Consider the following 1115956-nt stretch of genomic DNA (forward strand, 5'->3'; position numbering starts at 1 on the left):
CGCGGTAAACATCACCGGTTCAGGCTCGGTACAGATACCTGTATTATGATTTAACAGCCCTCGACTCTCACTGTCATGCTCAGCGGGAGGGAGGGAAAAAAAACACTAAAGCAGTTCATGTAATAAAAGTCAATCCATAACCAGAATTGTGACAACCCCTTTGTCACTGATCTAAGGATACGATTTTTCAATTGCTCAATTGGTCAAAAAAAACACAATTCATGTAGTGTAATGAAATAAAATTCAGAAATAAACTCAACATTAGTACATCACCTCAGTTACAGTGATAGAATAGAGAACAATGATGACTTGTCTGATTCAAAATAACTCAAGTATAAGGAGTTAAAAAGATTTAAAAAAAGGATCACCACAGTGGAGCAATTTATATGGTGACTTCGGAGTGACGTTTTACCCTGAATTCCTTTCCTGATGCTAACAAACAAGTCATTAATGCTACCGATGTAAAGTCTTAAAAGATTATTAGAAACTAAGACTTTGTAAGCGACAAAAGGTATCAAGATTGGACTGCTACTGACTATTGATATATAAGGATCAATCCTGTATCGATAATCTCTGACAATGCCCAAAGTTGAAGTGGGTCAGGTAGAATTGACCAAAGTTTACTCTGTTGAAGCTCGAAAATGGGGATTGGGTGGGAGCTTTGTTGAGTGCATTCATGGGTTCACCCACCAACCAATTATAAAAACAAAAAAATTTGAGCTCTGATAAAAATAAAACAGCTGATAATACAAAAATTGTCATGAAAAGAGAACAAAAATAATAAATATTAAAAAATCAAGAAAAATGTTGACACCAGATTTCACACAGGTACAGTAAACTTTTTTACATACTAAAATAAAAATACGTTTCATTTGTAGGCACCTTGTATGGCACCAAAGGCTGCCTTATAGGTGTACTTAAAATGGACAAAAAAAAGTTGTAAATAAAAATAGATAAAGTGCATTTTTCAAACGTATGTTTTCTTGGGACTTTGTGATGCGGTGTTCATGCTGTAGTTGAGAGTTTTAGATGCAACATGGATGTTAATAACATGTTGCCTTATATTAAAACCTCCAGCGATCATGAAAAGGTACTTCAAGATACCGTAATTCCTGGTCTATCAAGTACAAACCTAACAAAAGAGAGAAAAAAGAATAACATAATACAGTAATAATAGAGACTCTTATTGTGTATTTCAGTCCTCTTAATTTTTTTCCTTTTTTTTTTTGAAGAGGTTGCGTTCCTTTTGCAATTTTTCTGAGATGGTTGTTTAAAAAATCAGATCCAAAAACTATGACAGTAAATTTCTGCTTTCAATTCTAATGCTCAGCTACAGTTTCAGAAATGCACAGTCAAACAGCTGTTACGTCCAACATTAAAAATTTATAAAAAATTATTTGACTCCATGGAGTTTCACAACTAATTTCTCTGCACTGAGGTAAAGGATGAAGCAAGAATTTAGCAGAAAAGAAAATATCAAAAATAAAGAGCGGGCCCTATTTAGTGTGTTCTGCTTCTGTTCATAATCAATAAAGCTTTACTGACTTGTACTGTTAACACATCTGTTTTGTGAACTTTTTAAACTTACCGTATATTACCCGTTAAACCTTTAAATCTAACATACTGAACTACCACAGAAGAGGTTCCATTTTCTCAGGTGATTCTATATTTTTTTTATTGTTTGACAACTTGATTTCATAAGGGCAAGTTTTTGCCATTAAACAGACAAAGACTGGCAATCTTCCAACCAGTTGTTTAAGTCTACATATTTAGATGGCAAGAAAACAGCAGCTGTCCTGGATCATCTCAACCTAAGATGCATACCACCACCTGGGGCTTCACGCAGAACATGTACAAGATCTTGTTACTTTGTGCATTCTACTGGGCAAAAATTGCCATTGATGGGGTGGGTTTCAGCCAGGAAGGAACAATGGCCGGCCCAAGATGGTAGTTTACAATAAACTTTCTGCAATAGAATGGAAAAAGTACGTTGTTTAACAAGTATTTACTGGTAAATCATTTCTTGAAACACAATTTGAGGGGGGTTGGGTGCTTCAACCCAATTACTGCTGCTGTTAAGATAATCCAGTCCCTTCACACAGTTAAGTATAAAACTGGACTTCTGCCATACACCTCATCCAACACTGCTAGAAAATGCAAGCCCAAAAAAGTATGGTCGAAGCTCTATATACTCAATTGCAATAGGGAAAGACGCTGTAATCTGATGGTTAAGAAAGTACATACTCATTGTTACTGCCTATGTGAGTACAGATTGCTAATGATGGTTATTAAAGAGGTACCGCTTCTTTCAGAGATGTTGTGACTGCTACAGTTTAACCCTTTAACACCAGAGCTTTAGTTCCAGTGTTTATATTCTTTCGACTAAGAAAAGATAAGATAAAGTTCCCTGACCCCTTCGTGGGGAAATTGAATTGTTACAGCAGCTCTGGGGATCAGGCATCATTGTGCAAAGAAAAATAAAACGTACAAAACAATTGAAGGTAAGGTTAAAACAACATTTTTTTTTTTTTTTTTTTTTTAACTTGTCCTGTCCAACAGCTGGGCAGACAGACGAGAGCTGAGGGCCTCTTGTGTTGGACATATTTTGCTTTAACAAGAGGGGTTATTAATCTTCTGACAAACCAAAGGTATGTCTGAATAAACCCCTTTTGTAATTGAGGCCAAACTTTATTAATTTCAATCATGTCTGAAAATCTTTGGTGTTGGACCGGACGGAAAAGGAAAGAGGGGAAGAAGAGAGAGGGACGCTAGAGAGAGGGGGGGGGGGGGGGGTAGGGGGTGCTAATAGGAGGGGAAGGGGGATAAGACCATGAAGCAGCATACAGCAACAAGTTTACTGGTTGTTAATCATTATGGTAAGGTTCAAATGCAGTACAAAAAGGTCGGGGCCTGTCCACACACACACTCAAATGTTATAAACACACCTGCTAGCTGCAAAAATGTCCACCTGTCGACATGTACACAAAACAGATAGTGTTCACACACGCATACTTATGCCTTAAAACCAACTAGTGTGAAATATTTCAGTCATTCAGTCATGCAAGCTATTAGTGCAAAGGTGAGCTAACACCAGTGCTCAGGTGAGGTTTTATGTTCTTCTAAAATGGATGGTGGAACGTGAAAAGAAGGAGGGAGAGTGCCCAGCCATCCCCACCCCAAGACCCCCACCGCAGCAGCAGCGGCAGCCGGAATCCCCCCAACGCCACACGGGAACCGGCAGGGAACAACCGCCGCCGGGGCGACCAAGCCCGCCACCCAGGCCAGGGCCAGCAGGGCCGCCGCAAGGCCCCCAGAGCCAGAGGCCAGGGAAGCACGGAGGGAAAGAGAGCCCAACCAGGAGAGCAGCCCCCCCGCCGCGCCGGGAGAACCCAACGCAGAGCCCCACCGGAGAAGGACGCCCACAGCCCCAAACGAGCACCCCACCACCACCCAGGAGTTCCGGGCATCCCCCCGCCCCAACCCCAGGTACGAGCCAGGACCCCCCAAGGGAGACCCGCTCCGCACTCCAGGCAGCCATCCGCCCGGCCCACGGTTGGTCCAGGGAGGAGCGAGGCAGGGGGCCCGCCGCCCCCGCCCAGGAGGGGGGAACCCCGGGGAAAAAAAGAGGGCCCACAAGGGGTGTTATAAATATGGCCCGACCAGGCTCGGCCACAGTTGGAAATTTGGCGGGGCCCAGCACTCAGGAGCAAGGACCAGAACCCACCCCCCAGGGACCAGACACCCCCGGCTCAGATGTAATGTGAACTCCCCCACCGCGCGGAGAGAGCACCGCCGGGCCCAGGAAGCCGGCACCCCGGGGACACGGCCGCCGTTGCAAAGGGGCCCGCACCCCCCACCAGGGAAGAGGCAGGGGACAGATGGACCCAGGTCCCACCTTCCTTGCAAAATGTGTGTGCGTGTATGTGTGTTTGAGATGGTGTGTGTGTGCATGTGTGTGTGTTTATGTTGGGATGTATATATTGAGGGGGGAGGGGTGTGTGTACTAAGGGGGGTGCGGTTAATATTGGCGGGTAGGGCACTAAGGGGACATCTCCTGATTACTCACAGTGACGTCCCCTCACCCTCCCCACCAAGGGGCCCTAAATGTCTAAGGTGCGGTTAAAATTGGCGGGTAGGGTGCTAGGAGGACATCCGCTGCTTGCTGGCAGTGATGTCCAAGCACCCCCCCTACCAAGGGCCCTACATGTCTAAGGTGCAAATAAAACCGAAAGAGGGGGGGCCCACTCCATACGGCAACCATAGGAGGGGGGCCACTGCCTAGTAAACCCCCCCCCCAAGGCTCATCGCAGGCTAAGCCCCCCACCCCCTCACCCTATTATGAGGTTATATGAGGAAGGGGGTAAGTTGGGGACAGCTGATAGACTGTCCCCCGGTGGTCAAACAGCTGTCCCCCCCCCCAGCAAGGGGGCCAGGCCCAACCAGCCCAGGGGCCCCACCCCCGGAGGCGCCGACACCCCAGGCCCAGCACCACCCCCCCCACACAGAGAGAGAGGAGCCAGAAAGCGCCGGCCCCCCCCGGAGCAAGCCCAGGCCCCCACCCCCAAACGCCGGCCCTAGAAGAGCTCTGGTCAGGCCGAAGGTTAAAACAACATTAAATAAAATAAAAATGTGCAACTTTTCAAAAATCTTATTATATACACTGTACATGCATTGCCAGAGAGAGAAAAAAAAGAGAAAACTTAGAGTACCGTAAAGAATAAATTAAAGATTAAAGTAACTCTCCAACCGTCTACGCAATAAATGTAATTCCAGTGGATTTTGAAGAGGAGAAAAGCAAAAATGTCAGAATCAGTCAAATTCCCTTTGATTGAGTCGGTCGGGGAGTTAAGGCATGTCAAAGAGGGTATGTTATTTAGGTGTTTCCGGCTATATATCCAGTGTTAAAAGGTTAAACAAAACCTTAAAGCACACTTAAGTCTTAACATAAGGCATTAGACTATAGTGTTTTAGTATCCTGCAATGGTAAAATTTAAACATTATTTCATTATAAAATGTTTTCAAGATAAAAAAAAACCACTTCTTTGCACTACTCTTTATAATTACATCTTTCTCTAATTGGAAGAGCATCTTCCATCATCAAAGTTGTAAACTGCTTCAGTCATGCATGTCTGAAAACAGGTAACATCTGTGATTGGTCACATCTGTGACCAATCACAGATGTGAAAGCAGGTCAATCTAGTTCTGTGTGCAAGTGGACTGGGAGCACATATTCATGTAAATTCATTAGCGGAGGGAAATTGCTCAGTTACACTTGATGCTTTCTTAGAAATAGCTTTAAGGAGTACAAATTTGGGAGAGAACAACCGAGTTTTCATGGGATTCCTGACCATCAAAGGAAAAGCCAGAAATTCTAAAAGATATAAATACGCTTCCACTTCCACAAATCCATCTAAAAAAAGGAACTTTTAGGCAACAGATAAACTATTAAATTTAATTGGTACGCTTTATGTAATCAACCATTATAAATGAAGATCATCCAGTGTCTTAAAGTGGAGTCATCTACTAAAGATTCCAAAATACTCAATGTGAGCAGTTTATTGAAGGAAAAGTTAAAAAAATTCAACATCTCAAAGCATGAACAGAACGGCTATCTGTTACAATAAGCCAATAAAAATAAAAACCCTGACTTGAGCTCACTGTTTAGACACAAACTATGCCTTCAAGCTGGCACAGGCTGATCCACTCAGGATGTCATAAACTGACAGGGTGTCACTTTGTATATTTTTTATGTGTTAAAACGTTGTAAAGATTCTGTTTGGATGCCCCCTTATGCGTACTGCGGTTTAATGGTTAGGTTGCCTTTGGTGAAGCTTGTGTTTGGGAAAGCCAACTGACAACGGTCAGACAGCGGCAGAGCGTCTTTCCTGTATTTGCTTACAAAACACTTAATGTTTGTGCATAACTCTGAATCACAATGCTGCTTTTTCATCTTTCCTGCTTGCGTCAGTTGTGCTGTTAGAGACATATATCATTTTTGCAGTTAACTTATTAAAAATATCAACTTCCTGAAATACGTTTAAAACTAAAATGAGCATTTTGGAGGAAAAAAAAGTTTTTAAATTTCATGTGAGAGTCCCTGCAATTTTCCCCCCACAAATTAATCAATTTTCAATAACATTAATTAAACTTCACGGACTATAATCTGGTCCAGCATTTGAAAAACTAACCAAAGGTAGTTTAGTAGAGAAAGATCATATGGCAGAATTGTGGCACTGCAGCACTAAAGACATGCATAAAGATAAACAAATGAATTTATAAAGTATTTTCATTTAAAAGGGTGGAAGGCTTTTTTAAATGTGTATAATGGGAGCAGAGATGAATCCCAACATTTAATAATTAAATACTCCTCACTCTGACAAATAAAACAATTAAGATAAGATAAGACAAGATAAGATAAGATAAGATAAGATAAGATAAGATAAGATAAGATAAGATAAGATAAGATAAGATAAGATAAGATAAGATAAGATAAGATAAGATAAGATAAGATAAGATAAGATAAGATAAGATAAGATAAGATAAGATAGCTTTATTTCCATTGTACAGTCACACTTGGTACAACAGCACAACGAAATTGCAAATTGTTCCACACTGGTGCAAAGAGAAAGAAGAAAACAACATACTAATAAAAAACAGCTTACAATTGTCTTTCATACAAAAAAGTATCTAAAAATATATACATATATAAATATATATATGTACACAAAATATATACCAATATACACATGCACACCAAGTGTATATACAGAATATACATTCCTCATTCTCCCAGAGAAACTACACCATGTCTGTGTTCATGAGGGCTATTGCTCTGTTGTAAAACTGTCTCTTCTGAGTCTGTTTGACTGTGACCTCTGCACCCTTCGTCTTTTTCCAGAGTGCAACCATTTAACCCTTGTGCTATCCTAGGTACTTTACCATTGGGAGTTGGGTCATCTAGACCCACTAGACAGTGCACTGAACCTTTTTTTTTCAATGATTTGTGATCTTCACTGGTGTCCATGGATTACATGAAATCTTTCCACCTTTATCCACCTTTGTCATGGTAGGGACAACATGTCAATGCAAGGGTGGGGTCATCTAAGATAGCACAAGGGTTAAACACCCAGTGTCCTGGGTGTGTGCAGTCTTTTATGATGGTGCGTGCCCTCCCAAGACAGCGGGTGCTGTAGAGGTCCTTCAGTGACAGAAGAGGGTAGCCAATGATCTTTTGGGCAGTGTTTATGACCCTCTGTAGAACCTTCTTGTGTGCCATGGTGCAGCTTGAAAACCACACGGAGATGCAGCATGTTAGTACACTCTCAATGGAGCCTCCTGAGGATCCTCAGGAAGTGAAGACGCCGTTGGGCCTTTTTCATTACCTCTGTAGCGTTTGAGCTCCATCTGAGGTCTTCATCAATGTGCACACCAAGGTACTTGCAGTTTTGCCAAAATATATAAAAAATGTTAATGCAGAAATTCATAAAAGAGCTTTGTAGAGCTTTAAATGTTTTTTTAATAAAATTTCGCATTTTGTTCCTTAGTTTACTTGTTTTTTCCACTAACTTCATGGGTCATTACCTTTTTTCGAACCATATAATCTCAGTTTGTTTTGCACAAAGACCATGGAAAAAAATGTTTTAAACTTAACTATATCCTAAAGTTTTCACTAGTGTTTCTGTATTCTCTGCCTGACTTGTTAGGCAGCAAAGTAGAGTCATGACAAAAATCTCCAGTCCCATGTCTTTCTTTCCACCGTAAAGCCAGCGCAGTGAGAATTGTGGGTAGGAAAGGCTGAGTGGAAGCAACAGGCAGAGAGGAGGGAATGTCCCAATTCTAACGGCCAGAGTGAGAAGGGTGGAGGGAGGTTGGAACAACGTGAGGCTGGGCTCTCAGAAGAAGTTGCTAGAGGATAAGGCGTGTTCCTTTTGGCAGCACAGAGCGGTGTCAATCCACTGGTGCCATCTGATGCCTGAGCTTGTGACGGTGCAGCACTGTGTAGCACACACTGAGAAAGATTTGGCAGCTATAAATAGGCTCTGTGTTAAAGAGACGTATTGTAAATATAGTGCCCTGGCGCAGTGTCACTTTACACCCCCTCCCTTCAACTTGCTCTTGGTCTTAGACTGGACTTCTTTTAACAGTTTCATTAAACCACAGTATGTAATGAGAACTGGAAAAAAGTATTGAAGACAAGGAAAGAAAGGGAGATAAAGAAAGATAAGACGATGGCTGGCAGCTGTAGCTATTGGACAGATTAGGTTGTGTGTAAGCGTGATGTAATGTAACTGAGGCCAGGCTTCCCCGGATCGTCTAGCATCTGCAGGCTTGGGAAGCTCCCAAAAAACAACAGAGAAAGAAGAGGTGCAGGAGGTGATCCTTCCTGTCTTTTTCTCCTCTCTTCTTCTCTTGCAGATTCTCCTGACAACATCTTCTCTCCTACATTTTCTAATTTTTCTTTTACTACTTCAGTCTTGTCTCATGTTTCTGAACTTTCCCTTGTCCCCCCTGTCTCTTTTCTTCCGCTCCCTTTGACATTTTTTTCTTGTTTCTTCTCCTCTTTCTTTTTGTTGCTCTATTCTTTCCTGTTCTCCTTTCCTCTCTGAAAACCTGTGAAGAAAGTGTTCTGCTGGGTGTGGCGAGGTTTTCATGTAAGCAAACACTGGGTCTACTATGCTTTTTTTTACTCTGTGTGCTTCTAGTTTGCTTCTATCACATAAAAAAATCATTCTATTACGCCACACGGTGACGTTTCTGAGGGAATCAAATGTCAAGTAAGCGAACATTCAAGGAAAGCTTTAATGTGTGCGCAGATTACCGTGCATGGCTTTGGACATTTGGCACAGATCTCCAGGAGCTTTTTCCTCTTTGTTTCTTTTTAGGCTCAAACAAGCGACTTCTTTACAAGAGAAGCTCAGATCCGCTCTGTCTCGCTCTCTCTGTCTCATACACACACTATGACGCAACAGCCACTGGTCATGTTCCCAAGGTCCTGTTCTCAGAGCAGTCTGACTGGAGGCCTTTGTCTGTGCTCACTTTAAAAATAAACTGGGGAAGGATTACCATGCACACACGCACACACGCTCACACACCTACACACACAAACACACACACACTTTCTCTTTTCCTCTTTAATGCGTGAACTAAGCCTGACCTATAGGTGGAAAACGTGTGTACTGCCAAATTGTGATGCTGTTTAAGTGAAGTGTGTGTATCTCCGTGTTCCTGTGGACACAGGAGTGTCCCATTTTGCTCTGCCTTCTCCTGATCATGTAATTATGGGCTTGTGTAACACCTGTATGCGTGCATGAGCACTTGTGAGAATGAGCATCAAGGGGGATCACAGCACCTGTTGGTTCAGGACTGTGCTTGAAACGTGACGCCTACTCAAACTGCTGGACCAGCATTAATCTCATCACAGAGCAGATTGAAGGTTTAGCTGGGTTTGACATGTCTTACTTTCTGAGTTAAATTTATAACTTTTTATGATTTGTGGAATAAGTTTGTTTTTTTAGTCTACTTTTAGGCAATTTCCTTAAAGATCTTAGGTTTTCTGGACAGTTCCCAACTCTACCACCTAACTGATAGTTTTGTCTTTTTATGTAGAGTTCAATCATTTCTGAGCTTTGATGCAAACAATAATGACAAAAATCTCTAATTATAGTTATAGTTTTTACTGTTCAAGTTTTAAATATAAAATACCATGTATATATACCATGTATATATATATATATATACCATGTATATATATATATATATATATATATATATATATATATATATATATATATATATATATATATATATATATATACATATATAAAGTGTTGAGCAAGTTTTGTGTTTTTGAAAAAATTAAAGTACCAAATTTCAATAAAAAACATAAAACACTACTAAAATTAAGAAAAACTGTATACAAAAAATGATATATATTTCAATTTTTTTGTTTGAAACATTATAGCTAAACCAAACTTGCGTTAGTTTGAATTTGTTTAATTTCATCTAGTAAAGAACATAATTGGGGGGAGGGGGGACGCAGATGCCAAATTATTCTTAGAATTAAAAAGATGGCAGGGGGTTTCCAACCATCGGAAATACAAATGAAAATAAAATTCTAAAAATAGTTTTTTTCCAAGATAAAAATATTTGGGTTTTTATAACATTACTCAGAAACACATCACCAAGGCGCTTTCTGCACAATTCCATAACAACCAAATTCCAGCTTGAACACTGATCACCTTTCATTCTGCTCCACACCCGCTGAAGTATAACGCCTGCTCCTACAGCTTTTTTAATCAACATTATATCACACACTGCCTTCAAAATCTGACTGCAGCTTTTGAGTAAATTAAACTTTTGTTTTATTGTACTCGCACATCATCTGGCAAATTTTGCTCCAAATTAACCACAAATTACTATAAGTACTTTACAATCACTTCACCACGGCGGGATTCAAACCCTTAATTGTGCCATGGTAAACCAGTTAAGAAACTCAAGATGTACTTAATCAGCTTTGTCTACTTGTTTAAAAATTTCCTCCTCTCTCCATTAACTTCTACTCCCAAAACACAGCAGCCACAGCTGAACCTCCACCATCCTAAAAGTTTCAAGAGTCCACATTTCCAACAGGCGCAGATGACACCCAATGAGAGCTCTCACTGTGGAGTGGGAAAGCTACGCTACGACAAGGAGTTCCACAATATTGATCATTGTACCTTTTTGGTTCTTTTCCTTTTTATTTATTTCCAATTTTTTTTTTTTTTTTTGCAATATTTTGCCAGATTTGGGTTAATTTTCGTTTAGTTTGCACTCACTTCACAAATTTATAAACCCCACTAATGTGATAAATAGGTAAAACTTAAACAAAAAAGCTGCTTTGTAAGCATCAGTTGGTCTCACCTCCTTAATTTATAGCTTTTGGCTCCATCCATTTGGGTGAGCATGACTCTCCTGGGTTCTTATTTTATGTTCTAAAGTGTGACACCTAGCAGGTTGGCAGTAAAGCCACATCACACGGTGAACCCTTCTGAAGCACCCATACTCTATCAGAGGAACCGAACCAAAGAACATCCAGGATGTTCGAGGGAGACACCTGCTGAATCAGATGCTTCTACGCCACAGAGTGTGATGGAAACTGATCCTCTAATATCATCTGTGTAGCTATTAGTATCTTGTACAAACACACAACCTTCTATTAATACTGTAACCTGGCACGCACTCGCTGCTCTATAAATGCGCACTCACGCACAGACCATCACACATACCTGATCTAGTTTCAGCAAGAGAAACCTTCCCAGCAACACATTATAGAAGCAGGCCCACTGGCCCACACACACACACATGCACAAGCCAGCAGTGGCTCTCAGTAGTGTCCCGTTCAGGTAGCACTTAAAAGGACACCCTAGAGAGGAGTCCTTTTCACAGTAATAGTGCCCGGCAGCACTTAGTGTGGACCTGGTGGCTCTCACCCACTGTAGTGAAGGACATGAGGGTTCTCAATTCTGCTGCAGCCCACACTTCCCCTCTCACTGAGAGGGAGGAGAAGAGTCTTTCATGGGCATAGTACTTCATCGGCTGCACACTCCAAAGCCCTCACTCACTCACTCGTTGTCCAATGTGGAGTGTGAGATCGCAAAATTGAGTGAACAAGCTAGCAGGAACTGGCAATAAGCTTGGAACATTTCTGCTTATATTCTGACACTTCACACTGAAAACACTGAAACTCAGCTTCCACAACAGAGCAAGGCTGTGGATGTGCGTGTATTACAGTTGAAAAGTGATTAAATGGAGCAAAATCATAGATAAAACAAGCAAACTGATGGGTTTGATCAACATCTTCAGAATTTTCACCATAGTTAAAGTTGAGTCACACTCCCTAAAATGATATTTTACTCTTTTGGTGTTTAAACAATGATGGAGATGATGACCATGTTCTAAGATATTGACATTGTTAAAAGAAAGAACCCATATGGGGTCTGCTGAAAGCAGATCCAGCCACACACACAGTTTAGAAATACTAAATCCAGTTTTTACTTCAGCAATGTGGAAAAGATTCCAAAGTTTCTCAGGTGTTGTGTCTTCTGTCAGGGCAGAACTGATTGTGGAGTATGATGTGGACACATGCAGACAAATACATTGCTGCAATGTATTTGCTTTTGTACGAAAAATCGCGTTGTTAAAAATAAACAGGCTTCAAACTCACACACGTACAATGTGTCTAAGACATTTGCATCTCTAGAGTAGCTTTTAGCTTGAAAAGAAAATAATTTCCAGATCCATTTCAACACCTAACATCTGGATTAATTTGAGATCTGGTTTCTTTTCTGGTATCTTTTCACACCGACTGCCCCAAAGCAAGGGCCATTTTCAATGGACGTTTGGGGCAATTAGGGGAAATTAGTAAATAGGACTATCAACTCAACCAAAGTGAGAAAATCCTAGGATTGCTCATTACATCGTAAATCTGCTAAGGAGCCAATCGGGAAGAACGCTGAAAACTGTCTCATTAGTGAACCTTTAAAGTGAGAAGGTGAAGGAAGAAATAAAAAAATCAGCAGATTAATGTTATAAATGGAAAGCAGTTTTTCTTCTTTATTAATTCAATGTTATTTTCTGGATCAGTGTCACACTGCCGTCAAACAACAGTTTAGTTGCAATTGGTTGATGTTTCTGGGTAGATTGATCAACTTAGAAATTAAACTTAAGGTGTGCCATTTTAGTCATTCTCAACCAAGAAATTCAAGTTTGTCTCACTGTAAAAAGCTAGAAGAATTCTTAGAATCTAGTAACGTTCAGAGGTTGTGCCATAAAGTTAATGAAGCTCAGAAGTGCAAAAAGTTAAGGCGACCATCAAAGGAATCCTATATGCACCAATTCTGGAGCTCCAAAAGTGTTTGCTGGTTTTTACACTAACATTAATCAACCTTTCAAAGACCGGTTGGATGGCTGCCGTCTTATAATACAATAATAAAACAAAAACTACACAAATCTTGTAACACAATTATATCAAATGACCTCAGAAAAGATTACCTCCTCATTAGGAAAATTCCACCTTGCAAACTACACTGTTCACAGAGCAAGAACTCCTTTTCCATTGCACCATGATAGGGGAATAAATCCTTGTTTTGTAATTTTTTAACTTGTTCATTCAAAGTATGTTTCGTTTTTTTGTTAAACCTGTCACAGTTCATGAATCGATGTAGCTAAAGATCATACTATGTGAAACACTTGGTAAAAGGGGGATTAACAGGTTCATCCTTTGTTGTTTACAAGTAATCAGGATTTACATGTTTATAAACACTGGAGATTATCTGGTATTTCATCAACCATGTCTTGTGGACTGTGTGTATTTATACTTTCAGAAATGTAACAGCTCTTCTACCCCATCAAATGAAACCCTCTGCCGTTTGTTATGTCTTGACCACCTTATTCAGTGTTGTTTAAAGCGGACAGGACCTCTCAGTGGAAAAATTACCCTGAGCCGGTGGAGCTGACATGGATTGGCAAAAGTGCAAGAGAAGTTGTGGTGAACGCTCGCCTTGTTTAAGCATATGTTTAAGTTAAAAAGACACACCTAAGGTTGGTTCTTTTTTCATCTCCCTGCCAAACATCTTCTGGATATCCTTCTACCACTGTGGCTTTCCTGTGAACACGTGCCAGCTCAGCACCGCTGATGGAATTCATAACTCGTGGTTTGGCAGTCAGTGCAGCCCAGATTACAGCAGCATTCCCCTCTGTAGAGTCACAGCGTGGATTCAGATTTTCCGAGTGGATATCTGGGTTTGCTGGATTGTTTGTGTATGTCCGAGTGTTTCTTGGCTGGAGGTGGAGACGAGATGAGTGCAGTGCTAAGCCTGTAAGAATCAGAAAGATATTTCCTGGGATGCCAGAAATTCTTCCAAGAAACCTTTCTGTCTGATACAGAGGGTGAAATAAGGTCTTGCATGTGTGTGTGTGTATGTGTGTGATTTTGAAGTTGAGCTATAAAAGCTGCAGCAACAATTTGGCCCCCTCCTGCACCTTACTTTGAGGTTGTTTATACTCACGAGACAAAAATTATGGCACAGTTATTCGCAGTAGCCTATTATGGTATGAGTCCACAACATATCTTACTCTAGCACACCTAAATAGTCGCACACACATCATAAAGACACAAATACAGCAACGAAGATAGAAATCAGGCATATCCACTGTTATCAGACCTAAATGTGATGATGTAGTGGATTCCTCAGATACCAGAGAGGTACCGTTTACTCCTCACTATAAACAAAGTTACAGACAGTTACCTAATAGAAACCCAGGATGCAGGATGCACTAAAAGAAATTCGATTAAACTTGTGAAGTCATAGTGGAAAAAGGAAACAGATTCACAGACAAAAGGAGAGCAAAGTTAATATGGGGAAAGGATGAACCCGAATCTTGAGCTAAAAAAAATCAAAATTAAAAATACCGTCAACTTGGGATTGGAAATCTTACAACAAGATATCAATATATACGCAAATTATCTGTACAAAAAATGTCATATTTTTACACCGGAGAAAGTTAAATACTGTTGTTAAACCTTTAAGGTGCATGGAGGAAGTCATCTTCTAAGCAACTGGTGGTTTAACCCCAGATGTGCGACATATTGACATACATTAGTCCTGCACTGTTAGATCAGTTTACAGAAAACACTAAATAAAAAAATAATTTAAAAAAAGTATTTAAATCAAAACGTTTTTGTCTCAGTCTCTGAAATAATTGAATCTGCTGTTTGTATAATACACCCTTGTATTTGTTGAATTCTAGAATACTGTCAGGAAATGGTGGCGTAGGACCCAAAATTCGGGTGACTGTTGGTTGTGGAAATTTAAAAATTAACATCTTAGAAATGGAAAAAACCACGAGGCCAGATAAAGGGTGACAAAGCAGTTGACCTGACAATGAAAACCAGACAGTTAAATACACTTAGGGTAATTAACTAAATGAAGAACTGAACCTGGTGTGACTGACAGGAGGACAGAACATGACAAAAACCAAAGAAACATCACAAATATCCAAGTGCAGAATCCTCACAAATACAATATATTTTGCTTTTAAATCCTGAAATCGCAATCATCTGAAAAGAATTACTGAAGATACAGCTTAATTTTCTTAAATGTTTAACGTTTTTTCATAGAAGCAAAGTTTCAAAAGCCGGTGTCACCTTCATAGTTCACATACTCTCATTAGCCAGGACCTTTTGCTTTGAGAGCGTAATACTCTAAAGCACCAAATAACGTCATTTTTCATGTGAGAACAGATTGAATTATAAACCAAACCACGAGGGAGAATTAATCTGAACATAACTCATTCAAAACTCCTACTCCATTATTAGAAATATGTTGGTTGAATATTAAAAGTGTTTTCACATCAGAACAGTCTAACAGAGACATCAGTGTCAGCCGTCTCATTCTTCCTGTGAGCTCTCAGCCTCAAAGGAAGAAAAGCTTTTCTTTTAAGTTACCAACCACTTTTTTACAGTAAAGACTCAGAGTGGTGAGGCCAGCAGTTCACGTTCGTGCATCAAACTATCACCAAGGCTCGTTTTGTTTTTTTTCCGGCATCAACAACACATGATAACATGCAAATAAAAGCTGTGGTGGTAAGAATGGTTTTAAATATTAACCTAAAACAAATTAAATTATTTTTTCTGTTTGTGGAGAAAAACTGTCAGAGTAACTTGTCAATAAATGTAAATATTGTAAAAGTATTCTTAGCAATAAGAAAACATTTTAAAAACTACCAAAACCAACAAATGTAGTTTGTAATTTCCAATGAAATGTTGTTGAACTGATCTTTTTGGAGTTTGTGAAAGGGTTTTAAAAATGTTTATTTTTTTAAGCTGTCCTTTTTTGGTAATTGCTAAGCTGATTTACGTTTTCTTACCTTTACATGATCGTTTTGTTAAATGCTGCATGGATGGAAATATGGCTGCTATACCTCGTCACCATTTTGATGTAGTGGAAAAAGGATCAAAAATTGTCTACTTTTGTAGTTTGACTTCAGTTTGTGTAGCCTCTTTTGGGTGTTTTCTTTTAGCTCTTCATCCTGTAATTCCTCCTATTGTGTATTTAAAGCGTCTTCCTTTTAATCAGTAAAAACCCATGGTGACATCAGTGAAGCAGAAAAATATCAGAAATGTGTCTAGCGGTCCACTTGGTTTGTGGTGTTTTTCACATTATTTTAGTCTTAAGAAAAAAAAGTATCTGGGTTCTCATGGGTTAAGGAGTGAAACTAATTCAGCTTCAAATTTTGCCCTGCACACTTTCATATCACAGCTTGCATGACCTGAGCACCTAAACAGCTGTGGTTGCAGGAATGAAATCCTCACACACAGCTGTTGCACCTCTCTCATTTTAATAAAAACAGGTGGGCACCGTGGAGCCAGCTTTATGATGTTTCTTATATTGGAAACGTTTATACCACTATTAGCACCACAGGAAAGATAAGTTCACAACCGTTCAAGATGCTTCTCTTCTTCTGACTTGCAGCATGGCTAAGTAAACATTAAAATGACTCCTTGTGATTTTTGTCACAGCAGTTGGGATCGTGTATGAATTACTTCATCAGGCAAGAACAGATATTAAATGATCCCCTATGACAGAGACATACTGTATGTTGTGGGACACTGACCATGTTAACAGAGAAAGGGTATACTTCACTCCTCTTTCCCATTCAGCACCTTTGGAGCATAAGCCAAGATGTGCACTTTTACACATTCTATGCGCAGTTGGTAGGCTCTCCACAACATACTACTGAATACATAGATTTTATTGCAGCTGTACAACTAACAGAGACTAAGTTGTATTTTTTCTCATTACATGTTGGCAAAAAAAAAATCACTGCTTCGGTTTAGATGTGTTTTAAATCAGGAACATTCACATCTAACATTTTCGTTTAATCTTACCTTAGATAGTACAGCTCAAGTCTATTATACAGTCCTGTTTGAAATCTAGATTTTACTCTGCTAAAACATTCCATCCTGCTAAAGGTGTTAAATCACAAGTACAAACTGTTAAAACAGGCCTGGCTGAAAAACAACAATATCTCTAGAAGAAGTGAAGCTGGGGTGTGTCTTTTAATTAGTATCTCAGGTGTTGTCAATCTTCTAATAAATCAGTCTGCCGATTTTAAGTGGGACAATAATCACTGAACTGTGTGGTATCAACATGCCTGCCACAATTAGCATGGACTGCAGAAAGAACAGGGAGGGGTCAGAAAAACATGTTACTGTAAACGTGAAAATTGTTGGATCTTCTTCAAGCAGTTGGATGACCACAGCTGCACACTGTGCAGGCCTCTCAGATCCTCAGGACTGTATATAACCTGCACGAATATAGTTGCATATGTAAAACTGACAGCAAGTTAAGGAAACTGGAGATAGATAATCAGATGGTGACTGAAGAGCCCAGAACAACCTCCAAAAGCATCATAGGGGAACTTCAAGGTCAAACAACATCAGTGTAAAATCACAGCATCTGTCTCTGCTTCTTGAAGAATGTAATGTTGGTCTTGATCCAACAATGAAGAGTAAGTTCTATCTTCAGAGATGATGGTCAAAGGCCCGTTCTGGCAACCACGCCTCTGTCAGTCTGCCCCAGGGTAGCTGTGGCCACATCAGTATCTTACCATCACCAAGTATGAATGAGGAGTGAATGAATAATGGACACACATTGTAAGCGCTTTTAGCTCTGGAAAAGCGCAGATAAATCCAACCCCTTATTATTATTTATTATTAAAAAGAAGTATGTAAAAAAAATGATTTTTCTCTTTTGTGGAAAATGCTAAATTTTGGTCAAAGGCTGCTATACTGCATCTGGTACAGGGTTTCCTGAATTTGTGCAGGGTATGATGAAATCTCTGGACTGTTAGGAGTAAAATGTGATACCTTGTGTCATAAAGTATGATTTCATGAGTCTTCCAAAGAAGAAAATGACACACAAACACAAACAGCTAAAAACACCCAAGAATGAATAAGGGCAAAACATTGGACTGTTCTGGTAAGGCCTTCTATGATCCCTTATCTAAATTCTAGAGTGCAAAGAGCTGAAACAGGCTCTCTGGAGAAGACCTCCTTCAAATTCGAGATCTAAACTTTAATTTATTAACTGCAGAAAGCCTCATTGACAGATGTTGATTAAGTACAGTTTGTTTTTTTCTCTTGAACAACTATTTGAAAGCATTGACTGATTTCTTAGCAGTTGGTTTTAAAGAAATTATCCATGGAAAATTGTCTTTTTGCTGTTTTTTAACATGTTCTTGTAGCATTTTTCTGACAATGGCATTTAGAAATAGAATTACGCTTAAAATTGAATTTCTGAGTATTTCTTTATTCAAACCATTGTGAATCAGGAGCAGAGGAAAAAATGCTGTTTCCAAGATTTTATTTGGGCGGGCCACAAGCCTCCTGCCAATTCTGATAAATCATTTTTCTAGACAACAAGATCCATGTACATCTTTGTTTTCCTCATTTGGCTCAAAATGAGGAAAATTATGTCCTAAAAATGAAACAACACAGGTGTTTTTTAATTTTGTCTAAAAATGACATAATCATAATTAAAAGACCACTAAGAACGCTTTTTAAAATGGACCATAAAATGATCAGAGGGGGTCTTTAAGTGATGTTCATGTTATCATTTAGTAATTTTCATGTCTTCTCAATGAGTATTGATAGTTTTTCTTTCATAAACAGCAGAGTAACAACTTTTTGTCCCAAGTATGTCACAGGTTAAAGTTGAAACCCACAGATTCCTGAAAAGCTGACAGCTTTAGTCACTTTATCATTCCAGTGTATCACCTCAGATCACCTTCTTGCTGCCCCACAATGCAACGCCACGCTTTTCCTGAGAACATCTCATTTAGCACAAACAACAACGACAACATTTTGCTAAAAAGCCAACAAAATGCTGATGACAGAATTTTCCTGGTATTGAGGTCATCTTTTTTTCCCCTAATAAATGGGCAGTCGCTTGTAAAGAATGCTTTGTTCCTAAAATGATCCACTGTGTGTGATATCTGTCACTTGGAGGCTTGCAGCACTATTATAACGAGCATACGGTTGGCGTCACACACAGCTCATATTAACCCCTTGGCACAGTACGCATCTTCTGTGCTTTTGTGTTATTTCATCTTTTTCTTTTCAGATACTTGTATGCACGCGAACGCGCGCATCCTCATTCACATTTCTACAACGGCTAATGTAAATGTTTTACTCATGTTTTAGTGTCTGATTATTAGCGGTGAGTCAGGGAAAAGATGAGGCAAAGTGTTTGGCTCAGAGCTACGGCTTAAGTGCCGCCTTTCTTCCCCTAATCCAGCCTCATCATCCGTTTTTATCAAGACCGAACCCTGTGGTCGCTGTCCTGAATGCAGTCAGAACCGAAGTTACCCAAAAGAAAAAAAAACTCCCCCAGTCACTCAATAGGAAGTATTCACTGTCATTACTGTAGGAAGTAACAGAACAGAACATTGTGTGTAGAGGCATTTTGGCCAAATGCTAGGGTGAACTTGAGGTGACCAAGAAACCCCCAAGAAAGCCTAATCAAATTTTGCAGAGAAAATCACTGCTGAGGAAAACAACCCTGAAACTCAATAAGATCCATAGAAAGCAGGTCGATCTCCGAAGAACCGTCATCAAGCTTCTCAGCGATCCTACAGTCCCCTCCTTAAATCCCTTTCTCCTGCACGAACAAGATCTATGAGGGGCTCCAGAAGATATCTAACCTGGCAAGCATATGTGTGTGTGTGGGTGTGTGTGTGTGTATGTGTGCGTGTGTGTATGTATGAGTGAGTGTCTTCCCCGGGCCGTCCCAAAGGGGATACAAGCGTCTCGTCTCTGAGTCACAGGCAGGGTCTGTGTTTGTGTGTGAGTCCATCAGAACACATCAGCATCAACATCCCAAGTTCACCTCAGGCCCACAGACACACACACATACACACAAACACACATTGAACATCGTTAAATCTTCCTAAGGCTATGTGCTATCCCCCCACGTCCCCGTAAGCCAAAACCTCAGTCACTCTGTTCGCTCTCCATGTTAGATGGCCATTTCATTCCCACTGGGCAATGGCTACGCATACACTGCTCCCCTGGGAATCACATTATCTGTGCTGGATACCAAACACACAATCAATCCTGCACATATTTTCCTGCAAAGTTGAGGTATGTGCAGGATTTTTTTAAAACATTTTTTACCTGTTCCTGAAACCATTTTTTTAATTGTTATTGTTGTCTGATTGGTTTGTGGTGTGTCAGCTAATAAGATAGGTTATTAAAAAAAACTCAATTAGACTTTTGAATGGAAAAAACGTTACTGTCATAATAGGATAATGAAAACAATGATGACACAAGTAATATTATAGACACAAGTATGGCTCACCGAACCTTTCGCACCCAGATCAGAAGCCAACCATGATGTACCGAATGTTGCAGTTCCTCCAATGACCACTGGAGGCTGGTCTTAAAAAGCAGATTAGAGGAGCTCTTTTAAAACAATTTGGGTAAATGTATTAAAGTTCAAATTTGTCCAGAATGTGAAGCAGTTTTTCTGGGTTGCAGATGAGTGGATTGGAACCAAGAGAAGTTAAGAGGTTTAATCTTTACTTTGTCTTGCTCAGCTGCCTTTCCCAAAAGGTTGTTGATATCATATATGTATGTAATTAACAAAAAAAAAATACTTAAGTATTACTGTTCTGTGACTTTAACTAGCCAAAGAATGTTGGTCTTTTTCCATGACAAGACGTTCATGGTTTCCAAACTGGCAGCTTCCTGTGGATCACTGGAGAACTTAATAATAATAAAAATAATCCATTTTATTTAAAGCACCTTTCATGAAACCCAAGGACACTTTACAAAACAAAGGTTAAAAATAGACATGAAAAGCACAATAAGTATAGAAGGCAAAATCAAAAGTGAATCAGGATGGGAAGGCAGAAATAAACAGATGAGTTTTGAGTTCAGATCTGAAAGTTGGAAGAGAGTACGGAGGTTAGGTCAGCTTGTGCAACTTGAGGGCAGAAAGCAGTGCCCACTGCACTTCATTCAACAAACTTACTCGTAAGCAAGAATGACAGGGCAGTTAACTGTATACCAACAAAACAAAAAAAGATGAGTGAAAATTGAAAATTGTTAAATAATCCAAACTGATCGCAACGCTTTGCCAGAAGGAGAAGATGAAAGAGGTGGAGACCAGTAAAAGGTCAGGGAGGGGTCTAGTTTACATCTCAAAACAAAAGACTGAGGCATTTGAAACACATTTTACTACCTATTATTTTGGAAAAGGTGTAGCATTTAAAATTAATAGGCTTTTTAATTATTTTACTGTATATTTTGTTTAAATATCAAGGGATTGTTGGATAAATTGGATTTCTTTTTAGTTACCAGTTGTAGCTTAGAGTGTAAACATTGCTAGTAACTATTACATCAAACAGCTCTTCTGTCTTTGCAGTTGGTCTACAATGTCAATAAAGGCTGTTAAATGTTGTGGGTTGTGAAGTAGCTTGCAGACAGAGAGGTTGACTGGAGGGGACTGCAGAGCCTCTCTGTCTGAGTGTTCCAGCGAAGCGCTAAGCTCTGAGAGTCATTATCAGCCTGTGACACAGATGAATGGTGCATTAGCATAAGGGAGGGCCTGACATGACACATGACAGACACAACTGCCTCCCCTTTCGCTCCATCACCTTTTCATAAGCCTTCTCTCGCCAAGCGAAAGCTTTTCTGTCATTTTGGCTGTTAGCGTGAAGTACGTGTGCAAATGCGTAACTTCGGCATTGCGGCTTCATCGCATGAAAGGCGAATCGGCTATTGTGGGGCATGAGACATCTGTTAATACAGTATGCAGAGTGAGTGTGCATGTGTGCGTAGAATAGAATAAAAGAGAATGTAAAAACTCACTTCATGATGAGGTAAGAGCCTCTGTATGGAATTGCGGCCTTGTTTGGAGAATGCCTCGTAGTGGTTTGTTGTTTATTGAAGAGCCTCTCAGAAAATACACACTTATTTACCAACTGCAAATCACACAATCAATAGTTTTAGAGCACATTCTAAATAAGTGCATATTTGAAGGGTGAATTCAACTCCCCAAGGTCTCTGGTCAGCCATTGTTCTTTAATCCTGTTAAACATTTCTAATGTGCATGTATCCATGACTGTTCCCGACACCTGACTAGGCGTTTTTTTGCAAAGACAGGGCTACGTCTTTTACTGAGCACATTGTTTTCTTCTTGGCCCTCTTGACTCACTGTGTAACCAGTGTGCATGTCCACTAAAATAGCAGGGGAATCCTTTGTGCGTATGAGGTGTCCCCTACTGCCGTGGCACAGTGCCATTTAAGCACCTTTGAGCTGGGAAGCACAGGGATTGCCCAGCCCGTCCATCCGGTAATAATTGGATCAGCGTGCATCTGAGGAGGTCCAAGACAGGCTGCTATTAACTACTGCTGTAATTGGATTAGCAAGTGTGGCTGTGTGTGTGCGTGTGAGGGTTTCCCCAGCTTAAAGCAACCCAGGTGTGAATAGTAAATCGGCTGGAGCTGGACGTGTTTGTGACGTCGCTTTCGAAGACTCTCATCCGGTCACCATTTTGACCCGATGACTGGTATTTTCCTTCGCACAAGGCCGCGTCATGCAGGAGATTCCATCAGCGGCAAGCACACATAACGTCACTGAGTGAGAGGAGCAAAGACACTCATTTATCTGACTGAACCCAACCGTGAATGGGTGTTAATATTTCCCAAACACCACTGCTTGTCTCACGGGCACCCAACAACCTCAAGAACAAAGTGTTTTTGTTACCGTGATTACATAACTCTTCCACTAAAACAGCCAAATTGAACCAATTTTATTCAAATACTGGACATCCGTTTGGTCAGTCCAAAGTGTGATTGTCTCACACAGACTACCAAAGGGCAAATTAGGTTAATGAGTAACTGTAAACCTCTGGGTCAAATTGTTGGGATAACCTTTTTTGTGCAACTGGTCAAGCTGATCTTGACCCCTTTTACTACTTTTGGTTCATTTGGGAAATCAAAAAATGATCAGCTATGCACATGTATATCAAACAGACAACTTCAGCGTAGAAAAAACTTTGAAAATGCTGAATGTGCAAACATGATTGAGCTGCAACTAAGTGAGCTTAGTTGCAGCTCACTTAGTGGAATTTCAGCCATAAGATCTTTCAACGGTGAAGGATAAACAACTTTGGTTAGAAATATTTGACATTAGCTTAAATTGGCAATCGTTTTTTTTTTCAAAAAAAATCCATTTTGTGTTTTTTTTCCAAATATTATTTATGCAAATATTAAGCTTTTTTTGTATACAAAGAATAGTTACAAGTTTTTTAAAGACTTTGCAAGCGCAGTACACTTATTGCCTTTTGCAATGCTCATTAACAAGTTTGTCAGCATCAATGTATGGCTTCAATGGCAAAAGCAAGAATTTTAGAATCAGTGCAAGAACCAACCAGCCTATCATCTTTTAAATCGTGGGGAAGGTTAGGTTGATATTTCAGACAAATTGTGCATTTTGTGGTACAAGCATCAAATTTGGCATGGATGTACCTTACGACCCCATCTTTTTAGAAAAGAACGTAAGCCAAAACAAAAATCCAAAATGGCGGGCATTTGTAAAGATGCATTCAATTCGTTACAAAAATTATCAATGTATACTTGCCCCAATTTCAACATAATGGGCTGTTCATGGACATTCCGTCTTTAATCTTGAGGGGTACACTATCGTATGTATAATATATATCTAATATACTTTAAAATCTCTGATTTTCTTGTAGCTAATGTGCTTTTCTGAAAGACAGGATCCTAAGGTACATCCATGGCAAATTTGATGCTTGTACCACAAAATGCACAATAGGAATAGGAATGGATTGTAACAATATGTGAATGGCTTCATTCACATGTGTTAACAGGTGTTAAGTACATGTTTAGAGCTAACTAACTATTAAGGACGTCAGGTTTTTCTTTATGCTGACTGGTGACCATACTGTTTGAGATATCTCACAGCATAAAATTTAACGTAGGTTTTATTGATTTTTGTAATACTGTTTTCATAAATAACTTTTAAAATTATATATATTTTTTGTCATTTGAGTGTTATCCAATAAGGTTTGAGTCCAGTTTGTTCCTGTGTGGGCGATCAAGCAGGGGTAGAGATGCTGAATGTGTCGATCCATAAGCCCCATCGACGGAAAAAAAAAAGCTACCGTTCCTCAACCAGAAAGAGCACTGGAGGGGAAACACTCCAGCTGGATGTCCTCAGAGCGCTTCAAATGCACACAAACATTGAAACACTCATACAAATACAAAGACACAAAGAGTTTGCAGGCAGAGATGTCAGCATTAAATATTATTTATTTATTTTTGTTTGCAACTTCTCACAAAATCATCTACCATAGTTGTATGTTGCTAGGTCTGTTTTTATTCTTTTAAATATCTTTGCATTTTATAAGAAAATGTGATATTGACTTAAATGCAGTGTTGCATGTTATGTTATGTTGCTTCTATCTATGGGATTGTAAAATGATTTAGCATAAAAGAATGAAGGAAAACGTATTGAATGCCCTAATGACTCGAAAGCACTCACAAAGACTAAAGTTGTAACTAATCTGACATTTATTTATAGAAAAAAAAGTAACTATTTACACAACATTACCATTTACAAGGACCAAAGCCTGTAATGAATAAAGTTTAGCACTGTTGCTGCCTCCTGGAGGGTGTTCCAACACTTGATGCTCCGTGTTTCAACGCTGCCCGGAAGACCCTCGCCCATTCAGATGCTCTGGACAGGGCACAAATATGAAGGCAAAGATGGCAGGAGAAAAGAAAGACTGGAAACCACCACTCCAACTGAGTATATTAAATAAAACAAATACAGAAAAACAACAACCTTAGCCCTTGCAAAAAACTCTGAATTTTTATTTTCTTAGATCTCTATCTATTCCAACAAAACCATCTTAACACAATTTTTCCCCACAGCCTTAAATAGTTTTAGTTGACCTTTTGCATAAACAGACAACATTGAAACAGAAGGGCAAAAGGAAACATTTAAAACAGACTAAGCAATTGGGTTATTTCAGAATACAAAAATATTTACATTTACACATCAAAACTTTCCATAAGCAAAACGTGGAATTGTAATTTGAATAAAGATAGTGGACTTTTGCGTATCTGCAAAAGTCGGTTTGTTTTTAGTTTTGTTTTGTTGGCCGACTTAATACCAACTGTATTGGAAAACCATTACCAAAAATAGAAATGTTTTTTCTACGCCATGGGAAATTCAGTTATTTAGTATCTGGAAGTAGCCTATGTCTGTTTTTGTTGTTTTGACAACAATTTTACATCAGAACCAAGAGTTCCAGCTGCTGATTGTAAACTTTTGAGTTTCTGCACAAAGGGAGATTGAAGAAACCTAACTGGGTACTAGTCAAAGATTGGTTGACAAAAAATACAGATTTATGAGCTGTGACTACTGTAATTCAATGCTCACAATTATAACTCAGGGCATGGCATATGTAATTCCGACTGGACGCCAGCTTTCTGCTCCCATCCCAAAAGTTTCACTTCACAGTTAGGGGATCACAATGTGAGCTCTGTCTCCAATACTCACAAACAAAGCTGTAACGCCAGCCATGCAAAAGGCAACAACTGACCATCACCAGCTATTACATTAATATTTTCTCTTCTGCAGAAATGGAAAAGATTGGCTGGACTTAAAAAACAATATTAACAAACTGCATTTAAGCCTCACTATCTAAAATATGTTAATTTTGTCACGACAAAGACAGGAGATTGATTCATTTTTCTAACCAAATATTTTTTGACATGTACATACCGACATCAGCCTTCAGGTTCCCTTTAACCTGTGACAAGCAGAGACACAATGGTGTTCTTGGAAATTATATAATCTAATCTTCATTTATTTGTCATGTTAATATCAAAATCTATACCTTTTCACCCACAGCACATTTGCATTTGTTTCTTCTTCCTTATTCTACTACCCTCTTTACAGCTCTTTGGTGGCTTGTAAAATCATAATTTATTCCCACTTTTAAACTTCTCTTGAGGCCACATCATGGTTAATGCTCATCAATGAGGCCAATGTGACTGTGTGGTCCCCCCTCATATAGAAACCTATGGATGTGTTTAGAAGACCTTTTTGCAGAATTTGATGAATAAGTTATTCATCAGATGATGAATAGGTAAAGCTTTTCTATTACCTCCAGATAGGAGCTTGCATCATTTTACTTGTTTTACAGGACATTTCAAGCAAAAACCGTTGTAAAGCTAAATTTTTATGAAGCTTTTCGATATAATCATTGGGATGGCCATAAGCAGTTAGAGAATGTTGCTAAATTAATATAAAATGCATGATGAATCTAAGAAATTTAGATTTTGTTTAGTTAGTAGCCATTGGTGATATTTTATGTTCACATTTTAACAAAAGCAGAGATTACAACACATTTTTGCTCTAAATAATTTTTGTATCTCTTAATACTAAGAGAAAGTAAAAAATGAGGTTTTAAGCAACCATTTATAGTAAAAAAATAAATTGAAAGGTCTTAAAGAGAGCTGTTATTCTTGCTTAGAGTAGGTGTCTCAGTAAATACACCTCAAGGTTAGTCTCTACAATACTCAAAGAAAGGAGAGAAAAAAACTAAGTCCAAATAACCCCAAAACTATCACTAAAATATGTTATTTAAGATAAAACACAACAAGTTAAATACTGAACCTTCATGGTTTGGGACCATAACCAAAATAAACCCTCTTCTACTAAAAATAATTGCAAATGGCAAAAGTACATCCAAACAAACTGCAAAGTTTCCACAGTCATTTGCACAGATGTGTTTACAATGGAGTTGTTGCTCTCAGTTTCTATTACATTTAAAGGGAACCAATGATATCTTTACTAAGGTCAAAACCAGCAGATAACAGGTGATGATCTATGCACCTTTTGTGGTCACAGGACACACCTTGGTAATCACAAATGGATTTAATTAGCAGGAAACGATTGAGGAAATAATGTGATGTCATGTGTTTAACAACAAATCAAAACCGTTTCCCAGTGAAATCCTGAAAAGCTAAAATTAAACTTGTATGATTTTGCAAAACAAAAATGTCTTGAAGTTTCTTCTACGAAGAATGTTTTCAGGAAATTAGTACTTTATGTTGTTGCTGCATTTTTAAGAGGGGGTTATATGTTTTTTGCTCTGCCTTATTAACCTAAAATTAATTATGTCACAGTGAAAAATGTTTAAAATGTTCATCTAAGGTTGTGTTTGTCCAATACCATCACCAACTATATCATTAGATTGTTTGATATTGGTTTAAATGCACATAATTGACAAATATTTAATGAAAGGGTACTCACTTTTTACACAAACTAATGTTTTAAGAGGATTTTCTGTCCATTATTTTATTTAGCAAGAATTACATAAGTGAATTCAAAAGTGTCTGTTTACAGCAAACCGCATCATTATTTAATTCTCACAGAGCAGCATAAAAAGGGGCAGTCCACTTGCAACACTACATCCTTTAGTGTGCAGTTATAAACTTACAGGCAAGTTTGCATTTATTAGTACTTTTGTGGCTTTTTTTTTACAACTTGTTTACAGAGGAAAAATAAAACTGGAAAAATACAGAAAACCTTTGGAGTAAACTACAGTACGTCTTATCTGTCGCTTTATAGTAGCCTCTGTTTCAGTTTCAAAACCTGCTTTTCACTTATTTACACATCAAATAAACTCCTCTGCCCACTTGAACCACTAATATAGAAGCCCACACAAACAATACAACTCAATTAAGCATGAATATTTTGTTATATTGCAAATTTACAACTCCTGTTTTATTTTGAAAAATAAAGTTTACTAGAAAAGTTTTTTAAAAACTAAGAAGTTAAGGCAAAACAGAATGAACCCTCTATAAATTTTAGTTTGGAAGTGCTGTGATCAGCACAAAATTGAATATTTCTTCACTCAAAAGAGTTGAGGTAAAACTTTTTTGGTACAAAATAAATTTTCTTATGGAAACAGGATGTTTTTACCAGTTATCGCTCAAAAGAAGCCCAAGTGAGGCCCCTCAATAGTGTGTCCCACATGAAACTTTATGCACGTTTACAAAGACACATTTACAACCGCCTCAAAACTGTTACAATTGAGAAGAGAGCCTCAGCCAATCAGACGTCAGAGCGTAAAAGAAGAGGAAGTTGGTGTGGTCACACTGTATGTACTCCCTAATCAGCATTGACAGAAATAGCTTTGTCAGGGAGTAAACAACACAGCCATTCATAAAAAAAAGGAAAAAGAAAAGAACAAAAACAGATGAAGAACGCCTACTCACTCGCAGCGTAACATAAAAGGAAGCAAGAGATAAGGACAAGGAGCGAAACAGGCATGCACGTGTGTGCGCAAACACACAGACAAACACAAAGCGAGATGGAAATAGAGTCAGAGAAAAATAAGAGGATGACTAAAAGAGTAGAGTGAGGCCGTGGTAAGAATGAAAGCCTAATGATGACATCACATCCTCGTCACTGGTGTTTCCACTTCCTTGGTTTGGAAATCACCAGAAACCTACGTCACGTGGTAAGGTGCCACTTTCCAAATCTCACTCTTTCTCTGTAAGTCACACGCACACACACGCGCCGATGTATATGAAAGCAGTCCTGTGATGGATGCACAGTACCCAAAAACCCTTACAGCACTGCGCCTAATGCACCCATGTGTGTTAGCTAGAGTTGCCAGATGTTTCCGAGCCCACGCGCTGTGCCATTACACCAAACGACTTTCCACTCGCGCATGCGACACACTCACCACATCAAGCCAGATAAGGAAATTGTTAAACATTGTTAGGTTACATGCATGATGTATCAAAAAGAGGAAGTGATGACAACTTCAGTCTATTTTTAGGAAAGAGCGGAAGTGTCCATCTCACTTCACTTTCCAGGTTTGGCACAAAAATACAGACACAAGACAGACGCAAAAGCACACTCAGACAAGAGTGACTAGTGAAAGTGCACGCTTCCTTGCCGCAAACACCTACACTGTCTTCCAGTGATGTGATGTAATCCGGGTTTTTTTAACCACTCTCTTTTAACATTGATATTTTTGCTACTATTCCTGCAGGAAGCAGCTGAAAACCTAGGTCAAACACAGTTATCACACTGGTCCTCTACATGCACACTGTTTTTGATCAACATCCACCACTTTAGCATCTTACTTACACAGTTGTCTAAATTACCCCACAGAATGGTAATAATAACACTGTCATTGCAGTACAGAGGTCATCTGACTGTTGTGGCACTAAAGGCGTATGCGTTTTTTCACTTCCATTTACATCACATGGCAACAATGTGAAACCAGCCAGTGAGACTCTAGTGGGAGTTTTTTTTCCCTGCTTTTATCGCTTGACCACAAACCTGATCACTGTAAGACTTAGAGAAAAAGCCAACAAGTTGGCGGATGACCCTGCTCTAACATACTAAATGTAAGGATTCAGTGGTTTGGTTTTCTTTGTCATGTTTTTACTGTAAGGATTCAGTGGTTTGGTTTTCTTCCTTATCAGGTCATCTGCTCTGTTTTGTCACAGCTTTGATTCCCCTCATAGTTTTGTCATGTTTCAGTTTGCTATTTAAATGTTTTAGTTCCTGTCACCAAGCTTGGTCTCCTGCATTTAGGTCCTCCACCACCAGTTCGTGACACTAAATGTGCAAAGAGTTCTGGGAGGCGAGCTAGTATTGTACTCATGCAACAGGTGTGGTCAATTTAAATATGTTTAATTTTTACACAACACGAATCTGTCAAAGAAATCCTATTAAAAAAAAATATGTGAACTTATGTCAGTCTTTTTTTTATCTTTTGCACATTTTTATACCTCCTAAAGTTTTGAAGTATTTACTGCTTGACAAAGATTTGATGCATAAAACAATAATGTGTTTTTTTCAGTGCAAAAAATGACAAAGCAAATTTAAAATCAACAGAATCAAGAAAAATACAAATGATGACATTAAAACTAATTTGTTTATTGTTTAACACCCACATTTTTGAAAGCAGCGTGCTTTTTTTTCTTTTTCTGCACTGCATTTCCGTATGCTACACCTGCTTTTTATGAAATCACAAAAAAATAAAAACTGATTTATTGAAAAATAAAGTTGTTGTTGTTTTTTTTTATGTCCCAGACAATTGATAGGATGGTTTTAATCCAGAACTGGATTTTATTTTTCCGCCAACTCCAAGCATCTACCGACACATAACCAAACCTGTTAAGCATGTGTACAAGAGCAAATCCCCTACGGCACACCTCTGGGGGGCTCACGGACAAACTCACTCACCCTGATAAGCCCCCCTCCCCTTGAAGCTCATCTTCCGCTGCCCCTGTCTTCCCACTCCCTTCTTTCTCCATTCCACCAGTATTTTCCACCTCATTGGAAACCAGGAGGGGCGTGTGGCAGGGCCTCTCGCCAGCGTTTGCAGTGTACAGCCGAAAATGGGTCAGAAACAAAACGGAGGAGGGTGCTTCCATCCTAACCAACAAATGGTGCACAAGCATGGGGCAAGGCTTCGCGTGTGGTGAGGTGACCGGGGTGAGTTGCTGGTAAAAACCCCTCTGGGTCCCATTGCTCACAGACACATGAAGCAGGGACTCGTAAAATGAAAAGACTGAATTGGGATTTAAATGACGAAAGTTTTGCTTGCTTTATAACATGTAATTTTCACATCTTCACGTCACAAGGGCCAAAAATAAATGGACGTGAGAGAAAAGTGCACAGGAACCTTTGAAATAGCTGAAGGAACTTGTTTCTCCATCCATCTGGACAGGATAAAAAAGATCCTAATTTTGTCTCATAAACAAGTAACTCAATTTTGACACCCTGTTTAAAATCTGTCATATACGTCGTCGTGTTTGTGGGCGTCTTTGTTGTGTGTGCAGGAGTGTGGATGAGCGTATGTGTGAACGGTGTTGATGCGTAGGAGACAGTTACGTGTTTTGGCTTAAAACATGGCTGTCGATGGCTGGAGTTGTCATGACGATTTTCAGTAGGACTTCACCATGGTGACTATGACTGGACAGACACACACATACTCACATGAGAGCACACACATTTGAAAATCCAAAGCTGGTTAAAATTTATGCCTAAAATGTTGGTATAAAAATATTTCCTTTTTTTTAAACAAAAAAACATCATCTCTGAAGTGTATTTATTAGTTTATTTGTATTTTTAAATCTTGCAACTTGTGAGGACAGCATTTGCTCTCAAAAGGTACGGGTTTCCTGACTATTTTATTCAGAAACAACGTTTAAAACAGAATAAAATCTAATCCCGTTTTAAGTTTATTAACTTTCTTAATAAGATTCATTTTGTTGAAACACAGAAAATAAGTAAATTTGTCTTGAAATAAGATTCTTTTTTACTTTCTTCAGATAGTTTTTGCATTGTGTGAACAACAACTTTTATTTTTCTTAATAAAGCTACCTAAAATGAGTAAAACAGGATTAATCCCTATAGATGGTCAATTAAAAATATTAGTATCAAATAATTTTGGTGGCCAACTACTGTAGATCTTCTAATATAAGATAATTGATCACTTTTACAATCTTCCATGTCAGTCCTGCTTCAGGCTTCAATCTCTGAGCTGTAACAGTGTTAAGCAGTTTAAAATTAAGGATGTTGTTAAAATTCAAGTCCAAAGTAAGAAAAAAAAACTATCAATCAACAATCATGCTTGTCATATTGACATAGTTGATTGCAGCAATGTTAACTTCAAAGATATCTGGGTCGTCTTAAAAAAAGGAATAATCACATAAATTACATATATATCATAAAGTCTTGATTATTACAAAACAGCTTTACTTCAAAATCCGGGACAAACATTAATAAAAAAAAGGAAACTGATAGGACAGTTTAGGTTGACTCAACCATGAAGACGTCAGGAGTTTATTTCTGCAATGTTATAAAGAATCTTACACATCTGGAACTGCTTAACAAGCAGAAATTATGAGACAGAACGTGTGCCTGTGTAATATCCCTATGTCAGACAAAGTTTCAGTATGTGGAGAATGGGAAAATTAGACGACAGCATATAGGGCTTTTGTGAGTTATATTGGTAAAATCTAAAACTGGTCAAATACACTAATAATTCCCCCTAACATTGTAACATTTGAAATAAAGCAGCAACCTTCCAAATAAAATTATTATTTATGAATACATTATTAACATATTGCTAAATACTGAAATTTTTAAGATTACAATATTTATTTAAGGGAAATGTGGTGTACTTGGTCACTGAGAAAATTCTTCTAGGATAAAAAAAGTAAAAAAAAAAAGATGTCAGACACAATTGAGGTTCAGATATACTTTCTCATTTTAAAATGTTTAAAACAGAAGGCGCTTTGAGCTGCCCCAGGGAAGGAAAAGCGCTTTATAAATAAAGGTTGATTTGATTTGAATACAACAGATATTTTTTAATCTAAATTTGCTTTCTATGAATAGTCTCACAAAGGACAGGTATTAAAAAGGGTGTCCTTTAGAGAGTGCATTTTTAAAATGTTAAATTATGTCATCATTATAATATGATGTCAATGACCCCCACCCTCCAAAAGAAAAAAAATTACACACAATACAATTTAAATAACAAAAGATTGTAGCTATGTGAAAATCCCACAACTTGGAGATAGCCTCCTTTAAATTATGAACACACTTACTTTCCTTTTTAAAATACTGTAATAACTTCTTTAATTAGCACTTGAAATGACTACTTGTACCCCCAATTCGCATAGTAATGGTTTGAAAATCATGAAGTTCTAAATATTGACCAAAAGAACTATTGGGCACAAACAGAATTAGCTTCTTCCTGGTGAATATCTTAATTTTCTTCAGTAATTCAAATCAATTCAATGTATGTGTAAAATGCTGTAAAACCTGTTTCAAAGTGCTATACAAAAAGCAAAAAGCATTAGACAGAGCTAATTCATGATGGTATGTTCTAATTTAGTGCAGATAATTCAATTTAAAACAGATTGTCTTAATTGTATGGACTGGTATTACCAACAGATTACAGCAAAAATAGGAAATTCAGAAAACTACTTTCTAAATAGATGATTATAAAAGAATATCTTACAGATTTAGACGCAAAGGTAACCCTTGCCATGACCAACAAGTAATTAGAACATTTAAAAAAATGACTAATTTTCTTGTTAAGTATTCTATCATGAGACACTTTTCATTGACAGACTTTGATCTTACTTGATAGTGTGACACACTTCTTATGTGTACTTCTTTTTGGTGTTGTCAACAGATTTGTGTTAAACTCAGCGTCTTCTTGATCAGTCTTGGATTGTGGATGAGATGGTTCACCTTATTACATGTCTTAATTTTTATCACCTGACACAAGGATCACTGTGTCCATATATTTTAGGCTCAAAATTTTGACTTTAAATCATTACGGAAAATCCCTCTCCAAGGCTAAAACGTAATGTTCTTACCTCCAGGAGAGTTCCACACAGAATCTATCATCTAAAGTCAGGCTACAATGAAGCTGTTCTTGTGGTCAGACTGTGACGCTCTGTCCTGTTTGTTGCTACAATATATCATTCTATGTCTCAAAGCCACTGCAGGGTAAGAGGTCAAGGATAAGTTGACCACTCTGTCCAAAACTCTTATATCACAACTGACTCCTTCATCATTTCGCCCACATAAACAGGACGCGCTCCGACGTCAGCCAATCACACAAAACACTGCTCTGACATCATGGATGGCAAGACAGCTAAGCAGGAACAGCCGCCTTGTAGTAACCAGCCACACCATAGATGAGTGACGCAACAACGTGAGGGTGTGTATCCACGTAGGAGTGCAATTACATGTATGTGCACCCTTGCAAGAGTCTTGGTCAGCACTAGGCGTCTGTAAGCGATGGATAGTACTGATGTGGTCAGCGTGGGAGTGAAAGTCATAAGGTCAAAATGAAGACAGTTTCCAATGAAAGGAGAAGAGGAGTTAAGCGCAGCAGAAAACCAGTTGGAGAAAGTGAGAGCAAAAAAACCCCCAAATCCTTTCAGAAAGACCAATCTGCCAGACAAGAGTAGTCAAAAGTAGTCATTCCTGAGAGTTAAACTCAGTTCATAACAGTTTAAACCAGAGATCACATGATTTTTGCAACAGCATGCACTTTAGCACTAGCTGAGCCACATGTTTGTTTTACTAACAGATTGTTGTGCGTACATGGTCTGCTGGGATAAGTAAAAAAAAACAAAAAACAATCCTGCCAAGAAATTCCATGACAAATTTTTCCAAAGAGTAAAACATGCACACATGTACGTGTGCCTCCGAGGATGAATTCCAACGAATGCATTGTGGCAAAACGCAATAACGCAAAACACTGACACAAAGACTCGATATTATCTAAATCAGGATGGTTATTAAACAGAGGAGATATCACAGCTGGCACGCAGCATGCAAATGACTACCATGACAGACACGAGCGGGGCTTCCCATGATGCAAAGTGAGGGCAGTCCCTCTCTCAAGAAAAAAAGTACACTGCATACTGGCAAACTCAGAGAAAACAGATTGAATATGTGAGTCACATATACATCAACCGCTTTGGTCTACTTCTTTAAACTGTCAAAGCTTCATCAAACAAAAGAGGAAATTTAAATTTCTTCTCTGGACAATCAGTTACTGACGTGATTTGTCACAAGACTCACTTTAAATTGCCAATAAAACACAAACTATATGGGGGGGGGGGCTACAGGAGCATTTCTTCCGTTGTAGCAAAGATTCCTTTTTAAGTCCTTACAGGCATACAGGCTAAATAAAAATTTCAGATATGCACTCTGTCATAAGATTAGATATCTTCTCAAAGAAGGGGGAGAACGAGTCCTGGAATAGCTGGACTAAGAAATGAGCATCTCAGCTCTTAACAGGAATACAATCATAATAAACTACTGGTCAGGATCACTGTAGAGGTAATGGTATATTGTTTGCCACTATAGTTACCTAATGAAGTCTGCATCTATTCCTGGCTGCCATGAATGACTCACTTTGTGTTTTGTTTTAGTGTGCGATGCTTTCCATGTGTCTTGTCTATCCATTAAAAGTAGGACAAGTGAACAATTAAACAAGTTATTTTCTCAAAGGAGCAGATCAGACACAAAGGATTTAAAGATGTCTGCTTTAGATGCAGCAGCTAGGTTAGTCGGAAAGACTACAACATAAAAGAATTGACAGACATTTTCTTTTACTTTTTTTTTGGAATTGAAATGTTTTTTAAACCCTTTGAGGAAATTCACAAAAATTGCCATGAGATATAGAGATAGATATATAGATAGAGATATAGCATCAAATATGATAACCTGGGTGATTTGGTAAATCTTTGCTTACAAAAATGTTACAAATTTCACATTCCTTTAATACAGCGAGTAGTCACTTAAAAAAATTATAATAGAAAAATTTAAAAAAAATTAAAATTATACACTGTATTTTATCCCACAAAGGGAAATTCTTTCCCCGCATTTGACCCATCCCCTTGGGGAGCGGTGAGCTGCAGCCGAAACCGCGCTCGGGAGGCAGTAGCGTTAAGGGTCTTGCCTAAGGACCCTCACTGGGCGATTTTAACTGCTCGCCATTGATATGGTAATTGCCCCCAGTACCATTGCTCATCCCCCTCCGGGAATCGAACCCTGGTTTCCTGCATGGTAGCTTCCCACCTTACCAACCGAGCTACCCAGCCGCAACCGAGCTACCCAGCCGCCGATGATGAGTTTTTCTCTCCATAAAGTTTTGAAAAATTGGAAAACTTTTTTAGCCAAAAGTGATATTAAGATTTTATAGAAGCAGCCGTTTTGAAATGAGCAAGACAATCCATTCTACTGCCTGTAGTGGAATGTTAGGTGTAGACAACATGTACCGGTAACACTTTATATTAAGATTCCTTAACAAGCTCTGTTAACACATTAACAAGCATTATAAATGAATTTATAGGGTGTTAGTAAGACATTTATTAGTACAATAAGTCTAATAAGGTTTATTAAATTACTTAGTTAACACATTTACAAGCATTATTATTAGGATGTTTTCAAGATGCTAATGATGCATTTACTGATATTATAGGTGCTTAACAAATTTGTCAATGTTAAGGCCTGTTCACACCGGGACGAATTTCGCCGGCGATTTTCGCCGACGTTTAACGCCTCGTGACTAAACAAAGGGCACCAACGAGAGTGTGCACACCGACGCGAAAAATCGCCAGGCGTTAAAGCGTCAAAAAAAAAAAACGCCTCGGGTTCGTTTTTTTTTTTCGACGCGTCGCGTCGAAATCTACTCGACCAATGAGAACGGCGCTTTTGCTCACGTGTCTGGAGCTTCTGAAGTTACAGTAAAACACAACTTGGGGGCGCTCAAACACAAAACTGCCTTGCTGAGCACACATACCAGCGAAGAAGATAGACGCCAAGTAGCGTCTACACTGCCGCGAAGCAATAATGACGGACATTCTAAAACATCCCCGAACCAAACACCAGTTGGAGCTACTGGTGCTTGAAATATTCATGTTTTCTTTGTTTGATTCTGACAAGCGTGTAAATACTTGCTCTCTTCTTCTGAGTGAAAAGCGACTTTAAGAAGCGTAAAGTTGCGCAGCGCCACCTTGTGTACAGGAGTATTTCTGTTTTACATTAAGCGCCATCTAATGTCAGGGAATGAAATTGCATGTTCACTCCACTCATCGTCAGCGAAAATCGCCTGGGTGTGAACACAAAAAACGTGGCGAAAAACGCTGGCGAATAACGCCTGGCGAATATTCGTCCCGGTGTGTACGGGCCTTTAATAAGCTTAAGATTTATTAACAACCTTTGTTAACAAATTAAGAAGTATTATTATTGTTTGGGGTTCTAGTAAGATATTTATTAGCATTATAGATGCCTGACACAAGCCGAAGTGTTCATAAGTTTAATAAGTTTTATTAACTAACTTAACAAATTAATAAGCTTTATTAATATGTCAGATGCTAGTAAGATATTTATTAGCATTATAGATGTCTTGCAAATACCTGAAAGTGTTAATAAGATTTATTAACATCTAAAGTCAGACCATTGTCTTCTAAATCCATATTACTAAACTGCTTATAAGCTTTACAAATGTATTAATCAACTTTGTTAATAGTTTATTAATTGTTTTGCAGCACCCCATCTAAAGTGTGGACGTTTTTTAGCACAAACAACCACAAAGCATAAAGATTGTAAAAAGAACTTTATGACATTAAAACAGACTAAACATACACAAATCGTTCTGTAAAAGATATATAATTATTTAATTCAGACAAATAAATTTTTTTTAAAAACATATATACTGGTGTTGGATGACTCTAGCATCATAGCTATAAGGATAAAGTATTAGCATCTATCCTGAGTGAAACATTCATTGCAACTCCCATCACCAGGAGACAATTCTCTGCATTTAAATTAATGCCAACTGCATTCAACCACTGTTGTCTTGCTTCAAAGTCCACAAGAAAGTTGCACAAGCCAGTAATTTTTGAAGAACGAAGAAAATAAACCTACAGGAGCCATGCTAAAGCTAACACGCTAACCTGCCCATCTATGAATCAAAGATGGGCAGGTTAACTAATGTCACCATTACGTGTGACATGAGCGTAATGGTGACATTACGCTCATGTCACCATGTCGCGTGCGCTGCGTGTCGCACGCGACACGCAGCGCACTCGACACGCAGCTCACATAGCCAGAAAACGTTCACGCGCACAGCGCTTCTCAATGCGGGCACGCGCACACGGACTGGTACACAAGCACTACTTAGCTTTACACCTTTTCAGTCAGAGCAGTTATGAACAGTCTTAACATCGTTAGCTGGAATGTGCGTGGACTTGGCTCTGAGCCAAAGAGACTGAAAGTGTTAAATCACCTGGATGGTCTAAAAGCAGATATAGCTCTACTGCAGGAGACCCATTTATCGAATTCTTTGAATCACCTTATGTGCTGCTTACAATTTCCAGTTATATACTCTGCCAGTTTCAACTCCAAACAACGAGGAGTTGCTGTTTTAATTAATAAAAATCTTAATTTTACTCATAAGGATACAGTTACTGACCCAGAAGGCAGATTTGTAATCATTAATATATCCATTCAGAATAAGGACTATTGTATAGTGAGTGTTTATGGTCCTAATGTTGACGACTCTTCCTTCTTTCACAGATTCTTCACCTCACTCTCAGTTCACTCTGACTCCACAATCATTATAGGAGGAGACTTCAACCTTGTTTTGGACCCTGAACTTGACAGACTCAGCACAGCAGCAAATCAGCGTACATGGCGATCTGCAAGTATTCTAAAGCAGTACATGAATGATCTGGGTCTCTGCGACGCGTGGCGCTCATGTCACCCAAGCACTAAAGGGTTCACCTTTTTTTCTCCAGTTCACTATTCACACTCCCGTTTAGACTATTTATTAATCAGTAACTCTCTTTTAAAAAATATTCAAAGCTCCAATATCCATCCAATTATTATCAGTGATCATGCACCAGTCTCTGTAAACATTTCTAGGGAAAAATCCACACCCTCTGGTACAACCTGGAGGTTTAATACGTCTCTGTTAAAGGACCAGGAATTTCTTGAATTCTTTAAAAAAGAGTGGGCAACCTTCTTAGACTTCAACAATACTCCAGACATCCCACCGTGCGTTCTTTGGGAAACAGCAAAGGCAGTCATGAGAGGGAAAATCATTTCTTATTCAACGCACAAAAAACGCAAAGAGAAAGCAGATTTATTAGAATTAGAAAATAAAATCAAAACCCTGGAGACTGCTTATGCTGCTTCTGCACAGGAACACATTCTGGGAGATCTGAAAAATTTAAAGCTGCGGTTAAATGACATCATTAATAAACAAACACAATTTCAAATACAAAGGCTACGACTTGAAAGATTTGAAAACTCTAATAAATCTGGCAAATTTCTGGCTAATCAGCTTAAAATTAACAGAGAAAAATCATCAATCACCTCTATTATGGACCAAACAGGAAATGTCACCCATGACCCGGTCAAAATTAATAACGCATTTGAAAACTTTTATAAAAACCTGTACACACCGCAGATCAATCCGTCAGGGCAAAGTATTGACTCATTTCTTAATAATGTAAACCTACCCAGGCTAAATGAGGATCAAATCACAAACTTAGATTCTCCGCTCTCGCCGTCTGAACTTCATGAAGCTCTGTTACTTATGCCCAATGGTAAAGCACCAGGGCCTGACGGCTTTCCTGCTGAGTTTTATAAAGAATTCTGGGAACAACTGGCACCAACATTTTATAAAACTGTCACATCTATTAATGAGAGCCAATCAATGCCACCTAACATGAACTCAGCCAACATAATTCTTCTTCTAAAACCAGACAAAGATCCCACTAGTCCTTCAAGCTATCGCCCTATTTCTCTAATCAATGCAGATGTAAAAATTATCTGCAAAGCACTAGCACAGAGAATAGAAAAAATCACTCCTCACATAATTCACTTCGACCAGACTGGATTCATCAAAGGCAGACACTCGGATGATAATGTCCGTAGACTAGTTAATATAATAGACTTTGCCACCATTAAAAACCAGGAAATGACGGTACTATCGCTGGATGCTGAAAAAGCCTTTGACAGAGTTAATTGGAAGTTCCTTATTGCTGCCCTCCATAAGTTTGGTTTTGGAGAAGCATTCATCAATTGGATCAAAATATTATATCACAACCCCAATGCATCAGTTAGAACTAATAAACAGACTTCAAACAGGTTTTTTCTTGGAAGAGGAACCAGACAGGGCTGCCCACTCTCTCCTTCTCTTTTTGCTATATTCATTGAGCCTTTAGCTGCAGCAATAAGACAGAATGAGAGCATTATAGGAATAAAAACCAAACACAGCCATCATAAAATTAGTCTTTATGCGGATGACATATTACTGTTTTTAAGGAATTTACATTCTGTAAATGAAACAGCAATGATCATAAATGAATTCTCCTCCATATCAGACTATTCCATTAATTGGAATAAGTCTGTTTTATTACCACTCAACAGGAATATGGAACAAAGACTCACAATTCCAGTTAAAACAGGAAATATCAAATATCTGGGTATCTACTTTTCCCCCAAACTATCAGAACTGGTGCAGCTAAACCACACCCCATTACTGAAAAGCATACAGGACGATCTAACACGCTGGACCAACCTGCCTCTGTCCCTTATGGGCAAGGTAGCCACGGTTAAAATGAAAATCTTACCCAAAGTTAATTATCTCTTCTCAATGATTCCCACACAACCGCCATTAAAATGGTTCAAAACATTAGACTCATCCATATCAAGCTTTCTATGGAACAACAAACCTGCAAGAATTAGTCTAAAAACATTAAAATCTGCAAAAAGCTGTGGAGGATTAGAACTACCTAATTTCCACAAATACTTTCTTGCAAATAGATTACAATATATCTTAAAATGGTTAAAAAATAATCCAGAAACCAACTCATGGTTAGACTTGGAACAGGTGTTATGTGGAAAGATCAACCTGTCACAGCTACCATTTATTAGCCAAACAGTTAAAAAACAGGATTGTTTCAAAAGCATTAATATAAATGCCACCTTAACAGCCTGGTGGGAATTTCTCAAAATATCAAAATCATCAATTCAACCGTGCAAAATGACACCCATCTGGAACAACCCGGACATCCTTATTAACAAAAAAATGATTCACTTCCCAGCTTGGCAAGCAGGGGGCATAAAACAACTAGAGCACGTAATTATTGATAGAAGATTCATAACCCCCCAGGAACTTCAAGACAAACGTGGAATAAATAACTTCTTGGAATATCAGCAACTTAAATCAAGTATTACTAAAAAGTATAAAATTAAAGACGACGATTTAAAGCTACCAGATGTAGTTACCACTCTGATTAATTTTTCAATGAATAGAACTCTCTCCAAAATATACAAACTTTTATGTAATTTAGACAACAATATTGCCCTTCCAACAAAAAAATGGGATGCAGATTTGAGCATCAGCACAGATGAAAGCTTCTGGTCAGAACTTTGTCTAAACACCTTTAAACTGACAAAAAGTCCAAATCTGCAGCTAATCCATCTCAAAACTCTTCACAGAATTTACTACACTGGACAGAGGATGTTCAAGATGGGTCTCAGTAACTCAGACATTTGCGAGCACTGTGATAATAATCTACCCGACAGCTACATGCATGCACTGTGGTTCTGCACTCCTGTCCAGGCTCTCTGGCAGCAGGTATGTGCCGATTTATCAGTCTGGCTTAAGGTTTCAATCACTGCCTCACCGTCACTTTGTGTGCTTGGTGACATGAGTGCCATCGATATAGAAGAAGGATTAGCATCTATCATTTTCATAACTCTTTGTATTGCCAAAAAAACTATTTTAATAAATTGGAAAAACAAGAAAAATATAAACATAAGTCAACACAGAAATCTGCTGTTTGATCATATCAGCTTGGAAAAAATGTCAGCCCAAAGCTCAAGTAACTTTGAAAGAATTCAGTCTCTCTGGTCTCCTGTGGTTGACTCCATGACTTAGGGGGTGGAGGGCTTGGTCGTCGCTGCTCCTTGCCCTTCTGCCGTGGTTTGGGGTGGGGGTCGGGGCTTCCGGTGCCTGGCGGGGGCGGTGGGGGGCTCCGTTGGTCGGGGGGTCGGGTCCGGTGCCTGGGTAGGGCGGGCTGGGGCGCTGCGTGGTCCTCTGGGCTTGGGTGTGGGGGTGCGTGGTGGGGGGGTGGGGTGGTGGTCTGGCTTGGCTTGGGGGGGTGGTCCCTTTGCCTGTGCTGGGGGGGGTTGGCGGGGGGCCCTGCTCGGGTGGGGGGGGCCCAGCGGCGCCGGATGGGCTGCACCTGGGGCTGGGATCGGCCCTTCCCTGGCTCTCGGACGGGACGGGACAACCCTCTTGGGGCCCCCGGTCGCTCTGGGTGTCACCCGCTTCGGCTGCGGGGTCTGGGGTGGGGTGGGGTGGGGGGCTTGTCGGCCCTGTCCTGTGGGGGGGCGTTCTGGGGGGGAGGGGGGGCCCATTATTAGTACGGGTCGGGGGGGCTAGCGGGTCGGGGTCTCCGCTGAGGCAATCAGTGGTTGCCTCGGCCGGTTGGCCTCCTCGGTCCCGTCGAGGCCTGACCAGAGTTCTTCTAGGGCCGGCGTCTGGGGGTGGGGGCCTGGGCTTGCTCCGGGGGGGGGCGACGCTTTCTGGCTCCTCTCTCTCTGTGTGGGGTGGGTGGTGCCGGGCCTGGGGTGTCGGCGCCTCCGGGGGTGGGCCCCTGGGCTGGGTGGCCCTGGCCCCTTTGCTGGGGGTGGGCTGGGGGACGGCTGTTTGACCACCGGGGGACAGTCTACCAGCTGTCCCCAACTTACCCCCTTCCTTATATAACCTCATATTAGGGTGAGGGGGTGGGGGGTCTAGCCTGCGATGCGCCTTGGGGGGGGGCTACTTGGGAGTGGCCCCCCTCCTATGGTTGCCGTATGGAGTGGGCCCCCCCTCTTTCGGTTTTATTTGCACCTTAGACATGTAGGGTCCTTGGTAGGGGGGGTGCTTGGACATCACTGCAAGCAAGCAGCAAATGTCCTCCTGGCACCCTACCCGCCAATTTTAACCGCACCTTAGACATTTAGGGCCCCTTGGTGTGGAGGGTGAGGGGACATCACTGTGAGTAATCAGGAGATGTCCCCTTAGTGCCCTACTCGCCAATTTTAACCGCACCCCCCTTAGTACACACACCCCTCCCCCTTCAATATATACATTCTAACATAAACACACACACATGCACACAAACACCCTCTCAAACACCCATACACGCACACACATTTTACAAGGAAGGTGGGACCTGGGTCCATCTGTCCCCTACCCCTTCCCTGGTGGGGGGTGCGGGCCCCTTGGCGATGGCGGCCGTGTCCCTTGGGTGCCGGCTCCCTGGGCCCGGCGGTGCTCTCTCCGCGCGGTGGGGGGGTTCATATTACACCTGAGCCGGGGGTGTTCGTGTCCCTGGGGGGTGGGTCCTGGTCCTTGCCCCTGGGCGCTGGGCCCCGCCAAACTTCCAACATGGCCGAGCCTGGTCGGGCCATATTTATAACATCCCTTGTGGGCCGCCCTTTTTTCCCCGGGGTTCCCCCCTCCTGGGCGGGGGCGGCGGACCCCTGCCTTGCTCCTACCTGGACCAACCGTGGGCCGGGTGGGTGGCTGCCTGGAGTGCGGAGCGGGTCTCCCTTGGGGGGTCCTGGCTCGTACCTGGGGTCGGGGCGGGGGGATGCCCGGAACTCCTGGGTGGTGGTGGGGTGCTCGTCTGGGGCTGTGGGCGTCCCTCTCCGATGGGGCCCTGCGTTGGGCTCTTCCGGCGCGGCGGGGGGCTGCTTTCCTGGCTGGGCTGGGGCGGCGCTCTCTTTCCCTCTGCGCCTCCCTGCTCTCTGGCTCTGGGGGCCTCGCGGCGGTCCTGCTGGCCCTGGCCTGGGTGGCGGTCTTGGTCGCCCGGGGGGCGGTTGTTCCCTGCCTGTTCCCGTGTGGCGTTGGGGGAATTCCGGCTGCCGCTGCTGCTGCGGCGGGGGTATGGGTGTGGGGGTGGCTGGGCGCTCCTCCTCCTTCTTTTCACATTCCACCATCCATTTTAGAAGAACATAAACACTCACCTGAGCACAGGTGTTAGCTCACCTTTGCACTAATAGTTTGCATGATTGAATGAATGAAAGATTTCACACTAGTTGGTTTAAAGGCATAGGTATGCGTTCGTGAACACTATCTGTTTTGTGTGCATGTTGACATGTGGACATTTTTGCGGCTAGCAGGTGTGTTGATAATATTTGGGTGTGTGTGAACGGGCCCCGCCCTTTTTGTACTGCATTTGAACCATACCGTAACGATAAACAACCAGTAAACCTGTCTGCTCTATGCTGCTTCATGGTCTTACCCCCCTTCCCCTCCTATTATCACCCTCCTACCCCCCCCTCTCTCTAACGTCCCTCTCTCTTCTTCCCCTCTTTCCTTTTCCGTCCGGTCCAACACCAAAGATTTTCAAACATGATTGAAATTAATAAAGTTTGGCCTCAATTACAAAAGGGGTTTATTCAGACATACCTTTGGTTTGTCTGAAGATGAATAACCCCTCTTGTTAAAATAAAATATGTCCAACACAAGAGGCCCTCAGCTCTCATCTGTTTGCCTAGCTGTTGGACAGGACAAGTTAAAAAAAAAAAAAAAAAAAAAAAAAAAAAAAAAAAAAAAAAAAAAACTAATGTCACCATTGGCTAATGAATCTGTCAATCAAACTCATCAGCAAAACAGGCGTGCTCACTTTCATTTGTCTGAATTAAATAATTATATATCTTTTACAGAACGATTAGTGTATGTTTAGTCTGTTTTAATGTCATAAAGTTCTTTTTACAATCTTTATGCTTTGTGGTTGTTTGTGCTAAAAAACGTCCACACTTTAGATGGGGTGCTGCAAAACAATTAATAAACTATTAACAGAGTTAATTAATACATTTGTAAAGCTTATAAGCAGTTTAGTAATATGGATTCAGAAGACAATGGTCTGACTTTAGATGTTAATAAATCTTATTAACACTTTCAGGTATTTGCAAGACATCTATAATGCTAATAAATATCTTACTAGCATCTGACATATTAATAAAGCCTATTAATTTGTTAAGTTAGTTAATAAAACTTATTAAACTTATGAACACTTCGGCTTGTGTCAGGCATCTATAATGCTAATAAATATCTTACTAGAACCCCAAACAATAATAATACTTCTTAATTTGTTAACAAAGGTTGTTAATAAATCTTATTAAGCTTATTAACACTGACAAATTTGTTAAGCACCTATAATATCAGTAAATGCATCATTAGCATCTTGAAAACATCCTAATAATAATGCTTGTAAATGTGTTAACTAAGTAATTTAATAAACCTTATTAGACTTATTGTACTAATAAATGTCTTACTAACACCCTATAAATTCATTTATAATGCTTGTTAATGTGTTAACAAAGCTTGTTAAGAAATCTTAATATAAAGTGTTACCCGTACCTAATTTTATAAAATGGGTTTTTAAGGAAAATTATGGTCATGCTAATGAGATTATGGTCTCAGAAATGTGCAGATCAAATATGATACAACATGGGATTTCACATTTCTTTAGTAAAAAAACTTTGTTAGAAAGCTTCACCCCACAAACAGAATGATTCTTCAGAGCAGGGGTGAGAAAATGCAAAATCCACTGTGCTCCTTGTTTTCCAGAAACCCTGGCTATAATCATTGTGATTCACCTGGATCAGGTGTGTTTGGCCAATCAGAGGCTGAAAAGTCAGGGACAAATAACAAGAAAGCTGACACTTTGTTCTTAGGAACTGATGTGGTACACTCCCTTTTTAAAGCCAACATTTTCTCTTAACTTTTTACGCACAAATAAAATTAAAGGAAAAACCTGATTAAATAACAAGATACAGGAGTTTTAAAGCTATGCATGGATAGGTCAGGGTAAAGGAGAGTGGGAACACTTCTGCATTTCCTAAGCATTTAGGCCCAGCTGCACTTTAACTGCTTGTTTGGAAAGAACCCAGAAAAGAATGTGAAAATGTTTCCACTGTGGAAGCCCGTCTCTGGACAGAAGCTGCAAAAAACACCCACTCATTCAGTGATTGGAAAAATCATGGAAGGAAACAGGGAGCACGGAAAGGAATGATAGATGTGTTAAATGAGAAGACAACACTGGACTGTAAGTCTAGCTTGTCTTCATAAACATCCTTCAGTAGTACATCTGATTTAAAACAGGTATGCAACCTACAAGAGATAATTGGTGTTGAAGTAAAAAAAAAAGACAATAGTTTCAGACATAGAGGGAATAAACAGCGGATTCACATGGAAAATGGTTTCTTCTGTACTTTGTTGAGCACTATCCTATCCACCTGATTCTTCTGGGCCTGCGCCATTGTCCCTCTTTCATCTTGGGACCACAGTTGTTGGTCCCATTTTAATTTTGGTACTTCTCACCCTAGCTCAGCACAAATGTTTACTGAGAAAGCCACTTGGTGCTTTTTGTTTATGTGAGCTCATATTCTTCTGGATTTTGGTTTGGATTGTGGGTCACATCCTCACCCGCCCGCTCCAGGGCTATTCAAATGGCAGCCTATGTGCAACTTTGAGTGCCCAACAGTACAATGGTTAGAAATAAGATTAATAAATGAATTTACATTAAAAGTTGATACAGAACTTTCTACATTTGTTTGGTCCATAGTGTTGCAGCCTTTATTGGAAAAATGAAAAATCCAACTAGTTTGTTTAAGAGATTGCATATTGGGTAGTGGTTAGCACTCTGGCCTCACAGAGAAAAGGGCCCTAGTTCAAATCTCACACGGAGCGTTTTTGTGTGATGCTTGCATGTTCTCCTCATGCGTACGTGGGTTTTCACCAGGCACTCCGAATCCTCCCATGGTCTAAAACATGCTTCATATGTTAATTGGTAACTGAACTGTCTACAGGTGTGGATGTGTGTGTGACTGCGTACAGTACCTAGATTATGTTACTACCCAGTTTTTTGTGGTGTGTTGTTATTTGTCAAAGTTAATATAACATTGGGTTTGTTGTTTGGTTCAGCTTTTAGAGTTGGGTTGCTTATTTACTGTCATCAGACCAAACGTGAGGATTTTGCTACAGTGATGAGTGATGTACTTTGATTAATGGCAGCAGTTTTTCTGGATGGGTTCTTGAGCCCTGGTTTAAGGATGACATTCTGAGACAAATTGATACATGCATGATTTTTGACTGACTTTGCACAATAGAATTATGCCAGTGTGATGAGACTTTTGCTGCCTGCTCCACCACAAAGTCATGACTGTTAGAACACGACGACACAGTTTGGTTAGAACCATCAAAACATTAGGAATCCCAGCAAAAAAATTACCCAGTAACACAGATGTGGAGTTACTGTTATCAGTTACTATTAGTCATTTTATTGTAAGATTTTTTTTAGAACTCTTTTTAAAATTCCATGTAGACCAAATTGCAGTTTATTGGAAACAAATCTGCTACTATTTTAAAGAAGCAGAAATTGCAAAATCGCTTTTGAAAGTCAACATTTTGCAGATGTTGTTTTCAAAAGGTTTACATTTGGTCGCAGTAGATTAATTCAAAGGCACATAATTTATAACCAGGTTTTTCTGCAAAACTAATAACCTTTATATGTGGCCAAAAACAATTTGACCACACACAGAATCAGAGCAGCTCCTAGCCAGAAACTTAAACAAAGTTATTTATTCCACAACCACACAACGTTCCAAACATTACACAACATTATCAACCAAACATTTAGACAGCAGAACTCTCTCAGAGTTAACAGAGTTAAGTTAGGTGAATCACATCCGGTGAGTAAGAAGATTATTCAACAAAGAAGGAGGGATGAGTGCTGTCTCCACCGTCCTGGTGACTGAGCTAAAGCTGCTCTAATTTTCACTCCCACTATCACTGCAGGATCAATAACGTACAAACATTACCGCAGAAATTTCACAGATACATGTAGACACACTGATGACTATGCAACTCCAAGGCAGTAATAATCTATTAGAGACGCCCTGGAGTGTAAAACTCAGATTCAATAAGCAAAGAAAGTACAGTTTTGTTGCATATTTCGTTTAATGTTTTTTAAGGAGAATAAAACTATACTAAATCTTAAACATTCAAAAAATATGTTTTTTTAATTTACCATTACAGAAATGTTACTGTGTCTGTGGAGTGCAGACATGGACAGGAGCTGTAATTATCTATGAGACTGTTGTGGATTAAATCATTGCAACCTTTGACATTTGTATAGCATATAATGCAGGCTTGAGTGGGTTTTTTTCACTTAACCACACAACAAAGGTTTGCTAAGAAAGTTTTTCCTCACTTAATTGTGTGCTCCCCATATATAGGATTCAATATCAGGCCAGGGAGCCAGTTACAGATGGTTTTAAGACAGAACTTGCTAGTTCATATTGCCTAGACAAGAGCAAACAAGATACTGTAGGTGCAGGCTGTATTTTACATGATTTAAAATCAGTTTCTTGTAAGGGAAAAAATTCTGTCCAGGTGTGGTGCTAAATCTGTGGAATTTCTCTTTGAGCTCATATGTTATATTGTCACGGAAAAATATCAGATCACTTGCTTTTCCAAAAGACCCCTTCAGTCATCTTCTATCATGAAAGCATTCCTAGCGGTCTTTTAATTATAATGATGCTGTTTTTAGCCCATATAAAGAAAAACTTGTCATTTTCTAGATCATAGTTTCTGCAGAGCGGCAGTACCAGTAGGTCATTAAAAATATCCCTTCTGACTTGTGGGCGGGAGCAACACCCCTTCCTTCTCCATTACTGAGAGCCCTTTGTTTCCACACTCTTCTGCTATAGCTTAAAGCCTCTCACACTCCCAAAATAACATTACTGATGCAACAAAAAAGGTGAGTAATATTGGAGCTATCCAACTGTACAGTTTTGAGTGAGATGCCAGCTCAGATGACAAAAACAAAGAAGTTAAGGGATCTATTTGTCTGCAAGTGGATGAATTAGAATCAAGCGGAGCAGCAAGCCAGTGGCAGCTGATTGGAGGTTCTACATCACAGATACAAGCTTTTTGAAGCTGCATTTTTTTGTCTGCTTCTGAATCGCCACAATTTGAAAAAAAAAAATCTCAGAAATGCAACTTTGAGCTTTGAATGTCCTCCAACATCAGAAAAATGCCACAAGAACATTTAAAAATAAAAAAATTGAAAAAACACCGAAAGCATGATTTTCATCTGAATGGGTCTTTACAGTTAAAACAGTTTCAAAAATAGAAAAAAGCGCTTTATCATGTTTTAACTTTTTCTATCTGAAACTTGCAAGTATTACTAAGTCTCTTTTACGTTATTTGTTTACATTTTATTACATGTTCTTATCTGATTTGGTTTTTTTTTGAAGTTGCAGAACAAATCTTTTAGATGACTTTAGTATTTAGTTTACATAGTGCAGTTGCACATTTGACATCTTTTTGAATTTGGTCAAGGTCATAAGCCTCAGAAACCGCCAGTTTAGCAGTTACTCTGTTATGTGGTTATCTTCGTGTGTTTGTGAGTGAGCCACGGGAGTTTACAGTGAGTTCAAAATGATGCAAAGGCATTGTAAATAATATCAGTGTGTTGTTACGGGAGAGGAAGTTGTAAACAGCTCAAATGAAAGAGTTACCAAGCTTTCAACATTCCTAAGACAGAAAGAAAAGAGCAGATGACGCTGTGATTCCCTGTGAACATTTAACCTCAATGTCAAGCTGTCAACACTTTTAGGCCCAGCCCTCCCCCGCATCAGGCCGGCACTTCCAGTTACAGGGAGCTGTGTACGTAAATCCGTGCTCCTCAGCTATGCAGCTGTGTGAGCGGAATGAGGGAAGTCCTAAAGCTCCTCTTTCACTGGAGGAAATCTGTTTTATGGTAATGACTGGGAGTGTCTCTTGCTGTGCTTTTAGGAATTCTCGGAAGATCACAATGGGATCATTTCAAGTGGAAGCCCACTCAGTGGTTATGTTAAGATGCTAAGTTCCCACAAACCGACAATTCTCAAACGGCAGGTACTGATCACAAGAAAAAGATATTTGAATATTTAGAAGTGAAAGGGAATAAGTAATAATAAAAGGGTAGGTGGAGGTCATATGGTGAGCACAGCTTTCATGCACCAACATGTTGTATGTTGATCTCGGTATAATCATGTAAATATAATCACTTGGGAAATGGTCACAAAAGCATTTTCTTAAAGACCCACTCCAATGAAAATCATGTTTTTGGTGTTTTTAACATGTTCTTGCGACATTTTTCTTTTGACAGAGGACATATAAAGAAAATTAGCCTTGAAGTTGTAAATATGACTTTTTTTTGTGAATCAGGAGCAGACAAAATAATGTGGCTTGGAGATTTTTATAGCTGTGATGTCGAACCTCCAATCGGCAGGCCACAAGCTCCCTGCTCTGCTCCATTCTGATACATCCAATTGGAGACAAATAGATCCATGAACGTCTTTGTTTTCTTCCTTTGAGCTGGCATCTGGCTCAAAACTGTACAGCTGGATATTGCTCATCTTTTTTGTTGCACCAGTAATGTTATGTTGGTGTTGTAAGGGGCTGTAAGCTGGTGGGAGAGTGCATAAAAAAATGGCTGATGGAAAGGGGTGGAAACATTCAACCACAACTTATAGGAGACTTTCTTAAAAAAAACACTGTCGCTCTGCTGAAACTATGTGCTACAAAATGACGTTTTTGTTTGTTTGTTTCTTTTTTGGATAAAAACAGCATAATTATAATTAAAACATAACTGGGAACTTTTTAAATAATTCAAAAGATGATCAGAGAAATTGTTACCTAAACTTTGACATGCCTTTCTTATTCCCATATCTAAAATTGAAAATCATCATCACATAAACTTAACCCATGACTGAAAGCAACAAGTGTAAATAGGAAGTAAAACAAATCAGGTGTTTGGGTCTCAAAACTGGTTTAATTGGAGAAGCTTTTTTCTTCACTTCTAGTTGCAAACATACATTTTTTTTGTCAGCATCTCTGAGCAAAACGCTTTAAAAAAAAGTCCTACATTGACTCACCGAAAGACACAAGGTAAATTTCAAAAAAGCAAGTACAGTGACAAACTAATAAAAATTAAGTTTTCTCTAAAGTTTAAGACAAACAGGACTATGGGGATTTAACCAGTGTTAATTGAAATATTTTAAAAGTATTCAAAGAAGTTCTTGCAAATTTTGTTATCGATTGTAAAAGACATATTTTCTTTACAGTCACTTAAAAATTTACAATCTGTGAACATGTATGAAAAAAAAGAACAAAAGTCAAAGTACACGAAACCTGCCCCCATACATTTTTTTGTAAATTGTATTCATAAATTTGCCATCTTCATTTTCAGGTTTTAGTGGCCCAAAGGTTAAGGCACTGGTACTTTGACAAATGACTTTACTTAGTCACTTTAAAAAAAATTATATTACTTGTGCAAGCAAGCACCCACATATAGTTTTACCTGTGAGTGTTATTGCAAACAGCCACAGGCAAAACAGGATCGGACAAGTTCTTTTACAAAGAAATCTGGGATTATTCACCACTTCTCCTCGTTAAACTGGGCTGCACATGCTTTTTACTTTCACGGCATAAAGCAATTACATCTCGATGCTCACAGTCATCCAAAAACATTATTCATTCACTTCTAGGAGTGTGGATGCAAGCTTAGGCATGGGTGGTTGGGAAAACGAGTTAAAAACTGTTTAGATTTTTGTCTGCAAACTCAGGTTTGTACAGTTTTAAAACCTTTAACATTAAACTTCAATCAAACAGTCAATCATTTTAGATTCAAGGATATTCTTAGCCTACCTAATGACAATACCATAACACATGCTGAAACAAACAAACATTTGATCACCAGTGGGGTTTAGTGTTTTGCCCAAGGACACTTCAGGACATGGACGGGTAGGGTGGGAACGAGCCTGTTATATTTCGATTAAAGGTCGACCGCTTTACCTCTGCATCACAGCCCTATGTGATGCAATGTGTTCAAAATTATTAAAGGTGCTTGTTTTCACATCCATTCAAAAAGCTGAGATACAACTTTTAAATCCCAATCTCGTTTAAAAATCCACTAAAGCAATGGAATAACATCAATGAAAATAAAAGAATCCATCATTTATTATCCAAAATAACAAATACATTTTTTTGGAGAAATGTATTTTGTTAAAGCTGCACTGGTAAAGTTTGTTGTAGCCTGTAAATACATTTTTATAAAGCCAATTCGGTTTCATTACATCCCTAATGTTTGAGCCAAACTAAAGTTTCAACACTTATTCTTGAGCACAGCTTACTAATTATGTCAAAGACGCTTTGGACCAAGTAGAGGAGATGAGTATTTAATAGTTTAGATGCCTGAGGTTGTTTTGCTCAGGCGTTCTCAAAAGGTAAGGTAAATCACAATAATGAGCTGCAGACTAGTGTTAGCATGCTCTATAAGCAACACCTGCTTATTGCGAGCTGCAATACAAGGTGAGACCAAATTGGCATGCACCATTTGTACACTAATAATTACAGTGTATCGTGTTAAAACTTGAAAAACATTGCAGTGCTGGTAATCATTTAAAACGTTTTAAATACAAAGTTTCACTAAATTGAAAAGCGAACATCAACCATCTCAGGTGTTGTAGTATTCACTACTCACTGCACCTCCATCTTACCGGCTGCAATCATATCATTTTGTGAGCATCTTTGTTCAGCCGCCATCTAACAAGGGGCAACACTTGTGTTTCTGTTTTGGGCTGGTTTGACAAACAAAGTAACAGGAACCAGTTTAGCTGGCTGGTTAACCATTAGTTGGATGTTACACAAACAAAACATTCTTGCTTTGCTTCAACATAAATCGGGTAAACTTGACAACACAATTTTTTTTTACTGGCCTGAAGTTCAGGTTCAAGGCCTTCTGACAAACAGTTGTCCTTAACTGGGTCGATGGTCTTTCACTGACGTGCAGCTCCTGAATTCTCTAATGAGATCTCACTGGACATGTTCTACCAGCCAACTGTACTATTTGTATTATTTGACCATTTTCAAAAAGTCTGTGGTTCAGTGATGTCATATCTTACCAAGATGGCAATGAGCATTAGAGTAAGAAATACTGGTTTCAAATCAGTCCAAAGCACGGCACTGTGTCTCAATCGTATGAACTCTGTCCAGACAGTTAATTTGGTCCTGTCTGGTAGGGAGAACAAGGCTGTGGTGCAGCGGTAGGGCGGTCGACCCATGATTGTAATATTGCAGGTTCGATTCCCGCCTTGCACGCCCATGTGTCGAAGTGTCATTGGGCAAGACACTGAACCCCACTTTCCCTCTGGTGGGAGGTTGGCGCCAGTGTTCGGCAGCGGAGCCGCCATCAGTGTGTGAATGTGTGTGTGCATGGGTGAATGGGTCTGTGACTGTAAAGCGCTTTGGGCCTTTGAAAGAGGGTAGAAAGCGCTATATAAGTATTCGCCATTTACCATTTCCTAAATTGATTTTTGTCTTAATTCTGCTCCAATTGTCCACCCATGATGAATATATCATTGCTTTCTTTCAGTCCAGTCGTCCAAAGGCATCATCATCACCCACTTCTTCTTTCTGTGACCCCTTTATGGCTATAACAGCAAGATATCAGATCTGAATCCCTAATTTTTGGTAAAAAGTGTTCACTTTTACTTTACAGAGGATGGGCAGGTCAAGCTGTAACAAAAAAGAAAATAGATCTTTGGAGAGATCCCAGCATTTTTTCATGACAGTGCGTGTGTTTGTGGAGAACCTCTGTTTGCAGTAGCTATGGCCTCCGAAAATTAGAGACTTGGCATGGGTGTGGAATAAAGGCTTTTTAGACCAGCTGAATTAAAGAGCGGATAGCTGCACGGTGGCGTAGTGGTTAGCGCTCTTGCCTCACAGCAAGAAGGCCCCGGTTCAGAACATTAATGGGGGATGTTCTCCCCGTGCATGTGTGGGTTTTCTCCGGGGACTCAAAAAGGTTAATTGGTCAACCTAAATTGTCCCTAGGTGTGAATATGAAAGTGCGTGGGTGTGTGATTGCAGACACTCTACCCTGCGACAGACTGGCGACCTGTCCAGGGTGTCCCCTGCCTTTGCCCACAAGTGGCTGGGATAGGCTCCAGCAGCCCCGTGACCTCGAAAGGGAATAAACGTAAGAAGATGAATGAATTAAAGAGATGCCTCACTTGTGAGTAATTGGTAACTGTGCTGAAAAAAACATCTTCAATGGGTGTTTAAAATGTGTGGAAATCGCATGTAAAACCATAAATGGCCTTTGTCTTGACCTTCTAGTTTACTTCAATTGTAGTGGAGTTGAATTTGAGGTTGTGTTTAAATAAAGTTTGATCCTTAACCCTTGTGCTATCTTAGATGACCCCACCCTTACATTGACGTGTTTTCCCTACCATAACAAAGGTGGATAAAGGTGGAAAGATTTCATGTAATCCATGGACACCAGAGAAGATCACAAATCAATGATGAAAAAAGTTTCAGAGCACTGTCTAGTGGGTCTAGATGACCCAACTCACAATGTTAAAGTGCCTAGGATAGCACAAGGGGTTAAAAGACAACTTGTGCTTATCACAGTTGTCTTTACAGGGACAGAGGGGCCGGACAACCAGTTGTTTTACCTGACTGGCATGTTATTTGTTGACATATAAAAATCTTCTATCTGGCTTGAAAAAAAATTAGCTCAACACGCTATCATCAGCAGCCACAATTGCGGCCAAACATTTTCAATGACTGTCTTTCCCCACAATGGTGGGTTTTCTAGTATGAACTTTCTTTTTAAGATCAAATCTTAACATGGTGATTGGTTTTGAGGTTGGATTTTGACTAGGCCACTTCAAAACCCTTAGTCAATTTTTCTTCTGAGACCTCAAGGTCTACTTTCAGTTATGTTTAGAACCACTGCAAGAACCAAAAAAGCTCCTGATGGCTGAGCAAATTCTCTTGGTTGTAGAACAGCTGCCAGACCATCATACGAAGGCCACCACAAATGACTTTTAGTTTGAATGATGTTTTGCTGCAATATCTTAATGCAAAATATCATGAGATTAACATTCACCAAATATTTTTATTTGTTTCATCATTTAACAGAATTTTAAACCCAAACAGGCAAGCTATTTTTTGTCAAAAAAGGGTTTGCTTTGGAACACCGCAAAGGCCAGTTTGGTTTTCTTTTCTTTTTTTGTTTTTTTGTGGTTCAATCTTAGCTCATGAACTGTCATCCAAAAAACGGATTTCAGTTTTTTTTATGATAGTGTGGGTTCTTTTTTAACCTTTAGGGTAAGTTAGTTTTTGGAAAACTTTTGATCGGACAATCACTCATGAGAAAGTTCACCATAGTTTTTCTACAATGGCTCACACCAAGGTTCTCTGTAAAAGCTTATGAAATGGCCCTTTCCAGACAGACACATGTCAATCAATTTAAAATCTTTAGCATTCCTGTGTTGTGGAGATAGTTTCTTGAAACCATTATTGGGTGACAAGACGCAAAAAACATTTATTAAAAGCACAGACAGGCTCTGAAAATGCGTTAGCCCAAAAAAGAAACTTTCCACTTTTGCCTACTAAAGTGAATCATGAAAATACAACCACTTGGTAATCTTTGTTGTGTATCTACCCTTATGGTCACCATGTGACCTAGACTGATGATAGTTCAAGCAGCAATAAGGTTTCAAATGCAAAGTAAATGTATCCACTCTAAACCAAAAATGACTAACACACACACAAAATAAAGCATTTGAAAGCCACTAAACACACTGACTCAGCCTTTAAAATGTCATAAGTCTGTTGTACAAGATACAAAACTACAAGCTGTTAAGGAAACAAGCCGGCTCTGAGAAGAAATGAACTTAATTGAGTAGTTTAGATTATTCAATATGCGCAATTTTAAAACAAAAACATCTATCTATTATTGTGGAAGATAAAAAGGTAAAAATGAGTACAAGTTTGGATGTTATTTATATATACAAAGTGTGGTAAAACTTACTATCCCAGTTAGCCGGCAACCTAGCATTTTAAAATTCATCCATGAACTACATTTAATGGTTTAGTCTGTAGTCACTTGATGCACTGTTCAGTGAAACACTGATTGCATCTCAGCCAAAGGGGGCCTGCTTGTTTTTATCTGATATATTAAGATTTAAAATCTTTGAAATAATGAGTTCAACGTCTTAATCCTAATGACAAAAACCACATCACACACAAGCAGTGGACCCACTCATACAGTCATGTGAAAAAAGAAATACATCCCTTCAATTTTACCAATGTAAGAACAGGGAGGGTTTTGAAATTAGGTAACTAGGTCATTGGGAAAAAAATCTGTTTCTAACAAAAATGTAAAGATTTATAGGCAAGTTTTTGGAGCTTTAGCTTATTGAGTTTTCTAAGTATTTAATAATGCACAGTGTAGATTTTCCAAAGAATTTTTGTGTGGATTCAGATTCTTTTGATTGTGTTGTTGCAGTGTTTTTGCAAGTCAGTTTGGATGAGGTTTTGTGGCTTGACTGCCTGATCAGAATAACAAGCTTGACTGCCACATGTAAACACACCGCTTGGAATTCTCTGACCCGATCAGACTTATTCGACTCAAAAAAAAATTCAGATCGAGATACGTAGGTTATGCTGATTGTTGATCCAATCGTGGTTTATTCCGATTGTGGGTCATTACTGCTCCGGCTTTTACGTCATGCGTAGATGGTGTGGCACTCCAGATGAGGCTTTGGAGCACTAACAGGACCGGCTGGCTGCTCCATGGAAGCGAACTGTGTCTCTGAACAGAGCAGCCGGACTCAAAGCTTTCTGTTTGCAAGCAGGGGAGGGTGCTTTGTTACGGTGTGCGCTCCGCGGAGGCTTTGAACCACAATCCGTCCGGCTGCTCTTCTCATGAGAATCGTGTCTCCCGAGAAAACTGTGTCTCCAAGCAAAGGAGTGGCTTTGGGACACTGTATGAGCTGGCTGAGGCAGCTTTTGAATGCAGAAAGGCTGCTCTGAGCAGTCTTGAGAAACAATCCCGTGAATTTGTGTTACCAATCATATCCAAACAAAATGAAGGCTGATCTTATTGCCACATATTTACGTGCAGCCAAGATGAACATTGGAGCATTGACCGCACAGATTTTAAGTGCATCCAAAGCTAAATGTTGCTGTTGGCACGTATTATTTTAACCCTTCTTCCGAATCCGTGCGGCCAAGAATAAAGCACAGGCTGCACATTTTTGAAAATTATGAACAGGAACTTAATAATAATCATAATAATAATAAAAGCACTTTTAGAAGATGATCTGCTCTTTGCTGCAGCTTTGTTTGTTTACAACGGAACTTGCTATTTCTCCTTCTATGGGCGTTTCTGGTATTTTAGATAGTTCTGTTTATGTCAAAATGATTTCTTCCGATCGAAAGGGTGGCGTATGTAAACGTTTGTTATAATCGGATAACATTTTTTTGGACCCATGTACACAGTTCAATTCTAGTTCAATCTTTGATCCGATAAGAAGACATTTTGCACATGTAGCCAAGGCTAGTAAGGAGTTGACATGCACTGCAAGCAGACCTGAACTTTGAACCTGTTACCATGGAGATTGCAGTCTCTTTCACGCGCGATCACACACACACTGATACAGGTTTTGCACATTTCCAGGGGACCTTTGACGTTTTCAATGACAGATGACTGTTTGCTGTAAATCCAAAACAGATCCACTTCATTACACGTGTTTTAAATAGATTAGCATTTAAGCAGTATTTGCATTGGGGATTCTTGGAGCAATCTCTGGATTTATGGAGCAAAATATTATACAAATTGTGTTTGCAAGATTAAATATGTTAAAGTCACTAGGGCTCACAGCATATAAAAACAGCTGTGACACAAGCGTGTAATAGAACTACCTAAACGGCGACTGACGTCTGTTCTTTTAACAGATTCCTGCTTGTTCTGAGCAAGAAAATTCACATTAGTTTACAATATGTGAAGCAGCACCATCCTCGGGCTATTTTTTGGTTTAGAAACCAAGATAACCTACTGTATACAACAGGAAAAAAAAAGGAAATCCAGAAGCTGTGACAAATTTAGGTTAGTTCCCGACCCTTCTTAAGGGATTGAAAGAAAGTTAGCAAAAGTCTAAGAGCTCTCAGGTATCAAGATTGAAAGACCACATTTGGGTTTACCTGTGAATATGTTCTACTCAGCACAAGTTCCTATCTATAAGCCAAGGCTCAGTACACTTCAGAAAGCAAAAGGAAGGAAACAGAATCTGACACGCTTTCAGCAAGCATCAAAGGTGAGTCTTTAGCTCCTCACAACAAGTAGCTGGACACTGGCACAAAGAATCCACTGTTTAGGGAGTTTGATCAGCCACATCAACCTACATTGGCACAAATTGAAGAACTTATACAGTAGGTAGTCTGAGTATAAGCTAGGGACAAGTAAAAGCTTCTCTCGTGCGTTTGCTTGGCAACTGCATTCTCTGCTTGGTATATTGGAACTGTTGGGAACAAAAGGTCGTATTGAGCTTCACTACAGGTCTCATCTTTTCCAGCTGTTGAATAAGTTTCCCCATGATCTTCGAAGCATTTTCAGTTGAGAGAATTCCCCCATGAAAGTTCTAATCACTGAAACATATGATCCTGTACAATAGTTAGACTAGACCAGATCCCCAACTCGGAAAGATGCACAGACACAAAGAAGAAAAGAAGCATTCAGATGTAAATCACTGTTTCTGATTACTAGAGTCCTCTGGGACATTAAAAGTGTCTTTGCCAAAACAGGAAACAAATCATAAAGCTCAGCCAAAGCCTTGCCCTTCATTGGTTGGTGCAAACCACATGTTTCAAAATGTTGCAGTCCCCCAAAAGACCACTAGAGGCAGGTTACAAAAGAGAACATTTTCCCTTTATATCGCATGTTGAAGGGCCCACATCATTCTATTCTTAAGCCTTTCAGAGTAAACTGTACCCATATATATTATAATATAATACTTTTGGCACACTAAAGAACATTTTTTTAAATGAAATATGAGGTTTTTAGGCTAGTTAATTAATTTTCCTACCCTGACGTAAGACAACTCGATCTCTGAGGCACTAGCTTTCACTCCTTGTGGGTGCCACCCATTTCATGACGCCAACCTAGGCGTGAAGCCTCGGCAGCGTGTCTGAGTTTCACCCACAAAAACAAAACACATCCAAACGTTTACAAAGATGGATGTGCACATTTCGTAAGAAAAAGGAAAGACTTTTACCGATCACGGCTAGCTCCGTGGAGAAAGTGAGTGTGTGTTACCCTGGGGGTCTGTGGATTATTACTTTTTAATCCACACCCAGGAGCCAATGAGAATCAAGTATTCACCTAGACCGTGGTATAAAGGTCCTTTAAAAATCAGATTAAACACCAAAAAGGTATTTACATTGTGCTTTCATTTAACTTTTTAATGTTTTTCCTGTTCAAGGGAAGGAAGTGTAAATCCATCAGTTTAAAATTTATCTGAGCTCAAATTTGCTCATATTTAAGTATGTGAGATTAGTTTGTCGGTGGACCAAACAGAGCTTTAAACTTGAGTTTGTCCTGCGGAGGTGTTGTTTTTGGAACAATGTTGAGTTAAGAAAAATGTACTCCAGTCAGTTTTTCTGTATCTTCAGAGATCCCCTGTCCGGTGTATCATAAACTCAGCTAAGAGAACCAAAACAAACCTGAGGAAACATCAATATTAAAGTTCATTTTAGCTGCCAACCACTGAGTTTCCACTTATGATAGCTGTATGTTTGTTTTGTTTTCTCACAGAGCAGAATAAATGTCACTTAGGCATCAATAGAGTCCCCATTTGCAATCTCACACCTTCATATCAACTCTAAATTAAAAGTTTAATTGTTTATTTATTTAAAACATATACAAAAGAACACTGATCATGTGAAATGTGAAAAGATGTATTGTTCATGCAGGTTAAAGCAAATTTAGCCCATTGTTGCCTGTAGTCCTTACTAAAGTTAGAACAAGTAAATGCAAAATAATTGGGATTATATGATGAATGCAGAAACAAACAGAGCAGATTTACAGAAACAGAGAGGAGATCACCAGATCCAGAAAATGCACAGAAAAGCTGAACACAACTGCACATGCAAACCCTTGTTCTCCTTTAACCTTTTCTTTGCAGGGTCCCTTCCCTTTAACAAAAAATGTGTTAATATTCAGTATTAATAAAGGAAACGAACAAAGGGGAAACATCACGAGGCAGCAGTCAAAGCCACATTGGTGTGACGAAGGCAAAACAAGAATTAGACAAACAGCACTGAGCAAATCTGTCATCATCATCAACATAATCATGCCTTTTGAGAGGAAAGCCGGATATAACAACAACAGTTCGGTCAAAGCAAAGTTTTCATCTGGTCTGCATTGGCACAGTTCTACAGAAGGGGTTCCTTGTATGTACAGTAACCAGAAAAGACCCAACTGATGATGTAATGGTTGATGTACCAAATAGGATGAGTCATTTCTGCCTTATCAGCTGTTAAAAACATGAAACACTGGACAAGTATGGCTAAGTTTAAAGGGATGGGAATTTGTAGCACATCTAGAGAAATTTAAGATGGAATAACGACTTTGATTGCCAAGCAACACGCTTCCTTAAACCACCAACCATTGCACATTCAAAAACTGTTTTGCTCACAGCAATGCCATTTGTCAGATACTCCTGAGGTCCACCAACAAGACATTAATAAGTTAGCCTTTCTTTCAGTTACTTTTTTTAAATATAGAATAGTAAGCACCCTGGTTGCCAATCTAATACTTGTCGTGCCTTCCAATTGGCATCACCTCTGCCTAAGGATAATCTTACTGACAGCATCCTCCTTTCACAGAGAGTTTGCCTCCAGTGTCCATACTATTGTGGAACTAATTAAAAACAACTGAAGGTAAGGTAAATTCATCTGGAATTTAGTTGACCATTCCAAAACTTTAACACAACATGCCACCATCTCTGATTGGTGTGGAAGGTACTGTAAACTAAAACCTGAACACCAGAACTAGAAAACACAAAATCTCTTTACAAGTTAAAGGCTTATTAACTCCACAAAGGTTGTTTGTGTGAGGGTCTGAGGTTAGAAATCCCAACGATCCCATATTTTATTGTTTTATTAATACCAAAACTTATTTATATGAAGACATTTCAAACTCTGTCTTTTTGGGTTCTGGTCCTGGTTTGTCATCAACATCTGCTTTTATTTTCTTTGTCCATGAAAGCTGTTCTCTGAAATAATTCTAAAAATATAAAATTTGAAATACAAAAGATTTCCCTTTCTTGTGTCTGTGTGTATATGTACAGAAATCTGAAAAATAATTATTTTAAAAGACATTTGACTTGTTACTATAATATAAACATCTTTCTGTAGCAATTCAAACTTTATATATTTGTATAGCGCTTTTCGTTCAAGTTGAAACACAAAGTGCTTAGCATAAAAACAAATAAAAAATATATATATGATAAATTATTTATTGTGCTAATAACATTTTGTGAATTTGTTTTTTACTTTTGTATCTGTATAGTGTCCTTAAGTGTTTTATATAGCAAAAACATACATTATTATTATTATATAATTAAATATTTAATTATACATATGATATATTAATTATTTAAAACAGAAAACAAAGGACAGTCACAGTCAAACTCCATTCATTTTAAGAAAGCTAAAAAAAGAACTAATAAAGCCCTTAAATATATGCAAGTAAAAAAGGGAGACTGGATATTTAAGGCCAAAAAATGTGTTTGATATCGTTTTAAAAAACTATTTGTGGGTTATTTCTTTTGCCTGCTTGGTCTCGTCTTGACACACAGCTGCTGTTAACTCTGTGCAAACATTTGGGAAATGGAATAGGTTGAACGCATGGTTTCTTTAGTGTATAGTGCTTAAAGCCCCTTCTGGTTGATTGCTTGAGGAGACATCACAGAAACTATGTGAAGAGTTAATCTTGCCACACCTCACAAGTTTCCTTTGAAACCATGCAAGCTGTCAGAACAAGCCCCCAAGTCCTTTTCCATGCATAGTGCACACAAGATCATGCTAACTTGATAATAAAATTGCTCCATGTGATAGGGGACTTTGTACTCATCCTTCAAATAGGTACATGCCTAACGTTTTACCGTTACTTATGCCTCTAAAACGTCACTGAATCACACGTGCGAACAAGAGAACCGACATGCTCAGATATGCAAAATCTGCAAAAACCTAAAGTTGGCATGTAGAAACAAAGCAATCTCAGAGTCCTACAGAGATCTAAGTCCACCTTCTTTTACACACTCCTCTCTCCTGTCTTTGGGCATTGGTGTGATAAGGTAGTGATGGGTTGTATTACTCCAGGGGGAATCCCCTGTTGCAGGGCATGTGTGTATGTGTGTGCATCCCTGCTGAGGGGGAAGAATGCCACCATTGAGTACCCTGCCATTGCGCCAGCAATGCTCCCCACCGCAACCCTCAAACCCCCCCCCCCCCCCCCCCCCACCCCCCACCCCCGCCCTTGCTCGCACTCTGACGTGCAGTAGGACCAGATTTGGTGACATGAAGATAAAAGCCTTCCACTGTTTCTCTACTTCCTCTTTCTCCAGTGTCACCAGAGAGCCCAGTCTTGGTGCATTGGCTGCACACATAGAGAGCTCATTCAAACTGACACGATCACTTTTTACTTGTGTTTTGTGATAAGGCAAAAGTTCACTATATGCACCAGGAGCTCTGTGATACCAGTCAATGCTACATACAAGAGCCATGTAAGGCAGCATGTTTCATGCAAAAAAAAAACAACTTCAAACAAGCCAACACCAAACCATTCCACAGAGACTGTCAGGTGGATGCATTTACAGGGAAAATGAGGTGGAGATGGGCATACAGCTGTGCAACAGATTAGAGTAAGTGTGAAGATACAAGCTGAGGAAAGAAGCTAAGAAACTTTACAAAAGATGAGTATATTTTGATTTGCAGTTACTTATGTCAGCATTTTTTCATTAGTTGGAATATACAGAACCAGTCTTTTAATCCATAGTGCAATTAGAAAAACCTTCGAAATCAGTGCACTTTTCACTCGCACTTTTCATTTTACTGCAGAAAATTGCTTTTTTTTCCACTAAAAATTTTTGAGTTAGAGTTCCTTTTTTAACTCCTCATCTAAATGTCAAACTAATGAGGAAGAATCAGTTCAACACACATAAAAACAACAAATGTGATCTAAATCTAATTGTGTTTACCCTGCAAGGGCAACGCCAACCTCAACAGCTAATGAGTCCACGTTGTTTTTTTTGCAACTTCAAACTTGGCCGCAGTTCAACTTGGAGGTCGAGGACATTTTACTTTAGAAGAGCCAGAGTCTTCAGAGAATGAATGCAAATCAAATGCAGCGTCCTCTAAAGTGACAAAATAAGTAGCTGTTTGTATGAGTGTGACTGTGAGTCACCTGACATCCAGCACTGGTGGACGCAGATTATTACCCACACATCAAATTCTATTAAAGGGACATGGTCATAATCTATAATCACTTCCATGCCTGGCAGAATAGGAGACCAGGTTAATCTGGATTACACGTCACAGAGGTGAGGTCACAGCCGGAGCTGCTGACGTGCTGATGGGCCAGGAGGAGCCCTGCAGATATGAAACATCCTCAAAAAATAAATTAAAAGACAAATAAGTTATAAAAGCATGTGCATAGATTAGTGCTTTAGATGTATGGTTATTCAAACTTCCTTTAAAAAAAAGATCATTTAATCCCCTTTGTAAAACCAATAAGTGATCCATTAAAAATGCATTGTAGGAAATGACCCCGCTTCCTGCCCCCTTTCACATAACTTGAAAACTGACAACAGAGAGAGCAGCACAAGACATGAAGATAATCTTGTGATCTGTGCCTATAGGATATGTTCTGCTCTGAAAACCATGCACATGAAATTAGGTCAATTTAGAATTTGCCAGAGATTTTACAGATAAAACAGCACGAGAGGCAGAGGGAAACCACATCAGAGAACTGATCGGATGGGAAGGAGTCTACAGGTGCACATCAGCCAATCGTGACGAGCAGCAAAACAGCACAAAGTCAAAGATTGTATTTCTGGCTGGATTCTGGGACAAATGTGAATTAGGAGGTGAAGTCTGGGCAGAAATTATAGGTGCATGTGCCTCTGGATGTGTGACGCGTGATGGCATGTGATCTGCACACCCAGCAGCTAACTGTGGCACAACAGGAATGACTGCTGTTTACAACTACATTACTTATGTCACTGTGTCCGCGTCACAAAAAAAAGAAAGCAACCTAGGAATGCTGAACGTCTTCCAGATTTGCCTTTAAACTGCACCTTCATGTAGCCTGAAACAGCTGAAGAATCCAGGTCAGAGTCTGCTTAAGTGAACGTGCACAAACTTTTTTCTAAGGAAATGTGGGATTTCTCTTGGGTTTTCCTAATAAAACTGCATTAGCACTACATCCTTGTGAAAAAATTGTTTCCAGTTCATGTTTTCTTTTAAATAAGTCTTTGAAAGTAGGACTTTTCTTTTTAATTGATATAGTAATTATTATATATTGTGTCTTTTTAAGTCTGGATTAAGACTGCAATCTAAAATATAAAATAAAAAACATTTTCATAAGTTCATTTTAATATCTTATAATAAAATTCCCATAAATGTTCTTTAAATAAATAAACAAAAACGAGAAAAGTGCATTTCCATCCAAAATGAGCAGAAGTTAAACTATAAAGATGCATTTAGGAGAACACCACTGGGCAGATCGCCAATCACTCCTTCTCTTATGGCTTTCAACTCATCTGCTTCAGCCCGCAGGAAGACTCGAGTCTGCTAAAGAGGCTCAACTCCTCACGTTCACAAACCAATTGAGTCCGTCTGACGAGCCGGCGGAGGTTTACCCGGGGATCTACGGTCTCTCCCCTGAGAGGGGGAGTCTGTGGCGGTGACAGCTCATTTCTCTCCGGGTATGACAGCAATCAGCTGACAGTAAGACTATCCTGGTCAATGGTATGTTAACACTCATGGGGCGATTCAGAGCCGTGCTTTTTATTTTTTTCTTAATCGGAATCCTGTTTAGCACTTGGCTAAATGAAAAACGGGGACACGCTTTACGGCTAAAAATACCTGTCTACGACTATATTTGGCTTGGCTGGATCACAATCGCGGCGCTAAAAAAAAAGTCATGAATGGACTCTCTGGTATCTCACCCTGCGTCCGCCGGCCAGCTGCTAAAATTAGAAACAAAGCTTGCGTCAATCACGAGCCTCAGTGCGTCAAGGCTCCGTCCCGCCCCCTGAGGCTTCTCATTGGTCGGAACCAGGACGTTGACTGAAATGTGCGCTTCTCGTGATTGGTGGTTGTGGGTTACTGTTTTCAGACTGCCGAGAAGCTTTTTAATTTTGAGTTTGCTGGGCACGCTTAAACAAGGCACTTGTTTAAAATGAGTAAAGACCCAACTTTTTATTAAAAAATATATATTTTAACATTCTTGTTTTGGGTTGAAATGAATTACTTAAAGAAAAAAAATAAAATTAAAGTACATTTAAAAAAATTCAAAACTTTTAGATTTCTAATGTGGTTCTATGTGTTTTCTAATGATAAACATAATGTGTGGCTGCAATAGATTTGCTTAATGTATTTCTTTATTTATTTATAAGGAAATAAAAAGGAAGCTGGTCCCAGTACCTGTGCAAGTATACACTGCTACAAACAATATTGTTGCTGCATGTTTTTCAGTACTACTTTCTAATGGTGTTTTTCAAGGTTGAATATACTTCGTTTTATTTACAAGGATTATCTGTAAAACAAAATGTAAAAGTTTGTATAAACATAGATAGATAACCCCAATGTCTGTCTCTGGCAGATCTGTCTACAAATGTATGTTTTTCTTGAAAAGATTCTGCATTGTAAGTATGTTTTGTAAGATTTGTCTTTGAAAAGTATGTTTTTATAGAAAAATAAAAGGCAATGAAGCTTACTGGGTGTTTTTTTTTTTTGTGACAAAAATATATGTGGTCATGAGAAAAAATTATATATTAGAATTCTTTGTCACTTTTAGTTCCATGAATAAAAATAGTGTTAAAATGTTGTTATTCAGAGGAATGCATTTATTGGGATATGCTTGTTAAGGAGTGTGCTGCATTGATGACGGCCTTAAGCTTCTAAATCAGTTTGGAAGATCTATACTTGCTGGCTTTTGAGTTCTGGGAATCAAAGGGAACAACCACAGGATTTTTACTAGAAAGCTTTTCAAGATTCATTATGACACTTCTCAACATTCAAATAAAAAGACAGTGATTGTGCTGGTAGCCTCGAGTAAAAAAAAAAAAAAAAAAAAACCTTTGAAGTCAATTCTTGGCCCTTCCTTATGGATTTTGTTTGGTTTACATTGAAGAAGAAGTCACGTAACATTGATTAGAGTTTCTACATTCACCATGAAAGATGAGCCTGCATGGGTTGTTTTGTCTTTCACAAAAAGTGCGTCTTCATCTCAAAGTTGTACAAAAAGAAAAGTGGCTTTGAAGTACATGCAAAAAATCTTTTGTCACTTTTACTTAACAAAATACATTTTCTATGGGGACAGATAACCAAAAGACATGAAACTATGGTTACTTTTCAAAAGAAACTACAAATATATCCCAATATGAGATTTTAATTTGATCCCAAGAAATTTAAAGGAAAGGGCTTTTAAAAGGCCTTTAAATAGTTGGGAGTCAGTTTAATTTGTGCTTTTAAAAAACATAAAAAAGCTCATGAACGAATATGTGAAGTGAAAAAAGTCAGTAATGTAATGTAATATAATATAACATGTAAACAAAATATGTGATCCATGATCAATACCAATGTATCAAAAATATAATAATATATATAATATGAACAGAAAACAAATCATCTTATGATACAGAAACCCACTTCAACTATCAATGGGTGTCAGATTATTTACTTTTAACCGAGTCACAGAGTTGAAAATGGACACAAAGGAAACATGAAAAGAACAAGAAATTCACCACAGTGGTTTGTGGTGTAACGTTCAGTATTGTGTTTTTTTCATCTTAGAGGGCAAGTACATGTGCCCTGGTTCCTGTTTACACCCATGATCTCACCATTTCTGCCTCTAGTAATGGAACCTTTTTTCTAAATTTTTTACTGAAAATAAATATGTGTCTGTCAACCTTTCACAAATCATGAAAAAAGTGTAATCAACGTGTATAATAAAATCATAAACATTGTTGAGCCAACTTGGTTGGAGGATTCCCCTCCTGAGCCTGTTGTCCTGCAACCATCAAACCAACCCCGTCTGTCGCTGCCCCCGGCTGATCCGCTCTCCACTCCTCTCTGGCACAGGCGCTCAGGGCTTATGTGTCTCGTACTGTACGAGAGAGGGAGCTCTACTTTGAGTGACGTCACCTCTCCCATGGCGTCAGATTGACGTAGCGCATACCAAGCATCTATGTGGACGCAGATCCACATAAATGCACTATTTGACTTTCTCCCTTCAGACGGCGCACATAAACAAACCGCGTTACAACTCCACACACTTTAACAAGCACTCATCAGGCTGACGCTGTCAGCTCACGGGAACGGACGCACTCCTCATCCACGGAGTTTGATTTGATTGTTCTGTTTTGAATTTTTTGTATTCTTTTTTCTTTTAACGCTGTAAGAAAAGTCAGAAGAAGATCCCACAACTTTTTTTACGTTTTTCCGATGCCTTTTAAATAACTACAAGAGCATTTTGAGACATTTTTCTTCTCATTATTTCAACTCTGCGCGGCTTTTCTGGATGGGAAGGGGATACTTCACGCAAGGTTCTTACCACATGTAAAGACGGAACCGCTACAGCAAACCAGTAAGTCAACTGCGAATGAATGAATCGAGGGATGTTTGAAGCCGTCAGACGGACGACTTAGACAGAACCGACCCTCTCACTTGTTGTGTGTCGCTGGGAACAAACCGCGTTTAGTGTAGAATGCAGGTTTTAAACCTGTTGATGTGAAGCTACTGAGTTCGCGTGCGGCAGCGGATGTCTTTGTGTGTCCTGCTCCCAAATGAAGCCGAATTAGAATTTAATTTGCGCCGAGAAGGTATCATATCCTTTCTGGTTGTCATGGAAATGAGATGCCTCGCACAATAAAGTGTGGAGCCAGACGCACAAACGATCTGACTGGTGAAAGGAGCCAGGAGAGCATGTCTCATTTCATTTTATAAGTTTTTACAAGATCTTTATTCTTTCTGTGATAAGTGATTTAAGGAACATGATGTTGGGGTGACAATTTTTCCCATAAGTTGTCATGAAGTGCGCCTTTAGATCTGTTTAAGCAGCAGCATATAAATCAGCAGTGCCTAATCTTGACAAGAAGATTCACAATTCCTTCCTCGACGTTTTCCTTTTTCTTTTTAATTTGAATTGAGTAAATCTTCAGGTTGTCAAGCACCGTGCAGTTCAACTATCTTCTGACTCCGTGAGGACGCGGCTTCCCCTCCCTCTAATCTCTAGGAAAACAATTCCAACAAAAACCACGTCAAACTTCTAATGCCCAAACTCAAACAAGCCATGGTTTTGAATGCTCCATGACAGAACCTCCAGATGATGAGATGTTTTTTTTACTTTTTACGCACGAATATGGACACTGGTGACAGCGTCCCTCTCCGAGCTGATTTACAGTACTCATTTATTTCACTGGTCCTTCTCCTTTCTCTGTCTCTGTTTGCTAAGAGCCTTGCGCTGTCCGGGGTTATTGGTGTGAGGGGCTACCGGGGCCTACCGGCGCTCCGGGGCGCATGCTTTCCCGCGCTCACGTCGTTCTCCTGGTTACCGGTGCGCGTAGGGCCAAAGCCCCCTAGGTCGACTTGCTCAGGGAGGAAAGTAAACTGTGATACGTTTGTAAACACTCTTTAAAAGTCTCCCTTTTCACAAGAATACATTAGTTTTTTGAAATGTATCAAACCGTTTTCAGAAGTGAAGATTGTAGTGACCTTTGCGCACGATAAATCCAATTGGTGTGTTGTCTAAAATGAAAGAATGTTGATAATTCCCAGTAACTAACTTCTTTTTAAGCATCTTTTTTTTTCTCTTTTAAATGGCTCCAGACAGAATTGAATAATGACTTAATTGTTCCACATCAACTCTAATCAAATAAATGTGAAACAGCATCATTGTTTTACCTGAAGTCTGTGGTTTTGGTTTGAGCCTGCATATTTGAGAAACTCCTTCGGGTATTGAACTTGTACAAAAGCCTTATCCTGAACAGGGAACCACCAAGGGAGCTCTCTGCACTCCAGTGTTTTCTCTCAGAAGCGCCTGTAACTTGAGAGTTTGGTAAAAAAAAAAAAAAAGGGGGGGGGGGGGGGGTGGAAGAGTCTGATTAGTTTACGCAAAGGTACGGCAGACGCGTAAAACTTGCTGTAGTTGTGAGAAATGTTGGTTTTCAAAAAAGCTGTTGTGGAAGTAACACCGGGAGCCAAAGCTAGATCCCAAATTTGCCGTGCCACCGAGTGTCTGCTGGGGAGCTCCGTCGTTAATGGGAGAGTTTGACAGAAAGGGGGCGCTCTGGGCCTTGAAATCCACCATCCGCCGCGCTCTCCTCTGTGGCAGAGGGAGAGCTGCAGGCGCACGGCGCACGGGGGTCCGTTGGTGAGGTTTCTGGTCCAACTCTCCAATACTTCTATTTATTTTTTAATTTTCTGTTCCTCTGGATGAGTCTTACGCAGGGCAGTGCAGTGGCAATCACAAGCTGGATAATCAAATCTCCAAGCGCTCAAACCGCATTTTAAAAAGTTGGAACTTTTAAAGGTGTGTGGATTTGTTTTACATTTTCATTTCAAAAAGGTCTCTTTTGAGGAGCACACTAAAATGACAACAATAACTGGACACATTTTTTATGTTGCAATGAAACCTTTCGCCCACGTAAGTGTAAGTTTTGAAATGAATAGTCCTCAGTTGTGGTTCTTAATATTTTCTTTGTAGCTCGGATTCATTCTGATCCTTAATGTCAAATATTGTGTTAGGCTTGAATGTTTGAATCGAACTTCTATTCTTTTAGGTTTGCATATGTACAATAGTCTCCTTTGAGGTGCGCAGCATCTTGCATCCTCTGCATCTTTTCAGCAAAAAAACCTTTAATTTTGGGTAATTTCTCCCCCTCCTTTTTTCTTGAAAAAAAACAGGGTCACTTCAGGTAAATCTGACTCCTCTTCGTTTGTTCAAATCTTACCACATTGTCACTTTTGAAAATGCTGTTTAACCCGCAAAGACTGGTTTCTGAAAACTCATAAACCATCAGCCATCCTTCTGTGTCGCAGTGTCGAGGGGTGCCACTCAATCTTTAACCGAGACATCCCGCTTTGATACTCAGGTTCGGAAGAGCGCGCCAAGCCGAGCTCGGAGCGATCGGATCCTTCCTCTGCGAATCCCGCCGAGCCCTTTGCGCTCCAGGTTCAACGTCCCGGCCGCAGCCACGTCACCCCTAAACCCCGGACACCCAGCACCATTCAGCGCGAGGCACTTTCACCAGGTAAAGCAAACCACTGAGATGGTTTTCACTTTCATTTCTTTTTCTTTCTTGCTTGCTTTTTTCCTTCTTTTCTTTCTTTCTTTTCTTTTATTTTCTTTGCTGCTTAAAACAGACCTGGAAAGTCATAAATGTTGCGTTCTATAGAACTGCAAACCAGCACAAATTAGCTAATTCTTTCCTTCACTAAAAATTCAGAAACAATAAAAGGAAAGTGAACGTTTCTTCATTTATTTTCCTTTGAGTGTGAGTGTGTTTGGAGGGGAGGGCATCTTTGCTGGCAAAAGCTGCAGCCAAAGGTTGATAAAGCCACTAAATAAGGAAAGAGACACAAAAAAACAGATAAATCATGATCTGTTTGTCTTTGTTTTTCTGCATATCCATAAACATGTTTTTCAATCATTGTTGTGTTGTGTACTAAATGAAACATCCAAAAACATAAAAATCTCTCATTGTGTATAACTGCATTTGTGTATGTGTGTTTTTTTACATTGTGTGTGAGGCCAGCTGATTTGAAGTCATCTTGTGTGACACGGCTGCTGTATTCAAACCTGCACCTTCATGTTTTCATCTGTTAGATCTATGGCATTCTGACAATGAACAAGCGCGCTCAGTTATTGGAACAGCTGCAGTTTGTCCAGTTGAAATGCACACCTCGAGGTTAGAAACTGTTTCCCTTCGCCTCATGCTGCTCACTTTTGTCTGACTCTGCTTGGGTTATCTGTCCACTACCTGGCACACACTCACACATGCATGCAAGAGTGAAAAGGGCAATCCGATGGTGGTGTTGGAGTCAAGAGGGTTTTACTTCTTTTGGTGATATGCATTGGCAAACCTTGAACTACATGTGCGTTTCTGTTTAAGGTAATGTGTGATGGTAACTGAGTGTGCTGAGTAAGGGCTGACAGAAGCTTAAGATGGTAAGACTTGACACTAGGTCCTTGAGGGGCAACAAATATTACCACAACAATCACAAAAAAGTTACACATTAACACAGTTAAAATCATTCAGTCATGTTGTAAGCTCCAATAATCGGACAAACCACAAAAGATTTTCATCTATTCTTAAACGTCTGCACAAAAAAAAAATCATGTTCAGCCCTGCTTCACCAGCTGGAGGCTGTGAGCTGTTAGAATGTGGCAGGTGCAGTGTGTGGGAAAACACAGTCACACTAATGCCCACTGATCTAGGGTTTGACCTACTGACACAGCACTGCATTCAGCCACATAGTTCATCACTGCCCTCTTGCCTATTTTACCTCTTTCTCTATATAGTCAAGTCAGTTTAGTTTTGTTCTTTTTAAAAGGTCCCTCTGACGCCCTCAGGTTACATGTGTATTTTAACACATGGGTTAAAGAGATGGTCACTCCTGGAAGAAGCAGAGGGGTAGAAAAAACGCGATGACGTCAAGCAGACGTAGGCCGAAAGCTTGACTCATATCCTTAATTACAAAAAAACTGTCTGTCTAGTATTGTCATTGAGTCGTAAAGCAGACTCGTGAATGGCTGCTCCTGTTGACCTAGGCCGCCTATTGTGTGTCATTGAGTGAAGACAGACGTGCATTTCTGAAAAGAATGCAGGAAAAGCGCGGTTTTACGCACGACTTCTTGATAGATTCATCACTATAAGTCTTTTTTTAATCACAATCTTAAATTAAGTATAATTTATTTTAATTAATGTAAATATAACAAGAAGAAGTTATGTATGTATATATATATATATATATATATATATATATATATATATATATATATATATATATATATATATATATATATATATATCTTGCCAGGTACCATTTTTTTTCGCAGCCTCATAAATTCGACTTTTAAGTTGCACATGAAGGACATTTATATCTTTTAAAGTTAAAATAGGCATTTAAACTTTCCTAAATTCCCAGTTGTTTTTTGAGGAAAAATTGCAGATTTCATCATGTTGCAGAACTTTTATTTTTGCTCAACTTATTGAAGCGTCGAATAATACAACTGAAGGGCTATTTCCTTGAGCGTTCCTGCACGGGAGGGGTGGATGGGGAGTCCTGCTTGGGTGGAGGTATGTGTGATGTCGCTAAAAGCAGGAACGACAGGTCCAGCATTTGACTAGACAAACATTACGCGTGGAGGTTATGGCGTTACGCGCGCATGCAGAGCGTCAATGGACGCAGCCGCGTGTTGACTTTTCTCTGCGCAGGAGCGCCGAGCAAACATCACAAAAGCCCACGGCCGCTCCGGCGCTCCTGGCCGCCTGCGCACACACGCGTGCACTCAGAAGCGCACTAACGCAGGTGTTGAGAATTACATAAGAGGCTTGGTATTATCGGACCGTAAAGGCTGCTCTGCGCGCGCAGTTCAAAGAGGTGGTGCCTTCTCCTATGACATGAGTTATAATTAAATCAGAGATTAAACTCAAGACACTGAATATATCTGCGTCCATATCCGCCTTTTTTTCTTGCTTTTGTACAGTATAGCATCCAACACCGCCACGGGTTTTCATTATTATTTCACATCTGCTTTGCCATCTGACTAACCAGAGCGCCTTCACCCACACGCTCGTGCACACACACGCACACACATTTGCAGTGGATTTGTTCCTTCTCTCATCAGCTGCATCTTCTCTCACCAAACTAACTGTGAGTGAATCAGCAATGTTTGAGATCCTGCTTGTGTGTGTTAGTGTGTGCACTCCCTATAGTGCTGCTATTCTTACCCAAAGCAAGTGCGAGAAATGCTCAAGCAAAATATCAGTCTATAGGAAGATTTTTTCACATTTATTGGACATTGTCTTTATCATTTAAAAAAATCATCACTTTAAGAGCTGAAAAACCGCCTGTTCCAATAGAGCTGAGCAGAAATTAGTCATTGTTGATTGCTGGCCCTTTATAGCACTTCCAATGTGTGCATGCATCTAATATAGTCTGCCTTTTCCCTGTAGATTTACAGTAGCAACATCTGTCCCCCAGAAGCCCTGCCTCATTTTTAATATGAATGTAACAAAACTGAATGTAAGATTAATTGTCTGCTAATGAATGTTCCTGTAAGCTACTCCTGTACTAACAATCTGAAAAGTCATGAAGCCCGTGGCTCCTCTTGCCATGCAGACCTAACCTCTCCCCGTGTTCTGTCTCCCCGGCAGACATGCCCTGTGTGCAGGCTCAGTATGGGCCCGCCCCTCCAGGCTCAGCGTACACTGGCCAGTCCTTCAGTTACCAGGGTGACAGCTACGGTTCTGACCTTATGACCCCTGACTACACCAAGTTGGACTTGAGTGGAAGCGAGATCTCAGCCGCTGCCACCACTTCACTGCCCAGCTTCAATGTCTTTGTGGAGGGGAGTTATGAGCCCAAATCTTCCTGCCTTTACCAGATGCCCCCACACAGGCCCATCATCAAAAAGGAGGAGGAGAGCTATCCAACTGCTCCACCACTGGAAGTCATGTCCTCCTCTTCCATGTACTTTAAACAATCCCCTCCTTCCACCCCCACCACCCCATCTCTGCCTCCACAGCCCAGCACATCTTTCCTTTGGGAGGAGACATCCATGGTCCCTCAGTCACACCCTCACTCCCTAGGCTCAGGCCTGGAAACCGGGCCCCTCAAGTCCCCTCGCTTCCCACACTTCTACCAGCACTCGCCGCCTCACAGCGGGAACATTGGAGGCTATGACAACCTGGGAGGGGGACTGGTTCGAACCTCCTCATCTTCCTCATCATCATCATCATCGGTGTCTCATCCTCACGGTCCACCTCTGGACCAACCCATGTACCAGCTACACCGCGGGGCTGGGGGCAACAGCCTCGCCTTCCGCTCACTGGCTTTGGGACCATGCGGCCCTTTGCTAGGGGACAGCCTGCCCTCACCGCCGCCTCGTGGTCCCCAAGGAGAGGGAACCTGTGCAGTGTGTGGAGACAACGCAGCCTGCCAGCACTACGGCGTGCGCACATGTGAGGGCTGCAAGGGCTTCTTTAAGGTAAAAACTCCACACTTATGTCAAAGCTAACATTTATCATTTTACATTTTGTACAAAAAATGTAAAGGAAAGAAGTCAAGGTGATTGACGTACCTTTTTTCAAATCTTTAACTAAAACCACATTTTTGAGGCAGTCTGGGTCGAATATATAACCTCAGTTTTTGCTCCAAACTGATTGACGCATTTGCTATGAGACCGATTTTTATGATTTGCGTACTGCTCCCACTCACCACCTCTCTATGTATTTTCAGAGCAGTCTTTAGTGCGATAGTGAAAGCACAACACACCCACAGCAGTCGCATCTGTTCAACCCAGTGGGCTAAGCTTTGTTGTGAGACAGAATAGTAGAGTGGGTGAGTAGTAAAAAAAAACTCCTCCTAGAAACATTCATTTGCCCTACAAGCTAGTCTGAAGTGAATCAGTGGCCTCAAAATTGACCACAACTCACTGACATAATAGCAATGCTGATATGAGTCAGTTTGAAATGCGGATTGTAAACTGATTCATTTGAACATCCCTCAGGTCTGCCTCGCACATCCCATATTATAACACAAGCACTTGTACTCACCACAAAGCTGAACATCATCAAGGGCCAGATTTTAGCCTGACTTTTATTTTCTTACCATGCAAAAAATAAAACTACAACAAACTTTAATATGTAAATTTGTATCCATACATTTTGACTTTTACGGAAACAGCCTCTGAAAATTACTTGGAACCTGCACTGAATAACAGCAAAGTATTTTTTTTCTAAATTATAACATATTCCAGCCCACTTGTTAGATTTTCTATTGGTTGCTGAGGAGAAAGCAAAAATTAAGAGGCAGCAAGACAGAGAGCACAGACAGGGATGTAATTGAATAATGCCTCCGGTAGGTGGAAATGAATTATCCTTTGTTTCAATTAGTTTCACGATTTGTTTTTATTTAGTAATTAATGAAGGATGTGTCGGGTGGCAGCAGGGCTGCAGGCTGTCTGCAGTTCCCAGCAGCAGAAAGCCTGCCTCGTTGTGCTTCCTTTACACACACTGCACATGCAACCACATACTCAATATGCACTCAACCACACCCGAAGAAAAGCATATATGTACCCAATTTTTTCTGTTTTTCGCTGTAAAAGCAGGCTGAAGCACACGCTTGTTTTTTTAACATATATATTCTCAGTCACATCCATTATCCTAATGAGTTTACTGTCCCATAAAAATACCTTCCAGATTATGTTTAATTGTCAATGAATACGCATTACACATTAAACCACAGTAGAAGCGCAGTGTTATTGTTATTTCATTAATGTAATTTAAACCACATTTTCCTGCAAAAAGATTTTAGCTCTTAACCGAGCACTACTTCCTGTTTTGATTATTGTGTGCTAAAATTGCTATTCACTGGTTTCCATTTACAACGTGAATCCACCAGAATTTGAATTTTTAAAATAAGCAACAACTGCCTCAACTGTTTGGATGAGGCATGTTATGTTCAAAACAAAAAGATAATTTTAATTATTTGGGGATTTTATGCAAACACTCAACAAGCCAAAAGGCTATTTGTTGTGTTTTTATCAACCAAAAACTAATGGTCAATTCATTCAGTTTGAAATTTCCATCTCTTTAAAGCATGTTAGTTTTAGCATTGTGGCTGAAAAACTTAAAGTACTGTTGGGAAATGCAAAAATGGGGGTGCAAGCAGTTGACATTTAAGTAATAGATTATTCATTTAAAAATATTTGCTATATATTCGACTCTAGATTTTCATATTTTTTCTGCAAACAAAGCCAGGTGTTTTTATTACGCCTATTTGGAAAGACAGACTCGATTTTTGCAGTTGGGTGGTTAAAAAGTCCTTTTAACTAAGTGGAAATTGTTACATTTTCTATCCAGCAGTTTGCTATCTGCACGCATGCTTACATTATAAATCTAAATTGTTAACAAACTGAAACTTTTTAGGGTGAATAACGCTAAACAACTTTTAAAAAGTTCTGTTTACGCATGCGCGTAACACCCTTAACTTTTGTGCGTCTGTGTGTGTGCAGTAATGCAGTAACTCCCCTCCAGCATCAGTCTTGTCCAGCAGAGAAGCAAAGGCAGCAAAAGTCACACACGCGCACGTGCGCACACACAGGGTGCCGGATACAGTCAGCCGAGACAGAAGGAGACAGGGGCGCTCACTCACAAGAGTTCAATTTATCCAAACCTTAATAGATCAATGAGAACTCAGGCTTTTCTTGGAAGTCCGAGTTTAAATAAACTGGATTCATTGGATAGAAAGAAATTTAGCCTCAAACAGCCAAGTGGTTAATTCTACCTATTAACCACTTGAACACACAAACAAACACAACTTCAAACGCAGTGCAAGAAAAAACACAAGTTCCTTTAATATTTAAAGAAAAATAAGAATGGTGGGTCTTTGGACTCGAGTCACTGGAAGATTTTTTTTTCATATCTGCAGCAAACTTAAAAAATGATCCACTTTTTGTTTATTATTCGTCTTCTAGTTCTCAAACCAACTTGTTTATCTTTTATTATTGACCATAAGTATTTTTCCCTCACGTGCTGGTTACTGGTCATCGAAGTGATGACAGGAAGATGTTTAAGACAATCGGCAGTGCCATGGCAACCACTCTCACCCGGCACCGGCGCCCATTACGCGCCAGAGTCTCACTCACTCCGGAGCATATGGAATGTTTGGTCTCTCGGGGGCGCGCGCATGTATGGCGCAAGGGAGGTTCCTAATTGGATTTATGTTGTTTTTGATGTCGTTAAAACAGATAAAGGGGAAACCGAGGAACTTTCATAGTTTGTTCTTATTTTACTCGAGTTATAAACTGTAGAGATCAGCCTCGAAAGCGCACATTGTTTTATGATTGTAAGTGGCAATGCGTAAATGACCTCCATAAAGAGTGTGTTGCATATGTGACAAACGGCTAAACGACTTAAGATGAGAGGGATTATCATTCAAGTTCAACAACAAACGACGATTTGATCTAAAAATATTTGTTTGCTTGGAGTAGGTTTTAACTTTTTTCAAGTGAATCTTCTGATCTGTGACATGCATTTAGAGGTGATGGGGTTTTTATTTCCCTATACTACTCTTTAAGTACAACTTTATGTATAAGACAAGTCAATAAACTCCAATTCAGCAGTCATATTTGCATTTGCAGTCTCGAGCGCGCCTGTAAAGGCATCCTTCATCATTCCACTAAGCATTGTTTTGAGTTCATTCGACCCCACATGGCCAGTTTCTGATTTCATTTTAATAACGTCAGTAATAATCGCGCGAGCCAGCAGAGGAGAAAACTGTTCCCGCGGGGCCCATTGAGGGAGGCATGATGCGCGAGGCCCCCGAGGTGCCACGGGCTGACCCGGCAGCTTCACAAAGGATCTGATCACGCAGCTCTTGCGCCTGCCGCCTCTCCCCCCACACGCCTCCAGTCTCACGGGATCAGGCACGGCACACTTTACGCTCACCGTCCCCTATTGACAGTTCTAGCGCTAATAAAATTGTCCCTCCTGCAGGCGAGCCTTGTTGGAAAATTAATTTCATCTAATTATACTGATGTCACCGTCCCCTCTCAGCACGTAATTAAAATCTGACCTGCGAGCTTCTACTTTCACTCCTTGATTGGGGGAGAAATTGAATTAAACAAATCACATATTAGGTGTTGATTGTGTTTGGAGGCTGATTATCTCTTTGCCTGTGTCTTGTTTCTCCAGCGCACCGTGCAGAAAAACGCCAAGTATGTGTGCCTTGCCAGTAAAAACTGTCCTGTGGACAAGAGGAGACGCAACCGCTGCCAGTACTGCCGCTTTCAGAAGTGCCTGAGTGTGGGCATGGTGAAGGAAGGTGAGCATTCCCACAGTGCAGCATGCCATCACTGCATCAGTTTTGGAAGTTTTGCTGAACAAAGACTTGCATTACCTCACCAGGCACACTGGTGTTCTGCTCAGCACTTGTTTTACTGATGTAAAGGATCTCCATGTTGCTCACGTTGCCATCTTTTCCCTGATGCGCTTCACTTATCTCACACCTTTTGTAATATCCAAACCCACTACAGCTCATATATGTAGACAAACCCAGTAAATCTCTCCTGACACAGTAAAGCTGCTCCACTGCCATCTGCTGGTTTGCTGGTTCCTGAGTTGATTGATGGGAATGTTGGAAAGTTCCTGTGGAGATGCAACATTGATCCAGTCAATGGAAAACTGAACATTTCTCTGCACGAATTCAGAATAATCTGAACTCTGTTGCCTATTTTATGCTTTTTTCTCCACTTAACAGTTGTGCGTACTGATAGCTTGAAGGGACGACGAGGACGTCTACCTTCCAAACCAAAAAGCCCCCTGCAGACAGAAGCGCCTCCCCCATCGCCACCCCTGAGCCTGCTGTCCGCTCTGCTCAGGGCGTATTCCCACTGCACACCACGAGACCTTGACTACAGCCAGGTATCATGTCACAACCTTTTCACACAATCACACTCTTACTGAATAAAAAGTGTTGATAAATTCTTCTTTTAATTTTTTTCCATCCTCGCAGTTCAGTGCTGCTGACCCTCCATCCGCCTCGTCAGACGCAGAGCACATCCATTTGTTCTACAGGCTGCTCACCATCTCAATGGAGACCACACGGTGCTGGGCTGAGCGCCTGCCCGGCTTTTCCGACCTTCAACGTGATGATCAGAACCTCCTCATAGACTCCGCCTTCCTGGAGCTGTTTGTCCTACGGTTAGCTCACAGGTAACAAAAAGAAAGAGTTTGACGCTGTTCCCCACAAGATCAGAGTTTCCACTCTTTTATATTGCCCTCTTAAATATTTACTTGTTCCTAATGTTAGGAACAGCAGTCATTTAATACCCTCTACTGTTACATTATGGTGTGTGAATGTACTGGCGAAGCTATGTGCTTCTGTGTTGGCGTATGTCCAGAGTAGGTGGAGTGGAGCTGAGTAATTGCCATATGAACCAAATTATGAATGGAGTCTGCTGCACTGACAGCAGCTACACCCACAAAGTTCCATCTGATATCTGACGCACAGAGAGCTCAGTGTGTGCTCTGCAGGCTAAAACTGGGCAAACATTGTGAGCTGTGAATTGACAGGATCAATTCCATGCAAACACCAGTCAGCTGAAGGACTAAACGGGCTGTTACAGACAGAAATACCTAATCTGTTCAGCTAAATGGATTAATGACATGAAAAGAAAGTGACTTAATTTGCTTTGTGTATCCTGTGTGTGTCCTGCTCAAGTACCTGTGGTGCCTTTAAGATGGTCCTGGCCTGTTTCTGCCTCCAATTTACCCAGGGTTACCAGCCTGCTTTTGGAAGGCATGTGGCTGGTTAAATTTATGGCAGGGGGAGCATTGTGCTACGAGCTCGTCTTATTGTCTGCGCTGTTGTATAGAGCAGAAGACCAACACAGTCCAGCACTTAGGCACGCTGACTCACTGGCGATGTAGAAATCTCTCAGCGTAGGTCCAGGTGCGGGGTGGGTAGAGGATTCTTGGTGGCATCACAGCCCCAGCAGGAGGGCGGGATGGGACTCTGGCTCATGCTAAGCAGTGGACTCAGGAGCCTCCATCAAACACTCGCTCGCACAAAACCTCCACAGCAAAGAGAAAAAAACACACAGATGGAGCCCTGTCTGATTGCCCGAAAAAGGATGCGGCCCTGACTCCCATCATATCACTGATGCCGCCACGCTTTGACCCTGTGTTGAACCAAAATGCCTTGCAGACCCCATGCATGGGTGTGGCCATTGAATGTGTGCTCAGTGTGAGTAGAGTAAATTTACTTCCCTCTTCTGGACCAGCATTGCTGTAAGCACCCTGTTACCAAACGGTTTCTGTGGTTATTGGTTGATTACCGTGGCGACAGTGTAGTCAGGGGTAAGAGGAATGCGTGGCAGACACCCAGCTGTGCTTGTGTTTGAATGCATGTGCGTCTGCCGGAGCGTCAGCATGGTTCTGACCTTGTGATGCTGTTGGACAAGGACTGGAGAGTGTTTGAAACCAAATGTGACTTACTATATATGTTTGGTAATTTCTTACCTGGACAAATAGTGTCGCTTAATTCATGGGTTGTTTTTACTGTTTGTTTGTTTCATCGATTTACAGGAAAAGAAGTGAAATATTTAGATTTTTAATCCTTGTTTTTGTTGCAAATCCAAGTGCATCCTGTTCAATCACCAGTAAACACACAAGTTATCATTGGCAATGTGTAAACATTTTTTAATATTTAGTTTTTTTTTTTCAAATTTGATTTGTGGATGTGTCTTACATCTTTGAATCCAAGAAAATGTTTGTATTTTGTCTTCACTTCTTCAAACCACAAAGTGCAGTCAGAGGGCTACTCACCTTTCCCTGATTCCTTTCTTCCTTTATTTTCTCACTGCATCTATTTTCCTCCATACATCCTCCCATCTCTCTCAGTTGCCTCTTTATTTTTAATCTTTTCCTAAACGACCCCTCAAACTCCTTTCCTGTCTTTCTTAGCTAAATTGTGGGATATTGTGTCTCGTGAGTAAGTGTTGCTTAAATACATCTGAAAAACCTTTTCATTTCCTCATTAAAGCTTTGTGTTTCCACAGCACACCACAGCTTGGTCATATTAAACCCATAAGACTTCACCTATCTGCAAATGTGCTCACAATACACACATGAAGCAGCCCTCTGCCCTAACCCTTCACCCCACCCAGCCTCAAGGAAACACAAGAATGTTTTAAAATGCTGTAATTTGGAAAACACAACTTTAATCACCCACATGCCAGTGTTTGATGTGTGTCCCAATTTTGTGTGTTTGCATACTGCCAGGTTTTCCACATTGTTTTAATTGTAATTGTTTCCTTGCCCCAGTATCTCAAGCTATATTTACAATACATGAGGGAAAACACATCGTTTCATTAGAATGGAGGGTTTAACAAGTCTCCTTTTCCTTTGCTCTTTCTTTTTCAGGTCCATGCTATCAGAGGACAAGTTAGTGCTTTGTAATGGCTTGGTGCTGCATAGGTTCCAGTGCCTTCGTGGATTCGGAGAGTGGTTGGACTCCATCCGTGACTTCTCCAACCACCTCCAGAGCCTAAACCTGGACGCTTCAGCCTTCGCCTGCCTGGCCGCCCTCGTACTGCTCACTGGTGAGAACAGGAAACAAAAAAATCTCATGCAGGAGAGAGCAAAAGTGAAAGAATCCTCCTCAGTCAAAAAAGATCCCCACCTGTGCCTCCCCTCTGTGTCAGTCACAGAAACTACTTTTTGCAAAAATATTTTGATGCAAAAATAAACGCTGTCTTAACTTTTTCCATTTGCTGAGGGGCTTTACTGGCTGATTCAGTGTGACAGAGATCAGGTGGATACATCCACTAACGTCACACATACGCCAAAGACACACTTGTGCACGCGTTTTGCCACACATCTCTGCCTGAAACAAGAACCCGATATCCAGAAGCACCTGCTGCACCTGCCATACACCTGGCGCTTAATCTGTGTTTATGGGTAAAAATGGAAGCTTTCTCCATGGACACACATCAGAGATGCAGCAGAAGAGACAACAATCCAGTTGTTGGTGAAAAGACATTTTCAGTGCATCCCAGAGAACAGATTGAGGTTTAACATCTCCTTCTTTACAGAAGGGTCAGACTCTGTGCATTAATGCCAAAGTTGTCCCTCCTTATATATTCTGCACCTCGCCCTGCCCCCACCACCTCCTCCTTTTTTTTCCGTCTGAGCCTCCAACCCCATCCTCGCTCTCTGGGGGAGCACTTAACTCTGTGGCCGATCGACCAGTCCACTGTGGTGCACGGCTCTGGAATGGCGTCTGCGGCGTTCTCAGTGGCGCTCTGCCACCTCGGCAAAGCACGCAGAGCACATCCACAGCTGAGGCACCAGAGCCACCAGGCAATCGACCGCTTCAGAGTGGCCTGTGCAGAAAGGCCCTCATCGATCTCCCCCCCAGGAGCTTGCACACATAGAGAAAGAAGGGATAGGGAGAGCAGGAAGAAAGGCAGAGAGGCAAAAGTGTGAGAGCTCTGAAAGGTGCAGTGAAAGGACGGCTGGAGTGCCTCTGCAGCGGCTCACACTGCAAAACAAAAGAGTCTCATAAACAAACAATAAATAAGCTTCAGATAATGGATACCTCAAAGTGAGACTGGTGGTAGTGGTGGCCTCCCTGCAGCTCAGACCAGCTTCTATGTACACTGGAATATACTGTGTGTGTGTGTGTGTGTGTGTGTGTGTGTGTGTGTGTGTGTGTGTGTGTGTGTGTGTGTGTGTGTGTGTGCATGTGTGTGTGTGTGTGTGTGTGTGTGCGTGTGTGCGTGGGTGTGTGTGTCTGTGTGTGGGGGGTGGACACCATGTTCTCCACAGAATGAGTTAGCGTCACATTAAGTCTGGAACGAGTGCCACTGGAGTTGCTATGGGCAGCAGTGGGTCTGTGTGTTCGTAATTCAATTTAGCTGCTCACAAGGCCAAATAATCAGCTAATTGTTGAGCACTTTTGTTTCTATTAGTGTCTTAAAATGTTAACACACAGGGACAATTTTTTGCACTTATTTTTATTTATTTTTTAAAGTCTTACTATGCAGTGTGTGAGGATAATATTTTCATAAAATGTGTGTTTTAATGTATGTGTTGCGTGTTAGTGTATGTGCCCATACACACAGTGCAGGAGGCTTATTAGGTTACACTGTGTATTGATCTGTAGTGAATGAGGCAGGTTAAGGCCTGTTAAGAACATGAGCCATACAGGCTAATGAGGTGGAATTCAATATAAAACAAGATGTAGCTAATGTTCTTTCAACTGAATGAGCTCTGATGTATGTGTATGTGCGTGTGTTTTGTTTTTCTCTGACTTAATTCTAATGAATCATTCTTCTAACGTCTCTGTCTGTTTTCATTTTGGTCCACAGAACAAGTTCCCGGTCTGAAAGAACCAAAGCGGGTCGAGGAGCTACAGAATAAAGTCATTTGTTGTCTCAGAGACCACCTGGGCTCCAGCCCGTCCTCGTCCTCCTCGTCGTCAAAGGCCGTGCCTCCACTGAGTCGTGTTCTGGGTTTGAGGGCAGAGCTCCGTTCACAGAGGACCCAAGGCCTTCAACGAATTTTTTACCTAAAGCTGGAGGACCTGGTACCACCTCCACCTTTGATTGACAGGTTTCTGGACACTCTGCCCTACTGACAGACCAGGCTGAACGCAGAAGAGTACTTATGTCACTGCCTGGTCAGGCCTTACCCCTCCATGTGCCCAGATGAGAAACAAACTCTCTGATGTGGAGCAGCAGGAGCCAGCCGAATGAGCTCCGTGTGAGAGCTCTTTTAACAGAAAACGAACAGCCAACAGAATGCTCTTCACCTGTATAAAAGACTATTACGCAAATGCTTTACCACTTTTTTTTTAATCCTCATGTTTTTTGTCACTTGAGAGACAATGCTAAGATGCAGATGGAGCACTGCAAAAAAGAAATTTTACTGCCTCTCTTTATTTGGGTGGCAGCTCACTCTACAAAAACAGAAAAGAAAAAAAATCAATCATTAGTACTGTTTATCTCTGTTTTTGCCTGGCTTTTTCTTTCTGCCTCTTTTTTTGAATCAAAGGTGAGGTGACATATTTTCTGAACTGGTGATTTCACAATGACATCCAGATTACCTCCTGCTGAAATGAAGAATGTTTTTTTTTTTCTTTGTTTTAGCCAGATGACAAAATAACAGAGGAAACATGTCAGCGCAGATGCAGATATTTCATCATCCTAAAGGTTTCTGTAGATGTGGGCTCCTAATTACAAGTGCAATTTTAAGTGCTGTCTCGTAATAGTGAGAGACGGAGGAGGAAAAGTTCTGTTTTCAAACTCTAAATTATTTTAATACAAAGACTTGACCTGTGCTGCCAGTAGCTGAACTGAAGAGATGCCTTCCCCAGCCAGCTTTACACAGCAGAAGCGAAACTGTGCACTAACAATTGATGACTGAGTCACCCAGACTGGAACTTGCTCCGCCATGTGTTTCTAGATTTTTGAAATCACTGGTCAAGAGAGATCGTGGACGGATGAACATGATCGGCTTTTAAGGCACTTACACTCAAGAAGGGCACGAGGCGTAGACACACACCCTCTATACTCACCAGGACGATGATGGGGAGTCACGAAGACAAGGGTGCTCGACAGACAGCTGCTCGCTCATGGGGTGAAACATTCCACATGTATGTTTTTTTTTTTCTTAACATTTCTATTGTGGAGACTGTGTGAAACAGTGGAGGACATAGTGTATTTGTGTACATTTTGAAAAGTCAGGAACATGTGCATGGTGCAGAAGCTGTTATGGGGTTGCTAAAAGCGTTTCTGAACAGCCTGGCCCATGTTTGTGTGTCTCAAACTGCAGAACTATGGGGATCTCCCTCGGCCTCCACCACCCACTCACACCCTCACAGCAGCCGTTTGAAAATGAAAAACGCAAAGTCTATAGATATAAATATAATATAAATATATAAATATATATATTCAAAACTAATATTTTGAAGTGTTTTTAGCTTTTTCAAATATTGTGGTACGAGTTGTGTATTTGTTTTTTTGTTTGTTTTTTGAAAAAAAGAGAAATGAGAAAAAAAAGGCTGTTTTTTCAATGTCCCTCCTCTGTTGGAGTTTCCTGTTTATTTTCTCTCTCTTTTGTTCACTGGATTTTCTGTTCAGCACTTTGAAATCATAAACTAGTTCTGATTATTCTGACCCTACGAAGCCCTTGTGTTTTGATTCCTTAAAAACACACACAAAACACCCCCAAAAACGGACAGATTTTCTTTAGGTGAAGGAATGTTGTGCAGAATGCATCCTGGTGTGTCTCGTCAGCGACAAAAGCCTCTTGACAGGTAAAAGGCCTGGCCTCTCCCCTGAGGAACCCTCAGGCTCTCGCGTGGAGTAGAGGGGGATTAGGAGGGTAAGGAGCAGGAGGAAACGGGAGGAAAGCAGAGCTTCATGTTAGCATGGGCTCCAGATCAGCCTCCAGCCTCGTTAAACAGCATCGATCGCCGCAGTGACATTTCACAGCACATGCCGTCTATATTGTCACTGCCATCACTCACTTGCCATCCTGCACAACATCGAGAGCACTACCACATGCACACTTACTCAAGCAGCCAGATCATTGATAGCAGCTTTAGTCGTGAATTAACCCATTTTCATGAGTGGAGGGAGAACAAAAATATACAGTGGATGCCCAATTTTATTACAAATCCACTAATATTTTTGAAATGACAATTTCCACCATGCTTTTATATTGTACAATTTACATCTGCGGTTGCATTGACAAACCATGTGCATTTATTTTTTTGCCTTTTCTATTTTAAACTTAAATTTATATTAAAATGACATAAGAAGGAGGGGAAGAGGGAAAACATACACACATATACACATTTAATTTTGCACGGTTACACAGAAACACGCACAGTAAGCTGTCAGTCTCCCACCCTATCGATCCATGTTGACGGGAAGCAGATACCCTGAGTCTTAATTAGAGGTCCTATCAGAACACACATAACAATTATGCACGCTCATTAAAAGCGGCTATTTGTTTGGCTGCGGATGCTTAATTTGTAATAATACCAGGAAGAGGAAATTACTTATTTTTCAAAAAAGAAAATGTTAAATTTTTTTCTACAAATTTGTTTCAAATCTAATTTTACTTATGGATTATTCAGAAAAATCTACAAAAATGGTCCAGTATAAGTAGTAATAATAGTTAAGTATTTTTTTATTATTTAGATTTATGTAGTAGAGTTTAGGTGACAATTTAAGGTAAACCGGCAAAAATTCCATATTACATCTAAAATCATTCAGTCTTTTGTGATCACTCTATTCTGATTATAGACGAGTGGAGCTTGAATTACTGTAGGTACTTTTTCCATAGAACCACAAAGTTGCAATGCTATTACTCTGTGCTGCAGTTGGTCATGCAGTGATGCCAGAGTTTCACTGCTGAGCCACAGTTACCATGTTTTTGGACTTGTCGGAGCCAGGGTGAAGTGAGTATGAAGAAAATTGACTTTATTTTGGTAAACTAGTAACTCCTGTAAGTCTATTCTCTATTTTATTTTATATTGATAGACATGTACCTGCTCCAAACAAAGGGACTAAAACTGGCCACTGACTAAAAGCAACTAAAAAAAATCCCACCCCGAGACAAAAAAATGTAAACATAGGCCTGCTATCTCTAATTCGGATCATTCAGTGTGTCAGTGATTAATATGTATTAATAGGTCAGTTAGAAAACTAAGCAGCTTTTCTACAACTACTGTATACATCACAAATCTGCTTGACAGTCAATCTGTTATCAGCACCCTATTAACATTTTCCAAAGACTGTTTGTTTGGGAAAATTTTGCATCTAAACCTATTTTTGAAACTATAGTTTTCGCCCTCTCTTTTGAACTCAAATAAGCTTCTTTTTTTGCATCTCAACAATAATGAATTCAGAAGTAACCTCTCAAATAGTGCAGGGTACAAAAAATGTATTTTCTCTCCAAATAATTCTTCTGTACGACTTACATTTGTGCCCGCCGTGCTTGTATAGTTACAAAAAGACAGAAATTTAGGTTGTTTTTCAGAAAACTGTAATCTCCTGTGGAAAAAAAACCCAAAAGTGTTAATGACATAATGAACAGAGTTTGCTGTTTCAGTTTGTCTCTGTCACCGCTCAAATGAGCACAGGAAAGAAACTTCAACACTTATGTTTAGTAATACTTGTGCCTCTCTTTCTATGACAAGGTGTCTGCTATGAAATCTGTTTCCACATAGACATTAGAATGTACTTATGACACCTGCCACAAAAATAGGAAGAATCAGGAGGAGATTGGAGCTCCCTGCTGGTTTCCACTCCTGCTGTCAAACTTCCTGGATTAGTCTGAAGCAAATAACACCTGAGCACTCCTAGATCTGTGTACACGGGAGTATTTCTGTTCCATTAGAGGACATTACACTGACTTACATCCACTCATTTCCTGAAAACTTGGATTCCAGTCCTAAAGATTCAGTCTCCACCTGTTGATTCTCGTGATTGTGATGGAGTTCAGCTCAAAACAACGAAAACTCTCCGGCCATTTTTTAATAGTAAAACTGATAGGAGACACACGATGAAAAATATGTTTGATGCTATTGAAACTTTCGCTGTCAGTTTTGTTCCTCCCCCTCAGTCTGCAAGTCTGGGAGTCCCCTGAGAGTGGACAGAACACACACAGACACAGACTCACAACATGTGCTAGTACCTGGGGAAATCCCCTGTAACTGGGACTGTGCTTTTTGCTGTGGCCCCTCGTGTGGAGCATCCGCTGGGGGAAAAGAGTGTGTGGGGGTTGGCCTAAATGTCAAAGGTAAAAAGTGCTGAAGAAGATAAGTGGAAACATGGGACAGGCCCACTCACACAGAGTGATCTCAGACTAAAGGAGGGGGAACCCCGATTCTCTGTCTTCCTCGGTCTTCCTAAGTCAACACAGGCAAAAATATCTCACTTAATGAAATGTTCCACGGGAGTGATCAGCCACAGAGTAAACTGTGAGGCATGTTTGCTTTGAGTTTTTTTTCATAAAAATTACCTGGAGCTTTACATTGCTTGGTTTGTTTTTTTTTTTTACTGTCTGGTTGTCATGATAATGTCACATTTTAAAATGTCCCACAGTTTCATTTGTCATTTTCACATTTCATGTATCATAGGGCAACGATCCGCAGTTCGGAAATATTGTGTAAAACACTAAATGCAAAGACCCCACCCACCTCTGGCACCAAATGTTACCTAGCCACAAAACTTCTTGTACAATGAACTCTGTACATTTCTATAACTTTCCAAAAAATGTGTCAGGAAAGGTTTAAACATGTCTAATTAGGCAGCAGTGGCTCAGGTGGTTGAGTAGGTCGAGCAATGATCGAAGGAATTGGCGGTTCAATCCCCACTCTCCCAGTCAACTGTTGTTGTGTCCTTGGGCAGGAGACTTCACCTTCCCGCCTCTAGCGTGGCTCCACTGCTGTGTGAACGAGTATGAATGATGGTCAGAGGGGACGTGGGCACGTGTTCGTGTTGGCAGCAACACCTCTGTCAGTCCGCTACATTTGCAGCTTAACATCACCAAGTATGAATGAGGAGGGAATGATAAATAGATACACTGTGTAAGCATTTTGGGCGTCTGGAAAAGCACAGAAAAATTCAATCCATTATTATTAATTTTAACAGAGAGCATTATCACGCTTTTCCTAAAATAGCTGTAAATTTTTTAATATAGATAGATGTTGTCCTCAATATTACAACATCCATAATATTGCAGCTTTGTGAAAATAGCATATAATATGTTATAAAGATGAAAAATGTTTACAGACAAGCCAAGTTGTCCTTTCTGTGTGGATACATAATTGAGCCTATGGATTGAGGACAATTAGAGAAAATTGATTCTTAGCTTCTTCTTATTTTTTTGTAAAGGAAACTTTATTTTTAGGCATTGATAAAACAGCTTTCATAGTTGCTGCATAATTACAACACGGAATTTCTGTCCCCAATTTTTATATATATATATATATTGTTAATGCTCTCTTTTATATAATTATAAAAAACATATATATATATATATATATATATATATATATATATATATATATATATATATATATATATATATATATATATATATATATATATATATATATATATATATATATTTATTTATTTATTTATTTATTTATTTATTTATTTATTTATTTATTTATATAAAAACTTTGAATTATTAGGGCACAGAAAGCTTTTACATTCTTAAATTTTTTCCCCCGAAGAAAATGAAAAGTTTTGAATGTGGGGAACAGATGTGTGCACTACTGCTGTTTGAGGTCGGAAACTTTTCGTAGATGCACTGGGAAGGATTTTGTTTACAAACAACTTGTCAGAAGAGCAAAAATCGACAAAGACCTTCAAACGTATTTCATTTATTTGCATAACTACATTTAAGATTTTTTGATGGGTCATTACGGTATTTAATAGATGAAAATCATATCGTCGACGGGTTTTGTTAATGGTAAGAAGAAGGAACCGCAATTATGTTAAGTTGCCTTACACAGCTGCTTGTTTTTTATTAATCTTATGACGTCATTTTTGCCTACATGCTACAGTATTGTTAATACTATAATACGTGATAGAAGCTTACTATTTTTTGTTGCCTTTTTGAATTGTCGGGTAAACTTTTCACGTACTGTGTGTCAGCAACTGTACTGTTAGTGAGTTAGCTGACGGTGATGCAATATCACTTCCTGTCTGAGACCAGCCCGAAGTAAACGGAGGTAATGGAATTATGTTTCGTTTATGAAAACATGTTTCGCTAAACGTAAAAATGTATTTTTAACTCGACCTGCACTAGGTGGGTCGCAAGCCGACATAATTCATAAAGACAACTATTGGGAAAGTGAGTTGTCAGAGTATCTCATGATTTCTAAACAAATGGACCTCTTCTTTATAAATTGGGTCTCGAACTATTCATATCATATGTATCTCAATAAATTCGAACATCTGGAATAATGGTTAATAAATTTTGCAGCCAATGAAAACCCATATTCAAATCTACATAAAATGTGAATATTTTTGAAAAGTTTCATATTAACCGCTGTGACTGTCACAGTCTTTATTGATAATTAATTTAAACACCTCAAAAGGTCTGTCAATCTAGATCAGTTGGTCATCTATCATTTGGAAGACTTTGAACTACACAGGTGTTCAGAAACTGATCACTGACACAGATCCTCTGCACAAGGAGATTCAAAGAGTGCTTTTTTCAAGCACACTGACTGTTAGTCAACTGGGGGAAAAAATGTTTAAAAAAAGATACGCAGATAAAATTTGGGAGGCATTCGGAAAGACTGGAAAGCTGCTAAAGTCAGTTCTTCACCAACTACGCACATCCAGGAAATGAGTTTGAACTACTGCATCTCTTGTGTCACACTACTCCTGAAACTGGAAAGTTATAGGTTTGGTATCCACAGTTGGGCCACACCAATGCCTAAAAATTGGGACCCAATGCCAATCAAGCTTGACGCTCAGCGTTTGATTCGACCCATCTTTGCAGTTCTACCTGACCTGTCAATTACAACTAATGTGACTTTAACTTTACCCAGACTATGGACAAAAAATGAAAGGTTGCTTACTGATTTAATTATATGTGTGAAATGAGAGGAACATTTATATCCATCCATTTACCTTCAAAACTTGCTGAATCCCTTTGGAAAGTCACAGGGTATTTATAGTTATTTTTTTCCAATGAATGTCTCAGAGTTTAGAAAAGGAAAGGCTCGAGATCAGAATCAGTTATTTAAGGTCTTAGAGTGTCTCCAGCCAGTGGTAGTTTGGGAAACATCAACAGCATTTTTGGTTCCTGCTACAAATCCTATGTATAAAATAGACCTACAGGAGTCACATAATATGACCAAACATACAAAAATGTGTATGTTCAACATTCAGCCTTTATTCTCTGTAACAGCTTTGACTTAGTTTTTGCTCAATGGATACAGGACAATGCCATGAGGAAAACCTCCCAAAGTTGAGTGTCAATGTCTCCACTATTATGCTTGTATCAACTCATTTATCCATTTGAATTGTACATTTACCAAAACCCTGCTCTCCTGGTATTTACAGTGTGTGGGCACGGTGAGAAAAAGCTGAGCAGGTGGAGAGTCTTGAGTTGCACAAAGGTGTTGGCTGTGGGCACTACGCAGCAGGACACATGGCAGAGGAAGGCAACAAGCTGACACTGAGGCGCCTGGAGGCTCCAATCCACAAGTTCATTAAAGTGGCTCTACCCACAGACCTGGAGCGGCTACAGAAACACCACAGTAACATACTTAAGGTGACGGCTGAAACCTGGTTGGACGTAGGATCACATCCAAAGCTCAGTTGTATAAGTGTTTGTTTTTTTCCCCCCCTTAATATTTACAGTACCAGCATAGCCAGCAATGGGATCGCCTCCATCAGGAGCATATTAATGCCAGCAGAACTGTTCAGGTACAACTAGTTTCTCTAAACTAATCAAAAACCGTATGTAAACATATGAAATAAAGGGTGGATGTTTACATTTTAAATTTCCCAGCATGCATGTCTGTACAGGTTTCCTGTTCATCTGTAAATTATCTTTGCCTTGAGATGACATTTTCTGATTTTCTTATGTTTTTCTCACTGAAAGATCAAAGGCTGGTGTCAGGCCAGCAAACTGGTACCTTTATCCATTAAGGTGCAAAAAGTATCCAAGAGAACAAATGAAGAGTCAATCATATGTCTTGGAAGTAATTTAAAGTCAAGACCGACACTCAAATGTCCTATAAAATATGTCACACAAGAAGAATCAAAATTAATGATGTTTGTCTGCAGTAAAATGCATTTGTCAAAAAATAAATGAATCAAGTAGTCCAGCGGTCTCAAAAGCTTTAGGATGTACCTTGTGCTGTTCATTAATAGGAGTTAGTCCAGCTGTCATGAACAGAGTTCAACAAAATATTTTAAGAATTAAATGCTAAAAGGTTTTAATTTAATCTCACATTTCACTCATTTTTAGAGTTACCCTACCATTTTTTCACATTTCCGTTTAGTTCAGGCACTTTTTTATTTTAAATTGAGGAGGAGTTTCCAACCATATAAATCTGTTGGGATGCAACCTTTTTGTGTAGAATTTAACTCAGTTATGCTTCGCAATTTCCAAGCTCATAAATGTATTTAATGTTCCATAAAATCGATCTCACTGTAGAAAACCTTTAGTTTGATATGGATATCTGTGCTCACAAATGCCCATATTCAAACATCAATTTGAATTGAATTGGACCACATTAACATGATTGCACTGGATCATTGAATGGTATTATTTTTAAGTTCATAAATCACTACACATAATGATGAACATGATGACAGACACACGCACACACATGCACACACACACACATTGCCTGTCAATGTGCTTGGGAAGTCAGAACATCCCAGAATTCTCAGTTCAAGTTCAAGATCATGCAGCAAATCTAAGCAGCTGTCATTTTTCTTTGTACTTTTAAAGCTTATGCAGACCTGATGCAAAGGAAGTGATACAACACTGAAAAGTACTTACAACAAAATTATAATAAAAGGATTTTACAAATATTTTTCAAACCAAAAAATGTATATATTTTTTAAATCTGGGCAGGAAAAAGCCTTTTTAAGCCTCAAAGATGTGTGTTTGTGTTTAAGTACTTGCATGCTTGTACACATGGTTGGTGTGAAACACCTCAGGGGATGTTGTTGCCTGGGAGCCACCGTGTTTCTGAACGTGAAATAACTCTAAACAGGCACACACCTATCCTCTCACCATCACCCCACAAACCTCAGGGGCGCACAGAGAGTGCTTTCTCATGTCTTCATGGTGTTAATCCAGAGTAGGGGTTTGTTGCCTCTACTTTAGTTGTGGCCGAACGTGTGTGTGTGCGTGTGTGTGAGAGAGTTTATGTTTTTTTATTCACAAACTGACGGATGGAATCATAAATAACTTTTTTTCTCTGTTCCCTGATTACATTTTTTTGATATTTTAATGCATAGGTTGTATTTATTTCACTGTCCCTCTAGATGGATTCCAATTTCTCACCCAACGCAATAATTGATATTTTTCCCCCTCTTGTGTAACGGCACGTAAAGCCCAGGAGAAGAATTTCAAAAAGACCAGGTTGTCTCACCTTCAACACTTCAGCAACAGCTTGCATTCTGAGCCTGGGGATAGGTTTCTGTTTCTTTATTTGTACAATTCTGCAGATGCTTCAGGCGTGTTGGATCCAAATGTAGTCATCAACTTTACAGGTGACAAATATATAACGTAAACCTGAAAAAGGTGTACTAGAACCTATGTGTTAGACCAGAGGGGTTCAATCCAGGTTCCATCCATCTTCATCTGGCTCTTGAAGACAGGGAGTGAACACTGCTATAATGAACTGATACAATGAAAATCCTGTAGTTTCTTCTAAAGCGGCAATAAATAAAAAAAGAAAAAGTTTTAAACAATCCCCAGCTTTACCTTTTATGCGTAGAAAAAAGCAAAAACACGTCACAGGTAAAAAAACGCAAAGTGTTTTACAAATAAAAGCAGGAAAAAAGGGGATATATGCTTTAGATATGTATATATTTAAAAAAATCGTTTATAAAATATAGTGAAATCCATCCATCCATCTTTACCCGCTACATCACTTTTGGGGGTCATGGAGTTGCTGGAGCCTAAATAGTAAAACACTTATTTTTATTTAATTTTTGTTTATTCCTAATGATTTCTTGATTGTGGCCTTACTCCATTTTGTCTTCCCATATGTTGTTATTTTTTTAATAGCTTTTGCATGTAAGGATATGTTTATATGTTTATTTATGTTTTGTAATTAGTAGAATACGTTATTGGCAGCGGGCCGCCCCCTTGAGTCCTGGTCATGCGGCCTGTAGGGCCGGTGGCTGGGATGTAATCCTCCTGTCACCCTCAGGGCATTTCTTGTGTTCCCCAGCCTCATATCTAAACCCGATTAAGCTCTCATCAACCCACACGTGTGCACAAATTCCACATTACTCACACTTAAATAATATTCAGCTTGTTACTGCAAGCCATTGCTGTAAGGTAAGTTGTTTGTGAATTGTGCAGCCATTTTTCTAAAAGCTAGATTCATTTTTGTTTTGATTTTATGTTGCGTGAGGTTAGTTCTCGCTGGACTATTGGCCTGATCTCTTAGTTGTACCTATTTTTTCTGGTGGCTACCCCTAAACAAATGTTGGTTTTCTCTTTGTCTCTCCTTTAATCAAGCACAATGATTCTTTTGAAATGCCTTATTGCTTATTTTCTCGACCCCACTGAAACGTTCACACAGAACCTCTGCTTCTCCGCTCAGCAACTGAGAGCTAACATCAGAGAGATGGAGCAGCTGTGTGGCCGGGTCCGTGCGGAGGATGCCGCGGCTCTGGACGTGCTCGTCAGGCCGGTCAGGGACAGAGCTTCAGCTGCCGCGAGAGACTTTCTGCTTTTGCACTCTGACTCTTCACCAACGCTCACTACGCGGCAGCCTGGATGTGCATCCAGCAACTGCCACAGCGTTAATGACGAGGGCGACAAAGCAGAGTCGGGAAGGCAAAGTCAGCTCCACCTTCCAGAAATCCCTGCAGATCAGAATGCAGCGGAATCCTGGGATAACCTTGAAGGGGTATGCATGGCTGGATTCTGAACTTTTTGCTTCATGTGCAGTCTTGCTAGTTGGGTAGTGGCACTCATTACTTAAAACCCAACTCACTTTAAAGAAGGTTAGATGTCAGGATGTAACATTGCTCATGTAAAAGCCCTTCTATTTCAACTCCCTGCTTCTCCTTAGGGGGGAATAAAAAGGAATCGCCGTGTGAAGTAGGAAAGATTAGCTTTAACTGAGAGGTTTTATTATGTGAGATCACCCAGAGCAACAGGATTTTTTTCTCTTAAAACAAACAAAAACATTATAAAGTATTAGATTCTGTGTTAGAAAAGTTACTCTGGAAAACCTCATCTTAGAAAGCTAAAAGATCCTTGTTTCAAAAAAATTTGTTTTATTTTCTGTCTTGCAATAAAAATAATTTTAGTTTGAGAAAAGCATGCCTTTGTGACTAGAAATGTCTTCTTAAAATAAGAATTCCTGACACATTGGCAGGTTTGTTTTGCTTATTTAAAGAAAATCTACCACTAGGGTAAGAATTTTAGACTGTTAGACTAGATCAGGATTTTAGACTAGAGTTTTCAGATGCAGGATAACGTGAGTTCCTGGGTTTTATTTGCTCATTTTACATAACTTCTCCTTCTTGTTTTTTTTTTAAATCCAAGCATGGCATCAATAAAAACATCTTTAATGAATTTAGGCACAGTTTGAATTTCATGAACTGTTTAGAGACTGACCATTTCAAACTGAAACAAGTTCAATTCTTTTCTTCCTTTGCTACTTAATCTTCTCTGTGACCTGTATGTGTTTTAACATGGATAAACAGAACAGTCATGGGTCAAAGCCCTCTCTTTCTGTCTTGTAAGAAGATATTATTATTAATTATGAATTAATTGCCCTTTTGCCCCTCCCCTCAGGACTTGAAGGAGCTGAGCAGCTTGGTGACCGAATTCTCTCTGCTCGTCCATGTAAGTACAGTCAGTCACTGAGAATTCCTTTTTGCCTCTGTCCCATTCTAACAGTGCGTGCTCTTCTGTATGCACATGTCTGCCCGGTGAACAAACACAGAGGCTGCTCGGCAACACTGTCTCCATGAAGTAGTGTGCGTTTGTGGTGGAGTTGCTTAAGGTTCCTTTGAGACGAGGTGGGACGGATCCGCTTAGGAGAACTGCTGGGGCCCGAGGGGCCCTCGACTAGGACGAGGGGAGAGAGGGAGGAGGAAGTGAGAGGGAGGAGGGACCGGATTTGGAAGAAGACAGCAGGTTGTCACAGGAGGGGGAGGCCAGGGAACCGAGGGATGCAACCGGCAGGTGGAGAACAGACGGTTCAGATTATGACTCTGTCCTCAGGGATGAAAGGAGGAAAGCAGGGAGTGAGGGAGAGTAGCAGTGAAGGAGAGAGTGAAGATGTTTGTTTGTGCAGAGGAGGCTGCAGAAAGAGCATAGACATGTTATAGCGTCTCAAGGGGGAAAGACGCCGTTAGGGACCAATACAACCACAGTGGAAACACTGAGTGAGTGGTTGTGTTTTTGTTTGTTTCTGTTTATGCGTCATGTTTGTTCCCTCTCTTTGTATTTTTTACTTTGGAGTCTTCCGACTAAAATAAAGCACTCTTGAATATACGGTTCTTACTCAAAAAGTGAGAGTTTTTGCTCCTTTTTTGCTCTGAATAAAAGGAGATGAAATTAAGGGAAGAGGTATTTTCCAAATAAATCTAAGAATGCTGTTCTCTTTCTAAGCTCTTTTAAAAGCAGAGATGCCATGTGTTTCCTAGAATAACCACTGCCAGACTGCAAAAACAGCCCCCCTTTGAAAGAAGTCAAAAAATCTTCAAATTTGAAGAATTGGGGAAAAAAAATTCCAATTTGGAAAATTTTAGGGGAAAAAACTGCCAGTGGGGTAAGAAGAATGGTCTTACCAAGTATTCTTATTTTCAGAAAAAATACTAGTCACAAAGGCATGTTTTCCTAAACTACAGTTGATTTTGCTATTTTAGAACGTTCTTGATAAGATTATTTTTAAAAGACATTTTTGCTTGAAACTACGTTTTTTAAGATTTCGTTTTTGAAGTGCAGTGTAAAAATGTTCCTCTTCTTTTAATTGTATTTATTTATTGTTTCTTTTCTATAGAGAAGAAGTACAACTTGAAAGCTAAGACAAGGGCACAGCTGAGTATAGAGATGAGGATGCTCATCTTTTTTCTGCAGGTGGTTTTTAAACACTATGAACAAAGTTTTTTTTTCCCACGAGAATGAACTTAAAATGAAGGGAAGTAAATAAAAATGTGAGTTTGGGAAATTGATTTTTTGATCAGAGGAGAGCCGGTGAAAGAGACAAAGACTACTTTTGCTTTTTGGGTTTTTTTAATGGAGGAAGAGGAGAAAGTGCTTCTTGTTTGGTCACTGTGTCCAACCAACCTTCATATGGAGAGAGACAGCTGCCACTCTGAATATTTCATGAGATTTACACAATGTCACACATTTAGACGCATGCACACACACTTTCTCAGTGTACGACTAACCCCCTGTGAAATCTGTGTTGATTGTGTCCTCCACACACACACACACACACACACACACACATTTTAACTTAATACAGATTTGAAGGTAAAAAAACAACAATCTTTGTTCCCAACAGGTGGCTGGTGCCCCACACTCACACCAAAAATCATGTCAGTAAACGCTCAAATGCGAGTGTGCGTTAATGTGCGCTTTTGCGAGTCTGACCCCCTTACTTCAGTCCCAGCAGGAGAAGATTGACAGCATCGAGGACAACATCAACACAGCCTCAACCAATGTGGAGGAGGGAACCAAGAGCCTGGGGAAGGTGTGTATCTTCGAATGTGTGTGTGTGTGTGTATGTGCCGATGATCCGATGCGTGTGCGTGGGGTGTTTGGGAGATGGGGAGATCGATGGCACTTTGCCTCCCAGCCATTCCACAGCGTTTGTCCCTATTGATCCGCCCAAATACGAAGGAAAGCTGCAATTAAGGAAATAGAGAGACGAGGAGGGAAGCGGAGGGTAGGGAGAGTGATAGAGGTTGGAAAAGAGGGGGGTTTACATGTCTGTGTGTGTGTTGTGCAATTGTTGAGGAGAGGTTTAAATGACTGTGTAATCGTTTTTTTCTGGGGGTTTTGTTGTTAGTTGGGTCCAGTGGAGAACTTGCTGCCCACTGCAAACAAGAACTTTTTGTCACTAATATGCAAAAGGACTCCCCACTTCTTTTGGAGCCTTGCTCTGTTGTTAAAGGTGTCCCTCTGTGAATCTACAAAACAGATTACAGTTTATTTTCGAGTTTCGTTTCGCCCCCACACTGCAGAAACTAGATGTGAAGAAAGGAGACTGTTATCAGTGAAATGGTAACACACCAGAGTTAAAGAGCAACAACTAGGAACAGCATTTTTCTTGGTCTTGACAGGTTTTTCTGCCACCGTTTGATGTTTTGAACTATGACCTTATACTTTTCAGATTCAAGAATGAAGCCATCTTTCTGTTTTGGCTTACAATATTTGAATAGAACACACAGAAAAGCAGTTTCAATAATAAAAGTACACAAACAAAACTGTAAGAGGGTTACGTTTTGAAACAACTTTTTCACCTTCGTGGCCAAAATGTTGTTCATAAAAATAAGAAACTACTTTTTAAATTAACCTTCTTTTTAGCTGCTGATACTTAAACAAAAATTAATTGGCAGTATATGAAAAAATATGTGGAAAAATGCTCCAGTGACAAAATCTATATATTTCCATCGTATTTAGTCAGTTTAGCGCTAAAAAACACAAACAGAAACAAAACTTGGTGAATCTAAACATCTTCTTATAGTCTGTTTTCAGTTTTAATTAAATTATTTTAGTTGTTTGATTAAAATGACATTTTTCCTATTTGTAATTGAAAGTACACACATTTTATTTATACCATTTGCATTTTATAGTTTCAAATTGTGTAAAACAAAAAAAAATCCTTTTTTTATTGTACATCATAATATCTGCTTTTTTGTGTTACAGTGATTCCAGTTGTGATGGATGGATCATTAATCCATCCATCCATCTTCTTAACCCCCTGTAAACCTTTCTGGGTCACACATATAAATAATAATTTAAAAGTTGTTATTGTTTTGTTTCTGACAGAAAATTACACCTTTTAAAATTAAATATTTTAGGTTACAAAATTCTGGATGAATAAACCCAAACTAACCAAACATTTTCCTCTCGAGAAGCACTGAAGTTCTTTTTTAATATTGAAATCTAAAATACTTATTTCCGAATGTCTTTTTTCAATTTGTATTTTACTATGTGGTTTTAGACTTTTTGAGACAAACAAAAGAAAATGCGAATTGGCTATTTTGCCTCGAGGGAAAAAGCTTTTTTTTTACATTTATAACGAGCTAAACTTTTAGTTTAGTAATTATAAAATGTATTCTAAATAGATTTAAAATCTCTTCTTCTGTTAATGAAATGTACCTACATGGCCAGGCAAACAGGAGGGCATCCTCCCTGTAAGGTCACTGCTGGATGAGTTGGGCTGCTCATCAGATGAAGGGGCAACGAGATAAACTAGATGAGAAGGACGTTAGATGTTCCAACATGTTTGAACACTTGTAATCTGTCATCAGGTCAAACTGCATTACACACAAATGCACACATTCGTAGCCACACAGCTCCCCCAGTTTCCTCACCACCATACGCAGACTCCTTTTAACTCCGCTCAGATGAAATTAAAATTCCCTCAACTGCCACGGGGGTTTGGGACGAGCAATGCCAGCTTTTGAACTACGTTAATTTAATGGTGAGGTGTTAATCAAGTGAGTGTCTCCGTGTGTGTGTAAGGATGGTCTGGAAATCAGTCATTAATTGCCATCAGCAAAGAGCACCTTCGACTCTGATGATAACAGCTGTAATAACACACAGGCCACATCTCTCTGATTTCTCCTATATGAAGATAATGAAAAGGCTTTGATGGCGCTCTGCAAGCGTCTGTTTATAGATGCAGGCTTGTTTGTGTGGCTTTTTTCCTTCCACCTGGTGTGGGCTGATGTGTGATCATGAAGGGATACATGCATGCAGAACGCCTCTGAAAAGGCCCGTTTGTTGAATCCCACTAACATGTCTCTTCTTCCTTGGATTGCAAGGCGGTGGGCTACAAGTTGGCGGTGCTGCCGGTCGCTGGGGCGCTGCTGGGCGGCGTTTTGGGAGGGCCGCTTGGCCTGCTGGCTGGGTTCAAAGTGGCTGGGGTGGCTGCTGCCCTCGGAGGGGGCGCCCTGGGCTTTGCTGGAGGCAACCTGGTCCAGAAGAACCGCCGAGCTCAAGTGGACAAACAGATGAAGCAAGTGACGGAGCCGCCGCACGAAGGACAGCAAGGCGTGGATGAATGACCCCACCAACCGAAAGCAGCAATGACAGCTGGGAAATGTCGGTAGAGGGAACGTTTATGCTGAGCTCTGTCCAGCAACTACAGCCTTAACTTCAAATGAAAAGGCCAAATATATATGAAGTGTCATTCACTTCAGATATTCAGCTTATTTATTTTTAACTGACTAGAGTACTACTAAAATGTTCAAATGTGTCTCCAAAAAATATATATTTTTAGTAATATTCCATATTCACTTATTTCCAGATTACTAATCTACTTGGTTTACAAATGCCTCCATTCCTGTCTGTAGAAATGAACTGAAATGGCTGTAATGGTGTATATGAGGACAGTGATTATGCCGCTTTATGATTTAACACCTTATTCTTATAGTACTACAAAAAATAGTCTCACTAAGTGCCAATGTTCAGACATCTTAATGAACTGTATTTCATCAAATCAAAGAAGTCTCTGTGCTGTCCAGCTAACAAAACAGGAAATACCTGAAAAGATTGTTTTTTTTTAAAAACAAAACGCATAAGACAACATCTGTAAAATGGTTTTTAATGTACTTGTCAACCCGTTGTTCTCTGAGATGACCGTTTTTAAAAGAGCATCAAACTCCCATCAGGACTCTGTAAGTGGGCTGCTATGTCACAGGTGTCTGTGGTGCTGGATGGAACAATACACATGGGTTTGCAAACATGTCGCTTCAGACTTCATCTTTCACCATTTGCCCCCCCCCCCCCCCCCCTCCACTTTCCCACAAAAAAAGAATAAATTCCCATTTTGATTTCAAGATCATATTAAACACAAACAGTTTTTTAGCATTGAAAATGAAAAGAATTCACCTTTAAATATTGATCATTTTATCAGTTTCTTCACATCTAATTGGGTCAAAATAATGTTTTTTGTTTGCAGGCATATTAATGATTTAAGTAAAAAACAAAAACAATGTGCTGAGGTTACAGCTTATTAAAAATGATATTTAAAGGTGAGAAGGGTTGGAGCTCTGTCCGCCTCTTCCGCTGTCACTCACTCAGGATCTGCCTCACAGCATGATGCTGCCACCACCAGGCTTCATGAAGAGCTTGGTTGTGTTTCTGGCTTAGTTGAACTTTGCTGCTTTGACGTGTTCCATTGAGGACATAAAGCAAACACTCAACATTTGGACACTTAAACAGTTCCTGTTCACTGGTGATGACAGACTACTGGAATCTGTTCAAGTTCAGAACTATTAAAAAAAAAAAAAATAACCCATAAGTAGCGTCAGAGATGGCGTCCACAGCCGTGATACCAACAGGTCAAGGAGGGAAGGGGTTGCATCTCAATAGGAGGGAGGCGCTGAAATTGCTTTATCTTTTGTATCGAGCTGCAACAGTTGAGGCTTTCCAAAGTACTTTCTAAACATTTTGTGTTAGTAGAAGATACGGAGGTAAAGCTACTTCAGACATGCATATTTGTCAAAACTTGTGCTATAAAAATGAATTAAGACTAGAATTGGTCTTATTGAGATGCACCCATAGGGTCGGTGAGACTTAACAAGACACATTAGACAAGCAGGACCACCCACATGTTTAAAAACCATACAAATGGAGTGAGGACAATGTTCCTTTTGCTTTTCTGACATAAGAGTAATGAAAAGGAATTAAATAAAGAAAACTGTGCATTTTAATTTAGACCAATAATGTGATTCCAATGCAGCACAAACATATTTACAAGATCAAAAAAATAAAAGTAAACTTTTTTTTTGTCTTAATACCCTCCCATCACACAGGCCGAGAACATTTTCTCTTTTATCCCTGTTCCTCTTAAATCAAAGTAAAAACTATATGAAAGACTTATGAAAATATAGATTATTCCAACATGGTTGTATTGTGGACTGCACTCTCCTCTTCTGTTAATGTCGTTTTCTTCTGATCCTTCTTCGTCATCCTCATCTTCTCTATCTCCAATAAGGGGGTCACTGCTCTGTACCGCTAACCTGTCCCAACCCTAACCCCCTCCTAACCCGGCGTGTGGCACTGAGTCCCAGGATCTCCGACAGGCTGTTTCCTTCACAGCTCATCCCGGTCCCTTCTGAGAATAGTGTAGCGAGTCTCGCTGGGCGCTAGCTTCTGAAACGAGCTCTCTGGAGGACTGCTGGCTGCTTCATTTTCCTCCTAAGAAGAAAAATCAAATGTGTTACCATCACAAAAATCCCTTACTCACAGTGGGAGCCCATTCTACCCACTGACCTGTCCTGGCGTGGAATCTGTCGGATCTGGACCGTGGTGAAACTCCCGGTGAAGCTTACCAGAGTGAAGGTCCAGAACAAACTGTCTCAGCTTACCGGGAACACTGCAAAAAAACACAAACATGTATCTAAATGTTGACCATCTACTAGGATTCAGAGGGATATCCTAACCAATCAAATCTAACAGAAAAATCCCTGCCTAATTTGAGTCAAAATCCCACCTATTGGGAGTTTTTAGAAAACAATCTTGCAGCAAACGTCTTTGCTTCCTTTAAGTCTAAAAAAAAGTTGCAGGTGAAAAAAGCAAACCATCCAATTAACAATTTAATATTCCCACAAAGTGTTGTCTAAGTGTAAGCATTTGCTTTATTCAGTCAACGAGTTCAATTTAAGTGTTACAATGAGAAAGAACATATATTTTCAAGCAGCAAAAGATCTTAGTCCCATCTAGACACGTCAGCTAACGATACGCATCAAAATCCGGATCTGCTCTGCTCAGCGTTGTCACTCACAACAGACCAAAGTTTACTGTCATAACACAGAGGCACTGCTGGTAACCGGTCATAATCCCATGTTTCAGGAAAAAGCAGACTAGCAAACAAAAATGCACATATATATATACACAACATACCCTGTGCTAATGTAATTGCAAGCTGTGTGCTACATGCAATGTTGATGTGATGTAATTAGGTTGTGGAGGGCTAGTCAGTCCTCCGGGCTTCTGTCTATCTGATCAGGCCCTGATTGCAATGGGAGTGGGGAAGGCCAAGTGGTGGTGGGAAATAAATAAGATTAAATTAGATTAGACTGGATTAGTTTAGCACTTATTGCACGTGCCAAATCATGTCACATTAGCTCCGGTGTCCTGGCCCATTCATAAAGGACAGATTTTAGGAGGTGTGACATTTCTCCGTTGTCGGGAGCACAGTGGATTATGGAGCCTGTGTGTGCAACAAAATTCATTTTATTTTATGACAAAGAAATTCTATTATGAACAATTACGCATGCAGGTGGGTGATTTATTATGTGGCTTATTGGGCAATAATGTCTCAAAAATATTCAAGAGAATCCCGTGTTACTGATTAAAATGTGGATAATTACATTGAATTTTGAGAATTTGTGAGAAGGCTTCATTTTTATATGGGAAGTTTTGTGCTGCATAAAAACGAACAAGAGAGAAGTATTTTCTAAAACATTTTTACTCTTCAATCTTCCCATTTGATTTGTAACAAGTTTGTTGGGATCATTCAAATAACCTGCATACTTACGCGAGGTCTTTGAAGTCAGGAAAGACATACATGTGTCTGAACGAGTCTATAGCAATGACAGGACAGTCGGCTGGAGTTTTCTGGATGTGGAGCAGAGGATGTCGGAATTTATCGCAGTCTGCATGAAGGAAGTTTATGGACCCTGCGCAGGACACAAGACATTAGCCCTACTTCTACTCAGTGCTACAAGAAATACTACAAAAAGTCACTCTCGTACCTTTTTCACTGATGAGTTGGCGAGCTACTTCATGTTGAAACTTCTCTAAGCTTTCGGTGTCCTCTTTAACGTGGAATAAAATAAGGAAGGGGAGTCCCTCCTCAGTCAGCTCCTGGAGAGGACACAAATATACCAAAGATTGAGGAAAACCGCATTTGGCTCTTTTGAGAGTCAGTAGATGGACAGTGTTACTACATGCACCAACCCTCAAAATGTAGTCAGTAAGGCTGAAAACCGGCTACAAACCTCTCCGTTTTCAAAGGTGATCTCTCTTACAAGAGGAACACACTTGTCCTGCGTCCATGCGTAGGACAAGTCAAAGTTCGTGAGGGAGCCGAGGTAGACCATGTCAGGGGCGCTCTCACCCACAGGCTTGTAGATGACGTTGTCTCCACTGAAACGCTCAGACGCTGATACTTCACTGCAAAAAGGAAGAACTCAATTGTGAGTAGAACGGCCTTGAGGAGATGACGGGTGCAAATCTGGATCAAGGCGTGGGTTTTCTTACCCGATAGCAGCTAAAAATGTGCAGTCATCTCGAAGGATGTTCGCAACTTTTTCAAAAGTGTGATAGTTATTGGAGTCCTTTTTTTCAAAGAAACCAATTATGTTTCTCCTGCTTCTCTGTTAAAAGGAATTGAAAACAAATAAGAAGGTAAATAATTATTGTTTAATTAAATAGGCATGTCTACTAGAGTGTTCTTTTTTAAACACTTACATCTACTGAAATAACTTCCTCCAGCGAGTGTACTTCTTTTACTGGATCGACCTGCTGCTGGCGGATGAAGTCAGCAATTGCCGTCACTGACCTCTGACCCCTGTATTCCCTCTTCATCATCATCCCGTTGCGGAACAACTTTAGAGTTGGATACTTGGTGATCCGGTAACGCTGAGCAATGTCCGCTGCATCGGGAAGCAGAAAAAGGAGAAGGAGGATTTAAGCAAAGAAAGACTAATCAATTAATGAAGAGCAAGAAGAGGAGTAGAGCACAGGGGGATGGGTGGATGAGAAGCAAAGCAGTGGCAGAGATGGCAGTTAAACCTTAGTCTGCAAAGGCTGCCCTCAGTCAGCTCTGAGCTCTGATCTCCCACATGAAAGCGGCCTCCCGCCAAGAGTAAATATTCTCTCTGCACACACTAAATGAGTGTGTGTGTATGTGTGGCAGGTGTCAATCTCTCCGTGGGGAGTCTCTAAGCCTACAGTCTTCACAGGAAGCAGCAGTTTTGTCATTAGTCTTCAAACAGTTTGCAGGTCATCAATAATTCTCTTTAATTTGCTTTATCTCAAAAGGGCTGGTGGTGTTGTGCCCGGGCTTTGGAGTAACGGGCATCTTTGTGTGCATATGTGCATCAAATACAGTTTGAGAAGACACGTGGGCTTTTATTGGGTCCTTGTAATAAAACTTAGCACAAAAAGGTTTTTTTTTAATGGCTTGTTTGGTTAAAAATTTCATTGCAGTGTTGCACCGGGAAAACTCTTTTGGCCAAACGGCTGATACTGCTGTCACATCTCGCTTCGTGGAATAGATTATTGCAATTTAACCATTTCATATTCGACAATTATATTTCATAGAACCATAAAAAGGCACAACAGCTGCAGCATGGTCACACATTGCAGTGGGATAGGCTTCCATTCTTCAAGCAGCCCTGATCTAAGGTCAGCCTGGTCACGCAGACAGACAGCATCTTTTCCTTGATCCCACAGGTATTGAGGTAAATGCTGGTGGAACGCCATTCCATCTTCTTAAACTCCACAAACTCCTAACTTGTCAGTTATTGTTGCCTTCTTGAAGTGCAGAGTTAGGTCACAGACTGGAGATATGGGATTACCACTGTTTGCACAATCTTGATACATCTCTGTATCCAAACTCTCTCCAGGATGACAAGCTACATATTTTCCAGCAATAGACATCCAGCAGGTTTCCTTTTTATTGGCTGAACCCTTCAGGAAAAAAAAAATCAGTCAACCAAATACTCCTCACTCTCTTCAACTATCCTCATGCCCTCCTGACTAATCCATGAACTTCCTGTTTGGTCCTCCCCACCAGGCCTCCTTCCTAGTAGTTTTTAACTCCAACATCTACTCTACCCACACTCCTATTCTAAACACACCTAAACCATCTCCATCTGATTCTCTGAATTTATCTTCGAAACATCTAGCATGAACGGTCCCTCCGATGTATTCATTCCTGATCTAATGTATCCTAGCCACTTCCAAGACAACCTCAACATCTTCAGCTCTGCTATCTCCGGCTGTCTTTTCTGCAAGGCCCTTATGTCTTTAAACCAGGAGTTGGGGTTGAAGGCTGCATTCCTTTTTCCAACATACCCTGCTCTGGCATGTTCTAATTTGCTGGACACACCTGATTTAAGTAATCAACTGTGAGTAGAGGCACCAATATCTGGAAAACATGCAGCAACACCTACCCCCGAGGCCTGGAGTCCTGCTCTAAACCAACATCACTGATCAACCACACTTCTCCTTTTAGTGCAGCAAAGCACTTTTACACAATTTTAATTCACAAGGCTATGATACTAAACAATTTGATGTTCAATTTAAATACACCTTCACATACCTATTGACAATCCAGCAAACAGGCCCAACAGGAAAAAGGAGATGAAAGAATGGTCACATGCAGTGCGAGCTATAAACCAAATCAGTCATAAACATTGGCTGTAGATCTGTAAGGCCCCATTTACACTGCATGGTTCAAGTGACCCAATTCCGATTTATTCCTCTCATGTGGCACAGATCGGATATGACCGGTGAACGTGTAAGCAGGACAAAACCGCATGGATTCAGGCCTCATTCATATGTGGAAATAAATCGGATATGAATCGGATACGTGCATTTGCGTGTGCCATGTGAGCAGACAGATCGGATATTCCCCAGTAAATGCGAGTCGTACGTCAGTGACGTCAACCCAGAACACCACCAACTGAGATCATATGACCTATTAAGGTGCTTTTGTGCGCTGATTTTGCTGTTCGAGGACAGCTGGAGCCCCATCAGCGTCGTACCTTTCAGCCTCAGGCTTCGTTATTTCCGGTCCCGGTCGGGACGCAAGCGGTAACTAATCAAGCGGGACACCGTTGCTCTAAAACAAGCTAGAAGCCGTTTATTTCTTTGCTTGGATAAGACTGTTAGTACAGCACAACGTTTGCAAACACTTCCTCATTCAAAACTCAGCGAGAGCACATAAGCCGGCCGAGCAGCCTTCCTTTTTCCTCTCCCGCGCATCCCCTCTCGTGCGCCTGCCTCATTCTGGAGTGCCCAAGGCAACGCCTCCTTCTGTCGCTGTGTTGCCTCCATGACAACCGCAGTCACACAAAAGTCTGAAGGAGGTCCGCAGAAGGCGGAAATGCTGCTACGTAGATGCTACGTTGAAATTTATATAATTACACAGAGATGAACTAAATTGATAAGAAGAATGGTTTTGATATAATTACAAACATATCTACTGTTTAGGGCAAGTGGATGTGTCTTTGAGGTCTTATGCATGTGATAGAATGAACCAACACATTTCTGCTAAAAAAAAAATAAAGCTGATAAACATATCTTTAAAGCAATGGTATCCAACTCTGACATTGTTCAATCTAATTTAAATGATAGTCTTCCACTCGCCACCACTTAGCCTCAAACAGCATGCAGGTGGCAGATATGAAAAACTGAACTAGTGAAAGTACTGGCAAATGCAAGCTCGTGTGTTTTTCTGCATGAGTTGATGAGTAAATATTTAAGGTTCCAAAGAAACGGATGTGAAATAAGTTTGTACTGTTGCTTTATGTAGTATTTTCATCCTTTTTTGACTCAGCTATTGCCTATTTCAAAGTTTCATTTGTTTTGAATAACATACATTCATTTCACACCATTATTTATGCTTGTCTACAGGAATATTCTGTAAAAATAAAAAACATTTGAAAACTTTTTATTTCCACATGTATTATTTTAAAGATATGAATGCTTCGTTGGAAAAGCAGGAAGTGAAAGCAAAACCCCTGCATGTCTGTGTGTGCACACCCGTGTGCGGTTTTGCATTTAATGTCCTACATTTCAACTACAAAGCTTATTTACAACTACGTATTAAAGTATTAAAGTTAAAAATGAAACTAAACAGGTCTTAGGGCTGCATTTGCCTTTTCTAGACAACAGCTGGTAGCTTATGTAGTCACATAAACACACAAACTGACAGCAACATGTAAAGTAATAGTTTACTTTGTAAGACTGTGTTTGTAGAACCATTTCTAAAACGTAGTTGATTTAAAGATCTAGCAACTCAAACAAATGTTACTTCATTCAAGTAACTATCAGCAACTATATATTATCTGGAATCTGTCGTCTGAGAAACTACAAAGATTGTTTATTGTCATTCAACATCAGGGGTGTCAAACTCATTTTCACCAAGGGCCACATCAGCATAGTGGTTGTCCTCAAAGGGCCAGATATATACATGTAACTAAATGTAATGAAAAATAAATGTAATTATTCCTTAATGTTAAAAAACTCATTATTTATAACTGTTTAAAGTGAGAATTACAGTTGCATAGAAAACACATGTTTGCTTGTTACTCCAGCATTAATCCTTTAAAATTTTGTCCGGTTGTTAAAACCCACAATCAAACTGTCCAAATGAATAAAGAAAAAATAACATAAAACTGAGCTAGAAAGAACGTGTATTACATGTGTAACGTTTTACAAAAAAAGGCTCCACACAGCCTTGCATCCATCTGATGGTTTGATGACAACAATTTGTCTGCATATAGACCTGAAAACATAGAATAATTACAACAGCAGCTACACATAAACAATATGTAATCAACTAAAGAAATTTTTTATTTTAAGAATTTAAAAACTTTTACGCTCTCACGGGCCTCATAAACTGACATGGCGGGCCTCATTTGGCCCCCGGGCCTTGAGTGTGACACATGTGATCTACATAGCAAATCTATCATAGAGCCAAAAACGGCTCATCAACCACCATGATCGAGAGCTGCTTTCAATTTCTAGATGCCAGAATATTTGGTATTTAAGTGTAATGTCTTTTTATGCTGTAGTTCTTCATTTTCTGGACTCTGGATTCTAAAAGAATGAAACTACAGCACAAATGCCAAGCGCTGATCAGAATGTTGTGATGACAATGTTCATGGAGAACAGAAGGTGGATTGGGGATCTTCAACCCCAGGTGTGTCATGCACAAACACATTATAGTGCCTATATCATGCTTTTCCCAAGCCTTCCAGAGTAAACTATACCCATATATATGATAATATATTACCCTTGGCACACTAGAGAACGATTTTTTGAATGAAATACAAGTTATTTTTGCAGCTCATTTACTACTCAGAAGTAAGACGACTGGATCTCTGAGACACCAGCTTTCTCTCCCATTTCATGACGTCAACCTAGAGCCGGCCTTGGCAGCGGTTCGATGTGTCGTCCACAAAAACAAACAGCATCTGAACTTTTGCATAGATGGATGTGCATATTGTGAATATGAAAGGAAAGAGTTTTTGCCAAACACCGCTAGCTCAGCAGAGAAACTGCGTGTGTGTGTTAGCCTGGGGGCGGTGCTGGCAGAGCAGACTCTTCCTGAAAAGCGCGGTTCTTCACTTTGTGACGTCACAACGTGAGAACCCTGAGAAACCTGAAATTCAGCTGGATGCCAAGAATGAAATCTACATAAAGCAGACTAGTCTTGGGAATTCGGCCCAAAAACGTTAGTTTATACTTCTCATTTAGAATGTGTTAGTTTTGACACAACAACAGGGACAGGTCTGTGTTTTACAAAGAAGTGAGACAGAACGGACGAAATTATTCGGTAAAACTCACAATGCTGGTCGCAGTCAACACGAGCAAACACCACCTGTTTAGTATCGGGGAACTCCTCTCTCACGATGTTTGACGCCTCCTCAAAGATTGGATGCAGCATCTGGCTGAACCTACACCTGTGGAAAGTTTGACAGCAAAACTATTTCAAACACTCGACTTAGTTTGATTACATAGAGATTCTTGACTTCGCTAAAGCACATTTTTAAAAAGACTTCAGAGTTCATTTGGCAAACAACTATCAGTACCTCCATTCAAAACAAAGTCAGTGTTAAATCACTGTGTAGAAATTAGGTTTCAAAATCATTATAAATGTCATTAACAAATTAAATAAATAAATAAATAAATAAATAAATAAAAAAACACCTTACCAGTCAGCATAAAAATTAACCAACGCCACCCCAGCTTCATCTGTAAGGACGACCACAAACAGGAAAAATTATTTGTATACAAGCCCTAAACATTCAGTAAAACAGTAAAAATTCTATGTTTGCTAAAAAACTAATTGCTGTAGTACGCATAGATCCTGGGGTTTTTGGTTATCAGAAAACAAAATCATCAAATGTACTTAAACGTTTTTTACTCCGAGAAATGTTAAACGTAATGAAATAATGATCTAACAATCCAATACTGATCTGTCAAAAAGTTCTCGTTAAATTATTTATGTGGGCAGCAAATTATGCCTGTAAGAACATAATATGCAATGTTAAAGTAGTTCATACAATATTATAATGACATGAATTATTTATTTTAATTCAATTTTATTTATATAGCCCAACAATAGTCATCTGACTAAAAATGTTTTAGCCACACTGATCAGCTAATTGTAGCGCCTTACTTAGGACGTCATCAATGTTTGAAGATTCCAAACTGACGATTTCTGCTTGTCCAGGAGAAGAGAGGCCCATTACCTACAAGCACAAAGGAGTTAGATGAGCTGGCAGTTTAAACATAAGACAGACAATCATTTGGATGATTCAGCTGCTTTACACCAACTTGTACAGAGGAAGTGCAGAAATTAGATCAGCCATTAGATTAGATCAGCCCCAAGAAAATGGGGGAAATCATCCCCCATAGTCAGTGTACGTTATTCGCTCTTTAGAAAAGTTTAGTCATAAAACAGCAGGGATATAATCTGATCCTAAACCTGTCATTAGGAAAAGTAGCAGGACAGAGATCTGTTGACTCCCCATTGTCTCCAGGTCCTCATTTTGACGTTTTTCTATACTAGTCACAAGCTTAATATACAATAAACAATGTCACCTTTTCTCTGCCTGTGGAGCTACCTATTTCCAACACAGCCCAATTATTTACAGGAAACCTGTGAGTGTGTGCACATGCAAATGTGAACAGAACTTTCACCATATTATCAACTCACATGCATGTAAAATGACAAACTGAAATTTTGAGTCTTATAGTAAATTCACCTTTTTGTTGGAATACTGTTTATTTTTTTAAGAAATGAGCTGCTTGTATACTTCATTACAAGTAAAAAGTTATGGTATAAGCGTCACAAAAATATGTTTTAAAAAAAATTCTTACAGTGTGTAAATGAGTTTTTCTTTACGTAGAACAATGCCAGTCTCCGTCAGTGAGAATAAAAAGACTATTGACAAAAACTGTGAACTAAAAATAAAAAAAAGCAACAAAGGTTTTACAATTAATAGAATATTTAAAATAGGAATATTAAAGTTATTTTGACATTTGGAAGGTAAAAACAAACTGGACTGCGTAATCCCTCTTTGTTGTGTTTTTTAACATACTTTGTCAAAAGTTTAGTACAACATAGCCAAAAAAAGCATTCAGACACAAAGCAGCAAGACCACAGCAAACAAAAGACTTGTGTGACATGTGGTGACTAAAGATCCTCTTCAAACAGGATATAACAAGAGTGAAGCATTCACAAAGTGACCATCCTTGAAGAATTTATACTGTTTAAAGACAGCTTCATTGTTTGCTTAAAAGCCCAACGGTTTCATCTATAACTGTCTTTATCGTTCAGGTATTATGTTTTACCATCAATTCAAACTCCAACTTTATTTATTTGTATAGCACCTTTCATTCCAACTGAAAGCACAAAGCGCTTTACATAAAAGCAAATAAAATAGCCATAAAATTTAAAAAATTAATTAAAGTAAAAAACACAGGACAATCACACACAAATGGCACCTCTCCTTCACCATAACCATCAGTTCTGCATTTTCAACTTTCCAGGTTGCACACACTTTTTGCAGAGCTTCTCAAATTACACGTTTGTCAACTCCAGACCAGTAAACTCTACTGCTTGGCAGATCAGCAAGAAGTTTTCATTTCAGGCCGACCTGCGCTTTCTTCACTTCCGGGTTGTCAGCCAATGAGAATTAGCCACAACAGAGGAATTTACCAACCGGCGACCATCAAACACTGTCACACATTAAACCGCAGAGTTCGCGAATAACTTTCTGTGTGTGCAGCAGCCACTAGGCATTTTGCAACGAAGCAAACAATAATACATAAGCAAGCCCATCTTGCAATTAGCAAGTTAGTTTGTGCTAGAAACGAGCTAAGATAGCTGAATGTTGACTGATGTTCACTACATGATGATACACCACGTTTTCAATGGACCATATTTTGGGACAAAATTAAAATGGAAGCAAAGCACTTCTCTTTTGCCAGCTCCGTAATGGTTTATATAAAAGTGCATTTTATATAAACCATAAACAGCCTATACGACGTTGACAAAGCACACTAAGAGTAGAGTCTGGAACAAAATAAATAAATCCAGTCAAAATATCTCCTCGTTGAAAGTTCCCTTTATCTCTCATACCTATAGTGAGTGAGCTGGCTGAGGATCACCCTTACCACACCAAACACTAAGCGTCCAGCCACAGACCTTCATCGGTTAGCTAATGCTAACACCTCAGCAGAAGTCACTTGGCTAACATTAGCTTCATCTGGTAGCTGACGGCAAGTCCGAATATGAAGAATATGATGCTTACCAGCAAGATAGTCGTAATGGAGTGGATTTTAAGATTGGCAGAGTGGATTAATTGTTTCATTTTATGGTAAAGGTTTTTGAGGAGGGAGATGCCCAAATCTTTCTAGTACGTCTCGACGCCGCTCTTCTCCGGTGCAAGAAACAAACGGCGAACCAATCTCACGGTGACTACGGAAACGTCAGACCTACTTCCTGGTACCCCGCATTGCCTTTTGGGTAATGTAGTTAGTGTAGCCGAAGACCTAACTAACAGGATTGCTAAAACTCAAATCATGGCGAATTTTCCCTACTTTTTTAAGCTTCTTTAAAAAAAAAGTTGCTGTACAGACACACGAGCCAACGGGACGCTTGGGAAAAAGTAACTATTAGCTTATTTTCATCTAACATAAAAATGAACTCAAGGTAATCTGACTTCAGAAAGATAGCATTTTAAAACATTATTGTTTGATGTACAACTCATGTCTCATCTGTGGAATAGCGGATTTCTCCGAACACATAGAAGTTGCATCATTCATTGTCCTTAGGTTTTTTCTCAAACCTTCCACTCTTCTCGGTTAAAAACATAGCATTCTTACAACGACGAGTGATTGTTACAGATTTATGCAAAGCTTGAATCGTAAAGCCTAAAATATTAAATTTACTTTATCAGTACTAAAGGAACACTAATCATAGGTGTGTTTAACCTAAACAGCGCTACTCAACTTGGTCGTTAAGAATTAGAAATAAAACATGTCTGTTTTTATGGTGTAGTTTCTGGATAGGAACTTCTAAAAACGTGATTGTTTCTTTGTTCTGCCAGGACTCAGGATCAGGCCAGGTAGGGGGGGGTGGGGGGGGGGGTGGGGGGGGACCTGGACATCCACACCCCAATGAGGATGCACTGAGCTGGGACACCTCTGCAGAAGTGCACCACTCCATGCAGACATGGTAAGAAACCCATACGCTCGCTGCACTCATCCTGCTGCAAATCCCAGAGGTTCTATTCTTCACAATCATTATATGTATTTATTGGTCATTTTTGTGTCAGCAGTTTGCAATTATCTCTCAAGAGTCATGACTGTAGAGACTGTGAGCCAGAGCTCATTGTGTGCGTACTGCTGCAGTGCTGCAGCCTAATTGTTAAGGTGATTAAGGATGAGTGTTGAATTGAATCCTGACATAAATTTTTTATGGGCTAAAGCTGTCCATAGGGGGTTCTCAGTGTGAGAGCAACCCACAGATGGAGTGAGGAAGATTTGACGGTGGGAAAAAAAATGGATGTGAAAAAGATGGATGGATTGAGTGGAGTCCACCAATCTGCTTTCTTTCTATTCTAGTTGTTATATTGTTACAACCTCTTTTCCCAGGAAATGCACCATATGATAGACTAAATGTGTAGATTAAGCATTAAAGGTCAGAGGTGGAGACGAGAATTTATGACATTGACTTTAGTTACTGTTAGATCTCATGTTCAGCAATTTGACACGTCTTAATCTTTGAGATTTGGAAGATGTTAATTCAGTTTTGATTTGATTTTTAACTTGTAATCCCTAGTTTCTCTAAACATGTATAAATTTAGAGCATAATATTATAATGTCCTGCACTGCTTCTTTCCACACAACACAACTATTTTAAATTTGAGACTTGACTTGATGGAGGAGTAGAGAAGGACTCCTCCAACAAGTCATCCTCTTTGTGACCATCTTTGGAGGACACTTGAAAGGTCTCACTGTAATTTTGTAGTGCAACAATTCTACATGCTGCAGATCTAAACGCTTGGTAAAATGCCTGGATTATTCTCTGCATAATAATAATAATGTGTAAGAAACCCACAATTAAATTCCCCCTTGCACTTAAAAAATACAAAAGAAATTATATGCATTTGTCTGAAAAAGTAAACAAAGATTTACTAAAGAATTTCAGAAATCCAATTTTTGACTTGCTTAAAGAGATTAACAAATAATCATGACAAAATTAATTAACCATTATGGCATTACTGTATGAAAGTCTGGCAGCTCCTTAAATTTAATTTTTAAGTTTCTGCTTTTAAGTTTAAAATGTTAACTTAATGTCAAATCAATCACACACAAAAAAGGAAAGCTTGTATAAATGCATGCCCAACATGTTTTTATTTCAGTTGTTTCGTGTAAATTAATGTTACATTCAAATTTAGATGATTACATCTTCTCAAATAAATTGTAAATACTAAAAATCATCGTTTACTTTTGTTCTGACTCTGTTCAAGATGTTTGAGAACTTCTACAAATGTTTTTAGGAATCTATTATTCTATGACTAATGGCTAAAAGGCTAAAGGTGAAAAGTGTTATAGATTTAGGAAGCTTTAACAAATAACTGACTAACTGGCAAATAGTTTTACTTTGGATAGTAAATGACATTCTGCATTTCTTTTTTGGGATGGGAATCAGCATTGTGTAATCTTCTGCTTTGACCATGTTTAAAGGAAATTTTTTGCCACATTAACTTTACATTTAGATAAAATCATAGAGAAAATAGAAAATTAGTATTTTTTAGCAGCTTTTCAAGCGGATGAACAGTAGGTACCACCAATTAACACAACACACAACCAGTAATCTGACTACTAGTAATCTGATTGAATCCACCTGTCTGCTCCTCCTATTTCAGCCTTCTCCATCTTTTTCCATTTTGGATTGGTTGCATTGATTTTTTTGTTTGTTTTTCCAACTGATTATGTCCCTGTACTCTGATTCGCCGGTGGGCACATTTCTCTCTGCACTTTAATTGGCCATTTAATTAGATCACAGTTTTAGTCCAATTAGACTCAGAAAGGTGCAAAAGCAAAAAAAAAAAAAAATGAGAGGGAGGAATAAGGAAAAAGTCCTCAAGCTTTTCTGTCAGCCTCCCTTCCCCCTTCCCTCTACTCTTCTCTTCTCTTGTCTACTCTCTATTCCCGCTTTTTCTTCATTTCTGTTTTTCTCTTCCCCTGCTTTCCTCCTTAGGGTGGCTCATTAGTGGGATAATCCGATGACACAAAACGCATAGCTCCTCCAACTCTAAAAGTGGAGCGATAGCTGCTCACAGCTGCAGAAGTTAGATGACGACGATGATGATGAGTTTATTCTTGAAATCAATTTTTCCTTCTCTTCTTTGAAGCCACAAAAGACCACGAGTGAAACAAGTGGACAGTATTCCAATAAAGGCAGCACGGGTCACTGTAGGGCTGTGTTTCACCGCCTATGATTTCGGTTCATGGTTCACCAATCGATTGAACTTCTGAATTGATTTGATGTCAATTCTTAAAAAAATCCTATCAAAATCACTTTTGATTAGTTACAAAGATTGGTTTTGACATAATTATTGTGTATCTTTGTCCTCTCATATGACTCAATGTACATCTTGATATATGGTCCACAAATCAATACATAAAAGATTCGACTAATTTTGTTGCAATATGATTATTTTTACCTAAATGGACAAAATCTAGATATTTGTTATTTATTTAGCATTTAGAACTATAAATGAAAATGCTTCTTTCTTTCAGTCACTTTTTATTTTAAACATTAAAAATAAAATGTATTTGACATAACAGCGTCAAACCTGTCATTTTGGCTCTTCTGGACTGTTTTGGTCTTTGTGAATAAAAAAATCTCATTTAAAAACATTCAGAAATTGTTTTCAGTGCTGTGAAACTGAAGGTCATAGTGTTGTTTAGTGCACGCATCCCTCAGTATGGTTCACCTTCAGCCGATAGTAAATGGCCTGACTTGGTAGAAGCGACCTTGTGATTGGACGGACATCAAAAGGAAGACAGTAGAGAGAACAACAGGAAGAAAAACTAACAATGTTTGCCAGAAAGTGTTTATCTACTTCCTGATCAATTTGATACCTTTTTACCAACATAACTTAGTTTGTATTTGTGTTTTTTAACCGATCCTGCTGTCGATCAATTTTTTAATACATATCTGTATCTGTTACATCCCTAATAATTGGAAATATAAACTGATCAAATGTGAAACTTTTAGATTTAAAAGGATTATTTGTTACATAAAAAAGTTTTTTTGCCTGAAAAAAATATAAGAATAAATCAGTTTTGATTAATCAATCTAGCTTTTTATTAGTAAAGATTGATTATATATGGGTGAATGGTTTTTTAAACTCATAGATCATGAAGACCCATATGGTAATGGAAAAACAATAAAGGCTGGTCATGCTGGAGCCTCCTATTGACCCAGAGTTCTCTTCTGTCTTACCTGAGAGCTATTCTAAACCAACTTCAGCTCCCTATAGCCTCACCCTCTTCCTCCTGTTGTTGTAATAGTCTTTGCACAGAGCTTAGAGCTACGCGTTGAACAATACTTTGCCTCAGTGGGCTGCAACTCAAGAGGCAACGCACACAAACGGACCCAGATGTATAATGATAAACCTGAGCTTATAGGTGGAAGTTCTCAGAGGACACGAGCCAGCCTCTGCATCCCCGGAGAAGGCCCACACACCACAGATTCCCTCCCCAAGTCCTGCCCACATGCTCGATGTCCCCTCTTTCTGCAAACACATATCCATATGGATGGTTGATGTGAAAGACAGGCAGCAGACAGGGCTGTTTAAGCCACAAGCATCTCTACCTGACCCCTGTGGCTGTCAGATTGACAGCTGTGGTCCCGCCTAATTGCATTACTCTCCCAGGTGATTGGCTTACACCCTGGGGGCTCATTTGTCAGGATGCATTGTGGTAACGATGTAAATTAGTAGATCTATGTGTCACTCAGCCTTCTTCCCTCCTACTGATTGGCCCCGCTGTGCCCCAGGGCTCAGCCCCCCAATAAGGGAGCTAGCTCATTGGCCTTTGGGGAACCTGCAAGTCCCCCCAGAAAATAGAGCTTTGCAGATTGGGCATCCCTCAGGACTGATATTATCCTTCACTTTACCTCTTTACTTGTCAGTCAAAACCCCGGGAATGTCCCCCGCAGCTTTTATCTTCTTTTATGAGAGCCAGAGAACGATGGGTTACTGGTGCTGGCACCAGTAATAGTCCCATATAGGCAAACATTATAATCACACTCCCCTGGAATTGAGTGAACTATTAAAATAGGTGATTGTGTGCACTTGGGTGTGTTTACCCAGCATGCCATACTGCTGTACTTGGCAAACAACCGCACCAGCACACACGGATCTTTTCCGATTTTTTTCGTTTGTTTTCATAGCATCCTTTCATGGTTACACTGCAGGCGTGCCGTGCGTATGTGTGTGTGTGTTTGTGTGTTGCTCTCCTGTCGTGTTGCTGAAAGCTTTTCGCGGGGTTGTCTCGAATTCTTTGTTGGAATTGCTTCGGCTACACGAGGCAAAAATATGAATAAAAACAGAAATAATGTCAGCATCAGCATGAATCAATACTCATACAGATGCACAATCACTTGGTCTAGACCTCAGTCTGTGATCAATAGTTTACTGTGAGTTATTGTCTTCATATTAACAACTGGTGAGTTCCCTAAGGAACACATATGAATGGCTAAATGAGACTACTTCAAACCTCTCTACGGGAACTTGTGTTGTTTTTAAACCCTCCTTTGTTCGGGTTCAGATGCCGCATTGTAAGAGCCTTTTTAGCCAAATTTGGATGCACTGTGGGTGCTCCCAAAACATTCAGGTCCTCATGAAACTGTAACGGGCTGCTCACGGCGCTATGAATGTCCCACACATATATCCAAATCGACCCAAGCGTCTTGCTCTTGTGTTTGGACCAGTATGTCACTTTTTTCCCCCCTGCATTTAAGATTATTCATAATCAATTAATTTGTTAGTGTTGTAGCAACCAGAAACTTTCAGGTTCTAAAAGTAGAAAAACACCAAACTTTTCTCTCTTTTTGCTCACAGTTGTTTTTTTTTCATGCAGCAACTTTTTCACATCATAGACCTCCTATAACTCTTTCTGAAGTGCACCTATGGGATAGCTCTGCATGTGTTTGTTATTAGTGCCAAGTATGTGTGCCTGCATGCCGATATGTACTACTGGCTGAGTAATCGTTGTTAATTAGAGATGTTTAAAGGAGCTTGTGGTTCATTTTGGTGAGGTGCCTGTAAAAACTCTCACGGAAGTTCAGTTCCCATGACATGGCGCATGTGCCAAACACTCCCAGGGACGCAATCACAAACACCTTTAAGACGCGGCAGCTATCATCTCACTGATGTTTCATTCCAGGTAAGGTAGCAACTAAGTGAGTTGTGTCTTTTCCACTGCGTGAGAAAAGCAAATAGGCAAGAGGAGACAAAAGGGTTCCCCCAACCCTGCGGACCTCCCAATTTACTGAACAAGATTTTAGCAATTATCAGGACTGGAAATAAGGCGACCCACCTGCATGTATTTTACCCAGCGTTTCTACTTACTGATGTTTTAAAAAAGCATTTCGGTGTGCAAATTAAAAAAAAAAACTTCTGAGTACTTGTGCTTAGTGCCATCAGTGCTGAGTGTTTGTGTTTTGGGGCAGTAATTGATTTCTGTGTAGCGACACGCACACACACACAATAAACAGCAAGGTATGCTAAAATATTAATTAGACATGAATAAGACATGAAGTGAGCCCCCGACCACATCCCTACATGCTAACACATGCCCCCTCATCCACCCCCCCCCCCCCCCCCCCCTTTATCCAGCTGCTTCCTGTCTGCAGATTACCCAGCTTTCCCTGAGCTTTGGTTAAGTGGGGCCAGGAAGAGATTTAACCCCCCCCCCACACACACACACACACACCCCAGCAGGAGAAGAAGCAGCATATGCACACACACATTCCCTCCTGTCAATATACTTTATTGTGTGTTTTGTTGTGCAATCGGCTGCGATAAATAAAACTGATAACTTTTCTTAGTTTTTACAGAAAGGCTGTAAATAATCCACTTGGAGGGAATTTATTTTTTGTGTTGAGAAAAATGAAATGATAATATGAAAGATAGGCTGCTCAGTGACAAATCTGATCTGGAGATAATCTCCATATCCTATTGAATTTAGATTGTCTTTACGAACAGTTTCCCTTTTAATGAAGAGCCGCATTTTTACATACTCGTCTCTTGTTTTGTGCTGCGCTGCTGGACGCGCTTTCGGCCGACTGGACGAATGGAAAACTGTCTGATCTCATTACGTGAAGGATTTGATTAATAAGTGTACGTTGCTTTAGGTTTAGATGTGACCTTCCATTTGTTCTTGTTGCAGGCCTCGGCTGCATCCAGCCCAGGATCGGCCTCTTTGGGCTTCCAGGTTCACGCGGCGGCTGTCAACGGAGATCGAAGCGCCCTCATCAAACTCATCGCAGGTCAGTCCATCAACAGGCACTGCTGAAATGTTGCCACATCTTTAATAAGACTTTTTTACACATAAAATATTAGATGAGTAATAGATATTGAAGTGAAGATGGCGATGTTTTATTCTAGTTTTAGCCTTATATTTACCTTTATGTTCAAAAAGGGTTTTCTTATGGATCTTTTCTTAAGTGGCTTAAAATTTAGCTGATATTTACCAAAAAATCAATACTGTCTTTATTAGTTGTTCTTCCCTTGTTTGCTTAAATCGGGACAGGGGAGTCCTCACTGAGGGACCACGAGGACCAGTTTGGCCGCACTCCTTTGATGTACTGCGTTCTGGCTGACCGCCTGGACTGTGCAGAAATTCTGCTGAAAGCCGGCGCCTCGGTCAACAAGACAGACCATAGCCAAAGATCTGCTCTGCACCTGGCTGCACAGAAGGTATAGAGGTGCAAAAACCGGACTTAAAGAAATTAACAGGTCACACTTCTTCCCTAAATAACGACATTTACAACGTTCGTTTATAGGAAACTCTAAATGAGAACCTTTTTATATCATTGAAGTCTATGGTCTTGGAGATCGTAACAGTCCATAAGCTGTGGGAAGCCAGTGCCCCCTTGTGGACATTGTTATAGCCTCTGGGTTTATAGGAGGCGAAAGCAGTTAACTTATCACCACAATTTACTCTTTGAGTTTTCTTCTGAAAGGAGACATACAGATATTAAAGATGACGATTGGCAATTGATGGTAAAAAAGTGCATGGAGGAGGGAAGTTTTGATGAAAGCAATGAAACATGGTCCCAGTGATGGTTGTTAACACCTCAGCTGTTTATTGGGGGCCTTTTTGCTGAGTGTAAACATACAGGATCATCATATCAGTGAGCAAAAATGAAAGGTGACATATTATTGGATCTGTTTCATAGCTGTGGAGTGTGTTTGCGGACACGCGTGTGTGTGTGTGTACGTGCGTGTCTTTCTTTGCACATGTGTGTTGGGGGATGCTGGTGATGGGGAGCCCTGTCTCTTTGACATCTGATCAATAAATGGCTGAGACAGCGAGAGAGGCCAGGGATTACTGATCTAATTGGACTGAGAATAGAGAGGACGGGAACACACACAAACACACACATTCCATCTCACAGACAAGATGCGTGCTCACACGCCAGATAGATATGTCAGACTGCAGCTTTGCAGTCCCTCAGAACAGCAAATATACAAAACGTTCCGGCACGCATACACAACCGTCCTCCACGGTGAGCACGCCTCGCTGAGCTCTTTTGTACAACTGATCACCTGGGGGGCTTGCCTGAGCGTTTAAGAGTATAGAAGTGAGGATGATGATGATGTGGTGGGGGTGAAAGGAGGGATGACAGGGAGAAGTGCATACACTGTTTACAGTTTAACAGCTCAGCACTGGAGCACTGAGGAGAAAGGCAGGGTTGGGGGGAGGCGAAGAGCGATGATGGATGACCTGTGGATTGAAGCAGACGACAGAAAAAGCCCAGGAAGTCTGTGCACGTGTGTGACATTGCTGCGAGTTCGTGACTAATAATGCATAGGCGAATCCGCGGTTTTTCCTCATCATCACCGCTGGCCCTGCTGGTGTGTCGCAGGGGAACGTGCGCTTCCTAAAGCTGCTGCTGTCCAGGCGCGCCAACTGGCTGCAGAAAGACTTGGAGGGAATGACGCCGCTCCACCTGGCCACCCGACACCCCTCTCCCAAAGCCCTGGCCCTGCTGCTCAAACACATCGGCCCCGGAGAGGTCGACACACAAGACAAGAACAAGGTACTTTAGTGCACACCCCGACGCACAAAAGTTGCTTGTCTACACCGCTGTCTGTAATTTGTGGTCGGTCAAAAAGCAGCCAGTCTGGGCATCCAACCAATAACCTGCACAGAGATAACCGACTCAAGATAATTTGCTTGAAGCAATAGGAACTTTTGGTCACACACATATAAACTTAGAGAGGCATACGCACACAACAGTAAACAATATAACAATCTGCGGCTTTGTCCTGCGCTCTACTGATAAGACCACAAACACAGTCTCCTCTGTCTGCTTGAGCTGATGTGTATCTGACATCAGTAGTTAGTTTTGTAATAATCCAATATGCATCATCGTGTCAGATGACAGTGGTTTCAGCAAATCTCAGAATAGCTCGGCAGCCGTCATGGACCCGGTATCTGGGCTAGAATCTCTGCCTGCCGTCGGATCATCAATATGAGCTTTGTGCTGCACGTTCGTTCCTAGTTCCTTGCAATGTCATAGTGGAGTAATTTTTTTTTAAGTACAAGTGGAAACCTCAGTCTCTCTGTTACAATGCCCCCTTTTTCAACTCGCTTCATTCATCTTTGTCTCTGGCTTTTTTTTTAATTTTTATCTTTCTTCTGCAGCAAACTGCTCTTCATTGGTCAGCGTTTTATAACCGTCCTGAGCACGTCCGCCTTCTGATCAAGCACGATTCCAACATAGGCATCCCAGACAGTGAGGGGAAGATTCCTCTGCACTGGGCTGCGCACAGTCAGGAGGCCAGTGCCACACAAACTGTGCGCTGTATCCTGGTATATATTTAAAAAAAGAAAAACCTCCAAGCTTCAATTATCATTATTTGCCAGTGTTGTCAGTCTGCATACCCTTGTGTGTTTTGTGTGTGAAGGAAGCGGCACCCACTGAGTCCCTGTTGAACTGGCAGGACTATGAGGGTCGGACGCCCTTGCATTTTGCCGTCGCTGACGGTAATCAGGCGGTGGTGGAGGTGCTGACATCCTACGAGGGCTGTAACGTGACAGCTTATGATAACCTCTTCAGAACGCCACTGCACTGGGCGGCTCTCTTGGGTGAGTGAATAAACCCCTGACTCCTGCAGCCTTCAAGGCCTAAGCTGTGTCAAAATAGTGCTCACTTACCTAAAAGCGAAATTCCCCAGTCTGTTCTCTGCCTTATATTTGCTGGTAACCAGAGGTCATCCATTGATTTTATTTTTGATCCAATCTACCAGCAAGGCATTGTGAGTCAGTGCACTTAGGCGGATGCTCCAGATTTTGAACTCCGCATCACCGTCTGCTTCTGTGAATGTGGTTTCTCCAGGCCATGCTAAAATCGTCCATCTGCTGCTGGAGAGGAACAAATCTGGCACCATTCCCTCAGACAGCCAAGGAGCCACGCCGCTGCATTACGGCGCACAGAGCAACAATGCTGTGAGTTACACACACGAAGGAACGAGTCTACTTTGTACAACTTGATTACAAATACATTAAACGTAATGGTTGGATAAAGAGGACAGAGATCGTGACATGATTTTACTTGCTTGATCGTTTGGGATAATCACAATGAACAACTTAAAATTTCAGTGTAGCTTAGCAGAAATAAAAAAAGTCAATTATTTAAAAATATTATTTTCTGTTTATCACTTGTAATTAGAGCATAATATTTTTACGTTTTGTATTTACAATGAAGACAGTAAATGGGGGTGTCTCATAGTCTATATTGGAACCCCATCAGTATAATACAATTTTGTGTGTGTGTGTGTGTGTGTGTGTGTGTGTGTGTGTGTGTGTGTGTGTGTGTGTGTGTGTGTGTGTGTGTGTGTGTGTGTGTGTGTGTGTGTGTGTGTGCGGGTGTGTGTGTGCGGGTGTGTGTGTGTTTGCGAACGAGAAGGAGACAGTCGGTGTGTTTCTGTCCCACCCGTCTGTGAAAGATGAACCCGATCTTGAGGGCCGGACAGCCTTCATGTGGGCCTCTGGAAAGGGCAGTGATGACGTCATCTGCACCATGCTGGAACACAACCCTCACATCGACATTAACATGGCCGACAAGTATGGCGGCACGGGTAAGAACTTTAGAAACGAGGGGCAAGCGGACAGGGAAGCCCCTCCAAACCCTCCCCTTTTAATCCGTCTCCAGAGAACCACATTTTAGGTGGTCACTAAGCGCGCACACTGTTACCCTCTGAGATGTCACTATGGGGGATTCCCTCCCCAGGTGCGATTGAGGAGAGATCCAGTTAGCAGATTTATCGGCAGCTTGCTGGTCAGGCCCAATCCCGCGATGAAAGCGCTCTGATGTGTGCTTCCCATGACTTCCTGGCACACTGTGACCTAGAAGGCTGTTTACACACATCATCTCCATGGAAGTGCCCCTCTCCGATCAACCAGGCGCTTGTTGTTTACACATGAATAACATGCAGTAAATGAGTCAGACTAATGAGATGGTGTGAGGGGCTGGTTAACTGGGCTGGTGCCCACATCACTTCTCTGCATTTGAGTCTAGTTTGAGCTCGTCTGGGGACTGGAAGAGTATGAAAAAAAAAGGGGGGGTGAGTGCTCCTCATTAAATTTTCTCTCTGTTTAGCCCCTCCATTGACCTTAACCACAGTCCTCAGAAAAGCCGCCTCAGGGGGAGGATGAAGGCAGAGCGAAGGAAGAGAATGCAGGGAAGCCATTGTCCTGAGGGGGATTTTAATCCAGTTAGCTTCAGTAACCTGAGATTGTCATCTGTCGTGTGTTTGACCAGCGCTGCACGCAGCTGCTTTGTCGGGCCATGTGAGCACAGTGCAGCTGCTGCTGGAGAAGGGAGCGATGGTGGACGCTCTGGATGTCATGAAGCACACACCGCTGTTCCGCGCCTGCGAGATGGGACACAGAGATGTCATACTCACCCTCATCAAAGGTAGCTGTGAGCAGTAACACTATGTCGGCTGAGTGCATCCAGGTTTTGATCTGTTCAAGTCTGGCTTTAGGTTCTGCGCGGGTGGACCTGGTAGATGTGGATGGTCACACTGCTCTGCACTGGGCAGCCCTTGGAGGGAATGCTGAGGTCTGCCAGATGCTGATGGAAAATGGGATCAGTCCAAATGTGCAGGTACACAATTTCCTGTTTGATAGCGACATTAGTGTATACAGAGCTTCACAGTGGTGTAGTGGTTAGCACTTTTGCCTCACAGAGAGATGGCCTTGGTTTAAATCTCAACGGGAACATTTCTGTGAGTAGTTTGCATGTTTTCTACGTGTATTTGTGGGTTTTCTCCGGGCACTCTGGCGGCCTTCCACAGTCCAAAAACAGGCTTCATAGGTTAATTAGTGACTCTAAATTGTCCTAAGAGGTGTTCATGTGAGAGTGTGTGAGTTTTTAGCTCTGCAATGGACAGGCATCGGTAGCTGGGTTGGCTCCAGCAACCCTGTGACCCTGAAAGGAATTTAGAGGGTTCTGAAGATGAATGGATGGATGGCTCTCTGTTAAAAAAGTTGTCATTTTTTAATCCTAAAATTCTTATTAGGTTAATTAGGAATTCTAAAACTTGGATTGAACCGTTTCTTTCTCCAGGATCACGCCGGCCGAACTCCACTGCAGTGTGCTGCATACGGGGGCTACATCACATGCATGGCGGTTCTCATTGAAAACCATGCCGATCCAAATATACAGGACAAGGAGGTTAACATGCGCTCTTGTTTGCTAGAATGCTAATAAATGACTGCTCGTGTTATATTTGGTTGCAAATATTTGACTAAAAATGAACAGTGATCTTTTTTGTGAGAGTTCAGGGGCGGACCGCTCTCCACTGGTCGTGCAACAATGGTTACCTGGATGCTGTGAAGCTGCTCCTCAGTTACAACGCCTTTCCCAATCATATGGAACACACGGAGGAAAGGTGGGACCACAGTGGAGGCAGCACATTTGGGAAAACGGCTGTGTGATGTAATGAGGTTTGTATGGAGCAGGTACACCCCGTTGGACTACGCTCTGCTCGGGGGGCACAGCGAGGTGACTCAGTTCATGCTGGAAAATGGCGCCCTGTCCATAGCAGCTATTCAGGACATCGCCGCTGCCTCCATCCAGGCCGTCTATAAAGGCTACATGGTCCGCAAGGCCTTCAGGGAAAGGAAGCAGCTCCTCATGAGGCATGAACAACTGCGCAAGGATGCAGCCAAGTGAGAAATGAGCTCGCAGCTGGACACAGTTCATGGATAATCATTTTCTCTGAACCTTCCCCACTCTGCCATCTCCCTTCTACAACACAGAGTTGTTATTGTGAATTGTAAATGAACAGAAATAGAATACTTCACTGCTTTAATGATACTTTATGCCACTATATTGTTAGGACAAAAGCAGAATTTTATTTTGTTTATTAGTCCTTGACTCCATGCTCACATCCATGTAAAGAAACATCCTTTCCTCTACACATCTATCTTTCTGTCTGTCCTCTTTACACCCATCCATCTTTCATCCGTCTCTTCCCTCTGCTTTGTTTCTCATTCGTCATTTGCCTACCAGTCTCACCTTTATGTTCTTTCAGAAGGCTTAGGAATAGTAAATTTACTTTATTGGGGACACTCGATTCTCTTGGCATATGTTTTAGAGTTTTCACCTATCCATTTTCACATTTTATTGTGCAAAGTACTGCTGTACTGCAGCAAATATGTCTTTTAATGGTAATCATAAGTAGTAATTTTCTAAAACATGTTAAATTCCTGTTTACAACAATAGTTTACCCACCACTATAGTCAGCAGAGGTTTATGCAACTACACTGTATGTTAGAAAATACAAGAGAGCTCAGTGCCTCAAAGATTTTTAAATATCTGAGGCATTAAACATTAACCTGTGAAGTTTCTGTTTTTTTTTACTTATTAAAAGGTGATCTGTCTCATTTTTAGAGGAATTTAAGTTTTCCTAAAATTATTGCCCGACTTAAATGGCCAATTTGTTGTTGTGTTAGACGTGTCTTTAGTGACCAAAACCCAGGTGCCATACAAGTTCTTGAACACGCTTAAGGGAATTCGGTGTTGAAGCACTGAAGCTGATGATTATAATCATTTTAACATTATAGTTTAGATTTTTTTACGGATCTTTTGATGGTTAAACTCTCTTTAATTAGCCTTTTCCAGCAGTTATTTTACCCTTTTTAATTTTTTAAGGATTTAATTGATAAAACTTGTTTTCTGATCATTTGTTTTCTGTGGTCAGGAAACGGGAGGAAGGACAGCGGATAAGAGGAGCTGTGAAGCAGGTTCCATTGAGCTCATCAGCTTCAACAGGGAAAGCACAACAGGAAAAGCTCTCTTTAGTGAATGTCCTTCAAGATTTAACACTTAATGGTTTGTCAGAAGAAACAAAAAAGCGGTCTAAAGCTCAACACTCAAAGAACAAAGAGGAAACACACAAAGGTATAAGTTGAGTTAATTTGAAAGTCCTTAAGGAGAAATGTGACTAATAATAGTGTGCAATAATTAAAAAAAGATCTTGCTTATTCGGAAACAGACTGTGCCGTTTTGTATTTATGATTTTTTTTTTTTAAATAGACCGTGTATAAAAAGAATTTTAATCTCCATCCCAACAGCCCACAAGAGCAAGTTCTCTAGAAGAAGTAAGGTTGCCGACCGCCATGAAGTTCCTGATGCTCTAAGCAGCAGTTCCCACATAAGCAGTGACACTGATGAATCCCAGACCACCAGGCTGAAGGTGCTCCTCTCTCCTGCACGCTGCAGAGAGACTGCCGCTCTGAAGCCCACACCTCCTGCTGTGCACAAAGTAAAAGAGAGACCCTCCTCGAACGCATCCACCCGGTCCACACCTGTCTCCACTTTGGCCCAAAGAGAGGCTAGGAAAGGTGAAAGCATGACCTTGAAAAAGAGAGACGTTCACACGAGCGTGCAGATCGTCGCAGGCAACGCCGATGCCAGCCTTTCTACTCGAAGGCACAGAAAATCCAGGGAGCAGGTTTCAGGCAGGAGCACCAAGACCAAAGACCGAGCCCATGCGAACACGTCAAGAGACGGTGCGAAAAAACCCTCCAGTGAAAATGAGTTTGACCTACATGCAGTTGTAACAGCACAGATACAAAGAGACTGTGATAAAGATCAGCACAGAAGAAGAAACCAGGCTGCACGCCTTATCCAGCAGGCATGGCGAAGGTGAGCTTTGAATTCCATCTGAAATATTTTAAAATCTCTTCTACATGGGAAATGGGCCATTCCAGGCGCTCGCTGCATGCACCCTCTCCCACATGCCTGCAGTCTCTCCTGCAACACCCTTCCTCTCCGTTCTGGATGCTATCAACACTGGAGCAGTGTGGGGGAGAGCGTGGGAGAGGGCCAAGACAGAAAAGCTATAATCTAGAACTTTCATAGGAACTTAACAAGAGGCTAAAAGTTCAGCTGTGCTGCTCTAATAGCTACCAGCAGCTCCTCCTGACTTTTATTCTCTAAACATTCTGTGATTCTCTCAGAGGCTGCCAGTCCACAGCAGGAGGCCCTCCGTGTCTGTGCAATAATTATATTGCGTACATGATGCCTATTAAAACCTTAAATAAACAGTTTACTTTGTTTACGCTTGGTGAGCAGAAGTTTAAAGACTTGCCAGCCTTTAAGTCTTTGAACGCTGTCTTGAGTTTTTTTTGGGTGGATTTTTATTGAGCCGAGCGCGCATGCATGCATGGATGCGTGTCTGCAGGTGCTGCGCACGCAAAGGAAGAGAGGCAAAGCCCCATGAAGAGGTGGAGCCGGGGGAGCCAAACTGCAGCCGAAACGGAAGGAAAATGGAAAACAGAGCACTGTGTGGAAAGCTGGCACAGAGTAAAAAATCAGTATTACAAAATATCTATGGTAAGACAACTTTTACACTCCTTAGATCTGTGTATCCTTTTTTTGTTTTGTTTTGAGATCCTGGAAAACGTGAAAGTTTAAGGATAGGTATACAGAATGAATCTTGTTTTACAACTTGGAACGGGGTGATTGTTTGTCAAAGGACAACCCAAAGCTTCTTAAAGAAATGTTGGTAGGTTGGAAGCATTGCAGTTTAAGGGCAGAATGTACAAATCGTTTGGTGTTTACAACAGATGAACCCAGGAGTAAATATTAGTGCTGCAGTAACTTTCCTCAGCTTTCTCTGGTGTTATTGATGTTAGCAATGGGGTTTTCATTGCAGAAATTTTTTAAAAAGATGAAAATGTTTGCACAAAAAAAGAAAGGAGATTCTTCATGATGCAAGTAATCACTGGGTTACATGAGGAAACCTTGCTATAAGCTTTCTAAGGTCATAAATCAGTAGTATCAACACCAATCGGAAGATAGTGTTCAATTTGCAAAAACTGGATTATAGTCATGCATCATAAATCTGAATTTGAAGCAAGCATAGTCAGTTAATAAAAGCTGAGACTCGAGTTGGATTTTGGGCAACTACGTGTCTTTTGGGGACACAAATACCTGTATGAGTGTCTCAGTTGATTCTTAAATTCACTTAAGCTGACCCACGTTGAAAGCTTCTCTGGTTTTTCCTCCAAAGACAGCTCTGACCTTCGTAACACATCACCAGGTGATGATGAGAGGACAGGCAGAAACCTTGCTGCACCAAAGCATACAAGTGCACGTGCCCCGTTCCTGATGGACAGACTGAAACGCTGCGACTCCACCGTCTGACATGCTTCTCCCCTCCCTCTTCTCACCTCACTCTCTCTCCCCCTTTCGCTGGCTCTGACAGTCGTGGCACTGTGAAAAGTTCAGAGCTGTCAGGGGGAATGTCAGACAACGGTGCAGGGCTATCTGCCGAACACACAAACCCCCAAACGCCGTCTCGCACACGCACAAGTCTTATGTCTCACTTCATCATGGCGCATTATCAATTACTTGTTAAATATAACTTAGAAGAAACAGGTTTTGTATGGTTATCAATCTGTCTTTTCAAGGCTCCACCTTTAAGAAGATTACAAAATAAAACTTGAATGAATCTAGTTGAGAAAGTAAGAGCTGGGACTTCACCAGAGGAGGTATTGTTTTCATCCCCAAGTACTTTAGACAATAATGGGGCCCAAAAAATTACAGAAAAATCAAAATTAAGGCCCCAGCGAGATTTGAACTCGCGACCCCTGGTTTACAAGACCAGTGCTCTAACCACTGAGCTATAGGGCCTTTGACAAACATTACTAAGGCACAGTACGGTTTTATCCACAACACACCCATAACAGACTGGGTGTGTACTGGGATGGTAAACCTGTTACACAGGAGTCACATCGTTAAGGACTTAAACTCCGGACTCAAAAAAAATGTGTAAAATCTTACTTCCAGCTGTCTAAGAAACATTTTCTCCTTTTTCCACAGGGAAAAAAGGGCAGCCTGGGAGCTGTCAGTCTCACCAGCTTTTGGGTATCCCCCTGCGCACCCAAAGCCAATGTGAGTATCCTTACCATCACTTCTATTAGTGCTTTATTCTTATAGTTAACCTTTTTTTATTTATTTATTTTTTTACAGTGAGTGGTTTAAACTGTGTGCACCTGACTGATGCAGTTAACCAAGCTAAGCACTACTCCTACCACCTGAGACCACAAAGTGCAGGCCAAGGGACAAGAGGCCAGGAGAAACGCTGAATACAAACAGAAAAACACACTAAGACACACACACACCGTGTTCTTTGATGTTTTCTCAGCTGGTTGGCACTCTTACCTCTATAGAATTAGTCCTCACAATGTTCGCTCAATGCGCCAAGCTTTCTAAAATTAAGCCATGTGACATCAGAGCCATGACCTCACAGGGTGGGGTTAAGTCTACAGAAATGGCGTGTGTAAAAGATAACCTTTCATCCATTGTGGAGGGAACGTATACACACTCCATCACCCACGTTCTCCATCGCTCTCGCACACACTGAGATAACCTTTCTTCCCGTTGTGCAGACTGAGGCAGTCCATCAACAGCCGGTCATACAGATAGCCCACCTGCAGCTGCCAACACACACATTTATACACACACACACACACATTCTACAAGAGCTGGGTCTTTAAGTGCTGTTTTTCCTGAAGGGAAAGATTTCTAAACTGTATCTTTTTAAAAATTATTCTTGAGCATAATGTATTTTGAAGAACAATATATTAAAAGATTTAAACATAATGAAAATGCACTTCAGTTTTACTTTATTTTTGTCTTTTTTAATTCAAAGAATGTCCAAAAAAAGCTCAGCCAAGGTTGAATAACACAAGAAAATCTCACAATTATCTGACCTAGAAAGGTGAAGGAAAGAGGCAGCTTACAGTGAACTGAAGTCCGTTTATCACGATAACAGAAACATTTTGATGCATGTACCCGTTGCTAGTAAAGCTCAGTGTTTTATCGTTCTTACTGAAACATGTCTGGAGGAAAATCTGAACGGGGTTTAGTACATGTCTCGAAGGCCCAGACTTCCACGGTGCGCAGAAGAGCTGTGGGACACGGTGACGCTGTAGCAGTACAGCAGATCCGTCAACCACTGCTCTCTGGTTCCACCCCGAGAATATCTCTGAAACACACGGAGAGTTCAACCAGCTTACAAACCTTAACATGGTGGGAATGTCAATCTAAGGTTCAAATTTTGCGTGGTGTGCATTTACCGTGAGGAGCAGCATAATCTCCTGCAGCAGAGTAGCATTAGCCAGCAGCTGGTTATGGAGTGGCGTGTGCTGCAGCAGCATGGAGAGGATCTGCCCGAGCTGCGGAAGCTTCTTCTCGGTCACGTCTGTGGCGCGCATGGACTGCAGAACCATTCGCAGCAGGCGAGGGACTCTGCTCAGTGCTGTAATGCAACAACTCCAAATCGCCTCCCTGCAATGTTTTCAACCCCATTGTTAGAAGATCATCACAGAACGATTAGCCAACTTTAATAATTGAAAACAAACCGTTTGTGGTTGGTTTCGGTTGGTGCCTCCTGCTGCAGAGCGACAAGCAGCGCCAGCAGACTGAGGCAACAATGAGACAAGAAGCGCAATACAGGCTCAAGTGGCAGGATGGACAGATCCAGTAATCTGGATACAGCTCTCAGCAGCCCAGCTGCCATACTGTCAGGAATCACCTCAAACTTGCTCTAACGCACACAAAGAAATGCATTATTGTGATAGAAGAAAATAAAAAACAGAAAGAAATTTATATCTTAAGTGTTCAGCATTTATATTTAATATTGTGACTTCAGCTGCCATGTGTGTAGATCTGAATTCTTACCAGGTATTTGCAAATGCCATTTTGCAGGATGTCAAAGCACTGAGACTTGGAGCCCATCGTTTCCAGACAGTGGCAGACTTCCTATAAACCACAGAAGTCGTCAAAAAATTGCTAACAGAAAAAGTTGAGCTAAAAAAAGTTTAGAGCTTTAAACAGATTAGTTCGTTCAGATGTTATCACTCTGTTGAAAAAAAATGAATGGCGTTTCCAACAGAGTTGCTTAAAAAAAAGAGGCTTAAAACAACAATGATTTGATTTAATCTCAAAAACTTATAGTTATTCTTCTCAATAGCAACTTCTGGACTAAGAAGAAAATCAAAGTGCTGCTTACATTTACCAAATTGCAGAATCCAACTAAAATTATGCTTTAAGGAAAGATTAACTGTGACAAGATAAAAATAGTAAACTTTGTTATATTTTAAAGAAAAAGAAACAATAGCTTTAACTATTGTTTAATTTATTTGCAGTTTACTCTAAATAAATCGTTTATTCTTCCTGAAGTAGGTGAGACCCCCCCAGACACACAAACTTTTTAAAAGTGAAAAATGCGGCTCATTTTTTCCTCATTAACCTGAAATCCAAATCAAATTTCTCATTACATTTTATCAAATTGAGCTGTGAGGCCGCATGTCGGAACACTGCACCTGTTGGCATTCTCTCCATCATTAAAAACAATCCGCTCTCATTATTTAAACCAGAGTTGACACAGTCCATCCCTAAATGCCCCCCCACCCCACCATGTTTGCCACCATGTGCCCCCCTCCCTATCCCTCCTGCTTCCCGCCACTTGCCTGTGATTGACTCGGACAGGGAGATGAGAGGGGTAGGATCTGAGGCCTTAATTGAGGGGAGGAATAAGTGATTATAAGCCCCCCACTAGCTCACACACACTTGCCCTCGGGCACAGTTACGTTAAGGGTAATTTCTGTGCAGAAATGTCACTCTCCCATCCTGCCATGGGCTCTCATTAGCATTTGTGCATATCCACTATGCCCGACAACCATGGATCTCCAACCTGTGCAACGCGATAAAGGTTCTCCTCTCAGCAGGAGTGCAATGATAAAGCCTCCCCCCTCTGAGCTCTGTTTGAGGGACAGAAAGAGACCACTGGGGAGTGAGCGTCCGTAATATCAACGCTCTGCACTTTTTCTGTCCACTCGAAATTCATCATTTAACTTCTGAATACTGGCTGTATTTATATTTATTTTTTAAAGGGAATGAGCACCTCAACAACATCCCAGTGATGCGTGAACTGCTCCAGCGGGGTGGCGTGGAGACACAGAGGTGACAGTGGGGTGGGGGACAGGGTGCCCTCATCCTCCTGCAGGATGGCGAGACTTTCAGACGAGAAGCCGGTGAGGGTGGAAAACAGGAAGCTAAAGTAGTCCACGTCCTGCAGGGCAGCTTCCTGGTTCCCGACTGACCAGCCGTTTAGAGATGACCTGCAGAACGCAAGAAGCAAACATGTTTCACAATAAAATCCCAAATAACAAGAAAAACTCAAATCCAGAGTCGCAAACTTTGTCTTTCCAAATATAAAGACATTTTCATCAGCATCTGAGAAATGCAACTTTTTTGTAGGCCTTCTTTAAATGTACTTTCATGTTTCTCAAGATTGTTTGAGAGTCTGTGTTTGGTAAAACCAGTTATGAAAACCCTTCCTTGTCCTGGAGGGAGATTGATCAGGAAATATGTTTGGAGGACTGTGGGTTTTTTTAAATGCCCAGAAGGCCCATCCAGACTGTCCACTCAATGCTCCATGACGATGCTGCATTCCAACCTCCCAAAGAGCTCTTTGTGCCAAACCTATTACATACACATCCCATTCCATATGAACTCTGTGCAGCCTCTACTTTTAAAAAAAAATACATTTGTATAACACTAGCCCACTGACATGGAGAAAGGGTCACACCCATCATCACTAAAGGTAAGCTGAGGACAGAAAATTTGTTTTGACTTTCATCAGACAGTAGAGCAGAAAACCACATAAGCAACAGTCAACACAACCCTGAAGAAATGGGATCAAATCTCTGAGACTGCTTGAAGGAGCAAGACTGCCATCTAATGGTGGCCTGCAGACACTACTGCCACACAAAAGTTCGGAACCGGGACATGAAAGCTATCAAACTTTCCTTAGCCCTTGTACTATCCTAGGCACTTTAACATTGGGAGTTGGGTCATCTAGACCCACTAGACAGTGCACTGAACCTTTTTTCTTCAATGATTTGTGATCTTCACTGGTGTCCATGGATTACATGAAATCTTTCCACCTTTATCCACCTTTGTCATGGTAGGGAGAACACGTCAATGTAAGGGTGGGGTCATCTAAGATAGCACAAGGGTTAAACGTGTCTAATTGAGGCTCACCTAAAATGAAGGATTCGGATCAGGGAGGCAGCAAGGCTGGCTGAGATTCGTCCTGCACTGCAGCAGCTGCTCAGATTGGCCAGAAGAGGCTGGGACAGGATGGGGAGAAAGTAGAGGAGCTGCACCATTGGCTTCTGGAACTCTGCTGGTAGAAGCACCATAACTCCATCCTGTGGGTCTTTAGACACAGATGCACCGTGTTATTCAACACTGACAGCACTTCAGAGGTTTCAGACAAAAACAAAAAAAATGAAAACCTGACAGGAAGACATATCTACTACAGAGTGGGTGGAGATAATAGAACTTTCTGTGTGTGTGGTATTCTTTCCAGCTCTGACGCACTTGCTGATGTCAGAGACCCTCAGACAAAAGGAGTCTTGTGATGGAGAATTGCTGGCCCTGCTGTGGTTTCTATTGAACACCCCTCCTCCTGACCCTCTCTGTCATACACCAGCCTCACTATCTGACCGACCTCTGAGCCGTGCACATGGACAGGCTTCCAGGAACGCTCAGTTTTACAAGCTGTCTGGCGTGGAAAGTACGGAGGTAGATTGCCTCTTAGAGGACCTGCTAAATGTTTTGGGTGCATGCTTTCTAATGTGTGACTTTTCCTTTTTTTTTTAAGCATAGAAGTTCAAGCATAACCCTGAAAATAAGGGACTCATCTAAAAGGTTTGAGTTCCCTCCTAAAACCATTCATGACATACCGACAAGAAACAAAATGTGCTTTTGGGGAACTTAAAAGCAGAGCAGCATCTGTTTTTTGTTCTGTGACCTGGGAGCAATTACACATCCAAGTTTGGTGGTTTTAAACACCTACATAAAATATTAACAGCTTTGCTTGGTGTCACTTTTTTTTTTCTTTTTTAACTAGCTACCGCAACCTTTAGGATCCCAAATTCTTACGTGTGAGGAGTGTTCTCACCATAGAGTGTGCAGGCGTGTGTCTCCAGACTGTCGAGGAGGTCTTTGTTTCCTCGAGAAGCTGCAGCATGAATGGCAGTGATGAGTTCTGCAGAGAATTTTGGGTTACGGTGGCCTAGCTGGGACAGCTGCACAGGAAGAGAGGCCAGCCAGCGAGACATCACTTTGCTCCTTCATATAGAAATGAAAAGAACAAATCAGTTAATTGATGTCCGTAAACTCTAAAATGCAAAATATTTAACCCCTTGACGCCTAACCACTTAATTTAGCATCTACTTGAAACCAAAAACATAAGTGTAGTGTTTTTTTTTCATAGATGGATAATAAATTCAGGCATCAAGGTGTTATGTGTCTCAAACTGTCTTTAATGGCTTTTAGGCCTATGCCTTTTAAATAAGCCTACATGTTGAGAACATTCAGTGATGTTACCTGGCGATGTGTGTGTGTCCTTGCTCCTCCAGGTACAGTTTGTTATAGAAAGAAAGCAGCAGGAATCGTGTCCGTGGTAGGAGGCTTTTCTGTTTATAGTAGATGTACACGGATGCCAGCAGCTCCTCTGTTACTGCTGCAAAAAGTTAAAACACAAACGCCTCAAAAAGGGCTCCTTTGAATAACTATAAGGCCGTATAAACATAATTGATAGATTTGTTTTTTTTCAAGCAATTCCAGCAAAAAAAAAAAACGAAAAAGATATGAAAAATAAAAATACGTAGATACTCTGGCCCCTCATTTGCGACGCGTGAGTTGCGTTCTAAAATAGACAAAATCCACAAAGTATTCATCTTTAGTTTTTTAAATAATTAGACATGTTTTTAAGGCTATAAAACTCCTCACTACACACCCTATTCACTTTTCTTAGACAAACATGAACACTCCTCTCTTGTTTCAACTCTTAAAGTTCAAACTTTAAAGAAATATAAGTGTACGCCTTTGTATGAATGGATAACTGTTGATTGTTTTGTTTTGTGCATTATTCTTGCTTTGCTTGAAATAAACCATTTCAAATCAAAAATCAAATTAAATAGAGTAAATGAAAGACAATTTTATCTTCCTGACATTATAATGGCTTTTAATCAATTTGCACGTTATACATACCGCACACGCATATGACACACTGATCCCATTATATATAATCAGTTTGATTAATTGCTTGAAAGTTAATGGGAAGAGGCCAATTCATATAATCTCATGTCTATTGTATTTTACCTTTCTTCTTCTTTTTTTTTTTTGTTAATGATAAATCCAATAAAACAAAGGTTTGACCCTGTGGAGTGAATTCTGGATGTGCTTACTTCTGCTCCTCTGTGTGAGCACCATCTTCCACACAGTACCCAGCAGCATGTGCAGCTGCTGAAAGCTCAGTTTCACTCCGCTGCCCAGAGTCTCACGCACAAAAGTCCTCAGCGGCGTCAGCCACTCTCCCTCTGCCTCTCGGCTGACGCTTTGCTTCTGGCTGAGGGACACCATGACCTGGCAAAGAGTGATGTTAAAGGCCAGGGGCTCGACGCTCAGCAGAGCATTCTCTGCTGCGTTCTGTTTACTTCTGAGGACGAAAACGGCGAGAAGGGACAGCACTCAGTTCAGACTTCAAATGCAGTCAGTGTCATTAAGGTTTCTCCGCAAAAATCTAATTCATTTGAAAGAGTTAACGAACAAAGCAAACAAAAAAGTGCATAAAAAGGTAATCAGTTTTATATTTACAAGGGAAAATGAAGTCTTCAACTAGAAACACTTTAGTGTTCTTTTGACACAATTTTTGAGTTGGCTGTTCTAAATTAGATATTTAAGTAATCTTTCTTTTTTTCGCACTTAAGGCTTTTTACAGCTGTAATTTCTGTTTAGCTAATACTAAGTGGCTGCTCCTGTGTCAAACTAAAATCATCCCCAGCAATAATCTTGTTGATTCAAATCTTTTAATGCATCAGCAACACTCAAATATGCAGAAGAACGATTCTTTTTAGAAAGTTAATTCTATGGAAAGTTTAATTAATCCAAAAATCTGAACCAAAAAAAGGCAGATGGCAAAGAACTGGAGAGAACAGTGACCTACAAGCGGCATTTTCTAAAGATCTCTCTGCGGCCCTTTCCAATACAAATTGGTTTTCCGGTTTGTTTTATTTTTATTTTTCCCCATTAAAGTTAAATGGAAAAGTATGGCAATCAGAGCCCAAATTTCCCTTACAAGTTATGTGAAGATTATGGGGAGATAAAGTGACCTCAAAAGGCATGTCTAGCATTTTAAGCAGCATCAAGATTTTTTGTTTTCCTTTTTTCATTTGTGTAACCTTAAATTAAAGAGTAAGGATTACTAAGCAAAAGCTTGACCGCATCAAATTATTGCTCAGTTTTACAAAACACTAAGAAAACATGAAGACTCCCACTTCCTTCATAACGTGTGCATAAAAGCAGAATGCCAACCTATAGAATTCATAATATCTTATTTTAAAAACCTTTAGGATTTGGTTAAAAAAAAGTTGACCTTTGTGAATCCAATTATTTATCTAATGATGACAAGATACAGACAATCTGTGAATATCTTCTATGACTTTCAGCTTACTGGAATTTGATTTACTGGTTTACCATACATCTTTAAATGAGCTTTTTCTTTGGTAAATTAATGTTGACTAAGAAAGTTATTTTGCTATAAAAAAAACTAAAAGAATGGCTCATTGTGCAAAAAAAAGCTGTAAAAATGGCAGAAAATTAAGATTTAGAAAGACTAAGAAAAATTTAGACAGCGGCCATTTTTATTTCTCCTTTAATGATTTTAAGCTCTTGAAAAGATGCATTTGTTTAGTTTTCATAAAGATTTATCGCTCTGTCTGTGTTTTTATCAAATGCTTTGAATATGAAGGTTTGTAAGTGGGCCGACAAATGTTAAACAATGAGCAAATAGGTTAAAAAAAAGGAAATTTTATAAAATACCATAACTGTTTTGCTACTAAAAATGTAGCAAAATAGTGTTTAAATGTATTTGTTTCACCTTTTGAGATCCGTTTTCTTCTTATGCCTGGGTGTATCCCGGATTCCATATGGAAAATTTTTCATGAAGTACTGTTTAAACTCCTCGAGATATTCTTTACGGAACCAAGCATCCTAAAATAAGATAGAAATAACAAATTGTTAATATTTCAACAAAAACCAGTTAAATATGTTTATTTTGAATTTAAAATAAAAAATAGTCCATGCATCATCTCACCAGTGCATCCTGGTTCTCCTTTTTGGGAGTCAATTTTCTGAGCAGCTGCAGAATATTTAGGACCTGGTGCATGATGGACATGGCATCTTGAGTGAGCAGATGAGCCCCCTCACTGTTATTCATTGAGCTGTCACTGGCGCTGGCTTCAACCCACACTTCCATTAGGAGAGGCACAAGGGTCGCTGCAAAGCTTTGAACAGTTGAAATAGAGTCCAGACCCTCACTGACAGTAGAACCAGAATCCAACTCAGATCTAGTTAATACAAAAACAAGAGTATATTATAATCCAAACAACTGTGTTGTGTGCCTTTGTTCCAGATGAGCACTAGGTTTTGCAGTACTGTACCTGAGTCTGTAAGTTGACTGTGGACTTGGTTTGGCTCCCGAATGTTCAAACACCTTAACTCCAACTTTTCTGTAGACAACATCTTCCCATTTGACATACAAAGTTGTGGCGTGGCCCTCTCCACTCGAGTCGAAAGCACCTTCGGTTGGAACAGACACTTCATTTTTCTCCCCTGGTCGATCTTCTACAACTGCTTGCAGGAAGCGCCCAAGCCTAAAAAAGGAAAACATCAAAAAACATTCTACAGGGTTGGAATCTTAGACTTTTCAGATACTGTGAGGAGGTTGCATTCATACCTGAGGAGAACAGAGAGCCGCCACTGCTGACTGGTCACAGCCCTGTCAAGGTTGACCGACAGAGACCAGCTTCTTCCCTTGATGTCTTGAGTTTTTTTGGCCCCAGCGTTCTGTCTGTGAGAAATCATCTCTAAGAAATTAGTGAGAAGAACTCCAGGTCGTTGTGCTAGCAGAGATGAGTAGTGCTCCAGGAACACATCAAGAACTTTCATGGCATCCTCCTGGATGCTTGCTTCAATGTGGGTCATGGCGCATGACAAGTGAGCACTAAGCAAGGGGAAAAAAGGAGCCACTCGCTCTGCAGGAACAGACTGAGCTATGATTCTGTAAAAAGAAAAAAGATTGGCATTTTGAGTTAGAGAGACCAAAACTTCTTTTCACGTTACATATAATTTTTTCTGTTTAATTTTTACCTAATTACACGAGTAGCTGCCACACGAACGTTGCCATCCTTGTCTGCAAGTACAGCTGCCACTTCAGAAAGCAAGCGTGAAAGATGCTGTTCCAACAAAGAGGGGTTACAGGACAGCAACTCCTTCAAACCCAGCAAGGCACTGTGTTTCACGTTGGCATTGTAGTGATGCAGCTGAGACAAAATATCCTGAGGAGAAAACAGGGAAGGTAGACAATAATGAAACACCTCAAATAATCGAATCTGACGCCTGCATTTCACCGATGGCTGAACGTACATTCACCCCCAGCTGCCTGTGAGTTGTGGGGCCACTCGTGTCTCTCTTGAGCTGCTCGGGAAGATGGATCCCTCTTGATCGAAAGTTGGTGTTGGTGGCGTTATCCGCTCTGGGTTTCTTCTTTCCCACTTTCAGCTTGATCTTCTGAAAATCATCCTGCCTCTTCTTCTTCTTCGACTTCATCTTCAGAATCTAAACTGCCTGCGTTTACAAACACAAACATAAAGAGTCTTAAATCTACGTTTGGTTTTACCTGGCTACACTACAGTCACGCATTTGCTGTGTACGTTTATCGGGTTTCACATCGACAGGCTAGGCGAAATTCAAAGCATCTCAGCAGGGGCGGCACGTTTGCATAGCATATGATGTGGCTACCTTGCTTTATTCAAGGCGCAGAATTAAGCACGGTACTAACACTTCTTAACTTACCACAGTAAAAATTAGTAGTTTCAAAGTTCAAACGAATCAGATATTTAGTAACATTAACATTTCTAAAAAGGTAAAACCAAAAAAAAAAAAACACATCTACCAATTATTTTAAAAGGTGAAAATGCTTCATCTTTTCAAGTAAGCGTATTGGGTCCTTTTACTCTGTTTACAACGCGTGTCAGTTTGATATGTAAATCTCATCCGCTGCGGAGCTTACATTTGTGGGCTTGGCGATATGAAAATGGTCGTTTCTTTCTACAGAAACTCACTTATCCTTCATTGTTAAACTTTAAATACTTAATGAAAATGAAAGTGTAAAATAAAATGACTTATTTAGGATGTTATGAGTAGCGGTTAACCCTGGTAACAAAAGCAAACATACCTTATAGTTACCCGAGTAAGTGGCCTGTACAAAAAGACAACGTATAAACCAACTTTTAAAGAATCGTGATAAAAAATAAAATACAATGTGTATTTTAAAAATCAAGATAATTTATCTAAAAGCCAATTTGTTAATTAATTAACATTCAATAAGAAAACAAGTCTCTTTTAAAACGGCAAACTCACGTAGGTACTATCTTCTCCATTAAAGAGACATTATTGGTTTGTTCAACCGCGGTTAGCATCATATGCTACTCGTTTGAAAAACCTGCTGGTTGGATTGTCTTTTCAGGTATGAGTAATTTGAAAATGTTCTACCATGTTTACGTAGCAGAAATGCTCATAAATTGTTGATTTTATTTTGCTGGAATATCTACATTTGGAGGAATTTCAATATTTCTTCGTATGGAAAGGCTAGACTGGCTGGGCCTTCAATCTCTATCGTGTAATAACACTAAAGCTAATTATAATGTTTACATTATAAAAGTAAAGCAAAAAGGAAAGAAATGTGCTTTGTGGTATTTTTGATGATGTGGTGATGATGTGTATACATAAAAAACTGATTCACCAAAAATGAAATGTTAAAAAAGAAAAAAAAACTTGATGGGGGGGGGGGGGTATGTATGTTATAGGCTGTCGTAAATATTTCACTGTTGTCCACTAGAAGAGAGGAAGAAGCCTGGAAACATGGAGGCTCAGCCCATTGAGGCTCAGCTCGGAAACATGGAGGGCCAGCCCATTGAGAGTCTGACTGGAAACGTGGAGGTTCAGCCTGGAAACATGGAGGCTCAGCCTGGAAACGTGGAGGATCAGCCTGAAAATGTGGAGGATCAGCCTGAAAATGTGGAGGATCAGCCTGAAAATGTGGAGGGCCAGCCTGGAAACATTGAGGATCAGCCCATTGAAGCTCAGCCTGGAAACGTGGAGGCTCAGCCTGGAGAAATTCCACAAAATCGTCCAAAAGCCAAATCAAAATCAAAGAAGAAATCAAAAGTAAGAATCTTCTTGTGGACCAAAACATCTACGGTTTTTAACAAAGAAAGAACTCTAGCTGATGTCTTCACAAAGATCAGTCAATCTTAAAGACAAGTTTCTGTGCACATTAGTGTGTTAGCAGATGAACCATTTTGATTTTAATCTTTTTTTTTCTTTTACATTTAAGATGCTTTAGGCATAGCTTCTTTTATAAAACAATAGCTGTCTTTTACAACTATACAAACAAAATGCCAGACTTAATATTCAGCATTTAGTTTTTCACATTAGACAAAATTCCTACGCACAACACACATTAAAGCTTTCAACGTAGAGGATTTATTTGACGTAACTAAATATATATATTTTTAACTTCAACATCCACAACATATCTTGTTTACTGGATGGTAACCATGACACACTGCAACCAATGACGTCTTGATCTTTTAGCCAATGTTCTTCATTTGCAGCAGTCTTCATTTTATAATAATTGCGTTAGTTCTCTCTTAACCCATAATTACTCAGATTCATTTTTCTTTATAGGACAATTATGTGAGATGAACCACAGACAGAACTCACTTCAAAACTTATCTGTAAAAACAAAATATTTTTATAATGACTGTTTTGACACATCCTGAGTTTTTGGATTCTCCTTAAATCTTTGTACTGATTAGGTAGGGTGCACTGGGGCAGAAACATTTTAAGAACAGTTTGATTTGAGCGTAGAAAAACCTAAATTCCTTAGCCAAAGTAAACTAGGTATTGTCCATAAGATGGTTAATGCCTATTTGCTTAGTTTATTCCATATGATGCTTTTTAGTAATATGGAGGATTCTACTGCAAGTAGTGTTTAGTTCCTTCTTTAGATTAGTAGCTCTGCTTGTGTCACGTTGACAGTCTGTGACTGCTGTACACGGACTGGCCGAGACGACTTGGCATAAGCACAACAGACCTTTTTAATCAAAATATTAACCATGTCCTTTTTAAATTTGAAATATTGGTCTCTAGCATGCAGAATTACAACAAGGAGGAAGCACTTTTTCATAGATTAAGAGCGGAAAGACATCATGACTGACTCGTATGCAGGTTGCTGCTGCACTTCAGGGTTCCTGACTGTGGCATAAAATTCAACCTGAGGAGAAAAAAAACGAGTCGTGTTATGTTGTTCTTTGGAGAGACGCCTGCTCCAGAACCCTTGGATCCAGATGCATCTCACATCCATCTCTATTAAAGAGGGGTGTTTCAGAACATTTTTAATGTATTCAAGGTTTTTTTTATTTCTTACATAATCTGCAGTATTTTTCTGCAGTCCTGGAGCATTCAGGCCTCGACCTAAGTGCTCTTTAATGTCTAAACGGTACACAAATGTGTATTCTTTTCACTTTTCTCTTTGGCTATTACTGGTTTGATATGAACCCACCCCATATTAAGATGACACAGTTGGAGCCCTAGTATACTCACTCTTATGGCTACCACTGCTTAAGGCAGCGGGTCATGATGGATGAGGAGTTATCGGCTCTGTGGCATGTTTGGTGTGGAGGACGTGGACGGAGTAGTTCAGTCCTCTGCCAGGTGTCATCCCGTCACTAATTCATGTATGTCTTTCTCCTCCTTGTGGGTTTATCCCCTTCTGCTGACAGAAAAAGCAGCCGCAGCATTCTGCTGACATAGGTAAGTCCTTTTACATACGGTGCCTCTTCCAGTGCTGAGAGTTGAAGCTCGAGGTCTCGACTTGCTCGCTTCTTGTGGCCAGTGGTGACTTGTTTGCCGCTGTGATATGCCCTCAGAAATCAGGGGGCTGCTGAGGTGCCGACCAGTAAATTTTGGTCTTTAAAGACTTAAAATAAGTTTGCAGGATTCTTTTCATGTCGGCTGATACAAGTTTGACATGAAAACAAGTCTTGCCGAAAGCACTTTGTGCTGAATAATTGTTTAAACTTGTGTTGGGTTGTTCTCTGCCTGACTTTCTAATCCTCTGCCAGTGTTTCATTGGCTGCACTTGCATTGTGCTTAAGTTATTTTTTTCTAGTGTTGCACACTGACTGTTGCATTAGTGCCCCATAGAATGGTTTATTCTGTGGCTGGACGCAATGATCAGCAGTGCATTAAAGGGGCTGCATTTTTTTGGGCCCATTTTTGGACTTAGAAATGACTTGAGTGAAAAGTGCTCTTCACAATAAAAGTTCAAAAACATTATACATCAAGAATCTAACTTGGAATCTTAATTCTTTTGGAGAAGAAAATCCCATAAATCTTATGGTTCTGCAGGTTGTATATGATCTTGTGATTACCGGTACAGTTTTGTCCAACTTACAAACTTTGCTGGACCTCAACTTGAACAATCTTAACCCACAGGAAAGTTTCTTTGCGTGTGTGTGTGCTGACCACAGTTTTGTTTTTTCTAGTCTACACAAAAGGGGGTGCATTCCACACTGTGCCCTCTCTCAGCAAAGTATTGAAGGGGATTACAGACAGCATCGTTGGTGAGCCAAAGGAGCAACTTTCTCTCACAAATCTCCACTCTGCTGTCCCAAATCAGGGGCTAACGTTTCTATGTCTACAGGCCTTCAGTATGTGTGGGAGTTCCGCAGCCCCAGCAGGTCTGTCCAGCCCCACTACCAGTGCAAACTGTGCTCACTGTGTCGTTTGCAGCATGACATGATCGATCATGTGAAAGGATGGAAACACTGCTTCCGATACTTGGTGAGTAAATCTGATTTTCAGATCTGCAATGAAGAAAGGTTTCTTTTTTTTTCTCTATTATACAATATGTTGGTGTTTTCGTGCAGAAAAAGGCCCACCCCGACAAGGTAACCTGCGAAGAAGAGGATGTAATCAAGGACAATGCTGTCAAAAAGAACGTTAAAGCAATGGTTGCTGAGGTGGAGCAGACGGAAGGAAGGGGACAGATCAAGGTGGCTGACCCTTCATTACTGCCCTGTTGATTGTACTCAGCTGTAGGGATTTTTTGTCTGTTGATTGGTTTGCCAGTTTAAAAAAAACATTGCATCCTGTTTTCATATTGCAAAAATAATTTTATTTTCTGGACAGAACATGTCATATTTTATTACTTCTATTATTTAATAAAAGTTACCAGAAACATTTCAGAATTTAAGCCATATGAGAAGAAATAATAATTTACTCCAAATTTTTTTTTCTTGTGTCTAATAATACTTTGTCTGTTTCTGGACTTTAGGTCATCTTGACGGAGCCCTTTAAAGTCCATGCTTTTAAAGGAATGCGTACGTTACTCTGATTTTAATACAAACTTTAGGCTAAGATGCAACCATTTAAAAATATAGAGAGAGGAAAAATGAACGACAGAGACATTAGAAAATTTCAGTTTGTGGATGTGAAATCCTTGAGTTTCTGTTTAATATTCTCCTTTTCTCCTTGTCTTTGGTAACAAATTCAAGTCAAGTTACATCTGTAACTTTAAGTCCAGCCTCAGGTCTTTTAAATTTATACTTAAAATATTTCTTCATTCTCAATTCACCCATTTAATGCAGAACATTGTTAGTTTAGTTTACATAGTTTTTCATGCTTTTCTTTCTTTTTTTGTCTTTGCCATTAAAATTCCAATTAAGATGTTTCAAATTTTCAGGTTCTGCTCTTCCAAGATCTGGGCCTCCACCAGATCCAGGGATGGGATCAAGGGGTCCCCCCTTTGGTGAGTCTCTAAAATGAGTGCACCAATTATTTGCTGCAGGGCAAAAAAGTAATTGTCAGTCACCAATTCTGTAATTTATCCGATTTTAAAAATGAGAGGTCTGTGATGTTCATCATAGAGACACTTTTAACTCAGACGGAATGTAAAGGAGAATAGTTAAAAAAAAATCACATTCTAAAAGAACAGATTTGGATAATGATGCAGAAAATTAATATTTGGTTGATAATAAAATGTCACCTCAGTACTTATTTAATAAAATCCTGGTTGTCAATGACAAAGATCTGAAGTTTCCAATAGGTTGTAACCAGGTTTGCACTGTATTTGCTATTTTGGTCCATTGTTCCATGCAGATCTTTTCAAGAGCTGTGATGTTTTGGGGATTTTGCTGGGCAACAAAAAATTTCAACTTCCTCCACAGATATGGTTTTAATTGGGTGGAGGACCAGATACTGCATAGGAACCTTCAGAACCACAAAATGCTTTTTATGTGGCCACTCCTGTGTTATCTGGGGAGTGGGTTTATGATCACTTTTATGCTGGAATATCCAGACATGTTTCATCCTCAGTGTTCTCAATGATGGAAGGTTTTTGACCAAAATCTCAACATACACTGCTCCATTAATCCTTTCCTTTTATATGGATCGTCCTGTCCCCTTTGCAGAAAAGGCAGTCATTTTAATCGGTTCAAACAGGAGCTTTTTATACATGTAACAAGTGGAGGATAGAAGAACAGGTCTGTGAGGACAGAATTCCTGATTGTAGAAGCACCATAAACAAATACATTCTTTAAAAATGTTAAAATGAAAATCCCAGTCTCTGGATACAAAGGCGTCCAAATGCTGGATTTAAACATATCTGGGTTGTTGTTGTTGTTTTTTTTAATTAGGTTTTTCTGTCTATTTTTTGTCTCAATTTCTTATCTGAAGCCTTTTAGTGTAATCTTCAAAACGTGTAATGCTTTGAAGCGTTGTGGGGGGAAAAACCAATGTGTTTGCTTTAAAAATGTTGGTTAAAATGTGGCAACTTTGATAAATATTTTTTGTGACAAGTCTGTATTTATCATTTTGATATAGCCTACGCTGCTGCTTTTAATAAATCACACATCTTCCAGGTCCGAGTTTTTCCAACTCAAGGTTTCCTGGGGAGTTTTCTGGTCATGGTGGTCCTTTCACGGACTATCAAGACAACGAATATGGGGATCCCGAATATGAAGACTACCAATCAAATGAAGATTATTCTGGCCTTGGCATGGATTGTGGAGCTGTTGGACATCCCTCATCTGTGGGTGGAAATGGTTTTAACCCTGGTGGAACTGAAAGCTTCAGGAGTGGACCACTGAACAAGAGCTCCAACAAAATGCATCCAGGGTTCCAGGGCAGGCAGATGGGTGATAACTATATGAACCGGCCACCTGAGAGATCAGGAGGAATGGGAGCAGCTTCACACAGCAGTACACTTTCCAGTACTCTGCTCACATACCTGGTGGGTTTTTAGCTCCTTCTCAGATCCACTGAACATTTGTAAAAAATACTTTTTTTTTCCGTTTAAAACATAAAACTAACTTTGAAATTATGTTTTTAGGATTCGTTCCGGATACAGAGTGAGAGCGATGCTCAGTTGGTGTTAAAGGTGACACAGAAGTTAACTGATGTTTTGATGGAGTACCGACTAAGGACCATATCACCGGTACAAAGCTTTACTCATTTCTCTAAGTGTGTATTTTGTGTTTAAGTACATTTTTATTTAGCTACTTCAAAATGGAGAGAAAAAAGTCACGATTAATATTTAAATGTTGAAAAAACCTAATTGTAGAGTTTTTTGTTTTAGGGTCCAACTCCAAGCAGTTTGCCTATGAGCTCCTCAAGCTTCTCCACTCCTACCAGAACACCAAGCAGTAGTGATCGATACTCGAATGTCTCAGGTACAAGAACCCAAATTTACTTGTCAAAATCAAAGCCTGATTGATTTACACCTGGTTTTTATAGAATATTTACATTTTATTTGTTCCACACAAGGCATTTGTCACATAAGAAATACAAAACCAGGTAGAAAGAAATCACTGTTTAGGGGAATATCATTAAACTTTTAAGAGTGAAAATGCATTTGAGATTTTGTAATGTTTCTGATGTCTTGTTGCAGGTCCATCCAGATATTCTGATGGTCCTCCAAGATTCTACAAATGAGCAAAAGATGGCATCCTGGTTTCTTCATGTCACTTCTACCCACAATCAAAGACTTCTGGGATGATTTTTCTACTATATACATTTTGTTTTTGTTAGGCTCTTTTTGTTGCTTTTTAACGTTTTTCCATCCAAGGGGCAAACCAGATTATTTTTAGGAGCTACTTATCCCTGATGTGACTTTCTGAGTTGAACTTTTGAATATTTAGCAATTGTTTTATTCAATAAAGTCAAATAACACTTTCAAAAATGAAATTTTTTATAAGGCTCAACTTAAAAAAGGGGATAAAAACAGCACACCCTTCTTCATCAAGGTAAGGCTAGGTGCGGTGGAGAAGATCTGGGACAGCATCCTCCACTCCCACCCTCACCCTATACGCAAATTGCATGTTGCACCTGTTGCTTTAGCAACTGCAGCACTAACCTCTCCAGTTTCTATTTTGTGAGAGGCCAATGCAATTGGTATGTAGTCCTTATATACCCCTAGGCTGCTTGGCCTTGGGCAGAGGAATGACGCACGAGGTCTTCCAGAGTGTTGGTATTATACCAAGGTGCACGCTCAGGTTAAAGAGGTGCTGGAGGGGACCTCCTAGCTCATCTGCATATGTCTTCAGGAGCCTGGGCTACACCCCATCTGGGCTTGCTGCTTTCCTGGTCTTAGGTTTCTTCAGCTCTCGTCTTACCTGATGTTCAGTAAAAGGACTATAATGAGGGAGAGCTGAGGCCAACAGTGCAGGTTCATTTGTAGAATGAGGAGGAAATAAGAGGAAACAAGGTGAGGTAGATGATGCTTGTATCTGTTTTGATCAAAATCACAGCTTCCATTTTGCCTTTTGTTGAGGAAATGTAGTTATCAAATATATAATTTTTGAATAAAACACAGGTTTGTATAAAATATGCTGCAAAAAAAGTAAGTCACACAGTCAACCAAAGTTAGCTGGGTGATAATACACTTGAAGCCCCTGCAACTGCTTTGAAGTCTGACATAAACAATAAATCACACTAATAAGCTGCACATATTGGGGCATGATGTGGTTGTACTTGAAATGGACGAGTACTGGTGATGAACTTAAATTGATCTTAGGTCACACTAAACCTGGTTGAAGTAAAAGTGAAAGATTTCCTGTATACATCTATGATATTTAGATTTAAAATTGGCTATCTGTTTTAAATGTGCTAATAAATCTTCTAAAACCTGAATCAATGTTACATTTCTATATTAAATGCTAAACCTTACAAAATAAAATTAATGCACAAAGATTTTCACAGCATGGAGACTGACAAAAAAACATCAGGTCCAAGCTGAAGTTTTTTTTTTCATTGATTGCATCTTCAGGAAGGAGCTTGATAGACCTTCACAATAACCTTGATAAAAAAATAATATTGCAAAATAATTTAGTCTGAGGCTAAGATGATATGTCTGGGTGGATGGTTTGAGGAGGCAGATGTCGTCTGCAAAGCAAAGTGTTTCTGGGTCATAAATTGACTTCTTTGTGACCCAAAGACGGACCAGCTGAAATGAGTGACAGAAAAAGAAAAGTTAGATTTTAATCCACAATAGCCTCTGGTCTTTGAAAAAGAAAGCTTTAAACTTTCAATTAAAATTGTTTCACTACGAGGTCAAATTGGTAAAGATCATTCTGCTATCTGTACCCCCCCCCCCCCAGCTCAACTCAAAGTCTCTGTTGTTTCTGAATGTCTATGTAATCAATAGCAGAACATCAACAAACAAGAAAAAAACTAGAGCTAAAATTAAAATCACTGAGTCGAAAGTCACAAAAATATACTTATTTTTACTTGTGGACAAGGTTAAGTATTATAGTCAAATATACACATACATATATATATTGTTGCTGGAAGAGGCAACATTAATCCTTAGAGCTGCCTATATTTCGTTACAGAGAATCCCATTATTGTTATCCTCTGTTAAGACATCTTTTTAAAAGTATGAATGAAAACCATTATTATTTGATTTAGTCTATGAATCTTTGAGATTCTTCAAAGAACTTCAAAGAGTTTAAGAGTTGTCTTTTTTTATTCTTTCACAACATTAGTGATTTATTTATTTATCCTCACGGTGTCTCCAAGATGTTCTCTCCCCAAAAGAACATTTTAAACTTTTTTTTAAGTTGGAACGCCCTACGTCATGACGTGTTGCAAAGGATTGTGGGTAAAAAGGAGGACATTTTTACCATGGCGACGGGGACGCCGCTTGTTCTTGACAGGCAGATGTTTTGTTTTACATTGTTTTATGTGATTCATACGCACCTTTTCCATTGCCAGCAGTTTCTTATCCCCTTTAAAGATCCTTCCGGATGTGGTGTGAACGAATTTTTCGACATCTCGAGTTTGTCGTGTGCCAAATGCGGCGCAAATCAACGCAAGAGTTCTTCAGGTGGGTATCGATCACCACGCGATAAAGCTACATGATACAGTGTACACACTGTAAACATACCAACATTAGTGTATATATCTAAAAATAAAAACAGATAATTACATTCAAACGAGTTAAGCTCCAGCTGTTGAACAACCTCGAAGAAGTAAAAGCCAATTTGGTTCTAATTGTTTTCTGTTGCTAGCAGTTAAGATAGCCTTTACTTTACTGTATCATGTACATAAAGAAATTATTCTTAAAGAAAGTTTTTGTTAATCCAAATAATGTTTTAATATGTACACACTAATATATTATAGACTATTTAAGATTATTTAAAGTTTAAAACCTTAACCTTTAAGAACATGTTATAGCATGTGGTCTAAAAATCATATTTTTAGAAGTTTAATTGAATTACCATAAATATTCCCTAACTTGTATAGGAAAAATGGCATAAAGCTAAACAAGCAAACTCTGTTCAGCTTTAATGTTCAGAACAAGCTAGTCTCATTTCATTTTTCATGAAACAGGAAAGCTAATCATTTTTATTCTAAACTGATAAATGTTTCAAACTAGTTTAAATAAATGTACACTGACTGTTCTTATATGGACCTGCTTTGAGAGGCCATATAGGATTGCACTATTAATGTATGATTTGTTTAAACATACTGTTGTATCTAGAGAGACGGTGTGAATCTGAATTGACCCTCATCAAAACATCAACCAGCCTCTCTGGGTTTCTTTCTTTTTAAATTTAAATTCAAAATGCACAATATAGTTGTTGCAAGGATTTTTAAAATAAGATTTTTATTTAACTAAATATTAGTATTTCCTTTCACCATTGAAAACAATATTATTCTAAACTATAAAGAAATGTCTTGTCTTATATAGGTCTGAGCTGCATTTGTCAAACGGGTTACAAGACCAAACATTTTAGCAGCAACAAAGTCCCGTTTACATGTGAACAGTGTCCCCCAGACAAGCCTGTAAGTATAGCTTTCTTTCATAATGAATGTTCTGATTCATGTTTTTTAAAACTACTTCACAATTGAATCACTTAGTTCAAAAGGGGCCCAAGTCCACAATTTTTCAAAATAGAGACATTATATGTTCTATGGTCTTCAAGGGAAAAGCTATCTGATTATGTGCAAAAAGTCCCAAGTCCGTTGTAATGTACTGTCTATACTTGACATTTAAAATGCATTAAGTGCAAAATTCCTGAACTTGGGCCTTTCTTGCATGGGTTTTGCTTTATCCCATAGATGGCAGCACTAATTATCCAATATGGCAGCGCCCCTGTCAATGCAAGGGTGGGGTCATCTAAGATAGCACAAGGGTTAACCCTTGTACTATCTTAGATGGACACCAGTGAGGTTCAAAAATAATTGAAGAGAAAAGGTTCAGCGCACTGACTAGTGGGTCTAGATGACCCAACTCCTTAGGATAAAATGCCTAGGATAGCACAAGGGTTAATTCAAGAAGGGCCCAAGTCCAGAGACTTTAGTTTGCTAGTCCTCTGAAATTATAAAAGTGAGCTGCTTCATATTATAGCATTTGTAAGCTATGAACTGGTGCTAAATCTGGGTAAAGTATTAATCATTTAGTGTAGCCCCCCTTTAAGCTATGCAATTAAAATCATTTCCTGGATTAACAAACCTCTTGGACTTGGACCCCTTTTGAACTAACCGATTCAATTGATATAAATAAAAGTGCTTATTGGTGTCCTGTCCTTTATTATAGGCAGTAACGAAAGACGGCTTTGGTTGTATTCGCTGCCCCGGCAGACTTGATGATAATGGCAACTGCCAGTGCCCATCTGGAAATATCCTAGGTGAGTTACCAGTACAATGAGAGGTTTACAACCCAACAAAAAGGGTTTTCCCTAAAAGCTGTAAATAAGGGTAATTGTAAGTTTTTTGGTAGAAAACTTTTATAAATTTTTCTTCTTTTTCTCAGTTGAAAGAGACATTAATGGCACATTTTTTGATGAGGCCAGTTGTGAAGCATGCATTGGAGACAGCCCTGCCTTCACTGCACCAAACAGTAATGGGGACAGGTAATTATATACAGTACAGACTTAATATTCATGAGAATTTCATTTAACATATTTTACTTAATAGAAAACTCTAGTTTTCTGAGAGGAGGTGCTTTGTGCTACATTTGCACTGTTAAATAAAAATATTTAGGGATTTACAAAGCGGAGCGATTTTCATTATATTGCATAGTGGGTCATCTTTACTTTAGTGGAAATGAAAAATAAAAGTCAATAAAAAAGTGATTTTTTTTTTGTTTTGTTTTAGTATAGGGCAAAACAAATTTGACAATTTCTTATATTCTTGTTGTATCTACAAATATCTATGAAATCTTTTTTAAACTTTTGCTCCGATTTTCATTATTCAAACAAATATAAAAATAGTTAAACATGTATGATTTGTTGTATTTCCTCATATCTTTATCTCTGAGTGTTAATATTTACTTTTGTGTTATAAAATTGTGTTGTGTCATTGAAAAGTGTAAATGGGTAGTTTCAGCAGGAATGTTCAAACTTTGAGTTTGCCCAGAAGTTGTTCTGGACAAATCTCAAACGTTTATATACTGTATGTATTAATTTTGTGGTTTTTAAAACAGTGACATTATCACCATAAAATGCTTCAAATAGCAAAAATATTATGAGAAGACAATGTGTTACAGGGTAAATAGCTTAATATCCAGTAGTTGTTTATTGTTTTGTTTTTTGAATTTCTTTACTGGTTTCTGCTTTTTTCTTCTTGATTTCCACGTGTTTCTAATGAGCACGAGCTACATTTTCTTATGCTATAACAATTTTCTCTTTTTATGCCATATTGGACCATCATACCTGCTCTCCATTACTACTGTAGAACTGTTGGTTGAGTTGATGCAGTTAGAGAAAAAGTTACCGGTAATCGTTTTTTTTATGAACAATACAATATCAAAAATTATCTTTCAGATGTGAGCGATGCCAGGCTACCTTCTCTAATACCTTCTGTACGTGTCAATCCCCAAATGTCCAGGTGAGTTTGGTCATCTACTACCCGCACATTCCCTAAATCCACAGAAATCTGTTGCAGTCACAAAATCACAAATGATTGTGAATGTAATTTTTTGCAGGCTGGAGGTTTATGTTTTCCTCCAGGCAGCTTCTCCACTAATGTGAATCCAAGTGTCAGCTATGCTCAGTTGGTAAGTCAAAGTGTAATTCTCTTCCTAGAAAATAATACTTGTATGTTTTTCCTGCTTGTGATTTTCTTTCATTTTCTTCACAGGCGTTTAGCATCCAGTCTGCCTGGTTTGTGGAAAACCTCTATTCTTCTGCAGCAGCTTGCCTTGTAATTTCACAGCCTTTACAAAACTTCTTTTTCTTAGAAAAATTATGACTTAACATGTTTGTTTTTCTTGAAGTCAATTTCCTTCCTAAATTTGGACAAACAGCTTTAAATGTTCCCATAAACAATCGTTAGAATTCTTACCGAAATTATTTTTAGAATGTACTGTAACAGATTTAAACATACGTTTTTCACCAAATTAATTTTGTAGTTAGAGTTTTATTAAAAGAAAATCATATTTTTGTTTTTTTCCCCACAGGTCTTCAGCAACTTGACAGCGTGTCAGGCTCTCGGAAACATGTGTGTTATGAACATGCACTCCTTCACTGGACTTTCCACAGATGCTTGTGGTCTCTTTAACACCATCTCTAGGTCAAAGGCTGCTCTGAGCTCTGTTCAAGACATTTCTTACTGGTATTCACGTTTGATTTGGATTTTCCTTTTTTACATTGTTCATGCAGCAATTACCTTACATTAAAAAAAACAGACACTAAACAGATATGATACTCTTGTCGGCAGGAGGGCCAACCTGCCTTGGCTTTACTATGGAGATGAGCCGGGCCTGGCGGGCCAAGTGCTCCAAAATAAACCTGTTCCCTTGTCTTTCAGTTTCAGAGGAACAAAAAAGGTTAGCGATTCTTTTTTTTTTTACAAGTCTTTTCAAAGATTCTGATAAGCTAACACAAATATCCCCATTTGTTTTGAATACTAAGAAATGCACATTTTAATTCAAAGTGGTATGTTTTTGTCAGAACACTGACATCCAGCTGCTTGCTGCTGTCTACAATGTCAGAGGAGACTTTCTCAGATGGGATCCCATTGGAGGAAACAACCTGCAGGTAAGAGCTTCAAAAAAAAAAGTATTTGAAGTATCTGAAGTATTTGATTTGGACTCAGGAAAATAAGTATTCTAGATCTGAGATGGACATGATCAGATCAGATTTACCGTAAACTAAATCACTGACATATTTATGTGGCTTATTGTTAAACTCTAAAGTTCATTAAATAAATCAAAGATTATTTTGTAAGTTAAATTTATCTATGTTGAATATGTTTGTTTACATTTATAAATACATTTTTTTGTTGCTGTTTTACCCACTTAATGAAACATTTCTTGTCCATTTAGCATAGAGAGTTGACAAACTGTCTTGTTTCTTAGCTTTGTCCAGAACAAGCCTTCAAGCAGGCAGCAGCCTTCAGCTTTGGGACCACTTATCAGGAAACTGTGAGTGTCAGACCCCTTTTGCTTAAAAGTCTACAAACTGGTATTGTCCAGTCATATAATTGTGTTATTAATTTGTTTTTACTCTGTGTGTAAAGTGCGAGCTTTCAGTAGCAGAACTTCTCACTACACATCCCGAGCCGTTATTCTACGATGTGTTCATGGACCTGGGCGGAGGAGACAACAGAAAACTTCTTCCTCTGCCAACTCTAGTTCAGAATCAGCAGTATAATGGGCAGTTCATCAATCAAGGTGGATTTTTATCTTTGATGTTCACATTTTGTTTATTTTATCTGTGATATCTTATTTAATTTTATTTTTATTTCCAGGGAGCATGCAGAACTGGTATCTGTCTCGACGCATCTTTCTTGTTGATACATTAAGTGGGAGAGAGAAAACTCTAAGCTCTTTGCCTAAAGTCATCCGGGTGGCCACTAGTATCAAGATTAGGTAAACTATTAAAATGGATTCAAAAAGCTTTGGAAACTTGCTTTTCCCGACTATAATGTGAATTTGGTGATGGTGTTTGGTAGGTTCCAGCTGGTTCCGCGTACTCAGGAGGGACAGATCTATCCCCCTCTGGTGTCTGTGAGCTACACAGATGTTCTTATCAAGGAGGCCAACAGCCAGACTCTACCTGTGAGTAGGCTGAAATTCAAGAATGCCCAACAATGTTTTTCTACCTACAGAAGCAAGAACAAAGCTTTGATTAAACGCAAAATGTATCATTGAAATTTTTCAAAAGTGAAGGCATTTAAGAACCTTAATTATTTTTGTGATAAGGGAAGCTTTTAACCAATTTGAAAGATCTTCACAAAAACTTTGGTTCAACACAGTGTGCATCTTTTATAGGTGACATTTTCTGTGGAGTATGAAATGGATCAGAGCGAGGCCCGCACAAAGACAGATGTGAGTCGATGCAAAAATGGAATAATGGAAAATGTTCATTTTTTTTTTTTTTGTACCGTTGGGATCAAAGCAAACAGTGGTATATTTTGGGCTATGTGTGCACAGACTGCTCTGGGCGTTCTGGGAGGCCTGGCGGCGCTCTATTCCATTCTAAAGACAGTTAGCTGGAAGCGGAGGATTGCCTCTCCCCTAATTGACATGGAGGTACCGTCTCTAATCAAACGCATAATTTCAAGCACAAAACCTTATATGAACATTGCCCTTTTTCTCCTCCTCTTTAGACAATGCTAAAGTTTCTGTTGTTTTATGCTGGAGATTTGGCTAATGTTTTCTTTGCCGTAACTGTGGGAACTGGGCTTTACTGGCTCATATTTTACAAGGTATGTTGAGTCCCTCAAACTTAAACAAATAATTTATTTCTAGAGTATGATGAGTCTTTAAACTCTGTCATGTCTTACTGTGCTTTATCTCTTTTCTAGACATGTTTACATTGTTTTTTTTGTACAAGCACTGTGTTATCTTTTTGTTTTTCACTTCTTTCTTTGCACTTCCACCTCTGCTCTCTTTAGTCTTTAAAGGCGAGTCTTCTTTTTCTTCCATGATCATTTTTCTTTAAATGCCCATTAAGTTCCAGCTGTTGTTGGCGGCGTTCTATATTTAAATGATTTCCGTTTTTGTGTAGGCCCAACAGTTTGTGTCGGTGCTTTTGCCACTGCCTGCTCAGGAGGAGCAGTTTGAGACATACATCGGATGCGCCTTTGCTCTCAAGGTAAAACCCTGAACTTTGCACAGGCTAAAATGAAACCTATTGTTATTTAAAACCCACTTTGTAAATGTAAACCACTACATTTAAAATATATTATTTCTGTATCCAGGCTGTCCAGTTTCTCAATAAACTGATTCTGCAAGTCACCGTTGATGTATTTCTCATTGACTGGGAGAGGCCACGAAGTAAAGCTAGCAGAACAGTGCCAGGTACAACCTGCTTTTGGGACACATTCATCTTTGCTGCTGTTTGTCCTTTTAAAATATTTTTTGCTGTTTCAGCTACTAAGGAAACAAAACAGGAACCCTCTCCAGTCAGCATCTGGAGGACTTACTTTGTGGCCAATGAGTGGAATGAGCTCCAGACCGTCCGAAAGATCAGCCCAACGTTTCAAATAATGGCCGTGCTTTTCTTTCTTGAGGTACAAAAACACAAGAGCACACATCCACTCCGTCTTTCTAGCTTTTGACAAACTGTCATGTGTTGTTCAGGTGCTGGGCTTCTCCAATCTGGCCCTGAGAGACCCCTGGTCAACATTAGAGCGTTCCCCAGCAGCCTACACCCCTCCTTACAGTCTGATTCTTCGCTATGGTCTCGCTGCCACACTTTGGATATGTATTGGGCTATTGCAGGTAAATGGCCATAAAATCTCCTCCATTTATTCTTTCACATGATCTTGTGTCTACTAATATTTAGCAGACATGCATCCTGTCACAGAAGCCCTTTTGTTCCCACAGGTGATTTTCTTCACCGTCTTTTATGAGCACTTCGTGGAGGATAAAATCCGTCAGTTTGTGGATCTCTGCTCCGTCAGCAACGTAAGTAACACTGCATGATGTGCTGTTAATCAAAACCTCTGTAACACTTCAAAGAAATGGGTTTTAACTCCCTCTGTGCAGATTTCAGTGCTGCTTTTCTCTCATCGCTGTTTTGGCTACTACATTCATGGCCGGTCAGTGCACGGGCATGCAGACACAAACATGGAGGAAATGAACAACAATCTGAAGAGAGAGCGTGTATGGCTACCAAATCTCTGCTTTTCCAATTAGAGTTACATTTTATTTGTGATCTTATTGCATAAACCTAACATTATGAATGTGTTCTTCCCTCATGCCTTTTTTTTTCCATTATAAGGAATCTCTGTGTGGCCAGAGAGGTCTCCTTTCCAACACAGACATTCAGACCTTTCAGGTCTCGTTTACAAACCGTTTGAGGCTGCAGTATGACAGGATACAGGATTCACTCAGCAGGGTTTGTACTCAGCTCTTTTATGTCTGTATGTCCCTGAAAAATAAAACTTCTCTTTTGTTCAAATGGTTGTGTTCTGTTCTCCAGAGGAACAGACCATCTCGGTTGATAGATGCGTCTGCAGCTAACTTGTCAGAGCTACAGTTCAAAGCCTACAACACCATGAACCACTTCCTGGCATCTGTTATAGACCATGTTAGTATGAATATGTTGTGAGACATTCGGAAAACAACATAGTTTTGTTGAATCAATTGTTGATGAATTTGTTACTACGATATAATTTGTGCTTTATAAATTGTTGTTATATTGTTTACCTTAGGCGCACCCTGAGATGGACTACATAGTCAAGGATAAACTGACGTTGGAGAGAGTCATAGGGATGGAGTTTCTTGAACCCATTGACAAAAGCATATTTTACAATGGTAACAGCCTTGTCGATCTTAATATTTAATATCCCTTTTATTGTTTTGGTATATGAAAGATGTACCTTTGTCATTTTTTCCCAATAGATGAAAGACACTCGTTCAGTGACGTGCTTTTTTATGGAAACGAGGCCACACTGCTGATCTTTGACACTTTGTTCTTCTGTGTTGTCGACCTGGGATCCCAAAACTTTGTTCTAGCAGCTGTTCTTACTTACTTACAGCAAGCGGCAAGTATTCTAATTATCTCAGTGTGTTGTTTTCATTGTGGTGAAATGCACTGTGGCTATCATTAATATTGTTCTGTGTTTTGCAGATGTTTCGCTTCATCCGAAACACACTTGGAAGGAGGAACCTTGTCAATAAAACACTGGTGGATCAGAGATTTTTGATATAAAAATGTTGTTGAAGGTCCTTAATTTTTTTTAAAGTTGATCATTTTCAGTTTCGCCTTTTCAAAATCATTTGTACAATGCTTTTTACTGCTGGTTTATAATGTTGTATTTTTTTTGACATATTTCTACACTTTTTTTTAATTAAAAGGTTTTCATATGAAGGCAAAGTTGTGTTGAGTTTTGATTTAAAATCAAGGCCAACATCTGATTTGTATTACTGATACCACTTAATCTGAATGTTAAGATAAATGTACATTATCCATTTCAATACAGTACTGTGATTGACTAATATTTCAAATGAATTAAAACAATGCCGTAGTTATATCATAGATAATGCATGGTATATTTTGTGATATCAGCCTAAAATAGGTTTGTTTATTTGTTAAGCAATCACTTAAAGGTGTACTCTTGGACTCCGCCTCAGTGAATGATATATATTTTTGCCAGAATCAAATTATCTGTGCTTTTTATACTATTAAATGAAAATCTTAGTTAATAGTGATAGAAAATGAGAACATGGTGATACTCACAAGAAACCAAGTATTAATGCAGCACACAGTCATTTATTTTATTTTTAAGCTTAATGGGTGTCTTAACTGTCCGCACTACTAAAAAAGAGAAGTATTCATAGTATTCAATCAGTTATAATGATAAAAAATTTTTGTTCTTTTTTATGTTTGTTTTTCATGTCGCAAAGAACAATGTCCATGGAATAATTTGGAGAAAAGAACCTATTTCAGGGACCATGCAACTTGTGCGTGAGTTCTTTAAACGCCCCATGCGTGGCGTCATAGCGTACGTCAGGTCTCGGCCAATCAGCGCTAAGTGTGCGGTGCGGCGCTCAGAGAAACGATGCAGAGTGGAGGGGTCGGCTTCAAGCCATGCACTTAAATAACTTATCCACATCCAGCAGTTAAGGTAAGACCCAACGTGAGTACTTCCTACATTTTTCTGCGTATTTGTATATGCACCCACGTACGGAGAATTTGCACTATGAGTATTATAATGCTAGTGTTACAAATGAGCCATTTTCAGTAATAGAAACTAAAGTGGGTGTAACCTACAATTAGCTAAGGCTAAAGAAGTTAGCATACATTTGACCACTCTACCTATTCAATAGTCGTTATTTAGGAGATGTTGGCCTATTTATCTTGATTTCACTACAGTTTACAGCCGTATTAGACAAGAATAGGCGCGGGATATAGCTCCAATATTTTTATTTTTTACTTACCCTTTAGCTTGGAGAGGCTACTGATGTCAACATGGCAACTTTCTCGAAGACCTGGCACAGTACCTCGGTGTCGCAGTCGAGTTGTTTAACTAAGATGGAAGCATTTTAACGTCCCTATCGGGCAGCCATAATATACTATTATTGCATGACTGAAAGGTTATTTTTTTCTTCTTTTAATTGGAGCACAACAGCAGACTAAGAACGCAGGGAGTGTCGGTCACGAATACTTGTGTTTCTGGAGAAGCAAATGTCAGGACTGAATTACTGCTGAAGTTATTTTTACCTCCTGTGTGGCAATGCTGCCCGGGTGCAGAGGACTCCAGAAGGCAAGCCAGATTGTGTGGCTGTATGAAATTTAATAGTAAAAATGACAGAGCGTTAAAAAATAATAAAAAAGTCAATGTCTTGTGATGTGAGTGTTGAATAACACTACCTCTCTCTGAAATTATAGCACACCTACTTTCATCTGAATTACCAGAACAGTTCAAAGGGTTCCCTGCACTGAATGCAATGTCAACAGGATGTCTTAGTAAAAAGTGCACCTAAATATAAATATATGAATCATAGGAAATGGGCTTTAAAACTCATCTATGCGTGTACTAAACCACTCCTGGCCTCTGTTTGCTATATCTTCCTCCATCGACTCACCAAACGATTGCCTTCAGGGCTGACTTTCAAAGGCATGCAAGCCATTGTTTAGATGGTAGGAAGTATATAGATTACTTATGTAAATATTAAGCCTTTTACTTTTATTTTATGTCATATTTTTCCAGTGAGTCTGAATTGTTAACTAAGTGCACAGAGGTTCTTTTTAATACGACAATCAATTGGCCAATACCCTGTGAAATACCTTTGCTTTATCTGACCTAATTTGAAAATACAAAACGGGTCATTCAGGAATACAGGCTGAAGATGACAGATTATTATAGAGGAGGCAGTCAAACTGTATTTATTTTGTTGTATTTTCTGAGCTAAAGAAGGTCAATTGCAGGTATTGAGTCTTTCCCTGCTCCCAAAATCTCATCAACAAATTTCTGTTTGTTTGCACAGGGTTTGTTTAACAGTGCATGCAGAGGACACTTTGTTCCGCTGGGGTGTGTGCACTTTTGATTCTGGGTTGCCGTAACTTGGAGCTTTAGAAGTGTTTGGTTTTTCTCCAGTCAGTGTGTCCACATTTAAAGTGGTTTGTTTGTGTATACCTGCAGTGCACCGTAAGCAATGCCTGTTACATCTCAGCTGCTCAGGGGTTTGCCCCGTGCCAAGGTCTTTGCCTCCGGTCTGGTGCCATGTCAACACAACCAGTCCCTTTTTTTTCCCGCCACTCACCGTCGCGCCCCAAGACAAACGTCCCCCATCTTGGAAAAACAACAGCCATCAAGAAGCTACCAATCGTCCTCAGTGCTGTGCAGCTACAACCTCACTCCTCCTCAGGTCAATTCCATTCTGAAAGCCAATGAGTACAGCTTTAAGGTCAGTGGTGCCCCCCCATGGAAGACACTTTGCATTTGTTATGTTTGTTGTTTTAATGTGAGATTCTCTTGTGTGGGGATTTTAGGTTCCGGAGTTTGATGGGAAAAACGTGTCATCAGTTCTGGGTTTTGAAAGCAATCAGCTTCCGGCTAATGCTCCCATCGAAGATCGACGGAGTGCGGCGACGTGTCTGCAGACCCGAGGAATGCTGCTGGGTGTGTTTGATGGCCATGCTGGCTGTGCTTGTGCTCAGGTCAGGCTCTTCCTCTGAGTTGTTTAGATTGCTCTAGAATAGGATGAGACTTTTTTCATCCCACTATGGACAACTGTGTCAACAGTAGCATAAGGGCTAAAATTTAGAAAAAAATATATATATATTTTATTACATCCAAACAAATGGTGATGTTAATAAAGTAAGGCCGCCTTTACACTGCATGGTTCAAGTGACCCAATTCCGATTTTTTTTCCTCTCATTTGGCACAGATCGGATATGACCGGTGAGCGTGTAAGCAGGACAAAAGCGCGTGGATTCCGTTTTTCTCAGATCGGATACAGGCCTCCCTCATATGTGGAAATAAATCGGAAACGAATCAGATACGTGCATTTGCGTGTCCCATGTAAGCAGACAAATCGGATATTCCCCAGTAAATGCAAGTCGTACCTCAGTGACATCAACTCAGGAGGCCACCAACTGAGATCACATGACTTATTAAGGTGCTTTTGTGCGCTGATTTTGCTGTCAGCTGTTACCTTTCAGCCTCAGGCTTCAGACCGTAGTCGGAAACCGCTGTTATGTCCGGTCCGGACGCAAACGGTAACTGAAGAGGGACACTGTTGCTATGGAACAGGCTACAAGCCGTCTATTTCTTTGGGGGGCGTGTATGATGGGGACCGTGTGTGTGTGTAAAGAGAGAGAGGGGGTGTGAGCGCGGATCGGGGGAGTGTCAGAGAACCGTAAATCAAAAATAAGGTGTCTCCCCTAAAAGTTTTGGAGTCTTTCTTAACTCACTCTGGAGGCTGAGGGTTCAGAACGGAAAAGTGAACCCCGAGGAAATCTCCCGTGCGTGTCTGACCACGGTCGGAAAAGAGAAGTCATCACGCAGGAAAGGTTCAACCCTTGGATCAAACTGTTAGCACAACGTCTGCAAACACTCATTCAAAACTCAGAGAGAGCCGAGCAGCCCTCCTTTTTCTTCCCCTGTGCATCCCCTCAGGAGCGCCCAAGGCAACGCCTCCTTCCGTCGCCGCCTTGCCTCCATGACCGCAGTCACAAAAGTCCGAAAGAGGACCGCGGAAGGCGGAAATGCTGCTACGTAGTCCTCAGAACATCTACGTTTGATAGTTTCAGCATTGTATAGTGTAAATGCAAAAATCAGATACGGGTCACTTTTAAAAGATGATGTAAGCGGGTCGTCAAAAAAATCGGATATAGTCAGAAAATCGGATATGGGCATCAAGACCTGCAGTGTAAAGCCGGCCTAAGACGTCCCATATGTTTTATTGCCCTCTCCAATGAACAGAAATTCACAAATTTAAAGTAAAATAAAAATGCATTCTTTTTGTTGGTGCTGATTTATTCAGGAATCTGTATTTTTATTTGATCATTTCCACAAATTAAAATCTGCAATTGTACAGGAATCTGAAATGCTAACATAGAATATGGGCTGCAGGTCTTGCTGCACTGAATCTGTTTGCTCAAACCAACTCTCACTCCCCCTCCAGGCGCTGTGTGAGCGGTTGTTCTACTACATTGCAGTTTCCCTACTTCCCCATGATACCTTGTGTGAGCTGGAGGCTGCGGTGGAGGCGGGAAGGCCTCTCAGTCCCATTCTGCAGTGGCACAAACATCCCAATGACTATTTCAGCCGAGAGGCTCAGAAACTTTATTTTAACAGCCTTCGAACATACTGGCAGGAATTAATAGATCTTACCAGGTGAGAAACCTAGGAGAATCTGACAACATCTCAATAATGTTACACTATACTATATTTTTGGTTATCCTTCACAATTCTGGGTATTGTCTTCAAATGCACCGCTTTTTAACCTTCACATAAATTACGTCACGAAGTCCGTCTTCCTTAAGGTGTTGACTTTTCAAACTCGACTTTCAAGTTTTGTCATTTTATTGCCTGCACCGGAGCACCCACACCAACAGTGGCCCCGGTGTTTTCAGCCTCACTTCCTGCCCTTTAGCTTCCTGCTTATCACCCTTTGTCCGCCTGCAGCCCAGGAGAGATTCCGGAAACCCGGGAGGCGCTGCTCAATGCTTTCAAGAGGCTGGACAGCGACATTTCACTGGAAGCTCAGGTACAACCTTTACTGAAGGATGTGTGCAGACAGTTTTTGTACATTTCTGTCAATTTTTTTTATTTGATCATTATCAGTCAATAATACATATCAATTATAGACTCGAAGAGCAATATGGAGAATGACGACATTAGGATTAAAGCTAGGCTAATGAGACTCTGTGGTTACAAAATGAACTAAACGCATTTAGTTAAGATTATAAAACTAATGAAAAGTAAAAACCAAATAAAGGAATTCACGTTTTATTTTTTTAACTTGACTTGATACAAAATATAACAAGCAAGATATAAGAAAATGGAGCAATAATTTAAGTAAATTATGGGTTAAAAAGGGATGTTTTTCTTAAGTTTCTTTTTAATATTTCTGCACCAATAATGAAGCTCTCAGACCCTCTGGGAGGCTGTTCATAGACGAGGTCCACTCAGCACTGGAACGAGGCCTCTGTGGGTTTCTGTTCAGACTCCTGGGACTGAGAGCAAGGCTGCACCTGATGAACTATGGGTATTCAGCAGTTTAGCTAAACAGTAGGACAAAAACTACCGGTATTCAAACATTTATAAACCAATTAAAAAATCTTAAAACTGATTCTAAAGCTGACAGGGAGCTGGTGAAGACACTTCAACTCTGGTGTTATGTACTAAGAAAACTATAAAGTCTCAATTTATCTGAATACAACTTCTGTTTCTGTCTGGGCTCTGAACTTGTCTAAATGTGCAGTAAACTTTGAATATAATATTTAAAAGAAAACATGTTTAAAATACTTTTAAGCATAATTTATGAGGCTCCCCACATGGTTTGATCTTGATCTTGATAATGTCTAAATCCCATTCCATTTTATCCTCTTGTTCCAAATCTTGCTTTTTGCTTCACTCGTATAGATATTTACTAAACCTGATCTTTAGTATAAAAATATGAGGGTTTAACTGCTTTTATTTCCCCTCCAGGTTGGAGACCCAAATGCATTTCTTCACTACTGGGTTCTAAGAGTGGCCTTCTCCGGGGCGACGGCTTGTGTGGCTCACATTGACGGGCACGACCTGTATGTCCTTTGATGAAATCTGCTGGTCACATATTTAGGCTTGAATTAAAACAAAATTAGTCTGACTTCCCTAGAATGATCTGGAGGGAATCTGACTACAACAGTCTAAAGTTAACTTAGAATTAATAAGACGATAACAGTCATTTATCATTTTTCTGGCTTTGATATTTCTTGCTTTGTGTTGCGTTATGAGACGACCTTTATTTCCAAACTGCTGAACAGAAGTGTTCAACCGTTGTCTACCCTTTGTTTTCACAGCTTCATAGCTAATGCAGGAGATGCTCGGGCGGTGCTGGGAGTGCAGGAAGAGGATGGCTCCTTCACTGCTCACACACTCTCCAATGACCACAGCGCCCAAAATGAAAGCGAGGTCGCTCGCATACGAAGTGAGCACCCGCCATCGGAAAGGAAGACAGTCATACGTCAGGTAGTCTTGTGTGCGAATCTTAAGCGTTCTTTTATGGTTAAACAGATTTAGATCCTCTCCTTCTTTGACCTCAGGATCGACTGTTAGGTCTGCTCATGCCTTTTCGGGCATTTGGTGACGTGAAGTTCAAGTGGAGTATCGAACTGCAGAAGCGAGTTCTGGAGTCTGGACCTGATCAGCTCCACGAAAATGAGCACACAAAGTTTATCCCCCCCAACTATCACACACCCCCATACCTGACTGCTGAGCCTGAGATCACGCATCACAGACTTCGACCACAGGATCGATTTATGGTGAGAAGTCCCGCATCATAGGAATATTTGCACATTTCTGCATGTGTCTGTTTGTGTTTTCCAGATTCAGGCAAGACACGGATTTAAAGTTCCTCAGAAAGGAAATGCCCCCATAAAGATGGAGAATCTTGCTTTTAGGGATATTTTATTAACAGACTTTCTATTTTAAAAAATTCAGCAGTTTTCTGCAGTTTCCTGTTCAAGTAGATCTTAAACTAGTTAATCAGACAAAATGAAATTGCTGCTGTGTTTAAAAAACTCTTCAAATGCACGGCTATACATTTTAGAGATTAGGTGCTGAACAACTAACCATTACTATGAAGAAAGTTTTAAACATGGAGAGAAAATGGGGATGTTATAAAATACAGAATTGTTATTGTGTTTGGGTAAACGACCGGATACGTTTCCAGTGTTAAAACTTTAAACTGTTAAACTTTGCAAAGCAAAAAAGTGAAGATTTCATGAAGAGAAACAGCAGCTCTCATTTCTACAGGCACATGGGAAGTACAGTTTTGTTTTTAAGGTTGACTGCCTTTAAACTCTAAAGAGTTATTTCAGACCAAAAAAGGAGGGGGCAAAAAGCAGACATATAAAATCCAGAGGGAATCCATTCAGACTGTTGAGTAGATTAGAAATGTGGACATCAAGTCTGAACCCTCAACATCTACTCCCTCTGCAAAATGCTGTGGTGAAAGAAGGAAGCAAAAACATCAAATGAAAGGACTGAGAGCATCCTTTTAGTAGATGGAATAGTTTAGCTTAGGGAACAAACATCAAACTACCACCAGATTCTGAGTCACTGCTAATTACTTGTGATAACTGAATTATGAGCTTTTCATACTAATGTGTGGATCATTGTCCTCATCTAAGGGGGAAACTCTGTGCCACTGGTGCACCTTTTTTCCTTTGAGGTACCCAAAAGTGCACAGTGATATAGGAACAAAAAGCATACAGAATTCCAATTTTCTATTATTCACACAGATTCAGGGTTTATGACTGTTTATTTTTATGTTTCTCTTAATGTAGTTATTTAAAAAGGCGTTTGTGAGAAGTAAATCAAAATTAGTTATTTGTAGTATTTTGTCTTAAGGGAACAGTTGATATTTATTGATTAGATATTTTTACTTGATGCTCCTTGTGTTTACAATGTGTTGAGAGACGCTCCAGATTATAGAGCGTCTTATAGTCTCATCTTTGATCCACTGTAAAAGCATCCCCTGTCTTCTTTTAGTTATGATTATGCCACTATATGCCAAAATAAAAAAACAAAACAGTTGATATCTAGGACGCAGTTTTTACAGTAGCGTATTAGAAATGTGCCTCTTAGTTGTGAGCGGATTAAACTTTCACTGCAGGAAACCAGCTCAGAGGTCAGTGAGCAAAACCAAATTTCATTTATCAGGCCCACTGGATTCAAAGTAAAAGTAAAGGATTTTAAGTTATGGTCTGAAAATGCAGTAACCTGATGCTGTTTTCTGCCGTTAGGTAATCGGCTCAGACGGTCTGTGGGAGACCCTCCACAGGCAGGAGGTGGTTCGCATCGTGGGGGAGTATTTAACAGGAGTACATCAGTGCCAGCCCCTCAAAGTGGGCGGCTACAAAGTCACTCTGGGACAAATGCAGGGGCTACTGGAAGAGCGAAAGACCCGAATGTCGTCGGCTTTCGAGGATCAGAACTCTGCCACCCATTTAATGCGCCACGCGGTGGGAAACAACGAGTTTGGTACCGTGGACCACGAGAGGCTGTCAAAAATGCTGTCACTGCCAGAGGAGCTGGCTCGCATGTACCGCGATGACATCACCATCATCATCACTCAGTTCAACCCTCATGTGATCGGAGCTCAGAGACAGGAAGGGCAGACCTGAGCTGTCGCCAACCACCTCTTGAGACGTTCACTCACACTTCTGCAGCGTTTTGTGCTGAAAATTCAGTGCTCTTCTGTAGACATGCAAATGTGACACGGTACTCTGCCATGACATTTTAACACTTTTAATATAAAAATGTATCCTAAAGAAGTTTTTTTAAATTAAGAGATCTGTTAAAAACTAGATCTAAAAAAAAACTAAAGGTTATTTATGCTGCTAGTCTTGCCTGGCAACTTTTATCTCACACACTTTGCAATGTTGCTGAAATATCATTATTACAGATATTTGTGTTTCAAAGCAAAAACCTTGTGTTTTTTTAAAGATTCAGCTGGATTGAAGTTACAAAAATCCCTTCCAAGTAAGAAAAGGAGTCACCACAGATTTTTACAGGTCTTTGTCCTTGGGGATTTCTGTGCAAACTGCTACATTTCTGCATGCTCGTTAATAAATATTTCCTCTTTAACGCTGAGAGGAAATGTCAGTTTGCGAGTTGTAGAATGAATTAGATCCATGTTCACAAGAGATCTGGTTTTGTTACAAAAAAAAGTTAAACCACATCATTTTTGAGGTTACAAATATTTATTTTGACATAAACACGCACAAATGCTTGTAAGTTGATGAGTCACTGATATGTTTCTATGTTAAAGCTGTTCACAGAAAGACAAACCGTTTGAGTTGTCAGAAATGAATCTTGGATTGGTGCAGTGTTTTGTCACTTGCAGAAGCCTTATGGAAGTGAGTTATTAGTCTTTTTTGCGTTATGCAACACTGCGTTGGCCGCCTGCTCCTGCTGAGGCTCTGCGCTGCTGCTTTTCCAAATATTTTGAAGGTTAAAAGAGAGTCATCAGTTTTCCTGACGGGTCTTTTGCTACATGTTTCTTTTGGCTTGGGGTTTGGTTTTTCTCCACAGCGGTGGTTCAATACCATTTGAATTTTGATGCTCAACAGTTACTTATAAATCACAGGGTCGTGACTGCTAAAGGGTATTTCAGGCCAGGTGTGTATTTGAAATTTGTTTTAGCTTTGGATATTAATTAATTATCTATGTTATGCATTTCCCTGTATATGTAAATAAATGAATGAATAAAACATTTAACAAGTAGCACCTGGTTCTGTTTGTGTTTGTTGATTCAACAGGTGATGGTTGTGTCACGCCTCTGAGTGCCTAGGGATGTACACAGGACGTCCAGCACTCGTACAAACACCTGACGGACTTAAATTCAAATTTGTACTAAAATCAACTGGAGTCATTACTAATGTACTATTAGTGATCAACTGTTTTATGGTGGTAACATAAGGAAGCATTTCTGTCTCATATTTCAAAATAAAAGTCAATACCTGACTTCTTAGGTTTTACTGTTATCAGACACGGTTGGGCTTCAAAACTGTCCAACTGAGAGGAAAACCGCCCAACCTGGCAGCACTAGTATTTGGCAAGGCAGCTGTGTTGCATTTTGGGATCTGTAGTTAATGTTACTGGTACATACCACTACATATTGCCGAGACATTAATAAAAACAACATAAAATTATCTCACAGGCTGGATATAATTACACGATGGGCCGGATGTGGCCCCTTGAGTTTGACACACGTGCTGCATGGTCACATGTCTTTGCAAAATTTAAAGTGTTTCCACACATTTGACTGTAATGATGGTTGGATCATTTTATGCTGACATCACATGTGTGTAGTCTGCTGTGATAACCATTTTTACATAATACTAAAATAAACATACTGTGCCTTAATCCAAGTGGTATTTACCAAGATCGATTATCAATTTATCTCGTTTTGAAATGATTTTTTTAATGGTATAGGTTCATTTGATCAACCACTTGCCTCGGTTAGATCGATCTGGTTAGATTTTTGGAATATATATCGCTTCATCTATTTATCGCTACACCTCCAGAAAACAATGACATCACTCGTTGGATATTGAAGGTGAAAATGGAGAGTGAAATGGGAGGGGCATGTTCACTGGAGTTTACTCCACTCACCTCAAGCATGCCAAAAATGGTTTAGGGAAGGCAAGTTTATTTGTATATTACTATTCGTACAGAAAGTAATTAAAAGTGCTTCACAAAACAGGGAAAAAGGCATTAAAATCACGATACATAACTGTGCGAAGATTAAAAACATACATAATCATTCTAAAATTTACTTTAAAATAAAGGAAAGAGAAAAGAAAATGAAAAGAGGTGTCGATAAGGACACGGCTAAACAGGAATGTTTTGAGTCTAGATTTGAACCTTAGCACAGTGGAGGCCTGTCTCACAACCTTAGGGAGACTGTTCCAGCTTTTAACTGCATAAGATTAAATGCTGATTCCGCTGGTTTAGTGGGCGAGATTAAGAAAATTAAGTAACATCAATAATGTAGTGGCAAAATATATTTTATTGGTCTGGTCACAAATATTCTGAGGGAACAAATTACTGTTTTATGGCAGCAAATTTTTTTTTTATTTTTGTTGCTTTTTGCCCATGTCAGGTCACAGGCTGCTAAAAAATGACTAATAAACGTGAAATACATAAGGGTTAATGGGCGACGAAGTTTGCATTATCACTTTTTAACGCACGCTGTAGAAGCCTGAGGTTGCTTCCACGAAGTGCATTAAAAAGTGATAATGCAAACTTCGAAGGCCATTAACCTGCTTATAACATGGTCACCCAGAAAAAAAATAAACATTAACCAGTTTTTAGGCCTTAGTTCTTGTTTTTTTTGTTTTTCCGATTTCGATCACTTTTTAAAAAAAAAAGACTGTGTGTTACGTGGTGCGGCACGTTTTCACGTTACCGCTGCAGTCATAATTCGCGATATAAAGCAATATATATATGCTGATCGTGCCGATGGGTTGAATAAAGCATCAGATCAGAGAGACAGTTCACCTTTTACAGGTTGTTTTTGTCCAGATGATGAAGCAGTATTCCAGTATTCACCCGGACCATGGCATAAATAAATTTAAAGTGAGGACATGTAATAAAAATGTCTATAATGTACAATTTTTGGATAGAAAGCGTTACAAATGCCAAATATAGATATGTTGAGTATCAAGGTGATCTAAATGAATCAAAGACATAAATCGCATATTTAGCACATATTAGATGATGCTGGTTTAGGCACTGACTCACCTACTGTTGATATTACCAGTTTTGTTTTATTTTACATTCCAGAGAGATCATTGCTATGTAGCTAGCATCATCAACATCTCCCTACTTTATTGTTTTCTTTGTAAAAGTATGCCAGTCATTTTGGACAATGAAGATGCTTCAAAATAAGTATTTGTTGATAGTTTGATGTGCACAGTGATCAATAACTCCACCCCTCCCCCTGTTGTTTGATCCAAACGACTCTTAAGTAAAGCTTTCTTCAAGCTTGTGTCCTAACTTTCCTCAATGTTGTGTTGCTTTTTTTGCAGAGCTTTTCCATGCGACATCCAGAAAGAGGAAGTTACAATACTCACCTTAAGGGGTGACTGCTGGGAAACAGAGGAGGCTTTCTCCATGTAGCAGCACCCCCCAACCCTTTGACTCTAATAACGGTAAGATGAATTTAACACTTTTGATTCTTCTAAGTACTAGTTATTGCATTCCAGTGAGATCATTGCTATCATCATCAACATCTGCCTCCTTTTTTGTTTTCTTTGTAAAAGTGTGCCTGTCGTTTTAGACAATAAAGATGGATCACAATTAGGATTTGTTGATAGTTTGACGTGCACAGTGATCAATAACTCCACCCACTCCATCTTCCATGATGTTACTGGTTCAGGGTGAAGTAAAGACAAAAAGATGAATTACTTTGAATGAAAGCCTAAAATTTGCTATTATAACTGAAAAAAATGATGTTTCAAAACAATTTCTCCTAATGTTTTTTTGCATGTGTGGGAATAGTGCGGGGTCAGCACCCCCCACCCCCCAGACAAATAGTGACCCGACAGTGATCTGTGTGGCTTTGAAAAATCTCCGGCTTTTAATTGTTTTTAACTCACGTTTACTACACAATTTTCTGGCAAAATCCTGATATTGATCAATATAATTGGGTTATAAATCAAGTATTGCACAATAGTAGTCAGATATGATAAAGGTTATCTGATTTATAAATAATAAAGTGCTATGTGAATGTCCAGTCAACATGAAAAATAAAATGTAGTGAATTGTTCTTTTGACCCAGACGTCTCCTAAGTGAACACATGCCAGGTTTGTGTCTCCTAACAGTTCTTATTGTTGTTTCTTTTTTTGCAGAGCCTTTCAATGCGACATCCAGAAAGAGAAAGTTACAGTACTCACCTGAAGGGGTGACTGCACAGAAAAGGAGGAGATTTTCTCCACGTAGCAGCACTCTACACCCTGTTGACACTGATGGCGGTAAGAGGATTTTAACACTTGATTTTTCTCAGTGATAGCAAACTGATTACTGCACTCAGTATTTGACCTTAGAAGCTGGTTTTAACTTAAACAAACAGCAGGATACTTAAAAAAGCAAAACAAATGCATTTTTATTTAAATTAATTGGAGAAACATTTGCAAAAAAATATGTTGTTTAGTTAAATATATCAAAGGATAAATTGAAAATGTCCAAATGTTTTAGAGCTCATCTTCTGAAAACCTCTGTTTGTCATTGAAACTATTTTCACACAGAAAATTTCTGAATTTTTCTAAAAAATAAACCTAAAAAGACAAAAAAAAAGTCATAAAAATCTATATTTTGTTTTCGTGTACATTTTTTAAAGTCCCCTCATTTTTGTTTAATTTGCACAATAAAATAATTGTGCATAAAATAATTTTCTATTCTGTGATGAATAGGAAATGTAAGGTTGATTGTCTGTTATTTCCATTTATGACAGATGTTTTGTCAAAGGTTTGGCAAATACAGAAAACATTAGGGTCTCTGTGTTTTTACCTAAACTTTAAATAGTTACTTAAAAGTCACTTTGTTTTAAACATTAAATGAAAAGATCAAAGTAGAAAGAAGATTTAATGTGAATACTCAGTAATGTTTGACAGAGAGTAAGAAATTAAAGCAATAATTTCATGCAGTCCTTTAGCAGCTCTTCTAAAGCTGTTCTGACTGTGAGGAAAATGTGACCATTAATGAATTTACAGAAGCTTTGATCTTTGGCCTTCAGAAAAAAATTGGAATCCTTTCATTCTTAAGTTACTTTTTCTTTACAGTTTCTCAAATGTGTGTCTGCTCTTTTCAGAAGATTCCAGAGAAAAGGAAGAAGCACAAGACGAGACAAGCAACCAAAACCAATTTGAAGGTAAAAATAACAGGTTTCTAAATAAGTGTAGGACAAAATTAAAATCCTGTTGAAATAGCTTTTCCTCACAGTCATAATGGAACTTATCTGCTGTGTCTCTGCAGTAAAGTACGAGAAGCGGGCCCTGCTGGGAGAAGGAGGCTATGGGTCCGTTTATGCTGGCTTTCGCGTTGCTGATCGCTTCCCAGTAAGTGTGACATAGAGAAGCTGTTGATGGAGCAGATCAGGAGGGAAATGCTCACCAAAGCTCTGTTTGTGTCTTACAGGTTGCGATCAAATACATACCACAATCCAAGGTCTTACGGCAAACCGTAGGTTTAGCCGCAGTCACTGGTGCTCACCTGAAGTCTCACCTGTGCAGCTTCTCACCCTCATCTTTCCTGGCATTTTACAGGATAATGAAGGCAAGCAGATACCTACAGAGGTTCTGATAATGCAAAAGGCGGCTGATGGAGAGGTGGGGTCCACAGCTGCTGTGTTACTGCTTGACCACTATGACCAGGAAGACGACTTGATCCTAGTCATGGAGAGACCCACGCCAGTCGAATGCCTATTCGACTATAGAGTCAAAAAAACGATGCTGGAGGAAGATGAGACCAAGGTAGGCGGGTTCAGACATGACCACCTGCTGACAGTGGGTCCTTAATTTCTTTTTCTCCCTCTGAGGAGGAGGTCTTCTTCCGTGTGTTTTTTCTCAGAGTGTTCTGTATCTTCTGTCTTCCTCAGATCATCCTGAAGCAGCTTGTAAAAGCTGCTAAAGAGCTGGAAGACAGGGAAATCTTCCACCAGGATATCAAAATGGAGAACATTCTGGTGGAGACCAGCTCCACTGTCCCGCGTGTCCGCCTTATTGATTTCGGCCTCAGCAGCTTCACAAAGAGGGACACAATGCACAAATATGTCTGGAGTGAGTGATCAGCCTTTTGCTTCAGTTTTGCACTATATTTGCAGGGGGGGGGGGGGGGGGGGGCAGATGCGTAGTAACACAGTGATCCAATAACTAAGATGGGAACAGCTGACAGAAAGTCACATAAAATTGGGATTAAAATGTGTTTTATTTTTTTTGGGTGTTTTTTTTAGAAACGACGTGTCAAGACCCCCCTGAATTCACACATTGCCGCTCCTATTCAGCCGGGCCCACCACGGTGTGGCAGGTTGGGGTGGGTAACATTCGAACTTCTACACGAACGTCCTTTCCATGCCAAAACAAAATTTTTTGGAAGGACTTGAAGCCACGCCCGGAGCTGTCTAAAGGTAAAAAAAAACAAAACATCTTAACTTAACTGAGTGGATGGATCCCTGCATCTGTCAGCTTCATCTTTTTACTCTTCTTTTTCATAGACTGCAAGGACTTCCTGGAGAAATGTCTGGCCTCACTCCCACACTGCAGGCCAGCATTAGAAGATCTTCTTCTTCATCCATGGCTGAGTGGATAAAACCACCCAGTCATGACGAGATGGAGAAATAAAAAATGTAAAAAAATAATAATAAATAAATAAAATAAAAAAATTATAAAAAAAAAAAATAGAAAACTAAATAAATACATAAAAAATACATTACCTGAAGGGGAAGTTTCGGGGGGCATCGGCCGATGGCCTTTACAGGTCTGGTACGCCGGTGTCCTTGCTCAGCTTCTCCTTTAAAAGCGGTTGGGTCATATTTACAACCCTTCACCGAGGTGCAGCCCCTCATCTAAGGCCCAGGATCGACGACCAGCTATGGGTTACAGGCATCACCACCAGCCCCTGAGGATGCAGCGCCTCGTCTGTTGATTGTAAGTAAATGGCCGCTCTTCAAAAAAGCTTCTCCCTCTAAAAAAAACCCTTTTATTAGACTCATAGTTGCATAATTACCCAAGTCATTTGTGGCCAGATATTGATATCTGACACAAAACGTCATTTTGCTTGCCAAAAAGTGTTTTTTTCTACAAATGCAACCCTTCTATCTACACACATTCATTGTGCATCATTGTTTAAATTTTGTAGGATCCACAACCAGCCATGGAGAACAGGCATCACCACCAGCAACTGAGCTGAGCCAGGATACAGCGCCTCTTCTGTTGATTGTAAGTTTCTGGCTCTTTAAAAAAGCTCCTCCCTCTAAAGCAAAAAGTAAAACTCGTTTGCCTCATAGCATAATTGCCTATGTCATTTTTTGGTCAAATGTTAATTTCTGCCACAAAATGCCATTTTGCTTGCTAAAAAGTGTGTTTTTTTCCACTTTTTAAGAACATTCAAATATGGCGTAGGCAGTTATAATATGAGGCTGACGATTCGTTATTGATCTCACCATCTCTTTTAGTCTGTCTTTGTAAATTACTGGTCCCTCCTTCAGTAAAGTTGATCACAATATTTTATTTATGCGTTCGGTTTCATTGCAAACCAAAAAATGAAACCGTGATTTTCAGTCAATATTTCATAAGGAAAATATTACATTGTAGATGTTTACATTAGTATGGATTTATATTTGTGCCAGATCTTTTAATCCCTTAACAGAGGAGCTGTCACCAGCGAAAGCAAACAACCTGCTTTTTGAATTACCTCAACTCTTTGACTGTTTCCACAATCTAATTCCAACGGATTCTGAAAGCTTAGAAAAGGAACTTTGTGCTGATATGAAACGGTAAAATATGTGCAAAGCTTTTAAAGTGTTGAATATCCCCTGGAAGCTGATGGATGCAAATATCAAAAACTTCCATTTAAAATTTTTCTTCATTCAGCAAAGTTGAAAGCAAAATATAATTGAAATGTTTTTTTCAAAATTACAAATAAATTAAGGCGTCACAGGGATTTCATGCGCAGATTGGCCTTTCTGAGCTTTCAGAATCCAATGGAATCACGTTAATTGCATAAACAGTGAAAGAGTTACAATAATTCAAGGAGTGTTAATGCGAGGTTAAGTACAATGTTTGGTAAATCAATCAAAAGTAGGAAGTTGCAAGAGAAAGGTCTCCAGTGGCGGATAGACTAAATGTTTCTCCAAATGCAACCCTTCAATTTACATCCATGGATTGTGCATCACTGCATTAATTTTGCAGTCTTGTTTCTTTTCAACAAAAATTTCTTTTTTTCATTTTCACTGGTTTTAGTTTCACTGCTCAAACTTAACCTCCGATTGTTTCTATTTCAGTCGCATCACTTGCTCTTTCAGTTGCAAATCCTTGTGTTTGTAGTTTTTAAACTGACACATTTGTCACTGGAGCATCACTGCATTCATTTTGCAGGATCCACAAGCAGCCAGGGAGAACAGGCATCACCACCGAGCTGACCCCGCATTCAGCGCCTCTTCCACCAATCGTAAGTTTCGGACTGCTCTTAAAAAAAAAACTCCTCCCTCTAACAGAAAAAAAACCTCTCGTTAGCCTCTTAGCATGATTATCAATTAATTAATGTCCCCATAAGGAGGGGGGGGCAAAGGGGGAGGAGGTGGGGTAAAATATCAAACACTTAAGTTAAAATTTAGATTGGAAGAAAAAAGGAGGACTTTGCACAAATATACTCCTGATTTTCTATTAAAGTGTAGAATCCTAAACGTCAAACAAAATCTGTCCAACACAAGAAACGCAGATTCAGTTCAGCTGCTGGACAGAAAAACATAAACACAAAGGGAAGGAAAAGAGTGACGTAAAGCTCCTCCCCCTTAAAATATTTGTTATTAATCTCAATGCCTCTTTCTGTTCTGGTCAAGGACATATTTGAAAAAAACATTGTCAGACCAAAGTAAAATATTCTAAAACTAAAATTTAGATTCAAACACAAAAAGGCATGTACATTTAAATATACCCCAGATTTTCCCTTAGATTGTAGAAAAAAGCCCCAAATTTAAAACAAAATGTGTCTAGAACAAGAGGCTCTAAGATTCCAAAGTAAATGAGGAAAAAGGACAGAAAGAGGAAAAAAAAAGTGACGTCCCCTTAAGGGGGGTGGTGGCGGGCTAGGGGGGGTAGTGGGTGGGCCATGTGTCCTCTGTCAATTGCTGGTTGATGGCCCCCCTCAAAAAGCTCCTCCCCCTTATAATATTTGTTATTGATCTCAACATCTCTTCCCTTTCTGGTCAAGGACATAATTGAAAACAATTATCAGACCAAAACAACAAATTCTAAAACTAAAATTTAGATTCAGACACAAAAGAGAGTGTTTGTATAAACATACCCCAGATTTTCCCTTAGATTGTAAAAGAGAAGCCCAAATTTAAGACCAAATCCATCTAGAACAAGAGGCTCTAAGATCCATTTGCTCGGCTGCTGGAACGAAATAGAGGAGAGAGGACAGAGAGGAAAAAAAAAAGTGACGTCCCCTTAAGGGGGGTGGTGGCGGGCCAGGGGGAGGTAGCGGTGGGGCCATGCCTCCTCTGTCAATTTGTGGTTGCTGGCCCCCCCTCAACAAAGCTCCTCCCCCTTAAAAAAACATTTGTTACTGATCTCAACGTCTCTTCCCTTTCTGATAAAGGACATTATTGGAAAAAAACAGAACAAAATGAAATATTCAGAAGCTGGAAAGAAAACGAGGAAAGAGGACAGAAAGAGGAAAGGAAAAATTGACGGGGCCTGGGGGGGCAATGGGGGGGGAGGGGCGCTTTTTCTGTTAATTGCTGGTTGATGCCTCCCTTCAAAAAAAGCTCCTCCCCCTAAAAATATTTGTTATCAAATAAAACGAAGTGCAAAGCAATCAGGGGGCTAGTCTGTCTGTAAATTCCTGACCCTTCCTTCACTAAAGCTCCTCCCCTAAACAATATTTCAGTAAAGCTCAAACCAACAGTTAAAACTGTCAATCTTCAGTCAGTATTTCAAGAGCAAAACATTGCGTTTACATTATTACGTTTGGATATTTAGTTAGGTATGCCTTTTTGAGCAAGATTTTATTTTAGTATCCAATAAACATTAGTAACACATTTGTAGTAAAAGGTCTGCTCAGAGTGCTACCAACAAAAAGTATTATTGGAAAAAGCTAAGTCATGCAATTAGGGCCAGAGGATGTTAATGAAGCTTAAAACAAAGAATGTTTTGTTGGAAAAAACCCCACAAAGCTTTATGCAGTGATGCATAATTCATATTTGTAGGCTGAAAAGTGTTGGATTTGCAGAATCATTTAGTCTTTACACCTCTAGAGAAATTTAATTTGCACTTTCCTATGCTTGATTGATTTACCAAAAGTTTTGCTTAAAGGATTTGGCACAACAATAACTTTATACATTTGTACTGACTGATTAAAAACAAGTTTAGTAGTAAACGAAAAGTTTAAAAACAGCTAATTACAAATAATAAATAAAAGTAAAATTCAAGCACAAAATAAGTTTATACAAACATGGTTTTCCTAAAGAGTGTAGAAGTGAACCTCAAATGTAAAACATCTGTTCATCACCATTTCTTCTCTCTGTCCGGCCCACCAACACCACCAACCGGGCACCACCAATCATCGAGCCGGCGCAGCCTGTCACTGAGCCCCTCATGGCTCTTCACCTGAGGGGCGATCATTCATCGAGGCGCGGCCCTTTACTGAGGCGGGGCCCATCACCGAGGCACAGCTCTCAACCAGCAAGCCCAGCCCGGATCATCACCAAGGGCCCATTGACGAGCAGCCATGGGGCACAGGCATCACCATCAGCCACCGAGTTGACCCGGGATTCAACGCCTCTTCTGTCAACTGTAAGTTGGTGCCCCCCCCTTAAAAAAAAGTCCCTCTCCTACAAAATAAACTTTTGTTAGCCCCATAGCAGAGGTCATTTTTTAAAACAATGTTTTTTGCCAAATGTTGATATCTGCCTAAAGATACCATTCCACTTGCTGAAAAGTGTCTTTTTTTCCAGCTTTCTAAAAATATTCAAAAAGAATTAGTAATTATGCTATGAGGCTAACGATTTGTTATTAAACTCGAGATGTCTGCAGTCTGATAAAGGACATAATCAAAAACTTTCCTAAAAATAAATAACATCATAAAACTAAAATTTAGATTAAAGCACAAAGGGTGTTAATACAAATTTACCCCTGATTGTCCTGTAGAGTGTAGAGTAAAACCCCAGATTTTAAACAAAAGCAAGCAAATTGAGCCTCTTGTGTTGGACAGATTTTTTTATTTTATTTGGAACAACGGAAAAAAAAAGGAAGAAGTGGCGTCCCCATAAGGGGGGTGGTGGCGGGCCAAAGGGGGAGGAGGTGGGGAGTGGGCCATGTCTCTTTTTTTACTAATTTCTAATTCCCGGCCCACCTTCAAAAACCTTTTTTCCCCTAAAAAAAAGCTTTTGTTAGCCTCATAGTATAAGTAATTTTTTAGGTAATGTTTTTGGCCAAATGTTGATATCTGCCTAAAGATACCATTGCACTTGCTGAAAAGTGTCTTTTTTCCAACTTTCTAAAAATATTCAAATCTGAGTTAGGCAGTTATGCTTTGAGGCTAACGATCTGTCATTGATCTTGAGATCTCTTTACTGTCTAGTAAAGAACATAATTAAAAAAAAAAAAGGTTTCGTTAGAATATCACATCCGGAAACAAAAATTTAGATTGAAGCACAAAGGGTGTTAATACAAATGTACCCCTGATTGTCCTGTTGAGTGTAGAATAAAACCCCAAATTTAAAACAAAATCAGCCAAGCAAACTGAACCTAAGAGCCTCTTGTATTGGACAGATTTTTTATTTTATATGGAAAACAAGAGAAAAAGGAAGAAGTGACGTCCCCATAAGGGGGGTGGTGGTGGGCCAAAGGGGGAGAAGGTGGGGTGGGTCATGTCTCTTTTTTTATTAATTTCTAATTGCTGGCCCACCTTTAGAAACCCTCCTTCCCCCCCAAAAAAGCTTTTGTTAGCCTCATAGCATAAGTAATTTTTTTGGCCAAATGTTGATATCTGCCTAAAGATACCATTCCACTTGCTGAAAAGTGTCTTTTTTCCATCTTTCTAAAAATATTCAAAAAGAATTGGCAATTATTCTATGAGGCTAACGATTTGTTATTGATATCGAGATCTCTGCTGTCTGATAAAGGACATAATCAAAAACTTTCCTTAGAATGAATACCATCATAAAACTAAAATTTAGATTAAAGCACAAAAGGCGTTAATACAAATTTATCCCACATAGAGCAAAGAAGAGAATCCCAAATTTAAAACAAAATCTGTCCAACAGAAGAGGCTAAGAGTCAGTTTGCTCGGCTGCTGGACAGAAAAACAGAAGAAAAAGGAAGAAGTGACGCCCCCATTGGGGGGGGGGGGGGGGGATGGAGGGCCAAAGGGGGAGGAGTTGGGGTGGGCCATGTCTCTTTTTTATTAATTTCTAATTGCTGGCTCACCTTCAAAAACCCTCCTTCCCCTAAGAAAAATAAAATCTTTTGTTAGCCTCATAGCACATTTGTCAGTCATTTATAGCCAAATGTTGACATCTGCCTAAAGCTACAATTGCACTTGCTGAAAATTGTATTTTTTTCTGCTTTCAATAAACATTTATGTGAGTTAGGCTGTTATGCTATGAGGCAAACGATCTGTTATTGATCTCGAGATCTCTTTTCTGTCTAGTAAAGGATAGAATAAAATAAAAAAGTTTTTTTTAGAATATCACATCCTGAAACTAAAATTTAGATTTAAATCACAAATAGAAATGGACCCCTTATTTTCCTGTGGAGCGTAGAATAAAACCCCAAATTTTAAAACAAAATCCGTCCAACGGAAGAGGCTCTGAGGTTCCGTTTGCTCGGCTGCTGGACAGAAAAACAGGAGAAAAAGGAAGAAGTGACGTCCCCATAAGGAGGGGGGGGGGTGGAGGGCGAAAAGGGGAGGGGTGGGAGATGTCTCTTCTGTCCCCCTAAAAAAAGCTCCTCCCCCTAAAAACAGTTTGTAAGTATAACATCAATTAAAAAGAGGAGCAAACATTTATCAAATTTTTTAGATATTTAGTTAGGTATGCCTTTTTGAGCAAGGTTTTATTTCAATATCCAATTGGAAAAAAAAATACAATCATTATTTAGCATTTAGGTTTTGCAGAAATCCAACTTTCAGATTTGTAGCATTAGCTTTGGTCAGATTACTACCAACAAAAACAATATTCGAAAAAAGCTAAGTGTGTGTCATGCAAATAGAAGACTTAAGATGCTGAAGGTATAAGACAAAAGGTGAACAAACAAACAAAGCTAAATAAATAGGTTGCCAGTCTGTCTCAGGGCACACAATCACTTCTACACACACTCACACATGCACAGCGTGGGACAATTTAGAGAGTTACCAATTACCCTATGAAGCAAGGAGTTGGACTGTGGGAAGAAATCAGAGTCCCAAACATACACGCACGGGGAAAACGTGCAAAGTTCAGGAAGTCCCAGCCCGGACTCAAACCCAAAAGCGCTGACCACTGCTCCACCGTGCAGCCCCTGATGTCATCCTGTCTGTAAGAACAGAAAGTGGATTTCACTTCCTTCTTCAGCTCATGGAAACCAGGTTAGTGGTAAAACAGATAAGGAAACTTCATGTTTATTTTATATTTTTGTCTGTGTCCATGTTAATGTATTTGTGAGTTCTTTGAGTGTATGTATATTGGGGCGAAAAGAGTTTAGTTTAATGATTGGTTATTGTCTCGAGATCTCTTTTCTAGCAAAGGACATAATTAAAAAAAAATTCTTCAGAATATTCCATCCAAAAACCTACATTTACATTCAGCCATTTAGTCAGCCACCAATTGTAAAAATTATCCCACTTAAAAAGATGTTATTTTAATTATAGATTCAAATCAACTGGGGAGACAAAAATTAGTAAAGAAAAGTCAGAAAAAGACTAAGTCTGACATTTTAAGAATTTATTTGGAAACTATGCTGGAAAAAGTATTTGTTCAACTATATAAAGTTATACTTATCTTATTATAAATGTATTATGGTCTCCTAGTTGAAGTGTTTTTATGATGAAAATTACAGACATCTCTCATATGTTAGGTGGGAGATCTTGCACTATTGGTGGCTGATTATTCTTTTTTGCCCCCTTGTCTATGTGTGAGCAATGTTTGTTTGTGTGTCAATGTGTGTGTGTGTGTGTATACCCTAGATCTTCTCTGTTGATTTTTTTACTGATTTTTCTTCCTTTTACTAACCTGAAAGATAACTGTAGACGATGTTTAGACCTTTTCCGACAGGTTGTCTACCTTTTTGGACAAGAAAATGAAGACCAGACTAAAGACAAACTGAAAAATGTCATTCATCAATTGAAAGAAGGAACTTCACCCCAGATCTTGTCCTCCTCCACCCTCAGCATCTCTGGAATCAACATCCCTAATTACTGCAGATGTTATGGGGTCTTCATGTCCTCATCAGGTCGTCCTGCTGGAGAAATCCTGGTTGCTGCATCCTGCTTTAGTCACTAGCATACATTTGTATCTGATGCCGTACTGACATATTACCCAGATACTTTAGTAAAATCTTATTACATTAAATAATATTATGACACATTTAAATGGGATGGTAAATTCTACCCAAACCTGGACCCAAACTCAAACTTATTCTAGAAAAACAATCAGTCTGACTGTGACTTGACATTATGGCACTGCTGCTAGTTTTTAAATCACTTCATAGCGTTTGACCCAAATTCACATCAGGTCCATTAGTGATTCAAAAATGCAACCTAGAAAGTGAAAAACTAAACAACATTTTCCATTTATTTTTAAAGAAGTATTTAGAGTCTGAATGCAGTGAAGCTTCTCAGGTCCATTTGACAGTAGGATCTGGTGCTCCTGGGGGCAACTACCTTCCCAACGAGAGGCTTTGGGGCGTTAGAGCCTGGCTCCAGGTCAACAGGGAGGTCATCTATGCCTCCAAACCCTGGAAGTTCATGATGGAGAACACCAATGTCCCAATCTGGTAAGAAAAAATGATCCCGACACTCTACTATACTTACTTTACTTATACTTACTTATACCCAAGTATGCCTAGTAAATAAACTTAAAGTTTAGTTTATCATTCAGTCAAATAGAGACTTTTTGATTCACTATTGTTATCAGTGACTGCATCAATGTGTCTATTGTTTTTGCAACATGCTTTAAATAAATAAACTACACTAAACTTTTTGTTAAAGTAAGGTTCTTGTACATCGCCTCGCCTCCCCTTCATGGAACTGCTGACTGGAAATGAATGTTATTGAGTCAATGCTGCAGTTCCTTTGTGAAAATGAAAAGTCAGTCTGTTTTACTTGTCAAATTAGATATTTTAATTGAATTTTGCTACATATTTACTAGAGAACTTTTTGAAAATAAAATGTGAAATACCATTTTCTTAATCATTTTAATTAAGTGTGTCACAAAGGGACAGAATGAGTTGAAGAAGAAAAAGGAAAAGCTTTTTGGCAGATTCATTTTTCCTTTTATTTTTGAGTCAACGAACGCAGCTTTATTGTAAATGTGAAGCATTTCTGGTATTGACTCTTATTTTGAATTATTAGACACATGTGCTTCCATTGTAATAAACTGAACAGCATCTTCAGCATTCAGCTAGTGGATTTGCTACCATTAGGGGGCACTGCATCACCTGCAACTGTCATTAAAACCCATCAAAATCTCAACTTCAATCTTCATTTATAAAGTTGATAAGAGAACAGTAAGATCTCTGCTGCTGATCTTTGTATGTTGAGATTTTACAATTAAGCACTATTTTTGTGTTTTAATTTGAGTAAATGGAGCCAAATATGGTTAAAAAATATTTTGATGAAAAAAAAATTTTTTTGAAGAGAGCATTACAGAGACTGCTTCATTCCAGATAATTAGATGGAGGCCGATGATTTGCTGTGGAAACAGGGAATTAAGAATTTTAGGGTACAGTTACATTTTCTTCATTAGCTAGATTTGAAATATTCACATGACTTGCAACTGAGATCAAGCTTTCTGACACCAGGCAGCATATTTTACTCCACAAGACCTTCTTATTCTGGCATTGTACAAATTTAAGCTGAAATTAACACCCTGTGTCAGATGCAGCAAAGTAGCCCCAGACCGCAACCAAACCTCCGCCGTGTTTCCCACTGTTTTTTTTTGTCTAACTATAGAATAGATGTGCTCATCTACAAATCCCAAAGACATTCTCCCAAAAGCATTATAGCATGTCAACATTCAGTGTACTGAATTCCTGCCTTGTTTTTGAGTATTTACTTTCAGTCTTGGTGTCCTCTTTGATCGTCTCCATTAGGTCCATTTTGACTCTGACAGGTGGATGTTATGATTTGGCGCTAATGCACTATTTGTTTATTTAACACAACTATCTGTGTCCGTTTTCCTTTTGCAGTTGCAGCCACATTCAGAGAGGTTTCCTTCAGTCTTGTGGACCTTAAATGGTTCTATTATGTGTAAAGCTCCAGTTAGTTACCAGCATTATTCCTTTTCAAGTTATTTCAATAATCAATTTTTCTTAACATACAGGACTGTCCTTGTCTGCATTTCACCAAAAATAATAATCTTCTCAATTGTCTGCACTTGACCGTGTCCAGTACAGGCTCATCAGTTAAAACAAACACCACCACATCCTGTATTTGTCTATATTTTCATGATCAATTCTGCTGCCACTACTTTTACTGCTCAAGTTCTAAAATAATAAAGAACAAAAAAACTGCAAAAATTGGCTAATGTTTTTTTTTGCTACATTTAAACTGGAAAGCCTCACTGGCTCCTGACATTCAAGCAGTCCAGCTTTATCTCATTCATTCATTCATTCATTCATTCATTCATTCATTCATTCATTCATCTTCTGAGTCCGTTTTTGTACTTTTTGGGATCACAGGGCTGCTGGAGCCTATCCCGACCACTCATGGGCGAAGGCAGGGGACATCCTGGACAGGTCGCCAGTCGGTCGCAGGGCCCAGTTTCATCTCTTAAAACAAAATTCAAACATCTTTGGTTGTAATAGCTGATTGTTTTCTTTGTTTTCCCATCATCTTCTTTCTCTTTCGGCTTTTCCCATCAGGGGTCGCCACAGCGAATCATCCTTTTCCACCTCACTCTATCATGGACATCTTCTACCCTAACATTAGCCAACTTCATGTCCTCTGTTAAGACATCCATATATCTCCTCTTTGGCCGTCCTCTTGCCCTCCTGCCAGGCAGCTCCATCTCCAACATCCTTCTACCAATATATCCACTATCCCTCCTCTGAACATGTCCAAACCATCTCAGTCTGGCTTCTCTGACTTTGCCGCTAACACAGGCAACATGAGCCGTCCCTCTGATGTACTCGTTCCTTATCCTGTCTAACCTGGTCACTCCTAAGGAGAACCTCAACATCTTCATCTCCGCTACCTCCATCTCAGCCTCTTGTCTCTGTCTCACTGCTACCGTCTCTAACCCATAGAGCAGAGCTGGTCTCACCACTGTCTTGTACACCTTTCCTTTGAGTCTTGCTGACACTCTTCTGTCACACAACACTCCTGACACTTTCCTCCACCCGCTCCAACCTGCCTGCACTCGCCTCTTCACCTCTTTTCCACACTCCCCATCACACTGAACTGTTGACCCCAAGTACTTAAACTCCTGCACCTTCTTCACCTCAGCCCCCTGTAACCTAACGCTTCTACCTTGATCCCTCTCGTTCAGACACATGTATTCTGTCTTACTACGACTGACCTTCATACCTCTTCTTTCCAGAGCAAACCTCCACCTCTCTAGCTGTTCCTCCACCTGCTCTCTACTCTCACTGCAAATTACAATGTCATCCGCAAACATCATTGTCCAGGGAGATTCCTGTCTTACCTCGTCTGTCAGCCTGTCCATCAGCATAGCAAACAAAAAAGGACTCAAAGCTGATCCTTGGTGTAGTCCCACCTCCACCTTGAACTCCTCTGTCTGACCTACAGCACATCTCACCACCGTCATACTTCTCTCATACATGTCCTGAACTACTCTGACATACTTCTCTGCCACTCCAGACGACCTCATACAGTACCACAGCTCCTCCCTCGGCACCCTGTCATACGCCTTCTCTAAATCTACGAACACACAATGCAGCTCCTTCTGACCTTCTCTGTACTTTTCCATCAACATTCTCAAAGCAAAAATGGCATCAGTGGTGCTCTTACGGGGCATGAAACCATACTGCTGCTCACAGATCTCCACCTTCTTCCTAAGCCTGGCTTCCACTACTCTTTCCCACAGCTTCATTGTGTGGCTCATCAACTTTATTCCTCTATAGTTGCTGCAGTTCTGCGTGTCACCCTTGTTCTTAAAGATCGGAACCAGAACGCTTCTCCTCCATTCCTCAGGCATCTTCTCACTCTCTAAAATCCTATTGAACAACCTTGTTAGAAATTCCACTGCTGTCTCTCCTAGGCACTTCCATACCTCCACAGGTACGTCATCAGGACCAACGGCCTTTCCGCTCTTCATCCTTTTCAGAGCCTTCCTAACCTCCTCCTTTCCAATCTCTGCTACTTCCTGCTCCACAACAACCACATCTTCCTCCCTTCTTTCCCTGTCATTTTCCACGTTCATCAGCTCCTCAAAATACTCCTTCCATCTTTTCTGTACACTCTCCTGGGTTGTTAGCACCTTTCCATCTCTGTCCTTAATCACCCTTATCTGTTGCACGTCCTTCCCATCTCTGTCTCTCTGTCTGGCTAGCCTGTACAAGTCCTTCTCTCCTTCCTTTGTGTCTAACCTGTCATATAGCTCATCGTAAGCCTTCTGTTTGGCCTTTGCCACCTCTCTCTTCACTCTATGCTGCGCTTCCTTGTACTCCTGTCTACCTTCCTCAGTCCTTTCTACATCCCACTTCCTTTTAGCCAACCTCTTCCTCTGGACGCATTCCTGTACTTCCTCATTCCACCACCAAGTCTCTTTACCGTCTTTCCTCTTTCCAGATGACACACCTAGCACCTTCCTACCTGTTTCCCTGATAATCTCTGCTGTAGTTTCCCAGTCCTCTGGAAGCTCATCCTGACCACCCAGGACCTGTCTCAACTTCTGCCTAAATTCCTCACAAGTTTCTTCATTCTGTAGCTTCCACCACTTGGTCTTCTTTTCTGTTTTCCCTCTCTTCTTCTTCCTGGCCTCCAGAGTCATCTTACACACCACCATGCGGTGCTGTCTGGCTACACTCTCTCCTACCACCACTTTGCAGTCATTAACCTCTCTCAAATGACCTCGTCTACATAGGATGTAGTCCACCTGGGTACTCCTACCTCCACTTCTGTATGTCACTCTATGTTCCTCTCTCTTCTGGAAGTAAGTGTTGACTACAGCCATTTCCATCCTCTTCGCAAAGTCCACCACCATCTGTCCCTCCAGATTCCTTTCCTTCACACCAAACCTGCCCATCACCTCCTCATCACCTCTGTTGCCCTCACCAACATGCCCATTAAAGTCTGCTCCAATAACAACTCTCTCTCCTCTGGGGAAACTCTCTATGACCTCATCCAACTCACTCCAGAATCTCTCCTTCACTTCTAACTCACAGCCAACCTGTGGCGCATACCCACTGACTACATTCACCATCACCCCTTCAATTTCTAACTTTAAGCTCATCATCCTGTCTGAGACTCTTTTCACCTCTAGAACACTGTTTACAAACTCCCCCTTCAGAATCACACCTACCCCATTTCTCTTCCTATCAACACCATGATAGAACAGTTTGTATCCTCCTCCAATACTACGTGCCTTGCTGCCCTTCCACCTTGTCTCCTGCACACACAGTACATCTACCTTCCTTCTCTCCATCATGTCTGCCAGCTCTCTGCCTTTCCCTGTCATTGTGCCAACGTTAAGAGTCCCTATTCTCAAACCTATGTTCCTGCCTTTTCCCTTCTCTCTCTGGCCACGTGCCCTTCTGCCTCCTCTCTTTCTTCGACCAACAGTAGTCAAATTTCCACCGACACCCTGTAGGTTAACAGCATCAGTGGCGGTCGTTGTTAACCCGGGCCTCGACCGATCCGGTATGTCTAAAGTGTTGTGGATGATTCGCATGGTTATTTTGGCAATTTTTACGCCGGATGCCCTTCCTGACGCAACCCTCTCTATTTATCCGGGCTTGGGACCGGCACAGAGGCAACTGGCTTGCAACCCCTGTGGCTAGATTTGTTTTCCCATCATAAAACTTGAATTTTTGAATATTAAACATGGAAAACAGAAAAGAAAAAAAACGTTGATTTTTTTTTGGAAATATATGCCTCAAGCACAACCCTTAAAAAAAAGGGAGTTGTGCACAACATTGAAATTATATATGTAATTTGTTGACAAATCATAAGAACTTTGTTTTTTTATCAATTAATTTTTATTACATATTGTACATCAAAATGTGTTACAATGCTTTGATTTTTGTCGCGTCAGCACCTCCTAAATCAGCATTATTATTGAGTTTTATGGTCAGTGTAATCACTTCCATGTTTGGTCTGAAGGCCTCCAGCATGAAGATGAATGTATATCTAGCAGGAAAACAAGTCTGCATGTGGCGATGCAAGAGTTTGATGTCTCTGTCTTTCCTCTGCCTCTCAACCTTTTAGCACTCCGAGCAACTTTGTGTATGTGAGTTGTTGTGGAAAGGGTTGCTAGGATACCGGTTCAGATGGAGCGCAGACATAAACAATGACAAAACTCCACACAGAGCATGAGGGTGTTGTTTCTGCATGATCCTTTCTCAATGATCCATTTGGCTTCAGTAGCCAGGTTCTCGGGGGGGGGTCATCCCAAATGCACGCGGGCCGGCAAACATTTCACACGTATCGAAGGGATACGTGTATTACGCTGGCACATGGCATCACACGTATGTGTGCCTTTTGTTTGTTGGCAACTCTTTGTGCAGCATAAACGCCTGCAATCATGCCATCCGGCTTTCAGCAGCAAAATGACTCAGACCCTCAACTCTGCACAGCAGCATCAGGGCCTCTGCCGCTCGGCGACAGGCCAGCAGGGACAGGGTGATGCAACAGCACTCACTGCAAACGTGAGCAAAACCTATCTCAGGACATTTGCAGACAAAAAAAGGAAACAGAAGTGGTCGGGGGGAGGAATCTCCTGGTCTTATGTCACCTTGCAGCACCATGTGATGCCAGATTGTATGATTGTATGAACATGTCAGAAGGACTGAGACAAAACCAACATGATTAACAGCTTCTTTGTTTATTGGAAAAGGGAACATTAACGTGTCTTTACAAATTCACATTCATCGATGTTCATAAGAATGCTACATTACAGGATCAAATACCACCACAGAGCTCAAATGACAACTGTGGTTAAACTATGAGACACAAAGCAACTGCTAATAAAACAACTAGAGCACAGCATTTCAGGGTCAGAGAGTCAACAAGTTATCTGAGTGCTAAGCTGACATAAAACCATCTGCTGAAATAATTTAGTCTGCACAGTGCAGCTCGACTCCCAGAAGAAAAACAAAACAAGCTAAAGCAAAATTGCGAGTGTATACTTATGAGGACTAATTACTATTATATAAGAGAGGAAAAAAAGGGATTTGGAGAATTTATCTAAAAATGTTCATTGATCAGGAGACTAAAAAATAACTGTAAATATCCTTCTGCTTACATGTGTCAAAAGTTGCAAAAAGGAAGCTTTTCCAAACCACAAAACACTTGAATGAAGATTTCATCCTTGTGGAAGGTGCAAAAACACAGGTTGACTACATACTGTACAATTTGCAAATCCCCTCAAAGCTAATTTATATTAGTGTTTATAAATAAATCTTCATACGTGTGTCTACATCATGGCGCTCCGCTCCCCTTCTTTATCCAAGGCGTTCGCCTTTTTCTTTTTATCCGAGCGTTTAAGCACGATGATGAACATGATGACTGCAACACACAAAACACAGAGCGCTTTACAGCAGGGAAGCAGCAGAAAAGTGCCAGAGACATCAGCAGGCGGCAGCCAAAGCCTGACTTTGTTTCAGCAGAAAGAAAGAATTTATGCTGTGTTGGTCAGATTTACCACAGAATGCCAAGATGCATGCCAGGATGGCGATGGTGACTCCCACTGCTGGCTTGAATCCCTCTTCTGGTGCCACGTAGCAGTATCCTAGCTCTGTGCAGTTGCATACTTTCACTGACAAAGACAGGGGGACACACAGAAGATTTATTGATATTTTTGGGTTGTTAACAAAAGTTTGAGAGACCACGTCATTTATTAAACCCTCCAGTGTTTAGTAGCTGCCACTTTGGAATCCCCTTTGAATTGTCTTTTGACGATATTGGGTGATGTCTTGCTTTCTAGTATCAACTAACCTTCAAATAACTGACTGACCCCCATGCCAGCATTGTCCTTGATGTTGATACTGAGAGGGAAAATCCTGTCTTGAGTCGGCTTTTTCTTCAAACGCAGTTCAGCTGTTGTTTCTGGTTCACAGAGAAATGACGAAAAGTTTTTTTAAAGACATCCCCATCACTATTGGGGTTTTTCTGTGTGGAGATGTTTTGGATTTACCGTCAATTTGGCGCAGCTCCCAGTTGGGAGATTTCTTGTGGTCAGCAAAGCTGAAAACAAAAGGTTGAGAGAAAGGAGCACTGTCTCCATCTTCAGCCTTGAGGATGACAGGTTTGAGGTCTTTGGTGCAGATGAAGGCCACCTTCTCAATCAGTTTGGGGTAGTTGTCGTTGACGTCCAGCAGCCGCACATGGAGCGACTGCTCTGAATACTTCTCTGGGTTCTCTTTAAATCAAAAAGCAGGAGAATGAACGAGAGTGGAAAAAAGTTACTGTAACGTGAAAGTTCTCCAACTTTTACAGTCTTCCGCTCTGCCTAATCTCACCCTTTTCGAAGACAATCACGCTGACTTCAAAAGTTTCCAGTTTCTCTCTGTCAAGCTTTTCCTTTGTTTTGATCTCCCCTGAGGCAGCATCAATCTCCAGCCAGCCTTGAGAGTCCCCGTCCAACTTAAACCTGCAGACAAACACAATCAAAGTACTGTAGCATTAAAACAAATTTTAATGCTTCAGATTAAAATTTGTTCAGATTCAAAAGTGTGTCAGAACACTCCTCATGGTTTGTGTTTCAGTTTAGTTTTTTGTTTTTTATTTTGGAACTAAAGAATTAATTTTTTACTGAACCGTTTATTAAAGGCATAAAATGGGTTATGATCCTGATGGTTTTTTTATTTCCTATTACAGCTATTTATATATATTATTTTAATATATTTTACAGAATGGTTAGTCAAAGTGGATCTTTGTGAATGTTACTAAAATATCTTAAGTTTTATTAAAAACTACCTTCTTTTCTTGACTTTCACAACAATTCTGTGTTAAAACTTTTTTTTTTTAACTATTTAAATGTCAAGTCGGGTTAAAAAAAAAGTGCCATGTTTGTAAAAAAAATAGCACATTTTTTGGTTTGTAGTGTTCATTTCATTTGGGTGCGTTGCATAATGTTTCTTTAGAGTAAATAGCTGCTCAGACTTCCACACAACTATACTTTTTTATTTTGATTACCCAATCTCTTTCCCTTCGGGATCCTTTGCCTCCACAGTGAACAGCACAGATCCTTTGGTGAAGTTTTCAGGCACCGTCACATCCAGGACGTTCAGGCTGAACTCGGGAGTCTCGTCCACATCAGTGACAGATAAAGAGAAAGTGGCGGTGGACTCTGTGCCGTACTCCAGATCTTTCATCAGGGGCTCCGGGTTACGAGCATCAATCTGGATGTGGAACGTCTTAGCAGACTCAAAGTCCAGAGGCTGTAGGAGGAGGAATAAAGTATGCATTATTTAGCATAGTTCCTATTAATTAATAAACACAAAATTTACTTAGTAAATACTGACAAAGAGAACGAATGGGTACCAATTTCTTTAACAGAAAATTAGGTACCAAGGGTTCATCTACTTCCAGTGTACATAACTAAAACGAAAACATAAAAAAGATGCTAGATTTTCTGGCTGGTTGAAGTGTAAGGCTGTACTGCACCTTGGCAATGACCACATGACCAATGCCTTTTCCATCTGTCTCCACAGAAAAGGTATCATCATCATTTCCAGCAGAAAGGTGGAACTCAATAAATGAGCTGCCGCTGTCAGCATCATCCTCATCTGTTGCTCTGACGGTTACAACTGTGTGTCCCACTGGAGTGTCCTCTGCCAGAGTGTGTTCGCCATACTGCACGCAAAAAGACATGTTCAGGACATCATCCTGGAGGCATGGAAACATGAGCAATAGCTCAGACACTCACGTCGCTCTTCTCAAAGAGCGGCAGCTGGTTGTTGACGTCGATGACCTTGATGACCAGCTTGCAATTAGTGCTAAAATCTGAGAGCAATTTGCCATGAGTGTGTGAGTCTGCAGGTTGAATGGAGAGAACATATAAGTGTGGTTTGCTTCACTCTGGTTACCTGTGTCACTGACTTCAACAGTCAGGTGGTAGAACTTCTGTTCATTTCTTCGAAGCAAGCGCAGCGCCTGGATTCTTCCAGAGGCCTCATCAATGGAGAAAGTGTTGGATGCAGCTGATGGACTTAAGGACCCAATCTTGTATGTCAGCTGGGAGTTCAGGGTCCCTTCTTGATCTTTATCCTGGGCCAACAGCTGACCTACCAGGCTTCCTAAAAAAAGCAAGAAAAAATATTTGTTTAAACTTTTTAAACTTAAACTTTTTTTTCTTTTTATAAATGTTAAAATATTTCCCCAAAATTGTTTCTTTAACATATAACAATTGTTGTTTTCTTTCCTTTTATTATTCCAATTTTGTGTCTTTAAACCACTTTGCTTTATGGATAAATTTGCTGTCTTAATTTTATTCTTTTGCATTATTTCTCTTTAATTTTCCAGATTTTTTCTGTCTTTTTTGCCACCAGGAGTCTTGTATTAACTGTTCCATGTATGATTGACATTTCAGACTTTTTTTTGGGTCAAATATCATTCAATTTAAACAGATTTTTGCTATAGTTTTGTATTTTTAAATGTAAAAAGTGGCATTAAGAATGAAGATTTATGCATAAACAATGAAAAATTTTCTTTATAAATATGTGTTATGTGAAAAAACAGAGCCTCTTCGTTCCTGCTCAAAGCAAGCAATTAAAAAAGAGACACAGATATGCTAAACTGTGTGTTTAAGCCTAATGTTTTAAAGTGACAAACATATAGTTCATTATTTCTGTGATGTTGATGCTGTTTATTGTCCTAATTTAAGTCTAAATATATTCAACAATAGTATAAAGTTTTGCTGTGAATTTTCTGCTTTCACATCCTACCTGGAGGTTCATCTTCCTGGATCTCAAAAACACTCTCCTCATTTTCACACACTGGTGCATTGTCATTCACATCCAGCACCAAGACGTGAATCTCCATGGGGGGATCCACTTCCTTGTCATTATTATCCTTTGCAAACACAACCAAGGTGTACTGAAAAAAAAGAATATCTTAATTAATTCCTTAATTCTTTATAAGTTGTATGTTGTTACATATGCTAGAGGTGCCTTCTACCATGTCTTTTTCCTCTCTGTCCAGCTGCTCTGTTAAATATATGACTCCACTTTCTGAGATTTCGAAGGGAAATTTCAGTCCTCTCTCTTTTTGTACTAATGAATAGATGGCATTGGGATCATTAGACTGGACCTGCACTCAGGAAAGAAGAGAAGAGCACAGCACACCGGCCAGTTTTGGATAAAAGCCATTAAATTAACTGAAAAAGAGTTAGGATCTTTTCATGGTTACCTTTGCAATCGACCGGGGATACGCTCCCATTAAGTTCTCCACAATAGAGATGGGACCTGGGTTGAACCACAAGTTCTGCTGCACAACAATGTGTACTCTGGTGTTCCCACTCAACGCAGTGTCTGACTTTCCTTCTTGGTCCTGGACTCGCACAACCAGGAAGTAGTCTGGGTCCTCCAGTGGGTCTACATTCTCCCTCCTCATCTCTGCCAGCAAAGCAAAAAAAAAAAACAGACTAAGATCAGAACCTAAGCACTTCTAAATAAAGTTGACTGTGAGAGGTGGCTTCCTGCACACCCACTTTCACTGGTCATTGGGATATTTTATGATTGCAATGAAAAAGACAAAAAAGAGGCCTTTTTTTGTTTTACTCAAATGAATCAAGGGGGGATCTCAGACATGCTAAGAAGATGATCTTTTTAATACTATAAAACAAGGATTTATATTTGTTATTATTTGCCATAACAACCTTCTGAAACCAACAGGTCCATCTGAGTTCCATTCGATGATTGTGGTCTTTTTGTATTTGCATGATTGTAAGAAAAAAAACGGTACGGGTAGAGAGGCATCACAAAGTAAAAAGGTTCAAATGTGCAGTGGTCTACTTAAGTTACAGACCTCAAACTTTTGCTAATCGAATGAACAAAAAATTTCCAAAAGAAAACAGATAGGTCTGCAGATTGAAAAAACATCATTGTTGCTTTTGAATTGTAGTTTTTTTTTATCATTTTGAAAGAGGTTATCCAAAAGTGTACGAACATATTTCAAAATACTTATTTGTTTGTTTGTTTGTTTATGAATTATGGATCCCCGTTAGCTGCAACACATAGTTGCATTGTAAATAATAGTAATAATAATAATAATAAACAGCCTTGTTTGCTCCTTGAAAACAAACCTGCTTTCTCCATGCAAGTGAAGAAAGGATTGTCTTCATAAGGGACTTTCTGTGCTGCACAGTATTCATCAAACTTTGCTTTCAAATTGTCAATGCTACGTTCTTCTCCTTGACCATAGTGAAATCCTTCTCTGGCCTTCAGACTGCGGAATCCTGTTGAAAAGAAAGACAAACTTTCTGTAGAGATGAACACAAACTATTACAAAGTTTCAATAGAAGTATGCAGTTTGCAATCATTTCACATTTTCAAGCTACAATCCAGCACCATGTGACAGATTCCAGCAATCTGTCTTGAATAAGCATTAGCTTTGAGCACACGAGATGAGCCGTGTAATCTGGATTTACAGTGGTGCTATACTGCTGGATTACAGTGGGAGATTACACGTTCTGCTTCAGACAGTGTACTTGAATGTGTGAATCTGTTCCCAGCCTGATGCTTGCGTGTGCGTTACCTTCTGCTGTGGTGGAGATCTCTCCTGTTTGGGGGTTGATCTGGAACATGGGTATGTTGTGATTATTGGGAATTTGGCTAACCAAGCTGTAAACCAGGTCTGCATTGGAAGTCTGAGGGTCGTCTCGGTCAAACGCAAACACTCGGGTAAATGGGACATCTGCAGGAAAGGAGTTAAAAAAGGACAAATTGGATGTGAATAAGAAGATCTAGAAGATAAAAACTGAGTTTTTGCTCTGTATTTTAATAGATTTTTGTTGTGGCATCCATAAGCAGGACATGTGCATGATGCAAATGCCATAAAATTATCACAATAAGATGAATGCTTTAGTGTAACAGCAACTGTTAGCGTATGGATTAATCTTTTTGTTTTTTACTTTAGGAAAGATTGTTTTAAAGACTTTAGAAATGTATTACACATTCCTTAATAAATTATTGTTTCTATGACCATCTTTGCTCCATCACAGTCTCAAACTTTTGTTAAGAGTACATTTTATATTCATCCAAACCATCTAATGTTTTCTTCTACATTCCTTACACATTGTGCAGTTTAAAAGAAACTTTTTTTCTGATTTTTTTAATAGCTTGGACCTGTGGGAACATCAGTCGCCATACTGACATCAGACTAAGGCCAAATCTATTTTGAATTCCATCAGAACAACTTGCAGTCAAGAGCCTTTCAAACACAAGTAAACAGGTTTTTCATCATGGGTCCTTGACAGCAAAATCTAACTAAAACATTCTCAAAAGGAAGTGTTAAGATGGTGTAGCCATGTGTTTGATGCCTGTAATGGGTTTTGAGATCATTCAACTCAGGTTTTGTGCTGGAACAGTGTTTTTTTTTTTGCATCTGTGTTTATTGTCATTTTGTCTGAGCAGTTGCACACCTATGGGACTGCGTTCTCGAACTGTAGCTGTGTAGACGCTCTGGTTGAAGTATGGTGCATTGTTATTGATATCCAAAACATTTATGGTCACAAAGATGGGTTCATCGACCTGTTTGTCACCTTCAAACGCATCCACCTAAATGTAGAAGAACACAAATGCTGCATTAATTGCTGTTACAGCAAGTTTTTGCAACTAAGAGGGACTGAGAAGACATGTTACCTTAAGGACGTAATGGTTTTCTTTTGACCAATCCAGAGGTTTTTCCAGGTAGAGCCATCCATCTCTCGAGATCCTAATGTCATCCTTACCTTCTCCACTGAGCCGAAAATCAGTCACACCTGCATTTGTTGTCTGAAACTAAAACGTGAAAGAAGAGAATTTAGAAAGCAAGTGACCTCAAATATTTATTACTTTTCAAAATTTGCAGTTTACACAAACAAGTTTTTTTCAAAGGTCTGTAAAAAGAAGTCACTTTTTCTGTTCTACACCACCTGCTCTTCAAACATAACCGTGCAGAGTAATGATTGATATTTGCCCATTCTTCCTGAACAAAGCTTCTTACTAATACACAGCCTTCTTTTTTTGTATTTATATAACATTGAGAGTTGCAGGTGCTGGACAATTTCAACAGGTCATTTCAACAGGCCTGAAGTCTTTTCCATAGAGTCATGCTGTTTTTAACAATTCTTGAATATGGGGCTTGGCATTTTAGTGCTGAAAAAAACATCTTGTTCGGTTAAAAAAAGGCAATGTGAATTGCTATATATAAATTATTATTATTGTTAAGAGTACAAATGTACTATTTGGCAGTGGGGGTGCCTTCATGTATTTGTGGTTGTTGCTTTTTCAGATTTGTTTTATCGGTTAAGTTCCCATGTGACAGTCGTCTAACAACTCTAAGCAGAGAAAATGGACTGATAGAGCAAACAAGGACATATATAATTGTTTAACTGAATTTGTTCTCCAGCTAGCTTAAAAGTCCTCACATTTGTCAAATTTACAATTATTCTTTCTACCGAAGAATAAAAAATGTCTTTATATTATTGCAACATGAATATCTTATACAAAGTATAAGCTGGCAACTCAAATGTTATTTTTCCTAGATGTCTACGGAGCTCCAAAAAAATATAAAAGCGATGTCCTCCTCCTTCGAGCCACCTCATGTGTAATACCTGATAAATAGGATACGGCACTGGTGTCCCCTCTGGCACGTCTAATATAATGTTCTCAAATGGGCCCTTCTTTTCCTCCAGATCCTTCCCACTGGCCTACAACAGGACATGAGCATGGGTCAAAGGTCAGTGAGTACAGTGCAATCAGAGGTAGAGCCTGAAAGCAGTCACCGTGGCGCTCACGTTTACACTTCATAACACGTATTTAGTCAAGCATTGAGGTCAGTTATTTATTGAACCAGAATTCATGACACTAACAGAATGTGAGAACAAAGTCTACAGACGTTTAGCAAAACCTTTACAGTTCTGTTTAAGCCTTTAAATAAGTGACCGTAGGATTTCTCTTATTAACTCTGACAGTAGTCCACCTCTTTGTACGAAGTACTCAAGATCTTATGGGAAATTACATGAAAGTATGCTTATAAATTAAACTAAACATGGTAAAACATGCAAATGAAAATGAAAGAAATGATCTTTCACAAATTAAACAATGAAAATTGATGAACATCCAGTAGGTTGTACTGACACCAACTCCAGTAGGTGGCAGTGCATTTTACTCACAAGGCTGAACAGTAATGGGAGCAACAACAGATGCACCATGGGTGTCATTTTCACAGCCTACAGAAGAGGAGGAGGAGATGGAGAAGACAAAGTCAAAGAAGGTTGAAGAAACTGAGATGACTTTATAGCCTCTAAACAGTCACTTTTTTAAATCTCTTGGCAGAAAAAATTAAACCTCATCTTGATGGATTGTCAGACTGACATCACCTTCATTACCTGGCAACAACCACAAACAGACAGAACACTTTATTTTTGCCAGTTTGTTTCCCTTTCCAGAGGTCAGATCCCGGGTTGATGTCATGAGCTTGCAAAGGTCATTGCAAACCGAGTGACCCTGGTGACTTTACAGCTGTGTGGAAACAAGCGTGTCTGCTGGCCTTGATCTGAGTTTGCTTTTAGAAAGTTTGCAGCCCATGAGAGAAAACTGAGTCACGTCGGCTTTGTTTTCCTGCCTTTGCAGTGCAGTCTGCAGCACACACAAAGCAAGCTGAAATGTCAATGCTAGCTCAAAGAACGCACAGAGCAGAGTGTATAGCTTAAAATGAACTCGGTTTAGGTTTGTTGGAGAATATTTATTAAAAGAGGTTGTGAAAGAGATAAAATTCTAATCACAAAAACTGAGAAATTAACATCACTCTGCCTTGAAGATTACAGAGGTGGCTCACTCTATCATTAGTGAAGGTGAAAGACAAAGTTAACAGGTTAGATGAAGGTGACTTTGAGTTGTAGCTAGTGACCTTCTTCCTACAGTGGACACTTAAATGTCCTGAAAGATCTGTACAGCAGAAAATCCCAAAACTTTAATCTTTTTAATCTCTCCCATTTTATCATCCATTACATAAAATGTTTTTCTGAGTGGCACATATTTACACAGTCTTAAATTGACCAACCACTAGAATAATTTCCTCCTATCAGTTTTAACAAACCTGAGGTTAAAGTGTTTTTTTTTCCCCAATAAAGATTTAAAGGGAAACTGAGAACTTGCGTTTGTATGAGAATCACATTTTAAGGCCTTCAATTGGCCCTGTCAGCAGAACTGCAGAATTGCCTCTTATGTGTTTAATTTCAGTTTCTTTAACTCTTAAACCGAATAATCATCACATATCTGAAGCCGCCCAGGAAGCCAGAGAGCAGAGGTCACCGCCTTGTACTAGGCCCCGCCAAAGTCACCTCAAGATCACAGCACCTCTGCAATAACCAGAATATAACCAATACTTCCATGCCAAGCTGTGTGAAAAAGCAACGCAGCGGCGATGGTTTTCTGCCATTAAAATCCCACTAAGGTCTTTCCCGTTGAACTCAACAGAGCTGAAACCGGATTCAGAGGACTGCAGTGACTTACCTTAGACGCGACTTGAGCGACTCACTCCAACCTGAATGGAGAGAGTTGTTTAAAGCTTTAAAGTTAAACGTTAACAATGTTAACCAACTTTTATTGTATCTAATGATTGTCTAATCATCCTGCCTTTTAGTCGAGTGAACCAATGACGGATCAGAAACCTAAGAGGCAGGAAGAGGAGAACAATGACACACTGCTCTTTAAAAGACAAACTGGGATGGGTCTCCTGAAGAAAGACTAATTTAAAAAAAACTGATTTTATAGTGAAACTATGTCATTTGCTTTTATTGAGAGAAACTTTATAAGGACTTGTGAAGGATTTTTAATATTTAGACAGCACATGTGTGCACTGAGAGTACTAGGAAAAACACAGCAAAGCATGTGGGAATTTTTTTTTCCTCCTGAAACCTCCAGTTCAGTGTTTCAGTTTCTTATTTCACCCTTAGACTTTGACCTGTCCACTGTTTCCTGTCAGATTTTCCATTCCAGATAAGAAGCTGTGTGTGAACAAAGGGACGAACTGATAGCAATGGAAACAAGAAGCCCCGAGGTCACACGGTGATCCAGGGGGTCAACACGTTCAGATAAGCTTGATCATAGCCACTGATAAGTTCTAACAGAGAGATAATGCACCTTTTTTGTGTTCGTCCCCCCTACCATCCTTTTCATATCTGTGATGTGTGCTACAGAGCTCTTGTCGGTACACTGCTTGGCAACTAGGCAGAGAATTGTGTGAATCTGCGAGTGAGTCACCACTTCACAGGCCTGCAACTTAAGCAGAACCTGCGACTGTGGTGTTATTGGTTCAGCGGATGAAGCGCTGAAATCAGATGGAAGAGACTCTGTTATGTAAAACATGGGTCCTTCCACAGCTCCGCCTTGATGCTTCTACACAGGCTGTCTGACATTCTGGCCAACACACACCATCTGCCTGCTCCAACTGAAATCAACATACAGACTTGGCACACAGCGGATGGCCTCTGAGCGTTACCTTAGCAACACATCTTCTAGCATTACACCACTTTGCAGACAAGATTTCAAAGTTTACGGTTCAGCATTAGCTGGTAGCCAAACTGGCAGATGTGAACTTCTCAGACGATACAAAAGGCTAATCTGTTGTCAAAAGTTCGGTGTGATTGTCTGACTCATCCTTCATCATCTCAGTTAAAGCGCTGTTAAATCCTGTTTGCGCCACTTTTTGGTGTCAGAGATGACTCATCCTTTTGGGTTCCTCAATAATGAGAATAAGAACACAGACAAAAGTCCTTGCTGTGGTTCATGGTTATCAATAAAAGCCTCAAAGACTCACTCCAATGAAAATCTGGTTTTTAACATGTTCTTCTAGCCTTTTCCTCATGATGGAGATGTATAATAATAATAATAATAATACATTTTATTAAGACTGCGCTTTATATTTTAGGTAAAATCTCAAAGCGCTACAATGAAGGCAGAAATTATAATGGTTTAAGATAAGAACAAAGTAAGACAAAAAAACAACAACAATAAAAGTACTAAAAAGCATTATGAAAAAGGAAAGTTTTTAGGCCTTTTTTAAGTGTGCCAAGGCTTTGTGGGGCTCTGAGGAATTGTGGAAGATTGTTCCAGAGTCGAGGGGCAGCAGCTTGAAAGGCTCTGTCTCCCATTGTGGTTAGCCTGGTGGTCCTTGGTTGATGAAGGCAATGTGTGTAATTTGAGAGGAGTCGTCGTGAAGTGGCTTGCGGGGAAAGGAGCTCACTGAGGTAGGCAGGGGCAGTTCCATGGACGCCTTGGTAGGTGAGGAGACAGAGTTTGTATTGAATTCTGGAACGAATGGGTAACCAGTGAAGTGACTGAAGAACAGGAGTGATGTGGTAAAATTTGCGTCTCTTTGTCAGGACCCTAGCAGCGCAGTTTTGGATGTGCTGGAGCTTTTCCGGGCTCCTGCCAGGAATCCCAACAAGGAGAGCAGTGCAGTAATATAGTCTGGAGGAGATAAAGGCATGGATCAGTTTTTCTGCAACAGACTGGGTGAGTGAGGGGCGGAGCTTTGCAATGTTTTTGAGATGGAAAAAAGAGACTTTGGAGAGGTGACGTATATGATGATCAAATGTTAGAGTCGATTTTAACACCAAGATCTATCACAGGTGAAGAAAGCGAAATGTTGTGACAAGAATGCTTTTGGTGGAGGATGTTTTGATCTGGTGAGGTGTACCGATTAATATGGCTTCAGTCTTGTTGCTGTTGAATTGGAGAGAGTTTTCAGCCATCCATGCCTCTATCTCCTCGAGACATGCCTGGAGGGCAGAAGAAGTTAGGGTGGGAGTGGAATCCATTTTTACATATAACTTAATCATCGGCGTAACAGTGGAATGAAATGTGTTTACGGATAATTTGTCCAAGTGGAGATATGTAGATGGTAAAGAGTGAAGGTCCAAGAACAGAGCCTTGAGGAACTCCCCAGGTGACTGTGTGTGTGTGAGATTTAGCAGACCCCAGAGCCACGTATTCTGTCTTGTTTGTGAGATATGATTTAAACCAGTTGAATAAGTTCCCAAAGAGTCCAACAGTAGTATGAAGACGGTTAAGGAGAATGCCGTGATCCACAGTGTCAAATGCAGCTGATAGGTCCAGAAGGAAGAGTAGAGATGTATATTAAGAGACTTAAGCTAAAAATTGCATTTCTGGGTATATCTTTATTCAAATCACTGTGAATCAGGAGCAGACAAAAAAAATGCTGTTTGTAAAAGCTGTTAGTTGTGACGTAGAAGCTACAATCGGTAGGCCAAAAGCTCCCTGCACTGCTCTATTCCAATGCATCCACTTGTAGACTAGATCCATATACGTCTTTGTTTTCATCACCTGAGCTGGCTCAAAACTGTATGGCTGGATAGCTCTGATATTGCTAGCCATTTTTGTTGAACCAGTAATGTTAAGTTGGGGGTGTGAAGGGCTGCAAGCTAGCAGAACACGTAAACAGATGGATGAAGTGAACTCCGTGCCAACAGTCCCACCCACAACTCAGGTGAATTTCTAATGAACTACAGCCGCTCTACAGAAACTATGTCTTATAGAGCGACATTGATTTTGGCTAAAAACGGCATAATTGTTTTAAAAAACAGCATAAATAAAAGACCACTGAGAACCCTTATACAAAAGATCAAAACATGACAAAAAGGCCCTTAAAGCCTCTGTTCAACAAACACATCATGGTTCTCATTTTTATTTTACAAAGTGCAAAATACAATACAATATAAACAAAATCAATGTTGAAAGTCAACATTCATCACAAAAGTAGCAAAAGAGATTTTGTCCATTTAACAAAAAGCTCACAAACAATCATATCAGCACTTGACCAGTCCACAGTTTTGGCTGAAATGGAACAGATGATGAGGTCAGAGAAAAAGTTACACAGAAATGGACAGAACTACATCTTTCTCTATGATTTCCAGTCTGTCAATCCTTCCATGCTGTCCAGTCAGTGAAGACACAAATGTTTTTAATCTCATCTTCTTGCCAGAGAGCAGAAAGAGGGTAAATCATCTGACCTGCAGTCCTTCAGAAATTGGTTTTCCTCCAGTTCTGTCTGTAACTTCTTTTCATCTGATGGGGAAACCCGGCTACAAAACCGAGAGATTGTGGCAGGACTTTGATTTCAGCCAGAATGCCATGGTGGGATTGTTCTTTGCAACCACTTTGTCGAAAAAGCGTTTGGCCTTCATGGGGAGGCTCTCTCGCCGTGTGCTACAGTGTACGTGCCTGCGCCGTCTGCTCTCCTCCCTGGAGTCTCTTCGCAGACGCAGCTGCCGCACGATGCCGTAGAATGACTCCCAGACATTGTGCTGCATGGCAGCTGAGGTCTCGATGAACTTGCAGTCAAACACGGCAGCACACGCGCAGCCCTCTGCGAGATCACAAAGAGAGACACACCTGAAGGGCTGTGTTTCAAACAAAAACAGGAAACAGGTGTGTGAGTCTCCTTACCACTGGTCAACACTTCTCTCCGCCGCACTAGATCACACTTGTTCCCCACCAGGATGATCGGGGTGTGTCGGGCAGGACAGAAGCGACGGAGGGTTATTCTGAGCTCTGAAGCTCTCAGGAACGAGGCCCGGTCCGTTATGGAATACAACAGCAAGTAGGCGTCAGCCGTCTGCATGTACTGCTCCTGGGTCCACTCGTTGTCAGTCTGAGGAGCACACACTGTTAATATATACCCACATTAAAACACATAACTATTCCAAAGATTCAGTTTTCATCTCACCTGTTCATCCCACATGTCCACCAAAGTAATGATTGCAGGTTCCCCATCAACTTCAATTTCTTTTTCACACAATTCCTCTAAAAAACAAACAAAAAGATCTTTATATTAAAAGTTATAATAAATATTTTAACTGTTAAAATCCTTTAAAAATATGTTTACTTTCGAGGGTTTGTGGCTTATAGCAGCAGAAAATATAACTGATTTATGGACAAAAGAACTACGGAAGGGATGTGTCTTCTGACAGTTTCTAAATTCTTCGTTTTCTTTTTACTTTATTTGTATTCTTTCAACAAAAATAAGAAAATGTCTTTTTAGAAACTAACAATAAATTATTTTATACAATAATTATTAATATTCAGAGGGATTTTTCTCATTCAGGGCAAAAATAACAGATTATTTGTTCTTTTTTATTATTAAAAATACATGAATTCAATGTGAAAGGCACACTGGGTTGAATTGTGCTTTTTGACATATTAAAGAAAAGAAAAAGGAAGTGATTTCTCTCCTACCTCCACACAGCTCGCAGTCATCGCTATCCATGCTGTCCGCAGCCCCCGCGAAGATGCTGGCGAACGCCGTTTTACCGACCCCGCTGGCCCCCAGCAGCACCACCCTGTACGGGCTCTCGGGCTCGGCTGGCTCCCCGGCGAAGTCCGTGGAGATGACCGAGTCCGACGACGACCAACTCCCGCGGCTGCCGTCCGACTCTCCGGCGGAGCTGGCGCAGGACTTGGAGCGGGAGATGCAGGCGGGAACGCGCGCCAGGAGGCCGTCCGGGGGCGCGTGGCTGCCCGAGTCGCAGATGCTCCACCGGTGCAACTCGGTCTGCAGGCGGAGGCTGTGCCGGCGCACGCTGGACAGCATGGCGCTAGAACTTTTTTTTTTATACTTTAAAAAAAATGTCCGCGTGTGACTAAAAGTGTTTTCCTCCTCTCTATAAGCCTACAATTACAAACCGTCCACAGGGCGACCTGAGACGGACATCCCGCAATAAAAACAAAGTAGAATCCTGAGTAGACTTCACATCTGCTGCTGTCTCAGTCATCCCCATCAGTGTCTCTAATGCTCTGATGGGATGGGGTTTCCCTGCCGCCTATATAGAGGGAACCAGGAGAGGCGGGGCAGTCTGGACCCGTGCGTGCAAAAGCAGGAGAGATGCTGCAAACCAGAGGAGGCTGGATGATTAAAAATCCTTTAAACCTTAGTTTTGAACTCTAAATATTCATTAAAACATTCTTTTGAGATAGTCAAAAATCATTGAAACTAAAAAGAACTAAAGTTTATGGAAATAATAAAATTACCTGCAGCTCAATCAAGACAAACACACATTAAATGAATACACATTCAACTCAAAGCAGTACTTAGTACAGTACAGTTACCACAGTTACAGTACAGTTACTTATTCTGTAAGTGGTCCATCTTAAAAAGCACAAAAAGAGTTCTGTTAATGTTTATCATACAGGTCAACAGAGAGAGACAGAATGTTAAAAAGAATGCGGGAAATTACATCATGCAAGAAATAATGGCTTCTACAAGAAGCCATGTGAGAATTTCATCCCTCACATGGCTTTAACTTTTTCTTTTAAAAGTTATTCTGTTAATGGCACTTGTTTAAGCTCATTAGCAGTATAAAAGACACTTGGCCTCACCTTTAAACAGACTGCAACCTCTCCACCAATACCAAAGAGCTGTCTCAGGACACCAGGGGTAAGATTGTAGACCTGAACAAAACTGGAACCAATCTTCAAGAAACATGCAGCTTGAAGAGAAGAGAACAACTGTTGGAGAAATGTTTAGAAAATTGAAAAAATAAAAGATCACTGACAGTCTCCCTCCATCTGAGGCTCCATGCAAGATCTCACCTGGTTGGGAACAAATAAATGTTCTATGAGAACAGTGAGAAAACAGTCCAGAACTACACTGGGGAACTGATTACTGACCCGAAAAGAGCTGGAAAATCTAATGGACACTTCCCTCTTAAACCAGCGCAAATTCAAACTCGACATAAGTTTGTCAGAGATCATTTGGATGATCCAGAGGACTGGAGAATGTCATGTGGTCAGATGAAACCAACATGGAACTCTTTGGTACAAAAGCCACTTGCTGTGTTTGGAGGGGGAAGATTGTAGAGTTGTATCCCAAGAACGCCCTACCCACTGTGAAACATGGGGGTGGAAACATCATGCTTTGGGGTTGCTTTCTGCAAAGAGGTCAAAAGGACTAATCTATAAGAAGGAAAGGATGAATTGGATCATGTATGGTGAGATTTAGGGCAAAAACCTCCATCAGTGAGAGCATTGAGGATGAAACATGACTGGATCCTTCAGCATAACAGTCCCAAAAACATCATCAAGGCAACAAAGAAGTGGATCCATAAAAAAGCATTGCTCTTGACCTCAGTCGAGAACATCCTGGGACAACTTGCAGTATTGGCGACTGACAAATATATATTTTTTATCTCTAATATAATTATTGTAGTTAGCTGTTATTTAGCTGCCCTTTTTTTTAAACAGGCTGAATGATTTTAAATGTAAAATAGCATTAATTGGCCCAAATTGGTTTAGTTTAAGATCAAGCAGAGAAATGTTAAATGTAACTGTACATAAGACTGTACTTGAAGAAAAGACAATATTTTTAAATAGGATTTATAAAAATTGAAGAAAAAAACAAAAAAAAAAACATCAAGTTAGCATTTGCAAAACCCTAAATAACCCGTGTCAATGATTCTCTTTTTATTGCAACTTTCAGTCATGCACAAGCCCTAAAGTTCTCTCAGAAAGGAGCAACACTTTGTTTTTGCCTTTTGTTCCAGTGCAGATATGTTAATAGAAAGTGGCAGATGTCAAGGTTTTTTTTTCTCTGTGCATCTGTAATACTATGTTGAGCTGCAAATGGAAAAAGCTGCCAGCGCTGTTCTTTCCACCTACACTCTTGCAGCTGAAAGCTGAAGGCACGTGTCATGAGTTTGAAAACCAGAGGATTAATGAATCAGACAATGCACTGTGAGGTGAAGTGGAGTGGATGAACCAACTTGAAACGATTAGGAAAATTCATCTTCTAAAAGCCCCAGTGCAGGAAGGGGATGAACAAAAATATGTTTGGGTGAATGAGACCTCATTTTAAATTATTAATGGGTATCATGTTTGAGGGCTTGATGACCATGAAGGACCCAAAATGCAGAGACGGGAGGCACACGGTTCCAAGGCCATAGGTTTATTAACAAAACAGAAAGTGCTGTCGAGCAGGGAAAACAAATAAAACTTACTGTTGGCTAACCAGGTAACCAGACCAACAGGGTAAAAGACAGCCAGGGATATAACGGTATGGACCCGCACAAGAGGAATGCAAAGACGAGTCTTAAATAACAGAACTGACATGACACAGGTGAAGACAATCAAGGGAGATGGGACCAGGGAAGTAAAACTCAAAATCATGACATGCAGGAAACCTTCAAAATAAAACAGGAAGCAGAACTCAAACTTGACAGAAACAAAAAGGAAGCAAAAACTAAGGCAAAGAAACCCAAACCATGACAATGTGAGTAAAAAATCTGAAAGATCTCTGCATTTTTCTTGTCAGACATCCTGAAAAATTCCCGTCACTTGTTTCGCAAAGGACTAGGTGGTGAATGACTTACATGTCTGCCTCCACTTGTATCCTCAATCTGAAAGATTAACAGAAATTACAACACGAGCTAAAACAGAATAAGTAATAATAATTTTACAACTTTTAATTTTGTTTTTTAGATTTTTTTTTCTATTTCAAGGAATCAAACTGCAAACTTTGCCTCGTAAAAATTTTCAAGGACTTTTAACCAATTTAACCATACAAATCCACTTTAATTTCATAGCCACATCTTATTTGACAGAAGTGTAACTTTCATTAAATGCTGGCATTTTACAACTTAAAAGAACTCAACCAGAACAGAAAGGCTTTTCTGTCTGAATGTTTTTTTTTCTAAAAAACAAAGGTCTTTTTATTTTCTTAAGATTCAGGTTTTGTGGTGCACTGTTTTTAAACAGTTCTTTTTTATGGTTTGGAAAACTTAAAAAATAAAACATCAACACATTTTGTGTTTATTGGTACCCTTTTAGAGATTTTTTTGGGGATCAACAACTAGTTTTCTTTGGGACAGTTTTAGGGTCAACGCATCCTAAATTAGAATGAGGAATACTTTTCTTTTGTTAAGACAAGCTTATGCTGTAAACAGAGAAGTTCAGGTCCATCTGCAGCTTTCAAAATGACTGAAGTCAAAATGAACTGTGACATTGACAGACATTCCAGGGAGTTCAGACAAATCAGCAACCCCACAGAGATGTAATGGATTTCAAAGCATAAGGTTCAAATTTGGGAATGAAATATGTAAAAAATGTAAATAAATAACCATTGCGGCCACACAAAACCCCTTCATTCAACTTTTAAACATGCAATTTTCATTTACCATACAGCTTCGGAACACGTGACCAAACTAGAGGGTTATTATAGAAACTGATGGATTAATCTGCTGCTTTTTTGGGGGGGATTTCTGTCCCAGGCTGTGTCCTCATCTCTGGGACCTGCTGCTGTACATTACAGCTCTCATCTGATCTGCTTGACAGATGACAGGGCGGCACTCAAATCCCTGTTAAGTGCTGGAGTGAAACCAGGGTCAGGAGGAGGGGATGGGCGCTGTAGCTGGCTGTTGACCAGCAGCATCATGTTGACATGCGTTCGCAGAGTGATAGATGACCTCTTTTCATAAATTCTCTGGTGTTTTCAGAGCGGGCCCAGTCACAACCACGCGCTCGTCTGTTGATATTTGCACACCCAGCAACGCCATTGTCCACATCTGTTTAGAATAAACTGCCTCTACCTTTTATATCAATAAAATTCACAATTTAAAAATGATTTAAAAAAAAATAAAAGCTTGTGGATGGTGGTTTTTGAAAGAGCACTCGTGAATTTAGGTAATATTTGAAACAGTTTAAATAAATGTCTTTTTGTAGAGAAGGATGCAAAAGTCAAAATTTCTGCCTCATAGGGATTTTTTTCTAATAATAGCTCACCGACAAGCAGGAGCATGTCTGTTAGTGGGACAGTTAATGAAAACTGACAGATGAAGGTTGAAATAAGTTTGAAAAAAATCATCCAAATGTAAAACAGGGAGAATTTAAAGGGACCTCTGTAGTTGTTATTCACAAATTTTTTAGAATGTTTTGTTTCCGTTTCCGTCTGATCTAAAATTAAAGTCACCTCTTAACACATGAATTATCTTTCTATCTATCTATCTATCTATCTATCTATCTATCTATCTATCTATCTATCTATCTATCTATCTATCTATCTATCTATCTATCTATCTATCTATCTATCTATCTATCTATCTATCTATCTATCTATCTATCTATCTATCTATCTATCTATCTATCTATCTATCTATCTATCTATCTATCTATCTATTTATTATTGGTAATAATTGTACAACACTTCTTGTAGAACACATTCCTTGCTTTACTTGATTTAGCACAATTGTGCAGCTAAACTTCAAATAAGGCATTCTTAAAAAATACTACCGTATTCAAATATTCCTACTAATAATACTAATAACAAATAAGAGCAATTTTATATATAGATAATGATGGCGCTTTGTAAAATAAATGTCAACAATTTCTTCAGCTTCAGTCACCAAAAGTCTCTAAAATGATAAAGAAAAAAAAAACAGAAAGTATTTTTTACCTGCTATCCATAGTTCACAAAAAATTCGTTTAAAAAATCACTAATGAAAAAAACATTTTTAAAGCATCTATTGAAGAAAATTTCTTTAGACTTAAATAGAAAATTTCAGTATTTTCTAGAAAATTTCTGTATTTTCTAGAAAATCTTTGGACCAACAAAAGAAAAAAAGTACAGAGGATAAAGTATACCAAAAAAAAAACTGACAAAGGTAATCAATATTCTTGATTAATCATCCAGTAATTATTAATGGATTTTCTGTCATTGAAAGGGGCACTTTTGTTTAGGAATGTATGTCTGCAGAAACTCAACTGTACCCATCCTGGTGCCAGCCAGCACTACAGAGCGCGCTGACGCACAACTGCATCAGTTTCCAGCTTTAATATGTCAGCAGTTTGTCAGACTCATAAGAATCAGAATAAAGAGGACTGTGACCAGAAGCTTGGCTATACAAGTTCATGGCGTATGAGCAGATTAAGCGGCTCATTGGGAACAATGTGCCTCATCCACAACAGCTGTGAGTTTCTTCTGCTGTCTATTATTTAGTGCATACAGCTGACCTGTGAACCGACCTGGGCTCATCTTAAAACTGGGATTGCTAGTAAAGCTGGTAGCTGGTGGGGGCTTTGCTCCCATTCCACCCTATGCACTCATCAGTATGGCCACTGAGGCCGCTAAACATGATTTGGATCGATATCCTGCTTGGACGAGTGACACTCATCCGTCCAGCACGTGTCCAATAACAATACCAACATTTGCCACACAAAATCTGATTGCTGTGCAACATGCACTTTATATGCGCTTTAACGGCAGCTGTACTAAGTTGCTTGGTGACCGTTGCTAAGCCACCACTGATTTCTCTGTCAAGTAAATCTCCTTGACTTCATTGTTGTTAGAAATGCAGCCCTTTCTCAGCTAATTTCAAAAGATGAATCACTGCAAAGTTTAGCACAGACTTTCATTCTTTCTCAATAATTATTCCTATAACTGCAAGGGAAAGGCAGAAGCCATTTTTGCAAACTCAAAACCATGTGGTGCACCTTAAATTCACTTGGTGAGATTTGGAGTCACACACCTACAAAGTTGAAAACTGAGCTTCACCTGCACTTATGCTAACTGGAATTAAAGAGGTCATTAGCATGATTATTACTAAGCCCGATTAATACACAATAACAATAAGCAATAAAAGATATATAATTTGGATAACATTTAATATTCATCTCAATCAGGGAAGCAGCACTAGATATGTAACCGCTTAACTTTCAGCTATCTCCAAAGAAAGAACTGTGTCTGCGTAAGTACCTCCAACACACCACCAACAGGTGTCAGAGCGACAACAGTTATATGCATGATGGGAAATTGTGCCATCTCCTAAATACATTTCTTACAACAAAGTACAATTGAAGCATCTATGTCCTAAATTCACACAAAGTGGAGATCGACTGGTATATAATAATTACAGTTTGTGGGAAGACTTGTGTTGCCAACCTTTGACAAACACAAACACAAGTCACACACACAACATGATGTAACACCCACGCTGCAGGATTGTGTTCAAGGGCATGCCAAGTCCAATGCAATCGAAAATAATAGTCTGGACAGAACACAGTACGACTCATTTCAACACTAATTTGTACGTTTTTTGAAAAGAATATGCACACGCGCCCTCTCCTGCCTGCTTTCACTGCATGTAACTGCAACCTCATTTGGTTGAATGGTGGGTTTAAAAATTCTTTCTCAACCACCCATTGACTTGAAGATCATAAATCCTCCCACTCTGCACTTGGGAAAATTACTCTGGCTTGACTCAAGAATGACTTTCTTTCACTTATCTATACAATGCAATATGGAACTGGCACACAAACACCGCTGCGTTCATGCACACCCATGTTCGACTCTGCTCTTTGCTGGAAAGAGCGTTATCAGTGACTGACAAAGACTCCGTTTGTTTTATACACGCTGTTAGCATTTTATTTTGATGAACTTTTTCCACGTTAATAAAAACATATAAACAAAGACAGCACTGAAAATACATTGAAAACTGTTGCAGTCACTGTGTGGATGGAATAGGCATGGATGTGTGCGAGTCTGTCCACAGAAGGCTGAATCCAGCATTTACTGGGTCATGTGAGAAATGGTGGTCTGGAACGCGAAGGTGATGTGCTTTCGTGAGTAATCAAGGTAGGGGTCCGAGAACGAGTGCGCGTCCCCGGAGAAGTGTCTCCACTGCATGAGCTCAGACATGCTGAGATGCTTCTGCGTCTGTCCCTTACGGTCACCTTGACGACCGAGCTGGCAGGGCCTGCCAGAAGTGGGGTCCTCCTCCTCTTCCACCACATCTGTGGAAGGAGAGAAAGATCAGCGTCAGTCTGGTGGCACACTGGCGTGGGTGTGAGTGACACGTCTGTATGCCTACCGTTTACTGCGCCGTCCATGCTGCAGCCGCAGTTCAGCAGGTCATGAGTCAGACAGGGAGTTTCCGTCAGACTGAAGAGATCTCGAAGTTCGCTAGAGGAGAAACTTGTGTGTTCGGCTCCTTTTCCCATGTCAACCACGGTCCCCGATAGCCCCTGCTTGGACACCTGTCTCTGATATATACGCTCTTCAATTGTTCCTGAGATGAAGTAAAAAACAAAAAAACAAAAACAAAATTGGCCTTAAACTAGGACACAAATCTGATTTCCAAGCTCATTTGGATCATATCCATCTTGCCTGCAGTGAGAAGACGGTAGATGTGGACAGTTTTCTTCTGTCCATCTCTCCACACTCGGGCCATGGCCTAGACACCCAGACAGAGAACAATTACAATCCAGGATAAGAGACACATAAACAGTGCCATCTGGTGAACATTTATAAGAAATGCAAAACAAAAACAAAAAGGAAAAAGACTGAATTCACTTGTAATTCTCTAAATACATGTGGCCTGTGCTGAACTTTTTCCTCTTCCTTGGCTGCACGGACCCAGAGAAAGGGTTATGGTCAGGATTGCATTACCCTTAGGGTTAAACTAAACCACCAGATGGTTGGAGCTGTTTCTGTGGCTCCCCACTCTTCCAGGGGATGGATCAAATGTAGAGATCACATTTCAAACACCTAGGAGTGTGACAACTAATGGGACTTTAATTTTAAATGTAACTTTTAATATGTGCGGCCAACAACAACCATTGTGCGGGCAATGCTGCAGTGTGCATCATGTGGCCAACATGACTTTCCATCACTTTTTGTGCTGGTCCCACTTAACTACATGCGAATACCGTCAACCAAGAAATATGTATAAAATATTTATACATTTTCCTGAAAAACACAATAATTTTGAAAGCTGTCAAAGCCAGTTTTCCTCAAATTGTATTGGGTAACTTTAAAAGCTTGGGATTCAACATGTGATAATAGTTGTCATTCTTAGGAGCATCATTTCTATATGTGAATTAAAATAAATTTAAAGAACACGTTTAAAAATCCTGTGCTTGTTTTCAAATCACTGAACAGATGTGTTGTCAGAGCAGCTTACAGGACAGCAGCGCATAGGAGTCAAAGGAAATATAGCTACAACCTTTGAACTACAGAAGCATTTATGGCTGACTCACCTGGATGTCGTTGGCAGGATTCCAGTCGATGTCGTACAGCACCAGGTGAGACGCTCCGATCAGATTCAGCCCCACCCCACCGGCTTTAGAGCTCAGGAGAAACAGGAAGTTCTGAGAATAAGAACTGTTGAAGCCGTCAACCAGTCGCTGTCTCTGACCCGTTGGAGTTTGTCCATCTAATCGACAGAAGGTGTAGCCCATGTGTTTGCACAGGTCCTGGAGCAAGTCAAGAGTCTGAGTGTAGTTTGACACTAGAACTACCCTGCAGGGGAAACGGGGCTTTTAAAAAACATATTGATGCTCAGAATGTACTGACCAAAACGAAAAAGAAAGGAAATCTTCACACACACCTGTCTGAAGGGCTGAGCTGTCTGATGGCAGCCAGCAGGTCTGAGAGAACCAGCAGTTTTCCAGAGTCTGCAGTGTTGAACCCTGCTAAAGAATATGTTTCTGGGAAAAGATCTGCCAGTCTTTCATACAAGGAGCTCTCCAAAGTTCCACTCTCTGTTCTTTCCTGCAGAGTAAATAAAAGGTTTTCAATGATTTTGCAAACATTTCCAACTGTCATCCTCGAACCTTTCTCCACAAGTGGAGGTTTGTCTCCCCCTAGAGGCCCGACCTTAACAGTGGCGTAGAGGAGACCGGGGTGGTTACAGAGTTTCTTCAGTGCAGTAATGCAAGCCAGGTGTGTGCTGGTCTGTGTGGAACCCTGCATGCAATCTCTGAAGACGCGGTGGCAGAGGAGACGTTGGTACAGCTCCTGCTGCAGGGCTGAAGGCTCGCAGAACAACGTCCAGTCGACACGAGGAGGCAAGTAACGGTTTATGATCTCCTGTGTCCTCCTCAGGATGAACATGCCAGTCAGACGGGACAGTTCGGCGGCTCGCTCTTCTCCCAAAACTCTCTCCTCCTATTGGAGATTAAAATATATTAATATACATTAATGACTTTCAACAAAACTTCAATCAAGAATAAAGAAGACGGATGGGGCGGCTTAACCTCTGTGCACGACGGCTGCCTTGATCGTAGAATCGGTTCCTCGTACAGTTTTCTATAGGCAGTCGGCGACCCAAGAATCCCTGGGTTAACAAACTCTATGATTGCATGGAACTCTTGGAGATCATTTTGTACTGGTGTCCCTGCAAACCAAAAACATGTAAAAGTTTGCACTATTCTGTTGTTTTTCATAAATGCTCTAAAGCTTTCCCCACTTCTCCTTGATCCAGGTGAGGGAGTACCTGTGAGAATGACTCTGCGGTCACAGCTGAGGCTGGTCAGCGCTGAGGATGTTTTGATGCTGCTGTTCTTTAACCTGTGACCCTCGTCACATATTATGAGACCAAATTCCACTTTCTGCACCTGAAGATGAAAACAAAGATAAACGTGAACTGATTGTTCTCCTTTTTGGCGTGAAAGGTCATAAGGATCTGTGAATGGATAACCTACAGTACCTGCTCCAGGCAGCGCAGCAGCATTTCATAGCTGATCACAAGAACACTGTGCAAAGGGGATAACACAAACTGCTCGATTCTGTGGTCCTAAGAGGATGTAGAAACATGCACAAAGATTTTATGTAAGCCGGGCCAAGGAAAAGGGTGCTACATGTTTTAAAAAGTACAGATATTAAAGTAAGACGTTTTAAATAAGAATAAAAATCAGTGTCATCAAAAAAGGAGGGGCTAAAAGATCATTTTCTGACTTTTAAAATAAAAAACATGCAATACTAAAGGTATATTTTCTACAATTTGTGTAATTTTCTATGTAGTCACTCAGAAAATACAGTATGTGAGCATTTTCTCCTAAAAATCGTATTCCTGTGTATATAATTTTAAAAAGTTAATACAATAAAAAGGCAGATTCATTTTTATGTAATGAAATAATTACATGCAAACTCTTTTACAAAAAAAACATGTTTCCTGCAAAAAGGAAAACGTCCCTTGTTTAAAAAAAAATTCTTTTTTTATGTCTTGCAAGAAAAGCAAGAAAGTTTCTTATTAGCAAAATCTCAGTTTAAGAAAACACATCCTAATAACTAGATTTTTTTTCTTAAAATTATCATTTTGACAATTAAAGCTGGCAGATTTTTGCTTAGATAAAGAAAACCTTTGTTATTTTTTGTGTTAAAAGCACAACATCCTTATAACATAAAAAACAAAACAAAACGCTGATTTGCTCTTTTCTTCCTCTATGTTACAAACCTGATCTACAGTGAAAACGCTGATTCTCTCGCGGCCTAGCCACTTGTTGAACTCCGCCTTCCAGTTCTGTACGAGGCTTCCAGGTGTAACCACGAGGACGCGCTTGGCAACCGGCTTGCCACCATAGGGTCCCTGTTTGAGCAAAGTCCACGACAGTGCCACACTCTGAAGAGTCTTTCCCAGCCCCATCTCATCAGCCAGGATGGCTCCGTAGCAGCTTGCAACCCTGCAGCACAAACAAATCTTTGCGATCCACAAACTGTCCCAAAACTGACAAAGGACATTTCTGTAATATCCAAACTGAGATACCTCATCCCCATGACACACTCGTAGAGAAAGAGCAAGCCATCTCTCTGGTGGGGTCGCAGGTGTTGGGTCAGGTGGGGATCAACAACCACTTCAACAACAGGAAGGGCTGCTTTGTTGTGAAGCCACTGGTGGTTAGTAGAGGGGCGAGGCATCACTAGTGCACCTAAAACAATAGAACGTTTTAAAAAATGATATTTTTTTTCCTTCCATGAGCTTTTGTTGTCTGCTTACCAGGAGCTGAGGGGTCATGGTGGGGTTTGCAGGATTGTTTCCCCTCTGCTTTACCTCCTGCATGTGCCGGTTGGCCCAACATTGTGGGAGGAGTAAAAGGCTTGGAGGTGGGGCGACAGGAAGAAGGCGGTCCCGCCTTTGCGCGTGACTCTGCCTGCTCTGTTTGACCTTCCTGAAAGCAGCGACCTTTAACGTAGTCTTCTGAAGATATGATCCCCATCACCTCCACCTCTTTGCCACCAATCATCAGAGTCTCTCCTTCAGAGAGGGAGGCCAGCTCTGACACCTTGTAGCCTCTCCCTGTAGGAAAGATGTAAGGAGGAAGAATTAAGGGAGTCTTCAAACACTTTGTTTTAGAAAAAGCTCATGTTTTTGTGATTAAAAACTCACAATAGCATTAGTCTGGAAATTAACAGTTTCAGTAAATCAGTAGAAAACTTTGACTTTACAAAATGTGGTAACATTTTTTAATCATACTAAATATATTATAGTTTACTGTTAAGAATCACACCTTAAGGTGGTTAATCTTCAAATTTAAATTACCTTTTAAGTTGAAAAAATTTAATAGCAAGCTACAGTTAACATGCCTCCTCATCTTAAGGAATTGATAAGGAAACAGGAAGTAGTTTAGCTTCACCTTGTCCAATATCCTTCCCCTCCATGTCTTTGAGAGTGGCTGTGCGTCCTCTGGTGATCAGCACTGCATCGCCCTCCCAACGCTTGTGCTTCTTCTTGCTGGCCTTACACCACACCACGCTGAAGTAACGCACTCCGTCCTGACCACAGTCGGACCCTGGGCCTGCAGTCCCGGGGAAACAACCTGCTTTTCCAGTAGGAGGAGGAGGTTTTTGAGGAGATCCGTGAGTCCACTCGAAGCTGCTGTCTGTGACACAGAGAAGAAACGCCACACAATGATCAGCTGGCTCAGACACACGGGCGAAAAGCCACCAGCAAAGGCCCCAGATCAAATCAGCTGTATAACAGGGTTAACACACACATACCTGATAAACATGACGTATGCAGGATGGAAAAACTCCAACAATGCAAATATCCTCTACTTGGTTTATTGCAGTAATTAGGAAACTTTTATTTAAAAATTGTAATAAATACAATCCTATTAACAATTAAGGAAAAGACAAACTGAAAAAAATAGACATGTTCCTACCAACAGTACAAAACAATCAATAGATCAATAGGAAACACTAATTAAATAGCAATCAAAGATCAGTACCACCTCACCTTTAGTTTGCTCTCTCACTATTGAGTTGGCCATCACTGCCAAATTCCACAATCTATTCAGGTACACAGTCCTTGGAGTTACAATGTTAATTTATGGAATTCTGGTTTCACTAAACTGATCAAAGGTGAGTCATTTATAAAGTTTGGCATTTAAAAACCAACAGAAAAACTTTTTTTTGCATTAAAATGGTACCAGATACTGTTTAGGGAGAACAGGTTTACCATATTTAAACGAAGACTTCTCCTTTAATGAATTATTTTAAACCCAGCTCATCCAGAGATGATAACCATGATCAAACATTTCTGATCATATTCACAGGTTTTTCCAGACTTATGTTAGGACTTTCATAAACTTAGTTAAAGGTACAATCCTAGTTAACTTACTGACATGTTAAATAAACTGGTTAAAAACCAAAAATAGTCCAAGTTTAAAAGAATCTGATCATCTCTATACTGTTACTAAAGGTAACTATAACATCATCATTGCTACATTTAGGTGGAAGATTCTGGGTTAAAGTTCAACAGAGGCATATGTGCATTATTACTACAAATACATTTTTCTAAAATTTTGAATTCTACATTTATTTCATCCCATCACAGTGCTACTATCTGATCTTGCACCCTGACAAGCAAGCGAGAGGGATACCAGCATCTATCACAGTTTTTCTTCAAAGAGGAAACAGCTTTTCTGTGTCTGTGTGAGGCACTAAGTTTCTAAAGCAATTCCAGTTCTGAAACTGCTCTCAAATACGAACTGAAGCACATTTGCTCATCAGAAAGAGCTTTGACAGCCCAAAAGTCACAGCTATTCTGCTCTCCTAAAGAGGATTTGTCAATCCATGTCTGAGTCGGGCGGCCTTTAGCTTCTCCACTTTGATTTTTGCTCTTAGAAGTTCTTCCTCCAAATCTTGCCTCCTCTTCAGGCCCTCCCTTTTCTCCTCAAGATAGAGGGCCACCTTTCTGTGATTGGCCAGCACAAGCTCACGCTCCTCTTTGTCCAGGTGCAGGGGGCGAAGCCTGCTCACCTCGCTGTGGGGATACACGTCATTTGAGTAGACGTCTTGGTGTAAAGGCAGCGGTGAGGTAGACAGGGCGATATTCACAGAGGAAGATGCTGGAGACAAGGATGCGTCGTAATCGTGAACACTACTCGACTCCACATCGCCGTCTTGCTCCCGGCTGGTGTCCAGCGCTGGTACCATGAGGGTGGAGAGGATTGGAAGATCTGGTGGCGGTTTCACATCCTCGTGAGGGTCCAGCTGAACCACCTCGTGAGGGACACTTGGGACAGCAGCTGGGAACTCCTGGAATCCAGCAAGAGAGGAGCTGCTGCCCGGGGTTTCAATGGGAGGTATGTGCTTATTGTATATTAATCTAGAAAGAAAAACAAATATCAAAATGTGGTTAAATGGTGGAGGAAATATATAGAGAAAATTAAGCTTAAACTTGTATTTGAGTATTTCTTTATTCAAATCTTGAACAGGTGAAAAAATGTTGGTGGAAAAAGTAGGACATCAGGTCACATTATCTTTTCATCCAGGTTCAAAATAATGAGAATCATGGAATGATTTTAATGTTATGTCATCAAATTGACATTAGATAATTTAAAAACTTGTGTTTAATAATTATATACACCTAAAAAACAACTTAAATATGAAAAGAAATATTATAGAAGCATATCAAGATTAAAGTGACAATTCTCTGTGTTTGAGACATCTGAGTCAAACTGCTCTCTTTTTTTGTGTCCTCTTTAGATTCTTAAAGGTTTTGGTGTGTCTGAGAACAGGTGTAGGTCACAGCATACCTGCGCAGTGCCTGGTCCTTCTCATGGATGGGAACGTGGTGAAACAGGTGAGGAATCATCTCCATAATCCTCCTGGTTGGCTCGGAAATGCTGGCTCTGTACTCCGGCTGGGCGTGTCTCCTTTGCATCACTTCCTGTTTGGCCGACTCCTTTAGTCTCTTATAGAGGGTCCTGAGGCCTTGAGCGGTGCGGTGGGGTCTGTCTCCTCCCAAAGCATTGTACTGCTCAGCCACAGTGTCCCAGCACTTGTTCTTGTCCACAATGACCGCATGCTTGTTGGTGTGCTCCTCAAGGATGCGGATGTGTGGACATACCAGCTTCAACAGGTCCAGCTTCTCAGAGAGGGTGAAGTTGGAGGACCGAGCCTTTCCCACCATGCTGGACGGAAACATGGAGCTGGAAGCCATCTCATAGCATAATGGATTCAGATTGCGTCAGATCAGATGCTGTCACCCTTCTAAGAAACTCTACACTCAATGCGGTGGCTCTTTAATCCGTCCTGTTTTTAGTCCTTGCTGCCATCTTCCTTTGGTCCATAGATCTAACCCCCTCCATGTCTCATCTCCCCTCTCTGGTTTAAATGGTAAACTGTAGCTAACAGGTGCATGGCTTCACACACTGCTGGGTTCTCTCACAGCTACGCTGCACAACAAAAACAGGATGTGCTGCACACAATAAGAATCAGGCTTAACTAGGCCAGCCTCGCTTAGGCCCCCGCCTACTGCAGAGGGTTTTGGATGAATTCCTCCCAGCTTAGGCTGACGTAGCTAAGCTGCTTAAGCCCAGCCCGACCTACATACAGCCTGGTCTCTCTAAACCCCACACCAAGCTAAGCAGCACAGTCATATTGTCTGTACTGTCAAAATAAAATGGTAATAACATTCTGTTGTGCTTTTAGTGGAGATCAGACGGTCTCTAACTGCAATAAAAGAGGTTATTTGGTTTCAGAGTCTGTTATCTTTAGGACAGAGATGCTCTGAAGTAGAGCGAGTTTAACTCAATGAGCGGGGGACGGGGGGCGTGGGCTCACTGAGCATGCTCAGAACAGCAGCTTCTCTGCCCCGCCACGATTGTTGTTGCTGCACGTGCGGTCAGTTTCGAGCGGGGCATCACCAAACAGTCCGCCGAAGCACGTGGAAAACCGTGCAGACACGCGCCGCGTGGCTTCAGGACGTTCGTCTGATCCCGAGCACAGTCCTAATCTGGACCCAGCAGCTGCTCATTTACATAATGCTGGACCTGCTGCATCGACCCGCCCGCTCCAACAGACTCTTTCAGTGTAGAACAGTGATCACGTGACACCGTTTAAGGAGGGGAGATGTGTTTAGTCCCCCAAGATCTTTTTTTATTTAAACAAAAACATTCCGAGTGGTTTTCTATTTATGATTATAAAATTATAACAAAAATCCCACAACATAATTGTCTTAAAAAGCCACATTTCATGTTTGTCTTAAGCCTCCGTTTCCAAAATCTCCTCCACGTGGGCGTGGTCATTGGTGCTTAGCTGGTAGCCCCGCCCCTGACCCCTCCCCTTTCTGCAAGCTGTGTCTTCCATGAGTGAAGAGCTTGGCACAAGAGGGGGGGCACAAATGACAGACATAGAGGTGTTTCTCAGAAACGGTGAAGTGACATATTTTCTGTGTGTATCAGACCCTGCTGTATAATAAAATTACACACGAAAAATAACTTTTACTAGCCCATGAAAAATGCTTTGAATTACATTATAATTTAGGCTACATTGCACCAGCAACACTAGCTGTGGCTCAGAACTGTTTTAATATAGCACATGCAGATTGTTCAATTCACACCAAATACAATGAAATGCCTGAAAGAAAGTGACTATTCACACGTAATTTTCCAAATACGTGCAGCCAGTGCTGAAACTTTTTTCTTGGCCGCACGGACCCAGAGGAAGGGTTAAGTTTAGGAGCATGTCTTATGGATAGGGCAATGCTGTGTTCACACCGAACGCGAGTGGCGCGGCAGAGGCAGCCAGTTTTCAAAGTTAATTACATGGTAGAGACGCGTGCTGAGGTCCAGTGGTGTGATTTAAGCGACGGGTGTGGTGCAAAGGTCTGGCAGCAGCGCGATTTCAGCGGCGCTGTGCAATTTGATACCCGTCCGAACCAAATCACCAAACAGTACTACTGTCCTACACCTGGCTGTGGATCCTGCCTCTGGCTCGTCTCTGCTCTGCACCTGACCGTGTACCTCGTCTCTGCTCCTGCCCTGACACCTGGCTCTGGATCCTGTCTCCTGCTCGACTCTCGCCCCTTACTGTCCCCCCAACTCCGTCTGGATAAAGCTCGTCTGCTGGACTTTAAATATGTAGTTGTAGAGTTAGATAAGTTAATTCTTCTCTAAGAGTTCTGGTAAATCGCCTGTCCGTCCTGGGGGAGGATCCCTCCTTCATGGAGGCACCCCTGAGGTTTCTTCGTTTTTTCCGGAGTCCGTTTTTTTTAGGAGTTTTTCCTTACCGTGAAAGGGGTTTAAGGGCAGGGATGCCAGTATAGCTTAGTCAGTTTGTTAGTTCATTTTAGAATTTTCCTATTGAACTCTTTGTATTCATGATCCTTTTGAGTTCATGTTTCACTTTTTCAATTACCGATACTAAGCCCATCGAGACGACTGTTGTTGTGAATTTGGGCTATACAAATAAAATTGAATTGAATTGAACAGTACCTGTAACGGTTATGCTGGGCGAAGGTGTGTACACCCTGGACAGTCTGTCCCAGGAGGTGAGACGTCATGTCATTGACTAAAAGCGTTAGCAATGTCTATAAGATCAATACCAAATCCAGTATTAGTTCTAATTAGATCTGTCAGCTTTAATGGTAATTTGAATGTTTAAGCATTGTTTTCTAAAACCTTTTGGAAGTATGTGTGTGTATGTGTCTGTAAAGTTTTGTAAGGGACATGCTTATGTTGGTGGAGCAGGTTAGAGAAAAAAAGCCAAATTGTTTTCCCATTATTATGATAATTAAGGAAATACAAGTGATAAGTTTAAACAAAGTAAATATATATTGTTGATGCTGATGATGAATAAATTCTACAGTTTAGCTGAAAGTGTTATATAAAGTAAATTCAGATATTATTTAATTCCGTCAAGCATATTATTTTACAACACTGACATCTTTTCAGTAGATAAATTAAACTTGTATGTCAGACTGAATAAAAAGTGCTGTATGAAACACACAAACTGGGTTGCAAAATATGTTTACCTGAAGAGTCAGATCAAAACCACCAAAAAACAAAAATTAAGTATAAAAATAAAGGGCAAAAAAAAAATTCTACTGTAGACCAGAGGGACTATTTTACTGATGACTCCCCAAAACATTAGGATACAACAGAAGTAGTACTGCCTTATAAATTTACACAAACAATTAGAAACATACCTTTATTTTCATCTTCTGTTAAATCTCTTAATCCAGGGACGGATTTGGTGTCAGCCTCGTTTTCTTTACTGTCAGTAGCACTGAGAACTCGAGCCAGAGCCCGTGACAAAGGGGCAGTTTGGCTGGTTTTAGCAGACACATTTATTTCACTTTCCACTGCCACAGATAGACTTCTCTGGACCTGCAAAAGAAGTGATATCAGTTTAATTACACACACTTGAGTCCTCATTTTGGTCCCTAGTAATCCCTGCAACTAAATTTACATGAGGCAAAAAAATATGACTGTCAAACCGCTGAACGTGGATATTTCTTTGCTTCTAGTGATTTAGAAAAGCTGATTTACTGTGGTGACCCCTGAAGGGATATGCCAAAAGGTAAACTGCAAAAGCTACTCAAAAAAAGAGAAATTAGTAAAATTGAGAATTAAACACAGTGAATAGGAACTTACTTTATCCAATGCATTCACCAAACCCGGTTTGGGGGCCAAAGGCTTTGATTCAGTTTGAAGTAGTGAAGCTGGTGAAACAAATCGTGTTTTTTTCACTGCATTCCCCAAAAGCTGACTGGGTGCTCCTGAACGCCTCATTCCTTATAAAAGGTCAATGTGCCCCCTACAAACAGAAATAAACTACATTTTAGAAACACAATGGGGAAAACATAGGCAATTTTTCAATAGCTACACCTTTGAAATTCTTAAAGAAAAAAGAGGTATAGAAGAAAAAAAGTGATCTAAAACAGGCATGCTTTACCAAGAAAGACTAGTGATTTTTTTTAGTTTTTGCATTTAGAATACCTTAACCGACTAAAGATTTCTACGTTTTAGCAACTCAGGATCAGAAAATGTGTTTCTATTAACGCAATATAAATATAAACTCTTCAACAAACAGTTTTGAAACTTTTTTGTTGACTCTAGTGACAATTTATGTATTTTGTCCTTTATCAGGTTCCGTTTGTCGTTTTTGATTTTTACTTTTAGACTAGTTTGAAGTAAGTAAAGTCAGCGACAGGCTGTGTTTAACTGTTATCACGTGGTCAAGTCGAAAGTTTAAATCGGCCGTAATGATATTTTGTAACAATGCGTGATACATACCACCGACGAGAAAATGTTATTTTGGAGAATTACTTAAATATCGTCCAATTCAACTTGATAAGTTTCCCACAGTGTAAGCGGAAAAGGCAACTTCCGAAACATGTCTCCCGCTGAATTATTTGGGGGTTCTGATTGGTTAAAAGTCAACAAAAGGCGTGGTCAAATGAGAAAAAAGCATGTTTGATTTGAACACCTGGACAGCCAAATCCTTTCAGCATGCCTAAACCTCTTTTTTCAGACTTTATTGACAAATAACACAATAGAACAAAATAGTGAACGTCTCAGGGGTTACTGAATATGTACATTGCAGAAAGAAAACAAAACAAAAAAAAAAATTATGTATACGTACAAATACGTATACAGTGTATGAAATTAAAAAAAAAAAATCAAATCAGTTCGAATTGCCTTTTGGTTTTGCAGTTGTTTGATAATGTTACAGTACTGATTGATTTCATTCAAAAAATGCTGGAATTTAGGTTTGGAGTTGGACCATTTGGCTTAATTAATATGGAATTTTGCAAATGATGAAAACATCTATGTAATAAAGATACAATCTTTGTCTACATTGTCATTAAGATAACCCGGAATAATTTCTTTATCCAAAAATTGTACAGTTTCTTTTAGTTAAATTTTCTATATAATTTTCCACTTCCATCTACAACATATTTGTATGTATGCAGTCCACAAACAGGTGATAAATGGTTTCCTCTTTCAACAACAAATCAACAAATCTTCTTTTTTTGGCAGGATATATACAATGCGATATTTTGAAGGACACCTCTTTTATTTTGTTATTTAAACAACATTTTTTACTAACATTCCAAGCATTAGTCCAGTTTATGTCCACACATTTTGAGTAGCTCTCCTAAACGTATTTCAGATCTTTTCTGTGGTCCATGACAGCAGCAAATCGAGCATAGAGGTGTACATTTAACAAAATAATAATTTTAGTGAAAAGTAATGACTAAATCTGAACAAATATTAATTGAACCGTTTGTTGGTGGAATTAAAAGCAGCTTTTTTTTAGTGAATAGTCACTATTTTTAATATTTCCAACTCTATTTTGTTTAGAAAATCTGGAAAGTTTAACTTCATTTAGTTGTGAAGTCTTTGGTTTACTTCATACCATTTTAGAAAGGTCTTTTTACTACTTTCTTTTCGACTTTATTCCATTACACTCAAGGACAGGGGTAATAAGTATGGGCAGTGAAGGTGATCTTTTGATTCCTGTTGTCATGTGCTACGTGCTATCCGATGGTGTGTACTTTGCAATCCAATCAGGGACGAAAAGAGTGTAATCCACGATAATCCCACAGCTCTAGACAAACAGAGAAACCTCAGATAACTTTCGCCGTTAAGGGGAGCAGCTATTATCTCTAAGGGCTGTGTAACAACTGGGCTTTAGACAGTTCGTGAAACACTTGACTGCTTTTTTGTCTGTCCCTCTGCTCTTGTCCGACAGCTGCCTGCCTGGCTGTATCCTGCACCATTGTTGTCAGAGTTAGCTCTCCATAGAAACGCTCTCCCAGAGGAAGAGGAGGAGCAGGAGACCCTCTGCTTCAGGATGAAGGAGAGCCTCTACAGTGTGATCAAATAGATTGAGCAGGTGCAGGTGAAGTCTACAAGATACAGGAGGAGCTGGATGAAGTCAAATCCTCAGGTAAGAGAGATTAAAAGCAAATAAGTAGAAAAACAAGTAAACTGCACAGGAAATGTAACAACCTCTGTGCAACCTGTTTGATCCTCTATAGGATGGGTTATGATCTAGAGAGGTTTGTAGGCTACGTGAATGAAGGTCTGCTGTGCTGTGTGTGCCGAGATGTGCTTGAACGCCCCCTTCAGGCACCCTGTGAACATGCCTACTGCAGCTCCTGCATCAGCAGCTGGCTGCTTCATCACCACACCTGTCCAGAAGACAGACTGCCATTAGATGTGAGCAACCTCAAACCCCTGTACCGGTATGTCTCCATCCCTGCAACTACACTTCAGATATCTTTCTGAATCTCTATGCCTCTTTATTTTTGTTTCACTTGTCTGCTTTAGAGATGCAAGAAAGTGATGGGAAGAGCCTCTCAGTTTGAGTGTTTTGATTGCAGGTACATGCGCAATGACCTGAACCGCCTGCAGATCCGCTGTATGAATGCAGCACACGGATGTGAGGTGGTCTGCTCCCTGGAGAGCCTGCATGCACATGAGGACGAGTGTGTGTTTGCCTTCATATCCTGCTCTAACACCGGTATGCAAACTCCTCCCTGGAAAAACAAAAATGAATGCTGCTTTGTTTCTATTCACAATAGTTGTAAAAATGTTTATCTCTATTATCTATCTTTATATATATGTATGTTATCCTCTTATATGTGTGATACAAAGGTAATGTGACACCTCTTTCATTGGTGAACAACAGGTGGTGCATCTGTTGTCATGACTACCCCGTAAACAATTGCATATGCAGGGCTGTACTTAAAATCTCCAGAATGCTGTTTCAGGTTGAATCATTCTTAAATAAATTGGAGCTGATTCTAGTGTGATTCTGTCTTGATCATGTCACCATGGCCTGTCATGGGCAGGAACTGAGTGCATATGTTACCATTGTGGTAGGTATTTTGTCAAAGAGTGTGTGTGGCTTTTGCAGTGCTGAGATATGTCACCAACTATATATAGATATATATGAGCTTTTAATTCAGCATGAGAGTTGTGTGATTCTCTCAAATGTTTTTTTTTTACTGTACTTTTGTTTTTACCTAAATTCATGCATTTCATTTAACAATTAGTTTTCATAATTTCGTTTTTATGATTTAATTTTAATTTTCAGTCTGGGTTTGATTGCTTATTTACAGCCCTTTGGTGAAACTGTGCCCTCTGTATGTTGTACTTATGGCTGTCTCGTCAGGCTGCCCCGTGCAGGTGGAGAGGAGAGGTTTGGAGGTGCACATGTCAGAATGCAGCTTTCGTAGCAGAGAATGTCCCAACGGCTGCGGCCACATTCTCTACTCTACTGACCAATCACAACACAACTGTGTGGCAGAGCTACGCACAGAAGTGGAGATGCTGAGGTAAGTGTGTCTATTTTAGAAATATACTGATGGAATCAAAGCCACTATAATTTTATTTTTGTTACCACAGGGCAGAGATGCTGTGTAAGGTAGAGGAGGTGAGACGGGAGATGGAGTCACGCTTGGACTCGCAGAGGAGACACATGGTGCAAAAGGAGTCACAGCTGAAGAATGAGGTGGAGGAGATGAAGGTGAGCCATTCGTTTTTCTCTCACATCAATCCCCTAAACAGCCATTTCAAGATCTAGTTTTTTTTGGATTGGGTTATCAAACACAGAATATAAACGCAACTGTTTTGGTCTAGTTGTGTGACTAAAACTCCTTTTTCCTTTTTCTTATAAGCCACAATTATACACATTTAAACTCTTTAGGATTTTTTTTATTAGAATCCAAAGTGCTGTTATTGCTCTCATCACTTAAAGAAAAAAACAGCCTTCAAAATCTGAATTTCTTAAGAAATTACGTAAGCACGACACAACAAATATTACTTTTATAATATAATTCCTAATGTTTTTTTGGATGACAAAATGGAAAACAAATTTTTAAGATGCGTCATATAAATGCATTTAATGCAAATCTCTTACTTGAGGAGTGTGTCCTTTGTCATTTTAGAATCTGTAATACATTTTTGGGGTTTAAGTTCCTCTTTTAAGTGTTTGAATCCCTGATGTGAACAGTTTTTCTTCTGCAGGGTCAGATATCCCGTGTGATGTGTGACATGCACGCTGTGTTGGGAGCAGAGCGCCTGAGGAGGCAGGAGTTAGCAGAGGCAGAGCTTGAGAAGAGGGAACTGTTGGAGCTTCTCCGAGACCTGCAGTTCACGAAGAATCAACAATCGGCAGAGCCGTCAGTCAAGAGCCAGCTCCAGGAAGATGAGCAGACACCCTGCAGGGACCGGACTCGCCAGCCGGGAGAGACTCCTTTACATGCCTCCAGTCTGTCCCTGGCCTCACCTCCCAACTGCGCCGGCCACTCCTCACCTCAGCTGGGGGACGGGCTGCGAAAAGGCCCCCGCAGTTTGACTCTCCAATGCATCAAAAGGAAAAGTCGGGAGGTGACGGTCATCTGAATACATATATAAGAATTAAGGCAATTTTGTATGTTGTAAAATAAATTAGTTAAAAAATAAAGTTGTGTTTTTATGAAGTCTTTGAATCATGAGCATTTCTGTCTTCAGAAGCATCGACCCATCAAACAGGCTTTAAAAAATTCACCACCACCAATCCCATGATTTGGTGTTTTCTTTAAAACACACAAAGAGTTACAACTGCCTTTATTCTCTAAACACGCCTCATGATAACAAAACATAAAACATCAATAGTCTGTATTACAACATCACGTAAGCATGTTTCCATGGAGATGGCAGACATCCCATCTGGTTGGTCCATTTCCAGTCAGAAGAAGCTGAAGTTTTCAACCAGGTGAGTTCACCTGGTGAAGGATCGCACATGCCTGCCCCTCCCACCTCCGCTTCCTCCCCCACCACTGAATTTGCTCCCCTGAGATCCTCTTCCACCTCCTCCAACTCCACCAGCGTTCCCAGCACCTCCTCCCCCGCTAAGCCAGGACAATCCGGCGCCTCCTCTGCCCCGTGGAGCTCGATCACGAATAGCCAGACGATAAGCACCTTAAAAAATGTTTTTAAAAGAGTTTTAACTTTAGTACTGCAGGTTAAAAGCAATGATGGAAACATGTTAGCTCTACATACTTGCAGGGGGTTGTCGGGAAGGCAAAGGTCCTCGGGCGAAGTTGCTCTGCCCTCCGCGGGGTTCACTGTAGGTTCCTCTGTGGGTGATTGTTGGAACCTGACCACTCCACGAGGAACCACGGCCTCCTTCCCTCCGAGTGTAGTTACCTACTGAAACCCAAAGAAGTCAATCATCATCCTCTACAGGCCAACCATCAAAAAAAAAAATGAAACCTTTGCACATCACCCATGTGACCCGTTTCACTAAGGATTGTGGGTATTTACCTGATAGCAGAACAGCTTTTGGCTGTGGTGGAGTAAAAAAGCGCGTCTGGTTGTGGAAGGTGGCTCTGCCTCTATTCCCAGTGAACAGACCTCTGGTGGGAGGCTTGGGGAGGCTCTTGGGGAGACGTTTGTTGGGTAGAAGTCCGAGCGGGGTGGTAATGTCTTTAAACTCCGCTGCAACAAAGTCGTCCACATGCATGCTGGGAGGACGGGATGTATTTTGTTTCCTTAGACGGAAAATATCATGGGGCCGTGACATGTTTTGTCCAAACCCTCCCCGACCCCCACGACCACGAGGGGCAGGCATGATGTGAGCCCTTTTGGCAGGTTCAACATAGTCGGATTTACCACTGAGAAACAAGCAAAACAAAATATAAATTTAAATACAAGATACTCGGTCATATGAAAATTCATGTCAGGCTCAAGTTGTACCTCGATGTGATGAAGGTCTCGTGTTTGTGTTTGCCAAGTCGGAAGCCTTTCGTAGCCTTAGTGTGACCCGGGGAAGACGGCTCAGACAGGAAGGAGCGCTCCAACTCAGCTTTCAGGTCGAGTTCTGGACAACATTCCTGTGCCAAAGCAACCAGGTCCACTTTGACCTGCAACACAGGAAAAAGAAGCACAAGAATGTGTGAAAGTTCTTTCGTCTGCAAGATGAAAAAAGGAAAATCTTTATTTATTTTTAGAAAAAATAATAAATTGTGAGGTTTATTTTACGTGTTTAAAAGCAAAGATATGTTACTCCTTCAAAGGTGACCGTAATTATGACAGAAAAGAGAGCATGTCTGAAGATTGCAGACAGAGAGACAAACATACCATGTCAAGATCAGTTTCTATGTCATCTGTTTGGAAAGGAGAAAACCACAGAGCCTTCAGCTGCTCATCCAGTGCCTCAGACAGAATGAACACTGTCCTGCAGATGGAAATAGGAAGTTCTTAACAATCAATTGTGTCTATTGTATTGTAATAATGTGCATTTATGCAACTTTTTGTCATTATAAGCTAATAGTTTTCCTAAAAATGGCAAAATTATTTAGAAAAAAAATTAAGAAAACAACTGGTAAAAATAAAAAACTGATATCTTTGTAATTAAGGGCCATTTTATGCAAACCTGTGGTTAAACTGAGCTGCAAGTGTCTCAGGAGGAGGCAGAATGGGCTCAGTTTCAACCACTGGAGCTGTGTCTGAAGCCACCTCCAGCGTCTGCCTCAGAACAATCACATTTTCCAACATGGTTTCCATGGAATCGTCTTCTTTACAAAGTTTCTATGGGCACAAACACACCGTTAAAAACCAAAACGCAATAAACATTTATAAAAATAAAATTTCAAAAAAAGTTACAAAAATTGAGATTGGAAATATATTTACAGTTAATAATTTCTCCAAAGAAGATATTGGATGAGACTCAGACTCCTCCCACTGCAGCAGAGCTTTCATCTCAGAAGGCGACATCAGTCGTGGATGAACAAAAACAGGCTCCTCGCTGGAGCCCTGACCCTCCTCAACACACTGTTTCCAAAGAAAAAAATATTTTAGAATCTAAAACAAAACATGCCACGTAAAAAGTAAATAGTTACTGAAAAAAGGTGTTATCACTTCTTTCTCTGACAACAAATCTTTAGCTACATTCACAGTGTCTTCTGAAACATGTGTCTATGCAACCACTTCCAATGAAAGGTCTATCTTAATGCACGTAAATGCGTGTTTCAGGCTTGTGCAGGATGTTTATCTTATTAAAAAAACTTCAAAATAAAGCAGATTTAAAAGATGCACCTACCATTGTTTCTGTGTTGACAATCTGCCTGAGAAAGTCAAGCAGAGCAGAAAGCAAATCTGCTGAATCCTTGCTGAAGCTTGAAATCAGTCTTTTGAGCAGTGAGAACACCTCACTACTATGTTTCTTCAAAGCACTAAAGGAAAAAAAAGGTAGATATGATGTTAAGTAAAAGCAGATATTCAACCTGAAATAAAAATAACGGAAAAATGTGAAATTACACTTTGAGGTGGTAGATTCCATAGTTATGCTCAGTGAGGAAAGTTAGAGTCCTGATGCAGGTGAGGAGGAGCGGGACGCTGCTCTCTTTATTGCCTAAAACCTCCAACAAGGAAGTGCACACTGATGACATCATCTCTCGCCCGGGCAGTGCATTGGCCAGCAGCTCCACCTCTGCCATACAGCCCTCCCCAGGGTGTGACACCACCAGGGATATGTCCTAACATCCCAAGTGAAAAATATTTTTAGGGGTTTTTCACTAAAGGTCAAAACTTTGTCTGAAGCCTACGGCAGATCCTACCTGGTCACACAGTGACTGGAATATTGTCCCAACTAGAACACTGCACTGCTGCTGTGGTAAGGAGTGAACCGCGGGAGGGATCAGCAGAGACAAAAGCAAAGGGAACACATCTGCCAGCTGTTCATCGCCGGAAACGGAGCCCGACAGCAAATGGAGCGTGGCGCTCTTACAAGCCCTCTGCGACACCAGAGTGTCCATCAGGGACAGCAGGCGCAGCGCCTGGCCCCAGCACACGGTTTTCCCCTCAGCCCTGCAGTCGGTGGATTAACAACAGAGAACAATTTGCAGCAGGATCACAAACATTGTGGTGAGGTGTGTGCGCTGTACTCACGGCTGGAGCTCCTCCTGCAGCATCTCCAACAGCGTCTTCATGATGAGCGTTGCAGTGGGAGAGGACAGGTCTGCCAGCTGAACGCACACTCTCCTCAGCATGGCCAGGAGAGGCGGGCAGCTGGTGGTGCACACACACCTCAACACTTCAGAGAGGCTTTTCCACTGAGCCCTTATGTGCATGCTCCACAGCTTCCTTGTATTTAAAGCTATTGACACATCCTGAACAGAGATGGCCTGTGAAGCCACAAAGTTAATGTTACTGTGTGTTCACAAATGGGAGTTAGCACTTGGAGTTCTGGTCAGGAGGTTACCTGAGTGCTCTGCATGGGCAACGGGAGAGGAAGGAGCTCAGACAGCAGAGTTAACCCAGAAAACAGACCTTCAGGAGCTTTCAGGAGAGAGCCCAGAACCTCCTTCAGCATCAGGGACCACGTGTTGCTGGCTAGAGTCTCCTCTGTGTGAGTGACCTGCAGCAGAAACAACCACAGCCTCACCAAAAAGGTTAAAAACAACACAGTTTTACCCTCAAACTAACGATTCTCAAACCTTTTCATTGACACCCTGCGTAAAAGTGAGCATCACATCAACAATGAGCGCCTGGACCCTGGTCTCCTCGCCATCCAACCGTCCGGTTGCAGGGATCGAACACACGATCATGTGGAGAGTCACTAGCACATTGGCAACACGACTGTCCCTGAGCTGGAAAGTCCCGCCAGACAGCAGCTCCATCAGCATCGTGCGCAGCAACCTGATGGTGCTGATACATATGCTGAGGATCATGCACCGCTGAGGGGTGGGTCCCATGTGACCATGCAAGCGCCATGGCTGCAGTAGCACGCTGCAAAGTTTCTGCAAGACACGGACACAGGTATCCAGGCCCTCTCCGGAGAACAGCTGGACACCCGCAAGGCTCCATTTGAGATCCTTCTGCTGACCTGCAGAGATGAGGAAGAGTCAGTGAGGAACCTGTGTACAAGCTGTCTGAAAAGCAAAAGGCTGTGAAGAGTGTCTAATGCATCACATTAAAAGATTTTTCATCGACTTTACCTTCCACCGGAGGAGGAGGACAAGCAATGTGACAGAGGACCCTCAGAGCAGTGACCAGCCCAGTTCCCTCGGCATTTAATATGTTTTCCAAATTCTGACAACATGGAAAAGTCAACTTTTTAGGTTACAAACATGTTTTTCCACAGCAAGAATACAAAAAAGCTTGTTCAAAAAATCATTTCTTTATTCATAATTTGTCGTCCTAATCCTGATTGGGAATATTGTGGACCCTTCCACAATTCAGCTTTAATATGCTTTTAAATAGTTTAGTGACAATAAATTGAATAAAGTGTAAATTATGAATTAAGACTTTTAAATTAAAACTCAAAACATTTTAAAACTACAAAACTGTTAAAAAAATGTTAACAATTTTGAAATATGAACCAGCAACTGAGCAGAAAACAATGCAACTGAAGTGATTTGTAATTTGGAAACAGAAAGGACGTAGACATTTTTTTGAGAATTCCTACCAAACAATAGGTTTGTCTTTAGTTTGAGAGGCATACAAACTGTCAAATGAGATCTAGAGTTTTGTTTGTGGAGCTACAAGTCCATTTTAGAAGAAAAGCCACTGGTTTAACTTTTAGTCAAAATTCCTAGGAGGTTTTGCAAAAAGAAACCCAAAATCTTACCCAAGGGAAAAGTGCAAAATATCTGTCAATAATCCTCAAGCAAAGAGATTTTATGTGATAGCCCACACTGACCATTCAGATATATTAAGAACATTTTTTTCCAGGCTGCTCTGACAGAAGGAATAATTTGTGTTGTGTGAGGCATCATCCAGTCAGGAAAATTGTGGTTTTTTTGAGTAAATGGTGTTGACATTTTTTTAGTGACATCTTTTGCGCACAAACTGCAGTTATGAATTCATTGGATATTTTTATTTCTTGATGTCAATAGTAAAATGACAAAAAAATCTCAAAGAACCAGCTTTGATGGCCGTAAGGTTTGATTTTGTAAATCAATCAATAAAAGAATAATCTGCTCTTAGCTGGCTAAATGCCATTGTGTTGTGAGGAGGTATCTATACCTGTTTGATGTAAGCGATGAGGGAAGGAATGCTGCCAATCTCAAAGCGAAGTTTCTCCAGGGGCTCCAGCCATTTGAACAGCTCTGAAGAACAAAATCTGAAAATTGTTATCAAGGATCTTCAACGCTTTTATGATGACAAAAGGCTGGTTATCATTTACCCTGCAGCTTGACGTTGCTATCATCCGCCTTGGCAATGGCAAGAAGTGGAGTTGAATATTGTTCCATCATCCGCAGCTCATTGGAGGTTTGGACTACCATCAGGACCAGCATGCAGGCATAGTTATAGGTCACCGCCTTGCGAGCTTTGGTCTCACTGTGAGAAAGATAACAACCAATCAAGTCAATTCAAGATGTAATAGAAGCAGACAGGAATGAGCAGAAGGAAAGGACAACTATACCCCTGTCCATCTTTTATGTGGTGCTGGAGCAGCGTGACCAGACAGGACAGGTTGTTCTCCAGGCTGAAAACGTGAGCCACTGCGCTACGGCCAGTTTGTGTGAAAGTCATCAGGTAAAGTGCGTGAAGCATGCCGAGAACTTCTGAATTGTCTCCTTCATCGAGTCCTGCGCCACCTTCTCCTCCAGCGGCCACGTGGCTCATAAGTTCTGACACACCTTGCAGAGAATGCAGCGCCTGCATCAGCCACATGCAAAACCCCTCCTCCCCAAACCCTGGCCCTGTGAGGGCCCCTTCCCCTCCTGTGCTGTCCTCTCCTTCTGATTCTGCCACAGATGCCAGGAGACGCAGCAGCAGGTTGGTTGGAGATGGCTGGGCAAGAAGGAAAAGTAGGCCTGACTGGGTGAGTGACAGGAAGCGTAGGAGCTCTTTAACGGCCTGAGTGACACCAACATGACCTGCTACAGCAGCCGCTGACAAAACCAATGTTGTGCTTTCCAGGAAATGACAGGCATGCATGTACCTGACAGGGAAGAAAAAAATGACTGTAATCAACTACTTCAAACAAGAGTCAGAAGCGTTGCAGTGCAGATTTTGTGGTCAGCTTTGTACCTATACAGTGTTGGGTATGGGTTATCCCTCTCTGGTGGTCCTGTTATTCTGGCAGAAGTTGGGAAAGCTTTCCCAGGCGGTTGAACCATGGAGTGAGAAGCAGATTCCAGCAGGTGATGAAGCTCCTCCAGAACGCCTGCTATCCTATCAAGCTCAGCCTCGCTCACAGGGGAGGAGCCCAGCGGAGTTTCCTCTTCCATAGGGCATTCAGCATCTTCCATGTCCTCCTGAAAGATATAACCCTGCACAATGACTACAAAAGAAGAGAGGGCACTAAATGTGCATAAACGAGTGGTGTGAATGAGTGCTGGCACCTGTTGAGTTTCACTCCAAGCTGCTGCTGACTGTTGCAGGTCGACGAGCACCTCGTACACGTGGCTTTTTTGCAACACGGCATTGCCAGCTGTTATGACCCGAACTGTTTCCTCACGCAAGAACAGCTGGACTAGACGCTGTGAAGCACATCAGAGCGACGACAGATTGTTAAAATTTCCTAATACACCTGGGAAGACTCTTGCAGAGTTATCCCATGACTTCTGAGTGGACTTTAAAGGCTCATCAGGGGACGTTTTGCTGTTCATTCGAGTAGCTTCTTCAGTTTTACAGCTGCCTGTCTGAGATCTTTAAAACAACGTTACTCTGAATTACTAATATATATTTGAGTATGTTTGAGTTTTCTAACTTTAGCAAAATCTTAAAATATCTGTTTGAAACTTAATTAATATACGACTGTGTAAATGAGAAACAAAAAAATGATGAGAAACAAAACTTAAAAGCTATCTGCAGTGTGTTGCTAACCTGATAGCCGCTCTTTTCTGAATCCCCTGCGTGCAGGAAGGCCTCCACCCCAGCAGGACAGCTGATGAGACCATCTAAAGTTCTCAGGATACTCAGCTTCAGTGTGGAGGACACGTGGTCTGCATGGAGCAGCTCCAGCAGCACTTTCAGGGTGCCTTCCCGCAGCAATATGGTGAGGCCGTGCGGACACCCTGCCAGGCAGGATACCAGCTTCGCACCTGCTTTTAACTGTCTGAGATTCAGGGCAATGGGTTGGGTGAGAGCAATCTCCAAATCTAAAGCTTGGAGAGCCCACTGGACTAAAGCTTTCAGAGGCTCCTCAGCATCTCCTTGTTCTTGTTTAATTAAATAAGCCAGCCCTTTGTTGAGTAGTCCAGGTGCTTCTTCCAGAGCAGTGACCCAGCGAGCATCTCTGTCCTCGCCAATATCGGCCAGTAGTTCTTTTAGATGAGCAACAGCCTCCGCCTCCTCTCCACCTGCTCCTCCTTCTGTTCCACCAGCATCTCTGGGTTCCTCTGTGCTGGCCTTCTCAAACTGGATCTCAAAATGAGTCTTGTATGGTGGAGTGAAGTAAGCAAGCGGCCTAAGTTCTCGCTCGTACGGATCATATTGGACAGGTGGCACAGAGGCTAGATCCTCAGGAGTGTAGTCCATGTCAAAGGTGGGCAGCTTGAAGCTTCCATTATCCAGGTCATCTTCATCACTGGAAATCTGCTCATAACCATCATCACCTGAAAGTACAGAGATTTCACAAATTTTATTCAATAGAAAGAAAGTTTGACCAAAAAAATGCTTAAAAACTTAATACATGAGTGAGGAAAAATTAGTTCACATGAGGAAGTAAAAGACAGCTCCCAAATCCCTGTAACTAACTATTGACCCACAAACCTTTTCTTTCATGGCAGTTTTAAGCCAAGCATGCGGAGTTAGTTAGGCATGCATGATATGACTTCAGCGCAGTCAGTCACAGCTGTGAGAAGGCGTTAGGACCCTCCATATGGTGGCACATAAAAGTTCATTGAAAGCCTTCAGAGTTTCACCGAGTGCAGCATCAAGCAGTTGCAGACAGATGCAGCATGTCTGTGCAAACACTCGTGCCGTTACTCAGTCCCAAATGGACCCTGTTCCTACAGCCTCCCCCCTCCCTCCTGTGGCATCAACATTGAAAAGTAGAGCAGACTTTGTGGCATCGAGGGGTTCAGCTTCGGGCTGAGTGTCCATTTGGGATTGTGGGCTATCCCACTCTCATGTAACAACACCCTACCTTCCTCCATCTCCTCTTCCTCGTCCTCACCCTCATCTTCTTCATCCTCCTCTTCCTCTTCTTCCTCTGGAGCGCTCCCCTCTGTCCGTGTGTCTTCTTCCTCTTCTTGCTCCTCCTCTTCTTCCTCGTCCTCCGCCTCTTCTTGTTCGGCGTCTGAGTAGGCCTCATCGGCAGGCCTCTCCGGTGACACGGCCTCCAAGTAGTCGCATCGGACCTCGCTCGGCTCACTTTTGACCCCGCTCACTGCAGAGAGTTCGCCTGACACGTCACAGCTGTACATTCCCACAAAGCAAAATCCACAGCAATATTCAACGACAGATCTGCTGCTGATGCTAATCCTCTCAAGACCTGGTGTCCACATGCAGGGACGTCACATTTTAGGTTAGATTACCACAGTATTTAATTCTGCTTAACCAGTTTAAATGACTACATCTGTAAAAGGTTAGCTCAAATATTAGCTTGGGTCTAAAGATGTTAAAAGATTAAAATACACATCTCAAGAGGTTTTTGTAAAGCTATAGGAATAGTGCAATTTAATACAATTAAAAAAACAAAAAAATCTGCACCATTCAACATTCTCCAATTTCATTGGAAAACTCCAGAGAGACTGGAAGTGTGATTTATAACAAATCACTGAGCTTTATCTTTATTTAGTTTAGGGAAAATTTGCTGTGTTGATTCTTTAGATACTGCAGGCGGCTGCACAGCTTAGTGAAAGGTTTTTCGAATTGTTTGTCTAACTGTTTTTAGACCATACCAGTGTTTCGGGTTTTACCGTTGGTCTAGTTAGCAAACAAGTTTTGCTAACAAACGTTGAGTCATGATGAAACTACAGCAGGATACACAAAGAATTACTCTTTCCTATAACTCAAATTGCGTTTTTTTTTTTTTAATGATGTTTCATTTTTAATACTCCTTCTCCTGTCATGGAAAACAGAGAGGGAGAAAATGATAGAATGACATAGAAATAAGTATACTCTCTTAAAAAGGTTGCAGCAACATTTACAGACCCCTAATGTCATTCTGACATGCTTTGACACACACACGCCTGCTTTATGCGGTTTATTTAACTGCTGCTGACTTATCAAAAATGTGTATGAAGCAGACGTTTTTTTCAGAGATGAGCTGTTGTAAATTGTGTTGTACCGTCTTCAAACATGGCTGCAAAGTGTCTGAACTGAATTAAAATTGTCTCAAGTCTCTAAAGTGAAACTTAATTTTTGCCAAAAAAGGAGGCAGTCAATCAAGTCACGCAGATTACAATTCCTACATATATATCATATCTATATTGGCATGTACTAGAAAAGAATCTAAAACATTCTCTGAATTCAATGCATCAATGCATCCATCGTAGATTCAGACTTTTCACCTGCTTAGGTTTTTGAATCACTGTTTTGATTTTGCTGCAACCTTTAAGAATTAATGTCTGCTCTGCCTTTAAGACTGTATGACCACCTATTTTAATGAATGCGGGCTGTAGGCCTAAAAGGAAATAAAAAATGTTTACTCATAATCAGCGCAAACAGTTTCAAATTAATCTACATGAGATAAGATATAAGAAAGAAAAACAGACTTGAAAAAACTGCAATAAATTCAACTGTAGATTCAATAGGAAGGGAGTGCAAAAGATAAATGTGACGTTACTGAAATTAAACCTTTAAATTACGTTTGCAAATTTTTGGGTGAAAATTATGTTTAAAAAAAGCAACTCTAGTTCTAAAAAAGGATGGATTACAAATATATACATTATGTAAGTGTGTTTGAGATTTACCTGCCGCTGGGACTTGCTCCTCCTCATCATCATCGGGAGGTGGAGGTCCAGGTGGAGTCCGAGGTCCTCTAGGTGCTGGTCTAGGAGGGCTGCCATTGTACTGGTCCTCTTTTTCCCATTCTGAAAGACATGGAATGTCAGGATATTACTAGGATTATTAGGATTGTACCAGCTCAGTGGCCTTGTGGTTAGAGTGAGACTGCCCTGAGACTGGAAGGTCGTGTGTTCAATCCCAGACTTTAAAAATTGGACCCAATGCCTCCCTGCTTGACACTCAGCATTAAGGGGCTGGATTAGGAGGTTAAATCCACCAAATGGTTCCTGAGCACAGTTGTGTCTGCAGCTCACCGCTCCCCCAGAGGATGGGTCAAATGCAAAGAACAAATTTCACACACCTAGGTGTGACAGATAGTGTGATATGATTTGATTTGAGGATATGTGTCGAAAATAACAATTCTTGTTGGTGTAAGTTGGTTAAGAGGGGTGAAAGTGCTTTCAAAGTGGTGATTTGGTAAAAATCTAACAAGGGCATTGGTTCTATTAAAAAACAATCCCTTTAGGACCAGGTCCAGTCTGAACAGAGATTGTAATGGTCTTCTTCTCCCCCTTTATTTTTGCTAGCTCTTAGATAATAGTGCCAGGACGACAAAAACATATTTCCAGCTGGTCCTTGAGCTCGTGTGGGGGGTGTTATTGGTGGGACATGTCAGAAGTGCCATTTTCAAAAGGTGTGTGAAAGCATTTTTACTAAGAGCCCAAACCATTTTAACAGTGATTTTAAGGCAGAAAAGCAGTAAATTCTCCTAAAGACTATAACTGACACTTCCCCCAAGGGTAAAAAGATGTTACGACATGACAATGCTCTTCTTGGCAGCCTGTGCTTATGATTTCACTCTCTTGGTCATTATTCAGACCCTGGGACTATAGGTGAGCACTGTAATGTTGACAGACCAGTAAAACGACAGCTTTGCATATTAGCACAACTCTGTTTTTGTACTTCTGTTGAGAAAAACAGTACAGGATGTTAAAACTCTTTCACTTCATGTGCTAATTTAACCCAAAAAGAACAATCCAAATTCTTTGGACTGAAAGTTGGGGTCTTGGGTTTGAATCAAACAAATTAATTCTTGTAATTTTTACTGTTTTGGGCTCAGCTGAAAACTTTACCAGTGGCTAGTACAATTCTTTATTTATTGACCCAAATGACTAACTAAATAATCATTTGTAACTCAAAAACATATTGCTTAAAGGAAAACAACAGAAAGGAGTAATATGAGTCAACCTTGTTTAATGATCCTCTTGGGTCCAGCTGGTTGTTGAGGAGGTGGAGGTGGTGGAGGAGGCGAGCCTTGATCATGGCCATGAGAGCGCTCTGCAGTCCCATATACCGCCAGAGTCAGACTAGTGTACCATCCACGCAGAACAAGGCCGTTTGTGTTCACCTGTCCATAAATGCCCAGTCAGTTATCCCCAGATCAACAGAAAACAAAAGTCAAGATTTCTTTTATAATAAAAAATTAAAAAACGCTTTACCTTTCCACTGGGCCTGAACACAATTGACTTGTTCTCATCATATTCCAAACTAAGGACACAAAGCAAAACATGACAAGTTAAACAATAATAATAATGGCAGAACATTACAAAATTTGAATAAAAATCAGATTTTTATAAATAAAACTGATTTACCTACTGTTAATAAAAAAAATAAAAAAACATTTGTGCCATGGCTGGGTATCACTGCCAAAACACTGAAATGATCTAATAAATCTCTAATTCAAAGCAATTTAAGAAATCTTAATTAATCTGTAAAATTAGAAATCCTAAACTAAATTTTGGGTTATGATTCTGATTATTAGCATTTTTAAACCCAATATTCAAGCTTTAGCACTTATAGCATATTGTTTTGGAAAAGTTAAAAGTCAAAATGTTTTAGTAGGAGATTTCCTTTCATTAACTACATCATCTGACCAAACTAAATGATTTTTTACTAAAAACATGATAACATTACTTCAAAAAGAAAGAAAATAATTGAGATACAATGGTGCAAATTTTGGAGCATTTAATTCTGACTTTACTCACACAGAAAAATACCTTGGGTGTGTCACATTCACATATTTTTATAATCCTAAACCCAAGTTTAACTCTTTGGTGCTACTGTGAACATCCCAGTTATTGAGGTTAGAATAAAAGTGTTTTGACTAGAACATTAATCTTGTCCTTCAGTGAGACCTCTTTATCTTTGTCAATTTTAGCTACAGTGAAGGTGCAGCAGAAATTCTGGAAAGACCAGCTAGATGAGCACAAATAACAAAGAAACCAGGAGGGTCGATTTCAAAACGAGCTAGAAGAGAAAAGGACTCAAATGCTGCTCTAACCGGTTCCACCAGTGAAACAGACTTCTGTGTCCTGGGATCTTTGTAAACCTCACAAGGAAATGAAGTGAATGACTTTGACAGGCTAAGACAGTTAAAAAACAAAAAAAAAACAAACAAGAGAAACACTGACCTGCCCAGTCTGTGGAAGGTAGGGCCGTTGGGTTTGGCAACATTATTAAAGAACAGTTCCAACTGGAAAGCATGAGGCGAAGTCTCCCTGAGAAGTAAGACGTAAATGTCTACATCAAATAAATCATAAGGTCTGTGAAGCTTTTCCAATCAGGAAAATTATATGAAGTTAAAAAAAAAATCAGAATAATGACTTAGTGAGCAATAATGCTATGAAGCATTAGTTTAGCATTAGCGGAGCATGAGTAAACACCTAAAAATTTACAAAGCATCCCTCCTACTTTATTAAGTCAGAACAAAAAAAATGTTTTTTGAGGGAACAAACGTCTTACAAAAACACATTAGGGGTGCAACTATTAATCCATGAATCGATTAATCAATTTATGTTTTTACGATCCGACCAGATCAATCTGATCAATCTGAGACAAGTTAACTAAATCAATCTTAAATATTATAAAATCGTTTCAAAATGAAAAATATTCATTATATTGATATTGAAAAATACTATTTGGATTGAAGCACGGCAGGTTTATTTTACTATAATGTAAAAACAACCAAGTGACATCACAGTGGACAACACACATGTGATGACAGCAAAAAATAATCAAACCATCATTCCAGTCCAATGTGTGGAAACACTTTGGATTCTGCAAAGACGGGATCATACAGTGTGGTAGAATGTTCTAATAATGTAATAATTTAATGAAGATTTTACTTTTTATTTCTTCTTTTAAAGCAAATACATCTAAATGTTTTTCCCCAAATACCTGTTATGTTGTCAAGATTACACACAGTTCATTCCCAGTTAGCTTGTTGTAGATAGCATGGCTCTTTTGGAAGTGCCAGATGATGGCTAACCACGATGACGAAGAGGAGTTTTTATAAAGAGTTGCAGGGCCGCATGTTATTTATTTTATTTAAGGAGCCAGCGGGCCGGTGGCAATTTGAACACGGGGCCCATTTGGCCAACGAGTTGGACTATGGACATGCCTGCTCTAGATCAACGAATTTCCCATCAGTCTTTGCCCCTCCATTAATCCAAATGTTTCATTTTTTTTTAACAGGACCCTTGACCCCAACTCATCTAGTGGAGAGTATGTGCATCTTTTCTCTGGTCAGCTCCAGATGTGACCATTAAACTGTGTGAGTCAGTAAAGAACGTTTCACTCTCAGCAGTCTCATGTTGTCAGCAAGTTACATTACAAGATATGTTTTGCTTTACAAAAACACACTGTTTACTGCAACCGCATTCAATACATATCATCAAGCAATTCTGAGAAAAAAATCATTTTCACAGGTACTAAACATGTCCAAGCAATATACACAAGGAGCAATATACACAAGGCTTCCTGAATGTGAGAGCAACTTGTTTCAGTGTCTAAAATGCAATCAACCTGGTTAAAAATAATGAAATATACATTTCTCGGGTGACATAGTGGTTAGCACTCTCGCCTCACAGTGAGAAGTTCCTGGTTCAAATCCCAGCTGGGCCTTTTGTGTGGATTTTACATGTTATTCATGTGGATGTGTGGGTTTTCTCCGGGTACTCAGTCTTCCTCCCACACTCCAAAACCACGGTTCATAGGTTGATTGCTTACACTTATTATCCCTATAGGTGTGAATGTCAAAGTTTGTGTGGCCCCAGAGTGTGCACCAGCCTTCATACAACTGGGATAGGCTGCAACAACTCTGTGACCATGAAAGGGATTGAAAAAGATTGGAAACTGGACATTCTTATTTTCATTTAGGAGTGCCTTTCAAATAACCCGATGACATTGTACATAACAAAATAAAACAACAACAAAAAACATTTCAAAACAGAAAGAAAACTGTGTTAATTACAGCAACAGAACAGTGAACGTTAGATCATTGAAAGATAAGATCAGATCATTTAAACAAGTGAGTTTTTAGTCTGGTTTTAATGTTGCATGTTTTGTTGGGAAAAAGAACATGGATGGAGAAGTACAATCCAAAAAAATCAAAAGTAATATAGATGTAAAGGAGGCAGGAGAGATATGGAGGAAGAGGTTATGGATGAATTTGGATGTAATAGGATGCAGAAATCAGTCCTGTATTTAACTGGGAGCCAGTGCAGATCCTATAGAATGGCAGCAATGTGGTGTGATTTTGTTGCTGACGCTGCTGGCACCTGAGATTCAAATTAATTGATGCTTAATGAAGATTTATAATATCAAATTAAAACTTTATGAAAACAGACCAGTTTACTGCCAAATAGGTGAATTACTGTGCAAAGTAATACTTGACTAAAGTGCATGTGATCATTTTGGATGCTTGTCTGATTGCAGATAATGATAGAAATGCTATAAATAAATCTGATCATTTGATCTCTATCAGTAGGTTCAGGTTGTTTCTGCATTTCACCAATTCAATTAGCTTGTTTTTCAACGTCACCTTAGACAGTATTATTCCAAATCTGATGTTTTGTGAACTGTAGAAGCGTGAGCAATGGTGCTGCTTCAGTGTTTTTACCCGAATGCTCGACTGTCAGGTAAATTGCTGTGTGCCTTGATCCCAGGAGGAATGACCCGCACCTCGGTGATCAGGACCCCGCAAGGAAACCGGACCACATCCACATTGGTTAGCTGCAGATAATCATTTTAAAACGCTTTTGTTAAAATAAACAGCATACAGCACCTAGTACTTGAAAAATGACTCACTGTGAGCCCTCCAGACTAAACATCTTAAGTGTACAGAGTTGGAGTTAACGTTAGCCTTAATAGCTAACTAGCAAACAAAGTTTACAAAAACACTGACAAAAAAACAAAAAATCAGTTTAGTGCAGCTCACTTTTAAATCATACATGTAAAAATGACTACTTTTTTATTAGTCCATGGGCGTCTTGAAATTTGGGAATGTATTCCAACTTTGTTTCTCTACACCACACAGCTTATGATTATCATTACCGTATATAGCTAAGAGACACAATATTCGTCTAAAAACAGTCGATGGCCATTGCTATGATTTTCAAAAACTTATAATCCAATAGAAAACATAAATGGGGAAAGGCAGTTCTCAGAAATAATTACCTCTGCATTCTGGTGCTTAAAAGTCTCAAGAAATAGCAGCTCCGTTGCAGCATCAACCGCCATAGCTTTCTCACGTCTGTTAGGGCCAAAGATTTACTTCCGGCGTGGTGAAAACTTCCGGGGCAAATTTCAGTTAAAACAATAAAAGAAATAAAAATAATGACAAAAACAATGATTATTGTTAGTACATTTTTATTATTTGCTTTATACGTTTAGTATTTTGCAAGTGTTACTATCTAATAAATTGCAGATATTTAGTGTAATAAACTTAATACATTTATTTTGTAATACATTTATTCAAAATGGTATTAGTTTTAGTTGCTTCAAGTTTTGTTCATCTATATCAGTTGATAATGATATCTCGTTAAACCGATTTGTTTAAAAAATATCTGTACTTTATCTGTGTTAAATGATTGGTTTTCTTAGTGGGGGTGGTGGTGTGTTTTAGGGTTGTAAACATGACATTTATTAAAAAAAAAAAAAAAAAAAAAAAAAAAAAAAAAAAAAACATGACATTTATTTCATCCGTAATATGTATTTTTTATTAGTGGTAGTATTGTTAATGCAAAACCCGTACAGATCTGTAAGCAAAATATCAATCTTGTATATTAAAGTACCCCGTTAACGCAAATGTGAAGTATTTCATGTTTGCAATACACTGCCACGTCCTAATCGCTGAACCACCTGAAAGAAGGAGGGGTCAGGTATAAAGTCACGTGGTCCCACAGGTAGACTCACTACAAAACGGGGAGCGTTCAGCCATTATTCCGTGATGGTGACTGCAGGCGGTTTCATGCAAAAGTAATCCCGCGACAAAGAAAACCTGGATTTACGGAGTTCATTCTTGGTCTCACAGTAGAGGGGCATTCAGCACCTGCATCCCGCTGCTTTGGTCATTTACGTAACCTTAGGTGTTGTAGTTGTAGTTTGTGTAGTATTATCCTTTTTTTTAAAGTTGTGTTCAGATGACGGGACAGGTAGACTACCTGGTGGTGTTTTTCACCACCACAGCTGGCGCATGCGGAGAGCTGCTGGGATCTGACGAGAAGGAGCTGGTGCAGTTGGTTTGGCAGCTGGTAGATTTAAAGAACAAAACGGTAACAAAGAAAACAGAGAAACGCATTTTGGGAATTGTGTCATTTAGAATGGAGTGTAGTGGTGAACTAAAATGCTCAAATTACGGCTAACTTGTAATTGAAACAGTAAATTTAGTCTTTTTGCCATTATTGTTGTTGCACATCAGTTATGGTATTCTATAAGTAAAATGAGAACTAGATTAGATGATACATTTTTTCATGTAAGATATTTGTGATAGAGATGTATCCATTTATAATAATATGTATACTAATATGTAATTTAAGATTTTTAATTTTTGGATTTTAAGTAACACTTTACATTCAGTTTGAAAGTGCTATAAGTCTGACTTTTTTGTGGTTGTTGTTTTGTTCTGCCTGAACCAGTTGGGCAGGGTGAATGAGCTCCTCATCAAGCCTGACCTCTCAGACTTTACAGAAGAAAATGTGAAGGAGGATGTGGTGGACAACAAGGAAACTGAGAAAGGGTCTGGAGGGGATTGCATATTTACAGTTACAAGTATTGACACAGCGTTAAGCATGGTAAAGTCTAATTTTCCTACAAATATAAAAAACCTATCAGTCTAATTTAGGGTAATCTGTACAAGATAATGTTCTTACTTTCTCCTAAATTATGCTGTTGTTTTTAAGTTTGATCTTCAGCTGAAGAATGAGGTGAACAATGCGGGCGCAGGCACGTCATGGTGTTTGTGTACAGACGGGCAGCTCCATATCCGTCAAGTGATTCACCCAGAGGCGGCAAGCAAGGTGAGCAAACTGGGTTTGAGTAAACACCTCGCAGCCAGGGTGGATCTTCACTTTTCTCTTTGCCGCCTGCAAAATTAAATGTTACAGCAAAAGCTGACTTACAAAACAGAGGCTTTCATGCAGACTCGACCATTAATACACACCTACGACCATACCACACCTGTGCACGTGCTACAGGACTTATGACATTTTCCCACGGCACCTGCCGATCTGAGTGAACCTGAGTGGGGTGGGAGTAATTAAATAGCTGCTGCTGATGGGCTACTTGTTCACATCCGTTTGTTTAATGCACATGTGTCACACTCAAGGCCCGGGGGCCAAATGTGGCCCGCCATGTCAGTTTATGAGGCCCGCGAGAGCGTAAAAGTTTTAAATTTCTTAAAATAAATTTTTTTTTTAGTTAATTACATATTATTTATGTGAAGCTGCTGTTGTAATTATTCAATGTTTGCAGGTCTATATGCAGACAAATTGTTGTCGTCAAACCATCAGATGGATGCGTTTTTGTAAAACGTTACACATGTAATACACGTTCTTTCTAGCTCACTTTTATGTTATTTTTCTTTATTCATTTTGACAGTTTGATAGTCGGTTTTAACAAGCGGACAAAATTTAAAAGGATTTATGCTGGAGTAACAAGCAAACATGTGTTTTCTATGCAACTGTAATTGTCACTTTAAACAGTTATAATAGATAAATGAGTTTTTTAACATTAAGGAATTGTTACATTATTTTTCATTACATTTAGTTACATGTATAAGTTATATTTGGTCCTTTGAAGACAACCACAATGGTGATGTGGCCCTTGGTGAAAATGAGTTTGACACCCCCTGGTTTAATGTCATCCCTCTGTAGAACATCCTGGTCCCTGACTGCTTCTACTCCTTCTTCGACCTTCGAAAAGAGTTCAAAAAACACTTTCCTTCATCTGACCTCAAGGCTTCGAATGTGGGCAGCATGGCTGAATGTATCCTTCCACATGTGAAAAACTGTATATTTCTTTTAAAACTTTAGCTGTTGCTTTTTTGCTCTAGTTTTCCCTCAAAACCAACACATGGCATGTTTACAAGCAGGGGTGTTGGCTCCAGGGCAAGAGGTTTTGAAATGCAAATAAGGAAAGAATGGCAACACTTTACTGGCTTTTATTGAGAGAGTGTGTGGTTAGTCAACAGGACAATCCCCACACACCCTCTAGTACAGTAAAATGGACATGCCAGTGCTTTAGAACAGTTTTGAATTAAAAAAAAAGTCTTTAAATAAGTAACAGTGCTCTCTAAATCTTTGTGTTTAGTCCTTAACTGTCTCCTCATCAGCTCTAGGAATACCAGTTGAATCCCCCCCTGAATGGGAACCCTTAGGCACTCAAGATCCAGGGACCATTGTGCCTGTACAGCAAGTCCAGCTTATGGCCAGCATTGTTCTTGCACTGCTTTCTGAGCATTCCTGTGAGTCCCAGGGAAAAAAAAACTACTTTTATTTTGACATTTTATGGAACAGTTGCTGCGAGTTTATGGAATTTAAGCAGCAGTAGAGGATTTCTTAGAATTTCAGTTAGTTTTTCAGTACAGTAATTCCAGTTTTTCTTTTTTTTAATACAAATTATGGTATTTTTAAGTGACAATTTTTCAAAGAAATATAACTTAATATATAAATGTTAGCAGTTTAAAGGCTCTGATGAAAATTGTGTTTTTGGTGTTTTTAAATGTTCTTGTAGGACTTTTCTCATGATGCAGGACATATGAGCTTAAAATTGCATTTCTGAGTATTTCTTTATTCAAATTGTTGTGAATCAGGAAGAGACGCAAAAATGCCGTTGGAAAAAGCTTGTAGGTGTGACAAAATAGATCAAAAGAGGATCGGAGTGGCACTTTTTGTGTGTCAGAAAGAAACTGAAAAAGAATGCTTTGTTAAAGCACACCTCGAATATAATAATATATAATGTTTATGAAAGCACCTGATTTTGTTTTAACATTTCCAGCTTTAAAAAAACAGTTTTTGACAAACTTTTTCCTTGCTTTCCTGTTACAGGCAATGCGTTTTCAAACCCGGAGAGGGTTAACGAGAAGTTTGAGAGTGGCACTTGGTGAGTGAGGGTCAAGATGACATTCATTTTTCTGTCCTCTGCCTCTGAAATTAATTCAGAGAATCCATTTGGGCTGCTTGCTTTGACTATGTTTGTGTGTGTGCAGCAGCAAGAAGGAGAAAGTGTGCGACAACACAGTGATCAGAGCCAGAGGGTTGCCATGGCAGTCCTCCGATCAAGACATTGCTCGATTCTTCAGGGGCCTCAACATCGCCAAGTTTGTTGCAGACTCACCTAAATGCTACGGTTGTTTATCAATTGCCACAAATTGAAGAATTGGTTGACTGTTGTTGTTTCTTATAGGGGAGGGGCTGCACTCTGTCTCAATGCTCAGGGGAGGAGGAATGGAGAAGCACTTGTTCGTTTTGTCAGTGAAGAACACAGAGATTTGGCACTTCAGCGGCACAAACACCATATGGGCAACCGTTATATTGAGGTAACCTATTGAGACACAGCGCGGTCCTTAAAAATAGTAAGAGGTTTTTCCTAGAACACAAGCAGTGTTCTAAAAGAAACTATTTGTCTTTTAACACCAGGTTTACAAAGCAACTGGAGAAGACTTCCTGAAAATAGCTGGAGGTGAGACTTTTTTCATACATATATTTGTTTTCTTAACATATTGGCTGCTGTTGCTTTGAAGGATTCTGAAACATTAGAAAATCCTCATAATTTCATATTTTCAATATCTGGGGTTTAATAAATTCTAAACATGTTTTAAAGTCTCCCCACTTTTCAGTTCGGAAATTATAAACTATTATAAATTGGAACAAAATTATAACTTGTACAATAAGTGTCCACTACAGTTTAGCGATATGATATACTTTTGTTAACATGGAAGTAAATGACAGTGCTTTTTTACAAGAGCAGTTATAATAAATGACAAATTTCATATTGCTAGACCAAAAAAAGAGATGACCTAGTCTTTACTATTACAAGATTGAAAGGCTTGGCTCGGTTAATTAGTTATTCCTAAATGCTCTAAAATCAATCTTTGCTCAACCTATTTTTATGTCAAGAAAGATCTGTCTTTGTGTTTTTAAAGGTACAACTAATGAGGTGGCGATGTTCTTATCACGTGAGGACCAGATCATAGTGAGGATGCGAGGACTTCCTTTTACTGCCACCTACGAGCAGGTGCTTGCATTCTTCTCGCCTAAGGACGGGCTGAACGAGACATGTCCGGTTAGCGGAGGAAAAGACGGCATCCTATTTGTCCGCTACCCAGATGGACGTCCCACTGGAGATGCTTTTGTTTTGTTTTCTTGTGAGGAGCATGCCCTGTGTGCTCTCAGAAAACACAAGGAAATCCTGGGGAAGCGATACATAGAGTTGTTTAAAAGTACAGCAGCAGAGGTGCAACAGGTATGTGGACGTGTATTTTTTAATGCTGAAAAAACAACATTATACATATTATATTTAGCTTGTTTTTTACATTCCCTTTTCACTCCAGTGAACACACACTATTTTGTTTGTATGTCATGGCTGAAAGAAATTGCGACAACATGAGAAATCATATTATATTTTCCACCATTTTTGGTGTTCAGATTTTGAAAAAACAGACCCTTTTTTTGCATGTTGGTCCTCAGCCTGTAGTGCTCCTCCCATACTTGTGAGAGAAACTCGTGTGAATTAATTTTGATAGATAGATAGATAGATAGATAGATAGATCTAATATATATATATATTAGGTGTGATCCTTTCTTGAAGCTTTTTATATGACCCAGAATGACTGTTATTGGTCCTCTTTAGAAATGCAAACACATGAAGTCCTGTTGGCTATGAGCCAGCTCCTGCTTGCCATTGCAACACATTTAAGGACGACGTGGGCTTGGCTTTGTACAACATTGACAGTCTCTTAAAGAGAGGCATTTAGACATATGGGAATCAGAATTATTAACAGGATGTTTGTTTATGCTATTTGAATGTGCAATTTTATCTTTTTTTTTTTTTTTACTTTGAACAGAAATTAAACGAGTTCTTGAGAAACTTTGGAGTAATTAGAAATTGCGTGTCATTTAGGTGTTAAACAGATACTCTTCGACACCTCTAATCCCTGTGGCCCCAGCACCGCTGTTGTCCATGCTGCCCAGTGTATCTCTCCTGCCGCCCCCTGGATGTGTCAGGGATTGCCTACGGCTGAGAGGGCTTCCTTATACGGCAAGCATCGAGGACATCCTTGCCTTCCTGGGCGAGTTTACACACGATATCAGACCACATGGTGTGCACATGGTGCTCAACCAGCAGGTACATGCACTAACCTCACTTCCCCACTAACTGACTCTCGACTCTTTCTGACATGAAGCAAAACCTCTGTGATTTGGGCTTCCAGGGTCGACCCTCGGGCGATTGCTTCATCCAAATGTCTTCACCGGAGTGTGCACTACAAGCCTCACAGCAGCTTCACAAGCATGTCATGCCCAGCCAGCGGGGGGCTAACAGTCGCTATGTGGAGGTGTTTCCCTGCAGTGCCGAGGAGATGGGCTTGGTTCTGATGGGATGCTCTCTGTCACACATGCATACACAAACACATTCTAGGAGCAGGAGTGGGACAGGGCTCAGCCCACCGCCATGTAAGTCTAGACGTAAGTGTTGGGAGCTGGGGTGCTTCGGGACTGCAGGGTAGGTGGGCTACGGCCCTGGGAGCAGGGTTGCTGGGTTTTTTCTCCAATCTAAAACTGTGGGAGGATGTTGATGGGGGGGTTTGAAACTCTGGATGTAAGTATGTGGATGTCATTGTGGTTCCTCTTTGTAATTTAGTGCCACTGATTCACTCATCTGCATGCTTGACAAACCTCATGTTTTTAGTTTCTTTCATTTTTCATCTGTTTCACAAGTTTTACACAAATACTATAGTTTTTTTTTTTTTGGTGGCATGTTTGCTCTATTTATTCTTAAATATTGACTATCACTAATTCCTTGGCCAATTGATAATGATCTGGAAGGGTTGGAAGAGTGTAAGCGATGCATTTTTTCTTTCTCAATTTGTGCACAATGGAACAACAGTGCTTACAAATCTCTAATCTTTTCAGATCAATCTCAGTAGTTATGGGGTTTAAGCTCAATAGTCTAGTGCAGCTCAGGTCTGTGCACCTTCTGTGCTTCACCAATCAGGAGCTTGCAAAAGCTGGGCAGTGCGTGGTGTGTAAATGTGTGCTATTCCTGTGTGTCCGTAGCTCTTCATCGTTACAAAATATGCTCTATTGGTGTTTAGCTGAAAATGCAGTGTACTTATTTAGAATGCTAAACTAAAATCACTTTCTTTCTTAAATGACTGGCTGTTGTCCAAAAGAAATTTAGAAATTGATTTTACAAAATTATAACATCAACGAAAAAGGAAGTACAAGTACACCTGAATTAAGTTGTTTTTCTGTAAAAAAAAAAAAAAATACTTGGAGAGCATTTAAAAAGTTTTTACTTCTGGGAATGCAATTTGTAGTTCCCATCTTTTGCCTCTATACTTTTCCAAAGAATTTACAGGAAAATATGAAAAGTCATTCTGCTAATTTTGAGAAAATTGAAAGTAGTACATATTTGACAGAAAAGTTCTATCATCTTGGAACCAACCTGGGAAAAATTGCAAAGACAATACATTCCAAACTAATTACTATGGGTGCAAATCCTCACCTGTACCAGATAAGGAGGTTTAAATCTGTTGTTACAAGTTTCTTTGTGCTGATAATCAAACAAATATCCAACCTAACCGTCAAGACTATGAAAAGGTTTGTCTCTTTTCTCACTCTTTCAGGTTTATCTCCTCCATCCTACTCCTTCACCCCTGTTCCACCTGTCTTGCCAGAGGCTGCTGCTCTTTACCCTCCTATTGGCCAGGTGTTGCTCACACCCCGCCCGCTCCCACCTGGACATGCCTACTACCCTTCGTCAGCTCAGCTGTACATGAACTACACAGCATACTACCCCAGGTAAACAGGGGGCAAATACCTGTGCCGATACTTTGGGAAGTTCAAGGACAAGTTTTCATGTTTAACCTGCAAATCTTTTTACTTTGGTTTGAGATTCCCTTCTTAGTTTTGCTTTTCCTGCAACTGTTTCCCTTCCTTTAAGCCAGGAAATTGGGAATTTGGAATCAGAGTGTGTGTTCCTTAGCAAACAGTTAAAATCAGAAGCAAAAATTGCAGTATTTTTTATTTAGGAAGTGATTTATTCAATCCTTTGCCCGCACAGATTCTTTCACCATACATGTTTGAACAATTAACAAATACTAAAAAAAAACACTCACTGTTCCATGCTTGTGTTCCCTGCAGTAATCACAAAATCCTCATTTGTTTTGCAATGACTTTCTATTTTGGTAAAAGAAAGCAAATGGTTTTTTTTGGGGCTTCTATTAATAAGTTTCCTAAAAATAAAGTTGTTCATAGTAGAAACAAAATAGACTTTGCATTCTGTTGAAGTGTATCTTACCAAGAAGAAAGCCTGCAACAAGATTAGTTAATAACTAAAGATTGTGTTATCAGAGGACTTGGTAAACATCAAATGACCTCTGTTTCTCTTTAGTAGGTCAAATGCCCTCTGCTGCTGTTTAGTAGGTCATTGAAATACATTTAGAGAAAACACCCAGAGCTGCTTGGGTTCTTTTTTTCCCCTTTATGTCCTTTGTTTATTGAAATGTGCAACTTTTTAAAACTTTCCTGGATAAATAGTCTTTGCCTTCTGCTTTTCAATATTTTTTTTTTTCCAGTCCGCCTGGCTCACCTACAACTTTAGGTTTCTTCCCTGCCCCCTCTTCTCTCTCTTCCACGGGAGGGTTGGTAAGAATGCCCGGCCTTCCCTATAATGGAAATGGAGTCAAAGACCTCATTAACGCGGTCCAAGGATACCAGGTAAGACAGTTCACTAACTTTAAAGTAGCACCTAAACTCACAAATGCTTTGTACTTTCACATATCTTTCTGTTCAACTTTAGTTTTCTGTTCAGACCTTTTTTTTCTGTTATGGGTGTGTATTGTTAGGTATTCATAATGGCTGCCCAGAGGCTATCAAACTAGTTTATCTTGTCCTCTCTCCCAGTCCTGTCACACAACTGCTGCTTGCTTCAACTTGAACTGCAGGAACTCTGTTTCCACTATTCAAATCTGGAAGACAGAACACTCTGGAGAAAAAAAAAAACCTGTTCATTCTGCTTTTACCACATTAGGAAAAACTCACACCAGGCCTTGCTTATTACTTCTGCTTACTCTGATTTTCTTGCTACCTTGTCACTGTTAGGACTTCATCTAAGGACTTAATTTGTCTCAGCCTAGTGACTGTCATTCCTCCCCCTCCCTCACACCACAGTACGCTCCTGAGGATGCACTCATGCACGCCCATGGGCCCGTGCACTCTCACGACCCAGCCAGGACTTTTGTCACGCAGCCCAAAGAATGGGTGTGCATTTGAGATGTCAGGCAGGTGGCAGGTAAGGATTGGCTGAGAATCCAGGGGAGAGGGGATGCATTTTGGACAGAGGTTTTAGTTATTGCTTGACTGATTTCTGGCAGGGATGACCTTCCTTTTCTTCATCTTCACTTACCGGTACCTCCAATATAGACAACATGTTAGGTTTTGGTTGACTTGTATGGTTTGTCTTAAACCATTTTAAGGAGTTTCTACTACGGTATTTCTAATACTGCTACAATGGGGAATTTTTGTTCTCTTAACCCTTGTGCTATCCTAGGCACTTTAACATTGGGAGTTGGGTCATCTAGACCCACTAGACAGCGCGCTGAACCTTTTTTCTTCAATGATTTGTGAACCTCACTGGTGTCCATGGATTACATGAAATCTTTCCACCTTTATCCACCTTTGTCATGGTAGGAATAACACGTCAAAGTAAGGGTGGGGTCATCTAAGATAGCACAAGGGTTAAAAAATCTCCAGTGGATGCACAACAGAGCTCAATAACAGTTCACTAAACCCCCTCCAGAAATGCACTTATTGTCCATTTGTACAAATATGGTAGCACTATCAAGCTTAAATATAATTTCATAAAGAAGAACAACAACTATAAAGACACAAGGTACACAGAATGAAATGGTTACAAGTTATTTTTGGCAAACAGACCCATAGCAGTAACTAGCTCATTTTTAAGAGATAACCATTAGCTGAAGCAACATTTACTTTTTGAATCCACATGACAACTAGTTTAGTCTAGCTGAGCAATAAGCAAAAACTAGCCAACAAATCCTTAGCAACCAAAAAAAAAAAAAAGATTTGTGACTGAACCGCTATCGTAAATGGCTGATTGAGGACCTTTAAGCGGCTTGGGGGGGATTCACCCTACATTACTGTCTCATTAAAAGCACTTTCAAAGAAAAACGACAATTAGAATCTGACTTTGTCTCGAATAAAAGCGCAGCGTGGAATGTGAAATGCACTCTTACTAAAATTACTCTTGAGAGCTTAGAATGACAAATGCATTTGAGCTTTAGTGGTCATTTCAGCATTGATGTTTTGGGAAAAAGTGAATTTACTGCATGATTGGTGAGACACAAATCCTGACATGGAATGATTTTATGTCAGTTAATAGTCCCATGTCTGCTGGAATGTAGTTGCACACTAGAGTGCTACAAAACTAAAAGAGAGGGGGTGAAGCCAACTTTCACTTGTTGGGGTTAATTTGTACAAAAGATGGATGGTAAAAAGTTTAGGTGACACACGGGATGAGGTGATGGGCAAAGTTTGGAATGGGTGGAAGTTTTTATCGTTACCTTTGCTTTGACGCTCTGGTCTGTCTCTTCCTGATCCCCTCCCACCAGGTTCCTGCAGAGTCCGTTTCTCTCCTGAGCAGCAGCCCGATTGGTCACTCCAGCGGAACAGACACCCCTTTCATGTCCATCCCCACTTTCATAACCAAACTGGGGGGCCAGTATTTGGATCTTACCCTGCTGTAGGGTCACACAAATACAAATTGTCATGTGACAATTTGCTGTGTCAAAGACATTTGTTGTAATATTCTTTTAGATTTGTTATTTATATCTTTAGATAATAAAAATAGATGTATTTTATACCAAATTCACTGTGGCCTTAGCCTAAATAATAGCAATTATTATCCTATATTGCACAATCTTTATTGTAAAAGCTTTATAGATCATTTTTTACAGCAGTTATGTTACTGTAATCATGTTTGTTAGTTAAAGTAGAGAAAAATGATTTGGTACCAACTGAGCTAAATCTTTTCTTTAAGCTTTTCTGTGAAGAGTGAAAATGTAAGTGTGACAAAGGTAAGAATGAGTTGTTTTACTACGATTCAGATGCAGTAAACTGTGTGTTTGATGTACACTTGACAAAGCACAGTTGTTGTACTGAAAGCTTTAGTGCATGAAGAAGTTTAGTAGAAAACTTTAAGATGTTTACATGATGCCAAATATAAATGCACTGCTTAACAGTCATACTGGAAAACAAACAAACAAAAAATAGCAGTATCTTTGAATGATAGCATTTGTTACTTAGAGTTAGATTTTTACATCATTTACAAAACTGTGACATCTCATGCTTCATTAACTTGAGCCTGTTTTCCGTCTTTGGTTAAGCTTCCCTGTTGTGTCCTGACGATGAGTTTTGTTTCAGCTTGGGAAGAAAACAGACTTCTTGGTAACCTATCTGCAGAATTCTTCCAGAGATCTTGAGTAACAAGTTTGATTAAAAAACTTTTTATTTTGAATTGTTTTTTAGATTTACCTTTTTTTATAGATAATGACAAAGAAAACACCGGAGATGTGTTTGGCCTGTTTTTGATCTTTGCAAAAGTTGAAAAGAAAACGCTGTTATTGTCATTTGTACCTTGCAAAAATGATGTATGTACTCTGAACATCTAGAGTTGCTGTTCTATTATGAAGTGGACACTAAGAAAAAAATCTACTCTAATAAACATTACATGCTAAGCTGTGAAGCCTCCATATATTTGACTTTGGTTTTGTTTGCTGAGCATTTTTTCTGTTGCGCCCGGTGTTCCTGGGGAAGGATTTTAGAGACAAGAATACACGCGCACAGGTGGAGCAGTCTGTCGACAGAATGTGTCTCACAGCGGAACTGTGGGAACTCCCTCACGCCGTCTTCTGCGATTACCTAAATTTCCCACCTACACACTTATTACACAGCAAGAAGAGCCATTGTCACAGATACACCAAATACATCATGTGAGAGAATGGCTCCTTTTTCTGCGGGTTGGAAAAGGGCAGAGAAGAATGAGAAGTAAGTGGAGAGTCAGAGGGAAGTCGGACAAAGCAATGTCAACCCCCCCGAGGCCAGATTAAGCCATTGTGTAATTCAAGCTTGTGCGCCCCGCCCAGCTTGATCCCTTTAAACGCACTCAGACGTTCTCCTTCATAAAATATACTCCATTTTAAAGAGCATAGCAACAACGTTGCCATGCAACAAATTTCTTTATCACTTCATTATTTCATTGGTAGATATTACTTGGTAGACTGCGAACACATGCTTTCCAATATTATTTAAAGTAACTTTTGGACAGTAGTACAACTGCACTAAATCAACATCCATGAAAGAATGCTATAAGATTCTAAAAACTATTATATAATATTAATGTGAATAGTCTGAAGGATTCATACAGAATCTTAGTTCTTATGGACAGAGATCTCTGTAATCTGCAGAGCCAATTTCCGACTGGGGGTGAACAGCCCCTGCTGCTCCAATTACAACTGTCAAGCTTCATCCTCAAGTTTTGTTTCACTTCCTCCTTTTATTATTTCCTTGCTTTTCAAGTCTTTCTGCCATTCTGCTCCAGTTGTTTCACCATCACCCAAATATCAGACTGGATCTGGAAAGTTCAGATCAGTTCTGCTTCTTAATTCAACACTTTCTATTAAAAAAATCTAATTTTACTCACATTACCTGTGTCGGAGTAAATCAGATTTCATTCTGTACCTCTCAATTCCAAAAGAGTGAGAGTCAAACCAAAATAAATGCACAGGTATGCTTGGTCAGGCTGATCCACTTTCTCACAGTTGTTGTTAAACACATTAAACTGTAAAAATTATTTCCTTGGCAGAAACATCTGCAACCAAATTTGTATCAAGTCCCTTGAAAAAGTAAAATAATGAAGCAGACGTTTGCGCTTACTGACTATATTTCAGCTACCGGTACATGCTTTTGTTTTAGGATCTGTTTTTTTTTGCAAGTTAAAAAAAAAAAGCGAAAACATTCTGCTCCATAATGACAACCTGTTACTCTGGCTTTGTGTAGCTTCAACAACCTTGTTTTGTCTCCTTCTAGTGGACAATAGTGACACAGCTGAAGTCTTGTAAGTGCAAGCCCGTCTTCCCACATATTAGTCATTTATTTTTTTTACTGACACCATTCTAAAATTTTAGCTAAACTTTTGCATGTAAAAAAACTGACATTGTGTCAATTAAATATGGCAGAAATGTGAATTAATAGAGTAATTTCTGTCAAACGTATTTTGAAAAGGTTTACTTACACTATGGATAAAGTGATTTGAACAGTGCTTTTTATAGAGTGACCAGCGCTTCACCAGTTTCTGTCACAGACACAGTTTAGTCATCCACATATAAAAACAATTATGGGACAACCACACACAATCGGATAAAAACCCAAAGCAATCGGATGATCATTTTACAGAAACATATTTAATTCATGCATGCAGTACCAGTACAAGCTTGTTTGTAATCAAAGAGTCTTTAGAATTCATTTGGCTTTTTTAACCTTTAAAATTATAAATACAAACATATTTCCCCCTAAAATAAGCAAATATACCAACCGCGTGTTTGCAAACATATACACATAGCTGCTAAATTTCCGTGCAAACATACAAACGCTGATTGACTTGTGTGACTTTGGGACTTTGCTTGAGTTTCTTCCTGTTGTGCTCCATCTGATGGTAAATCCACAGGTCAAGGTCTCAGAGTTCTGTCATCAACAAGGCTCTCAGGATTTTCTCTCTGTCCAGCCGTATTTCCTCTCCGCTGCAAAGGAACACACAGGTTTGCAACAGATCAACAACTTTTGGCACTTGTACAATTATAAAGGCGGAGAAATAACACAACAGTACTCAGTCAAATAAAAATATAACAGATTTCTTTTTGGTTTTAAAGAAGTGAACAGTTAAAACCATTGTTTTACATCAGATTTTTTAAATGAGAAAATATAATCACATTAAGAAGGGTTTACAGAAAATTGTAGTGGTATATGCATGGAACGTCTTAGTTATTGTACAAGGCTGCACTCTTCCTTCAAAACTGAGTTTTTCTTACTTTTAAACTAAATATAACAACCAATTACTTATATTTATTTATTTTTTTGTTAAAGATCTGGACAGATATTTAACAACAAGCCAATAAGAATTTGAAGGATCCGAACAACTGAATTTGTGTGGTTTCAGTTTACAAGATAAAAATAGGATTTGATTCATGGTCCTTTTTAAAACTAAGTTTGTTTGGTCGGGGGAAAAAAACGTTTTTTCCTGCCAAAAATATATATATTCCTGCCATGGTGATTGGTCCAGGTGAGGGACAAAAAACGCAGATTAACAGCTAGCAGGAAGATGAATAATTAATAATTAATTTCATGAATACCTAAAAATTTGATGTGCTAAGAAGCTCAAGTTATAACCCAGAGCAATGATTGGCAAAAACGTAAATTTTGACATGAAACAAAGGCAAAGAGAAACAATCAAGCTTGCAGTGAAAGGAACAAGAAAACAAAAGTGAGTCAACAAAAACCTTGGAATATGAACTATAAAACCCAAGGCTGCCGCATTCAGTACCTCAAACCCAGCGTGACAACAAATTAAGAGAAAAAGTTGCCAGAATACAAAGTATGGAATTGAAGGACAAGGTTTTATAAGAGCAAAAACACAAAGATCATATGATCCATGAACCATTACAGGTTGCAGACCTTTTTCTGCACATAAGTTTCTTTTCCTCTTTTTTCTTGGTCATAATAAAGCAAACGAACAGATGCAGAGAATTTTCTTTGTTCAATGAGAAGAAAAAAATTGAAAAAACATTGGCTTTATGTTTTGTAAAAAACATTCTGTTCACAATGTTCTTCAATTTCTTACGTCTTCATCTTATGAATGCTAGTACACCATAAATACAAAAAAGCGGGATTTCAAGTAAGTATGACATATTATCTAAGTTTATTTGACTTCACATGAGTCAGAGGTGGCAAAGGCAGCAGTAAGTGCCATGTTGAACAGAACCTCTGAAATATTTTAGTTCCTCTTGCCTCCAAATCTCTCCCTTGCTTGTTTTGTATTCTATTGCAAGCCTAATAATATAACTTATAAAAAAACCTTAAACATTGAAATATAGTTGCAGAAAACTGCTATTTTAACTATTTTCTTTAAAATTATCAAGTTGGACTTTTTTTTCCAAATATGCTGAGAATAAAGCAAGGGCAAATGTAAGCAGTTGTTTCAATTAAAGGATCTGTACATTTGAAATACAATTGTTTCTTTTCCTTTTTTTTATTAAATTAACCTACGCCATCTTTTCATGTGACTGAAAAGATGGCGTACAAGATGCAGAGCAAATTTCAAGTGTCTTGAAATTTCCCTTGAGAGGATGCTTGAGTGAATTTACCAAAGCCCATGCGCGTTACCTGTTGTTATGAGTAGCGAGGTAAGGGACCACATGAGGGATGGAACTATGGTGGTAGGAGGGGGAGAGATGTGGGGAAGGCGAGGGAGTAAGACGGCATGGACTACGCAGCTCCAGTGATGGCATTTTATCCGCCTGGAATACACACCAATGCATGCACACATGGTCATTTGTACCTTTACTCAGCGAGAATGCAGACATTGATAAAGCATTTGCTGGAGTCTAATTTTCAAATGTGAAAGGTGTTGGTCACCTGGGGGTAGATGGATGGCTGGATCTGTTTGTCCAGTGAGCCGCTGGATCCTGACTTCCCTGTGCTCTGAGAGGAGATGGCTGCAAGTGCTTCTGGTAGATTCTCCTCATCCTCATGGTTACTGGTTAGCAAATAGAGAGTGAATACTTTTACGTGACCTTCAGATACATAGGAACAAAATGTCAGAGAAAGCAGGCCTATTGCTGCAAGCACTCAATGGAGCAGTCACGGCAGACAATTTGCCACCTACATGAGTGCAAGCCCTTGAAGGGAGAACAGACCCGCAGCAGTAATGAAAGGCTGCGTCTACTCACAAGCTGAACTGTCGGACCAATCGTTTCCTGCGGTTGGTGCTTGGGTTGGCTTTGGCGTGTAGGCCCTCCAGTGTTGAGTTGAAGTCCTGCTGGAGGGATGTTTTGTCTGCAGTCAAGCTGGATGCAGCTGAGTCTTGAGATGAGCTTTGATACCTGATGAGAAGAGTCGCAGGAGATTAAGAGGATTAAGTCCTGGTACAGGAAAGCCTACAAGTACAAGAAAGGGAGGTACTGGCCTGTCATTGAAGGTTTCATTGGAATTCTTCCCTCTGGGTGTTGTTGGGACCTCCTTCTTATTTTGGAGTATGAGGGGAAAAATGGAAATAATCAAGTCAATGTTGCTGAATACTATAAAGTAAAAGAAAAATGGTAGTCACCCTGAAAGCTGCTTCCATCTGTGCCTTAAGGATGTTACATTTGAGGTGATCTGGGAGAACTCCTGGTGAAGCAGGAGGATGCAGAGACTTTTCTGAAAGTTGCTTCTCCTCTCCCTACCAGGAGTGGGAGGAGTAGTAAGGTGAGGAGGTCAGCAGAGCAGGGACAAATAAAAGTGTGAGGAAAATGTCTGACCTTGTTGTCGATGTTGATGTGCAGTGAGGGCCACGGGGCAGGATCGCTGTCAGACTCCAGAGCTTTCAGCAAAGACTGAGAGATTTCCAACTCATCCTGAGGGCAGGGAGGAGCTCGACGTTCTACATTCAGCACATAAAGTAAAAAATACATATAATTGGATAATTGGAGGTTGAATTAACATTTTTTTCTCCACAAATGCTTAAAATGTACATTGAAATTCACAAAACAGCTAAATATTATTGATACAATTCTTGCACTTTGTGCTTTAAAGCTTTTGTTTTTGTAACTGAATTGTATTGATAAAATATTATTGATAATAAAATATTATTAATAGAATATTATTGATAGAATTCAGTTACAAAAACAAAAGCTTTAAAGCACAAAGTGCAAGAATGAAATAGGATAAATATCAATAGGTTTAAGAGATTATTAACCCTATTTGACATTTTGTTCCAGACAGACATATACAGAAGGAAATTATAGTGTGTTGCTCAAACTAAAAGTGACATTTAGGCTTAAACCAAGTAAATTTACAGCTGCATATTTTATTTTCAGCCCTACGCTTTGCAAACCCTCATTAACAAAATGCATTTCTTACTGAAAAAAAGTGATACTTCATGAGGGTGGATTACTAAAAGAGCCTCCTCGAACATTTGCATTTGTACTCACACACAAATCAACCCAAATTCAATTCAAATGTGGAGCAAATGTGGCCTCTAGGCGATGAACTGAAGGAATAAACTTTAAGCTAAGACCAACATTGCCGTTTTTAAATTAAAGATTGTTAGTTGACATGCAGTGTGAGAACAGATGTCTTAACAGTGAGCCTTGTGTTTAAATGAAAGGGTCTTTATTTCCAAACTCACTCTCAAAAACCGGAAAAGTTAATTGTTTTCTTTTGTTTTCATTTAATTTAGGGTGACACCCTTTTGTGGAATTGGTGCAACCTAAAGCTGACTAATGCCTTGTACACACCCTATCAGGGTGTGTACAATTTCAGTGCAACTTTACAACACAAACTAAGATGTAACTGTGCTTTACCACAAAACCTTTGGCAAGGTTAACTGATAAAGACAGAAAAAAATAGGAAATGATTCAACTTAAGTGTTTTTTTCCTGTTACTGTTTTGAGAATTATCAACACTAGTCAGCAGAAAAACACTTCAAAAGAAGACATAATGACACAATAGACATGTTTGATAATGATGATAGACACGAGCCCCTAAGAATTGAATCTCAAAAGGTAACGACTAAAGGTTAAGTTCCAAGAAATGCTAGATGTCCCGGGAATGGAGCAATTTATAGGTTGAGTTTGTCAGAATTATATAAAACATCACAGACTGGATGAAAAATATTGGAATAACTTGACAGTCACTGGAAAAATTTGAAACAGCTGCTTTACAGACACACCGGCAGCATTCAGGATGGTCCTTTTGCAAAAATATGCTGCATCACAGCAGTTTAAGCAAGCAGCCACTCCTTTGTTTGGGAGGCCAAACAAGCCTTCAAAGAAAACATTTAGAGAAGTGAATCCTTGGTATCACTGCCAAAACACTGCATCTATTATTCCATGATTTATGGCTGAGGATCAGCTATATTTTATCACATTGTCAACCAAAACCAAAGTTTTGGGTTTGGTGTAAACAAATGGTTTTTACATAACTAGGGATTTCGACTGACATTTCTTGAAATTATCAATTCTTAGATTATAAACTAACTCATTCTATAGTGATGCTGCTTTAATGGAGTCAAAATTATTTGATTCAAATAATTGTCATTTTAAAGTCAACTCTTGAAATAATTGCTTTATCTAGTTTAATCTGATTTTACCATAGTAGGAGGTTCCTTTATAGTTTCATTTTTATAAAAGTAGAAAACCTTTACTATGAACACATTTACTATAAAATTTGAAATACAACATTTGAAACATGGAAAATTATAACAGAAAATTACAAATAACCCAAAGCTTACTATATATCCCTAATAAATTAATGATTTGGCTGGGTCTTTAAATGGCGCCACACTAAGTCCAGATATATAAAGTAGAATAAAATAAAAGAAAGTTAGACACATGCAATGACTTTTGAGGCTGCTAGTACTCACTGTGCTTGGTGTGTGTGTGGCACAGCGTGTCTTGGCTGTGTGTGTGGCGGCGGTGGTGATGGTGGGTCTTGCCAGAATACAAGTTCTCGTTCTTGGATGAGCTGCATTGATGGTCTGAAATGGAGCTGCTCAGCGGGAAACTGAGGAGGACACAAGCAATCAAAGCAACCTTCCCCCAAATTCTAAAGATTTTTTTCTAAAGTTTAGAACTTTATGAAAGCTGATGATGGAAAAGACAAAGCAACAAATAAAAGATTTTGGCAGCATTTTGGCTTTCAGAAGTTTATTTAGATGTTAATTCTAGAAGTTAAGTGGCAACATTGCTGAAGGCCAGGTGTGATTCAGGTTGAAAAAAAAAGGCAGTTCACCATTAAACACACTGTAAACACCTGATCAAGGATTTTCGTTACCTGATATAACATTAATATAATGTTTCCATAGAATACATGATACCACACATGCACATGTTTAACAAAGGGCTACAATCTATAAATAAAGCAGCATCATTTCTGAACCTACACATGCTCAGAACTGGACCCTTTTCACCTGCTGGGAGTTTATACATTCATCCCTTATATAGCTTTACTTCAACCTAAGGGATTTTTTGACCATTTAGCCGTCACAAAACGTCTAAGACAGTTTTAAGGCAGAGCTGATACATTAACACACAAAAGGCACTCCAACACCACCTTTGATTACATAAAAAACAACCACATCCAATGAGAGGCACATTTGAGTTTACATTCAGTTTTGGAAACCATGTCGCTCAGTTCCATATATGTATCTAAATAAAGAGAAATGGAAATAAGCACGATGAACCAGAGCACTTAATGTTTGTGTACCAAGCTGTCTCAAGACAATTAAATCATAGTTTCAGAAAATTACTCAGCCAACTGATAACTACAGGAAGAAGAGTTTTTTTAATTTGTGTTTGCGTACATTTGGAAAACTGCCATCGGAAATGCAGGCAGAACCACCTTCAAAACAGATAAATAAGGGTAACGCTCAAGAAGTTTAAGTCATAATGACTCAGAAACATCCTAATGCATCGCTGAGTTATGACCCTTAGAGGGTGTAAAGTGCAGCAATAGAGGATTATGGGGCTCCTAATTTGACTCCATCAGCTGTGTAGCTGTTGACATTGATAAACTGGTAAAATTAATAATCCACACTCAAATAACTCCCCATTTTTCCACAAAACAGTCTCTGGTCTCTGTCCTTCAGCATAGTGTTGCTGCTCCACATCTTCTACTGCACACCTTTTAACATTTGCTCTTTGGGATTTGCCAAGAAGATGGACACCGATACACATGGGTAGACATGACGGATGGAGACAGAGGGAACAGATGAGGATGATTGAGGGATGTCCGTCTCCCTGGATTTTAAAAAGGTCAAAGGGCAGTCATGACTTTATCCCTGTGAACCAAACTGACAGATCCTTTAAGGGTGCTGCAGGTTCGCTTTGGGACTGGAGGACGAGAGGTCTCTGGACTTGTAGACTCAGACCTGAGCATGCCAGGTAGAGGATCACACATCATGGAGGCAGACGAGACACAAAGTCATGTTGATGAGTAACATGAAGGATGAGAAACAGACAATGTTGAGTATGGAGAAGGTAACTTGAGTTATTTCTCTGCCGATATTTAGGATTCAAGGCGTTACCTGTGCGAAGGCGTGGGTCTGGAGGGCTGTAGGTAAACCGGGGTCGTGAGCGTAGACTGGGATGGATGCCACAGCTCGTGACTGATGGGAATGTTGTGATGGTACTGCGGGGGGGACGAGAATCAAAGAGGAGTGGAAATGAAATGTTGCCACATGCCAGTCTGGTTATTTGTGTATTTGTTTGTTAAAGTGTGGGATCACTCACCGCATGCAGGCTGGGATCTGGGCTGGCGTGAGAGCTGCAAAAGAAAGCCAGTCATCAAGGTTTGCAGGTTTGAACAAAAACTGATATAACAGCAAACTTAGGCATGTTTTCCTGTTTGATCTGTCTGAGGAGATGAGAGTGGGAAATATCATTCCACTTTCTACTTTAAGTTCTTTTTTTTTTTTTGTAAAAGAAGCCACTTTTTTGTGAGATTCAAACTAATCTAGGCAATAATATGTTGATCAGGGTCAAGGATATGAAATGAAGAATTAATAAGCAGAATGGCCTTTAAAATACAGCACAGATAAAGAAGCATGTATATGTTTGCAGGGATTTTTACCTGATTTGTTGAGGCACAGCTGCAAAGACAGCAAATAGAACAAATATTACACAAGTTAGTAAATATGTCAATTTATTATATTCATATTCAAATTTGAAAACATTTTAAAGAATTACTTGTACAGTAGACATTATTCTGCCACATATTTATCATTAGGTCTTCCCCTCTTTTTTTTAAAGTTAAACCAATCATTGAAAGCTGATTTGTAGAGGCAACCACCAAGGGGATGTGCCAAAAGATTAACAACAAAATTGTCTTTTTCTTATTTTTTACTTCGATAATGAAACTTGTGCATCCGACTATGGTTGAACATTTTAGCAAAGTGAAAAGTACAAGAACTACCTTTAATGAATTTATGACTAAATTGGAAGTTTTTAGGACTTTGTTTTCAAGATTGCCTTACTTTTTAATGTCCATAATGGGATTTGAAATGACAGATTCGGTCAATGAGGTAAAACAAAGAATTGTGGGACTTTTATGAGGACAGTCAAGGACGAGACATGGGCTTTAGTCATCTGTGCTGACAAGACTCACCTTTGCAGAGCGAGTGTGAGCGGGAGGGGTAGCGTTTGCTCGGCATTCTCTCAAAGGTGCTGGCTCTCCTCATTCTGCCTCCATGAGTGGCTTGATATTCAGTCTTTCCACTGAGACAAAAAGAAGAATAAAATCCTTATATTTAATGAATGTTAAAGCTAGATTTTTGCTAACTTGCATCTTAAGATGCTTTAAGTCAACATTAAAGGAGGGTTTATTGTTTAGATGGCAGCAAGATTTTTGCATATGTATCAGTTATTTTGTAGTCTGCAAGGTAAGGTCCCTGAAATGATAATCTGATTATAATTTAATACAAAATTATGCCACAAGAGTTAAACAGAAACATATTTTCAGGCAACTTTTTAAAGAAGCAACAAAGTTTTGGAGTTGAAGCTGGTAAAGTCATCTTCTTCAATTTCATAACCCGATACTGAAGTGTTTGTTTTGCCTTCCAGCAGCTGTAACGCGAGTGTTTATGTACAGAAAGCCGTCATGCCACTTTGATTTTGATGCGCCAACAGATGACAGGAAGTGGTCTACGAGTGTGAGAATTTGCTGACCATCTCTGATAATAATCGAAAGAAAAAACAAACAATACAAGTGGAACAGCTCAGTCGCCATAGGAACAGATTCACGTAACCATAGATACGGTGTAACCATAGATACAAAGGCTCTGTTTTATTTGACAAACTATTCTCCATATGCTGCTAACTGCTGCTGGCTGCAACCACCTGAATGAAGAAGTGTGCCCCTCCCCAACACATTCAACTGCTCCACTCCACATTTGTGCTCTACCTGAATCTGAAGCGGGACCCTAGTCGCGTGAAGTCGCTGCGGCTGGTTGTGCTCGTGGCTGGCTGGCGCAGGCGAAAGAAGGCATGGCTCTCCACGGCACATTTCCACAGGTGTTTGCAGCTCTTGGCGCTGGCCAGCTGGAACACAAACGTGTGCTCCTGTTCCCGGCCCTTTCGACAGCCAGAAAACAAACCACTGTCAGTTCCCTTAGAGCCAGTTACAGAGAGTTTGCCACAGGAATATTAAAGAACACAAACCTGCTCATCGTCCTCCACCACCACCAATGTGAGGCGACTCTTTTTGAAATCCAGTCGAGTGATTTTGGGCCTGAGAAACACATTTTATTGCACAAATAATCCAACACCATCAATCAGAGAACAAGAACTTTGAAAACAAACTAAGCATGTTAGCAGTGTTTTTTAATGGCTCCCACTATTACAAGAGCTTAAAATGAACCATTTACTGAATCAAAGGTTTAGGCTTGCAATCAAACACCACTTAAAAAACATTATGCAATGTTGAATAACAGAAAAAAGAACAACAGCTTGTGGAGTTAGACTCAGTATTCTCTAATGTTGAAAAGAAAAAACCTTAAATTTGGGTTAAATTAAGTTTTGTACTAGTTACTCAATCAATTCTTCTACCCAGAAAAGGTAGAAGTAAAGAAAGTGGTAAAAACAATCTCACATTAGTGTGATAATCAACAACAGCAAAACCAGGTTACAGAAATGGTCTTAAACGATCTTAAACACCCACTCTGATCATCTTTTGATCCATTTCAAAAGTGTTCACTGTGGTCTTTTAATTATGATTTTCCTTTTAACTGAAATTTAAAGAACCTGTATCATCCTCTAGGACTCAGCATCTGCAGAGCTACAGTATTTAATTAGAAATTCACCTCTGAGTTGTGGGCAGGACTGTTGTTGTGGAGCAACCCCACCCAACCTCCCTTCACAACCCCAATGTAATATTAGTGGTGCAACAATAGTGGCGAGCAATATTTGAGCTATCCAGTCAAACTACTGAGCCAGATGCTAACTCTGATGTGGACATCGAAAGGGTACACGGATCTAGTCATTTACAAGTCTGAATGGACCGGATCAGGAGCTTGTGGCCCGCTCATTTACTATGTCATTACTAAACAGCATTTTTTTGTCTGCTCCATTCACAACGATTTAAATAAAGAAATTCTCAGAAATGGAATTTTAAGCTTACAGTAATTTAATAAACATATGTCCTCCATCATCAGAAAAATGCCACATGAGCATGTTCACAACACAAAATTAAAAAAAAAAAATCTCAATTTTCATCAGAGTGGGTTTTTAAGGCTTTGAAAATCAATGGTCAATGTGGTTTAAATGATTCAAACATTCGAAAAGTACTAAATAAATTTATTAAAGAAGTTTAAAAAAAACAAATGTTTTTTTTAATTCTAGAATTTAGCACCAAACTTCACTAATGTTTGATTTCACTCACCACTTACCAAAAGAAAAGCCCAATTTTGTTGGAGTCCTCAAAAACCAAGATGCCCGTTGGAGTGAGACCAAGTGCATATTCTCCTCCATCTCTGCCCTATAAGCAGACATTTGGTTCCATTTAGTTATTTAACTTTGCAAACAAATCAGCTGAAATTTGTGAAAGAAATTTCAAACACCTTGACGAGGTGCATGTCCATTCCATAGAGCTCCAGCCACTTGCATTTGTTGAGAAAATCAATCTCAGCTTGAGACGGACTCTTCCCCCTGAGGGTGAGAGACAGAAGATGCAGCGTTTGGCTTTTGAAACAGACATGTCACTCCTTCTGTCACCTCGCCTCTGACCTTTACGGGCCGCTTGGACCCAGAAAAATAAGAATCAGAAAAGTAACTTGCTGCCTGACCTAAGATTGGTGATTTCTGGAAAAAACACCCAGTGTGTAAAGTCTATCTGAATCCCTGGTTTTGTATGTGAACTCAGCACACACTAAGGGGTTTTTCATGACCCAGTGAGGTGCTGCATACAGTATCAGTAATTTAATCTGAGATAGATGTAATCGGAGCATGGCTGGGTTAAACTGCCGGGAATCAATCAAGACCCTTCAGAGATTAATCTCATAATCCTTCACATGGATCAGTCGTAGGGAGGCTGAGGCAGAGGAAGCCAGTGCAGAGGGAGAGTGAAATTAGATGCTCTCGCCTCTAATAATTCAGGCGCTTACAGGTGAAAGGAAGAAAGAGTTTCTTTTTTTGTTCATGCTCTGCTTTCTGACCCACTTGGGAGACTCGTTTGGGTCAAGCTGCTGGCAACTGAAAGGCCCTCAGTGGGAAATTTCTGCCGCCGTGAGAACTACTGTGTAAACTAGTTACATTATTTTTGTGAAAGTATGAACGCAGAAGCAGGGGTCGCTCGTGATGTTTCATCTTTCCACGTTCCTCCTCACCTGAGCTGCAGCCACCTGCTGAGGATGTCCGCCTCCATGGTCTCGCTCTGTTTGGGAGTGAATCGAAACTCTGACACCAGCTCCAGAGTGTGCTCCAACGGGTCACAGTCCCCCAGCTCACCTGCAGGTGAATGCACACAAACACAGCTGGAATAGAGATGCACAAGTGCTCGCCCCTGACAGCAGCAGGTGGATCGAGCTACAAAAATGCACCATTTGCCTTACACAGACAGCAAGGAAAACATTAGTAAGCCTGAATCTGAGACGGAATTGAATGTTTCTCGGCTTTATGGGAGATAATCTGCAGCCTTTCTGATGTCAACCCCTTCGGCAGCACATCTACCTGTCCTGCAGGTTGACAAATGTCCTTTATGGCGTATGATGCTGTAACATTTCAACAACCTTCAGCTGCTGTTATGCTGTTATGTTGTAAGTCTACATGCCTCTGTAGAATTGAAACTTGCATTTGACACAGTTTATTTAGTTGGAACATAAAAGAGTCATACATCACTAGAATAAAAACAAAATGAAAACATCATATTGAAAATACATGTTTTAAAAGAAAGAATGCTTTGGAGTTGTATTATGACTAAACTGATCAGAATAAATGCTGTGAAAAGTGCTAAATCTAGCTAAACTGCTAACAAAAACTTGGAAATGTACCTACTTTGTAAACAATATGCCGCCAGCTCCACTGACACATCATACGGACATTTCAATCTGTTGAGAGAAAACCAAACTCTTATGAGCCTCTGTTTCTTACACATATCAAAACAACAGCTTGTTTGTGCAGGTGAGACACCAAAGTGGCTGTGTGCCCTCGCCAGTGAGTATGCAAGCATGAGGGAGGATATATCAAGGAGAAGAGTAGCAACCTTTTTCCTAAAATAAGCAGCCCTCCACTGTTCTTGATCTTCAGCTTTATAATAGAGCTGAACTCTGGGGATCTGTGGCCCAGATAGAAGGAGCACGCCGCCTAAACGTGTGTTCGTGCAGCCAGGTCTGCGTTTGTGTGTGGGAAAAAGATGCCGCGGCACAGAGGTCGCAAGAACTTCAGTGGAGGTGACCCGCATGCAGCCAAGCATGTTTATCATGTGTGTGAACTGCTGATAAGAAAAAGGACATCCTCGCAGACAGGGAGCAGGAAAGTTAATGCTTCCCTTCCTCTGCTGTGTGTTAACCATTTATTTGGGTCAATTATCTTCTAACAACAACAAAGAAATGATGTAAAAATAAGATGCGACAATAATGAACAAAGTTGGATTCACAAACTTTAAAATGCAGATTAAAAGGGAGAAAAACACATTAAATTACCTTTCTAAAAGTCTGAGTTTATTATTTATTTCATATTTATTTGTTGGTCTTTCATTACTTTAAAGACAATATCAACTCAAATTGCAGTCATTTGAATTTTCAGCAGTCAGCGCATGCCTTGAACATGGATGACCAGCAGCGTCTTTAAAATGACAACAAAGCATTTCAATATTCATAAAACTATTCTAAAACAGAAATTGGAATTAGGCTTTGGTAATGAATCAGGTAATTATTTAAGGGGTGGCCTGCAACTGCAAAGGAATTTTATATTTATATATGTACATTTATAATTTGATAAGCAACAAAAAAAAGGACATCAGTTCTCAAAAGAACAGAAAAAAGATCTCTGATAAGCTCTTTTGATTGGTTCGACAGCCTGAAAGCTTATCCAGGTACGTTTTTCAATCAGAAAGCAGGTTACCTCCAAAGAGCCGCTAGAAATTGTTATGCCTGGTTTTAAGGCTCAAAGTCACAAGTGTCACCCGAACACTAAAAAAGGTGGCAAACCTTAAAATATTGTGTTTTAAACAGGATTCACCAATTCAGCAAAGAAAAGATGTACATGTATTCTTTGTTTAAAATGTGAACAAGTATTGTTTATTACTATTTTGAAGTGTAAAATAACTTAATTATATAATTTAAAATTTAAATCACATTTTTTGGTTTTTAATATCTCCTCTTAAAACGTCATTATGGTTTTCTTAGTTACATATTAGGGTATCAAATATGCTACCATGTAACGGTCTTTAAATGACACAATTATTTCAGTATAAAAAGATAATTGACACAAAAGCTAAGGGCTTCTAAAAGCAATTTGTAGGTGGCTGATTGAAGCATCATGTGTTGATGTGAGTTTTTTCCTGTGAAACTTACTTGCCAGACAAAATGTCTTGTCGAAGCTGCAACACAAACAAATACCTGTTGATGTGACGAGAAAAAGAAGGTAAACCACTGGATGCATTTGCTCCTCACTGACACACACAATTTGCATGAACAAGTCTCTGTCCAGTCGGCCTTGATTTGATTCTGCCCACAGCAGCAAAGTAATTAGCCCCGTGTCCCCGTTGGACCTAAATGCTGGGCTCCAGGGAGCACAGAGTGTGTGCATGGCTGGTGTGTGAAAATAGATGTGTGTCTGACTTTTACCGTGTGAATTCCTCACGCAGGTTATTTGGCTCTGATGAGTAAAATTTCACCCTGAAGAACAGTCTGTTCTGCTGCCCGTCTAGAAGACGCAAAGAAAAGTTGTGGAAAAAGATGAAGCGGAGGGGGAAAAAAAAGATTTTATTACATCTTTCATTTTTAAGTTGCACCTATTTCATGTTCAAGCCCCAAAATTTGAATTGGCTGTAATTTCTGAGCAGCCTGGTATTTTCCTTCTAAATGTTAACATTAATGAGACTCTTTCTGGCTACTGCAAAATCCACCTCTGCTTCTCCATTTATCCCCCTGGTAGAAACTAGAGAGCAAACAGGCGAACAAACAGACGAACAGCGCCTAATGCACATGCTAATCACCATGTCAACATTAGATAATACTCCACCTGCTGCCCTCATGCTCACACAGCACTTTCTGCTGCACACTCTCGTCAGAAAAGCACTCCGAGGCAACTTACCGTGGATCTGCTTCTTTATGGGCTTGGACAAATCCAACCAATGCTAAAAAGAAAAATGACAAAAGTGAGGGAACATTTTAATGACGAATACATTTGTGGTTCATGCAGATGGAAATGAGAGCTTGTTACTCACTGAAACTTGATCGGTGTCCATGAACTGCAAACCAAAGTAGTCTGTCTCAATCAAATCAAGGTAATACATGATCTGATCAAAAAGTTCTTGGCCTTTGGCTTTACTCTAGAAGACAAAACACAAATCTGATTTTAGTTTTGCCGGAATGCCAACAAATTAGTTTCTAAGTGATAAAAGTGGCGATAAAAGGGTCAGCAGGCAGTTTCCCTAAATCATTCAGAACCAGATACAGGATTTGTGCTGGGTTAAAGCTGATGTAAAGATAGGTGACCCCCGTAAACCACAAGGACGCATGAGCTTTATAGGATCCGTTTACAACCAGATGCGCCTCATCTCTTTATGTGAAGAAGCAAGCCGGGTCTGAACCATAAAAACAACTAAAGGAAATGTGGAAACAACCTCGTACTTTGGATCCTGATCATCAGTCTGACCCTCCTCGTGGTTTGAGGGAAATCCTGTTTATTCTTTTAATTTAGAGAGGTCTTTCAACAGCTTAGTCTCCACGGCAAGTGAGATTTTATCCATTTCTAGATCTCCATGGGTTTGATTTGACACAAGGGGAGTGTTCTCTTTACTCAGCTCCTGTATCTGTATCGCTGCTTGTTGGAAAATAAAAGCATGAGAACAAACTTGTTTCAGCACAGCTGTGACTAAGCCACCATCTTGACAGACCATGTGTCACCCATGTGAGCTGTAGCTTTGTTTCATTTCTGTGATCTTCCTTTAGCAGGACAAGAGAAAAAGCTTTCAAGCTGGATCACCTGCAGCACACCGGCCGAGCGTTTCACAAGTGACGCACGCAACAGCTTCAGTGACACACAACACAACCTTTAAAATGAAAACATCTTATGAGGAGTCACTTACGCACACATGCCCACACACTCGCTCATCATCCCACCTACCCCTCACACACATGAAGCGCTTGTCTGTGGCACAGAGTCCCTGTGGTGGTAAATCAAATCAAGGAGTGGAAGGGGGAAAAAAAACTTTGAGTGGAAGAGGGCGCAAGGGGAGGAGGAGGAGAAAAACAAGGATGTGGAGGGAAATGATGAGCACGAGAGGAGGAGGTGCAGTGGCGATGTAAAAGAAGATTATGAGGGAAATTGCACAAGGAAGGGAGCCAGAAGCGGAGATTGCTTGAGGAAGATCAAATGCGGGCAAACGGAGGGAAAAGAGAGGGGAGGTTTGATGCTGCAAAGGAACAAAATGAGAGAGGAGATGCATCATTTAAGACCTCCCTGCAGGAAGAGCAGTAAAGTGCAAAGTTATGAAGGAGTGATCACACCATCATCTGTCAGTGGCTCACCAATACACACAACTAATACAGAAACTAAACTTTGACAGCTTGAGCAACCAACATGAAGGGTTACAAATATTGGAAAGGGGGTTAATATGGAGTTTAAATGTTTTTCCTATCCTTAAAAATAATTTTAAAAGATTGAAATGATCAAAACAGATTAATTAAATTTCTCAAAACCTTGCATATGTCTGAATTAACTCCAGAGTGCATATAATGTTGGACGGGACACCAAACCCAAAATGACCCCGTGGAGCCCCTGGGGCCACACCCTGCCCACCCTGTCTGGCCACCCTCACTTTGTTGACAACAGTCAGCTCCCCAGAACTCACAGGTAAATCCACCACCAGGTCCCTGCCGTCCAGCAGCAGGACGCGGCAGGTGATGCTGCTTCTCGCCGTCCCCGCCGCCTGGATGTGGGCCGAGCCTCCCCCGGTGACCACGGCGGGCGCGTGGACGACCTGCTGCTGATGGGGCAGGAGTAAGGGGTTCCCGGTCACCCCTCCCGCTCCACCGTTACTGTCCCGCTCGACCCTCTCTCTCATTGCGAAGCGGCGAGTGAACGTCCGGCGCAGAAACCCCATCATCTTCCTTTGATCCACGCGGAGAGCGGCTGCGTGTCGTGTCCGCGAAAAGTGCTCCACGCTGGTAATTCCCGCCGCTCTTTCAGTTCGTCCTCCCCGGGGCGAAGAGTGAGTCGCTCCGCAGGTTCGGAGACTTCTCCGATCGGCGCTCCTCAGGCGGCAGCGGGGGACTCCGGCCGCATGCTAATCAACCTCACGCGTATCATCGAGACGTCAACCAGTTGATGATCTGCCAATCATCCGGTCCGGTGTGAGCGACTTTGTCACCCGAAAGCCCGCCGCGCTCCCCCCCTCTTCCCTCTCCAGTCCGTCCGTGCACCTGCTCCGCTCGCTGTTGCGCTCAGACGCGGAAAAATCACGGAGAAAACGCTGCCCCGACGCTCCGCAGCGGGAACCCTGAGTCACACGGATTCTGGGAGGGAGGGGACAATTATCACCACCTCTGGACCGGACCGGACCTCTGCGATCGCTGCGCCTCCCCCCCACAGGCGAACCGAAACTATCGCACACCTCACAGGTAAAAGTCAAGCAGCGAAACTGGACAAACAGCACGATCTGCGCCTGCGTAAAAACAGCGCACAACAAACTTCTGTTCCTCCCGACTGACCGACCCATCAGGGCCAGAGAACCAGCGCCACCTGTCTGTCATAGGCCCCTGGCTGTGTGGGAAAGGTGAGGCAGTCGTTACAGGTCTTGAATCTTTTTATGTCGACTTTTTAACGAACCCCAAAATCACTGGAAGCGTGCGTCACGGCGCGTCTCTGCTCCAAAACCTTTAGGAAAAAAATCAATCAAAACTACTATCAACTTTAACTGTTACAACGAAAAACGCAGAGTAAGATCATTTCATCAATAGAAAGGAGAGGTAAAGAGAATATTTTTAAACTCCTCATTTTTTAGGATTGCTGGTCATTCCACTGGAAAAAAAACATGATTCTTTCATGTGTTCTTTTTTTACCCTCTGTACCTTCATTTCAAAAATATTTACAACTTTGAAGAAGATATTAATAAACTCTAACATCAAGAGAAAGATTAGATGAAATGCAATGTGGTGTCGTCATTCAAAGGCATTGACATTCAATAGAAATGTAGCTTAAAAAGCATATTTTGAATAATAAAAGCATTCTACAGTTTGAGATATAATCTTTTTCGAGTCTACAGACAATACTGTCATACTTTGGAGTTGTCCATGCTGCTAAGTGTATAAAAAGTGACGCATTTTATGGCACATCTTTATACAATAGATGACTTTTATCTAAGCAGATTTTGCATTCTGTTTGTGTTTTTAAAAAAATGTCAACTTTATGTTTTAACAGTAAAAAGGTTATAAATGTAATACTTCTTGTGTGAGAGTAGATTTCAACATTAGGTAAGCTAATATGAGAAAAAGTTACATTTGGGGCAGAAATATTTGATCTTCTTTTAAAGCATCTTCTAGCCCTTAAGCACTGGCAAATTGTTTGCTTTTGGATTTAATTTGAAATATTTAGCTCCATTAGTGCTAATACAAATCTATTAAAAAAAAAAGCCAGAGCTGGGAAGAACAGCTGCAGAATCAAATTTACTTCTGTCTAGAGATCATAAGAACAGAAAAACACAGACATATCTGTATAAATCAGAGAGTTTATTTAGTTACAGAATAATTTAAAAGTGATGAACAGTCAATTCGGTGCTCTTCAGCCGTCACCTGCTTCTCCCCAGATCTCACAATATCAGCAGCTGTGATCGAAAGTCAGCTTTGCTCCCTGTCTTGGGGACTCAGAGATAAACCATATTACAAAAATCCAAACTCTTTTGCCCTTACAGACCCATCGACTGGGAAGAATCAGAACCATAGCTTAATGAATAGAAGCGACATTGCTTAGAGGTCTCTTGTACAGAAATTAGCAGCTAACGTCAGTCTTAGATCAGTCTCTATGGAGACCACAGTCCTTATAAGCCTAATGCACTTTCAGCAAAAACTAAGGCAGACTAGGTGGAAGATTTGTTCTCACACAGCTGCACAGATCATAGACAGCTGTGCTCCGAAGCTTGTTATACTCTCATTATCCTGTCCATGCGTCGGTCCCATAAGCTTGACAGAGTTTAATCTGTTGGAGCACGCTGTGCCCACTATGAATTGAGGATGAGGGAAACGGTTTGGTCCGATTGCTGATTTATGTTATGAGGTTGTAGGCATCTCTTGTTTCTCTTTGTAGACGCGCAGAATGGCCTCGCACACAAACTGGAACTGAGACTGGAAGACAGAACACCACCGGTTAGTGCAAGAATCCTTATTTCTATACATCTAGAGCGAAAAATACATACGGGAAATATGAAAACTAGTGCAACGAAAGCAAAAATGAAAGACATACACTGGAGGAAAACGTTAAAGTTAGTCTATCGTATCCATCTAACCTGCAGACATACCTAAAATCACCTTAGCATTTTTAATCCAACTCCTCCAAACTACAGTGGTCAGTTTTATTCTTTAACTGAAGTCAGAATAATATACATGTTGAGTATTTAATTTACCCTTCAAATAACCCGGGATATTTCACCAAAAACATAAATAATAGCCAGAATGAGACAAAGAATCAGCAGAAAGCTGGGCCTGAGTGAAGCCACACAGCTTGCAAGGTTAGAAATGTCAAGTGGGGTGCTCCATCTGCTCAGGAGGAGAGTGATGCTGCTGAAATGTTCTGAGCGGCTACAGAGGAAACACTTTCACTCAGATCAAATTATACATTGATGATCTCATTTCACAGATTTACATCATCAACAGGAACTAGTGCAGCATGCCACAAAACACAAATATTACACCTAAAATGTTGGATTTCTGTCAAATCTAAAAAAAAAAAGATTTCTAATAGGATTTCCTATATGGACTATGCATTTTCTTTAATTACAGAAACACAAATAAGTTGGATCCACCCGAAGGGATATTCTATACTTTTATAAGAGATAAAGCCTGGGATAAACAAGCTGCTCTCCTTTTAACACAGCTTCCTACCAAAGCCATGAGTAACATCTTCCTGTCTTTGCCAGCGGCTATAGACAAAACTCAAATCTCAATAGTTTAAATGGAGCTTCCCATCTTCTGCCTTCACTGTAGTCCTCTTTTATTTACTCTAAACATCTCAAAGAGGAAATAAAACACAAAACTAAGTGGTTATTATTCCAACTACAAATAATTTTTATAGTAAAAGGCTGATATATTCCCTTTTTCTGAGATGGAAAATGTTTTTTTTTCTCTCCTGACAGCTAATATTTCTCAGTGCCAGACTCGAAGTACTTTTAGATTACAGGGAGTCAGACAAATCATCTGGAGTCTCTATAATTAAAAGCTTGCTTTACATCAGACAGAGCACAGAAATGGAGGACAGCTTGGGGTGATCATACTGCAGTGCAATAAAAGAGTTCAATGAGGCTGAAAGCAGCAGTATCATTTGACAAACGGGAAGACCGGCTCGGTTTCTCTGTACCGTGGTTTGAACCATCATAGCTCGCTGATCTCTCATTGTTTTGACAATTTCCAGGGGAAACACTGGCTGACCCCCGTCCATCAAAGTCAGCGCCGTCTCCATGATGATCAGGACGCCGGTTCGTCCAATACCAGCACTGATAATATAATTTCAAACACACATTACGTTTAACAAAAGTTGGCAGGAAGGACACTAGTGATTCTTTTCCAAATCAATCTTTTAAACGCCATGTTACCTGCAGTGGACCATTAGCGGCTCCTTGTCCCTCGTCTCTCTTACAGAGCTGACAAACTGCAGGAAGTCTGACGGGTCATCGGGCACGCCGTGGTCCGGCCACGCCACATACTGCAGGTGTGTGATCGCACGCTCATCACCCAACTGCAAATCAAACATGCAAATAAAAAAAGAGAAGCAGAAAGCCAGGATAGTTAAAGTGTTGCATAATCATTATGAATGTGTTACTGTTGGGTTAATTACCCACATGAGACACTGCAGCACTAAAGGCTTAAACACGGATGTTGTTTCACACATAGAAGGGCTGAAAACCAGGCAGGAGGTTGGAACAACAGAGCTAGACATCCATGCCATCAGTAGGTGACAGAGAGATTATGAAACCCAGAGATAAAAACAAAAGGAGAGAGAATGGAGGAAAAGACCGGAGTTTAAGGCTGCTGGGAGAATGGCTGACTTCAGAGTTTCTAACGGGCATGTAGCCTGTGACTCCATGCAGGGATTATCGCTCCATGAGAGGAACAGATGGGCCAGCGCGGCGGTATCTTTGTATGCATGTGCATGCGTTCATACTTCATGCCTCCTTGAGCATTCTCTGCTTCTTTACCTGTTCGGCATAGAGGCCGGGGCTTTTAATCTGATTACCTACCATGACACAGTTTAACAAATAAATAAAAAGTCCCAGACACCCTGACACACCTGCCCCCTATACACCTCCACACAGCGACACTTGACGCACACACACGTGCAGACAAAACCCAGCGGAAGTGACTGAATGCTGGATGTAGTTAATTTGCCAGGAGGGGCTGCTGCCTGCGGTGAGATCCGTTGTGTGGCATATGGTGTAAACATGCTACATGCCGTGGCAACATACAATGCAGAAAAGCAATGCATTGTGTGTCTGTGGTCTCGCCTTAAATGGACATGAAATCAGCTGGAAACTTTAATTGATTTCAAAATACTTAAACATAATAAAATAAACTGTAAACTGAGACAGATTTCAAAATAAATGACAAGAAAGTAATAATAATCAAAGCCGCGGACAGCGTTGTATGGCTTGTAGGAGCTACCTGCCCTTGCCACCCGCCAAGGTCTCTTACTCTTCCTCAGGTTGCAAAACCTCTCAAAACCCACTTCTACAGACTTGCATATCCACCCTAATTGATTTATGATTCTATTGTTTATTTTTTTTACTTTTAACTACTGTTTTATTCTTGTAACTGTTTTTTCTGATTGTTTGTACCTGTAAGGTGACTTTGGGTGCCCAGAATGGCGCCATAGAAATAAAATTCATTATTATTATTATTATTCTGCCACTCTGGTCAGAACTGCTTGTGACAAATTCATGAAATTATACTGTTGTTTTTTTTTCCTCAAAATAGCGATGTTTCTATTGGTTTTATCTCCACAGCAACCATTTTATGTTTGGGTCACCTGGGGGTGATGAACAGATCTATACAATTTTTAGAACAACCAGCAAAAGTAAACTTTTGGATTTCCTTGGCAACGGCGGTTTTTGTTAACCACGCCCACAATACTTGTATAGTCACATCGTATGTTTTATCATATTATCAGCTTGTGCCAGGGATTCATGCATTACATTTTCACAATATTTCAGTTAAAAAATGCACAATCTCTAGGAGGGGTTTAAATATGAAACTGGTACTAAAGGTGTTTTTCTATAGAAAATTCAAGATGGCGGCCTTTTTCTGAGGTCAAAGGTTAGCAAAACTTCAGTTGTGGTTATAGACATAACCTGATGGCATGTGGGTGAGTGTTTTGGAGAATAATTGAGCGTGTGGCAAGGGTCATATTTTTGCTCAAAGGCACACTAATGTATAGATATCGATCAGCTGCAGGTTCATTTAGGAGGCGACACATAATCTCATTGCTATAGCTTACCTGAGTGTGTTTCAGGGTGAACCGTCGTGTCACATAAGCCAGGTTACACTCCTCCGAGTGACACTCCACTGACATGTGCCCGTAATCCTTCGCTTTCGGTGGGTGTGGCCAGTACTGGTGGCACTTGGTCTGTGGAGCGTGTGGCGCAAACAACATATCACAGTATTGACGGTCTTCAGGATACAGTTTACTGCAGTCGCTTCACAGCAGCTCAGCTCAACTCAACTTGGAGCAGATCAACCCATATTTAACAACCTGAGGAACAAGACCTGTTCGTCAGATGCAGCACCGGGGTCTAGAGTCGTGATCTATACATTACAAATGAGAGTCTACCATGTCTTTATGGATGGAGCAAGGTGAATTATCAGAAAAAATGATCAATTAATGAGAACATCTGGTTACTAAGCAACAGGCAAGCTGAGGCACAGACATTCAGCAAGACCTTGGTATCTTGCAGCCTCCGTAAGGATGCATTTATACCAATAAAACATTTTTTCCTCATTGGAATCCAGCTCTCACACACTGAAACCGTGTAATTACTGACACAAGAGCTAATCAATCATTTTTGTGTGCAAACATCCCCAGTGAAACTCCTAATTACTATAATCTTGTATCAAGTCAAACATGACGTATCGTAATAATGCGCAGGTCATGCTGCAGTAATCAGTTACTGCGCCGCTGAAATCGAGCTGAGCGAGTTCAAGTGTTTCCCTTATTGTTTACTCATTTCCCATCCTTAAAAATAAACTTTTTTTTTTTTTTGCTGTTTCCAGTTTTTGAGAAGAAGAATGTTATATACCCGTCCCCTCTCTGTTAGAGTTGTAAGCATGATGACGGTGTGAATCTGCTGCTCCCACACAGTCTGCCAAAAATGAGTGCAGGTCTGTGGCAGAGGACCCTGTGCTGCAATATATTGTAAACAAACGCCAGACTCTGGGGGCGCCACCTACAAAACATACAAATAAGTACACACACACGCATGCCGCTCAATATGTGGTTACGCTGAAAGTTAGATAAAGACAAGACAAAGTTTCCCTGTGAGGTGTTCACCGTGATGTGGCTGGCGTTAATGTAGTCTTCCTGACTCTGCAGTACCACTCTGGTGGCATCGTCTGGAAAGGAGAGCAGGGTGGCAGCAGGTGAGGAGCAGAACAGACCTGTCAACTTAAGCTCAGCCAATTCAAAGTCATAAGGACCCACAACTGCATGATCTAAATAGAGGTATCACGCATTTAGGGAAAGATTAAGGTGGCGCCACTGAGCAGCGAAAGGACAAAACGTCACGGGACACACGGCCAAATAAAAAACAAACAAAAAAAAACACTCACACGGCAAAACATCCCTGTACCGATTCTTCTCCTGGTTTTCAGGGAGTCGTGAACAGTCTTGTGACATTCCGGGCTTCCTCCTGTATAAATTCTAGGGATTACAAACATGTAAACAGACGCACACAGACATAAAGAGAAACTAAAAAATCCAGCAGAGTCAGGGAATCTTTGTTTTCTGAACTACATCCAACTGGAGATTAGGGTCAACATCTGTCCAAAAAGCATTTGAAAGGCTTGCTGTGATTTCAAAACCCAACAGACCATGACAAATATAAGGCTGCTAATAAAAAGACAAACACGTTTGATTTTGTTTTTTTGTGGTGTTCTGGCTCAGTGTAATAGATTTGACCGACTTTAGCTCCCACTTGGACTCTATGTACCTCAAAATGAAAGCACAGCGTGCCAGACTGTATGCCTCTCTCCAGCTGTCTCATCGATTCCTCCAGCGTTTTGACCCGCTCTGACTGGCCGGGGGACTGCGGCTTGCTGTCATGTGAAGGGATGGTGAGTGTGAGGGTGGGAGGTAGCTGCAGTGAGGGCGCCACTCGGCCAGAACCTGGATATAAAAGAGAGTTTCAAGGTTGCTATTAATATTTATAAATCTCTCAAAAGTGCATTTTTGAATCAGCACTTTTTGACGGCTACACACCTTTACGTTTGATAAGCAAGGCCAACTGTCGGGAGTGCGATTCCCTGCTGGCTCGTATAAACATGACCACTTGGTCGTGCGTGTGCTCAGAAATGTCTCGACCGTTAATGAGGACGATGAGGTCTCCCTCCATGAGTTTGGGCTCAGATCGACCTGCCTACAAGAAGAAAAGTTTATATTTATGGGACATCCACAGCCCAAAGTTCAGATAAACTGATATTTTACCTTCATGTTGTGGACCAATAAATAAAGAAAATCAATGATGTCAAGTGTAAATTTAAAAAAAAAGAGAGGTGACCTAATTACAAGAAGTAAGAAATGTACAACTCATTAAATAATTTATGAAGTAACAATAATTTAACTTTGTTTTTTTTACAGACTAAAGTGGCCATTTTATAAAATCACACAAGACGAAACAAAAGAAACAAAAAAGCTTGAAACAAACTGCGTACCTATGAAACATTACATGAACTTGATTTAGAATATTTTAGCCAGGTCCTGCTTGCTTTTGTTCCTCTTTTTTTACACAACCGTGTACCTTTAAAAACTCTTGTTTTTCTAGCAAACTGCTCTTAACCAGGCTTAACCAAAAAGCTTCACATTTAAACAAACATTAACCCACCCACCCATCCAGCTGGTAGCCAGTCAACATAACTTTCCTTTAGAGTTCTCTTTGCTTTTCTTACCAGCCAATGGAAAGAGCCATTACTACTTATCAACAGATTAACATTGGATTTGGATTTTCTGCATTTTTACCCAGCCTGTCTTACTCGGACTTGGGAATTTCAACACTTTATAATCTCTTCCAGCCTGATAACTTTCAGTCATTCTTTTTCAGAGTTCCTCACAAGTGTGTTCTGGGTAACGCCACGATCAATGTGCATAAATATAATGTGGTCCTGTGTCGTTTAGACTCTTGTTTTTCAAGATAAAACAATATACTAACAGACAGTTGGTTATCTATTTGCTGAAGACTAACCGTTTTTCTTAACTTAATGTAGCTGCATTCACTTTTACCACAGACAGAAATTTAACACTGCATCAATCCCTGCAATGAAGATACTGGGAAACGTTGTTTCCTTTCATCTGATGGATATCTGACTGATACATGGGATGCAAGTATTGATTATTAAATTCAATTGATTGATTTTCTTCAGAATTTATTGATATTAAAGTTTGAAAATGGTTTTGATACGCTTCTGGGTTTGGTAAGTGAGCTGTGCTTCAACAAACACCATCAGTTGCTCTTTATGCAATGATTCGTATTTCTTTGCCTTTTGGTAGTTTCATTTATTAATACAATTTGTAAAATCAAAGAAAACAACTAAGTCTGATATTAGTTTATAAGATTTTATGCGTGATCTCACTTTAACTGAACAAAAAGACCAAACATATAAATGTGAAAATATGCAACACTTACCGGGGAGTCTGGTTTGATATGGGAAACAGACAGGGGCATCTTCTGATCCACCCCACCCTGATGGGTAAAAAAAACATAATCATGAGACGAAATCCTAAAACAACAACAGAAAAGTATAATAGATGAATGAAATGAGGGACATACTTTAACGTTGAAGCCAAACTTGCCCTCATGGTCTGGAGTGATACATATTAGCATGAGGTCTCCATCACCCAAAGCATCCTGCATGAGGAAATTTTTATTTCAGACATGCATCAAACCCCGTATGAATATGTTTAGGATTTAAGGTGAGGTGGAGCACCTTATTATAGTAGGGTGGGGTGTCCTCCTCTCCTATACTATCATCAGCATGGGACAAAGCATCATCTGGTCCTTGGCTGTACGATCCAGAAAGGCTAAAGATAAAAAAACAATAAAATATTTTTTTTCCTAATCTGATTAAGTTTTGTTTTCTTTCATTTGAGTTCAGTAAAAACTAGACGTTCATTTGTGAGCAAAACTAACCGGTTAGGTGAGACGTCTCCTTCGCTGCCTTTGCTGCTGCTCACAGAGGCTCTGTAAGTGTAGAACACATCCTCCCCCAAAGACATGTTTTTCAAATCCGCAGTGAGCTCCGCAGAGGACGGGCGAGGCTTTCGGATCTCATGGCGAACTCTGGGACTCCGCCTGCCCCAACAAACACAGCGGCAATCAGGTGTCGTGAAAAATAAAAACTCAATTTTTGTCTCAATAAAAAAAGAAGAGATGGATTAAGCCGTTACAACATGACAGTGGCTAATGAATGTTGTACCAGTTGGGGGTGGATGGAGGTGATCTGGATGGCAGGCTCTTGGTTTCAAGATGTTCTAATGAAATCGACCTCTGCAGAACCGGATTCCACACCATGCCGCCAACCACACGCTGGTAAACAGGGCCCCTGCAAAAAAAAAAAGGGGGGGGGGGGTGTTAGAAATCAGCAGCATTTATGATGAAAAGATTGAATGTATGAAATAATTTGGAAGCTCACGTCTCAGCTTTGCTGTTGCTGAACCCCAAGTGTTGTGTTATCAGCTTTGTGTAGGTCTGAACTGTGCTGTTGCCCTGTTTAGGGCTCTTGGCGTTGCGGTTGGAGGAAAAAAAGGAGTGGTGGTCCACACATGAACGCCACAAGTTCTTGCAAGTTTTAGGGCAGAGAAGAAGAAGAGGCACTTCACAGTCTTGGGTCTCCCCCTGTAACATGCAATAATTACAGTTTACAATCAACATTTTTGAAAAGGCAAATAATGTGATTCCAAAGTCAACTGTGATTAAACATCTATGAAGAAGGCAGAAAATGACTCACGTGTTTCTGTTTTAAATGTAGAAAAAAGCGTTTCCTCTTAAAAGAAATCTTGATAATTTTCCCCCTGCATGGAAGTAGCACAGCTCATCAGCAGTTAATGGTTAAGAGTTGAATAATACAACTCATTATTACTCACCAGGGGAAGAAACTGGAACAAACCATATTGCAGAATATTGCGACCCCACTTGAGGTCAAACCCACCATTAAAGGTGTATTGTTAGTGTCCTGGAAGAAGACAGGATTGACCAAAAAAAAAATGTTTAAATAATGTTCATTAATGCAGTTTAATATTGTAATAGTAAAAACTAAACAGAAATTTCAGTTAAAATCCCATTTTACATTTGATTTTTTACAACCATGGTTTGTGTTTGAAAGAATGCAAACTATTTGATACTTGCAGAGATTTAAAACCTTGTTTTTAGACATTCAAGATATTCAACCAGGTTTTACGTTAATTTAACTTCTCTTTATTCTACACCTTTATAAGCTTTTTTCTAAACAACACACTCAAGATTTTTTTGTCTCATTAAGAGCCAGGAATGAGAAACAAGGAAATAATCGTTGAGATTAATTAAAATCCTTTTACTCTATATTCCTGACAATAAAAAACTTTTACGACAAAATAAACAAATTCCACTGTGATTTTTGCTTTTATTTCAAGAATGTCGTTTTTAGGTTCAGGAAATGTTGATATGTTAGAGTGACATCCATTATTTTGGAAACAAACACAGATTTATGTTCTAGGAATATGAGCCAGTTTTAGATTTATTATAGAGAATTTATTAAAATGGGTCAACTTGTGCTCAGATTGTATTCTTATTTGTTCACATTTTGTTCTAATATGAGTTATTTCCACTTATTGCAATAGCTTTTGATATTAAAATGAACAACACTTAGTTAAAAACTCAAAAAATACAAACAGTTTGCTTAAAACTATAAAAAAAACAACAATAATAACTATTATTTTTCTCTATAACATTGCATTTTAATTCATTTTAACAGTTAGCTTTTAGCTTATTTTTCTCTTTTTAACGCTTGTGTGTAACTGCATGGTCATTTTAGTACTTCTACTGAATTTCTTCTTAATTTTAGTGTTCTTTTCTTATTTTAGGTTCCCTTTTTTGCAGTGTAATGTTGAGGGGGACATTTAAAATGGCCTAAATCATTACAAGCTCAACAACTTACACTTTGACACAAAAAAACAAATATTCTTCTTAAACATACGGGTAATGAAAACATGTGGTTTAAAAAAAACAAACATGTGATTTTCCTATTAAAGCTTAATCAAGTCACACTACCATAGCAGCGTGAAGCTCCACTCCATACAACTCCAGCGTCCGGGCGGTGTTGAGAAAACACAGCTCAGCATCGCTCTGCTTAAGCCCTCTAAGAACACAAATACAAACAATTACGTACAACAACAAGAACCTGTTATTCAATCGTTATGAGCAAAGAACTGCCTCTAATACTTATGCTGGGGATGGAGATCTTCCACTTTGGAAAGGAAATCTTCATTCTGTTCGGGCATAAAGTGGCATTTGGAGAGGTATCCGGGGGCCCGGGACGGACAGTGATCCCCAATTTCCGCTACAAGAGACAGAAAGATGACACCGATCATTTAAACAAGCAGCAGCCATCCACTCATGCTGACATCTTTATGAGAGGGATGTTAATTGAGATGATAGAGGGCCCCCTTCAATGAATAATTACTCACACAGTTGTTATTAAGTCATTCATCTTTTTTTTTCCCTCTAGGAAGAGATTAGGGACTTACACTGCACAGCATAGGACGCCAGCACCACTGCAGCATTCAGCGGACACTGCAACCTGCAATAACAATAATTACGCACACTATACACAAACACTGTGTACAAGAGGGACAGGTGGTGAGGTTTGAAGTTTTTTTTTTTTTTGTACAAACCGTCCTTCTCTGATGTCGCTTCTAATCTGAAGGAAGTACAGGTGCCTGCGGGAGCGAGACAAGAGGAACTTAACACACCCACGCATGCTTTCTGTATCCTGCATTGTTATAGCCACATCAGCTGTCTGGTTGTGCTGGTTAGCAGATCTGTGAATAACTGTACACTACAGCATTTAGACAACTGCTGAACACAAAAGCAAATTGGTTTTCTAACTGTATTTTTTTTCATCTACTCAGGACCAGGTTTTCATTTATTCTGCAAAGTATCAGGTGTAAAATTGAGTGCAGCCATTCACCGCTTTTCTGCCTTGATAAACAGACAGTGTTTGCACACAGGAAATTCAGTGACATATGTAAATAAAGGCCTTGCGGGTCAAAACATCCAATACTGGGAATAGCAAAAGAGTAGATGATAAGTGTGACCACAGAATTTCATTTAAAACACTTCTTGGGTTTGAGGCTTGTGCAAATCCTCAAAATAAATCAATAACCTTATATATATTTTATGTTAAAAAAAAAGATGAGTGCAACAAGCTGAATGTCTTTTTGTGGCTCTCACAACCCTAAGGCATTCTTAAATACATGACCACGCCTCTAAAAGGCTGCATGTGCAAAGGACCCAGGAATTTTTTAATAAACTACAATTTTCTGGAAAAACAAGAAAAAAAATACAACCAAACAAGACGTAACAACCGCCCAAAACAGCAGAGTGACTCTTGTGTCCGAATTCCTTCCCTACTCTACCAATAGTGCACCATATAGTGCATTCGCCATTTTGTAGTGCTGTCCGAACCTACAAGTGCCCTAGAAATTTCCCAGAAGTCTCTGCGAAAAACCAGTGCCCATCGATGCTCACTAGATTGGCGAATATAGACCACAATGCATTGCGTCTGAACAATTTCTGCCAAAAAAATGTATTTAAATGTATTTTTTAAATAAACCAATGTTTTTATCTTCAGAAGACAGTGGATTCATATCAATTAGATTTGAACTTTGTGAAATCGATGACGTCATATCCACCGTTTAAAAAAAAAAAAAAGTAGTGAGCATTGCCGAAATGCTTTTAAAATTCAGAGCACTAGATAGTCCCGCACTATATTAGTAGTTAGGTGTTAGGGTGGGAATTCGGATATAGCCACTGCCATTAGGGGCACAGTAAATGTCTGCATTCCTTCGTTTTTAGCTAAATAAAGTCAGGATTGCAAAAAAATAATTTAAAACTTGAAAAAATTTCAATGAAAGATTTTAAAGTAATAAATGTAAGTCATCATTGAGGGGGGATGAGAGAGGGGGGATGAGATGCGCTCTTGTGTTGGGTTCTAACCTCGTCTGGTCATGCTGCAGAGAGTTGGGATCGGAGATGAAGAATCGTACTCTGAAGTTCAGATAAAAGGGGGACACGAGGCCTGTGCGGAAATGTCATTTCGTTAAAAAAAAAAAAAAAAAATCACAACCGCTGCCACATCACAACTGACGCTGCTTTACGGGTATTTTTTCCATCTGTGCACTGCAGTAGGTTTAGAAAAACCCACTGCACCTGTGCCTCAACAAGTACCCTACCTTTGATTTGCTTCTTCAAGGGTTTCTCAGGCTCCAACCATCTCTGAAAGCAAAAAAAAAAAAGATTCATAGTACATTGAGGCTCACTGCAGCTAAAAAACATTTATGTAAGAACGCCCTGTGGTTATCATCAACTTAACTGCAATCAGCTAGCGCAAGACATTACAATCTGTGTCCAAATGAGCGGCACATGAAGGGTAAGCTCACAGGAGAGTGTGTGTTGGCTGTGAAAGAGGCTATGGCTGTGCTGGATTCTCTGATCTGCAGACTGAAGAGCTGCCTCTCCTGCAGGCCCAGGTGGTCAAACACCAGGCTCAACAGAACCTCGCCTTCATCCTGCTTCTGAAAAATGGAAACAACAAATGGCATTACGCTCAGCCAAAAATATCCTGTCAACTCTCCTGGATATGACTTAGTCTGTTGTTGCTTTTGAAGGGGAATGGGATTAAAGGCTATAAATAACAGTTTGTAAAATGTCATTTATTCCAGATAAGATTTGATTACTTCAACAACAACAAAAAAACATTGTAGTTTAATTAGTCAAGGTTTTATTAAATGAGTCTGAAGGATATGCAGCCGCTCGTCTGCATCCGCTCCGCATTAAACCTCCCACTCCCTGTAACTGGAGTCATATTCCCATCACAAGTACTAAAGAACTAAAGTAAACTCATCTTTCAGCAGGAAACTCCATCATATTTGGTGAATTTGAACACAGCATTTTTTTCAGCCTTTCAGGATGACAAATCTTTCTAACAAAAAGAGTGATGGAGAATCCAGTGTGTAAAAAATGCTGCACCCTGAAAGTAATTCAGAGATGGCCCTTCTGCTGAGAGTGGGTGCTGTATTATGACATGCTGATGCAGACTGAAGATGTGACGAGCATATGCAAGCTGCAGGAGGTGAGAGTGACCTTCAGGCTCACAGTGTTGAGTTAGATGTGACTGGAAACAATGAATAAGACGCAGCTCCATCACTCATGACTATGCGACTCTGAGCGCTACAGGAAACGACATGCGAGGCAGCAGTAGACGGAGCTTAGGTGAGCTACGCACGCTGACTCTGAAGGTCTCGATGGTGCCGTCCAGCAGTTGAACTAAGCAGAGCAGGTCCGGTTTTGGCATGTCTGTTACCGCGGTAACTCTGCTTCCCTATCCAGACAAACGCCCTGCCATCGACTCCTCTCCGAGAGGGGACCTGGAGACACACAGACATACACAACAGCAAACGTCAGATGTTTCTAGGCTGCTGTCTTCCAATGAAAGTACCTCCCACAGGATGAAAATGTGTGGTGAGTAATTCATGTGCTGGATGGAGCACAGGCCCGCAGTGAGTAATACACTATGAATGCGAAGGAGTGACGTGCTCGAGTGTGTGCGTGTGTTTGTGTAATCTCTTATTATATGGCTTGGGTCTGAACATGTCCATTCCCTCTCACTCCTGCATCTCTGCCTTTTTGCTGGCAGCTGAATGATAAGAATGTTAAACATTTTCAGAGTCAGAGCCCGCCCTGGCCCCTACCTAGTGCACAAAAGCTGATATCAGACCGGCAGCCTGGAGCAAGCCCATGCACACAAACACACTCTCAAACGCATGTGTGCCATGCCCAATCAGAGAATATGCATGCAGGTGAGCATCTACACGCATGGATGCCAGCACGCTTACATGTGTCCTGTCTTGGTTTTCCAGGCGAGCAGATCTGGCCAGCCCGTCCGGCGCAGTTCCTGAAAGGTCACACAATGTTTGAGTTAATGTTTGAACGCAGAAACACACTCTGAATATATTAGTAGGAAAGCTGGCCCCAGCTGCATGGCCAGTTTTCCACAATAACCCCTCTCTCAGGGCTGGATCTGCAGGGAATTTACAAATAAATGCCCAGAAAAGGTAAATCCATCATCAAGTCATTTGGGGATACATTTGAATAAGGTTTAGATATTTAATTCAAAAGTTATATCAAATTGTACTGAGATGATCAACTTTTAGAATTCAAAAACGTATCAAATAACCATTTATAACAAAGAAAGTATTGAGAACATTTGCTAGTACCCGTTCAAACTTGAACGTCTCATGTAGTTCTCCTCGGTATGAGACATTTCACTGTCTAAACAAACCATAAGTCAAATTATTAGGCCCGTTTCTCGACATCCCAGACTGTGACTTAGAAAGTCTGCCGTTAACCTCTTTGCACTTTGAGCCACGGCGCAAGCGAGGGAACCTGTTGACAGCCTCAAATGTTCTAAAAGCTACACCCAAAAAAGGAGGAACACGCCACGGCTCTACTCGTAACATAACAGTTTTGCCAAGTTCCAGTTTTCTGGGGAGGAAAAACAGTTTCAAACGAGGAGAAAAAGTCTTACTACCTCCGTCCCTCCCGCTTCGAAGACAAGTCATATACCTGAATATTTCCGGCGTGAAAACGTCGGGTCGGGCGCGTCGCAAAAAGCCAGGTATAGCTAGGTAAATATCCGGGACAAGTTTCCCATCCCTGTCTGCGCTGACGGCGCAGGGCCCCGCCCCTTTGCCGTGCGCGCTCCCGACAGAAAGTTAAAGCGCGGGAGCGAGCTTGTAAAAAGTTGAGGAAGGACGTAAACAAACAGTATTTCCTTTTTAAAAGATATTTTATAGTACTTTTAGAAATTAAAAGACAAATAAATAATTGTTTAAAAACTGTAAAATACTATGTGTGATTAAAAATGAATAAACAATGTGAATTTTTATTAACTATATTATTGGTCATATAATCAAATGTTTACATCTGTTTTGTTTAAACACATGAATTTTATTTGTTTAAGGGGACAAAAACTGTTTACTAAAAAAAAACATTTGTTTAAGTAAAATATCTTGTTAACTAATACAAGTTTATTTGAAAAGAATATCTAATGATTTATAACGTTAATTTTTCTTTATGTAATAGAGTTGGAACAGTCCGTATATTCTCCAAAAGTAAGAGACGTGAATTATATTCAGGCCTCCTTTATTTAATAAACACATTTAATTTTTTATAAATTAATATTTTTCTGAAATAAATTTGTGTTATTAAATGTTATTTTTTATTAAATAACACCCATTCATTAAAATTGAACCACTCAGTTATTCAAACAGAAACAAATTGAACCTTTCTGCTATAGGGCTATTCTTTTTTTGTTTGGATGCTATGTTAATCATTGGGTTGAGATACTAGTTCTTGACAGTTGTTTTAGGACTGTTATTAGACAATTTTGTCTGTTGGAAAGTTTGTGATCAAAATAAAACCCGTCGACCCACTGAGGGAAGAAAAAAAGCAATGTAATAATGAAAAAATAAATCTCTCTGCTTTGTTTCCCAATGTTTTCTGACTCGCTGTGGCCATCTACTGGACATAAGCAGTACTACTGTTGCGTTAACCATTTTTCACATCAACGACCGTTACGTTTGTTCAACATAATTTTTCGGCTGATAAAATAATTGCTTCTAATCACCAGATATATTGTTGAAGCACACTTATTAACTTATGAGGATTTGTTTTTTTTATTTGATTCTGATTTTTAATTCTGATTTTTAAAATAATCGTAAATAATACCTAAAAAGTAATTAACTGTACTGCTGTGCCTCTTTCAAAAAGTCTAAATACATTAACAGTAGCCATGATAAATTAATAGCTATGTGAAAGCAGCACTTTTAATCCTTTATTTGATTCATTTAGCATGAACCTTGGATAAAGCAGTTGTTACCATGACGACAATCCATATATGAGGTTTATTTTAGACTGATGAAACAACAATCAAAATCAACTTAGTGAGCAACAAAGTCATTTAGACAATCAGCTATTTAAAGAGAAATACGTTGCAACTTTACTTTTGGTTAGCACCCTCACCTCAGTGAGAAGGCCCTGGTTCAAATACCAGCTGGAGTTTACATGTTCTATCTTGCATTTGTGGGTTTTCTGCAGGCACTCTGGCTTCCCACAGTCCCAAAACACATTTCATAGGTAAATTGATGTCCCCAAATTGCCTCTAGGTGTGCATGTGAGTGTGTGGGCCTGCGACAGACCAGCTTCTTGTTCAGAACGCTGCCTTTGCCCAACAGTAGCTCAGTATACTCCAGCAACCCAGAGACCCCAAAATGGATTTAGCAGTTTCTGTAGATGGATGGATGGATGGATGGATGGATGGATGGATGGATGGATGGATGGATGGATGGATGGATGGATGGATGGATGGGTGGATGGGTGGATTGATGGATGGATGGGTGGATGGATGGATGGGTGGATGGATGGATGGATGGATGGATGGATGGATGGATGGATGGATGGATGGATGGATGGATGGATGGATGGATGAATGGATGGAAAATATACCTGCCCAATGTCAGATGTCAACGTCCAATCCTCTTAAGTTATCTAAACAAAGGCAAGTGAAGTATTAAAAAAGTACTTATGTAAGATTATTCAAAGTGTTACTAGTGGTAAAATTACTCAAGTGTAGAGTGAAAGTATGAACGTTTCTGATTTGTACTGTTTTGAAATACCACTGGCAATTAAATCAACTGTATAATAGTACCATTTATTTTGTTTTTAGCGTACCTTTGAAAAAAAAAGGATGTGTAGAATAATAAAGCATTCCCAAAATTTGATTCTTCAATAACTGACCTGCAAATATTTTGGATTAGAAAGCATCAAGCCAAATTTAAATAAAGTCAATTTGAGATTACTTAATTTTTATGTATAACATCCTTGCAACTTCAAAATATTTTGGAGAGTATACATTTTTTGGTTTCTGACATGTTGGGATTCTGATCAGTGGAGCAAGAAACTCACATTGACCAATACCACTGCTGAGGGACGTTCAGCAGCAGAAGAAAATGCACTACCTGCAGGACAAGAGAATACTCTTGAGTGTTCTCATGTCTTGCCACATGCATCAAGTTCTCTCACAAATGACACATTTCTTTTTCCTTCGAATAAAGGTTCTTGTGCTAAAGCTATAAAGTAAATTCAATGAAAAGCCATGAAAGGTCTTAGTCACTTTCTGGGACAAGAGAAGGTAAGTGCTCTTGAACGCGTTGGGAAAACTGGAGCAATGGGAACAATTACAGAGCAATACTGAAAGCAGAGATTCCTGACTTACAGCACTAAGAATATGCAGGATTTGGCAGAAAATTCCAAATGACCAGATGTCATCTTTTTGACTACACCTCTCACACAGGTTTCTTTTAGTAATAATATTAAATAACAATAATAATAATGGATTTATCTGAGCCTTTCCAGACCCTTTTAGAGTTTATGCAGCTTTTGTAGAACACCAGGATTTGTAAATGCATATATAGTTCATGGTCAAATTGTTATAAGCATTTATGTAGTGTGAAGACTAAGATCTAAGGTTCATGCTGCGTGCCAGGTGGGAAGCAGATCACATCTAGGTTGTTCAAGTGGGGCATACTTTATAGACATAACCACGCTTACTTTAACCAAAATCTGCAACAGACTTCTATGAAGACACTCCGAGAGATCTTTGAGAGGCCCAGAAGAGAGATTTCCTCGCTCTGATCAAGTCAGAAAGTTGCACTGGGGAGTCTCATGCCACATCTGGCACAGGGCCATTCCACATCATGACAGTAAAGTGATGAACTTCCTCAAGGCTAATAACCCTTCTCCCATCCAACACTTACCCCAGCACTAATAAATGCAGTGACATCAACTTACAGAGCTCCAACATCTCAGTTCAATAAGTGAACCACGAGACTTGAAGTTGCCAGTGACCTGGATCAGCATTGATGTTTCCCTGCTCATTGTGTGACAATTAATCTCATCATGTGCTGTGATCATCCTTCCTCCTGGCTGCTCTTTTTAATAGTCTTAACTGTGTTTTGTGAGTGAAAGAAGTCAAGGAGAAACTGAAGTCCCCCTGATTTGGAAGCTGATGCGCCATAACATTTAAATGTGAGAATAAAGCCAGTTGAGAGTGGCTCGATTGGGTAAACTTCCAACTGATGAGTCCGAAAGCACACCATGAAAACCTTCTCTGATGCAGCTGTCCTGGTTGGCTCTAGATTAGGAGGAGGAACATCAACTGGGCTCCAAAACTGGACTAGCAGTTTCAGTGTACCGTAGGTGGAAACAGACGAGATACACTTGGGATGCCAGATGTTGCCTTTAAGCTGAAATAGAATTTTATGAAGTGTATGACTTTCCTTTTTTTCCAGTTGAAGGTATTCCTTTTATCAGAACCTAACATGAGCAGTCCCCTCTCAGCTCCGTGACAGAAAAAGGAAGGGGTTTCAACACCTAGTTCTAATTTAGAACTTCAAGTAAACTGTTCTTTGGGTGCATCAACCTAGAAAAATCCCAAAAAGTTGCAGCACCCTGGGGCCGTCTTGTCTTTTTCTTTGCCACAGACTGTCATGGTGTCAGAGCTAAAAGACAAGTTTTATAACAACATGTTTAGTGTAAGACTGTTTTTCATCCACATCTGCACTTATTCAGCTACAGATAAATAAACGCTCTTTTGTGCTAATTCACAATAAACCTATCACTGACAGACACTTTTGTTGTGCAAAACTAAGTAAGTTTATCCTGATTTCATAAAAGCGATCCTAAGTATTTATCTGGTTTCCTCTAACAAATGTTACTTCTGCAGCTTTGAAGATGAAAGCATCTTCAAACATTAATGCAGTGCTTTTCAAAATAAGAGGTCAAAATAATGCTTGTATGCGTTGGTAATCCATAAAGGCTGAAGCACTGTTCAAACTGATTTAGAAAGAATTGGTTGATCATTTGGAAGATCAACACTGTAGCTCTGTTTAGCAGAAGACTTTAACAAGTTGTTGTGTGATGTCTGACTTCTGCTTGGTGTTTCTTCCTTTTTCAATGCCACGGCAGCACTCTCACCTCAAAGCGAGAAAGCCTCACTGGGTCTTTCATTGCTGTACATACACAGGTTTTGTTTGGGCTTGCCACAGTCTAAGAGAAATGCTCCATAGATTGATTGACAGAATTATCTCTCAGGTGTGAGTGTGTGGCCATGTGATGAATCGGTGAACTTCCAGGCCATTCCGTGCCTTTGCCCTGCAGTGGCTAGGATAAGCTCCAGCAACCTCTATGACCCTGCACAAGACTGAGTGGTTTAGAAGATAAATGGTAGTTTCACAACTAAAAAAATGTAATCTGTAACCACAATTTCTAAAAACATGTGCATCTCCTTATGATCCAATCAAAACATTTGAAAATCACTTATTTGTACAAAGACAACATAAGCTACCACATACTTATTTATTCTCTGTTTATAATTCTCCTTTAGTCAGAGAAATTTCTACTTTGGGGCTTGTATTTTCAGTTTGTCAATGCAGACCTTTTCAAGTTAAGTTTTACTTTGAACATTTTAACTATTGAAAGTTGATACAACTGAAAATTCACCATGTAAATGATCCAAGACTTTAGCAACACCCTCAAAAATGGTCTCAATTAAGTAGACTCAAATGTGTGTCCTTCAGCTGAGATAAAGGTTTTGATAATCTTCAATGAATTGTTTGTGTTTCTATTAGTGATCTTGCTTTTTTAATGCAGTCCTGATCCTTATTAGTTGATATGTACTACATGGAAAAATTATAGATTTAAAAAATAATTTACACCATTTCCAAGAGGTAAAGTCAAAAGATTTTAGTCTCACAGAGAAATTTGAGGTAACTTTCTGATGATTATCCTCTTTTATTTTATTTTAATCTTGATACAAACATTGACAGCATGAACAAAAAAGATTTTACAGGTTATATTAATAAAAACAAAAAAGATAGACTTTTGGAATGAAAAACATTTGTGTTTATACTTGACCTTCTTTGCTCACTCACATGCCAGAATGAAGCAAAAGTGTCAAGATGTTCAGGCTGTGTTCAGTGACATCTGCTGCATTCCTTAGGGGTGAAACCGGCTCTGACCTGTTTCCATGCAGGCAGAGTGATGGGGTGACACATCTGAGACGAGACTGAGGGTTCATCAGACCAGCAAAGGCTAGTTCATGGTGGTGTGACGTAAGAGAGGGGAGGTTTCTTCTCTTTCTGGCTACCCCTGCTAGAGACACCAGCACTGAAAAAGAAAGGAACCTCCTTCTGTTCCTGTCAGAGGATCGATTTTCTGCAACAGCATCAGACCCCGTGCCCTCTCTGCCTTCCACTCCATGGTTCTAAAATTAGACCAGAGAGACACGGGGACAGACCAGATGTTAATGCACTTCATGTTCGAGAAATCACACTGCATTCCTCAGACATTCTTTTGCTCTTTCCATATTCAGGTCTCTTGAATTTCTGCAGTTTTGTTGACTTTCAACATTTAAACCCATCCATCATGTTTTGTTATCTTTACATAACCTAAGAATCTGTGTACCACATTCAGTGACAGACCCATCCTGTGCTCTCTTCGTGCATTATGTAACATGTTGATGTCACCGTTTGACTTTGAAATTCAACCAAATGCTTTTAAATGTCAGCATGAAAAATGAGGTTGTACAAACTATGACACAAAAAGACCCAGTTAGGATTCTTTTTAATGTTTTTCGTAAATTACTGATGAAATAAAACTACAGTCATGTCTTTTTCCAAGTAGAGTGTAAGGCCGAAAACGTAAAGCAGCATGTGTAAATCACATTTTGGTCAGAGGAGTCTGCTATGTTGCACCACCTTGTCACTCAGGAAAAAAACCAAAAACATACCAGGCATTTCTCACTTACTTTTTAAGACGGTGATGCCACAGAATGGGAAACTCTCTTCAATACTTTTCTTTGGTGTAAAAATCTGAACCTTCTGTCCATAAAATTACAGATGAGTTTAAATTACCATGATATGATGGGCGGGGCATATTGAAGAAGTCATTTCCATTTTGGAATTATATAACAAAATGAGGAAAAACTTTACCACTAATGATTACCGCGTTTTTATATATATCTAAACAAATCGTCAAGGTCATGTAATGTTAAGCACATATGTGTGTGTGTCCCCCTTTTTTTTACATGTTTAGGTGCCAACAAATGTCTGAAGAGATCCTAATCATTTCCCTAACATGACTGTCATGGCACATGATTGGAAAATGTCTAGAGAGGTATCAGGAATTTACACGTTGCTATATTTTTTTTTATAACACAAGAAGCATCAAACAAGTTCTTCCTCAAAAACTAAATGAAATTTTTTCGGTGTATAAATAGTCTTGTTTTAAATTTTACAAAATGAAAGTTTTTTTCCAGTACAAAAATCACATTTTTGTTAAAAAGAGTGAATGTAAGAATGAAAATATAACGAACTGTAACAAAGGTCACATCAGTGCCCACGTAATAACTGGCAAAGCTTTGAGAGGCAGTTCCTCTGGCATTTTCTACTCTGCTATGCTGCATTCAGGGACCGGGTCACAGAATTGGTTAAACACGCCAACTTTTTTTTCTATGACGTTTTAACAATTTTACAAACAAAACATTCAATTCAAACGTAAATACTCAGAAGTAATCAAAGTAAAATAAAAAAATATGGCATCAAAGGTTATTTCTTAAACACAACTGACATTAGTGCTAGAAACAGAGATTTAATTTCCGAGGGACTCTGAAAACAACGGACAGATATTCGTCGTCTTCTGCGTCAACAATTCTGTCAGTGAGCAGGAGGACAGTGGAAGTTATGGACAAGTAACTCTCATGTACTCTGGTTGCTTTTAGGGAAAAACACTGCTGTATTTCTGCATTCAGAAGACTGCAACTCAAGAAAGACCAATGACTTATGCAAAGATGAAAGGGATTGTTACTTTTTTTTCAGGTAATTTTTTAATTTTATTTTTAAGTACCATAAGTCATGAGTGAATGATGTGACATTTCGATATTATCGCTGTGATTTAATATTATGATTTTTTTTGACAAATCCATTATGCTTAATTATAAGAAAATGTTTGTAAAATGACCTTGGTGTGGCTTCAATTTAAAAAAGGTTGAATGGATGCAGCTGTTATTGAACTTCTAATAACATCATCTTTTGCAGTTCTACTCAAAGGGAAGAAAGTTGCCTTCAGTGACTTTTTGCACAAAGTTGCTCACAGCAAGTTCTTCTGCCAGCAGTAAGTATCAAGAGAAGTTCTTCCCATTGATTTTTCTGTTGTGTTTTTACTTATAAAACAAAAATCGACATATGCTCTTTTTGACCTCCTCCTTAAAGCCCAGAAACTCAGAAACATCTACGGCGAAAAAGCAAGTTGAAGACACAAAAGGCAGAGGAGGCAATCTTGGTGAGTTCGCCGTCCATGGAAAAGTTCAACAAGAATGTGCTATGTGTTTACAAGAGATGAAATTAAATAGGCTTTGACCTCCTGACCATCATGCCCATGTCTTTTTTTTCCTCAGGGCTCAGTGAACACAGACTCCCCACAGTAAGTATGTTAGATATTTTTTGTCAACAGTAATTATTACATTATCTGTTTACATTTAAAACAAGCTAAATGGTTTGTCTGAAATACACAAAGCCCAGTTTATGGTTTTTAAAGCTTTTACTCTGTCCAGATGCAAAACAGCAGCAATCTGCAGCCTTTTAGACTGAATTATAGTCCAATCCTAATCACAGTGTGCCAAAAATAAACTCTTAAACTATAAAAAGGCAAAGAAATCACAGGTAATCAACAGTGTAACTCTTGTTCAGTTTGTACTGTTGGGCTGAAAAAAAATTTGCAAATTGGCAAATTGTGGCTTTTGTTGCACCTTAAAGCAAGTCCAGTTATACTATTAAAGTTATACTAAATAAAATACAACATCCAATTCAGGTAGTCAAGACTGTCTCAAATGTCTAAGCCTAACCATTTGTGCAACATTAGTTTATAATCGCAGATGCACATTTCTCCCTATCTCTATTTTAATCATACATTTTCTCTCAAAGACTGAAGTTTGTTTCAGATTTGACATTTTAATTCCACAGTTGGCCTCTAGACCAGCTCCATATTAAAATAACACATCCCCTTGGTTCAATAGAATACATAATTTCTCGTAGACACTTTGTTAGTCCTTGAGTGTTATTCTTTGCCCCTTGTCAGAATAACTATAAATAATACTCTTTCCAAGAAAAAAACCTTTACTCTCATTTAATTAACCTCTAAATTCTGAGGGTGAATCAACTTCCTGATGGAATCAAAAACCTGCACAGGCAAATATTATCTGAACATGCAGTGGGCCAAAATAGTATTTGTCAGTCACAGGTTCAGCAAATTGAGAAAAAGATGAAAAAAGGATTGTCAGTAATGTCGATTATGTGAAACACTTCCACTGTGAGAGATAAAATGGACAAACAAGATTGCAGGAAATCAGATTGTATGATTTTTTTGAGAATGTATTTGGTTCAAACAAGTGGAGAATATAAGAGCTTCCTAAGGAAGTAACAGGTCTGTTAGGGGAAGAATTCTTGCTTGTATCTGGAGTCGAAATACTTATTTTTTCCATTTTAAATCAACACCTAAATTCTTTGAAAATGCATACCTTTAGACTTTTTCATAGATAAGAACAATTCTTTGATGAATGTAGACAAGTTTCAGTTGTACTAACGGTTGCAATTCTATCTTAAATTTAACTAACAAAAATCTCATTTAACTGTTTTATACAGAGTATGTCAGGGATTGCTAAAAAAGTTTACTTTATTCTTTTATTCCTTTATTAAATAATCTAGAGTGACACCTTCAGACTTTGAATTCCTCAAAGTTATTGGCAGTGGAACCTTTGGAAAGGTATGTGGGTTTTATTTTTTAAGATGCTCACTTTTTAAGTAAATTTACTGGAATTACAATAAATAAATTGCAGGTGCTGCTGGCAAGACACAGAAAACAAGGTGGACTCTATGCAGTAAAAGTTTTGCAGAAGCAAATGGTCATCAAGAGGAAAGAGGTTTGTCTGTCCTACAGACTTTTATCTAATTTTAAGTTATCTTTGGCTTAAAATAAATTAATGGTGTGTGTTGGCCGGTTTTTTTTTTGTTTGTTTTTTTTGCAGCAGAGGCATGTTATGGTTGAGAGGAGTGTGCTGCTAAAGGGACTAGGTAATCCATTCCTGGTGGGACTACATTTTTCTTTCCAGACACCAAACGCACTGTATTTTGTTCTGGACTATGTAAACGGAGGAGAGGTATGAGTGAAAAAAAACTTTTATCTTGTTTTAATTGTCTTCTTTTATCATTCCTATTTTACACATGTTAAAACACAAAAGCAAACCACCTTGATTTGTCTGCAAAAAGGTGACAAATCATTGAAAAAGTTTATTTTTTTCTCTTTATCTTTTTAGCTTTTCTATCACCTCCAAAGGGAGGGGTCATTCCCAGAACCTAGAGCTGGTTTCTATGCTGCAGAGCTGGCTGGTGCACTGGGTTACCTCCACTCTCTTCAGATTGTTTACAGGTACAATTGCATTGAGGCTCAGTTTCAGTCAACCACAGGACAGTCTTGGAAGTTTTTCTCAGCTCTTTTTCTGTCTCAAAGTTTAATTTAGCTTCAGAATTCCTGAATTATTCATGCAAACTATTCCCCATAAAGTGCTGCAACCACATCGACCAACACTTTATGAAAAAATGATGATGTTAATTGAGTAGAAACTAAAAAATCCAAGGGGGAGGAATGCGGTTTGTCTGAGCTTGTGCAAGCCCAAGAGGAATGAAACAACATTTTTGTCTAATGTTTTTCCTGTGTAGAGACCTCAAACCAGAAAACATCTTGCTTGACAGTGAGGGCCATGTGATGCTGACAGACTTTGGTCTTTGTAAAGAAGGTGTGTCCGTTGGTGAGATCATGAACAATACCTTCTGTGGCACTCAACAATATCTGGCTCCAGAGGTGTTACAAGGCCAACCGTACAGCTCTGCAGTGGATTGGTGGGGGCTCGGCGTTGTGCTTTTTGAGATGCTCACTGGAATGGTGGGTGTTTTTGAGACCTTTTCCTCAGCAGCACATCATCCCTGTCTGCAACTTCATCAGAATTCTTCTCTATGTCCTAGCCTCCTTTCTACAGTCCAAGAAAAGTGGAGATGTTCGAAAACATCCTTCACGCTCCTCTGCAGCTGCCTAGTGGAGTTTCTGGAGCTGCTCACTCACTCCTGGCGGGTTTGTTGGACAGAGACATTTCCAAACGTCTTGGAGAGAAGCGTGACTTCGTGAGTGAGAGTAACAAAAACAAAAAAAAAGGGAGTAGCTGTGATAAATATTGATGAATTCTGTCGTCTCGGCAGGAGGAAATCCAGGAACATAATTTCTTTGCTTTCATCAACTGGGATGACCTTCTTGCCAGAAAAGTTATACCGCCATTCATTCCAAACGTGGTGCATAATATTGTCCAAAACTTTTTAAAAATGTTCTAAATAAAAGCTTATTTTCTGCAATGATTTTATCTTTTTCCTTCTCTCCAGACTGGTCCAGGCGATGTCAGCTACATTGACCCCGAGTTCACACTACAGCCCGTTCCTGCCTCTGTGACTGACAGGTGTCAGGCAGTCTGTGCCAGCGAGGCCTTCCCTGGATTCTCCTTCATCAACTCAGCAGACTGTGTGGCAACAAACCCGGTTTTATAGCAGCCTCAAATTGTTTGCATGTTTGTTAGCAACTTTATTTTCATTTGTTGTATACCAATATATGTATTTTTATTTTTCTAGCTCAAAATTTTTTTTAACTACATGGCTTTGTATTGCATATTTGTTTGGTTTCACCTTTGATAACTGGATAATCCAGCAAATTCCTTTAATTGGAGCATCATCCACTAAACCAAACTGTTAATTTTTTTATCAATGTTAATTTATTTTTCTTACATTTTTGGATTTGTATTAAAAACACAGTATAAAATAAAATACCCATTTCATCTATACATTCACAGCTTACTAAACGTTGAAAGACGTTTACCTTGATACTGCATAGTGACAGAAGACGTGCATTGCAAGCAAGAACACTACAGGATGCCATTCTACTGAAAACCATTAAACACAAACTGCAGCTGGCCTTGACATTATGTTTGATGTTGTGCCTTTTTTTAGTGACAAACAGAGAAAATCTATCACTGTGGAGAATTTAATAGCCGTCTCAGGGAGAAGAGCATCTGCTCTGATCCTTTTTGTCTCACTTAACAAGCCTGCTTTGAGACTATAAACAGGATTGCCTTCATCGTTTCAGTAGAGGCTGAAGGTCGCATGGCTTTGATCATTCTGACACATGAAGTAGGAGATCAGCTGACCGTTGCAAATCATCAGAAATAGACCACTACCTGAAAGAAAACAAAGGATGTTTAAAGGACACTTTACATTAGATTTTTTAAAAATTGTGACATTTGTCCTACCCAAAGCCAGCCACCACTGCCACACCATTGGAACTTCCAACATTACTGTGACAGAAACGGAGCAAGCCCTTTACAAAACCCATATTGTCTTTTAACTGTGTATAAATAGGATTTATACTCACCTAAACTGGTGATTATTATATGAAGTAGTGTGACAGTGAGGGCATAATCCCATACTTGCTTCTTAACCACTGCAGCAAAAAACAGGCCACTGCAGAAGTAAGTGAGCTCCAGGGACAAGAGGTTAACTGTGGGACACAAATAGGGAGAAATTTAAAACTTGATCTGTGCAAAAGTTATTCTTCCATGCTAGGGGTTATATTGGTTGGTTTCTATGTGCTCACCCAGGTATTTGGAGTTAGAATCAGCAGGTTCAGTCTTAAAGTCAAATGGAATCAGACCGTCAAAGTGATTTAATCTAAATGAAAGATTAGGAAGAGTGAGCCATGTTTGTAGCATGCATTGATCTTGATATTTGAATCAGAGGACACAGAGGTTGCAAATGACTGTCATAATGGCTTTCATTAAAACATTTTATGTTCCTCTACTAAAGGGGCACTATAAAACAAAGTACACAATACATTTAATTATTTTAGTGATTACAAAATACTGTTGGGAATTCAAATGTAAAAAAGCAAGAATAAGTACTGGGACACTGCTCAAAGTGATATTATTATCATATCCTTCTACAGCAGGGGTCGGGAACCTATGGCTCGCGAGCCATATATGGCTCTTTTGATGGTCACATGTGGCTCGCAGACAAATCTTTAATTATACTTTTTTTATCATTAGTCCAGTCCTTCTCGGGCGCGAAAAAAAAAAAAAAAAAAAAAAAAAGAGGCGCGCAATAGTAGCGGTGCTTGGAGAGAAAAATCTGCGCCAGCGCTATCAGTTTACTATTATCTATAATTTCACAGAGTTTGTACCAACTGGAAACCTGTGAATTGCCGTGCCTAAAAGTGCGCGCTCCCGTCTCTGAGAAAGAGCGCGCAGTTGCGGGGACGGGATGTGTGAGGGAGAAAGCAGGGGGGTGGGGCTGAGGTGTTGTGGGGACAGGCAGCAGGTGAATCGCGCAGGGATTGTAAAAACGTAAAACCCGCTGCCCGTCAGTCACTGCGGCGTGTGAGTGTGTGTTTGGCTCCCCGTCTGCATGTGAGCAGTCTTTGTCACATCTACAGAACATTCAGACCTAAGATCACGTTTAAAGTCTCAACGCCTGCGTGAAGCAGAAACTCACCACGTATCAACCAGACTAGACCATCAGCAAAACTACCACGAGAAATACTCATCATTTATCAGCAACAGCATAACCATGTTATTAAAAAGAATCCACAGACTTATTGTACTTTAAAAATGTTGAAATTACATCAAATGCACACATTCATTTGTATATTTAGTTTTAAACATATTGTCGCGGACTGAGTTGGATGGCTGTTGGGCCGCGTTATAAGTTCTGGAGTTCATTGACCGCATCAAGCAGAGATCTGATTGGCTCTCAGTTCTGTCGCTCAGCCTGTTGTTAGGTAGTTTGGACCAATGGGGTTCAGCTATGGGCCGAATAAGGGAAATGGGAGGGCTGGAGCGGGAGCAGGTGAATATAAAGTTGGTAGAAGCGCTCTCTCTCGTCTCGTGTCGACAGGAGAGATTAAGGAGTTGCTGAATTAATTTTACGGCGTTTGTTGTGGTCTGCAGTCACCAGAATAAAGAACCTTAAAAGAGGTTAAGTCTCCGTGCCTCAGTGTGGGAAACTCTACATTATTGTATGGCTCTTTCGAAATTACATTTAAAAATATGTGGCGTTTATGGCTCTCTTGCCCAAAAAGGTTCCCGACCCCTGTTCTACAGTATATCAATATCCTTCTATAATCCATTAAAGTCCCTCTCCTATCATATTTTGATCTATTGTAAAAAAAATTCCAATGGTCTTTCAATTATGATTATGCCGTTTTTAGCAACAACAAAAAAGTGTGTTGCTTTCTAGGACATAGTTTCTGCAGAGCAGCATTCACCGCTGAGTTCTAGGCAGGACTGTTGGTGCTGAGAAAGCCTGTCCTCGTTTCCCAACATCCATTTGTTTACACTCTGTCCTGCTAGCTTACAGCCCCTCACAACCCCAACTTAACATTGGCAGTGCAACAAAAAAATGTGATCTATTTGTCTGCAATTGGATGCATCAGAACGGAACAGAGCATGGAATTTGTGCCCCCCGACTTAAGCACCTACTTCACTGCTACGTGTTTTTTAAAACTGCATTTTTTCATCTGCTCCTGCTTACAATGATTTGAACAAAGAAATACCCAGAAATGCAGTTTTGAACACCAAAAAACACAATTTCACTTGCTCTCCTCTGTGTAGCAGCAGTGCGCATGCGCGTGTGCTCACCTGAACGCGCCGAAGCACACGCTCCCGATCATATAGAAAAGAGAATAAAATATCAGCAGGCAGAGCAGGAGATTGAGCAGCACGGTCTGCAAGACAACACACGAGATGGTCATTTATTCAGTCTAAGATGTCAAGCATGTAATTTCACGTCCTGGGTGTGAGAAACCTGCCGGTTTGTAATAGAGAACATAGTGTTAAAGCAGACTGACTTCGCTTCACTAACAGCGCCTATAACACAAGTAAACCTGGCGTTATAATAAACACATAACACAACTGTGTCATATAATTTGTTAGTATCTGACATACATTATTGTCACTCGACAGACAGAATCGAAAAACATAATTTTAAGTGTTCCAGCCTCGCAGCACAGCACGGCGATGCCCTCCTCTTACCTTTGAATCGACCGCTTTGCCTTTGAATGCCATCTCATGATTTGCACTTGACGCTATACTGGAAAAATATTGCAGAAATGCAGACTGCAGCAGACGCCGCTAATCCTTCACAAACTGGACTCGGCGCGCCATCTAGCGGCAGAGAGGAGACAAGAGGCGGCGCCGCTACACGCCGCTATTATGGTCGAGCTGAACTCATTTCATTTCGTGTCAGAGCGACCTTTGTTAACAAAACAAGAGCTGTATTTTTGGTGTGCAGATTTATATTCATTTAATATAATGGCGTCTCAAAAATGTAGGTGAAATATTAGTTTGGGTAAAAATGCTGCCTACTAAATGAAAAAGAAGGTAATAGAAACGCCAAAACAATCTGGGTTAGCCGCTCAATATTTAGTACTAACACGGGATAAATAAGTCTTAGTAGTACCAGGACTTTTAAACTGAAAATATACAAACAAAACCGCACCGCGCAAATCGAGCTTTTCAAGTTAAAATCACTAAATCTGCATTCAATGATAGAAATGTTGTGATAGCGGCTTTTAAATCAAACATTCTGTTAATATCCGGGGTTAGTTTGGTGCATTACTTTGTCAGGTTCGGTACTTGTACAAACAGGAGGATGGGATGTTTAAGTCCGTTTTTATAGCCGTAGACTGCGGCCAGAAACGACAGTGTTACTAAAGAGCACCGGTGCACCGTCCCGTGATGCATTTGACTTTTTTCAAGTAGTCCTTTCGCTATTTTTGCGCACATTAGCGCATGTTAGCTCGAATACGACACGGAGACTTGGCTAATCGGAGCGCATTAGCACGGACTGTACTGCCAGAGAGTAACGTGGTTCAAATGGGCACGTAAACTGTTTGAACACAGAGGAACTAGACGCTTCTCGACGGTTAATGGAGCGCTGCGGTCCTGCGCTTTATGATACTCCTAGTTCTTGGTGACTTCATAGACTGTTCGTGTTCGGGGTGGGAAGGGGAAAGAGGAACCCCCCGTATCCTGCTGGGAGTATTATTATACTGGTACCGAACTGGGGTTTGGGCGCGTGCTTTGCGCACGCGTGCCTGCTATTGACCACTAAAAGTAAATTGAACTTTTCCGAGACCCAAAGTTGTCAGGCAGCGCATCTTGCACGCATGCGCATCGTCTATCCAGCTCTAAATAAGAGTTAAAACAGAAACGAGGTGAGTTCCACAATTTTCAAAACATTGCGGGCCTTAAATATTATTTATTGACGCGAACGTGGGCTAAATTTAGGGGGAAAACGGAGTTTAGTTTGATAAATAACATTAGTTTGCGTTATTTCCACTCTGATTCAAAACGGCGAGAATAAATCGTTTCTTTTTTCAAGTTTCTATTGAAGAAATAAATCAAGCAACAATGTTTAAGCTTATAACAGTGGCACGATCTTATTGTTTGAGTGCATTTAATATTTTGTTTGAGATCTGCGTTTCGCAAAGGCGTTTTCCCGGTGTTATTAAGTGGGAAACTTATTTATTACGGATCGTCCTTAGCTGGCTGCTTACAGTCACAATGCTAGGGCTAGCCGTGTAGCAGTTACCCGTTCATCTGAAGGGAGGAGGGGGCTAGCTAACTGTTAGCTGCAGCACTAGCTGCTGTAGCAAGCTGGGTTGACATTCCGTGACAAGGGGAAAGTGAAGAAAAATGAGCAGAGTGAATAAAAACACCATCTTGGGAATTACACGGAAAACGTCTGCATTTATTTGACGCACTACAGCTTTGCGATATTTGTTTAAACCGGTAACTTGAGTAATTAACATAGTTTGAACGTGTTGGTGGCCTCTTCCAATGCTCCGCCATTTTGTATAAGACGAATGCTAATCATCATGGGCGCTCTTAGAGACACTTTTATTTATGGCTGGAATAAAACTGAGGTTTCCGGCTTGAAGCCAAACTTGACCAACAATCCATAAGCTAGGATTGTTGTTCACTTTAACACTGGTTATTGCCGCGGCACAAACCAAAAATATCACCTTAATTCGGTGTTGAACATGCGTCAAGACTAAAACGTTTTTGCAGAATAACAGACTTCTTTAAACGTTTTTAAGTTTGGCTAGTGAGTGCAGAAAACAATGTTCTCTGTGAAATGGATGACTAAATATCCGCCTTACTTGCTCGTCACCCGGGAAACAGTCATCTTTAAGAGATACTGTTAAAACAAGGAAAAGATGAACTTGTGTGTTTAATTTAAAGTTGAGACATTTTTCGCCGGGCTTGTCAATGGTCTTGGTCACGGTTTACCCCAACGAGGTCGTTTGTGCGCGTATTTGCCCCTTAGTTTGCCGGTAAAACTGCATTATTATTGACTGTTTTTGTCTGAAATCGAAGTGCATGGTGTACCCGGCGAGCCGGCTCGCCGTCGCCATCTATTGGTGATGTTGCGTAAGGCTGTTTACAAGTGCAGAGAGGAGCTGCTTTTGGTGATTTCGGCTGTTTTCTCGTGTTAAAAACCCTGTCCAACTTTAACAACACAATAAAATGTTTCATCTTAGTCCTGCTGATCGGTTCTATGCATTTGGGTTCCATTGCACATTTCTTTCTTTTGTCACAGTGGTTTCTTGTTACAGGGTGGTCGTATCAGTGGAGTGGGGATGACTGACACTCCACCCAGTGATGGAGCCTCTCAGGGAGCTGAGTTTGACATGATGGGAGCCCTCGACTGGAAAGATGGGATAGCCACTCTGCCAGGCAGCGACATAAGGGTACAGTTCAGGTTTTTTCTGCATTCTGGTCTTTTTTTTTGTACAAAAATTGTCATCATTTTAACTCATGGTGTTTTATATAGTGAATTATCTTGATAATTTGGCCATTGAAATAATCAAAATACAATGTTATCTAGAAAATGGTCATTATATTCAATCAGCTGTTTTTTCTGTTGCTGTTTTCCCCCCTTGGTGCTTTAGTTCCGCATGACAGAGTTTGGGACTCTTGAGATTGTCACAGATCTGGAGGTCAAAGGGCAGGAGGCCGTGTCTAACAGTGAGACCTTGGACCCTGCGCCATCTCACACTCCCACCCCTCCACCAGAGGCCCAATCACAGACAGGCTCAGCTACAGCTCCAGCCAATCAGAATAAAACAGGATCAACTCAAACTAGAGGTATAAAAGCTTGTGTCAAACATTACTTTTATAAAGAACTACACTTTTCAGTTTGTAGAATACACTTTTTTTCCCTATAGTGATTTCTGGACACTGCATCCCCCTTTTATTTGCTCAGTGTTTCAGCGTTTAGTCATGTGTTTGTGTCTTTAGAGGAGGGTGGCAGCACGGAGGCCCCCAACATGGAGGTTGGTCCCAGTCCAGACGTTGGTTCCAATGCAGAAACAGGGCCTAAAGGAGAGCTGCTGAGGTGCAGGGCCTGCGGTGGTCGTGTTTCTGGAGTTGCCCTCTTTCAGGGCAAATTCTGCAGCTCTGCGTGTGCCCAGCCTTCCAGTGGCAGGTAAAAAACGCATGTATCTCCTTTTAAACAGTTTTTTATTCGGGTTTGTCATTTGGCAACACTAACTTTCTTCTTTTAAAGGTCATCTCCTGCCCAGGAACGGGAGAACCCTGCAGTTGAGGGGCTGGGGAAACGTGTGCGCAAAAAGAGGAAAATCTACATGGATTCTGGGAATGAAGAAGAGGACAACCAGGAGGAACCGGAGGTAGGAGAAAAATACACAGTAGTGTTAACTTGATGGCTTCTTACCTCACTGTTTTATTTTTAAGTTTGTAATTTCTATTTATTTGCTTTAAGTTCAAATGTTTAGTCTTTATATTTTATTTCTCACAGGAAAAGGCTAAGACCACCAAAAGTAGAAGGGGAGCCAAAATTGCAAAGCTCGGTATGTGAAATTGCTATTATTCATATAATTAAAAAAAACACACAATTAATGTTGAGTCATTGTATTTTTTTCTTTCATTTAAGAGACATTAAGAAGAAACTGAAATTATCATTAAAATGGAGTTTTGCATCCTCATACATCTTTGTAGTTTCCTCTTTTCTGACTATGATTCAATTTGAAACGACTGTGGGAAAAGAAAGAGGGAGAACTTCTTTCAAATTTGACAGTTTATTGATGGATCTGAAATCATTTAGTCATTGGAGGAACCTTTCTCTTCTTTATCTTTACAGCTGAGCTTTTTGGGATCCTTTTTCTAGGATTCTGTGCTAATTTTAATAAACCACAGAAGAAATTTTATTCGTGGCAAGTTTTCCCCCCATGGTTTTTATGACTATTTAGTATGTTTTGACATAACATAAATATAAAAACTTTCGAATGTATATTTAAGTATGATAAATGGTGGGTCAATATGATAATAAAAGCCTAGTTTTATTAAATGAACATTTGTTGAATTGCCAGTTTCTACCCCACCCAATAAGAAGCGTGCATGGAGCTGGCCTGCTTACCTGGAAGAGGAGAGAGCTCCTGCTGCACCCGTGAAGCTCTTCAAAGAAGTACAACTCTTCTTCACACGCTTTTCAGTGCAGCATGTCTGTTTTTCATGTATTTTACCTGTATTTTTTTTGTTATTTAATCTCGCAGCATCAATCGTTTCCTCAAAGTAGGAACGCTTTTAAAGTTGGCATGAAGCTGGAGGGGCTCGACCCATCGCACCCGTCTTTGTTCTGCGTTCTCAGCGTAGCAGAGGTGAAAATCCCGCCACGTCCATTTGTAGCAGTAGTTCAGATCATCCATAGTATTTGTGCTTGTGGTGAACATCTATGCTTTTTCTTTCAGATTCAAGGTTACAGAGTCCGACTCCACTTCGATGGATACCCAGAATGCCACGACTTCTGGGCCAACGCCGACTCATGGGACATGAAGCCAGCGGGTTGGTGTGAAAAGAACGGGCACAAGTTATTGTTGCCCAAAGGTAGCCCTGCTGTCTGTTATTTCAACATTTGTATCTGTGTTCAGAGAAAACTGTGAGCGTTGAAATGATTTGGGAAATATTGACATTTGCTGACTAGACTTTTCCTACAGGCTGTAAAGACGGAGAATTTAATTGGAGCATGTATGTGAAAAACTGCAGGGGCCAGCTGGCTCCAAAACACCTTTTCAAAAGCCTAAACACCGTGAGTACAAAAGAACTTTGAAAGTTGTTCCTTCACCTGTAGATTTCTACATAATTTGTTGACCTTCTTATCTTTTATTGTTGTAGTCTGTGACTCCATCTGGATTTAGAGCAGGGATGAAGTTAGAAGCAGCCAACCGGAGGAACCCTCAGTCCATCTGTGTGGCAACAATCGCTGCTGTTGTTGACAACCGTCTGCTCATTCATTTTGATGACTGGGATGACACGCATGATTATTGGTGAGAGTTTGATCCTCAGAAACTCCTTTTATTTAAGCCCATTACTCAGTTTTTCCCACCGATTACTTAGATGGTTGTATCCAAAATAGTGAGGAAGTGCACTTGTATCCTAATGTCATCATTGTATTATTCTTTTATAAATCTTGGATAAGTTTCCTGCATTCTTGTATTGAACTGTTTTCTTGGGGTCGTTCAGGTGTGATGCCAGCAGTCCTTACATCCATCCTGTTGGCTTCTGTGAAGAAGTTGGACTGACTTTGACCACTCCAAATGGTAAAACACTGATTTAGATGCATGTGGGGAGTCGGTAGTTATTTTAAAAACATCTGCTGAACTAGTTATGTCTGTATATTACTGACAAACTACTGAATCCATTCAATTTAGATTCACAATTTGATATAATTTGATTCAAAATCACTGTCATACTTTTAGTCTATAACCACAATTGCACGGTCACGAAAACACATGTTTATATTAGCTTTAGATTTAAACTAAACAAACCTGGTGCTTTTCTTGGAATTGTGAAAGAAAAACTGCCCTTTTTGCTTTAAAATAAACAAACATTTTTTTCAAAGAAAACTTATAAATCGATTTGATTAATTCATATTGCAGCAAGTAAAACAATTTGAAAGGTATTCATAAATTTAGTGGTGTTCCATGAGTTTTTCACAAAAATGTATTGTATTCATTGGTAAAAATAGTTGTTTGGTATAAATCTGATGGAAACTTGAATGAATAACTATGAGCTCTTACTGAATGGGCAATGTCAACACTACACATATGAGGTTTTATCTGATTTGATTACATTTTATTATGACTTGTGTGTAGATTTTCATTAATCCAGGGTGATTCTATTAAAGTAGTTGGTAAAAAGCAGTTCTTACTTGATTACTTGATACTTGATACTTGATTTATGTTATTGAATATGTTTAATTTTTCCTCCAAGAGACTTTTTTACTCTGATTGGAATTCTTGGAGACCTCTTCAAAGTAAAAGTCCAGTTGACTCCTTTTTCACCTACAACTTTGAATATAATTTGAAAAATTATTTTTCGTTATAGTTGTTGAATCTATTCAATTCAATTTCAATTCAATTTTATTTGTATAGCCCAAAATCACAACAACAGTCGTCTCGATGGGCTTCGAAGTAAAACATGAAATCAAAAGGATCACGAATACAAAGAGTTCAATAGAAAAATACTAAAATGAACTAACAAACTGACTAAGCTATACTGGCATCCCTGCCCTTAGACCCCCCTTCGCGGTAAGGAAAAACTCCCAAAAAAACCGGATTCCGGAAAAAACGAAGAAACCTCAGGGGTGCCCACATGAAGGAGGGATCCTCCCCCAGGACGGACAGGCGATTTACCAGAACTCTTAGAGAAGAATTAACTTATCTAAATCTACAACTACATATATAAAAGTCCAGCAGACGAGCTTCATCCAGCCGTGGTTGTGGGGACAGTCAAAGGCGCGAGTCGAGCCGGAGACAGGAACCACAGCCAGGTGTAGGAGCAGGAGCAGAGACGAGGTACTCGGTCAGGTACAGAGCAGAGACGAGCCAGAGATGAGCCAGAGGCAGGATCCACAGCCAGGTGTAGGAGCAGGAGCAAAGGCGAGGTAAACGGTCAGGAACTGGAGCACGGATGAGCCAACTGGAGTCTGGAAGCACTCCCACTCCCCAGGAGGGGAGAGGAAAAGAGGGACAATACATGAATCGCACTGCACCAAACAGAGGCATGGAGAACTAAATAATAAATTATGATCAAGAATAGAGGAGAGGAAGGGTAGAAGTAAAAAAGGAAAGAGGACAGAACCCCAGTGCACCATAGTTACCCCAGCTTCAACTTCTAGCAGCCTTTTAAAAGAAATAGTTTTTATTAAGTTTAATTTAAACAAACTAACATTAAGTTAAATAATCTCTGAATACTAACTAGTCTGACAATAAGCCTGTCCAAAGAGGAACGTTTTCAGTCTAGCTTTGAATGTAGAAACTGTGTCGGCCTCTCTTACATGAGCTGGGAGTTTATTCCATAAGACAGGGGCTTGGTGGCTAAACGCTCTACCTCCAACCGTACTTTTACTAATTCTAGGAACCACAAGCAGTCCTGCATTTTGCGAGCGAAGTGTTCTGATTGGTTGGTAAGGGACTATGAGGTCCTTAATATAGGACGGGGCCATTCCATGTAAGGCCTTATAGGTTAACAGGAGGATCTTGAACTTAATTCTAGAATCAACTGGGAGCCAATGGAGCGAAACTAACACAGGAGTGATGTGATCTCTTCTGCTGGTTCCAGCTAACAATCTAGCTGCTGCGTTCTGAACAAGCTGGAGACTTCTTAAGGAACTCTTAGGACACGCTGCTAACAAGGAGTTACAGTAATCCAGCCTCGACGTAACAAATGCATGGATGAGTTTTTCAGCATCACTCTTAGAAAGTATATTTCTGATCTTAGCAATATTCCGCAGGTGAAAAAAGGCAGTTCTACATGCCTGAGATATGTGAGCCTTAAATGATAAATCCTGGTCAAGTAAAACCCCAAGGTTTCTAACTGTGGAATTGGGGGCTATACTTATACCATCCAGGGAGACTATCTGAGCAGACAGAGCATCTCTGAGGTTTTTAGGACCAAGTATAATGACCTCAGTTTTTTCTGGGTTCAAGAGGAGGTAATTAATTGTCATCCAGGTCTTGATGTCACTGATGCAGGCGTTCAGTTTCTCTATCTGGTCATTCTGGTCAGGCTTCATGGATAAATACAACTGCGTATCGTCGGCATAACAATGAAAATTAATGCTGTGTTTCCTGATTATGTTTCCTAGGGGTAACATATAAAGCGTAAACAGGATCGGTCCCAAGACTGAGCCCTGTGGGACTCCATAGTTGACTCGAGTGCACTGAGAGGAATGGCCATTTACATTAACGAACTGATACCTATCAGACAGATAGGATTTAAACCACTGGAGAGCAGATCCTCTGATCCCTATGTCCTGCTCTAATCTATGGAGTAAAATACCGTGGTCGATAGTGTCAAAGGCAGCACTGAGGTCCAACAGGACCAGAATAGAAAGTAGTCCCTTTTCTGAGGCCAATAACAAGTCATTAGAGACTCTAACTAGTGCAGTTTCCGTACTGTGGTGAGGTCTAAACCCCGACTGAAAGTCTTCAAAGTGGCTGTTGTCCTGTAGGTGGCAGTAAAGCTGCTTAACTACAACTCTTTCTAGGATTTTAGAAATAAAGGGCAGGTTTGATATCGGTCTATAGTTGGCCAAGATGCTAGGATCCAAACTGGGCTTTTTCAGAAGAGGTTTAACAACTGCATATTTAAAAGACTGTGGCACGTAACCCGTTTCCAGAGAGGCATTTATCATTGTTAATATGGGATCATTAATTAGGGGAAAAGTTTCTTTAAAAAGTCTAGTGGGAATTGGGTCTAACAGACACGTTGAGGATTTGGAGGACGTAATAATTGATGTTATTTCCGCTTGATCCACAGCAGTGAAGCAGTCTAATGTTACAGAGGTTTCTATGGATGCCTCCATTTCTACCGCTTCGGCCTGCTCTGGGCTGATAGTAGGAATAACTTGATTTAACTTATGTCTAATATTTGAGATTTTACTATCGAAAAATGTAAGAAAATCATCAGAGCTGAGAGAAACAGGAACATGTGGTTCTACTGAGCTCTGACTGCGAGTTAATTTAGCTATAGTGCTAAAAAGAAATCTTGGATTGTTTCCATTCTCTGATATTAAGGTTGAATAGTACTGGCTTCTAGCTCTACGCAGAGCTTTTTTATAATTTAATAGGCTATGTTTCCAGATATCCAGAGACTGCTCTGAACCGGAGCGGCGCCATTCTCTTTCCAACTTACGGGTTTCTCGTTTAAGAGAACGAGTTTCAGCGTTAAACCACGGTGCTACTCGGTTTTGTCTGACGAACTTAGGTTTCAAGGGGGCAACAACATCGAGTGTACTCCTGAGGGCTTGTAAGGCATCATTAACAAAGTGGTCATTTATACTAGGACTGATACTATGGGAGCTGGTCTCAGAGTATTTTCTCAGAATATCACTAAGTACTGGCTGAACTGTGTGTTTAAACTCAGACACAGAACGGTCAGTTAAGGTTCTTCTAAGCTGTTTCTTATTCACTGGGGCAGAAGGATGTTCCAGTGTAAGCTGGAAGGTAATCAGAAAGTGATCAGAAATGATGGGGTTAAGAGGAAGGACACTCAGCTGGCTGATCTCTATCCCATGGGTTAGAACAAGGTCCAGGGTGTGCTTATGACAGTGAGTGGGTTCATTCACACTTTGGGTGAAACCAACATCATCTAATAAAGCTGCAAAAGCCTTTCCTAGGCAGTCACTGGGGTCATCAACATGAATATTAAAATCCCCTAATATTATAATTTGATCAGAATCTAAGACAATAGTCGATAGGAAGTCGGAAAACTCAGTTAAAAATTCTGAATATGGGCCGGGGGGGCGATAAATAATTATGAGTTAAACAGGTTTTGGAGTTTTCCTGTTTGGGTGATTTATAGACAATATGATGCTTTCAAATGAATTATAAGCATTTTTAACTTTAGGGCTGAGAAGTAAGCTAGACTGTGATATTACTGCCAAACCACCTCCTTTCCCTGAAATCCTGGATTTCTGATAGTTAGTATAAGTGGGGGGGTTGCTTCATTCAATCTAACATAGTCATCCTGATGGAGCCAAGTTTCTGTTAAGGCTAAAAGACTAAGATTCTTATCAGTAATTAACTCGTTGACTAAGAGGGACTTGGAGGAAATGGATCGAATGTTTAATAAACCGCATTTAATGACATCATAATTCTGCTTGTGAGAACTGCTGTCTGTCACTTTAAGGTTTCTATGACGCGCTCCTTTCATTTGTCTTTCAGCACATAAGCTAACGCTTGGACCTGCTTGACTTTCCCTGCATGGGTTTTGCACCGGCACTAACCCTAAGGGAGGCTCAGAGGAGCGTTTTACACTGCTGCTCTGCGCCCGGGTCTCGTCTCTGGATTGTCAGGTTAACAGACTAAGGCTAGCAGAAATGTTTCTAGAAAGAAGAGCGGCACCGTCCCGAGTGGGATGGACGCCGTCTCTCCGCATGAGACCGGGCTTCCCCCAAAACGCGCTCCAGTTATCCACAAAACCAACGCCGTTTTCTGGGCACCATCTAGAAAGCCAGCGGTTAAATGATGAAAAGCGGCTGTACATTTCATCATTGACTAAGTTCGGCAGGGGACCAGAGAAAATTACAGTGTCGGACATCGTCTTAGCCAGTTTACACACCGAAGTTACGTTTAACTTAACCACCTCTGACTGTCTCCGTCGGGCATCATTACCGCCTGCGTGAATCACGACTCGACGGAACCTGGACTTACTCTGAGCTAACATCCTAAGGTTCCCCTCGATGTCACCAACTCTGGCCCCCGGATAACACCTGACAGTAGCCGCTGGGAGCTCCACGTTTCTAACTTCAGAAGAGCCTATAACCAGAGTTGAGTGTTCAGCGGGTGTGTCGCTGAGGGGGGAGAACCTATTACTAACGTGGAGTCTCGGGTGCTCTAAGTTTTTGCGTTTAGCACTATGTTTCCTCCCAACCGGTACAAACCCCTGACTGTCTCCCGGCTGTTGGGAGGGCGCTGGGGTGCTAGCTAAGTTAGCCCTGGTAGCGCGGCCCGCGCTACGAGTAACGACCTGGCTAGCCGGCTTAGCTTCCACTGTGCGGAGCCGCGCTTCTAACTGCTCCAGCCTGGCGTCCAAGTCTAACACAAGACTACACTTAACACACCTACCCCTATCTTCACTAAAGGAGGCAGGATCATCACTAAACATATGGCACATGGGGCAGGAGAGAGGAGGAGAGGCGGAAAGAGTGGTGGTGGCCATACTAGGTTCTAAGCTAAGGCTAGCGGTGTTTAAGTAAAGAGAAGTGGTTTATTTAGCAAAGTGAGAAAAGTGAACAGCAAGCGGTTTAACAGTGGTGAATTCGCTAATAAAAGGTACTAGATGTGAATATTAACCCAGATAACCCTTAGAGTAAGCAATAGTAGTAAGGCTAATGCCAAACAAGAGGACAGCAGTCACACAACTAGCACTGGGAATAGCTCACCCGGAAATGACGTCACAGGAAAAAAATCTACATTTTACCGATGTCCAATTTAGGTGAAATGAAATCATGAAGTCATAATGTTCAAAAAGAACTATTTTATAAAAGTTGAACCACTTTAGTTTTTTATTTAATTAGACTTTTAGTTAAGTATAAATAATAAAACAGAATCTTTAAACTTATTTGCTTTGTGTGCTTCTGTTTCTGAATGGCCAAATGTGTGTTTATTGTACTCATTTGTCATAATTTCATTCTTTCACAACACAAAGACGACAAGAGTTTTTCATGGGAGAAGTATTTGGAAGAGACGGGGTCGCAGGCCGCTCCAGCACGAGCCTTCAAGCCGGTATGAGACAACTGAAACACAAATGTTTCATATGCTGCATGTGGAGCTGGGTATTATTAATATCCACTTCTTTAATCAAACTGATTTGCTTTGAATAGTTCTTCATTTTGTCAGTGTAATGATGCAGTTCAAATGTAAATGAAGAGCAACAAAAGCCAAAGGGTTCGATTCTGTTTTGTTGAAACTATGAATAGTTTCAGAAGAACTCATGGGTGGGCTGTTTTGCTGAGAATTTCAGTAACGTGCTCTTTTGATTGCTTACATGAAAGCAGCAGTGTTCCCTTCTTAAAATGCCCTGCCTCAGAGGATTAGCTATGCTAATAAGTATTCTCAGCATCCCACCGAAAAAGACCCGTATTGTCTTTGCTGGTATGAAATGCAAATCCCACTGCCTGCTTTTGTTTCTGCTGCTGTAACAGGTTTGCTATTTTTAAAGCCAATGAAAATTTCACTGAGGTTACGCAGTCCTTTCATGTTGAACATCCAAATTTTGGTTATTTCCAGTTGCCCTGCAAATATGGGCAGATTTGCAGTTTATATATTTGTTCCCATTTCTGTGTGTGTTTGCAGCGACATCCGCATGGTTTCCAGGTGGGAATGAAAGTGGAAGCTGTCGATAAGAGGAACCCGATGCTCATTCGAGTCGCCACGATCGTGGACACCGAGGACCACAGACTCAAAGTACACGATGTGTCTCCATCCACAAATGTCTGCACTGAACTCTACTGCTATATGTGAACTCAAATGACCCCTCATTCCTCTCCCATGCAGATCCACTTTGATGGCTGGAGTTCAGAGTACGACTATTGGGTGGAGACAGACTGCCCCGACCTGCACCCTGTCGGGTGGTGTCAGAAAACTGGACATCCACTACAGTACCCTAATGGTAAATCTTTTGACTCTTCCACACAGCACGCCTGTGTCTTTTCTGCTCGCATGCCTAGCCGGATGTTTGATGACAGATGTTCTTACATTTGTTAAACTGTTGTGTTTGGATTTCAGGACCCAGTGACCTATTGACTGTCCAGGGACAGGGATGTCCCACACCAGGATGCAATGGCGTTGGACACATCAGGGGACCTCGCTACGGGACCCACTACACGTTCGTTTTTCCCATCTTAGATAACTTGATAACTTGTTTCTTTTTTCATAATAATTAAACTCTACTTCTGTTAACTATTTCTTTTTTTAAATGGATTGCATTTATAAAATGTTTTCTTTTTTGGGGGGAATTTTTTTACTTATTTCTCTTTTTTTATTTGAGATCTCACATTTAATGTCTTGCTTTTTTTGATTTGGTTAACGCAAACACGGCCAAAACCAGACAGAAAACTCTGTGCTCTGTCTTAAATGTCATCTGTATTTGTGTGGGTGGCTGGCATTCTAAATGTGTTGCTACTGTGTGCAAATTTGTGGGAGTCAAGGTGAAAGTGACTAATTTTTTTTTCTGTTGGGTGCAGAGTTTTAGAAATGCAGAATTTCAGCTGCATTTGACGTGAAATGGCCTTTCTGTTTGCACCTCTGTGCAGCCAGGTGAGCTGCCCGTACTCTGAGATCAATCTGAACAAGGAAGGTTTGCTGCCAGATCGCCTCAGCGGGGAGCGACCCCTCACCCTTAGTGTGCTTCATCCACGGGGCCGACGCCCAGATCCTCCTGCTAACAGCTCCACACCAAACAACTCCCCTGCAGAGCAGCCTGAAGGAGATGTGGACTCCCAGAGCAGGTTTGTTTCCTAAACACTCAGAGTTCACAGACACTCTTTAAAATCTCTCTTTAACATGCATTTATATGTAGGAGTTTTGCTTCTTCAAGATGAACCTTTGTGTTGCTAGGAAACCAGTGATTGGGGAAGCTGATCAATCAGGTTGTAACAACCAGCCAGAGCCAGTAGGGGGAGCCAGTGAGCAAAGTCAGAATGGAACAAGGCCTAAACGGTGTTTATAAAGTGATAAAATTATGTTCTTATGATCACTCTAAATGCCCGAAACTTATAAAGTGTGATTTGTGTTTCCTCCAGGACGGCTCCTGTTCCAAAATACCTGAAAATGCACTATGTCAAGGAGGAACTCAGTGACGGTAAATGTGAGTAAGAGCACTGTAAAACCAGTAGATTCAAGTGGCACCACTATGCTTTGCAGTTTTCTGATTCTAAATCTTTGTTTCTTCTCAGCTTCTCCTGAAGAAATCTCCCTCCAGCAGGCTCTCCACGAGTCCGTGTTCTCTCCCGGCATCTCTGCTTCTCCTCCACACCGGGTGGCTCTCTGCTGGGACAAACACTGCCAGCTGCTTCCTGAGGTCCTGGGACTCACCGCCAAGAGAGTAGCCACATGGAGCGCAGAGGAGGTCAGACGGACCTGAAAAGCTGACGCGCTCCTCACATTTATGCAACACAAACACCAAGAAAAGCAGATTTAGTTCATTCGATTCAGTGCTTTGTCTCTGCTGATGGAGTCAACTTTAAGTTTTAGCAAAAACTTAAAATTCAATTTGATGAAAAGATAAACTTTCATTGATACATGGAGTCTATATCTGCTTTTCTGCATCTAATTATAACGTTTGTCTCTTTAAACATCAGGTGGCCACTTTTGTCAAAGGACTTCCAGGATGTAAGGAACACGCTACAACCTTTAAAACAGAGGTTAGCACTCAATCACACCAACATCTTCAGTTAAACACTGCAACTGACTAACATTTGGACTATCATTTACAACTGTAGAAGAAACAAGGACTGTCTTCATATCCCATTGAACTCACAAATAACCAAACCATTTGGTTTTATATACACAGCTTTTATTTTTATGAGCAGCTAGTGTAAAACCTGGATGGCTGGTGTGTTGGCTCACCTCAGCTGAATTCAGTCATGATTCCCATTGTATCGTGTTGCAAATGGTGCAAAATAACATGAATCATTTTGCTAAAGGTGGAAGTGTTGCTGCTATTGACTGTATATGAGAGCTGGACCAAGTGAGCGTGGCGTCACCCATAGAATATTACTTCTGGCTCCAACGTCGCCAAGACGATAGCAGTGATTGGTCTGAGTTGGGCTGAGTCGTGGTTCTGATGGCAACTATTCTCATCAATCAGTAGTGAGCTTGGTGGAAATCAACATCCCTAACACTTGAACGTGGGCTCAGGAGAATCTGTCAAATGTTCAACATGAGTTCACATATTTTTATTGAGGCATCTGATTTGTCAGCTTATAACGTCAATAATGTGCACTACAGAAGAAAATTATGAACAGCAATTACAATTATTCAGATGTTTTAAAAAGGTATCAGAGCAAGAATGGTTATTTTGACAAATATGACTGAGTAATAGCTGTTTATTTCTCTATAGAAGTCTATGGGATTTTGGCTTCTTGGAGCCAGCGGGCACTTCTATTTGAAATGCGAGTGGGAAGGAGTCACTCTGTCCAATTCTCGTATACAGTCAATGTGTGCTACTTAGACAAGAACAAGTGAGAGAAACAAAATAAAATATGTCGTTTTCTTTTCTTTTCCTCAAAATACCCTCTGTTTTGGAAGTAAATTATTTGTTAAATTTGTAATTTTTAATTAAAAGATAAATGTACATTGCAAAAGTGGATGTGCTATAAAAAACATTAGCTAAAAATTAAATGAACAAAGTTCAAAATGACTGTCATTTTGTCCTCAGCAAATCGATGGGGAGGCCTTTCTCCTCCTCACACAAGCAGACATCGTCAAGATCCTATCAATCAAGCTGGGACCTGCCCTGAAGATCTACAACTCCATCCTCATGCTGAAGAATGCCGATGAAGAGTGAGGCCTAACCCTACGAGGAGTTGCCCCCCTTTTGTCTTATCCCTTTAATTTTCCTTTCTCCGTTTTAGCCTTATCGTAAAAATCTGCCAAAAGAAGTATGACTGGCGTGACAACAGAGAGGGCAGGAAACCAAATCATCTCAAAAACATCCCAAGACTTTTTGTCTCCCATTGACACATATGTCAATTTCCCTGAGGTTCCCCTAACTTTTGTTGTGTTTCTATTATATGTATATATAAAATAACATGCACCTTCCTAATACTGTACAATATAAAGGACATTTCTGTTTTGTTGCATTTCTGGGTTTATCTGGTGAAATCCTGCGATGGGTTCAGAGCAGGTGGAACAAATATATTTGTGTTGCTGTTTACTTGGTGGAACAGACTTAGACTTTTAAAAAAAAGCTGCAAAATACAATCTTGAGGTGAGGGGGGACAGGTTTTTAAATGTGAAACCCACAGGAGAAGCATTATGTGGGTACGCCGTTCTCCTGCTGATTGAGCTCAACAACAAAAAATCAGTGTTTGGTTCTCTTTGAGTTTACTCAAGCAGGGAGTCGGCTGTTCTGAAGTGTGTTTGTGTGTATCGACAATACTTTGTGTGTTGAAGAACTGAGGATGGGATCTAATTCCATTCTTTGTCTGTTTACTGGCCTGACAATTTTTTTTTAGCGTAAACTGGTATATCAAAGAAAGTTTTAAGATAGAACAAGTCGACAAGCTAGCCATGTTTTGTCATTATTTATTACATTTTGTATCTTTTTGGGGAAGGAGTAGGGTGGTGACCCAAAACCAAGAATGTCAACAACTAAAAGTTGTTTTTTTTTTGTTCAAATAACCCCTAACGTTTATATTCTGTAAATAGTATACAGCAAAAAGGAGCCAGTTTACTCTTGCTTGTTTATGCAACGGCTTCAAACTTTCCATACAGGAAAGTGTGTTTCAGCTAAGAACTTGAAATAAAAAAACCAGACTGACTGGACTGATTTTGGGGGAACAGATCAACAGAAAGTCAGTCCTCTGTAAATACGCGTGTACCTCAGCGAGTCGGCATGTGTACATCAGCAACAGTTTATATGCAAACAGCTTTTATTTATGTGTTGTAAGTGAAAGGGAAAGGGTACGTTCGAGCTCTGAGGCACTTGTTGATGTCCTGAAAGTGTGAATGGGTGGAAATAAATGAGATGCACACCCACTGCTGTCCTCATTTGGTCTCAAACTGCAAACTCTTGTGATGGTTACACATGTTTGACCAAACCTGGCCTACTTTTTACTGCACAATTTAGACATGTTTCTGCTGTTTTACATGTAGTTATGCTTCTCTAAAGGAGGCGGAGTGAGATGACTCTGAAATACAAGATTTTTTTTTTTTTCAACCCTTGTGCTATCTTAGATGACCCCACCCTTACATTGACGTGTTCTCCCTACCATGACAAAGGTGGATAAAAGTGGAAAGATTTCATGTAATCCATAGACACCAGCGAAGATCACAAATCATTAAAGAAAAAAGGTTCAAGGCACTGTCTAGTGCAGAGGTGGGCACTGAGGGCCGCATTCCTGCATGTTTTCCAGCATACCCTGCTCTGGCATGTTCTAATTGGCTGGACACACCTGAACCAGGTAATCAGCCATGAGTAGGGCAAGATTATTGGCTGGACACACCTGAACCAGGTAATCAGCCATGAGTAGGGCAAGACTATCTGGAAATCATGCAGACACACCGGCCCTCGAGGCCTGGAATTGCCCACCCCTGGTCTAGTGGGTCTTGATGACCCAACTCACAATGTTAAAGTGCCTAGGATAGCACAGGGGTTACTGAGGCTTTTTATTTTGACAGGATCCTGTCATATGATGGCGCACCAAAACATTGCTGCTATTTGGTGACGTGTGTTTTATTATGAAAGATTTTTCCCATCCATTCCAAACAGTCTTTCACTGCAGACCAACATTCCCTTCCTTACAATCCACAATCTTTAATTTGATCCAGACTTAAAGCTTGGATGGGAATTTAGCATGTATTTTTGGACAGAAACTTTTATTTTCCTGTATTGTCATTTGTTTTATTGAAATAAACTGCACTTAGTACATTTCCTTTCATAATGCACACTCCCCACATGTGCAGACTTACTCTCCACCTGTTTTTTTTTCATGTGCTGCTTTTAACAGAACTAAATGGAAACTCCAAAACCACTTCTGTGGTGCACATCTCAAAGTTTGCTCCAATTTGACAGCTGTGATTACTTTCATAATGCAATGTCGAAATAAAAGCCCCTTCTTTGAAAAAAAAATCTTCAAGTTAAATAACCAAATATTAGCTCTGAATTTATACTTAGACCAGTCAAGACAGCTTTAAAAATATAGTTGATGCAGTGACTCTGACAGCTTAGATGGTTAAGCTCAGATTTTAAAATAAAAGCAGTCCGGATTTGGAAATGTTCTGTCTCAAAGTGAGGTTTTGTGACAGTTTTGTAACTGTGTGGGGGCTCATTCCCAAATAAAGTTCAGTGTTTTGAAATAAAGACAGGTTGCATTAAAAATGGCACTTCCCTAGATAAGCACTAAGACTATTTAGAGGGTGGAAAATCTAGGGGCCACTGAGGGTCAGCAGTAGTTTTTTCCCTTGAGAATTAAATAAATGTGCTTCACTGGATGACGGGTTCACTTTTCTTTATTCATAGTTGAAGTCCTACATTATGCCGAAATTCTGCAGCAGATGATGATGGTAGAGGATGCATGGTCTGTGGGACCAGCCCGAGATTCCCACGGTCCCCCTTTTGACGCGCGCGCGCGCGCAGACGCACGCTCACGCTGGAGATCAGGCTGCACAGAGCGGCGCTGCGATGCACCACTTTTTACTTATCCACTACACGCACACACAGAGACGGAGAGAGGAGAAAAAAAATGGCATTTCTGGCTGTGCTGTTGCGCTGCTCCGTGACTCACGCAGGAAAGTGAGGAGGAAGACTCTGGGTCTTCATCTCAGGTGCAGCAGATTCGGCAAAAAGTGTGGATTAACGCTGGATGGAAGTGGAGATAGCGCGCCTGTGCCTTTTTGATGATGCCGTTGAGGCACTTTCTGCGTCGGATTTGCCTCCAAAACAAGGCAAGTGTGTTTCCTTTCGCTGTCCAGAGGCAAGAAGGGATTTTCTCTCTCTCTCTCTCTCTTTCTTTTTTAAATTTAGTATTTTTTTAGTCCTGTGCAACAGTCTTTTGTGGTTAAATGGACTGAAGCCTGCTTTTCAAAGCGCACGCGTAACTTCAAAGGGGAATTCTCCTCTTGGTTTGCTTCGTTGCTGCTATGACTCAATTCTTCTGACTGCAGTCAGACTGAGAAGTGATCCTCATCTGGGTCAGTCACTGGTGGCAGGGTGAGGCCATCTGAAGTTGGGGTTTTGGGGGGGTGGAGGTTGCTCCTTTGAGACGCTGATCTGCAGAAGGGGGTTGGAATCTCATTAACTCAGCCACATGTCTTATTAAAGCAGCTATTTCCTGTTTGAGTGCATTGCAGAGTCAACACCCTGCTTGCTGCATCCACTGCTTTGATGGGGAAACTTGACGTTCTTGTCCTGTTCTCTGTGTTTCAGCCTGAAGCAAGAGGATGACAGCTGCCAGTCCGGCCTGCAGCCCTGCATCCTCCCAATCTTCATCCCTTTGCCTCCCAGGATGCCACACCTTCCTGAAACAGAGTGACGCCTACCAAACCAAACTGCGCCTGGCTTCTGCCCCAGGTGTGTGGCTCCTGCTGGGTGTGGTGGTCGTGCTGGTGGGAATGAGCGTGGCCATCGCCGGCTACGTCTCTGCACCTCCGAAGAGCATGGGGGCCCGTGGCATCACCCACGCTGAGAGGATGAAAATGGTTGGCCCCTTTGTGATGGGAGTGGGCATCTTCATCGTCATCTGTGCTGCCACGCTGCTGTACGAGAACCGGGATCTGGAGATCCGCAGACTGGAGACGTGTGACGACCTGCAGAGTCTGAGAGTGGGAAACTCCTGGGAGGAATCGCAGGAGCAGCTGAGCTTCAACCATCAGGAGGAATACACAGAGGAAGAGGAGGCATCCTGGGCCACTCCACCCCACATACCCCCCCTCTCAAGCCAAACCTCCCTTCTTCCTCTCGCTTTACTGCACTCCCAGAGACACAGCGGACCCTCACCACCTCCTACAGAGGTGGGAGGCACGCACACAGAAGAGGTGGACAGAAAACAGGAGAACCAGGGAAAATCAATTGTGCTGACCCGTGTTTTGCACCACCAGGAACCCACTTCTCAGCCTCCCTCCCCCTGCCTTTCCATCTCCAGCTTCTCAGGCTCTTGCAAACTGAGAGAAAACAACAAACGGACAGGCTCCTCTGAGACTCTTTAACACCAAACCCCACCGTTCTCCTGAAATATGCATGATGAGACGTTGAAAGTTTCTTGCGTGAACACGCAAAAGACTATGCATTCCTCAATAAACAGATTAAGTATTTGTCAGAATGTTTCAGTGCCTTTGAATTGAAGAGCTGCTCTGAGTCAGTGGCTGTGAAGGGTGTTTTTGTCCTATTTCGCTCCCTGACTCAGCCGCATTTGAAAGATTGGAGATGTGCCGTTTGATGCTTTGCCATCTTGATGTCTTTGAACCCACCCGTCACTCAAAAAATAAAATAAAACGTAAAACTGGTGGCGTTTGGCTGTGCGGAGGTGGGCCTTAGAGATGTCAGGCAACCATCTCTCAAACTCCTCTTCCTCACAGAGGTCTTCTTTCCATCACATTGGAGGTCGCACTTCACAGAACGAGTCAGATTTTGTCTGAAATGAGTTTGCATCTTATCACATGCATGGTTGTAACCCCCTCTTTATCTGGAGAAACAAGTGTTTTGGTGTAAACAAGAGAAGCACAGAAGGTCACACTCCTCTCACTCGACACCTACAGCCACGCTAAAAATATCAGCTGGTTTTATTTATTTTCATGCTGTCATCCAAATTTTGAACAGTCAGCTGCTCACTGCTCTCCCAGTCCTCCAGTGTGGGATCCTGAAGCGTTTGAGCAACACAAGTTCTGCTGTGACTGTTGGGTTTTGGCTTAGAGGAAACTGATGAATAAGTTAACTCATCCATCCATCTTCTTATCCTTTCACCATTTTCTATCAGAGTTTCACTTAAATGCTCATTCCATTAGCTTCTCCAAAAGCTGGAAACGGTTAAAAAAAGAAAGGATGGAAAAGAGAATAACAGGTAAACAACAAAAATGAGGACATGTGAGGAGGCAGAAAGGCTGTTGGATTTTATTCTAATCATCACCAGCTTTTTTTCCTGCAGTTTAATTACACAGCGGATCCATTTGAGGGGGTTTTATAGGTGCTCCAGGGCTGCCTTGTTGTTTGGACCCTCCTTTCCAGATGATGGTTGGAAACCAAAGTGAACCGTAATCTGCAGCCACACATTTATCTCTCTAAAAACCAGCTCCCATCTGCCTTTTATACTCAAGTCAGCGGAGGGGGAGGTTGTGCACGTTGTCTCAAGATGCTGGGATGTATATTTCAGTAGCAGGGATGAGACATCTGAATCTTGGTTTTCACAGCATCTTTGGCAAAATAAGCTTTCCCCTTCCTCTTTCTTACACACATCCAGGGAGTCTTGAAGTCTTAGACAGCAACTAGTGATTATTTATTAATCCTTCAGAATCTGACTCTGGACTGACCAGAGGGGGGGTGGAAGTCTGCACATGCAGGCAGCCTCCGCTGCAGCAGCAACACGATTCAAAAACTCTTCTTTCATGTAGATGTGTGTTTTGCAGCGGAGTTACATAAGTCAGCAGTGCAGATTGGAGAGAATGAGACTGAAGCCTCTCCTATCACACAGCAGTGTGTGGACTGAGCTCTGATACATATCTGAGCAGACGAACAGGAAGACGTTAAGCTGCTTAAACCTGCGCTGACTCAGGGCTCCAACAATTCCTCTGCTGCTTCAGAGAGAGCCTAACAAGCTGGGATTTTCTGGTTGTATTTATTTTTACTGTAACTCAGTTTGAAAGTCAAAAAAACGCTTATTGCTCCAAAAGGCACCACATATTTAGGCTAAAAGAGGAGGAAGCAGATGTGAGAAGCTTGTACTACAAACTGAAAATTCCATAACTTTTACCCAAAATGCCCATAAATCAAAAAAACGTTTATGTTGTTAAGGAAACATAAACATCCTAGACTATTTTTGGTGTTACATACAACAATTCTTTTCTGAATCCAGCTTGATGGTCCCACTTCCACCAGTTATTATGGAGCTGAATAAATACTAGGCTTTAATACTTTCTAATCCAATTTCCAAAGAGCTTCCGGTCGCACCAGCAGTCCTCATCACCTCATGGTGAATTCAATGGAGGAGGAATCCCACTCAAAATGAAGGGAATAATAATCTGTGTGTTTGCCATGGTGACGCTTGCACTTACTCAAGGTAAGATGACTCCTCCGTTCACTTTTTTACTTCGTTCCTGACCAGGATTTCCAAAATTATGCTTTTTTGGTGAAAATGAACTCTTTAATGTCATCCATCATGTGTTCAAGGTCTTTTTTATTTGTTTATTCAAGCTCAAAACTCTCAGGACTCCAGAAATAATCTAACATTTGCATGTTAAACTTAATCATAGTTTAATTCCTTGAGTAATCTATGACTAGTGTCACTAAAATGTCAGTAAATCTTCCAAAATTATTGCTTTTTTCTAATTGCAAATTAATTCAGGTTAAAAAGTAAAAGAATGAAAAAAAGGTTTGACATCCTACTTCATCCTTGTAAATTGATTGTAAGATAGTTTTACAAAAATATTAAAGATTTATTAGAATGACGTTTGTAACTTTGACCAAGAAAGAATTGAAAAGCAGAAATATTTCTACTACACTGCATAAAGTAAGCGTACATATTTAAAGTGCTTAACAGATGAAGTTGCTCTTCTTCCAGCCAGCTTCGCTTTTGTTGGTAATTCCACTGAGGTAGCACTAACAAGATCAAACGGGATAGGATTTGGAATCTCAGTAAAACACATCTGACAAGCCTGAGACGTCTAGAAACCACCACACCTGCAGGCTTTAGCTCAAGTCATGTTTGATCTTCTCCTTGGTTACAACGTTAAACCAAGAATTACACAGTTTGTCTCACTTCTGAAATGTTTTCCTTCTGGAGGAGTCAAATCATCAGTATTCAAATGTGCAGTTTTCCCTGATGCAACATATTCCAGACTGCCGCAGCCTCAACCCAACTTTTTTAAATTTATTTTTTAGTGCTAAACAGAATGCGTTTCAATGCTGTGTAAAAATTTCTGAAATACTCTCATGTTTCAGGGGCAATTACATCACAGAAATGCCTTCAAACCTTTCCCACTTCTTTGATTTTTTTGTTAATATTCATGACTTGACCTGCTTATCCCTTTCTTCTGTAACTAAAGCAAGTATATTGTGGCTTTTTTCATACAAGTCGTCACAAATTGGTAAGGTGGTGAGGAAATATTTATTAAGACACATGGATTGCTGATTTTTCTTCGAGGTTTTATTCTCGTCTTCAAGCAGCTGGATGCAGTGTTCCATCACTGTACTCATCTCCTCTGGATCTGGTGTCCAAATCACAGCAGTAATATGTAAAACTAGGCAGAAATAAAGATGTGAAAGCTGGATAATGTGATGAGTATGACAGAACCCTAAGAGACTCACTCAGCTAAGAGATTAAAGAGACTTAATAGCACAGCAGAATAACTAAATGGAACAGGTATCTAGAATTTAGAGGAGACCTCTGGAAATGGGGAGTAACGAGTATCCTTGACGTCGGGAGTTTGATGGCAGAGGGGCAATGGAGGTCTTCATATATAGGTTGAAATGCAGAACTTCAGTCCAGGACCTAAGATCGCCACCCAAAATCCAAATCTAAGGAACAAAACAGACATAAGGGCAACGGGTGCAAATTCACAGGTAAGGGCAGGGAAAACACATCAGAAATCCAGGTACGCACAGGAGACAAGAGTCCCAAACACTCTGGAACCAGATGAGTGAACAGCATTAAGTAGAGGAACGTACAGCAGAGGTAAGTTAAGTAAGGAAAGCAAAGACAGCAGATCAACTGTGACGGATAGTTTTCTTTAAGTCCACAATACACCAGTCCATCCCAATAACTGACATTTTCTTATCCAAACAGCCTCAATATCAGTCATTGCAGGTTTTGAAGAAAAATAAAGTTCTCATGTCCTTTTTGATGACAATCTTTGATACTGACACCAAGTAAAAGTCAGTCTTGTGCTTAAAAAAAAACTTATTGACCCTTTGGGGCTTGTTCCTGCTATAATCATGGTATTTTTTAAATTATGTGAAAATTCTTTGGATGTTAGGTGTAGAAGAGGAGCAGCCAGAGCAGCTCATGGAGTCAGAAGGATTAGAAGACGATGAAGAGCATCTGGAGTGTTTCCGCTGTGACCTGGGCTTCTGGGATGCCTGTTACACCACGGAAACCAACTGCAGCCGCGGCGAGCTCTGCTACACAGGCCGTGGGAAAGCAGGTAAGATGAGCACCAGCTTGCTATTTCTGTTCCTCATTCATGGAAATGTCTGGGTCGAAATGCTGGATGTTGCTCTCCCTCCTCAGCTGACGCTCTGGATATAAAGACTCTGGGCTGTGTTATGGCGGAGGAGTGTGGGGTGGAGACGACAGTGGAGCTCTTTCCTAACAGAACCGTCTTTGCCATGACCAAATACTGCTGTGACACGCCTTACTGCAACTCAGCAGACCAGTTTACTACATGCACACTCTTGTATCTCACTGCTTTGATAACTACTTTGAATCTCACTGTTCCATCAACCTAATTTTAGTTCATTAGTTTGTTTTTAAAGAGAGAACGACTGAACCACATGCTCAGACCTCCAAAAAATGTCTTCATTTTTGTATTTATTAATAATGAATCTGCAGAAACTGGACCGTTAAAACAAAAATATCTGTTTATTTGATCATTTTTCAACACAAAATGCTTGAAAACGTTAAATAAAATGTCCTTTCCTGTTTTGTAACCTCAACCTTTGTAACATACACAGAACATAAAACGTTTCTCTCACTCCAACAGAGATCATGTGTTCTTTGTGCTTCTGCTCTTAACCTGAAACATTTATGGACAAAATAACAGTGGATGAGTTCAGCTGGAGTTCTGTGGCTCTCCAGCAGAGGGCAGGATTTCCTCTTTCATAAAACTCTTTAGGTCCAAATCTTTGTTGTCCAGGTCGAGGCTCAGGAACTTCTCCACCATAATCTTGCACCTGTCAGTCATAAATTGTTATTTTTTGTTTCACTTAAACAGACATATAAAGCCATTTCAGAAGTTCAGCAAACCTCTTTTCCTTTTCGTCAGACGAAGCTCCCTGGGTGCGTTTGATGGGCTTTCCTGTTCTGTAATGTTCCGACACCTGACGCGAGGCAGAAACGACAGTCGGTCGCACTGTAAAGTCTGTGAGCTCTCCCCGGTGGACGTTTATGAGTGTTTACCTCCACTGCTCTGTGTACCAGGCGAGCTGGCAGCCCTGCAAGGGATGCGATATTGGCTGCGTAGCTCGACTGGCAGATTCCTTCCCTCAGCTGGTACAAAAACACCAACTCATCTCCATCCACGGCAGTCTCCAGGGTCTAACCAACACACACATGGACAGACAGACATGCAGGCAACTTCTCTGTGGGCTTTGATGGCATCATTAGAAAAGACAAATACCTCAGGCTAAATTGTGTTTTTCTATATGAGCTTCTGACCATACCAGAAAAGATACCATTCTGCTCGCTGGCAGCAGGCCTAGCTGCAGCAGACTGTGGAAGTTAGTAGACAGCAAGATGTGAGGAACATCCACAGGAGCCTTCCTCAGCCAGTGACAGACTGAAGCAGCCAGCAAAGACAGACCATCCACCTGAGCAGAAACAGCATACATTTCCCAGCAACACCCTCATTTCTGCAAACTACAGAATCTAGTGACTGAGCTGTTCCTATGAATAATTCCTTTAAACTTTAGGATGAAAAACGACAACAGGTTGGGTATTTTCCTTAAATAGGTGTATAAGTTTGGACTTTTCTGCAGCTCCCAAAAAGAAACAGGTGAATTAAGCTCTTTTTGTCAAAAACAGTCATAACACTGACTCACTACTTAGTGCACTATACTGTATAGGGCGTTTGCCATTTTGTAGAGCTGTTCAAATCTACAATTCCAAAATCCAGTGCCTTGGAAATTTCCCAGAAGTCTTTGCAAAAAACTAGAGTGCATTGATGCACACTAGATTAGTAAATATAGACCACAATGCATTGCTGTTGAACAATTTGTCATCTGAAAAACTTATATACATTTATTTTTTATAAATCATCCCAGTTTTCATCATTAAAACTCAGTGGATTCATAAAGAATCTTCCAGAAATGTTCATTTTTTTAGGTTTTACTTTGACCAATTGGAGACATCAAATCTGGCTTGAAAAAAAAAAAGTAGAGAGCATCCGAATTGCATCAACATCCAGGGCATTAGACAATACTATATACTACGCACTGTAGTCTTTTAGGTGTTTAGGGAGTAGTGAGGGAATTCAGATATGGCTCTACTCACTGCAGCGTTAAGAAAAGACACATCTGCGTATCTGCAGGAGTCAACAGCTGGTATTGCTTTTTCTTTCATTGGTTGACTAATTTCTGGTTGATCTGAGTGTTTGTTTCAAATAAAGGGCATTTTGTCTCTTTGTAAGGCTCATAAACAGGCGTCTAAATCCCATGACAACTTGAAATGTTTCTTCTTACCGAGTTCGTCCCTTTTCCAAATTCATCAATGAGTAATAATGAGTTGCCAGTACTGCTGTTCAGAGCCTGGGCCATCTGGAGAGGAGAGACAGACTGTGGTTCACCACTTTGTTCTTTTATTGTTTGCACGACGGCAGTGAGAAGAACAACCAGCACTTCATAGAACCTCTTAACAGTTGGAGAGTGGGAACAGAGATGGAAGCTGTTTGTATTTCTTTCTGTGCAGCAAACACAAATGACACGTTTGAGTAAAAAGGCGAGGCGACGTCTGTGAGGAACCTGGTTGAGGTCGATCATGAAGGTGCTGAGGCCCACAGACACAGACTCTCTGCTCTGCATGCGCGTGTAGATGCCGTCCACCAAACCGATTTCTGCTTCCTTCGCCGGTACATCCGAGCCGATCAGAGCCATGAAAACGATCAGACCCACCTTACAAAAGCAAAAACAACATGCGTCGCTAACCAACAACCCTGCAGCTATTGAACATTTAAAATAAGATTTAACTCAATGGAGCAAATAGTGAATCAATTGAAAACACACTATAAAGGCTGATTATGCACAGAAGACATGCAGAAGACAAAAAAAGATCCAGGACCACCCAAAATGTCAGCATAGATCAGTTTTTAGGAAGCTGGTTATGGCATATACACAGTATCATACAGTAAAAAAAAGGATGGTGTCCCACCTGCTTAAGGTAGATACTTTTGCCTGAAGAATTGGGACCGGTGATGATCTTAACTCTTCCCTCTTTATCAAAGCTCTGGAAGGAATTTGCCACAAAGACAGGAGAGCAGAGCTCCAGCAGTGGATGTCTGCAGACAGAAAAAGAGAAAAATAAAGGTTAGGATTATGGGGAAGTTTCACTGCATCTTAATTATTTATACCCAATGTTTGTGTGCCTAGCCGTACCTGCCCTGTGTGATTGTTATTTTTTTGTGGCTGGCCAGCTTGGGGGAAGTGTAACTGTACTCCTGGGAGGCACTGCTCATAGCCATCAGGCAGTCCAGCTCAGCAATAAGATCCAGAACCTGCACATTGTGTACATACAGTAAATTCCTGCATTACCTGAGGCACCACTGTGGTTAAAAATGCATAACCCAACTGCTTGCCTACTTAAAAACCCTCATTCGGATCAGATCAAAGATGGAAATCACAGCTGAATATGTAATTTACGGTAAAATGAAGGGAAATACATGTGAAGCAAATAAAAAATGAAAATATTGCTGCTTTTGCTGTAATAACATTGAAAAGAAAAATGAAGGTAATGTGTGAACCCTTTATTCCTCTACACAAATGGAAACATCTTAAAGAATTCAATTGGTGTGTCAAATACAAAAACAGGTTTGTACAGTAGTATCCACCAGCTGACCTTCACTCACACTTCCCTTTTACATAACATCTGCAATCATGGAAATTGTCAAAAGGTGAAATAGAATCTGGGTCAAGATCATGTCTGTTTGTCATGAATCACAACTTAACATGACCACACAGAGAGCCATCAACCCACCTGATAAAGAGAAGGACTCCTCTCTAGGATTGCATTCTGCAACTGGGTCATCACTGCGGTTTCCATATCTTTGAGACCCAAACAAACAAAACATCATAAATATGTGCAAAGAGCTACGCTGATTTGTCATTACTGTAAAAATAAAAAATAAAACTACCTCTGATGTCACAGTGCATGTCTCCAAGAAGCTCGTCGAGCTCCCTGGTTCTCTGGCTGCGGTAGTGCAATCGATCCTCCGACAGAAACTAACAGATGAGACTTTAGATCAATATTCTCTGGTTTTCAAAGAAAAGAACACAAAATACAAACCCCAGGACTACAAACGCACCATAAATTCAAGACCCTCCATCTCAAAGTCCTCCTTCTCCACCATGCTTGGCAGCCGTGGCAAAGAGAGCAGAAATCCAATCTGTAACGATAAATATACTCTGATCCAGAAAAAAAACAGCTTTCACAATCAGAATTATAATTCCAATGCCTGAAAACAAAAAAGTGTTTTTTTTTTTCTAGAAAGGTAGTGATCTGACCAAAGGGATGTAAATGACACAACACGATGGAACGCGAGGATCCAGATGTTCAAGTTCTCTTCGAGCAACGTCCGTCAGGAAGTCGGACAGTCCCGCCATCCTCCTTTTCTCTGGCAGGAGCACAGAGTGGCGCCTGGGTCAGCTCGACAAGCATACAAAGGTCACACAGAGCTTCTACAAAAAGGTGGAGACTTCCTTTACTCTCATCTATCGCAGGATCCACATTGGGTTTGACTGTGAAGCGGTTCTCCTGTACGGTGGCTTCAAAATCCACCTGTAACATCAAAAGTTCCACAACAGGCCAAGCCAATCAACATGCAATGATTTCAGTAAGTATGGTAATGTTCTGCAGAGATGCTTATAACATTTTGACAAAACGTACGATTCGGCCAATGAGGGCAGTGATGTAGCTGAGATCATCAGAAAACCCTCCGCTGATGTCACGAAACACCCCGATGGATTGAGGCAGGTGTCGCACCGAGTCTCTGACACACACCACACTGTACACAGTCTGAAAACACAAACACAAATTGAAGCCAGCATGTATAAAGGTACATTAGGTAACGCCTCCCTGTAGTTCCAACCTTGTAAAGACTCTGCCAGTCTGTCACCTTGGTGTTGGCCAAAGACATGCGGCGCAGGAGACTCTAACCCACAAACAAGCAAACACGTACGCACACTAGATCAGACAGGATGACACTTTATTAATATTCTTATTATGTCTCAGACAGAATGTGTTACTGGTATGTTTCTGATGTTGCGTAGCAGGCTCTGCAGTGTGCTCAGGACATCCGAATTCTGAGGCGAGGTGAAAAAACGGATCACTTCCTGTCTCCTGCACAACACTGCCAGGTCCTGCGTTGGCCTGAGGAACCACTGCCTGTCAGAAAGCAAAGATGTCACATGTCAACGTGTCGCACCTCTGTAACAATAGCATTGCATCGTTCATAAAACAAGTAACTGAATGTTAAGTAAATACTAACAGGAAATGATTAGGAGATTTTAAAAAAACAGCAGCTTTTACTGAAAAGCGCCAGTAGTTCATTAGAAATTCACCTCTGAAATGTGGGCAGGACTGTTGACATAGATAAGTCTTCCCCCACTTCCCATCATCCATTTGTTGACACTCTCTCCCACTATCTTACAGCCCTTCATGATACCAAACTAGCATTACCAGTGCAATAAAACTGATGAGCAATATTGGTGCTATCCAGCCGTACAGTTTTGAGCCACATACCAGGTCGGAAGAGGAAAACAAAAACGGACATGGATGTATTTTTCTGCCCGTGGATGTCTCAGAATGGAGCAGAACAGGGACAAATATAACAAATATGCTCTTTTTCAAATGGTATTTTATTGTCAGCTCCTGATTCACAACAATTTAAATACATACCTTACTCAGAAATGCAATTTTAAGTTAAAATTTCTTAATGTATGTCCTCCATCATGAGAAAAATGCCACAAGAACATGTTAAAAATACCCAAAACACAATTTTCATCAGAGTGGAACTTTAAATGTGTTCTAATTTTTGAGTAAGTGGACATCTTAGTAGAGCTGGACGTTTTTCTCACCTTAGCAGCTTGGCACCAAACTTGCATCTGCATCGATTCATAATCCCTGAGATGAGAAAGCAAAAGTTTAGAGCAAAATAGCGTTAACAGTAAAGTGACAATCACCAGACCTACATACCATAAAGGCTTAGTCCTTCCTTTTCACCTGAGTGCAGCTTGTACACTGATGGGTGCATGTCTGACTTGAAGATTTGGAGGACACTGCGACAAGAAAATCCCTTCTCTTTCCATTTCTATTATCCAATTCTTACATGTAAATGAATAAAATTACCCTTATATTGTACAGGAACACAAAAAAAAAATAAAAAAAATAATGGGAGGTAAAAAAAACCCAGCATTTTTAAAATTTTGTTTAATTCCTAAAAATTAAAAGTCTCTGCAGTCCAAGTGACAGCTGAGAAACTAATACGGCAAAAAACACTTTCTTTGTATTTATTCATCAACTTATCAACATTTCATTGTCAAACTGTTAAATTTTGCAACTCGGATTAAGATCTAATTAGCCAACCATTGTGATTGTATTGTGTATTTCTGACTTTCAAGTTAGGAAAACCTGTCAAATGTCAGTGGCAGACAACCAAATGACAAGTTTTGGAAAAATCTTTAACCATTAGATGTGGAATAAAGCTTCCTCTGTGTAAATCATGACAGGTTGGGCTCTGTTGGGTGACACTGCTATGCTTGAGCTGTCAATCTGCTCGGTAAATGAAGTTGAAAAGAGAGAAAGAGTCTTTGATTACTTTCTTGTGTAAATAATATACTGCATTTTCGTGTTTTCTTTGTACTTCCTGGCTAAAATAAGTTTTTAAATAATAGTTTCTCTTCTTGAGGGATCATATTTTTTCAGTCACCTACTCAAAAAACCTTTGGTGGACATCCCAACTGATTAGAAGATCCAAAAACTTACCTGTATGTGTCACTGTCAATATATACTCCACCTTTGCTACATTGAAAAGAAAGAACAGTTTCAGAATGCGAGCATTTCTCCTTTATACAAATGTTTGAACCATATTATTTTGTCTTTGTGTAAATATATGGCAGATCATTTTAGAAACAGACAATAAAAAGACATAAATCCATGCCATTAATTATAAAATAGCAGTAAAATCTTGCACTAATTGATAATAAAGACTTCCTGGCAAGTTCTAATTGTAGAAAGTACGTTTTCGCAATAACACTTCGGCCTTACAGTGTGTAGGCATGGAATTGTAGGATCGGAACTCCAACACTGCTGTCTTCCAGCTCCACTCCCACTCTCCTCCTGTCCAGACATTTTAGCAGAGCACCCACTGCCCTGAGCTAACCAACAAGTGCACACATACACACAAATTGAAAAAAAATTCTTGGAAACTGACACGTCTCATCTTTTCACAGGGTAGTTACAGATCTGGGGGTTTCTCCACAGATTACCCACCATCAGAGGCGAATCGAAAGTAATGCAGGAAGAGAGGTAGGACATTCTGTCTCTTTCTGTGATGGAGGCGGGCAGTAGAGGCAGATGAGCCGAGAGGAGTCTCTGCTTACCGACCTCCAAACCTGCAGGAATCAAAAATATAAACAAATAAACAGCTTTAACATGTGCTACAAAACAAAAAGGTACTTGCTAAAGAAATAAAGCTGCATGACAGGTGATGCTGTGGGTGGGAATTACCAAAATCAACATATGGATAAGTCACCACCTCTGGTTTGTAGTGAGGAATGGAGGCTAAAAATAAAATGTTTAAAAAAATGTTTATTTTCATGTGAATAAATCTGCAAAATAAACAGTGACCTATTACAGCTTTACAGTATAATCTTACCCTTATCACAACTGACTACAGTGTCAAACATGCCTAATCTCAGTCGACTCCCTTGACCCAAAAACAGCTTGTTCCAAGACACATCTAAACAAAACACTCCAACACATTCTTCATCTTTAGCTCACCAAGATGCTGCAGGAATCGAGTCATGCAGTGCTCCATCTTGGCACTTGTAATGATAACGTGGGGACTAATCTCCCGAATGACTAAACAGAAGAAAACAAAAACAATCTATGGTGTTTATATGAAGAGGCTGATGAGACTCTTCTTCATCCCCAATAAACACGTCTGCTACTGCTGCTTACCTCTGGCCAGAAGGTGGAGATCATAGTTGTCAGGAGTGTCTACCATGTAATGTAAAGAGGAGTCCCCGCTGTCATAGAAGCAAAGCCCAACCTGGCCATGCTGTACCAAAACACTCAGCAAAACCTGCAAACAATCATAGAAGGGCAAAAGACTCCAAATATCTGCTTTAATTATCCATCATTCAACAGAAGAATGAGCCCATCTGCTCACTAAAGAGGACTCTTCCTCCTCTTCGTCCTCTTCATTCAAACCAGGGGCCCCCAAAACCACTCCTCTTCCTCCCAGCTCTCCCAGAGATCCTGCCATTTATTTCTTAAGGACCATCCAATGAACACAGAAAAACAAAATGGTAAAGCACATGTTTTCCTTTGTTGACATGAAGCATTTTGTCCTAAGAAAAGACAATAAATAAATATTTAATATCATAATATATAAAATAAATAAATAAACACCCCCAAATGTCCAAGCTGATAAAAATTGATGTGCTTAATTAATGAACGACATACTAAATTTTTATCTGTGTCTAGCAAGAGTGTTTAATTACACGTATTAAACTTTTACCTGTCAGCTATGTAAACCCTTTAAAAAAACAATAAATATCTATAAACTCAACAGAAATAATTATTAAAAATAAATGCAAGAAAAATAATAAATTTTTAATGTCAATTCGCTAAATTTAGAAGTTTAAATAAATAAATTAAAACTTTTATACCTAAATACGTAATTTATAACACACCGGAAGTTGCGAGCTAGCTTAATCAAAATTTGAGTTTTACATTGGATGCTAACTGTAATGTCTTTAATTTTTTTCGGTTCCAATAATAGAAGGCACCGTCATAAATAACTTGAAATTAGTAAATAAAATAGTAATGATAGTAACAATAATAAAAAAATGGAAGGTGAAATGTTCTGAAGAAATTTAATTTGAGAATTTGTTTTTTGTGCAGCACATGATTATCTTCTAATAAAAAACCTTTTAGTTATTTAACGTATGTTTCTCCTTCCATAAATGAAAGACATTTACCTGTAGATTCTTATTTTTAAAGAGAAAACATCCCCGCAGCAGCTGGACAGACTTTTGTAAAAGTGGGACACTTCCCCTCCTCTTTGCTCAGTCATAGCACGGACCCAGAACCGAACCGTGCAGACCGACAGACAAGCACGTTTAGTAGTGAATAAACCAAGCTTTTCTAATGTTTGTTTTAACAGTTTGCTTTAACATACATAATACTATGAAGTATGGAAAGATTTAAGTTATTACTTACTTATTTTTAAAAAACGGGAAATTTAAAAATCCTCTAAAAATATATATTAATATATATTTTTAATGACCTGTAGCCTATTGTCAGCAAATCAAATACACATCTGCGTGAATTGATGCTTTTTGGGGGTTTAGTTGATCAACGTTTTGGCTGTTAAGGTCACTTTTTTTCTTCTTCATTGTAATTTAATTTTATTTATTTGTTTGTTAAATCGTGCCAGCCCCAATCAGAAATGAGGCTTTTATCTGAAGCTGTTTAATTTCAGTGAATTATCCTCTATTTACTCTCAGAATGTATTTTTTATTGATGCTAATCCTGTATATTTAACTTTTTGTGCAGCTGTGTTTATCTATGTATTTGTTGGGTCATCAATATTTACATCATATATTTATTGGTAATTCATAAAAGTAAAAATAATTGATTGGTCTCCACAACCACATTCCTGACAAATTCTGGGATCTTGCATGGAGTTCTTTGTTTGTTTGTTTGTTTGATTTGTAGCACAGCTTTAACAAAGTTGCACCTCATTTATGATTGTTCAGTCACCAAATATACAGAAAAATATATTTTGTTGTCATTTAGTTGTTGATTTGCTGTACATGTATTGACACTAACTATATAATGTAAAATATATTTGCACTAACTATTTCTCAGTCATGTTTGATTACATGGTTCAATTTTTAAAAACTCATTGCTAAGCTTGACATTGTTTTTGAAGCTTGTTGAGTAGACAGGTTGTCTTTGATTTCACATAAATTGGGCCAGATATGCCTTCATTTATTTATAACTACAAATTTTAAAACTTTAGTAAAACTTTAAATAAAATAACAAATTTTGTTGTAAATTACAGTGGTGTATTTTATCCGCAACAGACTGGCAACCTGTTCAAGGTGTATCCTGCCTGCGCACAACAGTAGCTGGGTTGGCTCCAGCCTCCATGTGTCCCCATAAGGGATTAAGCAGTTTTAGAAAATGGATGGATGGATGAGGGTATTATATACATAGAATAGACTTTATTGTTTAAAGCTGAAATACTCATTTTCTGAGAAAAGATTCCAACTGTGTTGAAGTTTACGTTTGCAAAAACTACATTAAAAGAAAACAAATACTTTCAAAAATATCACTTTCTATTTACAATAAATTTCCTAACAGACATAGACACATTTTTGTAAAACATTAATGAAACAATCTTTTTTTGTGAAACAGTGCACAGAATTAGTACGAATGTAACAGATGATGCTGGAGATAGGGTGGTAAAGGCAGTTTCTCCACATGGGTTTGCTCTTGTTTTCCTAAAACTCTGCGAATAGAAAGTCCACATAATGCCATCAGGGGTGGGGGTTCACCTGGGGGAAAAAAACAAACAGACAAAACAGTTTAGTCTTGGGGTGTACTTTACTATGCATTTCATTGTTTTATGTAAATATGCAATACTAACATGTGCTGCCGTTCAGATAACGTAGTTGTATGCGGGCTCCTCCTCTCACGCTGCTTACTGCTGGAAACAGTTCCACCCCACGAGGGAGATCCTTAAAAGCTACACCAAGGAAGTTCTCATCAACAACAAATCCCAGAGTTCCTGCGTCAGCGTCCAAGACCAGCAGGATGCGTTCAGGAATGAGCAAAGGCGCTTCTGATTCCTTCCTGTTTGATGAAGAGAAAAGTTCTGGTCCTAAGCTGTCTGCATTCTTAGAGGGGTTCCTCTTCTCTTTACCTGGATAATGCTCCAGCATTTTCCCAGAATGCCAAAGCTGATTGCTCACAAGCTCCCACCCCCAAGACTGGGAGTCTCCTCCCACGAGCACGCTGTAACCTGAGGCCTGGAGGGGACAGTCCAGCGCGGAAACTCCTATGACTGCGTGACTTCCTCTGTGTCCGGGGCTCCATAATAACTCCCACAGGTGAAGCCCACTCTTCACACCCACCTCAGCCCTCACTCCATCACTGCTCATCTCAGTGGGCGTTCGTGTCACTTCCCGTTTGCATGGTGACAGCACGAGGTGAGGGGAGCAGCAGTGTGAGCTCCAGCGCGATTCTCTGTCTACTGGAGATGCTGGGGAGGCGGCGAGGGCGAGGGCGAGACGGGAAGAGGTCGGGACAGCCAGCAGAAAAAAGGCTGATGGGGATGGGGGTTTTCTAGTTGTCCTGGCGTTAAACCAAACAGACACAATGAGACCCATTGGTACCTAGAGCCTTAAAGGGTGATGTCAAGAGCAATCAGATGAGAACTGGGGAGAACAGAGAACACAAAATGTTTTATAAATAAAAACATAAAGAAATGTGTGTGATAAAATACAAAAAATACAACGTTATTGAAAAGAATTACATGAATAAATACAAATAAAAAATGGAGAAGGCATCAATATTTAAATAATGTATTTGCATTGAAAGCAATATTTCGCTATGTGTTAACTTTCCTGATCAAGATCTTAAGATCAGTTAATAAAATGCAAGACTTTGCATTCATAAAAGCTGTACCTTAACAAGGTTCTAAATAGAGATTCAAAATGCAAGATAACAAATATTTTGAGCTGCCAATTTGTTGAAAATAGCTATTTAAATGAAACGGACTGTTCAAAAGTTTAAGATCACAGCCTTTAAAAGCTTCAATTAGTGCCAAAATGTGCATTTAAGAGTATTTTCTAATGAGTAATTGAATCCTGCCGCTGATTATTTAGCTGCATTAGCAAGGTCTCTCACAATGTGCCATAGCTGCTGAGGTAGGACGCAATGCAGTGGTTTTGAATTTTTCAAAAGACTCTGAGGGTAACGGAACAAAACAGTCAAGTGGCAAACCCAAAAACATTATACTGGCACTGAAACGAAGAATCCAAAGGGCTGTGCGCCAAGAAACAGGATGGTCCTTGACCCAAATTAAGACCATCGCTGGTGCTGACTGTTGCTCAGTGATGATCACAAGGCATCTACAAGAGAGGGCTCCAAAAACAAAAAACGTCTTCATAGGCCGCATCTCCATCAATGCCACAAAATTGCCTGGTTGGGCTTTATGAAGGAATACCAAACACATGAACAAACACAAGTGGAAGAAAGTCCTCTCCTCTGATGAGAAAAGAGGTCACCTTATTTGTCCTGATGGCTTCCGACGTTACTGGCATGACAAAAAGATCCCACCAGAAACGTAATCTAAAGAAGAGGAGGAGCTATCATGGTCTGGGGTGCTTTTTCCTTCAATGGAACAACGGAGCTTCAGGTTGTGCAGGGACATCAAACATATAGATACACACATATTACTAAAGGAAATCCACTTACTTACCGGCTGTTTTGAATGCTGTGGTCGGTTGATTAGAAGCTGTGTGTTTTGGAGCATCCCCGCCTTTTAAAGATCTCTTATCAGCTCCGCAGGTCTTATCGCGGCTCGGTAACGCAAACAGCTCCATCTGACCCGGTTTTCGCTGTCGACCTCCGGAACGAGAACAGCGCATTTTATCACTCCAGTCTCTGACGCCATCTACAGCAGCGGTGACAAGGACGATAGATCCTTGACGCGTTTTGAGAAGAAAAGATGACATGGATGCTGAGAGGAGACGTTCTGCCCGCTCCACTTAGGTGCCACTGCCATCCTCTGTGTTTGCGACGCAAAACCTCGTTATCGTGTCCTGTAATGCATGTAAACGTAAATGGCGAAACACAGGAACAGAAGCACACTCGGGCTTTTCACTAGCAAGAAGAGAAAAGCAAAATAAAAGCCAAAGCGACTCATTATTTTGCAGATCCCTGGTACGTCATGCGCACTGGGAAATTTATCCCTGCGCACTGACTTGCAGAGCACGGATTCAAGTTAATGTATTTTTCACCAATAGTTCACATTCAAATTGCATGATCAAATTTCAAATTGAATTAGAAGAAAAAAATTCAATGAGAAACTTTTTTCTTCAACTGTTGCAAGTGTTCAAACCCTAAAAGAAGGGTAATCCCATTGTACATTGTTTTTTTCTACAGGCATGAAAAAAGAAAAAGTAGAATCGTCTATTAAGATTAGCATAATTTGAATGCTGGGAGAGAAAAAAAGTTCCATATGGGCCAATATGGGATTTTGTATTCGCTAAAACAGCAAACCCATTCATATTTTCAGACTAATACCGGTACTTAATTATTGAGGCAGAGATTTTTTAATTGCTGATTTACATCTGCGTCATATTGCTTTTAAAATAGTTTACAAAAGGTTTCTGTCAGGAAAAAAAACAGATAAACAAACATAAAACAATTAGTAATTCCTATAGCTTAACCAAAAGCCTTTTCATTTTTTTTATTTATTTTTTAATAATTGAAGCATCATAATTATAGATCCGTGTTTTCAGAAATACTTGGATATGTTTTTCTTCTCCACAAAGTACAGAAACATTTTCTTATAGCGGTTGTAATGAAATGATACAAGCATTGTGTAATTCTTGTCATCAGAGGAAAGCACAATTTCCATCACACAGCAAAAAAGGTGTTTAAAAAAATTACCAACTTATAGCATACGTTTTTTTAACATCAATAAATACATTTACCCAAATGCATAATTGTTTTTTTGCTTTAAGCATTTTTGTATTTGTAAATATATATTCATATAAATAGTTAACATATTTTTTTCACATTAAAGGCCCCTAAGGTTTTTACTGAGATGTATTTTTCCCGTTTAAAGTTTAGCCTGGTATAAGACCAATAAAGCTTTTTTTTTTTAGGAAATCCGTTTTTTGTTAACTGCAGTCATAGATGTTAATTACATACGTCTTTGTTTCACTCGTCTGAGCTGTCAGCTGGCTCAAAACTTCAAAGATATTGCTCACTATTTTTGTTGCACAAGTAATGTTAGGTTGAGGGCGTGGAGGGGGAGACTGTGTAAACAGATGGATGACGTGAAATGGTGGTGGCCTTACTTTGTATGGAAATAAACAGTTAAACTTTTTTAAAGACGGCTTTCACTTTTTGAATCTGATAAAACTTATTTAAACAATAAAGACTTTCTGATCAAAGTTTGAATGTGAAATGTCTGTTTTTTTAAGCCAGCTGAACTTTTTTGTGCTACCATTTGTTCAAAATGTGGTTTCAACAATTTCTTCTTTCTAATTCTGTCAGGCTGTTAAATCTTCAGTCAGATTGATTTCAGGCAGTAGTCCTCTTGTAAAAAAATAGTCCAGCAACAAAAACAAAGGAACCAAACAGCAGGGCTGTTCCAACAGCGATCTTGTTCCTCACTGCTCCAAACATCGGCTCTGAAAAACACATCAGATACCAAACTGGATTAATTTTGCTTTTACAGCGTCAGCTCTGTAGAATTCTCAATTGGAAGCAAAAAAATGTAGAAAATCTCACAGGACTCAAGACTTCTACAGCAAAATGACTAAAGGTCCCTTAAAATAACCCCAAACTTTTCTGCGTCAAAGGATGCCAATTCTCTTAGGCTGTTTGACTTTTTGAAATGGTTGGTGCTCCTGAAGATACTTCATGTTATTTTAATGGTTTATGTGAGATTCAGATGCATCTCGCTGATTACAAGATAAATTGTTTCGCAGCTAGCAGGTGAGAGAAACAACAGGCTTGATGCAGGCAGGGACGACTTTTAGTTTTTGGTCATTCTCTTACCCCAGTTGTAAAGTTTAGGCTCCTTAGGGCTGGCATGTTCCACCATGCAGGTAATTTCCTCTCTGGGTGAGGGTGTATACTCCAAATATGAGTGGATTTGATAGAGCCAGTTTCCATCAGGAAGCTCCTCAGTGGATGTCACATAGTTTATCACTTTCTCTCCATTTCTTAGCCATGTCAGCCTGATTTGCTTTGGATAGAAGTTATATGCACTGCAGGCTAGCATCGCTTGGTGGCTACTTCCTTGCCTTACAACTGGCGTTACTCTGACAGAAGGCTCGACTGTAGGAAAAAAAGACAACAGACACAGGATATGATTAGCAGTGCTATCATTTTTTTAAAATGGAAATAGTCTCTTGTACAATCCACAAATGCATGTTAAATCAGAAGACATCACGTCTGAGCATTAAATGGTAATACCACAGCCAAAGTGACATAGATTGTTATCATTATTAATTAAACCCACATGTCTGAGAGCATTAGTCCAGATCCAGGAGACATCATGCACACTGAAAATTAAGTATATTCACATCTATTCTTATCATATTTTCCCAGGACTCCAAATGTTTCAGCATTGTGTTTTAACCAAAACAACAAGGTCATTGAAATCTATCATTTATTCAATCTATTAAGATCTAAAAGCTTATTTGTGCCATTTTCCATCAATGTCAAGTTCAAACCAAAACATCATTATGTCATTGGGTAAGAAGCAGAGAACAGCCATGATGTTTCTCAGTATTTACTGAGGATTTATCTTTTCCTCACAGATGAATACAAATGAATGCAATCCGAGAACCCCCGCAATGTCAGAAGTGAGAGCTATGTCTCCCCCTCTGATCTTCTGTTTTCTGACCCTGTTTTGTCTCTGCCCCGAATTTCGCCTGAATCCTAGACCCCGTTCCCTTTCTGACGCTCTCATAGTCTTTATCAACCCTTGCCTGCCTGACCCTGATTAAGCTTTATGGACGTTTAGCTGAGCTACTAAACCTCCTGCAATTGGAACCAGTTATCTGCCTGTTCTGGTGACAGCCATCCTATCTATCAAGAGTTTCTTTTTAAGAAATAATCCAACACATTCGAAAGAAACTGTCCATTATTAATTGCTAAAATAATCTAATAGTAATTGAAAAGACTGTACAACAGTATTTTAAGTACTTAAGCCAGACATGTCCAAAGTCTGGCCCAGATTTCTACCGACCCGCAGACTCAATTTCTGGTCTAAAAAATAAAAGAAATTTAAAACAAAATCCCATTCCAATAAAAGAATTTTCTGAAAATAGTTCATTGGTTGGTCCTCACACCTTTTCACCTTACTAAATCTTGCTCTCTTTGAAAAACGTTTGGACACCCTTGACTTCAACCTTAGGCAGGTGTGGAAGTGATTTATTTCATTTGATGTTTGGGGTCTGACAGAAAGTCGATACTGTTAAGAAACACTCTGTTGTCAATGAAATTCAAGTTCATTCCTTTAATCATCCGAGCCAGTAAACCAATAATGGGATTGAATCCAAAGCTGACTTTAAACCAAGTGATCTTTTTTAAGCACAAACTACCCAGAAGCAGGAGGATTTTCAACATTATGAGTTCATGTCCTCTTACAAATTTATAACCTTTTAGGCCATTTCCAGACATTCTTTAGTGATTTATGGAAAAAAATAAGAATTAATGTTCAATTTTACGTTTTAAAATAAATAATCACATAGTTGGCATCTCATCTGTTAACGTCTTTCCTTCTAAAATAAATTCTCCTGATTGAACAGTTTGAACTACATGAAGTTGTGTTTGTTACCATTACCTGGATGTGACTGAAGCTCAAAAACTAAATCCATGTGGGTTCTGCATTTTTCTCTATTTTTCACTGCTTGTTCCAGAAAGGGTTTCGATTTACTGAAACCATCTGCGAGGTCCTTCGCCTTCTTTGTATAGCCCTCATACTTTCCCAGTGTGCTGTTGTATTGAACCATCAAACGCTTGTTGAAGTAGACCTGCTCCAGATACACCAGATCATGGCTAGATGTGAACTGGCACTTCAGAGTGCCATGGCCATAAAAAGCATCTGTGATACAAAGCAACAAGAGTTAGACATGTTTTTACTCATTTGCATCAATTTAAAGTAAAAAAAAAAAAGAAAAGAAAGAAAGGTTTACTTACTTGTGCTTGAAAATAAAAGGAATAAAGGCAAAAAGCTTTGAAGAACAAGCATGGTGACGAGGGTTTCTTTTAGAGAAAAATGAAGTTTCTCAAATGAAAGATATTAAAAAGGGAAGTAGCATACTAGAATGCTTTGCAACATTTTTAAAACACGTGCCATCCTGTGTAGGAGTGGTTTCTGTTTGGCATTGGGTCAGGTAATGTGTGAAAGACAACTAAACACTGTGGCACTGCTTTTTTGTCCCTTTAAAAGTCAGTTTTGGTGTTTAATCCTAAATTATTGCAACACTTAATTTGGTCTAAATTACATCAAAAACTGTCCAGTAAAACATTTTCCAAACATTTCAAATAACTGTACAGATCACAGTTTTGTTCTTAGACTACTCTTTTTTTCTCTCTCCATAAATCCCCTAATTTTCACATAATTTTGCAAATAACACTGTTTTTGCAGAAAGAAGGTTAAAGCCTGAACTTTCAGGGTCCCACGAAGACGTTTGAGAATCATCAGTCAGTCTCACGCGCACACATGAAACTGGAATACCCTGAGAAAAAACACAAGCATGCAAAAAAAAGAACATGGAAACCAAAATGATAAAGAATTTCCCCATTGTGGAATAAATAAATTATCTATTTTAATTTTAATTTTAATTTTAATTTTAATTTTAATTTTAATTTTAATTTTAATTTTAATTTTAATTTTAATTTTAATTTTAATTTTAATTTTAATTTTAATTTTAATTTTAATTTTAATTTTAATTTTAATTTTAATTTTAATTTTAATTTTAATTTTAATTTTAATTTTAATTTTTAAAATCTAAACTTTCTGTTTCTGTTTCTTGCTAACCAACATACCGCCATGCAGAAGTAAAACAACTGTAAGGAATGAAAATCCAGAAGTGGGCCTTTCATCACATGACTGGTGTGTGCCATTCGTGATTTCCGACAGTGAATTCTGTAAATATTCCTGACCTGTTCTTTCTGTCATATTTACTGAGGTGTTAAAACATCAAAATTTCTTTATTTGAAATTTCCTGCAGATGCTCCTTTTTAGGACGGGCTAAAGGTTTGTTTACTACCATCTCCAGTGAAAAAAATATTAAACACATTAAAATGAAATTATTGTGTTTACAAATGTTTTCATTCCATAAATTCATCTATACATAAAATACATTTACTGAGACAAGCTGTTAAAGTTTAACAGGTGTCCTTTTTTAAAGCATTTTAAGGTGAAAATAAAAATTGTCTCATTATTTGCTCGTTGCTAGAAAAAAAAAGTTTTTTAATGTAAAAGTTTTGTATAAAACTCACTTTTACCTTGTAACTGCTGGGGGGAAAAAACAGTAATTTGTGACTTGTTTTGCAGTTAACTTTTGAGAAAACTTTGGTCTAATATAAGCATTTAAAGGTAAACTTGACCAAGTTTAAAGAGTTGTATTTTTATCTCAACCAAAATAGACTGTTTATAATAAAACAAAGTCAACATCAAACAGGCAACGTATATAAATTTGTTTCTTTTTATGGATTTCACTTGTTCTGGGTTGAGGATTTTTTGTGAAAATTTGCATAAATACATTTGTAGAAAATACCAAAAAAGACAATAGTCATCTTAAAACACATTTAATAATTCTTTGGCAACATGTAAAGACAGTAGATACACATAGGACCTGCAGGCAATTAATAAACTGTTATGGAATAAATACTGTGAAGGATAAACTTGTAACATGGGTTCTTGTTATGAGATCATCAGACATGCAGAATGACAAATAAAAAGATGTAGAGCAAGTGTGACTTAAAGACCAAAACATTAACTCCTTTTGAGTGCTATTATGATTAAACATGTTCCCACTGCAAAACCCAGCAAACCCAGACCCAGACTGGCTGCAAGGAAAACATCCAGATTAGGATGTTGATGATGGAATTCAGGTTCTGTGGAAACACAAATCATGATAAATAAACTATGTATTAGAATATGAAATTTAAGTAAAGATATTGAAATAATCACCCCAGAGAACAGTTTTGGGACTTTCCAGTGCTGGATGCTCTACGGTGCAGCTGTAAACATCTGTCCAGCTCGGTGTAAAGGAAAGGGTGGAGAACTGGTGGAACGTTTGATCCTTGTTGGGGTAATATCGACTGTGCGATACGCCTTCTGACACTGGATTTCCATTTTTTGTCCAGCTGACTTTTATTGATGGTGGGTAGAAACCATTCACAAAGCAAATTATTGTGTTTTCCACCCCCGGTTGAACCTCTGCTGAAGTGTAGATTAATACCTCCCCAGGAGGATCTTTGTATGAATAAAAGATTTTAGTTAGAAAGGTTAACCAGAAAAACATTCTTATAACAGCGAAAAAAGTTAACGTTATTTTTTTTTAAACAATCCTAAAATTTCACATTTTTTCCCATGTATCTGAATTTATCATATTTTTAGAAATAAAACATTATTTACCTGACAAAAATAGTTACGCTTAAATGAGCCGAGTAGTCTGCATACAGTATTTTAAAAAGCCTTAAAATGTTTGCGTTATTCAATTTCATTTATTTAACAAAACAGCAACATTAACATTAGACATCAAATTTGTTATCTAATGTATAAAAAAAGTGTTTGTTTTTTAAGACTTTGATAAATTTCCCCCAAAAACTGATTATGTATTTGTCATTATAATTAGACAAGTGTGATCATTTTGCAAATCATTTTTCAACACAGATTGTCACTCACCTCTTTCTTCTGTTTCTGCTGTAAAATATTGATCTGCTAATTGGCACCAAATTCTGTTTTTCTTTCCATTCTTATATGTTGTCAAACCCTGAATTCTTTCACTTAGATTGGCCTTAAAAAAAGAAGGTCCGGTGAAGACAACGGCCTCTTTTTCAAAGTCCACGTAGAGGATCTCTTCAGAATCAAACTCCAGCAGAACCTCAGTGGAGCCTTCAGCAAAGCAGCCAATGAAGTAAGAGATTTCATGTTCAACTGAAAAAACAAAACAAAAGAAAGATGTTTTAAAATGAATCAAACTGCATTTAAATCCTTCTTGTTTTCTGCTTTATTCCACTGCAGAGTCATTCCAAGTAATACATTTAAGAAGCATGCTTACACTGAAATGAAACAGCAAAGCTGTAGAAGATCAGGAAACTCTTTAAGTAGAAAAGCATAGCTCCGGAGTGTTCTTCTATGAACAAGTTTTATAAGAGCAAAAGCTTAAATCTCACATAAAGTTCCTTATATAGAAATGACCACAACTTCCTTCTTTTTTTGACGCTGAATTTTCCAACACGATCGTCTGACCAGATATTCAAGCCTCTTACTTGAAATCCCGCTGTGGTTGAAGAAAGTCATTCATGTATTAAACAAATACCCAGGGGAAATTTGAGTAAAATGCATGAAAAATCCCTTGATGGGATTTGAGTCAGGGCCTCCTCGCTGTGAGGTAAAAGGGCTGACCACTACACCACCATGCAGCCCCCCTACAATTTTATAAATCAAAAATGTATGATCAACAAGCCAATTGTGAAAATATTCAATAATCTGCAACAAAAAAGTAAACCTGTTGGACAAATTTTCATGAAAGGAACAAATAAATAAATGAAAAAGTGAATATGAAAAATGAAACATGCGACTGTAATTGACAATAATGTTAAATTTTAGGGTCAGCGGGGGGCTGAAGCCTTCTCAAAGCTGTCATTTTAACAAAAAAAAGGAAACACCAGATCAGAACACTTCTAAAACCTCTAATCCACATTTTAAGGAAATAGATTCAAGAAACCATTAACAGAAAAAGTTGGGGTTATTTTTATATTATACATTCCACAGTTGTTTATAGGTCAACCAGTGTTCTGTTTGGGATGTTTGAAACTTAGCACAGAGACTGTAGTTATTGAAGCTCCTGGATTTTTCTATTTCTGTTTCTTACCGTCACAAAGTCTAACTTTGAGGTGAATTTGCTTTGAAATTTCCATCTACTGTGTTTACTTTGCAGTTTTTGCAAATGTGTCCCAAATGGATTTGATATTTTACAGTCAAATTCTGTGCTCAACCAGGGTTGTGGACCTTGAGCTTTGGAAACCTGCGAACAGTATATGAATCATTTTGCTTTTAATCACATTTATCAAAGAAAGTCTACACAGTTTCCATGTTATTTTGTTTCCTTAGTGATCAGCCAGATGCAATACTAATACATACCTGTGTCCACACTGGTTGAGCTGCAATTTGTGAACTTCTCAACTCTTATCTTAACTATGCTCGAGACCTGACCTGAACTTACAGCTAAAGACTTGACTAGAACTTGAATAAGTGACTTCTGTGCATCTCTGTTGAGCTTTTTTGAAAATGCTATTTACCCAACTGTTGTCGATCATGAGTGACAGGAAAACTGTCTCTCAAAATGTTTTTCTTGGCCTTGTTTTGTTGGTTTTGTACTTCGAATATCAGCCAATTATTTGATTCTGAATAAATGATACATACAAGGACAGATTAGTAATGAGTCTTTTAGAGCAAATATAGACTTTGAGCTTTAATATTCATTCATCTTCTTAACCAGTTTTGTCCCTTTCGGGGTTAGGGGCTGCCGGAGCCTATCCGGGCCACTCGTGGGCAAGGCAGGGGACATCCAGAGGTCGCCAGTCTGTCGCAGGGCTACAAATCACACACCCATGCACAGGTGCTTCAATATTTTAATTGCAAAATATATTTTGATATTGCAAGCCTGAATTGCATATTTAAATGTCAATTGCAAAATGCATTTTTAAATTGCATAGTCAAATTGCAAATTGAATTGTCAATTGACAGTTGCATATTGCTTTGAATTATGAGTGTACAAAATTTTCATTTAGAAACCTATGACCATTTAAAATGCAATTGTTTTTGCTTTTATTCAAAATTGTATTTTTAAAATTGTCAAATTGAATTTTCATTTTTCATATTCCAATCTAAATTGCAAAATGTATTTTCAAAGTGCAAATTGAATTGTCATTTAAATTTAAATTATACATTACTTTGAATTATTGAATGACTTTTTTTGTATTCATTCAAAACTTTTTTTAATGCTGAGTTAGTTAGTTAGTTAGTTAGTTAGTTAGTTAGTTAGTTAGTTAGTTAGTTAGTTAGTTAGTTAGTTAGTTAGTTAGTTAGTTAGTTAGTTAGTTAGGACTGCCGACCAATGTTTTGTTTTTTCAATTTATCATGTCATGTCCATTAAGTGGACAGAAGGTGGCGCCAGAGTTCCACTGACAGTCAGTGCGCCTGCGTGTGGTTCGAGTCGCCTGTTGGTGCTGCTCTGAGACGGGAGTATCAGAAGCAGGGCCGTCCTCCTCCCTGACCCTGGCCCGTCGATGGGGGAAAAAAAGTGTTACAGGGGCTGGGATGCAAAGAAACACAGCGTTGCAGACTGGAACGCGGGACTGTTGTTGGTGCAGGACATGAAATATGACCACCTTTGCGGAATAATCGCTGCTGTGCACCAACAGTGAGTTTGTAAAGGCAAAAGATTGTATTTCTTCTGAGTTTAACCATTCTGCTCTGATTCACACATCTGCAGTGATGTGGGCTTTGAATTGGAGTAGAACCGCCGCGATTATACTCTACTTTGTTGGAAACTTCGTCTCCAAAGGAAACACAAAAACATCAGCTGAGGACACCGGCACACAAGGTAAAAAAAATGACGTTTTTGTTCACTTTTATTCATTTCAAAGGAACCTAGCTGGAATTACTTAGGCTAACGGAGCCGCTAGCTCGGATGCTGATGTGACCAAACTTAGCTAGCATTAGCAAGTTTGCTAGCAACATTTAATGATAAACTTTGCGCTTTTGCAAGTACTGAATATTGTTCAAAATTCTATGTTGGGCCCATAAATTAAATATGAGAACCAGTGCTGTTCATAAGCAAACGTGTAAAATACTTTTTGAATGATTTAAAACGTGTTTTGTGAGTGGTTCGTTGTTTTACGGGACTAGATTTTTTTTTTCCTCTTAATTGATCGTTCTTCTTTGTCTTTGAAACTGTCTACCTGAACATGCGCTCTAATGTCTTTATTTTGTCCGTCTCATATTTTAACAAAAGCACTGTTCTGGATAACAAAGGTGCTGTTTTGTGCCACGTTTCCCCAGTTATTAAAGCTACCACCAAGCATCACAACTTGACCAACTGACAGTATTAATTATTATTATGATCGTGTAGAAAATGAGCTTCCTTAATTTGTCTGATTTTCTCAAATATTTTCTATTTATCCTGAAGAAATGTAGGATATTAAAGCTATCTTTTGTACGTTACCATCTTACGCTATTGAAAAGTTCAAAACACGAAATATCCCAGTGCAGATACCCAATACTTACCTTCTAACTGGCTATTCTTTGTCAACCTCCTAACCATACTTTTATTCCTTTTTTAAGGAAAATGTGGGACGTTTTTGAAGTATGAATTAGAAAAAATCCCCACTATACTTCTATTTTGTAGTCACGAATCTTCCCTGGTGTTATGAAATACCAGACAGAACATAAAAAATACATTTTTTCTGCTTTAAAGTTCACTCTAATCATCTTTTGATGTTTTGCAAAAAGGGTTTCCAGTGGTATTCAAATTTTGATTATGCTGTTTAGGACATAGCGGTAGGAGTTTATTAGAAATTAGCCTCTGAGTTGTGGGTGGTAGTGTTGGTGGGGAGTAAGCCTACACTCATTTCCCATTATCCCTTTGTTTACATGCTCTCCCACTAGCTTACAATATTACAAAATCGGCAATATTGGAGCCATCCAGCCTTACAGTTTTGAGCCAGATACCAGCTCAGACGAGGAAAACGAAGAAGTACATGGATCTACTTATCTGCAAGGGGATTCATTGGAATGGAGTGGAGCAGGGAGCTTGTGGCTTGCCGATTGTAGTTTGTACATAACTACCAGCTTTCTCAAACTGCATTTTTTCATCTGCTCCCGATTCAGCATGATTTAAATAAAGAAATACTCAGAAATGCAATTTTAAGCTTAATTTTCTTCATATATGTCCTCCATCGTGTGTACATCTTTCTGTCTTCTTGTACTGACCATATTATTGGGAGCACATTGAGGACAGAAAACACTGTGAAAAGTATTAAAGTTGAAGAGTCCTTACAGTTTTCAGATAACAGATTAATAAGTTGCATCAATATAAATGTGATGTGGAAACACATGCACCTTATTGTCCCCTGAGGCAGGTTGGTACATGTCACAGGTTGGTACATGTAACAGATTTTCTGGAGGTGCTTAACCTTTTACCACAGCAGCCAATGCATGGAATCACATTCTGTTTGCATTTCATCTAGTCACAAACTTCAAAGGTCCCCTTTCATTGTGGCTGAAAACAAGAAGCAGTGTTTGTTACGATCATCGCTTTTATGTTTTTTTTACCTACACACACATTCAAAGACACGTCACAGTCATCTCTGTAGCTGGTAGCCTAGATGTGGGCTCCTCTCTGTAGTTGTGTTTACAGTTGAAATATTTATAGAAAACACAGCATACAGCATAATGATACTCTGGATTTTTTTATTTTTTTGGCCATGACATTTGTTTATTTTTTATTTTGGTATGTTGAAGCTGCCCTTTTCTGTTTTATCTTCTTTTTGTATTCACTTTCCCACACATCAACCTTTTTAATATCTTAAATCTTTTTATGATCAGGTCAATATGTAGGATCTCTTATTGTTAGTCGCGGATGCAGTATATGGTCGAGTGGAGCCAGACAATCTACCTGCATTTATAGCTCTTACTCGCATTACTGATGCCTATTATTGGCGTGGCATTGCATCTCCCGAAGACAAACATTTGTTGAACTCGAATGAGTCGTTCCAGACACTGAGCTAATCAAATCGTATTGTCACTAGTTTGCCAAGTCTGATTCATTTCACAAGATTCTGCTGCAAAAGTTCACATAAGGTCATAAGGAAGCACTGCTTTGGGGAGTCCAGGTTGAAAACCTGCTGAGACAGACCGCAGAACGTATGGGGTTTTTATTGGCACATTAAGTTAACGGTAAAGGGTCCATTTTGCCTTCAGCCTGTTGATGTATCCCAAATATTTCATGCGCCCGTTGAGTTAATGGTATCGACAAAGTCTTGATGTGATCTTGCTTTGAATCTTGCAAAGTGAGGAGATTGTGCTCTGCACCCGCTGACCGCATGTCTCTGTGCTTGTAGTGCCACAGCTTTAGTTTAATGTGGAAAACTCGTGTATTTTGGTTGTGCACCAAGTGTTTCATGCTGGGACACATTTGGCTGCTTCATATCAGTCCCGTGTTTTGTGAAGGTTTATGTAGAATGCAGTATATTAGTCTGCAACATTCTAATGATCTAATGGCTATAAGTGGAGTTGTTTAAACTTTTTGTCATTTTTACATGAAATTTAAATAAAAACAAAATCTTTTTGTCTGTTTGCAGGGACATCTCTTTGAATCTGAAACTTAATTCAATGTGTCTTTACAGAAAGCGTTAAAAGTACATTAGTTGGTTAAACATCAATTTGCATTTATTGTCTAATCATTGTATTGTATTAAAAAAGTCTGGTATTTGTTGTTTCTTCTATTTTAATCACATGACTCTGAGATGTTTTGTAATTAGACATGTGGTTCTGTTTGAGAAGGGGAAGTTTTTTTCCTCTGTGAGGTTTTAATTCTTTGCATTTGCATTGAAACCCTTTGCCAGACTAGTCAGTTAATGATTACGTGACTGAGTGTAACCTTTAATGGTTTGTTCTTTTTTTGTTTTTCCACAGTGCAATTACTGGATAGTTTCTAACCATTGTTTTTCCCTTCCGTTTCCATATTATTAATTAAACAAAAGTCTGTTCAGAATGCCACAATTTAATTAGCTTTAACCTCGGTTGACCTTGTTTTTTGAAAAAAAAAAACAACAACCAAACATTTACCGTACTCATCCATTTGAACATCTTCACTAAAATAATCTTACAATCATAACCAAAGCTATATATGCTTTTTTTTAATTCGTATATAAGCTTAGGCTAATGACCAAAAAACAAGGAATTTTGCCAATTTTCTCTACCATACAGTGAAAATCATTAATACATTTTTTACTGTAGTTCACGTTTATTTTGATATTACCATATTTCATTTGAGATTTAACTTTGCAGTGGTTTAGTTCAGACTAAAGCTAATATATCAAGAAGGCAAGCTAATCTGTCGATGAAGTAGTAACAAACACGTTGACCCGAGTACCGGTAGATTGTGAAAACCCCTGCATTTGGAAAAGCACAGAATACAGCATGTCACAATTTTCCCTGGAATGTAAAATGAAGGGTCAAATAAGGAGAAAGCAAGCAAACTTCTCAAGTGAGGTTATGTTGGGTGTATCTATTTCTGCTGGCTTTTGAAATCATGCGTCCCCGCTGCTTCAGCGACTGTAATGTAGGATAATTGCTCCACGATTGCAGGATTGGCCAGGCAGAGCGTTTTGATGCCTCCATAACTCCATATGGTGCTCAAATTTAAAGATGCATAGATACGTCTATGATTGAAAAGCAGGTTTGGAGATGTGGAGTTTAACTGCAGAGCCAGGGTCTTGGGTCATTTTTCAGCCGTCTCTTCTGGTTTGAAGCAGAAAGGAGGCCCTTTGCTTGTTTAACGATGATGTCAGCTCAGTGCTGATTTATTGGATGAGGACTGGGAGGGGACTGTTTCATTTATGTGAATGTCAGTCGTGAGTTTCCCAAGAGATTTGTCTTTCCCTTTCTGTTTTTTATGTGAGCACAGCTGGTACTCCTACAAGCATATCGCTGGGAATGGGATAGGAAGGGAAGTTTTGATCTTTTTAACTCACACAAACAGAACATTAAGGCCACAAAGAGTTTCAGTCTTGGGAATTGCAGTTTTTTTTTTCCAACCCTCTGCTGAGACGGTAACGCAATAAAGAAGAGGAATGAAGTGAAGGTTCAGAGCTGATCTTTTGTACACACACACAAAAAAAAATCCTGTGTTTGGTTTAAGGTTGACACATGGCTCTGCCAAATCTCACCCCGCACTTTGCATCATTTGCCTTCTCCTCGTTCATATGGTGCTGGCTCCCATTGTAGGAGGGGTCTGCACTGCAGTTGAACTCTCCTTTTGGGACACACTTGGTGGTTTGTCACTGACCCACGGATCCCTGAGGAGGGGGAAGGGATTGTCTTTAAGCAGGGGTAGGTATGCGTTATGCTTGTGTGTTATGGAGGGTGAGGTTTCAAGAAAGACGTTTGACAAATTTTAGTTTCTGTGAATGTGGGGGAGGTGAGACAAAAAGAGGTGGGAAAAGCTTTCAGCTGTAATTGAAAGGTCACCAAGGGTCAAGCTGCAGCCAAGGATCAAAACATGGCCTGGTTGTCACGTGTATCGAGACAGACAGACCACAAAACTCCTATTTGATTACAGTGTTTTTTATTTGTTTTCGTTGTACCTTTGGGCCATGGAAGTAAAACTCACTTTTACTTATTTTCAGCGGGTCATGTTGAACTCAAAATGCTTTGGTTTTATTAGAGCTGAAATTTCTCCATATATGTTTGGAGGACATATATACAGTAAAGAAAATGAAGCTTAGAACTTCCTTTTTGAGTATTTCTTTATTCAAATCCTCGTGAATCAGGAGCAGAAGAAAAAAAATTCTGTTTAAGCCATCGAAAATACGCTGGGCAAACTACGAGCTCCCAGCTTTGAGCTCTGAGCAACGTAGAGGGGTACAGGGGACGGGGTTGCTCTACGCCAACGGCCCCGCCCACAACTCGGAGGTGAATTTCTAAAGAACCCCTGCTGCTCTGCAGAAACTTTGTCCTAGAAAACAGTACAGGTTTTTTTATTTAGTCTAAAACGCCATAATCGTAATTAAGAGAAAACTGGGAATGATTTTAGATTGTTTATAAGAAGATGACTGGAGTGGGACTTTAAAAATGTCCAAACCTGTTTCAAGTGTCAAGCAGGATCTTTGGAAAGTCTGTAGAAATTACATCTCATTGCATTGACGATCCATTCCAGACTTTTGGTTTATAATATTCCCAGCCTTTTTGTTAGATATTTTAAATTTATGTATTAATAATTTTAAATTATGTTTTGGCTTCTCTTCATTAGTACAAAAAAAGCCTCAAAATGGGAAAATATTGGAATTTGGTTGAGATTTTGTGCTTAGAATATTACTGAAAACCATTGTTCGAAACAATTTATAAACAATTATACACATGATTAACCAAATGAATGGTTCTATTTAAATTACTTATCACTGGTGCAATTTCCTTTCTGCAGGAACCATATCTGACAAGTGGAAACTATTCTGCAGAAGCAAAGATTCGTTATTATTTCATTGCATTATTCAAGCAGTTGGTTGGGACATTGTTACCCTTCATCTTCATTAGGGAAAGTGTTAAATGTGTAGTTGTTTTTTTCCATGCGGTCCAGGGCAGGAAATGGTCTATTGTGTTAGAAGGGAAGTACAAATGGCAGGAGTCCAGAATTCTGTGGCAGACTCTTTGGCTGGCTTGTGGATTTGGAGGCCAAGCATCTGTCACTAACACTAAACCCAGTCAATGAGCAGACTGGATTTTAGATAGGTGTGTATATACCTCTACTGTGTTTCACTTGTGTTAGTCATTTTCTGTCATTGTGGGTTAGACTTGATGCACTCAGGACTGCATAAGCTGCACACTCACCGAGCTTGATGTGTTTTTGTAGAGGTGACTCTGAAAGTTCACCTCAGCGACAGCAGCACTCACCAGCCCCTGCTTGGCGCCGCCATACAGCTCTTTGCCAACAACACTCCTGTAACCTTGGACACATCAGCAGCTGATGGAAACGCCTACTTGCGCTTCTCCTTCCGCCTTGGGACTCCGCTGGTTGTCACCGCAACCAAGCCAGGATATGTGCCAAACTCTGTTCCCTGGACTCCCTCTAAATTACCTGGTAGGTCCATGTGTCTGAGAGTTTTGAGAGAAATGAAATAACAGACACATTTCCATTCAGTTCAGCCACATTTAAGAGGAGAGAGTGTCCCCAAATTATTTATTTAAAATCTGTTCATTTGTGTGTTTGCAGTTTGTGTCAGGTGTGGGAGCTAATGACGAGTGGAGTGCTCCATTACTAATTTATTGCAGTAGATGCCAAAACCCAGTGAGGGGGCTGCTTAATCTTTGCTTCACTAACACACACACACACTTCTAGACAAAATACCCCCCAAGAGCCTGCAGGATAGCATGTGTGTTGCAGGAGGGAGGTGGATTTGAAGGTTAGATTATTTTTTAAGCCAAAGAAACGGCGGCCAATTGGATTATCACGCTTACCAGCTCTGAACAATGAAGGAGTGAAAGCAGGAAGGAAGGAGAGAAGAAAGGAGTGCAGTTTGCTGGGTCAGACTTCTGTCCCACACAGCAGACAGGATAAAAGCAGGTCTATTAAACATGTAAAAAGATGCTTTAATGACCTGTTACAACTGATAGGGATCAGCAGAGTGCTTAGGTAGTCTGCTATTTGTTTCTAGGCTTACAGTGTGTCCATTACTAAAGCGTGCACTCTGTGTTTTTTTTTTCCTTCTTCCAGTGTTTTCCTCTATTAGTTTGGATCTTCTTCCAGAAAGAGCTGCTACTCTGATGGTCTATGAAGATGTTGTGGAGATTGTGTCAGGTCTACAAGGTATGCCTACAACAGTTTCAAATTTGTCTTTAAACAGATGTGGACAAAATTGCTGGTACCCATGAAAAAAACAACAACACAGCGATCACTTGAAAAAAAAAAAAACCTAAAAAATCTAATAGGAAAAAATATAAAAATCAGATTTTACCTGTGATTTTTGCTTTACAGAATCATAAAAAAATGAAATAATGGTATGAGCTAAAGAGATGGGATCCAGAGAAAAGATTAAAATAATGAGCGTAGAGACATGTTAAGCTTCAGACATCATTCTATGTCTTTAAACTTGTGATTTATCAGTCTGCTTATTAAAAAAAGAGGCAATAATTCCTCTTGAACTGTTGTTAGATATCATGATGTTAACCACACTGACTGAAGACCACAGAAAACAGAATTTTAAATCCACAACTACCCTGCATGTGGCAAATATTGATGAAAAATTAAAAGACAGAAGATACATTTCATAAAAGTCGCACTCCGATCATCTTTTGATCAATTTGCAAATCGTTCCTATTGTCCTTTTAATTATGTTTGTGCTAGTTTTAGCCAAAAACATAAACTTGTGTCATTTTCTAAGACATAATTTCTTGGCAGGAGTACACTAAAAATTTGCCTCTGAGTTGTGGGTGGGACTGATGGGTCAGATCAATGCCGCCATTCTCCTACCCATAACTTATTGTTCTGTTTAGATGCTCTCCTGCTAGCTTACAGCCCCACACACCCAACCTAACATTACCTGTACAACAAAAATGGCGAGAAATATTTGAGCTAGATGCCAGCTCAGACGAGGAAAACAAAGACGTACATGGATCTATTAGTTTACAAGTGGATGCATCAGAATGGAGCAGAGAAAGGGGGCTTGTGGCCTGCCCATTAGATTTTCTATGTAACAAATGCAATCTTTTTCAATCAGCATTTTTTCTTCTGCTCCTGATTCACAACGATTTGTATGAAGAAAAACTTAGAAATGCAAATTTGAGCTTAATTTTCTTTATATATCCTTCTTTGTCCTCCATCATCAGAGAAATGCCACAAGAACATGTTATAAACACAATTTCTATCGGAGTGGGTCTATAAAAGAAAACACAGGTAAACGATGTACATCAGCCAGATCAGAACATCTGTTTCTGTTTGAGTGGATATCATAAAAAGTTTAAACACAAGAGCAATTAAAAAACATCAATATATGTATGTCATCATAGTATTTATTAAAGGAGGCTGTCTGATTTTGTGATCAGAAATGTATTATTTTATTTACATTTTGTTTATTTTCACTTCTGCTTTCAATAAAAACCTGAAAATAAAACCTATAAGGTACTTAAAATGTTTTATTTTTTTAATAATTGTTAGGTAGCATCTGGTAAACCTGATGGAAGCACATCAAACAATATCAATCGTGACTGTATCTGTGTGTCATCGTCTTTGTTGAGCTGTAATTACATTAGATACGACTGTCCAACTCATGTTAATCAGCAACGTTTCTTTGTCCTCTGGATCTTTGTTGGTTTTTTTTTACCAACAAAGGGGAAATTTAGCATGTCGGCTATCGTGTCAGCCCGTAAAACCTTCAGAAATTTACGGCAGCCTACATTAACATAGAAACCTCTTGAGTCCACGCTGCCCAGAGCACGTGTTGGACCACAGCAGAGCATAATACAGTCCCTGTGTCTGACACACTCTGCTTTCAGAGCGCTGTGTGACCTTAAACCCCTCCCGGGGTATAATAAACCCTGCCCCGTGGCAGATTTCAAGATAATAAAAGACTGAAGGGGGGTAAAAGTGGAGAGAGAGTAGGGCATGCTGGGAAGTGGGGTGGTGGGTGGAGCATTGGGGGGGGGGGTATAGAAATGAGGGGGGGGTGGGCTCACCAACGTCCAACAGAAGGAGGAACAGATGAGGTGAGGAAAAAGGAGGAGTTGAGGAAGGGAACACGCAAAAGTACAGCAACAGTCATTTCCCATTTACCAAAAAAACAGGCACTGAAGGGAAATAACGTCCACACCTCAATTTCCAGAGCAGACTTCATAAAAAAGGCCTCCATGATCTGTTAAAAACACTCGCAGCACTTAAAGTCAGCCGGCTCGCCATCGAGGAATGTGTGCTCGACATACAGTCAGACCACAGTGACATCACCTTGCGGAGACTGGCTACATGCAGTTTTTTAGTTAGTATTATTCTTTTCATGTATATATAATGAGGAGAGAAAGTTGGTACGAAATCAAGCACTGAGAAGTGAAAAAGGAAACTGAAATGCAGCAAGATATCATACAGGTTAAAAGAAATGTGGAGCAAAGCATTACGTTTACTTTATTGATCCAGAGATATTTCCATTAAGTCTAATTGATTGTAAAAAGCATTTGCTGAGGACAAGGTATGCAAAACAACTTTGGAAAAAAAGGTGGGAATTATGGATCGTTAACTGGATGAAAAAAACTCCACTGACATGGACTAAAACTCTTAAAATTATTCATGCATTTCATGTTTTGTTTTCTCAAATTTACCTCAACATTTTTAAACCTTTTTAAAAGAATGGCTATTTTTTTCAATTATTTATAGAATTTTGGTAAAATAAAAGAAAAGGTAGTGAGAAATTTTTTCATCTGTTGATCTTTTGCTTCACAGTTTATGTAACCTGATCTGTGAGGGGCAGTGGAATCATATGCAAAATGGATGAGATGGATCCTTAGGATTTACCAGTTTAAAAGTATATAATGGTCTAGAACACACGTGTCAAACTCAAGGCCCGCGGGCCAAATGTGACCCGCCATGTGATTTTATGCAAGAGCATGAAAGTTTTTAATTTCTTAAAATAAAAGTTGGTGTGTATTTATTCAAATCTTGGGGTAATAGGACTTGAAATATTGGATTGGCCAACTATACATTAGGACTTAAATACTGTCCATATAACCTAACCTGACAGAATCAAATGTAAAAGGATTTATGCTAGAGTTACAAGCAAACATGTTTTTTCTAAGCAATTGTAATTGTCAATTTAAAAAGTTATAATTAAATAAATAAGTGAGTTATTGAACATTAAGGAGTACTTACGTTTATTTTTCATTACATTAAGTTACATGTATAAGTTATAATCTGGCCCTTTGAGGACAGCCACTATGCTGATGTAGCCCTCAGTGAAAATGAGTTTTACACCCCTGGTCTAGAAAGTAACACAAAAACACATTTTTTCAGTCTCTTCTGTTGTTTTTTATTGGATAATGATTACCTTAAATTTGTACAATTCCTTTGCCTTATAGAAACAGGATTGTTTGGATTAATTTTCATTTCTTGGATATATTTGAGCTTACTTTAGTCTAATATAGATGTTTCTGTTCTGACATGTTTTTCCATGGCTCTCAAAGGGGTAAAAGGTCAGCCAGGAGTTCATTTCCAGCGCAGAGCCCTTAGTCTTGCTTCCAACACTTCCTATGCAAACCTGACGGCCCTCTTCACTTTGGCGAGCTCCCCCTCACAAATCCAATATTTTCCCTACCTGCAAACCTTTGGCAGCAACCTCACAGGTAAGAACTGAACCTGAAATCTCGGTTGGTTAAGAAAGATTTGGCGTTGGTGACGGGGAAGACATTTACAGGGAAGAGGGAGGGACGTAATGAAAGACACTACCCCGAGAGGCCTTTCCGTCTGATCTGCTGAAACACAATAGCCTCCTGTGTGTGTTCTGTCCCAACACAACCCTCATCAATGAAGGCTTTCAAAAATCCATTTTATTTCTCCCTCAGCTTCAATTTCTGCCCAACGTTCACCTTGTTTTCCCATTACTCAAACCGTCTCCCTCGAGGCAGCGCTTGCATATTTGTGCTTTGTAGAGATGAAGTGTTTTCCCACTTCAGCGTCCGGGTCGCTGTACCCCCCTCCTGCTGCCACGTTTCCTGTCTGTCTTTTGTCTTTCTTCCTGCCCGTCTTTCCCTGACAGCTCTCCTTTAAATCTCCAATCCCACCCACCCTTACACACCTTAATCCCTCTCCCTTTCATTTCTGCTGCGGTTTTCTAACGCTCTCCTGCCTGCTCTCTCACAGGCACAGAGAAGAAGTTGGAACTGACTCCCGTTGCAGCCATTTCTGTTCACCTGTTGGCCAGCGATGGAGCGGAGCTACAGGTGAACGGGCCAATCACAGTTTCCCTGCCCCTGCCAAGTGACAGCACCCTCAAAGAAAATGATCACATCCCCGCATGGAGATTTGACCCTCGTTTAGGTATGTACTAATGGAAATGCACAACTTTCTATGAATGAGTGTTTATCATTGGGTAGAAAATAACAAATGATTCTGAACTGTTAAAAAACTTGGTCTTCGATCTAGGTTTATTTAATGTGTGTTAGAAATATGTGATATTAGAAGTAAATAATTAGCAAAAGTATTACTACAAACCACATGCCTCAACTTACTGTGTGATAAATAACATTATTCATACAATAAGCAGCATAATCACAATAATCTGCAAATCTAAGTGCTGATACACATCACAAGTTTGGACTTCAAAAATATAATCACTTGTGGGTCAGTTATACCTTCAGCTCAACTAAACGGTGAGCATTCTGCGAGGATGTTTTGAGAGACAAGAGGTGCCTCAGCTCCCTCTGGACTCCCTGATTTATGTCTGCTATTTTAACCCTGTATGCCAAACATCCAACTGCGCGACACACCCAGTTCCTCTCGGAAAAGCTGCTAGAAAGACGGTGGGTCAGCAAACCAAACGCTCTTTTGCTTCCCCACTTGTCCCCGATTTCCTGCTGTGTCATTTTTGAGCTCTTGCCATTGCAGACAGGAATTTTAATGAAGGTCTTCTGATGAAACAAAATGTTCTGCTTTGTTTGGAATTTTTATTTTGAGCAAAGTACACATCTTTTCACCTCTAATGGGATAGCTCTTAAACTCTGTTATAAGGGGCTTTAGAAATATCCTAAAAAGTCTTATTAAAGGAAACCTTCAAAAACCTCTAGAAACCCTGTGGGAGTTTTTTAGGAAGTCGTACAAGCTCCCATTGACACATTACGACACACTGCTGCATATTGGTGTGGTGACTAATCTTTTGGCTCACAATGTGCAGCATTAGCAATTATCTGGAGTTGAGTTCAACTATTTTACCTTTTTTTCCCCTTGTTTTTAGGTTTCTCACTATTTATTACGTGACGGACAAAAGCAGCATTTTAAGTAAAGAGTGAACTGAAGCAGCAAACTTAAGCATCACTAGAAACAAGGAACTCAATTTGAATTAAGAGCTTCACAGAACGGAGGGAAAATCCACCAGAATGTATTTTTGCCTCCAGTCCTACGAGTCGGTTTTCCTTTCTGCTTTTCTTATTATTTTTTGTCTTTTTCTAGTAAACAGCCGCATGATGTCATTCCCTACATGTTGAGACGCAGTGTAGCTTGAACGCGAGACAAAAGATTTATTATACAAACATTGCAGGACGTGTTATATGTAAAAATAATAAATAACTTGGCGAACTTTCTTAGTAACAGGCCTCATATTCCCTCAAGCAACGCCTATCATTCAGTGTGTCATTGTTGTCATTTTGTCACGTTGGTAGATGTTTGAAAAATAATCCACAGGATATCAAAAAATCGTGCTGTAAACTCAGAAATGAGCAAAGAGGGGATACACCTGTAAGGCTGAATAGTCTCAGACTATATCAGCATCATAAACTTAGGAAAATGGCTTTGAGAAAACTAGGAACACACACTTTTGCCCCGAACACGGCCTGCATTAGTGAATAGTTCCAAAGCAGAAGTCCCAACCTCTTCAAGCTTCATCTCTTGTTCCCAAGCAACAGATCAAATAAGTAGCACAACAGAAGGCCTTAACTCCTAATTTATTTGCCTTTGAACTGTTAACTGTTTAAAAGCACAAGTGTGGTTGTGCTTGAGTCCAGCTGAGAATAATAAATCTGGCCTCTTTAGAAGAATATTCTGTTTTGCCTTCGCAGAATAGAGGCAGTTTTGGTTCCAAACAATGTGCACATGGACGACACACAGAAAAAACCTGTTTCTCTAGTATAACTGACAATCACTTGTCTTTTTGGATGGCATAAGCGTGGAGCAGCACCATGTCGGTCACAAATAAACCCCAAGCTCACCTGCAGTTTGACTGTGATTCACAAACAAGACACGCCTTCATCCTGAGGGATGCAAATACTCACATGATGAACTGACTATGACCTGTCATGCTCGTCGTGTTGATTTAGCATGAAAGGGTAGAAAGGGAGAAGTGATATATACCGTACATATATATGGGCCTTATTGACATTCAGAATGTTTGCACAACTTCAGAAGTTTTGAGTTTTCCGCTGCTGTATTGTCAGGAAGCGTGGGAACGGGGCCTTTACATGTCCTTATTAATAACAGGTCACTCCAACAGTGAGCGGAGTCCCCTGTGGACAGGATTCAAACAGGACTCCGGTGATTCCAGGCAGGACTGGGCAAAGGCCTGAGTGTGTGAGGGAGATGCTGAGTCACACAGCCTCTTTCATTTATTTTGCTTCTCTTCTCTCTTTTCTCTTATCTCTCATTCCATTTCTCATCTATGTTCGGTCTTGTTTGCCATGCTTAAAATCTGTTTTTAGGTATTTCCTTTTTAAAAATCCTCATCGCTTGTCTCTGTTTTTAGTGTTGATGCAAATTCCTGACTTCTCGCACAAATTTGCATAAGCATAAAAGCAGATTAGCATGTTAGCCCTGTGACCCAGAAGATCAAAAGGGGTTTCTCTCTGGTTTACTGTGAGTTTATCAATCAGTGGCTTTGTAGAGGATTTTTTTTGTACCAACAGTATTAAAATAGTTGTTGTGCTCAGTGGTTTGCTTTAGAAAGCCTCTTTATTTTTGCTTATATGGTGCCCCCTTGTGGTTGGTTTTAGTACTGTCAAGCTATTTTCTGGTTCCTTCAGACTGTGCTGTTTTTCTTTTTGAGTTATCATAGCATCTTTATGCCCTAAGATGAAAACAAACAAACAATTGAAGGGGCGACCCATTTAGTATTCTGAGATAGCAATCAGAATATCAACATGGAGTGGTGTGAGCCAAAATGTTTTTCCACCTTAGAGAAAATGTGAAGATGAAAGTTTATTATGAATGCACAAGTCACATCAGTCCAAGTGGCACTTCTTTGTCCACACTCAACCAGGTGGAGTCTGTTCAGAGTATCTGCATGTGATGAAGTTGTTGGTTTGGTGCTAGCGCACTTTGTGAAGCTATTTCTGACACAGAAATCAATGGGATATTTAAGCTCTGTGATCGTGTGTTCGTGCAGGCGCCTGGATTAAGAGCAGCTGGGGTCACGTGCAGAGGGAGGGGAACCAGCTCACTTTGACCTACATTGCTCCTCAGCTGGGGTATTGGGTGGCTGCCATGTCCCCTCTGCACTCAGGTGAGAGGCTACTGGGTAAACATGACAGAAACATGTCTTCACATGACATTTTTCACGATGAGTCAACCCTTTTTCATCAAATCTTCAGAAAACTATCGTAATTTAATGGGTTTGATTTTGCTAAACGCATATGGCATTAAAAGGTTTTTCTTTCCTGTGGATAATTCCCCACAGGTCCAATGGTTGCGAAAGACATCAGTACATACCACACGGTTTTCCTGCTGGCCATACTGGGAGGCATGGCCCTCATCCTCCTCTGTTTGCTCTGCCTTCTGCTGTATTACTGCAGGTCTGTGTCATTCACAATTTGTTAAGTATTTGTGTATTTTTTTAATAAAAGCTGTCCCATAAAACAGGCTAAAACATGTACAAAGAAAGAACTTTGGTATAAATCTGGTCTCTTTAGGGCAGTGGTCTCCAACCCTGTTCCTCTTGAGCTACTGCCCAGCTTGTTCTGCAGCTAACCCTGTTTCAGTAATTATTAGACATCTGGATCAGTTGTGTTCAGTCAATTAGAAACTGGCCTCACTCAGTCCAGCTGATCAGGAATGACTGAAGCGGGGTTAGCTGCAAAACAAACAAACAGGACAGTGCCACAGGGGAGTGGCTCATGACGAACAGAGTTGGAGATGCCTGCTTTAGGGGTTAACTGCAACTTGTTGTCAAAACCCCAACATGGTTTTAAATCTCAATAATGCTTAATATTGATATTTGTTGTCGTTGACCAGACGTCGTTGTTTGAAGCCAAGAGGGTCCCATCGCAAGATTACGCTGTCCTCTGGTCTGGACAGCAGTAAGAAGGATCAAGCCACCTCCATGTCTCACATGAACCTCATCAGCAATGAGGTTAGCTGTACTGTGACCAAAAAAAAATTACTTTTGAAGTATTTTGAATAATATTTTCCCTTGTTTTGTTTAGCTGAGTGTAGGTTACTTTAATGTATACGTTTTTCTCACATTCAGGTGCAACTGGAACTGGTTTCAACCGCCACTGAACCTGACATGACCACGCCAATGCTGAAGCCTTCGCCACTGGAGCATCAGGACAATCAGCGTCATCACAGTCTGATCCAGCACAGCAAACAGAGCCGTTCGTCTCTCGGAAACCACAGCCTTCACGGTTCTTCGCTTGGCAACCTGACACCCCGCAGCAGAGACTATCGTCAGTCTGCAGAGACATTCCAGTTGAAGGCCGCTCTGTTGTCTGGGACGGAAAGGAGTTACCGTCAATCCTACACCTCTGTCTGCTCATCCAGCAACCAGATTTCAGAGGCCCTGTCATCATGCAATCCCGCTCAGGCTTCTGTCACGCAACTGAGCAGCATTGGGATTATTGATTGCATCTCTCCGTCCTCTCCTCCTCATTCCCCCTGCAGGGGGGAAGGGGGTGACTGCAGGGCCCCCGACTATCTTCTCTCCCGCTCTGTTGATCACTTGGAGCGTCCCAACCCACAGCTGCTCTCTCGGCCGGGCCAGCTGCTGTGCTGCGGTTCTGTAGATCTGCTGAGTGGAGGAGAAGGCTACTCGAGAGTGCGCCCCACTCTGGTCATCCCTGCACACTACATGCGACTTCCCGGGGAGCACCCTCTGTCTGGCCAGGCGTTGCTCCTGCAGGCTGACCAGCAGAGTGATTTAGAGACCATCCAGGCCGAGCTGAACGCCCAGCAACCCCGGGGGCAAACCCCCACTGACTGCTCCCCAGTTTCCACCAGTCAGAGTGACGGAGAAAATCTGGGTTTGTCAGAGTCTCTGTCTATCCCGTCAGCGCTCGGAGAAACAGCTCTGGTGGAAATTAACAGAGAAGACACTTTGCTGGCTGAGAAGACACTGATGGAGCTGAGAGGAGGGAAACCTCTGCCTCACCCTCGAGCTTGGTTCGTCTCGCTCGACGGACGCTCCAACGCTCATATACGCCACTCATACATTGACCTCCAGCGGGCAGGATGCTACAATAACTCACAACCCTCAGAAGGTCAGCAGGACGGCAGCAGCAGTCGGCATGGCAGTGGGAACGATGCCAGCCTGGACTCTGGTGTGGACCTAAATGAGCACAGAGGGGGGCGGAGGGGCAGGGATGCAGGAAAAGAGATGGAGACGGAAAGATCCAAGGGTGCAGCAGCAGCTAAAACCTACACCCAACTGGTATATGTGGATGATCTGGAGGGGGGTGGACACGAGGAGAAGTGCAGTCCCAAAAATAGCAAAGCAGAACCTTCACTGTCAGACGGAGCAGAAGGCAACGGAGGGGAAACGGAGCAGAGGAGTGTGGAGATCCAAAAAGCTGAAGAGTTACAAATCCAAGAGGAAGCCCCCTCACTGTCCCCAGTGTCCCCCTCCTCCCCCCCTCCCCTCCCAACCCCAGAGGGAGTGACATTCAGGACTGATCATGCACTGCTGTCCGTCTCCCCGGATGATGATGCAGCACATGAAGATGGAGAGGAGGAGAGGAAAAGCCCCTGGCAGAGAAGGGAGGAGCGCCCCCTGCTGGCCTTCAACATGAAATGACCATTGCCAACAGTCTGGCCGGCTCTAAAAGACCTTTTGGGTGCTTTTTTAAAATATGTTTAAAACATACAATCAGTTATCATTCTGTGCACAAGGAAAATTCTAAATTCCGCCCAATCGTGTATAGTTTGATAATTAGCAGCTTTTAAATACAAAGTAGATATAAGGGAGAAACTAATAATAAAACTGAAGGATTAGAATGACACGTGGTTATGTTTACCAACAAGTGGCTTAAAACGTCACCTGTATTTAGTAAACTGTCCGTTCTCCCAACTGCTCATCTCTTTAGTTCAGGTAAATTCAGAATGACAAAACCTAATCTGTCTGCCATCCCGCTTTCTCAATTACATGAAGGAAATAATCTGTTTAAAGTAGCACTAAACAAAACTATTTTAGCACTGGGATCTGGAACTGTTGAGGATCCTTTTGAGAACTTCAAAGTACAGTTTTGAAATGACCACTGTTTTTTTATGCCTTAGCTGTATGACGTGACACGTTGCCGGGGCAAGCCAAACGGTCTCGGGAGTTTCCACATTATATGCACAAAGATGTATGCCTTTTTTAAATATGAAACAAAAAGCCTTGCAATCAGATAGAAATCGTTTGATGGGTGGTTCTGTGGAGCTTTGACCAAAGGAACCCTTTTTTTTCTTCAGCCATATTGGCCTGAATCCACTGACAGAACCCAGGAATTTAATAGTTTAACCATTGTGATTTTTTTATTTTTATTGTTTAACGGTTGTGGATAAAATACGTCCCAAAAAAGAGCAGAAAATGCTTCTCTTTTTTAGGAACGTTGAGAATTTTTTTGTATGTTCCAGCACTACAGCGAGATCAGTCTTGATGCAAAGGGCGATTTCTCCTCCAGTTGAAAACAGCGGGCCCTGCAGGTGCATGTATGTACTGCAGGAGGGGAGGAGGTTTTTGCTTCATAATTAAACCACTACTTTTTTTAATTCCTTAACCAAATGATGTGACCTATAACACTAAGCTGGTGAGCAAGGATGTATTACCACTACACCACTGTAGTCCCAGAAACAAAGGTTTGATGATAGGAAGGGGATACAACTGTTGAACCACTGACATGCATATTTTTGCTCTATGCATCACTTTCTTAACAGCTGCTTGAGAAGCCTTCTTTTTGTAAATATAAACCACCTTGATTTTCATTGCCAACATGAAGTATTTTACGTAAAAATTGCTATTTTTTATTTCTTTAACCTCGTTGATGGATTTTATTTCATGTCTAGTTCTGCGTAAAAGCTGCAACACGCCTATCTTCACATTGATTTTGGAAAAACACCAGTTTGCTGTGTCTCACCTTTTTGTCTGACCACACCCCCACGATCCAAGTGCCTTTGAACAATGTTATTCTGCAAGGCGTGTGTTGGACACACCACCTTGTGTTTTTTTTTTTTTTTGTTTTTTTACATTTTTTGGGTTGTTTTCTCGTCCTGTCTCTCTTCTCTACCTCAGCCTTCACTTTCTCTCCTGCTTGTGAAAGAGAGCATGCAGTACGTTTTCCTCCTAGCTAGTATATTTCAAAGCTACATCGCAGGATTTGTCAGGAACAGCCTACCCAACTGCTGCAACCATAAACTCTACTGGAGTCTACAAGATGCTGGTGTTTTAGAAACGGGGATTGAGGGTTTTTTTAGGGTCGCACATCAAAAGGAGAAGCTATGACTTCACTGAACTTTCTTATTCTTTGTTTTTTTGGGAGGATGAATGTTTTTCATAAATGTGTTTGTAGTATTGGGAGTGTCCATCTGCTGCTGAATGAGGTTACTTGGGATATGGTCAACATGAATTGAATCAACATTTGTGTAGTCCCTCCAGTCACGTTTGTGTAGTCCCTCCAGTCACGTCGCAGAGAGTTTTTAGTTCTTTTCCTGCCCCCGTCTGAATTGTTGACAGGTTTCCGTCTCTTGGTATCACCCAGCAGCCTCAAATTACGGGATAAAGTAGAGATCCGTTATCCAGAGTGAGTGTAAATTGGCTTCTTGCATTATATTTGAAACGTATTATTCCAAATAAACACCTAAAGGAGAACTATTTGTGTACTTTCGTGTGTAAACTCCTCTAGCAGACGTCCTTAACTGGACATAATCTAACAACTTTTCAAGATAGATAACATTGTGATATAAAATTAAACAACTAATAGCATCAAAATGTTGTTTTTCTGTAAATGTAGCTAAATTTTCCTTAAGATAGAAATCCGTCCTGCTGTCTGTTTAATGGTGTAATATGGGGGGAATTTTACAGTTCTGGGCTGCAGCACACTGCTTTCATTATGACTATATCATCTGACTATATGGCTGCACATCAAAGATTTAGTCACAGAGCAAATGGGACTAAAGCTTCAGTCACACATAACAGGTTTTTACTCTGCAGGCTCCCAAATACAATCCAGATAATACACAAAACAAACACAAGTTTTCATTGTTTTCACTACTTATTAGTTTAATATGTGTACATACCAGCATGTAGTGCAGGCCTAAACAACAAACCGTGCAGTTAGTTCACCGTGTGGTAATAGAGGTTCAGAACTGGGATGCCCAGGAAAACAAGCTTCAAGAGAGGTAGTAGTCCTGACACCACACTAAGTCAACTGGTTAAAAAAAAAAACATACTTGCTGTAGAGCTCGGTGAAGTCTGCAGATTTAATTCAAGGTGCAAACTATCAGACTTCAGAACTCCATCCTCAGATTCAGTTTCCAAAATGTCAATTTTCTCACTTGCATCTTTTTCACCTGCAAGATAAACTATCTAAATCAACCATACATAGGCTGCATGGTGGTGTAGTGGTTAGCACGCTCACTTCACGGCAAGAAGATCCTGATTCAAAACCCTGCTGGGAAGCTGGGACCCTTCTGTGTGGAGTTGGCATGTTCTCGTCGTGCATGTGTAGGTTTTCTCCAGGCAATCTGGATTCCTCCCACTGCTTAAAAAAATGCTTCATAGGTTTAATGGGGATTCTTAAATGTCTTGTTAGTGGCCATCTGATGACCAGGATAAGTATCAGACATGTACAACACCTTCAGCTGACTGTAGCTGGATAGGCTCCAGCATCTCTGTGACGCTGCAATGGGAATCAGAAGTGGTAAATGGCGTATATAAAGCGCTTATCAGTCACAGTACCATTCACACAGTGATGGTGGCTCTGCTCCCAAACACTGGCATCAGCCTATAACCACCAGGAGCAAATGTAGATTTAATGTCTTGTCCAAGGTCACTTCAGAAATTCAGAAGCCATCTGCTCTACTTCTGCACCACAGCCACCCCAGGAGACGTGGACAATGAACGGATGGAATGAGGAGAGTATGAGTAATTTTCTCTTGCCTACAAAAATCTATAACAGCCATGAATACCTAAATCCGCAGCAGAAACCATTGCAACCAGGATTGCATTGGTAAGCAATGATAAAAAAATTAACATTAAATTCATGCTTCCTTGGGGATGTTTACAAAAAGCAGCTTTCATTGGTTTCCTTTTTCAGTACACTGAAAGGAAAATATTTGAACAATTTAAATAATATTGTCACTCTGTTGGTGAGAGGCAAAAAAAAGGTTTTTAAAATGTTTATGTAGGCATGATTATTTATTATTAAAAGAATACGCCATTACATGTAAAAGTAGGAAGTAATCCTCTAGAATACTACTTGGTAACTAGTTTCTTTTGGAAAAACAATTAAGAGTTTTCTTTATTTGTCTTTCTTTGACATGTATTGTAAAATTATAAACAAACAAATAAAAATCATCAAAAGTAACTTTTTATTTTAATTTACTTGTTTTAACTGGATAAAAAGTCATTCAATATAAAACTTATTTTACTAAAGTAACCTAGAAAACTGCAACAGTGCATCCTAGTTATAAGAAATTAACATACGTTTTATTCAAAAAAATTAAATAAAAACTACTTTACTTTTTTTAAAGAATAAAAACATTTTTAATCGTTTTTAATTTTGGCCAGAGAACATTTTTGAGTTTTTTACATAAAACATTTCCATGGCTGAAAACTTGTTTGCCTAATTTTTCCCTATAGGGGGCGCCAACTCCTTCGACATTTTCTTTGTGTTTTCATCTCTCGCCCATTTCCCGGGAGCTCTTAATTTAACGTTGCCTGTTTTAAATAAACTGTTTCATGATGGCGGAAGACAGTGAATCCGCAGCCAGTCAACAGAGCCTGGAGTTGGACGACCAGGATACTTGCGGGATAGACGGAGACAACGAGGAAGAGAATGAACATATGCAGGGGTGAGGGGTGGCCTGTCCTGTCCGACTGTGAAACGCAATAATGTTTTTTTTCCCCCTGCCAGTTTGTGAGTGGCTAGCACAGTTAGCTTGCTAATGTTAGCAGACGCAAATGTCGTAAAGCTGGTAAAACGTAGAAAATGTATAGCGAATGCTTTTCCTTTGTAGTATGTTGTGCGTTTTGGCGTCCCCCCCTACAGTTGCTGTCCCAACTGAACGGCATGACCGCCATTCATGAGGACGAACCGTTAGTTAGCCCGCACGAAGTAGCTCAGCTGTCATTCGTTGCTATGGAAGTGAACGTTAGCTCCGCGTGCGCGTGAGTCCTGCGAAGTCAGCCTCCGTTCACTGATGCTCTGCGGCTCCATCCTCATTTATATCCACAGCAGTCCGGGAGGAGAGCTGGGGGCCAAGAGGAAGAAAAAGAAGCAAAAGAGGAAGAAAGAGAAGCCGAGTTCCGGGGGAACCAAGTCTGATTCTGCCTCTGACTCCCAGGAGATCAAGGTGTGATGCTGATACAAGAACATTTGCACACATTTCTTATAATATACATAAACAAAACACCTCAAGTGAAACGCGTTTGCGACATTTGAAATGAACTTCCTACTTTATGCTTTCAACTTATACTTTATTATAAGGAAATCCCGTTCTTGACATGTTTTAACATGTAGAACTTTGAATTTTGCTATAAAGACCCAAGTTAAATGAAAATTGTGTTTTATGTTGTTTTGTCCTCTATCATGTTGTTTTTAACATGATGGAGGACATTTATGAAAAGAATTAAGCGTAAAATTGTATTTCCTAGTCTTTCTTTGTTCAAACCGTTTTAAATCATGAGCAGACGAAAGAAAAAGGCTGTTGAAAAGGCAGGCCACAAGCTCAATGCTCTGCTCTATTCTGATGCATCCACTTGTAGACAAATAGATCCATGTGCGTCTTCATTTTCCTCGTCTGAACTGGGATCCTGCTAGGTGACTCCAGAATCGATCACCAATTTTGTTGCACTGGTAAGGTTAGGTTGGGGTTGTTAGGGGCTGTAAGCTGGTGTAAACAAATGGATGATGGGAAGTGTGGTAAACATCTCACGGTGATGAACATAAAACGACAGTTTTTTTTTCAATTTTTGACGAAAAAAGGCCTAATCATGATTAAAAGAGCAGTGGGAACACTTTTAAGAAAGATCAAAAGATGATCGGAGTGGGCTTTAAATATTTGGTGTGCCTTCAAGGATGCAAAAAAATTTTTTTTTTTACTGTAAATACATCATATTGCACAATGTGTGATATAAGAATTTAATTGCACCTTCATGGGCGAGTTTATATTTAAGAGGAAGTTTATTGCAACATCCTTGGTACTGCAGTAAATGTAATACATTTGCAGAGTTATTCAGCAATAATTTGGGAGCTGGTTTAGCTCGTGCTGGTTTGCGGCGCCTTCCGTCCGTGAAACCAGGGTTCGACTCCGGGCTGCTCCCTTTTCCCTTCTCTACCTCTGTGCCGGTTCCAAGCCCAGTTTGAGAAGGTTGCGTCAGGAAGGGCATCCGCCGTAAAACATTGCCAAGTTTACCATGCGACTTGTTCGCTGTGGCGACCCCTGATGGGAGAAGCCAAAAGAGGAAGAAGAAGATTTAGCAATAGTTTGAACTTCTGTCGGGTTTTTTGTAACTATGTTAAACTTTGTGTTTTGCTTATGCTTTCATATATATGTATTTAATGAAGTGCGGGAACTCACTCTTGGGGAAATGGCATCATGCTGTCATTACAACACACTGCAAATCTGTTTCCTTTTTGCTGTTAGAACCCTGGTTTGCCCATTCAGAAGCTGCAGGACATTCAAAGAGCCATGGAACTGCTTTCCTGCCAAGGACCAGCGAAGAGTATCGATGAAGCAGCCAAGCACAAGTACCAGTTTTGGGACACCCAGCCTGTCCCGAAGTTAAGTAAGTACCAAAATAAAAAAGACACATTTAATGTGTTCTGGACATTTTAGACATGTGTACAAAACTAGATCTGTCTCCACTAATGATCAATTTTCCTTAACAGTATGTTTTTCAAACCAGTAACATTTATTCAATTAAATACACATATCTGCTAACAATACACGAACCTTGCTACTTTAAGTTTGAATTAAATTTGATCATTCATAGGAGGATACACACTGTGGATCAACTTAGTTGAACTCTTTAAAGTCCCAGTCAGATCATCTTTTGATTGTTCCCAATGGTCTTTTAATTCTGATTATGCTTAGCCTGCGTCGTTTTCTACAACATAGTGTCTGCAGAACAGAAATTAACCTCTTACAGCGGAGTAAGCCTGCCCCCATTTTCCGTCATCCATCCGTTTACACTCTCTCCAGCTAGTTCACAGGCCCTCACAACCCATACCTAACATTAGTGGTGTAACAAAAATGGTGAGCAATATCAGAGCTATCCAGCCGTACAGTTTTAAGCCAGACACCAGACGAAGAAAAAGAAGACGTGCATGGATCTATTAGTCTACAAGTGAATGGATCAGAATGGAGCAGAGCAAGGAGCTTGTGGCCCGTCTATTGTAGCTTCTTAGTCACAAGTACAAGCTTTTTCAGACGGCACTTTAATGTCTGCTGCTGATTCACAACGATTTGAATAATAATACTTAGAAATCCTTTTTTAAGGGTAATGTTTTAAATATATTTCCTACATTATGAGAAAAATGTCACTAGAACATAATACAAACAGAATTTTCACTGGAGTGCGTCTTTGACAAACCAAAAAAAAAAAAAAATTGAAGCATTTTTTCTACTGCTTATTATCTTGGGTGAGTAATACACACTATGTTTTTACACATCTCTTTTCTAAAGGTACCTTACCATTTGGTAGGGCTCGCATTTCAAGGGTTAAACAGGACTAACTGAACCAGATTTCATTAATGCTGTTTGTGTCTACGTGTTAAACAATTCTCTTGGATTATTATAGTAATTGAAATAAGGAAGCCGTCACTGGAAATTTTGTGATGCCAGAGTCTGTTGATCTTATTTCTGCAGATGAAGTCGTGACCAGTTATGGACCCATAGAGGCTGACAAAGAGAACATCAGACAGGAGCCATATTCTTTACCTCAAGGCTTTATGTGGGACACTCTGGACCTTAGCAATGCAGATGTAGTACGTACAGTCATTGGTTGAAAATAAGCCCCACCCCCATTTGATCAGGTACGGTTGAGTAATTGAGTAATTGTCTTTTTCAGCTGAAGGAGTTGTACACGCTGTTAAATGAAAACTATGTGGAGGATGACGATAACATGTTCCGATTTGATTATTCACCGAACTTCCTGAAATGGTAAGCAGCTTGAACGATTCTGTTTATGTCTGTTTCCCCTCTGAACGCCTTTGCCTCCCTCGTCCGGTTAGGGCTCTGCGTCCTCCTGGATGGTTACCTCAGTGGCATTGTGGAGTGAGAGTCTCCTCCAATAAGAAGCTTGTTGGCTTCATTAGTGCCATCCCTGCAGATATTCGCATCTATGACACGTGAGAAATCACTGACATCAAATCAACACTCTTTAAAAGTGTGTGTGTGTGGATGGAAACCCTCTTAGACCAAGATTGCATTTTTGTGTTGTTGCAGGATAAAAAGGATGGTAGAAATCAACTTCCTGTGTGTTCATAAGAAGCTGCGTTCAAAGCGTGTTGCTCCTGTGCTAATCAGAGAGATCACACGGAGGGTGAACTTGGAGGGAATCTTTCAGGCAGTGTACACCGCCGGAGTAGTTTTGCCTAAACCAGTCTCTACATGCAGGTATGATGGATGAAAGTCAGACCGTTAGGACATTGCTACAGAAAGCTTTTTATTTTATTTTTTACTTTTTGTTTTTCCTGCAGATACTGGCACCGTTCACTGAATCCCAGGAAGCTCGTGGAAGTAAAATTCTCCCATCTGAGCCGAAATATGACTCTACAGAGAACCATGAAACTCTACAGGCTACCAGATGTAAACAATTGAAATTGTCATTCCATGATCCCTTTTTATGGTTTCCTGTTATTTAAATAGGACTCAACTTTTCCACTTGCACTCCTTTCCACGCGTAGAGCATCAAAACTCCCGGTCTGCGGTTGATGGAGAGGCGGGACATCCGGCAGGTCAAGGAGCTGCTCCACGAATATTTAAGACGTTTCCAGCTCGCACCTTCCATGGGGGAGGAGGAAGTGGCTCACTGGTTCTTACCACAGGAAAATATCATCGACACTTATGTCGTCGAGGTATTTCTGTCAGAAAGCTCTCACCTGTCAAATTCTTTCGCTCTGTAAACTCTGAGTGTGTTTGATGCTTTTCCAGGGTTCAGGTGGTGTTCTGACTGACTTGGCTAGTTTCTACACTTTGCCTTCAACTGTGATGCATCACCCCCTTCACAGGAGTCTAAAGGCTGCTTACTCTTTCTACAATGTTCATACACAAACCCCACTACTGGACCTAATGAATGATGCACTGATCTTGGCCAAACTGGTAAAAAAAAACACCTCAAAAAGCAAACACAGAATGCCTTGAATTATTATTTTTGGCTTTAGTAAGTTGGTTTTGATATTCTATTTGAAGTTATTTTCTTAATCTTTATGTTTCTGTCTGTCAAACAGAAAGGATTTGATGTGTTCAATGCCTTGGATCTAATGGAGAACAAAGCATTTCTGGAGAAGCTCAAATTCGGCATAGGAGATGGAAACCTACAGTATTACCTCTACAACTGGAAATGTCCCTCGATGGACCCTGATAAGGTTGGATCATGTTTCCTCACAAAGTTGTCAGCAAATTCAGTTTTTTTTTTCTTTTTTCTTGATCTTCCTTTTATTTTTTATTTTACAGTTACAACTCAGGTGAGCTCAAATGTCAAAATCAGGCGATAATTTTCCCCACAGAAGTCTAGTATTCAAATATAATGTTAAAAAATCCTTTTAATGTGTCAGTAAGTATTTAAGTAATGAACATTACATGTTACAATTTTAAATACTAAACTGCAACTTATTTCTTTGTTCAGAAAACATAATTAATATGTTTTTTAATGCTGAAAACTAAGTGATCTTTTGTTTGGTAGTATTCTTGGCCAGCGGTATGTTCACTAATAGTGTGTCCCCTCGCTATATTACGGTTCACCTTTCACAGTCTTGCTGTTTTGTCAATTATTTTCAATGGATGTTTTTTTTTTTTAACAATGTTCTGTGTCCTGACTCCCCTTTGAGCGAGTCAATCAATTTCCTCTGCACCGTGTCTCCTGTACAGAACGCGTTCAAGCTCCATAAGTCTTTGGCAGATCTTTGGTTTCATTCTATAACACTGGACTTATTTTTCTTTGAAAGTTTGAACTTTGAGCGTTTAAACAAGAGGGAAAATGTTCATATCTGTCGGAGAAAAGTCTATAAAGTTTGTAGTGGGGGTTTTACGGCCTTTCGTCAAATCTGTAATGCCTCCTTGTGGATTTCACCTGTACTGGGTTATTTATGGAATATAAGCCCCGCCCGCAGCGATAAATGAGGGAACACTAATCATATGTGAAATCTATTCTCTTTGCTTTTGTGAACATCTCTATAGAAGGAGTTTTAAAATTCCCCCTTTCTCTCTAATCGTTCTGTTAAAACTGACTAATGGTTGGTTTGTGTTGCAGGTCGGCCTCGTCCTTCAGTAGCAGCTCTTCCAGTTGCTACACTAGCACGCACACACGCGCAACACAGTTGTCAGTGACCTTAGAAATACTCTGCCTGGACATGCAGGCCATCCATCTCGACATTTTCGAGAAATACAGCATTGAAAGCAGCCTGGTGGTCATCGGTGGATTCATCCAAATCTGGTGTCATCAAGAACTTTCTCTGTGCGCCCGGAGGTGAAAAGTCTTTACTTAGTCATCCTGAATGTGAAGTCATGCTATGCCTGAGATATCCGACCCGTACCAAGCTCCTCACCCGCGCTCTCACTGAAAACTCCCCAGTTTGACTTTCGAGAGGATTACTTTGTGAGTTTGTTTTGTTTTTTTCCGTCCTCAGCAGACGCTTATTGTGAGAGATGGGCATGTCATGTGATTTCAAGGAACGATAATAAGAAAACATGAACAAATATCAACTTTTTTAAAACTCATCTTAACTGTATCACTGCTCCATGTTTGTTTGTTTTTTCCTTTTTCTACATGTCAGTGTGGTCAGTCAAATGTCTGCTATAGCTGTTTGGTTTTTCCCCCACTTTTTAGCTTCAGAAGGGGCTGCTGACACTTCACTTTTAAACCTGAAAACAATATTACCTGGAACAAAAACTGCAAAAACGTATGATTATTTGGTGCATTTAATAACATTGCAAATTGCATATAAATAATAGTTATTTCAGCATTTAAAGCCATGCCATACTCATTTTTGAGGGCTGATCTGATGCATTTTCTTATAAGCTACATGGAAGCCAGTGAGTTTAATGAAAATAGATTTAAAACAGAAGGTATCGCATTAATAAAGCACAATTTTCTTAATTCCTAAACAAGCTGATGATCATTAGTTAAGCATTTTGATCGGAGTTAGAAAAAGATTGAACTATTAATTTCTCAACATTTTTCTTTGCAATTAGTCATTGTCCAACGAACATTTCTCCAATCAATACAGCATTGTTTCTTTTTCCAAAGGAGTTGTCATTAAACATGGATTCAGTTTATTTCACCATCTGAGACTCACAGATCACTTGCACAGAAACTCAGAGATGCTGAAAAAAAAAAGCACAGGAGTTTCTCCAGTAAAGTGTTTGATTGATCAAAAGGGAAAAACGTTTTGCATATGCTGCATTCATCTGCTGTTGCATTCTCATTTAACCAACAAAATGACTCAGTCCAACACTCAAAAGGTTCAAAGGCGTTCAGAAGTTGTTCAGTAGCAGGAGTGTTTCCACATCCTTCTTTTGTTAACACCTCTGGATTTTATTTATTTTCATGGTACTGTATATTGTGAGACAATTAAAAAAAAAGGTACTTTTTTTTTTTAGCTAAATGTGTGAAAGTCGCTATATTTGTAATTGTAGATTTCAAAATATATTGAGACATATTTCTGTCAGTCTAAAATTGGACTTTTTAAGCTTCCAGAGCGACTTGAGGGCTCTTGCCGTTTGTGCTTGAATCAACAGGATGTTCCTTGACTTCACTATGTTTTGTTCCACCACTTGTTCTAAGGTGGAGCTAGCAGTTTACTAAAGCTGTTCTCAAACATGTTTGCTGGCTTAGTGTTTCTGTTACTGTGGCTCTGCAGAACTGAAGGCTGCTGTTTTGTTTGTATTTACATAGTTTTATTTATATCCCTTTACAATTTAAAGTACAAACTTGTTTTTTGCTTCAGAATTGAAATGTTTTTTTTTGCCAAAAATGTTGACACTGAAGTCAGATGAGAAGAATGATGCTGGCATTATTTGTAAGATGTTTTTTCTGCAGCTGTTTGAATGAACTCTTGAGCATGTGCGTTTTGCTACAAAATTAATTTCAGCAATCGCTTTAGCAGTCAAACGTATGAGGGACTTTGACCCCAAATATCCGCCTTACTTTGAAGTATTTGTTTTTCTTTTGCAGCTGGGATGAAGGAGCGAGTTTTTGATCTGACAGACATCTTAACTGAACAACAGTATTTTTATTAAAAGCCCTTATAAGCTGTGATTAAAACTGAAGAACTCGTACCAGCCTCATTCAAACGTGAACCCATGCAAAACAATCCATTTCAACACATCCGCTATACCAGCATGGATACCTGATAATCTGGTTGAATAAACTCATTTGAAAGGAGAATGTGAGTAATCTTTGCATCATTTCTTTTGCATTTCAAGGCAAACCATTGACATTTGCTTTCAAACTGTAAAAAAGATGCTAATAGTATTTTTTTTTATAAGTATGATCAACTTGAAATGAGGAAATTCAGTTAGGATGACAGTTAAAAGTGAAGATTTTGCTTTAGGAAGAAATTACGCATCTTTAATTGGTCTGCTAATCCCAGATTGTGCTAGTTTGATAGAACATCAATTAATACTTTTATGATTATAATGTAGAAGTAATAAAGGGATATTGTTCGTGGCAGTATTAGGCGAGTCTTGAATTAAAATGAAAAGCATTTTTTTAATCACATTACTTTTCAGAGTGTAAATAATGTGCATCTATAATACATGTTAGGTTTTCCCCACCTTTCACAAATTTAAATAACTGCACTGTAGACTTCTTTTGTAAAGTAAAATTTCCAAATGAAGCTACTACTGTATTGTTTTTCCCAGCATTTTAGATTTTTCAGTATTTTACCTTGAAAGCGATAAAAACAGTATTAAAAGTACATTTATAAAATACTACTCCTTATCATCAACTCCTTGTTTTTTTGTTATTTATATCCTTTCTATGCAACAAACAAAAGCATTTATATTTGACCCATGTGTTATAAATATATATTATTAACAGCATTCTGGTTCATAGACAATATGAGTGAATTATACTAACAAGTGTGTTCGTTCAATGAAGGAAATAAAACTGTCCGCAAAAACTAAACAGTGAGCTGGATTCAGTAATTAAAACTGTCCTGTCTATGATGAAACTTCGCTGTGGTTACTCTTTGAATTTAACACTTTAGAAACTAAAAATGAAAATAAAAACAAAACAGGAATCCAAAACTATCTGAAAAAAAAGGGGGTTTTCCTCTATTTTCCAGTGTCTGTTTTATTTGACAGATTTTTTCTCGGGTTTGGTTTTTCTTTTCTTTGAAGGGTTTGCAACAATTCTCTTCACTTTAAGAGGCTGCAGTGTGCAGGAAGAGGGAACCTCCGGAATCTCAGATTCCACCTCTAGTTTTCTTTTTTGACCTCTTTCCATCTTCTCCTCCTCCTCCTCCTCCTCCTCTTCCATGCCAACAAGAACTTCAGGTGGGACTTTAGGCGCTGCCTCTTGTAACCATGCAACATCCAGCGGAGGAACTCTTGGTTTGATTGCATCAATAGTGTCAGTGAACATCTCTTGGTCTATAGAGGAGCATCGCCTGAATCCCAGTGCGAGGACACTTTTCAGGCCCAGTGGCTCTGACAGACTCTGGCTCAGGCGTGGCACCTGACAGGCCGGCACAGCTCGTGTAGCACTCAAAGCGATCAGGTGATTAGTCATGTGGTTTGGTCTGGCAGATTTGCACACGAGCAGCAGGTGGAGCTCATTCTTCTCCAGAGCTTTAGTGACCTCGTTGATGCCGATGGCCAGCTGCCGTCTTGCTGCAACATCCGTCCAGCCGTTTGTGGAGAGCTCACCCCCCTGAGTCTCCTGGCTCAAAGATTCAGCTGTTGAAGGAGGTTTCTCTTCCTTCCTTTTCCCCCATGATCGAAACACTTTCACCTCTTTTTTCTCCAGACCTGTTGAAATCATTTTGTCCGTTAACGTTTTCAGGATAAAATGCATATCTTCTTGGGGAAGTTGGCTCCACTGTGAGGTGAAGGGTGAGTTGAAGGAGGTCTTTGCTTGGATTCGCTTTTTCTTAGTGGCTGGCTTTACAGAAGTCGCCATGGCTTGTCTGAAATCAGATTTTAAAGTTTTCCAGAAACGTTAGATTTAAAAACCTAAGCGTTTTCTGCTAAATAACTTTTCCAAAGTACTGTCATTAAAACAAAATTAAGAAAGGTCTAAAGTAGAATCCGCACTTCCCTTTTCCTTTTCTATATCAAACAAACCCAAATTTGATCATCAGGTATCAAATTAATTTCCATAAGTTTATATCACCGGGCAGAACAAACCCCAAACAATGGCTAGTTTCAGTCTTCAATCAACAAATAAATCTTTACCACAAACTCGCATAATGAGATCAAAATCTTTACTTTAGTCCTGTGGTTGGAAAAAACAAAAAGTTTACCAAGTTGATGACCAGTTCTAAAGTTGTCTAACTTAGTTTAGTGATAACTCTCCAAATAATGATCTACACTAACCCCACAGCACATAATTGGCTGAACAGAAGTTTGTCATGCCATTTTAATAATCACACAAGCCATCCTAATAAAAGGTTTTCCTGGCCTCCACAGACTCAGAAGGGGACTTGACATTTAAAATGGTCAAACTATTGAAAAGCTAAACAGTTTTCCATCACTTATTTATTTTTTTCTAGTTTTTTTGTGAAGTAAACAGAAAGAAATGGGAGCATTTTCAACTCCCAAACACATTAGCAGGAGATCAGACTTATTTACTCAAAATGTTAGAAGTTTTCACTGTTCACAGCATAAAATCTGGAGCACGCGACCCACCCAAGGCACGACTGTTAAAACTAAAAGAACTCCCCTTCTGACAGGTTTAGCTCAGTTTACATTCATTTTATCAGTAAATGAGAAGCATTGACGACAAACTAATGGACCAAATCATTAAAACTTACGTGACTTTTGAAGCTAAAAGAGTGTTTCATCAAACGTTTCCCTCTACCTTGTTAAACTGAGGCGCCGCCATGCTGTTTGAATTCGAAACCTTTATTTAAAAACTATTAGTTTCATTTACTTCAGCGCCGCCTAATGTTGGCTTGTGAAAAGGACACGCGACGTTCATTTAATGACATTTTCTCTGAAAACGATGTAAGTTAAAGGAGACAAACAAACAGAATTATCTGGACATTTACGACGATCAGTGAAAAAAAAACATTTGTTGTTTTCATGATGATAAATGGGAATTACACGAAGGATAAGCATAAAAAGATCAACTATTAATGTTTCTGATTTTTTTGTCCTGAAGTCATTGAAGTTGACAGACAACTAATCAGCGTCTGAGATCAAACATGGTCCCTCCTCCTCAGGCTCCTGATTGGTTGTCAAATCTTGCACTGATCAGCTGTGTTGCAATTACAGCTGCGCATAACCGTGCAGACCGTCGACGTTCAACTGTGGTCTTTTGCTGCTTTGATTCAAAAAGATGTCGCTCGAGGTAACTGCTATTCTTTATCTTTTCTTTCTCTTTATTTATTTTTTGCTTTTTTTTTTATCACGTTGAGCTTTACTTTCATTCCACATAGTAGCGTTAATGTTCTAATGACATTGTAATGGTCGTTGCCCCGTGCATCTTTGACCGAGATATGAAAGAAGCAGGATGTTTTACCGTCTGTGGTCCTGATGCTGGACCCTTTGACAGGAATATATCAGAGTTTGTGTACAACGAAAATGCTTCAATGTCAAAATGTAAATAGATGATTTAAACTCTTGGTTGAGGTGGATGTAAGTCATAACTTAAAGAATGACCTCTGTACAGCACATGGTTTTCGGGTTTAGATCTGTCTTAAGTGTGCATAATGATCTGCGCAGCAATGCCTTACATCCTGTGTAAAGCAGATTATTCAGACAGCCACAAAAGCCCCAGAGTCTGAAATAAAAGCCCATTGTTTCCCCAAAACTTTGGTTTCCCAGGCTTTGCGCCCTGGCTGAAACACTATGCCCACATTTTTGATTTGGTGTTGCCTGCAACTTATTAATATGCACATTTTTACAAAACCTCGTTTCTTATATTAAAAGTTGCCTATATTTTAACTATTAAGTTCACATACTGTTTTATAGCCGATCTTCTATTCATTTAAAGGCAGATTTTAAGACGGTGGCAGAGGATGTGAAGAAGGTAAAGACTAGGCCTTCAAACGACGAATTGTTGACCCTATATGGTCTTTATAAGCAATCCCTTGTTGGAGACATTAACATAGGTAAGGGATCAATGCACTTTTTTGCATTAACTTCATTGCATGCAGAATTTAAAGCAACCCTCCTCTTTGGTGTTTCTCAACATCAGACAAACCAGGAGCGCTAGATGCCACAGGAAGGGCAAAGTGGGAATCTTGGAATTCAAGAAAAGGTAATAATAATGTTTGTAAAATGACAGGTTTGCTTTATTGACTGAAATCTGTGAAATAAAGTATTGACAAAGTATGGGTAAAAATGGATGTAGGTTATCCTAAGCAATCTGCTAAACAAATCCATCATTTGTAAATCACAAATGTCACATCCCAATTCTCTTCAACTGCAATTTCTCCATATTTCATTTTGATTTACGGTTAAAAAAATATCTTAAGTTTTGATTTTTATAAAAAAAAGGTAACCCTTTTTATACCAGTGGGGATTTTAATGTCTGTTTCAATGGTATGCTATCACTGATGCTTTTTCCATTGTTTACACAATTTTTCAGGAATGTCCAAGGATGATGCCATGTCAACCTACATTACAAATGCTAAGGAAATCATCAGCAAATATGGCATGTAAGACTTGCAAAAACCCTCCAAGTATTTGGAATAATGTTCAACTCATTAAAAACAAAAAATGTTTTTTTTCCCTAGCGAAAGAAAATTACTTAATCTCTAACAAGATATGGCAATGTTTGTTTGAATAATAAAGATATTTCTGTTGTTAGGGTATTCTTATGTTTATATAATTTAGTTTACTGGAAAAAAAAGTTTTCTGATACACTGATACACAGTTTTACTATAGCCCAAGAATGGGCAAAATGAACAAAATGCTGACACATGTTAACAAATGAAATAAATAAATTTATTCCACATTTTCTGTGCATTTTTTGTTGTATTTTTTTAAAAACAATAAATACCTATAGTGTCATTCAATCGTGATGGTTTCACATTGATCAAAAAATGAATGAATAAAAAAAATGGGTGTTTCTTTCAGTGAAGAAATGACCAATACTCAAAAGCAGTCAGACTGTTTGCACTCTAAGGAGGATTGTATCTTTCATCACTGCCAATAAATCATGTGAAAAATTTAAAAGCAATAAAACTTTAACATATGGTATTCAAATTTGACTTTTGCAATAAATACATTAAAAACTTGGTTGTTTCTATATATATACATGGGTAAAGTTAATGGGGTTCAAACATGTATTCACCCAGTGAAATGCATTTATCCCTAATTGTGGATTGGTGCTAAACATCTAATAATATTCAACATATGAATCTTTTGACAAAGTTGCTTTGGCAAAAGATTAGATGTGGTGCTAGTTTAGACAAAAATAACAACCACAATTCAAAAACTGAAACTCTACTATTATATAGTTTACTTGATAATCTTTGGATTTGTTACACTCGTTAAGCTACAGATGCTAGAATACTATGTCAATTTATATTTCTAAAAAGCTTTTGTAAATAGTAATGGGGGGGGGGGGGTAAATAGTCGACGCATGCGTAGTGCGTTCTCCGTGCTGCGCTTGGGTTGGCACCGAGTCTCAGTGGGTCAAAGGTGATGAGCGCGAGGCTCTGCAGCAGCGGCTGAGGACAACAGACTGGCAGTTCCTGTTCTCCCTAGAGCCCTCAAAACGGGCCTAACATACTAAATTGGTGGAGTGCGTGCATGCAGTGAGCTGAATTCGACGTGCTAAAAGGTGAGCTAATAATAGAGCTAACTCTCCTTCAGAGGTTTAGCATTATTAGCATTAGCGGCAAAGCAGCGAAGCTGCAGTTTGACAGCTTTGTTTGTTCAAGTTTATGTGGTCCCGTGAGCCTCGACGGGAAATTATGAAATTAATATTCAACAGCTTGACTAAATTATACTTTGTGTTGTCTTTAAATAAATAAATAAAAACTTCCTTGGCAGTGTAATGTTCTTACTAAAATCGTTTGTGTCCCAAGTGTGTGAAAGAATTGTGTGATTTAGCTAACTATTAAAGAATTAACAGACAGGATCTGGATGTACTAGTCCAGCAGTAGACTGAAAGCTTGAACGAGTTTAGATTTTATTTATTCTAGACAGACGTTAGGGGTTTATGACATTAAAAATTGAAGCCACTTTGATTTTGTGTTTTAAAGTTCAATTCTTTGAACATCCAGTTTGATTTATTTTGTTGTAATTACATGGATGGAAGGAGAATGTGCCATATTATCAGTCAGTGTTGAGGACAAGAACTGGACATGTATCAGAATTTGTGGTGTTCATGTCATTTTAACTTTAGTTTGGCAAAACTCAGTTAAGATAATAAATCACATGTACAGGTATTATAAATATTGCAAAATGTTGGGGTATCTTTTGTATCCCTATTTTTTAAAAAGATGTAAGTTAATTTATTCTTCTTCTCTTAGCCAAAGCCAGTGCAGAGTTTTCCACACACTATTGACTGCTGTTTGGGTTTTAGGGTGAAGAAATGGCAAGTCGGGTGTCAGAGTCTGTTCCTGAGCGGACCTTTCAGTACCAAGACAGCCTGCCCCCCTTACCTGTCCCTTCACTTCAAAGCAGCCTTTCTAAATACTTAGATGCTGGTAGGATCCATTTTTTTTCTTTGAGTGTCTCCTACTCATGTTTGATCATATATCATGTAGACTTTAAATATTTACTTTTAAATTAAATGAGACTTTTGATCAGGGTGAAAATGGTTTTATTTCCTTTGCAGCTTTGGTTTGGGTTCATCCGTGGTTTAGGAAAAAGCACAATCTTCTATGAAAATAAAATTGCATAATGGCCTTTTATCAGTTTGCCTCTGCATTGACCATCTACTGTATCTGTTCCAAAGGTGAACATGTTTTCAGTTCACCACATGGGGCGGTCGGTACCTTTTAAACTCAGAGGTTTCAGATGGTATCAGTGACGTCTCGAGGTGTTGCACCTCTGCCTTTATGGCATGGAATTATGGGTTAAATGTATGATTATGAATTAAAAGTAGGAACATTTTTTGTAGATTTAAAATGTTTTTTAATGTACATGTATTCTGTATTCCCTGAAATAAACTGTTACCCGCTAGTGTCTGTGATCTAGAAAATAAAATGGTTAAAAAAAACAACATAATTGTAAAATATCACAACACCTCTGATAAATATACTGTAGTACAATAGGTGACAAAATTATAAATTTTTGATGAGTTAATATCTGCCTTTTAATATTTTTCTTACCTGAACTGGTAAAATAATTAAATGCATGTATTTTGTTTGGATAGCAAACTCATTTTCCTTACATTTGTTTTTAGTTCATCCATTCGCAACGGAGAGAGAGTTTGCAGCTACAGTGAACATTGTGAAGAAATTCCAAGATGGCATTGGCAAAGAGCTGCATCAGAAACTTCTACAAAGAGCCAGGAACAAGAGGAACTGGGTCTGCAGCTGAACTTTGGCAACACATGCGCATTACTTTTGTACCGGCATGATTTACTTACTGATTATTTTTCTTCAATGCTCTTCAGCTGGAGGAGTGGTGGTTAGACGCGGCGTACCTGGAGGTCCGCATCCCTTCTCAGTTAAATGTAAACTTTGGTGGTCCTGCTCCATACCTGGAACATCATTGGCCTCCAGAAGATGGAACTTGTCTTCAGAGGGCCAGTATTAGCACTTGGTACTCACTACAGTACTGGAACCTGCTCCACACGTAAGACGTGGATGCACACCTTTCTCTCTCCAAGCTGTTTTGAGTCACATGTGAAGTTAAAACGTGTTTTTTGTTTTATTTTATGCTATTTTTAGAGAGCGATTGGCTCCTCAGAAATCAGGTAAAACTCCATTCGACATGGATCAGTTCAGAATGCTCTTCAATACCTGCAAAGTACCTGGAGTAAAGAAAGACTCCATTCATAACTACTTCCAAACAGGTAAAGAATTTACAATCTACCTCTAGATCCAAGTGCAAAACGTCGACACATTTGATCAGCTTCTGTGCTGCAGCTGTGTAACCTGCACTTCTTCATGCCAGAGAGTGAGGGACCGTGCCCGTCCCATTTGGTGGTTATGTGTCGCGGACGGATCTTTACTTTTGATGCACTTCATGATGGACAAATCCTCACTCCTCCAGAACTTCTCAGGTAAAAAGCAAGCACACAAGGCTTCTCAAGAACTCAGAGGTGAGTTTGACAATCCCATCAGCTGTGGACAATAACACACGAAAGGCAAGCATTGCTTTCATTTTAGCTCAGTTTTCGCTTTGATTTTTTGGTTTAAAACAAACACACCAAAAATTCTGTCATAATTGTGACACCCCTTGGAATAAATCCTTAGACCTTTGTATGTAGTACAGTGGAGGTTTGCATAGTTTTTTGGACATTTTGCACATTCTTTTGACTTTTTTTTGCTTTTTGTGTTGATTTATGCATTTTTATTTTGTCTCTACGTGTCTGATCTTTGTTGTAAAAGATAACAACTGTTTATCAATTTTTGTGATTTTTGAAGTTAAAAAAATGACAACATTTACTCGGACAGTTTCAGGTTCATTATGGCATTATTGTATTATTATTGAACGATTAACAAGTTTAAACTCAAATCATTCTGTAAACATAGAAACTGCAATGCCTTTATCTTAATGTATAACTCACAGAACACACTGTTACAGCAGATAAAGTGCCATAAAATCACCAAAATAGAATCTCAATATAAGCCAGTGGGATGGCAAGTTATTTGGAGATACATCCACTGTTAGCATTTTTAAAAAACACGTGGCTTTACAATAAAAACTCAGTTTATTAACAGACATGTGATCATAAGCAATTGTAAAAACCTCTGTTCTGTTGTTAAAATTGATATATTCTCCACAGTGTTTATCTATAAAGATGTTGGTGAGATGACTCGCCTCCTCTGGTTGGTTTTACTTTAACATCAGTTGTGTTGCTTAATGGAACTGTAAAAACTGATGGGATTGTTGGAATTTGGGTAGAATGTCAGCTGTTTAATATTAAGAAAGTGGTAGATTTTGGTGTTGTTTGGGTAATAATTTTAAATATGCAAACACATTTGAAAGATATTCTTGAGCTGTTTTTTTAAAGTTTTTTTTTTCCTCAAACGTTTATACTCCTCAGAATCTTACCTTGTTATTGAATTTTATGGTGATGGAGTGGTAGATTTTAGCACAATTTTCTTAGTGTAAAACGAAAATGTGTTGTTTTTGTTAGGCAGCTGAGTTATGTGAAAGAGCGCTGCGACAGGGAGCCATTGGGAGAAGGCGTGGCTGCTCTCACCTCAGACGAGCGCACCCGTTGGGCAAAGGTGGGAGAATGACTTTTGTGGAAACGAGCATTTAAGTGGATTGGGTTTCTTTTCTGGAAAAAATCCTACATGCTGACGTGTTTCTACAGCAATGTATCTTTCGTTTACAATCTGACAGGCAAGACAACATCTAATAAGCATCGATCCTCACAATGAAAGCATCCTGGAGACCATTCAGAGCAGCCTGTTTGTTATTTCACTGGATGAGTCAAAACCCTATTCCACCCCAGAGAACTACACAAATGTAAGAACCTGGACTATCTGAATCCCGCTCTGACCAGGATGACATTTAGATTTGATTCTGTGAATCTTACACTATTGCAGATGACCGTGGAAGCCCTGGCAGGAAACCCCATGATCCGCTGGGGTGACAAATCATACAACTCTATCGTTTTTTCAGACGGCACCTTCGGATCCACGTGTGATGTGAGTTTTGGTTGTCCTGCCAGTGGCATAAAAACTGTTCTGACAGCAATGTTTTGCAGTCAAAAGGAATGTAAAAAATGTTGTGAATATTTGTTTTGCAGCATGCTCCATACGATGCCATGGTGCTCGTGTCTATGTGCTGGTATCTTGATCAGGAAATCAAGGCTGCAGAAGGCAAATGGAAGGTAAAACCTGACTCTAACTCCACTCTAAAGTTAAATTGTTTTGCTGCAGACTGATCTGTCATATTTTAGGGGTCAGACAGGGTCAGACAGATGCCTCTTCCTGAAGAGCTGCTGTTTACGTTGGATGAGAAAGCACGCAGTGACATCAGTCATGCCAAACAGCAGTATTTGGAATCTGTAAGCCTAGACAGACCAGATACAAAGAACATTTGTCTATATTTGCAGAAGTATGACTATTATTTCTGGTGTTCCAGACTAAAGACCTTCAGATTGTGTGTTACGCCTTCACAGCGTTTGGAAAAAGTGCCATTAGAGACAAGAAGCTGCATCCAGACACGTTTGTTCAGCTGGCGATGCAGCTAGCTTATTACAGACTGCACAAGAAGTATGACGCAGATACTTCAGCTTTTGCTAGTGTAAGTTAACTTAAAAATAGTGAATGAATTACAAACATCTATTCTTTCTTCCCTCAGGCTTGGGAGCTGTTATGAGACGGCAACGACACGCAAGTTCTTCCATGGCAGGACAGAGACCATGCGACCATGCACCCAGGAGGCTGTGAACTGGTGTAGAGCCATGATGGACCCCACATGTAATGTAAGCGTTGTAAAATGCCTTTAATAGGCAAAATGTTCAATAGATGATATGAAGATTTTTTTTATGTCTCTGTCAGGTGATTAACAAGAGAAAAGCTATGCTAGTGGCTTTTGATAAACACAACAAACTGATGGCCGAAGCTCAAAATGGAAATGGTGAGATTCACTAAAATGAATTTTATTTTCACATGTCGTTGAAATACTGTTTTTTACGGTGGCCCAGAAGGGTCACAACACACTAACTTTACACACAACACATTAACTTTACACACAACACATTAACTTTATACACAACACATTAACTTTACACACAACACATTAACTTTATACACAACACATTAACTTTACACACAACAAATTAACTCACAACACAACACAATAGCTCACAACACATTAACTCACAACACAACACATTAACTCACAACACAACACATTAACTCACAACACAACACAATAACTCACAACACAACACATTAACTCACAACACAATAACTCATGGCCCAGAAAGGTCACAACACAACACATTAACTTACCTCACAACACATTAACTCACAACGGAAGTAAAGCAGCAATTGAAGTGCTTTTATTCTGAAATTTCTACTGGGCTGAGCAGCTAACTACCTAACAGAAAGTAATGTCACAGTGAGCTGTGGAGGGAGCACGTTATTGCTACAAGAGAAGCTAGCAGCAGTGTTGCCAGAAACTTTGTCTTTACTACGGTTCTCCTTCCTCTAAACACACACAATATGAACACACACTCCTCCCTCCGCTCTGACACCCCCCTCTGTCGCTGCACGCGCGCTCTTCTCCTCTCCTTTTTTCTGCTCCGTCCTGTGTGTGCGTGCCGTGTGTGTTGGGGACTGCACGTGCCTGTGTGAGAGGACAGAGCGGAAAAAAGGAGAGGAGAGGAGCGCGCGTGCAGCTCCCTCCACAGCTCACTGTGACATTACTTTCTGTTAGGTAGTTAGCTGCTCAGCCCAGTAGAAATTTCAGAATAAAAGCACTTCAATTGCTGCTTTACTTCCGTTGTGAGTTAATGTGTTGTGAGGTAAGTTAATGTGTTGTGTTGTGACCCTTCTGGGCCATGAGTTAATGTGTTGTGTTGTGAGTTAATGTGTTGTGTTGTGAGTTATTGTGTTGTGTTGTGAGTTAATGTGTTGTGTTGTGAGTTATTGTGTTGTGTTGTGAGTTATTGTGTTGTGTTGTGAGTTAATGTGTTGTGTGTTAAGTTAATGTGTTGTGTGTTAAGTTAATGTGTTGTGTGTAAAGTTAATGTGTTGTGTGTAAAGTTAGTGTGTTGTGTGTAAAGTTAGTGTGTTGTGTATAAAGTTAATGTGTTGTGTTGTGACCCTTCTGGGCCACCGTAGTTTTTCAAAGTTGCAGTCACTGTGCATTGTAGGTGATTGTTGTGTTTGAGGAAAATACTGTGGATTGAGTTTGATGGAAGCAAATGATGGACTTTGGCGACCCCTACGGGGAGCAGCCGGAAGGCAAAAAGAAGAGGGTGTCTTGGACTTCTGTGAAGGAAAAACATCTCTTTAGGGTTTTTTAATTTTTAATCTAACATCAAAAAACTTCAACATAAAGAACCCTACAGAATAATAATTAAACAATTGAAAAGTGATGCCTAAGGAACTGTTAAAGTAGATTTGTATCAGTGGGAACACTTAAACCTAATGCTTGAAAAAGAACAAAACTAATATATTTTTAAGACGCTTACTTCCTTTTTTTTTTTGCAAAAATAATTAATCAGCCGAATTGCTTTTTTAGCACATACACACAAAACAGCCTTTTTTAGTTTTTAGCCTTTTTCTCACTTCAACAGTCTAATAGAACGTTTTTTATTTACCAGTTTAGAAGTAAATTCTTGCTCAGATTTGAGCTAGTTTTGATCAGAAGTTTCTGCATAAGAAGAAAAATTAGAAGAAAAAAACTGCAAGAACATCTTTTTTTCCCCAAAACACTCCAGTGATCAATAAATGATCAAGTAACAAAGATTTTCTGCTTGTGTGGCATTTTTTTTACAACAGTCAATGGTTTCAGACTGACACTTTTGCTGTTTCCAGGTTTTGACAGGCATCTTCTTGGGCTTTACCTCATTGCCAAAGAGGAAGGAATACAAGATCTAGAGCTGTTCACCGATCCCCTCTACTCAAGGAGGTGCTGCCCACTAAAGTCATATATTTCTGTTTTCCAGCACGTGTAGTGTTTGAAGGGGTGTAACGATTCGTTTGACCAACAATTGGATGTACCGTAATTTCCGGACTACAAGCCGCTACTTTTTTCCTGCGCTTACAGCCTTGCGGCTTATTCAGTGACGCGGCTAATTTATGGATTTAATTGGCGGCCGCCATGTACGTACTTTCGAACTCAGTGAATAGTTTGAATTCTCACACCAAGCACGAGGCATTTTTATTTAACACACCTCTTAGCAGCCAAACAGCATGGACTTGACTTCTTGTCTTAGACACTTCAGTCATGGTTCAACAAAATGAAACACGCATGCCCGGCCGCATCCCAGAATCCTTTGGGGCCGTTAGACCCAACGTGCACGTGATCGCCGCTACATTATGATGAAGCTTTCAAGTTAAAAGCAATCGTTAAAAGCAGCGTAAAAAAGTCCACCGTCACCAACGGGTTTGGAAAAGCCGGTTTGCTGCGTGACAGAGAGAACAGCGCATGGAGTGAATTTACACTCCATTTACGGTTTCTAAGGAAACCGTAAAAGCGGAATTTTGCTTTGAAAAACTCACAGCCTCCGTGTGAGCTGGAGACATCTTCTCCTGCTGATTGAGCTGCGGGGCCGATGGCAGTCTGATGGCTCCCACACGTAACAACGCATCCGCCCCTCATACGCAAAACGTACAGTATTAAGTCCGATTGCTCTGCACAGAAACGATTTGCTCCATCCACCGGCGCAACGGGGACAAGTGCTCCTCCTACAAGCTGCCCTGGCCAGAGGTGTCGGAGTAGATAGGAAGGGGAGACAAGGAGCGCGCGGTGCGGGAGTGGAGCGCAGAGGCGTCCGCGGAGTGCAGAGGCTTCTGAATTCTGACCCACGCGCCGCACTGAGGCGCGCGTATCACGCTGAGGCGCGCGCTTTTCAGTCGCCGCTGCTTTATTTTACCGGTGTGTTTTCTAACCAGTCCTGTTACTCCCATAACGCTGCTGCGACACAAGCGGAAGGAGAGCTTTTCCCGTTCACCCCTCCATGCACTGCTGCTACTTGCTAATTCTTAAACACGTACAACAGAATGGCGAGCCGGGCATTGGCCCCGCCTTTAGCCCCTAAGACTCATGGGAAATGTGGAATCGCGGATGTAAATTTCCTCATTATAACTGAGGGATGTAATATTGATTATATGGTTACTGTTTGTAATTTTATGTTAGATACCTAGATTGTCAATGAGTAAAAAAAAAATGAAATAAAAACACCATAACTGAGGGACTTGTGAACAGAATATAGGTCGATGCTGTTTGACAGATGTCGATACACCCAAATACCTGACCCAGAGGCAAAACTGGCACCACACACAATGTGCTACTAAATTACACTCACTCTGGGATGCTGGGCGTGATCTGGCAGGATAACAATATCGGCTAACACATGCGCGGCTTGTACTCTGAGGCGGCTTGTGTATGTAAAAAAGCAGTCAAACACGTGAATATGGGTGGGTGCGGCTTGTAATCGGGTGCGCTTTGTAGTCCGGAATTTACGGTATATCATAATCAGTGGGGGCTGATGTGATTCATAGGGCATTGGTATTTGCTATTGATTAGTAGGTTTTATTACCAGTTGATTATTTTAGCAGATATGTTAATTTTGGTCTAAGTACTAAAAAAAAAATCTGAATGTCACTAAAATCTGGAGTTTATCCGTGAGTCTTCTTCTTTAAAAAGCAAATCACTGCAGTGCAAGCTAACTCAGGACCTCTGTCTTTGTAATGCAGTGGGGGTGGAGGTAACTTTGTGCTGTCATCCAGTCTGGTGGGATACACAACAGTTTTGGGGGTGGTGGCTCCCATGGTGCATCATGGCTACGGCTTCTTCTACCGCATTAGGGATGACAGGTGAGCAGACACCTCTAAACTTCTGTCTTAATGTCAAAAGGAAAACCTACAAAGGATTCCACGGGTTTTTAAGTGTCTCTGGTGTTCTCTGCAGCAGCTTTGCTTCAGCCCTTTTCTTTGTCCCTGCAGGATTGTGACTTCCATCTCCGCTTGGAAATCCTGCCATGAGACAGACGCGCCTTCACTGTTTAATAACTTCTCCAGCTCCCTGCATGAGATGCTTCACCTGGCCACTGTGTCTCAGCTCTAAGGAACTTGAAAGATTTTTTCCTTCCTGTTTTAGTTTTTACTTTCACTGTGTAAACTAGCACAAATCAATGCAAAGGTGCAGAATCTGTGCAGATTATGATCTTGTTCTTATTTCTAGAACATAATTTAGTTATTTGGCAATTTTTCCTCCTGACTGGACTTTTCTAGTGATTATAGTTTTTGTGGATAATTAATTATAAATTTGGAATGTTTTAGTTGCATTTGAGCCTTAAGGTAGATAAAACTACAAAAAAGGAGAAAAAAATACACTGGCACTTCTGTGATGGATCACATTTTTTGTCTGGTTTGAGTTAATAGTAAATTGTTGTGAGCTGTTCTCTCATGGGGCATCAAACGCTCTTCATTGAGTTATTGGATAGCTGAGAAGATTAACCCTTGTGCTATTCTAGGCACCTTAACATTAAGAGTTTGGTCATCTAGCCCACTAGACAGTGCGCTGAACCTTTTTTCTTCAATGATTTTTGATCTTCACTGGTGTCCATGGATTACATGAGATCTTTCCACCTTAATCCACCTTTGTCATGGTAGGGAGAACATGTCAATCTGAGGGTGGGGTCATCTAAGATAGCACAAGGGTTAAGGAAAGAAATCACGGGTATCTTCACTCACAGCAAAAAGGGAAGAGATGCTCAGTTTTTAGTTATTTTCTCCACAATTTACTAACAAGACTTATTTTATGCCTTAAGATAGGATAAAATGTAACATTTACCTTTAACAGGGTTTTAACTGGAAAATCAGTGTCATTGTTTTTCTCCATTTATTTCTGCCTTTTTTAATGCACTTCAGTCTGATGTGATGTGTTTTTGTGTTTGTTACACAAAAAATCGAGTGAATGTTGATGACAGCCACACTGACGCTGTTCTAATACACCAAGTTTAATAATATTGTCAAGCTTTTCATGCAGTCTAAAATCTGAAGGAAAACATTTTTAGACTCAAACTGAACTAGTTCTCACAAATAGTCGAGTTCAATTTCTTTTTTTTAAATTATGGGCTGTTTTGAGTTTGTCGACCTGCACATAATCTTGCATAACTCAATTGCACATGAAAACCTTTCTTCCTGCTTTTTTTTTTAATTCACTGAACCAAAACTTTCTATAGGTGCACCTTATAGAAACTGGATTATGCACAGCTCTCCAGATATAGATTGAATGGCTTCAACTGCATTATAAAGTATTACATCTGTGACTAATGATTTTTACCTTTAAAACCCTACAATAATCAGCCTTCTAAGCTATAATGAACTGTCAAAGAATCAGGTAATTTTTTATTGATAAGGAAAGTGACCATTTATCTCTAAATGCACTGTTATACATGTGATTGTTCTGACAAATAAATGTAAATTTTATTTTTTGTGTCCATTAAAGAAAAAGAAAAAAACAATTCCACATTTTGCTTTTGAATACAAAACTTTAATAGATACATATCAGAACTTTCTACAAAAGATAAGTTATTAATTAATAAACAGGATTAGAGCATTCATGTACATTAGCATTAATTTCAACTTTTTTTTTTTTTCTTTGTTGACAGTATTCTTGGTTAAGCTGATCAGGCACTTTGGTTCTACCTGCATTTTGGTCTAATCATCCACAGCTATCATAACGCTTCCAATACCCAAACATTTGTCCTAATATGCAGCGACGGTTCCAGTAATAAAAGTCATACTTGGTGGGACAGTATTGCACTTCTAGCATTAATAAAGTGCATGAATCACATATTTAGTGCACCTAACAAAAAGCATTTCAAATTAAGCATGCTTCCATTTGCTTCATCCCAAAAAACTAAACTGGTTTCTGCCTTTTTCCAGACAATGACAAATTTCCCCCATAATTTAATAAGATTGATCACCTCTTCCAAGGTCAATGTGGAGATTTTAAATTTCGTGATGCATGATATCCATCTGTAAGCTTTTCTCAGGGTAAATAAAAGTAGTTCTCATTGGTTTGAAATGTATTTAGAGTCCAGAATAATTAAAGTTCTAGAGGACGCATTTCAGTGTGCCCCACAAGTTCAAACGCAGCCAACACTCCTAATCAACAGCAGCAGAGTTGTTAAACAGATTGTAAACTCACAGGAGGAAGTGTCCGTGTATTCAGCCCCTAGCTGATCTGACGAAGCTGCTCAGGATGAATATAACTGCACAAATGTGAAGCTCAGAAAAGGCACAAGTGCTCAGCCCGACCCTCAGAGGCCAGAAATGGGTTCTCAATTCGTCCCATGGCCGAGCTGTGTGGTGACCAGCATGTGGTAGACTCCCTTCTTTGCCAGCAGCTGCTGATGCGTCCCTTGCTCCACCACCACTCCCCCCTGGAATACAGCTATGCGGTCTGCATTGCGGATGGTGGACAGACGGTGGGCCACGATGATGCATGTCCTGCCTTTACTGGCCTGGTCCAGAGCGTCCTGTACAACCTGCAGAGAGAAGATTGTTATTACACCCTACTTTTACTTCAAAAAAACAAGTTGATCATTTTCCACTTCTATGAAACATTAATTCCACACTCGATCTATATTATAGACAAACCTTCTCGCTCTCAGTGTCCAGTGCAGAGGTGGCTTCATCCAGCAGCAGAACTTGGGGGTTGCGAAGAATAGCCCGGGCTATGGCTATTCGCTGCTTCTGACCACCAGACAGCTGAGTCCCCTTATCACCTGCCTGAGTGTTGTACCTCTGCTCATGCAAACAGAAATAGCAGACACATGATCACATTGGAGTAGACTGATAAAATAGTGACAGATATGCGTGGGAGTGGGCTGCTCTAAACTGGTGCCTTGGCGGACTGCAGCTTTCAGCCATCGATGGCTGAGACACGTAAAACGGGACAAACGCGAGTCTGAGACTCCAGGAAACATGAGGAAAATTTCTTGGAAGTTCTGTAGTATTACCTTCAGAGTAATTACTAACATGAGGTTATACTTGAAGTAAATTAACTCTAAAAGTATTTTAAGGAAAACGTGAAACATTAAATAAAAATGAGGAGCATCTACTGTAGAATGATTAAGACTTAGTTGAAACCTGGTAATATTCATTTGCTGCATAACCCTTGATGGTCAGAAAACATTTGAGTTTGGTTTTGAATTGGGTTTTGAGATGAAAACAAGTTTCTGGTTTTGATTAACAAACATCTTTATAACTGGGAAACATGGAGAAACATTAGTTTATTTAATATAAAATATCCTCTCATTGTCTATTTAGTAAGAGGATACAAAAGAAGAAGCAATTGAATTCTTTAGTATTTGACTGCATATTAAATATGTCAAAAGACGGCTTTTTGAAGATCTTCAGGGATAAGTCAGGAAGTGATGTGGACTGCTAGTTCTGCCCTGTGAAGTTGACATTTGAACCTCTTAAAAAAAAAAAAGAGGAGCAGCCTTGACAACTGCCCTGAACAACTCGGAGACTTTTCTACTTTGGTTAAATTGTTGTGTTTTTCAGCACCTTTTGTAAAGTCAGCTTGACTATGGAGCTGCCAACATGCCCAGGAGGCCAGCAATCCATGCAAATTATAGCAAGTGCTCTCCATGACAGTGACAGAGTGTGATCCTGAAGTTTATCTTCAGAAATAATCCAGCCTTGAACATCGTGCAAAGACCCTTATCTAATCAGAAGTTATTGTCAAAATTCGAGGTAAAGTGTGTTGTAAAATGAGGTGTTCTGGGAAAACGTAGCATCTGCTTCCTAAAGCTGCTGTCTTTATAACATTTTTAGATGTCAAAATAAATTCTTTAATTAGGGAGCTCACCTATAAAGTAAGAGGACCTGCATGATGTTTTGTGCAGTCAGTCATGGGGAATTGGACACTGCTTGATCAAAATGTAAGCTTTCCTGGTTCTTTTAAAGGACCACAGTAATGACCTTTCTTTGCTGATGATCATCAAAATTTATATTTAAACTAAACATTAGAAAAACAAGTTTAAAAAAAGAAAGGAGGGTTAAACCTTGGCAGAATTGATATAGTATTTATATGGGCCACTTTTTATTAATTGATGAATAACATCACTTCCTGTTTTATTGGTCAATTTAGTTTCTCTTTTTTTAGGATCCCTCACCCTACAGCTCTTGCTTGCATCTGAATTTCTTCACTCCTCGCTACTTAGTGCACTACATCAGCTGTTTGCTATTTTTTTGGGCTGTCCGTTTCTACAATTCCAAAATCTAGTGCCCTAAAAATTTCCCAGAAGTCTCGGCGAACAACCAGTGTGCCTTAATGCTCACTCAATTGGTGAATATTTTTTTCAATGCATTGCATTTGATCGATTTGTCAGTTGAAAAACTGTATGTATGTACCGGTGCATTTATTTTTTTTAAACCATTCAAGTTTTACTCATCAGAACAAAGTGGATTCATGGTCTTCATAAAATGTTCATATATATTACACATTTACTTCAACAGAAAGGTAACATCATCTTTGGCCTTCAAAAAAAGTAGTGAGAATGTGTGAAAATGCAGGGCAACAATAGTCCTACACTTTATACCGGCAGGCTTTTAGGGATTAGGGAGTAGTGAAGAAATTTGGACATGGCGTTGTTATTTACAGAGCAGGATCAAACACTTATAATACCTGTGGCAGTTCCTCTATAAATTTGTGAATGTTGGCGGCTTTGGCAGCAGCCTCAATTTCCTCCATGGTTACTGTGCGGCTGTTGTCGCCATACGCGATGTTCTCAGCCAGAGTGCAGTCGAACAGCACGGGCTCCTGGGAAACAATCCCAATCTGAGATCTCAGCCAGTGGATGTTCAGTTGTTTGATATCCACATCATCCAGGACCTGAAAGCGGGAAACAGAGGCACAGATGATGACAACACATTTAAAATAAACCAACATGGTCTCTTTGAAACAGGCGTAAAACTAAAGAAAGTCTGCCCAGTAAAAAGGCTCAACTCAGGTTTATTCAGATTCATTGTATTGTTATTCAAGAAAGACCAAACTGAAGCTTTGAATAAATAAGTCATGAAAAGATAAAATGAATTGTTCTCATTGTTTTAGATAAAGAGTTTGCACACTTATTTAGATAAAGACACCAATACATTGGCTTCATAATGTCTCAAGGTCTCATGGGCATTGTACTGTACAGCTGCCATAAAGAGCTCCATCAGGTTAACCATTAGCTATCAGAAAGCAGGTGAAGGGGCTCTGGTGACAGAAAAGAGACTGTAGTCATTCCAGGCGTGTGTTTCTCACCACTTTCCCCTCCTTAGTGTCATAGAAACGCTCCAGCAGCTGGATGGTGGTGCTCTTTCCACACCCGCTGCTGCCAACCAGAGCCAAAGTTTCTCCCTTTTTCACCTTCAGATTGAGCCCTTTAAGGATGGGAACATCGGGGCGTGAGGGGTAGTTAAACCTCACATCCTTAAAGATCACGTTGCCGTTAAATTTATCCTGGAAACAAAGATGCGAGAAAAGGAAGTGAATGTAGGATCCTTTGGAAAGATTGTTCGTATGTTCTAAAGTTTTTGTGTTCGTACCGGGGTCTCCCCTTCGTTTGACAGATTGTCGATGTCGGGCACTTTGTTTATCAGCATCATCAGGTGGGCAGCAGACATTTTGGCCTTGGCGTAGTTCGGTGCGAAGGAGTTGGCTTCCCCAACGGCCATGGCGCCGAACAAAACGGCTGAAATCACACTGGGAGAGGAGATTCACATTGACTTCGATTACAAGTTATGATAGTGTGATTAACGCACGTGTTCTTGGGTTTTATAATGCACTAAACTGATGTCTTTTCTGTGACACAAAGCTTGTACTGTCCTGATAACAAACTCAACATCAGCAGGGTCACGTTAGGGTAAAAAAAACAATGTTAGTTATCTAAAAGGCCTGACAGAAAACGTGTTTTCAGTTGCTCTAATAGAAAATCAACTCATATTTTAAAATATACTAAATAAAAATAATTTCAAACTTGCCAAGAAACTGTGACATAAATGTTAAGTAACACCTCAGGAGCACGTTTTGTCGACTGCCTTGACTATCTTGTGCATATCTTCAACTAAACTTCCTACAGTGCTGTCTGCCACATGTGTGAAAGCAAATGTTTGTTAATCTTTAACCCTTTTATGTGTTTATGGTTTATGGACTTGGGACTTCCGTTTTATACCACAGCCAGGGCATAAATGAAATACATAGTTCAAGCAGCACTAACTCAGTGCACAACTATAATCCAGAATCACATGAGCGTGAGTTCAGTGAATCACCGCACAGAGTAATGATTAACAGCCTTTAAAGACAGACACATTGAATGCTTTTAATTCGTGTTTGCTGCTTTACACGCCAACTGTGACACAGCAAAAAAATAACATCTCAGTGGGGATTAAAATACAAAGGTTTACTCACAGGAAAACCCCCTCAACATCCATCCTTCCTTGGACTATGAGCCAGGCACCAAAGCGGAAACAACCTGCATAGGCAAAGTAGATCATGGACTGGGAGAATGAGAACGTAAAACCATGCGTATGGGCCTTTTTCTGGGAGTTCCTGCACACAGGTAACAAAAAACGTATTATAAGAGCATCATGTAAATGAACAAGATTGCTTTAAAATGTTTGTATTTGACTCACTTGTATGGTACTTTGAGGTTTTCCTGGTACAAAGACTCAAATTTGGCTTCTCTGGTGAGAGATGCAACAGTGCGAATGTTCTCTATGGCCTCTGTGGCAATCTGTGAGGACACGCCGCATGAGGGTTACAGACAAAAATCTAACAGAGCGCTGCTCCCAGTGTCTGAGTAGATACCTTTCCGGCTTTCTCCAGCTCCTTTTTGTCTTCAGCTGCGTGTCCAGTGAGCATCTGCATTCCCACAGCTCCGGCCACCGCTATTATTGGCACAACGGCCAAGACCAGCAAAGTCAGCTCCCAGCCGTAGATAAAGGCTAAAATAATGCCAGTCCCGAGGTTAGCAAAGTTCTGGGCCACTGTTGCCAAACGAGCTCCAGTTGCCTAAGAAAGTGTTGAGGTTGGAAATAAAGAAGATGCAATGAGTTTCTCGTTGTGTGTTTTTTTTTCTTTTTCTTTTTTTTTTTGGGGGGGGGGGGGGGGGGGGGGTTGTTGCTGCAAAGACTGACCCCTTGTACTTGTGCTGCATCTGTGGCAAGTCTTGTGGTGAGTGCTCCCACACTGTTTTTGGAATCGTCAAACCAACCAAGATCCTGCAAGGAATCAAAGATGATGGGATGAAAAAGGTAAAGAGGATGCAACAAAAACTTTGGAAAATATCCCAAAAACATTTTGTATTTTTTAAGATTAATGATTTGAACATCATTTCTGGCATATTTCCCTGACTGGTAACTATATCACTCTCCATTTGATTGTGGAGAAAGGTTCAGCGTTAGTGTGTGTGGGTCTTTGTATGAGAGCAACACAATGACAAAACTGCTTAAAGCAAAACATTGTTCTTCACATTCCTGTCAAACACCTAGCAATAAAGTCTTTTTTTAATCTTAGTTGAATTTTGAAATTTTTGAATTTTTCAAATTTCATTTGAAAGTACAGACAGTAAAACATGAGTAATGTAGATTCTTGATATGAACACAAGTGCCCCTGATAGGCTCCAGCAACCCCATGACCCCAGAAAGGGATTAAGCAGGTTAAGAAAATGTACGCAGGTGTAACCAATTCTACATACCTGTCTCAACATTGCCTTAAAGGCGCCGAGTCTCAGTTTCAAGGTGAGAACCTCTCCTGATTTACCAAAACAGAATCCCTGGTAAAAGATTGCGAAAAGTGTGAAGGAAACACATGAACACAATAGTCGAAAAACTTCTGCACTACTAGGAGTATGATGATGTCATTTAAAGTTTTTAATAAGACAAACATCATAAATGAAACTTTATTTAATTTGTAAGCTTTACGTCTCCTTTTGAGAGTTTACACTTCTAATTAAAATTCAACAAGTAAATGCATTTGCAAGAAATAAAAGCCACTTTAAAAAAAAGTTTTTTACTCCCTTCCTAAAACTAAATTTGGTTACTTTTTGTTGAAAACAGATATTTTTCTGTTTGATGGTTTGGATTATAATTGTCCTGTAACTCTTCAGCCTCGTTAGGGGTTATTTTAGAGCTTCGAAGTGATGTTACACGTGACTCCTGCCATCATTTTGGGTTTACCTCTAGAGCAGTATTGTGATTTCAAAATGATGTCAAAGTTGGTTAAATTAAATTTAGTAAAATAAAATAAAAAATGCATGAACCAGTCAGAGACAGATTTTGATTAAAAGAAAAAATGGTTTAGTTTTTCAGATGGTCATAAAAAAAGAATCATGACTGCCATCTGAATGTAGCAAGTACAAGAAAGTAAAAGACAGTTTTTAGCTTCTATACTGCCTGAAATCCTTAAAGTAGCTAAAATATATTGGTAAAATATCTTTTAGTTATCTTAATGATTTATATTTAATCAGATAAAAGTTTTAAAAGAGTCTCATTATCTCACATCGCTAAAAATAAAACTAAATTGATGTACCAATGTCTATTTTTATGACTGTGAACTCAATGTCCATAAGTGATCTTACCTGCAGAAACATGGTGACGAACGACACGCATCCAATAGTTACAAACATGAGGGAAAAGAACTGCGATCTTTCTCTGACAACTTCCTGATCTGGTTCTGCAAACACCTGGGTGAAGACAGGGAATTCAAACTGCTTAATAGGAACGGGGAACACATTATTCAAAAGGCTGTGCATTTCTGTTAAAGTTGCCCTTAAAACATTTAGCTTGGCGATTTTAGGCCTCATTGTAAAAACATCTCACTTAATGAGGCGTTTAGATCTGCAGGATAATCTGTTAAACACAAATGGGTTCAGTGTGTTGGCTTTTAGATATGATTCTAGATGTAAGGTTGACCTACAGCAATGATCTTGGAGAAGAGGACGGCAAAAACAGGCTGTATTCCTCCATTGATGATGGCGCAAAAGGTGCCCAGGAAAATGAACGGCCACTCCGACTTGTTGAGCATTAACACTCGGAAGAATGACACCTCAGGAACATCTTCATCCTTCAGAGGAAAACAAATCGAGTTACACTTCAGATTCCTTAATGGAAAGATCTTTTCTAGAAAAAACAGAAAGTGCAAATAAAACATTGCATGACTCTGTCTACCAAAGGAATAAGGAGATTGAAACAGTTCTTCTATCGCTCACTTCGTTGGTCTTGTCCTTGTCTTTGCCTTTCTTGAAGCTTTTCTTCTCATCCTTCCGTGTGTCTGAATTGACGGAGGAGCCTCTTGTAGATTTCTTCCTGAACAGGGTGGAGTCTGACAATTGCTTGGCTAACGGGCTCTTTTCATCTGCCTCACTCTCCTCCTCTCCATCATCTGCTTTCTGAAAGGTCTGCGTTGGGCAGAAACCGAGGAGAAAGCACCAACAATATCAGACACCTGTGACTTTTAACGCTCCACTGCTCTTTGGGGCTGTTGTGTATGTTACCTGCATAGTGACCAACATGCGGTAGACTCCCTGTTTTTCCATCAGCTCACTGTGAGTCCCCACTTCCACCACTTTGCCGTTCTGGAAGCCAGCAATGACGTCAGCATTTCTGATGGTTGAGAGGCGGTGAGCCACGATCAGAGTTGTACGGCCCAGTCGCACCTGAAAAACATTCAATCAGTAACTCTAACAACTCATTTGCAACAAATATACATAGTCTGAAAATGAATAACTATTAAAGCATTTTGTACCTTATCGAGTGCAGACTGGACAATGGTCTCACTCTCAGCATCTAGAGCAGATGTAGCTTCATCCAGCAGGAGGATTTTAGGATTGCGGACCAAAGCTCGAGCGATAGCAATCCTCTGCTTTTGGCCTCCGCTCATTTGGGTTCCTCTGTCCCCCACCAGAGTTTCAAACTTCTGCTCAACAACAACATCTTTGTTAGGAAGAAAACCTGACAACAGAACACCCGGAGGCATTTCCTTACATTGGGAAGATTCATGATGAAGTCATAGGCGTTGGCTTCTTTGGCAGCTTGTTCAATTTCCGGTTGCGTCACATCAGGACGGCCATATCTGATGTTCTCCGAAATTGTGGTGGCGAACAGGATGGGCTCCTGGCTCACCACTCCAATCATCTCTCTCAGGTAGCGGACGTTTAAAGAGCGGATGTCATGACCGTCGATGGACACCTGGAAGAAATATGCTGTGGATTAAATCTTTATTTATCAACCATGTATTTCTACATTTCAAACCATCAAAATAAAACATTTTTTTCCAAGCGATCATCTTTTGATCTATTGTAAGTGTTCCCAGCAATCTTTTAATTATGATTATGCAGTTTTTAGCTAAAATAAAAACACCTGTGTCATTTTCTAGGACATGTTCTGTTTCTGTAGAGCGACAGGAGTTAATCAAAAATTCCCCTCTAAATTCTAGATGGGACTGTTGGCATAGGGCAAGTCTGCTTTCACTTCCCATCACCCCTTTAATTACACTCTGTTCCACTAGCTTACAGCCATTCACAACCCCAAGCTAATATTACCGATGCAGCAAAAAGGGCAAGCAATGTCAGAGCTATCCAACCAGACAGTTTTGAGCCAGATGCCGAGGAAAACTAAGACGTACATGGATGTATTCATCTATGAGTGGATGCATCAGAATAGAGTGGAGGAGGGAGCCTGTGGCCTGCTGATTGTAGCTTCTCATGAAAAAAAGGCTACAAGAACCTGTTAAAAACACCAAAAACTGGATTTTCATTGGAGTGGGTCTTTCGGAATTTTTTGTTTTAGTTTGTGTTTTTATTAACAATACTTAACTAATTAACGACTTTTTCCATGAAGATGACCTTTTAACATAAAAACGACATTTTATTGTACATTTTCTGTATTTTAACAGATTTTTTATTTATTATTTAACTAATTTGATTCCACAAACAAAAATAAAGCAAATGAACAAACTACACAAACCGTTCCCAGTAATGTATTTTGTTACATAGTGTACAAGAAGAGATTGTGTTATGTTGGTGTCAAAGGGGAGTTCACACCTTTAATAGTCCATACTGTTTTGAAAAGAAAAAGGTACGGTAAATTAAAGTACTTACGTTTCCCTCCACTGGATCGTAGAACCTCTGCAGAAGCTGGATGGTTGTACTTTTACCACAGCCGCTGCTGCCCACTAAAGCCATGGTCTGTCCACTCTTCACACTCAGGGACATGTTCTCCAATATCTAAGGAAGGACACACAATCAGTCATGGACGTGAAATCTTATATAACTTACAATTTGATGGGGAGCTTACTTTAACATCAGGCCTGGAGGGGTAAGTGAAGTGAATGTTGCTAAACTCTATGTCTCCTTTGATGAAGTCAGGCTTGAAGCCGTCTTCTGAATAGCTGTCGATGATTGGTTCCTGTGGAAAAAGGAGGCCGGTTTGAATCGGATTCAAAGTAGAACTCAGAATCAATCTGGATTCTTATAATAACATCAAACACACAATGGGAGGAAGGCTGTCAGCCCCGTAGGTTAGACTGTGCATGTTAAACAAAGCTAATGTTTATTTCCACAACTCTTTGTGTTTTTATGACTCCAACCTGTTGTTCTAATGTTCTCGCGCTCACACGCCATCGCAAAAATAAACAGCGATTATTTCTAACCTGCCCGGCTGCTTCAACGGTTTTGTTGATTTCTACCTTCTCTGAACATAAAACTTATCTGCAAAGAAACTTTGCGCTTCACAACAAAACCTATGCACACAAAAATACACACGAGTAAGTACGAAAGCCACCTCCAAAACACCTTAAATCACATCAAATGTAAGATTTGGTTGTATATGATCTTTAATTTGAAAAGAAATATGAACCATTAATAAATTTAAATCATGTAAACAATGATTAAGTTTACTTGAAAGCCATGTTTCGAGTGAACAGTATAGAATAATGTTACACTCTAAATAACTTTGGAAAAACAGAAATATAATTTAATACAGCCAGCAGCCAATGATATCAGTAGTTGGCACATCTTTACGGTCAATAACTTTCAAACTGGAAAATAAGGTTTTATTTTGGAAAAAATAACAAAATTTCCAGCAATCACTGATTATGTTGTATTATATTTCTGGTGGGATCAGATCCCCATAATATTTCCTCACATCAGCATCAAACCAAATTTTAAACTTTTATTCCTATATTGGGTTCTATTTATAGGTCATCATGTGGGGTAAGGCGTGTTGATTTTTTTTTTTTTTGGTGAAAGTTCTTGTTTTAAATACAGCACCTTGCAATTGTTTGCACTTGATTTATTCTTCCTGAAATTGAGTTTACATGCTAAACCATTAAGAAAAACACGGCATATTCCAAGTGTAATACTGATTAGGGTCTTTCTAAATTATAACCATATTACAGCTAGGATTACATGGCAGCAAAATTCAGGAAATAAAATAATATTTGATCAAATGTTTTTTATTCTCAACATATACCATGTACATGTAAACTTAGTAAACATTCCTGTTTTACATAGTTTTAAAACAAAGTGTTTAGATGTTTACATTTATTCAAGTAGAAATGTAATAAACTACTTCAGGGGTACTTTTATGTTATTACTTTTTATTTAATCTTTATGTGCTCAACAGTTTCATACAAAAAAATCTGTGAAGAAATGTCAGATTCAACTAGTTTCAAACAATAAACTTTTACTGGTAATTGGCATTTGAGTATTTTGAGTAAATTCGCTTTTTTTAACTTCTAAAGTAATATTATTTTGAATGAAATTGTACTCTTTTTGAGTTTGACTGTTGGCTACTCTGCTTCAATAGATTGAAAAAATCTGGATTATATCTGAGGAAATGGATTTGCACTCAGCCCTGAAACAGGATCTGAACGGGACCAACCTGACCGATCTGCCGGTTCTTCTTACAAGCAGCAGGCGCTCCAATTAGCAGCTCATTCTAGTGTTAACGACTTCAGGTTTCCGGCTGCATCAAAGCCACTCCATAGAGTGCTGAAGTTCAGTAGAGCGTGTGCCATGATCCAAACAGACAAGTTCTAAAGCAGCAGAGAGAACCTGCTTCATTGCTTACTTTATCAATGATGTTGTAGACCTTGTGAGCGGCTCCTCTAGCACTGGCAAATGTCTGGATGTTAGGAGAAGTCTGACCCATCGTAAATACTCCAATAATCACAACAAAGAACACCTTTAAGTGGGAAACAATATGAATTTAATTGTTAAAAAGAAAAGAAAAAACGATTAATGATTTGGGTGACAAATGATGTTCACTCACGGTGAGAACAGAACCAATGGTGTACTCGCCGCTCAGGATGAGCGTACTTCCGTACCAGAAGGCCAGAGCATACGAGAAATAGATCATCAGGAAGGTGAATCCCATTGCAATATTGGCAGAGATGGCCTTCTTCATTCCCATCTTTTTGGCCTGCTGCAGGTTTTTATGATATCTGGTGTGCAGCACACAAACACGGAGGATCAAATATCCACTTTGAAATTAATTAGATTTTAGTGAAAGCAGAGACCAGCCTTTTCTCTAGATACTATTGCTTTTTCAGGGATTTATTTTATTCATTTAGAGCCTTTTCTAGTGGTGATCTGAATCTGTTTTGCAAAGAATCACGGGTTGGCTAACAGCAGCGCTGTAACTTCCTGTGAATTTGTTTCCACTTTGTGAGGACGGACAGCCTTTGTAAATAAGAGCAACATACGCACCTTTCAATCTCTTTGTTTTGGCCACTGAAGGCAAAGACTGTTCTGATCGAGGACAGCACCTCCTCAGCAACAGCACCAGCTTTAGCATATGCACTCTGTTCTTTGGAGGTGAAGCTCGTCAACACCTGTGTGATGAAGAAAAATATGAAAAAAGGTTTGTGTTTACTCACCCTGCAGGGAGATGAATTATAACCCTCAATGTTCAATAAATGATCTTGTTTTAAGCTTTGCTTGTGGTTAATAAAACATTATCTGAAAATTTAAGTTCAATATTAAAATAAACACCACTTGATCTAAGAAATGAGTGTAAACCCAACATATTTTTATTTTATTTTAATTGGATGTCTTGGTTCCTCTGTCTGCTTTTGATGAGAATTTTATCCACTAACACTTGATTGGCTAAAGAAAGTATGCTAATTGTAATTTGTTCACTTTTTGGTCAACATTTAAAACCTTTATAATGAAAGAGAGATCCGTTTAGTCACCTTGCTAAAGAGAGCTCCTGAGATCCCAAGTGCAGGACTCACAGCCAAAATGACAAGAGTGAGCTTCCAGCCTTTAGTGAAGCCGATGACAAAAGCTGTGATGAAAGAGCTGACACTTTGAATCAGCATCCCCACCTTGTCACCAATGCCCTCCTGGATCTTGTAGACATCACTGCAAATAGATGAATGCAAGTAATGAAAATATTCATAGATCCTAGGGAAATAAACAAAATTATTATAAATATTTGCATGTTTTTCTCTTTTATTCATTTTGAGTTTGTATATAACAATTAAAGATATTTAAAATGTTTCAAAAATGCACAAAACTGTGCAAAGTAAGCATCTGGCCTTATTTACTTTTCTTGGTGTCAGCAAGTGTCTAAAATCACATTTTAAATATATCAAACTAAGTAATTACATAACAGTTTCAGTGTGAAGGATGAAGGCACCATCTTTGAAATAAGCCTTGCACATATTTTGGTTCATGCGCTTAATTTCCACGTTAATGTCAAACATCAGAACAACTTGTATGAAGCATCAAAGGATTTTACAGTTTACTAACTCTGTGAGGCGAGTGTTGAGTTCTCCAGTTTCGTTTATGTCAAACCAGCCGATGTCTTGCTGCATGATTTTGTGGAAAAACAAGGTGCGGATGCGTTTCACCTGCCGCCCTGCTGCGATGGTCCACAAAGACACCTGCAGGTATGCTGCCACCAGCACAACGGCGCCCATGATGGAGTAGTAGACGGCAAAGCTGGGGAAAAGAGATGTGGCGTTTTTAGCACGAAAGCATCCTTTCATCCCTCAAAGTTGATCATTTGTGCCAAAATAGTTATGTAAAGTCTTACACAGTCATTTCTTCCTCTATATCGATGGTCATATTTATAAATGTTAAATCTGTAAGCACAGAGGTGACGTTAGGATGGCAAATTCACTAAATACATGCAGGTGAATGTAGGAAAACTCACTGGGGTAGCCTGCAGTCATATTTGGGGGAGCGCCGTTTATCAGACTGTCTGTCATGTCTCCAAAGACAATGCACATGAGGGGAAGCACGGCACCGTTGGCAATCGCCATGACAGTCCCTATTACAAGCATCAGAATGTCCCAGCCATCCGCAAACCTGAACTGCACTCAGGTGGAAAGAAGAAAGTGGAGAAAGACCAAAGGCATCAGATCAAGACACGAGAAAGCACATCTGATCGGTTATTGTCTTAACCCAGCAGGGTGCTGATGGAGCCCAGCCGAACAACAGGAGGATGTGCTGCACTCCCATCCGTTCTTCCCGCTTCCCCTTTACTGTACTTTGCACAAGCCCACACACACACACATCCCTTCTTGTTATGCTTGTAAGGTCACACCTTAACACCACACTGTTCCCCAAAGTAGTACTTTTTAGAAACTCTGATCCTATCTTCCCACCAAATACACTTTTTTTTCAATCTATCACTATTCCTGAACATAAAAGTAACTGTTAGGAAACAGAAAGTGGATCAAAGTGTTAAAGGGGAGCTCACCACAGCGATGGGGCTGACCATAGGCTCCTTAGGCGCTTTTTCCTTTTTCTTTCCTTTCTTTTTTTCATTCTTCTCATTCCTGAAAGACATACAAGACACCATGTTCAGCAAACCCCTAGAAATGTATTAACACTTTTACTTGCAGCGTATTAAGGAATTTATTAAGGAATGAAACATCAAGTACTTCAAACCAACTCCTGTCACAACTGATGATGTAATTTATCTTTTTTCAATGATTAAAAAAAAGAATAACCTCATGAACAGTTTCAAAAATTAATTTTTTTTTATCATTTAATTAGGATTCTAATCTGTACTTTCAAAATAAAAGCTTGACCAACATTTCTAACATTTTAATTTCGTTTGATAAACATTGGCAGAAAACTTTTTTTTACCCTAAATATCCATTTTGCTCTTGTTTGGCTGAAGACATTTTCACCTCGGTGTTTTCCATGTCTGTTTCCTGTCAGAGGAAAAAAAAAAGCTTGTTTATATGAGTAAAAACTAAACAATTACGCAGCCGCAGCAGTAATGTCAAGGCCTCAGTGAAGCCGCTGAAGTCTATGCTAAATATAACAGCAAAATTATCCTCCAACACCAAAGGGATCAAATTCAGATACAATCCAATAGATTGGAAATTGAACCTGCCACTGTTGTCCCGGACAGTCGCCTGTCAGCCGCCGTGCTTCCCTCCTCACTGCGCTTTCTCAGAATTTAGACAGAGGTTATGATTACATTACGTCACGCCCAAGCCCCGCCTCCTCCTCCTCCTTTTCCTCCTCCTCACGTGGCTTTTTATAGCTCCTGATATTTCCAAGCTTCACTGTTTGACATAAATTAAGCCCCCACCATGTTTCAATCTGTGTAAGAAACGATTTATACTTATAAAAATTGATATTTTTCCGTTTTTTTTTTTAATGGAAACTGTCTGTTTAATTATGAAGTAATGCGTCATGGCCAATAAATTTAAGATCTACTTTTTGGCACAACCAAACAAAAAAAACACCCAAAAACAGAAACATTTGCTAATTAAACAACCTGTTCATTGTGCCATCAACAGCAATAATGACAGTGTTAATAAGGCTGAGGTAGGAACTGATACAACACATAAATAATTTACCGAACACGTTTTTGTTGTAAACTTAATTAACGGAATACCTTTCAGAACCAAAACAAAGGCTTAAATTTGAGAAATAAATGATCTTTGTTTACTAGGATTGGTTATCACTGACACAAACCGGATTAAATAAGGTTTTCTATTTGGATTTAATTAAATATAGCTTTTTTAATTGTTTGTTGTACTTCAAAGCAATCTAGTTTGTTTTTAAAAATATTCTGATGCAAACAGTGATTTAACAGAGCAAAGATTTATCTTTTTTAATTAAGATGATGAATTTTCGCACAATGATAATAATAATAATAATTATAATCAGATTCTGCTGGGAGGGCGCTTGGTGCAGTGATAAATAAGATGAAGGTCTGTCCTGAGTTAAGTTTTGACACGTTTAGTAAATTGTATGATGCCATGGTGGTATCTGTGTTATTTTATGCCGCAGGAGTCTGGGGTTATGAAGACGCTCCTGAGTGTGATAAAGTTCAAAACAGGGCAATGAGATACTTTCTGGGTGTACACAAGTTCACCACTAAAGCCGCCATAGAGGGGGACAGATTATGGCACCGGCTGGTGACTTTACCTGAAGAGAGACTTGCACGTAAAATATTTGATTGGGATAGAGCTCATATTTATCCCTGGTGTAATGATGTGTTTAACATTCTGTCCTCTGTGAACCTACAATCATTATTTTTTAATTGTTTGAAATGTAAGATAGTTAATGTTAAGGAAACTTTAGTTGGTTATTATGAAAAAGACTGGAAATGAAACTGCTTCAAAAACCAAAACTACAAACTTATTTGTAAATTAAGGACACATTTTCTGCTGAGGCATATGTTATGTACAACTTAAAAAGAGGACAAAGATCCTTAGTGCTTAACTTAGAGCAGGAGTTCTCTCCCTGCAGGTGGAAGTAGGGTGCTTTAAAGGTGTTCTTGAGGAGGAAAGACTCTGTGAGGTCTGTGAACTGCAAGTGGTGGAGGATGAATTTCATTTTCTGTTTTATCGTCCTTTATACGAAAAACAGAGACTTTGTTTGTATGAGGTAATAGAAAAGAAACGTCCTGATTTGTTTTGGTTATCTGAAAATAACATTTTACGTTGGCTTTTTGAAAATGAAATATTTTTTTTGGCAAATTTTGTGTCAAAGGCATGGACAATAAGAGTGGACACTTTGTATTCTGTTAGACTGATTAAGTTTGTTATTGTATTTCTGTGATGGGCTTGTTTCTATCTATCTATCTATCTATCTATCTATCTATCTATCTATCTATCTATCTATCTATCTATCTATCTATCTATCTATCTATCTATCTATCTATCTATCTATCTATCTATCTATCTATCTATCTATCTATCTATCTATCTATCTATCTATCTATCTATCTATCTATCTATCTATCTATCTATCTATCTATCTATCTATCTATCTATCTATCTATCTATCAATCAATCAATCAATCAATCAATCAAAAACAACAACAACAACAACAATAATAATAATAATAATAATAATAATAATAATAATAATAATAATAATAATATAATATAAAAATAATAATGATAATAGAAGATTGGAAAAGCAAAATTAAATCAACTGCTTTGGACGGAAAAACTGTCAATTTAATGAATTAATATTGAAATTAGTAAATTAAGATATATTCCAGAATTATTATTATTTTTTTTTTTTATTTTAGTACAGGAATCCCTTCTGTTTGAAAGGTAATCCCAAATGAATAACATACAGAAATTCAACTTTTTTATGTTTAAAAAAAAAAGGCAAACATTTAGGTATTTTAGTTATTATTGAATTTAGATGAGAATCCCCAGGAAAAGCAGGGGGAGAGCATTTTTACGTCTGTAGGTAATCGAAGACATAAATACAACTTAATGTTCTTATTTTGGCACAAATATTGATCCTATCATAAACCTTTCTTGTTAATCATTTTATTCATTTACATTAATTGTAGTTCTTGGTGTTGTGGAGATTATAATCAAATATGTACTACTGGAATTGTGGAAATCATAATCAGACATGTATTACTGTTTTATAAATGTGTTGTAAACTTCAGCCTGGCGAATAGTGTGTGACTACTGTGGAAGGTGAAAGACAACGGTCAGCAGCAGATCAAAAGGAAGTGAAGGATGTGGTTAAGAGCATCCGGCGCCAACCTGTATGCTTTTTTTTTTTTAAAACAACTCCTTGTACGGTATTAACCAATGTCAAAGGTGTGACCAAATGTCAAAAAAACAACTCCTTATATGGTATAAACAAATGTAAGAAGCTGAATGTGTAGGAAGTAGATCATTAAGTGTGAAACAGGATACCAATATTCAATAAAAATACCCTCAAAAGGAATATGCCAGAATTGCCAGAGGCGAACCAGAGTTTCAGTGTCAAGTCTCATTATTAGAACCTTCAACTAGAGGATCCTTCTGACTCCAAATCAGAACCCGGGGAAGTCCATTTGGACTTTAACAGTGTATAAATTGAAACAAATTGCGGTTTATATTGATTTTGAAAATTGGCAGTTGTAAAAATTGTTTGAGGCTTAAATAATGAAATAGAAAAACAAAAACAAAATTGGAGGATAATCTATGGCCTTTTCTAACAGTTCAATGCTGAAAACATAAAATAAAAGCAGAATGAGACTTCAAAGTAGTTAGTAATTTCCAGTTTTCTGAAAGCACACTATTTTTAAAATGTAAAGCAACTGCAAAACAGTAAATAAATATAGTTAAATCACATAGATTCTGATAGCAAAAAATATTCACAAATAATTGTCCCGTAGTTACTATGTTTTGTTTTGCTTTATGTCAAAGCATCAAACCACATCATCCAGCAATTTATGTCAGTCAAACTTTATGATTATCATGTCGTTTACATGTAATTTTGACTTTTCTGACAAAGAGGGACCTGAGGTTTAGCTATGAAAAAAGTTCTCTGAGAAAAAAAAAGCAGTTTTTGAAAGATGAACTCAGGGTCTCCTGATCTGACCATCACATGAGAAATAAAAATACCCCAAAACAAGAACTGAAACCTCAGGTCAATCTCCAGAATTCCTGCAAGCCTTCCATTGGATTATTGGTTCAAATTTCTGATTCAGTTTTTTATCGTGTTTTTAGTTTAAAGGCTGAGCAGGAGAAGAATCCATGCAACATACTAAATCAACAACAATCTAATCTGATTAATTGTTGAACTAAAGTTTCCTACTGATACTGAGTATTGACCACAAACTTCCTTCTGCTACGCCAAAACACAACCTGACTGACACAATCATGGATAAATAAATTGCGAAGTTGACAAAAAGAAAGAATTAATGCTTTATGAGCAGAAAACAATACATTCCTAGTTGCCTCTTTGTAATTTTGTTTCACAGATTTTTTTTTTTATTGTTTATATAAAAGCCCTTTCAATAAATGGATGGGAGTTTGTGGCCTGCCAATTGTAGTTTATTTTCAGTGTATTTTCTTGTCTGATCATGATTTACCACGATTACCAAGAAATACTCAGAAACACTCTTTTAATCTGCTACATGAACATGTTAAAAACACCAAAAACACATTTTTCATTGGAATGGGTCTTAAGGATTCTACTGAATTGCACCAATATACCCATGTGAATATCTCTTGGTCATCCTTTAGTATTGCTCTCCAGTGTTCCAACCATATAAGGTTGAATTTTCATCACAGATGGAGGTCAAAGGTTCAGTTATTAAAACTAGTCATTGTCAAAAAGGTATGGCCATCAGTGTATAGTTCATGAAAACACACGTTGTTCACCTTTAAAGGAAGCACAGTGGATTCATCCAGTTTGACTTTCACATGTTAGTCCTGATTTCATTTCCTAATAAACTTTGTGTGATTCATAAGGTGAAACAAAAACACTTCATGTCATTGTTGATCTTAAAACACAAATAAGAAGTGCAATTTTTACATCCAGTGTTGTTGTCAGTGCTCTTTTAATGAGGGCTGAATTTTCTTTTATTATCCTGTAAGACAGAACACCGCTCTTATCTTTAGTGATCTTAAAATTGTTGTGATCAAAGGTTATCATATTTATAGCTGCGTCAAGCTTTTCCTTTGTCTTTACCTTCTCTGGGAGAAAAGTCACAGCGGTGGTTTCACACACAATGTGGATTCAAGTTCATGATTACACAAAGATGCAAAGTTTCTGTAACTAGAAGCCAAACAACTAATAATTTATCAAATCACATATCAAATTGCTTTTATGTTGGCCTATCATAGCTACTTTCTGAAGAGAAATGTCAAATTTGGAGGGAAAGTGTCAAATATGACATGTTTGGAGTTCAATTGTATTCTAATTCTGGTTTGTGAGGAATGATGCAGTCACAGTAATGAGGTAAAGTTTGGTAGCTAAGTGCAAATGAGCAAAACGGGATCACTCTTCTAGCAAAGGATCAATGGTGAACATTTGAGTGAAGCTTTCTTTTATAGAGGATTTCAAAGCTTTCTTCACTTCGGATGCATGTTGTGGCCCAACACTGGACATATTTAAGGTACAAGCCATAGTCTGTGACGAGAAGTGATGACTTACTCTGTTTATTCCAAGAAGAAAAGTTCAAGATCAAGATGAATCAAGATTAAGGTCGACACCCCTTCTGAAACCCATGCGGTTAAGCTTTTGTTAGAAGCATTATTGCACAACGCTTCATTATAGTGCTTTAAGTGCATTTTAACCCCCCCCCCCACACACACACACACATTTTTATGTTTATGTCCTATTCTAGCAAACTGACATATATCTTTTTATAGGGTATTGATTCATTCAAGTAAGTAAGTAGGTAAATCTGAATTTATTATAGAACATTTCTCATAGAACGACTCAAAACTTCCTTCACGATGTTAAAACAATGTATAATCAGAGAAAGAACACAGAATGGCAAAGGGAGTGTAAAGTAGGTAAAACCCAAATAAAACACACTCAGGCATATAAGTAAACAAACAAACAAACAAACAAAGGTGAACACAAGTAAAAGTCAGCTAAAAGCTCTCCTAAATAAAAACATCTTAACTTGAGTCGATTCAAGAAGCCTTTTTGGTACTTTTGAGGATTTTCTGTTAAATAGCTGTTCTGATTTCTCAAATCTAGTTGTGGGTGGGAGCAACAGAACTTTGAACTTAACTTAGGAATGTAATTGAAGTGGGGGGTAAAAACCCTGATCAATGGGTCCTCCCCACTTCAGGCTTCAATTAGGCGGTGCAGAATCAAAGGGTTGGCAATGTACATTATCCTTCTATTGTATTATATGTCTATGATCTTGAGATTAAATATCTTAACCAGTAGGAATAACAAAACCTTTTATTAATGAAAGATAGAATTAAAGTCAGGAGCAGCATTTAATGGCTTTCACTGTTCACCTGTATCGCCACAAAACCTTCCTGCACCCGTCTTTGTTGCAGACTTTTGATAACTTTCTTAGTAGATGGTCCAAGGTAAAAAGCTGCATGGATGATGCCTGAAATCAGAATCCTTTATTGTCTTTGTACATGGTGATACAATGAAATTTTATCAGCAAAAATCACAAAAAAATGAATATGCTGTTTCCTCACCGATGTTAAACTTAAAAGCAAGTAGAGGGTTTTTAAAAAAAGTCAGAAATTAAGTAATCTTAACATTTTTTTAAATTGCGTCTAGATTACAACTGTAAAATTTGGTGATAGTCTCTGAAAGTAAATTTCATAGAAGCAAATATTGAATGAAACAACTTCTTTATGCCACGATGACACGGTTTCATGGTTGTAACATTAACTGTTTCCTAATTGAAGTATGCAATATTTGATTAATTATTTCTCACCCCGAAGATTTTCCAGACAATGAAGAAATCAGGCAAATTTATTTGATTCATATTAATGGCTACATAAACATTTGTCCCCCTTGAAAAACACAAGTCACAGTGAGACTTTAAATGTAAAAGTAAATTTGTCTTTTGAGGACTGATAAATTTCAGTGCGCTGTTCAGAGCTGTAAGGGTCCTTATAGTTATAGGGATCTTAGAATAATTAAATAAATGAATTAAGGGTTTTCCCCCTTTTTTTGTAGAATGAACTGGAGCTTATTGGCTGATTGTTTCCTGCCAAATTGTAAAAATGCTTAGAAAATGTGTCAGCTCCCTTCTGTGTGCCAGTAGTAAAAATAAAAATGAATAAAGCTGCTTTATTGTGGTGGAATAAAAACAAAGGTCAGTAATTCCAAGAGATAAAACCTGAGGGAAAACTTGTAAACGTTTCCAGCATCACGCATTTTCTAAAGTTTAATTAATTTAGAAATCTGTTTACTTTCACTAAGCTTTAACTTTGGACTAAAGATACTTCATTTGAATGAAGTCAGCTATGAGGACATCCATGTTCTCTGTTGTTCTGGCACTTTTTGTCATAAAAAACTTTGTATTGATCTGAGCACTGAGAGAGATTACCCTACTCTGGTATTATATCTATGGTCAAATGTCCTTTATTTGACTGGAGAGGGACAGTTAAACTGTCTAATCAGATAACTTTAACTCAAAAACGTTTTATTCTGGAGGCAATATCAGGTTCTTCTAAAGTAAACTAAACTTTCTGTACTTTATGTTTATGCAACCAATATTTTATTGCCATCTTATATTCAAGATGTTCTTTACAGAGACGTGGCTTGATAGAAAAACTGTTAGTGCAGCTCTTATTCCATCTAAATTCACTTTAGCATCAGAATTGTACAAAAATTATTGTGATGTATGCTTACTAGAAGCCACTAGGTGGCGTGATTTAACTGTTACTTACCACAATCTGACCACATGTGAACTCAACAAACTGAAGCCAGAACCAGAGATGAAACAGATTTTCCCTTTGGTGAAAATGTGTTGAATTCTTTTTTCACATGTTGTTGAATTTCAAACACCAACCTGAAATGAACCTTAGTTTTTCTTCCCAGGGGTTAGATTTCTGAGAAACGTTCTAAACAGAAAGCATTTTTGTTTAAAAATGTCCAAGTAATGGATCTTAACATTTAAGAGCATTTAAGGCTGACTGTAAATGCACCTAGGTGGGTTCTTTGTGATATACACCCTCACACGCACACACCCACACACGCACACCTACACACATGTTTACTACCAGTGGGCTCCCCTGACTGTGTTTATCTAGCGTTTCTACAAGATTGAAGTGATAAATTTCCCACACTAAATTCAATATTGTTATTTTTTTTGTAAAAAGGAAAGTCAAATGTAACAGTGTATACTTATATAATGCTTTACCACCCGTACAGTCCCGTCCTAAAAGTAGAACCAGCTCTATGTGACACAGATAAACTTTTTAGCACAAGAGTTGCAGTCCATTTTTGTGAAAGACTTAGATCTGGTTTTGTGTTATAAAGGTGAAGCAATTTTTTGTCACAGGGGAATGGCTCAGTCTTTTTGTGATAAAGGGGAAGCTATATTTTAGTGGTGGAAGTGGAGCCAGCTGTGTGACAAAGGCAAGGCCATTTCTTTATCATGGAGGTAAAGCTGGCCTAAAATAACATTTTTTGGACTATAAGTCACTTTGGAGTACAAGTCGCAACAGCTAAAAAATGCATAATTAGGATGGAAAAGAAATCATAATTACGTCAAACTTTTCTGGAGAAATTTATTTAACAAAATATGGGAACATTTTATCTTGAAAGGTAGATCCTAACAGAATAAATAACAACAACCCTAACCGTTATTCGCGTCATGAAACATGTGAGGAATATAGTATACTAGCACAACATATGAACAACTATTCATGTAACCATAGCATAAAAAACACAACAACTAAACTCTTTAAATCACTTCAAATTACTAAATCCATTGAATTCTTCATAGTCTGTGTCACCTAAGAACAATTCGAGCTGTGCTTCTTCTGCATTGCTGTCAGTAGCAAATACTGATACACACACCGAGAGTGCCTTCTAGTGGTCGTTGCTTTTTATTTTTCAAAATCACATATAAATCACATCTAAGTTTAGGTCGCATCCCCATCTAAACAATGCACCAAAAAACTGGTTGTGATTCACCGTGGAGCTTTATTTTTATGATGGAGTCAGCCCACTGGGACAAAGGTGGATTTTTTTGTTTTTGTCATAGCTGGTGTCCTAAATGTAAACTGCAAGCCCAATTAGAATTTTATATAATTTACTACAAAACAAAAGTCCATTTGAAGTCACTTCTGACTTTCAGGAATCTTATTTTGAAAATCCCCACCGGAAGCCCTTGCTTTGTCTTGCTTGTGCATCTTTCTGCTCGCTCCTTCTGTCAGCAGAGCATCTTGTGTTCCTCTGCAGTGACAAACAGAGGCTGGACGTGTGCTGGAGCGGCACAGCGGGTCCAAAGCTGCCCGTCACGCACGGCAGCGGGGATGGCGTCTGTGTGCGTCGGGCAGCATCCTGTCCGCAAACTCGGAGGAAGCAGAAGCGCCGCGGTGGAGAGGAGGAACCTGCTGACGGTGTGCAGGTGGGAACGCGTTTCTGCTCTTCTGTATCTTCATTACAGCACGAGGTGCTGCTGCTGCTGCTGAGTGACGGCAGATTTTTTAATTCATTAGGTGAGCCGGACGCATGTTAGAAGCATGTCTTCAATTCTGCAATTAAGTATGACTTAAATCTGATAGAATCATTTACATTTAAGCATTTAGGCAGTCTGATAAAAAATAACTGAATGTATCAGGTTTTGTTTTTGATGCACACAAAATCCTGATTGTAAACGCTCGGCAAAAGCATCAATAAATAAACAAACTAAATAAATAATTGAATACTACTATCATTTTTTTAATTACACCATGATAATGGAATAGCTAAATATGAATTTCTTCTCATCTCTTTCTTCACATTTTAAAGCTTTCCAAAGTTCTTTTGCTGTCTAAAATTGCTCTTTAATTATAATTACATGTTTATTATTATTATTTTTATTTGAACACTTGGTGCAGCCCTACCCTTCGAATTTCACCTGCAGGGATTATGCCATCACTGAATGTTTGGGAGTTAATTAATGATATTGCTGTGTAGCAAACAGTTTCTGGCAGAGCTTAGTCAGAATCCATTTAAACAGCAAGGAGCCTCCTGCCTCCTCACCATCCATCAATGTGGGGATTTGAAAAACAAGAAATAAACTGAATATATGTAAAATGAGCAAAAACTGACTAAAATTATGTTTTTAATGAATAATTATTTTTATTAATATTTTGCTTGTTATAATGTAATAGATAAAAAAAAACATTGAAAATAATTTTCTATTCAGTTTGAAATACTTTTTTTTTTTTTTTTACCTTTGTGTTACTTCTTCTCTCAAAGGATGAATAAATATCTCAGACACAATTACTGTATGTCATTTTTGGAAATGTTGGCCATAAAGGATTTAGCTAGACATTTTTTAATACCAATATGTCAGATAAAAAATAGATTTTTCAGATAAAGTAGCTCTCATTTACCAATATCTCATAAAATTTCACCCGATTTTTTTCTTTGAGTTTTATTCGTAACATTAAAAACATTATTGCAGATGATTATCCTTCCTTTTTGTATCCTTGGCAAATAAACAGCTCAAAGCTTTGTTTGTAAAACGTACAAATATACTTTATTTTTATCTCAGCTGGTAGCCGAAACCCACAAACAAAAAGTTTTACTTCATGATGTAAGACTTTAAAATCGTGCATGGTATTAATGCAAGATTAGTAAATATAAACGTTTTGGAAAAATTAGGGGGAAAAAAAGTTTTTCCTAACCTATCAAACACGAAAAGTTCAAAACCAAGAGTTTTTGTTCCTTGTGTCTATGTGTGCTAGAAATTTCAGTAGTGGTGGAATGGATTGTGCCTGAAATTTTCTTTAATTGTAGGTCTTTCTTCTTTAATGACCTCAGTTATGGTCTCTACAGAGTTTATTTAGAATGGATTGTATACCCTCATGCATCAGAATCACAAGAGTTCACAGACATTTGTTTATTAAGATAGTTCTCAATTCATGGTTTTCCTAGCTGCCACTGTGATAACAAGGAAAGGACTAATAATTTGTGCTTTTATACTCAATATTTAAACATTGTTGTCATACACGCGCTGCTGGACAGAGAACTCTGCCAAAGAAAACCCTTGGAGCTAACAGACACACCATGCCACAGCAGAGATCTGAGCCTTCTTATTGGGAAATGAGAGCGATAACCTCCACATCCCAGTGCAGCACCAGACTAAAATAAATAGAAGCAAGGCTGGAACATTCTGGAAATCACTGCTCCTCTGAGGGTCTCCAGTTTCTGTGTGAGCCATCATCTTTCAACACTAGACTGCAGTAGAAATAGCTTCTTCAGTTGTTTCTAAATCCAAATGTTTTCAAGAAACTAATGAACTTCTTCTAAAGAAACTCAATCAAATTTGATTAAATAGGTTTAACCCTTGTGCTATCTTAGATGACCCCACCCTTACATTGACGTGTTCTCCATACAATGACAAACGTGGATAAAGGTGGAAAGATTTCATGTAATCCATGGACACCAGTGAGGTTCACAAATCATTGAGGAAAAAAGGTTCAGCGCACTGTCTAGTGGGTCTAGATCAGTGTTTTTCAACCTTTTCTGAGCCACGGCACACTTTAACCTTAAAAAAAATCCCGCGGCACACCAGCATCCAAAAATTAAAAAAAAAGAAGGAGAAACTCATAGTATGTATTGATCTACAGCCCCTCCACAATCTCACATGCATTTTTGAGATAATTCTTGCAGAAAAAGCTGGAAACTGCAGCTTTTTTTCCCTAAAAGATTCAATAAAAGTTAAGTTAGAAGATTTAAAAATAGTTTGATGCGTGTTCGTTGGTTTCAAGACGTTTAACAACAGATCTCCGTATGCGCTGTCACTCTCACAACCCAATGCATCATGGGAGATGTAGTGCATAAAACGGCCGGAGATCGGTTTTCGGAGCTTCATTGTTTTGTTCACTTGTTCCACGGTCTGATACCGGATTCTGTGGAAAGCAACAGCGCAAAAGACGAGCTTTAGCTGGTATTTTTGTTAGAACTGAGCGACTTTACGAGCTAAATCGGGACAAGGAAGTGAAGACTTTAACCACTTCTGATTGGTCAGACTGATGACATGTGATTAAGCCCCTCAAGAATGATTGGTGGAGACAATCAAAGGAACGGGACTTTTCCCAAACACAGCCGGAGCTGCAGCTGAATCGTGGTACTGTCATTCTTATCCAAATGTCTTTAATAAAATAAAATAAACGCAAAGAAAAAGTATTTTACGATCTTTTATATTCCTAACTCCTCAGTGTTTTATCAAGGCCTGTTTGGATGAACACAGAGCTGAAATCCTGAAGATGGGAAATGTTTTTAGATCAGTTAATGAGGGCAATTTTCCACGGCACACTTGACCATCTCCCACGGCACACTAGTGTGCCGCGGCACACTGGTTGAAAAACACTGGTCTAGATGACCCAACTCCCAACGTTTAAGTGCCTAGCACAAGGGTTAATTCATTCCTGGAGGACTATTTTAAGAAATTATAAACACCAAAAAAATCACAGTAGAAACAAAAATGCAATAAAAAAAAGTCAGATGTTCCATGTTTTATGAAAGATTTTCAGGCAAACAAAATCTTTAAAATTCATGACAGATTGACATATAAATAGCTAGAATGAACAATCCTGAAAGCTAAAAGGACAGAAAATTACATTTTTATTTTGCAAATCCATCACAGACCCATTGATTCTTGCAAGTCACTCCATTCATGAAGCTCAGTCACAGGATTCTCGTGATCAGTACCACTTCAATGCTGGCTACTTTGTGTTAGTCATTTTTTCTGCTTTCTTTACTATGTTTTTAATCAAAAACAGGAAAAATTAGTTTGTTTAATCTCTTTGTCATACAAAATGTTTTGTGGGAACCAAAGTTTAACATCTTTTGACGTAATAATGGTTAAATACATCAAACCTAAGAATGACTCTTTTATTTATTTAAGATTTATGTACAGGAATAAAAGAACGTACGTTCAAATTCCAATTTATAAGTAGAGATTTCTTAATAATCAATAGTTTGAACTGTTTCTGCAGTTTAAAAAATATATATATTTACACGGTATAATTTCATTTCATTGGAATTTTGCAGGGATCTCATTATGTTATGCAATGTTTGTTTTTTATAATTTTTTATATTTATTCTAATCTATATATGCCATTTTTCTTGACTCAGATTTATCCAGAATTGTTTATGGGTGCTTCAACTGCATCATAAATGGAGACTGGAGGAAGACCCACATTCAGAACAATAGCAGCCGGCAAAATACAACTTTGACATAAAGAAATAGGCAAAAATATGTTTTACATCATTTAACCTACTGTGTAAACTCCTGTTAATGCTGCTTAAAGAGCAAAAAGATCACCTTTAAAATCAAGAAGATTTTATTTCAGTTATTATTTATACACAAGATGTATTTAAAAAAGGTTTTTATAGTAATCTCAGCCTTTTTACATCAAACCATTTAGTTTAAAAGTAAAAAATCCACAGGACCATATTTAGTGGTTTGTTTAAACTTAATGATAATTTGCAAATTTTACTGCTGACTTTTTTCCTCCTATATCATCACTTTAGCGATTGCATGTAAAAAGCAGCAACTATCCTATACTATCAGCATTTTTTCAGATTTTGCTTATAATCTTTATTTGGTAAATAGTAACCAAATTTTATTTAAAGGGGGCTTTAAAGTTGCATGGTTTACAAAGAAAACTTTGGGATTAAATCACTCGAGCACTCTTATCAGTTGCTTAAATGCTCTGCACGTAGTCATCCAGGAGACTAAGCAACCACAGATAAGATATTATGATGAGGTCCACATACTCACACGCTTGGTCATTAACTGCTTCCTGTGTGATTATCGGAAACCTGATTAAGCAGAGTTAGTTTGCTTCATGGTAGGCGGGATTTCATGGCTGGTTTGATCACAAATTCATCAGAGTTGCTGTAAAATGTGTGGATTATTTGATGACTTAAAAGTTTGGTGAATGGCTGTTTCATCCAAGGATTACCCCAATACTCTGAAGAAACTGATGCAAACAGCAAATGTGTTTCTCCACAGACAACATTTGGGCATCTGCAATTCAGATTCACCTTTTGCTTTATCTTGCTTTATCTAAGTTAATAGGGAGGTCCAGTCTGATTTAAATTCTTCTAAGTAAAAAGATCAAATGGTTTTGACCAGTAAAGTCAGAAAGAAAAAGACAAAAACCCCAGAAGTGCATCGAACAACAAAAATAAGTTTGGCTTTACACCTAATGGAACATTTTTCAACAGAACTTTTTAATTTTTAATATGCTGACAGAAGAGGTTTGAGAGACTTCTTTATGGATTATGTTTAATGCCGAAAGCTATATCAGGCTGCATTGCTTGGCTTCAAACAGAATTTTCCCAAAAGAATTTGGTATAAATTATCTTTGCCCAACTTATCTGCTTAAAGCTCTTTCAAATAAAAAATAAATTAAGTTCCAACACTCAAACACCTCCATCACAATCATCGTGATGACATTTTTTTAAAATATGCATCTAATGAAAAAAATCTATGTGTGTCTGTTGTCTTTTGTTTTAGATTTTCAGTGAAGACTTTGCTGGATCGCTCCTGTTTTGAAACAATAGATGACTCGTCTCCAGAGTTCATTAACTTTGTTTCCATTTTGGAGCACATCCTCGGTCATCGATTTAAAGGTAAGCGAGGTTTCACTTAGTGTCTTCCATGGACACACTGAGAAAAGACAAAAAATGACACATGTATCCAGAGCTAGTAGAAACCAGGTAAAGGTATGTGGGAGTACAGTTTGTATGGTTCCTAGATATTTATTTAGCTGGTAGTAGTTCATATCTGTCTATAGAATTGAAGAAAGTCATTTATTTTAATTTTAGTTCTGGACTGGAAAACTAAAGTACACATATCTAGTAGAGGAGTAGATTCAAGGATGAGAAGAGACCCTGCAAAGTTTGAAAAAAGAATGTAGTACCCATATTGAATCATTTCGTCCAGTGGGTGTTGCTATGTCTCCTTAATGTTAATTATATACAGGCTGATAAGCTGATATCAGACAGGTTTGTTTTTGTCTTAAGGGCAAAAAGGTTTTTACTGCTGTTGCAGTAAGAAATGGCTAAAAGTGGATCCTGTGTCTGTGATGCAAATAAAATGAACAATTATCTGTAACTTACATCGAAGTGCAAAGACTTTCAAGTCTTTAGCTCATCCGCCAGGACCTTCTGGCATTATGCACCCCAGTAGCTTCAACTAGAGTTAGCATTATTACTTTTTAAATGCACACATACTTTTTTCTTGAGAACTATAAACTCATACAGTTAATGTATATTAATATTATACTACATTGCATCAGTGGGAGTAGGCTGACCATGACATGGCATTACAGACCCAGTCTGATCATCTTTTGAGCTATTTTAAAAACATTCTCAATGGTCTTTTTGGTAACCCCGCCCCCTCCCCATTGCTGAGAGCTCTGTGTTTACATTTTCTCCAGCTAGCTTACAGCCTTTCACACCCACAACCTAACATTACCGGTGCAAAGAAAAACATTAGCAGTGCTTTAAAAATCGTTAGCAATATTGGAGCAATACAGTTTTGAGCCAAATACAAGCTCAAACGAGGAAGATTAAGATGTACATGGATCTTCTTGTCTAAGTGGATGTATCGGAATGGAGCAGAGCAGGAAGCTTGTGGCCCGCCCAGCATATTTTCTACGTCACATCTACAAGCTTTTTCCAGCAGGATATTTTTTCCACTCCTGATTCAGAATGATTTGAATAAAGAAATACTCAGAAATTTTAAGCTTGATTTTCTTTATATATGTCCTCCATCATCAGAAAAAGGCCATTACAACATGTTAAAACACCAAAAACACAACTTTCATCAAATTGGACCCTTAATGTGTGACTGGAATGAGATCTATCCAGAATTTTGACCTGGGCAAAGATTCAGCATTTAGTTTTAACTTTTGAGAGTGCTGATTTAGTCCTGATAAAAAGTGTTTAAATAAAACAAATAAAAGTGTATCGAATAATAGGAAAGAGCAGTTGGAAGAATAGAAGAACTGGGCTTAATTAGAAAGGTCAAGTTGTGTGTTGTCGTCAGTGTAACAGTGGATAATTGGGTGCTGAATTCCTGCCTTCAAAACCTTCTTTCTGTGTCTTTCCCTAAAAGGTCAGACAACTTGGTTTGGCTACGAGAGTCCTCGAAGTTTCTGGGATTACATAAAAGCTGCCTGCAGCAAAGTACCCCATAACTGCATTCGAAGCATAGAGAACATGGAAAATGTGCGGCCATCAAGAGCAAAGGTGTGGCTTTATCCATCTACAGATTTTAATGAAATTTTCAGCACAGCAAGGAGAACAGGAAACCAGCAGTAAGACACAGATTTAGTTCTTGAAACACCTGTAAAAATATAAGAAATATTAGAGGTGTGTTTTAGTTGTAAAAAACATCATTGACTTGAAATGTATTCTGCATTTTTTAATAAAATTTTTATAATAGTTTCTTTCTTTTCATTTTGTAATTAAGAAGCAGTCTTTAATTGGGGTTTTAAAGTCCTGCTCCAATCATCTTTTGATCTATTTAAAAAGCGTTCCAATTTCTTTTTTTCTTTTAATTATGTTTAAGCGGTTTTTAGCCTAAATCAAAAAAACGTGTGTCGTTTTCTAGAACATAGCTTCTGGAGGGTGGGAAGATGTCTTCAGGGGACAGTTGGCATAGAGAGACCCCGCCACCTCTTCCGCTCTCTGTTGCTGGGAGCTTAACTTTGTTTAATATTTGTCCTTTATCATCAAAAATATATGCAACAAAAACATGTTAAAAACAATATAAACACAACTTTCATTGTAGTTCATTAGTAAAAAGCAACTTTAACTCAGAAATACATTTTTGGATTTTCAGTATCTTGAGCAGGAGCTTAATCACACTGTTAAAAAAACAGGATTTGATGAATTCAAACAATATAATTATTACAGGTTTTTACATTTTGGCATTGTGCTTTCAGGAGAATTACATATCTGTGTGTTTATTGTGGTGAAATAAACTCTTTGTGTGCAGGGCAGGGCATGGATCAGAGTGGTCCTGATGGAGAAGCGACTGTCAGAGTACATCTCTTTTGCCCTAAGAGACCTCAAAGCCACCAGGTGTCAATGTGACATGTATATAAACAAAGAGCCCCATGCACCCCATTTATAGTTCCACTAAAACCACATAATGTCCGTCAGACCAGTGATCACTGCTGCAGCTCTGCTCTGAGTTAATGCAGCTAATGTGTGTCTCGCAGGAGGTTTTATGAGGAGGGAGCAATCATGCTGGGAGAGGAGGCCGGGCTGCTGGCAGACACTCTGATTGGGCTCAACACCATTGATTTCAGGTTCTGCTCACTATCTGCTCTTTCAGACTGTTTAGGGAATATCTTGTTTCCTGCTGTTCCTGCATGAAGGCTTCAGAAGAGTCCTGCTGAAGGAACTCTATTTGCTTTAAGAGTTCTAATGTGTTGAATGGAAACGTAAGCTCAACCATAGACAGTTGAACAAAGTTCAATTTCCAACGATCAAATTAAAGAGTTACACAAATGAAGTCCACTAGATCAGTATCTTTGTTAGACTGTCGGAGTATAAAATGAAATGGAATTAGTGACAAAATTAGCTTCTTGTCTTCAGTAGTCTGTATTTGTTTAGCTTTAACAGGAGTTTTCTTTTACTCATTTTTCTGTTTTGCCTGAACAGATTCATTATTTTCAAAAGCTGTTTGGATGTAGAGTAGAGAAAAATTTGAATTTAACATTATGCTCTTGATTTTTGCCTAATATTAGAATTTATAACTGTCATTGTTTGTGTGTTAATACGGTCATTTCTGGTTATGTTTATGTTAGATATATTTAATTGTGTCACTTTGCTTTTCTTATTTTTTTTTCTCTGGGTATCTTTTATTTATATAAAACACAAATCCTTGATAAATTTTGGTTATAGGTTTGTGGGGTTTGGGTGAAGTAGTTCTTTTAACTTTTTCTGTAACTGATGTGTCCCCGATGCCTCTCAATACTTTAGGAACTGAGGATGACAAAGGGGTACGTTTGACATTTAAACATCCATCTTGGATCACGTCATTTAAAATTTCCTGTTTGGTTTCAGCTTCTGTCTGAAAGGGGAGGGGCTGGACGGCTGCTGTCCCGCTGTGATCGACTACACGCCTTACCTGAAGTTCAGACAGAAGTATGTGGGTTCAAAAATTTTTCCATGAGGCAAAAAAATTTCCTAATAGTTCATCAGTAAACTGTTAGTTCTATTGTACACAGCTCAATATGATCCGAAAGATGATTAACTCTAAGTGGCAGAAATGTGCTAAAATGTTTTTCTAATTTTTTCTGTTGGAAAGAAGACAACTTCTCCAATCATATATTAACTGGATTATAAAAGTGGCCGTCACAGCCGTACAGGACGGTCGCTGTAGTTTGTAACATGCCATGGTTGCCTGTGCAGGGCCGACAGCATCAGCAGCGACGAGGAGGAAATGAGGACTCTGGGTAGCAGCGGCAGTGAAAGCAGCACCCCAGACAAAACGGCAACGGCTGCGTCCATCTTCACCGAGCAGAGCAACTTGGTCAGCAAGTGCAAGCGCTTTGAGCAGAAGTACCGCATGGCTCTGGAGCAGAAGGTTTGAAACCAGCTTTGATTGGGTTCCTTCCAAACTAAAGAGTACAGATTATTTTTGTTGTTATTTATAAAGAAATCTCTTACCTTACAAAAGTACTATCTCAGATTTCCAAGGCGTTACGTAGTTCATGTTATTTCTAGGTTACTTTCTCCATAAAACCTGCTGAAATAGTAAAAGTAAAAGGGTGTAATCATGATTAATATTTGTAAAGTTTATGTTTATTAAAGTTAAAGTATAATTGGAGGACCAAGTATCATCTCTAGTCAGTTTAGTCAAAATATAGGGAAAACATAAAGACCTGATAGAGAAGCTGAGACCTAAGAAAAAAATCCCATCTAAATTGAAATGTCCAGCTCTGTGTGACATGCTGGCATTTTTAATGCCATTATGGCATTTTCCTTTCTGCATGAGGATTATAAGAGTGGATCGTAAATGCCAGGGCAAAGGACGCACTGAAACAACTGAACTGGATCTCAAAAAAATAATGTGTTCCTTTACTACTGAGCTTTGATGCTCAGTAGTGCTGACATCTTTGTCTTTTTCCGTAGGACTACCTGGAAGAGCTGGTCCGTTTACGAGAAGCCCAGCTGTCGGAGGCCGTGTCTCATAACAAGACACTTCAGCAGGGCCTGGCAGACACACACCTCTCCCACACGCTGGAGAAGGAACAGCTGGAGTACATCATACTGGAACTGCAGGACCAGCTGTGAGTCTCTCCTGTGGCGCGGTTTGTGTTGATTTTGTGCGGTGCTTTGCATCAGCTCCAACTGTGTATTTATCCCATTAGGCGCGCTGCTAGAAACATAGGGAGCTGCAGAGGTGGGAGGTCTGCGTGTGCTCTTGAATTAGCTGCAATCAATAATGCTTTAAGTCAACAAGAACATCTGAGTTAGTCTTGTTCTTTCATCAATGATCTAATCAATGGGAAACCTTTACTATGGATCAACTCCAAAAAATGTTTAAGGAGGATTTTTGCAGCTGAGATTTAGCCGCTATAGAGTTTGAATCGCTCCATAAATACAAAAAATATGTGCACTCTACCTTCACTTTTAATGTGAATCATCGGGATTATAAACCAAACCCGTCAGACCTGATGTGAACGCTGTAATTCACCATATCATTGAGTTTCGGGCTGTATTTCTGCCTGACCTGTTGAATCTTCAATCTTTATAAAGAAATATGACAAAGTGTTGCAAAATGCATTGCAGCATGTTTTTGTAAAGCATGTAAAAAACTGCAGGCCTGACTTTCATGGTTTCAACATAAAGAGTGCATCAATGTAATCATTAGAAAGTCACAAAAGCAGCTGCTGCTTGAAAAGACTGTAAATGGTGAATTCCCAATTGATTTCATTCATAATAATTGTGTCCTAAACATTCATCAAATAAAAGTTTAATTTTATGAAGGTATGCATCATGAGGACTTTAAATAGGTTGTTTGTGTTTGAAGACTGAAAAAAAGCTTAATCACGAAAGAGCTTTAGTCAGTGTTTTCCTGTAATAATGCACATTTTCATTTAAAACCTGTATTAGTATTTACCTGGGTAACCATCAAATATTAAAAGTCACTGGATCATCTTTGCATTGACACATTTATGACCAAAACATGCATCGTAGATCGTAGATCATCTAAACCATTTTCAACCTTTTTTGAGCCAAGGTGCATGTGTTGCACCTATCAAAAAAACTATCAAATTCATTCCTGTCAAAGGGTCTTGAATAAGTTTTTTATGACCTTTCATATTTTTAACTGATCCTGTTTGCATGAACACAGAGCTGAGATCCTGGCAATGGTAAATGACATGATTTCAGAAGATATTAAATAATTTCCTACAGCAGACCTGACAATCTCCCATGGCACAGCATAATCCTAAAGAAATATGCAGATATTTGCCACATTCTCTTTCTTCTACATAAAAAGTTTCTTTTTTTTTTCCTTTTAAACAGGTTCTTTTACGTAAATGTAACTTTAAAACTGCTTTGTATTTTTAGGACTGTGCTAAAGAACCACGACTTGAGGTCCAGACAAGAGTTAACTACCCATTTAACCAATCAGTGGCCATCTCCTGATGCCTTGGATACCAATGCCGTTGCCTTGGATACGCTGCTGTACAGAAGGAGTCCAGGACAGCGGGAAGAGTACGTAAATTTATTTTTCAGAATCAAATCCCGGACACTTAATTTAGTTTAAGATACAAACGTCAGTAAATTAGCAGATTGATTCCTTAACGTGTTAAACGCGTTATTTGGAAATAAGTTTCGCGGAAAATGAACTTTTTCTTTTTAACCTCCATTATATATATATATAGGTTTGCTCATATCAGATCCACTCAGATATCTATCAAAGCTATTTATTTCCTCTTTTGTGTTTAGTTTTTGACCAAACTGACACCTGAAGTTTGCTCAATATGTATATATTAGTAAATACACAGATAGTCAGAAATATTGCTTTTTTTTTTGTATGAAGTGCACTTTTGCATCTGCCTCATGGTGCCAGTTAGAATATAAAGACTGAGTATAACCTGTTCTGTCAAAATGAACATAACCATGTGTGGGTTTTAAATGTGTGCATCCTTGATTATTTCCCAGAAGAATAAAAATAGACATGGTGTAACATTTTTATCTTTTTTTTTTTTCAGAATGTGGTCATAAATGTTGTCAGTTACAGGAAACAATCCAGACAGTAAGAAGTTCTGGATTCCTACAGAAGCAATAAATATGGGGAATTATATTTAAAATTCTTTAGTTACTTATATTAGCCAAGTTTAAAATACATGCAGGTAATTTCCTTTTTGGAACAATCTGGAATAATTTGGATCATAGAAAATGGTTTGGCTTTTTTGTTGATGTTTTCTGGTGATCTTTGCGCAGTATCTTGAATACGTTCTCAGTTGTGGGTTGCCAGAATTTCACAGAAATAGTCATTGAATAAAAAAAGGAAATGGATGAAATGTTATATTTAAAAATGTTGTAACCATCTGAAACATATGCTTTGTTGTCGGTGATAGTCTAAATGGATTCTGTAAATCACTGTCTTCCGTGCAGGCATAGCTTCCAGACTCTAGAGCAGCTGTCTGCTGACATGAGCCTCTCTCAGCCTTCTCTCAGAGCAGCTCACACTCTGACTCTGGAGGCCAGGTCAGCCAGCGCACAGTGGCTGCATCAAGGCACGTCTGCCAACAGATTTACTTAGTAAAGCCTCCACTAATGACCTGGATGTTAACCAAGTGTATTGCATCTTTCAGGTAAGGAGGAAACTCCATCCCTGAGAGGTCTGTGTGGCTCCCTAACATCAGTCACCAGCTACAAGTCTTTGGCCAGCTTGAAGTCTAACGAGTGTTTGGCCAGTCCTGCGACAGAGATCAGCACTCCAGACATCAGTCCTTCATAAGGGATGAAAATGCTCCAAGCGCATTCTCAGCAGGGACTTTATCCATGTCTGCAATGCTTGTTTCCCCTTTTCTGTTTTTAACCCTGGAAAATCCACAGGGTCAAATTTGGCTCCTGTTTTTTTTCTTTTTAATTATTTATTCGTTTTTTATATTTTTTGGCTGTTATTAATTGTTGCTACCCAGAATGAACAAACAGAAAAGTCAAATTATATTTAAAAGCCCATAGGAACATTGTTGCCGGGTTCTCCAGGGTGAAGGATCTATCCCAGGTTTGGAGGAGAGCTGGAAATCTAGTGTAGCGTGTGTTTGACCGGATAATGTTTTACTGGTGTACAGATGAGAAAAACAACGGGGAAGATCTAACTGTAACTTTAACAGCATGTGTGTAAATTAGTTGAGTCTGTGTGACGACGTCCCGTCTTAAATCTGAAGAGAGGAGACTCTCATGTTTCATTTGAATGTTTCAAATGTTTTAAAAGCCTTAGATGTTGCCTGCTTCCTGCAGTCACACAGAAAAATATTTATTCTCTTCTGGATTCAGTTAGGATGCAAACCTTCATCAGTTTTATTTATCCAGTTTTTGCTTCACGTACTGAAACTCGTTTTTGTTCTCAGGTAAAATCCTACTTAGTGTTTGTGTTCCCTTTAAAAAAACGTAAAATGCAGTATTTCATTCACAGGTCTTTGCATCAAATCTGTTCAATAACTTATTCTAAGACTCTGCAATAAGTTACCTTTTAGATCAGTTTGTGGTGAAGCACACAGTAGTCTCAATTTGCACAACAGATGTTTTCTCTGATCTTTATTTTCTTTAAAAGTTTTATTTAAAATAAACTTCACTTGGTTTGATATTGAGGGTTTGGGACATTTGATTGACTGATGAACAGAAGCAGTGGAAAACCTTCAAGGACCAATAAAAGAAGAAATTAAAAAAAAGGGTCAGATGAAGTCAAAAAATGCCCGTCAATCTGAACTCTTCATTGGCTCCGTTTGAGTTTCTCAACTCGACCTTTACTGCATATTATGTTATGCAACACTGTAGCACGGCTGCTCCAATATGGAGACTCTGTGCAGAGGCAACATAAAAGAAAAATAAAGTTTTGCATCTATCACTTATTGTTTGGCACGGTGCATGTGATCAGAGGAGCAGCCATCTGATGCAGGTCAAAAATGTTTACTGCCATCTGGCGGCCAAAATCAGAATTTCGCTTTTGAATGGAAGCATAATATTTGTTGTTCGTGCATTTAATGTTAGACATTATTGAATTTAGAACTCATTTATAAATGACTACATTAAATATTTATATAAAGTGATTTTTTTCTCAACAATAAGAGCCATCATGTGTTACTGCTGTAGAGCGGCCGCAGTGGTCTTTCTTGATTGTGCTTGCGGAAAAAAGCCTTCCCAAATTCGTACGTGCTGATCATGATGGCGCAGGCGGGGGCTACTTTGATCAGCCTGGGGATCAAACCTGGCGGGGACGCAGAGCATATGAGGATGTTATTCAGACTGAAGCATTGGCATAGACACAGCTTAATCTGTTAAATGGAGACGAACCTACAAACAGCCCACGAAAGCCGTCCTCTGCCACAATCCTGCACATCACGCAGAAGGTGGAGGCTGACGTTTTGCAGGACACTGGAGGGACAAGGACACTGGTCAACGTCAAATATCCCTCCATGGATTTTTGTTGTGAAGAAAAGTAGCTTTCAACTGTTTGGAAGCTATTTTTGTATTTTAGTCACTGCAAAGCTCTTTAGACAAGGTCACACTTAATAAAACTTGATAATAGTGTGAAGTGTAGAAAAAAAATCTATAATCACATAATGTGCACTAAAATTATTTAGATGGGGATATAGACTTGAGTCGCACTTATGTCTCACATGCAGAGACCTGGAATTGCGGTCTGGGACTTCTGTACAATGATCATTTGCTTATTTTAATTTTCTTTCTGCAGGATATGGGCATCAGGTCTAAAAACAAAAGCTCTCTTTATAAAGCTTTTGCATTAGGAAGGCAGTAATATCAACAGGCAGTCTTTGCGTCCCCACAAGCCGTTTAAAATGGTTTAACAACAATTATGGACAATGAAATATCTGATTTAAGCATAAGTCTCTTGAGACTTCCCATTAAGAGCAAATATTCCAGACTTGACTTGGAAAACAGGTGTGAGCATCTCTGACTGCCACTCCTGCAATATCGTCTTTTTTTTGTTTTTTGAGTTCCCCTTTAATTCAATTCAATTTGGTTTTATTTATAAAGCCCAATATTACAACACTGTTGTCTCAATGGGCTTCACAATTGCACAAAACATAAAATCATTTATAAAATACAATAGCTGCTAAACTAAACAGACTAAGCTAAACTGGGCATCCCTGCCCTTAAACCCTCCTTGGTAAGGAGAAACTCCACACAAAAAAACAACATTCCAAGAAAAAAAAAAAAAAAGAAATAAATGCTTTAGTAAATGCTTACTAATGCCTTCTTTAAGGCATTTAGTTAAAAGGATTAAAATCTGATGAAACGATGCCGTGTGTTGTCTGACTTTCAAATCAAGGAGAAACACCTGAATGGATCCCTTATCTGTAGTTCCCTCCTGACCATCACAGGAGAGAAAAACCCAAAAGGCCTCTTTGATAAAGGCAAAAGAATCAACCTTCTTCACCTTTTTCAAAGATCACAGGGTGTTGCCTAAAAATGTGTAAAAGGTTTGACTCAATTCATTGTTGAATTGAGTCAAACCTTTTACACCTTTTGTGAAACTGTGATAATCTTCACAAAACGCAGTAACTGAACCATCCAATGAATAAATAATGACACGCTTACAGTTTTTGGCTTGTAGCTCCCCGAGCTCCACCTGCCGTCTTGTTTTCACGACATCAAAAGGTGACGTGACAATGGAAGCAACCTGACAGAAGCAGGAGACTTTGATCATTTATTGCTACACAATCCATCATGTCCTGCCTGCAGGCTAATCAATCATTTAGGGTTTGCTGTCAGACTCACAGAACCTGACGCAGCTCCGGCCATGAAGGTGATGGTGAGAGTGGGCTCCCCGGTTTTGTACCACTCAGCCAGAAAGCTCTTGCCCCTCTCATAGTTGTACCAGTACATTGCTGAGAAGGGCACATCCCGAAGCAGAGTGGGGCCCAAACCCCTCCACAGAGACAGCCAGCCCTCCGTCTCCACCGCTGAGCGGATGCAGGCGGTAAGCTCTCTGTACGACTGTTTCTGGGACTGCAGCTTGGTGCGGATGAGCTCCAGGGGGCTGATCACCGTTGCAGACCCCACTGAGAAGATGATGAGATGTTACACACAAATATAATGCTCTAACGGCAAACAATGTATAAAAATATGGCACGTCAAAAACTAAAAACAGTTATATTATGTGACTAATCAGCTGAAAAAGGACATCCATCCATAAGAAAAGGTAAATATTAGTCACAAATGAATCCTTAAAGACGGATATTAAAATCTTTCCTTAATGAAATCTGATATAACTTTACAAAGTCAGGGTTTAAGGGCAAAAAAAGGTGAACTCCCCCAGGAAATTATTGCCAGACCAATTTTAAAACCCTGTTATTTAATAACTCAGTTAAATATCAGCTTTATCTGATTACATTATTCCAGAGACAGCTTTTTTTGTGGTGTTGAATGACAAAAACATCAGAGGAGCAGAGGCCGGCTTTACCTCTAGCAGTAGCTCCTGCCAGGAGGGGAGCCTCCTGAGCGTACTCCCCCATCCTGAGCCTCAGTGCTGTGCACAGCTGGTCGTAACACGTGAAATAGATCACTGTGGCAGGAACCGCCATCACACTGAACACAGAAAAAAAACAACAAAAAAATCCCACTGAAATTCTAACAAAAAAACAATACACAGAGAAAAAAATAATCTACTACATTTTATCAGTGGAATTTTTGCATGTAGTTATAAAGGAGACTCTCACAGTGTTGGAGGGAGTCCACTCCACAGTGACCGAATTCCCTCACGGCGTACGATCTTGATGAAAGCGTCCTGCAGAAGACAAGACAAATATTTATATTTATAGATTTAAATATTCAGTTTGAGTTTTTTAAGAACGGCTGGTTTGACTTTATGCAAACTTGATAACCTCTAACAGCAAACGTAATGGGTTATTTATGAGCATCGCCTTTTAACGTTGAATAAAAAAATGATTATTACTGCTCAGGTCTAACGGCATCTTACCAGGGTGCCGGTAAATTCCCCTGAGGCTTTGTACCAGGCCTTTGAATTGCCATTTTCACACACACATATGTGGTCCATCAGTCCATTGCAGTAAACGAAACATTTGCCTTCAAGAAGAGAAGTATTTACCATGTTGTGTGTAAAACTATAAGACTTGAAATGTGTTTTTTTCTTTTTTACCTTTGGGGAAGGGGCTTTTCTGTGCTTGCAGCCTTATTTTCACAACATCCAAAGGAGTGACTGAAAGAAGCAACAGTTTTATATGAGTTGCAGAAAATTCAACATTTTTACAACCAACTGTTTGAGGTTTTTTTTAACCCTTTGTACTATTGGATTATTAAAGTGATCTTTAATCAAGAGCTGAAAATGACACTTTCTACCTTGATGATTTTGTTTTTTATCATTCATGATTCAAACTGAAATGTTTGGCTATTTTACTTTTGGCATTTTATTTATGTGTCGTGTGTTTAGGAAAGTGGTTAAACAATAAACCATTTTCTCTTCAGGGTGTGGACAGATTTCCTCCTATTTAAGACCTTCTGTACAACGTAAATAAACCGGTTTGGCATAAAAACACTAAAAAAGACCTTTTTTGCCACTTCCTTTATGGGGCGCCACAGCAAATTACAGAAGGAAGTGCCAAAAAGGACGACACCTCATTCAAGGGGCACCACAGGGAATTACCAAGGGGTTCAAATGTGTGTTTTGTCTTATGTTTTACAGCGGATGCCCTACCTGACCCAACTCCCTGGATTTACCCAGAAAGTGGAAAAACTAGCTAGCGCCCCCATGTGGTTGCGGTGAAAGAATAAAATGCTGCAAGAGGAAGTTCAAAGAGTCCTTCTGAGTAATTCTGCTATGGACCATGAATCTCTAGAACGATGGTTAACGATGGTTAAGAGCGCTTCCAAACTTTGCTTTCCATCTCCAGATTTAAAAAAATCTCTCACCAACAGCACGAGGAGGCAGGAAAAAAATGTTGTTATGTCTGCAGACTGCACAGCAGAAAGTATTTGGGGGAACAAAACACCAACAGAACCACAAAACAAACAGCATTCTCTAGAGATAAAAAAAAATTATAACTTAGATTTTGGATAAAAACATGGTCTTTAAAGCATGCATGATGCAAACTATATTCAAATGGAAACTGAATATCTCAAAGCAAAAGAAACCTTAAAAAAAGAACAAACCATGAAAGACTATTGATTTGGCAGCAACAAACCAGAACCATAAGGCTGCAAGAGAGCGACACACAAATCTGAAGCCAAGGGTTCAACAACAGAAAGATGACAAGATAAATCGTCTTAATTTAAAATATAAATTAAGATCATCAGCTCCAGTCTCTGCAGCTGCAGAAAGCAGCTCCAAGGGTGGAGCTTATCTGAAAGGCAGACGAGAGCAAAATTGAGGCTGTTGAAAGTGAAGCACAGCCAATGACCGCAGGCTTTAATGATAAGAATTTATGTCTATGCTTAAAAAGAAAAAGAAATATCTTTAGGAAGATTGTAAAAATCTAGAAATAATGACAGAACATCTACAAATATTGGAACCAGAATACTACAAAGTCAAATTTGGAGGATTTGAAAAAAGAAAATGACCACATCAAGAGAGAACTCCCAAAAGCTCAACTCTGTGATCATGAACTTTAAACAATTGCATGTAAAATATGGAGGTGCACAAAAATGAGCATGGAGCTTTGATAAAATCAAAACTCGGCTCTTAAAGAGAAGCATCCAGTGCCATCAGGGGAAAGTGGCTTTCTGCTGGAGGAAACACTGATTTAGTCCAGGGTGAGCAATGAGAAGCAAACAAAGTGAGCTTCTTCGTGGAAACATCAAGGCTCAGGGAAACAAAGCTTCTTAACTTAAGATTCAATAAAAAGGGTCAGACTGAGGTAGAACTAAAGCAGTACAAGAACTTGTGAAACCTCAGCCTGTAAGCAATCAGGCTGTCCTCAGTTCCTCCAACAATATTTGAAGTCTAAAATGCTCCTTGATAGATTTGGGCTTGCACTGCCACACATCAACTAAATTTGTAAGTGATTGGCTTGTGATTGACAATTCTCCATCTTCATGGCTCTCCACCTAATCGTGGTGATTGATCCCAGCCTTCATGTTGTTCAGTACTGTATTACATCTATCTCACAGATCCAGCATCAGCTAGAGATTTCAAAATAAAATGACACAAACCTCTTTAAAAGCTTCACACAGAGACGCTTATAAACATGGTAAATATTACATAGTAATAAACGCAGAGTCAAATCTGGTCATTTAGAAATGCTCATAGGTAGTATCTTACCGAACAGCGAGGTCAGGATGGCTCCAGAGCCAGAAGCCACCATCTGCTGGAGGGGAGTAATACCACCATCACTGACAGCTGGAGAACTCTGCCCACTCATTTCGTCTACTTAAAGGAAAAATATATATTTTTGTTAGTTTTACAAAATATATATATATCGGTCAGAAATGATCGAATCATACATACTGTGCTAGTAGTAGTACAATCAATGACAAATGTCCTGTACCTTGATGATTAGCTTAGGTAACTTTCAACGTGCTAAAGTATGCTAGCATCGAAATGTGAAACGATCATTCCTCTGGGGGTGTTGATTCCTCGGAGTATAACCGTAAATACCTCATAACTCCTGTCCGGAAGGGTTTGTTAGGAAGGGTCTGATCAAACACGTGTTTGTTTCAGGGGATACAACCCCAAAGTAACCTGTTTACAACACATACATCACCGATTTCATAACGAAGTAGTTCTGGTTCAGCAGATTCCTTATCTTTTAATAGTTGAAATCGAAATTAAACCCAATTTAAAAAAAAATATTTTAGGTACATTATTTAATATAAAGTTTAAATAAATATTTCCAAGTTAGTTTGTAAAGTATATTTGTTGGTTTTGTATAAAAATGTTAAATGGAAAGATCTCGTTTAAACTTGGTAGTGCGTTTACTTCATTTTGAAGTTGCCAGTTTTGTAGTTTTTGCCGTATAAAAGAACACCTTGCAATTTAAAAGTAGAGTGAAAAAAACGAGGAAAAATGTTTAGAAAGCAGCGAAACAGTAGGTTTGTATTTATTTGGAACTAATTTTTAAACAGGCTGTGATTTCTGGCGTGACAGAAGGGAAATTGACTGTGGAATCGGAAATTGTCAAACATGGCAGCCCAATCTTTGTGTTTGACACCGGATTTGAAGCGGGAACGGAGGTTTTTTTTTAAGAAATGGCGACTTTAAAGTTTTAACGGCTGCCTGAAAAGTTTTAAAAAACAAGCAAGCAAGCACAGTGGTGGAGTAAGACTCTTGGCCGACGAACATGCCAAATCAACTTTCTTGTTTACAGTAGTTGGAGAAATACTGGATGCAGGCAGGATAACAGGGAGAGTTGTTGACTGTCCAAACTAAGACGTAAGTTTGTCGATTAAATCAGACAGGCCACCACCAGTATTTAACTATGATTTACATTTCCCACGGCTGTTTGCAGTCGTTCTTTGTTTATTTGCTGAAAAGCTGGTGAGAATTGAATGACATGGACAAGACAATATAATAAACATTCTTAACCGTTAGTAGAAATAAAATGAAACCAAAGGGATCTAAGAAGCTTCCAGGATCCAGCTGGCAAGGTACGGAAACGATTTGTTGTGTTTTACGAACGATGACCTTCCGTGTTTTCTGGTGCACAATACATAATATAATAATGCGTATTTTCTATGTCATTTTTTTCACAACATTTCCTTGTTTAGGTTAGGCTCTTAAAAGCTTATTGTTTTCTAAATGAGAAGGTTGTTTCTTAAAGATAGGATTTAGGTCACATTTTGAAAATCATAAAACACATAATAAACTAACATCTGCAGTTTATTAAGATAACTATTTAAGATTGTATCATGTTTACAGACCAGAGACAGTTAAATATGTATTGGAATTGTTCTTCTTTTATTAGATAGTTTTTCTTAAATCTAAATATTTTATTATTAGTTAAACTTATTGCTTTTACTTTTCTGATTGTTCAGGATGTGGCTGTTTTCAAAATAATTCTTTAGATAATCCTGGTTTTGGTTGGTTCTTTTTTATTGTTATTTTTTAGAAAAGTACAAAAATGATATATAAATACATACTGTAAACTGGAAAAGTTTAACAGCATTTTCTTTTACTGAAATGCCTCCAAAAAGCAATAGATTCTTTTTTTTTTCATTACTAAAAGCCATCTATAATTTATAGTGAGACTTTCACTTTTTACTTTGCTAGTAAGACAAAATAAAATAAAAATCAAGTTGCCTTTCACCTAAAAATTCAAGATGTAAAAGTTCATTTTTTGTGTACTGCAGATAGTCTCTTCTGATCTTCCTCTCATGTAGGCTTTTACTTTCACAGAAATTCAATAGTAGACGTATACTATTATTTAAGTGAAAACTGTTTATTGGGAACTTTGAATAAAATATTTAATCTATTAGTTGCTATAATCAGCACTCTAGTCTAGTAGTCTATACTGCATGAGTGTTTGATCAACACGTTTTTGACCATTGAGCCTTTTTTTAGATACCTTTTATGTCCTTATACATCCCTTCTCTCTTACTGAATTTTTTCTGTTTTCTCTTTAGAGAAATGTGTAAATTCAGGGGAAAAGAAGTCAGGATCCGTAACCAAACAAACGACGTCCTTTCATGCACAAGTCAGTCCTTTTACTGGTAAAGTGTTTTACCTCGACTTACCGTCAAACAGAGCGGCAGAAACGCTGGAGAGGGAAATCAAGAATCTGGGAGGGGTAAGGAAGACCACAAGTACATCTTTTTCATTGTTTTTTTTTTTTTTTGGTTCCTTATACCTGTTTCTACCAATGTCTGCTAATGCTACGGTTAAAAAAGCTGTAAAAGTTCTAGAAGTTTAAAGCAAAACATTTTTGCTCACATAGGTATTACATAGACAGAAGGGTTTTGTTTTTTCTTTTCTAAACGAGTAATGTTTTTGGTTCCTCAAAATACTTTTTTATTTATTTTTTTGCTTTAATCGGCACTTGGCCTTAATGACACTTTTTTCTGTCACCTTCATATTTTGCAGACTGTTGAGAAATTCTTCAGTAAGGAAATTAAATACTTGGTTTCCAATAAACGCGAGGCAAAGTATGTGAATAGCTTCAAAAGTGACTCTCCTGTCCCAAGCCCGGACTCGGGCCAGAGCTCGCTTCAACCTCACTCAAATCCACCAAATCATGTTAGCCACAGAAACAAAAGGCGGTCCCAAGGACAAGCAGACTTGGTTAGTTCAGGTCCTCAATACCATCTCGTATTTGGGTTTAAAGCCACATCTCATAGCTACAGTGTTTCCTTTCTTTTTGCAGTTTGTCCCAAGCAGAGGAAAGTCTTTGGTGGACCGAGTGGTGAAGGAACAGGTTTGTTCCATCCCTACGGGTGATATTTATATAAAAATGTGTTGCTTTATGCTCGTTTCATTTGTATTTGATTTTGATTTATTAATACCGGTACATAAAAAAGTACATTCTTGCAAAACAAGATTAATCAAAACAGAAAATAAAATTGATGGTGTGCGACAGAAACCCATCTGTTTTGTTTTTTTCCCTGGTCACAAATAGATTAGAATATTGCAGCAAAAAATTAGAATGGAAACTAAACAGAATGGATATAAAACACAAAAGTCAACAAAATATTGGACTTGTGTTTTAGAAAGAAAAGGAAGATACATTTTTGGCTTTTTTGCTGGGGTTCCTGATCTTTCTTAATCAAATAACATTGGACTTCTGCCATGATTTATCATAACAGAAAAAGTATGATTGATGAATGTTGATGTCATTCATGTTTAATATTTTTAATTAGGGACAAAAATGTGTTGAATATAACTTGTTTTCTTTTAGGGTAAGCTACAAATTGATAGGATACTATCAAATGCTCTGGAGTGGGGTGTTAAAATTCTCTACATTGATGGTAGGTTGAGCTAAAATGCTACTTATTTATGTTTTTCTTCTTCTTTTTATGTTATTGTTTTTGAATGCCAGCCTACACTTTTCATTTCACAACACTCTTTTTTGTCACGGTTGCAGATTTATCTGCTTATATTCGGAAGAAGAAAAAGGTTTTCAGCAGCCAAGTATTGGAGGATTCTGTCGTCAAATCATGTGTGAGTGTGGAAATGCATTTCCCGATGTACATTTTTTTTCTGAAATACTTCTATAATCTCAGTATTCTTACATTTTTTGTGTTTATTGTTATTTCAGGTCAATGCTGAGACTGCAGCAAAGCAGGTTTTTCAGAAATGTAAAGGTAAATGTTTTCCAAGTTATCTTAATTTTAGCATTGCACAGATGGCACACTTCTATTTGTATTATTTATCGCAGGAGGCCGGATCAGTAAGCCTTTTATTAAAGTGGAAGATAGAAGCAGGTGAGTGGCGGTCCAGACGACGATTACTTTCTTCAAAAACGTTTACGTGTAAACGTCTTTCTTTTACCTCGGCAGGCATTATCGTCCAATTTACCTCACAATGCCAAAAATGCCAGAGATCAACCTGAAGACCCTTCCTCCCTATAGTCCCTTTTGTCTCGGGGAAAAAGATACTCCAGTACCCAAACCAAGGACGCACAGGTGCGGTTTTTCCACATTTTGCACGTCAGCCACTGTCAGTGTCTCCATTTTTGTCCAGACATCTCTAAAGGAGGGCAAAGTTTGATCATCTGGATTTTGTTTTCCCTTCAATTGGCTGAGATTAGAGGGGTGAAAGCTTCCCTAAGTGAAGAGAAAGTTCACGGCCGAAAGAAGAACAGAGATAAGAAGCGAGGCGGCTTTTGCGAGTGCTGCATGAGGAAATATAACCACCTGTCTGCGGTGAGTTGTCCTGAAGTCCCAAAATGAAATGTTCTTAGTTATTTTCTGCCAAAACCACGAACAGCTCACTGCTCCTCTTCATGTGGCTTCAACATCAGAGGTCTGGAAAGTTCATTTGAATCAGAATACTAGAAGTTATAAATGTTTCCTAATGAGGAAAGATGATGTTTTTTCATACATTTGCTGCCACTTTGTTACGCATTAGCACTATATGTGACTCGTTGAAAGAACTTTACGTTCAGAATTGAAGTTATAAAACGTTTGCTGCATACTTCATGACTATAGCCACTTATATATATTTGTATGCAAATCTGTGGAAAGGAATTAGCCAAATGCTTCATTTTTCATGAACTCTTCTGTGCAAAAACTACCATCTGTAATTAAGATACAGACATATTCATAGGTTAAGGAATAAATGGACGTTTAGACATTTCTGCTAGTATTTTATTGCTGAGTTTTTCACGTCCACGTTCATTTCATATTTAGAGTTTGTGTAGGATTGCAGGTGAAGCTGAGACCAGCAGGACTTCATGCTGTCCAGTTTTCACGCATAATTGACTTTTTCAATCTAAACCAGGTTATTAAAGATATTGAGCTTAGTATTACAAATTGCTTGACCTCATACAAGTATATTGTTGGCCAAATCTACACATGCATTTTATGTGGTTCTAAAAAACGTATTTCTCATAATCCCAGTTCTGTAAGTTAGGAATTGATTGATTTGATTTGATGTGATTTGATTTGATTTATTTCAAGCAAGGTAATCAAAGGAATAAAGAATTTACACATATTTATCAAACTCATTGCAGAAATGATGAAATACATAAATTAAAAACACAGAAAATTAAACTAAACAAAAAAGTCACTTTAATCACATTTGCTTAACGGTAATTAAAAACAGTGATCATTAACTAAAGTATAAGTAGAGTTTGATTTATTGCTTGAAAAGGAGTGGGAAGAAGCGAATTTATATAATCCCACCCCGGGTCTGATCAGATAGATTCTCTTGAAGTAACAAAATCCAGTGCCTAGTAATGATTGATGATCTTCAGAAAACATTCATTCATGATTTCAGTAAACAATAACGGTAACCGATATGTAATAATCATTGATTATTATTAGAACACATAATCACATTAAACCATTACTTATTGCTGCACATTGCAGATCAAGTAAACAAAATCGATAGTTTATTTATTGTAGTTAAAACCTTTCAGTAATCATTAATGCACATTACAATGTAATACTCATTGGCTGTAATTAAAAGAGCTTTGATTATTTCACCACAATCAAGTTCACACATGTATTTGGAATTATTCAAACACTGGGAAATATTCTGCTAAATTGTCATTTTATTAAATTAACGACACAGCAGATTAACCCTTTATTCTGTTTAAATGTACAACGTATAAAAGCAGTCCAGATGAATTACTTTAGACATTCATTCACCTTTTTTTATCTGTAGTCTATTCGGGTTTTCTGTAAGATGTTCCTTCTTTCAGAACCATTTGGGAAGTGGAATGCTTTAAACTTGTCGTCCAGCAAAGCTAACTGTACATTTGAGCAGACAGCTGAAGTGATGAATTATTTAGGGGAGCAATGTCTTCCTCAGCATCTGCAGGGTGATTGTCACAAGGCCTTCTCAAAGACGGACGAGTACTCAGTGGTGGACAGACTGGCTTCTGCTCTGCACTGTGATTTTCTCCAGTTTCAAACTAAAGTCAGAAGGTCATTCTTTTTTTTTACTTTTTAAGTTCAGAATTTTAGTAAACAAGATCAAATTTAGCCTGTTTTCAAGTTAGCTGATGTCCACTTTTCTTTTGTTTCAGACGGAAGTGCAGCGTGTCCTCTGTCCTCGTGGCTCCTGGACTTTGTGGAAAACCTCCCCAGAGACAAGGGGGAGCTCCTCCTGGCTCGGAGCGCCGTCATGCAAAGGATCACAGGAAGGATGGAGAGTTTTACAGGTTGTCTTCAGGAGAGGGTTTTCAATTTGAATCAGCATCCTGTTCTACTTCCTTGTTTGATACCACAAGGAACCGCCACACATATTTGGACAGACCCAAACGCAAAGGTCTTACACAGAAATGGACGTCCTGCGCACAAAAAGCTAAACAAAGTCCTCAGATGGTGTCAGGAGTTGGACCCTCTGCTGGTGAAGGTCTGCTGTCCGTCGCATCCCAGCCTGATGTTTCAGACGAGGGACTCCACAAAGATGTGAACAGCTCTGCTTCGTACACACACAGCACAGACAAATGGGGAAGTGTCAAATTTATGACTCATGGACGTCAAGATCTTACCAAGTCTGTTTGTGAGGCTGCCCAGGAAAAAAGAACTGGAAAGGAGCTTTCTGGAAAGGAAGAGGAAAATCTTTCTCAGAGCTCGTCTCCATTTCTCAAAATCAAAAGAAAAAACAGAGCTTATAAGCGCAAAAGAAGGAAAGTGGAGACGAGTGTTAAGCACAGTGAACTAGGTGAGCTTCCTGACGACTCCAGGCTGAAGCTCTGGAAGCTTTTCCAGTCCAGTGATGACCCGGATGTAGAGTTTCATGGATTTGTCTGAGCCATGAACTGGAGCCTGTAGGATCATCTGTGACCTGCTAAACCAGACTTCAAAAAACACAACTGTGTTTGCAATTATCTTTAAAGACTGAAGTGTTTCAGAAGAAAACACAAAGTAAAAATGTATGCTTTTATTTAAAAAAAAAGAAAGTTTGCATAAATTTGATAAAAGCAGCTCAGCAGTGTGGGTCACTTGAATGTCATTTCTGATCTTAAAGTTTTAGACTGAATGTATATTATGTTTTTTAAATGTTTTAATTTATCAATTATATTTTTGGTTTATCGCAGTTTTCTTCATTTCCTATTGTGCCTTTTGTGCACTTAAACATTTTTTGGGGCATACCTTTGTCAATTTGACAATAAATTGACAAAAATAGAAAAAGTACAAATAAAAATGTGATTCTATTTTTGAATACTGGTAGCGCTGTGTGCTCTGTAGTGCCCCTGCTTGGTTAAAAAGAGCATAAAAGTTCTTATAGTTGATTGCAAAACAGAATAGATCAATATTCCTAACAGTAGTGACATTAAAAAATATAGAATAAAACCTGATCCGGTCTAGTTTAGCTCTGGTTTTTATGAGTTTTGACTCAAAAGAAGGTGCTGCAGTTTCCAGCAAAAAAGGCTTATCTTACATAATAAATGTAAAAAACAACAACAAAAGATTCAATGTGGATTTTGGTTCACTTGAGTTGTAATGTTTTATAACTCCTCTTAAGTGCAGTTTTTATGACTTCCAGTTCACTGAGGCATTAGTTTGGCCTTTCCCGCAGTAAAAAGCAAAATCATAGTTCTGATCTTCGTAACTGTCATTTCCAAGATCATGTGATGAGGTTTTTTCCGCTGTGCACATTTCTTAGTAGCTGTTTCTCATAATTATTGTATAGGGAATCAACATGTAAGGGGTTAACACTGCAATACATAACAATGCATTTGAAATGTAAAATCTGCATCAAAGCAGAAAAAATATGCAAAATATTGTCAAAAAGAAAATTATTTTGTTAGTCACAGTACTTTATTATATTTTAGTTCTATTTATTATCTGTCCATCCATCCACATACTAAGAATGTTTGTCATTTAAATGAATATAATAACAGGAATAGTGTCAGAGGATGAAGAATAAAGAAAAGATCAATTAAAGATGCTAAGAAATGAATAAAAATAAAAAGGATCATTGCTGTTTATGTTTTCACTCACACAAATGACAGAACTTGTTAAATAAAAAATTGTTGCATCTGGAAGCATTGAAAATAACACCACAGTACCGTGTTAATTATTTTGCATTATTTTTTGCTATATTCAGCAAACATTCAGCAGACTCAACTTCATCTTTTACATTTAGGATGTTTGGTTATTTTTCGACATTTGATTTTATGAACATGGAAGTGAATACAGCATCTAAACAGTCAAATGTGGTCCAAATGTGTGTGTTTTTTTTAATCTAAGGTGAAAACTATATTGAATTTTTGTAGGAGGCTGTAGTAAGCTATTATTGTGGTGAAGTAAATTTTAGTTGTAACAATTATTTGCAAAGTTGGAACCCAATTGCAAAATATGTGCTCTATAGAGTGAAATGATTTCCAAGGTAACCACGCTGCTAATTGGATTTTTCATTTAATTAGGTGTCATTTTTCTTATACTGGGGGTGGGGACTTTGAGGTGCTGGCAGATGATGGAGTGAGTCATGAAAACAAGCAGAACTGTGCAGGAATGGCGCTCCTGCAGCAGCCATAACTCTACCTGGACAGGCTGTGTCATCGTTCCAGTCGGCAGACAGTCGGGCCCGCTGTTTTTCTCCATCCCTCCTCCGCTCATATTTATGCATTAGGTGTTTCTGCAGGGAGGTGCTGGACGTTTGTGTGTTTTGAGGAGGTGTCCCCACACCTCCCTCCCTTTTTTCCCTCCTCCCTCCCCTCTCCGTCTCTCCTCTCTGACGCCTGATCCGCGGGATCTCGGTGCGCTTCAGACGCGCTTCGGACCCCAAAGCACCCCAATGGCCCCCCAACAGCGGGACTGCGTTAAACAGAGGATCTGTAGCCGTTTCTAGCGAAGGCAGGACCACGACTGCATCGCATCCTCTCGGAATACTGCATTTTTTTTTTTGGGAGGTCGATTTCTGTCCAGCGAGGAGGAAAGCGGAGATGGTGCTGATGATGCGCCGCCGATGGTGGATTTCCCTTTTGTATGTCTGTGGACTGATGCGCGTCGGTCACCAGAGCAGCCCCGTTGCGCGTAAAGGTAAACTGTTTTTACATTTAGAGTCCAATCCGGATCAACAGGCCTGTATCTGCCCAATCAGACCATGTTATTGCCCTCCGTCTGCTGCTCCTATCAAAGGAAATGGAAGCGATCGACATCTCACAATAAACGTGATGGATCGCTGAGACCGGTGTTTTCCTCTTTCTTGTGCAGGAGAGGCGTCTCTGAGCCCGGAGGACCTGCCGGCTGCGAGCAGGTTCGTCGGGGTGGAGGACACGGTTCCTGTCCGCCTGCTCTACAGCATGAGCAGCCTCCAGCAGGTCCCACACCACGGACTCAGCACCAGAGTTAAGGCCAGCTCCGGATCCCCGCAGGTACACTGGTGGAAACATGAGCGAGCTCATGGAGGATGCTCCCGAGGGCAGCTTCTGTTTGCAATTGTGTCTCCTCATCCAAAACCCAGTTTGAGTTTAGTTTTATCTATAAAAAGTCATCATCAACATCACATGTGTCACACATAGACATGTTTTAAATGCATGTTTCATTTCAAAAGCTGCAACTGCTGACATTAGGAGCCAATATTTTTACATTTTAAATAATAACAAGGTTGCAAATTCATTCATACAAACCCTCAATGGGATGCCTCTTGGTAAATAACTGACAAAATAACCACAAAAAAATGTCAAATATACCTGTTTGTCTTGTGAAAGCAGTAATTGCAGCAGTGTGTCCACCAGGAGGCACTGCAAATTTCAACTGTACATTTTGCTTTTTGTTTATGGCTTTTTCAAAAACAGTTATAAACAAACTTCATATAACAATGTATTCTCTTGACATTGAAGTTACCAGTGTAATATCCTTGTTTTGTCAAGTGAAATTTCTATTTTCAGGCAAATCTAATACACAATTTTTTTTCAAAAACGCGTTTAAGTCAAGGTAAGGCTGAACTAAGTGATTCACAAAGTTGGTAAATCTATGAAAGTTAAATGCAGTTTCAAAAGAATAGTAGATTTACTTGTTCTTTGTAAGGTTAACTTTGTTTTTGCCTTGCACCCTCAAAAATACAGCAAAACTTTGCTGTTTCACTAAGTATTGAAAGCCTAAACAGTTTTAAAGCCAGTACAATAAAACTTAATCTATTTGCTGTGTCAGTTTGGTGAAGTTGCAAGTTTGCTTGGTTTCTTGGGTGAATCAGCATTGTTTGGTCCCACCGTGGGACTTTAATCTGCGATACGCTGGTCAGTGTAGGAAAGCTTATGCAGAGACCAGTAAGTGGAGAGGACTACAGAGAGCTGCAGAGAGCTGTTAACCCCATGTTGGCCTCAGACGGTGATGCAAATAAGTAAATAGACAAACAGGAACCATTTGGAACATTGTTGTCATATATTATTTTCCTTATATTGGCTGACCCAATTTTACTGAAATGTATTTTCTCTTTTTTTTTGTGGTCCTTTCAATTTTTTAAGTGATTTACTGTCATTTTAGCTTAACTACAAAGTTGTTAAATTCAAAGCCCAAAAATGTGTTTTTACTCTTTCCATTGGGCAAAAATATCAAAATAAAACATTTGATTTATTGATTGACGGATGAATAGAGTTTGAAATGTACCGGCATCAGAAGTTCATTACTACTTTGGTTAATTTTAGAACTTGAGGAGAGTTTCAAAAGAGCTATAAAATCTACTGTACATGTACTGTTGGATTGTGGGTAAGGCGAGTTAAAGGTATCATTGATGTGATGTTCAGAGTTGTGTCTTCTCCAGAGAGTTGAACTTTATGGTGTCACTTTCAAACAGCTTGATCAGTTATCGTCTGTTTTTAGATTAACGGCCCAAAAACAAATCTGTCAAATGGTTCTTTAAATGTTTGACAAACGGGGAGTTATTTATAGGCCTGGTGCTGTTTTCCCTATTTTCAGTCCCAGACACGAGTGGAGTGTGTTTGTAGTTTTGGTGGAAAAGCAGTTGTTCCGACTACTTGATGGCTGTTTGACTTTCTGCCCACACAGAGCTGTGATAGCAAACCATAAGTAGAAAGTGAAGCTCACTAAAGTCAGAAATCAATGTGGAAGAGTCAGCCGTGGTTTCTTCAGACCGGCCCAGGTCTGTCAGGATGGGGAGGGCTTTCATTTACTAAAGTTACTGGAGCCTTTGCCCATGTGATATTTAATTTGCCTGATAAGATTTTACTACAAGGTTGGAATTGCTATTTGTACTCTCACACAGCCACTGATGCCTTCTTAGGTGCTCATATATGCATTGACTACACACAAGCACGCTCCAACACATAATAGAGTGTGTGGTCAATGGGGACATAATGGGTGGAGGTCATCCTTGGGTAAGCAGGGGGCACTTCCTGAAATAGTGACAGAAACCCGCCCCTCCTCCAATGCATCCTCCAATCCACTATGAAAGTAGCTTGTGGGCGCATCTGACCGTGGGGGTGGTGGTGGGGTAGGGTGGGGGGCTGAGTTGAGTTAAGGTCAGCATGTCTTCCGGACCGACAGGAATTATATTTAGGATTCCTCATCAGTCTGAGGGGTGTGCAGGGATGCCATATGTGCCCCTAGGGCTTTTGTTATTTAGCCTGTTTATCAATCACACACATACAGTGTGAAGTTAAACACCCACTCTGTTGGTTGTCACTATGTTTTTGGTGGTTTTAACAGGATCTCGTGGCATCTTTCTTTTGTAGAAGGACATGTTTATAAAGAAAATTAAGCTTGAAATTCCATTTCTGAGTATTTCTTTATTCGAGTTGTTGTGAATCAGTAGCAGACGAAAAATGTAATTGGATAAAGCCTGTAGGTGTGACGTAGAAGCTACGACAGCAAGTCGCAAACTCCCTGCCCCGCTCCATTCTGATGTAGACAACCAGATCCATGTACTTCTTAGTTTTCCTCGTCCAAGCTGCATCTGACTCAAAACTGTACAGCTGGATAGCTCCAGTATTGCTCACTATTTTTGTTGCACCATTTAAGTTAGATTAGGGTTGCGAGGGGCTATAAGCTAGTGAGAGAGAGTGTAAACAAAGGAATGTTGGGAAGTGGGGGCGGGCTTACTCCATGCCAACAGTCCTGCCCACAACTCAGAGGTGAATTTCTAATGAACTACTGCTGCTCTACAGAAACTTTGTCCCAGAAAATGACAGGTTTTTGATTTGGGCTAAAAACGGCATAATCATAACTAAAAGAACTCTGGACACGCTTTAACAATAGATCAAAAGATGATCGGAGTGAGACTTTCAAATGTGCATTAAAATTGCAGAACAACTAACAAAATGAAAATATGGAAAAATAAAGACGTTTCATGCACAGATTGCTGAAGAAAATCTTGTAAAAGCCGCAAACTTGAACCCACTTATGCTTCAGTTTGAGATTAGAGGTTACCTTTGCCTGGGGTCAGAGGATAATTGCTTTCTGAGCACCATCAGCACAACCCTTGAACCTTCTCAAATGGAAGTATTGTAAGTACTGTATTACACTGGATTGGAGATTTGCTATTTCACTTAAACATGAGAAAATTAGGTACAGGCTGAAAGGTTTAGAGTGTAAATTTGACATGATTTTTGACTTTTTTCAATCATCCACCTACAAAAGTGACAGAATGAACCTCATTCTTTGTGCAGGCTGTTATTAATTTCATTATTTTTTTCTTGATACTTGTTTAAGTACTATATCTTGACTGAGTATGTATCTCCTAATTGTCTTTTCATTGTATTTATTTATTTTATAAATATGGTTTGTGTAACTGTTAACAACGGGGGGGAGGGAGGGAGGGATTGTTTGGTTTATTTTGTGTCATGTTGAAAAGTCAATAGACATAATTAAACACAACACAAAAATCCAGGAATTCCGCCCTGTCCCTAAACTGCATACATTGGTGAATTTAATGTTTAATACTTGATAAAAGGTGTTTAAAAATATACTACAGCCCTCCTCTTTCATAAAATGTGACCTTTAAAAACCAATCAAAAGGCAGTGCTGGTTATCAGATGGTCAGTGACTTCCTGTCTGTGTATTTGTAGGCAGACCATGTGGCCCAAGCAAGCTTTCAAGTTGATGCTTTTGGAAGGAACTTCATCCTGGATGTGGAACTCAATCAGTGAGTGTTAAATGATAAATTCTCTGTCTGGATGTCTTACTGAAGGCCTTTTGATCTGTTTTCATTTGCCAGCTCATCTAAATATGTCCATCTGTCTGAATGTTAAGCTCCTATGAGTTGTGGTTAAAGTAGATGTTTCAAAATTTTTGCCAATTCTTAACTCAGAGTTGAACTGAGGGTAACTATTGTGATGCGTTTTGAAAAAAGCCATGTTTTTTTGCTGATCCTGCAGTTCATTGCCCAACTTTGATCATGCAAAAAGCACAGACGTAACTAGTGTGGATAAGTGCCAGAGTACACAGTGTGTATGTTTAATGTGTGCGTGTGCACTTTAGCTCATTTATTATGTCTTTGTGTGTGTGATGTATGAGTGCCATCATAATAGGAAGGGATTTACAGTAAAGGCTGGAGCGCTGCACCATCAGACGCTTATATCGATCACAGCTACACTGATGGAAAGTAAGCTCCTCTGCCTCCTTAGCTCCTCTGATCCTCTTCCTCATCACCTTCCTCTCTCTTTGCCTCCACTCTTTGTTTTTAAGCCACAGTCTTTCTTAAAACCCAGATTTTAAGAAAGACTGCTGATTTTGCCTGCCCCCTTGATTCGTAGAAAAGAAACAAAAAGCCTGTAAAGCTGGCACGCATTTACAGTGATGCCCCCTGCATGTTGATCACAGCGGAAATAACTCCCCTGCTGAGAAAACTGTTACATCACGAGAATTCCCAGGTCTGGAGGAGATGTCTATGAAGACTCTCATTCATCCAGGTTGGTTCCATTGTTGTAGGTTCAGGGGTTGTCATCTGGACTTGGTTTTAAAGTTAGAAGACGTTTCACCTCTTATCCAAGAAGCTTTGTCAATTCTGAATTAGCTGGTCGAAGAGCTGGTATATATGCGCTCATGGGGGAGGAGTCAGACCTGAAACTGGATGATATTGTCAACTTAGCCTCCATGGTTTCAGGTCTTTTTTACATCTAAACTCTTTGATTTGTGTGTCCATGACACTCTGGGTTTCATTGATGGGATTTCAATGTGGTGGGGAGGAGAGAAGCAAATAAGAGAAATAGCCTAAACAGGTTCATCCTTCAGTCTGAGCTGAAAAGTAATCACCTTTTAAATAGAATAGAATAGAATAAAATCCTGAAAGAAATTGAAAAGTAGTCAGCTGCTTGCATTCGTTACAACACTAGCACATCAGAAAAAAAATCAAATAAACATTAAAAGCATAACAAAATGAAAAAATTAAAATCAATTACAAAAAAATACTATAAAACCATAAAATATCTAGGAATTAAAATCAAATTTAATAAACCCCAAAAAACCATAAACCCTGTGCTAAAGGGATTTTTTTTCCTATAGTAGTCTTGTATACATTTTCCAATTTTTTATTTTGCATTTTTCTTGCATAGTTTTGCGTAGTTTGTAATTGATATTTCCTCAGATTCCTATCACAAAACAAATAGAATTTCTTTAAGATGAGCTTGAACTTGTAGCTAAAGTTATGGAAAAGATTAAATTCACAGTAATTTTTTTTAAATTGGTCTCTGAACGAACAGCTGATAGCTCTTTTTAGAGTTTTTGTGTTTCTGTCATTAAAATAAGTGCAGGTAAAAAATAATCAGACTGTTTGGCTTTATGCTTCATGATGGTTAACTGACTTTGGTAATTCAAACGTTTGGATTCATCCTCATAACCTGTGGGAACTTCAATTTTCATCCTTCTAATAGGAAATCAGTATTTTCTGAATCTGTTTAACAATCCAGATATTTATTTTTTAGGAACAGTTTTGAGTTTTAGTACGCAGTGATTGTGGGTTCACAGTTTGTGACGGTTTCTCCTCCTCTTTCAATCACTGTGTAACGTCTTCATTTCACTCTGAGAGTCCCGTCTGTTCACCTGAGACCCTTCCTCCCGATGCCCTCATCTTCCCTCTGTCCTCTTCGTCCTCTAGTGAATCAATCTCTGCTTCACAGCCACGCTGATCCTGTTTACAGATGGCGTTCATTCCCGACAGAATGAGAGTGCTCGATGGGATTGTGTGGGCGTAGCAGTGTGCTGTGTTTTACTTGAATGGGCCCACACTGCATTTTGGCTTACAGTAAGAAAAAAACAAACAAACTGGTTTTCTCTGTTTGATCAGTGAGTGACAGCGCTCCAAAGTGTTGTCGGTTAATGAAGAAAATGCCTGTTTTTACTCTTTTTACCTGCTGTGTCCTAAATGCAACATATTAAAATGTCTATTTTTGCTGCTTTGCCTGGGGTCAGTGTTTACACTCACACTGTGGTAATGGTAGTGTAGGCGGCTTGATATAAAGTCATGATGTACTCCTCTGGGAAACATATTGGCTGTTACAGTTATCAATTTTACACTTAACAGATTTAATCCTTTGTCTGGATAAAATTTGTTTTCAGAATCTCCACATCTGTCAGCGGATTTCCATTATTTGTGGAGTTTTATCTTTGCTTTCACAAAGGTGATTCCTTTAGCTGCTTGATATTTTTATCAGGCACATTTGAACACTACATTCTCAGGGTTTTAAGAGCTGCTGGTCGCCACCAGGCTGCCCGTCTCACTATTTGTCCTTTTTTAACAAAACCAAAAACTCTAGTCTTTAAGGTAAATATCTCCATCAATATATTGACTAAAATGTCAAACAACTATCAGGAAAAGGGCTTGATTGCAGAAGCAATGAACCTTTTAGTAAAACTGACTGTTGCTTATGCCAAATAATCTGGAAATAAGCAGAAACTACTGAAAAGCTACGAAGGGAAAAAAACATCCACTGACTGAGAGACAGAACTGAGAAACATGATTTGTTGCTATATTGTTATTATCCTGTGTTAAATTTTCAATGCTCATAAATGTAAGTATAATTTCATGATAACAAGTTACCCATCATCCACTGCTGTCTCGCTTTTAGTTTTCCTGTGTTTATTTAAGTAATTGTTTTTAATTTCTCTTTATCTATTCATCTCTCTTGGCACATCTAGTTTCTCCAGGTTATTAAGCCTTTTGGTTAAATTATTTCTTTAGATTAATGTTTCAGTATGTTTATCCCTTTAATGACTAGTTTCCTGCACTTTCACAGGCCTAATTTTTCATGACACAAATTCAAACACAGAAAAGAAAAGTTTCAAACAAAAACTGATGCAAATATATTTTCTAATTAGTTCCTTTTTTTGTTTATTTTAGTGAGACTCAAGCTTCATGAGCTCACGTGATTATATTAACCAGTCTTCCCCCTTGTTTTATTGTTCATCCTCTCAAATTTTCAATCGTGCCAGCGTGTTTTATCTAAAGGAAATCATATATTTAAACTAATGATACACAACCCATGTATTAGTTTTTGGCCTTCATCGTTGAAATAGAGTGACAAACCACCCATCTGAAGTGTGACAGTGTAGAGATGGTGTGAGAAGGGGGGTTGGTGAGGCCTGGGCTCCTCGTTCTCCTTCACTTCTCTTTGTCATCTGCCTGCACTTTTCCATTCATGGGAGCATGAAGAGCAAAAACTGAGCTCGTGGTTGGAGGTGGCCTCTCTCTTTTTATTTTTTGTTTTTTTTTAAACCATCTTCATCTGCAACACACACATACATATGCACACACCACCCTCTTTTAGAGCTCCACACCCACTCTCAATTTAGCCCAGCCCCTACTACGCCGTGACCCTGCCCCTCCCACCTGCCTCAGATGAATAATAGATGGTGCTGTGTCATTAAGAAGGAATGAGATCACGAGTGTGTTTTATGGCTTTGTTGATTTGTCCTCCATGTGAAAGAAAAAAAAAATCATTTACCGTTACCGTGTTTGTAGTGTGATTTGTAAGAAAAAATCTCCAGTTTCGTATGAATTATGATTAACTATTGAACAAAAAAGAATAATGGAAATAAATCTGTAAAATTTAAAATAAGACTTTAAAGAATGCTCGTGTGAATGCTGAATAAAGACACGGAAGGAGCTAAGGCACTGAAGGAAATTTAAAAAGCAAATTTAATTTAAATTTATTAAGTTTAAATTTAATAAATTTAAATTTAATTTAATAGCAAAAGCTTTCTACTAATTTTTCAAGTCAAACTGGCCTTGGTGTTCAATCAGAAGCGGCTGATTTTTGACAAAACCTGAAATTAACTGCAAAACCTGCTAAGTTTAATACATGGATCAGCACTGAATTCGTGGCTTCATGTGTGAGTTTTCTCAGCGCTACAGTTTCCTCCCAAAGTCCAGACATGCTTCATGGATCAATTGGTGACTAAATTGTAGTAATAGTGTGGTTGTTTGTCTTTGTGTTGCCTTGCAACAGACTGGCAAATGATTCAGGATGCACCATGTCCTCACCCAACAGGGGGATAGGCTCCAGCATCCTCATGACCCCCAAAAAGGACAAGTGGACCTGTCTGCAGACAATTCCGTTCAATGCAGTTCAATTCACTTAAGTGTCATGCACTGATGGATAGATAGATAGATAGATAGATAGATAGATAGATAGATAGATAGATAGATAGATAGATAGATAGATAGATAGATAGATAGATAGATAGATAGATAGATAGATAGATAGATAGATAGATAGATAGATAGATAGATAGATAGATAGATAGATAGATAGATAGATAGATAGATAGATAGATAGATAGATAGATAGATAGATAGATAGATAGATAGATAGATAGATAGATAGATAGATAGATAGATAGATAGGGTCTTTAATAATCCCTAAGGAAATTTAAAAATGGTCATCTGCTGACAATCATAAAACACACACACATTAAAAATGCTGAAAATATCAATAGATTAAATAGATTCATTGATAAAAAATAAATAGATTCATTATTTAAAAAATCCGTGGGTTAAAATCAATTGAAAGAAATTGCTTCTTAGATCTTCCGCCAGAGAGTTGTATTGCCTGATGGCACGAGGAACAAAAGATTTCTATAGTCTGTCTGTGGAGCAGCGCTGGGACAGCAGTCTATTGCAGTCTAATGCCTCCTGTCGGTGACGGCGTCATGTAGGGGATGTGAGGGATTATTCCTGATGGACCTGAACCTGGTCAGATTTTCCTGCTCTGCCACTTCCTCCACAAGAGCCAGCTTCAGCCCTACCACAGAGATCGCCCTCTTGATGATCTTGTTGAGCCTGCAGATGTTCTTCTTTCTGGCACTGCACCAGCACACAGCAGCATAGAGAGCACTCTGACTGATAAAACATATGCAGCAGTTTTGTGCAGATGTCAAATAAGCACAGCTCAAAGAAAATTACAAAAGAAGAGAAATGCTTCCTCAGCATATATGGAACCTCCTTCCACCCACCTTTGACCCCCCACCAGTTTTCCTACAGGCCAATCAGAAGTCAACAGAAGACATCAGCTATTAGTGTTGCCATGGACAAAGCTCTGTCCCACTTGCATCTGTTGTGACGTGATTTAAGAAGATTCTTGGTTGAACAAATGTCAACCACAAGATTTGAACCCCACTGTTCATCCACATTCATCTGTGTTACTGATTCTCCCCAGGCCATGTGCTCAGCCCTTATCTGTACTTGACTGCAGTCCTGCTTGCTCCTCATATATCATTACAACTTTTGCTGATGACACCACAGTCAACACCTCCAAATCCAATGTGATGATGATCAACTCCTGAAGAATGACACAGCTCCTCTCATCATCAAAAGTGCAAGTGGAGAGAGTCCACTCTTTCAAATTCCTCAGCACTTACATATCAGAGGATATCACAGAGATCTTCTCAGAGAATACAGGTTGAAGAGGTCCATCAGTAGCACCTGTACCTTCTGAGGCTGCTCCAGAAGAACCATATTGAGTAAAAACTGAGTATTTTATTTTATTTTATTTTACTCTGTATGGAGTCCATCCTGACACATGTGGTACTCCTGATAACCCTCTGCTGCTGACACAAAGGTGCTGCAGAGGGTCATCAGGTCAGCAGAAAATTGCAGGCTGTTCACTGCCCTCCCTACAGGAACTCTCCAGCTAGCTTCTGATGCCCCTCCAGAGTGCTAAGGATCTAAAAAAGACTGCTACCATAATGCCCCTATCTACTTATCCTGTTGTTGTTTCTCTTTCGGCTTTTCCCATCAGGGGTCGCCACAGCGAATGAGTCGCATAGTAAACTTGGCAATGTTTTACGCCGGATGCCCTTCCTGACGCGACCCTCTCAAAGCAACCGGGCTTGGGACCGGCACAGAAGTAGAAAAGGGAACAGGGAGCAGCCCGGATTTGAACCCCCATCTACTTATCCTACTGGTAGATAATATAGATCATTAATGCAAGGGCAAACAAATTGAAAAAAAACATTTGTTTTACTTTGGCTAATATAATGTCTTGACTTCTTTTATATTGTGATGTTTTTTCCCTTGTGCTATCTTAGATTACATTGATGTATTCTCCCTACCATGACAAAGGTGGACAAAGGTGGAAAGATTTCATGTAATCCATGGACACCAGTGAAGATCACAAATCATTGAAGAAAAAAGGTTCAGCGCACTGTCTAGTGGGTCTAGATAACCCAACTCCCAATGTTAAAGTGCCTAGGATAGCACAAGGGTTAAACGTGTGCATTGACTGTTAATTGTAAAATAAAATGATCAAAGGAAACCACCTGGACTGAGATCTACCTTTAATATAATGATCAAAATAAAAAGGTTCAATCGGTAAAGCAGTGACCACAACTTTGAATTGATTTGATTAGAAGTGGATCACTGGAAGTGCTTATCAAAGACCTTGCACAAAGAGAAATGACCCAGTCAACTACAAACTGAACTAACAAGAAAGGAGACTACTCAGACTGCAGTATAGCAAAAATAAAAAAAACACCTAAAGCATAAAACCAGAATTAATTTTTTCTATTTGTAAAAATAAAGCACAAATAAAACAAAACATTTACAGTTTAGACTTTTTTCAAGCAATTTATGGAACTCAATCTTTGCTCATATCTTCAGATTCAATTAAATTGAGTCAAAAGCTAAAAAAAACAATTTGTTTTCTAGATTTATACATGGATTATGTATGCATGAGGGACTCTGGAAAAGCAGGGAGGCAATGGTTATGTCTGTGTGATTTAGTATCCACAGTCATGTGAGTTGTGTGCATGGTAATGTGCGAGTTCAGACAGGGAGAAGAACAGGTGGGCAGACCCAGCTGGGAGTTGCGTTTCATAACTTGCGTGGTGTTATGAAATAAGCGTCAGAAAGTGAGGGTTGACCCTGTCCTCCTGTGCAGAGATGACCCTGACAGACACAATGGTGCCTCAGCAGTTCCGTGTTCTCCTGCACGCAGACAGATTCTTTATGCTAATAGAATGAGTCAATTACAAGCATTCTGAAATGTATTATTCATCTGTGTGTGTGTGGGAAGAGCTTTGGGAAGGGCTTGGGTTGATAATCACACAGGAGTGATCACTCGCGTGTTTGAGGCAAAAGCTAACCAAACATCCCATGGCTCAGTGATTTGATGGATGCGTGTGTATTTGTTTATGTCTGAGCTTTCCCAAAAAAATGTGTGTGTGTTTGTGTGAAGGCATCAATAAACCCTGAAAAGCTGCTGCTGCAGAGTCATTGCACGTGTCGTCTCAGTGGGTCTCAGGTGCAGAGGAGGCTTGTAAAGTGCTGTCCTTATTAGGGACGACAAGAATGGATTGGAAGCACATGGTGAAGGAAGATCAATACTTGAGGAAGGATGAAAATGAAAATGACAAAGAAAGAAAGAAAAAGTAACACATTTGTGTCTCTGTTTTAAATAGCTGCAGTCATATTTAGATGTTCTAAATCCAGCTTTAGATCTTCTTAAAGGGTGCAGGAAGTGGCAGGATTTTGCCTCAAATCATTGCTTGTTTTATTTTTCCTAAAAAAGTATGATGGCTTGTTAAATGGTGGGATACATATTTTTGAATACGTTAAGGAGTTAATTGGTAATATCAGCTGATGAAAATCATTTTCTGTTACCTTTTTCTTTAAAGATGTGTTCTCTGCTCCTTTTTTTTTTTTTTTTTTTTACTTTTGACAAACATCCATGATGACTCACACCAAAACCAGGGTGGAGCCCAGGTCTGTTTTTACATTTACCTCCAGTAGTGATTCAAATCAGCCCTTAGCAATATATTCAAATGATTTCATTATTAGTTTACCCAGCAGCAGCAATCAGACAAAAAGAAAAAGGAGTAAATAACACTTGTGTCTGCTAATGGAGTTAAATTGATGTTATCTAATTTATATGCAAACAGCATTTGCTTAGAAAGCGATGCTCTAGAGAAGATATGTATCTGAATAAAACGTTTAACCCTTTAATATGAAATTGCATTGTTGCAATATTCTCTGAAACACTAATGGAAACAATATTCACTTTAAATAAAGTACTCCAGCATCCACATTTTCCGTTGTTTTATTTTTTTTTACTAATATGAAATATTGCAATCATTTAAGGGATGAAAAAAATACAAAGCAACGTTTTGCCGTTTTATTCCTAAATCATTCAGTGTTTGTAAGTATGAATATAAGTATGTTTGCCAAATCATCTATGCATATTCTTTCTACACAAAGTCTTTTATTGGATTTAAAGTGGCATTAAAAGGGTCTTCACAAGTCTAACAGAAGAATAAAGGCATAGAGTTCTATGTTGATGAATTAAAACAGATTTATTTATTGTACTGTTTGTCTCCACAGCAACAACACAAGACTGCCCACCCATTAATCAGCAAAAATATGGTAAAATATTGCTGATAAATCATTTGTCCAACTAATCTATCATTTCATATTTTGTAACGCAGTGCTGCTTACAGTGTGCATCCCTTGTGACCTGGGCCTGCACACAGGTATTTGTTTGTATCTGTACAGGTGTACATGTCATGCTTTTTTCCCCATGCAAGTGATTTGAGGTTCTCTCATGTCCCATTTCAGGATCATTTATCACCTACTGCTGCTATCCCCACTCCTCCCACTGCACCTCCATCTCCCATGGACTGCCCTTTATTGCAGAAAGGTGTGATCTGATTTACTGGGAGCTTAATGAGAAAGGCAGAGAAGGGAGTGGGTGAGAGAAAGAAAAGAAAATAGAGAATAAGGCGTAGTTACAGGACAGAGAGGATGGAAAAGGAAGCACAAGTCCTTCATGCACCCTTGAATATTTGTGGGTGGGTTGAGGGAGCACAAGAGATGTGGAGAGAATCAGAGTGTGTGCATGATATGAAAGTATTTGAAGGGAGTACCCTTGAAGAGTCCCAGCATCTCCACTTTTGGGCTGGGTAGATCACATGCACAACCATTGGCTTAACTCTAAACTACAATGGGAAACTTCCCTCATTGGCCTCTTCATTAGGTACTCCTAATAAATTCCAGATTCCAGTTGAACTCCTTTTCCCCTCAGAACTGCCTTAATCCTTGGTACCATTCCAAGGTACTGGAAACATTCCTCAGAGAGTTTGGTCCATATTGACATGATATCATCACTCAGTTGCTGCAGATTGATCGGCTGCACATCCATGATGCCAATCTCCCGTTCCACCACATCCCAAAGGTGATCTATTGGGTTGAGATCTGGTGACTGTAGAAGCCATATGAGAACAGTGAACACAATGAAGGTTGCCTTATTCTGCTGGAAGTAGCCATCAGAAGATGGTACACTGTGGTCATAAAAGGATGACATGGTCAGCAACAGTACTCAGTAGGCTTTGGCATTGGAACGATGCTCAGTTGGTACTAAGGGGCAAAGTGTGCCAAGAAAATGTCCGCAACACCATTACACCACCACTACCTCCCTGAAGTGTTGTTTTTCTTGACGCTAAATCCTGACCCTACCATCCAAATGTCCAACCAGTCTGGTCATTCTCCTCTGACCTCTGGCATCAAGGCATTCACTGGATATTTTCTATTTTTTGGGCCATTTTCTGTAAAGCGTAAAGATGGTTGTGGGTGAAAATACCAGTAGATAAGCAGTTTCTGAAATACTCAGACCAGCCCGTCTGGCACCAACAACCATCACCTTTATTCTCTTTTCAGATGCTTGGTTTGAACTGCAGAAGATCGTCTTGATCATGTCTACATGCCTAAATGGATTGATGCATTTAGGCATGTTGCTGCCATGTGATTGGCTGATTAGAAATTCGCGTTAACAAGCAGCTGGACAGGTGTGCTTAATAAAGTGGTCAGCCACATCTTTGAGTCTGTGTCATCTTGTATTATGGGTTGTGCTTGCTGAGAGTCTCACAGTGACATAGAAGCCTCAGTAATTGAAGGCTGTTCTGGTGTGTAAGGTTGAGAGTAAATATTTACAGAGAGTTTTGTGTCTATAGAGAAGAGTGGGTCACTATAAGAAAAACTGAAGGAATTTTGATGGCAGTCATCCTATAAGAGATATTTTATATTTTATACTATTTGTATTTTATATATATTTTATGTACGGTATATATTTTATTTATTTTTACATAAGCCTTAGTAATATTTAACAGTATTCACTGACATGTCTCTGCCCAAAAACTTCATCTTTGTAGAACATTTGTGTTTGAAGTTTTGAAAATGCACATCATGTTTTAAAACGCCATATTGTAAAAAGGCAAGATTTAGACTTATTGTTTAACGCTTGTTCACAGTAAAAGTAACTGGATCACTGAGTGCTTTTTAAACACCAGAAATGAACATACTTTTACTCTGGTTACATACATTTTTTTGAAAATGTGTTTCGCTCTATTTAACTGACCAGTGTGAACCCCGCTTTTTCCCAAATATTGGCAGGGATAGGCTCCAGCAACCCCATGATCCCAAAAGCAATTAAGCTCATTTGAAAATGGACGGATGGATGTCTGGCTTCATTATTTATGAAAACAATTAGATTAATTTATATCTGAGATTAAAAGCGCCCCGATCGTTTTATTAACTGCTGAAATTAAATCTGACTCAAAACTAGCCACACTGAGCGTGTTCCTATTGTTTGGGGAAAGTGTAAACATGTAAAATTAATAAATTATTGTAAAAAAATGTCAGTGTCATCTCAGTTTATGTTTATTAATCGTCGATACTCTACCAAAAACATCAATGAGTGCCAAAAAAATATAAGTCAACAATAAACAAATAAAATTAGCCTGTCTGAAAATAGGATTGGGTTTATTCTAATAATGTTAAAGCAGTCCCTCATGTCATTCTTTTATCTTTCGTTTTTTCTCTTCATATTTCCTCATCTCTTTCAGTATTTTCTTCCTCCTCTGTCAGCTGTCTGACTCCCAAAAGAGTTTTAGTGAACACAAAGAAGAAAAATCTGGAGCCTGATCTCATTAAAGATGAAACATTTAAGGATTTTGTCCCTATAATGACACACAGATTAAAAATTATCTTAAACATCATTTATAATTATAAGATTGACTGTTTAAGAAAATACTGGCTTTAAGAAAGTCTGATGTTGCCACAGTAGATGGGTTCAAAATCTCCAACTAAAAATATGCGAGAAATGAAATGTCTTATTCTGACAGTGAGGTTTGGTCAAAACCGTTTTAGTCTATTTCAGTGTTTTTCAGCCCCGAAATGCATCAGTAATTCTGTCTGCCCTTAAAGTAAAAGCATGATGGTGGAAATCCATGTCTGATAGGTGAAGGTGAAGTGAATAAACTAGCCTGGAGGCTTTGATTTAGGTCTCAAAGGGGGGGTAGTGAGGACACAGTGGGGGTTGGTTGGCAGGTGAAAGCAGCTGCAGCTACCCCCCCCCCCCCCCCCCATCTCACATTGTGCTCCTACTCACATTTTGATGTCTCTTATCCAGTTTTACATCTCGCTGCGTCCCCTTCATTTGGTGTATTTAGGCACGCACTGCCTCCTCCCTCAGCATCCCCCCATCCTCATCATGGAAGCCTGACACAGCACATGACCAGTCCTTTGTGTACCAGTGCCCCTTTATTACCAGGTTACGAGGCAAATGCATACATTAGGGTTACAGAAGACCATTTCATGATAGCGAAAGCTGCTTGTTGGTGTGTTTTTATCTTAGAAATTATTCTGATGACATTTCTCTGTCTCTATAGTTTTGTGTGTGCTCATTTTGGGGGTTTGGTTGTCAAGAGAAGTCTCTGAAGACTGTGGGAAAGCAGTGTGAAGTCCAACACCATTGCCAATCCACTCACACATGTAAACATCAGTGGTGCCAGAATTGCCTTTTTTTGTTTTGTTTGTCATTTCAGTGCCAGAGCCGTGCTTGGCGACACGGATCGTGAGAGGAATTTTAGACCTTCTGGAAATGTTATATGTGTGTCTTTGTGCCAGTTTCACATCAGGAGATTACTTTGTGTTGCCACAGTTAACTTAATTCCCCAAAGAATGTTTAAAAAGAAGAATGACACCTGAACAGATTTGAGGCCCCTCCTGCCCAAGTCAGTTTTGTTAAATTGAGTCGAATTGAGCTTTTCATTTAAAGTCCCACTCCAATCATTTTTTGACCTATTTTCAAAGCATTCTTTTAAGGGTGGTTTTTTTAACGATTATGCTATTTTTAGTCAAAATCAAGAAACCTGTGTCGTTTTTCTAGGACACAGTTTCTGCTCAGCGGCTGGAGTTCATTCAAAATTCGCCTCTGACTGTTGGCATGGAGCAGCCCCATCCCTACTTTCTAATCACTCATAACTAAACAATCGTTTTACATGCTCTCCCGCTAGCTCATAGCCCCTCACACCATCAACCTAACATTACCTGTTCAACAAAAGTGGCGAGCAATATTGCAGCAATCCACCCCATACAGTTTTAAATGAAATTTTTTGTCTGCTCCTGATTCATAAGAACTTGAACATATAAATGCAATTTTAAGTTTAACTTTCTTTATTTATGTCCTCCATCATCAGAAAAATGCCACAAGAACACAGTTTTCATCGGACTGGGTCTTTAACAGCATTTTCCTCTGCATTCTCACTGTTATTCCCTTATTTATTGTGTTTGTGTAGGCGTATGTGGGTTGCTTGCCAAAAAGGGCACAGAAGCTGGGATTTATGTAAAATCTAAAGCAATGCTATATAGAGGTTGCGACCCTTTGCATGTAGAGAAAGCAACATCCAGGGATCTTCCTTTAGAAACTTCCTGTGGGCAGGACTGGCAGCTGGATGCTGACTCTGAACAGATGCTTCTGCTGCATTGGGGCCAAGAGAGCTCTTTTCCAGTTTAGTAGACGGTTAGCAAAGAGAGTGAAACAGAAAAATTATCAGACCTCAAATGAGACAGAAAATGAGTCAAAGCTTTTTGTTGCAGTCGCACATCTGGACTCTACTGATAACCATGGATCGTTAAACTGTCTCTATGCTCAGAGAGAATATTCAATCTATGGTAAATATGTCCTATTTTGGTTATTGGTAATTACACTTCAAAAACAGCTCATCTAGAAATACATCAAATGTTTATAAAGCAAAAAAATCTGCTAGTGGTCTTACCAAGAATCATTAGTCTAAGAAAAAAATTCTAGTCACTAAGACATGTTTTCTTAAACTAAGATTATTATGCTGTTGAATAATTTTCTTGATAAGACTGTTTTCCTTGCAAGACAGAAAATATGACCTTTTTTTTAAACAAGAGCCTCTTTACTACCTTTAGATTTAGTTTTTGCAGTCTACACATTTTTCCTTGGTCACCTTTGTTGAAAATTCCCAGCATTTGTCTCCACAGAAATACAACATGCAAACCCTGAACTGTTGGTTTCTTTCTTTCTTTTCTTAGATCCATTTGAAAGGTGCAATGATGCAGTTTGAACTTTTGCATTCGTGCACTGGATCATGCTAACAAGCAAGAGGCAGGGGGTACATTGATGTATGTGTGGGTGGGGGATGGGGCACAGACTGGGTTTGCTTCTTTGTCTGTCAGATAAATTATTTAAATCCCACAATAATCAAAGCTAAAAATCCGTTATCAGAGCCCCCGTGTGAGCCTTGCTGCTCCAGTACGCTGCTCCCTTGCTCCTGTGCTCTAAACTCAGCACGAGTCAAGATAAAGATCACAGGCTGGGGATCTAAGACCCCGAGGAACAAAGACTGACAAAGCATGCCAGTCACACAGGGCCTGATGAATGCCGAAATTTCTTCATCATAAGAGCGTTTAAATGTCTTCATGGTTCTTCATGCTGATAAAACGTTGTGAATGTCTCTGGAGTATCTATGTGTAGAAAGACCCACTTCAAGGAAAATCGTGTTTTTTACAAATCTTTGTGGCATTTTCTCATGATGCAGGACATATATAAATGGAGTTAAGGTCAAAATAGCCTTGTTGAGCATTTCAAGTCATTGTAAATCAGGAGCAGACGAAAAAATGCTGTCAGAAAAGGGGGGGCAAACTTACTCTGCACCAATGGTACGGCCTATAATTTAGAGGTGAATTTCAGACAGACTACTGCCGCTCTGCAGAAACTACCGGTATGTCCTAGAAAGTGACACAATTTTTTTTAATCTTGGCTGAAAACGACAGAATCATAATTGACGGACCTGAAATAGATCAAAAGACGGCGGATATTGTTTAGTTGTGGAGCAACAAATTGTTAGGATTTCTTCCAACATTTTAGTTATTTTTATTTGAAAGAATTTTTAGTTTTTACTATTCATACTTGTTAAAGCTATTAATCTTTTTCTAGAAATATTCTCCTTAATAAGGCAGAATGAGTGAAAAAAATATTCAGATCTTTAAATCACATCAACATTTTACAGATAGTTGCTAGTTGAACTGGGATATTATCTTGATTTGAATTCATCTCAGCATTTAAAGAGAAACATTGGATATTTGGGAAAAGAAGAACTATGACCTCCACACTAAACATCTAACCATCTAACCAGCTATAATACTCATAAATAGCATTATGTAAAAATTGCAGATATCTGTTCAACCTGAAAAAAAAAGTTTCATGCCTTACACAAGGGTAATCTGGATGTTTTTCATTTATTTAAACAAATAGTTTAATATTTATGAAGTCTAGATGGCTTCACTTGTCCTGGTTTTGGGTAGTTTGTTGACCACTAAAATGATCAATAACAATACAGCAAAGTGATTTTTTCTTGAACAAAACTACCTAAAATACACTGGAGAAACAGAATCTTAAGAAAGGAAAAAAAGCATTATTTAAGTAGAAATCGTCTTACTTTCTGTCTTGCAAGAAAAAAAATAATCTTACCAAGAAAGTTTTTTATTAGCAAAATAATTTTAGTTCAAGAAAACAAGTTTAAGAAATTTTAAATTATTTCTAGGTGGCCTGTTTTGATGCTGCTGCTAATATTAATATTTTACTTTGGATGTATACTTCAAAAGTTAGCAGTGTGTATATAAAAAAAAAGAATCTAGAAATAAGACAGTAGGTAAAACATGATTTTTTTTTACCAACAAGCTGTAAATACTAAAAGGTTCATTTAATCATGTTTACTTTTTGTGTGAAGAAGTGTTCATAGAAGATTATGATGTTAAGGTTACATGTTTGTTAGATAAAAAGCTACAACTACTGTGTTTATTTTTAAATAGCCTGAGCTTGGGACATGGGTATCTATTCATGCTTTCTTCTCTGTTTGTGTTTGTGTGTTTGGGGGGGGCTGCAGTGTGGGCTCGAGCTCATACATCACTGTCTCGATTTGGGCTTGCAGGGTGTATCTCCATTGGGATTCTCAGGTCCAGCTCTGCTGAGAAAGCAAATACAGACTAATTTTCACTTATTTATGCCATTCCTCTCCTTTACTCTCAATCTATTTTTGTTTTTTTCCTGAACTGTCCTTTTCTGCTTCCTTGACCACATATTGACCTTTACTTGTTCTCATTTATTTCAGAATTACACGCACAACATTTGCTTGTGCGCTGCATTTATTTAATTGGGTGTATTTGTTTGTGCGCTGAAAATAAACTTGTCCCAGTACAGGCAGAATTAACCAGTCTGATCTTCAATCTCCAAGAGCTTTTGCTTTGCCAAGGAAATATGTAAATATGTTAAAATATGTAAACTGGGAGTTTCCAGACTGTAATTCCCTTTTTTTCCCTTCTTTGTTGCCAGTGAGCTGCTGTCGTCGGGCTACGTGGAGAAGCACGTGTCAGAAAAAGGGAGGACTGTGGTGTTCAGTGTAAGACAATTTACTTTCACATTAAAACTGTTTGATTTAGAGGGAAAATTATCAATTTTCAATGAATCTTAATATAAATCGTGGATATAAATGAGTTTATCTCCATAACTCTGATTAAAATATCTGTTTTGAGGTGACAAAGTGCATCCTTTGTTAATGTTTTTTCTTAGTAACCCAAGATTTAAAAACCTAACAGTGACCTCACACAGTGGCCTCACTAAGCTTAACACATTATTATAAAAAAGCTAACATGAAAACAGCTAGTTATGAGGTCAAACTGGGTGTGAGTAGAAGTTTTCACAAACGAAAAAATCTGGAAAACAGCTCTGACAAACAAGCTTTTAAAGAGCAGACACTAAGATTTCCTCATAAATGTGATGTAATACTTAAAACTTGCTCTTTTTTATTGCAAAGGAGGAAATATTTAAGTTATTAACATTTTGCCACTGTTAATGTCTAAGTATAGTTGCTTCTAACCTTTCATACAATTGAATCGGTTAGTTTAAAAAGGGCCCAAGTCCAAGAGGTTTGTTTTTCTAGGAAATGATTTTAATTGCATAGCTTAAAGGGGGGGCTACACCAAATGATTAATACTTTACCCAGATTTAGCACCAGTTCATAGCTTACAAATGCTGTAATATGAAGCACCTCACTTTTATAATTTCGGAGGACTAGTAAACTAAAGTCTCTGGACTTGGGCCCTTCTTGAATTAAACAGGGGTGCTGCCATAGATAGATAGATAGATAGATAGACAACTTTATTTATCCATTTGGGAGGTTCCCGCATGGAAATTGACATCTCCATCGCATACAGCACTGGTTGACATAAATATAGGAAAAAGGAAAAAGCATGCCATATTGGATAACTAGTGCTGCCATCTATGGGATAAAGCAAAACCCATGCAAGAGAGGCCCAAGTCCAGGAAATTTGCACTTATAAGCAAAAAAATAATGTTTATTATATATCACTGTGATATATCTTATTCAGGATGTCATGTTTAGAGACTGTTTAACCTGCTTGCTTTGATGCTGCATGTTTACTAAAAAATGGAGTTTGTTAAAAATCTGGGCTCAGCTGGTCTTCCTACACCTTCAATTTCCTGGAGTGTCTTCTTCTCTCAGATCCTTTTATTGGTTAATCAATCAGATCTTCTTCACACAGAGGGAAGCCACACCAATGTGGGTAACTGGATAAACTGTGGATTTCATCATGCTTGAACCTTCATCTATTGTTGTACCAGATTAATGAGATAGCTGTGATAATCCTCTGAAATTCAGACAGTTCAGTTACAGGAGATCCACTTAGGAGTTGTGTTACATCACAGAAGTCGGGCCGATAATAACGGGCAGGATTTTCTCTGCTAAGTAGAAGATTAGTGTGATACCGGATACTTTACAGAGCCTGATCTCAATGAAAACAACATGTGGTCGTGGAGTGTGGTCACTGGTAATCAGGGCAATTACAAAGCAGTCTGTGAGTTAAATTTTATTGTTGTTGGAGATCCAGAAACGGTCTCATACTGATGAAGATTTTCAATTCAAGTGGCTTTTTTGATTCTTCAATGTCCACATTTTAACCTAATTTTATGAAATCAAAACAATAGCGAACAACATGGTAAATTGTTGTTTGGGCCAAAATCTTAGTAAATTTCCAAAGTTAGCAGGCTGCTGTAAATGTTTGTTTGAGGAGATTAAAAATAATCTCAGCAAGTAAATCTGCGCACATGAATTAATCAGCAGCTAATTTATTCAACCTAAAAATAAACATCTATGGTCAAGTGTTGATTCTTTAATGATTTTTGAAGAGGATCTGAGTGTGTTTTATTGGTGTCTGATGGTCCTGTGATGGATTGATCAGCTGCAGTCTGGATCCTATTGCATGTCAAGCTGAGCAGAACGGATCAAGTAACACTTGCATGAATATTAAGCTCTTTATACTGAGCTTGTAGAGTAACATGGATGGGGACAAAAGTCAAACATTTGTCTGAACTTCTTGAGGGTGCTTAAGTCCTTCGATGTTTTCAGCAAGATGTCGTCATCTGCTGTGTCTAATCACATCTGCAGTGACAACAAAACTAAGGGGCTCGAGGATAAACTGATAAAGAAAGCTGGTTCTGTTTTAAGTTCTGCTCTAGAACCTTAAGAGGTTCAATGACTTCAAAGATGGATTATTTGTAAGATGATCATCTTCAGCCTTCTCTTTAGCATTTGTGGATCAAGAGGTAGAAGCCACAGATTGGAAGGCTGCTTGGAGACAAACCAAGGACTAGATCTTCCCTGGATGCATTTCTAAGATTCTGCAGGGTCACTCTGTCTCAGGAGATCTGAAGAAACCTCTAAATGAAGGTTCTCTGTTTTTAAGTTATCCTGTTATGGAATAGTAAAACGCATTTCGGGTCATCATTCATACCAGCTCCAATAATCCAAAAACTTTGTTTTCCACCATAAACAAAATCCTGAAGCCTAATGATAACTCCTCTTCATCTTTCACCGTGGCAAAGTGCAACTCCTTCCTGTCCCAGTTTCAATCCAAAATCAACACAATCTGCAGCTCCCTCACTCCCAATACAGACCCTCCTCCAGAAAACTTTGGCCCCTTCCTCCAGTCTGCAGCTCTCTGAGTTCTCTCCAGTCTCCTCTGTGGAACTCAGCAAGCAGCTGATAGCTATCAAAGCCTCCACCTGCACTCTGGACCCCATTCCCTCCACCCTTGTTAAAGGTTGCTGTCCTATCATCTCTCCACTCATCACAACAATAATTAACTCTTCACTATCCTCTGGTACCGTGCCCCAGTCTCTCAAGCTGCCAGCTATAACCCCCATCCTGAAAAAAACCTGGTCTTGACCCTGACAATGTTGCAAACTTCCGTCCCATCTCCAACCTGCCATTTCTGTCCAAAATACTCTGTAAATGGCGTATACTTATATAGCACTTTCTACCTTCTTACGAAGGCCCAAAGCGCTTTACAGTCACAGTCCCATTCACCCATGCACACACACATTCACACACACACTCACACACTGATGGCGGCTCCGCTGCCGAACACTGGCGCCAACCTCCCACCAGAGGCAAGGTGGGGTTCAGTGTCTTGCCCAAGGACACTTCGACACATGGGCGTGCAAGGCGGGAATCGAACCTGCAATCTTATGATCATGAGTCGACAGCCCTACCGCTGCACCACGGCAGCAAACTCGAACGAGTGGTTGCCTCCCAGCTCAAATCTCATCTAAACTCAAAAATCTGTTTGAACCCTTTCAATCTGGTTTTTGGCAACAACACAGCACTGAAACAACTCTGGTCGAAGTCTCCAATGACATCCTTCTCTCCTCCGACTGTGGACAGCTCTCCATCCTCATTCTCCTGGACCTCACTGCAGCATTTGACACCATCAGTCACTCCATCCTGCTCTCCCGTCTCAAGATCTGTCTCAACATCACCGGCTCTGCTCTGTCCTGGCTTCAGTCCTACCTTACCAACCGTCAACAGTTTATCAAGGGAAACAACTGCTCATCCTCCACAGCTCCTCTGTTGCAAGGTGTTCCCCAAGGTTCGGTGCTTGGCCCACTCCTGTTCATCCTTTACCTCATTCCCCTTGGCAACATCATCCGACAACATGGTCTAAATTTTCACTGTTATGCTGCTGACAGACAACTATACATCTCCACCAAATCCATCAGCTCCACCACTTACTTCACACTCACCCGCTGTCTAACAGACATCAAAACATGGCTTGAGCACAATTTTCTCAACTGTGATAAGACGGACATAATCATAATTGGCCCCATCTATGGCTCACACACACCAGCTCTCGTGCACACATCATCCCTGTCCTTCAGAACCTCCACTGGTTCCCCATCGCTCAGTGTATCAAATTCAAAATTCTCCTCATCACTTTCAAAGCCCTTCATAACCTGGCCCCACCCTACCTCACCGATCTCCTCCAGCGTCACACCCCTTCTCGCTCTCTGCGCTCGTCTGATGCTAACCTTTTGTCCGTCCCCTGTCGGACCAAGCATTGAAATTGCGGTGACAGAGCCTTCTCCATAGCTGCTCCAACCCTATGGAACACTCTGCCCCAACATCTCAGAGACAGCGCTGACCTCCTAATTTAAAAAAAAAATCACTTAGAACTTATCTTTTCAAATTGCTTTTAATCTTTAATCTGTCTTTTTATGTTTTTTATTTTTATTTTATTAACTCTTGTTCTTATTAACTGTTTTTTGCTCACATGTTGTAAAGCGTCTTTGTGTGCCATTTAAAGTGCTGTGCAAATAAAATTTATTATTTATTATTATTATTAACCCCAACCTGTAAAAAAGACAAGAAACACAAACAAGTTATCAAAAAACAATTAAATTGAATTTAAATAGAAGATAATGCTGTGACTTCAGAGCGCAACATTACTGAAGTAAAACTAACTTTAACTATTCTCTTGAAGGTATACAAAAACCTAAATAATTTCAGTGTTACAACAGATCTCATGATATTTTATATTTCCTAATAGTAATATGTAGCATTAAAGTTTGGTTCTTGTCGTAGAAATGTGTCCTGTTTGAGTTTATGCTCAGGCGGATTAGATAAGGGAGCTTTCTGCAGCTACTGTTCACAGAGCTGAGTAGTTAGTCAAAGGTAAATATATTTTTCATATTTTAATCTTATTAGACATAAATCCTGTTAGGGAAACTTTGAAAACACTGCGCCATAACCCACTGACACTGCTTGGATGAAATGTGTTTATCTTACATTTACAGCTTGTTTCCATGTGTGATTCAAAGCAGGATAATTTAAAGTTTTACATTTTCTTGATCCTTTGTACATGGGTTTCTGTTCTGCTTTACGTAATTATGATGAGGACAATAAAAGAAATACTTTCAGATTATTCTTTATTGAAAGCCACATTTTGTCAGACTTCCTGCATATTTGTGGCTTTTAGGAACCATTTTGTCCGTGCTGTGCAGTACTGTCTGCATACAAACTCTGATCACTTTACTTTTTTTATGAGCAAAATGAACTCTGTGCAGGTATAAATGATCAAACTAATAAAATCCAGAGGTTGGAGTGTCCTGCTTGTTTACAGGGCACCCTGTCCTTTTTTTGGTCAGTTTTTTATTGTCTTGTCTCAATCTGATGATAAATTAGTTTTTGTAGAAGGCCAAAGATATAACAAATCTGACTATTTTAGAAATGCACACATGGCGGATGTCCCTGCAGTTTAAGGTGAGGCTTCTTGAAGAACTAGAGCAGAAGGTTCAATGCTGCAGGAAGATGAGAGATGCTGGGACAGAAAAGCACGGCGTCACTTATAAATAGCCCTCCCTCTCTCCTACTTTTCCAACACACAGCCTATTTCTGCAGCCAGCCTCCGAGGCTTTATCTGCAGCTAAAGTTTTAATTTGTAATTCACGTTTCTCCCTCTCTTGCCTGTATACCACCTTTATTTATTTCCTGGTTGTTTTTTTGTGAGCGATTTGGGAAATTATAAGTGGGATAGAGTTGGTGAATGTTGTATGATATTAAAGAAATGTGGCAACAAAATAGATAAATCAACTGAAGTATAAATATATTTTATTTCTGTGATTTAGAACTGTTAGTGTCCATGAATTGTTAACCAAAATGCACTCATGTATATTTCACTATGCTTTGGAGCTATTTAACCATTTTGGTTCAGTAAACCCCATCTGTACACTGCAAATCCTTTTGATACTGAGTGCATTTCTCTTATGTTTCAAATAAAAAAAATCATAATTTCATTTTTTTTTTTTTAATCTTTCCACAAAAAAAAAAAAAAAAAAAAATCATAATTTCATACCGGGCTGCACGGTGGCGCAATGGTTAGCGCTCTTGCCTCACAGCAAGAAGGCCCCCGGTTCAAGTCCCGGCTGGGGGACCTGAAAAACTACATCAATGGGGGACCATTCTGTGTGGAGTTTGCATGTTCTCCTCGTGCATGTGTGGGTTTTCTCCGGGATCTCCGGCTTCCTCCCACCGTCCAAAAACATGCTTCATAGGTTGATTGGCAACTCTAAATTGTCCATAGGTATGACTGTGAGAGTGAATGGATGTGTGTTTGTGGACATTCTACCCTGCGACAGACTGGCGACCAGTCCAGGGCATCCCTTGCCTACGCCCAAGTGGCCGGGATAGGCTCCGGCAACCCTGTGACCCCGAAAGGGAATAAACGGTAAAAGAAGATGAATGAATAATTTCATACCAATCTTTTTCCTTAAAGAAATTGTAATTTACTATAGAATCTAAAACTAAAATAGTACCGGTATTTTGATTTTACAAACTCCGCCTCTGGTTCAGAAAGCATCCAGACTTCCTGTTAGAAAACTGGCCGCTCATTGACTGTGCAGCCCCGGAACAGACTGTTTGGTCATGAAGGCTGTCATAAATAACTCCTATCATAGTAGTTCATGTACATGCAGATTGAAATCAACAAAAACTTAAAGATATCAAATCTAATGAATATTTATTTATATAGCATTATTCATTCAAAGTAATGCTATTTCTGACACAGAATTAGTAACACTGTCTACTGTAAGCTGGCTAGTAGCTGTTATTTGATCATTTCAAGTCACAGGTGTCCTCCGAAATCTTTGTATGTATATGTGTTTTATATGAGATTGTGTACAAGATTGTGATTATGTACATAAAAATTTGCTCACTCAACATATTTGCTGCTCTGTTTAAACTGTGGAAAATCCCTAGACTTAAAAAGTCAGGTTGTTCTTTAACTGCAGTGAACTAAACTAACTTGAACTTTATTTCTTTAGCACTTCACAACACCATTAGGATGTCAAAGTGCTTTACACTAAAAAGAGAGATAAAATGAAAATTTAATAATTAAGCAATTTAAGATGAAACATTTAAAAACAACAACACACTAAATTACAACAGGCAATAAAATACAGAAGAGACAGATAAGAAAATAAAATGACACTAACTTCTGAGTATTAAAAGCCATTCTGAAATTTTTTGTTGATGTTTAACACTGTTTAGGTCTGATGTCATGCGCAGCTCTGGAGGAACATTTTTCCATAACTGGGGGCTGTGAACAGAAAAATCACGTTCACCCCAGTGTTTCTGACTTGACCTAGCAACATGAAGCAGACACTGGTTGGCAGACCTTAAGACTTTAGAATGGCTGTGAACAGTTAAAAGCTCTGCTGAAGTCCCACTCCAATCATCTTTTGATCTATTGCAAAAGCATTCCCAGTGGTCTTTTAATTATGATTATGTAGTTTTTAGCCCAAATTAAAAAAAACTGTTGTTTTAAGGACATAGTTTCTGCAGAGCGGCAGTAGTTCATTAGAAATTCACCTCTGAATTGTGCGCAGGACTGTTGGCGCAGTGTAAGCCTTCCAACACTTCCCATCATCACTTTGTTTACAATCTCTCTCACTAGCTTACAGCCTCCCACAATCCCAACCTACCAGTGCAACAAAATGGGGGACAATATTGGAGCTATCTAGACGTTGAGGCACATGCCAGCTTAGACGAGGAAAACAAAAACAAAGACATGTCTATGAAGACTCTCATTCATCCAGGTTGGTTCCATTGTAGTATGTTTAGGGGATGTCATCTGGACTTGGTTTTAAAGTTGGAAGACGTTTCACCTCTTATCCAAGAGGCTTTGTCAATTCTGAAATAGCTGGTCTAAGAGCTGGTATATATGCGCTCATTGGGGGAGGAGTTAGACCTGAAACTGGAGGTGTTGTCCACTTAGCCTATGTGGTTTCGGGTCGTTAATAGTCCTTTGTCCTCAGCTGGGGGTTGGGGAGTCAGTGACTCCCTCTCCAAAATGGTCGTCTCTTTCAGCGGTTAACGACTCAGGTGGAACTGGTTTGGTTTGTTTAGGTTTCAAAACACTGCCGTAGATGGATGGAAGAATAAACCTGAGACCACCATTCTTATTAAGAGAAGGTTTATCCTTCTTGACAAAGATGGCTTCTTTCACTCCTCGCTCAAACCATCCTTTCTCTCTGGCTAGAATTCGGACTTCACTGTCCTCGAAAGAGTGGTTTGTGGCCTTCAGGTGCAGATGTACTGCAGACTCAGGTCCACTTGGGTTGGATCTGCGATGTTGGTAAAGCCGCTTGTGTAGCGGTTGTTTGGTTTCTCCTATATACTGTTCATTGCAGTTCTCTTTGCAGTGGATAGAGTACACAACATTAGACCAGCTATTTCAGAATTGACAAAGCCTCTTGGATAAGAGCTGAAACGTCTTCCAACTTTAAAACCAAGTCCAGATGACATCCCCTAAACCTACTACAACAAAAACAAAGACGTACATGGATCTAGTCATCTACAAGTGGATGCATCAGAATGGAGCAGGAGCTTGTCTGCTCCTGATTCACTGTGATTTGGATTAAGAAATACTCAGCAAAGCAATTTTAAGCTCAATTTGGTTTTATATATGTCCTCTATCATGAGGTGAATTCCACAAGAACATTTTAAAACCACCAAAATTATGATTTAAGAACAAGCAGTGAAAGCAAAATATTGTGCTAACAAACTTCTATCCACTTCTGCTCAGGTTTTAGTGTAGGGTTTCAATAGTAGGCAGCATGCTGGCTCCAGGAGTCAAACGGAATTGAAGTCCTGCAGACTGCTGCATCAGGGCGTTGAAAGTTTAGGGCGTGGCATCAAGTTGCAGCTCATTGTTACCACTGGGACTGAACATGCTTTCTCACAGAGGCCTGCGCACGTCATGCTTTAGGGTCACTGAGTTGGGTGGATGTAAAAGTGGACATTGAGTGCACGCTGCTGTCCAGCGTATCAGACTGCAGAGCAGAAATGGATCCTCAGATAAAAGCTGTGCATCCTCGGCGAGACCTGCTTCCTGCCTAATGGCTGTCAGGCAACAAGAAATGGAGCAGGAAGAGGACGCCAGCACTTAGACATCATCCACATCTCAGCTCATAAATGTGTGTTTGTTTCTGCTAAGAGTGGAAACAAAGCGCGCTCCACACGCACGCACACACACACCCACACCCACACACACAGATGGATAGATGGAGATGGAGGGATTGATTGAGAGAATGTGATAACTGAGATGAAGGGAAAAAACTTGAGGAAATATTGTTGGGACATAAAAGGGTTAGACTCAAAGTGCAAAGTATCACGCAGACACACAAACGGCTGAGTCACACAATCACACCACATCATGCTTGCTCTTATATTAGCAAATGGAGTCTGTGTGATTGATCGCTCTGGTTTCATTTCTTTAATGGAATATAAATGTGGCAAATGGAATATTTTATATTATTAAAGCTTTTCAGGAGGGGGACACATGCGAGCGTAACTCTAGTGTGTTTGTGTTGTGCACACAGGGAGGAGAGCACTGCTACTACCAGGGGAAGGTCAGAGGCATTCCTCAATCCTTTGTGGCTCTCTCAACCTGTCATGGATTGCAGTAAGTACAAGCTGTGTAGAATGTTTCCCCTTTATGATAGGCTCTTACTCAGATGCATCAGTGTGTTCACTTTCAAATCTTGCTGCTATTTATTCATTAGCTCAAAGTAATGAGTTTTGGCGTGTCCTCTTCTTTTCCTTCTTCCACTTAAATGCTTGTCGACATTTCAGGTTTTAAATAATAATATCTCAATAGTTTATCTTCATTAAGTCTAGTGGTAGAACATGCGAGTTTTAAGCCTCACTCTTTTCTGCTCATTGTTATTTTTTTCATCTAATTGTCATTTTCTGTTTGTTAAAACACAAAGATTCATACTTGCACATGCTCTGTCAAACCTCACCTCACTCCATCTAGTTTCATCTCGAAGCCAAGGACAAACAAAGCCAAATATCAGTGCAAAGATTTTTTTAAATACCGTAATAATGAAATAATGAAAGAATTAAGCTGAGTTTTCTTCATAGGATCTCATTGTTTGCATCATTACTGACATTTTAAAAGAGGTTTTCAGTGCAGCAACATAAAAAATCAGCATGTGCTTCAGTGAAAGACCTACTCCGATGAAAATAACGTTTCTGGTATTTTTAACATGTCCTTGTGGCTTTTTTCTCCTTGATGCAGGACATAAATTGAGAAAAAAGGACATACAGTGTTTCGGGACCCCTGATCATTGTCAAGATTTTTCATTCCTAAATCATGGGTTGTTTGGATCATCAATTTCATTTAAACATGACATATAGCAGATGAACACAGTGATATTTGATAAGTGATATGAAGTTTATTGGATTTATAGAAACAGTACAATAATTACTTGAACAAAAAAAGGCTGGTGAAAATTTGAGCACCCCAACAGAAACATGCCATCCATATTTAGTAGATCCTCCTTTTGCAGAAATGACAGCCTCCAATCGCTTCCTATAGCTTCCAATAAGGGCCTGGATTCTGGTTGAAGGTATTTTGGACCATTCCTCTTTGCAAAACATCTCCAGTTCAGTCAGATATCATGGCTTCCGAGCATGGACAAGCCGCTTTAAATCACACCACATATTTTCAATAATATTCAGGTCTGGGGACTGAGATGGCCATTCCAGAATGTTGTACTTGTTCCTCTGCATGAATGCCTTTGTAGAATTAGAACAGTGTTTAGGGTCCTTGTCTTGTTGAAGTACCCAGCTTCGGCACAACTTCAAGTTTGTCACTGATTCTTGAACATTGTTTGTAAGAATCTGCTGATACTGACTGGAATCCATGCAACCTTCAACTTTGACAAGATTTCCAGTACCTGCACTGGCCACACAGCCCCAAAGCATGATGGAACCACCACCAAATTTGTCTGTGGGTAGTAAGTGTTTGTCTTGGAATGCTGTGTTCTTTGTTCGCCTTGTATACCGCCCCTTGTTATGTCCAAATAACTCCGTTTTAGTTTCATCAGTCCACAGCACCTTATTCCAAAATGAAGCTGGTTTATCCAAATGTGCTTTAGCATACCTCAAGTGACTCTGTTTGTGGCATGTGCGCAGAAAAAGCTTCTTCCGCATTACTCTTCCATACAGTATCTCCTTGTGCAAAGTGCGCTGAATGGTTGTACGATGAACAGAGACACCATCTGCAGCCAGATCACGTTGTAGGTCTTTGGAGCTGGTCTGTGGGTTGAGTTTGATTGTTCTCACCATCCTTCGTAACTGCCTAACTGAGATTTTGCTGGGCCGGCCTTTGCTTGAACTGTGCCTGTGTTCTTCCATTTTCTCACTATATTCCTCACAGTGGAAATTGACAGCTGAAATCTCTGAGCAAGTTTTTTGTATCCTTCATCTAAACTATGATGTTGAACAACCATTGTTTTCAGATCATCTGACAGCTGTTTTGAGGTTCCCATGTTGACATTCTTCAGAGAAGATGCAAAGAGGAGAAAAAACATGCTCTTGGCCACCTTAGACGCCTCTTCTCATGATTGGCTTCACATGTGCATGTAGGTCAAGGGTCAATGAGCTTATAATAAAAATTTTGTGTTCCAAAAATTATTGCTAAAGGTAGTCAAATCAATAAAACAACAGGGGTGCCCAAATTTACGCACTTGCCTTTTTTTGTTTAAGAAATTATTGCAGTTTCTTTAAATCCAATAAACTTCATTTCACTTCTCAAATCTCACTGTGTTCATCTGCTATATGATATATTTAACTGAAATTGATGATCCAAACAACCAATGATTTATGAAGAAAAATCTTGAAAATGATCGGAGTGCCCAAACTTTCTCATACCGCTGTCTATTGAGAAAATTAAGCTCAAAGTTGCGTTTCTGAGTAGTTCTTCAATCAAATTGTTGTGAATCAGTAGGAAATGCAAAAATGCCTTTGGAAAAAGAGAGTATTGGTTAAGAAAATACACTGCATCGACTTGTAGACCACTCTATCCGTCTATGTCTTTGTTTTCCTCGTCTGAGCTGGTATCTGGCTCAAAACTGCACGGCTAGACAGCTCTGATATTGCTCACCATTTTTTTTTGCACCGGTAACGTTAGGTTGGAGTTGTGAGGGGCTGTAAGTTAGTGGGAGAGCACACACACAAAGAGCTATCAGCAACAGGGAGGGGAAGGGGTGGCGGGTTTGCTCCGTGTTAACGGTCCGGCCCACAGCTAAAAGGCAAATTTCTAATGAATTACTGCCGCTCTGCCAAAACTATGTCCTAGAAAACGACACAGGTTGTTTTTTTTTGGCAAAAAACGGCAAAATCATAATTAAAAGACCACTGGTAACACTTTTACTATAGATCAAAAGATGCTTGGAGTGGGCCTTGAAATACTTTTTTTTCAGCTTTCTTTCCTTCTTCTTGAATTCCCAAAATGCCTTTCAACAAGACAATTTTTGTTCTGACCTGAGCCTATCACACCTGCTGATTTCACAGTTTCTCCTTTAGCAGCTTGTCTTCTCACTGGAAATCCATGTTCATGCTAGGATTCTCTGTTGTCTACCATCTATTTATTTTTTTTGCCCTCACCGCTCTCATTTTCTCCAAAGGAAAACAAAGATGAAGCCCTGAGATGCTTGTGCAGAACGCCTAAGTCAACTTGCAGAACAATTCGATTTTTTTTCCAGCGATCATGTAAACAGTCTCAGTTGCACGCATGCATGTTTGTTTTTCTACAGCTGTGAGGGTTTTCTACACACAATATATTCTGTAGCTTCTTCCTTTAGTCATTGCATTTATTTTCTCCTAGTTTGACAGGAATTCAGTCTATAAAGATTGTTTTCTACTTGAATTAGGTTATAATTAGAATTTAACAATAACATCAGCTTTTAGTAGAGTAATTTCACAAAAGCATAAAGTGACCCTTCTTTTAAATCATTTAGCTAAAGGAGCTGAGTAACACTTTCTATGTTTTGCTCAGCCACAGTTTCTTAATCATCTTTTGTGAGCTGCCTCTGCTTTCTGTGTCCACTTATGGTGCTTCTGTTGAAGATGCAACCAGCAAATGCTTGGCTCCCATCTTTAGTTTTCTTACACCATGTCTTCCACCCACATTTCTTTGCAGAAATCCTCAACATCAACATCTCTTTTCCTATTTAGATCCAATCCTTATCTGTCTTGTTTCTGACCGTAGGACCATGCTTGGGCTCCATGTGTCCCCTTGACCCTTCCTCAGTCTGCTATCAGGCATCATTCATGCGCTGCAGTGGTCACACGTTCAGCCTTGATACTGGCAGTTATCCAGATGGTTGCTGCTGCTTTGAGGGGGTGACAGCTGAATATATTTAATCGGGGCAAGATGGCCATGGTGTGATATTTTTCTTGATTTTTGTCACTGTAAAATCAAGGACTGAAAGGCTGAAAAATCTCCCTTAGTATACAAAACTGTTTCCATTTCTCAGAGAGAAATTAGTTTTAGTTCAAGAGCAACTTATGCACGAACCAGAGAGTTTACAAAGAAATGTCGGTGACCTTTTTGGGGTCAGAAAAACTGAGCCCTCTCCTCCAGTTTACACCAGCTTTCAAGGTTGAGTTCAACAGCAAGGTGCCTCCCCATCACCATGGTAACCAGATGTAGCTGGGCTCCAATGATAATTTAAAGAAGGAAAACATTTATGAAGACCAGCTACCGTTTCAGGGTATCTTTGGTTGTGTTTTTCTTACAACTATTTTTTTAAATCATAAAACCGGCACCTCGTGTTTTACTGTGCACTAATCAGTATAAGGCATGGAACGTCCTTATTTTCTCTATTGTAGTACAACATATTTTGACATCTTTGTGTTAAAGCAATAAATGCTGCAGAGGAAGTAATTGTACTGAAGGAGAATAATCCGAAGGAAAAAAGCTGAGGGAGAGGTTTTGAGGGGTGGAGACATTGTGTGGCTGCAGTGTTTACCCACCTGGCTTCACAGTTTGACCTGAGCAATCTCCTAAAAGCTGCAGATAAAGTTAATTAAAGGATGATGTCCTTTCAGTGTGCACTAGCACAGTCAGACAGAAAAAGGACCTTCAATCAGGAGCTTAAAGACACTCTAGTTCAAATTAAATCTGGAGCTGGGAGTTTAAAATGAGTTAAAACGTGAGAAACACATCTTTTTTTTTGTGGGAAATTTATAGATTTAATCCCAAATAAGATAAAAAGAAAATATCTTGTTTAAAAAAGAAAATTCCAAGTACTCAGTCCAACACCTTGTTTTATCTTTAGTTAATTTTTAACACAGTTTTTTCTCACCAACTCATTGAAGGATAGTTGCTCCTGTTGATTCTGGTGGACGGATTCTAATTCAGCACAGGGCTGGTAAAGTTACTGCTGACTCATGACCATACTGCATCTCAAAGTTAGCTGACTGCACACAAAATTGTAGACTTAGTCACCAAACTTCCACAAGTTGGATGATTCAGTCCAATAGACTCATCTGGCTCCACTTTGTTAAAGTTTATTTTTCTGATTGCTCTACATTGTATAGAACACAAAATAATGAATACTGCGACAAACTGGCGACCTGTCCAGCATGTCCCCTGCCTTTGCCCACAAGTGGCCGGGATAGGCTCCAGCAGCCCCGTGACTCTGAAAGGGACAAAACCAGTTTAGAAGATGAATGAATGAATGAATGAATGAATGAATGAATGAATGAATGAATGAATGAATGAATGAATGAATGAATGAATGAATGAATAAATGAATGAATGAATAATATGAGGTACTCCAGCTATAACCCATGTCTCCCTGTGTTTCAGTGGGATGTTTTCTGATGGCAATCACACCTACATGATAGAGCCTGGAGGACATGACAGCAGTAATGTAAGTGCCGTGCACGCTTTTGTTCGTCAATTATAAAACTCAAGAGGTTTTTCTCAAAGCAAATACCACTTAACAAGGTGTTGAAGCAGTTTTGTTTACTTTTCAAAGAACAGTTACTCAGAATCACAAACTATAAGAAACTAAACCTCAAAAAAAGAAAGAGAAAAACAATAAAAAAAACTGGAACAAAGTCCAAGCAGCAAACAACAGACACAAAATAATACAATTCAGCAATAACAACAATGAAAAAAAGGGATATTGAAAAGAGACATTACAAAAAATAAAAAATCTCAGTTTTAGAAAGCAAAAATTTGGGGCTCAGTTTCAAAAAATGTTATGTATGAATCATTTTTTCTTAAAATGATCCCATTTTTTTTACTAAGATTCGAAAATTTTAACATAGCACATTGATTTAAATGTTACATCCAATGACTGTGAGTTACCATAGATAAAGCCTGTAAGTTTGAGCGGGTGGAGTTGAGTTCCCCCAACAGGAAGTCATGGACTTACCTCTTCAAGACATCCTGTATTTTTTTGCTTTGAATTTGGCTCATGTGGTGCAGATGGAGAAGATTGGGGAAATTAGTTCCTGAAAAATTTATTTTATGATTGTTTATCCTTTAAGAATGGGGCAAAAGATTTGCTGAAGTGACTCTAAATGGATGGTCTGAAAGGCAAACATAGTTTTTTTAAAGAAAGTTTCTGTTAAACATTAAATTATTCTATTCTTAGTTACATTTGCTGTTACAATATATAATTAATTATTTGCTAATTTCTTTGGTTTTCCATCCTGCACTTTAAATTGCTTTGATCACTTTAATACTACTGTGTTTTGAATTCCTCATACAGTCTAATGTCCAAAAGTTTGATAGAAAGGTGGGTTGTATGTAATAAACAGAGATCTGGCTGACTCATGGGTGAACTTGGTTTTTGTCTTAAAAGTTCTGCTCTTCACCAGTTCAGGGGGGAAAAAAGAACTAAGATCAGAAAGAGTCTCTGATCATTTGTGTGAGCCCTTTAAAAATTCTTACCAGGCATGTGGCAGAGTCAGAAAAACTGTTATTTATAATAACCGATTATATTACTAATTTGATAAAAAGGAGAAAATGGTTGTTAATAAAGCAATTGAATGATCCGAAGGCTAAAAATAATGCATATAAGACAAAAAGGTTTTTCCTCCTAAGACTTTTCCATCATTCCCTCTTTATTTCTTTTACTTTCCTGTCTGGAGTTCTCCAGAGAGACTAAATAATTTAAACACAGATCACAACTCTGGATATTGCTGCAGCAATCTTTAACAAAAACTCCTTTTTAAACGATCAGCACTTCAACTCTGGCACAGAATCCTTGAAAAAGCTTCTCTGGAGTTTAAGTGCTACATCTAAAAAATTGCCCAAAACATGTAATTCAGAAAATAGGATTAATCAGATTTGTTTATTGCTATATTATGCTTCTAACTATAGAAACACAAGGCAAATTTCAATAAATATAAACAAAAATAAGTCCAAAAACTTCTGAATGAACTGAAATGTGATGTACAAATTAGAGCTTTTCATATAATTTATTTCATCTGCACCTTTTACTAAAACTGCACTATATTCAGTTGGAATTTCATGCAGAAAAGCCCGCTTCTATAGGAAAACAAAGATGTTGTTCCATAAGAAAATATTTGTTCCCATTGTGTGCAAGTTCTTACGCACATGAACTGTGCAGGTCAATATAATAACAATAATTTTGCTGTTCTAATTAGAAAAGCTAACGGAGTGCTCTCAGCACAGTGCGTCTTCTTTTACCTCTTCTGTAGCATTAGTCATTTTAACTTGTGCTATCTTAGATGACCCCACCCTTGCGTTGACGTGTTCTCCCTACCATGACAAACGTGGATAAAGGTGGAAAGATTTCATGTAATCCATGGACACCAGTGAAGATCACAAATCATTGAAGAAAGAAGGTTTAGAGCACTGTCTAGTGGGTCTAGATGACCCAACTCCCAATGTTAAAGTGCCTAGGATAGCACAGGGGTTACGGACATTTTTATTTAAAATAAGTTATATGTGGGACAAGTGTGGGATTTTAGTTGTTTTGTCTCATTAAGGACTCCTTTATTATAGCTCTCTTTCTGACTTCTGTACCCCCAGCAGCATGGGGGTCCTGCTGATCACAGGCTGAAACCATATGGTTCAGCTGAAAGCTTTCACCCTCAGATAAAGGTAGACAATCAAAAAACGTTTGATAAACAAGATTTACACAAACTGTAATTCAAAATTTTTAGTTCTGCAATCAAGAGTATGCTGAGTGAACCCAATTTTATTCTACATATGTAGCATTTTTAGAGGGCAACGTTTAGGCCAACAGGAGATGCTGACCTTTGAGTTCAGAAAGCATCACATGGTTTTCCCTCCTGGTTTTTATTTTCATCTATTTTTTACACTTTTCAAGCCTTTTGTGTGTTTGCTGTAATTATACTTAAACATTTGTGTTTTCAGAGAAAACGTGTGTGCCTTGTGCTGTATAAAAATGTCAATACAATAGCAGAAAATTCAAACTAGAAGTGAAACCCTTTTGCATTTTTGTTGTTGCATTCAGTTTTGGCTATTAGCTCTTGTGGAGTTTTGTTTTCAGAAACTTTGATTAATCAGTTTTTAACTTTGTTTAGATCCTCCCGAGAGTCTCTGCAACAGTGAAACTATTCACCAGAACTGTTTAAAACCTTAAAAAAAATGAACCAGTAAATGAATATTACAAGAATGCTTTCTGGTTTATTTATACTTTTTTGAATCATGGCTTTACCAATGTTTTGGGTTTCATATAAATTTGCTAGTATTTATACTAATTTTTTTTTAGATATTGCCTTTTGGCAGGATTATTGAATTAATTTCAGGTCTAAACAATTATAATGAGATTAAATTATTTTATCAATATTAGAAATGAGACTTAAAAGGTGTAAATCGTAATATCAGAGGATATTCTCTAAATTTATCTTAAGATTCTCTGATATATTGTACTTTAACCAAGTTTTGACATTTTTATTTTCCCACTAATTTTCAAAATGAGTCAAATCTGCTCTAATTTTAATTATTGACGTTGCTTTTAAATTATCTTTGGTGAAAGGAGGCTTTGAAGACGAGAAAAAAGGAGGAGCTTGAGTGTTCAGAGGCTTTCTTAATTGGATGGGGGGGGGGGGGGGGGGTAGGATGGGGGGGTTTACTAGATGCCAATTGGTAGAAGCTGAGTGGAGGTGGTGGCCCCCCGTGTGGCCTGAAGCCAAACTCAAGCATCTAAACCAGCTCTGGTTCATTCACACATGCAAAAAGAGACGTGACCCCATCCTCCATCTCTTATATTCATGAGCCAGCAGCCTGGGTCTAAGGTACAGTCACCCATGGCAACGCAAACCCCGCCCCTCCCTCCAATGGACGGCATATGAAAAACCATCTGTGCAGACTCTTAATCCTCGTCACTTCCAAGCTCCCCGCCGTGTCTATATGCTTCATGTATATTTTGAACTGAGATTATCGGCTCAGACGGAAGAACAAAAGCAGACGCAGCCGTGAAATGCAGTCGCTCTGACCGTAATGGATAAAAGTGCTGGCTTTGAAATGTTGGGCCATTGAAGAGATGATCCACCACACACTGAAAGGTCACATCAATTAGAAAAAGTTAACACCTAAAAATCCTTTTCTGAGTTTTATGTAAAAAACTGAATTTAGCTCAAATTGATCTGGATCAAATCAATTTATCAACCAGAAAAAAAACGTTGTTTTTTTTAATGTATAAAGCATTTGTTAACCAAGCATATATTTAAACAAACAGCATGAATTCAGATTTTGTTTATTTAAAAACAATTCTGACAACAGCGTTGCTGAATAACACATACAAAAAATGTTATTTTGTGCTTGATATGCAAAATACACAAAAAGGCATCTGGATGGAACAAAACAAAATAAGCCAACATTATTTTAAATATTAGTGCATTAAGAATTTAACAGCTGCTCCAGTTCTTCAGGCACAGCGACATTAAAAATAATTCAAGTTACAGTAAAAAAATACTACAGGGTGGGTTACTTAGGAGATGCCCCGTTTGGAACCACAGACTTTGAAAAAGGCTGCATTTTAAGTGTTGATTTTCAGTAGAGACAAACAAGCAAGAATGTGAAAAGCTGGAATGATACCTGTTAGTCTTCATTTAGTTTGCTAAATATTTTCATCATTATTATCACGATCTTTGCTATAAATATGTTAAGGCTTTCCCCCCGCCTTTCCACACTGCTACAAGGATTGACCCTTCAGTAATTTTCATTTTAGCAACGATCTCATCCTTCATTAAGTTCTGCACTGTTGGCTTCATTCTGGCTCAGTTAATACAGGAATGTCAATTTCTATCGCTGACATTCGCGAGCGGGTGGAGTAACGGTGGCCTGCGTAGCTTGGGGCATAAACCTGAGAGGGGGCGTAACTCTGAGAGGGGGCGTAAATCTGCGAGGGCGCATAACTCTGCGAGGGGGCGTAGTTGTAGGCTTGAGCGCCCCCCACTTCTGCTCCGTAGTTATCTGCTGCAGGGTGCTGAGCCACGTACACCTGAGGTGGAGCAGGGGCCACTACAGTTTGCACGTAGCCCTGTGGGGGCCCTAGAGGCTGAGCGTTGATCACAGTAGGAGGATACACCTGTGGGGGGAACGTCTGTGGACCATAAACTGGGGAGGGCGGGTACCCATTGGCGGTGAGTGGCTGAGTAGATGTAGAGGTAGACATGGAGTTCAAAGGCAACCAGAAAGGTGAAGGCAGCTTCTTACACATGCAGTACCACATGAACATTAGGAGTGCGGCTAACATGAGGCCTCCTGAACAGCCTATGGATACATACACGGCAAAGCCATCAGAGAAAATGTTATCGTATTTAATGTTCATCTCCTTGGTGCGGAACAGGAACCACACGGAGGGCGCAATGGCGATGGCCCCACCCAAGAAAAAGAACATCCCAGCCACGAGGTGACAGCCCGGACTGTTCACCAAGAATCTGATGGTCTTGATGTCTGGTTCGGGTTTGTCGGAGCAGCAGCAGGTTTTACACATCCCTGTGGTGGACAGGAGTAAGGCTAAAAAGCCAAACATGAGGCCTGCTGGGAGACAGAACTGCAAGAGCCGCAAATCCAGCTGATCCAATTTAGAGTACCACTAAAAAAGAAAACAAAAACACAAGAATATCATTATTACTTTAAAGAAAAGTGCAAGAAACTACTGAACGGCAGTAAAAACAATCTGGGAGTTTTACCTCTGAATCATAGTAGTAGCAGCCCGAGTATCCGTCCTGTTTCACGCATTTAGCCCACAGCCCGTCGTACACGCTGATGTTTTTGGCATTTTGATTGAAAGTGACAAGTCTTGTTATGCGCCACTGTGGGATTACCGTTGCCACAGCGATCCCAGCCACGGACACGAAAGCAATGATGAAGGAAAAGGCGTTGGTGGCGTGGATGTCCCGGCAGGACATGGCTGGTTTGGGATGGAGATGAAACTGTCAGGAGAGCTTCCTGCATGAAGTCAGAGAGAAGACTTCAGTATTTCTATCCCATAAAATAAAAAAACTCAGGAAGAATTTTGTAAAACAAATTGATCTAGATTCCTACTAAAAAAAAAAGCTAAGTGTGCCACAGGCTGACCTAACTATGAGCAACCCCCTCTGCATTTCTATTCACCACAGTGTATGTGACCCACTATCTGCTGCCCCTCAAGAGACAAAGCTCTCATTTCATTAGCAAACAAAGTAAGGATGACGGTGGCTGAGCCTGCAAGGCGGAGGGGTCTTCAGCAGCATTATACAGTCAGAACAATGTGTAGAGATTTGAACTTTACTTTGATTAAACACAACTCTTGGACTTATACTTTAACATATGCCATGCTGACATTAAAAGAAATCAAAACCAGTGGATATGTTCTGCAATTTTTCAAGCTACAAATCACTTCTAGAGTGAAACTAAATTTAAAAAAAAAAGCAAAACAAATATGAAAAGTCAGATTATGTCAACCATTGTGAACTTAGACGTTGTCTTCTCCTAACTGAATATCAATATTAGGATTACTATTGTTTGATATAACATCAATGCTTCAAATGTGTAAATAATAATTATAAAGAGGAGTGATCACATAAAAAAAATACTCAAGTATCAAATTCATGAAGACTGGGTTAGTTTCATGAATGTAACCACAGAACAGCTTTGTTGCACATTTTAGTTCATTTAAAGCACAAAGTTTGCCACAATCATTTGAGGGTTTTCACATTGGATTTATAACTTGCTAAAAAGGTAATTAAATAACATTGAAAGTGAATAAAAACACCTGAATTTACTGTCACACACTAAACTTGGCTAAATCAAACTGTTTTATTTCTTCTTTGTAATATATTTGTAGGAAATAAATGTTAAAAGTTAAAATAAAGTTGCAATTATTATAATTTGTACATTCATAAATAGGGTTGGGCGATGTCCCTTAAATTGGCCGTTGACGATGTTTGCTGTCAACCATCGGGATGGACGATGACATCGTCGGGGGGGGGGGGGGGGGGGGGGGGGTATTTATACATTTTTCGTTCTTATATAACTGCTATTCGTTTTTTTGCTTTTTTCATTTTATTTCCCAACTAATGACTAATCCGTGATGATCCAGTATAAACTGAGGGAAGTGACTTTAACAAAAAAAGTAACAAACAAAATAGAAAAGAAGTAGTCCGCTCCCGCACTTCACTGGTGAAGTGGACCGGCGGAGCGCGGACTTACAGGTTTGTGTTTGATGGGAGGGAGGGAGGGAGGGAGGGGGGTACATGAGCGGTATGTGTGGGAGATTTAAGACTGCGATCCGTCCCGCAGCTCTAGGGGTACAAGCAACCGAACTCAGAACCGGGTCTAAAAGTGTGTGTCTGTGCACAGCTCGGATCATCAGCGCACACAGCAGTTTGAGCTTCAAAGCAGAAATGTCGCTCAGTCCTTAGAAAACATTCAAACAATCACGCGGATTTGTGTTTCCAGGCCCGTCCCGACTAAATAGCACCACCCAAAGCTAATGTTGTTAGCCCGTGTTAGCATACTGCTAATCCTGGCTTCGTTCAGAAAAAGCACTGACCACACGGATTAAAATTCAAATGATGAGCGAACAGGTGTTTCATAATAACCGTAACATTATTAAAAGCACGTTTAGAAGATCGTCTCGTATATTACCGAGCTGACATGTCAATGTATATAGCCGCTCGGCGCTGTTTAACATTGTTTTGTATTGAATTGTTACATTCAATAAAGTTTGAAAAAAAAAAGTCGCTCGGCGGAATTTATATCCTTCCGGTTTTCAAACCCTACTGCGCATCTGCGAATGATTTATTCCGACGGAAAGTGTGACCTTAGTGAACGTTTTTATATTCTGAAAACATTTTTCTGGGCCCATGTACACGGTTGGATTCTAATCCGATCATTGATCCCATCAAGATATTTTGTACATGTAACCGCGGCTTATGGTGTCGACGCGCAACGTGGCGGGGGCGTGGCATCACGATGGTGGTCTCTCCATCGGGATGTCAGTCACCCATCACGATGGACGATGATATCGTCCATCGGCACAACCCTATTCATAAACTATTATGTTTGTGTCTGTCATAAAGTTATTTATCTTGTCCAAGTTATAAATGACATTATGACTGATGATGACGACGCCTGCAGACAATGATCTCTTCTATGTGCTCAAGCAAACACTCTTGGACGCAGGTTTTATTCATGTTAATATTCTTCAATTTAGATCTCGCTGCACTGCTTTATACACACCACACATGTCGATGGATTACTGGGCCTCCAGCATGCAAAAGTTACAAGTTGCTTATAATGAGACATTTTATTTATGGGTTAATACATCTTATGCCTCAGAGAATCAAATTATTGTAGCCCTCTCCAATATAAAGCACAGCTGTCTTGCATTTCAGTCTCCAGTCTGGAGGTACTGGCATGGACGCATTTTTCAGCCCCTCGGTTTAAATTAAGGTTGTAATTTGTGTTTTTACTAGGATTTTTATGCCTATTGGTTTTAGTATTTTTTATCAAAGTCAAAGTCAGCTTTACTGTCAAATATGCTGCATACACAAGACAAACCGCACAGATGAAATTACTTTCCTCTCGCCCCACATATATATTTTATTGTACCTTTTGAATTTCTGTTTCTTTTTATAGTCTTATTATTTGGACATAGCCCATAATAAAACCATTCATTCATTATAACTTAATCAACGTTAAACCTGAATAGAATTGATAGGATGACTAATTTACATGATGAAGTAATCCTGTAGACTTGTATAACTAACTTCGACATGATACAGATATCCAACAGAAACTTGGATAGATTAGTTCTACCCCAAGTTATCAAGCTAGAACTTACACAAGTACAGTGTATTTGCTTAAAAAAAAAGAAAAATCGGTGACCAGACTGAATCACCAAAAAAACCTTCACAATAATTATGCGGGCGTGTCAAGCAAAGGAGCGATGAAGCTAAGCTAATGATGGGTAACTCTACTTTAAGCTACTTTTACGATCTCAAGCTTTTGTTTATTACGCAACGCAGCAAACATATCTAACATTTTTCATATTTTAGGTACTTAAAACTTTAGTTCAACATAAAAAATGGAATTAAAAGCAAACAATAACAACAAATACGTTGAACGAATTCACATTGTGTTGACCTATTATTAGTCAAGTTAGCCGATGGCTGAAAAGTTAGCCTCGATCGATGTACTTGTTGTATTCCAAACATTTATGGTAAAATCGAATTTACATTGTCTGATAAAATATTAAATACCTTGTATTAACTGGTCTTCACCGGTTCTTATTATAAAGACGGCGGCAATTCATTCTTCTGTTTCATGCTTGTGGGAAAACCATCGTTCCTTTCCCAAAGATCGGAGCGTAAACAGGAAGTGGTCATTCCCGTGTAACCCTCAGTGCTGTCTTACAGGCGCCAACCAAACTTTTTTAACTCTTTGTATTGTCTCACAGGTGATAGATTAAGTATAAAATTGAACCATACTTTATAAATCCATAAAATTATAAAATAGAACCTTACTGTATATAATTTTTTATTTTTTTTTATTTTGTAACTTTCACCAAATTTGACTTCTTCCGATGTAAACATGACTTTTTGAGTCAGTAAGGTTCTATTTCACAAAATCTTTTGTATAAATAATGTTATTTAAAGAGAGTCTCCCAATACCCATGATTCCAACAAATTGTGTAAGAACATATACATAACAAAACCTTAAACAAAAGAAATAAATAAATAAAACTTCTTACCTTTTAGGGAGATGTTCATCTTCACATGATTTACAAATCTGCAGGACACGATGGACTCAGCGATCTCTTCAGTGGTAAGATGAATTCTGGAGAAACTGAAAACTTTCATGCAACTAAAAGTACTGTTCTCTGTTTTTCTTTTCTATAGCATCAGAAGTATGCAAATATTTCTGCATATAAATAATACTGTTTTGTGTCACAGGTGATCTTCCAGAACCAGCTTCCTCAAGCCGTCCATTTTCTGGGTCAAAAGTTGTCCACTGGAGAAAGAAGAGACAGGTATGTGTCCACGTCCACTCGGAGCACAGTAGTTTTTTGGATAATTAGTTTAATTGAAACTGATGTAGACTGATAATTAAGTGGTGTATACTGGTTGCTCTTATAGTATTTCAAATGCCATTTAAACAAAAGAGGAGACATATGTTGATTACTTTTTAACAATATTTTCATTGGTGTAGATTATGTGCTGTTACAGAAATCAGTGAAAAGGATGACCATCTTAAAAAAATAATCAGGCTCTTGTCATTTTTCAGGCTCCGCACTTTTCAAGAAGTGTGGAAGATGAGACCAAATACATTGAACTTATGGTAATCAATGACCATTTAATGGTAAGTATTGAGCAAACCGTCAAAGCATGATGCTTAACTTTAAATGAATTGAAGCACATAAAAAAAAAACAATATTTATGCGAACACTTCAGTTTTTTGGGTTAACATTCCATTTTTAGTGTTCCTAGATGAAAACAAGAGTAAAACTGTTATTTTTATCTATATATCTATTTATATCTATATATATCTATTTATATATATATATATATATATATATATATATATATATATATATATATATATATATATATATATATATATATATATATATATATATATATAAAAAATTTTAAATCTGCAAAGTTATTTTATTTTATTGTTTTGATGCTTTAGGTTTATTTACTTTCAGTTGTCAAATAATTTATTAGTAGATGTATATTTTTTTAAGACTTTATTACTTGGATTATAAATTTTTGAACTTTTGAACAGTGTTTTTGAAGGTTTTATTATTTTGTTCTATCCCTTTTGAGGGTTTATAGCAAAAAAGTATGATACATAAAGCAGAAATATAATTTTTTTCCCAATATATGAGTTAAATTGATTCTCTTTTTTTAAAAATCATTTTTTAAACTTTCTGCTTTTTCTTTGATCTTCTCTAGTTCAAAAAGCATCGCCTTTCTGTCGGACACACAAACAACAATGCAAAGACAGTGGTCAATATGGCTGATATGGTAAGAACTATATCGACCTTCTTTTTGGAAAGCCTGCCAGGAGCTGAGCACACATTTCACTGATTTCTCATTGAACCACCCTGACTCTGCACTGCTTTATATAATATGCTTTGAGCAGCCATTTACAATCCACCTGAGAATTTTGTCTTCAGATCTTAAAATTTTTGGTCAGCAGTTGCAATGCAACAAAACTGACAGCAAACGTAAAGGCTTTTATTATTTGTGGCTATGTGTGCATGTCCTCTCCCTGAAGCCTGTAGGTCACTTCTGCAAGATGATAGGTTGATATAGGTTCACAAAGGTCACCTTTTTTGCCATGTCCTTGAAAATGATCGTACAAAGCAGGCCTTTGTATGGGAATGAAATATTGATTTTTCACTGGAATTACTATTCATTTGCAAAGACACAGTATACACAGTTATTGAGAAATAACTTTAGAAATGTACAGAAGAAGTGTACAAATGAGTTAGAATTCAGTTCATTTCACTATCCCTCCTAATGTCCTCTATTTGTACATATTTGCATCTTAATTCATAAAAGAGCAAAAACAAATTTTAGAAACTGACTTTCAGAAAAATCAAATTCTTTCTTAGATCTTCAGGGAACAGCTCAATACCCGGATTGTTCTTGTCGCCATGGAAACCTGGTCCACTGACAACAAGTTCAACATCGATGATGACCCCATGGTGACGCTGAAGGAGTTTATGAAATACAGGAAAGACTTCATTAAGGAAAAGTGTGACTCAGTACATCTTTTCTCGTAAGTCTGGTCAATCTAAACAGAAATGTAATGCCTTTTATATGAACTCCATCCCTTTCCTGAACAAATAATGCAACCTTCTTTTACATTTTTTTTGCAGAGGAAATCACTTTCATAGCAACAGGATGGGTGCTTCCTACTTGGGAGGAGTTTGTTCTCTCACAAAAGGCGGAGGAATCAGCGAGGTAAGAGTTGAACTATAAAAATATTATTAAAAAGCACTTTTTTTCTAATTGGCCTTTTTAGGTTTCCTCACAACAGATGAAGTTTAAATAGTTTGTCTCACTTACCCAGAAAGTAAAAAGTGGGAGAGAAATAACTTTTCATTTAAGTATTGATATAAAAAGAGCAGGAAAAGCAGCAACAGTTACATTTTAAAAAATAAAATAAAAGCAAATGTTAGAAAACCGTTTCATCAAATGCACAGTTTCATTCAAACTTGCAAAGCCAACATTTTTTTTATGAAATGAGGCAATTATTTTTTGGTACTATCATCTGTCAAAATAAAACTTTTTTTAATTTAAATCCTGACATTAAAATTACAAAAAACGTAACTCTTGCAATAGGCATTTTTTGTGTGTCTTCAGTCTTCATTTTTTGTGTATTTAAAAAAAATCTATTTCTGCTGTTTTCCTTTCTTTTTGTTTCAGTTTGGTAAAACACACGAGATGGCCATTTTCCTAGCTCAGTCTCTTGGACAGAACATTGGCATTTTCTCAGACAAGAAGAGGATCCTCAGTGGTATGCAGTTAAACCGTAAATAAAGAAAACTTTGTTTTTTACTTTCATTAAATGCTCTAACTTCTCTTTTAGGTGAATGTGAATGTGATGATCGATGGGCAGGCTGCATCATGGATGACATGGGGTAAGTTTCAACCAATGTTCCCCCTTCTCTCACCCCGAAACATGCCATGTCTTCACTCACAGATGGCGGTGACTAAGTTTGTCGGTGTCATCACAGTTTTCTCACTTTTTTTTTCAGTTTATGCAGTCCTTGCTGCTCCAATTCCTCTTATATTATTAAAATTGGCAACTTCAGTTCAGATTTGTCAGATATTAAAACACGACCACCTGTATTTACCTTATTTTAAATTAAGAATTCTTTTTTTTCAGCAGTTTAATCTTAGAATTTTTGTTGCAGCTATATTACTCACCGCTAGATGTCAGTCAACATTTACTGTAGTATTTAAAAACCCTGAAAACCTTTAGAAGCACTGTGATAAACAAGAATTCGTCTTGACTTCTAGAATCGGCAAACATTCAGTAAATCTGCGATTCATGCCGTGAATGTTCATGCAGAAATCTGGGCAACCGTCGACTTAAAAACTGTCTCGATGTGGTGTGCGCTTATTTGTGAGCATGTGTGTATGTGTCCATGTTAGTCAGTGTGTTGTGTGTTTGTGATTGTATACCCCTCTTCTTGCATATCCCCAATGGGACAGCAGGTGAGCAGAAACTTGCTACAGTGTCACTTGTGCTGGTTTTGAACCGACTGGCTGCCTTGGAGAGGGTTGACAGTCATTACAACCTTTTCTCTTCTCTTCTGTTACCTTTTCTGTATTTTTCATTATCATCTCACACAGTTTCACAATTAGATAATGTGTATCCTGGATTTAATTTTTTTGTATCAATGTCACTGCCTGATTGTCAAAGAACATTTTCTCAAACCCTTTTGTATCCATAACTAACCCATTGATGCAACATCTTCATTCTTTTTCTGTCTCGTGTGCTCACCTAACATCGCATCATGTCCTGCTTCACTTTAAACTATAATATTATCTGATCATGTGACAGGACTTGAGCTTCTTTGAAACATTTTCTTTTTGAACTAAACTACAATCTACACTCATTAAAATTCTAATGGGATTTTTGATTCTAACATTATTTCAATCTTCAGCACCTGTTTGCCTGATCTATCCTGATTGCTAACCTTTTGTTACAATATGTTCTACAGGTTTTAGCTGCTGTGTGTATTTTTACATCCATCATTTGTGTTCTAACAAGCAGTACACTCGAGATAGCTTTGTAGTTTTGCTGTTTTAGCTTTTTGATCTCAACTACAGCTTTAATCAGGCTGATAAATCAAAAATTAAGTGGCACAATCTTTTAAAAAAGGCTGATTTAGGTTTTAAATATATTTTAAAATTATTTTATTTGTTGTTTTTTTTAATGAAAGACAACATGTTTTTCATAAAAATCCGGACAAACTACACATTTTTGCAACAATTAGTGGTTTCCAACCTTCGCAAAAGTGAAAAAAGTATTTTGTGTTTGGCGTTTATGTGCTGCAAAAATGACAGACTTGTGATCATTGCCAAATCAGTGTTAAAGAGGAGGAAAGTGCATGTTGCAGACCCACAGAACCACACATGTGAGACAGTCAGATGGTTTTCTAACAGGAATCTTTTAACAAGAAAATGAAAATTTAAACCGTAAAGTTTGACATCTATGAAATACTGCAGTTATTCAACATTTTCATCACCATCATGGCTTCTTGTGTTTGAATCTTCTTGACAGGTGACTTTGTTTGGTCACATGACATATAAGGAAGCTTCACACAACCACTTTTTTTGAGAATTATTGTCATTGCATTATCTTCTCTGAAGCTTCTAATAAGCCAAAACATCAAAGCCAGCCTTGTTAATCACATTCCTACAGTAAGAGTTAAGACCAGATCAGATGTGCTCAGTTTTGAGTTTCAAACTTATTCCTGATGTGGATTAGGCCACAATAAAGTGAGCATCTTTCTGGATAGGACTATATAAACCAGATTATCTTGGAGTATTTATTTTATTAGGTCAGTGACAAACGATAATGCAATAACAAAGTAAAAGCTGCTGTTTTCTGAGATAAATTTCAAGAAATTTGCTTATTTGGATTTATTTACATCCTATAAATGTCAAAATACCTGCCTTCCTACATATCTGTCCACATGTCAGGCTCGTCTCTGAACTGTGAGTATTTCTAACCAGTAACAAAACTTCACATGTCAACTTAATTGTTCCATTTGAATTTGTTGTGTTCACGCCTGTAAAGATGCGTTGGTGGGTAAAGACACAAATGTTTTGCCTCCTTTGCTGTCGGGCAAAAAACCTTAAACTCCACTGTTTGCCTTCTTGATAATCTGATAACTGTATTATATATTGTGGTTGGATTTAACAGTTACTACATGCCGAACAAATTCTCCAGTTGCAACGTGGAGGAGTATCACAATTTCCTTAACAGCGGTGGAGGAGTCTGTCTGTTCAACATACCTCTAAAGGTACAGCATTTGTACAAACCTAGTTTCTAAGGACTCACTCTGATGTTTTTGGTGTTTTTAGTAGTACTTGAGGCATTTTTCTCGTGATGGGGGATTGATATTGGGGAGATTAAAATTGCATTTCTGAGTATTTCTTTATTCAAATCATTGTGAATCAGGAACATATAATAAAAATGTTGTTAGCAAAAGCTTGTTGATGCTACGTAAAAGCTACAAACTCCCTGCTCTGCTCCATTCTGATGTATTTGCTTGTAGACGACTAGATCAAAAAACATCTTTGTTTCACTTGTCTGAGCTGGCATTTGCCTCAAAACCTTTTGGCTGGATGGCTCCGATATTGCTCGCCATTTTTGTTGCACCGGTTAAGTTAGGTTGGGGGTGTGAGGGGCTGTAAGACAGCAGAAGAGCATGTTAAAACTGATGGATGATGGGAAGGGGCAGGCTTACTCCCAAGGGTCCCACCCACAACTCTGAGGTGAATTTCTAACGAACTCTTGCCGCTCTGCAGAAGCTATGTCTTAGATAACAACAGAGGTTTTTCATTTTGGCTAAAAACGCCAGTTGAAAGACTGGGAATACTTTTAAAATAGAATTAAAAAATGATCGAAGTGGGACTATAAGCACATTTTTCATTAACTTAAATAAAAAGTCTGCAAATCGTGTAGTCCCTGTCTTAAACTGACAATAGTTAAAAGTTTGTTTTCAAGTGTGATTGAATAATATTACTCTGGATTTTTTTATTTGTTTCCCGCAAAAGTATTTAACATGTACTGATAGAAGCTCAGTTTGTAGGACAGTGACTTATAATCATATCATCAGACCTTTGGCTGATTCAAGTGAGGAAAGGAGGCTAAGCTGTCAGCTGATTCCCACCTGTTTCAAGCAGATTCAAGTTCTAGAGCTTAAATATGTTCATCCTGCAGAATATTCTGGCATTCACAGGAATCTGGGGACGTTATAGCTGACATACTGTATTTGTAATGGCTTCTAAGCATTCATTTTCAAGACAAGAATTTCATAAAAAGTTCAGATAATTCACCTTGATTGTTTTAGACTCTGTTTCAATTCTTTACTGAATGGTTGATGTACATATTGTTTGAATTTATCTTCTTCTTTAGCTGCTTAACCCTCCAGAATGCGGCAACGGCTTTGTGGAGCCAGGAGAGGAGTGTGACTGTGGTAGTCCAGCTGTGAGTTGTAGAAGTGTATTTGAAAATTTGATGATTAAAAACCCAGTGAATTTGGACTTTACATCAAACGTCCTGATATCTCAGACTGTATTGACAGCGCAAAAAACATTTGGATGACGAGTCTTTGGTTAAAAATGAGGAAAACTGTCAGCTGTGTTTTTTGTGGTTTCTAGGAGTGTGCAAGAGAAGGGCAAAACTGTTGTAGGAACTGCACCTTGACAAAAGGCTCCAACTGTAGCAATGGACTCTGCTGCAATAAATGTCAGGTACGGTATTCTGTCAGTTTTTGAATGAGATCTCAAAGTAAAGTTGGTTTGGACTCAACTACGAACTAAAGCCAAGACTGAGGGACTGTTCAAAGCATGAGGTCTTTGAAGAACTCGTGTGTGGAGTCTTTGAGGTCCTCTCCCCTCCAGAGGGGTTCTCTGATATGTTGCTCCACACAACCTAAAGCCGCTTTGACCTGGATCGTGTGCTGCTGCAGATGGAGCGCATAGGAGTTGTGTGCCGGGAGGCGGTAAATGATTGTGACATCCCAGAAAACTGCTCAGGCAATTCTAGTCAGGTGAGGAGGAACTTCTTTTTCTGCTGCTGTTGCTGTAGTTTACAGAAAACAAAAATATTCCAGGCTTCTTTTGAGCTCTTGTTTCTTTCGTATAGTGTCCACCCAATGTGCATAAGATGGACGGTTACACATGCGAAAAAGATCAGGCAAGACGTTTTGAGCTACATATTGCATCATTAAAGGAAAAACTGTCATCCAAACTTTGGATATCTTAGATTTTGGCTTCATAATAATCATTTTTCTCCTTTTATTTTTTAGGGTCGATGCTTTAATGGAAGGTGCAAAACCAAAGACAGACAGTGCAAGTACATTTGGGGAGAGAGTGAGTGCATTGTTGTCTTTGAAACACACATTTTGTTCAGTTCAGACCTGGTCAGTGATGTCGTAAATGTTTTTCGGGCCTCTCTCAGAGGCAATGGCAGCCGACAAGTTTTGCTATGAAAAACTCAACATTGAAGGAACCGAAAAAGGAAACTGTGGGAAGGACAAGGACACATGGATCCAGTGCAATAAACAGTAAGACGGACCTTGCTTTGGTTGATTGACTCTTCTTTAGCTCTGATGATACATTAAAATTAAAATGTGCTCCTATACATTTTGTGTGTTTGTTAGGGATGTTCATTGTGGATACCTGCTGTGCTCCAACATCTCACCTGCTCCACGCTTGGGGGAGCTGCAGGGAGGACTAACATCTTTCTCTGTAGCTCAGCACAGTGCTTCTCTGGACTGCAGGTAAAAACTGTAGTTTCATAGCCCTAAAAAACATTCGAGTGATAAGTATTTTTTCCCATTTTTTTGAATACCAATAAATACTGTATTTTGAAAATGAATGTAATATAAAACAACATCTAGTTGAAAAAAAACAGTAAAATTCTGAAATTCATTCTGAATTCTTCAAAGCACAATTTTTAATTGAAAGTGGTCTTTGTGTGTAGCTAAAACATTCATTAACAGAAGTATAAATATAAAACAGCATTACAGATTTAAGAGAAGAGAGTCCTTAATTTCCTGTGTGAGTGACTCCATGCTTGTGGTGTGTAGTGGTGCTCATGTGATGATCGATGGAGATACTGACCTCGGATATGTTGAAGATGGGACGGCCTGTGGAACAGACAGCATCTGTTTCAATCACAAGTGTTTACCAGTCCAACAGTTCAACTTCAGCACCTGTCCCGGGACAACTGACAACAGCATCTGCTCTGGACATGGGGTATGCACGTGCACACATGCACAACTTTACATAAAGTGCATATTAAATATGTTTCCTTTTCAGTTTTAGTTGAGTTAGAATTATTTTATTTCACAATATTATTTGCAAAAAAGTGTTTTTTTATTACTACTTTTGAAAATACCCAAGTACAGAGCTGATTTGATATCTACAAATGTTGTCACAAGTAATAGCAATACACATTTTGAATTGATAGATCTGAAATTGTTGTTCAGGGCTTTTTCATCTGATTGATTTGAAATAAAAGCCTTTTCTTTCTTTTTCTGCAGGTGTGCAGCAATGAGCTGAAGTGTGTGTGTCACCTTGGCTGGACAGGAGAAGACTGTGGTTCCATTTCTCCCTTCAGTTATCTTGTAGTGGGACCCACTGCACCTGTTTCAGGTAAATCCCTAAACATTTCCCTCTAAACCTGTTCTATCTTTTGTTCTTTTTTTCTCCCCCCTTATGCACTTCTTGTGTGCATTTTCTCAAAGAACATCATCCCTCATCCTGGCCAGTCTCAGACCTTTTCTTTCTGTGTTGCACTGTTGTTTATTTGAACGAGTTGCACTCATGTCTGCTTATTAAACCAGCTGCATTTGTAGGCACGTCACTGCTTTTGTTTCTTTTATTTTCACACTCATTCTTTGTCGACAGGCCGAAGTCTGACGAAGTGATTTGAGGTCAGATTTGAGTTACTTTTTCATTGTAATTGTCCATTTCCTGCTCCTCTTCCTCTCTCATGTGAATTTGAGTTTAACAAAGGTGATTGTTTGTAACATCCTTTTACCTGAAACGTCCGTAGTGTTTATTTTTAAAGTAAAGCACATGCAACTGCCCCCTACTGTAGAGCTGAAAGGTGAAGTTGGTTATTCTCTCTCCTAGATTTCTCCTTTTAAGCATTTCCTGCTTAAAGTGATGTGTTTTTGTGTTTTGTGGCTTCTGTACCCCCCCCTCAGTCCAGATTACTCCAAGCACCCCTGATCAAACCCAATAAAAAGACATTTAGCCCTTCAATTTGCCTCCTCCCTCTCCCTCAGGTATCACCAGCACTAACATCATCGTCGGGGCCATAGCTGGCTCCATTCTTTTCCTTGGCCTGATACTGGCAGTTACAGCCTGGTGCTATAAGTGAGTGTCCACACACAATGTATAGATGTTCCTGTTTTAATGTGAGAGCTGTGTCAAAACATAAATTAAAGAAGGGCTTTCAAAACAATTCTGTTTATTACAGGAGCTACAAGAAGAGACGCTATGTTGAGTCTGAGGTTCACAGAAGATTCTGTCGGTTTGTTCTCAAACTTTTTTTAGGTCAAATGTTCTCTTTTGAGTGTTATTTGTTTTTATTCATGATTTCATGAGTCCTGATTTATACACAACTATGCCATTTCAAATATTTCCCTTTTGCAAAAGAGTATAATTTAATTTTTTTAGGAACGTTGTGTTCTTTTTCCTTTGAAAGTATTTCTTTTTGCAGCAACTAAAGGTAGTCATCTGTGTTTCCAGACAAATCCCCCCTGGTGACTATGTCACCAAGCCTGGGGATGCAGATTCCTTTTACAGTGACATGCCTCCGGGCATCAGCACAAACTCGGGCTGCAGCTCCAAGAAGAGGTCAGCCTGCCTGTCTCACCTGCAGATTTGCACCTTGTCCTTCACAGCCTCCATCCCATCCATTTCTCAGAACATCTCACTGTTTGGCTTCAGGTGTGCCATCCCATTGGGTCATTTGTTTGCTGTTATTGCGTGTGCAGGTGTGAGGTTTTTCCACTTGTTGCATCGCCAATAGGTGCTCTCTTGCTTTCATCACATGCTTTGTGAGTTTCTCTCCATTTAGTCTGAATGTTATCAAAATGTCTATGTGAACATTTTGAGAAGAACAATTAGTGAATGGTTGATGCCATTTGATTCCCACCTTATCATATCACGTCACAGCATTACAGTAATCAGATACTATGGAATTTGTATTTTTAACATTCAAAACTCTGACCTTATTGTATGTGTAGATCTAATGGGTTGTCTCATTCATGGAGCGAGAGAATTCCAGATGCCAAACACATTTCGGACATCTGTGAAAATGGAAGACCGCGAAGCAACTCCTGGCAAGGTGGGACTCTCACACCCTACAGGAAACATCAGTATATGTTTCTACTATCAATTTTATAGTTTGGGGGAATTGGATTAAACAGACTTTATGTTGTTTTGTTGTTTTTACTCACATCACTACATGTTTGTTTCTCTTTTTGCAGGAAACCTGAGTGGTAATCGGAAAAAGCTGAAAGGGAAGAAGTTCCGCGCTCGCTCGAACTCCACAGAGTAAGTTTCTCTTTGGATTGTGCTCTACACACCATCTTCTGATAGACATTGGGCTAGTCTGGATCTTTTAAAGGATACTCCTGAAATTCATCAGTGTTAATATGCTGAGAACACATCTCACACAAAAAAGAAATAATTTTGTGGCCTCTTTTCAGCTGGTAACTTGTCCACCTTTTTTCAAGTGACCATAGCAAGCAGGTTTTGAGAAAATTTAAGCAGTTTCAGGTAAATATTACCTCTCAAAAGCAGTACTTTTTGTACATTGAGGCATAAGTGGGGAAGTACTTATTTTGTACCGTACTGGTCTCTATTGGCTTGACACCAATTGGCAAGTGTGTAAAAAAATAAGAGCCTGGCACATAGTGGAGCTGGTAAGGTTTATATTTCAGAAAAGTCATGGATTTTGTGGTACAAGCATCAAATTTGGCACGTATGTACCTTACAGATCCCCTCTTTCAGAAAAGCATGCTAGCCAAAATAAAAAAAATAAAAAATTCAAATTAACAGCCATTTGTAAAGATACTATAATATTACAGAAATATTCAATGTTTATTTGCCCCAGTCGCAACAATATGGGCTGTTCATGCACAGGAAAGGCTGTCTTTAAACTTTAAACAGAATACTATTATATGTATATTCTACTGTATATATTTTAAAATCTTGGATTTTCTAATGTTTAACATTTTTTTCTGAAAAAGGGGATCCTAAGGTACATCCATGTCAAATTTGGGGCTGTACCACAAAATGCACAATTTTTTTAATAACCAGCTCCACTGACTGCTTCACCACAGTTCAGTAGTGTGCAAACAGGCTAAAAACATTAAATCAGCTCAGATTGTTCATTTTAATTCAGTCAAATTTTTTCCATTAGGTTAAAACTGTATTTGTTTAGCAGGAAAAAAACATCTTGGGTAAAACAAATCAACAAATTGGATTTGATAGTTTTACTTTTTCTAACCATTTTCCATGCTGAGCATACTTAAAAGATTGACTTTTCCATTGTTAAATTTGTTTAAAAGGACTATGATTACCATGTTGAAGAAATACTGTTGCATGGACAAATACAGCTGTTTTGTGACCTGCAGTAGTCACAAAACTAGAAAATCACAACTTTTGCATCCCGGTGCTTTTGTGTAACTCATAAGGTTGAAATGCACATCCTTTAAAAGATCTGTTCTCTAATTAAAAAAGGGATTTCCTACTGTGTTTGCCTGTTGACTGCATATATACACAAGAAATCTGTCTCAGCTGCCTTCCAGCCTGCTGTTTGTCTGAAGGCCTCTTGTGCACATCAAGTAGAGTGCTGTGCACCTCTTCCCTGTCTAAGCATGCCACTGACAGAGTGCAAATGAACTGACTGCTTGCAAGGATGTGACCTGTATGCAGCTGTGTTTGCTTGTGGTGCTGTTTTCATCTGAAATCCACGCGCAGGTCTGTCCACCGACTTCACCATTTTTCTCAATTCTGCATCTTGTTTGGAAAGTCTTTGCTCTGCTTTCCTAAAATAATTCCTCTTCCTCTCTTCCCCACTCACTTGCTTATTTCTGGAGATTTTTGTTTCCTTCTCTCTCTGATCCCCATCCTTGTGTTGTGTCTATGCTCCTCCCCTTCCCCTCTCCCACAGGTATTTAACCCCTCGCTCCAAAACAGAGTTTTATGATGTAACTAAATGGGTAGAAGATGTCAATAAAAATACTCAAGGACCTTTCCTTAGGTATATATCCTTGGATCATATTCCTTATTAATATTTTTTGGTTTGAGTTGAAGTTTTGAAATTAAGATCTACTGGGAGTTTGGTTCTAAGAAGCAGAAACCCCTTAAAATATTACAAAAAGCAGGCATGTTAGAAAGAAGTTAGAATCGTTTCCTTTTAGGTTTCAGTGGCTTTAGTTTCAACACAAATTTTAACAGCGTTCTACAAACTTTGAACTACACTATACTTCCAGTTTAACCCCTTCCTTTCTTTACTTCCCCACCATCAGTGTCTTGTTTCCTGTGCATGATCATAGTCGGTGTCAGTGTTTGTCAGCTCCGCCTCACTCCCACTGACTTCACGCACTCAGTGTGATGTCAGTGCAAGCTCTCACATTCTGAATGTCGCACTGACATCATCACTGCGTCGTTTTGAAAGTGTGGAGGATTTTTATGAATGCTTTTTAATGTCTTTAAATAAATGCAAACACATTCAGCTCACAGGAATCTGTAGGCCTTTACTTTATTCATGAGCTTGTTGTTTTAAAGTGGTTACAACATCTACTGATGGACAGAAAGCAAAAAGCTTTTCTTTTGCAAAAACCTAAATAATAAACCTGGGAGATACAAGAATACTCTTAAATTACTGCTGCAATCAAGTAAAATTGATTCATTTTAAAATTTAAGATTCCATTAAATCAAACAAAAATTCTGCAGAGTTTTTGGATATACTAGTACTTATTGGCCCTTTTGGCTTGCCATACATTATAGCAACAACTGAGTCACAGGCATTTGTCAGAATTACAGCTAGAATAGACTTATCAGTATATGAAAGCATTATTAAAAAACTGTCATTTACGTAGCATCTGAAGGATAATAAGTTTAACCAAAGATTCCTTATAGAGTTTGAATGTGGCGTTTTATTTTGAAAATCCAGTGGACTTTTCTTTTCCTTTAAATTTAAATTTCTGCTCTAGACTATGTATCTCAGGTTCGGTTAGAGCAGCACAGCAAGTAAACTATATGTAAATGCTCAGTCAAACATATGTGAGTGACACATTATGTCCCATTCACTGCTGCTTTTTATACCCTCCTTTCTGTGTTACTGCAGTCAAAGGGATTTACTGACAATCACAGCTATGCAGTCTTGTCATAAAACTATACAGGATTTACAGCCTTTGAGACTGAAATTGAGATTAAAAATAATGATGAAAAAATTCAACCTCACATCATAATTTACATTTAGGGTTTTTGTAGTAAAATTTCCAATTTACTGCTGCAGTTCTGGACAAGTTCTCATTTTCAAACCTTTACAATCACCACACTGCGAGTGGTGTAAATGCACAAGCAGATGGGAGGGGCTCTCTTCCTCTCTGATTTTCACATCAGTGGTATGAAGGTTGACAAAACTCTTCAGATTCTTTGTGATTCTGTTTTAATGTGACATAAACCATCATCAGATCATTTTTGTTGGCAAGTAACAGCATGGTCAAAGCTGCACATAATGTCTGACCAGTCGCTTGCATTTTGACTTAAACGACTGTATGACCCAGTTTCAATTTGAGGGTCTAATCACTTGATCCTCATCGCAAAACCCATTCAGACGACATAAGGTTAACATGCTATATTATTTATTTACACATTAAAAGCATAAAAATTCAAATGGAAATTGATTTATAATGCTTTTGAAAATGCCTCATTGAACTATTTGCTTATAATTATTAATCTTTTCATGCAGTTCTCAAAAACTTACCAACATCCTTCTAAAAAATGTATGTTGCCTAGTCTGTATCCTTTTGAATGCCAGTTCTAACTTCTTGTTAAATCATTTGTTCCAAAAGTGGGATTCGTCCAAATGGTTTCACTTCTTCTCTCCTTTTTAACCTCAAATGAAAATCCACTAACGTTTTAGATTGTAATTATATAGAAACAAATGTCAGAAACTTTCAGAAGCCTCTCAGTTTATTTTGTCTGGTTCACCTGTTCAACGTCCTCTTCATGCCAGTCACATTGCAGAAGATCAAGACATGTAGGTGACACAAACAGTTTGATCAATTTGCTGTATTTGAAGTGACAAATTGCCTTTCATCATCATATAACGTTACTTTAGTATATTGTAGAGACCAGATCTCCACATCTAAGTGCACTGACCTTCTGCACTGTAAGTGAATGGCTGGTTTTCCTGCTTCAAAGAGCACCTGAGCAGGTGTAACTAATGAAACATTGTGTTCTCTCCCAGCTCTGGTCAGGTCTAATTTCGTGGTCACCAAAATTCTGCTGAACTGACAGATGTGATCAATTTGTGACAAAAAAGCCTATAAATGTTATTTTCCACCACAATTAATGCAACATTTATGCTCAATTCTTGCTGAGGTAGACCAAGAAAAATGTAAGACTATGCCAACACCATTGCTGGGAGATATCGTGTATGGATTTTTTCCCCTCTCAAATCTATTTATAGCTTTGTCTTTTTTGTTGCATTTTGCAAAGACCCATAAAGAGCAGCTTCTCGCTTTAAAAACATTCAAATCTGATTAACCGGATCATTTCAGAAGGATTTTGTGGCCAGAATCACAGATATTTTTCTCGTCTGTGTCTTTGGCCAACTCAGTCCTTCATCAGCTGATCTAGAGAAAGCAATGGATCAAAAGGGTCAATAGCTCTTTTTTTTCTATTCTTCAGAACATTGTCTCCTGCCAAGTCCCCTACTTCATCCACCGGATCTATTGCATCCAGCAGGAGATACCCGTACCCGATGCCCCCGCTCCCTGATGACCAGAGGAAAGCTAACAGGCAGAGTGCCAGGGCAAGTATAAGATGCAAACACACATTTAGAATTGTACTGGCAGTTATCAGTTTCATGATGTTCTACAGTTGTCTGGGCAAAGAAGGAGGTGTCATCTGCAAAACATCAGAGTGCAATTTCCCTTAAGTAAAACATAACTGTTGTCAATTTCCCCCGATTAACTTCAACATACACTTTCTACGAAATTGGAAAAGAAAAAACAAATAACTTCCTCTTTAGCCTTCTGTTTTCTGCCTGAACTGTTTTGCCAGCTAATGATGGTGTGTATATACTCTTAAGTAACTACAGTGGCTTAAATGTTTCCACATTTTCTCACATTATGAACACAAAGATAATATATTTTATTGGAATTTTATGTGAAAGACTGACACAAAGTGGCAAACAGTTGTGAAGCAGAATTAAAATTATACATAATTTTATTTATTTTTTTCTTACAAATAAAAAACTGAAAAGTGCAGTATGGAAAAGTATTCAGCCCCCTTTTCTCTGAGTGCATCCAGTTGCTTTCAGACATTGCCTGATGACCTAATGATTGACCTAAATAGAGTCCACCTGTGTGTAATTTAATCTCAGTACAAACACAGCTGCTCAGTGAAGGCCTCTGTACAGTGCTAAGAGTATTGGGGAGCAAATGTCACTAAGAAGCCCAAGAAACACACCACACAAGTCAGGGATGAAGTCGTGGAGGAATTTAAAACAGGGTTAGGCTGTAAAAAGATTTCCCAAACTTTAAACATCCTATAAAGAACTTTTCAGTCCATCATCTACAAATGGAAATAGTGTGGAACAACTGCAAACCGAAGACATGGTTGTCCACATAAACTGACACACTGAACAGGGAGAGAACTGATTAGCCCTTGTGCTTTTCAAGGCACTTTAACATTGGGAGTTGGGTCATCTAGACCCCACAAGACAAGTGAAAACTGAACCCTTTTTCTTGAAGATTTGTGATCTTCACTGGTGTCCATGGATTACATGAACCTCTTACCTCTTCACTCTGGATGACCTGCAAAGATTTACTGTGGGAGAATCTGTCCATATAAATAACTATTAGTCATGCAATATTAGTCGTGCACTGCACAAGCCTGGGCTTTATTGATTAGTAGCAGGAAGGTACTCTGGTCATATGTTTTTATATTTTGTTGTGTTTTAATGTAAAGCACTTTGTGTTATATTTTTATATGAAAAGTGCTTTATAAATAAAGTTTGATTTGATTTGATTTGATGAGACCAAATTTGATTTTGGCCAAGATGCAAAATGCTAACACTGCACATCTCTCTGAACATGCCATCCCCAATGTCAAAGATGGCGGTGGCAGCATCATGCTCTGGGGCTGCTTCTCTTCAGCAGGAAGGACAGGAAAGCTGACAGAAAACCTGATGGGGTCTGCAAAGCACTTGAGACTGGGGCAGAGATTAGCCTTCCAACAGGACAACGACCCTAAACATAGAGCCATGGCTACAATTGAATGGTTTTAAATGAAACATATACATGTGTTGGATTGGCCCAGTAAAAGTCCAAACCTACATCCAATCGAGAATCTGTGGCAAGATCTGATTATTTCCGTTTACAAACGCTCTCCATTTCATTTAACTCAGCTTGAATAGTTTTGCAAGGAAGAATGGGCAATGATTTCAGTCTCTAGATGTGCACAGCAAAAAATAAATAAATAACTAAATAAAGCAAAAAAGCCAGAAAAAGACTTGCAGGTGTAATTGCAGCAGAAGGGGGTTCCACAAAGTAGTGACTCAGGGGGGTTGAATACTTTTGCACACTGCACTTTTCAGTTATTTGTAAAAAGAAAAAATGAGAATGTATAATTTTATTTCTACTTTATTATTGTTTGCCACTTTGTGTTGGTTTTTTCACATAAGATGCCAGTAAAATACATCTACGTTCGCGGTCATAATATGAAAAACTGTGGAAAAGTTCACGGGTTATGAGTATTTTTTGAAAACCACTGTACATTACAATTATTTTACGAAAGTAGTTTGGCTTTTGTTTTAAAAAGGAAAAACGAGACAGTGCAAAACCTGCTTGGAATGCACCAGGTTTTGCACTTGCTTGCAAAACATTTGCTTGGCACGCAACTTTCAGCTGAATGAAAGATAAAACCATTTAACTGAAGTAGTGAAGGTATGGAAACCTAGTCTCTTGTGTTTCTGGAAACACTAGTTTCTCCAGCTTTCTTGATTTACTTAATCAACCAGGTTACTTGACTTTCATTATTAATTTAAAGTTTGCAATACTGTACTTCACATAAACACGAGGCATCAAAATCAAACCTGAACAGCAAGCATCTTACATTGAAGGACTTTCTTTAGACAAATTCTTAGTGGTATTAAAGAAAAATTAGAAATAAAACAGGAAGAAAAATTAAAATGCATCTTTTTCTTTTCTTCTTTCTAGCTGTGGGAAACCTCAATATAACAGCTGTATTTTCTCACCTGCCAAAGCCCTGGAAGAAACACAAGTGTCTCTTCTCCTCTACGAATGGAAAACACAAACATGAAAACAAAATTAACTCGAGGCTACTTCAGAGAAAGGGAGCCAACCCCCACCAAACAGAAGGTAGACAAAGCTCTGTTTAAGGCTGTCTTTCCAGACGCCACCTGCAGAGGGCAGTGTGGAGAAAAACAAGCACCACATCTGCTGCAGAGCAGCTGGATATCAGACTGAGCTCTTCCTGTCTGCTCAAGCTTAAGAAAATGGGGACTGGAGAGCATAGAAACCACAACTACTTGCCCCCCATCTTTTTTCTTGCACACCTCAACCCCACTGAGATGTTACAGCTCCTCCTTAAAGGGAGCAGCAGAGCCAGGAGCAGGCCACTGCATCACCACTGGACATTTTTTTAACTGCTGTTTTTACGCACGCAAAGCACTGTATGAAGTCCAACACTATATGCACGAGACAACCGAGTAATCAGCAATCTTCTGTTAATTAGAACAACAGCAGACATCTGATACGAAAAGGAAAGCATGCAAAGGTGCAGTGAGTTTTCTAGACAATAAAAACCCCTGTATCACCAACTATAAACCACAACAAAGGAGGTGGCAACAACCTGACCCTTTTACTCCTGTTACTTGGTGTGTGTGTGTTTGTGTAAATATGTACAGTAAATGACACACAGAGTACTCTTCTGCTTTTATTTTGAAGGAAAGAACCCTAGATGCTACTTTCAACTGTGGTGTAGACACAGAAAGCCGTAGAAGCGCTGCTGTTGTTCTTCTATCAAGGTTTCTATTTTTTATATGACCCCTCTGATTTCTTTTCTACATATAATTTCTTAATCTGAGATTTGAACCTCGAGCTTTTTCCATCAAAAACAGAATGTGTGCGTGTTCTTTTATTTTTGTTTTAAATAAACAATGCAACACCCGTTTGTGTGGGGGGAAAAAACAAAAAATGTTCATTAAAGTTGCTGACATGATTCATGATTAGTGCTCATTTAGTAGTTTGAGTAGTTGTGCCATCATCTGAGGGAATTCACCAAGTTGTGTTAGTTGTAGTTATAGATGTGCCTGGTGTCAACATACGAGTTTGAAAAGTCTATCATTAAGACCCCCCCCCCCCTTTCCTTTTTTCCACCACGAACCCCCTGGAGTTCATTCACAAAGGGATGAACATGGTTGACAAATGAGCAAAACCTAAAATGTTGAATTTTAATTGTGCGTTCGATTTAGCTGTGATGACTGAAATATTTAGCCTTGTTAGTGATGAAACTCTGCTGTACAGTGCTTGCTGTTTGAGCTTGTGAAGAGCAACGGCATGACGGTTCCATTTAAATAGTCTCTCCAGACGGTTTTATCTGTGAGGGCGCACTGAGAAACAAGCATGAGAAGACTTTTGCCCTCCTAAATCTTTCTACCCAGACTACTCACGGTCTGAACGATTAAATGAGGATTCAAGCTGGAGAAGTTGTCATTTCCGAGCACCTGTTCCGCTGAATGTTTCTGTATAAACTTTTTGTACGGCTCACTGCTAACAAGCTGTTGAGGACTGGAGTTTGTCACGTTGTTTCAGTGCGGCCACTTTTACCTTCGTCCATCATGTATGCATCAGGATTGTATAGACAAAAACATTGTCACAGTATTGGAATAATAGTGCTAATAATTCTCTTTTTTAAGTACCTTTGTAATGTTCACTTTTTTCTGAGCATACTGTAAATCAACTATTCTAAGTGTAATTAAGTGCATTATTGTAATTAAGTCTGTTGATGAGTTTGAATGGGAACATGTTAAACATATTCGTCCTTCAGCATGTGTTGATCTGTGTGATCCGAGGCTTGAACACTTGTTGGGAAACGGGATGGTGGTTTGCCCAGAGTCACAGCTTTCATCTCTACCCACTCGCCGCTTTTCCGAGCTACTCCAGGGTTAAGGTGTGCAGAAGTCTGGAGTTTAGGATGGAGGTGTCCCGGACTACTGTGAGAGCTCTCTGTGAAGGAGGAGATGTTGCAGGCTGCAGCAATACCCGTGCCGTCTGCAGCGTTTTCCTGCACACACAGCTGGTCCGACTGATTCTTTAGGAACCTCAGTTGCTTACTAGTCACACACCAGTAATGTGGCTCAGTCTTTGGCTAAAAACCTGAATGTATTTTTGTACAGACATTATCTCCAAAAGGCCCTCTCCTCCTGGAAACCAGTTCAAACTCTTTTTGATTTGTGTGTGTGCTTTAGAGACTACTCAAAAACCCACCTATTTTTTTCTCTTTTTATTCATTCAGTATTGTAATATATTTAATATAAAAATAAACTTTCATCAACACATCTGTCTCTGGCACTTCTTTTTTTGTTGTCCACTTATCAAACTCTTTATTTTGTGCAGAAAGACATCCTCCCTGTTTCATTGAGAAGGCTCACGCTCATCTTCCTCAGATATGATAGAGTCTCTTGTCCCAGGTTTTCCAAAGAAGGAATCCTTGCATCCTCACCGCTGGGCATTTGGCTATTTTCTGACAGCCCGCTTACATAAAAAGTCCACGTTTCTCACAACTTTTAGTGCGAGCGAAGTCTCAGCAGCTTTTCCCGAAGTACGTCACTGGATTTCAGGGTGGCCTCTTCATCAAGAGACTGTCGAATGCAGCTTTTCAAATGATCGATTCCAAGCCCTGTCATGGCGGAAACGGGGACCACATGTCGGAAGGTCATGTAGTTCTTCGGTATCATGTCACCAGGCAGCAAATCAGAAAACTCTGCAGAAAGTAAAAATAGAACAATCAAAAAACTGTTAAGAGAAAGTCGAGTTGAGAATCAATTTGTTTTCTATTCTTGATGTAGATTTAAGCTTTTAATACATTGCAATATCAACCTAAAAATAAACAACAATTTTTGAGCACATCAATTATAACACTTATGGAGATCCTTTTGGACGTTTACGTATTCTTGCATTCGGATGGAGGGTTTTCAATTGTTGCAATTATCAACTTTGCCACTAGATGTCCCCAAATCATTCCACTTGTTACAGCCAAGCCTGATTTCCCAGCATTTCAATTTACAGTCAAAACATTGAGGAAAAAGATTCTGCAGCACAATATTTTAGCAAACCACTGGATTTTATTGGATTTCTGTCTTACAGCTAAGCACATTTTTTACATGAGCTTAAAAAAGATGCAACATGGCAACTGGGACAACCCTGCATGTTCAAAAACCTGAGAATAAAATGTTTTGATTATGATTTCACTTTTTTTGCCTAAATCAAAAAGCCTGTGTGGTTTTGTAGGACTGCAGAGCGGCGGGAGCTTTTTTTAGCTGAATTTTCTTTATATGTGTCCTCCATCATCAGAAAAATATCACGAGAACATGTTAAAAACAGTATTTTCATTTGAGGGTTTTTAGGGGACAGCTTATAAACTGTTTTTACAGAGACAAAAATTCAAACCCACCTTCTGGGTTCTTTAGTTGTTCCTTCAGCTCTGCTAATTTGTCTTCAGCATCAGGAAGGTCCATCTTGTTTACAACCAGTAAAGCAGGCTTGGACGCCACCTCTTCTTTGTACAACTCCAACTCCTTCAGGGGAGGATAGAACAGGATGAGATGGTAAAGGAGTTATATGGTAAGCTTTGGTAACGTCAAGACTCACCTTGATAAGAAGCTGCACAGCTTCAAAAGCCGACCTGAAAGGTGTTTTACTTGCAAGCTGGAAACCACAAACATCCACCTGAAATTAGAAATGACACAATCTGGCAAAACTCATTTTATTTCCAGCTGCTTAAACTCTTAAAGTATGTTTGAGTGCCAACATGAGTACTTCATGCCACCACACACCACAAATAAGAGCTGCTTTGTCCTTTCCACGTGTTTCAAGAATTTGTGACCCATGCCTTTGTTCATGTAAGCCCCCTCAATCAACCCTGGGAGATCAGCAATAGAAATCTACCCAAGCAAAAAGTAGAAAGAGCAGTTAACAAAAGGAGTCAATACCATTAAGGATAAAATGATGAATTAGTATAGATTCCATACCTGCTTGTAATCTGGATACATCACTTTGCCAATCTCAGGTCTCAAAGTTGTGACTGAAAAAAAATACAGTGAAGATTTTAGAAACAAAAGAAAAACATAGCTTAAAATTAACAAAGTGCACAAAAACAGAACCATTTTCCTACATGCATAGCTTGCAATCTGAGGTGTTGCATTGGATAGAGCTGCCAGGAGAGATGATTTTCCTGCATTTGGGAACCTATTGGTGATCAGACATGAGACCATCAGAATCTTAAATAATCCTAAATATGTTGTCTTTTCAGTTGTTTGTCCTGACTGAAAAACAATTCATTTTTTTGCTTTCAATCTCACCCTACAAGCCCCAGATCTGCAATGAGCTTCAGGTCAAGCCGTATGTGTTTAGCCTGGCCTTTTGTGGGCTCAAAAGCAGAGTAGAGGGAGCCTCCAGAACCTCCTTTTGCCACCAAGACACGATCGCCCTCCTCATTTAGATCACCTAGTGAATAAAAAAAAAGAGTGACACCTGATGCAGAACATTTCATACAAAATAAACATACAATTTGCTTGACATACCAACAATTCTTCCATCATCAGTGGTAACTGCAATGCCAACAGGAGCAGGGACCTCCACGTCGGTCCCTTTCTCCCCCTTCAGAGCTCGTACACTGACCAAAACAGAAAACACACAAATCCTGACGAGTTCCAAAGCATGTTAACGATAAAAGATGCACCAACCTGCTGTTGCCTCCTGATCCGCCCACAAAACGTTTCAGAGGGTATTTGTCCTTGATTCTCTTCAAAGTCATGTTATTCTTTGCAACTACCCAAACATCCCCCCCATTGCCTCCTTGCCCCCCAAGACGGGGCAAACCCATGCCACCTCCACCTCCTCGGACATACAGGCGAAGATTGTCCACAAAGTTTCCGTACTGTGAAGAGGTGACAAAAAGACGCTGTTTCAATCCAGTCCTATGATTTCCTAATTATTAGATAGATTTGTTGGCATCACATAATGTGGACATGACATTTGCTTTCTTATTTTGTATCGCCAATCATTTAATCAAACAAAGTCGAAGGGCTTTTGAGCAAAGTATATAGCTTTAAAACACTCATGAGTTGCAACGGCAGATAATTTAAACTAAAATTAATTTAACTAACCAATTAAAAACGAAATAATATATAATAAATATGTAAGATATAAAAAAAACTTGCAGGAATTGTGCGAGCAATATTTACTCACTTGTATTTACTGGTTCCTGCTATTATTACATATATTATAATCAGAAAGAAAGAAAAACTTCTGGAGTGTCTACACTGTTCCTGGATAACTGAAGTTTTACAGTTAGGTTCTGCATTTCTCTGGTAAAATTACGCAGAATACAATGTTTACAACAGTGACGATCATCGTCCTAACATCTCATTGCTAGCTTAGCATAATGTTAACTTAATGCCAGCGGACATTTAGCCTGACCTTTAAGGCAAAGAAAAAGTATGATAAACATTAGGAATGTGTATTTATACTCCTAATGCAAGTCATTTGCCTCTTAATGTTTACCTTCCGCAAGCAAATCCTGCTAATGTGGACCATTTCGACGAGTTTGCTATAAGCTGCTAGTAACCATGTGTTTGCAGGAGGGGCCGGAAGTGACGATGGCGTCCTTCCTTCCTATTGGACAAAGAATCCGAGGTGGGTGGGGCACAAACCAAACGTGCTGTTGTTTTTACAAGTTAGTTAAGTAACGGTGGTAGGAGAGATTCTCAAGTTTACAGAAAAAAAACAACTTCAATTATAATCTAACAGCACAGAACAATTTTTACACATTTTAACCACCTATTCACTCTTCTTTTTACTTCAAAAACGGGCCATTAGAATGGTACATAAAGCCGACTATCTTGATAATACAAGCTATTTATTTTATCAATCCAGACTTTTAAAACTTTATGACCTGTTTTTTACACTGCACAATTTCTATACAGAGATAGTGGGACTGTTAATTATTTGACACGTTTCAAATGACAAATCAATTGCAATGTATTATGGTCTATATTTGCCAGTCTGGTGAATATTGATGCACACAGATTTGGACACCCCGACAAGGTGGCAAAGACACAAAGTGCACTAGTGACTGGTGAGATAATTCAGACACAACCTGAGAATTTTGTAGCGTTATGAGCATTTCCACTGCCCTTAGGGATTTTTTTTATTTTAGAGAAATTATTTATAAACAACATTTTTCTTTAAGCAAATTGTAACTTCTTCAACAGCATTGAGCAAATTGTTTCCGCAAACATCTTCAGCTATTTATCTGTTTTTGAACAAGCAAATGTCAGATTGCTCCGCATCTTCAGCGTTTACACGCATTGATTATCATAATTCCAGGTTTGTTTGTTTATTTATTTATTTATTTGTTTGTTTATTTTCAGCCTACTGCTAAAATAATACAAAGGTTTTTTGATTTATGCAATCATAACTCAGTTTCATGCTAGGAGCTGTGTGCGCAGTCAAAAGGCTGCAGGGTCTATGTCTTTTTAATGCTAAACAGTCTTGGTCCTTGAGAACCATCCTTTTCCTTCTGCAGTCAAGTGTACGTGCTAAGGATGCAACCACTACCTTGTTGGGGGCAGATGATGAAAGTTTGCAAAAACAGGCGGGTGTCAGTGGCGCTGTGAGGATGCTGAGGCTTCGCTTGCCACAGAGATGCTCTCTCTCATCCCTGTCCGTGAGCGCGCGCAGCATGCCCGCAGAGATGCGCGTGCCACCACAAAAGCAGGCAAGAGGCCTACGGTCTGTTTACCTATTCACAGGACACATATAAGATTTTCTTCTTGAGTGGAGCAGATCAGACCTCAGCGCGCCTGATCGGATTTAACCGCACGGACTTGTGTGAGCGCGCGCGCCCGATGACGAGAACGAGGTTGGATTATTATCTCATTCAAGACCCCAGACGAGTGGACGCGGCAGGTCCTCCCACCGGCGGCTCACTATTTATACAGTTAGAAAAGGCTGCCGCTGGTCGGTAAAGCACAACGCGAGTTGGAGACAGAATCTGAGCCCTGTACGGTAAGAGCTCCACATTGTGACCGACTGTTGGCTGTAAACGCGAGTTTGACCTAAATTATGCAATGTTGATGGCACGGCGTGTCGCATGTGTGCCTCGGACGTCATGACTGAAGAAGCAGGGGTGTGAATGGGACTCCAGCAGAGAGAGACGGCTATCTTGCATCAGTCACTTCATCCTGATGCAACATCCGCACAAAGGCAGTCGGCCTTTTTTTTTTTTTTTTTTTTGCATGTTCTGAAGATACCTGCCGTTAAAGCCTTAAAAGACGAATTATACTAGATAGACACATTTATTCAAAGGCAAATACTTTTTAGCCTGGGTAAAGAGTCACAAGGTATATAAAGTATGCTTAAATTGTTATTTTATGGACAGATCATAACACAACCTGTTCTGGAAGCTGCAGAGAGTGTCCGTCCTAGATGCTGTAAAAAGCTCACGTGTTGGAGGATGGAAGAGGAAGAAGACAGTGCAACAATGGGAAAGACACCCACTCAGTTTGGTTATTGCTGCCACATTTTTTCTGTGGGTAATGCAGTTTCACCGCAGTTATTTTTAGGGTTAATTCATTGTATTTAGAAAAAAATTAACATCCAAGTCGTTTCACAATTGGATGCAGACCATTTTCCCCCCCATAGTGAAGATAAAACATGATGATTAAAAAAAAAGTATGTATTTGCTCTTAAAAGTAAAAAACAAAAGTCCACATCATAGCATATTTGCTGGACAAATGCATGTGACGCAACAAGCTTACAAATGCTGAAAGATAACACTTGAACTTTGGGAACTGCATGATCAAAAATCTGAAAAATGTTCCTCTCTAGAAAAAAAAAGGTTCACTAAGTTATTAGATTTCTTTTGCTAATAAAACCAAGGTGGGGCAAGCTTCTTGGTATGAATCCATCTGGTAAACCTGATTTTATTTCATTTTTTGTCAGCTCTAAGAATTATCAGATGAACAGAAGATTTTACTTGTCATCAGTGCCAAGAAGTGGAGAGTTCATGAAGAAGAAATGTGTACAAAGTTTTAAAAATGTAATCCATGGATTTGGTTTGGTGACGTCCACCTGTCGGCTTAACTGTATGATCAAGAAACGCCATGGACTTTGACCAAAAGGTAAAAACATCCATGGATCTTTGGTTTGCAGACACAAGTCAGAGCAGAGGATGGAGGGGGGAGAATTTTGGAGAATGGGACAGTTTTTGTTAACAAGGCAGAAGCAACGTGGCCAGTGTTTTGGTTGGTATGAAAATTGGCAACCGGGCGTTATTCGTTAGAGTTGTTATGTTTCAGTGGGCACTGGTGTGTTAAGCGAGCAGTTGATTGGGTTGAAGCTGCAATATTTGGTCTGTCAGCATGCCAGGACTATCTTTTCACCCTGCTGCCATTGAAAGGGGCAGCAAAGATATAAACAGGCCCAGTGGGATTAGGTCCCACTCAGAGGAGTGATCAGGGGGATTTGCTGCCCGTCGGGCACACAATGGCACTGTCGCGTCACACACAAACACACTCTGCACATGTTCCACAGCAAAGTTTCACAACAGACCCAAGCCTACATAAATCTGATTAGAACTCCCTTTTGTTTGGGGAGCGACGCCGGGGTTAACGCAGGCTAGTCTCGCTGCAGGCTAAATGATGGGACAGGGGGTGTGTGCTGACGTCGGAGGCGTGAAAGTGAAAAAAACCTCGGGGGCACGTTGTGTTGTGGTGCAGTGTTTTCACGTGTCTGAAGCCCCAGACAGACAGGGAGTGTCATAGCTGTGCGTGGAAGCACAATAACAGGATGCATAAAGGCTTTTTTTTCTCTCCCGCTGTGTGTACGTTCTTGTGTCAGCTGATGGTGGAGGATGGCGACAGGATCTAAGCAAACATGAGACAACGGCAGCATTGGCAGACACGAAGACCGGTCTGAACCTGTTCAAATTATTCACCAGTGAAATGTTGGGACGGTGGAGGAACAAAAGCACAAATGGAGAGATGCGTTTAGATTTGCTGTTCAACAGATGGCTCCAGAAATGTCTGGAAGTCCTCCTCACCTCTATTATTGTGATGTTTCACAGTGGCCTAGGCTGCAGCCATGCCTCTTCTAGAAGAGACCACCGTGCCACAGGAGCATCCACTTACCCTCCCTGTGGTTATTATTGGTAAGCTTTCTGGTTTCCTGATCTCACCTGTAACCCCGTTTCATCTTTCAAACTCACTTGTCCATTATGTGATGTTCAATTCAAACAAAGCTGGGTTTGTTTGCAGGGAACGGACCTTCAGGTATTTGCCTCTCCTACCTGCTCAGTGGATACAAACCTTACTTAGACACAACGACTGTCCACCCAAACCCAATGCTATTCAAAAAACTGCAGCAGACCAAGCATGTCCCCATAACCGAGCAGGTAAAAACCTTCACATGTTCTCTATAATCTAAACACGCCCTTCAAGTTTAAAGAAGCAAAGAAATTTTCTTTTTAACTGCAGGATCTGGAGTATTTAAGTGAAGGTCTTGAGGGGAGGTCAAGGAATCCCGTGGCAGTTCTGTTTGACACACTGCTGCACCCCAATGCTGACTTCGGCTACGAGTTCCCTCCTGTCCTTAAGTGGAGGAGAGACAAGCAGCAGCACATCCCACACATGGTTCTGGGGAAGGCAACACCTGGAGGTGCTTGGCATGTAAGTCGTTGAAGTTCAATCTTTTAAAATGTATGGATCTACACATTTTTTAGTCAACTATTTCCATCTACAAAGCTGTTTTACTTTCTTTTTGTTCAGGCAATGGAAGGATCTATGTTGACAATTAGTCTGGGCATCTGGATGGAGCTTCCTGGCGTTAACTACAGAGATTTGACGGGTGGTAAACACAGGTAAAAGAGCCTGGCGCAAAGAAAATGGGTTCAACTTTGATTTAAATCCATGCTGTTGTTTCTCATTTTTTCCCCTCACTTCTTCAGGGACGTAACCAGCGACAGAGCCACCCCGGAGGAGATCTCAACTTATTATCGTGACTATGTGAAGCTAAAGGGTCTCCAGAAAAATTTTGTTGATAACACCTACGTGACCTCTGTCCAGAAACTGTGCCGGGGGCAGGAGGTGGAAACTCTGGAAAACGGGAAAACTGATCAAGGAGATGGCAGAGTGGGAGATGGTGATAATGAGGGCTTTGGGGGGAATGGAAAGGAGTGTGTAAACAATGCTGGAGCTCTCTGGGAAATAAGGGGGTACCAGCAGGTGCAGAGTGACACCCATGTCCCCTTCTGTCTGTTTGCTGAAAATGTGGTTCTGGCCACTGGTGCGTCGGACTCTCCAGTTCGATTGGGCGTAGAGGGGGAGGATCTACCTTTCGTATTCCACACCATCTCAGAACTGGGCTTGGCTGTAAGTCAGAAGAGGCTAGATATGAACTCTGACCCGGTCCTAATTATTGGCGCTGGTTTAAGTGCTGCCGATGCAGTCCTGTGTGCTCGCAACAGCAACATTAAAGTGCTGCATGTTTTCCGCAAGAGCGTAGACAATCCAGACCTCATCTTTAAGCAGTTGCCCAAGACCTTGTACCCGGAGTACTACAAAGTGTACAACATGATGTGCTCTCAGACCTACACAAATGTAGCCCCTTCCTCTGCGACGTGCAGACCGCAGGCAGTTAGTCTTGCCTCGTCGGTGTGTGCAAAAATGTGCCCCAAACCCCAGTTTGCTGCAGGTAAAAGTACAGATGAAGGGGCCAGTGTGAGGCCATTTCCTGACTACACCAGTTTTCCAGAACACTGCTTGGTGTCCTTTCAGTCCGACAGGAAGTGTTTGCTGCAGGGGGACAATTCCTTAAAGGCTTTCAAGATATCCTTGGCGTTGGTACTGATTGGAACCAACCCCAACCTGTTCTTCCTGAAGGGGCAGGGGCAATACTTGGGTAAGGACCCAACAAGACCCATCTCCTGTAAACAAAACCCGATCGACATCGATCCATACACTTATGAGTGCACTAAGGAGCCAGGATTGTTTGCCATGGGCCCCCTGGTAGGAGATAACTTTGTTCGCTTTTTAAAGGGTGGCGCCCTGGGCATTGCTTCCTGTCTGCTGAAGAGGTTTAAGAAGAGAGAAAAGCTCATCAGCAATGGAAGAAATAATATCATTTAGAAAAAAACAAAACGAAAAAGGCTTACAGCACATTTAAAATCAACATTAGCATTTCAGACATAATATTTTCAATGTTTTAAAGACCAAAAAATATTTGATGTAAATGATGAATGGTTTTCAATTTTTTTCTGACTTCCTTTGAAGTCAGAAAACCAGGTTTGCCTGACTATGGTTTTTGGGATCTACCACCCTCTTGGAATTAATCCTACCTTATTTTCTGTTGATTAACTGAATCAGATGATTTTGGGCTCGGATTTCCACCTGAAGACCCAGGTGGGGCAAAGTCAGTTTGAGGACATGCAGGGTGGTAGATCTCAAAGATCAGAGTTGAGCTCTGGTCTCAGCTTTAACCTGTGCCAATGTTTTTCTAGTTGATTTGCAATCTTACGACAAAAGAGAAATGTATCATCAGGGTGACTCATGCTTTTACCATGTGTCTTCTATCCATAGTTCAAAAAAAATTTTTTTTTCTTTTTCTTAATTTGGTTACATATTTAAAAGAGAAAACACCAATAAAGGCCATATCACCGTTTCTATACTTGCCACTCATAGTGTAGTCATCCCAGTGATGAGTGACAAAACTAGTTGATAAACCACAAAATTTAAACTTTATGTAGCAAATCATTGCAAATAGGGTTCCACCATAACTCAGAGCTGTTATTATTTAAAATATTAGGCCAGTCCCTATCATTTTGCCCAAAATCTTCCCCCCTGCTCCAATGTCAGGAAGTTTCTTGCTTCTTCAACACGGCTATCGAAAGGCTTTCTATGCAAACTGTTGCATATCTAAATTTATATGCTTGCACAGTTATGGCCAATTTTAATAAAGTAAAAGGAATTAAATTTAAATTTATACTCGAAAATTTAAATATAGCTTTTTAAAATCTATGGGAACACTTGCCATATCAAGGTAAAATCAACAACTTTAGCCGTAATTTAGCTTACTTTTTTTTTTTTTCATAGTTTCACATGCAGCACATGATGTCTGTAGACCATCTAAAACCTACGAGTACTTCATTTAAAACAGCTGTAACTACACTGACATAATTCATTTGTAATATGTTTAATAACCAATAGACTGACTTATTATAGGGATACAACTTTATTTTTCTTCAGGATACAGTCAAGCCAAACATTCACAGGTGACTTCATTTTCCATTTTTCCTCCTCTTCTTCCTGAAGTTCTTAAGCAGGGATTTGAACAGTATATTTGCCATACATGTGAAGGATGCACACATCACACACATCTTATGCTTTGTTTACTGTGACGGGACAGTTTTTCTGCCAAATGTCTGTGCTTTGGATACTGCACTATTTAAAAAAAAAATGCTGTGCGGTCTTATTAGTATTTCCACTAACCAAACATTTGAGAACTGTATTGTTTTGAGTTTTGTCAACTTTAATTTAACTTATAGATTATTATGGATTAAGCATAATTTGACTTGCTCTTCCCACTCTGTACTGAATATTGTTTGGATATAAATATCAAATGCATGTAGGCATAAGCCTAACACAGCTGCTATGAGCAGAGGATGTCAAAGTACTACAAGGGAACTTAGGCTGGTCAAATTTATCAGGATGACTTTTTTTGTTGCAGTCTTTGCTATACCTTATAGTAGAAATGCAAGAAATACCTGTGGAATATTGCTTTGATAAAAATACATTTTATTTGACTGTTAGTTGAATATTGATCTGGTTTAATGTTAAATTTGAAAACAGCGATCACTCTGCAGCCCATTAGAATAAAGCCACCTTTGCTTACTGCACAAATCTTTCTGAATGCTAACTCCTAAACATGTGAATACAATGGAACGGCCTTCAAAACGCTGCTAGAAAAGTGGCAACTAGTAATGTGAACTGTTTCAGATGTGGAAAAGTGCCTGAAAGTTGGCTCACCGGCAGTCACTTAAGAGAAGAGAAAAAACAAAAACAAAAAACTTGAATCCCTCTCAAATCTGTAGTTCTGCTGAAACCAGGGAACATACTGTGAGTCTCCAAGAGGAAAAAAGTGCTGCTTTCACCATGAGGAGCTGGAAGTTTTTACTGTTTTTGTATGGTCTATTTTTTATTAACGATAAATAATAAAGACTTAAGCAAAAAAAATATCTAAACGTGGGATTGTTTTGTTACATCGCAAGCTGTCAGTGACATCATTTCAGACTAAAAAACATTTTTTAAATCTTAAAAAAAAAAAAAAAAATGTTAAGCAACAGAAATGACATATTCTTTAAAGGCCTCTCACGCTGTGTTAGTCCCCCTCTCAGTGACATTTAGTTGGTCCGAAAGCCTTTTAAGACGAAAGACGAAGGCCGTCATCTTCGCCTGCTCAGCTTGGTAGGGTTGTACCTGAAGACACAAACAAAACATCTGACATATCTACCGATGCAGAAGTGGGCTTTTAACATTCCTCACGGATCACTCCATGTGCTCAGGGGCCTTTTTTGAAATAATAAAAACAGGCTAAATTGAGTGCCGTAAAGCTTGGACAGTGTTTGAACAGCTCAAAGCAAACATGCTTCCTATATAGCACGTCTGGAAAGTTCAAGAAAAATTGGGTCTGTTTTCTAAGCCAGAGTCCATTCCCTGGCTACGCATGACTGACTGAGCATGACTCGGTGATCAAACAGCTCAGGCCCCGACGCACACGCAAAAGCTATCTGACAGCATCTCTTTCCTGCTTAGTCAAAGAAAACACATAAGGGCTGGCTTACATCACCTCTGTCACCATGGTTACCAGTGTGACAAAGCATTTCCTTTTCTTTAATTAGCTAATTTGAAGTTACAACGGTCAGAATTTCTATAATTCTCAGTGATGAGAACAGGAGGCTCCACTGCATCGAAAATGACAGCTCTGCTTTAGGTTTGACAGACAAAAACACGATAATAACAAGTAGATGGACATATTAGTTACTGGCAGAATTTAATGTTAAAAATATAATGTACGGCAACAATATAAAAACTACATTATTGTGGAAGCTATGAAGTGTGATATTCTACAGAAAACGACCCAAGACTCACCTGAACAAGTCATCTCCCATCGATTCATCCCGTCGGCTCTGACGCTCCTCCTGACATAAACACAACCCCACATCACAAATCAAATTCTATGACACTAACACACAAATGAGAGGGGAGTTGGTACCTCCACTGCATCCCTCAGCCATTCATCCAGATCAGTGTTCTTGCCCCGGTTATGAACCAACAAATCGGATCCTCCGATGATGGGGATGCTGCCAACACCTGGAGCCTGCCTCTGTCAACACATTCAGTTTCAAATCAAAGCGGCATCTCTTATTTTAGGATCAAAGATTAAAGGTTGTGCGGTGCAGCTTCAAAAAGCACATGTATGTAAAAGGAAAACGTCAAATTCAAACTCCATTAGGGAAAAGAAATCCATATTTGCAGGTTTTTAGAGCTTGACGATCAGCTTTTACACTTGTAACCTAATGTAAGCACTGTTTCTCTGAAAATGGCTCTTTCCTCACAGCGAGAAGCCGTTGATTCAATCTCAGCTGGGTTCTTTCTGTTTGGATTTTGCATGTTCTCCTCATGCATGCGTGGGTGTACTCCAGGCACTCTGGAATTTTAGAGCTTAGAGCTTTAACTTTGTATGCTCTTAGGATGTTTTTATTCTGATATTTTACTTGTGTAACAAATGTAACTAGATTCATTTTTTTGTGCTTCTGGATATATTTGTCTCATCTTTGAGAGTCCTGCAGACATTTCATACTTAGTTGTTTTTTTTTAAGTTTCAGACTCATGATTTTAAAAATCCTTAGTAGTTTGAACTCAAAGAGGGAACATTTCCATAGTTGTTGGGTTTTTGTCATCCTGCTTCTACTGACCTTTCGGAAACATTTGAAGTTCTTGGCATGGCCGTTCTGCTGCATCAGTTTGGGTTGGGTTTTCGGGGGAGCTGAGACTGTCAGAGATCTGAACTCCACCAAAATCAGCTTCTTAGGAAGATCCTCATCGATCTTAGATTCCTGCAAGGAAAGTAATGCAATGTAATTATACCACTTTATTTGTTTACATTTATTTTGTTTTTATATTATTCTATTTTCCTTTATGATTACAATGCTGCTACAATAACGCACACATTTCCCACATGTGGGATCAATGAAGTATTTTTGATTCTAATAATGGAAGATAAAACTTCAGAAAGACTCAAAACATTCTTGCATATAAAAAAAGGAAGCATAAAAGAACTTGGTTCTTTTTTAACAATGTAAGACCTTAGAAAAAGAATCAACTGAATGAAAACAAAACATGTCCATAAATATGATTCAAAATGAGCACATTTGCTTTTTATTGAACTCTCTCCTTGTATGTTTTCAGGGTTTGGCTCTGGAACAGTGGTGTTTCAATTATATCTTAAGCTGGTTTCCATCACTGCTTCTGCTTAATAACGGCCTTTTATAAATGAATAAATGTCAATATTGGACAGAAAATTAGGCAACTTCTTACTTTTAAAGATCCACTCAAATTAAAGGTGTTTTTTGGTGTTTTTAACATGTTCTTAGTAATTTTCTCATGATGGTGGACATATATAAAGAAAATGAAGCTTAAAATTTTATTTCCTAGTGTGTATTTATTCAAATCGTTGTACAGCTGGATAGCTCCAATATGACTCGCCATTTTTATTACACCAGTAACGGTAGATTGGGGTTGTGAGGGGCTTTAAGGTAGAGGAAGAAAGCGTAAACATAGGGATCATGGGAAGTCATGGCCGGCTTACTACACGCCAACAGTCCCGCCCACAATTTAGAAGCCAATTTCCTGCCTTTCTGCAGAAACTACGTCTTAGTAAACAGGTGATTTCTGAGGTGATTTTAATCAAAACGGCATAATCATAATTAAAAGACCAATGGGAACACTTGGAAAATAGATCAAAAGATGATTGGAGAGACACTTTAAATGTTGAGGTTATGTCAGGTTCATAAAATTGGTTTTTTTCTTTAAATTTAAATGTAGAAACAGACAAAGAAATGCTAATAAAAAACACTGACTTGAGCCTCCTGCTTAATGGGGACGGGTTTTTCAGCTGGGGTCTCCTTTTTCTCTTGACAAACATTGATTTCCAGTAATTCAGCATCCTGAGGAAAAAGGAAATGTGAACACAGAGCTAATAGATCCCAGAAAATGTGACAGCAACAACTATTGCTACTCTGCCTGTGTGATAAAAAAAAAAATGTCCCAGTGACCTCAATGAATGATCCTTCATCCTCTTCAAAATGCTTCATTTCTTCTGTCGTGCTGGATGGAGATGCTTCAGGAGGTTTTTTCAAATCCTGACCTCCTGTCAGCATCTTTGACGTTTTAGAAACAGTATTGTGTTCACTGTACTTGTTTTGCAAATGATGGTCTTTTTCCAGACCCCCCTGCAGCTGTGGTGTGTTCATCTTGTTTTGTTGGTGGTGGATCCGCTGGCGCTTGCTTGAAGGATCCACAGCCTGCAGATCATGCTTCTCTTTTGGTGAAATTCTGGCTTTGGGCACATTTGGCTCCTCTTGCTGGCCTCGACTGGTTGAAATCTGACCATCGAACAAGTCCATGTCCTCAGACATAATGGACTCCAGCTCTTCCAGCTCTATCTCCATCTCCTTCCTCTTTCTGCTCTGTGGTTTCTCTGAAGAAGCCTCTGAGCGAACGTCCAGCAAAGCTGGAGTCTGGGACTGAGCTTTGGGGACTGTGAATGGAGGTGAGGAGTTCTGGGCCTGCGTGGCGATGGATGTTTCCGTTGCAGCCCGCTTTGGCTCTGGCGTGACAGCTGAGGGCTCGTCCTCCAGAGGTCTTTGAAAATCACCAAAAAAAAGAGAGCAGGATGAGCAAAGAAAACTCCACTTCTTTTATAGTTAGGTCATTGTTGGATAAAGTGAAAATGATCCTCTGCATTTCAGGATGTCTGCTAATACTACAGTTTAGCTTTTAATGACAAAATACAATAAAATCCTTGTGAGAAAAGATCAAGCTTCACATGACGACTTTGCTACTGTGTCTATTCAATGACTGCCAATAAAATAATCTGGATGCTCCAAAGAAGCATACTTTGGAAAATAGACAAAAACTAAATATTAAACAACTACAAAACAAACCTTTTTTTGTTGACGGACTGAAAGAAGTTGGTCAGCGTCATCTGTTTCTGTGGAGACGTCTGTGGAGAGGTTTTTGGTTTCCTGGGGGATTGTTTATGGAGGACGGATTGAGCACTGGTCCTGGATGCAGATGGCGGAGGTCTAACATCTGCATGGCCTTCTTCTGAAATGATACATCATTTTAACAACACTAAAGGAAAGATAGTTTTTACAGCAGTTGAAGGGTTACCGGTACTAACTAACCATTCCTCAACATTAATAACTATCACACGTCATTTCAATTGTAGGTGCTAACATTAAGCAGATGGGTTAAATGTCAATCACATCTTAGAAATTTTAATAATTTCTGTTTGATGAGACCAGTGGTTCTCAAACTGTGGGGCACAACACAACTTTTTGTTTATTTTTGCACATAGCTTCAATGTTATTGTTCTTACAAAGTGAAAGATGCTTTATTTACATGTTTTTATAGTGTCTAGCAGCAGGAATGTTTAAGATTTTGATATGGTATTAAAGTTGAACATATTTGTCTTATTTTGTCACAGTTTTTCAGTGGTGTGTGTCTGTGTGGGTGTGTGTGTGTGGGGAGGAATGAACATTTTTCCTCCTCCAAAGGGGGGAACAAGAGAAAAAGGTTGAGAACCACTGGATTAGACTGAAATTACACAACCGATTCATACTCGTACAGATTCAGACTCATGATCCACAGTAAAAGAACCTCGCCAATGAAAATCGTGTTTTTGGTGTTTTATCATGTTCTTATGAATTTTTTTCTATTGATGGAGGACATATATAGAGAATATGAACCTTAAAAATTGCATTTCTTTATATTTCTATATTCAAATAGTTGTGATTCGGGAACAGGCAAAAAAGATGCCATTTGAAAAAGAGCATATTTATGATATATGAGCTCAAGGCCGGCAACAAGCTCCCTGCACCAAAAGGGGAAAGGGGGCGGGGTTGCTTTGTTTTGGTCCTGCCCACAAGTCAGAGACAAATTCTGAATAATCTTCAGAACTCTGCAGAAACTTTGTTCTAGAAAACAACACCGGTTTTTAGATTTTGTCTAAAAAGTAATAGATTAGTAATAGATTAAAAAATGTGCTTTTATTTTTAATCAGGGAATAATGTTTCAGTCAGAAATAAAGAGTCAACAGCCTTTCTGTACACGGATGGATCTTTACGTGATGGCGTTACCTGTTGCTCTGGACTGCAGAGTCTTCTTTAAAGAGTCAGTGTTGTTGAAAGTCGAGGGTATCGTTTCAGGAACAACAAACTGAGGGGTTTTTGTGTGAGCTGAAAGCTTGGACCCAGAGAACCGCCTGCTGTTCTGGAATTCGATTTTCTCCTGAGTTTCTTCCACTGCCACTCCCACTCCTGTCATTTCACAAACCTCCTTCCTGAAAAAGAACGAAAGAACAACAGTTTACAATGTGAACAGGAAGCGAATGTGGACAAAGAAGCTCCTACCTTTGTGAGGGTTCTGTGTTGACAGCGTAAGCTGTAATGTTCTGCGACGCTGCAGGGAGCACGGTCTCATCCACAGCTATGTTCTGCGACAGCGAAGCGCTCGGGATTCTGGGAGTCACTTTTGGTGCTGAATCTGAAATGCATTAAAAGTCTAGCTATACATCCTAAAAATACATTCGGTATATTGAATAAAAATGTAGTTATTTGTGTGTTTTTCTGTGTGCTCACCCACCCAAGTCTAGTATTGGACAGGATGGATTGCAGTACTGATCACAGGAAGCATAGATAGCAGCCAAACCAATTTCTGATTCTGGGATGACTCTAAGGCCTTTCCTGTTTGCCGTTTAAAGGACAAATGAGTTTGGACAGCAACTCCCCACAACACAATCGAAAGTGTTTTCCTGCTGAAAATTAAATTTGGGACCTTGCAAGGAGATTCTTTACAGAGTTTGCCCACTCTGTGATGGAAGCTGGAAGTAGAATTTGGGAGCTGGCTGTTAGAATGTCAACCACACAGGTGTTTGGAGACTGCAGCAGGTTGCAGGGCAGCGCGCCCTCCTCCAGCAGCTGGCTGCTTCCACCGCCAAACCTCACCGCTCCACTTAGACGCTTCAGCTGCAAATCACACAAGATAGAAACTCGTTAATCTGCAGAAGCCTCTCATTAAGTCATGACATACAGGTCCAAGAGTACATTTCAGACTTTTCCCTGTTCACTGTACTCATTCCAGTCTTTTTAAAGTTAGATGGAATAAGGTGACAGGGATAAGTTTGTGTTTTCATGGATATATAAACTGTAATTAAAAAGTGTAACTCTGATTGGTCTTCAGAGCTGGCTGGTAGGCTGCCCTATTTCATGCAAATAAAAAATGTTGTCAGGGTTTTTAAACAATATTAGTGAATAATCCTGTTGTAATTTAACAAATCTAGACTTGTTTCAAACATTAAAAACTGCAGCTGTTGGTTTGGTCTGTGGGAATTTTCTAAGAATAGTTTACTTCTTCATGTGCTTTTTTAGTATCTGTTTAAATAAAGTTAGTAATGAATGAATTGAACATCCAGAGGTCATTTACATACAAAACATTGACTTTAATTCTTCGGATGTCCAGCAAATTAGAACGGCATTTAAATTCGCGAAGATCAGTTGCTACAGTGGTCCCTCGCTATAATGTGGTTCTCCTTTTACAATCTCGCCGTTTTGTGAATTTTTTTTGTGTAATTTTGCATGCTGTTTGGAAAATTATTTTCTTTCTTTTACAACGCACTGTATTCGGCGTCCTGATTGGCTGTAACCTGTCAATCGATTTCCTCTGTGCCGTGTCTCCTGTACAGAATGCGTTCAGTTTGAAAAATCCATAGATCTGGTATTGTGAGCAGACCTTTATTTTCATTCTATAATACTACATGTATTTTTCTATGAAGGTTTGAACTTTGGGAATTTAAAAATGAGAGAAAAGTGTGAAAATGTTAATGTCTGTCTGAGAAAAGTGTATAAAATGTGTAGTGAGTGGTCTTACAGTCTGAAAACATCTATAATAATTGTCAAACATGAAGTTGACTACTACACAGATTTCATCCATTGCAGATTCTTTTAATAACCCAACTCCCATGATAAACGAGGAAACACTGCATGTAAAAAACAGAATCTTCAGAATAGACAGTTTTGTGAACAAGACCTTGTTGCTGTATGACAGCAATGCAGCAAGTCATTACTTAAAAACACTAAACATATCTCCATAAAAATGGCTGTGCAGCAACAAATAAAACCCAAAACAAAGTTATTCTTAAAGGACAGAAAAACAACGAACCTGTTTGGCATTAAGGAAAATGAAGGTCTTTCCACGGAACAGTTGTTTACGAGCTGAAACCGCCCCAAGATTAACATTCTCGTCGCTCAAGACGGGCTCGTCGATTTCAGGATTGAAGCTTGGGGAAAATGCGAAAGACAAAAGCGATGTTTAGTTCTGTGCAGGGAGGCGAGTTTACAGCCATGGTGAAAAGACTTTTACCTCTCAGGTTTAGGAGGCGGACGTTTTTGCTGGACAGCACTGTTGAGCTCTGAGAAGAACTCTGGCTTCACGATGGGACAACAACACAGTAAAGCTGAGATGGTCTGAAACAGGGAGGAGGAGAACATTAATGTCTGGTTGAGGAAAAACTTTATTTATGAGGCAAACCGTGGAACTAACCTTAATGGTCACTTTAACAGTGGGCATGGCCAGGTGGGTGCAGTCCAGACTCCACGAGTTCACCAGCTTCCCACCCAAAGCCAAGAGCGCCTCAGTTAGAGATGCCTTCCCGTCATTGTCCAAGCATGATGAACAAACCACAAGTTTCTGATGGATCACTCTGGAACCAAAAACAAAAAAATATGTAAAGACACACACACACACTGAGCAATCTGAACAAAACAAGAAAACAAAAACAAAGTTCTATACCTGAATTTGCTATGAAAAACCCCAAATGTTACTTCGTCCCCCGGCGTTAGGTTCACGGGTGATGTCACACGCTGGTTCCTGACAAACGTGCCGTACTTGGAAGAGTCTTTTAGAGTGAGAGTCTGGCAGCGAATCGTGGAAGGAAGAAAAATGTGAACGTTAAAAAAAACATCTGACACAATTGTCCTCAAAAAAAGCCGTCCAAGACGAGAAACACATTATTTTAAAAATCCCAGCTGATGAAGCAAAAACACCAAATATACAAAATTCATCAAATTTCTTAAGTCAGACTGAACATTTGGGAGTTTCCTTACTAAGAACTAACAAAAAAACACATTAAAAAAATTATTTTTATTTTAAGCATCTGACTTATGAAGATAAGATGAAGATCTGCTATGATAATTATAATAAATGTTTTGTTTCAGTTAAACTTTTAATGATTTAGCTAAAAGTATGCTGAAATTTAAAGGTCTTCGTGTGTAGTTTAGGAGCCTCAACTGAGTCCATTTTATATTTTGGATAAAAGATATTTTTTTTCACACTGTCATGTTCATTCTATCCGTTTATATGGATCATATATAGATTCCATCTTTAACCTGGTCAGTTGCAGTTAGGTTAGCATGAGCTCTGCTGATGGACTGGTCACTCGGAAGAAGGATGGCACAGTTCTTGCGGCCCACCACATATTCTTTACCACAGAAAATATAGTGGGTTTCACCTGTGAAACAACAGAAAACAGACAAAAAGTAAAACTTATTGCTGTTTACACATGCTTTTTAGACAGGCAGTTTAAAAAAAAGGGTTGGTTTTACCTAAAAAAGTAAAGAAATTATAAAATACAGAATTCTGTATTCAACTTGAAGAAAAAACTTTAGCAATGACATAAAAAGATGGATTTCAAAACTGTTTTTTTTGTTTTCTCCTGAATACAGATATGAACTTTTAGCGATTTCCCTCATTCTTTCTTTGTGCTGAATTTTAGTTTCCTAGTTTTTTTTTTTTTTTTAAGATTTAGCTTTTATAAACTGTTTCTAAATTGTTTGTGTTATACACTGTGTCTTAGTAGTTTAACTATTACCTTTTTGCTTTTAATATGCTTAAACAACTAACACAGGACTAGCCAGGACTGCGCACAATTGTTAGAACACGAAAAAAGAAATAAAAGTCCATCAAGCTTAAACAATTTTGGCCTGAAAATTTAAGTCTAAATTCCTTAAAACATAGGTTAAAGTTGCTAAAACAATCTGACTTTTTAAAGGCTTTTTTTTTTTTTTTTTTACATCTGTGTAACAAATAAGTTGCAGAACGTGTAATGAGTAAAATATCATTTTACCTAAACATATTATTAATATATTGTTTTATTTTACTTACAGTACAGTTTGTGAGAGTGAAAATGTATTTTCTTGGTAATAAATCTGACTTGTATCAATGAATATTCTGTGATCTACTCCTTTGACTGGTGACACATTCATGAGGAACATCGATTTGTGGAATGAGCAGCAAGGCTGAAAAAATTAGCCCAATCTTCTTCAAAGCAAACAGTAGGAATCTACAGCGGGCACATATGGTTACTACTACATGCACAAAACAGCATCAAATTCATGCAACGTTATCTTAAGTTTATATTTTAAAAAGCTCCACTATTGGGTGTCTGTAGATCCCCGATGCTGCTAATATTCTACAAGATGAGCTTACCATAAATAAATAAATCCATTCAGAGCAACCAGAGATTTCTTGCTAAATTTTTTAAACGTTCTCAGTTAGCTAGCTTTAAATCATTAAAAAAAAGTTAACGATGTACCTCCATTCTCCAGGGGGCTCAATATCCACATTTTTGAAGTTTCTGGTATATTTTCATTTATTGATACAAAAAGAGTCAGTAGAAAAGCTATAACTTCGAGAAATGTAAACAGCGGGTCACCCACGCGCGCCTTCTACACAGCACGCCAGTATGACGTCACACAGATGCGCCGGGCGACCTTTTTTTTTTTTTTTTTTTAAATTTATTATTATAGCAAAGACTTGTATCACTAGAGGAGACACGCCCGCTTGAATTGCCTGGCCACCGGTGGCAGGAGCACGACGCCATCTTGGTGAGGTCGTCGGCGACAACATGACAAGGCTTTCTATTGCCTTTAGTGGCATCTAAGTAGCTTTTATATAATATGTTTATATTTATACATATATATTTATACATATATATGTATATATTATATAAATAATATATATATATTATTATATAAATATATAGATACATCATTTGTTGTTAAATAAGAGAAACAGTCAGCCTTAAAAGCTCAAACTTTAATGAAACATGCATAGTTGCAGGACTTCTTGCAAATAATTTTCTTTTACAAATAATTTTTCTAAGAATAATTTCTAAAAATTTATAAGTTTTAGACTTCTTTGACATGTAATTTAAATCATTTAGAAAAGCCCAACAATAAGTCAATAATAAAAGATAATAATAAATCAATAGTAAGTCAATAAAAATAATAAATAACAACAATAAATAAACAATAAGTCAATAGATAATAATAATAAATCAACAATGAGTCAATAAATTATAATAATAATAAAAACAAATAAATAAATAAATATTAAATAAATAAATAAAAAATAAGTCAACAAAAAGCCCAAAAGTTAACAATAGATTTACACTTAAAAAAAAGAAAAACAATAGATTTACCCCACTGATTCATGTGAGTGAGCAATTTGTGTAACACAGATGGTATGGTGCCGGGTTTCAAGCGAACAGTCTGGCCAGTCTTATCAAAATCTGTTTCGTCAAATTGTTTTGAACATAGCCCAACTGTATAACTAGTTGGTAACCACAGGGATCCATCTGGGTTAGTTCTTTTTATTGCTAAAGCCAACTTTTTCCCTAAGTCTGAATCTATTGGAAAGCTGCAAGAAAAGTTCAGTCACTGAGTCAGAAATGTATAAATCTATATTACTATTTATGTCAGCAGCAAATTATACGTACACCATGCAGCATGATGATAATAGCCCTGCAGCATCATGTATATGCATATATGCATATACATAAACATGTGTACTATTAATGAAGCCCCTGCAGCTTTAAAAGAAAAAATATATAGTATTTACCTGTGAAATATTATGCCTTCCTCCTTCGTGGACTCATTTCTCCGATTTTGGCAGTTGAAACCCGCACAATGAATTGGCATTTTGCAAAAAATGTGTTTACATGCATTCACTGCAGCAGTGACTCGACCTCACCAAGATGGCGCTGCTCTCCTCCCATGAGGAATCACGTGATGTCTCCTCTAGCGATATAACTCATTGAAATGATCATAGTACAAAATCGAGTCAACTTTACTGTAAAGTGCACAGATAGAAAAATGCGTAATAAAATGTGCCAGGGGAACATAAAGAACAAAGGAAAAAAAGGAATATAAACAAGAGCAGTTAAAGCAGTAAGTTGCTATTTTGTACATTTAAAAAAATCCAGGGTGTCAAAGGTTCTTATAGCTTTGGGGTTAGAAGAAGATTTGATTGTTTTGGTAGATTGGTTTAATTCAATCATAAAAAGTTTGAATAGGGGCTTTTTTTCAGAAAATTTGCATTTATGAATATTAAATTTGGCTAGTATTATTAAAAGGTTAATTAAGTAGTATTCCCTTATTAATGAATTTTTAACATTATAAAAAACAAATAATATATCTTTGTATATACCGAGTGACTTTAAATACAAGTGGCACTACCCAATCTGTGACTGTAACGACTATCAGTCTGCGCATGCGCAAACATCACGTCACTTCTTCCTCTATGTGGCCCAACACAATTTGATTTATAGTCTTTATTACACAGTTGTTTTAATTATGAGCAAAATTCCAAATTCATAAAAATAAATGGTCTAACTCAAGACCTAAATGCCATAATTTTTAAAATAAAATCAATCAGTACTGTAACATTGTAAAACAACTTCAAAACCAAAAAGCGGTTCGAACTGATTTGATTTTTGAAAAATGTCAAATTCATTAAGCCCCAAAGGTTATTGCAGTGATTTATCTTTTTCTCATATATTGTATATGTATGTGTGTGAATATATATATACATATATATATATATATATATATATATATATATATATATATATATATATATATATATATATATATATATATATATATATATATATATATATATATATATATATATATATATATATATAAATATATATATATACATAGAGAGAGAGAGAGAGAGAGAGAGAGAGAGATAGATAGATAGATAGATAGATAGATAGATAGATAGATAGATAGATAGATAGATAGATAGATAGATAGATAGATAGATAGATAGATAGATAGATAGATAGATAGATAGATAGATAGATAGATAGATAGATAGATAGATAGATATACATATATGAAAACACATTCAGCTCCCCCTGAGACATTCGCTAAGTTGTTGTATTATGTTGTTTTTCAATAAAGTCTGAAATCAATTTAAAAATTGATCTATAGTTAATCCTGTAACTTGTAAATTTGTTCAAGATTGTAAGATGCAAAGATCAAACAGCGCAATTTACAGTTATAATCTCAACAATATTAACAGTTTTTACAAAACTACTGCTTATATCTATTATTATTTAGTATAAACCCACAAAAAAATGATGTGATTAGAGGTTGTTTAATGAAAATTAATTAGATAACTAAAAACAATCAACAGCAGAACTCTTGAAGATTTTCAAGAACACACACCGGAGTATTTTTACATCACAAATGCTAACTAAACTTGTGGTCAGAGACTTAAGAAGTGTTTGATAAAGACATAAGATGACAATTTTCCCACACTGATTAGCCACCACAAATTTCTTTTTTTTTTCATTGAAGATCTTTGGAAAAACTCAAATTATCTCTCAAGTTGTTACAACAAGATTTCTACCCAAAAAGAATGCAATTCTTGCTATTGATAAATGTTGCAACAGATGTTTTTATTAAAACTATTAACAGATAACTAACATGAACAGTAACATCCTAAAGCTCAAATGTTTGTTCAAGTAGATAAAGTAGAACAGACACAAGTTTTTTTCTTAAATTGTTAAAAAGTTTACCTTTTCACAAAAATAAATAAAGGATAAGTATGGCTTTTAATTGTTAAATATCTTTAAGGGTTGTATTTTTGTATTAATTAGAACAAAGGATCATTTTCAGACATCCATGGTGCTCCAGCCGTTCTGAAGTGTCCACGTCCCCACAGGCAGGGCAGTTTATGGTTGATTCTCATCACGGCAACGCTGATGCAAGAGTCAGGTTTGCGAATCACCTCGCACCAATCTGGATGATCAATGGGCGTAGATCCTCTGCAAGAAAAGAGTTCCGTTTGTGGATTAATGTCACATGTTGTTTAAAAGTTGTTTTATTTTGGTAGGAAACTTACTGGTCACAGCATCCCACTCCAAAGGGTTCCATGCAAACACACTGGTAGCAGTCACTGGTGATCCATCTTTCTCCGATCTCATACACTTGTCCCTTGTGTTCACAGATCCCTAAAAATACATTTTATACTTTATTTAAGGGGAAAAGAAATCCTACTAAAGAGTGTGAAATTTTAAAAATAATCAAATTCACAGGTAAATTAATTATTTTTAATTCAACAATTTTAACTCATTTTTATTTTATGAAAAACATTTGGCAGTTTTATTCAGAAGGGGAATAAAACCCAAAAAAAAGTTTAATCCACTTAAAACAAAATATTTATTTCAGTTTCAGAAATATAAAGTACTTCTAAGTATTTTTGTTTTAGAATCAATAATCTGATCTAGCAGAATTAATGTAATTGCTTTTTATAGACTCAATTTTTTTTCATGTTGCAACATCCCCTCCACAAAAATAGAGCAAGCTTTTATAATTCTACAGAACAAAAAAACTTGAATCCTGCAGTGCACTGACACAAACTCACCTTTGGTGTTAAAGAAGCATTCGCCGCTGTTATACAAAGAAAAACACGGAACACTGGCTCTCAGGAACAAGAGTGAAGTCAAGAAAACTCCTCCTATATTTGCCATTTCTAAAGAAAAGCATTGAACAGACCAATTAGCAGGAAAAAAAGGAGCAAAAAAGCATAAAATAAGTATGAGGTCCTACCTGTTCAAAAGATTCTTAGCACCAACTTTAAAGATTTTCTTGCAGAGACAAAAAAGTCTCTCAAATGACTCCAAGTCAGTCTTCTTTTCCCTTCTCTTCCTTCCTCTCACCTCCTGTTTTATAGTCCCCCGTCTTGCCTTTTGGCAATCTTTTCTTTCTCCTCGCTTCCACTCTTAAACTGAGTCACTCTTCCTCTGGTCTACGATATTTGCATCGCATGACAGATCTATCATCTCCCACTAATCTGTTGCCTTATTATACATCTGCACACACAACACACAATCGCAGAAATGGCTATATTCGTCACAGTCTCCAGTGCTGCTGCATTGCAGAGCCCCAGAGTATCCTTTCAGATAGGATTTATCTCAACAGATGCTGTTTTACCCTTTATCATGTTAGGGACACCATCTATAGAACAATCAGCTGATGGCCTTTTGTTCAACCTAGGAAGGTCAGGTGTCCAGGAATACAGACATCAAACACTTTACCCAAGAAAAACAGTAAAAAGAATAACAAATCCTTTTGTTAAAAAATGCTGTCATAAGGTTATAGACCAACACTTTCAACAATCTGCTCGCTATAATCTAATTATATTCACTGACAGTTCATTTTGTTTCATGCCGAGTTATTAATGATGAAAGTGTCATGTTTTTAAAAAATCTATTCTGGTTTAATCAAGTCAAACTCTGGAGTATGCGTCATTAGGTGACGTGGTTTTCATTTATTTTTTTATTTTGGGAAGAAATGGTTATTTTTGCTTCATTGCAGTTTCATGTTTCTTCAAGTTTGAGTCCACTATTATCATGCACTCCTGTCCATTTGCAGTCAAAGATGCACACCAAACCTTTGACACCTTTTTTATGCCAATAACCCATCCGGAGAGCCTCAGCGGCACAGAGACTGTTCACGTTTTTAATCCAGCTTTTAGTCAAAATGTATTTGATATTTAAAATATCTTCTCTTTTAACTCATTTGATGTTTTTTATTCATTATGACCGATTTATATTTGTCTATAAAATATTATTTATTTACTTGTCTGGTTATTTATATCTGTTTTAACTTTTATTTATTTTATTCTTTTTAAATTTTAGTTGTTACTCTGAAGCACTTTGAGTAACCCAAAATAGAAAAGTGCTAGAATCTTCACCAGAATCTTGTCCTTTAATCCAAAAGTCACTAATCTAAGTGATAGCTGGTTTTGGAAAAAACAGCTGACACATTTAAGTTCTTCTATGACCGCACACACTGAACTGTTTTTTGCTGGTGAAGTCAGAGCACACTTTTGGAAGCAATCAAGGATTATACCAGTAGGGGTCGCTGTCGTTCAGAACACCCTGCAATTTGGAAGAATGGAGGTTTCATTTCAGCCTTTGCAAGTCATGAAAATGCAAAATACCAGAATTCTTCTAATTCATTCATGACTAAAGGTAAGAAAAATTCACAAACATTCAAATTTAAGTAAACTCTAGAAACTTATAAATACTGTATGTGATAAAAATGTTACACCAATCAACTCTTAAACCTTTGGTTGACTAGGTTTATTTTAAAAATCTATCCATCTGTCCATTCAGCCTTTTTTCTCTGACTGATGCTAACAACTACGCTCTTTTTTACGTCACAGCTTCCGATGGCCTGTGATTTGCTGCACTCTTTCGTTGTTGTTAGGATTGGGGTTCAAAAGAAAAGCTCTTCTGTGGTTGTGAGATGCAGAGCAACTCACTTTTTCCTTTGATTTAAAAATGATCACATCATTGAGCTCACTTTCCGTTTAGTGACCCCCCACGGGTGTTATAGACTAAGCGTATCATCCCATCCCTATAAATGAACCATTATATAACAAAATCTTCTTTGAAATTCTTCTTTCTATTTCGGCTTTTCCCATCAGGGGTCGCCACAGCGAACAATTCGCATGGTAAACTTGGCAATGTTTTACGCCGGATGCCCTTCCTGACGCAACCTTTTCAAAGCAACCGGGCTTGGGACCGGCACAGAAGTAGAGAAGGGAACAGGGAGCAGCCCGGATTCGAACCCTGGTTTTGCAGACTGAAGGCGCCGCAAACCAGCACGAGCTAAACCGGCTCCGAAAATCTTCTTTGAAATTGTTTAATCTAAAAGAAGGTAAGCATTTTTTAACAAAATGTTCCAAAACCTGACGACGTAATGGAAACTGTCATCTAGGTGTTCTTCAATAATGATGCATACAGACACACTAATGTTGTTTCATCCACTTTATTAAGGCACATACATAATTATTAATGACAAGCAAGCACTTGACAATTAAAAAGATTATATACATGTATATATACAGATACCTGAAAAGACCCCAGACCTCTCAGTCCAGAAAAGCGCAGTGCTAGGAACAGCTAAAATACTGCGCAGGACCTTCAAGCTCCCAGGCCTCTGGTAGAGGACCCGAGCTTGGAGGAGAAACCACCCGTGGAGGAGTGAGAGGGGTGTTTATATATATATATAAAAAAATTATTTATATATACACATATATATATATATATATATATATATATATATATATATATATATATATATATATATATATATATATATATATATATATATATATATATATATATATATATATATATATATATATATATATAAATATTTTTTTTTATATTGTAAAGTTACCATGGACACACCTCTGGACAGGATTTATTACAAGTCCAAAGTTTAACTTCTCCCCACTTTCAGTTAAAGACCTTTGTAGGTGCGGCTTTTTGCTTGTGGAGAGGAATACCACTGAATGCACTCTGACTTTGTACAATGGACAGCATTGTTTCAGTTGTGAAGAGCATCAGTCTTTGTGGGTGTGCATGCGTCTGGGAGAGAATATGAAAAGCAAATGATGGGTTAAAATTTACCTGCAGCATAGGCCTGTGAGGTTTTTAAGTGTCACAACGGCTTTTGACTAATCAAATCCGATCAGTTGCAACATTTTTTGGTCTAGAAACCGCAATGATGATGATGATGTGTCAATTTAGCAGCAAAGATAACATGAAACTGTAACACTGGAGTGGTAAAGTTTGCTTTCCATGACTGCCTACCTGCAAGTTTGACCTCAAATGCTTCCTTTCAGAGGGAGGGCAAAGCTCAGAAGTGAGGGCCAGAGTCTGTTGGAATATGTCTGATATTTAGTTGACATGATGAAGCACAAGAACAACCGAATATCAAACATATCACACAGCCTCTAGCAGGTCAGAGGGAGCCCAGCAAACGGGAAAGTCCTGTACAGAAGACACACAATGCAGTTGTGACAGTTTCAGCAGTTAGTCACAGGTCAGCTGGTTTCACGCTGATGACACAAACCAGAGAAACTTGCTGAGCAGTGGCGTAGAGACAGTCTTAGGGGCACGATTAAAGACAAGAAGACATCCGGATATTTTAAATCTGTGGCTTTTTGTCAAAAAAAATCTGTCGATCATCAGGTATGCAAAGTAAAGACGCTTGTTACCTTAATCCACACGGAGTCACTAGATCCTCTTGGTAAGATCAAACACAAAACTTTATGATTCAAAATAAAAAAGTTTTGCATGTAAAGCCTGTAAGTGTAGGCATTTACATGCCAATGAAAGGACACCTTTGTGTGAGATTTCCTTTGGTGGGACTCCATTTATACATACAGTCCTCTGACAGTGGTTGGGGGGGGGTCCAAAATTTTCCCTGTTAGTAACATGCACACTCATGTAATTAGAGGATTATTGATCAGCAGTTGTGGCCTGCAGCCTTTCCTCCTCACATTAGCCTGATCAATAGATGTGATGTTCATTGTACTGTGAGCCTACACTCCCTCTCTCAAACACACTCACACTCACACGCAAGAGGTGAAATAACATTCAGTTTTCAGTTATTGCCAGGAGGGAGGGCAAACATTACAGTTGCTTCCCTGAACACTATAACCATTTCTATAACTTGATTGAACTCTGACAACAAGGACATGGACTTTGATATATGCTGCATATTCGGGAATTGTGGGGTATTTTCAATAAGAAGTTACAAACCAGAATATAACTATGTAAAAAAGTAAAATATTTGAGTAAAGCATATTAGGGTAAGATTATATAAATCCACTCTCTCCCACTCCCTTTCAAGCTATTAATTAAATTTACTTTTGACAAATTTTACATTTAATTTATTCAATGTGTCATGTATAGTGTGTATAAGTACAAATATGTCTCTTTGTGATTAAAAGTTATTATAATGGCAAAATGTACATGTGTATGTAGATGTATATGTAGGGATATGTGTCTCTTTTACTTTTAATTTTTTTTAATTTTCCAATCAAGCCACGATTAACCATCCTGAGGGACACATATATGTCCTATACATCTCTTTTGTTTGTCTTAATTAGTACTTTTGCTTTGATTGCTTGAAATAAATAAATTCCAAATGCAAATCTCGTTTTTTGCTTCGTTAAAAATATTTTCACTGTAAATAAAAATTGACATTTAGAATTACTAAAGCTAAAAATGACAAAGGAAGGCAGAATTAAATCAAACAAAATACCCACATTACTTTAGTAAATTACCCAAATGATAGGTGAATGCATCTATTTGTGTGAATAATTAAGAGGCGACCAGTGGATGTGTATTTAAGCTGTTATCTAGCAGGATTTCCTTATTGTTCCCATCAAACTCTAATCAAACAAACATTTGTGTGCTTTGCAAAGTAATTATAAATGTGTAGAAGAGTATTAAGGGTTTCTAATTCCAGCCCAGTTTTAACTTTAGTACCTGATTCAAGTCAAGACATGGTCAACATTAAAGGACTTTTGCCAAGAGTATAGATTTGTAAGGTTTAGTAATTATAGTGTTTGCACATTTTTCCTATATGGTTTTATATCAATATCAGTCGTCTAAGACAACATTTTTACCCATAAATTTGGTTTACATTGTGAAGATTTGTCTAATTTCATGGTTACAGCCAATATTTATGCATATGAAAAAAAACAAGCTGCACATTTTGCATGTAGACATGCTGAAGAGTTGAAAGTCACTTTGTCAGGTCTGCTGTCTCTCTGTTGTCTCTGTATCCACTCGGCCAGTGACCTTGTGAGCCTATTAGGGCGGAATGATGGCCTGCCTAATTGTGAGCCGGGGGGGTGTTTTAATCTCCAACAGATGGAGGTCGTTGTAAAGTTCAGATGAAATAAAAGCATTGGCAGATTAATTTATTGTAAACCATTTTTAACATTACTTTCCATGCTTCCGGAGATTAAATTAAGGTTTTAAGACTTATGACTCAGACATATAAAACTAAATAATGTACAGAAATTTGTGGAAAGTTTAAGCCAGACCCGACCAGAAAAAAAAGGAAAAAGAAAAGGTCACAAGCTTTATTTAACAAATGTGCAGAAACAAACAGGAAAGCATGACCCACTTTTTTTCTACAATATAAAATTACGTAGCAATAACTAAGAGGAAAAGCACATTCAATCAGACGCTTTTGTTTGAGAATTGGACTCTTGCAAAAGTAAATAAGCCTTATCTCACAATACAAAGAGTGTAGCCGGAGCTCTGACAGGTTGCTAACAGGTAAACCCAGCAAGGTTTGTTTAAATGAATGGTGATTTCCTGATAGTTGGCCCTGTACCTTACCATCTTTCCTTTTCCAGCATTCTCACACACGTACGCATGTGCACAAGAATGCACACACACACAGCCTGAAGGCAGGGCCACAAAAACAGCGAGTCAGACAAGGTTAAAAAATGATTATTCAATATGTGTGTCTGCATCGAAGGTGGGGTTGTTATCTAACATAGAGAGCAAAAATGTAACCACCGCTGAAAGCGAATGATAGAAACAAAAGGTCAAAAAACAGAACGATCTGCAGAAGGTATAACTCAGAGGCACGCAGAACAGCACCACAGAAAAAAAGGCCACAGATGCCCATCTTTCCAGATACACTGGTCTGATGCTGGCCCCATCCTTCAAATTTACATGCAGTAAAATATCAAGCAAATACAAAACAAAAACTTGAAAAGGGAGATGTCTATTCTACAAAGTGCTAATCGCATGTATAAACAGGATACAAGTCACAGGTCTGTTTCACAGGGACACAGCTGACAACTCCCACTCCAACTATTGAGCTCTTCTAGTTTGATCTTCTGTCATTTCAATGATTCTCCGACAGAGCGGGAGCAGAGACATAGTGTTCAGATTTAGCTTGCATGTTTCACACAAACCTAAATGAGTTGCAAACATCCTTCATGAATCCACTTTTTACTTTATATTTTTAAATAGTTAAATTTTCCATCCAATTCTTTCTTTATTTTGTGCTCTGTTTTGTTCTCGGTGTGAAATTGTGAGTTTATTTCATCTACATATTATTTAGATTTCAGAACATGAAGGGTTTTACTTCATTTATTTTTATTTTTATACCTTATTACAATATCCTTATAATTAATTCAAACTGCTGACACACTCACTTCCTGTTAGTGTCATTTGTTTTACAAAGACAACAGGAAATTTTCTTTCCTGAGATGAATAAAGTGTTTCTTCTCTTAATTTACTACAGCTTTGAGTGAACAAATGGACCATTAAAAGACTTCCCTCTTACCAGTTAGGGAAAATAATGTCGGATTCACAAAGCTGACTCTTTGCTTGTCGTTGTCTCAGGCAGCGTACTACCACTATCAGTACGCTCAGTCAGTGAGTTGAAAATGTTTTCATACTCATTTTTCCTTTTATGTCTTTAATCAGTAGAACCACCTGTCCTACAACAAACCCATGAAGTGTGTATCAAGGATATCACACTTCATGGGGCCGCTGTGGTGCAGAGGTAGAGGTAGTCATCAACCATTGGTTTTCTAACCCCCCAAAAAAATAACAAAAGTATTTTAATGACATATAGGCTTTGAATTGAACAACATAAAATAAAACCTCTTCATTTCCAAAACATATTATGACATTTTGTTGTAGAAAGTAATTTCTAGAATTTTTTTAATTTTTATTTTGTAGATAAAGATGGGAAGTTTCTGCTTGATGCAGACCTTTTAGAGAACTCAAGCACCATAAGATTGAAACAAACAAAAAAATGTTTCAAGTTAAACAAAGCAATTCTTCCCGTCTGCCACAAGTTCAACCAGTTCAGCAGGTTGGGCAGAGTATTTAAAGGCTGATGAACCAAAGATTGACAAATATCAATTATTTGGCCAAACCAACTTGACTTCGTTCATGATCTGTAGTCCATAGGCTGACCTATTTACATGTATCCATTCGAGAAGAGTGACCTTTTTTGATGTTGGACCAAGCATACTACTGGTCATTCCCAACCCTCCCCACCAAAGTAAGAAAAAGGTAGAAAATGAACTAATTTAACCCCAACAATCCGCAGTAAACCCCAAACATTCTGTGAAGAAAATCCTCTTTAACTCAGTGCGCTGGACAAAAGACAAAATCTTCATCTGGAAAAGGAAATAGGAACAGGTTCTGAGCTTTTAAAGTGTCTCAGGTTGGGCTCACACAAGCTTGTCGTCCTGTAAAACCTAAATCGTGCTGAATTTCATAGATAACTGGCACACGTTAAGAAAATCATTAAATTTAAAAAACACTGTATAAGTTTAGGTGACCTGCCTAATTTGCAGAATTTCAGGTTTTATCCTTGTAATAGTCAACCTTTGGGTCAAAACACAATAAAACCTGCTACTTTAAGAGATTTGAAGGCCAAACTGATTATCAAACAGCTTCTACTTTGGACATACCTTATTTATCCTGAGATTAAACATAAATGTAATTTGGCACCTACCAGTTTTTAATACAATTTAGTGAACTTTGAAATGCATTCAACTACTGTCATGAAGCTCATAATTATAGAGTTGTGTGCTTTAGATTCATCTGTCTTTCAGACACCAAACCCAGTGGCTTTTTTTCTACCTGCTGACACAGTTCAGGAAGTGATTCATGTTACTGTCACTGTCAGTTTTGCCACAGGGAGGAAGTCAAAGTTTAGTTTTTAGATGGATGAGTAGCAATACTTGCAGGACCAGATTGTTTAGGTAAACTTATATGCAGAAACAAATTGAAATGTATCCGAATTCATTTATTTGTAAAAAAAAGTATGAGTTTTGATCCAAACACAAAAACTCCAGCAGGTGTTCAACTTTGTTTTTTGTCCTAAATGTTTCTTTTTTGAACCACTTTTATGTCATTCGCAGTCGGGGTCAACAGTTTACAGTCCCTTTTCATAGCCTCTCCAAACTCCTCCCAGACCTGGGTTTTTGTCTTTGTAACGTGCTGCATGCCACTCAGACTGCTGTTTCCTCTCAGCTGCCTCAGAAATCCTCCAAACCTGTCAGACTCGTTAGACTCCTTCGTCTCATATTTTTAGCAACTTCCACCCGATTTGTGGTTTGCTGTATTGGGACTACTGCAACCCAGATGTGCAGGGACGAGACCCTCTTGTTCATTGAGGTGAACCTAGACATATGATGAGCGAGCATGGCAACTTCAGAGTAGAAGAAAGTACAACCTCTCTGGAAGAGCTGGGTTTCAGAGCCCATCTAGCTCTAGCCAGTACTGCTCACCCACTCACATAAGATCCTTCCCATTCAGTAAGATCCCAATCTCTATGGATTAGATTTGAAGCACTGACACGCAGATAATACAGCACCAGCCCTTATTTTAGGGATCCTCAAATCAAGGGGTCAAGGGTCGGTGTCCTACATGTTTTCCAACCAACCTGCCATTGAAGCTTCTTAATGGCTAAACACACCTGATCCAGGTAATCTGCAGCAAATAAGGCAGGGTTTCTGGAAAAACCAGCAGGACACCGGCCCTCGAGGCCTGGATTTAGGGACCCGTGCCTTATTTGGTCCTTCCTGCCAGTGGTGGGCCTCTCAGAGAGCAATCCCCCACAACCACTACTGGCACTGGCTGACCCCAGCCAGGTTCCATGAAAGTAAACCGCCTCCAAGCCTCAGTCCTGGGCTGGCTTCACAATGGGACTCCAGTCTGGGAGCAGATGGGGTTCAACAGAACCTATCTGAGTCCGGTTTTTCACCTAAGACCTGCCTGCCATGGGACACTCTAGTAGAACCATTTGCCGCATGCAGTATGACCACTATGATCACTTTGCCTCTTAACTTCCCATCGCCATCTTAAGGTGACAGAGCACAGAGGGGACTTTAATGTTATTTGTATTTTTGGGGGTGCGTCCAGCATCTGATTTTAAAATCTTTACTGTTTTTCATTTATCCTTTTCTACTGTTTTGTTGTGTTGCTTCAATGGCAGAACTATTTCCCAAAACATAATTTTAGATGTTTTTTTTTCAGAAATTGACAATTAAATATATTATCATTTCATTATATAGTACCTATTTGCTGGTGTTCCGTTTTAAAAAGAAAATTCACTTTCCTTCTGCACCCATGTTCCTTTTCAGACATGTCGTGATCCTGGTTTTTCCAATTTTCCCTTACCCAACACCTTACCCAAGAGCTCACTAGCTCTGCAGAAGGCTGAGGGTCAGACACTGTCACACTTATTTAAATCAGGTTTGCTGAAGCAGAGAAATAAGAAAAACACGAGCAGCAGTGGCTCCCAAGCATCTAAGTGTATTTCTGTTTTACCAATCCTTTGAATGAGCTGCCTATAATTAAAACAGAACTATTTCCCAAATTACAGATAATAATGTCAATAAATACGGTGGACTGAACAAAGGATTTGTTTAATCATTATTGATGAGTAAACTTTTGTTTTGTGTAATTTTCATAATCTTCAGTAAAAGAGATGCTTGTAAAGTGCAAATGTATATTTATTATAGACTAAGTGAATTGATAACACACAAAAGACATAAAACCACACAACAGAAAAATTACTTCACAAATGTATCAGGTCGCTTCACCGCGACCCAAATGTCACCCCCTGGCTCTACCAAATCAGATGGTCTTTGTGATATTTGGCGATCATTCCACCCCGCAAGGAGTGCTCATACCTTTTTTTCCACAGTTCATCAATCATACTCCAGGCTAGATTATTTCTTGGTCAACAGCTCTTTGTTGAGCATAGCTACGGAAGCACTACTATCAGTGACCACGCACCGGTTTCCCTGTCTCTAAAAAACAAAACATCACCATCTTCATTAAGGAGCTGAAGGTTCAATACATCGTTACTCAGAGACCCTAACTTTATCGACTTTTTCGCTAAAGAATAGTCCTCATATTTACAAAACAATGACCACTCAGGAATTTCCTCATGCCTTTTATGGGAAGCCGGGAAAGCAGTCATGAGAGGGAAAATCGGCTTCCCATGGCCGGTGTTTCGCCCGCGGCCGGTTGTTTGGCGCTTGGCCTGGCCCCCCGGGGGTCGGCGATGCATCCACGGCAGGGGTTAAGGGGCTTCATTGGTTTTTTTGAATGTATTTCTTCATTTCATTTTATTTCTTTCATTGTTATTATTATTATTATTATTATCATTATTATTATCGTTATTATTATTAATATTATTATTATCATTATTATTATCGTTATTATTCCTTTATTTATTTATTTTAATCTATTTTTGGTTCAACATTTATTTGTTTTCTTTTTGGGGTGGTGGGGGGGTGCTAGTCCCTTAGGGAAGTCAGGGCATGAATGGTGGGGCTGGACCTCTTGCCCCTTTTCCCCAGGTTGTGCCCATCCGCCTTCTCATCCCCGTTCCCATCCAAACAAACGTTCCATACAGGCACGTAGGGCTCCGGGAACTGGATGGGTGGGACATGCTGGCGGGTCTCACTGGGGGTGTCTTTCTCTGGGATCCCGTCGGCGCCCGCCCTCCATTCCACTTTTACTCGCATATTAGACACCCTGATTCATCTAGGGCCTTGTGGGGATGGTCTGGTGGAGGGGGGCACGGTGAAACGTGCTCATCTTTCACTGGTCTGCCCCACAATTTTAACTTCCACTTTAGACACACACACTGCATGTTAGTACCACACACATAGCAAATACACAACAATCACAGAGGGACCCCAGACTGGGGGGGCTCCACTGCTTGGCAGCGATAGGGCCTTGCACACTGGAGACCTCCTATTTTACCTGCAGACAGGTACACACAGTACACCCACACCACCATACATCGGTGGGGTCGGGGAGGGGCGTCTGCCGCTCATCTTCGCCGCTCATCTTCGTGTAAGAATTTCATCTTTGATGTAATATCTGTCTTTCCAGCAGATCTGGTATAATTGTTACACAGCTTAAAATATTAACTCATTCAAATCGGGGCGGCCGTGGTGCAGCGGTAGGGCGGTCGTCCCATGATCGTAAGGTTGCAGGTTCGATTCCCGCCTTGCACGCCCATGAGTCGAAGTGTCCTTGGGCAAGACACTGAACCCCACCTTGCCTCTGGTGGTAGGCGGGCGCCTGTGTTTGGCAGCGGAGCGACCACCAGTGTGTGACTGTGTGTGTGAATGTGTGTGTGACTGGGTGAATGGGTCTGTGACTGTAAAGCGCTTTGTCCTTGTAGGAAGAAAGGCGCTATATAAGTATACGCCATACGCCAAATCAGCGCTTGTATCCCCCACATTCTCCACCACTCTTTTATTCTCTTCCACCCCCCTCACATTCTTCCCCTCTCCCTCCCCACCCACACTAAATGTACAAAGAAATAAAAAAATAATAAAGTAACAAAAAGGGGTTTATACAAATTTACACTCTGGTTTTTAGAAGTTATATAACCTATTTTTGTGATAGTAATACCTGTCCAACACAAAAGGTCTTCAGCTCTAATCTGTTTGCTCAGTTGCTCGACAGAACAAGTTAAAAAATATATATATGTATCAGAAAAGTCCAGCCTTTTTTCATGTTTTTTTTATTGATAAAGTGAAGCAGCAACAAAAAAAAATAGCACTTCAGAATTAGAATGAAAAAACTCTTATTACAAAACAAGTAAACCACTGTTTAAAACAAGTAAGTACATTCCTGTCTGTGTACTTCCTGGAAACAAGTAGCCTTCAGAAACCTTAAACCAAACTATAATCTCAAATTGTCCACAAAGAAAAAGGGGGAGTAAAAGAAAATTTGTTAACTACCATTTCTTCCCAACACACAACTACCATCACACATTGGCATTGTTTCTTCTCCTAAATAAAAATAAATAAATTTTAAGAAAAAGACTTCACATGCTAGATTAAACACTTAGTGTGATCATAAAGATCAAGGCTCCACTGTCCTTTCACTCTAGTCGGTCAGAAGCCTTATTTTTCCAGTTAAGATATTGAGAGTTAAATTTGCTCCTATTTGAATCATATTTCTAGTTCCAATAGGAAATGGTCGTCCTTCCAATTGTGGCCTAGGGTTAAGATTTCAGTTCAAATTAATAAATGGTTAAGGAAGATGCCTTGGCTCTCCTTATTTTTTACACATTATAAATGCAGTACAGTGTGTGGTGAACAAACTTTGCAAGCACTAAATGCTTGGTGAAGACTGATCAAGAACCAAAGTTAAAATACTATTTTCTTTGGAAATGACCTGGTTACCATGGAAAAATGTCCTAAATGGAATTCCTAAATAAGGCACAATCAGAGTGGAAAACTCTACCACCTTATTATGCATTCAAGCTGTACAGAATTTTCCTTTAATAATAATAATGACATTAAACTTGAAGTCTGCCTCTGCACAAACATGCAGCAACCTGGTAAACTCTAACATTCGTAAATATGTAACATATTCTTCTTTTTCCATTTAACCATCTTCTATAAAAAAAACTAAACTGATCTTGTAAGCATTCTAGTGGACAAATATAAACGTTTACTGTCTTTGCTTGAACCTAGGATATCCTGTAAAGTGCAAACTCCTTCAATTATGGGTCCTCTCATCTTCTGGCCTCTTTCTTTGGCTCTGGGACCTCTGCTTTTGCTTCTTGTTTGGGAGCCTCCTCTTTTTTAGGGGTTTCCTCTTTTTTGGGGGCCTCTTCTTGTTTAGGGGCCTCCTCTTGTTTAGGGGCCTCTTCTTTTTTGGGGGCCTCCTCTTGTTTAGGGGCCTCTTGCTTGGGGGCTTCTTTATTAGGGCACATATTTCTTAAAAGAAAAGATTATCAGTAGAGAACACAGTGAGTACAAATATTATTAACTCTTTCATTGCAGAGAGGAGGTAACTATACCTCGCTGCCTCTGGCGCTTCTTTCAAAAAGTTGCAAACAGCGCTTGGTCCTGCAAGCTGCTGCTGCAATGCAGCAATTTCTGACTTCCAGACCCCCGTTTCTTTCTCGGCTTCATCTGCGAGATTTGTGACAAGAGCATCTTTAAGTGAAAAGAACAACTGCACACTGTGGATTAAACAATTCATCAATGTGAGACGGAGTATTTGGAAGAGAAAAAAAAAAAACAAACGAGTTGGAAGAAAATAATTTTTGGTTTCAGCAGGTTTGGATATATATATCTATATATCTATAAATTACATTTTATGACCTTACCTTTAAGCTTATTCATATCAGTTTCTGTTACTGCCAGCTGATCTTGAGAAGATTTCTGCAAATAGAAGATATCACAGTTTGCATGGAGTGTTTGGTTCAGTAAACAAACTAACAAAAAATGACAGTTGATCAAACCAAACTTCAACAAAAACCAAAGATGCACCTGTTAAATAAATAAAAAATGTTTGGTTTGACACAGTTAAATCATGGCTGAGGACCAGCCACCTTTCACCAGTTTAACACAAATAAGACGAGCTGGAATTTCCAGTATGTGCAGAGAACAGTGACACCTGTCAGAAAACATGTCTGGTTTGTTTTGTTGAGCCTGAATTATTCCCCATGGGCCCACCTGATTGCCCTGGCACTCATTGGCGGATCCCTTTGTGGAGTCCAGTTTGGTCTGGAGGATGACCACCTGTTCCTCCAGGGTCTTCTGCTCGCCCTCGATCTTCTCCTTCGTGTGCTGCTTTTCCGCCATCTCATTCTGGTAATCCGTCAGCACGTCGTTGGTTACCTTCAACTTGATGTCCTGAAACCTGACACGCTTGTCGTCCTTCTCGTGGTCTTTCCTCCGCATTCTCATCACCCCCACCAAAGCAACCGACACCATGAGGGTCATGGGAATCACAAACTGCACCTTCATGGCGTGCAGGAAGAACTTGGAAGATGGTTCCGAAACGGTTAGCGACGCTGGAGTTGTGTTAGCTGAAGGTCTACCTGTTGCAGCGGCGGTTTCCTATGTTTCCATGCGGGTGTCAGCGAGCTCCTCCCTGTTAGCAAACGAAAGTCATTGGAGCTCGGACAGCAGGTGATTCACCTGCACTTGTAGCTGGCTGGCCCTGTGCTGGGGCACGGCTTACCGATTTGAAACGCCCTCTTCCTTCTCAGAGGCCGACATGACACCTGTTATACTTTCACACATTTCTGACTTTCAGTCTAGTTTTATAAAAGTAATAAATTCTGAGTTTATCTGAAATATTGATATTAATAAGTGAAAATAACCTAAATATCTGCTAGCTTATCTGCTAAATTAGCCCAAACAGTTTTGCAATTCAAAACTTTATTTAAAACTTTATTTAAAACAAACAGAAGGTTCGCTACAAGGATTTAAAATGTATTTAAAATATATGTATATATCTATATAATTACTTATAAAATACATAAAGTGGAAACATATTCTGCAGATATGGTGGAAACAACGAAAAAAGCCGGCGCAACAAAGAAGCAGGAGGACCGTCACGCCCCACAGGTTGAACAGGTAGATCAGGCTGACATCACCATCCAGGAAAGAGAATGAACCTGCGGAACGACGGACGGATATCTGCGGAGTAATCACCTGCGCTCTGTACCTTTTACCCCCAAACACCCTCCGAGATGAAGGTCGTCGTCGTTTTAGCTCTTATCAGCGTGGCCGTGATGGGAGCCATGATCTTCCAGACCCTGCGCCAGGAGATGAACCTGCGCAACATGAGGAACCAGATGGTGGAGAGCTCGGTCGAAATTAAGAGAAAGGAAGCCTCCATCGTGGAAATGAAAACCAAAATCCACGAGATCAGGTCAACGCTGGAGAAGGTCAACAGTAAAGTGGAGGAGCTGAGGAAGAAGAAGGCAGAGGGGGAGAAGTTATTACAAGAAGCTGAGAAAATTCTGGAGACCTGCAATGGCGAAAAGGTAACACACAATGACTAGTTAGTATTATAAATAAACCTGCAAAAATACATTCTTATATTGTTTTCTTCTTTTTAATAGACCCATGTGAATATTTGCATCTTAACTGCTTACAAGTATCTCCCCATGTTTCATTTTTAGGTCAAAACCGACAAAAAGAAGGCAGAGCTGGAAGAAAACTTAGCTCAACTCAAAAGTAAGACAGATAAATAAGAATTTGATTATTTATTATTTTTTATGGATTAACTAAAGAAAGTTGTTTTTCCCTGGTCTATCTATTTTTCCCCCAGCTGACCATGAAGAGGCTAAAAACAAAGCCCAAGAAGAAATTCGGTCTTTAAAGGAGCAGGTTTTAAGCAGAGACAAAGCTCTATGTGCTTATGCAGATATGACCAAGGAAGAAGCACGGTAAGAACTTTAAGCACTTTTTGCATCAGGAGCAACAAAAAATAAAAATTATGTTTTGGCAATGATGGAGGATGTCTTTAAAATCCTAACTTAATTTTCTTGTTCTTCATTTTATTTCTTTAGGAAGCTGTGTGGAGTTTTTGAAGAACCCAAATGAAGTCAACCTAGTCAACTTGGACAGTTATCAAATAAACCAGCTTTGAACATACTGTTGAAATTCACTGATGGCATAGAGATCCTACCTATTTTCTTAAGTGATGAGGACTGGGTTGATCAACATCACGTTCATGGATCAATTAGAGAGACTTCTGAGATTGGGACATGGCTGTTTGTATTATTTTCAAAGGTGACCTTTTTGGTTTTGTAGGACTTATTTTGTTAAATAATTTTGTAATTCTTTGCATCCGTGACCCTGGCTGTCATGCACAGTTCACAATGTCTATGTGAGCTATATAGGGTTCATGTTTAGCATAGTTTGGATGCCCTTGTGTGGATCACTATAGGATATGCAGAATGTCTCCTGTGAAAACCAGCTTAACCTTGATCTTTTGTATGTTTTATTTTATGGAAATAAAGCATCATTTTAGATGCTAAAAACATCAAATGAATGCATTGAGAGTGATAAATAAAAACAGACATTTTTCTTTGTGGCTTTTATGTAATACCAGTTTCTGACTGTTATGGTTTCTGATATTGTTTCATGAAAAAAAAAAAAACATGTTAAAAAGGTGTATCTGCTAGTTTGTCCTTTTTCTGTTTGTCATACCTAAAAACTTTGTAAAGGTAATTATGTTTTCTTCTCGTTACTGGGTTTTCATTGCACTTAAACTCACCTGTGCAGACTGACAGTTTTTCAGAAATAAAATAAACAAACAAACCCACTTGTTTTTCTATATGCTTCTAAAAGTTAATTTTTGAATGATCACGAAGTGGCAGGAAATGCCTTTAAGAACAGCCAAGTAAAAAAAAAAAAATATATATATATATATATATATATATATATATATATATATATATATATATATATATATATATATATATGAATAGAATAGAATAGAAAAGGTGTTTAATAATCCCTGAGGAAAAATTTAAAACTGGCCATCTGCCCACTCATAAAACATACACATATTAAAAACAATAAAAATAGCAATAGAATAAAAAGATTAATTGATAAAAAGATTAATAATTTAAAAGCAGTGGGTAAGAAAATGAAATAAAATAAATAAAAACAAGAATTACAAGAAATTGCTTCTAAGATGCCCTGCCAGAGAATTGTATTGTAATATATATATCTTTTAATGTATTGATTTTGTTTATTTGAAATGCTTTATCTTTGGTTAAACTTTGTTTACGCAGTTAAACTGCTGAATGCATAATGTTTATCGTGCTTTAATTCATTGTGTGGATTTCTGTAATTTCAATATGAGGTTAATAGGACTTTAATATTTCAATTTAGGAGAAAATGGCAAATGAACATGAATAGTAGTAAAGGTAGTAGATACTAATAAAAGTTTGAAGTTTTGAAACACTTCCTTTCATTCTCAACCCTTGTGCCATCCTAGACACTTTAATATTGGGAGTTGGGTCAACTAGACCCAATAGGCAGTGCGCTGAACCTTTTTTCTTCAATGATTTGTGAACTTCACTGGTGTCCATGGATTACATGAAATCTTTCCACCTTTATCTATCTTTGTCATGGTAGGGAGAACATCTCAGTGTAAGGGTAGAGTCATCTAAGATAGCACAAGGGTTAATTCCACAAGACACAGACATCCCTAAGCAAAATTAAGTTTCTTCATCATTGTAAAGGCAGACACTGCCACACTGTGGATACTTCTGTTTTTTTTCTATCTATTCTATTTTTTGTCTTATTTATAAGTTCAATAATTCTTGCATTTACAGAAACTTTCCATTCATCCATCCTTGACATAATGCTGCTCAGCTGCTGTATTTAGCTCAGAAAATCAACTGCTTGCCTCTCCAAAGGATTACAGGCCTCTATAACCCCCCAGTAGTGGCATGGACTGGTCACCTGTGCCATGCTGCATTATTCATACAAAAAAAGGCCCCAATTATAGATACAAAGTCTTGTAGACGATCATACTTTTTAAAACTGTGGCATTTTTGGTTTTTGTTTTGTCTTAAAAGTTATTTCATTTCAAGAGACACTGATTTTTTTTTAGGACTAAATGAACAAAAATAAATAAATATATGTACATGTATATGTACGACGGAGTTTTACCCCAAAACTCCGTCTCCGTCCTCCTTTTGGTGTGAAAAAATTATCAATCGTTACCATAACAATGTGGGTATTACCGGAAATGTGATCAATTATTTACAGCCAATCACAATGCACGCTATCAATCACGTGGGTGTGACGCAATCTGATTCCTCTTGCCGGCAGGAAGCTGGATGAAGTGTTTGTCATCGTGACACATGAAAGTCACCGCTTAATTTAACTGAGTGAAATCCAGTAGGAGGTATTTTTGCAATCTTCTGCCGCAGAACACACTCCTGTGTTCAATATGTACAAGAGGTATTTCACAGCTGATACGTTTGTAATGCAACAAGAGTATTTCATAACGGGTTTAGCTAACGAAGCGTTGGACGTTTCGAAGGACAAACGTCAATAGCTGGGGGGAAAACTACTAACAATTCGTCTTTTCGAGAAGTTGCAGCGTTAAAAAACAATCGGTGCTCGCTCACTCCTTCAAAGATGGCAAGGAACCTCGCTAGAATACTCGGAGGCTGTGGGAGCCTCGTTCCATTCATGAAGACACCCGCGTGCCCTCCTCGCAACAGCAGCAGCATTCCTCCTGCCAGGACTCTGGTGGTGAGTGGAACGATCAGCTGTTCGGGGAAAGTGCTGGAATCAACGCATGTCATCTTTTAGAATGGGCTTTTGTCTGTGGAAATCGCCAGCGCCACATTATGACAGGTTAAGTTAAGGCCTCTGAATGGCTGCAGCTCAAGCGTCATGTTGGGTTGACTGTTGGGACATTGAGATCCCTGCACACAGACAGACAGAGTTCATATTGTCCATGGCATAGAAATCTAAGAACTACACTGATTTACAATGTTTTGTGAAATTTGATCATTATTTTACTGCTCTTTGTTAGTTCTGTTTTTCTTTCTTTCTTTTTTTAAATATTAAGAAAATAACAATGTTATTACTTTATATGTATTAATCTTTAAATATTAAATATAATGTTTATTTTTATTTAGTCAAAAAGAAACCAGGTGAGAAACAAATTGCTGAAAATACATGAAATTGGAGCCACAAATCTATATCATTATAGCTCATGTTTTGTCTGAACACTTAGCATCTGTACAACTATGTGCAATTTTAGGAATCCAGTCCGTCGGCTCAGTCCTGTCCTGTGGTTTCAGGTAACAATGTCTTTATCTGAAAGGTCTGAAAGCATTTTTTTTTTAAATCTCCAGCAGATGCTCTTCTCCAAGTCCAGGGACTTCAGCCTGCCCAACTCCTCATGGGGGGAAGAGATGATGCGACTCTATGAATTTTATAACGGCCAATCTGACGTAGAAACAGAAGGAGAGGAGAACCAGGGGAGGGAATGGAAGAGACTCCCAAGCTACAACCGTTCCCTTAAATATGCAACAGGTACAGAAACAAAGATTCTTGTCTGTTTTTAAAAAAAAATCCTTTGGGCACTTCAATGTTCCAAAGCACAGTTTGAACTTTGATAATCATTATTATTATTATCTGTTCACATTTTTAGTCTAGACATAGTTTTTAGGCACCTAGAGACACAATGCAGAGAAGCTTTCACATGGCTGTGAACAAGAATTCCTGACTGTCACAGGGCTGTGATATTAATGTTTTACTGACCATGCAAATTTAATCAGATTCAAAGCATATTATAGTTACAAGACAAAAAAATTAATCCCAAACATTCGTTAGGAACACCAGATAATATAAATTTGTTCAATTTGTTGTCATTTCCTGCATTGGATTTTGGCCAACCTTGTTTTTTATTTTATTTGACTGATAAGTAACTTTAGGACAGGATTAAATGGAGAAAGAAAAGTTTCTAGCATATAAAATCTAACTTTTACAACAAATAATTTTAATGTATGTACAGTAATGAACTGTAGCTTTTATGAGTCACTTTACTGAATTCAAAAACTGCTGCTTTGATCTTTCTTTTTTTTTTAAAGCAAAAACATAAGGATGGTTATAAAGATGCACTTGGTCTTAGTTTGTTAAACAGAAAGCATGAAAGTTGTTAACTTTTCATATAATAACGAACAATCCTTTTTTTTTCTGTCACATTAGGTGGAGTTTATCTGAGCAAAATAATCCAGTCAAAAGCGCGTCTCTTCACCCGAAACATTCGTGAACCTGGTGCTGCTTTTGAATATGTTCTCTTTATCAACAAAGAAAAAGAGAGGTGTGTGTGCGTTTTCCAAGCGGGACACTTGCTGGAAGGACCTCCAGGGTGAGACAGCTTTTCTTGCCATATTGATTTTAGAATCAAACCACTATAAAAGTTGATGAGTGTTTTCTAACATATTCTTTTTAGGTAGAAATGAAGCAAACTCTCAAATTAAACACAAACAAGTATTTGCTGTCATTTGCTGTAGTTTGGAGTGTCTGACTAATCCGACATTTCTTGTGTTTTTTCATATTTGCCATAATGAGAACACACAGTAAGTATGAATTTATGTGGCTTCTTTTTCCATGCTGGATGTAATTCCAGACATGTCCACGGGGGGGCAATAGCGACCATGATTGACACAGTGACTGGAACTCATGCATCTGCGATTTCTGCCCCAGTTATGACGGCCAACCTCAACATTGACTACCGCAGGTATGAAACGATGTGATATAATTTATCTTTGGGGTTTTTTTTCTTATGAATCCTATGTATTCAGATCTTCTACTTTTCTTTATGAAAAACAAAAATTTAAAGTCATTGGAGCCCTCAAAAAAATTAGTTTATTTATGTATTTGTTGCAGCTGCTTTTTCCATTAATTTACCGTTTGTACAACTTTTTAAGTTGATCTGCCTTTAGCATACTGACACGAAATATTTTGGTACACATTGTGATTCCACAGCTCCCAGATGACTCTTGTTTTCAGTGTTTCTGGTCTTGACTTCACTATTATGGGTCACCTCGACCTAACAAACAGTTTTTCTTATTCCAAGCCCCATCCCACTGGGAAGCACAGTGTTGATTGAGTCCACGCTGGAGAAAACAGAAGGCAGAAAATTATATATTTCATGCAAAGTGACCAGCACTGATGGCTCAAAGAGGCACACTGATGCAACAGGTAAACGCATTTCCCCAAATTTCAACACAACAGCCTTGTCTGTTAAGAGCTGCCTTCAATGTCACTCTGCTGTTTTCTTTCATGCAGCACTGTTTGTGTCGATCAGTGTCGCTCATCTGCTGAAAGGGTGACAACATTTCAGTCTGCCACAAACAACAAATCTGTCACAGGTGTGTGTGTGTGTGTGACACTGTAAAAAAAAAAAAAAAGTGTCCTTTTGGTTTGAAATATGTACATATTTTCTATAAAATGAAAATTGAATGTAAATATAACATTGTTTGCTTTTAATTATATGCTATTTTATTAACAGTTTCTGCCAACTTTTATTTTGACTTCACATATCTTTAAACTTTATTTAAGGTGTATTTTATTGTTGAACAAAATTGTATTGTTTTCAGGTATATTGTGGCCTTAAACATGAATGAGCTGTACTTATTTTTGTGGAGTAGCTCAATAAACACTCTTCCATGGTGCAACAGAAAACAAACTGCAATAAGTATATATCTATATTTGTCCTTCTTTTAGTATTTTTTGCATATGAGCTCATTTGTCCTACTGGTACAGCGTCCGCCCAGAGATTAAAATATTATGGATCAAATCCATAGTTTTGTCATTTGGGAGTTGAACCACCAAATGGAACCTGAGCATGACTGCTGCTCACTGCTACCCCAGACAGTGGGTCAAATGCAGAAAACAAAATTTCTCCCCCCTCTATGTGTGACAGCCAGCGTGACTTTAATGATGCACATTTGTTTTGATCTTTGCACTGGGGTCGTCGGTTGTTATATCACCATGTGATGGATGTGGTTGTACTTCAATAAGACCTATGGGTTTTTCACGCTTATGAGGGTATCATGACTTACAAACAAAACCAAAAAAAAAAGCTTTTAAACTTGAAATCGTCATATCAGCACCTGCTATTCACTCTGGCGCTCGGAGCATGAATCTACATTCAGATATGACTGAGGCACGCCACACAGTGCTTTGATAATGAACATCATCTGCACCACACAGATTCCTGCTGCTCTGGCATCGCACTCAGACCACATTGCTAATAATAGAATACTTATGAAAAACACCTGTGTTTTTTACATTGCTTTTTGTGTGAAAGCAGTGGTGTCTCTGATCACACCACTGCTGTGTGCTCTTAGTCCTAAAGGCAAAACCATCTGAAGGAATGGGTTTAAAAAAAAAAGTTTGTTTTTGCTTAGTTTTAAGGAAAAAACATTCACTTCTTTTCAATATGTTTGTCTTTAAAATGTTATTAAATGATTTATTTTTACATTTTTTTTTTACAATTAGATATTTAACTAAAGCATCAATTGTTATGGTAAAAACCATTCCAGTTTGCGCACGTAAACTCCCATTTAAATTCAGTTCTCACATAGTTTGGTCTGATCTGTGGTTTCTGAGCATACAAGTTTTTCACAGTATAGGTCTGGTGGTCGTCTGAGGGCCCCTTACATCTTTAACCTCAGTAAAGTACAGATGGAAATACGTGCTTTTAAAAAAAAAAAAGAAAAACGGACTGAGTGTGCTGTTTGTGCGTGAGAGAGAGCAAGTGCATGCAACATCTAAGATGCCATTTAAGGGAAAATAAGCTTTTTTTTTCACCCTAAAGAACCATGTGGCTACGTTGGGTTAATGAAGCGTAAGGCAGGTGGGGAAGGAGGTAATATTTTCTTGTTTCAGTTAAAACCACCAGCAGCAGAGCATCCACACTATGCCATTTCATGCTGATATTCATTCAGGGTGAGAACAACAGTTTGACTAAACTGTCAAACTGTCCATATCATTACAATTTTATCCAGTAACTGAGGTAAAGTGGACAAGAATTCATGACCACTGAGGTAAAGTAATCAGTGACTCTTTAAAAGTAATTTACCTAACATGGGTTTTAACAAACCCCTTAGCAAAAAGTAGCCTTTTTAAGTGTACTACAAGTATACTTAGTCTACACTAAAAGTGAATCAGTATTTGAAATGTACTTTTTATATAAGCTACTATATTGTAAACTTAAAATCTTCCAATTTAGCCTGAGGAAGTATTCACTTAGTAAACTTCCTACACTGCACATACATGGTCTATAGTATACTTGCTATACTTGTACTCAAGTATACTTAATAACCTATTGTAAAAGCTTTCTCAGTGGTCTTTTAATTATGATCATGCATTTTTTTTTTTGCCAAAATATGAAAAACATGTTTCGTTTTCTTTGACCGTTTGTGAAAAGCAGCAGTAGTTTATTAAAAAATTCACAGCTGAGTTGTGGGCTGAACTTTTGGTTCAGAGTAAGCCTGCCTCTGCTTCCTATTATCCCATTGAACGGAGCAGGGAGCCTGTGGCCCTGCTGGTTGTAGCTTATAAGTCACACCTACAAGCTTTCTCCCATTATATTTATCTTCTGCTCCTGAATTACAACGATTTGAATAAATAAATACTCAGACCTGCAATTTTAAGCTTAATTTTCTTAATATGTCCTCCATCATGAGAAAATAATATGCACTAAAACATGTTTTAGTAGCATGTTCTCAATTTTAGTCGAAGTGTGTCTTTTAGAAAATACATTTTAAGCATGCTACTTTTTGCTTCGGGACCTGATTAATCTACTTCACAGGTGAACTTCATTTTAATCAACATCTTTTATTGCTTTTCTGCATTTGAACAACTTTTTTTAGCTAAAACCTTTCAAACTACTAATGTTTCCTTTCAAGATGGCGGCGAGATCCCAGCATGCAACGTGGCTGGTCATATACACCTTTACATTTCCTTTAAAACACCAATTTTTACACAGTATTTTCACTATAAATATTGAAAAAAATTTCAAGTAGCCAGGTGTGAACAGTTTTTTGTTTAATTATTACAAAAAATAAACTTATAGTATATCTTTATTTTGCACCGTTGTCCAAGTCGTACACTAAAGAACTCGTAGATATTCCATAATAATGACAACAGCACTATCTTCGGTTAGTTTTGAAAATTTTGATTGCTAAGTCTACTGTTTGTCGATTAATGGTGTGGAAATTTGCAGCAGCAACAGGAGATTATATTTCTCAACTGAGCGCTTCAAAGCAAAACCCGATCCGATGATGTTACGTAACACTCGGTGACATAACACTCCAGGCTAGGCCGGTCCGCCGAGGGGGGGTTAGTCGTGCTGTGGCAACGGCCAGCCGGTCCAGCTGCACTCTCTGCGCTGTTGCCACGCGGGAGTCACTTCACATCCACACCTGCGGCGGTTTGGCCTCCTGTGGGCCGAGAGAGAGAAGGGGGTTCAGGAGGAGATGAAGGCCGAGCTCCGGGACCCGTAAGAACCGAGGCGAGATGGCAATGCACGTTTTCAAATGTCTGCGCCGGCCAGGGCGCTAGAACAGCGGCCAACAGGTGAGTCCTGCCGTGTGTGGATCAAATCAAACAGGTGTCAGAGTTTAGGAAAACAAAAACCAGCTGACTTCTGCACCTTTTGTGTTGGTGAGAGGGTGAGTGTGTAGCCATCCAGTGTTTTGACCAGAGAGTTATGGAATATGAGGATGCAGAACTGACTCCCACTGACGCCCCCAGCAAAAAAGGTATGTTTCTGCTAAATTCACTTTCATTTTAGGATGCTTTTATTTTCTCACTCCCCTTTTTCCTCCAGCCACTCCTTGCTCATCCATCCTTACCCCAGTAACCCCTTCATCCCTTTCACTGCTGTAAGGTGCTGTTAGTGGGTAAGAATGGCAGTAATCTTAAATAATCCACAGGGATTAGCTCTTACTTTTGCTGCTTTTTCTGGACGATGCTTTTCTATTCAAAGCTTTTTCCAGGCTATAATCAAAGCATTGCTGTCACGAGGGGATAAGACGGTTCGCCCTTCAGTCATGGAAACCTATTGCTCTCCTTTCCCACTATACTCCAGAGTCATGGCAACACTTAAACCGGCCACAGATAGTTTATCAGACGACCCCTAGGGTGTAATGTTGAGGACAAATTGGCAGGCCCAGAAACGCATAATCTCATCTGCAGCAAGGAAAACAAGAGACCATATTTGCACACGTCTACGACGTACCGAATTTCCTTTTCATCCTGAAACTACTTTGTGGTGATGTCATAACAAGCAAAAATCAGCTTAAATGCATCTTTTTATCGCACTTCAAAGCTTTTTTCCCCTGAAACGTTTAGATGCAGATCAGATTGAGACCTCTTTGTCTGTAGCCTCGATCTAGAACCACTTTCAAATTGAAAGTTTGTTAGAAAGCAACACAAATTACTCAGAAGCAATTATAAAGTAATTTCCTCTCTTCTAATTTACTCTGTTTTATTACAAAACACTTACTTTTATGTGATACAAACACTAGAGAAGAAAAAAGTGTAAAAGCTTTTTTAAATATGAGTCAAAGGATAGGATTTATGCAACTTTACATTTGTGCTAAAGGGGAATTTCATTTAAAGCCATAAAAACCTGCAATAATTGCTAAAGCAGAATAAAAACCACGGCTGCCACTGAGGTGCCCAAATGTTTGAAATGTCGGTTCATTGCAGAGCATCATTTGAGTGTGATACAGCAAGACATCAAACACCCACATATTTTCCTGTTTTTTTTTATTTTAATTTTTATTTACATGACATTTTAGATGAATTCGGTTGAGTTCATGTTCGTGTTGTCAGTGAGAAACGGCAACAATAGACAAACACTCATTCAAGGAGGACATGCTCTAGCTGTTCATCCCCGTGCTTGAGCCCTCTTTTTTTTGCGTAAAACAGATTAATGCGTCAGTATTTTTGAATGGCTCTTGCTGTCTAGCACGAGCTTGAACCGTGTGCCCATCAACCAAATAGGAAAGAGCATTTTAACAAGATTAAAGCTGCTTAAGGAGAAAGGAAATCTTAAAACTGGTCGCTAAGGGCTTTACGGCTTTAGAATAAAAGTGTATCAGCTTACCTATCATGTCTTGAAACCGCTTTGTTAAGGTCACAGATTCAATGAGAATATTCTTTAGCTGCTGAGCTTTTCCCCACCTTTTTGTTTGAGTGATGAGTGTCTCTGCTTGAGCGACTACTGTGGGTGTCTTCACGCTTTTCTTAAATGCTACAGTCTTTGTGTCACAAAACAAAAATAAATTAAAGACCTAGTGGGTTTACATTGGCTGTACTATTTCTATTCACTCTGGATTTAAGTTTGCATCCCCGCATTGGTTGTTGCATTCGTGACACTCTGGAGCATCACTCGTCTCTGCAAATATTCCGAAGCGCGATTTAAAAAAAAAAAAGTTTCTTTTTAGTTTGTACAGAACAAATCATTTCGGCATAAAATGAAACTCGCGCTCTCTTAAAAGTAGCATTTACGTGTTTAAAGGAGTACATTTTCCACTGCAGTGAAACTTTCAACTCACCTTTTATTTGTCCTCTTGTTAGTCTCTGACCCAAAAACAGACTTTTTTGCTGAGAAAATGAAAAGTTTTCACACTTGTCGACAGTGTTGGATAATTTGCATATAAAAGGTTTTTTTTTGTGTCTTTTTTTAGATCATATCTAAACTGAGTCAGACATAAAGGCTCCATAAGCGGATACTGCTCCACCAGAGTCTACTCTACTTTTGACTTATTTTTTTTATTTTTTTTGGCCAATATTTGTTTTTAATGTAATATTTTTCAAAATAAAATGTAAAAAATTGAACGTGACAAATCCGAACTTCCTTCATGTTTTATTATTCACTGTAAATACCTTTTTTTCATTCTAGCAGTTTCACTTTTTTTTTGTTTGAGTGTTTTGGCAAAGTTTTTGGTCGAGGTTGTTATGTAATGGAGCAACTGTGACTTCAGCAGCCAGCTTAGATGTTGGCAATTTTGACAGATTCTTTATGTGCATCTGCACACATGATTGAAATGTGTTTTGCTAAATATGCTGTGCCACAGTTACTGTATGGGTGTTTTATTATTATTTTTTACATCTCAGCTCAATCATAACAGCTTAATTAGTATTGATAAAAAATGCGTTTTGAAAGCATAAATGAGCCTTTTAAAAGGAGACAATGAGCGTCTCCTTAATGGAACCACACAGGTGACATGTTTGTGTTCTTGTTCAACACAGAAAAGGATGTTTTCAGTCTAAGAAAACCTACTAAAATCCCTCCTTTCGATGTCAAAAAAAGATTCTTGTCCTCCAATTCAACTGAACGGTATTACTTAAAACACCTTTTAAGTTATTTCTGATGCACCTTAGCATTTTCCGTGCACGCACTGCTCTGCTTTCATTCCATACTTTGTGCTTATGAAGCAAAACTGATTTGATGAGGGCAGGGGAACAGAGGAAACCACAGAGGACTTGAACTAGCGCCAGACAAAAGGACGGCTAACGCTACGCCTTCCATTGATACTTATCTGCTGTTGCCTTTAAACGCAGCGAGCTGTCCCCCTCTCTTTTTCTTTCTCTCACGCACACGCAACTCCAGAAATAAACCCGCTGGGTTCTAAACTGACCCCGTCTCTCCACTGACCACAACTCAGTCTCTCAAAACTGTGGTCAAACAGGCAGACGCACACAAAAACAAGGGAGCAATTGCTTCACACACACACACACCCACGTTCCTCTGTCGTTCTCTGCGGGGTGTAGGAAGCGTCGCACAAACATATGAGATAAGCACATGTGTACAGAAGAATCCCCCACTTTAGCACCTCTTCTACTGTAGTGCTTTTATCTGCCTTGTTTATGTACCCCCCAAAAAACTGGAAATTTATGAGTCAGCACTCAGTATTTTCCACACTTTCATTGTTGTCTGAGATCCCTTTTGTCGCATTTTATGAATCATGTTTTTATATTTGTGCGATATATGATGGGGGGCTGTTGTCTTTTAAGCATTTGGTACTAATCAGTGATAAAACAATAAAACGTTTTTTAAAAATCATTAAAAATGTAATGAAGGCATTAAAGGATTGGAAAAAAGTGCTCATATGAGTTTGGTTTGTTCCTGCTGCAGGAGGCTGTTTGTCCAAGAAGACCCATTTGAGTAAGTTGGTTGTGTGTGTGCACGTGCCGTTTATGACATGGTGTGTGTTTGTGCTAGATATTTGTGCCTGCACTGTGGTTATTGGTACATGACATGCAATGCTGCACCTGCATGTGCACGTTCATGCAGACAGTTGTGCTGCTGAGGCGGGATCATTAGCAAAACTTGGAGAGTGTTGTGTGTGTGCTGCACCTGTGCTGCCCCGATCTGTCTCCGTCGCACACACATACCCAAACGCACACACACACACACACACACACCAGTTAACTTTGGCATCTGAATGCAGATGCCAGCGATACAATCGTGTCTTTTTTTAACTTTTTTTGGTTTAACACTTTTTGCCACAACCATAGCACACCTGGTTATTTTATCAAGTGTGGAGAAGATGCTGCATAAAACACAGCGCTGAAGCAAAGCGATCACAAGTTCAGTCAGAAATGACTGTGAGGAACTTAATATGGAAAAAAAGTTCTGAAATGTTGGGGTCTCTGTCAGCATTGCCTACTTTAACTCCTCATTTGAAGGCATAATTCAGGGAGTCTATTAAGAAGGATTATGCTTTGTGGGACAAAATAAGTGACTTATTTGTGCCTTTGCTTAAATGAATTCTTCTTTGTGGCGACTTTGAAGATAAATATATTACGTAGAAAGAATCTGAAGAATTCAAAAATACCTTGAATTTCGTAACATTGGATAAGAGTGCAAAAGTTAAAAAAAAGAAAAAAATAACCAACTACTCACCCCAAATTTATCAGCTGCAAGAATCCACCAGTCTTTACTTCTGACCTGAACAGACTATTTTCATTTTTCAAGATCTGCTGTCACAAAAAAGTCAAATAATTTGAAAAGCAATAATTCAACAAAACAATCTACAATATGAGCGAAAGAGGGAGAGAAACCACTGAAAAAGATGATAATCTAATGATCGAAGGATCCAATCTTGTGTTGTGCTGAATTACCAAGATAAGAAGCAAACTCTAGACTGAAGCCTCCAGTACTTCCTAAAGCCTTCATGTTTTCCCTACATCTGCTTACTGCTTCACTTTAAGCTCTCACAGAGACTCTTATAAAGTCACTATTTTTGGGTCTAATGTGTGATAAATACAGAAGGATTGATGACAATAGAAGTATGAAGGTTAAAAAAGTACCTTTCGAAAAAAAAGAAAAAGAACAGACGGGGGAGAGTCCCCCCCCTTTGTCTTTCTTCTTGTCACACACATGCACGCAAACTTGCTAGCAAGGGAGGTGAGGCGGTGACTGTCACTCAAAACTCTGAATATCGACACTGGAGCAGCAGAGATCACCTGAAGCAGCGTTCTGAAGGACCAACGGCCAAAGGAGCTAAATTCACAGAAACTCAACGAAGTGATAGACTGTTAGACAAAGTGAGAGAAAAACCGAGTTTGTGAAAGTGGAACAAAGATCTGACACAAGTGGAGGAGTGAGGATGATGCGAGGTAGGGATGAAGTCCTTAAGTGTGTGTGTGTGTGTGAGTGTGTAGGCTGAGCAACAAGCGTTGTTTTATCAGCTAAATCTATTGCTGTTGGGTTTGTTGTTTCCCATGCAGTCTATGGATTTTTCTTGACATCCTTTGGTCTCAGAAGCAGTAGATTTGTCTGCTTTTATTTCAAAGACTTTATTACACCATGATAACAAATATTCAACTTTTTTTTTTAGTGTTACCTGTGCTAAGAATAAAAAAACAACAACACATGTTAAAAGGGGGTTTAAATTTCACTATGAGTTTTGTTCAGAAACAGTCTAAATGTAAAGCAAAAGTACCGGATGAAAACAGATTGATCTCTTTCGGGTCTGGCCAGAGTTCTGGTTGATGTGTTTCAGTTCTATGTTTTGGTTGCATGACTCAATTTTCAGCTCCTTTTGATGAATTTAAGTTTTGAATCATGTCTCACATTTGTCTACCTTCCGTCACTCCCACATATACGGCGCACCGCAGGTATTGCACTGGGCACATTTTTACGGTGTAGGAAGTAGTGCTTGAATTAAAGTCATTTGCAAAACCCACATTTCTTCTGTAAACTTTTGCGCTCACGTATTTTGGGGAGTATTTAAAGCACTTTTTAAAGTAAAGAACAAACAAAAGTGATCCAATTGGCTTTGCTATACATTTTTTGGTCCACCCAGCCCCTTAACACTGCACTGTATCCATTCATCAACCACTTGGATTGAGCCAGTTGGGTGGAAGCAGAAGGGAAGTGAATTTGGAAAGAGAGAAAAAAAATCCCAAATCAAACGGTTTACACATGTTGTTGGTGCAACATGCAAACACACACCCGTACAAACTGATGCATCTCTTTGCACCTGCTTTTCAGAGGAGGCCTAGATGTAGCCTATCTTTATTCCGCAGCCGCAATGTGGGAACTGCAAATGGTAAGGAGAGGAGAGCAAGTAGCATCTGATGAAGATGTTATTTAATATATTTTGTCCTCATCACCACAGACAGGAGTTTTCTCCATATTGCTTTATCCGCTGTGCTCGGAGGATCACTTATCTTAACTCTGCTCCTTTACCAGAAAGGATTTCCTTGTTCCTCAGTGTGCGCAAACATGCTCAGCACTTCCAAAGCAGCAGAAGCACTTGGCTTTAGATCAAAGGAAACATCAAAATCACAAGTGACACATCTCCTCCCCAATATATGGTAACTGAAACGCAGCAGTTGAGCTGATTCATTCACTCTGCTGTCAAAATGTTACCTCGGTTTAACACCTCCAAACTAAAAAAAAAAGAAACATTTCAAAGATTAATATGGTAAATTCTGTGCCATTTAAGCTTCAGATTAGCCATAGAAGTTCCTTTAGGTCTCAATCGTCTGTAGTGTTGTTTTTCCCCCTGGGCTTTTAAGTTTTCTTCAAAAATTCTTCCAATAAAACTCTAGTTTCATACAATCCCAATGGCTATAGTTGGATCTGAACTCAAAAAGGGACACGAATATGAGAGCCCAGCAGTGGCTGCACTTCTTCAAGGTGCTCAGAAGGAGAAACTCCTGGTGACGTTGTACAGAGAACGCAGCACAACATGGTACGCAGGGAGATCGGCCGCAGACAGGAGAAGCTCCCGCCAACTCAGCACAGCTTGAACACATGATCAGGGACTCCTTTCATCCCAACAACCACCTGTTTGAGCTGTTACCCACTACACGGCCCCCCCGGAAAGACACTTCCCCAGCCTAATATTCACGTTAATGATTCAAATCAAATCAGAACATTAAAGTACGAAAAAAGCAAAAATGAAAAAGAAGATATTGTGTAAACTCTATTTGTTCTTTACACAATCCAGTCTGCACCAATAGTGCTGTTTTTCTAGTTCATTTTGCACATTTCATTGTTTTTCTTTTCACTTTAGATGTGCATGGATATCCTGTATTATGTGTGAATGTATATGCGTTTTTAAATTATTGAGGAACAGCTCGGTACATTTTAGAATCACAAATTCCAAATCCTAACATTAAATCCCATTCTAGCCTTTATTTTACTGTCTTTTATTAGGAGAATTCTATTTCCCAAACATTACATTTTAATTTTTTTGTTTTCTACAGTTTAAAGTAATTTCCGTACAACAATTAACAATTTCTAATAATTTAGAGCCTCCAAATGTTTGTTTTTGTTGGAAAACAAATGAATCCTTGCATTCCTCAGTTTTTTCCCTAAAAATATATATTTCTTAAATTGAAAAAATGAAACTTTTAATTCCAATGGCACAATCTTTAAATAAAAGCATTTCTCTTAGCAATTAAGTAAGACTTTTGATTAATTTCTAATGAAACAGAGGCTGTTATGATGAAAAAAATCTGTTGCTTCTAATCTACCCAAAACTATTGAATATGAATTGATTTCTACATTTAATATTCTAAGAAATGTATGGAGAAAGAAAATGAAATATTAGGACAGAAAATCTGAATATTGATAAAGAAAATATTGTAAACCACTTATTGAATGTTAAATCCTAATTGATTTTGAATCTAGAAAAAAAGTTCTGTGAGTGACTGTTTTTGTGTAGATGTTATTCATGTATACAAAGGACTTTGTGCAGACTTGTTTGCGTGTACATCAGTTGTAAGCTTCCGTCAAAGGAAAGTTGAGGTTTTCTGTCTGTTTACAGTGCAAAGAACAGACTGCTGACAAGTGGATTTCAGGCACGTTGAGTCCAGAATGGTTCAATAAATATAAATTGTTTATCTACCCTCCAAACGCTCAGTAATAAATGCACAGACACAGTCTGGACTTTATTTTGTAAAAAAATAAAATGATTTATACCAAGTAATCAATCTATGTTTCAGTAATTATATTCGATTTTGATTTAAGTCTGCCCTTTTAAGAAAAAAATATCATCTTTGTTCATCGCAGTAGAATTTCTCACAAATAATTAAATTGATCCTTTTTTATTAGAATTTAATTAGCCAGTGGATTGTTCTGTGGCATTAGGGCAATTTCGATCAGTTTTTTGTGCACAAACATGTTAAACAATAAACTTTAAAATTACAATGTGCTGCAACAAACATTGCACAATGGCGATTGCTTGTAATAGAGGGGGCTACTGTGGGCGGGCATCCGCAAAATCAAGATATAAAAAGTTGATCCAGTTTCCGTGCCGTCTTTTATCTTCACATTTCACATTAAAACAGTCCTATTCAATAACCAAACTATGGAGGATAGTTTAGAAAGAGTTCCCCTCCTAAAACACACACCACCATTTCAGGCCCTGCAAGTGCGCAGTTACATCTGGAAACATTGTGCAAATGAAAACATGTAAGAAAATCTGAAACGTAACATTTATATTTTTATAATTTTAGCATAATAAAAGTATTTAAAGAACAGTATTTACATCTATTTATTTTAAGGCTAAAGTTACTAAATAATTGATCTTTCTAAATGGCCACAGAAAGATTATCAGACCATCTCTGAGTTGCACAGTCTTGGCATCCTTTGCATGCAGAAGCGTGGGAGGCAGCACTCTTTTGCTTTCAGTGACAAATCAGAACCTTTTTTTTTTATCACAAATCTACTGTACTCAAACCTCTCCATCTTTACCATGTAGAGCATGACTAAAGCACCGTTTTACAGTATTTATTTGACTGAACAGGTTGGTTAGCCCCAATTATCTCAGTATGCCACTGCAGTCTGCTTCAGTAAATCTCACTGAAACAATTTGGGGGGGGGGTGCCACAGAATGTCAAAAAAAGGTGGTCTTTCAGGGCAAGTTGGAAAACAAGTTGACTTTCAAATCTATGAATTACCCTCAAAATTAATGGTAAAAACCTGCTGAATTTGGTAAAGTATTTATCTACATCCACCATCCAAATCCTACAAGATTGCAAAGGATTAACAGCTCTCGTATGTGTGCAGTTATATTTTTAAAGTCATGAAAGTCCAACTTAGTTGAAAAAGAAATGTATTCAAATTAGTATAAACGCTGTCATTGTGGTTTTGTTGCTCACAGAAAGTTTTTAAAGACCCACTTTGATGAAAACCATGTTTTTGGTGTTTTTAATATGTTCTTGCTGCATTTTCTGATGACAGAGGACATATATAAAGTAAATTAAGCTTAAAATTGCATTTCTGAGTTTTTCTTTATTCAAATTGCTGTGAATCAGGAACCAAAAAATTGCTGTTGGAAAAGAGCGTATTTGTGCCATAGAAAAGAGTCCACAAGTCCCCTTCTCCGTGACAAGGTCCATGCACGCGTTTATTTTAGTTTTCTTTGCATCTGGCTCAAAACCGTGTGACTGGATAGCTCTAATATTGCTCCCTGGTAATTTCAGGTTGGGGTTGTGAGGGCTGTAAGCCAGCAAGAGAGCAAGTAAACAGAGAGCTCTCAGCAAAGAGAAGGGTAGCTGGGTTGCTCCACACCAACAGTCCCGCATACAACTCTGAAGTCAATTTCTAACGAACTACTGCTGCTCTGCAGAAACGACATCCTAGAATACCAGACAGGTTTTTTGATTTGGGCTAAAAACACCGTAATCACAATTAAAAGACCACTGGAAAGACTTAGTTTAAACAAAAATAATTGGAGTGGTACTTAAAGTACTGTAGACTACATGTTAGCAGAATGAAATGCAACACGGTGCCCACTTCAAAAATTGCTTAAAATGGATCAGCTTTAGATTTTTTTGTCTTATACGACTATAAAAGACAGAAATTAGCTTTTTGTTGGTGTAGAGGATAAAATATGGTCATTTCCAAACTACCCCCACTTACTGACATTTATTTTGACATACAAAGTGTAAAATAAAATAAAATCCACTTTATGTTTTTTTTAAATTAAATATTAAATATATATTTTAAACATTAGACATGTCATTTCCAATCTGAACATCACATTTCTAATATAAAAAAAGGTCACTTTCACCTCGACTGCAGCACATTCACACACAGTCAGTCAGATTTACCCCAAAAAAAAGTCACAGATGGAGGAGGTAAAGGTGGTGTGGTGGTTATATCTTAACATCTCTCATAAACCCACACGCACCAGAAGTTGATGAATTTGATAGGTTTTTGCCTGTGGGCAGATATAACAAGATGAGACCAAAATGGCCTTAACTGCTTCTTATCCGTACTTGCAGACTTTTAACTGCAGGTTGTATATTTAAGAAGAAGAAAAAAGATTGGAAGTGCAGCATTTTGCTGTCGAAAAAGCTGCTGGGTGTCCGTTTTGAGGAGGTGAGAAGTGGTATGAAGTAATGGGGAGACATTGTGTCCGATCACTTTCCGTGGGAGCAGTGAGACGTTGTGGGTTTTAGTGGACTTCTTGTTGTAAAATGGCAAAAATCACCAAAAAAAGTCTAAAACTACTACAAAAAACCTCAAAGCACTGACCTCTCCGACCTGTATGGCGGCAAAAGCTCCTTACCCCTCCAATATGCTTTCCTGAAATGTTCCCGTTGGGTGGTTTAGTCCATTTTCCAGATGCGAATTCAGTAGCTTAATTGGTGGCATTTCGAACCCGTGTGTTGGTAAAGCCTGAGTCATCGCTCAGCTCGGACTTTAACTGTTCACTCTCTGTCAAACTACACTTGTTTCCGCCCTGCGTTTGTGCATTATTTAATTTCACGCCGCCGGTTCTTTCATATGATCCCTGTGGCTCCAAATAAAGAGGGCACACACTGACACACTAACACACACTTGCTGACACAGTTATGCACGGAAATGCAAACACTACTGTACATAAGCAACATCATTACGCAGGCACAGGAGGACATCGCACCATCAATGGAAGGAATAGAGGAGATCAAATGACTGCAGAGGGGAAGGTCCGCCGGATTCCAGCATGCACTAGGGTCGGATGTCTTCCCCACGTGAGGAAATGATGTGTTACCTGGAAAGGTGTTCAACATTTGTCCCTGCTTTTGACTGCGAGAAAAATTGTCAATAAGCAAAAGATCAGGGGTGAGATGTGGGGGGGGAAGAGGTGAAAGGGGGATGGCCATTACTGGCAGTGATCAAAAGAGAGTGAATTACTGGCAGTTGTGTCCTTTATGAGGCAGATAGAGAAGAATCAGAAAGTAAAGAAATGACATTAAAGGCTCACAGTCAGAATGAAAGAGAAGCCCGGCTACCACTTGAAAGAGCCCTGAGGTTAACACTTTTCTATTATTCGCCCATCTCCATTTGCAAATATTCCATGTCCTCACACAACTCTTCTTTTTATTTCACTTGAAGTTATTTTGTTCATTGTTATTAAAGCACAGAGGTACCGGGGAGGAAAATACCTTTGGTTGATCGTGGTCACACAAACGCTGATAGATGTTGGAGGGGAAGTACAGCCTAAAACAGACACCGTCAACGTGGGAATAACTCACAAGTCTCTAATTAGAGTTAAAAAAAACAAGGTGATCTGTGATGCCACAGATTTTTCACAAGTTTTTCTTTTATTTTTTTCTAATTTTATATGACTGTGAGATAACTGCATCCCAGTTTGCATCAATAATTTTATTTCTTTTTCCATCTGATTGCAAATCTAACATTGCCTCCTGTGCTTTGTGTGTCTTTTTAGCCCAGATTGAAGTTATCCCGTGCAAGATTTGTGGTGATAAGTCTTCTGGAGTCCATTATGGAGTCATCACCTGTGAAGGCTGCAAGGTGAGACGCTGCCCCTTCTTCACCTTTAGAGCTCAATGCTTCTAACATGAGATCTTTATTTTCATAAAGATGCACAGTATATCACAGTTTCCCAACTGAGATGCAGTGACCTCAGAGTACTGATTGGTTGAGCTTTTTGAGGTTCCTCAAATGAAATAACAGATATGTTATTTCATTTGTATTGTATCACAAGCAGTTAGAAAAGAAAATAGTTTCCTGTTTCTTAAGTGGTTTTGTTATAACTTTTACTTTTTTAATCATAGGTTAATTGATTACTCTAAATTGTATATAGGTGTGAATGTAAGTGTGTATGGCTGTCCAAGATGTCCCCTGCCTTCGCCCACGAGTGGCAGGGATAGGCTCCAGCAGCCCCGTGACCCCGAAAGGGACAAAACGGGTTTAGAAGATGAATGATGAATGATGAATAATTGAATAATCTGTGTGTTATCTCAACTATGCAAACATAAATGTAAATACAGGCTTGTCAAACAAATGTCCCGTGGTCTTCGTCATATTAACGTATTTTAACTGATGTAAGACAGGCTACCTAGCAGGTTCCATTTTTCTAAGATTATCAAAAATTTAATTTTAAATGAGGGCTTCATGGTGGAGTAGTGGTTAGAGCTTTTGCCCTGGTTCCAATCCTGACAGGAATCTTTCTGTGTGGAGTTTGTGTGTTCTCCCTGTGCATGCGTGGGTTTCCTCCGGGCTCAGAAAAATGCTTTATGGGTCAGTTGGTGTTTCTAAATTGTCCTGAGGGGTGACTGTGAGAGTGTGGCCCTGCAACAGACTGTCACCTGTTCAGGGTGTACCAGCGTTAGCTGGGTTGGCTCCAGCAGCCCTGTAATCTCAAAAGGGATTCAGCGGTTTGAGAAGATAGATAGATGGATCATTATATATGACATTTTCACTAGAAATTAGCTAAATAAATATGAAAAATGAAATAGCTTGTAATAGGTAAGTGAATATGCCAATATATTATTCAGTTAGCAGATCTATTTGCTAATTTTTGCTGAAGATTTACTGTATTTAGGAGTTTTGCTGCATTCAGATGCCAAAGTTCTGTTTGAAATTTGAGTTCATTTTGTCATTTTGTGTTTGTTTTTGTTTTTTAGTTGAAATGTAACAAGTGTTTTTTTTCTCTCTCAGGGATTTTTCCGGCGCAGTCAAATGCCCACTGTGTCGTATTCCTGCTCCAGACAAAGTAACTGCCAGATCGATCGGGCCAGCCGCAACCGCTGCCAGCACTGCCGCCTGCAGAAGTGTTTGGCGCAAGGCATGAGCAGAGACGGTGAGGCCAGGCAGATCCGCACCACACCACAAACCCATCCTTTCCTTTTTTCATGAAGCATTTTCCAACTGTCTTTTTTTTTCCCCCCTTCATTGTCCAGCGGTGAAGTTTGGGCGGATGTCCAAGCGGCAGCGGGACTCTCTGATCGCAGAGGTGGAGAGGCACCGACAGCAGCAAAGGCAGCAGCAGCAGCTTCAGGGAGACAACCAGGCTGTGCTGTCCTACCCCACCAAGAACCGTCAGGACCGCTCCCCGCAGCTTCTCCAGCCCATAGGCACGGCCTACCCCTACGCTGGAGACCCGGACCTGCTGCCCTACGCCTCTGACGTCCACCCTTACCTCGTGTGCTCTCCCAGCGACTCCCAGGTTTCTGGAATGATCTACCGAAGCAGCGACGTATCTCCTATATCAAGATCACATGAGAGGGGGAACAACAGCGGACACTCTGATGTTAGAGGTGAGGTGCTGGCGTGTGGGCACTTTTCTTCATCCTGATCTCATCCTTGATTAATGTATTTTTTCCTGCCAGGATTTGACTCCAGACATCAATGCCATGATCTGATGGCTATTCATTGCTACAACGCTCCAGAGGATACTTATGCTTTCTACCCTCATTCTGTGCGAAACATCGGTGAGACATCTGCACACGTCGGCAAATCAGCTAATTCAATGTTGCCCTTCTAATGCTTTTAAATGCCTTTGCTTTCCTCAGAGGATCTGTGTGCCAGCATTGTGCGTTCCCACAGAGAGACCAGCCAGCACAGACTGGAGGAGCTGCAAGCTCTCCGATGGAAGCTGTTCAGCAGGGAGGAGATCCAAGCATACCAGAGCAAGGCGAGTAATCCCAGCTGAACTACCGTTTCCTCCTCTGTGTCGTTGTTTCCCCGCTTCTCAGGCCTTCTCTGGTGCGATTTAGGCAGTCTCAAAACAAAAGACGCCATTTCGCAGGCCTTGAGGTTGACTGTTTGATGAGTCAGACAGAAAACTGAAAACGTCTTTTATCATTTTCCCTTTCCTACCTCTTTGATTGCCTATGCGGTGAATGGAGGTGTGTTTAGGGGACTTAAAACACCCAAGTTGGGGCATTAATCATCAGCTTATGTAAGATGAATAAAACACCTTGAGTGTGTCTTGAATGTTGCAGAAAAGCCTTTTAAGAAGAGAAAACTAAAGACTGTGTCATTGTTGTTTTTTTTTCTTCTCCCTGCTTTTGCAGTCTGTGGATGAAATGTGGCAGCACTGTGCCATACGGCTCACTGACGCTGTGCAGTACGTGGTGGAGTTTGCAAAGCACATCCCAGGCTTCCGTATGCTGAGCCAGAACGACCAAATCGCTCTCTTGAAGACAGGTGCTGGCCAGCTTCCCCTTTAATCACTCGTCTTGTTCTTTTCTTTCTTAACTCTTCTTCTTCTCCTCCTTTAGGCTCCCTGGAGGTGGTTCTGGTCAGGATGAGTCGCTTCTTTAACACAGAGAACAACACTGTGTTCTTTGATGGGAAGTTTGCTGGATCTGAAGTCTTCAAATCCTTGGGTGAGAATTTTGCCACTTAGCTAGACTCTTCTAATGAGTGACCACTCGTTTTTTGTTGTGTTAAATTTGCTGTCTCCTTTCAGGCTGTGGAGATTTGATCGAGGCTGTGTTTGACTTCGCTTATGGCATGTGTGCTTTAAAGCTCACCGAACAGCAGATTGCCCTTTTCAGCGCACTGGTGCTGATCAATGCAGGTAAAATGTTCATAGATGTTTTCGTTTCTCGTTCTCCGGGATTCATTTAGAAGCTTCTTCTGACCTACATTGTTTGTGGCTGCAAAATAAAAACACTCATGCTACGTTCACACTGCTTTTGGCAATGGGCGCTTAAGCGACCACTAATCAAAAGTTTATGTAAACGCGAAATGTGCGTTTCGGGCTTCTGCGTTCAAAACCCCGGTGTTCACATATTACTACGCACTGCTATGACCATTTTTGGGTTCCACATACAAAACGTACCTTTAAATGCTCCATGCAACTTGAAGTAGTTGTACTTCGACCAATCAGAGGCTATGATTTGGTAGAGACGTATGGATTGGTGGGGTCCTTTTTCATTCACAGAAGGGCCAACTGTTTGAAATTTGATCATGGAGGAGAAATCAATGATTGCGGTTTGTACCCGGCTAGAATTATATGACACCAAGTCTTTCATACACCAGAATAGACCTTTGGAAAAAAAAAATGCTGAAGTAAGATTGACGAGATTTGCACCGCTTCGAGATTTTGCACCAAGCCTCTTCCAACTGTTGGTGGGGGACATGTGCTAGTATCGGGTGGCCGCAGACTAAATGTGTGTTCAAGAATGCCCAATCTTGAGTGCGCGCCACAAGCCTGGTGTGTACATAGATTCCTAGTTGGAGGACATCATCCAAATCTGCTGTCACTGCTCACAGCGGCACTAAGTGGGTGGATGAGTTACATGAGCATCTACACAGATGAGGAGGAGTAACCTCAGATTATAAAACAAACATTTTGGACACTACATAAAAGTGTGCAGAAGAATTTGCTCTGGGGCAGATTTGCACCTGTTTTATGCACAAACACTCTGTAACAGACTTGTGGAAAGTGGAAACCAGAGAAGGTGCACGCACTTGATGCACCTGTACGTCCGATTTAGTATAACAAGTAAATGTCTGAACTGTGGGAGGAAACCCACAGTGGTGAAGAGGAAACATTAAAACTCCACTGCTTTAACCTAGATCTTTCACACTTTGATCAAATTTGAGAAAGTCCGAAGTAAAAATAAAACATTTAACTAATCACTTTTCATTATTTGTGGGGTTTTCTTTTTGCAGACCGCCCATGCCTGGAGGACAGAGGCAGAGTTCAACGTGTGCAAAGAAGTGTGGAGCTGGGACTCACACACATTTTACACAGAGACAACCAGGAAAATCTGATGCACAAGGTACACCTCAACCTATTTGAAATAAAAAAATAAAATAAAGTGTGCACTCTAGAGTTTTAAATTGTTGGGCTGAATGTGTCTGTGGTTCCTGCAGCTGTACCAGAGGATGGCGGTGTTGCGCTCGCTGTGCAGTCTGCACATGGAGAAGCTGCACTGGTTCAGTCAGCGGTATCCCCTCACGGCTCACTCTCTGTTTCCTCCACTCTACAAGGAGCTGTTTGTATCAGAGGCAGAGCTGCTGCCTGTGACCCCACATTGATCCCCCGCAGACAACAACAATCGCAAGCACACAAGAGTGCAGGCGTGTCGTAACTCTCAACTTTCCAGCTAAATCTATTTTTCTAATGAAGAAAGATACATTTAAAAAAAGCACAGCAATCCAAATATATATTTTAGTTGATTATGTCAAGCAGAAATATTTTGATAGCTAGGACATGATTATTTCAGGGAAACAGCCATTTTGATGTTTTGTGAGGATGCATTTTTATCTCAGGATGTATTTTTGTGATTCTGTTGGTCGTAGCTGTCGCCTATCTCGGGGATTTCGTACACAGCTATTCAAAGAAGCAGGATGAAGGTCAGCAACAGTTGAGATTTTGCAGTTACTGCCCCAAAAGTCCAAAAATGTTGACTGAAAAAAACATTTTTATTTTTGTGACAATCTGGGGGAAAAAAGAAGCAAACCGAGTTTCATACTGTTTGTGGTAAAAAAATAAATCAATAAAGTTAGTGCATTGCAACGGACGCTAAAAACTGATTTCAAACAACAGATTTTCTCAGTTTTCTCCTCATTCATTCATACTAATTACAGCTGCATTTTAACACGAATATCTTGTGCTTTGTTTCTTCTTAAGAAGCATCTTTCTCAGCTGATTTCCATTAAATGTGCATCAACGTTTGGCAGCAGCATTGCAATAAACACAACACAAATCTAACCTCAGTAAACTTCAGGGACGAAGGCTTTAGTGGCAGCAAACATGCTTCTTTGTTTCTGTGTCTTTGGAGGCGTCTTTTTCTCCTGGCTGGTGTCACAGACCGCGCAAAAAGATTCCCGTGAGATGCAAAACTACTCAAATATTCCCTTTTTTATGTACTTTTCTCCATCAAATGTAGGCGCTTTGTTGATTTCTCATGCTGAAATACTGTCGATTTCTTTTCCTTTCTGTTTTTTTTTTTTGCCTCCAACTGTTCTGTTTTGGTTTTACTTGCATATCATTGAGTGAAATTGAAGAAAGCTGAGGTTTTCAGCATTAAATACTGTCTGTCTTAATTTAGTTAACTCTGTGACTTGAACAAACTATCTCAATTCTTTGTTTTACTCTTGAATAAAGGCTGTGACGCCAAACAAATGTATTTGACTTTTTTTTAGGAGAAACTGCTTAAACATTTTGCATTATTGTGCAAACGAGATGAAAAACTTGAGTGTTATATAAAAATTAAAAATAAAGTCATTAATAAGGCAATAAATATTACACAATTTCAGGACTGCTGTCTATGTACCTCTAAAGGGATGACAAATTTCACTGGATATCAAATGGGGTGCTGCAAAAATGCAACTGACGCACAGGAAATGTGGTTGACTGTGGCAGCGGTCTGTAGAAATGTGTTGTCAGGTTGTCACACTTGCTCACCTAGTTAAGCGGAAGCAGAATCTGAAACTCAGCAGTACGTGGCTAATTGATTCCTCGAAGAAACAACCGAGAGCTTGGGTTAACACAGTCTCACTGTCACAAATCATTGTACCCTGAAATACTGAGAAAAAAAAACGTTTTAAAATTAATTTGGTAATTGTTTCCCCCCAATCAGTTTTGTACAGGTAAAATTGAAAGAGATTTTTCTGCAATAAATACAAAATTGCCATCCTCGGTACAATCAAGTTGATTTGACCAAACAGTTTCAAAGGAGACTTTTTTTTTTTTTACTCTGACCCTTCATGTCAACATGAATAAAGACAAGTTTTTTATGCTGGAGTGGAAGAAGAGAAAAAGCTGTGGTCCACAAAGGCAAGGTGTGGAGACTGCATTCTTCTGTAATTTGTCTTTTTTTAAGCCCAAGATGTTTTATGGAGGTAGCCTTAACCATGGAGTTGTGAGAGAAGGTGAGGAATTGAAGGCACCACTTTGCCTTTTAAAATTTCTGAATTTTTACAAAGTAACTTAAACACGGGACAGACTGGCATCCCTGAGGATCAGGTGGGAATGATGGATTTTTTAAAAGATTTTTAATTGGAAATCATGCAGATTTTGCCACATCCAGAAGAACTGAGGTACAATCCCAACTTTTTATTTCTATTCCTTGCGTCTTTTTCTTTTTGTCAGGAAAAGTTAACAATTACGTCAAATATATTTAAAAAAATGTTAAAATGTTAATAAAAGAACCTTAAAACCTTTGTTTTGGTCAATTCAATATTAAATGAGGACGTTTTAATCTCTATGCATTGATCATGTGACAACAGTAGTAATTTTTTGAACTTCCAAATGCAAAATCTACAGTAAACATTAAAACTAAAAAAATATTGATTCAAATTTGGAAATTTGTCTTAAACTAAATCGGGCAAATGGAGCAACAAAGCAAAAGATGTTTTTAAAGGTTTTCTCTTAACTTACTTTAAGTCACATTTTTTGCAGCATCTCAACACAATACAGTGTGATTAAATATGCTCAACTGAATGAATGTGTGGTCTTCATCAAGGTAATGTCTCATCTAATGTAGACTTTGAAGGTGAAAACATACATTGTTGCCATCTCATCCGGTCTTCGCAGATTCGGATGGTTCAGGACACCCAAAAATGAAATGTGCAGTTGGGAAACGAAAAGACACACAAGAGTCAGCATTAATTTTAAAACCTTTTGCAAAAGGGGAGAGGTGGAGAAACACGACCTGTTAGGCTCTGTGGCTGTCCGCTCTCTCTGTCCTCAAGGCAAAAAGCCTTATTTTGTTATTCAGAAAGGGAAGATGAAAACATACAAAATACGTCATTAAAATGGTGTGTTTTTTGTCTAGTCTGCATTGCAGGTGTCGTGGCTCCATAAACACTCCAGTACAGAAAGAAAACAGAGACCAAAAGTCAAAAACAGGCCTACTGGTGACCTCGGCACATAGTATCTATTACTGAAGGCAGGAATCAAGCATATTTCTGCAATACAATATACATGCATATATAGAATCCATTAAATGCATAGTAACAAAAACATAGAAAACATAATAGAACCCATGTAATGCATATTGAAAACATCATAGAAAATGTTATGGAACCCTTGTTGACCTCCACAATATCTTAATCGCACATTCCCAAGAGGGAAATCCCAACACCTGCTTTTGCACACCCTTTCTTTCTCAATGTGTTTGTGAAGCGTTGGGTTGGAATCCTTTTAGCACCGCTAGTTTGATTTCAGATGGTGCCTGCTGTTTAAGTCTTCACCTCATCAACCAGCCTGATCAGAGGAGGAAAAAGGAGTCATCCTCCTGCAAGCGCGCAGCATCAAGAGCCTTCCAGCCAGCCTGAGGCTGTTTCCTGTCAGACAGCATCCAGATGAGATCTAGACTTGCAAAAGTTCCCTGTGAGTCATGTTGAAAACTTCCTTTCCTCCCCGGCCTTTCTCCCCCTCACTCCTCCCCATCCTGCGTGCATGCAGTCAGCAGCAGTCCTCCTCTCGGCTCTGATCCCAGCAGAACTTCCAGCAGGACCGACGCGATCTCCTCAGGAATGGGCTCCTCTTGGGTTCTGCTCTGCGCCATCGCTTTGCGCTTGGTTCTGCGGGGCGCAGCTTTCGAAGGTCGGTGCGCTCGGGCTCTTTGTGGTTTGCAGGGACTGTTGCCCCCCCCCCCCCCCCCCCCCCCCCCAGTCTGGCTCCACAAAAGTGCGTCACAGCTGCGGTAAATCCGCAAACAGACTTCTGTCCATGAAAACATAAGAACAAACAAAAAAATCTTTAGGTCCTGTAAAGAAATTATTAAATACGTTTACTCGATGGGCAAGAGTGACATGATTATTTTTTGTTAAATTATTGGAAGAAAAACCTATTTATTTTATTTTATTTTAATTATTTTCTTTTTTTTTTTTGCTAAAATTTTAAGCAAAGTAAAAAGTAGTACACGTTAAGTTTATTTTATTAAGTTTGTTTTATTAAGTGGACCAGAGTAGTTTTACGTATAGTATTGCAAGTATAAGTATATAAATCATGTAGTGTAGGAAGTATACTAGCTAAACACTTCAAACTAAATTGAAATATTTTTAAGGGTGCAGTTTATAGATAGTACATGAAGGATATACTTCAAGTATACTGCTTCACTTTTGGTATACTTGTAGTATACTTTAGTGGACTCTTTTGCTAAGGGGACAGATTTTTAAAAGTAGTTTATCCAACAAAAAGCTTTAAACAATTAAAAAGAGCCCAGTGACATTGCTGCAAGAAAAAATTAAATGAAGCAGCAAGAAGATTCTTGTTTTTCTTTCTGTTTCCTCACACACTGTTGCACACACACAAGGGTTACATAACTTTAAACTGTTTTTTTCCAGATCAGTGCTATGGGATTCCCAAACAACTGGAATAACAACCATGTGTGGATGTTTGAGTAACACTTTACCTGTTAATGTTAATATAAATTGATATACACAGTGAAATGATGAGAAGTTGGATTGAGATTGCGTATGTTTATGTTTTCCAGTGCAAGATCAGCGCCTCTTTGAGCAGCGTCCCATCACATTTTTCCCTGAAAAAGGTGTGGTTGTTCTTCCATCTATCTTCCATCCTTTATTTCTACAACGTAACATCTGATGCTGTTTTGCTTTCCAGCACTCCAGCGACCAATAATTACTTCATTTGAACCAAAGAGAAGAGGTTATATTGCTTTGTTTTTATTATACCTCTGTATACATACATACAATATTAGTCATTCAGGATCCTTTTAATGAACAAAAAGTAAGAAGACTTCTATTTTTCTGTTAGGGGTTTTCACATCTATTTAAACTGTGATTCCAAGACAAGGATGGGATCCACCTTTCCATAAAAATAAGTGGTATAGAGGTAGCTTCCCCCTTGGCCAGCCCTCAGCTAACATTATTGAAGCCATCTGTGCCCATGGAGCTTATCGTCGCGTCTTTCTTGCTGATGGCCCATATGGGCGCAGGACTGCTGCTGTCAATAATGCAGAGTCCTGGTTTAGCATTTGCTGTCGTCAAAACCAGAAGTTGCAGAATGACACAGTGTTGTGCTGCACCACACAAGCAGTAAGATTTTCACTACTCCACCTTTATTTTTGGTGTCCTGCATGACTCAGCTTCATTTGGGAGTTTCGAAATAGAGAATTAGACATACTGGCTTCAGCATTTACGACAGCTAATGCAAGATTAGGGATTATTTGTAACTGTAGTGTAAAAATCAAAAATGTTGTCAAAGTAATTATTGGATTAGGTGCCAGTTTTGGAGCTTCATTTGCTTAAATTGCTTTGCTGCAATGTTGCTAAGGCAACCATACTCTACTCTTTCTGTTCTTCAGTGGGAACTCTCAGTGAAGTTGTTCTGTGAGGAGGACGCGTCAGTCAAAGGTTTACTTTATGAGTGTTGCAGGTTAAAAGGCAGCTTCAGACTAAAATGTTTTAATGCCGATTCTCCGAACCCAAACTACGAACCAACACAAAAGCGGCCAGTGTTCTTCAACCTTCGTCTCAAAGCAGAGTTCAACTTTGATCCCAGCACCTGCTAAAGGTTTGATAAATGGATGAACAATGCAACTTTCTATGTCTTTTATTTGTCTTGAAAAGATAAACCAAGCTGATTTGTAATAAGATGAAGAATTGCTTTGTGGAAACAAGCAAAGTAAGAAATTGTTGTTTTATTTCTCGCCATTTCTTTATTCTTATTGCTGTAGTTCCACTGTACAGACAAGTAACATAACCAACAAAGCATATCTGACCGTATTAAAAACCGCCTGAAAATCATGTTTGGTGTTTATGGTGTTCTCAACATGTTCTTGTGGCATTTATCTCAAAATAGATGAGAGAAATGCCACAAGCTCCATGCTACGCTCCATTCGGATCCATCTGCTTGCGGACAATTAGATCCATGTACATCTTTGTTTTCCTTGTCAAAATTTTACAGCTGAATAGCTTCAATAGTGCTCACAATTTTGTTTTCACCAGTAATTTAAGGTTGGGGGTAAGGGGCTTTAAGCTAGAAGGAGAGCTTGTTTTGTTAACAGTAAATAGCTGGATGACGAGAAATGAGGGCAGGCTTACCACCAGTGGTCCTGTCCACAACTCAAAGGTGAACTTCTGATAAACTCCTGCTGCTTTGCAGAAACAATGTCCAAGAAATAACAGTTTTCTGATTTTGTAAAAGACGAAAGATGACCAGGGTGGGACTTGAATGACGTAGAAGTTTATCTTTATTAATGAAACACAAAAAACAGGATCTAAGGGTATAACTATATGCACACTTCTGCAAAAAAAATACATTTGAAAGTGAGTGGTTTTAGAAGCCAAATGTAAATATTTAATTACGATTTCCATGTTTGCTTGACCCAAAAATGTATTCATAAGGTTGTGCAGGACAGTAGATAAAGCATAAATGAAAAAAAGTAAATAAGCCTTAGGATTTTGATGTTCCATCCTTACATAAAAAGCATGTCTACTGTATCAATAATAATGATAGATAATGAAGCTATAGGTTCTTCTTGTCAAAATGACAAGAAGAACCTATAGCTTCATTAATAATGATAGATAATGAAGATATAGGTTCTTCTTGTCAAAATGACATGTTATTGTTTTCATTCATCAAAGAGTCTTCAAGAATTTGCATTTGTCTTAAACATGACAGAAAAAACAATAACACATCGTTCACGTCCCAGAAGATTGACATGAACTTTCCTCTTGGACAACCCACGGCGGACAACATTGAGTCGCTGTGTCGCAGGTGGAGGCAGCGGCCCTTCTATTCCTCCAAGTGTTTGCAACGTTCAGGCCATGAGTTTGCGGCTCGACAAGCTAAGAGCATCAACAGTTTGGACAAGGAATTCAGACAATGCTGCACTACGAGCGATCACAAGCTCAACTATGCTTCTCAGAAGGTAACAATAAAAAAAACAAAAGCACAAACATAACAAACACAAACGCTTTCTGATATGACTGTAACTCTGGGTTTCAGTGGCGTGAGGAGGTGGAGAAGTTCTGCTTGGTAGAGAAAAAGCATACAAGCTTCGGGTGTTGCTCTGGTGATGATCCGTCTGTCTGGTCAGCATGTTTCAAATCGATGTCTCCAGATCCACACTATAACAATTCAGTCCATGAAGCGCCGTCATTCAGTGAACTATGTGAAAACACCACTTCTCTATTAAACAGGTAGAGTGGTGCTGTCTGTCTTGTCATCTTCACAGCTTGTATTTTTTGTTTCATTCTGTGCTCAAATCATGTTTTAAGAATATCCAGTAAATTTGAGTGATGATGAAATTGATTCTGTGTAGCATTCCGACTAAATCTCGTCTAAGGACCTTTCTGAGGGAATGCTGCACCGTACCTGTACCACTCAAGACCATCTCCATCACAAAGGTGAGACAGCATGACGAAGATGAAGTACCATCTGACACAAAAGATAATTTCACACAGTGATGAAAGTTATGGAGGTATTTGCTTTAAATGTTGACATGATTACAATTGTTCTCATGTGGTCTTCTGTCAATTTGATCAGTTCAGTGAGATGTCCCAGGACGCGTGTTTGATAGGAGAACCTCCATCTCCTGATGTCAAACTTTGCTGCAGTCTCATGCACGAGGTCGCTGAAGAAACTAACGTCAGGCAGAAGAGGAAAATCTGCCCAGTCCCCTCAAAGCCTCCCATGTCGCTGGCATTCGTCTAATGAGGAAAATTCCATTTAGTCTTGAATAATGATGCTTTGGAACCACTAGATTGGGATTTCTCATTGTAAGGAAATGAACTGTTCTTTTTGCAAATCTTATTTTTGGCTAAACTCCCATAAATATCACTTTAAGACTGTTCATTGTATTTGCTGCCTCTAACAATTCAAGCTTCACAATATTTTGTGTTAAATGCAAATGTCAGATACAGGTAAAACATCTGCTATAACCAGTGTTTGCTCAGCTACATACCAGTGAGTTTAAAGTTACAGTACAGACGTGATGTGTGCCAGTTCTGTGTTACTCTTTAACATTTTTATGATTTTAATTTCAAGTAAATAAACTGATGCTGTTACATCAAACATGAGTGGTAGAATATTCATTTAGACTTTCAAATAGGAATATACCTTTTTATTTAAAAACAACAACAACAACAACAACAACAACAACAACAACAACAACGGTGTTTTCAATTTAAATGTTTCTTTCTTTCTTTCTTTTTTTAAAAGTTTTTAGAAGTAGCAAACCCCTCCCTCCCCTTTCTCCCCCTCACTCCTCCCCATCCTGCGTGCATGCAGTAAGCAGCAGTCCTCCTCTCGGCTCTGATCCCAGCAGAACTTCCAGCAGGACCGACGCGATCTCCTCAGGAATGGGCTCCTCTTGGGTTCTGCTCTGCGCCATCGCTTTGCGCTTGGTTCTGCGGGGCGCAGCCTTGGAAGGTCGGTGCGCTCGGGCTCTTTGTGGTTTGCAGGAACTGTTTGCCCCCCCTCAGGTCTGGCTACACGAATCTGCCTCACAGCTGCGGTAAATCCGCAAAAAAAAAAAAAAAAAACTTATATCCTAGTTTGTTAATACTTTCTGTTTTTTCTATTGGTGAATATCAAAGTTGATTCATTTTTGTCTTGTGATTCTGTATATTTTCAATGAAGATTATTGAGAGGAGAAAAACTTGTATACAAGGAAAAAACACTTAAAAATAAATCTTAAGGTCCTGCAATGCATAGAAATATTTTTTTAATTAATTCACGCGATAGGCAATGACATGATTATGTCTGTTTAATTCTTGGGGGTGGGGTGGGGGCATGTTTTTGCTGTTTTTTAAGCTAAAGTAAAAAGTAGTACATGTTAAATTTATTTTGTTGAGATTATTTTATTAAGTAGACCAGTGTAGTTATACGTAGTATAAGTATTGCAAGTAAGTATATAAATCATGTAGTGTAGGAAGTATACCAACTGAATACTTCAGACTAAACTGAAACATTTTAAGTGTGCAGTTTATAGATAGTACATGAAGGATATACTACAAGTATACTGCCTCACTTTTGGTTTACTTGTAGTATACTTTAGTGGATTACTTTTTTTTAAGTAGTTTATCCAACAAACAGCTTTAAAACAATTAAAAAGAGCTCTGTGAAATTGCTGCAAGTAAAAATTAAATGTAAATAAGTGAATTAAATAAAGTTGCAAGATGATTCTTGTTTTTCTTTCTGTCTCCTCCTCACACACTGAACATGATGCACACACACAAGGGTTACATAACTTTAAACTGTTCTTTTCCAGATCAGCTCTATGGGATTCCCAGACAGCTGGAACAGCAACCATGTGTGCATGTTTGAGTAACACTTTACCTGTTAATGTTAAGAGTAACACTTTACCTGTTAATGTTAATATGAATTGATATACACAGTGAAATGATTAAAAGTAAAGATTGCGTGTGTTTATGTCTTTTCAGTCCAAGATCAGCGCCTCTTTGAGCAGCGTCCAATCACAGTTGTGTTCGGACAAGGTGTGCGTGTTATTAAGTTTGTATTTGGTGATCCGAGCTTTTTTTGTGTTTTATACATGACTTTTTTTTTATTTTTTATTTTTATAATAATGCAAGAAAAAACTTTTGAAAATCTGTTTTTCAGAGATGATCTATGATGATCATTTTTTAATGCAGGAAGAGGTTGATTTGTCAAGTTTCACTGACCTCCACGAAGGTGATCTACCTTTTCTTCCATCTATCTTCCTTCTTTCATTTCTACAACTTAACATCTGATGCTGTTTTGGTTTCCAGGGCTCCAGCGACCAATATTTCCTTCATTTGATCCAAAGAGAAGAGGTTATATTGCTTTGTTTTTTATTATACCTCTGTATACAAACAAATATTAGTCATTTAATTAAGGTTCTTTTATTAGTTTATAAAGGTTTACATGGAACTGGACCCTCATTTTTATCAGATTTACTTTTAGTCTATGACCCTCCCAGAGCCCTCAGGTCCACAGGTGCAGGTCTGCTAGTGGTCCCAAAGGTCAGAACTAAAACCCACGGCGAGGCCTCCTTTCAACTCTGTGGACCTCGCCTGTGGAACAACCTGCCTGAGGACGTGAGGGCTTCAGCCACTGTGGAGGTTTTTAAGAAAAAACTTAAAACACATCTTTTTAGTAAAGCTTTTATATAGTTTGTACTTGTCCACATGTTTTTATTTGATTTTATAAAATTTTAACAGCTAATTTTATTTGTTTTTATCTTAAAGGAGGGATGTGTATGTGTTGGGTTTTTGTGTGTTTTTATTAATTCATTTATTTTAATATTATTTGCATTTATTTTTATTATTATTACATTCTTTTTACTTTGTTTATTATTTTAACTAATATATATATATTTTTATCTTATTTGTTTTATTCTTTTTTTGGGAAGCACTTTGAGATGCTATGAAGCATGAAAAGCGCTTTATAAATAAAGTTAAATTTGAATTTGAATTTGAATTTGAATTTAGGGACATTGTAATGAACAAACAGTAAGAAGACTTCTATTTTTCCTTTAGGGGTTTTTACATCTGGAGTCATGATTCCAAGAGGAAGTATGTATCCACTTTTCTCTTCTATTTTTTCCAGAATTTACACTTCCTTAGCAACAGCCCTAAAGAACAGTCTGATTTTAAAATTGATGTCTGTTCCTCAAAGGTCAACCAGCTGTTGAGCAATATCCTGTTAGCTTCCCCCTTAGCCAGCCGTCGGCTAACAACATTGAAGCCATCTGTGCCCATGGAGAGCATCGTCCTCGCTACCCTCAGTCGTACTTTCCCCCCTCTGGTTACAGCAAGTTAAAGCGCATGGCTGCTGCTGTCAATAATGCAGAGTCCTGGTTTGGCATTTGCTGTAATCAAAACCAGACGTTGCAGAATGACACGGTGTTGTGCTGCGCCACACAAGCGGTAAGATTTTCACTACTCCGCCTTTATTTTTGATGTCCTGCATGACTCAGCTTCATTTGGGAGTTTTGAAATAGAGAATTAGACATACTGGCTTCAGCACTTACGACAGCTAATGCAAGATTAGGGATTATTTGTTACTGTAGTGTAAAAATCAAACATGTTGTCAAAGTAATTATTGGATTATGATCCAGTGTTGGAGCTTCATTTGCTTTAATGTTTTGCTGCAATGTTGCTAAGGCAACCATACTCTTCTCTTTCTGTTCTTCAGTGGGAACTCTCAGTGAAGTTGTTCTGTGAGGAGGACTCGTCAGTCAAAGATTTACTTTATGAATGTTGCAATAAAAGAGGCAGCAGCAGACTAAAGTGTTTTAATGCCGATTCTCCAAACCCAAACTATGAACCAACAGAAGAGCTGCCAGTGTTGTCCATCCCTCACGACTCAGAGTTCAACTTTGATCCCAGCAACTGCCCAAGGTTTGATAAATGGATGAACTATGCAACTTTTTATCTCTCTTTTTTCTTCAAAGAAAGTTAAACTAAGCTAATTTGTGATAAGATGAAGAAACAAGCAAAGCGAGAGATTGTTGTTTTATTTCTTTTTATTTCTCGCCATTTTTTTAATTGCTGTATTGTTCCACTTTACAGACAAGTCACATAACCAACAAACTAACAGGCCTTAAAATCACATGTTTAGTGTTTTTGTTGTTCATAACACGTTCTTGTGGCATTTCTCTCATGATGGAGGACATATTTAAAGAAAATCAAACTTAAAATTGCATTTCTGTCACATGGAACTAACGACAAGACACAAGCTCCATGCTCTGCTCTATTCTGATCCATCTGCTTGCAGACAAGTAGATCCATGTAGGTTTTTGTTTTCCTTGTTAAAATTTTACAGGTGGATAGCTCCAATATTGCTCACAATTTTTGTTGCACTGGTAATTGAAGGTTGGGGGTGTGAGGGGCTGTAAGGTAGCAGGATAGCTTGTAAACAGAAGGATGACGGGAAATGAGGGAAGACTTACTCCGCCAGTGGTCCCGTCCACAACTCAAAAGTGAATTTCTGATGAGCTCTCGCTGCTTTGCAGAAATTATGTCCAAGAAATAACAATTTTTTTATTTCTTAAAAGATAAAAGACTCTACAAAGTCTCTTGAAGAATTTGCATTTCTGCATTTCAACATGACAGGAAACTACTGACTCCAAGATCAACGACAATAAACAATAAAAATGCATTCAAGAAGATTGACATGAACTTTCCTCTTGGACAACCCACGGCGGACAACATTGAGTCGCTGTGTCGCAGGTGGAGGCAGCGGCCCTTCTATTCCTTCAAGTGTTTGCAACGTTCAGGCTATGAGTTTGCGGCTCGACAAGCTAAGAGCATCAACAGTTTGGAGAAGGAATTCAGACAATGCTGCACTACGAGGGATCACAAGCTCAACTGTGCTTCTCAGAAGGTAACAATAAAAAAAACAAAAGCACAAACATAATAAACTCAAACACCTTCTGATATGACTGTAACTCTGGGTTTCAGTGGCGTGAGAAGGTGGAGAAGTTCTGCTTGGTAGAGAAAAAGCATACAAGCTTTGAGTGTTGCTCTGGTGATGATCCGTCTGTCTGGTCAGCATGTTTCAAATCGATGTCTCCAGATCCACACTATAACACTTCAGCCCCTGAAGCGCCTTCGTTTAGTGAACTATGTAAAAACCCTACTATAAAATACAGGTAGAGTGGTGTTGTCTGTCTTGTCATCTTCACAGCTTGTATTTTTTGTTTCATTCTGTCCTCAAATCACGTTTTGAAATTTCGCTCCTGTGCTAACTTTGGTATATTTATGTTGAAGTAGCTGCCGTCACATTGATTAATATGCACTGTACTAATTTGAATTAATAAAATAAATAAATAAATGTTTTAAGAATATAAAAGCAAAATCTAAAATTGATCCAGTAAATTTGAGTGATGATGAGATTGATTCTGTGTAGGCTTCCGATTGATTTTCCTCTTGAGACCTTTCCAAGCGAATGCTGTTCCCTGTCTGTACCACTCAAGAGCATCTGCTCCAAGGAGAAGGTGAGACAGCATGATGAAGATGAAGTCCCATCAGACACAAAAGATAATTTCACACAGTGATGAAGGTTTTGGAGGTATTTGCTTTAAATCTTGATATGATCACAAATGTTCTCATGTGGTCTTCTTTCAATTTGATCAGCTCGGAGAACCTCCATCTCCTGATGTCAAAATGTGCTGCAGGCTCCTGCACAACATCGCTAAAGCAACTAACCCCAAGAAGAAGAGGAAAATCTGCCCAATACCTGTAAAGGGGATGTCACTGGCATTTATCTAGTGAGGAAAATTCCATTTAGTCTTGAATAATGATGCTTTGGAACCACTAGATTGGGATTTCTCATTGTAAGGAAATGAACTGTTCTTTTTGCAAATCTTATTTTTGGCTAAACTCCCATAAATATCACTTTAAGACTGTTCATTGTATTTGCTGCCTCTAACAATTCAAGCTTCACATTATTTTTGTGTTAAATGCAAATGTCATATACAGGTAAAACATCTGCTATAACCAGTTTTTGCTCAGCTACATACCAGTGAGTATAACGTTAAATTACAGACATGATGTGTGCCAGTTCTGTGTGTTACTCTTGATTAACATTTTATGATTTTAATTTCAAATAAATAAACTGATGCTGTTACATCAAACATGAATGGTAGAATTTTCATTCAGATTTCAAAGGGGAAAGTAAGTTTTTATTTAAAAAAAAGGGTTTTTAATTTAAAGGTTTCTTAGTTTTATGACCAGCAAACAAGAGCTATAGAATACCAGAGTGTAAACTTGGTCATCCTGACCAACAGATTCTGTTTATTGGGTTTTTACTCTGAGCCATCAAGAATGTCAACAGATCTTTTAAACATCTCGACTCCCAAACGCACCCGAGCCAAGTGTTTGATGCTGAGGGACGACACGAGGAAAAGCTGTGAGCTGATCCTCCTGGTTTTAAAAACTGTGACCTACAAAAGCAAAGAGCGTTGACTCATTTGGTAAGCGAAAGTGGTTTTTATTTGCCGATTGAAGGAATTCAACTCTGCGTGGGAGATGGTGAGGAGTTTGAGGCATCTACGTTTCTCTCAGGAAAAAAGAATTCGTGTGAATTAACAATGAACTCTGGAAGCTAAAACTTTTTGGCTTAGTTTTAGAAATATCAAATGTTACATTGCTGCAAAATGGTTAATAAATCCCCAATAAAGCAAAATTTCCATTTGTTTGTTTGACAGGGATGCCAGTTGTTAATAATAATAATGAAAACCTTATAGAGCACCTTTTAAGATAAAAACCGCAAAGTGCTTCACAATAAAACACAACGCAAAGCACAGACAGTAAAAACTGAATTTTACATTTCTTTTAATAGTTTATAAATGTTTTAATAATCTTGGGCCTTTTATTTAAATGATATTCTTTTTAAATATGAGCCCTCGCGGACACTGAGGTCCTCCGGTGCTGGCCTCTTAGTTGTTCCTAAGGTGTGGACCAAAACACTTGGTGAGGCTTCGTTCTGCCATAACGGTCCTCGCCTGTGGAACAGCCTGCAGGAGAGCCTCAGGGCAGCAGAGACTGTAGAGGTTTTTAAGAAGAGACTCAAGACCCACCTTTTTAATTTAGCTTTTAGTTGATCTTATCTGCTTATTTATTCTATTAGTTTTAGTTTATGCTATTTTATGTATTTAATTTCATTTTATGCATCTTATTGTCAATTTTATGTTTCTACATACATCTTATGTATTTAATTTTAGCATCTTATAAGATTTTAGCCCCAGTATTTCTTGTGGGGATCTTTTCTGCCAGGGCTTGCCGGCTTGGTCGGTGGTTGTTGCAGCAGTTGTCGCCCTTGCTCGGGCAGCTGGAGTTTATCTCTGCAGCTTCACAGCTGTGAAGTGGACCTCGTTGTTGTCCCAGTCTGGGTGGGCACTGTGGCGATGTTCCCATGGCCAGGCTGGCTACCAGTATGAAGAGATTCCCAAAATACTGTTTCCCAACGGAGGGGAGTGGGAAGGGTAAAGGATGGGTTGGGTTTTTATTGTGATATTGTGTGATTTTTGTTTTAAATGTTAAAGCACTTCGAGCTGCGCAATGCATGAGAAGTCCTTTTTATAAATAGAGTTTCATTTGATTCGATTTGAATTAGGATAAAGCCATTTTAAAAAGATATGTTTTTAGCTGCTTTTTAAAAGAAAACATGGAGTCTACAGACATGAGGCTGAGAGGGAGGGAATTCCAGAAGGATGGAACCACTGCTGCATAGGCTCTGTCATCTTTAATTTTTAACCGGGTTCTCTTAACAGCAAGCAGACTCTGGTCACATGATCTAAGGCACCTGCTGGGAGTGTATGGCCACACAAAATCTTTTCTATAGATCAGTGCTAAGAGCTCCATATGAAAAACCATTATTTTCAAAACGCACATGGAAACAGCTGGGGAGCCAGTGCAGCTGGATTAGTAATGGGGTCACGCGGGAATACTTGGAAGATTTGGTTAAAAGCGTTGCAGCAGCATTCTGGACAACCAGGAGTCGTTCATGAGATTTTTTATTTAGACATGTTTGGAGTTGCAATAATCAAGATGAGAAGAAATAAAAGCATGGATGAGCATCTCCATCTCAGAACACCACACAATTGGACTCAGTTTGCCAATGTTTTTTAAATGACCTGGCTCTGGAGTTACCCCAAGGTTCCTGACAGAGGGCTTAATAAAGGAGACAAGGGGACCAAAACTGAACAATATCAGAAAAAATCTATTTTAATAAGAATGTAGTCATTTTTAGACAGCACTGCATTTATAAACTCAATAAACCAGATGGTATTATTATTGATAGATTTAATCTGTTCATTTTTACAGTTAGCGACTGTACTATAAACATATATTAATCACATTTTACCATTTTTACAAACACCCTATTCCTTTTCATAATTTTAATATGAATGCTGTAAGATGTTTGATAAAGTTCTTTTAAAAATCTATTTAAAATCAAAACCAGACAGACACCCGATTTATTATTTTGTGAGTAAAAGAGGCAGATCTGATAAATGACCACAGCTCCAATGGAACTGAGGTCTCATGGTTGTGTATTGTAATCTACTTCGGGTCCAAATAACACAACCACACTGGATATTACACTTGTTGCTTCTCTAGTTTCCCACAAGGTCTATATTGGGATTCAATACAGATTTCTTTTTATTCTATATAGGCTTTATAAAAAAGTTTTTAATAAAATATTTAAGACATTTAAACCAAATTATATTAAATTTCAACATTCAATAAATGTCATAAAACAAATTCAAGGCACAGTTATGCATAACTGTTTATTTTATAAATACATAAATCTTAAAAACATTTGTGAACCAACAAAAAAGAAAAATATAAAAGTGTTAATCTGAACTGAAGCCATATTCAAGGCTGTGGGACTCCAGTGAACCACATTAAAACCTATTATCCACCACTGCAGTCAAGTTGGAGCAGCCAATGAACTTTTCCACAGGTGGCCAGCCAACTGGTATTTTTCCAAAAGCACAAAAGATCTAAATATTTGCACAATTTACTTTTGTTCTCTCAGAATCTGTCCTTATTTAAGTTTTCTGATTTTTGCTTCAGTGATTTAGAATATCTGACATTCGAGGCTAGTGTGTATATTCCCTGCAGGTTTTTTTGTGGCCAATAACTGAAACTTTTTGTCCACTTTTTTTTTGTTCGTTTTTTGTAGCATTATTTGATTTATGTCCTACTTCTGTTCACGAAACCGTTTTCTGTAGAAGCCTTAGAGATGATCCCGGCCACATGTGGATGAAGGCAGGGATCTGTCACAGGGTGGAGGGTCCACAATCACACACTGTCACATTCACACGTAGGGACAATTTAGATTAACCAATTAACCTATGAAGCATGTTTTTGGACGGTGGGAGGAAGCCAGAGTCCCCACAGAAAACCCACGCATGCACATGGAGGACATGCAAACTCCACACAGAAAAGTCCCCCATTGATGTTCTGGTTCAGGTCCCCCAGCTGGGACTTGAACCGGGGGGCCTTCTTGCTGTGAGGCAAGAGCGGTAACCAGTGTGCCTCCGTGCAGCCTAACACATGCCTCAGATAAATAATGATACACGTTCAGAATTGGCACAGTCAAAGACCAGATATCAATCCATCCATCCATTTTCCAAACCTGATTTATCCTTTTTGGAGTTGCTGGAGTCTATCCCAGCCACTCCTGGGAGTCCCTGCAATGGCAGGGTCCAGCCTGAACAGGTTACCAGTCAGTCCCAGGGCCAACATCGATGCGTTTGCAAGGAAAGCACAGCCTTGATCTCTCCCAGGCCACTCTTTAATGACTCGTTCATTTATATTTGCACAGCTTTCCAAAGTGGGTATTTTCACTACAAAAACGTTTCCACATGTGACACAACAGATGAAGCTGCTCGACAAATTCTGGTTTTTGAGTTTTGGCTTTCAGAACTTTTAACATTTCAATACAAAGTAACACACACGCACCCACACATAAAAAATTATGACAAACTTGTGTTTAAAAAAATGTACTGAATCTCCTGTGTGAAAGAAAAGGATATTAATGGCATAATGAAAATAAAAACAATAATCCTTCAATAATTTCATTAATTTCCCAAAGCTTTGATTTTTCTTCAAAGAAACACAACAGTCAAACCAGAGGAGCCCAAAACATTGCTTACACTGCAGAGATGATGCCATGCACATAAGAAATGGTAAAATCTCAGAATAAAGTTAAAAGCTTTGGAGCATTTTTAGTTTTGGTCAAAGTTTTTTTTTATGAGCACTATTAAACTACTGAAGCCAAAAACAAATATTTTCTATATAAAGTGTAGTTATAGCTCAGTGCAAATCTCAAAAACAGATTCAAATGTTTTTTTCTTTTTGTTCAAGCTTAGTGGTTTCTCTCTTTGGACTTAGAGGCAGCTCTTGGGTTTGATTTGTGCTTCTCCAGTGGGAGGAATTAAGATTTTCTACAAACACTCATTCTCAAAAAATGTTGTTTACAGTAGCATCAGTGACCTAGGCTAAAATGTTCCAGCAAAATGTTCCCAAACCTTCAGTTAAACAAAAAGCTGTCAGTATTTTTAGTCTGTCAATTTTAGTAAGGGTCACATTGGAGAAGATGCAGAATCCATCCATCCCTTTTCCACACAGGCTTGTGCCTGATCAGATCTTTTTTTGTTTTTACAATGTTGAGAAAGACACATTCGATTGACCTTATTTTAATAAATAATAATTAATTGTTGGTTTTGTTAAATTCTGTTCAAATTCATGGAAAAATGCAGGCAGACTGCAGATAGTGATTAAAGTCTGGTTTAACGGTCGCACACATTTTAAAGGCTTTTAATCGACGCTCATGTCACACTGTTTAGAAGTTATTTGGAGATTTTTAAGCAAATGTTTTTATTTCAAATTTCATTGGAGATTTTTGAAAATGTAATTTATGTCCAGATGAAAGACTTCCTCTTCTCCACCAGACAAATCTCCTTCAGAAGAAGGTTTCCAGTGAAAACAGCCCAGTGACTCAATCTTTGTCCTTCTACACAAAAGTTGCTGACAAAAGATGGATTTTGGGAGAAGTGTTGTGAAACACTTCCCCTTTTTTTAAACAAGCCCTGGAGTTTAGAGGAAGTTGTGTTTGTCTCCGGCTGTATGAATCATGCAGAAAAGTAGAAAGAGAAAGAAATCACAAAAAGGAACGCGACATGTTCAGCTGTGCTGACATTAATGACAAAAATGTGTGAGTTTTTGGGCATGTAAGCCAGTGTTTTTCAACTAAATGTGCCACAGACAATTTCACCTTGGTCTAAAATATCATTACCATTGTCAGGATAGCAGCTCTGTGTTAAGAAAAACTACTGCGAGTAGGTAAAAATAATGTGTCTTTCTTTGTGAATACATAATATATATAATATTGTTGAGACGGGCAACAGTTTCTTATTTTTACATTTTTGTTTGGTGATTTATCAAGGTGAAATTGTACCTTGGCTTAAAGAAAATTAAAAAACACTGATAACACATAGGTTAACATGGTTAAAGTCAGTCTTTTCAGATCAACACCATAAAACTGACTTCTGTCTCTCAGGAGCCTTAAAGTATGAGTCAGTTATAATAATAAGAGACATAAACAACTGGTGCCTGTCTGTCATTTATCCTCTACTTTTGTAAAGATTTCCTTTTGTGTTAAAGTTTTTTGCAGATTTTTATCACACATAAATCAAATAACCCCTTTTTAAATTGTATATAAATATAATTTCCTCATGCACAGCCATCATCGTATCTGAGGTTGCTTTTTTTTGTAAAAACCTTTGTGAGTGAATGCTGCCCCCTGCCTGAACTAGATGAGAAAAGCTGTTGTTTTCCAATCCAAAAACAGAGGAAATCTTTACAAAATTACAGCAACAATAAGAGACTAAAACATGTCTTGTTAAGACTGTCATCACCAAAGCAACCAGAGATCTGAGCTTAAGTAATGCTCTTCGTGCCTCTATGACTTGGTCATCCCAGAAATCCCATGTCTAGCCGCAATTGTGTGACTAGTCACTGAATAAAAACACTTTAGTTATGTAATTTACTGCAAAGGGCCATAATGTAGTCATTATGCCATGCAAGTATAATTGGCGAGTGTTATTATTGTCTTAGTGCGTTTTATTATGTAAAGCCTTGTTGACAGATTTATGTGGCAACAAATCATTAACCCCTTCACACCCATTGGTGCAATTATGCAACAATCAATTCTGGCCCCAAAAGTACCTTCATTTAACATCTACAAGAAAGCAAAAACACAAGTGATTTTTTTTTTTAATTTTTAACTAGTAAAGATTCAGGTGCCAATAGGTTTAAATGCACGTAGATGCCAAGTACATGTTAGAATATAAATTAAAAAAAGCAAAATAATCAGATCATATTTTTGCCAAAAAGCTTAATTACATTTTGAATTTTAGCGTTGAAATTTCATTTCATATACCGTTATACCAAATTTTAATTATTATTATTAAATTTTTAATTTTAATGAAAAGGAAACTGTTGAGCACACTTATGTCCGTTTGTTCTGTAATTCAAAGATTCTGGCCATAGAAAAGGTTTTGCTTCCAATTCCCCCGTTTCCCCGCTAGGGGCGCTAATGAGCTCACTGCGACATGGCATCAGGATTCAGGTCTCGGCGATCTCTGTGGTGAGAACAGTCTAAACGTGATGGCGACTGCTGGAACTGCAGACTCTGGATCAACAGCCCCGACAGGTATCTTTTTCACTTATCTTCCTCCTCCTCCATTCATTCTTTTTGTTATAGATAAGATCTAGAAACATCCGCATAGCGACCTGTAGAGCTAAACATGGCGCTAGGTGTTAGCTTTGGGCTATTAGTATTTCAACTCCAGATTAGCAAGTTAGCATGGAGGATTTCAGAATAAATGGACCTCTCGATGTTTAGCTTGTTTGCTACAAGCTAAGAAAACACTGAGCATATAATTAGGTTAATCATGTTTTATATAAAGAGTATTTTTATGTACATTGGGAACACAACTGGTAACATTAGATAGATCCAGGCTAACGCACCCTGATGTGTATTATCATGCCGGTAGGTCAGTACATTTGTCTTTGAAGCTAAAATTAGCCGCTTCACTGACACTCCGGAGCAAAACAATAAACTATTTTCTAGAAAAATCCGGGTTTTTCGTTTGCAGGGGGGATGTGTGGCGCGTGTCCATCGGTTCAGGATCGATTGTTTTCTTGTTTCCCCCCATCCCCCTTAGCTAAGTTAGTACAACAAATTTTCCATTCTTACTACAGTAAATATTATTATCTTATTAGCTATAAAGAAAATTGAAACGTTTTCCACTGTTCCCGTTTCATCTATACAGAGCTATACTGTAATAGACAGGTTTGATGATTTTCTACTGTGTTTTGTAAAGTATTTCGGGTTACTAGGTTCAGACCGTTTTCTGTTGTCATTTTTTAAACTAGTCAACAGCAGAGAAAGATAGTGGGACTGTTGCTCTCAGACAATTGGGACAGATAATGGCAAAGTACACGTTACTAATCCATTTAGCTGTCCTCCTGATGGCTGCCCTGGGTAATAGATGAGTTTCCCTCAGTCAGTAGTAACAACATAATCTGAATCAGAGAACAAAAATAGAGACTGGAAAGCAACACTGACTCTCTGACATCCAAAAATGGAATTTAAAAAGTACTAAATTCAGGATTCTCGTTAACCGCAGATACTTGAGTGACAGGCTATCATACAATTTTTCTGCCTGCCCTTTTTTTCTATTTGGGCCAAGTGCCAATATTCTGTAAATCAATAGTCTTCAAGGGATAAAAATGATTTTAGGAACATGCACGGTCTATTATTATTGCGTAGCCTCAGGCAGCATGAATGAGACTGACAAGGACTTTAGTAAACAGAGCAGAACAGATGGTTAGTCAATTATTATACAGTTTGGTACTACAGTCATTGTTAAGGAATTAGGTTAGTTCTTATGCAATTTTCTTTAGTGTTTGTTTTTGGAGGGTTAGGGTTAGTAAAGAACTAAACCTTTCAGGTACATTAGTCAGCTGTAGCTGACAAATAATTTAAAGAACCACTCTGATGAAAATCGTGTTGTTAGTATTTTTAACTTACCTTTTCTTGTGGCATTTCTCTTATGGTGGAGGACATGGATCACGAAAATTAATCTCAAAATGGCATTTTTTTAGAATTGCTTCATTCAAATTGTGAATCAGGAGCAGATGATGAAATACTTTTGGAAAAGGGTTGTAGGTGGGATGTAGAAACTACAACAGCAAGCCACAAGCTCTCTGCTCCACTCCATTTTGATGCATCCACTTGTAGACGAATACATCCATGTACACCTGCCTGGTTTCTGGCTCAGAACTGTACGGCTGGATAGCTCCAAAATTGCTCGCCATTATTGTACCCATAATGTTAGATTGTGTGGGAGGGGGGGTAACCTAGCTGGAGAGAGTGTAAACGGATGGATGATGGGAAGTAAGGGCTATGCTTACTCTGTGCCAACAGTTCCGCCCACAACTCAGAGGTTAATTTCTAATAAACTAAAGCCGCTCTTCAGAAACTATGTCCTAGAAAAAGACACTTTCTTTTATTTAAGCTAAAAACGGTATACTAATAATAATATTATAATAATCATAATTAAAAGACCACTGGGGGAATTTTAAAATATTAAAATGTAAAAAATTCAAAACCTTTGTTTTGCAACTGAGTTTCAACAGAAGTAAATCTGCTAAATTTTACACTTTATGAACTTAAAAGAAGTTCAATCACACTATTTATTGTCTGCATTTGACCCTGCAGACATAGCTGCGCTTGGGAACTATTTGGTGGAAGTAACTCCCCAATCCAACTCTATCATGCTGAGTGTCAAGCAGGTGAGGCATTAGGTCTCATTTTTTAAAGTCTTTTAAAACTTGGCCTGGGTTTGAACCCATGACCTTCCAGTCACAGGGCGGACACTTTAACCACAAGGCTACTGAGTTGGCAACTAGCAGTCACTTCTTCATTTGGTTACTGTCTCATTTGCTTCAACGTCATGTCTGGTTCTTATGTGATAAGACTTGAAAAATTGTCAGCATTCTGACTAAGTAGCTAGAAAAAGACAGGAAGGCTGATCATTTCCTGCCCCGCAGATATAAGGACTCATTTCTGGAGGAGAGCATTGCAGAGAGGTACCTGCATGGATGTGTGTGAGCCCGAACAGCATGAGTCCAGATGATATCGTGTGCTGTTTTATATAATGAGAGGGAATGTGGGCTGAATGAGGCTCATTGTTTCTCAGAGGAAAAGCGCGTGTCCTCTTTCTCTGGGAGAAGATGCATGGCGTGCAGAGATTCTGCCTCATTATTACTACTCTCACCTTTCTTGTGTTGAGACATACATATCGTAGTACATTAACTGGGTTGGAACAGAGGGTTTCTTTCTGGGATTATTGGGCAGGTTGCAGGTATGTAATTGTCATAGCCTTCCATCCTGTTGTGTGTCTTCATTGTGGTTTGCTGCAGTGTTGGAAAGGATGTTGCTATTGGTTACAAGCTAGAAGTGATTGCATAGTGGGCGAGGTATTAAGTTTACACAAGTTTATGTAAGGACCTATCTGTGTTCCTGTCTTAACAAATGTCTGTTGGGATGTCATTCAGTATTGACTGTCAAGTTGGTGTATGCACTTGATGTTGTTAAAAAAAACTTGCAGAATACGTTCTTCCAGATTGTGCTGAATGAATCAAATAGGACAAGTTGATCAAAATGTTAAGTTAAACGAAGTTTAAGGATAAAATACAGTGTCCTGCTGCACAAAGTAGGCTGTTTGGAGAGAAAGGCAGTTTTTCTGACGTGATGCTGACATACATCTTCAGGCGACATTGGAAAATGGAGCAGCTAACTCAGGGGAGAAGCAGTTCGAGAAGAGCTGCTGTGTTGGATGCTGCAGATGGCAACGGAGCACATTTAGGTCTTGGCTCATGGATGGCTTTATACTAATCAGCTTGTGCTGGAAATAGCCTGACTAATGAAACAACAGGAAGGTTTTTTAATAGTTATTCACAAACTCTTTTGTGGAAAAAGCCTCTATAATAGCTTATTAGTGTTCCTCTGTAGTCCCAAAGACGTAGCTTACCTCATATTACACTCTAAATAACAATTTTATTTTTGTCCTTAGGGGCCAGCAGCATTCGAAAAATGGCCCCCGCCGAGGTAAGGAGACACTTTTATTTAAATGGTGAGTATTTGAAACTGATCTCTTCCAGTTAAGATTTTCTTCTCCTCAATCCTTAGATGCCTGGCTCTTCAGGTACAACGCAAAGTATGAAGAAAACAATTGGGCATCGAGGTGTAGAGACAACCACTGGGGAGACCACATACAAAAAAGTAAGATTATTTGGATGTAGTTTGTAACCTTAGATCTATTTTTAGTTTAAAGAACAATAACAGTATGTGAAGTAAATATTGTTTTTAAAGCATCCTTATTGTTTTCTCCTCCCTGCTCCCTCTAGACCACATCGTCGGCACTGAAAGGTGCAATCCAGCTTGGTATTGCTCACACTGTCGGCAGCTTAAGCCAAAAGGCGGAAAGGGATGTTCTCATGCAGGACTTTGTGGTCGTGGAAAGCATCTTTTTCCCGAGGTTAGTGAAGGATGCTGTGGTTGCAGCCAATTCTTTTATCCCTTCATGTTTTACTTATATGTAATTGGGCTGCCTGTGTGCTGTTGTAGTTTAAATCTGTTTAATGTGTTTCCAGTGAGGGCAGTAATTTGACCCCGGCTCATCACTACAGCGACTTTCGCTTCAAGACTTATGCTCCCATTGCCTTCCGCTACTTTCGAGAAATGTTTGGGATCCGTCCAGATGACTATATGGTCAGTTCTTACATCTGCTGTGTGATAACTGGTGGTTTTGCTTTGTTTTGACGTTTGAAAATAGTAATAAAGCTACTATGAAATCAGTGTATTTGCTTTAAATGAGCTATTAATTGTACTGGTATTGTGAGTATCTAATATTAATATATTCTTTTTCCTCTGTGTTTTAGTATTCCTTATGTAATGAGCCACTGATCGAGCTGTCCAACCCTGGAGCAAGCGGATCCATCTTTTATGTGTCAAGCGATGACGAGTTCATCATCAAAACTGTCCAACACAAGGAAGCGGAGTTTCTTCAGAAACTCTTACCCGGTTACTTCATGGTGAGAATGAATTTATAGTCCCAAATTTAGTCCCAAATATGTATAAATGCTACCAATAAATCACATTAATGAATGTGTATTGTCTTTACAAGATGAGAGTGTGTGCTGGCATCTCCGAGGCATTTATGGCTGGTTTATAAATGGCTTTTCCTTGCGTTATATGTATATATATATATATATATATATATATATATATATATATATATATATATATATATATATATATATATATATATATATATATATATATATATATATATATATAATTCACTGATCAATCAAAGTCCTTTGATTTAATTTTTTTTTAATTTTTAAATATATATGGTGAACAACAACAACTGTCAATTTTCCGTTCACACCAAACTCAACTTGTGCGTCAGATTCATGTACGCTGTCTTAGCTGAAACAAGCGTCAAAGTTCAGCTCCCGCCGAATGTGGGAGGAGCTTCCGACTAAAGCTTTTCTTGACGTCATCACAGAGGACGAGGATGAGAAGAGATCCGTTTTATTTTGAAGAACTGCACAAAAGCGTCGGTACGGATCTCCATGAAATCCTTCAGAAATCAGAGTGAGGGGCAGCAGAAAGCTGCTGCTCTGACTGGAACCAGTGGGAGGGGCTTTATAGCACCAGGGGACACAGTTAAAAAATGAAACGTAGTCAATTCTAACATCCCATGATTCTCTTACTTAAAAAATGTAATGTGTCTTGCACATTAAATAATTGTAAAAGGCCTGAAAAAAACATTGGTTTGTAACAGTTAATGCTGAACACCTTCAGGCATCACGTCATGAGGAACTGTTACATAAGCAGAAACATTAGAGCCACGTGGACTTGGGTGTAGCAAGGAAAACCGCTGTCACTCAAAGCAGTTTGCTGCTTTATCCTGAAATGTAACTAGAGATGTTCATTACGCAAGGAAAAGCCATTTATAAACCAGCCATAAATGCCTTGGAGATGCCAGCACACACTCTCATCTTGTAAAGACAATACACATTCATTAATGTGATTTATTGGTAGCATTTATACATATTTGGGACTAAATTAAAACTAACTTTGGTGCAAAATTGTTTTACCTTGAATCCGCTGTTCAGTAGCAGTTACAACTTCTTATAAAAATAGATATTATTTAACAACACGACAAAGCTGCAGGAACGGTTTTTGTACCGTCATCAAACTCTAAATTTTAAGTATATATTTTTTTAATTGTAGTTTTAAAGTAAATAAAAGTTCAAATAAACAGCAAAAGTACATGTTTTCCAAGTAGTTTTTAAATAGATGTATTATAATTGTGTTCATACAAATAAATCCTTTTATAAACATGTTTTTGTCATTATTTGACATCTTTTCACAATTGTTTTTCTTGTAACTTTTTCCTTTTCCAGAACATAAACCAAAACAAGCGAACGCTGCTCCCTAAATTCTACGGGCTGTACTGCGTTCAGGCGGGTGGGAAGAACATCCGGATTGTGGTGATGAACAATCTCTTGCCCCGGATCATCCCCATGCATCTGAAGTACGACCTGAAGGGCTCCACCTACAAGAGACGAGCTTCTCCAAAGGAAAGGGAGAAGGCCGTCCCCACTTACAAAGACCTGGACTTCATCCAGGACATGCCTGACGGCCTGCTGCTGGAAGCAGACAACTACAATGCCCTTTGCAAGACCATTCAGAGGGACTGCCTGGTGAGCTGCACAAACATACGCCTTTGTCTTTTGTTTCTGTTGAGTATTTTTTATTTTTATTTTAACCCAGATGTTCTCCCTGGAGATTGAAGCCGCTTCACTCCCATGTCACAGCTGCAGAAAACTCTGATGGAAACATCTCACATTTGCATATAAACACCTGTTTTAACCCTTTGGCATTCTTTAAGTCGGTGTGACTCTTCAACCTTTTACGCAATTAACGTAATTCCAGCTGATTCTAAAGCAGAGAAAAGCAACTTTGTGTTATGCAACACTTGACGTTAGTCACTTATATAAAGTGCTGCTTACTGGCTATTTACTGAAGTGAAATGGTACATATCGGCTATTTACTAACGTAAAGTGTTATAAACTTGATTTTCTCTGCGACAGAATCAGCTGATTCACGTTGATTGCATAAATGGTTGAAGACTTATGGTATGTGAAAGACTGTTATGTGGGCGTCGCTGGCAGCATCTCTGGTGTAAGAGGGTTAATGCACCAGCATCCAGACATTCAACAGCCTTAGTAAACAAACCACTAAATTGCAGGGTCTACAAGTGTGTCCCTATGAGTCATTGAGGTTCTTTTATCTATATTGACACGAGTAGAATTGAACCAGGCCATTTATAAACCAGTGATGGATTCTGTTTTACATGTTTTTCTTATGAAATACAGAGTTGCCGCTCTTGATAAATTTCCTAACCTTTTTTTTTTCTCTTCCATTCAGCTTTTGCAGAGTTTCAAGATCATGGATTACAGTCTGCTGATGGGGATTCACAACATGGAGCAGGCGAGCCGAGAGAAGGATCGCGGCGGAGGCCCTTTAGGGGAAAGTGTGGTGTCAGAAGGTGCAGTGACTCCAGATCAACGTCGCCCGCAACCCCAGAGAAGTCTTTACTGTACAGCCATGGAGTCCATCCAGGGGGAGGCCCGGGGCAAGGAGGCGATGGATTCAGAGGACCAGTAAGTCTGACCACAAGCACACATCTGTTTTCAACTGGCTTGTTTGTGTGATGCAGCGTGCTGCTCCTCTGGCCTTGATTTTTCTAGCATGGGAGGAATTCCAGCTCGTAGTTCAAAGGGAGAGAGGCTCCTCATCTATATCGGTATCATAGATATTCTCCAGTCTTACAGGTTGGTGTATACGAGTATTCACATGATTCCTTTGTAAATATTCTAACGTGCCAATAAAAGCATCAATGATTTTTGTTTATGTGTTTTAGATTCATTAAAAAGTTGGAACACTCCTGGAAGGCGTTGGTTCACGATGGGGTAAGAACCTAAATATTCATTTTATATATTAAAAAAGACGAGACAAGATGTCTGATAATGATGTTTTCAGCTTGTTTTCTCGAGGTATCTTAATTAATTGGTTTTCTCCAGATGACGAGATATTATCTTGCAAGAAACAACCAAAAAACCTTTTTCTTCTGAGATCACTGAATGTTAGTAATCTTCTCAAATGTCTTTTGTTTCTGACTGACAACATTAGCACAATTGTTGCTGAGTTTAACCACAACTAAAGTAATAAATTATGTTAGAGTGTGATGCCTGTCACTGTAGATGATCTATGTACCATTGTTCATGTTTTTTTAACATGTTTCTGTTAAGGAGCTGCATCTTTTTTTTTTTTTTTAGTTTTGAGCAATTAGGAACGTGAAAAGTAAGGCACATCGGGTGTCGTGTTTCATTTTTATAACTAGTTTATTTGTGGTGTGGGTGGCATGTCTGCATCAGCTGAGACACAGGATTTGTGTGTTAACATAACAGTAAACTGTTAGGTTTTTCTACTGATCTCCAGATAAGGAAAAGTGTATCTGTATTTTTTTTAGCAGACATGGACATCTTTCTATTCCTTAGAAAGTTAATTGTGAGTTATAAATAATAATAAAAATAAGAGTTTATTGAGTCATTAAGAGAAACTAATGAAAACATACCTGAACTTCACAAATCTTTTAATATTTTTCAAAAATGAGAAAAAAATGGTCAATGTGTTATCTCACATTTGTACTCCAGACCAACAACAACAAAAAGGTGCTATTTTCACATAACTAGTAATTTAGAGTGAAAAAAGTCAAACTTTCATTAATAAAATGACAAATACTCACATTAAAAACGTAACAAAAAAGTTTTGTAGCCTGGCATAGAATTAGAGTATTGAATTTTTGAATTTGAAAATCAGATTTCACTTTTTCAAATGCAGATTGATTCAAATATAAAAAAAAATTTTTTAAATCAGCCCTGTTATTGTACTAATGTGGCCACATACTTAAAACTTTTGACTTACAAATTTGATGCAAACATAGCACTGCTTAAAACCACTTTCTGATTTTTGTTCTCCAGGACACAGTTTCCGTCCACAGACCAGGCTTTTATGCAGAGCGTTTCCAGCAATTCATGTGCAACACGGTGTTTAAGAAGATCCCACGTGCGTATATCCTTTGTTTTCATATGCAGAGAAGATGCTGGGATTTGCACTGACAGTTTAACATTATGTCCGATTCCAGTGAAACCGTCACCGTCTAAGAAGAGCCGTGGTGGAGGTCAGGGAGGACTTAGGAGGGCCCCCACTCTTGGAGCGCCCACTCCATTATCCCACGCAACCACACAGCCAGCTGTTGAATCTAGAGTCGTGTATCACAGTCATTTTAAAAGCACAGACGCGGAGGCTGACAGTAGTAAGAAGCGATGCCTCCCCTGTAATTTGATCTGTTAATGTTTCTGTCAGTTCAACAGCAAAAAAAATATCCATCTTGTTTACAGGTACGCTGTCCGGCAGACCGGATCTGGTTCCGAAGACGCCTCCACTGCCAGACAACCCTGCTGATGGTGAGGCCAACCTCTCCATCTCATCACTCGGCAGTACAGGAGCTGCCTCCACCTCCCCTCCACTGCGGTAAACCTATCTCCCCCTCCATATTTCACATTTGCACCACATTTTTCTCTGACTTTTGCTTCCTGCTGCAGATCCGTGGGAGTGGAAGTTCATAAATCGGCAAATACAGACAATGACCTGGGAGCCTCACCTGGGTATGCAATGCCACAGCTCACATAATATTGACCCTCCTGGTTTTTTTTGTGTTTTTTTTCAAGGTTTTTTGTTTTTTATTTAGAAAAATGTGACTTTTATTGTTTTTCCTTTGTGTCAGTTTTGGGGCAGAAGAGGCTGCTGATAATTCAGGCAACCTGTCTGGAAACGAAGATGCAGTTTCTCTTTCTGACGTGATCCCAGAGACCAACATCTAGTTTGTAAGTTTAACATTTTTTTATTGTGTAGTTGCCAAAATTAATTGTCAGACTTGTCTTTTTTTATAGCAGTACTTTTTTGCAGCGAAAAAGAAAAAACAACACGATAAACCCACCATGGTCCATTTTAGAAGATGAGGAGCTCCTGCACAAGTGAACAAAACAGGAAGAACCCGTCAAAGTAAAAGTTGTCCACCCGGCTCGGTCTTTCCCTTGCACTTGTGATGTCTTCTCATCGCTTAGATTTTACCCCGTGGATGAAGGCCTGAGGTGTTAAGGGGTTTTGTTACAAAAAAAAAACCAAGAGTAGAACTGACTAGAGGATTGTTATGTTTCCAATGCCTCCATATTTGTTGGCAGCTGTGGCACACTTTCTACAATCTTTCATATACGTACGCTGCAAAGGCACATTAGAGAAAAAGCTCAGTAATAAAAAATGTAATCAAGAACTGTGGAGATGGAAGAACCTGAAGAGCGATCTGAGTGAGCAGGCGGTTCAAAGAAACACTCGATGGAAAGTCACAGCCTCCGAGGATAGAGTGTGCTTGTGTTTACTTTGTACCCATGCCAAGGAAAGGGGGGGCAACATTTCTTTGACTTTCACTCCAAAACAGTATTAAACCCCATCCATATAACCTGCCCCCCTCTACAGTCCTCATCAAAATGGCAAAAACTAAGCGTTTAGTCAATAAAAGTAATTCGATCAACACTTATGCTGGTAAATCTTTATCGACTGGGGATGTACAGTGTTAGAAAATGAAAGAGCGTTGGATCCGGACAAACCAAAGTCTTTGTCCCGGAAGCTACAGCGGTGCTTTCCTCGCTCCCACTAATGTTTGAATGTACTTTGCTTTGTTCTCATGAAAATGTGTCCTACACAGCCTTAGGATGCTGTTAAATGAGTTAATTTATTAAGAATACTTTCAAGTTTGGGTCTGTTTTCGGTCATGTCTGTGCCTTCTACATCTTCACTCCCCCCCCTTCCCTGTATTTCGTAGTAAGTGCTCTAGTTGCAACGTAGAAACCTGCCTTATGACTAGCTGAGATCATCACACTGCCATTTGTATGGACATCCAGTCTGAGAACAAACACTAGCACAATCCTTTATTTATCCTAAGTCCTTTTATTTTGGCTTCATCAGCTGGAATAGTCATTTCCTTTCATCAGACAGCAAAAACACCTACTCGTCTTTCCTTTCTGACGGTTACAGAAATGACACTTGCCCACGTTCTGTTCTGGACCAACGCTACTTACCATCTGAAGGAGGGTTTTACTGAAGATTTTTACTTAAAATCTGCGTTAAGATTTCCGTGCAGAGTGTGCTGAAAGCTGATGGGAGATTTCTGATGCAGAAATTTGAATTTACTCTGTAGTGAATGTAGCACCGTCTGATTTTAGGAATTATTCCTGCTAGTGTCAAACACTTGCTGGGTTTTTAGTGGAGGGAGGGGGGCAGGGTCATTATGAAGAGGTGAAATGGATCACACTGATGCAGAGGCTGGTCTTTTATTTTGAAATGGAGTCACGTCACCAAAGAGAAGAGCCCAGAAACTGAAGGGGAAAAATGGGACACTCCTGTTTGGACTGATGTGTTTTATTTAGTGATAACAGTGGGTTTACTGTTAAACTGGATTTTTAACGGTGGCTTTAATTTTCAGAATCCTGTGTTAACTGGATGTTTGATTCTTTTGCCGAACTATTTCATTTGCATCGCTGCCAGAAACAACCCTTATTGTTATTGACTGCAGAATTTGTCCTCCCAATCCTTCTAAATCTCCTCACAGTAGACTTTTGTAAAAGCAGTAATGCTTTTAGATTATAGGAATGACATGCTGTAAGTATTCCAATTTTTTTTTAAATCATTTTAGAAATGATGCAAAAAATATGAATTTTCTTAATTAAAACCATCAACCTGAACACTCCCAAGAACTCTGGTTCTTCAAAATAAACTAAAAACATCCATCCTATATTTTTACAGTTGGGTTTTTTTGTGTGTAGTTACTCTCTAAAATGTTTATTACAGGTCAATTTTGATTGTTTTATTTAAAACAAAAGTTTGCTTTGAAGAAAACAAAAACTATCTGGTGCTTTTGGAAGTTGTAGACACTACAATTATTTTTGAAGGAATGCAATATGAACCACAATCTACCACTTTGGATGGTCTAATACTATGATTGAAGAAGGTTGAAGTAACAGATTTGTATGAAATACTTGAGATGAGTGTAAGCTGTAAACTGAAAGAAGGATGTCTCGAACTTTAGAGCTTGTATTGACTGTAAAGAGGACGACATGACAATTTCTCCTTTTTGTACTTTTCCATTGTGTAAATAATAATATTGTCTTTCCACAATGATCCAAGATTGTTTATCTCTCATTTTCTACATGAATGTTTAGAGTGGCATTTCAGCCAATATTGCTGGTTCTCTTACGTGCTTTGATTATTCTTATTCTTATATATTTTTTTCTGTATAAAATGTTGATATGTACATAAAGGTCACAGAAATGCCTTGTCATGCAACGTGTGCTGCCTGTTCCTCCTACCATGTTACATTTGAGTGGTGGTGATGTTTCCATTTCTGATTTGAAAGGATTAAAAATATTTTCTAAATCTTTTTTTTTCTCCTTTGTGTATCTGTTATTTAGTGTGTGTGAGTGATTGCCAGCAGGATTTCTTTTTTTTTCTGTGTTTGGCTGTTGTTCAAATATGACTATTTTTGAGAGTAGTAGTATTGAGAGCAGTAATGCCCTTCTTATTTCAGTAAAAACACAGTCATTTATTATTCTCTAAAGTGTAGTTTTAGTTCTCCTTTTATCCCTTGTGATATCCTATGGGGTCCAGATGACCCGATCCTTACATTGATGTGTTACCTACCGGGACAAAGGTGGAAAGATTTCATGTAATCCATGGACACCAGTGAAGATCACAAATCATTGAAGAAAAAAGTTCAGCGCACTGTCTAGTGGGTCTAGATGACCCCACTCCCAATGTTAAAGTGCCCAGGATAGCACAAGCGTTACATATTTAAACAATTGGGGATTTCAAGTCTAACTATTCATCAATAAATAAAATCAGAAAACAATTGATTTGAAAATTAGAAAAATAGAAAATGATTAAGTCCAAGAGCAGTCTACAGATTTAAAAACCCAGGGATCTTCTCCACAGCTTCCAAAGACATGAAAGGATTCACAATTTCACTATCAAAACTGAATTTTAGGAGAATGATAAACTATTAAAATCTTTTTTGTAATTCCTCAGGACAGCTTGTAGTGTGGGTACACCATGAGTGACACGCTTGCACTCGTCCATCTGGGATAGCTGAACATGAATTTCATGAAGGCATCAATAAATTCTTTATTATATATCTGGTGTTACTGATCCATTGGTGCGCTGCTTAGGTCACATCTGATTAGATTCACATCTGCTGTACATGAAATGTGTGTGGCAGCAGATTAGCCTCAGCATATAGTTTATATAACATAGATGATGAATGTCGTCATCATCACACAGGTCATCTCTGAAAATGTGGTCCAAATCCTTAACCTTGTTCCCCTTATTTAGACCTGATTAAAAAGGTTGTTTTTGAATCATCCTCCTTTGTTCTTACAGGCATAATCACATACCTATCAGCATTGAATTAAACACTCCAGATCATATTAGGAATATACTCTCAGCAATACTATAGGGAGACATGAAAAACAGTCATTGGGATTTTTAATGCAACCTGCAAAGATGCAACCAACTTTAAAAGCTGTTAAGCTCCAAGAGAAATTGTCCATATAAAGGTTAAAGCAGTGGAGGTGACAAATCCCCACCCTGATGCAGACCACTGGGACCAGGAAATGGATCACACCTACCCGTATGCATTTACCACAACCACATATACATTCAAAAATTCCCTCTCACACTTGTGATTGATCCATCTGAGTTCCGGGCGTATTTCAATAGCTTTTGGGGCCAATGTTACCTTCACTTTCCACGTTTGTTTTAGCTCTTGACCTCGGGCCTCCTATTGGTCACTATACAGTCTGAGAGGCTGGATGGAGTGAAACTCTCCACAGATTTACTACTTGCTGCATCGATCAACGTCTTGGTGTCAATGGCCTTTTCCTCCTCTTTTCACAGTCTTATTATCAGAATACAAACACTTCATTTTTTTGTTTAAATCTTCAAAAAATTTCTTTTGAAAGCTGTCCAGTTGTGATTTTTTCCCCTCCACAATTTCACAATAAGTAATATTTTGAACTATGTAAATTATTATTATTATTATTATTGATCGTGACTTTTGGAATATTCTGAGTATTTGAGGAGTAAACTCCATTACCCACAAACCCTCACGCTTTTGTAGACGGAAACGACTTCAATCAAGATGGTGCTTGAAAGTACTATGGTTTGGTAAGAAATGTTAAATGTATTGAAACGAAATGTTCATTTTAAGTTATATTTGACTGTGTTCATCACATTAAATGTGGTTTTATTTATTAAGCTATTATTGTGGTACAAAGAGAAAGTGTTAACGTTTTTCTTTGTCATCTATGTTTCCTGAGTCATTTAGCGTTAGATAGCATCTACATTTTTTTAAATTACACTCAAGTCTCAACGTTTAATTTTTTCAGAAGCGCTATTTTTTGTCAAATGTGTGTTTTTCGTAGTTTCTACTCTAGCTTTGATTTTTTTCTGTCTTGATGGTCTCACAGTTGGTGTGTCATAAAACATAAACGTCAAACAAGTTAGCATTCGTAAGCTAACAGAAAACCCTGCTGCTTTTGTCTGGAGTTTAAACAAAATCATTTATCCAAACATTCAAAGGTCGCTCTGAGGTGACAAAACGTGTTAAGTATTTATTTAGCAAAAACATTATAGCCATTTATAAGTTGGGCTTTTTTTATAGCCTTGGAAGTATTAGCATCATGTAACGTATTCATTTTCTGTGTTAGTTATCCCTAATCCTCCTAGCAACAAATAAACTATACACAGGGAACTCGTTGGAATTGTGCATTCAAAGATAAATGGAAATCAGTTTGGTCCCTGTAGTCTTGCTCTGTTGTCAATATCGTGTTTAAGCTTCCACAAGTTGAGTCAAGGAGAAAAGGCATTTTGGGGTATATGAAATGAATGAATTATCTGTCACTTAAAAAAAACTGTCATCATGCTAGATGTACTATTATTAGATACAGGCAATGTATAATAATGTAGTTTTTCCATCTAGATTTTTTTCTCCTGTAACACAATTTTATTGCTCTTGTTTTATTTTTCCTTTGTTGATCAACAGGCAGTATTTTTCCTTTCTTTGTGTATGGAATACTTTTATGAAACAATTCTGCTTATTCTTGATAGTGTGGACAACAGTGAGTACATGCGAAATGGAGACTTTCTACCCACGAGGCTTCAGGCTCAGCAAGATGCAGTTAATATTGTTTGCCACTCCAAGACTCGCAGTAACCCTGAAAACAATGTGGGCCTCATCACACTAGCAAAGTAAGTGGCATTGTGGTTTAATGGAACTGACTTTATTTTTATTTATTTTTTTATCATATAATGACAACAATACTATTTTTTTTTTCCTCCAAAGCAACTGTGAGGTGTTAACCACACTGACTCCAGATACAGGAAGGATACTGTCCAAGCTGCACGCTGTACAGCCTCGAGGAAACATTAGTTTCTGCACTGGTATCAGAGTGGCACATGTGAGTGGGCTTCTCATTTTTTGAGTGAACATTTCTTTTCCATAGCAACAGACAAACCTGTAAGACAGATGAAACTTCCCTGATGATTTTTAAAGAAAACTCACAATTTCCTTCTCTTGTATTTCTCTTTGCAGCTAGCATTGAAACACAGACAAGGCAAAAATCACAAGATGCGAATTATTGCATTTGTTGGCAGCCCTGTAGAAGACACTGACAAAGAAGTAGGTGGAGTCTTGAATTAAACCCTTTTTGGGGGGGTTAAAAATTGCGCAAATAGGACCATACAACGTGATTTGTTGGCATGAAAGGGAACATTGAGTTGAATGTGGTTGCAAATTTTGATGTCTGTAAAAGCTTTTTGAAGCCTGAATATTTTACTGGATGCAATTTAAACATAATAAAAAACCTTAAATGTATCTGAAAGTAATTCCTGTGACGTTAAAACGGATTTGAGCTCATATTTGGACTAAATTAGACTAACACAACATAAAAAAATTGAATTCACATAAATTTTTTGTGTGTTATTTGTGCATAATATCAAAATAGCAAACTGTGACATTCTGATTACATGTAAGGCTCCCTGTTAATTTAAAACAGACTCTTACTACATCATCCTGGGGTTGGCACACCTCTAGATCTACCAGACTTTTAATATATTTATGTGAACCTGAGATGTTGTTTTTGTCTGCTTGTAGCTTGTCAAAATGGCAAAGCGCCTGAAAAAAGAAAAGGTCAATGTGGACATTATTAACTTTGGAGAAGAGGTAACTTTAAAGTCATGCTTTGACACAGAATCACTTGACTATATTGTAATCGATAGTTTAAATATTTGTTGTTTGTAGAATAAGTTCCTATTTTTTTCTGCCTGTCAGGAGATGAACACAGAGAAACTCACAGGCTTCATCAACACGCTCAATGGCAAGGAGGGGACTGGCTCCCACCTGGTGACAGTTCCTCCAGGACCTAGCTTAGCTGATGCTCTGCTGTCCTCCCCCATCCTGGCAGGAGAAGGGGGAGCTGTGCTGGGTCTTGGTGCCAGTGACTTTGAATTTGGAATAGATCCCAATGCAGACCCTGAACTGGCCTTGGTAAGAGAGAGAAAAGAATGCATATTTTAATTGCGACAATTTTTTCTCGACAAATGTTGAAGTAAAATGTCCTTTTGTAGTTTTCTAATCTCTCCCTGGCTTCTACTCCTCATTCTAGGCTTTGCGTGTGTCCATGGAGGAGCAGAGGCAGCGACAGGAGGATGAAGCTCGCAGAGCTGCTGTAGCCTCAGTTGCTGAGGCGAATGTTTCCTCTCCTGCTGCAGATGGTGACAACATGAGCACAACATGTCAATTTCTACTCCAGTTCTTTCAGAATGATTAACCGATTCCTTCTATTCCAGACTCCGAGGATGCCCTGCTGAAGATGTCCGTTCAGCAGACGGATTCGACCACACCTGCTCTACCAGACTTTAACCGCATGACAGAGGACGAGCAGATCGCTTACGCTCTGCAAATGTCCATGCAGGGAGCAGGAGCAGGTTAAAATAGTTTTATTTCCCTTAAATTTACAATATATAGAATAGAATTTATAGATTTTAAATTTTTAGCTCCAACCAAAACTTTTTTACTTGTTGCTGAACTGAAAAGCTCATGTAGAAAAATTACGTTTAAACAGATGTTTGTACCTGAAAGAAAACATGCTATAATCTCATTTAAATAGCCTGTTCTATACTTGTATATTTTTTTCAATGTGTGCTCTTTTTGAAAAAATAAATTAAAAATAAGACCCAACTATTGGCTTTTAATACAAACAAATTTTTCTATGTAAGCAAGTTGGTTTGCTCTGTCCTGCAGAGTTTGGTGCTGAGGAAATGGACACGGGTGCTGATGTGGATTCCAGTGGAGCAAAGGTGAACTGAAGCTGCTGTTTATGCTAAATACAGCATTATTTGATCAGAATGTGCTGACATCATCACACATATTGTCCTCATGTCTAGGATGAAGAGGACTACGATGTCATGCAGGATCCAGAGTTTATCCGAAGCGTTTTAGAGAACCTCCCTGGGGTTGACCCCAACAACGAGGCAATACGGAATGCCATGGGCTCACTGGCTTCTCAAGCCGGATCTAAACCAGATACCAAAAAGGATGAAGAGGAGAAAAAAAAGTGAAGGGCTGTTGGAAAAAATATATATATATATGTATGGTGAATAAAAGAGAACTGAATGCATGTGTTTATTCAGAGTTTGGCTCCCTTCGGTCCAGCTGGGTCATCTTTTTTTATGTATTTGTGTAAACCGTGGACAGCCTTTAACCTTTTCTCTACCTTAGGACGTAGTCTAGTCATTTTTCTTTTATTTTTGGTCATGTTTGTAAGAAAAATCATCTGGAGGATAACACTTATTAAAATCTATTGAACAAAAAATAGTTCTGTCTGTCCTGCACAAGTAAATGTCTCAGTAGTTTACTTTGGTACTATTTACTTAATAAAGATTCATTTTTGTGTCTTCCAAAACTGTTTAACTTTCTTTAACAGACTGAAATATATCAATAGTTATTGTAGAATTGCATTGGTTAAACCTTTGGGGAAAAAACTGTTATAGAAGTACTTTGTGGTAAAGTAAGAAATAAAAATATTTTAATTCTTTAAATACTACCACAGAACTATGTTCGCACTTTAAACACATCTTCTCCGGTTCTTTCTTAACTTAGTTTCTGTGGAGAGAAAAAGTTGGCTTAGGCTGTCCCCATTTATGTAGTGATTGACAACATAAAGTAGTCACTTGTTCAAATTGTAAAAAAGTCAAAAGAAGCAGTGTATCATTATTCAAGATTTAGAGCTTGTAAATGCACGGATCAGATACAGTTTCTGAGCAGAGAGCTCATAGAAATGTTGCCAGGAGAAGAGGAATTGAACTTAAATCATCAAGAGAACGTAGTATTTATCTGTCGGATGAGACTGTCCCATGGGGAGAGCATCTTCTTATCCCTGTTGTCATTCCACAGGGTCTAAACACTTGATGAACTGCAATGCTTCCACCTTTAGAGCCTGAGACGGAAATCTTTGTTTAGTCTCAACTTCATGTTGTGCGTCAGAGGAAAAGTCCAGTGGGATATAAAGCCAAATCTTAAGGTTTAAGCATACACACTTTTTAATCTCATAGATATTAATTCCTCGATTTATTAAGTAAAGGTATGGTATGTTTGGCATATTTAGCCTCATTTTCTATCATGCACCTTAGAACTTTAGTAGTTTAACCTTTCTTAGGGGAATTAATTAATACAACTTAAAGATGGTTTGTTTTTTGCATTCAGAACTTCATAAGCTTTTGGTTTCTATAAGTAAGTGTTTTTATTAACTTGTTTATTTCTTAATTTAAATGCAGATTATCTTAGGGGTCTGCATATAAACACTATAAAGGCATTTTTTAACAAGGTTTCAAAACTGCAATTGTACCATTATAGTGGTCCTTATTTACATAATTGTACTTTTATATATTTATATTACAATAAAAATATAAAGTGTTTAAAATATGGCTTAAACCCGTTGAACTGTCAGAAAAATAACTCCTAAGCTCATTAAAATCAACATTGAATATTTTTTTTTACTAGTTGAGTCGCACGACTTGATGACGTAGAACGCATGCGCCCAGATCGAAAGTCAGGAACCAACTTCGCAAACAGAAAGGTAACGCATAACTTCGTATAAATTTCAGTTCTAATAAACGCTGACATGCAATTAACTTGGTTTATTTGAAACCATTGGAACTGATGATATGGTTTCCAGCGTGTGCATTCGAGCCACTTTGAGTCGGTTGAGTAGTGAGGCTAGCTAGCATGTCGCTGTGTTAGCAGCAGACACTTGTTGCACTGCAGAATGGCTCTAAAGTTTGACGCATCAAACCGTTTTCGTCGTTTTACTTTGATCAGTTCCCTTATTTTGACTTTGCACCAGGCAAATCTTTGTTTACACATAAGCCACTATCTGTTGCCTTTGATTTTGGAACTTAAGATTGTCGTGGCACACAGTTCACCGTAAACACTTTTGTAGTACAGTCATTTCACTGTTATGCGATACAGAAATCACAATTAACCCCAAACATGTGTTCCTTTTAGGGTTCTTGAGCCTTGCCCTGGCAATGGGGGACATGAAGACCCCAGATTTCGATGATTTGCTGGCAGCTTTTGATATTCCCGACATTAATGCACAGGAAGCTATCCAGTCCAATCCAGAGGAGCAGCGGGAGGAGGCGAGGGCTAATGCTCCTCCAAGTGAGCCTCCTGTGGTCAGTGTGATTGTAAAGAACACGGGGAGGTCGGAGTCTGTGGAAGAGAAACCTGACAAGGAGAAAACGGATGATCCTTCAGACGGCGTCTTGACCTCTCAGGTTCCTGTCAAGCTGGACCCTACATCTCACCATGGTGCGACACAGCAGCTTGGTCCTAAAACGCCTCCAAGTTTGTCCGTGGATTCTGAGATGATGAGCCGATTTGAAGACCAAATGGGTTGCAATCGAACATCATGCCTCCCGCGGCTGTGGGCCTCATCGCCATCCAATTCCCCTTGTGAGCAAGAGGAAGACCCTGTGAATCGGTCCCAACAGCAAACCTCCGCAGCCGCCGACAGTTTGAGGCCCCTTCTCTACTCACAGTCTTCAAAGCATGTTGACGTGTTGCTGCCTCCACCCCTGCTTCAGAGCCATGCACGGCGTCCTCAGGAAAGTCAGCCATCCTCCACTTTAGCGCAAAATGGAAACATGAATGCAGAAGTCAGGCGTGTTATGGATACGGATGAGGAGGATTCAGAGCCAGACATTGGAAGTCCACTGGTGATCCAGGAGGGTCCAGAATTTGTCACTTCTCCCCCTGTAAATAACAAACAAAAACTACATCCTGATCTTTTTGGGAATCCTGGGAATACATCGTCTCTTGTTCCTAATCCTCCTAATCTGTCTTTTAGCTCTACACCAACACAAAGTAAATCCCAGAGTGGTGAAGATGGAAGAAGTTCTCCCATTTTCACCCAGCATGGGAAAGATGGGACACCCACCTCCCCAAATTCTTCCACATCAGATCCACATGCACAGAAGGCCCATCATTCCCCTTCTCCTACCAGCACAAACTCAACAGTGGTCCAGGAAAATTTATACCCAGAACATGTGATTGATGAGAGAGACTCACCTGAGAGCCCCCCACCCAGTGAGACAGGCTGTCTGTTCACCAACCAAAGCAGCAGCTGGGATGTGGCTGCACCGCCAGGATCAACCTCAAGTTACAAGGACTCTCCTCACCAGCAGGAGCTCAAGGAAGTAGAGTCCAGTCAGGAGGAAAAACCAGGGAGAACAAGCAAAAAAATGGCTGGAGATGGAGAAGAACCAAATAAGGAGAACTGCAGTGCCGACACGAAGGATACCGCATCCTCCTGTGAAACAGAGATGGCCTCATTTCCTCTGCGACCGCTCAAAGTGAAAATCAAAATGCCCACTGGCAGCATTACAAGGACTGTGACAAGTGGAGCGTCTAAAAGAAGTGTGAAAGTATCTACAAAAGGTGTGGACAATTCCAAAAGTTCACAAGATGGTCTTGGTGCTAGATCCAAAAAAGAGTTAGTGCTGCAGTCAGAGATGGCAGAAAAGCTGCAAGAAACGAGTTTAATCAAAGAGGAATCCTCTGTGGAGACAAAAACCAAAGTTTCCGCGACGGCAGTGAGCATCACAAAATCTGCAGCGCTTCCCTCCGTCTCTTCTGCCAGAGTCAGCACGGGCGCCTTTAACCTCCGCAGCCTGGGTCAGAAAACTCTAAACACCGGAATGACCCTGACCTCTACCCTACCTGTGCTTCCCACACAACCCAGCGGCAGACCGGCGTCGATTGTGAACAGCACAGGGGCCATCATCTCCAAGAACCAGTCCAACCTGGTCGAAGCTTTCAACAAAATCCTCAACAACAAGAACCTGCTTCCCACATATAAACCAGAACTGAGCTCCCCTCTGCCAGCAGAGTGGGGCATTAGTCTTCCTGCACAGGTAAACTTTCACATTGTCCAGGATAGATTGATGTAAAAAAAAAACTTTTTGATATTTCAAACTTAAAATCCATGAAAATAACTTTTTATGAACACATATTTAGAGTTTGTTCATGCATAAAAGCAGTGAGATTAAATAGATTGAAGTGTTGCTAAAAACAGTTGCTTTAACTGTGGTGTAAATTCTTCTCCATACGGGATTGTCAGGCTCTATATCTCACAGAAAGGCTGCTTGATGCCCCTTAGGGTTATCGCTGCCTGGAGTGTGGGGACGCCTTTGCCCTGGAGCAGAGCTTGGCGCAGCACTATGACCGCCGCTCGCTCCGAATCGAAGTGACCTGCAATCACTGCGCCAAACGTCTGGCCTTCTTCAACAAGTGTAGCCTGCTCTTACACGCGAGGGAGCACAAGGAGAAAGGCCTGATCATGCAGTGTTCACACCTGGTCATGAAGCCCGTGCCTGTGGACCTGATGATCAGCCAATCAGATGGAGCGAGAGAAGGTTGGAGAAGCTTTGTGTGTTGGTTTTTTCATTTTTTTAAAGTGTCTGCTCTCCAACTCTGTTTCCTTTTACCCTTTTAGGGTCATTGCCGTCAGTGTTGGGGCAGGCCACTTCAAAGCTTTTGCCGTCGGCCGGCAAAGGAGCAGAGGCGGCACCAAACGCTAGCACTAAATGTCCAGAGTGTCACACTCAGTTTTGCAGTAAAGAGGAGCTGTCCGACCATTTTCAGGAGGTTAAACCAGCTCACAGTACTGTAAGTTTTTTTCTGTTGTAATCATCAGTGATGAAAGTCTTCCGGGAATTCCCGGAAATCCGGGTTTTTGAGCAAACCGAACGTACTTTCCGGGAAATAAAGACCTGATCTCTACGGAAAAATCGCTTTCCGGATTAAAAAATGGTCTGAAATCAGCTAATTTTAGCTTTATTTTACTATATTTCTCCGCAGATCGCTTCCTCTATGGTCGTGGCCATCTCTCGTCTTCCGGGCCTAATTGACCAATGACGGGACGTTTTAGTTGCTTTCGGATGCGTCGATGGGTCTGATTGGCTCTGTCTGCACCACGTGGTCAGCGTGACTTGCTTCCCTAGAGACCAAAACTGGCGGACCCACGCTAAACTTTCACAAACACATCTGAAGAGTTTGCGATCAAATTTGTGTTAAAATAATGGCAGGCATCGTCATTATTGAGCCTGGTCACGACCTCAGTTGTGAGAAGACGATAAAAAACAAATTGAAGTGGTCTTGGCTGGAAAAAAAAGATTTTTAAGGTAGTGTAGGTCAAATACTTCTTTGTGTAAAATAATCTCAAAACCACATTTTGAAATAATTTCAACTTTAGTTTTGAGTTTCAGTTTTTATTTTGAATACATTTCTTTATCTAATTTATTTGTATTTCCTAATTACCATGATTTAGTTCAGTATAGTTGACATTAATTATAAGTATTTGATGGTTTGGACCCGCACTCCCTTAAAAAACAATGTTTACAATATTTAGTTTATTTTTTATGTTTGTTTTGATATTTCCCAGATTACTTAGTATTGGTGTTAAAGAATTGATGTATTATGTTATAGAATTATAGTTTAAAGCAGATCCCATATTTTGATGTAATTATAGTTTGAGAAAACAGTGCAAGTGGATGTTGTACATCAGTCATTTCTAACGCAGAAATAATGTATAAATAACTGAGGTATTTTCATAGAATATCATAGTTACTGGTGTTCTTTTTGCCATTTGGGGCTTTGATGTTACTATATTTTAGCAATTGTATGTTTTGCAGCTTTAAGGAAAAGCGTAGATTGTAGGATTGTGTTACTTTGAGCAATTTTCCAAATTCTTTTTTGGGACCAGCAAGTCCTTAATGGAGAGTCAAACTAGGGGTTTGAATGACAAATCATGATGCTCCAATTAGTCTTAGTTTCTTGATAAAGAAGTGAATAACTAGCTGCCAGAATACACCAGAATGCATCTAAGACCACGTATTTTTCCAAAATTTCGCTCTGTGCCCGCCATATCGCTCAAAGAAAAGTTCAGGGATTTTTTCCTTACCTGACTTTCATCACTGAATCATTGACGGTATATGGGAACTGGACTGAGATCCCGCTTTCAAGTGGTAGGGGTGTGGCCTTCCAACAAACTCACTCCTGATTGGCAAGAGTGGTTGTCATAGAAATGGTGACTCCAGCTGATTTGCTTACTGATGTCTGGTTCCAACGTGGCCTGTGAAAAAATGGCGACTGAATTGACTTGATTTGGTTGGAGGTAGAAGTAAGTCGTTTTCTTTGCATGACGTCACCCGCACTCAGTCCAGTTCTCATGTACAGTCTATGGTTCGAAGCAGCCTGCAACATAGGGTTAAGAAATGCACTTTTTATGATAAATTACCATTAATGTTTGGGTTATTTTTTCACCTCACATTAATAATAGACAAAGTTTCATTCTTACAACTTAAATCAAAGTTAGGAAAAATTAATGAAATGATGGTAGTATAACTTCCTGTGCAAAGTTTTCTAGACCTCAAAACAATGTTGAGGAAATATTTCTGAAGTTTTAAGGTTAGTTTCTTAGTATTTTCTAAATCTGGACTCTTCATTTTGTTTAGTCGTGTACAGAGTGCTCCCCCACCATGCTCCTTCCCAACTACTGCAGCTCAGTCGCACATCAGCGCATCCACCAAGGGAGCCAGCCACACGTCTGCCCAGAGTGCGGCCTCACGCTCAAACAGCCGCTCTTTCAGAAACATCTGTACGAGACCTGCCTGCACTTCTCTCGCCGTGTTGGCTACAGGTACAGCTTTTTGCTTTACGCCTCTGTTGGCTCATCTCCTGCTTTTAGAACATCCACCTTTGCTCACACCTCTTCTTACAGATGTTCCAGCTGCCTGGTGGTGTTTGGAGGACTGAACTCTGTGAAGTCTCACATCCAGCAGGCTCACTGTGACGTGTTCCACAAGTGCCCCAGCTGCCCCATGGCTTTCAAATCTGCCCCCAGCGTACAGAGCCACATTACTGCCCAGCATCCAGATGCCACCGAGGGACAGACTTTGTATATGAAACACATACTCCACGTGGTCTCGTCTAACTTTTCATTTAGACAAACTAACCAGGGTTCTTATTCCTTTGCAGGCTGATTTATAAATGTGTCATGTGTGACACGGTTTTTACTTATAAGCATGTGTTGCACACCCACTTTGACACCCATTTAACCAACCAGAGGGTGCAGGTGTTTAAATGTCCCGAGTGCAACAAGCTGTTCTCTCAGAGACATTCAATGCTGGACCATTTCAAGGTAGCTCTTCCTTAAATGTCGAGACACAGAAAAGCCCACAATTCTTTTATTTCATTGTTTTTCATATTTGTTTTTCTCAGACTCACAAGACCCTTACTGTTAAAGAAGAGTTGCTTTCCCCTGCTTCCACATGTATACCTGTGAGTTTCAAGAGCTCGGAGGGAGGAGGAGATCTGGAAAAGGGGAAGAAAAGGAAAGCTAAAACTGAAAGGATCAAGGCTCCTGCGGGGTGGAAGTGTCAGTCTTGCAACTTGCAGTTCACAGAGAAGGAGGACTACGTAAACCACATGAGCCAACAGCACGGCAAGGTCTCAAACGAGCAAACCGCTTAGGATTTAACCTGAAAATGAAACCAAAAGAACTCCACGTGTGAATGTTTGTGTGTTCAGACGCTGAAGAAGTTTCCCTGCAACAAATGTGAGAGCTCCTTCACCACCACCTCCAGCATGAGGCGCCACATCAGAGATAAACACAAAATCCTGAGCCGTGGCTTCCGCTGTCAGTGAGTATTCCATCCCTGTATGTGAAAATGAACACAAAACTGTTTGAAGTTACTTCTTTAAGACATTTAAAAAGGATAAATATCACTTTTCTAGCCTTCATTTGGATATTCTTTTTTTTGTGCACCTGTATAAAACTTGCACTATAGCCGAAATAGATTTTTATGGTTTTATTTTTTATAAAAAATTTGTTGTGACCCATCGTCAAATGCAGTATGACACAGATAAAGGCAGAGAAGACCATGTGATCTTCATCATCTCCAACATAAAAGATGTTTCAAACGGTCAAAAACTGCTGTTAGAGGAAGATGCTGATAGCAGGGACTCCAGATCAGACCTCTGACACACACACTACAATAATAAGAACTGACTTTTTGTTATTTAAAGTAAATCTGCTGCAGCTAATGGAGCAAAACTGAAACAAATAGTTCTTTAATGAGGAGTCAAATCTTTAAAGTACATCTAAAATGTGTTTGTAGGTTTTGCTTGGAGAGTAAGAAAACTTTCAGCAGCAGAGCCATGTTGGAGAGACACATAGAGCTGAGGCACGGCGTGGACCGCCTGAACCAGGATGCAGGGACGGTAAGCTTCTGCCGCCGTTGTTGTTACAAGATGGTGAATCAGCAGACATGTTTTCTCAGATGTTGTTTGTGAACTCACAGAGAGGATATGAAGCCGACAGCTCATCGGAGCAGGACAGCGTGAGGTCTCGCCGGAAGCGCAGAGAGGTCAAGTTGGAGCGCAGTGAAGAGCCCACGTGCAGGATGAGTCCGGCGAAGAAGCTGCGCTCCTCCTCCTCCTCCTTTCCCTGCGCCCCTTCCGAGGCTGTGCTCAGCTGTGCTCACTGTGGCTACTCCACAGACAACCAGGCGGCGTTTCAGGAGCACATCAGCCAGCACAGACAGAGCGCCGCGGAGAGCGCCGGTGTGCAGTGTCTGCAGTGCGGCGCCTGCTTCACTTCCTCATCCTCCCTGTCCCGCCACCGCTTCATCTCACACAAGGTCAAGGATGCATCCGGTGACGGTCCACAAAGCCTCGGTGGGAACCTGGCACCCTCCCCCAGCAACACCAAGAATCCCAGCGACAAGAGTCACCTGAATGGCTCTGCGCCAGCGTCCCCCTCAAGCCAAACCTCCACAGGTCAGGGAAAGGAAGAGGAGGGAGGCCTGGCCTGTAAGGTGTGCGGCAAACACTTTGAAAAGACATCCGATCTAAACACACATTTCAGAACTCATGGCATGGCCTTCATTATTGCTAGAAATGCAGGAAAAACGATCTGAATGTAAAGTTGAGTTTCCAAGAAAGTGCTTTTTTTCTGTTATTATGTAAAGGGGGGGTCATTTATCTGTGCACTCACTGTTAACCAAAGAGCTTCTCAGTGCTAGCACTGTGAAAGAAACAAGCACTAGTTTTAGAAATTCCAAACTCAGGATCTGCTGCACTTCTGTCCCAGTCACGATATCAGGGACATCCTGGAGGCTCAATTAGACATTTGCATAAATAAATGATCATGAAAGGCTGTTTAAACATTTCAGAATGGAAAAAAAATCTGATTCAGAAATTAGTTTTTCTTCTACAGACATTTTGTTAGATATATTTTTGTGAGATTTGTTTTGTATGCTTTTAGTGCATCTGTACATTTTCATTTTATACTTTGCCTTTGTGGAGGTAAAAATATCTTTATGGGTTTACATATTACTGTAGAAACATCCATCTTTGCAAATTTTAAGTCAGTAATTGTACTGAAATGGTTAACAATAATTGAACATATTTGTAGAATTTGGTTAAACAGACATACATGCAAATATATATCTATATCTCTATATATCTATAGATATGGTATATAATTCTCCTCAAATATGTAATAAAATCATTTTTCTATGTGAGTAAATATTTATCTAAAGCTATCAGAATCCTGTAAAAACAAATTGTTCTTTTTATAAAATAATTATTGTTTTTTTCTTTTCTCAGAACCTGAACTTGTTTAATTTGTTTTTTAGTGTCTGAGACTTTTAAGAGAATAAAAAATCCTTGACCCACACACCTTTGTGTTCCTTTCTGATATTCTTCACAAATTCTCATGACAATTCTCATTTTAACTTCAACTCCAACTCTGAATATCTTACAATCTGTTGTAAAAGCGTTAATTATGATTATGCAGTTTTCAAAATCAATAAAGCTTTGATTTTCTAGGACTTGGTTTCTGCAGAGCAACGGCAGCTCAGACATTCGCCTCTTGTATGGCAGGACTGTTGGCATGCAGTAACCCTCCCTTTGTGTAGTGGAATAGAGCAGATGCTTGTGGCCCACCCAGTTCATTTTCTGTCACAAATGCGCTCTTTTTCATACAACAATTTGAATAAAGAAATAATCAGAAATGCAATTTTGAGCTTAATTTATTTTATATATGTCCTCCGTCATTAAAAAAAAACATAACATGTTAAAGACACCATTTCCATCAGAGTGGGTTTTTAAACATCACACCAGTGTGTGTTTTTGGAAAGATGCTACTGAGAATAAAGGAATTGAAATGTATCTGGTGGTTAAGTGGTGAATTAATGCAGTGATGTGGGTCAGCAATATTGAATGTGTGTTTGAGAGTATCATTTTATTCCATCCATTTCCCAAACCGAACTTAACAATTTGCTGGTCCATAGTGTGTTTTTAAACCACCAGAGGAAGTCAAATCGCTCTGAGAAAACCCAAACATGCAAAGGAAGCACATGCAAACATTACTACAGTCTTAGCAATCTACTTTCCTCCAATCTAAAACTGGTTTTCATCTGAAACAAACCCCTAAAGATAAGATGCTAAGTGCTTCGAGGAGGGAAAAGTGCCGTGTGCTTTGATTGCAGCTGGAAGGGCGGACTGTGTTCTCACAGCAGCACGATCCCCATGATGAGAAAGAGAAGAGGCTTCACGAGGATGCAGACCCCCTCGCCCATCAGAGCAGAAGCTCCAGAATCTGAAAGTCACATGAAAACAGAGGACAGTTTTTCTTCATCGGCCACATTTACAAAACCCTAGTCAGAAAAAAAAACGGTCACATTTAAAATACAAATGAATTTATGAACAATTCCTGCCACAATTCTTGCAAAATTTGAGGTTTTACCGTTCAGGGGCGGACTTACTATACTGCAAAGGAAGGCGATTGCCAGGGGGCCCCCAACACCTTGGGGTCCCCGAGCTAAAAACTTTAAAATGTCTATAATAATGGTTATCTAAAAGTGTGATTAAAAAAAAACAAAAAACTTTGAAAGATATAAAAACAAACAAAAAGCGTAAGATGAAGCATAATGTAAGAAAAGAAAAAGACAAAAAAAGCAAGAAATTTGTTGCCGCACCTTCTAAAGGGCAGAAAGGCAAAACAGGAAAATGAACAACAGAATATTGAGAAAAATGACAAGAAATTACAAGAAAAAATTGTAAAATAATGGGAAAAAGTCAAAAATTCACAAGAATACATTCATAAAATTATGAGAAAAAAATTATATCAAACTTGATCTGTATAGCACTTTTCCTACTCGTGTTACTCAAAGTGCTTTTCATATAAACATAATTAAATTAAAAAAATAAAATAAAAAGGTATTACACAAATATTTTATATAAAACACATAAAATGCCCATGCAAGTTAAAACAGACAAATAACCAGATAAGTTAATAAATAAGCCCCAATAGACAGATGTTAATCAGTAGATGTGAATTGAAAAAAAAAAAAAATTAGTAAAAAGAGAACATAAAGTAATAAAAATTTGAAATCAATTCTTTAATTTCAACTAAAAGCTAGATTAAAAAGTTGGTCTTGAGCCTTCCTGTAACCTTGTGCTATTGTAACCCTTGTGTTATCTTAGATGACCCCACCCTTACATTGATGTGTTCTCCCTACCATGACAAAAGTGGATAAAGGTGGAAAGATTTCATGTAATCCATAGACACCACTGAGGTTCACAAATCATTGAAGAAAAAAGGTTCAGTGCACTGTCTAGTGGGTCTAGATGACCCAACTCCCAATGTTAAAATGCCTAGGATGGCACAAGGGCTAGGCACTTTAACATAGGGAGTTGGGTCCCTAAGAGAGCTGACCATGGCCCCTAAGAAAAACCAAGCAACAGGTGACTACGATGGCATTAAAAAAATGTTTAATTCTGTCTGATAAAAGTTATATGTATGTATGTGTGTATTAAACACACAGATGTATTATTTTCTTTTTCTGTCATTTTTCTTTTTTTTTACCAGACTGTGGAGGGTTCTGTGGTGGAGCAGCAGAACCAGTTGCAGCCCTTTCAACAGCAGCCAGCTGGTCTCTGCTCAGCACTGCCCGCTGTCCGGCGGTCAGCATGGCAGCGTTGTCAGGCCCGAGAGCCTCCAGCTGAGCGACAGACAGTGCCTGAAGGGGGAAAAACAAACAAACCCTTAAACACATTTACTTCAGCAAAAGCCCCAAATTCATATTTGCTCTGTTGGGATTTACAGAGCAGCTAATTAATGTGTCCCAATAATATTGTAGATGTTAAATATTTGTTTACTTTTGCTTTAAAGGAAACCAAAGAAAATAGTTTAGCAGGAGAAAAGAGGTTTAAAGAAAAGAAATTTAATCAGCTTTGGTTCTGTGTCACTTAGGGGTGCTGTCCTATTTGAATAACTCAGTAAATTTGGTTTGTGGATTAGAAATGCCCCCAAATTATTGGCCTTCAGGTGAGTTCCAGCTTTCTACCATAACAGAGGTGAACATATTGCTCTATGGCAGGGGTCGGGAACCTATGGCTCGCGAGCCATATATGGCTCTTTTGATGGTCACATGTGGCTCGCAGACAAATCCTTAATTATACTTTTTTTTATCATTAGACCAGTCCTTCTCGGGCGCGATGCGATGCCAGAGGCGCGCAGTAGTAGCGGTGCTTGGAGAAAAAACTATCAGTTTACTGTTATCTATTATTTCACAGAGTTTGTACCAGCCGGAAACCTTTGAATTGCCTCCCTGAGGAAGAGCGCGCAGTTTTGGGGACGGGATGTGTGAGGAAGAAAGCAGAGGGGGTGGGGGGGGGGGGGGGGGGGGGGGGGACCGGCAGCAGGTGAATCGCGCAGAGATGATGGTAAAAACGTAAACCTGCTGCCCGTCACTCCTGCAGCGTGGGTGTGTGTGTTTGGTTCCATGTCTGTCTCACATCTAAAGAACATTCAGACCTACGATCACGTTTAAAGTCTCAACGCCTGCATGAAGCAGAAACTCACCACGGATCAACCAGACTAGACCATCAGCAGAACTACCACGAGAAATACTCATCATTTATTAGCAACAGTATAACAATGTTATTAAAAAGAATCCACAGACTTATTGGACTTTAAAAATGTTGAAATTACATCAAATGCACACATTCACTTGTATATTTAGTTTTAAACATATTGTCGCGGACTGAGTTTAACTTGGCTGTTGGGCCGCGTTAAAAGTTCTGGAGTTCATGGAACGCATCGTTCAAGCAGAGATCTGATTGGCCCTCAGTTCTGTCGCTCAGCCTGTTGTTAGGGAGTTTGGACCAATGGTGTTCAGCCATGGGCCGAATAAGGAAATGGGAGGGCTGGAGCAGGACGGGGGAATATAAAGTTGGGAGAAGCGCTCTCGTCTCGGCGGGAGAGATTCAGGAGTTGCTGAATTGATTGTACGGCGTTTGTTGCGGTCTACAGTAACCAGAATAAAGAACCCTAAAAGAGGTTAAGTCTCCGTGCCTTAGTGTGGGAAAGGGACACTACATTATTGTATGGCTCTTTCGAAATTACATTTAAAAATATGTGGCGTTTATGGCTCTCCTGGCCAAAAAGGTTCCCGACCCCTGCTCTATGGCCTTTAAAGGCTGATCCAGTCACCAAAAATCAATGCTTTTGGTTAAGAACGTGGAGACAGTAACGATGAATCTGAAGAAGCATCATAAAGATGTTTATTTTCTATAAGATGTTTCAGCTCAAGTTTTCTTTCAGCGGACAGCTGTTGTCTGGTTAGAGGAAGCCACTTACCACAAGGTTTTCTGGAGGAATGTGTGGGATGCAGCTCTCAGTCAGAAAAGAAAAGACGGATGGTTTTAGAGAAGCCATTTCAGCCACATCCAAGCCAGCTGCAGGAGAAAAACAAAGGAAACCATTTTTAAACTAGAAACAATGAGAAAATAGGAAAACTATAGCAGTTTTGACACAATTCAAAGAATGGTCTTACTAATGATGCTGTGTAAGTCAGACACTTGTGCTTCAGTCCAGGTGCTTGGATTTCCAAATGCCGACACTGTGAGGTTTTTGAGCAGCTTTTTAATGTTACGCGAGCATTGAAGAGCATCTATGGACCCCACGGCATCCCTGTGACACACAAACACACACACTCGGATCCATGATCTCTTAGTTTACAGACTGCTGAATGTCTAAAGCCCAACTGCTATAAAAACTGTTAAGTCAAAGACACAATACTGAGATCAGAAATAACAAGCGTAAATCTTCATTAAACCTTTATTTATTCATACAAAGATCAGTGTATTTAAGCGTAAAACAGCCTCTTGATCTTTAATAACTGAAACATAATGTTGTATGTTGCTTATTTTTGTTTTACAAGAGTATCATCAGTGGTTTTGTGAGGTTATATAATTTGATTTGGTTAAAAAAGGGAGAAGTTTGAGTATGAATAATCTGAAAATATCTCAAACCTTAAAAAAAAACAAAAAAAATCATTTTCTTTTAGGTTTTCCATAGCAACATAACCATCCTACAACCTCCGGTACTTCATATGTAAAATGAATCCTCGTGTCCAGTAGGTTTTTATTCAGCTACAAAATAAGAGTCAGTAAACAGCCTAGAAAATGGTAAACGGAATAATTCATTTTTTTTAAAATATGAGGATCATGTTTTCAGTAAAATCTTTATGAATGATTGCTGATTTTATTCCTGTGATCAAAGGTGGGCTTTTTATTTTATCACCTGATCTTGGCCACCCACCTTTAAAAATCTTTCCAGAATCCCATCAAATACATGAGAAATGTGTAACAAGTCCTCTGTCTGGTGGCCTTTTCCTGTGTGGTGAGTTTAACGGTCCATGAAGAAACTTTATTATTGTAATAAATCTATTACTACGTTAGTAGTTTACATCATCTTTCACTGTTCAGATCTGTAAACAAGTTAGATCTGTAAAAATAGACTGGCTGGAGTCGCCACTTTATCCTGCATAACTGGGATGGTCGGACATATTTGAGAGAGGGGCGATAAGGCTAAAAATCAATCCTTTAGAAAAGGCAGAAATGATTCTTCTTTTTAAAGCACAGGTCTCAAACTGCAGGCCTTGGAGGGCCGGTGTCCTATAAGTTTTTCAACTAACCTGCCATTGAAGCTCCTTATTGGCTAAAAACACCTGATGCAGGTAGTCAGCAGCAGAGGAGGTTTTCTTCATAACCAACAGGATGCCAGCCCTCAAGGCCTGGATTCTGATTAAAGTGACCTCTTTTTTTTCCAGGTAAAAAACGCTCTATTTTAGATTCAACATAAGAATTTATAAAATGCATCAAACGTTTCAGAATAGTTCACTTTGAATCCCAAAATAAAAAGACAAATAAGATTCGTTTGGAAGGAAATTTGGGAACAATTCACTATGATTTTTTTTCCCAATATTTAAGTGAATCATTTTGAATTAGAAATTGAACTGAAAATGTGCGAAAGCAATGGGATCAAGAGGAACTGACAGTTTCTAAACAGGCCCTAGAGTAAAAAACATTCATCACGGGAAAAACTACTATTCAGTGATTAGTGATTAGAATCTTTATTTTTCCAAAGAATAAAATAAGAGTTATATTTGGTGTTTATGTTGCTGAAGAGTAAAGTTAAAAATGAATATTTTAGTATTCGGGGATCATAATGGTTTAGTCTCTTTAGAAAGTGTGATGGAGGTAGAAGTCAGACAAGAAAATGACTGATTTCATTCATTTTGTGTGTGGGAGTGTGTGTGTGTGTGTGTGTGTTGCACAAACTTAAAGGCGTCCACGCTCAGCTGACTGATCTCACTGGAGTTCAGCCCACAAATGAAGCGGTTTAGTGCAACCATCTCTGCAGCTCTCATCCTGGGCACTGTCAGGTTGTTGTATTTCGCAGCACTTTTCCACACCGACGCCATCTAATGAGACAAAAAATGTAACACCTTTTAAGAGAGAACTTAGTATATCAGACAAACCATGACCGTGTTTATGAATGAACCTGTGAGTCGTTCCAACCACAGTGAGCGATTCCTTCCAGAATGTCCAGAGAGAACGGGAGCTTCTCCAGGTCGGAGTTGGAGAATCCCCGGGTAATACATCCCAACCGTGCAACATCCCTGTCTGTCATCTGAGTTACTGGTCCAAAAGCCTGCAGTAGAAAAGAAAATGAATTTCAGACTGCAAAAATATGAAACAGCTCAGAAAATGAAAAACATTTCAGCTCTCTTTATTGAAAAAACACTTAAACGTTTCTATGCACTGATTATGGTTCTCAGAAAGTGAATTAGCTAACAAAAAAGAGTTTATTATATATCGTGCAAGAACAGGCGACCAAGTCAAAATTTCTTAAAATTGGAAATTTTTACCATAAACGAGCAAAAAACAATCTGCCAATGGGGTAAGAGAAATGGTCTTAGAATTCTGATTTAAAAAAGAAAATTTTAGTCACTCAGACATGTTTTCTTAAACTAAGACTGTTTTGCTATTTCCCTTTTTTTCTTGAAAAGATTATTTTCCTTGCAATAGAGGAAATTAGGCAAGTTTTCTTGTAACAGCTGAATTTTTACTTTCTTAAGATTCAGTTTTTGCAGTGTTATCATTTAACACACATTTAACATACATTAATTTCACTTTTGGATTGATCACAGTAACTCCTTATTTCAGGATGGGGGAAAAAAAACAAAGATAAAAGGAAAGAGGATTTTTTCCTCTAAATGCGTCCATAAGGAATCCTCTCCTTTTATCCAAGCGCTGTACCTGAACTCCTTTGTTACTGAGGACATGCAGCTGGTCTGCACTGTAGCCTGGTATTGCTCCAAGGGTTTCTACAGTAGCCAGAAATGTGCTGTTGGACATCATCTCCAGCTTTGGTGCTGTCCAATAGACATTGTTCATTCCCAGTTCTTCAATCAACTTCTCGCTGGGATCTATTACATTGCCAGAGGAGCCACCTCCATTGCCAGCTGCAAAAGGTAAACAGAGGATGTCACTAACTTGTCAGAGGTCATGACATTTTTTGATTTGAAAAAGTAAGTATACATGATCATTTAGCGTGAAAGCAGCTATAATGGATTTACTTTCTCTTTTTCTGCGTGCAGCATTGGATGCGGTGGTGGTCAGATCAAACAACTTCTTCTGCAGAAAATCTGAAGTGAGGTGGAGGCGGGACTTCAGGAAAACCAAAACATCCTTCATCCAAGGCTAACAGGGACCAAGAGGTTAAACAGTAAATCTACAAGTTCATGTTCATTCAAAGATGCTGAAGTGGGTTTGATGATTACTTTATTCGGTAAAAAAGATGCTGTGTTATCGTCCAAAAGAAGGAGGGGACCAAGACTCTCCATTGTTTTTTCTGGCCAATCAGATGGATTTCTGCGACGATTAATAACACATCAGACTCAGCTTTCTTTGCAGCACCGTCAACCCCCAAACCAACGTTTCCTACCCAAAGGTCTGGTTGACCATCTGAATCAGATCATGCTTGTGAAGCTGAGGAATGTGCGAGCAGAAGGCCATAGTCTGGAGGCTGAACTTGATGACATCAGGGGCCATCAGTTGAATTTGGGAAGGCTTCACCTCGCACAAAAGCTGTCCAAGCCCGGACATATCTGCGATTGTCAGTTCTGACAGGTTTTTGCCCTGCAAATGGACAGAAAACATCAGTGATGCAGGTTGTATACTGATCTAGAGTGAAAATGTATAAGCCTCAAGTTAAGTTAATGTTGCAGCAGCTAAAATCCATTGAAGAACTAAGTAAAAAACTATGATTTAAAAAAAAGTTTGTATTTCCAATGGTGCGTCACAGACCAAGACAATTCTAAGTACACGTGTTTGTGTTGGTGGAAATGTTTTACATTAGTGAGGCAAAGCAGGGCTCTCTGGGTGATTGCAGGCCGTGATGGAGCATGAAGAGGCAGCGAGCTCAGGTTAGCCATTTGCATTTTGTCAAGAAATGCCCGGCACACAGAGTCAGGCAAATCCTTCACGTTCCAAGGCCTTGAAAAGCAGAAAAGAGTCAAAAACATCCAAGTTTTCCAAACTGAAAACAGAAATGAAAAGAATAAATGCTGTGCTTACGGCAAATATAGTAACAATGTGGTGGGAATTGCGTCCAGCTCCTGTTCCGTGATGGTTTTTAAATAATTAGGTCTCATTTTTTCCAAAGTCAGCAACAGTTTTTGGGCTGCACACCTTGCCTGAAAACACATTCAGTAAAGAATTCACCTGACGCACCGGAAAGCCTTTCACTGCTTGGGTGTGCTGCGTTGGTCAGTACATCCTTACCTGGACTTTGGAGAGCCACTGTGGGGTCTTTGTTATGGCCTGAGCCATTTCCATGACACTGCTGTCTGAAACATTGTCAATCATCTCACAGGTTACACCCTGAAGGACTGAATTCAGCTTTCTGTATCAGAAACAAACGTTTGAAATTGAACTAAATGTGGCATTTGTTGATAAATGAGCTGAAATGGTAGAGCTGTGTATCTCACTGAAAGTGAAGCTGCTTGAGATTAAACATCTTCTTTGCCAGGTAAGCTGCCTATATAACAGACAAAAAAACATGCAACATTTCTAAAATGTGAATGGCCTGGATATTTAGGTGAAAGACAAATAAAAGATACATAGTTTGAATCCTGAAATGGGATAGTGTTTGAGTTACTTTGCAAGATTACCTGTGACCTACTCCAGGTTTTATTCTGTACTTGGTCCAGTGAGGTGATGTTTGCTTTGTCTAAGTTGTTGAGAGAAATGCTGCGAAGCAATGGGCCAGGCAACTTCTGCACCAACTCTGAGGGATTCATTTTTCCAAGCAGCTACAGAAGAAACATTCAGGTTTCTTTGGGGTTGCATTTATATATTTATCCCTTGATCACCAGAAACTTTCTCTTTTCCCGGCGTACTCACCCCCTGAAGCATGGCCTTTAATTGCCCCTTCCTCATTTGTTGGGACATGTTCTTAAGAACCTCTTTGTCTGTTAGGATTTCCTCAACTTTGTCATTCTTGAGCGCACAGCTCGGCAAACCCGCTGCGACTGACTGAAGGGCCAGCAGGTCCTTGCCTGACACCTCATCGCACTGAGGGGGAGTAGAGCATCAGGAGCCAAGATCGGCTGCAGAAATAGGACTGTCATCTCCAAAAGCTCACCTTCTTATCACCCAGTTGATTCCTGACGATGGTCAGCAGCTGACCGGTCGTCCATCTCAAATTGAGGCCCAGACTTTGGAGCACATTGCTCAGGTTGGTGGCAGGGAGCGCAGACAGTTGCTCAGGACTCAGCAAAGTTACGCTGTTGCCCAGGCTAAGCAGAGCTTTAGCATCACTCGAGTTTGACATCATGCAGTTCACGAGGCGCTTCTTCAGCTTCATGTGGAAACGGAACAGAGACGAACAGCTCACACACACTGCTGTGATCTTCTTCAAAATGTAAAAGACTTCTGAGAGTTTGAAAAGAGGAAGACAAACCATTGGGTTAAGGGTGTGGTTGCAGTCATTTAGTTGAGAAAGCAGTCTTTGACTGAGGTCAGGGGTCAAGTCTGGAGCATCATAATAACAAGCCAGTGGGCCAAGCCTGCAGAGAATAAAAGAAAACAATAAGTTATTTGTATTGCTCTGTCAATTTCTTTGCTGACATATATATATGTATATATATATATATATATATATATATATATATATATATATATATATATATATATATATATATATATATATATACATCTATCTACATCTATCTACTATCTTATCGTTTTAACCAAAGAAATAGACAGTACTGTATTTGTCATTTGGTTAAACTAAATTTTTTAAGTGCTCTTTGGTTAGTGGGTCACTCATTAAAAAAAAAAGAATTTATTGAGAGAAAAGTGTACGGTTACAAAATAAAAAGTGCATCATATAGTCACTGAAAACAACACATCATAACTAAGTAATTTGCAGCTAAACAAAAAGTGCTTCATTCATTAAAAATAAAAATATGCAATTAATAAGACTGGTAAAATTGTTAAAACCAGAATATAAAAATCCTAAAATAACCCTAAATGACCACATTACAGTGAGTTAAAAATCATGCCGCTTTCCGCAGTTAGAGCAGGTGTATATTAAAATTTTAAACATTTTTTTTAACAGTGTTTAAAATGTTTACTGAATTTGAGTATAAACTGTTTGGTAGTCTTTTCCATAAACACTTCATTCCGTCACATAACTTTTAAGTCAGTGTAAGCAATCTCTAATAAAATGTAGCTCATTTATTCTGTGTTACTCACTTTTTTTTAATTAAATTAATTATTTTATTGATACACACTTATCTACATGATGTTGAAACTCGTTTTCACTGAAGCACTCCTGAATTCTTTGGAGAAACTTTTTGCTCAGGCTCGGCCCCATCTCTGCTGCTTCACCCACGCTGGATCTTAGCTGCGCTGAGAGGAAAAACTCACAAAGCTGGGGAAGAACGAGAAAACCGATACAGACAAGCGTTTAACCTTTTGTTTCCAATGTGTGTGAGTGTTTCTCTGAAGGAACCCAGACCACCTTTTGTTTGGGGCAAGAATCAACATCCTCGGGCATCAGCTGGGAGATGTAAGGTCCCATGATGGACAAAGACTCCAAATCCAGCCACTGCAGTGATGGTTTGCAGTGATACATCAGAACTGTGTAAAGGATAAAAGAGTGCATATTCTTACATGATGAAAAATTAACAACCCAAAATCAAAAGCTCATGACGATCCATCACACCCCATGGTAAAACCTTAGTCACAAGTGGCCTTATGGGTGGAGACAGGCTGCCTGGGGGTTGTAAAATGGGCAAACCTGTGTGGGGCATGCAGGAGGCCCACACAAAGTTTTAAGATCATAGACGGCTTTGTGAACCCGGACAGCTAAAATGTTCATTTCTTTTTATTTTTTTTCTACTGGCATACTCTGGACGACAGGTCATTGCGTACACTAGAACAATACGTTGGGGTAAGTAGGTGAGAAGCAGGCAATTTATTGGGATTTTTCAGTTCTTTAACTCCCCAAACCCAGCACATGGCGCAAGGGAGCCCGTAAGTGCTGTTCAAGTGATACTCGTGTGTTCATTCTGTGCTCTGATATTGCAGGCTGACTGCTAGAGTTATGGAAATCACCTACACACCTAATCACCCACACACCTCGTACCTGCACACCTTGTGCGAGCAGCATTTGCACGCTGTCAGTAAGGAGCCTAAACTCGCATCTTACTAACGACTTGAGTGTGGCGTACAGGTCAACCCTTGTACGAGTGGCTGTGACTAAAGCATAATTGATGGTACTTTTACTCTACAACATTAAACACGATGGAATTGTAAATTTCATGGATGTGTTAGTAAATTCAGATGTATTTATTTTCTGATGTGTTTTCTCTGTATTATCACTCATACTTAAACCTGTTCAGACTAAAGGAAGGACTGAATGTGTTTTCAAGTAAAAATGAAAGGATTGACTGCATTTTTGTTCGAGTTCCTTACCTGATTGAGGGTCTGGTGGTGGCCTTAATGTACAATTAAAGTAGTTCTCCATGATCTGCTCCTTTGCCCACTTTAGCACCTGAGTTCTTTGAATGTCAGTCATGGTTTTATAGACTTCCTGCAGCATGTTCATCCTAAAGTCACAGAAGGTTTGACAACTTTAGGAAAACTTGCTCAGAACTTTGCCTTACGTAAAGTAACATCCTTTTCACACACATGTTTTTCATGTTTTGGCCCTCTACTTTGGTAGGAAGCTTCATTGTTTCAGAGGGTACGTCCACCAGCACAGGCTTGGCGGCCCACAGCAGGGCATCGTAGCTGTCTGGGTCGAGGTTGTTGTCCTCTTGGGTTATCAAAGCTGTCCATGACAGAGGAGCCACGAAAGCTCTTAAAAAACACGAGGATGATTCCTGCGGGAACAGCAAATGTTACCCGACAGCCGCAGAGCACATTTATTGCCAAAGAGTGATTGTTGGAGTTTGTTTTTAATGTCTACACTCACAGATGAGTTCTTTATCTTTTGGATCATGAAGGAAAGATGGCTGCAGTTCAACATCTTGTTTGTCTATAAAAAAAGAAAGGAAAACTGTCATTTGGGATAAATTACAGATTGAAAAAAGGACATTCAGCACTACTAAAATGTATTTTATTTTTAAAATTTTGTGTATTGTAGTGTATTCTTACAATTTTGTCGACAGTGTTCATTAAGTTGAGTTGATTATTTGGGTCATTATTTTTGCCTGGAGTGATTGAAGTCAAGACTTGAAGAAAGGTGGGAAGGAGGGTGCTGGACTGCTCAGCGGTTCTGTCCGCTGCAATCAAGTCACTTTAAAACAACAATGAAAATAAAAGTAGGTAACCTGTTTTAAAATATATAGATCTAATAAAAATGGACACAGAAATTCATCATGACCCTTGGTACCATGAGCTGCTTTGTTGTCCAATACTCAGTTTTAAAGCCCAAAACAAATATGGAAAAGGTTGGACTTCTGGGAAAAAGTTGAAAGGGATCATTTTACGATCAAAAGGCTCTTTGTATATGGAAAACATTGGTTCAGGCAGAGCAGCTCGGCCTCATTTTCATAAACGCTAACCACGACTCACCTCAACAGTCAACACAACCAAGAGGAAAGATTCAAATAAAACGTAATTACCTGCTATTGAAGACACTTTTTAGCAGCGTCATCTGAGGCAACGGGAATCCTGTAAAGGACACCCTCCACATTAGTGTGCAGCACAACAAAAGATGTGTGTTTGCAAACCTGTGGGGCTCATTTTACACAGCATTCAGTGGCACTTACATTGCAACAACAAATATTTAAATACTAACTGCTTTACAGGTGATTTTTTTAATGGGTTTGCTATTCGTTTCTATCACATGTGGGGGTAACTTTGACTCAAACATGAATTTCAGAAAATAAAAGCCTTGAAAGGGAACTCACCTTTACTCTGACATTTCATCATCTAAAAAAAGGAAGAAAAGTATCCCAGTTAGATATCTGAAGTCATGCTTATATATATAAATAAATACACAAATGAATAATAAATAATGCCTCCAACAATCTGACTTTTATGACAAAAATGATGGGATGATGACGTTCTGGAATATGCCTAAAAGCTTTCATCTTGAGCACTCTGAAACGTTCTCACCAGCTTTTTGGCAATGTCCTGAAAGCCCATTTTGTCTCCAGCTGTCAGGTCTGGAGGCTGAGCTGGACACAGTAGTGCTGAGTCAGCACAGGGAGGCTTGCATAGAGCTCACACGAATCTAAATTTGATCACAAAAGGGCAGTAGGTAGATCTTCTAACTCACCTAAAGCTGCAGAGGTCACAATAAGAATGAAAAAACAGATTCCTCCATTTGGAGCCATGAGATGCCTCCCTCCTTGCTGTGAAACACAGATTAAACAACTGTAAATGACAATACATTTATTTTCTTGAATCCTATAATTTGTTCACATTTTTCTAACTAATTTCACGTATCCTCTTCCAAATATTGTTGTGATTTAGTTGTTAAGTTGTTATGGGACTTGTTTCCATGTGAGCGCCAGCAGACTTCATCCTCCTCTGAGGTTTTGTGGTCATACTTCCTTGGTAACTCTCTTTGTTAGTGACCCTTTGGGAGAATTTATGTACTTTTGAGGATAACATGCGGTGAAAAACAGCACATCCATGTTTTCAAACTGTCACTTCTCTGTATTTGAGTCACAGTTTCAGTAAATCTTTTGAAATCCTTTCGTTGGTCTGTATTGAATATTGGTATTTGGCCTACATTCAGCTCGCTTGTTTTGCAGTAATCTGTCTTCTCATCTAAATATGCCCAGAGATTTCTGGAAAACAACACAGATGACAAATATCTGCACGACACACAGTCCAGATAAAACAACACAAAATTATTTGTTGATCATTTGCTTTATCCTCCTATTATTCCACAAAAAAAGAACCACAAAGCTCATGCAAATCATGACTTCAGTCCAATTTTCAGTTGAATTTGAATTCATTTTTGCATAGGGTACTTACAGAATTAGTGTCTTCTTACTTGTGTTTTCTGGAAAAAGGTTGAAGGAAAAGCAGGATGCATACAAGTGAAAGAGTGCAGAGGATGTGTGTGTTCCTCCTCTGCAGTGATCTCTTATCTGATGTAATCTGGATGGGCGTTTACCTCCTGTTGACTTAATCAAAGCAGGTGCATGGCATTGTTTTTTTCTTCTGACATAAGCACCATTTGGACCAGACCCACCTCCCAAACTTAGTGCACAACAAATGTTCCAAAGACGGCTGAAGGCTGGAGCCAAGGTGCCGGTCCGTGATGCATAATGTTTACACAATTGTTCATTCTTACTGCACCTTTGCGCAAAACTTTCACCTCCATGACTTTGGTGTAAAAGTCCTCCTCATGTTTTGATTAAAAGTCCAATTTTAAGAAACTTTTGGGGCTTCGCAAAGTTTTGAAACCAGTAAAAACAAAGCATAAAAGGATAGACACCTATTAAACTTTATTAGCAACCACAAAAGAACAAATGTGAGCTTGTGTCCTCTACCTGCATTACCTAATCAGTGCTGCTTTATGTCAGATCCAAACTCTAAATAAGTGATATACATTCATGAAATTCATTACATATGATCAACCTATGCTGTAAATGAACAGGAAGTACCCAAAATATAGCAATTGTGATCATAGAAATGACTGAAATGACTTAAATCATACAGAAATTGCATTTATAGCACAATTTGGAGAACAAATATTTATTTTATTTTTGGCAACCTCTAAATCTAATGATTATACGTAAGTTGTAACCTGAAGTGTATTTTATTACTTGTACAGAAACACTTTTTGGTAAAACTACATTACAAATTTCAGGAAGTGCCGCACAACAGAATGAGCATTTGCTGTTTTATAAAAGGAAAGTCCAACATAAATAGAATTAATCCATGTTTTTAATAATAATCCTTATAAACAGTATTTGCAGTTTTGAGATTATAGTAAGATTAAAAAATGGCACAGACATAGTGTAATAGATGATGGCGTCGTTCAGAGGGAAATATTTAGAGGCTGTTTTACTCTGCATCACTGTTTCCTTCTTCTCTGGAGTCACCTGAGGGGTTTAACCTTGAGAAGTAATCTGAAAAAAAAAATTGCATTATTTTCAAGTCTTACTGCTCAGGGATATTAGGTTATTTCTTATGTCTTCATAGTTCAGCAGTATTAACATATATAACTATTTTTTACAGTTTAGAGATGACTTTTTCCTTGACTTTTGGCTCCACCCTTCAAAGGTTACCACAACAAATCCTCTGCCTCCACCTAGCACCATCCTCTTCCCGCTGTGACCAAAAACCCCCACGTTCTCTTTCACAGCATTTATAAACATCCTCTTTGGTCTTCCTCTAGGCTTCTTTCCTTGTTCTGTAGCTCCAAATTTTCAGAGCAAACCTCCACCTTTCTAGATGTTCCTCCACCCGCTCCCTGCGCTCACTACAGACATTGAGATTCCTGTCTAAACTCATCTGTCAGTCTATCCATCACCACAGCAGTCCCACCTCCATCCTGAACACATCACACTACTGTCTTTCAGCTCTCACATGTTTTGTACAACTCCAATGTACTTCTCTGCAAATCCATACTTCCTTAAACAAACCACAGCTCCTCCCTCTGTATTCTGTCATAGACTTTCTCCAGATCTACAAAGACACAACGCAGCTCCTTCTGACCTTCACTCCAAATTAATATACCATGTGGTATTTTTCTTTGGCACGAGACCACACTATAGCAGTGACTTCCACCTATCTTCACTTCCCAACTGATTTCTGCTACTTCCTGCTTCACAATAGCTTCTCTTCCTCTCCGTGCCCTCCAACCTTTCCCTCATTCATCAACTTTTCAAAGTTCTCCTTTCATGTTATAGTTTTGAAAGGACACATTTCTCAAAAACAACAACAAAAAACACACAAAATATCAGACATATTGTAAGCAGCATTGGTTAAAAAGATTTTGAAAAACTAGTGTATAAAGTAGTGCTATTTGTGTGAAAGAGAACCAAATCTTAAAAGTTTTAATTCTATATTAATCTTCACCATTTTAACATCACGTCTTGAAGTTGAGTCATGGCATCTAGACTTAAAGTGTTCTTTCTTGAAATATTTTACCACTCATCCTGTAGAAAATGTTATGAGAGACTTAGTTTAGGCATAGTGTGTGACTCACCTAAACGTCACTCTATATAAAAACATCTGCTAAATTTAATGTAAGGTGCTCAAAAAGCTCGAATTTGAGGATGAATTTTCACCTAAAAGAGGTTAAACTGAAGAGAAAACAAAAACACGCGTGCATGTGTGTATGTGTGTTTGTGTGTGTGTGTGTGTGCATGTACATCTGCATGTGAGCGTGTGCACGACTTACCCCCAGCAAACTCTCGAATGTCGGCTGGTCTTTTAAGGAGAATTTCCCTGTAAGAAGAGGAACAAGTAATGGAGTTTGTTCCTTCATGAGAGATGATTTAAGGAATTGACCGATGTTTTGATGTAAAATGACAAAGTATTGACCTAACTCATGCTCTCATTCTAAGCTTATGAGGCTAGTGATGTTTGCATTTAATCTTCCACCACATTTCTAAATATGATCTGTTTTCTGTTTGGTTCAAAAAGTAAAATTAAGATGCAGAAAAATTCAATTAAAAAAAGCCCAAATTACATATTGTATTTGGAATATAATTAACATTTTCAAAAAAATGTTTCACAGGAAATTCCATATATTAAATTGCTTAGTGGCAGCTATACCTGCCAATTAATATGGTTTAAATGTACTTTGCATACTTATTGATTGTATTTATGCTTTTATATTTAAACAAATACATATTTCACTGGTATGTCCACACAACTTTAATGCAGATTTCCATTACTTCACCTTTGTTAAGTAAGACTATTTAACAATATTTTCTTAGAAAACAACTTTTTTGGTTTTTAAAAGCTCTGTCTTGTGAGAAAAATATGTCATTATGCTTCAATTTGGGCATTTAATAATACCTGTAACTTTTTTTTAAAAAAAGTTTTGCAATAGTAAAATTGTAACATGACCTCTAGTGAAACAAATCCAAATAAATACAGAGCAGACCTTAAAAAGTCTCCAATCAAAACTTCTACTTCAGGATGCGCTCTTATATATTTCTCGTTGTCGATTCTTGTCTTGATCTGGAATCAAAAGGTTCAAAAAGAAAAACAGCTGTTTTAGGGTCAGGTTACTGATTGCTTAGCACGGTTAGCTGGTCTTGCTACCTTGAACTGTCGAAGTTTTTCTTGTTGCTCCGCATTAAGTACACTCGTGTCCAGCTTCGTCTCAACGCCCGTTTCTGCCATAATGGCGCTTTAAACGTTTGTCTGAAAACAGGACTCACTGCGAAAACCTGGAAATCTGCTCCCAGTGTTTTAGACGGTTGCTGTGGAAACGGGTGCAATTACCAACATTGACCACGGGGTGGCAGCAGAGAGCAATCTAACAAACTCTTTTGAAGCACATTTTGGACACACACATCATCACAAACTGCTTCATGACATCTACACTGCCTTAAATGGGTATTTCAATTTAAATGTAACTACAGTCAGTATAAAATTAATCAAACCAGTTAAAATATTTAAACATTTAATGTCAAATTGACATTTTTGTGTGTACTTTTTTATTTTAGGATGGTGTGGGTTGGAACATCGTGATATCTATATCAAGTGTACAATTATATGGTTTATAGACATAGTCATGTTTAAGTATGCTCATGCTGGTAGACATTTTTTTATGCAAGAAATGTTTGTGTTTCTGCAGGTAAGGCTGTGAATACAGCCAGTGGTTTACCGATATAATGTGATATTAAAATTTTAACATCTGTCTGCTCCAACCCCCTGGCAGACCCAAACTTTTGTTTCTTTGATGAGAAACTGATTGAAAAGGTCAAAGTGAGGGTTTTTAGATGTTCGGAGATGAATGGGCAAGACAACATAAAGAGGGGAATCACCACCAGGACGACTTGCTGTATTAGTGACTGTCAAAAACCCCACTGATGATAATTGTGGTTTAGGTGTTTTTTAACATGCATTTTTCTGATGATGGAGGACGTTTATAAATAAATTTAATCTTAAAACTGCATTTCTGAATATTAATTCTTTTAAATCCCTGTGAATTGGGAGCAAATGCTGTTGGGAAAAGCCTGTAGCTGAGACGTAGGTTCTACATTTGGCGGGCCACAAGCTCCCAGCTTGGCTCCATTCCAATTGCAGACAAATAGATCCGTCTTAGTTTTCCTCATCTGAACTGATATGTGGCTCAAAACTGTACGGCTGGATAGCTTCAGTATTGCTAGCCATTTTTGTTGCACTGGTAAAATTTGGTTAATATCTTCATAAATAAACGTTTTGGATTTTGATAATTGGCATTTACCATGAACAATTTAAAAATGTTAAAATGATGTGTTTCTTTTTCTCTTTTTAGCCTAGCATGACCATTATTAAAAGCTCAAACGGTTGCTGTGAAAACAACATAAGAAAACACTGTCCACAAAGTGAAAGTAAAGGGCAACCTCAAAAATTTCAATAAGATATTCGGTCCTTTTTCTGGGGCTGGCCCAAAGTACCATCAGTCTCTATCTAACAAATTCCTCTGCATGCTTCTCACTCACACCAACCACCTTGATGTCCTCCTTCCCCCCATCCATGAACCTCCTCATTGGTTTGCCTCCAAGCCTCTTTCCTTGTAGCTCCAACCTCAGAATCTTTTCCCTAACATAATCAGAACCATCTCTATCTGCTTCTCTGAATTGATCTCTAAAACATCTGCTGTCCCTCTGATTAACTCATTCCTGATCCTCTTTACCCCCTAAACCTTCCACTTTGTAAAAGTCTCAACAAATCTTTTAAAAACCTTCCACACAGAAACCGAACAGACACCGTCAATGTATATTTTGTCCCCTTTAATGGCATTGTAATAGTGCATGAGGGCAAATGAACTTTCATGTAATAGTGCTTTTTTACGTTAAGCAAAGGATAATGTAGAAAAAATAGCTTTTAAGTCAACACAATAATATAAACTCATTTAAATGTACATTTATGAACAAAGTAGAAATACACAGTTAGAGTTGGAAATATGAATATGCAGTATACACAATTTGTTGCTGGACTTTTTTTGGAGCTCTTCTTCATTTCCCCAAATGGGACCAACCTCCCAAAAAGTCCAAACAGTTCTGCATGTAAGTGGTTTTAATATTGTTTGTTTTTATGTATTTTTTTGTAAATGTGCTGCCTCTTGGTCAGGACTCCCTTGGAAAAGAGGTTTTTAATCTCAATGGGACTTTCCTGGTTAAATAAAGGTTACAAAAAAAAAGTTCACGGCTGTTTCTGCAAAAAGAAATAGGTGTTGTTGTTGAAGTGCATCGCTTCTATTTTGTCTGTCAATGTTCCTTCTTCCTCATTTTCCTCCTCTTGAGGATCTCTTGGCGGTTGTTTGTTGAGAAGTTGAGGTGAAAAGGTCACCACGGCCTTCCCCTCTGGAGGTGGCGAATCGGAGGGCAGAGACGGCCTAAAGCCACCACTGTTAGTGAAGACTCTCTTGCTGTGAAGCTTCGACATTATTCTGACCTTGTGTCTGAAAATCAAAAAAGAGAAAACTATTAGAAAAAATTATTAGCTGTAACTATTAGGTCAGTATTCAAACTGTGTTTTGCTGTTTTCATTTTATTTTATGAGTAAAAAAAGGAAGTTTCTGACTTTTACCTGAAAATGTAGAGGATTAAAAAAGCTGATAAGACGGCACAAAGGCTAGAAACCCAAATGAGGTGATGAAACCAAATGCACAAGTGCACACAGGCATCTTCTGTAGAGCCTGTGACACAAAATGAGGAAGACAGAGAAGATCATTGTTGCGTTTACTTCTGTGTTCGTGAGGAGGGAAAACATGTCTCCTGTGGATTGTTTGGCTCTTAAGTCTGTTACGATGAAGACATGCTTTCCTGTTTAAAACACAGTGAGGAAGAAGGTTTCTTTCCAACCGCTAAAACATTTCCAAAACAATTTTTAACTGTTTTTTTGTTGTTCAGTCGACTCACTTTCCATGTAGTTGTCTGTGTCCCATCCAGAGCCTGATCCATCATGGTCAGCCTCTGCAACATAAACAAAGATTTGAAATGTCTGCGTGGGACACATCAAGGTCTTCATAAGACAATCATGTTTGTTTCTAAGGAGGTAGTTACAACATTTTAATATTATTTGTAAAATAATGCCAAAAAAAAGGATACAAAATAAATTTTCATGACAAACATATAAAGTGACTAAATCTGTGAAATCTGGATTAGGCTTTTGAAGGCCTAAAACATCTTTCAGTTTGACCATAGAGTCATGGTTTTGGTTTGAAAAAGGAAAACTAACATTGAATGCATCACCATCTCCTATTTCCTAAACCCTGAGATCTTTTCAATGTTTGTGTGTAAATTCATTTTTTCTTTTTTTATAAAACCTGCCTATTTGAATCCATAATTAACATGAACAAAAAAACTTTTTTAAGCAGTTTGCAATTCAAATTCCTGCACGAAAGAAATTTTAAATCCGCTCTTTGGGCTCACCTTGATTGACTTTGTCAGGAGAATCCAAAGAGAATGCTGAGTCCTCTGTTTTGGTTTCTGAAACAGAAAATGAAGCGATTGTTCATTTGAATTTAAACAAACCTGACACGTTTTCAGGTTAGAAGATTTTACAGTCAAACTACAGTCTTTCTTCTGGCTGACTCACTCGAGGTTACTCATCACAATTACAGCTCAGAGAGGGATTAAACATTGCACAAATGGATTTAGCCAAACAATTGGGTAAAATTTCACACCATTTTTGCAGTTCCTAATGAGGTTTTAATTCTTAAATTTTCTGCAGTTTCCTGTTAGTTTTATAAAAGTTGACTTTGCTTTAAAGTTGTTGCAGGATCACTGCTAAAATTAAAAAAAAAATGTGTTGAGTGGAACAACAGAAACTTGGGATTTTAATATATTTCAAACATGAAATTATGATTATTGCTTAATGATTTCATATATTGTTTTTTTCTTTCTTAAATTATTTCCAGTGGATTAAGGCGCCCCTCATTTCTTTTGGCCTTGAGGTAAATTATGCTTGTTCTTTCACAGACAGAACAATGACACCACTGTTGGTCAGGCTTTGACATGAACAAAAGCTACGACAAATCCAGATGAACGTTTATCTGAAACTTGTCCCAGCTTCCTCTGGGACACTTGGTTTATGCCAACTGCCAAATATCCTCCATGCAGAACCCCTTTCTGCCTTCTCACCCAAATTAATCTACTTTTGGTTTTCTGTGACTCGTGAAATATATTCACTGAACACCAACTCAAGCCCTTCGTGTGAAACGCTGTTGCTATAACGTCCCAAAAGGTACAGAAACTCAACCCTAAATCTGTCTGTTTTTGGAACATGATCTGCATGATGACTCATGCTATGAAGTAATATCTGTGCCACCTCAATGAGACCAAAAGTCACAGAAATTAACCCCATCATGCCAGATTTTTTCCCCCAATTATATTGAAACATGTTCTTCAGGGTTTTTTTCCCTTTCAATTTCAATTATGAAGGATTAAACTTTACAAAAACAAAAATAAAACTTGATTTTAAAAACATAATTTCGTAAGTTGCATATAAACATTTTTATTGTTTGCTTCCAAAATTCCCCCAGTGCTTTCAAAATCTTCTATTTGGGTTGAAAAATAAATTTTTCTACTTGTGAGCTTTATAAACTTGAAAGAATAATACTTCACTCAGCTGTTTTCAGACGTGTTCTCTTGAAACTTGCTTTCTCTCAATCATTTTTTTTAATGTTCTTGACTAATTTGAAAAAAAAATGGATTTTATAATTGTGTGGCACAAATATTACTTCATTAAAATGAATTCGTAAAGAACCAGAAATCCACAATTTAGGATGTTGGAAGTTTAATACTTTCACCTGTCTAAGATTTTTTTATCCCAGAAATGTATTTGATATATAGGCTCCCGTTACCATCATGGTGAGAGAGCACAGATAAACAAAATAATTTTTGACAAGTGTGTGTGTTTGTGTAGTTACCATTCCAGCTCCTGGCATAAACAGGTGAACTCCACTCACTCCAATAACCTTCATACTCTTCTTTGGATCTCAGCTGAATCACATATTCAACACCAGGTAGAGCATCATGGATGCTGTACGATTGCTGGCCGTTAATCAGATTTACCTACACACAGAAACAAAAACCCTCCACTGAAAAGGATTTTTCTGATAGAAAACAAAAAACCTGTGAGGAACTCAGTTGTTCAGAGGATAACAAACCTGCTCAATTAAGGACATGGAAGGTCTGTACTTAAGCTCATAGATGATGCCATAGTAGTTGTCTTGCTGCCATGTCGTTGGGCGGTTCCATGTGACTTCTATTCTCCTGGTGTGCCCTTCCTGTTGGTGCGCTAAGATGTTTGAAGGTGGATCAGGCTTTACTGCAAAGAAAGTGTGCAAAGTTTCAGTTGAAACCAGAACGAAGTTTTCACAGCCAGTTTGAATGGGACACTCCATTTACCAATGTCCATAGGTTTGAAGTGCAGCACCTCGCTGGTCGCATTGCCCACAATGCTGGTTGCACACAGGAAAGCCAAATGAAGAGTTCCCTGCTCGTCTTCATTGTAGTCCAGAGCACACCAGCAGCGGGAGGACGAAGATGAACATGGAATTTGCTGGAACGCTTTTTCAGAACTGATGAAGAGGGAAAAAAACAGAAAAAAACTTTGATCATTTTATTATTTTTAAGATGTTTCAAAGTCCTGAGTTGAGATCGCTGACACAGCAGTCCTTCACCTTCAGCAGTTTGAAATGTTAGAACCAAAAAAACAAGGAGGACATAAAATGTTGAAAGTTACACTTTTTAAACGCTGATGGTGATATCTGCTTTTCTTTTTATTTTGGCGACCAAAAAATGTCCCTTATGTGCAATATACATCTCATTGTACAGAATATGAACTACAAAGTGAACTGCAGACTTTAATTGTTCCAGAATTCTGAAGAATTAAACATTACAGGCGTCTGGTTTGCGCTCTTTCTCTGTACATTCAGTTCCTCTGTCTGGACATAAGGCAAATTAGTATCTTGACTGTTTGTTTCAGAGATTTGCTGCCATAAAATAAACAAAAATAAATAATATAGTACTTTAGTCTGTTTAAAATTTAGATTCATGACTTTAAAGTTTCTTCCCAAAAGTGCATTTTGCCAAATGTGCACAGACAGTGGTGTTTAACTGTGAACTGATAATAAACCAGATGCTTTGACTTTGATTGTTAATTATTATTACAAATTTGATGATTTTAGTTCTTTTAAAAATACATCAAAAACAAAAAAAGAAGTCAGTGAAAAAATTCTATTTTCTTTCATAAAGTTTTCTGCATGAAGCCTAAACACTGAATCATTTTGGTGTTGAATTTCAATGCCAGTTTTCCAATATGGATCTCATTTATATATAGAGGATTCTTTTATGTCTTATTTATAAGATAAGATTTCACCTTTTAAATTATCTACATTGACTCTCGTGCTGATTAACCCTTGTGCTATCCTATGGGGTCCAGATGACCCGGTCCTTACATTGTCGTGTTCTCCCTACCATGACAAAGGTGGATAAAGGTGAAGAGGATTTCATGTAATCCATGGACACCAGTGAAGAATCATTGAGGATAAAAGGTTTAGCGCACTGTCTTGTGGGGTCTAGATGACCCCACTCCCAATGTTAAAGTGCCTCGGATAGCATTAAGGGTTACGATTCCCTTCTTGTAGCCACTTTACCTAAATAAACTTTACCTCCACCGTTAAATTACTCTTTAAAAACTTTCTTTGCCTTTTTTTCTATTGTTAAAAATCCAGCATTTAAGACAGGATTTTCTGTCAGTTATGTGAACCAATATTTTAGTCAGAGAAATTGTAAGAAGAATAACTCATAAAGTGGATGTTCCAGGATAGCTTCCACATCTGAATTACACCAAAGGAAAGTTTTCTGCATTCTTACCTTTTACTCAGAGAGAGAAAACAGCTGGGCTGCTTAACAAGAGGATTTAGAGGCTTCCACTCACAGCGGATTTTACTTCTTGGAGCCTTTTTGTAGCAAGACAGACTGGGCCTCTCTGGAGGATCTAGGAGACCAGAAGAGAGCAAAGTTATTTTAATTCACGCAGACAGTCCATAGGTTTGCTGAGTTTGGACTATAGTTAATAGTTTATTGATTCTTCTTCTTTTGTGTTATTTGGAACAAAAAAGGCTTTGGTTTATCATGTTGTGTAACTGACCTGCAACAACGACTTTAACAGCAAACGTTTCTCTGGCTCCACGATGACACGTGTATCTCCCGCTGTCTGACGGTCTCACTGAGGCCAGACACAGAGTTTCTCCACCCCTCATCAGCTGGATGTCCCCCCAGTCTCTGTCTCCTGCACCCACCAGCTGCTTGTTCCATTTCCACTGAGGCCTCCACCAAATCGCTCTGGTCACCCTGCTGCCTTCCTCCCCTTCCTCAAAACCAGCCTCAGTGTGCATCTTCTCACTCTCCCAGTCTGTTACATCGTCTGCTGTTCTGGTGCTCGTGGTTGGCTGGACCATGTCAGGAGAAGTTTTATTTCTTGTGTTCTTTAGGTTTGGACTTTCTCCTTCTGCAGAAGTTTTGTGTTGGCGTTCCGCGTTTGCTGTACTCTGGATGGACGGCTTTTGCCCCGTTGTTGAGACCGTGCTGTTGTGTGTCACAGTTGGGACTTTAGCAGTTGAAGTTCTTCTGTTGGTGGTGTGTGGGCCTTTTCTGGCCAGGAGGACCTTTGCTCCGTTCACCCTCACAAGGCCACCGCAGGTCACAACCAGCCTACTTCCCGGAGATAAAACCAGGACACCAGGGGGAGGGTCTTCACACAAAAACAAACATTAGAATGAGCCAAACCAGCAAACATTCTGACTTTATTCATTACGATGAGTGCAATCCGTTCATGTTCACTGTAAAGTATTTGTTACTGTACTTCTTTCTGGACACGGCTGGCTTGGCACAGATCAGAGAGGATGTGATGTTGCATAACCAAAACTACCAACCTATTCAAAACTTCCTCTTTTACCATCTCAGTTTCTCCTCTTTGCTAATTAACTGTCTCTATTTAGTTCAGAGCAACAAACCTAATTATAGGTCTTATATCTGGTTGCTTTTAATGCTTTTTTCTTTGTTTACTGCCTTCTCACTGGGTGAAACGAGGGGCTGAAATACAGGATAAATAAAAATTTACATCTCTGAGATATTCAAAGGAAGAAAATAAAGAAATAAATAATTGGAAAAAACTAATGGAAACCCAGAGGAAAATTGCATTTATTGTTAGTATAGTACTTTGAATACTACAGTTGAGGAAATTCATTCTACTGTAAAAAAAAATCTAAAATCGTTTCCTGCAGTGATGTTCGCCATCATCACTGGGAAACCTTTTCAATTTCAGCTTGAAAGGAGAAAAATGAACTCAAAAACAGAGTTTTAGTCGTTTTTCTCAATGACCCCTCATGATACAACTTCAAATTATTGCTCTGACCATTTTTTTTCCTTCAGCACATTGAAGTGAAAGTTGGGGCTGACCTGTTAAAAACCAACATTTTCAACATTTTTTTTTTTTTTTTTTACCAAACTAACATTTTTTGACCACATAATTTTACCCTGCACCCTTAACAATTAGGTTAATAATTATCAAAATGATTTTTTTTTACAGTACTTGAAAAAAGTTTTTATTAAATTATTTGTGTTAAAATTAAAAATAAATAAATAAAAAAAGCAAATATAAAAAAAATTCCAGGCTATGAAATTAATATTTAGTTAATTTACAAAAACTTATCTTTTTTAGGTTTAATTATCAATAGAATAAATAATAGTCTACAGGGTTCCATTTGTGCCAAAAATATGTGTTTGCGTCCACTGTCTATGTCTACTAAACAAGTTTATAGAACATTGGTCCATGTCTCTGTACTACTAAGCAACAGATATAGACAGTGGATGCAAAAACATATTTTTTGGCACAAACAGAACTTCATAATAGTTAAGCGGTTCTCGAGGCAAACATTTTGCCGGTGGGATAACAACAGTTTTAAATAAATGTACTCACCTTTTCTGGGACAGGCTCCTTCAAAAAAGCTCCAAATGGGGAAGATGCGGATGAACCAGAGCAGAAGGAGAAAAGTCCTCATTATTGCGGCAGGTCTTCCTTTCTGTAACGCATCCCTCAAACCGCCTCAGATCTCTTCCACTGCTTGGGTCAGATGAGCAGCTGATCTTCTGCCACAGTGGACTGAACAGTTAAAGCCAAAGCACTCCAGGTTGCAGCAGTTTGTGTCGGAAGACCCGTTATTGTGAAATCCCTGCGCTCTTCCCCTTGTGCAGCAGAGGAAATCCTCCCCAGCGTCATTACAAAAAAAGCTCTTGAAACATTTTCACTCTCCTCCTCTTTATCTTTATTCGTTCTGACAGACTCTGAATTATATCTAAATGCAGGACAATAATTATTTCAAATCATATTTTTCTGTTAAATTATGTTTTCTGAAACTTTTGTGAAAAAATACTGTAGAAAATAGATATTATGACAAATTTGTCACTTTTTGTGCTGATCTAAGCACAAAAGTTGATGTTGTGCGATGATAAATAAAGATCAGATATCACTGGGATTTTTGTGGTTTAGACCAAAATTCTCAGCTTCTGCATGAAATTTGAATGGCTGCATGAACTGGTATTTGCATGAGCACCATGTGTTTTGTACATGGAAGTTGTTTCTTACGATACAATTTCATAGCTAGTATAGAATGTGTTTTGAGAAAGTCTTGATTACTTTGCTTAATGATTATCCAACCTGGTAATGGATCAGGGGTCAGTGCTTTCGCAGGAGCATTGAAAGACACAATGTTTTCAATAAACATATACATAAGCTAGCAGATTAATAATAAAATAAAAACACAAAACAGTACTTTAGATTGTTCCTGTTTATTCTCTTAGTGCTTTCTTGCACCAATTCTCAACCTATGTTACACAAATGTATTTTGACCTTTAATAGACCAAAACTTTCCAAATCAAAGCTCTAACAGGCTTGATTAAAGATGCAACGTATCAAGGCTCTTATGGACACATCAATATGATGCAAAATAGATGAAAACAGCAGGTGAAAGAGCAAAAAAAGTCTAATTGTTTGATTGCTTCTTGTACAATAAAATAACGTTCTCACTGAGAACTCAGATAAACAAGCACGTTTTTAACTGCAGACTTTTACAAACAAAGATGCCAGCACTTTACCCATTTCATCTTGACAGATGTGTTTTAGTGATTGTTCATATTAGGAAAAGTGATTGAAAAACCTAGAGGCTGACGTTAATATTTACGCTTCTTCTCGGTGTGAGGACATTTAAGGCTCGTGAAATCAAGCAGAGACACGTGTTTCATGAACGGCTTGTTCTGCTGATCTTCTCTTCAATATTGCAAATCTCTGCTAAAGTCATCGGTCACCATCATCTTGTAAATCGGGAAGTTCAATAAACCCACAATGTAGTCTGATATAGACAGAGACAGTCCGTGTCCTCAAAACGCGCCACTTCCTCCCGTTTTTCTGTTGTAATGACAATTATTTTAGGACAAGGACACTGGGCAGATAAAATTAACAGTCTGTTTGCTGCAGTCTTTGCCTCGCTCCAGAGAAGCATGCAAAGAGGTGGTAGATAGAAGGCAAATGGGATTCATCCATCTAGACGACATGGCTTGTTTCCCCAGCAACGGAGGGAGATCCTGCTCTGTTGGATGCTCTGGCACGAGTTGTGATCCCCTTCCAGCTAAAGAGGCTTTCCTGTTAAACAAGAGAATTTAATAAGAGAATGTATATGACTTCTTTTTATTCAGTCCAATATAAACAGTGGCTGACCTGAACAGTCCCTAGAGAGTGTGCCCAGCCTCCCGATGAGTCTTTCACGTGGGGTCTCCCTCTTATGGAGGTGGAGACCCCTGCTGCGTTGGCCTGAGCTGAACCGTGAGGTTTAGCTGCTTCTGAGACTGCAGATGTTGACGTCTGTTTACACACTGCAAGGTCAGAGTCTGTATTCTGAGCTGGGGCTGTGACCGCTTCCTCCTCAATGGGAGTTTCTTGAGAGCCCCCGAGGACAGAGGAGGAGTTGGAAAGTGGGGGAACCGATCCAGAGACAATGCTGAGTGCAGGGCTGTTCTCCCCTGAGGTGCCAGGAGGCGTGGGGTTATTCTTCTTCCTGCGCAGTGTGTCGATCCAGCCGGTGCTGTGTCTGGATGCAAAGGAGGCTAGGCCCAGAGACGACAGCCTCATGTTTTTCCCAGATGTGATCAGCTCTCCAAAGCCTTCTTGGTGTGCAAAGGCGTAGCCTGACCTCCTGGAACCACCACGAGCCCCCAGCCGACCCTCTGACACGCTGCCAGTGCCGCGCCAGACACCTCCCATGCTGCGACCTGCTGGTTTACGCCTTTTTTGACGCACCAGCTGAGTATAACGCACCTGAGGACGACAGGGTACAATACCATATAAAATGTTTTTTATTGCTAATAATGTCAGAATTATTTTGAAAAAGACACAAAAACTCATATTAAAAATTGATAAATCAGAAAAATGGCTAAAATATCAAAATTGAAAACACTAAGGTCAGAATTAAAAGAATAGAAAATTAAAGCCTATGATAAATGTTAAAAAAGTCAAAATTGCAAGACTGAAGTCAGAATTAGAAAATTAAACACATATTGAAACAAAAATGGTCGCCATTCTAAAAAAATAATCCTGAGATTGAATGTTTTTAAATTTAAAGTCAGAGCTCTAAGATAAAAGTTTCTCAAAATAAAGCCTAACAATTCTCAAAATAAATTTAAAAAGCTGTAAGGAAAAAAAATTGAAATAAAATATATAAATCTGAGATTAAAGCCAGAGTTGTTAGATTTAAGTCAGAATATAATGAAAAAGTCTGACCTTTAATCACAAACATTTTTCTTAAATGATCTGTAACAAATACCACACACATTTTCTTTTCTATCTTTTTTTTTGATTACCCATCTGCATTTGAACCCTTTGATAAGATTTTCTTGCTATTTTTTTCCCGGTTGGGACCCCAAATATTGAATTTCTCCTTTCAAATGTAGCAGTGATGCAGTAAGCTGCCCAGTGAAACTAACAACTTCTCACTTAGCAGAGAAACTACATGTAAATGAGATCAGGAATTTCCTCACACTACCTTAAGAGTTGCTCTGCTTGATTGACCAGTGATGTCAAAAACGAAACTTTAATTTATTCACACTTCCGTCATTTGGGTACACTGATCAATTTAAACATTTGCAGGGTATTGAGAGTGCACAAAACTTGTGACAGCACAAATTTGTCATTTCACATTCTCCAATAATGCTGAATATGCATTTAATCATTGATTTATAAAGGGACACACTGGGAAGACAAGAGTGCAGAAACAGAGGGATCATAAAACGAGAACTTTAGTTTCCTCACCGTGTCTGAGAGTTGAGGCTTGAGGTCCAGCTTGAGGAAGCGGAATGCCAAAACTGGAACTATGCATATTGCAGTGGCCAGCGCAATAGTTAACCACACAACTGGCTGCAACAAGGTGTTCTGGGCACTACCTGTACTCACAAACACACAAAAACATGAACAAGTGTTGATAAAAACCTCTTTTTTGCTAACTCACTGAATGAAATTACTTTAAACTGCAAATACACAATATTGCCAAAAGTGTTCTTTCATGTGATGAATTTAAGTAACACTATTTTAATCCATAAGGTTAAATATGACGTGGGCACACCCTTTGCAGCTTCAACAGCTTCAGCTCCTCTGGAAACATTTTCTAGGAGGTTTAGGAGAGTTCATGGGAATATTAAACCTTTCTCCCAGACGCACATTTTTGAGGTCCAGCACTGATGGTGGACAAGAAGATCTGGCCCACAGTCTTCAGTCTAGTTCAACCTACAGGTGATCCATCAGGTTGCGGTCAGAAGTCTTTGCAGATGGATACAGTTCTTCTACCCCAACCTGACTCATGTCTTTGTGGACTTTGCTTTGTGCACTGGTGGGGTTATGTTGGATCTCAACTGTTGCCTCAAAGTCACATGGCATTGCTAACAATCTCTGGATCAAACGCCCATTTACAAAAAAGCAATCCATAATCCCCCCCTCCTCCAAACTTCCCACTTTGTGCAAGTTCTTGGGTAATATCTCACTCCTGGCAACTAACAAACCCAAAATTGTCCATCAGATTGTAATAGAGAAGCGAGGCTCCTCACTTCAGAGTATGAAGGATTTTATACACCTGCAACCATTGAAAGGATTCTTATGATTTGTATTGTGAGAAATTGCTTTTAGTAATAAAGCGTGAAGCTAGAGACACACTGGGCATGTGACGCGTGTTCAAGAACACACTAAACCATGATCAATTTTGGCAGTTTCATGATTAAAGGGGACGTCATCCGTACGTCACTGCCAAATCCGAGACCCCGATTGGTCAAAGTTTGACCGCTTAGAGCCTGAAAATGGTGTGGCTACATGGAAACGCAAGTTTTGAACGCAAAAACATTTCTATAGACTTGTCATTTGAAGTGGCCGATTCAGCGCATGTTGCTGAGGGCCGTGTGAACATAGCTTTAGTGTTTCCGTGCTATTTAATATAGATCCACTATTCCACTATCACCCTTACCGCCGTATGACTCAAATGTCAGAGATTACAAGACACTAAAACACCCTTATATCTGACTGAAGTTTGCTTTTTGAAGAAAAAGCATGAAACTTACCTACAAAGTGGAACTGATTGGGAAGATTTCTGAAGAGGGTTTGGCTGTGCAGCGCAAACATGATTGTGAAAAAGGAGCCCAGAGAGCCCCACACAAACACATGGTTGAAGACAGTCCAGAATCCCGTGTCCAGAGCGATCTGTAAAACCATGCAGACGAGATTTAAGAGACCAGGGGCAGTGCATGCTTATATGGAGTTCAAATGAGTTGAATACAGTTGATTCCAGCATCAATCCGGTTTCTCTCACCTGCACACTGACCACAATAACCAGGGCTGTTGCTGTTGTGACCGCAAAGCTCTGGTAGTCTGCCAGGGGAACTCCGTTGCTCTGAGTGGCATCTGACAGCACAGCGTAAGGAACAAAGAACAGCACCACTGATGTATAGATGCCCTGAGTAATGCAGATGAAGAACTCTCTCTTGTTGAAGAGGAGATTGAGCTGCCCAGGTTCATACAGCTTGGGATATTCCAGGCTTCTCTGATCTGGAACATCCTGTAATAGAGGAAGTGAGAGACCTCATCAGCTATAATAAGACGAACAATGGTAAAAAGGCAGGATAGTGGTCTAGTGGTTTGAAAAAGAAAAATGCAAGCATAAGCATGTGAAGTCAAAGCGGGAAGAAAACTATTCATGGGGGACGATTAAAAATAGATGGAGAAACAATGTGAAGAAAAAAAATGAACAGACACTAACTTAGAGCTTAACGTAGTTTCCCATCAGACTTAAAATTGCAAAAATACTTGTAGAGTCTAAAATTTGTGAAATAAAGAATACTAGTTGTAGAATGTGAGCTGGAATGCAAAGGAGCAAACATTAAAGACCTGGTCAAACATCCCCATGGCCAGCACAGGGAGGGACGTGTACACAATGTTGTACAGTGTGATGAAGAACTGATCATACACCGTCTATAAGAAGGAGACACACATACAGTCAAAATGGAGATAATGACCCTTCCCCAACCCCTGCTGGTTTGTGTGTTTTCTTCTGACCTGGGCAGAGAAACCACAGAAGAAGCCAAACCAGAAGTGCACCATGGTGAAGGCAAAGTTCTTGTAGAAGAAGTAGCAGAGGAAACGGCACATGCGCAGGTAGGACCAGCGGCCGTGGACCAGCAGCAGGCGCTGGAGGAAGCGGAACTGGGCGAAGGAGTAGTCACTGGCGAGAACGGCCTGGATCCCCTCCTGCCCGGAGATGCCGACACCGATATGAGCACCTCACGGAGAGATGAAGGAGTAAAACCTGTCAAATTAGGTTTTGTAAAGCTGGAAATGCAAGACTCCTCATTTATGCAAAGAAGAAAAAAACAAAAGATGTACAAAGAATCCCAATTTATGGGCTTAAATGCTAAAAAGGTTAAAATAAAAAGAGTTTTAAAGCATATGCATCAAATCAATGTGTTTGTTTTTTTAAACAGGAAATATGAGCAAAAAAGATGTATTAGTTGAAATAATAATAAAAGGATTTCAGGGTGACACTCCTTAAAGATGCATCAGAGAAAAATTAATAACGTACAAGTAACAGAGTACATGTTCCATCTTTTTATGTTTAATTTAATGCATGTACCCTTAAAGTGACATTCGAGCAAAAAAAGGACCCAGCAGACTGTGGTTGTCACATACTGTCACAGACTTTTGCATGTTTGGTTTTGTTAGGGCAGCAGCATCCAGCAGCTCAACATAACAGATAAACAGATAAAGGATTTAAAAAAAAATCTCTACAAGAAGACAAACAGAATGCAGAATAAGGTAGAAATGTGCAGCATTGCACGAGCTGTAAAATGTACTTCAGAAACAACAAAGTGTTTGTCATAGGAGCTGCAACAATTACATTTTATCTGGAACAAAAACAATCTCCATTAAACTAAATAAAAAATTTGTAATTAAGGAATTATTTAGTTAACTTGACTGATTAAAATAAAAATGATATATATTTATATAAGAAGAAGATAAACTGTTAAATTATTCAAACAATAGTCACATCCTTCATAACTAAAAATTCACTGATTAGCTCAGTTACCTTAACTTTTTGTTATTTAACTGATGATATGTTATTTAACGAGCCATCACTTTGAGGACATTAGTGATTCATTTGGATAATTTTCATAATAATTAACAGCAACAACAGCTCAAAAAAACAAAATTCTGTGTCTGTAAAAAAGAACTACAAACTGAATAAAAACATTCCCTAAATAAGCTCACACAGCGTTTCATTTAAAAGAATTTAAACTGAAAGTTTAAATTCAGACCACTAAGAAGCAGAAGTTTGTGTTTCAGTCTTAGCACTACACCCATGCTTGTGTTTGTGAGTCTGGCTTCAGAAGTTCCAGGAAGTGACCCAACCCTTCACTGAGATACTGATTGCATTTCTTCTTTCTTCTACACGGATACATTTCAAGAAACGTAAATGTAAAAGTGTTGACATAAAATTCAGCCACAAAAGATGTGGCAACTTTTGCACAACTCTGACTAAAATAGAGGATAGAATCAGGAGTTTTCATTAGTCTTCACTTTTAGAAACATTGATGTTTGGAGAAAAGACCAACCTGTTGGTAAGAAGGATTTGGAAACACTGCAGTCAGTAGAATCCAGTTTCTAAACTTACTGACACGTCACAACACGTGCAACACACATCTTTCCACACAGAGCCTACTTCTGCTGAGAATGTTCATAGCTTAAAGACAGACGAAGAACTCGATTCTCTGTCTTCTAACAATAATCTAGCTACACTTCTTCTTCCTAAATGTCACGCATTGATCCTTCCCTAGTGGCAAAACTCACTTTTGATCATGCTGACATCGTTAGCGCCGTCTCCTACGGCCAGAGTGACGGCCTTCTTATGCTTCTTGATGAGCTCCACCACCTGGGCTTTTTGCAGTGGGGTGACCCTGCAGCAGATCACCGCTTTGCACGCACAAGCCGTCGACAGAAACTCTTCCTCCATGTCTGGTTCCAGGGCGTGAGCCTGAAAGAGGACGGAGAAGAAGAATCAACATTCGAATCTGCACTTGAATATTAGATGAAGAAAACAAGAGATCATACCAGGCTGTGACCGCTGATTACGAGGGCAAACTCTCCAGAGATGCTGTCCATGAGGTTTGAGGGAATGGGAGGAATGGGAGGACACTGAGAGGGTTTCCTTGCTCCTTCTCCTCCTCCATCTGCTGTTCCATCTCCTGCTTGTCCTTCCTTGCATCCATTTCTCATAAAACCTGCCTCTGCCCATCCCTCTATCCCTTTCCCTTCTTCTCTGGCACGCGACAGCGCAAGCATCCGTTCCCTCGCCCTCCTGGACAGGGAACACAAACTGAGCGTCATCAGTGTCTAGTGATAAACATTTGGAAATGGAGTCCTCCCTTTCAAAATCTTGGTACACTTTAGTGTTTGCTCCTCTACAGGAAGATTTAACCTCTTACATATTGACCCTCACAGTTGAGTGTGTCTGATGGACATCACAGATAAAAACTCATCTTTCAGTGGGACAACTTAAAGTATCGGCAATGGTAAAATACTTTCTAACTCCAATCATGTGTGCATTTTTGACTTTTTCTTGCTAATATGTATGTCCTTTGATGTTCTAGTGTGTATTTTACACATGAGATTTGGGAGAATCTGCACTAAAAAAAAAAAGAAAACTGACCTGAGTTCATGACGAACACTCTGAACGGTGTGTCCACTGATGATGATCACCTCAGTCATATCATCTGTTAACATCTTGCATGAATATCCTATGTTGACAGCTGTCTCTGTGAGGGGGAAAAAAAGGAGGAAAGAAAGAAATATATATTTATATTTGTTGTTTAAAGTTGTCTAAATATTTGGCTGCTTCATTTTTCCACTATGAAACATCTTCCTACTAACAGAAATTGATTATGCAAAGAAATGTTTTGCCTTATTTATTTTCTTTTTCCAGGATAATCCAAAGGGGCTTTTGCTGTGTTGTGTAAAAGTACAGCATCAAATTCTACTATACGGTGTATTTGCACATAACAATAAGTCATTTGATCCAAGCAAGCCTTAAAATAGGGAAATACAATCACATATAATCAATTATACCCACTGTTGCATAAGAGCCATTGTTATTTTGATCACAATATTCTAAAATTTAAGGCAGTGAATGTAAAACCAAAAACAAAGAGAAGCAAAAAAGAAAAAAAAAACTATGTTTAGCAGCAGATCTGGTGACCCTGTGTGGAAAATTTCAGGTCAGTCTGGATGGTAACATCGCCTCTGTTCGCTGAGGTTTCTGAGCCTTTTTAATCAAAGTTTACTTTAAGTTAAATCCCAGAATTTCTGTCTAGCTGAGGCCTGAACCCCACAATCATCACAGCACCATCTTTCTTTTCTTTTGATGTCCCTGCAGTCATTATTTTGCTCACAAACATAGTGGTGCATTCTTTTTATTTTACTAGCGAGCAAAACTATGTTTAAAATTGACTGTATTGAACACTGCAGTGACCGCCTCACCCTGCTTATCCCCGGTAAGAACCCAGATCTTAATGTTGGCCAGCGAGAGGAGAGCAATGGTTTCTGGGACACCTTCCTGCAGCTTGTCCTCTATAGCAGTGGCACCTAAAAGCTAGGCACACAGAAATAAACAATGCATTTGTTTCACACAAACATACCTAGCTACAGGCACACGCAAAAATTGCAACCTGTTTGAAAATGGTAATAAAAAGCAATCAAAACTTTTACTGTTTATGATAGAACAATACATTTTTTATTTAAATAATAAATCATAGGAAATGAATGGATTGAATAAAAAATCACAAATCTAAAAAAAGTCATGGAAGAGACCCACTAGCATTTCTTGTTCTATTTTGTCATAAGTTGCTGCCAGCCTGTCCTCCCTGCAGTCTGTGGCCTTGTCTGCGAACCGGTGGCTCTCTGACCAGGCCTCCCACTCCTCCTCTGAAAGGTCCCTATAGGCCAGAGCGAGCGTCCGCAACCCATCTGCTGCGTACTCCTTTAACAGGAAACCAAACAAATAACACATCGCGGATTATATCCAATTATGAATATTTTATTCAGAATTTTATTTAAATGCAGTTTGAGCAATAGGACACTAGATGGCAGTGCAACATTTGAACTGTTCTTGCTTCCTTACATTAAGGTGGTCAGAAGTGATGCTGATCAGTTCCTGGTTGCAGGGTTGGAGCCTCTCAACTAGCACAGTGTCGGCTCCTTTGCAATACAGACGGATCCGGCCCTCTGGGTTACGCACTGAGTAAATGACAGTGATAAAAAAAAAGAAAATTAATAAAAGAAGTCCCTTTAAATGGCCAGATCTCTCCTCCAGAGCTTGCTTCCATGATGTCATTTCTTTTTATTACAGAAAGTATGACATGACTCACAGAGTCTATTGAAATTTGATGACATTTAAAATCTGTAATCACTATTAAACCCCCCAAAAAAACTGGAGAGTTAAATTTATCTTTGAATTTCTTCAAAGTCTATAAGTTCCTAATCAATTTTACTAGAAATGCCAATATTTTTGCTTTATCAAAACTTCAAAATTGACTTGTTATTAAAAAAAGCATAAAATCTATAATCAAGATAAACAATTAATAAGATTTCCAAATCAACACAACTTTTTATCTTGATTTCTGTATCTAATATCGACTTTCCTGATCTCCAGCTGACAAAGAAACTCTTCCACACCTATCACTGACATCCTCTTGCGTATGTTGTTGAAGTCCAGTATGGCCAGCAGTGAGTAGGTGACCGTCTGACCCATCTCTGTGGTGGTGATGGTACCAGGTGTTCGAGAGCGAAACACAAAGCCGAAGTTCCGAGCTGCCGTCACCAGAGCACCCTCATCTGGAGACTGAGCTTTATAAACCAGCTCCCCTGTACAGACGGATGAGAGAACTGTAAGAATAGAATGTCCAGGTGCTGTCCTGGAGGCGACTCCCCTCTACCCACCTTCACTCTTCTCCTCACTCATAACGGTGTGACAGAGGGAGAGCAGACGGAAAAACTCGTGCGTGTGCGAGTCTCCCACTTTAACTGACTCCAGCAGCTTCTCGTCATAGAAACAAAAGTTTGGATCTGCCAGGGGGTTCAGGGGAGTGAAGTTCAGCCTCTGAGGATTGGAAGATAAAAAGTGAGAGCAAACATGAAAAAATGCAGTGTGTGCATAAAAGAAAGTTTTGATTTCAATTTATATCAGTAAATATACCCACCGTTGGCTGTATTCCCAACGGGCCTGTTAGCTCACCTGAAAGAAAGACAACAATGATTTCCATGAGAAGTAACGTCACCCAGCACGAGCATTCATGAGTGTATCTACATACCATATGATTGTCCATTGATGGAACACTTGTTGAAGGTCATGATGTTCTGAGTCAGAGTCCCAGTTTTATCACTGAAGATGTATTCAACCTTAAATAATAACGTACAAACCAATATCAATTTTTTTAACTGTTTCATTATTTTATCCTGACTGGAGATTTATTGAATCAAAATATCTTGTTCTAGATTGGCCCAGGTGTCATGATTGTGTTGTTTCTCTTTTGGCTTTTCCCATCAGGGAATGAGTCGCATGGTAAACTTGGCAATGTTTTACGCTGGATGCCCTTCCTGACGCAACCCTCTCAAAGCAACCGGGCTTGGGACTGGCACAGAGGTAGAGAAGGGAACAGGGAGCAGCCCGGAGTCGAACTCTGGTTTCACGGACGGAAGGTGCTGCAAACCAGCACGAGCTAAACCGGCTCCCCCAGGTGTCACGATTGTGATTTCAGAAAATCTATTTTTGTACTTTTGAGGTTAGGTTAGTTTTACTTCTGTTTGGTACTTTTTTATACCTTTTTAATACCTTTTTTGTAAAAATGATCTATAAATTTGTTATTTTTGTTTTCTTAATTCAGTTCGCATCTCTGCAGGAGAAGTCTGCAGGATCTTCCAGTTGGCACGCCACTGTCCATCTCTAAACTCCATGAAAAGGTCCCTTTTCAGCTGCTCTTGAGTTGCTGTCAGTGAACCTGCAAGTTTCTTGTTCCAGTGTGTGTTTCTCAGTGTTCAGCTTTTGAACTTCCTGTTTTAGCAGCACCTGCTTCTCTATTGCAGTCCTTTATTTGAGGCCATGGCAACATTAATTACAAAGAAAACTTTAATAAGTAAAACTTTAATTGGTTTTGATAAAAATCAACTCACAACATGGCTCATTTCAGCTAAACTGTGTGGCTCAATAGACTTGAACGTGTGAAGGAAAAGTGGGCCACTTAAAAAAAACGATTTTTCATCACAAAATAATTTTATTTAATAAAACATTAAAAATAAATCTGATAAAAGCTATCAGCAAAAGTATTTTTACATAATCATCTATATGCATTTGTTTTGTACTGACCTTTTGCTGGAATTCTAATGTTGTCCGTAGCTTTTTCTGACATGTCTATGCATATCTCTTGTTTTGTGGTTCATCCATCTGGATGTGTAGTTGTAGTGGATGTGTAGTTGTAGAGTAAGATAAGCTCATTCTTCTCTTAAAGTCCTGTTATATCGCTTGTCCGTCCTGGGAGAGGATCCCTCCTTTATGTGGACATCCCTGAGGTTTTCCTTTTTTCTTCTTACAGAGAAAGAGGGTCTAAGGCAGGGATGCCCCGTTTAGCTTAGTCTGTTTAGTTTAGTTTAGTTTAGCCAATACCTAGTGTATTTGTATTAGTATATGACTAATTTCATGTTCTTATACAATTACCGGTATGAAGCCGGTTGAGACGACTATTGTTGTAATATTGGGCTACACAAATAAAATTGAATTGATTTGGATTGAATCAAACTTATTAATGACAGTTATGATTAGGTATGTTAGGGAACTCACTGTGAAGTTTTCTTAATCGGAGGCTTTGCCCCACCAAACATAGCAACCATAGACCAATCAAATCAATTCTTAATTGTCAAGCACTGCTGTGGCAACAGTTTATATTGTTTGCATTCACTGGCTGTTAAGAGCTGAGATGCTCTAACCTTATGTGGCCCATTTTACCTGATGGCCCTGTTAAGCTGATGTCACTACAACTATAAGTCAGTTTATTTTTAGACTGTTATTGGTAAATAAATCTTTGCTAAATTTAAGGTGTTTCAATATTTTTTGCTCCCATCACACATGTGTTGTCTGCTGTTATGGTAGTTGGTCGTTTCTACATTATAGTAAACAAATGGTATTTTTCAACATCTATATAATCAATTCATTTCATTTTTTTAAATGATAGTGGTTGATTTGATTAACAACTTGCCTCGGACAGATCAATCTGATTGGATCCTAGGAATATAAATCGATTCCTCAATTAGGTTAACTAATCGCTGCGCCCCTACTGCTTAATGAGTTGGTGAGTTTGAATATGGATTTCATTGCTTTATTATCGTGTTGTTTGAAAGTTTAATGTATCAGTAAGTTTCTCTTTTACTGCTGTTAGTGTAGCTGGCAGTCTATATCTGTCTGCTCGTCCTGCAGGTCGTGTGACCAAAGTGGAGCAAAAGGAGAAATGTGTAGTTTCTGTTCACAAAGGCTGTCAACACCACTTCAGCTCTGCTGTTCAGTTTCAGGCAGAAGATAGAGTCACTCAGACCACAAGCTCTTAAAGCGCAGAGACACAGTGATGATCAGTAAGAAAATCTATCAGCCCTGCAACACTAGGATATTTATAGAGTCAATTCTTTCCTCTCTGAGCTAACTTCATTTAAGAAAATCAAGAGGGAAGTGAGGGACAAGACGCCGAGTTGAAGAACACAAGTGTTTAGAATGTGACTGGATCTGTCTTGTTTTAGAAGTGACGGCCAGATGTGTATTTACTTCCAGCCTTGAAAGCAGTCTGGCAACAGAAACTTAGCAACAGAGTGCCCACCTGGCCCAGTTCCTCATTCAGTGTGGTGGTCCGGGCTTCAGCTGCCGTGTTGCACTGCGAGCAGAACATCTGCTGGTCCCAGTTGATGAAGTAGCTGTGACCCAGCCTGATCACTTCCACGCTGACGAGCAGACAAAACAAGGAGGATGATTTTTTCCCTTTGGATTCTGTGCATCCCATCTTATGATTTACTACACGCCTTCCTACCTGACGTAAAGAGAAATGGGCACCACTGTGTTCAAAATAATGACGTAGGACCAAAAAGAAAGGAAGGCTGAGAACAGGAAGTTGTCCACAGGAGGGTCCCAGGGAAGGAAGCTTTGAAACAAGAAGCCCACTTCTTTCTCCCATATTGCGTTGCCGACAGCCAGGATCCCCCCCATACACACTAGAAAGCCAAAGATCTGAAAGATCCCCAAAAATGAGATGTTAGAAACTAAACCCTTTATAGACATTTCAATAAAGTTCACATTTAAAACTAAATTCCTGACACTCAGAGGAAATCTACAGATATATAAAGTAAACGTTTTTGGAGTCTTACCCAGAGGACCAGAGTGTTCATGAGGCGGTCAATGCTTGTGCGTTTGAACTTTGTGCGACCGCTGTTCTGCATTAGTTTGGTATCTGGACCTAAAACAAGCAAAATGTCAATCCTGGCCGAGTATACGCATTAAAAAGACATTAGACATGAAAACACTCGCAGACACACCTGCAAAAATAACAAGGCCATAGCAGGCCTCCGTGTTGCGAAGGACGCACCCTCGAAGCAGCATGTTCTGGTTAGTCAGGGGGTATTTCTTCTCCCTCCAGTAAAGCGTCCCACAAAAACGATCTAACTTGTTGTTGGGAGGCTCACACATCACTTCCCCTTCAAACAAAAGGGACACAATAAGACAATATACTTTTATAAGTTGCTTCCACTTGTCAGTTAACAGTCAAATGCAGCTACTGCAAGACACTTTCCCCTCCTGCAGTGTGATCCATCACCTTCATTGTGTTTTTGTGCACGTATTTCAGAGGCAGAAACCAGAATACTGTAAGGCGATATGAAGCAGTGAGTGGGTTGCTGTGCTGCAGTAATGCGTTTCCCCGGGCAGGTGAGAACTGTGGGGAGTGTTTTGCTGATTCAAAGCTCTTTTGCTGGTGGGTGGGCGATGACATTCATTGGTGGCAGTGGAGGACAGAAAGTCAGCATAATCGTAAGCAATCTTTCCATCAATTGCAGGAACATGCAGTAATAAAACAAATGAATCCCACTTGCAAAACAACCAAGACACGTTTTGTTCTGTGATCTCACCGTCAAATGAAGCCAAATGGTTTGGGTCACACAGTTCAGCTGTCACCGAGATGGACTGACGCACCTTCATGTTTGTCTCTCTGCACACAAACATTTAGTCGTGTTGTCCTCCAGCCTCTGCAGATTCTGAAGATGCGATTTAAAGAATGAGTCGCTGGACTTCTTACCCATCTAGCTCTGCTGTCTCGATGTAACACAAGCCATGAGGTTCACTAGTCGACAACAAGAGCACATCAGCCTGAAAACAGAGAAGAGATGTTTGTATTGACTGCATGAGACACACAGAATAGCAGCAATTCTGAAACTGAAAACCTCATGAAGGTGACAGTATGCACAGCAATCGGATAAATGCAGACTGAGTAAATCCAGTGTAATTTGAGAGTTTTGTGGGTTAAAATGAGCCTGATGGAATTACTTTAGTCTGAGTGTTTCTGACACTGAAGTACTGCTATTATACTTACTGCCACAAACTGGTTGTTTTCCAGTTTTATAATATCACCAACTCGAACATTCATCCACTTTTCATTCTGCAGCCTGCAACAGCAGCAAACCACAGTGACTCAGTTCTGAAGCATCTTCTAAATAAACACTTCTGGTTAATCAGAATCAGAAAAAACTGCAACAGATTGAAACTATTGACTTACGAGCCTCGGATTAGAACCTGAGACTCACGATTGTTCACCTGGTTGTCGCTCTTATGGCGAAACTGGAAGACAAAGACAAGAGGTGTGTTGCAGGACTAATGGGCAGCTTTTCCTGTTTGTGAAAGTGTGGTGCATGAACACATCCTCACATAGTCATCTGTGGCATCCTTCACTGCTGTGATGCTCAGGACCAGAGCCAAAGGCACGATGGTAGTGAACCAGGAGAGGGAGGAGATCTGAGGTATCAGCTGAAGCACAAGGAGGAGGACAGGGAGTTTGCATTTAACTCTGAAAAATACCACTAATATTAAATAACACACATCAACCTCAAATATTTATTTCACTTTAAATGTATTTTTACACATAAAATGGGACTTTTCCAAGCAGCTGGGTTCTAGAGAAATTTACAATCCAAAGAAAATACACCTTCACATGTTCTCACCTGCAAAATAAGCAGAAAAAGGAAGTAGGTATTGGCTACTTCCTGGAACTGTTCAAACAGGTTTACAGGCAGAAAGGTGACGATGTTGTACTTTGATGTCACGATGCAGTTACTCTGGATGGACAGGAGATAAAGAAACATCAGAATTATTTTACTTAGGAATATCTTCCCATCAGACACTAAATAAGAGACATTTTACAAATATTTTAGTCTAGAGTGAACAACATGGGGTTTCAACATAAAAATAAAAGATAGAAAAAAGTAGCCTTGTACAAAAAGAAAAATTGGCAGATAGAATCACAGATGTTAAGGTTAAGTTGCAACAAGTCGGCAACGTGGTTAAAATCACTACAGACAGTTGTTCAGAACGTGTAATAACAAAACAACGAAAATTCCATACTAAATTTCTAACATCCTCTGCAGCTTAAAATTAAAATTAAAAAATAAGAAGTTAGTTGTGAACTTGCTCCAGAATTTATTTATAATTTTCTGTCTAGGTTTATTATCCTTAAAAATTGACAGGGATTAAATATCAAAATATTGATTTTGTTTTCAGATAATGTTGTATTCTTTTACCCCTTCATACCTGGCTTTATTTACAATCATATAAAAATATGTTCTTCAGTGTTTTTATAATTCAAGATCATGCAAATTGGAGTCCTAGATTAAATGGTGCATTGCATATTAGCAACATATGATATAAAAACCAGAAAAAGGGCTATAGGAGTGGTCCGTTTAAAAGACTATATCAGGAAGGCACCATTTAATCCGGTGACCTAAATATCTGGAGAAGAAGCAAAGTTTGTTGAATAAAACAATAAACAAGTTTTGGATACATATCTACCTTTAAATCTATGAGGATACATTTTTTTTATTAGTAGGTCTTCAGTAATTAGTCTCCTTTTATCCAAACAATTTCTGAAAATGTGTTTTTTAAATTTAGATCCATACTGAGATTTGAGATTTGATCTTATGAGATTAATCAAACACTTTTTAATTCATCCTTAAAACAGAGTTGTTTTGTTTTTATCCATTTACATATAATGCTGAAATCTCCAAAGTAAGTGGCGTAAACAGTTCCTACCATGGGATATAAGCAGTAGACAACAGACGATGCTCTTACCGCATACTGAAACTTTTCATTGTACTCTCTGTCATTGGCTTTGACCTTCCTCTCCTCCTCTGGAGACACAAAGGGGAAAAAACAGACAACTGAGCAAATCAAAAGCACAAAACAAGAAACTGAATATTATAATCTGTGCAACACTATTTATAAATGTCAACTTTTCAGCATTATTAGCTAAGTCCAAGTCAGACATTAGTTTAAGTTTGTTTGAGCAAAAAGATGTCATAGAAATGGCTAAATGTGCATAATGTGTAACCAAACACTAGTACTCTACGGTCCTTAGATTTTCATCCAAAAACATAAATGTTTAAACTTGAAAATGTAAAAAGAATCAAACTGAAACTCTTCTTGTTTTCTACACAGTGCCAAACCTCTGACCACTGACACTCTGTCATCCTCTGGTATTCAAACAGGTACTGTTTCCCCAAAACTCTAACAATGACTCTTAGCTCCTCTAACACTAATAAGCTACATTTTTAGGTAAAATATCTCGTCCATGTGTGCAAACATAGGGTCTGCACACTTTTAGAAACTGTAGATTTTGAGATGCTTTCACTCGGAAAAACAACTCTCAGTATCGGTTTAGAAGCAGTAGATGCAACAGGAAGGGACATCGCACAGCAGAAGCCATCAACCTATAATCACAAGCCAACATATAAACAGAACCACTGTGGTTTCCTGTGTCTCTGCAGTTCTTTCGCTGTAAAGCTTTCAGACTCCTACAAACATGAAAGGCCACATTTGTAATAAAACTAGCACATTACTACCTCTGTCCTGCTGAAGACTCAGATCAGTTGATTTACAAAGTTCACGATTGAGGTTGTCTCAAAGCGCTACAAGGATCGGGTGTTAGCAAAAGAGGTATTAATGTCTTCTTTAAATTGATAATACACATAAATAAGGGGATGCAACTGTATATATCTATTTTTATCCATCAATGCTCTCGTAAGTCTTGAGTCAAAACTAAATTGATTTTATTAGTGTTAAGGGACGTTATGCTAAAAGTATAAACAAAAAGAAATGAAACATTTATTTTATTGATTTGTTTATTGCAGTTGCAATGTTGCAAACGCCCCCTGCATTTCACTGCTCCTCCTGAAGGTCATCATGCTGTGTGATCTGGCATCCAGGGCTCAGACTGCAAAGACTGCAAGTATCTCTGTCCTGGTATGGACCAGTCTGCACCTGTCAGGTCAACCCTGAGCAAGCTAACCAGCCTAAATGCATGAGCATCTTTAACAAACTGTTGACAAAGTGCTTAATGATCTGACAACGTCTAGGGCATCAGAAACACTGATGCAGACTTTCTTCGTACAGGAAAACTCTGTGTCAGTATCACTCTGTCCTTGTGAAACTTTAAGACCCCCAATTTTATCAAGACTAAAACCATAAAAAATAACAATAATTGCTAGTTTTTTTTTAAAGTTAGAGTAAATAAACAAATTTGTCTCAATTCGAATGTGCTTATTTGTTACCCTCCGCTGTCTTCCTGCCTCTTTAACACCCTTCCCTGATGGCCTGTGCTCATGAATCAGGCAGCAGCTGATGACTGCAGCCTGATTCATGAGATGCTAAAGTCATTGTTGTGACTGAACCAGAGTCAGACCAGACTCTGCAGGAAACTGGTCATATATTGTGGCTGACCTCATAGGTGAAAAGAACCAAAGGAGTCAAGAGCATAAGTTTGTGCTCTTGTACTGTGTGATGTTTCTTTGAGGAAAAGCCAGGGACAGAGTAGCAGAGGTAGAATGACAGAGCACATCCAGTTTTCTTTGTGATTGAGGATTGGGAACATGCAGAAGCAGATCGGTGGCGCCTAGAGGATTGATTTGTGTCACAGGGAGCAGAAACAAGAACAGACAATTCCTAGCACCGAATTAAAATTGAAAGATGAAAAAAAAAAGCTGGGAATAACTATGAGTCATTTATTATTTTAGTATCAAGAAACAGAAAAAAGAATGGCTCTTATTTTGGGATGTGATGATGTGAATATAGAACAGTTGGTACAAAGTAAGTTCCAAAAATATAATTGAAATAGAAATCCTTTATGTGGACAAAAAAGTGGAAACCAGAGCGATGAAAAAGATGGAATGAAAGTTGGATTCACTTGTCATCATGGGTATGACGGATGAAAGAAGCAGCCACTGGTCGGTGCCACTCAGACTCGTACCTGTTCGCCTCTTTCTCGCCTCTCCTCCATCACATTGGCTCTTTTTCTTTTTGTGCAAATGCAAAACAACTGGAAACCATATCCCCGGGGCTCCTTTCAGCACTGTCATCCTAATTTTCTTTCAAACTAACGAACTTCGGAAGTGCGCTGAACCGACGCCTCTGACCCTCACATCTGCGCAAGGACGCGCGGATGGGTTGGATTAGTAGGACCGTTCCGTCCCTTGCCCCTCCGCCGCTCCCTCTCCCTCCTTCCAAAAAGCAAGTGCAGTCAGGAGCAGCATGGGCTTAGACCCCCACCCCAACCCCTCTGCTCCACCAGATAACTGCACCACCCTTGACTTGGTGTGGCACAAAAGTTCAACGTGTCCCGTATGATACAGCTCCACCGAGCAATTAAAACTATATCAAGTATCCGCTACATCATAAACATGATCCAGCATTACGTAATCACGTTCACCACGTTTGTGTTACTATGGAATCTGCCTCTGCAGGGACTTCACATCGGAGGAGGCGGGTGAACGTGGAAACTAGGCACCATTTTGGATCTGACAGCTACACGGGGACTATTGCTATAGACGGGGATTTGGACCCAAAATGTCTGCTGTAGGGAGGCAGTTTCCCGCTAGTCGGACGGGACAGAGGCGCACTGCAGTGGGCCGGACCGGGACAGGTGTATGAGCACGTGCTGGGAGGGAGGCAAGCCTCGTGCGTAATGTCAAAGAACAACAACAGACTTCATTTTTACTCATTTTAAAACACATTTGGAGAAAATATGCCATCAAGTACAATAAACACTATATAAAAGAAGACTTTAAAAATCCTCTATGTTAGAAAATCCCCAAAATAAGAAATGTTAAAGACACACTCCGATAAAAACTGTGTTTTTAGTGTTTTTATCATGGTCTTTCTCACGATGGAGGATATAAATGTATAGAAAATTAAGCTTAATATTGCATTTCTGTATATATATTTAGTCAAATAGTTTTGAATCAGTAGCAGACTAAAAAAAAATGCCATTAAAAGAGCTTGAAGCAGTGAGTAAACCCTACAACAACAACAAGCCACAAGCTCCCTGCTCTACTCCATTCTGACGCATCCACTTGCAGACAAATAAATGCATTTATGTCTTTGTTTTCCTTGTCTAAGCTGGCATCTGGCTGGACGGTTCCAGAATTGCTTGCCATTTTTTTGCCTCGATAATGTTAGGGTTGTGGGTGTGAGGGGCTGTAAGCTAGAGCAAGAGAGTGTAAACAGATTGTTGATAGGAAGTGCGGGCAGGCTCACTCCATGCCAACAGTCCTACCCACAACTTAGAGGCAAATTTTTAATCAACTCCTGCCACTTTGCAGAAACTATCTCCCAGAAAACAACAGGTTTTTTTAATGTTGACTCAAAACAGCATAATCACGATTAAAAGACTACTGGCAAAATATTTTTTCTAAACAGTTCTATTGATAGGTAAAAATGTCTCTTATGTGTCTTATAAACTTTCCATGACCTGTCTGGTATCTAATTTTTCCAAAAACATCAAACACGAGCTGTTCCTCTGGTTTAAGGGTCTGCAAACTTCAACACGAAAAGAGCCATTTGGTCCTGTTTCTTTTTTACCAAAACTCACCAAGAGCGCATAGTCCCACCATGCAGAAGAACACACCTTAATAATGTTTTTGTGGTCATTAAGCCATTCATTTTTTAAAACATTGCTTTTAAATATTGCAATAATTGAAATATAACAGTGTTACATTTTTTCTATATATAATAATTTTTGACAGCAGGATGTACAAGTTCCTTTCAAAATAAAACACATTTTGTGTCAAACAAGATCCTCCTACTGCATCAGATTTACGTGAATTTAAAAAATGATACGAGGAAACCACCATGACATGTAGAATCCAAATTTTAAAAAGATCCATTCATGTGAATGCCATTATTTTACTGTAATATTGTGTGTTTTCTGTTTTTAATGTTAAAGCGCTTCGAGCTTCACAAAATGCATCAGAAGCGCTATTTTATAAATAAAGTTTGATTTGATTTGATTTACAATAAGAACTTAGCCTCTGGACTACAATTAGACACTATTGTTCAGCAGAAGCTATGAATATGTGCAAATTAACCCATTATTTATTCTATTCGTTAGCAATTTTCCTATAGGGCAAACCAATGTGGCTCTGAAGCCTCAGGTTGCAGACCCCTGTTCTTACTTCCTGATCCTGTCAAAGAAAACCTCAACATTTTTAGCCCAGACACCTCCAGCGTTGTCTTTTTCTCTGGCCCATTGTCTCTAAACCATACATGGCTGGTCTCCACACTATCTTCTAAACCTTTTGTTCTTGCTGACCCTCCGGGATTCCTACAACAATCATCTAACATTACCCTCTGCATCCTTCTTGCTCACACCAACCCTTTGGTCTTCCTCTAAGCTTTTCACCATTTCCAACCTGCTTTTACATGCCTCTTCTTCCTTCTTCCCCACACCTGCATGTAATAAACATGTTACGTTTTTCAAGCGCTGACCTGGAGGAAGTCTCTTTCTGAACATCTCCACTCAGCTGGTGTCCTGCTGCTGTGGCCCATGAGACTGTCTGTCTGTCTGCAGAGGAAGTGAAAGAATCAGAAACATCATTCAAAAAAAGAAAGACATTATTACTTGCTGGACATACATACACACACACAAACACACACACACACAAAACCCCTCTAGATTATCTGGTTTATTGGAGCTTTAATGCGGAAATGACATTAGGTAAAGGAGCTGAATTTGTCCATGTTGTGCCTGGAGGCAAGGAAGTTATTTAGGACACTGTTTGTGCGCTGTGATTAAGTCTCTCCACCTAATTTATGCTGAACCATTACTATTACACACTCCATTACTTGTGTTCGGTGTGTTCCGTCTGAGCTAAGTGCCAGCCAGGGCTGAAAGGCAGAGGATGACAGATGAGGCCGCAGAAATGAGGCATTAAAAATCTTTCTCTTGGGTTTAGTGGTGCATGCTAACAGACCCAACACGGCAGACAGGAGCTAAAGACAGTGAGCCTAAAAATCAATATTCTTGTGGAAGAGCCGCTCTGCCTTTGTCCATGCGAGTCGGTCCGATCAGTTTTCAGCCACTGACTCCAATGTTGGTGTTTTCTCTCTCAAGATGGGCCCATTTTCCTTGCTCTCTGGTCACCTCAGAGATAATACCAATATGTAGAAACGTGAAATTTCAAGACTCCCCAAGCATTTAGCACCTCCATGCAGCTCCGGAAAATAGAATATCTGAAATGTAGAATTTGGGAGACACCTGCAAGAAAATCTGAGACTTTTAATTTGAAAATCACTATAACCTTGTTGATCAGGATGGGGTTTAAGGGATTGAAAAACTTTGCTTTAGATGTTGCTTAAAAAGCAAATAAAAAACATGTTTTTATGGCAAAACTTTAGTCAGATTTGAAACCTCTTTAGGGAAACAGAACTTTATCTGTTTTCCTAACATGAGTCTTACAATCAAAAAATATTTAAAATGTAAAATTTACATCTTTAAGTTCAGGTTATTAGGTTGTGCTTGCTGCACTCATTGTGAATTAATGTAAACAATTCATGTATACATTCAATAATGATTCTATAATGGAAAAAATATGACAAAAATAAGTGCAAACTGGTGTAAAAGTGCTTGACAATGAGCATAAATTACACTTATAGCCTGTTTCCAATTTTTTTTTAAATCTTCTTACTTTAGCATAATAATTTATGTCAGTTTCAATTCCTTGTATTTGTAATTTTCATTCTAGAGACCGCTTTGCTTGGCTGTAAAAACCAATTTTCCATCCTTTTGATTTAAAGCAAACAATGAAGAAACTTTCCTTCATAAAATTATGTATTCTGAAATTAAAAATGAGAAAAAAGCCGTTTTCTGGCTTGAAAATTTCTAAGACGTTTCTGGAAAGAAAAACCGATTCATAGTCACAGTTATTGTAATGCAATAACTGAACTTTCATGCAACTGGATGCTGATAGATATTTACTAAAACAATCACAAGTAGATATGTTTTCTGCAAATTACAAAGTTTTCTACCTGAGGTCCCAATCCAATGTATTGCAGCTTAAATGTTACAAAAATAAGCCTTTTGCTGCATCTTTCTCTCCCAGGAAAAAAGAGCAAGTTAATGGATTGGCAACCTATTTGACACTGTTGTAGATTTATTTAAAATCTCTATCTTAGAAAGTAAAAAAACAGCCTCCCTAAATAATATTTTTGGGCCATTTATTTGCAGTCTCTACAAAAACGTATAGTCTTAGCAACGTAAAAAATAATATACTTTCTGAATAAAGCAAATATTGCATGAGCAGTTTTGTCAAATATAGCAGTTTATTTCTTTTTTAATATAACACACAATAAAATGGGCCAATGTTGTTGTCTCCGTAAAGAAGCATGCAATGCCAAAAGGAAACAACAACAAAATAGACACCAAGCAGATGACCTACATTGAAAAAGGTCACTTTTTACTTGAAGATTTCCTCTTTGTGTGCGGCTCGTTGACTGACACATTTTAGTGTTTTGATTGTTTTTACCTCACATTCATATGAAAATATAATTTACATGCCAAACATTTTCTCAAACCCAAAATAGGGGAATTAGAGTTTAGGTAGATTCTGTACATCACGCAAAACCAAAGGAAACCTCTGAAGTCTGGAAAACCACAGATGACTAAGGTAAGACTAAGAGGACCTTTTGGGGTAACTATGGAGCCGCTCTGAAGACAGTATGTACTTTCATAAGGAATAATTTAATTACAGAGCTCTCAAAGTGGCTCTGTTTGACCATCCATCAGATACATCACAGTAAATGCAGTTACACTGATGTGTCTGCGGAGACATGAGCAACTTTCACTTCGAGTTTGATCAAATGTGACTCATACAAATGTACAGAGACTCCTTAAAACAATGCATGTGACTCATACAAATGTACAGGGACTCCTTCAAAGCCCCCTCCAGTACACAGCTGTCAAAGCAAACATCAGGAAACAAACGCGCCTTACCGTTTGGAATTGGGCGTTAAAAAGTGATTTGTAGAGGAAGTTCTCCCACAGCTGCAGCCATGATGGACGACCTGGAGGCAGAGCGAAGAATCAAGGCCACTGAGGTGCAGAGGAAGGCAACGGGATACCAGGGATGCTCTGCAAACATGATCCGAGCCTAGCAGGGAGGGACCGACTTCAATGAGGAGAGAGGAACCGCACATGGGGGAGGAGGAGGGGGAGGAGGAGGAGGAGAGTTTGAACTTAGCCTTCACTTTCTCCACCTCCATTTAAACACCTCATGATCTCCAGGAAGAAAAGTTACGAGAACATTTCTTTTAAGAATTGGACCGTTTTGTTTACTTTTGCCGCACATGCGCGGTGGGGGGAAAAAAATCAGAACTGGCTTCACGCGTTGAAGTGCATTTATCATTGAAGAAAAAAGGTTGAGCGCACTGTCTTGTGGGGTCTAGATAACCCCACTCCCAATGTTAAAGTTCCTAGGATAGCACAAGGGATAAGAAGATGACTCTGAAGTTGTAAAAAATATTAAGCACACATCTTACTATTGATCAAAACATGTATTTTTTTGTCATTATACCCTCTGCTGCCCTCTGCTGTCAGCTCTGCTTCGTCCATCATCTCCAAATTTAATCTGACTGTTTTATAACCTTAAAGTCTGCTGAATTATTTTGGATGTTTAAGGAAAATCCTTATTAACTTGCTTAACAACACAATTGTGATTAGAAATTGGGGTAACTTGAGTTCATATCATTGCCTGTGTAAGTGGGAATAACAAAAGTTGCACAATGCGTTGTTTAAAAATAAAATAAAATAAAAGAAAATACAAAAAATTGAAAGGAAAGTAAAAAAAAAATATCATTGATAGCGTAAAAGAAAAATAAATCTAGTAACTACAAAGTCCTGAATCCATTACACGGCCACACAGAGACAAATCAAAGACCAAACCTTTTTTTTATTTCAAAATTTTGTGGTTACAGTTCAGGTCTTCAATGGGTGTTTAAACAAGATGATGAAAAAAAGACAATCTTGTCATAAGACACAGGATACAAATCCTCAAAGCAGTATATACATGCGTAAATATGACAGATCATTTATTTAAGTAAAAGAGATTGTACAGCAACGTAAAAAAATAATCTTTAATAGTTGTGTTTGTTAGGGGTCAAAATGTGTCTTTACTCTCCACTTTTAAAATGATTGATTTAAATAATGTTGCTTGTAAGGGTTTGGATGTCATAAAATCTCAGACTGTAATGAGCTAACCAGGCCCACAGGGGGCATTGCAGCATGGTTGGTTTTGTCCACATTAACCAGGTGAAAAACTGTGCTGTAAAGAGGGAGTAAAACCAGGACGTATTGAGTTTGTAGTTGTTGGCAAAATACAAAATATCTGAAGGTGTATATGCCACATTTTCCCAGACAATGGAGCTGTAAAGGTTTTGTTTCACTTCAAAGGAGTACAAACAGTTGGAACAATCTCTTAACTGTCTCTTAATTTTGGGAGTGTTTAAACTGGCCCAGGAGGCAGCAAAAAAACATGAATCTGTATGTGTCAAGTCCAGGTTTTTACACATTCTGTGAGTGATAAACAGCTGTCAACAGGATTCATGTACTTTGTTCTATTCTGTTCTACATTTAGTTTAAACCGAAGACCCAAAGATTTCACAGAAGTGTGTAACAGGCACCTTAGTGGAGCAGCTTCACCTGAAACTGCATAACAATGAATTGCCTCAATTTATCTGTCTTTTTCTTGTCCTTTTTAAAGTTTTTATTTTTTACAAATTTCTCACTGCCTATCTGTGCTTCCGTGCACAGAGAAGACATTCTCACCTCTAAATGGAAAGCTTTTTTAAAGCTTAACAAAGTTGCTTGGTTGGAGGGGTCATATAAGTCAAGTTAACCAAGTAGAGGAAAACTTCCCTAAATATGGGCGGGGCATACAGGGTGAGGCAGGAAACAACCAATCAAATGAACCAATCAAAAACAACACAGGTGTACATATATTTGTGATAAGAATCAAAAATGTCTATGTACTCTCATATTCCTGAGCTGCCAGGTACATGAATGTAAAATGACTTGCAGCAATTAATAGAATAGCTTCTAGCTTTCACAAGATGTGGCTTTGAATCTGTCTTAAATATTTTAGTTTTAATATTAAAAATACTTGCTACTTTTAAAACAATTGTGCATTTAAGGCAGTTCAGCTTTATCATACATGTCCATCTCATCACGTTCCAACAAGAATATGCCTCTTTTATGTATTTGTTGATTGTGAGGGGCTGAAATCAGTCTTATTTTAGTAGAAACCTGTTCATTGCAGCAATTAAAACTGTGCAGTCTTCATCTCATCTCCTTTCTCAGTTATGTTGTCCACGTGTTTAATTTGGTCACAGATGCTTGAAAATGTGAGGAGGTTCTCACGTGGTTCTACGTCAGGCAGCTGCCAGTGGATGAAGATCAAATAAATGAACGAACCCAAAATGCCTCCAAGAAGAGGACCCACAATCGGTACCCAGAACCAGTAATTATAACACCTGGAGAAGAAGGAAGTAGATTAACACATATTAAAAAGTATATTTCTTCTGTTTGATAATCTAAAAGGGCTGCAAAAATAGACAGTAAGACGTTTAATGTTTGCTTTTTGTGCTTCTTTGATGAGATTTTTTTGTATATTTAAGATTAAAAACACAAATAAGTTTCTATAAAAGGCCATGAATTACTGTTAAACCAATCTGTGCTTTGGGTGCAAATGCATTCTTAGGGTAAAATTGGGACTTACGTAAAGACTTCTGTACCCCAGCCTGCCGTCAGCGTGAAGAGCCGTGGCCCCAGGTCTCGAGCAGGATTGATAGCCCCTCCGCAGTTGGCTGACAAAGACATGGCGATTCCCAGGACCATCACAGCAACTATAGCAGGGATCAGATCTGGAGGAGCGGGAGTGTTCCGCTTTTCATCCAGACACAGGATGCACAGCAGAAGCAGCCCAGTGCCCACAACCTGAATGCGACATACGATCAGTCAAGAAGTCAATAACTGCCTTTCAATAATGTATAGAAAGAAGCAAAAGGAGTTGCAAGTGAAACAACAGAGAAAACACTATTTTCTGTTCCTTACTTGATCAAGGAAGCTCCTGCCGACACTAACAAACTCTTTAGGATAAGTGGCAAATATGGATGCCGTCTCATTCTGGCCATAAACAGTCAAGTTTCCTCCACTGTACTCCATTATCGCATCTGAAACAGAGCAGACAAAAATGTAAAAAACTGGAACAATTCATCCAACAGGCACAGGTCAGATTGATCATACTCAGTAATTTTAACTAAATATGCAAACCTGTAACAATATTCACGGGGGAAAAAACACTTTCAGACAAGTTTTTTGGCAAGACTCATAACGTCTGAAAGTTTCTAAACTCAAATCCAAGATGTTATCTTTTTTTAAAAGCTTCTTCTTAAGTGATTCTCAGCTTTTAAACCAACAAGGTCAAATTGTTCCTTAATAATCTTGTTGCTTATGTCTTAAATAAATTCTGTGAAGCGAGACATCAAAAACATCGTAATTGAACATAAATCTTTTTTACAATCTATCCTGTGGTCTTAGCCTTAGTTACTATGTTTCTGTCATAATTTTCATGATATAATTACAAACCATAGTAGACCAGGTAGACCATAAGTGATGCCATGTAAGCCCCCAGCACTTGGAAGAGGGAGTAGGGCAATAGCCGTCCCCAATTGACCTTTCCCAAGATGCAGAAACTCAGAGTCACTGCTGGGTTGAGATGGGCCCCTATGGAGAAATAAAGAATGTGGACAAATTAATATACACAAACATTTTATACTCTGCTGCTTTTTGTAACATTTCACCCCTTTAACCCCCAAGAGATAAATAACCAACATGTGACATTTTGTACTTGTAATGTGATGTGCGTGGAAAAAAACAATCAGTGATTTTTTATCAGAACTCGAACATGGTGACATCCCAGTTTTACCTTCACTCTAATAACTTGGGTGCTGAATGTTATCAGTGGAATTTGTTCATTTGGTCCATTCATTACCAAGAAGACTGACACCTTTATGAACTTCTAGTGGAGCTCTCAAGGGAAAAACCTAATTGATCTGCTCTAAAATTCTTGGAAACATATCTGAGTAAGTTAAAGGTTTATCTTGACCTATTGGCTTATGTAACATTCTTTATTACTAAGAATTATTTGTTGGCTGGCAACGTCTGCGTAAAACCATTTAGGGTCAAAGAGAATTAGAGTAAAGATGTTTGGTCACAGGCTCAGATATAGCCAGCCCCACTAAGGGGTGCAGGTAGAATATCAGGAGAGGGGAATTTGGATGTGCTGAGAGTTTGGGGCATCATATCCCTCCAAGCCAATAAAATACTCATTTCATCTATCCATATATCTATCTCTGTTTGATCTATTTGATATGTCCTATAAGTTTTATGTTGAATACTCTTCCTGACACTACCCTCTGCATTTACCGGGCTTGGGACAAGCACAGTTGGACACTGGTTTTGGCCCTTTATTTTTTTTCTTTCTATTTATATCTGACTGTCTGTCTGTCCATCCTTTCTTGTCCCTTATTTTATTTCTATTTCATTTTTTTGTTGTGTTTTTTTTGTTACTTCTATTTTTTCACAGAGAGAAAAACATCTATATCTTTTCATTATTCATACTTTATTCTCATATTGTTCTGTTGTGTGACTGTGGAACATGATGATGTGAAATGTAATGGAGAGAGGGAAGTGAAAAGGGAAAAAGCTTTAAAAAAGACTTCCTCAGTGACAGTTTTGTTGCTGTCACATGTTTGTTTACACCATCCTGGTACCTAAATAACTTTGTTTCAATCTAATTATTTTTGCTAATGTTTACTAATTAAATTTATGAATTGACCTTTGATGACCCTGTGATGGCTCCAATCCTGCTTTCAAAAGACCTGAAGTACTTTTTGATGATGTTAAGACATGTAACTTGCACAGCTATCAAGTTTTCAGAATAATCTAATTTATTGCTAAAACGGGAAACAACAAGTGTCAAAGTGAAGCATGGAAAGTTGTCAATGCATTTGTTCCTTAAAATTGTATTTGAATTATAAGTTACAGATCTAAAAATCTTAATAATTTGACTATTGTTAACACATCTGTTATAATGCTTTAAATCAGCAAGTTCAGTTTATTGAGTTATTTTACAGAACATATTTTAGAAACAGAACACCTTCCACTCAATCTCTGGATTACTGCTTCTTCTAAGTAATTCTAAAACTAGAATGCACAGCAGACCTATCAGACTTCTCTCTTTTAAAATCAACTCACTATTTGGGAGGGAGACAATGTTATTCTCCATTGGGCTAGATTGAAAACCTTTGTCACAGGGAAAAGGCAGCCGAGTAACTGTGCCTCTAATAATGCTGCACCAAGGTTTGTCGGCTAAGAAACATTTTGGGAAATTTTTCCTTACAATAGACCTTTTCTCCATCTTTCTTAATTATAAATGCATGTAATTCTTTCAATTTATAGCTTGTCTCTTTATCTTGTAACAAATGATCCACATTTTTTTTCTATCTCTTATTTTTAGTCCACTCTGGCCTAGATGGTTGTCGGCTGTCTTGTCCAGTCTCACTAGAGGTGTAGTTTTTTTCATTTAGAGGATGTTTTCTTCTCTGCAGTTGCCCAATGCTTGGCTGTTTGGGGTTTACTTATTTTATTTACGGTGATTTTTTCTAACCACATAAAAGACCCATTGAGATCAAAATCTCTTTTGCAGGGGCCAAGAGGTCAGCAACACGCCATGAAGAATGTTGAACAGCTGAACAATTGGAGAAAAACAAAAACAAAAGTAAAACTGTAAGTGAATAAAAATGTCTACAAAACTGGTATAGGAGTACAATAGAAACCGTAACTGTAACGGTTTCAGTTTTTTTGCCTTTGTGTTTTGATTCTCTTTTTGTTCTGGCATGTTTTGAGTTAATTCCTGTTTTATTTTTTAGGATTTCCTCTTTTGTGTTGATTTCCAGTCTTGCCATTCCCCATCAGTCCTGAGTGTTTTCACCTGTGTCTCGTTTGTCTGTGTGTATTTAAGTCTTGTCTTTCCCTTCCTCCTGTGTGGTTCCATAAGTCAATGGTCCCTGCTGTCCTGTGTGTTTGTAGATCAGATTTTGAGTTTGCCTGCCTGAGGCAATAGGTTTTTGTTTTGTAGTTTTTGTTTTTATTATTAAACTCCCTGTACCATTTTTATTACACCAGTAATGTAAGGTTGGGGTTGTGAGGGACTGTAAGCCAGTGAGAGAGAGTGTAAACAAAGGGATGATGGGAAATCAGCTGAGGCTAACTCAGCAGCAACAGTCCCACCCACAACTCGGAGGCAAATTTCTAATAAACTATTGCCGCTCTGCAGAAACTCTTAGAAAATTACATGTTTTTTTATTCTTTATTTTGGCTTGAATGGCATAATTAAAAGACCACTGAAAATTGATTGAAGATTGTATTAAATTGAAAATAAATCAGAAGATGATTGTAGTTGGCCTTCAAATAAACATTTATCAATCCACACTTTACAGTAAGTACGTGCCTTAGTTTATGTGTTTCGCCTTAAATGCAACATCAGGGGTACACCAGCTCAGATCTGCGTGTTTGTCCGCCCGTGTTGTCGTCTTGGCATATTTTCCAAGGAGATAACAGATATCAGAAGCGCAAAAATTTGACGCGATTGATAATCTCTTTTTACTGAGTCTCTGCAATAAATGTAGATTTCAAATTTCATGCAATAGCTGCAATAAAAGTATTACCTCCTCTAATATTTTTTATTGGCTGAATCTAACCACTTTGATCCAGATCTAGACTGGAGCATTATATCAGACATTAAGAAAAGAGAAACTTTTTGTTTGTGTGTTTATTTTACCTGAGATTCCTTTGGTGAGATACATGGCTGACATCACACCCACAGAGAAGGCCATGTTGACTGACAGAAACTGGCCATTCTTCTCATTGCTGGTTTTTACTTGCGCTGCTGCAGAACAGCCAAAGAGCTATAAAACAGAGAAAAAGGGGATGATGATAAGTTTACCAACGAAGAGAGGAAGTGAAGTCACAAAACTGAAAGCTATAAAAAAGTCAAAGCTCAATTACAATGAAAATATATGCTAAACCACATTTTCAATTTTTTTAATACAATCCTAAGTGATTTATGTCTATAAGGACACAGAAATGCAACATATTTGAAAAGCAGTTATTGTTATAGGATATAATACTTTATGCAGCTGAAGTTTAAAATAAAAGCAGGGATCTTAAATTATTAAATTGAAAACTACATAATTTTTCTTTTCACAAAGGATGCTTTTAAAAATGACCTTTGTACGTTTAATTTTGCGATATTTGCTTAAGTGCTAATAAATGGTAAATGTTGAACTGGTCTAAAAAGTTGTAATGATTCAATTTAAACCTAAAAAGAATATATTAATTCCAAACAGAGATTTGCAATCTTATTTTTATAGTTTTTAAAAAACAATTGATAAAGTTATAGCCATATGCTTCAAAAAATACAAAATGAGCTTTGCAACTCACCAGCAAGATGAAAGTTCCCAAGAATTCAGCCATGCACTCTCGTATCAGTGCACTCCTGCATCTCAGAATACGCAAGTTCAACATGACTGTAATCAAATCAAATCCCACAAAACATCCAACTCTGTACTATCTGGTGGGCTTTCCAGGTTGCGTATACACGACTGCCTGCAGAGCAAACCAGTGCTGCTATCCAACTCAAGGGCCTGCCGTCTTACCTCCAGACTAAATGACAATTTTTTTTATTGAGCGTACCTCTGTGCTGGCTGGGATGAAGAACACAGCACCCACTGCTCTGAGGTCCTTAAGTAAGCAGGGGCTGTAAATAGTTTAATAACATGTTGAAAGCCAGAACAGAGCTTGATAAGGGACAGCACACATTTACAACCTTTCTGTTATAAACTAAGCTATAGATAAGAAGTGTGATTCTGTATCCTTTGTATTTTTACATTGCTCGGTTGTGATCATAATGTAGTTGTAGTTAAAAATGGATCTTGTGTGCTCATCATGCTGATCCTGGTACATTAAAGGGCTTTGATAATACTTGAGCATGCAACACTTTTGGAGATGTATTTGAAAGAGTTTTCATCTTAGATGGTCAAATTCCTGTTTTTTCCACATTGATGTCCACAGGGATACAGAGCTTTAATTTAACAAAAGCAATCATTTTTTATTTACCTGCACATAATAGTTTTGCTCTGTTTAGAATGCCACTGATAAGAATTTTCTCCCATAATGGTGAAGTGAAGTAAACAGGTAATTTACAGTTGTCAAACAGTCCACAGTACAGAGTAATTTGAATCTATATATATAATTTATTTTTACCTAATAAGCTAGCAAACAGTGACTGCGGATTTGAAAACCTCTAAAAGTTATTAGTAAAAACAGATTATATAATTTTTGGTGATAGTGTTGCACCTTATGTCACAAGGTCTCTGCATGCCAGGTAAACCTTTTCCCTAACCTCTGGACTCATTGATTTGTGTCAGCCAAAGTAGTTGTCATGCAAAAGTAAGTATTGAAAGTGTGTTAAATTTATAATATTCATAAATCAACATTAGCAGGATACTAAAATATGATTAGATTATGCAACACACCAACGCGCTTGAATCCAGAATTGTAAAAGTTTCATTTTTCTTTCTTTCAAAATTGTCTCACTTTTGTTCAAAATATTTTCTTTCTTCAATTAATTAACATTAGTTTTAACTGCATTTGTTACGGCTGTTTAAAATATAGAAGTAATTGTGTTACAATGTTTATTTATTAAACAGATCTGAATTAAAATACTTATGCATTCTTGCTGTTTTAGATGTTTCTTTGCTCAAAATTAAAAGTACTAAATTGTATTAGATATTTGTTTATTTTACTTGAAGAATAAGTCACAATGTCAAACTAAGAAGCAAGCGAATTTTTTTCCCAGTCTTTGGCAAATGAAAGAATTATTTATAAATTATTTTTGTCCAAATCTTATCTGACAATTAAAATTCTAATTTTAGGATCTTTGTTTTTTAAATCTCTATTTATATTTTGAGGATTTAATTAAATGTCAAAGAATAAGGATTTTGAGTACCGGTAGACTGATTTTAATAAAAACAGGCTTGATACTAAAGTGAATTAAATGAAAATGTTTAGAAAGACATGTTTTCCTGCAAAATTGCTACTGTCACATTCTGCCCGATATCTCCTGACACCGTCAGTGTAGAAAAGCTTGAATTTAAGTGAGGTGTTGTTAAAACCTAAACTGAGTTCAAAGAAGATGATTTATTAGAGACAAAGTTTGCTTAGAATAAGGTCATTATATCTCCATACTATACTACGAAACTAAGTAAAGCACTCTATTGTAGTACAGAGGCAGAAAAATTCAGTAAAAAATTCAAAATGGAGCCTGTTGTCATAAATGTTTGTGCTTTTATTTTCTGAAATCTCTAGTAGAGCTGAAAGGTTAGGACAAAGCAAATGCAAGTGTCTTCTTTAATACACATCCTCAGAACTGTCTGAATCTGCTTTTCTGTAGACCAATGGTTCTTTCTGTCCATATCAAACAAGAGGCTCCACTCACAATCCGTTTTATAATACAGAATTATGAGAAGAGAAAAGGAATAAAATCCCACACAGGCAGAGCCTCAAACAGAAAAGTGATCAAATGTAACTAAGTGTTTGGTGGAAAACAAGTTCATTTAAAAAACATGTAAATGTCAGAAAACAGTTTTGTCTCTAAAGACCCACTCCAAGTAAAATTGTGTATTTGGTGTTTGTAAAATGTGGCTTTTTTCTGATGTTGGAGGACATAAATTTAAGAAAATTAAGCTCTCTGCTCCGCTCCATTCTGATGCATCCACCTGTAAACAAATAGATCCATGTACGTCTTTGTTTTCCTCGTCTGAGCTGCATGGCATCTGGCTCAAAAGTGCACAGTTGGATAGCTCCAACATTACTCGCCATGCCAATGGTCCCGCCCATAACTCATTGGGAAATTTGTAATGAGCTCCTGCCACTGTGCAGAAACAACACAGGTTTATTGATTGCAGCTAAAGATGACACAATCACAATAAAAGACCACTGAGAACACGTTTACAATCATAAGATGATCGGAGTGTGTCTTTAACAATGTGGTCATTTAAAAAAAACTATTCACATGTTTATTTTTTAATATAGCCATAAATTAATGGAAACATTTAATTGTAGATTAGTAATTTAAATTTGCTTAGGGTAAACACTCAGGATGTTTTTTGAGAACAAGAATAAACAACAATTACCGAAACTAAAAGCAACAAACACAGTTTTAAAAATGGCTTTTAAATAATTTTCTTGGACAAAACAAAAAGTTTAATCAAATTGTGTTTTACCCTAAACGGCAAAGAATACAAAATTGTAACATACAAATGAATTAGGATGTATTAAAAATACATACAGAAGTGAGGATTAACAAAAACCTCACAAACATCAGAGTTATTTACAATAATTTAGTGCTTTTTTGTACAAGTGCCAAACACAGTTTTAACTTGCAAAAAGTTTTACATTTTGGTTGACTTCAATCCGAGTCACCCCGGTCAGTTGTCTGAGACGGAGACACTCTTGAGGTAGATCTAACACTTTCAAAAAGAAAGTGAGGAAAAGTTCACAGATGTTAAATTCTTGTTTGTTCCATCCTTCATTTACACGGTAGTTGTTTTTATGGCCCAGTTACAAAATATTCCAATGCTTTCACGGTTCCCTTCATATTTAGGTCATTCACTTTGCAGGCCCAATGTTTTGCACAGACAGTTCTAGCTTATGGTCCACTGTTCCTGATGCAAACATTCATGCGGGGACTTCAGGTTTGCTTCAATGGTCGACGCAGCACAACCTCCACAGACCCTGGAGGAAGTTTTTTGATGAAGTTCCAGGCCTCCAGGCATCTCATTGCCACCATGCTCATGCCGTCAATTTCTAGGACTTCATCACCAGGAAACACCTTGTCAATAGGACCTCCTGAGAGAACAGACATTTTGAAAAGAATTTAATAGCATGCATGCTTAAATCACAGTTTGCTTGAATATTTATTTAATTGACCCAAGAAGGAGGTTTTTCCAAATTGCGCTGAGCTTCTTTATGACTGGATTTATTTTTATACAAAAATTAAAATTCAACATTCAACTCTATACTGATCAGTGGCTAAAAGGTGATGGAGACTGGACTGGAAGGAACAGCTGTTTGGTAAAAAAAAGAGGGGTAACAACTTTATCAGAAATGCATCATCTTCAGAATTAGTCATTCTCCACTAGGTTTTTTTATTGTCTGCATGGTCCTTGCCCCTTCTACACTTAACACACTCCTAAACTAAACTTTTAATTAATGTAGTGGTTTATTTTATTTTTTACCTTCTACTAATCTAACCAAGTTTTTGTTATTATTTAGCCTACATTTTAATTTTTCTTTCTTATTTTTTCATACTTTTACATTTATGCCACCTACTTATCTTTTTATTAGAATTTTATACTTTTATTACTTTTTAGTTATTGTTCTTATATTTTGGTTCAACTTTTGATTATATGTATCTTCAGCGTTCTTGCACATCTGTGACAACAGAGTCTTTCTTTTTCAAATCAAATCCAAATTTTATTTGTCTAGCACTTTTCCAACTCCTGCTACTCACAGTGTTTTACATGAAAACAAAATCAAAGTTTAATAACAAAAGACAAGAAATTACACATTTGACAAGAAGCCCATTTAATATAATTTATCTCCTTTCTTATTGTTTAATAAGCTCTGTTCATTTGAGGTGTTTTTTTGGTGTTTTTATTTTATGACACTTTTAAATGTGTGAAGGACTTTGCTATATGTGCTGTACACATTACTGACTGATTGATGAACAAAACAAGCAATTGATAAAAGGTTTACACAAAAAATGTTTTTAGGGTTTTATTTACTATCTGCCATCAGTTCCTCAGTTTACAAATGTTGAAATGTTTTTGCTCCCCAGTAACCCTTGCTGGATTTCAATGTTTGACAACGTCCACATGGGTGATGATGCAAATTTGTGGTTTCCTGATATGAATTCTACAAAACACTGTTGCCATAGCAACTGTAGAATTGAAATGGAGCATTTCCTTACCGTAAAATATCTTTTTCACAGTGAGAGGCATGTTCCCCTCACTGGAGCCGAACCCCCCATGCAGGCTGAAGCCCAGATGCCTGCCGTTCTTCTGCAGGTGCACACATACTTGCTGACCTATGGAGAGATGCACATAGTTATGATGTTTTGCCTTAGTATCATGATTGGATGTGAAGGCATTTGTGTAGCACCTTACCTGTCTCAGGCTGAGCTTGCGCCACATCTTCATTCATTTCCAAAGCGACTTTTTTTGAAGCAATACTGACATCGTCCCTCTGCAACACTACAACTGCCATACTCCGGGACTTAGCCTTTTTGAGGACATCGAGGGCTTCTCTGTGGGTACTTTGACGAAATGCAGTACCGTTAACGGACAAAACCTTGTCTCCCTCTGTTATTGTGCCCTCCTGAGCTGCAACACCCGAGGGAAACACTTTGTGAACCTGAAAGAAAAGGATAGTTGAAAAGATGCACAATCATAAAAATGAGAGAAAAGTGAATTTTCTCACAGTAACTGGCTTGTTTTGGTCCACACCACCAGCCAGACTGAAGCCAAGTCCTACTCCAACCTCCTTATGGAGAACCACCACCTGCACATCCTCAAAATCCTGCAAACAGAAAAATATGAATGGAAAGATGAAAGGATGCTGTTGTTTTTGCATAGGGTATTTTCCTGCACAAGGAAGCTGAAAGAATAGTAAAATAACTAATTATTGTTCTTGAGAATTAAACACTGGGAGACTGATTTTGACCCTTATAATCTTAGCAAAACGTGTTTCAGAGCCTCTGCTTGATGTCAAAACAGTCAGATTGTGTTACTTTCTTTACCCTTAAAGTTTGGTGATTTATAGAAAAAATGTTACAGTACTTTTCTTTTTCCATATTTAATCTTTGCCCTTGATAAATTTTGTCATAATATAACAACATTCTGGTTATTGCGTCTTGTTTCTTAATTGTTTCATATTTCAATCAGGGATTATGAGCTTCTTTTTGTGTTCAACATCCTTGCACGTCACAGTGTTTTATTTTAAAGCCATGTTGTCATATTTGTTTGTTTGTAGTTTTATTTTATCATATTTTTCTTTTTTAAATGGTGGGACATTGTGCTATTATCAGTTTCTTGCAGAAAACGTGGATTTAAATCTAGGTTAAGATAGGCTTTATCAACCCATAACAAGAAATCCTGCTAAAAATTGCACCAGAACACCATGAAACGTTTGCTTAACAAGTAGAAGAAGCTTGGAAATCAATTTAATACAATCCCAATACATAAAAAATTACTGAATTAAACAAAAATGTTTTAAAAAGAAAGTTTTCCCTTTTTGTTAGCAGTCTGTCCTAGAGTCCATTAAGTCCTTATTATCTCACAATTTACTCCACCTAATCATGTTTGATAATAACTGCAATATGTTTCTGTTAAGAGTTTATAAAAAAATCTAAAGTTTTGCAAAAACAGAGTTCTTGTAAATTTTACAAATTTCACATGAATCACTGCTCTGAATTTTATTGAGGAGCTGTAACAACAGCATCTGTTCCATCCAGCAGTTATTTTACTCTGCTTAAAGCTTATCTGGTTGCACATTTGTACCAAAGTGAACCCAATCCTCCCAAAAACCATAACAACTGCAATTACAGACAAAAAATGACCAGACCTTTTTATTTCCATTGAGTATTACAATTAGGTTTGTATAAAGAAGAAAATAGATAGAAATTGCTGCTTGTTGCTGTACCTTTATGCTGTCGTCCTCCACTGTCCTGACATCCTCCAGCAGTCTGTCGAGCTCTTCGGTGGCCAGCGTGGACACGCAGGAGAAGACGGACATGTCTGAGCTGACTGAGGCCGACCGCCGGCTCACTGACTCCCAGTCGTCCTCCTCATCCTCTGATTCAAAGTCAGGACCCGCAAAGTTGCACAACTCTGAAAGGCTGTCATGAAGAAAAGAAAATCGTTTTTTTCTAAATAATGACTTTTTAATAAACAAGAAATTCCAGTGTAAAAATCCCCCCTACCTGACACTGAAGCTACGACGGTCTGATTGGCTCATGTTACTGGTGATGGTCACCGAGGACCCCCCTGAGTCTGAGTCATAGTTGGAGTCCTCATCTCTTTGTGTGCTTTGGTCGTCATCGTCAAAAACGCTTCCACCATCATTCCAGCACATATATCCTGGATGCAGGCCGGCTACCCAAGCAGTGAGGTCCTGCATGTGCTTCTTGCCCAGGTCCGGTGTTTTAATATGCACAGATAGGGGGTCAGTAAGGCTGCTTTGGGAGGCGGTGGTAGGAGGCAGAGGGCCAGGTGGAGAGTCTACATCCAAAGCTTTAGGTGCTTGTATGAAGACAGACGGGCTTTTGTTTTTATTTGCAGTGGGAGAGGCTTTCACTGTTTGGTTTAAAGGTGGAATTAACGGTGTGCTGTTAAGGAAGTTTTTTTGAGATTTGTCCTCACCAGCTGTTGAAGTTAACTTCCTCAGCTGCACATAGGATGCCATGTCTCTCTGGTTTGACTCCCCCGGGTTTGACTCCTTGAAGAAATCAGTTAGATCTTTCCCAGTTTTCCTGCTGTTCTCCTCAGGTCCATTATATTCCACTTGATTGAGTTTTTGATATAAGTCCTCAAAAGGCTGGTTTTTGTTTTCTATCAATTTTTTTCTTTCTACCTCCCTGCTCATAATTTTTTGTCCACCCTCATCAACAGATAGAGACCTCCATGACAATCTCTTCTCCTGTGCTGCTGATGCTTTCACTCCATTTGTCATCTCTTTCAGTCGCAGTTCTCGTTGTCCGGCGATATCTTTCACCGACCTGCTCTTCTTTGGGCCATCTAACCCTTTATCGGCCTCCGTTGATGCAGAAAAAGACCATCTGGGAAATGAGATTTGACTCACTGTTTTTTTTGCCAGAGCCTCAAACTGCTTGATTTTGTTTTTCACACTGGCTGAAGAGGGAACTACCAGCCCTTCTGAAAGCTTCTTCTCATCTTCTGTCTCATTCTTCTTTAGATTTGATTGAAAGACATCTTGATCATGAGTAGTAGTCAGCACCGTTTTGCCTTTTGCTTCCTTTTGTTCTTGTGATTTATCAACTCCTTTACCCAACATACTATTTACCAGACTATTTTCCTCATTCTCGAACAGTCTGTTCTCCTCCTTGCTGGGACATGTAATCACAGCAACTCCTCCTGCAACTCTGTCAGATCTGATCTGATTTGCTATTGTGTGCCTGCTCCTGGCTCTGTCCAGAGACTTTGTGACAAAACAATGTGAAGTCTCAGCATCTGAAGAATCTGTGCCCTTTTGAGAACAAATGAATGAGGCCCTTCTTTGTATCGACGTTTTGCTCTCAACTGTAGAAAGCTGCCTAGGAAAGGTCCCCCACTCTGACCCCCCTCTTGCTGAACCAAAAAGTCTGTCTATTCGCTCTTGGATACTCTGATTACCTTCTGGGATGTCAGTAGGCCCAGAATCAGACTTTATTTTGAAGGGCAGAGAATGACCCCTATGAGACTTATTTAAAGTCTGGGTTGTGTGATTCACAGAGCTCATGTCTTCACAAGTTCCTAGTTTAAAGCTCCTTGGAAATGACTTAACCCTGTTTATCAAGCTGGTTCCAGCTCCTTTCCTTTCCCTTAAATTGTCGTAATGTTTGTTGAAGTCAAGTTCTCTTTCTGCCGAGGTTGTAGATAGGTCAGCTCTGGTACCCTGAGAGAGGTTTGTCTCCCTTGTTTTCAAGTTGCTCCTACCCCTACTCATACCCCACCATTCTGTCCAACCCTGGCTTTCAAATTCAGGATTTTCTTTATCATCAGTGCTGTTCTGGTGGAGTGCTGTTGGCTTTTGATAGCCTACGTCCTGATTTTGAAAGGAGCTTTTTCTATTTTGGGTTTGATATCCAGTGTCTCTGTCCTCTTTTTCGTGTGCACCATTGATGCCTCCATGTCTCTGAGAGTTCTCTTTTTGTGCCACATTTTCAAAAGTCTCTCTTCTTCTGATACCAGGTCTGCGAATGAAATTGGATGAAGGAAGATTTGCTGGGCGAAGCAGCTCACCTGAGCCCCCCCGCTTGCTGCAATCGCCTGCAGAAATCGAGTGTGTGGAGATATCCATTGTCCAAAAGTTGTAGAAAATGACTAGATTCCAGCTGTTACTAGACTTTTCTAAAAAAGCAACCGATCCAAGTTTGTACACTCCTTTAGTATGATTCCCAGTTCAGAACAGGGATATTCTTCATTTATTCTCTGCTTTGTAGTCTCGACGTGAAAAATCCTCTCTTATCCTTGATTTCTTGACCTCAGAAATCTCAAGTTCCTCTCCTCAGGTTGAATGGACATTTCAAACTGCCCCTGCAACAGAAAAAATGTCAAATACTCTGTTATTTACAAAGGTTGGGCTGAAATGTATGAGGAATGTGGTCATACTGGCTACTCAGCATGGTCAGAAAGCATCAATCTGTGTCAGAAAGCATCATTCTGTGTTAGATCTCAAGAAACTCAAAGAGTTACAATGAGGGGGAAAAAGTCAGTTGAAACAATAAGAAAATTCAAAGATCAAGAATATAAAACTTAATGTAGTATCGCAAAAAATAACTCATAGATAATGAGAAACGGATGTTATGCTATTTCCCAACCTTTTTCAATGATTTTCTCCTGCTGACGCACAGAACAAACCTCTGGTCAGAACACATATCATAACTTCTGTTTACACAAGCAACATACTCAAGAGTAGCAGTCAGCTAAGTCTTAGGGACAAACTGGAAAAACGTACCCGGCAACAATCCGCTCCGAAGGAAACAATGCGTCAAATCACTACCATCAGTATCTGTGTTCTGCATGTCAGCCCAATGAAACAAAGCATCAGTGCATTTTGGTAAAATGATCAGAAATGATGACAAAGCTTCTTTGCCTTGCATAAAAATACAACAACAGAGGTTGGTGTTCACCGAGCCATCAGGGAGGTGTAAACGTGGAGTCAGGAAAACCATTTGTACTACTTCTGATCAAGACAGAATCCGCATACATCCACTTTACTGGCTTCAACCATAGAAAGTTAGATATTCGAGAGGTTTTTTATAGTCTCTGCCACAGTCTGCAACATTTGAAGTCAGCCTCTGCTGGTGCTTTCCCGTGTAGGTGAGTCCAAGTGTCAGCTTACAGAAACACCTGTTAGCCAGCGCACAAAGCTTCCCATCTGCGTAACCTGGGCAACCTTTAATGCTTCCATTAAACAGAGAAAAACAAATGACCACATTCAGATCACATGTTGGTTACGTGTCTCCTACCTTTCCTGAGAGTGAATTTAGTTGGAGTCTTAATCCATCATGTTGCCACTATTTTCAGCCAGACAGTGCTCAGAAATGACACCAGCTCTTGGCTCCTCTCTGTCTTCTTCTCTTTTCATCCGCTTTGCATGATGGGTTGCTTACAGTGACGCAAACCTGCTACACTGGTTTATCCTTCTGCGTTTTTTTTCTCTTGGTCCCTCCTCCTCTTGTCATTGTTGTTTTCCAGCCCTCGCAGGATGGCATTCCTGGCAACGCTTGAACGTATCGACCATGAGGCAGAGAGAATGACTGACAGTCCAAACCTACTCCCATGTACGTTCTTACACGTTGCAACACACCCTACACCTTCGTTGAACACTTTCAGCCTGTAACACATGACACCAGCATTTCCCTAGCTCAAGGCTCAGGAGATGAAACTCAGACGAAAGCACCAAATGTCGACACCGCTGACATTTTTGGCAAAATGCACAACAACACCACACCATTAACGGGGACTAGAGAGGACATATTATTATCATTATGTAAGTGGGCCTCATTGAGATCTTTCCACACAAAAGAAGCACTGTGTGAAAATGGATATTGTAAGTGAGCAGCAGGAAGATCTGCCAGAGAACACAAAAAAGAAGAAATACTCACAGTTTCAGTTTTTGCATGATTCCTATCTTCTTACAGCTGCTCTTTTTGGTGCACCAGTTGCCTGTACTGTCTTTTGTGGAGATGGAGGAAGTTGTGGTTGTATCTGTTGCTACTGAGCTGGGTTTATTGTATCTCTCTGTCTGTGATACGCTTGAAAGGAGCTTAATACGAGGAACTCTGGCACAAAACAAAAAGAACTGCTTTTGTGACATTAAAAAAATGGAGAAATAGCCTCACACACAAAGAGCCTGTGGGTCAAAGACTGCCCAGCTAGACCGAGAAACGTCTATGAGTAGGGATTAGAGGTTTAAAAATGACACCCACTCTTGTCTCTGACTAAAGAACGGCACTTACTGTCTCTGGAGGAAATGCAAATAATGGCCCGGCTCTCAGAGGCAGATCACTGCTTTAAATAAATTCTTTAGGGTGTAGGACATAATAAAACTGATGCTAGAAAAACTGAGGAACTAGTATTCATATACAGTATGTTTGTTGGCATTTGCAACATTTTCTAAAGACATGTGTTCTTTTTTTTCTCCTGTTTTTTTTTAATGTCACCTTAGCCTGTTTTGATGTACCTTCAGCAGCAGGTGGCACAGGAAACCAAAAGAGAAACATGAATTGTGTGGGTGTTGATGGTGCAATACTCTAAAGTCTTTGTGGCATTTGAACGTAAGCCAAGAACTGATTACCAAAACAAATGGGTCTGTTTCTCCACACCACATAGTTTCTTCTAGGTTATTCTAGAAATAGCTGCAGGGTCCAGTAAATATTATAGTACCAAGGTGTGGCTTCTGTCAAATACATCCACTATAACCTACAAAGTAACCTAATCAGATTTACCCACAATAGAATCAAGTGTGCATCAGTGTAAATCAAGTTCTTTAAAATTGTTAAGTAAAAGTTGCTGTTCTTTGTGCTTTCTCTGGAGGGTAAAGAATCTACAAATAATAGAAGCCATTCTTTAAAGTTTTGCTATGATTTTCTGGAGAAAAAAAACTAAAACTAAAATTTAAATAAAACAAAAACACGTTTTCACAATCAATAAATTAACCAAAAATTGAATAATAAAATATCCAAAAGTCCTAAAAAACTATGGGGAAGTTTGGGAAATTCGAAAACATGTTCAAAAAGGTGGCAGTCTATGTAAAACTATGGCTTTAGGTATATTCACTTCGTACACTTTTAAAACAAATAATAAATGAAAAGTTATATCACTTCTGTAAATAAACAATGATTAAAACACAACAATTTATTGTTGAAATGTTGGACTAAAGCAAAGTGTGAACATATTTTGCTCTCAATAGTTTTTGGGGGCAGTCAGTTCAGGGTGCCTTTGGCTATTTATTTTATTTCATTGTACTGCATTTTATTTTATTGCTGCTCCTAACCGACATCATCTAAAGATCCAGAAAACGTTTAACTTTTCAACCTTCCATTTTATCTAAAAATTATTATCAAATAAAAGTAGTTTACTAAAATTATTTTTTTTCTTTTAAAACTATTGGTCGTTTAATGGGAGTGCATTTTTGTATTTTATTTTATTTAAAATTTCTATTTTAATCCTTTCGCAAAGAGAGTTACGTCAACCCGGTCGTGCCAGTCACGTGACCATCACGGAAGTCAGGAGTGCAAACCAGACAACAGCAAGCACATCAAACTTTCCTGTTTCCCCCCCCCCCCCTTTCTTTTCGTTCCACGACAGTTTATTATGTTTTTAAAGAGACTACTTAAATGACAGAACACGTTTCTCGACCACCATTCTCCGGTCCCCCTACCAGGTGTAAACTTTAGCCTGTTGTTTTCGTGAACTCTGAAGAAAATGGGGGACAACGGCGTTAACGTTGTTCTCGTTATGGCTTACGGAAGTCTGGTGAGTGAGTCTGCACACTGTTTGCAGTGTTGATCGCATGTTTGTGTTGACCGTGTGTTTTAGCCCCTTATCCTCCCTTATATGTATTCTTTTTTATTCAGAAAAGGCTAATTGAGACTGTGTTTGTGCCATTAAACACACAATATGTAATTACTGCGACAATTTCTGGATGTTGTCAAGACTCCAAATGTCATCAAAAAGTCACTTATAAATTCAAATATATTTTTTTACTTTTGGATGTGTTTATATCATGTACCTTCATTTAGCAGCTCTGTCTGCAGGCAAGGAATCATTGGAGTCATGAGAGGACATTGCTCAGACAACCAACCTTGACACCTGATTTTAGGGTCAAAATGGTCCCAGAGTACAAGTGACCTCACTGTCACACACAAGCCAGTATAACATTTTTCCCCCAGCATTTCACTCAAAGCAAGCATTAAAAGCCACACTCCAACTCTACAAGCAGAGTGTCAAGCTGGGATTACCCATTGGATCTCAGTTAGGAGTATTTGGTATAACCCAACTATAGATTTGAAAAATCTCAGTTTTAGGGGGAGACACTCAACCATCAGGCCACTAAGCTAGACGTGAAAATATAGATTCAAAATAAAAATAATCATGTTTTTCGTGATCATTGCACATTTACTGCTCTGTTCTGGTGACCTGTTAGTGTGCCCCCACCCTGGGATAGGCTCCAGCAACCCCTTGAACCCAAAAGGGAAAACGGATGGATGGATGGATGGATTGTACTTTCAGAAATACAGCAGTACACAATTTCTCTTTCTTATTTTCTTTTTTAGATTTTTCTATTGCTCTTCGTGTTTGTTAAAAGACAAGTTATGCGACTCGCCATGAAGTCTAGAAGAGGACCACACGCTCCCATCGGCCACAATGTTCCCAAGGTAACAGGCGCCGTAGCTCAGTAGTATGTGTTCCTTTTTTCAAGTCTTGTTTTCCTAACTTAAGTGAGTCTGTGTTGCAGAAGTGGAAACAAGAAATCGAAGCCAAACTGACCCAAGTGCAGAAAATCCACTTTGAGCCTCGCCTGTTGTCTCCAGGCGATGATCGGCTAAACCAGCCTGGTAATATGAGAGAACAGGTGCAGAATGCCTCCATAACATTTATGGGTATACATGCTCAGTGATTGGTCCGTGTTGCAGCTTCTTATGACTACCTGTATAGGATGAAAGCACTGGATGCCATCAGAGACACGGGTGAGGTAGCCTCTCTCTGTCAGCCGAGTTGCATGTTTTTTTTTTTTTTTTATTATTATTGGTGCTAAATATCTACCATCCATCCATCACGTCATTATTACTGTTACCAGATTTCCCTTTCCGGGAACTGGGTGGTGCATCCACCGCTGTGACTGGAAAAAGCTTCCGGACGTGGCTGTTGAACATCCGGAACTCCCACTGCATGTTCAGGGACAGACAGAGCACGCTTATTGACACAGTGCTGGATGGCTACACAAAAGCACGACACGGGGCAGAGGTGAGAGACTCTTCGTGTGTTCTTTATGCTTACAGCAGACTCTCAATAAGTCTGTGGTTCCAATTGAAGAAAATTGAATTTTTCTTCCTTTTCACTCATCCTTAAACTTTTCTTCATCCATGTATAAACTTTAAAATCGTTTTTAGCATTTTTTTTAATTTAGAAAAGCAAAAAAAAAATCAGTTTATTTTTACAATTTTTTTTGTTTTTCTTGACAATTCCCTCATCATCAGCTACAGCCCATTTAAATATCTTGGCACTTTTAGAAATGTTTCTTTTTTTTTTTTGCTGCGTTTCCATTTCTCTCGGCCTTAATGGAGTTCTGTGAGCACAGACATTTTTAGATCCTTCCAGAGGACCTGGACATGTTTTGTATTCATACTCTTCGTAGCAAAGCGTGTCTGTATTTTCTTGACACTTTTCCCGAGAATTGGTTTCTTTTTAGAAATATATCGCTTTGCTTTAGACTGAAAACATAGAAGTAATCTTAAGAAGTTCCACACCCACCTTCTCTATTTTGATGTTCTTTTGAGGGAAAAGCATCCCAACAGACAGATGCTGTTATCACCGCATTCTCCTGCAGTTAATATGCTCAGGAAGATGACATCTTTTATTAGGATAACATTCAATTATGGTTGCAATTCCTTCTCTGGACTCCATGAAATACTAGATATCACACAGACATGTACATTCCTCGTTTCTCAATAAATTCTATTTGGCTTAGGTAGACTCTGATCCAGTTGTACAAGCAGCAGAGAAATCCCTGAAGACTACAAATGCATATCAGTTTTCATAAACAAAAAAGCACTATTAAGTTTGTGTTGTGGAGATTTGTGTGTAGTAAAAGTTCAGCTGTTTACCACCAAGCCTGGGAAGAATGCTTTCTGAAATCTGTGCAGAATGAGTGTTGATGTTTTGTTTTTTTTGTCTTCAGGCTTTTGGTGAAGAGGAATTTTTAAAATACCAGGAGGCTCTTGTCGAACTGGCTTCTATGTACGTAAACAACCTTTCTTTGTACCCGTTCTTTTGCTGTTTTGGTTTTGTTTTGAATTCTCTAACAGGAAATGAATTATTGAGTTTGAGCAGTCTCCTCCTCTGCGCGTTCCTCAGTGTGAAGTCTGGCGGCAGCTCCACTGCGAGTCAGCTCCACCAGTCTGCAGCTGCAGACCTGTCCAGCCCCTCTGAGCCTCCAGGCGCCTCGGTGTCTCCGGACCAAACTGCCTACCTCACGTCTTCTTTGCAGCAGCGCAGCAAGAAGCCCAGACACTTCCTGGAGCTGAAGAACTTTAAAGACAACTACAACACGCTGGATAATATTGCATAATGCATGATCAGAGAAAATAGTGCCAGTGACGAGTGCCTGTACAGGACCATGTCACCTTTGCCTGATAGAAAACAAAAAAATGTTGCCTTCCTATCTTAACATGCACTGCCTGCTCCACTCATGTGTATCAGCTCACTCTTTCTGTGTAACTTTAATTATTTTGCATTATTGCATGTTTAAATTCTATATTGGGGTGATACAACATAAGGAGGGTTGATTTGACCAAAAAAAAAGTAAAGCTATGAGGCTATGCAATGGAATAAGACAATCAGTACCTATATCACAATATCACAATATAAAGGCATTTGCACACACGTGTTGAATATTTTGTTTAAAAGTGAACAGAGTTTTTAGCAAATATAAAAAGCTGTTTCACACATAAAAGATATTCCTGTTTATGTACATTTTTTATGATAAATTTGGGTGCTTCTGTTACAAAAGCTCTAATTATTTTCAGGAACTGGTGATTTTATTTTATTTTAATTAGTTCCATGTGTATTTGTTACTTTAGTGCAATGTAACTTTAACCGATGAGTATTTTAGTTCATGAACGTGCTCTTAGGTTTGAGGTGTGGCCTCAGGTGAGTTTATTTTATTTTATTAAGGGTATTCTATTGGTTGTGTTTGATACATGTTCATATATGACATTTAGCATTTTCTTTAATGTGTTTCTTATTAAAATTGTCATGTCAAAACATAAGCAAAAGCTTTTGCATTCACAAAAACTGCCTATAGTGTTTTTATGCACCTGATCAGTATAATAAAGAATATACTCAATATGCTTTTTGGTACTTTTCTAGTTGTAAAAGTGTTTTTGTGTTTACTCATTAGTATAGCTCATTAACCCTTGTGCTATCTTAGATGACCCCACCCTTACATTGACGTGTTCTCCCTAGCATGATAAAGGTGGAAAGATTTCATGTAATCCATGGACACCAGTGAAGATCACAAATCATTGAAGAAAAAAGGTTCAGCGCACTGGCTAGTGCAGAGGTGGGCACTGAGGGCCGCATTCCTGCATGTTTTCCAGCATACCCTGCTCTGGCACGTTCTAATTGGCTGGACACACCTGAACCAGGTAATCAGCCATGAGTAGGGCAAGACTATCTGGAAATCATGCAGACACACCGGCCCTCGAGGCCTGGAATTGCCCACCCCTGGTCTAGTGGGTCTAGATGACCCAACTCCCAATGTTAAAGGATATAAGGATAGCAGAAAGGTTAAAATATAATGTAATGGTTCATTGTGTGATATGATGCTGCTTATGAGTACACTTGTAGTACCAGTTAGGCCCAGGAGAGGTCCTCATTTTCAAGCTTTTAACCCCATGACAACTAAAATATTTCCCAGCTATTAAAAATTAAATCAGTATTGTTTTTGCTTTCAAGTAGATGTTGCATGGACCCTTGTGCTATCCTATGCACTTTAACGTTGGGAGTTGGGTCATTTGGGTCTAAATGAAGAAAAAAGGTTCAGAGCACTATCTAGTGGGTCTACTAGATAGTGCTCTGAACCTTTTTTCTTCAATGATTTGTGATCTTCATTGGTGTCTATGGATTACATGAAATCTTTCCACCTTTATCATGGTAGGAATAACACGTCATAGTAAGGGTGGGGTCATCTAAGATAGCACAAGGGTTAAAGCAGATGTGGTTTGATGCATATTTGCATCAATGGGGTTAAGCAAAGTCTCATAGAGCCACGTTAATTCAAAGCCTTTTATTCAGAAAAGCACAAACGCATATTACAGATTAGCCTTTTTACAAGCGTCTCTATCAAACAGTTGACAGGTTATTAAAATAAATAAATAAAACACAGGGAAGTTAAAAAATTAAAACACCGCATCACAAACAACAAAACATCTGTACAAAAGCAAAATGATGGGGAATTGAAGTCTAGAGGTGCTGAGAAGGCTAAAACACAAATGCACTATCTTTCATTTGAGTGTCTAAAGTGCCTTTTTTTTAGTTCAATCACTAATGAAACAAAATCCAAATAGTTTTTAATATAGTCAACAGCTACTTTTCAAAGCACAATATCATAGGCACAACAACTGCAGTCATGGGTGAGTAACTATTAAAACACAAAATTCAGGACCAGTTAGCATGTTTTGTTGTCATGACACCACTTCATCTTCATTACATTGATGCTACATTACTTTATGAGGCTGTGAACTTGTAAAACGATAAAGATGCAGTTTTCATACGACATCATAAATGCTAAACGGGTCACCAAACCAGAGCAAGGAAAAGGAGGTCAATTGAAAATTGAAAGTTAGTGAAGTTGCAGCTGCAGTATTGGAAGGCTCAGCTCTGATCTCCTTATAGGTCAGTCTGTTGTCAGCAGAGCTGCTGTCTAAATTCTGCAGTCAGGTGGTGTGTAAGTGCTCCTCTGTCCTTCTCCTCTTTTCTTTCCATCCTTCATGACTTGATCTCGATGACTTTGATGAAAGGGAGCGGTTTGTTGGAGGAGGTGGACAGCTTCAGTGGCTTACTGTTGGAAAAACAAAGACACTTTGAAGTATAAAATATGTCAGAAATTACCGCAAGATCTTTTTTTTTAACCAAAAATTAATTTTAGCCATTTACAAAAAACAATTAATGACATTTTTGCAAGCTGTATTTTGCAACATTTGCAGTGGAAATGTTGGAGTGAAGGCAAAACTGGCTACCTGTAAACAATCTGGGGGTTGCGCTCCGATGAATGGTAGGATTTTGGCCTTTGTCCTCCCAGAAAGTAGTCCACCTGGTCATGCATTTCTCGATTCTGAGAATTCAAGATGATTTAAAGAATTAAATTAACATTAAAAAGGCAGAATTAATTTCAGGAACAACACAATCTTTGCAAAGATCCGGCCAAACAAAGCTGCTTTTGCTGATTTTTCTTTTAAAAAGCGTCTGCTTTTTCAAAGTTCCTGAGACATTTTGAGGAAAGGAAATAGAGTGCAGTTCTCACCTCGGCTTCCAAAAACGCCACTTTCTCCTCCAAGTCTTTGATCACGCGGTCCCGCTCCTGAAGCACCATGCGCGAGTTCTGGAGCTGAAGACAGACAAACACAGAGTAAGCCTTGTGAAAATATGAGCATGGAGATGAGGTTCTAGATTCTCACACATGTGCGTCTCACCTGTTCAATCATGTGTCTGACTTTCCTCTGTTGGCTTTTCAGCATATCATCCAGATGGTGGATCTTTTCTTTGAGAATAGCGACCTCTTTCTCCAACTGTTCAGACCTAAGAAGAACACCCAGAGAGTTGCAGCACTTTGAGTTGCAGCACTATAAAGACCCACTCCAATGAAAATTGTGTTTTTGTTGGTTTTAACATGTTTTTTATTTTATTTTAGCGAAATTATATTTTTCATTATAATTAAAAGGGAACACTGGGAACACTTTTAAAATAGTTCCAAAGATAGACGGACGGTCTTTAATGTGATATTTGACGCTAACCTTTGCTCCCCTTTGTGGCCATCTTCTCTGATCCTCCGCAGCTCCTTCAGTTCGTTCTCACGGCGTTGGAATTCCTCCCTGAGGGTGGCGCTCTCCTGCTCCATTCCTCCCAGAAGCCTCTGGAGCTCTTCGATGCGCAAGTCCTTCTGATCGCCTGCTTCCTCTGCACTCCTCAACTTCTTCTCCTGCTCACTGAGACGTTTTTTAAGCTGGTAGCCCTCAGCCTGGAACAGACGCAGTTCAGTTTCAATGTGGCCTTTGGTTTGGTTTAACTGTAAAATGATGAGTGGAATGCAGAATACAACCCATGCCTCACCTGGAGTTTCTCTTTCTCCTCCAGATGTTTTTTCTCTGCATCCTGCAGCTGAGCATATAAGCGCTTGCTGACCTCTCTCAGGTTGTCTCTCTCCGCTTCGTCGTCTACATCCTGCAACGTTCGGAAGGAATCGTCAAGACCACATAATCCAAATATTTTACTATGAGGTAATGAAAATCCATGCAACACTCGGCTCTGTGGGTTTCACTGTCATAACGAAAACAGGCGTGTTAGTGTGCGTCACTGGAAAAGTTGGCTGTTGACCAGAGACTCCCTCCTTTTTCTGCAACACCTCTGGTATGCAGGCGAGCTGCACCGTGAGTCACCACTACAACCACAAGTGTCTCACAAGTGCTGTAAGCAAGTAAGCAAACATACACAACTGTGTTGTTTTTGCTGACGTGTGTTACGAGAGGACGACAACAAAAATATTACGGGATTTGAAGAGGAAAGCCAACAAAAAAAGCAGGGAAGGAAACCCAATGTGTTGGAATAGCTCCTCTATGCATTTTTATGCATCCTGGGAGGGGCATTTCATCCTTTCATTCTATTAAAGTCTCTTTATTTTCCCACATAACCTTGTTTGAGTTTACAAGGGATTTTTTCTGCGTTTCTGTCAACTACATCACTAACCAAAAAGGCTCAGACATTTAGAAGAAACACAATCGTGTTTCAGATTCTCAGTGCTGACCTGCGTGTTGGCTCTGGCCGATTCTTTGGGGACGGACGAGGAGCTCTTTCTGAAAGGAATGCTGACCTTCCACCCGTTTGTGTGCGGCTGGAAAGAGAAAAGGAGGAAGTTAGCATGGAATGATGGAGACCAGAAAGTCTGGAAACTACAAGCAGAGAGGATGTGGCGCTAACAATGAAAAAAAGAAGAGAACAAATGAGTTTTTCTACCTTGCTTTTAGCTGCCATCTGCTCCCTCAGGGTTTTCAGGCAATACCTCACCTGCAAGAAAGAAAGGAATGCTGTCCGTTAATAACATTAAGAGGAGAGGTTTGGGTGTTTTGGATTTTGAATGTGGCCTTTTCATGATGAACTACTGAGGTGACACAGTAATAATAGCAATTAACCCTTAAAACCACACCCCGCCTTCAATTTCTCAGAGTCAGCAACAATGTGTTTATGCCGTCATTTCAGAGGTATTTATTACAGACTAAATATGTGTTAAAGTTCATTTTAATAGGTTAAACTTTCTAGGTTCAAGATCTTTTGCCAAATAAATCCCATTTTAGAACAAAATCTAATGAAAATACATTTTCAAACCATTTCCAGGTCAGACTTCAAGCTTTTCTAGCATCTTATTATAGCTAATGTTGTTTTTTATTTATGAAAAATAACTTTTAACTTTGGGCTATCATTTAAGAGGCTTGAATAGTAAAAGTTTTATTCTTTGGGGAATTTAAGTAGAAAATTGTATCAAGTTAGTTTTCATAAATAGTTCCAAGGGTTTTAATCTTGTAAAGACAAACTGAAGTTTTCAGGATCATCTTAAGGGAAGCGGAAAAATCAGATTGTAAATTAAAAAAATGGAACACATTGCAAACATGAAGAAAATATTGTATATAAAAAAACAGATAAACTAGCAAATTTGAAACAAATATATTTGAAACTTAAAAAAATATAGAAAACGTGAAAAATATTGAAGTTTTGAAAAATAAAATTGTAAATTTGAAAAAACATATTTTAAACTTCAAAGAAATATTTAATATAGGGAAAAAAACATGTACATTGGAAACTTGAATTTAAAAAGGAGAGATGACACAGGAGCCTCAAACAACAAACACTTTTTTGGGGCAGAAATGATGTCCCCATAACCTCTATCACCTGATGCCAATCATGTCCCCGTAACAAATGGGCTCGAAGCCCCACCCCCATGTAAAATTAAGATTTATTTATTTATTTCAAGTTTTACATTTTTTCTCATTTAAAATATATATTTCTCAAATTTACAATTGAATTTTTTAATATTTCCTTCAAGTTTATGATGTGTACTTTTAAGTTTAAAACCTGTTTTCAAATGTTCAAATCATTTTTTTATTTCAAATTTACCATCTGATTTTCCCTTCACTTTAAACTGATTCTCATTAGACCCCATACAACTCAATCACATAAACAAACATGTAAACATATGCATCTGCTTCAGATGATATCCAAACTGACCTCCTGTATCTGTGAGACTTCGTCTGACAGCATCTTCAGGTTCTGCTGTTGGTTCTGCTGCTCTTGTCTGCGAGCCTCCAGATACACCTGGAACAAGGAAGAACATCAGGAATGCACACCTGTTGAGCAGACAAATACAAAAAAAAAAAAAAGGAGGTTGCCATTACAGAAACAGTCACACCCACCTTTATGGTCTCCACCTGCTCCTCTGTGGACTTCACAGGCTCTGCGCTCAGAGTCGGCCGCTCACTGGCTGGCTGCACCACTGCAAAAGCTCGCCCGACTGGCTGCAGACCAGAAAGCAGGAAGTGAAAAACATTTTCCAGCGATCGTACGCAAATGTACCCCCGAGGGAAAATATTAGGGGAGTCGTTTCTGATCAGTGTTGTAACACAGCAGCCAGCAGAACATCTGTTTATGATCCTCGTAAAATCTGACTGGAATGTCTTCAGCGCTGACGCAAATGAAACGCTGGAACGTCAGAACAGGGAACATGCAGTCTTCTTACGAGCACATTTACCCTGTACTCATGTGACAGACTGAGAGCCATGATCAGCAGGAGGCCAAGAAAGATACAACCAAATCGCCATGGAAACTGACCAATAAACTTTTGGTGCTTTTTTTTTGGAAGGGTGGACAGACTTGGCAGAAGCAAATGCAGAAGGAGAAGAAGAGGGGAGGAGGGATTACGCAACGCCTCCATTCTGTGTGTCCCACTGGTCTTGGTGGAACAATGAAGGTCTTTAGAAGTTTTAAGTGTGTGGTAACCACAACAGCGAGAAGCAGATGGCAGCTCCAGCAGAGGATATCTAAGTGAGTGTGCAGGAATGCTGGGAGCTCTGTCTATGATAAACGTCATGGAACTAATTAGGATTCAGAGGGCTAAAGAAAGTTGGTCCTTTTTTTCCAACTCGGATAAACAAAAGTCAAAGGAAAAGTTCCATCCAAAACGTCAGCCTGGTTTCCCTCAGAGGACCTCTTACCTTGTCCCGGTGCTGCTCCGAGCTCCGAGCCGCCTCGCTCTGGTCGTGGAGTGTGAGCCGCAGTCGCCTGCACCCCTCCTGAAAGTCAGACGGAGATGAAGTGAGCGCTCAAAGAGGCCGTTATGTGATGGAGAGCCTGCTCAGGGACTATTTTGAGGAGGAGAAGGAAAAAGAGGAGGGCAGACTGAGTCACACTCGCCGAGGACCCGGGAGGAGAGACGGGGGGGGCGGTACCCTGCGAGAGACTCGCACTATAGGCAAAAGTTTTTTCGCTACAGCAGACAGACTCTGATTTCAACTGTTTGCTGTAGACGTCAGGGGGATTTAGGCAGAAGCCCTCCAGATGCTCACAGCCAATCGTAGCGAGAGGCTGGATTTTCTGGGAAAGTGGGCAGAAGGTCCTCTGTTGAGTAAGAGAAAATATTTCCATGGCAGCAAATCCACACAGTCGCCATAAACTGTCACGATGAAAGACAGCAGATTCAGTTTAAGGTGAAAAATCAACATTAAGCCTCACAACTAATGCTTTTCCCACCAAAAAAACAAAACAAAAAAGAAACAGTATTGGGTCAATATAAAACACTTTTATTCCATCCTAACTTTCTTAGACAGTTGACTGCAGTCATTCAAAACAGCCCCTTTAATAGTTAAAGGTTGAAAGCAGGATGCCACTGGGTGTGGGTCCTCCAGCTCACAGTAGCCCCCCAACTGTGTCAGGGGTAAGTATGCGGAAGAAAGGGGGGAGGAGGTGGGAAACATTGCATAACTCATTGCAGTTAACATAACTTGTGTTTATTTTCTCCCGAATAGATCTAGTCTCCTCCCTATGTCAGCACTGAAACTACATACAAATGTTTGTCAGACACACACACACACACACAGACACACATGCTCAGACTAATCAGTCATTTATTATAACTAGCTAGTTAAAACTTTGATAAAGAACAAACGCTGATTTTTTGTTGAGAAAGAGTCGGCTAGGAACAGTAAGGAATGCCTTTCCTTCTTTATCCGTTAATAAATAACTTCCACTTTTCTTTTTTCTGACCTGCGGCGTATCAAATCTACGCTCATTTAACACAATGCCTCAAACTTGATCATATAAGGAGCGTCATATGAGGAGACGCTTCACGCACAGCATAATACATGGCAAACATCTCATTTCTCACAGTTGTCCTGTGATAAAAGTGGGTTCCTCCAGGCTTTCCCACACTTTCATAATGACCCCTTATCTCAGTTCAGTCACAACAGCCTTATGTGGGAAGAAATGAAACTTCATCTGTTTAACTGACACTTAGCTGTTCCCTCAAACCCCTTTATCTGTCGAAGCTTTATTTACCACAACAGAAGATAGTGTTTTGTTGGAGATTTGGGCTTTAATTTGTCAGTTTTAGCTCAACTGTTGCTCCCATTTAGTTTAACTAGTTACTGTATGACCAGTTTACATCTATTTAAAATTCAAATTATGAGAACTGGTGACTCTTCTTTGGTCTTAAATGATGTATATTTTTAGAAATTGTTGGGGGAAATGGAAAAAAATATGTACCAGTAGTTTAAACCTGTGAAACTGTTGGTCAGAAAAACAATTTAGTCTGGCAGGGCGGAAATGAAGCCAGCCTTAAAGGGAAGCTGAAGCACGAGATCCTCTGTTATCTGTGCCGGAACTGAAGAGATGAAAGCAAAAAGCAGAGAGAGGCAGACGGACTTGGAAAGGACAGGATCAAATGAAGAACCAACCTCCTAGATGAGACTTAGTCCAAGTTCAACAAACAGAGCGGAGAGACACAAAAGGAGAAGTTTCTCTTAAATAAAGTGCTTTCGGGTTAACAGGACACCACCGTTGGGACAGGAACAGTGGGTGGGAGCGGGGGCGTTGTTGAGAAGGAATTTCTCATTGTAAAAACCTTTCCGGACTCTCACACATAAACAGGGTTTCTCCTAATCTAGACTCCAAAATGTTTACGCTCCAGCCTCACCGTCTGCTTTCTCTTTCACATCCAAAAATGCTCACTATCCCATCATCAAACACAATCTGTGAAACACTAACCCCTGGGAAGGCAGACAAAAGGTCAGGATGTTCACGTGCGCACATGCACAGGTACACAAGGCAGAAAAACAACCACACGGTGACCCGAGGTACAGATTACAGTCTACCTGACGGCAGAAACATGAAACCGAGCTCACACACAGAGTCCACACAGCTGGGTGCACCACAATGGACACAGAGATCGGGCTGTACGGACAGCCTGAAAGGATGTGAGGACGCTTTTGTTTCTGACTGTAAATCATCTTTCCAGAAATATGCTGAGAGCCGAGTTGCTACTGGGTGAAAAGAAATCAATAAAGAGAAGTTTTTGAATTTGCTGTGATCTGAGCTCCTGTGGAGTCCTGAGCCGTGAGAGCCTAGATTAATAAAAGATGTCTTTGCGCCTGCAGGTGACGCACCTGCACACCGGATTCCGCTCGAGCTTCTGTGCACATATCATCTGTTAAAATAATAATAATAATAATAATAATGTTGTCTCCTGCTTTGTCATTCTCACACTGCACACATGTCATGCTTGACTTCTGACCAACAAACCTCGGGCACTGTGGCTCTCGGATGACGGGTGCGTGGAACAGCTCGGCTGCTGCAGCGCCTACAGTGCGATTTCAGGTTTTTCATTTCAGGTTCCCACGTTAAAACCGCATTTATTTGTTAAACGGGATGTGCCAAACCTCCTGACCACATCACACAACACCATTTCCAAATAAATTCAGTTTAAGACTCACTTATCAGGAGATATCAGATTAACAGCAAAACTAAAACAGTCATTACCGGCCTTTCTGTTGAAAAAGCCATCTCCCTTCTGCTCAATGAGGTCAGCATAAATGTTTGGCTCCTTACAACTTAATTGTAGATAAAACTGCATATAGGTTGGCAATTAGAAGCTCTAACATCTAAGTTAATATGTAAATATATCATTTTTAGAAAGAAAAAAACAACAAAATCAGCCTCACTTTTCATTCTAGTAGTCATTTATTGTACTTGGCCACTACAATAAATGCCAAAGTGACAGTCCCACACTGCATTATTTATTTTCTCTGGCAGAGAAACTGCTGTTGAGGTGACACATTCCTGCCTGGTGGAATTTGCCGTCCAGAAACTCTAAACAGCTGTGTCAAAGGTTAAGAAGGCTCGAAAGGTGAAAGGTGCAATGAGGTGTGACACTGGCTGTTTGCGTGCCATTTATTATTGTGTGACAACTGTATTAGGAAGCAGTCCGCTTGAAACCCTGTTCAATGGAACTGAGTCATTAAGATGGCGCTTGCATAGCGAGTCCAAAGTGCCATGTCTTTCACTGGCGAGCGTGCCGTGGCTCATCCCAGTTATTCTTTAAGATTTACCGATCTTTCAGTTCACGTCTGGCCCGTTCCCAGCCAGTGACGTCAGGTCAGACTCCCCCTCGCAGACGATGAGGTAATGCAGGGGGGCAAGAGTGAACTGAAGTGTCTGACTGGTAAACTGTCATGATTTCAAAAGAGTCTTCATAGAGAGGAAAACTAAACAAAAAACATCTGAAGTTTAAGAGTTTTATCAATTGACTGACTTCCAAAATGAGAAATAGTGTTTTTGTTTTATTCAAGCCATTTTCATGTTAGAAACATTTCTTCCTCACAGGTGTTCTCACAAGCCCCCATGACTATTTAAGGCTTTGTTTAAGCTCTAAAGTCCACACGCTCATTCTATTATTTAAATACATACTGGAGATACTTTGACTGCCGTGTTTACAGAGAAATATCAGATATGTAAATCCTCCAGGCGGGGAGGAATATTCTTCCCTACAAGGTTTTACTTTGGCAAAGACAGCTTGTTGGTCTGTGGCTCGTCAATGCAAACTCGCCAGCTAAACAGTAATAAACGCTGGATAAAACGCAGCCTGAGCAAACAGAGTTTACTGCCTGACGACACGCTCATCAGCACTTTATCAGTCAGTCAGGAATGTGAAGGGCTCTGCCCTTTGCCCAGTGCCCTTTTTTTTCTGCCATGAAATGCAGAAAGTGACATTAACGCCTCAACTTTCTAGACAAATACTTAGAATGACCCTTCACCTTTGATCCTTGAAACGGTGATATTTTATTAGAAGAGTTTCACTGTAAGTGATTGGAGGTTAATGAGTGGCAGGTTCAGAGCTCAGCAGGAGGCCTTGGAGGTGCGGAGAAAGTGACCTGTTGCTCTGCAACCTCATAAACTATACAAAGCAGCTTTTTCATACAAGATGAATGACTAAACCATTGCTACCTCAGTAAAAAAATTGTCTATTTAAGTATATGTATACTTAGTCTATACTAAAAGTAAGGCAGCGCTTGAAGTTTCCTTTTAAATACTATCTATAAGTTGTAAACTTAAAAATGTTCCAATTTAAGACATATTCAGTTTGTACATTTCTTTCACAACCCATAGTAGAATATAAGCTATATACTCAAATGTGCGTACTCAAATAAACTTCAAGTGTACTACTTTTTGCTAAGACCAATCCAGAGTGCAGAAAAGTCGACTTGCAGTTCCATTTCAAACATGACAACTAATTAAAGTGGATTTTCTTCAGACATTTTTCAATGTACTTAAAGTGGAAAGCCTTTTCAGCATTTATCTGATATCATTTGTCAAAAATCTTACTTCTTAACTGGCATAAATAAAAAAAGCATGGTTATTATCTTAAGACAAACAGTCGTATGGATTTCAGAATGGGCAATTGAATGAAATAACTAGATAATTAGCAATCAGAAAATACTAATAAGTACATACTTTTCTAGTAACTTGTAAGACTGTTAAATGCATAATGTATTAGTTACCTACTGAAAGCCCAAATACATGCAAGTTGAAGCCATTTTTTCTCTCTTTAAAAGCTCAAGTAAACTAATTGAATACGTAGAATTACTAGTATTTTAAAAAAAAACTGTTTTGGTTGTTTTTATCGTTTCAAACTGAACAGGTGGTGCAGAAAGCGCGCAGCAGCTGCGGTCTGTCACTAGTCCCAGTGTAAGTCCTGAAGTGATGGCTGCAGAACAGAAGCACTGTGACAGACACAGATGTTACCTGCGCTAATTCTGCGCCTGTGCTCGGGGCTGAGGGCGCGGATAATACTTTAATTACTCCAAAGCCACAGATTTCAGCAGATCAACCCAGAAAACCCCACAATCTATTAGCTTTTTATCATTCAAACAACAGAGGAAAGAGGAAAGAAATAGTGTGGATCAGGTGTTGCGCTTCCATTATTGACGTCATGTGGAATGTAAATCCGCGCTTACCACATATTCTTGGTTCCTCACGTCCTCAAAGGTGCACAGACTTCTCGTCATCCCGTTCATCTTGAATGCTGCACCACAATAAATAAACGAACCGCTAGGAATGAAGGCCTCTTGCCGCCGCTGCTCCCTGTGAGTTCTCTGCCTCTCGATCGTAACTTCTCACCTCCTCACAGACTGAAGGGGGAGTGGCTGAGTGAAGCACCAAGCCCCGCCCACAAACTGCCCAAAGCTGCCAAATAGGGAGCTAGGGAAACTGGGGAGGAGACTGAAGCGGCTTGAAGGGATTTGTGGAACCAAAACTTCCAGAACATTCTACCACTACTTTATGCTGCAGATAGATATGGAGAGTGCATTTATTAGACATCATTGTTGGTAACTTGCTTTTGTCTTAACTAGAACTTATTTTTGGCTAAATTGTCTTTACTGCAGTAATGAAGCCAAATAGGCAGTTTTTATCTCAATTAGAGATTTTAAAGTCCCACTCAGATCCTCTTGCAGTGCACTTTTATTTATGATTGTGACAGTTTGAGCCAAATTTAAAAAACAAAACAAAATCTTGTGTCTTTTTCTAGGACGTAGTTTCTGCAGAGCGGCAGTAGTTCATTAGAAATTTGCACATTTCTGGGCGGAGCTGTTGACGCAGAGTAACCCCGTCCTTGCTTCCCGACATCCTTCGGAATTAAGCTCTTTTTCAAACAGCATTTATTTCGTCTGCTCCCGATTCACAACAACTTAAAGAAATCCTCAGAAATGCAATTTTTTTTAGCTTAATTGCTTTAATAGAATGTCCTCCAGCATCAGAATAATGCAACAAGAACATGTTAAAAACACCAGTGGAGTGGATAGGTTTTTAAGAACGATAGCCTACATTTAAAATGTGCTTGTCTTTTATTTTGAGTCGTCCAGCAAATAGAAAAGTTAAAAAAATTAGCATTTAAAAAAGTAAATTTGACTACTTTCATTATTTTTCTAAATAAAAAGGTTTGTGATTTTGTGTATTAACCTATTTTCTGATCTGTCCGTAAAATATGATCTCCAAAAATCTTGTTGCAATTGGAAATGCATTTTATGGAAATAGCCCACTTGACTTCTTGTTATTGTAATAGGAGGAATGCAAAGATCATGTTTTTAATTGATTGGTTGTTGGTCATATTCGAGCATCTAACTTGCCTAACTCAGTTGAGGTCATTTAAACAAGCTTCATGGTGCGTAATTTAATTCATGTACTGTTGCAAATACAAATGTGGTCATTATTTCAGGTTTTACCTCTAAACACATTTAGGATAAACCCAACAAATGTACAGTTTATTATTCGTTTATTTTTCCAAGTGTTCCTGCTGTTTCCTAGTCTGGACATAGTGTTCCCAAAAAAGTTTGTGGCCACACTAAGGGAACATGACAGGACTACAAAGTAACAAAGCCAGCGGTCCTCTGCTGGCGCGTAGCTGACTTCAGCAGCTGATCCAGACCTCGGCACAAGATCCAAACAAGATAAAGACTTTCAGGATTAATTAGTTGCAAACAACAGCTCAGAGTGGTGCACAGGGGGTGATCCTAAATGGGTTTAAAGCAGTAGACTCACACAAAAAAAGAACAAGAACAAGACTCCCATTTGCTTTGGGATCATCACTGGTTTCTCGGTAAAGATAATGATTTATTTAATTTGTAAGCCTTTTAAATTTAACAGATCACCAAACAAGACTTTCGTTAAACTTTACATCAGTGGATGTTGACTTGAAATTGTTCATTTATCTCATGACACGAGACTCCTCCGTGTGCACACAGTCAAACCCTCAATACACCTCCACCTTGCTGTTGTGGTTTTTCTTTTTTGAAGCATCCCACGGATGAAGCAACCATCCGAGCCATAATGAATGTGTTTTCCTCTGTCCACATTCAGACACACTGATCCACAGATTAGACAGCAGACTGTTGCGAGCATCCATATTTCTATGCATCCTTGTTTGTTACAGAGCGCGCTGAATGAGTCAGAAACCTGCTATGCACGTCTGTCTTTTCACTCAATGCATTTTCAGTTGGGGATTAGAAGGACAGAGAAACACAAAACAACTTTTATGTAACCTAAATAACCCTTTTTATTTTCTTTGAATGTTTTACATTTAGGTTTATGCCTTTTTTTGTCACTGTAAAAACAGATTTATGAGAGCAACCAGGTGGATGTTAAGTAGTTAAATAAAAGCAACGGCTAATACAGCTTGTTAAAGGCTTTAGATAAAATGTCAGTTGTAAATTGTTTTGAATGTGGCACGGTCTGACCCATAAACGGGAAAAACATGCAGAAAATTTAAAAAAAAAAAATTGATCATCAGAATTTGTGATGAGATTTAAGATCAGAAAAATGAGTGTGAGACCCCACATCATATTTCCTGCTTTTCATTCCCTCTAAGTTTGTAGTTCTCTCCTTCAATATTGAGGTTGTCAGATTTTTTTTATCTAGCTCTGAAGGCTGAAGACTAACTTTCAGAACAACAAAAAAAAAACAGATTGAATGCTTTATTGTTCATAAGATTGAGTGTTAATGTTTCCTTGATGTATTTGAATGCAAATTGCATAATCTAATCTTAGAATTACTGTCATACCATCAGGATTTCATGAGCAAAACTTTCATGCAGTTCATCATAGGGACTGGTATGTGTTTCATTGACGTAAGAGAATGATGACAGCATTGCTTCCCAGTCCGCAGCACAGCAGTTTCATAGATGATTTTATTCCGTCTGAACCTAAAAGGCCTGTATTTCTTCATGTGGAGTCCCTGATGGCAGAGAAGACTTTTATTACACCTACACAATAGCAGCCATGCATAGCTAAAGCATTAGGATTTCAAAACTGAACACACACCCAGCTCTTTGCAGATCAACTGTCAGGAAATCTGTAATATGAAAATGAATCCCTCCCATGGAAAATATGCTCATTTGTATCTTATAAACTAGCAAAACAGGAACTCTACTAAACACGTTGACAGTACACAGGTTTGGTTACAGCAGCTGAGAGTCATGGGAACACGCTTCAAAAGGGTCTGGTTCTACAGAAAGTAATGCAGGCTGCTTATGGGAACAAATATCTGCCAAACACTTTTTCTTTCAGCTTTTAGCTCCAGGTATAGGACGAAGACAAACATTGAGGAATCAGGATTGTTTGCACAATATTATATTTTTACAAAACTGTCTGTTTTGGCTTGGAGATTTAGGAATTGATTTAAAAGTTACAAACTTTAGCAACTTATTCACCTTCAGGGCATCACTTTTTAATGAACTAATTTTCTTGAGCTTGTTCTCCATTTTTGGAAAAGCAACAGCAGTAAATGGAAATTTATATGTTAATAAGATTTTTACCATTGAAAAACATTAAAAAACTTACTTCATCTATTCGATTTGACTTGGGCTTGAGACTAAAGACCTTAAGAATTGACTTGGATTTGCAAAAAGTCACTTGCAAGCAAATTCCTGACTTTCACCTTTTTTTAACTGTTGTAAAATCTAATGATAAAACATTTCTTCTTAAAATAAAACAACTTTTTTGTTTAATGATTTTTCAAATATTCTACACTCAACAAATTTTTGCCATTTTAACAATTTATAGTTTAAAACTTGTTCAACTAACTTATTTAAAAACTCCAATTCAAAACTGAAGTCATTTTATGGCGCCTTTCCAAAAAGATTCAATAATTGGATACAAAAAAATAAAGTTAAATGCAAATGTTATAAAACAATAAATTTTTTTAAGAGGAAGATGTCTTTAATCTGATTTATCATTCCAGAAAAAGACAACCCAAGCAAACCTAAAATAAGCAGCAAGCATGTGATGCTGAAACCAGCTTTCATTTGATTTAAATGGCAAGATTTGTTTTCAGAAACAGATCAAGATACTGTACAGGATCTTCATTATCTCCATGAAAAGGTTTCTCATGAGTTGTTTGATTGTGAATTCTGAGTCAGTAAAGACAGCTCAGGTTTGAAAGGTTAGCTGGAGGTTAAAGCGACAGAGTTCACACACCGTGTTAAAACCTGCGTTATGGATCAGCCCATAAACAGGACCTCTGTCCTCTTGTGTCGACGCATCAGCAGATGTACAAAAACAATTCTGCCACAACAGATAAGAGGCCAGAAAAACATGGGCACACATTTGTGAGTTCTGCAACAACATGCCATGCACCAAAGTGAGAGCATTCGTGAGTGCCAAAAAATGTCCAAACATTTGATGCGTTTGAAAGAAAACATTTTCCAGTCTCCCAAAACCACAAAGACCATAAACTGAATTGTTGTATGGAGTTTAATTTGTGCCAAAACCATGCTTTTGGTTCAGCATGAAGTTTTTTAGACTTAAAAATATCATGACACATGTTTTTTGTAGTTGTTTTTCTGCATTTCTGACAAGGATGATTATGTTTCACCTTTTTCTGTGAAATTCCCAAGAAGTGTTTGCTTGTATTCCTATGAGGCAATATCTTTGGCCACCTCTGGTGTTCGTTTTTGGGCTTGTTGTGCTTCAGGACTCAGGAACTGTCTAGACAAAGTAACCATAAAAACCTGATTTATGGTGCTCCTAGATGTCTCTTAATAAAACTAACAGCCTTTTGCATTTTTCAACATTTAGAAAAATTATTTGGCACAAAAACAAAAAACATGCATTTTAAATTTGACTGACTTGACAAACTTTCAGGCTCTATTGTGGCCGGTGATGTTTTGTAGTATGGAAGTTTTCCCTTAACACCATAAGGAGACTGTTTAACTACATTTAATGGGAGCTCAAACTCTTTAACACCGTTTTATGAGAAATCTGGCATCACGTAAACAAAAATGAGGCTTACTTAACAAGTGATCCAACAGGAAAAAAACAAGGCGTTGCAGCTAAAAATATACAAATTTGACTTTTGTGAAGTTTTAATCAACAAACATAAAATGTGTAATTAATATAATTATCTAAAAATGTTATTTTCATTAAATCTTTGGTTCTAATTTTTCCATAGCAAAGTTGTGTCTTGTTCAAGGTGTGGTGTTAAAGTTCAACTTTGATGGGTTTTTCCTGTTGCCTATTCCAGTTCAAAAAACATCCTTTTGTTTACGCTTGTTGATGGAAAATTGAAGCTGTTTCTAGTGTTGACTCTTTTTTGCAGCTGACTAGGACTCCGGTTGAAAAGTATAAATCACACACATGAACATAAATGAACAGATATTTATTGCTGCTAAAATAGTACATCGCTAACAGTACGTCAGAATCATTTTGTTCCATAACAAATCCCATTGAACATCTTTTTTTTTTAGTTTACAAGCAGATACCTATAAAAGGATATTTGTGTGAATTCCAGTTTTTGAGACATTTTGAGGTTTTTAAGTCACTGCTAAACAGATTTCATCATTTTCTCTAAAGGAATGCACAGAAATCTCAAAGCTTCTAGAAATACAGCTTTATACGACTGAAAAAATTATACTTAAATATTTATTTTATTATAAAAATCAAGTGAAAAAAAATTAAAATTGAACTATTTACAGTCACTATGTGAGAAAAGTTACACCTAAGTGCCTCAAATACAGAGAAAGCAGACTTTTCTGTGAGTCTATAATAAAACCAAAAATAATAAAGGTGGCTTCTAATATAAGAATATAAACTCCAGGCTTTATTTCGACGAGAGACTCGGTTCAAGTGCCGTCTTTTTTATAAACTCACTCATATTGTAGGATTCATCCATTGTGGGACACAAATACTTGACCCAAACTAGCAAAAATATACCATAATGCACTTTTTGTTTCAAGTGATCAAAATCTAAATTCATTTAAATACAACACTGTGAATTTTTCTCGTGTGAACATTGTTTTTGTAGAAGACAGAATTACGTGCAACATTGTTAGCATTATTCAGTCACTTGAGTCAAGGACTGGACTTCATGACACCTTTCCTTTTTTGCGCTGGGTGAGTAATTTTCATCATGCTTTTCATCCAGACCTGACCCAAAACTTCCACACCTTAGTTTTGTTCGACATTACTCTCATTTGCTTCTATTTATATTTTGCAGAACTGCTGGTTTAACTTTTTTGTGTCATCACCCTAAAAAATGTAGCACCGCCTTGTTTAAGTCTATGAGCTTATTATCATGCAACAGAGGGCCATCAACCTTTACAGATCAGTGGCAACAAACATTTTAGAATAGGTATATGACCATTCAAAGTCTTACAGCCGCTTCAGAAATATAGTGTGGTGTATTTTTCTGTGTCCTCCAATGGTTTTACATGGCAGCTCTGTTCTAAAACAGTACAAAAAGCACAAGGAGGCATGTCCTGGTGAGCTTAATGAAGTTTAACCACAGCGCTTTGTACCATAAAATGTGCTAAAGTACTTAAGTACCCTCGATCCCCCATTAGGGCTTTATTTTTCTAATCTTTTCACTTCAGTCAGTGGCTCTGCCTGTTTGCTAAGCTTTTCTTTGACAGAGTACCTTACGAGCTACAAGAGCTGGACTGAAAGAATTTCCCCTCAAACTCCCAGGATGTTTTGTTTCCTTACATCTTCTCTGCTGTGGAAAATCACTCCTGTTAACCCCCACAACAGGTTATTTCCCAGGTCCCATTGACCTCTGCCACACCATGCTGTTCGGAATCCAGACTTTCCACCCAGCCTGTTTACACCCCCAACCAGTTTTTTTTTAAATAAATATATATGTTTGGCAGTTTCCTTCATCATCCGTTTCCAGCTGCTCATGCATTGCTGCATTAGCAGGAGCTGGTCTGGAGGTTGCCCTCAGTGAGGATGGAGGTGATGGTGGAGTGGTCGTACAGGCTGTCGTCATCGTCTGAGCTGAGAGCTGATGAGTCCAAAGCTTGCCGCATGGCTGCCTGGGTTTTCCTCCTGTTAGGAATGATTGATGTTACGTAGTACCATCTTTACAGTCTTTAAATGCAAACTTGTTAAAGCAGGAAGTTTCCTATTTATCTGCAACTTGAAGTCATTATGAGCTTTGCAGACAGAGAGCTCCCTCTGCTGGTCATTTAGAGCAATGTCATTTTCTTAGCTCTTTGGAAGCAAAACGGATCCGTTTCTTTGACGTACAGTGTATTAGATAATAGAATTTGTTAACACCCATGATACCGCATCTTAATTAACTCTTGGGTGTCTCTGCGTCACAGTAGAAGAATTTGGGATCACTGACAACAACATCACATGTCTCCTATTTTAGGATTAAAAAGGGAGGACACTGAGTCTGCCTCTTACTCACTCATTCATGGTGCAGCTGGAAGAATGTCACTTTCAGGAAATGCCTTACATAATCATTAGTCGATGCAGACAGCAAAAAAATAAAAATAAAATAAAGGCTTACTTGAGCTCCGTTTCCAGAGCTGTGACTCTGGCCTGCAAGCTCTCTTTGAGCTCCATCTGTTCCTCCATGTCTCTCTGAGCTTTCCTTCTCAGCCCTTCAATCCTCTCCAGCTCTGTTTCACTCTCATCCACCTGCCTCTTTAGAGCCTTCACTTTCAAAGCGAGCTACAACACAAAGGTGTATTCATGTCAGACTGCTTATTGGAATGAATCCTCAACTCTACAAAGTGTTGTTGTCATTATTACCTGGTCTCTCTGCTCAGTGTGTGCGTGTCTCTCTTCATCCAATGTCATGTTAAGTTCTTTAAGCTTCCTCTCTGAACGCCGTTGAGACGCCAACACAGAGTTCTTCTCTCTAAAAATAAGAAACAAGCAAGTGAGTGACAGCAGCTTATATCAGCTTTTGCCTGAATTAACTTCTGTGACGTGAAAAGTCCTTATTCTCAATAAAGATTTCATTAAAGAATTCATATTGTTGGAAGATTCAAAAAATATTCTTTATCAAATAATAAAAATGTGTTGGAATGCTAATTATTTATAAACCATCCATAACAGAACAGGACTTTAAAAAAATAATTTCTCTCATGCTGCACCTTTCTTCGAAGCGCAAGCGTTCTTCCAGCTCCTGGATCTTGTTCTCCAGCTGGGAGACTCCTGCTGAGGAGCGAGACTGGCCCTCCATCTCAGCCACGCGACTTCTCAGCTCTTTCAGCTGGTGAGGCACAAACATCACAGTCACAATAATCTCTGGGTCATGACGTGTACTGTTCTTTCTAATCCTTAAAACCTAGTTTTTAGCCATAATTCGCCTTTTTTAAGCATTAGATGCCATGTAATAATTGAACACTTACAATATTTTCTGATAGTTTTGGAATGTATGAATGGGTTGCTTTTGATTTAAACCAGATTTTCTTGACAATCATGTTTCCAGAATTTTTTTCAACATTTATAGCAAAAATGAAAAGAAAGGCAGATAAGAAAATATACATTTAGTTAAATTTGACCTAATAATATGGTTCAACTGTGCTTTGTTATAATTAAGGCAGCACTTTAACTATTTAAATGACAAATTCTAACCACCTGCCTGTCATGACATTCTTTAAGCCATACATTCTTTAAGGCCTACAATCCAGTGAAAATAACCCGGGCAGGCCTGATGTTAGCAAACAACAGAGTGGAGTCTGACGTACCTGTCTCTCCATGCCGTTTTTATCCAGCTCCAGGTCCTGCTTAGAGGAGCGCTCCTGCATGAGCTCAGAGCGCAGCTGGTCGATCTGGTCTCTGCTGCGGGACACGCGCTCCGTCAGCATCTCCACTGTGCTCTTCTCCTCCTCACACTCCAACTCCATGCATTTTAGTTTGTCCTGAAAGACAGCAGCAAACATGAATCAGCGGGTTTCTCAGGAGACCTTCCCTGTACAAAGAAGCAACAATACCTTATAATGATGTTGATTTCAGTTAACCACACATGCAGCAGTCATTTTATCAGAACAAATCCGCACTTTTAAATACATATTTTAAAAGAAATTATTATTCCAGACACAATTTAGTAGAAAATATCATTTTTTAGCATAATTTATTGAGCAGTATTGGGTTTTTCTCTTGAAAAATGAAGATCTGTATCGACCTATGTGGCTGCACCAAGACTGTATGATTGTTTTTAATATTAACAAATATTACCAGGGACTAATGACAAGGATGATTCAGGGCAGAAACTACCGGTACTAAAGGGAAGGACTTATTTGTTTTGTCCACGTGACAGGAGAAAAGGACCTCTTACCTCCAGGATGCGGACCTCGCGTGCTTTCTCGTTGTGGCTGTTTTTGCTGGCCTCTAACTCTCCCTCAAGGTGGCGCAGTCTGTTGGAGAGCAGTTCTTTATCCAGCTGATGGTTGTCTCTCTCCTCACAAGCAAGCTGGAGCTCCTTCTTCTGACGCAACATCTAGGAAGAAGTTAAAAAATAAGTTTATCTAATATGATATATTGTTTCTTTTCCAAAACAAGCTTCATGGAAATTGTATCTCAAAAAATTATAAACCAAATTTGGGAAAAAGTCCACAATAAAATGAACAGAGATGCGCACTTCTTCTTCCAGTCTCTTCAGGTTGGCATGATGCTTTTCCAGCTCAGATTGCGCATCTTTTCCGTGGCGTTGAGCATCCTGCATCTCCTTGCGTGCTCGCTCTCTTTGCTCCTCCAGCTGAGCACTGAGGGCGTGCACCTCCTCCTTCGAGGACAGTTTGAGAGACTCGTACTGTCAAAGGACAGAGGCAACAAAAGTTAAACAGGAAATCAGATTGAACAAGTTTTACCCATTGGTTGAAGACCTTCATGTATCTCACATCTTTGTTGAGTTTGTCCAGAGCTTTCCCCAGTTGGCTTTTGGTGTCTTCCAACTGGCTGACTGTCTGTTTAAGTGCCTCCTTGTCCCTCTCTGAGTTTTCCAGACGCAGACTTAGTTCCTGACGCTCCTGGTTAAGTTTGGAAAGTCTTCTTTTAGCCTCATCCAGCTCAGATCTCAGGCCTCTCATCTCCGCATGGAGGGAGAGTTCTGCCTCTGAGCTCTCTGCTGCGCTGCTCTGCAGCTGAGCCTGAATGGACCACAGATCGTTTATACAACCGTGTTTGAACATCTGCTGCTTTAGAGGTGTCAGACGCATTGAACTGTACCTCTAATCGGGAGAGCTTTTCTTTGAGTCGACTGTTAGTTGCCTCTTGGTCACTCTGGGTTTCTCTGAGAGAGTCCACGTCTGCCTGAGCTCTGTTCAGGTGGGATTTTATGGTCTCCAGCTCCTGTTCCGTTTCAGAGAGCTTTTCTTTGAGTCGACTTGCCTCTCTTTGTGCCTCGCCAAGCTTCTGCTCGAGGTCTGACACAGTAGCTGGATTTGGGAGCTTTTGGCAAAAGAGATAGGAAATGAAAGAGATTGATTGTTGTAAAAATGACCTAACATTTTTCGGTCAAACATATAAACCATGAGATTCAATGTTCTAAGTAATACTTTTACAAACCTTCTTGTTCTTCTCTTGTGCCTTTGCAATGTCTTCCTTGGCTCTCTGTAGCTGCTCCTTCAGCCTGTCGATCTCATATCTCAGTTCCGCCTCCTGGTTCTGGTGAGACTTCTTCAAAGAGATCACTTCCATCACCTTCTTGTCAAAGTTGACCCTCTGCTTCTCCAGCTCCGACTTGACCTTCTGCAGATCACCGCTAGATCGCTGGAGTTCGTGAACAGACATTTGACGGTATGATGACTCAAACAAAAGAAACAAATATTCCTCTTTTTAGACATTTCAATCGCTGTACCTGGCTGAGGATCTCTGTGTGTTTGGGATCTGGTGTCTGTTGTTTCATCATGCTCAATTTATCCTTAAGTTCCTTCAACTCATCTTCAAGCTCGTCTTTTTCCAGACGAGTTTGCAGGAGTCTAAAACATGAACATAGACCATTTCTCAATAAAATCATGTGTGAGCTTTCCTCACTTCTTGTGATAAGCAAAGGGGTTTTACATGTGAATAACGGACTTGCATCGACTAATAACAGACAACAAAAACAACATTTTCAAGCTACCACAATAAACGAAAATTACATATTTATAGGAACAACAGCTTTGTATGTATTCTAAACACAGACTAACTCTAGACTATCCACACCCTTCCTCTGTTTCTTTGTGACTTGTGCTTAGAGGCAGTTTTCATTGAATCAACCAAATGACAAAGAGGAAATCTCAGTTTCCTGAAGCTTTACTTTGTGACTAGTTTAAGAAAAATATGATTATTGTCCATCTTGAACATTTTAATTAATCAATTGTTTACGTTGGGTTTACACACTTTAGATGGGAAGCGGATCACTGTGTGGGATATGGAGGAGCTGAAGAAGAGAAGAACTGGGTGTGAATAGTCTTCATGGAGCACTACAGTGAACACAGACTGTCAATAACAGGTCAGGCGGTTGGTATTAGTAAGTCACATCTAAAGTTCTACATATCTAAACCTAAAATGCTGTTAAATCAGGGACCCTCACTGTGGTTCAGGGTGGCTGGGAAGCTCTCTGACAAAAAAGGGAGAGACAGTGACAAGCCAGAATGAGAGAGAACATAGAAATACGTTAGCAACAGACAAAGTGCAAAGAGAAACCCTAAAAAGGTGGTGATAAAGATCCTTGTGCAGATAAATGTTGGGGAAAAAATGGGTTTTGCAGCACATGCTCACTCTTGTTTAGCAGACCGAAGCTCATCTCTCGTGGCATGAAACTGCTCCATCCAGTGGCTGCTTTCATCTCTGCAGTCCTCCAGCTGCTTCTGCAGGGAACGAACCGATGTGTTGACCCGCAGCCGCTCAGCCTCAATTCCTGCTTGAGACTGAGATAGAAAGAAAAGGTGAGCATTTTTTTGAAGCCATCACACCGTGCAGGCAGATCAACTCTACACTGAAGCAAAAACCACTACAGAATCCCAGATGCAGCATTTATGGTTGATATGGTCCTGAAAACGGGTTAATCAGAATGAATCCATCATACAAACACAGTAATTATTTAAACTCCCACTCTGATCTTCTTTTGATCTACTGTAAAAGTTCTCCTAGTGGTCTTTTAATCACGATTATGCCGTTTATAACCAAAATCCAAAAACCCATGTTTTTTTTCCAGGACAAAGTTTTTGCAGAGCAGGAGCAGTTCATTAGAAATTCCCCTCTAAGTTGTGGATGGGACTGTTGGTGCAGAGCAAGCCCAACCCCATTTCCCATCATTCATCTGCTTACATGCTCTCCCGCTAGCTTACAGCCCCTCACACCCTATCCTAACATTACCGGTGCAACAGTCAGATTCCAGCTCAGACGAGGATAACAAAGAAATACCTGGATGTAGTCGTCTACAAGTGGATGCATGGATAAATGGAGGGGACCAGGGAGCTTGTGCCTTACCACTGTAGCCTCTACATCAGTGTTTTTCAACTGGTGTGCTGCGGCACACTAGTGAGCTGTGGGAGATGGTCATATGTGCCGTGGGAAATAGCCCTCATTTACTGATCTAAAAACATTTTCCATCTCCAGGATATCAGTTCTTTGTTCATCCAAACAGGCCCTGATAAAACACTGAGTAGTTAGGAATATCAAAGATCACAAAATACTTTTTTCTATGTGTTTATTTGATTCTATTAAAGACATTTTGATAAGAATGACTGTACTGCGATTTAGCTGCAGCTATAACAGTTTTCGGAAAAGTCCCGCCCCTTTAACTGTCTCCACCAATCATTCTTGGAGGCTTAATCACACGTCATCAATCAATCAGAAGTGGTTAAAGTCTTCACTTCCTTGTTCAGATTCTGCTTATAAAGTCTCTCAGTTCTAACAAAAATACCAGCTAACGCTCGTCTTTAGCGGTGTAGCTTTCCACAGAATCCGGTATCAGACCGTGGAACAAGTGAACAAAACCATGAAGCTCAGAGAAGCGAGTCTGTCTGCCTTTGGCGGCTGTTTGCACTACATCTCCCATGATGCATTGTGTTAAAGTGACAGTGTCTCTGCAATGAGTCTTTCTGTTAAACGTCTTGAAACCACAAAAAACAAACATCACAGTTTTTAAATCTTCTAACTTAACTTTTATTACATATTTTAGAAAAAACAGCTGCAGCTTCCAGCTTTTTCTGTCACAATTATCATAAAAAATGCATGTGAGATTGCAGAGGGGCTGTAGATCAATACAGAATATAGAGTTTGTCCTTTTTTAAAAGTTTTGGATGCTGGTGTGCCGCGGGATTTTTGTCAAGGTTAACGTGTGCCGTGGCTCAAAAAATGTTGAAAAACACTGCTCTACATCACTGCTACAGACTTATTCCGATAACATTTTTTTGTCTGTTCCTGATTCACAATGATTTGAATAAAAATCCCTCATAGGTCCTTCAGGACCCCCCTCACAAATAAAATATACTGTTGCAGCAAAAAGAAAATTAAGAACCAAAATATGCAAAAGGGAAGCTGGGACTGTTTGGTTGTTCCTGTCAGCATCTTCTACCATTGACCTAGTTTGCTCACTTTGTGTCTATTTGAAAAACACTGTCACATCTAATCTGCTGGGTGCTTTGAGCGTTACACACCTGAGACACCTGCTCCATGTTGCTGCGGAGCTTCTCCATGTCGGCGCCGTACTGCTGTCGAAGCGCCTCCATCTCTCGATCATGCGACGCCACCTCATCCTTCAGAGCTCCTTTCAAAGCTGTGAGCTCGCGCTCCCGCTGTCTTAGCGCGTCCTCCAGCTTCTGTTTCAGCTGACAAACCTCCATCAGTTGAGTTTGACAAGACATCAGGTCCTGCTGACAGAGAGAATTCAGACAGTCTGCATACTAGCTCCAAAATATCACTCATCTGGCCTTTTCAAGGTTGGCAAACTTTTTAAAAGTTTTTTAATGAAACATTGCTACACTGAAAGGCTTTTCTTTTAAAAGACTGCAAGGAAAAGTTCCTGCTGTTCATGTCTGGGAGTGTTTGTGAGTGTCAGATGTGGTACCGTCTTTGAGCCGTTCTCCCTCCTCAGCTCCTCCTGGAGCTCAGCCAGCTGGTCCTCCATATCTCGTATATGTTTTTCGGCGCCATCCCTGTCCATCCGAAGCTGAGTCAGTCTGTGAGGAAGAGCGCATTCACTCACTGTTGCACTTTTAAAGAAACGTTTAGGAGCTGACCTTTTTTGATTTGTATTGAGTGCAAGTAGTAGTGACTTCACGTTTCATCTAACTGTCCAGCTCATGACTCACAGATTATAGCATTTGTTTTTTGTTTTCATTTCCTGCCAACCACATGATAACCCCTGTGCTGAAAATGGGTAGTGTCATTCTTCAGCTGACCTTTTTGGTTTTCCAGACTTAAATGTTTCTGTCAAAGTAATTTCTATATTTGACTTGGATTAGTATTAATCTGCCTGTAAAGGTACTCCAATAGCAAGGCCACTCATCCCAAAAAAGTCATTAAAAACCCAACCGCAGGAAAAAATAAAAATGACAAAAAAAATGTTAACTATTGAACTATTAAGACAAAAAATAATTTGTATGATCGCAGTTCATGAAAAATACATTATAGTGATGATCTATTGTGGTGTGGGGCTGCTGTGCTATAGATGTGGTTAAAGCCTTGAATCGACCTTAAAAAGATTTCAAAAATCTTTCAAATTAGAATGCTTATAAGGAGCACTTTTCCACATCATTGAACTGCAGTATAAAAACTCATTTTAAAACGTGCCTAACGTTTCCATTTGTTGGATCATATAAAACATTCAGTAGACAGATATTTTTTCAAACACTATGCAGAGAGTTTAAATGGTGAATGCATCAGTATGGCTGACTGAAAAACAGATTTTGGTGTGTAAAAGTTTATTTGTGTCATCCTAATTGTAAGAATTCATATTTTAGAATTATTGAGGAAAACCCCTTAAATTTACATGCAAATTATTGCCTGTATGACAGCTAAACTAATATCAATGAAGAAATGTCATCAAAAGTGCTATATTGTCTGAATAATAATGAAATGAATAAAAACTACTTGAATGGAGATGTGAGAAAAGGATTGAAAGTCTTTGTTATCATCTGTAGCGCTTTGAAGAATACTTGTGGATGGGTGCAGATGTGTTTGAGTGTGTGTAATGCAGCGTCCTCACTCTGATTGGGTTTCATTCAGCTCTGTATTCTTCCTGCTCAGCAGCTCCTGGAGATGCAGATTTTCATCCAGACAGGATTCCAGCTCACCTTTCAGAGCAGGATCGGAATTACGCGCAGACTCCTACAGGAGTGATGAATAAATAAGAGAGCTGAAACACAAGACAAGGCCGGGCCTCTGGAGGCGTGAGTGATTGGCTTTTTAAAGAAATGTTGTGGGCTTGCATTTTCCAGCTGATCAATGCAGATGAGCTTGAATTATTTAAAGCTATTAAAGATTAAGACTTTACAAGCTACACAACATATAAAGAGTCATTATTGAAGTTGGATTATTGTGCGTGTGCGAGCACCTCTGACTGGGCCAAAGGGATTTACGGATTAATCTGAAGTACGACGAGGAAGCCCTCAGACTTCCTGGTAGGATTTGTTAAAAAAAAACACAAAAACTCCTGAAAAAAATTCTTTAGTAAAACCCAACAAAAAAATGTTATTAATCTATTGTCTTGCAAAGTAGATTAAAAAAACTAAGTGCAACCCCAATAAAAAAAAATCACAAAACATTACTCTTTTTATGTAAACATTCTTTATAAGCAGCTATTGAGAGAACTGGGTCATCTATGACAGCGGTCCCCAGCCCCCAGGCCGCAGACCGGTACTGGTCCGTGGGTCATTTGGTACCGGGCCGCAAAGAAAAACTAAAATAACTTACATGACTTCCGTTTTATTTATTTCGGAATCTAAAAGATGTTTATTTTGAAAAATTGCCCGATTCTCTGCTCCATCCATCTATGTTACTCTTGACGCAGGCCAATTCGCTCGTCTCGGTCACGTGATAGGATATCGCTAAAATAAAACCCAGGAACTAGCAAAATGAATAAAAAACAAACGTCTTTGGTAAGTTTCTTTGCCAAGTGGAAAAGGCCCAGCCAGGAGACAGAAGAGGAGCCTTCAACTTCCAAAAAAAGAAAGCTACATTATTAGACAGTATCAGGAGTCCTACTTAAATTACGGATTTATCCCAACGGGAGATTCCCTCGAACCATTTAGCATTGTGGTGAGTTGGATTTTCCATGCACTTATTTTGAAGGCATGTTTAAATGTTATAATAATAGCAACCAGGGAGTGTTGCGGGCAGAGAGGACGTTGCTCATGTCATAATTCGCGTTTATTGTTATGTTTAGAAAATACCACAGTTTTCATGCAAGTCATATTATTTTGTTGTATTGTAGTGTCGGTCACGTGCGCGTTTGGTCTGCTGTCAGAGTTCCGCAGGCTGCAGGGGTTACTGTCAGAGCTGGCATCACAGGGAATCAAATCAATCCCCTTTGCCTGCTTTGGTTGAGCACGGGTGTTTCTTTTTGCCTACGGGTCCTTTCATCTGACAGTTATGTTGTTTCACCCTTAGTTATTTCTTCCTATTGTGTTTACTTCTTTTTAGCACCATGACTGTGGGAAGGAGAGAGGACGATGACACTTGTGCGATGTACAATGTTTAGTGTGTCAAAATAAAAGTGCAGTGTACGTCTTATCACGTGTCTCTGCCTTTATTGCAGCGTTGCTGCAGCGTGTGTCCGCCACGCCACATATAACATACCGGTTCGTGAGAATTTTGCAAGACATCAAACCGGTCTGTGGTGCACTAAAGGTTGGGGAGCGCTGATTTAGGACATACAAACAGTAAACACCATGTTTTACACAAACATCGTCTAACACCTGACTTAAAGGACAGAAAGAACAGACATTTCTTCCTGTCAGAGGTACGAGGGCCTACCAGCATTTTCATCTCTACTCCACTTACCCTTCTTTCTTCCTGTAGGGCAGTTTGCAGTTCAGCCACCTTTGTCTCCAGCTCCCTTTTTGCTCTCATCCACTCTTCATGAGGGCTTTCTTTAGGCTGGTAACAAAAAGAGTGTAAGACGAGACATACATGTAAAAGGCCTGTTCTACTAAATTGTTAGGGGGGGGGGGGGGGGGACTCCTCAGGGAATTTTTGTCAGTTTCAAAATGAACAAACCTTTAGGCTCTGGAGATTCAGATAAATTGCTTCAACTTTCTGTCTGATGACAACATCTCTCTCGTTGGATCTAAAAGGAAGAAAACCCTTCAAGTCATTCACGCTGCAACTAGCTGAACGCACAGATGAATATGGGAGTAAACTCAAGGTTTATACCCTTGTTTTAAGATGCTGTAGAGGTTCTTCATGAGCTGCTCCTCCTCACTGCTCATCTCAGCACTCTGAACCTGGTCCAGCAAAAGGTCAGGGGTCGCCTTCAGACATAGATCAGAAATCTCTGCTTGCAATACTGCATGCTTTGCGGTGCTTAGAGCTCACTCCAGAAACAGCTGCCACGCACAAACACGAACGAACGACGAGTTCTTACCCGTGTGTCAGGTAGGTCCACCTGCAGACGCTCTTTTGAAGACCACTGGCTGCTGGAGCGGGACGCAACTACAGAGCCTTGGTTGCGACCCAAGCTGCTGTTAGTGGAGGACGGAGGAGAGGTGTAGGGGCTTTGGCTGGTGTAAGGAGATGTAGCTCGTGGAGGCTGAAGTACAGGAGGGAGTCCACTCTGCTGGCTAGCAGGTGCTCCACCATCAAACCTGTTTTTCAGCCTGCTGAAAGCACTCTGTCTCTGATTTACTTGAAACTCATGTACTTTTTGGGGTGGGTACGGGTTCAGCTGACTGTCCCTAAGGGACTCCTGTGACCTGCTGAGGTTGGTAGCTTGGTAAGAGCCTCCCCACATTCTTCTTTCCACAGGCCCTTCTCTGCCACTCGCAGCCCACGTCTCTTCGTTGTTACCCCTCACTCCAATTCCTCCGTCCAGATTCCCATAGCTACCAGACTTCCCATCCCCAGGGGGTCTAGACAGCTCAAAATCCTCGATGGCAGGCACTCCATCTCTGTCTAGCAGTGATCCGTGGGATTGAGCGCGGCGCAAAACCCCTCCCTGGCCTCCCCCTTCTCCTGTTTCTCCATATGTTTCCTCCACTCCCAGCCCTGGCTTGACTGTTCTCCGAGGAAGACTACGGTAGTCAGGTCCATAGTCCGTCCTGAGCTGGACCCCGTACGAATCTCCCTTCTGGCCATCTTTCAGGACCACATAGGGCTGGCCGGCAATTCCCTGCACCCTGACTGCTACCCCGTATTTGGAGGAGCTCGGAGGCTTGTTCCTGGGCTGGGGCGCAGGGTGCCTCCCACCGTCTCCAATGTTGTCGATGAATCGGATTTGGACGCCATGGTCGACGGCAGTCTTGTGGCCTGAAGACTGCGTGTTCATGCTGGCAGCAAAGCAGAAAAGAACAACAAAAGTCGGCTTAGGCATTCCTGAACAAAGATTTTTCACTTATAACTCCAGCTTATAACTAAATATTACTTATCCTCATACCTTATACAATAAAAAAACAACTTTTTTATTTCAATTCATCACTCAAAGTCTGTCTGCAATGGAAAAAGGAAGCAGGTTATCGTTCAACATTTGCTCACTGATAAGGCTAAATGAGTAGTGTGAGCATGCTGGGCATTCCAAACGAAGCAGTGGAGGGAAAAACCATAACGTAACCTGACCTGCACAGCTTTACACTGCAAAGTAAAAGTGAAAGAAAACAGGAAGAGCATTAGATCCTAAAAAATCTCCTTCATCTTCCACCTCCACTTTAACAAACTGTCCTTGACCAAATGTATGACAACATTTGATCTTTACCTCAACATCAATTCCAGGTTGTGTTTGCATTCGTTTAGGAGAACATCAGAGAGGATCACCTGACTGGTAATTTGATGCAATTTTTCTTTCGAGGAACAAAGCATTAAGCTGTACAACAATGTGTGTACACTAATACGACTAAGGCACTTAGAACTAAAGCCTTATGCTTGCTAATTATCAAACATGACCTTACATAGCTCTGTTTGCATGTACACTCAGTCACATAAAAAGAACAAGCTCAACTACAGTTCCCCAAAAGGTACTTTTTTCAGTTTGTTTTCAAAATGTCTGAATCATAGACCGACAGGAATATTCTTTACATGTAGAATTAGCAATCAATCTCAGACTAAAAAACAAATTTTTAGGCAAAAATAAGTAAATAAAGACAAACACCTGAAAATACAAACCCAGAGATAAAAGCTTAGTTTGAACAAATGCAGATCTACGGGCGTTTGACTGCTTGAATGAACTTTGTCCTCAGCGTCTCTGTGAGTCATTAACCTGGAGGCACACTGTCATAGATGGCACTCCCCATGTGAGAACCAGCTAAACCTTACTAATCTTTGAAATGTACTAGACACCAGCCCTAATTGCTTTAACCAGACTTGGAAAGCTTAAAAGCACAGAGTTGCTACAACAAACATTCATATCCCTTGTTAGATACTTAAATGAATTTAATATACTATTTTGAAACAGAGAAATTCTAAAAATTGTGAAATAATCTGCCAAACATTTGGTTTAGTTGCTTAAATGCTTGAGATATCATATCAAACTATCACTACTTATAGAAGGTCATTATAAAAAAAAAAAGAAAACAATGCTGTGGCTCATGATACTGACTCCAAAACTATTACAACACTCCCCCTGACCTCGCCACTCTTGCGTATTCCACTTCCCTCCACAGCCTTTTGAGGAGAGCAGCAGAAAGTGGCCAGGGGAAGAGAAAGGGAGGGTGAGGTTTTCTTCTCTTATCAATGCGATAAAATCCAAAGTCAAACTGTTCCAGAGTACAATCCTCCCTCCTGTACACATTGGAAACTGCCTGCAATACTTGCTATCAAACAAGTAACCGTTCTGACGTGGAAAAGGCTCAAACTCAAACCAGACTGGGGAGTTACTGACAGCTTTTCAAATGAATGGAACTGTTAAAGGGAAAGAGCAAGTGATGATCGACCTGAGGATGAAATAATAAAGCGTTTGTATACATTTCACGGTTACTGCCATACATAACCACTAAGCTTAAACAGACCTAATTACCAGATTTGAAGAGATGGTCAATTATTTCCCATCCTTTGGGAGCTGCAGAGAAAGCTCCCTGCCACAACACATTTATTAAGTCATGCATGAAGTCTGCAGCCTGCTGCCTCAAACCAAGTCATGCACTGAAGACTGTTGCAAAGATACGTCAAATGAAAAACACATGCAACAATTTTTAGTGGTGCTTTGTGATGTTTTTGTCGGGGGGCAGTTGAATCTGGTCACCGAAAAGGAAATTGCACAGCGAAGGTATATAGCTTTAGAGTTTGGCTCTTGGTTTTCACTGCTGTAAATGTTTTATTTTTGCTGGGTCAAGTAGGCATTGCCAGCTCAGAGGGACAGGGGTGAGGTGGGGGAGAACCCATCCCATTGTCTGATTGATGTGGGGCGGAAAACCAGGGCAGCAATTCTGAGAATGCATAAATCCTAGACATTTCAGTTTCCCAGCGCTCTCAATCGGAAAACAGAAAGCATATTTCAGGGGCAAAGTTTTCATGCTTTCAAAATGCAATGAGAGTAAAGAATATCAAACAAGTTTTTCAACTATCCTTGTCTGTAATCACTCAAGATAAGAAAAGTTTTGTCTGTTCAGGCACACAAAAGTTTTTCACTCACTAGATGAAACTTATCAATACTAAAATCATAGAAAGACTGATTTTTATTGACAGCCAACGATTATTTCAGCCAAAAGCAAGGTTTTGAGGCTTTTCAGGCAAGTTTTTTACCCTTTGCTTAAAATATGCTGACAGTCCTTCTTCCACCAGCCTCTAATTCAATTCTCACACAGTTTAATTGAATTGGAGCAGCTTCACCGTTAAGATCTGAGATGGAATAGAAACCATGTTAAATGAAATTACAGTGAGGGAAAAGTGTGAAAGTGCCTCTGCAGACTTACTTATGTGTGATGCTTCAACCTGTTCCAAAGATGAAACAAAAAGCGGCACAGCAGGATAAACAAAAATGCTTTCAGACGGTTAAGAAGCTGTAGAGGTGATCTGCTTCCTCGGGATAAGAAAACTCCCTATTTCATGATCAAACGTGACGATATGAGCACAGTAAAATGATCAACTTTGGAAGTCAAAACAATAAAAAAAATGTTTTTTTTACTCAAACTTTATATTAAAAGTAAAAATAAATGGACTACAGCAAAAAGACACCAAAACATGTAAACTATAGATCCTTTGTGTGTTCTTTAAATCGGTCACTAAAACTGATTTACAGCTGCCTGAACCATCAAACCTGCACTTTGAAAAAAGTAATCTGTGCGGTCTGGCCCCAGTGAATCATTAAGTTTTAGGAGGAGGACCAACAATATGGTGAGCAATATTGATGCACTCTTCTTTTCAAAGCCGACAGTTATCCACTTAGCCCTTACATTCTTGACACACCAACACCCCCCATACACACACACAAACCCCTGCTCTACTTTCACACTCTAACAAACAGCCCTTCATCCCTCTTCTCACATTTAGAGGAGATCCCTGGCATGTCAAAGCGTAACCTGAGTGGTGCCAAAAAAGAACACAAGTGTCACCATATTAGGAGCATGTAGGCGTGCCCCTCCCAAGTCCCACATTCCTGACACTTGTCCTTTTGTTCCACTCACCTGTTCAAGCCAGGGAGTCAACAGAGTACCTGGTTATTAGGACTTCACATCATTACTAGCTGCTGCAGTGTTTTATTTATGCATTTATTTACAGTAATGATGTGAGCTTTTAGCTTACTTGACCGGTTAAAAGCCAAATCAGGGAAATTTCTCACCACAGTCGACTTGTCTCCCTACAGTTAACTTAAACCACTTAAAGACTGTCATCATCTGCTGCTGTTGAGTCATCTGAGACATCCAAGCTTTAAAGAGGCCAGCTGTGCTTTAGAGAAACAAGCAGGTGGACGTCACCTGTCTGTCCAGAAGTACTTTTATTCTCTGATTATTCATCATTAATATTTTTGCCATTTGGATGTATAGAAAAAGTTTATATTATAAGCATTCTTTGGTTGTTGTTCTCTTAGTAACAGCAGTCTTCACAGAAACAGCTCTGTGACTTTGTTTTTTTTAAATAAACGAAAGTTTAGCAACTAAAAGTACTAATTATAAGCTAACTGTAGCTTGTTTTAATTTAAGCTAACATCATTGTTATCAATCACAAAGACCTCATTTCTCTCTAAACATCGCGAACTGTCAAGCACATAAAATATAACACACTGTGATAAGAGCTTTCCACTCGAATGAAAGAAATAAAAGACCGGCATAAGACCCGTAAAATCCCTCAAAAGAAATTACATGACTGAGTGGGCTAACTCAACTGTCTGGTTTAACCGTCTGGCTACGAAAAAGCCACTTTTCAAATGATCCAACCGGAAAAGTCACCTCTTGTCCCAAACGTTATCCCTCTGCCTCTTTTTGACGTCTCCGTTCCAGCATACAGGTGGTAATGTCAGTTTTCTTCAAAAGAAATCCAAGACAGTTCTCGCAGAAAACGGCGGGGGGTGCAACTCCAGTTCAACGAAACGCAGCTACAAGTTTTCAATGCTGTTGGAAAATGCAACCTGTTACCTTTTGTTGAGATGTTGACGCCCCGCCCACTGCCTCTAGCATGGGATGCGATTGGCTGAAGGGGGCGGGACAGAAGCTCACTCCTAGCAGCGCTATTGGTAGAATCCTACGTCAGTCACTCAGCTTCAGTCGTTGAAATTGGGATTGCAAAGTGAAAAAAACAAGAAAATGATAACTAGCAGACAAAAAAGAACAAATGGTGATGATTAGTTTGAAATTAGTTTAAACAGATTAGCAAAATGTATTAAAAAATCAAACAACTATAGATAGATAGATAGATAGATAGATAGATAGATAGATAGATAGATAGATAGATAGATAGATAGATAGATAGATAGATAGATAGATAGATAGATAGATAGATAGATAGATAGATAGATAGATAGATAGATAGAGAAAATGTTGATGTTTTTAATCAAAAAACAAATCAAATCTAATAATTTGCAAAAGTGTTTGTTATTTTTCACTAAAGCACATATTACTATCAAGTCAGCTTTGGCAGAAGAAAAAGCTGGTGTCATGCTCCATTTCGAATCTTTTACTGCTTTAGAAACACCAGGCCAGCATCCTTACCGAGTTCTCCGCCCACGCAGCTCCTCCCAGAGCTCCGCTGAATCTGCGCACACCAACTTTCCACTCCACCTCATCACTTTGCTTGGTCAGCAGGCTGCACGCACCGTCTCACGCACCGGGAATGGGATCATTACTGGATTCAAAGAAAAACTTCCGATTCTTCCGATTCTATACTTTGCAGAAGTTGCTCTTCAAGCTGCAGGGATAGCTGCAGGTGCAGGCTGACACAGCAGCAGTCACCAAGAAGATCAGCAGTGAGTCACCAACTTTAGATCTTCCAAGGCGCAGCAGGGGTTTGTGGTTTCTAGGGAGTTTGAGATTTTCAGGAATCCACGCGGTTTTGTTATCAGTTTGGGTCTGCCTAGTTGGATTATTTTGGATACAACTACATTCCAAAGTCACTGTAACCAACAGGTAAATAACTGTGCGTAAAGTTGGTGACGTTAAGGTTAGTTTGACAATAAGTTATGAATAACTGTGCGTAAAGTTTATTGCGTTAACTTTATTTTGACAGAGCGAAAATAAGAAATATTGCAAACTTATTTTAGACAAGAAGTGTCCATTTAACCACAGTCATGGCAAAATGGTTTAAAGATTTCCCCATAAACCTGAAAAACGGAAACGAAAGGGTCCGCTCGGCCTCTGAATCTGGTCCGCAAACTCGACCTAAACCCAATTTTTCCCGGGATAGTTTGAAGGGAAATCAGCGTAAAGATGGAGGAGTTGGAAGTTTGCTGACTGGGAGAAACAGGAAAAATTCGGCCACTGAGCTGGGTCGCAACAACAGTGGTTACGGTGGGACAGTTTGGGACAGCCTAACCAATGGAAAAGGTCGCAAAAACTCCAAGGTCGAGCCTGGAGCCTCCGATGAGAATCGCCAGGTGAGGACCTCCAGCCTGGCGCAGGCGTACATCAGCAGGATGATTAAAGTGGACAAACAAGACAAAACGCCCAAAGTGAATGGAGGTACTGAACAGAAGCAGCATGACAATGACAATGGAAAGGCAGACATTAAAACGGCGGTAAGTACAAAAAAAAGTCAGACTAAAAGCAAAGTAGTGAGGCGGGGGAAAAAAGATTTGCTTCCCTGTTGATTTAAGCTCTGTGGTTTCTTATATGTTTTCTCTCATCTCAGTTCATAACCCTTTATGAAGTTTCCACCTCAAAAGAACGCAGTGCTGTTTCACTTCATTGTTTCACATCAAACAGACAAACACAATGCACTGAGGTCTTTGCACAAGTATTTCCATTTATCCCTCCATCACTTGTCACTTAGTCATGAAAACCACACAAACACACAAACACTATAGATTTTACTAAATGTAAAAGATATAAAAAAGAAACAGGAGTCATGATATCATTGTCCTTTTTTTTTAACAGCTGATAATACTGGAGGACTACGCAGACCCCTTTGACGCTGAAAAAACCAAGGAGCAGAGAGAGGCTGAAAGAGCAGGGGTCAATGATGGGTACATGGAGCCATATGATGCCCAGGTCATAATCACAGGTGAGGCTGAACTCATGAGTTTATCTGTTGTCAGTGCTGTTGTAATTGTCTTTAAGGTAGATCCTTAAGGCTTTCCAGAACTCCTGGCAACTTAAAAAAAACTGAAATACAAGTTCTCTTGTAGATCCAAATCAATTCCTTTGAGCACATCTTTAAAAACTAATTAATATACATGATAAGATTGTTGATGTGTGTTGTCTTCACATTCCTCTATGTACACAATGTCTTGCGCTCTTATGAAATCATCATTTTTAAAGGGACTTGGAGCCAATCTGGACCCCAGTCTTTTGACAAACTTCCCTCCTGGCAGGCGGTCACTATAGTAACAGTGTTGTGCTGGGACAAAGGGTGCAGCTTCCTCTTCCAGCATCCTGTCTCCTGCCTCTGTTTCCTTTGCCCCATTCTCTTGATAGGACATCAGCCTGAATGCCCTTCCATCCCCCATTCCCCCTATTCCCTAACAACACACATTCAGGGGAGCACATACCTTACACTTTATGGTCCCCTCTATGTGACAACAATCAATCCCCCTCTCAACCATAAAACCCAAAGGCTGCTCTTCACAATCGCCAGCTCCCCTACCACCAGACCTACCCAATCACTTCCCAGCAGTCAGGAAGTGGAGCGGTCAGTCAGCCAATCAGGAGCAGTGTTGACCTTTTCTTCCTGGAACTCCATTGTTTAGGGACACAATAGTGCAGACACTCCGGCTACCTGTTAGACTGCAAAAAAACATTCTAGTAATACATACAGCATCTCCTTGTGCCTCGGCTTAGTTTGCAAAACAATGTTTCATATTAAACAAAGACTTATATAGCTGTTTGTGTTTTTTCTTCTAAGTAAGATAAATAACGTTAAAATATTCCATGTTTATTTGAATGGGATCTACCTAACCTTCAATGAGTTGGCCTTTTCTGTGTTTTTCTGTATATAGATTCACCTGTCTGTTCTATAACTTAGAGAATATGCTTTGTAAATTCATTGGAGTACAGAGATTCGGTGGTGTGAAAAAAACTCACGGGTTGAATCTCTCGGCTCATCAACATCAGCGTGTTTCTTCCTGTGTAGAGATTGAACACTAATTTATTAACTGCTTGGTTATCAATCATGAAAAGTTCAATATGCAAGAGAAACATGTAAACATTTGAACATCAATTTTCATGAAAGGAACAAATAAATAAATAAATGAAAAAAATAAAAATCACCGGGTGGATAATTGATGAACTCTGATGTTAAGTAATGTGAAAAAAAAGAAAGGAAATAAATGTGATAAACTGTTTTAGTTCCTACATTTTCAATTATTCTCTGTGTCAGTGTTGCTAACTAATCATCTGCTCTGTTGTAGATGTCCGCCGCCGGGGCTCAAAAGATCTCCTGAAAGTGTGTGTACTGTTGGACAGAGGTCAGAAAGAGGTGAAGGGGGGAGACGAGGGAACGCAGTCACCACCAATCATTTATGACACCCCCTACGAAGGCGGGCTGGAGGGCCACAGCGAGGGAGTGTGGATCCCTGTGACAAGACCAGAGTCTGACATCCGTCCAGCTGGAGAGTACGAGCTCCCATGGGAGTGGAGAAAGGAAGACATTGTCAGAGCATTGTCAGGTAAAGAAAATAAGCAGGGTATGGGAGGAAGGGTGGGGGGAGGGGGGAGGACAGATGCCCAGAGTTTTGTATGTCCAGCTAGCCCACACCATAATAATTTAGTGTTTGCCTAAGAGAGCGGAACAAAACAGCAAAACCGAATTCCCCTCTCCCCAAATATAACATAAAATTAATAAAATAAGTTTGTTTTTTTATTATTTGTTTTGCATTTTTTATTGTCTTTGTGATCTTTAATTTTTTGCATTGAGTGACTTGTTGATGTGATTTGTACTTCAAGGCCACAGCAGAAATCTTCCAAAGTTGTGTTTATTTTAGTAACTCTGTCATTTGGTAAGGCTTATGAATTAAAAAATGGCATTGTTCTTTTTCCTGTAGCTCAGTTTGAGACTGTAGATTGTTCCCTTGGTAAAGAGAACTCTTCAACCTCCGGCCGTCAGCAGCAGCAAACCCTCAGGCAGAGGAACTGGACCAACAAGGCTCTCGTCTCAACCTCTTCTTCAGCATCTTCTTCCTTGTCCTTCCCATCCTCTCCGATTCTCAAACTCTCCCCTCTTACATCATCGCCTCTTTCTTATCCAACACTCAAGCTGTCACAATCCTCACCATCATCCAGCCCGACTAAGCTTTCCTCTTCATCCTCCACTTCTTCCAATTCACCACTGGATGGGGAGACACCAAAGGTGGACTCAAGCCTGCCTCTGGAAAAACAGAGGTAAGAGGATAGAAGACATACTTTGTTATTTTCTTTAAAAAGATTATAGAACATAGAAAAATGAGATTTAAAAGACTAGTGACCTGCAGATGAATGCAGGGGATGAATTAAACCCAATATAGGTTGTTACCATTTGCCCTTTCAGGGAACTATGCATTAAGATCAGGAATTATCTGGAAGCAGAGATCATAAATACATATTTGAGACCATAAATACCATATATACTTTATTATTTACAGACAGGGGACCATGTGCATTATCTTCCTCATGAAGGTTACAAATTGCACCATTGATTAGATGTTTTTGCCTTTGTTTTCATGATGGAGGGACTGTAAAAAGACAGGCAAAATGCTGAGTGATTTAATCGTTTTACACAGTGAGACCTGAAGTCTGAACCTGGAAGTGCTTTCAGGTTTATAGACTAAAACCTGGGCTGTTACTCTGGGATCTTACTTTCTTTTCTATTTTTGTTGTCGGCTAACAACCATCACCTCCACAGAGTAAAGGACAACTCTTATCTTTTATCTTTTTTATCTTATCTTCTGGTATAAGATTGATCAAAAAGCAGTCTACTCAGTCTATATTTTCATTAATAATTCACAGAAATGACTTAACCAAATTCTAATATACTTTTTTTAGGAACATTTGAGCCATTATAATACATATTCCTTCCCAGAGGCATACCACAGCAGCTCCAGCATCATAGCTTGCTAAAATTAGACATTGAACTTGGGGTCCAACAGAAAAGACTTATTTTCCAAGCAAACATTGCACATTTTCCTTGTTTTGAATACATGTGCGTTTCATATGTAGCACTGTCAGGGGCCTGTTATCACGTGGTTTTTTTTGTGTGTGTGTTGTACTTAAATGTCATTGCATTTTGCCCCTAAAGCTTCACAGACACATACAGAGGGTTTATATTTAGTTCCTGCCCGTGGGTATTGTCAGCGACACCTTATGTGTGAAGAGTCTGCAGAGCCACATATACTTTTGTTTGCATTATTCTAGTCCTTACCTGCAACAATAATGCCTCACATTGCAATGTGCCTCTGAGTTGAACTTGCAATACAACATCGTTTGACTGTTTCTTTTTGGTCTGACTCTCCCATTTTTCACATGCAACAACATGACATGTGCCGTAACCCCACAAGTCACTCTTCTATAATGTCCTGATATAATGTCTTTGTTTCTTCACCTCCCCCACCCCACCCCACCCCACCCCACCCCTCACCGGCCTCCCAAGCTGGTACCATGGCAGCGTGAGCCGACAGCAGGCTGAGGCTCAGCTGCAGCGCTGCAGGGACGCCAGCTTCTTGGTGAGAGACAGCGAATCAGGAACCAGCAAATACTCCATCGCTCTGAAGTGAGTGCGGGCATGTGTGAAATGCATGCTCAATGCTGATAATTATGCAGCATTAAATGTAAATGTTTCCTACACAAATGCAATTTTTGTCCTTTTTGAGGCAGTGCTAAGAGGTACAATAGCCGCGACTTTTAGCAACTCCTTATAAGGTGTTAGAGAAAGACCATTAGGACTCAAAGATGCTTGTAGTAAGTGTGCCAAGAAAAGGTTATTTTGGATAAAGTCTCATATTCTGTTCTTCTATTGTGTCTGTGACTGTGTTCTTTATACGCCTGAGTGCACATTTGTTATATGGTGTTTTTCCGCATCATTAGCGCTATTGATACATCCACTGAACTCACACAGACTCATTTAAGAAAGGTTCATGTCTCAGAAGCCCTGCCTCTGTGCTTGCAGCATTTTCTAAAAACTGTGTGTGTCTCTTTTTCTTTCTCTTTTACAGGACCAGTCAGAGTTGTGTCCACATCATTGTAGCCCAGACTAAAAGTAGCAAAGGCTTGGGCTACACACTGGACCAGAGCAGCTGTGTCTTCCCCAGCATCCCTGAGCTGGTCTGCCACTACTGCACACACAGACTGCCTTTCACAGGAGCACAGCATATGACCCTGCAGCATCCAGTGCCCAAGCCGCACTGAATATGCATGAAGAACAGACACATTGAGTCAAGCTCAAAAATGCACAAAGACACACACCACACAGACAGGCTCAAATGTGCTGAAAAAACAAAAAACTGATAAACTTATCACTCAGCTGCACACAGATTCAGAAGATGTGCTTTGGTCCAGTTTGTGTTCCAAGTCAATGGGTTGATGATTTCTCTTTTCTGTGCCCCCTAGTGGACATTATTGTACACTACGGTAAACTGAAACAACTTCTGCCTTTTGCCAGGAAAGTAAACAAAAATGCATACTTTACCTGCAGCTGGATAAGCAACCATAGAGAAATAAAAATACTTGTTTTTTAAACCAAGGTTCAATATTTAGTACAACAAAGAACAATCCTTACTCATGTAATGCAATAGCAACACCATTGATTAGCTGTGACAGAATTAATTTTTGGAACAGGACTAAAGAAATTAACTTATGATGATCACAAAAGCACTGAAAGGTTCCCAGTTTGCATACCAAAAAGGTTTTATCTGGAATCAATAGAAGTTTAGGCTAATTTTCCAGCTACTGTTGGTTAGGAGACAGAATCTTATTGATCAGATAATTAGCACAAGTGCAATGGGAGAGTTCCCATAACTCTGTAGAATACAAGGCAGTAAGTGATGTTAACCAGGCCTACTTAAAGTATGAAGGCTTTGAGGTAAGAACAAAATTTTACCAAAACAGATTTAGGCTTTTTTTTGCTGAAACTTCCCTAATGGGTAACTGAGTAGAATAAAATGCAACTGAGTGAATTGTAAAGTGCTCCTTTGTTATGAACAGTTGTTTTTTTCTTTGTTGTTCCATATTTGGATTTTTCCTAACATGATTTTTTTTTTATAATTTCCCACTGGGTGAAACATTCTGTTTCATATATTATATTTTAATTTTAGTAAGTCTGTCTTTTTGGTATGCTAAAAGAAGTTGTTCCTGTCTCCAATATTCAAGATTTGTTGGTTTATCTTTTTTTTACTTTAGGGTTTCTGTAAACAACAAAATCTTGTTTAATTGTGAAAATACATGTATGCCCAACAACAAAAAATGTACCTATGTGAAAATAAAACAGAGAAAGATATAAAATACTTGTTGGATATTGTGAATGTTGCTAGCTCATGTTTCTAGGCTGTGTATTATTAACACATATCATTTATTCAAAAAGGTTTAATTGAAATAGACCAAAAAAGTAGATCGTTAAGCTGATAGTCACAAATGTAATTTTAAAAACCTACCCAGAAAAAAAATCTACAGCCTATTTTGTAGCAGAAAAACTGCTGACCTGAGTATGAAATTAATTAAACACATACACACATATGCAGTAAACAAAACTGACAAACCTGGATGCACACACAATCAGACGTAAATAGTGAGTGCACAAATAGCCTTTTCTCACACAGCCCTGAGGGAGATTGGCTTAAATCACCAACAAGAAGCCAAACTTAAAATATCAAGAAGCTTCATCTTCACAGAGTTGCAGGGAAGCTCATGCTTTTGCTAAGAAATTTCTCACCAGCAAACACCAGTGTGTTGCTTTGTTGGTCTGAGCATCTCTAACAGAGCATGTTCATGGCTGTGTGTGTTAACTCTCGGGTCTGCAGCCATGTGTGTGCACACGCTGTCCTTGTCTATGTGTGCGATACAGAGAGAAAAGGAGTCAGAATTTCACTGTTCAGGGATTACCAGGTTGCCATGGTGATTAGTTAGAGTGAAGTAGGGCCATCTCTACAGGGAATGATGGAAGGGAGGAGAGACAGGCTGCAGTATAAAAGAGCTATGAATAATCACAGCCATAGTAGCTATGTAGGTCCCACATGGAGAAGGCAGCCTGCTTTGTGAATGGACAGCTGCAACATGTGATGCCAGAGCGGCGTGTGAACATGCTGAGACAGAAATTCCGCCAACCTTTTCAGTATTGGTTATATATCACTCCATGATTATGCCGTCCAGCCACTTCAAGTCAAAGCTTGATGCTGACTTCAAATTAAAACTAGCTACACACCTTATTTTATCTGAGTGGACCTTTTAAAAGGTTTCCAACCTCCATTTTCTTGTTCTTCTTTTAAAGGAAGAAAGTGGTCAGGAATAAAGGGAATTGATTTGCTTGTGTGGTGCTGCTGCTTCAAGGTGCAGTGATCTGTATTGTCACCTCTCTGCTAAAGGTCACCTCTCAAACTTTGCTCAGATCCTTCTAAGTGTGCTCTCAAAGCTTTCTTTTAACCAGATCACATCTCTTGAGGTTAATTTTCTTCTGCAGTCCCTACACTGTTAAAACAAATATACAGTTACAATGCGTTACATGGTAAAAGTAGATCAAAACATAGAAAAGGGACTTTTGATTAAAAATAATAATAACGTTTTGTGATGATATGAAGAGAAATAGAAGAGTAAAGTGATGTAATACATTACAATTATGGATGGATGGATGGATGGATGGATGGATGAATGGATGGATGGATGGACAGGTGGGTAGATGGAGTCATAGAATGAGCACGACCTGTTTGTGTTCCTGAATAAATTGTCACCAAATCTTCCTTACCAACTTCAAACCCCTTCTGTTGATGTGGATTCTTGTTTTGAACTTTTAGTCCCCTGAAATTCCTAAATGGGATCTGAGGTAGAGTGATCAACCTATAAGAATGCAGGTTCGCCTCCCGGTATGCGTTGTAGTGCCTTAAGGCAGGGCACAGAACCCAACACTGCTTCCACTGGCCCGTTTGGCACCTTGTACAGCAGTTCTGCTGCCATTTGTGGATAAATGTGTCCAAGACTGTTAGACAGGCCAGTTTTGCATCACAGTCTATGTGAGTCTATTACAGCTAAAATTAGTCTCAACAACAACAACTAGTTGGGCTTTCTGGTCTGTTTTGATTGAATACCTACTAAAATATTTATCTGAAAATGAACATTTATTTCAGCCAGGCTGTCCTTAAAAATCCCAATCCATCCCATTTGGCTTGACTTACAAAAAAAGGGAAATAGATGCAGATGAGATAAAAATATTCAGGATTCTTTTAATGATGAGTGACTTTAACAGTCAACACATTATCTATTGTAATTTGTTTGTCTAGTCAACGTATCTGATCGTGACTGTGATCAGATGCTAAGTTGACCAGATGTGACAGGTCCACAGGAAATAACTGCAGCCACTTAAAGACAGAATGACAGCAGGAAATGAAGGGACAGAGGAGAGAGGGGGAGAGAAAGTGTTAGGTGAAGACAAGCACTCGTGGGGGTCCCAGCTTTTAAATTATTCAGTGAGAAAGTCACAGCACTCAATGCAGAGGAGGAGCAGTGTCAGGTCAGCGCATTCACTGCCGAGACGAGGGAAGGAGAAGGAAAGGAGAGGACTGTGAGCAAAGATAATATGTTTAAAGGAGAAGGAAGCTGTGCAAGAGTTTCCCCGTGCGTGCATTTCTGCATAGGTGTGTATGCTCAAGCGCCTGCTGTGTGCTCGTTGTGCAGAAGCACACTCCTTTGTGTCTGTGTCAGAGATGAAAATAGACAAACTGAGGGAAGCAGGTTGCTTCATCCTGGAGCTTTTCTTGTCACCACGGCAACCACCTCCTCCCTCCATCCTGAACTCGTGTTTAGTTTGTTTATCCCTCTCCCTCCTTTCCTCCCACGCTTTTGTCGATTCCCTCCTATTTCTGTCCTGAACCCCTCTGAATGTCCCTCACAAATAACTCACTATGCTCCCTCTATCCAAGGAAACTTGAGTCTCTAACTTGGGAACCTTATCTGCCTGTCCTTATAGCTGCCTGTTTTCTCCTTCTTCGTGTCTGTGTGTTTTCTTTAAGCCTGGCTTTATAAAGATGGAAGTAGTGATTAAAATGGAAAACAAGGGTCACATGATATTGACAGAGAGGAAAAAACACTGGAGAGAATGTGCTGCTATTACAGATACAGAAAGATGCAGCCACCTCTGCATAGCTACTCTAGAATTCAGACTGCCCTACTTTTGAATCTCCTACACATTTTCTACAAAGAAATCGCACCAAATGTGATAAAATGACAGTTTTACACAAAAGTAAATGATGAAATACACTTTCATAAGTGGATATTGAAGATAAAGATGCTGTCCTCAACCCGGCCAAGGTTATGGAAGAGTCACCTCTGAGCAGCGTGCACGCCCAAAGACTATTTAATATTAGATGCTGATGATGAGTGACTATGCGGGAAAGACGCTGGCACTGCTGGCTGACGTGAAGCCTCTGAGGTGCATCCTCCCCTCTCGGCTCCACCGCGCGCCCCCGCCTCTCGAGCGCGCAGCATCACCGTTCAGTGAGGACAGCCAGTAGCAGCACCAGCACTGCAGGAGCCCGCGCGCCGTTCACCTGGCTCCGCAGAGGTGATCGTCTGTCCGCTCGTCGGCGGAGGAAGAAAGAGTGGAGCCCTTACGTCATCATGCCAGGTAGCGGAGCAGGGCAGCTTGGATCGTGAGGTGGAGGAGCAGCACTGCGGGTGTGCGTGGAGTGGCCCTCTCCAGTCCGGTGAACACCTTGCGCTCGGACGCACGTTGAACGATGGACGGCTGGCTGCCGCTGCTGGCCTTGCTCGCCATGGCGGGAGGTAAGTAGCCTGACTTAGTCCATCTGCTGACTCCATCGATGGGCTTTCGCTCGCATTGACACCTCAGGGTCGAGGATCATCTGTGCTTCTGGGAAATCCTGATCTAAGTGTCAGAGGGGTTGAGGGTTTGAATGCAAGGAGTGGCAAGACGCGGAGGGCAGGCAGAGGTGGGAAAAGGACTTTTCTTTTCTCCGCTGTGTCACCATCTTTTATAACAGCAGGGGCATGATGATAAAAAAAAAACATCACAATTTTTCATCCAATTAATGTGAAAAACAGACCAGCATGCATCGGGCTTTAAAAAGTCAGACAAGAAAGCTTTTCTTAGAATAACCCAAATATTTCTCCTTTTCTTGTTGTTGAATGAAGCAAAAACACACTTTATTGGACACAATGTTCTTAGTGAGCTTGTTTATTTTAAGGTTTTAAGGATCACTAATATAAAACTGCCCACATTTTCTGTTTAAAACCTTTACATAAATAAGTTTTTCTAATTTTACATCTGAGTTACTGAACCCTCCTTCAATTCCAGGTCTGATATTGAACGTTAAAAAGCAGCAGGAGATGCTGTTATCAGTCACCTCTCCCTGCATGGCTCCATCTCTCTCTTTCTCATTAACACTGAGGTCCTGTTTTGAGAGGTTAATGAGAGGCACGTTGAGCTAAAACAACGTCTACATCCTGCCATTAGAGGACAAATGACGTGTCATTTCTAAGAGGCCTGCTTGGACAGATGTTAGGATTTTTTTTTTGGTTTGGCACTTTGGATGTGTGTTTTGGCTCTGATGCCGTTTGCTCTGATGGTTTGTCCGAACACATCTGCCTATTGGCTGAATGCCAGCTGTCTTAACATTTTTCATCCTGTCTCTAGTAGCAACAGGGCACAGGCCTCTGAGCAAAATGACTGCTTGGCACTATGTATGGCGGCACACTTCTACTTTCTTGCACACATACACACACATGCACGACTGGCCATCTGCCTTGCACTGAATAACTGTTTGTCATCACCTAAAGAGACAGCATACCCCTTCTTCCTGCATGCAAGTCAATTAAGAATGTTACGCTAAGCAGTTTGTCCCACAGATATGCTGAGTAGGAGACTCAAGTTGCACGAACTTCCTGTCATTTTCACTTCACGGTTTAAGGCAGAAAACTACATTATCTCTTAATTATCTCCCCTAAAACTGTTTGTCAAATATAAACACAGTCATGAGCTGAAACACACTATACTCTAAAATCAAAATACGGTAGGGTTAATGATACAAATTGCATTATTTACACATAAAATACTTAAAACCACTTAAGGGTTTGAGTTTTTCTAAACTAAATAATATCAGGACCTGCCTAATTCCTTCAGAATGTGTTGATAATAATCTGTTAAACATCTATTTTTTTTAGCTGAGTTTGAGTTAAATCAAAGGTATGTGAATAATGAGGCCAATATAGGATGGAAGGAGTCTTAACAATCAGTGTACTACTCATGTATCATTTTCCCTCAAGGAAAAAAACTCAGATTTGCCTCATCCTTGGATGGAAGAAATGCACACAATGCATTTGATTAAAAAAAAGTCACACGTTTGAGAATTTCCCCTTCAAAATAAAAGTAAAGAATATGCTGAAGTGTTCAACACAGCTTCAGACTAATTCTGTTCATCCTTTAAAGGGCGCAGAGGATGTGCAAAAAGACGCTCGGGGACACGTAGCCCCTGGCTTAGATATTACTGAGAGACAGAAAGGTCTCCCTGTGGCGCTAGAAGCATGTCTCCTGTGATTTCCTTAGCAGACCATGCATAAAACAGCAGGTCTGTGGTACAGAGATGACCCCACACAGGTCTAAGGGTGAGAAAGTCTCATCCACCAAAGTTGCAAAGTTGCTTAAAGTTGTTTTGCTTTAGTAATCCAGTATGACAGGTTTTTTTCTTTGCTTTATGGGGCATCATAAGAGAGAAAGTTCAGCTCGTTCAGTTTTGGCTGTACTTTTCTGCTTCACTGTTCTCTCTCTGTGATCTGTGTTGCACTCAGACCTGCACATGGCAGCCAGTCCCCCTGTTATGTGTCTCTTTCTGTCACTTTTCACCTTTATCTTGCTCGATGCGACTCTCTTTTTTTTCTGTTTTTCTGGACTGGCTGCCAAATCGTAGCAGTAATAGGATCGGATCTGCGGGTAGGGGCAGCATCTGTGATTAGAAATGCTTCTCAGCAGAGGCCTGCGACTGCATGTGAGAATCTGTGACTCCATGCATAAAGCTGTGCTCTCTCATGTGTGATATGGATGTGTGTATGCGTGTGTGGCTGAATAGTTGGCTAAAGTTGGTGTGAGTGAATGTGCCCGCAGTTCTTGCACCACACTGCCCTTGAGATTAAGAAAGCAAAGGAAGTGCGCAGAGGTTTAATAAAAACTAAAGCAGAGGAGAAGAAAGGGCTGATAAGAGAGAGACAGGAGTTTTCATTTTAACAGCGTAAAAAAAAATATTTGTAAAAGGTGGTCTCGCATCGAGGCATTGCGTTGCGTATGCTGCTCTGATATAGGTGCCGATTTTTCTTTTTCAGAATAAAACACTTAAATTACTTTGAAAATTTCCACAAATGCCTATTGTTTCTATTATCCAACAGTGAGGGTTCTTCATTTGTTTAGTCACAGAATCATGCAACGAGTCTTTTTTATACAAAACATGAATAACAGTGCACATAAAAGATATTTAAATTGCCTTGATGTAATTCCAAAATAAAGGAAAGAAATACATTCTGTTTTGTCAATGTAGCACCACTCATAAACCTAAAAAAGAATTTTTCATAAATAGAAAAAAATAACCAGGGACGTATGGTGCCATGACAGTGAAACTCTGAAGTTGCCTTCCAGAATGATGATGGGTGCTGCAGGTGGGTTTCATCTTGTGCTATTCTTAGAGCTCTGTGCAAACACATCAGTCAGCTAATTATGCTGAAGGCAAGTCAGTCAGAGAATCTACAAGTAAAAAAGAAAGTGGAGTACCATGTGGGACAGTTGTGTCTCAAGTGGATTTCTTTAAAAAAGAACAACAAAAAAACGAAGCCAACTGTTAAGCAGATATCATCTCCTCTTTACAGAATATTCTGAAATACAATAACACCCATGTTTTAGTGCTGCACAAAAAGTATTTGAGGCAAGCCATAAAAATATTCTATTGAATTGTTGTAGTGCTTTTTTTTAAAAAACATTTATCACCCGATATGGTTGTTAAGCTACAAGCCAAAAGCAGAAGATGGATCAAGAAAAGTGTGACGACACAGAAGGAAATTTTTTCTTCACTCATCCTAGAAAGCAAAAAAGAAGAAAAAAAGAAAAGTCCTTTGTTTCCTTGGATAATTTTGCTGGTTTATGATCTGTGACCAAAGTAACTTAAAACTGTGACCTTCCTGATTTAACGCATCCCTAGCCAGGTCTTAAGACATTGTTTATGAGAATAGCTTTTTTAAAATGAGAAAATAAAAATAAACAAGGTGGAAATAAGATTAAAAAACATTTTAGCTGCTGTGTTGGACTGAAAATAGTGCAGCCTGCAGAAGCTGCACTTAGCTGTGGGATTTTGTAATTCAAAAACACTTCCGCCATTACCCGGATCTCTGTGGGATAGCTTTGTTTTTTGAGTGCTGTGATATTGCAGCGAGATGCTGAATCAATATTAATCTCTCGGTTCTATGGCTGCTACAAAGCCAATTGGGTGTTGCCATTAGATCAATGGATCTCTCTGTTATTGATTTCAGGAAGATTTCAGCATAAAAGGTCTCGACTTTAGCCAAAAAGCATCTTTGGCAGTTCACTGAAAGGAGAGTGAGAAAAAGCCCTTGTCACCTTTCTTCTTGTCAAAGCTAGCTAAACAAATAGAGATCGGCGCTGTAATAGTCTTAGTGAGGTAATTAACATTTATTACTTGCTTTGCCCTCATGTTCCTTTCATTTATCCTCACAGCTTTTCAGTTTTTTGGACTCCAGAACTACAAACTATGAATAACAGCTGCAATGCACAAAGTTATATGCATATGGAAAAAGGAATATATATCTATAATTAATAATTTAGCATGCTATCAGTGTTTATTTGGAGACAGGCGCAGCTGTGAAGCAGGTGAAGAGCAGTTTTAGTGTCTGTACAGGTGCTCTGCCCCTGAAGATGCGCATCTGCACGCGCAAGTGCACGCCAGGACACAACCTGCAGCTCCGGGGTCCAATGGGGAGCCTTGCTGAAAATTTCACATCACACATTAAGTTTGCGATATTTGCACTTGAAATTAGCAGAATGCAACTTGAGCTACGAGCAGCATTGCAGCTACTCAGGTCAGCTTTACCATCAGGGTTGAAACAAGGAGCGATTGCAGTCTTTGGGACTTATTTGAGTGCAGGAAATGAGTTAACATGCAGGTGATCAGGTGTGTGTTTGTGTAGTTTTGTGCTTTAGACTAGAAAATGGTGGAAAAGGCTAATAAAAAATATCTAATTCCTTTTTTTAATTAAGTAACAATATGAGATTTTTTAAGCTTTTGATCTCAACTCTGAGTCAACATTTTTCTTATATATTTAATTTCTTTAGAATGGTATCTAGATATAAATGATAGACATCAGATTTATTTTTAGGCCTAAAACGCCAACCAGTCAAAAAAGTTATATATTTTTAAGTATTTGTCATGCTTAGATAAGTTGTTCTCTGAAAAAAGCATCTAAAATATTTGGCTGGCACTGGAAACCTAAGTAATGGTTAAACATGATTGCAGAACTTTATTTATTTTTATTTTTTTTTAAAGAAGGGAGCTTCCATTACTTTAAGCATTCAATAAAAAGTGTTTTAATCCCAGCAGACAGCCCTCAAAGACCCTTGTTACTTTTCTGTTATTCATAGTTCTTTCCATCCAACCCCGTCTTTCCAATGCCTGGTATTAGAACAATTGATTTTTCACTCGGAAAGACATTTTAGAGTAAGGATGAGGTCAGTTTTACACTTGTAGAGTTTTGCATTTATAACTTTTAGTCATTACATTGCAATATTCTTTCTAGATGTTAAACTGAAATATAACTATGACATATTTCCTTTAAATGCTTTAAAAATAATGAATAAACGTCAGCTTTTGACTGATAACTTGCCGTCTTGAGCACTAAACTGCCTTCTGAAAGAAAATGATGCGGCTGAAACATGGGCATCTTTGGATTCATCATTGTTTAAGTGAGCTGTATTTGCCTCCTGTCTCATTCGACAGAGTTATTGCCTTGTGCGTCCGGGAATAATATACATTACTCATAGGCTTCAGACACAAACCGTAATGGTTATTTCCCTCATGAATATGTGGACACATAAAGGCCATATGAAAAAGCTGTCCCGTGCTCTTGCGCAATAAGTAACCTGAGTGCTGCACGCGTGTGCTGACAAGATGTGGATCAAAGATGCTCAAGCGAGGGAATTGGCAATAAACAAACGACTGTAGCTGTCACTGACGGAGAGATGGAGATGCATCAGAGAAGAAAGGAAGTGAGGAGACCCATTCAAATGAGAACAATAAGACAAAGAAGATGTGATGGTGGAGAAAGAGTGTAAAAGTAAAAAGGGAGGGAGCTGGGAAACTGTGAGTTACTGGGAGTAAAGGTCTCATCGATCCGCACACAGAGGCCATCATTCCTGCTCAGTGAACACAACAGCCCCAGAGGGCAAGTGGGAGGGGAGGAGGAAGCTGAGGAAAAGAGGGCGATGAAGAGAGATGACAGTCAGAGATGGGTACTTTTTCCAAAGTGCAGTGAAATGTTGAAAAAAACACATTTTTTTAATTGTCTGCATGCATGCATCCCTGTGTCCTGACTTTCTGCAGCTCACAAAGTTAATTGGTTTTACAAAATGTGTGTAAAGTAATTTGGAAGCCATATTTTTAGGAGCTGGAATCAGATGCTTCTTTGTTTTCTTTATTGTTGTTGTTGCCGTTTTAATCTATCATGTCAATATCCAAATTTTTACATTAAAATAGGAAACTTTGCCTGGACTTCTATTTATATACAATAAATACCGTAGTCACACATTAATTGTGTACATAATGAAAATAAAATAGTATCTGCATAATTGTACATTGAAATTTATTACAGTTAGTTGTTTATAATTTCAGTTTAGCTAATCAAAGTTAATTGAGTTGACTTTTTTTCTTAAAATTCTTAATTTGAATTATGTCTGTACTTTTTAGGGAATTTTATTTTATTTTTAATCTAATTTTTTTTCATTTTTCTTAATACTTCAATACAGTTAAGCTTTTTTTTTTTAAGATTTAAAAAACGAGTTCACAATCTATGTTTATGCAACATAAAATCCAATAGTACCATGTGTCTATTGCTTAATATTTTTGGGGAAAATACTCATAAAACTGGTGAGCTTGGACAATATAAAGTAAAAATTAAAAAAATAAAATAAAATATAGCAACTCATGAGCATTTTCTTTGACGCTGGAAACGTCCACAATGCAGCGCCTAATTTTGTAGAACATAGGTCTCCTGTTATCTGTATATGGACAAAGTTCACACTAAGGGTGGACGGTGTCCTCCTCTAAAGGAAACAGCTGGAAAAACCACCCTTTGTGGTCCAAGGGGTAGTTTTTACCACTTTTGCTAAGTTTATTGGTGAGTGGTCATCAACTGATTGCCTGCTGCAGCTTGATTGCATTAAAATACAAACATAAAGCTGCATTAACACCATTTTGTGACTTAACTAACCAGCTGGAGCAGATTGGGTCTTCTTGAAGAACGACTTGAAATTTCAACTGAAAGTCACTAGTAACACATAAAATTGTGCTTAAAAAAACAACAATTTGTAACTCTTTTTCCAAAGAACAGCCTCTGCTCTGATCACATTTCTCCACGTTTGTTTTTCTGTAACATCTCCAAAAGGGCTCTGTGTGAATTTAGCAGGTTCAGTAAAAGCAGCCTGTGTTTATCTTTAAGGAGGAGCGAGAGAACCAGGAGAGGGAACGTGCAGCCTCACCTTCTGATTGTTTGGGCTGTGAAAGCACTGCTTAAACCTGACCGCTCACCGATATGAACACAGGCTGCTGCAGACAGACGGTGGGGCGGTCAGGAAGGAAGGAGAGAAGGGATGTGGAGTGAGAGCAGGGCAATGTAAAATATCAGAGATGGAGTAAAAATAAAATGCTTGTACAGAGTGGCAGTTGAGGAGAAATGAAGCAGCAAGGCAGACCAGATAGAACGCCGGCTTTAGTAGAGACAGAGAGGAGGAGATAGAGGCATTTAGACTGGTTGACTCATTCTTTTAGTGTCAGATCTTGTAACAAATCTGTATCGAGCTGGGCTGACATGCTCCAGCCGGCAGTGATGAGTAATGCCACAGTTAAAGCTTTGCGTTCTTAATGCACCCGGACAGCCAAGAAGCCCTGAATGTTGTCTGTGAGGGAAAAGGCCAAACAGAGACATTTCACACCATCACTGTTTCTGTGCTCTGGATGTTTGCAGCCTATTTCCAGTAAGCTAAATGGCTTTTTTTAAATGACCGCCAGGAGAAACATGGACGTCTGCAGCTTTCTGCGTGACCGAGGCGCATGAGGGTGACAGTGTGCTGTCATTGCAGGCAGCCTTGGGGCGGACACAGAGGAGCGGTTGGTGGAACATCTTCTCAACCCGGCTCACTACAACAAACTGATCCGTCCTGCCACTAATGGTTCCGAGCTGGTTACTGTGCAGCTGATGGTGTCACTAGCTCAGCTCATCAGTGTGGTGAGTGTCTACAACAGACAATGGTCTGAAGAAAGATTCAAACTTTTTAAATTAGATAAAACATTGATAATTGTAAAATAAAAGAAACTCATGTGCCAGAACAATGTGTTTATCATTTGTAACATTTTCAGTTTTGGTGTTGGAGAACTACTTTAGATTGTTGTTGGTAGTGCACATCTTTTTCTTAAAAAAATCATCACATTGCTGTTAACCCTTCTATACTGTGGAGTTCAAACTTTTTTGTTCAAATTTTTATGTTTTTACTTTTAAGTCATTCTTATTATCCTTATGTTATAGTCTTACATGTTACTGACCAAGGAGTCATTTGTAACATTTTACTTTATGTGTTTGAGGTCAAGCCATGTATTTTATGTTTATGTTACAAAAGCAAAGTCATTTATTAGCAGACACTTGAAACTTTTTTGTGTATAAGTTTAAAGACACTGGGTTAAATGAGCTTTAAGACAGAAATGTACAAAATGGTACAATTGCTCTCAGTCACCCCTACTATAAGTTATTATTATACTCTAAATACTACAATAAATAGTATTCTTTGATAAAGTATAAAAACCACTTAACTTTAAATACAAAATAAGTAATAGATTTCATATATTTGTAGGAATGCAATTCTTATATTTTTGATAGTATTTTTGCCTTTTTTTTTTGTTTTTTCACTTATTAACACTATGATCGTAGTATGGCGCGGGAATTGTACACACTTTGCTACAGCACTTCACTTGCAGGAAGAAGGGCTAATACTGCATTGGTTAAATAGGAGTCTGCAACTTGAGCCTCTGGAGCCACATGTTGCTCCTTTGTCTCTTTATTTCAGCTCTATGACTCTGAAAAGGAAATGCAAAAAAATCTAAGGAAAAATAGGTTAGGATTTTTGTTAATGCAGAATAGTCATTTTGTTTAGATTTTTAAGATGTCGGATAACTGATAACTGAGAAAAAATATGGTAAATGGTTTAATCTACTGGCCATCCACTCATTAACGATATAGCAAATGACATGTGTTATTTGGCTTTTTTCCATTTTTATTCAAATTACAGTTAGGATCTTATTTAACACAGGATGTATTTTATTTTGAAAGGAACGTGGATGTTCTTCTGAAAAAAAGTGAAGACGTAAAAAAAGTTACTAGTTTTAGAAAAATATACAATTCATTTGTTGTAAATATTAAAAAACCTTGTTATAAATGAATGGCTTAATGGCCACAAAAACATAAAGAAAGAGTATTTTTCTATAGGTTGATGTGGGACTTTGCAGTTCCTGCTGGGTTTTGGTCAATAAAAAGCTGGACCAGATGAATCTTTTAGTGTTTTTATTTCTTTTTCCTTTTTTATGCTCTGATGTGTTTTTTTTTATCTTTCAGCATGAAAGGGAGCAGGTGATGACCACCAATGTCTGGTTAACCCAGGTGAGACTGCATGGAATCCAATCATTGAGTCTTTCAGAAACAGAAAAGAGAGAAATAAATACACAAAGATGTGTGAACCACGTAAAAGTTCAAGATTTGACTTTGGAATCATTTTTATCTATCTTTCATGGAGACTCAGTTTGGTCAGAGTGGAGCACAACACAAATTGAGGGGCTTTGATGGGCCTCATTTATGTCATTTGGCCACACAGCAACACAGCACAATGTGTACAATGCATAGGTTGCATAATCTAATTCCACAGTGTAATTATGGTAGTAGAGAAGGATTCATGACGGGTTGTCCAGGTTACTCAGCTTGTGCTCTCTGTTTCATCGGTTCAGTGGGTCAAAATTTAGAACTTCGTCTTTTCAATCATGGAGGAGTCTGAACTGATCAAATGGATGAAAAAAAAAATTGTGATTTCTACCACTAAACATTTATAAAAACTAGAAAAGAAACCTTGTAGCATTTTAAAACTCTCTCTGTAATTTGACAGCTGCATCCTTCCTTGTGTCTCCCCAGCCAGGGCCTGTTCTGGAAACATTTGCACAGAAAAAGTTTTGGTTTCTTCCTTGTTTTCAATTTCAAGATATTTGAGTTATATTATGTCTCACATATATTGTAGGTTTGATCATTGAAATTCTGAAATCCATCTTTATATTTGAATTATAACTGAGTTGCATAAAAATTGACCAATTTCAGTTCAAAATAATTTACAAATTCTCCAAGAGAGAGTAACATGAACCTTGTGCTTCTGTTGTTTAGTTCATACTGAGAATAACAAGAAACATTTTAAAAAAGGCCCAACAATGGAGGATAATGAAATCTTTTTTCACGGTAAATTCCATAGAGGTGTGCAGTGAATGCTTATGCAATTATACCATGAAGAGGAGGCTCAGAGTGAGATAAGAGTAAGAATTCACTGGAAGCTCCAAACCATTTCTAATTCTTAAAAATAGAAGACCTGCAGCAGAAATAAAAAATCTAAGGGAAGTATTTTGCAGATACACTGACTGAGGAAATTAGTCAACATCTAGACCATGTGTTATTCTCTGAAAAAGGCATTGAAGTACTAGGATAGTATGAGCTTTAAATGATTCACTGATTTAAACACTGATTTACTTCAGGTACTCCAACGTTCTCCAGTCCATCAAAGATTATTAATCCTAAAATGACACTTTAAGTTGGATGGACAGTGAATTTATTTATTTTCGTGCTTCTCTGAAGAAAGAGTGGTTAAAGGAAGAATAGGACAGGTCTCCTTTACTGCCTCAAATAAAGTGAAACAAGTTGGTTGAATTCCCCTCTTCAGTCACAAATAAAGGTCAAAACCATATATACAGGATCAAAATGGTTATCTGAATAATCTACTAACTAAAAACTAAAGTCAGATGAAGTAAAGGTCTGGTGGAGCAACTCAAAAGAGAGAATCCAGATTTGTAGACAGCAAACTTCATAGTCAATACCATTAAAAGGTTATCTACAAAGTAATAAAAATGTTTTATTTTTATTCAGTCTTGTTTTTTAATTTCATCTGAAGGCTTCTATTGCAAAATACCATGCTTTAGTTACTCCATGGAAACTAGAGCACAGAGTATCTCTAAAGCTGAAGCTTAAAATCATGACCTCCCATATATACAGGAGTCTTTCTTCTTACCTCTCTTTATATTCATTCCCGCTCTCTTTGGTTGGCTCCTTATTGTGCTAAAACCAAAGATCAAACTCAACAAGGATCACTCTTTTGGTGCAGCAGCTCCAAAATTTTGGAATGACCTGTCATTTTAAATCCTTTACTTTTTGATGTCTCGTTTAAACGCATCACTGATATTGACTTTATCTTGGTCTGTAAATCTAAACTCTAAAGGCATCTGTTTACTCACTGTAACTGTTTTAACTGGCCTTTCGTTGTCTCATTGTGATTTTAATCCCTATGACACATTGTCCTTTATTGTCTGGTCTTCTTTAACTCATTGTCCTTGAGTGACCCGAGAGGCACTTCAAAGTAAAAGCATTCTTATGACTATTATCTCATTCATTTGGCTTTTATTTCTGGATTAAATTGGAATTCAATTAATTTCATGTTCTTTATTCATAGCTTTAATGAATACTTTATATTTTATTTGCTTATTAATTTTTTCTCTTGATTTTCTGGTGTATGTCTACCTTTTTTCCGTTGCTGTCGTTACTTTTTGTATATTAGTTAGTATCCTTTTGACTTCAGCTCTAAATGTATTAATGACTTTGCTCTACGATGTTTGTTTCTCTGTTTGCAAACATCCACATTTAATTAGCAAACTTTTGAATATGTCGTCTAGAATCTCCATTCCTGAATCACTTTTTTTTTTAAATTAAAACAGCCACAACAGCCTTAAGGCAAAAAAGCGTCAAATAAAATAAAAGTAAATGTTCACTGTGGATATCAGAAATGCAGAAATGATGCCTTTCTCTGTATCTACATTTGCTTGTGTTAGGGAAAGTTTATAGCATTTGTGGAATCTAATCAAGGCTTGGTGGAGCGCTCTATTGCAGACAGAAGGGAAACCAAGAACAACTAGTCTAGGACAAGACAAAGTGTAATGACCACAATGAATCACAATTATGGTCGACGCCCTGACACAGCCGTTTCACTTCAATTCACATAGGAGAGCTTCAGTGCAGCCATGCCAACAACTGACCTGTAACTCAGAGAACATGATAATGGTGAGGCTAAGGTTAGGCCAGGAATGTGAACACAAAGGCTTTTTTACATGCTGGTTAGTGTAGGTCAGTGTGTGCTGGACTTCAGGGTCATCACTAAGATGACTGTTTCTGTCTCTGCCTCAGAGTTAAACTGTAATGAAAGCACAGAAGGGACAGGATTGTCCCCGGGCTCATGCACATTTTGATGTATCACATTAGCCACTGACTTATTCACAGACAAAAAGGCGAACAGGCAGAATCTCTCCTCTCTGCTTCTTAGAGTGTATCTTCTTCTAGGTGTGTGATTGGCAAATCACTGACTGAGCGCTGTCTTTCTATTGGTCCTCAGGAGTGGCAGGACTATCGGCTCACTTGGGTTCCTGAGGAGTTTGATGGCATGCTGAAGGTCAGGCTGCCCTCAAAACACATTTGGTTGCCTGATGTGGTTCTTTACAACAAGTAAGTCACCCCCCCCCCTCCCGATTTGTTTTTTTTGTCTGTCAGATGATTAATAAAAATGAAAGATTTTGATTTTGACTTGAGAAGTAAATAGTTTGATTATTATCTCAAACTGGAACTTCATGCCCCTGATGCATGTAATTAATAGTTTTTTGCTGAGTTTTTACCATGAAAGACAGAAAAATGTGAGTTATGTGATTTTAAGTTTCACTAAAGTTGCTTTCATTCACAAGCCAGTCTTGTCTCATCTTTCTTAAATTCATTTAGTTATATTTAGTATTTTTGACACATTTTTGCTGGTAAGATAAATTAGCAGTTGCATTTTTTAATTTCCTTAAAAGTCAAGAAAGTGTTTTATTTGAATTAAATCGTGAAAATTGCTAAAAAAGCTTTTTATAGCTCCGATAAAAAGAATATTTATTCAGTTTACTGATGTTACGGTAATAGCTCCAATTCTCACAGCTTTGAAGATGAAATACATTTTATTGAAATTGAACTGATCAGATATTTGCAGAATATCAATGTTGACAGAATAGTAATTCATTATGATTGAACAGAATTTTGTGCAGAATGGATTTTTGTCTTAGTAGTTTAAGACATTGAATGTCACCATAAGGACCTATACATTAAATTACTTAATACAAATAAAGTTATATATTGTAAATATTCTATTTTGAGCAGCATACATTCAAAAAACAAATACATTTTGTTATTCTGTGGGGATAAAAAAATAACACAACATGAGTGACTAATCTTGTCTGTTTTCAAAAAAAGAAATTAGTCTAATTACGTAACTGGGTTACTTTAATAAATGACACTAAAATAGTAATTAATTTACAGCCTGACCTTTAAAATTATGGAAAAACCTTCAAAATACCCCCTAATTATTTGGTACAAAGGACAATAAGGTAAATCTTTACTACTTCTGTAAGAGATAGCCAGTGGTAGGTAGGTGGTGGTACAATCACCTGGTTGACTGAACATCAGTAACCGTGTGCTTCTTTTGGAAAAAAGGGGAGTTGGATCAGCTTGCAGCTTTATATTTACATAGACAAAGCATTTATCATCAGTGATTTTTTGAAAGTCGCTTCTCTTTATTCAACTAGAAAGATATTTTATTTACATTTTGTTTAATTTGATAATCAGAATTGTTGCAGTCTGTGAAAATGAAGATTCAAAATTATTAACAAAATAAAAAAACTAAAAGTAATATGTTTGAAACAAATTTTACATCTACATAATAATAGATAATAAGGGTTAGACAGTGTTTTTGGGGATCAGGATGTTGCCCAACACTTGTGTAAGTGGAATGGAAAGCTGCAGGATGCTAATCAGCTCATCAGGGTGCAGAGATCTACTTGGCCTTCTCTTCTTTCCCTGCTTCTCTCTTCAATGTGAGAAAGCTTTAAAGATCATGATGTGATGTGGCTCCAGCTGGTTAGTCACATCACCTAGTGGGGGTGGGATGGTGATAGGTTGAGCCGGGTCCTGGCTGGTTGGGTGGGCCGGGGTGGGTTTGGGGGGGTGGGCTCTGCCGGGCCTGTCGTTCTCCCGGTTCGGGGCTCTGGTTGCCTGGGTGGGGTGGTGGTGGGGGCGCACACTCTGCCGGCAACTTGGCAGGGTTTCCTGGGCGGGTGCCTGCTGGGCGCAGGGTAGGCAGTGCGGCTGACCGGGAACGGCGGCCGGGTGCCGTGCTGGGTGGCTGGTCGCCGTGGCGGGGGCTGGGGGGGGGGCTTGGGGCTCTGGGGCCTGGGGTCGTCTGCCCGTGGCCGGTGTTTCGCCCGTGGCCGGTAGTTGGCGCGTGGCCTGGCCCCCCGGGGGTCGGCGCCGCAGTCACAGCAGGGGTTAATGGGTTCACTTGGGTGGGTTTATTTCATTATTATTGTTATAATTATTATTATATTAATTATTTTATTATTATTATTAGTATTATTATTATTATTATTATTATTATTACTTATTTATTTTTTTGGGGGGGGGGGCCTGGGGGGGCAGTGTGCTAGTCCTTAGGGGGGCCAGGGTATGAATGGTGGGGCTGGACCCCCTGCCCCCCCGTTCTGGCGCCGGGACCCTTCCTTGCTGGCTGTCTCTCGGCGCCGCGAGGCTCTGGCCTCCGACTGCGGCTGGCTTGGCGTTTCTGGCTGCCCGGCCGCTCTGGGAGGGGGGGCGCCTACCGCGGCCGGCTGGGGGGCCGGTCGCTCGGGGGAGCCTTCTCCCCCGGTTGTGCCCATCCGCCCGCTCCTCCCCGCTCTCACCCAAACAAATATTGCACACAGGCACATAGGGCCCCGGGATCTGGATGGGAGGGGTATGCTGGCGGGGCTCACTGGGGATGCCCCTCTCTGGGTTCTCGTTGGCACCCGCCCTCCTCCCCGCTTTTTACTTGCATATTAGACACTCTGATTCATCTAGGGCCTTGTGGAGAGGGTCTGGTGGAGGGGGGCACGGTGAAACATCCGTGCTCACCTTTCGCTGGCCCCCCCACAATTTTAACTTCCTCTGTAGACACACACACTGCATGCTAGCAGCACACACACAGCAAATACACACCACTCACAGAGGGACTCCGGAGTGGGGGGCTTTGCGGCTTGGCAGCGGTGGATCCCCCCACACTGGTGACCTCCTATTTTACCTGCAGCACACACACAGCACTCCCACACCTCCATACATGGGTGGGGTCGGGGGGGGGCGGCCGGTCTTCACCCGCCTGGTCCTCTCAGGGCGGCCGGGCTTATGGGTGTCCTGTCGGCTGCGGGAGGGGTCGGGCATGCGGCGCTGGGGGTCGGCCGGCTGGGGGGGGGGTTGCTGCTTGGCGGCGGGGGTAGGGAGGGTAACCAGATGATTGTGAGTATGTGTGTGTGAGTGCATGGGTAGGACCGACCTGGGGGCTGGCTCGCTGGGACCCTCTGGGGCTTTCCCTCCCCATCACAGAGAGGGGAGGGCACTGAGAGGGTTGGGGAGGGGGGGTCAGATATTATGGCGGGGGGGGTGGTAGTGCGTAGGGTTTTAGGGGGGTGGCTGTGGCTGTGGGTGCGTGGCGATCCCTGGGTTGCTAAGGTCGCGGGCCTGGGCTGGCTTGCGGGGACGGGGCGCCGGTCGGGTGGTGGCCGGCTCTTGGGTTCCGGGGGCCCTGGCTTCGTCCCTGGCCTTTGTCTCGGTGTCCGGCGCCCGGTGGCCCCCATGGCTGCCGCCTGGTACGGCTAAGCGCTCCTGTCTTGTGGCCTGGGGGCCGGACACTGGGTTCGCTTGTGCCTCTGGGCATTGGGGGGGCCCCTGTAGGGGGGCCCTCTCTGTGCCTGGCTGGTGGGGTGGGCGGTCCCCTCCTCCTCCCCTCCCGGGCTGCCTGGGTCTGGATGCTGGGGGGGCTTCTGGCCTGGGGGGCTCTCCTCCCCTCTCCTGGTCTGGCTGGTCTGGCTGGGTAGGATCTGGCTCCCTTTATGAACACACGGTTCACGTCGGCAGCATGCATGTATCTCCACCCCCACGTGCACGTGCACACTCCACACTGCTCCCTGTCTGCTTCATCCCTCCTCCTTACCTACAGTGTATTGATGGACAGTTTTTTTTTCTCGCTCATCTTAGTGTCAGATTTTCACCTTTGATGTAACATTCGTCTTTCCAGCAGATCTGGTATAATTGTTACAGCTTAAATTAATAACTTAGTCAAATCAGTGCTTGTATCCCCCACCTTTTCACCTTTCTTCCTTTTACTCTCTTCCACCCTCCCCTCACATTCTTCCCCTCTCCCTCCCCACACACACTAAATGTAACAAATAAATAAAAAATAATACGACAAAAAGGGGTTTATACAAATCTACACTCTAGTTTCTTGAAGCTATATAACCTCTTTTTGTGATAGTAAAACCTGTCCAACACAAAAAGCCTTCAGCCCTAATCTGTTTGCTCAGCTGTTGGACAGAACAAGTTAAAAAAAAAAGAAAAAAAAAAAAAAAAAAAAAAAAAAAAAAAAAAAAAAAAAAAAAGATCATGACCCACCTGACTGAGGATATAACGATCCTAATCCTGCATTTTTCAGCTCGGATTTCTCCCTCTCAGTGACTGTCAGTCACTTGAACAGGAGGATTAACTGAGATCAGTGACAGAAATGCAGTTTTCACAATCTGATTATTTGGATGTTACCTTTGAAGGATGTTTCCTAAATAGCTCTGAAGGGGATCAGACAGATTAATCTATAGGCTGTGTTGGATATTTCTGCATTAGTAGAAGTATTGACATTTCTTTTGCCCAAATATTTAGCAAAGCAGGAATTTAATTTTTACAGCTGTAGCTGTAGATTTCAGGAGCTCCAAACTTTGTTCTTTTTGTCCTACTTTGATGTTTGCCATGTTTGCATAGTTTTACATCTAGGCTGCATAAATATAATAAGTAAATCTATATAATTGCTGCATAAATATAGCAGTAATTCCCCTCAGCATCCACGTGTCTATAGTCACATCCTCCTGTTCTGGCCTTTAAAAAACAGGTTTGGTTAATCATCTGTTCTGAGAAGAAGTTTGGCTTGTGACACAAATGTCTAACCAGTTCAACTGTGATGTCCACTCAATCTTTATCTCTTTCAGTGCTGATGGGGTGTATGAGGTGTCGTTCTACTCCAACGCAGTGGTGTCCTATGATGGCAGCATCTTCTGGTTGCCGCCTGCCATCTATAAGTCCGCCTGTAAGATCGAGGTCAAGCATTTTCCCTTTGACCAACAGAACTGCACGCTGCGATTTCGCTCCTGGACTTACGACCGCACTGAGATCGATCTGGTGCTTCGCGCAGACGTGGCCAGCATGGATGACTTTACGCCCAGTGGGGAGTGGGACATCATTGCCCTGCCAGGGAGAAGAAATGAAAACCCAGCTGACCCAGCTTATGTGGACATCACGTACGACTTTATCATCCGCAGGAAACCCCTTTTTTATACCATCAATCTCATCATCCCCTGTGTGCTCATCACCTCTCTGGCCATCCTGGTCTTCTACCTGCCCTCAGACTGTGGAGAGAAGATGACTTTGTGCATCTCAGTACTGCTGGCTCTCACTGTGTTCCTGCTGCTGATCTCCAAGATCGTTCCACCTACTTCCCTGGATGTTCCTCTAGTGGGGAAGTACCTGATGTTCACCATGGTTCTAGTCACCTTCTCTATAGTCACCAGTGTGTGTGTCCTCAATGTGCACCATCGTTCACCTACTACACACACCATGCCCCCATGGGTCAAACTGGTGTTCCTGAACAAGCTCCCGGCCTTGCTCTTCATGCGCCAGCCGAGGAACAGCTGCGAGCGCCAGCGGTTACGTCAAAGAAGGAGGGCGCAGGAACAGAGAGAGGGTGGGATGATGGGAGTCGGCGTGGGGGGTGCTGGCGGGAATGGAGGGGGGGCCTCCACAGCAGTGTTTGGCAAAGACGACAGTGACCCTTGCACATGCTATGTGAACCGAGCATCAGTTAAGCAGTTTGGAGGGGATCTTGGTGGTGCAGGAGGCGGGTCAATGGATGGTTTGAACAGGGTAAGGGAAGGCCGGGAGGGGGGTGCAGGAATACTGCCCCGAGGAAAGCAAGCAGCAGGTGGTCCTGCTTTGACTCAAGCTCTGCTGGCTCAGGCCTGTCCAGGCTTTGAGGAAGCAGTGGAAGGAGTACGCTTCATTGCCAACCACATGAAGAGTGAGGACGATGATCAAAGCGTAAGTACACAACCTATTTAAAATAATTAAAAAATTAAAAAATCACAACTAAAGTCACAAAGAAGCTACACAAGGAATGTGGGACACCAAAGCAGACAGTAATATTATTACAAATAAATGTTTGTTATTCTGACCTTTTGGTTTTAATATTTTAGTAGTCCCATGAATAAGTGACCAACAACTCTGAAGAGTTTTTGGTATGGTCCTCCACACTGAACATGGCCAACTGTAGAGGAGCCACTCCCTCCAACTGGATAAAAATGAAGACACTCAGCAGAGAAAGTGTGTTTCTGTGTTAGCCTGGGGGCAGTGCTAGCATTGCAGACTCTTCCTGAAAGGGGCTGTTTCCCACTTTGTGACATCACAATGTGAGAACCCACTCCTAGTTTGTGGATTGGGAAGGGCTGGTGCTCAGAGCACAGGTTTAGAGGAATACTCAGAAATGCATGAATGGATAAAAATACCGCTTTGGGGTTGTTTTTTGTGAGGTTTGAACATTATGATACACCTTAAAGCTCAAAAAGTTTGATTTAGTATGATATAGGCACATAACAAAACTTTGCACTATTTCTGTTACCACTGAAGCATTTAGTTAGCATACAAACCCACTGTTTGCAGCTTTAGTTCTCTTTTTGGTGTATCTGCTTTGTACATAGCTCTTTTTCCGATTAATCTTCTATCTACCCAGGAGCAACCATGTGATATATTGATGTACTAGCAGGTATAATAAAAGATCCTGTTTGCTTTCAGCAAAATTAAAACATGCAAACATGCAGGAAAAATAAAATCAGTGTGCCACCCATGTGGCCACAAATTGACAGGTCCAAGGCGTGTTATCATTACAGATTTAATGACCTGGGATTATTCATCCTCACATTGCTGCTGATGACACGTTTAGCCAATGATTGCTGCCTCAGCTCATTTGCCATGAACCTCGATAGAGCTCTGCCATGAGTCATCTCCTTTAATTCAAATAACATTGCCAACCATGAAATCTATCCCGAGCCACCCAGATGAGTGCTGTCTCGTGTTCTAGAGCTGTAAAGCTGTGCCATTTAAAATGCAGAGAGGGTGCTACATTGGAACAGAGGCAGAGCAGACAGACCTGGTGACTCAGTTGAAGCCCTGTGAAAATTCCAACACAGATACATAGAGCTGCGGATGGAGGATGTGTTATTTCTATCGCCGAAACATATGTTGGAAAAGCAAAATGAAGGAAAGTGAGCCAATCACAGATCAGTTATCATTGGAAGTTAACCTTGTAAAACTCGCTATATCAAAGAATTGACATGGTAAACCATTTAATAAATTCCACTAAAAAATCAGTATTCTTATTTTTGAGATATAGATTGATTTGACTGATTTAGTGGCTTATTTCAAGCAGTAATTGCAGACTGTATAACAAGAAATCACACAGATAAATCAAACTCATTTCAGAAATGAGTTTGTTTTATTGCTTTAAAAGAAATGTTAAGAAATGAACTTATACAGGCTAATCCAACCCTCATATTTCATCTAATATTTTTGCATGGTTTTCATAATCTGGTTCTTATTAGATCAAGTGGTGATTTTTTTTCACTTAACAAAATCAAGTCTTCATTTATTATCATCAGTAAACATTCCTTCATAATTTCAGTAAACAATAATATGGATCACACAATATTTAGTACTCACTAATCATCTGACTTCATGATTATATTAATCCAGAAATCATTTCTACACATTGCAGATCAAGTTAAAAAAAAGATATAATGTTGATTGTGATCAGAAAAAACACTTATACATCATTTCACTAAACATTATTACACATCACACATTTGATTAAAAAAATGTAGTACTCAAAGCATCTATTGTTTCACAGCATTTAGGTTAACACATCCACCTAGATAGTTTCAGATATAATTTGTTGGGTGATTTGGTAAGTTTTTGCTCACATTGACGTTAGTTTGCAGATAAAACACTTCATTTACCTACTGTCTCAAATTTGATCCAAATGTTTTGAACATGGTGCAACTATATTATAAAGAACTTTTTTTTTTAAAGTTTCATTCTTTCAAAACAGCAAGTAGTCATTTGAAAAAATGAATAAGATTAGATGAGTTATTTTCACCATGCATTTTTGAGAATGAGCAACTTGTTCTTAAGATTTAATTACCCCTTTTGAAAGTGCAGGAAAAGCCCCTCTACTGCCTCTTGTGCCAGGATCTGCAACCTTCATCGCTGAAGAGCCATTGATGCCTGTTTCTTACTGACCAAAAAGCAAAAAAATAAAATAAAATCAAAATCAAAATAAAATACAGCCTGTGTCAAATAGCAGATTTACTTGCATTATTAATGCAGGAAGGTAAAAAATGGAATTTTTTTTATCATATATGACTTTGGTGTGATCTCACTTTTTTTTTGTTGCTTTTACTGATGATGGTAAACATTTGTTTCCACTTGTGTAAAATCCAATTTTCCTTAAATGCAATTCTATACTTTGAGAACTTTGCCTCTTAACAGAACATATGGACACTGTTCTGCAGCAGAAGAAAAGGATAGGTGCTCTCATTTTATTCTAATAATTAACCAATCTTGAGAGGAGATGAAACCTTTTACCATCATTTTTCTCAGTTATCTGACATGTTAAAAATATAAAACATATTAGAAAATAATTGATGTACTAAAACAAATAACCAAAACTACAGAACCCATTATTTTTTTCTAATTGTTTGCATTTCTTCAAAGCCAAAGAGCCACATTGGAGGAACAAAAGAGGCGTATGTGGCTCCAGAGCCTCGGGTTGCAGACCCCTGCTCTAGCGGAATAATGATGCGCTACAGGGCAGAAAACATGGACCAAGTTATATACAATGGGTTTTTAGATAATGCTAATGAGATAGCGGTCTGAGAAATTAGTGTATCAACTTTGATTGGTTATATAGTGTTAATAGGTAAACTGTTTTGAAGCCCTTCTTTGCACAGTGCAATCTTCCAGTGGCCTTTTCCCCGATTCTCCATGCCCCCCTCCCCCCTCCAGTTATCATCACTGGGGTTCAGGTGTCAGAGCCCCCTCTGCCTCGCGGTGTCCTGCATTTCCCAAGTCCTTCTCCTCCTCCTTGACAAGTGCTGGACCTCATCAGAGCTCTGTTTCCATACCAGTCTCGGCTCACATTAACCTTTCCCCCCCATTAACCTTCTTTGAACCCGAAGCCACAGAAAAAGAATTAAAGGATGTGAGACTGTGATTCCACTCAACTCAATCTTTCTCTCCCTCCAACTCCCCCCTCCCTAATTACTCCACAGGTGAGCGAGGACTGGAAGTATGTCGCCATGGTGATCGACCGCCTCTTTCTGTGGATCTTTGTGTTTGTTTGTGTGTTCGGCACACTGGGCATGTTCCTGCAGCCCCTCTTCCAGAATTACACAGTAAAAACCATCGCAAGTACTGCAGGCTAACTCTACTCCATCCACAAAAACTCTGAAAGACAGCCCCCACAGTGGGACCTGGGCCAGAGGTGTGCATGTGAGTGTGCGTGGGGGCATGTCTGGATTTTTTGTCTTTTGTCTTCTACTGAACTGGAAAGAAAACTGCTACTAACAAGGAATCACATCCATTTGCAAGGTTTTTGCAATGATTGGGTGTTTTCTTGTGAAAGGACAACAGATAAACTATCTAACTCACACAAGAGGGTTTTTTGTCGTGTTGTTCCTTTTTGCTAAACAAACTAATCTCCTCTTTCTGGATCTTGATCCCCTCTTTTCAAGTGAGGAAGCTAAGACACAGATCCCTGCTGAACTTTGGGCCAGCCAATCAGAGCTTAGCTGACACGTGACATGCCCGTCTTTGACCATAACAGGCATGATTTATTCACAGGGAAGTGAAGTTCTTGTACTTTTTCAGAAATCCACAACGTCAGAAAAACAATCCCGTACATTTAACATAGTAATGCAGCTTACCACAGTACAGCATTGCGTATATATATTAAAACAGTATTCTATTTTAGCTCATGCAATGGTTTGTTGTTGATAGAGGGGCTAAGGAGTGTTGTATGATTGTATATATATAATAAGAATGTGAAATAAACTGCTACACTGCCTGGGATCAGCACACTAACACAGTAAGCGTTAGAGGAACAGATTTGGAAGGAGAGTTGATACGAGATGATTATGTTATCGAAAGGGATTGATTACATTATTGCAGAGAAATTAAAGGGTCACAGTGCTGTAGATTTGCTTGGACTGTCTGAGAGCACTAATGCTCATCAGTCTAGCTCATACCTGATGACAAAATGCAGTGTTAGAAGAAGTAGGATTATTTAGATCCCAGAAATGGGATGAAAAGGCTTCGACGTTGATGAGGAGCAAATGCGAATCTTAACAGGTGTTGGTTATTATAAAACTGATCACCAGATGAGTATCAGTGTTTCACACATTCCTCCTTACTTTTGTTTTCTTCCCTATTTTGTCTCTGCCTTGTCTGCCTCTAATATGTAAATGTTGTACATGTGCATTTCTGTCACACCCCCCACTCCATAGTTTTGTTTTTTACGTGGTCCCTCACTTCCCTTTTAATGTATTCCTCCTAGCCTCTCCAGTCCTGCTCCTTTTGTTTGGTCTCCTTTGGACACATCTGACATTTAGTCTATTTACAATAACAGTAATCACCTACTCATTTATGCCGTTGTCCTTTTCAGTGAGGCTGATTTATTTCACTTCCACAGTTGTCCCGGCCTCTTTGGCAACGGAGCGAAATGCAAAAAGGCCCTTGAGGCAAACGTGCAATTAAATATTCAATAAACAGCGACAAAACGCCGACAGGACTGGCAGCAGTCATAGAAGGCAATAAGATTTACAAAATTGATGCAAAGTTTAAAAAAAAGGTGGAAAAATGGAGCCAGATATGCAATGTCACAGGATTCCTTCTGCTGCAGTGGAAAGCTGCTGTAAAAATGTTGTCTATTCAATGTCACTGTCATCCTCTGTGAACGTCATGGGCTTTTTGGAGAGTTTGCAGCAATGTAGAATTTCCGACTGCTAAGTGTGTCCCTGTTTGCCTCTTGTGGATGGGGATCACCCATGGGGAAGCCTCAGCAAATTTTGAACAAGTGTGAAAAGCCTTTCAGAGGTTTGAGAAAAGTTGACTGCATGGTGTCGTATGGAGAAAGTGCTGTACCACCGCCACTTCCATTTTGCTTCATTTGACCTTTATTCTGTCCTCTTTCTTCTCACTTCCTCTCTGATCTGTCACCTCCATCTTTCTCACTCCAAAATCTGCTCCTGTGCAAACCTTAACCTGTTCAATAAAGTTTGTACATTTAGATTTATTGTGTCTGTGCGTGTTTTTTTGCAGATGTATTGTTTTTTTTTTTTTGTAATTTTTTTCTCAGATGCTACTTCACATTTGATTGCTCCTTTTTTGTTTTTGTTTTTTTTCCACTGAAATGTCTGTATTATCCTACATTTCTGTTTTTCCACAAGACAAAAAGAAAAACGTGATTTCTTGCCGTCTAGTTTTAACATTCTACTCCATAAAAACAGACACACTTAAGCACAGCTGTTATTTTATTTTAGGAAGTAGGACTTTTAAGGACTTTTTAAGCATGAGGCCAGACAGGGGCCCCTTTAGACTTTCACTATGTATATAAAAACAGGAATTTATCAGGGGCCACTACCTGTTCACATGAACCTCTTTTAAACAGGTTACTTGTGCTTTTGTAGTCAGAGGATAGAGGAACAGTTTGAAGAGCTAAACACCTGCAAAATGTGCAGGTGCTTTTTTCTGATTTATCTAATGTGACAAACATTTAGAAGCTAAATCCTTCCACTTTGAAATAAAAAAGATGCTGGTTTCACATCTGTGTGGCCAAAAGCAAAACTGATGCTGCCACAAGAAGGGGTTACTTGCTGCCCCCTGGTGCACATCTTGTGCCATTGTTAAAAAAACAACAACAACACAGATCAAGTTGACATTTATTGTTTCCAGGGAGGAAAAGCTTTAGTTGTAGCAAAATCATGAAAGAAAAACCCAAATAATTCACATTTACAGAATTCTGCTCACTTAGACTGTTTTTTTTTAGTATTACTGCAATAATACAGTTTCAAGAAATACTTTGCAAACAAATGCATCAACACCCAACAATCTCTGCTCAAGTTGCTACATGTTTGTGTGCAACTAAGCTCCATGGCAGGATAAATAAGATGGGTGTTTTTTTTCCAGCCTCCTTCCCTGCAGCATCTAAATTTGCAATGTAGATATTTTTGAGCAGCAGAGGTGCTCACTTCTTCTTCTCTGGCTTGTCGTTGTACTCCAAGAAGAAGTCATTGCAGGCTACAGTGAGAGCTCCCACCAGAATGATGAATTCTGTGAAATCCACCTCACCGTCATTGTTGGAGTCCAGGTCCTTCATGACCTTCTCCACAGCCTCTTTGTCCTGGGCGCTCTGTATGTAGGAGGGTAAAGAGCAAAAATAAAGATTTGAACCGATATTTAAAACATGTTTATGTTTTTCGGGTGTTTTCTTACCCCCAGATAGTTGCCAAGCTCCGTGGTCAGTAACTCTTTGAGTTCAGCTTTGCTTAGTGTGTATTTGTCCCCTTCATTTCCAGAGTACTTATGGAATGTCTGGATCATGAGCTGCATGGCATTCTCCAAGGTAGAGCCATTTTCGGATTTGGGCAAAGACATTCTGGACAGGAACAGAGAAGAAAGAATCGATGCAGCAAAAACATCAAGTGTGGAACAATCTTTTCCAACATTATAGCAGTTAAACTGTTGTTTCTATGCGTTATTAATTAAGTTGAGAGAAAGCCAACATAAGAAACATGGAAACAACAGGGATAACATCTGATCTGAATGTGACACGAGGGTCAAACATCAGTGCCCAGTTTCCTTTGGAAGTGTTTCCTCGTTGCCAACTTTCTGATAAAAATCTACAATAGATAAACTGATCCCCAAATTGACTTTCTAGCCGGACATGTGAGCCACCTTAAGGAAACTCTAACACCCCAACCAGCCACCTGATCTAGCTTTTACTATAGCTCATCTGGGGGCGACAGAAAACACCACAGACAGGTTTAAGTTCCAACCTTTCTTTCACTTATATGACTTTTAAACTGTGATCACCTTCCTGTGCTGCTAAGGTTCCCATCTGTGTGCTGCTGTGGTGGATGTTTTCTAAAGTACATATATCACAACTATGTAAAATGATGGGAACATTTGCTGTTGCAAAAGGAAATATTGGAAACTTTTATAGCTGATCAATACTGTTGGGATCTCTAAGTGGCTTCTTACAATAATAACAAATAACCTTTGCTGTCAGCACACCTTTATAACATGGTCTCTTACCTGTGAGGAGCTGGAATCCAGGTGGGTCAGTCAGGTGTAGAATGAGAGGAGGCGGTCACTGCTGATGGCGAGGATGTGGGACAGGACCGCCTTAAATACATCCCTCACCCCACCCATCTCATCTCTCCCTCCTCCCATCTGTTGCCCCTTTCCTCTCCCCCATTCTCCCCTCCACCTTCTCTGTTTACTCTTATCATGACATGCATTACGAAGACACAAACAAGTCCCTCCCGCCACCCTCCAAACAGCAAAAACCATGTTTGTTCCACAATCAACGAGGACTTGTATTTTCCAGTGTTTTAAATTTGCTTATATTTTATGCCAGAGTGATGAGGTAAACTTTTTAGACATTAAATTTTAGGTAAAAAACCTTGAGCATGTTTTATGCTATAGTTGGATTAGAAAACCTGCATTTCCTGTCCTCTGTAGTGCAGCAAGTATGATAAATCCCTTCCTGTGTCCGTGCTTACTGCTGTGACAGTGGATTAGCCTGCTGCCCTGTTGTTCAACCGTTTTGTACAGCGTGTCACAACAAGGTAGGAGGCTTTCAGGGATCAAGATCAATAGGAGTTGCCGCATAATTTAACAAATGTGCCTGCTTTGGAAAAGAGAAAAGAGTGAAGAGGTGAGCAGAGAGATTAAATGTTTGAGTCTTTCAAGAGAAGGGGTTGTGTCTGACATAGTATCCAAAAGGATTAGTCAAGCACCGATGGATGCAGCCATCACACCTGGCAGCGAACGCAGAGGAATCCTCAGACAAAGACGTGACAAAGCACCTATTCAGAGAAGCAAGGGAGGTGATGCAAAAATGCAGGCTTTTAAAACACATGGGGACGAAAAAACCAACAATACGCTGCAAACAACATGAAAGAAGTATTTTGGATTCTGCTAAATGGGAACAGAAACATGTTTGTAACAGTCATTTGTAGGTGTATCTAGGCAGTAACAGAAACCTGCCTGGAAATAGCTCACATCATCACCTGAACACAGACCGAAATGAGATTTTTGGCCAAACAGACAAAAACTGTCAATAAAAATCTAAACACAAATGCAAAAACTCTTCATCTTTCAGCGTTTTATGAATGAAATCCTTGGCGGTGTAGGTGTGTGGTGTGCCCCAGTCAGGTGGGTTATCTGTCAGTATATTGTGTCGGTGACAGGACCAGCACTCTGTGTGCACACTTACAAGCACCATATGTATGTATAGTGTTGCAAGGAGGAGGTGGATGCACAAAAGGATGCATACTGTATGTCAGGGTCTGGTTGCAATACAATACAATACAATACAATACAAAGGCTGCTGGGTTAGTCCAGTAAGAGAAGACACACGACTATATTTAGCAAGAGTCACAGGTAGCAAATGGAGGGAGGTAAGTTTTATCATATCATTTGGATCGTTGGGCCAAACTACTTCAGGGAAACCTGAGCATTAAAAATCAAAGTTAGTGTGGAAAAAACGACATTTACAATCAAACAGATTCAGTTGAAAGCTTTTATTGTATAAAATCATGTTTTGTTGGTGTATGAGAAATAACCAGCTCAGAGCAGTATACAAGAGATGGAAAAGAGTTGACTAAGGCACACTGAGATGTTTAATCAGAGCAACAGAAACATTATTATGGTGGAAACAGGAGTACATGTTGGCTGGAATGCTTCAAAATGGAGAAGGAGGCTCCTATGATGAATCTGCGTTGCCCTCACACTTCTTCTGACTCAGGGAGTTAGCCAAGTAGCCAATCAATTTGAGGTATTCCTGGAAGCTGACCTTTCCATCACTGTTGTTATCCAGCCCCTGCTGCATCTCTTTAATGGCAGATTGACTGTCGGTATCCTATTTTTTCAAAGTACACAAATAGAAAAAAAAAAGCAATGCTTTACATTAAAAACATACATGTTGCACAAAACTGTTTATTGAGAAAACTGCAGAAAATGTACTGACCTCCATGATGCTGCTGAGGTTTTTCTGTATCAACTTTTGAAACGATTGGTTGTTCAAGCTCTCCCCCCCCCTCGAGGAACCAAGAAAGGTGGTCACAACGGTCTTGACGGCTGAGTCCATATCTACATAGAGGAAGGGGAAAGGCACGGAGCAGACAGATGTGAATTCAGGGGGGGAATGAATAGATATCGCCAAAACTTTGACGCCCAAATGATGATGCCGTTACAGACAGTTCTTGTCAGCTTTTTTCATTAGAATCAACTTGCATTTGGACTCCCAAAATGTTTGTGTCTGAGCCTTCTCTAGTTTCAAATGAAAATGTGGAAGAAAATCTGCAAAAACACAACTCTGATGAGTCAAACGCTTCCCTCCTTTTACCAGACCTTCAAGCATTATGCCAGCAAGTTCATAAAAGTGTTTGCCCTGAACTTGGTCAAATGTGAACCTTCAAAATCATCATTTCAGAAAAGCTGAGACATACAAATGTAGCCAGATCAGGGAGTTGCAAAAGAAGACAGAAGGTGGGTGAGGTAATGACAGGAGGGGAGTGTGTGAAGGTGAACATGCTATGACCTGACTGTGGACATGTGATATTAGAAAGTTCAAATGAATGCCAGATGCCCAGTTGTTCCAACACATTTCCACAAAATGGGATGATTGGCTGAATATGGATGATCCAAAAAATACAACAGTAACAACCTGCCTATCTGTGAGACCTGAACAAAATTCTATGTTAGAATAGAACACAAACAATTATTTGAGTGAACTTTAATAAAGATAATGAAACAAATTCTGTACTGATGTCTTCTTTTCACTTCAAGTGTTTCTGATTTCATTGCAAACTAGGACAGGGAGTTATGTTTACTTTAGAGAGCAGTAACTTTTTCCTGAATCTCTGCCAGCATTGCTGTTGCTCCTCAAGAAAAAGAAACACTCGTGTTGACGCCCTGTGTCTCTTCCCTGGTGGTCAGTAATCTTGTTTTCCTGATTCTCTGTGAGCATTTTCCGTGAGTCTTTTTTCCAGTCTAACAAAGATTAAAAGCTGTTTTTTTCTGGTCTCTTTCGTAATCTCTTACATTGGTGGAGTGACACACTTTTTTACAAACACACTGTGAGGATCTCACACAGTGAGATCTTTGTTCTCTCAGTGAAGCATTTGCAGCTTGTTACGCATGTAAAAACACAGCTTGGCTTTTTAATAAACGGTTAACCTTTAAAGGTTAGAATCAGCCTCTTGCTCAATACATGACAGCTCATTCATAATCTTTTCCTTCATTCTATCTGGCATGTTGTTTGACATTGTAGAATTTGGATTTTTTGATAGAATTATAAAGGTAAAGGTGAAAGCACAGCTTTTGTTTCTGTTTCCTGGCTGCAGGGGTGTTAGTGTGCAGCCTAGAGTTACCCGACCTGACTCTGGCTTCCCAGCAGTCTCTCCGAGTGACTCAGAGGAGAATTTCATTCAACCACTGGCAGAAAGGAAAAGGCCTCGATAAATGTTTCAGAGAGTCGAGCTTGGCGTGAGCAGAGGGGAGGGATGCCCGACTGTGGGATTTTCTGGTTGGAGCTGGAAAGTACCTCATGACAACAGTGGCCATGAGATGATCATGGATGCCTGAGATGGGGAGGGGAGGGAGGGTAGCAACTGTGGAAGCTACTAAACCTCCAAACTTATTTTGAGACCATGCATCAATACACACCACCGACACACAAACACATAAACAAAAAGACGCACATGTCTCAAGAAGGGCAACTATGACTTCTGCTCCATTAACTTAATTAGTATATGTGTGTGTGTGTGTGTGGAGGGGGGTCCTGGCAGCCAAACCCCAACTATTGTTTCATGTCTCTTTGCCATGACAGCACAAGCACGCATCGCCACCCAACCAGCAAGGAAACACCTGTCATAAGCGTTATGTTCATTATTTTTTAACAGGTTACGATGAATGGCCCAACACCCTCTTTAAATCATTCAGAACTTCAACAATGCAGGCGTTTGTGTGTCTTTGTGTTGCCATCGGTGCATGACATCCAGCTAAATGGCAGGCACGCGTATGTGTGTGTTTTAGAATGAAAGGGATCAAAGGAGCAGAGAGGCAAAGCACCGACATGAAGATGGGTGAGGAGGCGCTTTGGTTTGTCTGCGCTGAGTGACATGAAGGCATAAAGACAACGCATAAACACTAAAGTGATTGGGAGCATGCACTCCAGAGGAATCAATACAAATGAGAGCACAACTTTTTCTCAGCTGAAGAAGCAGTGTGTGTTTAAGTTCAGCATTTTTCACCATAATTCATTACTTTCTATTTGTGTTAACTGCCAAAATACAAAGCAAAACCTAAAAAGAAAGTCAACATATTCAACTTACCCTATAAGGGTTTAAGCTTTAAAACCTCCTGACATGGTTAAGAAATTATTGACTGCATTCATTTTATTTTTTCACCAATTTTTTTAGAGACTTACTTTGTTTGGGGTATAACACTAACCCTAACCCTAAACCATTGATCGATTGAATCACTTTATCTTCCTACAATCCAACCAGATCAATCTGTCTGAGGTAAGATGTTAATTGAATTGACCTATACCATTATAAAATCATTTCAAAACAAAAAGAAAATTATCATAATCGATTCTTTTTTTCTGCTTGACTCTCGCCAAGGACAGATGCTTTCCTCTTGCTCCTCCTGTGTCAGCCTATTCTCAAGGCTTTTTGTCCTGTCTGCCCCAGAGCCTGCACTTTTCGTTCTTCTGCAACTGCTGCTTTTTCGCACTCTGAATATGGACCAAGTATGGGGCCAGTGGAGGCTGGTGTGCCTGGCCCAGGTGTCTGATGAAGATGTTGAAGATATGTATCTATTCGGATTTCTGATTTATCGGGCAGTCTGGGAGCAGAAGACGGAGAGAGGCGAGCTGTGACTCTAACGTCAAAACAACCAAGCACATCACAGCAGACAACACACACACAGCAAAAAAATGATCAGCCCATCATTCCAGTCCAATGTGTGGAAACACTTTGCATTTAGCAAAGTCATGTGGTTCTAATAATGTTCCCTTTGTATTATTTTGATGTGGAAGAACAGCAGCGAGCTGAATTTAATAAAACTAAAATGTCAATGGATTTGCCATTAATTTTATGCACTTGTTTGTTTGTGCACATATTTGTTTACACGCATATCAAATCCGACCGTTCAAATTAACCCAAAACGACTTTGAACTTTACCTGGGACTACAAATTATGATATAAATCGAATATTTGAATGAATCGTTATATCCCAATTATTTATCCTTTTTTTGCTGCTGCTGTTCTTCATAAAAATATGGAGCATGGGCTCTCTCTTCAAAAAAGATGTATTTGTGTATTTTTAATTAATGTCAGAGACTGACATGAAGTGCAGTCATCTAAAAACCATCATAGGAATTTGGAGTTGGATGGTGACAGCTGGGGATAATTTAAGCAGATTAATCCGAACTGGGAGGGAAAAAAATTGTCGAAAAGGGCCAAAGGAGCACACTCAACTATTCTGCCACTACCCTCCTCTCCCAATGTAAAATGCTAACATGCTTACTTTATTGTCTGGATCCAATGTCCACATACACAACATAATTCTTCCAAGCGTGGAATGGGTTCCACTCTGCTCCTGTTGTGTGAACAAGGTGTGTCTAACTCACTTCCCCCGTGGCCTTGTTTACCTGTCATACTAGCAGGTGACTATTCTGCCCCAACTTCACTAACGCGTGGTCGATGACACTGGAGTATCACCAACCGAGTCTTATCGTAGAATTAATAATTCAGGAGGAAAGGAGCCAACTCCGATCAGAGGTATCCCGCTAAAGATGATCTTGGCGCACGGGCCAACACCAGTCAGGGACGCGCGTAATGGACGTGTTCGGGTGCTTTACGCACGGGGCCGCATTCTCATTTCTGCGCCGATTAGTGGGCTGCATGTGTAAAGCGACCAGAGGAAGGGCCGAGGTACACATAAAGGACAAATAAATTAATAAATTAACGTGGCCACAGGCTCCGGTGTCGCTGGAAGTGCAAATAGATAGGAGTTAGATGACCAAGGGGAACCCGATCTCTTTGGCAGCGAGAAGCTCGCAAAAGTATACAAAATTGATGGAACGCTGCAGGAAATAAACCACTCTGATCAATTTCGTTAAGTTTTTCCCAGAAATATATATAAATATCTATTTAAAGGATTAAGAGTCAAAACTGTCGAATGATTAAAAACAATCTGTGCCAAAAAAAAAAAAAAGAAAAGACAGAGAAACGTACCTAATGCAGGCGTCAATAAGACTGCTCTTCTCTCTTGGAGATCTTCCTCACCAGTTTCACGCTAGATTAAACATGCGCAGATATGTTGCACTCCAGTTTTTTTTTTTTCTTGAGTTTTCAAAGGGCGTGTGCCTGGGAGAGGAGGAATGTGGGAAGCGTTGCGCAGCAGATCTCAACCCCTTTCTTCCTGGAAACTTCGCCTTGTTCTCTTGAAGATTTTGCACATTTCCCTTACAGGAATTCTGGAATCCCCCCCTCCCATCAATCAGATGGGCACAAGACCTCGACCCCCCACCCACTCCCAACAACACATACAGCGAAACATTCGCACAAATGTATGTACACAGCAGTAAACACAGGGCACGCAGTTTATGTCAGTTTGTTTTTTTATTTTTTTTATCTGAAAACTTCAAGCTGACATCTTTGACGTCACACGTTTTGTGATCTCGGGGGGAAGGTACGTTTTCCAGAAATCAAAGGGGCCAGAATCTGCTTACACTCTTGCCTGAGACAATGCATTCCCGGTCCATTCCATAATTATAGATTTACGCGCGCGCGTATTGCAGCTGCACACGACCAGCTTCTGTGGTAGCACGGGTTACACTTTGGTCAACAGGTTGTGTGTGGGGGGGGGGGGGGGGTGAAAGCAGAAACGAGGATGGCACGCTGACAGAACTGGAACACTTGGAGCCATCTGAGGACACGCTATTGGTTGAAGCCTCCGTGCTTTCTGGCAAGGTGTCCAATCAGCTGCCAGAACTCTATGAAGCTCAGCTCTCCATCGTTGTTCTTGTCCAATGACCTCATGAGTTCATCAATGGCTACAGAGTCTCCCGCATTCTGCAAGAAAACGAGGATCATATAATAAAAACGACTGCAGCTGCCAAACTGAACATGCGTGTTGTGCCTTATAGAAAACAGCATCTTCCATGCAGCGGTGTTTTAGACAGGAATGTTTAATTGGTGTTGTCGCCATCTAGTGGCCGATATGAGAATTTGCGCGAGGAATGTAAAACGAAACTGGGAATTTTCCACACAGAGAGCAGCTGTGTCCTCTGCCTGCGGCCTCCCAGTTGCAACTTTTTATCTGTTGTGCCTATTAAGGAAAGCAGAGAACACATCAGTTCAACACAAAAGGTCCAAACAGTTCCTGAAGGGAGCCAAATGCTTAATCTTTTCATTGTTCAGGCTGAATGTTTTAAATTTAGAGCTATTGCCCTGAAGGCAAAAACAATTGTGACCAGAATTTTGAAAACAAAATTGCTCCGGTTATGTAAAACCAGATATTTAGCAGAAAACATGATCCTTTTAACTGTTTGACTCCACTCTACCAAAAATAAAAAAAATATTCCTGAAACCTGGCACCAAGGAACCTTTTACAAAGTCCAGAGTGGAAAAAAAAAAAAAAATTAAATTGATCCTTAAATCATCACTATTGATATAGTAAGTCTACAAATCGATTTTCATGGAAGAATTCTTGTGTTTATTTGTTAGATTTTTTTTGGTAAGAAATCATGATTTTATAAATAAATACCCCTGTTGTTCAGTTTATATCACTAATTATGTGATATTTTGCTTTAAATTGCAAAAAAAAAAAAAAAAAAATGGTATGGAATAGAAACTTTAAAAAATCGCATCAAGTCATGAACTTGTGTAATCAGACCAAGTCAGGATTTGTTTTGTATTGCCTTGATGTTTTGTTGAGTTTAAAATAATGCAGAACATTTGTGTATTAAAGGTTTTGCCTTTAATATAGCACATTCTACATTAACATAACTGACCATTGAGCTATAACATTTAAAATGTGAAAGAAACATTTTTTGTTCATTTTCTGTGTCCCGAAATTCTAAATATGCCGAGGATATTGCATGCTAAAAATTGTATTGATGGGAAAGCTCTGCAGGATGGAAACCAGAGAACATTTTAGAGACAAGTACATATTTACTCTTTTAATATTAAGATAGACTCGGTAATAAATAAATTTTTACATACTATAACTCTGATACTTAAAAGTCTTCACAAACACCCAGAGAGCAGGAGTTTCCTTTTGGAAGACCCACCATCCTCACCTGCAGAAAGTTGGGCAGCTCTGATTTCACCAGTTTTCCAAACTCATCTCTGCTCAGAGTCTCAAATGAACCATCAGCTCCAGCGTATACCTTAAACTTGGACATCAGGACATCAATTGCAGACTCCATCATGAGCTGTAAAACAGAAAGAGTCCCTTTCATGCTTTTAACTGAAAAAAAAAGTTAATAAACTGATAAATGTTCCTTGTTTCTCCATCATAGCATTTCCCAAAACCAGCACATTGCTGCATTTGTCCTAGACTCACCTTCAAACGAGAGTGTGAGTTGAGAGGTTCAACACCTGTCTCTTCTTTTTATTGCCAAAGCTCCACATGAAAAAGTTAAATCATTACTCAGGATTTTTTCCAGAACATATTTAAACTTTAAATGTGTAACCATTGTCCTTCTTAAATGAACAGCTGAATGTGTCCTGGAAAATACCAGAAAAACAGCCTGGAAATGAGGGTTGGGATAGATTGAATATATCACAAGGTGTGTGCAAACAGCATTTCCTTTTAATAAGTTGCTTCTTTCATGCCAGAGTACAGACATTCACATGTTTTTTCTTCTCTCCTCTCCACAAACTCCTAAGCAGAATGCTTCAGAGAGCACAAACAAGGTAGTAAATAACCTCTAATCACACAAAATGTCTTGCAAAAACTTTTTGAGAAAGAGACACTTGAGCTTCACCCTAAAAAAAACTTTAGTTGGAGCCAAAAGAGGCCCATTAGAGAGGCAGTTAGTGCTAACAAGCACACTGGTTTCACACGCAAAATGTTCCCAAATGTTTTTATATCTCATCTCCTTTGGCACTTGAACAAATACACACAAACCAAACCTGTCTTCTTTTAAAACGGTGCAGTTATTCCTTCTTGTTAGAGGGGAAGGAGATGACGGCAGCTAACAGCCAAAAGGGATTGGTTTGAAGAAGACAAAGATCGTTCTGCCGCACAGTTGCTTCTGTTTATGGGAAATCAGCAGCACCAGAACTGTTTCATCCTCCAAGCAGGTGTTCAGATTTGCAGCCACATTTAACTCTCTGATTTGTTTCTCAGCTATTGTAATTGTGATTTTAAAATGAGGAATGAAAATTGATTAAAATATCCCACAGAATGGAGAGGAGGAAATCCACATCACCTCAGCAGGCCGGGCCATGGACCAAATGATGGTTCTACTAAAGCACTTTAGTGTGTACTTAAGGCTGAGAATGTCAGAGAATCTTGAGTTTTTATGTTCTAATGTCATTATCCTGAGAGGAAAAAACTTAGCGCTCCATTGTAGATACCTGACAATACAGCACAGAAGCTTTACTTAAAGAGAAATGCTAAAAACTATCAAAACTAAAAAAGAAACAAAAGGCTTTTAATTTAGCTTTTCTGTAACTGGGAAAAGTACAGATAAATCTTAGATGTGGTAATGATCCAAAGTAACACGAGTTTACCTCTTTATGCCTGAATTTGTTTCCAGTTATATATAAAAAAAATTCTTCAGTGTTTTTTTAAGATGATGCTAAATTTAGTGGAGTCCTGGAATTCAGCATTTAAGGAGGAAACTGAAGGTCAAGTTTAAGGAGGCCTGAATCCTAAAAGTGGACCTGCTCTGAAAAGACGAGCAGCTTCACGTGGCTTGAAGGGCGGCGCCGATTAACCACCAAACACAGAAAGTTAAACTTTGACGACTTCCATCACTTATAAATATGCTAAATTTGACCCATTTCTTTTCAAGTCCAACATGCTGAATTGGGTTTTTTGTTTCCACTTATGGTAAAAAATGCTGTTTGTGGATATATTTAAAAATGTTAAACAAAGTATTTCAATACTTAGAGATAAACTTTCCCAATATCCTGCTGTAGGGTATGTTTTAATATGGAAAATGAAGACAAGAAGAAACCTTCACACCATCACAACTTTTTAATGAAGTACCAATCATCTAATCGTTCTGGATTCTTTATGCTGCCATTAAAAAAGCCCACACAGACTGTGGCTCTGCATTTGTGTACAAACACAACAGCAATAAGACTCAAAAGAGAAGAAATGTGACATTAGTGGTAAAAACCTTTAGTGCAAAATGTACTTGCTAAACATATGAGCATTACATGTCCTCTTTATAAATTATTTATTAAGTTAGAAATGTTATTTCATTTGTACGAAAACCAAAGAGATAAATAAAATGAAAAGAAGGGAATTTGCCAAATAATCATTAAAGGGGTTAAGGTCACAGCAGGTCATCTTTAAAGACGAGCCGTTAAGCTGCAACAGACTCAGGTTTGAGTCGTCCATAGTTAACATGAGCCGGTCAGCAGGTAGCGACAGCACAGTGTCGTGTTTCAAGGTAATACAGGAAATAAACTGATGTTAGTCTGGTGGGAATTCTCTCCCAGCAAATTCAGCAGTGAATGACTGCAGCTTGACAGCAGACGTGAACATATGGAGACAGGAAATGGATGACAAACAGGCAAATGCATCATTTTAAGTCAAATTGTTTGTTTTTTTTAAGTGTTCAGCCACGCTTGTGTCCGTCCTCTTTCCTTCGCTGCCCTTTCTCCTCAACTGCTTCCACTGAAAACTTCTCCATGACTTCCATTTCAAATCCTTCCATTTCTTCCTCGAGCTCGCTATCTTCCTCTTCCTCGTGTCCGACTTCCACAAAGTCTTCCAAAATATCTGCTACATCTTCGGCGAAGCTTTGAAAGCTCATCTGGGTGTGCATGAAAACGCCGTCCTTGAAGAAGCCCGAGGCCAGTTTCCTGAGCTCCTCTCTGTTCGACTCCTCCACGCCCGCCTCCTTCGCCTTGACTAGGTAGTTTTGGAGGACGGCCTCAAACTCGGCTAAGGGGACGGGTCGCAGCCGCTCCGCCTGGGCGCAGGCCTCCAGGGAGTCGCAGTGCTGCGGTGCTCTGGGGTCGTGCTGGAGGCGGGTTCTTTGCCGGGCCCAGTACTCGGGCTGTCCTACAGCGGGCTTGCGGTGCGTGTGAGGCGGTGGCTGCTCTCCGTACAGATGCCCGTCTGCGTGGCCGCCACGAGCAGCAGGTTTGTGCTCATCGCCGTTTTTCCCAGAGAGCCGTTTGTCTTTGCTCCTCTGTTCGTGACTCTTCTTCTCTTTAGCTCCGTCACTTTTCCAGTTTTCCTCTTTCTTCTTCCGCTGATCCATTTTCTCATCCTTCCCCTTCCATTCCATCTCCTGTCTTCCCTTTTCGCTCTTCCGCTCGTCCTCATTCCGCCGTTTCCTTTCATTTTGTATTTTTCCTTCACCGCTTTTCCTGTCCTCCCTGTGCTTCACTCCCACTCCTCCCTTTCCTTCTATACCTCGGTTCTTGATGCTGGCATCTCTGCATCCATGCTCCTTCTTCCTCTCTTTCGTATCCCCCTTTTCCTTCCAATCTTTCCCCCTCTGCTCTTTGCCATCTCTTCCTTTCATCTGTACATTCTCTGCCTCCCTTCCTTCTGTCTCTTTGTGCTGTCCATGATCCTTTCCTCCCTTCCATTCTTTTGTTTCCTTCTTACCTCCCCACTGTTGTTCTTGGTTCACCTTCACATGCTTTTCCTTTTTCCACTCTTTCTTCTCCATCCATTCTCTTTTCTCACTTTTTTCCGTTTGTCCCCTTTCACCTACTTTTTCCTTCCACAGCTTCCCGTCATCACCTCGGTCAGTTTTCTCTTTCTTTCTGTCTTTCTCCTTCAGTTGTTGTGGGCCATCCCTTTGCCTATGAGCTTTGTCTTCCTTCTCTTTTGGCTTGTCAGTCGTTCCTCTTTCCTGCTTCCACTTCTTCCATTCCCATTCATCTTCATCTTTAGGCTCTTGTTTTTCTTCCTCCTTCCACGATGGCTTCTCTCTCCTTTTCTGCTGTTTCTTCTCATCTCCTTCAAACTTCTCATTTTTGAGGTCTTTCTTCTTCCTCTGGTCCTCCCATGGTCTTTTTGAAGGCTGACTGCTCGCTGCCAGTTGACCAGGAGAGGGCGATAAAGAACTCTTTGCATTTGCTTGAGGTAAAAAAAACACAAAAAAAACCACATTAAAGTCAAACTACATAAGTTAGAATTACAGAAACATCTTCATTTTCAACAACTATCTTATCTATTATAATGTTCTGCTTTTCTCCATGACCGTCCGCCTGCTTTTTGTACCTGAGGTGAGCTTTAACTCCGTCACAGTGGACCTCAGAGTTTCTAGTTCTTTCTGCAGGGCCGGGACAGACTCCAGCTCCTTCTTCATCCTTTCGTTCTCGCTCTGAAGGTCAGGGAGAGATGCCATCTCTGTCTTCAACCGGCTGTTTTCCTTCTCCACCTCCTCCCAGCGCTGTCGCTCCTTTGCTCCCTCTGCTGCTTGTCCTCTAGCTACTTTTAGCTCTTCGTTCTGTGACTGGATAAAGAAAAACGCGTCTCAGGAGATTATCACACACTTGCTGACACATTTATTCTCTTTTATACGGGTCCCTGTCTACATTCATGTGTGCAGTCTTTTTTTTTTTTTTTTCTTCACACCTGAAGTTGAGCTTGAAGCACAGAGATTTGTTGATTCCCTTTAGCCAACTTATTCAGTAGCTCTGAGCCATCACCATCGTCTAGAGGTGGATGCGCCTCAGGGCCGAGCCACTCCTGATGAAACATATATGCTAGACGGTCAGGAACAATGCAAGGGATGGAATAACTGCCAAAAGTCTAAGCCATCAGGCTGAGTAGCCCAGAAAAAGTTGTATTTGTGCAAAATAGAAACGTTTCCAGAAGATCGCAGTGACAATTTTCTAATGTCTCACAACTTGAGTCCAAATTCACTCACAACTTGGGGCACTGTAGGGCGTTCCCCCGTTTTATCAGGGAGTCCGAATCTACAATTCCAAAATCAAATCCCCTGGAAATTTCTCTGCAAAAAACTAGTGTGAATCGATGCTCACTAGAGAATATAGACTACAAAGTGTTGAGTTTAAACAATCTGTCAAATGTTTTTTTTTTTTTAGAAATCATCCAAGTTTTCATCATCAGAACACAGTGGATTCCTAAACAGTCTTCATGAAATGTTCATATTTCTCTATTTTTTATTTATTTTTTTACTTTGGCATTAAAAAAAAGCTAGTGACCATGTGTCTGAATTGCATTAAAATCCAGGGAACTGGATAGTCGCACACTACAAATTAGGGGTGGGAAAGTTGTGAGATTTTGCACAGAATCGAACTGGCTAAAAACATATAAAGAAACCTTGATTGTACCCTAACACATAAGAATAGAAGATATTTCAAAAGTTGAAAAGAAGAGCAGACCTGTTTCCCCGGAGCATCTGAATCTCTCAGCTCCCGACTTACATGGTCACCCTCTGAAAATCATGAAACAAAGTCGGGTGAAAGTGTCAACATCTCCCTGTCAGACAACAGGCAGCGCAACCGTGTAGACATTTTACAAGACAAAGCAACTGCAGAGCAATATGTAGCTTAAGCTTTTCATAATGTTATTTTCATCCATCTTTTCAAAACCACTTTTATTTTATAAAGGAGGTTAAGAAAAAACCTTCCTGGGATAATATATATGGGAGCAGAGTATTTTATACGTTAAAAATCTCCCATTCACATGACTCCTTTCATTTGAATATGATATACATCATTTAACCACATAAAAAAAAGCTATAAAAAGCAAAATTGTGTCAAAAAAGTGAAGCAACAAAAGTTGCGAGTCAAAAGTGCAACTGCGTGACCTCATGGAAGCATTTTCAGAACAGATAAAACCAAAGCACTGTGATCTATTCAAATAATCGTCAGGAAATAAAACTCCCAGGCATGAAAGCACAGGCAGCTTTTTAGGGAGATCTTCAGGAGGAGCTTCATGCAAACTTTGAATGCAGGCACACTGAACATGCTGCAGTCAGGAGCAAACTGTGACACGTTCACACACAGAACATCTGAGCAACCTACCTCCATCCAGGACCATGAAGACACCTGCAGGTACAATACAGCTCAGTCTCTAATCTAGACCACTGGCCTCATTTTTCATTCAGATGTATCCAAAGTCTGGCTTGGAGAACAACTCCATTTTCTTTTTCTGTCTCAACTTTGCACTCACCTGAAAAAAAGATGGTGCCAATCCCCAACAGAATGACAGCTCCCAGAATGCACTTGTTCAGTGACAGCACGCTGTCGTCTTCTCGCTGAGGCATGTGAAATTCTTCCTCTTCGTCCTCTTCCTCCTCTCTCCTTCCAATTTGCTCCAGAGCGGAGAGGAGTGACTTCCTCCTTGTCTCCTCCTGCTCCTGCTGCTCTCCCACTCCTCCGGTCTTCTCTGTTGTCTCCTGACCAACATCTGGACTCCCAGCAGAGGCTTGAAGGGTAAAAAGACAAGTATGAGAGATCATTCCAGCTTTTGAACATTCTAAAGTTCACTGCTGATTGAACCATTAGACATTAAGCTGCATGTTGACTCTTCTTTTTCCTCCTGAAGCCAGAAAGAAGTTGAAAAAAACTGAACAGGTATGGAGGTGTCTCTGATCCCGTTTCGTTTGCTGACATGACAAAAGTGACTTTTGTTTTTTGACCAAAAGCTGAAAAGCAGCAAAGAAATTCGTGTCTCTTCATGCAGCAGCATGATAAAGCTGTGGGGCGCCATGCATACCTGCATCTCCTAAATCAGCTGTTCTGTGGTCGGTCCCGCCATCCCCTTGATGGAGCTGCTCCTCACTTTGAAGATGGAGTCCTTCTTCTCCTTTAGATTTCTCCTCATCCTGCTCGAACTCTGCACTTCTAAGAGTCTCTGAACCGAGCAGTGAGGCTGTGGGCTCATCGGCAGAGCGGGCTGGGAGGGTTTGGACATCAGAGAATAAATTAGGGCCGTGTGTAAACTGTGCCGGGCTCTCTAAAGGACTAAGCTCATGGCTGCCAGCAGAGACCCCTGAAGATGAGGAGGCACAGGAGGAAGGATGGGTCTCTGTAACATCAGTGGGCAGCGAGGAGCGTTGCTCTGAACTCAGGTCTCCACTTCGATCTGATGTTTCCTTCGATATCTGAACACAAGAGTAAATTATTTAAAGAAAAGAAAGTACTGCATGTTCAATCAAAAGGTTACAAATATAAGTGGAGCAACAGTAAAAGAAAACTAAATCCCTTATGCAACAAGAAAAACCAAGACTTTACATAATAAAAATCCTCCTAAAAATAAAATCCTGTGCTTTGTCAGTCATAAATAGACAGCTCCATCCGCCAGACAAAATAGTCCCATTACATAACTGAGTGTTATGTGTACTGCAGTCTTACTAGGTAGTCCTCCACAGGGGGTCCTTCTGCAGGCTCTGCACCATTTGGCGGTTTATGGTTCTTCTCACAGTGTGGTTCATCTACCGCACACAACAGAGGGAGAGAGAGACGGCTTTTTATTACAAAAAACTTTTTATTTATTTTTTTTACAACAGCAGCTTTGCCTCCCCCCCCATTTCCTAACATTCACTCTGAATTTAAGAAACTCCAACTCTTCAGCACCTCGGAGGTTTCAGATAACTGGAGTTACCCATCGCCATGGTTACAGAAACTACTAGAAAATGTTCTGCGTCATCTATTGCAGTACTTAATTGAATGTCAGGTGTTAAGTTTGCGAGTTTTCTTTTAATTTAATCAGAACATGACCTTGATGAACATGCAGGAATATCTTTAGAGGGCTTAGTGTTGCATAAACCTAAGCTTAAAAGAAGCTAAATATCTTCTTTCTGCATATTCAGGATTGAATGTGGTGGAACAAAGCATGGAGAAGTTTTACATTTCTGCAGAAACAAGAGCAGCAGAAAATGCTCTAGTCCACAGTATGATTTTTTTATTTATTCTGTATTATTAAACCCTCAGTGGTTTATGATGATTACCTGAAAAAATGTTTCACCGTATTTTATCTGCACTATCACAGTTAACATTAAGAGACAAATTTTAAAAAAATCTAATAATTGATTTTTTTTCTTTGTTTCATTGGGTGTAAACCAATTGAGCTAAATACTAATATGCTATTGACTGGTTCTTTGGGTAATAAATAAAGACATAATAAATTAAATGTTATTTTTCTTATTTAAATGAAGAAATGTCTCTTCAACAGAACATTTCACCTTGCACTACAATCACAACTATTAGTTTGACGTTTGAGCTGAATATTTCTACTGTAAGCAACTTACCTCCCCCCCTAAAAAGCAAACAGAAAATGCAGAAGAAAATGCTTTTAATATCGATATTACAGTGTTCGTTGTTGTTTCCTCACACATGTACACACTCCTAGTCATTAGTTTTAGACACCTGCTGTGGATGCATGGCTCCTGTCACGCTGTTGTGTGTCTGCTGCAACAGGCCTCAAGGTTTCTGCAGCCGTTTCCTGCACAAAATGTACACAAACACACACACAAGAAGATGGTTCAGACAAATCAACATCAAAACATTTAAGTAGAAACAGCTACAGCAAAATAATCATGTGAAAATGATTGTAGTTGTGACCTAGAAAATACACTGGGCGGGTCAAAAGCTCCCTGCTCTGCTCCATTCTGATGAATTAACTTGTAAATGAATAGATTCATGTACATCTTCGTTTTCCTAGTCTGAGCTGGCATCTGGCTCAAAACTGTACGACTGAATAGCTCCAATATTGCTCAGCATTTTTGTTGCCCTGCTAACGTCAGGTTGGGGCTGTAAGCTAGTACGAGACCATGTAAACAGCTTAGTTATGGGTGACGGGAAGGGGGACGGGGGTTGCTCCACACCAACAGTCCCACTCACAACTCAAACACATTTTCCAATATTCTACTGATGTTCTGCAGAAACTATGTCCTAAACAACGTCCAAGTTTTTTGGGATTTTGGCTAAAAATTGTATTTTCACAATTAAAAGACCACTGGGAACGCTTTAAAAATAGTTCAAAAGATGATCAGAGTGGGAGTTTAAGACTACTAAGAGAACTATGACTACTATCAAGAATGTTGCATAAGTGAGTTTAATGAAAAGACAAACAATAATGTGTTTTGTGTTACTTCAGGTACATTTTTACTAAATCTTCTTTATTTAGAGTTACATTAAAAATTCATTTTTGACAAATAGTTGCAGAAAACTTTTGTTGCTGCTCTGTATCAGAGCCAATGACAAATTAACCCTTCTCTAAACTATCTCCAATGTATAATATCACCTAAAAAGAGTGAGCTTGTGGGAGAACCAGAGAGTCCAACCAAATTCAAATCCATCCAATTCAAATCCATGCGGACCAAGAGCAAGCGGGACAAAAACCTTATGGTCCTCTCTGAGTACCTCAGAAGTGAGGATGGTCCAGCTGTTGGCACTGCTGCTGCCAGACATGGCCCCCTAGAGGCTATACCTGTCTCCTGCAATACAAGAAAAGGGAAAAACTCATTTATTTAATAATATTCTTGTCACAGAACAGTGTGTCCTTTATCTTGTAACACATTTACACCCTTACACATGCAGAGAATTGGAATCCAGGCCTCAACACCAAAAAGAACTGACTGTAAGGTGTGACATTTAGTAGAGAAGTGTGTGTGTGTGTGTGTTTGTGTGAGCAGGAAGTGTCATTGGGACCATTCAGTTCTTCATTAGTAGTTTGTGTGTGCTGTGGGCTTAGTGGGCTCCCTGGCTTTTGACTAGCTGAAAAATGGCTTGGCACACACATGGGTTACTAAGGCTTCCACTATAGCTGAGACACACACACACTCCTAAATGGGTAACACTTCAAAGTTGTCGGGATGCTCAGTAGATGCCCACACAACCACATTTCAAAGTCATGGGGGGCACAACTGTGGACTGTATTGGACTTATTGCAGATCCCCTGCTGTACCAGTCTTAGGCATCTTCACATTCAGGCTTCCTAAAGGTCAAATGTTTGAGCTCTGTTGTATAACAGGTTGTTCCATGTATTCTATAAATGCACAAAAAACTGCTTTACTTAAAACCACAGCAGCTGAGGCAATGACACACTTCACTTTCCAAATGAGTTCTTTTCTATCTCCTTCATTTAGGTCTCCTAATTGAGTGGCTCCCCTGAGAATGGGACTGAATCTAGCTTAGGCCCACAGGAGCAGTGAAGAGGATATAGTAGAATGGCTCATGAAGAAGCTAGCTAAATAAGGTTACCATTAGATTGACTGGAGAAACATGCAAAACATGGCCACTGGGAACGCAGTGATGCAGCAGTGTCCTAAAATAACAGCGTCGAGTCAACAGGATCACTGCAGGAATCACAAAGGAAAAGTCTATAAAAAAAAAAAAGCACTACTCTGTCTTTGTTTCTAATTTTTTATTAAAGCACTTTCATAAACCTTAAATGTATGCTGCACATGCGCAAAAGCTATCTGTCAAGTTTATAGATGTCTATATCTGTAACTTCATCAGACGAAATATTTTCCATGGTTTAGAAAGTGAATCATCATACCAGACAAACAGTTATGGCAACTATTAATATTCATCTACAGCCAACTATAACAAAATCATTGCTGAAAAAGTATGTACGGTTCATCTCAACGAGCAAAAAATAAAAAGAAAACAAACAAAACATAAATAAATAAATTGCCATAGAACGGCGCCATAGAAAACTTTCTTCCCAGCATCCCCGGAAAGAAGTCGTTCGATACCATCAGTTATTAGGAGGATGTTGGCTTGACTGAATATTCCACGACGGAAGAGTGTGTCGTTGCAAGATATTCATGTGAGTAATAAAAATAACAGCAGTATTTCAATAATTCACAAAACATCGCTACTAAATTCTATACGAATGTAGAAAGTTATTGAAGAAGTTAATAACGTTTGGAAACAACAAGCTTCTACTTCAACCAACAACCAGGAAAACGACGCAGACGCAAGAGAGTGACGGGACAAAAAAAGGAGTGCCGCTTCCAAAGAATATTTCATTTGAAAACTACTTTAAATGTATTCAACCTACCGTGGGAAAGTTCCTCACTACAGATGCCTCCGTTTGTGTCAGGGAGGGAGAACTCATTACAGTCTTCCCATCTTACTTAGAAACTTAGAAGAAGCTGCTTGAACTTAATGACTCATGTGCCGCTTGACCAATCACGACCGGCTTTTGTCTTAGCCCCGCCCTCAATGAGCTGGTTTGACCAATCATGGTGCTCACAGCGAGTGACAGGCTTCTACCCTGTTGACCAGAGAAAACGATCAACCTTCAAGTCCAGCTGGGAGACATTTGCATTTTTTGATGAAGCCATTTCACGTTTAGATATATTGAAGTATAAAATTTACGCCTGTTTTTTGCCCTGAAATTATCTTAAAACATTCATTTTTAATCAAAGTGGCTTCAGAGGAAAATACATTTAAAATAAAGAAAGAAATGGAACCTCTTTATCCAATCTAAAGAAACACAACGTCAGACGTTTGCAAAACCTTTGTTCATTAATTTATTTTATAACATAGATTTTTTTTAATACAGTTAACAAGGCTATATATCCTTGGAAATCCCAGAAAAACAGGGTCGGATTCCCAAACGAGCTACATCCATGTTAACCTTTTATAATAGTCACATCTTGGAAGGTCCAGTTGTGTTTCTTCAATTGGCAAAGGGCACCCTATAGAAACTGAAAAGAGAAAACAAGGTATTTAAGCCTAAAATCTAACCTTTTTTTTTTCAAATCAAGCATTCAAGTAACAAATCTGAGTAGCAAATGAAAGGGTTTTAGTTGCCATATAAAGACCAAAGTAGACTTACCAACGCTGCTCAATGCTGAGAGTGCAGATCAAAAGTTCAATTTTGAATAAATTACTGCTAAGTGACAATGCACAGTAATAGAACCAGTAGATAAACAGGGGGAAAAATCAATCTTCCCAAACCTGATATGCTCTCTTTCAGTCTCTCAGTCCAGGATCTCTTTAATGCACCAGCAACAGAGCAGAAAATAAAGGCACTCTTTGAACGACTGGAGGAAACCATAGCCAAAGCTTCCTCCCAGGACGTTTTTGCCTTGTCCCAAACCCATGGTCAGGTCCCGCAAGCGCTGCCCCAGAGATGCAGAGGGCATGGCCTGGGGAAGAGGACGCTGGGGATGCATGGCTCAAGAAGGCAGTTAGCCCACAAAAGAGGGAAACGTAAGATGAGCCTGACAAATACGATCGGTTTGAGCGTGAGCAGCAGCTGAGATCTGCTTCATGTCACGACCACCTTTGTTTCCTCTATTTATAACCTCTTGCACAAAGTGCTGGTTGCCTCCATTCAAAGGCAGAGGTTTCTATGCTCTTCCCTGGTTTGACTGGACTGCACAGGGAAACAGTGTTCACAAAGAGGCGCTCTGTGTCAGTCTTTGTTGATGTAACAGGTGGTCCGATTTTCTAGTACCGCTTCCTTTGTTTCTACCACATTTCCCTTCACCTCTGTGAAACGCATCAGAATTAGACAGTGCAAAGTGGAAATATCAAAACACAAACTCTCAAAGAGGTGAATGATATATATTTATATTTATATACGGAATCTACATTTTCAGACACAGGTGTAAACAAATGTGTTTCCCTAAAAAGAAAACAAAATATTTCAAAACAGGAAAATATAAAGTAAAAATCATTATCTGTGCACCCTAAAAGAACCTTTGGCTTCCAAAAACATGAACCAAACAGAAAATTACAACAGCATCAAAAAACATGATCGACATCACCAAACAACAAACAAACCACAAGTTTCAGAAAAAGAATTCTCATGCAACAAAGGCAACCGTGATAAACAAAGCTAACGCAGGACCAGTTCATTTTAGTACAGAGGGTCAAGTGAGTGTGTTCCAGCACAACAGGCTCACACAGAAATGACAACTTTTCTCTGGCTTTCCTATTTTTAAAGTCTCTTAAAGTCTGAAGAACGCAGCTGTCATACTGGCACGTGTGCACATGCGTGTTTGAATCCGCACATGCACATTTCTGAGACTGCCTTCTGACAGGTGGTGGTGGTGGTGGGGGGTTTATAGGCAACAAAGCTCCCTTCTCGTATCTCAAAGTTTTGGCTTGGAATCGTCCTTGATGTGAGCTATTTTAATGCTGTCTAGTTTTACACAACAATGGAAACAATCGCACAGTCCAAAGCCAAGCAGTCAAAAATGAACAGTATTTACAGGTGATCAGGAAATTGCCCTCCCCACCAGTGACATCAAGTATCTGTGACTTAAAACTCAATGCAGGAAAGTGCGTCCCAGGAGATTGCCATCACTGGAGACATTTATTTGTCAGGAGTGTAATCCTTACTAAACAAGTCTACTTCGTTCATATTAAGTACATAAGGTGACTGCATTGACGTGACATGACTGCATTGAAGAAACAAGGCACGATTAAAAAGATAATAATAAAAAAGAACACCAATTGCAAGGACAGAAGAGATCGGAGTGTCAAATTCTCCCAACAGATCCTGGTTTTTCTTTGAAAAAAAGCACACCAAGAAGGAACATTTTGCTGGACGTTTCATCAACTAACAGTGCTGTAAAGTATCATCTTTAGTCATGTAGAGCAACTTTTTCTTTTCTTTTAAAAGTTCCCCAAAATACACAAAAGTAACATAACTCATTACAAGAACAAACTTTGCATTTTTATTTTTCTGCAGAAGAATTCATTGCTTAGAGACTGGTGACAATTTCCCATTGGCCATCATTTTAAAGGTTTTTTCTTTAAATGATTCGTCTAAAGATTTAACCCATAGATTGTCAATGCAAATGCATACAAAAGTATTACAGAACAGAAAGCGGCCGAAAGGATCCAGTCTATGCTTTTTAAAAAAACTGGATTTGTTTTTTGGAATTGTTGCTGACATCAAGAGTACTTTCAGATCTTTTTGATATTAGAATCAGGCACCTGTTTTTTTCCAGTTTCACTAAAACAGGCTCATTTTGACGTTGGTATGATAAACAAGTGGTGGTAAATATCATGGCTTCCTTTTCTGTAGTTACCAACCAAGTTAATGATCTTTGACATGACACATGGTTTGGAGTGTGTGGTCCAAAGGTGTGTGTGTGCAAAGGGATTAGAAGGATGCAGCTCTTTTGATCCTCCTGCATACAAACGTCCAGTGAGTGATGAGAACAGATATATATATATATATATATATATATATATATATATATATATATATATATATATATATATATATATATATATATATAAAAAAAAGAACACAAAGGATGGTCTTTAGCATAGCAGTCCCAGTTTTGGGCTCAGGTTTTCCTCCAGCAGTTCAAAAGACCTTAAAAGAGAAGTAGCTCGAGGAGGAGGGACTTTCCTGATAAGATAGGAGGGACACTTTTGTCTGCATATTCATCTGCTAGACTTGTCTTAAGGTCAGAGTTGCCGAAGTCCTCTTGCGACACTTGGAGGAAGAGGTTTAGTCGGGTGCAGAAAAAGTTTCAGAATCCAGTTTGTTTTTGTCTTAAATGCTCCAGCAACAGTCTGAGGGCAGAAGGGTTTGCCTCTTTTCAAAGTGTCTCACTCTGCATCCATCCGTGATCCTCTGCAGTTCAACTACATTAGTGGGTATTCATGATGGAGAGTCAACATTGTTCTTTAAAATTAGATTGCATTTGTTTCCTGTTTCACAGTAAGCAGAGAAATTGCAGCAGTGCTTCTCCGTGCTGGAGGACGGCACCTGATATTGTTGAGAGATTGCAGGTCACAGTTTGGCAGAAAAATGTTACAGGAGTGATGATGTTCTTTCTTTATTTTTGGTTGTCTGTGCTGCTTGTGTGTTCATTTAGACTTATTCTGCGTTCATTCAATAGATGTTGCTGAAAACGTGTGTTTGTTAGGATCTTCTGTTGGAGTGAGTATTTCATTGGTGTGTGGTTTCAGGCTCTGCGTTCCACTGGCTGCTGCAGATAGACCTCACTCCCAGCCGACACGATGGGAAGTCTGTTGTCCAAGTGGTAACTGATCAGGTGGCTGACACTTCCAAACCGGTGATCTTTTGTGCGCACCTATAGGAAAAAGAAAAAACAATACACTTAATGTGTTTGCATCCATTTTTATGGAAAGTATTGCCTCTCCCCCCTGTTTGACTTTTTCTGTTGCACTCCCACCATGACTCACCACTCCTTCTGGATCCACCAGCAGCAGGTGTTTGGGTTGACCCCCCTGCTGCCCGGTAAGAACATATTGTCCAGGCGTGGTACCGGATTCCCGCACCAGGAAATCACCATCTCTGGTCAGAAGTCTCTCTGCCTCCCTGCGAGTTAAACTGCCATGGAACCAGATTTCATTCTGCAGCTGCTGCACCATAGGGGGCGCCGATGTCCCAGAGACCCCGAGGGCATCATCAAGCGGTTCTTCAATTATACAAATGAAAATGTCAGGAAAATGATCCTAAAAAGGGTTTTCTGTGTTAAGTTATTAATTATAATTAATCAAAAATGATTAATAAGGCACTGTACAAAAGCCCAGGCTCACCAAAGAGATTCACAGGTAAAAACAAACAACAATAGAATAAAAATAAAAAGCAATTGAACAATGATGTAGTCAATTAAAACTGTTAAACAAACAAATGAATAAAAAAACATCCTTAGTTTGGCTCAAGTAATTTTTTTTTTCTTTTCTTATAAGCAATAAACTTACTATAAAACTGAGTTTTATTTTATCCTGTCAACCATGTTGACAGGATAAAATAAAACTATTACAATGTTTGTCTAAAAAGTCTTCTTTCCTTATTTTCTTTCCTCAGGAGAAAGCTGGCCACTTCAGTGTAAAGTACAAACCACTTTGCTCATCTCTAAAGATATCTATTAACCCCAATTCTTTCCATATTGTAAAATAGAATATCATAATTGCCAGTCATTTTCCTTCGCATTGACTCCCATTTAGAAGAAATCAAGCCACTGATGAACTTTCCCGTCGAGTTTCCCAGAAAACCACTCATCTGGGTTTAAATGTTTTACATAAAGGCCTCCTTTTGTTCTAGATTTATCAGGTTAATAAATAACATATTAACATGGGAGACACTCACTCATGTCGAAGGCGTCTCTGTTAGCATTTCCATTTGCAGCAAGCGGAGGACGAGGTTTATCCACATTGACATATGAAGGGTCATCAAACAGCTCTCGAGTTCCTTCTTTAGCACCCACTAAAAAATAAAAAATAAAAAAGAGAGAGACAGAAGCTGACACGAGTGACCTTATCTTAAGTTTTCATTTCAAAGAAGCAGCAACATGGTGGAGCTGAGAAAGAAAGAAAAAAATGGAGCAGAAAAACACATCTTTAAGCTGTGGCACTATCAAAACTGTTAGATGGGACTGAAATAAATGGATTAAACAGAGGGGGATGTTAAAGTATAATAGAAATGACTGCAGTCAGACAAAGGAAACACGAGCTCACCTGGTAACGGGGGCAGCGGCTGCTTGTGAATGTCATTCTGGCCCTGCTGTCCATAGAGCTACAAACAAACGTATTCCACCAAATGATATGAGCTCTTGCATCATGTAATCATCTTCAAATAAAGTACACATTTGCACAATAAAAACACCAAAGAACATGGTAGCATTTGAGAGATTTCACACATTCCTACTAAAACTGCATTAAAGTCCAGCTGAAGCTGAAGCCAAAGTCAAATAAATATAATGACTTCATAATTTGTCTTTGGGGAGACAAACCTTTATCTGAATAAGAAGTTCCAGCATGCTGTCAGCACCAGTTGTGCAACCAATTCAGGAAATGTTTCACAGATAACATCAGTTTTGCTCATAAGTCAGACACTTTTTCAACTGCAGTCTGATTCTGAAGGATGAACTTCAAAATAGAATACTAGTGAATGTGAAGATGTTAAAAGGTCTAAATCTTACTGATTTGAGCACACATCGTGGATACAACAGTTTTTCACCGAGATACAAGTAGGGCAGTGCTGAATCATTGCAGATTGTGGGTGTTCATACTTCAGACCATAAAAAAACACCTATATGTGTAAATGACATATTTGGATTTTTCTTCCTGGTTTGTCGTCTCTGTGCTGCAGGCCTCTCTGGATTCGAATGTGCTGAGTTGTGTGCATAAGCGGATGTCTTCTCACCAGTGTGGCTCCGGAGCGGGTCCTCATGTCAATAATTCCACCAGGAGGAGGCTGTTTCCCAGGGAAATTATTGTAGTAAGGAACTTCAGGAGGCGGGGCAATCTCATCATCCTCTTCATCCCATGCAGAGCCGTCAAACGGAGCCATTCTGACAGGAGATTTAAAAAAAAACAGATGAGCAAAAAGAGTAGTTTAAAACATATAGTTTAAGGTTTTTGTTCGAACGTACCTGTCATGGGGGGTGACCAGTTTAGGGGGGGTTTTAAGGTATTGTTTGAAACGCAGTTCAAATGCCTGGCCGATGGTGCTGATGACTTCTTGAGCTAAACCCTCTGTGCACTCCAGGATGTGACATGCTGCAAACAGAGGAGAGAGGAAGAACAGATTAGGAGGCTGTAGCTGTGCATCCTTGAAAGGAATCCAGAGCTCAAACGGAAAATAAGTTGAAACAGAGACAGTGCAGAGAGACGTAAAGATGGCTTGTGAATTTTGATCAAGTGCCTCAGAGAAAGCTACATTAGCAAAAAGGGTTTTCTTCACTTGCTCTTCTATACATTAAAGCAGCGCTTGATGAGCATCATTTAGAAAGGCCTTAAATGCTCCCCTTACATAGTTGTGTGAGAAAATGAACACTAATTTTGTCCTTTTTCTAAATGTTGGTAAATTATTTCATTCTTTACAAAAAAATTGGCTGCTGATAATATTTTTCTGAAGTTGCCAGGAAAATAGTCTGCAGCTCTTTATCACCATGCAAAAAGAGAGAACACAGGAAACGGCTGATTTATGGGCCACAGAATCATGATTAAATCTCTTCATAGAGGAACCCAAGTTCCGTTTTCAGACTCTTCCGTAGGATGTAACCTCTAAGATGGTTTTATTGTGTCGTTTCTGCTCACCTCTATGGTTGACTGGGTCTTTGGCCACATATGCTACGTACTCTGCTGTATCCTAAGGGAGACAGGGGAAGATAGTTAGGGGAGGAGAGGAAAGGGATGGGGGAGGGAAATCAATAAGAGGAAAGAAAGTGAAGGGTAGCTTTGAGACTGAAAGGCTGAGAAGAAGACAAGGAAATAGATCAAGCAAAAGCTGCCATCTTTAAGTCGCAACAGAAGTTAGAGACATACTATGAGCTGGAAAAGAGATAACAGGAAGTAATGCGGACGGGGGCTGCGAGCCACTGAGGCAGCAGTGAATTAAGTGGTATTCATAGGATTAGACAATGACTTAAGACAGGAAGGAAGGACATGCACGGTGATGAAAGATGGAAAAAGCCCAGAGTGCGACTTGAGCTGAAAGAGAGGGCTGGGTGACTCACTGGGTCTCCTCCAGAGGCAAAGGATATGGACTGCATGTGATGATTGGCAATAATCTGTGGAGACAAAGAAGAGTGGATGGAAGGAGAGAAGGGGAAGGAGAGCACACGGGGAAGATGAAGTATGTAGGAAGTGAAATCAAAGCGTGTTTATGGAAAAAAGAAATATGTACTGGTTATATAAAAATAATAGCCCCTTTTCCTCAATCGAACATCTGCAACAAAGATAAAAAATGAAGAAGGGATGGAGCACCTTTCTAACCGTCTGGAACAACCACCCTCAATGGATCAATAACAGCAACAACACTTGCTAATGCTTCACATACACAATGCATGCACCCAAGTTTTTTCTTTTTGGTGAATGGGTATATGATGTGCTAAACGACATGCTCCTTAGTGCTATGTGTTAATGTGAAAGCACTGCACTGCTGTATACCAATCTCCCCAAAGATAGACATCGCTCAGTGGCTATTAACTCATTAGAGGTCTGAGAGGCGCATCACATCCTGCCCAGTGGTAAGGCAAGAACCAAGACAATGTTAGGAAGGATTTGTGCAGCATCCAGAGTAAATGAGCTAAACAAAGTGGAGAGGCTCTAAATGTATCTGTAAATGTTCCAGAAACTGCCAACCCTGTAATCGGGACTATCCCAGAAACTAAACGTTCATTCAGGTCAGCCTTCTCCCATTTCTGAGCTGTTTGCTTTCATGAGTGAAAGCAGTGCTTAAAAAAAGTGTTGCAAAAGTTATACATATTTTCAAAACACACAAAAAAAGACTCAGCAATCCACTCAACATATTTTTTTTATCGAAAAACAAACACAACTGACAGGAGTTTAAAGAGAAAAATAGACATCTGCCGCAGAATCCTTGTCATCTAGGAAAAAATAACTATTGCATTACTGAACTTAAAACCTTTACAGGAAAATGGCAAAAGCATCAGAAAACACTTGCTTCTTCGAAATATGTCTACATTACAGAACTGTTTTTCCCCCAGGCTCCTCAAACATCATCGCCATTACAACTACATCTTACAATTGACAGGTTGTGTACGTCACAGGTTGTTACGCAAGCACACTGATAAGCAGGAATATCTTGAGCTTGCTAATCAATAGTCAGCATAACACTTTGAGAGAGCCAGAAAATGTGATAGCAGTCTAACCTGTTTGCAGTCAGAAGCTAGCAGGTTTAGGCTGCTGGTTGAGATGGTGAGGCTGATTGGCATGCCTGCAAACTGCAAGTTACTCTTTCCCAGAATTGATGTGAGACACCGAGAGGAAGGCTGTGAAGAAGAGCAACACAAAGCAAGAAAGAACTTTACTAAATCACAAGCTGATTTTATTTGGTGAAACTAACATTAATAAGAGTGAATGAGAGCTGGATACATATCTGTGGAAATAAATGAGTAAATGCTTTTGAGTGTGGGAGTGAGACGGTTACTGCAACTCCAAAGAATGATCTGGTCTCTAAAGCCAATGACGCCTGTGAGGGAGGCCAGATCACATAATTTAGGCTTGACAATGAATATCACATGGGCCAGGCCAAAACAATTGTGCCAACTCATCAACTCCAATCCACCTCCTGTTCTCACAGCTTTCATCCAAATTTGCTCCAGAATATTTGGAAAATGCTGAGAAAAGCAGCTCATGCTTAGCCACAGTAACCTAAAAAAAAGGCAGAAGTGACTAGTTTTATCTATTGCAGTCATCATATTTTAGCATTTTTTTGTCTGGAATAGTAGACTGCCAGTAATTCACTGGTCAAACCCAGTTTTGCAAGCAGACCGAACAGCTTTATAGACTGTTTGGGTGGATGCTTTTAGTTTTACAGACACAGCGTTTGGAGGCTGCGTTTGCTAATCCATAGTGCTTCTTAAGCCGGACACTGGCTCCCCACAAGCCTCCCCTGTGGCACGGGAGAGGGAGAAAAGAGACCTATAGTGATTGGTAATTACCTGCAAGTGGCTCACTCACCACACAAGTGCACAATTATCTTAAATCAAGCTCTTTGTGCGCTTACGCAAAAACAAAAAGAATTCCAGGGAAGCCATTGGTACAGTTCCATGGAAAACAAGCATTGGTTTGGACAGTCAGCGTATTGTTTGCTTTAGGATTGGAAATCATTTTTAGTTTTGGGCTGGCTGCCCAAATGCAAAAATGTGTGTGTGTGTGTTTACGAGATAGCATGTGACTGACTGGCCAACTGACCATAAAATAGACAATCGAGGTAAATCGAGGTCTTAGCCAGAAAAAAAACCAATTTCCACTGCTGTCCACTTCTGCGTTATAAATAAATAATGGCCTGTAGGGTTGTGTTGATGTGTGTAGTATGAACCTTTCTTCGGCGGGCGCCTTTGGCTCCGGGTACTGCCTCACACACCACAGCGATAGCTTCCCTGAAACAAGAAAAACACAACTATTAGGGAATTATGCAATATTTCTCAACACCTTCCTGCTCACACATTTGTGTACATAAAACGAGAGCTGGCAGCTGGGGTTTAGAACTCCCAGTCTGTGCTGTTTTTACTCCTCTTTGCCACAGACACAAACATTTCTGCAGAAACCAAAAGGAAACCACTGGGACTGCAGCACTTTCTAATTTAAGTTCTAAAGAAAACAGAAGGGCTGTATAAAAAAAACACACCCATATATGACCAGTGAAAAAATAGCACAAAAAAAGTAGGTAAATGGAGAGGAAGCAGAATAGAGAACATGACTAATATAATAGTGAATTTACAGACCCAACACCTTGAGACACGTTATCCCCTCATGACCTGTGATAAATAAAGACGAAAGCCAGCAGAGGCCAGTGAAAAGTCTCACCTGGTGACTTGTGTTCTGGTGTTGAAGTCCAGCGCCCGCATTGACTGTAGCACCTCTACACAACCCATGTACTGCTCAGGAAACAGGAAAGCAACTCGTTCACATTAGACATTTCCGGCACGCAAGACAGAAAAAGTTATTTTCCTCTACACTCCAGATTGGAAAGAGGGACAGTGTCTGTCTGTACGTTCAAATCGGGCTCGGAAACACGCGTTCAAGCTGCCCCTTTCAATCCATTTAAATGTGCGTATATTCTCATTTAAGGCTTAAAAAAACTTTCATGTTCACGCATAGCTATTCAGTTTTTAAGTCCGTTTTCGGGCTCCACGTTCATTAAATGAAAGTTAAACCAATTGAACTTTGAGGACTCGGATTTGGTAGTGGTGTGTGGGTAACATCATTTTCAATTTTCAGAGGCCAACCGTTTGAAAATGTATCATGAAGGAAAAATTAATAATGACCCGTTTGTGCCGGGTCGGAATTATGTGATACCAAGTCTTTCACATGTGGGAATAGAGTTGTTAACCCAAAGATTTGCGAGATTTGCACTGCTGGGACCTTTTTGCACCAAGCTTCTTCTAACTGCAAGTACATGCGCGAGTATCGGGTTGCGACAGTCCAGTGTGAACTCCATATGCCAAAAGCACATTCAAGTATGCCTGTTTAGCGCATTCTTGAATGTGCATCACATTCCCAGTGTGTACATAGCATAAGACAGAGGTTGATGAGAGTGTACTTACTGTTACAGTGTAAGAAACACCAGTGGTGCTGACCACACTGTCAGAGTGGAGCCAGCCACGGGTAGGCTTGTTGACGAAGGAGCCATGCCGTGTCCATTCGTCTCCTCCCAGCTGCCCACCTTCCACCCGTGCCCTCCTGGACGCCCCTCCAAGCCGGTTCATGTCCTGCAGAGGAGGTCGGGGAGGGGGAGAGGGGGCGGTTAGGAGGGGAGCAGGTTGGTGAAGAGGAGGGGAGGAGCTAGAGTTGCTCCTATCGTCCCCAGAGGACTCCACAGCCAGCTGAGATGGCTGTGACCTGCTTGAGGCCTTGAGTCCTGGAAGAAGAGTAGCAGTGACACCCAGACGAAGGGAACTCATCCTTGGGAAGAAGGAGCAGAGGGTGGTGGGACTGTTTTCTGCCGGACGGGGAGAGGTGGGGGGCAAAATAGGAGTGAGAGACGAGGAGGAAAGAGAAGAAGGTATACCAGGGGAGGGGGTCAAAGGGGTGGCAGGACTGGAAGGAGGGAACGACGATGGATTGGAGTTGGTGTCATCGTTTGAACTCAGCGACTCACTCCGAAAGTGGGTGTATTTAGTTTTGGGCACAAGCTCCATATTGATCCTGCAGAGAGAGTTTTTGATGCCAAGGCTGTAGTGGATCAAAGTGTCTGTCAAACTAAAGTTTTTCTCTGAAAAGACAAACCCATTTGCACGTCTTGCTCATGATTTGAGCTGCATCCATGTTGCTGCATCTGATTGTCCGTCCTACAGTCATTGTGAGGCAGCCAAACCAAACTGCTTCAACTACAACTCTGTCCACAGTGAATGCAGAATGAGAAGAGGTCCAGAGAAGTGGGATGTCCCAGATAATCAGACAAAAAGAAAACGTCTCATTCAAGACTTGTACAGCTCATGTTGGTTCAATCCTTTTGTGATTTGTTTGATTTCCCAGGACTAATGAAGACGAACTCTCAGCTCCACAGTTCTTTCTCGGTGTTCTCCCATGATGTAAAACAATCAGTGAGTATTTCCTTCCAACATAACCATCCCTGAGTGAGAGCCAGTTTTAAAGCTGTCATTAGAGAGTCCCCACAAGTTCCTGTCACTCGGAATGCCTGTTTTTCCGGAACCAAAGCTGTGCACTTGAATGCGATATGACTACATGCACGAGGTGCTGGAAACCTTGCCAGTCCGCAATGATGACATGCACATGTGTAATGCAGCTCCGCTTGGCAGTCGTATCCTGCTTGACAGAGGCCCATAAAAAATGCTTAAAAATCCCATTAGGAGCCAAAACAGGGATTAGAAGAAGGGCTGTGCAGACATCATCCAAAACTTTAACTGGTCAATAATACAGCAGGTACCTGCCGGAGAAGAGAGGAGGGTTCCTGCTCTCAACTAGCGTCAGAGTTTTGTGTCAGCAGTAGCAACAGCTTCTTCAGCAGCTACTTTTCATGAACATGACACCCTCAAATGTGTCATCGGGTCCTGTTTTACTCTCTCTCCCTCTTCCTCCAAATGATTTCATGTCCTCTCTGAATGGCTTTGGCCCTCTCCCTTCCTGCGTCTCCTTCTTCGTCTTCTCTCCTCTTCCAGATGACCTCTGGTGAAGCCTCTTTTCCTTTTTCGGTGCTCTTTCCCCCCTTCTCTCCGTCTCCTTTCTTGTCCTGGAAGTCCTCTCTCCTCCTCCACACAATGTACTCTGCCAGCCTCTGTCTCTCCAGCGCCTCCGCCCTCTCTTGCGCCACCACTTCCTCTCTTCTTTTCCAAATGATCTCTCGCGCCCCCTCTCCCCCTCCCTCGATGGCTCGCCCGTTCTCCAGGCTGTCCCGTTTAACAGAACCTCACTCAAAAAATACAAGTGAGTCCCGTCTGAATGCCTTTTGAACTTAAGGTTTTGGGATGGCTAGAGGCTAGACATGGTCATTACAGACACCCATAGAAAAACAAAGAAAAACCAAACAAAAGTTTGTTTTTAAGACTGGACTCGCAGAGCGGAGCCGGTTCCTGACAGAGGTACCTGATATGGCTAAAAACAAAAGAGCCTGCTTTTGTTTAAGTGTGTTCCCTAAAAATGACCACCAAGTTTCACTTTTTTTTTTTTGTTGTTCTTTTTTTTCTGTTTATTCCTTGAGCACCATTGAATCTTGGTAGGCCTCCTGGGAGATGTTGTCTGACTGGTACAGTGACAGACACTGCAGCACCAAGGTGGTGATGTAACACGGGAGAATGTGGGTCATTGGCTGATGAACACTACTGGTGGGCTCGTTGTGATGGTAATGAAACCTGATTTGTCAGGTTTGATCTCATAATCCAGCTTCAGCAAAGTGAGAGCTCATCAGTGCTGAAGATGAACTCACTCATCTGGGTTCGAAAGAAGCTCAAATAGAACTGACCTTTGTTGTTAACCCAGTGCCAGCTGCTGTCATCTGATTGTTTCGTAGTTCAATTCAATAAAAAGCCCAGATTATAGTTGTTTACCTGAGAGAAGAATGTTGACACTGCCACAAAGTGTATGATATAAAAAAGCCAAAGGCTATATTCCAGGACAGCTCCCTTCCCAACGCAAGGAATAGTCAGATCTCAGCTCTGTCCAACAGACACCTTAAAACACTGCATCTTTCTGCATAGACCAACCTAGAAGGCAAATACTCTTACATTAGCAGTCGCTCACAACAAACATCCCACAAATGAAACAGTCTGTAACAACTTGACCTCAGTGGGAGGCAAATGTACACTTTTAGCCCTGCAGCAAGCTGTCCTGCCTAAACCTTAGTGCTGCTGAGGCACTAGTCATATTTACAGAACATTGACCTTTAGACTTGCAAAAGATGAATAACTTACACAAGGCTGCACATCTGGCACCAACCTTTTAATAATACCAAAAGGAATGGCTTATTATAACATTTGAGAATGCAACTAAGCCAAAAGTATAACGGTCAAGATTGTAGTGGGTGCTGGATGAATGGCAAAAGGAACAGTCGCCTACACCAGTCTAGCACCACAGAGGGATTGTCTAGCAGTTCTAGCTAGCCATCCATCTGGTCTTGGACAAAAAGCACCAAGGAGGATCCAGATATACTCATCCACTGCCAGACAGGCCTGGATGATCTCCAGAAAGCTATAAAGTAGTATGGCTGGAAAAGACACAAAGTCTTCAGATAAAAAGCATGCAGAATAAATTAACAGTCTGTCACACACTTAATAGAACCAAAATTAAGTCCAAAGAGGCTTAGAACGTTCCATAGGCAACACATCCAACACGTGTTAACAGCAGACTAGGAACACCAGTTGTTCCTTCTGAGAGAACTAATAGAGTCGAGTCAACCCTAGCTCTAGGATGTTGGTGCACAAAACACAGTGAAGGTCAGGTGACTGCAGAGGAGACGGCCCTCTACATGAAGAGAAATCCTGAGTCACCAACAGATGAGCGCTGTAATGAACAGACTGTCATAGATGCAGCACTGCTGATGACTGATGATCATAGGCCTCAGGGTCAAACAGCAGCACCCACGGATATGTACAAGTGAAGTCAGAGTGATCATCTAATTCACACAGTCATGCCTGATAGTAGCACATTGAGGACAGATGAACTGAAAAAAAAACATTGGATAACAAACTTTCACACAGACAAAGTTAGAGTTAACAACTATGACCCCTAACACAAAACCCACAAATCATACAAAAGCACAGGCTAATTCTTTCTAAGATGTTACATCTATGATGATCTATGCAACAGCAATGAAACAGCACCAGTTTTTAAAATGAATTTTGAAAAAAAGGAAAAGAGGAACTTTACATCTAGTTCTGTCTGCAGCTGCTTCCCGTTGCTATGGCAACAGACATTAAAAGAAAAGCCCGCCGAGCATGTATGCCGTAAAGTCCCGACAACAGCAGGAATTTTCTGGGATAACTGCTTTGTGGAATCAAACTGAAAAATAGATGAGCCTTTTGGATTTTTTTCCACAGAACGGCAGGATAAAACAAACAAACAAAAAAAATCACAGGCTTTTAGAAGAAGAATACGATTAAGATCAAAGTTTGACTGCTTTGGAGCCACCCATCACACCTAATCAGTGTTGACATCCCACATTGGATGCATGTACGGACTCTAACAGCTAGTCAATCACAAATCATATCAAACAATAATAAAAAAAACCTTTTTCAATTAACAAGGAACACCACACCTTAGTATTTAAAAGACAACTGTTACAAAAACTTGCATAAAAAGCTGAATCTTCTGAGAAACTTCTAAAAGAAATGATTGTATAACATCCTGCAGATCTACAATTATAGAAAATATAAAAATTAGAAGTCGAAAAGAGAGTCTATATTTACAAAAAGTCCTTTAAAAAATGTTTTGTATCAAGTGAGCAACACATTTGCTTCTGTGTTCTTCATTTTTCTCACTAAATATCAAAGCTTCTATAGTTGTTTTTTATTATTATTATTAATAATAAACCATTCATGAAAAGCTGGTTTTCATGTTCCAATAAGAAGAGCCCCAGTGATGTTTGAACAGCCACAGAAAGTCGGATCCTTCGTCCTCTCCTTCCTCTTTCTCTGGCTTTCTCCTCATCCACTCCCAGAAAAATCGCGCTTCCTCTCTGATCCGCTCTTCCGCTCGGTTAATTCACAAAGTCACTGCCGGCTCCTGCCGCTCCTCTCCATCTATCCTCTCTCCTCCGTTTGGCTGCCTCCTCTTTCGTCCCCCTCCTTTGTCACCCTTCCCGTCTCTCAGCGGATGGTGAAATGGCAGTGCTGTCAGGATGGACAATAGCACTCCTTCATTGTACTTCTCTTCTCCCCTCGTGTCTGCCTCTCATGCCCGCTTTCCTTCCACCTCTGTCTGTTTGAGGGGACGAGCATGCTGTCTACCCTCCCCTCCTCCTGTCTGGGTGGGTGATGCTGCCTCCCATTTTCTCGTTCTCTCTTACTCTACCGTGCAGTGCTGCATGCCCCCCTCCCCTCCACCTTCTTCTTTTCCATTCTACTTCCTTCCTGCCCCCCCCCTTCTCTGCAGCCAGAGTCATTTTGAAGTGCACATATGCATGCACAGCTACATACTGCCCTCATGCACATTAATGCACTCTAATGCTCAAGGGGGGGAGATGGGGAAGGAAGGAAGAGGGTGAGTGTGTGTCTCCACGTGCACAGCAGTGCATGCGTGGAAAAACTGGGCTGTTTATGTTGGCCATTCAAGAGTCCTGCCTTCGTGTTTGGTAACTTGAGAAACAGATTTCAAAGACTGGGACAAAGAGACCCCCCTCCCTTCCCTCCTTCAAACCCCACAGCCCTTTAGCCAGCAATTCTGTGTGACAGGAGGTCACTCTGTATAACCTTGATGGAGCCAGATAAACTTAAAAAAAAAAAAAAAGCATGAGTTACATCTGCACAATGAATATGAGAAACACTCACATGACTAGGACACTAAAATATAGAAAGCAGAGAGACCAGAAATTGCCTGTGACAGTCAAGCGGATCTGATGAGAAGTCAGTGTTGCAGAAAAGAGAGGAAACCAGGCATAGAGTGCTGCAAGAACTAAGCAGAGGGGAACAGCAATAAGTCCTCAATTCACACCAAAACAACAAAAAAAAGTGCTTCTAGCTTAAATTTAAGCACCACACCCCTGCCAAGTGCCCCCTTCCATCACCGTGCTTGCAGTATTTACTACTAATGATTAACAGTGAAAAACAGCACCCTCCACCAGCCTGAACCACAGTGGCTTAGAGTTGACACACAATACCTTCAAAATTCCCCCAAAATTTGTGTACCCGTTTTGAGATTTACAGAAAAGGACTAGAGAAGAGACTATTGCAACTTTTTATAAGGTAGACACAGTTATAATGAATCCAGTCTTGCATAATAACTGCGTAAATAATTGAAGCATCTCCTCTCTTGAAGGATATGATTTTCATTTTTCTGAACATTATGCAACCCAGTCCCAAAAGGTCCAAACCTGCAGCCCTGAAAAAAACTTAACCGTAAAGTTCAATTCGTGGCTCATTAAAGCAACTTTATCAAAAGACCTATTAAAGCTGCAAGGGTGAAGGCAGGATTTATTGCTGGACTGCTGTAAACTGCATGTGCTTTTTTTGGGGTAAGACTAATAAACTGACGTCCGAGTACAGTCTGAGGAAAACTGCAATAAATTTCCTTGTGCATATACATGGCAGAGTAATTACTCATGCATGACTACATGCTGACTTCAGACTCTAGTTTTACTTAAATAAGGTAACTCAAGAACAAGCTTTACTTTTATCTGTTACACTGCTGCAGTAGGGAATATGTGTAAAAAGGTCTTTCACAACAAGTTTTTTCTTTTTCAAAATTTATTTTAGAAACAGAATTGTGCCTCAAAGTTAGTATAAAATTATCCTGTTTTATATTTCTTATGTTGTTTAGAAAAACCTTTTAGATAAACAAAAAAAAAAAATCACCTCTGAATACTTTTAACATTTGCAGAAAATCTCTGACTAGTTTAACTAATGATCCAGGATCATTTCATTTAAAATTAATGAATTCTAGAATTATTTGTCGAAGATGTTTTTCAAATCTAATAATTATTTTAGCACAGTAACTAATGCATGTGATGAGATAGAAGCAAAGTTCTTTTTTTGTCCTTTTTTGATACAAATTTAGGCGTTAAAGTTTATTTTAGTCCCAAAATGCAGACAAATATTAGTTTTCTTAAAAGTATGTTCACCATCAGAAACTGGGAGTTCTATGGCAGTTCGATAATTTACCCATTAACTGTACAAGAGAACTGGACTGAGTGAGTGTGACGTAACCCACAGAAAACGGTTTACGGCAACCAAATGAAGCCAATTCAGTCGCCATTTTTCGGCAGTGATTGGTCCAAGTCGGTCCCAGTCTCCATTTCTATGGCAACTACTGTCACTAATCAGGACGCTTGTTGGAAGTCCACACTAACTTTCTTCCACTGAAAGAGGCCTCAGAATCTAACATTTCAAATGTTCGAGGTGGGGGCCAGCGAGAACTGCATGCTGTTACTGAGGCATCTGGTTGGCCAGTTTATAACTTGAATAACTTGCAATGAAGAAATATAATGAAAAATATACAATTAAGATTAGCAAGAACATGTTAAAAAAGGGTATCAGAGCAAGAATGGTTCTTCTGACTAATAGAATTTGACTGAGTCATAATGGTTTATTTCTAAATAGAAGTCTATGGGATTTTGGCTTCTTGGAGCCCAAGGGATCGCTCAGTCCAGTTCTCAAATAAAGTCAATGAATTTACTTTAAACCTTGAACATTTTATTCATCTAACTAAATCACTTACAAAGTTGTATGCACCATAAAAATTATTTTTCTTTAACCCAATATTTTATCTGACCAGACTAAGTTTTGGCCCATCAATTAAAAGTGTACTCCGCCTTTACACAACAGTGGGTGGGACAAGTTCTGGTGAACAGTGAGCGGGTTCAGGAAATGGATGGACGGATAAATGGGCTAAATTTTGGTATGGGTTCATTTAATGTGCTTTACATACTGTGCCTCACTGTCTATTTGAAATAAAGATTCTGCAGGAGCTTTGTGTTCAATTTAGATGGAATAACCCCAAAAAGTATTTAAAACTTAATTCACATGCCATCTTAATGTGTATATGTGACAGAAAGTTCTACAAGTACAGTAACTAAGGTACAAAAAGTCCCAATAAAATAACTTTTATTAATTTCTTAGACGTTTGATGATTTTAGACAGTCTTCTAGTCATGTCACACGTCTCTTCTATAGTACTTTTTCCATATTTCAAATTTAGTTGACACTAAAATGAAGCAACTCTCGCGCCACTGTGATGTCATGTGTTTGTTTGTTTTTTACTTTTGCCTCGTATTTTTGAATATCTTACCATATATTCCATTGGCCCACACAGGCTCCCTGTCAGTCTGTAATACTAAAAACACCAAAGTGCACATCAGACACACAAGCAAAACACAACAAGCAGATTGCAGCAAGCTCCAAAGGCGCCCACTTGACCTCCAGCATGCTTTGATCTCTGAATCAGCTGTGGAGAAGACATCCACAACACAAGACACGTAATATTGACATAAAACTGACATACAAAGAAACAGAAAGCAACAGAGACAAACCAAGCCAATGGAGCTGACTGGTAAACCTGTTTGCATGTTGAAACACAGCCTGTGGAATGAAAGGAATCAACTAAAAACAACCTTATGTTGGAAAAGACTGCCTAGACTTGCTCAGTCCAAGCCACAAAGAAAGCGTTTTGTTTTAATGCAAGATGAAGAAGCCAGTGGAAGCTGCAAAAAGTTGGTATTTATTAGATGGAAATACAAGTTAAACAAGGCTTTAATGCTGCAAGCCTGTGTTATTATGTGAGGATCTGTGTGTGCATAATCTGACCTATCTAAATTACTCTAAAACAAAAAGAAAAAAAGATCCAAGATTAAGTAATAAACTAAAACTTTGACCTTTTCACTTGGACTTTAGCCAATTAAAAGAGTATCTGAAACTAGTGGAAATGAAACAAGTAAAGAAACAAATAAATCCATAGGGGAACAGGGACACACAAACAACAAAAAAGGCAGAAAAACGAGAATCAAATTTGCCAAAATTAGCATCGGTGTCAACATTAGATTAGCCAGGCAGTCAACAGGATGTCTATCCCTTGGTTTCATAGCTCACTACACACACAGCAAACATGTGAGCTGGATATTTTGGGTTATGCCAACCCCTCCATCTACCCCCTCCACCCTCCTATACCAACACTCCCTCTTCACTATATCTTTCCATCATTCCCTTCCTGTTACCCTCTGTCTCGCTCCACTTACTGTACAACTTCCACTTCCCCCTTATTGTAACCGCTTATTTTTCTTGAACTTTATTAGTTCAACACTCAAAGTAAAAAAAAAAAAACTACAAAAACACTAGCAAAAAGGCCATGGTTTGGTAATGAGCTTCTGGTAATAGTTGGTAATCTAAGTTGTGTAAAAAAGACATTGTGCCTAGACTCTTCAGATGTGTCAAATTTCAACAAATTTTAGCCTAATTGATTAACATTTTTTCTGTATCTGTAACAAAAGTGTTCAATGAAAGAAAAAGGCCAGGAAACACAATTAACAACACATTTTAAAACTTATAAAAATATAAAAAAGAGGAAACTTCTAGGAAAGCAAAAACACAAAATTACAGATACATTTTTACAAATAATGTGTGGAAAAGCACCATGCAACCATAAGTGATAAGGAGACTAATTGTAAAAATACAGCCAACGACAATTAACAATTACTTTTGAAAAAGGATGGAGCAGTTGCTCGTGTCCTCATTTTTATAAAACCATGAGATTTTTTCTTAGCTGTGGCTCTACTGACGTGCTGAATGTAGATTGCACAAGCAGTCAGCGGAGAGCTGCAGAAGGAAACTCTACCAAGACCCAGTTCCATTGTGTCAAAAGGTAGAGACGGACAACCACATGCTACGACCTCAAGAAAGAACATACCCTCCTACATATTGTTTCTATGATGTTTCGTGTGCGTGCATTTTTACATACACGCACGCACACACACAAAGGAAAAAGAAAACATAACTAAGGCACACAAGAAAGCACTAAGTGAGTCACCAAAAAACAAAGTGTCCCATCAAGAACAAAGGCTTAAAAAATACTTTCCACACATTTGTTTTTGTGTACAATTTCCATCCAGTTATGACATTTTTTTGTTGTGTGTCTTGTTGAGTTTTACCACTCGTACAAGTGAAGCTCCAACAATCAAATGTCACTTTTACCCATCAACAAGAGCTGCATTTTTTCACTCACTGATAGGCTCTGAACAGAATTGGACAGATCAAATTTTAATCAAGTGCAAAGACTCTGCCAGTATTGTGACAGCACGATCATGATGTCCAGCTTTGACGGACACTTTGAGCTTTGGACCGTCTTTCTGTCAGCACCACATTTGCCCTTGTATGGATGGGTGTTTGGATGCCTCTGTGCCTGGCTCCTACCATGAGTCCCAATCCAACTTCTTTTTTGTATCTTTTGATTGGACCTTCTACCTGTCAGCATTTCATCAGTGGTGATAACTTTCAGCATTTAATATCATGTCAGGAACTGCCGGTCTGAGCGGTGTGGCTGACCCTGATAAGAGCACTGAACCTGATGGTTTCAGTCGCCTCAATCATCCACAACAGCCCTTTCAGTCGCTTTCCATAATAGTGTCAGTCCTTCACTGGCTCCCGGTAAACTTTAACACTGTTTCAACACACGTGAGGTTTGTTTTGCTCACCGGTTTCCACGGATACGCCTTGTAAAAGGCTTGTGGAGCAGAAATCAAACTTTAGGGAAGGGTTTTGTACAGATTTGTGCTCACTGACATTTTGCCAATGTTTAAAATCTAAAGGAAAGATTGGGAAACCAACTTTTGAAATTCAGTAACAGACTATGCATTTTTATAATATATTCATTATTATGCTTCAATTAATGCAATGTGTTTTCAGTTATATTTTTTTACTGTTCTGAACACAAAATTAAAAATGTTTTTTGTATTGATATCAAATTGCAATCACAAATGTTTTTAGACCAGACCTTGCAGAACTAGAGTAAAATTCTGCAAATTAAATCTTGCAGATAAAAGTGAAGGTCTTCCTGTATTTCAAACGTTCCTATTTGCTTCAGCCTCATAAAGTCGTGTACAAATAAAGAGGCAAAAAGGACTGAGTCATTGTTGAGTCACAAAATGAATACAAATTAATACAATTGCGTTTTGCCTCGTTACAGTCCCACTCCCATCATCTTTTGATTGTAAAAGCGTTTGTAAAAGCGTTTGTAAAAGCGTTCCCAGTGATCTTTTAATCACAATTGGCCAACATCAAAACATCTGTGTTGTTTTTTAGGGCATAGTAGCTCCTTAGAAATTCATCTCCCAGTTGTGGTAGGGACTGTTGGCACAGAGTAAGCCCGCCCCTGCTTCCCAACATCTTCCTGATTACACTGTCTCCCAGTAGCTTTCAGCCCCTCACCATCTCAACTGAGCATTAGCCGTGCAACAAAAATGGAAAGAAAAATAAATAAATAAAAAATCAGAGATATCCAGCCATACCCTTTTGAGCCATGCCAGCTCAGACGAGGAAAACAAAGACATATATGGATCAAGTAGTCGTCATCAGAATGGCACGGAGCTGGGAGCTTTTAGCCCGTCAATTTTAGCCCCTATGTCACAGCTACAGGTCTATTCAAATGACTTTTTTTTTTCCATCTGCTCCTGATTCACAACAATTTGAAGAAGAAATCCTCTGAAATTTGATTTTAAGCCAAATTTTCTTCATGCATGTCATCCATCAAGAGAAAAATGCCACAAGAACATGTTAAGATCACCAAAAAGTGAGTGGGTCTTTAAACAAAGTCCTGGTGGAGTTTATCTAATAGTCCTCGTTTTTCTGCCCTAGAGGGGTAAAGAAAAATTCCAAGAAGACATTAGTCTGAGGCAAGTTTCAGAATAACCAAGCAGCTACACTGACAGCGCAAAAAATAACATTTTCCTGTGAAATATTTGTTGCACATTAACAGCTTCATGCATTTGAAAGCTCTTTGAGCTTTTTCTGCTACTTATCAATGGTTCAAACTTCCATTAATCAAAGGATATTCCTTTTTTCTTAACCCGTTTTCAATTGCAGTTGTGATCCAACTGACAATTCCAGCCCTTTGGGGGGGGGGGGGGGGGGGGTGAACAAGTGTCCCATTTATTCCAAATTCGGCTAATTTAATTATTATATCATTATTTAATATTCCATAATTTGTTCTTTTAAAAAACAACTTTGGATTAAGGGGTCCTTTTCCAGAAGTCCTTAAAAACAACAACAAAAAGACATGTTTAGGTTTCTTCTGTGTGGATTACGTCTGGAAAATAACAATATTTTACTAACTGCACACGTCCCTTTCGGTTATAAAAAAAAGGTATTGGAACACAAACGCAGTTGTGTTGACCCGCGAAAACCACAAATACACCACAAGTTATTTAAACTTTTCATAGAAGCAATAGGGAAGACTGACACACAGCCGCACGTACACTTCATTCCACAACACCAAAAAAGTGCGGTCAGTCAACTTTACGAGCTACTTACCAGCTCTTTTCCTCTCTTTCCCTCGTCTGCCCCTCCAAACCCCCCACCCCCCCTCAATTGCAGCTACACAAACTTCAGCTAACTATCATACACCCGGGCAGAGCGTCGACGGTTCCCTTCACCGGACGCCCAAAAATAAAACAATAATAAAAATGAAAGTTTAGTTTCGTAGGTCTCAATTTCTTCTTTCCCCAACAAGTCTCTCCTTCCCTTCCTCCTCCCCCTCCCGTCTCACCCCCTCCATGGTCACGACACACGGCACTTCCGCGAACAAATGGCAACGTCATCTGTTCGCTCGCAGATGCTGTGTGCGCACGTGTTCGCGTGGGCGCGCGCCCAAGTTTGTGTTTTGTGGGGCAGATATTTTATTTCTCCTGAATCCGTCTGTGCACGAAAATATTCAATAATTTAACACTCAGAAAAGCCCCCCCCCCACCTTTTTTTGTATGTTTTCCCTTCTAAATAACTTTATAACATCTTTATATGGACACATTTCTGCAACAATATAACAATAATGTTAATATTTTTAAAAAATAGATTATTTTTTACAAAATAGCTAGATTTATTACATTGATTATCTACAAAAACAACATCATGTTTAGACTGCAGCAGCAACATGTACATAACATCTTCATATTGTATTACTTCATGAGGAAGAACGGCTATTTTTATTTATAACCAAAAACTGAGAAAAGCTCTTCTAAAAATGTTTTTGTCAAGTTTCATAGTCTAAAAAAACTTTAGCCCTGTGTCCTCACATTAATAGAAGTAAAACTGATGGTTTAAATAAACGATGGGTGCTGGTCGTCTGTCAGGAGAGTGAAGGCTAACCTTTTATTATACAGGTCAAAAACTGATCAATCTGCAGGAATATCTGCAGGTTTTATTTTTACTACTCTATTATACATGAGTGATGTGTAAGATAAACTAACCTTTCTTCAGCTCACTGCAGCCTCTGCTGGGACAGAACTTACTGCAGTCATGGATGTCTTTGTGAGTAAATTCTGTCAAACTGCAATAAAGTAATGAAACTTAAAAAGCAACAAAACAATGCCAACAAAAGAAAATCTAAACCCAAGACTTAAAGAGACTGCTCACAACAATAAAGGAGACCTTTATTGACCTGCGTTACTGCTGCAAATTGGAGATGCTCTGGATTTTATTTATTAATTAAATATTTATTTATATACATTTATTAAATGCATCTGCTCTCTCTCTCTCTCTCTCTCTCTCTCTCTCTCTCTCTCTCTCTCTCTCTCTCATAAAGACTCCAGGACTAATTTTGAAAAGACAGGATCCTTTTGTTTATTTTTCAGATTTGACTTCCACATCCTTGATTCTCCATTTTAGAAATTACCATCTAAAATTTTTTTAAAATGTAATCTGACAATTCCATAAAAAGAATAAAAAAAGGGGGGAAACAGACAAGGACACTGAACTGCTCAACATGATCAATTTGGTTTAAAGTTTGTTTTTTTGTATTCTAATGTTGTGCAATAATTTAAATGTAGGTCAGGTTTTTTTTTATCTGTCTTTAAAATAGACACTAAACCTTCAACACGTCGCTAAAATTTCGCCTCTTTTTACAGAAAATATTACATAAACAAAAATGCGCCATCAACATTTCCGGATTGATCATCTTCAAGGTTGATAATCTGATCAGAAATTTCCGATTTGATCCTCCCAGCCACTAGGGGCGTGCGAGAGTAGCTGTTGTCCTTTTCTCTCCCCTTCGAAGAAGTCGTCCCTCGCATCCTTCCGCGACGGTCAGCTTGACAGTAGCTCAAATCGTCAAATCTGGGGGAAAAGACTTTTTAGATACCAGACGTATGCAATGCCTTTCTCGGTACAGTCAAACTACAGCTTCACACCACCTGGACAAACTAAGACGATCACCGTTATCGTGCTTCCGGATATTGTAAGAACATGCATAACGTTAAAACCCGCCCCTTGAAAGTCATTGGCTGTTAACGTCACTTTCCTTTTTGTGATTGGACCAAAAGGGCTTGAGCCACCGTCGTCACAGCTGTGGGGATTCATAACGAGGACATATGCGGCTTCAGAGTAACAGTAAGTTACCTTTAAATTAAGGACATAATGTTCACATACCGGACTACAAATTCGATACACTACGAGCGCATCTTAACTGAGAATCGCAAATGTTTATATTAATAGTATAAAAAGGTATTTAGTATTTTAGCAATAATGCGATGTTGTTGACTTCCCTTCCAAAGGTTGAAGTAGTACCTAGCAAGAAGACTTCAGAGTTACTAGCGTACATTTGAAAGTCCTTAACGCGGGCACTAGTTTTTTCCCCCAAAGTAGTTGCTTCTTTTAAAATATAAAAATACAGAACTTTGTCCATAACTGTATTTAAGTTGGTGTAAAAAAATAATATGTAAAGGGTACATAAGACTGAGATTGTGTCCAACGTTGCTACTCTCTCTGTAACTTACTAGAAAATAATCACAGTAAAGAAAAACTGGGTCTCCAACGTTGCAGACTTACAATGTGATCGTTTTCTTTATTTCATAAATTTATTGTATAATACAAATTGGCAATATGAATTTTAGCAACATCAACAAATAAAGGTTTATGTTAGATACTGCAGCATAATTATGAAAGTCCATGTTGACTTTGTTTTAGTTGTTCCATGGAAGATTTTGAAGGTGGACAATAGCATTTCTGACCCAAATTATTACATGACTTGCATTTTAAATAAAAATTGCCGATGTTCAAAATCTCAGAACTACATTCGTTTTTCTAAATGCTCTTTGCCCTTATTTCTTCTTATGTTTTTTGTTTCCCTAGACACCCCCTAATTGAATAGGAATCATGAAGGGAAAGAGGGTCTGAACTGCTGTAGATCTTTTTTTGGGTGGTCTGTGTGGATCCATGTTTATGTAAGCATTGTTGTTTGTGCATGAAGGAACATATAGTGACTAATTTTAGCCTTTAAAGGCGACTTTTAAGAGATGGTTTGGAATTTGTTTTGGAGTTGAACACTTATACGTCACACATTTCTTCCCAGCTTTTCCTTGCCCAGTTTAAGTAGAGCGGGGGTGCGTGTGAGGAGGCTGACGGCACAACTCAGCAGAGCAGCCATGTCCGCCGAGAGGCAGAGCTCCACTGCGGCTCCCACTGCAGCCATTCTTATCATTGGAGATGAGATTCTAAAGGTGAGGTTTTTTTGTTGTTGATTGATATTTTTGCTTTGTGTTGCTTTCAACCTCAGAATGAGTGGCAGAGGCTCGCTTCTTGAAAGATCACGCACAACTGCCTCCTGAATACGGCTTAAATAAACGATGTTTGATGTTATTAACATGTGCAGTGAGTCGTTATCATTTTGGGCCTCTTATCCCGTCTCAGATCCCCATTTCAAGATCCAAGGAAAACCTTGTGATGGTTATTTGATGTGGCAGTGATGTTTCATATTTAAAATGACAAGTTGACTATAACTCCTTGACTTGACATGATCATGATTTAAACATGAGCTCTTTGATTTTCGTCCAATGTCACGCCTCACTCTCAGCATACGCTCACTGTGACTCCTTGAATTTCATCAGGCGGCGGTCTGGAGTTTTTTGTAGTCCTTGAATGTCACTTGTGTGTGTGGCTGCAAACTCTAGAGTCAAACTTTGTCTTCTTTTCAGGGCTACACAGTGGACACCAACAGCACCTTTCTAACACAAGCACTTCGCAGACTTGGCGTCTCTGTACAGCGTATAACCGTCATACCAGATATACAGGAGGTCATAGCCAAAGAGGTAGCCCTCCTCTCCTCTCAGTATACACACCTGTTCACCTCGGGGGGCATCGGACCCACCCATGACGATGTCACCTTGGAAAGCATTGCCATGGCATTCCAAGAGGAGATGTATCACCATCCGGATCTCACCTTGCTGGTTAAGGAATTCTTTGGGGGGACGGACAAAAACAGTCCGGCCATGAAGATGGCTAAGGTGCCCCGTTCTGCCAAACTCAACTATGGAGTGGATCCTCAAACTGGGAAACCACAACTCTACCCTGTGGTATGTTAATGTTTACAGAATGGGATTCATAGCTTTAAGTAATTTATATTCACTTCTTCAATATCCTTGAAAATGAATTTCATGCATCTTGTCAGGTTCAGATAAAAATTTTCATGATTTTAAGAAGTTCTTATAGGTCAGGATATTTTTTGTGGTGAAGACGTGTTTGTTTTTCTTGTATGAATGCTCATTCTCACAGGTCAGTGTGCGTAATGTGTATGTGTTCCCTGGGATCCCGGCTTTAATGGAGAGGGCCTTCACGGGGCTGGAACAGCTCTTTGCTACTTCAGGAACCACCTTTCACAGTCGTGAGGTAACGCCATCATCATGCAAGTCATTCAAGGATTTTCATGTGTTTTACTAGGGCAAAAAGGGGTAACCAAACTTGTCCTGTAAGGTGTTTGTGGATGCAGATGAGACAGACATCGCACCCACTCTGACCAAACTGCAGGCCAGCTGGGGCAAAAGGGTGGCTCTTGGGTCCTACCCCGACTGGTTGAGTAACTACAGCAAAGTCAGACTGGTCCTGGATTCGGAGAGCCTGGAGGAGGTGGAAAAAGCCAGAATACAGCTGGTGGAGGAGCTGCCGAAGGGTAGCGTTGTAACTTTGGTCAGAGATTCGGTGTCCATTGCCCCTACTGAGGTCCACAAACTGGCTGACGATGGTGAGGGTGACAGAGGCTGTAAATGTGGCGGTTTGGGAGATATTGGAACCATAGTCCATTTTGTTTAACTGTTGTTTCGATTGGAAAGAGGAAAAAAGGCTTCAACTTGAACCTAATTAATATTCCTAAGCATCCAAAAGAAACACTGGGATAATTTTGCTTATTCAAATGTATGTAAAGTTAAAAATAACGTTCCACCAACTTTTTTCTACAGCTACTATGTTGGGAGTGAAAGTCAAGTCAGCACTGAAGACCATAGAAGCTGCTCTGGACCAGTATTCATCCGATCAAATCTGCGTGGCCTTCAATGGAGGCAAAGACTGTACGGCGCTGCTTCACCTCTACTACGCTGCGCTCAGAAGGTAACAGAGCAGGAAAGGAGGAATCATTCATGGAAAGGGAAGACTGAGATTAACTTCATAAGGATACCAGTTTGTCACAGTGGGCTTTGAAATGTCTAACTTAAATAAAAGTGGGGAAACAGGAGAATTTGTCTTTGGACATTCTGAAGTGAACTGATCTTTGTTTTTCGTTTGTTTTGCTCCTCTTTTGTGGAACGTTCAAATCTCTGGTATCTTGTTGCAAAGTTTTCTTAAAATAAATAAAGAATCAATTTCTCTGTGTTGAAGACACAAGAAACATGAAATCAGAGCAATTTTAGTTTAATAACAAATGTAACTGTCTTTAGAATCTTGAAAATGTTTAGGTTGTTGTTTCAGGCTTAACAGGTAAAATAGAACATGTGTCAGATCAGGCCATTATGGCTTCATACCCAGTTTCTTTCTTTTTGTTTTCCTCAGGCGGAACCCAGATGGGAAAGACAAGGTCAAAGCTCTGTATATCCGCATCGTCTCTCCATTTCCAGAAATGGAGAGATTCCTCCAAGACACGACAAAAAGGTTTTTTTTATTTTTTTTATGAACATGTTTCGTTGCCGTTATTATTTCTTTCAGATTAGATAGGTTTTATTTCTCCTCTGCTATTCCTGATAATTGTCTACACATCTTATGAAGGTATAACTTGGAGCTGATCTCGGTGGAGGGCAGTATTCGACAAGCACTGAATGAGGTCCAAGAAAGGAGGCCGGAGCTGAAAGCTGTCCTGATGGGAACCAGGAGGAGCGACCCCTATTCACAGACGCTCGCCCCCATGTGTCCGACCGATCCTGGCTGGCCAGACTACATGAGAGTCAACCCGCTACTCGTAAGTCTAAAAAAAGCCTTTATTAAGTATCTTTAAATGATTATTAGGCATATGTAGCTGTTGAGACATAAATAACTTGTTTTTTTCTCTACTTTCTCTTACTTTGAGCTTAATTGTTAATATTAATTACACTAAACTAGTGGTATTTGTTTTATTACATTATTATTCAAGTACAGCCTGTTTACTAGCAGAAAGCTTTTTTTTCCCCTTCTATTTTTTTTAATAAAAAGAATTATTTTCAAGGTCACTCTTCACTTTAAAATGTATACATTTTGCAGCTTAGTTAAAGCAATGTTAACCAAGCCCTCTGGCACAAACCAGTTAAAACAAACTGCAGGTTTTGGCGAGAAGATGGTTGTTTTTTCTGCTTCGGGTGAAGAAAATGCACTGATTAGAAAAAAAAAAACACAATAACAACTTGTCTGTATAGTCCAAACGGATAGCACATAGACAAAATCCCCATTATGACCGCAAAATCACAGTTATAAAGCTCTAAAAGCATTTATTATATTGGATTATTAATAATCAAATTCTCTTTAAAACAAGTAATTAAGAAAAGGGTGAGAACTGAAGACATAAAAAACTGTTTTTTAGTCTGGACTCTCATAGTTAATTGAACATCTTAAGGAAGATACGGTGGCCCTGAAGTCCAAATCTGCCTGTCAGCTTCAGGATTGTTTAAGATTCTCCTTAAATGTCTTAATGGAATATGACCTTTCTATTTATCAAACATCCTCATTTCTTACAAAAACCTCCAGGACTCTCAGACCCTCAGGTTCAGCTCTCTTTTTTCTTCACACTATGAGAACCAGGACTCAAGGCGAGGCCTCCTTTCAATACCGTGGTGGAATAACTTACCTGAAGATCTGACAGTTTCTGCAGCCATGGAGATTTTTAAATGTAAATTAAAGATGCAACTTTTTAGCTTGGCTTTTAAATTACTAAACTAATCAACTTATGTATGTATTTATGGTGGGCTTTTAAGCAATTTAGTGCTTTTATGGTTTATCATTTGTATGTTTTTACTCTGTTTAACCTGTTTTTGCCCTTTTAATCTGCCCGTTTACCCTTTTAATTGCGCTCTCCAGGACTGGACATATCATGACATCTGGTCATTCTTGAGGACATTATACGTGCCCTACTGTATCCTCTACGACAAAGGGTAGGGATGCTTTCCTCCTCTCTTTGTTTTCTCAGCTGTGAACAACAAACCAACAGCTTTCTGTCCCCTCCTGCAGGTACACTTCTCTGGGCAGTATGGATAACACCCACAGGAACACGGCCCTTCGGATGGTGGACGAGAAGGGCGTGACGCGCTACAAGCCGGCGTACCTTCTGGAGAATGAAGAAGAGGAAAGAAACTGTCGGGCCTGATGGGTTCTGTTAAACCAGAACTTGTTGCACATGTTAACTCGTAACAAGAACAATTAGTTTCTTTGTTTGGGTATTTTACAAAAATACCTCCTATGTTGCACTGCTTTAAAAAGTGAGGCTGTTGAATAAAACACCGGGTATTGTCACCTTGTTTTTACGATTTCTGGCTCAATTTTTCTCTTTTTCGAACTCAAACGATCCACTTAGAGAGACAGCTACTGTCAAGCATGCTTTTAAATGAGTGAAAATGTTTCTGCGGAGCTGAGAAACCCGCCTTCACGGGGATTTTGGCGTGGAGCTGAAGGTCACCCAGCAGGCTACCATGCTCCTCACGCGCTGCAGTTCTGCACGCGGGCCTCACGGGCGCGTTGTTCTCACGTTTTCCCCAGGAGCGCCCGTGATTACAATAAATTACCTTCTCTGTTTCCAGACATGATTGAATCCAGGCTCATCGATCCGCGCGCGCCCTCTCCCCGCCTGGAGATTAGTCAACGCGGCGCAGCGCGGATCGATACGGGCCGATCTAATAAAGCGGGTCGCTTACGAGGCCACCGCGGGGCTGCACACACTGTTACACCAGCAATTACCACCACGGGCCGCCCCCCCACCCCACCTGAACGTACCCGACCCGACTTCACGGCTTGCTTGATTTATTAATAATAACGGTAATAAAAGAGGCAATGAACAGAGGCTTCATAATCACTGCACAGAGGACCGGCGCGCGACTTGGATGGGCGGCAAACGCACCGAAACATTGTCAAATGTGTTGGTTTAGAGAGAAACTCCGACTTACTCAACTTGCAAAAGAAAAAAAAGGAATTACATGGAAATGTTTTTTAATGATTGTTTTTAACTGTAAACACCAGCAGCACTGAGTTTACAGTAAAAAAAAAGAAGTCACAAAGTTTCAAAGTAAGAGCATGAGTCATGATGGTGAAAAACATTCTCCTTGCATAACAGATGGACCTGTATATAATTTCAAATGTGCAAAAAAAGCAGTTTTTTAATAACATATTAAGGATTGTTCCAAAAGCTGTCTATCATATCACTCGTTTTGGCTGCACTTCTGATTTTAAATACATCTTTTTAGTCACCTCTCTTCTGAAATACATTAAATCTTTGTTCTTAGCACCTCCCTTTTCTATATATCATCCAAATCACTTGAATTTTCTTTGTGCGGGTAATAACAGTATTATAAATATGCATTTAGGCATCTTTTCCTTTTATTTTTAACCCTCAGAAACAATTCTGTGTTCATTTCACACATTTTTTGTTACAAAATGATGTAACATAACCTTAATGACAAGTTTCCATAAAATATACAAAAACAAATCAAACATTTCCACTAAAGTTTCCACGGAACTAAATGCGATCATTTCAGATCTGTAGAATCTTTGCAGTAAAGAAAATGGCGGAGAACATGCTAAGAGAAGATTTGAAGCAGAAACCTTAAAGGATTTAAAGTAGGCCAGTGTTTTTTTGGCTTCAAACATCTCTAATTTCTTTTTTATGTTGACCATTTTCAACGTTTGCATAACAGAATTTATGTATCCAAACATAAAGAAAGGAGTATAGGTGATGAATCACATACATGTAACTCTAATAAAGATTCCGACACAAACATAGGATCTTAACCTATTATCCCCATATTTCTGTTGTCAAATTAATTGTATGAAATCTAAATATTCTCATATCTTGGGACTGTTTTAATAAAGTTAACCGAAACCTCAAGAGTGTTTAAACTCACAATAGAAATAATGATTTGATTTTGGCCGAGCATGCTGGAAAACAGACGCGCACTGCGAGGGCACAGATCATGTCTGTGATAGGTATTTTAAACAGAATATTTTTGCTCCCCTCCATCGTGTAAATACGCAAACTGAAAGGGTTCCCCAAAGACAGACTTTAGATCGGCTTGCAGGAGTTTGGATACAGCAGCCTCTTAAGGGGGTTGTGAGGATAAGAAACTAATCTTGCTACACTCTCAATACACTCCAGTGTTTTTTCCTTCATATCTCCCAGGTGAGGCTGCCTTATAAGAGAATGCACAGAGCCGACAGCATGTGTGATATGGCCTCAGCATGACTTAAAATTGCACTTGGCGTGACTTTGTGCAATAACATGTGACAAGCTTTGGTATCAGAGTGAAGTATCCATCAGAAGCGACTGGCTGTGAAGCTTTTCTCTAAAGGAATGTGTTCTTAATCCAATTCCTCAGCAGTTCCTGCAGTGTAAAACGAGACTTGAAGCACCATGAGACAGCAATTCAGCCCATGCCCTAGCAGCTATGCTAAACACAGAGGATGAATAGACACTCCCTTGTCAGAAAGCATCAGGAGAGAAGAGAGACCCTTGAGTCCATCCAAATTACCAGCATATCTGCATGTAAAGCCAGTGGACCAGAACAGGGGAAATAGGATGTTCAGTATCAAAGTTTCACACATTAAACGTGGATAAAAGCAAATGGGAAAGAAAAAAAACCCAGAAGGATAGGGAGGGAGAAAAAAAGAAGGAAAGCTGCTTTGCTTATTGCAATGTGAAGTGTGACTGACTTAGCTTATTTGTGCCTGTTTTCACTGTGTTCAAATAAAAAGCCAGTCTCATAATCCTACGTTTGTCACAGCTATCAGTCTGGTACACAGAACCTGGACCCCCTGCTCATATCCACACACATGGGATGCATTCAGAAGTGCGTTTCATTCAGCCAGTGGCTTTAATGTACACGGCCCGTGTGTGTGAAGCCTCAGCCGCTGAGCTTAAAACTGGTGAGAAATATTCTGCTCCGCTCAACTCCTCGGGTGCTCATTTGCACTCAACAGCCATGACTCAAACATGGAGTGGTGTGTTAGAGAGATGAGAGATGTTTAAATACTGCAAAGTCTCGCCCAGTGTCAACAGATCCCTGCTTCTCCAGATAAGAACGGGATCTTAAATCTTCTGAAACAGTCATTTTTTAGGACATTTTCAGCTATCGTTGGACAAAGCATAGGAACAAATGTTAGGCAGACTATAGCAGTTTCAAAGTTTTGTCAACAAATGGACTCAGGTATAACTATACATACAAATAGACAAAATAAGTATTGAACCTCCTTGATGTCAACTTAATGCCTGAATTCATTTTGTGCAATGAAAAAAAATAATTCAGTTATGTTTTTGCTGTCATAGATGCTAAATAAATGAAGGAGCCAAAGTTTTGATGCTTGTTTGCATCAATAGGGGGCAAGCGGATATAAAGAAAACTAATCAAAGTTACATGTATTTTCTTTTAAAACCAAGTGATGGACATCATCGTGGTAAAAATTTTACTGCTCGTAAAAGAAGGTTGTGCTCCCTGGTGTAAAAAAAGAAGATCAAACTCAGAAACACAGAAACAAAAGTCATATTTTTTTATGCTTTTTTTAATGCATTTTTATAGTAAACGGAATAGTATTAAGCAAAAAAATACAACCACTTATCAAAACCACCTTCCAGGTGTGATTTACTTTTTGTAAAACATAATAATTTTGTACTGCTTGCTAATAAGTAGCCTAACCATCCAGAAGCAAAAGGGAAGTTTGATAGATGCAGGCCAAAGGCACCTTCTCTAAAGAGCATAAAATTGTGTTAAGCAAGGCGATGGTAATATTATGGTGGGCAGTTGCTCTACAGCTTGCAGTTTTTAAAGAAACAATAACTGAAGCGAGTCCTTTCAAAGACTGATGATATACCACCATATTTTGCAAAGCAAATGATGAAAAACAGAAGTTGTGTAATGGTCTAGTCATGTGCAAATTTGAGTCCTGTAAACAAGTTGTGATGAATGTCTGAAACTGACATAACGTGCAAAAAAACCCTACAAGTTGGAGCTGGTCCAGAAAAGAAGAAGTTACACCTTTGAAAAACATGATGTTAAAGATCCTGGGATTCTGGATTATCTATCTATCTATCTATCTATCTATCTATCTATCTATCTATCTATCTATCTATCTATCTATCTATCTATCTATCTATCTATCTATCTATCTATCTATCTATCTATCTATCTATCTATCTATCTATCTATCTATCTATCTATCTATCTATCTATCTATCTATCTATCTATCTATCTATCTATCTATCTATCTATCTATCTATCTATCTATCTATCTATACTTACAAATAGATTACGTATTCGCTAATCTTTCTCTTAGTATTGTTCATATTACTAAACCAAATTATTTGTCCCATATCATTGGACTTTTTCCCACTGAAAAGATAGAGAATTCGTCTGATTTAATTTGAAAACCAACAAGGTTTTTTTCCCCCTTTATTCCTGTTTGTCTCTTTCTAGATTATATAGTAGTAAATAATTACCCTTTACTCAGCAGGCAATTTAGTGAAATAGCACCATGTCAGTTAGTCTGTCATTTTTTTTGAAGCGCAAACAGGTTTCAGCCACAGATAATTAAAGCCTTGACCATCATTTCTAAAAAGTAAAAAAAACAACAACTAAACGTTTATGAAGACTAAACAAAGAACAAATTATCTTCAGTGGAACAATTATATGCACATTAAATTTATATTATACCATGGTCTGGGTGAATACTTGATTCTGATTGGCTGCTGGATGTGGATTAAAAAGTTATGATCCACAGTGATAACACCTAAAAAATAAGTTACATAAAGTCACATATCTTAAATGTTCTATATCACTGCACTGGCTTCTTTGAAACAAACTTTTGCTTCATCATCTGGACAAAAACGAGCGGTAAGAGGTGAACTTTCTCTCTAAACTGAAGTTTTATTTAACCCATCGTGATGATCAGCATATATATCGCTTTCCTTTGCCGCTGCAGTCGAGTTCGGTGCAGGCTAAGTTTTGTGTTGTCATGCTACCGTTACAATGCGCCGCACCACGTAACAAATTGTCCATTTTTTGTGAAAAAAGCGATTTAAACCGAAAAAAAGGACGAGAATAAAGTACTAAAAATGGATTGAATATTTATTTCTTTTGTAAGTGACCATGGTAAAAGTGGGATAATGGTCTTTGAAGTGTGCATTATCAGAATTTAAAGAACTTCGCGGATGGTTCAAGATTCTTTGGCGTGAGTTAATTTCTGATAATGCACACTTCATCGGCCATTATCCCTTTCATAACAACAGCGAGTTCCAGAAAACAAACATCTTAGGAGAGAAAATGATTATCTTAGATTTAGGCTGCAACTTAAATTTGAGATCTACACAAAATAAACAATTGTTGTTGCTTACACAAATCAAATAACATCAACTGCATTTGGTTTTTTAGAGTTAAATCTGTCTTGATTTGTCAACCAGTCTTAACCCCTGTAATAAAACCTTCAAATGAGGTGATAAATCTTGTCTAAGTCAAGTGGCTTTAAAACACTGAAATAATTGAATGCCAGGGTTAAGTACCAGTATATTATTTCCAAACTGTGATATGTCAGAGTACTTGTTAATGACGTTTGAAAGTAATCTCTTACTTTTTTCACAATTGTCATGCAGTTAAATGACCTTTGTATTTCTTGTAATACCTATATAAAAATATACAATCTGAAGTGACATGGTAGAGCATTTTACATTGAGATGAGGATTTATGCAGTTTTATAACAATGTTATTTTTTTAAAAACTAAAGGAAAGCACAAAAAGCACAGGTAAAGGGCCCTCGGCTTTAACCACTTAGTCCTTAAAAATAAAAACATAGGCTATCTACTTAGTGGAAAGCAAAATAATAGAGAGTAAAATCTGAAGCTTGTGCGTCTCAGAAAATCTAAAACAAACGCTGGAAAGCAGGTTAAAATGACCATACTTCTTTGCTGAAAACAACAAAATTGACAGATTTTTCATTGAAAAAACAGGCTTCTCTTCTTAGAAACATAAAAGATGAATTAAAAGGGTTAGGTCTATAAAGTTTATGGTAAAATTGGCTTACTAAGTCTAAAGAAATTTTAAAGATGCTCAAAATGACTGACCATAACCAGAAAAAAGAAAAAATCTATTGTTTGTGGCATCTTTTTCACCTGTTTGTACCACATGGTTTTGCTGCTTTGAAGAATAACATTTTGATCGTTTTTCCGGTTGAAATACGCAAGTTACCATGAAATGCATAAGACATTACTCAAAACTCACCAGTAATGTTGTACAATACTTTGCTTGAGTTAAACATAATGACACTGTAATGCCTTTTGTAATAAGTTACTCTGAACACAGTTAACTTATGTTTCTAAAGAGGTTTTTGACTTTAAAACTGCATAACAAACTAGCTGTGGAAAAAAAAGACATTTTTGTGGCAGAAATGTAAATCCATGCTCTTTTGATAAAAAGTTCAAGTCACAGTCTTTACATTACACATGTATTGTGAACATCACTGATGGAAAAATGTGAAAATAACATTAACTTTATTTTATCTAATGAAGTCCGTCTGCATGCTTGCTTCTGATTTACTCAAAAAATACGTTCTTGGTTTGCAGATTTTGTCCTGATTTCTCTCATATATTTAGAAAAACAAAAAGGAAAATTTGGAAGCTATTTTGCATTTTATTTTATTATACTACTTAACTTAGTACCAAAAGTTGTCTAATTTTCTAAAAAACTATGAATTTCCTTGTTCTTTCCTGGTTGAGCTTTCCCAGAGGTGTAAAAGAACCACTGGCTGACATTTCCTGACCCACTTCACAAGTCCTAATGAGTTAGTTAAGGTACATCAAAGAGCAGAAGCTACTCAAGAGGAATGTTCTCCAAGTGCTTGCAGGAGATACTCTTGAACCACATCCTTTACATCCAAAAACGCCTGCATTGACACTTCAAGGTCAGTGAGCACACGGAGGGCTGAAACACCTGTGAGGAGCAATACTGGATCTCTGTTTCTTAACTTTTAAATAAAAAGTTTACAATGCTTTTGACAAACATCTCAGTTCAAAATCCCATATGTGGAGGGATTTAAGGTTGTGGGAAGCCAGGACTTCTTTTTGGAAAAAGAGAAAAAGTATGATTTAACTGTTGATCAGCTTGGCGGTTCTCTTGAGAAACTGCTGAAGTGAAGCCTGACACAGGAAATTGAAAAGGCCATATGTTTAAGTCAAACTTCTAAAATCCCTCTTTACAGACTTAGCTTCCTAAAGATTTTACTCTTCACTGCATAAAGAGTTAGATATTCTCTCCAGGAAATATACACCGTGTCGGATTATGAAGTGTTGAAAATGTGAATGCAACACTTGCAAGAAATGTCAAGAGACTGTTTTTCCTGATTGGTGGTGACACATCTTTGAATTGGATGTGGTTTAGATCTGTTAAATGAAAGAACACAACAGGCACAGTTGATGTACAAAAGAAAGTTAATAACACTTTTTTACATTTACATGCAACAGGAACAACCGTTTTAGTTTGTTTTGCCATTCAACCAAGAAAAACTTAGCATACTGGAAGATACAGACCTCAAACTAAGAGGACAATGGATTTTCTGCTGTGATTTACTGTATAATTGGAAGGTGACAGCAGAGATGATTTTCAAAACCTGGCCAACTTTAAAGACCAGTTAAGACAAAGTTTTGGCACGCTTCAAAACTCCAACTAACTCCTGGTATAAACAATATTTTCGTCATCCTTTATTGGGTAACCTTTGAAATACACTGCAGTTTCAAAGTTACTCAATTATTCCATTAAAATCCAGATTTCCTAACAAGCACAGGATTAGTCTTCACAATCTCTTCCCATGAAATTTGCATGATTATGCTTCACACATTAAAACAGTTCCTCAACTTTTCCTTCACTCCTGAAATTTTCATGTAAGGCAAAAATGCTATTTATACAAAATACACTTTAAGTAGATCCCTTAAAAATCTGAACCCATCCTTCTGCTATTCACATTTTGTTTTAACCCTGAAGTGTCATTTTTAGTTCCTCTTTTTACAGTTTTGTTTTTTTCTCTCTAGTATTTTCATAAAACAATGCATTCAAACAAAGTAATCATGACTTTTTATTTCTCTGTGAGCGTTAAACCGATCAGGATTATCTTCTAAATTCACACATTAGAAAGTATATACCGGTACATGCTAATTTTTTCCATCTTTTTTACGGTGGTTCTATAGGACACCAAATGTACACTAAAGTGCCCCATAGGTGTGCATGTGTGAGTGTGTGTGGGAATGATTGTGTGGTCCTGCGACAGACTGGCGACATGTCCTGGGTGTACCCTGTGTTCACACAACAGTAGCTGGGACAGGCTTCAGCAACCCTGTGACCCCTATGAGGTTAATGCGGATTAAAAAAGTGGATGGATGGAGGGAGGGAGGGAGGGTTGGACACCAAATGTAAGTGACAATGTTATCATTGAGCATGGATATCATGGATATACATCACTCAATCTGAACTTTTTAAAAAATTGATTTTCTGAACATAAGACTTATTTAATTGATTCCTGCCTGTTTCTACTGAGTGTCTATTTAGCTTTTCATTACATAAAGTATATTGTAGTCAGCGCAGAAAAAATGTTGCTCAATTGCACCCCCCCCACACACACCCCCACACACACATGTATGCATACACCTCTGTTAAACCAAACAGCTACCGGTAATTAAGTTTTTCAGAGCAAACCCAGGTACACTAACTTAATGTTGTTTTTAACCCTTGTGCTATCTTATGACCCCACCCTTACATTGACGTGTTATTCCTACCATGACAAAGGTGGATAAAGGGGAAGAGGATTTCATGTAATTCATGGACAACATTGAAGATCACAAACTATTGAAGAAAAAAACTTCAGCGCACTGTCTAGTGGGTCTAGATGACCCAACTCCCAATGTTAAAGTGCCTGGGATAGCACAAGGGTTAAAGGGTAAAAATACATTCAAATAATTCTGAATAAGGTAAGCAAAGGTGATTGTTAGCCATGATCAGCTGGAATAAATGACTCCACCTTTGTGTGTGTAGAGTCAGATTTTTTCTCTCCCTCCGACTGCTTAACTAATGGATCAAAAATAGTAACCATGACCAAGTCAAAGTGAACATTTAAACTCCTCTTTTACTTGAACATAGTCCGTTCTCTCAATAATAAAGTTGACCATGTTGTTTTTTTTTTTTTTACTAAGCAAACCCTGTACATGCATCATTTTTCAGTCATTTATAAAGTAACCGATCAACTGATGAAAATTCTTTTGGTTTTAAACTGCAACTTCCGTTATTTTGCACAAAGAAAGTGGCTTTGATTTCTTTCTAGCTTCAGGAAGGGCTGCTGATACTCACCTCACAAGAAATTCCACAGACATCTTTAGTCCTCAAAACAAGGTTTTCTAATTTTCTTCTTCTTCTTTTTTTTAAATATATTAATTATGAGATTGTTTCAAAAAAGAAAATCACTGTTCTGAATTTTTTAAGCTTTCAAAAACTCCTTACATAAATCTGTATGTGTGTCAAATGTACAAGATAAGAATATAAATAAAACTCAAACTGATGATTTTAAGCAGTGCGGTAAAATTCAATTAATATTTGACCAAAAATTACAACCGTCAAAAATCAAAATGTCAAAAAAAAAAAGAAGAAAAATCACGTTCCTACTGACGAAAGAAAGACAATTACAACATGACCATAGAACTGAATGTGTTGATTTGAGTTTGTTTTAATTAAACGTGATGGATGTGGCTGCAATTTGCAAAGAAAATTTGCGTCCTTTGCTAATAATAGTTTTATTGAAGATTAGCAATCATGTTTTCATTCTAAAATATTCATAGTGCAATTAAATTGGGGACTGGCAATTGAATGTGCCATGTTGAAATTTGATTAGCTGTAATTACAGTATGATAAAAATGTTTCTTCCTTTTTTGTTGTTTAGACTAAATTTGTGACTTCAGAAACTGTTTTTTGAAGTCACATAATCTACTTAAGGCATTAAAGACTTTTTTCCTGAGTGTCGTTTGTCCTGCAGTAAGTTTACAATCCTGCTTTTTTCCATCAGCTCAAAACAAACTCTTGAAAAGCAAGACCCCCCCCCCCCCCAATATTTTATAACTTGTAATTTTTTATTTGAGCATTTTAAATCTTCCTGTTTGAAACCAAAGATAAAATACAAAGACCATCAAACCTAAAACCTTTAGCACCTTGAAAACATTTGCCAGAAAGTAAATAAACACACAGTCGCACAATTATGGCGGACGGGATTTTCTTTTAATTTTTTTCCCCCTTACAAGTTTCCATCTCTGTCCAACAATTTCAGCCCTCTTGCTTCATGCACAATGGCAAAAGAAAGAAAACATGAGCTTTGGAAATCTCTATGTGAGGGTCAGAATCAAAGGCGCTTCGCGACAACATGCCTTAACGGCGACAAACGTGTCATCAGAAGAGATCATAAACCATGAAATAGGAGCATTAGCACTGTTATCCAGGAAATTGCATCTCTGGCTTCATAAGACGTTCAACATTACAGCTTATATAAATGGAAATGCATTTTACAGCTTATTTAGATGTACGCTCCTATATTTAAAACACAAAGAAACCTCATCTCTTTTTGAGCTGGATTGAACCTCAGCCCTCATGTTGACAGAAAATAACTGCTTTAAGGTCAATGTATTGGCAAAAATACCAGAGTGTCTAATAATACCAGAAATCCACTGGGTATCAGTCTTATCAGCCTCAGAGGCCCCATAGATAAAATCCCAGCTCAATATTCCATCAGGTTACTCACATTACAATGGCCTCTTATACCGCAAGGTCATTTTAAGTCCCCGAAGTCTCCTTATCTCAAGAATTTGTGTAAAACACTGAATGCATTTGTCCAATAAATAATGTTCTGGATGTTTGTGACTTGTCACAGGTACCTGTTATTTCACAAGAAAATCCATTTAAACTTGTTTAAACAGGAAGTTAAAGAAAAAAAAAAGAAACCAACCCTGAGCATTTCAATGCAATCATTTATTTTGTTGACCTGCCACAATAAAAAGGCTCAGATTGCAGATGGCTCTTCACAGAAGAAGCAATATTCTTCACTAAAATGTGAAAGCAAACAAACCAGCAACAAATAAAATAAAAAATACACCAATAAAACACAAACATCTACTACTAAAGGATAACATTCAATGGAAAAAAAGGCCAGTAGGCAAAAATCCCAACGTTGGTTTATCGTCCATTGCAGAAATCAGCATAAGAGAATAAAAACAAAACAAAAGCAAAGATATGCCTCAAAACAGCAAAACAATTTCACACCCAGACATTTTGACAATATAAAAAAATAAAAGTAAGTGCTCACAATTTTTTTTTCTAGAGTCAAAATAAATTTTACATACTTATTAAATTTTCCAAGCATAAAGCATTTAGCAGACCAATTGTTATTAATCAAATATAAAATAAAAAACATCTAATTTTTTAATCAGAACATAAAGCATAATTAAAAAATGTAGGGCTGCAGATTATTTTTATGCTTTAACTACTGAAAATATTATCTGCTGGAATTTTTTTTACAAAGAATATCTAAAAAATATATACTTTTATCTTCTTAATTAAATACAAGATTGTGCTAAATCAATTAGCTAGGGATTATAAAGTGAATCCATATTAATCCTCAGTATAATTGGTCCAGGAAGAAAGGCAGAGATGTCAAAGTCTTGGAATAAAAAAAAAAAACAAAGTTGGAGGATGCATGAACACCTTGTCAGCTTTTACAATATATTTAAGCAACAGAAGCTGCTTTTCCTTCAACTCCTCCTTTCCAAAGTCAGTCCTGGAGCAGGAAGATGGGTGCAAAAACAGGAGGTTTAGGGTCCAGCCAGAGACGGCAAATCTTTACCTCATCCTTCCCTCACAACACCAACCCCGACTTCCAAATTTAAAGTTTATGACCAACCCAGTTTGGCTCCAGTAAAACCAGTTTAATCCCAGTAGGGGGCGCAGCAGCCCACTTCAATCTTCTAAGTACTTGTCATTTGTTTTCTAAATTATTTTATTTGACCAAAGTAAGTAGTTTGAAAAAGCAAAGCATACATTTCCCACTCATGCACAGTTACAAATGTTTCCTGGTCCATGCAGAGCATTTACGAACAAAAGAAGCTAAACATCCAACTCAAAAGTTTCTCTGCAGCTCATAAACTACCAGCCTGAGTCACTCAGTACAGCAGTGTGTCGATTTGGCCTCTTCTCAACTTGAAGAAATGTAAACTGAACAAAAATTAAGCAACATAACTTTGTTAGAACAAGTCCCGACACACACACAGTGAAACATGAGTCTCATGGCAAGCCCAGTAGCTTTCTTGTATTTGCTCAATGAGTGGAAAAAAACAAGAAATGAATCACTGGAATTCAGATTGTCGGTCCCTGAGTCAATGTGACTTTTTCTGTAGAAGACACTTTTCTGGGATTTCACAGGTAAACCGCCAAAAAATGTCTTATTTTAGAAGCTAACCGTAGATTTATTTACTATGAGTAATTTAACGCGTGTCATTTTCGCCCTGGTTTTTAATGTCTGTCCGACCACTCACACAAAAAAACAGATCAACAGGGAAGATGATGATGGACCAATCAACATGTCAACAGGAGAAGGATGAGAAGTGGAAGAAAAGTTGCTCTTAAAGAGGAAACCCCATTTAGACGTGCCGTTTCTGAAAAACAAAAGGGTAAAAAAGGTATTAGTAACATACATGTGACAAAAAAAGAAAGTTTTCCAACTTCTACATTTTTAATGAGAGCTAGACTGAAAAATGTGAACTGCACTGTTTTAAAAATCTTTGTGAAATAGTGCCATCTTAAATGGAAAAAAATATGTTATTGTTGGATTGGTGCTTTAATTTTTCGTCTTTCCACATCCTAAAAAGGTCAAATGGATTGAATTTCTTGAAAGAAAACATCTCAGAGGAATAAAAGTTAATGAAACAAAGCATTTACCGGTATGTTTAATTATTGCCAATGACACAAAATATTTATTTTGATGTTGGAGCTTACTTTGTATTTGTTTTGATCCCTCTGAAGCTGCAACAGAGTAAAAAACAGAAAAATTAGATAAAGTTAAGGTAAAGACACAAGTTGCTGATTGGACATTCCTTTGGTTCTTAACTTTGTTAACAAAGCTGCTGATTTGTGAAACAAAAAAGGTGCAAGGAACAGACAAACGACCAGAGGAAGGTGTTTACCATTACTCAAGGACCAATGCCATGAAAAATGAGTACTGACTGGCTGTGCAACCCCAGATATGCCCCCCTATGCAGATTCTTTTAAAGGTCACACAAAAAAATAAAAAAATAAAAAGGTTTGAGAAGCATGGCACTAGGAACGGTGTTGTGCAAATTACTGAGAGCAGGAATGATGGAGATTATGGAGGAGGGGGGCAAACAGGAAATGAAAAAAAGACGGGGGGATGCGAGAAAATTTGAAATGACAGAGCGAAACCAAAAAGTGGACACAAGATGAAAAGGACAGCAGCAGAGGTTCAAGTGAGAATGTCTGAAGAAAAGAAAGAAGGTTGGAGAGATTGGAACAAGGTCAGACAGAGGGAAAAGGAGCGTAGAAAGAGGGGGGGTCGGTGTCTGGGCATCACCTTCTCAGCAGGACAGGGTCTGAAAGGAAATAGTACGGAGGGACAGTGTGCTAGAAGAATGAAAAACTGGACAAAAAGAGAGAAACATAAAAGATATTTATTGACACACACACACAGGTAGTGGGGCTTTAAAGTGGTTAAAATCTGAGGGAAAAAAATAATCGCCATAATCCAGTGAGCTCGGACAAAAGGGTCGGGAAACAAGGCTGAGGCTACACAACTGCTTATTAAATCGATCTTTGGCCTTGAACCAAGCTCTGACACTGTGGCACTGACAACTCATAAGACACACAAACCAACACGCATTCACACAAATGCACCCACAAAAACCAGTGGGAGTGTGTGACGATGACTCCGAAAGAAATACCACCACATATGTCCGGCGGCGTCACTTTGTGAGGCTAACAGACATGTGGCTTCAGCTGACATGACTCTAAATGACTCTCAGGTTGTGTATCACTAACGACCATCAGAAGGTTAACGAAGCATTTAACATAAGCCAAGGTTTGGGCCTCGCACCAAGCTCTATGTGAACATCCATGCGTGTGAAGGCTTTGTGGAAAAAAAACTGAGGAAAAGTTTAAAAAAAAAAAAAAAAAAAAAAGTAATTTCTATTTAAAAATCAGACAAACAAACACACAAAAAAACCTTAACCAAAACACTTTAGACTTAAAAATATAAATAAATAAATCAATCAAATTGAAATCACATTTTTGCTTGCTTTTCTAAAACAATTTCATAAATACTTAGAAATCACTCTAATTTTCATGTTATTAAAAAAATAAAAATAAAAAACAATGGTGAAATAAATATAAAAAATCTATAAAGTACAATAAAAAACAATTATTTAAAAAAAAAGTTGAATCATCCAAAATAATTTAGAAATGTTGGCAGTGTCTATAAAAACTATTAAACAAATGCTTAAAAACACGAAATAAAATAAAAACATCTGTATTTTGTGAAAAATCATTTCGCGTTTAATTCGCAGACGAGAGCCTTTCTAGCTTACTCCTTCCAGAATGTTCAACTTAATGTGACATGTTTTGACTTGTGTTTAATCGCATCATGCAGGCGAAAGCCGAACAGCGACGACACGTCTTTTACATCTACATTTAAGTTTTGTCCAGGTCTGCCACAAAATGGTTTCCTTGGTGGCGTGAATGCCGCAGTACGGCCTCTTCAAAGTGCCGTGACAAACAGGCTGCATGTGTTAGTGTGCATGCACGAACATGGCGCAGTGCACGTGTGTGTGCAGAGAGCTACACTGCAGACTGAATACCTTCCACCATCCCACCTCTCTTCTCGTGCCGCCATTTCATGCATAAGCTACACAAAGCTAACGCTGCCAGTTAGCGAGAAGCTAAACGAGCGAAAACTGGAACTCTGGCTTTTCTGTGAAAACTTGCAATATGTCTGAAGCTAAATATTCTTTTTAAATTGGACTCAAACATTAAGAGACGTTTGAGTTAATAGGTTGCAAAAGGTTTTTGGGAAAAGGGTGGAGGGGGTTAAAAAGGCAGGAAAACAAGGAATTAAAGGGGGAGAAAAAAATCTCTGCAAAAAATAAAAATAAAAAAGCAAGAAGTGGGGAAAATTGTGGCACGCTACGAACTGATATAAATGTAATGGACTGAGCACAGCAGGACAATGACAGGAAAAAATAGCAGTAAGAAGGAGAGGGAAGAAGAATCAATTAAGGAGAAATGGAAGTCGGTTTGTAAAGCTTTCTCACAGTGGGATGGCGAAGGAGAAGGAAAGCGAATGAATCGCAGCGGCAAGAGGAGCAAGAGATAAACAAAAAAAGGTAAGTAGAGTAGGAGGTGAAGAGAGCAAGAGGAAGATGCAACAGAAAGCTGCAGGGCGCCAAAGATTTCACACGACACCAGTCAACTAATGTCAGTTTAGATCCAGCTTTTCTGATGCAACATGGGCTTAAGCACCTAAAGTGTCTTTCTAAATGTGTGACAGTGTTGAAATATCAGAACACGCAGCAAAGCCTCAAAAGTGCGTCCTAGAAAGCTCCTATCAACAGCTGAGGACACTCGTGAGACATGGTTAAGAACCTTCGTTGTCATTGAAGCTGGTCTGCCTGGTTTATTGAGCACTGCGGTTAAATTAAGCTAATAAACACACACATTCACAGACTGGAGAGGAGACCGGATCGAGGGAGCACTGTGTCACCTTGGTACAATGACAGCGTCCCGGCCGGACCCCCTCTGTCACCTCTGTCCTTCAGTCCAGCACCAGGCGCTTTATGTTTGCGCTGATGATTAATTCAAATGCCCGGGACAGGGCATCCCCACGTGAAACTACCTTTTAATCAGTTGAGCAGCTTTGAGGGGGGGAGGGGGGGGGGCAGGAGAAAGGAGGGAGGTGCACAGTTTGAAGTTTAGATGAGAGATGTAGCTGAAGGACAGGAGCTGCCATCACCTACGGCCCCACACACACCCAGAATACACAGGAACAGCGAGCCCTGCTGCCACGCGGCCTGTCAGATAAAAGGGAGCCTAAGCAGGAAGGAACCGGGGAGTGTGTGATGCATTTCCACAGGGTGCAACACAACAACAGCTGTGGAAAGCTGCCATTCGTGGATGGCCGGAAAGACACAGCTCTCCTTCATCTCCTCTCTCATTCATCTCCTTCGCCCTGTTCTCTCTGGCCTCATGTATGCTCATCCCAGCCCACTCGCTGCACAGCATGACCGCGACAGAGATGGAGCGAAGCAGAGAAACGAGGAACACGGGAGTCGGGGAATAACTGCTCAACAAAGGGAAGGTGGGAAAAGAAGGTGGCGGGGCGAGGCAGGGCGGAGTTTAGGAGGAGGAGGAGGAGGAAGGAAGACGTGCGAGTCTCTACCCATGGATGGTGCCTAGATTAGTTTTGCTCCAGTAGCGAAAGATCATAAAAAATGAGGAAGGGAGGAGAAAGCTGAAGAGACAGAGAGAAGGGGGGGATTAGTGCCACTTCAGGAATGACAGAAGGGTGATGAAAGGAAGAACTGGAGGTTAGAGTAGAAGGTATTGGGGGGGCGTAGTGAGACAAGAAGACAAAGATCCTAAAATTTAGTCAGGATTAGTTTCGGTTAGGAAATGGGACGTGAGGCAAAATTGTAAAAAAAAAATTCTAAAAAAGGAGTTGGCTCGTGAATCTTTGTAGGTGAAAAAAAAAAAATTATACATGTGTGTAATACTATATATTCTCTCCCCCCATGAATTAAAATAGATTTGTTCATGATTTGTAAAACCTGTGCATAACTAGCTTTATTTTAGGCATTAATAAATAACATTCTTATTTACATTTTTCATTTTTTTTAGTTATTTCAACTATTTCATGGGCTTAGATTTGATCCGGCAGGAAGTATTGTTGAATTGACAAAAGAATAGCCTTTTATTTGATAACCTCAGATAGTTGTGAATAGATCCAGCATTAAAAAAAAATACATTGGTTGTGTCCGAATTCCTTCACTATTCACTACTTGGTGCACTGTATAGAGCGTTCGCCAATTAGTCGGGGGTCAATATCTACAATTCCAAAATCCAGTACACTAGAAAGTCTTGGACTGCCAAATATAGACTACAAACCATTGCGTTCAAACAATTTTTAATGTGAAGAAAAAAAATCATTCACATTTACTTTTTATAAACCACTCAAGTTTTCATCTTCAGAACAATATGGATTCATTATTAGTATTTATATTTATTAGGTTTTTACTTTGGGAAATTGGTGATGTCATATTTACAGTAAAAAAAATCATTTGTGAGCATGGGGACAGAATTGCTTTTAAAATCCAGGGTACTAGATATTCCGGTACTTTTTGAAGTACTGGAATATCCGTATATTTTTTTTAGTAGTTAGGGACTAGGAAGGGAAGTCGGCCATAGCCATGTTTTTATAGTGCGATAACTGAAAAATTACTCTTAGTCACACATCATTGAGGAGAAGGTTTTTAAAGACGCAATTTGGGAAAACATTTGACATTTTTATATATCTTTTCATGTTATATTGTTCAAGGTTATAAGACTTGCAGGTGGAGCTCAAGTAAGTCTGCAGCCAGTTTTCCTGAAGAGAAAGAAAAAGAGAGAAAGAGAGAAGGGGGGGTGGGGGGTGGGATGAGATCAGTTCGGGACAGCACAACAAGCCCCCTGCAGATATCCAGAGGATGGGAACTGGGACAGACGCCGCTGACACACATGTCAGGGCGCACATACACAAATGCTCAATGCACTTCAACTGCCAAAGATCACACGCAAAGGTTCAAATAGTCATGCAGAAGCATAAAAAAAAAAAAAAAAAAAAACCCTAGACGCATGGTGTACGAGACGACAATTGGATTTGGAGAAAGCCTGTGCACACACACCAACAACTGTAGAGGGATTCCCACAGTGACTGGGAAACATTCCCAACCGGAATGGGCAGCTCACTGGACTGGAAGACCAACATTACTCCAGGCGGCTCTGGATTAAATCAACTCTGGGAATTTCACACTGAGAAGGGAGATGGGGGGAGTGGGAGACTGAGGATAACAAGAAGGAAGAGTAAAGAGGTGGGGTGGGTGGAGTAAGATGTTCTTCAAAGGTAAGCATAATTAGGAGAAGTTGATAACTATTTTTTTACATTGTTAAAGAAAGCAAAAAATGAGGTAAGTCTACACATCACTCCATCAGCTCCAGCCTTGATAGTTGAGATGTGAGAGGTAGAAGAGTCTGCTGGTGTACAAAGCAAGGAGCATGAAAGGAAGAACAGATGAAAAGACGAGTGCACTCACTGGGCTCGCAGCACACTGTGACACGCAGCTTCATACATGGGCGAGGAGGGCCTTCATCTGTGGGAAGAGCTGAGGAGAACAAGAAAAGACGGATGTAAATAAGCTACTCGCTTATCAAACCCAACAAACTGAATTCAGGTTGTTAACACGTAGAATCCATGACATTTGCATAATGCAGATCAAAATTCTTTGGTGGAAAATGCAAAACTTTTGTACTCTTTTTGAAGGTTTCTTAAGAGAAGGTTTGTAATCTCGTTTTAGCTTTCTCACTACATCAAGAATCCGTATAACCAATGACAGACATTACACTCAGCTGCAAATACAACTGAAAATGCAACAATAGGAAATACTAACCTACAGTAGGTAACATGAAAACAAGACATGACATGCTCATGAAGTGTATTGATGTCAGTTTACGGCACACACAAACACACACAAACGCTGCAGTTAATTCTTTTTAAATCAGAGCTATTAACGAGCAACTGGTAACTCAGCATGCGCCCATGATGCAAGCTGAGCTGGATCACTGATGGGCTTTCTCAAGGTCTGTCATCATTTCAAATAGACAGACAAACTGGAAACATGTGCACTTAGTAAACAATCACAACCAAAATCAAAGTTCAACACAACTAAAATATTAAAGTGATTTATGATTTTGTTAAATACATTTAAAAAAGAAGATTTGACTGATATTAGCTATTAAGAGTAGCAATAAATAATAAACTGTGTAAATGTTTCACTAATAATAGCTTTGTACAAAAAAAACATCTTTGTAGTAGAAGTTCAGACTTTATTGTGCAACATAAAACATCTAAAAATGTTAGTGAAACGATTTATATAACTCCTATTTCTGCTGCTTCACACAAATACTTGAGTCTATTTCAAAGTATTGGTCCAAATGAAACAAGATACACTAACTCTGGATTTGAAACTCCATACAAAAATAATGAATTAAGACTTTAATGATGTAAAAGGGTTTTTGATTATTTAACATTTTTCCCCACAAAAACTATGAATTAAACACTTTTTTGGTAATTATTACAGACCTAAAAAAATTATTGGGCAAATTTATAAAGTGATAAAGTATTCATCATTGCCTAAAGAGGTGTGGAGCCAGATGTTTTGCTGACAGAAGCCAATCCGGTTTAGAGGTGGGACAAAAGCAGAAACTTTAGATGTAGATAAATAATTTTTTTCTAGAGTGCACCACTTTTTGACACTAGTTTATGTATCATCATTTTACTTCAAGTACCCGATAAATCCTTTTTGTTATTTATTTTCTGAAATAAATCAGTTACAGACATGAATCAGAGCAGCATCTTTACAGTCTTGAATCTGGTTTATTCAGTAAAAAGACAGAAAGCTCAGGTTTCTTAGGACTAAGATTTTCATTTTTTTTTAGTTTTAAATATTTAGGCATATATGTGTTCCCTCCCAACCCAATATTTATTTAATCCGAAATCTCTTCAATATAATTAAGATTGTTAAATTTGAAACTTCAACTTTTTCCGCTCAAAGAAAGTATGACAATGAGCAAGCACACACACGCACAAACACACACACACACACATAAAATTGATCACACAACACACTCATTTTTGACATAAAGACCAAAATTGTGGCCCGAATCACAAGATGATCTCTGAACCACAAAGAAAAAAAATTCATTCAGAACACTGAGTTCAGAATTTTGGAAAATTAATGAAAGAAAAAAAAAAAAAAAAAAAAAAAAAATCACACAAGCAATGTGGTCAGTTGCTTAGGCCAACAATATGTGACTTTTGCATAAAGACAAAGTAAACTCTGCAAAAGTGACTGGACAACTACATGACAAAAAGGATGAAAGGGACCTGTAACTGTATTTTAAACTGTGTCATTTGGGGTTTTCAGTACGGTATACAGGGCCGGCTCTCACATAAGTGTCAAAGCTTTGCAGAGAAGTCCATTCCTCTAAAAGTGTCTAAAAGGTTTTGCAATTTGGGCTTTTTTTTCCTGCCTTTGCAGAACTTCTATGCCCTCATTCCCACCTTTATTGTGCCCTAATGGAGGCAGCTGACTATCTGAGGATGTCAAGCTGTTTCCTGTTTTTGCTGACCTGATCGTGCAGAACTTGCGGGGTTCAGTTAGCAGCTTGGCCAGTGTGGCAGAAGCCAAGAGAGAGTGGATTTTAAGTGTCATAGTTAATGGCAGAGAAGAGCTGAGCCCGGCTCAGACTGAAGCTTCTAATACCATTAGTGCTTCTAATACTATTGTAGTGTTCTCCGGGGCTGAGGCCATTATGCTGGATCCAGTGTGGCGTGCTCATTCAGTGCACGGACTCCAGAGCCAGACATTTGGACCAACTTTACACGTTATCTTTGATGTGGACAAATACACACAATTGTCCCGAGTCCGCTGTGGCCCAACTGGTGGGGAGACCTATTGTTGCTTTTCTGTGAACTGGCATGAACAATCACAATAGCCCAGTGTGCATGTGCGCGCATACATCCATGTGTGTGTGGAACCGTCCTCTCATGCCCTCACAATACTCCATTGTCCCACAGGCTGCAACAGTAATTTATGTAAAGATTCTTTCTCTTCCTTCATCTCATCCGTCCCCTCTTCTCTGTTGCTTTTGTCGTCACCCCTTTTATTTCTGCGGCGTGGAGTCCTCTCCTCGCCATCCTTTCCTCTTGCCCCCTCCAGTCCTGAGAGGTTGAGTCCATCTTTTGCTCTCTTTTTCCTTCTGTCACTCTTCCTCCTTCACTATATCGATCAGCATTCGTCCTCCCACATTTTGCCAACCTCCCGCCTCTTTGTTGCCATCCTTCCATAACATGCTTTCACTTGACTTTTCTCCCTTTTTCTTTCATACTCTACTCCTCATAAATTTACACTAGGACTTTCAAAAGTTTTTTTTTCTTTTTTCTTTGAAGCTGCCCACTAAACGTGTGTGCCTTTTCATTTGTTTTCTCCCTCCAGTGGTTTACGATAAATGAGAGGAGAGGAGCTCCATGGTGAAACAGCCATGTCTAAAGAGCCTGCAGGTTTATGAAAAGATTGTAATAATGCCACGCTTCATGAATTTAGGGAAAACATTAGGGGAATGAGCTGCAGTTTGCCAATAAAAGCAAAACTGACATTTCTTTGAACCCCCATATCCCTCAGAGATGCACCCCACTGCTTAAACGTCTTCCAATTTAGATGTCTGTGGACAGTTTGCACTTTAAAACCCGGTCCCCATCTTCTGTTTCCAAATGGAGCAGGGCCTCAAGGAAAGTGATTACTTTAAAACCTTCTAAGCTTCTAATAATGATATTATAGCTTTTTAAATCAACATTTAGCATCATTAATTTTTGCCCAAATCTGCAAGAAATAAAAAACAAACAAACTTAAAAGTCCCGCTCTGATCATCTTTTGTAAAAGCGATCTCAGTGGTCTTTTAACTATGATTATGCCGTCTTTAGGCAAAATTAAAAAATTAAAAAATTTGAAATTTGACTGAGTTGAGGACGGAATCGTTAGCACGAGTACGCCTGCCCTCAATTTCCATCATCCTGTTTACATTCTGTCCCGCTAGCTTACATCCCCTCACTACCTCAACCTAATTTTAGTGGTGTTACAAAAATGGCAAGCACTATTGAAGCTATCCAGCCGTACAGTTTTGAGCCAGATGCCAGCTCAGATAAGGAAAACCCAGACGTACATGGATCTATTTGTCTGCAAGTGGATGTATCAGAATGGAATGCAGCAGGGAGCTTGTGGCCTGTTGACTGTAGCACCTATGTCAGTGCTAAAAGCTTTTTCCAACTGCATTTTTTTCACCTGCTCCTGGTTCACAACGATCTGAATAAAGAAAAACCTAGAAATACAATTCTTAATTTTCTTTATTTTTGTCCACTTTCATGAAAAAAGCTACGATAACATCTTAAAAAGACCAAAACACAGTTTTCATTGGAGTGGGTCTTTAAAAGTTTGGCAAATTTAGTGATAAAATACTCACAGCTGTAGTAGTAATGTTTTCCAGGAAGAAACTCAAAGCCCAGCGAGAAAGGGGTGAATCTTAGGATCTTTTCAGAGAAGCGCACAGGTCCGAAAGTAGCATTCGGCTTGTTGCACTCCCACCTCTTGATGGAACCTTTGGTCTCCACACAGCCCTTGAACGCATCCTCTGCTATCAGGTAGAGGTCAAGCGTCTCTGGCTGGTCAGCACCTGGGGTCTCCTTGCTGGGGTAGTGGGGGCAGTAGATGTCTAGGTAATCAGTCAGATTCACCTGGACGGACAGATCTCCTGCTGTTAACCTGGGAAGAAGAGAGGAAGGACATTAATTTTTCATGTAACAATTACAGACTAATACATGGCTGAGGAGGTGATTAAACACAAAGAGAGCCAGGAGAAAAAAGGCTTCTTCCAGGAGACAGTTCATCAATATAACCCAATTTCAGAAGCTGATGAAACTGAGCTGCGCACATCTTTAATGATTTTTTTTTTTACATTTCAGAGCTGTTTTATGCTCAAGAACAGCATAAAAAAGAAATTAAGCACAGGAATGCTTTTGAGATATTTAATATAATAAAAAAAAAGATAGTTTTTTGCTCTTTACAACCTTCTAAACTGAACTGACAGATGTAGCTGTGTACAAGCTTAAGCAGACGTGAACATGCAACAACGTCAGGCAAAACTGACTGCTGGCATAACAGCAATTTTGGACAAGAGAGTGTCATTAGAACAGAGCAGCTGCATAATGTATGCCATTTTGAGCCGACTGGTCTGACTTCTCAACTTTGCAGCCATGTACAAACTAATAAGAAATAAAGTGAGAAAGGGGAGACAAAAGGATCAAGTGCAAGTTGGTGACAAGAAAAAGCAAAAAAAAGCAAATGGAAACAAGCAAAAGAAGAAGGGAGATTGTTAGAAAAAGACTGGAGAACAAGACAGCAGACTGATGTTTTGGAGAAAAACTTGAACTAAAAAGAAAGATAAGCTGTCTGAAAAGGTGAATAAAGGGCAGTAGAGAGGAAAAAAGAAAGTAAAGTATGTTAATAAGTGACCCTGGAGAGTGCGAGTGCAGACACACTGAGAGCAGAACAACGGAGTGGAGAAGGAGAGGAGACAGACTTTAATTGGTCCTCTCTTCACACAGAGCAGCAAGAGAGAAGAATGAGGGGCAGAATGCGACTAGAGTAGAAGGTTCAGGTCCGTCAGTGGGAGTCTTTATAGTGGGGTGACAGAGCGGAGGAGAGAGGAAGAGAGTGCAGGGAGTCAGCGAAGGAGAACATGGGAGGGAAAGAGTGAGGGGGAAAAAACGAGTGGAAAGGGGAAAGGGGTTGATGTGTTGGTGCCTGGCAAAGTAGTCTTAAGTTAAGTAGGCGGTCATAAAAGAAAAGAAGACCAAAAGGAATAAATAGGAGGAAAAATGAGTGCAGAGAAGCGAGAGAAGGAAGAGACCAGGGTGATGAAACAGAAATGACGTGGATAGACATGACAGGAGGTGGGAGTCTGAAATAGTCCAGCAAATCTGCAGAGTGTATCAAGGGCAGCAGGAACATGAAAAGAAAAGTCAAACAGTTGTTTGATTTTTCATAGGAGGACTAGAATAAGTATAAAGGTAATTAGAAGAGGCGTTTTTCCTCTATTATAATTACCGTCATAGTGTGTAATTCTATATGTAAAGAAGTAGTGTGTGAGAATATGTGTATATTTTGAGCATAGACAAAAACATTGGACTAATGATCACTCTCATGATTCTGATCGGGGAAAAGGAAGCCTGAAGTGGGACAGGTGCCAGTATGCACCGCCCACCTCAACTAGGTGCCATGAATGGCAGATTGAGTGGGACAAAATAGGGTTTAGACCATTGACTGTACATGAGAATTGGACTGAATAACTCCTCCCCCCATTGGGTTTTAAAAGGGAAGTACCCCCTGGGTCCTCAAAAAGCCAAATCCTTTTATATAGCTATATACGGCCATTACTCATTCAATGTATTTGTGAGAATAACCAGTCTTTCTATATTCCATTTTGTAAATATAATCTTGCTTTTTTCCCCCTTTTTTTGTAGTGCACGTTACTCAAGTTATAAACTGCCCAATCAGGTCACAATAAAGCATGTGGATTCATGTGAAACGTTTGACAGATTTCGCCAATCCTGCTTTCAAGAGGTAGGGGTGTGGCCTTCCAACAAGCTTACTCCTGACTGGTGAGACAGGTTGCCATAGATGTGTTGACTCAGACCAGCTCAGACCGATCACAGATTTCTGACTATTTCTGGTTTCAACATATCGCAAAAAAATGGTGACTAAATCGACTTCATTTCATTAGAACCGGAAGCAAGTCATTTTCTATGGGTGACGACGTCACACTGACTCAGTCCACTTATCTTATCCCTTCAATAGATGAGACCACCCATCTGACAATAAAAACTCTCTCACTCCCTTTAATCCAGAAATTCAGGAACTAATTGCTGATTTTGAAAAGTTGTATAGGTTTGTTTTGGATGTAAAATCTATATTTTAAACTTGGGAGTCCATAGGAAATTTCTCCATTCTGAAACCTGCCTCTAGTGGTCTTTTGGAGAACTGCAACTTTGTTTTTAACTTCCTGGTTTGGAAATACTTTACTTTAGGAATAAAAGCAATAGTTTCCTAAAATTGCTTCGGGTTCAACATGTTTCACAGTAAACTGACAATCCATCCTAAACATGAATCACCATCAGGTTTCCTCACTTCAGGCACACAATCATACCCACTGATGGTCAATATTGCCTGTATGACTGCATGTGTGTCTGCACTCATGTGCTCGGCCAAGTCCAGCTGCTTAATTAAAATGTGTTTGGAGGAGAATTGAAGCATAAAGCCAGCTTTTACACGGCAGAAAAACACACGACCTGTTTGCATTGTGGCATGAATTTCATACCACATGTGGTGCTTTAAGAATGGTTTACTCTTGAAGTGTGTGTGCATATGCAATAATAGACACATGCTGTGTCAATACGCTGCACTCCCTGCTATGCATGTCATACACCTCAAGATTCAAGATCTTTTTTTTCCTCCTCTCCCACACCTGACTTGGAATTTCTCCTCATCTTCAACTTCTATTCAATCTCTTCCCTCATCTTTCCCACCATGGATGACATGCACTCATCCTCCATCTGTTGCTTTCACATGCTGCATATACTAGATTACCTGATCCGTTATCTCCCACATGCCTTAAACATCAGCCAGAGCCGCATGCATGCCAGCAATTATGGAGTCGGTGTGCTGTACTGATGTCAAACTGTCAGCCCTCTTTCCCTCCTTCACCCTTCCTTCTTCCCCACTTCCCTTCTTCCTGCTTGGCCCTGGTAGGCTTGGGTACGCCCTAATTACACTAGGCATCGTCCCCTCCTGCCAGCCACGAAACAGCAGAGTTGTGACAGCAACGGGGCACCATGGGAGCACTGAGGAGCTGGGGGTACTGGAGCCTGTTGGAGCAGCCTATCAGTGGGAGAAACCTTTGGATGCAACATAAAAAAGGAGGACTGGCTGAGTCCAGTTTGCTGGAGCAAAGCTGAAAGAAACAACACACAAACAGAGAATCTAATACATACCCAGCAGGACATAAAAGTACTTCAGGAGAATAAAACATGCTCCATCCCCTCTTGCTACAGGGTGATCAGCGACACCCTTTGTGAACTGCTGCAAATCCCACAATAGAGTCCCATCTAAATAACACGCTGGGCTCTTCAGTGGAAAACCTTAAAAAAGGCTGTCATTTATCTCATCACAATCAGAAAAAATGATTCTAAATTTAGACCCTGAACATGGCTGATATCCTGCAGATTTGTCTCAGAGAAAGTGTGTGCACAGAGGGATAGATGTGTGCGTTGGTTTATAATGAAATGCAGGGGGTTGACTGTGTCAGAGACCTAGACCTTTGATCCTTTAATATGAGAGAATAATTAAACGAGCAACAATCTTGCAACACAGCCTCAAGAATACAGAACAGATACTCTGTTCCCCACTGCAGCTGCACACTACACACCCTGAATACACAGGGGCACCTAATAAATGGAGCTCACAACAACATCACAGATAAAAATATTATACAGTCAAAATGCAAATGGCGTGCTTACATTGTAGAGTGCATCTCAAATGAGTGCATGAAATGCACAGTGTGCACAGGAGTTTGAATACACACCCTTGTGTTTGTAATGGTACACTAACCAGCCCCCTGTAAAAGTCTTTTGATTCCTTTTAGTGATGGTTGGAAGCAGAATGCTTGGTTGAGTCTCAGTTCTTCTGTGGTCAATCGCTGCGGGGATGATCGCCAACTCAAGGCCCTATGCTGACTGGACACAGCACTCTCAGGGCACCCTGCCCTGTTGGGGCACATTGAACCATGACAGCTATAAATACTATGGTGGATCTCATAAGAACGGGCAATTTCCCATTAAAGAAAGGTCAATACTCCAGGTATGACAGAAAAGTTTACAAGATCTATTCATTTTACATTTAAAAAAAACAACCTTATTCATTCAAAGTAAGGCAAGGCAATTTTATTCATATAGCACAATTCAAATTGCTTTACATGAAACAATATAAATAAGTGAATAAATAGTAAAGGTGTCAGTAAAATAAATTTTAAGTAAGTTTAAAAAGAATTGAATTTAAAGTAAGCTTAGGATGTATTCCAATTGGGAAACTGGACCCAGTCTGCTTAATTTGGTCAGGATCGAGTCCTGAACCTTGCATTTGGATCAAGCGGCCTTCCCTGATTCGAACCAAAGCCAGTAAACAAAACCACGCTGGGTGTATTCAGACTGAAACTTTGTTCCGGATTATTGGGGGAAACAAACTCTGGTTTCACTTTAAGCGAACCAAATGTATCTAGTCTGAATATACCCTTAAAGTAACAGTGTGGCTGCGAATTTCTGAATAAAAATGAATTAAATGTAGCCGAGACCAGTGGGTCTTTTACCCGGATTTAAATAAACAGAGTTCCCGCTGATTAAAGACTCTCTGGAAGTGTAATTCTGAGGAAGCTGAATGCAGTATCTCCACTTTTGGTTTTGACTCTAGAAACTGACAAAAGGCCGGATCGAGATGACCAGAGAGATCTGGATGGGACATACTGGATCGAAAGGTCAATCATGAAGTTTTGGTACCAAACCATATAATGCTTTAAAAACCAGAGACAGAACTATAAAATTTATTCTCTGGCAGACAGTGTAAGGACCTCTGAACTGGACTGAAGTGTTCTACATTGTTGGTCCTTGTGAGAACCTGAGCAGCAGGGTTTTGGATAAGCTGCAGTTTCCTGATTGCTTTTTTTGGTAGACCTGTATAAACATTTTTGCAGTATCGACATTGTTTTTTCTGTGTCTTAAGCAGATCCAAAAGTAAACAGGCACAAACAAAACTTCAGCTCATTCCTCAATGAAAATAAAATAGCATACCCCTGTGAAGTAGTACTGGGGCTTAATGCACTGCAAGCTTGTTGACTTTTAAGTAAGGTGGAGACCTAAAAGCTAAGGCACATTGCACAAGGGTGTGTTACCTTGCATACTTGAGGCCGTTTTGCTTCATCTGCAAGACCCAGTCTTAATGTTACAGAAGCAGCACTGAACGCTGTATAAAGAACGTTTGAAAGTCCCCACATTTCTTTTTTCTCTAATCAAAATCTAGCTGTTTCATTGTATTAATATCATTCTTCTTCCATCTTAATTGAATACTTTAAACCTGTTGACCTCCTGATTTCCTGATTAAAGGTTTGAACAAAAAAAAATAAAAATAAACTGGAGGTTGATCTTATCTCACTTCACGTCATTCAGCTGCAGCATCATGGCTAAATAGAATCCATCTTGGCGTGGCGGCATGCGGTTCTGCTCCCTGATCGTCTCAAAAACGCAGTGGTACGTGTCCGGTCTGGCCGCATTCAGCAGCTAGAAAGAGTCATTCTCACCGCTGCTAATGCTAGGCCTGACAACCACACCACAGGTGTGTTTGGGACTTGACTTCTTGGTACAGTGAAATTTATTATGACTCCTTTCTGCCAGACTATAAACATCTTCATTAAAACAGAGCTTTGCAGTCAGTTTAGGTTAGCGGTAAGCTTTTGGTAGAAACAGACTACGAAACTGACTTCTTGAGAACAGGTGATTTAGTTGGTAACCAAGTTGGTAGGATAGTTACCTTTTCTGGGTACCTACTTTATGCGAACATGCTCTCAAACCAACCAAAGTTTTAGATGCCGGTGCTTCTCACACCTTTCTTCAAATATTTAATCACTGCATCATACCGATAACAATTTGCATAACCACATCCTCTATCAAATAGGCTATAGGTAATGTCTTCCTCTACTTCTCACATCTGCTGATAATCATGGCTCTACTTTTGGTTATACACAGTCTGAAGCAGTCTTTCCCTTCTTTGAGACAGACAAAACTATTGTGCTTTGCTCTATCCTGAAATGACTTTTATTGTTATAAAAACAAACCTCATTTTAATTGGAAGACACAATTTGTAATGAATGATTTTCCCAAAAATAACAAATGAAATGAAAATGAAAATCCCAGACACAGGAAGCCCTTTTTTTTAGAGTTCACTCCATTGCAAGCTTATTTATCTCACACTTATAGCGGAGTGTGAGATAAATCAGATAAAAGAAAGTTAGGCGGTTCAATTAGAGTTTTCTTGAAGGTTACAAAGGCTTCAGTGACTTCTGACTCCAAAGACAAGGACAATAACACACAGGAGCGAGACTAACCACATCTACTCCATACTTCCTGCAAGACTATACAAAGCCCGGACCTCACTGTTCACCATTTCCTCTCTCCAACAACATCTCTCTCTCCACACTGATGGAAAACAGAACTAAATGAGGGCATCCCCACCCCCTTTAAACCCTCACAAAGCTGTGCTGTGTCCACAGCCCAAAGTGTTGTGTCTATCATGGTGCTAACTCCCCTCAATGCGCACAAACAAGGATGTTACCCCCCATCTATGACCATCTGTGGCTCCCCCACTGTCCTGCCTGCATGACTGGCTCCAAAAATCCTTTTATAAACTCCCCCTGCTCACACCACCTAGCATTCTATGCAAACTTCCCCTCAATAGATCCCAAATTTCACTAATCTGTGGCTTTGGGCATAATCAACATGGCCAAGGTAAGATCGCTAAAGAGAGCAAAACGTTGTGTTTATCTTCATATTCCTGGTATGAATCTCTCTCAGTGTGACTTTGCTTCCTTCAAGGTCAGGAGAACATCTATTTAACACATGAACCTTTTGGGTTTGTTTTGCTCAACTTTTAACCTTCAAAAGTAGATTTTATGAGACCTTTGAAATTTTTTCCCCTCTTTCTTGTATCCTTTTGTGGTTTTCTTCAGCAGTTCACTTAAACGCCCAAAGTTGTACTAATATTTAGTAAGATCTGGCAGACTGGCCTCTTCGAATGGAATGACTAACATCAGACAGACCACGATTGACAGGGGATATTTCTGGCATAAATGATATCATACAGGAATTTGGTAAATGTTGGTCAGTAGGAGAGTTTACTTCAATAAAGTCACTAGTGGTACTTTTCTTTTTTAGCATACAGACTCAATTAAATGATCACACTGCACAGCTCATTGGCACCACCCTCCTTTCAAACTGTGTGGATCAGCAGGCTGTCCCGAACACCCGGACCCATCAATTTACAGAGTGATAAAAGGCTCGGATGCAATACACACAGGCCTGCCGCTCCAGGCCTAAAGAATCTGTGGCCTCAAGTAAAGACAGAGCCTATTTTCTGCCTGTTACAGCGCCGGTCCGCGTGGTGTGTGTGTGTGTATGTGACCATTCTGAGGGGCTAAGCAGCACAACAGGACTTATAGCTACGGCCAGCAGAGCTGAGGAAAATTGCTCGATTCAGGCCCACAGGATCCATCTGTATGGAAACCAATTCATCTGAAGCATTTTGATATGGCTGCAGGTCTGCAGAAGCCATCATCTCCTCAGAGGCAGAGCTCTCTCATGCATAGGCACCACTCTCGCTGTGTGGTCTAAGTCTGCTCCTAAAATAACCTTTCCAGTGACTTTTCTAGGAGGTTGGAAATGGCTGTCCACGACATACAGTAAATGGACTAGAGGGCAGTCATGTGGGTGTCTTCGTTGGACAAGCACTGCATGATGAAACCATGCATCACTTTGCTTTCTAGAACTTCAATGGAAAATAGTTGAGTTCAACGTTTACCCTGCTCTGCATGGAGGTGGCAACTTAGTGTGAGTAATAAAAACAAAAAAATGAGGGAGATGATGAAGACCTTCAGTTCGAGTGCAAGGACACATGACAGAGAAAAGGTGCACAACAAAGGAACATGGTAAAAAAAATAAAAAGGAAAAATTATAGAGCAAAAGCGAAGTGCACGTATGGCAGGGGGTGCGCACGGGGCTAAATAAGGTCAGACGTGCCGTTACTAGGACAACCACCAATCTGGAGCCATGTTGGTGCCAGGCCAGCGCCCCACCCATTCATCCATGATTTGCTTCATCCGTCTTTTTCCAGCATCCCTCTGTCAGAAAACCTAAACCTCAGGGTAATGACTGCTCTTCGCCTTTCTGGAGTCAAAAATGGAGCTTCAGTATAAATACAGGGAAGATTTGTCCAGGTGCCAGCTTCAGATTCACAAACTTGAATATAAGTACAGCACATCACCGCTCAGGCCGCGGCTACTCACAAGTTCAGGGGGGGAGCAATGACAACTATGATAGGTGACCCAAAAAAGAAGGTCCAACTATTGACAAAATCCATCGAACAACACTGCGGCTAAGTGGCAGTGAAGCTGAGCCGATCAGTCAACTTCATTTGTCACATTTATGTACTTAGGTGCTGCTGGACCCTTCTGATTTATGATTAACCAAAACCGATTTTACTGATATTTGCAAGCTCTGAAGTAAAATATGTCTGGTATAAGGGTTGGCAATATTGGAAATACTAGATTACAAAATTAACCTTTTAATGCATTAAAAAATATAGCAGTTACTTTTTTCATTTTAATTATTTTGCATTAAATGGAAGACAGTTGGTCACTGATGAGCTGGCATCTTTTAAAAAAGCAAATTTTCTATCTATTTTTGCAAAAATGTTTATATATCATGATACATTTATATATAAATCTCCAATGAAATGCAGGTGCAAAGGGGCAAAAACCCAAAAACAATTCAGCTAATATAAAAGTACATCAACAGACTGACAAATGTATGATTAGACCCAGTTTTGTTAATTGTTTTTAGGTATTTATTGAAAAAAAAAAACAACCTTGGGAGCATCATGATGTAGAGTGAAAGATACACCTTACGTGCGATTCAGTGACTGAGAAACCATTACAGAAGGTAATGTTTAAGCTTCCAATATTCTTTTATTTAACTTAACTGTGAACATCTGTGCCTGAGAGCTTTTAGCCAACCTGGGAGTTAAGAAGCAGGCTCTCTTCAAAAGCAAGCAGACGCACATTTATTCACTGGCTACAGTGAAAAGGGCGGCGCTTGCAAAGCAAATAGTCGCGGCCAATAAATCAGACTCGGCTTTGAGAATCCATCATTTACAAAGTGGGTCACACTTCTGACGTTACTTTCTTTTCTTATTTCCTATTTTCTTTTGAGCATGCTCTCTTTGTCTTGATATAGATATATAGATATATTTATATATATATTTGGGTTTTCTTTTTTGTCGTGGTGTGAAGGTCAAAGCAGGACATGTGGGAAACACTGATGATCCAAGCGGGCAAATAAAAGAATATGTCCGTTGTTTTGCCAATGCAGTGACAAACACAAATGTGTACAGAGAATCAATCTTGTTCTTCGGTGTGCATTCCTTCCTTTCCTGTTTGCTCAGGAGTGGCTTGGTGAGTTCGAGCTGTCCTTCAGCTCATCTGTTGTGCATATTTGCACGAACACACAGTAAAGACATTTCAAGGAAACTTGTAATAACAAGTCAAACCGGACTGAATAATTTAAATAGAAGCAAGGAGAATTTGGCGAGAAGTAGACTAGAGAGAACTAAATCATGCGGGCCACTTTTTCGCTTATTTTAGAAAAAAAAACTTCTACTCCTGGTTGCACTCGCCTGAGCTGCCTTTCACCCCATCTTCCACAGGTCTCTTTTCCTTCCGCAGTCATGGTGCCTGCACGCTTCCTTCCTCGACTGCTTCGTCCACCACTCTTTCACCCACTTTCCCTCCCTCCTCTGTCTGTCTTTCTCTCTGTTTATCTAAGCACTTTCACGGTCACTGCTTTGGTATCCCAGGAGTTTAACTTGCCCCCTTCCCTCTCCCACCCTCACAGCCGATCCATGCTTGGTCTCTCCAACTCTCCATCTTTCTCCGTCACATCGGTAGAGATTCATACCACTCTGTGTGTCAGGGGTATGAAAGGTCCACTTTATTCCCCCCCAAGGCATCCAGCTTTGTCCTGTTCTAGTCACGCACAGCCACCAACTTTCCCCAGGTCAGTAAAAACAATTCCTAAACTAGAAATAATCACGGATTTAAGTGTTTTTAACAGTTCTGACGTGTTTAGATTTTATTAAAAGATACCATATACTCAGCATTTAAGAATTAATATTCTTTTTTTTCACTTGATGAACAGGAAGGGCTGGTTGGACTAGAATCCATCAACCTTGCATTAAAAAAATGAAAAGAGCTGCGCAACACGGACAAAAGGTTCTGACTCAAAAAGAGGGAAGTGGGGGCAGTTTGGAATTAGGAGGCAAAAAGAAGGAAGTGGCCAGGGTCGTGAGGAGAGGTGCAGACAGGATTAACTGATTAATTTGGGATTAAAGAGGACTGGTCAGTACTTAGAGTAATGACCCACAATGACCCAAAATGTAAAAGATTAACACAGAGGAAGGAGGGAATGTGGGACTTTAGGCCATTTGTGAGAAACAAATGCAGATCCAATTCAAAAGTAAAAAAAAAAAAAAAAAAAAAAAGTCAACCATATGCCTCTCAAAAAGATTGCTCTGCAAGCAAATCTACCTGGAAACCTATTTCAAGTAAAAACACTAAAATGTGGTGAGTAAGGGACTTGAAGACTTTCATGACTTTGTGTATAAGTGCATTTTAGGAGAAAACTATCAATTCGTCAATCTTCAGCTCGTAGCGTCTGCTTTAGTGTTTTGAGAGGTGCACTGCCACCAAGAACTCCATTTGCAGCTGAATAGGGAGCAATGAGATTCATGAGTTCTCATGCTACAAGGCCACAGCGATGGAGATTTGGGAAAAAGCTATTTTTCCTCTTCCTTTCAGCAGATAATGCAACCACCACTCTGGATGCTCCTAGACTGTAAATTATAGCTGATCATTTAGATGAATTTGTATTCTGGAGTGAGATAAAGAATACAACGATTCTGCAAAAACAAAGGATTTAAAGAATCCGATATAATGAATTAGGCTGGGTTAAAAAATGCAATTCATTGATTTGAAATTCATATTTGTCTAGAAATTGTGTATTGATTCAGCAAATCCATAAAGTGGCTTTCCTTTAAAGTGATTTAATTTTTTTCTGAGTACAAAAACAGCTTGTATTTAGTTTCTGATGTAAAAAATACTTTAGTTTTTCAGTGTTACACCTTTGTTCATCTTATATCACTAGTTGTGTGAAGTGATTTTTTATGTAATAAATTTGGCTTTAAATGTAAATTAAATAAATATACAAATATATGATTAAAAAACAATAAATTGGGAAATTTGTAATTAAAACTAAATAAATTTAGGATTTCTGTGGTGATATGAAGTCTTATTATTGTGACAAATGTATAGAAGGTACATAATGCCCAATGTTTTCTTTGACTTCTCAGAAAAGTTACTCTTTTTGCCCTCATTGAACTCCACAGTGTCTTAAGAGGTACGAATCATAAAACTGCACTGAAGATCAAAGAATTTACATTTGAAAAGAAAAAGAAAAAAAAATCCACATTTCCCAAACTCACAAATAAAAGCTTTCATTCAAGAAAAGTGTAGAGAAAAAGATTTGAATTAGCATGGGAGCAAAATGGAAATGCAGAAGAAAATAGCAGTCAAAGTACCAGGAGACAGAAATCAAACTGTTCCTTTATTTCCCTCCAAGTAATCCATGGCGTGCTGGTTATTGTTACAAAAATAACACATCTAAATATACTTGCACACAAAAGCACCAAACTCTGCCTTATCCTCCACCAGTTAAAGAATTGGAGCACTGGGATGTCTAAATGAGAGTGTGATTCCATATTTTGTCCTCCTTTCACTCAGGTTAAACCACTCTGCTGCAACACCAACCAGAAAGTGGCATCACTTATAAATGTAGTGCTATTTTTCCTTTTCCTCCAGGCTCTCCCCAGAGTCCGAGCATCCACGTGTGCATGCAGCAGCCAGGGTGTTGGGGATTATTGGCAGTGTGTCTGCGCTGCTCCACAACACCTGTATTCATGCCTGCGTCACAGAGGGAGGGAGGGGTGGAAGAGGGGTTTGCTCGTCACGTGTTCCGTCACAGTGATAGTAATACCCCCTGACATCCTTTCTTTCCATCTCTCTCCCTCCTCATCCCTCCATCCCTGGGGGGTCTTTCCAAGCTGCTTTGGGAGTTGGAATCTGTTGACTCTCCAGCCTCTTCCCCAGCATATTCTCCGTTCTTCACTCCCTACACTAAAGGTCTAATGTTTTAAAATCTCTAGGGGCTGATGGAAAAAAAAGTGAAGAATGGGGCAGAGAGATGGTGTGTATATTCAGATTTGACACGTGTGTGAAAAAAATGGCTAAGGCTGTAAGCAGACCCATATGCCTTGGGAGCTTAATGCCCTAATAGACCAAAATAAAAACAAACAAAACATATTTGGTCACACAAAGTGATGAAATGATGCTTTTGCAACAAAAATATTAATATTTTTAACATTGAAATCTTCCAAAACAAGTAGCACACTCTTGCAAAGCAAAATACATCTATTCTGTTTTTAATTTAATATATTTTAGTTCATTTCCATTTACTATCAGGATAAAAAGCTAATTTGTCTCATGTATGGTATTATTTCTCTCTACTTGTAAACCATCATCTTGTAAGATGCTTTGTGACTTAAAGAAAAAGCATTTTAGCCTCCTTCCAGATTTATTGGCTCTTTCTTTAATCCAGCGGCACACTGCGCCGTTTAAACTGAACACATCGTTCCACAGACAATTCCTCTACCATTGCGCCTCCATTTTTCCAGCCCCAGTTGCTGAAGCACAGCTTGGTGCAGTGCCACAAGGAGGAACATGGCTACAACAGGGAGGCTGAACCATGCCAAAAATCAGATTGCACAGTATTTTACCTGTAATCCACTGAAATCCCAGAAAACAACAATTAAAGAAAAGACGCAGAGGGCACAATTGAAGGAGCGGCAACAGTTTGAACAAAAAGACTTCCTGGAGGGATTAACTTAAAGCAGCGTTCAACACTGGAGGTATGATGGCTAACATATCTCTCTTGCAGAGAGGAGCTTGTCTTGAACAATAATCTGGGCTCCTGCTACAGCCTTCTGCTGTGCTTGGGTCAATACTAATTCAATTTCTATCTCAAGGAATTCCCAGCTTGCTTCTTGCAAGGCTTTTAGAGAGGAGTGGAAGAGCTTTGTAAGAGGTAATATGTGCACAAAAGAGCACACGCGTGTGAGAAATTCCACAAAAAAGATATTGGCAAAACAAACTAGCATATCGTTTTGTTTGCACCAGGCTTTTGCTTGTCAGCGTTTCCCACATTGTGTGTTTACGCATTCTCCCCTCGACAATTTAATTGCTGTTTTGTGCGTCAAATAAGGAGTACACTGATTGACTGGCTCCGGTAACAATGGCGCCTCATTGTGAGTTGTGAACAAAAACAAAAAAAAGCGCTCCCTCTCAGAGCTCACCGATGGCCCCTAACCACCATGACCGCCCTCTTCACATGCACACGGCACAGCAGCCATTTTGTGCCAAAAATCAGGCTGCGCGGTGCCAAGCTGAGCTGCAGACATCACTGGCCTTCATTTCACTCCACAGATGTTCACCTTCACTCTGAGACATTCGTGCAGTACAACTTATTAAAGCCAATGCAAACTAATATTGATGCATGTGTGTGCACAGAAACGGGGAGAGAAATTGGGAAAGAGATGGGTCCATATGCAGTCTGGCGATAATGCGAGAAGCAGGCGATAATATCTGGGTGTTAAATTGGTATCGATTGACTAAATATCCTGACCGGGAGGAGAGAGCGGCCGCCCTTTCATGCTTGTACACCATGTCTGCTCAGGCGACTCCAAGCTGTACTGTGACTATCTGATCCATTTTAATACAGACATCCTCACTGCTAGGCCTCTGCCCGAACCTCATTTTCAGCACAGTGTGTTTTACTCAGCCTGTGTGTGGCTATCTCAGCTTTCGCTTCAATTGCAAAGATTATTTTTCTTGTGCACCGATTACACTGGTTTCATTCTGCGGTGAAAAATATCACTAAACAGTAAAATGGAGGATTATGGATTTCACACAGATACGTGTGCAGAAAAGTGAAGGAAGCAGGAAGTGTTTGTAGTGAGCTAGAAACATTTCTGTGAGGATGAGGGTGCAGGGAACTCGCTCTGTAAGTCTCACCTTGAAGGAAAGGAATGAAAGGCATCTCAAACCAAAACTCGGCAAGCAAAAACGTCATCAGGATGTACAGACTTACCAGAGACTCTGATGAGGCAAAACAAGATCTGTACAGACAAAAAATAACTGCTTATCCCCCAGAGTCTTAGTAACTTTTGATTTTTTATTTTTTTTTTCATAGGAAGGATCAAAAAGGCATTGTTGCTGTGAGTTTTTATATTGACCAAATACATTTCTTGGTTTTGTTTTGTCCAGAGCTGAAATTTATCATGCTCGATCTTTTTTCCTTTTAAGCAAAACTAGCAGATCAAAAAGGCAGTCACGTACACATTTACCATACCCATTGTTCTCCTGAAACAAACCTCGCCTAACAACAATGGCACTTAATATCAATTCTCAGTCTTACAAACCACAAAGGAACAAAATAAAGAAATAACTGCCTGGCATTGTATTCTGACAGTGACTAACAACTGCACCCAAAGTTAACTTATTTGCAAATGATACACTAAAAAGCACAAACAAGCCGTCGAAGCGCACTTACAAAGACAGATAAGGAACACAACTGCACTCGCGAGTCCCTCTCTGAGACAATAGAGAGGCGAGGAGACGGCGATACAGCTTCATGACAGATGAGGAGAAGAGGAGAAGGAGGTGGTGGTGGGGGGAAGAAATTGCTTTGTTAGCAGGACGGGGAATAAAGTGGTAATTACCTCACTGTGGGTTTGTTGATTATAGTTCAGCCAGGTTCTCCATGTTAATCATTTACCAAGGGAAGACAGAGATTAGTACAGACAGACATAGAGAGGAGAGATAGCAGACAGTGTGAGAAAACCTCTATTTGCATGCAGACACTCAAAGGAAGGATGGATGAATGCAGACGAGCTGCAGGATGAAGAAACAACAATAATAACAACAGAAAAAAACAGTCTAAAAAGTGCAATCATGTCTCCAGATAAGACATAATAACAAACTTTGGCTGCCTTGACCCCCCCCCCCCCCCCCCTTTCCTCCAGATAGAATCGGTGTGTTTGAGGTGTGGCACCCAAAGTGTGATTTACTTCAGTATTTGATCTCGATCGCTCACAAGTGCATGAAGTGGGAAATGATGCATGAACCGAGCAGAGATGACACACCAGAGCCATGAGGGCTGCTTTCAGTAATGACAGCAAAAACCAACACAAATACGCGTCTCCTCATACGCTGTTTTAACACGCTCCACTGACTGAGCTGACTCTTGCTGTTTGACTGAAGGTAGAGAAGAAAAAGGCTTTTGTTCCAGGGTGCTTCAGCCGTTTTTAATACAAACCGACTGAAAGAAGTGGAAGACTACAAAACTTCTTTCATTGTTTTGAGTCCAGAAACAATGGAGGGTTAAAGTGAAACTACAGACTGAAGCTCAAGCTAGGATCAACAGAAACTGTTAGAAATAAAGAGGAGGAGGACTGTTCCAAGAAATATGCAAGAGCCAAGAACAAGAAGAAGCCAGAGGGCAAAGAAATGTAGTTGCTGCCTTCAGCTGTAGGTACAGGTGACATTTATCCTTGTTAAAGATTTTTTTCCGCAGCTAGTATACATGGTAGAAAAGCATCTTGCAGCACGGGTCTTGCAAAAGGAATTCAGAGCGTGCAGTTTAGGCGCTTTGAGTAAACTTTCTGACACATTCCCGAGTGGATTTATGATGATGAATGAAGCGCAGGAGGCAGACGTCGCTGCATCAGCAAACAGGCCGGTCAAAGGAGTTTGGGTTGAGAAGTGGATCAGGCCAAACAAGAAGTGTCTGAAAACACCAATAAAATAGTTCCCTGCTCAGGAGAGAGGTATAAGGCAGATTCTCAGGTTATATAATTTTACTGACCTTTAACTACTCCTGGAAGCACAGAATAATTTCTCAAGTAATAAGGAACAATGGCTCTGAAGGAGACAGTTGTAAAATGGAGTGATCATAAACTGTGTTCATAAAAATCATAAAAGAGAGGGCGATCACTTGAGCCCCACAAAGAAAGAGGCCAGGTTATCTGCCTGTATAGTGCTGTGCTGACCCTGCAGTCAGTCCATCACTTTCATTTCAAACCTCTTTTTTTTTTTTTCTTTCAATCTGGAGGGTGCTAAATGTGAGCCTGTAAAAGTGTTTCACTGTGCCTTTGTTACAAGCATATTACAGAGAAACGAGGCCCTTTAGTCTCCACCTCACTGCCCCTGCTTCATTAAAATTATAAATCTAGACACTGTTTCTGGGATCCAAACTAAAACTGGCCTGTTGTCTGAAAGAATTGTGTTTTTTTTTCCATACAAATCTGCAACAGTTTCCCATTGCCTACAAACAGATCCAAACAATACTTGCCAAAGTGTTGCATTGAAATCCCAGTCTGCTCTCTTTTGCGTCAATAAATCCCCTCTTGTGCCGTCTTGTCTATTCCTACGGGAAATTAGGCTGAACAGCAACGAAATGCTCCTCCTAATTACTTTGTGGCTGATAGGAATGCAAAGAACTGATTGATAAGAGCCATTCCTCCTTTAATATTACGAATGAATGATGCAAAAACTGTTTCAAAGCCTTATCTTGATAATGGGATTAAAAAAGTTATGTTTTAGACTGACCTGGAGAGGCGAAAATACATCAATTTCAGGGTTTGTCACCTTTGGCTGCATAGCAGGCTTCAAAATGACAGCTGTCTGATGGGAAGTTATAGTGAAAAACATGATTTCTGAAAACAACCAATAATCACACCGGCAATATCACTCACTGAGCAGGACAAGAGGAGGTTAAAAAGAAGGGAAAATGGAAGGAGCAGAAGATCAGGGAATTCTGGACATTGCTGTTCTACTGATAGCTTTGTGATTGGGGTGTTGCTGCTGATGAAAGTGTTTCTCAGCCACAGTGGGGTTACCCTCCTCTGTGATGATGGCATTGTGATTGTGTGGCATTGCAGCAGAAGCAGACTGTGTGGCCTTGCCACCGGCTGTGACCGCTCATCCCTGAATCTCTGGGGAACAAGAAAGGTGTTTGCTAACCCTCACTCTGTTCCTTCCCAAACCCATGCAAGCTGCTCCCCGATAAAGAGTTCAGCTCCTGGATGTGACGTCAGCTGAAAATATTAACCAATAAAATGTTCCTCAAATATTATGCAACACTCCTTTCAAACATGTTTTAATTCTTCTTTTTTTTTTTTTTTTTTTGGTGGAGCGAAAGGGTTTTTGTGCCATTGAACATGGCTTGTCCAGGCAGGTTTCACCCATCAACCCCTCAATTAAGAACACCTGGAGGAGCAAGAGAGCGGCACTCTGCCACAAGAACGACCGCAATCAACCCATTACGCACTCAAACCATTACGCACACCAACAAGCAAACGCACCTTCACTTGCAGACAGAAGCACCTAAGACTTTAATAGAAGCCTGTATGATGAGGATGCTATTAAGAACGTCAATTATGACAAAAGCAGGAAAAGAAACCATCACTTTTGGCTTTCTATAAGCTGCATAATCGCCAAGCGCACCCAAAAAAAGCTGCAGACAGGTAAGAATCCAGACCTTCAGGAGGAAGAGGGTGCGGTAAGGTCAGAGATGTGCCTGAAATGAGCTACAGTTTCCTGAAAGCTCCGCTTTCTTGGCTCAAAGCAAACATCAGGCTGATAGTTGTAGGTAAGCGCGCCTGCTCTGCAGCACCTCCTTTATTAAGCGCGTAAACGCGATCCGCCGCATAGTTGACATTCTTGGGAGTTTAGCACCAAAAAGCGAGGCCACTTCCTTCAAGTTTAGGCAGAAAAGAGGCCCCGAGACATGCGCACACTTCATCTCACCTTGTGTTTGTGGAGTTCCAGTAAACCACGTGTCTCCTTGCGACAACAGCTGAGAGGTTGAGGAGGAGGAAGAGCGTTGCTTTCCATGCAGCAACTCCCGGTGTCACCATCCCGGACAGGTTTACGCACGCAGCTGGCAGTCAAACAGTGAATGAGAAGACCTAATGGTTAAAGAATGATTTTAAAAAAAATCCAAGCTTTGACAAGTTCTGAGGCAGCTGAAGTCAGAAAAAAAAGTTGTATTCACTCAGAGTTTGGGAGGAGGAAGGAGCAGAGTCTTCTCCACATTCCGCTTTAGATCAGCTTTCCGTCATACTGAAGTGCAACTCTGAGGAGGAGGAGTCATAACCTGAGTTTAAAGGTCGGTGATTAAGGTAAGTTTATCAGCTAAGGTGGCAATTGAGACTGAGAGCTGGTTTGGCAGCAACAGGCTGGAAGCAGGGGCGCATAGATCTGGGGGCGGGGCTTGGAAACTTCTGACCAATCACTGGGCGGGTGTGGTTAGCAGGAACACCTCAGTGAGTGCCAAAATCCTAGAAAAGTGCGCCCACTGGTGTGAGCCGACTGCGTGAAAGTGCTCCAAGTTTTAGGAAAAATAATACCACCCTTCCTGAAAAAGACGAAATAAAAACGTATTGCTTTGCTTACATTAAAATGTTTACATTAAAACATCCAAGAAAGATGCATTAAATAAAAGAAATCTGACTATTTTAGTCTGCTGTAACCTCGTGAATTTTTGTGTAATTTTAAATTGCATTGTAAATAAAAAAAGTTAAATATTTTTATTTTTCGGATTTATTCCATATTATTTTTGCATTCTTATTCATTTGTGTCATCCCTTTAAAAAAAATTTCAATATTGCCACCTCTATCTTGATCTTCATTTGCACTTCAGTTGTTTTTAGTCCACAATCTTGCGATATAATCTCTCACCATTCTTATCTTTTTACTTTTTTTTTAAATCAAATTTTAGACATTTTCCTCCAAATTTCATCAATTCATTAATCAGTTTGTTTGTTTGCTCAAAGTCCCTCAAAAACCCTTAAAAACACAATTATACATTTTTTTTAATTATCACCTGAAATAGTAAAAGTTTAAAACTATGCCATATAAAAGAATATAGATCATCATTTTGTTTATGGTAAATGGCATTTGCTTAGATAGCACTTTACATCACATTTCATACACAGATAGAGGTACCACTGCCTAACACTGGTGCCAATTTCAATCACTAGGAGCAATGTGGGGTACAATGCCTTGCCCAAAGACACTTTGAAATATGGAAGGGCAGAGGGGGGAACTGAGTCTGTGATCTTCCAATCAGGGGTCAACCACTTTAGTTTTTCTCAGTGTCCACATTTTTATATTTTGTCACAGTACCTGTCCATGTTTGATGCTCTCAGTGAGCACACAGATGACCAGGCATCTTTGTTTTAGTGTGCCCTGAATAGGATGGCCCTGTCTGGATTTTGACACACTTGATTCGGGGCAGATGACTAATGTAAATGCTGCTTACCCCTGTCATATCACAAAGGGTACTCTTGTGCTGGTAAGCTCTTGACAATGGAAATGTTCTTTTTTTCTACCCTTGCTGCTCCTCTGCTCATTTTGCTCCAAGTAAAACCTCACTGGACCGTACACAAACACATACCTAAGTAAACTAGGATCCCACACTCTTTTGTCTTCAGCAGCTAAAGTTAATCAGATCCTCCTGGATGTAGCTAAGCTTTAGTGCTTGTCTGTTTTGATAAGTATTAATTTTTTGCTTGTCAGTCGCCCCAGGGGATGGTGTTGCAGCAGTAATCACCACTCCTCCATGGGCAAAAGCCACTGGTGGTCCCCTCTAATTATAATTCTATAAAATGGTAGTGTGTCTTTAAGATTGCTCACCCTGCTATTCCCCCAGTGCTATCCCTCATCCAGACAAAGTTGCATTGATATCTGTGTGTTATTAGCTGCTGCGGCTGCACATTTGGCCTTTTCCTTCTCTGCAGGACCTCGTTCTTGTCTTGCTTTCTCTGTCTTGTGCATATGAGTCATGGCAAGTGTGGCACTAGGACTCATTAGCTCACTTCCTGGAGGTCGTGATCATTAATTTCCAATGATGCCTCAATGCTGCTGTGTGGCTAATTTGTCCCTGGCGAGCTGGTGCTCCTTCAGTAAACGTGGAGCAGACCACAGAGAAGTGTCTCACTGCAGGGGTCTTCTCTCTTTCTGTCTTTTTTATGGATCTATAGATTCCTCCCAAAAATTATTTACTGGCCAATGGTTAAAAGTCCTTTGTGTGTGTGTGTGTGCGTGTGTGTGCGTGCGTGTGTGTGTGTAGGTGTGTGTGTGTGTGTGTGTGTGTTCCTCCAAAAGCAAACAAACACTTTCCAATTCAAAGTATTGGATGGTTTTATGAATTTTGCAGCTAAACTCCTGCTTTAAAATATCCACATTTTCTTGTTGGAATAGATTAGATTGGTGGAAAAAGTGTTTTTATTTGCCCCACATGGTTTTTATATGAGTTCTAGAGTGACAATTTACTAAATTAAGAGGCACGAAGCTGATGATTTTTACACTTAATGGTATTTTTTATCGTATTAGACCCAAAAAAACTGTCTTGGAAGAAAATCCACATCCTCATTCTTCTCCTTTAAACCTTCATTTCCCTTTTTTCTCTCTGATATTTGTTTTGTCCCTGTCTAGCTATTTATCATTATCAGCGTTCTTTCCAAAATGTTTTTCCTCAGTCTCTATCCATCATCTGTCCTAATTTTCACTCGCATTGATTTCACTGGTCAAAAATTGTATTACCCCCAATGCTCTTCTTGGTACATTATATTCCACATGACATTCTCCTATATCTCAAAGTTTTTCCCCATCATGCATGTTGCAGTTCAGTTCTAATCTGTAATAAAAAAAAAACAGCACTTGTTTTAGTCATTGCTCTTTGTTTTTTTTCTCTGGAAGCTTTATTTGGAAAAATTCAAATGATAAAAATTGAATTTGTGCAGACGCACTGAAGTCATATCCCTAACTTTACATTAGGAAATGTTCTGGATGACAAAAACTGCCTACTCAGTTTCAGTTCTATCACATAAGAGAACCCCCTAATAAAAAAAATTATAGATTTAAAAATACCTTTTCTTAAAAAAAAAAAAAGCCCTGCAGCGCTAAAATTGTCCAAATATGTACTTAGGTGGCTGCATTTAAGAAAGCCAATGTGTTTTTAACAGGCTCCACATGAAAGAAAGCCAGTTGCCTCCTAACAGACATTTAAGGTTATAAGGCACATGGTTAGTTTTAACCTAATACGACCACATGCAACCTTGGAGGCGATCGCGTGACTTCCAGACTGAAGCTTGCTGGAGACGGAAGGTTCAGTGGGCTTGCTATACAAGCAATGGAATCCAAATACAATTTAGTGTAAAGTTATCTACATTGACAAAAAAAGAAAACTCATAACTTTTGGCAAAAATGTAAATTCATAACTGTTCAGAGGGATTTTTTTATCTGTCGTTAATTAACCCATCTGTGCACGGAAGGGTTTTTGATTGACAGGTAATCTGCAAATGCGAAACTTTGCCATGGTCCGAAATTTTGATTGTCAAACTTGTTTGTCCTTAATCTACTGTTGTTAAAGCTGGCCACAGTGATGCCAATCACAGAGGTAGGAAAACAGGTTTCAAATTGACCCAATATACAAAACTGCTCACATGACCAAAAACATTGCTTCATAACTTTTTTTAAGCAGCGTTTTGTGATCTAATTGGCAAATCACTTTTATCACATCATACATGTACCAATATTTTTCCATTAGTTGTGCCTTTTATATTTGGTCATTCTTTATCACCATCACATCCTCACCTTATCCCTTTTATGCAGTCACATCAGTAGGCTCCTAATCCTGTTATCTTCATATTCTCAGAGTGACACTAAGCTGCTGAACAAAGGTGTAATCAACTATATCATAAGACACACATGCTGGCTTGCTTTTCCATAAGTGCTCACAGCATGAACATGCCTCTCCTTTCCTTACAAAACATCTTTGACTCTGTTTTTCCGAACTTTAGTCCTATTATCTTGTTATATTTGCTCTCCTATGTTACGTTCACACCGCCTATACGCATATATGCACATTTCGGCCCATGGCGTTTAACACTCATGTTTACGGGCTCTAGGTACAAAATGTGCCCAATTATAGGTTAACTTTGACCAATCAGGGACTTGGATTAGGTACATTTGGGCGGTGTCCCGTTTCATTCACAGAAGTGCCAACCGTTTGAGAAGTGATCATAAAGGAGAAATTAATAATGTGTCCGGCCAGAATTATATGACACCAAGTCTTTCATATATCAGAATATAGCTGTTAAAGAAAAAAGCTGGAGTAAGAATTGCAAGATTTGCCCCGCTTAGCCATTTTGCACCAAGCCTCTTCCAACTGCGAGTTCAATAAGCCGCATTCAGGACGCTCTTGAACGTGCATCACATGCCTTGTGTGTAGCATTACTGTTTTGAAAAATCACATGCACACACATTTCATGCGCATCCTTCAAAGTCTTTTTTTACTTAATAAGTTACTTGGGTTTGCAGATTTAAGTCTTATCGATTAATCAGACAATCCAGGTGAATTGAGAAAAATAAGATGCTTTCTTTGTTGTGGTTAAATGGATGGGGAATAGTTCCTTGACTAGCTTTTGAGACCTGAACCACCTGTTGAAATAAAAATAAAGAACAACTAGTTTGCCTTCTCTTTTTCTGCTTTAAATACTTGCTAAGTGTAGACTTTCATAATGTCTTTATCAGAGAGTTAATTTTTGCTTTCTTTGGCTTTCTGACCATGAACAAGTGGAATCACTCCTACGCAAACACTCAAACAAATAAGGCCCACTTTTTCACAAGTTTTGCTTTTTTCTTTATGTTTTCCATGTTGCTCTCCCCGCAGCTGCTTTTCTCCCTGCCTGTCTTCCGCACGCCCACGCCACTTATTCACAACAGTGCCAATTTTTACGGGGTCGCCACTTTGCTTGTGTGTGTGTTTTTCATTTTTTTTTGTCCTTTTTTTTCTCATTCTCACCTTTTTCTCAAAGTACATTGTGGGCAGCCTTTTTCTTGTGTGTACCTCTGCTCTTTTCTCCCCCCTTTGTCTCTGCGTCTCAGTTCCATAATTACAGCTCTGGACTCAAGCAGTGACGGTAAATGCTTTTCTATTCCCCTCTCTCCATCACTCTCACTCAATCTCCATCATTCTTTTTCTCAGCAAGCAAATTACATCTTGGTTACTATAGAGACATGTTTATTGAATTCTTTTTTTTTCCCCACATTTCCCCCCCATTTTTTGCCTCTTTTTTTCTCTCAAACTACTTCTCTTTTACGTTTATTCTTTTCGTGCACTCATGGGTTGATGGTTGTCTCTTTTTGTTTTTTTTTTTTTTTTTTGTTCTTTACACAACATCTTCAGCCTCTGTGGTGACTAATAGTTGCTATTTGTAAAGAAAAGATGAGAACTGAGTATGCTGGATGGATTTTCGATGCAGTAGTTGTGCTTTTTGTTGCTGCCCGTACATGCAAACAGATAAAGAGGCAACATCTCGTATTGTACTGATTGGAGATGTGCTATCCATTACTATTGACTCTCTAAGTAGCCCCTACTGAATACAGCACTCTGAGATATGAGCAGACCAATTGGGCCTCCACTGTCTGCTTATCTTTATGTTTCAAAGCTGCAGAATCTGCTCTAGAATCTTCCTAAAAGCACAAATCCAGAAACATTCATGCAACAGCTGGTCACATCAAAACCATCCATCAGTTGCGGGAATGAAATGTGGATAGAAGGAAAATGTTTGAATCTTATAGCTGTCCTGAAAAATACTATTGGGTTGACAATAAATGTTAAATCATCTTTTCATAACTGATTATGGCATCGCTCTGTAAATTCAAATATAGTTAAAAAGTTTAAAAAATTCGGAAGAAAAGTGAAACAACCAGTTTTTGTTGCACTAGATGTGTTTTTTTTACTGCTTTTCCATTTTGATGATTAGTTTATAGGTAATATAAAATTACATTTCACTTTATCAGAAAAAGTCGATATTGCAGTAGTTACTTGATTTGTTTATCTTTCACTCAAACATGTTAAACTAGCACTATAAGTTTGTTGTCTCCCACATTTTTCCATTTTCCATTTTTATACTACCAGGACAATTCTTTATATTTTGAGAAGTTTATTTTATAATTAAAGGTCTGCTTTTTGATGTACGATTCAAAGATTACGTATTTGAGTTTTTCTTAAACTGTCGAGGTCATGTTTAGTCTGAATTGATACTTCAGTTACTTTGATTTTACATTATAAATTGTAGTTCTAGTTTAAGTTCACATTTTAAAATTTAATGAATTCTTTTTTTTATGCACCTGAATCTTTCGCAAAGAATTTTTGGATTGTAGGTCGATCGAATTTAATGCAATCTAATTTTATGCAAATGTTTTGCTGTCTGGAAGTCATCAATGTCAGGAAATGCAACTATCTTAGTTTTAACAAAACACTGAATAATTTGTTCAAGGAAGCTGCTCTTGTAAATGTTTCCTTCTGCTTTTTAGTGCAGTTTTCTAAAAATGGTGATACCAGACAACAGTTCAAAATATGAAATATATTTTCTGGCACATTCAGTTATACGTTTATGAAATTCTTTATGTAATCTATAATCAAATTACAATTTCCTGGATGTCCACTGATATTGACTGGCATTGCTCCATTGGGCAGTACTTTTTTTCGTAAGATGTTGAAAATGGTATTAAACTGATTGTGAGTTTAATCAAAAGGTTTTTATTGTGAAATTAATTTTCAAAAATACTCATTCTTATGTCCTGTTGATGCACAATGGGTGGTGATGCTGCATGATCCTTTTTCAGATTTGAGCCAACACTATAAATGGTATTAAAAAATTCTCCTTTTAACGAATACTTTTATCGAACAAATCTATAAAATTTCAACCAAACGACAAGACTATTCCGTTAACACTTGTGATTAAGTTTGATTCTTGCTGTTTATAAATGTTCTCTACATCAGTGTTTTTCAACCGGTGTGCTGCGGCACACTAGTGTGCCGTGGGAGATGGTCAGGTGTGCCGTGGGAAATGGCCCTATTAACTGATCTAAAAACATTTCCCATCTCCAGGCCCTGATAAAACACTGAGTAGTTAGGAATATGAAAGATCATAAGAGTTTTTTCTTTGTGTTTATTTGATTCAATTAAAGACATTTTGATAAGAATGACGGTATCGCGATTCAGCCGTAGCTTCAGCTGTTTTCGGAAAAGTCCTGCCCCTTTAACTGTCTCCACCAATCATTCTTGGAGGCTTAATCACAGGTCATCAATCTGACCAATCAGAAGTGGTTAAAGTCTTCACTACCTTGTCCTGATTTAGCTCTTAAAGTCGCTCAGTTCTAGCAAAAATACCAGGTAACGCTCGTCTTTAGCAGTGTATCTTTCCACAGAATCCGGTGTCAGACCGTGGAACAAGTGAACAAAACAAGTAAGCTCAGAGATGCGAGTCACTACATCTCCCATAATGCATTGGGTTAAAGTGACAATGTCTCAGCCCACAATGAGTCTTCCTTTGACGTCTTGAAACCACAACGAGCACACATCAAACAGTTTTTAAATCTTCTAACTTAACTTTTTTTACATCTTTTAGAAAAAAACAGCTGCAACTTCCAGCTTTTTCTGCCACAATTATCACAAAAATGCATGTGAGATTGCAGAGGGGCTGAAGTCCAATACAGACTGAGTTTTCCCTTTTTTAAATTTTTGGATGCTGGTGTGCCGTAGGATTTTTGTCAAGGTTAAAGTGTGCCGTGGCTTAAAAAAGGTTGAAAAACACTGCTCTACCCAATTTTATTGAGACATTTGAGTATGTTTTCCTTCTCGTCTGATGTGTTTTCTACCACCTTGTACTTATTAAATAGTTTAGATCCACATAAAGCAACACCATCACCACCAGGTTTGGATTATTTTTCTTTTTATACATAATTCTTCATTTATCTTTTTATCCCAAAGTCTTTGTTCTTGTGGTAGTTGATCCACGTCTCAGATGTTAAGATTCTATTAGAAATATGTTAAAACTGGTCCTAATAGCCCTATAAGTTGACATATAAACTTCTGCTCTTGAATTTCTGAAGACGTTACTTTAAGACCAAAAATTGCAGGAGACCAGGTTTGTGAAGCGAAGTGAAAAATGTAATGATTAGACTTGACAAAAACATTTCAACTCAAAGGTAAGTTCACAAAATAAAAAGGGTGATAATTGCAGATGACCTGAATAGCAGACACTTAAACACGCAGAAGATGATAAACTGAAATGAAGACGGCTGTGGGTAATTAGCAGATGAAAAGAGGTGAGACAGTGACAGGAGGAAAAACAAGCCTGAAAACAGAACATTATAAGAACCAAGAAAACATCAGTGAAAAACAAACCGAAACAAAGGACACAGTCCTCACATCGAAGTGGATAATTGAGATGCTATTGTCCTTTCTGAAAGCTCTTTTCTACTGCTCTTCTGTGTCATAGTGGCAGTCTGATGTTGAAAGGGTTCGTATCTGGATCGATGTCATCTTCATTATCTTCTGGTTTGTGCTGAACTCCAATTGTTCACTTTCAACAATCCTCCTGAATGTTTGCTTATCTTCACAATATGTGCGGTTAGCCTCGTTAGTCTAGTGTGATGTTGTATAGTTGTTTTTAGTGTTGTGCAATGAAGTTCAAAGTTGGAGACTCATTGTGTCAGATTGGAATCCGACTACTTTTTTTAGAATCTGAAAAGAGTTTGTGGGCCTTTCAGTTTTCTGGTTCAGATGATGATGGAAAAGGCTGCAGGCTCGGCAGATGTTCAGCAGATGATGACTGATGCTCTGAACATGGTGGGTTAGACCCAGGTGTCATTATGAAGGAAGAAGCTAGCTGTTTGTCGACGGTTCTGTCCAACACCCTTCATAGGTAGTTCAGTGGAAGGCTGGGTAAAGAACTTGGGTAGATATTCGCTCGGAGTGGACTCCTGGGTTTTAGGAGCCAGACATTTCCAGGACACAGTGGTTTAACCAGAAAGACAACACCAAATGAGCCTTACCTGAGCAAAGGGCATAAAGACGATGACTTTCTTCTTAAAGTAGTTTTTACCTTTCTTTTGAAAATCAATGTAATGAAAACGATCCTAATTTTATGAAATGATCTTTTTTATATGATAATTTAAGAAATCACAACACAAAAAACCTTACTGAAATGTGTCAGTTTGTAATCTTTATGAATGATATACAAATACCCCTTTTCAGCGGAATTATTTAAACTTTTTGATGATTTTATTTTGAGACCACCAGTACGTCTATAAATTGGAAGGAGTTAAACAAGTTAAAATCCTGCATACAAACCAGTATTCATGAAGCACGGAAGCACAGATGGTGAGATTGTGTTCAAATTACACAATTTTTAGACAATTCAAACATGTATAAGTTAGAATCATGATTACAACGTTGACCAGCTTTTACAAAAAATAAAACGGATAACTTCATTTTTTAAATCTTTACTGCTGTATGGATTTTTTAAAAAAAACATGTCTGCCTTATATGATAAATTACAGGTGTGGTTGTGCCATGCTGGATGTCACGAAAGATGTGTCCTGTCTAGTCCCTGGATTGGAGACTCTGTCTAGAACTAGCAGGTACTTTAAGTCCGTGCAACCACATGGTGGCCCCATTCAGTATTGCCATGTGCCGGTCCCTAGTCCATATAAATATACAGGGTTGGGCAAGGAAGGGCAACTCCTGAAGGTAAAAATTGGAAAGAAAACAAACCTGTATTGAACTACTAGTGTCATTAAGGAAATATTTCCAATATTGTAAGTTGTGAAACTGGACAACCTAAAAGACAGCCAATTTTAGCAAAAAAAAAAAGGTTTTCCTAGAAATCTCCATGAGCATTTTCTAAAAGTACCATGAAAAATGACTGAATTGATTAATGTATTATTTCTTTTCTAAATAATTAGGATTCTTCTCTATAATTACAGCTGATCATTTTGCAAATGGTGTGGTGTAAACATATCTGACAGTCCTAATACCAATGCTCAATTTTTTAGCTTCTGAGTTCATCAAAACTATCACAACTTTGGAATTTGATCCAACTTTGGAAGACCAATGTTTTTGAGTAAACAATCTGTGTCTTTGTGTTTTCGCATCAACACAAGCAACAAAATGTTGTCATATCAGAAGTATGACTGTTTCATTCATGTGTTTTTAAAAGTTTAAACATGACTGAGTTTCCCCCTTTTTTTGTTCTTCATCCTAAAATACCACTTTACCCTCTCCTCCCCTACTCTCCCCGTATCTCTTCATCCTCTCACTGCAGTGTGCCAGCAGTCATCCTCTGTCCCCGACACCTTTACAACTTATCTGGTCCTTTTTGCCCCCTCAGCTGTACTGTGTCTCACTCTTCCCATCCCAGATGGATGGAGTGAACCCTCAGTGGAGAAATTAACTTTGAGGTAAGTGAGGATGTTGACGTTTGTGTGTGGAGGAACACGTTCTGCCAAAATGAAGTGGAGCTTTTTCCTGCCTGAACAGCTGACTCTTGTTATCTTTACCGTTAGAATGATGATATCTGCAAACAATAATAATAAATGTATTTATATGGCGCCTTTCTGGACACTCAAGGTCGCCTCACAGGACAAAAGTATGTAAAAACATAAAAAATACAACAATAAAACTCCAAAACACACACTTTCTCTCATTTGGCAGGTAAACCCTTTCATGAAGATGGCAGAGCAGAAACCGCTGTGGAAAACACCTGATTCACAATAAATAAAAAAGCTGAAATATAAGAATTGTGGATGTTTGTTGTTGCCATGATGACTGACCTCAAGTGCAGGTGTCATTTATATATACTTTTATAAATAACATCCATGTTGTATATTTAACAGAAGCACTGACTGAAACACTTAGCAGGAATATGTGATCTGAGTTCAGATTAGAAGTCTTAAGCTGAACTCACATTCAACACGATTTGTGTGTCAGAGGCATCCAGTTTCAATATTAGGTCAGTGTACAGACGTGATCAGCAGTGCAATTTGAGCCTCCAGAATCTGGCGGCAAAATGTTTTGAGCGATGCATCACGATTTGTTTTTTGGTTTTGTTGAGTGATCAAAAATCTGAACTTTGGTAAAGAAGATGGGTTTTATCAACCAATCATGTCTGGTACGTGAGGTGATCAGCATGTGGTCTCCATAACCATCATTGAGGAGAAGCTAATCGTTTTACTTCTGAATTTTGCTATTTTTTTCCTTTTTTCATTAAGACAATAAAAAGATTTTCTTCTTTTTTTCTTCTCCTCCTGGTACTGATGGGGGACAGCAAGTCGTCAAGCTGGGTCACAGAGTGATAGAAGTACCGCTGAAAGCAGCCGGTCGTGACTCAGACGCACCTCCTGCAGAAGATGGTGAACCTCTCATGAACCCAGACATTGAGACATGTTTACTGATGCTTTTGTAGAGCTCTTCAAAATAAAAAACCTGATCTCTCAACATTAACCTGTCTTCCATGCATTGTAAATTCAGTCAATGTTTCCATGCAGCGATGAGGCTAAAAACTTTTGGCGAGAGCTCCAGAAATGTGTCTGTAGCGTCTAGTTTATGAACACAATTTTGGACAAGCGTTGAGCAGCAAATTTGACGTGGGCTGAAAGAGAATAGAAAATTGATGCGTTAATTGCGTTCGATGTGAATGCAGCATTACAAAATGGCTGGCAGATTTAAAAAAATGAACCTCAAGGGATGGAAACTTCACGAAGAAAAACATGTAAGATTAAAAAAAAACAGGCAGAGAGAAGTTGAGACTTAATTACAATTATGGTGTCACTGGTAAATGGAGCAGTTGTGGCTGTCACCTACAAGCTGAGAAGTGGATTTCAGGAAAGAAAATCATTTCAGATCTCAGTTGAAAAGAGCTTCTAAAAGCGGTTAAAACATGACTGCACAAGCTGGAGAACCCAAGCTGGAGGGGCTCATTCCATAGTGTGGAATTTATTTTATTAGCTTTTTTCTAAACAAATATTTTTCCAACCTCTAACAACTTCTTTCATTGGAAGAACACATTACATTTTCCATTGTGTAAGTGTGTGTATTTTTCAGGCTGTGATCTGATGGGGATTTGGCAGACGTGCTTAAGTGGTAGCAACAAAAAGCAAGTTAATTGTTCCCAAAGGAAGTTTTAAAACAAGCCAGACCACTTAAAATTAGACTCTGAAGATTCAAGAAGAAAAAAAGTGGATTTAATTCATTTCATTTTTGTATTTGATCATTCAGTGTTTCCTCATGTCAGTGATTTTTCTTGTTAGCTTTTAATGCAGAATCAGACACTTGCTTGTGTGTCTGAGTCAAAAAGCTGTCAGAAATGACTAGTTTTGGCTATTGTAAGAAAATTTTAAATTTTAACAGCAAGCACTTGCAAATTTTTAATTAAAGTGAAACAAGTTTTTGAGTTAATATTCATTTTTTTTAAATAAGGCATTATGTAAAAGGAGGAGGAGCTAACCCATTATTTGTCTGATCAGGTAAATTTACCTCCAGTAGGAAGCTAAACTAACCAGAACACAAACTGTGTGCGATTAGGATTTTGTAACTCCTATTATGCTGAAGCGCTTTGTGATTTGAATTATTAATTGCTAGTTATTGCCTTATTGCTCCTGGGTGTAGATTCTCAGACTGTTTCTATCCACAGTGCTGCTCTTCCCCTCATCACAACATGAGTGAAAGTGATACTTTCTAATGATTGCCCTCTCCTTTTCTCTTCACTCCCTTGCTGTCTTTCAGTAAATGAGGGAAAATGATATGGTTCTCTAATGACCGACGTGAATAATCATCAGCTAAATAAAGGTTTAGCTCTCGTGCTGGAAATCTCCCACTGTGACTCTGACTTTCTTCAGCTCTCCACTGAGACTTTTTTTTTTGTTTTTTTAATCTCACGTCTGTGGACTGTGTGGCTGTGCTTATACTAACTTCTTCACCAGTAATTGATTTGATTTGCTGTCCTCATAAGGTGTCTTGTCCCATTCTCAGTCACCAGTTGAGTGCGTGTATGCGGGTGTGTTTTCTCTCAGCATATCAGACAAGAGCTCAAATTGACATCCATTTCAGCTGCAGGTTTAGCTTTTATATGCTCAGCAGGAGAGATTGATGAGCGGAAGCGGAAGACATGAAAGAGCGGCAGAGTGCCAGAGAGATAAAAGGTTAAAAAAAAAAACCTTGCTGTTTGTCCACACCTTTATTTTGTGCTTGCTTAAGTTCTTCTTCCAGCACACCCTTCGTTTGGGTGAGGAGGAGCTGAGTTATTAAAACGCCAACCTTTCCAAGAAGAGGCAATAAATCAAACTAAATATCCAGGGGGGAGAAGGGAGAAAGACAGAGAACATGGAAATGAAAAATTGGGAACGTGTGAGTTGAGAAGTGGGATTTGATGAGCAGAAGGCTTGGGAGAATGGGAAAGGAGATGCATAGAGCGAGCGGGCTGTTTCAAACTGATGTGCAGGATGGAAACAGTTGGGAAGATAATGAGCCTCATCCAGATGCACCAATGTCTGCTCTTGCGTCATCCGCTTTGATTACAGACAGACAGGTCGGCCAATCAGGGTTAATGCAGGGCAGGTTGTTCCGTCAGTCAGTGAGTTTTTTTCAGGGCTGCAATGAATCTTAGAGTTCAAGACTAACTCCACCTCTTTTTTTCTGTTAAAGACATGCATCTAGAACTGCACTGAAACATGTTCTGCACAGAAACTTAGTGATCTTTCACCTCAACTTTACACCAATTCAACTCAGTCTGTTCATTAATAGAGATTTGTTTTATTGTTTTTTTTATGTAATATTGCTTTGAATAAAAAGTGAATTCTTGAAGAACTTTGAGATTCAAACTTAAGTTCGGAAATGTTTTATTAATAAAATATGAATTATATTTTACATGATTTAAAGCTCTGACTAATTGCTTTTTAATTTAATCAATTCACTTGAAAATTCGTCTTTTTTTTTAGATTTCGGTCTAATTCACAATAATAGCATTATATATGGCTACTTCTCTCATAATAACCTCACTAAAACATTTACGGATACCATCTGGTCTTCAGTGGACATGAAAATGATTTAACTCAGTTGCCCAGGTGACCTGGCAAATTAGAGACATCAGCAAACACACACAATTAGACAAACAATACAATATAAATAAGGTTACTGATAATATGTTTTTAGTCTTCATCCATGAAGAGTCTAGAAAGCAGTGGCACACCTTTCAGTGTAGGCCTTAAATCAGTTGAAAGGACAGTGTGAGATCATCTCAGCCAGCCTTGAAAAGAACACCAACAAACTTCAGTGTTTTAACTTAATAGCTTTAGAAATTCTGCTTTTGTTTAAAGTTTAATCCAGAAACTGTGTGCACATGACAGCAGCCTGCAGATAAAGACTGTGCTACTTTAAGAAACTATAAGAAGCTGGAGAGAGTCAGAGAGCAAACTGCTCTGCTGGGATAGTAATGCAGTAGAATGGTGTCCTCATAAAGGGATGGTGCTTGGTCAGTGAGAGTTATATCTAAAAAAAATTCTAATGTGGTTCAAAAGGGAAAAGCTTTAAAGAAATTTAAGAAGGGCCTGATTAGAATTTCTCCTGACAATTCACAGATTTTAAGAGAACTCATGTGACAATTTAATAACAAGCTATAGTGCAGCTCAGAAGCATATTTTGAATAAAACCTAATCTTCTTTCTCATTTTAGTAAGATTGTGTTGGTGAAAAAGGAAAATAAAATGATTCAGAAATTCAAAGACATGATCTGGACAAGAATAACTTCATAATAAGTTCATTTCAGTTGGAAACCGGTTCAGCAAATGTTTCTGTGGTGCCAAAGTCCAGCTTTGACAAGTTTAGGTTTGGATTTCAAATAAATCTGAAGATTCAGTCCTTCATGACATGACAAGAAATATACATTTTAACCAATTCTGGTAATATTCATTAAAATAAATGGAAAGTAAACCAATGTAGTACAAACATTTGATTATCACAATTTGCTTGTGTGCTAAACAATAAAAAAAATCTGCTCATTTCTTCTTTCCTGCATTTGTACTCCCCTGTCATTGTTGTTTAAATGTATAGATAAAGAGTTTATTTTTTACTGTTAGACAATAAAACCACAACCTGCAAAGAGACATAATGCAATAATAATTATCCTTATTATCTTAATTCATATTGTAAATTTACAGTAAATTATTTGAAATTTTGTAGATATTAACTATAACGCATATACAAATGAATATAAGTGTATATTGTTGAAACCAGTTTCATAATTGTGGCTTAAATATTTTAGAGCTGTAATGGCTGAGGTTTCAACATTTTCATACTTATTTCAATTATTTTTTTACTTTTCCGGTGAGCCACTTAATATTTACTTTCTTTCCCTCTTCTTTCCTTTCCTTCTCTTCTTCTTTCACAGAGCCACGAGCAGTGGATTAAATCAGATGTTGCCAAGTTGAAATGTAATTTAGAATCTCATTTTCCTTTTTTATTTCCATCCGAGTCATTATAGTTTAATTGAAAACATGCTTTGATTCAACAGCGAATGTGCCAATAAAGTAAATTGGAATCGGAATTTTACGAGGCTCACAGAGGAAGAGACAGAGGAGGCTGTTTGTGGATGACATTGAATCGGCTGCGAGGTTAAACGCCGGACGGGTTTGGGCCCTCTCACAAGGCTGCAGTTGTTGACGTTTCCAAGTAGACACAGTGATTGTTTTAATCTACAACTATAGCATCAAACAAAAAAAAAACCAAAATAAAACAACCTATATTGACTTAAAGGCACTGAATTTGAAATATGCCCTTATGAATAATATGGGTTAGCTGGGAACAAGGCAGGTCTGCCTATAAATACTCATAGACATAAACTGGCTTATTAAAATGATGCATGTGTGTCACAATAAAAATAAAAGGGCTTTGAAAAATGTACCTCTTGGAAGGAGCCGTATTTTACATCATATTAGGTGGTAGCTTGTTCATTTTGACAAAGAATTTTTGAAAAAAATCATAAAAGTATTTGATGAATATGATATAATATAATATAATCATATCATATAACATATATCTAATATCATCTGTACGTGTATTTCTCTAATAAACTGACTTTAAACGGATTTTTGGTTTAAATGAACAACACAACCACACACCTAGAAAAACAACAGCTTTAAGTGGATGCAGTGTCGAAAAACTGTTCATGTTTTTAATTTTAATTTCTAAATTTTTTTTTTGCCTGTGGTTAACATTATGTATTATACACAAAGCTATTAAAAATCTCTTGGTCAGAGAATTTTGTTGGCTTCAGTTGGCTGGTTTGGACTTGAGGCACTAGTGAAGCTGATTCCCAGCAATGGACCTGGAAGACAGTGACATCATGATGTTGCTGCTGTGTGGAGAACAACAGTTAGGGCGAGAAAACGAGATGATGAATAATAGAAAAGCAAAGAGGGATCTTTTGGAGACATTAAGTCGAGATCAGGGGCACTGAAGTGCCTGTACTATCACACTTCAAGATTTTTATTTTCTTATTTGAAACACAAAATCCACTCTTACAATTAAGATTGTCTTCAGTTTTTGCAATGTCTGTTTCACAGATGCAGGTACATTTTTAACAGTTTTTCAATAAATTAAATCAGTGATTAGTGCTGTTCTCAGTGTAGCACATATTTCTTTTCCTGCAGGATTAATTTAGTCTGAGATGGCCCAGGAGACAGCAGATGTCTGTGTGGCTATGTGTATTCTGTATATTTATCAAGACAGTGATCCTGCCTATCAATTATTAATTTTGTGTGCTCTCATTCAGAGAGTTTATTTCTCTCCCCTTTCTCACCTGCAGAACAGGAGGTGCAGCCATGAATCACACCATCCTGGTTTCAGGATAAATTTCCATGCTGCATTCCTGCTGGCTATCTCAGCTTGAGCCACTTCATTGACAGAGAAAAAGAAAGAAGTGTTCGTACACGGAGACAATGCAAAGTGCTTTACAGAGCAAAACTGCATCAAAAACATACCCCTGCATCTTTATTTAAAACACCTGCAATTGAATTCTTGCATTTTATTTACAAAATAAATAAATCAATATGATGTATCCAAACCTTAAAGTTAAGACCCACTTCAATGAAAATTGTGTGTTTGTGGTGTTTTTAACATGTTCTTGTGGCATTTTTGTCGTGATTGGGGACATAGATAAAGAAATTACCCCCCTGATGGGCTTCTCCCATCAGGGGTCGCCACAGCGAACAAGTCGCATGGTAAATTTGGCAATGTTTTACGCCGGATGCCCTTCCTGACGCAACCTTCTCAAGCCGGGCTTGGAACCGGCAGAGGTAGAGAAGGGAACAGGGAGCAGCCCGGAGTCGAACCCGGGTTTCACGGACGGAAGGCGCCGCAAACCAGCACGAGCTAAACTGGCTCCCGAGAGAGAGAAATAAATCAATATGATGTATCCAAACCTTAAAGTTAAGACCCACTTCAATGAAAATTGTGTGTTTGTGGTGTTTTTAACATGTTCTTGTGGCATTTTTGTCGTGATTGGGGACATAGATAAAGAAATTACCGTAAGATTAAAAGTGCATTTCTGGGGAATGTCTTTATTCAAGTCGTTGTAAATTAAAAGCAGACAAAAAAGGCTGCTTAAAAAATCTATAATCAGCAGGCTAAAAGCTTCCTGGTTCGCGGCATTCTGATGCATCCACTTGTAGAGAATAGATCCATACGTCTTCGTTTTCCTCGTCTGAGCTGGCATTTGGCTCAAAACTGTACGGCTGCATAGCTCCAACATTGTTTGCCATTTTTGTTGCACCACTGTTAGGTTAGTGAGGGGCTACAAGCTAGCAGGAGACTGTGAATAGAGAGCTCTCAGCAACAAAAAGGGGAGGGAGGCGGGGTTTCATTGAACCAACAGCCCCGCCCACAACTCAAAGCTGAATTTATTTTTTCTTTTCTTTTTAACTTGTCCTGTCCAACAGCTGGGCAAACAGATGGATGCTGAAGGCCTCTTGTGTTGGACATATTTTACTTTAACAACAGGGGTTATAAATCTTCTGACAAACCAGAGGTATGTCTGAATAAACCCCTTTTGTAATCGAGGCCAAAATTTGTTCATTTTAATCTTATTTGAAAATCTTTTGTGTTGAACCGGACGGAAAGGGAAAGGAAGGAAGAAGAGAGAGGGATGTTAGAGAGGGGGGGATAGGAGGGTAGTTATAGGGTGGGGGTGGGGGGGTAAAACCATGAAGCAGCATAAAGCAACAAGTTTCTGGATGTTTATACTCATTCCAGTGAGGTTCAGATGTACTACAAGTCTATAAGGGTGGGGGCTGTCCACACACACCCAAATGTCAATACCCCCTACCAGGGATTGGGTAGGGGACAGATGGTCCGAGGTCCCACCTTCCTTCGTTCCTTGTGAAATGCATATGTGTGTGTTTGTGTGTTTGTGTGGGAGTGTATATTTTGAGGGGTAAAGGGTGTGTGCACTAAGGGGCTGCAGTTAAAAATCTCCTGATTACTCACAGTGATGTCCAATCACCCTCCCCACCAAGGGGCCCTAAATGTCTACAGCTGAATTTCTAATAAACTACTGCTACTCTGTAGAAACTATGTCCTAGAAAACTACAAGTTTTTTAATTTTTCCTAAAAACGGCATAATGCTAATTAAAAGACCACATTTAAACTAGATCAAAAGATGATGGGACTGGGACTTTAATTAATGTAATTTGAATGTTCAGATATGTTATTTCAGATCTTTTCAATTTATCAAATATAAGAATTTCTTTATTTGTAATTTCTTTTAAAATAAGTTCAGTGGTCGTTTATAGCAGTAATGTTTGGCTGATGTGTTTGCTTACAACTATCCATATATTGAGAATACACAGGTGTTGAGATTGAGTTACATGCTTTGAGAAACATGATTATTCCCCTCCCGGTAATCAGCCCCATATCGTTTATACAAACACGTCGCACAGCTTACCGGTTTTAAACACTCAAAATATACATTTGTCTTTTTTCAAAAGCGTAAATGATGCATTATAATCCTTAAAATACTCTGGGGGTCACCTCGAGTTGATGGACAGGTGTGCAGAGACTTGTTAGCGGCCTGCATCTGCGAATGCACTGCGACCTCTGCCCGAGTCTGGCGCTTCCTCAGCTGTGTCAGCTCTTGCCGCCTGCGACCCTGCAGCAAAGAGTTCACATTGGGTTCAGGTAGCGTGAAAGCAAACAAACATTCTCCTAGGGAGCCTGCAAATGAGACAGTTGAATAACATATTACAATATTAATGCTTGACAGCCGTGCTGACTGCTGGCTCACCACTGCACTTGAATCACAGCTGTATTATAAAAAGTTTCTCACTTATGTTATTCTATTCCACTAAATTCTAATTTCTTGTTAGGTCATAGTGTAAGTTATTTACCAGCTAATTTCTTTTCATTTATTGGGCTGTTATTTTCTTGTGTAAAAATATTTTAGAATTCCAATATTTTGGAGGATGTGAGGTTTTAGGAATCACTGCAGGTAATGAATATTCATCAAGAGCTTTTACAATTCTGGAAGGAGACTGTGAAATGACAAGAATTCTCTTCAGAGTGTAGTGAGTTTACTATGAATTGTTTTAAATAATTCTCTATTTAATGAATATTTGTCAGCTTGAAGTCATACTCACACATCCTCACCAGACCAACTTTTAAAGACCCACTCAGAGTTTCCTGTTTTGGCGTTTTTAACATGATCTTGTGGCATTTATCTGATGATGGTGGACACATTTAAAGTAGTAAAATTAGGCTTAAATTTGCATTGTTGAGTATTTATTTACCCAAATCAAGCAGACAAGCCACCTGATCCATTCTGCAACAGGTAGAGGAAAGGGGGCTGGGGGTGGGAGGTTGCTCTGTGCCAAAAGTCTTGCCCCTAAAATTAAGAGGCACATTTCTAATTGACTTTGAAAATGACACTATTCTTTAATTTTTATTTTGGCTAAAAATTACATAGTCTTAATTAAAAGACCACTTTGTGTGAGTGTGACTTTAATATTTCTAATATATAACATTATGATAACATGACAAAATTGGCATAATTGTACTTCAAAATTACTTTGTGGAAATGGAAAACACAATATTGAAGCATTTCCCATTATCTTTCCTTCTTTTTCTGGGTTGTGGGTTAAGAGCCAAAGCAGAGATATTCAGATCCCCTCTCTCTGTCTCCTTCCTCCGGGTCTGAACATGGATGTGTCCAAGAGAAAAGGTGTTATTCAGGCTTTTCTCATGAATGACTGGATTCCTCACCTTATCTTTCAGGCTTGGCCCAGCACCCTTGGAAGGAAGCTAATTTCCTCCGCTCATATCCACAGTCTTGTCCTTTTGGTCCTGATCTGCAGCTTGCGGCAAAGGTGAAGATGGAAACATATCCCCACGAAAATAAACAGCTTCACCTTTTGGCTCCGCTTTTGTTTCCCTCAACAGAAATGTGCAGTGCGCGCATCACTGGATCTTCACCTGATGCAAGAACTAATTTTCTATCCAGAGCAGGGAGTCCGCTCTTTGACTTGAGGTGCTAATTCTCATCCCAGGTGCATCACGCTTGGCTGCAAACAACCTCGGTACAAGCTGGAGTTCACTGCTCAGCGAATCCAACACGACAAGCTCATCTGCAAAAAAGCTAAGATCCCGCAGCTGCAGAAACGACCACATTCTCTTACTTGGCTGTGCTTGGAAATGCTTTCCGTGATAGGCATTAACTGAACCGGTGAGAAAAGGCAGCCCTGCTGGGAATCTATCACCTACTCGGACACTGTTGATAATGTGAAACACCCATAACACGACTGGAGACTCTAGGGAATTCACAGGTGGATTTTCACAGTCCAGAAAAACATATTAACCAGCCGAGCAAAATTTCTTTCACGATTAAAGACCAATTCCATTTTTTGTGTGTTTTTAACATATTGTTGTGACATTTTTCTGATTATGGAGGACATGTATTAAGGAAATTGAGCGTAAAATTTCATTTCTGAGTATGTCTTTATTGAAATTGTTGTGAATCAGGAGCATCTAGTGGGAGAACATGTAAACATGGATAATGGAAAATGGAGGCGGGCTTACTCAAAGCCGACAGTTCCAACCACAACTGAGAGGCAAATTTCTGATGAACTTCTGCCGCTCTGTAGAAACTATGTCCTATAAAGCAACAAAGGTGTTTTAATTTTGGCTAAAAACGGCATAATCATAATTATAAGACCACTGGGAATACTTTTAACAGATCAAAAGATGATCGGAGTGGTACTTTAAAACTATTTACATGGAAATATGGATGATTTTTTATTTAAAATATTTGAAAACATCAGAAAAACGTTTAACAGATGTGGTTTGTTTATGGTGCCCTTGCTTTCCAAGTTTCATCAAATTTTCTTCCTTAGAACCAATATCATGCAGTCTCTCTATGGATTTGTTTTTTTAAATCAAATATTTACACTGCTAAAATGGCACCCCTTACTATGTATAAGTCACAGAAGACTTAATTTGTTACTTGATGTTTCAGTTTGTATGATTTTTTTTAAACTCTGCTCACATAAATGAGCACGAACCATCCTGACCTTTTTTTCACATTCATCCTTGGTTTAATCCGTCACTGTGGTCTTATGAGGGCTGACGGATGCAGTGACAGACTCTGCTGCTCTGTTAGCACAAGGAAGAGGGAAGGGAAAAAGTAAAGACACTGCAATTGTTCTTAATCCATGGTTTAAAAGAAAAGAAAAAGACAAGAACAGGTAGAAGTACTTTACACAGCTGCAGAAGAAAGGCTCTGCCTGGCTTTGTGAATTGCTCAAAGTGAAGTCAAAACAGTGGAGCTAATGATGGTAATTGTATAATGGGAGTGGAAGAGGGGAAGTGCAGTTATTTAGTGAAAAAAAAGGAAAGAATGACCTAAAGACGAGGAATTAAAAACAAATCATTTGCACGTGTTCCTTTTATTTACTGTTGCAGATGTTTAATCGCGGCTTTTTTCTGAACTTCTCACAGGAGGACGGAGTACAATTCAAACAGGGATGGGAGCAAAAGGGAGAGCTAAAAAAGCCAACGCAGAGAGGAGGATGGAGTACAGTGGGGGCAGTGAAGAAGAAGACTGCAAGAGAAATGTGGTTGCAAAGCAAAAGCAGCGAAGAACAGACATGGGAAGGGGGAAAAAAGATGGAGGGTTGAGATGATGGATGTGTTGCTCTCATTTTGTGCCCCCTAACGAAGACTCTAATGAGTGTTTGTGTAATTCCACTCTGTCTCCTCTGCCTGCTCATCTTAATTAACTACATTCATCTTGCCCTCTCGTCATCCATCCCCTTCTTTCATCCTCCCTCCTTCTGCCCTCCTAAAATAACATACTTACTGTCTGAACCCCACCTGGACCAGACCTGCTTTTACTTACTTGCTGCCTCTCTTTGCCCTCCACTCTGCCACCCGCTATTCCTCCCCCCCTTCTCTGCATCTTTTCCTTTAGCTGTCGTCGGATGTCTTATCTTTGTTTCCCCCACTCCATCTTGTTCTCTTTTCTTATCGCATGTGCTTGGCAGGTGTAAAAGCCCGCCCACCTCTGCGAGTCTCTGGAGTTACTTATTGTGACAAACCGATTAGTCACTCTGCGCATTAATTTCATCAAAAGGCTAATGAAGCAGTGGCAGCACTTCTGGTAATAGATAGAGATGTAGGAGACGATTACTCCAAGCTATACATTAAAGCCAATCAACAATCCTACATGAATTCTGTAATAAATGTAAAATGAACTGACAATGAGACGACGCAAACAAGACAGAGAAAGACGAGAAATGCTCCAGGGTTATGATTTTACTCAACCTGCCTTTGAATTTAGGGGACTTTTGGAGAAATTTGACTGGCAGTCTGAGGAGAAGCAGAGACTGAAGGGCCTTTCGCGAAGTGCATTTACAGATGGAGACGACAGCACTGTTGATGACTAGTCTGTATTATGCTATTGTGGCGAGCGGCAGATGGGTGAGTACCTGTCATCGTTTAGTTCCACAGTTTGAAATGGCTTTCCTGCTTTCAGGCTTTCAGCAGTCAGTCAGTGTGACAAAGGACTGCTGGGAGTCAGGGCTGCAGTTTCACAAGAAACTCATCTGGGCACCCCGGCAGCCTCGTGCACGTGCACAACATTGATGCTGATATTCTGCACACATGAGCACTCATGCACACAAACCCAATCAGATAGTGTGCAGTCCCGGGCACACAGAGGCACCAGTTGGGTGTCATTTAAAAAGGGCGCTTCTTCATGTCATGTGTTATGTCAAGTTTGTTCTTTTCTGTGATTTAACACTTTGAATTGAAGATTGCAACAAGCGACAGCTTGCTGACAGCAGCAGGAGTTGATTTACAACATCTCCGTTAATGCACAGCATTTAAAAAGCATCGTCATAACCCAGAATGCAGTTCACCGTTCTGATTCTCCTTATGCTGGGCTGGATAGCTCACACCACAAGCACGTCACACTGACAGCGATTACAAGCCAATCGGTCAAGCCCCCTGCTGAGGGTCAGAGGTGAAATCTATCAAGGTTTTCGGCCGGCAGCACTTTCTCACAGCCAACAAAAAAGCAGAGATAAACTAAGTGAACACACTAAGGAGGGCAGAGTGGCAACCAAGATAGCAGTGGACACAGAAATAGAGGAAAGCGATGGATTACAAAAAACGTAACCTACAGGCATTGGAGACAGATGGAGCGATAGTGGTAAAGATACAGTCAGCAGCAGAGAAGCAGGTGCAGAAGATACCGACAAACCGCAAAGGTCCAAACGAGCATAAATCTTTCAACTCCCTTCACACACGCATGATGTCCCCTTCACAAACTCTAGCGGGCCTTTGCAATGGAAGCTGCCCTCCAGCATTGATCTAGGATTAACTTAGCCTTTGCTAAACCTAACCTTTAAACAATAAAAGCAAAATGCAAATCTGACCTTAGATGACAGTGGATGCTAAAGCTCCTTCCTGTCTTCTAATCTCGATGTCCACCCGACTCTGCATCACCTGTGCTGCTGCTGTGCCAAAAGAAATGTAGATGTTACAAAGAATAGTTGGCAGCTGGCTTTTTCATCCTGCACCTGTTTCTTTTTTAATGCGTGTCACTATAGGGGATTTTTCCTTTAGCTTATCTCGTGTAAGTAGCTGCCCATCTGTGTGTGTGTATGTGTGTACCTGCTCTTTTCAGTGTTTCTGCTTTGTCTGCAGAAGTGCACTCATGGGATAATGCAGTACTTCAACTTGTGATGTATGAAGCATCAGGAACATTTGTCTAAATGGTCTTATATATGCCCTTGCATATATGCACATTGAAATATTTCCATGATCCACATGTGCGTGCTCTGCATTACTTTTGAAGTTTTTTCTTAAAAATCGAACTTTTTTGAAACTTTCTAACCTCCACATATGAGGACATCACACTGTGGGTTTTTGTAGTTTATTCTGGTTATTTGGGATCCTGTGACTACAAAAAAAAAAGAATGCATATCAAACAAGAGCTTGAGGTCTCAAGAGGCTAAATCCATTCTAAAACATGGATAATTTAACCGTGCAGGAAAGTTTAACAAACTTTTGATCTTGAACACAGAGAAGTATTTAAAAAAACAGTTAAAGAAAGAAACTATGAACTTTGTACAGATCTTTAGTGATGTTGGGTTTATGATGTGATAATAAAAGTGAAAAAATACTTCAAATTGACCTAAAGGCACTTTAAACAGGAGATTGTGTGAGTTAAAGGAGCTGTTCACTGGTTGCAAACACCACATTATGCAAATGTGTGGGCGTGACCTGATGAACTTAGAATAGTGCTGGAGGTTACCATAGATCACAATGAGTCATGTGAGTTGTTAGAGGAAATAGAACTTTACAGAAAGACTCATTAAAGAAAACCACCAGCTTTCCCACTCTGCTCTAATGTACGAGTGTTTCAGCAGTAAACAACAACATGCAGTTCAAATCTGTAGAAGAGTTTTTCTCTTTAGGAGTTGAAGAACCAAGATTCCCTACAGGCTGTGGAGTTGTCCTGTGGTGATTATGAGGGTAGAGATCTGCCAAAACTGAATTGACCCTACTAGGGCCCAGGGGTCATACACAGGCCGTTAAACTATTAAATCTGGTTTGCCCAGATTAAATTGTTAAATAGCTAAAGTTTGCCCACCCCTGTACCAAACCATCCTCCCATACATCTATCAAAAGCATATAGAACTGCAAAATAGCCCAAAGATTGTTAAAGTGATCTGTTTTTTAAGGCCAGCTTGCATTTTATCCTTCCATATTCATATTTTTACTGAAATACAGACCATTGCTCGATTCAAACAATGGTTAACTGTTTTTTAAATTTAAAACTGTATAAATTCACAATTAAAACCTAAAAAAGAAATGTGAGAAACATAATTAAACATGCATTTTAGTGAAAGTTACCTTTTTATACTCAATTAATTCAAAAATGATTGTGCCAAAATATTAACAAAGAGGCGTAAATTTAGTTTATTTTGCATAAAGTCAAACATTATCATTAGAAAGCCAAGAAAATAAATTCCAACTGGTTTAATTTGCCTGTAAATTATTTGTGCAGTACTTTATGTGCTTTGTCAAATTTCTATTCTGTTAAAATGGAATGTTTTGAGTTAGGTTTTCCCCTCCCCACTTTAATACATTTAACAATGGAAAGCTTTTTTAGTAGGAATTTGCACCACATGATAATGATGCTGTGTTAATGGATGGTAAACTTAAGACAGCTTATTTAAATAATAAACAGATGGAATAATAAAACATGTGTAACACTGGCAGTTTCTTTGATGGTGAAGTCACTTTAAAAAGCTGCCTAGCAACAGTTAAAGCTGTGAGTCATTTGATTTATCCAAAATGTGAGCTCACTTCTCCTGCGTGGCAGAACTTCAAGCTGATGGGTTAAGCTGGTGTCCAGTCATGTTTAAAGACACATTATGCGGGTAGTATGGGGCTTAAGAAACTCATTCACTTAAAATAAAATAAAAAAGTTCAATTTTAAATCATAGAAATTAATTTAAGTTTCCACTCTAGATATTAAATTCTAAAATGCAACTAAATGATTCCATTGTAGAGTAATAAATAGAGAAATCCTACTTATGTTCTTGCAAGTTTGATACAAAAATCAATTGATCCCAGTAAAAGGCAACAACATGCATTTAGAACGATTATCAGGTATAACTGACAGGTAAAACATTCAAATTAACGTTGTTTGTTGCTGATTTGGATTGTTTGGTTCTTAAAAAACAGGAATTCATATGTTCATACAAAAGTAGAAAAAATATAAAAGCCTTTCAAGGAGTAACTCATTTAAACTGTAGATTTATTTCACTATGCTTTTAAAACAAATTCGTAATTTTGTGAATTATAGATTGAAATACTGACCACATGGTCAATTTGCATGAACTTTGCATTACATTATTTTCTTCTCATTATTTTAAACAATAATTGCTCTAAGACGCCAGGATAAAAATTGAGTAAAATTGTAAATGTGTGAGTGATGTTAGACTGTTTCATTTTTTAAACATTAAATGTTGAATCAGTTTGTAATATGTACATGGGAGCTGCATTGAAAGTGTAAGTCATTCTTCAGATGAATCTTTCTTTTATTCCCTGGAAGACTAAACTTTAAAAGAATTGCCTCATTTACTATCCTATTTAATTAATGGATGAAGTGCCACAAAAAGTAATGCTGCAGTGTTTTAATTATAATTTTTTTTCCCCATAAACAATAGTATTGACGCCAGTTTATTTTAGTAGCGTTTCATGACTGTCCATGAATGCTAACTTTATAGATCAAAAATGAAAATAAACAGACATTATTGAAACAAATGAATAGCAAACAACCCAAGATATTTATACCATAGAATATTAATAACTCTTTTGGTTTTGTCTAGTTTTACTGAACTACTAGATTGAGCAAATTTAAATGTTTAATTGGTAATTAGCTTTTTTTTCTTTTCTTAAAAAATCACTCTTTTGTAGTTTGCAACTTTTTATACTTCAACTGGCAGAACTCTCATAATGTAAATGCTGTGAGGCACTTTGTTTTATAGATTTAAATAATCATTTTCTCAGGCATTTGAACAAAAGAAAACATTAGAATTTGCTAATATTTTTACTCTTGTACTTGGCAGAAAATAATCAAAGATTTGTCTTTTTACAGTATTCCTAAATAAGAAAAATTATTTAATAATAATAGCCCTAAAAAAGTTACAGATAAATGTACTCAATATAAATGACAGTCATGTGTCTGCTGAATAATAAAACAAAATTAAAAAAATACATATATAAATGCATTTTTCAGGGTATACTGTAGTCTGTTAACAGATTTTTTTCTGTTTTCTGACAAAATTGCTTTTTATTTGTATAATCATTTAGGGAAAAAAATGTTTATATGAACACGTCAATCTTGGTTAAAATAGTGGGATTTAACAAAATTGAAGATCTCAGGATGATAATATGCAACTACCTCAAAATGAAATTCTTTTTTTCCCTATGATGTATGATGACCAAAAAGCTTTCGTCGTAAATGTATTTAAACTTTGCAAAATCTAGAATCCATAGATGTCAATCAATAAGGAGAAAATACAATACATTTTTAGCATTATTCATTTGAATGTTATTGGTAATAATTTAGGTTATTTCATTTTGTTGTTGTTTAGGTTTACAGTCATCAGTATGTCAGCTTAGATAAGCATTGTTAATCATTCGATTGTTTATTTTTATTTAATCTATTCTTTTACTTCATATAACAATTTATATTCTATTCATGCAATTATTTATATTTATATTTTCAATATATTAAAAAATGATGTAATTCATGTGCTTCTCAAGGTAAGAGTTAGTTGCAGCATTTATAAAAAATAAAAATAAAAAGTTTATTCCATACTTGATGGACATGATCAAACAATAATTTGAAAGTATCATTTGCCATCTTTTTTAATCCATAGATAACATGACTTTTTTTTATTAGTAAGTAGTCTAGAAACATGTATTTTTAGAGCCGGAGAAGTGCAGAGTAGAATAATACAATTACCCTTTTTTCTTTCAAAATAGAAATAACTTTGTGTGTATTGTCTTGTCCGGACGTCTTGATAACTGTCATTTAAAAGGTATTTTAAACAAATGAAAAATGTGTCACATATGTGTTAAAACAACACTTGTTTAATCACATCACAGTTTTTGTCATTGTCAGGGGCCTTAACTTGGTCAGTTTGGACCAGGGTTCTGGGACCTGAGGCTCCTGAGCCCCATGTGGCTCTTCTACCCCTCCTTAAACTCTCTAGCTGGAGATGTTGAAAATAAAATTGATAGAAAAAAAGGTTACTTACCAAGCATAGGTTTAATTTTAGTTGGTTAGATTTATGAATTTTTGGGTAAGGTCCTCCTCTTAGAGTGTGATCAAATGTTTAAATCAAATCATCCTCTAAAAGTAAGATAAAATGTGAAAATATTTTTACAGTGCTAAAATTACTCTAAAACAAGAGGCCTACTGTGCTCCACCTTTTCTCCTGAATGTACAAATGTGAAGACTTAGTAAAATATGGGTAAAAAGTTTGATCTTCTGTAAGCTCTGTTTAGTATTAGAATAACTTTAAAGTGCATATTATTGTCTGTGGCATCAGCTATACGTTATATATTATTAGATTATAAACTAATTATGTCATGATTACATCCAGGATAACAGCAGTAATAAGAATGGAAATAGGATGAATGTTCACCAAAGTAGACTTCTGGTGCATTAATAGAAAATACTTATTTTGAATGGAGTAAATATTCTAGGCAGGATGTGACAAAGGGTGTCTTATTTTAAAAAGGACTCACATGAGCCTTTCCCAAAAGTAAAAACTAAGATTAGATATAGAAAATGACTGTTTTTCTTTTATAATTCTTTTTTATTCAATCAAAGAAAACATTATAAACATTAGCACATTTATACATCTCATAACATTTATTCAAAGCAGTGATGTATTGTAGTAAAGGGTGAAGTAAAGCTTTGCAGCAGCGGAGAGTTTGGCTCAGAGAGAAACAGTCCAGAATGGCTCTATGAGTGTGAAAGGTAGCAGACCTCTGATTTATTCCTTTTTTATGCTCTTTATCTTTTGTACCTTCCAAAAAAATCTGGCCCTGGCTTAACTGCACTTGTGGATTCATTTATGTCAACAACAAAAGAATTGTTTAAAAAGAATCTTCTTTAGTGTGAAACTGAAGGTAATAAAAGGAAAAGAGCATCAAATTTTGATCATTGGGATTGAGACCAAAATATCCCACAAGTCAAAACAATAATGTATAATTAAAACATACATTTTTATACAGTGTAAATGATGGACAGAATGTTGACTCATCGTTTCTGCTTCCATGCCTTCTGAAAAAATAAAATAACAGTAGAAAGGTCAGTTCATTGTATTCATTGATAGCTTTTGCATATTATGTATTCAGATTTTTTTCTCTTCTTTCTTCATCTGTTTTTTTGTAATCATGTCAGCATTATTATTTTATGACAAGTGAAACAGGAAACTGGATTGAGCTCTGATGAGGTGGAAGTTAAATAAATAAAATCTTTTCTCCATGGTAATTTTCATCAAACCTGCCAAATGCAGCCTAAATATTTGACATGGAAAGAGAGAAGATCAGTGAGAGGGGAGATCAAAGGATGGTGGGGTGGTGGAGCACATGGGTGCTGGAGTTTGTGTGAGTGTGCGATGGGGTGTGTGTGCATGTATTGGCACGTGTGTGCTGGGATGGTGCAAGCAGTGATGAAACCCATTCTGCAGAGTGAGATTTTCAGCACCCCAAAATTCTGCTGCAGCTCCTCCACACATGGGAGTAATGTAAACTTAAAGCAGCATCAATTTGCTTGTCCGTTTATCTGCATGGATGTGTGTGTGTGCACATGTGTGAAAGTGTGTGAACTGGTCGCCAGCATTGACTGACTCCTCCAGTCTTGTCCCAAAAATCCATTCTATTTGTCAGAATAACCATTCTTGCTCTGCTACTTTTTTTAAATGTGTTCTTGATAATCCTCTTTTTGTTCATCATATTTTCTTTGTTGTGAGAGTTATTCAAGTTATAAACTGACCAGTCAGATGCCTCAATTAAAGTTGGTGGTCTCACGTTGAAAGTTCAGACATTTGATTGACAAATTCTCCAGAGCCCATTTTTAGTGATCAGTGATAGGGGTGTGGCCTTCCAACAAGCTCAGTCCTGATTGACAAGAGTGGTTGCCATAGAAATGATAAATCAGGCCGACTCTGACTAATCACTGCTTACTGACATTGTCTGGTTCCAAGATGTTGACGCCCTTATCGTGAAAAAATGGCGACCAAATCAGCTTTATTTCGTTGGAACCAAAAGCAAGTCATTTTGTGACATCACACTCACTCCATCCAATTCTCATATACAGTCAATGGTCTCCAGCCACAAGCTACTATTCTTCATATTTTTGTCACCTACTCCTCTTCTCTCTCATCTTCCTCTGTCTGCACAACATCGCACACAAACACACACATTCAACACAATTGTATTTGTCTTTATCACTCCTTCCATTTTCTTCACCCGTCCTTCTGCCCCCCCCCCCCCCCCCCGAACCTCTCCCGTTCAATATTTCATGCTGCTGAGAGCGTATCTATTCTAAGCGCGCTTTCTTTTTCTCTTTATTCGTTTTCCTACTCCTTCTTTTCCTCAATCTCCCCATCATCTTAAAAAAAACCTCCTCTCTTCACATCACTCTTATTGTCCTCTCCCTCTTTCTGCACCCCATAAATCTCCCCCCTCCTCACTTTTTGTATCTCATTGCTCCCCTAATGTTCTGTGCTCCATCTAACTTTTTCTCTTGACTCACAGTCGTTTCCAGACGTTCACTCCTTTCCTTTCCTCTCTTCTCACTCCCCTTTTATCCCCTCTGCTGAATCAGTTTGCGTGACTGTACAGAAGTATCATCTCAACTCCTCCTCCACCCCCCCCACCCACTTACTCCTTTTCTTTTCTATTACCCCCCCACCCACCCACCCCTGGATTCCACTTCAACAGAGAAAGCCCTGTTCTCTCTTTTTGCACCTCTTTCATTTTTGCATCCCTTTCCCCCCAAAACTCCATCCAATCTGAGTGTCACCTCTCTTCCTCCTCCTACACCAACACCGCCTCTCACACACACACACACATATGCACCACCCCAGTCTCCACCGCGCTCTTAGCCTGTACCAGTGTTGTTTTAGGCACAGCAGTGAAAGGTAAACAGAGAAATTGAAAATTCGTGTCAGTCACTCGGGTGAAAGAGGGCCAAAGAGGGAGGGAGAGCAGCAGAGGTGGTGAGGGAGCGGGAGGAGGCGGAGGGAGTGTCAGTACAATTTACTAACACAACAGTGAACAGCGAAGCAGGCCAAGAAACAGAGCGAGCATGAGGCGGAGTGAAGGAGAGACTCCCAGTTGAAGAATTCTATTAGACTGCTGCAAACACGGAATTGTGCAACAAAGAAAGTCACAAACACGTGCAGTCCTGACACCTGCAGAATTCAGCCGTGCATTGTTTACAGCTCGGACAACCCAAGGGAGGCATGCAAACCCGGGAGAAGGTACAACATCTCATCATCAGTGAGCATTCAGATTAAATTTCTAAATTTTAGAAAAAATGATAGGCATTTGGCCGAAAGCGGGTTGAAAATGTCACTAGAACCTGAGTGTCACAGTGTGCAGCCAGCACTGAGGTCGTTTCTCATAATAACCTCAATATAAAAGTAATCCAATAGTGCTACCCACGCCTGAAAAGTCCAACCCCGGTGATTAGAATTGACAGGAATATTTTCTGAAGCAGGCATGACAGCATGTGGTCGTATAGAAACCAAATGGGAAAAAAAACTATCTCTTATCTCTTCCCTTTACAAGTTTAAATACTAATCTCTATTTTGTGGTGTAAACTTTTATTTTTATGTGAAGGTTTATGCAACCAACCTAATGTACCCAACACTTGATTGTATTCTAACACATCGGCTCACTACCAAGTGGTGTAAGCAATGCACATTTTTATATACTCACACAATATTTGCAAGAGAGATTATTGTACACATGAAGGACTTCTTTTCATCAAATCCTGACACCAGAACAAGCAGCAACTGAAAGCAGAAGGACAGTGGACGCCCCAAGAGAAAGCCAGTAAATGAACCTTGAGATGGCAACTCTGTTATATAACAGACAAGCAAAATAGAGCTTTTTGCAATGTTTGCATAATGTGTTTGATATACAATCATTAGCAATTCTCTTAAAAAAAATATTTAGGTTGAGCTTTTGTTGAATCCATGTCTCTGGTTTATTTTTCATATTTTTTTTTCTTGGGTTTTCATCATCTTCATGTTGAGCTTTACTGTCTGTCTGTATTTTCATGTTTGTATTAAGTTATTTGTTATTTAGTGGACTTTAAATTCATCCATTAAGTTATTTCAGTTTGTCAAACACAAAAAGTGAAAGTTTAAAGTTAGAAACTTGACTTCTCGGTGCTGAGACATGAACGTTGACTTGACTGGTTTGTTCATCTCGGGAAACCACCTGGTGAAGAGTAAATAATGTCAGAAAATATCTAATTGTGTTAGGAACTTTTTTGATGGTAAGACAATATTTTTGGGGAAAGATGCTTTAACACAGATTTGAGGGGTACTGGGGCATCACAGCTCTAGTTCAACTTAAATCCATCTTGCTTATCTTCACAAATCTGTATCATTGATTTTTATATTGTTTATTTTTAGCTGCAGCAGGTTTTACAGAGACACCATGTTTTAACCTATAAAGGTTACATGTTTTTTATGTCAAACTATCCAGATGTCCCTAAAGCATTGTCAAGCATGACACCATTCATTCATTCATTCATTCATTCATTCATTCATTCATTCATTCATTCATTCATTCATTCATTCATTCATTCATTCATTCATTCATTCATTCATTCATTCATTCATTCATTCATTCATTGTGAACAAGACTGTCAATTCATATGGTATTATCACATTTTATTTGTCGCACAGATATATGTAGTGAAATGTTTTGCACAAATCCCTGACAATAAGAGCAGTATGACTATAAAAATGATAAAAGTAAGGTGACTGAGTATGAAAATACATTTCAGTTAAATATGTGACAATACGGCCTACTATACAGAGTTAAGGTCACAGAAGTGTGTCCATGTGCTGAAAAATGTTCAAAAACATATTCAGAAATAAGAGTCCTAATACGTCACTGTTTTGGCTCTTAATATGCAAAGAACATAATTGGAAAGGGTGTGTATTATTTGTTAACAAATTGGGAAAGTCTGGAAGAAGATAAAGTGAAGAGAAACTAGGATATGCAAAAAAAAAAAAAAAAAAACAAAGAAAATGGATTAAAAAACCTAAAGAAGAAGAAAAGAGCAGGGAAGACAGGGTTACAATAACGGACCACATGCCGGGCCAAGATAGCCGTGCAAAGCTGGGATCACAGAATGGCGAAAGTTTTCACTAAAAATAACAAGAACCTGTGAGGAATCCAAGGGAGATGGAGGGGGGATTAAATGGACAGCACATGAGAGGACGGCTGGAGAAGACAGAGGGATTCCCCGATGGCATCTCATCTCTCTCTCCCTTTTGCTCCTCTTCTCCCCATTTCCCTCCTTTTTTTCTCCCAATAAATCATTCTGACTTCTCCTTAACCAACTCATTCCCAGCAGGCAGCGAGAAAACTGTAACAATCTTCCTTTTTCTTCTCCTCCTCCTCTGTCTGGCTCCCCCTCTCCTTCTCTTTCACACACACAAGCGCTCACACCCACACACACCTTAAATGCATATGGTTTGTGCAGTGGAGGTGATGGAGGGGGCAAATTACTGAACACTGGAGCTACTGCGTGCCTTTCCAACCCACATGAATAAACTTGAGGGCACAAAAACTCCAAATCTAAACTGTTATCACAACCATCCAGTCATTTATATCACAGAGTTGCCTATAACTCTCCGGTTCACATTTCTAGTTTGCGTCAAATGTTTCCGCTCCAAAAAATATTTTTACGCATCACTTCTATGCGCTTTCGCTTGTTCAAGAGTCTGGAACCAAAATGTGACTCTCTTGATGCGTTTATTAATATACAACAAAGATTATGAATATATAAGAAATGGTCAAATGATGGAGCGCGTGCGTAAACGTGTGTTTTCCACTCAGGGCGCACATTGATCGGCCACAGATGTTCATCACTCCGGGAAAGGAAGGAGCTTTTGTACTTTTACACCTTAGTGGAAACAAGCAGACGAGCTAACTTCACGTCGCAGAGATGCCTGATGTGCTGTAGCTCGGCCACAGCATTGGTGGAATGCGCTTTTAGTCGCTCGCAGGGGGTGGAGTTAGAAAGTGAACGAACGCTGCCTACCAAACACACAGAGAAAGGAGGTGGGAAGGAGAGAGACGGGTGGCCAGCGATGGTTGTAGGAAAGACTCTTCAAAGCGTCGTGAAACTGACTGGTTGGGTTTTTTTTTCCTTTTTATTTTTTTGGTCCTGCTGCTGACCATAGATCGCAGTGAGCAGGCGAGCTTTGCGCATCTCGGATCCTTGGAAGGATGAGAATCTCTGCAGCCGCGAACATATAAAAGTCTTAATCCGAGGAGGACTAACTCAAATATATTGTCTTTTTTGTTTCTTTTTGTCTTCACTCATCAACAGCGCGCAACTCTTTTCTAAACGGACTGTTTTTCATCCTCTGCCTGGACCAGACCGCCACGCTCCATTGGCGGTCTCAGGAGCAGCAGCTCCCCGTGTGTGTGAGAGAGAGAGAGAGAGAGAGAGAGGGCCAGCTCCTAACCCCCCCTGCCTGAAGCCCCAAGATCTGTTCAGGAGGAGGGGAGGTTCGTGGTGTCTGGTTTAATGTGGAAAAGGGAGGAGGGAGGGGGTGGGTTCTCACTTCACATCACAATATACTTTTACAACACTTCTTAACTAACACCAGGTACAGTTCATGAGTCTGACGTGCATCATCAAGCCTTCTTCTGCCTCCTCTCCTGTCTGCTAGGCTTTCGCTGGGATGTGTGAGTTGCGTTATTTGGTGGGGTGAAGGGGACCCAGACTGGCCGGAGAGACCAAAAGGGACCACGGGCCAAGAGAAGGAGCCGGGAGCATGGCTCTGGCAGCGCCGTCTCTCTGGGTGCTAACAAGTCTCACCTGGGTGACTGTGCTCCAGGTGTCAGCCAACAGACATTCAGTTTACTGGAACAGTTCCAACATACAGTAAGACTCTTGATCTCCATAGTGTCATTGTGCATGCTCTCTGTGATTTTTAACCATTTATTCTTTTGCTTGTATCTGTTGTTGGAGTTACAGCAGCCTCTGTTCTGATCGGGGTGTATGCATGTTGGTGAAAGACAAACCCTGAAACAATTAGACAGGCTCCTCACTGTTGGGTAATCCTATTTTTGAGCCCTGAGCTGTCCTTTCAGACCCCTGCTGTGCGGTGAAGGTTGTTGTAAACCATTCTTGCACCAACGTCTGCTACAGGAATAGTCTAACTTATTTATAGTTTATATAATAAATTATTTTATTACTTTTTTCCTTTAAGCTTCCTTCATACAGTAAACACTTCAGGAGAAAAAAAGAGCAGAGAGCCGGGTGTGATCCTTCTCCCTTTCTTATTGCTCCTCCATCGGGCTCAATTAGCAGCACTTCTTCATCCTGACCCCATTGTGTGGCAGCTGTGTCACTATTCAATCTTTCCTTCCAGCTCCCCCTCTAAATCGCTCTTTCCTTCCATTACTCCCTAACCCGTTTTTCTGTCTACACTGAAAAACGTTGGCCTTCTTGTTATCCTCTTAATCCGCTGCCCCTCACGCTAGCAGCTTTTTTTTTTTCTTTTACCTTCTTTTTCTTATCAAAATACTGTCAACATGAATCCATGGCTGTTCCACTGGATTCTAAGAATGTAGCGTCAGACTCCACAATGTCTCTGGTCATAGTAAAGGGTTACATAAGCCCCATTCATATTCATTTTCATTCATTGTTTTAGACACTTTCTGAAACTCCTTTATTAAAAAGAAAAAAGAAAAGTAAGATTAAATTAGTTTAGATTTATTAATCCCACGAATGGGAAATTTCCTTGTCACAGTAGCATGGAGTTTGGCACAAGTATGTACAGATATGAAACAATGTCAGATTTTAAACTGATGCTGGTCACAGAATAATGTAAAAATCAAAGCTTTATCCGGTCTTTGGGTGAGGGTGGTTTCAGATTCCAAGTGGTGCTCAGTGCATGTAGGGGGGGTCAGCAAAACTCAAAGCTACACACTTCTGTTCTGTTTTATGACAGCTTTTTAAAATTAAAGTCATAAACACTATCACAGGTAAGAAAACTAGCTTTGTTGTTCTTGGGTGGAGTATTAAAGGGCACATTTTCCAACTTACACATAAAGTGATAGAGACGGATCACTTCAGATTTGCGGCGTGATGTTGTAAATTATATTAGTTTATAGATTTTTTTTTGGATAAAAAGGAGCATCCTGGCTTTTAGATTCTGCGTTTTTTTGTGCTTCTTTCAATTTCTGGAGTACTCTTCTTTTTGCGATCAATTTGTACTAAATACAAATAAAATTCCACCTTCTGATTTCATAGCAAAAACAGAAGCTGTTCTTCTTTTTTTTTCGTAAAATGAAGAAAAAAAATGCTTGAAGGCATTAAAGGATAGATGTGAACTTCGGACCTCCACACAATCATCTAGTCGTAACGTGAGCAGCATTAACCTTGGTTTGTGCAGATGTATTTTTTTCCCCTTTACTGAGATAGCTGAAGCAGGGTAACCTTTAACCTGACTGTCTAGGATCTGAGTGCCGCATAGCCCAGCGTTAGAGTTTTTTCTTTTTACATGTCTACTGCCCATCCTGTGTTCTTGCAGATGCAGAATATTCTCAGCCCCTGCAGTGTGAGAGTGTGTGTCTTTTATAAAAGACTGTGGTTAATTAAAGCCCACTCTGATCTCTGTGGACCTGCCTCATCCCTGATCCTCCCATCTCAGCTTCTCTTTTTCTTTCCTTGTTGCACACAGTGACAACGTCTGAACAGTGAGCAGGGATAACTTTCAATTCAGTCTACTTAGTGAATGAACAGACAAAGGAGCCATGGACAGTGGCACATAAAAGGCAGATAAACTGCTGGATAACCTGTCTAATCTACTCTTTCATACAGCAAAAACGATTTTTCACAAGCACAGATCACGTTCCCAGAGTTTATTTTAATCTCTACACTACCAGCATTTGTAGGCTTGGCTGGCATGCATCTAGCCCTTGGCGTTCAGCCTCCATGGAGTTTCTCTAACTTGCAGTGTAGCGTGAAGGTTTAGAAGACCAATAATAAGCTCCACTATAGCTGTCAGTTTGAGTGGTAAACACATTGTAAAGCCCGAGGACCCTGCAGTTTCTCAACCAGCTTCTGTCCCGGAGCCACTCATCAACCACTAGAGACAGGCTGAGACCGCAGTGGAGGATTAACAACTTTGCACACGCATGTTGTCGCACATGTGCGGCATGTGTGTGCAAACATGCTTTTAGTCTTCTTCCAATTTCAATGGATCGTTTCCAGCACAAAGACTGCTTTCCTCCCACTCACCAGCCACTGAATTATCAGCACGGACACGAATATTTGTAGAACACTGTGCGTTTCCGTGTGAGACCTGGCTTGTGTTTGCCCTGCTACAGATGTCTCTGCTCGCTGATGGGTGACTGAAACAAAAAACAAACCTATCAGTCCATTAAATCGCACATTATCCTCCACCACCTGGTAATTAACCATTGCTGCGAGTGTGAGCGCACATGCATGCTGGTGTGTGTGCACGTGTACATGTGTATCGGTGTAATTTAATAACACAGCAGTCGATTTGATTTGCATAATAGATATCTGCTGGTATCTCTTAATTTATCACTTGCATGTTTCCCAAGTGATTAGTTTGTGGCTGAACAAACACAAAGGCGTCTGTAGATCCTGAGCTTTTATGTTAACTGAGTTCATTCATAATGGAGTCACCTTAGCACAGGTCACAGGATTAAAGTCAACTCTTGTGCAAAATAGGAATGAGTTCTCTAAATATTTGCTGATAGATGCAGGTTTTCTGTTCATTCCGAGGCAAAAGCAACAAGAAAAAGGGTTGTGCCTCTTATTACAGAGGGAGATGGAATGGAATCAGTGGCATCAGCTGTATTGATGGCAACAATAATGGTAAGACTGTGCAGCCATTGCCCTGGCCGCACACTCGGTTCTAAATCAAACCCATCATTTCCCAGCCTGACTCAGGACAATCGTATTCACTGCTCAGAGTGTCTGCAACCGAAAAAAAGATTTACTCACTTACAAATGGCCTCCTTGCTCTTGTGCTTGCTCGGCATCATCACTCACATGTGGCAAAGTCTCACACAGACTCACTTAACATTATAATGAGCCAACTGTTCAGTCATAACAAATAATAAGGGCATGTAGATCCACGGAGTGTGCTGTGTGGATGTGTGCGCACACGCCCGCCGTGATACGTCATTAATTAAAAAGCAATAGGGAGCACCTGTGCGATGGATGATTATGGTTTGCATGATGTTGTTTTCTCTCTCAAGCCGTTGTGGACTCTGGTATAAAAAATGTTTTTTTTCTGATTGGAGAGGCAAAATCTGGTAGGTAAGAGGAGTAATCAGGGACATGCATACAAAGAGAACAAAAGACTTAAATTATCTGCCTCTCTGTTATCTTTTGTGATAAGCTGGATTGCTGGATTTCGGTGGAGAGCCTCCACCTCTCTGTTCTTTTCTGACAGGGAAACCCTCCTAGAGGGGGTCTTTTGGTAGCTTTGTGTCCTGATAGGTTTCTAGTTTTAGAGTGTTTAGTTTCTGCTGACTAAATCATTGAAAATGCGTTGGCTTTACTTCTTCACACATCACTCATGGTGTCCTAATGACTGGTTTTTCCTCCTTTTCTTAATTTCTATAATGTCATTTTCATAAAAATATCTTCTATGCAGCAACCTGAAAACCATCTTCTGAATTTACGCTTACATGTGACCTGCACTGATCATTAAACAAAAGCAAAGGGGTTATATTAGGCTTACACGATGGACAAATTTAAAGCACAGAATGAACATTGGAGCATGGATATTGAAGCTTGAGTTTGAGTCGAATCCCTAACAGTCACTGTACTTTGGGTTCAAAAGAAGCAGATTCACGCAGATTTACGGATGCAATTCTGCTAAGACCCAAATTAAAAGAGGGCTGCTGTGAATCAGCATGTTCAGACGAAGCCTGACAGGAAGTGAGGGTGTTGTGCGCGGCCTTGGACTGCTATTGATTTAGGGAACTCTGTAAATCCCCCGCTGGTGGCTCAGTGGTTAATGCAGAGATTTTTTACCCTTTTTTAAAAACCTTTTGGAATCTGTTAGGGACATCAAACAAATACCTACACCAACAACAATTAATGAAAAAAGATACTTTCATTAACTATTTATTTTTTCTTCAAATTTTTTACTGTGTTTAGGGAAGTTGCTATAGTCGTTTCATCCAAAATATTTAATCCTTTATCCTTTAAAAAATTTAAATATCTGCTAAATTCTTCTTAAAAAAGGATAAATCAGATAAACTAAAAAATTCGCTTGAAAGCTGAACAGGTTATTATAATCACCAGAAAACAAATAATTGTATCCTAAATACCAAATTAGTTAAGGAGAAGTTTCAAATGTGGTTTTTTAAGCTTCATCTTGCTAAACTCTGCTGGAAAAGCTTGACAAAATAAATACAGATTAATGAAAAGAATAGCAGAATATTTGTTGAAGTCAAAAGTGCTAAAATAGCTACTGAAAAACTCCCAAAACCTCTGCAGGAAAAATGCCAAACTTGTCAAATAAGGTTCTAAAGCAAAATAATGGTGTACAACAGAAACGAGTCAAAGCAGAAGAGCTGACAGCAGTGCAAAGCATTTAGGAACAGCGTTCACGTTCATTTTTTAAATAGGCATAAAATGGTTAAATGAACAGGGGAACTAAAAGTTACGATAAACACACAAGAGTAAAAAGTGAGTTAGCTTAATTAGAATTTAAACATTTAATTTTCAGTAAAATTGTAAAAACTCAGGATGGTGAAAATGTAGGAATTTTAGGAATGTGACATAAAATTGACGCAACAAATTGATTTTTTTTTTTTTTTGTAGGAAAAAATTCCAAAATATTTTTTTAAGCCAGCGTTGTATCCTAAATGTTCATGTTCACCTAGGAGCTGATGTTACTGTAGTGAACCTTTAAAAATAGAGCGTGCTGCATCTCTGCAGTCATTAAACAGTTAAAAGAGTTAAATGCAGAAACACAAAAATCCTTAAATGTTTCCACAAAAAAAATATTTATAGCGAGCATTGACCACTTTAATAGGCAATCTCCTTCCCTTCCAATTAAATATTTATGCACCTTGAACAGAACAATGATGAAGCTGCTGGTCTGGTCAGGCCATGCATATCATTTGAGATAGTGCACACAAAGAGATTTTACTTTTAGTGTCTTAGTCAATGCAAAGTCAATCCATGAAAGTCATCAATGCCAGTCGTGTAAGGATTTCTGTTAAAGGGGTGATTTGAGCTGAATTCCTTTAGCCCGAAACTGATTTAAATTATTGACATTTTTTTAATCAGTCAACACAAAGTTTCTTTAATTACTTAAAAATGTGAGTCAAATGTACAGGATTGGGTTCCTTGTTTCATTAAAACCACTGTATGTTCCCCCACCTATCCAGAACTTTCTGACAGAAAGTGATTAAGAGCCTCTTTGGGATGTAGTCCATCATCATTGATTCAGAAAGTTCAACATTTGCAGGGCTGCACCTGCTTTCTGGTCAGACCCTGGAACCCTGTGGGTTTAAAGCTAAAGAAGCTCCTTTCTGCTTTGTGCTGAAGTAAAAACATATTTTGGTGGAGAAAAAAATGAAGAGTTGTAGTGATGTGGAGCATGTATACCAAGTTTGTCTCTTTGAAAGTGATTACTTCTCAGCTAACAACCTCATATACGGCAGGTAACCTCGTGTGACCCTTAACAGGAAGACACTTTTCTAAGAAATACATGAAAATCATTAAATACAGAGGGAAACAATTGCATTATTTTATGGCGCTCAAGAAAGGAAAATGTTTAAATATTAGCCTGTATGGAATTCAGGGGTGCTTTTTGGGAGGTGTGAAACCAGAAACACTATAAAAAGCTTGGATCTTTGTCTTCATTGGACTTTAGCAAGATTATCTTTTAAAATCAATATGATGTTGGTAGGATGTACGGAGGAGCTGTGTCAGCACATTACGGTGTTTTCTGTGCTTTAAGTGAAACAGTGCCCTCTCAAGTGGATTTATTGCCTTTTTCTCTTGATAGTTTACATAGCGAGTGACTTAAAAAGCTTTTTTTTTCTGTTGTGGCGGGATGTTTTGGGTATGTGATAATGCTCCTCTCTGGGAATTCCAATCCCTACCCAGATTGTGGAAGACAGCTCCTGGGATTGGTGCTGCAGAGGCAGTAATGGTGAGCTTCCCTCTCTGTCTCAGCTTGACATGATTTTTTTGGGGAGTTTGAGGGTGCTTACCACCTGGCGTGGGCCGCCACTCGTGGGGTTCACGGAGCGTACTGCGGGGCCTTACTTTGCGACATCAATAATTTTAGGGATTCACGCACCAACTAGTACACAAACAGCCACACTAACACAAAAGATGAAGTACCAAAAGACCAACTTTCTGTGTAATCAGCTGAATTTTGGCAGAAACAATGTTGTTGACACACAATTATGCCTTTCTGTGTATGTGCTGTAGCAGAACAAAAGGCAGATCCCAGAGCAACAAGATTTGAGGCAGTAAAGAAAAAATGCACACATTCACGGTCTGCATCCTGTTGATATTACCCTTACTCTGTCAGAGCGCCGATGCCTAAACTCCCTACACTTCAAATATGCACTAATAGCAAGTCTGTGATGTTTGCAAGCTGTTTTAAAGCCCTTTCTGCATCTGTGTTTGAACGTGAGCATTTGCTGTGTCTGCTCCCCGCCAACACTCATGAGGCCTTTGGGGGGGTACCAATAAAGACTGTCAGTGCCTGCACAGGCCCACACACACACACACACACACACCAGATGCTTATATGATGTGTTTGTGACATGGCTAATGATAGCAGCATAGCAGCAATCTGAGGCCATATGTTGCACCTGACAGTAGAGGGGTATCGCGGCCATAAACCCTGCCAACATGGCGATAAGTTATGGTCTGCCTGAACCGAGGAGGGTTTTATTATCCTAGTAGATAAAAACAGTTTGAGGGACTTGACTCGGCAGCCGAATAGGAACAAAGAAACTGACTGATTCTTCAGTTCATTCGGCTGCAGAAAACTGCGCTCATTCCGTCCGCAGAGAGCGCTGCATTGAAGGGGAGAGTCTTTAATTGAGGTTTTATCCATTTAAGCTGTCACTAAGAGGCCAACTCTAAAACCTTTTAACCACTCTTCTCTCAGTAATGACACAAATCAGAGAGGAAATGTGTTTGTCACAGCTCTGCTGCGAATATATGTGTGTGTTTGCGGGTGTTAGCAGTTCGAAACGGGAAGGTAATTATGCGGAAATTGGGAAATGGCTAAGTGAATTATGACCTTGTATTAGCGAAAGGTATTAATCAGTCCTAGCCAGGCTGGAGAGAAAGGCAAAAATGATCGCCGCACAAGCACTCTGCTCCTAATGGCAGTGGCAAACAGCCAGTAAAAACAGACTTCCAGTCAGTTATATTCCAGTCAGTCACAGAGGAACCAAGCAGTCAACCAGCGAAAAAAAAAAGCTTGAAGTAAATAGTTTCTTCATAATTGTGTCATTCAGGCTTTTTTTAAAATTAATTCAAAAAATTTCTATGAACCATTCAAGATCTTTGATAAATATTTCAAATGTGCTAAGCAAAACAAAACTAGACTATAGCTTATTAGCTTTTCCTGAAAAATCTCTACTCTGGCTTTGAAAAAATATACAATCAAAGACCGTCTTGTCTCATCCATCCATCCATCCATCCATCCAGCCATCCATCCATCCATTTATCCATCCATCCATCCATCCATCTACCTTTTAGATTTGTCACACAATAAGACCCTGAGTCCACTCAGGACAAATTCCTCCTTCATCCCAGACAGTCGTGTTGCAGAGGTAGAGCGGTCAGCCTCTGATCGGAATATCAGAGGTTCGGTTCCTGCCTTTCCAGCCCATGTGTCTAACTGTCCTTGGGCAAAAGTTGAACGCCACATCTCTCCTGGGGATTATTGGATGGTGCCAGTGTTTGACAGAATTTGGTGAACGTGTGTGCGTGAGTGAATGGGACTGTGACTATAAAGCACTTTTAAGGAGGTAGTAAAGCATACATATTTGCCATTTACCATTTAAATTTATATCAAAATATCCTTACCATAGTAGTTAATCCTGATTAACTGGGGCTCTGACTGCTTGTGTAGAGGGCTAGTTTTTTATTTTTTATTTTTAGTAACAAAGAAATCTGTGTTCATCATCCACATTGATCTCATCAACTAGAGGGAACTCTGACATGTTCCTGCAAGCTTTTCTGTGCGTGCATACACGTAGTTCATCCTCTTCATCATATAGGCCCACATCAATACTCTATGAAAAAAACTAGTCATGTTCTCCTGTGCGCTTTCATATGGTGCATTCAGGATCACAAGTCAATCAGATCCTACAATTTTTAACATATAGGAGAAGGTAACAAGACAAATCTCTGACATAAGTGAAAAAAATATTTCAAGCATTGTTTAGTCTTTAACTTTAATCAAACAGCATCAGTTGAGTTAGTCATTACTCACCAAATTATCACGTTCATAACAATGTTTTCAATTGAAAATATAAACTTAAACATAGAGTAGAGGGTATTGGTTGAATATTTTCCTTTTATTCTATAACATGTATGTGGTCGCTCATATTAATTTACTCATGTTATGAAATGACGTAACTTAGACTCCCTTTTTTCATACTTTTACAAAGTGCATAAACTGTCTAGCAGCGTAGAGATGATCTGAATTGATTAGTTGGTTGTTGAGCCTGCAGCTCAGCTGCTGGTCGGTGTGAGAGACTGTGTTTCTTCTGGCCTGGCTGCCTGTTTCTGTCGATGCTGGATCGATGGTGTCCAACAGACACTGCGTGCTTCTGCTGAATGTTTCAGCTCTTCCTTCTCTCCCTGGCAGTGCGTATGTTGCTCAGCCCTTCTCTTCTACTCTCTCCCTCTCCTGTTGGCCCAACCTCACATTCTTAGCTCCCTTCTCTCATTGTCTTTTTCTCCATGACTGTTGTACTCTCGAGTCTCTCTTCAGATCTGACAACGATCTCTCACAGTATGGCCGTATGAGTGTAAATCTGAGCTCCAGCAGCTTCACTGCCATGTATCCCTCTTGTTTTGACATCTTGGACAGTTTGTGCTCCAACCCTGACATTTATAATACGGCAGAGGCACTCCAGTTATTTTCAAGAGGTTTATGAGTGCTTGTGATGAATTGACAATTTTCACAATCACTGAGGCATAAATAACAGTTCAAATACTCAGAATGAGCTGGTGTCCTATGAACCTGAGTTTAAGCATTTCAGGTCCGTTGTGCTACCTTCACGGGAGGGGGGCAGCCCCACCTGAAAACCAGGATGGAACTAGATGATCTTTTAAAGCTACGTACACACCAGGCATGTGATGCACGTTCAAGAACGTGCTAATACCAGGTTTTTTAACGCACTTTTAGCAAATGGTGTGGACTGTCGTTACCAAATACTAGCACATGCACTCAAAGTCGGAAGGTGCTTGGTGCGAAATGTCGAAGCAGTGTAAATCTTGCAAATCTTGTTCCAGGGGGAATAGAGCTTTCACAGCTCTATTCCGATACATGAAAGACTTTGTGTCACATAATTCCGGCCGGTAACAAACAACAATTATGAATTTCTTTGTCATGATCCCTTTTATATACAGTTGGTACTTCTGTGAATTATAAAAGATGCTACCCATAAATCACTACCAATTTCTAGTCTCTGATTGGTCAAAGATCGAAAGGTTTCACTTTCAACATGTGTTTAATGGCCATGCGTTTTGTACATAGAGCCCCAAAACTGAATTAAAAACTTTACCATAAATTAAGTATTTAAATTTACCAAGAGTGACTCTGGTTTTGCCAGCAGAACTGGTCTTAACCACACTGGCTTACCTTTTTGCACAAAACATGTCAAATTGTGGAGACAAATAACCTTAATTACTTGCTTGTTTTAAAGGAGCCAAAGCACAAAGGCTTTAAAAAAAGCCTTTTTAACAAGCAGATTGTAGTGATTTGTTAAAGTCAGTCATTAAGGATTTAAAAAAGCTCCTCTAATAGCTGGAAAAAGCTTTTTATTTTTGCATCATCACAGACTAGAAATGCATTACTTCTGATTGCAAAATTGCGTATAGGTTAAATGTGTACATAATGATGGATTGGCCAGACAAAAATATCTATTTTAAGACACTGCCTGCGGTCTGTTGTTATAAGATCTTCGTGGATACTTAGAGATTTACTGACAGTGCCTTTATTCGTGGACCATCTTTGTCGTGTATGAAGCTCCAGTGCAAATTTAACCTTTCTTTAGGAACGTCTATAAATACAATGACAAAAACGTTAACTATTATATGATTAGAATAATCATATTTATAGATTTTTTTATGATTATCATTACATCAGATGATACAGCCGATTGGTTAATGCTCGTTTTGCCAGACTACTGCAAATATTATAAAGATTATATTATACGTCTTACATACATTTTCTTCATACCGACTTATTTAAAGTCTAGCTTTGTCAAAGTCACCCTTAAATTTTTACTTCTACCATGCAATTTATGTCTTTCAATACTTGATCTGTGCCTCCGAACTATGTTGATGTTTGTCAATGTAAGGAGCATAGGAATGGCTCGCAGCCAGCAATCTTGGCTGCCCTCTCTCCTCATGCCCACGCAGTCTGCAGGCTCTACTCCAAGGTAAAGGAATCTGCTCCTGCTGCTGTAGTAAAACTGCACATAAATGAGGGTCTACTGTTTTCCGGCCAAGTCTTCTGTGTTGTTAAACCATCTTGTGTTTAATGAAAGTGTAAATTCTTGGACTGCCGCTGAAGATGCACGTGGATGCTGTCTTCATTTCAGTAGTACTACATACAGAGTAGCAGAGTTGTGGATGGTGTGGGGGTTGCACGGTTGTTGTAATGAAAATACCGCAGTTAAAAGAATTCTGTGTCACTTCCCGGGAGAATGAGATATAAAGGTGGTGGTGGTGGGGAGAATGTGGGAGGAGATGCTGAAAGAGGATGTTGTGTTGATGGAGTTCTTCTCAGCCAGGCGAACTCCCCTCCCATTCTTCACGAGTGTTGTGTGAGTATACCTAATATTGTGGTATTGAAGGAAAGTAGGAAGAAAGCACGTGAATGCCTCTCAGTCTAAAAGCAAACCGCCCTCACACCCACATATTAGGTCCATACATATGCATAACTCACACTTTCTCCCTCTTTTACCTCTATTTTCATCTCCATCTCTGCTTCCTCGCCTCTACTGCAAACACACTCTGCTTTTTTTTTTTTTTGCTAACAAACACACAACCATAAAAGGGAAACTCATTTCACAATCACTATCATTACTTCCAAAAGATTCCTCAAGGGATTACATTGTTTTTACCAGGCGAAAGTACAAGATTAAGCAGAGAGATGAATCCTCCGCACACAAATATGAAGAAAAATTCACAACATGAAGCCTTTTTTTTGGTGTGTCTTAAAATATTGGTCACACTACAGTTTTTGCCCCCTTCAGGTAATAGCAAAACATTGGTGTTTCATCGTGTGTTGTTATTTTCTGGGGTTTAGATAATCAGACTGTCCATGCCATCTTCCTTTCAGACCAAATAGAAAGATAGGGAGGAGATAGCCATGGAGAATGTTTTGGGGGATTAGCATCAGCAATATCTGCTGACCTCTTTTGAGCTTGAAAAAGTGCACAAGAAGAAAGACTAGACAAAGAAAAAAAAATTGCGATAGCGGGTAAGAGGGTAGGAGGGGAGTGCAACAAAGAATAGGAAAAGGAGGGCCCTGCAGAACAGTACTGCCAAAACAGAGGTCAATTGTGATGAAAATTGCCGTTCACATGACCACAAAGGCAACTGAGTGACAGCACTAAAGCAGCATGGATGGGCTTATCCTGATCACTCAGAGCCTTGACTGGGAAAAACCACAATGCCCTAGAGATCTGTCCTTTTTGGGCTCGAAGGATCACAGAGAGCCCACGGTCCCAAGCCTTGGCCCTGAAACGTCCCTGACATTACCATATCAATGCTGCCCTGGCTGCTCCGCCAAGGAGCAGGCCGGCTGGCGATACCGCTCCTGGTTACCGTCACCCTGCGCCTTTGCAAGGCCATTTACTGGGGTCTCACGCTAGCTCAATGCTACATATGAATGGGAAGAAGTGTAGGCTTACTCCTGGAGCTTAAGGCTATGTTTGCTGTGCGTTCAGACCATTGGTCCTGTGTATAAATCCTCCTGCGGCTTCCTTTTCTTTATCTTAATGATGATAAAGGGATGAGGTTGAACATTCATGTATTTTTGATGCCAGTTTATAAGCATCTACAGTCTAAGTTACAGGAAACACACGATTTTTTAAAATTTAGGTTTCATATCTTCTTTGAGACATTTGCATTTACTATAAATGTACCCATGTTATTGTGAAGCTGTAAAGAAATGTTTTCTTTCTTTCTAATTTGACTCTAAGAATAATCGTCCTTGAACTTACAAGTGGTAACAAACACCGTGATCTAACAATCCAATACCACAAAAGGTGTGTCCTTCGCCTGGTAGTACTGGGTTCTGAGAATGAAAAAGCTGTTTAATTGAGTATAAATTAGTCGCTTACACTAGAAAAGATTCCAATACAGTTACTTTCTTAATAAACAAGATAAATGCCTGTAGATTTATGAAAAGGAGATAAGGCAGTTTTTGTAGTATAGGTTTAAAAATAAACATTTGTGTTGGATAATTTTATTTAAAATTCTCTCTCTGAGGTTGTATTGCGTTTCTAAAGAACTCACCAAAGCAAAATACAAGGTTAAGCAACAGAAAAAAGAAAGAAAAAGAAGAAAAGCTGCGGCACTGTAGTGGAGTAGTCGCAGAAAAACTATGGCTTTAATAAATGATAAAGCAGCTTGTCACATAATTTCCTTAAGATTTTTTTTGGTTCATACGTATCATTACCCTTTATGTCTATTTTTTGTGTGGTATTTTTGCCAGCATATCTTCAAGCCCCTATGTTATCTTAATAAGCATGACTTTTTTTATTATTACTTTGCCCACCTTTTTTTATTCATTGCCCTGTCACCACATTGCCCCCGACTTATTGGTGCAAAAAGAGACCATGAAGTGTTAAGAGTGTTAGATCAGGCCATTTCGTGGCTGGTTCTGGTTTTGTAGCCCGGATTCAGGTGTTCATCTGCTAATGAAAACACTAATGAGGATTGTGAGGAACATAATCTTCAACAAATTGTCCCTAAAATAAAGTATAAAAAGTTTTTGTTCTGTGTTTCTGATGTGCAAAACATAACACACTGACTTTTTCATACACGTGTGTTGTTGTTTTTTTAATTTGTTGATTGTTTTGGAATCAATCCTTGGATATCGTGTTTGCTCTTCATCATCTGCCTCTAAATAAGTTTTTTTCAGTATACGAGAGCGTTAAAAAGGTTAAGCAGGGCATGCAGGAGAAGAGATCAAAAAGAGGTTACGTCCTCACTGTTCTATGAAGATATTGTATATCAAGACTGTAGCAGTATATAGCCTTTTTATATTGTTAAAATATCATTAAAGCCAATAGTCAGTGTGGATGCAAGCCACAAAGTAACCTTAACCGGTTAATTAAGTAACAAAGATAAATGGATGATTTCAAGAAGAGATGCTGTTTTTAAAGGAGGCAGAAGGAATGGAAAAGGAGGAGATGGGAAGGAAGTGAGGGATTGATTTAGGTGTGAGAAACTAGATAGGCAATACAAAGGAGGAGGAGATTCAAGACAAGTGAGATATTGTCAGGAGGCCTCTTGCACTGTCATTGGAAATCAGAGCCACAGGGCCGGGCACTAATTTGCTTTTGGTGTTTTAATCTGTCAGTCTACACTTTTCCAGTCTCTCATTGGCACAGATAGCCTCCAGCCTGTCAGTGAGAATCAGCAAAGAGCTGAGAAGTTATCATGCACCGTCAGGTGCCAGACCGACTCTTGGTAGCAGGTTTGTCATTTGTAATTAGAGAGGAAGGAAGAGCAGCTTGTTTTTTCCTCATTTCTCCCCTGCTCCCCAGCTAAATGCTGCCTATGAGTATTGGCAGAGAAGTGATGGGGCATGCACCCACACACACACACATGCATGCCTGTGATGGACCATATCTGATACTGTTAAGTGGAGCTTGTCAGTTAGTCAGTAATGTGTCAGAGTGAATGCAGATGGCCAGACGGAGAACACGTCGCAGGTAAACAGAATCTTTGGGCGCCATGTTCAGACATCAAGGGTGACTGAGCAGCTACAGCCCTAACTATGACTCCTAAATGTCAGTCGCACACTAATACACTACCCTGTGTAGTGTTGCGTGCCAGCGTGGTCACGGTCCATGCAGTTCTGAGTTCTGGTCATGGTTAGGAAAGCTTCCTTCTTAAGAGAAGGGGGAGTGCAGTCTCCAGAGCGAGAAAGAAATGGGGGAGGAGGACAAAATAAGACGAGGGGGAGATAATAAGGGAGGGATAACAGTGGGGGTGTGGGCTGGATGGCCTAATGAAAAGGGAAAGATAGATGCTGAAGGTGGGTTCTCTGAGTATAAAGGCCCGCATGCCTTCTTTCCTGTGCCATTGATGTATTCTAATGCTAAGTGTGTAATGCTGGGCCTCCATCGGTCTCTGGGAGAGGCGAGCCTTTGACAGGCACAACCAAGCTCTGGGACACATCCCTTGCACGCCATTCATATGCATATCTCTGTATGCTTGTTTACGTGTGCGCATGTACAAACTGTTATTTAAGTGACTGTTTTTAGCCCTTTGTGTCAGGGGCAAATTGGCCTGATTTCCTTATAAATGGAAGCGTGTTTTAGGCAGTTTTGAGTATCAAACTCCCTAATCCTGAATTAGCCCACAGAACCATGGTGGATAGATGGTGGATGCTTTAATAATTTGGTGTCCTGTGTGTGCATGTGTGCGTGTGTAAGGATTGCTGGAACACACTTCAGCTTCATGTGTGCTAACAGCACAACATAACACATCTGCTTGTGTAATTGGCCTTCTGCAGAGGAAGAGGAGCGCCTAGCTCTTCATCCAGGAGGAGTTGTCTCTGTGAACTGTTGTTAACTCTTCTCATTGCTTGCTTGTAGACATATGCGCTTGCTGCTCTTTCACCTCTTGGCATGTGTGAAGACACGAAGCAATGCATAGTGGAATGCTTTGTTTGCCATGTGTTCTAGTCTCCAAGGGATGATTATAGCATTGAATTCCCCACACACGACTGAGACAGATGCTGGTCATAAAACGCCTTCCTCACAGGGTTATTGTTATGAAGGAAGGTAATCATCAGATTTAGTAAGATGAGCACAATTTTGCTCTTTTTGTCAGCCATAGCTACAGTTCATGTCCTAAATATAACTACCCCATCGGTGACCTCTCATCCACTTGAGAGCTTGTTCCTTGGATTTCTCCAACTTTTACCTCCTCTTCTACCAGTTCATCTTTTCTTACATTGAACTCCAGCTGTGTGGTTGTAAGCATATGTGCTTCTACCCAAGATAGTGGGTGCGTAAAGAAGTTGTTGTTTTACTTTTAAATTTGGTACTCTTATCTGGTGGAGGATTTGAAGGATGTTTGAAAACGGAGCGTCGGTTCAACGCACTGATGCTGCTCTTGCTTCCAAGAGTGTACGCACATACGATGGGCCTGCGCTGGAGGCAGCGAAGGTTATTTGATCTCACTGCATTGTTGGGGAGAAGCCTCCATCTCGCTTTTTATGACCGGCACTATGGGGAGGGAGATATTCAGCTTCACTTGCCTCTGCTGAACAATCTGTCATCTCAGACACTTTCCACTCATTGCATTACTTCCTTTCACCCTCTTAGAAACACCTAAGAGTTTCCCTCAATAGGTTGCACCTACTGTAAGCACATTGCTCTCCGGCTGCATAGTTTGGCACATGCTGTTGAAGCTCAGAGCACAAAGAGGATGCGAGATTCTTTTTTCATATATAAAAAACTCATGTAAACATGCATTTGCATGATATAAGGAATGCTAAGATGAAAGTTCTCTTATTTGTTGTCCTAACACTCAAATGTCTCATTAGTGAACCTGTTTATAATTTTTTTGCCATGCACAACATTGTCTGTTGGATTATAATAACTTCTGTTCACAGAAAAGTTCAGGACAGTAGTCATGTGTCATCATTCTCAATATATGGGGCAAACAGGGATCAAATATGAGTATGCTGAAATGCACGAAGGTAAAGATTACATAGTTATCATATAGGCCAATAACAATATAATAAACCCGCCTTAAGTATTTTCTTGGGATATTCTTCCAAAATTGGAAAGCAAATTCTCAGTTTCGTCATGATGTGTAATCAACTCTCTGAGTGTGCTTTGCATTCTGATGGTGTTTCTGTAAGCAATTATAAGTGGTTGCTGTATGAAGGGAATGCGTTTCCTTCGTTAAGATGTTAAGTGTGTGGTAAACTGAACAGGGACGACGACTCGACTAATGAATGTTTTGCACACTTCATCAGATTGCTCGCCTGCAGTATTGCCTCATATCACTCTCTGACACCATTGGCACTTAATAGTGTGTGCTCGTTTGATAGTGTTTGTGCTTGTGTGTGTGTGTCTGATAACGACGTATATTGCTTTGTAGAGCCATTACAGTTTAATAGGCGTTGCGGAATGCTCCGTGCGTTAATGCTCCGGCAACATGAAGTAATGACACAATAAAACAATTAAATATGGTAGAGGGGAGAAATTACTTTTTGAACAAGAAGCACCTAGAGGCAATTTGGAGTGGGACAGAATCAAGAAAAGGAGGCGATCGAGCTTATTAAAAGCTTACTTTTTTATTTTTTTTCCTTTGGGAGCATTAATCTGTTTTTTAAAATTGTCCCTTGTAACTCATCTGTGATTACAGATGCTCTGTAACTTGTGTTTTTAAGTGTGATGTTGCTGTTAAGCCCAAAATATAACCAAACAAGATAGATTGTTGGACCCGATTGTTGGAAATGCAGAAAAATATGACATTGTTCCACCTTTTGGGGTCAGTGTTGTGCAAAAAGACTGCAGGACTGACCAGAAGACATAAAACAAAACAAAAAAAACCAAAACCTGCCTTTGCAGTGCTGCATAGTGCACATACGTTTTGTCCCCACCATAGTTCAGACGCATGTTCAAATCTGCCCTGAGAAGGTAGACTTTCCAGGAAAAAAAACCTGGTGCTGATAAACCCTACGGTGCATTCACAATTCTGTGGTTCAGATTGAGTACAGACTTAGTTTGTAATTTGATTTGGTTTGTATTTTTTATGTGCAGTTATTTGAAATTGTGCTTAAAGTATTTTTTAGCAACACCCTTTATTGTTAAATATTTAAGTTTTGAGAGGATTTACAACCATAAGCAGACATCTTTTTTACAGAGATCTGTCAATAAAATTCTTATTCATTGAGAAGTTTATACTTTTTAACCGGAAAGACAAACAATTGTTAATCCGCTGTTAAAACAGCACTTTTCCCTCTGTTTTGCTTTGATCAATATTAAAGAAACAGGGTAAGCAATACCATAAAAAAGCTGCTGAACAGGCCCCTCTTTTCTACTTAAATGTTACAAGGTGGGATATAAATTACAGCTTGGCATGAGTAAGCACTACACCTCCTTCTGAGCCACCCAAGATACAGAAAACAAAAGCCCGATTATACCATTTTGGCTCAAATCAAACATGTCATTTCCAAGGTTAATTTAAAACACGTCATTGGTTTAAAAGCTACATATTTGAGGTTGAAAATGCTCTCATAAAACATTGTTCCATTACATAAGTAGAAGGAATAAGTCCAGACCTCCAACAATGGCGTGTTGGCAGCAGTTAAATGTTTACATCTGTGTTTACAGCTTTCTTATTGTGCATTTGCTGTTGTGTTGTTAGGTGTAGGAGTCAAGAATGAAAATGTTTCTGAGTCATTGTGGACAGAATAGGGGAACACCAGAAATTTCTAGGTGATTTGTCAGATTTTGTGTGGGTGTTAGTTTAAGTCTTTTCCACTGGGTCCTTCTCCTCTCTCATGAGTGTCTTTATGTCAGCGTTTATCAGAACCTGTTGAGAATTAGAGTTCGAAAACCCATTTGCAGAGGTTACCTCAGCGTGTCTGTCTGTTGAGAAATCGAAACGTTACCCTTTGCCCCCCCCCCTCTTCATTCATCCCATTTCCCTCCCAGTCTTTTCAGAATGTATCGTCCTCAACCTCTCCGTGTGGAGGTCGCGTCTTTTCAAGGGGGGCTGATAAAAGGAGAGATAAAATGATGGGAAAGAAATGGGGGATTTTTTCCTTAAAGACAACATGTGACAGTTAAAAAAAAAAACAATAGGGAAAGAAAAAAGACGAGTAGCTACATTTTGTCTGCCTATTTTTAAACAAATGTGCATTTAGTCATCAATTTGTCTTTGGAAAATATATGGTTCAGCAGTTTTTTTGTTTTTTTCAAATAACGATGTTACATCTAAATTTTGTTGCTAATAACCCCAACGCTTCTTTAAAACCATTTTTATAGCCAGATATTTGACACAACATAAGCCTGCTGTGCTGGTGTGTTATGTTTTTGTTTTAAAATGTTACTATAGTGTAATCGATTCATACATCTTTTCATTTGTTGTTTTAATGTTTGAGCTTTTGATCTTGTTTGCCTGATAAGATCCTATCTTACAACCTATTTCTAGGATTTGAATTAGTAGTAATCAATAGTTTACAGTTTTTCAGGGAATCCTCAGTTCCTGTAAAAATAAAAAAGCAACACGTTAGTGTTTTAATAATGCTAATCAGCTGGGGTTTAACTTGGATAAATACATTTTTTGATTAGCTTTGATTTGACTTGCCACAACTGATTTTTTGATAGATTTGATTTATTTAGTAATCTTTTTAAAACTGATTTATTCATATTTTGAGCTCAACTGTGAAAGTGGGTTAGAAAAAAAAGAGAAGTCCAATTTTCCTAGAGGACTTAAAGTACAATGATGCAACCAAAGAGTAAGAAATGGCACAATAACAGCATTCAGTGACTTTTCTGTGTGTTTGTTAAAAGTTTTGCTCTGTTGAAGAGGAAATGTGGGGCTACGTCATTCATTAAAAATGCTTTTTTTTTCCATTTCTAAAATATGGACCTTTTGCTATATATATATTTTAACTTTATTTGTCTCACAGGCAAAATTTTTGTCACCATGGCAGCTCAAAGAAGAAGAAAAAAAAAACAAAAAACACGTTTTTATGTGGTCGTGTATTCTACTTGGTAAAAAAAAATGTGAGGGTCCCGCCTAAATTGGGTAACTAAGTGCACTAAAGAGTAGCAGAAACCTCTGCCTGTAAGATCCTAATTAAACTACAGACAATGAACTTAAGTGATATTGAAAGCATAAAAAAAGCTCTACAAATCTATAGTAATTCATTTAGTTTATTGTTTTACAGTTTAAACAAAGTTGAATTTCTTTTTTGGTATAACATTTAATCTGCTAAACATATACATCCAATGACAAAGTCTGTCAAAGGAGGACTTTTCATGCAGGACCTGACAGAATAAAAGGAGCTTCAAATGTTTTTTTTTTTAAGTCCACTGAAGATCAAGACTTCCTTTTTTTTAAATTTCAAAGTAAGAACACACCTCTGCCATCGAAATTCCTTCATAAATAAATTATCATGAAAGCTCTTTTGTCAATTTCTAGTGATTTATTTACAGTAAATCTTTTTTTAATCATGAAAGTAAAAAGGAAAATAAGACCCCTTTTTGTTCATATAGATGAATACTGGAGAACATCTGCTTCACGGCTGTAAAGAATTAGAACGACGGAAATAGGAAAAGATGAGCTGGAGTGGTGTGAGTGGGTTACTAAATGGTGTGTGGTGCCCATAGAAAGGGGGGAGTCTGAGGATTTATAGTGAAAAATAGCATGATGCGAGGGTGAGAAAAGAGAGGACAGCATGGAATGATGGAAAACAGGATTAGATAGACAAAGCCGCAGGGAAGGGGTTTGGGCTGGAATAGTGAGGGCAACTGTGTGTGAATTAAGTGACAGGAAGCCAGTGGATGAAATTAGGAGAGGGTGTGAGATATACAGTGAGAGCGAGCAGACATAAATGAGGACAGGTAGAGGCTAAGCTTTAGCTTGGTAAATCTGGAAAAGGATAAGAAAAGAATAAAAAAGATGTGACAGATAGTCAGTGTAACTAAAACAGAGTCTGACATAAAGCTCTGACCCAAGCTAATAGTCTGTCTATTAATATCTCCCTTCTGGTGACCACCATTCCCTGTCACAGAATGACAGAAAGCATGATCCTAGTTCAGGAGTTTTTCAGCTCTCCCCCTGAGTTATGGCTATGATACATTTTTCAGATACGAAGATGGGATAATTGATGCGTTTAGTGACTTTAAAGTTTCTGGGGTTTAAAGTTTACATGTTTAAATCCCTGCATAAGCATGAAACTGAACAGCAACTTCCAGATTGAAGCTTTTTTTTTTAAAGCAAAAGTCACTGAAATTTTAAATGGTTTATTTCAAGCAATCAAGTAATAATAATACACAAAAACAATACAATCATCAGTTATACATTCGTACAAAGACGTACCATACTTAGGATAATTAGACATAAAATTAAATATTGTTTGAAAGGGAGTGGAAGGAAGCGAATTTATATAATCCCACCCCTGTTCTACCTTAACCATTTTATTACATGATTTATCATTATCCGGTTCATAACTTTTATCAGACAGAATTAAGAATCCTTAAGTATCGATAAAGCACATGACAAAGATGAATCACTTACGGTAATTATTATGTAAAAATAGACCAAGTTGATCGCAGTTCCCACGTCTACCACTAGGGGCTTATACAAACAAACCTTTCTCTTAGTAACAACAAAAAAACATTCAAACTTGTTAAAAAAAGTTGATTTGGCTTTAATAGAAATAGTGACATTGTAATAGTTTTATTTATTTATTTTTGATAATGGTCAAATCCTCAGGTCTACAATGGCTTTCACAGAAATAGTTGCTCAATTATATTATGTCTTGTCAAGATGGTAAAAGGTAGAAAAAAGAGTTGGCTTCTAAGTGTCTTGTTGAAACCAGTAAGTCACATGACTATATGTGCACTCAATCCTGTTGAGGTCATCCTGCATGTCAAACTTTTGGTAAGTAGCTTTGTAAGATTGTCTGGAAACAGTGAATAAATGTCTTGTTGAGAACGCTAAGAACTTTAACAACTGCAGTGCACATATTCAGTCCTTATGCAAACTATATTACCTGCCTGCTGGCTATACAAACACATTCAAGTGAAATACAATCTGAAGACTAGGTCAAATGTCATTGTCACAATCTGAATTTTAATTAGCTTTCAAGGAAACATAGCTACATCTATTCTTGGAAGTAGACAGTCCTCAGAATTAACCTCGTTAAAACTACTAAAAGCTCTTCTGAAAAGGCACTGAAACAAAAGTTTTGATGTCACTTAATAAATGAGAAAAACTGCAAAACCTTTACAAAATTAACTTCTCGGAATGTTTTACACACTGATCAGAGCAGTGCATCATGGATCGTGGATTTAGACTTTATTGTGAAAATAATGAAAGCAATTCCATAAACTGGTTGAAACCATCACCAAATATCATGCTATTGTCATTTAAATCAGAAAACTAAATGCCAGTTGGCTGCTATAAGATCTACAGCAGTGTTTTTCAACCTTTTTTGAGCCACGGCACACTTTAACCTTGACAAAAATCCCGCGGCACACCAGCATCCCAAAAAAAAAAAAAAAAAGCAGAAACTCATGGTCTGTTTTGATCTACAGCCCCCCCCGGCAATCTGACGTGCATTTTTGTGATAATTGTGGCAGAAAAAGTAGGAAGTTGCAGATGTTTTTCTAAAAGATGTAATAAAAGTTAAGTTACATACAAACTGTATGTTCGTTGTGTTTTCAAGACGTGTAAGAAGGACGACTCATTAAGCCAATGCATCATGGGAGATGTAGTGTGAAAACTGCGAGAAAACGGCAGAAAGACTCGCGTCTCTGAGCTTCATGGTTTTGTTCACTTGTTCCACGGTCTGATACCGGATTCTGTGGAAAGCTACACCGCTAAACACGAGCTTTAGCTGGTGTTTTTGTTGGAACTGAGTGAGTTATGAGCTAAATTGGAACAAGGAAGTGGAGACTTTAACCACTTCTGATTGGTCAGACTGATGACATGTGATTAAGCCTTCAAGAATGATTGGTGGAGTCGTGGAGACAGTAAAAGCTGCGGGACTTTTCTTTACACAGTTATAGCTGCAGCTAAATCGCGTTACCGTCATTCTTATCAAAATGTCTTTAATAGAATCAAATAAACACAAAGAAAAAAGTATTTTATGATCTTTTATATTCCTAACTACTCAGTGTTTTATCAGGACCTGTTTGGATGAACAAAGAGCTGATTTCCTGGAGATGGGAAATGTTTTTAGATCAGTTAATGAGGGCAATTTTCCACGGCACACTTGACCATCTCCCACGGTACACTAGTGTGCCGCGGCACACTGGTTGAAAAACACTGATCTACAGGACCAATGTGGCATCACCTATAAATCTGCTAGAAATTGTCTCTCTAGCAGAAGTGAACAGTCTGAACCTTAACAGTAATGACTAACTGGCTTAAGTATATACATTAAGTATGACATTGATTTCAAATGGGATCTGGAGAACTCATGTTAACACGTAACCCACATCAGACCTCTTTAAAAAATGTCATCCTGCACATGTGGCGGTTTCACTCATGCTTACATTCTTGATCTCTTCTTTGTTAATTCTCCTTTAACACGCATGGTTACAGGCATTTTAAGTACTTCTTGTTTCACCTTTCTGCCTCATTAATTAAATTTAATTACAAACAGCACAGAAAACCTCAGAGACATCTAATTTAGTGAATGAGAAGCTAATTATTGTGTCTTAAAGAGCCACTTCTGCTCTGTCAGTGAGCTATGGAGCTCTCTAAAGTTCACCAAACCATCTCTTGAAAAATAGATAGATTAAAAAATAACTAAAATGTATTTTTCTTTTCTTTTTCCTTGTTAGATTTTTTTTTTTTAGCCCAAACTGTATGAATGTCAAGTAAAGATAGCCCATAAAGGTAAGTTTGTAGTAGGGTTTTTGAGAGTAATGAGAAGAGACCTTTCAAATCAACTTAACACTAAAACATGACACTCTTGGCAGGTAAACCAGACCTTTATGAGCTCTTTGAAAGTCCATTATGAGATAAAATATGTTCACATGTTTGAAACGCTTTAAAGTCTATTCATTTATAGCATGCAAGCAGGAGTTGAAAGCTTAAAGGATCTAAATTGCTTTTATTCTGTTATTCTGTTTCTGCAAGAGAGCCATAAAAATGTGGAAAATAGTGAAAGAACACATGGTGAGAGCAGAGATTTGCTCAGTTTAAATCCAAAGAATTCAACTATGGATGTGGATGTTGTTTTCCTTATTATCATTAGTATTTTATGGCTAACAGAGGGGTTCCTTCCACATGGAGGTGCAGTAAAACTTAAAAAATAATCATGCTATGTACATTATGTTCTTTATTCCTCCTATCGTTACTTCCAACTCTTCCAACTCTCTGATTGTGCTGGTTTGTTACATGTCCATCACTTTCCTTACTAAAACCAAAAAGCCAAGTCAGACAAGAGAGAAATATTTCCCTCCGCTTAGTGTCTTCATTCGTGCCACAATCTTGAAAACTTGTGCATCCTGGAAGTTTTTCCCATTTTCAGACCTAGTGGAATAAGCTGGATGTGGTTTCTTTGCATGAGTGACAGAATGGTGATGAGGAAGAGCTTTGCTTCATCTACATCCCTCCTATGTCCACCCTGCCTCTTTGCCTACCTCCAGTTCCTCACCAGCTCCCATCTGTCTGACACTCGACACACAGTCAACCTGTAGTAGATGCACATGAAGAGCACTGAAGCAAATTTAAAGAAAAGCACAGCTTTAACAACACGAGATGTGATATCACTGGTCCCTGAGTCAGAAAAACTGCAAAGACAGGGAGGCACGGATGAATCCAGGAGGTATAGAGAAGTGGGGTAGCACATAATTGGAGAGGAAAGTAAACAAGATGAGAAAAAGAGAGTCGAGGGACAGGGGCTAATAAAAGGGAAGGCGGAAGCACAAAGGCTGACATTGCATATTTGTGCTCAGTGGGAGGTCTGCAGTGTTGAAACATCTCTGAGGTGTCTTTGTTGTGTAAAGTACTTTAAAAATACAAGCCTCGTGGGTGAAAATGTTTCTGTCTGCTGCATTGAACCAAAGCTTTTTACTAAGTAATATTATCAGTTTATTTTACCCAAGATAAGGCTCCCATACCTGAAGAGAAAGTGCCCAGCAACCTTTTTAAACCTAAAAAAATAGGGGTATATCGATTCATTTTCACAAAGATTCGATTTGATTTATAGTCGATATTGGTACATTTTAAACAATCCGATTTGATCAGATTCACTGTAAATTGAATATGTGCACAAATAAACAAGTCAACACAAATTAATGACAAATCCATTCACATTTTTGTTTCCTAAGGTTCATCCCAATGCTGTTATTCCACATCAAAATATTCCAAAGGGAACATTATTAGAACATTTTACCACACTTTAAGGTCACATGTCTTTGCAGAAGTCATTGTTTCAACACAATGGACTGAAATGACGGCTTTATTTATTTTGCTGCATTACGTGTGTGTTGTCCACTGTGATGCACTTGGTCATTTTTACGTTATAGTAAGATAAACCTACCGTGTCTCAATCAAAATGCCATCTTCATAGATCGATAAAATCAATGTATTTCATTTTGAAACAATGGTATAAGTCGATTTAATTTACAACTTGCCTCAGAATATTTGGTTTAAGTTAATGTCTTTCCATAATTTGCACAGCAGTAATTCTTTGAATTCATGCATGCAGCTCATGTGGACATCACATTTGCACTAACAGTTGTTAAGAGTCAAGCTGAGAGCAGCATTTCTGAAGACCAGACAAAAATGACTTGTGAGTATAAATAAAGGATTACTATATCAGAATCCATAGTATTATTCATTTTATTTGAGTACAGCAGATCCAGTTAAGCCTAGTTTGGTTTGCTTGAATGTACTAATGGTGACCGACGCGGTCTAACATGCTCCAGAAATAGCAAAAGTCTGTTTTCTGTCACAGCTGAGGTAAAGCAGCAAAGGCAGCGTGTGACACATGCAAACACACACATCAGATCAGGTGGAAGCCTCAGCCAGCATCGGTACATTTTTCTCAGTTTTCATCCTCTCTAGCTTTTAGAGTTGGTGCAGCATCCCCTTTTCTTCCTTTGACCACTGACCTCATAACTCTATCTCCTACTTCTTTGTTTCCCAGCCTTCACTCTTCCTTCTCACCATAAAAGTCGCCAGACTTTCTTTCTGTCATTTTCTTTATTTTTTTTGCAACACAAGTAATATCTGCTCAAGGTCTACGTTTGCAGTCAATGCAGCAACATACATCAGTGCACACATAGACACACAGGATAAACAAGGATTTAATTTGTATGTTTATGCAAAGCCAGCATTTGCTATTCCAACCAGCAGACCACAACCAATTACAGCCAATCCAATTACTTTCTACAAGCAACAATTGGTATCAAGGAAACAATGCTCTAACAATGCTGAGATTCAAACAAACATCATACTGATGATCATGCGTGTGCATGAGTGTGCGCATGTGTGTTACCTGACCTGTAGGTTATTCCCCGGTTGGCTCGTTGTCATGTCTGATTGGCCGCCTGCCGGTTTCATCACATTGCACCAGAGACAGAAACAGACCTCGTGGCCTCTCACCCACAGGTCTCTCTCTTCCTCTTTCTTTCGCTCCTCTTCTGTCTGTTTGTCAAGCTGTCCGATTGAGACCAGCTTTGAGGCCGGCGTTGGCTGACTTTGGTTTGTGTCTGGCAGGCCGAGCTGTAGGGAAGCAGTTTGATTGAAGAGAGAACAAAGCTCACCCTGCCATCTCTGAAGCAGCTGTCCCCGTGCAAGACAGTCTCAGATGAAATGCACACAACAAACAAATCTGTGTGAATACACTAAGCGATTCTCTGACGCACACAAACTCACACTGAAAACTCACTCAAAAAGGTACCTGTGACACCTGCAAATGCATGTGCAACCACTGGAAGAAATTAACTTTTCCTTCTCCAAACCCCCTAAACAATCTGCTTATTGATTGTCTATTAACAGCTTTTGTTGTTGGTCTTGAAGTCTTAATGCACTCGGGTGTTTCAACTTGCTCTGTTTTACTGCTCCTATTTAAAATTTCCTTGTTAAGCAAGCAACTTTGATTCAGAAAAGGATACAAGATCTGGCATTTCAATAAATGTCAAATAAGTTGATCATTCCACTGCTTTCAAAGCAAAACATGAGAAATTTGTTTTAGTTTTGCTCTGTATTCTGCAAAAGGCATTGTGAAAACTTTGTTTAAACAATTGTTGACAGGAAGAACTGTAATCATTTAATCTGTGTGCTGAAGCCAGCTCAGAGGAAACAGCAGAACTAATGGATGGAGAACACTGTTGCCATGGCCTTTATCTCCTCTCCTAACACCCAACAACAGATTACTCCTAACCTCCAAGGCCCAACCAGGTATATGTGCTAAGCAAATCACTGACCGCATGAGTCGCTGCTGAAGCTTGGGTTTGAATTTCAATCATCCCAGTACTGGCAGGAGGTATGGAAAGATGGAGGCAGGCAAGCAGGAGGAAGGTGCTGATGAGAGAAAGAGCGATAGAAGGATGGAGGAAAGGAGGGGAAAGATTAAGGGGTCAGCCCAATGAGATAAGGAAAGGTACGGGATGAGAAAGGCGGTATAAAAGTGTAAGCAGATGGAGATATTTTACATAGAGGCAGATAGATGGATGACAGGGGGCCCGACAAGGGGACAGGGCAGAAAGATAATTACTAAGATAGAGAGGGAAGTAAACGACAGGAGAAAAGAGCAGAAGGGATTACCATTTTACACTACAGTGGATAGATTGGCAGCGGCAGACAGAGAGAGGCAGGACACAGGTGCAAGAGATGAGAGAAGCAGGTGATGTCAAACAGAGTCAGGAAAGAATGGGAAGGGTAGTGTTTGAAGGGGAGGAAGGACAGCGAGCAAGGCAGATAGTCCTTGCCAGAGGCGACAAAAAGTCAAATAGGAAGCATTTTTGATTCATTTCTCTGGTGTTTCTTTTTTTTCCATCTGATGTCAGGTGTGACTGTTTGTGTTGTTACACAGGTGTATTCACACACACAACAGCTCAGGTGATAGCAAAGCCTAACCAGCTGCATGCAGACACACTGCCGTCTATAAAAGGGTCGACGGTCTCCTGACACGTGCCTGAAACTAGCTGGCTGAAAGTTCTACAAACAAGATAAAGAGTTGGATCGCCAATAAAGTTCCACATCAGTCAATGTGGGCATTGTGGTTTTCAAAGACCTACTCTCAAATCTCTTAGCAGATGGAAGCAGTTCACTGGTGATTGATTGTAGCTGTCTCGGCTTTTACATTTTGTCAGAGGATCAGAGGTGTAGCATGTCGATCGATGAGGGGGAAACAGAAGAATGGATGTTTGATGTGTCGTAGTGTGGCCTTCTGGGCTTTTAGAAGTAGGTTAGTGTTTTAAAGATGTGTCAATAAACTAAATAGTCTTTTTTTTTAACTGGATCACATTTGCCCTAAAAAACAAACTTTTAGGTACGTGTCTTTATATCATTAAGAGATTTCCAGAAATGAACTGTTTGGTACTAAATTGAAGCAACACAGATCTGTTTCCAGTTTGAAACAGAACAAATGGACCAGGTTTTCTTAAAATCATGTCAAAAACACATCATGAACTGGTGGTGTTGGACACAAAATGTTGGATTCCAAGCAAGGTGGCAAAAACCTAATGACCCATGTCGACAAAAATTTGTTTCTTTTAACGTGTTCTTGGGGCACTTTTCTGATGATGGACATGTATAAAGAAAATAAATTTTCAAATGGCATTTCTGAGAACTGTATTTCTTTTTTCAAATTGCTGTGAATCAGGATCAGAGTGGGCTTAAAAAAATTAAAGAAGTAAACCTAATCCATCTAAACTTAAGTATGACAAAGATACAACCAACTGAGGGAACAAATAAAACTGGTGACACAGCAGATGACCTGATAAAGCTAAAGTGAGAACAAGACCCTTCTATACACTGAGGATAAATAGCTTAGCTGAAGACAGCTTTGGATAATTATCAGATGAAACCAGGTAAGACTGTGACCGAGGAAAAAAAACAAAACTTAAAAACAGAACATGAAAACATAACTGAAGATAAACCAAATCAAAAGACACAATCTTGACATACTGATGGCACCCATAGGGTTCGGGTCTTTCTTCTGGAGTTTATTCCACCCAACTCAACTCAGCAATGTCTTGCAAATATGTAAATTTACTAAGTAAAGTGATAGTTTTGTTGAGACCACTGTCAGAGTTGGCTTGCAGAACACAGCGTTCTAGTCCAAGGTTGCAGCACAAAATCTGTTTTTAACTGTGTATCAAACAGCCAGAGAGAGCCATTGGCAAAATAGTAATCATAAGGCATAGGCATCTTTAAAGGAGCTGTATTGCTAAGACTACTGAAGAAACCCACCTATCAGCAAAACATGGGCTGACACAAAATCTAATCAGCACAGACACATGGACATGCAGCAAGTCCCACTTTTAAAAACCCTTTTTAAATTTTCTGGTTGTCTTTTTCTATTTTGGAAATCAGACACCTTGGCTGTAACAAGTGTGAAAAATGATACTCTGTGGGACAGTTTTGTGTTTGTAAAATTAACCCTGTTGTGTTTAAAGAACTGGACTATTGAACTATTTTTGGACTTCCGTCTTAAGGTTTAAGGTAAAGCATTTTATAACACCCAGAGACACAGAAAATCCGGAATGAATAAACCTCACATTCCCTATGGGTCCATCCAACTGCCAAGCAAAGAAACAATCTCCTAATAACCCACAATTTGAGCTCTAATAACAAGAGGGCAGCTGATTAAAAAAATCCACTCAACTCACATTTTCCAGTCTGGGAATGGAATTTGGAGGCTTGTTAATTGTCTCTCAGTTTCTATGTGTGACAGTCATTATCACTTCATATAAAAATTGAATCAAAGTAAATAACTTTAATTAAGAGAGTGAAATAATTTTAGTTTGGAAAAAGTCTACACAAGTCCAACAACTTTGACATTTTTGTGCAATTTCATACCTTATAATGTGTTTTATTCAATTCAACTGACATCCAGAGTTCTTGTTTTTTCTGAATAAATGTGTGCAAATACATTCTGTTCACCTTTTGCAGTGTGTAAAAAAGGTGCAATGCACTAATACTGACAAAAAGAATAAATATGTAAAAATTAAAATAGTGCTTTAATTAGGTTTAATTAGGATGTTATACTTCTTATCAAAGGAAACCGGCTGTGAGGTTTCAAGTAAAAAATGACAGAAAACACTCATCCAGCTTGTTATTTAGTGTGGTAACACACATTCTGAGTGTGTACAACAAAGTGATGAATGTTAGATGGAACACGTCAAGGCTTATGGGTATTTAGAGCTAAGAGCTGCAGGTTACATGTTGCCTGCTATAAGAATCTGATTTTTAACTTGGATTCCTGCAGTGTTATCTGTACACATATTCACGTAAGACTTTATTTTTATTTGGCTAAAATTTGACCAAAAAAAACAGGAAAATCAAAGTATGCAAACATCTGGTTTACTTATGAGATCGCCATCGCAAACTAATTCAAAAAGGTTCTTTGGGGGCTTCTTTGTGTGGAGCAGTACAGTGCAGTGCCCATTAGCGGATTGATGCCAGGCTCACCTGAGCTGACAACTTTTAGGAAGAGTGGGAAGAAGGAAGCAATGGCTGAAGGGGCAAAGAGACGAGATAAGAACAAACCGTGTCTTGTAGCTGTCCTGTTTGCGTGTGCTTCCATCTCTGTCTGCATGGATGATGGAATATGACGCTGACTTAGTGTCAGGCTCCTCGCTGACACGTAGAGATTAAAAAGATGTGAGAAAAAAAGGGACTGACAGAAAGAAGACAGATGGATAGATTTGGATGCAGTGCTGCTTTTGCACGACTTGATTTTTGTTTGTTGAGTCTTCAAAATATGAGGATGAGAGAATTTCTTCAGCTCATGAGTTGGATTATTATCCTCATCTCCATGGGTTTCCTTTAAATTGTTCTTTCTTTTTTTCTTGTCTTCTCTCTCTGATTAGCTAAAACACTCCTCACATCAGCTTCTACCCCACAAAGTGACTTTTCTCTCTTATTTCTGTGAGCGTATAGCTTGTCTGTTGATCTCTGTAATTCCCCTCTGTCTTCCTGGGAGGTTCATATTAAATTTTCATTTCACACAATGGACAGCCAGAGATCCTGATGTTGACACAGCTTGACAGAGGTGTGGTAAAGACAATACAGACAGTGACAGTTTAGAAGCGTGGCACACATGCCACTGTGGATAAGGCACAGGATAGAAAAGATGCAATAAGGCTTCGTTTTTTTATATAAGTGAAGATTTTTTTTGGGGTTAAGTTTAAAAATTTTAATGAGCAAATTTACTCCAAACTATGTAGCTTTTCCCCCTGAATGTGCGCATGTGTGTCTTTGCCTTTTACTGCGTGCGCACTGTCAGCAAAAGTTGGCTCTGAAACTGATAAACCATTATGCACGACGTGGGAGCGCATGTTTATGTGCCATTTTGTGTGTGTGTGTGTACATGTGTGCCAGTGAGCGAGTGTGAGTTAGGTTTAATGATCTTTCTGATGGTTCTGCTGTAGCAGATATTTAGATGGATGGTCCATATGCTCTTTATGGTCCATGCATATTTCATATTCCAGTGGCAAAGCAGAGCAGAGCACGCATCGCTTATATGGCCAGGATGTTGCTCTGGGACGTGGGCAGACTTTATGAGATCTCATCCAGACCCCAAAGCTTTGTCCTCTCTGAATAGGCACCCAAGTGTAAATAAATACAATACATTTCTGAACGACACCTTGATATCTATAAACTTAAATGTCAAACTTTGCCGGCAGATTAAGGATTCACATGTCCTCCAGTTGTGTGGCTTACAACTGTTGTTGGAGTTGTGTATTTGCCACAGGGGGGGCTGAATTCCAGCTCTCTTAGGTTAAAGATTCTTTGAATCCTGGACAGGTCACTAATCACTAATTACAATTATCATGGGGCTCAGACATCAACAAGATAACCAGTATCTATTGAGTTTTGGTGTAAAGATTGAAAATACTTTCTTTGTATTTATTTTTAAACTGACTAATGTTTGTTTTGGCTCTGAATGGTTCTGAATTCATTTTAAGGTTTTACTCCGGTCCCTGTTATACAAAATCTTTTTAATGTTGTTCTAAGTTGAATTGTTTTGAAGTTCGACATCCCCATTTATTTGCATCTTCCTTCTCTTTTTTTGTAAGTACATTGGAGGCAAGTTCTATATTATTTCATATAGAAATTTAAGCATCTTAAATTCTATGAAGTCAAATTATTTCAAGATTTTAGTTTTGACAAATACAGAATGAGAGTGTTCGCTGTAAATATTAAATTGTTTTGAAGGCTCTTTTTTCGTTGTATATAGAGATAATGGATAGTAGATTTATAAGTTTCCCCAAACTTCCGGACAACATTGAAAATATGGAGACATCAGAGCATAGTTCATGTAAGGATTTTGTGTCCAGGACGTATTTAACATTGTTTATGGTTGAAATACTTTGAGAAATTTTAGAACTTAATATGAGGTTTTCCACTGATTTTAACATCAATACTTACTCCTAGAAATGTAATTTTATATTAAAATCAATTAGAAGATGAAACGAAGCAAAAAGTGTGGTGCAAAAATATATAAAACATCCAAGGAAACCTTGTTTGTTTTATTTATGTCAGCATAATTAAATTCTGATCTGTTTTGTAGTTACCGTATTTAATGCTATCATATGCGATATTTTAATAACAAAAACCCCACTTCATTTTAAGTGTCTGTAAAAAAAATTGTCCATCTCAGGTCTTTACGGCAAGAGTGAAAACAAAAGTATGTGAAAAAGATGTATTTCTTTTCTCCAAAATCATCTCGTCACTTCAGCAGCAAACAGAGTTATCCTATCATTTACCAACATCATTCAGCCCTGATGTGATCCATACATCAGTGATGGTTTCCTTATGGAAGAAGTGATTAGTCAGCGCGGACGGTGCAGTTTACTGAGGCGCTCTGACACTTAATTTTTTTCCCTTGGCTCTTCAAATCATTTTTTTGAAATGCCTTTAGTGTGGATTTTTTATGAATTATGTATTTTGTCAGCTGCATGTGTGCATCCTTAACATTTATAACACAAACAAAGAAGACAGATGGGTCACCTCTGATAAGCCGTCAGAAGGACTGATGGCTGCACTTCCTGCTGCATCCACAAGAACGCACATTTCTCTGATTTTCACGTGATGATCGGCAAGTCGCCAACCCACGAGGAGGCATATTGAGTTCATGAGAGATTGACAGGCTTGTAGAGGAAGACAGGACAGGGAGGGAGGACTTGTTGAGGGAGGGGAGTGAGACAAGCGTCAAAAAGATTGAACCTGAAATGAAAAATTGAACGCAAGTCGGATAGAAGGCCACTGATAAGGATGGAGAGACAGAGGAGAGGAGAGCAGAATAAGTAATAGTGGGGGAGGGATGTGGGGCAAGGGGGTGGGGCATAAGAGATGCTTGTTGTACTAATAGATTGTCTAGTCTGACAGAATGCACTCATGTTCTGTGGAGATTTACACGCGTTCTTGTTTACTGAAAGCAAACCATCTCATACTGAAAACAAACTGAGGTGCTAAAGCTGCCAGAAAAAATATTCTGAATTTATCTCATTGGTTTATCTTTTTTTTTTAAAGATGACTTTTTTTTAGGGTGTGTTTACACTAGAATTTGTAATTTCACTAGTGTAGGATAAATGACGATACTCTGTTCCATATGAAAAAAGAGTTTTGGTGCACCAACATGAACACCATGCAGATGGACTATCTAAACCAGAGAGGAAGCATAAGCAGGGATAAGTTAAAAGTTCAAGTGCTACTTCATGTCACACACCTGAGTGTGCAAAATGTGCATGCATCCCCCGAGGGAGAGCTGGGCTGCTGTCATGGCTGAGCTCAGGGACCGTTTGGTGGTTTGACCTCACAATTCAACCCTTAATCCTCCGTGTCAGGCAGGAAGGCCTTGGATTTAAACCCACAATCTCAGAGTTTTAAATGATCTGAGTGGCATGTATTTTTGAGTAGGAAAAAAACCCTCCACAGTGTGAATGTGAAGAAGCACAAAACAAGAGTTGGCGAGTGTCCCAAGAAAGGGCACATATTCAAACGTGCAAAGATGACGGTGTTGTAGCTACCGTAAGTTTATCTTCTTTTCTTCCTCATTAATGCCCAATAAAAACTATGATGTTGCACCATATCCTGCAGCTATTGTAACTTTGTGAAGTCTAATGTGAACCCAAACCAAATGAGGTATGATTTATGTTGCCATGCGCTGCCCAATCAGACCGAATGTACTTAACTATCCTGGGCTGAACCAAGCCTTTAATTTGTTCAAACTTGCTGCAGACTCTGACAAAGCTACAAAATGCAGTTTCAAGCAGGACCTTTTGCTGCCTCTTTGTACTGTCTTTGTCATATGCACCCATACAAGGGGTTAATCTGCATAGGTGCTGCAGGTTTTTGGGTTATCTGGGAGCGTGGAGGGTTGTAAGGGGAGCGGCCGCATCTTAACAAGTGTGTCTTGGGGTTCTCTTGTGGCTCATGCGACCGCCTTAAAGGAACGTCATGAAAATGTGACGTACGATTGTCAAGTGTGTGGTAAGTGAATCATGAAGAATTAGTAAGGATAATGTAAGTTACACGCACTTATGTCTATTGGTGATTCTGTCGTACAGGGCCATAATGCCGCACTCAAGTCATTAATAACGTGCAAGTGCTGGTGATACGTAAGTGCCTGTATGTGTCTTCAAATACCACACTCTGATGGTCTCATTTCTTCATTTCTAACAGTCAATCTTGATTTTTGGAGTGGGCCACCTGCCTGCTCTGTTCTGGTTTGCCAATGTTTTGCTCGCAGACAGCCCATATCACCTGTAAAGTTTCTACATGTTTGTAGCTACTTACTAAATTAAGACTTGGCACCAACTCATTCTTCGAATGAGCCAAATTCAACGAATTTTGTTGCTTCACTTTGACTTTATCTGTCTTGAGAATCTGAAAGGCAAAAGCATTAATGCTCTGCTGGTCTTGTATGTGCCTTTGACAAAGAATAAAATAGAAAACTCTAGGTGAAGTAGGCACAAACAAAGTTGCACTGCCTTGATTATTTTAGTCTCCATCCATTGTTTCACTTCATTGATTATTGTTTTTTTTTTTATAAACCACTAATTGAGCACTTAACTGTTAAGATTAGTCATGTGCTTCAGTTTTGCGTGCCTTCATTTCAGGCCTTTGTGACTTAGAGTGGATGAATACATCAAATTAATTCAGCATGCAGCAGTGCATTAATAGAAATATTAAAGCTCCATGTCGTCTTTTGTCTGACGGGTAGACTCAGACACATTTAAACGCTTAAAAGACTCCAGGCTGGCGCCTAACGATGTCGACCTTGTGTCTCACAACCTATGGATCAATTAATATGTGTGTGAGTGTGTGTTTGTGTGCTCTTTGTTGAATCCTTTCCCATCTGTCATTTGTTGAGATTAATAAACCTGTTTGCTCCCTTTTTTTTCAAGCTGAGCTCTAAAGAATCTTTTTTTATTCTACATTTTGATTATTACATTTATGGTATGTCACAGTATAACTAAACATTGTATTGTCTTCAAAATCATTTTTAAAGACTATTGTTTAAAAAAAAAGAAACATGTGGCTATAGTTTTATTCATTATCTGTTTTCTATTCCTATGTTGGAAAATCATTTTTGGAGTAAGGCTCTTTTGGGGAACATTGTCTTCACCACTGACCCTATTCCATCTACTGGACGTTCCCCTCGTGTATCACCTGGTTGTGCCGTACACGAACAATTCAGAATTAGTCAGTAGTGGGCTGTCAGGGGCTGCAAAACATTTCTTGTTGGCCTAAAAATTTTAAGAAAAGTACATTTAAATCTTTTTTTTTTCAAAAACATGCAAGCAGGTTTACTTTTTTTGAAAATAAGAATTGTTCTTCAGAGTCTGATCACTTTAAGTCATAGTAACACACAGAGTTTTACATTATTTGTGCATTATGGCACCATTTTTATCGAATTATATTTAAGCTTGCTTGTGTTGTGAGGTTAATGAAATCTGTATGGGGCCTGCAGAACCCAAAGAGAAAGCTGCTGTGTTCTTTAAGCAACAGAGACAGACAGTTTCAATAGCCAGCATCAAGGTTAGCTAGAAGGGTTTGCTGCAGGGGTGCCCATTATTTTGTCTACACACAAACTACCTTTAAAACAACAAGCTCCAAAAGATCTGTGTTTCGGGGCAGTCGGGGAAAAAATAAGGCACACCTCATCCACTGAGTCTCACGCTGAACGTCCAACCCTTTCTAAAGTCCTGGACGAAGACAAACACCATGGTTCTGTCCAAATTCCTTCTTTAATCCCTAACTACTAAAAAACTAAATGGTGCAGGAGGACTAGTGCCCTGGATTTGAACAACGATTCCGACACCATGCTCACTACTTTTTTTTTCTTTTCTAAACGCCAAGTATGACGTCACATATTTCCTGAAGTAAAAACCTAATAAGTATAAACATTTATGAAGACTATTTATAAATCCATTGTTTTCAGAAAATAAAAACTTGGATGATTCATAACAAATAAATTAAATACAATATTTTCAAAAAGAAAAAGTGTTCAAACGCAATGCACTGTGGTCTTTATTCGCCAATCTAGTGAGCTCTGATGCACAGCAGATTGGTGAATCTAACCCTAACCCTATTTGTTTGGGTTTTTGAGCCTCGATTGGTTGTAGATGAAAATGAAAGACGTATTATTATAGATTGTAGTAAGAAGGATTTCACTGAAGGCATAGGCGCAAATTGCATGGCCTGCCTCTAGAATTAGGTATGTGGTTTTGTTATGACTTTTTGGTTCATTTTGAAGCAAAATACTGAAGAAAAACAACACATTTACCCTAAATTGCAGTGTAAAAAGTGTTTGGCACAGTACTAGAAGATGATTTGTGATAAAGCAGAATGGTAATAAGTGGTCCTTAATTGGCCATTAGAGAGACAGAACAGAGCTGTTTGGTAATGAGGGAATGGGTTTTAGTGCAAGGCAACAGGCCCCAGAAGCCCACTCCGTGACTTCCCCTCACCCTTTCTTTTTTACTACAGTATCTCCACAGCAGGGGCCTTTTCTGTTGTCATGGTGACTAATGTTGGAAGCCAGCTGTGGTTTTTGTTTTAAGCTGCAGCCTACTTGGTTCTCCTCTTTGTCCAGCTTTACTTTTTGGCTTAGCTGCTGTTTGTGTAATGGTGTAGAAAAAACCTTTTGGTGCTTTTTTCTAGAATCACAGCCATGGGTCAAATAAAGGGTTGAAGTTTCCTCTGAGCTTTTGTTTTACCTTGTTTCAAATGTTTCTCATACATGTTGGCCAAGCTGGCTCTAAAAATCACATGGCTATAAGCAGCATAGGCTGAAAGCTGGCAGAGGTTTAAATGAACGACCCCACCCACCTTGATGTTCAAGTAGGTTAAAGTAGGTGCAAGCAGCTAAAGAATTATTTGCAAATGCTACATGACCCAGGCCTGCTTGATGGATGGAACCATTTCTCATAGCACGTTGTCCCTCTGCCTGGCAAGCGCTGTTCCCTGCCCCAGATCCCTTATTAAAGGTGGCTCAGGAGAGGAATCTGAGTAATGTTGTTGTTGTAGAGAACAACTTAGCCCTGTGCTGGAGCTTTTTTTTTTTTTTCTTTTTCTTTCTTTTTCCTCCTGCAGTCCTGATATTCAAGCCTCCAGACCCTGACCCAAACACATCAGTCAGCGAGACACTGGTGCCGCGTGACTCGGCCAGGAAGTGGGCTGAGAAAGGCAGTGAGAATCATTTCTATGCAGCGCTTTGATCAAGTTTCACTGGACACCGGTGAACCATCGGTCTGTTCGACTGTACTTACAGACGTGTGCGCGTTTGTGTTGTTGGACTTTTGTGAAGTGGCAGGGTCAGGGTTAGTGTTGTGTGTTTTGGGCGGTGAATGCTACAATCAATAGCTAGGTCAGAGGGTAATGTCTCTCTGAGTGCTGAGTCTATACACAGCCATCAGGAAGGATCACTATCAATCATGGGAGACCTTAAGGAATCTACGCTCCCCTTCTCTTTTGTGTCTCTTTACCCCCTCTGGCCTCTGAATGTGTGAGGGGATCACTGTTGCTGGCGTAAGGACTCTGGGAACACAAGCTAAGGCAGATGTAGGGAAGCAGAGGGATATAGCTTTCCTGGGAGGATTTATGGGAGCAAATTGACAGAACAAGAAGGAAAGCTGGGTTTGTATTGACACTCGGTGAATGACATCTTGGGTTTGGGAGGCAGAAGCCCTAAAGTCAAGAAGCCCGGCGAAGCGTAAAATAGGCTGTGCTGGCAATTTAGAAAATAAAGACAAAAACGAATCAATAAAATCACAAATTAAAATAATGGCCACAAGTCCTGAGCTTATTCTGAGTTTAAATCAAGAAGATTTTTTTTCCTGATGAAGCTTTTTCTGCTTGTCAACCTTTCATTTCTTCCCTGATCTCTAATGTCCTCCTTTTATGTCATTTCTTTCTGCATGGTTTTCATCTTCTGATTAAAAATGATACGTTGTATTTTCTTAAGTGTTCTGGGGAAAAAAAATGCTGATCACCTCTGTGTGATTGACTACAGAAAAGCACACAGAAACATGCTTGTGTGCATAATGGGGAGTTGTGCAGCTATCGAACGCAACTCAGGGTTAAAGGAGTAATAACAAGTGTCATTAAATTGCTTACTGCTGGTACACTGTAACAGCACACAGTCGATATCTGCAGTGCAGGATTGAGGTGGAGGTTTGGACTAAGATAAAGAGTGAAGCAAAGTTATGACTCAAAAAGAGGTAGAAAACCTAAAAAAAAGGGTGAAAGGAGCTCCTGGTTGTATTGGATTACATGTATGCTGTGTGTGAGACTGCAAGGCGAGGATCCCTGTTAGCTGTAATACTTTGATCAATTACCAATGAAGAACCGATGCTCTAGAGGTTTGAACATGTGTGTCAGAGATGGTGTGTGTGTAACCGCTTAAGGCGGCTGCTTACTTCAGGCTGTTGGACACACTCTAGACAGGTATCGATTTTAAATGAGAGAAGTTAGAAGCAATTCACTTGCTACACCCTGTCAGACAGATGTACACTCACAAGTTTCTGTTTTTCTTTTTTCAAATCTTCTTGTTTTTTATCGGCTCGTACCGAACACCAACAGAAACAGGGAAACAAGCAGAACTGAGGAGACAAAAGTAAGGAGGAGAAAGGTTGAGTAAAGAGGAGGAGGATGAGGATGCTGAGGGAAGGACTCCTGTCTGTGTTTGATGAGAGCTCTCACTGATGCCACTGATCTTTGGGAGTCTCCATTCAGCAGGGAAGCCATTCAATTATACCTACCGCTCCGCAGGTTGATTGTAGTCCCCCCCGCAACAAATGTTAGCATCTTTGTACCAAAGTGAGATGGGATTAAGATTTTGGCCTCAGGGGGCATAGTGGCTTTTAAGTCCTGATTGGCAATCATTTGTAACCCTGCTGGACAAGTTTTAATCCAGCCCAACCTTTTGGTCAACCAACAGCCCTTTCTTTGATTTCTTTAACCTTGTTTTATCTTGGTTTATATGTTGTTTTTTACTGATTATCAAGCTGTTACAGACCCCCACTGCTGACCAATCAACCACCCGTTGTTGTTTCTGTTTGATCGCTGAGTGCAAAACCAGGAACTGTAAAACTCAAGACACCTAAATCATAATTTTGTCATCTGGGAGGAAATCAGCTACTGAATTTAGGCCCCATTTTGGGAAGTAACTTTAAAAAAAAAAGACAAGTGAACTTGAATGTGGACTATTTTCTTTGCTGTATTTACACATTCTTATAGAAAATAAGAAAACATAATCCAATAAATGTTTATCATGAAAAAGAGTAAACCTCTTTGCTTTATGTTTGTAGATTTCTGAGCAGGGTTTTTTAACTGAATTGTCAAATACTTCAAAATCCCCTATTTACCGTGAAACGTTTTAAAAAACATCCATTTGAAGGTGAATGAATAGATGCTTTGGAGAAAATCTAGCTTGTCTTGTTTGTTTTATAAAAACCTACAAAAGGATTACAAGTCATTCAAAGATTGTTCATAATTTTACAATTGCTTTAAAACTAAATGGTAAATGGCGAATACTTTTATAGCGCTTTTTTACCTTCTTCAAAGGCCCAAAGCACTTTACAGTCACAGTCCCATTCACCCACTCACACACACACACATTCACACACTGGTGGCGGCTCCACTGCCGAACACTGGCGCCAACCTCCCACCAGGGGCAAATTAGAACTAGGTGGGGTTCAGTGTCTTGCCCAAGGACATTTCGACACATGGGCGGTCATCTTCCGATCGGAGGTCGACCGCCCTACCACTGCACCACGGCCGCCCCCTTAAAACTAAACTATTTTGCAAATTTCCTGAAATCTCTGTCCATATTTTTCAGCTTTACTGACTAATTTAATCTTAAAGCCTTAACTGTTTTCAGAGGGTTTTGTTCTTTTTAAACTAAGCTAAAGTTCTAGAGGCTGACTACACAAAATGCACTTTTTTATGAACTGTCTCTTCTATGTTATTTTCTTTATCGTTAATCAGGAAACCAACTTTTTCTATTTTTCTTTATGTCTTAGTCTCGACTTAATTGTAAAATACATTTTTCCAATTAAGGGGACTTAAAAAAAAGGAAAGATTAATGTGTAAAAATTTACACCAAAAAGGAAACAAGACCAAATCCAGGAAGTCACTGTTAAACGTAAAGAAAACACGTTGACAGAAAAAAGCAAAGTGAATCGAAGGGCTATACAGAAAAAACTATTTAGCAGGTGTATAGTCAGAGTTAAAGGTGGTTCAATTGTCAGTCGAACAATCAGCTGGGTGGTCAAACCCAGAAATAAAGTGAGAAAATAATGAAAGAATTAAAGAAAACCAAGATTTTCGAGTAATAAATAAAAATCACAAATCATTGCGATACTCAAAGCCCTATGTCAAGGATCTTATTACTTCTGAGCTTTTTTAATTAAATATGATAAAGGGACATCTTCAAACATTTGGTTACTTGTCATGCATTTAAATGAAAATGTGCTTTAATAAGTAACCTCTCACTGAATCAAAAAGAAAATACAAGCTTTCACCCACGCATGTTTGACGGTTCCTGTCTTGGAGAAGTAACTGCAACTGAGAACAATTTTTTGCATTTATTGTTGACTGATAAGACAACCCAGTGGTTGTGACAAACTCTTTCCATAATGAATAGTTTTGGATCTGTAGATGGATTGGCCACAGAAGAAGGAAAGCATACCCCATGCCTTCTCTATTTGTGTCCCTTTTGCTATTCACCCTCCCAAAGCAAGTCTTCTATTTAAGCAACGGCAGAAGTAATCAAGCTCTCGTTACAGAGCAGAATGATTGCTCTCTCTGTCAAAGTGTTTTATTGATGTACAGCGCTCCAAGATCCTAGGCAGACAATAGGCAGGTAGGGTTTAACTCTGTGGCATTATGTTGCTTGTGACTGATTTATATAGGCAACATACTCTCCCTATGACTCCGTCTCTGTCTCCCCCTCTGATGTGATTTTACAGTAGTGACATTGATCCAAGCCCACTTTGATCTTGCTCTTAGCTGCTGCTCCGTCTTCCTCCCATTTGCTGTCTCTTTCTCCCTGGCTGCTCCCCAGTGGGCACACTCTGCTGCTTTTAACCCCAACTACCCCCCGTCTCATCCTATAAACCTTCCTATCTTTCCCTCTATCCTGCCATCACTTCACCTCACTGGTAGATCTGTATTTATAAGTGTTCTTTATCTCTTGGAAGCCTCTGCTCAGATCCTATGAATTGTATTGCAGAGAGCCGTCGACATCTCCTTACTCACTTTTTATCAGCTTCAACTAGTATGATCTTATGAGTGGAAAATGAATGGGAAGCATATGGTGGGAGCACCAGAGAGCAATAGATTCTGACTTTTCCTAACCAGCTGTACTCTATATCTCAGCTTCTGGGCTTTGCAGCTTATTTGGAATTTGATGAAAGGCTGCCATATAATAAACTGTAATATCAAAGAAGGCAATAAAAGTTAAAAAAAAGGACTGCAGATACTGTTGGAAGAGTAAAGTCACTATTTTGTCTGTCAGATTGACCTTTTCTTTTGTATCTTTGGAAATTCACATAGGAAATTTACATATTTATTGAATTCTCCTTTGTCTTGGAGCAATTCGGAGGAGCAATATAATGTAATGAGCATTGAGATTACTCAGCAAAAGAAAGAAAAAAGAAAAATGTGACCAGCAAATAGTGTTTTTGTCCATAAAAACATCCACTTTCTGACATTCTTGTTCTTTAAAATCTTTTTTGGGAATAATCACTAAAATTTCAGGTTCTTGTCATTTATCACTTGATCATTTCGATGCCCAGATGCATCTTTATTTATAGAACAGGTTTTTATTTTACATTGCAAAGCAATATTTGAAATCATTTTTTTGGTGCACAATAAGATCAAACTAAATTTTAGGCAGTAAAAAGAACTCAATAAATAAGAGAAGAAGAAGGCATTCATCATAGAAACACATGACCTTTTATTATTTGTTATTTGGAAATTCTCAGAGTATTGCAAAATACATCAACCAGCAGTTTTCTGTGCTTTTAGCTTGTTGATCTCAAGTATCAAATTTTGTTTATGCATTTATTTGTTCTTGAAAACAAAGATTAAAAAATATACATATATTATAAAATAAACAGGCTAACTTTAAATATATTTATCTTACAGAATAAACACTTCACTAAACCATAATTGAAAATGTGCCTTCTGAGAACCGACATAAAGAAAACCAATCATATTGTAATTATTGACATTGAATACTATGTCAGCTGCTATTATCGTGCATTTTATTGTATTGTAAAAAGTCATACGTCTCAAAGTACAGATGAATGATATAAAGGGCCCTCGAAAAGATAGAACATTCTTTGCATAATGCAATAAATCTTTTTTGTGCATGCAACTGCAGGAGAGCTTATGTCATAAATGGACAAGGCTGTAGGTATGACTTATAAAAACACTGGCCTGAATGCATTTTTCATGCAGTGCTCATCTGCACGCTCCCTCCAAACTAATCTTGCTCTGAAATTGGCCACATCTGATTTCCAGATCATCCATGAGATGAAACCAAAACACATTAAGCTTCTTGAGGTTTCTTATGCTGCTCATACATCTATTTATTTGCCATTGAGACGGTAAAAAGGAACGCATGTGTAGTCTTGTTTGTGTGCATTTGTGTGCTCGGTTCCATAAAATAAAGGGTTGCCACAGAGAATTATTGGGCTCATTGTCGCATAGAAAGGCAGGCTTGCACACGTGCACATGCACGCATGATTGGAAGCTGCAGCTTTCATCCTAAAATAGTGATTTACTTGAATTTTACTCAAGATGCTCTGCGTCCTTCCGTTCTTTTTTCCATTCATTATCCCTTCATCTCAGGAAACTTGCCTTTTGTTTTGTTGTGTGAACTAACCAGCTCTTTGTGTCTCTGTCTGCTACATTCAGACTGCTCATTCACTCCGTCTGCACTCACACCTCCCTGACTGAAGCAAGTGAATCCCTCACTCATCATCTCCCCGGTTTGCATTCCCTGTAAATACGAAAAAGGCGTGTTTTTTCTTCCAGTAATACAACAGAAAGTAAATTTCTTCTTCCGGCTAAATGATGTAATGAGAGAACATTAGAGGAGAAGAGATGAGAGCAGAGGATGAATGTCTAACAATTAATCTTGCTTTTCTGTTACTCTCAGAGAGAGATGAGAGAAATGGAAAGCTTTGAAAGGCAAATTCAGGAATGATTTTGAGCTGGCTTTGAGAAGTAATGGAGAGACGGAGACATTGGCAACAGAGTTTCGATCGTCATTTAATAATTGAATAATAATCTCCCTGGAGACATGACCTAGAACTGGCAGAGTGGGAGAGAGGCGGCCTGACGATGAGGCACTGCTGCCCCCTTGTGATTTTGTGGTGTCACCGCCGGTGAGTGAGCTGGTGGGCACATGCTCATCGGTGTGTGTATGATTTACAACCATGATCTATCTGTGTCACACTGATACGGGCCTCATGCCTGTGATGAGGGGGGAAAGACGGCTTTAGGATGTCAGGAAAGATTTCATTTTGTCACACACACACAAATAAGTCTATCCACCCCCAGTCACAGAATCAGATCCTATCTTCTTGTCATGCTGGCTCTTTTTTAAGGTTGACGCTGATATATGAGCTTTGGAGGGGTGGGGAGCTGTTGCCAAGAAGTTGACGGCTGACGCGCTCGCTGAGTTGTGCTCTGGCTGATGAACGAGCAGCGGGGTTAGGGGATAACTGCACCAAAAGGAGAAGCTTGTGGCCCTGGGATATTGAGTCCATCCTGAAGAGCCAACTCTGCAGTCTCTGTGTGCATCAGCCACAAATACACACATCCACTCCCACACAGTGATATTATTAACTCACCAACACTCAAAGAGTTGTTTGACGGCAGGTGAGCTCTCTAAAAAGAAAGGGGCAGTGCAGTGATCTGAGGTGTTGTCTTGGCAGTGAAGACTGATGAGTGCACGTGTGCCATCCAAAGTTAGCCCATTTCACATCATCCATTGAAGTGAGACTTGTCGCGAAAATACCTTTTGTTTAAATTAACGTATTATCTTTTAAGTGTGTCGACGTTAGTGTATGTTGCAGTCAGCTGGAGCTAAAATAAGTTTACATTTTATCTCCCAGCCAAACGGAAGTCTCAGTTGTTGTCAAACTAGCTGCAGAAACGTCATAAGACACAAATGGAAGCAGAAAAGGTCGCATAATTGGAAATTGATGTGGCCATTTCTATATATATGAATATCATTTTGAGTGTTTACCATAATTCTAATATACTGTTTGTTTGTCCAGTCTGCGCAGGGAGGGGTTCACCATGCAGGTGAATGTCAACGATTACCTGGACATCTACTGTCCCCATTACAATGACAGCCAGCGCATGGTGGGCACCGGAGAGCAGTACGTCCTCTACATGGTCAGTTACCGTGGCTACAGGAACTGTGATCCCCAGATGGGCTTCAAGCGGTGGGAGTGCAACCGGCCGCACGCTCCCCACGCACCCATCAAGTTCTCGGAGAAGTTCCAGCGCTACAGCGCCTTCTCTCTGGGCTACGAGTTCCACGTTGGCCACGAGTATTACTACATCTGTGAGTGCAAACAAACCAGAAACTCCATCATTACTCTTTAATATAACCATCCACAAAATTCAGAATATAAAAAATTGCTTGAGGTGGATGTTTGTTAGGTAAATTCGAAAGAAAAAAATATGCATGAAGAAACCAAAAAACTTTATTTTAACGAAATGAAGTTGCCTAGTTTTGATAAATGTTTATCTTAGATTTGCCCAAACTCAGTGCTCGTGTAATTTCAAGGTAACAAATTGCTGCATCACATCTAATCACATCACCCCGCTGTAAAGCAGCCTCATCCATTTTTGCTGACTGCTAATTAGATTAACTCACAACACTTTGTGCCAAAATGACACTGAGTGAGTAATGAACTTTTAGTTTGACGGAAAACCTTTCAGAAAGCGTTATCGGGCTGCAAACATGTAAACGCTTCAGCATTACTTTATGGAGCATGTTTTCACAAATCTGCAATTAACTAAACTGACACAACAAAGGATAAATCTTAACTTTTAATCTCTGCTTTTGTTTTATTTCTGCAGTATCTTAAAAATATCTTCCATATATTAGATGACAGAGCTTTTGCTTCAACTATCTCAGCCTAAAAGATTTTTTTTGCTCTTTTCCTAAATTTTATTTAGATTATTTTAAGTACAGGTGTTTTAACTTGTCAATAGATGAGCAAGTGTTTTTATTTTTTTTAACACAGTTATTAGCCTTTCTTGGTGTGCCACAATTCTTTTAAGCCAATTCTGTATAAAAGAAATGGAAGGAGCTGAATTTGAACTACACGCTAACTTCTTATTGTGAATATTCCTTTAATTTTAATTTACTAAGGTAAACCGCCACAAATTTCTCGTTAATATGTTCAGTTAAGTCTTAGTGCATTTTAAAGTTTAAAGTAAACAATTTTTAGATGGGAAAAACACCATACCTTTAGTATCAGATTACTGCATATGTATGTCTTTTGTCTGTCATAATTACAACTTTTGACAAATAACTTATTCATTATTAAAAGACAGAAAAATATGTTAAAAAACAAAAATTTAATTTATAAAAAGGTCACCAACACGCTTTATTTAAACTGATGGATGTTTTTGGCAGATTCTCATCAACATTTCAAGGAGAAAATTGTAATTTGTTGTGTTGAATGGTTAACCTCATGTGCATTTTTTGTTTCACAGCCACGCCAACCCACCATCATGGGCGCAGCTGTCTTAGGCTACGGGTGTACGTCTGCTGTTCCACCGGTGAGTCACGTCCTTTTGAGTGTGGGAAGTTTTTGACCTGGATGGCAAGCCTTTGCATCCTCATGGAGGAAGACACCAGGCTGTTCTCCTAACTCATACTCACTTGCTGCATCCACACACACGCGCACCGCCTCAATGGAGGCTAAAAGGAGCGAAGCTATTAATACTTCTGCTGAGTTTCCCCAGCTGCTTTTTCACCTGCAGCATTTTTTCCTCTTGCTCGTCTTTTACTTTTCTTCTTTCTACTTTTTTTGTCTCTTTCTTCCTATTGTTCCCTTGTCTTCCTGCACAGTGCCAAAATGAGCAGCTTTTGGCTTTGAAGGCCTTCTCATCCGCCTCTCTCCCGTCCTCTTCCTCTCACTTTCTTCCTCTTTCACCCTTCCTTCCTTGCCCTCTGTCAGAATGCATTTATTGCAGTGTGCAGTCAGTGGGTGGCTGTGTATACGTAGTGATATGCTCTCTCCTTCTCCTGCCACCCTTCCTTCTTTCAGTGCGCACAGACTCACACTCAGATACACACAGTCTTTGATCCCTGGCCTGTCCGATCCTTTTAACTTCCACAGGCCCTTAGTATTAACCTCTCCTCCCTCTTTCAGCCCCACAACTCCATCACTTTCTTCTCACACACTGACTCTTCAGTTTGATCCCCCCCCCCACTGCCCCCCCTCCACCCCTCAGTCTTAGTGTTTTTGTCAAGGCTGCTGCTGATGTTATGGCCTGTCAGCGTGCCTGCTCTGGGGTTTTTTAACCTCTGCACTCTTGTCCTTCCAATCTCTTGCATGTTCCTCTTAAGATGTCAGCTTGGATGTAATTAAGGTCCTTTAGGTTGGAGCAGTGGTTTGACCCAGACTCCCTGGTCTCCTGTTTTTCACTCTCGCATGCTTTCATTTTCTGCCTCAGCATCCGACACGGACGATGAACCAGAACCCACAGAGCCAGACTACACGCTACGACCCGGTCTAAAGATAGATGATATTGGTGAGTCATAAGCAAATTTTGTGCAAATTGTGTTCACTTACAAAAAAAAAAAAGAAAATTCCACAAGTCAAATTTTGAAATGCTTTTTCATCCTCATAATTAATAAACAATCAAATATTGCAAAACTGTCAGTTTTTGTACATAAGTTTTGTTTTTCTGACAATTTTTAGGAGACTGGGATGCCTAATTTAAAAGCAAAATGGTCCTTTCTTATCTCTGCTGGCATATGATAATATTTTTTGACCTCATAGTGAGCCTAACACAACTCATCATTTTTTCTAACCAACCAATCAGAAGAAATTGGAGCTTTTAGGGGGCAGTCCTTAAAATATTTGGAGTAAAATCAGACTAACTAGACAAAAAAAAGCTTTGTCTGTCCAGAGTCTGAGAAGATTCTGTTCTGGAAAGCATGTAAATCTGCTTTATTCTTCAAAATAGGCTTATAGAAGGATCACAGGTCAAAGTACAGGCGGGAATTATTTATTTTTCATGTCCCATTGATAACAAATATCTGGTTTTCCGAATATAAATAAAAATATTGTTAGATTTTAATTTAGAAATACATTTAAAATGTGTTTTTTACAATCAAAATAAAATTTGTGTGAAATTTATGTCAAGGTGACATGTTCTGTAGTAGGCTGACAGAAAAAAAAATGGTTTCCAATAGTCTTCTTCTAGTTTATAATTGCCTGAAAGTCAACATTATTATCCTTTGAGATTGCGTTATTGTCAGAAACTTGGAGTGTCCTGTCACACCAAATTGAATCTTTAATCTCTTCCAGCAGGACTGACAGGATAGTCTGCATGCAGCCTGACAGGTGCCACCTTGTGTATCAGAAACATTGATGCTGCTACAGAAAGTAGCCCGTTAATATAGAAAGGATATTTGTCTTTTCATGTCTGGACAGTAAAGAGTTTCAGTCTTTCTGTTTTTTTTTTTTTGTTTTTTTCATGATTTTTTAGTGGAATTATCCATTAAATGAGCCAACAAATTGACCTGATTTGAGGCAGCAGAGTGAACAAGCACCATCAAAGTGACCAACTGAAGTGAAATGTGTTCTATTCAAACATTTAATTCAGCTCAGTGAACCTCACAGCACCAGCTGGCTTGGCAAGCTGCTGATCCTGCTAAGCAACTACTTGAATATGCATTTCGCACATTTGTCGCTGCTTTTACTCAGATTAGCAAAGAACACAGAGTTTTGTGAAGATTTTACCACAAAAAGTGTCAAAATTCATTCAGAAAACAGAGGCAGAAGTCACCCACTGCACTGCCGGGAGTTTTTGAGCTTACCTTCATTCTATTAGGAAAATTTAAATTATTAAGGAAGTTATATTATTTTTTTGGAATAATTTGAACAACATCAAGATGGAATTAGAAAAAATTAAGGAAACTTTTTGATCTCTAATTTTCATATTAATTTGGATGATTCATTTTTTTACAGCAGCAGATGATGAGCAGAAAAACCAACACTTTACCTGTTCCAATCATGTAACACAACTGAACATGTGGTGGCAAACAGTCCTTCATGAGATATTATGAGATGTGAAATTATTTTACTCTGCCTGTTAGATGTAAGCATGTGTATTGTATTTTCTGGAGTTTAGGTCGGATGCGTGGTCAAACTTACACTCCGAAAAATATTTTAATAAATAAAAATTATTCGCTATAAAATTTTATTTAAGAAACACCCATCCTAAGCTTTTTATATATTCTTTTTTTATCTTTTTTGATAACTTTAATCTTCCATTGTCCATCCTCAACCCTGCTCTCCTTGTTCTTTATTTCCCATTTTTGTTTTTCCTCCCCAGTAACAAGAGAAATAGCCTAAAGTGTGCAAAATCTGTTAATTTCTTTAACCTATTTTGATTTTTTAATTCTTTAAACAAAGTCTTTGTAAGGTTTTAATAATAGTCCAGAGACTGTGATTTTTTTCAAAGAAAGCAATTATGCTTTAAAACTCCTCTCACTCCTGTTGTCAGCAAAAAACAAACATTTTTCTTCTCCCTACCAGACAGGAAGTCACTAAACAGCCTGATCATGTTTCCTTAAACTTGTTTTTTTTAATCCTCATATTTTTTTATCTGTTTTTCTTGATGCAAAAGCAACAACAAAATAATAAAAAATGCTGGACGACTGAAAAAGCATGTGGCCAAAATGTAGAACTTAAACACATTGTTGATATTTAGCAGACAAAACTGCTGCAGTCAATATCCTTTGGGTCATTTTCCCCTGTAGTGTAATGTTGCCAATTAAATTAATAGGCTGGCCCCAGTGGCGCAGGAGGAAGAGAGAAAATCAGCAGGGAGTTGTGAAATGAACTAAAAGCAAAAAAGCAGCAGCCTTTTCCTCTTCTCCTCCCTCATTTGCATTACCCCTGACTGTCGGTTTTGCTCATCACATCATAGGTTTGATTACAGTTATTCAAAGTTAGCACCACCACATGCACAGAAACGCTGGGCAACAAGCTCAGCTGAAATCTGCCTGATTATTGTGTGTGAAAAGGTTGAACTACACAGAGTGCTGCAGGCTCACTCACAGTGGGGACCTCCCATCTTACTCCAGTCCACTGCTCTCAGTTTATTTCCTGGGTGCTGCCCCTTTCAATCACTGCCTACAGCTCCACAGAGCTTCCCTCCTCAATATGGCTTTTGTGATGTTAGATTTCATTTAGATATCATTTGCAACACAGATGCAAGGGTTCTAGCAGCTCTGCGTGCGGCCGTGTGATTACTGTCGCTTTCGGTGGGAGGATGCTCATTAAAGCTCGATGTTTGCAAATGTTACTGCATCCGAGTGCAGGTCCAGCCTGGAACATCTCAAACTCTGTCTCTAACAAGAGTTTATGGTGGCAATTACCACTCTTTCAGCAGCGGAGGACTGTGGTGCTTGATCTGAAGTTGATTATGTTTTTATGTTTCCTGAATGTTTTTATGTTTCCTGAACATGATCTGAGTTTAAACTCTTTCTTTTACATAAGAAATATTCATAGACGCTTAAATGAAAATTATGGAACTTTGTAATACTTAATAAGAAAAAGCCAAACCTACTACTTCTTTAAATAATACTATTGAGTACTAGTAATAGAACCCATTCTATTTTTAGGAATAAGTGAAATTTAATTTTAACAAAATATTTTTCGCAATATATCAAGTGAAGTGGTCTTAAACTCTTCAAATGGAATGTGACTGTTAAGTATTAATAAGCAAAACTGATTATTATTTTCATACTAAAACAAAAAAATTAACTATAATATTTGTCTTTTCCACACTGACCTTAAACTTTTCTGTAACATTTCCTGATTTGGAGATTTATTATCTGAACACCTTACTTAATTGGGAAAATCCAACAGTTTTCTATAAATCTCTGATGATTAAATTCCCCTTCCTGACAATCTACTTCAAGTATTGGGATGTTTGCTCGAAATTTTAAATCACATACTCTGTCACTCAACTTTACTTATTCTACCTTGTGGCTTGCCGTTGAAGGTTCTACGTCACATCTACAGGCTTTTTCAAACAGCATTTTTTTGTCTGCTCCTGATTCCCAGCGATTTGAATAAAGAAATACTGAGAAATGCAATTTAAAGCTTAATTTTCTTTATCAATGTCCTCTGTTATACGAAAAATGCTACATGTTAAAAACACCCTTTTAACTGGAGTTGGTCTTTAAAGGTCCTGGCCCAAGCAGCCAGGAATTGAACCATTAACCCTTTAGCTAGGAGACATTTTGTTTACCTCCTGACTACCATTTTTACGTTAGGTAGGCTCTTTTGCATTATTTCAAAGTAGAACAGCTGATATTTAATGTTCCTGCAATAGCCGTTTCTGATGGTCATTGTAGGAGATTGTATCCCTGGCTGATAGAGTAAAAGGTCACATTTGAACATGCATGAATCAAACTAAAATGCTTATAATTTATTTGTAATAACTGAAGAAAAAATGTAATAGCAACGTGGATTCTGAAAACATTGCAGCACGTTTGCTCACACTGAAATACACCCATAAAGACCACAATCACAGACGGCGGCATCCATAACCAGTATTTTCATTTGTCTGACTGTCCTCATTTTCAGACTGTCTGCTCTTTGTGAACCACAATGCAGCAATCCAGAGAGGGGCATTAATGATTGTTTGACTTGGCATCCCACAGTCATTTTCTGTTCCTAAACAAGTGTCCTGTCATAAAAGCGTGCTAATAATTATGCGTTACCTGTGACAGTTGGTGACAGGTGTGTGTATGTGGGTGTAATGAGGTTTAGAGCTATACGTTAGAACCAGTTGTGCAGGATCGTCCTTAATCTGTTTGTACTTTTGAAACCACATTCCTTTGTCAGTCAGTAGCAAGGAAAGACAGCGAGGCACATGGCGTGCCGACCTCTGGGCTGCAAGCTCGCTTACAGAGTGGTCTGAGCGTTTAACCTGAGTACCCCTGCTGCATGGACCTCATTAAACTGGCCAGTGGAGGACACTGGGAGAGGTTAGCAAGTCGTTACTCTGCTGTCTGACCCGCAGCATGGCAGAAAACATGCTGGAAAGATTGATGAAACTCTTAAGTGAGAAACACTGCACTTCATTTCCTTTCCAAACTTCCTTAAAGGCAGTTGCTGATCAGCCCCAGCTGACCATTGCGTGGATGGAAAACTGTCTCGACTTCTGTCTCGTCTCCAGTCTCATTAATCAGGTGACTTCAGAGGGTGTGTACAACCGCACGCGTGTCTCATAGGTGCGTGCCTGCAGTGAGCTGTCTGATTATGTTTTCGTGCGTTTACTAGACACACCATTTGGCTTCAAGCCCCGAACAAAAGAATATAAAAAAACAGACTATTTTTAGCTGGTTGGCAGGTGTGCGCATTGGGAAGTTTGATGGGTCTGTCAAAGATGAGTGTGTAACTTTGGTTGTGTCACATTTATTGAACAATAGGGCTGTGTTCAAACAGCTGGAGTCTCCTGTGGTGCAGCTGATGACTTTGATAACATCTGGCCTAATTTATTTCAATGTGGAACCTGCAGCTGCCTTTTGTGCTTTTGAAGCATCTCATAAAATGTTGCTTTTACGTTAAAGATGGAAGCATGGGTTTATAAAACTGGTTGCATCTTCGCATTTTGAGGTTAAGGTTGCTAACGCATTTCTTTCTTCTCTCCCTCCAACAGATGAATTCAACCCTTTCATTCCCAAGCTGGAGAAAAGTGTCAGCGGAAGCAGTCCATCCAGGGACCGCCTTCTCCTCACCGTGACAATGCTCTTTCTGGGCGCTCTCTTCATCTCCTAGCAACGGCCGTTCCATCAGCGTCACCATGCCAACTAGCCTTGGGAAGGTGTACCCTATCAGTGGGTGGGAGAGTAGGGAGTGGGTCTGGAGGAGAAGAGAGGAGAACTGATTCTGTTATAAGCATTTTTTCAAGCAAAACCCTGCGAATGTTTGAGGACTTAGAGACCTTTGTGCACTTGGTGACCCAGGCTGAGCTGTATTTTGCATTAAAGTCAGCCTGTTCTCACAGGTGCTGGGTTGACGTGTGCGTGACTGTGTGATAAGCGAGCCTGGGGGGGGAGCTTGTTGAATCACACACACACACCACTTAAAGCATTTATACAAAAGGAGATGTAGAAAAAAAAAGCAAATCCAACCTCCCAATTGAAAATCATTTGAAGACCTTCACTTAGATCTTATTGGCTGTAACATTTCTTTAGGGCTAGTTGCCATAGTTTCCTGCACCAAGACTTAAAACAAATAAACTGAAAAAGAAAAGTTTGAAATGAACTGAACTGATATTGCCTTCTTGTTAGTGTTGTTGTTGGACTTGACGCTGGGAAGCTGCCCAGTTTTTCGGGAAAAGACGTCTGGGTAAGAGACTAGTAATTAGCTGATGCTTAATACACGAAAACACACTAAAGGTCAAGACGCCAATTCTTAGTTGCCACTTTGCTATGTCATCCTCCTACCACTGCTGGTCTGCAGACATCAACAGGACTGGACGGGGTCGAGGAAGAATCCAGAGTGTTTAAAGGATTCGTTCACTTATTGAGAGCAAAAAGCCGACAGGGGAGGGCTTTAAATGTGCCATTGACCAAAACAGTTGATGTTATAGGTTGCTGTTTTACTTTTCTGTCCGGTTCATTTAAGTACTTGGTCATTTCTGAGGTTAATAAAGCACATTATGCTTATGGAGCAGCCATGGAAACACTCAGCAATACGATGTTTGGAGAAGAGGAGCAAGGACACGGAGGGAGGACAAAGGCTGGACAGTCACTCACAAAAACAAAAAGTTTCTCTCCGGTCCGTGCAGGTCTGGCCGCCTGCTGCGCTGACCCCACCCTCAATAACTCAAACGTGAAATGCCACATGTAAATGGTTTTCTGCTACTGTGTGTTTGTGTGTGAAAGTGAGAGAAAGGCTGTTCAAGTGTGTTCAGGAGAAATTGATAAATGATCTGACAGTCCATCTACAAACTGTACATCTTGTTTTAAAGTACAACTGAAAAAAATATGCAAAAAATATTGAAAAAAATATAAAAGTAAAGCAACAAGTTAAATAACGCTGAGGTGAGAAGAAACAGCAATTTTAACGTCAAAAAAATGTACCTGTCAGATACTTCAGAGGAGCATTTCCATAGAAACCAGCACCTTATTCACCATGGTTACCCTGCCCTGCCAGCGACGGACTCCAGAAGGGCACAGAGAACCATAGTAGTAGCTAACAACAATTATGAAGGTGATTTTAATGTTGATTATGACACAGAGGATTTTGGAGTGCGAGCTGATGGTTGGCCAAAAAGGTCACTCAGGGCTCACCCACCGGCTCGTGAGGCGTTCAAGTACTCGTGTAAATGTCACAACTGACGAAGAATGGAATTTCAATGTCTTGAAATGTGATGTAAGCATTTTTATAAACTTGAAGCTCTGTTTGTTTTTGTTTTGACTTTTGGGGATTTCTGTTATTTTTTTAATTTTATGCTTTTGTTACATTTGCTAAGCTATATTACCGATGAGATGAAGAGAAAAAAGAGAATTGGGCTTTGAAAAGTGGATTTTATGGTGGGTTGAGCCATATGTAAAACTGGGGTGTTTCCACCCTCTTTGAGACATTCTTCAGTAAAATTAACGATAAAATTAATGCACTGTGCAGAAGGTTTGAAGGAGATTGATCCCCTTCCCCATCATTAGATGTTATTCCCCCACTAAAGCTGTTGTAGAACGTAAGGAAAAAACACCAACTCTGAGCAAACGTGACCTTTGACAAGTAAAAACTGCTCATTTATATTATGAATAATGGTTATGATGGCGGAAAAAAAGGAAAAGACTGATCATCTCATCTTTAGTGTGTTGCTCCGTTGGGGGAAACTTTGGCTCCAGGTTTGAATGTAGTTGGTCTTCTGATATGCAACCACCATGTCAAAAAAGGAGCACAACCTGCCAGATGGCAACAGCCCAAACTGGGAGCAGCATCCTCTGAAGCAAAGCAATGCTTTCATTTACTCCACAAAAATTGCAAACCTCAACAAAGCCCAGCTTTAAGACTTAACAGATCTCAATCCAGCTGAGATTCCACAAGCTGTCAGGTGTGGTATTCATCAAACCATTATTTGGAGCTTTAAGAGGTCAAGTATAAATTGAAAGAGAATTGGTAAGAGATTTTTGCAGCCAATATCTACAGATCCACAACAAATCAGTTCACTGTAAAAACACTTGTCATATTTTTGAGTGTTTCTTTTGTTTTGTTTTTAAGGTACGTTCCAGAACTTTATAATTTTTGCCATCCCATGTATATAGAAATACAGATTTATGTTCTTCTGGTCCAGACAAGAGATTGTGCTTATAGAAAACAGAACTACAGTATGTGATCCACCCCAGATGTATATGTGGCTCTTGGTGGAGGAGGAGGAAAGGAAAACAGGGCGAAAGGTTAAATCACTCCTCAAAGACGTTGCACTTAAGAACTTAGACACGAGGGCAAGTGTGTGTACGTGCGTGTGCCTGTGTGTGCTTGCTTGAGCGTGAAAGAGCTTGTGTCTGTTTATCTCTTCACGTCTGCGTGCAGAACCCCTGTCTGTGTGTGTCTGAACAGGTCCCGGTCTCCTGTTTTTGTGTTCTTTGTTTCAACCGTGAACGGGTGAGAAAGCGTGACAGATTGTTGTCTAGCAAAACAGAAAAAGCATTTATTAGTGTTGGAAGCAACTGTTACAATCATGTTTACTTTTGACTGGAATGACTTTTGATGAACTTGGAAAAATTAACTGTAAAGCGAATAAACCGTACCAGAGGTTATAACAATGATCATGATAACAAAAATAATAAGCTTACAAAGTTACTTTTAACAGCCTGTGTGTTTGTCCTTTTCTTTGCCCCATCTTTTCTGATCTTTGTATCTTTGAGGATGCAGAAAAAAAACTTAAGGAACAAGGATGGAGCTCAGCCAAATCCGCAGATAGAGGTTTTGTCTGGTACATGCAGCTCTCTAGATAATGTTGTTTTGGAGCACACAAATATGATTTTCCATATCAAAGTTAGTGTGGAAAGACTCTCCCTCAGCAGTAATGTCTTTACATGGTCCAATTAGAGGAGATAAGCCCTTCAATCGTCAGCTCATCATTTGAATGACAAGGGGACAGACATGCAACATGAAGCTGTACGTGTGGGCTGATGGTGGGATAAACTGCTTCTGATGTCAGAGAGCAGCCAGGCTAATCTTGTGCCCCAGAGCCGCACCGCTGTAGCTGCTCTCCCTGTGCTTTCTCCCTAGGATAAAACTGCAAGAAAAGACAGAGCAGAAGATATTTGTTGACTTTTTGACTGTTAAAAAACATTTTGCTGAATCCTTTTCCTTTCAGTTTCAAATAAATGTAGATAAAATAATACAATTTCTGTAGTGTATAAGCTATAATTTTCATAAAAGCAACAGAATAAAAAAACATTTTAAATTTAAGAATATTTATTCAAAAAAGCTTTTAAAGAAAACAATAAGAACTATTTCTTAACCAAAGACTCCAAAAGTAAAAAAAAAAATGAATGGATGAGTGAGTCAGCTCAATACTGTTGACTCTGGCACAAGTGTGTTTGAACTTTTCTGTGGTCTCATCTATCAAATTTAATATTAATTTAAAATTATTAATGTTTCATGCTTCTGCTTGCTGGTGGTTTTAAAATCCAGCATCTAGGGTGGGATGGACCAGTGATCACATCATGGAAAAAGTGCAGCAGATGATTTCTATCCTTTTCCTTTACATTTCTAGCCTTGTAGTCAAAATGTGGTGAAATAGTTGTTTCAAGCAAATAAATTAGTTAGCTTTCTTTTTTCTTTTCTTTTTTTTCTAATGTGATGATTAAAGACGCTCATCATCAGCATCTTGATGTGGAAACAGACTTGTGATCAGCGCTCCGGAGGATGCAGACAGTGATTCAAGGATTGATGTTTATGACTCCAGCATTGTCTTCCAAAACCTCAGAAAAAAGAAAAGAAAAAAAAATCTCAGCGTAGAGCCCCGAGACGTCTAGGTCATTTATTCAAATGATTCATTTGTGATATCACATTGTTCTCATTTTTGACCTGACAACACATTAGGAAAAAACTAATTCTACATACTTGCATGAATAATAAAATTATTTTCAATATCTTAGAAAGAGAGAGAAAACAGATGAAGCCACACAAAAACTCAGCTTCTGCTAATCTTTCAGATCCAGTAACAGGTACTGGCCAGCAGGCGTCGCTGTTCAGTCGCAGCATTGATGAGCAGGGGTTCTGCTCCCTAATGCCTCTTACTTGTAATCCTTCATCAGAATACATAAATCCCTTGGAGGCACAATGGCCGTTGTATAACAGGGCTTTTTGGATTAAACACGCAGATTTATTCCCCTCTTATGATATAACCATTTATTTTTACCCATGCTGGCAAAAGTGCATCAGGGGGATGTATTTTTGCTCCACATAGGTGGCAATTTGAATGCATAGGCCAAGGACTTGAACTGAAGAAAAGAGAGAACTGTACTTTAACTTCCTATTACTCTTTAGCATAAACCCAATGTTTAGTCACAAAACTTTGCATTTCTATTTATCACAATGACTCAGACCAAGAAGAAGAAGAGAAACAATTCTTAGGATTTCATTTTTAACAAAGAAAGCAGTACGCAGCATTTGTAAATATAAAGTGGCTGACCAGCTTCTTCTGCCCGGTAAAGGCAGACACATAGGCTTTTGTTTTACTGTGAGAATTATTTATTTATATACAATAAATGTTCCAGTAATATGTATTTTAAATAAATGCTAAACTCACACCCTAACAGTAATTACATTGCTGCAGTGCCTCAGAAACTATCACTGTTCTTATCAAAAGACAGCGTTTGGACAGCACTTGGTGCTTTCCACAACACATATTTCATTTAGGGGTGTATGTTTTAAAGCTTTTCATTTGCCAAAAATATAAATCTTAAAATATGTAATCAGCTAACTACAGGATAGGATTTTGAATTTTTTCTTAGAGTCTGAGATTAAAGTCAGAATTCTGAGAAAAACTTTAGAATTTTGAGATGAAAGTCAGCATTTTTTTTGCTCTTTATCTTTTTCCTCCATGTCCGTAATCCGCTTCTGTACATTTAAAAAAAAAAACTTTTATACACACTGGATAGGTCGCCAGTCTATCACAGGGCCACAATCACACACCCATGCACTCTCACCTATGGACAATTTAAAGGTTAATGTATGAAGCATGTTTTTGGATGGTGGGAGGAAGACGGAGTCCCCGGAGAAAAATCCACCCATGCATGGGTAGAACATGCAAACTCCAGACAGAAAGGTCCCCTGTTGGTGTTCTGTTTCAGGTCCCCCCAGCCGGGACTAGAACTTGGGAGGGGGGGGGGTTTAGAATCCCTCAATACATATTTAGCTAATCATGACAAAAATTGAATAGCTTAATATGTTTTGAAGGAGTCTAACGTAGGATTTGATGTCAGATTAGGCTTGGTGCCCTATAAAAGTGAAAAGTGCTTCAAAGTTGGAATAAACAGTGTTATGTTTCCAAAATGCATCCTTTTTCTTAACACCCTTCTGCTACATCCTTCAGCAGACATGAGGCGGATGAGATGACACACCCTGCTCCCTGTCACGTTTGTGAGGTGTTGAGCCTGGTGACTGCAAAACCACCAGGCAAAGGGAACCCTCCTACCAAGCACATGGCCCCCGCTTTGCACCCTGCTCCCTTCCATGAGCGTGTCACATGAACGTGTGCTTCGACATGCGGGCGACTGCGTCAGCGTGCAAAAGGAGCATGTAACTAACATGTGAAGCAGGCTGGTGTGTGGATGCATGTGCAGAGTGACACAGCCTCATTTCAGGAGGTGGAGGCCAGCTGAGTCACTGCCGGGGCACCTGTCAATACTAAATCATGGAGGTGCTGCTGAAGAAGCCTCTTACTTAGGTTGATCGTTTCTAATCAAAAGTGAGCTGGACACCCTAGCAGGGTAGAAATCAACAAAATCTGGCACTTAAGTGTTCAAGGAAAGTGATGTTTGATGGATGTTTGCACGTCAAAATAACTATTAAGTCCTCACTGTTTCTTCCCTTAATTTGACCAAACACACAGGGAAACCACAGAATAACTGTGTCCATTCTAAACATGATTGAAGGCTTTTATAACAGAAAATACATCCTTCGCTGTTCGTTTTCTTTCCTTGATACATGGGTGCAACAGTTTCCATAGTAACAAGATGCATCAAATCTGACGTTATTTTGCTAAACAAACCAAAGCAACAAAGATCAGTCTTTTTTCTCAAATAGAAACTCTGACTGCCACAAATTAAACCATTTCAGACGGTCTTTACATTCTAGAGAATTGCAAAAGCTCAATTGTACAACACATGACTGAAGAGGAGTTTCCCCTGTTTCATGTTTTATTATTGTGTTTATAATATGCAGATTATATGTGTTTTTAATATTTTTAAAGTCAAATATAGATTTTAAAACCATGTCATAAAATATAACTCATGTTTGTTGTCCTTATTTGTACATTTTCCTTTTGCCCCACTCAACACTTTGGTGTCTTTACACTTTCTCATCCTCCCTCCAAGCACAACCTCCGATGCCATCAGTCGCCCCCTTTTCTGGCCTTAGTCAGTGCCGAGCCTTCATCTCATCCTATAATCACATGCCCCCTCGCTAACTTTAGCTCTAATCATCTGTTTCTCAGACAGCCTCTGCACAGCTCCACCACACGATTGGTGACTGTCTCACTGTCTGACATGAACATTTACACAGTGGGCTGATGAGGACATGTAAATACACAGTTTAGTTCACACTGAAATCTTCATGTCTTTATCCAGTTCACTAAATATGTCAGATAACTTGTTTGGGACAGGAAACATCTCGGCACACCAACCCACTCTGAACGTCATTCTATTTTAAAGCCGTCTTACAGTGTTTCGGTCATTTAAGGTAAAGGAGACTTAGTTAATTGATTTAGTTTGAATTGATTAGTCAGAGCAGGTGAGCAGTTGTTGGATTCCTAATTGGCAGTGTTCTCTTCTCTTTTCCTGTAATCCCTAGATTATCCTGAAAGGCAATATGCTTGATCTTCAAGATTGGATATGTGTTTTCCACAACAACAACTTGTTCTACCAGTTAAGGTGGCACAGAAGAATGAACACAATGCTGCACTCTGATGCCAGCTATTTCCTCATCAGTAATTGAGAATAAATTCACCCTTAGCTTTCTAGTGATCTTCAACAATCGTTTTTTTCTTGTGTCTCCAACTTTTTGTAAACTCAAAAAGTTTCCAGCATGTCTGTGGCATGGCAATGTGTATTGCAGCCTAAAGCAAACGAGAGCCTCTTTGGATTTGTTTTCAAGGTATTCGTTTTTTTCAATTCTGCACAACATTGTCACACTCATTCATAATACACGCTGAGGCACTTAAGACATAGAGGCCATCTTAACAAGTAGATATGCAGTTTAATAGTAGAAATGATCTGAAATTAGATGAAAATGTCGCTTAATTAAAAAAAATAGCTGGACTATGATTTTTCTGCTGCTAAGCCTGATGTTTAATTTTTAGGGATTTTCTTATTTTGTTTTAATCTAAATTTTTTCATCTAAATGTTTACAAAAATGTGTTTCTGATATTTTACCTAAGCACAACTTATTTCCTGGAAAGTCAAACTACTATTTCAAAAACATATATTCAGTATTATTAAGCTCAGAGATTACTTATTAATCATGAAAAGAAAAATCTTGGCTTGTGTTTTCCTCTGAATAAATTTCTGTGAACTCCATGTAGGGTACTTCTGAAGAAAAAGATGACTATTCAGGACCTAGTCATTTATTCGGGATCAGAAGCCCAAAAAAAGCCTTAATGCTTTCTTTATCTTTTGCTTAAAAAAGATAGAGTCAAAATCCGCAGCATGCATGTCTGAGCAAGCAACACTGAAGGGTATGATAATGGACCATGGGCATATGGTGTGCTGTTTAGCTGCTTTATTTGTCTCTAGATTTTGTCTAAATCCTCATTTTAAGCCTGCTTTTCTTTGCCCTGAGTCCAATCTCCACTTTTATTCACCCAGGTCTCAAAAATCCAACAAATCTCTCTGGGATCTCTATTACCAGCTGATGTTCAACCTAAACCTAACCCAAACTAACCTAGCCTAACACTACCTAACTTCACCCAACCACACCTTACTTGACCCCAATTCAACCCCGCCCAACCTAACCCAACCTAAACTTAACTAAATTAACCTAAGCCCTACCTAACACAACGCAACCTGAAATAACATAACCCAAGCTAACCTAGCATAACCTGACGAAGGTGGAAGGCATTCCGCCGAAACATGTCGGTAGGTTTTACACAAAACAAACCCAGTGTCTGATAAAAAAATAATTTAAGTGCTTAATAGAACTTATAGACACAATGAACTTCATTGAATCATAACCTGATACAACTTAACCAAACCAGACCTAACTTGACCCCAACATAACCCTTCCCAAACTAAACTTAACTAAATTAACCTAACCCTATCTAACATAACACAACGCATCCTGACCTAACCTAACCCAACATACCCCAAACTAACCTAACCTAACCTAACCTAACCCAACCCTTATCCAGCATAACCTATACTAACCCAACCTGACCCAATTTAAACAACCTTGTTTAATCTCTATTCCCTAGTGCATAAAGGCCAATCAAATGTCTCCACAGAGATCAGTTTTTGTACCAGAAATAATACTGACAAGGTGACAAATGCAATTCCACCCCCACCCCCCAACACACACACCCACACACACAAACTGACGAGGCTCACTGAAGCTGTTAACTCTTTTCAAGTACTATTTTGGACAAAAAGGCAGAACAAAAGAAGCGAACAAACAAATAACAGGCTGTCTTACTTGGTCACTGTGACAATGTGTATGTGAAGCCAAATGACAAGAACAGATCTCATGGACGACCAAGCGTGCACTGTGACCTAGTGTGCACAAATCTGTGAAAGCTCAGGGTAAATTAGACCATTAGAATGTTTGTTATTGTAAAAAAAAATGGATTCTTGAAATGCTAAACTGTCAAAATCTGAAGATTTGTTTTTCACTGTATGAACAAGTTGCTGTATCACCACTTTATTGCTTTGTAAATTGAACTGATATTTTTCAAACATTTCAGGCTTGACCCCAAATGCCTCTAAATGCAGGAGGAAGGCAAAATCTCAAAGGCGTTGTCAGATAAATGCAAATGGCAAAAACAACTAAACCAAAGTAAACTTAAATGTGACAAAATGTAACTTTGTTGAACCTGAAAAAATGGAAACTGAAAACGTTTCAGACCGAGGACCTGATGCTGACTGGCTGAAAACCAAGGCTGAATTTATTAACACCAGATCCACTCTGAAAAGTGCAATGAGAAAGCACACCAAAATAAATGAGGCTTGCGCAAAATTTGAACCAAGTCGGAATGTGCCTGAAAACTAGTTATAAAACAAAACGCAAGGAATTGTTATTTACTGAGGGGGCTTTATCTGGTCCACACCAGAGTTTGATTACGGTACTCTGATAGTCTTCTTTGCTTATTAAGTGTGATTACTGACATGAACTGTAATGTGAATCAAACAGTGAACTCTATATAAAAATTAGAGTTTTGTCAGATAATTCTACACTCTGGACATATCATGTGTCACGCATAGGATCATGAATGGTGAACGTCTGGAGAGAAACAGACATATTGGGTGTGGACAAAGTTTAAAAAAAGGGTCCACCCAACTGTCAGTCAAAGAAACAGCCTCTAAATAAAGCAGACATTTGCACACTATAAAAAGATTGAAAAAAGTAATTCAAAAACACTTTTCAATGAAAACAAAACAGAATTTTAAAATAATTTGTACATATGTTTGTCTTTGGTGTAAAATTTGACTTTTTAACATCAGAGTTAATAGAAATTGTCTCCCATTTACAACCGACCTCCAGTGGTCATTTGAGGAACTGCAGCATTTGTTACATCCTAGTTGGCTTTATTCTGGGAGTAGAAATGAGTGAGCTTGATCAAGTTGATCCAGATCATCACTTGGACCAAAGGACAAAAAGAAACCACTAAGAGTAAGTGTGAACCCAGGTCCAATACCTACCAGAGCATGGTACAAGATGGGCAAGAGAGCATTCCCAAACTTCTCAGTTGATTTGATTTCATTTCAAAAATTCATTTTTAAATTTCAAATACAATCGGTTTTATTTAAATATAATTCATTCATTCATTCATTTTCTAATCTGTTTTATCCCTTTCGTGGTCACAGGGCTGCTGGAGCCTATCCTAGCCACCAGCCACTTGTGGGCAAAGGCAGGGGACACCGTGGACAGGTCGCCAGTCTGATGCAGGGTCACACACTCATGTACAATTACACTGTAAAACAAAACATAACGTTGCAACATAAAAAGCAAGGGCTTAGTTAAAGGGTTAAAGGGCTGTCTTAAAATTTTTAGTCAAGATAACAAACATGATTTGTGGTGTTAATATAAACTTTTGTTGTATTACATAAAAAATATCTTGTTGCAAATATTATTTAAAAGAACTAAATAATTAAAAATATCCTAAATTAGAACTACAATAGTTGAACACCTCCATCCTTTCATCCATTTTCTTAACCTGCTGCATCCTTTTTAGCGTTGTCTGAGCCTAAGCTGTTTATTGTTTTTACAGTCAATGGTCTAAACTTCATGAAGGATTCATAAGGCTTCTTCTTCTTCTGAGCAACAAGCAAACATTTTCCCGCTTAGCGCCATCTAATGGTTGCAAATTGGACACGCAAAAGAAGATTGTACTCACAAAGTAAATTCAACTGAACGTAAAATCTCTTATTAAGAAGTTTTGCTTAGTTGTGACTATTTGACCTAAAATTTAATTTATACAAACAACATGACCAAGAGCTTGTTCTGTTGAATTACAAGAATATATTAGAACAACAAAGATTTCTCAATGCAATTTACAGTTTAGGGGGAATTTAGAGACACTAACTACAGTAACCTATGAAGCATGTTTTTGGACAGTGGGAGGAAGCCGAAGTGCTCCTAAAAACCCACAAATGCATGAAGACAACATGCTGGGATTTGAACCAGAGCCTTCTCACTGTCAAGCGAGAGCCCCCCTTTAGCAACACAACTGAGAAAAAATAAAATCAATGAAAATTTTGTTTTTCCTATTGCTTATTGCCTTGGGTGAGTAATACACATGATCATTTTTTTATATGTTTCAAAATTTTTAAGTTTAGTAGAAATTGGTCAAAGCCAAAACTTTCCAGATAGCTTGATCTGTTTTCATCTGTTCTTAGGAGTAAAAGAGAACCAGTTTAAAGGAAGAAATGACGTTTGAGTGGAAGGCTCATCAGATCGACATTGGGTAAGTTTGTCAAACCTTCAGCACGTTTACAAAAAGTATCCACAAAAAGACTCACATATGTCTAATAAGTATCTGAACTTAATTCAGTATTTCATGTAGACTGAAATTGTGAGTAAATTGAGAAAAACATGAGAAACCCATCTATCTATCCATCTATGACCCAAATGTTCTAAACTCATGAATGAGTTTATCAAACAGTTTCACCCCCTGGAACTCAAATAACCTCTCTCATTTTGTCAAGACATGCACTAAGCCTCCACTCATCTTCTTATCTCGTGTAATGGCATTTAGACATTGGCTTAAAATGGCAGAAACTTCATGTCCTTGTTTTTTCAATGAGGGCCTTATGCTGTATTATGTCCTAAAATCATTCTTACATTCCATGAGAGTAAGTGACCTCAAGTAAACCATCAAAGTCCAGAATTAAAATCTCCTTAGGACATGAGGTTTATCTCTGTCTGCATCAGTCATAATCAGTGAGGTCTGTACAGTACACTCTGAACCAGTCGCCAGGGCCAGAATTTTGGTCATCTGAAGATAAACACTAGATGCTAAATGATGTAAAAAAAAACATTATGTTTTAGTGTTAACAGTAAAAATGGTCTCTAATATTGTACACATTTTAAAATAAAGTGAGTCTGGGGGGGTTCGTGGAGGCACAGCTTATCGTTGGCTCTTTGAGGTTTCATAACTGCTACTTTGCCTTGATCCCTGATGTCCACATCTATCAGATGACAGAGCAACATCAACTAGATAAGGACAATGTAAACTTGGGTATTATGATGAAAATTGTATAACAGTTTTTCTTTTTTTTTTGTCGTCAGTATCATTATATGATCTGCAACCGCTGCAGGTCAAAGAATTTCATTTTACTGCCAGCACTGCTCATTTTTCATTTTCATGAACTCCTTATTAATCCTATAGATTTATTATTTAATTTAGGTTTTGTAATGTGTCACACGATAAGCTCCACTCATTTGATTCTTCTGTGTTTTTTTTTGAATAATCATGCTAAAAGGAACTTGTTTTTTGATTTTTTTGATTTCCCTTCAGGTGCATTCAGTTTATACTGTATATTCTGTCACATCATTTTCATATTTGAGCTCATAGTGTTGATTCCAATGCTGGTTTAATGAGAATCCTCGACGTTACTGAAACAGAATACTTCCTAAACCCTTCAATTTAAAAAGAATAAGATATTGCGCTGGTACTGTATATAATGAAAAGTTGATGAAGTATGTCACAACAAAAACACAATAGGTTGGAATAGAGGATAAGAAGCACACATTATTTTTTTTACTGCCATTATTTTTACTATGCAGTATATAATCAGTAAATTCAATGGCAAAGTATTTTCTTTTTGTGGTTTGTGCATAAAAATCCACTAAACTACTGTTTCCTACAGGTGTTTCTGAAAGTTTTGTGTTGTATGTGAAAACATATAAGAATACCGTTTAGAGTTACTCGACAGACCAGAAAAACACCGAAGCCAGACACAATTATTATGCAAAGCAAGTCATTTCAATTGAAAAAAAGATTAAATGGGAAGAGCAATGAAAAGATAAAACACATGAAATGACATGATGATATCACGGAGTAGAAGAGAGAAATAGGAGATAAAGGGGGGAGATTACATAGCAGTAAGTCAGTGGGACGGCACAGAAAGAGAAAATGATGGAGAAATAATCCTAAACACATCTAGTCATGAAGTTTCAAAGTCACTACAAATGTTTTTATAAAGAAAAAGCAGTGACATTTAACCTCGATTTTTACTGCACTCGTAGTACACAGGCAGCATGTCCTTGACTTTTGTTATACTATGAATAGACATGTTTTATTTTTTGTTTTAGTATTTAAATGAATATAATTTCCTCTCTGCTGTTTTTTTCATGTGTGAAACATTTTATGTTCCCCTTCGTGTCATTGCATAATAACAAGGGCTCCTACATTTCCCAGAATCCCTGTCACTTTCTTTAGGCAAACATGTCTGGACCTGTACAGACACTGTTTACATGCAGGTGCATCCCTTCACTGCAAAATTCACTGGCAGTAGAGTGTGCTAGAGCCTCCATCAGTGGATAAAAGTGAGTTATTGTACTCAAATCCCAAAATGCAGCTTTTTGTCTATTATGCCTCATGGTGTATTGAGGCTTCTGTTTTAGAGTTTAAAGTTTTGCCTCTTCATTTCTCTGAGGATTACTCCTTCTCCAACAGGAATGACTGCAAAAAGGTGAGTGGCACTATTTTTCTGAATGGGTAAGGGCGCATTCACTCTTTGGCTCATGGTTCATTGGTTCACAAAATATGCTTTTTGTGGTGAGTGAGAACGCTAACCTAAACTGTGGTGCAGACCAAACATGTGAACCCTGGTCCTCTTGAGAGCAAGGGTCCCGCTTCATTTGAGAGTGAACCGAAGGAAGTCAAGTGTACTGCATTATGAAGAGGAAAAATTAACGTACAAAAGCGCAAAGGTTAAGAAGCAGCCCTTATGAAAAAGTAGCAACACTGTAAACATGGTGTAGGGAGGAAGTGAAGGCACTCATTTCTACACACTGTTATCAGATGATAAGTGGGATTAGCCTCTTCTTTGTTTTTTCCCTGGTTTCTTGGTTGGACAGTATTGCCCTAAAGTGAACTGCATATGGAGCTGTGTTACTATTCCAGGCAGTTTGCTTCACCTCAGTTTTTGGTTTGATTCTGGGTGTGTTTTGCATGAACACAAACCAAACCAGACAAAGATGTAAAAAATGAATAGGTTTTCTCTGCCTAAACTATGCCAGAAAGGGTATTGTCCATATGCTTTTCAAGTATATGGTAAATGGAATATACTTGTATAGCGTTTTACCTTATTATAAGGCCCAAAATGTGCTACAGTCAAATTCCCATTCACTTATGCACACACACATTCACACACAGATTGTTCTGCTGCCATATTGATGTCAACCTATAACCACCAGGAGCACTGTGGGGTTCAGTGTCTTCCCAAGGACACATCGACACATGGACGGTAACAAAACCTACAATCTGCAGATAAGAGGTTGACCGTTCTACCTTTCCACCATGGCCTCCTCTTAGTTTAGTCTATATTTTTCAATCACGTAATGTCACAACCCCTGAAACATTTCTGTTTTTGTCAATAAATTGATTTTAAATCGAAGAGACAGTTTTTTTCTCACGATAATAAAGAATTACAGGTGAAATAATAAAATGATTGAGGTCATTTTTAGAATTTGAAATAAACGCCTTAAGAAAACGGAAATCGGCAAGCTAATTTTCTGCATAAAATTTGAAAAAAGATCATTGCTTCTGTGTTGGTAAATCAGCACTGCAACTGTACATCATGGATTGCACCGTGTAGTAAGTTTACTACACGTCATCTGTAGGTGATCGCTGTCAGTTTTATAAAATAAATCAGTGTTGTGGAGGTTGAATTCCATGGTGATGAAAAGAAACTCAAATTTCCTGAATTCAAACCTGTCGAGATAAACTTTAGGTGTCACAAAATGTAACTGTCAAAAATGATCAAAGGTAACTCATTTAATTTTTAAAAATAAGACTCTTGTGTATTTCTTTTGAATTAATAATTGTATTATAATATATCTTTAATAATTTATTTGATCATTTATTTGATACAATATTTTATAATTATTTTATCTCAACTGATATAATGTATTGTGGTGTTGAGTGTTTTCTTCTGTGATTGTTACCAGAACTTAATTTGTCGGTTATCAAAATATTTAAAACTTCCTGTAACTTGCAATAATTTACTGCAAATCTTCTTCTAAACAGTCATTAGAGGAGATTATTCGTCTTTTATCATTTAAATGTGTTAATGCTGGAAATAAAAGGCTTAATCTCTCAGTCATTTGCTGTATTTGCTCAGGATCTTATCTATATGTTTGGGTGTTTTTAGAGGCTCACTAAAAAGACAAGAATTTTCCAAACAACCATACTGATTAGTGAATGGTCCCTAATCATTAAGCCCAAACAAATCTCTGTGCTTCCACTATCTGATCTTTTTTTTCTCTGTTACTCTTGTTAATCCCAAAACAGCTTTCTTTTCCTTAGATTTCCTCTTTTTTGATGTTGTTGCTCCGTTAGACGACACAAATGGTCAATTAATGTGTTTGTTCAGAGACAGCCTTGAACGCCTGCCCTTCCCACGACAGTACACAAAGACAGTGACCCACGCGCACACTGCTTTAGTTGTTTCCCTTTGGACAAAAGCAGAATTCTTTTTGGACCGACAACAAGCAGAAACGAACAGATTTGTGACCACCATCTGCGTGGTACATCCAAACATCAGTGTAAGTCACGGGAGCATCCAAGGACTTGGAGGAAAACCAAAAGCACAACAGAACCTTTGATCCCCCTGATCTGATCTGGATCTGAAAGCTGTTTTACTGTTCTTTTTGAATTTTTTTCGGATAGAAAAAAATACATTTTAATCCTGTCCATCAAAAAAGCAGTGAAAACTTTGCATAAACCTACCCGAGCAAAACAAAAATGTATATGTTTTCCTGTGTTTGAAGGCATGTTTTGACACAATTGGTTATACTTTTGATTTACAGAGAGGCATTGAGAATCATTTTTAAATATTAAAATATCATTTTGGTTGTTTTTAGGTGGTGCATAGACAATGTGAGAAATATAGTAACACATCGTCAGCCATGTGCAGAAAAGTGTTTGGGGCTACAAAAGAATGAGATTTTTCCTGATTTTTGGTGCACGTAACTTACCGCTTGATAAACTGAGCAATTTGACAAACTAATATGAGCTTTTTATTCAACCACACAGTATGAAAAGGCGTCTTTATGACAGCAGCTCAAAATCCTACTTCTTCAATAAATACATGCTTCAATACATGTTTGAGTCTGAGCTAGAATTTTTTTCTTGCTAAATTAGGACAAACTTAAGAAAACTAAATTCTTATTTAGAAATCTTTTCTCTTTTTATGATGAACCTGTTACCCTTTCTTCATCACTACATCTTTTTGTGTAGCCTGAAGGACATACAAGAGTTTTAAAAGCATCAGAATCCCACTGTAGCCTTGGAGTATGTAAGAAATGGTACAGCTGGATTAAAATAAAGAACAAATTCTCCATTCACAATTAGACTTTCAGTTACAACTTTTTCACAGATTTAATGCATGCAATTGTTTTCCCTTCAAGGTCTACTTTTCCCCTGAAACCAAATCAAACCTACAGGGACAACGTCTAAGTAAACAACACAATGCAGAGGCTGCAATTAGCAGGCAAACTAAAGACAAAAGGCTCCACCTACTAAAGATGTAATGCCAATGCAAGAGGTTTCAGATATCAGAATATTGCTGAGCACACCATGGTAGGACTCAGTTACCCTGCATGATGCTGGAGTGTGCTTTACATAAAGCATGTTTATGGTTGAGTCAGATTAAGAAGCCAATAGCAGGTGAGGTAAACGGGAGTAGTGTTTCAGGCTGATGTAAATAGTGTAGTATCAGCAGCGTGCCTTACTGGCAGCCGTGATGTCACCATGTTTAATGTGTGATAAGGCAAAGTGCCACAAGAGTTACTCATTGTTCTTTTTTGGTCCCTGCTGTCTGAATTCACCACCCCCTGCGGTCTGATATATGCATCCCCTAATGCATGCATACAGAACCTGTGGCTTGTGCATACCAAAAGATGTCTGCCATATCATAATGCATAATGCACATGCATCCACAAACAAAGACAAAGGCGGTTTCAAACACACAATGGTGGCTGTGTAAGCCTTGTGGGCATTGCTGTGCTGGTCTCTGTGGGAGTTTTATTTATTTCACAATCACAGAGAGGAAAGACAGTTAAAAATTCACATTGTTCTGCTAAAACAGCTGAAGTTTCAAAGTCCGTTCCTTGGCTGCAGACTTTGCACCTTCACCGAAGCGATAAATACTTTATTGCGTTACAGTAACATTAACAGCAGCTCTGCTGCTATTTTTTTTAGCTCTTTCCCTGCAGTTGTCTTATCTTGGCTGTTGCAACGTGCAGTCTCACACACCTTGAATATGACCAAGTGCACGTACACTAGTGCCACGTAACACAAGAGGAATAAAGATCATGCAGAATCAGCATGCAGCGAGCAGTTTGTCACATCATTGCTTGTTTTCTTTCCTGCAACATTAAAAAGTGTGGATCAGCACTGATGATCACTAATATCTTATAACTAAAAGACGTTGTTAGCCAGATCTGTTATACCCCAACAAAGCTTGTAGTTGTCAAGGTAACCCACTGAGTGGCCAGTTGGAAGAAGCCAGACCTAATAGCCCTCTTTCTCTTCAAACCTTTCATTTCTTTAATTTCTTTCAAGAAAGTTTATATTTTTCTCTCCATGGATTCGTTAGACATTGCTTTCTGCCTGCTCCTCTTGTCTTTAGGGCATCCGTCAATTAAATTCAATCCGTCTGATCTGTCTGATCCTCTTGACCCCAAGAGACAACACAGCAAAATCTAGGTTTGACTGTAATAACCAGGACTTTTGCTACAGACTGGAACTGGACTTGGCCCTTCATTAAAGACCTCAGGATCAGGACTGAATGTCTCGAAAAACTGTTCTAAATACAGTTTGTGCTCAGACAGTCTGTCTCCTTAATTCACAAAGCAAATGCACAGCCTTCATTTTATCCGGCAGCTGCATTAAAAGTAGTTCAGGGCAACGGACTAAGATCCTTTAAGCTTTTGTAGGTGTCCGTAATGATAAGCATAAGCGAGGCTTAGCCTACTGTTAGCTATATGAAACTATGAACAGTTGGAAATAGGTCAAAGCCGTCCTGAACCCTCACATGTTGTGTCTCATTCAGAATTCTAATCCATTCTGTTTTTTATTAGGTCAGACAGAACATTTGAGGGTGGATGATCGTGCCAAGCCCACTGCACGTCCACCCATTCAGATGTTCACTTCATGAAGGCCGGATGCAGTTGGAGTGAAACGTTGGCTTTGCCGTGGAGTGCACTGACACGCTGACGTGTGTTCAATCCCGGAGCATATGCACTCCACCCAAACACTCTGGCACACATTAGCCAGGCCCCAGAGACCAATAACCTCTGTAAGTGTTTGCAATGGGTGTGTGCTGCAGCAAAATGCGATCTGTGACATTTTAAAGTGACATCATCCGTTTTTCACGTGGCTGTGATTTCGTTTTTGATCATTTTTCACTGCTGTCTGGTGGCAGCTGCTTGTATGCATCTTCAGTCATCTGCCTGTCATTCTGGGTCATGTGGCAAAACACTGATTAGTGTGATTTCCTGACATTTTATAACGAATATGTGAGGAATCTTTGGCATAAATTGCTGCTTTTAATTTTTTCACTTTGTTTGCTGTGACTGTAACGTTCCTTCATACTAAGAGCCAGTCCTGCATGCTAGAAAACTTTTTCTTTTTGATCTTTTTTATCATCAATCATAAATTTAGCAATATGTTAAATGGTCATTTTTATTCTTTTCCAATAATATCTTAACATCAAAAAGAATATTCCTTCAGTCAAAAGAATAGAAAACAGTTACTGTGAGGATGTGTGCCTTCTGTGATTACCGGTAGTTATCTCCGTTTTTGTTCTTTAACTTTTTTATACTTTTCTGTTTTTTAGTTAAGTTCGGCTCTCTCTGAACTTAAGTCTGTCTGTGCTATCCAGTCTTGCCACTTTGTTGCAAGTTTTCTGTTGTCACCTTTAGGACTTTCTGAGTCATGTTTACAGTTCTGAAAAAGTTTCAGTTGCAGTCACAGTCTTTTTTTCCTGAATTTCCGGCATTTACCCCACAATGACCATACATGACAATACTCTCATGCCCCCCCCCCCCCCCCCCCCCCACCTTTTTGTCTAAATTTTTTATTCAACTGAAGAATTTACATTCTAATTTTATGGTTTCTTTCCTTAGTTTCAGCTTGTGGACAGCCACACATTAAAATGGAAACAATAATTACAATCATGCCTTCTTAATTGGCTTTTTCCTGCTCTATTCATAAAAGCGCCTTTTAGAAATCACACACCTCTTGGGGTACTAACACGTGTGTGTCACAGGAGGCAAACGTGCAAGATGAGGCCTGCCAGACAGCAGTTAAAACGGCGAATATAGGACACGATGAATGTGTTGCAGTGTTCCCAGTGCATGTGTCTGAAGTGCACTCATTAGCTCGTGTCCTCTAATGAGAGCCATGGGTGGTTTAACACTTCGGCCTTGCCAGTGCCAGGCAGAATCCAGGCTGATTGTAATTATAAAAGTAAGTGTGAGCAGACCACAGTGTAAGGACAGGCCTCTCTATATCCCTCTCCGTAATTAAAAATGTCAAAGCTAATCTATAAGGTGTCTTTGGACACTTTTCTGCTCTGCTGCTACTGTGACAAACAAGACAAACATCTGGTGAGACTTGAACTACCAACCTTGCTGATAGAAGGCCATTAAAGAGGTGATTGCATTTAAATAAACTATACTGTAACCATGACCTTGTTAGGTTATAATGCTTTTCATTCAACAGCAAAAAACAGCAGTTTGGAATTTTCTACCAACTCTAAAAGGACAGATAGAAATTATCTTGTTTTCTACAAACCCCAAATAGCACTACTGCTTTTTTTAATGTAATACTGATCCATCAAAACAAAAACAAACAAAAAAACAGAAGATATTCTGTAAAAGCTTTTCTGTTTCATGCTTTAATCAGGAAACATACATTCAAACATCTCAATACTCTGCAGACATAATTTGATTTGCTTTGCTTTTCTGATTATTTTGATCTTTCTTTAATCATGCAGGCTCTTTGCAATTAAATTTCAGCTCAGGATTTTTACCTGAGCCCCATTTTTAACTATAATAGACCCAGCAGAGTCTGGGCAGGCTAAGCATAATTTCCTATTATTGATGTTTCATTAAAGCCATATTACTGTTGGTTAGTGGATTTTAGACATACTACATGAAAAAAAAAAAAAAAAAAAAAATTAAAGCAAAAAAATAAAAAATAACGGATGCGCACCCATTACTAACGGGAGCGCACCCATACCACCTGTTACTGGGGGACAGTAAGTATTGGGTACAAATAAATGGCTTTAGTTTGTCGTAAGAATCCAAATGCCAAATATAATTTGGACCCTTTCTTGAAACAATCCACATGACTTTAAAACTCGTTTAAGATCACGTTCAGAGATGATGTGATTGTGACGGTAAGCAAGCAAAGCTGCAATCTCTTTGTAGACAAGTCAAAATGCAAAGTAAGACTCAAGTAGCTCACGTAATGCCATTTCCAGGTAGCTTGGGAACATTTCCCTGTGCGCAAATTACCTGGTAACAGGTGCACACCCGTTGCTAACTGGTGCGCACCCGTTGGTATCGGATGCGCACCCGTTTTGTTTTTTTTTTACTTATGTTTTTTTTATTTTTACTTCAAAAAGATTTTTTTTCTTCAATGTCCCTTTAGGGGCTCCGTACAATGTTAACTCTTATTGGACTGTTGTATTCTGCAAACTCAGCACTGAGAAGCTGTTTATGAAACAGATTTTACTGAAGTAAGCAGCACTTTCAGTCCTGTACAATTAACTTGCACCTTAAAGTCCCACTCCAACCATCTTTTTAAATATTGAAAAAATGTTCCCAGTGGTCCTTTGAGATTATGCCATTTTTAGCCAAAATCAAACAACCTGTCTGTCATTTTTCATGGACATGGTTTCTGCAAGCAGCAGGAGTTCATCAGAAATTTGACTCTGAGTTGTGGGCAGAACAGTTGGCAGGGAGTGAGCCTGCGCTTTCTGCTTTCTTCCCCTAGCTTACAGCCCCTCACTCCCCTAACCTTTAGGACCATTAGTGGTACAACAACAATGGCGAGCAATATCGCAGCTATCCAGCCATACAATTCTGAGCCAGATGTCAGCACAGATGGGGAAAACAAAGAAGTTCATGGAACTTTTTTTCTCCAAGTTGATGCATCTGTACGAAGCGGAGCAGGGAGCTTATCGCCTGCTGATTGTAGTTTGTACGTAACAACTACAAGCTTTTTCCAACTGCCATTTTTCGTCTGCTCCTGATTTCCCACAATTTGAATAAACAAAAACTCAGAAATGCAATTTTAATCTTAATTTTCTTAATATATGTCCTCCATCATGAGAAAAATGCTTCAAGAACATGTTAAAAGCAGTCTTGTTTTAAACTAAGCAGAAGCCTCTGACACTGACTGAATTACAATTTTGCACACATACGTATTAGTGCAAAAGCATTTGTCCGCTCCAGTGCTTTCATGATATCGGGCTACACACCTGCTTAGTGAGGATCCCCTCACTAAGCAGGGGAAATTGTTTAACCCAAAAGGCTCAAGGAACATAAAACATCAAATAAACAAAAACTATTGAGAGCATGCACTTTCTCCCTTGAGAAAGTTTTAGTAAAAGGCACCAAGTAAAATTGGTTTTAATCCAATTTGAACATGGTCTTGCTTGCACAATTATCCTAAGCTTCCTATACCTCTTCCTGGATTACCTCTGTGGTCGTCTTAACTTTCATTGTTTTGTAGTAGGGTGTTAACTGCACTAAAGCCTGTAGTCTGCAAGTTGCCAAAGTGTCCATTAGGTTTCTATGTTGTATAATTGTCCAAGGCCATAATTTTTAATGGTGACATTACGTCAATGTTTCTAAAAGGGTATCCATTAATAAATTAAAATCTTGGGGGGTAAGTTGCAGGCAATAACGGTGAAAAATAAAAAACAGAACTTGCTCTGGATTCTGTGGTATGGATGTGAGCATTTTTCTCAATTGAACTCAAGACCATATAGTGGTTTTGGTATGACTGCATTGAAAAAGAAAGACTTGAAGACTTTTCTTTCCCTGTTAAAGCCACTGGGAATTGAAAAAAATTGTTCTTTTTACAAAAAAAAAAAGAGAGAGAAGGATGTAAATCCAACAAAGTTGCTCAGACAAATGCTCAAGCTTTGGACAGACATAGCCAAAGACAAAAACCCATTAGATACTTTGTCCAATAATTAGATTAGACTTTTGATTTCTCAGACAAGCAGAGAGTTAGAAAGTGTTAAATCCCCCCATGCACAACAGGAAGGTGGCAGGATCTTTTTTTTAGTGTGCTTTGTAAAATGTCCTGTCTGGTTTAATGGCAATGATAGGCAACACAAATACTTAAGCCAGCAATACCAAGGTAAAACAGCAATAAGCCATCATGGTTTTAAGTTTAAAGCTGTTACTTTAAGCTTGTTCTGACTGGACTTACTACACCTCCTTGTCACCCACTATGTACTTTCCATAGACATTGGCACAGTAATAGTTTTAACGGTTTTAATCGTCTAATAATACATACGTCCTGGAACTTTGTAATCCTGCTTTGGAATGATCTTTGACTGGGTTATGGCCTACACTATTAACGGATGCCAATGTGTTTGGCTTGTGAGTCGTATCAGAAAACGTAGCACTGATGTAATGACACTTTTGAAAATGACTGAACTTTTACACTGGGCTTCAACAAGTTCTATTTTTCATTAAAAAAAGCTGGATTGATTTAAGATAAGGAAAGCATTTACGAGTCTTTTTAACCTGAGACTCTCTGATTTCATGGGTAAAAACAAACCCAAAGTTTAACATCAAGTCCATGTTGGTGGAAGAGATGGAGCTAACTAAAATCCCTTTTTTTTATACCTGACCATATCCATCCAGTTTTTGTTATTTTTAGTGCATTTTAGATTAATAGTAAATTATAATGAAGAGATGCGTTGCCAGATGAAGTTTTTTTTTAAACTAATTTTCTATGCTGATTGATATCACATTCTGTTATGATTTGTTTTACTATAGCAACTTAAAGATTTTCTACAGCTTTCCAACAGTTTACATAAGAAAAAAGATTTCATTTTTCCATATGTAACCTCTTGTAAAATAGAAAAAAAAATGTCATCAAAAGCCCCCTTTTCATTCTAATGATCTCCAAAACATTTTTTCAATCCCTGTGGATCTATTTCCTGGCAGGATCAATGTATTTTTCTTACTGAAGCCCCCCTTTAAAATCCTACTTGCTCACTTTGGTAAAGGACACCATCTGTTGGCCATTAAAAGCTTGGGAGGGGACCACCACCCCTTTTCCTTTTAGCATGCTTCAAGTCCCCATTACCAAAGTATGACCTGACCGTCCCCCGTCAGAAAACTGGACGCACAAACTGCCCTCTCTTCCAGATTTGGATCATTTCTGTTCCTGCAAGTCAATTTATCACTCAAGTGAGCCTTGCCTGGCTTTGTGTATGGATGACCCTCTGTTGATCAGGTTTGGCAGCACTGCAGAAAATCCCACAGGAACATGTTGTGCATGTATCCATCTGCCAGTGATAAACCATCCAAACCTACTTGTATGTGTTTGTGTGGGGATTTGGGAATGCTCTGCTAAAGCGCCTGCAAATTTGTGAGGACTGATCGGAGCTTACAGATGTCAGGACAACATTTCTCCTTGTGACTCCACAAACTAATTATAAGGACTACGATGAGGGTTTGCTCTAAAATTGAGACAGCAAAGTAATGTAAGAAAAGATCGCAGAACCTTGGCTCATAAATATTTCCAAACTATTCATAGTTCACACTTACCTAAATGTGATCCAATGTGTGTGGGTTTTTAAGATCTATCACATCCTTTTTTTTTCCGTCTGGCTCAATTTCCTTTTGAAATATAACAGACCTTGTGCAGATTCTTTACTTGAGCAAAATTGATGGGAAAAATGAGGATTGAATTTAAATTTATACAAACTTGTGTGGAACGCCCACGTGTGTCATTATAAAAACTCTGGTTTATGAGAATCACCATGGTGACCACATTTTGTGTAGACTATGGATGAAAAACATACTAATCAATGTGTCCTGTTTGACCAGAAATCACATCCATTTTTAATAAGCTGGAGTTGATCTGTGAATTTTCAGCACCTCATTAGGTAGTTTTGTCAAGAACTGCATCTGAGGTTATTCATCTTGACAAAAAGAATCTGCACAGTTCAAGTGGTAAAAACCTCAGCAAAGCTTCACAATTTGTATTTTCTGCAGCAGATTCCCTGTTTGAAAATGCACAAAAAGGCAAATGATATCTTCAGTTTAAGGGATATGTGCTTCTTTGCATCAGTACATTATATTGTGCTGTCCTTCTGATCAATAAGACAAAACAACAAACTCAGAAATCCAGGTTTAGTTGAGGACACAGATCCACTTTGTGTGTCTGTAAGTCTGTAATGTGCTTCTATATACGTAGAATGGAATCAGGACAGGCCCCTAACATGGCAAGTGCTAGACTGAGTGTTCCTGATAGTCAAGCAACTGTGCTATTATGCAACAATCGTGACCATGCCAGTGATGGACAAAGAAAGAACAGAGACGGAACAGGAGGCAGAGAGGACAGTGTGGCAGGACTGGAAAAGTCACTAAGAAAAAAAAATTTGTACTGAGAGAAGGACTGAAAGTTGAAGCTTTTTGGGATGCTTTGTTGTTGGCCAAGGCTCTACAAGAGCGAGTTGTAAACTATATTTGGACGAGGCTCAGGCAGCGTGTGTGCATTTAAAGAATGCCAGCATATCCATGGGATACATGCACTTTGCCCTTGCACCTGTAACACTAACCCCAGCAGTCAGTGAGTGCTCCCATGTTGGTGTGTGCACGTGCAGGGTTTTTCTCCTCTCTAATGTCCCCCATTATCCCCAAAACTTTTTCATGCACACATTTAGAATATTTTAATACACTTTGAAGATACAAGTTATTTCATGAAAGTATTGCTTAATTTACGACATGTTGAGTTTTTCTCTTATATTATTACATGGCCAAAAGCCCAAGGATATAGGAGCCAAATAAAGTATGAACTTTTGGAGTGTTATGTTTGAAAGAAATTATATACCTAGTTATCGCCATCATTCTTCCGCTGGAGCCTCGATTGTGATCTGGAGTTTGGTGATAAGCCTGGCTCACCGCCATCCTTTCCATCTAAGCAGTAAGGGATATCAATGAGATCAAGGCTGTTTGTGGGCAGCCAAGCTCTTACACAACAAACCTGTTAAATAATTACATGATGGATCTTGCCTCTCTTATCTTTGCATGGAGGGATTATGTTTTTGGAACTGCCACAAGGTGTTCAGTATCAATTCTGTGGAGCATTAAAATGTAGGCCAAATTTTAAACAATCCAAAAAAACACATCTGGAAATCTTCAGTTTGCTTTTCTTCTTAAATTAGAAGTATGTTTTCTTTCACTTAAACTGAAGTTAAAGATGCAGCCCACATATGATTAGTTTAGAGTAGTTCAATGTCTCAAGTGGAAAAAAAATCATTCACCTGATGTTTTTATTGTTCATTTTAGCCAGTTAGAAATCTAAGAGATGTCAATTTTGTACACACCTTAAAAAGTAACTTTTTTAGTTTTATATTCAAAAAGAACAAAAAGAGGGCTGCTTCGAGGAAGCGTCAAGTCACAACCAAAAAATGTCAATCTAACTGTTTCTTGGCGGGTTATTTTTGTTTGTTGAAAAGGCAGATATTTGGCTTAAAAGTGACTTCAAAACATCAGAATACATTTGGAATTTCTTGCAATACAATTGGATATTTTCGCATGATCTATTACTACAAATTAGCATTTGAACCTGCGTGAAAAGTTACCAAATTTTTAAAGCAAATTAACTAGACTAATTAGTCAAAATGGTTATTTACCAACAATTTCCTTTCTCTTGGAAATAATTTGCAAAGCGAGCGCTCTAGAAACTGCATTGTTCCTTGGCAGTCATCTGATCAACAGCAGCAGGTCATGAGCTCTGCATATCATAACGGAGCAATCTGCTGCAGGGAAAAAACCAACAATATCCCCTTCTTACCTAGAGATTGCTTTGCATGAAAACATGAATACACAACACACATGTGCAGACACAGATCCTGTGCACACACATAACCAACAGGCATGCATGCCCACACACACAATCGCCCACGCACACCCTTGGAAGAAGACACTCACACTCCGCCCCCATACAGTCCATGTCAGTCCATCTGGGATCATTAACACTATGTTAATGAATATAGGTCTGGGGCCAGGAGCGTTTCAGGGAGTGACAAAGGGGAACTGAACAAGTAGCACTGGGGTTTTGAAAATAGAGGAGCATGGTGATTTCCTTCAGAAAAATGCATGTTTGCTTATATTTGTTGAGAAGTATGTCAATAGTAATTGAAAAAAGGGGAATCAGCCTCTACAAAAAATGGCGGCAGATTGATTCAAAAACAAGCTGAAATAACAAGAAATGAACAAGAATTGATGAATGAACAAATGGCGCAGTAAGAGAGAGCTGAGCTTAGTGTGTTCTGACCATGGCAGATGAGAGCTTAATGAAAATACCCAAACAGATGAGCAGAAAAAGGGGAAATGAAGCAGAGCAACAGATGAGCTAAGAAAGCAGGCAGCCACAAAGGCAAGGAGATAACAAATGATGCCAAAGGCAACGTGTGTTGATTGGCAGGGTTAAATATTTAACTGGGGCTTGTTTGTGCCTTCATGTGCTGCTGTGTCTGCGAGTGTTTTTTGTGTGAACGTGTCCATGTGAGTCCTTTGGAAACAAAAAGGAGGACAGAGTAAGGGAACAAGTGGAGTGTGCCTGTTGACTGAGAGAGTTAATGATTCCTGTGGGTTGAATAGTGAGACGGTGTTAGTCCGGGAAGGAGGGAGGTGGCTCATTTACCCCCTGCTGTCACACGCGTGCAACACTGTCCTGGTTTGTGTGTGTTTGTAGCTTGATTTAATTGCGAGTCTGTCTGAGAAAGACTGCCTCCATGTCACCTCCAAGAAAAGGATGCTGGAAGAAAAAACCCCTACCATCTAACCATTTCTTCTCTAACTACAGGACAAAAGAAGACAATGAAGTGCATCCATGCGAGTTTCATCGCATGACCACCTGTATGTAGATGAATGGAGCCGGTAGACTTGTCTTTGTGTGGCTGGAGAAGAAGCAGCTTGGCTAAGTGTGTCGCTATGAGCCAAAGGGACAAGCCCCCCCAGGAGGCCTGGGGTAAAAGGACAGAGGCCAGCAGGGTGACAAGCTGTCCAAGTGTAGATGAAACAATGTCAGATGTTAACAAGTCTAAGCTAGAAGTAATGACAGGGGTAAGATGAACAAAAGGCAGCTGCCTAAAATACAACCTTTGATCTGCTTGGGTCAATAATGGGCATATTGCAGTGATTTAGCCCTTTGATGCGCCCATTAGTTATGTCAGCAGTTTAATTTCTAGATAGGCTTTTCTCTGCAGCTAAATCTGTGTCTTGTAAACACGTCTGCATGGTGATTAAGAGGCAGGAAACGTCAACTGAAAAGGGAAAAAACAGAAAAGGCTAATTATGTGCAAACAAATACCAAATGGAAATCAAATTATGACAAAGACTGGAACCTTTTTATGTAAAATCACGTCTTAGACACTGTGGAAAAGCAACATTGTCATCATTTTCTATAGTTTGTTTCGTGGTGATTTTAGCACATATAGAGGACCGTAGCCATAACAGAAGTCCTGTACATAGGAACTTAACCCAAACCCTTGAAATCACAAAGTAGAGATTGGTCCTATTGGATCAACCATTTTTTAAATTGTTGCTGGACATGCAACAAACATTGCATAATGAAAAGGACCCACATATTTGTCAGTCTTATGCCACTCCTCATAAAGTCCTGATTTGTCCTATAGTTGACATGCCAGATCTGTGAATGAAGAAAGTGAAAAAATATATACATAAATATTTATATATCTTGTTGCTTTACAAAAGAACAGCATGTATTGACCAATGTGTGACATTGTGAAAAAATAACAATGAAAGATGACATAACTCAAACATAAATACTCCAAATACAGTAGGCCTTGTTGGTTGAGATTGTGTGGACAAAAGGCAGAAACACAAATCAAGCTTTCAGTCAACCTGGTTGAGTTTGAATGGTATAAATGTGAGTGTTGCGCAAATACTGTCATGTGCGGGAGGCTCGAGAGCCTGTAGGACCCAGGCGCAGAGATGGGAGGCAAACGGGTTCAAGAGCAAGGGGTTTAATTATAACAAAAAGCGCTGCAGAGCAGGATGACAAAACAAAAACTCACTGTGGCGGGGCATGAAACATGGCATGAACGGACGAAGACACATGAAGACGTTAAACACATGACCAGAAGTTAATGGACCAACACAGGAGGAAGGCAGAGACAGAACTTATAAACAGACAGGGCAGACAAGACACAGGTGAACACAATCAGGGCAGATGGGGACCAAAGGAAGTAAAACTCAAGAAACAAGACAAGACAGGAAACCTTTCAAAATAAAACAGGAAACAGAACTTAACCATGACAGAACAAGACAGAAAGCAAAAACCAATACAAAAGAAACTCAAACCATGACAAATACTGTAGCCTATATTATAAGAATAAAACAAAAACATGTTTGGGAGTCCAATGCAACTAAGGACAAACACAAATTTAATTATGAGAATACTTGCACTAACAAAAAAATGTGTATGTTAAAAAGCACAAGAAAATAGCTGTTACATCTTGTTACTTAAACTGAATTTAAAATGTGATTTACAGTTTTTAAAGGACATGCCGTTTCTGGTGAAAAGTCTGCCTTAGAGTACAACTCCATATGACGACATAAAGTCAGTGTAGACAAAAAGACGTAAAACGTGATCAGCAGGATGCTACCTCGCCTCTCCCCATGCCATGACTTTCCAGCATTAGGGATAAGTTTACTCCTACACGCATTTCAACCCTGATAAAAACAAGAGACCGGTTGTCACATGTTTTCTTTTTTTTCCAGCACACACTCATTAGAATGGCTGTCAATCAGTTTTTTCCACCAATCCCATTAGGCTTTTGTTTTGGTGTGGCTCACGCCCAAGTTTTCCATGACTTTATAGTAACACCCCTATGTCACTAAGTTGTTTGGACAGTTTCACTCCACCCTATTTTGATTGATTATCTCTGTTCTATTAAGCTGTCCTTTGTCATATTTTGTGTTTTTGTGTCAGAACAAACTTCACCAGATGCCATCAGATGCAGACAGAAGTCTGTAACCAAACCTTATTACTGCCTGAGGGAAAAAGAACTAGATCTGAAGGGAGGAAACAGGACAGCAAGGCAAAACAAAAGTAATAAACTTGAAGAAGCATTTTTTTATTGGTAGTCCACTGTAAAAAACATTCACTAGAGCTATCCAAATCTTCATTCTCTTTTTTTTATTGATCTCATCACTTCACCAAGACTGCCCTAAACAAGATTGTTATTTGTTGTAGCTGGCGGAAAAAGAAAATCCATCATTGCCAGGAACAGGTAAAACCAAAAGGCTCTTTCTCCTAATGAAACTAGCTTTCCAATTTCAGTATTTCCACATCAAGCTAAACAACTTGTGTGCGTGACATCTAGAAATATGGTCTTTGGAAATAAACCAACTTGGTTGATGTTTCTGGGGTTTTACAGTTTTTTCCCTGACTTCCTGTTATCTGCTTAAGGAACTGAATGCGTTTTTTTTTTAGGTGTTGCTTACTATTTAGTATTTTCTTACTGTGGCCGACACGGCTCACACTACATGCATAGGAAACAACGTAACGGCATAAACCGAAGCACAACAGAAGTGTCATACAACGGGAATGAGGAACAAACGTATTTACTTCAGTTTCAAGCTATTCAGCGCTTCTTAAGAAGTGCGTGATTTTTGTACTAGATAACATTATTTCTTACCAACATACTTTTTGTTAGACAAAAAGTGTTAGACGCATATGTACCTATGTTAAGAGCTGGCTAAATTTATATTTTTTGACAAATGTATATTAGTAAGAAATCACGTTATCTTGTACAAATATCATGTACCTCTGAAGAAGCGCTTAATAGCTTGAAACTCTTTTTTGCCCAATGTAGACTTGATCAAGGGTTTGTACCCTGAGGCTCTGGAACCACGTATGGGTCTTTTGTCCCTCCATTGGCTCTATGGCTTTAAAGAAAAATGCTAATGCTTTAAAAAACAATAACAGGGAGCATTTTTAATTTGAAAGGAACTTGTACGTGATGATGTATAAACTGAAATGGGAAAAAAAACAGAAAAGGCTAATTATGTGCAAACACATACCAAATGGAAATCAAATTATGACAAAGACTCTAACATTTCTATGTTAAATGACGTCTTAGACATGTTTAAACTAAAATAAAATAAAATTGTCATACATAAATGCTCAAAAATATAACACATTTCTACTCTAAATTGTCCCTAGGTGTGAACGTGAGAGTGTATGGGTGTGAGATTTGTGGCCCTGCAACAGACTGTCCTGTCCAGGATGTCCCCTGCCTTCCCCCGGCCAGGATAGGCTCCAGCCGCCCTGTGACCCCGAAAGGGACAGAACAGTTTTAAAAGATGAATGTATGAATGTTGTACTGTAATTCAAATAAAGCAAATATTTGAAAGCTAAATGTTATGACTAAAAGGCTTTACTACCTCAAAAAACAACATATAAGTATATATGTTTTATTTTTTTCTCCAAACGGTGAAGTGCGACTTTGTGGCTCTTATTGGGTTTTAGTCAGGAAGAAACCAGCCCAAACGGATCTTTTGTGTTAAAGGTTGCAGACCCCTAAACTAGATGGCCAGAGTCTCATTCCGGATGCCATCTTTGGTCACCAATAGCAACCAAGCTGTCAGTGATACCTATAGTGAAGAATAACAACTTTGTAAATGCAATTGATACACGTGTACGAACTGGAGATCCAAGCCATCTGACTATTTTCTGCAACAGCAGAGAGGAAATGTATTTGTAGGTCGTGAAATTCTAAATTGGCACTACCGCCTTGCTACACTGTTGGTTATGTGTTACATGAATACATCATGAGGAGATCCTAAGTATGAGCAGCAGAAGTCTGCTGGCAGCGAGAGACTCTCACAGTCACTGCGAGTGTTGTATCAGGGTGAAAACTTAGGTCTTGGAGGTCGTAAATCATACGTTTGTTTTGAAGCTGCTGAGGCTGTGTTTCCATTTTTTGCGTATTTCCACAGAATCAAGACATTATCAGATCCTTCATTTGTAAGCAAAAAACCTGAAGATGCATGTTGAAAAGCTATTGCTCAATAACTATTAACAGCAAAATGGAAATCACTGCTTTGCGTCATCAGGATTCTTTTTCTATTTCTTTTTTAAGTTGTTCCTTTTCCGAGCAATAGTAGCATGGAAAAGCACCCTGTGATTAACCCCCCATTGCCTACAGCTTCTACAGTCAACAGTGTCTGGGTAAGATTCGGAGTTTCAGAGCGTGTATGTACTTGCCCAACCAAGCCTTGGATCAGGCAGACTGTGCACACAAACACACACACACAAACACACACACATACGCACAGGCACCGGGTATCCCCTCCCTTCTCCCTAAAGCTTTGGAGCTCAGAGCCAGACCGCCTCGGCATGCATCCCTGCCTTGGGGTGCCCTCTCAAGCTGAGGCCACAGATCCACGACACTCCGTGGTCTGGACTTTATCCTTCCTATCTGCGTTTTTTTATGAAGATTTTGGTTCAGATAAAGAAGCAAAATGGAGACTGGAAGATTAGACTAACTGATGCGACGACAGTGATACCCACTATCTGATGGCATGCAGTCTGTTTGTCATTGTTCAACAACAACAACAACAACCTGCAAGAATACAATGTACAAACTTTCGCTGTAAGAATTCAGAGATGATCTCCAGGACATGAGCCGCTGTGCAGCAACACATTTGCAACTCAGTTTCTAAATACTCAACACAATAAAGTTGCCGATTACAAAGAGTTTCAGCACACCAGTGTTACAACAACACTGATGCATTGAAAGAAACCAAAAAACATGGTGAGTCACTGTGACACGCATCAAAACATAATTTCTACATTCAGTTTCAACACGCACGTTTGTACGGTGATGCTTTATGCTAAGTTTTATTGACTTGTTAACTAAACATCTAAACATTGCTGCTTTAAGACTGGTCAAAACTGTCAGATATGCCAGACTTGATCTTAATAAAGCAAGAAATAAGTGATCAACTCACAAACATAATACAAAATGTTCTTCAACCTAAATGTTTATTCATTTATTTTCAAAACTGTAATCAAAGAAAAATAATTGTTTTGGTTCTTATCCAACATATTTAACACATTTTTCTTACATAAGACTTTACTGAGACTTCAGACAAGACATAATATCAGGCACTCAAACGGAGGAGCTGTTAAAATGCATGAAACACAAGATTACAAGTGTTGACAGGGAAAATTATGATCTTCTTAATGTTAGGGTATAACTCAAACGGGGGACATTTTCTCTGCGATTACTTAACTGTTACATTCAGAACAATTTGTCCAAGTATTTTTAAATCATTTTTTGTAAATGTTTTTTACAATTTCTCTGCTTTTTTTGTGGTAACTTTTACATTTTTTTATGTAACATTAATGAATGATTGTATCAATGCGTTTATTTTGATTGATCTATAAATAAATAGTTACATCATATAAAACTCAATCCTTCACTTTATCACTAATCCTTTTACCCTTTTTATATATTTTATATTGTCATACACTTTGTAAGAACCAACTTAAAAAAGCCCCTGGTTCATCCTGTCCTGTTCCAGATTTTTTTCTCCCTGAAATGATTTTATTAGAACTCCAGAAGGACTTTCAGCGCGTGTTTGTAGAGTTTGCTTGCATGTCTGCGCGCGCGCGTTTGTCTTGTTTTGGCTGCTTGAGGGCGCCTGCCCCCAGCTGGGCGGGGTTTAAGATTTCCTTAGCTGCTATTGGTGGGAGCCCAAAAGGGGGCGGAGACACTTCGGGAAAAAACAGACAAGATGCGCTCCAGCGAGGCAGTCAGCAACTGAGATTTACGCAGAACCGCGTCTTAACTAAATAACAGATCTTTGTTGACTAGGAGAGGAAAAAACACAACAGCCTGACGTGATTTGTCAGTGCAGAAGTGATCTTTTGGTCGTCATCCCTCACAGTCCTTTGCTGCAGTCACCTTTGCAGGAAAAAGTTATGGATGTTGTGTGTCTGATCATGTGCTTGGCGCTGACCGCTGGTGCGTGGATCGCCTCCGCGGAGAGACACAGCGTATACTGGAACAGCTCCAACGCAAAGTAAGTGTGTGTGTTTTCACTAAATGTATCCTGCAGCTTTTTTTAAAAAATTTTTAATACCTTCTTTAGATCAGTAACTTTATGTAACTTTCTTTGCAACATTTTACGCATATCAGCTGTCGTCCTTTGCGCCAGTTTTCTCAATGCTTTCCTTCATATCACAGTGTGAAGGAAGTCCGATGCATTCAAAGCAGTAGATGATGTCTGACAGATGGACACACTGACCACTATATTTAACCGCAGCGCGCAGACACTTGCATTCTGTGATAGTAGAAAATAGACCGACAAGTATGAACTTGGCCCGCGGAGTCTGCGTGGTCTGCACCTGCGCGCGTGTCATGGAAAGCAGAATTACCCAATCGATTTGAATCACGAGAGTTAATTGCTTAATAGGGATTTTATCCACAACGTCAGTTCTCGGTATCTGTTGTTCACGGTCACGAGAGAGACGGCGTGAGTCATGGCGATGGAACTGGTGATTGGGTTTGAGGTCAGAAATGTAAATGATATCCGCACACTAAAGGGATCGATTCAGCTTGACATGTACTTGTTTTATTGAGCTTTTAGTGTGGAAACTGAAGGAGGATATGTGTTTGTTTCTTTGTTTTCTTTCTTAAAGGTCAATTAAGAAAAATAAGAGCAAAAACTATTATGGACGTTAATTGAATTAGTGGCTTTCTAGTTGCCCTTAACAAAGACAATATGCAGAGGATTAAAACAATAAGTCTGCAACTGGATAAAAAAGGCAAATTGTACTCATAATTGGATAAGAAGTCTAAAGGCAAATCCTTATGTTAGAGTGGTGTCACAGTCTGACCTCTCCTCTCACCTGAGACAGCTGGTGACCCCTGAGACAGTGGCTGCAATCTACCAAAACCAAAGGAATATGGAGCGACAGAAGATTTTCTCTAAATGGGACAAACAGATAAGAGAAGGATGGCAGATGGAAAGAATGGCATGGTCCAGTGTAAAGTGGCATCTCTAATCTCACCCTGAACTATTTCTGCTGGCAAATGGGAGTTGCATAACTAGATAAAAAAACATCATAGAATAACACTGATCCCTTCTGCTGTATGGCTAAACATAGACCCTGACACAGATAGACGGACAACTTTGATGCATAATCAACTTTTGACATCACATCCGCACACTGATGGAATTATAAAAAAAAGCTCTCAAATCAGCAAGAATTTAGCGCCCCCTAAATCCCCCTCCTCCTGCTGCTCTCTCGTCTTTTGGCCATCCTCTTTTCACTCTTGTTGAACAGCTGACCACCTGCCCAGAACTTCTATTTTATGATCAATCAGTCACCTGCTTAGTGCATCAGATAGATCCTTTAGGAATTGTTGACAGAAGAAGGCCATGGATAATTGATGCTAATTGATTTCTTAGTCTCTCTGTGAGCTGCAGTGATTTGTCTTGTAGTAGGGCAGTGACCAGATGGTAACAGTCTGCCCATTCATGTTTGGTGCTTTAGAAACACACTGCTATCCCTGGAGGTTGTGTCTTAAGTCTCCAGCAAGTTTTTGCTTTGTGTGACTTCGTCACCGGTGCCTATATATCCTGTACTTCTAGTCCTGTCCAGATTCTCCACAGCGATTGTTTGTGTGCTAAATCCCAAATTGAGTCTGGTCCAGTCTTGTTTTTTCACTGCGTGCCTGTGCTTGCGTCGGCTTCATTAGTGTGTGAGGAAGAGGTCGGACCAGTGCTGCCCTAAACTGGCTTTGAACAGACAGCCGTCTTATTTCTGTTGTGGACTGACAGCTCGTAACCGTGTTTATGTGTGTGTCTCCACGTCAGAGTAGAACAGGGAGTGGCCGACAGCCGTACGGAGACAAGATAAATGTGTGACTCACACTTACATGAACTGGGGGGTTAAAGCAACGACTAGGATGTTAATATTAGCCTCGGCCAGCATTCCACGTTACTGTTACTATAGTCAACACTGTCAGCTGTGCGTGCGTGTTGGAGTGAATGTTTTTTTCCCCCCTCTGTACCTGTCTGTTCCACTCATCTTTTTACTCCTACTCCTCTCTAACAGCTGGGACTCCTCCCAGGCTGTCCTCAGGCCCTCATACCTTAATCTTTTTATCTTATTAATTAAAGGAAGATCTCTTTCTTGGATGCTGCTAATATCCCATTCCTCCTTTTTTGTAATATGGGGTTGCCCTCATCTCTCTTCCAATTCCAGTTTGTAGGCAAACAGTCAGGATATTGCTGAAATTAAATAAATGGCAGCAGCTAAAGCAGTAGGGCCTGCTGTTACACGTCACCGTGACGATAGGTTTAGAGTGAAAGTAGTCGATTTCACCCTCATCTCCGTGCACTTAGTACATTCTGTCTCTTCTTGTGTTTCTTTTTACTTTTTATCCCCCGGCCCTCATCCCGTCTGGTTGTTAATCTCCCTGGAATGAGAACACACACACACACACTGACTAACAGATTACAGACAGTTTGTAATCTGACCACCTGACCCACAGACACAAAACCATCATCCCGCCGGCCTCGCTCTGCTCGCGCTTATGACTCTATGATCCTGTGATGTAACCACTGTTCTCTAATCTCCAATCGAATCCATCAGAACAATCAATTACGAGCTGCATCTCCATTTGTGCCGGCCGTTGGTCATCAGAGAGATTTGTCAGTACAGTAACTCCTGCTGACATAACGGCGCTCTCACCAATCATCCCTCATCCCGCTGTTTTCTCTCTGCTCTTCCTCTCGCCTCCTTATCAGTGGTCCAGACTTCCTGCCCCCTTTCTTTACTCCATTGACCTCACACTCTTTCTGACAGACCTTCCAGTGTTTTTGCCAGAGTACTTTTCCACCTAAAAGGACAGGACAGCCCTCAGCTGTGGCTTTACTAACATTAGTGAGGCCTGCTTTCACCCGTGAGTGTGGTCAAGCATGCCTGTGTGTGTGTTTGGGTCTACACTGCTCATTCATAGCATTGTAGGCATACCTCAGTATTGGTGTCCATTTAGGGCTCACTGTCGCCCCCATGAAGGTGGAACTGGGGACAGATGGAGCTCTGTTCTTACACTTGAAGGCTGTTTAGGATTAGTTTATTTAACACTTAAAAAATCTGCGTTTTTTGCAGATTCTTAAGTAAGCAAATTAACTCTTTGTGACCACCTCCCTAGCATATTAAACCAAGCTCCATACCATTTAGGCTTTTTCTATTCATCACAGAATGGAAGGGGGGGCTAAAGATGAGGTGGGAAGAGTGAAAGGCTTTCTGGCAGCAAAAACATGGGGGAAGGGGAAGTCGGGGCATGGGTGCAGGGCAGGAGAAGGGTGAAGGGCGGAGAAACAGATTTGTGTTGAGAAATTAGCCTGAATGAAGAGCTTTGGTTTATTATGTCAGGGTGTTAAGGCGGGACCCAATAGAAGATATGGCGGGGGGTGGGCTTGTTTTCTGAGCAATAATAGAGTGGTAGACAGAGGGAGGGGAGAGGGGACAGTGATGGATGATGGGAGAGGTTTTTGAGCAAACGAGAAAAGGAGAAAATTTGAATTGCAGAAATGATCATCCTGCTGCAAACGATGCTTGATTTTGGAAAACTGGTTGGGAATGTGAGGCAATAATTTGCATCGGTGCAAGGTGTCTGATGTGTTCTCTTCTGTTAGATTGAACTAGAAGTTGATGTAAAAGGACTTTTCATTGTGCATTAAATTGGGCCTAATAGAGCAGCTAAACCCACAGTGACAGCTCCTCAGCCACTGTGAATGGATGTGTGAATCTGTCTTACCACAGTTAATGAATCGGGTATTATGTGTACAGCTCATAGGGGAAGTGTGTGAAAGTGGGATAAGGCATTTGATCAGTGCGCCTTTGGAGCGCTGTCCAAACCACAGGGCCCCTGTTGTGACATTCCACAGTGTGCACAACCTGCACACCAAATGGAGGCGGAGGGTTCAACTTGCTGGTGTTTAAGTACCGTGGGCGTGTTCCTTGGATGTGTTGTGTTGCCTGAAACAAATGCTATCAATTGCAACATGAACTGACTTTTTGGGGTGGAAAAATAAAAACTAAAGATGGGGGGTGATGGGCAACTAAAGGGGGACAGGAAAGGGATGGCATGACAAAGACAAAAATAGGAGCAGTAAAAAAAAAAAGAAAGAAAGAAAGGGCAACAGCAAGACTTCAAAGTTTCACTAAAAAGAGAGCCAAGTGTTGGAAAAGTCACCTACTACAATAACCATCAGATCATATACCAGCATATACCCTCACAACACACACCCCTTGCCAGCTGACGCAAAAGCTAAAGTAGCTTAGGAGTGAGAAATGACCTGCAGAGCGGAACAAAGACAACAACCTTCCACCCTCACTGTTTACCCACACATCACTCACATGAAGCGCACACACCCACAAACACACAGGAGACTTCACTAGGCCCTGACAAACAGATGTGCTCATGAGCCTGGGGCACAAGACGCCCTGAATATGGGTCTTCAGAGAATCTCATGAGTGAGCATGCCGAGAGAGAGGAAAGTGTGTGGAAAATAGGGTTGCAGCGACTCACACAGCTGGCTCTCACAAAAGGTCTATCAGTTTTATGCGCCTCTTGCTATCATGAGAAATCCTGGCGAGGGGGGAGCGCCGTTGAGTGAAGACAGGCTGGCTGGACGCGTCGAGGTCGTCCAGGTTCCTTGATCTTTTGTCCACATAAAGATAACTCGATCTCATAAAACAGAATGCCTCCGTACAGACGCACACCCGAGACACAAACTGCACACAAGGTAGTGAAAACTCCACGGGGGTTTAGGTAGAGGGGTTGAAGGGGGCCTTGTAGCCTTCAGGCATTCTGTCTACCGGGAGGCAAAGGGTTTAATTACACCCCATTCAATCCTCCTCCCCCCCTTTTTTTTACAGAACACATTGGCCCCAGACCTCTAACAGCTTTTAATTAGACAGGCCAATGGAGAAGGGGAGGAGCAGGGGAAATGAGGAGGTGAGGAGAAGGATAAAAGGAGTTTTCTCAAAGTGCGAGTCATGAATGAAATTAGCAACAGAATCTGTCTGTTCGGTTGGCTTCTGACAAGCCTTAGTTTTCACGCAGAGGTCTGCCAGACCACTAACAAGGGCCCAGTGTGGGAAAAAGGTATGGCCCATAGTATTTAAACGGTTTCTCTGCTTCAGAGAGAACCACTTGAAACCTCAAAATGTCATGTCTATCCTGTTATTACTGCTTTGAATGGAAAAAAAAGGCAAAACAAGACGGGATTAGACATTATTTGGCCAATTAGGCTGCAGCAGACCCGTCTTTGTTCCTCTTTAATGAAACGCTTTCTTGGCAAAGGCAAACACAGACATAAACACACACCTGTACAAAAGTGCAGACATATACAAAAGGCTTTTTTTTCTCTAAGGTAAAGCAATGAATATAAATAATATTAGCACTGGAAAACAAGTGTGGGGCTCTGTTCTGCTAACAAAACATGTTTCGACAGGTATGTTGTCGCTAATTAATGCATTAGCGGCGAAGACACATACACAAGAGGAAGACAGAAGGGGCTGCAGGCCCTCTTTTTGGAGCCAGCTTGTCTGTAAGCTTGCCAGTGGGGGAGTGGGGGGGATCCTAACAGGAGCCACATCAACAGCACAAGAAGGGGTCAGAGCCACCACGTCTCAAGCTTTTGATGGTGCGAGAGCAGACATTGCAGCACACCGTGGCAGACACACAGAAGCTCGCGTCTTGTCACATTCAATCTCTGTAGTGCGCTAAACAAAACATCCACAAACAGCGCCTCAGCTCCAACACTGATTGAGTTTGCAGATTAAAACCTGTTGCCCCTGAGGATGTAACAAGAGTAATGCTCAAGTAAAAACTCTTTCCTCACCTCCTGCCTTTTGGCACAATGGCAGCGGACAAAAAAAATAAAAAAACAGCCCATCTCACGCACAACCTCGGCTTCATTGTGTTTACTTTAAAGGGTTTAGCCTTCAGATCTGTGATCCTGAAAAGTAAAACCAGTTTGTAATTTTTTTTACCCATATATTATGTTTCTCTTAGGTTCTAGTAAATGTGTCCCTAACCCAGTGCGTAGGTACTTATTAACAGTAAGTAAAAGCTTAACTCCAGGGAAAATTAAACACAGCTTGTTGGTGAAAGCCTTTTGACTCTCCCTCTCTGTTATTTATTAGATTCTAAAAAGCCAAAGAGATGAACAAAGAAGCGACAGTGCTTGAAAACTAAATAATGACTGAAGATGAGAAGAGAAAAAAGGAAGCCTTACAATCACTCCCTGCTGTGTCGTTAAAGAAATCTGTGAAAACAGGAGGGAAAGTCAGCACAGATGTCTTACTGCTTAAATTTACCTGGTTCTACCTTTATTTTGTCTATGGTTTTTCCTGAGCTGTCATTTATAGTCCTTTCATTGAAAAATTTGAGACTCCAGGTGTGCCTCCTATAATCTTAAACTTGATTGGGATCTTTATAGTAGTATCAGTGCACAAGCTTGCCAAACAAAGATTATCATGTGAAATCTTGACTGCCACCAAACTTGCTTTATCTCAATTTATTGTCAGATTGTTTTTCAGCAGAATATTGTGCTGTTTTGAGTTTCATTTCATTCGAATCAATGAAACCAACTTCTCTTTTTACTCAAAACCCTTTCCTTTCTCGTCTCACTTTTGCAGCTTCCTGTGGGACGACTACACAGTGGAGGTGCACATCAACGACTACCTGGACATCATCTGTCCTCACTACACCCACGGAGAGGTGCCGTCCCATCAGGCCGAGCGCTACGTCCTGTACATGGTGGAGAAGGAAGACTATGATGTGTGCAAACCTCACTCCTTCGATCAGCTCCGCTGGGAGTGCTCGCGGCCCTTTGCCCCACACGTTCCAGAGAAATTCTCCGAAAAATTCCAGCGCTTTACACCCTTCACCCTGGGAAAGGAGTTTAGACAGGGAGAGAGCTACTACTATATCTGTAAGTATCACTGATAGGAGTTTGGATATTTGTTTTTTTTATCAGATCAGCCTCTTACTATTTTGTTGTAGTTTTTTTTCTTCTTTATTAACTAATCTTTGCTATCTTTTTTTGTCTTTTCTAGCTAAGCCAATGCATCACCACGGCGCAGATTGCCTGAAGCTCAGAGTGGATGTAGTTGGACGCAAGGGCTTTTCAAAGACTTCCCTGGAAAAGTCCAAGGCAGACAAGACAGACAAAAGCTTAGATGAAGAAAATATAAAATTTTCTGCAGTTGGAGGGGTTCACAACCCTTCCAACCAACTCCCAGCAGGTGAGGGTTCTTTCACTAGTGCTGCATCTAATCCCAACTCAGCTGGGTGTGTTAACCATTCCAGAGCGATTACATTTCTTTTTTGTGCTGACCCTCTCTGTCTTTTCCCTCTTCAGATGATCCTGCTGCGATGGAGCCAAAAGTTCAGAGGAGCATTGGCAGCTCTGCAGCACAGCTCGTCTCCTTGTCGCTTTTCTTTACCATGATCCCAGTTTTATTTGCCCCAGTTCTACACTGAGGTGCACAAAGACTTTAAAAACAGACTTTTCCAATCCAATGCTGGTCATTGGAAACGATCACTCCGTTTTTTTTTTTTGTTTTTTTTATTGGAACTTTTTTATACAAGCATGGAAGGTGTGGTGTCAGTGTGTGTTTGACGTGTTTGTTCGAGTGAGTGTGGAGCGTGGATCACTCCAAAAGAAAAAAAGGACCCCAGAGACATTTTGCTACCCACTTTCCTTTGAGGATGGAAATTCTCAGTTCTAAACAGTGAAGATCAACATTTCTTTTCAGCCATTACTAACAAAGACTACAGGCAAAGCGATTTGGACTTAAGTTGAAACTAATGGAAGACTTTTGTCATCATGCCATGTTTTCCTGTGTTCTTATTGGTACAGCAGTGCTTTGTGTCTTAGCAAATGTTCCCTCATTTTGCTTCTTCTACATGTAGAGAAGTTATTGGTTTGTGTAATGTTTTTGGCAGTTGTCACAGTAGCATTAATATTGTAGGATCCTGGTCATGTTGTGTAGCACTCAGCTCCTGGTTATAACTCCTCAACTTTTTCAATTTAGAAAACATTGGTAATTTAAACTTTTGTTTTGAGAAATCAAGCTTTAATAAGACTAAGAAAGTGAAATTTTATATTTGTTTGTTTCTGTGTACATTAAAGAACTCAGATACTGAGATTGTTCAAATGTTTACATTTTGTTTCAGAATAAAAGCTAATTATACTTTCTGACAATTTTGCATCACTTGTTAGAGAACATTGTGAATAAATTTGCAACCAATAGGAGTTTCAGGAGCTGAGCTTCATCTGTACTGTTTTTTTCTCCTCATTTAAATGCAGTCTTGATTATGTCATGGTACACTGGCCCGATCATCAGAACCTCATTATAAACTGGGCTTCCCAGAATGCATTTGTTTTCTTTGCTTTGGTCCATTTGTTAAATGTTAATATGTAAATTTGTACATAAAAAAGTTATACGAAAGTGTTTTGAAATGTGAAAAATTTCTGATAAAATAAAAAAGAATATTAAAAAAAATAAACGGTCTGGTTTTTATCAGGTATGTTGACATTTTCTTTCACTGCAATGTTCTTTGGCTCTTGATATCCTACTGAAATCATGAAGGTTTTCGAGGATGACACAATTTATTGGCAAAGCCATTTGTTTCTCCGCCTGATGAAATCTCTCCAGCCAGCTCCAAGTTTCCACCCTTAGGTCTCTTCTTTTCCTCGTCTTTCATCCCTAGTGTGCAGCGTGACCTGGCTTAGGTTTCACAGTCTCAAAGCCAAACAGAAGAAGCAAGAGTTCACTTAAAAAGGAGAGTCCAGAGGGAGAGAGGGCCCCACTAGCAAACTGACAATTGGGTGTGAAGGTGTCACTCGAGCGTCCTTGCCTGCAGCCTTTCAACCCCCTTTCCCTCCATTTTTGCGCTTTCTTTTGCTCTCCTGTAAACCTTTTTGTGAGATAAAACCAAACGTCCTCAGACACAACTGTTCGCCGGAATGTGACGGTGCTCCGTGCACGTTCAGTGGCTGCAGACCTCAAATCTGACTGAAAACTGTCAAAAGTCACCGTGATGCGTAAAACCTATAGCGTATTCCTATAATCCCTTCACAAAACAAAAGCTGCTGGTTTTTCCATCGTGACGTCAAACCTAAATTGTATTACCAATGAAAACACACCCCATTCAGCTGTTTCTGATCAAAATTGAAAAAGAAAATGCCAGTTGATACATTTGTGTCAACTATAGAAAGATTCAAGAACCAAATTATGAAAAGGAAATGTGTATTAGTGATTAGCATTTCTCCATTTTTGAAGAAGCCATCAGCAAATTTATGAGTTCAAATCAAGTTTTATGCTTTTTAGGGGTATGAAATAACATCATCACTTGCTATAAGATTTACACTTTTTGTTCTTGCAATTCAAGAATTTGTTATAAGGCCAGTGCTGAGAAAAAATGCCAACTGTTACATTATATAGATATGAGATAATTACTAATATTTGAACGTGAAAGTAAAAAAAAAAATATCAGATTTAATGGCACAATGTGTCAACATTTTCAGGAATGTTAATTTATTTAGAAAAAGGAAAAATTAACGATTGAGGGAGAAAAATGTGATCTGAAATTACGTTAATCAAGAAATAGTTAAGAAGGGTAGTTTTTCCTCACCATTGGTAGATTATGGTCTAGAGCTTTAGCATGATAGCTTACTTACTATCAAATTTACTCAGTATTGAAAAGTCATTTAAAAATCTCAAATGTGCACACTTTATAAATCAATGAATGTAGAGTTGATAAGAAATAGTGGCATCTGTCAATTCCAAATCTTTAGAGGTATATTTCTTTACTTAAATTGAAGAGAAAAAAACAAGAATTTTTTTCTTCTACGAACTTTCTTAAAAACTCTACTTGTTTTGATGTCAACATTAGGTTGAAACTGGAACTGAACTGAAACTGAAAACTGGAAAGTTGGACTTTTCAAAAAACTCTGGTTAAAGTTTGATTTTAATACTGCAGTGCAGTCAGTTGCCATAAAGGTTTTTCATCACAGTTTAACATGTATTACAGTTTGTTTGCTCAGATGTCCCCCTTCAAATCTGATTGATTCACTGATGTGCAGACAAATGTGCTGCATGCCAGTTTGAACCTGTAAGCTTTCATAAGCTATTTGTGTTCAGTCGCTAAACTTTTCCTCAGGGAATTTTACCACTTTGTAGGTTTTACAAGAACAAAAACAGTCAAACAAAATTAAATTAAATGGATAATGTCAGATGTTCATGTAAATGCACAGTCTCAAGTTTCTGAATTCATATTCCTTCGCAATTATTCCATTTTGTCCCCACAGCTTGTCATTTTCCAGAGTTTTTTATTGATCAGCAGAGTAAAAACATGTTTACTCATTCAACTGGCAATGTAATGACTCCTGTTGAGCCTTTTATTCAATACAATTTTACCTCCAAAAACACTGAACTCAGAAATATTATTTGGTACGACAACATGACAGCAATTTTCAAACAAACTCAATGGAATATGACTGCTCTCATGAACATAAAAGATAGTTATTTTTTCCATTTCTTCTTCTTAGTTTGGTTTAGTTGTTACAAACATTGTGACAGTTTAGATTGACTGATTGTACAACTTTTCCTTTTATATCATAATGGTAAATCAAGGGTTGAATTTGTAAAAGCTTCATGAAAAAATACCTGAGAAAACGACAGATTTCTTCTAGAAGCGCCTGAGTAAAGATAGAAGCAATAAAGACGCGATTTAAATTTTGAATTAATAATAAATCAATTAAAGCCTTTTTTCTTCAGGGACCCAGCATCCATGATGCCCAAAAGAAAATAATAATTAATGTTCGTTTATTTGATCAGATCAATTAAATTTCTTTTTGTCGACCCTAATAGGTTTGCTAATGGTTTGTTTCAGATAATTACCCCTCCTCAAATTGCATGTACGGACACATAGAAAATTAAGACAAAAGTAAGATTTATAATTTGGTTCATAAATAAACTCCATACACATCTGTCTTGAAAACTCATTGTTGTTATAACACACACTGATTTTTGTACACGGATAAATAATCTAAATTGTATATTTTTGCTGTATTTTATACACAAAAAAATAATAAAATGACTGTAAAATAAGGCAGCTAAATTCAGAACAAATAGAGAGTGATAGGATCCTCTGCATTTCTCATAAGTTTATAAGTTATTTTTACATGTAATTGATGTATTCACAAATTTCTTTATATGCTCCTTTGTTATTATTATTGAAACAAAAATGATACATATTTCCTAGTGAAATACTAAACAGCGATATTTCAATTAGTAAAAACTCGTTTTTTTATTCTGAAACAGCTGTAAAACAGGAATTATTGCTGGAAAAGGATACGCCTTCCGTCCGTCAGCTTGGAAATCGCAACGTAATGACGCAATGTGTGACGTTTCGGAATTCTCCTGCCTTCCAGTTCGATAGCCAATCATATTGTAGTAACACTGCTTGCAAATACGGAAATACATGGACCGCGTCTTCTTAGTTATTTTTTTAGGGTTGGCGTGTTTTGGTTTAAAAAGCAGTGGTTAGAAATTAGCTTTTTAGTAGAATTTAAAAGGGACTCGTGCAATAGACTGTTTTTTTCCACTCTATGGATTTTCTGCTGTTTCTATCATGGGCATGCATCGTGTTTACAGTCGGGATGTTCTCGACAGGACTGTAAGTTTTCCTCATTAGTCGTAGTAGTACAGCATAGTTTTACTGAATGTATCGGTTTTCGTTTGTTAAAAAAATATTAAGATGAAATGAAGAGATGGGTTCTACGTGTTTTAACTAGTGGTCGCGCGTGCTTGTTGTGTGCGTGATGTTTTTGCCTAATTTTGCTTCTAGATCCGACCTAAGAAAGATGCGCGAATCCAAAAGTGCAGAAAACATACAGTTTCTTCCTTTCCTCACTACGTGTCTGAAGTAACATTTTACTTTTCCTTATATCTTATTCATTCACTGCAAGCTGCAGTCAATTTGCGGCATCTAATTCTCTACTTGTTTCCATAGTAACCTGGGTTGGTTATTTTACGGGATCCTGAAGAAAGATCACACAATTGTTTTTGTCAACACCATTGGAGCTTTACTTCAAATCCTCTACATAGTCATGTACTTCTATTACACTAAAATGAAGGTAAGTGATGTAAAATAATAAGGTCTATCACCAGAAAGTGTCCGACTTTCTCAACTTCTCTGATTGTTTTTGCTCCAGAGGCAGGTGACTCTCCAGACCCTGGCAGCAGGAGTCACACTGATCACCGGCTGGCTGTACTTCACCACCTTTCTAACTGAAGGAGAGGCCCGGCTGAACCAGCTGGGTCTCACCTGCAGCGTGGTCACCGTCAGCATGTACCTGTCCCCGCTCTTCGATCTGGTAAGCCACGTTACAAACACACCTAAGACACGGTGGGCTGTACAGCAAGTCTTTAGGTCCAAAGGAATATTGAGATGGCAAAAAAATATTAAAGGAACAGGAAAAGTCACAGTGATCCTAAAAGAAAATTGGAATTTTATAAAAAAAAAATAAGAAGTCCCATGAGGTTATTTTAACCTAAACTCAAAGGTCTTGGTTTTCTCAACAAAGTGCATATAAAAAGTTTATATAACTCTGTTATAATGCCACATTTTGTAATGTAAAAAAATAGACCATTAGTTCATAACTATTTATCTTTAATGGAACCTATACACTTTTTACAAATAATTTAAGACCTGAAATTTTCTAGACGATTGGAGTATAAATAGGATAAAAATAATAATGGCATGGATTTATCTGCGTTTTTCAGACGCTCAAAGTGCTTCCAATGAGTTCATTATTCATTCACTCCTCATTCATTCTGTGGTGATGGTAAACTACTTACCCTGGGACAGACCGACAGAGGCGTGGCTGTCAGTACGCACCTACAGCCGCTCTGACCGGGACATTCATGTGCATTCACACACCAGTGGAGCAACACTGGAGGCAGGGAGGGTGAGGTCCCTGGGGGGAACGGGGATCAGACCGCCGACCCCTTCAATCATTGACCGACCTGCTCAGCTGCCTGAACCACTGCCGCCCAGAAACTTTTTATTCAAATGAAAAAAACCCTCACACCCTCAAACTTGTTGTTCACCTTTCAGCTTAATGCATCAGGGGTCACCACTGGAAGCAGCGTTCACTGATTTGCACAAGTGGTTTGGCAGAAGGTTTTTACGCTGGAGGCCCTTCCTGACACAACCCTGTATTTTCAAGGCACAGGGAGACCCAGATAGGGTCTTGCCTAAAGACCCACACCAGATTTTAGGCCTTGGAAGCGAAGCCAGGGCGTGGCAGTCCTACAGCTAGCCCGCTGAGCTATCCAGCCGTACACCCTTAAAGTAACAATTTGTTTTTATTACTATTACTTTATTATTAATACTTTGATTTTATTATACTAATCTTTTTTGCAATAAAGCCCCAAGTCTATCAGTTGGTGAAAAGTCATCCCTTTGTGCAGCGATTTTCCCCCCACACAGATTTTCAGTTTTGGTCTCCAAAACCCTGGATCTTTTGTGCTGAATTTAGTTTATGCTTGGGGTCATTATCTTGCTGAAAGATAAAGTTCTTCTTCATCTAGCAGAAACCTGAAGTTTCTGTGACAACACAGACTGGTTTTAAGAATGTTTCAGAATTCCTTGATGCTCACACTACCGTGCTTCACTGTGGGTCTGGGGTTCATGTTGGCGAACTGTGTTCTTGCTTTTGAATGGCAGATAATGCTCTTGGGCATTTTGCGAAAATGAGATGGGCTAGAATCTCTCTTTGTAGGAAAAGGCTTTTGTCTTGCAACCTTAAACAACGGTCTACAGAGGGGCAAGCGTTGTCACATGTCCTACATAACAGTTACTTGCAAGAAATTCCTGTAGGCCCTTTAATCTTGCTTTAGGCCTTATTGAAGCTTCTTTGATCAGTTTTTTATTTTGGTGGGTAATCCAGTTGGTAGTAATGTGGCCGTTGTGTCCTAATTTCTCCATTTGGTGACTTGTCTTTACCATGTTCCAGAATAATGCCTTGTGTTGTTTGTCTACTTCTCCTGACGAGGCCACGGAAATGATGCCAGGCGATTACTGACTCCAGCTAAAGAAGGTTTAAACATTATTCCCACATTTTTAATTAATTTAACACTCAAAGTTCAAGAGGATCTGTAGACTTAAGCACTCACTTTATTTTAACTTTATTTTTACTTTTAAGCCTCCACTTCAAATGTCAAAGTTGATTTTTCACTGTAGTTAAAGCTCTAAACAGATTTATGATGATATTTAGCCATCACAAAAACCCAAACTATATCACAAAGATAAGTGGATTCTTACAACCACATCAATTAACATAAAAGAAAAGGGAAAAGATAATGCATCATCTTGGTGACATTGTGACCTAGACACCCGAGAATGGCTAAGATGATTAAATATATTCTGTTCAGGCTGCACAGTTAAGCACAGGCATGTGGAAACTTTTACCTTAGACAAAGCATTGGAAGTACATCAAGGAAATAGAGTCAAATTATTACAATTGAATTTCATTCCGAAGGGAACCGATTACTTTTAGCCTTTTTTTTAAGGAAAACTGTTTTTATAATACATAAAATCTGATTATTTGCCATTTAATTGCAGCCTTTAAAAAAAACAATAAAGGTTTCCTATTTGTACATATTTGTAGGTCACCAGGTTGCAGTTCATTGTATAAATACTTATGCATAAGATAACATAATTAAGTGGAGATTTTTCAGTAAAGGGGATTGTGAAAGCATCTGAACTACTCTGTTAGCATTGATGCAGAATTAGCAGCTTTACTGTTCGGGTCATTGTGTTTTTTTTTACGCATGTGTGCACTCTCGACTGTCCTGTACCCCTCCCTTTGCATTGTTGAAGTCCACGTTCTGCTCCGAGACCCCTGCAGTGATGTGCACGCGTGGACAAGCAACCTCAGAATTATCTCTTCATGTGGGCTCCTTCCTTTTTGTGTTCAAAGACAAGCTTTGAACCTAACACATATTTATTTTAAAAAAAAAAGGTTGCACATTCTCTGTAACACCCAGTGTTGAATTTGCACAAAAAATAGTTTATTTCTTTAAACATTGGGACAAAATAAACCTAATTCTACATTTAAGTCAACTAATTTAATGAAACTGTTGAAACTATAAAATGTGAGAATATCCTCAAAAACGTTTGCAGGCACATTTCACAGAGGACTCACTGTTAACAGTGGCAAATACACATTTTTACTCTCTAATCCATTCAGCTCCTTCTGTCACCGGTGGATGCATGTGCACCAGCAAATGAATCCATCTGTTTTTTCTCCTTCCTTTAGCTGCTGCATGTCTCTTTTCTGATTCCTTTCCTTGGTTTTTCCTGTTTGTCTCCTTCCCTTCATCTGACTCACAGACCTGAACGACACCCGCTCAGCTTCCTGCCTTTCTTTCCCTCATTTGTCTTCCTGTTATGTGAGTCTCTGTGCTTCTTTTCTTTGGTTATATTGTGTTGTTGTTTTTTTTCCCTCACACGTATTAGCATAATACAATAGAGGGAATCTAAATATTCCTTTTAAACTCAATTTAAAAGATAAAAAAGAATGGTATAGTTTTTATTTTTATGACCTGATTTACCAGACCTCTAATAAAAAGTACCAAATTTCCTGCACACACACACATGCACACACAGACTGCAGTGCTGTTTGTTTTGGATTTTCAGGTGATCAACTTGGAGCGATTGAGCAACAGAGAACAGGAACAAACAGCAGTATTCAGATGGGGTTTAGCCTGCATGCTCCTTGAACAAATGGAAGTGTACAGCCCTGGAAGATGGCGTGACCTCTATTGTGTGCAGTGTGTGTGGTTTTCTGTGACACAAGGTTAACGGGGGATACCCGGGTCACTGTAGCGCATTGATTACTGTGGCTGATCAGCTCCAAATATGGAGACCGATAATGTCCTGTAAAGAGGGGCTAGAGAATTGATGAAGCCTTGAACTACATAGACTTTTTTAAGCTGAAATGCCGCCCGATAATGTCGGTGAAGGTTCTTATTTATCCAGGTGTTGTCTTGAAGTTGAGTCTTGGCATCTGGACTTAAGATCTTCTTCCTTGTCCTCCAACCCTTCGTCCTCCTATTCATCAAAGATGATTCAAGTGGGGTTCCTTCTGTTCTCTTTCAGGTGGAGATCGTCCGCAGTAGAAACGTCCAGTGCTTGTCTTTTCCTCTGACTGTAGCCACCTTCTTCACCTCAACCTCCTGGGTCCTCTATGGCCTCCAGTTGAATGACTATTACATTATGGTAAAAGACTGTGGTTTAAGATTAGACGAAAAAACCTTACTGGTTATCTTTTGTACTTATTGTTTTGTCTCTTCTAAGGTTCCAAATACACCAGGGATCTTCACCAGTCTGATCCGATTTTATTTGTTTTGGAAGTTTGCACCCATCACTCAAAGCTCACCGACCTACAAGGCCTTGCAGATGTGAGGACACAAACTCAGAGGTTTCCTGTCTGTTGACTCCATGGACAGCATGGCAGCAACGTCGCAGTACTAAAGGAGTAGCTACAGACTGAAAATGAATTCAGGATAATTGTCTTGAATGGGATTTTTTTGCAGTTGTGTGTTAATTGTGTGACCTTTGCTTTGTTTTTGTGTCTCCCCTAAGTGCCTTATGTTAGATCATATCTGCCATTGAAGGTCAGTGGCGTTAATAGATGGGTGGATTGACACGAACCGTCAGCTCCATTCCATTATTTGCCAAAGATGGTGTAGAGTAGAGTTTCTGACAGCTATTTTGATGCTATTATTTATGTTACTCAAGGAAGAAGCCCATTGGAGTATACTGTTTCATATTTGTTTGTTCAAGATGGAAAAGGAATATTTTAAATCAGACTTGGTACCAGTGCCTTTGTGTAATCGTGTATTCAGAACATAATGTCATACGACTGGCATTTGTTTACTTATATTTTTGTCTGAACATTTTTAGAGACAAAGTGCTTGTTGAGCTTTTGTTCAAAAGCAAGTATTGTTTACCTATTTGTCTATCTAGTTTTGTATAATGTATATATAAGACCTTAGTAAAGTTCAGGATTAAACCAACACAAAGTGTTCTTTTGTCAGGAAGTGTAAATGACTGGTTTTCTGGGTGTCTCCTCACGATGTGAAAACAAAATTACAAAATAAACATATCTGACTCACCAACTTCTAAAGCCTAAAGTCTCCAATGACTGTAGAAAATATTTCTTAGCTGCTCGTTTGTGGCATTGTGTACACAGAGAGAGCCGAACTCGACCTATTGGAGTAGGAAGGTATTGTTTTGACGGCAGTAATGAGCTTGCATGCAGGTGTGTGTGTGTGTGCGTGTGTAGTGGTGGTGGTGTTGGGGGGGTTAGGGGGGTAGATGAGAGACAAAAGCCTGTTTGATGGTGCAGCAGTCCAAGTGCGCTTGTTTGTGCGAGTGTGTTGATACAGAGTGGGCAGTGGTGGGAAAGACCACAGCAGAGGTTCTCATACGCTGTGTGTGCGAGTGAATGTGCGTGTTGGTTCAAAGAGCCTGGCCCTGACGGAGAACACAGATAACACCATGTTTTTGGACACCAAGTCAGTGTTTTGAAGAATCTGAGAAGAGTAGGAAATCTCACTTACAGTTGAATGAAATAGGGATGAGGGTATTTGTGTGTGTATGGTGGTGGTGTGGGTTACATGCAGTTGAAGCATTTTGATTGTTTACATTCACAAACAATATTGATAGAAATACCCATCATTTGAGAAACTTCAGGTATATCTTTACTTATTTAGTTGAATATGAGGTATTGGATAAAAACATGACAACATGTCAACTGTCGTGTTTAGGGCATTAGTCAAATTTAACACATTTAACCAATTATTCTCAGTTCAATTTCCACAATTGTATCAGAAAAACAGGATTCACACTGAATGTTTGTAAGCACACAAACAGAGCTGAAATGTGTTGTTTTGTTTCCCATTGAAGGTTGCGTTCAAGGTTTTTTTTTTTAAGTTTATGGTGATAAACAGGCCCTTTCCAAATAAATTAGAATATCCTGGAAAAGTGTCTTTATTGCCATACTTTCATTTTTTAATAACTTTTATAGAAGTAGATTCTGGTCCCACAGTTTAATTGATTTCAAGTATTTATTTTATTTATTTTTACATTAATCGGCTCATAAAACCCATGAAAATAGAATTTAAAAAATATATATATTTTGGGTAAGTCTGCCGAAACTTTGCAGAATATGAATGTGTTAAACTGAGTTTCATTAACTAATCATCTATTAAACCCTTCATAATCTGGGTAAACCACAAATTTTGATAGTTAAGGAGGCTGACTGTTGGTTGTCCATGCAGATCAATGCAAAGTCTAAAGGAAGGACAAAATGTTGCAGGACAAGATGCACTCGAATAAGAGACGACCGTGGGCTTTAATGGATTATCAATGGACAAGATGCAAGAACCTGGCAGACGTGCACAAAGAGCAAAGAGTGGAACGAGGTGGAGGGACAGCTTCATAAACCACTACATACCGACACATTTGGGAGATGACATACAACTGTCGGGTTTGTCAGGTCAAGCCACTTCTGACCTTGGACCAACGGAAGATAGTCTCAGCTGGGCCAAGAAGAAGGACTGAACTGTAGACCAGTGGTCCAAGGTCCTGTTTTATTAGGAAAGTGTGCCTTTCATTTGGGAATCAAGTTGGAGGGTTCGGAGTTGGACATATCATTTTGAAAATACTTTATTTTGATTGATTTGTTGAAATAATTATCTGTTTTTTTAATTAAATTATGGAAACAAATACACTTTTTCATGATATGCTAATTTTTGGAAAGGGTCTGTATATGTTGGTTGGAGGGAGAGATCTAAAAGCGCCTCTAGTTTTTCTTTTTTCCCTTTCACACTTTGGTATGGTTTAGTTTAAAAAGCTGCTTGCTGGATTTTAGGAACAGAACATGTTCTGCTCTGCAAACCTGTCAAAATAGCACACATTCCTCATGGAGGACCGAAAGGATGGAGTGACACAAGCCTTCTCTGGTTTCTTATCAGAGCAGAAATATGTCAAAAAGATCCATTAACCCTTGTGCTATCCTAGGCACTTTAACATTGGGAGATGGGTCATCTAGACCCACTAGACAGTGCGCTGAACCTTTTTTCTTCAATGATTTGTGATCTTCACTGATCTCCATGGATTACATGAAATCTTTACACCTTTGTCCACCTTTGTCATGGTAGGCAGAACACGTCAATGAAAGGGCGGGGTCATAGGATAGCACAAGGGTTCAAAGCAGGTGAGGTGTTGTTTTTCTTGCAATTTACCACAACTATCAAATGAGGAAAAAAATAGGAAAGAATCTTTCTGATGTCAGAATAATGGTATTTTTTTCTTACGTGTTTTTTTTTAACTCAAACTTTGCCTTGCAATAAAATAACCCTTTAGTGTGACATTAAACCCATGACTTCAACAGAATAAGATGGGAGGATGATTAGACATTAGTGAGCCAAACTGGTGAATGTCTAACTTTTAAGAAAAGATAAAAACAAATGTGCTACAAAGAAGTAAAAACTTCTTGTTTTATTCTTAGGTAGAACTATCAGTTTGGAATAAAGTTTTAGTCTATTCTTTTAAGTTTAACAATTTCTTTGAATGAAAAAATTATTCCAGTCTATTATTATGATGCGATAATGAAAAATTCAAAAAAAAATGTTTTAAATGTTGAGTTGAAAAACTGGCTATTGAAAGTACACATTAAATGGCGTCATATTGGATTTCTGTCCTTCTCTGACTTTATAAATGTCTACCAAGTAGTTTTGTGTTCATCTTCAAATGCGTTTTTGGCCCATCACTGAAAGGTTTCAGATTTAGAAAGGAATCTGAGGATTAGGTGACCATTGAACATTTTCACATGATCAAATCCTCCTGGAACAATCTGAGATTAGTTAGTTAGTTGAGTTTTAGAGCCATTTTGTATATTTTAGGAACTGCAAAGAAGTAAAATTTGTTTTAGCCGAAACATGAAACTAAGTTTTTTAAGTGTTAAAAGACTGGAGGCTATTCAGAAAAGGGAGTTTATCTAACAATAAATAGTCATGTTATTTATACTGACACAGTTATAGAAAAGCAGACACTACAGAATACACCACCCTGGAGATCAAATCTATTGTCATCCCTCTAATAACACTGATATTTGAAATCAGACCACAGTAAATCACAACACAGCCTCTGTTCAGTCGATAGTATAATGGAACAAAGCTGCACAACAAAGACTTTTTTTGTGTGCTACACAAACATTTTTGTAACAAGAGCACCAGTCTTGATCTATAGCACTCTGTCTCGTATCGCCTCAAACACATTTACTGACGGTAATGTTTGAAAGGATTTGTTTGAACAGGATATTTTTGATCCCAGTCAAACATAACATGAAGTATTCTTTTACATTCAGAGTAAAGGAAACAGGAGAACTCTATTCGACAGACATTGCTGAGTTTAAGTTTCAGGATCCTTCACATCAATATTTTTTCTACTGTACATCTATATAATTGAGTTAGATCAAGAACACGGCTGCTTGTTGAACCACTTTTAGCACCAGCAATTGAAATTATTGCTTTACTGTGCCCTGTCAATATTTGTGTCATTTCATGCATCATTTTTGATCCATTTTTCTGTCATTATTTCACTTCATTTCACTTACATTTGTGCTTTTTTTAAACATCTTGCTATTATTCTAACCAGTGTTTCCTTAATTGCAGAAATTCATTAGTATAAGATAATATGTGGATTTACTGTGGGTATTTGCCTGTGTGCTGATCAAATTCCCCATTTTCATGACCCAATTTGGGTCTAACTATAGTTGCTAGAGAGGTTTACTTTTGAATGCAGAACAATGTTAGTTCCATACCAGCAAATCTGTTAAATACTTGATCACACACTTTCACAGAATGGTGTATTGTCTCAAAACGTCCCCAAAACACAAAACCTTAAAATTAAAGGGTACTTTGGCATACTTTGTTGAAAGTTCCATAAATAAAGATAATCCAGATGTTTTCAGTTGTTTGAGTAATGATCATTGAAAAACACTTCAAAGAAAACGTGAAAGCTCTATTTTTTAAAAGGATTTATTGAATAGAAATGCTCCTTCATGCCAAATTTTCACAGTACGACACAGTTAAAAGTGAGACCAAAGAAATCAAGGATGTCTTTACAGTAAGAAAAAAAAAGTAGAAATCTGTTTAATGTTAGCGATTTCAATGATGCATTTGAGCTTTGTGAACAGATAAAAATGGTGCATACCAGTAATTATGATTAAATGATAAGCTTGGGAAAATTGAGCACTTTTTTCTTACCAAAATAGACACATCTGAAGGTAGTGGGGCAGTAAGCAGATATGGACACGCCCCTCATTTCACACCGCGGCTTTGTTGTAAAGAAAAGCGGTGCTAAAAGTTGTGCAGGGAATCATTGCAGGGTCCTAACAAGCAGCACTGAGGGGTTGTGCTTTGTACACAAAAGTATGTGGTGCAGTTGCACTGATGAGGAGGGGGGGGGATTGGGGAGGGGCAAGCAGGCAAACAATGAAAACCCACAAACAGGATCCCTCTGTTTCCTGAGACAGAGACTGTCTATTTAAACAACACACTCTACTCCACTCTTGTGATTTTGTATACATCCCCTTTAAATGCTGTCACACACCCATCAAGACTCCAGTGTGATGCCTCTTGGACACTCCCACTGGCTAACCACACAATTACCATTCGTTCATCCATAGGACTATTTTTGTCCACATGGGCAAATTCTGATTTATGAGTTTTGTTTCCCCCCATAATTATGCTTAAGTCTCAGCTAACATGCAGTTTTGCAGCAGACAGTGTGCACACTCAGCACGCACGCACACACACACACACACACACACACACATGTGCAAGGAAGCAGTGAGTAGCTCGTGCATCAGCACAAGCACACCTGTCCCAGCTGCTGCTTTAAAGAAAAGGGGCGATAAAGAGGAATGTGCCTGTCTCAGTTTTCCTGTCAGCCCCTTGCCCTTCCCAGCAATGTCTGTCGACCCCTGACTTGTTTATCTTATTGTTTTTGTGGCCAATCATTGTTCTGTTGCCTTCTTTGTTCCAGATTTTTTTCTGTTCCTAAATCAAGTAAAAAGACATTTCACAAGACACAACCAGAAAAGGACAAAGGCGAGACTAAAAAAGAATAATTAAAAAGAGATGAAAGCAGTTTTATTCCCAGTTTGGCAGACACTTTCACTTGTCATTTTCAGACGCACAGAGAATTGTTCTTAAGCTTCAAATCGCTGGTTTTCCCACAGTGGCCGCCAATGACACATCGACGGCGTGCAAAGTGGAAGAGAAGCTGGAATAAAGACATCATTCTACAATAATCGCTTCAAAACAAGTAAGAGCTGAACATTTTTTTCTGCTTTCACGCTGTGTCAGTGCATCACAAGCTGTACAGGATATTGATCCCACCCTGAGATACCTAATACATCTGGTTGCTATGATTGGTTTGAATATTTAAAAAAATAATAGAAAATAGGAAAATGACTTCACCCAGTTAAGCTGTTCTATCAAAAACATTAGTAAATGTTTGCTTTTTTGAATATAGACAACAGCAAAAAATGAAAAGAAATGAATGAAGGACACGAAAAGTGTAGTGTAGCGTAGTCATGTTTTGAAGGGTAGCATTACATGAATGTGAAAGGCAACAATAGTGTTTACTAAGACAGCAGCCGTCTGAATTCTGAGATCTGCCTTAATGGCACAGATATGACAGTCCGTGGCCACCAAGACGCAGATTAAATGACTTCTGTTGTTCTTGAAAGAATTTTAAAAATAGGCTTCTAGCTGTTGGAAGACAGATTTACTGAGACATGGATCCATGATTGCCCTCAACTAGAATCCAAACAAAAGGATAGAAAATCTTCTCTTATGTACATATTATTTTCTACTTTTTCTTTCTCCTCTGTTTCTTCTTATTTTCGTCTTTTTTTTTCTTTCCTCATATCCCCCCCCTCTCTCTCTATCTATCTATCTATACATATATATATATATATATATATATATATATATATATATATATATATATATATATATATATATATATATATATATATATATATATATATATATATATATATATATATATGGATGGTGGAGCTGGTTTAGCTCGTGCTGGTTTGCGGCGCCTTCCGTCCGTGAAACCAGGGTTCGACTCCGGGCTGCTCCCTGTTCCCTTCTCTACCTCTGTGCCGGTTCCAAGCCCGGTTTGAGAAGGTTGCGTCAGGAAGGGCATCCGACGTAAAACATTGCCAAATTTACCATGCGACTTGTTCGCTGTGGCGACCCCGGATGGGAGAAGCCGAAAGTGGAAGATATATATATATATGCATAAGCATATGCATATATAACGGCTCGTCCAAGTATCTTAGCTGTTCCTAGCACTGCGCTCAGGACTGAGGGGTCTGAGGTCTTTCCAGGTATCTGTTGTAGCCACTCCTCCAGCTTGGGGGTTACATCCCCGAGTGCTCTTATCACCACAGGCACCACTGTCACCTTCACTTTCCATGCTTTCTCCAGTTCTTCTCTGAGTCCCTAGTATTTCTCCAGTTTCTCATGTTCCTTCTTGGCAATCACTTGGCAATATATATATATATATTATATACACACATGAATTCCCCTTTAGAGAACAATTTAGAAACACAGATGAACAGATGAAGTATTCTTTTGGACTTCTGGAGGAAGCCGGCTTCCAGAGAAACCCAAACACACATACAGGAAGATGCAACCTCCATGAACAAAACAGCCAGGATTCGATCAGGAGCCTTCTGTGAAGCAACTGCACTTTCATACAACCCAACCGGCAGCTTGCAGTTGGTTATTCCCAGTTTTACCAGCTTTACCAGCTTCTCCACCTGTGTTTTACGAAACGCCTCCTTCCTTGACAAGCGTGGGTTGAACAAACATAGGATCCAAGGACTTTAAAATGTTGAAACCGCTAAAATAAATCAACCTTTACAAAAAAAAACAACTCCATAGAGAAACTTACCACCAGTACCTTTAATGAACTTCATTTTCTGGTCAAGAAACCAAGTATAGCTGGCAGAACCATCTGGGTATTTTAGGGGTTTCTCTGCAGTTTACCATGTCCTGTCAGCCTTCCAGGTTGTTTTTCTTCCTTCTTCCTCTGTTTCTCGCCTCTCCCAACTTTTACAACTGCAGCAGTGAGCAGAGTGATCTGTAGACAGCTAGTCATTAAGCTGTCAGAGGAGAGCCTATGGACCAAAACACTGTCGGCAGGGATGAACGTACACATTTCACTTTTGATATAAATCAGCTGTCAGGTGTCCTACTGTTCTCACAGCAGTACATATCTGAGAATCACATAGCCTCTTTGACACCACTGAGCCCTGGAGAAGCAGCACATGGTAAAAACATATACAATTTCTCCTTTTTTTCCATCTCATTATCTCAAGAGAGACCTTGTAGTGAGTTGAGACACCCAACCAAGAGCAGGTAATGACTTTCCCGAGCTGTTTTTGAGTCTAAAATTGACAGTCATAAATACACATAACCTGTAGAGCTACGGTCCTGTCTGAGCTCGCCTCATCAATGCTGGAGGGCGTCCAGATCTCTCACATGCAACGCATTTGTGAGCACGTCACGGTGGGTTTGTGCTGAAGGAAATCCAGTCAAGTGAAAACAAAGTACGTGGATGTGTTGCAACAACCAAAACAACAAATAACAGCAGTTTGTGGAGATAAGTTATGTCAACCAGTTTTGCAGACTTTCACTTTTTTGTAAGATCTTTTTTGGAGGATTTTGCAGCATTGCTGTGCGGACTGAGGACAGCTGTGACCGTGGTAAACACCTTTTATAGTCTATGCTCAATTGAAAGCGTTTGACCTCCTGTTTCTGAGGAAACCATGCTGCACGGTCACGCAGCATCAAACATAGTTTTTGGAGGATCATGTGAATTCAAGTTTTAACATTTTTTTAGTTGGAAAAACAAACCAAAGTTCAGAGAGCGTTTTTTCAATCTATCAAATGTGTCAGTTTTGATTTTTATTTTTGCTTCCTCCTTGGAAAAAAAAAGGAAAAGTAGGCAAAACGTCAAAAAAACACTAGCATGGTTGCATGCAAACACAACAGAAAAATTTTGTCTCAACTTTTGCAAGAGGTGTTTGATTTGGAAAAGGTGTGTAAAGTGCTCTGTGCCGTTTACCAAAACAATAAAAAAGGAAGAACAATGTGTCGCAATGTACTCCTGCCAGACTTTCATGCTTTTCTTTCCCCTTCTTTTTGCATCATATAAAGCCTGCTATAAAATAAAAGTCCACTTTACGAGGACAAAAGTACACTTTTGTCCACAAGCATTGAAGCCATGAAAACATGGATTACAAATACATTTAACTAAAAGGCACTCCTGTATGAAATGGAAAAAAAACCTGAATAAAAGGTGGATATTCTTTTTCAAACTAAACAAAAACCATCTTAGATTAACCCAACAAAAGCTGAAATCCCCTTCAAATTTGCAGTATCTAAAAAGTCAACACAGATGTGTGGCAGTGGAGATGACACACAGTGCACCTGTTGCTTTCTCCCGATCTTAAATTCACATCAATGAAGCCAAAGCAACATTGCCCCCCTTTGGTGGCTTGTGGGTACTGCAGCCAAATTTTGACACCTCCAGAATAAGTGTAATATTTCTCCCCAAAAATACACAATGCTTTCTTCACCCTTTTACCTCTGTAAAGCATACCTCCACATCACATCGTCTGGGTAATCACGGCCTGTTAGAACAGCTGTCCTAACCACCGGCTCACATCACCTCGTCTGGTGCTCTCACAGGTCTGATGCAGCTGTTTAACTCCTATCTGACCCCCCTCATTTGCTGTCGGGATCAGGTGTCTCAAGGTGTGTTCTAGATCTGCTAAATAGATGGATTATATATTTAAACCCTTTGGCACTTGATCCGTTTAGGCTGCTCTGGCATACTCAAATGATTCAAAGCTCACTTGCCCGTACATGTGCACTGGCATCACATTCAGAGATGGTTTTCTCCCCAGAGACATTTCAACAAAGACAGTATGTTCTTACTTTTTTAAGCGATTGCCTCCATTTTCTGTTTCAATTATTGTCTGGCAATTTTGTTTGAGAAGACAAAAATTGGGTGATTATTTAGATCATTCAAAACACATTTCCACATTGCTTTAATGCAAATTACATGCAGTTCTTCAAGATTTGAATGAATCTTCTCTCCTTTTCCCTGTTTTTTTTTTCTTTTTTTTTTAAACAGTTTTGTTCATAAGGGGGAGTAACAGCTCCAACTGAGATCCCTATTTGTCAAAATCGAACCCCAACACAGCAGTTGTCAGCATTTTATTGATTTTTTTTTCTCATGACAAGTTGGAAACACTTTGCAAGCAGATTCCTACATTTTGAAATGCTGCTGCTAGAAGAGTTGGCACAAGTAGAAATTCATTCAATCAACGGGAACAGGGACACACAGATAAAATGCCAAGCAGATTCAAGAACTTTCTGCAAATATGTTTAAGAATGAAACAAAAATAGATTGAAAAACAGGCAAAATTTGAAATGTATATAAAAAAAGGATTTCAAAAAAGTGTATAATGCTTTATAGGATTATGGAATAATCAAAAACTACTGAAAAACTGCAATTCAAACCCTAACAAAATTAATAAACTAGATATGAATTCTCCCTAACATTAATATAAAATAAAGAATAGTTACTCAAAGATTGAAAAAGATCATAATATGACACACACAAAAAGAAATAACACGAAATACAGGCCATTATGGGACGTTATCTGAGGCCCAACCAACTTTTAGTGAACTGTATATCACCTTTTAACAACTGGGCTCCGCCTAACATATAAGTTGAAAACACCACCATAGAGGCTCGTCCATTCAAATACATCATGAACTGATCATTCTGCTAATGGCTAAAGTTATTTTTTTGTAAAGTTTTCATAATAAAAGCCTTCTTATTCTGTCAATAAGCTTTCCTGTCTATCTTCACATAAAACGTGTCTCTTTTGCGCTCATAGGTCAGGATTTCTTTTAAATATAAAACACATTCATGTAAGTATTGACAGAATATCATTCATTCTAAACCTCACTTGTGTGGAATTGTGTTAAAAGTGCAAAGGCAAGATGCTTCCACAGCTTCACATGACCTTTTGAAATGCAGTTTTTCATCAACCTAAGAAAATTCACATTCTCAAACTCAGTTAATATTCACATGAACATTTTTTCAGCTACAGGAAAGTTAAGGGTAGAAAATCAGACGCGTGTTTCAATACGAGCCGACAGTCAGTTATGTGCATAAATGTAAGTCCCGCCCCGTCATTATATCTGCATGCAGCTTGTTTTTCTGACATTCTGGGGAAAGACACTGACGATCTTAGAAAAAGGGAGAGCAGATTTGTGTTTCTTTACCATCTGATTAACAGAAGGATTGATAACCTCCCATAAAAAAGTGTGGGATCCCTCTTTGAGATGTGCATAGTCTAAAATCATTCCAGCCACTAAACAAGCTGACGACAACAGTGGATAATGTTTCAAAGTAAGTCAAATTTCATGGTTTTCCAACTAAAAGTGAATGAACATCTATCATTTCTGAGTTTTCAGATCATTTAGCAGCAATTTAGTCAAATCTCTGTTGGATTAGATCTGACCTCCACCTTTACAAAGAACCTAAGCAACGGTCAGGTTATTTACTCCGATTTGTTGCCCGTGTTTGGATTGTTACCCTCCGGGGAGGAGGCTCTTCGATACTCCGATTAGCCACCAGTTCTTGCAGCTGCAGCGCTCCTCCGCCGATGAAACAAAATGCTGGACACACCGGAACAGAGCAATCCAAATGTCCCTCCCACAGGACACGCAGCGAGTGAGCGTCGTAGAAAGTTACCCGACCTTTGTCGCAGTCCAGGCACACCCCCAGCCGGGGTGGGAGAGGAGCGGTGTGAGACTGGGGCATGTTGCTGTGGCTGCCACTGTGGGAATACAGTCCTCCGTGGCTCTGGCTGTCACACTGGCTCTGACTGTGGCCATGTCCGTGAGGGAGCAGGATTTTGCCCATGCCCATGGTCAGGAAGCAGAAGGGAGGGGAGTCCTGGCCGTCCTCTGCCCCACTGTCATGGCCGCTGTCTGCATCACAGCTAGAGAATAAACAGCACAGGAGACATAAAACACACAGATTTGAGAAGATAAAACCCTAATACTGTCAGTTTATCTTTAAATTCAGTTTTTTAGAAGCTCCGATACTTTATTTGGTCAATCTTTTCATTATCGTCACAGTCTTAAAGGGTAAATCAATGAAAGTCCTTCTTGCAACAACGTAAAAAATAACCCAGTGAACGATCACCCGATGATGTAAAAGTCAATTGTAAAAAAGGAACTAGCAAATAAATATAAATTCTCCTCCCTGGTTCCCTGAGAAATCCACTAAATATGTATTCTCACATGAAGCCCCTGCAGACCGTGCTCAGTCACTCCTTAATGACCCTGAGAGCCATGCAATCCCAACAGACCGCTTTGCTGCTGAACGATCATTTAGTTAGGCCGCCCGCTGGGAGAGCAGCAATTATACACACGGCTCTGCGGCTTTTTTTAAAGGAACAATTCAGAAATATTCAGCTTTTTCTCCTCTTTTTGCAGGAGTCTTTTCTTTTACATGTCATGCAAAAATGGTAAATGTTATAATGTGTCTCAAGTTGTTTGTCTTTGTCTCTCCTTAAAATGTTCTGCAGGTTTTGTCTATTTTATCTAACTTAATTAGGGCCAAACTGCTTTCTCCAAATCATTTCTCATTTAATAATAATAATGGATTGGATTTATCTGCGCTTTTCAAGACACCCAAAGCGCTTACATTGTGTCCATTATTCATTCACTCCTCATTCATACTTGGTGATGGTAAGCTACGGTTGTAGCTGCAGCTGCCCTGGGGCAGACTGACAGAGGCGTGGCTGCCATTTCGCGCCTATGGCCCCTCTGACCATCACCGGGATCATACATGCACATGCACACACCAGTGGAGCCACACTGGAGGCAAGGAGGGTGAAGTGTCTTGCCCAAGGACACAATGACATTCTTGGCTGGTGGGAGTGGGGATTGAACCGCCAACCCTTCGATCATTGGACGACCTGCTCAACCACCTGAGCCACTGTCGCCCTTTTGTTAAGTCGCCCTCTGGCACTTCTAGAAAACAGATGAGGGCCTGAAAAAACTTTTTGCGGGGATTAAAAATTAGATTTTTTTATTCATTATTTATTAGTTTTGCAGCAACTAACAATAAAACATGAAAAGCTGTAAAACAATTGTGTAATTGGTAAGAAGAGATATGGTGCCCTCTACAGGTTAATTTATAGAGTGCAACTGAGCCTTTTTTTAATTAGTTGCTATGTACGCTCACCGGCCACTTTATTAGGTAGACCTTGCTAGTAGAGGGTTGGACCCCTTTCTTTCTTCAGAACTGCCTTAATCCTTGGTGGTTTAGATTCAAAAAGGTACTGGAAACATTCCTCATACAGTTTGGTCCATATTGACATGATATCATCACTCAGTTGCTGCAGATTTGTCGGCTGCACTTCCATGATGCCAATGTCCCGTTCCACCACATCCCAAAGGTGATCTATTGGGTTCGGATCTGGTGACTGTGGAGCCCATTTGAGTCTAGTGAACTCATTGTTATGTTCAAGAAACCAGTCTGAGATGATTCCAGCTTTATGACATGGTGCCTTATTCTGCTGGAAGTAGCCATCAGAAGATGGTACACTTGGTCATAAAGGGATGGACATGGTCAGCAACAATACTCAGGTAGCCTGTGGCATTGGAACCATGCTCAATTGGTACTAAGGGGCCCAAAGTGTGCCAAGAAAATATCCCCCACACCATGACACTGCCACCACCAGCCTAAACTGTTGATACAAGGCAGGATCGATCCACGCTTTCATGCTAATACCAAATTCTGACCCTTAATCTGAATGTAGCAGCAGAAATGGAGACAACATTCTTCCAATCTTCTTGTCCAGTTTTGGTGAGTCTGTGTAAATTGAAGCCTCAGTTTCCTGTTCTCAGCTGACAGATATGACACCCGGTGTGGTCTTCTGCCCAACTGCCTCAAGCCTGAACGGGTTGTGTGTTCAGAGACACTGTTTTGCAGACCTCAGTTGAAACCAGAGGTTATTTGAGTTACTGTTGCCTAGAGTTCTATCAGCTGGAACCAGTCTGGCTATTGTCTAAGCAGTTTCTGAAATACTCAGATCAGCCCGTCTAGTGCCAACAACCATGCCACGTTCAAAGTTTCTTAAATCATCCTTTTCCCCATCCTGATGCTCGGTCTGAACTGCAGCAGATTGTCGTGACCATGTTTAAATGTCTAAATGCATTGAGTTGCTGCCATGTGATTGGCTGATTGGAAATTTGTGTTAACGAGAAGTTAGACAGGAATGCCTAAAAGTGGCCGGTGAGCGTAGATTCTCAGAGTGAGCAAAGTAGCTAAGTCAATAGTTTGTATCATTAAATAACCAAATATTTCCACAAAAAAGTGTGTCATTTGTCATGTCATTTGAGGCTTCTTTCAACTGCTTAGTTAAATTATAAACAACACAAAAAAGCTGAAATTGTATCTTTCACACAGGAGACTTGATAGAAAATGCCTTCAAAGTATGATTGCATTTGTTTTTTGTGAGTTTCCTCTGCAGTCAAAAGCCATGATGCTGATAATAATTAGATATCTAAGGCAAATTTACCGCGGGCTTGTCATGTCCTGAGGGAGATGGAACCATTCTTGTAGTTTGGCTTCCTGTCCGACACCCACCTACAAAGAAGATGAATAGAAATTAAATAAACAAAGTAATGTGTTTCCTTGCCAGTCCGTTACCAACTCAATCCGAGGACGTCCTTTCACCTTCACTAAGTAGGAACTCGGCTCCACAGAGCACGCCCAGTAGTGTCGCCCCTCAGTGACAGCCAAGTCTGCCACCAGTAAGTCAGAGGTCAGGTGACAGGAGGTGAGGGCACGGTCAGCTGCCTGTAGGAGGGACAGACCCGGGACACTGCGAGCATACGTCTGGCCCTTACCCAACGCCAAACGATCAGCATGCAACCCCCAGTGAGAGTCCAAGGAGAAACTCAGTACTGAGAAAGGAGTTCGGAAAAAGGAGGTGAACCAGAGGGAAAATGGAAGGTTAAGAGGAGGGAAGGAAAGAAAAAGCAATAATAATATTAAAGGAGTTCAATCTAAAAGATCAGACAGTTAGCCGTCAATAAATTTGAACAGACACCAAACAAAAGAAAGGAGATTTGTTATGGAAGAGAGGTTGTATTCTACTTAAAAGGACAGAAAAAACAATTACACAACGAGGAAGCAGCACAAAAACAGAATAGGAGCAAAGCTAATGAGCACTTCATGTGTTGTATGATTTGATTACTTAGATAAATGTTGAAAAGCATGTTTTTGAAGGGATGAAGGGGCTGTAAGAATTTTTTTAAGTGCAGGAAACAGACCTGTGGCGAGAAAGATAGAAGCAGAGATGATATGGCTGGAAGGAGGCTGGAATGTAGAGCAAGAAAAGGAAGGATGAGTGCAAAAATGTAAAAGGAAATTTAAGGGATGAAGAGAAAAAATGTCAAGATTAGTCAAACATTTTATTGGCAGTTTTATTTTTGTTGACTTTTTAAAATAAAACTGCTGCTTTTAAAATTTAAAATTGTTCTGGAAATAGAACAAGCCCCTCTTAGCATGGAAGTGCCTGCAGCGATCAGGCTACAAAAAGCCTTCATACCTGGGGCAGGTGGAGTGTGGAGGTAAACTTCTTCACTGTATTCTCCAAAGCCAGCCTTGTTGCAGCCCCTGACTCTGAGCACGTACACGCTGTCCATCTGCAGTCGATCGATCACGGCGCTGGTCCCTTTCACCTCATTTAGTCGCTGCCACGGCGTGGAGGAGCTAGGGGAGCTGGTGCCGCCCCACACGGCTCCGGCTCCCCCGGCCCGACGCTGGAACTCCACAGAGAAGTGCCAGGCTGCGGCCGAGTCCTGAGGAAGGCGCCAGGACAAAAACAGCTGGTCGTAGGCCAGTGTCTTCTGAGTGTCGATGACGGGAGCGAGCGGCGCTGTGGAGCAAGAGAGAAGAAAGTGAGCACGCAGAGCAGCTTGTCTCCTTTTTTTTTAAATTTATACGCAAACTGAGAAAGGACAACCTTGTATGAACTGCAAGCTGTTGATGAGCTCGACCTCTTTGGATGCATCTAAGTGAAAGTGTCTGAAGGAGGTGTCAGCTGCAAGGGAGAAGCACTGCAGATTTTCGATGGCCTTAACCAGTCTGCAAGGTGACAGAACATGAAGAGAAACTACAACGAAAAAAAGCAATGTCCCTTTAAAGCAAATAATATAACGGGCGTTCCTCACCTGCTGTGTGTCACCCTTGCTGCCTGCACAAAGGACGGGGGGTCTGTTTCTTTAAGCAGTTCCTGAGTGTACGCCATCAGGCTGGCCTCCTCCAGCAGACATTGCTTCTCAAAAGCCTGGCTGAACAGGACCTCTTCTCTCCTGCTTCTGGATGCTTCTAGAGCCAGAGTTAAAGTCCCCTGGCGCTCAGCTACAGTTGCTCCCAGCTCTCTGATGCAGTGGGTCAGCTGCTGCAGAGCCACGCCACTGTTCGCCTGCAGAAAAACAGAGGAAAGACCACACACAAAAAAAAAGATTGTTTCCTTTTAAATGTCTACATCTATTGGACCCCTTTTAAAATCACTCGCTAGAATTTTCCACACTGTTTAGGTAGATTTGCTGTTAGGGACCAAGTTGAAACGCAGGACGACACAGGGTGTTTCATGGAAAATGGTTTGACTTTACCCTAAAAAATCCAGAATACAAACACAACTGGACCCAAACACTAGGCGTGTGAAAGAGCTCAAATTAACATAACAGTACTCAAAGTAGGGACTGAAACTGTTTACCAAAAAAGGAAGTGACCTGACACAAAAAGGGGGTTTGTAGTTTGATCTAACCACCTGAAACACAAGGACAACCAAATGACAACCCAAAAGTAAAGAAATCCCACCAGCATACCCCCCCATACACACACACACAACCTAACGAGTTATCTTTTAATGTTAGCTGCACCTTCAGCCACAACTTTTGCCTCTTTGACCCTTAGTAGGCTCTGCACCCAGCGATGCATTTGCTAGCTGGATAAGTTGATTTCAATGGCATAGAAGTGACGCCAACCTGCCATTATATAGTTTTAATAAAAATGTAATGTGAAGGTTTCAAAAAGTTATAAGATTTGAAGTTTTTGGATTAATGCAAACATAAGAGTGTTGGCACATACTCTTGAACTAAATCCTTGGAACTGCCTGTTTTTTTAATTCTTTTTTTTCATTGTTTTGACCTTGTCTTTGCTTTATTTTTGAATTTACAGATTATTAATTTTAATTTAGACACATTAGATCTTCGTAATAAAACATAAAAACAATTTGATTTAAAATTTTGCAGCAAATAAATGACTTTTAATACTAAGTATTGAGGTTTTTGTACTGTTTCAGGTTTATTATGAAATATAATGAAAGAAATATCTGTAAAAAGAAAGTAGTTTGGGTTGTAATTAAAAGATGGGTATAAAGCATTGCCACAAAAAAACTCTTAAAGTGAAATTATTAGAGCAAAACATAAAATGTAACAAACGTTCGAAAAAGCCCTGAACTACTAAGGGTTACGAAGAGCATGCAGATAACAAAGTCCTTTTAAAAATATAGTTAAATTCATGATTAATGTGTGTAATTACACAAAACAAAATAAATTCAACATGTGTGACTGCCTATATGATAGTAGAATCTGTCATGTATGTATTAATCTCTTCACTGATCAAAGCTTCATACGATTGGACCCCAGATGGGATTAACATGTGACAAAAACAACCAGCTTTATTCATTCCCGTTCTTCTTATATCATTTCAATCTTGACAGTTTAACTCTGACACCGTGTCCAAAGTAATTTTAGACATTGGATCAATTTCTTCTCTGCATTTACTTGATTTTGTGTCACAAGTGGATTTTTCCAGCAGCTTTATCTGCTTCAATGAAAAGAACCGCCTCCGACATTTAGATTGAAAAGAAGATGCAATGAAACCCCAGGGTTCAGATAATCCCTTTAGGAGTCTCCCAGCAGATTTACTTTACATAATCTGTTCGGCATTAATAGATTCCTAGAAAAAAAATGAATTTCTACGAAAGCAGACGGCTTTGTTTGGATGTATTTTTCCTCCTGCTTTCCAGTTGTTCTTGTTCTTCAGTTTTTTATTTATTTATCACTAGATCCATTCAAGAGAGAGCTTGAAAAAGCAAGAGAGAATAAAATAGATGTTGGTGTTCAGTTTTGTCACATTTAACACAAAACCTTTGCTGCTAAATGAAACAAATATATAGCAAACCATAAATATCAAAGGCTTTTTGTTTGACCACAGATTTGTGACAAACACATACAAAAAATCTGACAAATTACCACCAAAATGACCTGAAGTAAAATTTGAACATGTAAAATCTTCCATTTCTGCACAATTGAACAAGTCTTATGCACAATTTGAGTGATATTAAAAAACATGCATAAGGAGAATTTAAACATGCATATGAAGACTTTGCTGTAATTTCAACAACAACAAAAAAAAAACGTTGAGCACCTCCATCTGTTTGATCGCAGCTTCCAGCTGAGTGATCTGATTCTGTATGGTCTCCTGATTGGTCAGAATGAAGTTGACTTCTTTTGCCATCTTGTCCTGTAAGGTAAATCCAAATAAATTTGGAGCTGGCATTGCAAAGCAGAGTGTGGATGCTTAACAGACGCAGATTACACACAAACCTTCAGGGCCTGGTAGGCCTGTGCTATAGGCAAAACCTTGTGTCCATGGTGGGCGCGACCAAGTTTACAAACCGGACAAAGCAGTCTCTGGCAGCTGCGGCAGTACCACTGCAGCCTCTCCTGCTCGTGCTCTGTGCAAGTGAGGACCTGCAGAACAAAGTGGGATCGGCGCATGGCGGTTTAGAGGCAGAGGCACAAGCCGTGGCGAAAACTGGCCTAAAAAAATAAGTCAAACCTTTGGTCTGAAGTTGTTGGTGGGTAGAATGTGTTCGTGCTGAGCGCGAGGGGTTCCCCATGGATGATAGAGTTTGAAACATTCATTGCAAAAGTTGGATTTGCAGTCAGCACAGCCCTTAGTGGCCTCCAGAGACTGAGGAGGTTTACAGAAGGCACACATGATGGCCACGCTGCCCAGACTTATAGTCTGCCTGTACCTAAAAGAGAAACAGAGATATGAGCGCAGGCCAGAGACAACCCTGCAGGATAGAAAACAGACCAGAAGAGCCCATTTAGGAGGAGTTGCAGTTGGTACCTAAGTAAAGCATCTTTTAAACGCATGACCTAGATTATAGGTCATGCATTTAAAATATGCTTTACTGCTGATTTATCTAGGTCCTAGATGAATCACCAGCAGCTGCCTTGTTGGAGCATCCCGCACAACATGCAGCGTCACGCTTTCTTGACTAGCACAACTGCTGCCTAAGGAGGGAGCAGCTGCACCCATCAGCGTGCCTCTTGTAAATCTGCCAACCCTCAAAACACCAAACCAAGGCCTATTTTTAAAAAGCAGCTCAATGCATTTTAATCTTATCAGATTATATTGTTTTGGGAAAGCTGCAAAAGTTTCATTTTAAACTTGTTCACATATCTTTCAAAGAAAATAACGTGTAAAAAAGCTTCTTTTTCTTCCCCCTGGCATTCTCCCTCAGTACACTGCAGTTTTTAAGCTGTCCTTGCAAACCGCTCTTTGGCTTAGCCTTTCATCCCGAGTGAGGATGGGATTCATTAAGCAAATGACTTCCTGTCTCATACATAAAGCAGCATTGACGTAACTCTTCACTCAATGTCTTAGTTTAATGCTTTAGGATTTTGCGTTTCAGAAAGTCAAAGATAAGCCGCAAGGCCTAAAAATATCTCTCGAACTGAAGTAAGGAGTTTGCAGTAAAAGTACATTCTAATTTCATCCTCTTTTTCTTTCTGCACGCTAACCTTTCCACAATGCGCTCCAGAGTGAGGTTACGGAAGCAGTCTGACAGGCCTCTCTGCCCGAGCTCCACTTCCTGCTGACAGGAAGGACAGGGGAAGATCATGGGGGGAAGAGTTGTGTCCTTCCGTCGCCGCCCTGGGTATGTGCTGCACACTGAGAGCAGAATGAAGGTGTAAATTGGCAATTGGTGAAAAGAGATACACAGAGGAAAACAGGAGTCATACATTATAAAATATGACTGTAGGAATTTTAAATACAGGTCTTTACATTGATGCTCACCACCTCCATGAGCTAAACACATTCATTTGAAGACCTACAGCCAGACACTGATGTGTCAGTTGATGATGATGCTGCACCACATCGGCGGCTCCATATTTTTACATAACAGTATAGTCATTTGAGTGCTGAGGCCATCTGTTTCTTTTCTCAGATGTGAGGGGGAAAAAAGCTCCTGAAAGGCATCCTAACCTGAGTCATGTTGAATCCACTTCCCTCACCTGTTCTGAGGACCCGCTCCAAGCGGTCAGGAGTCCTGGGTGTGGGTCTGTGAGTTTGGCGTGGGGACCGAGTGTTCGGCGAGGAGGCTGGTGATCTGGGTTCCGGAGGGAGGTCTGGAGGAGGGTAGCCTCTTTGTACCAACACCTCGGCCGCGCACAGCAAACACACACTGTGCTGGCATGGCAGGAGGACGGGCTGCTTCACGATCTCGTCACACACCGGGCACAGCAGCTCCTTTTCCATCATCTTCATGTTGGACTGGAGAAGAGGGAAGAGGAAAGTTCAAGAAGACAACAGAGCTGCGACTTGATTTAAAGAAAGGAAATGATGGCAGTGATGAAGGAAATATCTAGATGAACTCTGGTTGTGTGCCGTTTATTGCACAGGACAAGAAGGAAAGAAGAACGTAACCTCCATGATGCTTAGCAGTCCTCCTGTGATTGCTTCACTGCTTCCTATTTCTAAGAGTAAATTGGCTGAGACATTATTTTTAATAAAAAAAAACAATTCAAACAATGCAGAAACATTCTGTTTGCCATTGATTGTTGCTTCTTTTTTTTTTAGGTTGTGGTGGCCCCTTTCCATTACTGCAGCCACAAGGCGCGGCATCCGGTTTCTATGACAACGCACATCTTCCTCTGGCCCTGATTTTATGCTATTTGGCAACATTCTTAGGTTCTTATATCTATTAAAAATGAATTATGTGGTCGTTGCGACTGTATATTTTCTATTGCCATTCACCACCTGACTGTGGCTTTCAGCCTATTCCGGGTTATTAAAGCGATGACAAAACATGTTTGTAAACGGTAGAAAAATGCTCCGCATTCTTATTTCATAGCCATGATTGTCCAGATCAACATACTATCAATAAAGCAAGTTATATGTAAGACTACATTATTGTTTTTCCTCTCTTAGATGTAGCACGTTTGAAATGGCTATATTAGAATAAACCGGCGTCGCACACTTACACTGATACGAACCAGCGCGTCCATGACAGAGGTAAAGGTTTGGAAGTCCTCTTCTGCCATGCTCTGTTGTTCTGATGTGCACGCTTCCAAAGAAAAAATGTTTCGTTTAAAACGATTATTAAGTGGGTGTGAAAAATAATCCCCGGCTGTTTTGTAGCAAACACTAGGCCCTGACGTGCACAGATAGCTGTGCTTGAGGTGTGCTGCTCAATCTCTGTCGTCTATCCAAATGCGAATGGAATGGTTGCTGAAACTGGTGGAGGGGGGTGGGGGCGTTTTGCCCCAAAATGTTAGCTTTATCGGGGAGCGTTTAAAAAACATTCTTTTAGAAAATAAAAACAAAAAAAAATCGGCTTTTCTACGTTCTTTAGATACGCGAGGCTATGTTCATCCTACAATCACACGTTAACTTTGTCATGTTTTATTTTTGTGTGTGTGTTGTCGTTAGATGCTAGTGTTGTGTGCTGCTTAACAACAAAGGCGATGGGTCGCATCCACTTCCCTTTTGTGTCCGGAACGTTTGGAAGGTGGATGTTTTTACGGGTCGCAATATTGGATGCACCCAGCCACTGGCTGTTGTAGCAACCCAATGCGACACCGGGGTGTGTTAAATTTCTATGTATAATTTTGTTTAGAAAAAAGACTATTAAAGAGTAAAATTTTAATTTTATAAGTTCATTGGCTTTAAAAATGCTTGATTATCATTTTTGGATTATTTATTGAACCGCGGTTGCGTTGATATACCGCGAACCAGGAGCGACGACTGTTGTGTGAGATCTGTGAACTCCAACGTGACCGTTTGGCTTTAAAATTTAGAATTTTCTAGCATTTCTGACACTTCTGTGAACCAGAAACAACATGTCTTCTATTAGCAGTCTAATTCCTGCGCGGTTTCTCACCATCATAGCTCACCTTGTCATCGTCATCACAATCTTTTGGTCCAGGGTAAGTAAGGACAGTCCGTGTTGTTGTTAAAGCTTGAAGGACGACTCAAGCTGCCATAGAAATATTTTTTATTATTATTATTAATATTATTATTGTTTTTTGTAAATATCAATAACGTGTAGTTTGTGATTTTAAAATAAAGAACAAAAGTTTTTAAAAAAATCGTGAAATAGAAATAAATTCTACTCCACAAAATATTTTTCCTAAACTGCAGAAATATAGATTTTTGTTTGCTGCAAAAAGTTTATTTCTCCTTTTTTTTATAAACAATTTTTTATCTAGAAATGTTACCATAATCGGCTATTTTATGTATTTGTTTCTGTTTTCTAGGAGAATAATGTGAAGGCATGTTTGCCTTTGGAGTTTACTCAGGAGCAGTATGACACAGAAGACAGAAAGTAAGTAACAAATGATTGAAAATATATGAAAAAATCTTGAATGCTCACATTCTAACCCGCATCCCTTTGGTTATTGTTCAGGTTGGTTGTAGCCTTGTCAGCCACTCTTGGTCTGTTTGCTATCGAGCTAGCAGGCTTCTTTTCAGGAGTCTCCATGTTCAGTTCCAGCCAGGGTCTTCTGTGTATCCTTTATACTGACAGTGATGATTCATATTTGTCATGGTCATTGATACTGAACTATTGATTCACAATTGTGAGGAAAATAAAGATTTTCAGATATTGTCTTTTCTCCAGCAGCTCTAGCTTCTAAATGAGCATCTGGTTTATAGCAGAAAACATGATTTACAAGAATAAATGAATGGATTAAACAATGCTTATTAGTCATTAGTTACAATTCCGTAACTAAGAACTTGTCTGCTATAGCAACAGGAGTCCATGCCAGTGCCTCTGTGGCTTTGCTCTTTTTTCTGTTTGAGCAGTGGGAGTGTGACATCTACTGGTGGATCTTTGCTATTTGCAGGTTAGTCTTTTGACGCCTAGCAAATCCGTTTTATCCTTTTTTCCCCAAAGTTTTCCCTGACAGCTGCTCCTTTCAGCATTAGCTGTCCACTGCTCCGCATCCGTATCTTTGTCTTTCTTTGTGTTTGAACAATGGGAATGCTGGACTTACTGGGTGATTTTTGCCACCTGCAGGTTGGTTCGCCTGCATGCTTGTTTTCAATGAATAGTTGGCTTTTAGAAAGACAGCATACTGTAACAGTCACTCTTATTTTGAAGGAATTTGAATGCATTTAAGGATTGTTCTTTTATCTTTCTGGATTTCTATTAATTTCTTTTTCTATTTCTCATCTTTCAGTGTCTTGCCAGCTTTTGTGGAGATTCTTCTGTTTATTGCGGTTTTTGGACTGAAGAAGAAGCCGTTATGAAGAGGAGTTGATTCAGATTGAATGGATGAACGCTTCCATTTGTTGCTACAAGACAGTAGCTGCAGAAATTCAGTTATTAGATCACCTTAAAAAGGGGCCAACATTGTTAGAATTTCTTCAGCAGGCATCAATAGATCCAGAAAGAATGTTTTTTTTTTCAATCTTTGTAAATATATTTTGAACTATGTAATTACAAAAAATAATTATACTATGTTGTTTGTTTTGAATAAGTTGGAGAGTTAGCAAAAGTTTAAAATGTAAACCAAGTTTTTTGTTGTCAGTAGTGTATTTGTTTCTCATGTAAAGCTTTTCAACGCTAAATCCAAAATACATTTATACTTTTTTAAATAAGTCTTATTTCTCTCATTGTATCTATCTTTATCCTCATTTGGTGACTTAATTGTCAGAGAAATATTAACCAAACTGAGCCAGAAGATAAATTAAAGTCGGGCGACAAGAGTATCCAGAACCGCAAGGTTACAAAACATGAAACAGTAACTTCATTTTTGTGCAGCTATCAAAAAAAAGAAACAGTATTTAAAATTGATTTAGGGAGGAAAAATCCTTTCCTAAATTATTAATGTAGTGAGACATGTTGTAATATAGAAGAATTATGTCTATGAAGACTCTCTTTCATCCAGGTTGATTCCATCATAGTAGTAAGTTTAGGGGCTGTCCTCTTAGTTTTTAAAGTTAGAAAACGTTTCACCTCTTATCCAAAAGACTTTGTCAATTTTGTAATATAGGCTAAAAAAGAAAGGTTTTTTGACGTAATGATCCCTCCCTTCTGCTTTTCTGCATGCAGCTGCGGACAAACCATTGCAGTTGTGATAAACAGAATCAGGCCCTGCATTTGGTTCTGGAAAACACAAACTGAAATGGCCAAAGTATCAAATCCCTTTAATTCTGTAAATCTTTTGTGTAATTAAAAACCTGAACTCACAAGTAGTTTTATGTTGTAAACAATTAAAAATGACTCCAGTCAATGGTTGAGCTTTATGTCTTTCCATAAACACTTTCGTTAATTTAATTTTTTTTAAAGAAAGTATTTTTCTAAATGCATAGGTCCCACCCTCTGGTCCTTCCGGAAAACCTGTCCGGGTAGTCAAATAGTTCTGTTCCTAGTGCAGTACCGGATCCTTGCATGTCTTTAGAGAGTTTGCGTATTCTCTCCCGTTTTTCATCGAAAGAATAACATTTTAGCAGCAGCTAATGGGTTTGTACATTTAAGTTTTATACCAGAGAAACATTCTCTTTTACCACGCTTCTAAATATGTTTTTTTTTAATGTTCGTGTGTTGTGTACTGTCTTGTTGTTCTGTTGAGGCAGCTAGCTTTATGTGAACTATGATGGAAAATAGTTTTGCCATCAAATAGGTCGTGTACGGGCTTTTTATGTGAACAAATGTGTCAGGAATTTTGACTGTATACAATGGAAACGTTTAGATTGTTGCGTATAATTTGGGTGTTTTAGCTTGAAGCTAACAGCTAACTCGGAAACATTTGCGTGTGAACACTGACGTGGCGTAAGGTTTTAGCGTTCCCAAAACCAGAGTTTAATTGAATGACTTTTTAAAGTCAATGTTACAAAATTATCAAATCTGTGAGGTTTGCATAATATTTTCTAAAATTGAGATGTATTCGTCAGTCAGGCGGCTTTTGATTTTAAAATTGCTCTAGATGATATGATCATTCTGGTTTTAGGATACTTTGCCTTGTTTTGACGGCTTTTTTTGGTGATTGCAGCGGTGAACACAGGCACGTCTCTGGTGCTCTCCAGCCTCCTGTCAGTGTTGGTTTTTGCTGGAATGCAGATGTTCAGTAAACAGCTGGCATCCACTGAATGGTTCACCATCCTTGGAGGTTTCTTGGGCTCCGTCCTGTTCATCTGCTCACTCACTGTATCCTTTGAGTAAACTTACACAATTGTTGAGATATGCTTAAAAACAGTTTTCATATAATATTCTCTTTTTTTCCATTGAGTTGTATATGATCTCAGCCTTTTTTCACCAAAAACCTGTTAATTCTTTTTAGAAAGTATCTGAAAATACCATTCTAGACTGTGTTTCTCCTTAATTGTACTTCTAGGCCTTTAATAATCTGGAGAATCTGGTGTTTGGGAAGGGATTCCAGGCCAAGATTTTCCCAGAAAGTAAGTGTTGAAAGGGGGAGAAAGTTGACCTACTTCTCATCCATAGCATTACCGAGTCACATGAACACTAATAGAACAGCAGATCCTTCTGAAATATATCTGGCAGTCTAATTAAGTGTATGTGTAACTTAGCACCTACATTAGCACCTTATGTCAGACTGTACTTTTAACAACTTCATTCTGTCAACTTCCAGTTCTGTTTTGTCTGTGCCTGTCGATGTTCGCTTCCGGCCTGGTGCACCGTGTCTGTGTCACCACTTGGTAAAAGACACACAAAAAAACTCATTTGGCATAATTAAACTCATAAAGTTAAAAGTTTCTTCTTAATTCATCCAACGTTGCATGTTTTCTAAAACTGATTTTTGTTTTTTCCTTTTTCCAGTTTGATATTCTCCCTTTTTGCTCTCTACTACATCAACAAAATATCTGCTGCCCTCTACCAAGCAGTGGCTCCAGCAGTAACACCAGCCAAGCCTGTCAGCAAGGGAAAAAGGAAGAACTGATGCCCTGTTTAGTACAACTAATACCGTTTTCCAGTCACTATGACCCGTTTACTGATGTGTACTGGTAATTCAACAAGTTTAACATTTTTTTTTCCCCACACACCATTTTCTTACCTGAAGTTTATTCAGGTACCTTTTTCAGAAATTATATTACCCAAAAACCTGTCTTTTTGATATGGTTGAGATTAATATCTCTTAACATTCCAAATACCCGTCTTTTCTCCGCACTGGTGGCTTCAAAGAGATTCATGCCATATTTTCTGTATATGCACATTAAGTTCTTTTCATTTGTTTGTTTCTTGAATTTTATAATTAAAAATTTGTGAACAACTTGTGAACTCCCTGCTTTCTGTCACTTTGTAAGCAAACTCGGCAGAATTTGTGACAAACCGGTAAGTTTTTCTTTTTCAGCAAAATTAATTTTTTGAGCAGCTTTAAACGAGAAAACAAAAAGATCAGGCAAAATTGAAGGAGTTTTACTTTCTTCAATATTTAACACATTTTAAGAATGGAGTAAAGTGTTTAGCAATAAAAATGTGTTTCATTACTTCAGTCTGCATTATGCTCTTCATGAACTGTAATAATGCATTGAACTAGTTCACAGCAGATTTTTATTTAAACATTGAACTGAAAAATAAAATGATTTAAGGCCCGGGGCCATATTGAGATCTGCAATATCTTCATGTTGAGCTTGAAGTCTGGCAATCTTAAGGAAGAAAAACCCAACAGAATTTCCTTCATCTTGAGCTGGAGACTCCTGAGGCTCAGAGCCACATGTGGCTTTTTCATCCCTGCATTCTGGCTTTGAAAAAAATGGTGAGGATTTAATTGAGTTTTTAGCTTTTGTTCTTGTGTTTTAAGTTATTTCAAATTTTTTTTTTAGATTTGTAGCTTGTCACGAAACTGAGCAAAATGGTGGGAAAAGGTTCAATCTATTTGAGTGTTTCATAGGTTTAAAGCACATTCTTCTTCTACTGCACAACATTGTTCAGTCACTGTTCAGAGACCGTTATCAATTTACAGCTTTAGATTTTTTATTAAATTAGATTTTTAAACCATTGTTTCTATTAGATAAAAAGGGAAAAAAGGACGATTACGTACCAATGTCATACTGACAGTAAATGTTTGACTTGGCTTTCTTGCATCTTAATTCAAGAAAATCTTCTGCAGCAGGAGAATCTTATTTGACACAGGGTGTATTTTATTTTGAAAGCAACATTTTATAAATAATTGGCTTAACAACTACAAAAAGAAATGAAATGTAAATAAAGTTAGACTTTTTAGATCTCACTGTAGGAAACTAAGTCGTATGGATCTTTTAGCAATAAAGGTTGCAGACCCCTGAGCTAGAGGGTCATTTCATGTTAAGCAGCTTCTGTTTTAGTCTCTCCAGCTCCAGGGCTTTTCTGAACACATGTTTATAGAAATACTCTAGCAGATCCAGAACTGCTAATTTGTTCACATCAAAACATTTTTAGAGTAAATAGATCTTGCTGTCGTTGACACGCACTCATGATCTTCTACTGTATTTTTGATTCAATAGTATCATTAGACATTATCATAAGCTTCTTTGAGCATTAGTAATAGCACCTCAGCTAAAAGAACAACACTTAATATTCCTAACAATAATAAATAAAAATAAAAAAACGGTTTCAGATACATATTTTTTATCCTTTTTTTGTAGCGGTTGTCCACTCTGCTGTTCCCATTTGCCATCTTACCAAAGACTTCTGCCCCCTTTTTGCCCCTCCATTTAAAATGTTCTTGCACCGCCTCTGTCTGGGTGTGTCTTTCCAAACAAATGCCTGGACAAACTCTCAGTGAGCCCGGGCATTCCTCCCTGAAGCACCTACTTTTTCTTTTCTTAACCTGGTAAGTTTGTATGATCACCTTGATTTATGTTTTTTATGTTTTCATCTATCTCCTGAAAAATTCAATCTGTAGCTACATGTTGAATCTTTACCTTTTTTTTTTAATTTTTCATGTCTCTTTCCATGTTTATTATTCTTTACCTAAATCCTGTAGCTTTTTTTGCCTTTAGTTTACTGTCTGCTTTTCTTATGAGAATAAACCTGTAGTGGTTAAAAATCTTTGGGTTGAGGCAGTGTAAATATTTTGCATTGTTAGTGGAAAAATGATGTCTTAGGCAAAGAATTTGCTTTGAGTGCCAGTAAAACCAACACCCACATCCTCACTGAGAATGGGGATTTTTGTGGGGAGAGGTCAGCTAGCTGTTGCTAATGGAAACGTGTTCCCAACTTAAGGTTCTTTCATTTCTCCAACTTTCCGGAATATACAGATAAGAAGTGTGCATGAGTGTGTTTGCATGTGTTGTTGTTATAGTTTGAAAGATGTAAGCCAGTAAGTTATTCCTACATCAGGGAAGAAAAGACTGAGATGTGTTTCTGGTGGTTTTCCTCTCTTTCCAGTCCCCACTTGTAGCAGCCATGACTGAGCTGGAAAAATCCATGGAATCCATGATTACAGTGTTTCATCGTTACGCCAATGAAGGGGGAAACAAAAGCACCCTGAGCAAGAAGGAACTGAAGAAACTGATTGAGAATGAGTTACCAAACTTCTTAAAAGTAAACATCTTCAGTCTTTTATCAGTGTGGATCATTGACAGAACATCAGCTCCTGCTTTAACTTTGCTTTCTTTTTGTTTACTCCGTCTCAGAGCCAGAAAAGTCCAGACACTCTGGATCGGATCATCAAAGATCTGGACCAAAACAAAGATGACGAGCTTGACTTTGAAGAATTTGCTCCCTTAATCATCGGCCTCTCGGTCGCCTGCGAAAAGCATTATGCTCTGCTTCATGAAAAGGCTAAAAAGTGAACGGTTGAGACATCAGACCAGTGATGATGATTATTTCTGTTATCCACTGAGGTTTAACTAAACATTCATTAAAGAAACACATAAGAAGTGCGGATTCTGCTTTATTTGTCTTCATGTTGCATTGGATTTTGCTGCAATTTCATAATCTGTGTGACGATTACACATGCAATCACTTTAGTCTAGAAGAATTCTGCCAGCGCAAGAAAAGAATTTGGACAGTTGACAAGCTAACATCTGGCACACATCATTCCCCCTTAAATGTTGGACTCTGGGATGAAGGCAGTTTAACTACAGATAAGCTACTCCCTGCAGGAATGTTCTAGCATCAGTTTTACTGGAATATTCCACATCTTTGTAAAAAATAAAAGCTTATGTGTTTTGAGGCTCCATTTATCTCACAGTTTAAGCAGGAGGCTCAATAGGGGTTCAGATTCACTGATTGTCATGAAAGTTTGCTAAAACTCATATGCGATCTTGCAGACATTTGGAGAAACTTTGCTAAAGTTATTAATTTTGGGGAAGACTTTGCTTTGCAATATTTTCTAAAAATGTGTCGCTAAGTAAAAGTCCTGAAATATTCTAGGACTCTGGAACTAAAAAGTCTAACTGGATTTGATTAAGATTCTCCACAACATTTCAATGCGGCCAATAACTAAAGTTTAGATGCATTTTTGATTTATTTTTTACCGCCAAAAGTTTCGGTCATTAAGTTATTAATATTTTTCTAAATGACTAAGGTATGAGCGGGATGATGCCCTTTCAGATGTGCATTATCATATGTTTGCTTTTGACCCAGTTGAATAAAGTCAGATTGACATTAATAAATATAAAGATTCCTCGCTCACATTTTTTTCAGTTGGCTCCTGACCTGCTATTCTTAAATGAGCAAATATCAACAAGCACAAAACATAAGCATTTGCGCTGCCATGTGTCTAAAAGTCAGTCTTTTCCTTCTGCCCCAAGCTCTGTGCTGCACTTATATGGTTCAGGGGTCACTGCCAAAGTCTTTCTCTAAAAGAGGAAGTTTTCCCTGAAAACCGCACAAATGTTCTCCTAATTGTCTTGTTAAAGGCTCTGACAGTAAACTTGCAAGCTGAACCATCCAGAGTTTAAATACTTGCTTAATAAAATAACAAATAAAAATGAATGAAAAACAAACTAGAATCTGTTGCATTTAAAGTAGGGGGTGTGTCTTTACCTCTCATATGATTTCTTAATACATGGGTCACGGATCCATGCATAATGGATAGAATTAACTTCGATGCAGTATGATTCAGTCCGATTCTTTTACCTGAATCTTTACAATCTAAATAATTATTATTCATTTGGTATTTAAAACTATACAGGAAAATGCCTTATAACAGAGAGAAACCTTTTTTTTTTCTTAGTGGCACTTTTTATTTTAATCAACAAAAACAAAATGGCTGCATGTGGCGCAGTGGTTAGCACTCTTGCCTGACAGCAAGAAGACTCCCAGTTCAAAGGTAAAGGTAAACTTTATTGTCCTCATAGAGAAAATTTGTTCTGGAGCTACAAACTGTATAACATCCTTCATCATTCATCATACACACATCACATACATGATAAAAGAGCATGAAGAGATTACATAATAAATAAATGTTACCTTTGGCCAACCTTCACAATCGAGTCCACGAATGGTAAAGTAGTAAAAAAAAGGGGGTAAAACATCTAATTAGAACCCTTAAAACCATCTTGCTAAAAGTTATTTTTTGTAAAATGCATTATCAATTCACAAAAAAACCCAAAACAAAACAAAAACAAACACTCTCCATTAATCTACAACAATTATCAAGTCCCATTTGGGGGACCTGAAACAGGGGACCTTTCTGTGTGGAGTTTGCATGTCCTCCCTATGCATATGTGGGTTTTCTCTGGGGACTATGGTTTCCTCCCACCGTCCAAAAACATGCTTCATAGGGTAATTGATCACTTTTAATTGTCCGTAGGGTGTGAATGTGTAATTTTGGCCAGGATGGGTCCAGGATGCCCCCTGCTTTCGCCCACAAGTGGCCGGGATAGGCTCCAGCCCACCTGTGACCCTGAAAGGGATAAAACAGACTAGAAGATGAATGAAAACACTGTTTCTAAAGTGCACTATCAGTTTGGAGAAGAAAAAATAGCTATGGCTGCACTTTCTGTACAAAAATCATAACTGGAGAGTCGGCGTTTCATCTTTGTTTCACTTCAGTGATTTCTTAATTGGTTGTCTGATGTTGAATATGAGGATGAATGAGACAAGGTTGTTTCTGTGTGGCTCGTTTTGCATTAAATCCACCGGTCGATTTTCATCCTCTTAATAAAGGTTTCTGCTATTGTGTGAAAATCTGGTGAAAGCAAAGCAATGACAAAATATGTGATATTAAAAATACGTTTAAATTGAAATCATTTCTGCTAAAACGCATTTTTTAGATTGATTATTGCACTTTTCAGATAAAGTTTCAAACAATGTATCAGAAAGGTCTTTAAGCCACCGGTGTGCTTCTGTTTTCTGTGTCATATTTTACCTTTATAGAATATTATATATATTTTACCTTTATAGAAATGTTTTAGTTCACTTTTTTAAATGTTATTCAGTTCAAGGTATTCAAAAACTGTATTTTTAAAGATTTCTTGATTTTTGCATAGACAAAGTGGTTCATTGTAGAAGAAAAAATAATTCAACATGACCTGCAGTTTGTTTTATTTTATTAGATGTGTTTACATTTCAAACCACGAGATGGCGCTAGTGTATGCAGGACAGAAAGTGGTCATTGCATCTGACGCTGTGGGTGGCCAGCATACTGAGTCATGCAGTCACCAACAGTCGCTACAGGAGGTTTTCTGACTGGCTGTTGAACACAGAGCGTCAGAGTTCCACATGCAATAAACTAAATGTACTTCCTGCAAAATAGTGAGCACACTGGTAAAGGCATTCTGCACACAAGATATCAAGTCAGAACAGTAGCAAACAAACTCAAACAATGCACACAATTTAGCTCTGTGATTATGTTCCAGATACTGCAACAGACTGGCAATGTGTCCAGGGTGTCCCCTGCCTTTGCCAACAAGTGGCCGGGATAGGCTCCAGCAGCCCCGTGACCCCGAAAGGGAATAAACGGAAGAAGATGAATGAATTATGTTCCAAATATCTCCAACAGTTATAATAATCCTACAATAGACCTATGCATTTGTGTCATTCAGGGATTTTTTCCAGGCGTCCAAATGACCTTAACGGGCCTATGCCATGCTATTCTTAAGCCTTAAACAATATCCATCTACGGTACATGATATTATATTACCTTTGACACAAAAAAGAACAATTTTCTTTATTAAATATTAGTTATTAGAAAGACGCCTCGATCTCTGAGGCACCGCCCTTCGCTCCTTGTGTGTGCCGCCCATTTCATGACGTCCCCCTGGAGTCGGCCTCGGCAGCAAGTCTAAGTTTCACCTACGAAAACAAACAAGTCAAACTTTTGGCAAAGTTGGATGTGCATATTGTGCATATAAAAGGAAAGTGTTTTTGCTGATCACCGCTAGCTCTGCAGAGAAAGTGGGTGTGTGTGTTACCCTGCTGGCAGCACAGACTCTACCTAGAAGGGGCTGTTCTTGCTCGTCTATGTCAGTTCATGAGAACCTGCTTGGATGGTAGGGGCTGGAACTCAGAGAGCAGGTTTTTTAGATGTGTGAGCAGATCAAAATACCATTTTTGGGGTTTCTTTTTGTGATGAATGAACATTATAATACACTTCAAAGCTTAAAAAATATTTTGCATGATATAGGCCCTCTAAAAACTCAAAATATTAGAAAAAAATGAAACTAATGACAGAGTTAAATGAGACTGCTCGGTGGAATTCATGTGTTTAGTTTTTAGTCCCACTGCAACAACCTAATGGTTGCCCTCCATGAACAAAACTCTATGAAAATTCAGTCTCTTTCATAACAACCGGTAAGTGATCCATTCCTCCTTCATTCATCCATCCATCTCTCTTCCTGCATAGTCCTGTGCAGGGTCACTGGAGGTCGCTGGGGTCTATCTCACTTTATTTCAGGCTGAAGAGAGGACACATCCCGGAGAGTTTAGCTGTCCACTGCAGGGTCACATACTTTCATGATTACTGCCGAGGGCCAGTTTCCAGTTTTACGTCAACCTGTGAAACCGTTTTTTTGGACTTTGGTGGACATTCTTGAACTCACCCATTTCAGGTCCTTCCTGCAGAACCAGCATGCCTTCACGTAATAACCAGTTGCACCTTTCAGAATTATGAAAAGATAAGCTGGTCGAGGTAAAAACAACACAAAAAAACGACTATTTTTCAACAAACGTAAATGTTTTTTGGAAATTACAAAAAATTGCACAAAGACAGAACTCAGAAGAGGGCTATTAATTTCAGATAATTCATATCCATTGTAAGCAATAAAAAATGTATCCTAAATGGAAGAAATAATCGGGTCATCATGATTTAAGTCCTGTACCGATAATCAGTAATCTCCAAGTGTGTTTCTTTGGATTCACGGGTAAGCTGTAGCAAAAAAATACAGAGAAAGTCTTAATGAGTCAGTTTGCTGTTTCTGTGCAGCAACTTATTTTTAAAGCACTTAATTTTGGGGGGGATGATTTGACAGAACATCTTTGACATCATAATGGATGCAAATCTACCTTAGTCATTATTTGCGACCACCTCTCCAAAAAAAAATAAAAATAAACTTTGTTCATAAAAGCAAGCACATTTTTTTAGGTCATGCTGTACTGGGTATTAAAGTGTGTTTCATAAATTGAAATCATTGTTTGTGAGTGTTCATATTAAGAATTCTTGAGTGCAATCAGACATGCAGAACAGTGTGTATGTAGTAAAGTAAAGCCAGCTTCGGTCCCTTTTGTTGCACAAACACCCAAAAAGGGCAATAGATTTCAACAAAAATACTCCTTTTAAAGTCACAATGTATGTCTTTATTTCTATATTATTTAAATTAATCCAATATTTAATCAAATTCTTAATTCGTTCCAGTGTAGGTGGACAAACAGGCAAAACAGGAAAAAAAACAGTAAACGAAATAAAAATAGTTAACCATGTTAGTTGAAGAATATTATAAAAGATACAACATTTGCCAGCTTTTGTGTTCAAGCCTGACGTGAAACAGGCATTAAGCCGCAATTTTCTCAAAGATTTAATTATATGGTGTTTCCCGCCAGCATGCTGCTCTGCAACCGCCTTTTAAACTTCCTCACAACCACAAGGAAACTACATCTTACATCCAAATTTTAATGACAAAAATGTGTTAGCTGTAAACAACAAGGATTACACAACTCCTTAACTTGCATTTGCATGCACATCTTTAAAGGGATTTCTCTTTTTGAGTTACCACCCCCCCACTCCCTGCCAAAACCAAGTCTAACATCTCCCATCCATTCCTGTGGCAACCGTCATTGGGGATGTTACATAATTTAAGACAAGAAAGCTATTCGATGTCTGCTTGCTGTCTTGCAGCTCAAAGCATCTTTAAACATATTTATTTACAGTCTATTTAGTGATTGAATATCAATACACAGGAAGCCAATGTCAATTACTGACGATGCAAACTGCAGGTCTCAATCTGTTTCCAGTTTGGATGAACAATAAAAAAGTTATGTGCAGACTTGTAGGACTAACCAATGTGTACGCACTCTCTGATGGTTTTCATTTTGTTTCTGTAGTTTTTTTTTGAGATGCTGTGTCGAGCATGATGTCAGCTGGGGAAGAAAAATGGTTACTCGCAGATTTATATGAATGCATTGGGTCACTGCTGGGAAATAATGGTTCAACAAAATATTCCCATGCCGCTTATCAAAATGTTTGTGCTCTTACTTGCATGCTGCATTAATAAAACTTTAATTATGAAGAACATTTTGTGTTTTTCCAAAAAGTTCAAGTGTGTTGCAGCAGACCCTCTTGTGCTGTGAAACAAGAATACATATCCTGACCAGCAGAGTGTGGAAGGATAAACTTTTTAAGAAGCACCATGTGATACGTAGTTTTTGTTTCCTTTCCCTCCCCTGGAAGGGAAACTGGATAGTTCTCAATAAGTGGAAGTAACACAGCTCGATTGAAGAGAGTGATGTGACCCACAAAGGAAACTTGATGGGGGTTAAAGAGAAGAGAAAAAAATGTTTCTTATTTGCTGGCTTGGAACAAACAAATGGAAAATGAGGGTTAGGTTACCATTGCTAGACGCAATGGAACAAATGACTTCCCCTGAGGTAAAAATATTCCCTCATTTATTGTTGAACTTCATCAACAAGTTCTTTAAAGATAGAATCTTTGTCTTTTTCAACCTTTAGAAATGAGTGTTAAACGCACATTTATCCTCTGTAGAAGACATTTTTAAACCTGAATATCTTACAACCACTGCATACGAATGAATTAACTTCTCTTGGTATCGATGTAACTAAATATGATGAGGTAAGGCTCTGGGAATTGTAGTTTTTGGTGGATTTAAAAAAAATGAACCAGAGAAAGTGTTTTTTTTCTGGTAGTCATGAGGTTGAGTCACTGCACGATGTGCTGATGATTAAATCATTCAGTGGTGCATTCAGCTTTATTCTACAACAACCAAGAACCCAAAAGCAAGTTTGATCTAATCACTTGCCCTGGGAATATCTTATTTGCTAAATGTTTGAAAGAGCTGTTGCATTTAAGATTGTGGTTTGAAACAACAAAACGTAAGAAAATATAGTTCATATTTGATTGGGAAATAAAAGAAAACTGTTAAAAAACTGATTTAAATCAGCTACACTGATGCATAAAGGTTTCATTTCAGGATATACTTACTTCAACTGTCCCTTAAAATGATCTACCCCATGTTAAGAGAATGTTTATTTCAAGTGATCCACACACACTCGTGAAAAAAAGGGCTACCGCACAAAGCCAAACACTTCTCTGTTTTTGCAGCTCTTGGTTGCTAAGAAGGGAAACTTTTGCAGGCTGGATGGGTGGAGTCTGACACATTTCAGTGGCATGAATCACTGCTGGTGTGTGTGTGCGCGTGTGTGTGCTGATCCAAGAGCGTGCCATGCAGTGATGGTTTAAGAGGGGGGCCTTTCATTGCTGCAACAGGAGTCTCCACAGGGACTGAGCTGCCGAAACAAAGGAGATCTTTATTGTCACCTGGGGACCTCGTAGGTGAGTATTCATAGAGGACAGCTTAAAGTAGAGATCATGAAAGTAAATGTTAAAAAATGGAGGAGACAGTGAGAATTTCAACAGTGCAGTGTGGATGCTCTTTTGACTGCTTGAATGTGAACCTATCTATCCCTGCAGTCTACAATTGTTTAGGATATGAGCAAAAGCTTTGATCAAGATGTCTGGAAACAATTTTCTGTGCAGCCTTTTCTTTCTGCATCTCTGTTGACTTTTCTGCATACTAAATGGACCTCTGTGTGCAGCTGCAGCCATGGCACGCCTAGATGGAGCTATTACCAACATTGTGGACGTATTTATGGATTATGCTGACGATGGCGGCAAAAAACGACAATTAAACAAAGAAGAGCTCAAGAAACTGTTTGAACAAGAGATAGAATGCCCTGAGTTGAAGGTAAACAACTCAACACGTCCAAGTTGTATGAGCAAATGAATTCATTTAAACTACATTAATGTATTTTCCAGGACAAAATAAGTGCAGGTGACATTGAGGAAGCCATGGAGATGCTGGACAAAAACCATGATGGTGAGGTGAACTTTCGCGAGTTTTGTCGTTGTGTGTGTGTCCTCGCCACAGGCTACTACCACAAGAAAATAGGCAAGGGTGGCAAAAGGGGCAAGGGCAAGCAAGAAGATGAACAAGACGGCTGAGCAAGCGCCTGTAAATAAACACAAAGTACAATGGATCAAAAGATGTATTGATGGTTGAGAAATTAACCTGGTTTTATGTAAGATTAAATTAAATCTATGATGGATCAATGGCTTCTGTCTTTCTCTATTCATAATACCGGTTGCATGGACGGTTGCATGGTGTTTGGTGTCAGTGGACAAACATGGCTTCATCAAACATTCAAGGGACAACACCCATCCCGTTTTTCCACCCACATATCGCTGTCATCTCCTCTCATTTGGGCGCATTGTACTCAACCATTAATACATAAAAGTGTGGGACAATTATATAATCAGATTAGCAAAATGTGAAACAAGATTGTCTAACTTAATTAGAAGAACACAATTCTCTAAGTAAAACAGTTGACATCTTGAATCCTTTACTACACTTTTAAAACAAATAAAGCAATTGAATAGGATTTAAGATTTCCACTTAAATTGACTCCATTAGTTCCTGAGGACTAGCTTTTCATTAAGGTCACAGAGATGAACACTTTCTGCAATCAAAATCCTTCTGATAACTTTGGAGGAAGAACACAGGAAATCTTTTCTACTTTACAAATTTTAGATAGATAAAGTTTTGAATTTGGTTAGCCAACATTTGACCTAGAAGTCCATACTTTTGCCTGTCACATAAAGGAATCACAACTTTTTATCACCATGATACCTTTAATTATCAAAAAAGATTTAATGAAGTCCTCTTTCACAATTAAAATATCATAATAAAAAACAATAAGTGAAATAAGACTTTCCTGGTCACACATGGAAGAGAATTGAACTGCTTCTATAAAATAAAAGTACTTGAATGTATCGACAGGGGATTTTTGAAAAGTTGTTTTTTTTTCATCTTCAGGTACGTCTACTTTAACGACACTCAACGGACACCCTGGGTGTGTTGCTCTGAGAGGAGCTCTTACTTTATTCCTTGTGGAATTGTTCCAGCAGTTTCTGCCTTTTTTGACCTATTGTTGCTAAACCTTTAACCAAATTGCCTTCATTTGTCTGGAATTACTTATGCAAATATTTGCAAGTTGGTATCAAATGGACAGAGGTCACAGAGAAATCAAACATGTTTGAAAAAAATATAAAAGGACTTAATTAACAAATGCAATATGAATGAAAGATTTATTTTTCTTGCTCCTTAGTTTTATTGCAAACACTGTGCTGTGTTCTTAAATTCACAATGGACCTCTGTGTGAAGGTGTACATAAAAATGAGAGATCTTCTGCAGCCAACGTTCACACCGTACGTGTATTCCAGAGCCTCAGCACCCCCATAAAACAGACTACACTGTTTGCCTGTTGGTACAGGTACTAGGTGTTTATGGAGTAATAATTCTGTCATATGGATAGATAATTTCAAAACCACATAATACTTCTGAAAGAAATATATATTCATTGTTATGCAAGAAAAAGCTGTTTGCCCTGCAGCATCCAGGTCAAAGCAGGCAAAGGAGCTTCTTAAGCCAACTGTCTTTCTGTAACTGCAGCAGAAGCCAAAACTGTGACTCATTATGGCTGTCCTTAATTTAGCAGCTTAGTGAGCAGCAACAGAACTCAACATTGATTCTACATAATACACATCAGATATGTCAAAGTCCAGGCCGATGAGGCCGCAGTCCCGCTAGTTTTCCTGATATCCCTGTCTTACCTGCTGCTGATTACCTAGATCGGGTTTCCTCCAATGCTGAGAATTTGCAAGGAAAGGATTGTTTGAAGAAAAAGGCAGGACAGTGGCCATCGAGGCCTGGATTTGGACACACCTATGCAATCACGTAGTACAAAAAAATAAAGACATTTGAGTTTGGTAGACAATTTCTTTGTTGCAAAAGTTTCCCATTGTAATAAATCTTATAATGCCTGTTTATCACCCCCACCCCGAACCCCCACCAACCCCCACTCCCATTGTGGCCACTTGTGTGAGGAACATTTGGATAAACAGCAGACCTGGGCACACACTTTGCCAAAACCAAGCAATTGCAGCTCATTTGGTGGATTATAGGATTGAAGTCTGACCAAAAGAAAAGCATGTTTTCAATGTAACAATTTATAATATGTTGACAGGAGCCTCAAAACATGTGGAAGATCCACACACAGTCCCAACAGCATGGCACCTCCTTCTCAAGATGATCACACGCTGCTGAGGGATGACATCCTATTTTTCAACTAGAAATTCTTCTGGAACAGCAAGTCCAAGATGATCCCACAACATGGATTTTTATCCTCCCAAAATCTGGGGGTAGTCTCTGAAAATTTTGACTCAAATAGGCTCTTTGAAATAGCCCATCCTGTGTTTTTTTTAAAGGGACTTCCTTTTTGTATGAAAGAGCAATAGTTTGCAGATGACACTGTGATTTGGCTCTGATTAGTAATTTTTTTGATCATGGTCCTTACAACAGGTTTCTCTAGTTTTTCTAAATCTTCTGATTATATCATACAATTAAGATTATCATGCAAAGTCTTTGCAATTTTCTCTCAAGGAATATTGTTGTTAAACTACTCCACAAACGTTTTTGTTCACTTTTGCAAGTTGGAAACGTTTGTGATACTATTTAAACCCCAATTAGTTAATTAACTAAGTCTCCATATTGCTTCAGAGGAAATCTTTTTTAAACTCTTGGATGTTTTAGTCACTGGTTGTCCACGTCGCAACTATTTTGGGATCTGTGCAGACAAGTTTTGAAATGAGCTCACTTTGTGCGTATAGTCTGCAACTCATTTATTTGTACATCTGACTTAATAATTATGTTATGCACAAAATTTTAACTTATTATTTTTTCTGTATTTTAACTTTCATTTTGTTATAAAAAATATTAAAAAACTTTCCAGTTTAGATTCTATTTAAAGTTGTGCAATTCGAATTTAGGCTGGGTGAGGATTATTGTTAGCCCTGCATACATGGCACTCACTTAGACTGTTGACAATTTACAATTAAGACATTTTACATGGATTTTCTGTATAACAACCAACGGGTTTCAAAAAGAAATCAAATGAGCTGTAATTATTTTCAGTTAAAAGTAACATATAATTGGCTTAGAATTTAAAGCAGACTTGCAAGTAGCTGCTCAAGTTTTTCACCTTCCAACGCGGAACTTGCTTGACAAAACAGTTTGAGAACCAGTCTTTTTTGTCAGTTTACAACCAGTTTTGTTTTGTGCTCCATGTCAGCTGCACCCTGGGAAAGTATTTAGATGTGATCACAGTGGGATTGGCCCCAACGATGCACACTGGTACAAAATGAGTATTCTGGCTTGTGATCAAAAGTGTTAGGCATGTGTACAACACTTTTATTGAGCTTATACAGGTTTTTTTTTACATATATTGTGAAAACCATTTTTTTCTGAGAATTAATCATATTAAACCGCTTTTTCATTCCTACAAAGGCTCAACATTTTGGCCTTCATGTATGTATATTGTTTTTTTATTTTTTAAAGGAGCTCATTTGCATCCATGCAATGGATTTTGAGGGCAAATACTGTAAAAGAATTAGCAGAAGCAAGCAAATATTTCCATGTGACCTTTGCTCAGCAGTCTTGTGCTTCTTGTCACAGATTTTCATAGACACAGTGTTTATTCAAAACAGGCTCCACCCTAAAGCCTCTACACAAAAGATTGTCCTCCAGCAAATTACCTCCTCTTCAGGTCCAGTTTGAGTGCAACTCCCAAACATGAAGTAACACAAGAGTATATGTCTTTTTACCTTGTGAACATGACTTTTGTTCATGATAAAAAACACATTTGTAAAACACAACACAAAAGAACTTGTGAAACTGGTTGGCAGGGAGTGGCCCTTGAAGCCACTTCATGATTCATGTTCTACATACATGAGTCATGTAATCTTAATACAATGTCTTAAACAACTGTGCCTGATCCTATAAAAAGAGGTTTCTTCCACGGACATCAGCTGAAGCTCAACCATCGACGTCGACCTCTCTAGTTGACTATTTCTCGCCTTTTTACGAACATTGTTCCTCAACTGCAGCCATGGCACGAATGGAAAAAGCCATTAAAGACATTGTGGACATGTTTCTGGAGTACGCCAATGGTGATGGCAAGCTGAGCAAGGATGAACTGAAGAAAATGATAGAGAAAGAAATCCAAAACCCAGAGCTAAAAGTAAGCGACCCATGCTCTTGCGCTTGTCACCATTTAATGCAACTTTGTTGACTGGATCAATTTTCTCACCAGGCAAAGATTTGTGCAGTCGACTTTGACAAAGCCATGAAGAGAATGGACAAGAACCGTGATGGAGAGATTGACTTCAAAGAGTTTTTAAAGTGTATGTCTAGCATGGCCAAGTGCTACCACCATAAGAAGACGGGCAATGGCAAAGAATGCGAAGAACACTGTAGTTAAAGACCTGCAGGAAATAAAAAGGGTATGAGCAAAAACACTTTGTGTTGCTTGTGGAGTGAAAGTAAAAATTAAACAAGAATAGCAGCCTGACCTGTCTCTGTGCCATGGTTTTGACATCAAATCGTTTTCTGAGGTTTGTCTTTTCTTGTACCTCTTGTAGTTTCGAGTTTTCCACCATTTCTAACACTTTTATACTATCTTTGAAAATCATCTTATAAGTCTTCAACATGTTAACCAAACTGGTGTCTAGTTGTTGCCAGGAAACAAAGCAAAGAACAAATCAATGTCCAGAATTTTTCATTTGATTTACCACCGGTCTGTACTGCTGTGCAGAACTTCACAATTTAAGAGACCAAAAGACGTGTTTTTTCCCCCAGAAAGTCTCCATTGTGAATGGGCTTGTGTCCTCCAAGGCTCCTGGGATCCCATGCTAATCTTGTAGGATCAGTGGTTTCCACGTTGCCACAGGCAGAACTGGGCAAGCAAATGTTGAACTTAGCACTGACATTCGCTTAGGCACTGCAAGCTGTCAGCATTTGGCATACAAAGAGACAAGCCCACTTAATTAAGTTTATCCTAGTAAAAAAACACCTAGCTGCCTCTAAACATGTTTAGTTAATTAAAAAATAGTGAGCCCTTTCCAACAGAGGCTTACATCTTCAAACAGGCAGAGGCTGGCTCCCTTTAAGCAAAAAAGAGCTTTCAGCTCACTGGGTTAGTTGTAAATGTGTGCTCCAATTTCTAAATTGATCATAACAGACTCTAGTACGAGGCGCACAGGGCTGTTGTGAATGTGTTTCTCTCTTTGTACAGTCAGCAGAGTAGGGATGACTAATGCACACATTGCCTCATACAATATTTGCACAACGGCCTGTGTTTGCTCAACATTTTTCATATTTAAGGGGGTGTCCATTTTGCATAATTTTACCAAAAAGCAGCAAAAATTTACTTCTAACATGCACAAAAACATAATTGAAGGCAAATAAATGAATATTACAAAAGGGAAATAGTAAAATCCTAAAATAATGAAACACCTGTAGCCATATTTTGAAAGTTTCCTAAACCTGATGGCTAGCTACTTCTAGAAATGAAACAAGGAAATATTTTAGTCTTTTTTGGAGGTTTAGACTGTATCCCAGTAAAGTTAGAAGGGTTCATTAAACTTCTAAGCTCCTAAAAAGGTAGAGCGAAGATCAGTCTCAGCCGTTTATTAGCAGAGTGGTTGGATACATTATTGAAGCACAGACCTCTCTGTTTTTGACTCTATGGTGGCAGGTTTACTCAACTGAGATGAATTAGGAGTCTATTTGTCATGCTTTTTCCTCACGTGTCCACCTTGATCTTTGTGCTGCAAAACCAAATTTACCTTTTAAAATGGATTTTTTTTATTCCCCCATCACTTTTTTCAGTCGTCTTTCATATTTTTCATGTTCTGTCCCCTCCAGACATTTTTTTGTATGATATATTTGTGATCATCCCTTACAAAAAATTACATTTAATTGAGTCATATTGGACATACATTTTCTGCTTTGTAAGTAGACATGATTTCAAGAATAACCTGTTTTTATAATGTTTAACAAGAACTTCTATTGCATAAAGAAGCCATGATTTTCATGGTGCCTCTGGCAGTTCTCCTCCCCCTCCCCTCTCTGCTCTGCTCCTGAGGACTCCCAGCTGTTTCCACTCAACTCATCTACCTGCAGCCTTCATAAGGAGATCCACATCCAGAATTCATCACCAGTTTGTTGCTCCTTCATGGTGCTTGTCTGGTCTCTCATGTTCTCGGTTTTGAAATTAACTCCTCGAGTAATTATTTTTCCTACGCCTCGTTTTCAGGAAGAAACCTCCACGAGTGTTAACCTGGGGTTGCCTCCTGACCTATCGGTTCACCTCAAGCTCGCCACGTCTCCTGTTCACGCCAACCCTCCGACTCAGCCACGATTCCCGTTACTCATCCTGCTACTCACCTGCTGTCCACGGCCGAAAATCCTCATCCGATCAACATCCTGGTCAATGATTTTCCAATTACATGATGCAAACACGTTTTTTGGTTCAACTGTCCATCATTAATATTCAGTATCTAAAGTCCTTTACAGATGAGTTGGTTTTAAAATAGGTATTTGAATTGCAATTAGGTCTGTCACACCTCAGTAAGATAAAGAATTTTGCATTAGGATAGTGATATTTAAACATTTAGCCTGGGACTCCCTACTAAGCTATCAACCCTGGAAGTTTCAAAGACAATGTTATGAGTCTTGTTTAAACAATCCATAATCATAGGCAGGCACAATATAGAAAATGTGACCTAAAATTCTGATGCATAACAGACGAATACATCCATGTACGTCTTTATTTCCTCTTCCAAGCTGGCATCTGGCTCAAAACTGTTTGGCTGGATGATTGGAGTGGGACTTTGAACTTTTATGTGTCAGAGTGACACAAACAGCCATCACATTCTCTCTGTGGACTATGATTCTTCATAAAAAATTCCTCAATCTGATAAATTTGAAGTTATTTGTTATCTAAAATGGCTTATAATAATTTTCTGGGTAAAATATGAAGTCATGGCATGCACAAAACTTGTTATAAATGAAATACAAGTAGTCTGCTTCACTGTGCAGCATGGGAAAAAAAATACCAAACACCAAAGAAGTGAAAAATGGGCAAAAAAACAAATAGGTCAAAAATGCAGAAGCAGACTTGTTGCACTTAGATCACCCAAAAAACTAAAAGACAGAATGCAACAACAGGCCATTATATGAAGGAGTGTGGGTCCAGCTCCAGCAGAAAAAAGTCTCCTTCTGTTTCAAGTTAATGTGAGTTTATGAGAAGCAAACAATGTGGAAGCACATTGTATCCTTCCGCGGCAATGCGTGGGTTTCTCCTGCCCAACGACTCCACACATTCAACTCCAAAAGCAAGAATATATGTTTTAAAAAATGGCAGAGCACAAACTTTGATTTACCCCCACCTGATTCTGTCACACATGATTGTAATCCCGCTAAACGAAAAGTGTATTTTTAAATTTCCAAATTTAATTTTAATCTCCGAACCTCATTTGTTCCACTTTTCAACAATGTTTTTCTTTTCTATTCTTTTTCGTGCATTCATACAATGAAGTTTTGCAGTTTTTCATTTACTCTTGTTCTGTGTAAAATGTTTCAAAACAAGTTCATCACTCTCTTGAAAAAACAAAGACCACATTTAAAAAACAACTAGTCTTACTGGTTTAAAGATGACACATGTCACAAGGGGGGAAAAAGAGGGTGTGGTCTCAAAAAGAAGGTGTGTCGGAGGATTTAAAAGGATCCAGTCTGCATTTCCTCCTCACTTCCATTTTGTCCATCTCCTTTGGTCAAGCAAGTCCCACAAACTTTCGGTAAGTAAGAAAGAAAAATAAATTTCGATCAATGTACAAAGTTAAAATACATTCGTTTGTATGCATTTACTTTTAAAACTTTTTTTTAAAGTTTGGATTAAATTGCATGCAGAAGTTAGTTTGATTTTAGAGAATTTTGGAAAAGACTGTTGGAATTGTTCCAGTTTTATCCTTTAAACTTTGAACAAACTCTAAATAAATATAAATTATAGTATCTGGCTTATATTTAAAACCTTGAATTGGCATTAAAGGACTCTGGCCATTTCTTATAACTTTAGAATAAGAGAAAGCAATCTATGGCGTGCAGATTTGATGTGCATTTGTCGAGGAGAGAAAAATATATCCACATCATATTTGGACTTAAGTGTTTGAAAAAAATTCCTGGTGAGTCACATCTGCCCCTAAGGTTATGGAAAAAAACGGCAACAAGACAATTTGTAACGGGACTTGGAGGGACTTTAAACAGTAAACTGAGCTGTTCAGATGAATCATCTCTGACTCCAGCTGGGTGACGCCCATCACTTTCAAATGTTGGTTAGAGTCTGACAATCCTAAATGTTGAAGGGGTGAATAGGAAATGGATGAGAATCTTTTGGTTTGTTTCAGACACCATGACTACAATCTTTGAGGCAATCGCAATTCTGAGGAAAGTTTTTGACAAGTATGCTGGGAAAGAAGGAGATGCAAAAACTCTGACAAAGAAGGAACTCACAGATCTGCTCAAAGAGCAGCTTGGAGGGGCTGTAAGTACAATCCATGAGTTAACATTGCATTAAATAGACCTGTCAATTTAACATGTTCCTACTGTGTTCACTTATTTTATCCTTAGCCTCCAAAACAAGCAGAAATGGACCAATTTTTCAAAATGCTGGATAATGATGGCGACGGCATCGTCGATTTCAACGAGTATGTGGTCCTATGCGCAACCGTGGCTATGATGTTGGCCCCCTAAAGGAAAGAACAGTCTCTTTGTCCTGGTTTACTTCATTTAACATGAGCATTAAAAAAGCAAAAACCCTGAACTACTGTTGAAAATATTGATAAACATGCAAAACCTTGATTTCCATGAAACCTGAAGTTGTTTGAAATGTAATTGCATGCAATTTGACTGTTTGGATTTCAAAAAAAGCAAATAAAAATCTCATCTTTCTCTAAATTGTGCTTTTTTTAGGAGTATGAAATAAACCTACGAATTGTAGGTCCCAATAAATAAAAATAAAAAAACAAGATGACTGCTGAATTTAGATTCAGTTTTGTGAATTTACTTTAATCTGCTAAAGGTCTTGTCAATATGTAGCCCAACCTTTCACTAAGAGATTTAACCTTTTTTTATAAACATCACCAATATAAATGAGAATTGGCCTTTTTATTTAAAGATTACGCTCATTATATTTAAATCTACAATACAGATAAAGATTAAGCCAAGGTTCACTTTGAATACTTTTTAGACATCGGACACAATACCATCATTATGCCGTAAAGCTCTTAATTCAATATTTCAGCTCTATAATAGAACATATTTGCCATAAAGACAAACTATTTGTTTTGTGGTGTCTGATCTTGTGTCTGATGGAAATCTCTTTTGGGTGTCACACTGCAGCCTATGAGGGTGGCATAACCAACTCTCTGTGAAATATTTCCTAATTCTTCATAAGTCGACCCTTTTATCTAATAACGCTGAAGGTTTTTTGTTTTCCCTAAAATTGATTGCAATGTTTTCTGGGTAAAATATGAAGCCTTTGCATGCAAAAAACGTTTATTGTGGCATAAATACAAGTTAAAAACGCCAAATAAGTGGAAGGGGGGCAACGAAACGGGCAGAAATGTCAAATGTGAGAACAGACTTTTACTAAGACTGAGCACACAAGACAAAGAATGCAAAAACAGGAGAGTGGGTCCAGCTCCAGCAGAATGAAGTCTCCTTCTGTTTCAAGTTAATGTGAGTTTATTAAAGGCGAACGATGCGGAAGCGCTTTGTATCCTTCCGCGGCAATGCCCATGATTCTGATTCTCAGAAATTCCTTTCCCCCACTATATATATATATATATATATATATATATATATATATATATATATATATATATATATATATATATATAGTGGGGGAAAGGATATATTATATTTTTTATTATATATTTTACAGTTAAGTAGTCAAACTGGTTTGAAGATATGTCCGGGGAAGATAACGAAAGAGGCGTGTCAGTAATAAAGTGTGTGAGAGTACATATAAGGATCGATGCTGTGTATCCTACATGCATTTCCATTTTTCTTTATGTTCTGTAGTCTAGCAAGTCTCACAAATCTTCGGTAAGTAAGAAGGAAAAAATTGGTTTTGATCAAAATATAACGTCAATCAATATGCTTTTAATTTTAAAACTGGGATCTTTTTTTAAAGTTTGGATCAAATTGCATACAGAAGTTAATTTGGTTTCAGAGAATGTTTGACAAGGACGTGTTGGAATAATTTCAATTGTACCCTTTAAATTTTGAAATATATGAAATAAAGGAAGAGTTTAAGACTTTTTGATGGCGTATTCTTACAAAATGCAAATAAAGTGTTCATCTCTTTCTAAACCGTTTGTCTTTTTAATAGTGCTGCAAAAAAAGATACAATTAGGAACCTTGATATTAAAATTTATATTTCATTTTTAAATTAGAATATGCATAGATAAGTACCTTCCCGTTTGCTCTTTTTTTTTTTTTTTTTTACTTGTCCTGTCCAACAGCTAGGCAGGCAGATGAGAGCTGAGGGCCTCTTGTGTTGGACATATTTTACTTCAACAAGAGGGGTTATCAATCTTCAGACAAACCAAAGGTATGACTGAATAAACTCCTTTTGTAATTGAGGTCAAACTTTATTCATTTCAACCATGATTGAAAATCTTTGGTGTTGGACCAGCGGAAAAGGAAAGAAGGGAAGAAGAGGGAGGGATATCAGAGGGGGGGGGGGGTGATAGTGAGAGGGGGGGGTAAGACCATGAAGCAGCATAGAGCAGACAGGTTTACTGGTTGTTTATCATTACGGTACGGTTCAAATGTAGTACAAAAAGGGCGGGGCCTGTTCACACACACTCAAATATTATCAACACACCTGCTAGCTGCAAAAAATGTTCACATGTCAACATGTACACAAAACAGATAGTGTTCACGAACGCATACCTATGCCTTTAGCCAACTAGTGTGAAATCTTTCATTCATTCAATCATGCAAACTATAAGTGCAAAGGTGAGCTAACACCTGTGCTCAGGTGAGTGTTTATGTTCTTCTAAAATGGATGGTGGAATGTGAAAAGAAGGAGGAGGAGCGCCCAGCCACCCCCACACCCAGACCCCCGCCGCAGCAGCAGCGGCAGCCGGAATTCCCCCAACGCCACACGGGAACAGGCAGGGAACAACCGCCCCCCGGGCGACCAAGACCGCCACCCAGGCCAGGGCCAGCAGGACCGCCGCGAGGCCCCCAGAGCCAGAGAGCAGGGAGGCGCGGAGGGAAAGAGAGCGCCGCCCCAGCCCAGCCAGGAAAGCAGCCCCCCCGCCGCGCCGGAAGAGCCCAACGCAGGGCCCCCCCGGAAAAGGACGCCCACAGCCCCAGACGAGCACCCCACCACCACCCAGGAGTTCCGGGCATCCCCCCGCCCCAACCCCAGGTACGAGCCAGGACCCCCCAAGGGAGACCCGCTCCGCACTCCAGGCAGCCACCCACCCGACCCACGGTTGGTCCAGGGAAGAGCAAGGCAGGGGCCCGCCGCCCCCGCCCAGGAGGGGGGAACCCCGGGGAAAAAAGGGCGGCCCACAAGGGGTGTTATAAATATGGCCCGACCAGGCTCGGCCATGTTGGAAGTTTGGCGGGGCCCAGCGCTCAGGGGCAAGGACCAGGACCCACCCCCCAGGGACACGAACACCCCCGGCTCAGGTGTAATATGAATCCCCCCACCGTGCGGAGAGAGCACCGCCGGGCCCAGGGAGCCGGCACCCAGGGGGCACGGCCACCATCGCCAAGGGGCCCGCACCCCCCACCAGGGAAGGGGTAGGGGACAGATGGACCCAGGTCTCACCTTCCTTGCAAAATGTGTGTGTGTATGTGTGTTTGAGAGGGTGTGTGTGTGCATGTGTGTGTGTTTATGTTGGAATGTATATATTGAAGGGGGAGGGGTATGTGTACTAAGGGGGGGTGCAGTTAAAATTGGCGAGTAGGGCACTAAGGGGACGCCTCCTGAATACTCACAGTGATGTCCCCTCACCCTCCCCACCAAGGGGCCCTAAATATCTAAGGTGCGGTTAAAATTGGCGGGTGGGGTGCCAGGAGGACATCTGCTGCTTGCTTGCAGTGATGTCCAAGCACCCCCCCTACCAAGGACCCTACATGTCTAAGGTGCAAATAAAACCGAAAGAGGGGGGCACACTCCATACGGCAACCATAGGAGGGGGGGCCACTGCCAAGTAGCCCCCCCCCCCCAAGGCGCATCGCAGGCTAGACCCCCCACCCCCTCACCCTAATATGAGGTTATATGAGGAAGGGGGTAAGTTGGGGACAGCTGGTAGACTGTCCCCCGGTGGTCAAACAGCTGTCCCCCAGCCCCCCCCAGCAAAGGGGCCAGGGCCACCCAGCCCAGGGGCCCCACCCCCGGAGGCGCCGACACCCCAGGCCCGGCACCACCCACCCCACACAGAGAGAGAGGAGCCAGAAAGCTTCGCCCCCCCCAAAGCAAGCCCAGGCCCCCACCCCCAGACGCCGGCCCTAGAGGAGCTCTGGTCAGGCCTTGACGGGACCGAGGGGGTTAACGGGTCGGGGTCTCCGCTGAGGCAATCAGTGGTTGCCTCGGCCAGAGGACCACGCAGCGCACCAGCCCGCCCCACCCAGGCACCGGACCCGACCCCCCGACCAACGGAGCCCCCACCGCCCCCGACAGGCACCGGAGGCCCCGACCCCCACCCCAAACCACGGCAGAAGGGCAAGGAGCAGCGACGACCAAGTCCCCCACCCCCTAAGTCATGGAGTCAACCACAGGAGACCAGAGAGACTGAATTCTTTCAAAGTTACTTGAGCTTTGGGCTGACATTTTTTCCAAGCTGATATGATCAAACAGCAGATTTCTGTGTTGACTTATGTTTATATTTTTCTTGTTTTTCCAATTTATTAAAATAGTTTTTTTGGCAATACAAAGAGTTATGAAAATGATAGATGGTAATCCTTCTTCTATATCGATGGCACTCATGTCACCAAGCACACAAAGTGACGGTGAGGCCGTGATTGAAACCTTAAGCCAGACTGATAAATCGGCACATACCTGCTGCCAGAGAGCCTGGACAGGAGTGCAGAACCACAGTGCGTGCATGTAGCTGTCGGGTACCTTCCCGTTTGCTTTAAAGAGAACACGGCATGTGGTGGTATTGTATAGGGTGGAATACCTGTATAACCCGGAAAGTCCTTGTTCAGATGAAAGGAAATGTTGCATTTAATTTCAAATTAAGGTCCCAGAGTGTGGAGAGACCCAGAAGTCCATGAAAAGTTTCGATGCCCTGCTATGTCATCTGCTGTCGTTGGTTCACTGTACTTTCTGAAGTCCACAGTCATTGCAGCTGTCTACCAGGAACACTTAATGCTGCCTTCTCTTATACGGAGATCCGAGTTTCATTTTTCTGCAGGACTTGTCACCTCCTCACACTGCTAAAGGTACCACCAGTTGGTTCAGTGACCATGGTGTTACTGTAAATAATTGTCCCAATAAACTCATCTGACTTGAATCCTAAAGAAGATCTATTGGCTGTTGTTAATGGGAAGATGAGAGACAGCACATCCAAGAATGCAGATGACCTGAAGGCAGCTACTAAAGTAACCTAGACCTCCATTATACTCAGTGCAGTACTATAGGCTGATCTCCCCAATGCCACGATGGATTGATGCAGTAATTCCTACATAAAAGAAGCCCAACCAAAGATTGAGTGAATGTAAAGAAAATTTTATAAAGCCTGACATTTGTGCTAAAACTCACTTTTTTACTTGTCCAATGGCTTATTCTAATTTTCAAAGATGCTAAATCTTAGATAAATTACAAGGAAAAAAAGGGTTTAAATACTTTAAATTTACATCTAAGAGTTTATATCCACAAAAGTTGGTGTACGAACTGCACAGTGGTCAACAGCCACTGTGCCGAGGCGATAGAGCATATGACTGTTAAATAACGGCCACACTATCTGCCTTGTGAGTTTACGGCGGTGTTTGTCATGGCTGTTTACATCCCGCCGGGGGCTAATGCTAACGAAGCGCTAACGAAGCTACACAGCAACATCAGCTCGCTCCAGCACAAGCACCCCGAGGCCTTTTACGTGGTTGCAGGGGACTTTGACCATGTAAACCTGACAGACACTCTGCCCAAGTTCCACCAGCATATAGACTTTCCAACACAAGGAAATAACACTCTGGACTGTGTCTATACCAACAAAAAGGACGCATACAGAGCTGTCCCCCCATCCTCATTTGGGCTTCTCAGACCACATTGCAATCATGCTGGTCCCTACTTACCGCCCTCTCCTCAGACGCCAGGCACCAACACAGAGGACCATCACAGTGTGGCCCAGTGAGGCTGCACCAGCTGTTCAAGACTGTTTCCAGCACAGACTGGCAGATCTTCAGGGAGGCAGCTTTGCACGAGGAGGAGGTGGACCTGGAGGATTACACATCAGGAGTCTTCGGGTACATCAGAAAGTGCACAGAGGATGTCACCAGCACCAGGACTGCAACGGACTATCCCAAACAGAAACTCTGGCTGAACGCAGAGGTGCGGTCTCTGCTGAAAAACAGGTATGATGCATTCCAGTCTGGTGACAAGGTGGCACTCAGAGCAGTGAGAATGGAGCTGCACGCTGGGGTAAAGAGGGCCAAGGCTGCATATGCTCAGAGGATCCAGGAACACTTTACGTCCAATAATCCCCCGAGTATGTGGAAGGGCATTAAGTGAATCACAAACTACAACACCAGAGATGCACAATACCCTGAGGACCCCTCTCTACCAGACGCACTCAACCTCTTCTACTCCTGCTTTGAGGACTCCAACATCCCCCACCCCCCACCCCCCAGTACCAGATTCACCATCCCACCTGGCGAAGAGCCTTTCAGCATGACGCCCGCGGATGTTAGGAGGACCCTCCAGAGGATCAACCGTCACAAAGCAGCTGGACCCGACAGCATCCCTGGACGGGTGCAGAAGGACTGTGCACACCAGCTCACAGAGGTGCTGATAGACATATTCAACACCTCTCTGAAGCAGTCAGTGTTCCCCACCTGCCTGAAAACCGCCATCATCATTCCAATCCCCAAAACATCCTCAGTGACGGGTCTGAATGACTATCGGCCGGTGGCCCTGACACTGACAGTCATGAAATGCTTCGAAAAACTGGTCATGACCCGCATCACAGAATCCATCGATGTCACCAAGGACCTGCACCAATATGCGTACAGGTCAAACCGATCCATAGAGGACGCCATCTCCTCTGTGGTCCACACAACCCTCACCAACCCAGAGAACAAAAACTCGTACGTTCGCCTGCTCTTTGTGGACTTCACATCAGCCTTCAACACCATCATCCCACAGACCCTCACCCAAAAACTGCACACACTTGGACTGAGCCCCAGTCTATGCCACTGTACAATCAGGATCAGACACCATGACGACAGGCATACACTGTAAACTGTCAGCAGCAAAAATGGGTTTGTATGTTATACGACATAAAGAGAGACATAAGCCCACTGGATTAAGTATATCTTAATTAAAAAAAACACCCAGCATCATCTAACTAAATATGGTTCGTTAATCAAAAAAGAGTGAACACTTTGCTCGTTGGTAAAATAAACATTGCTTGAAAAAGTCTTTATTCTTAATCTGTGAGTAAATATTTGAAACTAAAAGACACTTGTGGATTTCACCAACATTATTTTCGGTTTCTCTTGAAAATAATTAGTTGGCTTTCATTGTAGCTACCTTACCCGACAGAAGTTTACTACCTACAAACAGGCAGAGGCTGATTCACCATTAAGCAAAAAAGAGCTTCCAGCTCACTGGGTTAGTTATAAATTTGTACTCCAATTTCTAAATTGATCATAACTGACTCTAGTACAAGGCTGTGGTGAATGTTTTTCTCTCTTTGTACAGTCAGCAGAGTGGGTATGACTAATGTGATTAATGCATACATTGCCTTATTTGCACAACAGCCTGTGTTTGCTCAACATTGTTCATATTTAAGGTGGGTGTCCATTTTGCACAATTTTACCAAAAAGTAGCTAAAATATCTTTCTAACATAAACAAAAATCAAATTACAAGTAAATAAGATGAATAACGAGAGATATAAGATATATGAATAAGAGATACATGAATAATGTAATATGTAATAAGAAATGAATAAACTTACCCTTATCTCCAATCTCTTACATCCCATTCTCTCCTTTCCTGTTATTTTTTGAGCCTGTATTATTTCTGTATTTTGTCTTCCAGTGTCATATCAGCCCACGTGGGCTGCGCACATTAGTGCATGACACTTAAATCAAATCAAATCAATCAATATACACTTTGTGTGTCAGAAGATTCAACAGGAACATCTGTCCAACACATCTTATCGGTAAGCTCAGGGCTTGGACAGGACCTGTAAATAAATAAATAAATAAATAGGTATTTGAAATAATCCATTATCCTTGGCAACAAGGTCTGCCATAAGATCTCACTTAAGGTAAAGAATTTTGCTTTGTTTTTTGGGATATTTGAACATTTTACTCTTTTAGCCTTGAAGTTCTCAAAAACAGTTCCTAGTCTTAGGCCGGCAAAAGATAGAAAATTTAACATCAAGACAAGAAGAAAAAACACAGAAAAAAACAAAACCTATTGAAATGTTGCATCAACTTTAAACTTAAAAAACCTTTTTTTGTTTAACTAAAAACTTTTTTTTACATTGGCCTTATACATAATTCACATAAATGTATCTGTGAAGAATATCATTCATTCAGGATGGTTAAAAAGCCTAAAATTAGTATTTTAGTTTTTTTCAATTGAAGACTTTTCACGTCTTATCCAAGGGGTTTTCTTAATTCTCTATTTTCTCAGCAGTGGCAGAACCTATTTGATGAGTGGTAATTGTCTTCAACTAAGCTTAGATCACCCTTTTAAATAATATTTCTGCTCCCCTTTCACAAATTGAATCTATTTTCTAAAAACGAAATATCTGAACAAATGCAACTAATATTTGTAGACTTGAAACTGTCAGCAAAGAGCTGCTAAAACCTCCCTTTAGCTAACACACAATTCTCTTTAAACAGTCAAGTCTGGACAGACATGCATGCATGCCTGCTGCATCATGTAGAATGTGGTGTTTGAATTGGAGCAATGTTGGACCTTCTGTAAGCAGCCAAGCAAACAGTAACCTGTAAGACGTTCTGTTGGTTCAATATTTTGACACAAGTCACCAATATTGATGGGAAGAAATAACCCCTTTATTTAAAGGTTGTGTTCATTCTGGTTAAATCTACAATACAGGTCAATATTAATACAAGGTTAAATTTACTTAATGTTAGACATATGACACAATGCACCATAATTATGCCCTATGGATGTTCATGTAAAATCTCAGTTCTCTAATAGAGCGTTTTTGTCAAAAAGACTTTAATGTGAAACTGGAATCACAGAATTTGTATTTTCTTACATGTTCTTGTGGCATTTTCTAATTATGGAGGACATTCCATTCATTATAAGGACATTGATCCTAAAAATTGCGCTTTTGAGTATTTCTTTATTCAAATCGTGAAACAGTAGCAGATGCTTTTTGAAATAGCTTGTAGCAGTAACGTAGGTGGTACAGTCAGTGGGCAACAAGCTCCCTACTCTGCTACATCATTCGTCTTTGTCTTCCTCGTCTGAGCTGGCAAATGGATCATAACTGTACAGCTGGATAGCTTCAATATTGCTCATCCTTTTTGTTGCACCAGTAGTATTAGGTTGGGGGTGAAGGGCTGTAAGGAATTGGGAGAACGTGTAAACAAAGGGATGATGGGACGTCAACAGTCCCACACACAACTCAGAGGCATGTTTCTTATGAACTACCACTCTGCAGTAACTATGTTCTAGAAAACAAAACAGTTTTTTTTAAATTTAGGCTTAAAATGGTAAAAATCATAATTAAAAGACCACTGGGAACGATCAAAAGATGATCGGAGTGGGACTTTGACTTTTTGTGTGCAGGTGTGCTCTTTGAAGACAACGAGCTCCAACATATTTACCTATATTTAGATATGTGGCCTTGCACATTTGATAGACATATTCTCCCAAGCCCGCTTTTAGGGGAAGGGGTGTGGCCTTCTGACATGTTTAGAGAGATTGGTTGACATGGAAATGTAGACGGACCAATCACGGCTTACTGAGGAGTCTAGTTCCATGTTCAATAAAAAAAAAAAAAAAAACTGACATATCACGAGAATGGACTTTTTCTCTCAAACTTTATTGATCATAACATTAAATTACAAAACTTAACATCAAGGAATCAAATAGATCTATCAACTGGTTGGAACCAGAAGCAAGGCATTTTCTATGGATGACGTCACACAAAGTCAATGGCAGGAACCGTTGACTCGGCAGCAGGCGCTTTCGGAGGGCGTGTGGCTATCTACCCACATGTCCTTTGCAATAAGAAATCCTGGATTACAGTGATCACATTTTCTCTGTGGACTAGTTCCTGATTCTTTATATATCAGTCTTTATATACCATAACTTAGAATTTTTTTCTCCTAATACTGTACTTTTATGAGTAAAATATGAAGTCTGTTGTATGGTTAATCTGCTTAACCATACAACGGGGGGGGGGGGGGGGGGGACAGCAAAAGAGCAACAAAACAAATTTAAAAAATTAAAAATTCTGAATAAGATTTGTTGTATTTAAATACATCCCCAAAAGACCAAAAGAAAGGATGCAACAACAGCCGATTACATGCAGGAGAGTGGGTCCAGCTCCAGCAGAAAAAAGTCTCCTTCTGGTTCAAGTTTATGTCAGGCGAACAATGCGGAGCATTGTGTATCCCTCCGCGGCAATGCGCGTGTTTTGTGCTGCAAATGACTCCCCAAATTCAAGTTTAGAGGAAAAATTTGTATTTAAAGATATGTTTCAAAAGGTTTAGGAATGTGTTTTGGCTGCGAAATAAATGCAAACCAGCTTTTTTAACAAAGTCCGGGTTCAGCTGAGGACAAGCGGGAGGAACCCAGTGACTTCCATTCACGGACGGTCTCTTTTTTTTAGCGGAGGCATAAACTGTGATTTACGACCACCTGCTTCGCTCACACCTGATCGTAATCCCACATTAACTTTATCAAATTATTTTCTTATTTTTCCTAAATTGATTTCAAAGAGTTTTTCTTTTCTATTCTTCTTCGTGCATCTATTTACTGAAGTTTTGCAGTTTTTCCATTTGGTTTGAATCTGCACAAACTTTTTGAAACAAGTTTAAGGGTACCACTCCCCTGACAACAACCACACTTAAAAAAAAACTAGTCTGACTGGTTTACATATAATAGGCGACAAACAAAACAATTTGGGTGGGTTCTGAGAAAGAAGGTGTGTCGGAGGATTTAAAAGGATCCAGTCTGCATTTCCTCCTCACTTCCATTTTGTCCATCTCCTTTGGTCAAGCAAGTCCCGCAAACTTTCGGTAAGTAAGAAAGAAAAATAGGTTTCGATCAATGTACAAAGTTAAAATACATTCGTTTGTATGCATTTACTTTTAAAACTTTTTTTTAAAAGTTTGGATTAAATTGCATGCAGAAGTTAGTTTGATTTTAGAGGATTTTGGAAAAGACTGTTGGAATTGTTCCAGTTTTATCCTTTAAACTTTGAACAAACTCTAAATAAATATAAATGATAGTATCTGGCTTATTTAAAACCTTTGAATTGGCATTAAAGGACTCTGGCCATTTCTTATAACTTTAGAATAAAGGCCCGTACACACCGGGACGAATATTCGCCAGGCGTTATTCGCCAGCGTTTTTCGCCACGTTTTTTGTGTTCACACCCAGGCGATTTTCGCTGACGATGAGTGGAGTGAACATGCAATTTCATTCCCTGACATTAGATGGCGCTTAATGTAAAACAGAAATACTCCTGTACACAAGGTGGCGCTGCGCAACTTTACGCTTCTTAAAGTCGCTTTTCACTCAGAAGAAGAGAGCAAGTATTTACACGCTTGTCAGAATCAAACAAAGAAAACATGAATATTTCAAGCACCAGTAGCTCCAACTGGTACTTGGTTCGGGGATGTTTTAGAATGTCCGTCATTATTGCTTCGCGGCTGTGTAGACGCTACTTGGCGTCTATCTTCTTCGCTGGTATGTGTGCTCAGCAAGGCAGTTTTGTGTTTGAGCGCCCCCAAGTTGTGTTTTACTGTAACTTCAGAAGCTCCAGACACGTGAGCAAAAGCGCCATTCTCATTGGTCGAGTAGATTTCGACGCGACGCGTCGAAAAAAAAAAACGAACCCGAGGCGTTTTTTTTTTGACGCGTGGCGTTTTTACGCGTCGGTGTGCACACTCTCATTGGTGCCCTTTGTTTAGTCACGAGGCGTTAAACGTCGGCGAAAATCGCCGGCGAAATTCGTCCCGGTGTGAACAGGCCTTTAAGAGAAAGCAATCTATGGCGTGCAGCGCTGATGTGCATTTGTCGAGTAGAGAAAAATATATCCACATCATATTTGGACTTAAGTGTTTGAAAAAAATTCCTGGTGAGTCACATCTGCCCCTAAGTTTATGGAAAAAAAAACGGCAACAAGACGATTTGTAACGGGACTTGGAGGGACTTTAAACAGTAAACTGAGCTGTTCAGATGAATCGTCTCTGACTCCAGCTGGGTGACGCCCATCACTTTCAAATGTTGGTTAGAGTCTGACAATCCTAAATGTTGAAGGGGTGAATAGGAAATGGATGAGAATCTTTTGGTTTGTTTCAGACACCATGACTACAATCTTTGAGGCAATCGCAATTCTGAGGAAAGTTTTTGACAAGTATGCTGGGAAAGAAGGAGATGCAAAAACTCTGACAAAGAAGGAACTCACAGATCTGCTCAAAGAGCAGCTTGGAGGGGCTGTAAGTACAATCCATGAGTTAACATTGCATTAAATAGACCTGTCAATTTAACATGTTCCTATTGTGTTCACTTATTTTATCCTTAGCCTCCAAAACAAGCAGAAATGGACAAGTTCTTCAAAATGCTGGATGAGGATGGCGATGGCGTTGTCGATTTCAACGAGTATGTGGTCCTATGCGCAAGCTTGGCTATGATGTTGGCCCCCTAAAGGAAAGAACAGTCTTTGTCCTGGTTTACTTCACTTAAAATAATGTTTAAAAAAAAAAGGTAACAACCATGCACTACTGTGGAAACTCTTGAGAAAATGTGCTTTTTTTTGTTTTTTTTCCATGAAACCTGACCTTGTTTGAAATGTAATTGCATGCAATTTGACTGTTTGGATTTCAAGAAAATGCAAATAAAAATCTCTTTCTCTAAATTGTTTTTTTTTTCCACCAGGAGTATGAAATAAACCTACGAATTGTAGGTCCCTATAAATAAAGATTACTACTGAATTTAGATTCAGTCTTGTGGATTTACTTTAATCTGCTAAAGGACTTGTCAATGTGCAGCCCATCCTTTCACTAAGAGATTTAACTTTTTTTTTTTTTTTTAAAACATCACCAACGTAAATGAGAATTGGCCTTTTATTTAGAAATTACGCTCATATTTAAATCTACAATACAGATAAAGATTAAGCCAAGGTTCATTTTGAATACTTTTTAGACATCGGACACAATACCATCATTATGCCGTAAAGCTCTTAATTTAATATTTCAGCTCTATAATAGAACATATTTGCCATAAAGAGAAACTATTTGTTTTGTGGTGCCTGATGGAAATGACTTCTCTTTTGGGTGTCACATTGCAGCCGCTGAGGGTGGCACAACCAACTCTCTGTGAACTATTTCCTGATTCTTAAGTCGACCCTTTTATCTAATAACTCTGAAGTTTTTTTGTTTTCCCTAAAATGGATTACAATGTTTTCTGGGTAAGATATGAAGCCTTTGCATGCAAAAAACGTTTATTGTGGCATAAATGCAAGTTAAAAACGGCAAATAAGTGGAGGGGGGAGACAACGCAACGGGCAGAAATGTCAATGTTTACTAAGACTGATCACAAAAGACTAGAAGAAAGCAAAAGCAGGAGAGTGGGTCCAGCTCCAGCAGAATGAAGTCTCCTTCAAGTTAATGTGAGTTTATGACAGGCGAACAATGCAGAAGCGCTTTGTATCCTTCCGCGGGAATGCCCATGATCAAGAGATATATCGCTAGAGGAGACTTGGGAAACCTGGCCGACGGTGGCGGAGCGCGACGCCATCTTGCTGAGGTCGACGACGCCCACATGACAATGATTTCTATAGCCTTTGGTGGCATCTAAGTAGCTTTTATATAATTCATATTTATTCATATTTATATATATTTATACATATATATAAATAAATATTTTATATATATATATATATATATATATATATATATATATATATATATATATATATATATATATATATATATATATATATATAAAATCATTTGTTGCTGTTAAATAAGAGAAATAGTTAGCCTTATAAATACTAACTTTAATGAAAAATGCATTGTTGCAGGACTTCTTATAAATAAATAAAAATATTAAAAAATATTTTTTAAAAATAATTTTTAAACATTTCGAAGTTTTAGACCACTTTGACATGTAATTTAAATTATTTAGAAAAACCCAACAATAAGTCAATAATAATAATGTTGAATCAATAATAAATAATAGAAATAAATCAAGAGTAAGTCAATAATAATATTAAATGATAACAATAAATCAATAATAGATCAATAATAAATTATAATAATAAATCAATAATAAGTAAAAAAAAATAAGTCCAAAAGCCAACAACAGATTTTCCCCTTTAAAAAAACAAAGAAAAACAATAGATTTATCCCACTGATTCATGTGAGTGATCAGTTAGTGTAACACAGATGTTATGGTGCCGGGTTTCAAGCGAACAGTTTGGCCAGTCTTATCAAAATCTGTTTCCACAAAATGTTTTGAACATAGCCAGACTGTATTACTAGTTGGTAACCACAGTGATCCATCTGGGTTAGTTCTTTTCATTGCTAAGGCCCACTTTTACCTTAAGTCTGAATCCATTGGAAACCTGCAAGAAAAGTGCAGTCACTGAGTCAGAAATGTGTAAATCTATATTACTATAATAGCCTAGTCCTAGTATACTGTATATAGGTTTAACAAAAATGAAGTTTACATTTATGTGGACAGCTAATTCATCATGCAGCATGTTGATAATAGCCCTGCAGCACCATGTATGTCAACATGTGTACTATAAATGAAGCCCGTGCAGCTTTAAAAGCAAAAAATATATATATATTATTTACCTGTGTAATGTTATGCCTTCGTGGACTCATTTCTCCGACACCCACACAATGAACTGGCATTATGCAAAAAATTTGTTCACATGCATGCACTGCAGCAGTAACTTGACCTCACCAAGATGGCAGTGCTCTCACGTGATGTCTCCTCTAGTGATATAACTCAATGCCCATGATTCTACTGCTAACGACTCCACACATTCAACTCCAAATGCAAGAATATAAGAAAATGTGTTTTAAAATCGAGGCTTAAGTTTCAGAATGTGGTTTGGCTGATATTTACTTAAATGCAAACCCGTTGTTTGTTCAACGAAGTCCGGGTTTAAGTGAGGACTTCCGTTCACAGACTGCGTTCTCTCAGCAGAACCACAAACTTAGATTAATGCCCACCTGATCCTCTTGTTTTTTATTCCCCAATTGATTTGTTTTCTCAGAAATTCATTTCCCCCTATCTATCTATCTGTCTGTCTGTCTGTCTGTCTGTCTGTCTGTCTGCCTGCCTGCCTGCCTGCCTGCCTGCCTGCCTGCCTGCCTGCCTGCCTGCCTACCTACCTACCTACCTACCTACCTACCTACCTACCTACCTGTCTGTCTGTCTGTCTGTCTGTCTGTCTGTCTGTCTGTCTGTCTGTCTGTCTGTCTGTCTGTCTGTCTGTCTGTCTGTCTGTCTGTCTGTCTGTCTGTCTGTCTGTCTGTCTGTCTACCTGTCTATCTATATTCGTTTTTATGCTTTTTTACAAAACAATCATGCGGATCTGTTTACAGACTGGTTTTATTCTTCGCAAAGTCTTTCCAACCAACCAGTTAACTAGTCAAACTGGTTTGAAGATATGTCCGGGGAAGATAACGAAAGAGGCGTCTCAGTAAGAAAGTGCGTGGGAGTACATATAAGGATCGATGCTGCGTATCCTATACGCATTTCCATTGTTCTATATGTTCTGTAGCAAGTCTCACAAATTTTCGGTAAGTGAGAAGGAAAAAATTGGTTTTGATCAAAATATAATGTCAATCAAAATGCTTTTAATTTTGCATGCAGAAGTTAATTTGGTTTTAGAGAATTTTACACAAGAAAGTGTTGGAATAATTTCAATTGTACCCTTTAAAATTTGAAATATATGAAATAAAGATAAACTATTTTGCTCCTAAAAAAATCTGAAATGGGCATGGACTCTAGCCATATCCTGCAACTTCAAAATAAGATTTAATGGAGTGCAGAGCTGACTGCTTTGATGTGATTTTGTCAAGGGGAGAAAAATATATCCACATCATATTTGGACTTATGTGTTAAAAATGTTGAAGGGGTGAATAGGAAAGGAATGACAATCTTTTCGTTTGTTTCAGACACCATGACTACAATCTTTGAGGCAATCACAATTCTCAGGCAGGTTTTTGACAAGTATGCTGGGAAAGAAGGAGATCCAAAGACTCTAACAAAGAAGGAAGTCTTAGAACTGCTGAAGGAGCAGCTTGGAGAAGCTGTAAGTACGCATGGGTTAAAATTGCACTAAATAGACAATTTCAATACCACATATTTCCTGTTACCTTTTTTTGTCTTTAGCCTTCAAGCAAAGCAGAATTGGACGATTTTTTCAATATGCTCGATGATGATGGCGACGGCGTTGTCGATTTCAACGAGTATGTGGTCCTATGCGCAAGCTTGGCTTTGATGTTGGCCCCCTAAAGGAAAGAACAGTCTCTTAGTTCTGGTTTACTTCACTTAAAATAAGTGTTTGTTTTTTTTTTAAAAAAGGTAACAACCATGAACTACTGTTGAATCTCTTTTAAATGTGCTTTTTTTGCAACCACCATAATGTGTAGTCTTGTGCAAGCCATGCTAAACTTTTCTCTTTCCCCCCCATGAAACCTGAAGTTGTTTGAACTGTACTTGCATGTTATTTGACTGTCCGATGGTGGATTCTAACAAAATGCAAATAAAATTTGAATCTCTATCAAATTAAGAGGAGTAGTTGTTGCTTACTCTCCAAAACCCCTTTTTTTTCTCTTAACTATCAGAGTAGCAATAATTCGGTACCACAGGTTATTTATAAAAAGCATTTCTTAAAGTCACTCTTCCTCAGCCATACCTGTGTGTATATAAACCAAAAACAGGAAGCATTATGCTCTTCTTGGGTAAGTGTTTTAGAAAAGAAGCAAAACATGTTTAGAGAGGAAACAGTCAAACTGAGGGGAATACATTGAAAAGTTGTTCAACTTGTTTTTACCTCAGCGGCAGTATTTAATTTTCAGTTTTACATTCTTTAGTACATAAAGTAGCCATTTCCAAAATTACGGAAAAATGGACCACATGTGTGTAAAAACGATAAATATTTAGTTTGTGTGTGTGTATGTTTGCACTAAGAATATTTTTTGTTCCACAATCCAATGTTGGGGATGTCATCTTTTTGTAACCATGGCATTTCAGAGTTCCTAAGTGCTATCCATCTATCAATACATTAAAATATACAAGATGACCAAATTTAGATTCAATTCTGGGAATTATTTTTTAAGTAAATGACTTGTCAGTATGTTACCCTACGGAAGAAGATTAGGGCCATTGAAAAAGAAAAAAGGGGGCATAGGAAATGAGCCGGAAAATGTATCTGTGCGGAAAACGCCCCCTACTGGACTCTCAAAAAACAGCAGAAGGAGGTTTCGTGAGGTTTCGGCTTTTTCCGGGAGATAACAGTCAGTTAGCTAGCTAACTTGATTAGCCTGCAACTGCAGCCAATGTTTCTATGATATTTAATGTCAACCGAGTGGGAGTGGATTATACAACTATAATTGAATGATGGCGGACGTCGAGGGACAAGACATTTGTTCGCCGGTCCCTCCTCTGCCTCACCCTACATCCTGCAGCGGCGCGGATAGCGGTAACGTTACTCCAGACGCCGGCGGCGGTGGTGTCCAGACCCCAGCTACTGTTACCTCGGGCCCACGACCGGTTCGAATTGTGAAGTCGGACTCGGGCTACGGTTTCAATGTCCGGGGACAAGTTAGTGAAGGAGGGCAGCTCCGAAGCATTAACGGGGAACTGTACGCGCCACTGCAGCACGTTAGTGCTGTCCTACCGGGGGGAGCCGCTGACAGAGCAGGCATCTCCAAGGGTGACAGGATCCTCGAGGTGTAAGTGCTTTCTACTTTCATTCAACTCTAAGATCACAACTTGTGTGCAAACTACTTTTTCGGGTTTTAAAAATGTAACATGTCGATGATAAAGCAGGCCAAACAGCAGTTTGGAGCACCATTCCCTATGAAAAGAGGGCACAGCGACCTGCCACCATCAACCCTGGCTGTGCAGGCAGTTCATTCTACTCAAAGGGAGGTCTGTGTGTGTCAATGGAGAGATTCAGGAATCATGATTAGAAATTCCAACTATGTTCCGGACACACAAACGCTCCTTGTTTGTTAGCTTGTTTTTAACCCGAATTCTCCCTCATCTTTATTGACTGCATTGATGATTCCTCTCGGTTTTCCATTTTTGCATTCCACGCTGGCGCTAGTATGCGTGAAACCTGCGTGCTGATGTTAGACTGTTGCTATGGAGAAGAGAGCACGGCGTTATGAGGTATGAGGGGCCGTATAAGACATTATTTATTCTGAACCATTCACATTCATACATTCTTGCTCTCACAGTCATATATACTCTCTTTCGCATACATATATTCTCTTACGCATCCATATATTCTCTCTCTCACATTCATACATTCTTGCTCTCACAGTCATCTATACTCTCTTTCGCATACATATATTCTCACTTGCACATCCATATATTCTCTCTCTCGCATGCATATATATTCTCTTACGCATTCATATATTCTCACTTGCACATCCATATATTCTCTCTCTCGCATGCATATATATTACTTTACACATACATACATTCTCACTCTCATTGTCACTCTTAAAAAAGAATGTATGTATGTGAAAGACAAGTATATATGAACGTGTGAGGAAGAGTTTATATGTGTGTGTGAGAGAGGAGTATGCATGAAACGGAAGTTACTTTGCATGAAAAGGAAGGCACTTTGAATGAAAAGGAAGGCACTTTGAATGAAACGGAAGGCAGATGATTTCTCGTGCTCTGATTGGACGAGAGGCCGCCACCTCCCATTTTGAACAGACGCTAACACGAACCAATAAGAAGGCCATCGGAACCTTAAGAAATATTTTATCTTCACCTCAAGTGGTCACAAATCTGTCTGCATCTCTAGAGACACAAAGGAATGTCTCAAATACCAATAATGGTAATAGAAGTGCCACCGAAACAGAAAATCCGTATCCACCTTATTCCTAGCCCCCATGAGCCTTTGCGTGAATTATGGGCGACACTTCCTGTAGACGCTGGAACACGCATTTACATTAAAACAAATTCCTCTTGTTTTCGATCCATAACTACATATAAATGTGGGAAAACCAGCTGTCATTTCTTAAAAAAGGCAACGGTGAGGTGGAGATGAAATATTTGTTAAGGTTCCGATGGCTGCAGGACCCCCGTGGCTACTTCTTGCCGGTTCGTTTTTTTTTAAAAATAAACTTTATTAACAATATCTTGCACATACAAAATACCAAACACAAAACTCCACTGTGTGCAAAATACAATCTTCACGTTCGCCATGAGAATGAACAAAAAAACATAATGATAACCATGTAAAACAGGTTATGCAAAAAGAAAACAAAAATAATAAGGCAAAGGAATCTGTTAAAGTTTCAGGAGAGACCATGTTTCAACTGTTCTGACAGCTTTTTTGTTAGTGGAAGATTTAATACTGTTCACATACAAAACCATTTCTTTCTGAAAAACATAAAACACGGTTTTATTGTTGGCATATTTACACTTGTGTATAAAGTATTTAGCCATAATTATAAGTAAATTAACTACATATATTTTTTCTGCATTAAGTCTTTCTTGTGTAAAATATCCAAAAATAATATGCTCGTAAAATAATCTATAATCTTCACATAGATGAGTTCTTATAAAATGTATCACATCTTTCCAAAATAGTTGAGTGAAAGAGCAAAACCAAAAAAGATGAGGCACAGTTTCTGGTGAGGAATGACAGAATGAACAGTTTATGTCCAGATCTTTTTTAAACTTAGTAAAGAAATGTTTCACTGGATAAAATTTGTGAAGAATTTTGAAAGAAATTTCTCTGATTTTATTGGTGATGAAATACTTTTGTGGCAGGAAAGGGTCCAAACCTTTTCCCACTGAATTCTACATCCAAAGCTGTTCCAGTATGAGATAACATACGGTTTTGTGGCAATCTCATTTTGAAACAGAGAACAGATACTTTGATTATTCCTGCTAGCTGAAAAACATACCTTTCCACAACACAAGTCTGTTAATTTGGGATTTCTTGCTTGTTCATGTTAGCGTCTGCACTGTAATCCCTAGCGAGTTGACTGAACTTAAAAATTATTGTGTAACAGATTACGCAACAGTTAAGTTATATTATTAAAACTTTTAAGTTAACATTTATTAAAATTCATATTGTCAGTTGGCTTACATTTGTATTATTTCATATAAAAAATATTAAGATTCCTCAACTTATAAAAGAGAGATTATTTACTTAAAGTTTTTAATATTTTCCAACTAAAAAACGCTTTAACTAACTATATTTTTATATTACTCAACTCATAAAATATGTAAAATTCACTCAAATGCTTTATAAATTCTTTAACTCATTAAATGTGTAGCATTGAAAATATTTAAAATTCTTCAGCTTAAAATATTCTAAACAGAGATATTGATACTGCCCCACTACATTTTAAAGGCTAACATTGATAAAAACCAACAAACGTGAAGGCCACACAATAGTGATTGCTTAATACACTTTTTTTAATTGCTCTTTAAAAAAAAGCACAAATATTAAGAGGATGAAGAAACAATAAGTGCAATAAAACTGCATTATAAGAGTGCCACACAACATATTGACAAAAAGAGTTGGTTTTGTTTTTTACGGCAGAAAAAGCAAATGATCACAACAAAACACATTAGTTACATAACACTTAAACCAACAAATAGTCCATTCTGGAAGACTCACTCAACGAAACATTCTTCAGCGTCAATAAATGTCCTTTCAGTGGTTTGCTGTCCTCAAGGCTCAAGACAGCATTCTGAATAAATATGAAGGCAAGTTCAAGTTTTTTGGGGTGCTGTAGGTCCAGAGCATAGATGTCCCCGAAGAGTTAGAAGAGATTAGTCAGCCAGATCTGTGGGACCACTGACGGCAGCATCAGGAGCATCACCACGACAACTGAGAAGATACCCACAGCAGTGTCTGTGAGGTCTGGTATTCTGGAAAATACAAAACAAAAAACACAGATGAGTTCAGACCCTCAAAGATATTCATCACACTAATGTCCAAAACTGACATTCCTGCCATCTGTCAATGGGAATCTTTTCATGCTAACATTCTGTTAGCTTTTAATCAACTGGCTATGATGTTTTAAGGACCAACTCCAATTAAAATTGTGTTTTTAAAAAGTTCTTTAGCATTTTTCTGAAGGAGGACATTTATAAAATAATTTAAGACTAAAGCTTCATTTTTCTTTATTCAAATAATGATGGATCAGGAGCAGAAAAGGTAAACGAAACTCCACTCCTTCCAATCAGGAGTCCCTGATGTTCGCCTTTCATCTTCCGTCTCAGTTTTAAAACCATTTAAAAATATCACTCAGTTTACAAACTACAAACAATTGCCCTATTTATTATGTCACTCAATAAAATCTCAATCAATATTAAAGGATTAGTGAAAACCATTGACAGGGAGTCGTGTGCACTTACTGTACAGGTCTTGAAGAAGTTGGAGGCATCTTCATGCAGATAAACAGGAAGTGCAAGGAGGACAAGTGCCCGTCTCATGTTCACGTCACGCTGGTCCTAAAAGAATAAAAAGAAATATCCATTACCTTTGAAGCAAATGCAGAGCAAACACTTCCAATATTTACTTAAGGAACTTTAAGAAATAATAAAATGATACCTTTTCTAGATGTCTATTTCTAGTAAGAGGACAATACAGTGTTTATGTCATGATCCACTTCAGGTCAAAGACCCAAAGTCATTTGAAGGCAAGTTACACCGTGGCTTCTTACAGCTGTTTACAAATGATTTGTTATCCGTTTTTGAATTATGCACATTAGAAATTCACCTGGAGGTCATAAATCCTAACCAAGCTGGCCAGTTCCTGTCTGTTTTGGTGGACTTAGTCTCAGAAAAGGGCAGCTTTAAGTTACACAAACATGTAAAAACTGCACAATTTCCTCTGACTGCATCTACTCTACATAAATCCATTTCAGATCTTGACAGATGAGTTTTCATGGTTTCAAATGATGGAATGGTGCTAATGCAACATCATTTTATTATTGTAATATACTGTCATAAAGACATGACAGTATTCCAAAGTGTCTCCACATACATGGCAGTGGAAACACTTTGGAATATTGGCTATGTAGTACTGCAGTATTATATGTAGTACTGCATAGTGCCAAAGTAACAGAACACAACTTGCACCTCCATTCCATTGTGCCACCTTCAGCCTGCAATCTAAATATGTTTAGTTAAATTGTAAATAATTTCAGCTCTATTTAGACCTTTGGCTAGTTAAAATGTGCATAAATGTTTCCATGCTGCCGTATAAATCTAATAATGGTAATAGTTCAGGATGAATGCATTAAATAAGTATAAAACTCACCCACTGACAGGTCTTTTCTGGTGAAATGGTGACTTTCTGGTGAACTTTCTGAAGTTCAGTATCTGAAAAAGTCCAAAAGAGATTTTTCAATGTTAAAAAATGTTTCAATTATATTCTGATCAAAAAACATTTATTGCACTACACAACCTATTGCATTTTTTGTTTTTTTAAAATAGCTCTAGACAAATAACTGAGACAAGTTACCTCGCTGGCCTTGGCGTCTACCTGGAGGTGAAACACTGAACACTCTGTAGTTCGGTACCTGAACACAACACGAGCACGTTGATTAATTTATTTTTACAAAAACCTTTTTTATAACGGAGATCAGTGATTTATAAAAGCTTAAAGCTGCATTCAAAACCCAATGCTTCCATGTCGCAACCAGGCTTAAAACTGTTGGCGGTAGCTCCTCCCACACAACCGTTAGAGGCTTTGAGTGACATTTTTGGACAAATGTCCAGCAGCAAACTTTAGCCACAGACAGAGGCCTCCAACGCGAATTTCACACGCGGATCATGTTTAGTGTGATTGCAGCATAACAGATCATTTCTACCTCTGAAAAAAAAAACCTCATCACTGTCGTAACTTACGGGCAGAAATGCATTTTGGGTTTGGCTCGCCATACGTCTGCTATGACAAACTAATCATGTATACATTTCCACATTAATCTCTAAAACAATCATAACACACATATGTTTAAACAACAGTAAACCACATTTACGGTAGTATAAGAGCATTTTTAAAGCATTCATTCATAAACCATGAACGATACTTACCAAATAAAATCAGGGCTGAAGACAAGACGGCACCATCAGCGATGAGGCGGATGAAAAAAAAACCCGAGGTTGGGGCGTCTTGAAGCGGGACGAAATCGCAACGCTTTGCAGAATAATAAAATGCTCGACTTTCAATTTCAAACGTCGCATACTCGCATTCGGCAAATCCAACATGGCCACCTGAGCTAACGTAGAGAAAACGAAAGACCCTCCCACCAGTACGTGATGACGTCATGACGCTACTTCAGGGATCTTAAAATTTTTGAGTGCTAGATACAAATAAGCTTTAAAATATTTAGCACTGTTAAGTTAAATTTGAAAAAATCTTGATAGAGCTTAATACTTTATAGTTGAATCAACTACAAAATGACATTTAAGTTGTGTAACCTTAATAGTTATGAGTCAGTACAAGTGATAGGGTTTAGAGTGTGTTCAAAATGGGAGGTGGCGGCCTCTCGTCCAATCAGAGCACGAGAAATCATCTGCCTTCCGTTTCATTCAAAGTGCCTTCCTTTTCATTCAAAGTGCCTTCCTTTTCATGCAAAGTAACTTCCGTTTCATGCATACTCCTCTCTCACACACACATATAAACTCTTCCTCACACGTTCATATATACTTGTCTTTCACATACATACATTCTTTTTTAAGAGTGACAATGAGAGTGAGAATGTATGTATGTGTAAAGTAATATATATGCATGCAAGAGAGAGAATATATGGATGTGCAAGTGAGAATATATGAATGCGTAAGAGAATATATATGCATGCGAGAGAGAGAATATATGGATGTGCAAGTGAGAATATATGTATGCGAAAGAGAGTATATATGACTGTGAGAGCAAGAATGTATGAATGTGAGAGAGAGAATATATGGATGCATAAGAGAATATATGTATGCGAAAGAGAGTATATATGACTGTGAGAGCAAGAATGTATGAATGTGAATGGTTCAGAATAAATAATGTCTTATACGGCCCCTCATAGTTTATGCACTCTAATCAGGATTTTAGCATTATCTAGCATTATCAGTTCCTACAACTAATTCGTGACCACGAATGCTAAATTGTGCACTCTTAATACAAAAAAAAGTCAATTTATGTCCACAAAATACTGTTGAGCTCACAAACTGTTAGTTAGTTGACACAAAATACTAATTCAAGGCCACAAATTCATAATTTCCGAGAACGTTCTTTTGTTTTTGTTGTTGAATGTTCTGTCCAGTTTTTCATAATTAAGATGTATTTCTTATCTGATTCTTTGTTGTTCCAGATTCTTTTAAAATTATGAATTCTTACTTCACTCTGTATAACCTTTGTTTAAGATAACTAATTTCAGTAAATCCAGAATATGATTTGATAGGCTGTGACAACAGGCCACTAAAGGCCTTTACCAAACAAGCTGCTTGTTCACAGAGTGCTGTACTATCAACGCATATTAGGAGAACATTGAGTGGAAGCAAAAAAGTGCACCAGCGTGAAGAATAAACACAGATTTGAGAGGATTGACAAGTGAAAGGCATTTAAGTATTTGAAATGGCATCACAAGGAATGCACTGAGTCTGGAATTAGTGCGTCAAGAGACACCACACTCGGACAAACGAGCTACAAATATTCGTGTGTCAAGCCACTAATGAACCAGAGGCATCAGAAGCGTCTCACGTGTGCTCATGGGAAATAAAACTGGATTGTATTTCATCGGCCCAAAGTCCTTGTTCAGATGAAACGACATGTTGCATTTATTTTGAAATTGAGGTCCCAGCGTGAGGAGCGACCCAGAAGTACAGAGTAAAGTTTCCACATTGTGTGACGGTTTGGACTGCTGTCGTTGGTTCACTGTACTTTCTGAAGTCCACAGTAATTGCAGCTGTCTACCAGGAACACTTAATGCTGCTTTCTCTTATACGGAGATCCGAGTTTCATTTTCCCCACACTGCTAAAGGGACCACCAGTTGGTTCAGTGACCATGGTGTTACTGTAAATAATTGTCCCAATAAACTCATCTGACTTGAATCCTAAAGAAGATCTATTGGCTGTTGTTAATGGGAAGATGAGAGACAGCACATCCAAGAATGCAGATGACCTGAAGGCAGCTACTAAAGTAACCTAGACCTCCATTATACTCAGTGCAGTACTATAGGCTGATCTCCCCGATGCCACGATGGATTGATGCAGAAATTCCTACATAAAAGAAGCCCAACCAAAGATTGAAATGACAAAAGTCTTTAGAAAAGTCTTTATTCATCTGATGGCTGAGATGCTGAATTTTAGATAAATGACAAGAAAAAAAGGGTTTCAATATTTTAAATATTTGTGTAGCAATTCTACACATCATACACATTTCACTTTTTGAATAATAATATACAAAATCCAAAATTAATATACAAAAATATGAAATGTTTTCCAAAATATTCGAACTTTTAGAGATGTAGTTGTGGTTCAATGAGTACATCTACATTTGTACTTTATCCGGGTTTGTTCAGTATGAGCTGCAGAGCAAACACTTCCCATGTATTTACACCATGTATACTTTTAATGGTTTTAAGATGCACACATTCATATTAGTATATTGTGTTAAATTTTATGGCAAAGTTTCTTATTGTTTTTAGGGATTGTGTTTTGTTTTCTAATAGCTTTTTTAGAAGCTACTGACGACCTTAGCTAGCACAAGGCTCTGAAGAATGAGAGATGGTTTGCAGCCACAGGCATTAAATAGTTCTCTTGGTGCCAGTTAAATGTCAATAAATATTTATTATGCTGTGATATTTTGCCCCGTATGCAATTTTTTGTTGTTGTTGTTGCCTAACTTATCACCTCAACTGTAAATGGAAAATGACTTTTTCTCTCCTCCTATTATTCATTACCTACGGTGAATAAATCAACATGGTGATGTCTTTATTCCAGGGCTCGACCTGTGCTTCTGCTGCAGAAGGCCTCACTTCACTTGATTCCACTGTCTTGTCTAGCCGTCTCTTTCCTGTAGTTATTAGGAGCCTCTGAGCTTTTTAGTTCTGACATGCTGCCAACAGAAGCCATGCCATGACATACCTGCTGACATAACCGTTGAGCTGTCAGCTGTCCACGAAACAAATCCTGCCCCTAAATAGCTGAGCTGGTATTTGATTTGTCTGCTTTTTAATCTTTTTAAAACTCTACATGCACAGGAATATATTTTTTAATGCTACTATGAAAACAGTAGTAGGTCTATTCTTTAACATGGAGTTAGTATATGAGATATCAAATCTGCTAGATTTCAGTGTGGAAATGGGCTTGTTTTTGTCATGCAGTCACATGATCCAATGGCATTACTTTGTGCAGCAAAGTAATTCAGTTATGATTCCTCACTTTACATTAAATTATGACCAAACAACATAATATGCAGTATTTTTTACGTTGAAAGTTGTCAGCAGTAGTGGGCTTTTCCATCTTGATTTTTTCTTTAAATCAAACTTGGGACTTATACTGTAATGCACAGCTAAAACCTAAACCTTGAAATCATTCGACCATTAAACAAATGCCCCATTTTCATTCTTAGAAAATCTTTGCTAGCTTTGCCAAGCTGTTGGAACTGTTTCTAAGAAGTATCCACATGTTCTACAGAAACCCTTTTCCAGGAGGCACCACAGCTCCTCTGGGTTATTAACTATGAGGGAGTTTGCTTTGACTCTTTCATTAGCGTTTTATCCTTTAACACCCTGCTGTCAAAAGGCCCACTCCCAGTGTTGCTGCTGCTCTGCTATACCTGTGACACAACTCTTTGTTTCTTAAAAAAAGCATGTCAAAGCCCAAGCAATGATGAAGGAACAAGTATTTCCGATAATTAAAAACAATTTTAATATATTAGTCATGTACTTGGTCTTGATATGTAATAATATGGAAAAAGAACATAAAATAAATAAAGTAAAACCAACTGTTCTGAATTTACGGTTGCTTTTTTTTTTCTGACTTTATGTTGCGTCTATTTGGAAAAAAAAAAGCTTTGATGGGAACAATATTTTGATATTTCTTTGTGTTTATGTATTTGATTGCACCATCATATTGTTTTTCCAAAAAATATAATAGTTAATCGTAATGAAGATACTAAGGTGTTGATAAAAATTGAAAACCCTAAAGTGTTCTATTGCTGGAGAATTTAAAGACCCACTCCAATGAAAATGGTGTTTTTCACATGCTCTTGTGGCATTTTCTCACTATGGAAAGACAAGTATAAAGAAAATTACGATTAAAACTTGCTTTCCCAAGTATTTCTTAATTCAAATCAGGAATTAGGAGCAGACAAAAAAAGTCCGCTCTATTCTGGTGGCACCGCTTGCCGACACATACTGTAGATTCATGCACGTCTTCAGTTTCCTCATCTGAGCTGGCATCAGGTTCAAAACTGTACGGCTGGATTGCTGCAATATTTACTGCATAGTTGCGCCACTAATGTTATGTTAGGAGTGTGAGGGGCTGTGATCTAGCAGGAGAGTGTGTAAACAGATGGATGAGGGGGAGTAGGGATGGGCTTACCCGCACCAACAGTCCCGCCCAAAATTCAGAGTCAAATTTCTAATGAACTCCTCCTGCTCTTCAGAAACTATGGCCCAGAAAATGACACAGGTTTTTTTTTATTTCAGCCAAAAACGACATAATCATAATTAAAAGACGTCTTGCAGTGCTTTGACAATAGATCAAAAGAGGATCAGACAGGGACTTTAAAACCGCTAAGATAAAGTAGGTTCCCTCTAACAGGTTCCTCTCTGTGTCTGTAAACAGCAATGGTGTGAACGTGGAAGGGGCTACGCACAAGCAGGTGGTGGATCTGATCCGCGCCGGCGAGAGAGAGCTGGTGCTCACCGTGCTGTCTGTGCCGCCACAGGAGGCTGACTGTCTGGATCTGGGCGACGACGGATCAGCCCAGTCCTGTTATGACTACTCTGACAAGCAAGCCGTTCCCATCTCCATTCCCAGCTACAAACACACGGATCTCAACAGCGAAAAGTTTGTGGTGTGTACACAGCTCAAATGGGTGTCTGGAAACATGAAGTAAAGTCTGGATTTAGGGTAAAGGTCAATGAGCCGGCAGAGATTAAAGAAATGAGGATTAAAATGAGAAATCAAGTCAATATTCAAACTTGGATGGACAGTTCCAAGATGGAAGTTACTGGTGTATCCAACAAGCTGTTTAGGTCCTCCCTGTTTTTCACTGTGAAACATCCCTCTATTGCAGGTATATCATGTCTACATGGCAGGGAGACAGCTGTGTTCCAAGCGCTACCGGGAATTTGTGATTTTGCACCAAAACCTGAAGAGGGAATTTGGCAGTTTTGCATTTCCGAAGCTGCCTGGGAAATGGCCGTTTTCTCTGTCGGAGCAGCAGTTGGATGCGCGACGCAGAGGCTTGGAGGAATACTTGGAGAAAGGTGACGGGAGGGCACGTCTGGTGGATGAAACAGTGTTCATTGACGGGTTCTTTTCTTGCATTTTATTTTATAAAGTTCATGTAAAATTACATCTTTAGACAAAAAATTGTAATTTATTTCTTTTTTACACTTGTGTGGATTATGTATTTATAGTTGGATTTGAAGTGCAAAACAGTTTGAACTCAATATTATGCATTTTTTCCACAGTATGCTCTGTACGGGTAATAGGAGAAAGCGACATTATGCAGGAGTTTTTGTCTGAATCAGATGAGGTAAATAGAAAAGTACACATTTACGCACTTATATCTACTTTTTATTACGTGCCAGCTACTCATCTTTCCTTTTCTTATGCAAAGAATTATAATGGGGTGTCAGATGTGGAACTGAGAATAGCAATGCCCGATAAAACTACACTCACAGTCAGAGTTCGCAAAAACTCTACAACAGACCAAGTGTATCAGGTAGAAACACACACAGCTGTGCAGCTATTCTCCCTGAATGGGACTCTTTGATCCTAATTTGACCTCTTTTGTTTTTCAGGCCGTAGTTATGAAACTTGGGATGGACAGCGTAACAGCCAGTTACTTTGCTCTGTTTGAGGTCATCAACCACACATTTGGTGAGGAAAGACAAAAAGCAAAAAGAAGAAAAAGTGTGTGTGTGTTTGGATATGGCCTAATTTTAACACTAAAGTGCATATAAATGTGTCTAAACGCACAACAGCCACGTATGAAAATATATTTCTTCAGTCTATTACAATATAAGACTTTTTTTGAAAAAGTATTTAAAGATCCACTCCAATAAAAATATGTTTTTGGTGTTTTTAACATGTTTTTATGGCTCTTTCCTCATGATGGGGGACATATATGATGAAAATTAAGCTTAAATGAGCATTTCTGAGTATTTCTTTGTTCAAATTATTGTGAATCAGGAACAGAAAAAAAATATACAGTTTGAAAAAGAGCTTATTTGTGACATAGAAAATACGCTGTGGGACCAAAAGCTCTCTTCTCCAAGATCTCGGCAACAAGGAGGGAAAGGGGGGCGGGATTGCTTTGCGAAAGCAGTCCCACCCACAACTCGGAGGTGAATTTCTAATGAACCTCTGCCGCTCTGCGGAAACTAAGGCCTAGAAAACAACACACGTTTTTGGTTTTTGCCTAAAAATATAATTATAAATAACAGAACACTGGGAACACTTTTAAAATAGTTCAAAGATGATCGTAGCGGGTCTTTAAAAAGAAATGTTTGTACTTGAGCTCTGATGGCTTTTGTTTCTTTGATTAAATAACTAATTAAAACTGTTAGAAGTACATTTTTGTTGGCTGACAGCGTCACCAAATTGACCACCTTTAAATTGTACTTACTGGTGACAGAGAAAAGTTTCAGCAAAGCAAAAGAAGCATTTAAAACTCCTTCTGAAATGCTGTTTTCACCTGACAAAGGCATGGCTTCTCCTGTGTGGTAGGCCATGTTACAGAAGACATTGAAATGTGCTTTAAAAAATGTAATGTCGTGATGAGGTTGGAGGGCTGATTTCCGGCAAGAGTATAAATAATCATCATTTGGTGGGGGTGTCAGACTTTCAGTAGCAGTTTTGCTGCTGCATTTCCTTAAAAAAGCTCCAGCTTTGAAATCCTGTTATTTAAAGGTAATCAAACAAAGCAAAACAATATTTTTCGTGCAATTTCCCTTTTAAATTATGGCCTTAAACAAGATTTAATTTAATGTTTTTTTTAAGATGTCTTTTTTTTATGCTTTTTACCTCAGTGCGTAAGCTTGCGCCCAACGAGTTCCCCCACAAACTATACGTACAGAACTATACCTCAGCCATTCCTGGAACCTGCCTCACCCTGCGGAAGTGGCTTTTCACAACAAAAGAAGAGGTTCTGCTCAATGAAAACCTGCTTGCCGTCAGCTACTTCTTTCATCAGGTGTGTGCACGAATGAGCAGAGTCCTTTTATGCTGCGCTTTCTTCACATTAAGTAGTCCTACTCTTTTCTTTTGTAGGCTGTTGACGACTTGAAGAAAGGATTCGTGAAAGCTGAACAGAAGTCCTACCAGTTACAGAAACTCGCAGAGCAAAAGAAAATGGCCACGGTCAGCCTGACCAGTCATATCTACAGTCTATATTAGTTCAGTTTAGTTTTCCTTTTTTTTCTAGATTGATTTTAAGTAAAAATTGCAGTTATTACTTAGATTACAGTGAGCCTGCAGATTAGGGACACACAGTCCTTTCAAAAGGACCTTATTTTTAGGAAGTGAAAACAATCTCTTCAGGCTAATGCTTGTGTTTCCACCCCAAAGTAAATTTGACTAAGGTGAGGTAGGTGCATAGTTACTGTGAGTTGCACAAACAGAGCAGCACAGCCAAAGTGAAAAGGGATTTTTAGCCTTTTGTTTCTCCAGACCGACACTTACTAAAAGGGTGGTGTTGAGACTTGTCTTTGTGAGTACTGGCAAACAATAATTGTCCTCGCAGATGAGAATGTAGCCGCAAACCCCACCTCAACTGCTACCACACCCAGACAAGATTTATGTGGTGGGAAAAATGTCTCAATCAAAAAGAGTCACAGTTTTCAGATCTCATAGATATATTCCAACGTTGTTATCAACAAAGCACTACATTACATTTGGTTTGATGTCATATTATTCACATCTACAGTTTATGGTTAAAACCTGTCCTTTTTTTCTTCAGTACCTGAGTTTGTTGAGGAGCTGTGAAGGCTACAATGAAATCATCTTCCCTCACTGTTCTTGCGACTCCCGGCGGAAAGGCCACGTAATCACAGCCATCAGTATACAGCACTTCAAGCTGCACGCCTGTACAGAAGATGGCACACTAGAGGCAAGTCTCACTGATTTTTAATGATATATTTTTTTAAAGTTTTTTTTTCTTATGCGTTAAAGTAAATGTACTAAAGTCGTTCTAACCCCCAGAACCAGGTTATTGCATTTGACTGGGCCGAGATGCAGAGGTGGGACACAGATGAAGAGGGCATGGCTTTCTGCTTCGAATATGCAAGAGGTGAAAAGAAACCGCGCTGGGTAAAGATATTTACACCATATGTAAGTTTAAAAACAGCTTTTTCTGTTGTACTATTGCGTCTGGAGGACGAAAAAAGACACACTTTTGTGTTCTAGAATTCTTTTAAAGCAACTGTTTGATTGCGTGTTTCTCTTTTTCCTCTCTGTGCATCAACACTGCAGTTTAACTACATGCACGAGTGCTTTGAGAGAATCTTCTGTGAGCTCAAGTGGAGAAAGGAGGTAAATGCAAACCCCTATCTCAAATTTCCCTTTGCGCTTGAGTTTATTATTCAAAGTTTACTTTTATATTTGCAGGTAGAAGAAGAGGCAACAGATAAGGACAACAAGAACTGCAGTAAAGATGGTATGTGTGGAAAGGTAAGGCTTTGCCTGCCTCTCAATAACACCAACTTTCAGGTTTCATGAGTGTTTTTCTGGCCTTTTTGTGTGCAAGTTTTCTTGTCTTAGTTTAGTCATTGTGTTTGTTGCAGAATATTTTCCAGCTGCTGAGGCACAGACGGGATGGGGGTACGTAGGAAGAGAGATCATCGCCTCTTAGCTACAGAGGCGATCCGGTAACAGCAGAGTTTCGGCCCTGACCGTGCCGCCGCAGCACTTGGCTGCTAATTACAAAGACGTCATTTAAACTCCATTTACCATAATAGAAGAAGCTACCACCTATGAGCGAACTAGCAAACGTCCCTTCAGCCCAGGAGAGAACATGATAGAAAGGAAACTAATATGGCTACATGGCTGGAAAGGTTTGAATCCGGAATCCCAGAACTATAATTTAATCAAGAGTTTGGGCGATGATAGACTCGAAGCGATGGATTCATGCAAGCTTTCCTTCTGTTTCTTTTTATTGCCTTTGGATGCTGAAGCTGAAATGGAACTTGATGTTCTGTGAAATTAACAGATGAAGGTAAAAGCACTTAAAGAAGGAACGCCGTCAATGATGAGTCAGTTTACATGCACACCAAACAAAATCTGAGTATTAGCTGGCTTCTTGAGTAACCAGATTATTCAAGTGATCATGTTAAAAACCAGGATCTGGCATCCTTAATCTGATAATAGTTGTCTGACATTTAGATATTTGATTAACACCCAGATTTCTCCGTATTAATGACATTTCTTCCTGCATGTGCATTTGTTCATCTGATTTAGGTTTTTTTTTCCTTTGTATCTCAGAATGTGAAAAAGAAAAACGGGAATAATTATGGAAAGTGAGAGTCAAAATTCAAGTAGAAAACAAAAAATGACCAAGGACAAATATGTAAAACCCAACGGCCATTTTTCTGTCATGGGGTATGAATGAAGGACAGCTGAAGTATGTAATCAAATTTACAGATCTGAAACCCCGGTAGGGCGGCTTTGACACGCTGGTCATGACTAACTTGAAAGCTTGAGTCCCTTCAACCACACAGACACACAACAAAATCTGATAAGGGATGTAAACCAGGGCTTATTATTGTTGTGCCAGATAATGAAGAGCATACAAACACATTAGATCTGATGACTGCAGTTACAATGGGACTAAAACGCTTTTGTCAGGCTATGATTCTAAAAGTTGTTAACTCTTAAAATGAGATGGGTCTATAAAGTTTATCATAAAAACATTTCAACTGTGACAGACTGAAAAAAATCCAGGAAATCACATTGTATGATTAAAAACATAATAATAATTTATATGTATAATGATGCAGAAATTAAGTATTTGGGCAATAATAAAAGTTCACCTTAATACTTTATGTAACCCTGGTTGTTGATGACAAAGATCAAAGGTTTCCTGTAGGTCTCCACCTGGTTTGCTTTGTAGCTACTATTTTGGTCCATTCTACCATGCAGATCTTCTCAAGAGTTTTGATGTTTTGCGACATAGATTTTCCACTCCCTCCACAGATTCTCTTCTGGATTGAGGTCCAGAGACTGGCTAGAGCCCTCCAGAATGTTGGAATGATTTTTAAGTAGCCACTCCATCAATACCTGGGTAATGGGTTTGGGAATATTGACATGCAGGGAGATAAATTTCATTTTCCATGCTTTCACTGATGGAAGAAGGTTTTTGACCAAAATGCCCTCATTCATCCCTTCTCTTTTGTCAAATCAGTCATTCTGCCCCCTACTTCTCTGCCCTGCTGTTTTTGACTCACTCATGGTTATCAGATAGTTATGATGGTGTACACAGGCCCAATAAAAGGGACTCTGAAACGCTGGCAGATACCTTCCATTACCTTTAACTGAGGGGAAGATCTTTGTCATCTGTTTGTGGAGAGATGTGTTTGCCTCAAAAAGTGAGGGAAAAATCAGACTTTGGTGCTGTAATGAAGCCCTTTTCAGACATCAGATACTTAACATTAATGGGTTCAACTGTTGGCATTCCTTCATTTGAGTAAGAGGTTTGCCATTTACTTGACACTCTGGATTCCCAGCTTCTCATGAGCACATAATAATATACTAACAGTTTGTCTGATTAGGCAGCAGTGTTAGTTATTCAATCACACTTATAGGTCTTTCCAGTTTGTCATTGTAAAAAAAAAAGCATTATATGATAGTGAGCATGCTGCATAAGAAGAATGTTAGTCGGTTAGGAAGAGAATACATTGATTTAAGGCACACAGAGGAGGAGTCTCAGCTTTTGCAACTCTAGGTTTGAACTTTTCTTGTATTTATTTAGGGCATTGACAAATGTCTGAAAGGGGCTTAAATAACTACTAAGTCATCTGACACTTAAATGTCGGGTTGGAATTTTAAAAACTTCCAAAAAACGTCCTCTCGTTCTGGATTATTTAGTCTTATTTTCCACCTTTGGGTGCACACTGATCAGGGCACAATTAAAGAGTTTCAATGAATCTTGCACTTTATCTGACAGTAAGAAGCATTTAATTGTATTTAAAATGCAACTTGGAAAGTCCTCATGTGAACTAAATACTGGAATACGATTATTCCAGTGTGTACTGACAGTATTATGTGAACAATCCATGCAGGGTTATGTGGAGCTGCAATGTGGACCTCGAGTGACTTTGTTTCTGTTTTCTGCGTTCATTACTCAGAACAGACAGTAGGAGTCCTTCTCCTCCTTCAGTCTCTCTGGGCCACAGTTATTACTTTGTCTCCTGAATTTCCCTGCAGGATTTCTAATAGGCTTCTAATTCAAGTGGAATTTCCATGCAACAGTATTATCTCTGCGTCTGGTACTCTGGCGTCATCTACTGAGGATTCAGGCTAAGTGGGGCGAGGCTCTCTCACTAGAAGAAATGAGTTTCATCCCTGTATTACAAGATAAATGCAGCTCTCAGTCACTAAAGACTTTTTCACAGCTGACTATATTACTGTGATGCAATCAAATGAATGAAATGAAGGTTATTATTTTCTCTAAACTGATGCAGTTAGTGTTTAAACAAAAGAAAATGTTCATAATCTGAGATGGAAAAACGGTTTAAACCTTATTATGAAATCAGACACTATAGATATTTAAAAGAACTACAAGAAATACTATTTCCTCTTCAAACATCACACAACTGACCTTTAAATTAAGATGTCTTGATTCAAAGAATGTAATATTGACACTTTATTGAGTAGGTTTGATGCTGTTTGACCAATTTTGAGTGTTTTTCTTTGATAACCTTTTGTACCTGCTTTTTAATGTTGAAGAGACTGATACAAACACATCTGTTGATACTGCTATTATTCAAGTGGTGCAACATCACTGGGATGCATTATCATTTTTATGAAGAGAAAAACCCACACCCCCATAATATGGGGTTAGAGATTTTGCTTCTATTCAGTTAGTATTAGGTGTTGGTGTGTTGGTCAGGAGAAAGTTGTGAATTCAAACTAGTTGTTCTCAGAAAAGGTGGTTGCTGGGCTGCTCCTCACCAAAGCTATTTTAGGTTGATTAATGAGTTTAAACAGCTCTCTGGGAGCCTGCAGGGGGTTTAATTGAAAACGTTGAGCTGAGAGATTCGAACGTGCACTTTCTAATTCTCTTGATTTTTCTCCCCTGCCCACCCAACCGAGTCTGCTGTTGTCGACCGCTGGTCACCACACGTCTCTCTCTGTTCCGGTTCTGAACGTGGTCGCATTTCAATGTATTTATTTTAGTACCACAGTGTTTGAATTCCGATGAGACAGTAAAGCTATGAAAGAGTCTTCATAGGAGGAAAATGGAAAAGCGACAAGTTTCTCGACATGCTGAATTGTTACATTTAAAGAAGATGCATTGCTTACTGTAATAAATTGTAACATATTCTTTTGAATAAACTGCTTTATTGATGCAACTGGAGTTATTTGTTTTATGCTGCAGTGAGTACAGTGACTTGATTTTTACAAGCCCCCCTTCCCCATTCTCCTTTTCAGTGTACCAACATCTGTCCACTCCAACCCCCCCCCCCCCCCCCCCCCCGACCCTCCTCTCCTCAAACCAGCATCTTTTAATGAGATCTGGGAGAAAATTACCCAACAGGCAGTGAAGGGGCTGTTCCATATTGATTTGCATCAAACGTCTGCAGCCAGTGATTAATAGCTATTGACTGTTGGCATTGGGGGCGGGGGGTAGGGGGGTATTGTATGAAAATGTCTGAAATTCCTAAAAGCTAATAACCCAGAATGTCTTTTAAGGGGCGTGAATTTTAGCACCAATCAGTTTTCCTTTAACCTTTGTTTTATTAGAAAAAAGTCCAACTTGGATTGATCAAAGTTTCTTTCAGTGGATCTTTAGCTGATCAAGCTTTTACATGTACTGAAGATAATTGTTTATCTATTGGGGGGCTGGCAACTTGACTGGATCATTCTCACTACTTTTCGCTTTTTTTTACTAACGGAAAAAAGCGGGTCTGCAGTGGATCAACAACAACAAAAATAACATAATCGTGTTTTATATGGTGTTCCCCTCTTTACATTTCTTTAGTATAAATAATCGTTTAAGAATCTTGTTTTCCAATAAGCTGCAAAAAATAGCTAAATAGCTCATTTTCTTAAGTAAGGACAAAAGGAAAACAGCAAAGGAATGCTTTTTAAAAACTAAAAGGATGACAATTTTGATCCGTATGTACAAAGAGAACAAGATAACCAAATTGACTAAAACAAAAACTATTTTGCAAGCAGCATGGCTAAAAGAACATGTAATTAAATACAACAAAACATACAAAAGCCTTGAGAAAATAACATCTTTCCACAACCCTCAATTTGATTTTTTTTTTTTTTTTGCTAGCCAACATTATGTTGCATTATTGTGACCTCCATGACATTCTGTTTTTGTAATATTTTCTGCACATAACCAGCAGGAGCTGAGCTGTGGCTGCATAGCACAGCAGCAGTCACATAACAGCTCCTCAAGGAGGATGTGTGGCCACTGCATTGGGTCTGCAGAGGGTCCTTACTTTTCCGCCAGAGCAGGAAGAGTGGCTTTGAGTTTGCACCACACTTTATGACTGTAGCTGTAATGTGTGCGACAGCTGCAGACACTAGGAGTGACCCCTTAGCAAAGATAGATTCCTTCTTCTTTTTTCTTTTTTTCTGCACGGTCTCCTGCTCACTGCACTGTGCTCCTCGCAGAAAACTCGTTTGAAACGAGCATCACTGGATATGCTGTCGACAGAGAGCTGCTCTCCTATAACTGTGCAGGCGCAGGATAACAGTTTGAGATTTATTATCTCTGCTGCTTCTCTCAGCAGAAGCACCAGTTTTTTTTTTTTTTCTCAGACAAAAGAAGTTCAGTAGGGCATTGGCATGCAGGTACCTTCCTGGCATGTTGTATTTGCACTTCCAAATAGTTTTAAGCTGAGGTATGAGCCAAACTCTGCCAAAACATCAATTTGACAAATTCAGCCATCATAAAATATATGCATTATCTCTTGGTCACTCGTTTAAAATTGTCTTTTGGCCAAGCCCTGTCAAATAAATCCAGATTAAAAAGGCTTGATCTGAAAATATGTCCTGTCACTCCTAAACGCTGGTCAAAGTGTAATTTAACTGTGGCCAAGAGGAAGATAGAAAATAAGGAGGGGTTCACTCCCATACTGCTCCCGCTTGTTAATGAGCAATCAGTTAAAAACTTCATTGGCTCCTTTGTGCTCCCTCAGCACATTTTTTGCTCCCTCCTCTTTTTTTACGAACCAGCCTTGTTCTCTCTCATCTCTACTTTTCTGCATCTCCTTCCTGGGAAACCCCTCCCCTCCATGCCTCCTTCCACTTGGTTTATCGCTGCACCTCATTACCTCTGACGTCCTTTTCCTCCATGCCTCCTCCTGTCCTCTGTTTCTGCATCGTTTGTTCTCAAACTTTGATCACTGGGAAGGCAAGTGAGGTGACAGAATGCTTGATTTGTCCCTGGAGGATGTAAAGGAAGGGAGTTTGTTTCACAATAATGTTCTCACATAACACCGGCTAAAGAGAATTCTGTCAATTCATCACCTGAAAACTGTGTATCAAATTATTGCTTAAAAAACATTTATGGAGCTACAAGGTTGTGTTTTTAAACACACACTCAAGACAAATACATAGAGGTATCTTAAAATGACAATATAATTTGGTTATTTTTCAATACCTGTGCCAATAAATGAGTCAAATTCTTTCATAATAGGGGAAAAATAATTATAAAACAGTCTGTCCAGAATAAGATTAAGGCAATATTTAAATGAATCCATCCAGTAATAAAGATTTATAATGATTTGCTTACCGATGTTGGTTTTAGTGTCCAGAATTTTTTTGAGTATTTTTTTCTCAAGGGTAAAGACACAAACATGAAATTTTATTGCTTGTTTTGCCTAAAAATAAAAGAAAAGCTTACTAGTTTTCTTTTACCACCAATACCAAAACCAATTCTTTAAAGTAGGGATATGATAAATATCGATCAAGAAAGCTCTCCTTTGAAACCTTAAAGTCTAAAATCTCCCTCGACTGTGGGAGATCTGACCCTTTAATGAATGTCCATGCAGAAAAAGAGAAAAGAAGACGTCAACTGAAGATATTTACTTTAGTGCATAAAGTTGTGCAGTGATGCCAGGTTTTACACATCAAAAGGTATAAATTGTAGACAAAGAATTTAAATCTGTAAAGACTAAATGACTTTGACTACCCAGTAAGGAGAATCAGTGATGATCTATGAAAGATCTGCAAACATGAGCAAGTTTTTGTGGTCATTAGAAAAATGTATGTATCATAAACTAATTAGATTACTTTTAAATGCTTAAATGTTTTGAACAAAAACAGTACATATGGAACAATTACTAATACACAAAACTGGCATAATGAGGTAAACTAAATCAATTGAAAGAAGATAAAAAAAACTGGACTCTTGTGGCCTTTGCAGGTACTGGAGATAAAAGAGGGGACAAAAAGCAGTGATCTTAGACAAACAGCTGTTATCCTTCATCAACATATGACAGGTTATAAAAAGCAGAAACCCTGGAGTCCATCACCTGACAGTAAGAGAGGTGATCACCACATGAAAAATGTTCAATAGAGATGCCAGACTTCCTAGCTGAAAAGATCCAGGCCGCACTTAGCATGCTAAACGCTTCATGTACAGTTTTAAAAGAAAAAGAAAAAAAAATCAATAAAATTAGTTTGGCTTGGAAAACTGCCAGCGTTTCTGTCTCTTAAAAGCAGACAACAACGTTAGTTGGATTTTCAAAGACTTGAAACAATTTAATTTGCACAGACAATATTAAAAGAAGAGGTGGATGGATAGATGCAGAGAGCCATGTTTAACACCAAGTAAAGTTTGTCCCATTTCTCATATTGAGGCGGAGGAAAGATTATACAGACTTTGGCACACAGTGGTGCATTGCAACCACTTTTCCCCCTTTAACTCCATTTGTATATTTGAAGTCATTTTTTAATAAAGCCAGAGGTCTTCTGTCTTAAAAAAGCTTGGCTGAGAAACTGGATCATGCAGCAGGACAATGCAGTATAACAAAATGAGTGAAAAGAAAGTGGTCAAAGTGAAATATCCAAGTCCTGATCATTGACTGTATATGAGAACTGGACTGAGTGACCACTCCTCCCTGCATTCCAAACAGGAAGTACCCATTGGACTCAAAAAGCTGAAATCCCATTGACTTCTATTCAGAAATAAAAAGATATTACTCTGTCATTCTATTTGTCAAGATAATCATTTTTTACATGTTTTTACTGATCCTATTTCTGTCAGGGTATTTTTTCTGTAGTGCAAGTTATTCAAGTTAGAAACTGACCAATCAGAAGCCGCTAAGTATGGCATCGAACATTCAAAGCATTTGATTGACAGATTCTAACGAGCCCACTTTCAATTGGTGGTGGTGTGGCCTTCAAACTAGCTCACTTCTGGTTGGCGAGAGTGGTTTCTAAAGAAATTTATAGCTCAGACCAACTCAAACCAATCACTGCTCACTGACAATTTCTGGTTCCAACATGGCAATGGGCGTATCACAAAAAAAATGGCGATTGAATTGACTTTATTGTGTTAGAACCAAAAGCAAGTTATTTTCTCAATTCTCTTATACAGTCAGTGGTCCAGACCTAATTTTCGACCAGCAGTTCAGAGGAGTCAAATAACACAAATTTGGACATTTTTTGTAGGTTTTGTGAAAGATCAGACCTTAAAGTTAAAAATAAAAATTGTTTTGCTAGGTAATATCCTAACTTTTACCCATTATTCGCCTTCCACTGTACATACCATGTGATAATAGGAAATATCTACTATTTCAATGTCCTGCTGTCACTGACAGCTGTTGTGCTTCCATCTCCAGCATTGTTAAGTCTGTACATCTTAGAGGAAGTCTTTTGAAAGTGCTATTCCAAAGTTGGGTGCAGCCATGAGGATGGCAAAGGTGCAAATAATGTTGAAAACACTGAATCCAACAAGGCAGAGGCGGTCGATGACGGCAGCAGCGAACTGCCACTGCTCCGCCAGACTGACCTGACGATCCTGCTCGCGAACGCGTTCAACCAAAAACTGCACGTCCACCAGAAGAGCCTGCAACTGGTTGTCCACTGCAGCAGATCGGATCGTGGTGCTCTGGGAGTGTAGAGCAGCTGGTCTCCCACACTCAGCCTCCAGGCCACAAGGCACAGGGGCAACAGTGGATGAGTCAGGCTCTGAAGCAGCTGGGGGCTCCAAAGGGGGACTCCCAAGTTTTGAAGACTGCAGGTTGTGATGTATTGGTATATCTCCAACAGGTCCTCCTCTCCCATTTGTGCCTCCATCTCTTTCGCCTCCTACAGGCCCACAGTTGTCCCTGCCATTATTGATGACTCTGCTCCTCTGCAGTGGTTCCAGTTCTGCAGAGGTAGGGAAGCCCATGTAGGGCAGGTGGCCATTAGGCTGAAGGTGTGGATTGGGGCTTGGGTCTTTGTGGCCTGGGTTGGGGAGCATAACTGCCTGGGCATTGGACCTGTGATGAAGAGTGTTTGAGAGAGGGTGACTCAGCTGCACCAGGCTGGCCTGCAGGGAGCTGAGGCTTGGCGGGGGGATGGACGGAGCTGGGGTGGGGATAGTAGTGGTGGTGGTGGTTGGAGAAGATAAGGTCTTGCTACGGGAATCTGCTTGGCTGTTGGAGAGAGTTGGTTCTGCTCCTTCACCTGGACGCTTCATTCGCAGAAACCAGGGCACCCACTGCAGTAGAACCAAGTGCACCTGGTGATCAACAACACCAATGAGCACCAGAGAACGCAGCACAGTGTAGCTAGCACATACATCCAACCATTTGCACTGAAAAAAGGGACAGACTAGTGTGTGTGGATTTTTAAACCTTTTCACATTACCTGTTGTGTAGAAATGTCTATTATTAACACAGATCTAACAGGAAAATGTCATGAAAAAGAATGTAGCCTAATTTGTGGTTTAGTTTTACATTGGAACAAAATTAATTTATTTGAAGCATCTAGACAGATTGTCCTTAAATTGCCTCTAGAATAATCTGGTCTGAGGTGTTTGCAACCACTTAAGTAACTGCAATGTACCTAGTTTCTGAGGCTGCAGAACAAGCCAAAAACCATCAGCACTTCTCAGCTATGCTTGAAAATTGGCATGAGGTGTTTGTGCTGATCTGCCGGGTTAGCTTTTGCCAAAGCCAAACAACTTTTCCTTGTCTCATTTTTGAAGGGGCAATCCATCAAAAGTCATTCTCTCTGCATTCCTTTCAGAAGAGCCATGCCTGTGCAGACTTTTTTGTGGTGCCGTCATAAACCAGAAAAAAAATGCGTTTTAAAGCTGAAGCAGAACTCCTACACATTTCTATAAGTGGAATTTTACTATCACGATCTGGTGCAGGTAAGCTCAACTTAAAAACAACTTAAAAATATTTCACATAATCTCAAAATAGATTATTTTTATCCTTAAAGCTGTGGAAGAACTATAATGTTAATTCTAATTCAAATAAGATGTAATTCTTTACTGTAGTACAAAAGTATGTACAGTTTACAACTCTATATTTTATCTTAAATTTTTTTCAGGTACACTTTTTATCTTTTGTTGTAAATTAAATTTGATAACGCACCCAACGTGGCATTGGTCCACTGTTCGGAGTGTGGTGATGGAACTGGAGGACTATGACTGTGGCCACCACTGACATCCCAACAATCACCATGGTACTGGCAAAGTACTGACCTGAAACACACAGGATGCTGTTCTGACATTCTGTGAGTCACAACAATTCAAGAAAACGTCAAATACACCAACATCTGCAGCAAAAGAAAAACTAACCAATCAGTGGTACCGAATCGGAAGTGGCTGGCATAATCTCTGCAACCATTAGCATGAAGACCGTCAGAGAGAGCAGAACTGTGATGCCTGAGAACACACAAGACCCCAGGGAAGTGTTGAGCATGTAAAGAACGAAGACACAGCAACTCTAAAATTTCTCTTTGACTTTCTAAAAAAAACTGTTTGATTGTTTTCCTTAAGCTTTAGTCACATGCATCCGTACAGGTGTCCAGGCTCATGGAAGGTCATAGACAGAACCGGCTGCGTCTTAAGGAGAGCCCTGGTGTGTCTGCAGTGCTCTTAAGACTCATATAACCACCTAAAGGAACGTCATCAAAATGAAACGCACGATTGCCGTGTGTGTTAAGTTTATCCTGAAGTATTTGTAGGGAAATTGTAAGTTACACACACCTATGACGGACCGTTGATGAGATCGTAAGGTGCCCTTATGCTGCACTCTCGTCATTAGTGAGGTGTGCATACAGGCTCCTTATTGACCGGATGCAAATGATGCAGGCATGGGGTGTGCAAGGGCACAGAGGATGTCCACAAAAACGACACTCTGATTGACTAATTTCTACATTTCTAACAGCAAGGAACATGCAAGGAGCGCACAATTATCACTCAAACACTAGCAGGCCCCTTCCACATTGCTCAGGGTTTCAAGGGGTTGAAAAAATGAAAACTGCATACAACATGTTTCATCTCACCAACTTCCCCCTTACTTACTCCTCTGTGCTGTTTAACTTTTTGCTATGACCTGTCATCTTTAACATGCTGGAGAAAAAAATGTACATGCAAATTTTTACTCTACGGGCTCACTGAGCGGCCTATGATCTTCATATTTTATGCGTGCCCCATTCAAAGTTGCCAAATTTATGCTTGCAGACAGCCTGCATCCACCTGTAAGGGCAATTGTGACTTAGGCTTTATCTTCTACCTTACTTTTTCTGTTTTCATCTTGCTGTCTTTCTACTTTCACTCTCTTTGGCTGTGAAAAACATAACTGACAGTTCTCCATCAATTCAGTTCAAGATTGAATAAGTCAAGGCTTTTGCTGAAAGTAAAGCTGACACATTTTCCCACTAATAGAAAGTACCCTTGTTGTTGTTATAGCAGCCTCTGTATCTGTGGTTTACTCACCGAGGCTAATTTTCTCCCCAGAGTTGGCTGGGAGCAGGAACACCACCAGAGTCATTGAGGAGAGGAGTACACATGGAATAAGGAGGTTCAGTGCATAAAACAAAGTCCTCCTTCGTAATGTCACCACAAATGTAACATCAGGATAAGGCTCTGCACAGCAGTCATAGAAAATCTCATGACGACCTCCGGGAACCTCTGAGAGGAGGAGAGGAGACACAAAGGTTTAAATATGCAGAAAATGTGTAGAAAATTAACACTTACAATGACAATGTCTGCTTGAACAGTTTTTTCACTTTAAATATCAGGAAAAAGATCAGGGACACTGAAAATATCTTTTTAATGAATGAAAAAGAACAGACTTGTTTGCTAATTTTTAGCATTTTGAGATCAAATCAAAATACTGAAAAATCTGAAAGGCTTTAAACAAAAGAAAAATTATAAAAACATTGTTCAAAGCATGCGCCTCTTGCAGAATTTTGAACTAAAATCGTAATCTCAGAGGAAGAATAATACATTTAAGTCTAAATTCTTCAAATTAGTCAGAAATTTTAAAAGAAATTTGGAGATTAAAATCCGAATTACAACTTCCTAGTCCAATTTATTAGATTCTTCTTTTTTTTTTTACAATTTTAATAAAGACAAAACAAATTGCAGTTTTCTAAAGGCCACCCTAAAATCCAAAAATGCTAGACCCCAGTTTTTCCACAGACAGAGAAAAGACTGTATTTTAATGGCACTATGACAGCCCCCCTTATGTGCCAAAACAGATAATGAATTTTGGGGGTGCCTTGTGGAAACTCTTAAAACATTTGGTGTCAAAGTTCAAAAGAAAACACTGTTAGAATATAATTTGTCATCATGTTAAACCTAAAAAGTGCAATAAGAGGTCACAGCTTTGTTCCAGTCGTACCCATGAGGTCCCACTCTCCATTCGGCATGTATCCCGACACATCAGCCTCCTTCATCTGGATATCAAGCAGCCAGCCATCAAAAGTCCATGAACCAAACTTAAGCTCACAGCGCTGAATGTCAAATGGAAACCATCTCACATCCACACTACATGTGCTGACAAATATTCCTAAAAAATGACACAAAAAAAAGTCAGTCATCATTATTATTGAGCCAGGACATGGGACATTTAGCTTAGAGATAAATCTATCCAAACACATAGTGACTAAAATCATGAGGTTATGGCCACTAACTTAACATACCTGGAGGAAGAAACTCACAGAAGCCGCTGGAGTTAACCAGCACATTGGTCTTAAAAGTGGCATCAAACTTGTCGTGAGCACTACAGAAACAGTAACAAAGCACACGTCACAGATGTGACTCATCGTAGGTGGTGCCTGAGTGCATCTGTAACACACACACCTGTTGTACAGTAAGATGTCAGGCGTCCAGACCTGGTCAGGGCTAAAACGAAGGTTCTTCACTCCAGGATACTCTGACTGGTTCCACTGGAGGTAGTGGTCATACCACTGCTGGGAGACACAATTACACAACTATTTAAAAAAAAAAATCGAAAACTGAGTTTATTGTCTGTGTTCTATGCAGGAGAGATCCTTTAGAAATGTTTTCTTTTTATTTTATGCTGTCCAAAAATGTTTACAAGATACTCTGGGAAGTTCTTTGACTTCTTCAAAAAACTAAAAAAAGAGTTTGGATTTTGGCCTCAGAAACAAAGTTGACCCAGATTCATTGAGGTCTCCTGATGCTGAAACAAAGCATGTTAAAAGGTGGAGGGAAGGAAGTTGTCACGGTGCCATGCTTCCAGGATAATTCAAGTCAACCCACTTCTGCAATAATGGCATGTCGACTCTTGCAAGAGGAACCTAGAGAAAGACTTCCCCAAAACAGTTAAACCGTGTTTTCCTCGTGATCTGTTACACTCACCATCTGCAGCCAGGCATTTGTGGTGAGGATCTGGTTCTTTTCATCCTTCCAGTACACAAAGCAAAAAAAAAAAAAAGATTAAATTAGGCAATATAATAGACAAATTCATCCTTGATTTTTTTTAACTCAAGCTTGGATGGAAAAGAGTGCAATCACTTCAACTGGTAAAAAATAATCCAGAGACTTTAATGTTCTGTATGTTTTAGCAAATGTGTGAAACTTAGAGGGCTAGACATTAGTGAGGTGCTCCATCTCTGAATTTCAAGTAAAGTTTCCAAAGTGCACATTAAAAAAAAGCACCATGGCAACCTGATGCGAATTTGCCAAAGGGTCTCGGAAAAACTATCAGAACACATGACATGAAATTCTCTGACCTGTTAAAATGAAAACTGAGCTGCCAGCGGTGAGTGTCAGGATTGTGGTCAGATTGATCTTCTTTTATTTATCATTTCAAAGGACTCTGGTTTAGATCTGATGATTAAAAGCATTTCAAAACAATCCAAATGACATATTTGTATCAGCTTTGTGTTTGATTTTGTTTTTAGAGAAAACAAAGTTAACCAAATCCATGTCATGCCTTCGAAAGTGTGGTAATGTTTTTCTGCATGGTCTTTGTGTTTTTATTTATTTTTTAAATTTTTTTTAGGCTTCCTGAGATGAAATTGTGATTTATAAAGAATAAATGAAGTCTAAAACAGTTAAGGGTTCAGCATACCACATCCATAACCTGTATTAGGGTATAAGAGAAGTGAACAGTGAGGGCCTGGGAGTCGTTGGCCACCGGTCTTTCCATCGGGTTGTAATCCCTCAGCAGCTCCTTGAGCAAGTAGCGCTGGTGTGGACCCTGCACTGACACTGCACAGGGAACGGAGAAGGGAGTTTGAGATGAAAAAAAGGAAAAGAAACTTGGAGAAATGTCTAAAAAGCAGCAGCAAAATGACTAAACATAAATTAATCACGTCAAAAGAGTTTAAAGTAATGTGTATCAATTAGAAGACTGAAATTGTGCAGAAGACACAGACATAGAGCAAAACATAGAACCAAACAAAAGACCATTGTACTTATCCTAATCAATTACATCTCTGATTGATCTCTAGTTGGAGTCTTCCAGCAATAAAAATGTCAGTTTCAGTCGTAGCGGAAAGAACTGAGGCCATTAAACTCTGAAACACCCCAGACACACACAGCACTCACGACAATGAGAACCAGGAAAACCTTCTATTCCTACTGTATAACTCTGCTAAGGGCCATCTGCATTCACCGTTCACAATGGGAGCTCTCTTCATTTAAAGGGTTTCATTCCAAAGGCCCCCTGTAAAGGTTAAAAATCAGCAGCGTGTGCTTGAAACATTTCTATATCACACATTTTGATGCCGAAGGACTGTTATACATTAACAGCAGAAAGGTTCAATTAAATGGTTGATGGTAGATGCACTTCCGATGAATTATGTCAAATCTATAGAGCTATCTCCAGACCTTGAACACATCCATGTGAGTGCATAGATGGTGAGCCTGTAACTCATATTAATGTTCCTAAAGTGTCTATAATGTGCAGGTGTGGAGCCATGATTCTCCCTGAGCTAATCTGTGTTCAGCAACATGCAAAAGTGTGAACATGAATTCCTGACTCATCTTTATTCCATTTGAAAGAATGCCCCCATTCATTTATATCAAGATTGCCATTTAAATTAATGAACATGTTTAAAATATACCAAGGGAAAAAACATCTAAATAAAAGACATAAAGCAATTTTGCTGGCTCCAAATGTGCCTCAGCAACCTTTTCAAATGCAGCTTAAAATCTTTCTCTTGTGGGCACAGTATATAATTTTAATATCTAAATTTATTAATCATCAGAAAGCTGCTGAGAGTCATTGCAGCCTTGAATGTGGTGTATGTTCACCCACATATTATGTTGAAGTCTGAGTTAGTTTTACCCAACCACCACACAAGGGTTAAATGGGAAAACATGAGCAGAAGATTACAGTTTTGCCTCAAAGTTAACATAATTTGTGATCTAAAAGACAAAAAGCAACAGTCGTTTGCCCTTTTTCCCCTGACAGTGTTTCCTGCAGAGGCAGACCTGGAATCATCCATGCATCGCACCTGAAGCTCAGTGCATCTACTTTCCTTCTTTGGAACACTTCAATTTTTTCGTTTTCCTGAAAGAAATGGGCTTCTAAAGTGCTTATAAAGTTCTTTGATGATAGAAGTTTTTCCCTTTCTAATTGAATATTTTAAATATTTAATCCTCCCTAAATAGTCTAACTGATATGTTCCTATTTTTTTTCTATCCTTTCTATGCTTGAGCTTTTATTCTCCATTTGGATCACAAATAAATGAGTTTTTCCATGTGCACAATGACACAAACAGGGACTGGCAGGCTATACATAGAAGGAAAAAAATAATTACATGCATTCATGAATGCAGCCCTACTTCAGAGACAAGTGACTTACCGCCGAGCTGAGTCGCGAGTATCAACAGCCAAAGAGCCATAGTTTTCCTCATGCTGCATTCCTCTAGGTGAGCAGAGGCAAAAGAGAGAAGATAAAATTATAGGAATTTCAGGTAGTATAAAAAAAACTAGGATGGGTGGAGGTGGGGATAATCTAAAGACAGATGCAGATATCTTCAATAAGGTGAGCAAGCAAGATAGCAGCTTGGGAGGAGCAGAAAGGGATGGAGACAGGGAAGGCAGACACGCACAGAGTGGGTGAGATGCAGTGAAAAAGAGATGCTGTGTGTGGGAGTCGATCCGAACCTTATTGATGAGCTTTACGCTTCTTTGAACTTCAATTACTGCAGACTTTATATATGTTCAGCAATAGCTATGCTTTCCTCTGAAACATTACAAAGTGGACTAAATTAGGACTGTTACATTGATCGAAACCAATTACAAGCTTTTTTTTTTTGGATGAAACTCAAATTGGAGACCATACTGGGTTGTGAAAAGAAAAAAAAAACATGTGTTGCGTTAACTGGATTTTAAATGGGCAAAAACAAACACATTTTCTTCGCATTGACAAGGGAAATGACGACTAATTGACACAAATAAGCAACGTCAGTGGGATTTTACAGAATTGGTCCACACGTACTTTAATGCAAAACTGACCCCTGCTGGACATATGCGTGAACTGCAAATATTTAAAGACTTGACTTTTTTACTTCTGACTTTCTCAACAAAAAGTCTTTTTAATGCTTCAACAGATAAAAATGAGACATAAAACTTTTCTGTACCCTATAATTTCACAACAATTTGAACTTTTTGATACTAAATCAAATGGTGAACCCTTAAATAGATTTTTTTTTGTAAGTGGCTGTAAACTAGAGAGAGAAAGTATAAACAAAGAAATGATGGGAAATGGGGCAGGCTTACTCTGTGCCAACAGTCCGACCCACAACTCAGAGGAAAACGTCTAATGAACTCCTGTTGCTATGCAGAAGCTATGTCCTAGAAAACGATAGTTTTATGTTTTGTTTTGTTTAATTTTGGCTAAAAACGGAGTGGGGCTTAAAGTTCAAATGTTACAAATCACAAATCCTATCCACCAATGTACATTTACACACTTGTAGCATTGCCAAAAAAAAAAGGTATCCAGTGGACAAAAAAAAATCTTAATGCCAACTGAACTACAGATATGAATAAAGTCCACATGGGTTTGAAAAAACATTTGCTCTAACACAAATAGAAACTGTTTCTTTTTTTGTATAAATGCTGCTTATAATTCTATGTTGGATTATGTGAATTCTGGAGGAAGTGGGTAAAGTCACCAGCAAGGGAAGAAAAAGAGAAAAGTTTGGGGAGTCGGGAGCTATGAGAGGAGGAAATAAGAAAAAAGGCTGGGGAAGGCTACAAGAGACCCCATGAAGAAAAAAGTAAGATGTGACCTACCCAAGAAAACCGGATTTAGGGTGGAGACTACACGCACAAATACATTTTGGTGAGATCATTCCTTTTTTTTAATTTTATTTACATTACACTGGAAAAGGGACCAAAGAGCCTAAAGAGACTGAAAAGAATTGAATGACTTTTTTATTTTGTTTTGGGAATTTGGAAAATATGTGTTTATATGTTTGACTTTAGTTTGTATTGGTTAAAAAGGTAAATTAATGCAGTCTTTCATTTCTGTCAAGAGTGCATTTCATACGCCAAAATCCTGGCTTACACACTGATGGTGACAAAGCTGCCACACAAAGTACTAACCAGAGCACCAGAGGGCTCCGTGTCTGAACCAAGAACACTTTGACACATGGAGCAGACAAAGAAAGAACTCAACCTACATCCTTTCAATCAGAGGTCAACCACTCTGTGAGCCACAGCTGTCTAAGTCAAATTTGACAGATTTTGCCTTCAACCTTTGACAGCCCTATGTTACTAACTTGCTTATTGCAAGCTATGTTGTTTAAAATACGTATAAATTATTTACTGCTGTCTATCTGACAATATCTGTGTGTTTTTTTTCTCGTTTTCGTTATTTTGACTAAAATACCAACATAATAAACCAACCTTTCCGAAATTACAAGTACAAAGTACAAGTAAAGAATGAAAGCTAGAATCAGAAATCATTCAAGGTGGATGGGTAAAGCAAAGTGATTATCTTATATGGCTTGCATCTGTTCATATTAGACACAAAAAAGACTGTAAACCAAGTCAACAGATGAATATTGACAGTTCTTTATCAAGAAGATTTAAATGCAGTAGAGTAATTCAATCTATGATGTCCAGAAATGTCTTCTGGCTTGGCAGAGGGAAAAAAAAAACTTCCTTTAAGTGTTTGTAATTTGTCTTCTGACACTATGTTTATGTTTGTTCTTTTCTTTAAATAATTAAACTGTGGACAAACAGTGTGTTATAATACACAGAGTAAACACACAGAGTAAAATGCCTTAGAATTGATTATTAGGGCTTCCAAAGGGGGGGGGGGTGTAGTTGTTTTAATTTACCAATGCTGACCTCAAAACTCAAGTAAAATATATAAAATTTCTATTAACCCTTTGATGTGCAACATGGGTCAAAAGTGACCCGGCTGAGTTTTTATTTTTGATATCTTTGCAATAAATTAATATTATCATTCAGAAGTCAAGGTATTCCTCAATTAACTTGTTTTAGACCATCACACATGATTATCTTATTTTTTTTTATTTCTTACTTTTTGGTTAAAAACTGTTTTTGTATCACTACCCCGCTAATGCGCAACATGGGTACAAAATGACCCACATTCATTTTCTATGTTAATTCTCATATGGCTCAGTATTTACACAACATAACTTTGATATACAGTAAATTACATTTAATCATTTAGTCCTCCATATATGTTTAAAATATCTTGTTTTTTGTGCCTCTTGAGCACCATGCATGATAACGAAGCAATGGATGACAACAGTCAGAAGAAGAAACCAAAAGTGATCCAGTACCATAACAAATCAAAATGAGGTGTGGACACAATGGATCAAATGATTAGAAACTATTCATGCCAGCGGAGAATACAGAGGTTGCCCATGGTTACCTGGTACAACCTGCTGGATGTTGTCACCCTCTATGCCTTCACTGCACAACACCCTGGCTATTTGGATGGTGTCAACAATGCACGGCGGCTTTTTATCAAGGAGCTAGGCAAAGAGCTTGGCATGCCACATAAGAAGAGGCGCAATGAGGGCACAACCCAACTCCAAAAGCATGTTTGAGCGTCAGTAGCTCGGGTGGTTGAGCAAGTCAGCCGATGATCGGAGGATCCGCGGTTCGATCCCCGCTCCCCCCCCAGTCAAACTGTCGCTGTGTCCTTGGGCAAGACACTTAACCTTCCTTGCCTACAGCGTGGCTCCACTGGTGTATGAATGTTCCGGTGAAGGTCAGAGGGGCCGTAGGTGCCAACTGGCAGCTACACCTCTGTCAATCTGCCCCAGGGCAGCTGAGGCTACATCAGTAGTTACAAGAATGAAGAGTGAATCAGTAATGGACACATTGTAAGAACTTTGAGAGTCTGGAAAAGTGCAGATAAATCCAATCAATTATTATTATTATTTTCAGGCAATGGGAAAATGTGGGTTTAACAAACAAACAGAGCCACCATCCAGCCTGAAGAGAGCATCAGACAGGAGGGTCAAAGGAAGAGGCAGAGGTGTGCGATCTCCCGAGTTTCCTAAGACAGAAAAGTCAAAAGCTGGTGTTCTCACTGCACCAGATCTGTAAGCTGACAACAAATATCACATTATAAATTGTCAGGCATGTAAAAACGAAGGTCGCAATTGGTTAAACAGATGTGTCACACCAGTTTAAAGTTGTTAAAATACTGATACAGTTTAGATTGTTAGACATGTTATGCAATCAGAGGTAAGTGTTGCAAAATGAAAATAACCATGTTTCAATTAAAGACATAAATGTTTGGCCCAACTCATTGCAACAATATTTCTTCAAAACAAATGTTATAATTACAGTTTTGAGTAATTTGATCAAAATCACACTTGAGTGACTGAGTCGTTTTTGATTTGTATACGTAAATGTGTTGTAAAAACCATTATTATCTATAAAGTATGAAAGGAAAAATGTAAATAATATTATGGGTTAATAAAAAACAAGATATGTAAAGAATACTCGGAATATTCAACAGTAAAAAATATATATTTTAAAAGATACAACAAAAGAAAAACTCAGCCGTCATAAACTTACATACAACATGAAAGTGTGCATGTTGCGCATCATGGGGTTAAGGCTCTTTTCAAGTTCATGAAAGTACATATTAATCTTTTTCAAAAGTCCTAAAGCTCAAGTCTAAGTCAGGTTTAAAGCCTTAAGACTTAATATATAAAACAAATTATTTTCCATCTCGTTTCATTGGAAAAAAAAATCACACAAAAAATCAAAACAAACAACAACAAAAAGCCCTCGTCTTACGTCATTTTGCTGCGACCTGCTGATGTTTCCGTCGCGCTCGACAGCGTCACATGTCCGAGCATCATTTGATTGTTTCTTTCATCAAATTAAAATATTAGAAGCATCGGGCTACGGGGAGGCTGGACACCACGAGGTGAGATGCACGAATACATGTAATTCGGGTCACTCGAGGCGTGGGTAAAAACCGATCACTGTGAGTCGCGTGGAGCCGTTGAAAGAGGAGAACGGTTTAGAGCGCGTTTAAGCTAGCTTAGCAGCTAACGCTAGCCGCAGGCAGAACGCTGTTCCTCTGAGGCTGTTGCAAGCTGGATCTACGTTCTATCTCACAATGTTCCTCAAATGCAATTTAAAAAGTGTGTTCATATCTATTTAAATCAGGCAATGTTTTTTATACCCAATTTCATTCATGCGAAAATCGACAGTTGCCTCTTTTGTCAATTGTTCTCAAAATTAAAACAACCCCTCGTGGGTTGTCTATTTGATCATTTTGGAACTCTACTAAGAAAACTTTTTATTTATTCAGAGTATATAAATGATACAAAAGTGTATTGTTATACATCACATTACGGTTGCAAGAACCGTGTCAGGCCAATTTTTTGATAAATAGAATAATCTACAGTGAACTTAGGGCACTGTGGTAGAATTTTTCTAAGCAGTGTGTTGTTGAGCTGTATGCTGAGTTGTAATTTAATCAGAACTCTAAACCATCACGCCCTGATAATGGTGTGTGTCTTTCCCTCTTTTTCCGCCTTGGAGTTTTAAAAAAAAGTGGAGGTAATTCGAGGATGGGATGTCCTCAGCCTCACCGCCTCCGGTTCGCTGCTCTCAGTCACATGGCACATCAGAAACCTAACTTTTGGACTAGAAATGAAATCGAAAGTGGTTTTAGTCCATGTTAACTCTCCATTTCCTTTCCTATATAACCTTAAAACGTCGGGGACATTTCTCAACTCCCATGACGACGTCCATGAAAAGCAGTGAACCGACCGGGCACGTGCAGTTTGCATGAGTACTAGTTCAGGCTGCTAGCAGGACTTAATCGGAAGACTCTTCGCATTGCTAACCACGTTTATTCTTATATGCGTTTTTACTTCACGCGTTGTTTTTATAACCCCTGTTTTGTCTTATTTTTAACAACTCGCGATCAAAAGACCAGAAACAAAAAATCACCGGGTCTAGTTCAGGTTACCAGGTCTTTGGAAACTCCCGACTTTCAGACACAAAACCTCACATAACTTCATTGTAACTTCTGTGTGATCAGGTGAGACACGTGTAGTTTTCATTACCTTGGACAGCAGTCCACTAAGGTGTTGTGCTGTATGTTTGGTGAAATTACATTCTGCAGTGCCTTTAAACTGGTTAAGAAAATCTAATTTAGTGACTATTTTTTTCTATTTACCCCCCCCCCCCCTCCTTTTTTTTTTACAGGTTTGCTTAAAGTTCACAAAAAGATTTTTGGGTCATTTGAAGTCTTGTTCCACATCTACAAAGTGGGGCGGGGGGGGACAGAATTCTTAAAAAAAAAAAAGTCATTGTTGCTTTTTTGGCTGTCAGATGTTATCTTGCGTTAGGGTCAATATAAGTCGGCTCCAGCCCCATTGGCCCTAAGGCTGCCAGCTCTGTCAGCCCCTATTACCCTGATGAAACAACACTGGTGTTCTCTAATAATGTGGGCATGTTCGGGCCAGCTCAGCTTTATATTAAACACCAGTGATGCTGACTGGGCCAGAGTCCGTATTGGATGTCTTCTTGTTGTCAGTCTGAGCGATATAGACATTACTGTGTGTTGTTGGGTATGACATCTGAGGCAGAATCAATCCCTGTTTTCTACCCTAGCTAGAGATTTAAAACTGGAGTTCAAACTGAATAAATCACCTGAATATATTTGTGTTTGCGACTGTCCTGCATCTTGCCCTTGAAAATATCCTCCTCCTTTCCCGCTTTATTGTAGTTTGTGCTCCAAGCGCAACAGTATATTTATTTCCAGGCCAGAATTAAAAGAGAATAGTCACAAGAGGGCCTGAATTATTTATCAACCTCCTTTTATACCTGGATTAAATTTCAGTGTGACAGGGAGAGATAGCGTGTCGCCCTGCAGTATCCTTGCAGCGTGATTGGGTTTTAATCTCAAAACATATTGGGCAACGTCAATAGTGGTTCTGTAGCCCAGAGCTTATTCTCTGCATATAATTTTTACCTCTCCATGACTGATGCTTTTTGTGTTTACTTCTGTAGCATTTTTTTCTTTCTGAAAAGCTGTAATACAAGGTGATAATAAAAAAGAATAAATAAATACTGCACCTTTCGAGTCTGTGCACTCTGCCGTGTCCAAGGACACTTGAGCAGCTTGGAAGGTTGCCAACAGATGTTAAATTTGTCCCTTTTTTTTTCTTGCTGCTTTGCTTCTTTCATTTAATTCCTCACTTATCTTTATTTTCATTTACTCTCCTGACTTTAACCCTTTTATTTTTTTTATTCCAGGTGTTCCCACTCTCTGGTTACTTTCTTCTGGCTTATTATTCGGGTATTCTGTTGATGATCGAGGGCAGACAACGATACTGAAGCTGCAGAGCCAGCTGCACCTGTCCTCTTTGTGCTCAACCCCTGCGCTATGAGCAGAGGTAGAGGAGGGTCTTACAAAGAACACCCCCAGAGGCATAAACCTCCCCACTTGCAGGTCAAGGAGAATTACTACAGACAGCTCTTTCCGAGAGCTGACCCAGAGCAGATACCAAATCAACTTTATTCCAACAGCCCCGGATGTCCTTCCGTCCCCTTAAGGTCCCCGTCCTCTATCCTTCCCTCTGCTCCCCCGATACCAAACCATATTAATGTGGCCAATTCTGGAGCTTTTAATTGTTCTAATTACCAGAATCTGGGTTTTGGTCCGACACCAAACTCTTTCCAATATAAACAGGCAGAGTTCCTTAGAGGACAGATTTCAGAGGCGCCGCAGTTTAGAAGCAGTCCTGGAGCAATAGGCAGCAGGCCACCTAACTATACACACCAGCCGCAGCCTCACTATAATAGATACACAAACCCCAACAGCAGCCCCAGGAACGACAGATATTACAGAGGATGCTATAGGCAAGTCCAGAGTTATTCCTTTCCGTCTCCTTCAGGATCGTCTCAGGACTTTGTAGGTCCTCGACACCTGAATCAAAACCAGTCACGAGGGGTTAACCACCAACCATCCAACAGACAAACAAACCTCCTGTGTGATAATTTTCAGAGACTGAGTTTCCAACAAGACAGGGGAGCTGGAAAACGCTTTGACAGACGGTCTTCATCAGGGAAGTACGCTAAAGGTAATATAACAATAACGCCTGTCATACAGGAACAAGTGCACAAGGCTTTGAAGGCAGATGAGGCTATACCTGCAAAGGTTTTAGCCAAAAAACTGCACTTGCCCAAGAAGGTGGTAAATCAGGCTCTTTACTCTTTAGAACCGTTAAAAAAAGCATCCAAACAAGGACTTCTGCCTCCAGAGTGGACTCTGTATCGAGAAAATTCCCAGGCTGAGGCAAGAATATCAGCTAAACCACAGAGCCCCCCCTCCCTTTTGAGTCTCAGCTCTAATCAGCATCAATCAGCTGAAGCTAAGGTTGACGTAGAAAAGGAGCAAGAGACCAAAGAGGAAGACTCCGACTCCGAATCTAGTTCTTCTTGCTCTTCATTAGAGTCCTCTGCCTCTGAGGATTGCCAGTCCTCAGCAATAGTTGGATGTCAAGAGAATCCCTGTGCTAGCCCAGCTGACCTTGAGTTGAGCTCTGCAATGATGGCAGATCAGAAAGAGAAAGTTTTGAAATATCTCTTTGAATTGGGTCAAACAACCGCTCTCGTCTTGGCAAAGAAACTGGGCCTTAGGAGTGCCAAGCAGATCAACCCTACCATTTACGATCTGGAGAAGCAAGGCGACGTTATTAAAAATGACACCATCCCTTACAAATGGGAGCTGTCTCCCCATCGCAAAGAGAGGATGGAAAGGAGCTTGAAAGCCGCTTCCATCCCCCAAGCTGGTCAAATGGAGGTGGATGTTAATAGAGATCAGAATGAAGGAGGAGCTTTGCCAGGCCTTGAACCAATACCTAAGCTTGAGAATTGGACACAAGATCAACCTCAAGGCAAAATGGTGAGTCAAATGTCAATGCTTTGCTTTATGCTGTTTGGTTAAATGCAGTCATGAACTCAGTGGAGATGAATAGTATTTAGCAGTCACTAATTCTGTTGGTTAAACCACTTTATGAGAGATGAGAGGTCTGTAATGTTCAGCTTAGATACACTTCAACTGTGAGTGATGGAATGTAAAACAAATAATCTGATGATGTCAGTCTCAAAGCATGATATTTCCACCTCCATACTTCACAGTGGATATGTTTTTAGGAAACGTTTCAGCCTTCTTCCTCCTCCAAATACGTTGAGTGGCGTTTATACTAAAGAGTTTCATTTGGTCTTTTCTGACGACATAACCATCTCTCAATCCTCCTCTGGATCATCCAGATGGTCTCTGGAGAACCTTAGACAGGCCAGGACATGTGCTGGCTAAGCAGGAGGACCTTTGGACCACTGTAGCAAAGTAGCGTGTTACTAACCGCAACCTTTGTTACTGTAGTCCAAGCTCTCTTTGGGTCATTGACCAGATGGAGGGAAATTGTCAGTAATCTTGGAGTTCTTCTGTTTTTACAGATAAACAGATGATTTCTTTTCTCCAAGTTTCTTGCTTATTGTAGATTGGTTCAATCAATCAAATCTTTATTTGTATAGCACTTTCACATCTTCCAGACATCCAAAGTGCTGCACACGTATAACTACACTAAAACCATAGGTAAAATTCAAAGAAACACAGTAAAATGATAATAAAATCATCAATAAAAGAAAACACACAAAAAAAACAAACAAAAAAAAAACTGTCTAATTATCATTCATCTTGTCCCTGGTGTGCTCAGACAGCTCTTTGATGGTGGTGGAGAAGTTACAGTCTTGACTGTTAAAAGGTGTGGACAGGTGTCAATTATACAGAAAATGAGTTCCAGCAGGTGACATTAATACAGGATAGAATAGCTTCTTGAAGAAGAAGCTACAGGTCTGTTAGGTACAGAGCTTGTCTGGAGGATATGAATACTAATTTTCTGCTCCATTATAAAATAAATAAATTCTGTAAAAATTAAACAATGTGATTTCCTGGAAATCTTTTTTTTACACTCTGATCTCACACAGTTGTAGTGTATCTACAGGCGGGTCATCTTTTTAAGATACAACTTACAGAATCTCTCACTGGAAAATATTTTTTTGCCTCACTGTAAATGGTTACAGGCAGCTATCCCTCAGCTTTAAAAAAGCTAACATAGCTCTTAGGAATAACTTTCATTTACAAACGAAAATCTAACATCTCCATCAGTTTCTGCAGACATTTGTCACAGGGAAGTACGATATTATATTAGATGCCTTTGTGGCATCTAATATAAATGATTAAAAAATACTGTTTTTTTTGTTTTGTTTTTTAGAACTAAACTAGATATGTGATGCAGTGTGTCCTGTCTAACACCTTCAGAAAAATTGTCAGCTCTGAAAAAGTTACTACTTTGTGTAAAGAATGTTGAGACACAAAGTTTTTCGGAGGTGAACTGCAGCTGTGGCTGTTGTTTCACAAGTTTGATGCCATGACGGACATGCTCCTTATCACACAAAACACTGTTTCATGTCATACTCAGTCGGTTTTATCAATTTTTGAGATTTCACCTCTTTTGTCGCTTCTCTTCACATTTTCTTTCTTCTTTTCGGCCCATGTAGACGCCCTCCGCCAGCCTGTATGAAGACAACACGAACAATGAGTCACAGTGGGCAAATGATAGCATCCCAGATTACCTCAATGCCATACGGAGACACACAGATGCCATCAAACTGGCTGCTGAAAAGGGTAATACTGTAGGAACCGTTGCTGTCTCTCTGGCGGCTCCTCCTTCCCAGAATCTTTGGGCCAAATTACAAGAGGTCCGCTTAAAAAACCCAGTCAGTGGCCTTATGGAGTATGCCCAGTATCTGGGTCAAAGCTGTGAGTTCCTTCTTCTGGACCAGAGTGGACCGTCTCATGACCCAAGGTTGGTAATGTGCTCCACCATGTAGTGTAAGGTTTTTTAGGAATTCTTCACTTTTTATGTTTTGATCATTTCCTCAAGGTTTGAAATTAATTTTTTGGAAATTGGGTTATCTATGGTGCTGCACCATGTGAGGAAAACTTGCGATGTACGATATTATCCAGCAATTTTGACGGTATCACTTGCAACACATGTACAATTAGCAAAACAAACGACAACAAATTCATCATTTCTATTTCACTGTAACAGTTTTATTTAAACATAACTTCAATTATACTACAAATGACCCTCGTCTACATAGGAGGCGGGTATCTAACATAAAAAAAGCCCCATTTGAATTGCTAACAATGTGAAAAGGTCAAATGCATAAAGGACTCTATTCGATTCGTAAAATATATCCAGCTGCCATGAGGTTGTTTTAGCGTGTGTGTAAGAATTTAAGTTATCCATTTATTGCAGTTTACGCCAACTTATGCGATACGTGTATTGTACAGGCTGATATTGCGATGATAATGATACATTTTTGATTCATTGTGCAGGCACAGCTATTATCTACAGTTTGGTTGAAAACTGCTTTCATCTTGATTTTGTACATGTTTTTGTCACTTTCAACAGCAAAACTGTCCTCCTTTTATTAAAAAATGTTATATTACTTGGAGTATTTCTTCTTCTAATATTGACAATCTGTCTTCAAAGCTTTGGAGTTGCTGTAGTTTGGACTGAAGATATAAAAAAAATACATTAAATCGAATTCTATCAATGCAAAAACAATGATTCATTCATCCTACTAACTTGTTAAACAGGAATCAAAGATTGGGATCTGCTTTCTTCTGTTAGATTTCGAATGCAAGTGATGCTCAATGGAAGGCTGTTTCCTATTGCGGAGGCTTCAAATAAAAAAGTGGCTAAAAAGGATGCAGCGGCGGCCACTCTGCGTATCCTCATCAAAGAGATGCAGGGAGGAGAGAGCACAGAGGACGAAGACAACACCACCAGCATGGACCGAGAGTCTGACCAACTCCCTGACCACTCTGTGAGTCTTTCCTTTTTTCTTTTTTTGCTTCTGTAAATTAAATAAAATAAATCTGTTTTTAAGAAAACAAAATGTACCCCATTCATGAGCTGCAGCTGTAAATGCGTAATGTTATCGTCTCTGTCAGGGGTCTGTTGAAAACACACAGGGAGGTTCGGCATCTGGCGGAGTGGAAGGGGCGGAGGGACCCCGCCAGCCCCTGTCCCGCTCTCTGCCTGGTGGGAAGAACCCGGTCTCTGTCCTGATGGAGTACAGTCAGCGCAGTGGGAAGCCCATCGAATTCATCGCCACTGGGCAAACAGGCCCACCGCATGACCCACGGTAGCAGCTCCCACATGTCTCTCTGAGCCGCCTGTGGTTGTTTTTCCTCAAAAAAGCAGCTATATTTTTGTTTAATCTTTCCTCAATATGTTGTCATGTGAGTGAGGGAGCAAAATAACTCAGTCTCTGTTCAGTCACCCTTCATTTTATATATTTTTGGCATAATCCCTCTTTCAAATCAGTTGCCTGGGCATTACGTTATATCAGAAAAAAATCATGTTTTGACCTCTGGTGCATCAGGCTTTATTCTGCTCATCTGTGAACCTGTGTATCTGTGTCAGTTACTGACCAAACAAAAAAAAATCTCCTTTTTTTTTCTCCTCAGGTTCAAGTACAGAGTGAAGGTGGGGGAAAACTTGTTTGCAGAATCATCAGCTCCAAGTAAGAAGGCAGCTCGCCAGCTGGCAGCAGAGGAAGCCGTCAAAGAGCTAATGGCTGATGGAAAACTGCAACTTAACAAGGTAATGAGTCGGAATGAAAATAAGGAGTTGGAATGCATGTTTATATTACCAACTTTCCAAAATTCTACTCTTTTCAGCCACTGCTGCCCCTGGGTCTTTCTGGTGACTGTGATGAAGGGAGCTCTTCTGGGGCCGCATGCCCTTCTCTGCCACCTCTTACTGCAGATGAGCTGCGAGCGGCCCACGAGGCAGGTGTCGGGGATCTCATCAATCACCTGAACAACAACGCTGTGTCTGGCCTGCTGGAGTATGCCAGAGCCCGAGGATTTGCTGCTGAGATCCGCTTGGTGGGCCAGTCTGGGCCACCACATGAGCCCAAGTATGTGTGTCACATACAGATCTTCCAATACATTCCAATTTTTGTCTTTTCCTTGTGCCTTTTTATGGGATCTTTGGCTTTTAAACTGAGATTAAAAAGTAAATCTGATTACCGGAACATGCAATGTTTCCCCTCTTGTTCAGGTTCACCTACCAGGCCAAACTGGGCGGACGCTGGTTTCCTCCGGTTTGCGCTTCCAACAAGAAGCAGGGAAAGCAGGAAGCAGCGGATGCCGCTCTGCGGGTTCTGATTGGAGAAGCTGAGAGGGCAGCTCGCACAGGGGAGCTTATCCCCAGCGAGGTACAGATTATTGAAATATATGAAATGATCTGTCTAGAAAGCTTGAATATCTGCCAGCTTCAGAGGAGCTTTCTTGGGTTAAAGGGCGAATCAAAGCAGTTTACAACCGAAAAAAGATGCACGGCAGTGGCACATTTGCATGAAGCGGACAGTTTGAGCAGGGATTGATCCATATTCGATGATTAAATGGGAATCCGCTCTTTTTGTTTGAGCTCATAAAAAGACAACAAAATGTTTAAGTGTATTTTAGAAACATGCACAGTCGCTTCACACCAGTGAGGGAATTGCAGATCTGTTATTTATATGAAACAACAAGAAGTAGTAATGGCCTACTGACTCCTAAAACAAAGGACTTTTGATTAAACCTGTAATAGTTTTCATAAATCATTTAGTAGGAATGTGTATTTGAAACGCCTATACTTTAGTAATGCAGCTGCGGTCAGCACATACATTCTTAGTGAGCAATTTTAATATTCCACCCTGTAGCAGCAGCTTGTTTCCTTGCAGCAGATTACCTGGTTTAGATGTCTTCTGCCTGTAAAAAAAAAAAAACTACAGTTGGAAGTTTGAGAAGAAAACCTGACTTCAACTGGAGTTTGTAGCCTCTTCAAACTGTTTTCTTTTCTTTCTTCATGAAGCAATTTTTGTGTCTGGCATTCTCTAGCTACCAGTGAGCGGCAGCACTTTACATGACCAGATAGCGATGCTGAGTCACCAGCGTTTCAACGCCCTGACCACGCGCATTCAACACTGCCTTTTAGGACGCAAGATTCTGGCCACCATCGTCATGAGAAGAGGGGAAGGCCTTGGGACCGTTGTCAGCCTGGGGACTGGTATATCATCAACTTTAGTTTTTCCATGCTGAAACATTTCAAATGCAATTTGATTTTTTTTCATAGGCAAGTTGTATTCTTTCTGTTTTTGGAGGCATATGCTGTCACAAAGCTAAAGTAGGTCACTGCAGGGCTGAGAGGCATTGCATTGCAGTGTTCCTTGACATTGAGTTTCTCTCTGCTTCCCTTTTTTCTCCTTTCTCCTGTCAGGAAATCGTTGTGTCAAAGGGGAGGAGTTGAGCTTGAAAGGGGAGACCGTTAATGATTGTCATGCGGAAATCATCTCTAGAAGAGGATTTATTCGGTAGGAGTAGAAATCTTGCTCCTTGATCGATGTTCCTTCCTGCATTTCCAAAAATAATCCTTTCTCCCTCAGACCTTGCCTGTCGGAGATTATTTATTCGTCTCAACCGCTGTCTCCTTTGTTCTCAGGTTTCTGTACAACGAGCTACTCAAATACTATGATGGCGCAGATGACAGTATTTTTGAACCGGCAGACGGGAATAAACTTCAGCTCAAGTCTGACATCACCTTTCACCTTTATATCAGGTAGATTAATAAAATGTGAAAAGTTTACTTCCTCCTTAACATCTATGTTTCTCTTTTAACTCATACTGAATATGTCAGTGATACCTTAAGATCTTAGATGCTCTTATGGTGGTTTTATTTCTTATACAACCTTAAATTTACTCTCACCCGCAGCACGGCACCTTGCGGAGATGGCGCTTTGTTCGACAAGTCATGTAGTGAGACGGGAGATGAAGTCCAGGGCCACTCGCCTCTATTTGAGAACATCAAGCAGGGCAAACTTCGAACGAAAGTGGAGAATGGTGAGATGTCTTGTCATAAAGGAAGTACAGGAGAAAGCAATTCGACTTCCTGTTCTTGGTAGTAAGAGATCCTGTTTCCAGGTGAGGGAACCATCCCAGTGGAGTCAAGTGACATTGTACCCACTTGGGATGGCATTCAGCATGGTGAAAGGCTGCGAACCATGAGCTGCAGCGATAAGATCCTGCGCTGGAACGTGCTTGGCCTCCAGGGGGCACTGCTCACACATTTCTTGCATCCCATTTACCTGAAGTCAATCACCCTTGGTAATTATGGACTTTGGCAAAAATAGTCTTGAGACACTAATGTTCTGGCACAAAAGTCACGTGAACACTGCTTTTTTCTACCGACTTATTTCTTTTTACTCATCTTCCAGGTTATCTGTACAGCCACGGTCATTTGACCCGTGCTGTCTGCTGTCGCCTTGCCAGAGATGGTGAAGCCTTTGCACAGAGTCTGCCCCATCCCTTCACGCTGAACCATCCCGAGGTAACGGCACAGCTAACGGACACTTGCAGGCCTGGTGATAAATTAGGACCATCGATGTTATTCTCATTAAGTTAATTGATGAAGCACTTTTGTTTGTCCTGCAAAACGTTTTTCTCTATCATGTAAATTAGATTCATTCATCAATTAACTGAAAGGACCTTGTCACATCACCAGAACAAAAGAGAAACTGAAGTTGCAGCCAAATTACTTGTTAGCTTTTGTTTCATTGTTCAGGGGGTGGGTGGGGGTGGGATTATATAAACTTGCTTCTTCCCACTCCTTTTCAAGCAATAAATCAAATTCTACTTATACTTTAGTTAATTATCTCTGTATTTCATTAAGCAAAGGTGATTTAAGTGATGTTTTTGTTTTGTTTTATTTTCTGTCTTTTTAATCTATGCATTTCATAATTTCTGTTATGAGTTTGATAAATATGTGTAAATTGTTTATTGCTTTGACTACGATGCTTGAAATAAATCAATAAATCAAATCTACTGGTAAAGCTAATTTGCACATTTTGATTGGTGTCACTCATGCTTACAAATATTTTGGGTTTTTGGATTAAAATCAGCACGGTTAACACTTTTTTGCTTTGTTTGTGGCGACTCCAGGTGGGAAGAGTGAGTGTGTACGACTCCACGCGTCACACAGGCAAGACCAAAGAGTCCAGTGTGAATTGGAGCCTTCCAGACCAGTACAATGTGGAAGTCCTTGATGGGACCAAAGGAAAACTAGATGGGTATGTCCTGGGTTAAGTATAAACCACGGACCTTCTTATGGTTTTAGGGATGTTGGAAAAAATCGATGTAGCCAAAATCATTTTTAATTAACCTTTTTACTCTAGAGCTTCTGCTTCAGTGTTTACGTTCTTTTAACTACTGTAACTCTTCAAACGTTTATGCAATTAACGTTATTCCAGCTAATTCTATTGCTGAGAGAAACAGTTTTACGCTGTTATGCAACACTTTAGTAATAAGAAAAGCCGATAAGAAACTTTTTTTTTCGATCACATGAATGGTCGTGGAGTTACGGTATGTCAAAGAGCGTGTTATATATGTCACAGCCCCATCTTTACTATTTAAGGGTTAAATATTTATAAGCAAATATTTAGGCTTCCACGGCGTGCGTTAATTTGTGAGGATGCACACTTTAACATTACTTAACCCTCTCTTATCAAGTTTATAGTTTTGTTTATAGTTATTTATAGTTTTGTTCACATGAAAGATGTATTAATATTCAGAAAAAGTTGTACTCTTTCAAAAAAAATTGTGATATATTGTCTTTGGATATATCACATTGGTGATATGTTTATGGTGATGCGAATCTCATCGCCAGACTCTTGCCAATGCATATCCCTAATGGTTATCCAGGGCTGTGTTGCGGGGTCCTCAGTCTAAGCCAGGGGTCCCCAAATCCAGGCCTCAGGAGCCGGCCTCCTGCTAGTTTTCCAGAAACTCTTCCTTATCTGCTGTTGATTACAGGTGTGTTTAGCCAGAATGGAGCTTCACTGGCACGATGATTGCAAGCATGTAGGACACCGGCCCTCGAGGCCTGGATTTGGGCACCGCTGGTCTAAACAGATTCTCAGCCCCCCTTTCCACGTACACTTCCTCCAGTTCTACTGGAGGAACCCCATGGTACTCTCAGGCCAGACATGGGGACAGCTCTTACCTGGGGCCTCTGCCCAGTGGCACATGCCCCCAATACCTCCACTGGCAGGGCTCTGACAGCCATCCTCTCTGGCATGTCTTCATTATGATTCTCTTTCCAGCTACTTCACACTTGAAGGAAAAAAAACACATTATCATATATTTGCAGCAAAAAGGGATTTACGGAATGAAGACAAGTTTCAAACTTAAAAACCAAAATAAAGATTTTCATTAAAAAAACGTTAAAAACAAAAGCAATAGTTTCACCCTGTTACATAATAAAGCATAAAATGACTAGATGGGATAGAATAGAAACTGAAATCAGTGAGGAATTGATATTTGTCTGCAAAACATTTTCAGCGATGCCGAGTCATGCATGGCAGGATGCTGGCTCGTCAACATGATCTGAAGAAAACCACAGATGGCAGCATTGCTTTGCTCTTGTTTTATAAGAAGTGAATTTTTCCTTACAAAAGATGCATATTATCATGAAAACAAAATTCAAATTTAAGTTATTTTGTGGGTAGTTTAGTGTAGTTTATTCTTTTTTTCTTTTTGTTAAGTAATTCTACCTTTTTTTTGAAAAATTTCCTAACAAATGTGGAGAAAGAGTTTTCTTAATCCTAGCCACACACTGACCCATGAAAAGAACAAAACTGACATTTTAGGTCATGATAGAGTCTCACTCAGCAGCACTAAGTGTAAAAAATGTATCAGTGTATGATTTTAATGAACATGCCTTTTTCCCCCGTTTACTTGATTTTCATTGTTAATCAGTAACCTGCTAAAGTTTTGTTCATTATCTCCCCTGTAGGAACAAACAGTCGGTGTCCCGGGTCTCCAAGTCCCGTCTGTTCTGCCTGTTCCGCTCTATGTGCCAGAAGTCAAATCGCGCTGACCTCCTGTCCCTGCCCTCCTACGCTCAGGCCAAAATATCAGCCACATCCTTCCAACTTGCCAAACAACACTTCTTTCAAGCTCTCAGCGTCCACGGCTATGGAGCCTGGATCGGCAAGCCGCTGGAAGAGAAGAGCTTCGAGTCTGTGGAGGGAACGGGAAACAACGGAGCGTGCACCTCTGTGGAGTTTGGGGGCGGTAGAAACGAGGGGGCAGTGGATTACAAGCCGGCAGAGGCGTAGATCAGTGCTTTTCTTTTCTTTTTGAATGAACATGCAGGGATTAAACGGGAAGGAGAGATGCTGAAAGGGTTAAAGATGTGTAGGCCAGGAAGATGGAATGATGAAAGGCAAGGAAAGTTGGAAAGGCATTGGCCAAAAGTTTAGAACAACCTACAAGTTCATACAGAACATTGCAAGCAATTAAGCTGGTGAAAAGTTGCAAATGAAAGTTAGAGTTATTTTTAGTTGTATTTGTGTGCTCACAGCCTCTTGAGTTTAGTTGTCTGTCATGGGGTTGTTGTTCGGCACCTGGTTGTTGCATCAGTCCTGCAGGTTCTTGAGTCGTTGCACAAACAGAGCAGACCCAGACCAGTTTCTCTCGACTAATGCTCTGTGTTTACGTTTTACATTCTCCTGCAAGGTCTCAATCTGGCAGTAGAACCATTCAGACTAGAACTTCAGACTTTGTTTGTCAGAGTGGCATCTAATGGGAACCCTTTTCACTCTGTGTGAGGCCTTCTCTATTTTGCAGCGTTGCCATTGGTGGATCCGAATTGATTGTTTTTCTAGCACTAAACCAGTTGTCCAAGTTAGAAGTAATTCTTCCATGTAACAAGCAGTGAAGTATTTTTCATTTCCTGCAAAAATGACAAAGTTGTTTTTGAATATAATGATGTCGTGTCACCAATAAGCTGAGTCCTGCAGAAATCCTTCATGGCACACAGCTCCTGCCAAACACAATCATCTACATGTAGTTATTGTGCTGCATTTTGATAAGCCCCAGACAGCTGGAAATTCTAAAGCTGCATCCTAAAAAAATTATGAACATTTTGTTCTTTTCCCATTCAATTAAACTTTTTTTTTACTCGAAATCCTAAAACTGCCTTTTCTGCATGTTATCTGTCTTAAAGTTCTGGTCTGAAGCTGTCTCGATGCATGGCTGGTTCCAGAAAACTTTTTAAAAAAATCTGAATGCCCGCCTTGTACTCGTAAAAGAAGTGATGCAATACATACATTATGTGTACACAGCTACACAAATGCACTGACGTACAATCCAAAGGCCTGAATGCGTTTTGGAACCATTCAGAAAATGTCTAATCAAAGGTTTCTCTGCAGTGCAGCTGCAGTTTGTGTGTTGTGCTGGGGGTTCATCACTCGTACCCCATCTGTTTGTGTAGAAGAGCTCTCAGTCTTTTATTTTGTCTTGAATTTAAGGGAACGCTACAAATGCAATGCGAAGTGGCATAGTGTAGTATCAGACACATGTTTGTGCTGGATTTGAGCAGACAGCTCAATGCATAAACTGAGCAAAAGCGTGGAAGAATGGGGGTTTTCAAAGTGGGATAGACTCCTGCTTTTTCTTCTTTTTTTTTTTTTTTTTGTTTTTTTACCAGCGTGTGACCTTGTCAGAGCAAGCATTTTGTTTTTTCCATCCTAAATTCTGATGTGTTGTAGTTTTGATTTTTTTGTTTTTCGGCCCCCAGCTGTGTTCTCTGGTGTCTGTAACTGATGCTTATTTCAGTAACAGCTGCCTCTCAATTATCTCAAAGCAAACAGGGTTTTCACCCTTACATCTGCTTTCAGATAAACTTAAAGAACTCTGTTTGAATTCTATTTCCCCAATTAATCGTTCGCGTTTAGACGCTGACACAGTTTCCAGTCTCTTATATCCCTTGCTTTCCTCTCATTCTGATGCTTCAGTCTGAGCTGGTGGTCCTTTCAGCGTTGATGCATTCCCCTGTTATATTTCCTTTACCTAGAAAATGACCTGGTCGGTTTTAAAATAAAGAATGAGGATTTTATGTTTCTGTAGAACACTGCGGGGCATATCTAAACTTGTAGCCCATAAATCCAACTATTTGGGGGATTTTATTTTAAAAAAAAGTATAAAACAGTTTATTTTTTTCATCAATTGTTTGATTGATTTTTAACTAATTGTATTTCAGTTGAAAGCAAATGTTTAAGTGGTAATGTACAGATTTCTGGTGGGCTCAGATTTCTAGTCCCACTGTATGCAAATATGTATGTTTTCAGTTGTGTGTGTGTGTATATATTCTGTAAATCGCCTTGAATGGCTTTTCTATGTGTTAAATTAGGCTTTCAACAGTTTCTATGTCAGTTTAACGCTTTACTTTTTTTATTTTACAACTTGATTCTTCATGGAAATAAAAAAAAATAGGGAGTCTGCTAAAAGTGTCATTGAATCCTTAAAGGTGGGATTGCATCACTGTAGCATTGCAATGTCCAAATGACTGCTTAAAGCAGACTGTGGACATTTTAATGTTTTTTTAAGAAGATTGGCATTTGTTTTTGTGCTGCCTATGCTCCAACATGGTGTTTCTTACTGGCCTCTTTCTATCCAGAGCTACATGTGAGTGCAGTGCTCTAAAGGATCAGCAGGTGGAAATGTGTGCACATCTAAACCTTTTAGGAAAGAAAGACGCCATGATGTCAGTCAGCTGTGAGTTTCTCCTCATGTTTGTTAGATCCGGGTGTTCAACACCTTTTTTACAAAGTCTCTGTCAATATACCAGCACATTGTAATGTCTTAAGGTCATTCCAGGCTTGGTGTTTTTCCACATCTGGATGTCCTGAGAAAAAAAAAAAACTGTTTTGGTCGACTCAAACATCTTCAATAGATCATTTTCTGTCCTGCGTTTGATCCATTTGTACAGCCGGTGCACAGAAAACACCAAGCTGACCCAACGCGGTCAAACAGCAGACGGGGAACGGTCACAAAAACATGAGAATATGGAACGGATGATGGCTGTGATGCATTTGAATAAAACTGTAAAGCTGCAAATACAATAAAGTTTAAAATAACAAATAAAACGTGTTTTTTCTACATATTTTTGCATAATGTCTGTGCTTTGCAAATCATCAAAACTTCTGCATCAAGTCTGTAAAATTCTTTAAAACTTCTGTCTGATAAATAGGTTAAAAAAAAAACTTTTATAAGTTGCACTTAATCCCTGACCCCAGGAAATGCACGCGAATACGTTCGTTTTGTGCGTTTGAGGGCTTGTTTCAGTGAAGACCTCCACCCATCATGCTGAACTCATACTGTCTCTGCAGTCAATTATTCGGAGGGTGGGGGGGCAGGACTAATGAGAGCGGGAGGGGAGTGGACCACGATTCAGGAAAGGATGGACGAATGGAGTGAGGCTGCATGAAGTGAAATATTAGTCCAGACCCAAGGCTTCAAATGAGCCAATCGATGCTCTCCAATGGAAATAAATGAGAGTTGGGAAGAAGGGAATATGTGAAGTCTAAATGGGGGTGGGCGCTTGGATTTAAAAAAAAAAAGAGTGCTGTGAGCATCCAGTGTTATAAACATCAGCAGGTTTAAGCATCACTGATGGGGGGGATAGGAAAGTAAAATAGTTTATTTTTTTAGAAGATAAAAGAGCACACAACTTAAAATGAAAAGATTTTCATAAAAAATTGTTTTTTTTCCCTTTTGTGTTTAAACTTGATTCAGGAAGGTTATGTCAGTAAATCCGTAGAGAAGAATCCATTAAATCCCCCCTGAGTGTGTGATTAATAAAGATTAATAAAGATCTTCTGGACAAAGTAATTAAGGTTGATGTTACAAATCTCACAACTGGGGTACATCTCATTGGTTTTTATTTAGAACTTAAGCTCCAACATTGTTCTATCAAAGGAGTTTTGAGGTCGTAAAGTGGAAAACCATCTACAAGAGAGCGAAAGAGCTTATAGAGTGTATTTAAAATGCTTTTATTGACATGTACAGTAATATATCTTGCTGTTTAATCTAACAGCAAAAGCACCTGTAGTGTTGTGAAGTAATTAAAATGAAAACTACAGCCTTCTGTTATTTATATAATCAGCGGTGCATTGAATATCTGTAACTCTGAAAGATGTCAGCTCGTTAATGAGGTCAGTGATCCATGGTTTTGACCTCCAGGTGAAGAAAGTTTGGGCCGTTTCCTCACAAGGTCTCTCTGTGTCTCCTTGAGAGAGATGACTTAATGCAAACAGGTGGAAAAAAATTCCCATAGGTCAGCTGAGAATCACTAAAGCGACTTTAAGTTGCCTCTTTGAGACAAATTTGCTCCTTTTTCAAGTTATGCAACAAGAAAAGTGGCTCCTAGGGAGCCCAAAGTCAGAAAAGCAGAACCATAAGTTTGCTAATAAGAATAAAAATTTCCCAACTGACAAAAAAAGACTAACTTTGCCTCTTTATATACAGTATATATATATTTTTAATACAATAATAGCTTTTATTGATGTGATCGATTTTGACGTGTCGTTTTTTTTGTCTCCTTTGAAGAACATAAATAGAACGCGTTTGTATTTGATAAGTAGATTGCAGTATCTGCTGTGGAGGTACAAGGAGATGCTGATTTGATGGCAACTCAAAAAAACAAAATAAAACCTAGAGAAAAATCAGGCTGGATAGCATCATGGAGAGATGAACAGCTGACTCAGGCGGACCTCAGAAAGAAAGAAAAACAAGCAACAACTGCAGAAACTCCTGCTGACATGATGAAACTGTGGCGTCTGTCCTTTTTGTGTATTTCAGTTGATAGCAGACAGCTGTGCACTCAGTGTTTTGATGACTTTGGCTGTGTAGTACAGGGATTCCTTCAAAAACCCTTCGATGCAATCATAGGTTGTAGAAGTGTATTCATCTGTCTTTGTTAGACTCGTCTGGCCAGAACTGCATCATAACAATCGTGGTTATTAGAAGTAATTTTGACACTTCTTGTATTTTGTAGTTGTGAATTGGCCATTTGTAAATCAACTGAATTCATTTGCATATAAGATGACTAATGAAGATTTCCAGCACTAACAAAGTGACTGAACTGCACAGATTGTTTGGTTTTAAATAAACTTTAAAGAAACATCTTCAGTTTCTGAACACCCTTAGGGGTTCATCCTGTTTATGTTCTTATTTAGAACCTCAAACTCATCGTGTTTTGGTTCTGAAGGCTGGTGTGATATGAAGGACTTGTCCCTCTGTGCAATTTCTCAGCTTTCCCACAGCTCCAATGTGTGCTCTTTGAATTGATTGTTAATTCTAGATTTCCCTCAGGAGTGAATGTGTTGTGTTTCCCTGTGATGGACTTGTGAGATGTTGGGGTATATCCTGCCACTCAGATAGGAAATGCTCCAAGAAACCATGAACTTCTATGGAAGAAAAAAAAGATTTATATCGGCTTCAAATTACTGTTTCAGAAATGACGTTTTTTTATTTCATTTTTGCTAAAAAAAAAAAGTTCATTTCTTTTTTCCTGATTTGTGCAGAATTCCTCCCAAACTTTATGGACCCTTTGTTAGAGTAAAGGTATAAATGTTTACAGGCATTATTTTTCAATTTACTCACCAAAGAATGACCTTATGTGCACCATACCTTTTGTAAAACAGCCTCAGGTTTTTCATTTTTACATTAAAAATGTGAAAAGCTTAGCTGCTTATAGCTGAGAGGACACAAAGCTGAAACAAGTTTCCTCCTTGTTGGACCATTTGTCAGTGTTTTTAGGTGTAGTGTCCTAAAACAAAGGTGCTGTTGAAGTCAACAATGGTCCACATATCCAAAATGAGGGATTTAAGCATTTATGGTGGATGATCAGGGGGTTTTATTCCCAAATTATACATGGTTTAAGTACAAAGCGTTAAATTACATATTCAAGAAGGGTCAGGTAACTTTAGTTAAGACGTCTCCAAATCCAGCAGCCTTTAAAACCTTAGGAGATGTCGGAGTTGTTTGAAGATGTGAACGTTTGGATGCAGCTTCTGTGGGCACTGGCAGAAACAGCTGGATGTCTGAGAAGGTTCAGATGACACAGATGGACTGTTGAAAAGACTCTGTAGTCAAACAGACAAAGATCCTGAAAATCAAACCCACCATACATTTTTCCGTGATCTATGGCTACCGCGCGTCTCAGCCATCTTTGAATCACGTGCTGATCTTAAAGCTTTATTAAATTCTTTGAAAAATTCTACCTTCATTGTGTTCATGTATTTTTAAAAAATCGTTTTTTTTAAGAAATGAAATGTATTCTAGTGAATGTGACTGGCGACCTGTTCAGGGTCCCCCCCCTTCACCCAACAGTAACTGGGTTGGATCCAGAGACCCAGTGATCCCAAAAGGGATTCAGCCGGTTTTGAAGATGCATTGATGGAAAGAGATATGATTCTTTTGATGAATATGCCTTATTTTATCATGCTTGATTCATTTTCCAACTGGTAAAAGTTGAGGTCCATGTTTGCTTGAATGCTTTTATACTGGAATGCATGCAAATATATTTCAAACTAGCTAAATTTAGCTTTGCATTTTTCCTATTTCCTATTCCTATAAATTAAACACTATAATGCAAAAAAAGTAATGAACGATTTAAATTATACTTGTTATAAGAGAAACTATTCAGGTTTTTTTTTAATCTGAATGTTTTTATTTCTTGTATTTTGCGTGTTTTGTAACTTTCCTGTTGTCATTTTCTGTCATATTTCACTATTAACTTTGGATGCATTTGTCTGATTCTGTCATTCTTTTACATATCTCTCTTTTGTTCTGCCATTGTCATAATTTGACATCTAATCTGTTGTTCGATGTCTCACTTTGATTTATTTACCAAAGTTTATTCAAATGTTCGTTTCAGTAATGATGGCAATTAAAATCTGCCTATAAAAAACTGCAATTCAAATTGTGTCACAGTAACCTCATAGAGAGACACTCCGAGAAATGATTTTTTGTTGGTTTTCTTTATGAAAATAGCTGAGACGAAAAGCAGGAGGAAAGCCCAAAGAAGCAGCACATACAATCAGTGCAACAGACTTCTTCACACTTCTTCATTCATGCAAACAGTGCAGAAACACATGCACAGACTGAGATTTTGTGGCAGCAAAGGTTGTTGAAAATTGATGAAATCGTTCAAAGAATCCTCCCACAGGTTTCTTCTGCTGAATATTTATAAAACAGCGGATCACCGGACTGAGGTGTTTCATATCCTAAATCATAAAAAATAAAAAAGAGTAAGACCGTCATATTCATCACCAAGGGGGGGGGGGTCTCTTGTGTGTGAAAATGTCAGGAACAGTGTGTGCGTGGAAGACTGGGATTGTCCCGAGTCTGCTGACGAATGTTTTCCTCCCAGACGGCTGACAAAGAACCGCACCCGATCCATCAGCTCCACCGCAGAACTCACTTTGCCATGGTGCTGACTCTGGAAAACAGTCGTTGTCTGAACCCTCAGACATCAAGCATTATTAACATGACAGCTGCACAAACTTGTGAGATTCACCCATGCCGCTGCGCTGTCAGCGAGGGTAGTTGGTGCAACATGTAATATCACAGTTTTGTGTCTTAAAACCCCTGATACGATTTAGTTTTCTGTTTAACAGAATTTCTGCCAGACAGTGTAATAAAGCTGTATCAATATACTGGATGTGTGTGTGTGTGTGTGTGTGTGTGTGTGTGTGTGTGTGTGTGTGTGTGTGTGCCAGCAAGTGTGACTGTCTTTTCATTAAAAGGGCACAGTTGTTTGGAGGCGAGGTGTTCTGCACTGATTGCTCACCACTTAAATGGGAGAGCAGACACATTACCCACAGCTTTCTGCAAACTCCACCATTAACTCCCCCCACCACCACCACCCTGCACCTCCTCCTCTCTTGTACCTTTCACCCCCTGCAGTCCCCCCTGCTCTCAGGATTTGATTAGTCTCTCTCAGGCAGTATAGAACCTGAGTGCTGTGTGCTGTGAAATCCATCTGCATGTACAGCAGTGGGTTTTTAGGCACTGAGCTTCCCAGCCCTCCAGTGCAATCTGAGCCAGCAGGATGCAAGGCAGGCAAGCGGGGCAACAATTACAGCACGTTGGATGTAGACCGGCCGCTGGACTACTTAGAAGCAACTGTACTCACTCATCACTTCTCTGACACTTTTCATAAAAGCACTTGCTGAAGGGCAGGGAAACGTGTCTCCATCTATTTTTCCATATTGAGTTTTCAGAATCACATTGTAAGCTTACAGTAAGGAAATTTGTCTAAACTTTGATGTTGTCTTTGTCCATGTTCTCAGACCTGCTGAACTGCTCGGGAGAGATTTAGTTCTGAATGTTGAGAAACCTTCGGCCCCTCAACAGGAACAAAGCTGGATGATTGTTTTTGGGCTGTCAGACCATATAAAGGACATCCGTGTTCCCTTAGGAGAACTGGCTTTGTTCTCTCAACCTGTTCTGCTATTCCTGGACAAACACGCCACAACAGTGGCCCAAACTCAACCTGCAAATTCTCTGGGGGGAGAAAAAAAAATCATCCATGTTTTGACATGCCGCTTGGCTTTGCACAATAGTGGACCAGCTTTCTCCATTATCTGGTCCAGACCGCAGCAGCAGAGCAGTGAAAGGAAACAAACGCCAAAGCCACATCACACCACTTCTGTTCTAATCAGATTTTACATTCCATTTTTTAATGAAAGGTGCAGCTTCAAAGTGGTTTTTGAAACTCGATAAAAAGATATCTCTTGCCCAAATGCTCCTGGATGTTCTCAGAACCAGAGGCGAGACATTTTTTTGTAGTCACACAAAAATACACAATGGCCTCAGAGCCTCCCAGTTCAGGTGAGAGCTGCTCTATAAAAGAGTCAAGCAGCACACCAGGATTTTGACTATTTACTTGTTAGAGTTTTCATTTAATTTGCCATCGTATTTTTCCTCACTATAGTGTAACTTGTGAAAATGTATTAAATAAAAAAAAAGTAAGAGCATATCTATCTTTTAATCTATTAAGTTGTTATATTCAAATAAATGAATAAACACATAAATTAAAAAAATGTCTCGATGTGTTGCTATGTGGAAAAAAACATAGAAAGACATAGAAAAAATATTACAAACTAAAAAATGTTACACTGTATCATTTTTTTATTTAATATATATTTTTGAAACTGTTTTTTCACATAGCAATGCATGGAAACCTTTTTATTTTTCTGTGGTCACTCGTCTTTATTTGGTTTAGCACTTTAGAAAACTAAATCAATGGTTACGTTTATTTTAATGAGGACTGTTTAAAACTCATTCTTGGAATCTCTCATTAGTCTTCTAAGAATATCTTCATTTTATGAGATTTTTACATTTTAAATCAAACAAAGTTATCTCCAATGCTTTCTGAAAGTTAAAAAATCCCTTTTTTGTTAAATAATCTTCTTAATTCATGCATTTATTGAGTTACATTTTGCACAAAGAAGCCTGTTTTTACTTTAAAAGAAAGCATGTGAATGTTTCGAAGATCTCTCCCCCTAATTGAGTTTGGCTTGTTTCATTCCCCACTTGTTCAGCTGGATTTCTTCACCCACTCTGTGAACTGTTGCTTCAAACTCAAGCTTCCAAGAGTTTGGCAAGAGTGTCCGCTCCTAAAAATCTAATGCCTCAGTTTCTGCTGCACTTGTGATTAAATTAGGTTTCCTTTTAGCACTTATTAGCTGTTTTTCTGTTTTTTTTTTGCCCTTTGCAAGTAAAGTTTAACATTTACTTCTAAGAGTCTGGAGTGGTATTGATTTCATTTTTTAATCCCATCTAGTGATTCTTTTTGAGCACAGAATGTCTTCCTTTGCCTTTGATGAAAAGACACAGCTGAGAAGTGGTGGGGAAAAATGGGAATAGCCTTAAATGCAAATAGGAGTTCTGCAAATGCGAGTGATTGTTGTTTTTGTGTCTTTGTGATCTAAATGTAATCCTCTTGTAATCACTTCTGCCTTGACCGAAATCCCACATTTCCTCAACAGGCTCCCTGATGCTCAATCCTCTCCTCCTTCATTTTCTTTCCCACCCACCTGCCTGCTGTGTCACAAAGAACTTTATGTGATTTATACAGTGTCATTTCCTGTAGGCTTTGATGCAGCTTTAAATTCACAGGGAGATCAGAAAGACAGATAGATGGAAGCAGAGCTCATCTGTAGACTATTGGGTCGGCATAGCAACTGTCAACCTTCTTCATTATTCCTCTTTCTGTTATTCACTTTTCATATCTCAAATTTCTTTGGCTTCCATCTTCACACCTGACAGCCTGCTTACCTACGTTTTCAATCAGCAGTTGTTGATTGTTTTGTTTTCCTTGTTGCTTCTTTACCTCAAACTCTCCGTTCTCCCTCAGGGATCACTAACCCCTGTTGGCAATATTAGGACTTGTAAAAAAAAAAACACACAAAAAGACCTGAAATCACTTCTATTTTCTAACAGTTTAATCTGTTTTTCTGGGCTTCTGGCACTTTTCCATCAGCTCTGCTTTATTGTGTTGTCAAACTCTGTCTCTATTGCTTTTTCTGGTTTGTTGTCATGACTAAAAACTGTTTGTGAGGCCCAAAGAACATTTAAGGTTAAGTTTTACATAATTCAGTGAGGCGTTTTATTTTAGCACATTAGAATATTTTTTGAAAGCTAATTTTTTTGGGTTACATAAAGAGCAAAATTGAGATCAGAAAATGTCTAAATCCACAATCCTGTTGATTGGATTTCTAATTGACTGACTTAATGGTATTTTGTAAAAATACTAGCTAAAATTAAAATACCACAATCTTCACAGTAAGTTAGAGTTTTTTTCTTCCTAACCCACTTCAATTGTGTTAAGAGTTGGCCTGTGGTTTCAGTGATATGAGTCTATACCTGCACTTGCCTGTCTATTTTCCCATCACATCTGCTCTTTACAATGAAAATACACACATTTTAATTCAGTTTTACTGTGAATTTTTCAAAAAGGCTCTTTGAACGTAGCCTATAGCTTCAACAGTTTTGGTTTTAAACAAACATAACAACAGTTATCACACATAATTGCACATGTCCTTTTGCAATAAATCCTTCGAACATTAATTAATTGGAGCTTCAACATTTTACATTGTTTTGACTTTTATTAGCTTTGTTTTTGGATTTTTTTTAAAAACGGATACAAAATATAAAAACTGATCTTACTTTTTTTTATGAAATTTTCAAGAATTTCTGGATGATATTCACCCAGTCACACACACATTCTCACACTGGTGGCGGTTCCGCTGCCAAACACAGGCGCCCGCCTACCACCAGAGGCAAGGTGGGGTTCAGTGTCTTGCCCAAGGACACTTCGACTCATGGGCGTGCAAGGCGGGAATCGAACCTGCAATCTTATGATCATGGGTCGACCGCCCTACCTCTGCACCACGGCCGCCCACACCAGGGGTTGTACTAAAAAGATGGATAATAAGTAATGGAACAAAAAAACTGGTATAACCTCTTGATGCCTGAATTTATTTCCATCTATTAAAAAAATCACCAGTGTTTTTGCTTTCAAGAAGATTTCATATCAAGGCAATTTTGGAGCCAAAATGGTTTAATGCATCAATAGCTGTCAAAGGGTCAAAGGTAAATTATTAGAGTCAATTGTAAAGTAGTAAAAACTGATGGAAAAGGGTCCGGAGTACTATAAAGACAGATAACCTCACAGATCCTTGTGTGTTCTGATTAAATAAT

General features: G+C 39.3%; 79 protein-coding genes, 6 long non-coding RNA genes and 3 other non-coding genes across 215 annotated transcripts; 48 read left to right on the forward strand and 40 right to left on the reverse strand.

Moving 5' to 3' along the window:
* Window positions 1-1301: 1301 nt before the first annotated feature.
* On the forward strand, window positions 1302-4677 carry LOC144984391 (uncharacterized). Its single transcript, XR_013648029.1, has 2 exons — window positions 1302-2506; window positions 4601-4677. It is a non-coding gene; the product is annotated as an uncharacterized LOC144984391 (long non-coding RNA).
* Window positions 4678-67014: 62337 nt separating this feature from the next.
* nr4a3 (nuclear receptor subfamily 4, group A, member 3) lies at window positions 67015-84766 on the forward strand. Of its 3 annotated transcripts, XM_023964172.2 has the most exons (9): window positions 67023-67441; window positions 69948-70106; window positions 70682-70763; window positions 73236-74068; window positions 77778-77907; window positions 78343-78506; window positions 78598-78797; window positions 81009-81187; window positions 82958-84766. In XM_023964172.2, the coding sequence occupies exons 3-9, from the start codon at window positions 70700-70702 to the stop codon at window positions 83224-83226; spliced, it is 1839 nt and encodes a 612-aa protein (XP_023819940.1). In that variant the 5' UTR covers window positions 67023-67441; window positions 69948-70106; window positions 70682-70699; the 3' UTR covers window positions 83227-84766. The 3 variants fall into 3 exon arrangements, with proteins under 3 accessions (XP_023819941.1, XP_023819940.1, XP_078788745.1); XM_023964173.2 differs by lacking the exon at window positions 70682-70763 and having other exon boundaries at window positions 67015-67441; XM_078932619.1 differs by lacking the exons at window positions 67023-67441; window positions 70682-70763 and adding an exon at window positions 69189-69385.
* Window positions 84767-88902: 4136 nt separating this feature from the next.
* Window positions 88903-100266, forward strand: stx17 (syntaxin 17). Of its 5 annotated transcripts, none has more exons than XM_078932623.1 (8): window positions 88920-89084; window positions 90537-90595; window positions 90692-90902; window positions 90992-91057; window positions 93928-94236; window positions 95133-95183; window positions 96955-97041; window positions 99344-100266. In XM_078932623.1, exons 3-8 carry the CDS (start codon window positions 90780-90782, stop codon window positions 99584-99586), a joined length of 879 nt encoding a protein of 292 aa, XP_078788749.1. In that variant the 5' UTR covers window positions 88920-89084; window positions 90537-90595; window positions 90692-90779; the 3' UTR covers window positions 99587-100266. The 5 variants fall into 5 exon arrangements, with proteins under 5 accessions (XP_011483531.1, XP_004078161.1, XP_078788750.1 ...); XM_078932622.1 differs by lacking the exon at window positions 90537-90595 and adding an exon at window positions 89270-89346 and having other exon boundaries at window positions 88954-89084; XM_011485229.4 differs by lacking the exon at window positions 90537-90595 and having other exon boundaries at window positions 88903-89346.
* Window positions 100110-112274, reverse strand: erp44 (endoplasmic reticulum protein 44). The gene is made up of 11 exons (XM_004077868.5): window positions 112088-112274; window positions 109948-110020; window positions 109481-109520; window positions 109113-109228; window positions 104001-104185; window positions 103791-103906; window positions 103529-103703; window positions 103283-103394; window positions 103066-103207; window positions 101799-101901; window positions 100110-101723 (listed from the first exon to the last, which is right to left on the reverse strand). The coding sequence occupies exons 1-11, from the start codon at window positions 112145-112147 to the stop codon at window positions 101619-101621; spliced, it is 1227 nt and encodes a 408-aa protein (XP_004077916.1). The 5' UTR covers window positions 112148-112274; the 3' UTR covers window positions 100110-101618.
* Window positions 112275-112310: 36 nt separating this feature from the next.
* Window positions 112311-130215, forward strand: invs (inversin). Of its 3 annotated transcripts, none has more exons than XR_002874905.2 (19): window positions 112311-112444; window positions 112886-113013; window positions 119247-119346; window positions 119610-119776; window positions 120949-121122; window positions 121731-121898; window positions 121994-122174; window positions 122425-122534; window positions 122995-123166; window positions 123850-124005; window positions 124076-124197; window positions 124660-124767; window positions 124878-124984; window positions 125055-125264; window positions 126299-126498; window positions 126672-127245; window positions 127784-127935; window positions 128615-129498; window positions 129577-130215. XR_002874905.2 is itself a non-coding variant. In XM_023964051.2 (19 exons), the coding sequence occupies exons 2-19, from the start codon at window positions 113011-113013 to the stop codon at window positions 129690-129692; spliced, it is 2892 nt and encodes a 963-aa protein (XP_023819819.1). In that variant the 5' UTR covers window positions 112311-112444; window positions 112886-113010; the 3' UTR covers window positions 129693-130215. The 3 variants fall into 3 exon arrangements, 2 of the variants coding, with proteins under 2 accessions (XP_023819819.1, XP_078788746.1); XM_023964051.2 differs by having other exon boundaries at window positions 129427-129498; XM_078932620.1 differs by having other exon boundaries at window positions 112323-112488; window positions 129427-129498.
* On the reverse strand, window positions 129165-129237 carry trnat-ugu (transfer RNA threonine (anticodon UGU)). Its single transcript has one exon. It is a non-coding gene; the product is annotated as a tRNA-Thr (tRNA).
* On the reverse strand, window positions 130216-139939 carry tex10 (testis expressed 10). 4 transcript variants are annotated; one of them, XM_078932621.1, is made up of 16 exons: window positions 139922-139939; window positions 139111-139311; window positions 138835-139022; window positions 138422-138745; window positions 138126-138338; window positions 137780-138032; window positions 137564-137676; window positions 135873-136123; window positions 135010-135145; window positions 134582-134751; window positions 133657-133834; window positions 132515-132731; window positions 131290-131370; window positions 130971-131155; window positions 130686-130896; window positions 130216-130594 (listed from the first exon to the last, which is right to left on the reverse strand). In XM_078932621.1, exons 2-16 carry the CDS (start codon window positions 139291-139293, stop codon window positions 130472-130474), a joined length of 2826 nt encoding a protein of 941 aa, XP_078788747.1. In that variant the 5' UTR covers window positions 139294-139311; window positions 139922-139939; the 3' UTR covers window positions 130216-130471. The 4 variants fall into 4 exon arrangements, with proteins under 4 accessions (XP_078788747.1, XP_011483534.1, XP_020565834.1 ...); XM_011485232.4 differs by having other exon boundaries at window positions 139757-139925; XM_020710175.3 differs by lacking the exon at window positions 139922-139939 and adding an exon at window positions 139640-139754.
* si:ch211-197h24.6 (uncharacterized) lies at window positions 139931-146997 on the forward strand. 2 transcript variants are annotated; one of them, XM_004077870.4, is made up of 12 exons: window positions 139931-140212; window positions 140585-140913; window positions 142533-142563; window positions 143298-143375; window positions 143456-143595; window positions 143682-143807; window positions 144089-144134; window positions 144497-144562; window positions 145674-146044; window positions 146144-146248; window positions 146390-146483; window positions 146702-146997. In XM_004077870.4, exons 2-12 carry the CDS (start codon window positions 140608-140610, stop codon window positions 146743-146745), a joined length of 1407 nt encoding a protein of 468 aa, XP_004077918.1. In that variant the 5' UTR covers window positions 139931-140212; window positions 140585-140607; the 3' UTR covers window positions 146746-146997. The 2 variants fall into 2 exon arrangements, with proteins under 2 accessions (XP_004077918.1, XP_011483535.1); XM_011485233.4 differs by having other exon boundaries at window positions 140082-140212; window positions 140588-140913.
* A 1898-nt stretch (window positions 146998-148895) lies between these two features.
* tmem67 (transmembrane protein 67) lies at window positions 148896-157580 on the forward strand. Of its 2 annotated transcripts, XM_004077871.5 has the most exons (28): window positions 148896-149137; window positions 150005-150099; window positions 150854-150944; window positions 151070-151169; window positions 152082-152145; window positions 152243-152314; window positions 152398-152460; window positions 152717-152871; window positions 152977-153085; window positions 153210-153296; window positions 153617-153682; window positions 153778-153931; window positions 154009-154129; window positions 154213-154318; window positions 154532-154588; window positions 154694-154792; window positions 154870-154968; window positions 155271-155357; window positions 155464-155563; window positions 155636-155775; window positions 155846-155986; window positions 156092-156172; window positions 156254-156370; window positions 156489-156605; window positions 156690-156797; window positions 156922-157024; window positions 157112-157254; window positions 157341-157580. In XM_004077871.5, the coding sequence occupies exons 1-28, from the start codon at window positions 148936-148938 to the stop codon at window positions 157419-157421; spliced, it is 2958 nt and encodes a 985-aa protein (XP_004077919.2). In that variant the 5' UTR covers window positions 148896-148935; the 3' UTR covers window positions 157422-157580. The 2 variants fall into 2 exon arrangements, with proteins under 2 accessions (XP_004077919.2, XP_020565832.1); XM_020710173.3 differs by lacking the exon at window positions 154870-154968.
* Window positions 157581-157722: 142 nt separating this feature from the next.
* On the forward strand, window positions 157723-167154 carry pdp1 (pyruvate dehydrogenase phosphatase catalytic subunit 1). Of its 3 annotated transcripts, none has more exons than XM_004077872.5 (9): window positions 157723-158337; window positions 159856-160120; window positions 160206-160373; window positions 161843-162054; window positions 162346-162427; window positions 163372-163466; window positions 163725-163893; window positions 163968-164186; window positions 165672-167154. In XM_004077872.5, exons 2-9 carry the CDS (start codon window positions 159869-159871, stop codon window positions 166050-166052), a joined length of 1578 nt encoding a protein of 525 aa, XP_004077920.1. In that variant the 5' UTR covers window positions 157723-158337; window positions 159856-159868; the 3' UTR covers window positions 166053-167154. The 3 variants fall into 3 exon arrangements, with proteins under 3 accessions (XP_004077920.1, XP_011483536.1, XP_078788751.1); XM_011485234.4 differs by having other exon boundaries at window positions 158212-158349; XM_078932625.1 differs by lacking the exon at window positions 157723-158337 and adding an exon at window positions 159704-159744.
* A 3080-nt stretch (window positions 167155-170234) lies between these two features.
* Window positions 170235-177796, forward strand: LOC111948937 (serine/threonine-protein kinase pim-1-like). Its single transcript, XM_078933144.1, has 10 exons — window positions 170235-170241; window positions 170287-170409; window positions 171246-171305; window positions 171410-171492; window positions 171572-171616; window positions 171700-171906; window positions 172032-172212; window positions 172386-172559; window positions 172647-173079; window positions 173291-177796. Exons 1-9 carry the CDS (start codon window positions 170235-170237, stop codon window positions 172739-172741), a joined length of 975 nt encoding a protein of 324 aa, XP_078789270.1. The 3' UTR covers window positions 172742-173079; window positions 173291-177796.
* Window positions 177797-187342: 9546 nt separating this feature from the next.
* cdh17 (cadherin 17, LI cadherin (liver-intestine)) lies at window positions 187343-197328 on the reverse strand. The gene is made up of 19 exons (XM_004078115.5): window positions 197194-197328; window positions 195852-195908; window positions 195291-195386; window positions 194338-194475; window positions 194118-194253; window positions 193232-193390; window positions 192780-192932; window positions 191885-192090; window positions 191654-191785; window positions 191422-191572; window positions 190564-190773; window positions 190404-190480; window positions 190142-190330; window positions 189671-189915; window positions 188995-189125; window positions 188670-188894; window positions 188471-188581; window positions 188178-188291; window positions 187343-188041 (listed from the first exon to the last, which is right to left on the reverse strand). Exons 2-19 carry the CDS (start codon window positions 195897-195899, stop codon window positions 187950-187952), a joined length of 2613 nt encoding a protein of 870 aa, XP_004078163.1. The 5' UTR covers window positions 195900-195908; window positions 197194-197328; the 3' UTR covers window positions 187343-187949.
* A 2514-nt stretch (window positions 197329-199842) lies between these two features.
* gem (GTP binding protein overexpressed in skeletal muscle) lies at window positions 199843-202731 on the reverse strand. The gene is made up of 4 exons (XM_004077873.5): window positions 201940-202731; window positions 201431-201507; window positions 201151-201355; window positions 199843-201070 (listed from the first exon to the last, which is right to left on the reverse strand). The coding sequence occupies exons 1-4, from the start codon at window positions 202292-202294 to the stop codon at window positions 200787-200789; spliced, it is 921 nt and encodes a 306-aa protein (XP_004077921.1). The 5' UTR covers window positions 202295-202731; the 3' UTR covers window positions 199843-200786.
* A 6355-nt stretch (window positions 202732-209086) lies between these two features.
* On the reverse strand, window positions 209087-221126 carry rad54b (RAD54 homolog B). Its single transcript, XM_011485236.4, has 16 exons — window positions 220993-221126; window positions 220351-220513; window positions 219903-220083; window positions 214102-214347; window positions 213465-213764; window positions 213234-213396; window positions 212925-213150; window positions 212178-212264; window positions 211965-212085; window positions 211726-211865; window positions 211346-211636; window positions 211077-211240; window positions 210727-210988; window positions 209855-209921; window positions 209559-209756; window positions 209087-209481 (listed from the first exon to the last, which is right to left on the reverse strand). The coding sequence occupies exons 2-16, from the start codon at window positions 220486-220488 to the stop codon at window positions 209258-209260; spliced, it is 2808 nt and encodes a 935-aa protein (XP_011483538.1). The 5' UTR covers window positions 220489-220513; window positions 220993-221126; the 3' UTR covers window positions 209087-209257.
* Window positions 221127-222331: 1205 nt separating this feature from the next.
* Window positions 222332-225175, forward strand: rnf41l (ring finger protein 41, like). Of its 2 annotated transcripts, none has more exons than XM_078932627.1 (6): window positions 222332-222652; window positions 222744-222950; window positions 223089-223228; window positions 223883-224045; window positions 224116-224236; window positions 224737-225175. In XM_078932627.1, the coding sequence occupies exons 2-6, from the start codon at window positions 222745-222747 to the stop codon at window positions 225112-225114; spliced, it is 1008 nt and encodes a 335-aa protein (XP_078788753.1). In that variant the 5' UTR covers window positions 222332-222652; window position 222744; the 3' UTR covers window positions 225115-225175. The 2 variants fall into 2 exon arrangements, with proteins under 2 accessions (XP_078788753.1, XP_011483540.1); XM_011485238.4 differs by having other exon boundaries at window positions 222503-222652; window positions 222835-222950.
* A 98-nt stretch (window positions 225176-225273) lies between these two features.
* On the reverse strand, window positions 225274-241244 carry virma (vir like m6A methyltransferase associated). Of its 4 annotated transcripts, none has more exons than XM_078932626.1 (27): window positions 241117-241244; window positions 240560-240672; window positions 238071-238157; window positions 237099-237147; window positions 236848-237007; window positions 235566-235685; window positions 233825-234037; window positions 232531-233261; window positions 232047-232184; window positions 231733-231959; window positions 231122-231643; window positions 230882-231036; window positions 230722-230804; window positions 229692-229785; window positions 229191-229579; window positions 228956-229111; window positions 228643-228878; window positions 228312-228561; window positions 228013-228230; window positions 227795-227927; window positions 227386-227526; window positions 227129-227283; window positions 226834-226930; window positions 226450-226616; window positions 226018-226367; window positions 225754-225900; window positions 225274-225672 (listed from the first exon to the last, which is right to left on the reverse strand). In XM_078932626.1, exons 1-27 carry the CDS (start codon window positions 241177-241179, stop codon window positions 225473-225475), a joined length of 5394 nt encoding a protein of 1797 aa, XP_078788752.1. In that variant the 5' UTR covers window positions 241180-241244; the 3' UTR covers window positions 225274-225472. The 4 variants fall into 4 exon arrangements, with proteins under 4 accessions (XP_078788752.1, XP_011483543.1, XP_011483542.1 ...); XM_011485241.4 differs by having other exon boundaries at window positions 225754-225903; XM_011485240.4 differs by having other exon boundaries at window positions 233795-234037.
* A 603-nt stretch (window positions 241245-241847) lies between these two features.
* esrp1 (epithelial splicing regulatory protein 1) lies at window positions 241848-252916 on the forward strand. Of its 7 annotated transcripts, none has more exons than XM_078933398.1 (16): window positions 241848-242213; window positions 242577-242732; window positions 242841-242957; window positions 243813-243924; window positions 244271-244402; window positions 244986-245040; window positions 245147-245257; window positions 245344-245476; window positions 245577-245619; window positions 246083-246402; window positions 247060-247284; window positions 247370-247610; window positions 248786-248960; window positions 249737-249878; window positions 250332-250452; window positions 251792-252916. In XM_078933398.1, the coding sequence occupies exons 1-15, from the start codon at window positions 242082-242084 to the stop codon at window positions 250431-250433; spliced, it is 2196 nt and encodes a 731-aa protein (XP_078789524.1). In that variant the 5' UTR covers window positions 241848-242081; the 3' UTR covers window positions 250434-250452; window positions 251792-252916. The 7 variants fall into 7 exon arrangements, with proteins under 7 accessions (XP_078789524.1, XP_023819765.1, XP_078789523.1 ...); XM_023963997.2 differs by having other exon boundaries at window positions 241851-242213; window positions 247370-247622; XM_078933397.1 differs by having other exon boundaries at window positions 241851-242213; window positions 245150-245257; window positions 247370-247622.
* A 1705-nt stretch (window positions 252917-254621) lies between these two features.
* Window positions 254622-271434, reverse strand: epb41l4b (erythrocyte membrane protein band 4.1 like 4B). Of its 3 annotated transcripts, none has more exons than XM_020710178.3 (23): window positions 270504-271434; window positions 268875-268979; window positions 268742-268784; window positions 268273-268351; window positions 268000-268044; window positions 266480-266532; window positions 265813-265933; window positions 265048-265135; window positions 264877-264965; window positions 263651-263720; window positions 263394-263563; window positions 262599-262708; window positions 262065-262083; window positions 261725-261758; window positions 261520-261623; window positions 259858-259997; window positions 257753-257874; window positions 257560-257673; window positions 257419-257474; window positions 257183-257335; window positions 256869-256989; window positions 256617-256750; window positions 254622-254977 (listed from the first exon to the last, which is right to left on the reverse strand). In XM_020710178.3, exons 1-23 carry the CDS (start codon window positions 270756-270758, stop codon window positions 254914-254916), a joined length of 2289 nt encoding a protein of 762 aa, XP_020565837.1. In that variant the 5' UTR covers window positions 270759-271434; the 3' UTR covers window positions 254622-254913. The 3 variants fall into 3 exon arrangements, with proteins under 3 accessions (XP_020565837.1, XP_020565838.1, XP_020565839.1); XM_020710179.3 differs by having other exon boundaries at window positions 257419-257471; window positions 270504-271428; XM_020710180.3 differs by lacking the exon at window positions 256617-256750 and having other exon boundaries at window positions 270504-271428.
* Window positions 271435-272360: 926 nt separating this feature from the next.
* ptpn3 (protein tyrosine phosphatase non-receptor type 3) lies at window positions 272361-287086 on the reverse strand. 4 transcript variants are annotated; one of them, XM_023964167.2, is made up of 27 exons: window positions 286944-287086; window positions 286214-286272; window positions 285604-285745; window positions 284759-284893; window positions 284552-284594; window positions 284316-284397; window positions 282992-283036; window positions 282845-282897; window positions 282540-282657; window positions 282369-282456; window positions 281207-281295; window positions 281071-281134; window positions 280756-280958; window positions 280540-280665; window positions 280254-280415; window positions 280051-280144; window positions 279894-279971; window positions 279750-279806; window positions 278330-278486; window positions 278061-278236; window positions 277681-277771; window positions 277403-277464; window positions 277152-277298; window positions 276353-276481; window positions 274455-274597; window positions 274220-274355; window positions 272361-272991 (listed from the first exon to the last, which is right to left on the reverse strand). In XM_023964167.2, exons 3-27 carry the CDS (start codon window positions 285670-285672, stop codon window positions 272917-272919), a joined length of 2622 nt encoding a protein of 873 aa, XP_023819935.1. In that variant the 5' UTR covers window positions 285673-285745; window positions 286214-286272; window positions 286944-287086; the 3' UTR covers window positions 272361-272916. The 4 variants fall into 4 exon arrangements, with proteins under 4 accessions (XP_023819935.1, XP_020565843.2, XP_023819936.1 ...); XM_020710184.3 differs by having other exon boundaries at window positions 284692-284893; window positions 286944-287081; XM_023964168.2 differs by having other exon boundaries at window positions 286909-287064.
* A 6788-nt stretch (window positions 287087-293874) lies between these two features.
* On the forward strand, window positions 293875-298509 carry sgk2b (serum/glucocorticoid regulated kinase 2b). 2 transcript variants are annotated; one of them, XM_023964039.2, is made up of 13 exons: window positions 293875-294313; window positions 294533-294608; window positions 294707-294776; window positions 294892-294917; window positions 296198-296255; window positions 296329-296412; window positions 296518-296649; window positions 296806-296918; window positions 297209-297285; window positions 297349-297431; window positions 297512-297667; window positions 297743-297832; window positions 297920-298509. In XM_023964039.2, the coding sequence occupies exons 1-13, from the start codon at window positions 294271-294273 to the stop codon at window positions 298079-298081; spliced, it is 1170 nt and encodes a 389-aa protein (XP_023819807.1). In that variant the 5' UTR covers window positions 293875-294270; the 3' UTR covers window positions 298082-298509. The 2 variants fall into 2 exon arrangements, with proteins under 2 accessions (XP_023819807.1, XP_004077923.1); XM_004077875.5 differs by having other exon boundaries at window positions 297209-297431.
* LOC101169729 (putative transmembrane protein 244) lies at window positions 298284-301771 on the reverse strand. The gene is made up of 6 exons (XM_011485244.4): window positions 301612-301771; window positions 301219-301304; window positions 299181-299254; window positions 298959-299084; window positions 298837-298881; window positions 298284-298764 (listed from the first exon to the last, which is right to left on the reverse strand). Exons 1-6 carry the CDS (start codon window positions 301642-301644, stop codon window positions 298670-298672), a joined length of 459 nt encoding a protein of 152 aa, XP_011483546.1. The 5' UTR covers window positions 301645-301771; the 3' UTR covers window positions 298284-298669.
* A 7-nt stretch (window positions 301772-301778) lies between these two features.
* l3mbtl1b (L3MBTL histone methyl-lysine binding protein 1b) lies at window positions 301779-318371 on the forward strand. 6 transcript variants are annotated; one of them, XM_078932629.1, is made up of 23 exons: window positions 301779-301959; window positions 304200-304334; window positions 304536-304731; window positions 304885-305071; window positions 305153-305276; window positions 305405-305456; window positions 305976-306070; window positions 306159-306263; window positions 306354-306489; window positions 306600-306691; window positions 306778-306929; window positions 307126-307202; window positions 313318-313394; window positions 313965-314075; window positions 314166-314280; window positions 314397-314496; window positions 314924-315118; window positions 315228-315329; window positions 315413-315477; window positions 315566-315738; window positions 315971-316033; window positions 317050-317174; window positions 317246-318371. In XM_078932629.1, exons 1-23 carry the CDS (start codon window positions 301948-301950, stop codon window positions 317349-317351), a joined length of 2595 nt encoding a protein of 864 aa, XP_078788755.1. In that variant the 5' UTR covers window positions 301779-301947; the 3' UTR covers window positions 317352-318371. The 6 variants fall into 6 exon arrangements, with proteins under 6 accessions (XP_078788755.1, XP_020565846.1, XP_078788754.1 ...); XM_020710187.3 differs by lacking the exon at window positions 301779-301959 and adding an exon at window positions 302221-302795; XM_078932628.1 differs by lacking the exon at window positions 301779-301959 and adding an exon at window positions 302798-304052.
* A 1768-nt stretch (window positions 318372-320139) lies between these two features.
* On the forward strand, window positions 320140-321652 carry LOC101170212 (uncharacterized). Its single transcript, XM_004078122.5, has 2 exons — window positions 320140-320279; window positions 320761-321652. Exon 2 carries the CDS (start codon window positions 320775-320777, stop codon window positions 321537-321539), a length of 765 nt encoding a protein of 254 aa, XP_004078170.1. The 5' UTR covers window positions 320140-320279; window positions 320761-320774; the 3' UTR covers window positions 321540-321652.
* Window positions 321653-323413: 1761 nt separating this feature from the next.
* LOC101170368 (uncharacterized) lies at window positions 323414-326240 on the forward strand. The gene is made up of 3 exons (XM_004077877.5): window positions 323414-323602; window positions 325518-325685; window positions 325772-326240. Exons 1-3 carry the CDS (start codon window positions 323548-323550, stop codon window positions 325987-325989), a joined length of 441 nt encoding a protein of 146 aa, XP_004077925.1. The 5' UTR covers window positions 323414-323547; the 3' UTR covers window positions 325990-326240.
* Window positions 326099-334823, reverse strand: msh5 (mutS homolog 5). 5 transcript variants are annotated; one of them, XR_013648030.1, is made up of 26 exons: window positions 334675-334823; window positions 333861-333962; window positions 333650-333773; window positions 333470-333550; window positions 333197-333250; window positions 332960-333081; window positions 332735-332844; window positions 332453-332488; window positions 331664-331746; window positions 331546-331591; window positions 330715-330853; window positions 330558-330620; window positions 330356-330484; window positions 330175-330247; window positions 329974-330083; window positions 329775-329855; window positions 329604-329691; window positions 329447-329514; window positions 328849-328967; window positions 328625-328751; window positions 328219-328368; window positions 327940-328014; window positions 326880-327069; window positions 326660-326797; window positions 326507-326580; window positions 326099-326433 (listed from the first exon to the last, which is right to left on the reverse strand). XR_013648030.1 is itself a non-coding variant. In XM_020710192.3 (26 exons), exons 2-26 carry the CDS (start codon window positions 333954-333956, stop codon window positions 326313-326315), a joined length of 2454 nt encoding a protein of 817 aa, XP_020565851.1. In that variant the 5' UTR covers window positions 333957-333962; window positions 334675-334823; the 3' UTR covers window positions 326099-326312. The 5 variants fall into 5 exon arrangements, 4 of the variants coding, with proteins under 4 accessions (XP_020565851.1, XP_078788761.1, XP_078788760.1 ...); XM_020710192.3 differs by having other exon boundaries at window positions 326923-327069; XM_078932635.1 differs by lacking the exon at window positions 327940-328014 and having other exon boundaries at window positions 326923-327069.
* A 1082-nt stretch (window positions 334824-335905) lies between these two features.
* Window positions 335906-338649, reverse strand: LOC101170616 (uncharacterized). 2 transcript variants are annotated; one of them, XR_013648031.1, is made up of 4 exons: window positions 338187-338649; window positions 337993-338098; window positions 336351-337057; window positions 335906-336258 (listed from the first exon to the last, which is right to left on the reverse strand). It is a non-coding gene; the product is annotated as an uncharacterized LOC101170616 (transcript). The 2 variants fall into 2 exon arrangements; XR_013648032.1 differs by lacking the exon at window positions 337993-338098 and having other exon boundaries at window positions 336351-337140; window positions 338183-338649.
* Window positions 338650-339876: 1227 nt separating this feature from the next.
* On the reverse strand, window positions 339877-342828 carry LOC111948938 (H-2 class II histocompatibility antigen, I-E beta chain). The gene is made up of 4 exons (XM_078932637.1): window positions 342653-342828; window positions 342297-342557; window positions 340502-340783; window positions 339877-340131 (listed from the first exon to the last, which is right to left on the reverse strand). The coding sequence occupies exons 1-4, from the start codon at window positions 342702-342704 to the stop codon at window positions 340022-340024; spliced, it is 705 nt and encodes a 234-aa protein (XP_078788763.1). The 5' UTR covers window positions 342705-342828; the 3' UTR covers window positions 339877-340021.
* A 1425-nt stretch (window positions 342829-344253) lies between these two features.
* On the reverse strand, window positions 344254-345890 carry LOC101170703 (RLA class II histocompatibility antigen, DP alpha-1 chain). Its single transcript, XM_011485247.4, has 4 exons — window positions 345748-345890; window positions 345372-345623; window positions 344655-344939; window positions 344254-344578 (listed from the first exon to the last, which is right to left on the reverse strand). The coding sequence occupies exons 1-4, from the start codon at window positions 345803-345805 to the stop codon at window positions 344457-344459; spliced, it is 717 nt and encodes a 238-aa protein (XP_011483549.1). The 5' UTR covers window positions 345806-345890; the 3' UTR covers window positions 344254-344456.
* A 1959-nt stretch (window positions 345891-347849) lies between these two features.
* Window positions 347850-367213, forward strand: fam171a1 (family with sequence similarity 171 member A1). 3 transcript variants are annotated; one of them, XM_023963968.2, is made up of 10 exons: window positions 347850-348114; window positions 348187-348297; window positions 354325-354552; window positions 355186-355278; window positions 358635-358793; window positions 359311-359487; window positions 362540-362656; window positions 362831-362945; window positions 363385-363502; window positions 363620-367213. In XM_023963968.2, coding segments are annotated over exons 1-10 (2661 nt in total). In that variant the 5' UTR covers window positions 347850-348113; the 3' UTR covers window positions 365162-367213. The 3 variants fall into 3 exon arrangements, with proteins under 3 accessions (XP_023819736.1, XP_078788765.1, XP_078788766.1); XM_078932639.1 differs by lacking the exons at window positions 347850-348114; window positions 348187-348297 and adding an exon at window positions 352667-352808; XM_078932640.1 differs by lacking the exons at window positions 347850-348114; window positions 348187-348297 and adding an exon at window positions 354685-354759 and having other exon boundaries at window positions 354419-354552.
* On the forward strand, window positions 366568-377176 carry nmt2 (N-myristoyltransferase 2). Of its 2 annotated transcripts, none has more exons than XM_004077879.5 (12): window positions 366568-369417; window positions 369801-369918; window positions 371212-371353; window positions 372436-372554; window positions 372638-372729; window positions 372801-372917; window positions 373015-373185; window positions 373269-373377; window positions 373476-373646; window positions 373723-373890; window positions 374019-374156; window positions 375041-377176. In XM_004077879.5, the coding sequence occupies exons 1-12, from the start codon at window positions 369305-369307 to the stop codon at window positions 375059-375061; spliced, it is 1479 nt and encodes a 492-aa protein (XP_004077927.1). In that variant the 5' UTR covers window positions 366568-369304; the 3' UTR covers window positions 375062-377176. The 2 variants fall into 2 exon arrangements, with proteins under 2 accessions (XP_004077927.1, XP_011483554.1); XM_011485252.4 differs by having other exon boundaries at window positions 369223-369417; window positions 369804-369918.
* Window positions 375691-379895, reverse strand: rpp38 (ribonuclease P/MRP 38 subunit). 2 transcript variants are annotated; one of them, XM_011485250.4, is made up of 2 exons: window positions 379767-379895; window positions 375691-378920 (listed from the first exon to the last, which is right to left on the reverse strand). In XM_011485250.4, exon 2 carries the CDS (start codon window positions 378911-378913, stop codon window positions 378086-378088), a length of 828 nt encoding a protein of 275 aa, XP_011483552.1. In that variant the 5' UTR covers window positions 378914-378920; window positions 379767-379895; the 3' UTR covers window positions 375691-378085. The 2 variants fall into 2 exon arrangements, with proteins under 2 accessions (XP_011483552.1, XP_078788767.1); XM_078932641.1 differs by having other exon boundaries at window positions 379814-379839.
* acbd7 (acyl-CoA binding domain containing 7) lies at window positions 378707-381919 on the forward strand. The gene is made up of 5 exons (XM_020710198.3): window positions 378707-378846; window positions 380230-380305; window positions 380951-381068; window positions 381155-381217; window positions 381548-381919. The coding sequence occupies exons 2-5, from the start codon at window positions 380294-380296 to the stop codon at window positions 381619-381621; spliced, it is 267 nt and encodes an 88-aa protein (XP_020565857.1). The 5' UTR covers window positions 378707-378846; window positions 380230-380293; the 3' UTR covers window positions 381622-381919.
* Window positions 381920-382552: 633 nt separating this feature from the next.
* On the forward strand, window positions 382553-393247 carry crot (carnitine O-octanoyltransferase). The gene is made up of 17 exons (XM_004077881.5): window positions 382553-382747; window positions 383495-383618; window positions 384320-384444; window positions 384533-384714; window positions 384810-384934; window positions 385036-385144; window positions 386225-386318; window positions 386437-386562; window positions 386643-386744; window positions 386846-386929; window positions 386999-387106; window positions 387184-387314; window positions 387403-387526; window positions 387603-387681; window positions 389592-389685; window positions 391476-391595; window positions 391725-393247. The coding sequence occupies exons 2-17, from the start codon at window positions 383504-383506 to the stop codon at window positions 391843-391845; spliced, it is 1839 nt and encodes a 612-aa protein (XP_004077929.1). The 5' UTR covers window positions 382553-382747; window positions 383495-383503; the 3' UTR covers window positions 391846-393247.
* A 7-nt stretch (window positions 393248-393254) lies between these two features.
* On the reverse strand, window positions 393255-408271 carry abcb4 (ATP-binding cassette, sub-family B (MDR/TAP), member 4). 3 transcript variants are annotated; one of them, XM_023963969.2, is made up of 28 exons: window positions 408137-408271; window positions 407888-407955; window positions 407496-407574; window positions 406947-407106; window positions 406827-406875; window positions 406541-406732; window positions 405979-406150; window positions 405494-405618; window positions 405057-405228; window positions 404856-404969; window positions 403080-403190; window positions 402884-403009; window positions 401769-401972; window positions 401530-401700; window positions 401279-401440; window positions 400994-401182; window positions 400702-400848; window positions 400364-400468; window positions 399482-399559; window positions 398922-399005; window positions 398593-398796; window positions 398418-398518; window positions 398194-398334; window positions 397332-397488; window positions 397048-397245; window positions 396427-396633; window positions 394389-394535; window positions 393255-394276 (listed from the first exon to the last, which is right to left on the reverse strand). In XM_023963969.2, exons 2-28 carry the CDS (start codon window positions 407944-407946, stop codon window positions 394070-394072), a joined length of 3861 nt encoding a protein of 1286 aa, XP_023819737.1. In that variant the 5' UTR covers window positions 407947-407955; window positions 408137-408271; the 3' UTR covers window positions 393255-394069. The 3 variants fall into 3 exon arrangements, with proteins under 3 accessions (XP_023819737.1, XP_023819738.1, XP_078788764.1); XM_023963970.2 differs by having other exon boundaries at window positions 407888-407959; window positions 408137-408224; XM_078932638.1 differs by having other exon boundaries at window positions 408141-408200.
* An 8554-nt stretch (window positions 408272-416825) lies between these two features.
* rundc3b (RUN domain containing 3b) lies at window positions 416826-430512 on the forward strand. Of its 2 annotated transcripts, none has more exons than XM_004077882.5 (11): window positions 416826-417071; window positions 422184-422299; window positions 423789-423922; window positions 424674-424759; window positions 424900-424989; window positions 425750-425830; window positions 426098-426272; window positions 426821-426978; window positions 428264-428410; window positions 429317-429438; window positions 429517-430512. In XM_004077882.5, exons 1-11 carry the CDS (start codon window positions 416977-416979, stop codon window positions 429660-429662), a joined length of 1350 nt encoding a protein of 449 aa, XP_004077930.1. In that variant the 5' UTR covers window positions 416826-416976; the 3' UTR covers window positions 429663-430512. The 2 variants fall into 2 exon arrangements, with proteins under 2 accessions (XP_004077930.1, XP_078788769.1); XM_078932643.1 differs by having other exon boundaries at window positions 416850-417162.
* Window positions 430438-436642, reverse strand: slc25a40 (solute carrier family 25 member 40). Of its 12 annotated transcripts, none has more exons than XM_078932649.1 (10): window positions 436506-436642; window positions 436170-436277; window positions 434052-434111; window positions 433872-433978; window positions 433612-433679; window positions 433356-433480; window positions 432671-432954; window positions 432491-432572; window positions 431226-431302; window positions 430438-431135 (listed from the first exon to the last, which is right to left on the reverse strand). In XM_078932649.1, the coding sequence occupies exons 2-10, from the start codon at window positions 436267-436269 to the stop codon at window positions 431130-431132; spliced, it is 909 nt and encodes a 302-aa protein (XP_078788775.1). In that variant the 5' UTR covers window positions 436270-436277; window positions 436506-436642; the 3' UTR covers window positions 430438-431129. The 12 variants fall into 12 exon arrangements, with proteins under 12 accessions (XP_078788775.1, XP_011483557.1, XP_078788770.1 ...); XM_011485255.4 differs by having other exon boundaries at window positions 431222-431302; XM_078932644.1 differs by having other exon boundaries at window positions 431222-431302; window positions 436170-436274; window positions 436506-436634.
* A 405-nt stretch (window positions 436643-437047) lies between these two features.
* Window positions 437048-443675, forward strand: dbf4 (DBF4-CDC7 kinase regulatory subunit). Of its 2 annotated transcripts, none has more exons than XM_011485258.4 (13): window positions 437048-437279; window positions 437356-437494; window positions 438470-438633; window positions 438927-439124; window positions 439207-439257; window positions 439738-439807; window positions 439924-440000; window positions 440098-440143; window positions 440218-440263; window positions 440339-440464; window positions 440590-440704; window positions 442317-442432; window positions 442534-443675. In XM_011485258.4, the coding sequence occupies exons 2-13, from the start codon at window positions 437449-437451 to the stop codon at window positions 443261-443263; spliced, it is 1785 nt and encodes a 594-aa protein (XP_011483560.1). In that variant the 5' UTR covers window positions 437048-437279; window positions 437356-437448; the 3' UTR covers window positions 443264-443675. The 2 variants fall into 2 exon arrangements, with proteins under 2 accessions (XP_011483560.1, XP_078788768.1); XM_078932642.1 differs by having other exon boundaries at window positions 437144-437279; window positions 437439-437494.
* Window positions 443676-445168: 1493 nt separating this feature from the next.
* On the forward strand, window positions 445169-509459 carry adam22 (ADAM metallopeptidase domain 22). 4 transcript variants are annotated; one of them, XM_023964022.2, is made up of 32 exons: window positions 445169-445498; window positions 445673-445833; window positions 449485-449561; window positions 465544-465610; window positions 474946-475028; window positions 480228-480291; window positions 489617-489683; window positions 489812-489888; window positions 490143-490217; window positions 490817-490888; window positions 491482-491648; window positions 491749-491833; window positions 492299-492389; window positions 492462-492513; window positions 494811-494910; window positions 496029-496100; window positions 496274-496366; window positions 496585-496665; window positions 496761-496811; window positions 496924-496987; window positions 497076-497181; window positions 497278-497397; window positions 497707-497875; window positions 498163-498274; window positions 498913-499003; window positions 499107-499160; window positions 499379-499579; window positions 499879-499979; window positions 500122-500188; window positions 501813-501902; window positions 504563-504686; window positions 507097-509459. In XM_023964022.2, exons 1-32 carry the CDS (start codon window positions 445402-445404, stop codon window positions 507115-507117), a joined length of 2952 nt encoding a protein of 983 aa, XP_023819790.1. In that variant the 5' UTR covers window positions 445169-445401; the 3' UTR covers window positions 507118-509459. The 4 variants fall into 4 exon arrangements, with proteins under 4 accessions (XP_023819790.1, XP_023819792.1, XP_023819791.1 ...); XM_023964024.2 differs by having other exon boundaries at window positions 499379-499486; XM_023964023.2 differs by lacking the exon at window positions 501813-501902.
* On the reverse strand, window positions 484107-489270 carry cldn12 (claudin 12). 2 transcript variants are annotated; one of them, XM_011485260.4, is made up of 3 exons: window positions 489119-489270; window positions 485564-485784; window positions 484107-485466 (listed from the first exon to the last, which is right to left on the reverse strand). In XM_011485260.4, exons 2-3 carry the CDS (start codon window positions 485780-485782, stop codon window positions 484636-484638), a joined length of 1050 nt encoding a protein of 349 aa, XP_011483562.1. In that variant the 5' UTR covers window positions 485783-485784; window positions 489119-489270; the 3' UTR covers window positions 484107-484635. The 2 variants fall into 2 exon arrangements, with proteins under 2 accessions (XP_011483562.1, XP_011483561.1); XM_011485259.4 differs by having other exon boundaries at window positions 485564-485822; window positions 489119-489255.
* gtpbp10 (GTP-binding protein 10 (putative)) lies at window positions 509460-512846 on the reverse strand. The gene is made up of 10 exons (XM_004077884.5): window positions 512686-512846; window positions 511866-512059; window positions 511704-511795; window positions 511482-511626; window positions 511295-511368; window positions 511152-511204; window positions 510957-511064; window positions 510772-510849; window positions 510575-510698; window positions 509460-509884 (listed from the first exon to the last, which is right to left on the reverse strand). Exons 1-10 carry the CDS (start codon window positions 512716-512718, stop codon window positions 509688-509690), a joined length of 1098 nt encoding a protein of 365 aa, XP_004077932.1. The 5' UTR covers window positions 512719-512846; the 3' UTR covers window positions 509460-509687.
* Window positions 512847-513705: 859 nt separating this feature from the next.
* osgin2 (oxidative stress induced growth inhibitor family member 2) lies at window positions 513706-518328 on the forward strand. Of its 3 annotated transcripts, XM_020710200.3 has the most exons (7): window positions 514052-514191; window positions 516025-516096; window positions 516251-516334; window positions 516441-516577; window positions 516660-516851; window positions 516951-517042; window positions 517130-518328. In XM_020710200.3, exons 3-7 carry the CDS (start codon window positions 516268-516270, stop codon window positions 518307-518309), a joined length of 1668 nt encoding a protein of 555 aa, XP_020565859.1. In that variant the 5' UTR covers window positions 514052-514191; window positions 516025-516096; window positions 516251-516267; the 3' UTR covers window positions 518310-518328. The 3 variants fall into 3 exon arrangements, with proteins under 3 accessions (XP_011483563.1, XP_023819795.1, XP_020565859.1); XM_011485261.4 differs by lacking the exon at window positions 516025-516096 and having other exon boundaries at window positions 513706-514191; XM_023964027.2 differs by having other exon boundaries at window positions 513889-514191; window positions 516025-516334.
* A 1064-nt stretch (window positions 518329-519392) lies between these two features.
* nbn (nibrin) lies at window positions 519393-530291 on the reverse strand. Of its 2 annotated transcripts, none has more exons than XM_004078131.5 (17): window positions 530113-530291; window positions 528908-529029; window positions 528312-528433; window positions 528063-528222; window positions 527883-527986; window positions 527682-527799; window positions 526299-526489; window positions 526107-526207; window positions 525875-526007; window positions 525602-525804; window positions 524405-524567; window positions 523514-524102; window positions 523319-523405; window positions 522155-522295; window positions 521452-521562; window positions 521328-521377; window positions 519393-520655 (listed from the first exon to the last, which is right to left on the reverse strand). In XM_004078131.5, exons 1-17 carry the CDS (start codon window positions 530141-530143, stop codon window positions 520622-520624), a joined length of 2460 nt encoding a protein of 819 aa, XP_004078179.1. In that variant the 5' UTR covers window positions 530144-530291; the 3' UTR covers window positions 519393-520621. The 2 variants fall into 2 exon arrangements, with proteins under 2 accessions (XP_004078179.1, XP_020565860.1); XM_020710201.3 differs by having other exon boundaries at window positions 524405-524564; window positions 530113-530280.
* A 7245-nt stretch (window positions 530292-537536) lies between these two features.
* mir190b (microRNA mir-190b) lies at window positions 537537-537637 on the reverse strand. Its single transcript, NR_107220.1, has one exon. It is a non-coding gene; the product is annotated as a microRNA mir-190b (primary transcript).
* An 8794-nt stretch (window positions 537638-546431) lies between these two features.
* On the reverse strand, window positions 546432-548676 carry zgc:174935 (uncharacterized). The gene is made up of 4 exons (XM_004078132.5): window positions 548175-548676; window positions 547826-547880; window positions 547514-547628; window positions 546432-547430 (listed from the first exon to the last, which is right to left on the reverse strand). The coding sequence occupies exons 1-4, from the start codon at window positions 548466-548468 to the stop codon at window positions 547226-547228; spliced, it is 669 nt and encodes a 222-aa protein (XP_004078180.1). The 5' UTR covers window positions 548469-548676; the 3' UTR covers window positions 546432-547225.
* A 65-nt stretch (window positions 548677-548741) lies between these two features.
* On the forward strand, window positions 548742-550782 carry si:dkey-87o1.2 (uncharacterized). Its single transcript, XM_004077885.5, has 5 exons — window positions 548742-548917; window positions 549010-549496; window positions 549635-549689; window positions 549784-549901; window positions 550025-550782. Exons 2-5 carry the CDS (start codon window positions 549200-549202, stop codon window positions 550056-550058), a joined length of 504 nt encoding a protein of 167 aa, XP_004077933.1. The 5' UTR covers window positions 548742-548917; window positions 549010-549199; the 3' UTR covers window positions 550059-550782.
* Window positions 550783-552259: 1477 nt separating this feature from the next.
* Window positions 552260-555687, forward strand: them4 (thioesterase superfamily member 4). Of its 6 annotated transcripts, XM_078932653.1 has the most exons (7): window positions 552297-552437; window positions 552574-552734; window positions 553346-553526; window positions 554202-554364; window positions 554626-554736; window positions 555076-555200; window positions 555288-555687. In XM_078932653.1, exons 2-7 carry the CDS (start codon window positions 552618-552620, stop codon window positions 555329-555331), a joined length of 741 nt encoding a protein of 246 aa, XP_078788779.1. In that variant the 5' UTR covers window positions 552297-552437; window positions 552574-552617; the 3' UTR covers window positions 555332-555687. The 6 variants fall into 6 exon arrangements, 4 of the variants coding, with proteins under 4 accessions (XP_011483565.1, XP_078788780.1, XP_004077934.1 ...); XR_013648035.1 differs by having other exon boundaries at window positions 552260-552734; window positions 554985-555200; XM_011485263.4 differs by having other exon boundaries at window positions 552260-552734.
* A 2613-nt stretch (window positions 555688-558300) lies between these two features.
* rorc (RAR-related orphan receptor C) lies at window positions 558301-575860 on the forward strand. 3 transcript variants are annotated; one of them, XM_011485266.4, is made up of 13 exons: window positions 558317-558584; window positions 558677-558769; window positions 562156-562185; window positions 570200-570285; window positions 571435-571576; window positions 571677-572033; window positions 572106-572207; window positions 572289-572410; window positions 572793-572925; window positions 573000-573107; window positions 573191-573301; window positions 574402-574511; window positions 574606-575860. In XM_011485266.4, exons 1-13 carry the CDS (start codon window positions 558545-558547, stop codon window positions 574768-574770), a joined length of 1599 nt encoding a protein of 532 aa, XP_011483568.1. In that variant the 5' UTR covers window positions 558317-558544; the 3' UTR covers window positions 574771-575860. The 3 variants fall into 3 exon arrangements, with proteins under 3 accessions (XP_004078181.2, XP_011483568.1, XP_020565864.1); XM_004078133.5 differs by lacking the exon at window positions 562156-562185 and having other exon boundaries at window positions 558301-558584; XM_020710205.3 differs by lacking the exons at window positions 558317-558584; window positions 558677-558769; window positions 562156-562185 and adding an exon at window positions 563423-563642.
* Window positions 575861-577932: 2072 nt separating this feature from the next.
* LOC105355933 (extracellular matrix protein 1) lies at window positions 577933-582503 on the forward strand. Of its 2 annotated transcripts, XM_011485267.4 has the most exons (7): window positions 577933-578287; window positions 579031-579072; window positions 579180-579233; window positions 581361-581579; window positions 581657-581850; window positions 581973-582057; window positions 582197-582503. In XM_011485267.4, exons 1-7 carry the CDS (start codon window positions 578141-578143, stop codon window positions 582362-582364), a joined length of 909 nt encoding a protein of 302 aa, XP_011483569.1. In that variant the 5' UTR covers window positions 577933-578140; the 3' UTR covers window positions 582365-582503. The 2 variants fall into 2 exon arrangements, with proteins under 2 accessions (XP_011483569.1, XP_011483570.1); XM_011485268.4 differs by lacking the exon at window positions 579031-579072.
* Window positions 579284-580219, forward strand: LOC144984393 (uncharacterized). Its single transcript, XR_013648037.1, has 2 exons — window positions 579284-579352; window positions 580011-580219. It is a non-coding gene; the product is annotated as an uncharacterized LOC144984393 (long non-coding RNA).
* Window positions 582504-582922: 419 nt separating the features above from the next.
* On the forward strand, window positions 582923-588272 carry LOC101172843 (extracellular matrix protein 1). 2 transcript variants are annotated; one of them, XM_011485269.4, is made up of 12 exons: window positions 582931-583081; window positions 583923-583964; window positions 584095-584148; window positions 584273-584344; window positions 584422-584466; window positions 585172-585207; window positions 585311-585561; window positions 585830-586035; window positions 586750-587020; window positions 587098-587288; window positions 587546-587633; window positions 587773-588272. In XM_011485269.4, exons 1-12 carry the CDS (start codon window positions 583012-583014, stop codon window positions 587905-587907), a joined length of 1461 nt encoding a protein of 486 aa, XP_011483571.1. In that variant the 5' UTR covers window positions 582931-583011; the 3' UTR covers window positions 587908-588272. The 2 variants fall into 2 exon arrangements, with proteins under 2 accessions (XP_004077935.1, XP_011483571.1); XM_004077887.5 differs by lacking the exon at window positions 583923-583964 and having other exon boundaries at window positions 582923-583081.
* Window positions 588273-594687: 6415 nt separating this feature from the next.
* Window positions 594688-606854, forward strand: LOC101173168 (phosphatidylinositol 4-phosphate 5-kinase type-1 alpha). Of its 5 annotated transcripts, none has more exons than XM_020710207.3 (17): window positions 594741-594862; window positions 597268-597306; window positions 598293-598327; window positions 598409-598501; window positions 598627-598757; window positions 598873-598990; window positions 599161-599313; window positions 600697-600996; window positions 601724-601959; window positions 602047-602130; window positions 602220-602268; window positions 603340-603424; window positions 603504-603674; window positions 603760-603892; window positions 603964-604026; window positions 604146-604245; window positions 604312-606854. In XM_020710207.3, the coding sequence occupies exons 1-16, from the start codon at window positions 594817-594819 to the stop codon at window positions 604240-604242; spliced, it is 1833 nt and encodes a 610-aa protein (XP_020565866.1). In that variant the 5' UTR covers window positions 594741-594816; the 3' UTR covers window positions 604243-604245; window positions 604312-606854. The 5 variants fall into 5 exon arrangements, with proteins under 5 accessions (XP_004078182.1, XP_078788777.1, XP_020565866.1 ...); XM_020710206.3 differs by having other exon boundaries at window positions 604328-606854; XM_004078134.5 differs by lacking the exon at window positions 597268-597306 and having other exon boundaries at window positions 594688-594862; window positions 604328-606854.
* Window positions 606855-608543: 1689 nt separating this feature from the next.
* On the forward strand, window positions 608544-612432 carry LOC101173089 (26S proteasome non-ATPase regulatory subunit 4). Its single transcript, XM_004077888.5, has 10 exons — window positions 608544-608635; window positions 609578-609718; window positions 609813-609927; window positions 610062-610148; window positions 610623-610691; window positions 610800-611015; window positions 611134-611242; window positions 611318-611455; window positions 611772-611827; window positions 611915-612432. Exons 1-10 carry the CDS (start codon window positions 608610-608612, stop codon window positions 612086-612088), a joined length of 1131 nt encoding a protein of 376 aa, XP_004077936.1. The 5' UTR covers window positions 608544-608609; the 3' UTR covers window positions 612089-612432.
* Window positions 612433-613482: 1050 nt separating this feature from the next.
* znf687a (zinc finger protein 687a) lies at window positions 613483-621771 on the forward strand. Its single transcript, XM_011485272.4, has 11 exons — window positions 613483-613605; window positions 614034-615943; window positions 616189-616444; window positions 616525-616697; window positions 618545-618729; window positions 618811-618987; window positions 619068-619230; window positions 619311-619538; window positions 619620-619732; window positions 620210-620312; window positions 620393-621771. Exons 2-11 carry the CDS (start codon window positions 614057-614059, stop codon window positions 621008-621010), a joined length of 3903 nt encoding a protein of 1300 aa, XP_011483574.1. The 5' UTR covers window positions 613483-613605; window positions 614034-614056; the 3' UTR covers window positions 621011-621771.
* A 337-nt stretch (window positions 621772-622108) lies between these two features.
* otoa (otoancorin) lies at window positions 622109-636049 on the reverse strand. 2 transcript variants are annotated; one of them, XM_011485274.3, is made up of 29 exons: window positions 635955-636049; window positions 635248-635323; window positions 635085-635146; window positions 634877-634898; window positions 634589-634637; window positions 634119-634260; window positions 633937-633999; window positions 633651-633844; window positions 633435-633568; window positions 632479-632597; window positions 632249-632388; window positions 631414-631519; window positions 631096-631311; window positions 630855-631025; window positions 630623-630763; window positions 630440-630489; window positions 630234-630354; window positions 630027-630145; window positions 629804-629945; window positions 629395-629588; window positions 629231-629321; window positions 629027-629150; window positions 628707-628912; window positions 627949-628098; window positions 627726-627868; window positions 625937-626073; window positions 625741-625838; window positions 623965-624118; window positions 622109-622695 (listed from the first exon to the last, which is right to left on the reverse strand). In XM_011485274.3, the coding sequence occupies exons 2-29, from the start codon at window positions 635303-635305 to the stop codon at window positions 622607-622609; spliced, it is 3435 nt and encodes a 1144-aa protein (XP_011483576.1). In that variant the 5' UTR covers window positions 635306-635323; window positions 635955-636049; the 3' UTR covers window positions 622109-622606. The 2 variants fall into 2 exon arrangements, with proteins under 2 accessions (XP_011483576.1, XP_011483575.1); XM_011485273.3 differs by having other exon boundaries at window positions 633931-633999.
* An 805-nt stretch (window positions 636050-636854) lies between these two features.
* riiad1 (regulatory subunit of type II PKA R-subunit domain containing 1) lies at window positions 636855-639394 on the reverse strand. Its single transcript, XM_004077889.5, has 4 exons — window positions 639207-639394; window positions 639046-639122; window positions 638335-638381; window positions 636855-637057 (listed from the first exon to the last, which is right to left on the reverse strand). Exons 1-4 carry the CDS (start codon window positions 639285-639287, stop codon window positions 636993-636995), a joined length of 270 nt encoding a protein of 89 aa, XP_004077937.1. The 5' UTR covers window positions 639288-639394; the 3' UTR covers window positions 636855-636992.
* A 1476-nt stretch (window positions 639395-640870) lies between these two features.
* Window positions 640871-648311, reverse strand: il6r (interleukin 6 receptor). Its single transcript, XM_004078136.4, has 10 exons — window positions 648087-648311; window positions 646257-646859; window positions 645980-646103; window positions 644510-644682; window positions 644269-644429; window positions 644029-644173; window positions 642530-642586; window positions 642017-642070; window positions 641685-641793; window positions 640871-641556 (listed from the first exon to the last, which is right to left on the reverse strand). The coding sequence occupies exons 1-10, from the start codon at window positions 648166-648168 to the stop codon at window positions 641298-641300; spliced, it is 1767 nt and encodes a 588-aa protein (XP_004078184.1). The 5' UTR covers window positions 648169-648311; the 3' UTR covers window positions 640871-641297.
* Window positions 648312-648939: 628 nt separating this feature from the next.
* atp8b2 (ATPase phospholipid transporting 8B2) lies at window positions 648940-672435 on the reverse strand. Of its 2 annotated transcripts, XM_020710209.3 has the most exons (30): window positions 672299-672435; window positions 669796-669871; window positions 665107-665165; window positions 663984-664097; window positions 663691-663789; window positions 663542-663603; window positions 663359-663431; window positions 663065-663135; window positions 662898-662977; window positions 662310-662468; window positions 662142-662230; window positions 661808-662004; window positions 661601-661721; window positions 659054-659141; window positions 658943-658977; window positions 658683-658842; window positions 658419-658607; window positions 657865-657980; window positions 657559-657723; window positions 657225-657336; window positions 656398-656503; window positions 655800-656046; window positions 655539-655722; window positions 653751-653974; window positions 653583-653666; window positions 653008-653253; window positions 652760-652898; window positions 651468-651598; window positions 649881-650477; window positions 648940-649805 (listed from the first exon to the last, which is right to left on the reverse strand). In XM_020710209.3, exons 2-30 carry the CDS (start codon window positions 669818-669820, stop codon window positions 649707-649709), a joined length of 4071 nt encoding a protein of 1356 aa, XP_020565868.1. In that variant the 5' UTR covers window positions 669821-669871; window positions 672299-672435; the 3' UTR covers window positions 648940-649706. The 2 variants fall into 2 exon arrangements, with proteins under 2 accessions (XP_020565868.1, XP_011483577.1); XM_011485275.4 differs by lacking the exons at window positions 669796-669871; window positions 672299-672435 and adding an exon at window positions 667280-667540.
* A 798-nt stretch (window positions 672436-673233) lies between these two features.
* On the reverse strand, window positions 673234-680177 carry aqp10a (aquaporin 10a). Its single transcript, XM_004078138.5, has 6 exons — window positions 679865-680177; window positions 679203-679329; window positions 675947-676084; window positions 675413-675531; window positions 675078-675295; window positions 673234-674832 (listed from the first exon to the last, which is right to left on the reverse strand). Exons 1-6 carry the CDS (start codon window positions 679946-679948, stop codon window positions 674622-674624), a joined length of 897 nt encoding a protein of 298 aa, XP_004078186.1. The 5' UTR covers window positions 679949-680177; the 3' UTR covers window positions 673234-674621.
* A 2181-nt stretch (window positions 680178-682358) lies between these two features.
* si:dkey-92i15.4 (uncharacterized) lies at window positions 682359-690510 on the reverse strand. 2 transcript variants are annotated; one of them, XM_011485277.4, is made up of 7 exons: window positions 690372-690510; window positions 686466-688797; window positions 686186-686381; window positions 684965-685063; window positions 684652-684898; window positions 684456-684572; window positions 682359-683332 (listed from the first exon to the last, which is right to left on the reverse strand). In XM_011485277.4, the coding sequence occupies exons 2-7, from the start codon at window positions 688559-688561 to the stop codon at window positions 683175-683177; spliced, it is 2913 nt and encodes a 970-aa protein (XP_011483579.1). In that variant the 5' UTR covers window positions 688562-688797; window positions 690372-690510; the 3' UTR covers window positions 682359-683174. The 2 variants fall into 2 exon arrangements, with proteins under 2 accessions (XP_011483579.1, XP_004078187.2); XM_004078139.5 differs by lacking the exon at window positions 690372-690510 and adding an exon at window positions 689733-689897.
* Window positions 690511-691976: 1466 nt separating this feature from the next.
* On the forward strand, window positions 691977-695836 carry ltap1 (lipid transport auxiliary protein 1). Its single transcript, XM_004078140.5, has 7 exons — window positions 691977-692244; window positions 693045-693146; window positions 693227-693326; window positions 693405-693458; window positions 693569-693735; window positions 694670-694728; window positions 694846-695836. The coding sequence occupies exons 1-7, from the start codon at window positions 692194-692196 to the stop codon at window positions 695057-695059; spliced, it is 747 nt and encodes a 248-aa protein (XP_004078188.1). The 5' UTR covers window positions 691977-692193; the 3' UTR covers window positions 695060-695836.
* Window positions 695837-696763: 927 nt separating this feature from the next.
* tuft1a (tuftelin 1a) lies at window positions 696764-707431 on the reverse strand. Its single transcript, XM_004077890.2, has 12 exons — window positions 707262-707431; window positions 701970-702047; window positions 701172-701273; window positions 700987-701073; window positions 699721-699771; window positions 699512-699598; window positions 698821-698931; window positions 698505-698728; window positions 698184-698289; window positions 698015-698098; window positions 697731-697825; window positions 696764-697552 (listed from the first exon to the last, which is right to left on the reverse strand). Exons 1-12 carry the CDS (start codon window positions 707319-707321, stop codon window positions 697480-697482), a joined length of 1158 nt encoding a protein of 385 aa, XP_004077938.1. The 5' UTR covers window positions 707322-707431; the 3' UTR covers window positions 696764-697479.
* A 5009-nt stretch (window positions 707432-712440) lies between these two features.
* cgna (cingulin a) lies at window positions 712441-729866 on the reverse strand. Of its 16 annotated transcripts, none has more exons than XM_078932663.1 (21): window positions 729743-729866; window positions 724609-725509; window positions 724398-724495; window positions 724242-724311; window positions 724026-724121; window positions 722230-722351; window positions 721090-721201; window positions 720680-720895; window positions 718797-718945; window positions 718609-718635; window positions 717891-718012; window positions 717600-717811; window positions 717261-717482; window positions 716933-717181; window positions 716674-716844; window positions 716371-716532; window positions 715781-715954; window positions 715184-715302; window positions 714837-714945; window positions 714592-714755; window positions 712441-714122 (listed from the first exon to the last, which is right to left on the reverse strand). In XM_078932663.1, the coding sequence occupies exons 2-21, from the start codon at window positions 725506-725508 to the stop codon at window positions 713987-713989; spliced, it is 3630 nt and encodes a 1209-aa protein (XP_078788789.1). In that variant the 5' UTR covers window position 725509; window positions 729743-729866; the 3' UTR covers window positions 712441-713986. The 16 variants fall into 16 exon arrangements, with proteins under 16 accessions (XP_078788789.1, XP_078788793.1, XP_078788791.1 ...); XM_078932667.1 differs by having other exon boundaries at window positions 724398-724468; window positions 729557-729784; XM_078932665.1 differs by having other exon boundaries at window positions 720680-720892; window positions 729557-729784.
* Window positions 729867-730337: 471 nt separating this feature from the next.
* she (Src homology 2 domain containing E) lies at window positions 730338-737227 on the forward strand. Its single transcript, XM_004078142.5, has 6 exons — window positions 730338-731337; window positions 731696-731822; window positions 733168-733425; window positions 733801-734137; window positions 735381-735500; window positions 735943-737227. Exons 1-6 carry the CDS (start codon window positions 730891-730893, stop codon window positions 736133-736135), a joined length of 1482 nt encoding a protein of 493 aa, XP_004078190.1. The 5' UTR covers window positions 730338-730890; the 3' UTR covers window positions 736136-737227.
* A 3087-nt stretch (window positions 737228-740314) lies between these two features.
* chrnb2 (cholinergic receptor, nicotinic, beta 2) lies at window positions 740315-763987 on the forward strand. Its single transcript, XM_023963899.2, has 6 exons — window positions 740315-740713; window positions 748296-748441; window positions 749819-749863; window positions 752892-753001; window positions 757582-758686; window positions 761971-763987. The coding sequence occupies exons 1-6, from the start codon at window positions 740668-740670 to the stop codon at window positions 762121-762123; spliced, it is 1605 nt and encodes a 534-aa protein (XP_023819667.1). The 5' UTR covers window positions 740315-740667; the 3' UTR covers window positions 762124-763987.
* A 638-nt stretch (window positions 763988-764625) lies between these two features.
* s100t (S100 calcium binding protein T) lies at window positions 764626-766141 on the reverse strand. Its single transcript, XM_004077891.5, has 3 exons — window positions 766013-766141; window positions 765191-765353; window positions 764626-765107 (listed from the first exon to the last, which is right to left on the reverse strand). Exons 2-3 carry the CDS (start codon window positions 765350-765352, stop codon window positions 764943-764945), a joined length of 327 nt encoding a protein of 108 aa, XP_004077939.1. The 5' UTR covers window position 765353; window positions 766013-766141; the 3' UTR covers window positions 764626-764942.
* Window positions 766142-767490: 1349 nt separating this feature from the next.
* si:ch211-105c13.3 (protein S100-A13) lies at window positions 767491-772471 on the reverse strand. Its single transcript, XM_020710213.2, has 3 exons — window positions 772228-772471; window positions 767952-768073; window positions 767491-767843 (listed from the first exon to the last, which is right to left on the reverse strand). The coding sequence occupies exons 2-3, from the start codon at window positions 768069-768071 to the stop codon at window positions 767688-767690; spliced, it is 276 nt and encodes a 91-aa protein (XP_020565872.1). The 5' UTR covers window positions 768072-768073; window positions 772228-772471; the 3' UTR covers window positions 767491-767687.
* A 321-nt stretch (window positions 772472-772792) lies between these two features.
* On the reverse strand, window positions 772793-774699 carry LOC101174293 (protein S100-A13-like). Of its 2 annotated transcripts, XM_078932680.1 has the most exons (3): window positions 774563-774699; window positions 774297-774431; window positions 772793-773067 (listed from the first exon to the last, which is right to left on the reverse strand). In XM_078932680.1, the coding sequence occupies exons 2-3, from the start codon at window positions 774426-774428 to the stop codon at window positions 772933-772935; spliced, it is 267 nt and encodes an 88-aa protein (XP_078788806.1). In that variant the 5' UTR covers window positions 774429-774431; window positions 774563-774699; the 3' UTR covers window positions 772793-772932. The 2 variants fall into 2 exon arrangements, with proteins under 2 accessions (XP_078788806.1, XP_078788805.1); XM_078932679.1 differs by lacking the exon at window positions 774563-774699 and having other exon boundaries at window positions 774297-774518.
* Window positions 774700-776191: 1492 nt separating this feature from the next.
* Window positions 776192-785398, reverse strand: pbxip1b (pre-B-cell leukemia homeobox interacting protein 1b). 10 transcript variants are annotated; one of them, XM_020710215.3, is made up of 11 exons: window positions 785183-785398; window positions 783538-783611; window positions 782542-782617; window positions 781528-781607; window positions 780890-781277; window positions 780344-780598; window positions 780196-780219; window positions 779551-779603; window positions 778778-778891; window positions 778421-778655; window positions 776192-778276 (listed from the first exon to the last, which is right to left on the reverse strand). In XM_020710215.3, exons 2-11 carry the CDS (start codon window positions 783583-783585, stop codon window positions 776796-776798), a joined length of 2754 nt encoding a protein of 917 aa, XP_020565874.1. In that variant the 5' UTR covers window positions 783586-783611; window positions 785183-785398; the 3' UTR covers window positions 776192-776795. The 10 variants fall into 10 exon arrangements, with proteins under 10 accessions (XP_020565874.1, XP_011483589.1, XP_078788797.1 ...); XM_011485287.4 differs by having other exon boundaries at window positions 783517-783611; window positions 785183-785319; XM_078932671.1 differs by lacking the exon at window positions 785183-785398 and adding an exon at window positions 784378-784468.
* Window positions 785399-785643: 245 nt separating this feature from the next.
* lenep (lens epithelial protein) lies at window positions 785644-786424 on the reverse strand. Of its 2 annotated transcripts, XM_011485284.4 has the most exons (3): window positions 786088-786424; window positions 785966-785980; window positions 785644-785834 (listed from the first exon to the last, which is right to left on the reverse strand). In XM_011485284.4, the coding sequence occupies exon 1, from the start codon at window positions 786303-786305 to the stop codon at window positions 786111-786113; it is 195 nt and encodes a 64-aa protein (XP_011483586.1). In that variant the 5' UTR covers window positions 786306-786424; the 3' UTR covers window positions 785644-785834; window positions 785966-785980; window positions 786088-786110. The 2 variants fall into 2 exon arrangements, with proteins under 2 accessions (XP_011483586.1, XP_011483587.1); XM_011485285.4 differs by lacking the exon at window positions 785966-785980 and having other exon boundaries at window positions 786088-786423.
* A 265-nt stretch (window positions 786425-786689) lies between these two features.
* On the reverse strand, window positions 786690-808473 carry shc1 (SHC (Src homology 2 domain containing) transforming protein 1). 4 transcript variants are annotated; one of them, XM_004078145.5, is made up of 14 exons: window positions 808226-808473; window positions 803997-804041; window positions 796146-796310; window positions 795406-795476; window positions 794918-794978; window positions 793746-793865; window positions 792588-792641; window positions 792169-792220; window positions 791502-791628; window positions 791273-791420; window positions 790585-790642; window positions 790217-790333; window positions 789307-789542; window positions 786690-789194 (listed from the first exon to the last, which is right to left on the reverse strand). In XM_004078145.5, exons 2-14 carry the CDS (start codon window positions 804006-804008, stop codon window positions 789066-789068), a joined length of 1350 nt encoding a protein of 449 aa, XP_004078193.2. In that variant the 5' UTR covers window positions 804009-804041; window positions 808226-808473; the 3' UTR covers window positions 786690-789065. The 4 variants fall into 4 exon arrangements, with proteins under 4 accessions (XP_004078193.2, XP_020565879.1, XP_020565877.1 ...); XM_020710220.3 differs by lacking the exon at window positions 803997-804041 and having other exon boundaries at window positions 808226-808469; XM_020710218.3 differs by lacking the exons at window positions 803997-804041; window positions 808226-808473 and having other exon boundaries at window positions 796146-798467.
* Window positions 808474-809905: 1432 nt separating this feature from the next.
* Window positions 809906-815658, forward strand: flad1 (flavin adenine dinucleotide synthetase 1). 2 transcript variants are annotated; one of them, XM_004077893.5, is made up of 12 exons: window positions 809926-810143; window positions 810229-810295; window positions 811037-811128; window positions 811257-811404; window positions 811879-812256; window positions 812456-812569; window positions 812654-812921; window positions 813136-813283; window positions 813722-813820; window positions 813935-814124; window positions 815213-815286; window positions 815363-815658. In XM_004077893.5, exons 3-12 carry the CDS (start codon window positions 811121-811123, stop codon window positions 815496-815498), a joined length of 1563 nt encoding a protein of 520 aa, XP_004077941.1. In that variant the 5' UTR covers window positions 809926-810143; window positions 810229-810295; window positions 811037-811120; the 3' UTR covers window positions 815499-815658. The 2 variants fall into 2 exon arrangements, with proteins under 2 accessions (XP_023820105.1, XP_004077941.1); XM_023964337.2 differs by lacking the exon at window positions 811037-811128 and having other exon boundaries at window positions 809906-810143.
* Window positions 815659-826363: 10705 nt separating this feature from the next.
* Window positions 826364-856250, reverse strand: efna4 (ephrin A4). The gene is made up of 5 exons (XM_011485293.4): window positions 856124-856250; window positions 837737-838035; window positions 833755-833823; window positions 828398-828424; window positions 826364-828057 (listed from the first exon to the last, which is right to left on the reverse strand). The coding sequence occupies exons 1-5, from the start codon at window positions 856231-856233 to the stop codon at window positions 827978-827980; spliced, it is 585 nt and encodes a 194-aa protein (XP_011483595.1). The 5' UTR covers window positions 856234-856250; the 3' UTR covers window positions 826364-827977.
* A 121-nt stretch (window positions 856251-856371) lies between these two features.
* LOC105355937 (uncharacterized) lies at window positions 856372-878149 on the forward strand. Of its 2 annotated transcripts, none has more exons than XR_013648038.1 (4): window positions 856372-856497; window positions 865735-865815; window positions 866499-866634; window positions 876493-878149. It is a non-coding gene; the product is annotated as an uncharacterized LOC105355937 (long non-coding RNA). The 2 variants fall into 2 exon arrangements; XR_013648039.1 differs by lacking the exon at window positions 876493-878149 and adding an exon at window positions 866888-866969.
* A 12089-nt stretch (window positions 878150-890238) lies between these two features.
* efna3b (ephrin-A3b) lies at window positions 890239-946531 on the forward strand. 2 transcript variants are annotated; one of them, XM_011485296.4, is made up of 6 exons: window positions 890239-891119; window positions 891240-891454; window positions 935716-936008; window positions 937172-937237; window positions 938138-938215; window positions 943370-946531. In XM_011485296.4, exons 2-6 carry the CDS (start codon window positions 891345-891347, stop codon window positions 943486-943488), a joined length of 666 nt encoding a protein of 221 aa, XP_011483598.1. In that variant the 5' UTR covers window positions 890239-891119; window positions 891240-891344; the 3' UTR covers window positions 943489-946531. The 2 variants fall into 2 exon arrangements, with proteins under 2 accessions (XP_011483598.1, XP_011483596.1); XM_011485294.4 differs by having other exon boundaries at window positions 890239-891075.
* Window positions 946532-976871: 30340 nt separating this feature from the next.
* Window positions 976872-985682, forward strand: efna1b (ephrin-A1b). The gene is made up of 4 exons (XM_004077896.5): window positions 976872-977163; window positions 983807-984102; window positions 984227-984415; window positions 984532-985682. The coding sequence occupies exons 1-4, from the start codon at window positions 977063-977065 to the stop codon at window positions 984651-984653; spliced, it is 708 nt and encodes a 235-aa protein (XP_004077944.1). The 5' UTR covers window positions 976872-977062; the 3' UTR covers window positions 984654-985682.
* Window positions 985683-988608: 2926 nt separating this feature from the next.
* slc50a1 (solute carrier family 50 member 1) lies at window positions 988609-994377 on the forward strand. The gene is made up of 6 exons (XM_004077897.4): window positions 988609-988856; window positions 989028-989105; window positions 989193-989316; window positions 989395-989556; window positions 993348-993467; window positions 993546-994377. Exons 1-6 carry the CDS (start codon window positions 988789-988791, stop codon window positions 993651-993653), a joined length of 660 nt encoding a protein of 219 aa, XP_004077945.1. The 5' UTR covers window positions 988609-988788; the 3' UTR covers window positions 993654-994377.
* A 9178-nt stretch (window positions 994378-1003555) lies between these two features.
* Window positions 1003556-1015255, reverse strand: trim46a (tripartite motif containing 46a). Of its 8 annotated transcripts, none has more exons than XR_013648044.1 (13): window positions 1014743-1015255; window positions 1013774-1014032; window positions 1013279-1013429; window positions 1012305-1012503; window positions 1012070-1012216; window positions 1011891-1011986; window positions 1009625-1009878; window positions 1009417-1009538; window positions 1009000-1009329; window positions 1008722-1008767; window positions 1008123-1008352; window positions 1007965-1008032; window positions 1003556-1005372 (listed from the first exon to the last, which is right to left on the reverse strand). XR_013648044.1 is itself a non-coding variant. In XM_011485298.4 (12 exons), exons 1-12 carry the CDS (start codon window positions 1014800-1014802, stop codon window positions 1004925-1004927), a joined length of 2364 nt encoding a protein of 787 aa, XP_011483600.1. In that variant the 5' UTR covers window positions 1014803-1015255; the 3' UTR covers window positions 1003556-1004924. The 8 variants fall into 8 exon arrangements, 3 of the variants coding, with proteins under 3 accessions (XP_011483600.1, XP_078788808.1, XP_078788809.1); XR_013648043.1 differs by having other exon boundaries at window positions 1008123-1008541; XR_013648041.1 differs by lacking the exon at window positions 1014743-1015255 and adding an exon at window positions 1014186-1014443.
* Window positions 1015256-1015288: 33 nt separating this feature from the next.
* On the forward strand, window positions 1015289-1017362 carry tmem107l (transmembrane protein 107 like). 2 transcript variants are annotated; one of them, XM_004077900.4, is made up of 5 exons: window positions 1015289-1015687; window positions 1016018-1016085; window positions 1016167-1016267; window positions 1016509-1016605; window positions 1016942-1017362. In XM_004077900.4, exons 1-5 carry the CDS (start codon window positions 1015601-1015603, stop codon window positions 1017009-1017011), a joined length of 423 nt encoding a protein of 140 aa, XP_004077948.1. In that variant the 5' UTR covers window positions 1015289-1015600; the 3' UTR covers window positions 1017012-1017362. The 2 variants fall into 2 exon arrangements, with proteins under 2 accessions (XP_004077948.1, XP_004077949.1); XM_004077901.4 differs by lacking the exon at window positions 1016509-1016605 and adding an exon at window positions 1016682-1016778.
* A 727-nt stretch (window positions 1017363-1018089) lies between these two features.
* krtcap2 (keratinocyte associated protein 2) lies at window positions 1018090-1019995 on the forward strand. Its single transcript, XM_004077902.5, has 5 exons — window positions 1018090-1018227; window positions 1018757-1018911; window positions 1019099-1019162; window positions 1019357-1019423; window positions 1019545-1019995. The coding sequence occupies exons 1-5, from the start codon at window positions 1018224-1018226 to the stop codon at window positions 1019663-1019665; spliced, it is 411 nt and encodes a 136-aa protein (XP_004077950.1). The 5' UTR covers window positions 1018090-1018223; the 3' UTR covers window positions 1019666-1019995.
* A 1419-nt stretch (window positions 1019996-1021414) lies between these two features.
* s100a10b (S100 calcium binding protein A10b) lies at window positions 1021415-1022593 on the forward strand. The gene is made up of 3 exons (XM_023963989.2): window positions 1021415-1021537; window positions 1022095-1022250; window positions 1022343-1022593. Exons 2-3 carry the CDS (start codon window positions 1022113-1022115, stop codon window positions 1022499-1022501), a joined length of 297 nt encoding a protein of 98 aa, XP_023819757.1. The 5' UTR covers window positions 1021415-1021537; window positions 1022095-1022112; the 3' UTR covers window positions 1022502-1022593.
* An 11638-nt stretch (window positions 1022594-1034231) lies between these two features.
* s100w (S100 calcium binding protein W) lies at window positions 1034232-1034942 on the forward strand. Its single transcript, XM_004078146.5, has 2 exons — window positions 1034232-1034463; window positions 1034536-1034942. The coding sequence occupies exons 1-2, from the start codon at window positions 1034332-1034334 to the stop codon at window positions 1034701-1034703; spliced, it is 300 nt and encodes a 99-aa protein (XP_004078194.1). The 5' UTR covers window positions 1034232-1034331; the 3' UTR covers window positions 1034704-1034942.
* A 3012-nt stretch (window positions 1034943-1037954) lies between these two features.
* On the forward strand, window positions 1037955-1039238 carry LOC144984394 (uncharacterized). The gene is made up of 3 exons (XR_013648045.1): window positions 1037955-1038082; window positions 1038689-1038825; window positions 1038912-1039238. It is a non-coding gene; the product is annotated as an uncharacterized LOC144984394 (long non-coding RNA).
* Window positions 1039239-1054357: 15119 nt separating this feature from the next.
* LOC111948957 (protein S100-G) lies at window positions 1054358-1055278 on the forward strand. The gene is made up of 3 exons (XM_023964229.2): window positions 1054358-1054506; window positions 1054885-1055021; window positions 1055102-1055278. Exons 2-3 carry the CDS (start codon window positions 1054890-1054892, stop codon window positions 1055222-1055224), a joined length of 255 nt encoding a protein of 84 aa, XP_023819997.1. The 5' UTR covers window positions 1054358-1054506; window positions 1054885-1054889; the 3' UTR covers window positions 1055225-1055278.
* An 886-nt stretch (window positions 1055279-1056164) lies between these two features.
* snx27b (sorting nexin 27b) lies at window positions 1056165-1074718 on the forward strand. 2 transcript variants are annotated; one of them, XM_023964227.2, is made up of 13 exons: window positions 1056165-1056666; window positions 1066764-1066995; window positions 1067218-1067410; window positions 1067618-1067682; window positions 1067767-1067871; window positions 1067951-1068029; window positions 1069181-1069344; window positions 1069422-1069511; window positions 1070110-1070259; window positions 1070352-1070480; window positions 1070622-1070681; window positions 1070757-1070805; window positions 1070933-1074718. In XM_023964227.2, exons 1-13 carry the CDS (start codon window positions 1056329-1056331, stop codon window positions 1070998-1071000), a joined length of 1722 nt encoding a protein of 573 aa, XP_023819995.1. In that variant the 5' UTR covers window positions 1056165-1056328; the 3' UTR covers window positions 1071001-1074718. The 2 variants fall into 2 exon arrangements, with proteins under 2 accessions (XP_023819995.1, XP_023819996.1); XM_023964228.2 differs by having other exon boundaries at window positions 1056167-1056666; window positions 1070757-1070819.
* On the reverse strand, window positions 1059362-1062185 carry LOC144984395 (uncharacterized). The gene is made up of 5 exons (XR_013648046.1): window positions 1062014-1062185; window positions 1061442-1061499; window positions 1061238-1061299; window positions 1060331-1060426; window positions 1059362-1059841 (listed from the first exon to the last, which is right to left on the reverse strand). It is a non-coding gene; the product is annotated as an uncharacterized LOC144984395 (long non-coding RNA).
* A 2677-nt stretch (window positions 1074719-1077395) lies between the features above and the next one.
* Window positions 1077396-1091758, reverse strand: LOC101155633 (neuronal acetylcholine receptor subunit alpha-7). Of its 3 annotated transcripts, none has more exons than XM_078932685.1 (11): window positions 1091053-1091758; window positions 1086617-1086679; window positions 1084877-1085016; window positions 1084162-1084206; window positions 1083640-1083746; window positions 1083480-1083559; window positions 1083179-1083346; window positions 1082269-1082463; window positions 1081126-1081212; window positions 1080920-1081029; window positions 1078063-1080057 (listed from the first exon to the last, which is right to left on the reverse strand). In XM_078932685.1, exons 2-11 carry the CDS (start codon window positions 1086666-1086668, stop codon window positions 1079191-1079193), a joined length of 1851 nt encoding a protein of 616 aa, XP_078788811.1. In that variant the 5' UTR covers window positions 1086669-1086679; window positions 1091053-1091758; the 3' UTR covers window positions 1078063-1079190. The 3 variants fall into 3 exon arrangements, with proteins under 3 accessions (XP_011483607.2, XP_078788811.1, XP_078788810.1); XM_078932684.1 differs by having other exon boundaries at window positions 1083640-1083749; window positions 1091053-1091148; XM_011485305.4 differs by lacking the exon at window positions 1091053-1091758 and having other exon boundaries at window positions 1077396-1080057; window positions 1083640-1083749; window positions 1086617-1086871.
* Window positions 1080560-1084244, forward strand: LOC144984396 (uncharacterized). Its single transcript, XR_013648047.1, has 2 exons — window positions 1080560-1080693; window positions 1080876-1084244. It is a non-coding gene; the product is annotated as an uncharacterized LOC144984396 (long non-coding RNA).
* adar (adenosine deaminase RNA specific) lies at window positions 1091062-1107330 on the forward strand. Of its 2 annotated transcripts, none has more exons than XM_004078149.5 (16): window positions 1091062-1091185; window positions 1093534-1095184; window positions 1096843-1097150; window positions 1097985-1098180; window positions 1098308-1098501; window positions 1098827-1098962; window positions 1099040-1099281; window positions 1099425-1099581; window positions 1100246-1100414; window positions 1100625-1100718; window positions 1100847-1100963; window positions 1101117-1101244; window positions 1101326-1101508; window positions 1101619-1101731; window positions 1102343-1102470; window positions 1104195-1107330. In XM_004078149.5, exons 2-16 carry the CDS (start codon window positions 1093664-1093666, stop codon window positions 1104517-1104519), a joined length of 4011 nt encoding a protein of 1336 aa, XP_004078197.1. In that variant the 5' UTR covers window positions 1091062-1091185; window positions 1093534-1093663; the 3' UTR covers window positions 1104520-1107330. The 2 variants fall into 2 exon arrangements, with proteins under 2 accessions (XP_004078197.1, XP_011483608.1); XM_011485306.4 differs by lacking the exon at window positions 1091062-1091185 and adding an exon at window positions 1092047-1092313.
* The last annotated feature ends 8626 nt before the right edge of the window (window positions 1107331-1115956 follow it).

The sequence above is a fragment of the Oryzias latipes genome, chromosome 16, assembly GCF_053564925.1.
Source record: "Oryzias latipes strain Hd-rR chromosome 16, Olatipes_Hd-rR_3.1".
In the NCBI taxonomy this organism is placed as follows: domain Eukaryota; kingdom Metazoa; phylum Chordata; class Actinopteri; order Beloniformes; family Adrianichthyidae; genus Oryzias; species Oryzias latipes.

What these genes read in the sequence shown, in the direction of transcription:
- nr4a3 (XM_023964172.2), top strand. Translation starts at nt 70,700, where the DNA reads ATGAACAAGCGCGCTCAGTTATTGGAACAGCTGCAGTTTGTCCAGTTG. An exon ending in GTTGAAATGCACACCTCGAG is followed by an intron (nt 70,764 to 73,235) that starts GTTAGAAACTGT and finishes TCTCCCCGGCAG; the next exon opens with ACATGCCCTGTGTGCAGGCT. An exon ending in GCTGCAAGGGCTTCTTTAAG is followed by an intron (nt 74,069 to 77,777) that starts GTAAAAACTCCA and finishes TTGTTTCTCCAG; the next exon opens with CGCACCGTGCAGAAAAACGC.
- stx17 (XM_011485229.4), top strand. Translation starts at nt 90,780, where the DNA reads ATGGCAGAGGAAGGCAACAAGCTGACACTGAGGCGCCTGGAGGCTCCA. An exon ending in ACCACAGTAACATACTTAAG is followed by an intron (nt 90,903 to 90,991) that starts GTGACGGCTGAA and finishes TAATATTTACAG; the next exon opens with TACCAGCATAGCCAGCAATG. An exon ending in CCTGGGATAACCTTGAAGGG is followed by an intron (nt 94,237 to 95,132) that starts GTATGCATGGCT and finishes CCCTCCCCTCAG; the next exon opens with GACTTGAAGGAGCTGAGCAG.
- erp44 (XM_004077868.5), bottom strand. Translation starts at nt 112,147, where the DNA reads ATGAAACAATTAATCCACTCTGCCAATCTTAAAATCCACTCCATTACG. An exon ending in AAACATTGATGACGTCCTAA is followed by an intron (nt 109,521 to 109,947) that starts GTAAGGCGCTAC and finishes TCGTCCTTACAG; the next exon opens with ATGAAGCTGGGGTGGCGTTG. An exon ending in CCAACTCATCAGTGAAAAAG is followed by an intron (nt 103,208 to 103,282) that starts GTACGAGAGTGA and finishes TGTCCTGCGCAG; the next exon opens with GGTCCATAAACTTCCTTCAT.
- invs (XM_023964051.2), top strand. An exon ending in CCTCATCAAACTCATCGCAG is followed by an intron (nt 119,347 to 119,609) that starts GTCAGTCCATCA and finishes AAATCGGGACAG; the next exon opens with GGGAGTCCTCACTGAGGGAC. An exon ending in ATGGAACACACGGAGGAAAG is followed by an intron (nt 124,985 to 125,054) that starts GTGGGACCACAG and finishes TGTATGGAGCAG; the next exon opens with GTACACCCCGTTGGACTACG.
- tex10 (XM_078932621.1), bottom strand. Translation starts at nt 139,293, where the DNA reads ATGAAGTCGAAGAAGAAGAAGAGGCAGGATGATTTTCAGAAGATCAAG. An exon ending in ACACGCCTGCACACTCTATG is followed by an intron (nt 133,835 to 134,581) that starts GTGAGAACACTC and finishes CTGTGTCTAAAG; the next exon opens with ACCCACAGGATGGAGTTATG. An exon ending in ATCACTGGGATGTTGTTGAG is followed by an intron (nt 131,371 to 132,514) that starts GTGCTCATTCCC and finishes TGTGGTTTATAG; the next exon opens with GAAGTCTGCCACTGTCTGGA.
- si:ch211-197h24.6 (XM_004077870.4), top strand. Translation starts at nt 140,608, where the DNA reads ATGGAGGCTCAGCCCATTGAGGCTCAGCTCGGAAACATGGAGGGCCAG. An exon ending in CCATGCTTTTAAAGGAATGC is followed by an intron (nt 144,135 to 144,496) that starts GTACGTTACTCT and finishes TCAAATTTTCAG; the next exon opens with GTTCTGCTCTTCCAAGATCT. An exon ending in TCGATACTCGAATGTCTCAG is followed by an intron (nt 146,484 to 146,701) that starts GTACAAGAACCC and finishes GTCTTGTTGCAG; the next exon opens with GTCCATCCAGATATTCTGAT.
- tmem67 (XM_004077871.5), top strand. Translation starts at nt 148,936, where the DNA reads ATGGCGACGGGGACGCCGCTTGTTCTTGACAGGCAGATGTTTTGTTTT. An exon ending in GTTTCAGAGGAACAAAAAAG is followed by an intron (nt 153,086 to 153,209) that starts GTTAGCGATTCT and finishes TGTTTTTGTCAG; the next exon opens with AACACTGACATCCAGCTGCT. An exon ending in TACAGGATTCACTCAGCAGG is followed by an intron (nt 156,606 to 156,689) that starts GTTTGTACTCAG and finishes TCTGTTCTCCAG; the next exon opens with AGGAACAGACCATCTCGGTT.
- pdp1 (XM_004077872.5), top strand. Translation starts at nt 159,869, where the DNA reads ATGCCTGTTACATCTCAGCTGCTCAGGGGTTTGCCCCGTGCCAAGGTC. An exon ending in GAATTAATAGATCTTACCAG is followed by an intron (nt 162,055 to 162,345) that starts GTGAGAAACCTA and finishes GTCCGCCTGCAG; the next exon opens with CCCAGGAGAGATTCCGGAAA. An exon ending in GACCACAGGATCGATTTATG is followed by an intron (nt 164,187 to 165,671) that starts GTGAGAAGTCCC and finishes TTCTGCCGTTAG; the next exon opens with GTAATCGGCTCAGACGGTCT.
- LOC111948937 (XM_078933144.1), top strand. An exon ending in CCCTGTTGACACTGATGGCG is followed by an intron (nt 170,410 to 171,245) that starts GTAAGAGGATTT and finishes TGCTCTTTTCAG; the next exon opens with AAGATTCCAGAGAAAAGGAA. An exon ending in ACGCCCGGAGCTGTCTAAAG is followed by an intron (nt 172,560 to 172,646) that starts GTAAAAAAAAAC and finishes TCTTTTTCATAG; the next exon opens with ACTGCAAGGACTTCCTGGAG.
- cdh17 (XM_004078115.5), bottom strand. Translation starts at nt 195,899, where the DNA reads ATGACACCCATGGTGCATCTGTTGTTGCTCCCATTACTGTTCAGCCTT. An exon ending in CGTGATTGTCTTCGAAAAGG is followed by an intron (nt 188,895 to 188,994) that starts GTGAGATTAGGC and finishes TTTGATTTAAAG; the next exon opens with AGAACCCAGAGAAGTATTCA. An exon ending in GGTCAGTCAGTTATTTGAAG is followed by an intron (nt 188,292 to 188,470) that starts GTTAGTTGATAC and finishes TGTCTTTGTCAG; the next exon opens with TGAAAGTATGCAACTGCACA.
- gem (XM_004077873.5), bottom strand. Translation starts at nt 202,294, where the DNA reads ATGCTGTCCAGCGTGCGCCGGCACAGCCTCCGCCTGCAGACCGAGTTG. An exon ending in TGACTGCGAGCTGTGTGGAG is followed by an intron (nt 201,508 to 201,939) that starts GTAGGAGAGAAA and finishes TTTGTTTTTTAG; the next exon opens with AGGAATTGTGTGAAAAAGAA. An exon ending in TGGACATGTGGGATGAACAG is followed by an intron (nt 201,356 to 201,430) that starts GTGAGATGAAAA and finishes TGTGCTCCTCAG; the next exon opens with ACTGACAACGAGTGGACCCA.
- rad54b (XM_011485236.4), bottom strand. Translation starts at nt 220,488, where the DNA reads ATGAGGCGTTCAGGAGCACCCAGTCAGCTTTTGGGGAATGCAGTGAAA. An exon ending in GCGTTTTCACTGTAGATCAG is followed by an intron (nt 212,265 to 212,924) that starts GTTTGTAACATA and finishes ACATCCTCTTAG; the next exon opens with GACCACAGAATCGAGCAGTT. An exon ending in TCCTCTACGCCACTGTTAAG is followed by an intron (nt 211,241 to 211,345) that starts GTCGGGCCTCTA and finishes TTTACTCTGCAG; the next exon opens with GAAAGAACAGAGAGTGGAAC.
- rnf41l (XM_078932627.1), top strand. Translation starts at nt 222,745, where the DNA reads ATGGGTTATGATCTAGAGAGGTTTGTAGGCTACGTGAATGAAGGTCTG. An exon ending in CATATCCTGCTCTAACACCG is followed by an intron (nt 223,229 to 223,882) that starts GTATGCAAACTC and finishes CTGTCTCGTCAG; the next exon opens with GCTGCCCCGTGCAGGTGGAG. An exon ending in ACAGAAGTGGAGATGCTGAG is followed by an intron (nt 224,046 to 224,115) that starts GTAAGTGTGTCT and finishes TTGTTACCACAG; the next exon opens with GGCAGAGATGCTGTGTAAGG.
- virma (XM_011485239.4), bottom strand. Translation starts at nt 241,179, where the DNA reads ATGGCGGTTGATGCTGCAACGGAGCTGCTATTTCTTGAGACTTTTAAG. An exon ending in CCATACCCAACACTGTATAG is followed by an intron (nt 231,644 to 231,732) that starts GTACAAAGCTGA and finishes CTTCCCTGTCAG; the next exon opens with GTACATGCATGCCTGTCATT. An exon ending in TCCTCCTCCTCCGGTGGAAG is followed by an intron (nt 229,580 to 229,691) that starts GTAAAGTCGATG and finishes TCATCTCTGCAG; the next exon opens with GTCAGCAGAAGGATCTCAAA.
- esrp1 (XM_023963993.2), top strand. Translation starts at nt 242,082, where the DNA reads ATGACGGGACAGGTAGACTACCTGGTGGTGTTTTTCACCACCACAGCT. An exon ending in AAGTTTGAGAGTGGCACTTG is followed by an intron (nt 245,041 to 245,146) that starts GTGAGTGAGGGT and finishes GTGTGTGTGCAG; the next exon opens with CAGCAAGAAGGAGAAAGTGT. An exon ending in ACATGGTGCTCAACCAGCAG is followed by an intron (nt 247,285 to 247,369) that starts GTACATGCACTA and finishes TTGGGCTTCCAG; the next exon opens with GGTCGACCCTCGGGCGATTG.
- epb41l4b (XM_020710178.3), bottom strand. Translation starts at nt 270,758, where the DNA reads ATGATGGGGTTTCTGCGCCGGACGTTCACTCGCCGCTTCGCAATGAGA. An exon ending in TGGACATGCACCTCGTCAAG is followed by an intron (nt 264,966 to 265,047) that starts GTGTTTGAAATT and finishes GTCTGCTTATAG; the next exon opens with GGCAGAGATGGAGGAGAATA. An exon ending in AGATGGAAGCAGCTTTCAGG is followed by an intron (nt 257,475 to 257,559) that starts GTGACTACCATT and finishes CTCCAAAATAAG; the next exon opens with AAGGAGGTCCCAACAACACC.
- ptpn3 (XM_023964167.2), bottom strand. Translation starts at nt 285,672, where the DNA reads ATGCCAAAACCGGACCTGCTCTGCTTAGTTCAACTGCTGGACGGCACC. An exon ending in AGCGACATCAGAGAAGGACG is followed by an intron (nt 282,898 to 282,991) that starts GTTTGTACAAAA and finishes TTGTTATTGCAG; the next exon opens with GTTGCAGTGTCCGCTGAATG. An exon ending in CTATGATGGTTCAAACCACG is followed by an intron (nt 272,992 to 274,219) that starts GTACAGAGAAAC and finishes TCTGTCTTCCAG; the next exon opens with TCTCAGTTCCAGTTTGTGTG.
- sgk2b (XM_004077875.5), top strand. Translation starts at nt 294,271, where the DNA reads ATGACTTATGCAAAGATGAAAGGGATTGTTACTTTTTTTTCAG. An exon ending in TGGTCATCAAGAGGAAAGAG is followed by an intron (nt 296,413 to 296,517) that starts GTTTGTCTGTCC and finishes TTTTTTTTGCAG; the next exon opens with CAGAGGCATGTTATGGTTGA. An exon ending in ACTATGTAAACGGAGGAGAG is followed by an intron (nt 296,650 to 296,805) that starts GTATGAGTGAAA and finishes TTATCTTTTTAG; the next exon opens with CTTTTCTATCACCTCCAAAG.
- LOC101169729 (XM_011485244.4), bottom strand. Translation starts at nt 301,644, where the DNA reads ATGGCATTCAAAGGCAAAGCGGTCGATTCAAAG. An exon ending in GTGTGCTTCGGCGCGTTCAG is followed by an intron (nt 299,255 to 301,218) that starts GTGAGCACACGC and finishes TCTTTCATTTAG; the next exon opens with ATTAAATCACTTTGACGGTC. An exon ending in TTCTAACTCCAAATACCTGG is followed by an intron (nt 299,085 to 299,180) that starts GTGAGCACATAG and finishes TGTGTCCCACAG; the next exon opens with TTAACCTCTTGTCCCTGGAG.
- l3mbtl1b (XM_078932628.1), top strand. Translation starts at nt 304,008, where the DNA reads ATGTTGCGTAAGGCTGTTTACAAGTGCAGAGAGGAGCTGCTTTTG. An exon ending in ACAACCAGGAGGAACCGGAG is followed by an intron (nt 305,277 to 305,404) that starts GTAGGAGAAAAA and finishes TATTTCTCACAG; the next exon opens with GAAAAGGCTAAGACCACCAA. An exon ending in AATGGAACAAGGCCTAAACG is followed by an intron (nt 315,330 to 315,412) that starts GTGTTTATAAAG and finishes TGTTTCCTCCAG; the next exon opens with GACGGCTCCTGTTCCAAAAT.
- LOC101170212 (XM_004078122.5), top strand. Translation starts at nt 320,775, where the DNA reads ATGACAGCTGCCAGTCCGGCCTGCAGCCCTGCATCCTCCCAATCTTCA.
- LOC101170368 (XM_004077877.5), top strand. Translation starts at nt 323,548, where the DNA reads ATGAAGGGAATAATAATCTGTGTGTTTGCCATGGTGACGCTTGCACTT. An exon ending in GACGCTTGCACTTACTCAAG is followed by an intron (nt 323,603 to 325,517) that starts GTAAGATGACTC and finishes TTTGGATGTTAG; the next exon opens with GTGTAGAAGAGGAGCAGCCA. An exon ending in CACAGGCCGTGGGAAAGCAG is followed by an intron (nt 325,686 to 325,771) that starts GTAAGATGAGCA and finishes CTCCCTCCTCAG; the next exon opens with CTGACGCTCTGGATATAAAG.
- msh5 (XM_020710192.3), bottom strand. Translation starts at nt 333,956, where the DNA reads ATGGCAGGATCTCTGGGAGAGCTGGGAGGAAGAGGAGTGGTTTTGGGG. An exon ending in CATGCACTGTGACATCAGAG is followed by an intron (nt 329,515 to 329,603) that starts GTAGTTTTATTT and finishes TGGGTCTCAAAG; the next exon opens with ATATGGAAACCGCAGTGATG. An exon ending in GCAGAATGGTATCTTTTCTG is followed by an intron (nt 326,798 to 326,922) that starts GTATGGTCAGAA and finishes TGTGTTGGTTAG; the next exon opens with ACCCTGGAGACTGCCGTGGA.
- LOC111948938 (XM_078932637.1), bottom strand. Translation starts at nt 342,704, where the DNA reads ATGCTTGTTCTTCAAAGCTTTTTGCCTTTATTCCTTTTATTTTCAAGC. An exon ending in TGAGCTTCAGTCACATCCAG is followed by an intron (nt 340,784 to 342,296) that starts GTAATGGTAACA and finishes TTTTTCCTACAG; the next exon opens with TCGAGCCTTCTGTCAGAGTA. An exon ending in GCCTAAACTTTACAACTGGG is followed by an intron (nt 340,132 to 340,501) that starts GTAAGAGAATGA and finishes TGTGTTTTTCAG; the next exon opens with AGCCGATGTTTGGAGCAGTG.
- LOC101170703 (XM_011485247.4), bottom strand. Translation starts at nt 345,805, where the DNA reads ATGCTTTTCTACTTAAAGAGTTTCCTGATCTTCTACAGCTTTGCTGTT. An exon ending in CTTTGCTGTTTCATTTCAGT is followed by an intron (nt 345,624 to 345,747) that starts GTAAGCATGCTT and finishes TTGTTTTTTCAG; the next exon opens with TTGAACATGAAATCTCTTAC. An exon ending in AGCAGAAACAGAAGAAAGAG is followed by an intron (nt 344,940 to 345,371) that starts GTGAGTGACAAT and finishes ATTCATACAAAG; the next exon opens with ATCCTCCTGGGGAGGTATTA.
- fam171a1 (XM_078932639.1), top strand. Translation starts at nt 352,682, where the DNA reads ATGGTGCTGGCTCCCATTGTAGGAGGGGTCTGCACTGCAGTTGAACTC. An exon ending in GACTCCCTCTAAATTACCTG is followed by an intron (nt 354,553 to 355,185) that starts GTAGGTCCATGT and finishes TCCTTCTTCCAG; the next exon opens with TGTTTTCCTCTATTAGTTTG. An exon ending in TGAACCTCATCAGCAATGAG is followed by an intron (nt 363,503 to 363,619) that starts GTTAGCTGTACT and finishes TCTCACATTCAG; the next exon opens with GTGCAACTGGAACTGGTTTC.
- nmt2 (XM_004077879.5), top strand. Translation starts at nt 369,305, where the DNA reads ATGATGGCGGAAGACAGTGAATCCGCAGCCAGTCAACAGAGCCTGGAG. An exon ending in AAACCAGTCTCTACATGCAG is followed by an intron (nt 373,186 to 373,268) that starts GTATGATGGATG and finishes TTTTTCCTGCAG; the next exon opens with ATACTGGCACCGTTCACTGA. An exon ending in AACTCTACAGGCTACCAGAT is followed by an intron (nt 373,378 to 373,475) that starts GTAAACAATTGA and finishes TTCCACGCGTAG; the next exon opens with AGCATCAAAACTCCCGGTCT.
- rpp38 (XM_011485250.4), bottom strand. Translation starts at nt 378,913, where the DNA reads ATGGCGACTTCTGTAAAGCCAGCCACTAAGAAAAAGCGAATCCAAGCA.
- acbd7 (XM_020710198.3), top strand. An exon ending in TGTTGGAGACATTAACATAG is followed by an intron (nt 381,069 to 381,154) that starts GTAAGGGATCAA and finishes TCTCAACATCAG; the next exon opens with ACAAACCAGGAGCGCTAGAT. An exon ending in ATCTTGGAATTCAAGAAAAG is followed by an intron (nt 381,218 to 381,547) that starts GTAATAATAATG and finishes ACAATTTTTCAG; the next exon opens with GAATGTCCAAGGATGATGCC.
- crot (XM_004077881.5), top strand. Translation starts at nt 383,504, where the DNA reads ATGGCAAGTCGGGTGTCAGAGTCTGTTCCTGAGCGGACCTTTCAGTAC. An exon ending in AGCGCACCCGTTGGGCAAAG is followed by an intron (nt 386,319 to 386,436) that starts GTGGGAGAATGA and finishes ACAATCTGACAG; the next exon opens with GCAAGACAACATCTAATAAG. An exon ending in CCTTCGGATCCACGTGTGAT is followed by an intron (nt 386,745 to 386,845) that starts GTGAGTTTTGGT and finishes TTTGTTTTGCAG; the next exon opens with CATGCTCCATACGATGCCAT.
- abcb4 (XM_023963969.2), bottom strand. Translation starts at nt 407,946, where the DNA reads ATGGAAAACACCGAGGTGAAAATGTCTTCAGCCAAACAAGAGCAAAAT. An exon ending in TCTACAACATCATTGATAAA is followed by an intron (nt 403,191 to 404,855) that starts GTAAGCAATGAA and finishes CTTTTTCCACAG; the next exon opens with GAACCAATCATCGACAGCTA. An exon ending in GATGTTGAGGGGGTTTTCCT is followed by an intron (nt 397,489 to 398,193) that starts GTGAGTAAACCT and finishes CTCCTCTCCCAG; the next exon opens with TGTGATTTCAGCCGTTTTGT.
- rundc3b (XM_004077882.5), top strand. Translation starts at nt 416,977, where the DNA reads ATGGCGTCTGTGTGCGTCGGGCAGCATCCTGTCCGCAAACTCGGAGGA. An exon ending in CTCAACACCATTGATTTCAG is followed by an intron (nt 424,990 to 425,749) that starts GTTCTGCTCACT and finishes GTTTGGTTTCAG; the next exon opens with CTTCTGTCTGAAAGGGGAGG. An exon ending in TACCTGAAGTTCAGACAGAA is followed by an intron (nt 425,831 to 426,097) that starts GTATGTGGGTTC and finishes TTGCCTGTGCAG; the next exon opens with GGCCGACAGCATCAGCAGCG.
- slc25a40 (XM_011485255.4), bottom strand. Translation starts at nt 436,269, where the DNA reads ATGAGTGGGCAGAGTTCTCCAGCTGTCAGTGATGGTGGTATTACTCCC. An exon ending in GAAAAGCCCCTTCCCCAAAG is followed by an intron (nt 433,979 to 434,051) that starts GTAAAAAAGAAA and finishes CTCTTCTTGAAG; the next exon opens with GCAAATGTTTCGTTTACTGC. An exon ending in CCGGAGCTGCGTCAGGTTCT is followed by an intron (nt 432,573 to 432,670) that starts GTGAGTCTGACA and finishes TGCTTCTGTCAG; the next exon opens with GTTGCTTCCATTGTCACGTC.
- dbf4 (XM_011485258.4), top strand. Translation starts at nt 437,449, where the DNA reads ATGAAACCAAAGGGATCTAAGAAGCTTCCAGGATCCAGCTGGCAAG. An exon ending in GGTTTTTCAGAAATGTAAAG is followed by an intron (nt 440,144 to 440,217) that starts GTAAATGTTTTC and finishes TATTTATCGCAG; the next exon opens with GAGGCCGGATCAGTAAGCCT. An exon ending in AAAGTGGAAGATAGAAGCAG is followed by an intron (nt 440,264 to 440,338) that starts GTGAGTGGCGGT and finishes TTACCTCGGCAG; the next exon opens with GCATTATCGTCCAATTTACC.
- adam22 (XM_023964022.2), top strand. Translation starts at nt 445,402, where the DNA reads ATGGTGCTGATGATGCGCCGCCGATGGTGGATTTCCCTTTTGTATGTC. An exon ending in ACTCAGCGATCTCTTCAGTG is followed by an intron (nt 489,684 to 489,811) that starts GTAAGATGAATT and finishes TTTGTGTCACAG; the next exon opens with GTGATCTTCCAGAACCAGCT. An exon ending in GCGAAGCAACTCCTGGCAAG is followed by an intron (nt 499,980 to 500,121) that starts GTGGGACTCTCA and finishes CTCTTTTTGCAG; the next exon opens with GAAACCTGAGTGGTAATCGG.
- cldn12 (XM_011485260.4), bottom strand. Translation starts at nt 485,782, where the DNA reads ATGTCCTGCCGGGACATCCACGCCACCAACGCCTTTTCCTTCATCATT. An exon ending in GCTACTACTATGATTCAGAG is followed by an intron (nt 485,467 to 485,563) that starts GTAAAACTCCCA and finishes TTTCTTTTTTAG; the next exon opens with TGGTACTCTAAATTGGATCA.
- gtpbp10 (XM_004077884.5), bottom strand. Translation starts at nt 512,718, where the DNA reads ATGGTCCACATTAGCAGGATTTGCTTGCGGAAG. An exon ending in TCAGATTGCAAGCTATGCAT is followed by an intron (nt 511,205 to 511,294) that starts GTAGGAAAATGG and finishes ATTTTTTTTCAG; the next exon opens with TCACAACTTTGAGACCTGAG. An exon ending in TGTATCCAGATTACAAGCAG is followed by an intron (nt 511,065 to 511,151) that starts GTATGGAATCTA and finishes TTGCTTGGGTAG; the next exon opens with ATTTCTATTGCTGATCTCCC.
- osgin2 (XM_011485261.4), top strand. Translation starts at nt 516,268, where the DNA reads ATGCCTCTTCTAGAAGAGACCACCGTGCCACAGGAGCATCCACTTACC. An exon ending in CACCTGGAGGTGCTTGGCAT is followed by an intron (nt 516,852 to 516,950) that starts GTAAGTCGTTGA and finishes CTTTTTGTTCAG; the next exon opens with GCAATGGAAGGATCTATGTT. An exon ending in TTGACGGGTGGTAAACACAG is followed by an intron (nt 517,043 to 517,129) that starts GTAAAAGAGCCT and finishes TCACTTCTTCAG; the next exon opens with GGACGTAACCAGCGACAGAG.
- nbn (XM_004078131.5), bottom strand. Translation starts at nt 530,143, where the DNA reads ATGTGGATATTGAGCCCCCTGGAGAATGGAG. An exon ending in CTGTTAAAGTGACCATTAAG is followed by an intron (nt 527,987 to 528,062) that starts GTTAGTTCCACG and finishes TCCCTGTTTCAG; the next exon opens with ACCATCTCAGCTTTACTGTG. An exon ending in CTGTCCAATACTAGACTTGG is followed by an intron (nt 526,008 to 526,106) that starts GTGGGTGAGCAC and finishes AATGCATTTCAG; the next exon opens with ATTCAGCACCAAAAGTGACT.
- zgc:174935 (XM_004078132.5), bottom strand. Translation starts at nt 548,468, where the DNA reads ATGAAGGTGCAGTTTGTGATTCCCATGACCCTCATGGTGTCGGTTGCT. An exon ending in ATGAGTGCCAGGGCAATCAG is followed by an intron (nt 547,881 to 548,174) that starts GTGGGCCCATGG and finishes TTCTATTTGCAG; the next exon opens with AAATCTTCTCAAGATCAGCT. An exon ending in GAAGCGCCAGAGGCAGCGAG is followed by an intron (nt 547,431 to 547,513) that starts GTATAGTTACCT and finishes TTTTCTTTTAAG; the next exon opens with AAATATGTGCCCTAATAAAG.
- si:dkey-87o1.2 (XM_004077885.5), top strand. Translation starts at nt 549,200, where the DNA reads ATGAAGGTCGTCGTCGTTTTAGCTCTTATCAGCGTGGCCGTGATGGGA. An exon ending in AAACTTAGCTCAACTCAAAA is followed by an intron (nt 549,690 to 549,783) that starts GTAAGACAGATA and finishes TTTTTCCCCCAG; the next exon opens with CTGACCATGAAGAGGCTAAA. An exon ending in ATGACCAAGGAAGAAGCACG is followed by an intron (nt 549,902 to 550,024) that starts GTAAGAACTTTA and finishes TTATTTCTTTAG; the next exon opens with GAAGCTGTGTGGAGTTTTTG.
- them4 (XM_011485263.4), top strand. Translation starts at nt 552,618, where the DNA reads ATGGCAAGGAACCTCGCTAGAATACTCGGAGGCTGTGGGAGCCTCGTT. An exon ending in CTCAACATTGACTACCGCAG is followed by an intron (nt 554,737 to 555,075) that starts GTATGAAACGAT and finishes TCTTATTCCAAG; the next exon opens with CCCCATCCCACTGGGAAGCA. An exon ending in GAGGCACACTGATGCAACAG is followed by an intron (nt 555,201 to 555,287) that starts GTAAACGCATTT and finishes TCTTTCATGCAG; the next exon opens with CACTGTTTGTGTCGATCAGT.
- rorc (XM_011485266.4), top strand. Translation starts at nt 558,545, where the DNA reads ATGTCTGCGCCGGCCAGGGCGCTAGAACAGCGGCCAACAG. An exon ending in GCTAGAACAGCGGCCAACAG is followed by an intron (nt 558,585 to 558,676) that starts GTGAGTCCTGCC and finishes TGTGTTGGTGAG; the next exon opens with AGGGTGAGTGTGTAGCCATC. An exon ending in AATCGCTCTCTTGAAGACAG is followed by an intron (nt 572,926 to 572,999) that starts GTGCTGGCCAGC and finishes CTCCTCCTTTAG; the next exon opens with GCTCCCTGGAGGTGGTTCTG.
- LOC105355933 (XM_011485267.4), top strand. Translation starts at nt 578,141, where the DNA reads ATGCAGTCAGCAGCAGTCCTCCTCTCGGCTCTGATCCCAGCAGAACTT. An exon ending in GCGGGGCGCAGCTTTCGAAG is followed by an intron (nt 578,288 to 579,030) that starts GTCGGTGCGCTC and finishes GTTTTTTTCCAG; the next exon opens with ATCAGTGCTATGGGATTCCC. An exon ending in TCAACTATGCTTCTCAGAAG is followed by an intron (nt 581,580 to 581,656) that starts GTAACAATAAAA and finishes TCTGGGTTTCAG; the next exon opens with TGGCGTGAGGAGGTGGAGAA.
- LOC101172843 (XM_011485269.4), top strand. Translation starts at nt 583,012, where the DNA reads ATGGGCTCCTCTTGGGTTCTGCTCTGCGCCATCGCTTTGCGCTTGGTT. An exon ending in ATTTGATCCAAAGAGAAGAG is followed by an intron (nt 584,467 to 585,171) that starts GTTATATTGCTT and finishes TTTTTCCTTTAG; the next exon opens with GGGTTTTTACATCTGGAGTC. An exon ending in AGTCATGATTCCAAGAGGAA is followed by an intron (nt 585,208 to 585,310) that starts GTATGTATCCAC and finishes TGTTCCTCAAAG; the next exon opens with GTCAACCAGCTGTTGAGCAA.
- LOC101173168 (XM_020710207.3), top strand. Translation starts at nt 594,817, where the DNA reads ATGGCGACTGCTGGAACTGCAGACTCTGGATCAACAGCCCCGACAG. An exon ending in TGGATCAACAGCCCCGACAG is followed by an intron (nt 594,863 to 597,267) that starts GTATCTTTTTCA and finishes CCTGCCCCGCAG; the next exon opens with ATATAAGGACTCATTTCTGG. An exon ending in TCCGTCCAGATGACTATATG is followed by an intron (nt 598,991 to 599,160) that starts GTCAGTTCTTAC and finishes TCTGTGTTTTAG; the next exon opens with TATTCCTTATGTAATGAGCC.
- LOC101173089 (XM_004077888.5), top strand. Translation starts at nt 608,610, where the DNA reads ATGGTGCTTGAAAGTACTATGGTTTG. An exon ending in CTTGAAAGTACTATGGTTTG is followed by an intron (nt 608,636 to 609,577) that starts GTAAGAAATGTT and finishes TATTCTTGATAG; the next exon opens with TGTGGACAACAGTGAGTACA. An exon ending in TTATTAACTTTGGAGAAGAG is followed by an intron (nt 610,692 to 610,799) that starts GTAACTTTAAAG and finishes TCTGCCTGTCAG; the next exon opens with GAGATGAACACAGAGAAACT.
- znf687a (XM_011485272.4), top strand. Translation starts at nt 614,057, where the DNA reads ATGGGGGACATGAAGACCCCAGATTTCGATGATTTGCTGGCAGCTTTT. An exon ending in ATCAGATGGAGCGAGAGAAG is followed by an intron (nt 616,445 to 616,524) that starts GTTGGAGAAGCT and finishes TTACCCTTTTAG; the next exon opens with GGTCATTGCCGTCAGTGTTG. An exon ending in TGAGCCAACAGCACGGCAAG is followed by an intron (nt 619,539 to 619,619) that starts GTCTCAAACGAG and finishes TTGTGTGTTCAG; the next exon opens with ACGCTGAAGAAGTTTCCCTG.
- otoa (XM_011485273.3), bottom strand. Translation starts at nt 635,305, where the DNA reads ATGGCTCCAAATGGAGGAATCTGTTTTTTCATTCTTATTGTGACCTCT. An exon ending in GATGAAATGTCAGAGTAAAG is followed by an intron (nt 634,638 to 634,876) that starts GTGAGTTCCCTT and finishes TGTCCTTTACAG; the next exon opens with GATTCCCGTTGCCTCAGATG. An exon ending in TTTCAACATCATGTAGATAA is followed by an intron (nt 631,520 to 632,248) that starts GTGTGTATCAAT and finishes TATTCTCTGCAG; the next exon opens with GCTTGGCCCACTGGCTTGTT.
- riiad1 (XM_004077889.5), bottom strand. Translation starts at nt 639,287, where the DNA reads ATGGCAGAAACGGGCGTTGAGACGAAGCTGGACACGAGTGTACTTAAT. An exon ending in AAAAACTTCGACAGTTCAAG is followed by an intron (nt 639,123 to 639,206) that starts GTAGCAAGACCA and finishes TTTTGATTCCAG; the next exon opens with ATCAAGACAAGAATCGACAA. An exon ending in CATTCGAGAGTTTGCTGGGG is followed by an intron (nt 637,058 to 638,334) that starts GTAAGTCGTGCA and finishes TTTTTTTTTCAG; the next exon opens with ATTACTTCTCAAGGTTAAAC.
- il6r (XM_004078136.4), bottom strand. Translation starts at nt 648,168, where the DNA reads ATGAGGACTTTTCTCCTTCTGCTCTGGTTCATCCGCATCTTCCCCATT. An exon ending in TTTCTCTCTCTGAGTAAAAG is followed by an intron (nt 644,683 to 645,979) that starts GTAAGAATGCAG and finishes CCTCTTCATCAG; the next exon opens with TTCTGAAAAAGCGTTCCAGC. An exon ending in CACAGACAACTACATGGAAA is followed by an intron (nt 641,794 to 642,016) that starts GTGAGTCGACTG and finishes TTTGTGTCACAG; the next exon opens with GCTCTACAGAAGATGCCTGT.
- atp8b2 (XM_011485275.4), bottom strand. Translation starts at nt 667,388, where the DNA reads ATGACAGTGCTGAAAGGAGCCCCGGGGATATGGTTTCCAGTTGTTTTG. An exon ending in AAAACAACCAGTTTGTGGCA is followed by an intron (nt 663,136 to 663,358) that starts GTAAGTATAATA and finishes CTCTGTTTTCAG; the next exon opens with GCTGATGTGCTCTTGTTGTC. An exon ending in CCATGGGGATGTTTGACCAG is followed by an intron (nt 653,254 to 653,582) that starts GTCTTTAATGTT and finishes CCTCTATTACAG; the next exon opens with GATGTTCCAGATCAGAGAAG.
- aqp10a (XM_004078138.5), bottom strand. Translation starts at nt 679,948, where the DNA reads ATGTTGAACTTGCGTATTCTGAGATGCAGGAGTGCACTGATACGAGAG. An exon ending in TGGGAACTTTCATCTTGCTG is followed by an intron (nt 679,330 to 679,864) that starts GTGAGTTGCAAA and finishes TCTGTTTTATAG; the next exon opens with CTCTTTGGCTGTTCTGCAGC. An exon ending in GCAGGAGCTTCCTTGATCAA is followed by an intron (nt 675,296 to 675,412) that starts GTAAGGAACAGA and finishes TGTCGCATTCAG; the next exon opens with GTTGTGGGCACTGGGCTGCT.
- si:dkey-92i15.4 (XM_011485277.4), bottom strand. Translation starts at nt 688,561, where the DNA reads ATGGATATCTCCACACACTCGATTTCTGCAGGCGATTGCAGCAAGCGG. An exon ending in CGTCGTAGCTTCAGTGTCAG is followed by an intron (nt 686,382 to 686,465) that starts GTAGGGGGGATT and finishes TCTTCATGACAG; the next exon opens with CCTTTCAGAGTTGTGCAACT. An exon ending in ACCAAAACAAGCCAGTTACT is followed by an intron (nt 684,899 to 684,964) that starts GTGAGAAAATTC and finishes CTTTTCTTTCAG; the next exon opens with GTTCACAAAGTGTTTCCCTC.
- ltap1 (XM_004078140.5), top strand. Translation starts at nt 692,194, where the DNA reads ATGGGGGACAACGGCGTTAACGTTGTTCTCGTTATGGCTTACGGAAGT. An exon ending in GGATGCCATCAGAGACACGG is followed by an intron (nt 693,459 to 693,568) that starts GTGAGGTAGCCT and finishes TACTGTTACCAG; the next exon opens with ATTTCCCTTTCCGGGAACTG. An exon ending in AAGCACGACACGGGGCAGAG is followed by an intron (nt 693,736 to 694,669) that starts GTGAGAGACTCT and finishes TTTTGTCTTCAG; the next exon opens with GCTTTTGGTGAAGAGGAATT.
- tuft1a (XM_004077890.2), bottom strand. Translation starts at nt 707,321, where the DNA reads ATGAACGGGATGACGAGAAGTCTGTGCACCTTTGAGGACGTGAGGAAC. An exon ending in AGGAGAAAGAGAAACTCCAG is followed by an intron (nt 698,729 to 698,820) that starts GTGAGGCATGGG and finishes CGTCTGTTCCAG; the next exon opens with GCTGAGGGCTACCAGCTTAA. An exon ending in TCAGACACATGATTGAACAG is followed by an intron (nt 698,099 to 698,183) that starts GTGAGACGCACA and finishes GTCTGTCTTCAG; the next exon opens with CTCCAGAACTCGCGCATGGT.
- cgna (XM_078932663.1), bottom strand. Translation starts at nt 725,508, where the DNA reads ATGAACACGCAGTCTTCAGGCCACAAGACTGCCGTCGACCATGGCGTC. An exon ending in CCCTACAGGAAGAAAGAAGG is followed by an intron (nt 722,352 to 724,025) that starts GTAAGTGGAGTA and finishes TCACTCCTGTAG; the next exon opens with GAGTCTGCGCGTAATTCCGA. An exon ending in CTGAATGAAACCCAATCAGA is followed by an intron (nt 721,202 to 722,229) that starts GTGAGGACGCTG and finishes TCTTCCTCACAG; the next exon opens with ACTGACTCAGCTTCGGATGG.
- she (XM_004078142.5), top strand. Translation starts at nt 730,891, where the DNA reads ATGGCAAAATGGTTTAAAGATTTCCCCATAAACCTGAAAAACGGAAAC. An exon ending in TGCCCAGGTCATAATCACAG is followed by an intron (nt 731,823 to 733,167) that starts GTGAGGCTGAAC and finishes GCTCTGTTGTAG; the next exon opens with ATGTCCGCCGCCGGGGCTCA. An exon ending in AAATACTCCATCGCTCTGAA is followed by an intron (nt 735,501 to 735,942) that starts GTGAGTGCGGGC and finishes TCTCTTTTACAG; the next exon opens with GACCAGTCAGAGTTGTGTCC.
- chrnb2 (XM_023963899.2), top strand. Translation starts at nt 740,668, where the DNA reads ATGGACGGCTGGCTGCCGCTGCTGGCCTTGCTCGCCATGGCGGGAG. An exon ending in CTTGCTCGCCATGGCGGGAG is followed by an intron (nt 740,714 to 748,295) that starts GTAAGTAGCCTG and finishes CTGTCATTGCAG; the next exon opens with GCAGCCTTGGGGCGGACACA. An exon ending in GTGAGGACGATGATCAAAGC is followed by an intron (nt 758,687 to 761,970) that starts GTAAGTACACAA and finishes ATTACTCCACAG; the next exon opens with GTGAGCGAGGACTGGAAGTA.
- s100t (XM_004077891.5), bottom strand. Translation starts at nt 765,352, where the DNA reads ATGTCTTTGCCCAAATCCGAAAATGGCTCTACCTTGGAGAATGCCATG. An exon ending in AGCTTGGCAACTATCTGGGG is followed by an intron (nt 765,108 to 765,190) that starts GTAAGAAAACAC and finishes TCCTACATACAG; the next exon opens with AGCGCCCAGGACAAAGAGGC.
- si:ch211-105c13.3 (XM_020710213.2), bottom strand. Translation starts at nt 768,071, where the DNA reads ATGGACTCAGCCGTCAAGACCGTTGTGACCACCTTTCTTGGTTCCTCG. An exon ending in ACCTCAGCAGCATCATGGAG is followed by an intron (nt 767,844 to 767,951) that starts GTCAGTACATTT and finishes TTGAAAAAATAG; the next exon opens with GATACCGACAGTCAATCTGC.
- LOC101174293 (XM_078932679.1), bottom strand. Translation starts at nt 774,458, where the DNA reads ATGAAAGGGACTCTTTCTGTTTTACAGCTCATGATGGAGTCTGCAATT. An exon ending in AGCTGCCCAACTTTCTGCAG is followed by an intron (nt 773,068 to 774,296) that starts GTGAGGATGGTG and finishes GTTTTCTTGCAG; the next exon opens with AATGCGGGAGACTCTGTAGC.
- pbxip1b (XM_011485287.4), bottom strand. Translation starts at nt 783,585, where the DNA reads ATGTCTGGCAGCAGCAGTGCCAACAGCTGGACCATCCTCACTTCTGAG. An exon ending in AGCTGATTTAGGAGATGCAG is followed by an intron (nt 780,599 to 780,889) that starts GTATGCATGGCG and finishes TTACCCTTCAAG; the next exon opens with CCTCTGCTGGGAGTCCAGAT. An exon ending in TGGCACCATCTTTTTTTCAG is followed by an intron (nt 780,220 to 780,343) that starts GTGAGTGCAAAG and finishes TTGTACCTGCAG; the next exon opens with GTGTCTTCATGGTCCTGGAT.
- lenep (XM_011485284.4), bottom strand. Translation starts at nt 786,305, where the DNA reads ATGCATCCCCAGCGTCCTCTTCCCCAGGCCATGCCCTCTGCATCTCTG.
- shc1 (XM_020710218.3), bottom strand. Translation starts at nt 796,739, where the DNA reads ATGGAGCTTGTGCCCAAAACTAAATACACCCACTTTCGGAGTGAGTCG. An exon ending in TTGCCTCTGGAGGAGACCCA is followed by an intron (nt 792,221 to 792,587) that starts GTGAGTCACCCA and finishes TGTCTCCCTTAG; the next exon opens with GATACAGCAGAGTACGTAGC. An exon ending in CTGGTCACCCCCCATGACAG is followed by an intron (nt 791,421 to 791,501) that starts GTACGTTCGAAC and finishes ATCTCCTGTCAG; the next exon opens with AATGGCTCCGTTTGACGGCT.
- flad1 (XM_004077893.5), top strand. An exon ending in AACCACAACTCTACCCTGTG is followed by an intron (nt 812,257 to 812,455) that starts GTATGTTAATGT and finishes TCATTCTCACAG; the next exon opens with GTCAGTGTGCGTAATGTGTA. An exon ending in TACTACGCTGCGCTCAGAAG is followed by an intron (nt 813,284 to 813,721) that starts GTAACAGAGCAG and finishes TGTTTTCCTCAG; the next exon opens with GCGGAACCCAGATGGGAAAG.
- efna4 (XM_011485293.4), bottom strand. Translation starts at nt 856,233, where the DNA reads ATGGTGACACCGGGAGTTGCTGCATGGAAAGCAACGCTCTTCCTCCTC. An exon ending in TGGAACTCCACAAACACAAG is followed by an intron (nt 838,036 to 856,123) that starts GTGAGATGAAGT and finishes TCTTCTTCCCAG; the next exon opens with GTTAACAGCAGGAGATCTGT. An exon ending in AAAACATTACTACTACAGCT is followed by an intron (nt 833,824 to 837,736) that starts GTGAGTATTTTA and finishes TGTTCTCCTCAG; the next exon opens with CTCTTCCCACAGATGAAGGC.
- efna3b (XM_011485296.4), top strand. Translation starts at nt 891,345, where the DNA reads ATGGCTCTGGCAGCGCCGTCTCTCTGGGTGCTAACAAGTCTCACCTGG. An exon ending in TGGAACAGTTCCAACATACA is followed by an intron (nt 891,455 to 935,715) that starts GTAAGACTCTTG and finishes TTGTTTGTCCAG; the next exon opens with TCTGCGCAGGGAGGGGTTCA. An exon ending in CCACGAGTATTACTACATCT is followed by an intron (nt 936,009 to 937,171) that starts GTGAGTGCAAAC and finishes TTTGTTTCACAG; the next exon opens with CCACGCCAACCCACCATCAT.
- efna1b (XM_004077896.5), top strand. Translation starts at nt 977,063, where the DNA reads ATGGATGTTGTGTGTCTGATCATGTGCTTGGCGCTGACCGCTGGTGCG. An exon ending in TGGAACAGCTCCAACGCAAA is followed by an intron (nt 977,164 to 983,806) that starts GTAAGTGTGTGT and finishes TCACTTTTGCAG; the next exon opens with CTTCCTGTGGGACGACTACA. An exon ending in AGAGAGCTACTACTATATCT is followed by an intron (nt 984,103 to 984,226) that starts GTAAGTATCACT and finishes TGTCTTTTCTAG; the next exon opens with CTAAGCCAATGCATCACCAC.
- slc50a1 (XM_004077897.4), top strand. Translation starts at nt 988,789, where the DNA reads ATGGATTTTCTGCTGTTTCTATCATGGGCATGCATCGTGTTTACAGTC. An exon ending in TGTCCCCGCTCTTCGATCTG is followed by an intron (nt 989,557 to 993,347) that starts GTAAGCCACGTT and finishes GTTCTCTTTCAG; the next exon opens with GTGGAGATCGTCCGCAGTAG. An exon ending in TGAATGACTATTACATTATG is followed by an intron (nt 993,468 to 993,545) that starts GTAAAAGACTGT and finishes GTCTCTTCTAAG; the next exon opens with GTTCCAAATACACCAGGGAT.
- trim46a (XM_078932682.1), bottom strand. Translation starts at nt 1,014,443, where the DNA reads ATGTTGCCAAATAGCATAAAATCAGGGCCAGAGGAAGATGTGCGTTGT. An exon ending in GCAAGGGTGACACACAGCAG is followed by an intron (nt 1,009,539 to 1,009,624) that starts GTGAGGAACGCC and finishes GTCACCTTGCAG; the next exon opens with ACTGGTTAAGGCCATCGAAA. An exon ending in CCACACTCCACCTGCCCCAG is followed by an intron (nt 1,008,353 to 1,008,999) that starts GTATGAAGGCTT and finishes CTCCTTTCTCAG; the next exon opens with TACTGAGTTTCTCCTTGGAC.
- tmem107l (XM_004077900.4), top strand. Translation starts at nt 1,015,601, where the DNA reads ATGTCTTCTATTAGCAGTCTAATTCCTGCGCGGTTTCTCACCATCATA. An exon ending in TATGACACAGAAGACAGAAA is followed by an intron (nt 1,016,086 to 1,016,166) that starts GTAAGTAACAAA and finishes GTTATTGTTCAG; the next exon opens with GTTGGTTGTAGCCTTGTCAG. An exon ending in TGGATCTTTGCTATTTGCAG is followed by an intron (nt 1,016,606 to 1,016,941) that starts GTTAGTCTTTTG and finishes CTCATCTTTCAG; the next exon opens with TGTCTTGCCAGCTTTTGTGG.
- krtcap2 (XM_004077902.5), top strand. An exon ending in TGTTCATCTGCTCACTCACT is followed by an intron (nt 1,018,912 to 1,019,098) that starts GTATCCTTTGAG and finishes TTGTACTTCTAG; the next exon opens with GCCTTTAATAATCTGGAGAA. An exon ending in GGCCAAGATTTTCCCAGAAA is followed by an intron (nt 1,019,163 to 1,019,356) that starts GTAAGTGTTGAA and finishes GTCAACTTCCAG; the next exon opens with TTCTGTTTTGTCTGTGCCTG.
- s100a10b (XM_023963989.2), top strand. Translation starts at nt 1,022,113, where the DNA reads ATGACTGAGCTGGAAAAATCCATGGAATCCATGATTACAGTGTTTCAT. An exon ending in AGTTACCAAACTTCTTAAAA is followed by an intron (nt 1,022,251 to 1,022,342) that starts GTAAACATCTTC and finishes ACTCCGTCTCAG; the next exon opens with AGCCAGAAAAGTCCAGACAC.
- s100w (XM_004078146.5), top strand. Translation starts at nt 1,034,332, where the DNA reads ATGGCACGAATGGAAAAAGCCATTAAAGACATTGTGGACATGTTTCTG. An exon ending in TCCAAAACCCAGAGCTAAAA is followed by an intron (nt 1,034,464 to 1,034,535) that starts GTAAGCGACCCA and finishes TTTTCTCACCAG; the next exon opens with GCAAAGATTTGTGCAGTCGA.
- LOC111948957 (XM_023964229.2), top strand. Translation starts at nt 1,054,890, where the DNA reads ATGACTACAATCTTTGAGGCAATCACAATTCTCAGGCAGGTTTTTGAC. An exon ending in AGGAGCAGCTTGGAGAAGCT is followed by an intron (nt 1,055,022 to 1,055,101) that starts GTAAGTACGCAT and finishes TTTTGTCTTTAG; the next exon opens with CCTTCAAGCAAAGCAGAATT.
- snx27b (XM_023964227.2), top strand. Translation starts at nt 1,056,329, where the DNA reads ATGATGGCGGACGTCGAGGGACAAGACATTTGTTCGCCGGTCCCTCCT. An exon ending in TTTTGTCTGAATCAGATGAG is followed by an intron (nt 1,067,683 to 1,067,766) that starts GTAAATAGAAAA and finishes TCTTATGCAAAG; the next exon opens with AATTATAATGGGGTGTCAGA. An exon ending in CAACAGACCAAGTGTATCAG is followed by an intron (nt 1,067,872 to 1,067,950) that starts GTAGAAACACAC and finishes TTTGTTTTTCAG; the next exon opens with GCCGTAGTTATGAAACTTGG.
- LOC101155633 (XM_011485305.4), bottom strand. Translation starts at nt 1,086,668, where the DNA reads ATGAGGAAAACTATGGCTCTTTGGCTGTTGATACTCGCGACTCAGCTC. An exon ending in GACATCTTACTGTACAACAG is followed by an intron (nt 1,083,560 to 1,083,639) that starts GTGTGTGTGTTA and finishes CTGTTTCTGTAG; the next exon opens with TGCTCACGACAAGTTTGATG. An exon ending in TGGGGAGAAAATTAGCCTCG is followed by an intron (nt 1,081,213 to 1,082,268) that starts GTGAGTAAACCA and finishes GTGTGTTCTCAG; the next exon opens with GCATCACAGTTCTGCTCTCT.
- adar (XM_004078149.5), top strand. Translation starts at nt 1,093,664, where the DNA reads ATGAGCAGAGGTAGAGGAGGGTCTTACAAAGAACACCCCCAGAGGCAT. An exon ending in GGGCCACCACATGAGCCCAA is followed by an intron (nt 1,099,282 to 1,099,424) that starts GTATGTGTGTCA and finishes CCTCTTGTTCAG; the next exon opens with GTTCACCTACCAGGCCAAAC. An exon ending in GGGAGCTTATCCCCAGCGAG is followed by an intron (nt 1,099,582 to 1,100,245) that starts GTACAGATTATT and finishes GGCATTCTCTAG; the next exon opens with CTACCAGTGAGCGGCAGCAC.